This window comes from Centruroides vittatus, unplaced genomic scaffold (genome assembly GCF_030686945.1).
Source record: "Centruroides vittatus isolate TY-2023 unplaced genomic scaffold, ASM3068694v2 contig_2104, whole genome shotgun sequence".
Lineage (NCBI taxonomy): Eukaryota > Metazoa > Arthropoda > Arachnida > Scorpiones > Buthidae > Centruroides > Centruroides vittatus.
Window position 1 is genome coordinate 65,541 of NW_027121305.1, and position 841,535 is coordinate 907,075.

The window sequence follows — 841,535 nt, forward strand, 5'->3', positions numbered from 1 at the left end:
ACAATTAAATTTTTTCTCAAATTAGTTTGTACACTTACTACTAATTTTAATAGTTCAAGGTTTTAAAGTTTTAATCGTCTCGGTACCCGTACTTTCGATAATATACGTAAATTTATTATTGTAAACATTTTTATAACTTAAAGACTTCTGTTTAATTTTTAAATGTCCTTACATGAACTTTAAACTTTTTTTTTTTTGTAACCGCCGAAAACAGGTTTGAAGGCAAATAAACAAATGTGTTATGTCCTTCCAATCCGACGTTTACCAGAAGACAAGAACCAATTGGAAGACAATCTGAATTCACAGAACTTTATTTAAATGCATTTCGAATCGGAGTTTGTAACGATTCGTCTTCGGTCTACAGATAATAAAGAAACAGTTTTTTAAATTTATAGTTACAAAAACGTGTAAAATTTAAAAACAAATAATCTCACATTGATGTGCTCTGCCACAGATTTCATTTTTTCTTAATTTCTTTGATCTTTATTTATATTTATTTCAAATATGTGAATTCGAATTGTGTTTTGTGGGGTTCTTGATCTCAGGTGAATGTCGGATTGGAAGGACATGAGTAAGCTCTACAGCTCTGATAAAGTCGCAATCGTCTCATTCGGAGCCGTTAATACGTCTTATATCCAACGTTATGACGTATGAAGAGTCGAAGAACAGACTTTACAATCAGAAATTAGATATAAGAGTAAACGGACATGAATAATGCACCTACGCTGGATAAGAATAAGAAGAAAGTATAAGGAAAGCAGGTTAATGTGAGCCTAGGTATACAAAATGGCGGCGCTTTCGGTCGCCATCTTGTTTGCACATTTACGTGTGCAAACAAGATGGCGACCGTCGACAATAACCTAAACGCGCCTATATTTAAACCTTTTTAAAACTAAAACATTTTTAAAACGTAAATTTGCTACTTACTTTTTCCCCCTGCTTTTGGTTACTTTTTCTACTCTTGGACCAGAAACGAAAAATAAGATAGTCATCATACTACTAATAAATTCAATCGATGCATGAACAAAGTGAATTACGAGATTCTATATATCAGTAGTTCGAACAAAATTTGCCTGTATTGTACATAAATTTTACTTCTCTTAAGAACTGCAGACTTACGATTCACATCTCTCGCCTTTTCATCTACGGTAGGCAGCGTCTCCAAAGGGTGGCACCTGCGATCCACGGCCGCCTAGCCTTCCATGTGTCGTTCACGCTGTCTTTCGGGTCGGAAATCACTATTACATATCCTTGGTTATGACAAATTTAACTCGTTTAACACACATTTACACACTTTTAAACACGTTTAACACATTTACACACTATAAACGCACATTTAAACCACGTTTAAACACGTTTAACTCACATTTGCACACTTTTAAACACATTTACACACTTTAAACGCACAATTGAACCACATATAAACCCTTTACAAAATTTTTACCTCACTTACACAATGTTAACACACTGTGGGAACGCCGGGAAATAGGACGGAGTCGTACCTCCTTTTTTTTCGGCGAACAGGTCGGCAAGACCCATCCCACTGTCAAGGATGGCTAAATTTTTTGATATCCCGACTTGTCGGGATTGGGTAATTATTTGTCAGGTCGAGTGGAGGAAGCGTGTGGGTTCGTCGATAAGTTAAGGCGATATTCGAAATAACGGAACCATGATGAAAACAAATAACGATTTATTTAGACAGATAAAGAAAGACAGAAAATCTAACGCGTCCAGTTCCTAACCGCGGGGGGAGAGAGAGTTTACAAATTTAGGGGTCATACCTCTTCCTAGGATATATCGGCAGTAATCGTAGGAATAATCGTCTCGATAAGCAGGAGGATCGGTCGTGGCGGCTCGTCGTCGGCGGGCTTCGGAGTCCTCGGGTTTCGGCTCTCGATTTTCGGGACGTGCGTCTTCGTAATTTCGTTCGTCCGATGGCTATTTTATGTTTAATAATTTGAAGACTTTTTTAGCGTTTACGGCGGCTAGTAGCCTCTAAGCCAGTGGTTCTTAACCTTGCTGGAGGTACCGAACCCCATCAGTTTTATATGAGCATTCACCTAACCCCTTTTAATTGGAAAAATATAATATAATTTTTCAAATTCAAAACATAGGAATATATTTTATTGGTCCACAAAATAAACAAAACCATTATAGAACAAAACATTACGAACAAAGAACAAAACATTAAGAATAAAGAACAAAATTTAAAATCAGTGTGACTGCTGCTGTTGCCTTTTAGACACCAGTTCGGAAATGCGAGGCTTTACTTTGGAAAGTGCCACTCGCATGTCATTTTCGCAACTAAGTCTGTTCCTTTTCTTCGTTTTAATGTCCAGCATCCTCGAAAAGGATTGCTCGCAAAGATATGTTGTCACAAACGGTATCAAAATCTCCAGAGCTTTCTTCGCAATAGCAGAGTACGTTACTATTTGGTGGCACCAAAACGATGAGAGCGTTGTTGTTTTGAAGAGTTGCTGTTGAACCTGGCTCTGCTGAATTTCAATGATTTCATCCAGGTATGTATCATTGACATCTGTTTTCTCAACATCAAACGTAAACGGCTGCCTCACCCATGCTGGATATAACTCTCTTGAAGGGAAGTACCCTTCAAGAGACTTTGCAAGCTCGTCTAAGTGCATGGAAATTGCGTGCTTCAGTTCTCCCGATACAGAAATATCTCCGATTCCAGGCACATCATAATTCTTATTTACACATTCGTCTAGCAGGGTAAAGTTTGCAAAGTTACCGTTTTCTATTCGTCGTTTCCACAACGGTAGCTTTTTTTGAAACGCCTTCAGGGCTTCTTCCGCTTCGATGATGTTGACACCACCGCCCTGCATCTGTTGATTCAGATGATTGAGAGCTGCGAAGATATCAGCCATGTACGCAAGCATGAGAATAAATTCAGAATTTTTGAAGCAATCTGCATGACCATGTTGGTGCTCTTGCAAAAACAGGGCTAATTCCTCACGTAGGGCAAAAACACGATTCAGAACCTGTCCCCGGGATAACCACCGAACGTTTGAATGGTACAGAAGTACCTCGAATTCAGACCCCATTTCTTTACACAACTCCTTGAAGATGCGGTGCCTCAGAGCACTATTTCGCACATAGTTCACGCATTCCACTACAATTTTTAAGACTTCTGCCAGTTTTGGAGGCATGGTTTTTGTTGCCAACGCATGCCTGTGTAGAATACAATGTGTAACAACGATGTGTGGTGCATCGGCTTTCACTAGCGCACCAAAACCAGACTTTCTTCCCAGCATGGCTGGAGCTCCGTCCGAACAAACTGCAGAAACCATATCCCACGAAAGATTATTTTCTTTGAAGAAGTCATCCACAAGTTTCTTTACATCGGCTGCCTTAGTTGTTGTTGTAAGAGGCTTACATAATAAAAAATCTTCCTTTATAACGTCGTCTTTCACATAGCGCACAAATACTGCAAGCTGACTTAGACTGGAAACGTCTGTAGTTTCGTCGAGTTGAAGGCTGAATTTTGCCGGGCTTGAAATCAGATCTGCAACTACTTGGGCCAAGATATCTTTGCTCATGTCGTCTATTCTGTCACTGATGGTGTCATTTGAAAGAGGAATTTGGGATAACTTAACTTCAGCCGCTTTTCCCAGCATGATATTCGCCATCTTCAACACGGCTGGTTTTATGAGTTTTTCACCAATATTGTGTGGTTTGCCCTGCTTTGCGATAAGGTAAGCGACTTCGTACGATGCTGTAAGGATCGGTTTATCGATGGGTACAAAGCCGAGGACAGGCAGACTACCCTTTTCATCAAATCTGGCCCTCTTCACCTTGAATTCAGCGAGTGTTGTATTTTTGTAATTTCCATGCAGATTAAAGAAGTGTTCTCTTAGTTTTGCCGGTGCTAGACTAGAATTGCTCAACTTGGCATTGCAAATCATGCAACAAGGACGCTGACTCCCATCACGTTCCGTTATACATGTGAATCCATATTGTACATATTCGTCCGACCACTTTCTTTTTTTGCTCGACATAGTATGAAGGGATTAAAATATTAAAAAAGAAATCACACGACTTACAATCACGACAGTCACAATTCGAATACTGGGCGCACCAAATTTCCTGCAGCATAGAAAGGCCAAGCGATGTTGCGTGATCACCCGCAGCCAATGATAGCCGAGTGGGGCGTGTTATCATGAACGTATGAGTGGGGTGTGTGCTTGACCGTCTTGCAGGTCGTTTATACGTGTATTTGATTGGGACCTCTTCACTTCGTTTCAGTTAGAGAGTAGTAGAAGTTAGAGAGTAAGAGTAGTTAGTTTCCCAATAGAACACACGTTATGTAGCATTAGTTTTCGAAACCAATACGGTTTCTACGTCACGATGACGTCAGGTGGTTGACCTCCGCCGAACCCCTGAGACTGACTCGCCGAACCCCAGGGGTTCGGTCGAACCCAGGTTAAGAACCACTGCTCTTGATTGTAATGGCCGAGTCTTAATAAAATTGATAATTTGCACGGCTTCGTCCAAAACTACATTTAATGAAGCAGAAATTCGTTTTATCACTAATGCATATCTGCGAAGAATGCAGTGATTACTGCCGCAGTTTTTTGCAACATTTTTTATTCTACTGCAGTTTTTTGCAACATTTTTTATTCTAGTTAAAGCGCCAGATAATTTTCTCATCATAGCCTTCGCTCCATCAGTGCACACTGAAATGCATTTATCCCAACCAATACCAAGATTTGTTATATAATTATCAACACAATCAAATACATCTTTTCCTGTGGCAAGAAGCTTTTACAGAAAAGCAAATTGTTCTCGATTGTTTTATTGAAGTCATATTTAACAAACACAAGTAGAATTGCCAGTCCAGCCACAACTGTAGACTCATCCATTTGCAATGCGTAAGCATCACACGCATGCAATCGTGAAATAAGTTCGGTTTCAATGTCATCAGAAATATCAGCAATACGCCTCGACACCGTATCACTAGATGGAGAAATAAATTCAACCTTTTGAGCAGACTTTTCTTCAAATACACATGAAACTACATCTTTCAATATAGGTTTTATCAATGATTCACCAATAGTATGTGCTTCGCCATGAAAAGAAATATGGTAAGATGCTTTATATGACGCTTCAGTTGCATTTTCATTGTCTGTTCTGCATTTCTTCATGAAATTCGTAGTTTTATTGAAACTTTCAAGTTTCCTTTCAAAGAAACATTTATCCTTATTTTTATAGACACTATGCCTGGTCTCCATGTGTCTTTGCAACTTTGCTGGTGCCAACAAACTGTTAGCTAATCTTGTGTGACAAAGTATACAAATGGCGTCTGGAGCTTTTTCATCACCAGTACTAGTAAAGCCATATGACAAATACTGAGGATCATACTTGCGTTTCTTTTTGCCTGGCTGCCATTCAGAAGAAAGAACATATTCCGTGTTTCTTGAACTAGTAGTTGCAGATCGTTCCTTTGCAAGTTCACCTATTTCTGTATTTTTTTTTTGGATATTGTTGCTTTACTAATCCTTTTTAACCATCGATCCATTTAACTATTGTAGGGCTTTAAAAATAGTAAAAATAATTTGTTGAGTACAAGAAATGCTTGTGTAACAGTAGAGCAGCACAACCTTCCTGCACGAGAGTTCGCGCGTAACTGACGACAAAGCCAGCCATCACCAGTGTTGCCAACTCTGAATAATCTAGTCTGGCAACACTTGCTGTCAGTGAAAATTCATTGACGTCATAAGATATGATATGTACATACCGATTTCTTATGTTATGATTAAATGTTGCTTTTCAATGTAGCTTTACGGAACCCCTGACCTTGCTTCGTGGAACCCACATTGAGAACCGCTGCTCTAGAAGAAAAGTAACAACAAGCTACAATTCTCACAAATAATTTTATTGAAAATATTTTAATATTTCAAATAAAATATACAATAAATTTACGGTTGTAAATTACGTGGAATTGTTCATTTATTATTAGTAACAATCAAAAAATTATAACATTTTATTAAGCGTAATTAGAGTTTAATACGTTAATTTTTATACATAAACTAAAAATTCTTAATAATAACATATTAAATTACATGCAATTTCTTTTCTTATTTCTTGATTGCGATGTATTTCTTTGTTTAACAATTAACATGTTTTTTGTCATGTAATTGAGAAAAAAGCGCGGACAAAACGATAAAATATAAATTATAACTTCGTGTAACCAATAACCAGCGTAACTCTGGTTCTTTCCAATACATTTTATCCAATTTTCACAAAATTTCTCACACGACGGAATTAACATACTCTTTTTCATTCTATTTGTCATTCTAGTGCGAACAAAACATGGAAGAAGTGACCGTATCTTAACGCCTTTATCTATTAATTCCGCGTTGACCCCTTTGCTAAATACATCCATGAACCTTTTACAACTACTATAAATAGCAAAATAAGGTAATGGAAATATTGAAGCGGCCGACGAAACATTAATAATAACTACCTTACTTTTCTTCGCGTACAAGTTAGACATTCGATAAGTGATATTGACTACAATTTCTGCGTTTAAAGCTATCTCTACTAGGGTGTTACTTTCGGTTTCGTCCAGAAAATAACACGGTGCTCTACCGGCAATTCCAGCACAATTGACAAAGATTCCAACGTCTTTACCTTCGATTTTACTCCAAAGATAGTCGTATACCTCTTTTCCACCAGTCAAATCAGCCAAGACGTAACAACATTCCACTCCGAAGTTTGTCTCAATGTCCTTCGCCGTCTCCTGCAGTTGTTCTAATTCGTTACTAATAAGGATAAGCTTCAAACCAAATTTTGCTAGTTCAATAGCTGTATGTTTTCCTATACCCGAGCTTCCACCAGTGATTACAGCCCATTCTCCATATTTTTTAAGGTCTTGTTTAATAAACTTTGGAAGTACATAGAGCTTTACCATCCGAAAAATCTCCTTCAAAATCCATATCGTAGAGAAGGTAACGAAAACAATACCGACAGATATCAGAAGACACTCGCTTGCACACATCGTTCATTTATTATCGTAATATGTTATGTTCTGCCAAGGCAAACTGCTTTGGTTCTGGTCATATTTTTTTACAAAATTCATATCAATTTGATTGGAAAATAAGAACATGACGTGAAAAAAGACGTTACGTTGCTAACACAGCAAATAATTTATTTTTGTAAAATAGATAAATAATTTACTTGCATATAAATTGTGTTATTTTTTCTCAAGGAAAATCGTTTCACCTACATTATTAGAAGAATTATAAAATTCTTTAAAATCAATATAAAGTGTTTAATAAGTGCTTATTCATAATTCGTGACGTGAGACCCAGGCCTAGGTACAGTACCTTACAGTTTAGGGGTACAGAAATAATATAAACAATAAAATAACGAAAAAGTAACTTTAGAAACAATTAAAAGTATAGGAACAAAATAACATATAGTTGAGTAGGATTAATATATAAATATATAACATTTTGCACGAATAGAATGGTACCAATGAGGACTTTCAACAGTTATGCCCTTTGCCTTTTTGATATTTAAAAATATGTATAAAAAAGTATTCTTAACGTAGGTCTATGGGTAATTGTCAAAAAATATCGAATGGATAGAAAACTTCATAAATTTTCAATTTGAAAGCAAAAAGTAAGTTTACTATCAAGTGCAATGCTAAGACCCTTGAAATAACTTGAAAAATGTATTTATTTTAAATATACAGAAGCTTATTTTTTGACTTTTTATTCGGATTTTCGCTTGTATATTCAGATTGTGAGATGAATGATTACGAATTACTTTCTAAAAAAAACCCCTAATTAACCGTGATTCCGCATTATCCAAGGCGAGTTTTCTTACACTGTAATTTATAAAAGAGAAAAGTTTAAAACGATAAAACACTCCGAAATGATTATCATTTAACTTCAATGTGAAAGAAACTATTCCTATTTGAATAAAATGGCGTCTAAGTAAGAACTCTTACAGGTAAGCGAAAAAGTAACAAAAAACTATGTTTAATTAAATGCCGTCGACTTAATTTGCATGCAGTAATGAATATAGTAAAAAAATACAAAATTTGTTATCCGAGGCCGTGAAGGATATGAAATACCGGTACAGAAAAGTTCATTTATAATCCACAATTAATACATAATGTTATATATAAATTAACAGTTTATTTACTGTACAGTGTAATATTTACATGCAGCACCTTACCTCGCATACAGTAAGTTTTAGAAATAGAGGCTTGCATACAACAAAATACAGTGCAGTAATAGCAGAAAATACAGTAACTTTGACAGTTAAAAGAATGACAGATAATAGAGTTTTATTTTACCTGTGAAGGTAATGTATTTACACAAAAAATGCACACAGAGAAATTTTATAAGTCTTGAATTTATTTACATAAAATCTCTTAATATATTTGTAACAACAACTTTTTATAGCAAATATTTTGCTACGTACGACAGTAAAATAAAACTACTTTTGCGAAGGTAAACAGCCGTAATCAAGTGACCGACCGTGACAACATGATGCAGAAATACATCCAGAAATTGTTTATCATCCAATTAATATTATAGTTATGGAAACAAACACTGCATGAATAAAACAAGAACACAAATTGTATTATTAATGTAACTTACAAGTATCAAAACGGTCGTAATTATGAACAAGTGATCATCTATAAGAGAAGTTATTCGTTGAAATCAAAGAGATTTCTAGATTCCTCGTTACTTTTTTTATTCATATGTATAACTGTTTCGTAATTTCATGTATGTTAATTTTTAATAAATAAAATTAATGATAACTGGTAAAGTTTTAATTCTGCGCTTACGTAAGGAATTGTGAATAAGCATATACGAAACCCTTTATATTGATTTTAAAACGTTTTAAATTCTTATAATAATGTAAACGGAACGATTTTCCTTAAATCAAAATAACACAATTTATATCTCTATTTTCTATCAGTTCATATACGAAAAAAATTTATCAAATTTATATGATACTTATATAAATAAACGTGAGCAGAATTACCCGTCATGGCAGATTTTTTCGGCAGAATATAGTATTATACATTATGATCCTATAAAAATCTGGTAGAATGAGGCTAAAAAGTAGAGCTCAGCGAAATCAAAAAAAAAAAAAAAAAAAAAAAGGAATTTCGAAGGTTGTGGCATTTGAATGCCGATTCATAAGCCACAACTTTCGAACTTCCAATCGGATTTAACAGCAACACTCATTATGTGAATAAAGTGCACACTACACACAATAAAATCAGACTACAGGTAGAGGAATATTTTGGATGGAATGCTGTCATCATGATAATAAAATAAAAACACAAACACTAACATTACTTCTATATATGCAGGAAAAATCCTCAAATTTTTGCATTTCGTAACGTTTAAGCTCCCTTGAGTCCAAAAATGTAAATGTAAAAATCTTGGAGGCCATTTTTTTTAAAAGTTTTGTAAAGTTTTTATAAAGTTTGTATTTGTTTTACTTTATTGAATAAGAATAATCAAATTTAAACAATTTCTAGATTTATGTTATAAGTTATTACATTATATGCCTATAAATGTAAAAAAAAACTTTAAACAATGAGTTTAATTGATTTATGTAATTTATCGCAATTCATGTAACAATTCTATTGACAACTAACACATGAGACAGGCGTTACTCGAACAAGAAATAGCAACAGCAAAGATTAAGATTATCGAATTATTTTGTATTTATAACCCTTCTATTATATTATTGTATTTCACTTACATTTACAAAGGTTATCTTGCGTAAGAATTTATCATATCAAGTGCTCAAACTAACGCGTTTTAAGTCCTTTAAATTGTATACGGTAGAAAAAAAAAAACAATGTTTAAAAAGTGTTAGATTGGGCGCTCGATATGATAAACTCTAACGTAACATAAGCTTTATAGTTATATAGCCGATCTTACCCGATTTCTCCGGATGCGAGAATTAGTTCCCATCTTCCGAGACTAATTAGAGAGTCTTTAGATGAGGTCTAAAAATATGTTCTATTTTCCGCCACTAAAATAGTACAGTATGAGCCGGGTTCTTCAGGGTAATCCTTAACTCTCTTTCCCGCATCGAGAATTCGAGAAACCGTTCACGTTTCTCGAAATTCTCGATGCGGGAAAGAGGTTTCACAAAACATAACGGTTTTGGCTCTGCGCTTATTATTACTATTACTATCATCAACTTTTCTCGATTATATTATAACATTCTAGGATATTTTGTATGTTTTTTTTATAACAATTAGGAAAATCTATTTAATATTATCATTAATTCCGACTTTATACACTATAAACTATCAAAGCTTCGACCACAATTAAAATTTAAATGATAAAATATTCTATAAAAATCGATTAGGAATAATTTGTTTAATTATTACATTACTATTTTATGATGACTTTTTAAACGAAGGTGTAACTTTAAACACAACAACATCCATGAAAATATTGACAATTTTAAAGACAGCATACAAAACAATGTCACAAAGCCAATTACCGCATGTATGATCCGTAAGATTGATTGTTCTTACGGCACTTCTGACGAATTTATCTCTGTCGATCGACATCATTTTAATCAAATCGAAATATTTAAAATTTTTAGTGCGTTCTTCAATCATTCTAGTCCGAATGGCAAAAGGAGTAACAGATTGAAAACTCACATTTTTCCATTTATATTCGTATGACAATGCTCGAGTGAAACGATCGGAAAACGCTTTACACGCCGAATACACGCATGTAAATGGCAAAGGTATTGCGGAGGCAATTGACGAAACAGTAACGACGGCGGCCCTTTTTCTAGATAACATCGAAAATAAAAACAATCGCGTCATGTGAACCACCGCTTTGATGTGCAATTGTAACATTAAATTCACATTTCTGTCGCTCTCGTCTAACATAAGACACGGAAAGTCACCCACAACACCGGCACAGTTGACTAAAATGCCAACATCCGTATCCTTCAGTCTGCTGAAGACGTATTCGTAGGCATCATCGTGGCTGAGATCGGCGTGAATGTAGCGACATTCTACTCCGTATTGTGTTGTAATTTCTTCGGCGGCAGCCTTCAGAGCCTTCAATCCGCTGCTTACGATTACAATGTGTAAACCTCGTTTGGCCAGTTCGTTAGCGTAGCCTCTTCCTATTCCCGAACTTCCTCCCGTGACCACGGCCCACGGTCCGAATTCCTTCAAATCCGAAGTGCATAGAGAGAAGAGATGTATCCTTAGCACGTTGACAAACTTCCATATTAACGTCGAAGCAAAGAGAATTGTACAGAATATCCCAAAATATGGCAAAATGCAATTTTGTTCTATGGCTTCGAACATGATTTAATTTGTCTTTCTGATGTATCGGAACCGATTTTGATCCGTTTCCACGTTTAGAAACTAATCTGTGATATATAATTTTCTATCGAGTTTATTCGTGTGTCGAGGATAAATACCAAAGATCGCAGCCTTGATTATTATTAACGTTAACAAAAATATTTATTAATACTATGATATCGAGTATAGGAAGTTTAAAGTTTAATATAAAGCTAATATCAGCAACATGCGCTTGATAAAATCTCTTATTTTTGTAATCACTGAGAACGGGTTTGTAGGCAAATGAACAAATTTGTTGTCCTTTCAATCCGACGTTCACCTTAGTCCAAGAACTACTCAGAAGACAATATGAATTGACAGCTATCTTCTTATATGCATTTCGGATCGGAGTTTGTACCGATTCCTGCTCAGTCTACAGATAATAAAACATTTTTTAAAATGTAGTAATTAAAATTCGTAAAATTTAAAAAAACAAATAAACCTACATAGGTATATTTTTCGACAGTTTGGATGTTTCTTAATGACTTTACAATTACAGTCACTGTATAGAACCCGATCTGAATAATGAATTCCGTCCCGCCGGTTCGTCACACAGAACTGGAACAACGAAATATCGTAACACAAAAAATATTTTAATATTTAATCCCACTTTCGAGCTCCACCACTTCACCCCTCTTCCTCTCTCTATCGTCCTGCTTTATGCCTTCCTGGTTGTCCGTTTTCCCGCCTTTACACTCTACTTTTAAGGCTCTTTGTCTACATTAACTTATTACCCTTTACGACTGCATGTGAATGGATTGCACATGGACCGGCAAAACTGCAGTTGAGGGAGGACGAGGAGGTTTGATATCACTGCAGTCACAATCATTTCGCATTGCATTGCGTAACACTGTTCTGTAATTTTGATATGTGACGTCACTACATTTGTCATCTATCAACATTATGTTTTTAAGTTGCAATTTCAAAATATTGTAGGTTTATAAATTTCCACTCTCGTCCGTCCGGCAGTCTTTCCTTAATCTCCAGAATGGAGTTAGATAAGTGAATGCAGAGACCAGGTATGAAAACAGTACGAGCAGAAAGCCCCTATTAACTATATGCAAACCTCTGGTCCAACCGGAACTCAGTTGACTTTAATTCAAATATTTTCTCTGAAAGAAGTTACATAGATGACTCTATTGCTAGCAGGAAAAGTATGATGCTCACGGGCAAGACACTACTAATCTAAAGATGGCGAACATGTACTTTAAATTAAATTTAAAAAACTGTTTTTTTATTATTTGTAGACCGAGGACGGATCGTTACAAACTTCGATTCGAAATGCATTTAAATAAAGCTCAGTGAATTCAGATTGTCTTCTGGTTGGTTCTTGACTTCTGGTGAACGTCGGATTAGGACATACCAGATTTGTTTATTTTCCTACAACCTGTTTTTTGGCTGTTACAAAAATAAAAAAGTTTAGTTTTTTATTACAGTCACTTAATTGTATTATGATAAATGCACGAAAAATGATGTACGATCTAATCCGATTTGTTGAAGATAAAATTCTTTAAACTTTGAAACGTTGTGAAAGTAACGCAGTAAAAGTTAAAAATTAAATGAGCAGCCATTCCAATTGCAGAAATACTTTTAATAAACCAATGATACCTCTAAATGCATTTCGCCTTCGTATCTAGAAGACTTCTTCGGTAGTGTTAGTGGCAAATATACAGTTTTGGGATCTAAAAAACATCACGTGATACCATTCGCATTCTGCGAAGTTACATTTGTATCCTGGACGAAAACCACCCAACAGGCTGCCATCAACACACCCGTATTTAAATTTATAACATTGTTATGCATAACTATCGCGAAGTGTTCTTTTATTTTTCTTTCGACAGTATTTTTCTCACGATAAACAAATTTAACATCGTTGACATCAATTTTACAATTGTTAACCTTTCAATGGCAATAAACTAGAGAGTTATTATTTTCTAATCTTATCGAATGTTCTGAGAATCTCTTCTATAATTTTATTTTAGTTTCCCCAATGTAAAAACTTGGAATATTACATGTAGTATATAGACGTACTGTACACCTTTTTCTTCTAAGATATTCTTTTTTATTGCTGTTTCTACGACTATCGGATTTGACAAACTGTTATTTTGAGATGAGCAAATTTAATTTGATTATTTTGCCTAAGGATTTTATTATATTTTTGGTATACTCCTTTAATATAGAAAAATGATATGTACTGTTTAATTTCATGTTTGTTGTTCACTTTATATCTATCCTTTATAACTTTCTCGTATTAGTTATCCATTTTAACGGATACCGGTTTAAAATGTACTTCTTATGCACTTCTTTTATTTTTTTTTCACGGAAGTCGCTTTTGGTTGTTCTGGAGAAAATCTTTAATTCCATCAAATATACATTCCCTTTTATGGTTTCTGGGACTATGTAATTTAAAATTAATTACCTTTTCGGCGTTACACGGCTTCTCAAACCTACAATATTCGAGGTGATGGCTGAATTTCGCAATCGTTATATATAAATAATTTAGCCTTTTATACTTTACACATTCCTGTGTAAATTTAATACGTAGATTTGTATACGCCAGAATTTCCTTTAGTGTAATTGTTACGCTATTATATATATTGAAAATGTCTTCAACATACCTGGCTAAGAATACTATGCGTTTAAAATTTGAAATAGTTTTATTTGTATCCAAAATATTCATTTCAGTCAATTTCGGGCTTATTACCGACCCCGTGGAGATTCCATATTTTGACGATGGGGAAACAAAGAGGAAACCGAAAGTGAGGATATCGGAACGTTTGGCTGCAATAAGACTTAAAAATAATACATCTCCTGTGTTGTTACATTGTCACGCGAATAATTGTCAGGTTGACATTAATAATAAAAAGATATTAAATAAGATCACAAACAACCAAACACCTTAAGTTGCTGAGAAAATTTAATAATTTATTAAATTTTCTCAGCAACTTAAGGTGTTTGGTTGTTTGTGATTTAATTTTGCTGAGTGAGTTCACTTCGATATTAAATAAGGAAAAAATATAATAAAAAAAAAAATTTAAAGAACATTTCGCGATCATTAAGCAAAATAATGTTATGAATTTAAATAATGGCGTGATACCCGTGGAATGCCGGGAAGAGTTGATTATACATAACAGTTGTACTTGTGTTAATAGAGTGTACTTGTCTTCTAATGGATAATCTGTATCGCATTCTGGTTATAACAAACCCTACCGAAGAGGCCAATAAAGGCGAAATGCATTTGGGGTTAAGTATAATGTAAATTAATAAAATTTATTTTTCTCTTAAAGTTAAGCTGTTGGTCCTTTTGTTTTTATACCAATCTTCTTTCAACTTTGAGTGAATGGATTAAAGATTTGGGATTTTTTAGCCTCCAAAAGTCAGAGAAGAAAGGAGAATTATTTTTTCGTGTATTGGTGAATAGCACAATTGGGTAATGACAGATTATCTGACTCCATTGGTTTTTTAAACATTTTTTATTAATAATAATTATTAACCAATGTGAAATTAATCGGCTCTCTCTCAAATATTCTGGGACTTGGTACTTACATAAGCATCGTTCTATCATATTGTAATCGATGGAAGAAGGATACATTGATGTTATATCCAAACCCAATAATCTATGTTCTGGCCGGATTTTTCCTTTTTCCAATTTAACTATTAATTGATCAGCGTTTTTAATACTGTATTTTAAATTTGGTATTATCTGTAATGACTTTTTAAGAAATGTTTCTAAATTGTACAGTAATGTATATTTGAAATCGATAATTGGTTTTCATTTATTTTGCTTGTGTCTCTTTATAGTAATATTCATCTTAATCACGTTTTTCTTAGAAAAAAGGTTGCACGGTTATCTTTCCTCCCTACTCGAAGACAGTATATTGGTTGCAAAGGATCCTACGGTAGTAGTTAAAGAGTTGCAAGACATAACTCTGATGGATGAGGAAGTGGGTGCTATATTAGATTACGAGAGTATGTACCCATTCGTAAAAATTGAGTCCTGTTTGGAAGCGCTAATGGAATCCTTATTTAAAGTAAACCCAGGGTTGTTACACCACAGGGACGATGTCTTGGAGATGGCTAACCTGGTATGCTGTGAATCCTTCTTTGGCTTCGAAGGCCATACTTACAAACAGAATAGGGGAGTTCCTATGGGAAGCCCTATGTCGGGGCTTCTGTGTAAATTAGTGGTTAAGAAAATTGAAGAAAAGGTTCTGCACAGCTTCAGAAACAGTATAGTTTACTACAAGAGATATGTTGACGATATCCTTATAATTTGGAGAAGTAATCGAGGAATTAGTACCTTTCAGTGGCGTGCGGTCATTGGAAGCGATGGAAGCGCCGATTCCACCTTCCAATGACCTTCCCTTGTATTTTATAAAATATAAATTTTCATATTTTAACGTACAGCATTAATTAAAATTAATATTTTATTATAACTGCATTATGTATCTTTTACAAATTTCTATACTACATGTGAAAAAAAAACGATAAGATTGCTATTGTATATTCGAATAATTCAGTGGCGGAAGGAATGTCGAAACCGGGTCAGTTTCCAATCAGCCAGATTATATAGGCATTGGCACATGCGATTTACAGAGCACCAACGTCACCCGGTTTAGCTGGTGGATGCTTCACACATAAAGCTTCTAATTTTATATCCCAGACCGGTTGTGGGCTGTTAGCCGCCTGCCTGCTAAATATTCGGCTGCCCTCGCCCGATTATGTGAATCACGAGCAGACTAGATCAACGGCAGGCAACCCCCGGCCCGCGGGCCAGCTACGGCTCGCGAAAAGTTTCTATCCGGCCCGCGAGATCTTTAATAGATTATTAAATTGGAAAAATAACTAATTAATAGTCATTTTTCCAATTCTTTGTAATTTTTGAAAACTATAAAAGAAATAAATGTAGTAATTAACTTATTTATTTATTTATTTCATATTTGCAGACTAAAAAAATTACAAGTCACAAGAAGGCGTCAATTAACTACTACGGCCCGCGGAATAAACGTAAAATTTATTCTGGCCCATGTTATAAAAAAGGTTGCTCATCCTAGACTAGATTTATAATTTAACCCAACCGATAGGAATTTACTGGTATGTTTTTATGATAGTTCTGTATAGTTGACAAGAGTTTTAAAAAAATCCATTAAAATACAGTCAAACCTGTTTTTATGCGCTCTTTTTATGTGCGATTTTTATTTGTGCGATTTTTTTAATGCGAATTTTTAATTTGTGCGGTATAGTTGGCGACTAGTCTCGTGCGATTCGTCATGTCTCACGTTGACTTATTATAGCTAAATAAACTTATTATAGCATAAATGCACTTATTATAGTAATATTATTGCATGAATATGCGAAAAATGAAATAATTTACTTTTTAAGTCAACAAAACACCACCTGGACAAAAATATGTAAAACAGACGATAGACCAGACGATGCAGTCAAGTGCTGACATCTGTTGTCAATAAATTCTATTTCGTACGGTTTTGAGTTATTTTCTATGTGAGACTTTTTTTATGCGGTCCCTGTTGACCGCATAAAAAAATTATTTTTTTAATTGTGTTGCGAAAACTATTATTTACAGCCATTCGTGAAGTTTCGTGAGATTTTTTTTTAATGCGTTTTTTTTAATGCGGTCCCTATCCCCCGCATAAAAACAGGTTTGACTGTATTTGATATATTTATTCCGCGTTTATTCTGCTCTCCCATCTTATATTACTTACGGATTTCAATGTTAAACCGGTGATATTACGATTTAGTATGTCCCATCTGTAAGGGGATGCAGAAAAAATCGTGTACAATTCTAGTACAGTGTTAAAAAATTAACTGTTACTTTGGCAGCATCATTTACAATCAAATTTAATGAATGAGACGTACAATGGTACAAAAAAAGCTCTAGAATTTATTTTCCTTAAATTTACGATTTATGTATCGGTCGTCATAAAAATTTCTTTCCACTTCTTTCCCAAGACTACGGATATTCAAGTACAAAGTAACCGGTTTCAACTTATTTCTACTTAAGTAGTAGTTAAATAGTTAAGCGATTAGGAATTATAAACATAAATAAAACCCTGATGAAAGAGCCGAAATTTTACTTAAACAGAAGCTTAACCGAACCAATCTCTTGCCGAGTACAGTGTGGTCTGATCTCTTCGTAAATATTAGATGTAATAAAGACAGAAATTTTTCCAGTTTAATGAGAGTGACCGAAAAGTTGTAAATTTTGTAAATTTCTGTGAACACTTGGTCCTAAAACGAATTAGTTAGAAAACGAACGACGGACAATCTGTTAAGTTTAACATATTTAGATTTTTACAGTTATGGTGAGAAACGTTTAAAATCTACAACAACCCCGTCGCGTCCTTTGATATATACTAATGATGCGACAAAAGAGGCATTTGACATTGACCGGTATCGGCACCCTCGGGATTTGGCACGCACACACCTACCTGGACCGTCTCTGTTCCATTCATCAGCCACTCGTAGGGAGCTATTTCACTAAGTGGATTGTTTTAAGATTTAAAAAGTAAAGAATATTTTGTTATTTTTTGTATGTTTCTTCACAAAGTTATATTTAATTATAAGTTTCTTTAAAAGTATATTCATACAATTGAAGAATTTTTTGTACTAGGTATGTATATTCATCACACATTTTGTTTTACCAAGTAAGCTTTTTTTCTAATTTTATATCGTGGCTAGTGATTAAAAAATTTATTTTAAAAAAGTTTAGGCTCAAGACCATATAATGAAAAAGAAAACATTATTAAAAGAGAAAGACCAATGTCTAAATTAAATATAAATACGTCAACAAAAAAATTTCGACATTTTGACGATAAAATTTACGACGAATGACGATTCTTTCGTAAAATTGAAGCAATTTGGAAATCAAAGAGGAATAGAATTTAACAATGGTAGACAATATAAAATAAATATTGAAAATTGTAACAAGATAATTACGATTAATAGATATATCTAAATTAATAGACGTTATATTTTTTTTCTCAAAGCGAGAATTGGCATTTAGAGGGCGTAGGGAATTTATTGAATCTAATAACGGAGGTAATTATATTGAACTTTCTTATTTATTAAGTACGTCGGATAATCTATTTGTGGCCGCCAGCGCCAGAGATCCCGAACACTGCCTGGCAACACTTGCCGACGAGAGTTGGCTGGCAACGTGAAAAAGAGGCGCGAAAGTTCGCGGGTTTTTGCCTGGATGTTGGCCGAGGATGTCGGTGACAGTTCTCACCTTTTTAATAAAGTGTTTTTTGTTACTGTTCGTGTTTGTCTGCTTAGTTCTAAAGATCAGTAGGATCGAATGACAAATATTAAAAATGAAGTATCAAACACAAATTCGTGTTAATAACAACCACTTGGCTTTTTTCCACCTTTATTTAGTTGATATTCAACTAAATAAACGTGGAAAAAAGCCAAGTGGTTGTTATTAACACGAATTTGTGTTTGATACTTCGAAGAATAATACAACACGGTTTCACAAAAATCATTGAAAATGAATTTAAAGAAGTATACGGTTTTTACTGGCTTATCGAACAAACGAATACGAACGGGCCCTGACGCGCAATTAATTGATTGCCCCTGTAAGTCGGCTTCCTACAGAAACACAGCTTCCCTATCATCAAATGTCACGGCACGCCACTGGTACTTTTATAGAAAGAATTAACGATAACGAAGACGGCCTACGTCTGAAACTAGAGCAAAACAGTTCAGTGGAGGTACACTTCTTAGACATCAATATCACTTTTAAGAGAGGGCATCTATCCACTAAAGTGTATACTAAACCCACACATAGCCCACTCTACATCCCGCCACAGTCAAATGATCCATTTCGTTATAAATTGGCAGCCTTTCGCACCTTAGTCAGGAGGGCTTTTACTTATTGCGATAACGTTATGGACAGAGTTAACGAGATCGACAGGATCATGCGAATAGCAGAGAGCTTGGGCTACAGAAGAAGCGTAATTAATGGTATCGCGAGAAAGTTTGAAAAGAGTGACACAAGAACCTCTAAACAAAGACCTAGTGGATATACCAAGTTTACTTTCAACAAAAATGTACGGGGAATTATGAAGAAGATAGCGGACATTAAAAAATCAACATTGATCTTCAAACGAGCCCCGAACCTCTACAAAATTCTGAGAACTGATAAAGGGAAGATTAAGAAAGAGGATAGAGCTGGGGTCTATAGGATCCCTTATGAAAATCAGCAATTAGGACTAAAACATGAGTATATAGGGGTTACAACAAGGAACCTAGGTGTAAGAATCAAAGAGCATAAATATGATGTAAGGAAAAGTTCTAACGCAACTGTTCTGGCCCAGATGGCCCAGGCCGAGGGATCCGTCGTTGGATGGGAAGAGGCGGAAATCGTCAAACAAATATATTCTCCAACTTTAGCAAAGACGGCGGAAAAAATAGAAATTTACAAGAGTAGACTCGAGAATAGATGCATTAACGCCAGAGACGCTGAGGGATTACCGTCAGCTTGAAAATTTGCAATTAAGAGACTTACAAATGGCTCATGATTTGCGATGTGTTTCGTATTTGGAGAACCTTAATATTTTATTATCTGTTAAATGATTTTTAGCGTGTACTAATAACTTTAATATTGTTATGTGTTTGTAAATTTACATTTGGGTATTTTTTGCGCTTTAATTCTAATTTTAATTAGTTGCTCCGTTGTCGGGTTATATGAATTTAAATATTTTGTGTTCCATTCTTTGGAATTATTTTTGTTCGTCAGTTTAAACCTGAAGATGATCTATGGAATAGATCGAAAACGTTTGTTTTCTTAATTAAAAATTTCCTCAGCAACTTATAAGGTGGTGGTTATTGGAGTCTTCATTAATCTTTATTTTAATTTCTTCTTTTTCTTCTTTTGTAAGTTTACTCTGAAACATCTCATATTCTGTATCTGCTATAGTATCTATCTCTGTGTTACAAAAGAGGAAATTCAAACTTACGCCGTAAGACAAACTTCTATGGTAATCTGGTATGTTTCTTCCAGACTGGTTGAGGTTTTCTTGCCATTTACTTTTTTCTTATGCTGACTAGCGATTAAATATTTTTATCAACTTAATATTTTATTCCTTATATATTTCGCATTATTAACAGTTTGTAATTCTAATTTTTTATTTAAATTTTTATTATTTAACCTATTTTTGGATATTTTTAATCTGTTTAGACATAAAACTAATCGCTTTACCTTTTTCCTAACAACAGATTTAATTGTCGATTCTTCTGTTTTTCAAACTTCTTTACGGATATTTCTTGTAATCGATTTTGGTAGCCGAAGTGTTCTCGGAGTTGCCTTCTCTCGAAGATGACTTTTTTGTGGATTAATTTATAACTTTTACAACGTTTTAAAGTTTAAAGAATTTTCTCCTCAACAAGATTGAAAATTATTTTTCGTGTATTTTTTACAATACAATTAACTGGGTAAAATATAAACCGACTTTGTTGTTTTCAACAATTTTTTTGTTTTTTTTTATTAATTTTCTTAATCTCTGTAAATTAGGTTTTTAATTTTATAAAAATTTTCCTAATGATAAATTTACGTTTAGAACGTCGAAAGAACGGGTATCGAGAAGATTAAAACTTTAAGACCTTGAACTATTGAAATTAGTAATAAATGTACAAACGAATTTGAGAGAAAATTTGATTCTCCTTCGAAATTATTTTAATTTTTGTTTTATGATTATTTAGAATAACGTTAAAGAACTTCTGTTGACTTTTTTCTTCTTTAAATTAGTTTTTAAGTTTTAATGATATTTAATTTAATTGTAATCGTAAAGAGTTAGGAAAAAGTCATTAATTGATATACAGTAATTACAATTAACATTAACACTGAAAATTACACGTATTTATGGTTCTATTATTTATTTTGGTTGATAATGTTATTGTCTGAAAAATTATTTTTGATCAGAGAATTTTAAAGATAATACTGACGAAAGTTCCAGTTGTTGACAGAACAAGAAAACTGTGCAATTACGAAAAGATATAAGAGTAAAACTTTTGTTTATAACTGACTAACCCATGGGTTTATACGATTTAAAAATAATAATAATTTTATTTCTACAGGTATATTGTCTTACTATTTTAATATTTTTACTGCATTTATTTATTTACTTTTTATTAATATTAATTTTATAACTTTTTTCTGTTTTACTTATTTTATTCAAAGGTTTTAATAAATAGTTATCCTGCTGTCGCTATGATATTTTTTAGATAATTATATTTTTGAGAAAACTTTTGTAAGCGTATGTTAAATGGTTGGACTATGAACCCAAAGTTGAGTTTTAATTAAACACTTGGCTTTATTCCCATCTTTATTTAGTAGATGTTAAATATAATTTAATACATTCTTACATAATTTTTTGCCGACGTATTTAATAAAGTAGGACTGAAGAGCGGCGTTAAGCCCGAAATGCATATTATTTTAAATTATAGAAATTATAGCTTTAAATTGAACTTTAAACTTCCTATACTCAATATGATAGCATTAATAAATATTTTTGTTAAAGTTAATAATAATCAAGTCTGCGATCTTTAATATTTATCTTCGACACACGAATAAACTCGATAGAAAATTATATATCACAGATCAGTTACTAAACATGGAAACGGATCAAAGTCTGTTCCGATACATCAGAAAGACTAAACCATGTTCGAAGCCATAGAACAAAGTTGCATTTTGGCTTATTTTGGTATATTCTGTACAATTCTCTTTATCTCGACGTTAATATGGAAGTTTGTCAACGTGCTAAGGATACATCTCTTCTCTCTATGCACTTCGGATTTGAAGGAATTCGGACCGTGGGCCGTCGTCACGGGAGGAAGTTCGGGAATAGGAAGAGGCTACGCTAACGAACTGGCAGAACGAGGTTTAAACATTGTAATCGTAAGCAACGAATTGCAGGCTCAGAATTGCATGGGAATTGCCGCCGAAGAAATTACAACACAATACGGAGTAGAATGTCGCTATATTCACGCCGATCTCAGCCACGATAATGCCTACGAACACGTCATCAACAGTCTGAAGAATACGGATGTTGGCATTTTAATCAACTGTGCCGGTGTTGTGGGTGACTTTCCGTGTCTTATTACTAGACGAGAGCGACAGAAATGTGAATTTAATGTTACAATTGCACATCAAAGCGGTGGTTCACATGACTCGATTGTTTTTACCTTCGATGTTATCTAGAAGAAGAGCCGCCATCGTTACTGTTTCGTCAATGGCCTCCGTAATACCTTTGCCATTTTTTAGCGTGTATTCGGCGTGTAAAGCGTTTTCCGATCGTTTCACTCGAGCATTGTCTTACGAATATAAATGGAAAAATGTGAGTTTTCAATCTGTTACTCCTTTTGCCATTCGGACTAGAATGATTGAAGAACGTACTAAAAATTTTAAATATTTCGATTTGATTAAAATGATGTCGATCGACAGAGATAAATTCGTCAGAAGTGCCGTAAGAACAATCAATCTTACGGATCATACATGCGGTAATTGGCTTTGTGACATTGTTTTGTATGCTGTCTTTAAAATTGTCAATATTTTCATGGATGTTGTTGTGTTTAAAGTTACATCTTCGTTTAAAAAGTCATCATAAAATATTAATGTAATAATTAAACAAATTATTCCTAATCAATTTTTATAGAATATTTTATCATTTAAATTTTAATTGTGGTCGAAGCTTTGATAGTTTATAGTGTATAAAGTCAGAATTAATGATAATATTGAATAGATTTTCTTAATTGTTATTTAAAAAACATACAAATTATCCTCGATTGTTATAATATAATCGAGAAAAGTTGATGATAATAATAGTAATATAAGCGCAGAGCCAAAACGTTATGTTTATTTTTAAGTTATGGCACGTAACACTTGGCGACCTGCCTACGGGGGTGCCTTCCCGAAGGTCATTTTAGGGAAACTGGCTCTATCTAGGCTTTACAGACGTGGAGAAACCCGGAAAACTCAACGTGGCCACCCGTCCGAGTGAGGCGCAATCCACGACCGAATCACAGATTCAGCAAACGAAGAACGCTTGGTCACTGCTGGGCCCGCAAAACCGTTGTGAGTTAAAAGTTGAAATTTGGTACACAGAGAGGGTACATCACGAAAATGTAAACTAAGAAGGGTTTCTCGAAGTTCTCGATGCGGGAAAGAGAGGATTACCCTGAAAAACTTGGCTTCCACTGTACTATTTTTAGTGGCAGTTTTTCGCGTTTTTGCGGAAAATACAACATATTTCTAGACCTCATCTAAAGACTTTCTAATTAGTCTCGGAAGATGGGAACTAATTCTCGCATCCAGAGAAATCGGATAAGATCGGCTATATAAGTATAAAGCTTATGTTACGTTAGAGTTTATCACATCGAGCGCCTATTCTAACACATTTTAACATTGTTTTTTCTTCTACCGTAAACAATTTAAAAGACTTTTAAAACGCGTTAGTTTGGGCACTTGATATGATAAATTCTTACGTAAGATACCCTTTGTAAATATAAATGAAATACAATAATATAATGGAAGGGTTATAAATACAAAATAATTCGATAATCTTAATATTTGCTGTTGCTATTTCTTGCCCGAGTAACGCCTGTCTCATGTGTTAGTTGTCAATAGAATTGTTACATGAATTGCGGTAAATGAAATAAATCAATTAAACTAATTTTTTTTAAAGTCTTTTACTTTATTGAATAAGAATAATGAAATTTAAACAATTTTTAGATTTTTTGTTATAAGTTATTATTACAGTTTAAGCCTATAAATTTCTATGTAGAAAACGAGAAATGTATTGATTACAACACTTATAAACTCAACCGAGACGTTGAAGATATAATAAACAGTTTGTCCACAATTTCTGATGTTCAATATCATTGAGATTTCCAGGTTTTAAAAAATAAAAACTTTCGTTTTCCGTAAGTGACTGAAAATAATGCAGAAATTAAAAACAGTTTTCAATTTATTTAGTGTTACCAAATAAACTGAAAGTTGTAAGGCTGTTCAATTTTTTTTATTGAACCGCAATCTGAGCGATGTAGAAAAGTTTAGTGTCTGCCTGTGCACCTACTTGTGTGTAGAAAGTTTAAAAAAATTAAAATAATTGTAATGGATGGTGCGGTGATGGATGTCGCCACCCCGCGGATATTGTGTTTTTTTTGTTATTTTTTCACATTTATGTTTTGTAAATTTATTACTGTTTGAATGCTCAATAATTTAATTTTATCTAGTTTTATACATTTTCTGCAACTGTAACCACTGGTAAATTATTAATAAATGTGTCTCATAACTCTCGTGAGAAAAGGCGAGACGAGAACTAGTATGGTGACTGTTAGTTAAAGCAAATTTAGTCGTGTCCTTTTTAGCAGAAACGAGAAGCATAAACACAAAGATCATTTATTACATAACATGTAATTTAAATAATATTAAATTGATTAAATTCTTTTTCGGTTTATTAATATTTTATAAAATTTGTAAAATTTATTTTAAAAATTTATACTTTTATAACGGATTAATTGAACGTTTAACTTATTGAGAAAACTTATTAATTAATTTAATAACTTGCAAATATTTGTAATGATTGTCTTAATAGTTTTAATAATTCCTCAATTCTACAAAGACTTATTTAACTAATGAAAAAGATTTGTTTGCGATTTGATTGTTAAAAAATTCAAAATGATAATTCGATAGAAGAAAACGTTTAACTAAAAATCACTAAACAATAAATTATAAGAAAAATATTTACTAATGAAATTTTAAAGTTATTTTGCACATTTACGATTTTACATTATACACGCAAGTTTTAAACGGGTACCCGCGGTTACCGATAACCAAAGAACACTACTCTAGCCTCGAAAATTAAATAACTTGAAATTTTCAAAGTGTAACGGCCAGAGGAAATGACGATATTTAAATTGTTAAACATTAATTAAAGATGCGGGTTAACACGTGGCAATTTGGCGTCGAAAATACCACGATGTTCATAAAGGCAGAAAAAGTGAGAAATAGCGATAGATCACTAAAATAGTTGAGAAAAAGTAATTAATTTAAAATCTAATTCGTCAAAGTCTGTTTTCATTCGAAAAAAACGTTATTTGTTTATATGAACATCGAAGTTTGGTTTGGTTTCGGCAACGCGACACGTGGGCCATCTTTCGAGGGGGATGCCTCTGGAGATGATATCCAATAAAAAGTTATTAATGCGAAGAAAACCCAGAAAACTACGTGGTGAGTCCGTTGGCTAGGCGGGAACCCACGGCTAACTACGGGCATTCTGTGATTTTATTCACTTTGTCATTGGGCTTACGAAATCTATCTTTAACGGTAAAAATAATAGCATGTTAAACTTGTTAACGTAAATTTCAACAATTATAATCAACAAAATTTCGATACTTAGGCGACACTCGAATGACGTAAAATCATAGTGAAATCTGTTCAAGTTACAGTTAACAATTTAATAAAAAGTACAAAAACATTCCAGATGGATACTAGTCCAATCTTCACTGCTCGCCTGTCCAATCACCAGAAACAACTATTTGGGATTGTCACCTGTGGACATTTTAAACTGTTTTGCATATTTGTGCGGAGGCATAGCCTCTAAAGAAAGGTTGTCTCTGCAATGGAAATAGTTGTTCCTGGTGATTGGACATGGCAAGCAGTGAAGATTGGACTAGTATCCATCTGTAATGTCTTTTTACTTTTTATTAAATTGTAATTCTGCCAGCCCTTTTTACAAAGAAATACAGTTAACAAGTTTAACGTATTGGAAACGATACTGTCAATACATTTCACTTACGAGCTTCTCATTTATACTTCGGTTCTAATTCGCACTTCCCTTCTCAGTTTTCAAAAGGTCAAGAATGATGAGCATTAAAATTGGATAAATACGGTAACAACATCTTTTCAAAAAAGACTTGTTGACATTTTGCGAAAATAGTGATAATCGATAAAGTGACAGTTGAAATAGTGAACCGGTTCTAAACTGTGCAATCAGTGTACATTGCAAACATTTTTGTGTAGACTGATTATACATACCGCTTACTCGGACATTTTGAAACCAGTCGCAATCGGACGTCTGATAGAAACTAACTGCTATCCAGGGTTGCAAACCCTATGGGAGAAAATTATTTGCCTTTTGAAATTATCGTACACCCATCTCGATTTGTTACACTTACACAATCTCTTTATAGAATTTTGAAGTTTAGACTATTCACAAAGAATAAAATATTTTTGAGTCTATCTTTAAATCTCTTTAAATCCGATTACAGAAATAACAGCAATAATGGTTTAGAAGAATAAACTTTTTAAAACAAGGTAAACGTAGGTAAAAATTCACAGTTAAAAACAATCCAGTGTCAGTCTTTTATTGGAGGATCTGACACCTTTCTATTAAAACCACAAAGAATTCTTCTCACACATACTGTCCTTATTCCATTTCTAACTGCTTCCCGCCCTCTGGTGGTAGGTATATTTAGTTTATTATATATGGTTATATATGGTTTAGTATACATAGTTTATTCTTCTAAACCATTATTGCTGTTACTTCTGTGGTCGGATTAAAGAATTTAAAGATAAACTCAAAAATATTTAATTTAATTTAATTTATTAATATATCTGAGTCAACAAAAAAATTGTAACTCTTTATAGAAATATAAACTAGATTTCCCTATGTCAGAATCTCTTAAACGTTTTATCCGCGACCCTTTCATACAAAAAAACAATATTTAGACTTTATTCTACAATAAAATTTTTCGAACTTTTAGCGTGTTTTTTACCATGTACCTTATAATATATAGTGCAAAACAGACTTCTGAATTGGCGTAATCTAAAATTTACGTTTTTTGAATATAATTTCAACATCTCAAGCATTAAATAAATGTGTAACACATTCCTGTCTTTATATAGTTGTTTCATATGAATAAACCTTAGATTTTCCAAATTTTTGTGACCGTTTAAAATTTCTAGTCTACACCTCGAGTGACACGACTCTCTTCTTTAAGAAATTCTATGTAAAAATACTTTCAGTTCTAGACGACTCACTAGACGGAAACTACTCTGTAATAAAATGTGCTAATGGAGTACCTTTATTTTGTACAAAAAGAAGCATAATGGCATTTCGACAGAACATTTACTCGTACAAATTTCGTTCGCACACTAATTTAAGTATTTTATTCGTCGGTCTAAATGTATAGCAGTCAACAGTCTGAAAAAGTACGTAAAGGGCACTCCTTATAATGCAGAATATACAGTAGTATTTCAGCAAAAATTTCCGAAAATTTAGTAGCCTTTTAGCGAAGAAAAAAAAAAGCACAAAATATAAAAGAGAAGGCGATGCGTACAAAAATGGTGATTGCGATTTGGATTTTTTAAATATTTAAGGGTTATTTTTGGAGTAAAGCGTATTTCTGAAATTCTCGTACAAAATTTCTTTACCGTACGAACATTATCGTACATCGTACAGCACCTGAAGTAATCCTACAAATATGATAATTATCGTACAGATCAACAAGTTAGAATATACTATATAGAGAAGTTGAAGTAACGCCATGTTGGAAGAAAATTGAATACACGTCCGCCATTTTTCTTTTAGTCAAGGAGCGTTACATTTGTGTGGTATGAAGTGCGAAGAACTAGAATATTTAACTCGTCGATGGTACCCGTCGTTGCCACCAAGAGAGCTGTAACCGTGGTCACGGCAGTCACTCTATGTAGTATATTCTAGCTCATTGGTTCAGATGGTAACTCTGCTGTTATCTGAGGTTTCCAATTGCTATTCAATGAACCTGCAGGACGGTGCTTATAAATAAGCTATTTACGATTAGAAAAAAGCTACTCTTTCTTCATAAAAGAATTTAAAGTCACATAATTCAAAGTTTTGTTGTTTTTTGTATTATAGAAGTAAAAATAAGTAATTATTATACTTAAATTTGTAATCAGCATGCATGACAATCTTGAATCATTGTGCTTGTCACGTGACACAACGGAGCGTCCATTCAAATCAATTCTGTCATTACCTTTTCCATTATATGTTCTACAATAATAATAACTTTTTTTTCGTTTTCCAGGTTTAATACGAAATTACCTGACATTTCTCGGTTTTCCAGGTTTGTTGGACACTGATAAACATAGTTAAATCGAGAAATAGTAGCTTATATTAATTTATATATCTCTTATAATAGAAATTATGATGCTTTATTGATTAAATTATAACAACATAAACATGTAAAATTATGTATTGCACATGTAGGAGGACATTATCTTGTCGTAATGTTTTAAAACGCAAAACTTGAGCGATCTTCCTAGGGGAAATGCATTCTTGGAGGTCTTTTAAGAGCAATTGGCCCCTATGTAGGTGTTAGAAACATGCAGAAAACCAGGAAAATTGCACGTGGCCAGCCCGTTATAGCGAGGCGCGAACCCACGACCGAATTACCAGTGTGCATAAGATTGTTTGAGAATAAATCTCGTAGAAACACACAAGGCTTTATGGTTTTAAAAGTGGCAACTCTTCGTTATAAAAGGGGAAGTATGGTAAAATTCTATTAAAATAATAAAAATTAATAGTTAATATATAAAAGCTTGTGTATTCTGTAAATTATAAAAGGAGACAGTGTAATAAAATACAATTAAACTGTAAAATATAAAAACTGGGAAAAAAACATTGTATATCCTAAAAGAAATAAAACAAAATGATTAAAATTAGGTGAGATCTTAACACCTATTTTTAACAGTGGCGTGCCGTCATTGGAAGCGATGGAAGCGCCGCTTCCACCTTCCAATGGCCTTCCCTTGTATTTTATAAAATATAAATTTTCATATTTTAACGTACTTTGAATTAATAAATATTAATATTTTATTATAACTGCATTATGTATCTTTTACAAATTTCTATACTACATGTGAAAAAAAAACGATAAGATTGCTATTGTATATTCGAATAATTCAGTGGCGGAAGGAATGTCGAAACCGGGTCAGTTTCTAATCAGCCAGATTATATAGGCATTAGCACATGCGGTTTACAGTGCACCAACCTCACCCGGTTTAGCTGGTAGAAGCAACACACGCGTAAAGAGTCCGACTTTATATCCCGGAGCGGTTGTGGGCTGTGGGCTGTGGGCTGTTAGCCGCCTGCTAGATATTCGGCCACCTTCGCCTGATTATGTGAATCACGAGCAGACTGGATCAACGGCGGGCAACCCCCGGCTCGCGGGCCAGCTACGGCTCGCGAAAAATTTCTATCCGGCCCGCGAGATCTTTAATAGATTATTAAATTGGAAAAATAACTAATTAATAGTTATTTTTCCAATTCTTTGTAATTTTCGAAAACGATAAGAGAAATAAATGTAGTAATTAACTTTTTATTTATTTATTTCATATTTGCAGACTAAAAAAATTACAAGTCGCAAGAAGGCGTCAATTAACTACTACGGCCCGCGGGAATAACGTAAAATTTATTCTGGCCCATATTATAAAAAAGGTTGCCCACCCTAGACTAGATGTATAACTTAACCCAACCGATAGGAATTTACTGGCATGTTTTTATGATAGTTCTGTATAGTTGACAGGAGTTTTAAAAAAATCCATTAAAATATTTGATATATTTATTCTGCGTTTATTCTGCTCTCCCATCTTATATTACTTACGGATTTCAATGTTAAACCGGTGATATTACGATTTAGTATGTCCCATCTGTAAGGGGATGCAAAAAAACGTGTACAATTCTAGTAGTGTTAAAAAATTAACTGTTACTTTGGCAGCATCATTTACAACCAAATTTAATAAATGAGACGTACGAGGTACAAAAAAGCTCTAGAATTTATTTTCCTTAAATTTACGATGTATGTATGTATCGGTTGTCATAAAAATTTCTTTCCACTTCTTTCCCAAGACTACAGATATTCGAGTACAAAGTAACCGGTTTCAACTTATTTCTACTTAAGTAGTAGTTAAATAATTAAATGATTAGGGAATTAGAAACATAAATAAAACCCCGATGAAAGAGCCAAAATTTTACTTAAACAGAAGCTTAACCGAATTAATCTCTTGCCGAGTGCAGTGGGGTCTGATCTTTTCATAATATTAGATGTAATAAAGACAGAAATTTTTCCAGTTCAATGAGAGTGACCGAAAAGTTGTAAATTTTGGAAATTTCCGTGAACACTCGGTCCTAAAACGAATTAGTTAGAAAACGAACGACGGACAATCTGTTAAGTTTAACATATTTAGATTTTTACATCTATGGTGAGAAACGTTTAAAATCTACAACAACCCTGTCGCATCTTTTGATATATACTAGGATGCAACAAAAGAGACATTTGACATTGAAAGGTATCGGCACCCTCGGGATTCGGCACGCACACACCTACCTGAACCGTCTCTGATTCCATTCATTAGCCACTCGTAGGGAGCTATTTCACCAAGTAAATTGTTTTAAGATTTAAAAAGTAAAGAATATTTTGTTATTTTTTGTATGTTTCTTCACAAAGTTATATTTAATTATAAGTTTCTTTAAAAGTATATTCGTACAATTGAAGAATTTTTTGTACTAGGCATGTATATTCATAACGCATTTTGTTTTACCAAGTAAGTTTTTCTGATAATTTTAATTTTAGCCCTTATATCGTGGCTAGTGATTCAAAAATTTATTTTAAAAAGGTTTTGGTTCAAGACCATATAATGAAAAAGAAAACATTATTAAACGAGAACGACCGATGCCTAAATTAAATATAAATACGTCGACAAAAAAATTTCGACATTTTGACGATAAAATTTATGACGAGTGACGATTCTTTCGTAAAATTGAAGCAATTTGGAAATCAAAGCGGAATAGAATTTAACATTGGTAGACAATATAAAATAAATATTGAAAATTATAACGAGATGATTACGATTAATAGCTATATCTAAATTAATAGATGTTATAGCTTCATGGGGCCCAGAAATATTTGAATTAAAACGGTCCCATTTAAAATGCTGACTTCAGACAGTTTTTTTCGAGAAAAATTTGTTGGCTAAATATTTTCTTATGAAAAATTGGTTTGAGGGTCCTTGTTGCTGGGGCTTCAGGCACGTGCCCTTTTTGACTATAGGATAACGCGCCACTGCCTAATTTCCTCCTGTTCCGAAGTTCACTATAGTGCCATTTGAAGGTCATCTCAAAACTCTTTAGTCACACTTATTTTACATTTCAATTATCTTGAAAACTATATCTCACAGATGGAAGCAACTTTCGCGATCGTATACTTTTGCCTGTTTTCTACACATTCTAAGTGTTAGTTGGCATGTATTTTATAGTAAGCCGCCAGTTTCGAGTTTTTAAGAAACATCTGTGAACTTTTTGTGCTTTACTGTCCAGGAAAGCCTATCTTCTATCAATGTTACTTCACTTATTTTGATATTTTTCTTGATATTATAAATGTTTGTAGTTTTAAACATTGTTACCTTATACTTTACGTAATTATAGATACTTTTATTGATTATTTTTTAATTTTACAATAAAAGTTTCTTAGTTATTAATACTGTAGTTGAAGTTTTTTGGTATGTATTGTTTGTTTCGGTACAAAATAATTCTTATGTAATGGGAATAGATAATTTATAAAATTTAAAAACAAATCTGATAGACTATTATCTATGTCATCGTTAAAATCGCGTATATAATACAGCACTGAGAAAAATCGAAATAATTTAATTTAGAAGAATCATTGAAAACTCGAGAAGTGATTTATAAAAATCGTTGGTATCGCAATTCTAAAAATAATTAAAAAATTAAAAAATAAATAAATATTTATAATAATAATACAGCACTTCGGATTGTATGAAGTTCTGGTCCATCATTTGAAATACGAAATTAGCACTGCCATCTAGTGTTAAAAATAATCATTTTCTATTGATATTATATTTTAAATGAATTTTTTAAATTTATTTTTAAATAATTTATTATTTGATGATTAATATTTATTTAAATTCTTAAGCTAAAAGAAAATTAATTTAAAATAATAATAATAATATACAGTGTATTGTTTTTCTGGAGAGATAATGCTACGATGAAATTTTTACCAACATTATTTTTTGTGAAAATTAAAAATTTGAAACTTTCCATATGTGGCGTCCATAAATTACGTAAGGGCGATTTCGGCCATTCTAGACCCCCACCCACCCACCCACCTTTGTGTAAGAAACCGTAACATTTTCTTTGGTTTCCCTCCTATTCCCTATCTTACGTAATATTTAAACATAATTTTATAGAAAGATTTTAACAAAATAATTTTTTAATGAAACCCGAAAATATATAAGGGTACAAAATATATAAGTATTAATCAGTTAATTAATATGTACTTTCTTTATGTTTACTTTGTATCGTGTATTTTGGTTTATGTATTCTTAGTGTTATACACCCATAGGAGTGGTGCACTTATTCTAAGATAAAAAAAGAGAGAAAAACCACTACACGGCCTTTCTCTCATGATAAAAAAAAAATGTCTAGTGCGTGATTCTGCTAGCGTTATTATTATATAACACGTCACACGAGATGGCGTTAGTACAACGAGAGTTCTTAATAGAAACCGCCACATTGAAGCCAAATTCAAAACTCCACCACTCAACGAGATCAAAAAATAAAAATAACGATATTACGTAAGACGAGATCTATTACTCCCGTACCCCTGAGTAAGTAATCGTAAGAAATCCTGACCTCCACCCACCCCAAAATACCTTACGTACTTTATGGGCGGCCCCTATAAAGTAATATATGTTATATTAATTAACATTAGAACACTAAAAGTAACAAAATGTAATCAGTTATTATGATTTTTGAAAATTAATGAGCAATTAATATTACATTTGACAATTATAATTATGTACTGTACAGTACAACAGATTTTGTTATAGGTAAAACTATATGTAAACCACATTGAAACACTTGAAATTCGTTGAAGTGTGTCTGTAGTTCTGCTTTCTGTTTGGGAAGTCTATTTTAAGGCTCTGTTTGAATCCTCTGCTATCTTTTATATGTTAATCTTCAAAGTTACAATGCATAGAACTTGATAAGCATAAATAAGTTACTTCTATTTGGTCCTCGACCATGTGAGGGTTTAAACCGATTTGAAATGATTACGCAAAAGATTATTCACTTTTTGCCTAGAGCGGTAAGAATAAAGAAAGTATCTCTTGTATTCCTTAAATCAATAAATTCTCAAATGAGACATAAAACCAAACCGAAACTAGTTTTTGCTATTTTTTTAAATTGTTAAGTCTTACGGTTTATTACAGATGTGTAGCTGTAAACGGGATTCAACATTTATTGGTTTATTCTCCTTTCGTTGTCCTAGAATAACGAGTACTTTTTAAAAGAAAATTCTTTATTCGGACTTAACAAGTAATGAGCGGTTACTACACTCACTTCACCACATTGTTATTGGAAACAAATCGATCTCTCAAACTCGTGTGTAGATGTCATTACTATTTTTTATTCTGTTTTTTTTTTAATACATAAAATTGAAGAATTGAGTAGATGAAGGTAATATGTCAGAATATCAAAGTTTTTTTGAGTGTTATGATATTTTTATTATTGTGAAGCTCCGGAAATGTCCCGAAGCCCCACTAAATACTTTAATATTTTATATATTTTTTCCTACAAAAAAATTAAAAAAAAATAATGATGAAGGGAAAAAACTATTTTTTCCAGAAATATGACAAAAGAATAACGTAAGTCCCGAGATCAACTATCTCCGAATTAAATGTCGATTTTAACCCATCCCGCGATCTAAGTTGAGATCTCGTTACACGTAGTAACGAGTGACTGACCGCAAAAACGAGGAAAAGCGACCAATCGGAATGGGCAATCAGAAACAGAAAATAATAATTCCGAATTTCAAGGATGCGGAAGCTTGTCTATTAGTTTTTCTTAGTGCCAGATCTTTATTTGTTCTGTCACCATCGACTCTCTCCCCGGATCGATATCACTTTCTCTTTGGAAGTTGACAACGTCGCCGCTGGGAGATCGAGATGACTAAAGGTCCTTTCTCTTTCCGAAATATTCTCTTCTCTCGAGACTCTCTTCTAAATCCATCCGCTTATCGCTTGCGTGAACACCCATATCACTGAGTTTCTATAAACCCGTTTGTATCAACAAATCGGAATGAATATTTTTGTAACTGTCGAGTCTGTCTCATTATTCGTCACACCCACATATGAATCTCCACTTCTTTTCTGTCTTGACTTTGAATCACAATTCGGCAACTTCACATTATATAATTATTTTAGGATAAATATCCTAAAATAATTATATAATGTGTAAATATCCACAAAATAGTGTGCCGCAAAGACTATTACAGACTCTCGTAATTTCTACGTTGGTATGTGAAAAACGGATTTATTTATCTCTCATCACCAGACCTACGTCCATGCAAAACAATAGAATTTGAAATGATTGTAACATAACAACATACTCTCATCTCGTCTATTCTTATTGTCTACTTTAGTTTACTGCCACATTCAATTTAACGAGAGTGCAGTGGCGAACAATTGGCCGCGCTAAATCGAAATTTGAATATATTTTACATACTGAAAAATTATTAATATTTTTTAAAATGCTTTGTAAACGTAAATAAAAATTAATAAAACATAATAAAAATTACAATTAAAATTTCAATATAACTGCAGCGTACACGTCTTAATATACTTTTAGACATATTCACGCACTGTATTTCTGTAATGTTGTATACAAGTAAAAAATTTGTTGTTATATTTTAAATTGTCGTGTACTAAAATTGTCTATATTAATAAATAAATACAACTTTGTTACTTTTATTTAACATCAAATACTAAGAATACAGGATTTAGAAAAATAAAAAATAAAGCACAGCTTTAGCTGTTAGTTTTTATACTAAACACTTGTATTTGAGTACAAATTTAAAAAGAGAAATATCGAAAAATAAAATTAAAAGTTTAAAATTTAAAACTATATATTAAAAACTAATAATTGTATAAGTATAATTAGTAAATAAGCAGTCAACAGATCACTTAAAAATAAATTGTACAGTAAAATAAAGAAAATTTGCACATACTTGCTTACATTTGTGGGCTTTTTCAAATTGTTTCCACTCTACAAGCTCTTTTTTCATGCCCATCATGGTGGATTCGTCCAGCAAGCAATGGGCTAACAGGATGGTGAGAGAGGAGGTCCGACGTATCTAGTACAAACTATTACTCGGAAAATTTCTGGCTTTTTCCAGGTCTGTGGAGTCGGAGTCGTGGAGTTTTGGTGTTTTAGTTGGAGTCGTCAGAAATCCTTCCGACTCCGACTCCTTTTTACTTTCCCCTCTTCTTATGTATATAAAACGGAAAAGTATTGGAATCGTGTCAAATTTGACCTCGGAGTATTTTCGCAAATTTACACGTTTGGACCCCAAAAAATGTCAAATAAAAGAGAAAAATTCGGCGTCGAATTCGTTTAATTTCTTTATTATCCGTTCTGAAATATTAAACAATACCAAACCAAATCGGGTAAAAGCTGAAATTAATTAACATATAAAAATTAAATCAATATTTTGGGATGATATTACGACAATATCTTAGATAATGTTAGAGGTACAGTATGATAACGTAACTGCGTGTTGCAGGCCAATCGGTCGAACGGTCTAGAAGTGAATGAACAAACAAACATCCTTATTTATATATATTGAACAAATATATCCGATATTTAAATATTTTTTTAACGAAATAAAAAGTGAACACAAACCTTCTCTACGATGAATCAGGACTCAAAAAAAAATTCAGTTTATGGATATTTCACAATAAGTGAGGACAAATTATTTTTCGTATGTCATGTGAAAGATGATGATAGTGAAATTTGTGTCTAGAAGCTTTCTGCTTACTCGGGAAAAGGAACTAATGCGCCAAGTAGAGTACCAAACATGAAACGACATGTACAACGCCATGATCCTAATTTCCTAAAGATCATCACCGACAAAGAACAGCAGAAGTAAGAGAAGTGATAGCTGTAAATTACCAGAAGAAAGAAAAGTGACGACCATAAGTAATTATTTTACAAGTAATAAAGTTACTGTGTCTATGACCGCTAAAAAATTTAATAATAATAGCTGCATTAGTGAAATGGTTTATAAAAATTCTGTGCCTCTCACTTTTTTTCCCGTTCAGATTTTATTAGACTGAACGGAGAAATGGCCGATAAACTTGGAGTATCATTATAAAGAAGCAGTGTTCGGATTCTAGTACTGGAGGATGCTAACAAAGAGAAAACTATACTGAAGAATCTCTTACACGAAAAACTTATTTTTCTGAAAATAGATGCCTGTACACGCCACCGAATAAATTACTTAGCTATTAATGTTCGATTTATAGATAATCAAAAGGATGCCGTCATACGCACGTTGGCAATAAAAGACACTAAATCCCAACACACGAGCAAGAGTATTAAAAAACTAGTTCTGGATATTTTGGAGGAATTCAATATTGAAATAGAACAAATTGTAGCAATTGTGACACAATATAATATGGCAAGTACTGTCGAAAGAATAAATTCTATGGAGGCAGTAGATGATATTAATAAATCGGATGATGGCTGTATTAATAATTCTTTAGACGACTTTGACGATGCTGCTTTTGGGCTTTTTAAAATATCTATCATATGCGGTGTGCAGCTTATACATTGCAATTGGCAATTCGTGATGCCTTCAAAGAAGAACTTGCAAAAAGTATTATTGAAAATGTACGAAACCTTGTATTAGCCGCTAGAACGCCAAAAATAAATGAAATAATTAAGCGGAGAGCGGAAAAGGGGCAATTTTAGATCGAACAACTAGATGGAAGTAGTACGTACTTGATGATTGAACGATTTGTTGAACTGAAATCTGTTCTCATAGATATGGCCAATCCGAACGTGACAATAACCGAAGCTGAATGCAAGGAAGTAGAAGAACTTAAAAATTTGCTTTTTCATTCATATTTCGTGACAAAAAAGTTTCAAGCAGTAGACATGACTTCTGGATTGTTTTATAAGAAGCGGAAGAGTCTTATTTTCCGCTACTTTAAAAGTGACAGTAACATAGCCAATCGAATCAAAAACGCAATGGTGTTCAGAGAAAATCACCTACTAGACAATGTCATTCTGTTAGCTGGCATCTATGTTGACCCAATGGTTCGATGCTTACTAACACAAGAACAGGAAAACAGAGCTAAAAATGCTCTGTTTCAATTAGCCATACGAATAAAATGTCTGAAAATCGAAGAACAAGCGACAGCTGATGACACTACTCAAATATTGATACATGAATTACTATTTTCATCGAAGACCTCCTGTGATTCTGAAGAAGAATTTGAAAAATATCTCGACGAACAAGACAAAATAAAACGTCCTCGGTTGACTTCTAATATGAGTACAGACAGAAAAGGAAATGTCACAAAATTTAGAGATGATTTTTACAATGCAGTGAAAAAAGTAAATAGCATTAACCGTTCTTCAAATTTCGATGTTAAAACGGCGATACTGCACTATCCAGACATTATCCAAGATACAGCATTGACCGTCACGGCATTGCCACTAGCCCAAGTTTCAGTAGAGCGTTTATTTTCCACTCTTAAAATCATTAAATCTGATTTAAGAGCTTCCACGAATGCTGACTTAATAGAAGCGATTCTTTTTTTTAAAGAAGTAATTCAGTTTACAATAGAGATGGAAAATAATTAATTAATTAACATGGCAAATAAGCAACCTTTTTTTTACCAGTCTAAATGTTATACAGTATTTGTTATTCTTGACTTAGTTTAATATATCTGTATACATATATATTATTTAATATACGCATATATTATGAATGAAATTAGTTTTTATTAAACTAATCTGTCTGTGTAAGAATGTATTTACTGTTTTTATTTGCACATACCATTGATATCATAAAAAAAGTCAATATGAATTTATATATTAAGTAGACGGGTCAATTTTAATGTTTAATAAAATTGTATTATTTTGTATTTTTAAAAAAAGTAATCAGAATTGTCGTCATTATTACTTCTACGGTTGTTATACAGTATAGGTTTATAACAAAGAAAAAGAACGACGATGAGTAAGATAATAACTTCTGCAGATTTTTATTTTTTGGACTCGGGAAACCTCGAAACGTAGAGAAGTGCAAAAACATTCGAGGTCTTTTCTGTATGCACGATGTTAGATTGTGTATGGAGCACGATTTAGTTCAACAACTTTAAAGCTTAATAACTCCTGTGTTAAACCATCCGACTCCGATTCAAACACCACAGTTTAATATTAATATTTGAAGACAAAATTCGCTCAAGTAGGGACCTCATTTATTAGTTCTGCGGAAACGCAGAACTAATAAATGTGGGTCCCTACATGAGTGAAGTTTGTCTTCAAACATTAATATTAAAATTAAAAACCATCGGACGAAAAAAATCACCACAGAAGTTATCAATCTTCAAACAAGCTGAACTAAATTGTGCCCACACAGTCTAACAGCCGTACATACAGAAAAAAAACCGGATTTTTTGTAAATGTTGACATTTCAAGTTGTCCTGAGTCAAAAAATGTAAAAAGTTTGGGATGGGATCATTTTTTGACCGATCGCTACACTTTTCCTCTGTTATATATAACAGCCGAAGAAGAAAAAATTATCAAATACATATTTATACACTGAATATGTCATTACTAATTCTAAAGCTTCGGAATAAAAAAGTTTCTACGTTCCATTTTTATTAGAACTGTATTTATTGAAGATTTTATTCTGAGGTCACGTGATGACGTCAGAATTTTCGGGCCTATTTGTTAACAAATCCTTGGTCAGAGTCGGAGTCGTGTAAAAATCTACCGAATCAACACCTGATTTTTTCGAACTCTCGTATCGAACTCATAACTATTATACATTCGTTATATTTCTTTTATCACTTGATATAGGAAGCTTTCCTTATTAAGTTACACGTTCATTTAAAACAGATTATGTACAGTACATCATGTACTGTACATAATCTGTTTTAAATGAAAACGTGTAACATGTACAATGAAAACAAGCATGTACTGTACATCAAGTTTACATCACAAAAAGTTCACAATTAAACAGTATACATTATTTTCAATTTTATAATATTTCCATCCGAGAGAATTTTACAAAGTTGGAAATATTTTACAAGGATTTATCACCAGATACGAGCTTGAAATTAATACATTACGTTTCTCTCAATATATAGAAATTCAAACAATAATATAGCCGAAAGGCTGTATGGATGGATGAGCAAGAAGACGTCTGTTTGTCTCTGCTTCTACTTTTTTTTTTTTTAAACCGAATATGTATTTTTTCATGTTTTAAGAGAGTTTTTAAAGTTTGACGACCAAGTAGCCTCAAAAAAACGGTCAGTTGGTCATGGAATGTATTCCGGAACACGAAAATAAATAAAAAGGTTCAATTAATTAATTTGCCCTCAATTAACTAAAATTGAAGACTAATTAATTAATTAAACCTTTGTCCTCAACTTTAATTAAAATTGAGGACAAAGTCTGTTCCAATTTTAATTGTTACAAAATATTTTAAATTAGATCGAACAACGGATAAATATAAAGTTACTTTATTAAAATTTTACATACATAAAAGTAAATAAAAATTATTGAAATTAAGTACAAATATTAGGCTAAATAGGCCTACATGTAGAAATACAGTTATTTATTACTATTAAACAGTAAACATTATATCAATATAAATATTTAAAATTACACGAGAAAATTACATTAAGTCTCGCGTTATATTCAGTTCAAAGTAAATATTATTCATTTGATAAATGTTTATATTATAATTTTAAGGCTTATAAAAGTATTTTGCGAATAAAGAAATCATCTGAAATAATAATTACACAAACAAAACAATACTTTTAATGGCAAAAATCTTTTACAGAGAAATCAATTAATATTTACAGAAAATTTGTTATCAATTAATTAATTTCTGCATTAGTTTCATTACGATTTTCTTTTCTAAATTTTTCTGCACTTGAATACATTTCACTCATACTTAAATTCAATATAAAAGAAGGACAAAAACGAGTACAATAAGCTAAGACCTCGTGCAACCAGTAACCGGTACAAGTATTACTTATTCCTATACTTTTAGCCCAACTTTGGCAAAAAGTCTCGGTCGACGGTACAAATGGGCCTAACTTCATTAAATAAGGTTTATCGCTTAACATTCTACTATTAACAAAAAATGGCGTTACAGACTGTAAGGTTACGTCTGTTCCAGATAATTCCGTCATTACGGCTTTACTCAAGTCATCCACGAATTTTTTGCATGCGGAATAAGTAGCGTAATACGGAAGAGGAACGAAGGACGACAGCGACGATATATTAACTATGACTCCTCTTTTCTTTTTTAAATAGTAATTACATAATCTATACGTGGTATCGACCACAACATTCATATTTAAAGCGATCATTATCAGAATGTTTCTTTCCGTCTCTTCTAGAAAAAGACACGGTGACTTCCCGTCGATACCTGCGCAATTAATAAAAATCCCGACGTCTATACCTTTAATTTTAGCCCATAAAGAGTCGTAAACTTCTTTGCCTCCTGTCAGATCGGCCATTGCGTCACAACACTTCACACCGAATTCGGCTTGGATATTTTCTGCCGTCGTTCTTAATTCTTCTGACTCGTTGCTAACCAGTACCAAGTTCATGCCAGATTTTGCCAATTGTTGAGCCGTACACTTTCCTATACCTGCGCTTCCACCGGTGATTACGGCCCATTCGCCATACTTTTTAAAGTCGGGTGGAACGAAAGTAGGAAGCAAGTACAAACGAATTCCACGGAAAACTTCTTTAATAATCGACAGCAGAAAGGCAAAAACGAAAATTAAACCTATAAAATGCAAGAAAGTTTTCGTAATCTCCGAACATTACGTGTATCATCGAACAGAACAAGGAACATTTACTGACTTTATTCGATTGTTGTCTAAGTGACGTTTCGAAAGAACGTAATAGAGTGATGATTGGATGAGGAAAGTTCTTGCGCGACAACGGATTGGATGAGTAGGATACTATCATCTTATACTAAGTAGGACGAGATAACGATTAAGATAATATGTATAATTATTTTTTTTTATAAAACAGAATTTTATAACCTAGTCAATCAACTAAAAGAGTTCTGAAATCGTTGTCAAAAATAATAACTAATTCGCTCCCTAACTAAAGTAACAATACTCCTCTTCCTACTGCATCGATGTTGAGTCTACTGTTAGAATATATATCTTCGCCAAAAGCTTATTAAAAAATATACAAAGCTCCAGATCAAGATGAGTGCCGTGAAAAAGTTACAAGTTTAAAAAATAAATTGAACTTGAGCTTTTAGCTCGTGATGCCAATCTAGGAGACATCGTCACTAAATGGTACTTAAAAAACCAAAAATGAACTATGTATAGGCCAAACAGAATTTAATTTAAAAACAAAATATGCAATTACCAGCAAAAATTCAGAGCGGCTCGAAAAAACAAGCTGAAATCGATATGTGAATCTAATGTGGCTGCAGCTTCAGTTTTGAATTAAAAATAAATAAAAGTGCTGGGGAGACCGCGCATCGAAGAGGAGCTGCCGGTTTTGTTACAAATTATTACGGAAATGCTTTTTCGGAGGTGCAACGACGATCGTCACCGCACAGATGAAATAGAGAGCATGTAAGACTCTCGTACGAGTTGCATACATAGGTCTTTTAGAAGAAGGTTTCATTTATCTAGAAGCGCTACATATTTGCAAATTCTTCGCGAAATTTCTAATACCATCGAAGGAAAAAGACATGTAACACCGCTCTCGTTGAAATTATTGCGAAGCTAAATATGATGGCATAAAACTCATCCGATAGTCGGTTTTGTACAGCCTCGATACGTGCTACAGAAGTCGCTTGCTTCTGCTCTTGGACCGAAACAAGTTGCATTTATTTCACAAGATAAAAAGGCAAGGGTGCCTACCGGTCTAAAAGCGGCGCAGTAAAAATCACTATCCTAATGCACGTAGAAGTACAGAATAAAACTTCCCGATCACGATTTTATTGTATCGGAAAGACACAAACTGATCCCATCAGTTTATGCAGGTACATGTGGTACCTCGACATACGAGTTTAATTCGTTCCGTAACTTTGCTCGTATCTCAAATTGCTCGTATCTCAAAGCAATTTTCCCTATTGAAATTAATTGAAATGCCATTAATCCGTTCCAGCTCCCAAAACACCACCTCAGTTGTTTTTGTTAAGTGTTTTTGAATAAGAAAAATGTATTTACAAGAAGAAACATTTGTTTATAAATAACAAATACATATTCTATAAAAACATAATAAAAGAAAAAGTGAAGTGCTTACAGAAGCGCTTAATTTTTGTCACTGGTCTTCGCTTTTTTCGTCACGCTTTGCTCATTTTCACTTGCAGATCGTTTAAAAAAACTGTCCAAGGAGGTTTGTTTCTTCCTCCCTTTCAGGATATTGCGGAAATGAGTTAGGCAAGTTTCGTTGAACAACTCCGATGCACGACCAGTTGCAACTTTTTCGGGGTGATTTTTATCCACGAACTCCACAACTTTCTCCCACATTTCCAAGATCTCCTTTATATCTCTTGTAGAGATAACCTCCTCCATCTCTGGCTTCTCTTCAGAACTAATTTTTCGTTGAACCACCGTATGCTGCTGCGAATGTAGATCGTGTAACTCCTCGGTTGTCAGCTCCTGAGACTGTTCCTCGACGAGTTCGTTCACATCTCTCTTATCCACCTCCAGACCCATAGATTTTCCCAGAGAAACAATCTCCTCTACCACTGACACTTCGGGTTCCAATCCTTCGAAGGCTCTTTCAGCTACAGCCTCAGGTCACAGCTTCTTCCATGCAGAGGTTAAGGTCCTCGTAACACCCAGCCAGGCCTGATCAATAATTCTTAGGCATATCACGATGTTAAAGTGGTCCTTCCAGAACTCTCGAAGGGTAAGGTTTGTGTTCTCCGTCACCTCAAAGCAGCGCCGAAAAATGTGCTTGGTGTACAACTTCTTAAAATTAGAAATCACCTGCTGATCCATGGGCTGCAGGATAGGAATGGTGTTGGGTGGTAGGTAGAGAACCTTTATAAACTTGAACTCTTCGAGTAAATCATCTTCGAGATTTGGTGGATGAGCAGGGGCATTGTCGAGGACGAGAAGGGCTTGCATGGGTAGGTTGTTTTCCTGTAGATATTTTTTAACAAAGGCCAAACACCAGGTTTATCCACTCCACAAAGAATTTCCTGGTGACCTACGCCTTCGGATTTGCCCTCCACATAACTTGCAGTTTTTCTTTTAAAATCTTATGTGACTTAAAGGCTCTGGGATTTTCCGAATGGTATACTAGCAGAGGCTTAATTTTGCAGTCGCCACTCGCATTGGCGCAAAGTGCTAGAGTTAATCCATCCTTCATGGGTTTGTGACCTGGCATCGTCTTCTCCTCTGCCGTTATGTAAGTCCTATTTGGCATCCTTTTCCAGAAAAGCCCTGTCTCGTCACAGTTAAAGACTTGCTGGGGGATGTATCCTTTGGCTTCTATCAGTTCGGAAAACGTTTTGATTTAAACCTCAGCTGCCTTCACATCCGAACTTGCTCCCTCACCATGCTTGACGACGGAGTGAATGCCGGTCCTTTTCCTAAAGTTGTCAAACCAGCCCTGACTGGCTTTAAACGAGTCCTCCGATTCCTCGTTTGTGGAAGTGTGTGGGATCTGCTTCAGCAAATCACCGTAAATCGCTCGTGCCTTCTCACGTATGATGCTTTGTGTTAAGGTTCTCCTTGAAGCTGCTTCTCTGTCACCCACACCATCAGTAGTTTCTCCATCTTTTCATGGAGAGACGTCCGGAGCTTAGAAATTATTGTAACGCCCTTAGCTGGCATTATACGCTTTATCAACTCCTTCTGTTTAAGCACATTGATGTGCTACGCCCGTACATCCTCGCCAAGTCAATTACTTGCACACCTTGCTCATGTTTTTCTATGATTTCACGCTTTAATTCAATAGACATCATCATCTTCTTCGGACCCATGGTTATAAAAATAAATGTGATAATGTTTTGTAAATGTACAAAAAGCGTAAAACGCGAACCCAATTTATCAAAAATTCTTCGAAAACGAGGGAAACAAGCACACAGACTGAGGTCTAGTCTGAGGTGGGAGAAACCGTTAGACGCTGCACACGACCCCAACATGCGGGCCGCATGTTGGGGTCGTGTGCAGTGGTGTAGTGTGCGATTCCTCGTATCTCAAATCTTGCTCTCATCTCAAAGCAAAATATCGCTCGCTCGGCGGCTCGTATCTCAAAACACTCGTATATTAGGGCACTCGTATGTCGAGGTACCACTGTATAGTGATTAATAGACCGCAAGGACTGGAGATCCTGAAGCAGTGAGTTACTCAAGGCCAACTTATATTGCCATAAGAAGTGGAAAACACGATAAATCGACTGCTGCTAGCCATGCCACAGATTTTGAGCGCCTGTTGGAGCTGAAGGAATTTGACAGTATAATGAAAATTAACGATCAAATAAAGCCAGTAGATGAATGGATGTCTGAAGATGATGTTGAGAGTACAGAATCTCTTGAATTGAAAAACGACGAAGTTTCTGAATCAGACTCTTTGCCTATGATTGAATCACTTAAAAATTGGCTGAAAAATCCATGGACAAGTGAAAATTGAAATTCGAATTCATTAAATTTTTATATTTTCAAATTTGTTCACATAAAGTCTTTTATAAATAATAGTACATATTAATTAACTTAGCTTTATAATATGTAATTAGCTTTTAATAATTAGCTTTATAATTTAGCTTTTAATATAGCTTTTAATATAGCTTTTAATTAATTAGCTTTATAATATGTAAGTTTCTGTGTTTATTATTTTCCAATTTACGTGATCCTAAATACTGTCGATAACCTTAATGTTTTTTGTAATTTCCTTAACAGCACTGAAGAGGGGTTGGAAAATAAACCAACCCGAAATGCATATGAATAAATAAACTAAGTTTTCCCTAACCGTATGCTGTTGGAGCGTCTACCAATTTCATTACTTGGCTTACAAAGACGGTTCACACAGGATTAATATACACAGCATTTACACCTACTACGTTAAAATTTCATTTTACTTTTTCGGCTCTGTTACATATAACAGAGAGAAAGTATGGCAAAATAACTTCTCCCCAAAAACCGTTACATTTTTCAACTTTCGTGGACCTTGAAACGTCGAAAAATGTAAAAAAAAAAAAAACATCACGAGTATTTTCTGTCTTTATGAATGTTAATGTGTATGGGGTGGAGTGAGTCGATTTTGTTCTCTCTCTTTGAGGCTTAATAACTCCTATGCTTTTTGTCGAAAATTTCTAAAATTTTGCAGAGAGTTTTGTGTATTAAGGAAACTGATGCTATTTAATTATGATGGTTAAAGGTCGAAGGAGTGGGGAGATAAAGGGGATCGTGTGTCATATCTGGATTCGGGTCGGGCTTAATGACAATTTTCCTCGTTATTAGCATTTACAATTTTGTATGAAACTCATCCCTATCCACAAAGTTAAGCTTTCTTCCATTTTATAATAACTAAAAATATAAAAAGATTTTTTTCAAAATACAATGTCATAACAGATGGCGCAATCAAAATTTTAAATATTGCCAGGAAAGTTAAGCAACTCTTTGCTGGATTTTTTTCTTTGTATTTTATACGTGCACATCAAATTATCTTCGTATTTTAATATTTTATTTATTATTATTACAACAATGCTCTGCTACGGCTGAATTTTCGTATTTTAACTTAATTGCTCGTTGATATTCAAACGAACATCAACAAGCAATTAAGTTAAAATACGAAAATTCAGCGCTTTGTTTGAAAATTTCTAGTTTCACCTACTTAATGGTGTCTCTTGGCATGTACAAGAGGAAAAATAGACTAAGTATTTCCTTTTTAATAATTCATCTATTGATTGTTTAGTTTTTATATGTGTATTGGCTTTTTTGGTCTGTTTTCCTTCTGGAATAATTATGTTAAAATTTTTCATTATTTTTTAATTTTTTCAAATAAACCTTTACGATAAACTATTTTTACGTAATAATTTTTTGTCTTTTTAAATATTTTCTTCAAAATTTCTCATCCATTTATTCGATATTTTTTCCGCTTATTTATTCAACTTAAAAAATGTTTAATAATTTGAATGCGTTTTTTGTTGTGTTTTTTATTATTGTTTCTAGATTTTTTGTAAAAACATTCCTTTTTACTGTCACGGCTACGGCTGAATAATAATTAATCAGTTTTTACTATTACGTGCTTTTATATAATGTTTATATTCTATTTTATTATATGTTCGTTGTATTGTCAGATCTAAATAATTAATGTTGCTCTTCAATTGTAAATTTGATATTGTCATTAAGTTACCATTTTAAACTACTATATTCAATTTTTCATTTTCTATTTTATCTTCAAATTAATATACATTAGGGCTGTCCATAAATTACGTAAGGGCGATTTTTGCTATTCTAGACCCCCACCCACCCCTGTGTAAAAAACCGTAATATTTTCTTTGATTCCACCCTTCCCTTCCCTATCTTACGTAATATTTAGGCATGATTTTATAGAAAAATTTTAAAAAAAATTAAGAAACCCTAAAAACCTTAGATCCAAAATATATAATTATTAATTAGTTAATTAATATGCACTATTATTTATAAAAGACTTTATGTGAACAAATTTGGAAATATAAAAATTTAATGAATTCGTATTTCAATTTTCACTTGTCCATGGATTTTTCAGCCAATTTTCAAGTGATTCAATCATAGGCAAAGAGTCTGATTCAGAAACTTCGTCGTTTTTCAATTCAAGAGATTCTGTACTCTCAACATCATCTTCAGACATCCATTCATCTACTGGCTTTATTTGATCGTTAATATTCATTGTACTGTCAAATTCCTTCAGCTCCAACAGGCGCTCAAAATCTGTGGCATGGCTAGCAGCAGTCGATTTATCGTGTTTTCCACTTCTTATGGCAATATAAGTTGGCCTTCAGTAACTCACTGCTTCAGGATCTCCCAGTCCTTGCGGTCTATTAATCACTATACCTGCATAAACTGATGGGATCAGTTTGTGTCTTTCCGATACAATAAAATCGTGATCGGGAAGCTTTATTCTGTACTCTACGTGCATTAGGATAAGTGATTGTTTCTGCGCCGCTTTTAGACCGGTAGGCACCCTTGCCTTTTTATCTTGTGAAATAAATGCAACTTGTTTCGGTCCAAGAGCAGAAGCAAGCGATTCTGTAGCACGTATCGAGGCTGTACAAAACCGACTATCGGGATGAGTTTTATGGCCATCATTTTGAGCTCGGCATAATTTCACGAGAGCGGTTGTTACATGTCTTTTTCCTTCGATGGTATTAGAATTTCGCGGAAGAATTTGCAAATATGTAGCGCTTCTAGATAAATTGAAACCTTCTTCTAAAAGACCTATGTATGCAACTCGTCGAGAGTCTTACATGCTCTTATTTCATCTGTGCGGTGACGATCGTGCGTTGCACCTCCGAAAAAAGCTATTTCCGTAATAATTTGTAACAAAACCGGCAGCTCCTCTTCGATGCGCGGTCTCCCAGCACTTTTTATTTATTTTTAATTTCAAAACTGAAGCTGCAGCCACATTAGATTCACATATCGATTTTAGCTTATTTTTTCGAGTTGCTCTGAATTTTTGCTGGTAATTGGCATATTTTGTTTTTTTAAATTAAATTCTGTTTGGCTATACATAGTTCATTTTTGGTTTTTTAAGTACCATTTAGTGACGTGTCTCCTAGATTGGCATCACGAGCTAAAAGCTCAATGTTCAATTTATTTTTTAATTTTTTCAGCGGCCTCATCTTGACCTGGAGCTTTGTATATTTTTTTATGAGCTTTTGGCGAAGATATACTATTTTAACAGTAGACTCAACATCGATGCAGTAGGAAGAGATAATCCAGATGTTTGATTACAGAAGAGGTGCAACAAAATATATTAAGTATAATTTTTTAAAGTACTAGTTTAGTTTTTAGTGCAAGCTTCTAATTAGCATGTAACAGTCTAGGAAAAACATCTCGTAATATTCGGACCAATAGGGTAAACATATATATTTACAATAAGATAAGAAGGGAAGAACGTCGTTGATAAGTAAGATTTCAAACGGAGACCGCCTATTTATACTGTTTTTAAAACTACCGTTAGTCAACTGACTTTTTCTTTCTAGCCAATTACAGCAAGAAATTTAAAATTTTGATCAGTAGTAATTTTCGAATTCAAATACAAAATTGTTTACAGTTGAAATTTGTCAGTCAATCGAAAGCATGATTTCAATTTCCGAACGTTAAATGGGCAGGAATTCAAGGAAGTCGGTTAGAAATCGTTTAATTGTCGATACTGGAATCAACCGTACGAATTTCATTTGTAATCTAAATTTTGAAATTTTGAAGTTTCTTAGCATTGGGTTGTTAAATTAATTAACTTCATAAATTTCGGTATTAACTCCCGATATCAGTAATATCGAACGTTGCGCTGCCCTTCTATCGAGACTACGGGATTTCTGAGGAAAACACTATTGGTCACCGACGTGATCGTTCTAACCGGGTAAAAATTGTTTCATGGAAACAATACTTTGTAACATCTTATGAGGGAACAAGAGTCTTATGGAAGGACCGACGACAGAGTGGAATGATGGGGTAAAATTTACCGGGACCCGGATTGACAGGAACCCGGACTTCATTCCACAACTTCCTTTCAATTATTCCCGAGGCCCATTTACATTTTTCCCCTGGGACGGAGACATCTTTCGCCACCATTGCTTATAGACACAATGATGATACTGCAAAATTTGAACGACTTAGGAGAAGAAACATCTCAAGCGAGAACACCTTAACCGAGTTTTGCTGTACTATTATAAAATGACAGAGTTTAATTTTGAGGGGAGAAACGAGTTTCATTAAAAAAATTGTGAACGCTAATAACGAGTAAACTGTTTATTAAGTCGGACCACACTGCAAATATGACACATGACCCCTTTTATGTCTCCGCCCTGTCGACCTTTAATTAAGAAGCAAAATTTAATAGCATTAATGCCTTTTTATACACAAGCTACGGTGCCAAATTTCGTTTCATAAACTTTATCTCATCCTGAGATATTGTTTAATATTTCAGAACGGATAATAAAGAAATTAAACGAATTCGACGCCGAATTTTTCTTTTTTATTTGACATTTTTTGGGTTCAGGAAGTCTCCAAACGTGTAAATTTGCAAAAACACTCGAGGTCAAATGTGACACGATTCCAATACTTTTTCGTTTTATATACATAAGAAGAGGGGAAAGTAAAAAGGAGTCGGAGTCGGAAGGATTTCTGACGACTCCAACTAAAACACCAAAACTCCACGACTCCGACTCCACAGACCTGGAAAAAGCCAGAAATTTTCCGAGTAATAGTTTGTACTAGATACGTCGGACCTCCTCTCTCACCATCCTGTTAGCCCATTGCTTGCTGGACGAATCCACCATGATGGGCATGAAAAAAGAGCTTGTAGAGTGGAAACAATTTGAAAAGACCCACAAATGTAAGCAAGTATGTGCAAATTTTCTTTATTTTACTGTACAATTTATTTTTAAGTGATCTGTAGACTGCTTATTTACTAATTATACTTATACAATTATTAGTTTTTAATATATAGTTTTAAATTTTAAACTTTTAATTTTATTTTTCGATATTTCTCTTTTTAAATTTGTACTCAAATACAAGTGTTTAGTATAAAAACTAACAGCTAAAGCTGTGCTTTATTTTTTATTTTTCTAAATCCTGTATTCTTAGTATTTGATGTTAAATAAAAGAAACAAAGTTGTATTTATTTATTAATATAGACAATTTTAGTACACGACAATTTAAAATATAACAACAAATTTTTTACTTGTATACAACATTACAGAAATACAGTGCGTAAATATGTCTAAAAGTATATTAAGACGTGTACGCTGCAGTTATATTGAAATTTTAATTGTAATTTTTATTATGTTTTATTAATTTTTATTTACGTTTACAAAGCATTTTAAAAAATATTAATAATTTTTCAGTATGTAAAATATATTCAAATTTCGATTTAGCGCGGCCAATTGTTCGCCACTGCACTCTCGTTAAATGGAATGTGGCAGTAAACTAAAGTAGACAATAAGAATAGACGAGATGAGAGTATGTTGTTATGTTACAATCATTTCAAATTCTATTGTTTTGCATGGACGTAGGTCTGGTGATGAGAGATAAATAAATCCGTTTTTCACATACCAACGTAGAAATTACGAGAGTCTGTAATAGTCTTTGCGGCGCACTATTTTGTGGATATTTACACATTATATAATTATTTTAGGATATTTATCCTAAAATAATTATATAATGTGAAGTTGCCGAATTGTGATTCAAAGTCAAGACAGAAAAGAAGTGGAGATTCATATGTGGGTGTGACGAATAATGAGACAGACTCGACAGTTACAAAAATATTCATTCCGATTTGTTGATACAAACGGGTTTATAGAAACTCAGTGATATGGGTGTTCACGCAAGCGATAAGCGGATGGATCCTCTCCTTTAGAAGAGAGTCTCGAGAGAAGAGGATATTTCGGAAAGAAAAAAGTCCTTTAGTCATCTCGATGTCCCAGTGGCGATGTTGTCAATGTCCAAAGAGAAAGTGATGTCGATCCGGCGAGAAAGTCGATGGTGACAGAACAAATAAAGGTCTGACACTTAGAAAAACAAATAGACAAGCTTCTGCATCCTTGAAATTCGGAGTTATTATTTTCTGTTTCTGATTGCCCATTCCGATTGGCCGCTTTTCCTCGTTCTTGTGGTCAGTCACTCGTTACTACGTGTAACGAGATCTCAACTTAGATCGCGGGATGGGTTAAAATCGACATTTAATTCGGAGATAGTTGATCTCGGGACTTACGTTATTCTTTTGTCATATTTCTGGAAAAAATAGTTTTTTCCCTTCATCATTATTTTTTTTTAATTTTTTTGTAGGAAAAAATATATTAAATATTAAAGTATTTAGTGGGGCTTCGGGACATTTCCGGAGCTTCACAGTAATAAAATATCATAACACTCAAAAAAACTTTGATATTCTGACATATTACCTTCATCTACTCAATTCTTCAATTTTATGTATAAAAAAAAACAGAATAAAAAATAGTAATGACATCTACACACGAGTTTGAGAGATCGATTAGTTTCTAATAACAATGTAGTGAAGTGAGTGTAGTAACTGCTGCTGAGTCCGAATAAAAAATTCTCTTTTAAAAAGTACTCGTTATTCTAGGACAACGAAAGGAGAATAAACCAATAAATGTTGAATCCCGTTTACAGTTACACATCTGTAATAAACCGTTAGATTTAATAATTTAAAAAGATAGCAAAAACTAGTTTCGGTTTAGGTTTTATGTCTCTTTTGAGAATTTATTGATTTAAGGAATACAAGAGATACTTTCTTTATTCTTACCGCTCTAGGCAAAAAGTGAATAATCTTTTGCGTAATCATTTCAAATCGGTTTAAACCCTCACATGGTCGAGGACCAAATAGAAGTAACTTATTTATGCTTATCAAGTTCTATGCATTGTAACTTTGAAGATTAACATATAAAAGATAGCAGAGGATTCAAACAGAGCCTTAAAATAGACTTCCCAAACAGAAAGCAGAACTACAGACACACTTCAACGAATTTCAAGTGTTTCAATGTGTTTTACATATAGTTTTATCTATAACAAAATCTGATGTACTGTACATAATTATAATTGTCAAATGTAATATTAATTGCTTATTAATTTACAAAAATCATAATAACTGATTACATTTTGTTACTTTTAGTGTTCTAATGTTAAGTAATATAACATATATTACTTTGTAGGGGCCGCCCATAAAGTACGTAAGGTATTTTGGGGTGGGTAAAGGTCAGGATTTCTTACGATTTCTTACTCAGGGGTACGGGAGTAATAGATCTCGTCTTACGTAATATCGTTATTTTTATTTTTTGATCTCGTTGAGTGGTGGAGTTTTGAATTTCGCTTCAATCTGGCGGTTTCTACTAAGAACTCTCGTTGTACTAACGCCATCTCGTGTGACGTGATAGAATAATAACGCTAGCAGAATTACGCACTACACATTTTATTATTATTATTTTATCATGAGAGAAAAGCCGTGTAGTGGTTTCTCTCTCTTTTTTATCTTAGAATAACTGCACCACTCCTATGGATGTATAACACTAAGAATACATAAACCAAAATACATGATACAAAGTAAACATAAAATTAGTATTTTTGTTATCTATATGCACACTGTTTAAAATTAGTATTTTGGTTTTTAGTGAAAACTAAAATGTAAAACTAGAAATTAGAAATTATGAATAGTCTTTTCTTTTATATTTTTGAACATAATTGTAAAAAGCATCAAACGGTGGCTTCTGAATAAGTTTATCGAGTGGACAGACCACCTGAAGTAAAGATTTCTAATTTCAACCAAGCGTAAAGATTTCTAATTTCAGAATAAGTCTATCTTGATCGTAAATTGGACAATGATAGATCATATGGTCGACGGTGTCTAGGTTCTCTTTAGAGCAAAAGGAAGAGGCAGTTTCTGCCGGTTATACATCGCGAGGTATCTTCTAAAATTATAATTCTCAGTAAGTAGTTTGGTAGTAGCAAACGTTAAATAAATCTCTAAGCGGTGACGAGAACCTGCATTCAACACTAGGAAAATAAAGTCTTTTTATTCTACCAGTTTTACTGCACATCCATCGTTGATTCCAATTTTACATAACGTTGTCATGAATATAATTTTTAAGGCTGTTGCGTGAGAAAGGGATGTCAGTGACCTTTGCAGCTGACTTAGCTTCAAAGTCGGCTTTTTTCATTTTCTGGTATGCCACTATGCCAGGAACGAATATAGAAGTTATCTTATTTACAAGATTTTTAATATGGTGCTGGATACATGTGATTTTATTGCTATTGCAATTGGAATTTAATAGCGCTTTTAGGACAGACTGAGAATCACTGCAAATGTTGATAGACAGAGTTTTGTTTGGTAGTGGTAACCCACTGAACAGCTTGGTAGACAGCATCGTCTTCAGCTTGATAGATGGAGATATGTGGGGGTATCTGTACATTCTAACATACTTTGGGCAAAATATGTCAGTTTGGAGGAATATACAGATACTTGGCTGACATTGAAGACCCATCTGTGTAGATATTAATGCCTGCATGGTTATTCGTGGAGGAAGTAGATGACACCAAATGTACACTGGGGTTAACCTTGTTTACAGGGTGGTGATCAGAGATAGTAGGGTAAATGCAATCTTGTAGCATATGAACAGTCGTAATTAGGAGTAGAGACTGTTGTTGAGCCTTGATGTTTGTTAGTTCTGATGTGGTAGTTTAGATCATTTTCTACAATACGTAGTGGCAAAGGAAGGAGCTCTGCTAGAATCAGAGAGGCATTAGTAGAAATGGTTCTGCAGCACTTTGAAATTCTGATGGCAAACTGTCTTTGAAGAGAGAGTAATTTACTTGCTATTGAATTTTCACTGGTTACACGATCTCAGCTAGAGGCTGCGTAAGGTAGCATTGGTTGTATTGCCCCATTACATAGAGTTTTACAAGCTTTACGATTTAGTCCCCAGGTGCACCTAGTACATTTTATCAGCATGTAGTTTATTTTCTTGGCAGCAGCCAAGATGTAACTAATATGGCAACGGAAAGTGGTTTCTCTCTATTCTCTATTGTTTTATTTTGTACGAACTGTTACTGCTTAAACTTCACTAGCTAGTCGATCTGTCAAAGTTTTCGTGAAAATTAAAATTAATATAGAAATGAATGTTATGACGTTGATTAATGATAATAATAATAATAAAGTTGTTAATAATTAAAAACTAAAAATCTTAAAATAAATTGTTCATTCGAATTTACTAAATTTTTATATTTTTTAATTTGTTCACATAAAGACTTTTATAAAGAAAAGTACAGTACATATTAATTAACTGATTAATACTTATATATTTTGTACCCTTATATATATTTTAGAGTTTCATTATAAAAAAATTATTTTATTAAAATCTTTCTATAAAATTATGCCTAAATATTACGTAAGATAGAGAAGAGAAGAGAAATCAAAGAAAATATTACGGTTTCTTACACAAGAATGGGTGGGTGGGTGGGGGTCTAGAATGGCCGAAATCGCCTTTACGTAATTTATGGACGCCACATATGGAAAGTTTCAAATTTCTAATTTTCACAAAAAATAATGTTGGTAAAAATTTCATCGTAGCATTATCTCTCCAGAAAAACAATACACTGTATATTATTATTATTATTATTATCATTATTTTAAATTAATTTTCTTTTAGCTTAAGAATTTAAATAAATATTAATCATCAAATAATAAATTATTTAAAAATAAATTTAAAAAATTCATTTAAAATATAATATCAATAGAAAATGATTATTTTTAACACTAGATGGCAGTGCTAATTTCGTATTTCAAATGATGGACCAGAACTTCATACAATCCGAAGTGCTGTATTATTATTATAAATATTTATTTATTTTTTAATTTTTTTTAATTTTTTAATTATTTTTAGAATTGCGATACCAACGATTTTTATAAATCACTTCTCGAGTTTTCAATGATTCTTCTAAACTAAATTATTTCGATTTTTCTCAGTGCTGTATTATATACGCGATTTTAACGATGACATAGATAATAGTCTATCAGATTTGTTTTTAAATTTTATAAATTATCTATTCCCATTACACGCCGCTGAATGTTATTTATCTATCTACTATTAGATTTATCTTTTATAATTTTCTTTAATTAATGAGAAATAACAGAGTAATGTAATGTAAAAGACACTAAAGTGCACTTGATTGTCTCTTGTTCTCGTTTAATTGTTAGGAGTAAGCATAAGATTGCTTGAGAGAACGAATCAACAGGAACAAACAAGGAAGACGTATATCAGGACTTATTATTATTAATTTCTTTTCGTATTGTTAATAAACAACAAAGCAAAGATCTATTTACGAAATCAGAAATTTAAAATAGCGGAAGACGTTTAAAATTTTACATTATTATAATTTCTTAGAAACTTGCACACGTCACAGCAACGTCACAGAAACGTGATATCGAGTTACAAAATATACTTGTCACGTGACAACGATAAACATGTGCTTTGACATCATTTTGTAACATTTTCTTTAGTTGATTTATCTTAAAAATATGAACAAAGTGCATTTACAGGCAGTGAGTGATGACAACAAACAGGTAAAAGAATTATTTTGTACCGAAACAAACAATACATACCAAAAAACTTCAACTACAGTATTAATAACTAAGAAACTTTTATTGTAAAATTAAAAAATAATCAATAAAAGTATCTATAATTACGTAAAGTATAAGGTAACAATGTTTAAAACTACAAACATTTATAATATCAAGAAAAATATCAAAATAAGTGAAGTAACATTGATAGAAGATAGGCTTTCCTGGACAGTAAAGCACAAAAAGTTCACAGATGTTTCTTAAAAACTCGAAACTGGCGGCTTACTATAAAATACATGCCAACTAACACTTAGAATGTGTAGAAAACAGGCAAAAGTATACGATCGCGAAAGTTGCTTCCATCTGTGAGATATAGTTTTCAAGATAATTGAAATGTAAAATAAGTGTGACTAAAGAGTTTTGAGATGACCTTCAAATGGCACTATAGTGAACTTCGGAACAGGAGGAAATTAGGCAGTGGCGCGTTATCCTATAGTCAAAAAGGGCACGTGCCTGAGGCCCCAGCAACAAGGACCCTCAAACCAATTTTTTATAAGAAAATATTTCCCCAACAAATTTTCCTCGAAAAAAACTGTCTGAAGTCAGCATTTTAAATGGGACCCTTTTAATTCAAATATTCCTGGGCCCCATAAAGCTATAACGTGCTACTGAATTTTAGACAATATGCCGCTCATCGGTTCTCTTTATTCTACTTCAATCTGGATAGCGGAAATTGTTAATTTCTTTTTCGTTTCACCAATATATGTTTTTTCCGGGTTACAATTACAGTTAAAGGAATATACTACTACTTTTCTTCTGTTATATTATGTTATTCTTTATTTCTATAACATAGGTGTTTTTTAGTTGTATTTACTTTTTCCGGAATTAAATTAATTTTACCATCCAATACTTTTTTAATCCTTTCAAACAACTTTGGGATATACCTTATTTTGACAAAACTTTTTTCCTTATCTGGTAGGCTAGAGGAGTGTGTAGCTCATATGTGGCTTTATACTCCAGAGGAAACATTTTTTCCTTATCTATTAACTTTGATTGTTTATCATTATTTACTTTTTCAATCTATTTATTCAACAAACTTTTTGGATAATCATTTAAAATGAACATTTTGATTATTTCTTCTTCATCTTTTATCTGGGTTTCAGTTTCACTTGTATCAATAGTTTGTCTTATTTTTTCCATATACATTTTAAATATATTAGCCTATATTTGGTACTAATTGGTATAACAGATTTATAGTTAATTGTTTTCAGAATTTGTATAGGTTATATAACATATTTTTTATAAATTAATTTGTCCTCTTTTCTCTCAATTGTTATATCTAGATAATTAATGCTATTATGTTTTTCTTTTTCTAGTTGAAATTTAATATTTTCTTTTATCTCGTTAGCTATTTTAATAATTATGTTTTCATTTGTTTTCCTTTTATCAAAAATAATAATACAGTCATCCACATACCTGCTATAAAATTCTATGCCTTCTATATTTCTAATTTGTTCATCTATTTGTATCATTGATATTCCCGCCAGTTTTGGACCTATGCAATTACCCATAGGTATTCCATCCGTTTGGGTATAGAATTTATTTTCAAACTGAAAGTAGTTATTTTTAATTCTAATTAAACACAATTTAATTATCCAAATAGGTGTTTTTATTCTTATTAATGAGTTTTTTATATCTTCTATTGTAATACCGGAAGAGAAATACACCAATCATGGAGAAGATTCATACAGGTAGGGTAGGATGTGACGTATAAAAATAATGATCGAAACAGGTTGAGACGTAGTGTAAGTCAAGGTGAACAATTGGAAATGATACCATTCTATTAGCCCTGAAATTGTAAGAATTTTTATATAAGTGTAGGTAAATTTTTTAAAAGATTGTCGTGAAATTTTAAAAATTTTGTAATTTAAAATTTATTATTATTTTTTTTTTTAAATGTAGAATGTGTCATATAAATAGTTGCTGATGAGGGACGAATAAGTCCGAAACGTAATATTAAAATGTATGTGTCCGGGTAAATTAAATATAACAATAATTTTATAATTTGTGAAACTCAGTTGCAGTATCCTTAAAGCAAGTTTAGTAAGTCCTGCTAATAGATACGTACTAGTGGACGAAATAAGATTATCATTTTATAACTGAATTGAGATAATACACTGTATTAAATTTATGGAATTGACGTATTTTAAATGATCTGTATTGGTGGAAGCAGGCTATTCCGAATGATAGAGAAACGTATCACAACGGTTTAACGGGTGTTAATTTTTACGGTCCGACTTTTTATCCTTTTTTCAGAATGGTTTTTATAGAATATGAATACCGCTGTTTAGGAACAAAACTAAATCTGGTGAATTTTGTGAATAATCTGGATAATATGATTGCAGACATGGGTTTTAATGTTTAGTAGAAGACGACAGGTATATAGTCTGGACTAAAATTAGAAATTTTTAAAGTATATATTGCGTCAGAAAAAAATAAACAAACCAGAAACGAGTTGCTCAATTTTCCCGGCAAAATTTGAAATTTTGGTAGCGCCATCTGTTATCATATTTTATTTAAACACTTTTTAAATTTTTAACTATTATAAAACGGCAAAAAAGAGAGCTTAATTTACAGGGTAGGAATGAGTTTTATATTTAAAAAAGAAACGTAAATACTAATAACGAGTAAAATTGTCATTAAGTCCGACTGTACTGGAGTTATCACACCACGACTTTCTCTATCTTCCCACCCCCTCGACCTTTATCTACTAAAATTTAACAGCACTAATGCCGCTAATATGCAAATCTTCTTGAAAATTGGTTAGGGTAAAGCAAAAGGTATCCAGCTAAAAAAAGGTCTTAAACTAAATATTAACGAATAGACATAGACATATTTAGATGTTATTTGATACGCTGAATCGATTGGTATTAAAAAAAATTACTTACGATCAACCGTTTAAAAGTTACGAACGATTTTTTATTTCCGGCTACTTGCTTCGTTTAAGAACAACTTTATTAAGAAATACGCAGGAACTCATCGATATTAACAAAACGAATTACTTTAATTCACCATAATACATTCCATCTACGAGAGAAAGCGACATTAAAAATGCTAAAATGGTGTCGTTAGCCCGCGAACGCACGTACACACGACAGCCATGTAGGGACAACTGACGCAGGGAAATTTTCCCTGACCGATGGGGAACATGTCGAGCGTGACGTCACTTTCACAATTCCCTACACACACGTGTGCGGTAACAAAAATACTTGACACGAAAATATAATTTTTATATATTAAAACAAAAGTAAAAATTTACTAACAAGTTTAGTTTTCCACGTGTTTGTAACAACATTAACGTCTTTAGCTCTTTATCCCCAGATATCCGGCTGCTCTGTACTCTACCATCAGAAGTTAACGAAAAGGTCTCCAGCTATAATTGCGTTTTATACGCATTCTTTCCTCACTGTTTCTCGTCCAGGGGTTTAAACAGTGTGCATATAGTACACACTCGTCATTAAAGCCTTCCTACGCCTTTTTTATCTCACTTATACAGCGACGAACGCTTTTACCCTAGATGCTGGCTGCTCTGTACTACGACCATCACAAGTAAAGCAAAAGGTATCCAGCTATAATTGCGTTTTATACGCATTCTTTCCTCACTGTTTCTCGTCCAGGGGTTTAAACAGTGTGCATATAGTACACACTCGTCATTAAAGCCTTCCTACGCCTTTTTTATCTCACTTATACAGCGACGAACGCTTTTACCCTAGATGCTGGCTGCTCTGTACTACGACCATCACAAGTAAAGCAAAAGGTATCCAGCTATAATTGCGTTTTATACGCATTCTTTCCTCACTGTTTCTCGTCCAGGGGTTTAAACAGTGTGCATATAGTACACACTCGTCGTTAAAGCCTTCCTACGCCTTTTTTATCTCACTTATACAGCGACGAACGCTTTTACCCTAGATGCTGGCTGCTCTGTACTACGACCATCACAAGTAAAGCAAAAGGTATCCAGCTATAATTGCGTTTTATACGCATTCTTTCCTCACTGTTTCTCGTCCAGGGGTTTAAACAGTGTGCATATAGTACACACTCGTCGTTAAAGCCTTCCTACGCCTTTTTTATCTCACTTATACAGCGACGAACGCTTTTACCCTAGATGCTGGCTGCTCTGTACTACGACCATCACAAGTAAAGCAAAAGGTATCCAGCTATAATTGCGTTTTATACGCATTCTTTCCTCACTGTTTCTCGTCCAGGGGTTTAAACAGTGTGCATATAGTACACACTCGTCGTTAAAGCCTTCCTACGCCTTTTTTATCTCACTTATACAGCGACGAAAGCTTTTACCCTAGATGCTGGCTGCTCTGTACTACGACCATCACAAGTAAAGCAAAAGGTATCCAGCTATAATTGCGTTTTATACGCATTCTTTCCTCACTGTTTCTCGTCCAGGGGTTTAAACAGTGTGCATATAGTACACACTCGTCGTTAAAGCCTTCCTACGCCTTTTTTATCTCACTTATACAGCGACGAAAGCTTTTACCCTAGATGCTGGCTGCTCTGTACTACGACCATCACAAGTAAAGCAAAAGGTATCCAGCTATAATTGCGTTTTATACGCATTCTTTCCTCACTGTTTCTCGTCCAGGGGTTTAAACAGTGTGCATATAGTACACACTCGTCGTTAAAGCCTTCCTACGCCTTTTTTATCTCACTTATACAGCGACGAAAGCTTTTACCCTAGATGCTGGCTGCTCTGTACTACGACCATCACAAGTAAAGCAAAAGGTATCCAGCTATAATTGCGTTTTATACGCATTCTTTCCTCACTGTTTCTCGTCCAGGGGTTTAAACAGTGTGCATATAGTACACACTCGTCGTTAAAGCCTTCCTACGCCTTTTTTATCTCACTTATACAGCGACGAAAGCTTTTACCCTAGATGCTGGCTGCTCTGTACTACGACCATCACAAGTAAAGCAAAAGGTATCCAGCTATAATTGCGTTTTATACGCATTCTTTCCTCACTGTTTCTCGTCCAGGGGTTTAAACAGTGTGCATATAGTACACACTCGTCGTTAAAGCCTTCCTACGCCTTTTTTATCTCACTTATACAGCGACGAAAGCTTTTACCCTAGATGCTGGCTGCTCTGTACTACGACCATCACAAGTAAAGCAAAAGGTATCCAGCTATAATTGCGTTTTATACGCATTCTTTCCTCACTGTTTCTCGTCCAGGGGTTTAAACAGTGTGCATATAGTACACACTCGTCGTTAAAGCCTTCCTACGCCTTTTTTATCTCACTTATACAGCGACGAAAGCTTTTACCCTAGATGCTGGCTGCTCTGTACTACGACCATCACAAGTAAAGCAAAAGGTATCCAGCTATAATTGCGTTTTATACGCATTCTTTCCTCACTGTTTCTCGTCCAGGGGTTTAAACAGTGTGCATATAGTACACACTCGTCGTTAAAGCCTTCCTACGCCTTTTTTATCTCACTTATACAGCGACGAAAGCTTTTACCCTAGATGCTGGCTGCTCTGTACTACGACCATCACAAGTAAAGCAAAAGGTATCCAGCTATAATTGCGTTTTATACGCATTCTTTCCTCACTGTTTCTCGTCCAGGGGTTTAAACAGTGTGCATATAGTACACACTCGTCGTTAAAGCCTTCCTACGCCTTTTTTATCTCACTTATACAGCGACGAAAGCTTTTACCCTAGATGTTGGCTGCTCTGTACTACGACCATCACAAGTAAAGCAAAAGGTATCCAGCTATAATTGCGTTTTATACGCATTCTTTCCTCACTGTTTCTCGTCCAGGGGTTTAAACAGTGTGCATATAGTACACACTCGTCGTTAAAGCCTTCCTACGCCTTTTTTATCTCACTTATACAGCGACGAAAGCTTTTACCCTAGATGTTGGCTGCTCTGTACTACGACCATCACAAGTAAAGCAAAAGGTATCCAGCTATAATTGCGTTTTATACGCATTCTTTCCTCACTGTTTCTCGTCCAGGGGTTTAAACAGTGTGCATATAGTACACACTCGTCGTTAAAGCCTTCCTACGCCTTTTTTATCTCACTTATACAGCGACGAAAGCTTTTACCCTAGATGTTGGCTGCTCTGTACTACGACCATCACAAGTAAAGCAAAAGGTATCCAGCTATAATTGCGTTTTATACGCATTCTTTCCTCACTGTTTCTCGTCCAGGGGTTTAAACAGTGTGCATATAGTACACACTCGTCGTTAAAGCCTTCCTACGCCTTTTTTATCTCACTTATACAGCGACGAAAGCTTTTACCCTAGATGTTGGCTGCTCTGTACTACGACCATCACAAGTAAAGCAAAAGGTATCCAGCTATAATTGCGTTTTATACGCATTCTTTCCTCACTGTTTCTCGTCCAGGGGTTTAAACAGTGTGCATATAGTACACACTCGTCGTTAAAGCCTTCCTACGCCTTTTTTATCTCACTTATACAGCGACGAAAGCTTTTACCCTAGATGTTGGCTGCTCTGTACTACGACCATCACAAGTAAAGCAAAAGGTATCCAGCTATAATTGCGTTTTATACGCATTCTTTCCTCACTGTTTCTCGTCCAGGGGTTTAAACAGTGTGCATATAGTACACACTCGTCGTTAAAGCCTTCCTACGCCTTTTTTATCTCACTTATACAGCGACGAAAGCTTTTACCCTAGATGTTGGCTGCTCTGTACTACGACCATCACAAGTAAAGCAAAAGGTATCCAGCTATAATTGCGTTTTATACGCATTCTTTCCTCACTGTTTCTCGTCCAGGGGTTTAAACAGTGTGCATATAGTACACACTCGTCGTTAAAGCCTTCCTACGCCTTTTTTATCTCACTTATACAGCGACGAAAGCTTTTACCCTAGATGTTGGCTGCTCTGTACTACGACCATCACAAGTAAAGCAAAAGGTATCCAGCTATAATTGCGTTTTATACGCATTCTTTCCTCACTGTTTCTCGTCCAGGGGTTTAAACAGTGTGCATATAGTACACACTCGTCGTTAAAGCCTTCCTACGCCTTTTTTATCTCACTTATACAGCGACGAAAGCTTTTACCCTAGATGTTGGCTGCTCTGTACTACGACCATCACAAGTAAAGCAAAAGGTATCCAGCTATAATTGCGTTTTATACGCATTCTTTCCTCACTGTTTCTCGTCCAGGGGTTTAAACAGTGTGCATATAGTACACACTCGTCGTTAAAGCCTTCCTACGCCTTTTTTATCTCACTTATACAGCGACGAAAGCTTTTACCCTAGATGTTGGCTGCTCTGTACTACGACCATCACAAGTAAAGCAAAAGGTATCCAGCTATAATTGCGTTTTATACGCATTCTTTCCTCACTGTTTCTCGTCCAGGGGTTTAAACAGTGTGCATATAGTACACACTCGTCGTTAAAGCCTTCCTACGCCTTTTTTATCTCACTTATACAGCGACGAAAGCTTTTACCCTAGATGTTGGCTGCTCTGTACTACGACCATCACAAGTAAAGCAAAAGGTATCCAGCTATAATTGCGTTTTATACGCATTCTTTCCTCACTGTTTCTCGTCCAGGGGTTTAAACAGTGTGCATATAGTACACACTCGTCGTTAAAGCCTTCCTACGCCTTTTTTATCTCACTTATACAGCGACGAAAGCTTTTACCCTAGATGTTGGCTGCTCTGTACTACGACCATCACAAGTAAAGCAAAAGGTATCCAGCTATAATTGCGTTTTATACGCATTCTTTCCTCACTGTTTCTCGTCCAGGGGTTTAAACAGTGTGCATATAGTACACACTCGTCGTTAAAGCCTTCCTACGCCTTTTTTATCTCACTTATACAGCGACGAACGCTTTTACCCTAGATGTTGGCTGCTCTGTACTACGACCATCACAAGTAAAGCAAAAGGTATCCAGCTATAATTGCGTTTTATACGCATTCTTTCCTCACTGTTTCTCGTCCAGGGGTTTAAACAGTGTGCATATAGTACACACTCGTCGTTAAAGCCTTCCTACGCCTTTTTTATCTCACTTATACAGCGACGAAAGCTTTTACCCTAGATGTTGGCTGCTCTGTACTACGACCATCACAAGTAAAGCAAAAGGTATCCAGCTATAATTGCGTTTTATACGCATTCTTTCCTCACTGTTTCTCGTCCAGGGGTTTAAACAGTGTGCATATAGTACACACTCGTCGTTAAAGCCTTCCTACGCCTTTTTTATCTCACTTATACAGCGACGAACGCTTTTACCCTAGATGCTGGCTGCTCTGTACTACGACCATCACAAGTAAAGCAAAAGGTATCCAGCTATAATTGCGTTTTATACGCATTCTTTCCTCACTGTTTCTCGTCCAGGGGTTTAAACAGTGTGCATATAGTACACACTCGTCGTTAAAGCCTTCCTACGCCTTTTTTATCTCACTTATACAGCGACGAAAGCTTTTACCCTAGATGTTGGCTGCTCTGTACTACGACCATCACAAGTAAAGCAAAAGGTATCCAGCTATAATTGCGTTTTATACGCATTCTTTCCTCACTGTTTCTCGTCCAGGGGTTTAAACAGTGTGCATATAGTACACACTCGTCGTTAAAGCCTTCCTACGCCTTTTTTATCTCACTTATACAGCGACGAAAGCTTTTACCCTAGATGTTGGCTGCTCTGTACTACGACCATCACAAGTAAAGCAAAAGGTATCCAGCTATAATTGCGTTTTATACGCATTCTTTCCTCACTGTTTCTCGTCCAGGGGTTTAAACAGTGTGCATATAGTACACACTCGTCGTTAAAGCCTTCCTACGCCTTTTTTATCTCACTTATACAGCGACGAAAGCTTTTACCCTAGATGTTGGCTGCTCTGTACTACGACCATCACAAGTAAAGCAAAAGGTATCCAGCTATAATTGCGTTTTATACGCATTCTTTCCTCACTGTTTCTCGTCCAGGGGTTTAAACAGTGTGCATATAGTACACACTCGTCGTTAAAGCCTTCCTACGCCTTTTTTATCTCACTTATACAGCGACGAAAGCTTTTACCCTAGATGTTGGCTGCTCTGTACTACGACCATCACAAGTAAAGCAAAAGGTATCCAGCTATAATTGCGTTTTATACGCATTCTTTCCTCACTGTTTCTCGTCCAGGGGTTTAAACAGTGTGCATATAGTACACACTCGTCGTTAAAGCCTTCCTACGCCTTTTTTATCTCACTTATACAGCGACGAAAGCTTTTACCCTAGATGTTGGCTGCTCTGTACTACGACCATCACAAGTAAAGCAAAAGGTATCCAGCTATAATTGCGTTTTATACGCATTCTTTCCTCACTGTTTCTCGTCCAGGGGTTTAAACAGTGTGCATATAGTACACACTCGTCGTTAAAGCCTTCCTACGCCTTTTTTATCTCACTTATACAGCGACGAAAGCTTTTACCCTAGATGCTGGCTGCTCTGTACTACGACCATCACAAGTAAAGCAAAAGGTATCCAGCTATAATTGCGTTTTATACGCATTCTTTCCTCACTGTTTCTCGTCCAGGGGTTTAAACAGTGTGCATATAGTACACACTCGTCGTTAAAGCCTTCCTACGCCTTTTTTATCTCACTTATACAGCGACGAACGCTTTTACCCTAGATGCTGGCTGCTCTGTACTACGACCATCACAAGTAAAGCAAAAGGTATCCAGCTATAATTGCGTTTTATACGCATTCTTTCCTCACTGTTTCTCGTCCAGGGGTTTAAACAGTGTGCATATAGTACACACTCGTCGTTAAAGCCTTCCTACGCCTTTTTTATCTCACTTATACAGCGACGAACGCTTTTACCCTAGATGCTGGCTGCTCTGTACTACGACCATCACAAGTAAAGCAAAAGGTATCCAGCTATAATTGCGTTTTATACGCATTCTTTCCTCACTGTTTCTCGTCCAGGGGTTTAAACAGTGTGCATATAGTACACACTCGTCGTTAAAGCCTTCCTACGCCTTTTTTATCTCACTTATACAGCGACGAACGCTTTTACCCTAGATGCTGGCTGCTCTGTACTACTAACATTAAAAAGAAGTGACAATTGTAAAGTACAAAAATAGTATTACGTTATGTATGGGTGATTTTGTTCTAATGATTTTATAGAATTCGTAAAATTTATTATGAGCAATGTAGTAAACTTAGGTTAATATATTACGAAAATTTTTGCGTTCGAGGCATGCCAACGTTCTGCTGCTTTTTTTTTATTAATGTGACTGAGTTGTAGTGAGCGATAGTTGCTATCAGGAAACGTGTAAATACTTTCTTTCACTGAGTAGAGCATAATGTTGACAATAAAAATGAGATAAATATTTTATAATTGCATCTCTTCGAAAATTCACATCTTGTGAAAATATGAATGTTATTTTTCGTTCCGGTTATAATTGATCTGTGTTTTGAAGACTATTTGTTATAGAAAATGCTGGACCAGTGTCCTGCATTTTCTATAACAAATAGTCTATAACAAAGCAGAAATAAGCAAGGTTAGTTCAAAACTAACAAATTCTACACAATTCGATTACTATAATCTTTTATACTTATTCATACCGTTTGATTTGAGAACAGTTTCTATTCTTCTACATTGTTAATTCTACTGTCATTTTTTATATTTTGATTTAATTCGTATCACAATTAGACAGTATGTTATCTAATTGTCCAGAAACGGCTGCCGGTGGTCAGTGTTGTTATCCATTCAGCCACTGATAGAGCCGAGTTAATGATAACTTATTTATTGCATACTTCATAATTTTGAATCACCTAGAGTTAGAAATAACTTGGTTAAATAAGTTAAAATCTACCTTTCATAGTTTATTGTAATGTATTAATAAGTTTAAGTGCAGGCTGCACATAATATACAAAAAAAAAAAACCATAAAAACTTTCAAATGAAAACTTATTTACCATAAACATTTTCAGTCTTTCTGGTTCGTAATCACATGTCATTAGTTTAACAGATAATTACAACTTCTAGTTCTGACAGAATACTACAAAGTTCTTAAACTCTGATATTTTATTATTAAAAATATAAGTCAGAACCAAAATTTTACACATCAATATTTTCTTTCATTAAATAATCATGTTACATTTTATTTCTGTAAAAGTGTACATATTGATATATCTAATAAATTTCAGTAATTTCATTTTATTTCATTTGTTGTAATTTCAGCAAATGATTATCTATTAAACATTTTTTGAAGATGTAGAGTTTTTCATTGAATTTGTTAATATTTACGAGAAAGTTGCGAGATCTCACTAGAGCGCGTCGAAATTCTCAATGTAGAATTTTGTTACAAAAATATCACACAAGTCAATAATTTTAACTTTTATTTAAAGAATATTTATTTCTTCTTAAACAACTTTATTTTATCTACAATACAAAACTTGATAATATTTGAATAAATGCAATATGATGAGGACTCCACTAAATATAGTAAATGTTCTGCAATATAACAAAGTTTATTTAAAATACTTCAACATTTATAATTTGGTTTTATATCATAAATATCTGTCGCTCTGAAAAATGTCCAAACAGCAGAACTTATTTGCTGCTTTAAACATTAGAAGAGACTTTAATCTCACAGTTACTGTTCTGAATTGTAAAAAACCATCATCACCCAGAAGTGAATCCAATTGAGTCATGGAAATCTGGCACTAAACCAAGTTTAAAACATATTTCTATACAGTTATCATCATTAAAATTTTTACTAAAAGTAAAAAAAGTTAAACCTGAAATATTGACTCTGCATCCATTATGAAATTCTAAATTATAATCCTAAATTTCAAAAGTTATCTACTTTTTTATAATTATGAATACAATTAAACTATAACTCTAAAAAAAACTAAATCATATATATTTTTAATCTAAACGTTATAAATCTTATTACTTATTCTATTTATTATAAATGTAACCACTAGTGTCTAAAAGATCGATTAAATTAAAAAAAAAATTAAAATAGATTAAATTAAAATATAAAATATAATAAAACAATTTAAAAATGTATATATTGGGTATTACTAATATTAATATATACTAAATTTAAATTATAAATAATATAACCACTATCTTATTATATTAAATAATATATAAAATCGTCGAATAATTAATCTTCAGGTTTCTTCACAATAATATCTGCAATAAAATATAGCCGATGTATCAAAGCACTCAATCCTTGGAAGGTGTAGGGTTTGGAATCCTCTAGGCAAGCGATTTCCGCCCTGTTTTAATATAACGAACTTCCATAACGGAAGAAATTGTTATAGCTGGATACCTTTTGCTTTACTTGTGATGGTCCAGTTAGTACAGAGCAGCCGTTTAGGACACGTCCGTATGGTAAAGAGCCGTTCGTCGCTGTATAAGTGAGATAAAAAAGGCGTAGGAAGGCTTTAATGACGAGTGTGTACTATATGCACACTGTTTAAACCCCTGGACGAGAAACAGTGAGGAAAGAATGCGTATAAAACGCAATTATAGCTGGATACCTTTTGCTTTACTTGTGATGGTCGTAGTACAGAGCAGCCAGCATCTAGGGTAAAAGCGTTCGTCGCTGTATAAGTGAGATAAAAAAGGCGTAGGAAGGCTTTAATGACGAGTGTGTACTATATGCACACTGTTTAAACCCCTGGACGAGAAACAGTGAGGAAAGAATGCGTATAAAACGCAATTATAGCTGGATACCTTTTGCTTTACTTGTGATGGTCGTAGTACAGAGCAGCCAGCATCTAGGGTAAAAGCGTTCGTCGCTGTATAAGTGAGATATAAAAGGCGTAGGAAGGCTTTAACGACGAGTGTGTACTATATGCACACTGTTTAAACCCCTGGACGAGAAACAGTGAGGAAAGAATGCGTATAAAACGCAATTATAGCTGGATACCTTTTGCTTTACTTGTGATGGTCGTAGTACAGAGCAGCCAGCATCTAGGGTAAAAGCTTTCGTCGCTGTATAAGTGAGATATAAAAGGCGTAGGAAGGCTTTAACGACGAGTGTGTACTATATGCACACTGTTTAAACCCCTGGACGAGAAACAGTGAGGAAAGAATGCGTATAAAACGCAATTATAGCTGGATACCTTTTGCTTTACTTGTGATGGTCGTAGTACAGAGCAGCCAGCATCTAGGGTAAAAGCTTTCGTCGCTGTATAAGTGAGATATAAAAGGCGTAGGAAGGCTTTAACGACGAGTGTGTACTATATGCACACTGTTTAAACCCCTGGACGAGAAACAGTGAGGAAAGAATGCGTATAAAACGCAATTATAGCTGGATACCTTTTGCTTTACTTGTGATGGTCGTAGTACAGAGCAGCCAGCATCTAGGGTAAAAGCTTTCGTCGCTGTATAAGTGAGATATAAAAGGCGTAGGAAGGCTTTAACGACGAGTGTGTACTATATGCACACTGTTTAAACCCCTGGACGAGAAACAGTGAGGAAAGAATGCGTATAAAACGCAATTATAGCTGGATACCTTTTGCTTTACTTGTGATGGTCGTAGTACAGAGCAGCCAGCATCTAGGGTAAAAGCTTTCGTCGCTGTATAAGTGAGATATAAAAGGCGTAGGAAGGCTTTAACGACGAGTGTGTACTATATGCACACTGTTTAAACCCCTGGACGAGAAACAGTGAGGAAAGAATGCGTATAAAACGCAATTATAGCTGGATACCTTTTGCTTTACTTGTGATGGTCGTAGTACAGAGCAGCCAGCATCTAGGGTAAAAGCTTTCGTCGCTGTATAAGTGAGATATAAAAGGCGTAGGAAGGCTTTAACGACGAGTGTGTACTATATGCACACTGTTTAAACCCCTGGACGAGAAACAGTGAGGAAAGAATGCGTATAAAACGCAATTATAGCTGGATACCTTTTGCTTTACTTGTGATGGTCGTAGTACAGAGCAGCCAGCATCTAGGGTAAAAGCTTTCGTCGCTGTATAAGTGAGATATAAAAGGCGTAGGAAGGCTTTAACGACGAGTGTGTACTATATGCACACTGTTTAAACCCCTGGACGAGAAACAGTGAGGAAAGAATGCGTATAAAACGCAATTATAGCTGGATACCTTTTGCTTTACTTGTGATGGTCGTAGTACAGAGCAGCCAGCATCTAGGGTAAAAGCTTTCGTCGCTGTATAAGTGAGATATAAAAGGCGTAGGAAGGCTTTAACGACGAGTGTGTACTATATGCACACTGTTTAAACCCCTGGACGAGAAACAGTGAGGAAAGAATGCGTATAAAACGCAATTATAGCTGGATACCTTTTGCTTTACTTGTGATGGTCGTAGTACAGAGCAGCCAGCATCTAGGGTAAAAGCTTTCGTCGCTGTATAAGTGAGATATAAAAGGCGTAGGAAGGCTTTAACGACGAGTGTGTACTATATGCACACTGTTTAAACCCCTGGACGAGAAACAGTGAGGAAAGAATGCGTATAAAACGCAATTATAGCTGGATACCTTTTGCTTTACTTGTGATGGTCGTAGTACAGAGCAGCCAGCATCTAGGGTAAAAGCTTTCGTCGCTGTATAAGTGAGATATAAAAGGCGTAGGAAGGCTTTAACGACGAGTGTGTACTATATGCACACTGTTTAAACCCCTGGACGAGAAACAGTGAGGAAAGAATGCGTATAAAACGCAATTATAGCTGGATACCTTTTGCTTTACTTGTGATGGTCGTAGTACAGAGCAGCCAGCATCTAGGGTAAAAGCTTTCGTCGCTGTATAAGTGAGATATAAAAGGCGTAGGAAGGCTTTAACGACGAGTGTGTACTATATGCACACTGTTTAAACCCCTGGACGAGAAACAGTGAGGAAAGAATGCGTATAAAACGCAATTATAGCTGGATACCTTTTGCTTTACTTGTGATGGTCGTAGTACAGAGCAGCCAGCATCTAGGGTAAAAGCTTTCGTCGCTGTATAAGTGAGATATAAAAGGCGTAGGAAGGCTTTAACGACGAGTGTGTACTATATGCACACTGTTTAAACCCCTGGACGAGAAACAGTGAGGAAAGAATGCGTATAAAACGCAATTATAGCTGGATACCTTTTGCTTTACTTGTGATGGTCGTAGTACAGAGCAGCCAGCATCTAGGGTAAAAGCTTTCGTCGCTGTATAAGTGAGATATAAAAGGCGTAGGAAGGCTTTAACGACGAGTGTGTACTATATGCACACTGTTTAAACCCCTGGACGAGAAACAGTGAGGAAAGAATGCGTATAAAACGCAATTATAGCTGGATACCTTTTGCTTTACTTGTGATGGTCGTAGTACAGAGCAGCCAGCATCTAGGGTAAAAGCTTTCGTCGCTGTATAAGTGAGATATAAAAGGCGTAGGAAGGCTTTAACGACGAGTGTGTACTATATGCACACTGTTTAAACCCCTGGACGAGAAACAGTGAGGAAAGAATGCGTATAAAACGCAATTATAGCTGGATACCTTTTGCTTTACTTGTGATGGTCGTAGTACAGAGCAGCCAGCATCTAGGGTAAAAGCTTTCGTCGCTGTATAAGTGAGATATAAAAGGCGTAGGAAGGCTTTAACGACGAGTGTGTACTATATGCACACTGTTTAAACCCCTGGACGAGAAACAGTGAGGAAAGAATGCGTATAAAACGCAATTATAGCTGGATACCTTTTGCTTTACTTGTGATGGTCGTAGTACAGAGCAGCCAGCATCTAGGGTAAAAGCTTTCGTCGCTGTATAAGTGAGATATAAAAGGCGTAGGAAGGCTTTAACGACGAGTGTGTACTATATGCACACTGTTTAAACCCCTGGACGAGAAACAGTGAAGAAAGAATGCGTATAAAACGCAATTATAGCTGGATACCTTTTGCTTTACTTGTGATGGTCGTAGTACAGAGCAGCCAGCATCTAGGGTAAAAGCTTTCGTCGCTGTATAAGTGAGATATAAAAGGCGTAGGAAGGCTTTAACGACGAGTGTGTACTATATGCACACTGTTTAAACCCCTGGACGAGAAACAGTGAAGAAAGAATGCGTATAAAACGCAATTATAGCTGGATACCTTTTGCTTTACTTGTGATGGTCGTAGTACAGAGCAGCCAGCATCTAGGGTAAAAGCTTTCGTCGCTGTATAAGTGAGATATAAAAGGCGTAGGAAGGCTTTAACGACGAGTGTGTACTATATGCACACTGTTTAAACCCCTGGACGAGAAACAGTGAAGAAAGAATGCGTATAAAACGCAATTATAGCTGGATACCTTTTGCTTTACTTGTGATGGTCGTAGTACAGAGCAGCCAGCATCTAGGGTAAAAGCTTTCGTCGCTGTATAAGTGAGATATAAAAGGCGTAGGAAGGCTTTAACGACGAGTGTGTACTATATGCACACTGTTTAAACCCCTGGACGAGAAACAGTGAAGAAAGAATGCGTATAAAACGCAATTATAGCTGGATACCTTTTGCTTTACTTGTGATGGTCGTAGTACAGAGCAGCCAGCATCTAGGGTAAAAGCTTTCGTCGCTGTATAAGTGAGATATAAAAGGCGTAGGAAGGCTTTAACGACGAGTGTGTACTATATGCACACTGTTTAAACCCCTGGACGAGAAACAGTGAAGAAAGAATGCGTATAAAACGCAATTATAGCTGGATACCTTTTGCTTTACTTGTGATGGTCGTAGTACAGAGCAGCCAGCATCTAGGGTAAAAGCTTTCGTCGCTGTATAAGTGAGATATAAAAGGCGTAGGAAGGCTTTAACGACGAGTGTGTACTATATGCACACTGTTTAAACCCCTGGACGAGAAACAGTGAAGAAAGAATGCGTATAAAACGCAATTATAGCTGGATACCTTTTGCTTTACTTGTGATGGTCGTAGTACAGAGCAGCCAGCATCTAGGGTAAAAGCTTTCGTCGCTGTATAAGTGAGATATAAAAGGCGTAGGAAGGCTTTAACGACGAGTGTGTACTATATGCACACTGTTTAAACCCCTGGACGAGAAACAGTGAAGAAAGAATGCGTATAAAACGCAATTATAGCTGGATACCTTTTGCTTTACTTGTGATGGTCGTAGTACAGAGCAGCCAGCATCTAGGGTAAAAGCTTTCGTCGCTGTATAAGTGAGATATAAAAGGCGTAGGAAGGCTTTAACGACGAGTGTGTACTATATGCACACTGTTTAAACCCCTGGACGAGAAACAGTGAAGAAAGAATGCGTATAAAACGCAATTATAGCTGGATACCTTTTGCTTTACTTGTGATGGTCGTAGTACAGAGCAGCCAGCATCTAGGGTAAAAGCTTTCGTCGCTGTATAAGTGAGATATAAAAGGCGTAGGAAGGCTTTAACGACGAGTGTGTACTATATGCACACTGTTTAAACCCCTGGACGAGAAACAGTGAAGAAAGAATGCGTATAAAACGCAATTATAGCTGGATACCTTTTGCTTTACTTGTGATGGTCGTAGTACAGAGCAGCCAGCATCTAGGGTAAAAGCTTTCGTCGCTGTATAAGTGAGATATAAAAGGCGTAGGAAGGCTTTAACGACGAGTGTGTACTATATGCACACTGTTTAAACCCCTGGACGAGAAACAGTGAAGAAAGAATGCGTATAAAACGCAATTATAGCTGGATACCTTTTGCTTTACTTGTGATGGTCGTAGTACAGAGCAGCCAGCATCTAGGGTAAAAGCTTTCGTCGCTGTATAAGTGAGATATAAAAGGCGTAGGAAGGCTTTAACGACGAGTGTGTACTATATGCACACTGTTTAAACCCCTGGACGAGAAACAGTGAAGAAAGAATGCGTATAAAACGCAATTATAGCTGGATACCTTTTGCTTTACTTGTGATGGTCGTAGTACAGAGCAGCCAGCATCTAGGGTAAAAGCTTTCGTCGCTGTATAAGTGAGATATAAAAGGCGTAGGAAGGCTTTAACGACGAGTGTGTACTATATGCACACTGTTTAAACCCCTGGACGAGAAACAGTGAAGAAAGAATGCGTATAAAACGCAATTATAGCTGGATACCTTTTGCTTTACTTGTGATGGTCGTAGTACAGAGCAGCCAGCATCTAGGGTAAAAGCTTTCGTCGCTGTATAAGTGAGATATAAAAGGCGTAGGAAGGCTTTAACGACGAGTGTGTACTATATGCACACTGTTTAAACCCCTGGACGAGAAACAGTGAAGAAAGAATGCGTATAAAACGCAATTATAGCTGGATACCTTTTGCTTTACTTGTGATGGTCGTAGTACAGAGCAGCCAGCATCTAGGGTAAAAGCTTTCGTCGCTGTATAAGTGAGATATAAAAGGCGTAGGAAGGCTTTAACGACGAGTGTGTACTATATGCACACTGTTTAAACCCCTGGACGAGAAACAGTGAAGAAAGAATGCGTATAAAACGCAATTATAGCTGGATACCTTTTGCTTTACTTGTGATGGTCGTAGTACAGAGCAGCCAGCATCTAGGGTAAAAGCTTTCGTCGCTGTATAAGTGAGATATAAAAGGCGTAGGAAGGCTTTAACGACGAGTGTGTACTATATGCACACTGTTTAAACCCCTGGACGAGAAACAGTGAAGAAAGAATGCGTATAAAACGCAATTATAGCTGGATACCTTTTGCTTTACTTGTGATGGTCGTAGTACAGAGCAGCCAGCATCTAGGGTAAAAGCTTTCGTCGCTGTATAAGTGAGATATAAAAGGCGTAGGAAGGCTTTAACGACGAGTGTGTACTATATGCACACTGTTTAAACCCCTGGACGAGAAACAGTGAAGAAAGAATGCGTATAAAACGCAATTATAGCTGGATACCTTTTGCTTTACTTGTGATGGTCGTAGTACAGAGCAGCCAGCATCTAGGGTAAAAGCTTTCGTCGCTGTATAAGTGAGATATAAAAGGCGTAGGAAGGCTTTAACGACGAGTGTGTACTATATGCACACTGTTTAAACCCCTGGACGAGAAACAGTGAAGAAAGAATGCGTATAAAACGCAATTATAGCTGGATACCTTTTGCTTTACTTGTGATGGTCGTAGTACAGAGCAGCCAGCATCTAGGGTAAAAGCTTTCGTCGCTGTATAAGTGAGATATAAAAGGCGTAGGAAGGCTTTAACGACGAGTGTGTACTATATGCACACTGTTTAAACCCCTGGACGAGAAACAGTGAAGAAAGAATGCGTATAAAACGCAATTATAGCTGGATACCTTTTGCTTTACTTGTGATGGTCGTAGTACAGAGCAGCCAGCATCTAGGGTAAAAGCTTTCGTCGCTGTATAAGTGAGATATAAAAGGCGTAGGAAGGCTTTAACGACGAGTGTGTACTATATGCACACTGTTTAAACCCCTGGACGAGAAACAGTGAAGAAAGAATGCGTATAAAACGCAATTATAGCTGGATACCTTTTGCTTTACTTGTGATGGTCGTAGTACAGAGCAGCCAGCATCTAGGGTAAAAGCTTTCGTCGCTGTATAAGTGAGATATAAAAGGCGTAGGAAGGCTTTAACGACGAGTGTGTACTATATGCACACTGTTTAAACCCCTGGACGAGAAACAGTGAAGAAAGAATGCGTATAAAACGCAATTATAGCTGGATACCTTTTGCTTTACTTGTGATGGTCGTAGTACAGAGCAGCCAGCATCTAGGGTAAAAGCTTTCGTCGCTGTATAAGTGAGATATAAAAGGCGTAGGAAGGCTTTAACGACGAGTGTGTACTATATGCACACTGTTTAAACCCCTGGACGAGAAACAGTGAAGAAAGAATGCGTATAAAACGCAATTATAGCTGGATACCTTTTGCTTTACTTGTGATGGTCGTAGTACAGAGCAGCCAGCATCTAGGGTAAAAGCTTTCGTCGCTGTATAAGTGAGATATAAAAGGCGTAGGAAGGCTTTAACGACGAGTGTGTACTATATGCACACTGTTTAAACCCCTGGACGAGAAACAGTGAAGAAAGAATGCGTATAAAACGCAATTATAGCTGGATACCTTTTGCTTTACTTGTGATGGTCGTAGTACAGAGCAGCCAGCATCTAGGGTAAAAGCTTTCGTCGCTGTATAAGTGAGATATAAAAGGCGTAGGAAGGCTTTAACGACGAGTGTGTACTATATGCACACTGTTTAAACCCCTGGACGAGAAACAGTGAAGAAAGAATGCGTATAAAACGCAATTATAGCTGGATACCTTTTGCTTTACTTGTGATGGTCGTAGTACAGAGCAGCCAGCATCTAGGGTAAAAGCTTTCGTCGCTGTATAAGTGAGATATAAAAGGCGTAGGAAGGCTTTAACGACGAGTGTGTACTATATGCACACTGTTTAAACCCCTGGACGAGAAACAGTGAAGAAAGAATGCGTATAAAACGCAATTATAGCTGGATACCTTTTGCTTTACTTGTGATGGTCGTAGTACAGAGCAGCCAGCATCTAGGGTAAAAGCTTTCGTCGCTGTATAAGTGAGATATAAAAGGCGTAGGAAGGCTTTAACGACGAGTGTGTACTATATGCACACTGTTTAAACCCCTGGACGAGAAACAGTGAAGAAAGAATGCGTATAAAACGCAATTATAGCTGGATACCTTTTGCTTTACTTGTGATGGTCGTAGTACAGAGCAGCCAGCATCTAGGGTAAAAGCTTTCGTCGCTGTATAAGTGAGATATAAAAGGCGTAGGAAGGCTTTAACGACGAGTGTGTACTATATGCACACTGTTTAAACCCCTGGACGAGAAACAGTGAAGAAAGAATGCGTATAAAACGCAATTATAGCTGGATACCTTTTGCTTTACTTGTGATGGTCGTAGTACAGAGCAGCCAGCATCTAGGGTAAAAGCTTTCGTCGCTGTATAAGTGAGATATAAAAGGCGTAGGAAGGCTTTAACGACGAGTGTGTACTATATGCACACTGTTTAAACCCCTGGACGAGAAACAGTGAAGAAAGAATGCGTATAAAACGCAATTATAGCTGGATACCTTTTGCTTTACTTGTGATGGTCGTAGTACAGAGCAGCCAGCATCTAGGGTAAAAGCTTTCGTCGCTGTATAAGTGAGATATAAAAGGCGTAGGAAGGCTTTAACGACGAGTGTGTACTATATGCACACTGTTTAAACCCCTGGACGAGAAACAGTGAAGAAAGAATGCGTATAAAACGCAATTATAGCTGGATACCTTTTGCTTTACTTGTGATGGTCGTAGTACAGAGCAGCCAGCATCTAGGGTAAAAGCTTTCGTCGCTGTATAAGTGAGATATAAAAGGCGTAGGAAGGCTTTAACGACGAGTGTGTACTATATGCACACTGTTTAAACCCCTGGACGAGAAACAGTGAAGAAAGAATGCGTATAAAACGCAATTATAGCTGGATACCTTTTGCTTTACTTGTGATGGTCGTAGTACAGAGCAGCCAGCATCTAGGGTAAAAGCTTTCGTCGCTGTATAAGTGAGATATAAAAGGCGTAGGAAGGCTTTAACGACGAGTGTGTACTATATGCACACTGTTTAAACCCCTGGACGAGAAACAGTGAAGAAAGAATGCGTATAAAACGCAATTATAGCTGGATACCTTTTGCTTTACTTGTGATGGTCGTAGTACAGAGCAGCCAGCATCTAGGGTAAAAGCTTTCGTCGCTGTATAAGTGAGATATAAAAGGCGTAGGAAGGCTTTAACGACGAGTGTGTACTATATGCACACTGTTTAAACCCCTGGACGAGAAACAGTGAAGAAAGAATGCGTATAAAACGCAATTATAGCTGGATACCTTTTGCTTTACTTGTGATGGTCGTAGTACAGAGCAGCCAGCATCTAGGGTAAAAGCTTTCGTCGCTGTATAAGTGAGATATAAAAGGCGTAGGAAGGCTTTAACGACGAGTGTGTACTATATGCACACTGTTTAAACCCCTGGACGAGAAACAGTGAAGAAAGAATGCGTATAAAACGCAATTATAGCTGGATACCTTTTGCTTTACTTGTGATGGTCGTAGTACAGAGCAGCCAGCATCTAGGGTAAAAGCTTTCGTCGCTGTATAAGTGAGATATAAAAGGCGTAGGAAGGCTTTAACGACGAGTGTGTACTATATGCACACTGTTTAAACCCCTGGACGAGAAACAGTGAAGAAAGAATGCGTATAAAACGCAATTATAGCTGGATACCTTTTGCTTTACTTGTGATGGTCGTAGTACAGAGCAGCCAGCATCTAGGGTAAAAGCTTTCGTCGCTGTATAAGTGAGATATAAAAGGCGTAGGAAGGCTTTAACGACGAGTGTGTACTATATGCACACTGTTTAAACCCCTGGACGAGAAACAGTGAAGAAAGAATGCGTATAAAACGCAATTATAGCTGGATACCTTTTGCTTTACTTGTGATGGTCGTAGTACAGAGCAGCCAGCATCTAGGGTAAAAGCTTTCGTCGCTGTATAAGTGAGATATAAAAGGCGTAGGAAGGCTTTAACGACGAGTGTGTACTATATGCACACTGTTTAAACCCCTGGACGAGAAACAGTGAAGAAAGAATGCGTATAAAACGCAATTATAGCTGGATACCTTTTGCTTTACTTGTGATGGTCGTAGTACAGAGCAGCCAGCATCTAGGGTAAAAGCTTTCGTCGCTGTATAAGTGAGATATAAAAGGCGTAGGAAGGCTTTAACGACGAGTGTGTACTATATGCACACTGTTTAAACCCCTGGACGAGAAACAGTGAAGAAAGAATGCGTATAAAACGCAATTATAGCTGGATACCTTTTGCTTTACTTGTGATGGTCGTAGTACAGAGCAGCCAGCATCTAGGGTAAAAGCTTTCGTCGCTGTATAAGTGAGATATAAAAGGCGTAGGAAGGCTTTAACGACGAGTGTGTACTATATGCACACTGTTTAAACCCCTGGACGAGAAACAGTGAGAGAAAGAATGCGTATAAAACGCAATTATAGCTGGATACCTTTTGCTTTACTTGTGATGGTCGTAGTACAGAGCAGCCAGCATCTAGGGTAAAAGCTTTCGTCGCTGTATAAGTGAGATATAAAAGGCGTAGGAAGGCTTTAACGACGAGTGTGTACTATATGCACACTGTTTAAACCCCTGGACGAGAAACAGTGAGGAAAGAATGCGTATAAAACGCAATTATAGCTGGATACCTTTTGCTTTACTTGTGATGGTCGTAGTACAGAGCAGCCAGCATCTAGGGTAAAAGCTTTCGTCGCTGTATAAGTGAGATATAAAAGGCGTAGGAAGGCTTTAACGACGAGTGTGTACTATATGCACACTGTTTAAACCCCTGGACGAGAAACAGTGAAGAAAGAATGCGTATAAAACGCAATTATAGCTGGATACCTTTTGCTTTACTTGTGATGGTCGTAGTACAGAGCAGCCAGCATCTAGGGTAAAAGCTTTCGTCGCTGTATAAGTGAGATATAAAAGGCGTAGGAAGGCTTTAACGACGAGTGTGTACTATATGCACACTGTTTAAACCCCTGGACGAGAAACAGTGAGGAAAGAATGCGTATAAAACGCAATTATAGCTGGATACCTTTTGCTTTACTTGTGATGGTCGTAGTACAGAGCAGCCAGCATCTAGGGTAAAAGCTTTCGTCGCTGTATAAGTGAGATATAAAAGGCGTAGGAAGGCTTTAACGACGAGTGTGTACTATATGCACACTGTTTAAACCCCTGGACGAGAAACAGTGAGGAAAGAATGCGTATAAAACGCAATTATAGCTGGATACCTTTTGCTTTACTTGTGATGGTCGTAGTACAGAGCAGCCGGATATCTGGGATAAAGAGCTAAAGACGTTAATGTTGTTACAAACACGTGGAAAACTAAACTTGTTAGTAAATTTTTACTTTTGTTTTAATATATAAAATTTATATTTTCGTGTCAAGTATTTTTGTTACCGCACACGTGTGTGTAGGGAATTGTGGAAGTGACGTCACGCTCGACATGTTCCCCACCGGTCAGGGAAAATTTCCCTGCGTCAGTTGTCCCTAATGGCTGTCGTGTGTACGTGCGTTCGCGGGCTAACGACACCATTTTAGCATTTTTAATGTCGCTTTCTCTCGTAGATGGAATGTATTATGGTGAATTAAAGTAATTCGTTTTGTTAATATCGATGAGTTCCTGCGTATTTCTTAATAAAGTTGTTCTTAAACGAAGCAAGTAGCCGGAAATAAAAAATCGTTCGTAACTTTTAAACGGTTGATCGTAAGTAATTTTTTTTAATACCAATCGATTCAGCGTGTCAAATAACATCTAAATATGTCTATGTCTATTCGTTAATATTTAGTTTAAGACCTTTTTTTTAGCTGGATACCTTTTGCTTTACCCTAACCAATAATTTTGTTGGTTAATAATTATGGTAATTTATTAGACTAGGTTAGGCTAGGTTAGAACGTGCGTCTCACTGTTTCCTTGCTGGAATCAGAGACGAGCCGCCATCTTGGCACCAAGGGTTACATTAACCGATTGGATTATAAGACAAATTTTTGTTCGACTAGTTATTGTTTGATAATTGTTCATGTTTATTTGAGAATAGATCTTTATGATGTACTGTTAAAAGAGTGAAAGATTTGTTGATTAATTTCTCCGAGGATGAGGATGTTATTTTGCGAGACATGAAGACTCGAGGAACTAGACAATAGGCGAGGAACTAGATAATATTTATGCTGGGAGTAATACTAATGTTTTAAATTCTCGAAGATCTAATGATTTAATCAAAGAAAAAGAAGTTTTTTTTTATAATTAAGTCGTACGGACTGTATATTTTAAACGGTCGATGTGCCTCAGACTACCCGGCTAAATTAACTTTTATTTCGACAGTCGGTCTATCTGTTACAGATCTAATAACAGTAAGGTCACAAAAACATTTGTTAAAAACTATTCCAGTGATTCCTTTTTGTATTAACAAAACCCTGAAATTTTTATTATTTAAAAATATATAACAACGTATTCTAACGCTGTCTTCTTACTTAACATACGAAGATCTGTTAAAAGGATAAGTGGCTCGAGTCTCTCTTCATCTCTGAAAGTTCCAAGTTAATAATACAAAGAAATTTACCAGTAATTCATAGATGAACCTATACAATAAGCAGCCATTCCTTACAATTGTATTCCAACTAACCTTATGCCCATAATTTTGTTTTCAGGATGTAATTTTCGGGAATAAGAGAAGACATAACTCTATGCATTTACTATGCATAACTCTACTTATTATAATTAAATTAAAATAATAAGTAATTTCTATACAAAATTCTTAAAATATGCACCAACCAAACTTATGTAAATTTCGGGTAATTTTTTAGACCGGTGGTTTCCGAGCTATTGTGACCTTCGAACCACTTCAAAACTCAAAAAAATGTTACAAGACACTTCTATACATACAGTATGTGCGTATGTTTCTATGCATAAACACTCGAATTTACTTTCCCGGTTGTTATTTATAAGAGGGAAAGTAAGGTGACCGGTACATAAATATGACTCCCCCGTAGATTTTTACATTTTCGTGTTTAAAGAACCTTGAAACGTCGACAAACGAGAAAACAAGTTGGGGGGTTTCTGTAGGTATGAATAGTGTGGGTTTGTGTGGGGGCAAGATTTTGTTCACCCATTTTGAAGCGTAATAACTCTTGTGCCTTTTGGAAATTTGCGGAGAAGTTTGTGTATTGGGGGATTGATGCTTTTAAATTTTGTTGATTAAAGATCGAAGGGTAGAGAGATAGAGGGGAGGGGGGTCGGACTTAATGAAAATTTTACTCATTATTAGAATTTAAAAATTTTTTAATAAAAACGCATCTCTACCCTCAAATTTAAGCTTTTTGCCATTTGGTGACAGTTAATAATATAAAAAAAATTTTTTTAAATAAAATCTCTCAACAGATGATGCCGCCACAATTTTAAACTTTTTGACCGGGAAAGTTACGCAACTCGTTGCTGGATTTTTTTTCAAGCACTTGACAACATGCATTAAATTATGCACAAGGCCATAAAAGGTCAGCGCCCGACTGATGCTCTGCCTTGAAGGTTCCGCACATTGCTTTCAGTTACGAGTGCGTAAACGTAACTTGTAGCGAGAATTGTATGCGTAAACACGTTATAAAACAAGCGATTTGTGTTCCAACTAATATCATAGAAAATATACAATTACCTATAACAAAGCTTGTGACGTTTATAATTAAATAAATGCCTATTACTAGATAACTTCTGAACGTTTCTTAAACCCTACAGATCTGCGGTTCCCACTTAAAAAAAACGCTACGACACTGAAGTGATGACATTAATCTGACGAAAAAACAGCCCAACAAATCTTAAGTTCAAGAGTGACGACCTGTTAAGTTATGCCAAAAATAACCCCATGGTCTTCAAAAAGTCAGGCCTACCGAAGGTTCAAAGTTTAAACAACTACTGTATAAGTAATTGAAGTCAATTTAATTCGCATAAACTATTAAAAAACCCAATTAAAAAGTGGTTTACCCAAACTAAATATAGAATCAGTAGAAAGATACCGTAATGAAATCACGTAGTTGTGATGTCACTCATGTGTCATCTTGTTTCCTTTGAAATATTTTATATTGAAGGATAATAATAATAGAACATTACAACTATTATTTATTATTACGAATACTATAAATCATGTCACATGACATGCAGAACTTACCTGTTCTGCGAAATTTACGGAAACATTCGACCAATTGGCTCTACTGTTACTTATAATAAGCTCGTACATAATTGAGCAGCCGGTGCTACTTAGGAAACCTCTTAAACCACTTCCCCCCCTGCTGTTGAGCTTAGTCAGTAGTAATTCTAATAATTACATGATTACGACATATAATGAATCTTCACAAAGGAAAATCTTATGATATTAATTACCTGTTCTTGCTTCTGTATTTTTTTGCGCTTAGGGGTTTTCATTTGTCAACGACGTTATTCACATAAAACTTGGAGTACTGACCAACATTCTACCACCATTTCATTCACATACTTAAACAGATTAGAAGGTTTGCCACCCCTGATCTAGAGCTTTAAATTCCCCTTTGTAGGCGGATCGTTAGCCAAACCACTTCTATTTGGCTTACAGAATTGCGTTCGTATTCAAAATTTGATGGACCGATTTTGTTAAAATTTTGCCATGGGCTCCCTGACTTCGTTTTCGAGATATAGTGGGGTCAAAGTGACAATGTCCACGCTCTTTAGTGGCGCGTTATCTTATGGGCAGAAAGGGCAATTGTCTGGCACCTCCACCAAGGACACCCTAAACTAATCTTTTATATGACAATATAACACTGTACATGGAGCCTCCTTAATTGGACCCCACGAAGCTATAAGTCTAACGCGCCACTGATGATCTCTGAGGCGATTAAGGGCGCCTAACGGAAAATGGGAGCGAAAAACCTATACGGGATCACCTCTACGTGTAGGCAAGTTCAAGGTTCGTCACGTGCCAGTGCAAGGATCGCCTCTTTTTCCGGCTCCGCCTCAATTCTATCGCAATACGACAAAGTCACGCGATGTCCTCACTCACCGCGCTGTATATGAGGAAGTATCCTTCACTGGCGTGCTATTTAGAAGTACTTAATATCGAGATTTGCCTTTATTAATGTTTCAATTCTTTTCCTCATTATTTATTAAAAATATCCACGAAAAATTTTGCAAACTAGATCGTTAGTTTGGGTATAATTCCTACTTTTCTACCAGCAAAACCCTACATGATCCTATGAAGTATAATATATTAAAAATATATGTTTGTACGATTATTATTTTATTATTATTATATATATATATATATTATATATTATATATAAAAAACTTAACCGGTTTTTCAACTCAGAAAATAATAAATGTAATTACCAAACACATACTGTAATATCTATCTGTGTTATCCTTACACGTTTAATTCGTAGATATAACCTTGAGAAGGAAATTAAAACTAAATTTGTTATAGGGAAATTATTTAATATTTCGTATAATTCCATAAAAAATAATATAATTATAGTTTATTTTTATTTTATAGAATATATAAAAGACAAAAAGCACCCTAATAAATAAATAAAATTTCGAAATGTACATACATTTTACATATTTGAAATTATTTTCAGTTAATTATATAGAGTCTATTGTATATTTTTCATTTCTTTTACTCCTCTTCGTGAGTACTGAGGGCCTTTTTTTAGTAAGCTCACTGTGAGTTCGTCAGGCCCACAATGGGAAGATCTTGTGGTGAGGATGAGGCCCAAGATACAGATATAGTGTTGTAAAGAACTACTACATCTGTACCCATATAACGCTGGTAAATAAATTCGTCAGGGGGCATCAAAAATACTTAAAGTGGCCCTATTTAAAACGGCAAGCAATGGAATTGGAATATATATATGTATACTTTAAAATATATTAAAAGTACAGTACGTGTGTGTATGTACAATACTTATATAAGGAGCCATTTTTAACCAAACTCGGCCAGACACACCTCTCACTGAAAACCCCTCAGAGCTGCACACTGATGAGTGACGATGGATCATCATCATCCGTCGTCGGTATATAACACACAACAAATTAAAATACAAGTACAAATAAAACACGTGAAACTACTTTATAGGTAATTGTCTGTTGACATTTGAAGGCTAAATTTGAAATAATATTAATTGTATTTGTTTTAAGGTTAACAATCTGCAAATAATGAAAAAATTATTAATTAACTGTCAATGTGTAAACGTATTTATTTTTTTAAATTATGCAAATTACTTCGTTTAAATTCGTCGGAAGTTATTCTCTGTAAACACCCAATAATTATATTGAATCCTAGGTTTTATATGTTTTATTTTATTAAATTTACATAAAAATAAAATAAATAAATGGTTAATGTCACCCTGGGTATACAAAATGGCGGCTCGTCTCTGATTCCAGCAAGGAAACAGTGGGGACGCACGTTCTAACCTAACCTAACCTATTCTAATAAATTACCATAATTATTAGCAAACAAATTATTACAATAGGGGTAATTTATTAGAATAGGTTAAGTTAGGTTAGAACGTGCGCCCCCACTGTTTCCTTGCTGGAATCAGAGACGAGCCGCCATTTTGTATACCTAGGGTAACATTAACCAAATAAATAAATATTATTATATATAATGTGAAAAATAAGTGTGTAAGTATGAAAAGTAATGAACAAATGCCAACAAAATTACGATTTAAAACCACAATTTATGCTTATAATAATAAAATTTAAGGTATTTATACAGTTATATACTGTCTACGCTCTTTAGTGGCGCGTTATCCTACGGGCAGAAAGGGCAATTGTCTGGCACCTCCACCAACAGGACCCCCTAAACTAATCTTTTATATGACAATATAACACTGTACATGGAGCCTCCCTAATTGGACCCCGCGAAGCTATAAGTCTATAACGCGCCACTGATGATCTCTGAGGCGATTAAGGGCACCTAACGGAAAATGGGAGCGAAAAACCTCTACGGGATAACCTCTACGTGTAGGCAAGTTCAAGGTTCGTCACGTGCCAGTGCAAGGATTGATGGATATAAAATTAAAGAATTTAAATAAATAAACAGCTAGTTTATATAAGTATATTTATTTATCCACCTTTAATTATTCCAGTGTTGAAATCTTGTATTACCTGTATTAACGTTTCTGTATTATCAGACATTTATAACCTGTGTACTGTACTGTACGTTAGCTGACCTTGTTCGGTAATGTAAATAAATCAATTGAATGTCTTCAATTTATTACACATTTATTTTAAAAACGTTATAAAGGTCACAGCATACAATTACAATGCTATCCTTGAAACTACACTGAAGTCGAACAGATAAATAAATAAACCAGCTTGATACTTGAAAGACAACAATAGAATGGACTGTCAACGTCGTTTCACGCTTTATTTTATTGTATTCGAATATAAAATGTTATAACAAAATGTTTAAATAATTATATATTTAATAGCATTAGAATTAATTAATTGCCAATAAATTAATGTAAAAAAAAACCACCAACGACGAGTTGCTGTACTTTCCCGGCAACGTTTAAAATTTTGGTGGTGGCGCCATCTGTTATCATATTTTTATTTAAAAGCGCTTTTTATATTTTTAACTATTATAAAATGGGAAAAAAAGCTTAATTTTGAGGGCAGGGATGGGTTTTACGAAAAATTTTAAATGCTAATTACGCCCCATTATCAATAATTATCTATTATTTAAAAAAACCATAGTGATAAGACGTTATTAAACGAGTTTCGTTTACAACTGAAACGTTGTTTATTTCCGATAAGCTTAATAAATTATGTATACAAACCGCAGTAGTATTTATATTTATTCGCATATTAATGATTCTATAAGTAGTAAATTGAGGAAAATAAAGTTATTATTGTGTATTTATAATAAAAAAGAATAAATGCTAGTTGTTACGCATCTAAAACTTTACATTTTCTTTTAAAAAATGATAGTGTTTATACATATACACAGATACACATGCATATACAATGGATCTCGATCGCACAGAACTGAGCTATCATTCGCTATGTTGAATGGTCAATACATCAGGATTTTACTGTATATATACGACAAGTGGCCCTCCTCTATCTCTTCACTCCCTTGCCTTTTAACCACCAAAATTTCACAGTAACAATGCTACTAATATGCAAATCTTCTGGCAAAATTTCATAAATTTTCGGCAAAAGGAACAGGAGTTATTAAGCTTCAAAGAGGGTGAACAAAATCGTGCCCCCACGCGCACAGACCTAGAGAAATTGGTATTTATACTTAAAATATACAACGAATATATGGGAATTTGAAGAGTAACGTACGCGTAACAATTTACCTGAACGATTGCCGCGGGTGATCACGTGCAACAGTAAAGAGGTTTCTATAACACGTGACTAAATTAGTATATCAGAAAAAATACATTTAGCACAAAACATGTCATGTGACATGATTTATAGTATTCGTAATAATAATTAATAGTTGTAATGCTCTATTATTATAATCCTTCGATATGAAATATTTCAAAGGAAACAAGATGACAGATGAGTGACATCATAATTACGTGATTTCATTACGGTGTTTTTCTTCTGATTCTATACTTAGTTTGGGTAATTTTTACCACTTTTTAAATGGTTTTTTTGGTTAACGTTACCTATGGTTCCAAGATGGCGGCTCGTCTGATTCCAGCAAGGAAACAGTGGGACGCACGTTCTAACCCTAACCTATTCTAATAATTTTGTTGGTAACAATTATGGTAATTTATTAGAATAGGTTAGGTTAGGTTAGAACGTGCGTCCCCATTGTTTCCCTTCTTCTATTTGCTGGAATCAGAGACGATCCGCCATCTTGGAACCATAGGTAACATTAACCTTTTCTTTAAATAGTTTATGCGAATTAAATTGACTTCAATTACTTATACAGTAGTTGTTTGAACTTTGAACCTTCGGTAGGCATGACTTTTTGAAGACCATGGGGTTAATTATAAACATCACGAGCTTTGTTATAGGTAGTTGTATATTTTTTATGATATTAGTTGGAACACAAATCGCTTGTTTTATAACGTGTGTTTACGCATACAATACCCGCTACTAGTTACGTTCACGCACTCGTAACTGAAAGCAATGTGCGGAACCTTCAAGGCAGCGCATCAGTCGGGCGCTGACCTTTTATGGCCTTGTGCATAATTTAATGCATGTTGTCAAGTACTTCAAAATATCTAGGGTTTTATACACGCAGAAGAACATACAAATATATAGAAAGTCCTGGAAGAGATTTTGATTTCTGTAGCGGTCAGAAGGTCATAATAGCACACGGAAAGCACCGGTGTAAAAAATGACTCGAAATTTACATAAAATATGCACAAACCCAACCAAACTTAAGAATTTTATTGAAAAATTTGCTGTAAAATTTAATATTTGTTAGTTTTATTTACTTGTTATTAAAGTGAATTGTTTCCTACACTTATTAATAAGACAAATAATCAGAATTTATTAAAGAAAATTATAACTTCTTGAAATCGAACAAGGAAAACGTATACCGAAGACAATTAGGTAAAATCTTTTGTAATTTAACACGAAATACTTATAGTGGCGTAACTAAGTCTTGTTGTGGGGTGATGTGGGGCGGATGTTGGATAAAGTACGGCCAGAGTAAAGAAAAATTAAGCGTACCATAAAGCATCCTTTATTTATAAACGATTCTTTATTTATTTATAAATATTTTTGCTTTAAATTTTATTAACGAAGCCTCTGGGGATCCAACACTCACATCACTCCCCATAAGTATGCCACAGAACAATTACTAAGACAGCTTCGTATTAATATACTTTTACTAACGAAGTCATTATTTTCTCATTTTTATATTATTTGTATTCTCGATAATATTACTAATAAATAAAGTCGATGAGGTTAATATCTCAGGAAAGATAATGAGGTATTTTAACAGTTAAATATATTCAATTGCTTGTTGGAGCAAACATCTATTGTATGAACACCATAAAGGTTCGATTTGAACTTTTATGGTGTTCACGAATAGATCTGAATTGCTTAATAAATGCATTACTACGAAACTTCTAAAGAAAATGAAATGTAACGACTTCTGTAACATTCTTTTAAGGCTCGAATCCATGGTGAATTCGAGCCAACAGCGGATCGTGGCAAAGGCACACTTGGACTCTTCAGTTGCCAGGGCCTTCGAGCGTTAGCAGCTTCAGAAAGAGATACAATCTGCGAACGTCGGGCATAGATCTAGACATTCAGAGATTTATTTTTAAGGAAACGATTGAACTGATCAGTATCTATTATAAATAAATTTGATGACATTACTCAATAAGGACAAGGAGCCTCAAAACTAGGTTGTGCTCGGGACCCTCCGAGTGCTTGATCCACTGTTTCGAGCCTTAAAAAATCCACAATTAACCTGGAAAAGGCCACAATTAATCTGGCTATAGAAAAAACAACAATTAACCTATAATTAAGCCGAACCAAAGGTTTTATGCCATTGATAAGTAGTTGGTTCCACGTAACGTATTGTTAAATAACAATTGCAAACGGGAATATTAAATGTTCAAATTAATTTTGTTCGTGTTTTAGTTACTTAAGTAATGCAATTTGAATAAATGACTCGTTATAATGGTACCAGCACAAGGGAAAATTGCTATAATGTAATTTTACTAAAATATTTACATAATTATAATATAAATAAGCTAATCCGGGTGTACAGTACGTAAAGGGGGGAAAAATTGCTCAACGCAAAATAAGAAGAAATTAGTTCATACATGGCCTTGACAGTCTCCGAGGAGTGACATTTACATGTTTTATTATTAGCTCTAAAATTACCAGCTTCGCTCTGACGTACAAATAATAATTCAATATCTAAAATGCCTTTACACAATTTATTATTAGAAACAAGAAAACGATTTTTTCAGCGCCATGAAATCTATAAATAGAATTTCTTTTTTGTGGATAAAGAAAGGACGTGAACCCGAGTGGTTTGCAGGTTTAATAACCTCATTTGGCAATTCAAAAAAAAAAAAATGCTACTGTGTTAAAAAAACACTGGAAGATGTGTAAAAAAATACTCTTGAACTATTTTTGAACTCGATTTTCAACTAAAGAATTATATTAAAAAAAAGAGGGGCGTTAAACAATTTATTAGAAATGAACACAGCATGCGAGAAAACGTTCCGACCCTTGAAATACCAAGTGAAAACTCCTGAAAACCTTGGCGAAACTCGACTAATTTACGTAACGAAAGCAAAACTACAGATATTCACTACATTAAAATAACTTTCGCGAATTCGGAAAGAATTAATATGCAAATGCTACGTCAAAGAATATCACACCGTATAAAACAGAACTTCTCGACTGGTGCAGACAATTCCTCCAAGAGGAGAAAAAGACAGAGTTTACGACATCAATTTAATAAATACATGTCGATTCAAAAGGGCGTGTTTTGTATTTTTATTGCCATTAGCAGGAGGAATTCTAAGAAGCTTCAGGCTCTTACACCTTTGCACTCGTTTTTTACGCAACAGGCGCAAGAATTTACTTACAAACTAGTTTTTAAACATTGAGATTCATATTTCACAGAATCTAAGAACGCGTAAATCTTGTTACGATCGTTTGTGAAGCGATAATTGGATGATGCCTCTGTCGCGTACACCTAGGATCACGAACTCCAGACCCCGATCATGTGCTTCACACGTTAGTGCTGAGTGCCACTTATACATGCAAACACTACAGTACATACAAAATACACCAAACAGTTTTTACATTTCTCGACGTTTCAAGGTCTCCCGAATCTAAAAATGTAAAAATCTCGGATGGTCATTTTTTTGACCGATCGCCATACTTTCCCTCTATTATACTCGTATATAACAATCGGGAAAGTAAAAAAAAAAAAAAAAAAAAACAGGTAATAATTATTTCTTTGGGTATGTTCTTTGTAACTCCTATAATATTTGTACATTTTTACTCGTGGTATTTCACGGAATCTCTGGAAGAACCTCGAATTAATCAAGGTGATCAAGAGCACAGATTCTTCAACAAGACAGGAGATCACACGGCTGAGATTATTACATCCCGGTTGTACAGAAAAAAAGATCAAAACACTAGACTGGTGTCTCAAAACTGAACCCCAATTGAACACTTGTGTGCAATATTTTAACACAGCAACCTTCAAATCTTGTACAAAGTGGTTTAGGAAGAACGTTGAAAAATCGATAAATGCAATCCGTGTAGTTTTTTAAGGCCAAGGGGATTACGTAAAATATTAAATCTGTAACATTTTGTTTATTCGAAACCCCTAAACAATAGGGTGTTGTTCTTTTACTGGCATAAAATTTCGTATTAAGTCTGTATAATTTATCGCTAATTTTAATCTATCAATTCTGCGTGCAAATATCTGAAGTATTGTTTAGAATTAATAGATTTTCAAGGTTTCTCATAAAACAGTGTAAACGTGGGAAGCATTTTACTTTCCAGCCTGTTATAACACCAGAATATACATATGTTTGTAATTGTGATTTGACCCCGAGGGTCAAATACAATAATACCCCTTTAATGCCAAATTTGCATGGTAACTTGTATACAAGGGACATTGACGCTATTAAATTTTGGAGTACCGAACTCCAGGGAATGGGGAGATAGAGGGGTTGTGTCGCAGCTAGTCTGGAGTAAGACTTAGTAAAATAATTATTTTTCGATATAACCCTATATATATATATATATGGTTTTAAGTAAAACTACAGTATACAACTTATCTATCTTTATAAATTAGTTAATGCCTAAGATTAGGAGATAATCTCTCTTGACACGTAAAAAAATAGTCCAAACTTATATATATTTAAAAAAAAAGCCCAAAAACTTTCAATTAGTCCTTGAGTTGCCATGTAAAATCATCCCACTTTTGTTGGGATAAATACCATCTTTCATTGTTTAAACAGGAATAATCTGTCGTGAATTATATTCTTTTATGTAAAATTTATATTCATATCTTTAAAACAATTGTATTCAAAATTAGATTTGAATTTGAATAATCACAAATTCCATATTTTTTTCGACTTAAATAAAAGAATTTTTAACATAATTACAAAATAAATTGCAAAAATTATTTAAGTAATAGGTATGAATGTCGTATTGTTAAGTCAAATTCTTTTCGATAAAGGAATTTAGTCGAGTTACGTACGAAGATTTAAAAGGTTTCCACATAAAACAGACAACCCCAAGAACAATGTGTGTGCGTATAAACATGCATAACAACACACGTAACGTGTGTTTCCAAGAATAGAAGGAAAGGAAGTATCTATACTGTATGTGCATTTAGTTAAATATCACTCACTTGTATGATTTATGTGTGAAAATACAATAAAAACAATCTGTATGAAGATTTGTTTTTTTTTTCAATCACCCCGTATAACTATTTATTATATATTATATAATACACAGAAAATCTTAGCTTAACTTCCTACAAGTATGTTGTAATCATTGTAAAGGTGGAAAATACATGCCGAATAATCCAATTAAAAGTAATACTAACCGAATTACCTCTTACATACATCAATTATACGTCACAGTTTCCAAGAACCTGTCGATGACGTTTAGTGAGGACTTACGTAAAAATTTACGTACATCATCAGATATACGTACTCGTACATCAAATTTTAATATAATCATTCCGAAAATATAATATAAATTGTGATTTTTACACCCGTGTTGTGTGATAGAACTATGCAGGGAAGCTTACTTTAGCGTATGCTGCATAATCTAAAACACAATACGTACTGTTAAGGGTAAAAAAAGGGAGACTAAAATTACATTTTGCATTATACAGTTATTAATATTCCATTCGCATTTTCCAAAATTTAGTTATTGGGGGGGGATTAATATTCCTGCACCCAATCGTAGTGATTCGACATCTGATTGGTTTTCACCTGCGACTGAAATGTTTTAAACTACCCACTTACGGTTGACTCTGGAAACATCCAGTCCGGTTACTTAAGCAGTGAGAAAGGGAAATTCACTCTAGACATTTCCCTTTCATAATAATAAGCTTTAATAATACAGGTATTATGTGATACTGTTCATTCGAAGCGTATGTTTAAGTACGCTTTCTACAAGTACCATTTAAACTATGGCGAAATTTCTTCGTCTAGGTTTAATTATAATAACTCATTTTATAACGAGCGAGTGTATATTCACCGTAAACGTAGAGAAAAGCTACGATTACGTGATAGGTAAGTATTGTGTTGTTTCTCGTGTGTTATAAATTATTCTGTAGTTTACAAATAAACCTTTTTTCCTTGTAGTCGGAGGTGGAACTGCGGGTGCCGTCCTCGCTAACAGGTTATCCTCTGACTCTTCGATCCGTGTCTTGCTGTTAGAGGCTGGTTCTGTACCCGACGAAGCGTCTAACATCCCCTTTGCTGCACTTTCTCTTCAACACACGGAATTGGATTGGTCGTATAAATCCGTCCCGCAGAATAATTCGTGTTTCGGATTAAAGGAAAATGTAAGCTCATTTAATTATTATTAAATTTAAATTCGGGGGGAGGGACTTTTTCCGTATGTATACGCGTGTTAGTGTGTGTGAGGGTGGCACGATTTTTCCACCATTTTGAAGCTTAATAACTCCTGTACTTTTTGTGGAAATTTTCTGAAATTTCGCAGGGAGGTTTGTTTATTAGGGGGATTGAGGCTATTAAATTTTAGAGGTTAAAGGTCGAGGGGGTGGGGCGATCGCGGGGGGCGTGTGTTATATCTTGGGAAGAGTCGGAATTAATGGGGCTTTTACTCGTTAAAATAGAAACCCACCCTTACCCTAAAGATTAAGCATTTCGCCATTTGATAATAGAATATCATAAGAGATGGCACCACTAAACTTTTAAATGTTGCCGGGAAAGTTAAACAACTCGTTTCTGGATTTTTTGTACGTTTAATTCAAGATTATTCCCATTAAACTCGCATAAAATGTAATCCTGTTGATCTTCCGCTGTTACTAGGGATTAAATAATCATATTTTAAATTGTGTAATATTTAATTTAAGAGATTACGAATAAAACAAGGTTATTATAATAATTTTTAACGTTTAAAAGTTAACGTTTTCCCTTAATTTATAAATAACTTGCTGAGCTTGCCAAGGTTGCTGGGGTTTTTCAGGAGGTTGGAAATTGCTGAAGTTGGGTGGGAGAGGGCAATAATAATAATAATTCCCACCCCCAATACCCCTAAATACCATCCCTTTCTGAGGTATCGAAGAAAATTCGTGCTAAATTTGGAACAAAAATTGTATAGAAAGAACCCTTTACCTAATATACATGCATACATATTTTGACTTCTATATTATACAGTGGCGTGCCGTGACATTTGATGATAGGGAAGCTGTGTTTCTGTGAGAAGCCGACTTACAGGGGCAATCAAGTAATCGCGCGTCAGGGCCCGTTCGTATTCGTTTGTTCGATAAGCCAGTAAAAACCGTATACTTTTTTAAATGTATTTTTAATAGATTATCCGACGTACTTAATAAATAAGAAAGTTCAATATAATTACCTCCGTTATTAGATTCAATAAATTCCCTACGCCCTCTAAATGCCAACACGAGTGGCTAATGAATGGAATCAGAGACTGTCCAGGTAGGTGTGTGCGTGCCAAATCCCGAGGGTGCCGATACCGGTCAATGTCAAATGCCTCTTTTGTCGCATCACAAAGGACACCACAGGGCTGTTGTAAATTTTAAACGTTTCTCACCATAGCTGTAAACATCTAAATATGTTAAACTTAACAGATTGTCCGTCGTTCGTTTTCTAACTAATTCGTTTTAGGACCGAGTGTTCACGGAAATTTCCAAAATTTACAACTTTTCGGTCACTTTCGCTGAACTGGAAAAATTTCTGTCTTTATTACATCTAATATTATGAAGAGATTGGTTCGTTTAAGCTTCTGTTTAAGTAAAATTTCGGCTCTTTCGTCAGGGTTTTATTTATGTTTCTAATTGCCTAATCGCTTAATTATTTAACTACTTCTTAAGTAGAAATAAGTCGAAACCGGTTACTTTGTACTTGAATACCTGTAGTCTTGGGAAAGAAGTGGAAAGGAATTTTTATGACAACCGATACATAAATCGTAAATTTAAGGAAAATAAATTCTAGAGCTTTTTTTCTGTACCATTGTACGTCTCATTCATTACATTTGGTTGTAAACGATGCTGCCAAAGTAACAGTTAATTTTTTAACACTGTACTAGAATTGTACACGTTTTTTCTCCATCCCCTTACAGATGGGACATACTATAATCGTAATATCACCGGTTTAACATTGAAATCCCCAAGTAATATAAGATGGGAGAGCAGAATACCGCACGTGCCGATGCCTATATAATCTGGCTGATTGGAAACTGACCCGGTTTCGACATTCCTTCCCCCCCGAATTATTCGAATATACGATAGCAATCTTATCGTTTTTTTTCACATGTAGTATAGAAATTTGTAAAAGATACATAATGCGGTTATAATAAAAAATTAATTTTAATTAATGCAAATTAGGTTAAAATATGAAAATTTATATTTTATAAAATACAAGGGAAGGCCATCGGAAGGTGGAATCGGCGCTTCCATCGCTTCCAATGACGGCACGCCACTGATATTATATAGATAAACAATGGCCTTCCATACAGTTGTTCTATTTATAAATTATACGTTATACTTATCTTGTTATTTATATTTGTTTATGATTTTATTGGAGTTCCTTCTTTGTTTTTTTGGGGGTGGAAGTCAACTGTATTTGACTTTTGGACACGTTAAACCAAGGTCCATGATATACTCTATAATTATACGTTCGCTTATCTTCGTGATATTCGTGTATACCTACATGAAAATTAATAAAATATCTAATAATAATTTTAATAATTTAAGGACATTTTTAAAACTCTTTAATTTAAATTATTCATATAATAAGAGTTTCTACTTGAGTTTCTTGGCTACTGTGTAACTATACAATAGCCAAGGGACGTCGAGAGCTCGTAGGGGAGCCCCAGGGCCCTACTGCAGGTTTTGCGGGACTTGGGTTAGAAGTTATTAGTGGGCCCCGAAAATATTTGCAAAATATAAATTGGGGTCTCTTATCGAAAATTGGCGAAAGGGGCCCCTCTACCCCGGCTCTGTGGAGCCACGGATCCGGGTCCCTTTCGCCAATTTTCGAACAAATTAAATTGTTAGAACTTTTTTATTATTATTAATAAAAAGTAGTTTAACTCGTTTATATATTTCTAGTGTAATATTTTGATAAGATCGTAGCAAGCATTGGCGTAGCCAAGGTTTTGTTATGGGGCCTAGTAGAGGCTTTAATTTTCTGGGGAAGGACATCAGATTAACTGTCCCTTTAAGGCTACGCCCATGGTAGCAAGAATACGTAATATATAAGATATATAACAGGAGGATATATCAAATAATACTATAATTTATCGAAAAAATAAATAAAGATAAAAGTTCTTATATATATATATATTGTTAAGAGATTAAATTACACTTAAATTATTAGGTAATTTAGTCTTCTAATGGATTTTTTATTAATGTAATCACTATTATTACGTATTTAAGAATAGAATTTTAAGAAAAAATTTAGTCTCATTATTCAAATTAGTTACTGGAAATTCTTAGTGTTACGTGTTTAAAGAAATTCTAATATATTTTTACGTACATTCCGGAAATATTGGCTTAAAAACTTCCGTATTCATCTGACACTCTTTAATATTCTCGAATAAATAGAGACAATAGGTAATTTACTCATGAATTATTCGTGTTTTAAACACTTGCAAGGTAGAAAGAATCCTTAATTTTAGACTGGAAACGACTCAAACTGCATATTAATGTCCAAGGTTTAACTATACAAGCTATTTAATGGGCGGAATTTACCGTATAACTAACGGCTTAACCCGAGTGTAATTAAGTAATTAGTAAATTGTGCTTAATTATTAAGAAATTATTGCGAAAATTTACTTAGAAAGAAAGTTGGAATCACTTTTACAAAAATAACATATAGCCTTGAATGATATAGGCACGTATTATTATGCTTAACACAAGATTTCTAACAGGGCGAAGGAAGGTGAAAAGCACTCATTCAATAGTAATATATATATAAATATTTATTAGCAACCTTACATATAATATAGGTAGGGTCGGCAGTTACTTGGGGACAATCCGGGGAAACACAGGGATAGGACACGTGGTTATCTAACTACAGGTGTTTATAAGCATGTGTATTACACGTGATATAATCTGGTTGAAAAACAGTAGGCAAAAGGCGATCTGGTATATCGTTTTTAATGGAAATTTTATTAATTTATGCAATACTTAACACTATTAATACCGAAAATTTTTATTTGTATTATATTTTTTATTATACCAACGTCAAAGAAACCAGAAGAAAGTTAGATCGTGAATAATATATTAATTGTCATCCTTGACACAAAAAAACATGCATCAAACAAGGGGAAAATTAAATTTGGACAAGTTAATTTGTCAGTATAATGATAAAAGAAGTATTTACACGTTTACAAAAGGAATAATTTTGACATGATCTTAAGTAAATGTCATATTTTGTTTTAATCGTTTTCTATTTGAACGAAAGAGAAAATCGAGACAATTGTGTTAATTTATACGTAACTACATCTCAGCTACAGTATAATACCATTTACTTAAATAATTTTTGAATATTATTCATAATGGTTAATGTAACCCTTGGTGCCAAGATGGCGGCTCGTCTCTGATTCCAGCAAGGAAACAGTGGGGACGCACGTTCTAACCTAACCTAACCTATTCTAATAATTTGGTTGCTAATAATTACGGTAATTTATTAGAATAGGTTAGGTTAGGTTAGAACGTGCGTCCCCACTGTTTCCTTGCTGGAATCAGAGACGAGCCGCCATCTTGGCACCAAGGGTTACATTAACCTTAATGATAATCATTATATATAAAGAACAATGATTTATATTCACAGAGAAGCAGCATCCCTAGGGGAAAAGGTTTGGGAGGAAGCAGTGTTATCAATTTTATGATATTTGTCAGAGGAAATAAAAAAGATTTCGACCAGTGGGCAGAAAATGGTGCAGAAGGATGGAGTTGGGATGAGGTTTTACCGTATTTCACTAAATGGGAAAATAATAAGAACCCTTCTATAGCATCAAATGGTATGTTCCAATAATTATTCGTTTGTTTTATAATTAGTTATATATATATACATTATATACAATACTGTACTATAAATTACTGTTGTATAATTGAAGTATTTGTGTGTAAAATTTTATATAAATATTATCCGATGTAGCTGAATATTTTCCTCCATTTAATTCTGAAGTAATGTGTTTTAAAACAATACTCATTGTTTTAAAATCGTGTATCCGTATTTATCAAATGCGTTTTATCATGTAAACGTTTTGAAATACAAATTCAACTTTCAAAATAGGCTGTTATAACATATAACGGGAAAATATTGTGCTGTGTTGTGTATGTATGCAGTATAGAACTCGAGGGTGTGAGGAAATAGAGGGGGGGGTCATATGCCATATCTCGAGTAGGGTCGGACTTACTGAAAATTTTATTCGCTATTGGCAATTTTAACATTTTAAGAACCCTGTATATATTTTATGTATGCCTCTCTGGGGACCCGGGATCGAATACGTTAGGACGTTAGGATCGAAAAATCCCGGGAATTTTTTGGGTTTTTTCGGATATACCGGGCCCCATTCCTTACCACCCGACTGCCCCATTGTAGGCCTGGCCCACAATGGGGCACTCGGTTTTATTGTTTCCGTCTTCTTTGATATATATATATATATATATATATATATTTTTCATGCCTTTTGCTTTTGACTCTAATCATTCTTAAAAGGCCAGTTTGTTATTATTTCGGATTTCCCCTTTTTTACTTAACCTTCCTTTCTGAGAGTGCTCTTGGTGAAACCGTTGGGTACAGAAGTAGATAGAATTGCATCAATTCCTCCAGATGACGAGATCTCTTTATTTGCTACTGCAGATATTTGGATTTCTTTATCAACGTGCATATCTGTTAATGCATAAGTGCGAAATCCTCATCCGCAAACAAGTTCTCGAGCGCATTTTTGCCCCCACAGCATATTCAGGACAATTGTATGCTGTCAACAATTGCTTCAATGACTCCGCAATGAAGTGTGGACATAATCCAGAACAGGAAATGTCAGAATCAGTGAAACAATTTTCAGATGATTCTGATGTTAGTGAAAACTTAACTCAATTTGGGATGAGGAAAGAGCTTAGCAAGGTCTTTTCTGCAAGCCTCCAAACTATGAAATCAAGTATTTTGAATGTTCGACTCAAAGACTGGTTGTGTACAATATATGATGGCAGTGTTTATCTGCCCAACATCAAAAGATCAAAAATGTTTCATGTGCCCCATGCTCTTGATATAATTACTCCATGAGAAAAAATCTATGGCAATTGTTTAATATGATGGTTCCCATTACCCCACATGGCTGAGTAATGAGGCTTAGTGTAATGTTTTGTGTTTTTTTATCATTAAGACAATATGGAGAGAAATACTCAAGTTTTGATACATACACGATACATTAAATCTAAAATATTTTAGCAAACAATTAGCTTTAAACGTAAAAGTTCAATGGATAGTTCAAGAATTTCTTTAGAAAAATGGTGTATGACCCCAAAAATTATCAGCCTATATCTTTGGTTCCTGTGATTGGTAAACTATTTACATCTTTATTAAATAAAAGATTAGAAGAATGGATTATTAAATTTGATATGTGGTGTCAGGAGCAAACGGATCTTGCCAGGATCAAATATTTGTATTCAATGCATTGGTGCAATTGAAATTGCATAATAAAAAAAGAGAGGAAAACTTTATGCTGCTTTTGATATTGTTAATCATAAAGTTTTATGGTCTCTATTAGAAATAATAGGTATGAGTAAACAGTTGCTTGGTCTTATATTGACATATACTCCAACGCCACTGCAAGAGAAGATTTTAGCAGAAACGACTAATTCGTTTGGTATTGATATTGGAGTCTTGCGGGGTGAGATTCTGAGCCCAATGCTTTTTTATTTACGTGTTAATGGTTTGATAGTGAGACTTGCTAAATCTGATCTTTCCTCTCTCTGATCAAGTTGAGTTACATGTACTAATGTATGCTGATAACACTGTAATCTTTGCTGATACTCCACAAAAGTTACAAAAGAAAATCACAGTTCTGAAGGAATCCTGCAGTGACTATGGATTCACTGTAAATGTCTCAAAAACAATAGTGGTGGTGTTTAAGAAGGGTGGTAGACTATCACCCAGAGATCCTCATTTGATCGAAAGTTATCAAACATTAATTATAAAGGTGTGTTGTAAACAGAGCATACGAGAATTGTCTTTGTTGGAAAAGAACAGGTATCTTCAATTATATCCTATTTTTAAAACAACTTATAGGTGTGAAGATTATTTGTTTATGGGCATAAATTATCATTTAAAACGATTAATTCTGCAGCAGAGACGTGGGAAAATTATATTTTGAAGTACAACAACAGACTAATAAGAGAATTGTCAGTAACTGTAGTTTGCAAACGTATGAAACTTGGGAACGTGTTCTTTCACTTATCAAATTTGAAATGAATAGGTAAAAAGGCATTTGACAAGATTTCAATTCTAAAAGGATATAATTAATTTACTACTTTAACTCACTTGTAACGAACAAAGGTTCATACAATAAAGAATTGAATTGAATTGCATATTGTAACATAAAACTTTAATAATTTTATGAAATTTTATCAGGTTATCACGGAGTTAATGGCGAAATGTCTGTGTCGTGGACAAATTACTATACTCCTTTAGCCGAAGCGTACGTAAAAGGAGCTAAGGAAGTCGGTTATAAAGAGGGCGATTATAACGGACCCGATCCCGAAAGTATGATCTTTTAATTTTTAATTCTTTAACAATCTATTGTACTTTATATTTTTGTTACTTATTAAATATTATTTATGCAACAGGATTTATGTTTCCTCAGGCATATCTTAACAATGGCAAGCGCTTCACTACTTACGAAGCATTCATCAAACCGATAAATAGAAGAAAAAACTTGCATGTTGTTGTCAACGCTCTCGTTACAAAAGTAACACGTTAACGTGTCTTAAAATTGAAATTTACGTTGTTATTATTTATAACGACGCCTTTCTGAATTTCAGATATTATTCGATTCAAATAACAGGGCATCGGGTGTCCAGTTTGAACACAAGAACAGAATAAACGAAGTCAGAGTCAAGCGTGAAGTAATTTTATCAGCGGGTGCCATAAATTCTCCACAGATCCTAATGTTATCGGGAATTGGTCCTAAAGATCATCTGGAGAAATTTGGGGTATTTACTAGCTTAAAAATAAAAAATAATAAAAATTTGGTTAATGTAACCCTTAATGCCAAGATGGCGGCTCGTTCCTGATTCCAGCAAGGAAACAGTGGAACGCACGTTCTAACCTAACCTATTCTAATAATTTGGTTGCTAATAATTATGGTAATTTATTAGAATAGGTTAGATTAGGTTAGAACGTGCGTTCCACTGTTTCCTTGCTGGAATCAGAGACGAGCCGCCATCTTGGCACCAAGGGTTACATTAACCAAAAAGTTTATTTAGAGTTAAGATCTGTATAATTATATACTGTATTTCTGTTAATTACAGATAAAAGTTGTATCCGATCTACCAGTTGGTGAAAATTTACAAGACCACGTTACAGTTGGTGTGCCTTTTACAGTAGACCAGCCCGTAGCCTTTAATGTTTTCGATGCTGTTGTGCTTGGAGTTTTGCCATTTTATTTTGGAGAAGGTAAAACGTTTAAAAATAAATTTGTTAAATATTAATGGTAAAAGTTTTTATCATATGTTATTATGAATAATATAATTCTCGTATGGATCAGTGGCCAGTGTGTGACTAAGATAAATTATCTTAGTTATATACTGGCCAAGTCTATTGTATGAAATGGGGATGGATGTATTTGAATCAAACTGGTAACACGAATTGAAATATTATCATCAGTGAAATTACGTAAACGAAAACAATTTATTGTGCGCTTTCTTCGCACAATAATGTGCCACTGAAATATAAACAAATAAGGAAAATCTCCGAATTTCAGTGCCCGGTAAAACCACCTCTTCTGTCGAGAAGGTCCGGACACCTGTGAGGCATAATTGCAATGATATTATTGATGACTCTCTGGGGGAGTTCATTCCTTATCACAGATAACATGCTACTGAGATCTGCCAGTGTACAGGTGTATGGACGTGGTTTTCCAGACGACATTGTGCAGTTTTCCAAATGTTGTCAATAGTGTTAAGTTCAGGAAATCTCGAACGATTCAGTCCCACGATTTTGAGGTCCATAATGCACGCTCCTGGCGCAATAACGGGGTTTCATTGTCATCAGAAATCTGAATTCATGTTTAATAGCAGCATGAAATAGTATCACAATGGGCACAATGATCTCGTTTCGGCAAACTGAGGCTTTCACGAGGCCTTGACAAACGTACAAGAAACGTACAGTACGTGTGGTCATGAAAACGCATCTGTGAACAGACTCTCTTCTCCCCGTGGGCAACAAGAGGGCCTTTTTTAGCCTTCCAATAATCCGACATTCTTCCGGTCCCATATATAGTATGTCGGATTACCGAGATTGTACTGAATATATTATTGATATACCTTTTAACAGTTTATTAGTTTTTATACTATATGTATTTTATAAAACCATTCAATGGTAAGAAAAATTGGTTAATGTTACCTATCGTTTCAAGATGGCGGCTCGTCTCTGATTCCAGCAAATAGAAGAAGGGAAACAGTGGGAACGCACGTTCTAACCTAACCTATTCTAATAAATTACCATAATTATTACCAACAAAATTATTAGAATAAGTTAGGTTAGAACGGCCCGTGCGTCCCCACTGTTTCCTTGTTGAAATCAGACGAGCCGCCATTTTGGAACCATAAGTAACATTGACTGAAAAATTTTATAAAATATATAAATATTAAGGTAATTGATAAATAAAAAAATCAAACTTTTAACCACTATCATAAATTTGAAATGCGCTGTAAATCATTACATGTTGATTAATGAGGGAATAAAACTCTGTCAGCAAAGACCTTGAGCAATTTTTGTGTGCGTTTTTTTATATCACAAACAATTGACAAGCCAATGCTGTATAAATCACATAAGCTTCGCGCAGACACATCGCTTTCAGGTTTTTTTCTGATGTTCTATCTTCTCTGTTATGAACAACGTTTGGTGTTTATGCTTCACACCACGAGAAGCACTTTCTGTATTTATTGGAGCCGTGAGTTTGGCTAAATGTCGGCTGGTTATAATAAAAATTCACAAAAGACAACTAGAAATGTCTTACCAGTGTTTGAAAATGCTCAAAAACGGCTTATGCAGAAGCTTGCACCACCAAACATTAGTGGCAGGTTAGTGCAGAGACTCATGTAATTTGAAATTTCTCTCGTAGAAATTAGTGCCGGTAAACCTGTACATTCTTCTGAATCTATACACGCTTTTGCAATACATGAAGAATGTATTTGCTTTTTATAACATTTATCTAATAAAAATTCTCGAATTTTTGAAGTTGAAGAAAAATTTTTCTTCAACTTCATAGCCGTAGCAATGCTTGGCAACGAGGCGAGTGCCAGGTAATGGGCGCCAAGGGTCTTTCATGCCTCATAACGTAGTTCACGGCGCATAAATGTTGGCACTAATGCCAATGGCGCCAAATACATTGCCGAGGCTCTGCTCAACTGCACATTTTTAATAAGTTAAAAACAGAAAAATCCATTGCAAAGTTAGTAAAAGAAAATTATATTTTTATTGTTACTTTAAAATTATCATTATATAGAACGTGCTCAGCAAAATATTAAATAATACAGTCAAACCTGTTTTTATGCGGTCTTTTTTGTGCGATTTTTTATTTGTGCGGTTTTTTATTTTATAGTTGGCGGGTAGTCTCGTGCGATTTGTCATGTCTCACGTTTACTTATTATAGCTAAATAAACTTATTATAGCATAAACGAACTTATTATAGTAATATTATTGCATGAATATGCGAAAAATGAAATAATTTATTTTTTAAGTCAACAAAACACCACCTGGACAAAAATATGTAAAACAGACGATAGACTAGACGATGCAGTCAAGTGCTGACATCTGTTGTCAATAAATTCTATTTCGTACGGTTTTGACTTATTTTCTATGTGAGATTTTTTTATGCGGTCCCTATTGACCGCATAAAAATATTTTTTAAATTGTGTTTCGAAAACTATTTTTTATAGCCACTCGTGAAGTTTCGTGCGATTTTTTTAATGCGTTTTTTTATGCGGTCTTTATCCACCGCATAAAAACAGGTTTGACTGTAACCTAACACCTTTATCGTTGCTGAGAAAGTTTAATTTAAAACAAACGTTTTCGACCTATTCCATAGGTCATCATCAGGTTAAATAAACCGACAAATGGAACAGTTCCGTTCCAGAGAATCGAATACAAATATTTAAATTTCAAAAAACTGAACGGATTAAAAGATGATAAATAATAAACGACTATTGTATAAAATTAAAAACAAGGAATAAAATCAAAATTAAAATAAACACAGAAAAACTCCTAAATACAAGTATCAACTAATACTAATGCAGAACAATAAAATAAACATGTAAATTAAGAGTTCCTTGCAGAGTTTTTAACCATAAACTTCCAGGCCGATGGAAGGCCTTCAGCGTCCCTCGCATTTATACACGCTCCTTCCAGTTTGCTTTTGTAAATCTCTATTTTCTCAGCGGTCCTTGCTAATGTTAGGGGAGCTCACGGGTTTGATAATGTTCGCTTCATTCCATTTAGCTACCGAGTTTTCGGTCTGAGCCATTTGGGATAGTACCGTGGCGTTGGAACTTTTTCTAATGTTATACTTGTGCTCCTTGACTCTTACACTCAAACTCCTTGTCGTAACGCCGATATAATCTTTCTTAATTCCCAGCTGTGCGTTCTCGTACGGTATCCTATACACACCTGCTCTTTCTTCCTTCTTAATGCTATCCTTGTCATTCCTTAAAATTTTATATAGATTGGGGGCTCTTTTTAGAGTTATTGACGATTCATTGCGGTTCGCAATTTCTTTCATAATGCCTTTGGCATATCTGTTATAAGTGAATTTTGTGATTTTAAAGGGACCTTGTTTAGAGCCTCTTGTTACGTTCTTCTCGAATCTTCTAACCATTCCTGTTATTGCGCTTTTCTTGTACCCTAAGGTTTCGGCTACCTGTAGAATTCTGTTAATTTCCTTTGCTCTGTCCATGACGTTGTCACAATACAGAAAGGTCCTTCGGATTAGAGCCCGGAATGCCGCCATCTTATATTGATACGGATTATTTGATGGCGAGGAGATATAAAGTGGACTGTGCGTTGGTTTAACGTAAACACTGGTAGATAAATGCCCGTTTTTGAACTGGATGTTGATGTCTCAAAAGTGTATTGTTACGGAACTTTTCTGTTCTAATTTCAGTTTTAAGCCATCGTTATTACGATTGATGCTTTCAATGAATTCATTAATCTTACGGTTATTATTCCATAATATAAAGATGTCGTCCACATATCCTTTAAAATATACTATATCTTTACGGAAGTCATACAAAACTCTTTTCTCCAGTTTTCTAACAACCAACTCACAAAGAATTCCTGAGATCGGACTTCCCATTGAAATCCCCCTTTTTTGTCTATATGTTTGACCATCACAGCTGAAGATAGATTCGTAGCATATCAGGTTAGCCAGTTCTACTACTTCCTTGTTGTAATGTATCAATTCTGGGATTCAGCTGTACAATAATTCGAGCAGTGCTTCCTTGCATGATAGAATTCTTATGGACGGATACAAGTTCTCATAATCCAACACCGTTCCTACTTCCTCTTCCATTAACGATATGTGTTGAATTTCCTTAACCACAGTCCCAGGATCTTGTGCCACTAGTGCATTGCTTTCAAGTTGGGAGGAGATAAACTTGTGTAATCTTTTTTCCAAGACAAAAGTCGGTCCCCTGCATTTTTCTACTATTGGCCTAATTTGTTTATCTTCTTTGTGAGTTTTAGCGAATGCAAACAACCTTGGAATAGCAGGCCTTGGGTTCCGGCACTTGGGTCCACAAACTGGAAGGGGCGTGTATAAATGCGAGGGACGCTAAAGGCCTTCCATCGGCCTGGAAGTTTATGGTTAAAAACTCTGCAAGGAACTCTTAATTTACATGTTTATTTTATTGTTCTGCATTAGTATTAGTTGATACTTGTATTTAGGAGTTTTTCTGTGTTTATTTGTAATTTTTATTTTATTCCTTGTTTTTAATTTTATACAATATTCGTTTATTATTTATCATCTTTTAATCCGTTTCAGTTTTTTGAAATTTAAATATTTGTATTCGATTCTCTGGAACGGAACTGTTCCATTTGTCGGTTTATTTAACCCGATGATGACCTATGGAATAGGTCGAAAACGTTTGTTTTAAATTAAACTTTCTCGGTAACGATAAAGGTCTTAGATTATTATTTAAAATTATCGTTAACTTCAATTTCATTTTAATTTCAATTCTGCAATATCTTTATAGAAAATGTAATCTGTAATGTAAAATTTAAAAAACGAATATTTTAATAATTTCTTCTAGGACCCCTTACCTCTATAATGGTAGAAACAGTCGGGTTTCTCAGTACTAAATATAATAATCATACACAGTGGCCAGATATAGAGCTTATGTTTGCTTCGATTACCCCATCATCTGACGGTGGAATTATTGGAAGATATAATTATGGTCTCACTGATGAGGTAAAAGTATTCATGATTTACATTCTCTTATATAGAGGAATCAAATTTATTAAGATAATTTTAAAAAAATTGAATGAATATTTCTGATTTTAGGTGTGGGAAAAAGTTTTTAAACCGTACGTTAATACAAGTACGTATTTATGTTTCCCACTCTTAATGCGACCCGAAAGTGTTGGTACTGTTAAACTGGCATCAACTGATCCTCGTGAATATCCGCTTATTAATCCTAACTACTACGACAAGCCTCAAGACATTAAAGTTGTAATTGAAGGTTAGTTCTTAATTATTTTATCGAAATATGAATAGATTTCTTATAAAGATTTTCTTTTCTGGTAGGAATGAAAGCGTGTTTAGCAATTTCTTCTTCAGAGTCCATGAAGAAATTCGGTGCTCGACCCTTCGGTCAACTTTTTCCAGCTTGTCGGGCATTTACACCATATAGTGACGAATATTTGGAATGTTTGGCTAGATCATTCACTTTGACTAATTATCATCCAAGTGGAACTTGCAAGATGGGTGACCCTCGAGATCCGACTACGGTGGTAGATCCGCAGTTGAGGTAATCAATATAATTTCTATCTCTCGAACTATGATGCAATAACAAAGTATATGATCGTTTCCTGTTTACACACAGGGTGAAAGGAGTAAAAGGTCTTAGAGTAGTCGATGTATCCATTATGCCAACAATTAATTCAGGCCATACTGAAGCGCCAGCCATCATGATCGGAGAGAAAGGGGCAGATTTAATCTTAAACGATCTCCGTTAATGTTAGAAACACGAGTAACAATCAATTACAAGAAGAAAAATCAAGATTTAAAAATGTAATGATAGCCAAATTTTCATAGACTGAATTATATTTACTGTTATAAACTATCTCCGATTAAAAACAATAAATTTTAAAATAAATATTATATTCTCCGTGAAATATCTTGCCTTAAAATTAAAGGACGGACTGAGGATAAAATTAAATATAACTGAAGTTATCCAAGTGACCATAAAACAATACGATACATTGTAACAGAGCGTAGAATGCGCTTGGCTCTTCATCTAATACTTTTATCAGATGAGTCTTACAGGACTGAAAGAGTTTTAAAAAGCAACGTATAGATGTTCTGTTGGTGACTTCAAGATAATCTCCATGTATGTTTATATTTAAAGTCAACACAAATTTTATTATACGTATAAATTAACCTATATAAAGTTCAGTTAGTGTTGTCTCTATTTCAAATTGCCATTTCACTAACACGTTGATTCATCCTGCACCCGCTGCAATATGGGAGCATACGTAGTATAACATACATTGTATAGAATACAGTGATCCTGACTGGTCGATTTAAAAATTGTACTGTGTGAATTGCTTAACTTTGTTAATTAAACATTAAATCATCAATTTTAAATGTAAATGTATGTCGGAAGATTTGTACTATAAATCGTGCACGTAGGTACAGTACCTGGTTGGATAGATCAAAAAACACTGAAATATTCTGTATATATTGTATCGAAATCAATAATTTTATTGTCTCAAATTACAAATTTGTAGCTGTATCGGGAATTAAGACAAAAATAGTTTTAAGTAAATAACCAAACCCATTATCATCTCTACAAAAATTATATAATGGCGGCTGAAAATCTTAATACTTTGTTTACGCACGCACTATTTCTCAAATTTGAGGTCATTTACATTTGGCCATTATAAAAAAAACCCAGCAAAGAGTTGCGTAACTTTTCCGGCTGTTATGAGATTTTATTTAAAAAATAACTTTTATATTATTAAACATAATAAATTGAATTGTGTGTGGCGTCATCTATTATCGGATTTTATTATTAAAATTTTAAAAATATTTTTAATTATTATAAAATGGCAAAAAGCTTAATTTTGAGGGTAGAGATGAGTTTTACTAAAACTCTATAAATACTAATACGAATATTTATAATTAAGTCCTACCCCCTTTCGAGATATGACATGTGACCCATTCATCTCCCACCCCTCGACCTTTAACCACAAAAATTGAATAGTATCAATGCCCCTTATTTATTCATCACAATTACATTTGAAAATGTCATGTATATGACGTAAGATTTCTTTCCCCGTTTAACAATAGAATCCGAATAAATATAATGAAATACATAAACGTACAAATACAAATAACGCGAGTAAAAAAAACATTTAAAAAAGGAGGATGCGATAATAACAAGACATAAATATTAAACATATGTTCTTAAAACTGAAACACGAGAAATAGTTTCCTTACCACAGGAACAACCACTTAAATTCTTTGTTGTTTAATTTGTTTATAAATGATCTTCGAAAGATATTTCATCGTTCTGATCTTTCGGGTTTTTACCTAAATGTCACGGATAAACTGCATTGTTTTGTATATGCAGATTTACTAGCAGACTAGAAACCATCTTTACAAAAGAAACTGATTCTATTATCCGATTATATGCTGAAAAATGATCCTTCTATTCATTTTCAGATAACAAAGAAATTGGTGTTTCGTAATGGAGAAAGACTTCATAAACTGATTAAATTATTATTAATGATATATATATATATATATATATATATATATAGGTGAAACAAAAAGAAGTTTAAAGGTTCGAATAAAAGAACATATTCATGCAATAAAATATAATACACAAACTTTAGCTGTAGTTTAAATAGATTCGATAAAAGCCATAAACTGTGAGATCACGCCAGTTTCTTCGTTCTTCTTTCGGCCTTTTAATATAAATTTTATGTATTTTACTTATGTGTTTTAATTGAAACACCGACTGAAAAGGAGCTATTTTAAAATTCGAAATGCATTTTGGGTCCAATTATATGTATTGGTATTAATTATTGTCAAATCTCTTTTTGAAAACTTAAATATATACAGTCAAACCTGTTTTTATGCGGTGGATAGGGACCGCATTAAAAAAAACGCATAAAAAAATTGCACGAAACTTCACGAATGGCTGTAAAAAAATAGTTTTCGCAACACAATTAAAAAAATATTTTTTTATGCGGTCAACAGGGACCGCATAAAAAAAGTCTCACATAGAAAATAACTCAAAACCGTACGAAATAGAATTTATTGACAACAGATGTCAGCACTTGACTGTATCGTCTGGTCTATCGTCTGTTTTACATATTTTTGTCCAGGTGGCGTTTTGTTGACTTAAAAAGTAAATTATTTCATTTTTCGCATATTCATGCGATAATATTACTATAATAAGTGCATTTATGCTATAATAAGTTTATTTAGCTATAATAAGTCAACGTTAGACATGACGAATCGCACGAGACTAGTCGCCAACTATACCGCACAAATAAAAAATCGCACAAAAACAACCGCACAAATTAAAAATTCGCATTAAAAAATCGCACATAAAAACAGGTTTGACTGTATTTAATTTAAAAAATTTTCTCTTGACCCATAAACATAAAGTAACTGTATTAACGAAGTTATACGTTGTTAGCATTTACAATTATTTACGAAACCGCTCGTCACCCCGAAAATTAAGTTTCTTTTTTTTTTGCCATTCTGTAATAATTAGAAATATTAAAAGTTTTTGTAAAAAACATCACATAACAGATGGCGCCACACACAATTCTATTTATTATATTGTAATAAAGTAGACTGAAAATCATCGTCATGATTTAAACGAAGGAATTAACACTTAGACAAAATTTAAAGCATTTTATACCAAAGACACAACATTTAATTCTCTTAACTTTAATTCATTTTATTACTTTTCTTATTTTTACGTGTATTCACTTATTTTAATTACTCTATATAATACTAAGTTCAATAGAAACACGCAGCTCTTCGCTTGCCCTTCGTCATTTCCATACGAACGACAACCCAGAACTCACCACGTGGAGGTGGCTGCGTCAGAGTTCCACCAAGAGTTAGAAAGGATGCAACTCTACAAGTGACTAACATCACTTATCGAGTTTCATTCGTCCTAACTCGTGCCATAAAATATTAATAATTACTTCCGAATATTTAAAATTCAACTATTCGAAACTTACCTTATTATTACTGTCTAAACGAGTTGGATGCAATCTATCTAAGCTACAAGTAACAATGAAAGCCAATAACCTAAAAGTATACCCAGGCCATAATAAAACAAATTGACGAATACGGTCAATAAAATATATATATTCACTTAAAACACTAGACGAACATCATTCAGAATAAAGAAAACTTGTTATTCACATTTTACTGTGATAGAAAAAGGGCAAACTGAGGCACGTTAGCCGGTTGTCGGTGCCTTCTGTCTTTGTCCAATGCTCGTGTCAAGAAGAATGTCTTGTATGTTTATACCGCTACCATAACATATGCGAATTGCCAAAGAGAACGGAGAGTAAACAAAGGAACTAGGCTGCATTAAGACGACCATGTTTTTTGATTGTAATTCCCACGAAGATTCTGATGGTCCCCAAATTTTCTGATGGTCCCCAAATTTTCTGTTGCTCCCACAAATTTTCTGATGGTCTTCCAAATATTCTGAAGATCCACAAAGATTCTGATGATCCCACAAAGATACTGATGATCCCACAAATTTTCTGATGGTCTTCCAAATATTCTGAAGATCCACAAAGATTCTGATGATCCCACAAAGATTCTGATGATCCCACAAATTTTCTGATGGTCTTCCAAATATTCTGAAGATCCACAAAGATTCTGATGATCCCACAAAGATTCTGATGATCCCACAAATTTTCTGATGGTCTTCCAAATATTCTGAAGATCCACAAAGATTCTGATGATCCCACAAAGATTCTGATGATCCCACAAATTTTCTGATGGTCTTCCAAATATTCTGAAGATCCACAAAGATTCTGATGATCCCACAAAGATTCTGATGATCCCACAAATTTTCTGATGGTCTTCCAAATATTCTGAAGATCCACAAAGATTCTGATGATCCCACAAAGATTCTGATGATCCCACAAATTTTCTGATGGTCTTCCAAATATTCTGAAGATCCACAAAGATTCTGATGATCCCACAAAGATTCTGATGATCCCACAAATTTTCTGATGGTCTTCCAAATATTCTGAAGATCCACAAAGATTCTGATGATCCCACAAATTTTCTGATGGTCTTCCAAATATTCTGAAGATCCCAAAGATTCTGAAGATCCACAAAGATTCTGATGATCCCACAAAGATTCTGATGATCCCACAAATTTTCTGATGGTCTTCCAAATATTCTGAAGATCCACAAAGATTCTGATGATCCCACAAAGATTCTGATGATCCCACAAATTTTCTGATAGTCTTCTAAACATTCTGAAGATCCACAAAGATTCTGATGATCCCACAAATTTTCTGATAGTCTTCTAAACATTCTGAAGATCCACAAATATTCTGATGATCCCACAAATTTTCTGATAGTCTTCTAAACATTCTGAAGATCCACAAATATTCTGATGATCCCACAAATTTTCTGATGGTCTTCTAAACATTCTGAAGATCCACAAAGATTCTGATGATCCCACAAATTTTGTGATGGTCTTCCAAATATTCTGAAGATCCACAAAGATTCTGATGATCCCACAAATTTTCTGATGGTCTTCCTAAATATTCTGAAGATTTACAAAGATTCTGATGATCCCACAAATTTTCTGATGGTCTCCAAAGATTCCAAAGACTCTGATGATCTCCAAAGAAAAATGGTCATTAGAATTGAGTAAAAATGGCCCATCTGATGGAGTAGCTAAAAAGTAACATTTTAATTATAAATTTTCAAGATACAATAAATACAACATGCATTATTTAATTTTAATCCCATATAAAAACAAATTTCATTAGAAAAGAAAGTTTTAACAAACACGAAAGATAAGTTTTAATATTTTAAACTTAATCATAACTCTTTTTCGGTGATTGGAATTACTTTAAACTTTTTACTTTAAACTTTTACGAAAACTTTAAAATGAAAAATTAAATTTACTAAAATATTCTCGTCGTATTATTTTTAATTCACGAAAATAAACAAAACCCATTTCATTTACGAAGTAAGGAAAAGCATTTAAACGTGGAAATTCAAGCGATGTATACAATTCTCTGCCTTCGTCTTATTTAAATTTAATTTAAAATGATTTATAAATAAGTATAAACGATAATAAATCAACTATTAGCATATAATTAAAACTAAGAATTTGTTATCGCTAATATTTTTACTGTAAGGATATAGCTAAATGTTTTATTCCGAGTGACACGACCTTTTCTTCTATGACCTTCTGAATATATAGGACTTCTATTAAGTCTACAGGGCCTTTTTCTATCCCAATCAGACCGCCTGTACTAGGCAATGTCTTACACTTACGCAGAATGTACCTATTTATAATAACATTTAAACAAATATATCACTATAGATATAAAATCTTATTTATAATCTAATAAACTAATTTAATTCAACGTTAATTTAGAAAAAGATCTCTTATCTTGAATAAAATTTCAAATCTGGAAAATATAAACGTTTTGTATCGCGAGTTATTCCATTTTGATCTTTTATAAACCAAAAACTAATAATTTACTTACGTTACTGACGTTTACTTTATTACAATTCTTCCGAAAAATCTCGGAAGAAGACGTGAAACTTTCGGGAAATTCCCATTTAACAATGACGACCGACAATAGAAAATCCAACAATATATTTCAACAATTCGTTACTTTCAACGTTCGACCTTTCGACAAATACGTCACGCGTTAAGTGAAATATTTGAAATTAATTAAAATTAAAATACAGTAGAGAACCGAAAATCGGAATCAATTGGGGACTGGGGTTGTTCAGATTAGTGATTTGTTCCGATTACCGATTATGTACGAAAAAATATATTAACCTGTCCGATGTTCAAATTTTTCTCCGTTGCGTGTCGCTTCGTGTTGAATTTTCGTCGATTTTAAGCCTAATGAAAATTTTTATAATAATAATCGAGGCTATTGTATCGTTAAAAATTATTTCTTTATTTTGTACAAACAAAATAAATATATTGAAGAATATAAAAACATGAAAATTATACTTTAGAAGTAAATTTAGTATCAAAAACGTTCGATTCAGCACGACACAGTCCGACTGAAAATAGTTCCGATTGCCGGCGATTCCGATTACCGGGGTTCCGATTAACGAGTCTCTACTGTAATCCCCTTTTTGGACTGCAATTTAAAAAAAAAAAATTGTAGACTTATAAATTCCTACTGTCGTCCGTCCTGTCTGGCCTCTCGAGAACGGAGCTAGACAGATGAGAGTCGAGATCATATGGGGAAAGCTCGCCCAGATTAACTATACAGTATACTTTATTTCAATTTAAATATTTACCCCTGAAAAGAGTTAGATTGATAACCGGCACGACTCAGTTGCTAGCAGGAAAAGTATCATGTACAGGGGCAAGCCACTAATTTCAGATGGAGAACATATACAGGTATACCTCGAGTTACGTCGTGTTTCTGCGTCGTGTCTGTGTTTCTGTGTTCTCGTCTTATTTAGCGGTCTTTAAGTGCTCATTATTGGCGTTTTCCCCCGTAGTTTAGACTTACGTCGCATCTCCTGGAACCAATTACCGACGTAAGGCGAGGTATACCTGTATTTCAAATTAGATTAAAAATTGCATCCCGGCATTGTGACGATGTCATAATACAGTATATTAATGCGCGTTCTAGTAAGTAATATTATAAAATATATATTTCTTTATGACTATACATACAAAGATAAGTCTTAGCCCATTTTTTGTGCTTTCACACGCTGTTTGAGGCAATAGCAATTCCATCGGCGAAGTCGACCTTTCTTTGTAGGCTACCATTTGCCGAAAAACAGCGTGTGAAAGGACAAAAAATGGACTACGACTCACCTATGTATGTATAGTCATAAAGAAATATATATTTTTCTGTAAATTTCACATTTGTCCTGACAATTTTTATTTATTTATTTATTTATAAAAATGAAGTTTAAAGATGTCAAGTATCCCACCTACGAAAAGGTTCGAGAATTGGGAACGTCCCCGTACAAAAACTTCACAATTTTTTAGTTCAAACACCGTCATTCGATATATTTTTATTGAAGCAAGCATGAGTGTTGTCTCGTATTCATTGCTTATATGATTTAGCCAGAGCTGTAAATCGTGCCAGAGCGTATAGAGCGGTACCATAGTACATGTTTTTAAACAGGGCCAAGCAGTTGTACTTTGTGAACAAGTAGGTTTGAATTTGGGCTGCGTATCTTGGCCAAAAAACAGAAAATTACTTCTTGCATTTTCTGCGCTGATTACGAAATATATACATTTTTGGCCCATTTAAGCCGTTTTAAAGATATTGCGCCACAAATTACCCATACGAAAGTCGAGGTCTATATAAGAAGGTCGGGACACGCTACTGGAGCCGCCATTTTGGGACTTTTTGAATCGCGCGTTTAAAACAAACGAATAGTCAGTTTCATACGATATTAATTTAGCTAAAATTGCATAGATTAGTTTAATTAATGTCGTATAAAACTGACTTATCGTACAAGTTTTAAACATGCTACTCAAATAGTCCCAAAATGGCTGCTCCAGTACTCGTGTCCTAACCTTTTTATATAGACCTTGCGAAAGTCCATAAACGGTGGCGCCTCTGTTTACAGTGAGAATTCTAACACGAGGAGCCGGTTGAAGCCCTGTCACTATTAAATTTACGACTACATCTCTGGATTTGGCTAATAGTAGAATTGGTTTCCTTATACGTCGTTTCGCCCGCCGCATTGTCGACGACGTTAATTGAGAACTTACGGTATTTAAAAAAAATTATTGTTTTAAAAAAACGTTTAATACGAGAGTAAAAATTTAAAGCATAAAACTAACATAACTTTATTTCAAAAATGAAAAAGATTAGATCAATTTTACATTAGGTTTATCACAAAATGTAAAGTACTTTTGGAAAAACGATGAAGACAAGGACATAAAATATGAATCAAAATAACACTGCTCAATACAGTAGAGTTTCTGTAGTCTGTGATTTGACAGTCCGACACGTCCAGTAATCCGGCAATGGTGATTAACACAGTAAACTAAAGCGTGAACCAAGTTCAATAAGTAGATACATAATGAAGTATGTACAACACAAATTACCATCAATTACCGCAAGCTTTCATTTGCGAAGAAACTGTCGCAAAATATCGTCACAAAATAAATCTAATTATAACCTTACTATGAAATTCAATGGGTTATTATATTGTAAATATAATTGAATACAATATAAAATAACCTAAATATTTGACTTACGCGTGGAAATTTATTGGGGATTTTTATATGACGTCTTAGTTTTATGTACGATTTAGACAATTGTGATATTTTAAGTCTAAATTTGTATTATTTATGCAGTTATTTATTACTCTTATTCTAACATTAACCGAGATCGTTTAAAATTAAATCCGCCGCTTTCTCTCCGATCATGATGGCTGGCGCTTCAGTGTGGCCTGTAACAATTTTTGGCATAATGGATACGTCGGCTACTCTAAGACCATTAACTCCTTTTACTCTGCGTAAACAGTAAAATTTCATATATATATTGTTTTGCTTTTTGCTGGAGTAATTTTCAAGATAGAGAGAAATTACGCAAATTACCTCAACTGTGGATCCACCACTGTTGTCGAATCTCGAGGGTCGCCCATCTTGCAAGTTCCACTTAAGTGATAATTAGTCAAAGTGAATGATCTAGCCAAACATTCCAAATATTCGTCGCTGTATGGTCTATACGTCTCACAACCTGGAAAAAGTTGGCTGAAGGGTCGAGCACCGAATTTCTTCATCGACTTTGAAGAAGAAATTGCTAAACACGCTTTCATCCCTACCAGAAAAGAAAATCTTTAGAAGAAATCTATTCATATTTCGATAAAATAATTAAGAACTAACCTTCAATTAAAACTTTAATGTCTTGAGGCTTGTGAAAGTAATTAGGATTAATAAGTGGAGGTTCACGAGGATCTGCTGATGCCAGTTTAACAGTACCAACACTTTCGGGTCGCATTACATATGAAAAACATATGTAAGTATTGGAATTAATGTTTGGTTTAAAAACTTTTTCCCACATCTAAAATTAAATGTATTTGTAAGTGAAAACAATTCAGAAATCATCTTAATAAATTCATTCTCTAGATAAAAGAATGTAAATCATTAATAAATCTACACTTTTACCTCATCTGTGATTCCATAATTATGTCTTGATATGATTCCACCATCAGATGATGGGGTAAGTGAACCAAACGTCAATTCTATATCTGGCCATTGTGAGTGATTATTATATTTAGTGCTAAAGAAACCAACTGTTTCTGCCATTATAGAGGTAAGGGGTCCTAATTCGAACATTTAAAATAAAAAGTTAGAGGTATAAAGTGTAGAGAAAATATGAAATAAGATAAGTAATTATTTCGAAATTTGGTTTCGCTAATACATCATAGTTACACCACTGTTTTTCGTTAATTGTCTGTAGCCCCAACTGTAATGAGATTTTGTTTAAAAAAAATAACTTTTATATTATTAATTATTATAAAATTTTAAAAAGCTTAATTTTGAGGCTGGAAAGGCGTTTTATAAGGAGAAGCAAACACCAATAACTAATAAACACTAACACTAGAGTTATCCACCTTAAAACACAGTGGTTAGGTTCTGAAAAAATGGCGTATTAGGCAAATCCGTGCTATACGAAATAAAGGACTAGTACAAGACATAGGGTTAGGTTTCAAAAGTTAGCAAATGTATACCATTATTCTTAATTAAGTGAAATATGCTTATTAAAGCAATAAATAATTAACTGACAATCACAATCAAAAGTAATGCACGTTAATTAATATGAGGATTAGTACGAAGATGTCTCCAATTCTTGAACCGTGTTAAACTGTACTTCGTAACATCAAAATCATTAATTTTTACTGAGTATATAAAATAAAATTATATATAAAACTAGTTCAATAAAGAAGCCTTTTATAGTAATGAGTCTGTTTCTTCCTCTCTATCTTACCATCGCTATTTAACAAATTTAGGTTAGGTTAGTTTTACCTTTCCTGAAGAAATATGGTAAAATTCCAAGCAGAACGGCATCAAAAACAACGAAAGATGCGCGTTTGTCCACAGTAAAAGGAATGCCAACTGTAACGTGGTCTTGTAAATTGTTACCAACAGGAAGATCGGACAAAACCTTTATCTGAAATTAAAAATATAATACGCGGTCAATCGGATCCTTCACGCTAACTCGTATTATTTTTTAAGCTAGTAAATACCCCAAATCTCTCCAGATGATCTTTAGGACCAATCCCCGATAACATTAGGATCTGTGGAGAATTTATGGCACCCGCCGATAAAATTACTTCACGCTTGACTCTGACTTCGTTTATTCTGTTCTTGTGTTCAAACTGGACACCCGATGCCCTGTTATTTGAATCGAATAATATCTGTAAGATTCAGTAAAGGCGTCGTTATAAATTGATAATATAATATGAATTTAATTTTTTAAAGGAATTATAAACATTAATGTGTTACCTTTGTAACGAGAGCGTCGGTAACGACATGCAAATTTCTTCTGTGATTAACGGGTTTTAGGAATGCTTCGTATGTAGTGAATCGTCTACCTTCGTCCACAAATGCCTGAGGTATCATAAATCCTATTCGGTAAACATTAATTAACTAATAATATAAAAATCTGATATATTATTATGTAAAAATTAAAGTTTATACTTTCGGGATCGGGTCCGTTATAATCGCCCTCTTTATAACCGACTTCCTTAGCTCCTTTTACGTACGCTTCGGCTAAAGGAGTATAGTAATTTGTCCACGACACAGACATTTCGCCATTAACCCCGTGATAACCTGATAGGAAAAACATTACGAATTGTTAATAAATTTAATTATGCATAAATTTGTGGTGTTAATTTTAAATACGATACGCAAAAAGGTTAACCGGTTAGATTTACCTTAGGTAGCCAAAATGGCGGCTCGTCTCTAATTCCAGCAAACAGAAAAAAAGAAACAGTCAGGACGCACGTTCTAACCTGTTCTTACTGTTCACGTTCTTACTGTTTTCCTTCTTCTGTTTGCTGGAATTAGAGACGAGCCGCCATTTTGGCCACCTAAGGTAAATCTAACCGGTTAATCTTTATGTGGAAAATTTGTGCTCTGTTGCATTATCGAGGAAAAATATCAACAAATAAAAGAACCAATAAGAGCTAGGAAATGTGATTTGACAATTATATAATAGATAATAGTAAACTAATTTAGAGAAAAATAAAATTTATTTCTTTGGCTATGTCTACATTCATGTAACAACGTTGCGAAGACTTCTTGTTACTTCGTTACGAACCACAGACCGTATGATTTTAGCAAACACAGACACGATCTTTTTCACGTACATTGTTTAGTGCCATTATGTCAAAAAGCTCGTGCCATGGTTCGTTGAAATGCTATGCAAACGGTATGTCGAGATAGCCCTATACGGCCTACCTCGACATACCGTTTTGCATAGCATTTGAACAAACCACTCCAGTGAAACTTGGGGTTGGCAGCAGCTTCTTAAAACGTGGACCTTTATCTATCATGAGAATATTTTCATGACATTGAACTCGATAGAAATAGAAAATTTAATTCATCGTTTTTATTTAATTTGAAGCAAACAGAATCGGGTAATATTGTACAAAAGAAATTAAATATGATATTACCCGTTAGTTCTTATTATATTGCAAATATTAGGAAAGGAAAAAGAATTATTAAAAACTTATATAATCATATTACTTATAACTCCGTCAGGGATGGTGCAAACCGGTCTTAATGTACAGTCTCCAGTGAATGCCGGTGGAAACTTCAAGTGTGCTACCGACTTCCTGTCTAGTGTGGCAAAACCCTCTTTACAAAAATGGCATTCGGGCGATCTCGTAATAAACACATTAGTAGTAAATTAATAGATCAAACGTATTATTATTACCCAGAATCAGAGCTTTCAAACTTATAAAATAATTTTAAATAGTTTCACTCATTGCAAATTTACTACAGTTTTGCCCACCGGCGTCTCCCCGCAGATGCACTTTGGCTGTCAGAATCGCATAATCGCATTATAGCAAATCACGTGCTCTCTGTAAATGATGTCAATTCTTTCACAATAGTCCACGTGATCTAGAGCACCAACGAACACACAGTTTCTATCTCGCAATCAAAACAATTTAAGATTAAGATCACGTATTTAACACGGTGAGTGGCGCTTCAACATCGTAGTGAATTAATCAAAATGCTTCAAAACTTACAATACTCACGATACGATCTGTTGTTACTACGGCATAATTTATATTCTGGCCTCCATTGTCGGCAACATGCTGAAATCGCGAAAATCGCATGCTCAACGATAACATTCAGAGTTTTTGAGCCAGTATATCGAGCCTGCTGTTTCGTAACAACAGACCGTATCGTGATTATCGTAAATTTTGAGACATTTTGAGTTATTCACGTAGTGTATAACTCAAAATGTCTCATTTACGACTCAAATGTCTATGCCGTACATTCGAAGACTACGCGCGATTCTAACAGCCATGGTACATCTGCGGGGAGACACTGGTGCAAAAAACTGTACTGAATTTTCAATAAATGAAACTACGTCTCAAAATTTACGGTATCGCGAGCCACTTACCACCCTAACGCCCATTTGCATTTACTTTCATTCTTGTCAATACATCTCTCTTTAATCTCAACAATAAATTTTACCGAAACTATAGGATGTTATAAATGTAGACATATGGTACATTCTCTCTGTTTTATCACAAACCACTGCTCCAACCAAGTATATAATAAATAACTAATTGAAAATATAAAAAATGTCATATGCAGTGTCGCCATGAATAGAAACAGTTGACTATTGTGCGGCCATGGCTAGGTCATAGCTACGGTTTGAAATCGAATGGTGTTAAAAAAAAGTCTAATTGGAAAACTGTAAAGTTAATTGTCTCCAGCCAGAATAAACACAAAAAAGACATCAGTGGGCTGACAATGCAACACTAGGACGATCTGCTAAGGAAAATACCTTCCGGGAGAACTTTTGTATAGAAGACCCACCCCGTTTAGTGTTAAACATGCAAAGAAAACTCAACTCGGCTATCCTCTTTGTCAAGACCAAATACTAGTATTTAGTGGTTTTATTCACTTTGTCTGGTAACCTTCTCGGTGTTTTCTTTTGAATAATCTATTGTCTTGTTCTTTATTTCTATCTTTGAAGTTAGATAATAGAGAAAACGTAATCAACGTAAGCTAATAATTATCTGCAATGCAGTTGCATTTGTATTTCGGTTGATAACACTGTCGTTTCGCGCAGCATCTCAATGCGTGTGGCAGCCATTTTATTATCTCTGCACAGATTTGATGTTTCTAGATTATGAAAAGTATTATTTATTATTGGAAAAATTTATGTTGTATCAGGTCATGCGCTGGTTCTGTCTTTTTTAAAAGAGTACAGAAAAATTACTAACAGCGCGGTCCAAACTATAGAAGAGTTTATATATATTATCAGTGAAACATACCATTTGAAGCTATGGAAGCATCCTTATTATTTTCCCATTTAGTGAAATATGGTAAAACTTCATTCCAACTCCATCCTTCCGCTCCATTTGCCGCCCATTCGTCGAAATCTTTTTTTGTTCCTCTAGAGAATATCATAAAATTGATGATACTGCATCCTCCCAAACCTTTTCCTCTAGGGATGCTGCTTCTCTGTGAATATAAATCATAGCTTTCATACATCTTATAATGATAATAATAATAATAATAATAGAAATTAATAGCAATGTTTTCTAAATATAATAACAATGTGAATTACTCAATCAATATTATTCATGAAAGTAAGATTTTCTCGTAAATATTACTCTATGAATTCATTACAAAGACACCTAAGAAAGGGTTATGAGGAGCAACTCTAAGATTTAGGAAATAGGTCCTCTATAAATGTTTTTTTTCGGTTTTCCTTTATTAAAGTAGGATGGCCGAGAGATTAAGGTGGCATCTCTGGAGATCCGGGTTCGAATCTGGATGGATCGAAAAATTCCCAGGTATTTTTCGGGAGGTGCTCCGACTGGATATGTCGGCCCTCGTCTCTCACTACCAATTATGGGCACGGCCGAACCCATAATGGGCTTGCTAAAAGAGGCCCTCTTAGTGCCCACGAAGCGGAAAGAGTTAATTAAATTGACGACAAAATATCACACCGACAAAACCGATTGTTTAATTCTATTTGAATTAAATTTTTCCGTTTGATTAAATTACGATTTTGTGTCAAGGGCGCCATTTTATGTATTATTTATGATCTACTTCAATCCTTGCTTAGAGTTTCCGCGGCCTAAAATTATTTTATTTCTACGTTGAAATTAACGAAAAATGTTTCGGTTTGTATACAAACGTTATAAGCTATTACATTCTGCATAAAGTTAACCCATTCCTTTCCTATTGCCATCATTTGAATTTGGAATTCGATACAATCCTTTCCGATCTACGATTTTTGTGTCATCTATAATCAATCTTGAAACCGTTATATTTTATTCAATTTTAATTACTTAGAATAAGTGTTCTTTGCTTCTATAATGCTCGTAAAGAACTGTTACAAATACATTTATTATTACGTTAATGTACAGAATATTTATTTACCTTATTTACATGTAAAAGTTATATATCTGTATTTAATATGCAAATATAGAATTTGTCTAAGCAGTGGTGTAGCGAGGGGGGTGCAAGGGGGTGTATCATGCACCGGGCACCACTCGCAGAGGGGCGCCAAAATGGTCTCCAAGACAAACTATATGTGTTTCTGGAGGGGGAGAGGGGCGCAAATAAAGTGTAGGGCGCTAGTTATGCCCCGGGCGCCAGTTATGTTCGCTACGCCATTGTGTCTAAATAGTTTTTATCCTCCTCCATCTTTATAGAAGTACTGTATTATGCACACAGAGCATTTAGGCAAACTAAACATACGTCTAGGGCGCAAGCCATGAAGGGATGCAAAATTTCAAGCTATGCTTTATTCATACTTTACTAAAATATTAAATTAAACAGTGATATATGATTAAGGTATAGAGGGTTTTCAAATCAATTAAAAATGGAAATAAAAAAAGGCTCTGTTTTAGGAGGATTACGTATTGTACATTATTAATATAGTATGCCAAAATAATTTTTATTTTTCATGTTTAAAATTTCATTTTAAAAGATATCCAACTTGTGAAATAGGCAGCACAATTGTAAACTTTGCCTAGGGCGCAAAATATCCTGGCACTGTCACATTACTCAGAATAAAGTATTATACAAGGACGTTATAGCTAAATTTATGTTAGTGGTTTCAGTTTTTTTGTATTTCAGTTATATAAACAATTTATTACTATTTTATTTCTCAGTTCTATTCAATTGTTTGCGTTATTATATTATTAAAACACAGCTATTTAAAAACGAGAATAATCTCCTAAATCGGAGATGGCGACCTTTCCTGGAGGAGGGTCAAAATTCGAAATTTATTAATTCCGAATCGCTTGGGAAATATCCAGTTTGAGTAATTTTAATATAACAAAAGACGTACAAATTTTACTTTACTTAACCTTTTAATCTATGGAAATAATAATAACAATAAACTCTATATAATTGAAGGAAAGTAATGTGATTATATAAGAAATGAAACATATATTTCTTTTAATGGGTAATCTGAGTATTGTTTATTTGATTATAATTCTTCTATCTGAGGTCTTTATACTTTATTAGGACCCCTCTTTCACTCTACACTTACAGCAAAGTTTTTAAATCTATCAAATATTATTTAAATATAATTTATGAACCTAATACTTTCTAAACTTCAACGTGGGCACCTTGGAATCGTCGCGAGGGTCACAGTTTTGCCATCATCAGTGACAAATGGAATGTTTTGAGTCTAGATATCAATTAATATTCCAAAAAATGGGTCAAGGAGCGTTACAATAAAAGGAAGTCAAATGTATTTGTATAATCAATTACATTGTTTGTTTATTAAATAACGGCAATAAAACACTTGGGCGATGCCTTTCTGGAGGTCTTTTTAAGGGTAGCTGGCCTCTATTCAAGTGTTACAGACGTGGAAAAAATCCGGAAAACACGTGGCTAGCCTGTCCTAGCGAGACGCGAACCCACGACCGAACTCCGTCCATCTGTCTCCGCCATCACTGTCTAATCGGTAGTTAAACCCAGAGTAAGCCATTGAAAGGTAAATTTAAGCTATTATAGATATTTTATCACAGTTAAAAACCCTTCTATGTGCATACATATGCAGCACGTTCTCGAATTTAAGAATATTCTTCGTTCAAATGTGAATATAAATTCATGAATAACTTTCGTATTGTCCTCTTTAATTGGAATAATTCTAGTATTGTAAAGTATCAGAAAAGACTAAAATTAATCTGTTTAATGGAAAAAATCTCAACTTAATTTCAAGAATATATATATTTTAAGGTACACAGTATAATATAATACTAATTGTTACGATAGGATAAATTCAATAGAGCGTCGATTAACCGAGATAATCGGGAGGAACAGTTTCGGATAACCGATCACACTTGATGAGGAAAGGATAAAAATATTAATTTAAATTCTATTGAAGTGTAATAGTGAAAAAAACAAGATTAAGGCATAGGCCCAGATATTCAATGCACACAAATCAGTGGTGTAAGTAAGATTTAGCTTTGGGGTGCCTCAGGAAATAACACTGAAGGAATTTTCGCCTGGCGTAATTATGGTAGGTGACACGGGTGTAAGATCCCCACAGACTTTAGGAATAGAATTTAAACTAAATAAATAAACTGACTTTATACTTTTTACATTATCCTCCGAGATCAGCGAGTAAAAAAAAGACACTCACTGATATGACAATGAGACAATAAATTTTCCAAATGTATTGTATCATTTGGAAAATGTTTTATAAATTTTCTGTGGCCATTTTCCCAAATAATTTAGTAAAAACGATTTCTTAAAGTTGTTTATTTTGCTTTGATTTACCCTAGTTTCCATAGCGGGCCTATGGAAGATAGTCGATAATCATGTAATTTCTGGAATTCTCAGATCGATTTCGTTAATCGATTTTCGGTTCGAGTGAAAGAAACGTTTATCTATTATAAGCTTTGCATATTTATTCTAAGATTTCGCATTATACAAATGTTAAATATAAACAAGAAAGCGACACTTTCATTGTTCTTGGACGTAATTCGAAATTACGCTAATTTCTCGATAAACCTGTTTCTGTAATTTATAAAACCGCATTCGAAACGCTTCTATAATTCTCTATAATCTTTATTATTTCCATCATTAAAAATACTTTAATGTTATTTTTCAAATGAATTTTTCATAATAGTAATTTGTAATTATAATGCGAAGGTAAGAAAAAAATAGTAATGGAGGAAAACATTTTCTATATTGTGACCTTCGTGAAAGCCATTCTCGAGAACAAATGAATTAAATACTTAATTGGATAAAGATTTTCGAGTGATAATATTTAATGCTAAAACATAAATGTCAAACGTTAATTAACAATAAACTTTTTCCTACAAAATTAATAAATGAAAATTTCAATTTGTAAATTACCTTTTATCTTCGTTGTTATATTTCTACAACTAATTACTAAGAATAAAATATAATAAATGATAATAATTGCCTTTCCTTTATATTATTTATTAACGTACTTTTAAACGTCTTCTTTAGAAATGTATGAAGTATTAAAGAAGTTTACTGCTTACATTCGGATTTAAAGATAATTTATATTTAATAATTAAATGAGCTTACATTTTCCTTTAATCCGAAACACGAATAATTCTGCGGGACGGATTTATACGACCAATCTAATTCCGTATGCTGAAGAGAAAGTGTAGCGAAGGGGATGTTAGACGCTTCGTCGGGTACAGAACCAGCTTCTAGCAGCAAGACACGGATCGAACGGTCGGAGGATAACCTGTTAGCGAGGACGGCACCCGCAGTTCCACCTCCAACTACCAGACAAAAAGGTTTATTTGTAAACTATAGAATAATTTATAAAACACGGGAAATAACACAATACTTACCTATCACGTAATCGTAGCTTCTCTGTATGTTTACGGTGAATATACACTCGCTCGTTATAAAATGAGTTATGATAATTAAACCTAAATGTGTAAATTTCGCCATTGTTTAAATGGTATCACCTAGATAAACAATGGCTTTCGAACATTTGCCCGTGTTACTTGATAACAGATTATGCTTGTATATACCATAAGAGAATTTTTCCTGTCCTTGCTTGAGTTACCAATTTGGATGTATTCCAAGTCAACTTGTAATTGGTTAAATAATTTTTACTTACGAATTAAACACCAATGAAGTGCCGAACGAATAACGTTAGAGGCAAGTTTAATTTTACTATGATTTTACGTGTTTTCAAATGAGTAAACCCAGTTATAGATTGTTAGAGATGCAAACAGAATATTAACGAGTATAAATATTGCATAACATTGAAATATATTATAAAAATAGAGCTTTTATCTTTGTTTGTGTATTGGCTTCTTTTTAATTATAGTAAAATCTCGTTAAGTGGAGGTTTCGATTGAAGTTTGAATGAATGAAAAAATCCTCACGTTGGTATTGTGTGGTATTGTGTTTGGCACGAAGCCATACACGAGAATGTATTACATGGGCTATGATTAATTTTTATATTAATTAATATAAATAATTTGTCTTTGTTTCAGTCGTAGTGCGGCGCTGTTTTTTGTTATAAAATCAGAGTTGCCAATTTAGCTAATTTTTTTGCTAGTTTAGTGGATTTATGAACATAAACAACCTACAGCGTGCTCAGCAGAAAATAATACAAAAACTAAACCAGCACCTGATCACTCGCTGAGAGATATTTATTCTTAACACAAACGTTTTCAATCCAATCAATGGATCATCATCAGGTAAATTAGAACATTACAAAAAATAGAACAACGAGTTCAAAATACAAAAAATATAACGGCTAACCAATATGTAACAAACAGCACAATAACGTTTCTAAATATCAAACAATTAATAAAAATGCTGCTAAAATTAAAAATAAAATAATAATATATAACAAACAAATAGTGTATACAAAATATTAATACTTCTGCCTTAATAAACAAATTAATAACACTAAATGTTAACACTGCCTAATAAGCTGTACAGAGTTTTTCATTTAACAATACATATTAATAAAGCTACTGCTCTTATTTGAAGTTTACAACTGCAAACTTCCATGCGGCTAACCTTTTCTAACATCATATCTGTGCTCTTTTAAATGCCACAGTATTGTCACAAATGGCACAAACGGAAGGCTCAATAGTAAGATGGAATGAAGCTGATATACTGAAACAAATACACTCCCCGACCTTGGCAAGAACGGCCGAAAAATTAGAAATCTATAAAAGCAAGCTTAAAGGGAATTGCATCAACGCAAGAGATGCCGATGGACTTCCTTCCGCATGGAAGTTTGCAGTTGTAAACTTCAAATAAGAGCAGTAGCTTTATTAATATGTATTGTTAAATGAAAAACTCTGTACAGCTTATTAGGCAGTGTTAACATTTAGTGTTATTAATTTGTTTATTAAGGCAGAAGTATTAATATTTTGTATACACTATTTGTTTGTTATATATTATTATTTTATTTTTAATTTTAGCAGCATTTTTATTAATTGTTTGATATTTAGAAACGTTATTGTGCTGTTAGTTACATATTGGTTAGCCGTTATATTTTTTGTATTTTGAACTCGTTGTTCTATTTTTTGTAATGTTCTAATTTACCTGATGATGATCCATTGATTGGATTGAAAACGTTTGTGTTAAGAATAAATATCTCTCAGCGAGTGATCAGGTGCTGGTTTAGTTTTTGGATTTATGAACAATGTAGCTATAGGAATCACCGAAGTTATAATGTCTTAGCTATTTTTACAAAGCTGTCTAGCCACAAAAAGAAAAAAAATCAAATAATTACAGTAGAAACAATATGATTTGGCGGTTAATGTTACCTATGGTTCCAAAATGGCGGCTCGTCTCTTATTCCAGCAAATAGAAGAAAGGAAACAGTGGGGACGCGCGTTCTAACCTAACCTAACCTAACCTATTCTAATAAATTACCATAACTGTTACCAACAAAATTATTAGAATAGGTTAGGTTAGGTTAGAACGCGCGTCCCCACTGTTTCCTTTCTTCTATTTGCTGGAATAAGAGACGAGCCGCCATTTTGGAACCACAGGTAACATTAACCGATTTGGCTGTTTATTGAAATGTCTAGCTATAAATTTAAATTTTGAGTTAGCATTCACGTATGAAACCAGTATATCGTTGGCAACGAATTCTGTTGACTTCGTGTTGCATTTCAAGTTTTTATAGTTTATATTTTATTTCGCTTAGATTTCAAGATACATTATGCTTCAGAGGAAGATTTATTCTCCTACTAGAGGTTCTGAAGTCAAAACCAAGCTGTTTCTTTCGGATTCTCTGGACAAATTTAGACAAGGCATTAGTGGAACTGGAATAACTAATATCTAATAAATTACATATCGATTCATTTGAATTATAACAGGCAGTGCCGTAGCTAGGCAGGTGCAACAGGTGCATCCACACAGGGCCCACTTGAAAGGGGGGCCCAAAATGCATGTATCTGTTTTATTAATTTCCCAAACCTAATTAGTTGAGGGGCCTAAATGCAAATTCTTACACAGGGCACAGGAATGGCTAGTTACGACACTGATAACAGGCTTTTAATTATTAGTTGATTATGTAATAACCTTGCTAAACTTGTTACTTGTGTCTTGTATAATGTCATACGAAATTCTATTCACGTTTCACTATTCCTTATAAATAATTTGAGTTGCATAAAAATTGGTTATAAATAAACAATATTATTATCTTCCTCATCCCTAATTATTAGTGAATTTGTATAACCAAAGGATTATTCTAGATTTTTATTCCTGCAGAGGCCGTATCACATCGTGTATTCACATGCCGTATGCTGTTCTGTGGAATCTCAGTCATGTACAGTACCTAGTGTATAGTAATGTAAACATCTGTTAAGTATGGCAGCCAGGAAAGTAAACTGTAAGAAAGTGTAAAAGGAATCCCTTTTCGTGAATAACGTCTATTAATATTGTAGCTTGTTCGTAATTACAGCCATTAATACTTGTAACCGACATTATAAGATTTTGTCCTTGTTCTGTACATACATATTTGCTTTCACGACGATAAAATTAGTATGTATAGTGTGCAGAATAGATGACTCCCACGTTATTCAGTGCGGGTCAGACATGTATAGATAACTTGTCTTTCGTGATGTTGAATGCAGTTTTTATTTAAATATGATAATTATTATTCATGAAAATTCAATTCGAAGGAAAATAAATTGTTTATTTGTATTTATACTGTAGAGTCTCTGTAATCGAATATATAACGGATCGGTGGATTACTGGAATTTTTATGTGCAGTAAGTACTGTACTGTGATTAATAGGTTAGTTTATCGTATTCGTCACGATCAACAAACAACTAGCGACCTGCAAATAGCGTACACGTACACTGTACATCAGTCTCCTCTGTCACGTACTGTACATCACGTGGCAACAGGTAAATTTCATTTGTGTCCCCCTGCGGCGGATTACTCGACGTGTCTGTCTGGCGAGTGACGGACTATTGAAGCCCTACTGTAGTTTTCTTATTGATAAATGGAGAAATAATTGAATAGATTGACGACATATAATAATAATCAATATCAATATATATTATAAAAGTAAGTGTACAATGTGCGTGCCGCTAAAACTCAAAAACGAGTCCCGGTACGATCAAGGGAGTTATATGGTGTGGTAGCCCTCTATCCCCCATCCATGAAGAAGATTCCCGTTTTTACCTGAAGGGTGTGCTGTTGAAGATATAAGGGCTGGAAGTTTTGCCCTCTAGAAATTTCTAGAACAGTCTAAAACATTCGAGAGCATTCCACAACATTCCAGAATGTTCCGGGATGTTCCCGAACGTTTCAGAACATCCCGGAACATCCCAGATCATTAACATTCCAGAACACTCTCGAATACTCTCGAATGTTCTGGACCCAGCGCAGAGCCCAAACGGTTAGAAGTTGAAAGTTGAAATTTGGTACACAGGATACACGAGAACGCTTAGAAGGGATTTTTCGAAATTCCCCCACGGGGGAGAGGGAGAGGATTATAGCTTATCCTGAAGAACTCAGCTTCTACTGTACTATTTTAGATGCAATTTTTTGTTTTTAACTGCGTTTTAGTGGAGTGCCACGTGGGAATGAAAGAAGTTTATTCCTTAACAATGGAAGTGTTAAGAGAAAGCGGTGTGCAAGATTTACAGGCGCAGATGCGGTTTTTTGCGGGAAATCGATCATATTTTTAGACCCATCTAAAAATTCTCTAATTAGTCTGGAAACAGGGGGACCTAATTCTTGCATTCTGTGAAAACAGGTAAGATTGGCTATAATGTAATAATTTTAATTTTTTTAGGTTTAACCTAATATCGCGTTTAGGTTAAACCTAACCTCGTAAACCCATTGCCCCAAACTTCATTCACTGATATACTGCTTAATATGTCCTAACGTTCAGCCAAATTATTGTACGCGCAACGATTTTAAGGCACAACGGTGACATTGCTTTATTCAATGTTACCTTAACAATGGTTAAGGTGACATTGAATAAAGCAATGTAGTTGCAGTCGGTGTAAGATTAGCGAGTTCGATTACATGCGGGGCATCACAACCCCTCCAACACGGATCACTTTTCAAATATTAATACTAGACCAGTATTAACTAGTAGTGGTTGACCATTCCAGTGACCAATCGAACAATCATTTTAAAAATTCGTTATTGCTCTACAATTTAAAGACTTTTTAAAATGTGATAGATAAACCCTTACGTAAGATAACCTTTCTAGTGTATAAATCAAATACTATTATATAATATAATAGAAGGATTAGAAGTATGAAATAACGTAAATAATCTTAATGTATGTACTTGTTTTTTGTCCGGGAAACACCGGGCTTACCTGCTAGTTGCTTATTTAATTTTAATTCACGATAAACACCAATGAAGAGCTGAATGAATAATGTAAGATGAAAGATTTATTTTACTATGAAAAAAAGAATATGGGTTCCATTTAGATATTAAAAACGCATAATAAAACCAGGAAAACCTTACGCGGCCAGGCGCGATGTTTGGCGGTTTTATTCATTCGGCCACTGATGGGCCTTTTTCACCTTTCCTTGTTGCACTTTCATAAAAAGATCTTACTTTAAAGCTATTAAGCATCGTAATTAAACATTTCCCTAAGGCGATGGAATTTCCCTAATTTCGCATTTCCCAGAAAGTGAGAAGAGAGTATTGCGTGCAATGAATACTTAAGCAACAAACGTGATGGCAGACTTCCTCCTATTTAATAATTACTCATTTTTGTTGATTTTATAAATGTCTTTTAACAAAGGATAATGGATAAAAAAATACTGGAATTCGTTCTCTAAACATTTACAAAGTTACCTTTATTAGATTCAATTGTTTTTTTTATTATACTCTATAATATATAATGATGCTGAAAAGTTAACTAAATTTTATCTTGCTGAAAAAAAATTAATCCTCTGGAGAAGAGAGAAATATATCTGTCCGAGGTTAAAGTTCGCCATGTAAACTCTATGGGCCGTTTGCAAGTTGTAAGCTTGTCAATCGAGTTTCCGATTGATGTCGATTTACATTGTTAAGATACGCGTATTTTGTTTTAAATATGGTCCTGTTAACCTTGAATTTGTTGACAAATGCCATGTTTTAAAGCTTCTGTTTGTATTATGCACTTTATTTTTCCGGCTGTTGTATTTAAGAGGGAAAGTATGGCCAACGGCTTCCCCCTCGTAAGATTTTTACATCGATATTTTTGGACTCGGGACCTTGAAACGTCGAGATGCAAAAGTATTCGCGGGTTTTTCTCTGTATGTATGGATGTTAATGTGTGTGGGGAGATGCACGCTTCTGTTCACTCAATTTAAAGCTTAATAACTCCTATACATAAATACATACATACTGTACGTATGGAGGTTTGTGTGTTGAAGAGCCCATTTTGAAGTTTAACAACTCCTGCGCCTTCCGTCGTAAATTTCTGAAATTTTACACGGAGGTGTATTATGGGAAAATGTCTCTACAAATTTTCAAGTAAATTTGACTATTGGATTAGGAGATATGTCTTCGCCCACTTAATATCTTCCGAACCAATGCGAGGACTTAAAGGGAATGACAGCAATTATTAACAATGAATACAAATGAATTCCGTGAAAGTCCAGAACAACGTTGCCAGCTTTATTCCTTTGTAAATAGATTCTATTCCTATCAATTATAAACACGTAAAAACGTGAATATTAAATTCCGAACAATGTAAGTATGGAACATTTTCAAATTTTCGTTATTGTAATTTATCTTTAAAAAATGATGTACAGGTACCAGTCTAACTGGAAATATTGAACAGCGCCGCTCTAATGGTAGCGACATGGATCGATTTCTTCTTGTAATTGCGATTATAATCGTCAATGGCGTAACATCGAACTCGGAATTTGTAACAGAAGTTAACGATTTCTACGATTATATCATAAGTAAGTATTAGCGAATCTATACTTTAATTCGATCGGTTGAAAATATATCTTAACTAGTGCGGTAATTTGTTTTTAATCGTTAGTTGGAGGAGGAACTGCCGGATCTCTTCTTGCTAATAGATTATCTTCGAATTCATCTCTACAAATTCTATTATTAGAAGCTGGTTCAATACCCGACGAAATAGCAAATATTCCTTTAGCTGTAGCTTTTCTCCAAAAGACAGAATTTGATTGGTCATACAAGTCCGTTCCTCAAAAGCATTCTTGCTTTGGACTGAAAGAAAACGTAAGTTTAAATTTAATTTTCGAGTTTAAACATTTATTGTCGCAATCAGGCTGCAATTTTTATTCGTATTTTCAAATTAGTAGTGGTTTGCCCTTGTACAGTACATCATACTTTTCCTTTAATAATAGAGTCGTGCGGGTCTTCTATCTAACAACTTTCGTAAGGGAAGAATTTTTGAATTGAAGTAACGTGATTTACGGTTTGCATCGGAAGTTAATCGGTACTCCTACTCCAAAGGTTTCCATATTGGGTCTCGTCTTTCATCTATCTATTTTGGCCTACGAATGGTCTAATTCGACACCGCGTTTTATTCCATCAAGGGAAGTTAATCGCACTTTAAAATTCCTGCTCGTATTTAACTATTGTTTCGAATTGTTGTAAGTCTGACACATAATCTCCGCGCTAGATATCCTTTTAAGGTTTGTGTTGTCTTGTATCAGCTAGTGGGACAGGAACTTCTAGGCTATATCGCCCCGTGGTAAAGTGTGACGTAATTGCCATGTAATAGTAGTTTCATGATGGTCGTTATGCGGGGAATAATGCTTTCTCCGAGGGTAATTCGCCCCAAAAAAACGCCAACTGGACTGCCCATCCGGGTACGAACCCACGACCCCTCTGTTTAGTGATTTTATCAAATCGGCCACTGGTGGGTCCCAGAGCGCCCGAACTTTTGGCCAGCGAGTCACCGTGTTGTGGACATTAAGAGGTCATTTTTATATCCATCATAATCTTGGCCCGCGACGACCGAAGTATGATAACAGATGAGAAAATGAACAAATAAAAACTACTCGGACATTTAAAAGTGATAAGAGAAAAAGTGAATGATTATTTTTACAGAGAAGTAGCATTCCAAGAGGAAAAGCATTGGGAGGTTCTAGCACCATTAATTTCATGCTATACGTCCGAGGAACCGAAAAAGACTACGATAACTGGGCAGCAAATGGAGCTATTGGATGGAGTTGGAAAGAAGTTTTTCCTTATTTTACTAAATGGGAAAACAATCAAGATTCTTCCATAGTTTCTAATGGTATGATACAATTCTATTGCATAAATTAATTAATACAGGATGGTTAGAATTAAACTGACGGTACTCAAACACGCGTGGAGTCGGCTCTACCGAACCGAACCGAACCGAACCGAATAAAACTCGGTACACATGCAATGCACATCGTAGAAAAAATAAGTTGAAATTGCATTCTCGTTAGGTTATCATGGAGTGGGAGGTGAGATGAATATATCGAGAACTAAGTACTATACACCTCTTGCGTATGCTTATGTGGATGCAGCTAAAGAACTCGGTCACAAGGAGGGTGATTACAACGGACCAGATCCCGAAAGTAAATCCTTATTATATTCTAAAATATCAGATTTTTATTTCTTATTTTATAATTTTACATATTTGTATTATCTTAAAGCATTTATGCTTAATCAAGGATATATCACTAATGGTAGACGTTGTAATGCTTATGATGCATTCGTCAGACCAATATACAAAAGGAAAAATTTGCATATTGCCGTTGAAGCCCTCGTTATTAAAGTAAGTTAATTTGACCTAACCTAATTATAAATACTAATATTATGCGTTATAATGCAAAAATAAATTTCGATTTTAGATACTGTTTGATACACATAAGCGTGCAATAGGCGTGCAATTCGAGCACAAGAATAAAGTAAAAGAATCGAGAGTTACAAGAGAAGTAATCCTGTCAGCGGGAGCCATAAATTCTCCACAGATCCTGATGTTATCCGGAATCGGTCCTAAGGAACATCTTCAGAAAATGGGGGTATTTTACTTCAAAAAAAAAAAAAAAAAAAAAAAACAATTTATTTCCGTTACTCAAGAGCTCTTTTAACGTTTAAATTATACATTTTCTTTCAGATACCCGTTGTTTCGGACCTTCCAGTTGGTAAAAATTTGCAAGACCATGTCACTGTTGGTTTACCTTTTACAGTAGAGAAAGTAGTGACTTATAATATCGTAGAAAGTATTATTTTAGGAATTTTACCTTATTTTATCAAAGAAGGTATGCATAAATTTAAATAGTTGTGATTTTAGATATCACAGAATGAATATATTACATGTAATTTGCAGTTTTGCTTCCAGAAATTATGGTTAACGTTATCTTAGGTGCCAAGATGGCGGCTCGTCTCTGATTCCAGCAAGGAAACAGTGGAACGCACGTTCTAACCTAACCTAACTTATTCTAATAATTTGGTTGCTAATTTTACGGTAATTTATTAAAATAGGTTAGGTTAGGTTAGGTTAGAACGTGGGTCCCACTGTTGCCTTGCTGGAATCACAGACGAACCGCCATCTTGGCACCTAAGGTAACATTAACCGAAATGATTGTAGTTTGCGATTCCTTCGATTAAATATGTTTTAACCTAAGTTATAAAAATTCTAACCTAAAGCTTGTAAGCAATGTTTCTTACTGGTTGTTGTATCCTTTTTGTAGTTTTTGTAAAATATTTCCTCCGTGAGTATTAATAAAGCTTTCGTCCATGCCCATCGTAGGTTCGGCCAATAACGGGCGAGTGCTCGACCTATCTGGGAAATTCCGCCTGTGAAAAATTATGAGGTTCCCGAACCGGAATCTAATCCGAATTTTCCAGAGTGACAAGTTGATACCTTTTCTGCCTCAACCATTAGCTGACATGCCTCTATTTTTAATGTAACAATATCGTTGTTGTCAAGGTTATTGCTCAATAAGGTGTTAATATACCGCATTGGAAATTCTAGTTCGAACCAGTGGCGTAGCGAACATAACTGGCGCACGGGGCACGACAATTTATTGGCGTTCCCCCTCCAGAAACACATACAGTTTGTCTTGGAGACCATTTGGGCGCCCCTCTGCGAGTGGCGCCCGGTGCATGATACACCCCCTTGCACCTCCCTAGCTATGCCACTGGTTCGAACTAAGTCTAGATTCCTATATTTAATTAATAAGAATGAACAGCCAAGAGATAAAGTGGCACTCTGGGGGGCCCGGGACCAAATCCGGATGGTCGAAAAACCCCAGGAATTTTTTGAGGGCTGATCCGTCTTGGAAACATTGGGCCCGTCTTTCAAGACCCACCTGTCTCATTCTGTGCCGGCTGAATTCATAATGAGCTTCCTAAAAATGCTCTCTTAGTGCTCGTAGGGCGGAAAGAGCAGAAACAAAATAGTAGGAACGAAGGTATCATTTCCTCATAATTTATCATGGCCACTGAATATCGGAGTAACGTTCCCCTTTTTTCGTGGCCCCTTTCAGTATAACTGTCAACTCCAATGAACGTAATTCTGCTCATTTATGAAGCCAAACTATGCTAATCAATCAATAAAATCGATTTCAACATAAAATCAAACGAAATATTAAATAATTTGTTATCCAGTACATTTTATCAATATACTATGTTGTGTCCCCTTTTATCAATATACTACTGTATGAGTCCCCTTACATACAAGTATACGCCATGTTTGAGGAAAGTTGAATACACGTCCGCCATTTTTCTTTTAGTCAAGAAGTGTGGCATTTATGTTGTGTAAAGGCAACCAGCTAGATTATTCTAACTCGTCGATAGTACCCGTCGTTGCCACCAAGAGAGCTGTAACCGTGGTCACAGCCACTCTATACAGTATTTTCTAACTCGTTGTATTTAACTCTAAAACGTGTTGTAACGAGTTGTGTAACTTACCTTTGTATTATGGATTTGTTTTAAAGATAACTTTTATATTATTATACATCCACAAAAGCCGAATTATCGGGCTAGAGTTGGCTATAATAAATAAATAATTAATAAGACAATTTGGCACTAGAGCTTGGCGTTAGGCGCCATCTCTTACTAAACTTAATAATTATAATTAAATTAAATAAATAATTTGGAACTGGAGGAAAAGAAATCGACCCGAAGCGGGACTCGAACCCGCAACTTCTGCTATCCGTGCAGACACGTTACCAGTTACGCTACCCGGACCTTCAGTCCGATCGCCTCCTCCAGTATATATAAGCTAACACGACGACCATCGACGGTCATTACAATGCCGGCTGGGGACACATCAAGTGCCCACGTCCTCCCAAGGCACTCAACCGGCCATCGCAATCCCGGCAAGGCGTATAAATATAAATAAATAACGACTAACCCGTTACAAAGCTATACATCCACAAGAGCCGAATTATCGGGCTAGAGTTGGCTATAATAAATAAATAATTAATAAGACAATTTGGCACTAGAGCTTGGCGTTAGGCGCCATCTCTTACTAAACTTAATAATTATAATTAAATTAAATAAATAATTTTAATAATTTGGAACTGGAGGAAAAGAAATCGGCCCGAAGCGGCCGATTTCTTTTATATTATTTATTATAATTAAAAGACAAAAGGCTTAATTTTGAGGGTAGAGATGAGTTTTTTTAAATATCGTAAATGCCAGTAACAATTAAAATTTTCATTAAGCCCGATCCCTCTCGAGATATGACACTTGATTTCCCTCTATCTCCTCACCTTTCGAGTTCAGTATTCCAAAATTTAATAGCATCAATGCCCCTTACATACAAAGAACCATGCCAAATTTTGTTTCTTAAACAACACATCTTCAATCGTTACAATGACCATAAATTGACTGTAAAACAACTTAAAAAGAGCATACTGCTCAGAAGTTTTCGTGTAGGCAGGTTTCCGTTTTGTCAAGGTTTCGGTTCACCCCATTTGAAAACCTCGTAGTTCTAATAAAATATATTTATAATTTTAATTAGGGCCACTTACTGGTCTGATTACGGAAACTATCGGGTTTATAAGTACCAAATATAATAATCAATCCAAATGGCCAGATATAGAACTGATGTTTTCTTCTGCCACTCCGTCATCCGACAACGGGCTTATCATAAAAAATGTTTTCGGTATAACTGAAGAAGTAAGAATTATTCATTTTTACTCAAAGATTTTCTGATATTTTCATAAAAATTAACTCAATACACTACTTTTACTAATAAAAATATTTTTACTGTTTTCAGCTGTGGGAAAAAGTTTTTCAACCAAACACTGGAATTAGCAGCTTTTTCTGTTTTCCGCTTTTAATGAGGCCCGAAAGCGTTGGTGAAATCAAACTGGCCTCGACAGATCCACATCAACCTCCTATCATTAATCCGAATTATTTTGATAAACCCCGAGATATTAAAGTACTAGTTGAAGGTAAGATCTTTGGATACAGTTAAACTTAGATATAGAGCATCTCTTTTAAAGCGGCCACCAATACTCTCGAAGGATCTTTTCCATAAATATTAACTCTTTCAATGTGTGGTCTGTCTGTGATGTCATTATATCGTTCCTGGAAGTTCCTCCTACCGCTGAGGGACTTTACGATCGCGCTATACGTAGAAATGAGGTCTAGGCTCAATGTTGAATTTTACTTTGAAAACCACTCTATTTGGTGAGCAGAATGCCATTTACAATGAAAACGCCTTGAATTTTACTTTGAAAACCACTCTATTTGGTGAGCAGAATGCCATTTGCAATGAAAACGCCTTGAATTTTACTTTGAAAACCACTCTATTTGGTGAGCAGAATGCCATTTGCAATGAAAACGCCTTGAATTTTACTTTGAAAACCACTCTATTTGGTGAGCAGAATGCCATTTCAATGAAAACGCCTTGAATTTTACTTTGAAAACCACTCTATTTGGTGAGCAGAATGCCATTTGCAATGAAAACGCCGTGAATTTTACTTTGAAAACCACTCTATTTGGTGAGCAGAATGCCATTTGCAATGAAAACGCCTTGAATTTTACTTTGAAAACCACTCTATTTGGTGAGCAGAATGCCATTTGCAATGAAAACGCCTTGAATTTTACTTTGAAAACCACTCTATTTGGTGAGCAGAATGCCATTTGCAATGAAAACGCGTTGAATTTTACTTTGAAAACCACTCTATTTGGTGAGCAGAATGCCATTTGCAATGAAAACGCCTTGAATTTTACTTTGAAAACCACTCTATTTGGTGAGCAGAATGCCATTTGCAATGAAAACGCCTTGAATTTTACTTTGAAAACCACTCTATTTGGTGAGCAGAATGCCATTTGCAATGAAAACGCCGTTGAATTTTACTTTGAAAACCACTCTATTTGGTGAGCAGAATGCCATTTGCAATGAAAACGCCTTGAATTTTACTTTGAAAACCACTCTATTTGGTGAGCAGAATGCCATTTACAATGAAAACGCCTTGAATTTTACTTTGAAAACCACTCTATTTGGTGAGCAGAATGCCATTTGCAATGAAAACGCGTTGAATTTTACTTTGAAAACCACTCTATTTGGTGAGCAGAATGCCATTTGCAATGAAAACTCCTTAATTACACAGATACTGAATAATTCTCTACTTAACATGTGCGAGAGTGTCATAATTCTTTTGTACTTTGCAGGTATGAAAAAGTGTTTAGAAATTAGTTCTACTAAAGTGATGAAGAAATATGGAGTTAGGCCCTTCTTTAACGTTTTTCCGGGGTGTGAAACGTATAAACCGTATAGTGATAAATATTTAGAATGCGTTGCTAAATCATTTACGCTAACTAATTACCATCCAGTTGGAACTTGCAAGATGGGAGATCCTCAAGATCATACGAGTGTTGTGGATCCTGAATTAAAGTACGTTAGATTTTTTTTTCTTATATTCGTAGGATAAATATATCATTATTATTTATGATTACAGAGTGAAAGGAGTAAAAAGTTTACGAGTTATCGATGCATCGATAATGCCAAAAATAAATACAGGTCACACAGAAGCACCCGCTCTTATGATTGGAGAAAAGGGATCTGATTTGATTTTGAAACATGCACGTAAATGAACTGAAGAACTGTTTAAATATTTGGCTATAATAAATTATAAAAATGTGGTTTCTGAGAAATCTGTACAAGAAAATTTTCTATTAAAATTTATATAGATTTAGTTACGCTACGGACATATTCTGAGCATAAAATTATACTCATATTCTATGTATATCAGAGTTTCTTAAAGTAGGAAACCGCGGCTCCCCGATGGCCTGTGGAACCAGGAACAAAAGAGAAATTTTTATAAAATAAAATTGCTTAAAAAAATAAAAGGCTTTGTGGACACTAAGAGGGCCTCCTAGCACAGCAAAACAAATCTGATTCCGAATGAATCCAAATAATTATCTTCTTGGAGAACATTCGTTCTCAAAATTGCATTTTCTTTTCAACGGCATTCCGGCAAAATATTTTTAATTTCGAGTACAGTAAACCCCCCTATAACACGGTAGATACATTCCGTGTTATATGAATCCGTGTTGTACGAGTCACTCAAATACACGAGCCAATCGCAGCCCGGCACGTGTGCAGTTTAGGGGCTACGGCTGTTTGAAAGGTTTTCTTCCATAAAATTAACCGATTCTAGACTAATTTGACTCAACATTTCCAAAACATGTATAATTTTTTGGGAATAATCCTTATAAACTATGCTATAAACAAAAATTGTAGGATTACTTACCGAGTGCGCACCGTTTGATGACGCCATTGCTTAAGCTTGTTTTCGTCGCGGAGCGGCTCATCGAACGGCGGACGCGTGTTTCCTGATTAGCGAATTTTTCGCAGAAAAATAATGATGTCTCAAAAGTTAAGTTTTTATGGCCGTTGAATAATAAATGTTAGTTAGTAGGTCCAGTGCTCGTTTAAACTCAACGGTTTGTACAATATCCGCTATTGGTCCATATTCGACCAATCCTGTCGCGACACGAGCCGGCGATGATGTTTTACAGTGTTATACGAGTCTCTTTTAGCATGTAATATGAACACGATCGCAATTTTTTCTCCGTGTTATATGAACCCGTGTTATAGTGGAGGTCTACTGTATTTTGGAAATTTGTACAGAATATTTTTAATTTATTAATTCTGTTCTCTGTTTTGTATTATGAATATCGGTATATATATATATATATAAATTTTTTAAATTTAATATTTAGATCTATTGATCTATTTGAAAAAAACCTAAAACGCATTATAACCATTGTAAAACGGTTTTTTAAACTTTTCGCTCTGTGTGCGCTAAGAAGGTTTTTCTTCAGTCCATTATGGGTTTAGACAGACCCACAGCGGGACTGACCAGATGATGAGAGACGAATTACCGGAACGGATTATTTCCCGAAAAATTTTTTGGGTTTCTCGAATCGTTCAGACTTGATTCCTGGTTTCTGGAGCGATAAAGTGACGCCCTACCCCGGAATAGGGCCATCTAGCCGGCTATTGTACGAATGTTGTTGAATAAAGTGATTACAAAACGAGCAATTATTTATTGTGACAATTCCGGGTGCAGTTTTTAATCACATTTTTAATTTATTTAGTTTAAAATACATTCTTGCCATCTCATGTTAATAGTGTCTTGCTCCTGTACATCATTATTTTCCCGACAACAGGGTCGTGCTGGCTATCTGTCTAACTTGTAAGACCTTTAAACGTGATTTCCGGTTTGCATCGGAAGTTCGTATATAATTAATCTATCTAACTCTATACTCACCATACTAAACCTTTTTTTCGGGTCGCATACATATATATATGTGACCCGAATGGTGGGTATAGCTATTACACGCGAGCCGCAACAGAACGATTATAATAAAAAACGTACATAATTTCTCACTCACTTTAGAAAATTAGTGTGACTGTTGACACTGCGAACATTTTTATCACAATTTTATTTAAATCAGGCTTGTAACTGCTGCGTGCTACTCGTAAAATGGCATCCAGGTGTGAATCAGTAAGCCGGTTTCTATATATGTTCTTTGCATAATTCATTTTTCATATAGATACGTTGATGAGAACAACGTAAGTAAAATTTGAAAACATTTTTTTTTACCGTCTTAGCACTATTTTCCAGAAGTCAACGTAAAGTAATTATTTTCCTCTTTCTTTTGTTTAAAAATAGCTTCCAGGTGTGTATTGTTCTTCATCTCAATAAATTCTTCAAACAGCTCTGCGTAATTACATGCCAATATATCAGCCAGCACTTCTGATATTATTGCCGCTTCCAAGAGCCAGGGATTTTCAATGAGCAACAGCATATTTTTTTATTTTTCTTAGATCATGAAATCTATGTTTAAATTCCTCGGATAGCGCAGTTAAATAATTTAAATAATTTGAAAAATTATATAGTTTTCTGGAGAAATATTAATGTTTCATGGATAGGAAACTGTAAGAGATTTATTCCAGTTTGTATTTCAATACAAAAGGCAACTTTGTACTGTTGGTGCCAAGATCTTTTATCCAGGCCCATTACGAGACTGGCTGGGGTAATGAAGGATGCATTCAATATATCGAGTACAGACCTCCCCTGAAAAATTTCTGAGGTTGCTGACCCAGGCATGAGCAGCAATACATCATATTTGCCCCTTTGTCTGCCTACACCATATACAAAACCTATTATGACAACCTATGTAGGCTGTCATAATAGGTTTTGTATTATAAGAAATCTACTGAAAGCCAGATAGGTTTTCAGTAGTGTGGCATAAGCGATTTTGTACATTGTCCATCTGTTGAAAGTCTGGTCCATGTTTTAGTCTACTCTGTAAAACAAAATAAATAAAAACAAATATTAACACTATTTTTGAGTTCAAATATTTCTGAGTGTAAAGTTTGAAGTAAATCCAGAGAGATTTCATTAAATTTAAAATGTGGAGTTTAGAGGAAGTTTCTGTAGTTACTATAAACATAAACATTGGATAAATCCCGTTTATCCGACACTCCTTTAAGAATTCTAACTTGGTTACTATAAATATATACCAAATTCTAGTCTGTAACATATGTATAAACACCTGTTTTTTTTATATTTTTTTAAATTTTAGGTTAAAAGCATAAAAATTATTGATGTCTACAGATTTTAAATATAATTTAATACATTTTGGTAAATTTTTATATTAAAATGTTTACTAGTTTAAAAGTTATTTCAATTTTTTTATTTTGGAGTGTCACAAAATTATAATACACGGGCTTAAAAATGACTAAAAATGTATATAATAATTTAAGTTGATCTTATTATTAACAATAGACGAAAATAATAGTTTTGAAATCAAATACGGTGGCAATTTAAACAGTGTGTAGTGATATTGGACCCTAGATTTATATTTATATGTTCTTTTGAATTCGTTTCATTGACACTTTAGTGACATAATCTATGTAGTTGAACTGTCCATATTCGTGAACTTTCATATCTTCTAGAAATTCTGCCATTTCTCTGTGGCCGAACCCATCTCCTATGCTCGTCATGGCTTTGCAAAGTTCATCCACATAAATATAAAAGAACCTTTATAAGATCTTCCCTGTTATGATTTTTGAACCTGCAAAGCAAAATTTTAACCATAGTAATAAAAATTTCCAGTTTACTCCGATATATCTATATTTTGTGATTATATTAGATAATATCGCAAGGACGACGCCAGCCAATGGATCTATCGATACATCGACATATCGAATATTTACACAACTCTTCCCATCACTAGTATGTAACGCTTTTTATACGCATCAGCTATTCACAGAGCGAGAAGATCGCGCTCTAAAACTCCAGCCAATGATAGAATGACACGTAATAAATCACGCGTAGACGATCAACCAATGAAGTAGAATTCGGCTAGCCCAGTCGAACGGGTTTAAGCGTACCTAGAGCCCTCTATAGAGAGGTTTCAAGGTCGCATGTCACGTGATAAAACACACGTTTGCTCCGCCCATTCGCCATTTTTGTGGTAGTTTTCGCTCGCTTAGCTTGCACGTAGTCTGTTATTCGACGTCTTTTTTTAGTTTAAACGTACAAAAATACTGCAGTTCTATTATCATGGATTAAGTTAAAAAAGATTCTTTTCTTGCAAGCTATTCTAGCAGTCTAACAGGACGAGATGCAGCTCTGTACGAAGAGAAAATTTCGTTATGTCAAGGCGATCCATACGAAGCCAGTTTATCAGACTTCGTCGTATATCAAGAGTTGTGGCCGAAAGTAGAATTTGGTGACATTATAAACTATTTGGTTTTTACAACAAATTTCTACACCCTGTCACAAATGAAAGCTTATAAATCTTTAGAGGCCCATAACTATTTAACAAGTGGCTGGGTTTCTCCTGATATAAAAGTAAAAGTAATTAATAACAGCGAAGTAATATTGCTTGGAAAGATATGTTTTCTTTTGTTTGTTTAAACTCGTGTTTTTACGTATTTCTTAAGTAAGAATTTTTGTCTGAAAGTAAAAGTCTAATTAAAAACAGCCGTGGAAATTTTTTAATTCAAATTGTTCAGTACCTTTATTTTCTAGTTGAAACTAGCATATAATAAGTCTACTTGCTTTTCGTTTTAACGTGTAATGTTTATAAGTTTGCACTAGCTAAAGCCTGAAATTACGTTAGTTATTCGTTTATAAATGCACTATACCTAACTAAATTAATATAAGCAAATCAGTAAACTCTTTTAGGTTTTAAAATATAACTTAGTGTTTATTAACGTAAATATTGAAATGAAATGTTTCTGACAAACTCTTGTATTGATATTCACTTTATTCGTAACGAAATTTTTCCGGTTAATTCTCGAGAGCCATGCAGTTTGCCTTCGTCGTGAAAGCTCCTCAGTTTGAGATCCTTGATGACAAATAATGCCGGGAATTTTAAAAAATGATGTTCCTTTGTTCTTGAGTGAACTAGCATTACACCCAATTACACAACAAATCACCATAGTGATATTCGCGACGAAAAAAAACAACACAAGAACTCCAGTTAAAACGCACGTGAACACACACAAAACGTAAACAAGTCACAAACAGTCACAAAGATGGCGCTGGACAATTGCGCATGCTCATGACGTCACTCGTGATGTCGACATGAACCTCTATAAACAGAGTATGGCCACTCTAACGTATGGACGCCATTTTGAGGTCAAAGTTGCAGTGTCACAGTACTGCTTAGCATTTAAACGAGCAATGTTAGTTAAAAACAGAAATTAGATTCAGAGAGAAGTCATATTAAGTTAAACATTTTTAATTATGTTCGGAATAATTGTAGTTTATAAGTGATAGACAAAATATATAACAATAACAGGGCTAGAAGCAAAAAAGCGAAAATATTAAAAAATTATATTTAGTGGATCACATTTATTCACAGCACTATTGCAATATAAATAATCTGAAAAATATGTATTTAAATTTAAAAATATAATAACTAAAGACAAAAATTATAAAAAAAAAATCAATAAAGTTTATTTTTCAACAAGAAAAACTCAAGTAACATAGTGTAACATAGTAACAAATAGTGATTCTCTGCATTTTTTGCAAGGAATGCAGATAATTACTAAATATCAATCATTTATTAATAAAAAGGGTAATTTCCCTGTTACAGGGGGTGTTCTGTAGTCGTCTTTACAATGTCCGTAAAGAGGGAAGAGGCAAGCCTTGTTCAATTAACATTTCATAGCCTGATCTTCCACAAGCAAATTTTGACTGCAGAGCCTTTCTTATTGTATTATTTTGCCATTTTATTTTCCGTGTTGACACGTTTCCAAGGGCTGTTATTTGATCAGGATTGAAAATTAATTTTATGTTTGTACTCTGTGTGTTGACTCTAGACTTTAATTTTCTTATCTCTTGATAGAGATCCTTATTCTTTTCTGCACTCTTTTAACTCTATGTAATGCATTATGCAATTGAGATTACAATTCATTAATTTGTTTTGATTTTGGTAACAGTGGCTGGCTAACAAGATTACCGGAGTCTTGAAATACTGGACCAGATGTCTCGTTGTCTTCATCTTCATTCGTGCTTTTACATTCTTCAGCATTTTCTTCAAAAAGAATCAAAGTATGCAATAAAAAAATAGAATATTTAATAAGAATATTTTAAATTTATATTATAAATATACCTGTACTGGGCTGCATAGATGTCATATGAGATAATTTGTAGCATAACTGTGGTCCAAGGTCGGATCTATACGCTCACAATTGTTTCTATGCCCTGTTTTTGATTCAGAGCATCTTCTTTTAGGTGCAGGTCTGTGAGAAAAAAGTGTAGGACGGCATCAAGCTTCAGCAATCTTCTTCCATCCTTCCTGTGATTCTCACACTGATCTTTCTCAAAATGAACCTATGAGAGTTAATTGTAAATATTCACATCACTAAACCAATATACTTATAAAGGTTAAAATGTATTAACAGACTTAATACTCTTTAGCTTTATCCAATATAACTTCTTAAGCCTTTTAAATTTCCGGTACTCAATACGAACATAAACAACCAATTAACTAACGTTTTCGATCGCCTCCGCGATCTTCGTCAGGTTTCTCTTCCGACGGTTTTGAAATAGAATGCAAATAGAATTCTTTCAAACTTCAAACGATCGAACCTCTCCCGCGTGCAATAATTGCGAACGATCCAACATGCATTTAATCTCCATGAAAAATCATAAAAATGACTCTGTCCATCCGTACAGGAATACTACACTACTCTGAGATGCTACCATTGCGGGTGCACTTCGGAGACATATCGCCACGCATATGATAAAACGTTGCCATCCTTGAAATTGATACATTTCCCCGATTTTGACGCCTTGTAAATCTCAAGGGTCTCCAAGGCCCTGATGCGGTCCGTGTCGAATGATGTTTTAATGAGGCTGGTTTTATCAAAATCTGCCTTTATATCGGGGTCGGTGGCGTACGTCGACAGGGCGGTGGTGTGTCTTTTTTTGGCAACGTCATACTTGTGTTCCGAGTTCCTTCTTTGAACGGACCTCTTGGTAGATCCGATGTATATTAAATCCCTTTGGGACCTGTGATCTCTTAACGGGATACTATATACCCCTGGTGCTCTTAGAAAATCCGGCTTGTCTTTGGCGTTCCTGAAGTAGCGAATAGATCGATTGGGTTCTTGAGTACGCCAAATTGGTGCCCTTCCTCCGCGCTATTTCCTTGTATAGGTCATGCATACCTCTGTTGTACTGGACCACCGTGCGCTGGTTCGGCCCCGAATTGGACCTATCCCGTGCCACTGAAGCGTGATGTGCCGCGTTTGTATTACGGAAGTTACGCGCTAATCTACGGACGAGGCCACGTCTGTATCCATGGCTATCGGCTATGTCTTCTATGTGTCCCAGCTCTGTGAGCGTGTCCTCCCATTTAGAATTATGAGTGTACGCCCTCCTAACTAACGCCCTGAACGCCGCAATCTTATATGGATACGGGTCTTCTAAACCAGCAGGTATGTACGTACATAGGTAGGTAGTCGGCTTGTTATACACCCGCGTTTCAATACTGTTTATCCTGAGTTGAATGGCGACGTCTAAAAAGTGCACATCGGTGCCCGATAGTTGATCTAGCTTAACCCTTCGTGAGTCGAACGGGTCTGACATACCCGGCGCGAACTTTAGTTACAATTTTTTAATATTGAATATTTTTCAAAAAATCTGAAAAAATTAATATTCTTCTAACTTTCTATCCCGATTAACATGCTGTTAAATATTTTTGAATAACAACGCTCATTTTTGAGAAAAAAAATACTTTGGGTCTGTCAGACCCATGCGACTCATGATGGGGGTAAAAAAAAACCGTTTAATTTGTCGCCGTTGCCGATAGCGAGTGTCGCAATAACTTTATCGCATTTAAGTTGTCGCGCGGTGTTTATTAAATCCTATCATATCGTTATTTATTTGTATATTTAAATTTTTGTTTTTTTTGTTATAATATTGTTTTTAAAAGTAATGTCTAATTACTTTTTAATTAATTTAATTATTTTTTATTCTTATCATATAATTTTTATTTATCACTATTATAATTAATTTATGATTATTCCTCGTATATTGGGCGATGCAAGTTGGCTTTTTTCACTTTTACTAAGTAATCAGAAACTTGTGAAAACAGTCTAGCTATAAAATTCCAAAAAATGTCCTGCCCCCTCGGAAATGATCTTGGTAATCGAATTTACACAATCGCTATAAATTCTTTTGTTTTAATCGCGTTATAAGCTATAAATTGCTAATTAAATGTTCGACAGTGTTCAGATGAGTAAACATGTTTTTAAAATTGTTTAGCAATGAATATTTCCTGGAAACTCCATTTTCCTATAGTAAGTCTATGGAATATCTAGTTGTGAATTTTAGTATTATTTTAAATTTGTATTAAAAAAAATTAAACACCGTAAACTGTAATATATTTACTGTACTGTAGTAATAAACCGGCTTTTATATCTGAATCCGTATCAATTTCCTTTTTTGATTATTTTTCACAATACAGTGTAATCTAAATAACACATGATTTGTTTACATTTGTTTATTCCTTTTTTTTTATTTGTTAATAAAATTTAAATTGCGATTTTTCTTTAAAAATTAGACTGAAATCGATTTGTTTTGAGATTTTATCAGAAACATATTACAGTTTACGACTGGTCAATTTAAATTAAAATACAAATTTAAAATAAAAATTAAATTTTAATTCGGCGATTGCAGTGGCGTAGCGTAGTGAGAGCGGCAAAATTTCACAATAAATAATAATATCTTGTAAAAATCCCTAAATAAGAGGGCGGGGAAATTTTCCTCCGCCCCAGGCGGCTGACACCCACGCTACGTCACTGGGCGATTGTCTAACGTTGGTTTACATTATAACCTTGATTTACGTGGAGGGTAGTTCTAATCTCAGTCAATTCCCACCAGACAATTTTGAAACGATGCTTACACGTTCATACGAAATATAACAACTAGAAGTTAGCTAATTAGACCCTAAACATTAAGGAATTAGATATAAGAAAAATAATTACAACTACGCGACAATCATATCGCATAGCTATAATTATTCTATAATCTAATAATTCAGATTAATCTGATAAAAATACTTTTAATTATAATCTGCTTTTATTATTTATTCATTTTTCATCGCGGCACAACAAAACAAACCTGAAAAGTTAGCCCGATCTACATAACAAGTAATTATGAATGAAATCGCTGCGTTTGATCGCGTTGCGACTGTTTTGTCGCGCGATACACAAAGCGCGACAAAAAACTTTAAAACTAAATTAAGATAATACAAATTGTGAAAATTATAAAATTTTTGATAATTGCATTTTGATAACATTCAGATATTGATATGCATGCCTTTTTACAGTTTTATTGTGTGAATATTTTATATTATAAAAAAAACAAATTACAGAATCGACAACATGTCATTAATTGCCGAATTTTTGATGGGCCCCTCATTATTTTTTCGATCGATTCATTTCGTGCAGAGAAAACATTTATATCTAAACTATCAACAAAGAATTTTGATAAATTGAATAATATTTTGACCGATGTCAATTTTTGAATTAGGTGATCGAGTTAAGCCTAACACACGACTATATCACATTAAAAATTAAAAATAAAATTCATGTGTGAAAATCTAACAAAACTATCTGTTAAATCTTAAAGATGACATTCTAATGAGTAAAACAAAATAAAACAGTTGTCAATTAGTCGATTTTAAACCCAAAAATAAGCATTTTTTAATAGAGCCATAAAACAATTAACGTTTATTGACTCTCGCGAAAGGGGGTAACGCGAAATCTATTTAAAAAATTTTTAGCAGTAGTACTGAATTTCTACTGACTTCACACGAATGAGTGAACTTTCTTCCCCATTTGAAAACAAACCCGATGATTATCGGTGAAACGTCAGATAACTTACAGCGAGTTGAAATTTGATATGTTTATTATTTTGTGATTTTTTCATCAAATTACGTAAAAATAAATATTGAAAAGACAATTTCGTCAATACAGAAGTAATTTATACTACTAGATAGAAAACAAAGCGTAGAATTTAACGAAAAAATTGTAGTTCCTCTACGCGATAGAAAAAATTTATTAATTTCAAAATAAAAATGACGGGTCTGACAGACCCATGCGACCTAAGTAAGAGAACGATTCCTAGCGACTCACGGAGGGTTAAGCGTTAGCATACGGCTTGTCATATAACATGCGCAGAAAATCATGGACGTTCGGTTTGTTCTTCCATATGACCATCACGTCATCACACATACCTACGATATAAAATAATATCGTGTGAAAACTTGGGAATGACATCCCTCTCTAACTGCCGTAAAATCAACTCACACAGGTCGCTCGAAATTGGGCTCCCCATGGGGACCCCCCTTTTCTGTAAATATGTGGCGTTGTCGAACCTAAACAGCGAATTGTAGCACACTAGGTGTGCGAGCTCAAGTACGTGTTTGCGGTGTGCTGGTAGGCTTATACTTGGTTAGTAGGACGTCCCTAAGGGCGCAAAAGCAAGGTTGGAGTTTGATGGATGGATATAGAGCCTGAAAATCCAATACTGTGACGTGATGCTCTCTGTAACCTGTGTATGATTCAATGCGTCGACCAACTCTCTGGAGTTCTTCACTGTTAAGGGATAATCTTGGAGATGTCTGGCTAATATGCGGTGCAACTCGTTTTCCAGCATCTTCGTAGGGGCCTTATTCCAAAATAGGTCTGAGCGCAGGCGTAGGCTTGTGCGTTTTCGCGAAAGCGAAAATCCTGGGTGTATCTGGGTGCTATCCTGGCGGTTAATCCGGTGTATCCGGGTGTATTAAAAATGGAGATTTTACAAGGCGTCAAAATCGGGGAAATGTATCAATTTCAAGGATGGCAACGTTTTATCATATGCGTGGCGATATGTCTCCGAAGTGCACCCGCAATGGTAGCATCTCAGAGTAGTGTAGTATTCCTGTACGGATGGACAGAGTCATTTTTATGATTGTTTCATGGAGATTAAATGCATGTTGGATCGTTCGCAATTATTGCACGCGGGAGAGGTTCGAGTCGTTTTGAAGTTTTGAAAGAATTCTATTTGCATTTCTATTTTCAAAAACCGTCGGAAAGAAACCTGACGAAGATCGCGGAGTGCGGATCGAAAACGTTAGTTAATTGGTTGTTTATGTTCGTATTGAGTACCGGATAATTCTAAAAGGCCTTAAAAATTTATATTGGATATATAGATCTGTACCGGTAATGTGGATTGTTTTCTTTAGCTTTAGTTTATTAATGTGCAATGTACAATTAAATAGGTAGGCAAAGCAGAAGTCCTTTCTCATAAAAATTCTGATTCTTACCTCATAAAATTCTGATTCTTTCTCATAAAAATTCTGACAAAGTAATGCATGTTTTCCAGGAATCCATAATTTCTTATTTTCATCCAGCCTGTTTACTTTAATCGCCAATGCTTTTTTTCCTAGCTTTATCACTTGGAAATCGATGCAGTTTGAATTTAGGAGCTCTATTTTGAGCAATTAATGGCTGATCGACCCGGCATGATTTATTTTTATGTGGTAGCTTTAAGAGCGATATAGATGTATCGATAGATCTAAAGGCTAAAATAATAATTTCTAACGTCAGTATAGCAAAGTAAGAACTGACTTGATGTTTAGAATCTATTTTAGATTGGAACTACCTGGTATATAAAGTTTCGAATCCTGTTATTTATCGTAATAAATAGCTGATTGACACTCGCTTGTCATAAGCGGATCGGAAGCTGGCCTCATAATGGCGTCCACAAACCACGTGACCGGCAGTAGCCAATCATATTTTGACTCCCCAGTTGACCATACTCTGCTTTATAGAGGGCTCTAGTTTTACATAAAGAGGAGGTTATTACATACGCTCAGACATCTCTGTAACTATAACAGGGCGCTGAATTTTTTAACAAAATGGCTACTTTATCTGCGGTCGCTTGTAAACTAGTAATGTAAAATTATATCATATATTACTGTCCGATATAATGAATATATGCTGCTTGTAGCTGTTTTATCGAGAAATTTTATAGTAGCAGAACAATTACTGCTAGCGGGATACGTCATTATGTAGTATCAAAACATGTGAGCGAGATCGTTCTATACATATTTGTGCCCTTTGTGTTTAAAAACATCGGCTTTGACATTTGTCCTATCAGGGTTGGATTTACAAGTAAAAAGCTATGTAAATTGTTGCTTAGGCTTCGACTTTCAAGGAGCCTCAAACATTTGTATTCTAAAAAAAAAAAAAAAAAAAAAATCGAATATAGTCGAATTTTGTAATAAACATTTTTTTTTACAAACCAACAACAATATACTTTACTTTTATTTTGTGTAGTATTTCATTAATTCTTTTCTTAAGAATTAACATAAGGTCTTTTAAAAAAAAATGAATTAATAACCAATTCTTTAAAACAAAAGACTAGTGAAAACCTCATCATCTTTTTCTTCCAATAACCGTATTGAATCAGAGAGATATGTCTGATTTAATTCTTTTCTTTTTATGATTGACTTCTAAAATTGTGAAGGGTTAGTAAGGGATTAGTACAGAGTTCAACTTAGGGCTTCGAAATGCTCTAAATCCGACCCTGTGTTCCACACAAAAGTTACTGGCATTTTAAACTTTAAGAAAATATTCTTTTAAAATTGACAGCATAACTTGTTCGTGTAAAGCTGGAACAATCGGAAAACCGCAAATTCTTAATAGTCTAAGTCCACTCTTTCAGAATTCGGAGAAGCTCATAAATATAACCGACCGATTTCCGAATAATCATCTGTTTTTTGTGTGGGAATAGACGAAAACTTAATTTAGGCTCCCGTAAATCTTTGAAATTGCAATTTAGAACGAAACAGAAAGCTTTGCTTTTTCTATTGTTATTCATCTTTACTGCTGATAACACACAAGAATTAATCAAACGACCCAGATAGAATAGTTTTGTTTTTAAACACCAGAGGGCGAGCATCCGGTGAAAAAATGCGAATAACAATATTCTTTACGAAGTTCTTAATGAATAAATTAAAAATTCTCTATGAAGGTTTCATTATAATTATAATAATTAAAAAAAACGACTTAATCTATTCACATAACAATTTTATACAACTTCAATTAGATTTTATTTTATCATTTGATTTATTCAAAAAAGAAATTATTATTCAAATTATTCGAAAAAGAAAACTTATTATAGAATTTTTAATTCGATATTTCAACCTTCAAATCAGCCTAATTAAATTCTATCTTTCATTCAAAACCAGAATCGACAGTTTCTCTTGGACTCCGGCTCGACTAATTCCGAATCCATTGGGCATTCTTTAGCATTTCTATCAGCCCGTTGAAAAGCTCCAACTGATCTTAATGTTTCGTCTACGCTTCTCCCTACGCCCGAGTCGTTGATAATAGTTTGACGAATTTTTCCTCTATAGTCTATGATGAATAGAGCTCTACAAGCGCTCCCTTCTGCTTCGTTTAACACTCCAAATTTTCTGGCAATTCGACCGTTTTTGTCAGCCAATAGGGGAAAGTCTACTTGTCTCACTCCTCCGTGTTCTCCATCGGTGTTTAACCAGGCGCGATGACATAGATAACTATCGGTGGAACATGCCACTACTTCGCAATTTATGCGTTTAAATTCGAGTAATCTTTCGTTGAAAGCGATTATCTCTGACAAACCTACGAGTCCACGGGAAAAAAGATGAGAACCAAATATCTTCCTATATAATCTGAACGGCTGATTTCTTTTACTCTTCCATGGACTACGGCAGTGGCATAAAAATCTGGAGCAGATTCGCCCGAATACAAACGCCTTCTCTTTGCACCGCTTCGGTTTACTTTCTTATCCGCCATCTTAATGTTATTTCGAATTCTGCCACGTGTTCCAACATATTTTTAAACGAAACGATCGCCGGTCCGTGCACCGCGCATGCGCTTCGAAACGATGTTGATGTTAATTTTTTAAAAATTATCTTCTAGCAGGATCTGCCACGCTGCTGAAAGGGCCAACTCTTCTTTAAAATTGATCCACACACGTTCAGGAATTCCTCAAGGCCAGGCCTGCACAGTTTTTCCTCAAAGGATTTCCTGAACGTGTGTAGCGGCCTTAAAAACTCGCACAAGAAAACCCTCCCTTGTTCGTTTCACGCGCAAAACAACGTGTTTCAAGATGACAAAAAGAAGAATTCTCTGTAAAATAATTAACTCTTTGTGGTTACCGTTAAGACAATGAGAAGAAATATGTTTAGAAAAAGTGAATGTTTATGAATTTATGTAAATTTAAAACAGGATAAGTAAAAAGTTGCAATGGAGAATGTTGTTGCTAGAACGAATTTACAAATTGTCTGCAATAATTTAATTCATTAATTATACATTAATATAATTGTGAAGAATTTGATTTATAAATTGCAAAAATTTTTGTGAAAATATCAATATACTGATTGACGAAACAATAAACAATCGACAATACAAATAATAAGAATGTAATATAACAATCGGGCGTTTTATTTGTTTGACTTCATTTAATGCGGACAGACGAAATTCGTGTCTCTCCGGACTAAATGGGGGCGGAAACCCAAATCCTCCGAGCCTTACCTCCTCGTGGTGCCCCCGGGGTTATCTCCTTTCTGCCGCACTCCCGTGTGATCTGACCAGGACTTTTTAACTTTTAACTTTACTTTAACTTTTCACTTTTAACTTTAACTTTTCACTTTTAATTTTCTTTCTTCCTCCTGGTCGGTGTCGGGCAGTGGGTCAGATTGGAATAATGCTAACAAGGCAGGGGGTACTCCTCCCCGTCGTGTCTCCACCTTGTCGTGGTGGGGAGGCTTGGTGATCTGTGCTGCAGTGTCTCGATGAGATTTTTCGTCAGAGTGTTGCGGCCGGATCCAACTAAGAGAGACACATGCCTGAACTTAGAAGGCACGGTGCAGAGGTAGCGTTCTGCCTCAAATTTAAGTACGCCTTGAAAAGACGTATGGCTGCTGACAACCACTCTTTTTATTACTGGAATTTTATTACTTCAGTGTTTGCTATAACGAGTGTTTGCTATAACGGTTAATGTACAGGTAAAACATACCTGTACATTAACCGTAATAATTTATTTATTTCAAATACAATAAAAAATGTCGTTGGACAATAGATTTCACTTTGATTTCAATAAAAAGTAAAAATACCCTTTAAAAACAATTTAAAAGTCAAAATATATGCATAGTAGCAGATGAGCCCAGCGTTTCTCGGGCAAAAAGTAACGATAGCGTATGATTAAGATTATAGATTATAGTCGATCTTACCCCTTTACACCGGGGAAAGAATTTTGGAAATTTCCGTGGACCCTGGTCCTAAAACGAATTAGTTAGAAAACAAATGATGGACAATCTACTTAGTATTAAGTTTAACATATTTAGATTTTCACAGCTATGGTGAGAAACGTTTAAAATTTACAACAACCCTGTCGCGTTCTTTGATATATTACTAGTGAGCGACAAAAGAGGCATTTGACATTGACCGAGACATTTGGCACCCTCGGGATTTGGCACGCACGCACTGCACACCTACCGGACCGTCTCTGATTCCATCACTAGCCACTCGTATCGAGCTATTTGACTAAGTGGATTGTTTTAAAATTTAAAAAGTAAAGAATATTTTATGTTATTTTTATGTACGTTTCTTTACAAAGCTACATTTAATTATAATTTTCTTTAAAGTATATTAATACAATTGAACAATATATTGTACCAGGTATATATATATCCACTGCACATTTTATTTCACCGAGAAAGTTTTCATAATTTTTTTTAATTTTAGCCCTTATATCGTGGCAAGCGATTCAGAATGTAATTGTGATATTAAAATACATTTAGAGAAGTACAGTCCAAACCTGTTTTTATGCGGGGGATAGGGACCGCATTAAAAAAAAACGCATTAAAAAAAATCTCACGAAACTTCACGAATGGCTGTAATAATAGTTTTCGCAACACAATTAAAAAAATATTTTTTTTATGCGGTCAACAGGGACCGCATAAAAAAAGTCTCACATAGAAAATAACTCAAAACCGTACGAAATAGAATTTATTGACAACAGATGTCAGCACTTGACTGCATCGTCTGGTCTATCGTCTGTTTTACATATTTTTGTCCAGGTGGTGTTTTTGTTGACTTAAAAAGTAAATTATTTCATTTTTCGCATATTCATGCAATAATATTAGTATAATAAGTGCATTTATGCCTATAATAAGTTTATTTAGCTATAATAAGTCAACGTAAGACATGACGAATCGCACGAGACTAGTCGCCAACTATACCGCACAAATTAAAAATTCGCATTAAAAAAAATCGCACAAATAAAAATCGCACATAAAAAGAGCGCATAAAAACAGGTATTTAGAGAAGTATACAGTTTTTACTGGCTTATCGAACAAATGAATACGAATGGAACCTAGATCAGGGATGGGCAACCTTTTTCTATGTAAGAGCCGCATTTTAAGACTTTTGAACTGATGCGGGCCGCATACAACAGAAAGAGAAAAAAAAACATGTTGGTAAATCAGAATTATTTATTCATATAAAATTATAAATTAGCATAGGTATACTTAATTTAGCTTCTGGAACTGATGTGAACGTAATATATTGGAAATATTTGGTTAAATATTTGTCACTGCTAGTTTTAAATTAGTTTCGATGTGTCTGTTAGCCGGTTTCTTGTTTTAATTTTTACTAAATTCATTGCGGGAAAAACTATTCACATACATAAGTTGTAAAAATAACGTTTGAATTTTTGCTGCATACTTCCTTAAGCTGGGAAATTGATATATTTATTCACATTTTATGTGTCGCGGGCCGCAAAATATATGAATGCGGGCCGCAGGTTGCCCATCCCTGCCCTAGACCATCACTGACGCGTAATTAACTGATTGCCCCAGGAAGTCGGCTTCTTACAGAAACGCAGCTTCCCTGTCATCAAATGTCTCGGCACGCCACTGATTCATTGAAACAAATAAGACAAGTCGATTTATTGACACAAAGAAAAAAGAAAGAGCTCTTTAGCAATTGCATGAGCTCAAGGATACCGGCACATTTTATCGTAACGCAATGACGTCACTGCTATTCAGCTTTACACCTTTATTCCTCTCGTCAAACAGTCCGTGTTTTACTTCTTATATTCTGATGACAATCGTATTAATTTCTATTGTACCCGATTTAATACCGTCCTGTTTAGCTTTTGTCATGGTTGGAAAATTTCGCAGTATTTTGTTTTGTATTTCATGGTAATAAATATTTAATTTTACTTCGAAGACAAATATTTTATTCGCCATTTGTGAAATTATTTTATTTTCGCCCTGTAAACCAGTATTGAAACTGTTAAGCTTCTCCGTAATGTCGCACAGAAACGTTACAAAACGCCGCCATTCATCCTTTGCAGTTCACTGTAAATTAGTTTGCTGTAAAAACGGCATTATTTCTTTTCGCAAAGAAAAAAAAAAAACCTTTTCAGAACTTTCCCCTGTTAAGCCAACGTACCGAGGTATGTAAAAGAACATCACTGTATTGACTACCCACTTCCTCTAAAAGACTTTTAAATTTTCTGTGGTTCAGTTATCGTGCCAGGATATAATTTACTGTATTTATAACAGTTTTATCACAGTATCTACTTCAGGATTAGCAATACGTGAAGCCAAGTTTTTCTGATGAATGATGCAATGATGCCCTTCATTGGAATTTCAAAAAATCTTCGCAAATTGAATTTTGTACAGTTTGATAATAATTATAAATGATTGATAATAATTATAAATTATACTTTCTCAAATAAAATGGTCGCTAATTCAGTGTGACTTATTGTTTACTCAATTTTAATATCGCGTGTAGGCGCTATGGGTTTCAGTAGATTTCTTAGTCTAGCTCTACTTTTACCGTCCCTTGCGGATAGCCGCCGCATGTTTACATCTGGCGACAACTTTCTAAATAAGGACAAAAGGGACTTAGCGGTGTGAGCGGAGTGACCGAATCTATTTTTTGCCGCGAAAATTTCAAAATTTATATTTTGACTGCATTATTTACGGGCCACGTCTGGGCCACTCGCAAAAGCTTAGCAGCCGCAGGTTGAGTATGGTGGCTCTAAACTGATGGACGATAGTGGGAATTTGAAAAAATTGCAACCCAACAAGCGTTAGATCAAATATTTGATCTAAAAAGAGAATCTAAAAAAAATAATAATAAAATAAGTTTATTAATGCTTAATTAATTTGCTAATTTTTAGAAACAGTATTTAGTATTTTATATAAATATAAATGTGTATAAATCCATATTTAAAAAAATAATAATAATAAAATTAATATCCACCACTAGAGGGCCTTTTATCGCTCGCTGTTAACTCGTGTTCAGGATCTTGTAGTTAGAGTTTTATATAGGTGAATAGAAAGTAAATAAATGGCTCCTTCAACTCAAACAGTAAACGAATCGCACGCGAAAGGAATTAATGCAGTCCTACTCGGACCACCTGGAGCCGGTAAAGGGACGCAGGTCTGAATTACACTTCATTATATAAATTTATCAAGAATGACTGAATATGTTCAAATGTCTTGTGGTATTTTCGTCTTGCGAAGTATTTAAAATATATTTTCTTGTTTTTCGATATGAATATCAATATCAAGATTTGGAAGTCGTATAGATTGCACCCTATGGAATTTTGGGACTTTGACTATATACTTGAACTCGGGACCGAGACGAGTTCAACGATACCCTACTTTTGGACTGGAGACCAAAAATAAGAAAGTTAGGTTAATGTAACCCTTAGTGCCAAGATGGCGGCTCGTCTCTGATTCCAGCAAGAAAACAGTGGGACGCACGTTCTAACCTAACCTAACTTATTCTAATAAATTACCATAATTATTAGCAACCAAATGATTAGAATAGATTAGGTTAGGTTAGAACGTGCGTCCCACTATTTCCTTGCTGGAATCATTGACGAGCCGCCATCTTGGCACCAAGGGTTACATAAACCGAAACATATTTATGATTTCTTGCCTTTCACAATGAATTCTATTCCGTTTTAGAGTATTCCACTTGGTGGCACTGTTTTTAGTTCAGTATACGTTTCCGTTTTTTTTCTTCTGTTCGAGAACTACCGTGAATCAATAACTAGTGACGTTAAACACTTGGCAGCCTGTCGGCGGAGTCCATCGGGAGCACGGAATGGTCGAACGCCACTAATGAAAAACTCTAAAATGGCGTAGAATGCATTGTGAAAGGCAAGAAATTGTAAATATGATAACTTTCTTATTTTTTGTATCTGGTTCAAAAGTAGGGTATCGTTGAACTAGTCTCTGTCCTGAGTTCAGATATATATACTCAAAGTCCCGAAATTCCACAGAGAGTAATCTATACAACAGCCCAAGATTTTGTTTATCAAATGATTGAGGTAATGTCAATCATTTCTTTGGTTAATAAAAAAAATTATCTGTACTGTCACCATGTTTTGGAATTGGTTTCTCAAACAAACAGTTTACTATTTATTAGACAGAGGGTCGGCAACTTGTTGAACAATTCGTAATGGTGTTCAGTGTGGTAAAATGATGCTTAAATAGTATGTTCGTAGTCTCCGACAATTCAAATCTCCATCCTTCTTATTACTTTTGTGATGAATTTCTCTGCCTTGTAACTACGGTGGACTAATTTTTAGTGTCGACCTTTCAAATGGGATTTAACATCAATTATGAGTTAGTGTTTTCAGTTTTTGATGTCTGGCAAAAACTCTTTGCAGTTGAACTTCCATATTTCATTATATGGAAGTCCTGCATTACGAGTTTTTCTGTGGAATGTTTGAGACACTTTTTTACGTTTAAAAATGTCTCTATTTAATGTTTCGGTTTGCTTGTATTTTAACAAAGTTTATTTTAATAGCATGCCAAGACATATACCTCGGAGTAATGTCGATTAGATCTCTTGCCTACGATCGACACTGCAGCAATTAAAAAGTTGTAATAATGCTATGTAGTATAGTCTTAGCTCCCATTTAATCTGCTGCCAAATACTATTTATATATGTGGCTAAGTAATGTATGCACTTGCTGATACCTAAACCCAAGAGGCCTTATTATCGTTGACGGGTGAAAACCTTGTAAGTGCCAAAAATCAAATTTTACGGGAGCAACAAAAGGCAATTAATATTTTCTTATGATAGTGTAAGATTTTCCCATTGTGAAGGTTTGTTATAAGTTGTAGTTGCGTAATTACTAGATTTACTACTGATTAAACTTGGCAATAGAAAGAAAAGATTGTCATTTATGAGGTTTTCTAGGCAATGCAGACTGCCTAATTATATATAAGCTTATTACAAGTAACAATACGTCCAATTCTATTGGTTGTATGTTTCCAAGATTTTTGCAGAACATGCATACTCTAAGGTCCTGCACAACAACGATATAAAATTTATTTGACTCTTAGTGGCATTTTCAAGGTTCCCAGTCTATCCTATTCTATTGGCTTCCAATGCTCAGTAACACCATCCCACCTCAATTACAAGCCATGCCTTAGCTAGGCTATGAGCAGGATTGTTCCAAATAATTTTGGTCCTTGAAGCAGGCCTAAGAACACTGCTAATGTAGTTATATTTCTATAAACATTATAACGACTTTTTATATTCTTTCTAATTTAATCTCTCATCTATTGCACAGTTCTGACTTTGGTCTAGTATTTTAAAAAACAGCTCTCTCCATGTAAAAGTATACAGGTATCCACCAATTTATTTAGATCAGATTTAAATTGTCTTTCATTTAAAACAGCCATTGAAATGACTGAATCATTATATCCTCATGGCTGCTTGGAAAGATGAATGATCTGCTTCACCTCATGATGATGCATGTATCATTGCCACCAAGCCTGTCAGGTTTTGATTTTCCTTGCTAGGTGAACTTGCATTTTCTATGGGCACTGCAGAAAAACTTCCAACCCATATAAATGAGGTTGTATTAAATTCCATTTTGTAACTATAAGAATGTGAACTAAACTCTCTTGTCTTGTTAAGGACTGTCTTTTTACATGCATTTATGTATACATTAGCAGTTCCAGATGCTATTAAGTGGACTCAGGACTTCTGAGGGAAGTTTATATTTGAATTTTTATGTATCATTCAATAGATAAAGTAACTCACATTTTATGGTTTGCCAAATTTCATCGTATGCTAAGTAAACATTGGTATGATTGTTAAGTAGCCTTATACATGATCATTAACTGAAAAATGCAGGTGGTATGTTAAAATCAATAAATGCATTAAAAACTGCAATTGTTTATCTACAGAATGACCTCTTGATAGTTATCATGGCCTCCTTGTGGATGGCAGAATAAGTTGTTGATCGTGACTGAAATTCATGTGTGGGTATGCTTGAGGAGCAGAGAAATAGCACTGAGCCCTTTAACAAAAAAAAAAATCAGCCTAATTTACCAGGAACTGCTTTTGTGTATGATGAAAAAACAATGTTACGACAAGTGAATGAGTGGTAACACAGATTTACATATGTTGCAATTGTATGTGGGAAAAAACCCACTGTCATAAATGTGTACCAGGGCTGTAGAGTCTGAGTTGGATGAAAATTTGTTACTAGAGGAGTTGGAGTTGGTAAAAATTGATCAATTTAGACTCCTGTTTTTTTATTATGTACTTGATATTAAGCTCCTAATAGGAGCGTTAACCACCTATCTTGCATTGTAAGTGTCTCCTATAATGCAAGATCTTATTTTATGATGATTATTTCCCTACTTTGTGATCTTCCTTTGCACATCACTGATTATTGTTGGTTTTCTTTTCAAAAATTTATATTTGGATACATTCTGTATTAGCTAATTCTAAATTTTTAGTGTCAAAAGTATCAACAAAAGATACAAGATACAAAATGGCTAAGACAACTCAGGTTAAATCTAATGTTTTTGAACCTATAGATGGAAAACATTTTGTGTTCATTGTGTGGTTGAAGATGATGATAATGGTGATAATGTAAAACTCGTGAAAAAGATAAATATTTTAACCTTTAATAGGAATGCTAAGCGTCTCTACAGCAACACTTGCCAACCTTTCTGACCTTAAGAACTACTAAACTCACAATTTTGAATACTGTGGATCACTATCATGAAATTTTTTTAAACCATACAAACGTCTATAGAATAATAATCATAAAAATTTCATTTTACTTTATTAATATGAAGTTCACTTGTTTAATTGTAACAAATTACTGTGAAGTTTGTTTGAAATAAGTTTATGGATTCTTGGCTCTTTTCCATGAAGGACGACAATCGCACTCACATTATTTATTGATAATAGTCATTTCGTGTTTGGTTTTAGATTCAAATAAAAATTCCCCTAATGAATGATAAAAATCAACCAAGCATTTTGCATTTCTTTTGTAATACTTAGCATAACCTTCAGTTGATCAATGTCCAAATTCTTCCACGGACAACCAAAATTTTCTCGCAGACCATCTGTGGTTCACGGACCACCAGTTGGTGATCGCTGCTCTATAAGAAACCATAATATTAATGTGTAATATCCTGTATAAGCTGAATTCAACCTGCTTGTGAGGTTTCTTCAGTTATTCAAAAAATCCATTTACAACTGATCAAATAGATATTTTATTGTTCAATATCACCGTGATTTGAGAGTGAAAATACACTTAACGCTGAAGAGGGATTGTTAATTAAACTTCAATTCGAAATGCATATGCCATGTTCTTTTTATGAAAAGAAAAAATAAAGATATTTGATCAGTTATAAGCAAATTTTTTGAATTACCGGAGAAACCTCAGAAGCACATTGAATTTGGCTTATAGAGGATATTACACGCACTTCAACAGGAATGACTGATGATTCACTTTAAAAAATGCATAACAAGTAGTTTGATGATTCACTTGGTAGTGATGAAATGCCATTCTGTGTTAATATAATCAAAGCATATTTAAAGTTATTATTTACAAGCAAGAGAAAAGTCAGATTTTCTAAAATTCTGAGTTGGAATCTGAGTTTAAAACAAAAGATTTTATATATACAGTTTAACCCATTTATAACGTCATCGGATGTAACGACAACCCTAATATAACGTCAAATTTTTATCGGTCCCATGATTTTACTGTACTAGTTAATGTTAAAAACCCCACTTGTAATGACATAAAACCCTGTTTTAACGTCATATTTGAAGCACTCCCAAATTTACAAAATTAGATTACAAATTTTATTTAACAAAAAAAATACTACATGTTCAGTCCTAGGGTCAGAGTTCACTTTCCTAGAATGACTGTAGGCGGTGCTCTCTCCACTTGACTTCGGTGGGGTGAAATTCGCCACTTTTAAACGACATGAAGATCTGTTATTACGTACTCATTTTTAAATTACTTTATGCTAAATTGTTACTATTGTAATAGATACAGTATACTGTATTATCATTAAGAAATAATTTTACAGTAATACGTACGATGTAAAATTAGAATGGAGTTTATAATAGATTCTTAAACACACTTGGCACTTTTTATGGGACTGAAATTATGACCCCGCAGATAACGACACTGTTATAACGTTAAAAAATTGCCGGTCCCATGGATGATGTTATAAACGGGTTAAACTGTATATATATATTATATACAATACACCGGACATTTAAAAAAAGTTGGCTAAACAAGAGTTGAGATAGGAGTTTGTGTAAATAACGTACAGAAAGTCCTCTTGTATTTTCTATGGTTTAGTAAGATAGTACTTTAAATGTTATATGATGATTTTAATTATTAACAATTGAATAATAAGCAGATACATGCTGCATGTTAACAAGACCAAAATTACTTTATCAAAACAAGCTGCCTGACTAGGTTTGATAATGAAGCAGTTATTAAAAATGCTCTCCTCTCTTAAACAAGCACATTTTAGTATGATAATGAACTCGATGTTGAATGTTGTCCAACAGCTATTGCTGCCTTACTTTTGAGACTATATTCCTTGGTTAAACTTTCTCTGTTTTTCTGCCGTAAGGGATTTATTCCTCTGCATCGCTCCAAGAGCAGGCAAGCTCAGATGATGTATATTGGAGTTAGCTGACTCGAAATGCTGCTATTCTTTTTTCTTCTTTGAAAGTATCGCATATAAGCAAAAGGGGTTTCTGTAGACTGCTATGTGATTGGATTGCTATCTAAATTAATGATATATTGCTTGGAAAGTGAAATCTCAAAGTTCAACAACCAGATGATATTATATAAAAGATAAATTGATGACAACTTTATCTTCTGATATCAGAAATCGGCCATCTCAGACTTCTCGTGAAGGATGGATGACAATATCTGTGAGTTTAAATTGGAGCAGGATGGTAACAGCAATGTATATTTTTCAGATATACTACGGGGTTCCAAAAATAATGGGAAAAAATTCAGAAATAATTGTGTATTTATTTTAAACAATTTATTTAAACAACTTCATATTTTAATCTCCTTCAAAATATTTTCCATTAGCCTCATTACAATTGTCCAAATGTTTTTCCATTGTTCAAAACACCTAGAAAATTCCTGTTCCGAAATGCCTCAGACAGAAAAGGAGGTAAAAACAAAAACGACGAAGGTGCCTTCGTCGTTTTCACCTCCTTTTCTGTCTGAAATCGCTTCCCTTTGATTCCCTCTTCATCCTGGGGAACAAAAAAAATCGCAAGATGCAAGATCAGGCAAATAGGGGGAGAGGGTCGTGCCATTTCTTGTACACAAACAACTGCCGTAAATGATCGGGCTAAATTTTGGCTTTAATCCAAAATTTAGTCTGATCATTTACGGCAGTTATTGGTGTATTTGCTTATGATATCGGGTTTCGTTTGATGTATGTTTGTAGACTTCATACTTGTTTGTATCCTTACCCAATTTGCACAACCTGGCATTACGCAGTTGTTGAAGCTACTGTGAATGGTTAAAAATTAAGACAGCATAAGCACAATTATTCCATATATTACAGGTTCTGACAAGTAAAGAATTTTCAGAGTCCTGTTACAAATACATATTGATTATTGACAATCTGTGAGGAGTCATAACAAACAAAAATTTAAAAAACTAATAAGCAGGTTTAAAATTAACAAATACAAATGTATTCTGACAGTTTATGAGTTAATTATACTTTCTATTTGCAAAATTTCCTCAACCTTAACACAAAATAAGAAAAAACGTGAACTTTTAAGAAATTTGTGAGATTTCCCAGAATGAGAAAAATTTCTCGGGTTAAAAAACAGCGAATCTCGTTTGAGAAACCCTAGTTATCACCTTAGAAAATAAGTCTGGATCATTTTCCAAATATTCTTTCAAAGCCTGATGAGCTGCCAAGTGATTGCCTTTCTGATCAGCAGTCGTCAAGAGCAGAACAAACTTTGCGGAAACTCTTCTCATGCCGAGTTCTTGTGACAAAATTTGCCGAATTGAACTCTACGAAATCCCAGACAAATCAACGAGTTCATCAATGGTTCAATGGTGATCTTCGTTGACGAGATTACGAATTTTCTTGACATTTTTGTCAGTTCAAATGTTGGATGGATGCCCAGACCTGGGTTGATCTTCACGAGACATTTCTCCTTTTTGAAAGCGAGGAAAACCACGTAAACCCTTGTCTTATGACATCTTATTTGTAAGCACATTGAATCATTTCAACCATTTCCGATCCACTTTTCTTAAACAGAAAACAATATTTCACAGCAGTGCGTTGCTCTTTAAAATCTGACGTCAAATTTTTGACAAAAACAAAAAAAGAGCTCTCACAAAAAAGATTGCTACAGGCGAACAAGTCTTGACACGCCAATGCCACTTCGCATACTGGAAGATTCTGTCTACTGATATCTAGCGACAGATATGCGTACTACAAACCTCCCACCCTCCACAAAATTATTCCTATTATTTTAGGGTTCTCGTGTAGATATAACAATTGCAGGGCATGTACAACTATTTATATAAAGCTTATGTTTAGCCTATATATCCTGGCCAACTTGTAACCCAATGGGATACAAGATTTTTGCATTTGGTGCTCTAGTAAGATGAATGTAATTCCACTGTACATCTTCACAAAAGAATCAAAGTGCTGAACCACATCAGATAAATAGCTAAAGAGCATGGTTACTTCACAAAAAATCGTGGATCAGTTAATTACCAAGAATATTCCTCCCAGCAATAGTCAGGCTACAGTGTGCAAGTTCTACAGTGTAAGATACGATAAAGGACTCCACTGTACATAAAATATTGCTAAAAGGAAGAATGTTAGCTTTGTATACAGAACAAACAATATATCAATACAATCCATAAGCAATGACAAAGAACAATGCAAACTTAAGGAATTCAGAAATCTGGGGTATATATGATTATAACACTTACATGTTGTGGCATTACAGGAGTGGAATCTTGAGATAATGAACTCGTCCGCTAGCACTTTTGGTAGTATACAACTACCGTCTTCAGGCAGTCTATCAAATAACAGTTTTTGAACGCTAATCCAACGGTTTAACAGATTTTCCATTTTTGAATGTTGTTCAAAAATCCTTTTGTGCGTCATAGTGCGTGGAAGGGAAATAGTTTTAAATAAGCACGTCGTAGGAAAAATAAGGCCATAAAAGAACCCAGAACATGCATGAAATATAAGCTATGTCAAAAAGACATCCCTTCCATGCACTATGACGTTTCATGTGCGCTAATATTCAGTTGGTTGTTAATGGTTTTCGGTCTTAATTTTAATAATCGTGATCATTAGAATAATTTGTGCATCATTAATTATATACTAAAACAATTTGAAGATATTGAAGATACAAAATTTATTAGCAACTTAAACACTATTGATTTTCAGTAACACTATTCAGAAACACTATTTATTTTCAGAATATAGTATTAAAAATAGTGTTTTTCTAAATCTAATTTGATGTCCTGTGATGGTGTAATAAGTCTAGCGGTAAAGTAAGGCAAATCTTAGTGCTCACAAGTCATTAAGAAGACTAGACAAGAAGTGTATCGTAGTATTAATCACTATTAATGCCAAATTTTATTGATTAACTAATGATATCTTTCTACACATTGTACAGACTACTAAAAAATGCAATTATACCAATGAGAGAGATGTTTGAATGAAAAATAATTAGAAATTAACATAAAAATACAGGCCAATGTACAGTACTTTCCAAGTTATTTAGGTTTTGTCAGTTTTAAATCTAACAAGAAGAAAAACACTTCAAAGAACTGCATTCCAACCTATAGTTTAAACAACAACAACAAGATGTTAAAAGAATTTATTGCATTTATGTAAATTTATAAAGAATAATAAATGCAGAAAATGTCACAACATGTCAGAAACTGTACAACACATCACTTCTGATTGCAAACTCTTGGCACAGACATTATTTACATAGACGTGATCAAGTAGCAAATATAATACACCAAAAGCTTGCAAACAAATACAAATTATTAGACATCTATGAACCATACTTTCCACAGACAGTATTGGAAAACAACATGCACAAAATATATTACGACAGAGCCATAATTACAGATAAAACAATTTACCACAACGGACCAGACATCACATTCATTATAGACATATCCATTCCAAACACTCGGCGAGTACACAGAACTCAACCAGAAAATAAGGCATCTGTGGAGGATGGATAGGGTGCTTATTTACCTGTCATTCTCTCCTCTACAGGTATCATATCACACACACTACACTACAGAAGGTCACTATATTGAATACATGTCATATTATCAGGAAATTCCTGAGTGTAGACACACTGACATTTATTTAATTGTTGTTTTGTTTTGGTTACTATGCCTCGACTCTGGTCTGGCATAGTACACGGCAACTTGTATCAATATAGAATAACCCACTACATCCAACAAAATAATAATTTAATAGAAATCAAGAAAAGTATGAAGCTCTGCCTGCATATTCCTATAAGAAATAATGTAAAATGTGTAATTTTTTCATTGAAATGTTGCTGTTTCAATTAAAATTGTTTGTTTATTAGCAAACTATAATCGTTGCAGAATTATCAGCCATTTGAATTCTCTTGATTTTTCCTTAAATCTCGAAATTAAATTTATTTATAAATATAATAATATTTATTTTCTGATAATTCAAATTAAATTTTATATGAATTTTAATAAATTTTACAAATGTTTTGACAATATGCTATTTTTTAAATGTAACCTCAAACATATTTAAAAGCCATATTATTTTTGGATTACAATTAAGCTAATCGTTAATTAATTAAATTATGAAATTTTGCTTGAAGATAGATAGGCTTATCCTTTTGTTTTCAGGCCAAATTCTATAATGTAATTAATTAGAAATTAACTTAATTCAAGCCTGAAAATAATTCAGTTTTTAAACATGTTTGGTTATTTAAAATTGTGCTCGTGTTTATATTTATAACTATAAGTAATTTTTATTGCAGTAAATTGTATTATTAATTATTTATATATTAAATTAATAATTTAAAAATAAGTTCTCTAATTGTTTAATCTTTAGATAATCTTTCAGCATGTTATCCTTTTATATGTATACAGGATTATTAATGTTTTTGGTTTCAAAATGCATTAATTATTAATAACATGCCAGTCTGTTAAGTTATATATTGCAAATAGAAATACGGTGGAGTCTGATAAGTCGTCACCCGGATAACTCGGCACCGTAAGTTAAGTAGTCGGTTTTCTGTGGTCCCGGCCGACTTACATAGGCATTAATGTTATTAATGTTAAAAAACTGTTTACTCGACATCGTTTAACTCGTCACAACTGGATAAATCAACATACTTTTTCTGTTTCACACTTTTTTGACATCTGATAAGTCGACTCCCCTCCTGAAAAAATCGAGTTCACACCGTACAGTAAGCTGTGTGGTATGAACTCATTTTTCAGGGGGAGTCGACTTATCTGACGTCTAAATGAGTGTGAAACAGAAAAAGTATGTTGATTCATCCGTGGTGACGAGTTAAACGACATCGAGTAAACCGAGTTTTTTAACATTAATAACATTAATGCCTATGTAAGTCGGCCGGGACCACAAAAAACTGACTGCGTAACCGACGAGTGTCGAGTTATCCAGATTACGACTTATGCGGACTCGACTGTAGTTTGAGAGACTATTCTTCATATAAGTGGTAGAGTAAAAAAATAAACTGAACTTTTAATATAACTTTATTAATCATTGGAGGATGCAGTCTTTTAATTGTCGTACTTGCTCTGATGTACTGTACTTCCACGGGATACCAATTTCACGAACTCTCATTGAACTATTTGTAATGTCTGTTGACACAGTAAAATCAACAGACATTACAAGCTTCATTTAAAAAACTAACTAACTCAATAACCTAAAAACCAATTAACAAAATTGTCTCGGCAACGTAAGGTGTATTTCGATGGTCTATTAACGTAAAAACCAGCAAAATTATCACTTACTAGTTGAGCAAATGTTGTCATTGAGTTAATTTGTTTTTATGCATTAACCAGCATACAGCAGTTGTTTATAACTTTATTAAATTTAATAGTACGGTACAAGTATTTACAGAAGACTGAAGTAAACACTTCAGCAGTTACATGTTTCTGTTTAAGAGTTTTCGTCACTCTGCTTCCCATTGTTTTCTTCTAATTCTGCAAAATCTGCAACCATTCAGTAGCGCTTTCATTTGGCGAAGACACAAAAGTTTGTGCCAAAATAAAAGTTTAAGAGTCGGATTAAAATCGGCAGAAAAGTGCCGCGGATTACACTTTTGCACTCGGAGTTAACGAAGAATGGATTGCAAGATCGTTTTAATAAATGGTACGAACATTGGGGGAAGTACGTAGCTACGGAAGGTGTTTATTTTGAAGACGTTCTGTAAATACTTAAACTATTAATGTAATGTATCTATATTAAAAATTCAGTTTTCTTTCCGACTCTACCTCGTAGAAAGGTAACCGAAAAATAGTCCAAAGCGGGAATTAACGAATTAATCGTAAATATCCGTTTAGTTATATAAAAAGAAAATTGAATTAGATAACATGTTAAAAGAAAGCAAATCTTTAATTTTTTGATTTTTGTTGTTAATTTTTATTTTATTGATTTAAATTGCTTTAAATACAGGCTCCCAAATTGAGAGATTATTATAATGTCTGTCATTTGGCTACAGGTAATAATTTTAATATGAAATGTAGAATTAAATTTTCTTTTTGTTTAAAATGTTTTATTGGCTAGATATATTAAACTCTAAAACTTTAAATGCAAATTTAAAATTATTTATGTCAATTATTTATTAAACGTATATAATTTGTGTAAAATTTATTAAATACAATGAATAAGTATAATGCTAAGACAAAAAATTGTCGAGGAGATAATTTATATAACAATAAGTATTAATAATTCACGAATGTTTGTATCTTTAATATAAGCGCTACTATTTGAAAAATATATTTTTTGTTACCGATATATTTCCAACTTCGAAATTTATAACAGAAGCACGCTTAATATTATCGCTTGTTTAGCAGGCAAAAAGTTTTATTTATGCCGATCAGATGCGATACCGCCCGCTACTTTGAGGAATCGGTTTAAATCTGACCTAAATAAACACCTGTCCTTATTTCAGTTACAGTGTCCTTCTGTCCTTATTTAGTGTTAAAATGTCCTTTCTAACATCAGAATGGATAGGGAAAACAAAAAAGAAATATTGCTTTAGGATGACAAATAGAATATGAATGCGATTTTTCTGATGGTAATTGATCGAATGCTTTGTCTTTCTTAAACTTGAGAAGTTTACAGCCTGTGCTGTTGCTAAAACCAGCAATTCTAACTTGGAAATAAAGAATAAACATTAATAACTTCTAATAAGTTATCGTCGTAATTTTAGGAAATTACACCTTTATTATTACTCAAGATTATTACAAAAGTTTCATCACAGCTTGAAAATGCGATTTTGTTTGGAGAAATTTGAAAGGACAAACAATATTTTTTTCTATTGTGCCTCTTTTGCTAAGTATTCTGGCAGCTCTATCTTTTTGGAGTGTGTTTTTTGTTGTAGGAAATAGAGGAAAGAAAGCAATCACTTTTGAATTAGCCTTATTTTTCAATCAGAATTGTTAATAAAGAAAATTGTCAATATTTCAAAAGTGTAATGAAAAATGATATAGATTTTTGGGGATACTATAGATTACCACCTATGGAATTTCGGGACTTTGAGTATATTTCTGAACTGAGGAGACCAAAATGAGTTCAACGATACCCTACTTTTGGACTAGAGACGAAAGATAAGAACGTTATCATACTATTTTCGGTGATCGCGTGATGATCGGGAGTTGCGTCGCTCTCTCCGCTAAGCCTATCGCATGTTTAACAGGCAGTCTGGTAAGTCGGCCATCCTTCAACAGAGGCAGATGTTGATCCACGAACACACCGATCGTCTGCAGTTGGAGTTAAGTCCTTTTTGCACACCCTCGCGGTCGGCTAGTACTACGCACCGCTATCGCGGTTTGTCCAACAAACCTAACGTATCCCTCCGGGAGACGACCGTCACCACTAGGCAGCGGAAAAATCTGAAATGGTGTTGAAATCACTGTGAAAGGCAAGAAATCGTAAATATAATAACTTTCTTATTTTTAGTCTCCGGTCCAAAAGTAGGGTATCGTTGAACTCGTCTCGGTCCCCTGAGTTCAAATATATACTCAAAGTCCCGAAATTCCATAGGTGGTAATCTGTAGTACACCCAGATTTTTTGATATCTACAAAATCAAACTGTAAATACAAGTTGAATTAATAAACAACAATGTAAAGAGTTAGTTTGTTATTATAATAATACCTGTAGGTAAATACTCAGTAAATACTCCTATAATACATAATTGAGCTGCAATTTGAAAAAATTCCCACTATAGACCTATAAATTCTCATTGTCGTCTGTTCGTCTGTCTTTCCTTAATCTCGAAAATGGAGTTAGATAGACGAAAGACGAGACTAGATATGGAAACCTTAGAGGTAGAAGGCCCCAATTAACTATATACAAACTTCTGATACAAACCAGAGGTCGTGTTATTTCATTTCAAAAATTTCCCTTAAAAGCAGTTAGAATAGAGTCATGTTAGTCATCTGTCTAACAGGAAAAGTATGATGTACAGGGACAAGACATTACAGTACTAATATGAGGTGGAGAGCATATATTTCAATCAGAATTTGAAATAAATTAAAAATATGATTAAATATTGCAGCCCGGCATTGAAGCAATGTCATAATAAAATAGTTGCTCGTTATTCTTTAGTTTCATATTCCTACATATTTCTCGTAATTGTCCATTTATATTACTTAGCGCTTCTCAACCATATTATACATAAGCTTATGAAAAAAGCTTTTCTGGGAAATGTTATAAAATATTCCTTGAAAGTTTTTGCCTGTGGCATAATTATGTTCCCTGCAGTTGATTTTCTCCATATAAATTGTTATAATATTCAAAAGTGTGTACATTTGTATAGTCTGTTTTGCTCAGATCTGTGAGAAAAACACTTATAGTTTTGAAGGAAGTATTTATATATTAGTTTATTGTCATATTTCAAGACCCCGACTTTGTGATTGTGTGATCAGATTCCATTATTAGTTCCAAGTTCTAGACTCAAGCTGTCTATTCTTCTCCCTTTCTTTGAGAAGTTTCTTTACCGGAATCACTGAGGCATGTCCTCGTGTCAACTTGTCTTCCTAACCAATTGAGATCCTGTGCATCCTCTTTGTCATGCCCTTTCCTGTTTTATCTCTGACCCCTGGACTGATGATATTTGGTTTAAATGGTTACTATCAGGGTCAAAGGCACTCTTCACTTTTTACTGGAGAAGTTTTCAGGGACTATAAACCTGGTTTCTTTTTGTGTTACTAGCCTTAACATATGGCTGATAACATAGTCATTATCAGTTACTGATTATCATATCTTAACCAATAATTTAAATGTTAAATGTTTTTAATTGTGACACAGTAGTTTAAATTACTGAATTACTGCCATTTGTTACTTCAGTTATATGCTAGTTGATCAAGATGATACTGTAAAAGAACTGTAGGAAAACATTATTAATGAATCATTATTAATTAATAAATCTTCAAATTAGAAAGTTTTAATTGTTTAACATGTCCTTTTAATGCTAGAGCCAATAAAACTAGAATATACACTAATTATAGTCTCATTTACCCCACTTAATGTTATCAAATTGGTTATTATTATTGGTTGAGGAGACCCAAAAGTGATTACAGTAAGTGAAGTTCATTGTTTTCTGTTTTGTAATGATGCACTTTTCCTAAAGACAGACACTTATCACACTGGACCAAACAAGGAACAGAATGACCTTCAGACATGTAATTTGCAAATAATTCTATGTACAGTAGAGCGTCGAAAAGTGGAACCAATTGGGGACTGGGGTCCTTCCAGTTAATGATTTGTTCCAGTTTCCGACTTTGTACGAAAAAATACATTAACCTGTCCGATGTTCAAATTTTTCTCCGTTGCGTATCGCTTCCTGTTGAATTTTTCTCCGTTGCGTGTCGCTTCGTGTTGAATTTTCGTCGATTTTAAGCCTAACGAAAATTTTTATAATAATCATCGAGGCTATCGTATCGTTAAAAATTATTTCTGCATTTTGTACAAACAAAATAAATATATTAAAGAATATAAAAAACATGAAAATTATACTTTAGAAGTAAATTTAGTATCAAAAACATTCGATTCAGCACGACACAGTCCGACTGAAAATCGTTCCACTTTCCGGCCATTCCACTTACCGGCGTTCCACTTATCGACGCTCTACTGTATTTATTTCATGATACACATTTTGGACATAATAATCATCATGAAATAAATACATAGAGAGAATTATTCTGCAAATTATGTGTCTAAAGGTCATTCTGTTCCTTGTTTGGTCCACTGTGATAGCGCACTTTTCCTAAAGATGGCCTTATCACAAAACATACAAAAATAAGACAACAGAAAAAAGTGATTAGAAGTTCATTGTATTAAGTTTTAGACAATATACATATCTTATTTTCTGATTAACCTTTAGTTAAATGATGTTTTTATGTGATTACTTCTCTAATTTTATAAAGATAGTAATTTGTTTTAGATATAATTTTTGTGAAAAAAAGATGTTCGTAACTTTGTGTTTATTAGCGAGGTCGAGGCCGAAGTTTTAAACGCGAAAACGGGTATGTCGGACGTTCGACGCCGCATTCCCGTAAGCCTAGAAGTTTGACAATGGCGTTTGGAAAGTCGGTGGAATCGCGCTCGACATTCCAAATGCCGTTGTCAAACTTCTAGGCTTACGGGAAAGTGGCGCCGAATGTCCGACATACACGTTTTCGCGTTTAAAACTTCGGCCTCAACCTCGCTATTATCTTAAATTTAAATGTTTTAATTATTTTTAAAATAATTACTAGTAAAAAATTTTACAGGTGATATGCTTCGAGCCGAAGTAGCATCGGGATCCGATTTAGGAAAAACGTTAAAAAAAGTGATGGACGACGGAAAGTTAGTTAGCGATGATTTAGTTACAGATTTAATAAACAGAAACTTGGATAAGTCCGATTGTCAAAATGGATTTTTATTGGATGGTTTTCCAAGGACTGTCGTTCAAGCAGAAAAGGCAAGTAAATTAAAACTTTTATTGTTCTAATAAATAGATAAATTTAACCTTACATTCTGTTTTTATTATTTATTACAAAAATCTTTTGAAAATTGACTTCAAAGTCAAAATGTATACTCAATTTGATATTTAAATATTAATCTTAAAATGAAAAAGTTTAAGTACAGTCTAAACTTGATTTAATGCCATTATTGTTTCACTTTTGAATCCAGTGCTAAATTTATGGACCTCAAACAGTAAGAATCCTGTATAGTAATGAAATGTACACACAAGTTTTAGTGCTGAATTTCATAGTTTGGTGATAGCAATGTTCTTTGCAATGCAAAATACAGTGGACCTTCGTTATAGCGCGGGCAATGTTTGCTACGCGATAAGCTTGAACACGTTTATACAGGTCCGTGCGCCGTTAGTGAGTAGCGCATTTTATTGTTACTGCGTTTTGATTAATTGTGTATGTATTGAGTTCCTGCGTGTGTTTTGAATAGTGTTTAATTATTGTATGCATGATGAGTAAAAGAAAAGCTTGACATTATTGCTAAAGTAAAGAGGTGAACCGCATTACACCGCACCGCTCCTTATAATGTGGGTGTTGTTTCCGCCCAACACACACCTTATATCGGGGGTCCACTGTAATAATGTAGTAATTCACAGATACTGAAGGAATCTCAATTTGATATTTACACAAAGATCTATTTGCAAATATTCATTGGAAATTTACTATAGTAATGCTATTTAGGAATGTTTTATATTGAGGTTTGACTGTAAATTCAAAACTAGTTTCATTATCAAAATCTAATTTTAAAACTAATTTCATTATTTGAATTGATTTAGAACAACGAAACAAAGTTTTTAGACTGAATATTTTATTTAAAAGACGGACAAAATATGATAATTTTTTTATTTTTAGAGTTTTCGATGTTATTTTGTGTTGTTAAGATTCATATAATATGATTTTAAGTAGCCAATGAAATGCAATTAAAATAGGATTTTTGTCATAATAAAATAAATGAAAATAAAATAGTTTACTCAAGTTTAATTTAAATATTCCATAAAATGATTTACGCTTCTCATTTTTACAAAATTTATTTTTAGTTGGATGAACTGTTGGAAAAACGTAATTCGAAATTAGATTCAGTTATAGAATTTAGTATCGACGATTCGGTGCTTGTTCGTCGTATCACCGGAAGATTAATTCATGCTCCAAGTGGTAGAAGTTATCATGAAGAATTTAATCCACCAAAGAAACATATGGTTGATGATGTAAGTAACTTATTTTAGAATGTGATATTTTTATTAATACAGATTATACAATATTTTACAACTGTACAGAACAGCACAGGATTCACACTTTGATGAATGCCCCCATTATATTTTTTTATATGTACTTGTTATATTTAATAATTAATCAACTTAGCTCTCTTTTTGATGAGTATCCAGAAATGATTTCATAGAATGTAAATGCCAATTTTATATTCTTCATTAGAATAATTTGAGTATGAGTCTCAAGTTTCATAAGCTGAAATGAATGTGTTCTTGTACTTAGAAACAGAACACATTTTTGAGGTTTTGTCATAAGTGAAAACTAACCTAGAATGTACATTTGTACACAGAATGATCACTTATTGTTAGTGTTTGATCCTTCCATGTACTTAATAGAATATATTATGCTTGTGTACGCACTTGCTACTGCTTAGAAGCAGGTGTTTCAAATACAGTTTTTTTCATCTAACACACTTAGTTTCATAATGTCCAGTTTAGTTTCCGTGGTAATAGATTAACACTTTTTGCACTTATCTCCACTGCTAGATTTACTATTATGTTTTGGATACATTTTTAAAACACTAATGATAAAACGTTATAAAAATTGCAAACAATAGCAAAAATTGCTATTACTCCTGTGAAGTTATGAATGAAAATACTGTTAGCCAATGAGGGTGAATACAGCAGACAGTGTGGGGAAAAGTGTTTATTTATGCATACAAGATACAGATTTTGATGGATTCCAACTCTGAAACAGTGTAACATGCGGTCACCCAAAATCCAAAATTTCAGTGGGACAATTACACAATATTACAAAGTGCAAAAAGAAACCGAGCTTGGATAATACAGCAAGCGTTTCCTTATAACTAATTCTTAAAAACTAACTTATGCTAAGGGGAGAAAGTGATCAGAGAGTATAGGCAAGAAATAGCCAGATGGCTGATAGAAAAAGAATAGAATACCCAGGATGTATGAACCTTATTTAGCTTCCTTGAGGGGTACACTTGGAACTTCCTTAGACTCACTTTGTGCTTCCGTCTTCCTTTTTTCTATATCCGAGATTGCTGTGTTGTCACTCCAATAAGCTCATAAACTTTTCTTACTCCAGTTTAGTTTCACTTATCTCTCGGTTACACGACAACACTAAGCACTATCTTCTTTCTCTTCACACCACGAAGAACAGCCAAAATTTGTCCTACATTTTCCACATGTGCCCTCGGGTAACATTGCCTTCGTTGTTCTTGTGATTCTTCGAGGTGGCCCTTACCACCTAAGGGAATAGATTAAGATTAGAAGGTTCTGGAAGTAAGAAAGAACAAAGGAGAAATGCTAAAAACTACAAACTAATCTAAAATTATACAATGGTGTACAGTCACACTCCAATGTTACTGACTTTAACACCACCTCATGAGTAGTAATGGAACCTCAGAATTTGCATGAAAACAAAAAAGTTGCACTGGAACTGCTGGAAATATTTTTAGACTTTGGTACGCTTTATATTTTGCAGAATGACAACGGAAGAGAGCTCACATCTAACGTCATCAAGTAACTTTTAGTTATATGGCCTGAGTGTAAAATAGTGCACAACATCCGCAATCCACATAGAGCAATGCAATTAGAATGTTGAAAATATGTTTTGCAAGTGGATGTTTTGATGATACTGGTACTATAGAATGGATAATAGGCTGCCATTTCATTTGTTGCAAAAGAACTCTTCTAAGCATCGAGTGATAGACAGAAGTCTGTATATAGAACTTTGGATCAGAACCAATATTAGAATTAGGGTCAGCAGATATTTCACCAGAAATTTTACAAACTGTTCATTTAATATTATTTTCATAAAACTTCAGTATTATTAATTTTTGATATAACAGTGTAACTCTATATTATTCATTGTCATATCACATACGAGTATATTCAAGTATTGTATATATTGTAATTAATTATTAATTTTTCTATCATTATTACATTGTATTATGTTCATTTTTTTAAGGTTACTTTACAATAATAATCTTTCTTAGACATTGTCTGCTGTTTGTCTAATAAGCCTTCTGTGTCTTCAGCATGTTACAATAAGCTTAGAATTGATCAGGCTAATTGAGCCAACTGAAGTTCACTTACTTAATTGCTTAAAGCTCTGTGGGCTGATTACAAAATGTCTAAGAAATTTTATGCTGAATAGCAAATATGTAATGATTTTCCAATTTGCCAGGGTCATTGTAAAATGGTGGAAAATCGGGTACAATGAGCCTGATTTTCCAATTCACCTATAACATATACACCAGATAATACTAAAATAGATTGACAGTTCTACCTGAAATAATAACTGAGGCAGGGAGAAATTGGGTGCATATAGTCATACTCCCAAATAAGCAACACTAATTTTAATGAAATGTTGTGGTTTAGATTTCCCTCCAAAAAGATATGACGTTTGTAAAATTTATACTAGTTGTCAGTAGCAAGAATTTTGCCGCTTCTTGCCATTGGTCGATATCTCTAAGAATGAATTTAAACTGCCTAATCCAGGGGTCGGCAACTTTTTTCGTAAAGAGCCATTTTAGGAATTATATTTACCAAAATAATACTTACGGAGCCGCGAGTCAACAACTTGAATTATGAAATATACATTTTTGAAAATTGAGCACAAAACATGTGTTTTTTCTGTTAAAATGGGTTTATTTGTGCTTTGCTTAAAGGTGCTGTAATAAAATACACTGCAATTCAATTATTTATTATCAATGTTACAATAGTCATAATTATAAAATACAATTATTAATTTAAAGTAAAAAACAAGTAATTTTAAACATCCTTACATATAAATTAACATTTTTCTTCTGTCAAACAGTATGCTGAGATTTCAAATATTTTATAATATATTTAACTTGTATGAATAAAAACGTTAAAATAGAGAACTTCGTAAAAAATAAGAACAATATATGGTTTCTGTTGAGGTTTTTGTTGCTGAATTTCTCGAGAAAGTTTGTCAAAATTCGGTAAATACGAGTTACTTTTATTCTCAAACGAGATGTTCAGCTGATTTCTTAGTTTATTTTGAATAAAATTCATGTTCGAAAATGTCTGTTTGCAAAAATATGTTGATTCGAAAATCATTAGAAGTCCAAATGCATAAGTTTTTAATTGAATGTAAGTATCAGACAAACTGTTCCAAGTATCAAAAACAGAAAATCTTAAAAGGCAAGATCAAGTTATCTCAGACCATTAATGCTGTGCAGCCAGCAGTAGATTTCTGTGTCTCTAAATTTTCTAATTCACTTTTAAGAAAGAGACCAGAAAATTAACATACAGGCGTTAAACTACGTACAAATATCATACTTATTCGATGATCGGCGCTAAGTCCAACCATCGTTACAGTTCACTTTTAAGATTTACAAATTTTGAACTCCACATTTCCTTGATTTTTAAATCTGCTAGTTATAGTTGAAAAACTGCTTTATATTGATAAAGCAGTTGAATATTTCACCTTTTAGTGATAAAAAATCAGTAGAATTGACTTCGAGTGGTCTCAATAAAAACGATAAGGTTACCTTTTCCTTTCTTAACTCAGCAATGCGGCAATTCTATGTAGCAATGTGCCTTTCTCTAAGTCTGCAATAAACAAACATAATTTTTGTTCAAAAGCAAGTTCTACTTCTAAAAGCAAAATAGCAGTATTTTCCTTTCCTTGCAGTTTCTTGTTTAGTGTGTTTAAATGTGAGGTCATGTCCACCATAAAATAAAATTTTTGTAACCAATTGTGATTATTGAGCTCAACATATTCAAGATCTTTTTGCTTTACAAATAATTTTATTTCTTCGATGCAAGCAGCAAATTGCATTAACACTGTTCCTCTGGAAAGCCACATTACTTTATTGTGTAAAAAAGATCAGAGTATTGGCTATTGACTTTGTTAAGTAGTTCACAAATTGATGATGATACAGTGGTCTTGCCATTATTTTGTTCTCAATTTGTTCAACCAGGTCCATAACTAATGTTATTTCCTTTGGAAAAGTTTGCGAACAAGGTACCTCTTGATGGATTATGCAGTGAAAAGAAAAAAACATCGTGCAAAATTTGTTTTTTTAAACATAGAAACAAAACCTTTCTTTTCATCTCTCATACTTGGTGCTCCATCGGTTGCAATTGATACTATTTTATTAATTAATATCAATATTTTTACTTTTCAAACAATTGGTAACAGCAGATTCTATGTCCTCACCTCGAATTTGTCCTGTAAGTGGCAGTATATCAAGTAACCCTTCCTGAGGTTCGTCAGAGTTAACATATCTACAGATAAGTACAACCTGTGCAATATCAATCACATTTCAAGATTCATCACAGGCAATAGGAAATCCTAATGTTGAACTTGAATCCATAACCTGCTGACAAGTTACATCTTCTGCCATACGAATAGTTCTCTCTCTTACAGTTTCAGCGGACAATGGCATGTCTTTTATTTAAGTAATTATTTCAGTTTTATTTTTAAAATCACAAAAAAAAAAGATATTCAGACATTTTAACAAAACAATCTTTCACAAAATCGACATCTGTAAATGACTATCCCCGTTTCGCTATTTCTAGAGAGGCAACAAAACTAACAATAGTTGTATTGTTACTTGATTTCATCCAATTTGCTTGATAAAACAGTAGAATAACTACGTTTACGTATTTATGAGTTATCTTTTTCTTTTACTTAAATTAAAAATTTTATTTTGTTATATATATAAGTATTATTTACTAATTTAAAAAGAGCTGCGCAGGTTGCCGACCCCATCCTAATTACTACCTAAAGTTTTATTTCATACATAATTAATTTTCCTGTTCGTAAGATTTACTTATTTTTATAAAATCTTTACACACACAATTTTAAGTAAAATGAATTTTAAAATTATGAATTTGTTGTAGATTACTGGCGAGCCTCTAATGCGAAGATCGGATGATAACGTTACAGCTCTGAAGAAAAGATTAGACTCCTATCATAAACAAACTCGACCATTAGTAGATTATTATTCCAAAAAACACATACATACGCAAATAAATGCAGACCAAAATCCTAATTTAGTATTTTCTCAGATACAGCTAGCTTTTTCTAAAGCAAAGACTAAAGATTTAGTTTTCTTTGTATAATAATAATAATAATAATGATGATGATGATTTTCTTATATATATATTGGTACAAAATTATACTCTTTCATTGGAAATACTTTACAAAATAAAATTATTATTGTTATAACAAGGTTAATATTGACACGACGATTGGTTTTTACAAAATTATACATTATAAAATTATTTCTTTACAATTTGACAATTTAATGAGTTTTTTAATATAATTTTTTTATTAAAAAGTTCAAAGTTTTTAAATAAAAAATATTATATTGTTTCAATGTTAAATTTATAAATAAAAATTTTTGTAAATATGGTCGAGTTTTCAGAAAATTTTAATTATTATTTGTGTTGTATTCAATTATGACAAAAAAAAATATTAATCTATAGGTTACTGTTAATCAATTATTACAAATTTCTGTTAGTTTATAATTATCGGTTTAACAATTTGAAACATTATTAAAAGAAAGAAATAAAGAAATATTGTTATTCAGAAAAGTATGTTGTTTGTTGTGTTTATACTCTGTGCAGGGTAATGTACGCTTGTCATTTTTTAATGTATACTTGTATTTGTATTTGTAATGTATACTTGTCATTGGTTATCTTAAATCATCAATTGCCAAATGTTTTCGATTTGATAAATTTTTGCAAATTTTATATACAGGTAGCCCTCGGTTTATGCCGATTCACAATAACGCCTCTGAGCAATTCGCCATTTTGTCTTGTAATTCCCCGGTTCTTCCTATGCTAGACTGATTTTCGTTTTAATGTTGACGTATTTACTGAGCCGCGACGTCGTATAGTCGTTAAAACAAAGATTTTTATTGAATATATTTATTTATTTTTTTTTTTTGTTTAATATTGTTAGGTATGTATACATTTACATAAAATTAATATTAAAATAAATAAATAATATTAAAATACTAAATGTTTAGGTACCCACGTATACAAGAATAAAGGAGGGTTATTATGTTGTTATGTAGATAAAAGAAGTGCACCAGGTTATCTAAACATGTTAATAAGGCGCAGTAATCTATCTCCCTAGAAACAAAATTGGAAGTTATTCGACTAATGGAAAATGGACAAACACGCCCTAATGTCTGTAGATCTTTGAACTTACTTCCATCCACTGTTACTACCATTATGAAAAATGCAGATAAAATTAAACACTCAGATCAACGGTCTACTGCAGTAAATGTAAAACATGTGACTTACAGTAGAGGTAAAATTTTTGAAAAAAGGAAAAATTGTTATCTTTATGGGTGGATGATGCGAGGGTTGGTTTATCAGATTTAAATCCCGAAGTACGGTAACTGTCATAAGATGTTGCGGCGACGGCTGCTTTTCCTAAGAAATTTTGGGGTTATGTAGAACAAGGCAACTATTCTCCAGACCTAATCTTTAACGTTGATGAGACTGGGCTATATTGGAAAAAGTTACCAGCACGAACTTTATTTCTCGTAAAGAACGTTCCGCTCCAGTTGCAAAAGATAGATTAACTCTTTTTGTTGGGAGCCAATGTTCAGGAACTTTGAAACTTAAACCGATGTTAGTGTATCATTCACAGACACCACGTGCTTTAATTAGAGAGTCTAAATGAAGACGTGTTGCCAGTTTATTGGAAATGGAACAAGAAAGCATGGGTCATACAAGATTTCACAGATTGGTACACAAGTTATTTTTGCTCTACTATACTTCTCTTTTGTGAAGAAAATAAATTATCACCCAAGGCACTTCTTCTCTTGGACAATGCTCCACAGGACATCCTCAAAACCTTGATGAAATAAGAACACCATTGGATGTCAAGGATGCTTCCCAATACAACATCTCTTTTACAACCAATGGATCAAGGGTTATTGCAACCTTCAAAGCTTAATATCTCGGTAATACATTCATGGAAATGATGAGAGTTTTAGACACTTCAGATAAAACAGTTAAAGACTATTGGCGGTCTTTTGATATTTTGAAAGCATTAGAAACATCGAGTCGGCTTGGGATGAAGTTTCAGCAAAATCCTTAAATGGAGTTTGGCGTAAACTTCTGCCAGCATTCATGCATGATTTTGAAGTAGCAGCACATCAGGAGAATTTAATTGAAGACATTACCGTCCTCCATTATCCCACATCCACACCAGTCTACCAGACTTGCTTATGATGTGGGATTGGAAGATGTGACAGAATTTTTAGAAGCCCTTGATCAGCCACTCTCAAATGAAGACTTAGAAGAATTATACAAAGAAGTAGATCATAAACAGTTGGAAAAGGAAGAAAACGAAGAAGAAACTCCAAAAGTTATGAAAATGGCCCATCTAAAGCGTATCCTTTCAAGTATGGAAAGTTTGACGGATGAACTTTGTGAGTTAGACAACGATTGGGAGCAAAGTGCAAATATAAAAAGGCGCACCGTCGCATCCATTTGACCATATTCCGAAATTCTTAATGAATGAAAACAAAAATCTAACTTTTTTTCGAAAAATGCAAGAGATTTGAAACTTTGAAATATCATTTGTTTATCTTAAGATATTTTAATAAAAACATTTCACTTTATTTTATCATAAAATACATTTTAAAAATTAAATTTATAATATATGTATTTTGTATTGTATTAATAAGCAATTTTTCACTGACGTAGAACATAACCTTATACCTCACTGCAAATATTGGTTCATTTTACGCCGATTCGATTTGCTCTGGTTTTGTAGGAACGGAACTGCGGCGTAAACCAAGGGTTACCTGCATTGAAAAACAAAGCCAATAAGATATATTAATTTTATATATAAGCTTTTACCTAATAACATTGAGATTCCATTTTATTTCAAAGAGTTTGATATATCTGAGTTTAATGAGATTAATTTAGTTTTATTTAGGATTTTAGTTTAAAATAATTTTATAGCTTGAATGTATTGATTTGTGTAATTACATTTTTAATATTTATGTAGGTTTATGAATTGCACTTTGTGCCTGTCAAAAGGTCTTCGTCGGCAGTCTGTATTTTAAAACGAGCAGGCCCGACTTGTCCTAGTGACGGACAATTTTTTCTTTCAGATTAAATAATATATCCCATCATTTCTCTTTATTATTATAATTATTTATTTGAAAAATAAATAATATAAAGCAATAAGGAAAATAGAGTAAAAATACAATATAACATACCGCTACTTTGAGCACTATTAGAGTTGTTGTCATTGGAAGTTACTTTCAATTTACATTGCGATTTACTCTCATTAGCAGTTTTGGCATCTTGCTCCTCCTCTTCCAAATGATCATGAAGAATGTGAGGCATGTCATGTAGTTGTATGAACCTATAAAAATATCATACTTGCAATTAAAAGCATAAAAGTTGTATAAATAAGTAGTAAAAATGAACCATTATAACACATTTATTTGGATTACAGATAATTTACTAATTATCTATAATACAAATAAATGTATGCTTTTATTCAAAAATAAATTTTTTAAAATTCTTAATGTTTACAAACAAAAGTAAGATAAGAAAGGTGTAAAAATAGCAGGAAGAAATGAAACAATTACTCATATCTTTGCCACACATCCATGTAACGCAAGCATGCATAATACATAATGAGGATGGGTTATATGTATTTCTTCTGAATAAAGTAACTTTTCCAAAACCAAAACACTCCTCACTCCAGTATTGTTTAGGGCACATATCCCTTTGAAAGTATACCTATTCTTCGGGTCAATCGCATGCACTTCGAAGAAGTGGCATACATAAGAAAAATACTGTCTCGATGGGGTCACACCCGACAAAAGGTTAAATGTTCTGAATAATAATATGAAAAGTCTAGATCACCGTTCAAGGTTCTTAAGTATCCTAAAGTTAAACATGGTGCCATTCCAACGTTACTTCCAGATTGTCCTTCCTATTTATCATCTCACATTATTGTGAGAGAAGAACCAGGAGAAAAGAGAATCTCGAAATGGAAAATATTCAAAAAGCCATGCTGTCTCTTATGAAAAAGCCAGTCTGAATATGATGGGGAAGGGGAAATTTTGCTCTGTAACTGAATTTAAAAAATGCTTGCAATTAGTAAACATTTCTGACACTTGGCATGTCTTTTATTATATTGATAAAATTGTTTTTGCAGATGTACAGACAGATCCAAGATTCCACAAGTGCTTATGTTTTTATGGCACAAAGTTTATTATCTAGCGTAGACATGATGTTCATAAGTTTGGAGCTCGATCCGTAAGAAGTTGAATAGGTGTAGTGTCTTAAAACAATGTTGACAACAAAAGCCTTAGCGATGGTTTTACTATGAATGTTAGGTAAAGGTATAGCTTCGGCGTATCGGCTAAAATGGTCTACGAAGACTAATACGTACTTATTTCCATTCGTTGTGATGGGTAAAGGACCTATGATATTCATAGCAGTTCGTTCAAATAGGTGCGTTAAAGGAGAAAATAATTGTAGTTCAGCTTATTGAAGATGCAGAAATAAACAGATATCTACCTAGTGGAGTGTCCCTAATAGAACCAGTATCAGAAGTACTGTACTACCAATGGATCACGACGACGGCAATCGCGCTTCCTGGTATACTTCGGATTTTTGCTAAGTTCCCGTTAATCACTCCAGAAGGGTATTTCGACCTCTTTGAAATAATAAAATTCCCTACTTATTTCTCTCATACGAAAGTATTCGCTTTTTATCAAGTTGAATATCCATACATTGCTCTGTCACGAGATTGGCAGTTGTATATGTTATTGGAAGCCGACCTTCAGAAGTTGCAGAGCGAGTGTAGTAACCGGAGGCAGCAGTATGGAAATTGCCTTATCATTCGTGTGAATATGCATTGTAAACGATTGACTGTAAATTGATTAATAATTGTAAACGAGCGTCCTCCAGTAGAGATAGACCTTTGACAAGGCGCTCGTATACAAATAATTAGAACATAGAAAGTTTGAAAAGGGTAAAGGTTTATGACAAAAAGGAACATCGCGTCGGGTCGTTAAAATTATAAAACGTCACAGACTAGACAACAATGGAGAAAAATATGAGCGTGAGTTCCAAAGTTCCATCAGCATTTTCCGTCCAGAGTTAACGGATGGTGTCGAGTAGATTCTTCGAAGCGGATCGTTCTCGTGACTCGAACAGGGGTCGTTTTTCACTTAGGAACAGACGTGGGACTAATTGGGGAGCAAGAAAGAGGGATGTAGAACCAATCAGGTAGACAAAAAAGGGAAACCGGAAATTGATAAGGCCGATTTTGAAGGACACCAGAGGACTCTCCGAGAAGTTTCAGAAGCCACAAGACGTGTGCGCCAACGCACGGAGGTTGCCAACTTGTGTCCATCGAGAGCGTCGCCGTCACCAACCGACGAATCTCTTAACCGCCGCTGCCCCGGGGTTTACCTTCGAGCGACTTTAGGAAACACGCTCGAGACTTGGATCCTTTGAACCTTCAATTGTTTAAAGAACTCTGTGCTTAGTGTAAGTTGTTTCATGTTTGAATAGACGGGTTTTTGTGAGATACTTGTCATCTGTGTCTCCACTGCCACACCCACACGCGAACGATCCTAGACCATCCTGTCAAGGGATTAACGATTCCCCCTAGAAGTCGATAAGGGACTTAATCCCTTCAATCTTTAAACTAACCAGAATTTTATATTAATTGCTTATTCCCTTTCTTTTCTATTTTTTTAGAAAAATAAATAAATAAAAGAATGGAAGGAAAGGAATCAACCGAATGTCAGGAAGTGTTTGGTGTCACTCAGTCTATTCCTCCATCTTCGTCAGCAGATCCGGCGTTGATGACCCTCTTCCAATGCCCGGTTTGTTATGAATACGTTAGACCCCCGGTATATCAATGCTACGCAGGACACGTTGTATGTGCAGAATGCAGGACATAGGTTCATAGATGCCCCCACCTGCAGGGGATGAGGAATGGATGAGGGACAAACAGGAACTTCCTACTGGATCAGGTGGCGGAGATGCTGGCGCTCCCTTGTAAATGGCTGTCGAGAGATTTTGGCTCTTAAGGATAGACGAAACCATGAGAGACAGCGTGCTTTTCGAACTTGCGCCTGTCCCTCGCTCAGCTCCAGTTGTCATTGGGAGGGAATACATCAAAAAGTTATCCCTCACATGATAGAAAAGTCACCCCCAAATGATTCATATAAGTAATCATACTGTTTACATGGCATTGCTCGGTCTCGAATTGCCTCAACGTTTGACCTGGACAACCAGAATGACCTGCTACCGACGTCATTTTATTATTCAAATCATCAAGACCGAAACTGAGGACGATTTTTATCTACTACACCTCTTCGTGCGATTTGTAGGGAACGGAACGATTGTAAATCAGGAGGAAGAAGATTTTTATTGATATAACAAGCTCCATTATAAAACAAAAACAAAAGGGAGGAAAATTTTTCCTTGCGAATGTGACCATAATCATATTCCTCATAAAACAATATATATATGACGGTAATCATGATTCTCTCAGGTTTATTTTCTGGCTGTCTCTTTCTGTATTTTATCCAGACCGAATGGCGAGGGACCATTCCAGACGCATGGCCCAACCGGTGAAAGAGGCGGCTCCGACAATTGGAATGGCGAGTGGGAGCTATTTGTCCCTGTTCGGCCATCTTAGGAATCGGTGAGTAGATACAGAAACGATCCGATATGCGATCGAGAGAACCCGCAGAAAATTGGACTTCCCAAAGGCTGAAATTCTCATCCTACCGGAAGGAGTCAAATTAACCGAGGACGTTCAAAGGGATTTAGATAGAGTCAACTCGCTCGCAGGTTAAAGAGGACGAGAGGGGCGCCGGAGTACAGGTAGAGGAGACACGGAAGAAAGAGACACTTCCGCAAAACTAACGAAGGAAACTACGCGGAGATGTCGATCGCCAGAGCCCCAAAGTCAAGATCGGAGAGTGGCATTTTACCAGGTTTGCCTAGAGCGAGCGTTGGCGAGAGGGTCTCTAATATAGGAGGAAGAGGAAGAACACTGGAACGATATAATTCAAATGTCACGCATATACCAGGAGGAAGATCTGCAAGAGGAGCATTAGCTTCCAATACTACAAATTTTAGAGGAGGAGGACATGGACAACCCATCCTAGACTCCCAATAGAAGAAAAAAGGGGAGAAAACCACCTATTGTATGCATTATGTAAATATATATATATTGTACTGTACTTACCCCGTTTTTGTTATCCGTGTGATTATACTTTGAAAAACCGATCGATATGATAAATTTTACACGCATCCCAAGCACTGAAAAGTGCTATTCTGGGTGCGACCGGAGACACCTGATGCTCGTACTTGTAACGCGAAACCAATCTCGCGCGCGGAAAGTAAACTTTGTCTCCTTGTCGCGTACCGGAAGGTGTGTAACGATTAATTTAAAGAAAAATATTTTTATTGTTACGCGCGATCGTACCTATGGAAAAATGTTGCATTCCGTTTTGTAGTAACATTTTTAAAAACGCCGGATCCCTGTGAAGCCCGAGCGATAATCGAGCTCACGTGTTAAAAAATATCATAAAAATGTCAAATCGGGATCATGCTCGTAAAAGTTGGAAGAAAACCTTAAATAAAATCGGGAAATAATAAAATTATTAATCGAGAGGGAGAAAAAATGTTTTTAAATAACCTCAAAAGGAGATGCAGGACTTCCTGACACCCTTTTTTTTAACTCTTTCCGCCCAGTGGGCACTAAGAGGGCCTCTTACAGCAAGCCCATTATGGGTTCGGCCAGGCCCACAATGGGGCGGCCGGGTGGTGAGGGACGGGGACCGACATATCCGGACGGACCACCCCCCGAAAAATTCCTGGGGATTTATCGACCCGTCCGGATTCGATCCCGGGTCCCTGACACCCTAGAAACACCGACCGACTGCCCCGGGGTCAACGACTCACCGTCCAGCAGCGCCATCAGAACAAGACACACTGGACTGTAAGATATAGTGTAAATAAACGAGTTTGCCAAGACAAATATGAAATTTACAGAAAAATACAGTCAAACCTGTTTTTATGCGGACTATAAGACGCACTTTTTTCTTCGAAAAATCGCTTCCAAAATTCAGGTGCGTCTTATAGTCCGTAGCGTCTTATAGGTATTTTTTTAATAAAAATTGCTTAAAAATTAAGGTGCGTCTTATAGTCCGTAAAATACGGTATTTCTTTATGACTATACATACAAATATGGTAGCCTACAAAGAAAGGTCGACTTCGCCGATAAAATTATTTCCTCAAACAGCGTGTGAAAGGACAAACAATGGACTAGGACGCATCTTTGTATGTATAGTCATAAAGAAATATATATTTTATAATATATAGAACGCGCATTAATATACTGTATTATGACGACGTCACAATGCCGGGATGCAATTTTTAATCTAATTTCAAATATATGTTCTCCATCTCAAATTAGTAGTGGCTTGCCCCTCTACGTCATACTTTTCCTGCTAGCAACTTGAGTCGTGCCGATTATCAAAATTGCAGTCCAAAAAAGGGATTATTTTAATTTTAATCGATTTCAAATATTTCACGTAACGCGTGACGTATTTGTCGAAATGTCGAACGTTGGAAAGTAACGAATTGTTGGATTTTCTATTATCGGTCGTCATTGTTAAATAGGAATTTTCCCGAAAGTTTCACGTCGTCTTCCGAGATTTTTCGGAATAACTGTAATAAAGCAAACTTCAGTAACGTAAGTAAATTATTAGTTTTTGGTTTATAAAAGATCAAAATGGAATAACTCGCGATACAAAACGTTTATATTTTCCAGATTTCAAATTTCATTCAAAATATGCTCGGACTTTGTACATTTGCGTTTAAATCTGCCGTCGCTTGTGTTTTTCGTTTGAATTACCGTCTCTTTTAACTTTTAAACGAACCGACATATTGGAAAGCGACCGAAGCGCCGAAAACGACGAACGCAAAGGATAAATGAAGTATTTGTTCGTTGGTTTATTTTCGTAATTAATTAATTTCGATAATGTTTAATCGATTTACATTTTATAAACACGGTCAAAGAATAAGGATTATTTATAGAAATTCAATTAAAAATTTAATACTAACTTTAAATACGAATTTTAACTAAAATATATTCTGGTAACATTGATGGACGGAGACCGTAGTCTGAAGCATGGGTTGTCCTTCGACGGATCAAAAATTTCGCTCTTTTACCTCCGACTTCTCCATGCAATTTATGTATTAGTTACAACGCTTTTCAATGGCTTATTTTGCCAGAATTAAATTGTCTGCAAACACATCTAATACTAATACATTTATACAGGCTGGACACAAAGAATTCTTTTCCTTAGGCTCTTTGTCTCTTTCCACAAGGTGGTCTTTTTCGAGTGCAGTCGATCTTCCACACTTACGTAACCCTCTACCAATGCTTTGTGCCACTTAAACGTTCGTGTCCCGAATGGCGAGTTCAGCTGTTTCGCTTCTTTGTACGTTTGTCTTGTGTTTTGGTCGATTCGTTCGCAATTTCTTTGCACGAAATCCTTTTAAATGCCGTCGTTGCGTTTATGTGACCTACACGTTAGGGTAAATTGCTCTAGAAGGAAACACTTGTTACTCCTTTTCCTCGTGGCTACGTGCGGCGTGTCTTTAATTTACTGTCGTACAAATACAAATTACACGTAAGAGAGTTTATTCGTTGCGGGTCGGTCGTCTCTACTGCAAATACAGTTGGAACGTTCTAGGAAATCACTTATTACAATTATTTAACTTGTGTTTATTGTTTAGAGTATTCCCGAATAGGTGGAAGGTATCCCGAGTTGTAATATTTTTGAAGGATAGGAATCGAGATTGTGCCGATGTTATATCGTATAGACCAATATGCTTGTTGTCTATAGTGGGTTTGAAAGACTATTAAAGTTACGGTTGTCATCATTATTTAGTGTTAAGATAGATATATAAATTGCAATTTGGCTTCTGACGTGGGGTCTCGACTACCGATGCAATTTATTTATTAAAAACTTGGATAATAAATACCAAAAGTAAATATGTTCTTGGTATATTTTTTGATGTAATCCGAGCTTTCGATCACACCTGGTGGCCAAGTGTGCTTAATGCCCTAAGACAGTGGGAATGTCCAATAGATATATATAGTGTTATTCGGGATTATTTACAGAATAGACGTGTGCATTATATAGAGGGCACAAAGAAATATACTAAGTGGATAGAAGGGGGATGTCCGCAGGGATCAGTTTTGGGTCCCGAACTATGGAATTATGTATTTAACTCTGCTCTACAGTGTATAAGATATATGGATTTCAAGTATATAGCGTATGCCGATGATCTTGCTGTTATCATTGGAGGAGAAGGGAAATTCGATGGTATAGGTCCTGGTGAATCATCTAGAACAGTTGAAACTAAAATTCGCACCTAGTAAAACTAAAATGGTATTATTGAAGGATAAGTTGAGTTTGAATCGCCCCCCAGCATTCGAATGAATGATAATCTATTGAAGGTCGTGGGATCGGTCCGTTACTTGGGGATGCAGCTGGATGCGGGTTTGGATCTCACACCTCATATAAGATATATTACAGATAAAGCAGTCACACAGTTTTGTAGTCTACAGAGCTTGGCAGGCCGCGGGTGGGGGCCGAGGCTTCTCGCACTCCGTATCCTGTATTCGTCTCTGTAAGTACCAGTAATAGTATATGCTGCTGGAGTGTGGGGCGACAGACTTCAGCTCCTTCACCGTGGGAAACTTGAAACATCCCAACGGAGAGTACTGTAGATGGTCACCCGGGCCTATCGAACTATATCGACTCCTGCTTTGCAATTGATAGCGGGTGAATTACCAATTGATTTGCGGGTTAAATTGGAATATTATTGTTACGATATGTACTGGTGGCGACACCAGCGGTCAACGAGGTCAGTCGTAGTCGTCAGTCATGCAATTCACCACGTGTGTGTTCACTTGTAGAATATCTAATAGTTAATAATAAATAGTTCTTAAATACTGATCGTCATATATATATCCAAGAGTCAACAACATAACATGGTGTCAGAATTATAGTCGTCGTCGTCTTTCTACTAGCAGCAGCTCGAAATAATGAGTTCACCGGTCGGTAACAAAGGTCAGCCATCTTTAACTTTGTCTCGTTTAAGTGGTCAACAGGAACTATGCGGCAATCCAGTTCCATCGTTAATATTAGAAGGAAATCTAGCTCATAACTGGTCAATCTGGTATCAGAAATTTAAAATATTTTTGCGGGCTAGTAATTTAGAAAGTGAAAGTGATTCCCGTAAAGTCGCCATATTTTTACGTTATGTCGGAGAGGATGCGTTACAGGTTTTCAATTCCTTTAACTTGGATATGGACAATTGTCAATATTTGGATGTAGTAAACAAATTTGAGTCTCATTGTAAACCTAAAACTAATCTCACGATTGAGAGAGATAATTTTTTGACCAGAAGACAAAAACCAGACGAGTCAATCGAAGACTTCGTAACTGCACTGAAGAACCTAAGCCTAACATGTGAGTTCGATAATCTCCGAGAGAGTTTGGTCCGAGACATGTTTATCGTTGGTTTATCGTCAAATAATAAAGTCATCAGAGCTAGGCTACTTCAGGAACAAGGCCTAAACTTAACGAAGGCCATCAGCATAGCCAAAAGCATCGAAATTACTCATCGTCAGGCGGAGCAAATTGAAAAGAACAGTGATGCTCAGATACTCAAAGTCGAAAAGTTCAATCACAGCAACATTCGTCGTGGAAATCTACAAAATAAAGCAACAAGTAGCGGAAGGAGGACAGTCATAGGTGGTCATCGAGAATCGTCATCGTCAAAGTTCTCAAGGTTTCGTCAAACAGGTCAGGACAATCAATTATTATGTACGCGTTGTGGACAGGTACACCGAAATAAATGTCCGGCTATTAATGCTGTCTGCAAGCTTTGTAACAAAGTAGGTCATTATGCAAAATGTTGTTGTACTAGACAAGTAAAATATGTTAATGTTAGTGATAATCGCGACCATGATAGTAATAAGTCGGATCTCTTTGTCATTGGATCTATTAATAGTTATAACAATCGGTTAAGTGAGCCGTGGATCCTAGAACTTAAGATTAATAACAAAGTGTTAGAATGTAATTTGGATATGGGTGCTCAGGCTAATGTAATGTCATTAAGAAATTATAAAAATTTAAAAATTGCTAGAAAAATACAACCTACAGCTGTAAGGCTTACGTCATTCTCAGGAAATGATATACCAGTTTTGGGAACGGTGATAGTCAATGGTGTAATCAATGATAATTTGTCAGCCAATATTCATTTTGTAATTACCAATACTGATAGTCAGACCATTATAGGGCTACCTACAATCCAAAGACTAGGCTTAGTCAAAAGAGTATTTAAAATCAATAATCATGAGTCAGTCCTGTCGCAGTATAAAGATGTATTCAAGGGTCTTGGGTGTCTACCAGGTGAATATGAAATATCCGTTAACAAAGATATAGTGCCAGTGATAGAACCGCCTAGGAAAATACCATTTATGTTAAACGAAAGATTTTAAAAAAACTGGAACGTATGCAATCTTTAGATGTTATAGCAAAAGTAAGTGAGCCTACCGAATGGGTAAATTCAGTCGTTATTGTTGAAAAGAAAGATAAGTCATTGCGAGTCTGCCTAGATCCAAGAAATCTGAATAGAGCAATAAAGAGGTGTCATTATCCATTACCAACTGTAGAAGAACTGAGGTCAAAATTAGCTGGTGCTAAGTATTTTTCAACTTTAGATGCACAGTCTGGGTTCTGGATGATAAAACTGAGTGAAAACAGTTCCAGGTTAACCACATTTAATACGCCTTTTGGTAGATTTAGATTTAAGCGTCTTCCTTATGGTGTGTCAAGTGCTCCAGAAATTTTCCATAAAATCATGACTGATTGGTTCTCAGACATACAAGGAATCATGATATATCTTGATGATATACTGATTTATAGTCAAACATTAGAATCCCATAATGAGATACTGCAAAAAGTCCTAGAAAAAGCTCGTCAAATTAATTTAAAGTTTAATAAAGATAAGTGTCATTTTCTAATGACAGAAGTCAAGTATTTAGGTCACATTTTTAGTCAAAATGGAATGTGTCCTGATCCAGCTAAAGTTAGTGCAATATGTCACCTACCAGCACCTAAGGATATAACAGAACTTAAACGTTTTTTGGGAATGGTAAATTATTTGGGATCTTACATTGATAACCTAGCTGATAAAACCGTCAACCTACGTCTGTTGTTAAGAAAGAATATAGCGTTTCATTGGTCAGAGAAACAGCAGTCAGAGTTTCAATTATTAAAGGAAGTAATAAGCAATGCCCCAGTCTTAATTTATTTCCATCCTAATCAGCCTTTAACATTGTCTGTGGATAGTTCAAAAGCGGCAGTTGGTGCAGTCATACTACAAAACAAGAGACCCATAGCCTATTCATCAAAGTCATTGACTGAGTGTCAGTCACGTTATGCACAAATAGAAAAAGAGCTGTATGCAATTCAGTATGGTTGTAACCGTTTTCGTCAATATATTTACGGTCATAGGGTCATTGTGGAAACTGATCATAAACCTTTGGAGACATTATTTAAGAAACCATTGTCTGAAGTGCCAGTGCGTCTACAGCGTATGATGCTGAATCTGCAACAATATGATCTGAGTGTTACATATAAACCAGGCAAATTCCTGTTCATAGCAGATACTTTAAGTAGGGCTCCAGTAGATCCACCCGATGCAGAGGATTCTCTAGAGGAAGATCTCCGTATACATGCAAACTTATTGATGACTAATCTTGCAGTGTCCCCTGAACGTCTAGAAGAGATCAAACTAGCGACTCTGAAGGATGCAGATCTTCAAATCATTATGAAATACTGTCTTACTGAGTGGCCTACATCAAGAAACAAGCTTGACTGTCAATTAAAACCTTACTTTAATATACGTCAAGAACTCCATGTCATTGATGGATTATTGTTTAAAGGTCGTCTACTTGTAATTCCTTTAAGTCTTCGTTCTAAAATATTAGAAATTATTCATGAAGGTCATTTAGGCATCGAAAAATGCCAAAGACAAGCAAGAAGTGTTGTATATTGGCCAAACTTAAGTGTCGATATAAAGAACAAAGTAGAACAATGTCACGCCTGCATTAAATTTAGAAGAGCAAACAATGCAGAGCCTCTTATTCCACATGAGCATGTCAACCTCCCATGGCAAAAAGTAGGCATAGACTTTTTTTATTATAATAATATTACTTATTTGCTAGTCATAGACTATTTTTCTAAATATTTCGAATTAGTCTCAGTCAGTTCCAATAATGCTAAACTGGTCATAACAAATTTAAAAGCAATCTTTTCACGTCATGGAATTCCTACAGTCATTGTTTCTGATAATGGTCCACCCTTTAATTCAGAAGAATTTAGGTTATTCCTAAAATGTTGGGACATAACTCACAGAACATCAAGTCCACATTATCCCAAGAGCAATGGTCTTGTTGAAAGAGCTGTCGGCACTATTAAACATCTTTTTAATAAATGTCATGAAAATAATTCAGATCCATACATTGCAATGCTCCAATATAGAAATACGCCTTTGCCTTGTGGATATTCTCCAGCACAACTTCTGATGTCTAGAGCACTGAGAATGAAACTCCCTGTCAGCGAAACAGTGTTGAGGCCAAGAGTCATAGATATACAACACTACAACAAAATCCGTGCAGAAGAAGTGAGTAAAGCAAAAACCTATTATGACCAGCACACTAAAGTCTTATCTCCTTTAAAGGAAGGTGATGAAGTATACTATAAAAAGAGTCCAAAAGAACCTTGGTCACCTGCATCTGTTGTCAAAGTAGGCCCGATGCCCAGAACATATGTCATTACAACACCAGACGGAATTCACTATAGAAGAAACAGACATCATTTATTGAAGACTCCCAGAACAACAGAAGTGCCAACTGGGAAAATAAAAGATACAGTTAACAGCATGCCTACATCTAGCCCAACTACTCCTGAGCAGACAAGCAGTCAAACAGAACCTGTCTCAGCTCAACCCCGTGTTCTGACGACCCGCTCTGGCAGGCAGATAAATAAGCCTCGCAGGTTTTCGTTTACTGAGAATGACAAAGTCCAGAAAAATTTGTAAACATATTATATATTGTTAATGTTTGTATTTTCAAAAAAAGGGGCGTGTTACGATATGTACTGGTGGCGACACCAGCGGTCAACGAGGTCAGTCCGTAGTCGTCAGTCATGCAATTCACCACGTGTGTGTTCACTTGTAGAATATCTAATAGTTAATAATAAATAGTTCTTAAATACTGATCGTCATATATATATCCAAGAGTCAACAACATAACAATTATAAATATTTGTTACGAGCTAAAATACCTTCTGTTTTTGGTGATATTATATTTCAGCCAGATGCATCGGCTATTGCTATTAGGCTTATGGTGAGACAGGTACGTACAAAGGTCCTTATTGGATACACGGAATAACAGGTGGTGTGGGGAAACGCGTGGTCGGGTAACTGCTCGATTCTTTTCCACTGCTACAGTCGGGTTGAGGCAAACTGGGTTACCCCAAATTATTATTCCTGCCAAATTTTATCGGGTAATGGAGACTTTAAGGAGAAATTACATAGCTTTCGGTTAGTCGATTCCCCGACTTGTGAATGCGGGACAATTGATTCATTGGAGCGCTTTCTGTTTTATTGCCCAATATATAATAATATTAGAGATGATGCTATGTTTGGTGTTGGGACTTTAGCTGATGCTTATATAAAAATGGTTGAGAATGCGGAAAATTATAACAAATATTTGAAAATATGCTAAAATCACTACAGGAAATTAGGGTTTTAAGATTATAGTTTTTATTTTCTTTTTAATTCACCTTTACACTTACACCCTTTTTATTTTATACAATATTGTTTTTACATTTTTAATCTGATACATAAAAATTTATTAGCAATAGGATAGGATTGAAGTAGGATCTTAATATATATACATATACATTTGTCCAGTTTTAAATATACTTATATAATAATATTGTAGTTAGGTTTTAGATATAATAATGATATATATTAGGAATCGTAGCCGGTAAGTCTTATAAGACAGGTACGGCATGATTAGGACGATGGGGGACAGTTGGAACGTTCTAGCAATTTCCGGTAGGATCCGAGTTGCGATTCGTCCTGAGTATAATCTTGAACTTTTTCTGCGTTAATCGGTCCCAGAACGTCTCGGCACGTCGTTCGATGGTCGGATTCGAATCTTTTAGATTTAAAAAGGCGGCTGCGGCGAGAAATTTGCTTTTCTCGGAAGAATTTAAGCATTAATTTAAGGTTTTGTTTTCACTGAACTAATTGCAAATTTTCTTTTTTACAGAATGGAGACGTTGGTGCGGCTTTGGAGGCGGTTCCGGCGGAGGCAGACGGTGGCGCCGGAGGGAGGGGGTTCCTCGGACATGGAGGAGCAGGGAGGACTGGACGAGCGAGAGGAAGCGGGTGAAGAAGACCTTCCCCAAGTGCGCGTGGCGTGGCATCCTCCCGGAGTCGGGATGATGCGACGCTACACCCTGGGTCCAGTGCACTTGACCAAGGTCTTCGGGAGTCATCCGGCCACAGACCTTGCTGTGCAGGATGTCGAAAGTGACGGCTCGTCCGAGGTGACATTTTCTGTTCGTCCGCCGCGGCGACGCCACTGTCTTGCGGAAGTCGGAACGGGGAGGAATCGCAGGAGAGAGCCGCCGAAGTTGAGGGACCGTGCTGTCCGTGTCCGTTTTGTCGCTGCGGACGGCTGCGGATCTCTTGGCTTAGGCGGTGATCCTCTTCGATTTCCTCTTTTCCACCCGGATGCGACATTTTCACCGGATTCGACACTTTCCACCCGGACTCGACACCTTTACCCGGACGTGACCTCTTACCCGGTCGTGATCCACGGACTTGTCTCCCGATTGTGACTACCCGGACGTGACACGTTTCTTCACCGGACGCGACATTCGGCCGACCTTTCTTCCCAAACAGCTGTTATGAGGATTGAGCTTCCGGTTAGGGTAGGTTAGGTTAGGCTAGGTCAGGTCCTTCGCTTTTCTCATAACACTGTTCGGGAAGAAAGACTGATAACGGTAATAATCTTCATCTTAGGTAATGAATGAATCAACTTCTCCTTTTCTCACTGTCTTTGTGTTTTTTAAGAACATTTGGGAGGGAGATTCTTTTCCCTCCCCAACTTTACCACGAAGAGGACCAAGTGGACGTATGAATATTTTCCGAAATCTTCGATGGTAAGAACTCTTTCGCTTCATTTTTTAACACATCTTATTCTCGTATCGTAATTTACTGTTTTTCTGTTTACAGGCCTGCCGAATACGTTCTTCGATCACACACACACACACGCGGACACAACATCACTGTACACGAAGATATACACCGTTTAACCTTTACTCGAATTCTCTCACTCACGCACTTACAAGTCAAGCGCCACGTTCTGTGTAATTCGACACAATGAAACAACCCGAACACTTGCTTCCCACAAATCCAACCCCTGGGTCCTTGTCCCGGGAAGTGGAAACGCCAATTTTAAAGATTAAAAGACTTTAAATTGGCGGTCGAAGGGGCTCTGGTATCACACATCTTGCATGGATTAAATAGAATTTCGGACATTAGCATCAATAATCGTTTTGTGATGAATTGTCAGTCTACTTTATTAGATTTATGATGAAGTAACATATAAATTGTTAATTTCTTCGTTCTTTTCCCCCTATTTATAGGGAATAAATTATGTTTGTGAATCTGATTGTGAAATATATTGAAAATTATGTAGTCTATTTATCTATATATCTATATATATATATATAAAATTGGTATGTATGTATGAATGTATGTATGTTTGTTTCGTGTACACTCATAGGCCTTTCGACCAATTTCTACGAAAATCGGCAGTTACGTTAGAACACTTCTAACTTAGATGATATCATCCATACCACCTCAAAATATGGATTGCATTTCTATAAATTAATTAATTTTTATATACATTCGATTTGACGGAATATACGTATCGCTATCTATTAGCAAAAAAAAAAAAAATTAACAAAATAATAAACTAAATATAATTCTTCTAAAAAAGTATAATATTTTAAAAAGTACCTACTATATAAAGCTAAAAAACTGGGTTCTGTCACGGTATACCAAAAAAAACGGCCACTGGGGCGCCCTAGCTATTATTTAAATTAATTTAAATTAACATTATAAATTATTTTATATTTATTTTATATTTTCACAGTATAATATTCAGTATATTATTATTTTTGTAATTTAGTATGCCCGATGCCTGCATAATAAGTCAATAAGTATTTAATTTTGCATATCCAATTAGCTAATAACTACTGTTAATTCATTTCTGAACGATACTTTCTTAATTCTATTAAAATATGTAATAATACTGCAATGTTGTTTTCAAATATGGTTTTCTGTTAGGTCTATCCTTGATTAAACATTATGTTTTCATTTATTATCTATATTTATTAAATGTTGAGAATGAGGTCAACAAGATCATGTCCGTTTTGTAACGTCGCTTAAATACGTTTTGTTATTAGTTAAAGTACAACCGAAAGCCTGAACAAAATCAGTACAGTTCAAATATTTTTTCAACTTAGTTTTCAGTTAAGTTTCTATTGAAACAAAACTTTTAAAAACTGGAAGTTCATTTTCAGCATCAGTTGTATTTTTGGAAAATGTGAAACAGGGTGTTTAAATTGTAATCGGTAGCCGGCTGCATATTAATTAAGTGTAAGCGACACTTGAGCGGGGAGATGAATGAACATACGCACACCAAGACAGGCGGGCGGTCGTCCATAACTTAGATTATAGAAGAATCTTTGTCTCCGTGCGCTTCCTCTAACCGCCCAAGTGTACACTTACCTTAAGTCTGGCCCTACTGGTAATACGACACACAGCTGCCTTTATCTTTTCACCCACCGCCGACCTTTAATCACCAAAATTAATAGCATCGATCCCCCTAATAAACAAACCTCCGTGCAAAATTTCAGAAATTTTCGAAAAAAAGCACAGGAATTATTAAGCTTCAAACAGGGTAAACAAAATCTTGCCCCTCCCCCCACACACACATTAACATCCATATATACAGAAATTACCCCCGATTTTTTTTTGCATTTTTGGATATTTCTAAAAATTTTGTGTGGTCATTTTTTGATCGATCGCCATACTTTCCTCCCCCTCTTTTTTAACTTTACGTCTTGTGGGCACTAAGAAAGCCTCTTTTAGCAAGCCCATTATGGCTTCGGCCAGGTCCACAATGAGATGAGAGACGGGGCCCGACGTATCCCCCCCGAAAAATTCCTGGAGATTTTTCGATCCGTCCGGATTCGATTTCGGGTCTATAGAGCGGTAGGCTGCCACCTTAACCGCTCGGCCATACTTTTCCTCTTATATATAACAGACGAAAAGTAAAAATTATATTATATTTATTTATGTTATAAGTAAAATTACCGATAATAATATTATAATTAAAATATATTTAAAAACAAAAAAAAATTATGGCTGTATTTTTGACGGCGGTTAGATCGACAGGTTAAAATTTGGCAACGTTCTCACCGCTCGTCTTTGAAAATTGTATCACATCGTGTCCGTGAATTTACGTTGAGAACGTTTTCTGTCATTGTTTTAATATTTGTAAATTATTTATTATAAAAGCGAAAATGGTTTCTACGGATATAAATGAATTAACAGAAATCCTCGCGCAGACAAAGGTGGAAGAAGAAAAAGGTGTCAATTTCGCAGGACACGCTCTTAAACTCGATTCGGAAAAAGATGGTGAGATACGAATTTTGTTTGTATTTATACATGTACTGTACAGTACATAAGTAAATAAATACAAGTATCCCTTTCTTAACCAGCGAAATTAATTGCCGCAGTCCCTTTATATACGAGGCAGAAGTTATAATTAACGCGGCTTTACCAGCCGTCTTTAATTTAACGGTTAATGTTACCTATGGTTCCAAAATGGCGGCTCGTCTCTGATTCCAGCAAATAGAAGAAAGGAAACAGTGGGACGCACGTTCTAACCTAACCTAACCTATTTTAATAAATTACCGTTATTATTACCAACAAAATTATTAGAATAGGTTAGGTTAGGTTAGAACGTGCGTCCCACTGTTTCCTTTCTTTCATTTGCTGGAATCAGAGACGAACCGCCATTTTGGAACCATAGGTAACATTAACCCATTTGATTAACATTGGGTAATGGCACCTGTAATCAACCAGGCACTTGTGCTGATTGGAGGGTACGGCTATTTCAGAGGTTTTCTTCCAGAAAATTAATAATTTCTAGACTAATTTGACTCAATCATGTCCAAAACACGTATAATTTGTTGGAAATTAGTGATATAAAATATGCTATAAACAAAAAATTGTCGGAATACTTACCGAGTGTACCCCGTTCGAAGACGCCATTGCTTAAGCACGATGTCGTCGCGGAGCGGTACATTAGATGGCGGACGCGTACGAAGCGTGTCACGTGACATTTCTTGGTTCCCTTCGGTCACGTGACTATTCACTCGTCTCGGCCACGCCTCGCATCTCTGACGTGTTTCCTGATAACTTAATCTTCTCGCGGAGGAATTAGCTAAACTTTGGAGACATCACGTGATTTAACCGAGCCTTTGAAGCAGTCCCCGGACTACAGGTTGATAAACTTTGCATTAGTTACGTTTCCGGTAATACCGTAACTTTCTACAACAAATACCCAGACTCAATTTTTAAAAACTAAAGTAATAAATGATCGAATTACTTTAAAATTCAGATGAAATTCCTGTAGTTCCTAAATTATTAAATAATTATAAAGTTGTTATCTAAATTTACAAAAAAAATATGATTTTATTTTTTCACTAAAGTTATATAACAATATTATACATATAATTTATGTAAGATATGTGACTAATTCCATATAAAGACTTTTGTTTAGAAATAAAATGTTTTCATTAAAACAATAGATGAAACGTGTATTAGATCGGTACTCAGTGTCGACACTTTATCGTTAAATAATGTACAATTAATTTTAGTACTTTCATAATTTTTTCGAAAGTTCCAAATGATATCACAGAGAAATTCACTTGTTAGAATGAAAAAACATGAGAAATGACGTTCAAAATGAATAAAATGAACCTATAAAGGTTACGACAGTTACGTTACAGAACGTATAATCAAAAATAATAATAAATACAAAAATTAATTATTCTATTATTTTATCATTAACTCATTTAATATGGCCAGTGACATAATAATGAGTTGATTTCAAATTACAATATTTATTATAATTTTATATACATTATCTATTAAATTATTACTAATATGATATATATTATGATGATAAATATTAGTCAGATGCAACAAAAGATGTCTAATGTCTTCAGATAAATATATATAACTCTATTTTTTTCTTAAGACACGAAAGAGATTAGGCTATTTAAAAGCAGAGTAAAATTATTAGTTATTTATCGAATTATCGTACGTTGTTACATGTTGATTTTAATCCATATTTAAAATGGCATGATGTTTGAGATTAATCTCAAAAGACACTGTGGCCATTTGGCCTTTTTCAGGTGCCACAAAAATACAAAACTAACCAAACATTAGAAAATTAACAAAAAAAAAAAAAAAAGTGAACAAAGTAATTTCCTGCATTAAAACAGAAAAGGCATAAGTGATCCGTTGTAGCCAAAAACCCTTCGGAAAATTTACTTCGCCCTTCTTCCCTCTTTTCTTTTTGGTGTATATAATTAATTGTTAGAATTGATTATGCAGGAAAAAGTTTTTGATCAGCAGAATCGTTGGTTTTTTTTTTTCCTTTCTTGTTTTCGGTTAGAACGTTCTTACTTTGAAGATCTGACTGAGAGGGTTTTTCTTATGTTTGGGTTAAATTTATTCTTGTTAGTTATTTCTTGAAAATTTCTATGTTACAAGTTCCAGTATTTTATCATTTGAAAGACTGGGTCAGTTCGTCCAATTGAAAGTTTTGTTGAGGGTTTTAAGAAGTTATAATTTAGACAATGGCAGTAGTTTTCCTTCCTGCGATGATTTTCGAAAATGCTTAGAAGATAACTGTTATGCGTTTTAAGTTTTATAAATTTAAAACAGAAAAGTATAGTTTGCTTTACGTATAAAGTTTTTATATTGTTGATTTTTTCTTGTTGATAACAATTGGAAGTTGATTCGTAGTAGTTGAATTTGATGATGGCTCTCATTAGGTGATTTTGTTGTGTTTGCAGACTGTTAACGATATAGTTCCCCATATAGTTATACCGCATAGAATTTTCGGTTCTGTAAGATGTGATATAGTCGTTTAATCGTATTTATGTTTAGGAAATCCTGTATTTTTCTGATTATGCCAGTAAACTTGGTGACAGTTTTTGTTACATTTTCGATATGTCTATCGTATTTGAGTTTATCATCTATCAAAACTCTGAGATATCACTTCAAATAGGTCATTCAAGTAGATATTAAAGAGGATGATGATAATCGGACGGTAATTTTCTATGTCCCTTTTAGACCCTTTATTTTTGTATATTGGTATGACCATATTATTTAAATCGGAATGATCCTTAAATATGTTAAGTATCGCACCCTGTAATATGAGATTTTGGACTCTGATATTGTTTTTGAATAATTAAAAAATGTAGTAGCTAAATTTAAACTGTGCTTACGGGTACAATAATCATTAGTGCAATTGTCCCAACCACTAAAATGTTTTCTTCTCTATGAAAGAAACTGCCATTCTGATGTGGGGCTTTCCTTTGTTCTTTTCTAAATGAAACAAATATAAAATACAGTACTTAAATCAAAGTTTGAGTCTTTATTCGTTTCTTTTTCGGTCTCCTTTTAAACTCTCATATGAGAAGTTCAGTACTTTCTTTCATACAGAATTGAAACATTTTACAATAGTTGCGATAATTGTCTTAATAACTATGCATTAGCATTTCTTAAATTTAGGTTAAGCTGTCCTAAAGATGAGCGAAAGTGGTCCCTATGGAACCATTTTATTTTACAATAAGCAATGGCTTATTTAAAGCTGAGTTTGTCAGATTCAGTCACTAGTTTGTGTGTTTTCTAAAACCATGGCTATTTCAAATCAAATATTTTCGGATCTTAGTGAATTTCGAATGCAAGACCTTTTTCTTGTCACAATAAATAATAGAGAAACCATTCAGTGGGCAATGGACAACGGTCTACTAAAAAAACATCGCATTTGCGAAAACGGACGTTGTACGACAGGAAATGTGATGCAACTGGAAGAAACGGACAAAACAGACGGGTTAATTTGGCGATGTTCAGCCGGTAGGTCTTGCAGAAAGAAGATTTCTATATGCAAGGACTCGTTTTCTGAGCAAAGCCATTTACCGATATCAAAGATTATACAATTGGCATACATGTGGGCGTTTGAGATTGATAAACAGGACTTCATCAAGCGAGAACTGCGGATTTCTTCTGCCCACGCAATTGTGGACTGGAAGCAGTTCTGTCGTGACATACGTCACGAGTGGTTTATCCAAAATCCAATTGTTATTGGAGGGCCTGGCCATATTGTGGAAATCGACGAAAGCTGTTTTGTTCGTCGAAAGTATAATCGGGGTCGTCTCGTCAGAGAACAGTGGGTGTTCGGTGGATACGAATGTCAGTGGGTGTCTTAAGAAAAAAATAGAGTTATATATATTTATCTGAAGACATTAGACATCTTTTGTTGCATCTGACTAATATTTATCATCATAATATATATCATATTAGTAATAATTTAATAGATAATGTATATAAAATTATAATAAATATTGTAATTTGAAACCGACTCATTATTATGTCACTGGCCATATTAAATGAGTTAATGATAAAATAATAGAATAATTAATTTTTGTATTTATTATTATTTTTGATTATACGTTCTGTAACGTAACTGTCGTAACCTTTATAGGTTCATTTTATTCATTTTGAACGTCATTTCTCATGTTTTTTCATTCTAACAAGTGAATTTCTCTGTGATATCATTTGGAACTTTCGAAAATATTATGAAAGTACTAAAATTAATTGTACATTATTTAACGATAAAGTGTCGACACTGAGTACCGATCTAATACACGTTTCATCTATTGTTTTAATGAAAACATTTTATTTCTAAACAAAAGTCTTTATATGGAATTAGTCACATATCTTACATAAATTATATGTATAATATTGTTATATAACTTTAGTGAAAAAATAAAATCATATTTTTTTTGTAAATTTAGATAACAACTTTATAATTATTTAATAATTTAGGAACTACAGGAATTTCATCTGAATTTTAAAGTAATTCGATCATTTATTACTTTAGTTTTTAAAAATTGAGTCTGGGTATTTGTTGTAGAAAGTTACGGTATTACCGGAAACGTAACTAATGCAAAGTTTATCAACCTGTAGTCCGGGGACTGCTTCAAAGGCTCGGTTAAATCACGTGATGTCTCCAAAGTTTAGCTAATTCCTCCGCGAGAAGATTAAGTTATCAGGAAACACGTCAGAGATGCGAGGCGTTGCCGAGACGAGTGAATAGTCACGTGACCGAAGGGAACCAAGGAATGTCACGTGACACGCTTCGTACGCGTCCGCCATCTAATGTACCGCTCCGCGACGACATCGTGCTTAAGCAATGGCGTCTTCGAACGGGGTACACTCGGTAAGTATTCCGACAATTTTTTGTTTATAGCATATTTTATATCACTAATTTCCAACAAATTATACGTGTTTTGGACATGATTGAGTCAAATTAGTCTAGAAATTATTAATTTTCTGGAAGAAAACCTCTGAAATAGCTGTACCCCCCAATCAGCACAAGTGCCGTCAACCATTTAACGCTGTGAATTATGGTTTATTTACTACACCAGCATTACGTGTTAGCTGCATTGTTGCAGCTAACATGTGATTGCAGTCCTGGGAATTTTTCGGGGGTGGTCCGTTCGGATATGTCAGACCCTGTCCCTCACCACCCGGCTGCCCCACTGTGGGCCTGACCAAACCCATAACGGGCTTGCTTAAATAGGACCTCTTAGTGCCCACGAGGCAGAAGAGTTAAAAAAAAAAAAAAAGAGCTGCACTGTTGTGGCCACGTAAGGGGTTCCTGCCATTTATGAATGTTTAGAATGGTGCCATCTGCTGCGGTGGTTTTGGCCGACGTGTTTTGGTTTGTCGGTTTCCGTATCGCCGTCTGGATCCCTTGGCCACTACGTTTCCTGACAGATCTTTCGGCTTTTTTCTTTTATCGGTCTTTCCGTTTTTCTCCTTTCTTAACTCCTCCTGTTTTGCTTGCTTTTGCTCTTTGTCTAATATAAACTTTATCTGTGACTTGGAAGCAATTGCACTTGGTGGATGTTCTTTTCGTTCACGTTTCCTTTTTTGTAGTAATTGGTTGTGGCCAATACAAATGATGGTGAAAGCTCGTTTCCGTGTGATGATGTATATGGTATTGCTGGAGATAATTTGAATTGGAATGGTTTGTTTCAGAATTTTCAGAGCTCTGATATACATTTTTCGGCCTCTGATAGCAGAATGAGTACCAGAGGGTGTTTTCTTTGCAGGACTGTGGAGTTGCATAAAAATCTACCAAGGAGCAGCCAACTGAAGTATGAAAATTAGCAAAAATAGTTAAGCACAATATGAATTTGTGCGATATACTCTTAAAAAATATCTCCAGAGAATCCTGCAATGGATTGCAAGGTTTCAACTCTATCAATATAACCTTCAAAATTCAGTTTATTGTTATAGATTATATACCAAGGTCATTGAAAGAGTTGACATATCATACAATCTGACCTCTTAAGCGGAAAGGAGAAAGCGGGGCAAGGAGTAGCACATAAGAACAGTTTTTTGAACGTTTATTATAAGATTGACTTTATTGAATTTAGTGAAAAGTTGATTAAAGCTAATTGTAGAGCATGAGGATTGTGGTTTAATAACTTTGTTGTCTGCATAAACCATGACTTTAGAATTTATGTTGTCAAGCAAATTGCTAATACATGTGAAAAAATCATTCCATTCATAATCGACCCTTGTTGCCTGCCACGCAAAGGAGAAAAATCTAAGAAAGAACAACGTCTATTTTGATCTTCTATTTCCTACATAAAAAATAATTATGCAGTCAGGAATGTATTGCTAGGTCAATGTTAAAATGGTCTCTTGGTATGTTTAAAAGTGTGTTAGATACTGCCGAATCAAAGGCCTGGGGATAGTCAATATAGATAACATAGGTTGATAGTTTCTTTTCAAAATTTTCAAATATCAATTGAGTCATATTTAGTAAATTTGGAGTGGTTGCAAATTCCACAATGATGTATTGGATGTAATTTAGATATAATAGGGGAAATATATATATATATATATAATAATCCAACAACTACTGGATTATATGGAGCTATTATATCACAATTATTTTAATTACTAAATAATTTGTCACTAGAGTGAGGCATTAGGTGCGATCTCTAGTGATCAGATTATATTGGGCAATATAATAGCCAATGTAATCCAGTAGTTGTTGACTTACTGCGTATGTATATCGGGTTTATAGATGTTGGTTTACGGGAAATATATATTGTGATAAAGGCATATTTCGAACATTTTAAGCATAGATGACGCAGTTGAGGTGGGACGATATGTATTTTTATCTTATTTTTTTTTAATTTTTGGAATTGGGAAGATGACTGATAGCTGCCATTGTTATGGAATGTATGCAGATTGCAAGCAAATGGAAAACATTTCTGATGGTTTGACTGACATCAAGGGTTTAAGTTTATTAAAAACAAAATTTCCGGAATGCCATCAGGACTACATTTAGAATATTTTAATTTGCTGATAGCAAACATTACTTGCAAAAATGAGGTATTAAAATTATAAGTAAAATTGTGAAAAGAAATAGGATTATAATCTCCCCCAGGTAAAATTTGGAAAAAGATGATTTGATGTTTTTGTGGGATCCAATATTAAATCATCAGGTATTGTTGAATGTTCGTTTGGAGTGTTTTTTGAAAATTTTGATATAAAATCCCAAAATGTATGAGGTTTTGATGCTTGTGTGGATACAACAGTTTTAAAATAATTTTTAAATGCTAGCTGAAGACGACAATGATATTACTGTTGTAGAATGTGGTGGATGTATAGCTCGCGAGGATTCCCACTGTGTTTCCATTTTGATCGTTGCCTACGAATTTTGTTTCTTAATTTTTTCAGGTGGGGTGTGATTCATTTGTATATATCGACTGTTTTGTACCTTAAAAATTTATTATGGTTTTGTAAAATATGTCGTAAACTAAATCAATCTTAGTCAATCAAAAGAATATACATAGTTAGCAGCCTGCTTAGTTAAAGTGATGCCATAATGGAACACTTTCAAACGTCCAGGATTGCTGGTGGCAGCATAATTAGTAATCTTTAGACAGATTGCAGTATGGTCAGAGTTAAAACCATTGGCTGGGTAAGCTTTTAGATGACTATTTGATGAGAAAGCTAAGTCTAAAAATGAATTAATGCAAGAAGGAAATAAAATAGCTTGAGAAAAATTGAAAAAATAGTTTTATTTATAAAGAAAATCTCTTCAGTGTCTGACGAACAAAAATTGGATCCATGAGAAATTAAAATAGAATACGTGTATTTGAAAACTTCATAACCAAAAATTGGAGGAGCGATCTTCATCAGTTACAGAAAAATAGAACGATAAAATAGAACATAAATAATTATGAAATAAATATAAAAATCAACGGAAATGCAGACTAAATACAAATAAATAAAATAAATAATATAAATAAGGCCAAAATAACGACAGAGAATAAAATATAAGATATAAGATGCAACCTAGCGTTACCTGTTAGTACCCTTAATTATTGTAAAATGATCTCCAAGCTGTAGATAATGCATCTGCATCTCTATGGTTTATACATCCAGTTCTCATATGTGCCTTGAAAATTTCTAACTTTTTGAGATGTTTCACCACATGCCTGTTTGTCGTTGCTTTGATAATAGCCGCCTGATCCCATTGGACGTTAACATCCTGTCGTCTTGCATATGTCGCTAGCACAGTGCTGTCAAGGTTCTTATCGATAGTGTACTTGTGCTCCTTGAGCCTTTGTTTTAAATGGCACATAGTTGCACCTACATAAACAAGCTTGGAATTGAAATGTTGGTCATGTAAAGGCAACAATTGAAAACGTTTTTGTTGTATTAAAAATTTTGCTGGATTGACTAAAGGTGTGGTTTTTAACTTATATGAATGACGAGTAAGCCCAGCTTTCGGTGATTTTTGTATACATTATATGGCTTGAGACAAGTGCAGGCAAAGACAGACATTTATTTTTTAATGATCTAACATTTTGTAAGAAAATTTTAAAAGAATTATTATATAATGGCATTATGACTCAGATGGTGCGAAATAAAAAAAAACAACAAATAGATATTTCAGCATAATTGATATATTACAAAAATATCACTTGCACCTGCACCATCACAGGCATAAGCTGTTGCCAAACATGATGACGTTGATGACTAAATAGATTTGGTAATTCCAATTAATCACAAAGGTAAGTCACTCAAGAAGATTCCGTTTTGGGAAAAGGGTAGAGGCAGAATTATCAAAAGACCACAGTTGAGGTGTTTCATAATATCTTGCTTGGAGATTATTGGTTGTTAATTGTAAGAAGAGAATAGACTTGGATGTTGTCAAGCAAATCTCTCCCTTAGGAAACATTCTAGAAGATACTGGTTTTTGTCACAAACTGTGTTACCAATTGCGAGAGTTCGAACGATCGACAAACCAAAAAAATAATTTTAAATTTTTACTATTTCGTATTATTTTATTATTTTTCTTTGTTCTTTATACTAATTGCGATTTTGAAACAAAAAATCAAAATTTCCACTGGAAAATGACTGTATTTTCTTTCTCAAAGTTTGTTTCCTCTCCCCGCGGAACTTGAATCTGAATCAGGGGGGAACTAAAAACAAAAATTGGTAATTGGCGAAAAAAGTAACGTGACAAGATGAGATAAAAAGAGGGGGCGCGAGGACAGGTTGAGAGGGGTTGTTCGTTGTCCGAGCCTCAAAAGCCTCCGAGTCTAAAGGGACGTCTCACTGCCACCAACGATCCGATTATCAACGCCATCCGCAACCCAATCGAGGGACCCATCGACGACCCATTTCCAAGGTATGGCGACCCTTATTCTGTAAACTCTCTCTCGGTTTAGGAACGCACGTTCTAATATGTAGATCTAGCTATGTGGAAGCTGTAACGGCTCCCTTTGTTTGTTATTTACATGGTGTCCTTTTGTTCTAATATCGCCTCTGTCTTATCGACGAGCCCATTCTCCTCCTCCACTCGACTTAACGATCAATTAAGCCCGACATCTCGAGACAAATAAATTCTAGACCGGAACCCGCCATCCTTGACAGTGGGCAGGTCTCACCGACCTGTTAGCCGAGATAAAAGGAGGTACGACTCCATCAACTTCCTGGTACCCACACAATCAAAGGTCTGTTTTAAGACTTCCACTTTGATGGCTAGGATAAAAAGCAAAGGACACATTGGAAAGAACTGAGCTGAAGACGTATGTTCAAAGAAACATTAAAACGTTACAATATTGATGTATATCTTAATCTGATCGCTAATAACTTTTCATGTTTATTTCCTTTACTATATTTCCATGCAAATATTTTTATATGTGAAAATCCTAAAGAAATTCTTGTACTCTTGTAGGAGTTCTGTGACATTTTCAATACTTAATTCGGTTTCCATTCTGCCAGTATATTTTATAACATGATGCATTAAATTTTCTATTGTGTAAATCGGCTCAGGTTTCAGATACATTCGAATCTTTAAAAGGTCTCTGTGTTGTTTTTAAAGATTTATTAATTAACAAAATTAATGAATCTTTAAAGAGAAAAGAAGCTTTTCATTTATTATATGAAAATATTAATGGAAATCAGATAGTGTTAAACAAGTCTAACACAAAATAATTTCTCTATTTCTAATACTGAAGTTATACTATTTTTAAACATTCATCTTAAAATTCTATTATAATAATTTGAATTTAAATTCATAAGTATAAATTTTATAAAATATTTTTATTTTAGCCGAACCAGTAGTTGATGCAATTAAGAAATGTCCAAATATGACGTATTTAAGAATGGAAGGAAATACCGTCGGCGTGGAAGCAGCCAAAGCAATTGCAAAAGCACTCGAGAGCCAACCTGATTTTAAGGTATTAGATTATGTTTCTATCAAACAAAAATAACTTTAGAATTAGTCTCAAGTATATCAATGTTTATATGAGAATCATTGTTTATATCTTGACTTTAATTTCATTTATTTATTTATTATGAAATAAGTTAATTCCGCTTAATTGAGACATGTTGGGACTAATCCATTTTGGCCCAATTAAGCGGCTGCCCCAATTAAATGAATTAATAATAAATTCTAAAATAAAATATGTAATACGTAGGTAAAAAAAATAATAATTAGGTAACTATTTTAATGCTTTATTAAACCAAAATATATAAAAATATTTGTACTATAAATTTTCCAGACTTGCAACGATAGATAACTGATTCGCATCACGCTAGTGTTGCCAAATATTAGTAGTGATGTACACAAGAGTCGATCTGTTCCCGATCTTTCTTTTTTCCCTTTTTAGTTAGAACGTGTCCAGGTTTGTCCCAAAGTCACCTTATGGCCTTTCTTCGAGCACAGTTTCCTTTACTTGGAGATGGGCCACTTCGGTGGGAGCATTCGTAAAACCGCCAGCTCCAGATGCTGGTCCCAATGATCGGATGGCTGCTTTTAAGTCTAGACGTAATCATGCACACGACACCTTCCAAGGGAACTCTAGCTGTCTTCCAACTTGATCGAGAGACCTCGAAAAATTGTCTCGAAAGTCTGTTCCTTTGCTTTTAAGGGGATTGTCCAATCCAATCCGGAGCAGGGTCAGTAGCTCACATTCAGGTCTGCCTCAGATGGGATCTTAGTGAGATAAATCCCCACTATGATGACCCCCTGTGGAAAAACCAAACAGCCCAAACAAAAGACAAAATTGCTTAGTCTCCGCCAACACTACGTGCATAACATTAGTGTGCGTAGTGTTGACATATTTTCGGAAGATCCCTAAAATATATTAAAATCTGCTAAATTCCTTTACTGCTGCTTTCCCAATTAAGCGTTTAAATAATGTATTAATTTATTAGTTTGGTTTCCGTTTTTTGAGATTTGACCCAATAAAGCGGCTGCCGCAATTAACTGGTGACCTAATTAAATGGAATTGACTGTACTTCTGAATTTTTTTTATTTTGTTACATAAATGGTCTTATGATATGATAGTTTTAATAATTACAGTAGATTGTTCAAGTGGGGGAAAGCCAAAAGCATTTTAACCTGAAAGATCCATTCTGCATTCTGCTTATATAGGTAAAAAAGTAGGGAAATTCAGTCTGAAGTAATGCTAGACACACTGATATACTGTATATACATAATTCTAAAAGCTTGCTATTTGAAATGATAAATTATAGGTTTCAGGTGTGATGCTTGTGTTAGAAAAGTGTAAAAATGATATGCTTTCGTACGTATCTAAATTGACATGCATCTTTTATTGATAGACTTGAATTTTTACTAGAAGAAATATTTATAATTACTTTTTCTCCCTCTTACTACTACGAGAATGCTTTTAATTTATATCCTGCTTGTTCAGAGGATAAATAATTTGATGATGATTCTTTTCCAAACGATCAGTTCTGTTTCAAAATGGTTGTTGACATAGTCTGAGTTGTGGATTAGTTTTACTTAATTCTGAATTTGTGTACAGTTCAGTCAATGTAGATTTATTAATGATCTGTTTTATACTGATTTATAAGTTATTTTCTGGAAAAAGGATCTAGCTTACAATAAAAAAATAACCTGAATTATCACTGCTGAAGAAACAGGATATATCATTGGAATTATTTTCTTAAAGTTGTTTATATTTTGTTTTTTACTTATTATTTAATAAGTAAAACATATTGTATATATATATACTTTTAATAGTAATAACATTTCATAAAATAAACGAGAAAGATATTAAATTAAAGTTTATTAATTACAGAAAGCATTTTGGAAAGATATGTTTACCGGTCGATTAAAGGATGAAATACCAGAGGCGTTAGTGAGTATGAAATTATGAAATACATTAATTCAAATATAATATTCAATATAAAAGCAGTAAAATATCATTATAATGAACATTTAACCTTTTACAAACGTGATCGTTATAACAAATTTTTTAAACATACAAATTAGTTTTCTTTAATTGTCAATACTGTTTTAACATTTGAAAAAGTAAATTTTAGTCATTATTGTTGATTTAGTTTGAAATGTTAAGTCGTTTTATCTGATATTGTGAAAATGAAGTGAAGATTATTCTTTTGAATGGCGAAGTCAGTACCATTTATAATAAAAATGAAAAGATATGCTAGATAGCGTGTTGGAATGGTGTGGTTTAATTCAGGAATTTGTGGATATTTTGATTACATTTCCAATAAAATCAAAAATTACACACTTCTTTCGGCAATAAACAACTATTTTGGAGAGGTGTGTACGATTATTAGTGTTGCTTCTACTTTGTGGATTAGTTGTTTGTCCAAGACAGTGCTGACAATAAACTTTTAGTTACAAACATAGATGGCTTGAGGCAGTAAATACCAGCCTGCCATTTTGGGGGATCGGGTTCAAATCCGAATTCCGAGTTGGCTCAGAATTTTTCAGGAGTGGGTTGACTCAGATAAGTTAGGCTCTATACCTAATCTGGTAGAGTTGGTTGAATCCCTGATGGGCCTGATTAAAAGGCTTTTTTAGTGATCACCAAGCAGAGAGAATTAAAAAATAAAGTTACAAAAATAAATAGTTGCTTCTGCTTTCTTATAGAATTTTAATTGTGTGAAATTTGTTGTAACTAGCAACATTAGAAAAACTATGATTTTAAAGATTCTTTCCTTTTAAGATAGTCTTTCATTATTTAATAATTGTTTTTGTTTAACAACAATTTATTATAAATTAAATAATTTTATTAGGGTTCAAAGAAATTTGAATATTCTTAATTAAATTACAGTAGAGCATCGTTTATCCGAATCAATTGGGGGACTGGGGTTGTTCGGATAACCGATTATGTACGAAAAAATATATTAACCTATCCGATGTTCAAATTTTTCTCCATTGCGTGTTGCTTCGTGTTGAATTTTCGTCGATTTTAAGCCTAACGAAAATTTTTATAATAATAATCGAGGCTGTCGTATCGTTAAAAATTATTTCTTTATTTTGTACAAACAAAATGAATATATTGAAAAATATAAAAACAAAAAAAATATACTTTAGAAGTTAATCTAGTATCAAAAATGTTCGATTCGGCACGACACAGTTCGACTGGAAAGCTTTCGGTTGACCAGCTTTCGGATAAGCGACGCTCTACTGTATACAATAAACAGATAGGACCTAACATGAAAAAATTCATATTACATAGCAATAATGATAAGTAATCCATATTTTATTTCATATTTTTAATCAAGATAGCCGAATACTCTGCTTAAAAATTTTTATAAATAATTTTTTTTTAAATCAATCACACGTTTTGAATGAATAACTGAATTTTTTACATCTTTTGTAGAATTATTTAAGCAGTGGAATCATGCTCTCTAGTGCTAAATTAGTCGAATTAGATCTCAGTGATAATGCTTTTGGTCCTGTTGGAATTAAAGGAATACTCATACTTTTAAAATCATCGTCATGCTATTCATTACAAGTTTTAAAGTTAAATAATAATGGTCTTGGAATTGGAGGAGGAAAAGTAAGCTAAAAGTTTTTCTATAGAATATTTTATAAATTTTAATTTTAAAATGTTTATTTTTTTTATTATCTATTGTATTTATAATAATAATATACAGTAAAGCCATGCTAATTTGAATCCCAGCAGTCTGTAATTCTAGTTAATCCAAAAAACACAAAAGAGCTCTCTCTCCGAACAAAATATGTAACTGTTACACCTACCTGATCCCACCCAAAATACAAACCTCAAATTAAAAATTTGTTGAATAGAAAATAAAGACTCTATGAGAATCTGGACAGATCCGAAATTTGCATTAAAATAATTTGTTTTGAGAGAAAGAGAAAAAGAAAATAAAGTTAGAAATAGTTTTTGTATGAAAACGTGACATGAACTTTTTAAACAATAGAAGAATGTAAGTCCGTCGACCATCTCCGGTTGGGGATTGAATTAAACTCGAATTTGACCTCTCCCACGATCTAAGTTAAGTGAGATGTTGACATCTCATTACTCATAGTAATGAGTGGTTGACCACTTAGAAAGCAAGAACAAGGAAAAGTGACCAATTGGAATGGGCAATCAAGGATGGAAATTAATAAAACCTGGGAATTCAAGGACGTGACGGCTTCTTCTCCCAAAAGTTCCAAGTGGTGGACCAATTGTTGTGTGTGTGTGTGTGTGTGTGTGTCTCGTGCCCATCTTCTTCTCCATTTCTCCTCCTTGGATCAACATTTTCCCATCACTGGAAATCGACTGCATCGTCCCAGGGTCATCGACGGAACTGTCATTCACGAACCAGGGATGTTCCTTTATTGAGACTAGGGACATTCCTTGGAAAGGAGGGAGATCCAGAGGCCACTGCCAACTTTCCCAAATTTCTTAGATTGTGGAAATCTTGTAAGCATTTTTTTCGTGCCAAATAAATGGTTTCTTGTAACCGTAGAGTCTGTTTTAGTGACAATTGCTTCCATAACTCTTTGCAACCTATCAACCCTCTTGACATTTCCATCCCATCGGCAACCTTACAACTAATCTCGTGTCTTCTCATTCTTCTACTGTCATACACTTATTTTCAGAAAGAGATTAAAAATGCTCATGTGTGTGAACCAAATTTGTCAGTTCTCAAAAAATGTGAATGATGTTTCCAATACATTGGTTGAGCCTGTAATATTATATCAGGATATAATATTACAGGCTCAACCAATGTATTGGAGAAACATTACGTTAATATAAAAAGTACACGATACAAAAGAATTTCAGATAATCTGAAACACTTGCAATTCCAAACAGGTTCAAGCTCATTTCAGATTAGCAAGGTTCTATAGTGTGTATGTATGTACGTGATATATAGCCAGTAAATTTATCCATTAAGAATGACGGATTATATGATGATTAGTAAAAGAAATAACTATTAAGTACAATATTTTATTTAAAAAATTTAGTATATCTTATAAAACATCATCAAAAACAAATATTTATGATAGATGTTATCATTTTTATCATCATTATTTTTCATTTTTATTTTGAAATGATAAAAAAGTAATGTGATATTGCTACATAAATTTGTCCATTAGCAAACAGGTTCCTTGTCATTTTGGTAGCCTAGAGGAATGGTCTCTCATTTTTTTCATTGTAAAGTGTAGAGCCCAACACTAATTACATTCAGCAGTCAAATTTTATAATTATACCACCACCACCTGGACATTCATATTCAAATTTTGCATGCCGAGGAGTCGGAAAGCCTCCAAGTGAAGAAAACTGCTACGTTACTTCGTTGTTGTTGAAGTGTGAAAAGGGCAAAATTATGAAGTTTTTTAGTGTTTTTTTCCCCGCTACATTTTAATTCAAAAGACTGAAAAATTTTATGCTAATATAACCTGCCTGTTTAGAACTAGATATCTAGGTATTCTAGACTTCATGATAAAAGTTAAAACAATAGATACATTGTTTACAGCTTTGGACAGATTAAAAAATTTATTTAGTACAATTTACTGGAAATTAAACAATTTTATGTTAAAAATTTCAATTAGCCTTTCTATAAATATAATAAATAATAAAATATTTGCTTTAATAATTTTTATTTCACTATTTAGATGCTTGCTGAAGCTCTTTTAGAATGCCATAAAAACAGCAAAAAGGATAATATGCAATTTTCGCTGAAAACATTTATTTGTGGAAGAAATCGTTTGGAAAATGAAGGTTCGAAAGAAATAGCAAAAGTTTTTGAGGTAAGTTTTTAAATTCCTCAAGAGTTCTTTTAAATAAAGAATCCATATTACAGACTTAAAACGTATATCTTTTTCAAACTTCTATATATGAAATTTTCTCTTCAATTATAAATTAATTCTGAAATTATGTAAATTCTTCTTATATAGTTAAATAAAACTTTAATTTTTCTTGCATCTTTTATTGTACACTCGCTGGTCAATGAATTAGAAACAGCAGTTTAATATTTTATTGGACCATCTTTAGTTCAGATTACATCATTTATTCAATTTGATATGGATTCTACGAGGTGCTGAAGTGCTTCTAAGTCCAATGTATACCAGGCATTCACTAGACTTTCCTTTAGTTTGAGTATATTTGATGGAAGCGGACTTTGCTGACAGATATGTCGTTCTAACATGTCCTATACACTTCTCGATGTATTTTATATCAGTTTGTTTATAACAGATTTAAATTTCGTTAATTTTGTTTTTCCTGTAGATGTAATTTCATCGAGATAGTATGTAAAATTAAGATATCGGTAATTTACTAGTATCGTTTTTACTTGATTTATTTGACCATTTAGAGTCACCCTGTCGTGGGGTTATAAAAACAAGATATCATTCTCAATACAAAAGTACCATATTAGTCTTCCAATTTAACAAAAGAGTAATAATTAGTAGAAAAAGATTTCAACGTAAACATAATTGCATAAATACGTGGTTTATGAAATTAATGTATAAACAGATCATTTTTAATGAAAATTTGTGTGATAAACAGTTTTGTTACTTCTGATAATCTTTTAAGAAGATGATTATAAGAAGTAATATGAGCAATTTTTCTCTATAAGATTTAAAATTTTTACAGTAAAGTAGTAGCTGTGACATTGAGTTTCACATTACTGCAGAATATAGACTGTTGGTTCACAAACAAAATATACTTAGGCTGATCTATGAAGATTAAAAAAAATCAAAGATTAAAAAATTATTGATTTTTATATCAATTAATGTACATTTAAAGTATTTAGAAAAAAGAAACTTGTTACAAATATTAGAAATAATTACTTATTAATTAGTTTCACTTTAAAATGCTTTGTTTTTTATAATTTAATCAAACATAATTTTTATTTCTAGGCTCTTGGTACCTTAGAATGTGTTTGCATGCCCCAAAATGGCATAAATCACGAAGGAATAAGTGCTTTATCCAAATCTTTGGCATTAAATAAAAATCTGAGAGAAATAAATCTTAATGATAATATATGTACAGAAAAAGGAGCTAAAGCATTAGCCAAGGTCAGTTATTTACCGTAATTACAATTAAATAAATCAAAAATGTAATACTTAGCTAAATCAAATTTACTTATCAATTTTCTAAACTTTATATATGTATATTTTTTGCTTACATGTTAAATAAACTATTTTGTTTAAATGTAGTGCATAAATAACCTATCAAATTTGGAAATAATTAATTTTGGTGATTGCCTAATAAAAACAGAAGGTGCAAAAGCAATTGCCGATTCTTTGAAAAATAACACATCCCTTAAGGTATGTCAGACTTGTTCTTTATTTTCATTTATTTGTTGTTATAATAAAATTATATATACAATACATTCATCACTAAAAGATATTAGTTTTATAAAATAAAATTACAATTAAAAAACAATCAGTTGTGTTAATAAAAGAAAAAAAGGATTTAGGAGGATCTAACTGATAGAAGTATGGTTTAAAATTATTTGAACTAATATTAGCCACACTGTAAGTAAGATATTTACTATAAGAATAAAGAAATTGATGTAAAGTAAAAAGTATGTCCTAATGAAAGGGTGAGGGGCATAGGTTGGTATAATAGTTATGGATAATTTACTTCAAAGACTATAATGGAATCAGTGTGTTCAAAAACGTTTTAAACGTGTAAAGTAGAATTAAAAATTAAACTCCTTCCACCATATTACCCTACTTAATAGGTGGCATTTTGAATCGAGAGATAACCAACTCTGTGATTATAAAAATTTCACATTTATAACAGTATAGAACAGTGGTTCCCAACCTTTTTTCGGCCATACCCCATCTAAACATCTCTGAAATCCTGATGCCTTATGACATAATTCTTATTGTTCAAAAAATGAACTCCTATTTACGTGGAGGAATTCTAAAAAAGCCATTAACTTGATTTAAACAATCTTCCAAAGAACATAGCATTTATAAAAGAGAAAAATAAAAGAACGAAAGAATAGTTGAAATATTGAGGAAGAAATTGTTTAAAAAGTAATAACAATACAAAGTGATATGAAAAAACAGCAAATAAAATTTCAAAACATATAACTGAAATGCATAAATATAAAATTAATATAATAGGTATAAAAATTATTTATAATATAAGTGCATATATTTATGTATAAGACCCTTCAATAATAACAACTTTGTGTGCACACTAAATACTTTTCTACTTTATTCTAAGATTGTTAGACTTAACAATGTACAATGGAGTCTCAAGCCACTTAACTTGGTCCAAGTAACAATAGAGAGGTTATCTAAACAGAAAAGACACTGAGAAGAAGATGGCATGGAAAGAAGGAAATTTAAAAAAACATTCTTAGCTTAATCTATGAATAAAAATATGATTAAGAACAATTAGCAGACTTTCACATTCACTGTCAATAACTTATTCTCAAATGGGCATGTGCCCCACATTGAGAACCGTGGGTATAGAAAAATACATTTATTCTTTATGGATTGTGTGTTTTGCAGACTTTTTTTTTTTTTTTTTTGAAATTTGACATATTTAAAAGATCCATAAAAAACACTAAATTGCTTAGCCTTGAGATAGACGTGCAAGTATGTAAAAATGAAAAAAATATATGTAACAAGCTTACAAAAACTAACCAGAAAATATATATAAAGTAGGTAAAAAAAGAATTAACAAAATGGAAGAAATGTAATGCAGGCTTTCTGAAGCTTGTTGAAAATGAAATAGATCTATAGAACACAGGTAAATGCTTACAGACTGTTCCACTTAATCAAAGGAAAATTAGAAGTGCTTGACTTCAAAATAATTCTTAAAGGCAAAATTTACTTTGCAATTGAATATTGATGGAAAGAAAAGTTTCAATAGATATTTGTCACTAGGAGGAGGATTCTTGAAGAAACTGAAAATAAGTAAGAAAGGTAACTTTAGAATGTTTAAGTCACAAAACAGTAGAAGAGTAACAACATCCATTAGACTCTTCCAAGCTCGTTGGAAGCTACATCTATAATTTATTGCAATTTTCTTAAGGATCTTTAAAATATTTTAAAGTAACAGCCAATTAAAATATCATATTTTGATATAATTGTTAATTTGTCTTAGAAATTTTGAATAATTAAAAATTTTTATATTTCAGGAACTAAATTTAGGTTTTAATGAAATTGGGTTAGAAGGTGGTGTTGCATTAGTAAAAGTTATGGCTAACAAAAAATCTTTACAAAAATTAGATTTAGATGGTAAGTATTTTAAAAAATAAAAATTGTTTTATTTTCTGTATTTGAATTCGGAATATATAAAAATTATTGTAAAGTATACAGTAAAATCTGTGGGAGAGAGAGAGAGAGAGAGCTCTAACAAACTTGCAAAAACAAGAAAATAGCAGATATTTTGACATTTTATTAACCTGGTGCGAATGATTTTCAATGCTTGTTTTGGATATTTTGAGTATGTCAGCTATCTCCTGTATACATTAGACATTGATTGCTATCAACTCCAACTGGTCTACCTGACTGTGGAGCAACATCCGGCGAGAAATCTTCGGCACAAAACTCTACAAGCCACTTTTGACACGTTCGATCAGTCACAGCACCTTCACCATACACTGCGCAAATCTTTTTTCGTGTTTTAGTTGCATTTTTCCTTTCTTGAAATAATAAAACATAATATGCCAAAAATGTTATTTTTTTTCTACCATTTTTGATAAACTTTTCTTTAAATTCACACTGATATGATAGCTGTCACAATACAATCTAACAAAATTGTTTCAAATGAAATTAAAGACAACTAAATGCTACCAGAGCCGTCTTACGGAAAAAACTGAACAAACTTTTTGTCTAACCCAATACAATTTTTTTAGAGCTAGTTTATTTGGTTTAAATCAAACAAAAGAATGCCATTGTTCAAAAACGCTTAACAGCAGATATTCAAATTAGTTTAAATAAAATAATGCATACAACAGAAAGGACAAACTCAAAAATAATAAACTTATAAGACAATTTGCACGTTAATATTTATTTGGGTGTTATTTTATCAGTATGGGCACGTTGTGATTTATGCAAAAAATATAATAAGTAAAATTTATTTTTTTTAAATAGAAATTAATTTTATGATGCAGTTAAACATTATTTGTTTGCTATATTGTACTATGGATATGATAAAATCTTAATTTTATTATATACAGTATATTCTAATTATCAAATGTATTATATGAAAATTATCTTTGATTTGACCATATTTACAACACCTCTTTTATATTTAAACTGTATTCTATCTTCATTAATATTTATTTAAATTCAATTTTAGGAAATAATTTTGGAACTGAAGGATGTAAAGAAATACAACAAATCATGACTGAAATTGGACAGTTAGAAGCTCTTGGCTCCTTAGGGTTTGTATAATAATTTATTTTGCAATATTAAGTCTTAAACTTTGTCTTTTAAACTAGAAATGCACAATCTTTTCATACTTGTAATCCCTAAATTTAAATATTAATCGTGCAGTAGTTCAAAATTCTCCATTATCCTTTGAACTTCCACATCTGTTTGTTAAACTATAATCAAAACTCACGCCTTAGTACGGAAAGTTAAACTTTCTGTACTAAGGCATGAGTTTTTTAATGATTAAAAGTTGATCATTGTTTGATATAGAATGATGAAAATTGACATATCATGACAAATTGTAGCTGTATTATTTTAATAAAACCAATTTCCACAATTTCATGCAGATGAAATTGGTTATCTATCTGTGTGTTAAGTCAGTTTCATAGCAGGTATGGTTATCTGCTGATTTTAACACGCAATTATGAACTCTTAAAACGACTTTTCTTTTATCTAAAGTTATAAAGAGCATATTATATTTAGAAAACAAAAAATCCTTTAAACATCAGACATTTATTTATCTGATATCGTGATTTTTCCCTTAAAGTTATGCCTTGTCTTCAGTTATCTCCTGTTCATTTTCTGTGTATTAATCTATGCTTCAGTTGATATACTTACGCACACCTACATGAACTTTTGTTTTAAAACTGTTAAATGTAATTTCTCCTTTTTGTGTAAAAATTTAAATCAAACAAAAGAATGCCAGTGTTCAAAAACGTTTAACAGCAGATATTCAAATTAGTTTAAATAAAAGAATGCATACAACAAAAAGGACAAACTCAAAAATAATAAACTTATAAGACAATCTGCACGTTAATATTTATCTGGGTGTATTTTATCAGTTTTTTGTTTAGAAACTGAGCAATTTACTTTTACCACGTAAGTGAGTATCATTGACATTAAAATTTTTTATACCTCATTTTTTCAAGTTTATTTTAGCATTTATTATTATTATTATTATATTTAGTCTCTTCGAAAAAAGATAAACTTCTGAAAAGTCGGTTTTGATAAGCAGTCAGTTAATTTCAGTGACGATTAGGACACATTACTTGATAATTGTAATGATAACAGGCTAAAACACTTGCTCTTTTCTTTATTGAAATGTGAATTTTGAGGATTAATATACATGTAAAACGATAACCTAGCTTAAGTATTCAATGTTTCGTCTTGTTTACAAGCATCATTACTTTGTCATTTTGCTAACAAAATTATAAAAGCGAAGCAAACAAAACGTTCCACTTTTTAAATTTTACTTTTATATTCCAGAATACATTATGACAACTCTGGCTTTTTTAGGCTATTTGATTGTCTTAACAATGGTTTAAAAATCTCTTTTAAATATCTATAATTGAGGATAAAGAAAGATTTGGAAGATAAAAATTTCGCTAATATTGTTCTCATTTGATGGACACTTGGTTCATAAATTGTTTTACTTTTCTGTACTTACTTTTTTCTCCCTTTTGTGTATTTCTCTCTTTGAATTTTTCATATTTTCTCTGCATCTGTAGTTATGTATATATCAGAGCAATTTGTGTCTTTGTTGATTCAAAAGTAAAGCATCAGTTGTGAATACTGTATTGCTAATCAACTTTTTGATTATCTCAATTATCATTCATTCTCTCTTATTCCAAAGCTTTTACGTAGAGACTTTGTGATTGCAATATTCACCATCATTTGTACGAGTTTATTATATAATTCAGAATGTTTTCTTACGTCTATTAATATTTATAATTATCATGCTACATTTGTTTCCTTTTCTACTATTTTGTTTGTGAGAATCTGGGGTTTAGGAGAAATATTTGTTAAAATATTATTTTAAAATTTTACAATTTTTGATAGAGAATTATCTAACTTCCTCTGACTCTGAGAGAAGGATGAGTTAGTTCCTCCTAAAACGATAGTTTGAGTGCAGTAACCCACTCGACTATCTGCAAAACCATCAACTTCCTTCTCGTGTCGGAAGCATAGCGTAACATCCCAGTAATACTATTGGATGTCGATTTTGTATGAAAGGATAAAGGTTACCTTTTCACTTGCTCTAATCTTACATTTGTTTCATACTCTTAAATACATCAAAGCTTTAGCCATCACTCTCTTTGGCGCCTTTGCCGAGAGCCCGAGACATTAGCCATCGCTTTCCCATTGCTCCAAGAATTCTCGTCTATCCACCTTGGCCATATGTAAACATCAGGTAATTTGACTTTATTATCTTATGTAAACTCTCTCGCATTGGCATAGACTTTAATAGAGGTTCAGAAGTAGCTATCCTTGCATTTGATTGTTAACTTTAATCATTCCATATATAATCTCCATTATCTAAGATAGTTATAAGCTCATTTAATAAATAGATATACTTCTAACATATTGTATCTGTCAGTCGATTTATGCCCAACTCCATCATCAACCCAGGTAATGCACGAACAGACGAAAATTACCTCCTAATTTCTAGTTAAGATTGAAATTAAATTTTATCCACTCGGAAATATACTTGTGAGTTGAGATGCGAAATAATCTCAACTGGTATCACGACCCCGATAAAGAGAGATTTTACCGATCTTCCTTTTTAAATCTTTATAATTACCATACTGAAGGTGGTGCAGGGTATACCGAAATTCCCCGTAGGTTCGCAAATACTCTGGTGGAATTTCGGTGGTAACAAGCAATTATGTATTGTGACGTTATCACAATGCCAGGTTGCAATTTTTAATTTATTTCATTTAAATGCTCTCCACCTCAAATTAGTTCTGTAGTGTCTTTTCCATTAGCAATGGAGTTGTGCTAGTCATCTAATAACTGCTTTCAGGGAAAAAGTTTTGAATTGAAATAACTTGACTTCCGGTTCACATCAGAAGTTCATGTATAGTTAATCTGGACCTCTTGCCCCTAAGGTTTCCACATTTGGTCTCGTCTTTCATCTATCTAACTCCATTCTCGAGATTAAGGAAAGACCGACGGACAGACGACAGTGGAATTTTATAGGTCTACAATTTTTTCAAGTTGCAGCCCAATCAAAAGTAATCACTCTGATTGACTTGTGTCACACAGAAACTGAAAAATTGAACAATGTTGAATCTTTTCACTCCATTTTCTGTCGTTAAAAAACTTTTTCCGTGCGGAAAATGTCAAGTAGTCCTTTAGTTTTCAACAAAAATTGACTATAATTTTAAATACTTACATAATGAATAATTCTGCCTTAATAAAAATATGTAAATTTAATTTTCAGAGATGATGATGGGACAGACGACGACGACGACGAAGATGATGACGAGGATGACAATGATAAAGATGACATTTATGAAGAAGAAAATGAATATCATATTGAGAATGAAGAAAGTGAAAAACATACAAATAATAATGTGATTGTCTCTGAAAATGTAAATACAATTGAATATGTTTCTGAGCTTATTTATCGGATAAGTATGAAAGATTAAATCTATCAGAATTTTATTATTATTATTATTATTTGGAGAAATAAAACAGGATACTGTCATTCAAAATATGAATCTTTCGAATCATTTATTTTAACATTTTGAAGTTTTTCAGAGAGATATTTCTCCCTTTTCTTTCTTTCTTTTTTATCAAAACTTGTACAGATTAAGGGGACACACGGGCAGAAATTTCACTAAAATCTACCAAAATATCGATTTTTGGATTTTCCAATTATACGTAGTTTTATGTGCCAAAATCTACTAAAATTTTCCAAAAATACGAAATAATAAGGTCAAAATTAATAAAAATAAAATAATTTACTATGATGTGTCGTCGGCTATTTTTTCTAAAATTGCCATTTTAGTCAAATTTTGAACGACAGTCGATATTTTCAAGACGGCGGCTCATGTCGTATATCGTTCGAAAGCTTGTCTCTTTGTCTTTCCCGCTCTCAACTTCGTTTAGACAAAGGAGCGGTCTGTTCGTAATTATAAGCTCTTTTATTGGCTAAACTTTCGATCTTATACTCACTGTGATCGGTCAGAGGATATTTTCGTGACTGCCTATTGGTTATTACCGATGCGCTTGCGCAGTGAGTGTGTTTTGTCGCTATTGACTAGTAGAGTGTTGTGTTATTTTTTGAGCGTTTACTAGTTATTTATCTGTGTAAAATCGGCGTTTTTTAGTTTTTAAAGGTTTTTTTATTTAAATAATTATGCCACGTACAAAAAGATTGACAAAGCAACATTTGGACTGAGAAGGAAAGGAAAACCGCAAGGTCGGAGTGGAGGAAGATGGCCAAAACAGACAGACTCCGAGAATAACATGAATATTGCAAATGATGGTCAAGAGAATTTAGAAAATTCTACATTTTCCGAAGAATTTAAAGCACCAAATAATTTCGACGAAAATATAGGATCGACTTCGTATCAAAAACAAAAATATTTCGAGGAGACAGCCACGTGTTTGGAAAATCAATGCCCTGGATATAGAATTATTAGTTTAGAAGCAATTGAAAATTTAACGAAATCACTTGCATGCCCAAAATGTTATCAGCAGAATTTAAAAATAATAGAAAAAAGTAAAGGTATTGCTACAGTTTTTGATGTCTTTTGCCACAATTGTAATGAAATAATTACTAAAGTAAATTCATTGGTTTTTAATAAAGTAAATAAAACTTCCGATGTTAATGCTTTGGCTGTAATATCAGCAAAAAATAATGGTTTTGGGTATACTAGATTAGCAAATTTTTCTTCTGGGATGAATATTCCGAGACCTTTCCATCCGAAAACTTTTCAATCAATCTCTAAGACAGTTGATAATGCGGTATCTGAAGTTTTAGAAGAACATTCTCAGGAAGTTGCTAAGATAATAAAAACTGAATATAAAAAACTGGATGCAGCTAATGGTGATGATATTGTTAATATTGCTGTTAGTTATGACTGCACATGGCACAAGCGAGGTCATTCATCATTATTTGGGATTGGTGCTGTTATTGATATTTTGACAGGTCTTGTTCTTGATTTTGCTGTCATGGTTGTTGCTTAAAAAAGTCAAATCGTAAAAAATTTGAAAATTGTGACTGTCAAATAAATTACGGTGGATCATCAGGTGCCGTGGAAGTGGAAGCAACATTACAACTATTTGGACGCTCAATAGAAAAATATGGTCTTCGATATCTGACTGTTTTTTCTGATGGTGACTCCAAAACATCATAAGTTACAGGAAAATAATATTTATGGTGAAAATTATTTAATTAACAAAGAAGAATGTATAAATCACGTTTCGAAACGAATGGGTTCAGCACTAAGAAAATTAAAAGAAACGAGTAAATTGACTGAGTGATTTCAACAGATGAAGAGCCACATCATACATTTTGTCCCACCGGTGTCCAGTCTTGGTGTCATTTTAAACGAGCTCTCGAAGATCCATCTCAAAAACGAAAACACGCACCCACACTTCCAAAAGAAATTGGTCAAGCTCTTTTGCCTATATACAAACGATTGACTGATCGAGAACTTTTAAAATTAGAAATTAAATTTTAATTAAATAATTTAGAAAATTCTTGGCCATAACTTAACGTATGTCGAAGTGAAGATAGGACCAAGGTTTGGATAGTATAAATGATAGTATAATACATCTTGTTAGGCAGGAGTTGCAAGTTATAATATATAGTTACATATTTTTGACAATGTAAATCTAAATGTTTTTGTATCGATGGGTGGGCAACAATGAATTTTCTTAATTGATTAAGTTGCCTCTGAAATTAGAATAAAATACACATAAGAAAATGAAATTACCTAAAATAAAAAGACTTAATGAATATTTTCGTAGCAGTGCAAGAATGTACAGTGGGTGATCGGTTAACGAACATAATCCGTTCCGAGACTTTGTTCGTTAACCGATTATCGATTTACCATAGGTTTTTATGGGAATTTGATTAATTTGTTTTAGAGACCCCAAAATATAAAAAATATATACTTTCTTACTACATTTATTTATATGTAATAATAAAAATACATATACACATTAGTCATGTTTTTTCTATTTGTGGGAGTTAAAGAATCTGTCCAGTGTTGATTGTTTTTCTCTCTCCTTCAGGATTTTTTAGAAGTAATTAATAGCATTGTAATTAGAGATCCCCAAGCCTATTAACCACAACTTGGTTTGGATGCCATTTTAAGACTGTTGTTCTGACATCCCACTTCTTCAAAAGATCTTTAATAGCAGATATTGATATTAATCCTCTTTTTCATATCTTGCCAAATTTCTTGGTGTTCTTCATTCAAGAGTTCTTGGCATTCTTCTGTCGTCGCATCGGTTTCGGGTTCCATTATGAGCTCTTCAACGTTCTTTATTTCTCAAATGTAATTTTTGTTACTCCTTAAGCTGCTTGAGTCTTCTTGATAATACGGTATCTTTCTTAGATAAGATTGAACTGCGGCCTACTGTAGACCTGTTCGAGCCACACTGCCCAGCGACATCAGACATCTGCCCACTCTACCTTTGCTATTATACTCTCACCTTTCGAAAATAAAAACCGGCGCAAAACTTAATAAGTGCTCGCCCGACAGTCTTGCGAATACTATAAAAAACTTGTTTCTGTCAGAAAAATAAAAGGCTGGAATTACAAGGGAGAGTTTCAAAGTTGAAAACTTTGGCCTCAACCTCACTAATGATGATACTAGAAGTCGTGATCAATCTTTGTTATATTTATTCTTTGTTTACAAGTAGACACAAGTACTTATAACTGACTGCAATTTAAGGCAATATGGAATGGTAACTATTAAATGTGAAGTTGTATGTGTTTATAAAAAATATTTCAGAATACAGATTAAATGTGATCAAATTAATCTACCAAAAAATAAAGTACCACCATATTTAATACAATAAGTGAATATTTATATTTATAAATGGTATTAAGTGTGTACTTAGTACAGCATACATTTATTGAGACTAAGGCCGCGACTCCACTAGCCGTAAAAAGAACTCCTCGCCGTAAAAGCTTTTAATCACGTGACCATGATATTTTACGCCTGAGCAGGTCGTAAAACCAACGTAAAAGCAAGTTGAGCAGTGTTCAACTTTCGAAGTGAATACGACCGTAAACCGGTACCATCCACCAATCAGAAGTCAGTTAAATCTAGGTCATCGTGACACGGTGCGAAAATGGCGGAAAACGAGCTTTTGTGTACGTTCTCTCGTGGCTACTCTAGAAGATCTGGAAAGATTTATCGAAAACATCCGAAAGTATTCATGTATCTACGACAATAGGCATCCCGATTATAATAATGGATGCCTAAAACATGCGATATGAACGGCCAAAGGAAAATCCTTCAATTTAGAGGAATATATAATAAAAAAGCTAAGCTTATAAATGCTCTATATTATCTTATTAATATAATAATAAAAGTCAATATATGAAAGTAAAGATATTACTTTTACTATATTTGTAATTATAGTATAGAGAATACTCGTAGAATATAATTATTGTCTTTATATCGATATATCACGTATACACCGTAATAGTACTGTCGCCGTAAAAAAGTTCGCTAGCCGGACCTCCACCGCAATCCGAGCGCAAACGCAAATAGGTCACGTGATTAAAAGCTTTTACGGTGAGGGGTTTTACGGCTGTTTTACGGCTAGTGGAGTCGCGACCTAAGCCAAAAGTAAGGCATAATTTGTAAGAAGTAAAACGCTAAAATGTGCACAAGTGATATGTAGTACCGTTATTTCAAAATTTGTGATTCGATTTTGTTTCCAAAATCATAAAAAAGAAAGATTAGACCTAATGTCTAGAATTGTTTCGTTCCACAATTGTTAGAACCACTCACAGATGGCCTCAAATACTCTATTATCATTTTTTTAATTTAAAAACTTTTCCAAATTCTTGTCTCTCACCTTTGTTTAGATTATACAAAAAGGCGATACGTGAATATTTTTGTGGTAGATGCATTATTACGAGAAATTTCGTTGCTCAGAGTTTGCGCTTGTAGGTCAAATGCGGTAGTTAAAAACCTTTCGGTTCACGTTTTATCGTTATTTTATTACAAATCTGATCTTTGGAATTAAATGGTTAACAGTTATTCCTGTACAAGTTGCAGTATTTTAAAAGTATTAAATACTTTGTAATTATTTGATATTAATAACTGTTTCTCTATGATAAAATAAAATAAAAGTTATCTGTCTTCCTTTGAGTAAATTATCACTTGAATATGAATTAAAATAAAGTTACTGTACAAATTTTAGAATATTCTATATGATTATGATTTGATGTGTGTGTGTGAAATTGGATTGTTTATTAATGAATTTTGAAATGAAGTTTACTTAAGAAGTATTTTAATAAGATTTGGTTATAAGTTTAGATTTTAAGTCTTGTATTTTAAAGAAATATTTTACTGATTTTTTGTTTGATTTGTACGTATAAAGTGCATCTCAAATAATTATCAACATATGTTGTTTTTAATTGTTTATTACACAAATTAAATGTTACAAAGTTGTATCTTCCGTATATATATTTCTTTAAGTTGGCAGAAAGAGATTTTATCATCCTAAAAAATGAGAATTAGTAACCGATAAACTTGCTACTTAAATTAGTTATTTAAATATTCGATCTTTCATAGATTTAATTAAATTTTCGTGAATCTTTTAGGAATTCCAAGCATCACGAATTGCAGCCTTCGGGTCTTTAATGTTAGAAAATTGTCAACCAGCCTTATATACCTGTCTCGTGAGACAGGTATATAAGACTACAGTGATCCCCCACAAATATTTTATTAGATTTATGATGGGACTTTAATGCAGGCCAATCCAAAAGTTTAATATTTTTCACGGCAAACCTCTCCTCGGATAACCGAGAGACGTGAACTGAGGCGTTATCCTATCGAAAGATGTAATTCGTAGAAATTTTGACGGCACGTGGTAACAAGTTAATTTGTAGCATATTTTGATAGTCAACAGAGTTTATCCTATTACTTACTTATGCTAAAAGAGTTTTGCCAAAGCCTCCCTAAACTATTACTGATTCTCTACCTTGCATCCTTTTCCTGCAGTAGTGTTCTTCCTTCTGTCAATCATGCCAGTAAAATTTCAAATCATCTGGCCCATCTAAATTATACTCCTTATTGTCACCGAAAATAACTTTGGCCCAGGTGAGCCTAGCTTCTTTGTGATGTGGTTTGAATTTAGCTTTTCCGGATTTCAACAAAGTGCGACAAACGGTCGATTTTGAAACACAACCTTGCAAATGTTCTGTTATTCGCATAACGGAAGATTGGTTTTTTGTTGCCGATTGAAATATATGCCCTTGTCGTCTAGCAGTAACTTTAGTTTTTTGTCCAGAATTTGACTTTCCTGTTGAACTTCCTTTTTGCTGCATAAATTTGCTTATTGTTGGCTTGGCTCTATTTAATCTTTAAGCTATTTCACTTTGGTAAATGCCTTCAACTGATTTAAAGGATTATGAAAAATGCACCTGTTTTGCCTTTTTCGTAATCATTTAAACCTGATATTAGCTGATTATTAAATTCAAATTGAACTTAAAAATCGGGCAATTGACTGGATAAAATTTATTTTTAAAATGTTGCTGTAGATGGGTAAAAATTACAAGTTGGATAAGGTTTAAAACAAATTTTAAAATAAAACTAATAAATATAAGTAAAATTGGATTTAAAAAATAAAAACTTTTTAATTTCAACTTTTTTGAAGAAGAGTTTTTAAATGAGTAAATAGGCGTCCATGTTTACAGAAAAACCTATCCACCACCTAACCTTCATCCCCACCTCTTCCCATGATCTGTTCACCTTCAAGATGGTCGGATTCAGAGCCTCTGTTCAAAGGGGGCACACTCGTTCGTCTAACACACAAGATAGAGAGGAAGAGCTCCTTACGATCACTCATTACACCACCCAGCATGACTACTTCCCACACACTATACAGGATCTTATTCGCCAACAATACTTACGCTCCACAATTAAATCACTCCCAAGATATAAAGTACAGCACTGTCACTTACATCAAGATGCTTGCCATCCCGTACAAAGAAATTTCCAGAAGAAATAACTTTCAATTAGCTTTCCATAGAAGCCCTTCAATTCCCTCCCTCCTCCACAATGCTAAAGACCGTCTGGACCTACTAGACATCTACAGCATCCCGTCGTCGATCATAGGTCCAACTGCCACTTACAATATATAGGAGCTACGACTTGAACTTTAAATACCGGCCTCAAAGAGCGTCATATGTCTATCAAAAAAGGTTTGGCCGACACCACTTTGACTACCTTCGCCTCCAACCCAGACATTCGAGTTGAATTCCAAGAGGCATGCCTATAACATAACACATCTAAGCAACCTTTCCTTAAGCATCTGGAGCAAGTTGAAATATACAAAGCCATCCGCAGTAACACTGCCATTAACTTTTGTGATGTCGACTGCTTCCCCACGGCATGGTAGTCTTTCTATAAAATATAAATTCTAACTGTCCTCCCTTCCCCATTCTCTCGTCTTACGTCATATGTCACCTACCCCTACACACGTGTTCGGCAATTCCCCATTTATCTCTGCAGTTGTTTGCCTGATGATGCCCGTTCAACGTGGGCAAAAACATTCACATTTTTTAAAAATTTTGCTGGGTTTTAGGTTTTTTATATTTTTATTCTATTGATTTTGAGGAAAATAAACTTACACGACAACTAGACACCTTCTGAATACATTGCAGACTCTGGAACCGGTCTAGCGACTCCAGTTTGGAAAATTATATAGCATTAGAACATCAAATACGAAAGGCAAAATGGGTTTGGCCAAGCGACGCTTAAATTTCTCTGCATTTAATTTCTACGAGAAAATTTAATATTAAAAACAGATTGTATAATTTTTCTTAGAATGATTATAACAATAAACAATATCAATACAGTCTGATGTAGGATTGGAAAATTAGATTTTATTGCATTTAATATCTGAAATGTTTTGCGCACATTTAACACAGTTATCGGATTACAGTGTCAATGCCAGACGTACCGAACGAATAACTATTCTTATAAATTATACTTTACATTAACACCTTGTTTGTAAAGTGGTTTATTTATATATCAATATTTCTATTATTTTTGTAGAGTATGGAAAAAAGTTTCAGTTCGCCAACGGCTGAAAAAATCCAACAATTAGGTTTCAAAATCGATGAATTCGAGATTGGCGTAAGTATCGTAAAAATTATTTTATGTTTCTTTTTTTTATACTAAGTGAAATTGTTTATTGTATGAAATATAATAATTATTAAGTCGTCGTTATCTTTTTGTTCGAGTATTTTATTGGGTCGTGTTAGGCAGAACCTTCCATTCTTTACTATTTTTACACAATCCTCCTTCAAGCATCTTCTTCCAATCCTTTTCTATTATTTCTAAATCAGTTTCTTCTTGGTTCTCCCTTGATGTCTTGCCTATAATTGTTTTCCTAACAATACAGGCAAGCGATTATGGGCAAGACGTCGAGAGGAGAACCAGATCTTGTCCATCTATCAAAATGATTCTAAAGATTAAATAACAAGCTGTTAGTTACAAATTGCGATTTATATTTCCAATAGCATTAATTACACAGATAAAAATATATTATTGTAAGTTTGTATATGTTGAAAAATGGTGAGAAGAGAGTGTTTCGAGTAAACAAAAAAGAAATTTTGAGTAATGCATAAAAATAATATGGCGAATTTCAATTCTCAAATGCAGTCTAACCGAAATACAAATATAATATTTCTTATTACCGTATTTTCGCAGAATGACCGAGCATGCCGCATATACACGGAGAGTCCGGCATGCCAGAAACCTCGGGATTATCGGCATGCTGGTTAAACTATGACTAAAATATAAAATTAATAGGATCTAACAAAACTAGTTGTTAATTAAATGTTAAAGAAAACATCCTTCCGAGTACAATAAAATATCACCATCGTCAGCTACCGCAGTGCCGATCGCAGGTGCATTCCACGCCCTCATCCAGTAAACATCCACACAAGGCACTCGGTTGACCATCACATACCTGGCAAGGTGTAAATATACATATAAACAACCCTACTAACTCGATGCAAAGCACCGACAACTGCCGTAAATCGTCGGGCTATAATTTGGAATAAATAATTATAAATTACAAATGAATTTGTCACTAGAGGGAGGCATTAGGCACCATTTCATATTAAAATTAATAATTATAATATTTAATTAAATAATTTAGATTAAATTGGAAGAAAAAAATCTGCCCGAAGCGGGATTTGAACATTAGTAGTAGCAGTTAGTGTGGGCTGTGCCGATTATCTATCCCGACCTTAAAAATCACACCTTTCTCTCAAATTTCCCACACAAAGCCCATGTAAATTTGTCTAAGTCGAGATAATTTACAGTGATTTTCTTAAATTTAATGTGTTTATTTTTTGCATTTTTGAATCAAATTACAATAAAATAAACATTAAAAAAGCACTTTCTTGGAATTCCACAAGTATTATATGTCGTTAGAAAGTCGTGCTGACAGTTTTACGGTTTTATAATAAAAAGTCGTTTGTTTTACGTGACGTAATTTGTTCGTTCTCTTTAATGCACCCTCTAGGGAGGGATGTATAACCTCACTTAAACCATTTAACGTTGGTTTTTACCATATAGAAATATCTTTTGTGGTCTCCCTGGATAAATGAATATGGCAGGCAATCCACGAAAATGCAGTACCTGAGGCAATTCATAGAAAGAAACAGTGAAAAATTCTACAGAGGAAACAATACAATTTCAAATCACAAGAGGAATATTGCATGAAAATGAAATTTGGAAATAAAAAAGATTGGTTAAAAGTAGAAAGATACTAAAACAATATACGAATAATATAAAATTTTAAATATATTATTACTATTTTCATTTGTATAACTCCAGATATTTGTATTTTAATAGATAGTTTAAAAGGGTATGTGGGTTATGCAATGGGACAGTTTATACACCAATTTTAAGTTCGTTACGAGTTCACGAGTTTGTGCCCACGGAGCTACTTTCGCGGATATGGGATATACAGTGAGACAGGTTACGCAAATGTTTTATTTTTGTTCTAGCAATTCTTTATGGACTATACATATGAAAATACAGTAATTGAGAATCACTTTATGAAATTTATTATTGTAATTAAGCTTTTATATATCAATTTAGCAAATAATAATCATTAAATCAGTAGTAGATTATTTTTTTCTAGGCTATCTTGTAACTAAGCTTCTGCCAGAATTACCATTACAATCTTTTCATTTTAAGTTTAGATTCGAATGTTATACTCAGAGCTTCTTATACTATTAATTTTCATACTTCTTAAATAACACAGTTTGATAAATTTAAGATTTATCACACACAATTGTCATCTTGTAGAATGCATTTTGGGTCAAGACCCCCCTCTTTGGCTGTTTTAATACATTTGTCAGCAGCCACAAAGGGGTCTCTACCTTAAATCATTCTGCGAGATCAATTTTGCCGCACTCTTTCGGATGCATTCCGGTACGATAAGTCCTAGACAATTTTTATATTTAAACAACGATTCACAAAATCCGTTCGACTAAAAGTCATATTTAAAAATAATACCAGTTTCGATGGAAGCAGTCTTTTGTAGAAGCTTTTCTTTTCTTTATGCCGTTGACTTATATCTTGTAGTTGCTACATTAAAACTAATATAATACAGACTTTACATTAAAATATTGTTGAAGTAATAAATTATACATTTTATGTTGCCTCTTATAATCGTACAAATGAAGTAAATACTGTATTTAAGATCTTCTAAGTTAATAACAAATTTTATTTGTAAAACATATCATTATGTTATATATTTACTTATTTATTAATAACTGCAGGATGACTTAAGTGAAGATGAATACATGAGTTCTTTTATAAAGGTTAGTTATGTATATTTTTCATATTTATGAAATTTTGTATGATAAATGTCATTGTACTGTGATTCTAAGATGCATTGTAAAATTTGAAGTTAAAATTTAGGATTTTTTTTACGAAGAGAAAATGTTAGTGAACAATTTTTGTTAAGTAACAAGTTAGAAAGACAATACAAGCGTCACGAAATGAACGACGTTTGGCGCTTTATTTCCGTGTTCTTTCGCGTATAAAGTAAATTTTCGTTTTAATAATTCATAACAAAGTCTCGAAAATATTTTAAACATTAAAAAAGGAGTTTAAAGTAAGCGCTCGTTACTAGAAAAGCTCATTTGAATTGATGCGATTGTCGAGCAATATAGAGTTGAAGACATCTATTAACGTTATATAACACGTCACTTAATTATTCGCGACGACTGCCGATCGTTGTTTCGGCCTCTCGTCGTAAGATGCCGTCGTTTATAAGAGATACCTCTATTTTGGATGAGAAAAATGGATATAAAAAATGCATCTTAGAATCAATGAAGGAGTGTGTGAATTAATAACTATTTCTTTTAAAATATATTAATTAATAATTAATGTTTTCTTAATTTTTAATTCTAAAGTACAATATATATATATATATATATATATATATATAAGGGGTGTTCAAATGAAAGTGATTCGAGGTGTGTATCCATGAGATGCATAGGGACAGAAATAGAAATGAGACAGATACATAGATAGTAAAAACAATATTTAATGAGTGAAATGCATACAAAGTATGTTAAAAGAAATCACCCATGGCATTTAGGCAGGCGTCCCATTGCTTAGGAAGGTTAGGAATTCCATCCGTGGGGTACCCATTGGCAACAAACTTTTCAATACTTCAGAATGTTGGTGACAATATTGTGAACAGTACTGATGGAAACGTTTAACTCATTTGCGACATCACAAATGTTTCGACGTCGATTTCCCTTGATTGCAGTGTCAATGTCCATAATCAGCTTCTCTGTCACAACTTTGTACACCTGACCGGGCGACGGCAAATCCCTTGTCTCGTGTCGATCGTCACTAAACATTCTCTCCCACTTCGTCACTGTGGGCTTCGACACACACGTGTCACAGTACACAGCCAGCATTCTGTGATGAATATCCACTGGCTTACATCCTTCCAGTGTTAAAAACTTAATTACACCTCGCTGATTCGTTTTGGACGCAGTTGCATCCACACCAGCCAATTTTAAACGAATGCCACGTCCTTACAAATGAAGTTATCACAAGTCTGGTTGCGCACGCACATGCGTGGTACATAAACCTTCACTCTATCGCATTTGTTTCACGAAAATACATTGAAAACTGTTCTCATGCGACGCTTTGAATCACTTTCATTTGAACACGCCTCGTATATATATATTTTTTCCTCATTAAATTGTACTTTTAGATTTCTTCTGAAGTAACTCCTGATGATGTAGAAGCAAAGATTTTTGCATGTGTGTATGCAGGTATGATATTATCTTTGTCTTTAAAATTGCAATAAATTACCAAAAGATTTTCTCGGCTATGTTTTCCAGGCAATAATACAATTTTTCCTTAATTTTTTTCAAAAAATTAATTGGGAGAATAGAAAATGTACATGTAAACGTGCGGTTTCCCAAAGTGTATTTAAATATAAATTAAATATTACCAAGTTATAGATATAATATGGAAAAGTAGTCAATGATATCATTCTCATGTCGAATTTAATAACTGGAGTTAAATTAAATTAATCATTCAGTTAATTTAGAACATTTGGAAGAAACAAACGACCCAGAATGGAATTTAAAATTTACTGTTGGAATTAAATTAATTCTAATTAGTAAAATGATTTGACATACAATGTTTCTACATCAAAATCATATCAATAATTCAGTCATTTTCGGTGACATCATTTTACATAAGATTAAAATGGAGAGCCATTAGAAAGTCTAAGATTTGTCATATCAAAGCTGAAGTAGCTAGAATATTAAAACACTTCTTTGAAGTCATCTAACTACAATTTTTATCCTGACATTAGAATTAATCTTCACCGTTCTTGGATGATTAAGCTTTGCGCTCTTAATGGCAAGTCACTCCAAACTGTAGATAATATTTCAATTTGTCACTTTGATACTTGGATCATTTCGTAATACAATAGACGATTAATTATCTGGAATGAATGGGAAAATGGTTAATCCCAGTTTATGAATTCCTGGTTTATCCAGTACTATTTCAAACTTGTCCAGAAAATGAAACAAGTAAAACAAACATATCAAATATTTAGATATTTTGCAAAATTTGCACTTGCGAGGTTTGACAAAACGGTGACGTTTGGGGTCACCGTTTTGATCAAATTTGTGGGGTTATAGTGCATCTCTATCGACCAATACGTGCCAAGCAGTAAGAGCCGCCGCAAACTAGTGCTTTGCGAGAGGAAAATGCTAGCAAATGTGCTCTAGCACAGCCGATGACGTCGAAGGCTCCGCCCCTCTCTTCTTGCTCTCATGGTTTTTTCCTTTGCTAGAGCAGTGATACGAGAGTACTCTCGCTGTTCACAGAATTCAACAACGAGAGCAGGGGAAAATGGATGAATACATAAACATGCCACATGACGAAAAAGAAATTATAGAATTTTATCGATGTAAGTAAATTACATGATTAATATCAGGTCAGTCCATAAGTCCATGTGCATTTTTATGACCTTGAGAAAAATCTTGTTTTGCTGTTAAAAATGTCAGTCTTATGTGATAATTTTTACACTGAAGTGTTAAATTGGATCTCATTTATATAATACTGTTCAGAATTGTGAACATTTCAGTTGTTTATTTTCGTTAAAATGGAAGTAACCGACGAATATAAAAGACATGTTTTATACTTTTTATTTTTAAGTGGTGAGAATGCTACAAATGCAGCCAAAAAAATAAATACTGTACATAATCAAATTGTAATTAGTGCAAGGACTGCGCAGAAGTGGTTTGAAAGATTTAGAAACAATGATTTTAGTGTGGAGGACAAGGCTCGTACTGGAAGACCCGTCGACTTTGGCGATGATGCTCTCTCTGCACTAATTGAAGCAGAACCATCTTTAACAGTTGTTGAAATTGTGGAACGTTTAAATTCATTCCACGGAACTGTTCATAGACACCTACAACAAATCGGAAAAGTTTCAAAGCTAGGAAAATGGATACCACACAAACTGTCAATAGCTAACAGACAACAACGTGTAAACATTTGCACGTCTCTTTTATCCCGTATTGCTTTAGAACCTTTTCTTGGTAGGCTGGTTACTGGAGACGAAAAATGGATCCTCTATAATAATGTGACGAGAAAAAGACAATCGAATGGATCGCGACAAGCAGCCAAAACCGACTGCAAAAGGTGGGTTGCATCCAAAAAAATTCTTCTGTCTGTTTGGTGGGATATGTCAGGTGTAATTCACTTTGAGCTGTTAGAACCTAATCAAACAATTACGGCTTAAATGTATTGTGAGCAATTAGAGCGTTTAAATTAAAAATTGAAAAAAAATCGACCGTCATTAGTGAACAGAAAGCGGGTTCTCTTGCAGCATAACAATGCCAGACCACACGCTGCAAAAATAACTGTACAGAAACTTGAAAGCTACAACTGGGAAATTTTACCTCATCCACCATATTCACCATATATTGTTCTCAGTGATTATCATCTTTTTTGCAGTTTGCAGAATTTTTTAAAAGGGAAAACTTTCGAGGATGAGAACAATGTAAAAAAGGCCATTTCTGAATATTTCGATTCAAAATCGAAATCGTTTTACGAAGACGGGATTAAAAAGCTACCATCAAGATGGCAAGAAATTGTACAAAATAATGGTGAATACATTATACATTGAAATAAAATTTAATTAAAATTTTTTGCTGCTTTTTTTGTAGATAAAAATACGCATGAACTTATGGACTGACCTGATACATTCAGTATTGAAAAGAAAATAGTATAAACTTTGTATATAAATAGTTTTCGGCTTAACTAGTAGGCATGTTTTTCTCATGCCGTTTCAAAGTTCGGAACGAAAACCGACTGATTACAAGTGTAGGCTATAATAAAATCTTTGTTCTATAGCCAATACACATCTGTGGAATCCACATCGCGAAGATTATTACAAAAAAAAACAAGAGGGATTCCACACTGACACAGTTAAGAGAGCTTTTAGCTTCTGAACATGGAATCAACATCACTTGTAAGTAGACTGTTTTATTTGTTGTGGGCTAGTATATTTAGTAATACAATTTAGTCAAATTTGCTCAGTTAGTAATACAATACAGTCTGTTAAAAAAGTATAGGAACACCACAAATTTTGTGTTTTTTTTAAAATCTATTTAAATTTTTTTAATAGAAAACTGTTTTATAAGTTTTAAAACAATTAAAAAAAATATCATTTTCAAAGCTTTTTTATTTTTTAACAGTAATATAATAGAAGTTATTTCAGTTTTTCACTTTTTACTCGTTACAGTTTCTAAAATCACATAAAATTAATTTTTAAATATATTTTTAACACTTTGAATATTTGGTTTCACCTCCTTTGGCTACTGTTACTCGAAAAAAATTCTGTTAGGCATGGAGTTTATTAACTTTTTTTATTATTCATCCCTATTTTCATCCCACGCATCTATCATTGCAATCTTCGATTGATTTACACATTCGCATTGTTTCCCTTCTTGATAAACAATATCTGCTAAAATCCCCCATAAATTTTCAATGTGATTTAAATCTGGACTACTCGAAGGCCAGTCGATTACATCAATATTTTCTTTTTTAAATGAATATTTTGTTTACATGAATGGGAGCATTAGCTTGTTGAAACTTCCATTTATGACCTGCAATTAATGCACCAAATGTAATCATATTATTATACAATAATTCTTGATACTTTTCTGAGTTCATATTTTCGTCAACAAATATTAAATCAGTTTTACCTCCCCATCCAAAACCACTCAAAATCATTAGACTCACCCCCTTGTTGCCGGCTTATTTTAACTCCGCTTTCTCTTCTTAAATCATGCCAACAATATGAAAACCCATCGGAGCCATCTAAATTAAACTTCTTCTCATCACTAAACATTATTTCTTGCCATCCAGTCCATCCCATCTCGTCTTTAGCCCTGTTTAAATGCATCGATTCGTGTTTGGCAGTTAACGGTGGTTTCAACTTCATTTTTAAATATTTTACGTCGTCAAAGTTCTCCAAACAGTTGCGGGAGATACATCTACTGGTAATTCAGCAGCAGCTTGTCTTGTTGACATATATTTATTAGTTATAAGCTTCAAAATTTGGCTCTCATCTCCTAAACGCTAAACATTTATGCCCATAATTTTTACCTTGTTAGAAAACATTTCAAATAGCATTCGTAGATCTATTTACAGCTGCAGGAATTTGCCTCGGAGACTTGCCTGAACTACTCAAATAATAAATTTTAAGTATTTCTTGTTCCTGAAGTACAGTTCTATGAGGCACTGTTGAAAATGTTTATATAACATTCAATGAAACATTCAAAAAAGTTACCATGACAGTTAAGAATGATGACATCTCACCTTAGTTGTGATAATTTTAATTATTATTATGATAAATTAATTTTTTAAGAGACTTTTAAGTGATGTACCTATACTTTTGTAACAGACTGTAATTTAAAATTACTGCAATTATGTTTAGAAGATGTCAGAAATAAATTATAGCCTATATAGTATCTTGCATACATAAGGCATGTTTGTCGCAGCGATAGCAGCATTTCCAAATTACGTGCTTACATAAATGTATATGATACAATAGCCAATATACATGTATGATGTAATAGACTATAATCTATTCAGTCATATTCCAATTAACAAACTGATTGTCTAGCAAAGTGAAAATAACAACTTTAACATTTCCATTATAATTTGCAGCAAACAAGATCCTTAGCCAAAAATTCAAAAATATGAAGGATGCATACAACAGGGAACTGTCAAAGCTGCAAAAATCAAAGTCATCTGGAGTGGGCATCAATAATGTGCACAAAATCAGATTTCTGCACTTCAACCAGATGGATTACCCGAAAGACTCCTTACAGGCAGACAAAAGCGAGGATACCATCAGCCTCAGCACCTCCCTTGAAAGTGTAAGTGCGAACATAATGAAGGCTACGTAAATGTGTGATATGACGGTGGCAACAGTACAGTTGCTTACCTAGAACACCGATTGTCGCCTTGTACGAATTTGATGTACGAATATCACATTCTAACATGGTCATTAGACATATACAGGTATACCTCGCCTTACGTTGGTAATTGGTTCCAGGAGAGGCGACGTAAGTCGAAACTACGGTGAAAAACGCCAATAATGAGCACTTAAAGACTGCTAAATAAGACGACAACACAGAAACACAGATGTTTTCGTGTTTCGTTCTCTGGGATTTATGATGATTATATTAACATTTACTGTAAATGTATACATATTTTAATATGATTTTATGTGCTTTTAATGCTTTTCTAGTGATATTACGACTTCAATATTTATGGCGGACGGATGTAAAGTCGAATAAAATGACTTAAACTTGATTTTTATTTTTCCATATACTTTTTTGGCAAACGACGTATAATTGAGAATGACGTAACTCGAGGTATACCTGTACACTACAACATGTAGTGCACATGCCTTAATGCAGTGCTGGTTTTGATTTCAGAACAAGTGTAGTCAACCCATAGTTACAGAAGAAAGAGAAGATTTGATGTGCACTGAAGCAAGTGATTCCAAGAGCTATCTTTCACCGTAAATCAATGCATGGAGCCAAATACCCTAGCAAGTAGCCATGACTCAATGAACTCAGGAAGTCATTCGGTAATGCCATCGACATCAAACAGCCAGTGGTCTAGTCCCCATCCGATGGACGATGAAGGACAAGAGAATAAAAGAAAGCGACAGAAGACATCGCATGTGTCATTCTCTCTTAATTCCGAATTGTATAAAAGGCCTGTAGACTACCTGGCAAACAAGCCCAGCAACCCCTCAGCATGTGTAGAACAAAATTTCGGTAACCACGTCACCCTCAGCTTAATGAAAATTAGTGAAAACTTGAGGGAAGAAGCAAAATATGAAATACAGGGCATTTTGTTCAAATATTACAATCAATCAAGGACCAATTGTTAAAGCAATAAATGTTTGTTTTATTATATTATTTTTAATTCTCTCAATTGCACATAATATCTGCACAAAATGATGTTGCCAGTAAACATCCAACATCAGACATGAAGAATTCTTTGAAGTTGTTTCTCACAGTTTTTGCCTCTGAGCTGTAAAAGTTCGAGTAGGTGGTGGCCACTTGTGGAAGATGTATATCTGTCCCAGGCTGTACAGGAATCTGACTCCTCCACGCACCAGGCACAGTGATACCCGTTTCCACATCTTCTCTGTCCACATAATTGACTGGCTGTGATACTGTGCTTTCATGGCTCCTTAAAAAGTTGTGAAGCGCACAACCAGCAAGTACTAATGTGCGCACTTTGTTTGGCTGCAACAGTATGGGATTTAGAAACATCCGTAGTCTGTTTGCAAAAATTTCGAAAGCTGTCTCCACTACTTGGCGGCCACATGAAATTTTAAAAACAATTAAAAAAATACGTTTAATCCAACTATTGCTCTATCAATTTTCCAAGATCACAGGTTTTTTTTTTATACCATCAATCTTTTTCCTACTGGTATAATACATGCATTAACCTGTAATATCCGTTCTTCCAGAGTCAAGTCATTTCCACCATAAGGTTTGAGGATATATGGTTTCAAGCCAAAAGCATCGTCAGCTAAGAAGACATATGGAGTGCATGTGTCTTGATGTGGGAGCGGATGAGCTGGAGGTATGTCAAGAGCGTTTACATCTATAAGCTCCTTCAAGTTGCATTTGTTCCACACACCTCCATCACTGATCCTGCCTTGTGTGCCAACATCAACATATCTAGAAAATCAAAATAAAGAAAATTCTTTTAGCCCGTGGTAAAATTAAATTAATTAAAAATCTACTAATTATTATCACTTGTTTTCTATTTTGATATACACGTTATTGTTAACAATGCATTGGAAGTCCAGAATAGACTTATTTCTTACCTTTTGCACATCAACTTACCAAAATGTGTAATTTGCATCCACAACTGCTAAAAGAACAATGGATTCTGTTCCTTTGTAATTATGGTAATGAGAACCACTGTTGATGGGCTTCTTTATCACAGTGTTCTTTCCATCAATTGCTCCCAAACAATGGGGCACATTGCACCGATCTTGAAAGTGCTTGGAAGTAGCCATCCAATGTTCCTTTGATGTTGGCACTTGAAATGTATATTTTAAGGTCTCTTACAAAGCTGCACATGTTTCCATGACTATGTAGGATATTGTTCTTTTACCAATTCTGAATTCCCACAATAAACCTCTAAATGTAATTCCTGTGGCTAGAAACCAGAGTGTAACAGTGAGTCTCTCAGCAGGAGATATTGGCTCCCCAAACTTTGTCTTTTGCTTCTGAATTCTGGGGGAAATTTCATGCAAAAGATGCTCAAACTGGCTTTCTGTTAGCCGTAGCCACCTCCTGGAAATAAACATGCAATTTGTTAATTAGATTTGTGCTTTAAAGGGCATCAAACTCCCTACGTCTTGTTAATTGCCACGTTAGCCAACGTACCTGTATGAAGTGGCATCCTCGCCTCTCAACTCTAGATTTAAATTCAGGAAGGCCCCTTTATCTGTTTGTCTTTTAATCCATGTTCTGGTAGGCCCCTGCTTTCTACCCCGTTTGTTTTCGTTTTGTTTTTCCAGCGACGCTACTATGATGGCACACACTGAATAATCTATTTTATCTTCGCAATTGCCCATACTTTTTGTCGAACAAGTAACTACACGATACAATTAACGATCTGCCAGCACGCCTAGCTCAGAGAGAAAAGCACGATAACACGTCTTCACATAGATCGCTAAGTTGCCACCTTTTCAAAATTGCTGACCCGGACATTTTAAAATTACAATATTATACCGAGGCATTGTAAGTAGAATAAGTTTGGGTTTTTTTTTTTTAACTCTTTCCACCCTGTCTGTATTGAGAGGGCCTTTTTTGGCAATTAGTTTGGGTGGGGGTATGAAGGTAGTCTTTAACTATTAAAATAAAATACTTGCAAATATTTTTATAAATTTTTGCGCGAGCAAACGTTGTGTAGTTTGCGGCTGCTTCATGTCTGCGTAGCTTACCTAGCAAAAATGGCACATAGCATCATGGGGAAAAAAGGCAGGGCTTGGGAGCGCAACCGAGCATACGCTAGCTCTCGCTTCCTGTAGTTTGCAGCGGCTCTAAGGCACAATACTCAAAATTAAAGGAGAAAATTGAGGTTAAAAATTTGAAATCACTTAAAGCCTTTAGAAATTCCATCATTTGTAGAGTGGTTCAGTAGGGGTATGCCCATTTCGTGGGGTTAGTGATTCGAATCTTTATGATATCGTTGTTTTCCCTCCTCAAACTATAATTTTCGCTTTATTCTTGGTATTTTTAAATTTATTATACTGTCAGAGAGAAGAACTTTTTAGTTTTATAAAACTCCAAATGCACAATAAACAGGGTAATAAAACAATAAAATCAATCTGTTTCAAGTAACAAGTCAATGTCAAATGCAATTAACAAATGCTACCTAACAATATTTATTTAAAAATAAAACATTTTCTGTATATTTTTGTACAGTTCATACTTACACTGGCAACAAAGTCATTGTTTAACCTAAATGTGTCTGTAATTCGTTCACTAAAGAACAAAAAGGTGGTTTTGATATCTCCCGCTAGCGTCAATAGCATAGAAATGTGTTCTACAGAAGAATCACTGCACGACAATATTACAAAATTTACGTAAATTAAAAGTATCTTTCAAAATCAAGACCTAATTGCAGCCAAGGGTTCTTTATCAATTTCAGAAGTTGCAAATGCAGTAGAAAAAAAATTAAGTGTTCTGATATTTTTAAATGTGAATATGGCACGAATGATTTTCCTTTAAATTAGTTGTTGATGGAGAAGTGTTTTCAAACACTAATCAAATACAGTGGAACCTCGCTTAACGAGCATAATTCATTCCAAAGTCTTACTCGTAATGCAAAACAATTTTTCCCATAGAAATTAATGTAAAATACGATAATACGTTCCACGCCGAAAAAATGCTCAAATGTTTTATGTATAACATTTATTCAAAAAAAATTGTACAATATACACTGTTAAGGAGCGTGAATCATCATCATCTTTTCTTCTAGTGCGGAATGAACCGTCCTGGAACGAGAATTCGATTTGCGGAAACAAAAAAAAATTGCAGCTAATATGTTTGATAAACACTCCAAACGATATGCCAAATTCTTGGATTATGTAAAGGCTATAATTAAATATTAGAAATTAATTAATTTGACTAGAGGTAGGCAGTTATGTTTCCATCTCGTATTAAATTTAATAATTATAAATAGTTAATTTCTAATTCGGACATTTCTAAAATTTAATTTGGAATCGGTCATTAAATTTAACGACCCAAGAATTCGGCATATCGTTCGGCGTGTTTATTATATAACGGGCTATGGTTGTTGATGTTTATAAGTAATGTGTGTGAACACGAGCTTGGAAAAATATGTGATCGCAAGTGACACTAAGATGCTAGTGGAACGAGTGCTAAACACAGACTGATGGAGCATGCCGCATGCGCACAATTCGGGACTTCTCCTCTCTTTGTCGCTCGTTAAGTGAGGCAAATTTTTACAGTTTGTTTTGCTCGTTATGCAAAATACTCACTGTGCGAGGTGCTCGTTAAATGAGGTTCCACTGTGTCTTTTTACAGTGACATATGATATTTTCTTATTGTAAAAATCAGCATTTATTCATTGTGCACACTGCAGAAATGTTTGCCATTTTGCATGCTTATGAGACAATTATCATCCACAAAATTATGCTCCCGGAAAGCAGAGAGATTGAATAATAATCATAAAAATGTCATCATGCCGCTCCATCATCAGAGTCAATGAGGATAGGAATGTTGCAGTCACATCAAAGAAAATTTAAAGAAATGAATTGACTACTATTTCTTTTTAAATATGAAAACAAAAAAAGTTTTTCTTCTCTCTTATTGTCTTTTATCAAATGAAAAGTTGTTAACATTGCAATTGTTCATTAACAACTTTACCATTAATCTGGTTTCAATTTTGTTTGCTATTAGGAGTTTTGGTTCAATGAAAAAGAACTGTTCTTTTACACTTTGACATAGTCACTAATTAGCCAAAGTGACTGTCCTACTGTATTAAATTCTCAAAGAAACACGAAAAGAATAATACATATAACTACTCATGTTGTTAATAAACAAGATACTTTAGAAAAGTGTATCATTTTCCCTCAATTTCTGGTCAACAGCCTGTAAAGTAGATGGATTCACGAAGAAATTTTATGACGACTCATACCATGCCATCTAGCTACCCTTTCACTGACTTCACCGAGCTCGTCTATCTAAATCGGCGGTCGGCAACCTTTCCGACCTCACGGACCGCTAAACTCGCAATTTTGAATCCCGCGGACCACTATTGTGAATTTAAGCGATACAAAATCTGTAGAATAATGATCGTAAAAGTTCAATTTTACTATATTAATATGAAACTCGCGTGTTTAATTATAACAAATTAATGCAAGCCTACAGTTCGTCTCTGCTTGTTTGAAATAAGTTTGTGGATTCTTAGCGCTTTTCTACAAAGGACTACAATCGCACTCACAATATTGTTTATTGTTCGTTATTTATCAATAACAGTCACTTCATATTTGGTTTTTATATTCGAATAGAAACCCCCAATGAGTGTAAAAAGCAACTAAGCATTTTGCATTTCTTTCGCCTAACCTTCAGTTGATCAATGTCCAAATTTCTCTACAGAACACCCGAATTTTCTTACGGATCATCGGCGGTCTACGGACCATCGGTTGCCGACCACCGATCTAGATGGCCGTGCTCTTAGACATTTTTGACATCCCGCTTACTGAATCTACTGTATAATACATTGATATTTACCTACCTCCAGTTTCCAAATTACAATAGTACTGAGTTTAGCAGTTTTTTTTTCTTTTTAGGATGTTTTGATAAGTTTATTGAAATATTTTTAGTCTGATTTGTGCAACAGTCGGGTTATATTATAATACAATCTTTATGAATATATTTACTATTATTTTAAAAATATGTTCTATTAATAACGAATCACTTTTTATTGCAGATAAAATTCTTTCGAAAGCTTTCAAAAAAGCAGAAGAGAAAAACACAGTACCGTTATTAACAAACACTTTATTAGTGCACTTGGGACTAATTAAAGTACGTATTTTAATTCAGCGTGTGTATATGTTTTTCTTTAATGTATTGGTGACGATAATTTCTAATTTTTCTTTTTATTATTTACATATTATTATAATAAATATATCCTTAAGAATGCAGTATAAATGCATGAAAAACAAAGCATCGTTACCAGTGAACTAAATATTTAATCACATCAATATTAAATATACTGGTAAAGGTATTTTCTTTTTTAGGCATTTATACTTCAGTGATTTTTTTTTTCTATGTTAATGTGCGTTGGTATAGTAATATCCCATCTGAAAAAACATTTACCGTATTTTACGGACCATAAGACACACTTTTTTCTTCAAAAAATTGCCTCAAAAATTCAGGTGCGTCTTATAGTCTGTAAAATACGGTAATCCTTAGATTAGTCCAAATGTTTGGATTGTTTACTAAATTGATTCCATTAAAGATCTATTCAAAAATGAAGATAAATTGTTGTAATAATACTGTGTTCCTTTTGAATTTAAGACCCTTTTTTCGCACATTTCCAAAATTGGGGGTACTTTTATTTATCACGGAAAAAGAGGGAATTGAAAAGAAGTCATTTACAGTTAAAATATTTACCACTAAAATATTCTACATGAATACATGCAAAAACTACTTAGATATACTGTAGTTAATAATAATAATAATAATAATATATGTTAAATTAAACAATTACATTTTTATTTGAGAATTGGACTAGTAGAGCAAGGATCACCAAACATTTTTGATCGTCGACACCCTACTTTTCAAAACCTTGCGTTGACCCCAACCAAAAAGTTGGTGTTTCAAGCAAAACAAAAAAAAAAATAAAGCTTTTACTATTTTAATACATTTCTTTTAATTTTACATTTTTTACATTTATTGTATACATGTATATGTTACCCGCAACATCCGATTTTATGCCAAACTAGTTTTGCCTAGGCCAAACTAGTTTGGCGTAAGCGTGTCAGTCCAAACTAGTTTAGAATTGTTATTCAAGTATATTAATGGTTAAATATATTAATGGGTGGGTTAAAGTGTACTAGGTAACCCCAATGGCGGCACTTCTGACTGTTCGTGCTTCCGACGGACTTTTCCCGGAGGGGAGCCGCCGGCAGGCCGCCCACTGTTTAACGTCACTAGTTATTGATTCACAGTAGTTCTTGAATAAAAGCAAACAAAAGTATATAAAAGTATATAGTATATAAAAGAAACAGTGTCAACAGTAAAATATCAATTAGATGAATAAATATTGTTCATCTAATTAATTGCCTTTTAATTTTATTTTAACCGCTAATATACTTAAATAATAATTCTAAACTAGTTTGGCGTAAAATCGGGTTAACGTTGGTATACTGCAAATCAGATACAAGCTTGCAAATGCTTGATATATACTATGTAAGAACTGGAGGATGGACTCGGCAATTTCCATCTGTTTTTTTTTTTCTTTTCTTAAATCTGCCCTGTGGGCACTAAGAGGGCCTCTTTCAGCAAGACCGTTATGGGTTTATCCAGGCCCACAGTGGGGCGGCTGGGTGGTCCATCTGTCCTGTGCAACTTGATTCGTAGTCATTTTACACGTTGACAGGTAGCTATGCTATTAAATTCATTAAAACAATATTCAAAAACATAATAATATGTATAGTTATATTTGTGATTTTTAGTTTCAATTTTTCAATTGACCCCCTAGCCGCGTCGACCTCCCAATAATGTTATATCGACCACTTTGGCTATCCCTGTAGTAGAGATTATCTATAGCCTACTGAAGGCTGTTTTTCATTAACAGATATAAACTACTCGTAACTATAAATATAGTGGCAGAAATTGTCCATTTTCTAGATCTCATATATGCCAGGGATAGGCAACCTATGCCATGTGTGCCAAACGTGGCACACGAGACAATTTTCAGTGGCACTCTGATTGAATAGAAATGTAGCAAAAATTATATTTTAATTGTTAATTACACATTTAAATGGAAGTCACAGTTTAGCAAAGGCCGTGGTACATTAAAAACAAATCTCTTGTTTGTATATTTCTATTACACCACATGCATTTATACTCCATGTTGCCATCTACATTATGCATGTAAGAAGGTAACTCAATTAATGACTTAACTTCAAAATTATACATTTTTGAAGTCCGTTATAACCGGACTAATTTTGATAACATATATAATAAACTTGGTAGAATCACGTCGGCACTTGGAATAACACTATAACTTACGTTCAGCACGACAGTGCTGAAAGGTTGCTGACCCCCGATATATGCAATAAACTGTTGTTCAGTAAATAATTGAATGTGTGCACTAGGGTTTCTCAAACGGGATTCCGGGATCACGGGATCCCGGTTGTTTTTTTAACCTGGGAAATCCCACAAATTTCTTAAAAATTTACTTTTTTCTTATTTTGTGTTAAAGTTCAGGAAATTTTGCAAATAGAAAGTATAATTAATTCATAAACTGTCAGAATACATTTGTATTTATTAATTTTAAACCTGCTGATTAGTTTTTTAAATTTTTGCTCGTTATGGCACGTCACAAATGGTCAATAATCAATACGTAGCTTATTTGTGGCAGGACTCTGAAAATTCTTTACTGTCAGAACCTGTAATATCTGGAATAATTGTGCTTACGCTGTCTTAATTTTTAACCATGCCCAGTAGCTTCAATGACTGTGTAACGCCAAATTGGGCAAGGATACAAACGAGTACAAAGTCAGAGAGTAAGAAATTTTTCTTCATAATCTGATTATTAAAGAGAAACGAACTGCCGAATTATTGGGCTATGATGTTTCTATTAAAGTAGTCGAGGTAGACAAATCAAGAATACTACAGAACAAAAGAAGTACTACAATCTCGAAAACGAACTAGAAATCTTTCGGGATAGAGGTGAAAAACACATAATATTTGTCTTCTCTTAAATGCATTAAACACGATTCCAATCACATCAATTGAATCGGAAAAGGCATTCTCGGTAGCGAGACTTTTCATTACTAAAATAAGTATTAGATCGAGTGATCGGAGTATCGACCGTCTTTGCTTTTTAAAATCTTATAAAAATTTACAATATTTTGTATTATATTTTATTTAAAAAATCAAAAATTACCTTCTAAGTTAGAAGTTTGATCTAAATTCATTTTTCTTTAAATTTTCAACTCAATTCAAAGTCATTTTTTTGTTGTTGTATGCAGTTTTCAGCAAACTTTAATAAATTTTTTCTATTTGTGAAAATTTCTACGTAATTCAAAGGTAATTTTTAATATATATCTTACACAGCATTATTAATATGATTTTGGAGGTTGCAGAACGTATTAAATTACTTTAAAAAACGAAAAATAATTATATCATTTGATTTCATGATATTTTGTATATCTTAAAAATAATTAATTTCGTCCCGGGATCCCGGGAAACGGTTCACTTTTATCCCGGAATCCCGGGACAAGCAAAAGACCGGGAAATGAGAAACCCTAGTGTGCACACACGTCAAGTCAAGTGATAAACTGCTAACAAATAGTAAATATGTGGATGCATCCTAAGATGAGTGATTCTTTTTCAGCCCTCCATTTTGGAAAAAGTGTCATCTTATATGCTGTAAAATATAGTACATCAATATAACCAAGTAACAAAATATAATACATCAAATGCTTGCACACAAACACAAACTACTATACCCTTAAGAACCATAGAACAACTCACACAAAATATACTATGATTAAGCTTTAATCACAGACAAAACAAAATCACATACGTCATAGACATTGCTGTTCCAAACACTCAACATACAGAATATATATAATGAAAAAAATTAGTAATACTCAAAACTTGTCCACGAAATAAAGCATCTGTGGAGAATGGATAAAGTACTCATTGTAGTCCTTTCTTGCACAAAATTTTGTTATTGATATTGGGCTTGATACTGAAATTTCTTTGATATATCATTCAGTATCAGTATTTGGCATATTTATATCGATATTGTAAAAATACACTATGTCACAAGTATCCGGACACCTATAAGATGTAAGAGATTTTTAGTTAAAACTCATTTCTCACGTGAAATAGGAAAAAAATAACAACAGATCCGAAATCCTCAGACTTTTTTACACTAGAAAATGTATTTAAATGCGCAAAAAAGTTAATCAAAAAGAGAAATATAATTTTATTTCATACTGTAAAAATTTTCACATTACAAAAGTATTCGGACAGAGGAAATAAACGATAGAAAGTGTCGTCGTAAAAACGCGTCTCCAACAATTTTCATCAGCAAGTTAGTTAAAGTATTCGCTTGATACTTCAACTGTCTTATTTTCTCATTATATATACAATGAAAACAATATAGTTAACCAGTCTTATTAAAGAACTCATTATTAAGAGGTTGAAAAGGGGAAAATCTGTACATAATCTATCAGAGCAGTTCCGCATTCCAAAGTCCGTGATACAGGATACAATTACAAAATTCAGAACAACAGTGTAGTAAATAATGTTTAAACTGGACACCCAGAAATATTTACCTCGAGACAGAAATATGCTTTGTCGGGAAAGTGAAAAAAATTAACAAATAAGTGCACCTAAGCTTACTGCTGAGGCTTCCGTAGAATTTGGAGTAAAAACGTCTACAGAAACTGCGAGAAGAATTTTAAGAAAAGGTGGTTATAAAAGTTGCGTAGCTAAGAAAAAACTGTTTATCAGCAGTAAAGGTTAGTTTGCAAAAGAGTTTTTAATACATTTTGGAACTAAGTTTTGCGGTTGGACAAATTCAAATTCAATGTCCTTGGTTCAGATGGTCACCTAAAAGTACGGAGAAAGTGTAGAGAATCTTTAAAAATGAAAAACCTGAATCCTACAGTGAAATATGGAAGCAGTTCAGTGCTAGTTTGGGGTTGTATGTTTGCAAATGGTGCTGGAATTTGTTGATAGAATAATAAATCAATATGTGTATAAACAGATTTTAAATGAAAATATTCAGAAATTGGTAAGAAAATTAAAATTAGGGCAAGGGTTTGTTTCCCGGCATGACAATGATCTGAAGCATACTTCAAAATCAGTCTGAGTTCCTTGATGTGTGCCGTATAAAAGTGCTTCCCTGGCCTTCTCGATTGCCTGACCTCGACCCGATTGAGCATTTATGGGATCACGTTGAATGGACAAACAGAATAGAATCAATAACAAATAAAACTGATCTTAAACATGTCATCGTTAGAGTTTGGAATTTAATAGACACAAAAGTATTATCAAAAAAATTAGTTGAATCAATGCCTAGTCATTTAGAAGCTGTAATCAAAGCAAAAGGAGGTTCAGTTCGTTTTTAAGGACAGATACTCTTGTGATGTAATGACATCAATTTCAGTTTTATATATTGGTTATCGGCATAGCACTAGGCATCGTACCACATATACTACACAAAAGTCGACATTAGTTGTCTTGTTACGAAGTCACAAACATTAGGACTTCACAGCAAAACAGCGCACAACATTACATTACAGAAAGCTGCCGTAATAAACACGTGTCAAATTCTTACGCACAGACACGTATACTAACGGCACATAGTAATAGCTCATTCCATATTTATGGTTGACCTTGATCTGGTATAACACTGGGCGCCAGTGCCAGTATATCAGCCAAACAGGATTTGCTCTTCTATGTTTCTTCTTAAATAGCATATCATTTTGAAAATGATTGTTTTGTGTAATATTTCCAATATTTATTTTAACGTAATTAACGATATTTCTTTTTACATTTTTTTTTCTTTATTTAAGAGTGAAGATAAAAGTTTTACACCACCAAATAACCTTAAAGGACCATTATTAGTTTTAGAACATGCCGTCAAACAAAAATATTTTAGCAAAATGACCAAAGATGTCTTGCAATTATTTCTTTCAAGGTTTGTTGAATTTTTAAATCCTTATCTAACTGTATATTATAATAAAATTTGTGAAAATATAACTATTTTACAATATTGAAGTCATTAAAAACTAAAAATTTTAAGATAATACGATTCACTTTTTCAGTTTAGCTACGAGTTATTCTTTTTCGTATATGTTACTTTGTTGTTTTACACGACGACGATAGTTTGATCAAATGATATTGCTGTGCTAAGGATAAGGATAAAGATATAGACACAGAAATAACGTAAACATATCGAAGATAACAAATTAACATTAAATTACCATATTTCCGCAGAAGCGTGCCTGTAATCCCGCGGTTTCTGGCACGCTGGTTAAACTGTGACTAAAATATAAAATTAATCATCTCTAACAAAAATGGTTGTTAATTAAATGTTAAAAGAAAACATTCTTCCGAGTACAATAAAATAGCAACATTGTAATTTGACCAGCTTAAAATCAGGAAGTGTTTTCATTTACAAGACGACAAAACAATTAACGACTTATTAACAGTAGCAGTAGTTAGTCGGTGTGGGGTACACCGACCTTAGAAATAACACCTTCCTCTCAAATTTCACTCAAAGCCAATGTTAATATGTGTAAACAGATAATTTACTGCAAGTTTCTTAAATTTAATGTGTTTATTTTTGCGTTTTTGAATCAAATAACAATAAAATACATATAAAAAAAGCACTTTCGGAATTCCGCGAATATTTTACGTCATTAGAAAGAAGACAAAATGAAGAAATTAAACACATAATTGTAGCTTTTGATGTAATGCTGACAGTTTCACAGTTTTAGAATAAAAACTTGTTCGTTTTTATGTGACGTAACTCGTTTGTTTTCTTTTTTTAATGCACCCTCTAGAGAGATCTTATCCAATCGTAAAAGTAGAAGAGTAGCATGTATCGAAAAAAGAATAATTCATTAATAAACTTATTTCAGTTTACTTAATTATCTTAAAATTTTTAGTTTTAACACTATCAAGACAGTAACCCCGCGTTTCTTTGTGCGGCGCTCGAGAAGAGCTTTACGGCGAACACACGAAACTGGTTTCTAATTAGCCAACATTGCTCATGAAGTCATTTCGCTGCACTCTCGCTGCATAAAGAAACGCGGCCTAAATGGTGATATATATTGTTGGCAACTTCAATCATTTGGTGTAATTTCACGTAGTTAAATATATTAATATTAACATTATTAAACAAGAATTAAGTTTTAATTTTTTCATAATGTTAGCGAGGTTGAGGCCGAAGTTTTAAACGCGAAAACGTGTACGTCGGACGTTCATCGCCGCTTTCCCGTAAGCCTAGGAGTTTGGCAATGGCGTTTAGAAAGTCGGTGGAATCGTGCTCGACATTCCGAAGGCCATTGCCAAACTTCTAGGCTTACGGGAAAGCGGCGACGAACGTCCGACGTACACGTTTTCGCGTTTAAAACTTCGGCCTCAACCTCGCTATTAATATATATTCTATAACTTTATACATATTTTTTTAAAAATTATTACACAATAAGATTATAATAAAGATTAATTATACTGGGTATTTTCTAGGAAAATGAAACTGAGCTCCAAGGCGTAGAAAACTAAAATTGTGTAAGCAAATTGGGGGAAAAACTGATCTAAACCTAAAATAAAAAATTGACACGTAGCATGCGACCGGCTTACAGTTGGAAATCGGCCTATAGACTTTGCACGGCAAACTTTGACCTCGAATATCTCGACCCGTAGACCGAATTTCAAAATTCTGGCTTTGTCGCAACAGTGGCCTTTCCCAGTTGTGTGTATTTGCAAAAAATTCACGTTTAGTGGCAGTGCAGTTTCTTTAAACTTCAAACACAGACAAAACACTTTGACTTATGCAGAGCTCTGCTCAATGATTGCATTAGTAGAATTTTAAAAAACTTATTACTCTGGCGATAAAATACATTATTAAACTAATACGACTACTTTCGATTTGATACGTTTTTCACTGTATTTTTATATTATGTTACATAATAAGTAATTAATACTTACCAACGTATATGTCAAGAAAAGTTGCTTTAAGTTAGGTTTTAAACCTTTTGATGCCGACAAATTTCTAATACTTTAAAGTACTAAACGAATAAGAGAGCATCAGTTTTATAATTTTATTAGAAAATGTTTATTTTGCATAACTTTCTATAGACTAAATTAAAGGCATTAAGCATCTAACTTGTTAATATTAAAAATTCCTGTGGATGAAATAAACATTTTTGAAATAATAAATTAAGACGTTTTATTCCTTTTAACGCTGCAATATTTATTTCGTCGGTCAGGAAATCAAAGTTTCCGCTTACTAAAAAAATTATAAATCTAATCGGTTTATTACATAGTTTAAAAAAGTAAGCATTTTTGCCGTTTTGTAATAATTAAGACAAGATTTAACTAAATATCATAATATACGACGCCAGGAAAGTTACGCAACTCGTTGCGGGACTTTTTTTATTCGTCGAGCGCTCGTACATTTTTCCTTTCAAAACCGTGTACTATATTGTTTGTTACCATTTAATACATTATTTAAAAATAACTATTTATCTACGGTTTGATATATTTGCAGGCCGATCAAGGCGGTGGACGCTTGCGGGAAAATAAAGCACTCTCTGATGCGGAGTTTATATCAATTTTAGATATTTGTGTTAAATGTGCAATTGAATAAAAATGAAATTCCTTATCGTTATACATATTTATCCAAATGTTTTCCGTAAACAGAAACTCTTTCGAGATTCTGTATATTAGATTGTAGATACAAAACAAAAACGAAATAAACACAGTTGGAAAGGTTTCAAAACTTTTTATAATTATGATCCCAGTTATATTAATTTTCAAAAATTACAACTGAAAAGAAATTGTTTTTGTTAATAAAATCTTAAGTAACCTTTCGATTCTTTAAGTTACATAACTCGACAAACGCGCGAGAAATCCTCCCGTGTACAGGGTAGTTCCAAAATATGGGACAAATTTTGGATGGTAATTCCTGCCAAGACAAGAAACATAAATGGCTCCTATAAACACACTAAAGGATTTATTTCACTGCATAAAATTACAGAACGGTATGGAATATCCGGCCAGTCACAGCAGATGCTTGAAGTGTCCCCTACGGTGTGCACATCACATTGTGAACTGTCACACTCTTTTGGGTGTTCTTGCTTGTATCCAAACAGCATTACAGATGGCATTCACACATTGTTCTAGAACAAATGTGTGAATGCTGTCTTTATTGTGTCGTACTATGAATTTCTGGACACATCTATTGGAGCAGTTTTGTTTCGTCTTGGCAGGAATTGCCATTCAAAGTTTGTTCCAAAATAGGGAACAAACTTTACTCTATATGAAGAGATATATATGTATGGGATGGCTTAAAAGTCAGTTAATCAAGATTGTTTAAAATATACAGTTGGACCTTGATATAGTGCCCACCTAAATAGTCCTGCTGTTGTAAAGCAGTAATAAATACTGAAAATAACCTTCAGTACTTGCATGTTTGCATTGTAAATAATATCAATTCAGCATTTCAAATTCAAACTTTTACAGGGTGATCATAATTAAAGTTGTCCCATTCAAAGGACTATCTGACTAACAAATGTGGAGTAAATGGCACTGAAAGCAAAGAAATATGATGTGTGTAACCAAGTGGAATGCATCCGAGACAGAGTATAAAAATGCCGACAACTAGCGAATGCCATTCTTGTCGGCTACAGCTACGATGGCTGTCACTTTTAATTGCTCTTTTAAGAAAATCGGAGTAATGCCGTGCCTGTCGTTTGTGAATATCACCATCATAAGAACTTGTACTATGGATCAACAACTCCAAAGTATGTCAGAGAAAATGATGTAATTTTAGACACCGGATCCCTAGTTTAAGCCGGCAGGGGTGAAAGCCCATTACTGCAGAAGCAATTGAAGACACGATCATAGCTGTTATTAAACAGAGAATGGTGCCATTTACCCCGTAGTTGACAGTTTTGGAACTAGAATTTTTATTTGCAAAATCCTTTTCTGCATCCTTTTGATAGTGTGTACACAAATTTTGGTGTCGATTGGCTTATTAGTTGGAGCTACAAAGATCTCCGAATAGGACGACTCTAATTACAATCACCAGGTATAATGTAGTAATAAGGTCTACCACAATCCTGTTACTCAATGTTTTTCAGATAATTTTTTTAAACTCTCTTTGACCTGTAGGCACTAAGTGGGCCTCTCTTAGCAAGTCCATTGCAGGTTCAGCCGGGTGGCAAAGGACGGGGCCCGACATATCCGGACAGACCACCACCTGAAAAATTCCTGGGACTTTTTTCACCTGTCCGGATTCGATCCCAAATCTCCAGAGCGGTAGGCTACCACCATTCTCGCAGAACCTTTGACTGACTGTCAAAGGTTCTTCAGTTAAGAACCACACTTGACGCAGTGCCAGTTCAAAAGTGGCACTAAGTCAAAGTCTGACCACATCCTGCTTAATTCCTAATATATCTTGGCTAACCAACTTTTGGACTATCCCATATATATGAAAATTACTTTCGTTTAGTGTATTTTATGCTTTAAATTTCATTTCCGAGATCTCATTTTCTGTAGAGTAAAAGAACTTTGAAGGAAAATTGTGTGATTTTTTCACGAAAAGGATATAAAGATTTTGATAAATTTTTGTACATTTGTAATTGTTTGCAATATTGCAATATATAATCTGTACATCAACAATAAATATTTATACAAATTTAATAAACCGAAGCCGACAAATCTTGTAAAATGTCATTTTATAATGTGGAAATATTTAGTAAAGCTGGAATTGTTTTATATGAAATTTTATTTTTGTCTAACGTAAATAAAATTTAGTTCTTACTCTGCTTTCTAATATTGTTTATGCGAAGCTTTTGATAAGTTATAAAAGTCTTAAAGATTGTACAAGTGTACCACTGGATATTTCTTCCCCCAAACACAAACAAATTTCAAACAAAAATTTAATTTGAAAACGTTTCCCGTTGTAAATATAAGCTGTTTTCACTCGAGGTAGGTGGCAGGTTTTTTTTCCTGAATTCTTTCCACTCTGTACTGTAGACACCAAAAGGGTCCATCAGATCGAGATGGGCCCACAACAAGGACACAGCCAATATTTCGTTATCTGGATACACGGAGCCTATAATATGAATATACTAGCGGGTGGGCCCGGCGTTGCTCGGGCAAAATTAACGATAGCGAAGATTAAGATTATTACATTATAGTCAACCTTACCCGTTTTCACAGAATGCAAGAATTAGGTCCCCCTGTTTCCGGACTAATTAGAGAATTTTTAGATGGGTCTAAAAATATGTTCGATTTCCCCAAAAACGAAAAAAACTGCATCTGCGTCTTGCACGTCGCTTTCTCTTAACAATTCCATTGTTACGTAACACTTCCATTGTTGTTGGAAGGGTTAAGCCTTATTCCTGTCCCTCTCCCCGTGGGGAGGAATTTCAAAAAATCTCTTCATAGTGTGCATTCTCGTGACGTACCCTGTGTACCAAATTTCAACTTTCAACCTTTAACCGTTTGGGCTCTGCACTGATTATCATCATCATCAACAACTCGTCTCGATTATATATATATATAGATTATGAGCTATACTGCCCACGAAATTTGGAAGTCCAACTCGACCACTGGTCCCGAGAGCCCATTAGCGAGCGGCCCATTTAATATCTCGGGATTAAGAAAGGAAATTTGGCACGGTGTAACTTTTATATAAAGGGCATCGATGTTAAATTTCGTGGTTAAGGGTCGACCGAAGTCGGACTTGATTTTACTTGTTATTAACGTTTTCATTTTTTCTTTTCTGTTCTATAAGAGCATTCGTGCACACGTACCGCGTCTTTAATTGCTTGACACACCGAGAAAATCGCTAGATACATCTACCGAAGGTGCAATATTTAATTTTATTTGAACAATTTCGACGACCGCCTCGTTTATGTATTGTCGACAAGGCTAGTAAAAACTCGCTTTGCACAATTAGGGAGGGAGTATTTTGGGTTTTTTTAAAAATTAAAATTAGTTTTCCCGCAATTCTCTGACAAATTGGGGAATTTCTAAATGAAATACATTTTAAAATTGTGTAATTCCTTCCGGGTAAAACAAACGTAGGGTTTTTCGTCGTGTAAGTAAAGATTGGGTATCGAGATATTGATTAGTAATCTAGACAGTGGCATAGCATAGTGGAAGCAGCAAAATTTCACAATAATAATAATATCTTGTAAAAATTTTTGTAATAAATGTGATTATTATATTGCAAAACATATACAGTAGAGAGTCGAAATCGGAATCAATTGGGACTCGGGTTGTTCAGATTAGTGATTTATTCCGATTACCGATTATGTACGAAAAAATATATTAATCTGTCCGATGTTCAAATTTTTCTCCGTTGCGTGTCGCTTCGTGTTGAATTTTCTTCGATTTTAAGCCTAACGAAAATTTTTATAATAATAATCGAGGCTATCGTATCGTTAAAAATTATTTCTGCATTTTGTACAAACAAAAAAATATACTGAAGAATATAAAATCATAAAAATTATACTTTAGAAGTAAATCTAGTATCAAAAACGTTCGATTCAGCACGACACAGTTCGACTGAAAATCGTTCCGATTACCGGGGTTCCGATTAACAATTCCCTACTGTATATGTTACAGTAAAAACGCGTTTTAACTAGTTGAAACTAGTTTTTACTAGATGTCATTGTTAAAACTAGAATTTACTGCTAGTCAAAAATGAATTTGAGTTAAAACTAGTTTTAACTAGACAAAACGGGTTTTAACAAAATGGCTTAGTAAAAACTGTTTCGACCAAGGTCGTTCAGCTAACACGTTCCTATAGTGTATGATGAATTTCGTATCGGTTTAACCCTTTTCCCCCGACATCTTGTTTACGTCTATTTTGCGATCCCTCCTAAAGCAATATAGGTCAGTCGGGCGATATTATTTTAAAAATTCACCAAAAATCAAATTATCATTATATCTATATGAAAAAAATCACTTACATTTATTAATATCTTTAGTTTTAAATAGGATATTTTTCAATACATTTTATTAGAAGAATTTATAAGAAAAAAAAATTATATATATCAGAACTTTAGTCACTTCGTATCGAACGAGATTATATCTGTTGTTAATAAATTTTACAAAAATCGATATTTATCAAAAGTAACAACGATATCGGTACCCTCGAAGTTTTGCTTAAAAAGCAGGTTACCGATCGATCGCATCGATTTTTTTTTCTTATAAATTCTTCTAATAAAATGTATTGAAAAATATCCTATTTAAAACTAAAGATATTAATAAATGTAAGTGATTTTTTTCATATAGATATAATGATAATTTGATTTTTGGTGAATTTTTAAAATAATATCGCCCGACTGACCTATATTGCTTTAGGAGGGATCGCAAAATAGACGTAAACAAGATGTCGGGGGAAAAGGGTTAAACCGATACGAAATTCATCACACACTATAGGAACGTGTTAGCTGAACGACCTTGGTCGAAAGTTTTTACTAAGCCATTTTGTTAAAACCCGTTTTGTCTAGTTAAAACTAGTTTTAACTCAAATTCATTTTTGACTAGCAGTAAATTCTAGTTTTAACAATGACATCTAGTAAAAACTAGTTTCAACTAGTTAAAACGCGTTTTTACTGTAACATATACAGTAGGGAATTGTTAATCGGAACGATTTTCAGTCGGACTGTTGTGCTGAATCGAACGTTTTTGATACTAGATTTACTTCTAAAGTATAATTTTTATGATTTTATATTCTTCAGTATATTTTTTTGTTTGTACAAAATGCAGAAATAATTTTTAACGATACGATAGCCTCGATGATTATTATAAAAATTTTCGTTAGGCTTAAAATCGAAGAAAATTCAACACGAAGCGACACGCAACGGAGAAAAATTTGAACATCGGACAGATCGGGGACAAAGGGTTAATTAATGTTAATAACACAGATGTGTGACCGATATTTTCAATAAATATCGTATTAAATAATACAAATGTTTTAATCCCAATCATCACTTTATTTATTTCCCCCAAACATATTTATGTAGCTAAAATTAGTTTTAACTAACGTTAAAAGTTAAAACTAGTTTTATCTAAAATCGAAACGTACAGCAGTAAATTCTAGTTTTTAACTAGACAAAACGGGTTTTAACAATGATATCCAGTAAAAACTAGTTTTAACTAAATACGGGTTTTTACTGTAACATATACATGACTTTTTTATTTGTAACCCGTACAATGCACAATAATGATGATTGTTCTTGCCGAAAAGTTCTTTAGAATTACTGTATGTTTTAGTCTTTTAAATTGAGATACCTAAATAAGGGGGCGGCGAAATTTTCCTCCGCCCCGGGCGGCCGATTCCCACGCTACGCCACCGAATCTATGGAAATTGCAATGTCGTGCAGATTTTCACTCGGTCCTTACGAAATTTCACGCACACGACCAAAAAAAAAAAAAAAACTACTACTACAAAAATCAAACTTGTAAACATAAGCAATTAGCAATTATCAATTATATACAACAAATGAAGTACATAATTGACGATTGCTTTTATTGTACGATCAATCAAAAATCGTTCTAATTTTTATTTTAATGTTTTGGAAGTATCCTTAGCAAGATACTTTAACAATAATTTCAAATAAATTCTGAAATTATACGGTAAATTATCGTTCTTTTAGCTACTTGGCATTGTTTAATTCAAAAATCAAGGGGCTTTCAAGCAGGCCCCTTGATTTTTGATCAAACGAAATACTGTAAGTTGGGATAATTTTGGCCAAAAACTTGGTCATTTTTTGAGTAAATTTCGAAAAAACTCGATTAATATTGTGGCAGTGTTTTTTTTTTTTTTTTTTTTTGTATTTAGCAAACGTGCGATACATTTAAATTGTTTCTGGGTTTCTGAAGGTACCAAAAATTATAGAAACGATGGGACAAAGTTACCATGCCACGAGATAAATCAATGAAATTTGGTATCGAAGACAAAAGATGAGTGCTAATACATAGTTGGGCTGGTGTTAAACAAAGGATAATTGCTTGAAATTAATAATGGTACCAAATCTATCATCTTTGGAGTGTTGGGAATAAAAATGGTTCAAAAATGATAATTTAGACGCCACAAAACACTTAATTTATTATTCTGTTTTTGAAAGTTACCTGGAGTTTTAACATTTTCAATGTTACTCTGAGTAACTTTGACCCATTTTATGTACAATGTTTCCTTATTACTAAATAGTCGAAGAATTTTTGTTAATAAAAATATGAATTTATAAGGCAGGCGCTAAATTTTTTTCGGGTCCGGGGGAAAAATACATGGCTCCCCTCAATGGGAGCCTGTAGTGCGGAGTTAAAAGTTTTATCTTTCAAACAGGGATTGAAAACTGGCTTGAAAGTGAATTTCTAGTCCTACTACTATTTTTTAGTCTTTTAACATTAAGAGACCATTTTTTCTGACATTGGTTTGGCAAAGCTACAATGGAAATAACTTGACGAGGGACGGAAACCAATGTATTCAGTACTGTCCATAAAAACTATTTGTTTTTTTTTCAAGTCTCAAAGCTGAAGATGTGCATTAAAAACATCTGCTAGGTCAGAAGGAATGAAATCCTGCTTAAGGTTATAATCGAACGAGACGTCCAAGTGCTTCGGAAAGAGTTTATGGAAACTGGAGGTGCCGAAACAGGTGTCGGCTACCTCAGAAGTATTGACCCAGTTATTATATACAATAGCGAGGTTGAGGCCAAAGTTTTAAACGCGAAAACGTGTACGTCAGACGTTCGGTGCTGCTTCCCCGTAAGCCTAGAAGTTCGACAATGGTGTTTGGAAAGTCAGTGGAATCATCCTTGAAATTCCATCGTCAAACTTCTAGGCTTATAGGAAAGCGGCGCCAAACGTCCACGTACACGTTTAAAACTTCGGCCTCAACTTCGCTAATGTCTGCCGGTAATGACAAGCTGGCAGAGATTGTCTGTCCAAATAGCTTGTATGTCCAAGTCGACAATCTAAAGCTTAAGTTTGCTATGAAATGAAAAGGAGGCTTCCTTAATTAATTGGGTCTGAGGTTATGGTTTCTCTGTTTAAAAGGCTCCTAGATAAGAAACTGAATTGGGGAATGTTTTGCTATAACTTGATGCTATAGATGCAATAAATTTGGGCACAGTCAGCAGTCCAAACCTGTAGTCACAGCTCTAAAGACCATTTTTATAGAAAGTGAAAAACAACCAAGTTTCAGTGTGGCAATTAGGTAGAGCTCTGTGGCTAGATCTTGAATCCCTCACTGTTCACTATAAATGTTGGGCCACTTAGAAAACCACAAAGATATGCTAAAAGCCAATATAGGTAAGGCTAACAGGGGTCAATGAAGCGTGTTAACTTACCTTGGCCTTCAAACAGAAGAGCAGTGTTCTACAGACTAAAAGGAATTGACAAAAAAGTAATAGGTCCATTGATCAACAGCTCAATCAGAATCCAGGCAGGCTTCACTCTTAGTTGGGGTGAAGGTGGGCCCTGGTTTACATAGCATTAAAAATTATTCTTGGTTAAGTATGAAAAAGCAGCAATAAACTGTCCAAAACAAGTGTAACGGGGTAGTACTCTAACGAGGGCAAAGATGGCCGGCAGCTCTATGGGCTCGTCAATGTCCGAGTTTCAAGGTTCAGACACCAGTGATTACTGGGTGTCGACCGCTGCCTATTAAGCCATGACCCCGGAATTCTGTAGCACCGATAGGTGGGGCAGAGTCCTTTCAGAGTTGTACATACGAGGATGGCTGGAGTGCCAGCCTTTCAATTGGAGATTGAAGCTCCTCACCAGGGCCAGATTTCGGCATTTCAAGGCCCTAAGCTAAACTGTCTGCGAGACCCCTTTACAATTTAAGAAGTCAATCATAAAAAGAGAATTAAAACAAACACATTAATTTTAATAATAAAGCATTTATTATTAAACTAGCAGATAGGCCCGGCATTGCTCGGGCAAAAGTAACGATAGCGAAGATTATTACGTTATAGTCAACCTTACCCATTTCCACAGAATGCAAGAATTGGGTTCCCCTGTTTCCAGACTAATTAGAGAATTTTTAGGTGGGTCTACAAATATTTCGATTTCCTGCAAAAACGAAAAAAACTGCATCTGCGTCTTGCATGTCGCTTTCTCTTAACACTCCATTGTTGATGGAAATGTTAAGACTTAATCCTGTCCCTCTCTCCCGTGGGGAGAAATTTCGAAAATCCCTTCTTAGTGTACGTTCTCGTGATGTACCCTAACTGTTTACCAAATTTCAACTTTCAACTCCTAACCGTTTGGGCTCTGTGCTGATTATCATCATCATCATCAACTTGTCTTGATTATATATATAGATGTTGCAAATACTTTTTAACAATGAGACACAATTTAAAAAGGGAAACACTAAAAATTTTGTTTTTGTGATTTTTTTTATCGCAAAATCAGAAATGACGTCATCAAAACTTAAGCAGAGAAGTATGTCCAATTCACTAAACATTATTGTTAAAAAATTTTTATTACAAAATTTGTCTTCAATTTTTGTTTTTTTAGAAATTTTTGAGACCCCTCAGCTACAGCTTACATAACTTGTAAATCCATCCCGTTCTTACACTGTATTGCTGCTTCCCTTCCTGTCCTTGGGATAAACAAGGAGAACATGTTCCAATGCAGGTTGGGTAGGCACTTGCTTTGCACCTCAGCTGTGTAGTTTTGCCTACTGCCTAAGCATGGTTAACCTTCCTGGCCAGCACAATCTTTTGATTTCCACTTGTAGAGGTCTGTATGGATTAGTTAGCAGGGCATGGGCCACATCTCTTATCTAAGAGGAACGTAGCTCCATTCAGAGGGAGCTAAGCTCATTCTCCTGTCTTGACACTAAGAGGATCTTGCTGAAAAGCTGGAAGACAGAACCAACTGTCTTTTGACAGCAGTTATCAGTCCTGCAGCTCCTTTGAGATGCCCTCAATATCTGTGCCCATCTCCAAGCTTTCTAACTGCACTAGTGTTATTAAAAAACTTGCTTCGTGCCTTTCAACTGTAGAAAATGTCTTCTCGTCACTTTGACACTCAATCCCTGCTCCTCCACATTTCTAACATCTAGTCACTTTTGCATAGAAAACCTCTCGAGAGGCAGATAATCCTATTAACGTTGCTCATCCCATCAAACCAAACCAGTTCCTACCCTACATTTCTCTCGGCATCATTTTTATAAATTCAAATTAGTTAAGGTAAACTTTTCAGTTTAGTACCATTAAATACTCTGCAATAGACCTAACTGCAGCTGTAGGCTATGTGGCCATGGTTGCCAAACTGACTCTTCTAGATCCTTATTGCAGCTTCCACATACTTACCAAGTTTACAAAAAGAAATTGTATATGTACTGCTTAAACACACAATATTTTTGTAAGTTTGCAATTATGCAGTGTTATATATGCACACTGTGCACATATAACACTACATAGTCACTTCCGGTGCGCTGTCTCTCACTCCATCCCAAATCTACTCGCCTGAAACGTGACCACTCACATGACCTAGTTCCAATAGGCCATGGCTTGTGTGTCAACCTAAACACAGTGGTGTCAATCCTGATAAGGCACTAAAGAGGTGCCGACTCTCCGGTCACAACAACAGCTATAAATGATCGGGCTAAATTTTGGATATATGATTATAGAATTAGAAATAAATTTGGCACTAGAGTTAGGCGTTAGGTGCCATCTCTTGTTAAAATTAATAATTATAATATTTAATTAATTAATTTAGATTAAACTGGAAGAAAAGAATAGGCCTGAAGCGGGACTCGACAACTCCCGCTTACCGTGCACACGCGTTGCCAGTTATGCTACCCATACCTTCGGTCCAATCTCCTCTTCCGGCATATATAAGACTAAGATATAACCATCGACAGTTATTACGATTATTATTATGACTGGGGACACATCTGTGCCCACGGCCAGAAACATCCACTCGAAGCACTCAATAGGCATGGAAAATGAATAATTTTCCACGCTTATTCTCATCGTAAAATTGCTCATTTGTCATTAAGACATCTGTGTACTTGTAGTATACAGAGCCTTAGTTATAGGAGGCCATGAAGAGGCTAAGGAAAGCTTCCTTAGTTTAGTCAGTAATGCCCATAGGCAGTACACACAAGTTTGTGATGAAAACAAAATCTTAAGTTACTGTTATGCATTTTACAGTTTGACTGTACCTTGTGCTGGTTGGAAAACAAAGATATCAGTCAGCATTTTTTCAGCTTGCTCCTGTAACTTCTCCAATGATTAGCGAGGTTGAGGCCAAAGTTTTCAATGTGAAAACGTGTATGCCGAACGTTCGGCATACACGTTTTCACATTTAAAACTTTGGCTTCAACCTCGCTATTAACTCTGGCTACAGGACTGGTAGTATGTTAGTGTAATGGCCAATGCCAAGATAGTTAGATGCCAACCTGCTGTGCTTAAGAATTCTGTGTTCAATTTTGGGTTAGCTCAAATTTTCACAGGTTTAGCCAGATAAGTCAGGCTCCGTCTCTCATATCAGGTGGATGCCCTATAGTAAGCTTAGTCAAACCCATAATAAGCATGCAAAAATCCTCAACTTGTGTAGTGAAGCATTATTAAAAATTACTATCATCAAATTGAAAATATTACTTCCGAAATAAATTGTTTCTCGATGGCTGGGGCTTAAAGGCATTAGCTTGCTGTTTTTATTTTTGGTTTTTAACTGTTTCCACCTGTGGACACCAAGAGAACTTTTTTAATCATATTTTTCACGAATTGTGAGGGCAGTGCCCAACTTATCCAGAAGAGTGACCACGAAAAAATCCCAAGGCTTTTGGATCCAGACTTGAACTTGAATTCCCAGAATGGCAAATAGTCTCTAGCCTTCTTTCTGGAAGATCTAGGTTTGAGTCCGAGTAGGCTCAATTTTACTTGCACGGGTTGGTCTGGATATGTTAGGATCCTGTGTCTCGCTACCTGGATGTACCAAAGATGGGCATGAAGAAAGTCCCTCTTAGCGCCTGCAGGACAGAGTTAAAATTAAAAACAAGTACTGTACATTGTGGCTCGCATCAACAATTTAAAATATGAGCTAAAATTTTCTATCTGTTTTTTTTTAACTCCTTTTAGTCATTAAGAGGGTGTTACTTTATGCCCATCGTGGGTTCATTCAGGCCAAAAATGATGAGTCCGATATCAAATCGCCCGTGAAGATTTCTGAAAATTTGTCCTACGAGACCCATTTACTTCGGATCGATGGGTTATCTTTAAAATTTTAAAAAAGCGGTAACGTTTTAGCCAAAGATAAAATTAATATTCACGGAAGATGACAATAAATAAAATCATTCACTCAAATACATTTCAGTTTTTTTATTTCTTTTATTTAAGAATCATATTTGTATGAAACAAAAATATAGTCTCTAGCATCAAAATTTGATTAACACTCCAAATAACTAGTGCAGTATTTAACACTACTTCCTGTAAATCAAATTTTTCTGTTTTTACCCCTCCTCCTCATTTATTTTGTTGCTAAGTCTTTATATACACATGCATTAATACAATACAATTTAAAATACCTGAAGAAAATTCAATTTTTGTTTACAAAACTCTTAACAAACTTTTATTTTCCTTAATTCTTGCAATTACGTGGAAGTAAATTTTCATATCACAGATGTTATCTGACGTTAATAATTTACCAACAGAATTACGAGTGAATTCTTTCGAAAAACAACGGCACTTATTTCTACATTTCCTACTAATAAAGTGCTGTAAGAGTGTTTTAAGTAATTTCTCTTATTAAAACTGAAATTTAATACAATTAAATTTAAATTTTAATACGAAAACAGATAAAGGTGAATCTAGAGAAGAGTGACTATACTTGAAAATAAATTTTGTTACATATGTATGTATGTAATTTCTTTCATTAAGAAAATAATTTCCACAGAAATCAAACCGCAGTTTCAGATTCGTTTTGCTCTGACTTATCTATAGGAAATGTGTCTTGCGAAACTTCTCGTTTGATGTCTTGGAAATCGAGACTTTTAGAAGTCGATTTGATTTTGGATGGAATGGACAAGGCTTGGTCTTCTTTTATCTTACATGAAATTTCTCTAGTAGATTTTAAGATGTCGTTACATTTAATATAATCTGTTTCCCCCTCCCCCTGAGATATTTCCGAACCTTCCTCGTCGGGTGTGAAGTAAGCAGAAACCTGACTAGAACTATCTCCGGAATCTGGAGTTTGATCGTGTGGCGTCTGTTCGAGAGAACATATCTTCGTTACAAAGATAGGTTCGACTGTGATTTCCGGTTCAAAGATTATCGAATCAGTTCTAGCACAAACATTCCTACAGCTTTCGATATTAAGATTTTCAAATATTTTATTGAAGTGTTGTTGTTGCAACTTGTAATTCTCTCTCAACTTATAAAGCTGGTGGGCACTGAATTTACGTATTCTACTACGCTGGAAAAAATAATTTTCACGCAAACGATCAATTTGAGATGCACTGTAATCACGTACTCTCTGCACCTGTAGATAATAATTCTCTCTAATACGGTCGATTTGTAATGTTCCATAGTCACGAATATCACGCAGACGCTCTATTTGAGAAGAATAACTCTCTCTTAATTTTTCCATTTGTTGCATACAATTATCTTTGATCCTTTGCACTTGAAAATTATAATTCTCACGTAGCCTTTCCAGTTGTTGTCGTTTATAATGTTCCATTCCATCCAAGATACGTTTTATCTGTTGGGATTTAGGCGATGTACTGCAAGGACATTCTATTCCACAGCGACTTAAAATAAGTTGTATGAATACCGAAAGTAACGTAATGAGTAGAAATCCAAAACTTATAGCTAAACCAACCAAAATACTCACAATTTTTATGTGAATTAAAAAGCTATGATCCAAAGTAAGATGTATTGTTCTTGTTTGATTACTCATAGGATTTGATGCAACACAATGATAAAAACCACAGTCCTGTCTCTGTACATTCCGGATTAGTAGATTGCCATTTTGCAGGATAAGAAATCGCTTTAAAACATCTTTTGGAACAGACTGTTTTAATGTGGTATGAACAGAAGGATGATTGACATTACAAGAAGTCACATTACAATCTGAATCATTACAACATTGTTCTGACCAATGGAAGACTAAATTATGAGGTGTAATCCAGGTTAATACCGGAGTGGGATTTCCTTCTACAAAACATTGAAGTAATGCAGTTGATCCAATATGAAAATGTGCCTGAGTCGAATACTCGCGTATAGTTGCATTAGTACATACAATACGATGATCGAGGGCATCGAGCAAACTATGCCCATTTAATTCAGAAGGATATTTACAAAATGTTTCATCTGGTGATTTCAAGTGGATCTCAGTTTGATCTTGAAGCCACAATAATATCCAATACATATGACAATCACATTTCCAAGGATTTCCCTCCAATCTGATCAATTTCAATTCCTTTAGTGGTTTTATAAACTCTGACGGTAAAGTTGAAAGATTATTTTTACTTAAATCTAAATCATTTAATTTAGTGGTTACTAAAAGAGCTCTTTTATCAACGGAAGAAAGTTTCGAAGAATCGCTTAACTGTAACTGCTGAAGATTTGATAAGCCTAACAAGCTATTTCTGCTTAAAGTTTTTAGCGTAGTATTAACCAACCGTAAAAATTTTACATTGTGGCCATAGCTGAATGACTTTTCTATGTTTACGAGCGGATTGTGACTAAAATCAACTACTTCTATTCCATCTGCAGATTTAAAAATTCCCTCCTGCAAAGAACTTACATTATTCGAGCTAAAATTTAAATGCTTTAAATTACTAAGGCCCTTAAAACTGAGCAGCCCAACAGACCCAATATTATTTTTACTAAGATCAAGATAAGATAAATTATGTAGTGTTGAAAATACAAGATTACTGATATTTTGCAAATGGTTTTGTTGTAATTTTAAGACAGAAAGTTTGTTTAAATTTTGAAACCATTGATGTTTCAAAATTTTGAGTTTATTCCCAGTTAAGTCTAAATAATTTAACAATTCCATAAAATGAAATGTATAATTTTCAATCGTTTCAATGTCGTTATAACTAATATCCAGGATTTTCAATTTCTGCAAGCCGTGAAATAAATAGGGCGTTAATTTATTTAACCGATTCCGTGAAATATTTAGCGTATCGAGAGAGGAAAGATTTAGAAATATGTTTTCGAGAATGACAGAATTTAAATTATTCGAACTTATATTCAGTGAATAAAGATTAGGAATGTAAGCAGAAAATTCTCTTTTAATAAGCAATATATTATTTTTCGTAAGATCGAGAACTTGTAGATATAGGAGAGATTCGGACAAACTGTCGAGTTTGCGTATATTATTTCCATTTAGTAACAGTCGCGTTGCTTTAGCCGGAAGATTTTTTGGTATTAAATTCAAGCTTTTTTCAATGCAATCGACGTTTACTGATGTCTGAAGAAAAACGCATTTGCATACGATAGGACAGTTTTTATCGGTTTCGGCCGTTTTATTAAAAATGTGAATTAAAGTCATCGTATTGGATACTTTAGCATTGTGACTTTCCATCCAAACACACCAAACTGAAAAAGATGAGACGTAAAGAAACAGAATAATTTTATACATAAAAACTTCTTTAATAGCCATTTCATTTATATCTATGGACTTTCTGCATCATCCATATATCTGCAAAGATACATTAAATATAAGTTTGTATATAAATTTGTAAGTTATTCAATTTTTTTTAATTCATAAATATTCCAATTATTATTTTATTTTCCTTATTAATAATTGCATGTTAGTTCGTAATTCAAAAGTAAATTATTAGTTATCATATTGGAAGTAAGACGCATAGCATTGAATATGTGTCAACTCTAATATATAGTTATTCACAGAAAAATATATTTCCTTTGACCATACATACATAGATGGGTCTAGTCTACTTTGTCCTTCACACGCTGTACGAGGCAATAACAATTCCACACGGAGAAGTCGACCTTTCTTTCGAGACTCCCATTCGCCGCCAATATGTAAAACAGTTAACAACGTCCTCCAGCAGTAGCACATCAATTTAATAATTACATTTAATAAAAAATATATAAAAATTGTCAGGACAAATAGTATTATTCACAAAAAAATATATTTCCTTTGACCATACATACATAGATGGGTCTAGTCTACTTTGTCCTTCACACGCTGTATGAGGCAATAACAATTCCACACGGCGAGTGGAATTGTTATTGCCTCATACAGCGTGTGAAGGACAAAGTAGACTAGACCCATCTATGTATGTATGGTCAAAGGAAATATATTTTTTTGTGAATAATACTATTTGTCCTGACAATTTTTATATATTTTTTATCTAATATATAGTATTTAAAATGTCTACTCAAACTTGTTTTATTAACAGGACATGTTATACCGACGTCTTTGTTCGGCAAAAGTTAAGAAAGACGTCGCTATAACATGTCCTGTTAATAAAACAAGTCTGAGTAAACGTTTTAAATATTATACGATAAGATAAGGACACAGAGGCATATAATTTAAAAAATTATTTAAGTTTATGGAATTATTAAAAATTTCATAACACTTTAATTCTAGCCATATAAACAATCTGAAATTTAACTAATTATTAATTCATGTATTGTAAAACTTGACCTACAAAGGTAGGTCAAGTTTTACAATGGTGGTTAAGCCGTTAATTTAGCACAGGCAATTTAATTATCTTGTACTAGATTAATTCTAGCTTAAGTATAGCTCGTAAATAATTTGGAATTTAAATGTCTTTGGCTAAAAATCAATCTACGGTTTATTGTATTCCATAACATACATACCCAATTCAAATGCTGTAAATTCTTTACTGTCACCAGACCATAACTAATATATTGACTTTCTTCATAGAAAGTATCCAGCAATAAAATTTTAACTGTAACCATATACTCGATTTATATAAAAAACTTGGCTGAAATTCCAATCTTGACATACCGCTCAATATTTTTCCAACTGCAATATAGTATTCATTTTGTTTCTAGTTGGTAATTTCAATTTTCGGTAGTCACTTCTGATAATGACTTTTTTTAAATCAGTATCTGAAAAAAAAAAAAAAAAAAACAATTTTAAATATGAAATAAAATACGATTAAGTAAAATAATATTTAACGTTTTAATAATAAAAAGACATCCTATCGAGGGACAGTTATAAATTAAAGCGATCCTGAATATTAATTTAAATACGGTAGTCTCGATAGTTCGAGTTGATCAAGAATGAGCAAACTCAAAGTATACGGAGTACGTGTTCGATGAAAAAAACAGTAATAACAATACATACGTTATATTATATTAAAATATTGCTTTAGTAATGATAACGATGACGACGATAATATATTATGCTTAAAATACGTGATGGGGCAAATAGTAGCTACATGGAAGTATCTGTTAACCATCCACCCTACAGCCCAGACCTGACTTCTAGTGATTATCTGTTTCCCAAACTCAAAAAAAGACCTTTGAAAAGTGACAGAGTTGCAGGAGGCAGTTTATGAGCTTTTTGCAGACAAAACTTCAGACTATTTTCTCAAGGGTACTGAAACGTTACTTCCGAAATGTAATAAGTATGTTGAATTGCAAGGAGACTATATTGAAAAATGACATCATTCTTTTATATGTATAACATCTAAAACATAGTTAGGCCAGAAACTTTTGGCACCTACCATGTATATCCTCAAAAAGTTCTGCATTCCAATTTTTGTGTTGAATCTAATCAAAAGATATTCAAAGCGTCTTCTTATCGTCAGAATAAATGGACAAATGTTAGTATATGAGATTTTTGATACCTTAAAACTAGTACTAGTTTTAAGGTATCAAAAATTACATACAGTTATCGGTAATACTTTTTCTTAAATTACTTAAAATAACTACTGAGAAATCCAATGCTGAATAGTAAACACTTCAAAAATCCTTAAAAATTGCATTAACCTCTTTAATTTGCAACATTTTTGGCCATATTCAACCGACCTTCTTCGGGATAAACTTAAAAAACAAATGACAGTTGTGTTTGAATAAGATCAGTTAAATACAGCCAAATAAATTAAAAATTAGTGAGTACTTTCATTTTTATTATTCAAAGCATCTTCTGATTAGATTCAATACAAAAGTTTAAATGCGGAATTTTCGTATTAGATTTAATCTGAAGCAGCTTTGAATGATAAAAATGTAAATACCCATCAATTTTTGATTTATTTAAATAATTTAAGAATAAGTAATATCCATCAATCTGTGAATAGAGTAGCTTCATAATTGACTAAGGTAATGTGGATCAAGGATGGATACCGTAGCTTGGATGATTGAACACTCAGATAACAGAATTATTATTATTATTTGGTAAACTGTTAAATAAACTGAATTCGGATACATTAATAACTTTTAAATTATACAATAAAACACTTAATTTTACTTAAAATTGTTTTTATTAAGGTAAATATAAGCCTGCGATTACTATTAAATAATATAATTTTAAAATTAAATTAATATAAGTTTATTAATAATACACAATTTAATTTCTCTATTCTTAACTACCGATAATTACATACCTCAAACGATAAAAAAATTATAGAAACAGTAGACAATTTTCCGACGAACTGTATCAATTTAATAATATTGATTTATTGATCAGTTTCGATACTTTATGCGTTCCAAGATTAATAGTATTTCAAAATAAAAAAATGATTAGTAAACACGAAAACACACAATAAAAAATAGATTTTTTATTGTGTCATCTATTTTACTAAAAACAATTATCTAGTTGCCTTTGTTTAAAAAAAAAAAAAAAAACTTATCCTAAACTTCCTGTAATAATACTTCTGAAACCCACCAATGATACAAGAATGCCGATGAATTAATATTGACAAAGATTTGCTGACATGTCATCTAATGATATGCTCATTTTGTTTGTCTAATAATATACAAGGCGATAAGAAATTAGATCAACAAAATGAAGTGGATGATACAGGAGATCGATATAAGTAATCTTAGTTCTCTAAACTGGGAGTTGCTGAAGTCCCATTATAAGCTACAGGATCTTAAACTGTCCTGTGATGCACAAATACCATACAGAGAAGCCTGATATTACTATTAACATTTGTTAAAGCTATGCACGGAGTGCCGTTAATTCACAATGCTCTAACTACCGTTGTGAAAACACACTGTGCCGGATAATCTGCAGGGCTTAAAAGCCAGGTGAGAGAGATGTAGTAACTGTTCGCGTAGCACAGTTCAGATACTAAAATATTTTGCCTGATTACAACCTGTTTAGTGCACTTGTAGATCTTTATAATGATAAAACTATTTGGATTTCAAACTTTTATGTTATTATTTTAAATGGACTACATTTAATTTGAGAACTATTGAAAACTTAATAGTGAACTAAAAATTGCATTGCAGATTGATTTTACTCCATACAATATTTAATAAAGATAGAAATAAAAATATGAAGTCAAATATAATAAATGCCCAAACCTCTTATGCACACAACCTTGAATTAGCTTTAGTTTTTAAGATTTGCATAATTTGCAGTTTCGCTTCATTTGTTGCACACACACTATATACAATTAAAAATAGTTTATTATACTATTGTTTAACAATAACTTATTTTATAAATTATATCTGACAATACGACAATAATTAATATAACTATTAATTTAAAAACAATTAGAGACGGAGACAGTATACATTCACATAACGTAAGAATGAATCTTACACTGATGCTTACTATCACCTTAATTTTTCTACCGTACGAATCGGCCTTAAGATAATGCTGTTTTGTCTCCCTTTCATTTCTTTATAAATAGAGATTTTATCATTTTTTGACAATCAATTAACCTGTAAGGAAAAGTCATCTGCACCATTTTTGTGTTCTTTATGGACTAAAGTGAATAAAGAAGTAACGCATCTTTAACAACAGTTAACAGTTTGGCTTAACGCAAACATTTTCAATTTGTTACTGGGCCAGTTCTAGATACAAAACAATGTAAGAGAACTCCTTATATGGTTAAATTGTTCATTTTTTCTATTATTTATATAAAATATTAGAATAAAACTTCTGCCAATATATATAAAAATGTCAATTTTGTATAGTCAATGTCATGAATTTTATATAGATGCTATTTTTAGTTTAGACTTAAAGAATTCTTTTTTAATTCATTGTTATTTCTACAAAATCGTAAATTACTATTTTATGTCGTTTGACTCGCAATATTTACACATTTGTAATAAGCTCAAAATTAATATATTACATATTTTACAATTTTCTAAAATATTCTTTCCGGCATCGTAGTCTGACGTAAAGACTGCATGTCGTATAAATTCTATGTAATTATCGACGAATTTAAATTGATAAAAACAATGTTGTAAGCAAAATGAATAACAAAGTAGCCTAATTAATCTTAGAATATTTAATAAACACTCATTGCCAAACTAGTTTGTAGAAATTAAATCAAAGTAAAAGGATCTTTCAAAAGAAAGCTACTTAAATTTTAAATTCTAAGCAATGCTCTGTGGATACAGCATTTTATGTAATAGTGATAAAAACATAGAAATTAATACTGTTTCAGATTAAGCAAAGACGGAAAGACTTACAAAACACGGTAGTCTGCACATTCAGATATACTGCATTTATTTTTGGTCTCCCAAATATAAAAAAACTCTTTGGTTAATAATGGATACATCGGTTACATCACACTATCCGATATACTGCTCGTATTCTTTGTCTCCTTCGAGCATGATATAACAAGAAGCTATTGTATTGATTTTTTATAATTTAAAACTAAAAGTATTTTGGGATTAAATTATGCTACTGTGTAATTCATTTAGTTTACAATATTCATAATTTTACTTTTATGAATTTAAGATTATAAATTATAAATAAAAAATTAAGTACAGATTTAATTAGATTGCATTCCCTATTTTATATAAAATGTTACTTCTAAAAATGACAATTAGTATTTTATATCATTAACCGCTTACCACTAACACTTATGAGTTAGTAAAAACAAATCGTAAACTCAGTGTGTTTTTGTAATGCATTTCCCTCTGCAAGTATCATATTTCTTCTCAGCTTGTAGTAAGTTTGTTAGAAAATTCATCAGCCTTCCTTAAATTAAATCTTATTATACCAGTTTTTTATTCGTTATGAAAAACACACACACTATTACATTGGAATACCATTAAAAACGATAATAAAACTATTATGTACTTAACAAATATATTATCATTTTTAAGATATAAACTACTAAACACTGATAAGTTAACTGTTTTTTAAATAATTATCTGTAATATAGCTTATCTCAAATATTTAATTAACTAAGTTATTTATAATAATAATAAACAACGCTTTTAGCCCACGACTATAAATTATATAGAGTTAAATAACCTAAATAAATAGGATTTAACAATTTGGAGGGCTTACCACACCAAGGCCGACAGAAAGAAGGACCAGATCTTTTACAAAAAAGTTAGTCTTTAATAATCGCATTCAGATTTAGGTAAGGATGCATTACGGGTACAAGGACCCCTCATCAGCTTACAAACACATGGCACCAACATAATAATTATAACACTAATAGTTAGCCTATACAAAGGGCTATCTAAAGACCTTTGAAGGACCAGACCTCTTTTGTAAAAGATCTGATCCTTCTTTCTGTCGGCCTTGGTGTGATAGGCCCTCCAAATTGTTAAATCCTATTTATTTAGGTTACTTAACTCTATCTAATTTAAGTTATTTAAATTCGTAGACATTTTTATGATGCACTCTTATAAGGCGCACGTAAATACCATCTTGTTCTGCAAGAAATTTTGGACTGAATTATCAAACTGTGATTTAAATGCATGAGTCTGAACAAACATATCACAAGTTGCTAAGCAATAAAACTTCCATTATTAATAAAATGCATCAAGATTTCAAACATAAAAATATTTGATAAGAGAAAATTGATTAGAAAATTATATTATATTTTTTATTAGAAGACCCGTCAATTCTTAAAACTTCAATTTTGGAGTTTGAATTAGCTTACAAAGTTTTAGTGCCGGATAATAAAAATAGAAAAGTATAAATAAAAATAGTTCAAAGTTAACAAACTTTAAACTCCTATATTTAAAACAAGGGTTCTTTATGCGCAACGGACTAGAGTTTAATTATGTTTTAATATTAATTTCGTAAATGAAAATTTTATATAAGTTACGATAATTTGAACGTCGAAAAGATTAAGCTACGAAAAAAGCATTTTATTTTTCATTAATAACAGATTATAAAGTCGTAATTTATCATTTATTTCTTAACGTTTTTCAATTATTTTCTTTTAAATTAATTTGTTTGATCATTTTGGCAAATTGCCATAGAGGGAAAAAGAGAGCGATATTTAATACTACTTAAACCTAAACTGGAGCAGAACAAAGTAAAAGATAGAAATAAAAATTTTTTAATTTAAAAGATAATTGAACAAAGATAATACATTCTTTATGAATATATAAATGCTCGTAAAGAAAGCACTTTACCGCAAATGAATACAGGTACTTCTTAATGATTTATTACAGTTAAATTATTGCGACAATTAGATTCAATAGAAGTAAATTACTAAAAAATGTATTACCTTGTTTAATAAATACGCATTTCCTCCTATTTCTAACAGAAGAGAATTTTTTATGAAAATTGTAAAATAATCATATTATTCTATTCTTACATTTGCATATCATACAGTACAGTAATATCGTAAATGGGCATTTACGATATTACTATACTGTACTGTATCAATTTTTATACGTATAAACTAAGGTCTCTAGATATTGATCAGTAGATATGACAAAGCGCAGCAATATGAGAATCATTTGTTCCCTTATGAATAAGAAATAACAAAGAAGAGGTAATCATGATGACTGAATTAATATGAATAATTGACAATAACGAAATAATTTTCGTCTGGAATATATTAAAAATTGACAGAAAAGAAACAGATACGGACAAAAATAATTAGCAACGATATTATAACCAATAATCGGATTAATAAACGTTGTTTATCGTCAACTTCAAATATCCTCGATACAATTAATATTTATTCTTTATACAACAAAATTACGGGCGATGTCTTTTGACAATAATGACCACTCCCTTATAACAAAACACAGTAAAATACAACAGTTGTGAAAGGTAATATACATGCAATAAAATACAAAATATTCGATGAAAATATAAAATTCTTTTGCAATGAGATTTATAACTAAATACATGTATAACTAAACTATAAAATGACTGTTAATAAAAATATATGACATTAATTGTGATAATTAAAACCACAAGATCAACAATACCACCATTATTGTCTTTTACTCGTCATATGGAATTAATAAATATATGAGCTAAGATAGTATAAGCATATAAAAGCATTTCAATAGTAAAATTGTGATAGCAGTTTAGGCAGAATTGTAATCTACTTCTAACTGTTATTATTGCTGACAATACATTAACGGGGAGTTTAATTTATGCCAAATGTAATCCAAAATAGGGTCTGGCCTTCCAAATTTTTTCTATATGCTAAAAAAAAAAAAAAAAAAAAAAAAACCTTAAAAATGCCAAACCTGGCAATGCCGGTTACTGATTAGTTCCGACAGTCTGTGTTACTGTTACTTCTTATCACAGTTTCAGATTTTCACGTGATATGCCAAACACAATGTGTTTAATTTTGTGTAATGTCTCAACCGACAGTGCTAAATAACTTTATTCTTTACTTTTAGTGAACGAAATGAAACTTTAGTGTATAATAATAATAATAATACTTGGTTGTTAATAATCGTAATGTAAACAGTTTTAATTATTGCCTGAAACGAAAAACTAATTTTGTTATTAAATATTAACGAATTATTTTTAAAATCACAAATCACAATAAATTTCTCGATTCCAATTCCTGAAAAATGCTCAATTCTTCTGATTCTTGGTACCGATTCTGATTGATTGTCCCATCACTATCTTATATAAATACCCAGCTAATGTACCTCACCAATATTCTAAATTAGCAAATGTTTCCAAGTGATCATTGTCAAATTACAATTTACTAAGTTCAAATGATATAGTTTGCAGTTAAAGATGTTCATTAAAGATCTAGCATTAACAAACACTGATCTTTAACAAAACCACAGAAAAAGAATTGACAGGTTTCAAATCTGCAGCACAAGGTGGCCATGTTATCAGCCCTATTCAACCAATCCACCAATCTGAGTATTTTTTTGAAGAAATTTCAGACATCTGTACGGCAGCTGGATAGTGAAACATTTTGCTGAAAGCACATGCATTCTTCTGTCATCACAACTTAAAGGCGGAATAAGACGGTATGATGTATCCGGATATACAATATTATCCTTTTTCTTCGTGGAAAAAAGAGCACTTTCTCTTTGTTAAGAGCACAAAACGCATTCACTTTTGGACTGTCACAAACATGTTCCACAGAGTCTTATAGATTTTCAAAGTCCCAAATTTTGTAGTTGTGGGCTTTATCACTAAGAGAAAATATCAAATTATCGCTTAAAATAATATCGTCTGGAAATGTCTCGCTTACACAACATTTTTGCACAAAATTCCCGACAAATCGCCTTATCTATATCAGTAATTTTTTTAAAAGCATTGAAAATTTATGTTTTTAAGTGCAAATGTTTTTGTAAAACTCACCAAACTGATAATTGTGAAATGTCACTTTCACGAGATGTGTTGTATTGTTTTCCTAGGACTGTGAACAAAGCTCGCCTTCACTTACTCCGTGACATAATCAGAAACATGCACGTAATCAGAGGATTTGTCGTGCCAAATAAAATAACTGACCTCGAGCTATCAACGAAATTTCAGTGCCAAGAGTAAATTTTAGATCTATTTAAAGGATCCCTATGATACTGATTGCAAAAATTCCATTTAATCATTGTTGCTGATTTTGTTTTCACAAATCTAAACACAGCATGTACACTTTACACCAGTGATAGAATTCAATACTACAGTACTGTGTAAGATAAACTTGATGTGTTTTGCTATAAATTAATGCCTCAGCCAATTCTATAAGCCTTCTGATAAAAATTCTGTGTGTCTTCATAGTTGATAAGTCCTTTCCGAACCACTCAATGTTAATAAAGTTTAATTTTATTAACAATAAAGTAATAAAGCATGTGTATATTATACACACTTTCTCACAACTCGTGGATTTGTGAATATTTATGAGTTGGTATTAATGAGAATGTTTTTTTATTTAATTAAATTTATAGAATTTCTTCACACAGATTTTACTCTATATTGTTCAAATTAGGGATCAAAACATTTGCTTATTTTTTATAACGTTAAATTTTATTACTGGATTAAATATTTTCGGAGCTGCTCTGCTCCTCTTCAGATCCAAATACAAAAATTCGGAAGCTGATATTCAGATACGAAGACGTTTTTAGAAATGCTTTCTTTCCGAAACATTTTTAACTTAAAAAAATAATTACTAATTATTTTGTTAAATTACTATTAAAACTACTTTTTATAATACAAATATCCAGTTTACAGGAAAAGTTAAACTGGTTATTTACAAGGTTAAACTATATAGAAGAAATATATTGCTATTTTGGCGTCATTTAGATTTTACAAGGCCTTCATCTATTCTTAATACAAATTCAGCAAACTCGGAGCATAAATATACTTCTATTAAGCTTCTGTTAGAAAAATTAACTTTACTTACATTTAAATAATTGAATTAAGGCTAAAAGAAGTAAACTTTTCCTTGCTTACTCAGGTTTTGAAAATCTTGACTTCAAATCGAAATAAGTAAATTATTAATTAAAGCCTATTCTTAAAAATAAATCTGGAACTAATCATGAGGTACTTGAAACAATTTATAAGTAGAGAGAGAAGTAACATTAATACTGACCTAAATTACAGCAAGAGAAGGAGGGTGGAGAATAAGGAAAGTCATTTAATAAAAAAAAAAATTATTTACTGCTTTACGGGGAAAATATAAGCTTGTACAGCACTTTCGAGTAGCATTTTAACGGAGGAAATTTCGTACAAAAAGTGCTTGTTTATATGCCGTTATTAAAATCTAACGTACAGTAACGTGCAATAAACGTTTTTCACTTTATTTTTGAAAGACTTGTATGATTAAATCGATCTAAAATGATGATAATCGATAAATGATTATTATATATTAACACAAAATTTACAAGCGTTTTGACACAACCAAGTATTCTCATAATATACGGTATATGAAAGCATAATTCTGGTCTATTAGTATTCGTTCGGTAATATTTGCTTAATATTCTTAAAAAGAAAATATAGCTTTCTTCCGGAAGTTTAAGTTTAAAAAAGCTTTATAACAAATTATAGAAAAGCGTAAAAATTGCATTTATTCTCTTAAATTTAATATTGTTATTAATTGTAATAAAATGTTTTATTTATTTTTCCCGTTTTTGTACAAATTTAGAGTATTCTGAAGATAGAGTGGTACCCCTTACCCTCACAATGTGGCTCAAAAACAAACCGAAGGACTTCTAGAAGATAACTATTACTATATATTTCCACAATTCAAAATTAAACACCAATCAGTGGTGTAAACGAACCAAATATTTACTTTATTGGATTTTCTACTAACTAAATACGTGTACGCTTTTCAATCCCGGTGTTTTTTAATTTTATAACTTATATTCGGGAACAAATGTATCGAGTTATAGCCTAATACAGATAAATTTAAACTTTTATATAAATTATTTGAAGGATAAATTACGAATAAAATTATTAACAACCTTCATTCAATTAGTGACTAATCGATAAACAGATATCGACGTAAACGTTTTGAAAAGTGGAGAGACGATACGAAGACGAATTTAATAAATTATCGTCAGAACAACTTCATATTTTCGCTGTCATAATATATAATAATAAGAATTTCTTCAATATATTCAAATATAAATAAGAAAACACGTACGTACTATTTTGAATATTCATTATATCTAAATAACATTTGATATTCAATGCCACGTTAAGGAAAAAAATATACCAAAATTTATGTTTTACGATTGTTCTCGAAAACAATAGCACATTTCTAACTATTTCGTCAATCGAAAAAGTAAATTATCGTTATTATAGTTGTAAAAAAAATGCTCATTCTTAAGTTTACGTTTCTATTATATAATTTTTATGATTGTGCTTTCATATACATTACAATAATACTTTGAAAAATAATATATTTTATATATTAAACATGATATATCACTATAAATCCCTTAAAACTTTTTCTGAATTATAAATAAATTGTTTTATCGAAAGTTAGACATAAAAATTTTCGGGTCATGGTTTAATTGATACACCGAATGTTACTAAATAGCAGTTAATAAAAAGTCGACTCAATGTTAAATGGTAGAAACTTTTAATGAAAAAAAAAATATATAAGGAAAATCATATGTTGTTTTTGTATTAAAAATCACCATTGTTTAATGCGGAAGATAAAGTTGACTGTTTTTTATTAACTACGGATTATTAATATTTTGCAAATTATTATACTAATTTTTTATTGTTTTACATTTGATAAGGTCGGTAAAATAATTAAATTTAGTTTTTAAAAAGTCAGTTTATATAATTCTGTAATAATATATAATCGTCGATTTAAAATAATTATTTTAAAATTTATATACAGTAAACTCCCGATTATCCGCGTGCGGATTATCCATGCACGAATTTACGAGTACGTCGACCAATGGGAATTTGAGTATAACGACATAATGGCTCTTAGAAAGTTTGAACCGATATTAAAAAATCATTAAAAGATTCCTGCAAACAAACCAAAATCACAGATTTTCTCAATAATAATGAGCATTAAACATGTTAAAATAATTGTCTGCCTTAGAAATGTATATGTCGTATTTTAAAAATAAATAATTATAGTTAGGATTATCCGTGTTTTCCGATTATTCGTGCCACCTCTCCCCACCGTTAGCCCGGATAATCGGGAGTTTACTTTGGTATGAGAAAAAAGTTTTATACATTCTTTCTTTGCTTGAGGATGACATTTTAAAATGTTGAAAATACTCGCGTGTATTTAATTCAAGTAAATAAATCTAATGCCAAAAGACAGTACAATTTCTTCCTTATATTCTTTTAAAAATATTGCATAGAAGTGAAAAAAATCTGATTGAATTATTAAATTTTTATAGCTTCTAACAATTGAACTGTAAATCTTGAAAGTAAAATATTTGGGATTTTTTTTTACGCGGCATTATATTTTTTAAACTGTTAAATAAAGAAAACTGTATTTATTATTTAACGTAGAAAATTTACAATCTAATTCGACTAAAAAAACTTGATAAAGTTGCATTTCTGATTTGGCTCTAGATAAGCAAATATCTTTATACTGTAAGTGGAAAGCATTCTTACTTAATAATCCTAATAAATCTTGTTATATTATACCAGGTATTTATATTAGTATTTATAAGAAATTTTAATAAGTAATAAGAGTAAAATTCGTTTAACATAATCTATTGTGACGTCCGATTTGAAAGTTTTCGTTCCTTTCGATATAACTTTCTACCTGCAATTTTGCTATCCAAATTACTATAGGAACAATAATATGTGAATAATTTTTGAAAATAAGTGTACGTAGCATTCTTTCACTTATTTATTGATCGATATCTATTATTTCTGACTTAATCTGCCTTTTGACTCTGTTCCAAAAAAACTAGTACACAGATTAGAGTACACGGCGTGATCTTGATAAGTCTTAAACTGGTTATTTCACTAGATATTCGTGAATAAACAACGTATAAAAAGTAGCAATTCATTTAATACATAAAGAAGTGTTTTTGATTACCTTCAGTTACCATTTATAAGGCTATAATTTCTTAAGATAAATGATATAAAATTTAAATAAACATCCGTAAAATTCCAAAGCAATTTATATAAAATAACAATTATTATAAATGCAATACAAGAAGTAATATATTATTTATTCATATATTAAGCGAATTGATAGGCTGTGTAGGTTACTTGTTCGTGCTTATTTAGTATTTTATTAAACCATAATTTTGTTTAATCACATGTTAAAATTCATATTATATTATTATATTATTTTGTTCAAAGTTAACTACTATTAATTGATTTTTTTTAATTACAAAAATCCTGTTGTTTCCAAATATCAACTGCTCAATTTTTATGCTGTAATTAAGCTAATGATTATAAAATAAAACTATACAAGTAGTTGGGCTACTATCCCGTGTTAATTTCAATTTCTAATTATTAATCATAAGTTAAATGGAAGACACGATTCACCTAGATTTAACGTTCAGCTATTAATAAAGCAGGCTTATATATTGTTTATATTCATTTTATTTCGTTCATAAATACAGTAGAGTCCCGTACAACGTGTGGGATTCGTTACGCATTATAGGAAATCGCGTTATCGAAATCTGCATTATCACACGATTTATGAAAGTTTAAACCTTGGCCTATAAGTTGAAAAAAAACGTATACCTCTGATCGAGGGTTGTTGCTTGCTTTATTTGCGCATTGTACAGGACTCTACTGTATCTGAAAATTCATTTAGAAAATTGAAAAAATCTATCTATAAATTACTGTAATCATTCTACCATAAACTATACACAATGTCAGATTCTCTAATAAGCTAATATAAATAACAATTATCATTTTATCATTGATAATGTTGAAAAGTAGACATTCTAAAATGTACTAAATTTGATTAAATATCCTTCATAAATGATGAAAAGGCAATTACAAAATAACAGAATAATTGAGAATTTATGAAGAGTCATTATTACAAATGAGTTAAAATAGACTCATTATTGAAATCTTAATTAAAAACAGTGAAAGAAGGAATAATAAATAGAATATAAAAGTATAATGAATCTCACTATTTTGTCTTCTAAACAAAAAATATCTTAATTTCTTTTATTATATCATGTAACTGTAAACAATTAGTACATATGATTACAAAATAATATGTACTAATAGTTTACAGTTTTCTTAGAATTATCTAGGTTAGAATACACAAAATTTTCTTGGCAATGTCATCCTACTTTTTGCTTACTTATTATTTTTAAATTTTAAAACAGAACAAAAAAGTTATTCTAAAAGTTTTGGATTTTCCACTATTGTTTTGCCTTTATTTTCTTTTTATCTACTGTCCACCTAATAACAGAAGTGCCCAAAATGTTTAAAATATATGTAGTAAAATGACAGTGTTAAAGCACTAAAAAGTTAATTACAAGTTTTGATTTTGTCAAAAGATTTAATAAATTCAAATTTTAAATTCTCTTCTAGGTCACCTACAAAATTTTACATCATCATAAATCGTTATGGAATAAAATGTTGAAAAAGAAGATTGTATTATAAACGACCAAATAACATCTTGAAGATAGTCTAGTATCTACAGTAATTTTAAACACAAATCTGTAGATTGCAAGAATAAGAGACCAATGTCAAAGACAAATTCCCATGACACTAGCCACATATTCTTCCAATTTATTGTTAAAAGAATCGACCAAGGTGTGAAGTGGTTGTGCAGCAGTTGGAGAGCAAGGTCCTCTTCCTCAATTCCTCCCCAACATCCAATTGTATAGGAGGTATATTGATGACATCGTCATTTTTTGGAAAACTGCACCAGATGCGACAACCTTGGTCAATTCTTTTATTCTTTTAACAATAACTCCTATGGGTTGACACTGGAAATGGAGCAACCTAACCCTTCTGAAGTACACTTTCTGGATATAAACATTAAAGTGGAAAGCTTGGGCATCCACACTTTGGTATATCATAAACCCGGATGTACATCGTTGTACATTCCTGCTGGTTCTGCGATCTGGTTACATACAAGACTGCAGCCTTTAGAGCCTTAATCAGAAGAGCCTTTACACATTCTTCCAACATCCAGGTTCGTGATACCGAACTAGTGTATATAGTGCGCTTAGCTGCTGAACACGGGTATCACAAAGGTATACATAGGCTGATCCAACATCATCAACGTATATATTCAGAGAACACATGGATATTGGCCCAGCCTGCTGATAACCAACCAGAGGACATAGAACAAATCTCCATCACATACAATCCATACTTAAGATCTCTATGCGCCAAGGTTGCCAGGAAGTGCCAGCTATGTCTCGCTTTCAGGAGGTGCCCTACTATTTTCAACATCCTACATAATGGGAAGGATTCTCTTAACACCAGCAGATGCCCCGGAATCTATTGTGTCCCTCTAAGGGATAATTGGTGCAATAGGCTGATATATATATATATATATAGGCTCTACTAAACGATACATGAGTGTCAGATTACAAGAACATCAAGCGGATATTTGATACGGGAGAGCCTCCATGGCCCTCGCTACTTATGTAACTGATCCAGAAATAGTATCAGATTTGACTTCACCCAAACAAATCTCCTCCACGATGCACCTCCCATTGAACACCTCAAATGGTTGGAGGCTATGCACATTTTTAAATCCTCCGTCACCAGCACATGCATAAATTTTAAAGAGGAGATGGTTTTATCATTGGCCTGGCAAGAGTTAATTCACAGCACACTCTAGTCAACCTGTTATGCACGGTCGGGCTGACTTGTCGCACATGCACGACGTGGATTTTTTGTAAATCCTTTCGAAATTACAATTGAACTGATATTTCAACGACATGCCAATCAAACGGATTTTTAATGGAAATCGAACATCCATCTAGAAACAATTTGGAGTCTGAAGCAGAACCCAGAAGGGGTTTGAAAACATTTGTGACAATATTTATGAGTTACCATACCGTAAAAGGTTCTGGGTACGTAATTTTTTGGAAGTAATTCCAGTGTAGTGAGTAGTGAGTTATATTAATTTAAACACCTACATCAGCAAACCTCAAATTACTAATTTTTACTAATGTTTTCATCAGTATATAACAGACATCTTCAGGTATATATAACACACAACAAAATGGGCAAATTAAAATTGAACAAGGTTTTATTTTTTGATTTGTTTGATTTTAATTTGAACTGTATTTAATTTGATTTTAATTTGAATTTTTAATATTTCAATAAATTGAAATATCAAAAATTCACATAATAAACACAGTTGAAACCATCACTTGAGACATTTACTTAATACTGGGTGAGAAATTAAATATTGTCTTGATATTGTAAGAGTGGTTCAGATAGAGATTTCTTAGATGAGATCCTTTGGTTCAGATGGTTCAGATAGAGATTTCATGGTTCAGATAGAGAACACATGGTTCAGATAGAGATTTCTTAGATGAGATCCTTTTTTGAGTTTTCTCACTAATTAGGGAAAAACCGTATGGCTGTATCTATTTTCCTAAAATAAATAAGAGTTTCTGTGATCCATTAGTTCTTTTTCAGATACCTATATATTAATAAATTTAAGTTGAAAAGATTTTGTTAATAATTACTTTCGATACATTCAAATTATTATCTTTGCACACTAGAATACAAATTTTATAAAAATATTAAAATAGTGTAGAAAAATAAGAAAGAAAAACTATAAAAATTTACTGATGTAAAATAAACATTTCATAAATTTTTACAAGACATGATAACACAGCATAATTGTTAGAAAGGAAGCCTTATTATAGAGGTTACTTAATAAAATTTGGATTGATTCTCAAGTGAAAACAAGATTGGGATTTGAAAACAACTAAAAGTTTTAGAATTAGCCCACAAGAGACTCTAATTATCTTTAAGATGTATCTGGCTAATTTGATTATGATTATATATGTGAAAACAGTGTTTATTTGAGCAATATTGGTGGCTTATAAATAATGCCACCAATAAGGTGTGTTTCAAATTTATGTGGACACGAAAAAATTAAAGTGAAACACAAATTTGCTGCATTAAGTGACAAATGTTTTATTAAAAATAATATGAATTTACATGTTTCTACACTGCAAAAGAAGAATTTTAATCAAACATTAACATTTTGTCACTGAAAATAATGTTTATCAAACTCTTATACAAAAAAACTGTTACATATTTATCCGGACAGGTTTCAAATTGCAAAGTTTTCTTACAATTTAATGGCCAATGTAACCACCATCTAACTTAATTACATTGAATACTCGATTAGGCATTGTTTCAATTAGATTCTGAAGGAATTCAATCTTAAGTTTATCCCAAGCATCTGAAATTGCTGCCTTCAAATCATGAATTGTGGAAAACTGCTTTCCATTGACATAAACTGTACGAACCATCATCCCCCAAAGATTTTCCATCGGATTCAGGTCAGGGCTTCTAGCAGGCCATGTCATCAGATTAATATTTTTACGTTTAAACCACATTTTTGTTGATTTAGAGGCATGCACAGGGGCATTGTCTTGTTGAAAGATCCAATTTGGTCCACAAATATTTGGTCCAGCTTCCAATAAATGATCTTCAAGTATGCCTTGATACTTCTTTGAATTCATTCTTTGAGTTATAAATGCTAAATCTGAGTGGTTCCGTTGAATCCAAACACACCCCACACCATTATTGATCCCCCACCCATTTGGCGTTTTGAAAAAATTTGTTTTTCGGTTCTTAAATCGTGCCAATAATACTTTCAACTGTCTGGACCATCTAAGTTGAATTTTTTTTCATCACTGAACAAAACTTCAATCCATTCTTCGGACCATGTCATGTGTTTTTGTGCCCAATCAAGTCTGTCACTTTTGTGCTTTAATGAAAGTGGTGGCAGTATGGCTTTTTTTCTGAATTTTAACATTGGAGATGTATTTAAAACTCTCCACACTGTTGTGCTGCTACAAGGCAAGTCTAATTCTTTTTTTATTTTTCTTACTGATGTTTGTTTTGTGGAGCAAACCTTGATGATTTGTCTACAATCTCGAGGAGTAAGCTTGGGTTTTGGACCTGTCTCGAATTTTGGTACATCCTTACCACGTCTTTTTGATAAATAATCACCAACAGTTGATTTTGGACGATTTATATATGCTGCAATTTCTCTTATTGACTTGCCTTGTGATTTATAGGCATCAATCTTCCCTTTTTCATAATCAGATAAATTCTTTGTTCTACCCATTTTAGAACGTTGAACAACATAAAGAATTTGTATTACAATTAGATATGTAAGCTAATTTGCATATTTAAATGCTTGAAACTAAACAATATTCTGTTTAAGTCATAAAATGAGTGCCTGTCCGGATAAATATGTAACAGTTTTTTTGTATAAGAGTTTCATAAACATTATTTTCAGTGACAAAATGTTAATGTTTGATTAAAATTCTTCTTTTGCAGTGTAGAAACATGTAAATTCATATTATTTTTAATAAAACATTTGTCACTTAATGCAGCAAATTTGTGTTTCACTTTAATTTTTTCGTGTCCGTATAAATTTGAAACACACCTTATATAAAGATGTATTACTCAATCTTGGTTGTACTAGAGAAACTAGAAAAACTCCAGATTCTTAAAAGTGATTAGGGATGAAAGCACTATACTTACAATAGGTATGTTAAAGTTATTTTAAAATAATTGAGTTTAACTAACATGTTCACAATAACCATGATGAACTTAGGTAAATTTTTTCCTGTCATACAACACAATGATCACATTTGTCATTGAATCAAACAATAAACATTAATAAAAATACAAAATGAGCTTAATGCATTAATCTTCAATGTGATTTACATGTATTGAAATTATAATTCTGATCAGAATGGCATCCAATTTCCAGATAGCAAAAGTTTTCTTTACTGAACAAGTGAGAATTAACAGTGAGAAATACAGCTTTAAAAAGCCGTGCGTTTTCGCTGTAAAATTTTACAAGCAATAAACTGATAGTTTTCAAATACAGCCATAGGAGAAAATTGTATTCGATGATTTTTTTTACACTTCCTTAATTCTGTTTGAATAATAAAATGACTATATAAAGGAGTAAACTATGAGAATAATATTAAATATTTTAAAGCCTATGCCAATTCGATTTCAGAAGGTATAATTTCATTTGACTGTAATGCTCAAAACATTCTATCTGCTTTGACTATTTCAGTCACATAAAACTTTATCTTAAAGTCAAGTTAACAAATTTGAAAACATTTAAGAATAAAATTTGATTTCCTAATTAACTGTCAAGTAATTCCGTCATTTATTGAGAATACTGTAAAATATTAGAGTGGAATAAATACATTCAGATGTTAATAATTTTCATGAACCTTTACACTCAAGATCTGTAAATTGTTTTTATCTCATAATATGATATGATTCTATGTTACTCTTAATCATTAGATTGTATTAATTGTTTATCATCTGTAAATAGATTAAAAACCGAAATCTAACATAACTGAGAACTTAATTTTCTGGTCTTTCAAGTGTTTAAACAAAATGAATGCAAGACCAATATATTAAGAGTAGATTAACAAGCAGGACAATTTCGAATTGCAGAGAATATAATATTCAACAAAATAAAAACAAATATTCAAATTAGAACTAATATTAGATAATTTTCCTTTCTTTGCAGTTAACAATAACAACTTCTTTATTTAATTACTTATAAACAAACATCAAACGAAACCCGATATCATAAGCAAATACACCAACTAGAGTTAGGCATTAGGTGCCATCTCTTACTAATATAATACCCCTAATATTAATATATATATATACCTTGCTGGGGTTGCGATGGCCAACTGAGTGCCTCGAGTGGATGTTTCTGGCCGTGGGCGCGGATGTGTCCCAGTCGGCGCCGTAATAACTGTGGATGGTTATATCTTAGTCTTATATATGCTGGAAGAGGAGATCAGACCGAAGGTCCGGGTAGCGTAACCGGCAACGCGTTCGCACGGTAAGCGGGAGTTGCGGGTTCGAGTCCCGCTTCGGGTGAATTCTTTTCTTCCGGTTTAATCTAAATTAATTAATTAAATATTATAATTATTAATTTTAATAAGAGATGGTGCCTAACACCTAACACTAGTGCCAAATTTATTTCTAATCTATCCAAACCTAATCTATTTATCCAAAATTTAGCCCACTCATTTACGGCAGTTGTTGGAGTATTTGCTTGCTTGCTTACTTAAATCCGTTAAATTTATTCCATAATTACAAAATGTGTTTTACATTCAAATTAATATTAAGTGTGTATTATATTAATAAATCTATATTTACAGTAATTTATTTTCACCGAGAAAAATCATTGAAAATATTTTCAATACGTGAAAAATCTACTTAAGATATAGGATATTAAAAGCAATGTTTATGTGTAGTAGCTATAAAATGCTAAGATTTTGCAACGTAACTACATTTGTTAATAAAAAATAAAAATATAAGTAAAATATGTCATTTCATCAAATCATACCAGCATAAATCAGTAACAAAGATAAACAGTGAATAAATATCAATCATCATCAATTAAAAAATAACTAAAATAGAAAAACAAGAAAACAATATATTATAGAATAAAATAATTAAAATCAATACAAATAACCAATGAATTTAATTAATAAGAAAATCATATTAACAGAAATAAAATAAATAAAAGAAAAACTAATAATAATTCTATCATAATATAATATAGAAAAAATGACTTTAGAAATTAAAACTCGTGCTTATAAAAATTATCATTTTACAATAATTTATATCTAGTAAGGGAAATTTCAGAAAACAAAATTTTCAAAATAATTATAGAATCCAGAAGATATATGTAAGTTTAAATGTAGAATTGTACAGTACATTATATTGTAAATGTTGTTGCATAAGATAATTATTGATATTGTTATGTTAAACTATTTATGGCATAAGAAAAGAAACTATAATTAGAATTTTTAAGTTCTAATTACGTGATTCCAAAAATTACTTAGTATTTTAATCATTTTTGAAGTTTTATAATAGAATCAGCAATGGCATAGCAAACATAACTGGCACCCGGGGCACGACACTTTATTGGCACCCCCCTCCCCCTCCAGAAGCACGTATAGTTTGTCTTGGAGACCATTTGGGTGCCCCTCTGTAAGTGGCACCCGGTGCATGATAGACCTCCTTGCACCCCTCTCGCTACTCCACTGAAAATCAGTAAAGTGTGTCAAATGTTTAGTTATAACTGATAAATTAATCTATTAATGAAAGTAATCAGATAATCCAGAGTTTTATCATGTTTATTACATGTTATTTTTTTATGCATGGATGTTTTCTAATCAACTTACATCTCTCATTTTCAATTATAAAACTCATTTGACAACAATAAAATTTTTTAATTTTATCCCGTGAGATAAGTTAGCATTGAATGAAAAAACTAAAATTATAATAAAATATCAAAAGAGTATTATAGTGAATACAATATAATGTCAGACACAAATGTTTTTTTTTTTTCAATTATTTTGAAAACTGCGGTTTTATGTTATGTCGCGGAACAATGCCTTTTTTCTTGCTAATGCTGTAATTCTACTACTATTTGATTTAATCGATCAAGTTATTGGCATTAGAAATCAGCATTTATTGCTGCACCAGAATGAAAAATCTGTAGGATATTCATGGGGATTGCTGGATAATCCTAGGGATATCCAGCAATTTGAACACTATACTCTCCAGACAGATTTGTTTTTGGCATTGACTTTGGTGTTTCATTAGTGAATTTAGGTTAAATGTCAATTTTCATTTTTGATCATCATATATCATTTTTCCATCTGCTACAAGAAAAAAAAAATAGTTTTTTTTCCCTCCGCTGCACAGCAAGAAGAGCAGTTTAGATCATTATGTCTTTTTTCTATTGCAATATTATCTATTGTTTGATGCACATCTAATACTTTCAAAGCAAATCAAATCCAAAGAATTTTGTCTTTGTAATCTCAAATCATCATTAAGCTCAAAATTACCATTACAAAACTCTGTAGTGATAATTTTAATCAGCTCTAGTTTTTCCAATATCTAGAGCAGTGGTAGGGCACCTTTTTAATCAGGCCACATCCTATTTCAAAAGGAATTTTAAGGCTAGCTGATGTACTGCACGTTGAGTAAGTGTACACAATTAGTGTACGTGCCCCAATAGTAGATCTATATATAGATTGTTCTTGAATAGATAGATGTCTTTACTGAAAAAGAGAATGGATAACATTTTCATAACTAACAAGTTAATTTTGCTATCATGAATTTTATCATTTTATATTTTAACAGGCTGCACTAAAAGACAAGAAAAGTCACAAGTTCCTCACCTCTGATCTAGCTTATCATTTTTTTTTTTTACAAAAGACAACGGCCATACACAAAGTGTTTAGCCGGAGGAAGAAGGGGAAGATAAGAGATTATCTTGCACAAATCTAGAACTTTTCTTGATGGATATCAAATATGTACAAAATACCCTTATCAAAACGAGTCGATAACTGTTCATTATTTACTTGATAAAAGTCGTCTTGTATCTATTTGGTATTCATCAAATGAAATATCAAATATGCACGAGATAATTTCTTTCTCATCAGCATAAAAATTTCATTATCCTGCACGGATTTTTCGTCGATTTTTAAATGTCAAATGCGTATCGATACTCGAAAGAAAAAACTTCAACACTTTATCAAAATGAAATCAAGTATTTTAATCTTTCAAGCATCGATATCTCAATTTAAAAAATACTGTTCCAAATAAAATATAATTTTTAATGTACTATTTAAAATGATTTTCCCACCATTCACTTCATAACCAAAAAGAAAGGAAGGAATTACTTTTCGCAAAGTGTCTTATTTCCTAGACATAAACAACTGTAACCCGATTTTCGAAAGCCGAACATAAGCAGGAATATTTCCGGACTAAAATTAAGCCATTTATTAATTAATCAAATCAATTAGTTAATAATAACCCAGAATATAGACGTTCGGCTTAATTGGTACTAATTCTTATCAAAACAAACAGATTAATCCACTTTTCGTGCTCGTAATTTACGACGAAAGCATTTATCGAGAGCATTTACACGACTTCCTCCGATTCAAATCCTTAAAAACACAGTCGACATACATATATAGAAATGAATTTTTTCCACTTCCTGTATAGAGTACAAAACAGGATGAATTATAGTGATTTAAAAAGAAATCTATTGATACTTATCAACCTATTTTTCCTTTTAAGTACAGTACAGTACTGTGCATACTTTTCGTAATAGAAAACACATTAGCTAAGTTGATCAAGGAAACATATTCGGGGCCACGTTAAACAGATTACAACACAATCCTTGATTGCAGACGTATCACTTTGCTAGTTATAGTACGTTGTAAGACCTATATAAAATGGAACCTGTATAAAATGGAAACCAGCCAAATATTCGATTCCGGTTTATACAGGTTTTAATTATAGAATTAACGCGTATTTAAATAATCTATGCATCATTTATTTTCTATTAAACTGTTAAAAGTAATCGAAAATGATCTGAATTCCTCACCTGATGTCAAGGTCAAGTTGTTTCTTCAAGTTCTCTCTTTTTTTTTTTTTTTTTTTTTATTTTCTATTGCGACAACACGCAAATTGTTTATTCGTTTTTCTGTTTAAATCGGTTATTTCTTTCTCGTGTATTTTAATCGAACGTTAGTGATATTATACAAGCTATCATAAGTTGTTAAGTTTACAAGCGGCAAAAACCTCGTACTAGCCGAAGTGTACACTAGCGTTGCCGACAGGCGACAACAGCGCTAAAACGGCAAAATATTGAAATGTACGTGTCTTCTTTACGACGTTACGGACGTACACATAAACTATACCTCTACGATTACGGATGAATTGCGTTGTCAGAAATTTTACTATGTAAAATTTTATTTCGTATATAATATTTGATTTTAAAATGTCAAGCGTAATAATAATATAATAATTCTTGTAAAAGCAAGCGGTAATTAATGGCGTGTTTTTTAATATTTTTTTTTATAGATTGAATTCTTTTCGGTAGAAATATTTGAAAAATTCGTTTAATTATTTTATTAATATTATATATAGAAAAATGTTAATTATTCGGTGAAAAATGTCATAGTACTTAACTTAATGACGTCATCAGTGATTTATGTATAAAAACTTCACTCTTAATATTTAGTGGCTTATATTGCATTATATAAGCGGCCGGATGACAGCCTGCCGCTCTGAAGGATCCAGGATCGAATCCGGATGGGTCGAAAAATTTCCAGGAATTTTTCGGGGGTGGTCTGTTCGGATATGTCGGGTACCCGTTCCTCACCGGTCGGCCGCCCCATTGTGGGTCTGGCTAAACCCAATAAGAGTGCCCACTGGTTGGAAATAATTCTTTAAAGAAAGAACATAATGTGAAAAAAAAATTAACTTGAAAAAGTAACAAGCGAAAAAGCGCATTGAGAGCTTTTCCTCCTTTTCATGGTGATGATGTGAGGAGGAGGATGAGATAGCCAGATGGCCGAAGCGTTTTAGGTGTTACTCCACTGCTCGGGGATCCAGGAATGAATTGGGTTGAGTCGAAAAACCTAGGCATTTTTATGAACTGTTCGGGATATGTAGAGAACTGCTTCTCGCCACCCTAATGTCGCCATTATGGGTCTGATGGAGATACCAATCGTCTTAGTGTCAACAGGAAGGAAAGAAACGAAAAAGCGGATTAATGGGAATGAAAACTTTATTCGGATTACAATTAGTGATTGTAACTTCTGAGGAAAACGGGCCAATTACAAAAACAACTTCTTGTCCGTTTTTCAAAACATCCGAACAGTTTTCGCTTTTCAAACAATTTTAGAAAATAACTGAAATTCCATACAGTTTGGATAATTTCTAACAGTTGGCAACATTATATCTTCCCTGTTGCTCATCTATACTAACTGACCCATGATGGAACTGAAAAAAGTCATTAGGTCCACACTGGAAAAACTGAAAAGTTAAAAAAAAGAGAGACCCTTAATGGCAGCCCGCTATTAGAATCAATCAATTAGAAAGTTATACTTTTTGCCTAACCATGATAAGAGGGCCAGCAGGGCAGTTTTGACGGCCGGATGGTAAAAGGGTCAGCCTTGCTATGTCAAATTCAGGTTCCAGTCTTGATCAGGAACCTCAAGAAATAGAGACAGACTTCACCAAAAAAGTCATCTTCAGCAATCTGTCTATCTCAGATATGTATGACCGTCCTCATCTTATAGCCCCTACTTATAGCCTTTGTAGAACCAATAATGAGCATAAAAATTCTTCTTAATGCTCGCAGAGAAGAGGAGCTTAAAAAGTTAATAACATAATAGAGACATTTAAGAGATCTTCAAAAATATTTGCTACAGACTATTTTGTTACTTTTTCTTCGTATTAAGAAAAATTCTTCATTATTCTGAAATTTTATTACTTAAAAAATATAACAAATATAACATAATTTTATAAGACTATTTTTAGTATACTAGTAGCTGGCCGGATGGTCAAGATGGCAGTCTGCCGCTCTGGGGAAACTGGGATCGAATCTAGACGGTTAATAAATAAAAGACATCTGAATTATCAAGTCTGTTGCACCATGAAATTGAATTAGTTATATTGGATAAGACAACGCAACTCATGAACTATGTGCCAATTAGGGGATTCTTCTCGGAAATACCTCTATGGGAAACTGGCTCTTATTTTGGTTTTTTTAGTATTCCTTCTTTCTGTTCTGCAAGTACTAAAAAGGCCTTTTAATCATGCCTGTCGTGGGTTCGACCGGATAGTGAGGAACAGAACTTCGACGTATATGCGATGGACTACTCCCCAAAAATTCTTGAGGTTTTTCGACTTGTCCCGATGCGTTCCGCGTCCCCAGAGCGGTAGGCTGACACCTTAACCGCTCTGCCATTCGATCATTTCTATTTAGGGGATATACATAAGAAAAAAAAAAAAAAAAAAAACACAAGAACCCGCACGCAGCCTGCTGGTTGGCCAAGCGCGAACTCTTAAATACCAGTAATCGAGTGGTTAACACCACTGAACACTTGATCGCGATTTTGCTCCTGATCAACTGATATATTGCTAATCCAGGCATATTGCTCCGAAAAAGCAGGATTCAAATTTGAAATTTTCACATATGGTCCAATTCCGGATACGTAGAGCTTCATTCATCAGCATCGAAAATAGTGGGTTTGGCCAAACCCATTATGGGCACGATTACAAGCCCTCTTAGTGTCCACAAGCTAAAAAGAGTAAAAGATACAAAGAAAGAGTCATGTTATTTATTTATTTTTTTTTAATTTCTAGTTGAAAATTTACTAAAGGTATAAAATCTACACAGATTCAGTATAAGGAAAAGTATTTCGAATAAGCCTATTATATTCTATAATTCATTGTTATATTCTGTGAGATATGCAGATTTACTTCTACTAACTTGTACGTAGGCTATCTGGCCGAGGTGATTAAAGACGTCAACCTACCGCTCTGGTGAATCCGGGATCGAATCCAGGAGAGCAACTTTCCGGGAATTTTTCCGGAAGGAATCTCTCCCAATATGTTGGGCCCTGTCCTTCACTCAGGACCGCAACTAGATTCTGTGTACCCGAGGCAAATTAAGATTCTAGTGTCTTTTTCTCTTGTTTCTGGAGTATGGGTAGTTGACGGTAGTCCTCACTACCGCTAATCGGCTTTCTTCCTTACATACCCTTTCCTTCCTCGGCGCCATCTTATCTGGCACCGATAAATTATCTCTTTTAATTTATTCTTCAAACAATTTCTAAATAAATCAAATAATTACACACTAAGAACACAACTTGATATTATTATTTTTTTCTTTTAAGTTTCTTGGAAAAGGACCCTAAAGTCAAAGTGTACTCAGAGGTTAATGAATCATTATTCTTACTTTATCTTTTTGATTTAAAATAAATGTTTAATATTTTAAAAATTCTTTAAAGTATCATCCACATATTATGCAACACCATTTTTTACTTGGAGTACTTTTTTTATTGTTATGACAAATAATAAAATTCAGACTCCCCCGGTTATTACACAATAACGTTATTATCTCGTAAGATTTCTGGTTTCGTGAAGCGTTTAAATCATTTCAGAATTTTATTATGAAACTCTCCTTAATTATAAAACTCAGTACATTATAATTATTTCGTAGATATATATTTTTGAAACGTTTGTAGAGCTTGATATCAACAATTTTTTCTTAATGATGCTGTAACTTTAAATGTAATGTTCGTCACGATAAATGACTTTTTCTTTCTTTTTTCTTTCTTTACTGTTTTCCTTTAAATAATAATTTACCAAAAATGTAATTATTGTCAGTGGCGGATCCAGAAAAACCCAAAGAGGACTAAATCAAAAATTTTCAATGTTTGAATAAACAGTATCATTCCTAGAACCCGGCAGGACCGCCCCGTCCCTCACCACCCGGTCGCCCCATTGTGGGCCTGGCCGAACCCATAATGGGCCTACTAAAAGAGGCCTTCTTAGTGCCCACAGGGCGGAAAGAATTAAAAAAAAAAAACTAAAAAAAAAACCCGGCAGGACACTTGTCCTGGGCTCCGCGCTTGGGCAATTTGTGTAAAAATTAAGTGAATTAAATATAATCAAATTTTCGAACGTATTTTAAAACTATATTACTCTCAGGGTGCGACTATGCAGACGCGAATTTACAGCGAGCGAGAGGTTGCGAGCGATTTAGTTTTCGCAAAGAAAAACCATGCACAAGCGAGAAGCGAAAAATAACGCTGGCGAGAGCGAATTTCTGGTTCTTGTACATATCTGACAGGTTTTGATATTTATCGCGTCTCGCCTCTTCTCGCCACATGTTCTCGCTCGCTCGGAAAATTCGTTCTGCATAGTCGCACCCTTAGGCCTTTGGGAAATTTACAATAAGAATTGAATCAACGAATTTGAGAGCGCACTGATGGGCTCGCAGTGCACCATTGAACACTGGTCGTTGTTCGTGGCCTGGAAGATCTGAAAAACTGTAGGTTGCAAAGCGCGAAAGGACTGGCAATCAGGTTTTTTTTCACTCTAGAAATACAGTACCTAAATGGGGGCCAGTTTCCCATAAAAGTCTTTCCGGGAGGTATCGCCCGCGAGGGGTTCGCGCCTCACTCGGACGGGCTGGCAGCAGGAGTTTTTCCCGGGTTTTTCTCCTTGCAGATGACGCTTGAATAGGGACCAACTTTCCCTCAAAGTCCTCCCGGAAAGCATTCTATCCCTCCATCTCGCGTGGGCCGTCTCCTATAAGGCCGGCTTTGGTCGCTTCGTGACCTCTCTCCTGTCTTCCTTGCGTTGGCCGTCTTCTATAAGGCCGGCTCTTCGGTCTGAGCGATCACCTTCCTGTCCTTCTGGAGTACATTTATTAATCGCAAATTTCGTGTTTTAAGCCATTCGGCATTGCTAAATTTATCATTAAATAACAAATATAAAAAAACGTGTGTTACGTTTTCATGTAGTATTTTTGTATTTATTATAAAATTTGATGTTAAATTAAGCATAGCGTAAAACGGATTTTGAGCTAACGATATAATTAATTGGCATTTTTTTTTTTTTTTATTTAACCATTCGTATTTTTCCGTAGAAATATAGCGCAAATATGACAGAATAAGACAAGTTAAAATTAATAAAATATTATCTAAGAACTTCTATGACTCTATAATTATTAAATGCTTTTATTAGCGGCCGGATGGCCGAGCGGTTAAGGTGGCAGCCTGCCGCTCTGGGGGACCCGGGATCGAATCCGAACGGGTCGAAAATCGCCAGGAATTTTTTGGGGGGTGGTCCCAATGTCGGGGCGGATATGTCGGGTCCCGTCCCTCACCACCCGGTCGCCTCATTGTGGGCCTGGCCGAACCCATAATGGGCCTACTAAAAGAGGCCTTCTTAGTGCCCACAGGGCGGAAAGAGTTTTAAAAAAATGCTTTTATTAAACTCAATTTGTGTTATGTATATGAATTTTCCAACTCAAATTTCAATCACTTATAATTAAGATAGAAGTCTGAAACTTTGAGAACATACCTAAATCCGACGACAGAGCATTTTATTGACTTTTAGGGTACGTTTCCGTTCTCAATCCGAAATCCAATAAACATAACTAAATGTACAATTTAATCAGTAATATCAATTGTACATGAATATTTCAGATGTGTATGTAAATGCATTGTAGTGAGATGAAATGGAATGGACGATTCCAGCCCTCAATTCCTCAGTCTTTATTTTCTCAATAATTTACCTAATCATCGATTCATTATTGTTAACACAAAGTCTGAAAATATTTTACTTATTTTATTTCAATACATTTGTGCTAAGCTAAATGGTGTATGGAGTAGAGAAGTAAGGTTATATTTTTTCCAATTAGATGTTTTCAATAATATCGACTTCTGCCATAGATTCCACAAACTCTAGAGGCGGCTCTGGGTTTAAGTTTCTGTAGTCACGGATTACTGTTGTACTCTGGTTCTATTGTATGTTAATTTAGAAATTCTGTGACCCTTATAACATAAAGAGTAGGCTGATTTTAATCGTTTTGGCATAAAACCATCCTAAAATGTACAGAGCTATCATCTCCTGGATCTTAGATCACGTACAATATACTACTGAACACTGGTAGTTGGTCGCGGTGGATTCGCGCCTCACCAATGGGCTGGTCACATGACGATTTCCGTGTTTTCTTCGCGTCGTGTCTAATATCTAAATAGTGGCGTTTCCATAGAAAGTTCTTCCGAGAGGCATTCTCTCTTGACAGATCGCCCATGTGTTACGTCGCCGATCTTCGTCAGTGTCTACAGTACCATGCAGTAGCCCATTAGTTAGTGCCCACATCTGACTAATTGGTTGCCGCGTGCAGTTTTCCGGGTTTTCTTCACGTGCCTAATACCTAAATAAATGGCAGTTTCCCATAAAAGTTCTCTTGAGAGGCACTCTCCCTTAGCAGCTTGCCCATATGATCCTTGTTGCCTTTTCATCAATCCGATCCGTACTCCATCAAACCATCAAACATTCCCATGTATTAGATAATAAATATGTATGAAAAGTAACAAGAAACGATCAGATACGACTTTACAAGTATAAAATGCATAAACTTTTTCTTAACATAAAACATGTGGAACATAATCATGTGAAATGTAATATTGCTTGCAATCTGCTACAGTATATAGTACCACAGAAAACAACAAACAGTATGAGGTAGGTACAGTAATTGAGTTTGTGTGACAAATTTTTTTCCAAAAGTCTTTTCCATCGTCACGACTATACGAGGTAGGAAATGAATTCCAATATTCAGAAAACACGTGCAACTGTTAACATATTATGTTAAACACACGAAAAGTATCAACTCAACGCAATATAATCAAATCAAATATTCGCGGGTTCATCAAAGCCGCTCTGTCAATGTTATCGGCGTATTTTCTGTCGCAATTCTGGCAAAGTAAAAACTGACCTTTACAGTATACACTTAGAAGTAAACTTACCTAATGAACCTTGGACAAAACTAAAAATGACACTTGCTTAATTTCGCACTTTCTTTATAAGCTATTATAATAGTAGCGGAAAGTCAGTGGAATCATGCTCGACATTCCAATGGCCATTGCCAAACTTCTAGGCTTACAGAAAAGCGGCGCCGAACGTCCGACGTACACGTTTTCGCGTTTAAAACTTCGGCTTCAACCTCGCTAGTGTTTCAACTCGGACTTGTAAAAAGCTAGTAGAGTAAGCCCGGGCTCACGCAAACGCTTATCAAAAAGTTTCACAAAATTGGTTTTGTCACAAAGAAACACTGAATCTAAAACTTTAGGCTTTTAATTAACAGGTGTTAGTTAGCCTTTAAATTAATAACTTCGTTATTATTAATATTTCATATTAAATGGTTAAGCGTATATCTAACCGTATTCTTCTTGCCAATTCTTTTCTTTTTCCTTGGGTTCTGCACTTCTTAAAAGCGTATTCAATAGTACAAGAATTATTGCCAGTTTCCAATCAATGCCATCTGTTTTCATTTCTTCGAATTCAGTTTCGTCTTCTTCACTGTCGATTCTTTTGTCAGTTACATTATAATATTTTGATCTCTCTTGTCAATGTCGAGTTGATCTTGAGGTGCCATGGTTCATATTCGATTTTAAATTTTTTGCTTAAATTCTTCCATATATTAGACAATTTCTTCAAAATTCCAAAAGATTACATAAAATAACAAATTTTGGGTTAGCGATTTTCCACAAAAATGTACTATTTTTGATTGGTTTAATTTTCAAATCCTGTTTTATTAAAATTTACAGTTAGCTGCTCATGGTTCTATACATACGATGTTACTCATTTCTTATCAACATAGATTAACGATAAGTCATAAGTTTCGCGTATCCATTTTCATGTGTTCTGTCACCTGATAGACGATGAGTGGATTTATTTAAAAACCTATTTGGAATTTCAAAAGTTGCGTACGAACTATTATTTGTCGAGAAATGAGCGAGGTAAATACATTCTTTGCTCTGCTCGCAGTCTGAATTACGTACGTAAAAATACAACTTCCACAAATTGAAGCAGGGTAACTTTTTTGGAATTATACAGAAGATCTGTTCGTTGTTTTGTTAATTTGACGAATAGACGGAATGCATTTACGTTCGTTTAAAACCAGCATTAAATTCGTAGATAAACAATGGGAATCAACGTCAAACGCAGTCAAGGAATTAAATATAAGTGCTGCATTCATTTAATCTAGAAATATACAGTTTTAAAAGCCAATGGTACCGGATATTAGAATTACAAATTTAAATCTTTTAAAGATAATTTGTGAAGACAATTTAGTTCAGTCATATTCAAGTTTGGAAGTTGCCTTTAGAATATTTTCACGTTACCGGTTACTGTAACTACTGGTGAAAAAAGTTTCAGCAAACTAAAAATACTTAAAAATTATCTAAAATCTTTACTTGGCCAAGAAAAATTGTTAAACATGGCTATTCTATCTCTAAAAGTGTATTTATTTATTATTATTATTTTTTAATTCTCTCGGCTTTGTGACATTTAAGAAGTCTGCTTTAACAAAACTCATTATAGGTTCGGCCAAGCCCACAATATTTGTTTGTTTTGTTAAGTTACGATCAGTGGAGATATTCGAAATAGTTAACAAAGGGTTCGCTAGCAGAAAATTTTTCTCTGACAATCACAGACAAACGAAATGGAAGTTTTGGCTAGAAATAAATACAATACCTTTTCTTGCGATATATCTAATAATCAGTGGCGTATTTGGAACGTAAGGGGCCCTGGGCGAAGACCAGGTAACAATAGTGTATTAGCGCTGTCGACCTTTTTTTTTTTTTTTTTTAGGCAGAGAAATTTTTTCACCTTGAATGGCACTGCTGATGATAGACAGATGTCATCATCTCTCGAAATACAATATCCTTTTTATTTCGCTGTCCATAGCCCGACACGTGTTCCACAGCTATCTTGTATTATCTCGCGCGCGTGAGATTGTGGGATCTCTCTTATGACTGGATCTACTTTCAAGAACTCTCTTGAATCAATCGCGATTAAACCTCGTTTCGGTCGAGATTGAAACGGTCGAGAGAGATCGCACCAAGACATAGTCCCCGACCCTGCTCACAATCTAGATTGAAATGCTCGGTGCGAACGGGGTATAAGGCTCTAGTTTAGTAGTATTACAGAGTATAATACGTATATTTTAATATATTTAAAAAAAAAAACAAACAAAACCACTGAGAAATGTTCCGTGTGTTTAACAAGGTTCGGGAAACTGAAAATTTTACCAACGGGTTCGGGCGAACCTGTGCGAATCCGCTGAATATCACCACTGGTTACGATAACGCAACGCTTGGATGATCTGCCTAGGGGGTGCCTTCCTGGAGATCTTTTTAACAGTAACTGGCTCCTATTCAGGCTTTACAGACGTGGAGAAAACCCGAAAAACTCCACGTGGCCAACCCGTCTTGGCCAAGCGCGAATCCTAAATCAAACTCCCAGAGTTCAGGGAACGGAACCATTTGGCCACCGGTCACAATGGAAAAGGACGAGGCCCGACATAGCCTGTCGGACTGCCCGAAAAAATTCTCGTTTTTTTTTTTTTTTTTAATTTTTTTCGATTTATTCAAAGTCGATCTCGAGACCAGTGGCGTAGCGTGGGTGTCAGCCGCCCGGGGCGGAGGAAAATTTTGCCGCCCCCTTATTTAGGTATCTCAATTTAAAAGACTAAAATATACAGTAATTCTAAAGAACTCTTCGGCAAGAACATTCATCATTATTGTGTATTTTACAGGTTACAAATAAAAAAATCATGTATATATGTTTTACAATATAATAATCACATTTATTATAAAAATTTTTACACGTATGCCCCTTATCCGTACTGTAATCTAATTTGCAGGTGTTATTAGGCTATACAATATTGAACACTATTCTTTATATGATAGAAGTCATTCTCGCTAAATATTAGTCATAAACAATCCAAGCACAAAATAAAATACATGAATCCCTACAAGTCAGTACAGACGTGTTGCCAGTCGCTACAATGAGCAAGATGTCATTATTATACATTCATTTAAAGAAAGGGGATTCCCCAGTTTCGTCACAGAATAAGTAATTAAAAATTCCGTGCTCATTTCAATCGGTCCGAATCGTAGGTGCGACAAAAATATGAAATGAAATAGTTCAAATTTTTACAAGATCTTATTATTATTTATTGTGAAATTTTGCCGTCCCCTAAAAGTGCCGCCCGGGGCGGGCCGCCCCTGCCGCCCCCACTACGCTATGCCACTGCTCGAGACCCCCGAAACGGGAAGCCGTTATCCCGACAACAAGGCCAGATATACATAAACAATTTTAAAGATGGTCGAAAACTTAAATTAATATTACAAGTTTTAATATAAATATTTATAAAACCGTAATTACGTCACCGACTATAAAATTTATCATTAATTTATACTGAGATAGTCTCCAATTAATCTTATTTTCGTTTCGGTAAAAATTATCTCTCTCGGGGAGACCCCTAGTGTTAAAATGTAATACTGTATTTCGATGTTGTTGAGATTAATTTGGACGAAATAGGTTTTCCGTAAGATTGAAAGATATAATTTTTCTATCGGAATCATTGAATAACCCAAAGGACTCGTATTCGCGATAGAGATATTAAAAAAAGAGATAAGTGAATAAAAATAATGTAATATATATATATATCGGTATAGAAAACTGACGCCGTAACGACGCAGTGACCTGTCAACAATCCAAAAAGGTGTTTCTCATTTTCTAGTTTATAGAAAAAAGAGGAAATATTTAGACAAATTTTGTCTGAATGAAGAAACTTAATCGATTCTGTCATCCAGTTAGAGAGGAGATTGGAGATGTGCTTGATGGATAAATCGCTGGTATAAGCACGGAATGTCGAATCAAGGGTCAGGGAGGTAAGGAAAACAACCCGATTAACCTTTTAACTAATCCTAACCCCATTTGCTTCGTCTTGTCTACACTCGTAACGCTGACATCACGTTATTCTTATCTATTAAAGGACATTTCAATGATATTAATCGACAACCATAACTTATTTCTAAATTCAACACATTTCACTTCATTCGTATATTGTACTTTTTAAAAGTCCACTCCGCTTGTTTGTGTCGATGGGAAATGCACGCCGAGTTTAGTTCTTCCGGCCCATACCGTCTGGTTCTAGCTCGAGATTCGTTCGAGTTTAACTATTATTATTGTTGTTATTGCCGTCGTTTAACTTGGGAAATCGTTTGTTTTTTACGTCTCTTACGTTACGAGTCGAGTTTAAATACCTAAAGATTTCTTTATTAATAATAGTTATATTAAGTCTAAAATTTAAATAAATATATATATGTATATACACACACACACACGTGTAACGCGCTTACGAGTGTTGTTAAGAAATAATTTTATTTTGTTTTCATTTGTATTCTCGTACGGTTGTTTTAGATATTTTCGGTGGTACGTTTCGTCACCGGATGGTTCGGCGTCGTTCGATTGCTAAAACGTCGCCGTTAAAAATTTTTGACGAAAGTTAAACGATAAGAATTTAAAGCGGTAGTGCAAGAATCATGCCGGATTAATATAGAGCAAACAAACTACATTAAAGACAAATACAACATAATAAAAAGCAAGTTGGATTGCAAAATGTTCTATGACCTGTTTTGCAGTTCTACCAATGATCTGTTCTTTTCCTTATTGATTAATGCATTGCCAAAATTATTCCTAGTAAATGGAGAAAAGTATCTTTAAGTTTAAATATTCTGTAATAACTAATATCTAACAAGTGATATAGTAATAGTTGCTGTAATCCAGTAATAATTACAAATTTGCAAAATTTATTGTAATATATATATATATATATTATGTTTTTTTTTATTATTGGTTTTATATAGGCCTATATAATCATTTTTCATTAATATTGAATTTTCAATTTAGTTTGTAAAGATTAAAGTTTATAAAAATCTAATCAACCAGATGTATCAAAGTTTTAGAAATATAGCTTACTTCTGGTTGTTATTTTCTCACGTAATTAAAATGTAGAAAGTATTTTTCCACTTTTAATTATACGAGAATATTGTGTTTGGACAGTTCTGTACTTTTCCGTATTTTGAATTACTTACGATTCTTGCAAATTATCATTTAATTTCAAAATTTAATTGCATTATATCATCATCATCATACATTTCTGAAAGATCAGATATTGAATTATTTTACTTTCAATTATCATTGTGTAAATATTTAAAAATCGTCAACTGTTGTATTAGCTCAGCTGGTAAAATCTTAGGAGAATTTGAGTTTATGTGGAAGTGACTTTTAACATCTTCGATGTTGCGACGATGTAAATTATTTCTATGGCAAAATAGGAAGGATTCATATATTATCATACAAATAATATATATATGCATATAACCATATTTGTTGATGATATAACGAATGAATACAAAAGATTTATTTGTTAATTGTGTCATAAAAATAATTTGTACAAATTACTGTAAAGTGTGAATTACATAAGATTATTTACCAATTAAATGTCTAATAAGATTATAGAGAAACTTGATAGTATACTATTTTTCAGTTTTGAAAGGATTGGAAAACAAATATGCCAAACTAGTTTTCCTACTGCATCGGTTAAATCTCATTTTTAGTTCTTTTTTTTCTTCAGAAGATCCCATTTAAAATGATTTTTTTTTTAATCCGAGAAAATGAAATAAATCGTCAGATCTCAAAATGAATTCATCCAATTATTTAACAGCGCAGATTTTCACAAAATGTTGTGCGATTATTAAAACCCGAAATTTTTGGATAGGTTAAAACTTTTTAGTCGAAATAATTTCCATAAATTAAACTTTCATCGTACCGATTTATTCATTTAGGTTTTTTCAGTAGTATTATTAAATGAAAATATTTTTATTCGTATCGTGCAAATACAGTTGTTTATTATGTAATTAGGGCTATCAAATATATTACGTCAACAGTACTTCATAACAAACATCATTAAAATTTACAGTGTGTAAAAATCATGAGAAATATTCAATTATTTAACAGCGCAGATTTTCATTTTGGTGCGTGTTGTTGAGCATTGCTAACGTTAGTATAATACACTAGATAAAGGATATGGTGTTTATACCAGTTTTTCATATTTAATATTGTAAATTTAATAAACTTTTAAAAATTCCAATTGTTTAATTCTTTAGAAAACTATTTAAAAAGATTTTATAGTATATGTATATATAAACAAGAATATATACATCAAAAACTTTCCAAATAGAATTCTGATAGTTCAAATAATATATTAATCATTTTTAATGTATTAATTTTTCTGATTGTTATATCTTTTCATATTGAACACTAAGTTTGATTATAATATTTTGCATACATATGAATTATAATAATAATAATATAATAATGTATGTTTATAAGAATAACAATCATGTAATAAACACATGTTTAAATATGAATAGTAAATTAGGTTTACTAATCGACAGTACCTTTCGAATGTTTCTAGCAGCCATTCATTGTTGCAAAATCGAAAGTGCGAATGTTTTTGGCCTGTTTGGTGGCCAGCTTCAGACATTTACACCAAAGATTTGCATTGGCAGTGAAACCTTTATAAGTGTTCTGGAATTTTTTTATTACATTCCAGAACACTTATAAAGGTTTGACTGCCAATGCAAATCTTTGGTGAAAATGCCTGAAGCTGGCCACCGAATAGGCCAAAACGTCGGCACTTTCAGTTCTTACAAGTGCATGCTGGAAACATTTGAAAAGTATCGTTGATTAGTAGTATAATAATTCCAGCTGTATGTAAAGCCTGTGTTTAAATTAGAAATACATATGTGTAGAATGTATTTTCAGTTTTTATACTGTCTGTTTAGGCTTTTAACAGATTTATAATTTGTACTGATTTTCATATTTCTTGTATAACCATAAATCTATCAATTTAGTAAAATCTTAATACTAATTAATTTCATATATAACAGAGATAGATTATTCCTTATATAATGTGCTAAACAGAGCAAAACAAGCATAAAAGTTTACATTTTTTGTCTTTCTTATTCATAACACTTAATGTGAATTAGGTATATCAAGATGATTTTAGAAATAATTTCATTTATTTGTTAGCATTTTCATAATATTTTTGACTATATCAGAATATTTATATGTATTTGATAAAATATTTTTTAAATGTGATTGAATATTTAAGTATTGAGATGAAATTCTAGAATACAATATTGTTGAACAATGCATTTTTAAACTAATTAGTGATGATTATTTAAAAAATTATGATTTAAACTTTTAATTTTTTATTCCAATTTTGATGTTAATATTAATTATTTTTCCTTATTCTATTCCATTTTATTAAGGCTAGTGAAACTACTGATGACATGTTATTATGAAAGTTTTATTAATGAACATATATCAACATTGTTGAGCAGTGCCACTTATCAGAGCTATTATTAGAATTTGTCATTGAAGATTTTATCATTATAACATAAAAATTGTCTGAAAGTTTATATTATTGAACACGCACAGTTAGTTTATTAATTGCAAAAATAACTGGAGGAAATAGTTCAGAAAAACTTACACCTTTATAAATCCAGCAACAAAATTTAATAAAATAAAAACATTTTCGATCGGTTTCACTGATCTTACCCAGTTACAGAATATAATGGAACGTAATGATAAAAGAACATAAATACAAATTTATATTCTTTTATACTGAGGAAGCTCAGAGAAACCAATCAAAAACGTTTTTATTTTATTAAATTTCATTGCTGGATTTATAAAGGTGTAAGTTTTTTGTGAACTCACAGTTAGGAGATGATTATTTTTCACTTGTTTGCATTTGTCGCCAATTTCTGTAAAATTAATAACCTGCATACTTACTAATAACAAATAGCTATTTTATTATTTTACAAGATGAGAGAAATCATAACTGACTGACAAAAAAGGACATAGTTTAAATTTTATTTTCACATTATTATATATATTAAAACAATTTGAATCTGTTTTTGTTTGTTGTTTTAATTTTTTAATGTATTATATAATTATATATGGAATATATTAAATGAATTCATAAATTTATTTAATATAATCCATACTTACTATATATAAGAACTGTACTAAATATATATTATGCTACTGTTACTTTAATGCAACAAATAATGCCTTCCGGAAAACTTGAATTTAGAATAGTTTCAGGCAATAGGAAAATGTGATTTATAAATCAGATTTTTTTAAAATTCAAAATTACTTGTTTTTCCAAAACAAGTTGATATAAGCTAGTTATTTTTATTCACTATATAATATCAATACATGCATCTTCAAAACATCAATAATTTTTAGTGTTTTATAAATACTCTAGAGCAGTGGTTCTGAAACTTTAAAAGGTTATAGATCCTTTTATAAGATATATTTTGGCAGACCTCTGTTTTAACTTGTTTGCTTTTAGTCATTGATTAATAAACTACAGTAGTAATAATAGTAATAATCTTTTTAGTTAAAAAAATTATTTTATTTATTTATAATCTCAATGTACACATTTTACAATGACAGTCTATCATTTAAAAAAATAAATTATATGGTTATTTGTACAATGTTCTTTTTCTGGTTGGCTTTAGGTTTTCACTCATTGAGTCAGCACTTGAAAATGACCACAGAATGAACAATCAAAACTGTACAATTTAAGCAAGGATCTAGTCTAAGCCATAATGTTAATTGTAATTCAATGTAGGTTAACCAATAATAGTATATTAAATATAAAAATAATAACTATAAAGCATAAATTAAAAAAAAAAAACACGTAGGTATTATATTTTTCAGTTGTAAGGTGGTGGTGATTATTTGACACATGATTCACAGTATCATGTTCACTATTTGACATGTTTATTCTTAAGTCATGTTCTACATTTAAACAGTTTCATTGTTTATTTTTTTATATATAACAGCATGGAGAAAGTTTACTCACAGAGGTAAGTTGTACAAAAGGAAAATTATATACTTTGAGGCTTTTCCTGATAATTTTGGATAAAAAAATTTTTTACTGTTTTGTTTGAAAGCAATTCTTAATTAACAAGCCATCACACGATAGCTCTGCAAGTTTTATCCTGTTTGAAAATTGTCAAATTTATTATTTCATGAACACGTTTGCTAGCACGTTGTTTTCATTTGCATGATTCTGTTTAGATGTTTCTATTTCACGAATCTGTTTGTAAGCAGTTGAATAATCTATTTGTTATTAGATTCTGGTTGAGGAAAGTAATGTCTGAAATTTTCTTTTAAACTTTTCACATGTAGGGAAAACATTTCAATTATGTTGTTTTACACTACACTTTTTTTCTAGAGTTTTTACAAAGTCAAATAAGGTTAGAAACGATTTGAAAACATTATTTTTAAGCTATTTCTCTCAGAAATTGGTTTTTTTTTTTTTTTTTTTTTTTAAATTGTGACTTATATTTTATCATCTTTAAACATTTAAAACATTTATAGCCATTCCTTGTGAATTAAGTTCATTTAAGTCAGAAAAAGTATCAGCTAAATATGCAACCTTAACCAGCCAGGAGAAATCATTAAAACACTCTTTCAAATTAAATTTTTTTCCTTCAATTAAAGATACTCTTATTTCATCTTGAAGTTCAGAAATTTGATTCAAGACCATAAGACAACCAACAAACTTCAGTATGTGGTTGTTTATAACGGCTTTCCATTTCATTACATAAAACTAAAAGTTCAACTATTTAGTAGGTGGGTCTTAATAAAATTTTTAGGGATATATAATCAAATGATTTTAAATCTGTTGGCATTTTTTGACAGCAATTGCTTATGATGATTGCAACAGTGTGTCAGATTACATTTGGTACTTCCTTTTTATTAAAATTAATCATCCTGCTCACTACGCGAGTGCCATTCGTACTAATACCAATACGTTTTGACCAATCCAATTCATTATTTTTTTATGTAATCATTTAAACAAGTGAAAACTACTTGCTCAGTAGTATGAGTTTGAAGAGATTTACAAAATAAGAAATCTTCATGAATTTTACCATTGTATTTGTATAGCAAGCAAGCCATTAAATTAGCATTATTAGAAAGATACGTGCTTTCATCAAGTTGTAGTGAATAATACTGACTCTTTTATCTGATTTTTAATATTGTTAGACATCTCTGTGATTCAATCATTAATGGTTGTGTTTGATAATGAAACTAAATTTAAATCTTCTTAAATTCACAAATAGTTGGGAATAAAGTCATATAAGACTTTATTCCCAAAACTATTTGTGTAACCATTGTCTTTGCAGCAGGTAGAATTAAATTTTCTGCAATTGTGTGAGGTTTTCCTAATTTAGCTATAAGAACCATCTCATGATACAGTAATGGCCTATTCATTATTACTATCAGTCATGGTTTTTTCTGTTAGTTTTTGGTTTGCTTGTAATTCTTTCAAATTCATTTGAAAAAATTCATTTGATTTATTGGCATGATGCTTGTGCTTTGAGTCCAGATGACACTGCAGCTTTGCTGGTTTTATGGATTTATTTGATGTGTCATAACATTCAAATGTTTTTCAACCGTATCAGCACAAATCCATATGTAAATCCACATGACAAGTAGGCCTACTCTGCAGAATACTTACGTGTTTTTTGCAGTGGTGTCTTTTTTATTTTCAAAGTTGAACAAGACACATTGTCATCATCAGATGACTCTGAATTATTTTTATCTTTATGCTTTACCATTGTACTACTGTTCATTAACCAATGATCCACTTTCTGGAATAAAATAAATCATTTAAATACTCTTAAAATAGCAATAAAAATCATATATGGTTAAAAACAAAATTGTTTAACTTACTACCTCAGTTTTTCAACAGAACTTTCATTACATAAGTGAAGACCATGACCTTAGAAAGATCAGCTTCAGATAAGTAATGTCACTCACCCTGGAGGAATATGAAATGAATTTAAACATTAAGCTGTTTTGATAAATATGAATAATATGAAATAAAAAATTTTTACCTTTATTTATTGTATTGTATGCAACAGTGTACAGCCAAAGAACTATTAGAATACAATACTATTAAAATGATAAAGTATAATATAAAGTAAACGGTGTTGTATTATTCAAGATAATCTTTAGATTTTAGATTGAAGTGGTAAATTATTTTTATTCTAAATTTCTTATATTATTTTAAATTGTGTTAATTTGAAAAATTTTATTAGAATTATAGAATTGATAATTTATAAAATTTAGTAAAAAGAACCAACTTTTTTATTTTTCAAAAAGTCATTAAAATATAATATTTTAATATATAATATACAAATTTTTCACGTTTCATTTAATACGTTTGGAAGTTGTATAGATTGCACCCTATGGAATTTCAGGACGTTGAGTATACATCTTAACTCAGGGGACCGAGACGAGTTCAACGATACCATACTTTTGGACCAGAGACCAAAAATAAAAACGTTATCATATTTACAATTTCTTGCCTCTCAAATTGCATTCTATGCCATTTTAGAGTTTTCCACTAGGTGGCGCTGCTTATAGTTCAGTATACGTTTCCTTTTTTTTCTTCTGTTCAAGAACACTGTGAATCAGTAACTAGTGACATTAAACACCGGGGCCCTCCGGAGGGAGTCTGTCGAGAGCACAAACAGTCAAATGTCACCTAGTGAAAAACTCTAAAATGGTGTAGAATGCATAGTAAAAGGCAAGAAATCATAAATATGATAACGTTTTGATCTCCATTCCAAATGTAGGGTGTCGTTGAACTCGTCTCAGTCCTGAGTTAAGATATATACTCAAAGTCCCAAAATTCCATAGGGTGCAATCTATACAACAGCCATACTTTTAAATATAAACATTTCAATAACCTAATTTTTTATTAAGACCAGATTATACCTGGCTATATTATATTATAGGATGATATAATCAGGCAAACTGTTTGGCCTCGATACTTTTAAGTATTTGCTAAGTAATAAAATAAAAATTCTTTTAGAACTAGGGTCTGTGGATCCTCCACTAGTATCTTGCAATTGCTAAAATCCATGTACCACAGTTTCAGAACCAATGCTGTTAAGATTCCTTTTATAAGAATAATAGTTCACCATTAAAAAAAAATAAGAAGAATAATAGTTCAGTTAGTCTATTTGTTAGAAGTAACAGACATGAATATTTGTTTAAATGAATATTTAGAGTTTGTTTCTTGTCTTCTGTGCATCAAAAAGCATCATGAACGATTCTTCGGGAATATTATTCTAAACTTCAGGAGCATCTAGAAAAAGAGCTATATAGTAAAACCAGTGAGAATAGCTCTGTAGCACTTAAAAATATTGATGTTAAATTTACTTTATCTTTTCTTAAATTTTAATTTATAAAAACTTTCTTCAAACTGTTGTTCAATTTCTGATCGAGAGGACAATCTTCCATAGAATCATCTTCATATGAGGGGAGATCGCAACTTTATTTTCTTCTTTTGTTAACTGGAAACTTGCTTATGATGGTCTTCTTCAGAATGAAAAAAGAAGCAGAATGAAGTAGCAATCTTTCCTAACATGAAGAAGATCCTATGAAAAGTTTAATTTATTGATGAGACTATGTCTCGTCTCAAATTGTGCTGCTGTCAACAGCTGGACATCTTAGAGGTATGAAGGAGTACATGTCAGGAGTTGCAATTTGGCACAGAGTTTTTGGTGCCCAAATCCTGCGCACATAAAAAAAACCAGACTTGTAGGTAATCGGGGAATTGAGAACCGGGTCAAAATAAAATACAAAATGATGAGACTGTTTCAACAAACAGGTGCGAGTGCAAGATTTGCACATGCTTTGCTCACGTGCTCCTAAACAAAGTCTCATCCCAAGAATGGCTTTGCCATTTTACTTGTTTTGAATAATGTCTCACTTTATGATGATGGAAGCTATTATAAAACATATTTAATAATTCCTAAATACAAATTAAAGCATTTAATAAAGTAAAAATTGCATTACAAATACTAGTTGTATCTTGCTTGCTCACCATATCCAATCACCTGTAACAACCATTCTTCACTGCAGAGATGACCTTTCTTTGTAGGTTACAACTAAAATGTCCACAGGCGACAATCCCAATACAACTAAAAATATAACATTTTTTTGTAAAAAAAGGCTGGTAGAAATTACAATTTAATAAACAAAGAAAGATCATCTCTGCAGTGAAGAATGGTTGTTCCAGATGATTGGATATGGTGAGCAAGCAAGATACAACTAGTATTTGCAATGCAATTTTTACTTTATTAAATTGTAATTTCTGCCAATCCTTTTTTACAAACAAATTAAAGCATATTTTCTTCCAATTAAAATATATGAAATATAACCAAAATACATTAAAAAATTTATAAATGGTTTATTACAAATATTTTCAACCATCTTTAGTGACCATTACTAGGTTATAGAATATATAATTCAATATACTGTAGATATACATTATATGTGCTGTATACTAAACTATAAATTGAAATTATACAATAAAGTATTATATATATATATAATACTTTATTGTATAATTTCAATTTATAGTTTAGAATTAGAATTTTCTTTCTTTTTTATTGTTTATGATATTTTTATTCTTCTTAAATATACAAATCTAAGTTTTTCATAAAGATCTAATGCAATGTTTTTTATAAAGTATGATTAATCGATCACTGGTGGTCTTCAAGCATGCACCAGGTGTTCCACAGGCAGCCTAATTCTCTTTCTAAAGGCTAGTGCTTTCTAAAGTTTTCTATGCTGTTTAGCGTGAGGAAAGAATGTTTTTGTGCATTTATCTTTTATGTTACATAGTCAAAGATAAAATTTTTATGGCATATACGTAAGGAGATTTTTATAGAATAAGAATAGCTGTGCTTTGTGACTTGGTTTAAGTGTTTTCACAGACCAAATGGGTTTGAGAATTTAATCTAATAGATATTTTTTTTAATATTTTGGATAATTCTAGTTACATTTCCATCAATTAGAATAATAATAGTAATTGCTCAGAAAAGATTATTATAACTCTTCCAGGTTAAAGTTGTTTATATTTATTTCTCAACAATATCTATTACATTTCTTCTATCATTTTCTTCTTGATATTATTTGTTTTGTTGTTATTTCTAAAGTTGGAAACATAATTTGCAAAAATATTTAAATTCTGTAACAGAGTTCTTAAAGTAAATATTAGAAAACAGAAATGATAAACAAAGATATAAGTTATGTTATAAATAATAAAACTGGTTTACTTAACCTGTTAAGACAGTCTCATCAGCGTAATTCTATGCATTAGTGTACCTTGACAATGAATGTTTGATATTCAAAAATACTTGGTCCTCGTATATTTTTAGTTATTTTTTCTTCCATTAAAGCAATTTTTTGTTACAAGCATCTGTTGATTATTTTCATCAGGTTTTTTCATTTCTATCAAATATTTTTTAATATAATTGACATTCAGGTGATTTTTGTTTCATAAATAGTAAGTACTATAAAATATCAAAATATATAAGATTGGCATTTCAGAAAAAGAGCCAAAGATATTAATATAAGTCAAGATTTGACTTATGATAATATCTTTGTAATTATTCTTTAAATACAGATGGTATTTTCCAAATAAAGTTACATTTGAAAAATTTTTGGCTCTAGAAGAAAGCATGTTATATGTACACTTATTTAAAAATTTACTAGTTTATTGTTTTTAAAAAACTCATCATTATTACAGACATATTCATATTCATATAGGTGTATGATTCTAACATAAAACAATGCAAATAAATAAGTAAAGATATAATAATAATAAAGTGCTTATCAGCAGTCTTAATCTGATGTTTTCATTTTCAATGAAGGTTTTAATAGTTTCTATATTTAATTCTCTCTTAACTCCGACATAAAGTAACTTCATTTTTATTTTTGTTATCTTTTCAAATCCTGTTCATTACTTTTTGCCTCAAATAAATACTTTGGTAAATGCGTGTTTTCCATTTTGTTTAAATGTCCAAATTATTTGAGGTTTTGGTTCAGAAACTTTTTCTGAATATTCACTAATTACGTAATCTGCACCATCGTCATTAATTTCATTCACTAATTTTTACAATTTTTCAAATATTCCTGTTTTCAATTGTTTGTAATTTCAAGGTCAAGTAATTTTTTTTTTCTGATTTAACTTTATATATCCATAGGGTAAGAAAGACTTGCAGCTAGGTTATACTGTTGCTTTGCGTACTAATTTGGTTTCTAACTTATTTCCTTTTTACCAAAATATATTTATCTTTGTGAACATCCTGCTTTGTTAATTTGATTATTAATTATACTCTTCATTTATACATCATCTATAAAAATCGTAATATTATCAAACATATATTTGTTGAATTTCAACATTATTAATTATAATTTTTAAACTCGCTTTTCTTGTTTAGCTTTTATAATGATCTTGTTTACTTTTTATTGAAATGCATTTTATTAAGTAGCATAGTTACTTGAAACATTGCTTTTTAAGTAATTTGAATCTTTCATTTTTAAATCAGGATACATATAAGCCAAATAATTAGAATTTACATGCTGTTTTTATGTTATAATTTAATTAAATAAGTAACTAATATTGCGACTTTAGTGCCAAATTATTTGTTATTTAATTATTAGTTTACTTAATTTTAAGAAAAACTTTTCATAAATTAAATCAGAAACTTATATGAAATGTAAGTTAAGTGGTCTGAAGATGAAAGTTAAAATGTTTAAACAAAAATGAACTTGAACTTCTTGAAGACTATAATAATTTAGACAACAGAATATGAGTAATTTAGACAACAAAGTTTGCATAGTCTTCAATATTATTCTCAACAAAAAGAAAAAAGTTTTGTTTACTTTTTTAAATTTATTAGAGAACATATTTTGATGAGCTATCTATAGAGTATAAAAGCTATATAAATCTATTCTTACAATAGGCTCTCTGCCTATATGTTTTGCACTTCTGGTGGAGACCTCTTGCGGTAAAATAGTGAACTTTATAGTTGCAAAACAATAGAATTATGACTGAGCTAACGTGACAAATTCGGTGAATTTTCTTCTGGAATAAAGAAACGAAATATTAGGGGTGCTTTTTTCCCCCGAATGAAAATATTGCAGTTAGAAGAAAGGCATAGATTAATGCTGTAAGCAGGCTTTACTTTTATTTGTCTGTCTTCATTAATTATAAAAGCATTCCTAAATTTTGATAGATATTTTATTTTCAATAAACAATAATGTATGTCATTGTCTCTGATAATGCCATCTGGAGAACAGCATAGCCGTGGATTTCTAGGCAATGCACTCATCATTGAGCAGCTAACATCTATAGTTTTCTATCAGTATATTATGTTTGGATCAGCTGGAGATACGTGTTGGTTTGTTTTTCTATATCTTTTTCTTGTTCCAAAATGTCTGGCTAAGCCTTATTACTTGTTTGTATTCTTCCTTTTTTAAAGTTGCTGGTTTATTCCAAGCTTGTGGTAAACTTGATTTTGGTTCAATTTTTTTTTCTTTACTAATAAAAAAGTACATGCTTTCATTTACCAAGAAATTAGCCCTGCATGAGCAAAAGGCATTAATCATTTTCCATTGGTCATTAAGCTGAAAAAATAATATATGGCCATTGAGTTAATATGTTTATGTTGATTCTTTTATCTGTTCCCTTATGTCTTATGTTGATGACAACAAATCTTGCATATATTTTCTTCTTTTGCAGTAAACGTTAAAGAGATTTAAAAAATTTTTGCATTAATATTTTTATTTTAAACATAAAATATACGTTTTTATATAATTAAATTTTAATTATATTTTAATTAACATGATCCAAAGAGATGTAATATAGAGAGGTTTCAAGGTCGCATGTCACGTGATAAAACACACGTTTGCTCCGCCCATTCGCCATTTTTGTGGTAGTTTTCGCTCGCTTAGCTTGCACGTAGTCTGTTATTCGACGTCTTTTTTTTAGTTTAAACGTACAAAAATACTGCAGTTCTATTATCATGGATTAAGTTAAAAAAGATTCTTTTCTTGCAAGCTAATCTAGCAGTCTAACAGGACGAGATGCAGCTCTGTACGAAGAGAAAATTTCGTTATGTCAAGGCGATCCATACGAAGCCAGTTTATCAGACTTCGTCGTATATCAAGAGTTGTGGCCGAAAGTAGAATTTGGTGACATTATAAACTATTTGGTTTTTACAACAAATTTCTACACCCTGTCACAAATGAAAGCTTATAAATCTTTAGAGGCCCATAACTATTTAACAAGTGGCTGGGTTTCTCCTGATATAAAAGTAAAAGTAATTAATAACAGCGAAGTAATATTGCTTGGAAAGATATGTTTTCTTTTGTTTGTTTAAACTCGTGTTTTTACGTATTTCTTAAGTAAGAATTTTTGTCTGAAAGTAAAAGTCTAATTAAAAACAGCCGTGGAAATTTTTTAATTCAAATTGTTCAGTACCTTTATTTTGAAGTGAAACTATATAACTTATATATAACTATATAACTATATATATAACTTATAGTGAAACTAGCATATAATAAGTCTACTTGCTTTTCGTTTTAACGTGTAACGTTTATAAGTTTGCACTAGCTAAAGCCTGAAATTACGTTAGTTATTCGTTTATAAATGCATTATACCTAACTAAATTAATATAAGCAAATCAGTAAACTCTTTTAGGTTTTAAAATATAACTTAGTGTTTTATTAACGTAAATATTGAAATGAAATGTTTCTGACAAACTCTTGTATTGATATTCACTTTATTCGTAACGAAATTTTTCCGGTTAATTCTCGAGAGCCATGCAGTTTGCCTTCGTCGTGAAAGCTCCTCAGTTTGAGATCCTTGATGACAAATAATGCCGGGAATTTTAAAAAATGATGTTCCTTTGTTCTTGAGTGAACTAGCATTACACCCAATTACACAACAAATCACCATAGTGATATTCGCGACGAAAAAAACAACACAAGAACTCCAGTTAAAACGCACGTGAACACACACAAAACGTAAACAAGTCACAAAGATGGCGCTGGACAATTGCGCATGCTCATGACGTCACTCGTGATGTCGACATGAAACCTCTCTATAGATGATTAACTTTTCTTTGAGCAACTTGTACTAGAATTTGTTAGCTAGATTTGTGTACGGTATATGTATTTGTGGAATATATTTACCAAAAGCTGTATATTTTTGAATATTTTGAGTCTGGAGCTGAGTCAGTGAGTCTGGAGACAGCACTGACTACCCCTAAGCTGTTCCTTTATGCAGAGACTGGGTACATACCCTACAAGACAAGGCTATGCATGCGGGCCATGTCACATGCCGCCACTCACCTTGCATGTGGTCCTTAATAGCCTGCTCTACAATCTTTACACAATGGTGTCTAGTTTAACTTACTACCATATCAGGAACCCTACATTAAGAGGACCCTCTCCCTAGCACAACAGACAGGTCTATCATTATCAAAAGTTTATCGTCAAAGGAACTCTCCACCAGACACCTCAAGTCTGCACTCGCTTATACACCTAAACATCTTCTCGACAGCGATGCCCAGGCCACCTGTAGTCATTAACGCCCGTTTTCAAGAGGAGGTCTCTACCTGCTGGAAAGACTGGGTGCTCATCGGAGCAGATGCTTCAAAAACACCAACTAAAACAACTGCTGGGGTGGTCATCCCGTCTTGGCGAATCACAGAGACATGGCAAATCGATGATGGCGGTAGCGTCTTCGGTACAGAGGGCCCTTCATCTTTGTCAACCCTCACATTGACTAACAGTTATTCTTTCGGTCCATTCTCCAATCAGTGGCAATGGCCACTTATTCGTCACAACCAATTATCATAGACCTCACTGAGACGATCACATCCTCCTCAATCTCTCTCACCATCATGTGGACCATGGGCCATGCAGGAATTCCAGCAAACGAAGAGGCTGACAAGGCTGCTCCGGCACCCCAGTCGGAACAATACGGCACCCACTACAGTCGGATAACATCACCCGGAACATCCAAAGTTCGACTATTTGGAACCTCACAGACGCGTGGACGCCAACCCTGCAAAGGAAAGGGCGTGACCACCTCTGCCCCTTTGCCAAGTGGCCATATCAACATGTTTCCTCCCATCATATGGAAATGCTACTGGCCCGCCTCCACACATACATGGCCCTGCTGAAGGCCTTCTTATACTCCCGCCACTTTTGCGACTCGCTGGCATGTCCTAATTGCAGCACAGAAGAAACACCCCATAACTATTGGCTCCACTCCCCAAACTACAAAGGACCCAGACGTACCCTTGGCAAGAACTTATCCATTATTCCCGACTCGCCTGTACCTTAATTTTTGGCTTAGAAATTCAATATTTAAATTAATTGATTTGAATATAAGAATATGAAACTATTTTAAATTTTCGATTCTCTGAAATCTTTTGATATTCTACATAGTTTTAAAATTGCATCTTTATAACATGTTTTTTACTGTTAGAGATGTAGAAAAGCATGAAATCTTTCAATTAAATGTTGTTACTGGTTTTCTTGTGGATTTTAAAGAATTAAAAGCTATTGGCTTTTTTCAGTAACACATCTTTTACTTCTATACAATTGGTTTAAAAATGTATGTCTGATGATTGTTTTTAGATGTTTAATTGGAATTTTTTTTGTATTTTTAATCGTCATTTTTTACTATGACGTTAGATCATAAAAAACAGATTAAAATCTAAAAGTCTATAATTTTTATCATCAGAACCATTTAACTGTTCTGATTTATCAGCTTGTGATTCAAGGAAATAGTAACTATAGATTTCTATATTTAAGTCTGCTTATAATTTGATGATTATGCGGTAGTTTATTCTTGTTTTAACTGATTCTTCTTATAAAATATATTTGTCCACATTTCTAGCTAAACTACAAAAATAGAAAAATTTTGATATTTTTAAGTTTAAAAATGACTTGAAATGTGATACTTTTTAATAAATTATAAAATATTTAATAAAAAAAACACTATATTCATTTTCATGATACATTATGAGTTTTATAAAAGGTTTTTATGTAATACTTTGAGGAATCATAATCTGAAAATGATGATGAAATATTTTTGAGAACATGTAATAAAATGTATAATCATGTTTAGAAGTCATTATAAAGAAGCTGAATAAGAATATGATTAAATATTCTTTGCTTATTCTATTTGAGTAATAAACCAGGATAAAATTTGTCAAATAATAATTTGTTAGATAATTAAAAATGAAATTTTTAAGTGTTGTTTAAATGCAAAAAGATGAAAAATTCTTAGATATAGATACAAGCAAAACTAAATGATGAAATTGATACAAATGTTATGTGCCAATAATAAACCATTACGAAATCAGGTACGGGAATAACTTTGATCAGTACAATTTAATAATGAATTGTGTCCTTGTTTAAGAAAACAAGTTTAATGATTATAATAATTAGAATAAAACTCATTTGCATTAATTGATACAAACTATTAAAATACACTATTCTTATTACATTTGCTTGATATAAACTAACGCTTGATTACAAATTTGTATTACATGTATTGTACAGTAGAGAGTCGAAAATCGGAATCAATTGGGGACTCGGGTTGTTCCGATTACCCATTACGTACGAAAAAATACATTAACCTGTCCGATGTTCAAGTTTTTCTCCGTTGCGTGTCGCTTCGTGTTGAATTTTCGTCGATTTTAAGCCTAACGAAAATTTTTATAATAATAATCGAGGCTATCGTATCGTTAAAAATTATTTCTTTAGTTTGTACAAACAAATTAAATATATTGAAGAATATAAAAACATGAAAATTATACTTTAGAAGTAAATTTAGTATCAAAAACGTTCGATTCAGCACGACACAGTCCGACTGAAAATCGTGCCGATTGCCGGCGATTCCGATTACCAGTGTTCCGATTAACGACTCTCTACTGTATTTTATACGATTTTATTATTATTGAGTAAACTCTTTATGTAACATTGTATAGCAGTTAATGTGGTTTGATAAAAATAAACAAACAAACAAAAATTGGTTACTATTATCTTTGAATTTAAGTTTTTAATGTAAAGAATGTACGTATATATACAGTAGAGCATCGATTATCCGACCCCAATTAATCGACTTATCGGTTAACCGACCGCGTTCTAGTCGGCAAATTCAAATGTCCGCTAGTGATGTGGCGCTACAATATTTGGTTATGTCTTGGCTACTTTAATATTTTTGTTAAATTTTTGCGTGTTTTAGCTGGCAACACTGTCTCGACCACGAAAGGGAGGCCAGTGTTTAAACCAGGCTTGATTTTCTATTTTTTCTTTATTTTTGTATTTTGTGGAAAATAAAGAAATAATTTTTCACGATACAATAGCGACGATTATTATTTTTAAAAAACTTTTTGTTAGGCTTTTTAACATCGTTAAAAATTCAACGCAAAGCGACGCACAACGGAGAAAAATTTCAACATGGGGTAGGTTAATAGCGATATACTAATATACTATACTAATAATGTATTTTTTCATACTTTTCGGTTATCCGACCAACCCCAGTCCCCAGTTAAGTCGGATAATCGATGCTCTACTGCAGTGATTCTCAAAGTGGGGGTCATGAAAAATATTAGGGGGGGTCGCTGAAAAATTGATTCTAGATCAATTTTTTTCAAATATTTTATAAATTTACTATGGATTCATGTTTAGAAATAATAGAAATAAAAACTATATAAAATAATTTCTATTTAAATAAATTGCACATATAAATAATAAAAAGAATATAAATATTTAAATACGAGCCTAACCCCCTCCGGGATGTTTTTCGACACATACTCATTCTTCAGGGGTCCTTTGAAATTTTTAAGTGCAGAAGGGGGGTCGCGGTCCAAAAAGTTTGAGAAACACTGCTCTACTGTATATGCAATCAGATATCTAAAAGCAGGATTGTTTTCAGATTAGAGTTAATCTAAACTCATTTAATTAATATTCAAATTAATTTAAATTTATAATCTTAGCACAGTATGGCTGCTTAACCATCTAGCTCTAGGCTTAATTTCATAATGTGATTGATTAATAGTAAGGTTGAGGCCGAAGTTTTCAATGTGAAAACATGTACGTCGGACGTTCAGCTCCACTTTCCCGTAAGCCTAGAAGTTTGGCAATGGCCTTTGGAATGTCGAGCACGATTCCACTGACTTTCCAAATGCCATTGCCAAACTAATGGGCTTACAGGAAAGCGGCGCCGAACGTCCAATGTACACGTTTTTGCATTGAAAATTTTGCCTCAACCTTGCTATTATTAGCTCAATTCAAGCTTGAAAGTTATGCAGATTTTCAAATGTTTGGCTTTTAAAAATCAGACTATAAATTATTTTTTAATCTATATTTACATTAATCTGTACAGACCAACATGGTTAGTCATCCTGCTGATACAAATCCATTTTGATGACAGTCCTTGCTATTATTTGTAATTATAATCTGTAATAATTACAATAAATAGCTTATCATCAAAATAGCTGTTCTTTAATAGAAAGTAATAATTATGTTTATACTGTACTGTACATATGAAAATAATAATTAATATTCAATTAATTATTATTTTAAAATTATTACTAATGACAATAATTTACAGACATTCAAATATTTCTTATAATTACCATATATTTTCTTAAAGTACAATAGAACTGTAAGATATTTATTTATATATTTAAATTTGTTTGTTTTATAAAAAAGAAATTTACTTATTAAAACAAATATATGTAAATTGATTTTAAAATGCAAATAATTAAAGGATTAGATTCTTTATTCTGTAATTAAATTTCCGTTTATGTTTTGGCTATTGGATCAAATTTATTTATTCAAAAAGAAAACAATAGCAATTTTAACAAAAAACTCAAATTAAGTACATTTTCAGAAAAGAGTATTTTTAATAATTCAACTTTACAAAAGTTTATTTACTTACTTGTCTAGATTATAAAGAAAAATTCCATTTTTAAAGATCATTGCCATTAAATTACCAAAATTACTTGGCTATCAAATACAAGACGATACCATTTTGGAAATTTTATTTCATGAATGTGCAGTAAATTAAATTGATAACATACATTTTTATGGAAATAGCTGTTAAAATTTCACTATATACATGTATCAGTCAAATAAATATTTATATTCATTTTAATGAAAAATACATGAAATATTTATAATATTAATTAAATACTCTAAATTAAAAAAAATCAAAATTTACTTAGTTTTTTAATGCTTTTAGAATTTAATAAACTTCAGCATTAGAAACAAAACAAACAGTTTTTGCGTACAAAAACTGTTCAATTTTGAAAAAATGTTCTTTAGAACAAACACCAAAGAATTAAATATTAATTATTAAAAACTGTCTTACGGTGTTATCAAGTTCAGAAAATTTACAAGAGACTATGATTGTACCGAAGCCTGTGAAACGATAATGTAGAATTATCAAAAGTAATATACTCGAGAAATTGAAGTAGTAGTACTTCAATTAAGTTGTATTTTAATTAATACTTCTTAAAATAAAGAAATATTTTTTTAAATGGAAAACTTTATTATGCTCTTAAATCAAAAAAGAGCAAACTTTAGAAATTAATTATTGGAAGGAAAATAAAATAAATACAAATTTAGAATTGTTTAATATTTAGAAGTGTGTTATCAACAAAAGTAATCACCTGTTCATTTTTAATCAAATATCTTAATAGTTTTTATTTATTATTAATATATATTTTATCTAAATTTCTCACAGATATAAAAAGAAAATTCGAAATAATAATAAATTAACATATGTATTCTTCATTATTAAAATTAAACAGACTGATTTCATGAATTATAAATACTGTTTAAGACATAAAAAGTATAAACCAGGATGACAAACTTTATTACTAATAAAAGTTTTATTTCTTTTTTTGAAAATTTGAAACGAAAATTATGTAATATTTTTTCATATATTCAATTTGAACTAGTAAAATTTAAGGTAAAAATTTAGAATTATATTATACAGTAGACACCCCGATAACGTGGTAGATACGTTCCTTGTTATACGAATCCGTGTTCTACGAGTCACTTAAATACATGAGCCAATCACAGCCCGGCACGGGTATAGTTTAGAGGCTACGGCTGTTTGAAAGGTTTTCTTTCATAAAATTAATCGATTCTAGACTAATTTGACTCAACATTTCCAAATCAAATATAATTTTTTGAGGAATAATCTATATAAACTATGCTATAAACAAAAAATTGTAGGATTACTTGCCGAGTGTGCACCGTTCGATGGCGCCATTGCTTAAGCTTGTTTTCATTGCGGAGCGGCTCGTCGAATGGCAGGCGCGTGTTTCCCGATAAGTTATTTTTCTGTGAAAAATTCGCCGAACTTTGGAGACATCATTAATAAAAATATAATTATTATGGCCATTGAATAATAAATGTTTTTTAGTAGGTCCAGTGCTCATTTAAACTCAACAATTTGTACAATATCCACTATTGGTCCAGATTCGACCAATCCCGTCGCGACACGAGTCAACAATGACGTTTTACCGTGTTATACGAACACGATCGCAATTTTTTCGCCGTGTTATACGAATCCATGTTATATGAACCCGTGTTATAGGGGAGGTCTACTGTATTTGGAAATTTGTACAGAATATTTTTAATTTATTAATTCTGTTCTCTGTTTTGTATTATGAATATCAGATATATATATATATATATAAATTTTTTAAATTTAATATTTAGATCTATTGATTTTTTTTCCATCATACACATATTGAAAAAAAATCTTAATAACCTTTGACTATTTGGCTGTTCAATATTTTTCGATCAAATATATGATTATATAAAAAATTTTTACATAAAAATATTTATTACAATGTAGTAGTTCACAAAATCTAAAATTCTTGCTACAGACTTGACTTTATTAAAATCTGAATATTTATATTTGAATAGCATTAAATTAACATATTTATTTAATTTTTAGTCATACACAAATAATAATAAATGAAAAGTAATGCGGGGATAAACTGACCAGATCTTGAAATGTAAAAAGTAGTTTGTCAGTTAAGTTACATGATTGACTCCAGTCAATGATCATTGGGTCTTTTAAGCTTTTTGATATAATTGATGACAGAATGCTACAAACAACCAATGAACATTTTACTTATTCATATACTTTTTTTTACAAAGTAATGATTTCCAGCGATAGTGACAATGCACAGTTAATTATAGTTTCAAGTGTAGCTTTGTTTGCTTTAACCATCATTTTTTAAACATGTATAATTAGCAACAACCATAAACACTCTTTTATAACAGATCAGCAGTACTGTAATAGTTGCAATTGATATATATTCACTGTTCTCTGTCAGACAAGGTTGCTAGGCTGAACACTAAATCTTCAATTGGTCTACCATTTCTATAAATTGGATATATTAAAATTTTTACTCCATAACTTGTATGCTATTCATCTTTGACTTACAATTCATGCAATGAATATTAGCTATTTTTGAGTATAATTACAAAACATTCCAAAAACAGGACATTTTTCAAGACAGTTTTAAAATTGGGGCAACATATTAAAAAACGGGACTGCCCTGCCTAATTCAGGATATCTGGTCACTTTATGCAAGGACTGTTATACAGAGCAATTAATTAAACAGTTTGAGTGAGCCTGCTTTTATTTACTCAAATAATTTTGCAATGTTTGAACAACTTGATTTTGTATTAAAAGTGCTTGCTTAAACTCACTTAGGTGAGACAATTGTACTTGAAACTCAGTTTGTGCCTGAAATTGTCTCAAAATTGAGTTTGAAATCAGACTTTTGACATTACAGCAAACAACCATTATTGGCAGACTGACTCATAGTAGATAATGGATCTTAAAGTGATATGAATCATGGATTGGCTGCATGTTCACAAGGTGTTAATTAATGAATGATTTATAACTTTTGTATTAAAATTCTCTACTTTTTATTGTCTTATATAAAAATCACTAATTTTTTGTAGAATCTACTAAAGATTTATTGGTTCAAAGACCAATAATATCTGAAAAACAGATAAGAAAATAATACAGTTAAAATTCCCAATTTAGAAATGAGATTTGTAAGCAATGCAAAACATTTGTTTGTCAATTTACTAATTTCAGAAAATGGTAAATAAATCACTTAACACCTATAAAACACCAGCACAAATTTAACAAAATTTCATTGATGAACAAACATTTTCATTTCAGTTGATTTCACACAACCATTGTTCAGTAATTATCATTAGGTATGAGTAGTCTAGGTCTTAATCCCCTTTCTTCTACCAGTCTACCAGTCATAATTAAGTTCTGGGAAATGTTTGTCAATGAATTTTTGTTAAATTAGTGCTGGATTTTATAGGTGTTGTGTGTTTTGTGTATTATTATATCTAGTATTAACTATATAAGAAAATGGTATTTCAGTGACATGAATATATGGGAATATCTTGTAAATGGCTCATATAGTGTATACAAAATGGCATGATTGCAGGCAGCTGTTTTAGATTTTTGACTAAGTAAATCAAAATCTGTTAGCTTTTTTTTTCTTTTGAGAAAATTTGCATACTTCTAATACACAATATTCATCCATTAGATTTGTTTTTTACCAGCAATGCTCAGGTATTTATGACTTAATCTTATTGTTAAATCTATATACTGTATTTTACGGACTATAAGACGCACTTTTTTCTTCGAAAAATTGCTTTCAAAATTCAGGTGCGTCTTATAGTCCGTACCGTCTTATAGGTATTTTTTTTTTTTTTTTTAATTGCTTAAAATTAAGGTGCGTCTTATAGTCCATAGAGTCTTATAGTCCGTAAAATACGGTATATAAAGTTGCATTAAAAGTAGCATTGGTTATTACAGATTCTAGAGCACAGGTATTGCTCATTCATTTTATATTCCAGATTGACTCATGATATTTTTGAAAAATATGGAAAACTCTATAAGCCATAGAATTATTTAGATTATATAGTGGTACATACATCAAACGTCAATAATTTATCTGTTACATGATTTAAATTTACATTGTTTTAAGAATATCACTAACTAGGAGAAAAAGAGAGGAAAATTAAATAGATGTTCATATAATATTTGAGTATCACAGTTACAATGATTTATTAATAATAAATAGTTATACAAAAGAATAATTAAAATAATTATTTTGTTTATAAATTAAAACCTGGAGTATTAGTCACATAGTTATAGCTCTAACTTTCATGACACTGCTTGCATGTGTAGTCTTCTCTCATAACAGCTGAGAGAAAGTAGTCATACTAGTTTTGTAAATTCTAAATTAGCATATTCAGTTTAGTTTATTCTTAACAGCTAATTATGTACTTTTAAATTGAATAGAATTCATAGATTGTGTTAGTATCTAATTAATTTTCATTTTTTAAATTCTACTTTATTAAGAAACTTCCTAACTAATAATTAATATAATTCAAATACTTTTGCACTTTTCTGTATTAAATATTATTATAAATTTAATTTTTAAATTAAATTAGTTTATTGAATTCCATTCATTCTTAAATTCTGTTTTTTTTTTTTCATACAGAATTTAAGAATGAATATAGAATAAGCAATGAATGTAAATTTTTACCAAGTTGGTTCTTTTTCATGCTTTAAGCAGTTCAAAAACAAAATTATTTTGCATGTTATCATGTTAATTATTAAAAATAGTAATCAACGTATGAAACAAAATTTTATTAGAATTTGTTTTAACATTTTGGAAGTTGTGGATCATGAAGTATGTGACATAAATCTCCTAGTTTTCTCTTCCATCTGCATAAGTAATATCATTTTTAATTTAAGCTTTTATTAATGTTTTAAACTTTGTTAATGCTGTTAGTAAATTTTTATTAATTTTTAGATATTAAAAATAGCAATTAAAATAATATAAAATTTATTTTAAATCTGAACGTATCATTACTATATGTTCTAGGCAAAAATAATCATTACAACATTTGCAACAATAAGGTGACTCAACCAGTAAGTGACCAGCTATCAGTGAATGACTACCATAGTCGTTCACTAGAATTCTAAGTTAATTCATCAAACCACGGCAAAAATAATGCAAGTGAATGAACAGAGAAAGTTTTTTAGACATTTTGTATTAGCTTCCTATCAGTGATTGATCAGGTGATGATCATTTACTGGCTATTTCTAGCATTTTCATAGCATTATGCTTAATTTTCAGACACAGATATTTTTAGATTGCATCATCAGTCTATAAAACAACATACTTCAAGCATACATGCTAGTTACATCTCATTAATTAGAGAGAAATAGCAACCATATAAAATAATTCTGAATACATCTTCACCTTAAATGTTCATTGATATAATCACCCTACTTTGAAAGTATGGGGGTGTTTTTTTTAATGAGAAACAAGTTGAATAGTGTTTTTTTCTTCTTTCCAGTAATGTCTCGGATTGATTGATATCAGTAGCGACTTCTAAGACTTTCGGTTGATTTTTGAAATTTAGCCATTTTTGATATAGAGCCTTGAAGATTTGATTTCTTCCTATTTCTCCGGTTACCAGACTTGTTATCAAATTTCCTAAAAACTGTCTTTCGTTTGTTTCTTATATAGATAATTTGTGTATTTATACTAGTATTGACCATGGTATAAAGGATAACCATTAGCCAATTTCTTGTGTTTTTTGCTACATTATATGTAGCAGCCATATTCTCAAGCATATCTAAATCTGATTTTGTGCTCTTGTAGTGACAGGTTGATTTCTGGTTTTTTTGTATTTGAATCAATTGCATCATCAGAATGCATGTTTGAGATCAATAAAATTCTATTGAGCAGTTAGTCTCAAATTCAAATAAGTTTGACTTTGTCTGTCTATTTCTGGCAGCAATAAACTCAAGTGAAAGATGTAATTAATTTCTATGCCATATACAGCGTTATTTAAAAATGTTAATCTTCGTTTTTCAAACCCTTTACCACTTAAATATCTGAAAACCAGTTATCGGCAGTGATATGTCCAGTGTTAAGGATAAGTTGTGCAGTTCTCTTCACAACATGTATCGGCTTGTTTCTAAAGGAATACAGATCGTTTGTTTTTCTGCATAAATTTCAAGGTTTAAAGTGTATCTTTATATATGTCAACCATTTAAAAATAAAAATTGGCATATAAAGATGGAATATGATGGTAATTGAGACAGTATTTTGTGATTGTCTCATCATCTTTTTAGAAATGGATTGTCTCCGTTTTGTAGTTTTGTCTTTTTTGACAAGAAAAATTTCTCTTGCTATTGTTGCTATTTTCATTTTTGTCACTGTTACTTAAGTCTTGTTTAGTTTTGGAACCATGAAAACGAGTTTCAACAAAGTTTTAATGATCTGTATCACTTCCATAATGAAATTTACGTTTTAAAATCATTATTTAGAGACAGACAAAGCAGTTTGTCCCTAACATAAATGGCCGTATCCTGCAACATCATCAAGATTAAATAAATGTAAAAAAAACCTCTTTTGTTTCCATGTTAGGTCTCTTTCTTATGGTAAAATTTAACATAAAAATTGCTTTGTCCTGAAGTTTTTCTTTCTGTTTAGACAGGTTTCCATTTTATTCAGTTCTGTTTTAGACTGGTTTTAAAAAGAAGTGGTTGAATAAATTGTTTGCGTTTTGTTTTAAAAGTAATTTTAGATAAGAATTAAATTCACTTTTTTATTTCTACATGTACTAATTTTAAACTTGTTATAATCTGTAGATTATAATAAATACTGAATTCACTTAATTATAATTGTATAATAACAAATAAATATAAGTTGCTTCTTTTTAAATGAAATGTGGTGGTTGAAATGATGATAATACGCATTCTAATTCATTTGATGAATTCTTCATGATAGTGTTGGGGAAAAAAAATTATTTTATCTTACTTTTTTAGTTCCTCACGGTTGTATTTTGACTAAAAATTTTATTATTATTAATTAGATATAAAAAACCTGAGATTATCGAATTTTATTTACCGATCAATTTAAGTTTTAATTAAGACAGATAGTCAATAGGCATTATTTAAATACATTGTCAAGTTTATACAATAAATTTTACATTAGAATTAACTATTTTTATTTAATTTTTTATACGAAATTGGAAAATAATAGAAAAATGTTTAAAACATCTAAAAATAATTCAGAAAATATCAGATTCTAATTAATCAGTCACCTTTAATCATTCCTGAATTATATGTTATAATAATAATAATATTATTTTATTGGCTTTTTCTTTTGGAATCTACATTGTTACTAGTCCAAGACTTCTAGTTTCCATATTGTGTTTCATCTCTTTCAGAACATCTGAAAAAAAGAAGCTTAAACGCAAATAATGTACATCTTTCTCTTTTAAAAACATATATCATTGAAAATTAAAAGACTTTTTTAAATAGAAAATAAGAGATTGGAAAGCTAAAAGATCAGCATATAATATTTTATTATAAGTATGATGTTTTATTTTTTTCTTTCTTCCATTTTTTTGTTTCATTTTAAAATTACAAAAAATGTCAATTAATCTTTCATATCGTCGGGCTATAATAAGGCTTATTTAATAATTAAAGTGACTTGACTAGAGGTAGGTAGTTAGGCTGCCATCTTGTGATAATTTTAACTAAGACATTGCCTGACTTTGTCATATTTCAATAGAATTTAGGCAGAGCTGGAAAGAAAGAGGGATCCTTGCAACTGCCCTTGTACTGTACTTGTCGACAAGGTGATCCAAGTACAAAGCAATTGACTCCAGTTGCTTTGTTCTTGTGTTTTGTTTGTCTTTTGCATTCATTTTCTGTTAGATGCACACAATGCTTTTTATTATTATTATTATTATTTTTGCTCCCTAAATCCCATTAGGTGCACTCAATTGTGTCAAGGAGTATGGGCATTGCCACTCTGACCTCAATGTATCTTGAAAATAGTCATGGACTATCATATTTTATTACATTTTTGGATTTATCATTGTAATTAATGGAAAATTGCAAAGTTTTGTAAAAATCAATTAATCAGATTTCAAGAATGAATACAATTCTGCAAGCCATGTAGAAGAGGCTTTACTAATGCTTTACCTCAATAATTATAATAAATTAATTTAATTTAGAATTTCTGGAAGAAAAAAAATCATTGTTTAAAAATCGAGTTTATAGATTGTTTATATATTATGAAAATTTCTATCAAAAGTATCTTTTTATTTCAGAACATTCTTTTCATGCATTTAATAGTTCAAGTTCAGTAATATCATTTAGAAAAGTTATTTAAAAAAATCATAAATGTACAAAATATATATTGAATTTGGGAAGGTTTAATGTACTGTATTAATGGAATAATTAGATTAAAGATAATTGTTTATCAGAGAAATTAATAATAAAACTGATTAATCTATATTCTGCACGAGTAATGATAAGTATGTTAATTAGTTCAATAAAATCTGCTTAACGAGTTATTGTAATTACTTTCAAACTTGTCTATAGTGATAAAATTAAAAGCCGAGTAAATAATAAGACAGCAATTAGTGGAACAGTTTTGGTTTTTATTAACTTTGACATTAAAAGGATGTGTTAAGTAATTTAAAAATGTATAACTTTAATAATAATAATACTATCTATCAATATGTAATTAATCTAGTATCGTTTGCCTACTACCTGTAACAACTAGCATATAATTGAAGTAAGAAATACAAGCAATTATTGAAGCAATTAATGTTTAACGCCTAAAGCACCGATTAAGGCTTATAATACTTGTATGTTATCAGTCATATATCGAAACTCATAGTATAAAAATAATTTTAAAATATCTAGTACAGAAAAAGAAAACCACCGCCAACTGATTAACCACTCGGCAGTGAGGGACATATATACACGTCGAAGGCGATCGTGTGGCAGTGGTGAGGGACGTATACATCCGCTAAATTCTTTTGGGGGTATTGCCAAAAACTAGCCAAAAACTATCGCGAAAAAAATTCACATAAAAAAATGAATTATGTAACAATAAAAAAAGACTTTACTAGACATAACTGTTTACAAATACTTTTTCTGAAACGGAAATGAGAAAAATTGCGTGAAAAAATACTTTAAAAATTTTCCAGGTATATTCTCCACTACTAAGGGATAGAACCATACCTGACTCTCCCACTTCTGAAAGGTTAAGTTAACAAAATAATAGTCACACGACGTTTTCAGTTAGCAATTGGATATTTTAACTAACATTGTTTTTAAATGTTCTTTAAAACTATACAGAATAGAAAATTAAAAAAAAATGTTTTTAAACACAAATTCAACCATTTATATTACTGTATTTGTTTTATTTTATATTTTTTATTCGAGAAGATTTTTCTGTGTGCTATTCCATTGGATTTAAAGAACATTTGAAATTCCACATTAGCCTGTGGATGTTTAAAACAGCTGAAAATGTTTGTTTAGTTACATTAAACTATCTGATTGCTGATTGAAAAGATTGTGTGAATATTATTTTGTTAAAAATGTCTATTAACCTGAAGATACTGATGAGAACAACCAAACTCTGACTACAATAAGTAAAGTTTTATAGATATATTTTTGGGACATGCTAATTTTGATAACATTAAATTTACTGTTAACAATACTCATGATTACAATAAGCAGAGTACTGTATTTTATAATGATCTGATAAATTGATATGACTATCTGCTTATCAGCATGAATTTTGTTATAAAATAAATTTTGTATTTTTATCAGCAGTCTGTAAAGAAACTAAAAAAAAACATTTCAAAATTTAGAGAAAAATGTGTTAATTAATTATATAATATCAATTATCAAATGGGGAAGAAGGCAATCTGGACTGTTAATATATAGAAGTCTACATAAAATGATTGAAAAATTATTTAAATATATTCAATTGTCATCAGTTTCTAAGCTTTGTTGTTAAATTTTGGACTAGATTTTAGATGTTGAAGCTTTAAATGTGTTTACTCAGCAGTTGGCTTTTACAATTAGTAACCTAATTTTTGAAATTCATTCATAGAACTCTTATTCCGTGTTAGTTTTCCTTCGTCAATTTCAAGAGGAGAAACTTGAAAAATATTGTAGTGCACAAATTCGCATCTAGAAAGATACTACGGAAAATGAATTTAGAAGAGTTGACGGTAAAAATTCGGGTATTAAAATGTTAAAAGTCAATTAACATGAATAGTAGTTTTTAGGGAAGGGTGTTACTTCTATAGAGTATTAAGAGTGGTGATATTACAAGCGAGAATCTAGTTTATTATCTAAGAATTTTATTTTGATTTACATAATATAATGAAAAATTGTAACACATTAAAAGTTGATTAATACAACAGAATATTAAGTTTATTGTTGTTTAAACAATAAACTTAATATTCTAGTTTAATTTTAAGACTACATTTTCTGTAATTAAGAAAAAAAAATTAATATTACGCTACTTTAACAATCCAACATATAAAGATATATCTTTTTAGGATTGTCGGCATTTTCTTTTTTCTTTTTTATAAGTAAGCTTTCATAGATACGTGAATAATTCATCGTCGAACATATTATCTATGCTCTCATTATTATTTTATTAAGCTTAGATTCTGTACTTTTTCATTATGTTAAATCATTTATTGAAAAGTGTGTATTTTAAAAATTACAAAATAAAGAAACGACCTTCATTATCATTCTTAATTCTATCATTTGTTATAAATATTTCTCTATTCTATGGTATTTTTCTACATATTTTTATCTTTATATGATATGTAGACAAAACTGTTTAAGATATTATATGAACTGTATATTTTTATATGTTAAAATCTAAAATTTACGTTGTATTTACGTTAAGCTGTTTTTTAATGATTATGATGTGATAAGTATCTCTATTGAGAATTATTAGAATCATTAAATATAGTTTTGTAGATTTAATTGATTATGACAATTGCTTCATTAATATGCAATATTAAAAATGGTTTAATATGCAATATTAATGAAACAATTGTTATAATTAATTACGAGAATTGTATTTAGTCTGTTCTCTTTATTGATCGATGAGAAAAGCTGAATGTACAATGAGCATTAAAAAATAGGTATTAATTTTTGGTGATAATTGCTGCTTTTAGGATCGAGTTTATGAAGAACTGAAATTCTGAAATTGAAAAATTTTATGATAGAAATCAATAACTGTTTTTTATTTTACGTATCTTTACAAGAAGCCCGATGATAAAATTTTAAGGAATTCGGTTGTATAAATTATGATCTGTTCTTTCTAACTTAAATGAAATAATAACATAACTGAAAAAAAGCTTAAATATTTTTATTGTTATTTGTCTTTAGAAAAAAAAGTTATAAAATAAAATAAAACTATAAATATTTAACAATTTCTTTTTTATAACAATGCTCTTCATTTATGTATACACTATAATCTCTGAATATGATACACCATTGGGACAGAGAAGTTTGTCCACTATTTAGATGTGTCTGCTATTGAGAGGTACAGTACAAGCTGCAGTCATACTGTATTTTAATGCAGTCATCGTATAGTGAAGAATATGATGGATTACATAAACATCAAATATACATTAAAAGAATGTGAAAATACTAAAAAGTATACAGAGCATACATAATGAAAATACATATACACTATATTATTTATTTTTTCAGCTATAAAAATCGCATTTTAATTGAACTCTAAATAGAAAACAGATTGTATAGGATACTTTAATAAAATGGAACATAAAAATTACAACAAAACATAAACATTAATTATTAATTCATCAAAAATGACCTGAGCAGAAATAATGAAAAAGAAAGATTAAACTGTTATTATGAACAGAAGGGTGGACGAAAGTCAGTTTAGACCAGTGGTTTCCAAACTTATTATGCCCACAGACCCCTTCTCGTAGCAAAAACCTGACCATGAAACCCCCAAGTGAAATAACTCTATACAACTGCATTATAGCAAAATTTCAAATTTAACTTTGATGTCTTGGATGGTGAATGGTGACGTAAAAATAAACTATAAATAAAATATTTTTATATCTAAAGTAGTATTTATTCAAATTATAAATTTTGTTTTAAAGTACAAAAGCACATTATTTTTTAATGATATGAGTGAATCTGATGGGATGATATGAGATTATTTATGTTTGGCTCGATGTTTGCGAATACTAATTTGCAGTCGATTTCTTTTTTCGTGATGACGTTCATAACTGCACTAAATCCATGTTCTACTAAATAGGAAGATGGGAAAGCAATCAACAGCTTCTGTACAGTGGCTCATAATGCAGGATATAAAATTGGTATCTGTTTTTTAACCAGAATTTGTGGTATCCTTGTTCAAACATTGGTTTCATCTCCTCATTTGTAAATAATTCAATAAGTTCCTCCTGTATTAGTATGGCATCATCTGAGTTTGTGGGTCTACTTGCAAAAGGGTCAAACACCCAATTGGGGATGCCCAAGTGAAGATTATCTTCAAATCTTTGGCTGAGGTCGGAATGAAGAGCTGTTAAGTGTTGATGATAAACAAGCAAATCATCATCTCGTTTTTGCCATTTTGAAAGATTTGGAAACTGAGAGCATTCTCTTGTCCCCCAGTTTTGTTTGTATAAAAAAGTTTTGCAACAAACACAGATATTATACTTTTAGTTTTGATTAAATTTAATTGATCACCTTGTAACTTCAAATTGGTTTCGTTAAATTTGGCAAATCTATGCTATGTCATTTTTTGAATTAATTAAATTGAGCTGCAAATCATTGTATTTGCTGTCCAGGAATTCCAGCACTGAATCAAAGAGTGCATAAAATCGATCCAAACGTGCACCTTTAGATAACCAACAAACTTCCGTGTTAAGTAGTAAACGATTGTAATCTTCATCATTTTCTAAACAAAGTTGAGCAAATAATCTCTCATTTAAGGCATTCCTTTTGATTTTATTAACTGCCCGAATGACGTAATCTAGTGAGCCATGCAAGAGTTCACAATGGTGTCGGTGAATGACACAATGTACAGATAATATATTCAGTTTAGCTTGTTTCAAGTATGCCAGAAAGCTTCGGTGTCGTCCTACCAGTGCTTGAGCACCGTCAATAGCAATGGAGAGAATATTACTCAAGGGTATATCTTTTGCATCGAAATATTTTTTAATTCATTAAGTATTGTTTCACCTTTTGTATCAGTTTCCAAACATTTGGCAAATAACAATTCTTGGGAAATATTCTCATCATTTACAAATCTTACATAAGCTAAAGGTAATGCTTTGTTTCCTGGCAAAGTTGCCTCATCAAGCTGTATAGAGAATTCAGATGTTTTTAAGTACTCACATAAAGAAATTTCTATGGACTGAGCCATTTTGTCAATCCTTATTTGCGCCGTATTATTACTCAGTGGAATTACTTCAGCTCAAAATGCATCTTGCATGTAAATGGTTAATCATTATTAATTGGTAATTGTTAAGCAAATCATAATGAAAAACATTAACAGTAGCTTTTTTTTTTTTTAAAAAGTATGCTTTACATTTATTATCAAAGTAGAATTCTTCAGTTTAAGTAGATGATAAACATCTTCGTTAATATAAATGTAGAAGTTAACTCACTCAAATTTTATATTTGTATTATTTTTTTATGATATTGGTAAATTTTTAATTGCATTATGTTTACTCCTTACATGACCAATTTGTTTAGAAAGCAGATAACTATATAGGAAACTTATGAGATTAAAGTTGTTAGAAAATGAGCATAATTGACTATTACAAATGACTAGATGAATATTGATAAAATTATTTTAGTAGATTATGTAATTCAAAAAAAGGATGGATGAATTGTTTAGTAGGAACTTATTAGGGTTTCTCAACTGGGATCCCGGGATCCCGGTTGTTTTTTTTAACCTGGAAAATATCCCGGAAAATTTTTCTTATCCTGGGAAATCCCACAAATTTCTTAAAAATTCACTTTTTTCTTATTTTGTGTTAAAGTTCAGGAAATTTTGCAAATAGAAGGTATAATTAACTCATAAACTGTCAGAATACATTTGTATTTATTAATTTTAAACCTACTTATTAGTTTTTTTAATTTTTGCTCGTTATGGCACGTCACAAATGGTCAATAATCAATACGTTGCTTATTTGTGGCAGGACTCTGAAAATTCTTTACTTGTCAGAACCTGTCATATCTGGAATAATTGTGCTTACGCTGTCTTAATTTTTAACCATGCCCAGTAGCTTCAATGACTGCGTAATGCCAAATTGGGCAAGGATACAAACGAGTACGAAGTCAGCGAGTATGAAGTTTTTCTTCATAACCTGATTATTAAAGAGAAACGAACTGCCGAATTATTGGGCTATGATGTTTCTATTAAAGTAGTCGAGGTAGACAAATCAAGAATACTACAGAACAAAAGAAGTACTACAATCTCGAAAACGAACTAGAAATCTTTCAGGATACAGGTGAAAAACACATAATATTTGTCTTCTCTTAAATGCATTAAACACGATTCCAATCACATCAATTGAATCGGAAAAGGCATTCTCGGTAGCGAGACCTTTTGTTACTAAAATAAGAATTAGATCGAGTGATCGGAATATCGACCGTCTTTGCTTTTTAAAATCTTATAAAAATTTACAATATTTTGTATTATATTTTATTTAAAAAATCAAAAATTACCTTCTGAGTTAGAAGTTTGATCTAAATTCATTTTTCTTTAAATTTTCAACTCAATTCAAAGTCATTTTTTGTTGTTGTATGCAGTTTTCAGCAAACTTTAATAAATTTTTTCTATTTGTGAAAATTTCTACGTAATTCAAAGGTAATTTTTAATATATATCTTACACAGCATTATTAATATGATTTTGGAGGTTGCAGAACGTATTAAATTACTTTAAAAAACGAAAAATAATTATATCAATTGATTTCATGATATTTTGTATATCTTAAAAATAATTAATTTTGTCTCGGGATTTCCCGGGATCCCGGGACAAGCAAAAGACCGGGAAATGAGAAACCCTAGTACTTATCAATTAAATTAATTAAAAGTGTACAGTTGTATGTTTTTAATTGACTTAATTCTGTAGTTGTAGTTATAGATACGTGCTTCAAAATATATTTTTTTTAAAACCATTTTTTGATCTTTTTGAACAAATTTTTATTTATCTTAAAATCAAATAGTAATTATTTGGTCATACTACATAAACTATATAGATAGGGATTATAGACCTTTGTACAGAAATACCATTGATTGCTATGTTTGGACACATCTGTTGTTGTTAATATATTTGATAAATATAAAAACTTAATTTATAATAATATCTTGTTTACTTCTTGCTAAGATTAATAATGATTATAAACATGTTCAAAAATAAACATATATAAAGAGGTGAGTGGGGAAAAAATAGTATAAATGATGAAAAATTGTTCTTTATTAAAAATACAAAAAGTATTAATTTATATAATATATATATATATATATATATACAGTATTAAATTGAGATATTAATGTACAGTGACCTCTCAGTTATACAACTCTTGAGGGACCAATGATAAAAGTAGTATAAGTGAGCGAGTTGTACAAAAGAGAGATTGACCAATTTCAATTGAAAATTATAACACCGAGGGAAATTGTAATATAATGTGTATTAAATTATTTGAAATATCTTACATAAATTTTTATTGATTATTATAAATTTTAAAGATTTCTAGAAAGATATAAAAATTTCTTACTATTTTCGTAGTTTGGAAAGAGATGTATTACGGGAAAGGCAAGCAAGACAACGAGCTGAACTTTTGGAGAAGATACACGAAACACCTCCCCAACCCATTTTCAGTGAACCAATTAAGGTAATTTTTTAAAAATCTTTTAAAAGCATTTAATCTTTATAAGTTGTATGCATTAACTGACGTACAATGTATAATTATAATATAAATAGGCACGACTTTTCTTTGTTTGCATTTTACATGTGAATTGGCAATTTTATAACCAACTTGACTCGTTATTTTCAAAACCAAGTCAATTTCCAATAAAGCTGGTTTTTATTTTAACTCTGTTTTGATAGTTTTTTTAACCAACACAACAGGTATTTTATTCCAGTTTACCATTTTTAAGACCTTGTTGTTGCAAGGTCCAAAATGTCAAAGAAATGACCCTTGCACCAAATTTGTAAAACATCAAAAAACTTTATTAAACTATAAATGCCAGTAGTCTACTGGACTTTCTGATACAAAACAAAAATTATAATTGCAGCAACAATAACTAGTATAAAACTCAAATATTACATTCATTTTTTAAAGATGATGCAGTTTCTACAAATACCATTGCACATGTTAGAAATTATTATTATTATTTTTTTAAACTACTTTTGAGCCAAATAAAGCAAACAAATGAAAATTAATTTTAAGCAGTAAAACAAAATTTAGGTGCTAAAGTAGCAAACAATATATTAAAATTGCCAGCCTGTATTCTATTCTTAATGAGGCTAAACTAAAATTTCAAATAAACAAATAACCTCTCATTTGCAATTACAAAAGTAAATAAAATTTGGTAATTTAAGTAAAAGTAATTAAAATAAATAAAAAAAAACGAAATAGAGAACTTCGTACTAGAATGTGGAAACTGGTATTTAAATACCAGTAAATACTGGTTTTGAAAATTAATGAGAAAATTCGTGGTTTTGATGATAACTGCCAGTTTGAAATTCAAATTGAAAATTTGAAAATACCAGTAGATATTATAACTGGAACACCAATATTTATTTTCTAAATTTTCTTAAAGGCTCATTTTCTTTTTATCATTTTCTATGATTATTATTATTATTATCGTTTATATATTTATTATTATTGTGTTGGTAGAGTGTTTCCTACACTATTGTCTAGTGCTATGCTGAACTAAAGTCAAGGCATAACTACAGAAAAAATTTTATTTTTTTTTTTGTATGCTGTTCATGTATGTATTTGTGTTTAAGAATTTTCCGACTGACACGGGTTTAGTATGGCAGTCTTCTATAGTGTGTTTTGAACCCCCGATGTTTCGAGATTTTTGTGAAATGTATGTGGTATGTCTTCGCACATACTTTACTTCATGGGCATGTCCTGAGTTTTTACTAATTTTTTCAATGTATATATTTAATATGTTACGAGTGTGTGGAACAGCAATGTCTATGATGCATGTGATTTTGTTTTGATTGTCAATGAATATGATAGCTGGTATGTTACGATGTATTGTTTTGCCTGTGATTATGAGTCTGCCACAATGTATTTTATGTGAGCAGTTTTCTATGACTGTCTGAGGTGTGTATTTGTAATATTATTTTTGGATGTGTAGTAGTGATTTGGATGTATAGTAGTAGTTATATTAATCTATTAACTATTATATTATATAAAAAAAGAGTATGTATAATAGAACATGGTATCCACAAAGTGCCTTCCACTATAGAAAAAACTGCAACTAAAAACTGATGAAAAGTGGTAATTTGATATATATCAGTATTGACAATGTTGGTAATTTTCACATCCTACTTCACTACTAAATACTGATCTTTAATATGGTAAATCATACTCATTTTTGTAGGCTTCATCAACAAAGCTAGATCTGCTACACATTATCTTACGATAGAGTTTACTATGCTTTTCTTTTATTGAAAATCAGTTCTCTTTACTTTACAGTACTTTATTTTTGGATTATTTAATTTTCATGCCAATAGGGATTACTGTACATTGTTGGTCAGGATAAACAAGGTCATTTTGTTTCTCTCTTTTCCTCTCGAAACACATTACTGTTGTAAACATAAGCTATCTTACCTTTTTAATGAAGTATATGAAAAAGAACAAAGTCACTTGAAGGAGAAATGCTGAAAAGGGAAAGAGAGTTCCAATATTTTATTGGATAAAAATTATTTCATTTCTCCAATATGCCATTAATGTCCCTTAAATTTCTCTCACATTTTTTAAAAGGGACAACCCTATAAAATCTGGTCATTAATGTTGATGTCTGCATTTTACACCAGTGAAATAATTATTTCATTTTTGTTGAAAGTGACGTTTGAATTTTCATTTGTATATATATATGTTTGACTGCTATTTTAATCTGATGACATTGATTTAAAAATCATTGAAAATGTTTGGTTTTCTTATTATTAAGTAAATTTCTGAATATTACTGGTATCATTTCATTATTTATACTTCACTAAATCCAGTTTTTCAAGTATTCAATAGTTATCATTGATCATACTTATTATCAGATGTTTAAATATGTTATACATATGTTTACATTCAATATTAATGTATGTAAATTATAGCTGATTTGAATATTTTTGAGCATGTGACAAAATGATCTTTCTATGGTTAGTTTAACCATAAACTTGAAATAATAATGTGATAGTATGATTTATCTAAATTCTTAAGGATCTGCTTTAGAAAGATATAGTTCTAAGATCTAGATTTATCTGATAGCCCATATCTGAAGGTTATAAGTTTCTTATTTCAGGTTATTTCTTTTCTAATTCTTTATAAATTAGATAATTAGCTTTAATAAATAGTGGCGTGCCTAATTATTTCAAACTTTTACAGTAACTAAAAATTTTATTAACCTAATTTTTATCAAATTACTCTACAGTCCAGTGTCTTCAGTAGCTTGTGTACAGTAAAATAAACCAGAATTTTCCATATAAATTAAAATCAGGAAAATAAGCAAAAATACTATCTGGCACTTGAGTGTATGTGCACTTTTGTTTACAGTGTAACATGATGCTCTTACTTGTAAATTGCCTGGGATGCTTTACTATTGTTATTATTATTATTATTATTAATAGTGTATTTTTATCAGAACAAAAAGTTTTTCAACTTAAATTAAAATTGATAATATGCATTATCTATTTTGTTTTTTCTTAAGTCTTAAAATCTATATTTATTTTTGAAAACATCACAAAAAGTTCTGGAATTAATAATGTGATCATTTATTTTCATAAACTGAAAAGGCTTGATTTTGAACTTTAACTAAATAAAGATATACCTACAGAGCAGAGCATTTCTAGAAATTTTTATTCTCTGTCTTCAGATAAACAGCTTTTTAAAAAACATAGTTATATTAATTTTGAACATTTTCTAGTGTCGTTTGCATATGAGATACTGTTTAAGTTTTTTTTATTGTAAATTTTAATTTTAAAAAGTAATTTATAATATTTTTTTTCTATAATTTCAGCATATTTACTTATTTTTGTAATAGTTGGAACTACTGTTGTAATTTTATTATGTCTTTTTTATAAGATACTATTTAGAGTAAATGGAATTGGATTTTTGGATACATTTTCAAAAAATATATTTTTCTTTCTAACAAAACATGTTCTCAAAATTCCTGTCATTTTCAAATTTTAGTATGAAGAAAGAAAGTCAGTTAAATTTAGTTGATATTGTAAAATAATATCTGGTATCTTATAAACAAAAGTATAGTGTTTAATTAATTTATTCTTTATCTTTTTAAATGACATCAGTTTTTATTTTAGTTCAGTTATTTTATTTAGTTTTTTGAATTTAGATAAAATACAGGTATACCTCGAGTTACGTCGTTCTCGATTATACGTCGTTTGTCAAAAAAGTATATGGAAAAATAAAAATCAAGTTTAAGTCATTTTATTCGACTTTACACCCGTCTGCCACAAATATTGAAGTCGTAATATCACTAGAAAAGCGTTAAAAGCACATAAAATTATATTAAATATGTACATTTACAGTAAATGTTAATATAATCATCATAAGTCCTAGAGAACGAAACATGAAAACATCTGTGTTTCTGTGTTGTTGTCTTATTTAGCAGTCTTTAAGTGCTCATTATTGGCATTTTCCACCGTAGTTTCGACTTATGTCGTAACTATGCAAGTAAATTCGACTTACGTCGCCTCTCCTGGAACCAATTACCGATGTAAGGCGAGGTATACCTGTACTGTATAGTGCTTTCATTTTTTCATAACAAAATATATTTTTGTTCATAAATTTTAAGAAAATGAATTTTATATTTATAAATTCAATAAATAACAATTATTTAACTACCACTTTTGCCTTTTTTTTTCCCTGTAACTTTTAACTATCATTTATAAAAATAAACTGTATAATTAATAACCAGTCTCAATCACTAATTTTTTATTTCTAATCGATATTATTGGATAAAATTCTTACCCTGCTTTATTATTGTCCAGAAGGATTTAAGCTTAAATTCAAAATTTATCTTAATCTTTTAAATGCAAGGGGATTCAAAAAGAAATTTGAAAAAATATAAAATTTTAACCAGAAGACATACAGGATCAGTTGAGAGTTAATTTATAGCAAAATGCATTCAAGTTTTACCTCACTCATTTTGGTTTGACATAACCATTGGTAATATAGCAGACATACCTCATGAATTCAATTTCTCGTCAAACTCAATGCAGCATACTTTTAGAAATAACTTAGATCTTTAATGAAACTCTGAAAGAAGAAATTTAGAGATGTCAAATGTAGGAACAATGCTATCTGCCTTGCTTAACCAATTCATCAACCTGATGGTAATGAAATGTTTATAAAAGCTTAAGAAATATTGCATTTTAAGAATGTAATGTTTTCTATAAAACTAAAATTGTATATTTAGAAAGTTTAATAAGAATTATATCCTTATTGTTGTGAGAATATTTTATATTAACTGTTGTTATTATACTATATATATATTAATTTAATTAATTACAGATATTTTGTATTTTCCTATTTACAACTATAATTTTCTATTATTCAGGTGGATCCTTCCTTGGAAGATGAAACCACTAGGCGCATTAAGAGCACATTAGGTGATTTTAACCAAGTACAACATTACCTTGTTACTGATCCAAAGCATTTAATTGGAATTTCCAGATCTGGTTTAATATCTAGCCATAACAATGGCAATAATTCAAGTTCTGGTCAACAAAATACTACTACTAAAGATGGAGTGTGGACACATTCAAATCGAAAATTAGGATTAGTGAATGGACAGAATAAAGTCAGTCACAAGAGTGGAAATCATGAAGAACGAAAACACAGTAATAACAATAAATATAAAAGCAAAAATTCTTATCAAACTTTAAATGAAAACAAGTCAAAACAAAAAGTTCAGATAGATTCTCATGAGGCAGATAAATCATTTGATAAAGGAATTAATAATAAACATAAAACTACAAAATCAAGTGCCTTTCCAAATACTGAAAAAACATTAACAGATGATCTGTGTAAGGAACGGCTAGGAAATGCAACTAGTGTCGAAGTTCCTAACAAAACTGAGAATATTTCAAAGCAGTCTAATGTAGATCAGGTTAGTAGTAGTATTTAAAAAGTTTTAGAAATAACAGTACAGTAAAACCTTGATTTAATGGACTGGTTTAGTCAAGGGGTGTCTGTTAAAGCTGCAAGTCCATTATATAATAAAGTAGGTTTTCCAAATGTATGTGTTAAAAAATTGACAAATTAGTTATTTTATCTGTTTTTACTTATATAGAAAAATTTAATTATGTATGAGAAGTTTAATTTTTATAGAAAAGTTTTCTATATTTATTATTGCTTATGTACTCAGTAATTCTGAGACTATAATAAACAAGTATATGATTTAAATTGAAATAGATAGACAAATATTTTTTGGAAAATACACTTTAATGGTATTTAACTAAACAAATAAGTACTGTTCTTAAAAAGAAAACAAGATTTTAATTTGAAAAAAAGAGAAAAAATTTCCTATTTATTCATCTTCAGATGATGATAGATTAAGACATTCCCATTGTCACGTGAAGTTAAGAGCATGGCCATGTGACCCTCGGATTCGAAAAAATAACTTGTTAATTTAATTACACATAAGAAGCATTCTAAAATTAACAGCGTGTCATTTTTCACATATGACATAAGAATCAGAAATTTTGTCCATTAAAATGAGTCCATTAAACTGAGATTTTTCTGTACTTTAAAAATTTTTATATTACTTATTTTTGAATCTTTTATTTTATAAGTATCATATATATATATAGAAAATTATAAGATATGTTTAATTACCTATATTTAATAAAAAAACAAAATGTCACACATCATCATATAATGTATGTAATGTTTGAATTTTTGAAGCTTTTTAAAAAATTCAATCATCACATCTCAAAGAATTTTTGTAGCTTATGGTGGAGGTGATACAAATTCTAGATCCAACACATTGGCTTCCTTGGGAAAATACTGTATGCAAATATGTTATGAATCTTTGGAAAATTATATTTTCAGATTTTTATTTAAAATAGCACAATGGAAATCCTTTAATTATTTCAAAGTAATGGCTAACAGATAAATACTTATCAAAAGGTCAAAACTGAGTAGTGTCATCTATCAGTATACGAGTACAAAAGCTGATATATGCATTGATTGGCTACTACTTTTGGTAACTGGAACACACATTTTACGTTGATGTTAAACACTTTTTTACACTAAGTTCTTAATCTAAACTCTTCAATTGAATTTTAGTTTCTAGCATGTTTCTTGTATTTTATTTATATTTGGCATCCTTTCGGTTCATTATGAATAAGTAAAGATGTACCAACCACCTAGATAGCTTTTCTTATATTTGTAGACATTATACTCTCTAAGCAATGAAATAAACTTACAGAAAGAATAAAGGCCTTCTATAAAGATTACTTTGGGTGTGAATTGGGTGTCAAGATAAGAAATGGCTACATCAGTTTTGTTGCAACACACTTTTATTAATCTTTTGCAGTGGTGTTATGAAGAGAAAGGATCTTTGTTTGCAATGTCTATGGTTTGGCACAATCCAACTAACCATTTCCGATTTGTTTCTTTATGACTGAAATCCAGAACCAAAAATCTAAGAGAATAAAGTTTCTGTGCTTTGGATGATATAATTTTTAAATATTTAATATATTTTCTTATGTTTTATTTTCTATTGTTTAATTTCAATTTATTAAAATAAAAATACTTAAATGTTTACAAATTGCTTGTGATATCTTAGCTAGTGATTTTCCAAATGTGTTGTTTTTATATACAGTAAAACCTCATTATTTTGATATTGGATAATTCAAAGTATCGCACAATTCAAAGTCACGTCTAGTTCCATAGAATTTTGCATATATTTTAGTTTGAATAATTCGAAATATACATACAATGAAATGTGAAGTTATTATCTAGTCCAGTGATCCTCAAAAATATTGTTCAATTTGAAATCTTCCATCATATTATGTGTTTGTAAGAAAGTTTCTATGACTAAGTGGCAGTTTCAGTTTTACCAATTATGCATTGTTGATTTATTGGACATTGTTCAAGGTCATTTGGACATTGTACATGTTTGCCAATGAAGAAAGAGATTTTTTTATTTTTATGGAAGAAATTTGTTTGGAATTTAATTGTTTCAAGCCTTTTCCTGCAAAATACCTATTGTTTCAATAATTTAAAAGCCCATTAAATACACGTTTGTATTCATGATAGAATGCATTCTTATAGCTTTAATCATTAATAGAGCTTGTTTTTATCAGATCACATGATTTTCAAAATCTCGAACTCAAGACAATGAGTTCTTCACAGAACTAGACAAAATTTGCAGTAATTCTTTTTGAAGCAATTAACCTTCTTTTGTACATTATTTTCAGGTCTTGGTTTGAATATAATTTAGTTACATTTTAATCTAGTACCGGGTAGATGCCAACTAACAGTTTTTTCAGTATAGTTTAAATTAGTAAGTAATAACTCGTAATATTAACGTATTTATAATCGAACGTGTGAAATTATACAAGATGATGTCATAATTTTATTCAAGAATTACAAGAAAGTTTGATTCAAAAAAAGTTTGGATAATTTGAAGTCATGTTTTTGGTATCATTATTTAAAAGTATTAGTTCAGGCTGTGAACACAAAAAAACTGTAAAAATACCTATTTACCCAAATTATAACCAAAACTTATTATAAGCAGTCTTAAAGCATGGTTTAACTTATGTTTATATTTTGGGGCATGATAATTCTGATAACATTAAATGACGATAGTATCCAAGGTTACTAGATAGACATAAGGTTTGTATTGATTAAATGGGAGTCTAATATTGGCTATTAAAATGATGTTATCATAGAAGCATTGCAAACTTACATTAGATTGTAAAAGTGAAATTTAGACATTTAAAAAAATTTTTTTATTGATAATTAACTCAACGACAATTACAGTTCAGTCTTGTAGATAATCACCATCATTATCAATCACATCTCACAACCTTTGCTGCAATCTCATGAACATAGAATGACTGGGGGTTTTCCTTGATGAATGTCTTAAGCATTGTTCTTCTCCTATTGGTTTTCTTATTGAACTGTATATTGACAATATGGTTATGCAGGGTGCAAAATAGATGGTAGTTGGTTGGGGCCAAGTCTGGGAGGTAAGATAGATGAGGCAGAATCTCCCAGTCCAGACTGGTTTGCTTCTCTAATGTTATCATTGTTCTATGTGCTGGCATGTTGTCATGATGGTTTTGGACTTTTTCAATTTTTGGTGTGTATGGGACACTCAAGTTGTGCTAATTCTCTGTGGTCAGACATGGATTATTGTCTGTCAGTTGCAGTAAAATGTCATCATTAATGGTGGAATTGCTGCTTGGATGGGGTTCATCTTGAAGCAAGAAATCTCCATTCTTGAATTTCTTGAACCTATTGTAGCAGGTCTGCCTGTTGACTGTGTTTGTGGGAAATGCCTTGTAAATAAGATTGTGAGCCTTTGTTGCATTGTGACAACTTTTGAAGTGTCAAAACAACAGTATGTGATTATGTTCTTTCTAAAGTTTCATATTGTCAGACATTGTTTATATATCTATTTTCAATAAAATATGTGATGAAATTTCCCTGGTTACTCTATTTATATACCCACATTGAATGTTATAGAGCATTTTTTCCAGTCATTTCTTGAAAAAATCAAAATGTCTTAACTTCACCTTCACCATCTGATATGATTTCTATCACTTCGTTGAGTTAAACTTTTGATCATACTAATAGTTTATTTAGACTTTATGCATAAGTATTGATAAGTTATTAATTAATTTAGGTAAAATGATTAAGTGACTAGTCATTACATAAAAAAAATTGATGTATTGTCATAGCAGAATGAATTAAGTGTTTTGATTATTATTATTATTATTTTTTGTTTTAACCAAACTAATCCTAAAGATGGGAAACAGAGTGGCTTAAAGGGGTTTACTAGAGGGTGATGAATGGATCTTTAAATCTTATCAAGTGTAGAAGGGTTTGTCAACACTTCTGTATTTTGTCCCACCTGGCTCTTAATCACTGTTAAGGCTTTCCATTACATGGTAGCTTGACCTTTGGTTGGTCAGGCCCCTACTTTAAATAGGAAGAAATTGAAGAGATGAGGAGAGAGACCTATTGATCCGGGAGGAAGTGAGTTGGAGTGAAAGGTTTGTGGAACAGGTCACCTGTACTGCCTTTGCATACAAGAATACCAAACTTGATAGGGGTTGAGAGGAACCCTGTGATTATGTAGGAAGTTGGAGAAAGTAGAAAGATTTCTATGCCTTAAAGATTAGCTATTGTCACATGAAAGTTATAGTAGGTGTATCTTGTACTGTACATCTTAGTAAGCAAACAGGATGGCAGCAAGTAAGGACAAATCGGTCTCACAGAATCACAGTTTCAATTTTTACAAAAAACTGAAATTTGGAGCAAAGCTTTAAAAACAACTGAAAAATAAAATTTGTTTTATTTCGAATCTCTTTTCGACACAATATCTTCAAGTCGGAATACTGGTATTATAAACAATCACATACTCACTCTTTGAACCTTTATATACGGTACTTTTTAAACTCCAGAAAAAATGTTTTTGACCTCACTTTTAACCTGAAGCAGACCTCGAGTGAGGCCAAAAACATCTTTTTGACACTATTTAATGAGTGAAAGTTCATGTTAACTCTAAAACAGTATATTCACTAATTTCCTGCATGGAAAATTTGCGTATCAATAGACTGCATTTAAAAACTTTTTCTGAGTTTTCTTGATTAGATAGCTAAATGGAAGTTTATCATTATTTTTCTTTATTTCTTATATTTTTTTATAGATTTATTATAAAATATTAATATTGAAATATATTTTAAAACATTATGGTTATGTTTTTAAAAGAAGTAAATAAGTAATAATGATGAAAATGTTAACAAAAGCAATAAAAACTCTTTTTTTGAAAAAAATTGGTGCATTTTTAAAATAATTATCATAAATAAATTTTGTATTTTTGGAATTTAATTTAATCATTTTGTGCAAATAAACATCAACTCAAAACCCCAATTTATTGTTAAAACCAAACAAATTATGACAAGTTTATATCTAATTACACAGCCATTTTATATCCTAATAACTCAGCAGTATATTTGACTTTAGCATTTTGTGCCAAAAATAGGTCACTCATGGCATTGACTTCAATTTTATTCCTATTAATATAATAATTATTCCAATTCATCACATTTATAATTGTATATACTATTCTATGACGATGAAATGTGCTTAAATTAAAGCATTCTTTTAATTTAAAAAAAATTTTAGGTTAATTTATTAGTTTAGTGTTTAGTTAGTATTATCAAATTATATGATAGGCCTATTTAATGATTTGTATGATTTAATTTGAATTTTTCCAAATTATGTAGTGATAATTACTAATTAATTAACTTGAAAATTGTTTTCTTTTGTGTGCAATAATTTTTAGGGAAATTTTGTGTATGTTCAGGGGAAAATTAGTCCCGAAATTATTCTGCACTCTTGATAAGTTGTCTTTATGATTACAACTACAAGGTAGTCATTGCAACATCAAAAATTTGATTTTATATTAAATCAAATGTAGCAGTATCTCTGACTTCTATTTCATTTTTGTTTTGTTTGAAATATACCGTATTTTACGGACTATAAGATGCTACAGACTATAAGACGCACCTTAATACTATATATTATGCTTTTACTATATATTATGCTTTTAAGAAAAGTGTAGAGGTGTAGGAATTCTATACAGAAAAGGGATATATGTTTAAAGGTTAGAGAATCACTAATATGTAGCAATAACATAATTTATCATAACAATAGTATATACCGTATTTACTCGAATATAAGACGATCTCGCATATAGGACGAAGTGTGATTTTAAAAATTAAAATAAAGAAAATTAGATTTATTAATACAATTCTAATTTTATTTCGTTTAATAACAAGTAAAATATCAAATGCGTGTAAATGCACACGTCTCGCAAAAATTACTGGCATTTTAAACTTCAAGGAAAAATCTTGTAAAATCGACAACATAATTTGTTCACGTAAAGCTGCACAATCGGAAACCTATTTTGCCAATTCTTAACAGTCGATTACACTTACGAGTTTCTTTGAATTCTGATTTCCAAATAATCATCTGTTTTCACGTGGGAATGAATTAAAACTTATATCGGGCTCCTGTGTAATTTTGGAATTCAATTCAAAAGCTTTGCTTTTCCTATTGCTATTCATCTTTACTCCTGACAATACACAAGAACGATTCAAATGACCCAGATAAAATACTATTGTTTTTAAACACCAGAAGGTGAGAATCCGGTAAAAAGTGCGAATACACAGTTTACAAAAATTATACAAAAACGAAAAGAATCCTTTGCTCGCGTGTAAAGGACGACCTAGGTTTTTGAAGCAGTGAAAAATGGATAAAAACCTCGTCTTATATGCGAGTAAATACGGTAATTTAAAATATTTGTAACAGTTATAAGTTAGAATTACTTAGTTCAGTTTTCACACTTGACACAATGATTCTCAAGGGTACGATATTGCGCATGTACCGGTACATAGTGAGGAGTGATGTCACGCAGAGAGTAAACAAACATTTCTTCATGATATAAGGTAGTTTACTTGTCAGTTTTTGTGGAATATAACAATCTGTTATGTTATTCAATTTTAACGCTTATCTTAGTTGTTAGAGAAAAAAAAAATCCAATTAAGTAACACTTTAAAATCATGTTTTAGATATGTGAATGCTTTAAAGTGTATCTATAATTCTACATTATCAAACTATATTTCATTACCATTTTATTCTAGTATTTTTGCACTTTCACGAGTTTTTTTAATATCTTGTAAAAGACATTCATATAATTTTTATAAGATAATCTTTATTTAATAATGAAAAACACAATGTTTAATTCAAATTTAACAGTCGAATGTAGGAACAAAATCAAATCACCATTCTTTAGGTTAAGGGTGTATTTCAGAATAAAATCACTCAATAATTTACTATAAGAATGGGGAAAAGTGTAGAGGAAACTAAAATGCTTTCTTTTTTTGTCATGTCCAATCATTAGGAACAGTCGTCCATTCCAGGACGACCTTTTATTCAAGATTACACATCTGCAAAAATAAGCAAAACAGTTTTAAAAATTCACAATAAAACAAAAAGGTTAAGAAAAAGTATTAAATAAACTACAATTGCGTAAGTCACGAATTTATACAGTAATAGGGTGGATTCTGTAAAATGTTCAAAAATTAATTTTTAAACATTCTCTAAATATTTGTTAATATGACATAACCTTGAATAATTTTACAAAATGAATTATTTTAAAGGTTTGTTAAAATTTAAAGATCTGTTAAAAAATTACAGAATAAAGTCATACATGTTATGTTATTTTAACAGTTAACAAAATGTATGTATCTTTATTTTTTTTTTTTAATTTGGAAGTGTCTTAATTAGTACTTTTTATAAACAGCTGTATTTAGTTAGCGTCTACATCAGTGATTCTCAAACTTTTTCGATCCACCGCCCCCTTTGTTCCATAAAGTTATACCCAACGCCCCCCGTGTGAGAAAGGATTGGAAATATTCTTAGGAAAACTTTTCTACGAATCTCACACTTTGTGCCCTTACCGTACATTGTTCTCGACATCTGGAAACCATTAAATGCAATGTTCCCTCTTATCCGTTTGACAGAGGAAAGGGAACTTTTACCTTTGATCATCGTTCAGTACCCTGCCTCCAGCGCCCCCCTAGATTTACTCACCGCCCACAAGGGGGCGTTATCGCCCACTTTGAGAAACACTGGTCTACATAATAATATTTTTCAAGTTAATCCAGACCTGAAAAATATTAATTTTTTAACGATTTTATAATTATAAAGAAAAATCTCGTTTTATGTAACCGGCTATTTTAAATCACTTTTTTATCTGTTAAAATATATATTAAATGTTAACTTATAAATTGATCAAGCAATAAAAATAAGTGAAAAATATATCAAAAAGTGGATTTTAAAAAAAAAAAATAATAATCTCTGTTTACTACATTTATTTTTTACATTTAGTAACAATAAATGAAATTTGCGTGACTTTCTGAATGACATCACTGTGAGAAGTCTGCCCTTTTTAAGCAGCACGAGTATCATACCTAGAGAATCCTATTGTACCGTGGTTTTCACATTTAAATACATCAATAAAAACACAATTTAAAACAAATTCTAGTAAGAAAGGTGTGAGATTTACCGATAAATGTTTTCGATAGCTTTTAGCCAATTATAAACAAAACGCAAATTAAACCAAGCTTTTTGGCTTGGCTTAATTTGCGTTTTATTTACAGTAATCCAGTTTTCTGCGGTAGTTATATTATAAATATATCGACGTTTCGTTTTAATGTCGTTATGGATGACGTACAATAATTTTAACCCGAGAATAGAAAGCACAAAATTTCAACATGATATAATAGTGTCCTGTATTTTAGAAATCTTAGTATATTTCATTACATTGTATTAGCTTAAGTTAAAAGTCAACTGTGAAAGTATTTACTTAAATATGCCATTATGCTATTGTATAACATTCATGATTCATCATTTAACTTTTAACTGTTCATATATTTAGAAATAACTATACAGTTGTAAACCGATGATTTTTCTGGTGCAAGCATCAGTTTTCAGTTTACTTAAAAAAGAAAATTGCTCATATACTCAGATATATGAAAACGTAAGGAAATTTACAATGTTTTATAACATAATTTCCAGTAGGAATTTTATGTTACATATTTGGTTATAAAAGCTATATAACTTCTATTAAGTTTTCAAAATAGTGACACGTTACAAAGATAATTTCTATAATTTATTAAAATTTATATTAAAATTTTTTTAGTAGCTGTATTTATGTTTATTAGGTGGTAGTTTCTTTAATCCGAATAGCAGTAGACTGTCTTACAGCTAAACAGGCTTAAAAACTCTTTTATTGGTTTTTTTAACATATGCATTTCGGACCAGTTTTATGAGTCCTGATCCCTCATCAGTGCTACAGAAAACAAAGGTTTTTTATTAACATGAGTGACGCCAGTACGAAACAATAAGATTTACAAAAAATTCCTTAAAAAACATTCCTAAAAAACATTCCCTAATACCTTTTCAGTTCTTCGTATACTCCTTATTATATGTTAAAAAACCAATAAAAGAGTTTTTAAGCCTGTTTAGCTGTAAGACAATCTACCGTTATTCGGATTAAAGAGACTACCACCTAATAATAATATTAAAATTTAGTTAAAAGCATTCATATTCGAAAATTGATTATAAAAAAAAAAAAAAAGATACATTTAAAAGAATGTTGTCGTATTTAAGAAAAGGAAAAGATATAATTACATAAATTAATAATCGAATATAAAATAAATTTTTATTTTAGAATTCAATGTACGTATTATCGTTATCTTTAATCTGTTTATGATTACATTACGATAAAACATTTGTTACTATACTTCTTACTCTAGATATTATGTTTAAGTATTATCTATTTAAATGTAATATTTAGAGTATTAATTTAATGTGTCAAGAATTTATATCAAAATGTTCTTCCATTTTATTATAGATGCTAAATTTTGCCACTTTTTTATTATAAAAAATGTAAGTTTTTTTTTGTATCGCTACAAAATGTACATAGGTTATGGAAGACAGTTAACCGGTTTCCGTGTAATTTTCGACTCGAGAAGTTTTTCAAATATATTATTCGTTTGAAAGCCGTAAATTTAGAATGACGACGAATAAATAAAGGATAAATTTAATGATTACGTGGTTAAACATAACCTTCACTTAAGTCTAATTATTTAGCTATTATGGTATTACATTCAAGGTTACGTCCAAAACAATTTTTTAATGTAATCTTGGATTAACAGCTTTGTTAAAACATTTTATGATTAGTTTAAAATTTTTCTAATTGGAATTACTTCTCATTATCTATTTAGAGAAAAGCCAAGTATGGTAGTTTCATTTTTTATGTTGTGTCTTTCTGCCGAGCTTTGCATCTGTCTCCATGTTCAAGACATTGTGTTCGTTCTTTATTTGATTTTTGATTATGCAACCTAACAATGGCTGTTAAAAACAGTCGAAGACATTAGTTAATATATTGATTTCTCTTTCTTTGCTGGATTACTGATTATTTTTGTTCAATACAGTATTTGATTCCAGTTTTTTTGTGTATATATTGGCATTTACTGCAGAAGTTTTGTTAAAAATTGCATCATAAAGATTCATAAATGCTTTATTGATTAATGAGTATGTTTACTTGGCATTAACTGATGTTTATTTTTATTAGTAATATTTATATACAATAGTATAATATAATTGCCAGTTTTTTAATTTAATGATAATGATAAGTTTATGGAAACAGTGACTAACATAAAGATAATTAGTAATAAAAATCTATTAACATATGAAGTAATCTTCCAAATATATATTTACTGATCTATATAATAATTATTAAAGAGAATTAATGTATTAACTGTTTGAATCTATAATTTCATTATGTTTTTGCATTAAATACACAGCGTGAATGATTTTCTAATTCAAAAGCAACATGACTAAGCAAATTTAAAACATGATGTTATAATTGTTATGTTTAAATTATTTTTGCTATTATATTCCAAACTAATCTTTAAATAACAATTTTATTATTATGTAACTTCAGGCAAAAAATACATATAACAATCTTATTAAATTATTTATTTACTTTTTGGAAGCACTGTTGAGTTTTACACTTTATATTCCTAAAATTCAGAAATATTTTTATGTATTAAATAAATTTTCATATGAAATTCATAAGTTGATAAATTAATTATTTCTCTATAAACATTTTCAATGTTTTATATAATAAATATTTTTAAAAAGTTTCTAAACTAGAAATTATGCAATAAAACAATTAATTATGTACAAGGGCAGCCTTGTATCTGCGTTTAAACAACGAAACGTGCCTAACGTCGTAACGCTAATGTGGTTTTAATTCCACGCATGCGCCGCTCGCATTGTAGAGTTAAGGATTCGAACATGTTAAAAACTTATTGCACGTTCTTAACGGAATTACCGGACGCTTGGTTCGAATTTAAGAAATTCTGTTTTTCTTGGAACATTCTGCAGGTTCTTTTCTTTAAAATGGTTCATTTCGCCTGAGGACGACGATTATATACTCGTTGAAAATACTTGTGCTAATGCTAGAGGAACATTATTAATTCTGAACTCAGTGAATTTTGTCCAGAGACTATAATTGTGTACTTTTTTATAACTAAAAAGCAAAGTAGAAATTTGCTAGTATTATAAATATGAAGTTAAAAAATATATCTACTTGCCTTTTAGGAGTCGATCAATAAATATTGTTAAAGGTTTTCAAAGCTATTTTGGTTTCATCACCAGACTATTAATTCCAGATTTTGAACAGCCATATATAAGTATGAAATTTAATAATATGAATATCAAAATTATAAATGTTTTTATTTTATCAAAAAGAGATTATGGAAAAGATTGAATAGGCCTACTTCTTCCTGAAATAAAATGGTATAATAAGAATAAAAATTGAACAAACATTGAAGAATAAAACTATGTTAAACAAGGACAAAGTTGTACATAATTGTATGATACCCAATTTAGTAACTAATTTACACTTACCATACAACTTCTAGCACGTTGAGTTTTTGAACACAAATATTTTTGGCTTTGTTCAGAGGGCATCTTCAGGTAAAATAACAAGATAGAACTATAGTTCTACCGAGCTTCCATATGTTCTAAGCTTTATATTCAAGAAGGAAGTTCAGTATTTCCTTAGCCCTTGTTAGAGCCAACACAGACTTCCTGTAGACTTTGGCCATAGTTCATAGAAACAGAAAGAGCCAATTGAGTTTTCAAATGTTTGTGTTTGAAAACTCAATGTGTTGGAAGTTTTGTGGTAAGCATAAATTAGTTAGTATATAAAGTCCCAGCTTATATGGTGTTTCTATCTGACTTTTGGAAACTGTTTCATTCAAACTTTACTTCAGAACAGCTTAATTCATTTCATACGTAACAGCTTTTGAACTTGTTCAGTGTTGCCAATAAACAATGCTTACACATAAACTAATGAGTAAACATAGCTGTTAAGACTTAGTTGTCACATTAAATTGTTTAAACTCAAGAAATGTTAAAAAAAAATTGCCTGACATGTTTGTTTACACTTTTAAACAGAACTGAACTGCTGCACATGCCTTACAAGCACCCAAAAATCCCAGATTATCCCAGTTTCTCCATGATATTTCTTATGAACATAATTTGATCAGAATTCCAAACATCTTATGACATTCACCAACCTGGACTTGATGTCCATACCAAATTTGGTTGAGATCACTCAAGCTGTTTCAGAGGAGTTTATTTAAATATAATATTTGAGTGTAAAGAAATAGGCTTTACTCACTTTGCTTGATCAGCTCAATTATTATGTATACAAACAATCCAATAAACGTTATTACTCAAACAATACACCCAGATTCTTATTGAGTTACAATAGAGCTAATGAATTAATTAACCTGTTTAGCATCTTTGATTAAAAAATATACGAGTCCTTAGATTATATTGTATTATGTATTTTTTCCTATGATTTTATTGTTTTTTAAAATATTGCTTAGTGATAATATCCACTAGTCTTAGTTGTTAAAGGAAAATTTGTTAATTAAAACGTCAAAATTATAAATATATTGGTCTTATTAGAATCTAGATTTATGCTTTAATTTACAAGAAAAAGTTCCTTGGCCCTGTGATTATATTGAATGAACTACAAATTAATTTTCATTTGTTTTTCAATAAATGACAAATAAATTGACTTATACTAGATAATTTAATTTCAATCTGTTATCAAATAGCTATTCTATTACCTTATCCATCTCAGATACATAAATTGGCATTGTTCCAAGCTAAGTTGTTGTTTTACTATAATTAGCGTAACAGTTGTGGGGACTTCTAGATTATTTTTTTGATAAATTTACTGCACTTTTTATTTTCTACGAAATTGTTGTACTTGAGCCAAATAATTGTTACTGACAGAATTAATAGTTTAACTCAAATGAAATGTAGAAGTTATATAAGAAATATCGTAAATTAAATGTGAAAACTTAAGAGATTTTTTGTTTTTTACAAAATATAACAAAATTGTATGAGGTATATTTTGTTATAGAACTAAACCTGTCTAAAATAGAATTTGACATTACTGGCCAGAATCTGTTTTGTGGAACAGATTGTTTTTATTAATGCAGGAAAGAAGGAAAACTTGTATAAAATATAAAAACTCATATTTAGAACTGTTACTTTGCTGATGTGTTTTACATTTCGAGGACATGTTGAAAACACCAAAACGCTTATATGATGCGCAAAAGAAAACATCAGCATAAAAATCGTACCCTTAGAATGTGTTTTAAGTGCGATTTAGAATTTAGCTGCTGTTTTACCAAAAGATTCCACTCTATTCAGGTTGTGTTATGCAATTGGTACATATATATGTACACAGTACATATATGGTACACAGTACGTATTGGTACATATATATTGGTACACAGTAAATATATGTACTAATTGCACAACATAACCTGAATAAACAATTGCCAAATCATGTTGCCAAACGATTGCTGGATTATCTATTAGGCTATACTAAGGCTTATAACTAATCAGATATAAATCAGTTTGGCTAGAGGTAGGCTTAATTGCCTACTTCTAGCCAAATTGATTTATATTGTGACCAGTATGGTTATATCTAAATTAATTTAGTTCTGGAGGTAAAGATTGGATGGAGATCCAAGTAGCATAACTGGCAATGCATCTGCACAGTAAGCGGGAATTGCACGTTTAAGTCCCCTTTCAGGCTGATTCTTTTCTTCCTGAATATTCTAAATTTAAAATGAATTTAATTCTAACTATTAAATTTATCAATTGATTTGTATCATCTAATTAACTATCAACCTACATTAAGGCATTAGTCTTAATGTAGGTTGATAATTAATCTGGCAGATTGTTTGGTAATTGATACATGAAAAGGTAGAGCTTTAATATATATATATATAAGTTTCTGGCTTCTTCTACATGTCAAATTGTGCTGTTCTGGGATTTATTTTCTATTTAATTAATCAGGTTTTTGTTTTGTGGAGTTGTTGTTTTAGTCAAGTTTTGCTTTTTTAGCATGAGTTTACTTTGACAATCTTTTTATTTATTTACTGTTTATCAGAAGAGTTAACAGCAATTTTTCATTTAGCTTCAGGGACATATTCATCTTTCTGCCCCTCTCTTGCTAATTTCTGTAACAATCACTTTGATATTTCTGAAATGTAGAGAACGTACTCATTTACAATAAACGTGATTCTCCATATTTAATTAGGATAGATATTAAAAGTTTTGTATTATGAATATATAAAAACATGTTTTGTATTGATGTACTGCACAATAAATATATAATTTTTATTCGATATAATACATAAACAGTGCACTCAGCAAAGAGATACAACAGTGTCACTTCACCATCTAAAGCTTGCTGAGAAAAATTGTTTATTAAACAAATGTTTTCAACCTATTATCATAGGCCATCTTTGGGTTTTTAAGTCCCTTTCTTTAAAAATTTGAAGATGCCTATGATAATAGGTTGAAAACATTTGTTTAATAAGCAATTTTTCTCGGCAAGCATTAAGTGATGAAGTAAGATTATTGACAATACCAATAATCTTGGTACCACTACCATAATACCCCGACATTACTTTTTTTATTCACACAAAAACATATTAAAATGAGATTGTCTTAATCAATCAATAATGTTTCAGCAAACTTTTAATTATTGTAAGAATTAATAAGAATTTCTAAGTTAAGGATATTAAATTTTATTACTAAATATATGCATTGAAATATCATTCTAATTATGAAATGAATATGTTATTCTTATTAAATTTACTTTACATTTCAGAACGATAGTGGAAATGAAAAACTGCAACAGATAGAAAATATTTTACAGGTAAATGCTTTATTGTTTAAGATTTTTTAATTAAAAGAACCAATTAGTTCTTAACAAATTTTTACTAATATAAATTTATATATTGATTTTACTCAATTAGAAATGTCGAAGGTAGAAAAAATTTTATTATTAAAAATGATAAGTTTATTAGTATTTTGCAACTACATTTAAAATTTACGATACCTATATCCAATTTTTTATATCTTGTTCTCTAGTATTGTATTAAAATACATTATTTAGTACTACACTGTAAATTATATTATAATAATGACACGATGCATTTAACTCAAATAATGAAAAATCAAAAAGAAAATTTTATTATTCTTTGACTGACCATTTAATTTTGTAAACAGCATGATATCAACTTCAATCACTTGTTTTTTAAACAAATGATTTTAATGGAAAAATATTTATGAGAGAAAGCTTTTTTACTAGTACAGTAGAGCGTCGATAAGTGGAACCAATTGGTGACTGGGGTCCTTCCAGTTAATGATTTGTTCCAGTTTCCGACTTTGTACGAAAAAAATACATTAACCTGTCCGATGTTCAAATTTTTCTCCGTTGCGTATCGCTTCCTGTTGAATTTTTCTCCGTTGCGTGTCGCTTCGCGTTGAATTTTCGTCGATTTTAAGCCTAACGAAAATTTTTATAATAATCATCGAGGCTATCGTATCGTTAAAAATTATTTCTGCATTTTGTACAAACAAAATAAATATATTAAAGAATATAAAAAACATGAAAATTATACTTTAGAAGTAAATTTAGTATCAAAAACATTCGATTCAGCACGACACAGTCCGACTGAAAATCGTTCCACTTTCCGGCCATTCCACTTACCGACGTTCCACTTATCGACGCTCTACTGTACTTTCAACCATTTTATTTACAATTACATCAACAATTATGTCAGAAAAGAACAATTTTTTATTATTTTTTTATTCTTTAATTAATGTAATGTCCTAGAATTTTTCTGAAATTGATATCCTTACAAGTCGTGTTGATAAATTATAACATTTAATTGTAAAATAAAATATCTAATTTTTTTTTTGTTATAAATATTTACAAACGTATATTAATATCATTTTTAAATGTATACATAAATTTTTATAATGATGAATTTGCTAAATAGAAATATATTTATAGTTCCTTCCTTTTCAACATAGTTTAGATCAGTGGTTCTTAACCTTATGAGCTAGTGGCACATATCAACAGTTTTTGGTGGCACTGAGACAGTGTTACATCAGAGATGCTCTTTTATGAATAAACAAAATGTGACATTGAAGATCTGCATTTTTGACACACATATATATATATATTTTATTCTTTTTCTTCTTTTTTGAATATTTGTATACCTATATGAGCACCCTTACATGATACATCACATCAGTTAAAAAATATTGTTTTTAGAGACAATAATATCTTTACATTCTTATACGACATACAAATAAGGTTTTAAATATTATAAAGATACTGTTAAAAACTAGATTAAATAATTTTACTGTAAAGTGCATACAGGATACGTCTCACTATCTCATTGTTAAATCACTAATTGAAAAGTTCTTTTTTCTTTTTGGTGTTCAGGTTAAGAAAGGTTCTATTAAATCACCCAAAGATGATTCCCCTGTGGGGATGATGTAAAGCCAACTCTGTAATTTTAAAATGAAACCCTATCAAAATGTTAATACATTTAGCTTCTATGGTAAAAAAGCAGCAACTTTCAATTGGGGAGTTTTTTTCTTAAATCACATTTTCTAAAAAGTGTTATGTAACGTAGAAGTAATAATTATTAAATTAGTACAGAAATCAATTTGAAAAAATTTATAAAGTTTTCTTTATAAATTTTTTTCAAATCTGTAGCATCTCATTTACATTTAAACACTTATTTAGTCTCATTATGCAAATACATTAAGGAATGAGTGTTATTCGTGGTTCTAACAATCAAAATATGAAAGATATAATACACTCAAACCTGTTTTTGTGCGGTCTTTTTTTTTTGCGATTTTTTTATACGTGCAGTGTGTTTTGTGCAATTATTTTTGTGCAGTATACTAATTTGATTCATATACCCCACACAAAAAATCACACAAAACAAATCGCACAAAAATAGACTGCACAAAAACAGGTTTGAGTGTAAAGGGAATACAAAATGCCTGTGCATCAGTCACACCTACAATATTAGCAGCTGTTTGAGGAATTTACATAATAATATTGAAAAATGTCTGAATGTAAATGGAATATATTTGAATTTTAAAAAAAAATTTGGAGATACTATAGATTACCACCTATGGAATTTCGGGACTTTGAGTATATTTCTGAACTGAGGGGACCGAGATGAGTTCAAAATACCCTACTTTTGGATTGGAGATGAAAAATAAGAAAGTTATCATACTTTTTTCCGGTGATTGCTCAATGATCGGGACTTGCGTCGCTCTCTCTGCTAAGCCTATCGTGTGTTTAACAGGCAGTCTGGCAAGTCGGCCATATATACCTTCAACAGAGGCAGATGCTGATCCAAGAGCACACTGATCGTCTGCAGTTGGAGTTAAGTCCTTTTCGCACACCCTCGTGCTCCTCCACCTCGGGCCAACAGCCCCTCAACCGCTGACACGCTCGCTACCGCTCGCGGTCGGCTAGTACTACACGCCACTATTGCGGCTTGTCCAACAAACCTAACCTATCCCTCCGGGATGATGACCATCACCGCTAGGTGGAGAAAAAATCTGAAATGGCGTGGAATGCACTGTGAATGGCAAGAAATCGTAAATATTATAACTATAACTTTCTTATTTTTGGTCTCTGGTCTAAAAGTAGGGTATCGTTGAACTCATCTCGGTCCCCTCAGTTCAACTATATACCCAAAGTCCCCGAAATTCCATAGGTGGTAATCTATAGTACAGCCAAAATTTTAAAATGTTTTCAAATTGATTTCTGTACTAATTTGTTAATCATTACTTCCACTTTACATGACGTTTTTATTACTGGATTTTAAACTGATGATAAAATATTAATAGAAGAGTATCAAATTCACTGATTTAAAGTTTTTATTTTTTTATATCTTTATGTTCTTATAAATGTTTTTTAAAAGCACATTGTCTTCTCATATACAAAAAATACTATAAAACAATTAATTATTCCTCATACATTTATTAAAATTTTAATTTTAAAAATTTATATGAATTCATTTACAGATAACATACATAGGAAATTAAGATTTTATTAAATTAACATTATGAGTAAAATATTTTTATTTGAAGTTACTATTACAAAAGTAACATATATTGAGGATTTCCTTCTGGTTTAATTTGTTTTACTTCTTACTTTTATAGGAAATGAAAGTTCCAATACCAACTTTATTAACTGCAATTTGCACACCTGAAAGAGAAGAAACTTCATTTCATTTTTCTTCAATTGAGGATCCAAATGTAAAAATTAAATATATCTATATACATTTTAAACTGGTTATAATGAATTAAACTGATATATCCCACACTCGATAGTTCATTCCTGTCAGTTCTATCACTTATATGGATAAATTGCATTCATAATTTATTCAAAAATTAAGTATCTATAAATTGTTTTGCCGGCATAATCTTTTTATATTCATTTTGAAAAGGGACCAAAAAATATATGTAAAATTTAATAAATTTTCAAATTTTAAAAAAGATAAGTATAAAATTTTTAGATTATTGAATGATTCAGACATATTTAAAATCAAATTAATTCGGATGATTTTTGGAATTTTATTCAATATATTTCCATGTAATTTTAGGTATTTTAATAAATTTTTATTTACATTTAATGCTTATTATTTTGTTTCTAGTTCTCTCTCTCTCTCTCAGATTTAATAAGACTATTTGATATCTATTTTAGAAAATCTAGAATTTACTACGGTTAAAGCAAGATATCAAATAGTCTTATTAAATCTGAGAGAGAACAATTACCTGCAAAATTCCATTCATTTTTTTATTCTCCAATATGCATTTTGAGCCTTTTAAGCCACTCTTCACTTGGAATATAATTTACTTGTTCAGAAGTTTAAGATATTGTTTATCATTAGCTCCCACTTACTTATCATACGGGAGCTAATGATAAATAAGATCTTAAATTTCTGAACAAGTAAATTATATTCCAAGTGAAGAGGGGCTTAAAAGGCTCAAAATGCATTTTGGAGAGTAAAAAAAAAAAAAAAAATGAATGGAATTTTGCTGGTAATTGTTCTCTGTCCCAGATTTAATAAGACTATTTGATATCTGTTTTGCAAAATTTAGGATTTATCGAGTTAATAAAAAACTAGACAAGAGGCAATTTAAAATATTTTTCTTTATTATTCTGTTTTCTATTTATTCAATTATTCCCTTTTGTCGGGATTATTTAAGAATCTTGTATTCAATATAATAGAAAGATGAGCATTTACGTTTGAAATTTGTTGAGAATTTTCACCGAAAAAAAATTTAAATATATATGATACTTGATTATATGTTTTCACAATAACGTAATACTTCTTTTTACTAGTATTTTATATTTTTATTATTGTGTTGACAAGTAAGAAAATAATTTGTCTTAAATTGTTTATTATTTTTGGTGTAGATTGAAGATTTGGTTAGAAGTTGATGATGATACATTAATTTTTAAATTATATTGAAAAGACAATTTTGTTGTAATTTTAATCATTTCACTTTTCAATGCTGTAATAACAGTTTTCGATATCTTTATTTCATTATTACCAGTTTATAATGTTTTATTTATATTCCATAATATATCGACATTAATTAATTTACATGTATATATATTCTTAGATATATTCGAAAAACGTGGCAGATCAAAGTAAGTATTCAGTTATTATAAATTTTTAATTTTGAATGGAAGGTTAAGATGAATTAAAACTTAATTATATATTTTTTAAAAATTTCTATCAAATAAAAAAAAATTAATGTTTTATTTAAATATAATTGATGATAGCATTTCTCCAGTTTAAATAGGAAACAATTTAAGTAATCATTTACATAATTAGTGATTCATTTTCAATATGGAAGTTGTCTTCAATATAAATAGTAACTACTATAATCTTTACTGTTTAAGCTTTATTATGAGAGTAAATGTTTTATTTAAAGTTATATATATTTTAAATGCCATAATTGATATTTTTAAAATTAATTTTAGATGCTGTTATTGAACAAAACACAGACTCTACTCATTCATTGTAAGTTTAATATTATTAAATATCAATCTTGTATTAATTTCACATAAATAATTTTAATAAAACTGAAATTACATTGTTCAAAATAATTAGAGGATGCCGAAAAATATTAATTTAGTGCCGAAATGGAAAACTTGAAAAAACATAACACAAAACCATTATATGCAACATTAGTTTTACATAAAATAAAATGTAAATGTTCTATTTTATATATAACTAATAGCCATGCAAATAATTAAAAAAGGAAACTACTTTAAACTTATTGTGAATAGTTTAAACCTTATTAGTATAATCTTATGATGAAATAACTCTAATGGAATATTTTGCTATTACTATTTTAGCAGCTATATTTGAGTAATGTCAAACATACAGATCCTAAAATATTAAAATTAGATTAAGCATGATGATTTCATTATAAAATAATCTTATATCAATATTATCTAATAATTTTAAGAATATATTTTCTGTTTTACTAGAAATACTTCAGAATTGAAATTATTTTTATTTAGAAAAGAAAGTGTCCGTCTCGTGTAATTTTGTATTATTCAAATTTCTGTGATAATCGAATTGTTACAAATGAAAAATTTCAAGCTATTGTATTTACATAATATGACTTGCTGAATCTTACAACATTAATGTCAGGAATATGAAAGAATATTTTAAAATTAAGTTAAAGATGCAAAATAAATAAAATGAGTATATATATTTATTTACACACATACTAGATATTTTCTAGTAAAAGGAAACTTAGCTCTTCAGCATATATTTTTCTGTTTCAGTTTGACACAAAAACACAAATGTGTTGATATGCTTCTAATGTTCTCTCTAAAACAGTTAAAAACCTGCAAGTATAGACGGATGTGAATGGCTATTGCCATAGTTGACAGAAACACCAATTATCATTTAAAATATCCATATGTGCAACTGACAGCCTACCAACTCTGGCAACTTGCCAAAAAAAAAACGTGCAAGTTTTGAAACATTAATTATCATCATGACATCACGCGTGTTAAATGTCCGTTGTAAATATCAAAATAAAAAGTTTTCATAGAGATCAATGTAAATTAATAGGAATTGTAAACTTGATTGACTGTAGTGTGCAACGAGCTTACAATCAGCAACTTGCCATAGAGTTTATGTAAAGAAATTTGACCTCAAATATTTTAACTGATAGATTGAATTTCAAAAATTCTGGCTTCATCACGACACAGCTTTTCTGAATTGTACATAATTACAAAAAATTATGATTACATGTTGTGTGTTGCTTTGAACTTCAGTCACAGACAAAACACTTTCTGACACTCAATGATACACATACATGATTATTTTATAATTTATCTTAAAAATTCATATATCATTAAAAAAATATACATTATATTTTTAAGGTAAACATTAAAATAATTTTTAATAATTAATTTTTTAAACAAAAATATTTTTTAGATTTTTGATAAACATAAAAATAATAATAATAACTCTCACCAGTCACCACCTTGCTTTGGTGAGAGAGCTCAGTAATTCTGATGAACCACAGAGCTATGTGAGCTGGAGCATCTGCTCCTGGTAGGAGCATCCGTGCCAATAAGGTCTGTGGGAAGTGAAGCCAAGAGCAACTGAACCCACATCTGTGGAGATTTAACCATAGTGATAACACAGTCCAAGTGTAATACCTGCTCGGATGTCACCCAGGTTAACAAGGTCCATGCTTGAAAAATGTGTCACAGTCTCCCTTGGCCACCAGTGGTGAAAGCAACACTGGTCACAAGTATGGATACTGCAATGCTTACATCAGTTTTGGGAAACCAGCCTAACCTTGATATTTCTGAGGCAGGCCAGTCAAATACCTTTTAGTTAGGTAAACAACACCAATAGATGAAATGGACATTGGAAATGAATAGTTTATCATCTGTACTTACAAAACCATCACAAAACTGAAACAGACATGGCAACATACAGACAATAGTTACGTCACTTGTTTTCACACCATTATCTCATCTCACAGTCACTGTACAAAGGGTTGTTGATCAGTAAAAGAATAATTATATATAACAACCTTATACGACAAACAACACTAGAACAACTATATGAACACTTACATATTACCAGATTGCACTCATTCTGTTCCTACACTCTCAGACATTCACACACTGGTTTATGAAGGTGCAGTTACAGTAGTGATCTACAATGGACTAAAACTGCATCCACAGTCAGAAGCACACAAGTCAAAAACACTTCAGAAGCCTGCCTGGCAAAGAATAGAAACACAAATAAATAATATTAAACAGCAACTAGGCAGGCCAACACAATATACTTATAACAAAACAAATCCTAAATTAATGAGACAACTGAAAAACTTTTCAAGGAAATTAAAAAACACAATGTCCAAATTGCAGAATATATTGACACACTCAAACAAAAACTTGCAAACAAAGCATAATGACTCAAACAATACAAAATGTGCTCTGTATGCAAACAACAAAATAAATTATTCACAAACAATGAAAAACCTTTCTACAGGCAAATTAATACCAAATTTTCTACTGATTCTGAACACATTGGCATGCCAACTGAAGAAGAGCTCAAAAATTATTGGTCTTCTCTTTGGTCTACTGCAGTCGTGCACAGTGCTGATGCAGACTGGATCAAAGAGAAGCGCAGAAACATGCAGGACTCACCTAGTATGCATAGTATTGAAATACATGCACAAGACATCAATGCAGAAAGCACACAACTGGACAACACCTAGTATAGACAACATTCACAATTTCTGGTACAAAAAATTCATATTCCTGCATCAGGAACTAGCTAAACATTTAGCTCATATCATCAACAATCCACAAGATATGCCAAATTTTCTCATGCAGGGCATTGCTTACACGAAACCAAGAAACAGCAATATTAAAGATCCTGCACAGTAGACCAATTACATATCTTCCAACACTTTATAAGATTCTTACCTCTTGCTCTGCAAACAAAATATACAATGATATTGACGAACATGACATTCTTACAGAACAACAAAAAGTCTGCTGTAGAAATCATAAAAGTTGCAAAGAACAACTGCTTGTTGACTCTGTTATCCTACAGCAAGTTCATAAACAACATAGAAACATATACTTGGCATACAACAGTGTCCCACACACTTGGCTGCTGCACACACTTTGCATCTACAAAATTCATTTCCAACTCATTAGTTTTCTAGGTTTTACTATGTTTTACTGGAGAACAACATTACATCTTAACCTCTATAACACTCACAAAAACAAATCAAATATACATCAAGCAAGGAATTTTTTAAGGAGACTCCCTGAGTCTTTGGCTCTGCCTTGCAACTTAACCCTTTATCTAAGATATTGATATTGAACAAAACACAATATGATTATAATATCAGACACAACAAAACAACACAATTTACATTATCACACCTCATGTACTTGGACAATATCAACTTTACCTATCCACACAGAATCAGCTTCTTAATCTCTTACAAACTGCATACACATACTCAAATGGTATATGAATGGAGTTTGGTCTAAACAGATGCAAAACTACACATTGAAAAAGGAGTTCTGAAAAAAAGGAGACTTTGTACTCAGAGGTGGAGATGATATCAAATCCATAGAAGAGGGCAAGTTTTACAAATATTTAGGATTCTAACAGACCAAACTTACAGAACATGCACAATTAAAACAAAGATTAACACTTGAATACCAGAACAGATTACATGCAGTACTAAGAACACACCTAAATACAAAACATGCTATTAAAACTATTAATACATATGTTGTCCCTGCACTCACTTATTCGTTCGAAGTTATACACTGGACACTCACAGATCTCGAGCACCTCCAAAGGAAAACAAGAACAACACTTATTAAACATAAACAATATCACCCGAAATCAGCAATAGAAAGACTAAGTCTTTCTCATAAAGAAGGTGGCTGTGGTCTGACTAATATAGTTAATCTGCACTACAAACAAATTCTGACATTGCAGTAGTTTTTCCACAAAAAACAAGGAACACCAAGATTACATAAAGCCATTATCCTGGCCGACCGTAACCATACATTTTTAAACTTACACTCTGAGCAACTGGATGTAGATCAACACATAAATAACATAGATATTAAGCAGTCGTGAGCCCGAAAGGCACTTCATGGCTGGCATTCCCATGATCTAGTTCAGGACTAAGTAGACAAAACTGCATCAAACTTCTGGCTGACTAGAGCCTGTTTGTTTGGAGAGACTGAAGGGTTCCTGGTTGCCATTCAAGATTAGGTCATAAACATTAAAAACTACAGAAAGCACATTCTGATGGATAGATTACTAACAAATAACCCTTGCAGAAAATGCCACATTCTGCCAGAAACAATACAACATATATCTTCTGCAAAGGCTTTTGGCACAGACTATTTACATAGGCATAATCAAATAGCAAATATAATACACCAAGAACTTGCACATCCAGGAACAATACTAGAAATATCCTCCACAGTCAGTGATAGAAAATGATGCACACAAAATATACTATAATAGAGCCATAATCACAGATAAAACAATTCATTACAGTAGACCTGACATCCTTCTCATTGACAAATGAGTAAGATCACTTATATAATAGATATCTCTGTTCTAAACACTCATAACATAAAATGCTTACACTGAAAAAATCAAGATGTACACAGAACTCGCCAGGAAATAAGTCGCCTATGGAGGATGGATAAGGTGCTTATTGTACAGTACTTGTCAATATCTCTTCTACAGGTGTCATACTCACACACACTACACAAAAGCCTGGGAACATTACAGTTGATAAGAAACACATACATTACACTACGGAAGGCCACTATATCGAATACGTGTCATACTATTAGGAAATTCCCGAGTACAGACACACACACTGACATTTATTTAATTTTCATTTTGTTTTGGTTTCTATGCCTTTACTCTGGTCCGGCGTAGTACACAGCAACTGGTATCAATAGAGTATAACCCACTACACCCAACATAATGATAATAATTAGTATCACATGCCTTAGTTAGGACATTTTTAACATTTTTAAACACAGATATATAGATGAATAGCTTTTAAACAATACATTATTTATTGACTTATTTTATAGATTCTACAACATAAATATTTATGAAACTGGGTTTTATTTTATTTTAATTTTTTATGTTTTCAGTATTATTATTGCTCTTGTGTGTGTGTTTTTTTAGAAATTTTAAAATATCTTATTTAATAATGAATAATTTATGATAGCTTTGTAGGATATTTGTAGACTGATATTGTAGAATGTCTATGATAGCAACATTTAATAATAATTTATAGAAACTTTTTTCATTGAAAACTAATTTAATGAGTCCAACAAAGTTAGTTAATTGTTTGTTCTAAAAAAAATAAGTAAAAATTTTTATAAGTAGGAAATAAAAACAAAGTTTTATTAAAAATTTTCAATAATTTTTACAAACAATTTAAAAATTAATTTTCTTATTTTGGAAAGATGTTTATAAAATACTTTTTTTAAGAGAAAAATCAAAATTTGTAATTAAACGAATTTTTTTTTTTTATGTATTTAGCAACAAATTAGTTTCCATTATTTAAAAAAAAAAACTAAAAATATATAAAGTATTTACAGTAGAGAACCGAAAATCGGAATCAATTGGTTACTGGGGTTGTTCAGATTAGTGATTTGTTCCGATTACCGATTATGTACGAATATATATATTAACCTGTCCGATGTTCAAATTTTTCTTCGTTGCGTGTCGCTTCGTGTTGAATTTTCGTCGATTTTAAGCCTAACGAAAAGTTTTATAATAATAATCGAGGCTATCGTATCGTAAAAAATTATTTCTTTATTTTGTACAAACAAAATAAATATATTGAAGAATATAAAACATGAAAATTATACTTTAGAAGTAAATTTAGTATCAAAAACGTTCGATTCGGCACGACACAGTCCGACTGAAAATCGTTCCGATTACCGGCGATTCCGATTACCGGGGTTCTGATTAATGACTCTCTACTGTACTACTTTTAGATAGTTTTATATTTTTTAAGTTTTTTAAATTTATACACAATGCTAGTTGAAAGAAATACATATTTTGAAGTTTATGTATCTTACGTAAATATATTATTTTTATAGATTTAATTTAAGAGAAGATCTTGAAGTGAGTGAAAGTGATGATGAAATGGTAAGTTGTTTTAGAATTAGAAGCAATTTTTTAAACCGAGTATCAAAAATTATTAAAATTGATTCAGTTCCAAAAAAACATCCAACTATTTTTAAAATTTGTCCAAAAATAGTCTTCATGTCTTTATACCTGTTTGACTAGTTAAATTTTACATTTATACGTAATTCTTAATTATAAAACATAAGCAACAGTAAGTGATATTTAATGCACTTGTTTTGCTTATATTCCAAGAATAACAAGTACTTCTACGAAGAGTTTGGACCCTTGCAAGTAACAGATAATTACTATTTGCATATTGTGGTGTACAATAAAATTTGTTATCCTAGGGACCTAATGTAGCTATTAAATAATCATTGGTGTAATAAATCTTTATAAAAATGGGTTTATTTTTATATTTAAAATGTAGTTCTATAATAATCATTCTGTCTGTTTGTTGAGGCATACAAACGTGCCATGCCACACTACAGCTTCTACAGCTTTTGAGAATCACTGTTTCAGAAGAAGGCCATGTTTTATTTTTTTAATACAGAATTTTACAGTTGGCTTGAATGGACTTTAATAATCTCAAAAAGAAAAAGGATCAATGCTAATGAAATAAGTGTTTTATTAATATTGGATTTATTTTTATATTTAGAAAGACTGATTCAAATATACTTTCATTCAGATACGAAAAATAGCAATTTCAAATACACGCAACGCGATGAGAAAATCTTCGTTGGTGTTTCTATCCGACACAGCAAGTCCTCACTTAACGTCATCAATAGGTTCTTAGAAACTTCAGTGTTAAGCAAAATGACATATAACAAAATCAGTTTTACTATAGACTAATAGGCTAAATAATATAAACAGATATAATTTAGTTAATAAATAATGTAATTGAATCATGTTTGCAAACTCTAGAATTTATTTTCCACCTCACAAAGTCAGTTTTACTGTTTACAAAGGAAATTCAACAGCAGTAATTGTAAATGTACTTGTATCTTTTCTTGACAACGTTATAACAAAATGGCACTAATGAGGACTTGCTGTTTTCTATATTTATACATTTAATGGTTTCATTCTAGAGTTAATTTGTAATCAGGAAATCAGTCTTAATTTTTTAATCATTATAATAAAAAATTCTTCTAGTTTTCTTTTTAATATGTATTTTTTTTTTTTTAATTTTATTTGAAAATATATAAGCATATAAAATTTCTTTTATACAAGCATACATGTACTGTACATATATTATATTAGGTGATTTGGAAGTCTGTCAACATAGTAGTGCAAATGATAATGGATAAAACATTTACCAGTATTATCATATATGGGGAAAAAGGGAGAAAATGGATTTTTTTTGTTTAAACATTCTTTGTATGTTAAGTCATTTTTCTTTCAGACAGTTGTTCATCCACTGTTTAACAGTAATGAAAGCTGCAATAACTGATTTTTACCTTCTTTCTTAAATTATAAAAATGCATCTTTATGCAAATAAATACATACAAATAATAAATACTTGCATACATAAGCAAAAATAGAAAACCTATACTAAATAAAAGGAAAAATCAGTTTGCTGTTGCATGAAAAAACAAAAATAAAGAAAATTTTACATTCTTAGCATTGCAAATGGATGCTATATTGAAGGACTTCTGGATCATCCAGTATACAGATATCCCTTGATGAATGTGGTTAATTAATCCTTCGATGCTACTACATATATCAAAATTGAGTTAATCGGATACAGTATCTATGTTAAGTAAAGACCGCTGGTAAAGCCAAGTTAATTAAAACTTCTGCCACATATATAAATGGATTTCTGCAATTAATTTCACACGTTAATCAAATCCCGCGTTAAGCAAAGAATACGTGTATTGTATTTGGTCAAATATTTCCAGTAAATTGAAAATTATATTAATAAAGAAACTGGAAGGAGCATCTTAGGATAAATAAATTATGAATAATTTTATATTTCATCGAAGTTTTTATTGTATAATAAATATTCTAAATGTTGCATTAAAATGTATTTTTTCAGGAACACGATTTGACAAGGACAAATTCAGTTCTTAATTCAGTACTTTCGTAAGTTTTCTGTTTAGTGAATCTTTAAATTATAAAATTAATTTCGTTTTGTTAATTAAAAATTACATTGAAATTTATATATATAAAATTGTATCATTTTTTACATTAGAACTTTCAACAGGTAACATAATTTTTTTTCCATCATTGGCTTGTCATTTAAATAAATAATAATAAATACATGTAAACACCAAAAAACCAGCAAAAAATGAATATATTAAAACAAAACAAATGTTTTCTTCTATTTTAAACTGTTGTCTTCAGGTTAGAAGAACGTAGATATAAACGAATGTGTATGAATTTTACTGGTTTTATGGTGTTTACATGTATTTATTATTATTTATTACTAAATTACATCACTATTATAGAAGAGACCCCATTATTTAAATATGTTAAAATGCCAATAATGGTAAAATAAATAAAATTATAACAACTTTTTATAATATAATAGTATTTAATTTCTCTTAATGTTATAAAATGATTTTCTATCTATTTATATCTTAAATGTTTTATTCTTTTTTAATAAAAAATGTTTAATAGAAGTATTTTTGTTCATAAAGCAAATGATATTTTTGGTTTTTTTTTTTTTTTTTTTGTAAATATCAATAAAATAACTGGAATTTAATAGCATATTTTATCATATAATATGAAAAAATTATTGTGTATTAATATATAAATCTTATTAAAGTTAGAGTTGCGGGATAAAGTAAGTGATTAAATGGAAAGTTGTTGTTAATAATTGTAAAAAATTATTAGTTTAACAGTACGATACTGTTTTTATATGTTACATAAATACATTTATTTATTTGATCTGTCAATATGAATTAAACTCATTCAGATACGGTGTATGGTGGGTCAACAACAACCCACCGCACTGCACCGTTGACCCGTTCTATGAATAGATTGATGTCTGGGTCTTTTCTCCATCATGATGTCATCAACGTAATGTGTATACAAAATGTTGTGGTTGTAACTTAGAATTATCCTCTCTTCCAATTGCGTGGCAAGCCCTCCTGCAGAGGGAGGAGATGGAGTAAAGAGGCAAAGTGATCTGTGGTGTTGGTTTGGGACCTCTCATTTCTGCGAGCTACGAAGCACATGCGAAAAATTGTTATTTAAATGTTGCATTGGCCATCTACGTAACAAGCAATCATTACGTAATCATTTAAAAAAATTTTTGAATTTGGTTGGCATGCGGTTCGTGTTAGATTTGGAATTCGATAATTCAAATTTTCATCCGGAACGCAGCTGGTCTTCGTTATAACCGTTCGTTAAAAAGAACATAGCTTCAGGATGGACCCAGAGAGGGATCCGAAAATGTTTGCTTACAAAGTTTGAGCATACCCTCGCCGGTTATAAGGTTTTAAGAAGATTCATTGGTATTACCCCGGTGTGTGTAGATTGTTTGCTATCAATTTCTTTTATGAATTTCTGAAATTTACATAATGCCAGAATGGAAAGAGTTAAAAAAGTAAATTAATCTAAAATATTTAATTTATACCTGGTTAGTAAACTTTCTGATCATAGAGATTTTGAATAGTAAAAATATGATTCTGAACTGTACACAAAGGTGGTTTTTTTCAACCTTCAACAATCCATAAAACAAAGACAAGTGTAACTAACAAAATGAATTTATTACCTTAAGGTGTGAAGAGTTCTACCTCTATCCTGAACTGAAAACTTGGCTAGGAGGGAAGAGGTTCGACACTAATGATGATTTTCAAAACAATGTTAAGGCCCATCTCAAGTCACTGGCGGCAAGTGACATTCTGCGAAGAAGGGATTGCAAAACTCGTCCACAGATAGACAAATGACTCAATCTTCGTGGTGATTATGTTGAAAAATAACCATGTACCTAACTTTTGGTAATAAATTTATTTTGTTAGTTACACTTGTCTTGTTTCATGGACCATCAGAGGTTGAAAAAAAAACAGATTACGTAACTTACAGGTCATTTAGTATGTTGGTTTTACATTGATAAAGAAATCAGTGTTAGTTATCAAATATTATAAAAGAGATAATGAATATGATATGAGTTTATAAATCTTTTCATTTACTATATATAAATAAAAAATATTAGTTTAGATCTTGTTGTGGTTGTTTTCCCCCATTTACGATTTTTGTTTTTAGAAGTATATTAATTTTATTACTGTTGTCATTACTTATAAAAATAGAAGAGGGGATCAACGTAAAATCGAATTATTTATTTGATTTTCTGTTAAATTTTACCTTGATAGTAAAAAAAAACTTGTCTTTTGACATTATAAACACTAATTACTTAGGTAAAATTTTTGACCTTGATAGTATTTTGATGATATATAAATTAATGTTATCTGAAAGAATTTGCTTTTTTTGTATTTTAAGTATTATTGACCTTGTTTTTTTTCCTTAATTTTTCATATTTATGCCATTATAAGCATGCTAATTTAACTTGATACTATTTGCTTTGCATCCAAAAATATATTTATTAAACTTTCTCAATTTTATAAAATTGTTATTGATTTTTATCGAGTTATTAATTTCAATTACCTTTATGTCAAAATATGAAGATCTCCAAACTTCGATATCCTTCATCCGCCGCCACCCATCGGTGCAATGTCATCGTCAACTAAAAGTTCCGACGAATCAGAAATGTCCGAATTAGAATTTGAAGAAACTGGAAACTCTCCAGCAAATAGTATTTTAGATCATTCGTTGAAGGTAATGTTTAATATTTTACTAAAATTTTGTATTATAACATATTTATTAGTAGATTTTTTTAAAAAGTTAAAAGCTTAGTATAAAAAATTTTATAAGTGGAGATAAGATAAAATGAGAAAGTTTTAATTTCTTGTTTTTAGTTTTGTTCTATAAAGGTCCTTACTGTAACTGGCATCAAAGAACATTGGATATATTATTTTGTTGATTAATATGAATCATTTTAAAGAACAAGTAATTTGGTCGGTATCAGTCTCCAAATTGGTTTTTTACATTAGGTCATTACCAGTAAATCACTTGAAAATGGGCAAAATGGAGTCCGGAAGTGGACAGAGAAGGGCATTGAAGAAAAATATGGCATGTTTTAAAGCACAAACTTTCATTGCATTGTATATTTTTCTGATATTGTACCATCTGAACCGTACCATCACATTGAGAGAACTATAAAAACAGAAATTAAAACTTTTTATGTTTAAGCTATTGTTATAATTTGAATTAAGCGACACAAATATAAACATTCATTAACCTTATTTTTGATTAAGGACAAATGATTGCCGTATTAGGCTATATTATGACTACTATTTAATAATTAAATATTAAGTAATTTGGCCTTTATATATACCAACTTATTTGTATATAATGCTAGTGTAAAGTGATAGTCAGTGAATGGAGGGCCTATTAAGTGGATGGTTAAGTCACTTCTAGTTGATGCCATGAATAACTATTGTGGTTATATCTATATTATTAGAAGTACCGGAGGCAAAGATTAGACAGAGGTCCTGGTAGCATAACTGACAACGAATCCACACAGTAAGCAGGAGATTAAGTTTGAGTTCTGCTTTGGGCTGATTCTTTTCTTCTAGAACTCTCTAAATTAAAAATTGAATATTAATTTATTTATAATTACTAAATTTATCAAGAGATGGCAATGTTGCTGCCTGTCTGTAAGCCAAATTACTTAATATTTAATTTTTTTGTAAGTTAAATAAAGACACAGTCTGTCCAAAAAATTTTATCTTGGTAACCACCATTTATTCTTATCATGTGTATCCAAAAACTTGCCTTCGACGAAATTCTGCAATTAATATTTAATTATTAAGTAATAGCCATAATATAACTTGATATATAATATAGTACATTGTTTGGCCTTAGAGACAAGTGTGTTTAATGAAGTATAGTAACAAAAAAAAAAATTTGAAATATTTTTACATGGAATGCATTTGTTAAGTTTCCATATTATAAAAAAAATGTAATTTAATTAGTGCTAAATTTGAATTTTAAGCATTAAATAGCATTAATTTGTTTTTATTTGTAATATAGAGGCATAGAGAGAATTTATTTAGTCAATTTCAGTTTTACGTACATTTAGAGATTTTGATATTTATCGTTTTCATGGTCATGTACTTTCATACATATGAATTGAAGAAGGACATCTTCAACAGTATAGCATTATAGCATGACAACATGAAAACTGGTCTCTCACGCTTAATATTTATCCACATTAAGATGTTTCCTTTAAAAAGTAATCATATATTTTATGAGAAGAAATTTGAAGTAATCATTACTTTTTGAGAAGAAATTTGACCTTCTATACTATTATTAAGCTATTTAATTCATGTATCAGTAAAGCCATTGCTGTAGTCTATCTATTCATTCAAGTTGGTTTTTTTTTATCATGTGCATGTGTGATCTCTGGAATTCTGATTCCTCATTACATTTTCTTAGAATTATTCTATTTATGGTTAAAGCATTTAATTTATTTTGTGTTTATAGTGCTTTAGTGGATGATTGTATATTTTATATAAATAATTACAAATAATTCTTAAGTGAATTTATAACAAATTAATTTACATTGTTTGATATTTTAGAATTCAGAAGATTGGCACATAGAAAGCTCATTTGACAATGACTGTAATAATACTCTTCAAAGAAGTAAAGATACAGCAGAGGTTTTGAATCAACAGAATAGGGATGGAGAAAAAGAAAACACAATAAACACTGACGAAACAAAGAAGAAATATTTCGATAAAGAAGTCACAAAAAGGTAAACGATAAGAATTAAATCTGTATTTATATAATAATCAATCAGTTAATCAACTTTTATTTTATAAAAGATTAGTTTACCGTTACTTCGGGGTAGTACAATATTATTACAAACAGTTTCTTATACTTTTTCTAAACATAAAAATACATTATTTAATTTGAGTTAGTTAACTATTATATTTTTGTTATAAATTGAAGTAATCTCTCATTAGTATAGATTGAAGGAGTAATTGTAACAAAATTATTTGAGTTACAATATTTTCACATATATGTCTTAAGACATAGTGGAAAAAATAGACTATGTTATTTCTGTACGATAAAATTTTGAAAATAATTATGGAAATTAAATATTGTCTTTATGTTAGACTTTTGAAGAAATACATATACAGTAGACCCTCCCCTATAACATGGTAGATATGTTCCGTGTTATATGAATTCCGTGTTGTACGAGTCACTTAAATTTTACAAATACATGAGCCGTTCACAGCCCGGCTGTTTGAAAGGTTTTCTTCCATAAAATTAATTGATTCTAGACTAATTTGATTCAAACATTTCCAAAACATGTATGATTTTTTGGGAATAATCCATATAAACTACGCTATAAACAAAAAATTGTAGGAATACTTACCGAGTGCACACCATTCGAACACGCCCATGCTTAAGCTTGTTTTAGTCGTGGAGCAGCTCGTCGAATGGTGGAGTCGTTTCCTGATAAGTTATTCTTTCTGCGAAAAATTCGCTGAACTTTGGAGACATCATTAGTAGAAATATAATTTTTATGGCCATTGAATAATAAATGTCTTTTAGTAGGTCCGCTGCTCGTTTAAACTCAACGGTTTGTGCAACGTCCACTATTGGTCCAGATTTGACCAGTCCCGTCGAGACACGAGTCGGCCACGACAATCTGTCTCATTCTTTTAGCGTATTATACGAACACGATTGCAATTTTTCTGCCGTGTTATACAAATCCGTCTTATATGAACCCGTGTTATAGGGAGGTCTACTATAAATAGTTTTAGTCTTTAATATTTTCCAATTTAAGGAGGTTGTGTCTGTATCATAGTTTATAAGCTTCATCACATAAACAAAAACCATGAAATTTATAACTTGTATTTTTACATCTATGACAGTTTTCATTAAACAAATCATTATACAGTCCTATTAATTATAACACAATCTCTGTTTAATCTCAACTGCGTGAAACATTTTTTAATATTAAATGGCAGATTAAGAAATAGTATTTATATAATATAGGTAATATTTATTTTTATGTTATTGAACTGTTGGTGATTAAATATTTCTTCAAAAAATTAAATTTGATACATTTATATTATAATTAAATTAATTTTCCATTGTAGATTTGTTTTAAAAATCGCAAAATTAGATAATATACTTTTTTCTTATGAATCATTGTAAATATATTGTGTTATTATTGAGTTGATGGGAAATAAACTAAACACAAGGTTTATTAAATTATGATACTGTTTTTGAGACTTTAATAATAACTCATTATGGATAAAAATCCTTTGCTTCCCATTTAAATTACAATTATTTTTTATTATAAACAGACTAACTAACAATTGAAACCAAAATTTTTAGATAACATTTTTCTGCAGAATTAATCAAGAATATAAGCACGATAAACCGATAGTCCGACATTGATAGGTTCAAGACGGTGTTAAATTTTCACACCTGATAAATTATAGATTGCAGTGTTTAGATAGTATTTTAGATCTAGGTTTTATTAACTGATAGTTTAATTCTTTTAATATTAGAAACATTTGTTCATTAGAGAGCAGAGAAATAAAATTTTATTCTAATGATTAGCAATTTCAGTTATAATTTATAATTTTTGTCATAGAAAAACTTCTAGATAAGGTATATATAAGAAGAAAATTCTTATAACGATTTCAGAAATTATACAGATTATATAATAATTATTACTTAATTTAACATGAAGTAACAAAAGTTCAGTATTACAGCTGTAAGTAAACAAATTTAAATTAACCTTCCGTAGCATTTAATCGATTTCATACACCATGCACATTTTGAATTGTCATTTCTTAATGGAAAACTGTTGTCATGCCTACTTTTCAGTAGCTTTATTTTTCTCATTATCGATGCTGACTTTAATTTTTAAAATTTCAAAAACTTTTAAAGTACGTAGCACCCTCTCTTTTATATCATTTTGATATATTGAACTTCTTCTTACTATATACTGAAAATTTAAAATATTACCTGTTTTTTGTTTTTTTTTTCCTTGTAAGTATAGTGAATTTAAGAAATAATACTTACATTAACTACTTTTTAGAGTTAAAATCCTGCAAAACCAATTTTATTATGTAGAAATTAGTATCATATTACAATCAATACAAAGCCAATAACAATTGAATAAGTGGATAAAATTGAATGCAAAACAAGTAAAATAAAGGAAAAGGATGTAATGACTGCAATTTACCATTTAATAAAAAGCTACTAACAAAATATAAATGCAAAAAATGTGAAAAAGCAATTTATTTATCTCACACAAAAAAGATTTTTGTACAACATACAGTATAAACATAATGAAGCGTAATAAATGTTATAATTGTATAAATAGTATAAATGTTATATATAGTAAATGAAAAAATATGTTTTTAATATAAAAAATACAGATAAATTAATTCTATACATGTAATTTTTTTTATATTTTCATGGAAAAGTAGAATAAAGTTTATGTGAGTAGAATGAAACTAATAAAATTAATTTGTTAAGTTGTGTTTTGTTATTGGTTTTTTAATAATGGTAATGATTTTAAATTAAACAAGATATCAGAAATAATATTTCTAATTCACTGTAAGAATTCATGAAATATTTGCTTAATAATCAAAAATTAAAAATGATAAATTAGATAAATTGTGCTATCATCTTGTGCCTGAAGGTTAAATAATTATATCAACACACATGAATTTTTTTGTCAAGCATAAATTATTTTATTTCTCACACGTTTTTAACCTACTTATTATAGGCCATCTTCAGGCTTACGATTACCGTTCCAGAATGGAACGCAACGTTTTTCGAATATGTTTCATTTTAAATTTAAAAGATTTACAATAATTGTGTATATTAAATAAATGAAAAATAAATACAATAAATAAATAGCAGTAAAAATAAAATAAAATAGCATAAATAAATAAACACAGTAAACAAGGCTAAGTATAACTACTACAAGCAGATGCAATTAATAAATTCACATACAATAAGCATATAGGAGGAGTGATGAAAGAATTGAGTACTTATAAAAATGCAAGAATGGTATATAAAAGAGCACCCAAAATTTATACCTTACTAAGGAATGATAAGGACAGTGTAAAAATGCAAGAGAAAGCTGGAGTTTATAAAATACCATTTGAAAATCAACAATTAGGAGTAGCAAAGGATTATGTGGGTGTAACCAGAAGAAAATTGGCAATATATCTGCGAGAACACACATACAATGTTAATAAAGGGCACAACAACACCATATTAGCAATCATGGCGCAAACAGAAGGAGCGAATGTAAAATGGGATGAGGCAAAAATCATTAAAACTGCCCCCTCGTCATATATTGCATTAGAAATGGAAAAGATGGAAATATATAAAAGTAAACAGAAAACCGTTGCCTAAATGCCAAGGATGCTAATGCACTTCCAACAGCATGGAAGTACATGATAGAAAAAAGCATGGGATTAAAAACCCTTAAAAACTTGTAGTAGTTATACTTAGCCTTGTTTACTGTTTATTTATTTCTGCTATTTTATTTTATTTTTACTGTTATTTATTTATTGTATTTATTTATTCTTCATCTATTTAATATACACAATTATTGTAAATCTTTTAAATTTAAAATGAAATGTATTCGAAAAACATAGCTTTCCATTCTGGAACAGCAATCGCAAGCCTGAAAATGGCCTATAATAAGTAGGTTGAAAACGTTTGAGAAATAAAATAATTTATGCTTGGCAAAAAATTCAGGTGTGTTGCTGAGAAAAAGGTGGATAGAAGGTTAAATATGTTATCTTTTCAGATATTTAAAAGTTTTATTTCTGATAAATACAGTCAAACCTGTTTTTATGCGGTGGATAGGGACCGCATTAAAAAAAACGCATAAAAAAATCGCACGAAACTTCACAAATGGCTGTAAAAAATAGTTTTCGCAACACAATTAAAAAAAATATTTTTTTATGCGGTCAACAGGGACCGCATAAAAAAAGTCTCACAGAAAATAACTCAAAACCGTACGAAATAGAATTTATTAACAACAGATGTCAGCACTTGACTGCATCGTCTGGTCTATCGTCTGTTTTACATATTTTTGTCCAGGTGGTGTTTTGTTGACTTAAAAAGTAAATTATTTCATTTTTCGCATATTCATGCAATAATATTACTATAATAAGTGCATTTATGCTATAATAAGTTTATTTAGCTATAATAAGTCAACGTGAGACATGACGAATCGCACGAGACTAGTCGCCAACTATACTGCACAAATAAAAAATCGCACAAAAAAAACCGCACAAATTAAAAATTCGCATTAAAAAAATCGCACAAATAAAAATCGCACATAAAAAGAGCGCATAAAAACAGGTTTGACTGTACTGTATAATATTTATTTAAATATAATTGTTTTCTAAACTTATATTTAAAAATGCGAATGACAAATTCTTCACCGAAAAATAATTTCAGTGAGGAATTTATCATATTTTCAATATTTCAATTATATTTCAAAATATAATTCACAAATGTTTGTTTATGTATAATGATTAAATAATAAATTTACTGCTGTCTCTTATTCTAAAAAGAGCAGAATTTTATAAAATTGGCCTAAAATCAAAATTTTTCTAACGGGCATTATCAAAAATTCTTGCAAAAAAATTTTGGAGCCATAACGTTATAATATCTGAGAATTAATAGTATTTTTTTATAAGTTGTTTTTTGTTTAAAATTTAAATATTAATATAACGTTTTATTGATTTATTTTCAGTTCATACCAGTTACCAGATTTTGAAGGTACTGCTGCTCAAGAAAAATTATTTATTTGTTCTCCAATTCATTCTGTCTGTGGTTCTCCTATCTCAATTAGTAATAGTTTTGAAGAGAGTAAAATTTCTAATAGAAATCAGTATAATCAAGTTGAATCTGTTCATACTGATAGCAAAAGTACAAAAACTAAAAAACCTAAGAAGAAAAGGAAAGATGTCGGTTCAAGTAATCATTTTTCGGAAGATTTGTATGATAATTCTTGTAGAAATGAGTCGACTTGGTCTGTGTCAAATTCGGTTAAAACGGCTGTTGAAGAAACTGGTTCGTTAGAAAATTTATCAAATGTTACGGTTGGTGATATTATGCTTTCTGAACCCGTACAGACTCATAATGAAAAATTTAAAAAGCATAAATTAAAGAAAGAGAAGAGTAATAAAAAAGTGAAGAAAGAAAAAGGAAGTAAGTTAACTGGAAACTTAACAACTAAAGAATCCAAAAGATCAAGTACAAAAAAGAATGATCAGAATAATAAATTAGCCAAAGATTTGCCAAAACTAGAAGAACAAAAAGCTTCAAAAGAAAGTGAAAATAGCATTAAAAAGAAAGGAAAATTCCAAAAATTTAAATCAAAAGAATTTATTTTAGACAGTCCAAATGATTCTGATTCAGATAATAGCAATATTGAAAAACCATTACCTCCATCATCATCATATAATATTAATAATTCTCCTTTCAAAACTAGTCTTACTGATTCAGAAAATTTTAGCGTAAAGTACAACAAAGGAAAATCAAAATCAGAAAAACAAAATTATGACAATCATAGTGATACATCACAAAATGAATTAATCAGGGGCCTTACGTCTGAGGAAATAACGGATAAATTAACAAATTTTGATAATTTAAGTTCGAAAAATGTTGCTGTTGTGAAACCAATTAGAATTGGAATAACAAATTCCGACATGTTAAGCAATCCCGAAAAGTATCAAAATCAAGAGAACAAAAATTCTGTTGTGGTCAGTATAGATTTAAAACTTATAGATAGAATACCATCGTCTGAAAAGAAAAGCCAAGAGAAAAAAAGTAAATTAGAAAATAGTCATATAAATTTATCTAATGAATATAACGAATATCAACAAACTGAACATCATACAAGCATTAAAAATGAATGTACAAAAGATGTTATTCAGAATGATTGTTCTTCACTTAAAAATAATAAAGTCGAAGTAAATAAGACCTCAGGTAAACGCAAAAAAGACGAAGATAAACTCAAAAGTAAAAAACAGAAAACGATCGAAAAGTCTTCCAGTCCAAAAGAGCCAGTTTTACCGAAAACTGAGTAAGTTAAATAGATATTAATATATAAAAAAAATTAACTTATTTTTTAAAACAAGACAATATTTTTTAGTTATAATTTTCCACGTTATAACTAAAAAATATATTATTAATTTTTATTGTTAAAGATATATATTTAAATTAATTTTTTTTACTGTTATGTATGTACAGTAGAGAGTCGTTAATCGGAACCCCGGTAATCGGAACGATTTTCAGTCGGACTGTGTCTTGCTGAATCGAACGTTTTTGATACTAGATTTACTTCTAAAGTATAATTTTCATGTTTTTATATTCTTCAATATATATATATATTTTGTTTGTACAAAATGAAGAAATAATTTTTAACGATACGATAGCTTCGATTATTATTATAAAAATTTTCGTTAGGCTTAAAATCAACGAAAATTCAACACGAAGCGACACGCAACAGAGAAAAATTTAACACGAAGCGACACGCAATGGAGAAAAATTTGAACATCGGACAGGTTAATGTATTTTTTCGTACATAATTGGTAATCGGAACAAATCACTAATCTGAACAACCCCAGTCCCCAATTGATTCCGATTAACGACTCTCTACTGTACTTAATAGTCTATTTTGAAAGTTATGCTTATAGTTTATTAGTTTTACTGTTTTACTTTCATGAGATTTGTGACCGTATATCTAATTTATTGGATAGTTAAAGGTTAAAATTCAAACAGAACAGACTTGTTAACAATGAGAAATAATCTATCACAATTAATCTATCACAATCTAGTCATATAATTATCATATCTAATTTAATATATTTTGAAAGATTGTGTTTTGAACTGTTTGAACCATTGTAACTTCTTGAAACATATTCACATATTAAGAGCTGCTTGTTTAGATTAACTTAGATCAGTGATTCCCAGTGCTTGGTAGGATATGTGAAAAAATTTAATAATGATGGATGTGCTATAAGAATGTTTGAATTCTGCATTGAGGCCTTTGGCAACATCACAGCACTCGGTGCTTAGTTATAATTAAAATATAATTATATTTTTATTTAAATCTGTCCTTTTGCGTCACGATACCGGTCTCATGAGTAGTTTTAAAGTATCAATATCGGTATTGGTATTTGTCTGAAAGTATCAATACCGGCCAGTATCGGTATCAGGTATTGAACTGTCTGTTGAGGTTCAGTCTTTCGCATTGCCTTCCGGTTGATTTTACTGCTGATAAGTTACTCGTATCCTTCTTTTTGCATGGTGGATACATTCCAAAGAACACCGTGTAAAAAATATTGTGTGTGTACATGCGTCCCATAGGAAAATGCTCAATAGGATCCACAACTTCAATGGAACAAAAAGTAAGCAATTTACGAAAGAAACGTGAACTTTCTTATTTTAACATTATTTGTATATACTGTATATATAGTAAACACAAAGTAACATAGGGAACAAAATTGACATGCAGCATTCTCTGATGTTCTGGTACATATAGTACTGTACAGCGCTTAACAAAGATAAGTTAACTTTTGATTTCAACAAAAAAGTAACTTTTGTTAACAATAACACAATTAAAATTAAGTTAAATTTTCTAATAAACTGTTCTTTTCCCATGTAAAAAACCTATTGTGTAAAAAAATTATTTTTTTTTATTGACCAGATTATTTCAAAATTACATAAAAAATGTCTGCGTAAAAGGGAATAGGTGTACTGTACTCACTACAATGAAAGCCAAGTGGGCCCAAAAGCAGCAATTAATATTTTTTGCTTATTCCAGGAAATTAAATCCAGGCTATCTAGGTCAGAAATTGGTAATTCAGTCAGTACTTAGTTTACATTAGTAAGATGTCTTATGCACACAAAAGAAACCCCAGATCTACATTGCTGTTAATGGGATCCAAATGTCAGTGCAAACAAGTATATACAAATTGAAGCTCATTTTAAACATCATTGATGGTCCGAGTTGATTAACAAACAAAACTACTGTGTAATGTTTAACTAAATATTTATCTGTGTGTATAAATACACATCTAAATTAGCATAAATAGATTCTGGAAATGAAATTTGACATAATACGTTTATTGATTTTTGGTTGTTAATATGTTTTATGTAAGTTTAATTTAACCGAAAATAGTATAAAATTTCATTTCGGCTTCTGATTCAGATGAAAAAATCTGGTTTCGGGCAGACTTTACCTGGATTTTTTTTACCTGTTTGTAAAAAATATAATGATACTGGATCTTGGAAAAAGTATCAATATGTCCTTCCTCCAATCCTTTTTGATTTAAAAAAAAAAACAACTTTTTCACATGTTTTTTTGCCATTTTTACATGTTATTGTACAGTGCTGTATAATTGACCAAGGCACTACTGTTTAATGAACACAGGAAAATGGGCTGCCAAAGGGTATACAAATCAAAAAAGGTTGGGAACAGCTGACTTAGATCATAAGTTAATAAATAAAAATAAGCTTTTCAGACTTGCATTGTCGACTTATAGTAGCAACGTTAAATTGAATTTTTGTGTTTATACTAAGTATTTATTATTTTAAAATTATAAATTTAATACTTTCTGAATAATTAAATTATACATATATATATATATATATATATATATTTTTTTTTTATAAATTTAGAAAATTGATTGAAAAAGAACAGTGGGAAGTAGTTAAAACTACTCCAAAGTCATGTGATAGTCCAGGTAGTGTGTGCTCATTTTCAAGTCAACAAAGTCACAGAAGTGCAGTACACAAAAAAGAAAAAAGTGCAAATAAAAGCAAAAAAGAAAGGAAAATTAAAGAAAGTGAACAACCAGAACAGAAAGGAAAACACAATGTACAGAAAGCAACTAAAAAGTAAAGAAGAAAAAATTACAAAACACAAAGTTAAGAAAGAAACAGTAGAGGAACAGAATAACAGCAACGTCAACAACAACAACAATAATAATAATAATAGTAATAACAATAATATTAATATTATTAATAATAATAAAGATAAAAAAAGTGAAAATAAGCAACAAAAAAGTGAAACATCTCACGAAAATGGACTTACTTCTAGTCAAGTAAGTTGATTTTAATTTTCGTATATTGTATTTATCAGTAAAATTTTCAGTTACCGTATATTTCCGCAGATAAGACGAGGTATAAATTTTCGTCAAAGTTTTATAGTTTTAGCATATATCTGTCTTATGAGACGACCCCAAACTATCGACGGCCTACGAATTTAGTTTAGATCGGCGATCGTCATATGGATAATAATACTGTATAGTGTATACGGAATTATGTCCTATTCGTAATTTTTCGAATGAACAAATTTTATTTTCTGCCTCGCTATTGTTGCCGCTATTGTTGCAAACGTTTGCACCGATTTGGGCATTTGGGTAATGACCTCGACTATTCACAAAAACATCGTATGGGCTATTCTATTTTGTGGACATGCCCTACTCTCTGCTAGTAAATAATTATGGTTTGTCTGTTTTTTTATAATGGTTTTAATATACATAAATTTCGATCTAATTTTTTTTGTATCTGTCCTATAAGACGACCCCGGATTTTGGGGGCCTTTTTTTATGATTCAAGTATCGTCTTATCTGCGGAAATATATGGTAAATGAACATTAATATTAGTTTTATCAAACGTAGACGTGTTATTTTATTACATTTTTAAAATACCTATTATAAAAATCTGGTTCATGGTTTGATTTAAAACTTTCTTGAATAGAAATGATCTCAATACATTTTATGAAGTTGATATATAGCATTGTTTATTGTTATTATTTAGTTATTTAGAACTTAATTTCTACATAAAATATCAAATGATAATTTTTAAATTAAATTCTTTGAAATGTTTGTAGATCCGTTACCCTGTTGAAAACATATTAGTGATTTATTTTAATGTTAAATCTTAAAGTTTTAAATTAAAACAGAAAGTATTATAGAATCCCAATTAATCAAGGTTCTCTGAATTACCTGATATGAATTGTAGAAGAATTCTCCAGAAGTTAAAGAAAGATTAAAGAAATTTTAATCATAATCATTAGCGAGGTTGAGGCCAAAGTTTTAAACGCGAAAACGTGTACGTCGAACGTTTGGCACCGCTTTCCCGTAAGCCCAGAAGTTTGACGATGGCATTTGGAAGGTCGAGCATGATTCCACTGACTATCCAAACACCATTGTCAAACTTCTGGGCTTACGGGAAAGCGGTGCCGAACGTCCGACATACACGTTTTCACTTTTAAAACTTCGGCCTCGACCTCGCTATTGTAAAACTTTGATTTTATAACAGTATTCTTATATTTTGTTGATCACTTATTAGCCAAATATTTTGCATTATCTGAGATTTTGTTATTCTGAGGTATCCTCATTCATATTAATTTGAATTATTGAGATTCTATTATAATTAGAAAATAAATTGCACATTATAATAGTGAAATATCTTTTAAAACTTTTCAAATGTTTGTAATCCAACTATGATCAGTTTAACTTACTGAATTTTACATAATAATCACCATCATATTACAGACAAAATCTGAAACAAACAAGAATATCAAATTTCTAATGCCATAATAAATAAATCTGTTTGTTTTCTTTCTTAAATCCATACTTTGAGTCATTTATCAATTTGTTTTAAATGTTTAAATAGGCATTATTAAAATTATATATTTTTTCATCACTGTTACTACAGATATGTTAAAATTTTTATCGATATTTATAAAACTATTGAATTTCTTTATCGTCAGTCTAAATTTTGTATTATTTTAGTAATCTTATAAATTTTTTTGCATCCAGAAAACATTGTATTTGTTCTAAAATGCTTCGTAAATCTCCGAGCCAATGATGATCTTTTAAGAGAACGAAACATTTGTGAATAAAATTTGTTTCGGTTTCCGAATTTAGTGTTTTTTTTCAAATAATTATGTGCATCCATTAAATGATTTGAATCAGCAGTCCTATTACAACTTGCTTATGAGTTGAGCATTTATAAATGGTGTTAAGAATTTTGGAAAAAAATGATACAGAAATGATTTGTTGCTGTTTGGTTACGTTTAGCATTTTACAATCAGTTATAAAGAGTTTTTGCATCTTTCAAAAAATTAATAAATTTTCTACTGGATATTTTTATAATACTGCATTTTGTTGATTCTAAGACATGCTTTTTTACCCATTAATCCAAAATTTACTTTAAAAGCAAGTCGGAATTCGCTGCAAGCAGACCATGTCGTGCATTATGCATCAGTAATAGACATTTTCAACTATACTGCTCAATGCTCACGTTAGTTCAGATGAGCTTTGTTGGTAATGAGTGTTTACTTTAAACTTATTTTCAATATTTAACACATTAACTGCCATCTGTAATATGATATTTTGCGTCTTTACAGGCCACAATGAGAAAATTTGATATTTAATGTTTTATTATAATATAAATAGAAGGGTCGTTATATAACAGTCGGTAGAATAAAGGTAAAAAAAATATACGAACGACAACTGGCTGTCGTATAACCTCAAACCGGAGACTATAAGACCACAGGCTATTTAATATTAATTACTTTATATGTAACAAAAGAGAATAATTAAACTAGTTTTAGATATTTTTTCCTTTTTTAAACTATTCACTATTAAAAAAACACTATCAGATATAAAATAGCTTTTTATTAAAAAAAAAAAAAAACCTTTTGACCACTGGCCATTGACCAATTCATGAGGCCATACGATGACCGACGGTTGAAACCAACTTCATAGATGTCCGCAAGAGGCCATCACTAGGTTGTAAAAGAACGTCTTATGAAGCCAGGATAATTTAACCTTGAGTGAAACTACATTGGTTATACAGGTAACCCCTGTATAACACGGGAGTTATGTTCCAAAAAATTGCTGTGTTATGCGAATCCATGTTATACGAAACAAAGAACTAGTGCAAAAAGGGGGGTTAGGTTCCAAAAATTAAAAAAAAAAACATGCTGTTAAATCCTTCTTTAAATCGGATTTATTATTCACAAGTCGAAAGGCCCGATGCAGGCATCGGAGCATACAAAATTACAAATAAAAATAATAATATACTGAATATTATACTGTAAAAATATAAAATAAATATAAAATAATTTATGTTGTTAATTTAAATTAATTTAAATAATAGCTAGGGGTGCCCCTAGTGGCCATTTTTGACATACCATGATAGAATCCGGTTTTCAGCTTTATATAGTAGATTTTTTTCATGAGCAAAATACTTATTTATTATTTAAGTAAATATTTTACCAGAGGATTATTCATCCTATATGATGGTCTCAGCATGAGCGTCGTCAACTGGTAACAGTTTTTATTACGTTTCATGTTGTACGAGGGTTTTACCTAATTCCCGAACCGTGTTAGAGTGAACCCGTGCTTTAAAAGTACCGTGTTATACGGGGGATGTTCTCAATTCTCGAACCGTGTTAAAGTGAATCCGTGCTATAGAAGTGCCGTGTTATACGGGGGTTACCTGTACAACAACAGGTCGTCGGATGGCTCTGTGTAGCCCCAATTAGTACGTCGGCCGGCACATTGGATTTCAGTTAACATGTTAAAATACATGTTTCAAGATGACATTAAAAAGTAGAAGCATACGAAACTAGAGCTGCCAGGCATCACTTGTTTCATGAAATTTGTATCATTTTTCTTACTTTGTTATTTAACAATAATAAAACTATTTAAAAACTTTCCCTTCATAAAAAAAACAACTTGAAATTTAATTTCAAATTTATGATGTCTTAGAATTGAGGAGATATTGTGATATTTTTTGTAATAATTCCTAGAATTTGGTTTCGGTAAGACAATATCTAAAGCCTTTAATGCTCATGTTTAACAAATTTTTTAATATCGTACTTATCAAACTTTCGATTTTTACAATACTGCAAAGAAAAGAGATTTTTCGAAGCAATTTTATATTCTAACTTCTTTTATTATTTCTATTCTACTACTAGAAAAAAAAATTTAGTAAAACATTTATATAATTCTTTAATTCATAACATAATTTTTTTTTTTTATCATCAGGTTGGTTATAAACCAGAAAGTATTGAATACGGAGATAACAGTAGACAAGATGAATGTGTAAATATTAGTCAAGACGAAACCGCAGATTGGGAGAACTCGTGTAATAATTGGTCTCATCCTCCAAAACAGGGGAATGGGTAAGTATTTAATCATTCTGCTGTAGTTTTAATATTTAATACTTTTTGTACCTTCGGCTACAAAAAGTATCTACTTCTAGTGTTACGTGAACACTAAGTACTCATAAATTTTTGTATCCAGTACACATAAGAACTTGAAATACCGAATACTCTTTTTAAAAGAATTTATTACTGTTAATTTTGGAATTTCGTTATGCCGTGTTGAGACTAATGAATAAATATTGATTATTGTTTACCATTACATGTTTTCTGTGAATAGCAGTTTTGTACTTGATTTTATAATTTCAAAGAAATACAACACACTAACGTATTTTATATATTAATACATTTTTAACAATATCTTAATTCCTGAATTTTTGTAGTTCAGCCCAACAGATTATCTGCTAACAGTTAACAGTAAGTGATAAATTGCTGTCAACTGTTTACAAAATATATTCCAGTTTTTATCATATGAAATCTGTATTAGAAATATGAAGGAATTTTAGGGAAATTAGGAAATAGAATAGAAATTTGGAATATTTTTAATGATTTAAAGTCAATAAAGATATTTTGCGTAATTTAAATTCCTTTGTGAATCTAGTGGAAAATTATATCATTCTACATTACAAGTATTTAATGAGTATTGGGCATATCAACACTGATACTCAGCCATTGATTAAAATTAACAATTATATGTATCGCTACTGCTTATTGCTCTGATTTTGAGTTTAAGTTTAACTTATATCCTTGGGAATTTTTCATAGTTATTTTGGCTGGATGTATCAGATGCAATCCATCTTCATTCAGCTATCTTACTTTGGACCATACAATGCATATGAAGTAAAGACTCTCTCGGAAGAATACAAACATTTTTTGAATTAAAATTTATATTTTAATTTATCCTGTGATGATAAAAGAAAAATATTAAGGTCTAAAATTTTGAATCTGAAGGGTTTTCTTTTTTGACTTTAATTTTTCTCTTAAATTTGGCAAAAATAATTTTTGATTTTTATATTTCGAATATTTGTATTGTCACCATAAAATTTTATTGAAGTCTATACAGTGTTTATCCAGAAACATATAATTTTCTTATACAAGGTGCAGCTGAAAAGTTCAGTGAATGGTTCCATAGTTGAATAACCGTGCTGGTTAGGATGTTGCGCTTAGTGAGAGACTTGCCAACTAGTGCCCCCTAGCGTCGAAATCACGACAGTTAAACAGAAGTGCGTGCAGCAAACAATGCAACGCAGTCAGTGTGAGAAGGAGTGTCACTGCGAAATGGAACAATGCGTGAACATTACGGCACTTCCTCGCTACACGCCTGGTGACAGTTCTTCAACACTCTCCATATTTTCCAGATCTGGCACCTGTAGATTTCTTCTTGTTCCCCGCCTGAAAGGCCTATGCTTTTCCGACATTGCGCAGATCCAACAACGGTTCCGAAAGAAGTGTTTGCTCACAGCTTCCAGCAGCTGTACAACCGATGTCAAATGTGTGTTGTCGCTAATGGCGATTATTTTGAATGCCAGTAAAAGTATTTTGTTTGTATCTCTTGTTTCCTTTATTTTATGAGACCATTCATTGAACTTTTCAGACACACCTTGTATTTCATGTTCCAATAGCAACAATTTTTTTTCTATAATTCTTTGTATTGTAAACTTTTAAAATCGTTATTGCTTCTCAGATTTGTTACTATCTTTTCAGAAAATCTTTGGATATATTTCTTTATAATCATTTTTTCTATAACAAAAACTTGCTTGAAAATGTGTGTTTATTTAATAATAATAATAATTTTATTATAATTTTATCTATTATTAGATGAAAGAATTTTTCATCTGTAATTTTGTCATCAAAGAATTAAATACTTTTTGATGATGTAAACAGAAGTTGTAGTTTGAGTCTTGCTATGGCCAGATTCTTTTCTTTCAGAAATTTTTAAATTAAAAATTAATTCATTATAATTATTAAAATTAATATGAGGTGGCAGCATATCTGCTTATCTCTAGTCAAATTAATTAGTAACTACTCATTAACAAAGTCAAAAACGTATTCCAATAATTCAGCTGATTGCTTGGCGTTAATTATTTAAATCAGGTTATAAGTTGATATTGTTACTATGTATGGAATATATAGGATATTGTTTGGATATTATAAAAAATTAGATAAAAATAACAATTTTACTGGAAAGAGTAACAGCATTTAGACGTGTTAAGGCTAATTTCAATATTAGTTGAGAGTAAAATTTGTTACCATATACAATTGTTTATAATTCTGAATATCCATAAATTGATTTATAAACCAGTTAATGATGACTGATAAGATAAAACAAGTAAAATACAAAAAAACGTAAAACTAATTGTATAAAAAAGCATTTTAATTAGCAAAATTACTGTTTTAAGTGGATTTCTTTTGTATTGTTTTTCTTAGGAGTGATGTCATAAGTCACAAATGACTTTGCCTTATGTATTCAAAATAAATAAATAAATTTCTTTTTGCATTGTGGAAGGAAACAAACTTTATTAACTGTTATTTGAGGTTTCAAATAAAAAGAGAAGTTTTCTCTGAACTGTAAATGTTTTTGTAATATATACTGTACATACAATTTTTATGAAAATTACAATGGAAATAAAATTGAAATATTGTTCATTGTTTTAAAAAATGGTTGAAGAAAAATGAGAAAAATAAAGATGAAAAAATTCATCTCACAAAATGAAAAATATATATCTTGACATTACGTTAAAAGATAAAAGTTTGAATAATCACCTAAAAACACCGGTGAAACCACTAACTCATTCAAAAACCTTTAACCGGTGAAAGTCTACTCAAAGTCTCTCGGCAAACGTTTTCGGACACCTCGCTGTGTTCTTTCTTGAGCTTTCTTCTCTTCTTAAAGTGTTCGATAATTCGAAAGTCATTTTAAGAAGAGAAGAAAGCTTGAGAAAGGACACAGCGAGGTGTCCGAAAACATTTGCTGAGGGACTTTGAGTAGACTTTCACCGGTTAAAGGTTTTCGGATGAGTTAGTGATAAAAGTTTGATTCATTCTGCAGCCTAATATATTTTTCTTATCATAATCTTCAATATATTTGAAGACAAAGTTATATATTAGGTGTTACAGATTAATAACCATTTGTTTACTAAACTAAAATTTGATTGCTAATAAAATACAGAAAGTTAAATTGTGGAAATAACCCATTAAGAAAATTATTTTCATTATAGTTACACGTTTGTTTCATAATTGATGATTTTCAAAAATTTTTGTTAATAATAAATTTAATACAGTACTTAGTGTGTAATATTATACAATTTTTATTATTTATAACTAATTAATATAAATAATTCATAAAATTATTCAATTTTAGCCATGAGTACGATCACTCAAAGTATTTAAACGAGGCAACAAAGTTAAAACATCAAGCAGATTCAGAGGTAAATAAAATTTTTTTATTTGCTAAAATTTTGATACTCAATTTATTTAAAATAGGTTTGGCTGACTAATAGTAGGGTATAATCAAAAGTACCATTAGCATACCAACACATTTTCCTTTCTTCATAAAAATTTTATTAGGTTTGCCATCCTTGTAAAATAGAACATAAAACATTCACAAAACATAAAGCGAAATAAATAATTATAACTATGTTCCAAATTATTTTTTTAATGAAATTACTGATGCATTATAAATTAAATAACAGTATTTATTTTTCACTTTAACCAGAAGTATTTAATTTTTTCTTTAGCACAGAAATAATAAATTTTACTTTCCTTTGGGTTCACCCATTTTGCACAAAACTGCAATTGTTAAAGAAACAACAAAAGCAATTTCTAAAATATTAACAATAACATTTTGTAGCTACTATCATCCATACAAGAACATATTTCTTATCTATTTAACCAGTTTTTTTCATTATGCTATAATCAGAAACAAAGGATAACCATGTGTTTATCTCACGTAGCACATCTATCAAATTACGGCAGTAGTTACAAAAATATCTCTGTGGAAAGTACGAAATTAGTATTCCTATGAAAATTACAAATGTTTTTCTTGTTTTAGCAGGCTATGCTATCTACATTTGACCAAATATGACACTATTATAAACTTTTTGGCAATGCCTGACTTTAAATATGATATTAAAATAAAAAGAAATACTCCAAAAATATTTTATGAAATTAACAGATTTGCTTCTAGACCATTAGTTCAATTTTTGATTTTTATAATTAGTACAGCCTTCTCTTTTAAAATTAGTAATTTGCTTCAAATAATATATAACAGTTTGTATAATAGTTTTAGGACAATTCCACATTTTTAGAACCGTCACTCAACTCACATTATTCACTTTCTTAGAATAGTATATATCAAATCATTTTCATTTTATATATAATTTGTGTGTGTGTGTGTGTGTGTATACAGTAGAGTCCTGTACAACGCGCAAATAAAGCAAGCAACAACCCTTGAATTTTGTCAATCAGAGGTTTGCATTTTTTTTCCAACTTATAGGCCAAGGTTTAAACTTTCATAAATCGTGTGATAATGCAGGTTTCAATAACGCAATTTCCTATAATGCGTAACGAATCCCCCGCGTTGTACGGGACTCTACTGTATATAAAATTTTTATTTATATAGATTGTATTTTATCATAATTATATTACGTTGTTAATTGTATTTTTAATTTATTCAAGTAATACCCTGGTATATAATAGTATATTTTACATATTATTTTTAGAAATATTTAGAAATCTTTCTAATTGGGGCTAAATATTATTAGTTTTAATTCTGTTTATTTATCGTAAGGTATTATCTTAACATTAATAATCATTGTTTGGATTCTTACCAAATAAACAAAATCAAACATCTAACCCTAAATATTTTGATACAAAAATAACAAATTTGAATATAGAATAATTTATTAAATGAATATATATATATATATATATATATATTAATATAATCTTTTAATAATTTCAGGTCAATAGAACAGTTCAGGCTATGAAATATTTAGATGCAGTTTTGTATTTTATATTGACTGGAATATCGATGGAGAAGTCTCGTTGTAATATAGCACAAGTTTATACATTGTACAAAGAAACACTTAATTTGATTAAGTAAGTTAATTATCATATTTATGTGTATATATATATATTTATATTAATTAAATAAATGATAAATTCATTGTCTAATTTAGTTTTAATTACTTGATTTAAAACTATTTAGATAAATTTGATTATAAAGTAGACAATATGCTATCAGACCTTTTCAAATAAAAATAAATGATTTTATTTCTTTCAAAAAAAAAAATAATAAATTAAATTAGTCATTTTTTTAAAATTCATGTTTTGCTGTGAAAGCTTGGAAATTAAATATTATAGCATAAAAAAATTGAATTTTGCGTGGTACAGTTTCAATAGATTCCTTTCATTTACTTGATTCCTTTTAATCTAAAGTAACAACTCAAAAATGCTTTCTTGTTTTTTCTACTGAGCAAAGCTAAATGAATTATAAATTTTTTAATGATAATTAATTGTTTTTCCATAATAACAATTTTTGATGTAACTATTTTAATAAAAAGTTTTCTTTTTGTGTGTTTTTCCACCGATATATAATTTTCAAAATTAAAAGCATTAAAAATTGCTTTTGTCTAGTCCTTAAAAAATGTCTGTTTTTTAACATTCATAATGATAGAATTTGCAATGTTAAGTCATCTCTTATTTTATCATAATAGAGAACAAATAATAATTGCATTTTGAATTGTAAAGAGATATATATACTTTTTACAATGAAAATAAATTTATTTTAATTATTAAGCTTGTACTAGAGAAATTTTTATGATATTGTTTTCAAGAACATTTGATGATAAAGATTAACTTTACGTGGCATTCAGTTAACCCGATGATAATTAAATTTAGCCATTTTTAAACTGTTCCTTCTCAGTCGAATATTAATTAACAAAAACCGTTCTTTTCGTTTTGACTATTTTAAGAGTATTTGAAATACAAGAATCTGATGGCGTGACAGAACTTAAAAACATATACAGAATCAATAAAATATTTTTTTTAATAAGTAGTGTTATCGATTAATTAATAAGCAGAATTATAACATTATGCACAACTTTCGGATAGTTATATTTTATATTATTAATATATTAATAATGCTAATAATTGTCAAATGATTGTAACGTGACAATAATATCATTAGTCGAATTTTTTTGAAAAGAAATAGTATTTTTATTAACTATAAAGTTTTGATATGAAATTTCTATGAGTAGTATTGCATACCAAAAGATATAATTCGTGCATAGCTAATGGTAACAATAAGAAACGGCCCTACTATTTTGACAAATTTAAAGAATTTTCCTTTCTACGGAATAGACTATCTTAACCCATACTCTGTCATATTTAAAAAAATCGTAAAATAAAATATAGGTTTGATACAAACGATAAATAGTTCAAAGCCAAACAGTGACCTTTACATTGACATTGAATAAAGATAGTTTGCTGGGTTAATTGTCACTATGAAATTTAAATCTTAATTTATATTTTATTTTTTAATTATTTTGTTGTTGCAACTATTTGCATTATTATGATATTTCAATTTTACATTATCTCACTCTATTGAGATAATGTAAAATTACAAGTAATGTTGAACAGTGTGTTTTCAATTTGTATTAATACAATATTCAAGGTGTAATTGTGATACTTTTCGTCAGAAAATTGAATAATATCAATTAAGAATTACCATATATCGCGGCAGATAAGACGAGAGTTGAATCATAAAAAAAGGCCCCTAAAATCCGGGGTCGTCTTATAGGACAGATACAAAAAAATTAGATTGAAATTTATGTATATTAAAACCATTAGCCCATACGACGTTTTTGTGAATAGTCAAGGTCAATTCGGGTAATGAATGACCTTGATTATTGTTGCAAGCATTCGCACTGATTCGAATAAGTGTGAATGCTTTCAACGAATCAGTGCGAATGCTTGCAACAATCGCAAGGCAGTGCTGCCAGATGCAAGAAAATAAATTTGTTTATTTGAAAACTTACAAATAGGACATAATTCCGTATATGCTATACGGTATTATTATTCAGACGATGATCGCCGATCTAAACTAAATTCATAGGCCGTCGATAGTTTGGGGTCGTCTTATAGGACAGATATAAGCTAAAACTATAAAACTTCAATGAAAATTTATATCTCGTCTTATCTGCCAAGATATACGGTAGTTTCATTATAAAGGGGAGCTTTCTTTTATAAGAACAATCCTATTATTAAGAGAAGCTCAAATATAACATGAGTAATAAGTCAACTTATTTAACACAAAACATACTTCTTTATTTTACACAAAAATGAATAAAAAAGAGGATAATAATTTGATATAATAATAAATTTCTTAATAGAAATACTGTTCTGAATTTATGATTTCAGTTTAAACATATAAAAAACAGTTATATATTTTATTCATAATTTTATCCATGATTAATTATTTTAAGTTGAATTATAGGCACTATTTAAATACAAAAATACTTACTTATTAATAAGGAAATAAATTTATTTTATGCTAAATAACAGTAGTAATGTGTACATTAGTTATTATTCTGTTTAGTGTGTTTAGTCACTGTTTACATGTCTTGAAACAATTTATGAATATTCTCTTAAATAATTTATACAAATTTTATAATCATATGCTGTTTGTTTTCAGATTTATTTCTTCAAAATTCCAAAAGCTACAAAATAATTCTCAAACTGGAGGTGTAGCAACAAAACTAGGTGTTTTAAGGTTGGTTATAATACAGTAAAGATGTAATTACTCCGTTTGTTTTGTTGATTTATTCCGCAAGCTTAAATTTTTAATTTATAAAAATTTGTGTTTTTTTATGTTCATTTCATATATATTTTTTTTTTTTTATAAATTCCAAAAGTACTTCTTAAAAAAAAGTACTCATATATTTGTTTCTTTAATGTACACATATTAAAGCAAAATGTAAACATCTGATATTTTTATATCATCTTATAAATATTTAATATTTTTTAGTTTTATGCATTGAACACGTGCATATTTTTTATTTATAAAATATTCTAAAACTTATTGTTACTAACTAATGTATTGTGAACCAAAATTATCAAGTATTAAAATATTTTTCAATCTTTAATAAGTCTTTATTAGACTAAAGCAAAAGAAAAGAATATAAAATAATGAGTTCTAGCACTTTCAGACTTGTACTTATTATTTTACTCATTGTAGCAATGATTTTATTTTAGGTGTATATTCTAAAATGTGTATTTTAGATTTCTTAACAACACGTAATTTGTTTTTGTTTTCAAATAATTAAAGTTATAACACATTAATTAATAATCTACGATCCTTCGAGTGTTCTAATTGACGTACGTAGGCTTGAAAGCACTAGAAGTCTTATTTTTTATTCTTTTTCGATAAATTTCGAAATTTAAAACTTTTAAATTAAAACTCGATTCTTGCAAACAATAGATAATATTCATTAGTAACTTTATCAGATTATATAAAGGTTATGAATTGATCTTATTTAATCTCTATTTAAGTGTTATAAGTATTTACAAAAGTTATTTTAACACAATCTGCGTGTCTGATTTAATTGATGATTTCCTGAATATTCCTTAATATTAATAGTGTATTTTTTCTTTTATGTATTTAATTTAAAAACAATTAATTTTATGAATAAAATATTTTTTTATTCAAAAAGTTAATTATTTTTAAACAAAGCATATATTAATAACTAAATATTTTATTTCTAATATATTTCTTGTTAGCTGCTTTATGATTCAAGTAGCTAAAATTTACAATAAGATATATAAACAAAGAAATGAAAGGATATTTTAACAGCTGACTGAAAATAAATTTATTTTGTGTACTTAATAGATTCACTTTTGCAATATATATGAAAAGAACATTTTCATAATGATTGCTTTTTCAAATATCATGTTAAATATACATTATACATTATTGGTATAAACATAAATCAGTACATTTTAGTAGTATGTAAATATTTTTGTATTGAATGTATTTATATTTGGAAGATTATCAGATGTACTTGTTTTACAAGCCTTTTACATCAATCTTCTGTTCCTAATAATTCTGTTGTGTTTTTATCCTCTTTAAAAATAATTTCTGTTTAGTTCACTTGTAAAATAATGATCAACTTCCAGTTTTCTTTTTTCATTATTATAAGTATTGAGAGTTTTTCTTGCCCCCTGAACACTAATAAAGCCTTTGCTTCCGTACCTATTATGGATTCAGCAGGATTCACGAAACTTTGACCTTCTCGACTTGGTCTTACACTTGGTTTCCCGTAGCGACTTTTACCACCAGATCATTTAGCAAGTGTTTTTATTCATAATTATATTTGGATTGATAAATCTAGATTTTTTTTGTGAAGACTTTAGTTATTGGTCAGAATAAATATTGACACTGGTTCTGTAACTTCCTAAAGTTTTTTAGAGAAGGTGAAAATTTTGAGAGAGGGAATGAAAATTACCTATGGTCAAAGTTTTATTGTTGTTTGTTATCCATTTATAAGTAATTCTACATTATATTTTGTGATGTATTTAATATACATATTCAATCTGTTCGTGATATAATAAGTCAAAATTTGTTGAAAGCATTTATCATAATTTTAATTTATTATTGTATTGTTTAGATGTATGTAATAAATGTTAATACTACACTAAGAAGAGCATTTCTGTTTTTGAAAATGCATAATAAGTCAAAAATAAACCAAACTTTTAATACAACTTTTATTATGTTAATAATACAAGTATTTACAGATCACCTTCAAAATAAACACCTTCTGCAGCTATACTCTTCTTCTAGTATCTATACCATTTGTCAAAACAGTACTGGAAGCCATCTTTTGTGATATTTTTAAGGCGTGTCACTATGGCTTCACTTTGGCTTCCATTTGCCATTCCAGGTGAACAAATATGTGATCAAGAACATAATAGTGCATTTCCAACTTCCATATTTCTTTGATTTTTCCTCCTCACTTTCTATGTTCCCAAAATTGAGAGGAAGTTGAAGGGATACAAAGTCTGATAAGCAATAGCATGGAAGCTACAGCAACAAAAGCCATTAAAGACATCACAGAAAATAGCTTCTAGATTTGCTTTGACAAGTGATAGAACTAGCAGAAGGAGCTTGCTTTGAAGACAGTGTGGTGTGAGAATTTTTGTGTTGTATAATAAAACCTGTGCCAAAAGTTTGATTTGTCTTTTAATTTTGACATATATATATGCATACACTTATATATCATTAACAAGCCGGTTGTTTTTATAATTATTTCACTCAGGTTTTATTAACTTTCTGTTGTTTTACGTCTTACGTCTTAATCATTAAATCATTTAATTATTTCTTATTGTTGCGATTTAATCAAAGAATATTAATACTTTTAAATATTAGGATTATTATTAACGATTAAGTAGTTTATCAATTGAAAGTATTTTTAATTTAGATACATGAAAATATAATTAAAATAGGTAACTGATGATTATCTTTCTATATTGAATTAAATTAATTTCATGTTGACGAGTATAATAATTGATTATCTGTTATATCGGAATATAAATGATATTTTAAAATGTAATCTATAAGCTCATTAAATCCATTGTCAAAAAATTGAAAATAGTTTTAAAGTACAGAGTACAAATTTAAAAAAGTTATATAATTATAATAGTAATTATTATTAGTAAAATAAAGAATAAATAACAGTTGCTAAAATATGAATTTCTAATTATTCTTCCGAATTTAGCCTGCGTTGTCAGTCTCTCCTGTATCTGAAATTATATCGATTGAAAAGGAACGAAGTTAGAGAAATCCAAAAAAACTTGGCAAAGTGTCACAGCGTAAGATATTTTTAATGTCGTTAATATATCATTGAAAAATATTCCATCCATTTTTACATTGCTTATTTGATATTATTTACATTTATTTGATTTATTAATAAATTTCTTCAGGATGATTTTACAGTATAATTTAATTCTTCAAGAAAATAATTTATTATAGTCCTCTAAGGCTATGCAGAAAATAAAAATTTCTATATTTTTTTTTCTTCATAGCTTTAGAGGATTATAATACATATCATCATGTATTCCCATGATTTTGTGAAAAATAAATTAGTTTAAATCGTATAATTTTTAAATTAATAATTAAATGTTCTGTTTTTTTGTCGTAGTTATAAGTTTCTTCCGTTTATGCACTTTTAATAATAATTAAATTATTATTATTTTATTTTTGTAATAGAAATCTATCATGTAAAATTACGATTTTTTGAAATTTAAAATTGTGTAGAGAAGAAACGAATTGTGCTAATTACTGTTTAATATAATATGTTTAATTTTCGTATATATGTGTTTACGTCTTGTTAATTTTAAATATAATTTAGTTTCTTGTTTTTATGTAAAAAAGTATTATTATAAACTAGCTGTTTCGAAAACTGTGTTATAATTAATGTCTTGAATTTTATGTTTGTATTATTTATTCAGAAATATTATCTCGGAAGTGTAAAAATTGTTGTGAATTGATTAAATTATATTTATAATAATAAATTAAAGCAAATTACTTAATACGTATACAGTAAAACCTCTCTGTTGACCACCCAAAAAACTGGAAAACATTCAAAAATGTGATTTATTGTCTTTCTCTTCACGTACGCCATATGCAGCGGTATCAGTTACAGTACTGTATTTTCTATAATAAATGAAAAGATGTTATTTATATCATATTGTGTTATCTTTGTATAAAGGAATAGAAGTGCGGCCTTCTATTTTTTTATACGAAAATAATGCGATACGATACAAATAAGGTCTTTTCGTTTATTATAGAAGGTGCAGTACTGTAATTCAGAATTACAATGCATGTAGAGGGGAAAAAACAAAAAGGTTGCAAATTAAGATGATTGAATAGAAAAGAATGAGTTGATTGTTGTCTTTTTCTGCTTAAAACCTGCTGTGAAAATTGTCCTCCATTGCCAAGATATCGGTCAATATAGAAGGACATTTGTCTATAGTAAATGCTTTCAATTCCAATAATACCTCATACACAGTTTACTTCTGTAAAAGATACAATTGATTCTTTCATTTCATTAGATTCTTCATCAGAAATACTGAATTCTTCCTCTAAAACAGAGTTGGTCAGATTCATTTCTAAGATCGCAACTTGATAAATGGCTTCCGGTTGGCGTTCTGCATGTCCGTGCGGCCACAGAATCAATTCTGTCAATGGCCAGATAAAATTCAAAGTTTATACCGTCGGCACATTTTTTACTTGCAAGCTCTGCTCTCCGCTTTCTACGTCAGATGGGCAAAGAAAAATTCCAACTTTTTTGAAACATTTTTGTATTCTATCTGGTTGAGCTTTGTTCCATGCAGATGCTATACATAAAACTGCATGTAAGACATTTATAGATGCTGCTAATTTAGTAGCTCTGCCATCACTGAATTGTAATTATGCAATGATCCATTTCAGTAACTGACTACAATAATATAATTTAAAGAATTTGTTGAATCTCATATTAAGTAGTTGTTTTTTACACTCGAGAATCTTAAGAGTCCAGTAATAACACTTTAATGGAAAACTAATGTTTTCAATCGTACCCCGGTCTTCCTCGGGTTTTTAAAACTAGTAAGATTCGCCGACGGGCCGACCTCCATAAAGCCGAACTGGTCAGATTGTCACGTTGAACTGAACACCTTCGAAACCTTGAGGGATTAGAAATTTACAAGGTTGGCTTACATGGCAACTGTATTAACACAAATGATGCCATTAATGTTTCCTATGCATGGAGGTACTGTTATGAAAAACGGGCAACACCGGCAGTCAGCAACCTTTTTCTGTACCTTTATTTACATCGTATTATTCACTGTTTATGGTATTGATATAGTTCTATCATCATGGTAACATACATAGATGAAAGTTTTATACACGTGCTTAGATTGTTCCACAGATTTTAAAATAATTTTTGAACATGTTGTTCCTTAGGTTTTTTAAAATAATTTGTAAATATTGTTCTTTGCATTCCAAGTTTGAATCTTACTGGTTTTAAAAACCCGAGAAAGACCGGGGTACGGTTGAAAACGTTAGTTTTCCATTAAAGTGTTATTACTGGGCTCTTAAGATTCTCGAGTGTAAAGTATACATTCCAATAATTGTGTAAGAAGTTGTTTTAATGTATTTGAAGATAGTAGTTTCAATGTAATGTTTGTAAGATTCTCTTTTTGAACGGACTGGACAATTATCCATAACCAATAATATGTACCTCTTCTTTCGATGAATATTCTTGGTGATACTTCTAACCAATTCTTCAAATAACTGGCATGTCATGCATCTGTGGTGACAGGTTTACTTACTAAATTACAGGCAAATCTTCATGTTTCGTGTTTATGATTGTTTCTAGTTATTAGGAAATCTGTAAAGCTCAGATTTCCCAATAACTAATGTGAAATTTTTCACCAGCTACACATGTAAAAAAAGAGGACAGTTAGGCATTCATTTGGCATTTTTCCACTTGATTGTTTGAATCGTTGGTTTGGAAATTCTAGCATTTATTCTTCTCATTTGTTTAAATTAATATTGATATTCTTGTAAACGTCTTCTAGATTAGTTTTCCTACACTTACAGTAAGGATTAGCATTTTCCTATCTCACACCTTTAAGTACTTGTGCTTTCTTTTTTCAATATTGCTAACTGTTGTCTTACTAACACTAAAATGCTCTGCAGCTTTACATTGTCTTTTGTTTTCTAAATATTTTATAACACTTTATCTTCCAGTGTTAGTTCCTTCTGTGGCTTCCCGATAGACACGATGCAGTAGATTACAAGTTTTTCACAAGAGGTACCACAAAACTTGATCTAAAATGTTAGAAATTTTATTAAATATACAGTCTACGCAAAATTAAACACAAAAGTACGTAACTCGCGGTCAGATTCGGTCAGTGATAGCATGGATTTGCCCTTATACAAATTTCTAAATGTAATGTATTTTCTCATGCCAGTTAGAAAATTCTTATTCTAACTATTGTACCAGTGATGTAGGGCCTATTGTCAAATCACCGACTTTAGGAATTCATCATATTAGAGGCCGCAAAAGCTAAGAAGTGGGACGAGTCAAACTTTTATGGTCAAATTTTATAGTTGAAAATGGTCAACATACAACTTACGGGAATCGTTATTGTATGTATGACTGACCGTTTATTCTAAAATTGATCAACATAAAGAGGTAGTCATCTTTGGAGGTTTTACCGTATATCAAAAACTATTAGTAGTAAATATTTTGAGAGTAATTTATTTTTCTGTTTTTTTTTTTAAATAATAATAAATTTTATTGTATTCAACACAATAATATTGAAATTATAAAAATCAAGAAATAATTAACTTATCATTTTTATATATATGATATTTATTTAATAAATAAATAATTGCACACTTCTGTTAAATGATTATTAACCATACAGGATTATTTACCAATAATAAATCTAAATAGATTCTGTTTAAGAATGTTAAGTGACAGTTCTACGTCTGTATTTAGAAATACTCAATTTTGTTTCGTTTCGAAGTGATCCAAAGACGGACGTTAGCATTTTCGGGATCGTTGCATCCCGAAAAGGCTAACCGTATAAGCAATTTCTAGCTCCTCGAAATCCTTCTGGCCTTTTTCCTGTTTGAATATAAACTTGAAGATTAGTCACCTCAGAACTAAGATGATGATGATAGATTTAAACTCATATAACTTATATATATATATATATATATATATATATAAAATGAAAAAATATTTACATTGTTCAATAGCCGATGTAAAAAAAATCAACTCTCTTACAGTGTATAAATTATAGCAGTGTTTTTCAAATTGTGATTCTAAATTTAAGAATTCTGTTATCCCGAGAACACGTATTTGGCAAACCGGATGTAGGTGCATAGAGCACGTACTTGAGCGAAACTGGATTTTTGAATTATATTGCGACAGAAACTAAATACAAATTTGTATAAATGCCACATTTAATACGCATATTCAACTCTCGCGTATTAATTTCGCTTTTTCCCGATTTGGTTTTATTTTATGGTCGTACCATTTCTGTTATCAACTCTCTTTTAACCTGGACTTGTTTACCCAGAGCCAGTCAACTCTGGGTTGGGTTAAGGGGCATATACGCAATCAAATTCCTTGTGTCAAAAAATTGAATTCAGAAAATTCGAATACAGTATTCTGCCTACACAACTATATACAGTTGGTGAAAAGTTATGAAAAACATGAAAAAAATCGGGTAATTTTGCAAGGTAAAGTCGGGGAATTATTTAAAAATACCTGGAAAATGGTTCATAATTGTGGTAATCCTGCCCGAAGTCTTCCTAACATTCTTTGAAGATATACAGTATAACCATTTCTGGTGTAAATTTGCTACTATTTGCAGTAAGCTGAATTGCATAACTTTCATACTGTTCCTTGTTTCTTGCCAGTTCTTTTCAATAGATAGATGTGCCAGCTATTGTAATGTTGTCACATTTGGATTTTTTACCCTAAATTCATTTAATAACTTAACCACTTATGACCACTTGTTTTTGCTTGATTTTATGTATTTCTCATAAATGAAATTAGAATTTACAAAATTGATAACGAAATGAACAAATAGGAAAGGTAATCTGCATGCGAAACCCGAAATATCTTATAATTTTAAACTTCCTTAATGTCAGTCTGCGACTTAAAGAAAGTAGCAGGCACACGAAGTGTGGTAATGATGCTCCATGAAATAGTCTGTGTTAGATTTGTTTCTCATTCATAATTTGGGTGAGTTATAAACACAAACACTTAACATTATTGCATTATTAATTTAAAAAGCCGCTTATAATTTTAAGTCATTAACATATACATTTGTACAAAGTTTTATTTACAAGTAAATTTCGGTATTCACGCTTTTGCTTATTTGTGATTTAAAAGTTGTGACTGTCCATATGATTGTTTGTGCTGTATTTGTGTATTTGCAAACTGTTTTTTTTTTTTTACAATATTTCCATTACAGTACAGTACTTTTAATAAATGTGCTTTCTGTTAACTCCAATTTTTATATTGCTTGACATGAAGAAGCACTACTGTACTACAAAACTGAAGTCGTTGCATTATGGCAACAATGCCTTCTGCCAAATAATACACGACAGTTTATGTATTACTATATATATACTCTATACAATAATGATAATCTGATATAATAATATAAAAGAATGCAAAGAAAAGCAGATAGTTGGTGAGGGTTTGAGGAAAGTAGACAGAAAATGCTGAAAATATACTCTACCAGACAACTGCAGAACCCATAAATGAGGAACTGGACACAATAATTACAGAAAATTTGCATGATAGCAGAGGTAGATGATCAACAGGAAAAAATGCTAAAGCTGCCAAAAACATCTTACAGGCTTTCAAAAATACTTCACTATTTATGCTAGGAATTGCAAGAATCGGACCCTATTCCCGAGCGCAATCTCAAATGTAAGCGAGCTTTGGAAGCAGCCTGGCTCCCGTGTGCTAAAATTTCGAAGGACGTTAAACATATAAATAAAATAAACATTAGTTAATTGTTATTATTTGCTAAGTAAATCTCGTGCGAAAGTTTAAATATTCCCAAGACTGCAACATGCTTTAGCTCAGTCACATTGACACGTCCCGTAAGAATTTAACTTGATTTACTCGTAGGCCTTCCTATTTGGTATTTATGAGATTTCCAAGGAACCCGACCCTCACAAATACATAGAGAGTTACCCGTATTACGGAATAACATATTCCGAATATACATAACAGAATAAATCTCAACTTTTGGCAACTACGAACGAGTCGTCACAGTAGCACGACATATAGTTACGAAAATAATTATTTTATTATATACTTAATATCAAATAGAAATAAACAAAAAAATAATATTTAGATGTGACTAACAATTTTTGATATTATTTAAAAATTGTATGCAGTTCTATATTTAGATTACTCTTGCTTCTGACTAGCTTTATCTCAAAAATTATTTTACTGTTAGCATTAATACAAATGATACATGATCGGAATTAATTGGCAAAAAAATGTTAGGATTTTTTAAGAAATTAATTGAAAATTTTGGGGGTTTTTTGTCTCGAGGCCGGACTCACGAAAGTGTCATTAGTAATAATGTCATATACTAACAGTATTGTTAAAAGTGACGGTTTAGCGATTCAATAAATTAACATTATTTGACAAACTTGCCTACACGACCGCACTGTACAATAGACACTTTGCGGGTGGCAACATTAACTTCATTCCAGATTTTGTAGTTTAAATATGGCACCCAGAAAGGAATGAGTACGAGAAACACTGCCACCACCTCTACTCGTATGCCGTCGATGTCGACGTTCTACTTTCTCGAAATTTAGAAATTTTTGAATATTCGGCCGACGACAGAGTTCTCAGATTATTTATTTATTTTTAATGTCATTGGCATCATACGAGAGTGCTTGTTCCGCTTATGAGAGTGACTCCATGTTTATTTATCTTGTAATAATAAATGGAAGTCATGTTTCGTGGATTAGTTATAAGCTTTTCCACTTTCTTCTTTGTCCAAATTATCATTTTGTCACACGAGAAAAATGCTCTATCACAATCGGTAAAAGCAACATTCTACTGTAGAATTCTTGAATTTAAGAACTTTGAAAGGACATATTGTCTACTCTGCATTATTAAAGTAGCTTAAATACAAATTTTACAAATTTCTGTTCAAGAAATTTGATCGCAAACACGCACCTTTTATCTTTATAGGACAGCACTTGCAACTCTGATCTAGTAGTAATTAGTTTTTAGTGAAGTTAGCTGTTGCCCTATGAAGATATCTTCTTTAAAAAAAGGAATAGAGTATCATTAATTACAGATTTATAGAATTTTTATTAATTAATGTAAAGAATAAATTTAAATTCTGATTGACATTCTCTTTCTCAGTTAAGTCATAGAAAGTATTGACTCTGGAAATTGATTGTCGAATAAGTTTTATATATTCTGCATCCTTTGAATTTTCGTTGTGATTTTCCTTTTGTGTCTGTTTTTTAGTTATCCAACTTGTTAACGTCAATTTTATGTATATAATTGAGAAGTCATTCGGTCGGATAAAGTCTATCGGATGTACCGAAAAGGCAAAACGCAACAACAAATGCAATTAGCCAGCTAAAGTACAGACATTATTCTTCAAAAATAATTCATAGAATTTAATTTTATTAATATTATTTAATTAAACTCGGTATTATTGACGTTGAATACGGTAAGATTGAAAATGTCGTGTAATTGTTGAGATTGTTAATAAGATTTTATTTATTTTCAGTATATCGACGAGAATCTTTAATTTTTTAATTTGTTTAATTCAAATTATATATGTTATTAAACAAATTGCAATGATATAATTTCATTTAATATATAGAATATAACTTTATAAAATTCTGTTGCAATGTATTTTATTTTAAATTTCCTTTAATTTGTTATGAAATATTCACAGATGAACACAAATCATCCATCTTTGCACACACCATCTGTTTCTCGACTTTCCCAACCATCTCCCGGACACATTAAAGGGGGAATGCCATCGCCACATTCACCTACTCCATCTCCCGCCGGAAGTGTTGCTTCTGTTGGATCTCAGAGTAGCGGATACAGTAGTAGCGAAATTAACGGTGCTCAGCCACGGATTCACGGCACCGATAGCATTGTCGGAACTCCGTTATCTACTACATGTTTGACTCAGCAACAGCTTTCTCAAGATCACGACGTGATCAGTTTACCACATCATACGTATAGTATGTTGCAACGCCAAAGTACTTATCTATCACATTTACACCTCTGTCATGATTTGTGGGAACAGGCAGATATTCGAATCACACATGGCCATTGCAAAGGTAATACAGTAATAAATTTATTATTTTATACGTGCAAAAATAACAAGAAAATAAACATCTCGATTTATTTTTTCAGAGTTTTTCAAAATGTTGGATAGTCAGTGTGGACGAATCACATTACACAGTACATTTTCCGAACTGGTCGAATACGTTCGCAAAGGACTTCGCATTTTAAAAGAGGAAACGTGATGTACAAGGCTTAATTATATGCCCAAGATCTGAAGGAGAAACATGCGACCTGTTGTATACATTTTGTACATAATTTGTATATAATATAAAAATCACTCGTGACTAAAAGTGCAAGACTCTCGCAACAAATAACAGAAGAGCATAGAGAGGGTCAGTGCAGTATCGCGTTCATCCACCAGTCTGTATATGGGTTTCCTAATTGTATTTTATTGATCTGTTGCTGCTCCATTGCAGCCCTCCATACGACAATGTACAGTTACATTCTGTTTGTTTTGGAAACAGCATAAAACTATGCCCGTACTTACAGGTGTGTGGATTCAAGAAAGTCATCATAATCAACATTGAGTGAAACTGTTTAAAACAGCAAATTTTTATTGCAAAAACATTAATGTTTTTTGATTGAAACATGTCCTATTTATTAGAGTGAAATATATATTTTTGAAGGAATGTGGTGATTATAGCATAATTATTTCTTAATTTTTTTCTTGTGCATAAGCTATATTTTCATACTTGCTGCTTACATATATATTATAGATGTTGGGTTCAAGCAATCATATATGGTGCTTCTGTTAATACTTGTTTTTTCTCTCCCCGATCGTTTCGATTACTCGAAAAATCGATTACCGTTAAAAATTCTTTTCTCGATAACTCGATATTTTATCGTAGTCATTTAGAAAGTGTATTTATTTGCAGTTTCGAAATACTCAAACCTCTATCATTTAGGTCCTCGATCGTTTCGGCAAGAAGTTTTTTTACTAAATCCAATATATTTCCTCTGTTATCGAGAGCACAACAATTCCAAATATATATAATTCCACGTGTAAATTGCAATCATAATATATACATCAGTCGTGTTGGATTGGATTTGCTCAAAGACCAGAATTCTTACATCGTTTATGTAAAATTGTTTCAATGTGCTCAAGCATTTTCTAATTTCTCAAAACTGCTCAAAGCTGCTCTTATTTACGCCTAGAATTTTTCTTCGATTTCGAATTTCTTCCTCGCTCGCAGAACGAATTGTTTGGACGCACGAGACGTTAGGTTCGTCGGAATTAATTCTAATTACTAACCAACTCTAGTAACGAATTTTAAAATACTGACCGGATTCGTAGTATTTTAATATAATTTATATATTCGATATGTAAGCACGATACTTTATTTAATTAGAATACAAAACATATTTTAAGAATTTTAGCTTGTTCTACTTAAGTATTTATGAAGTTTTTAATAAAAAAAAAAGAAAACACGATATCCAACCGAAAATTTGAATACAATAAAAGTGGAATTTTATAACGAAATCAAACAATTGCGAAGACGGCGGCAAACGAAATTTTTTATTCAGCATAAAATGTTACTCATTAATTTAATCGTGAACATTTAATAATCAATTTTAAATAGCATTTGTTATCAAAACGTACGAGAGAATTGGAATTTTCATATTTTGAGAAAAATATTTCATAGCGAAACGAAATAAGTAAATAAACCTTTTAACATTCTTTTTACAAATCAAAAAACAAAAAAAGAAATCGTTCGTAGACTGTCGTCATCACCAGAACCGACACAACAATAAACATAGACATTCTTTTATATTTTCAGGATGATTAATTTACTATGTATTCTTTGTGCCAACGGGTCATTGTTTCGCTTATATATACATGCATACATACATATATATATATACATATTATATATATATAAAAATAAATGAAAAGGCATAATGCCTTATCTCTAATAGTTTGAGATACCAAATAGAATTTATATAAATTTAATTACAGCATAATTTGTATTCTTATTACTCATATATCTTAGCTTTAAAAAAAAAAAACGTAGAAATTGTACGTAGCTTATTATGTTCCTATATATTCTTTGTACAGAATATTGTACAATGATCTGTGAAATTTGGTTCGAACGTTAGAAGAATTTCAATAAAAAAAAGTGTTTAAAAAACGAAAAACATTTCCATTTTGCTCCGCTGAATGTCTTTATAGAAAATTTTTCAAAAATTGTATAAAAATGTATTATGTGAGTGTTTGTATAAGAGAAGAAAATTATTATTGCCCGTGTTGAATGTATTTTACCATGTCACAAACTGGACGAATACTTTGAGCAGTGAAATTATGTTATTTAAAAAAATATTATTATTATTATTATAATTATTAATTAATTAATTAATTTAAGAATTTTTGAGCACTGCTTTTTAATTTAAATTTATTTTTGTAGCACAAAATGCATGAAATTAATTCCATTGTTTATTGACTTGAATGTGGCAGCACTATCTTGTAACTAATTCCTGCATCACCACATTAAAATATATTTGTTATGTATAGTACGTTCTTGTATATTCTCCTTTTTAACCCCATTGAGAAATGTATTTGGATGCTAACCCCCCCCGTAACGGTTAACATTCTGCTTCCAAATTTGTCACCACTGAAGTTGTAAACATGTACAGAGTTGATCATCCCTTCCCATTAGAATGTTATCATTGATCTGTAAATGAAATGTATACCTTGTACTTTGTATTTCTACAAAGACAATAACAAATATAGTAAAACTTTTTATTTGAGTTTCTCTGTCTTTTTTTTTATGATATATTTTTAAATTGGGGAGAGCAGATACAGTTGTAACTATTAATCTAACTAATAGGGAGTGATAAGGACACCCTTTAGTAGTATGTTTGGAAGTCGCGCAAACCCTATCCCGGGGTTGCGCGACTTCCAAGCCAGTTAACGAAATATCACAGAGGGTAGCCGAAGCATGAATATTTCTAAAAACATCGTTTTATCTGTTAGAAAACAATAAAATTTTTAAGTGTTACCACCATACCTGATCTCCCCTATAATTTTATTTTTTAATATATATATATAGTTCTTTATGTAGAAGAAATATTAACAAAACAGAATTTGAGTCATCATATAATGAAACTCAATACGATACGAGGTTTCTTATATTAATTAATATCTTACGACTAATCGAGTCACTTTAATAACAAATCGCCAAGTTTACGGATCACAGTACGGACAATAAACTTGTGCCTGGTGTAAGAAAATGGAACCGTTCTCGTCAAATTGCATAGCTCTGGCGAGGTGGTTCCGAGCTACACACGAGGTGGTGGCAGGCAAGTTTCGGTCACCGACCATAAGTTAGTAGCATTTCTTTATTAATTCTACACATTTAATCAATTAAGTTTATAGTAGTATTTACACTATTCATGACACTACATAATTGTTTTTCGTTATTCATCCATATCTAATTCGTTCGCACTACTATTACGATGGATTGTGTAATCGACATTAACCGTGAATACAATCATCCAAATGATTTGCACTCGTAAAACCTTGCTGTCTTTATTAACATTAAGATAATTAAAGGGAAAGGAGGCCCGGATTAACTATATACAGGGTTCCTACTCAAATTTTTGTTTTTAAATTCCACAACATTCCCCGACAGTACAGCATATTGACGAAATAGAACAGCATACGACTTACTATGGAAATATGCTATTGCTGCTTTGATTTTTAGTCAGTTATCTTTTGTAATTAACAGCTACAGAATATATATAATTACTGAATAATTAAAATTAAAAATAAAATGATTTATTAAATTAATCCACAACCATAAATCTATGTGGCTTTGAAAAAAAAATAAAATAAAAAGCCATTATTTATTGATCCATGTAAAAAGTATATATTTATTGAATTTATCTCTTAAGAAATTTCCCGAACTTCATAAAATATTAATAAATGGGTGAGAAAGAACAAAATCACATAACAGATGGCACCACACACAATTCTATTTATTATACTGTAGTTAAATAGGGAAATTTATCCATATGTTAATTTCTAAGAGGTCCTCGTCGGCATTTTAGCACAATTTACGTTCCGAATGAAGGGGGTGTGACCCCCCGAAATTATACTCCTCCCTCGTGCCAACAAAAATGTCAAAGAAACCATACCCCTACGTGCAACCCTTCATGAGATATAAGCCTCCAAAAATTCACCTATATCATTTCCGGTCACATGACACCGTCCCCAAAAAGGGGCCTACAGTTTAAAAAAAAAAAACAAAAAGGCATGCGCACATCTCCCTTGGCTCTCCTTGCACGCTTCCCCGCCACACGATTCACGGGCCATGTCACCTGTCTGAAGTCATCCGTAGTCACCATCTGTAAATACAGTTATACATTATTAATCTTACCATCGCTGAGATGAGAGGCCCCGTCCACACCGACAATAGTCCACCTTGTTAAAAACATTTCGGAACTCATATTTCAGACAAGCGAGCCCAAGGACAGCACTCTGCGTGACATCAGCCATAGAGATGCAGTGCCAATGGGGTGCCGCTGCGGGTCACGTGACACGAGACACCGCCTCCTCGGTAAGCCGTGCTCGCCTTCATATCCTCGCACCCAGTATTTTTTAGTGCACGTGGTAATCATGCCTTTCCATTGCGATATTTTGGCGTCTCCTGTTGAACCCTGCCGCCATTTTTGAGAATTTAACATCTTATAACTTTCTTCGCTACCTCCCCAGTGAAGAGGCCGCACAGAAATTTTGTCCATCGTGCCCCATCCGGACCTAACCAGTTTTTTCCCGCCATGCCCTAAGTGCAGAGGTAAGCCTTTCCTTGATTCCTGCCTTTACACCAGTGCCGTAGGCAGCTTTTGATATTTGACCATGTGAGTTAACCCATGGTTTATTAGACATTTTTTGTTCCCACGGGAGGTTGCCATCCCCTCATTCGGAGGGTAAATCTTACCGGCATTTTTATATTTCCTCTACAATAATCATCTCGCTTTGAGAGCAGAAAGAATTGTAAAGATGCCCAAAGCTTCGAAGATATTAGGGTACAAATGGAAAACTAGATCCGGAGATAAAAGATTGTTATATAAATCTAAATAAAGAAGAATTGGCGAGATATTAGCGAGGTTGTGGCTGAAGTTTTCAACGCGAAAACGTGAACGTGAAAACGTTCAGCGTCGCCTTCCTGTAAATCTAGGTTTGACAATGGCATTTGGAACGTCGGGCATGATTACACTGACGTTCCAAATGCCATTGTCAAACTTCTAGACTTACAGGAAGGCGCCGCCGAACATCCAACATTCACGTTTTCGCGTTGAAAACTGGTCGCAACCTTGCTATCGGAGAGAAAAAAACGGCAGTTCCTCTGGCCGTGTCCAGTCCTTCATCATTTATTTTTTTCTACGGAGGAGAAATCAAAACGTCCCAAATTACGCGCTACACAAATTGCTAAAAAGTTGGGCAAGAAATGAAACGTCTTAAGAAAGAAGAAAAGGAAAAATATGAAGAAATGGGCAAGAAAGAAAAAGAAAGGTACCAACGTGAAAAGGAAGAATTGGCTCATTTAAAAGCAAAGAGAACGACACGTGAAAGGGGGAGGATGGATAAGAAGCATGGTCGAAACCCGCTCCAGTTAAACCCCAGCTTCCTGTTTAAATTTCGGCAAGAATTGCTTATTTGTGCAATCAAAATGTACATTTTTTTCCCCAAAATAAAACTTTAACATCTAATACCATTTCTGGGCACTAGTGATATATCCAGCCCAAAATTTATAATTTGTTAAGGCTATAAAAATCTGAGACGTTTAGCAACCTCATCGAAGCAGAATTTAGAAAATTCCAGAAATATCACACCGTTTTCTATTGTATCCAGTTTCTCTCCTATTATAAGTCATATGTGTATTCTGTTATTTTTGTTCATTACCGAGAGCATTTAAAATCTATTCATCTACAGCTCTGCAGCCCTGTATTATGGCTTATATTTATCTTGGTCGCAAGGGTGGTCCCACCTTAAGCACGTTCTTCTGTATTTCTATTTTCACATAAAACTTCAAACAATACATCTGTAAAGACTTCGACTGGGTACGAGTTTATTAAACGTTAACTTAATATCCCGTCGTAAATCTGCTCTTTCCAAAATCATAAGAAGAAATTCATTAAAATTTTATAAAAGAAAATTAGTTTATTACTTTAAATAAATAATTAATACTTGCTGTCTTCATTAACATTAAGATAATTAAAGGGGCAAGAGGCCCGGATTAACTACGTGCGGGGTTCGTACTCAAATTTTTGCGTTAAACTCCACGACATTCCCCGACAGTACAGGCATTGACAAAATAAAACAGCACGTGACTTACTATAAAAATATGCTATTGTTTCTTTGACTTTTTAGTTAATTATTCGGCAACTAATTAGAAAAAATAACTAAAATTGAAATAGTTTATCCTGTTATTAATCCACAATCATAAATCCTGTATAATCCATGTACAAAAGTACATGGATTATACAGGATTTGTTAATAGCAATAGAAGCAAATTCTCTGACATTCCATCCCTTTTTCTGAACACTAACGAAAATTCCTGACTTTCCACATGTGTAAGAATCTTGTACATAAATGAAAAAACTGTCACTAGGTACAGCAAGTAAATTTATAAAGAAATTTGATTATTTTTTTAAATTACTTTCATACGTCTGTTACAAGTTATCGATTCGTTTGTACTGTACAATACTTTACTTCGGTCACGTGGATCGCACGGCCTTCGGGAATTTGTAGACGTAATTTTGTTTTCGTGTTTACTTCCTCGTACCATTACGCGATCATAATCAAGCCAATATAGGTGACGAGGAACATTCAAACTAGTTAAAAGACTAGAATAAACTATAAATTACTAGTTCGCATATCATCAGCGTAAATTAGTTCCTCAAAAAATGCCCCCTAGTCGGGCGTCGGAACGAGTGGCACTTTAACAACTTCGCAATGTTACTTTTGTCGAACCGGCAGGAATATAAAGTTCGCGATTTTGTTTCGAAACTGTTAACGTATCAAAATCGTCTTTAAATTTCAAAGCCCAATAAGCACAAAACACTGATTCAAACTTTTGTAAGTTTAATTAATACGGCAGTTTGCTTTTTGTATGTAAAAAAATTAAGTTAAAATAGTTTTTTAATTTGTTGTTTTAATCAATGTAACAATGTTATATTAAATAAAATGCTAACTGCAATTCAACTGTAGAAGACCAAGACTTCTATACAAACTTTTTTCATTTTCTGCATATTTCATCTGAAATTTTAAAAGCACGTAATTAATAAAATAATTAAAATAAACGTAAATGGCAAGAGAATTTCCTACCCGCTAATATCTATTGCTACTTGCAGAAATTCATTTGCTTCTAGTCGTATATAAATCCTTGTCCTCCGGATGACTCTGGCCCACGTCGCCTTCCACCTTTTTCCCAGAACCAATTAAATTTTTGAACTAAATAAAAAAACAAAACAGAATTTAATTAAAATTTAAATTCTCAATGGAAAGATGCAGACTTAATCCTTTGCAATACATTTTTTTTTGTCAACAAGACATTATGCGAATGACGAAAGAGATTTAAAAAATGCTTTTCGGTGAAAATGTAATTAGAAAAAAAAAAAACAATACTTAATACCAATATATCAAGATTCTAAAATACCGACCGATGGTCTGCGGACCACTGATAGTCGAAGAGAAAATTTCGACAGTCCTAGAGAAGTTTAGACGTCGATCAACTCGAAGTTACGCAAAGTATTACAAAAGATGCAAAATGCTTGGTTGCTTTTTCTCACTCATTGGTTTTAGATTCAAATAAAAAACCCCCAAACACGAAATGACTGTTATCAATAAATAATAATGATTGTATATTGATCTATCGACGACAAGAAGTAACGTGCGTGTGATTGTCGTCCTTCGTGGAAAAGAGCCAAGAATCCATAAACCTATTTTAACACAAGCGGCAACAAACTTCACACTAATTTGTTAGAATTAAACAATTGAATTTCATATTAATAAAGTAAAATGGAACTTATACGATCGTTATTCGTATCGTGTTAAAAAATTTATGATGGTGGTCTGCGGGATTGAAAATTACGAGTTTAGCGGTCTGCGAGATCGGAGAGGTTGGCAACTGCTGCAGTTTGTATTCACAACAAACTATGTTAATTGGAAATATTTTATGCTACAGATTTTGTGACAAGTCTTAATTTTGTCTGTTATAGTGTATACTCTATATACTCTACGTGCAAGAGTACTGTTTGGCATGGGTGAAGAACAGATGATAATGATTGATCCAAAATACCAATTAATGACACCTAAATCTGAATCCCTCAGGGTAGAAGACAGATCTTGGTCTGATCTAATTAGCCAACAGCTGGGTACCTGGCCTTAAGTCGTATGAGTAGCAATGCAAACACATCAAAGGTGTTATATTGTACAAATTTGTTTATTGAGACCATTGATCAAATGCATTTGTGTCACATAAAAGTCTTAATGGGCTTTTGTATGCTGTTGTGTTGCTACAGGAATATCTTCAGATTGAGTATCCTGACTAGTACACACGAAGCAACTATGCTACCTGGACCTTTGGTCCAATCTCCTCTTCCGGCATAAAGAAGACTAAGATATAACCATCGACGGTTATTACGGCACTGACCGAGGACACATCTGCACCCATGGCCAGAAACAAGGTTTCTGGCCGTGGGCGCAGATGTGTCCTGAGTGTGTAATAAACGTGGATGGTTATATCTGAGTCTTAATATGCCGGAAGAGGAGATCGGACCTAAGGTTCGGGTAGCATAACTGGCAATGCGTCTGCACGGTAAGCAGGAGTTGCGGGTTCGAGTCCCGCTTCGGGCCAATTCTTTCCTTCCAGTTTAATACAAAGCAACTATTTTTAAAAATTGGTAATTATTTGTTACAAATAGATAAAATACAATTGAAACTATTCAATCTGACAGCAAAGTACATTAAGGCCTTGTTCCCAATTATAGGCTTCAATCCTGCTTCTTATGTGGATGCTAGGATTCATCAGACATTAATGAGACATATGTTGTAGCCATGGATGAAATGTTTATCCCCATTCTTCAATCCAGAGATGAAGCAACAATGGCAGCATCTACTGTTTGTGGGCTGAACATACTCCCAAAGAATTATTTGCAATAGTCTTCCAGTTGTAAGTAACATCAATGTAAATAATGTGTGACATCGCAGGAGGACTATGTTGAAAAAGCTCACATGTTTTATGTCTACCTTTTATCATTCTTGAGAAAATAAAGTAAGAGAATTTAGAACTTGACTGCACCTTGTATATACTCTATTTCTAAATGCCACTTCCAATCCAATAATGATTACAAGAAGTTTGAAAAGTCAGTGGAATCATGCTTGACGTTCCAAATGCCATTGTCAAACTACTAGGCTTACGGGAAAGCGGCGCCGAACATCCAACGTACACGTTTTTGCATTTAAAACTTCGGCCTCGACCTCGCTGTTATTTTAAAAGTATACTTGTAGACCCAAAATAAAATGAGATCTAAAAATTGGCTAACATGGCTAATAGTCCACGTCACTCAAAAACTGGCAAACTGAAACCCAGATCCAAGTAGCAAAACTACACACATACATATTATTAAATGGTACCTCGTACTTCAAACAATTTAACTTTGATGCTAAATTTGACAAGAATTCACTTTGGAGTTTGAAAGATGCTTCAAAGTACAAACTTTGCATGCAATGGAAAAAATATATTCAAAACATAAATGCAATCTTTTGTGCATCCAAGTCATGTGTTATTTTTCACTTTATTTTTGGTGTGTTTGGTTACATATATTGTGTATTATTCATTGATTTTTAACAATTTCTTCTTGCAACTTTTATTTGTTGACAGCTTTTTGGGTGCCCCATACATTTTGTATCCTTCAGTTCAAGATTTCCCAAACAAAACTTTTTAAATCAATTTAATACGTTGTAATTTAGGAGTATCTTCCCCGTACGCATTACGAATTTTTCTACCGTTTGTATGGCATTATATCCTTTCTGAAACCCATAAGACATAATATACCTGAAATGCTTATCTGAAGACATTTCAACTTGATTTTATTCAAATAAAATGTAAAGCAAAAGTTAAAATAAGCTTCTAAACAAAGAATACAATCTCGCGTGTTAAATTTCACAATTATTATAATTAAATCAAACATCTACGTTAAGTAATGACAGCTGTTAAAAATATGCAAGAATTTTGTTCAACCTAATATAACCTTTTCGTATTAACTGTGACATCTGAGAAGTGTGTGGGAATAACAAAGTCTAAGACAAGTATCAACAATTGAAACGAAAAAGGAACTTTTTACATAGATGGTGGATCTGGTGGCTATTTTAAGACGTCAAAGTCAATGGTGTGCGACCAGTAAATGCAATTTTCATTTTATTACTCAGTATTTACATATTTTATTTATTGTTTTCGTGTTTTAATTTGTTATTTTTACCTTAAATTATGTGTATTTGCTGTTTTAATTTCATCAAAATGGGTATTGCTTAGGATCTGAGAATGGATTAATTCGCTTCCCATTATTTCTAAAGGGACAAAACTGATTTGTACTTCGAATGATTTAGAGTTTAAATGGCCTCGTGAAACGAATTAAATTCGAAGTACGAGGCACCGGTGTACCCGACATAGGTTATTTCCACGTTACAGGTATATTTACCGAGAAACTTTCCTCACGATTAAAAAGTCTAAATCCGTAATAGTGGACATCACTCACTTGTTCACCGACTTTGTCAAAAGAATCCATTGAGGGTAATTTTGAAGTAACTTTTGAAGAAATTTCCTTCCACTTTTCACCTACAAAAATTTTATTAATAATGAATTATAATTTTGCTTAATATAAACATAATATTTAAATATACAATTCTACAATACACTAGAGCTAATATTTAATAATAAAAAAATATATGTTATTTTTTAAACTTTATTTTACTTCAGAACTGATTAATTTATTGACTGATTAGTTAACCATCAATCAGTTAGATCCTCGCGTTATGTGACCAGCCACAGTTGTCTGATATGGCAAGCCCAACCTGCAATAGGAGGCATGAAACGAGAAATGGTCGCTATTAAACAACAGCCGGAAGTAATCTAGTATCTCGATTCTTAACGATAAATGCTTTCGAGCTATATACAGGTGCTCCTCACTTTACGACCTATCTGCTTAATGACCACTCGCACTTATGACCAATCGAGTTTTGACCTGCAATTCGGGGAATCCCCTTTCTCGGCTTGAGTGTCGGTCAGTGGTTTGTCTTTTACGAATAAACAAAATCACAAACATTATGACAAACGTCCAAAACAATTCAAAAACTTAAAGTTAAATATATTATTACTTCTACAAACAAGTAAAGCGAGCAATCGTACCTAGACGTCCTCTGGAAATCTATCACTAATCTGTCCCATTAAAGAAAAACTTGAATGCACCTTTATATGTATAAATCTCTAAAAGACATACAGTAGAGTCCCGTACAACACGAGAGATTCGTTACTCATTATAGGAAATCGCGTTATCGAAACCTGCATTATCGCACAATTTATGAAAGTTTAAACCTTGGCCTACAAGTTGAAAAAAAAAACGTATACCTCTGATCGACAAAATTCGAGGGTTGTTGCTTGCATTATTTGCGCATCGTATGGGACTCTACTGTATTTTTTTTTATTCCAAAATAATTAAGTTTCTAAATGAGCCTTTCATACTTGTATCTGATTGGAGTTTTTATGTTTAACTAATGTGTGTGTTCAAAAAATACTTTACTTTATTAAAAAAATAATGATTTATAATTTACATATTTCATCTTTACCTGTAACTTCAGTAAAATCTTGACCTTTGTTTTCTTTAATCCATTTATATCCATTTTGACAAATTTCAGCAGCTTGCTTAGGATAACATATTGCCGAAGCTGCCGTCATTCCGGTGCTGGTATAGAAGACTTTTTTCACGATACCACCTTGGATTTAAAAATTAAAAAATTTAATTTTCATAAATATAATCGTAATATATGAGATATGAATCATCATCATTGAATACGTTATTACCTCTTATCCCAAACAAAAATCCAATTAAGCCGCCGGAAGTGATAGCTATGGCCTTCGGTAACGAATTATCTTTGTCTGTGATATAATCGTAACCCTCTATAAATATTAAAAAATCAAATAAGTATCCCATTCTTAACGTAAGCAATGTCGCTTCAATTTTTGTAAAATATTTGCATTCTACATTATTTTATCAAGCCTTGTCTGTTGCCTCAGCCAGGTAAAATTTGGTGCAAACAGTGGGCAGGTTGCAACGTACTCTTTGATAATCCGTGGTTTCCACGATCACAAGTCAGTGATATACCTCCATTTTAATGAATTAAACAAAACATTTGCATTTTTCAGCAAATATCACTACAGAGATCAGAAGTGTTATTTAATTAAAGTTACAATAATACTCAACACATGGTATTCTAACGTGATATCATCAGCTTTCGGAGCATGATAAAATCATAAGTTCTAATGTCTACTGTCGACAATTAGAACGCATAAACAAATGTCTTAAAAAGTGCCCCATCTGGTTAAATGGAAGGAAATCATGTCAGTTCAACGAGGCGACAAAAATAAAACATTATTCATATTAATCGGATATCTATTTAGATTTCAATTTCCATAATAAGTATGGTGTAGATCCAGCAGACACTTATAAGTAATGATGAATTATTTTATAAATAAAACTCATTTATTAAATTATTTGTCGACACATAATGCGTTTCAACCTTTAACGACGACCTTCGGTCGCGACAAATAATTAAATTAAAAACCAACTTACATAAAACTTTCGAATTAATCTGGTGTGAAGTGTACAAAACACGAGCGTGCAGCCATAATCATTTAACAATTGACGCAATAGTGTGGTTATCTTATGTATAATCCTTAACAAACTCCTTGTTCATTTATGCTTACGGATATCAAATCTTCGACTTTTGAAGTTTTAAAAGTTTTAATGCCAAGATTTTTGCCGTGGTAATTTACTACTACTAGAAATGAATGAATTCGATGTATTACGAATTGATTAGATGACTATATTGAGAATTCTTAAACCTAAATTTGTAAATATAGGCAAGAAATTTTAGAAAACTTGTATATAAAAGCATTAAAAAAAAAAGAGGAGATAATTGATTCTTTAATTCCGTTAAAATGCTACCGCAAATTGAGAAAAACCTTTCGCTATCGGTTGATGTAAGTTCAGTGGTTTTGAGCACTTAAAGTTTCTCTACGTTTGCATACCGACACTGACATTTTAATACCTTCTGCTTTGAAATTTACTTTTACTATCGTTTGAATATTAATTAAAATCTTTGTAACTTTGGCTCGTTTTTTCCCAAAGTTTCATTGCTTAAAAGTGCCAAAAATTTTCAAAGGTTCGAAGATTTGAAGGTTTCGATTGATATCCCTATTTATGCCTACTAAGTTATCCCAGCCCAAGTGTCTGCTGGATCTGTGTCTGTACTTGCACCTTATGATTTTTACATATTCAGGGAATTATAAAACCATTTAAAAAAGTAAAAAAGTTTGAAAAATTGGAATGCGATACACAATCGTTGTTTGAGTCAAAACAGAAAAATTTTTACGTCGACGGAATCGATAAACTTGTAGAATATCGGAAGAAAGTAATCGCAAATTACATTGTTGACCGAATAAATATATTTATTTGGTACTCGATCAAACAAATGTGACCCACTAGAACGAATTTTCAATTAATAACGTATTTTTATTTTGTCATTCATAGGAATTGTTTACGATAAGAATAAAAAAATATGAAAATGTTGCCGATACTTCCGATCGAGATCGACAAGAAAGCTCGGATGACAATACTTTGTAAACAGAAAATGCCCTCGCTTAACTAAAATTAACATTAGTGCGTAATACAGTACTTTTAAGTTAGTTAATTGTTAATTGGAAATAAATTATCAATTGCTTTAATAAACATATTTCTCTTAGTAATGAAAAAGAATATACTTTTGGAACCTAACCCTATTCGTATAATGTTCGTAATTATGTTCCAAAAAATACTTTTGGAACCTAACCCTATTCGTATAGCACGAATTCGCATAACGCAACACTTTTTTTGGAACATAATTAACGTGTTATACGAAGGATACCGGTAATTATTTATTATAGAAAAATAACTGAATAAATACAATTAATAAATAATTAGATGTATCAAGACTTACGCTTTGTTTGATTAAATACATTTTTACAGTTCTCTTCCACTTTGTTTGTGACATCCTGAAAAATATGTTAAAATAAATAAACATCATTTAATACTTTTTTGCCTTCTTATACAGAGTGATTCATATAGATCTGAAGTCAAATTTATTATTATAAATCTCAAAAGAATGAATGGAAAATGAAGAGAGTTTCAGAAAGTGTACCTCCACTTATGTCGAATACATCGTGTCACAGCAAGTATTGGAAGCAGCCACTGCTTTTTGTCAGTGTCGACGCATTGCTGCATGCTGCTGATAATACATCTCAATATTACGCCATCAATGTTTTGGATCTCATTCCTAATGTAATCTTCTAAGAAGCCAATTGTGTGTGGTTTGTTATAGTACATTCCTTAAGATAGCCTCACAAAAAGAAGTCTGGGCCGATAAGATCAAGTGACCGTGGGAGGCACAGATTTTCGGAGATGATACGGTCCTCAAAAAAGTTCAGGATTGTCGCCATTGAGTCCTGTTATACGTGGCAAGTCACTTCACCTTGTCTGAAGTAATCCTGTGTCAGTTCCACATCATCACGTTGTTCAAATTTTGTGAAAATCTGCACATATGCAGCAATGTTCACTATTTCTGTAAGGAAAAAGTAACCAATGGATATGGCACACCAATCCCAGCACTTGATGTGTTCAATGCAAGCAGAGGTACACTTCCTGAAAATTTCTTTGATTTCCATTCATTTGTTTAAGATTTATAATATAAAAAAAATTGGGTTTGGGCCTATACAAATCACCTTGTATTATTTCATTTAGTCATTATTGATCAATATACAATTTTAATCAATTCACCATCATAAAACATCAGCACAGTTTGAGCGATATGATTACTCGTATTTGCTGATAACAGATAATCCTGACTTTTACTTAAATCGTCTCGTATGTATGGATGAGAAATAAGAAACTCATTTTTAAAGTTATAAGAAGAATATATTTTATATGCAAAAAATAGAATACATCCATATTCAGGAATACTTAGAAGACTCTCTCTTCTACGTGATTTCCTTTCTTCCTCTGGATCCTCCTCCTTTTTTTACTCCTTCCTATCCTTTTCAATTTGGATCATCTCCCAACTTTGCTTGCCTTCAACCTCTTCATAGATGTGTTTTTGAGTTATTCTGCTTCCTCTAAGTGTTCTTAGAATATTATTTCTACCTTTCTGCTGGCATCGTTGCAGACGTCCTTTAATTTCCAAAGCATTTTTCAATCGAAAGGAGTCGGTTTTTCAATTGAGGAGGTTTGAGTTTCTCCTGGTATAAAGGAGCTGAGATCGTTTTCCGACAATTGTTCGTGACAATGTTTTTCCTTGGAGCAAAAGCAGAATCTTTTGTTCCAAAGAAAAACATCGTCGTAAACAATACTTAGAAGAATTAAATATTCCTGAAGATGGATGCGAATCCAAAAGTTCTTGATCTTAATTCTTTCGTATTTTTTTAATGGTTTATTCCATTAAAGCAAATACAGGTTGTACGAAAAGTTACCGTGCGGTGAGAAATTTGTAATGACATTAAAATTATATGTAGTGTATTGCATACGAGAACTATTAAGTTATCAATTCGGTACTAGTTGACCGTTTGGTATTGTGTACGCCTTACAGGTCTTGTATGCAATACTGTACGGTACATATATATTATGTGTATATTGTTCATTTAATCACCATTTTATTTTACTATATAAAATTTCTGGTATATTTATGTTATTAGAAAGTTTTATTAAAGAAAATATTGTAATTTTATACAAATTTTAATTTAAATTCACACATTAAATTTTAGTTTTGTGTATCATAATTTAACTTTTACCTGCATAGCGTTCACATAAACGGTAACATTTTTCCTGACGTAAGAAATTCCGTTCTCGAGAGACGACGGACTTCTCTTTACGACTTCGTATCCTTCTACGTCGTCCGTCGAAACGTAAACTGGTAACTGAGAGAAACGAAAACAAATTGTTTTGATTGCAAAAAAATAAATTAATTTTTTGCTACAATATTTTGCATACTTCATTTGCTTTGAGTAAATCTTTACTGTCGTCGGGAATGGGTTCTTTTGCATAAACTATTACGGGAGAGAGTAATTTTTGCAACATCTGTAAGAATTTTGAGATAAATTAGTTTTTTGAATTGTTAAAAAATTAATTAAACAATAGCAAAATAACATTTTAATATTCAAAAACAAAATAAACTCGAGAAAATAAAATAAAATGTTAAAAATACATTGAAGAAACCAAACTGTCTTCACACTTGTGAGATGAATTAGTTTCTTCAATGTATTTTGAGTATGTAAAATACTGCCATTTTAATTAAATTGAAAATGAAATGTATTGGCATTCCATTCTTAATTTCTCGTGTTGACGAGTCCTTAATTTACCAAATACAAAAAAGCTCCAACTTAATCAAACTAATAGACAATGTGTCATAGTTCCGTCACTCTTTTGCCGGGTCAATTCAGTATAATCTCTCCATGATATTTGACTCCAAAATCACTTTATTCTTTTATTTTTCCCGACCATTAATGGGCGTAGCCATGAAGGGGCATGGTGGGCACGGCCCCCCAGTTAACCTGGTGCCCCTCCCCAGAAAATTACAGCCTCTACAAGGCCCCTCATAACAAAACCCCGGCTACGCCAATGCAACCATTCCTCTCCTTATTCCTGGATCGTCAGATTTAAAGCTTAAATTGTAAAGTTTACCTAAGTTTAAATTTAACAGATTAGATAAATTGTTTAAATTAAAAGAAATTAATAGACAAATTTGTTGTTGTTTTAATCTAATCCCTTTTAACAAAAAAGATGTTAGATCGGTGCTCCTTTTAACAATATTTACAAAGTAATTTCTTCCTTATTCTCACGTGCACTTCTAATGAAACGAAGATTTATAATAATGCATAATGCATAATGGCTTTCTTTATTCGTTTCAAAAAATAACTTTTTTAAATGAATCTTTATCGGAAGTGAAGAAAAGCAGTTGAGAAAGAAATGAAACTGCAAATATAGTTATTCGTTATACAGGACAGTGCATATAAAATTAGCCCCATACAAAATACAGTTTAAAGTGTTATTTAGTAATAAGGTACTGAACATTTGAATTACATTGGTAGAGTAAATAAACATTAGCAAGGTTGAGCCCAAAGTTTTAAACGCGAAAACGTGTACGTCGGACGTTCGGCGCCGCTTTCCCGTAAGCCTAGAAGTTTGACAATGGCGTTGGAAAGTCGGTGGAATCATGCTCGACATTCCAAATGCCATTGTCAAACTTCTAGGCTTACGGGAAAGCGGCGTCGAGCGTCCGAAGTACACGTTTTCGCGTTTAAAACTTCGGCCTCAACCTCGCTATTAATTTTAACTTAAATATGTAAATTGTTCAAATTAAACCCTTTTTTTTTTAATCAGAATTTTTATTTTTTCAAAAATTGGTGTTGGGAGCGGTTGCCACCCGTTTCAAAGCTTTTTCTGCTTGTAAAGAGTGTTGTGGAAAATGTCCTTCAGTTTGTACATGATATGTTGTAGTACATTGGTTTTCAATTCTTCCAACATTCAAGGGTTGTTGTTGCAGCAACCCCAGAGATAAAAGTTGCATGATAAATAAGGAGAGTAACGTGGTCATAGACCCTTACTGGTTGTCCTTTTTCGAGTAAAATCACTGCGGATTCAAGCGGGTAAATGATGAAAGGCAAGGCAAATCACTCTCTTTTTAGAAGAAAGTATAAGTGAATTCATCTGGATCATGAAAGTATAAAATATTTTTCTTTTGAGGACAGTTTTGTGTGTGCCATCCCATATTTATGCTTATTCTATTGAAAATGCTATAAATTACAATATCAAATTACACATTATCATCTATGGCTGCACTGTAGAAATGATCATCATACCAGATAAGTTAATAATTAAAATGTTATATACCAGTCTGTAATTTCTATAAAATACAATTTTAACAATATGTTTTTTTTAATGAAAATAAGAGATCATTAGTACATCAGGAGCCAGCCAGTGGCTGAGCAGTTCTGTCGCTAAACGCTGAGAGTTCGGTCGCAGGTTCGTGCCGCACTCGGACGGGCTGGCCACGTGGAGTTTTCCGGGTTTTCTCCACTTTTGTAACACCCGAATAGGGGCCAGTTTACCTTACAAGACCTCCTGGAAGGCATTTTCCCTTGCATAACATTGCGCACTAGAGAAGGCCACGGGGAACCACTCTGGTTGTAACTTCCCCCAGGATACACTTTGGCGTCTTACTAACACTTATTAACCTGTGCCAGGTGCTCGCCAATGTCAGGATTTCTGACATGGCATACAGAGAGAGTACATCAGACTATATTATGTGCTGTAGTGCAATTATCTAAATTTACTGTCAGTTGGTAAAAAGAAAAACTTATTGAATCTACAAGCTGGAACTATTGTGTAATAAAGAAAATTCACACCTTTCTCACATTATCCAGCAATAACTGTTTAATAAACAAACATTTTTAGCCACACTCGGGGTCCGCATTGGGTTAAACTTATACAAAATCAAACGTCTGTAGCCAGTTTGATGTTTGGAAGTTTTCTTTGATGTCATTATTTTTGAACATTTGTTTATTAAACAGTTACTGCTGGAAAGAATAAGAAAGGTGTAATTTTTTTTTATTAATTTTAAAATTAAAAAATCATTCACAGGTCAATCACCAATTTTTCCATCTTTAACAGCAGATAAGATTGGAGAAACACTAATGTTTTCGATCTAGTTAATGGATCGACTTCAGGAACGAACAGATAAAAGTGGAATGCTAGTGTCAGGAAAGTTTTCCTATTCAACACCAGCAATAATAAAAGTTTTGATCCATTTTTGTGAAAATGCTAATGAAATCATTTACATATAGGTCATGCAAACCATGCTGGCCCAAGAAAAGAGAATTGCTGTGGTTTGTACACATTTGAGTAGATTAACATATATGAATGTACTGACAAACTTCACCTGGAAATTCAGGAAGCCTGCTCCAAAAGGGCCAACGTCAGACTGTCGGTTAACAAATTTAGGCAGTCGGACAGTGTACGTGAAGAACAATGTTGTGGGAAATCCATATCCTGTACAAACTGGTTCAACATGTAACGAATGAAATAACAGAGTCTTATGTCATCAACCAGGAGACTAACTTGGGAGTTTAGTGTGCCACAACCAACAGCGTGGAAGATCCTGAACCTCTGGACTAGTTCTTTTCCAGATGGTTCTGGAAAAGAACTAGTCCAGAGCAGGGCTTAAACTCGCAAGCTATAATTATAATAATTTAATAATTTATTAAAAGTTGCGGGTTTAAGCTCCACTCTGGGCTAGTTCTTTTATTCCAGATAGTTCTAAATTGTTTAATAAATTATTATAATTATTAATTTAGATAAGAGATGGCACCTAACATCTACTCTAGTACCAAATTACTTAGTTTCTGTTAGTTCAGTTAATAAATTTTTTAAAACTGAATTTAGGTATTTTTGGAGTTAATTATACATTGTATATCTAATTTTTGCAGTAATTGCGAGGTTTATTTGAAACGTCATTGCAGATACAACAAGGTTTCAAATAAACCTCGCTCATGGCATGTTCTCAACAAGCTCAAATGCATCTACTCACTCTCACTGATTGCAGTGCTTAAATAGGGAACAGAAGGTACTAGAACTTTCCCACTAAATCTGAACCTCAAACATTGTATAATCTTCGAGTCTTACCACAGACCGTCCAGACCTCGAACCGCCAGATCCCCACTTATTCACCAGAGAGTGGTTCCGTCACCGACCAACATCATAGCATCTTCCCGCCACGATTCAAACATGCTTTCTTGCTGCACAATACTATTATAACCTATTGACCTATTATAATTTTTCGTTTGACTAAATGAGCAAGGGGGCAAGCGATAGATTACTGGAACAACTTCGTTGCTAACAGAAAAGCATGGTGTACAGAGGCAAGACACTACTAATTTGAGTACAAGAAACAGGCATAGCCGCGGTGAGGCAGGTGGGGCCCCACCTGCCTCACCGCGGCTATGCCTGTTTCTTGTACTCAAATTAGTAGTGTCTTGCCTCTGTACACCATGCTTTTCTGTTAGCAACAAAGTTGTGCCAGTCATCTATCTAACTCCTTTCGGAGAAAAATTTTTGAATTGAAATAATGTGACTTCTGGTTAGCATCAGAAGTTTGTATATAGTTAACTGGGGCTTTCTGCCCCTAAGCTTTCCATATCTGGTCTTAAGTTTTATTTATTTAACACCATTCTCAAGATTAAGGAAAGACAGACAGACGACAATGGGAGTTGGGTTTACAATTTTTTTGAATTGCAGCACAATAAAAATTGCTGTAAAGTCTAATGTAAACCGGCGGCAATCGGAAACTCAACTGACATGTAGGATGTGACTGGCTTACAACCGACAATTGCAACACAGAGTTTACATGCCAAACTCTGAATATCTTGGTACGCAGATCAAATTTCCCACTTCATTATAACATCAGCTTTGTCAAGTTGTACGTATTTGCAAAAAATCACATTTAATAGTCGTGTTGTTGCTTTAAACTTCATTTATGCAGGGCTCCACTCAATAAAAAACAAAGTTAAAAATAAAATGGTTTCTTACTACTACATATGATTAGATTCATATCATATTATTTATTTTTAATAAGAAAATATGTACGTATAATCGGTTAAGTTTTTATCAAACTGTGCTTTTTGAATTGAATCAATGTTGTGACCTTCAAAAAGAAAAATATACAGTAAATTCCACTTATTGTAATCATAGATATCATGTAATTATCAATCATCTAAACATTATCAAAATTAGCACTTCATAAAATATATAAATCAAAAATATACATAATACGTCACTTATCATAATCGAAGTTTTGGTTATAATCATTATCATCTTCGGATAAATAAGATTTTCGTGCAATTTATTTACACCATCAGCCTCGATGCATGCATTTATCGTGTTTCGATCAGTGCTTTAATGTTAAACATTATTTTAATCGTTAAGTTATAAGTTCGGAGTATAACAGTTAAGTTGTTGAAATTTACCATAATTTTGAACTCGTAGCATTATATATTATTTAACTAAATGCGGACTTCGATGCAAGAGTGATCCAAGTCACTTCGGGACAAGATCGGTCTCGCTGTAGAAAAACCTTTCTTCCTAATAAACCTTGTTTTTGTACCTTGCTCTTTCTATTCCGTAAGTAATAGTAAGTATTTTTAGCTTTGTCTTCTATTAAGGAGAACTCTGCATAAAATGGAGAGAGCTTTGTCTATGATCGAAATTCAAAGCAATTGCATAACTACTAAATGCAATTTTTGCATTCACAAAGAATACAAAAACAATTTTAAAATATGCACTTACTGCAACATAAGAGAGAACTAATGTCGTAAAAGATGCATAAAAGTATTTTCCACGAAATTACGTCATCGATAATGCTAACGGCACTCGGGAAAAACTGATTTGGATCGCTCTCGCACTAAGGTTCGCAAAAAGAAATATTAAATTATACAATAAATTTTGAAATTTGAAAAACTTGCAATAATTATTTTAAATAATCAAATGCTCGGGAATAATAAAAACAATCTCGCGTTTAACTACCTTTAAAGTAAGATCTGTTTACTTCAAAATAACTTGAATTAAACTATTTTGAAATAGTCTAAAACGAGGTTTGATTTCACATAATGTTAATTTGGTCAAATATAAGGAAGAAAATATCGTTAATACTTTGAATTAACTAAATTTAAAGCCATTTTATATTGTTTATATCATTTTATGGATAAATATTTTGATTAAATAAGATTTACTTTCAATAAATACCAGTTTTATCTGAATAATAACTGTTGTTGAATAGTAGCCACATCTACCATTCTGAATTTCCGTACGATTTCTGAAAACCCAGAGAAACCACGTAAAATTAATAAATACCGTAAACTGCAGTAGCTACCATATTTAACAAACTAATGGAAAATGAATACGTAAAATGTATGTACAATATAAAGTAGGTGTATTTCTTTAATTTTCTTATTATTACTGGATAGAAAGTGACACTGATTATAAAGATAACAGTTGCCACTTCAAGTACGATTTGTTATAAAAGTCAAAACTTTCTTAAATATTTAAATACTTTTATTAATAACAAAGATTAAACAAATGTACGCAAAAGAATATGAAAGGAATAACTGCCCTGAAATAGTAACTGCAGAGAAAATACGCTAATTAAAATAGCAGTGGATATTATTTGAATGAAACTGATATATAAGTATTCTGCTGACATGTCAGATTCATTAAACACCATCAAAAAAATTTACTTAAATATAGAATATTCTTGTTTTTATCATTCATTTCTATAATTTTTTTCATTAGCATGGTTGAGGCTGAAGTTTTCAACACGAAAATGTGCACGTCGGACGTTCGGCGCCGCTTTCCCGTAAACCTAGAAGTTTGGCAATGGTCTTTGTAATGTCGAGAATGATTCCACTGACTTTCCAAACGCCATTCTCAAACTTCTAGGCTTAAGGGAAAGCGGCGCCGAACGTCCGACGTGCACATTTTTGCATTGAAAAGTTCGGCCTCAACCTCGCTATTCTCTCTCACTAATAGACAGCTTGGTGTAAGATTATACCTGCATATTTTATGTTAATTAGATGTGAATTTTAAGGATGGACATCCAAAGTAGATTTTTCCATTTGGCTACCAATACGGCAGCCAGTAATGGTGAACCAAAAGTCACCAGTGTGTTTGAAAAGAAAATTGATCCAAAAGAAATGCAATTTATATTGTATTTGTGTTGTTATACCATTTTTATATTAAATTAATTAAAGTTTGTTTAAATGCGCTCAATAATAATTGTATCCCTTGCTTAAGGCAGGATTTGATCAACGTGCAAAATTAATTGCGGCAGTAGTTTTAATTTATACGGCTTTACCAGCCGTCTTTACTTAACATAGATACCATTAATGTGATTTTGATATACGTGATAGCATCGTGGGATTAATTAACGGCATTAATCAAGAGATACCCGTATTATCAAATCCTTAAAATACTTTAGCTTCTTAACTAGTTAATTAAACATTATTATTTTAACATATTTTATTTGAAAAATTCAAAACTTAAACAATTCATTACAGTGTACTTAGAACAATGTACACTTTTAATTTCTTTAAACTTTTTTTTATGTAATCTCACATTTGTAAATAAAAAGCTGGCTTATTTATAAACGTAAGACACGACAAGTGGAATCTTCCGAACACGTAAGGAGATGTTCTTTATCATTAGATACTTCCATATCTAAAACTTCTGCTTCGTGACATTGCCAAGATCTTTCCATCTCTCCAGATCTGCCATCATACAGCCTAACTACACCATCTAATCCAGCAGTATAAACTAGAGATAAAGCATCATCCCATAACAACTTTGAAATTCCAACGTTTTGATGACGCTTCATTCTTTGCACTTGTGTAGGAATATCCCATATTTCTAACGAACCATGAAGAGTCGCAGTCGCGGCTAACGGATAACTTGATTAAACGGCAACACTTTCGACAGCTTCGTCGTTATTATCGTCCCCACACTTAAAAGTTGCTAACACTCTACCTGTATTAGAATTAATAAGTTTTGCCGTAGCATCCGTCGATCCGCTCATGACCAGAATATTATCTTTATAGTAATCGACAACAGTTATACGTTCCTGATGAAGGCTCTCGGTAGCAGCATTAACTACCGAAGCATCCCTCAAGTTCCAAATCGAAAACTTTTCCATTTTCGTAACCGGTGACCGCTCTGTTTCCATCCGCTAATATTTTTCCGCATTCGTTACTGGTACCGCTGGATGGGGAAAGTTTTACACTCTCCGGACGTCACACGCCACATCCACATTTCACCTTCGCCGGTTCCGGCCAGCAGTACGTTAGCGCAAGGGTGCCACTGCAGCCACCGTAACTCCGACAACTCGAAATCCCATACTTTCTCGCCGGTTCTCGGTTTTCCAAACTTTAACTGTTCCCGACATGTCTCTCCGGTTGCAACGAGAGTGCCGTCGTGATTGAAACCCGTAGCAATGACGGAATCGTTGTGACCGGAGCATTCGAACTGCATGTCGGCAGTTACGTAATTCCAGACGTATCCTTTATCGTCCTCTCCTCCGGTGACACAATTCCTGCCATTATTTGGATGGAAGGCGCCGCAAAAAACAGCTTGCGAATGTTTAAGGATTACTTCCAGGAACTGTTACGGCAGCAGCAGAAGCGGCAGCAGGTGACGTCGACTCATCCCCGTCATTTGATTGGCCAGGATGTTGATCGTCATCCGAATCTACATCTAAAATTTCTATATCTTCATCATCTGATATGAAGATGATGTCGTCATAATCATCACTATTCATATTGGGCGGCGATGGAGTATCGTTATGCTATATTTACGTTTATACGACCGTCAATTAATTGAAAATATATAAATGAAGGATTAAAAATATAATAATATTTCTCTTTTATATAATTAACTACTATAATTTACAACTCCACGCTTCTAACATTTGCTCACCTTCACAGTTGCCGTTATCCTCCGCTAGAAGCGCTAAAATCGGTTGTCTTCATCTTACAAATCAGAACTTGTTTTTACTGAAAAAAACAGAATAATAATTTTTGTAAAAGTGCAAAAAGTCTTCATTAAAACATTTTATTTATTTACAAAAATAAATGAGTTTATTATTATAATTAATATAGCGATAATCTGTAATTTAAAAAATTCTTATATTTTTAAATTCCTTCCACCCAGTGTGCCCTAAGAGGCGGCAGGATGGCCGGCACTTATGCGGTTTAGGGGGTACGGCTGTTTGAAAAGTTTTCTTCCATAAAATTAATTGTGACTCGATGTTAATGTGACTCGAACTTTTTCAAAACACGTATAACTTTTTTTGAAATAATCCATATGAAATATGCTATAAACGAAAAATTGTAGGAATACTTACCGAGGGTGCACCGTTTGGAGACCCATTGCTTAAGCTTGTTTTCGTCGCGGAGCGGCACATAAGACGGCGGACGTGTCACGTGACATTTGGCGGCGCTGTTCGGTCACGTGATTACTCATCTCTGACGTTTCTCGATAACATATTCTTTTTGCGAAGAATTGGCTGAACTTTGGAGACATCACATGATAGATCATAATATACTATAGTATTTTTATAGTAATTAGAGACGACATCTTCCTATTATTCAGTGGCGTGCCGTCATTGGAAGCGATGGAAGCGCCGATTCCACCTTCCAATGACTTTCCCTTGAATTTTATAAAATATAAATTTTCATATTTTAACGTACTTTGAATTAATTAAAATTAATATTTTATTATAACTGCATTATGTATCTTTTACAAATTTCTATACTACATGTGAAAAAAACGATAAGATTGCTATTGTATATTCGAATAATTCGGTGGCGGAAGGAATGTCGAAACCGGGTCAGTCTCCAATCAGCCAGATTATATAGGCATTAGCACATGCGGTTTACAGTGCACCAACCTCACCCGGTTTAGCTCACCCGGCTAAACCGGGTAAGCGACACACTCGTAAAGAGTACAGCTTTATATCCCGGAGCGGTTGTGGGCTGTTAGCCACCTGCCTGTCAACTTCCAAGCAGCCAGATTATAGGCATTGGCGCATGCGCTTTACAGAGCACCAACGTCACCCGGTTTAGCTGGTGGATGCTTCACACATAAAGCTTCTAACTTTATATCCCGGACCGGTTGTGGGCTGTTTAGCCGCCTGCCTGCTAGATATTCGGCCGCTCTCGCCCGATTACGTGAATCACGAGTAGACTAGATCAACGGCGGGCAACCCCGGCCCGCGGGCCAGCTACGGCTCGCGAAAAGTTTCTATCCGGCCCGCGAGATCTTTAATAGATTATTAAATTGGAAAAATAACTAATTAATAGTTAATTTTCCAATTCTTTGTAATTTTCGAAAACGATAAGAGAAATAAATGTAGTATAAACTTTTTATTTATTTATTTCATATTTGCAGACTAAAAAAATTACGAGTCACAAAAAGGCGTCAATTAACTACTACGGCCCGCGGAAAAACGTAAAATTTATTCTGGCCCGTGTTATAAAAAAGGTTGCCCACCCTAGACTAGATTTATAACTTAACCCAACCGATAGGAGTTTACTGGCATGTTTTTATGATAGTTCTGTATAGTTGACGGGAGTTTAAAAAAATCCATTAAAATATTTGATATATTTATTCCGCTCTCCCATCTTATATTACTTACGGGTTTCAATGTTAAACCGGTGATATTACGATTATAGTATGTCCCATCTGTAAGGGAATGCAGAAAAAACGTGTACAATTCTTGTATAATGTTAAAAAATTAACTGTTACTTTGGCATCATTATTTACAACCAAATTTAATGAATGAGACGTACAATGGTACAAAAAAAGCTCTAGAATTTATTTTCCTTAAATGTACGATCTAAGTATCGGTTGTCATAAAAATTTCTTTCCACTTTTTTCCCAAGACTACAGATATTCGAGTACAAAGTAACTGGTTTCGAGTTATTTCTACTAAGAAGTAGTTAAATAATTAAGAGATTAGGGAATGGTGACATAAGTAAAACCCTGCTGACTTAAACAAAAGCTTAACCGAAGCAATTACTAGCTCAGTACAGTGGGGAACTGATTTCCGTGTACACCTGGTACTAAAACGAATTGCAGTAGTTAGAAAACAAATGACTATTAAGTTTAACATATTTACATCTATGGTGAGAAACGTTTAAAATTTACAACGGCCCTGTCGCGTCCTTTGAGATATACTAGTGATGCGACAAAAGAGGCATTTGACATTGACCGGTATCGGCACCCTCGGGATTTGTCATGCATGCATTCACTGTACACCTACCAAAATCGTCTCTGTTTCCATTCGTGAGCCACTCGCAGGGAGCAATTTTAACTCAGTGGATTGTTTAAATATTTAAAAATAAACAATATTTTATGTTATTTTTATATACGTTTCTTCGCAAAAGTATATTCATACAATTGAATATTTTGTACCAGGTATGTATAATTGTATATCCATCACAAATTTTATTTTACTAAGTAAGTTTTAATAATTTTATTTTTAATTTTAGCCCTTATATCATGGCTAGCGATTTAAACTGTAATTGTGATATTGAAAATTTACTTAAAAAAAGTTTTGGCTCAAGACAATATAATGAAAAAGAAGCCATTATTAAAAGAGAAAGACCAACGCCTAAATTAAATATAAGTACTTCGACAAAAAAATTTGTTCGACATTTTCACGATAAAATTTATCAAGACGTAAAATGGCTTTGTGGATGCATAAAAATGCAAAAATTGTTTTGTTGGCCTTGCCTATTATTTTCAAATGAAATTAGTGTGTGGAATAAGAATGGCTTTGACGATTTAAATAATTTGAGTAAAGCTAGAAAAAGACTATGAAAATCGTAAATGTCACATCGATTCTTTCGTAAAATTGAAGCAATTTGGAAATCAAAATAGAATAGAATTTAACATTAGTAAACAATATAAAATTAATATTGAAAATTATAACAAGATAGTTACGGCTAATAGATATATTGTATCTAAATTAATAGATATTACATGCTTTTTAGCAAAGCAAGAATTGGCATTTAGAGGGCATAGGGAATGTATTGAATCTAATAACAGAGGTAATTATATTGAACTCGTTTCTTTATTAAGTACGTCAGATAATCAATTAAAAATGCATTTAGAGAAGTCTACAGTTTTTACTGGCTTATCGAACAAAATTCAAAATGAGCTCGTTAATTCGTTAGGAAACGTTTTATTGCAAGAAATTAAAAAAGAAATTGAAAACGCAAAATTTGTTGCTATAATTGTAGATGAAACAACGGACATTAGCCACAGAGCCCAGATGTCGACTGTATTTCGTTACGTGAAAGAAAACGGTAACGTCGAAGAAAGATTTGTGGGCTTTACTGATGTGAGTGAGAACAGAGACGCAAATTCGTTATTCACTCACATTAAGAGTTACTTAGACGAATTTCAATGCACTAAAAAATTAGTGGCACAAACATACGACGGTGCTGCCGTAATGGCCGGACAACATAATGGTGTCCGAGCTAAAATTAAAGAAATATCCAAACATGCTATTTTCGTACACTGTTATGCTCACAGATTGAACCTAGTTTTCTCTCAATCTGTTGGATATATAAAAGAATGTAAAATATTTTTTCAAACTATGACAGGATTTTCTTCATTTTTTTCTAAATCTTCTAAAAGATCTCACGCCTTAGACCTAGAAGTCAATAAGCGTTTTCCTTCAGCCACACCTATTAGATGGAATTACAATAGCAGGATTGTAAACTGCGTTATGGAGTATAAAGAAGAATTAAAACTTTTGTTGTTGAATATGGTTGAAAGTCCAGAACAATGGGATTCTGATACTACAATTGCCGCAAGAGGATTATACCATTATTTAATAGATTTTGATTTTCACTTTTTATTACTAGTTTTTCATCAAATATTTGCACATTCAGATATCCTTTTTGATATATTACAAAAAAAATTTTAATATAGCATATTGTATTACTAGAATAAATCACTTTATTGATTTTTTACGACAGAAAAGAAATGATTTTGATTTGATTTGGGACGCTTTGAAAAAAGATGAAACTTTTTTAGAAATTCAACCAAAAAGAGGAATGAGACATACTGATATTGAGTCTAAAAAGGATTTATATAGACGTCTGTTTTATGAAATAATGGATACATTGATACAAAATTGTATTGACAGATTTGCCGACATAAAATCTCTAGAATTTTTATTACTTTTAGATTTTAATAATTTTAAATATTATGAAAAACAATTTCCCGAAGAGAGTTTTAATGCTTTACGTAAATTTTATGGAGAATTTTTTAATTTATGTAAATTACGTAGTGAATTGCAATATTTATATTTGTGTCCGGACTATATTGGCAAGTCACTCTTAGACATAAAAAATATTATAATTAATGATGACCTAAACAAAGACGTACTAATAGAATTACAGTCAAACCTGTTTTTATGCGCTCTTTTTATGTGCGATTTTTATTTGTGCGATTTTTTTAATGCGAATTTTTAATTTGTGCGGTATAGTTGGCGACTAGTCTCGTGCGATTCGTCATGTCTTACGTTGACTTATTATAGCTAAATAAACTTATTATAGCATAAATGCACTTATTATAGTAATATTATTGCATGAATATGCGAAAAATGAAATAATTTACTTTTTAAGTCAACAAAACACCACCTGGACAAAAATATGTAAAACAGACGATAGACCAGACGATGCAGTCGAGTGCTGACATCTGTTGTCAATAAATTCTATTTCGTACGGTTTTGTTTATTTTCTATGTGAGACTTTTTTTATGCGGTCCCTGTTGACCGCATAAAAACAATATTTTTTTAATTGTGTTGCGAAAACTATTATTTACAGCCATTCGTGAAGTTTCGTGAGATTTCTTTTATGCGTTTTTTTAATGCGGTCCCTATCCCCCGCATAAAAACAGGTTTGACTGTATATGGTTTAATATCATTAATTTTTACAATACCATCTACCAGTGTGTCTGTTGAGCGTAGTTTTTCAACAATGAAGCGAATTCATACATTCGCCAGGAACACTCAGTCGGAGGAAAGATTGTCGTCACTAGCGTTGCTTTCTATAGAAAAAGAACTTTTAAATACGTTGATGGAATCAACGACGAGTGACTTTTATGATAAAGTAATTAACGACTTTGCGGGAAAACATCGCCGAATAGAGTTAATTTATAGAAAATAAAAAAAGAAACAAGTTTTTCTATAATTGTATTATGTATGTATTATTTGTATTTTAGAATTAAAGTACATAAATTGTTTATTTTTGTCATTCGCACGTACGAATGGACCCTAGACCATCACTGACGCGCAATTAACTGATTGTCCCTGAAAGTCGGCTTCTTACAGAAACACAGCTTCCCTATCATCAAATGTCACGGCACGCCACTGTAGTATTATTATAATTTTTTTTAATTATACTGTAATTAAATATAACTTTGCAAAAAACGTACATAAAATAACATTGAATACTCTTTACTTTTTAAATCTTAAACAATTCACTTAGTCAGATAGCTCCCTACCAGTGGCTAAAAGATAAAACTGTTGGAAGCGTTATACGTGTGTAACTTCCACCAGCTAAACCGAATGAAATTGGTGCTCTGTAAAGCGCATGCGCCATTGCCTATAATCTGGCTTAGAGTCAAGGTCCTAGAATATATTCTAGAACCACGGTGGCCAAACTGTGGCTCTTGAGCCACATGCGGCTCTTTTCTAGTATACTAGTGGCTCACTGCAAGATACTTAAATTTATACCAAATTTGTTTTTATTTTAATTTTGCTTTTATTATTTTTTATGTATGATTCCTGGATAATATAAAATAAATAATATATTGTTTGAAATAAAGAAAGTCAAAATATGGCAACGTTATACATTATTTATTGAAAAATAAATGTAATATTTATTAAATATCATAATACGTAAAAACATTAATAGAAAAAATAATTATAATGCTTATTTATCCAAATCGACATTAAAATGAATATATAATAATAACAATTTCCATAACGTTAATAGTTTTGAAATTTATATTTCCTTATTGACAATTGAAACTAGGAAACGTTTTAGCATTTTTTTGGTTTTTAAATTTAGATTATGCTACTTAATACGGCAATTATAATTTATTTATTATTAAAAATAATTATATTGTATTATAAAACATAATATAAAATGAAATAATAGCTAAAGTGTTGTTTTTTTTATAAGTATTTAAATGAATTGCTGTGGAAAAATATGTATATATGTATATGCGGCTCTTCAACGAATTCTGTTTTCAATATATGGCTCAAGTTCTAAAGAGTCTGGCCACCCCTGTTCTAGAACCTTGGCTTAGAGTACCTGTAGTAGCGGAGACGCAGAGCGACCTCTATTAAAGAACGTACCCTAAGAGACACTCTTAGTGCCCACAGGAAGGGGAAAAATGGCCGGGAAGAGTTGAAATAGCTGACTTATTTAGAGGAAATTTTTTAAAATAGCAGTAAATCATTTTTAATACTATATTTTCTAAAAAAACCACAAAAACGGTTTTTTTTTCTAAAATTTCCACCAAATCACCAAACCTAGTAACATCGGCACTTCTGTAGATGGCGTTCGATCGAAAAATCTAACTGCCACTGACGTCATAACGAGCATCGATCATTATCCAATTTAAATAAAATTTTACTGTTTACCGAAATAATTTTAAAAAAAGTATTACCCGATTTATTATAACTTTCTTGCGTATACTAATGCGTATACTAAATAAATTTATATCGAACGTATTAAATAATTCATCTTTTACATATAAAAAAAATAAAATAATATACAAAATTAAATCGTTTAAACGAACAAATTAAAGAAGAATAAAAAAAAATAAATAAATAAAATTTTACATATTATTTTTATCAAAAATTTTAAATGATTTTAAAAATAATTAATAACGAATTAAAAAGATTATATACGCGACATAAAATTAAATGCGGTCCTGTCTTTTCGTAGATGGATTTCCGAAGCGACGGGTAGTTGGGGGTAGATGATAGTCCAGAAAATCGTTATTTATATGCGCACGTTTATTTTTAATGTGAATTTTTATAGAAATAAGATAAAAGAACATTTCTAGACGAAGCGGCTTTAATTACTTATTCGTATTTTCTGTAAATTGAAGAAATTACTCGAGAAAGTCGGACAGGTAAGGCCTAAGGCCGGCGTTTCGGTGTTATATCTGTCAATCTTTGTTTATTTAAAACAAATTTCACTTTTCTCTTCGTAAATATTTATAAATAACGCTATAAATAAACATTTAAAGTACTTTTCTCCTTCGTCCACGTGCATTGATATTTATATTGAATAATTGAAGCCATTAATTACAGGTAGAATTATATTTATGGTGCAGACAGGAAATATATACAGTGGTGCCTCATATAACGTACTTAATCCGTTTCAGGTGCAAGTCCGTTATACGAAACGCATTTTCCCATAGAAATACATGTTAAAACATTAATTTGTTCCTCAGCATAAAATAACCGTACTGTACTATGAAAAAAAAATGAAAATGGAGCAGTCACCAATTATGCCGGGTAGTCAGATGTTGAGGAGGAAGTGGAAGAACACTTTTTTCACACATTCATACAGACACACACTTTTTACACTTTGCAGCAGGTCTCTTTTTTATTGTTTTTAAATCGGAGTCAGATTCAAGAGAGGCTACCGTGGCTTGCATGGTCAACTCCTCTTGTTCCATCCTTTGTTTCTTGGCAGCTGGCTTCTTGAAAAACATATCCAAGGTGGTGTTTCTCTCTCTTCTTCAATGCCTACCGGAAATGACGGACAAAGGTGTCATTGTAGAGATCATTGTAGAGATCTGTTGGCCTCAGCTGTGTTTGGATAGTGAGTGTTGGTAAACTCCTGAACCTCTCCACATTTGAAAAGGAAGTCCTTGATGGCAGCAGTTGAAATTAGTTGATTGGATTGCTCCTCATCGTCGTCAGATGACTCTTCCCTTTAATCTTCATCATGTTCCTGGGCCAGAAGTGCTTGGAGTTCTTCAGTTGTCAGCTTTTCTTGGTGTTCTTCGATGAGCTCCTCCACATCCTCCACCTCCAATTCCAACTCTTGGGCTGTTGAGATGATCTCCTGCACTACTTCTGTATCCTCAGCTGGTTCTTCCTGGGTCCACTCAGGAACAATCTTCTTCCAGGCTGAATTGGGGGTCTTCTGCGTGACTTCTCCCCAGGCCTTCTGGATGAGTCTGATTGACACAAGAACATCAAACTTCTCTTTCCAGAACTTTTGGACAGTCATATCTCCACAAAGCTGACATTCTTCAAACACCTTCATGAAATACAGTTTTGAAGCTCTGGTGTACAGTTTTTTGAAGTTGACAAATGACTTGCTGATCCATTTGCTGAAGGATGGCAGTGGTGTTTGCTGGAAGATACTGCACCTTGATGAAAGGATAGCTTTCTTCCAGGATATCCTCTAGGTCTTTTGGGTGACCAGGGGCATTGTCCAGTATCAGCAGGGCTTTGAGCGGCAGCTTTTTGTCCAGCAGGTATTGCTTTACAGCAGGAGCAAAGGTTTCTAGGATCCATTCCTTGAAGACAACCTGGGTCATCCAGGGTTTTTGGTTAGACTTCCAATGGACAGGCAGGTTGGACAAAGAAGAAAAAAAAACAACTTACTCTTCTGCAGCCAAAGAGCAACTGTTTTCAAAGGCTCCCAAAATACCTACATCAAGAAGCTATTCTGGGAAGCCAAGAAGGGGAAAACATCTAAAACTAGAAGATTGTCATTGGCAACGGCAAAAGAGTGGAGACATCATTCGCGCTTGTTCGCAGAGAGTCCGTTGTTTGCCTCATGTAACTGCCGAACAGAAAGTTTGTTATTCTAGGTGTACGTTATACGAGGCACCACTATATAAGTAAATACCATAAGATTATTTATTGTTTAAATATTAATATTGCATATTATAATATAATAGAACTCTTAAGTAATTATTATCCTTTGAGCTTATGGCAAATGGGAAATTTTGGGGCTGGATTTTGTGTAGAATTTGTATTGAGTCAGTACCAGATCCTGGGTGTGAAGATGAGAACCCGGCCGACGTCAGAGCCCAAAGAACGAAGCGTCATTGATGCCGAGCTGCCCGCCACTACTTCCCCGAGACTCGCGACTAATGCAACCCGGAGAATGCTTATGCGACTTTATTCCCATCGGCGGTCGAGCGAATAAAACCGTCGAACGCCAGTAGTCAGTTGCCAGGTTTGTGCCTTACCGACGGGCCGGCTGCCGGTTTTTGTCGTGTTTGTAACACCTAAATAGGAGCCGGTTTCTCGAAAAGCATTTCCCCATTGGCAGATTACCTGTGTGTCGCGGTTGCCGTAAATGAATAAAACTGAGCCTTATGTAACTTTTGTGGTGGAGCCTTCTGTGTATCCCCGGGTGCACTCGGGCAGTTGATTTTACCCCCGGTAATTACGTGTTGTAGATACAATTTGGCTGTCTCGGGAGGGAAATATTGCACACGCGTTTTGATGCAAAGTCTGCGAGAGATCCGGTTGACCGGTCTGGCCCAAATTTTCTATTAGAACTGCATAAACTGATATCTAAAATTAAAATTGGAAAAGATAACTTGTAAAATGAAAACCATTCACACTTTTCCTACAAAAGGGATTTAAGGAAGAAATGTTTCTGGTTTATTTTATAATAAACCTGTCTCGGGTTTCAGACTACAAAATTCCGAAATAATTTCGGAATTTTGCCGGAAAAGTGTCTTGTAGTTAAATTACATTTTTAAGAATGTAATTTCAATTTATAACATGTAAGCTGTGGAAGACACGATAGTTCAATTTATGACACTTTTATAAGTTATAAATACATGATCTACTGTGTTATGATTGTAAAGCTGCCATAGCCCAATGATGATCTATATTAAATTTATGTACGTAATTGTTTTGAGAAATGGTCTGCACATTAAAAATTATATGTTTGTATTCTGACTCATTAACAATTGATTCAGAAATTATCATAATTACTTCTATTCAAATCTGATTGTTAAAAATAAAAAAAAAACTACAATAAAACAAAAAAATGGTTGAATTACATAAGTCATTAGTTATTTTATTTAGCAGAAATGCATTCAAAACTAAAATTTCCATTCAATTGAAATTAAAATACAAAGGGACAGTTGTTTTTTTCCGATCAATACATTGCTGTAATTATTAATTATAGTACTGGTAGTATAAATGTTCGCTTGTTGTTAGAATGTGCTCCGATAGCCTAATTTAATTAATTTTTTTTAAATTCGGTAGCTGTTTATAGAATGCAGCCGACGATCAATCTGGTGGTTCGACAATATGCTGTATTTGCTAAGTAAAAATCATGACTTATAATTTATTTATTTTTTTAATAGTGTCATTGTTTTTGAATATAAAATGTGATTTAACTCTTCGTTGAGAGGTTCGAGAATTAAATTACTGGGTTTAGATACGTACGTATATTCTAAAATTAGGGATTGTAATATATTAAAGACCGGTTATTAAATTGCCGATATTTTTTCGATCGTGTGTTACTGACTTTTTTAATCTGTCAAAAATTATTTTACCCCCGAAAGTGTGTACATTTTAATTTCCATTTTTTAAGATAGTGATTTTAAAAAGACAGAAGAAAAAAAACACTTGACCGATTTCTGTAAAGGATTTAATTTTGAATACATTTCTGAAAATCAACAGTAATTAGGGATATGAAAAAGGTCACAAAGTAGAACTATCATAAAATAAGTTATGAATGGCTGCTATAATACAAGACAGGAGGTAAATGCCCCCTATTAGGAGCATAATATGAAGTATACAATACAGTAAAAAACAGGAGTTGGGTTAATATTTTTACTGCTGACTCCAATTCCACAGACCTGGATTACCCAAGTAAATACAGTATATATAGTAATTGTAATTTACAAATGTATAACAATAAATCATTTTTTGTTTAATAACAAAATCACAATAAAATTTATTTGGTTTATTACTTAATTTCATAAAATTTATAGCCCATTGCATGTTTTTTTAAATTTGGTTAAGACAAATATTTTATATAATGTTTTTCCTGTCGACTCCATTTGGCTCTTCGGCATTAGCCGATCCCCTCTTCCAAGTCGGTCGAGTCTTATAACTATGTTTATATGACGAAAGTTAATTGTAGTAAGATTTGAATCCAATTAAGCTTACCAAGAATAAAAAGAGTAGAAGAAAAAATGGTCAAGATGGTGTTTGTAGAGTTGGTTATTGGTTCAATTTGACAGTTTTTTCATTCATTTCTTACGTGTAGTAAAATATTAAAATACAATTGAGTTACTTTGAATGAAACGACGATGTGTATACGAAACAAGTAACATGATGTTATGCTCCAATCCATATAAAGAGGGTTAATTCCATTGCAGAAATAGTGTTAAAATAACTCGCTTGTTATTATAGTGATTGGGATTAGCTAACCAGTTCTGTTCGAGTGAGAAAAGTTTGAAAGCATAAATTGGGGTTAATTTTTGTCTTATATTATGGGTCAATGTCAATCTCTTTGAAAACTATTTGATAAATATGATTTCATTAAAGCATTTCTAAAATATATTTATATCACGTATCGTTTTAATGCGTATTTTTATTGTATAGATATATTTTACATCAATATTCTTCAATTGGACTACTTTACTTCTACTATTAATTATAAAATTTTGAGTAATTTTATTATTTTTAATTAATATTATGGATATTAATTTAATTATAATTATTAAGATTTTTGAAAATGAATTACTGTATAAATTGTAATTGTTGTTTTTATACAGATGTAGTATATAAATCTATATTTTTTTTTATTATTCAGTGTTTTTAGCATTGTATCTGAATCGATTGCGATTTTTTTTTAATTATACGTAATTATTAAGTTTTTACTTAAGTAAATATTAAGTAACAAGTGAGAATTGGTTATAAAAATAAAAAAAAAGGATAGCCTACTACGTAATCTTTCAAACATCCTGCTTCGTACGAAACGTGTGATTGATTTTATCGAGCAGCTTAAGCTGTATTTAGTAAATGCATTTTTTTAGAGAGAATTTATAATTTGATAAAATAATACATATTAGTATTCAGAATTCTGTTGAATATTAATTATTTCAAAGACAGCTAGTAGATTTTTAATTTAAAGTTTAAACTGAATAATAATTCAGAAATAAACAAATCACGTTTCAAAATATTAATTTTTCGGTAAAATATAACTAGATTCATAAAGACGTTTGATTATTTTTATTACAGTTTATTATATATGTTTTTATTTTTGTGTGTATAATCTACATTTTATCTGTGTTTATTATTTGAAAAGGGTTGTGTGCTTTAAGGTGAGTTATATACCGATTTTAAGTTGAAATTACAAACTTTTACCTCTGGTGCTTCCAATAATGGCTGCTTCCATAGACATGGTATACTGTGGAGTGGGTTATGTGAAGCGTCTTTTTGTTCTAGCAATTTTTTGCAGTTTATATGTACAAAAATATAGTATTTTAATATTTAAAATTTATAAATGTTATTAATAATTCTTGCTATGAGAAATGAAACTTTGTCTAACTAAGCATTTACCTATTAATTTTTAAAATGAATAAATCTATAAATAGCATTCTAGTTTTGTCTGTAACTAAGATATCTTCTCAATCTGTGACTTTATCTAAACAACTTCGGCATTATGTATGTGCATGATTACTGTGCTGAGCAGTGTATTGCATAATGCTGAAATCATTAGTGACATTACAATGTCATTATATGAGAAAAATTGAAAGGAAATCATAATTATATATACATAATGTCTATATGCTGAGGGTCACAAAATAGGTTGTATTATTCTCTGGAACCAATAAATAAATGTCCTTGCATATTTTAGTCAGACTTGATCGTCTACTGTAGTAAGGTGTAGTATAACCCATATGTTGATTACAGCCATCAAAAGCAAACAGAAATGCAGAGCTTAACACACAGGTTAAATATAATTGGCCAACTACTTACTAATTACTGGACAGAGATGATACTTGTATGGATATGCCTGTGGATATTGACAATTAGTTAATATTGAACAGTTTTAAAAATCAATGATGATTGTTGGATTGCTTGTAAGAACCTTGCAAGTATTATTCATGAAGGTTGGTGCTGCAGCAGTGGAAGATTGAAACTATACTATTCAGCCAAGTATGTGGTGAAATGGATGCTAATTGAAAACTAAAAGCAAAGTGATCATTTACTTATGTCAGATCTCTCATTTCCCAGCAGTGAGTTGGGTGCCTCTCATTAAGCTAACCTGGTGGTATTTTTGTCTCCTGGTGAAAGTTTTGTTCAGCTGAAAAGAAAAATAGAAATTTCAATGCCAGTAGAGAAAAGGATGCATGATGGTTTACATGTCAAGGTGATATCCAGGATGGGCATCACTTTGAAATGTAAATCTTCACTGCTGAGCTGGATATTCTGCTGGCGAGAGACAAAAACCATCTGTGTAGCAAAAGTTGTACCAGTCTGTAGCTGGGCCATGTTATATTTGTGTACAGTATGAGTGAAACCACCAGTCATAGCTGCTGTTTCACTTGTGAATAAATGAGCTCAACACCTATGAAAGGCAAACAAAAAGATCACATTTTGTCTTAATCCATAGGACCAATACAGCAATACAGATTTTAGTAAAAGATAAAACTAAAGATTTTATAAGTACGATCAATGCAAATCATACTTTTTCATGGAGAAATACATGCCTTCAAAAAAAAATATTGAGTGCAAACAAAGCTACAGAGATGAATGAATTCAAACCATCCAGTTGGAATCAATCCCATGCACTTGATGCTTGAAACATATGATATGAATTTGACAAAGTATCACAACAAAGCCTAATACAATTAGTCTGAAATGACAATAAATAATCATTAGCTTGCATCATGTCAAGGAAAGGTAAATGACAGAATGGATTGATTCCTGAAAGGGCCAAGTTATTGCTTAGTTTAAGAATGTACAAGTGCAATTTAGGATCACTGCAAACATTTGTTTACGAGTAAATGAATTTCCTCAGTAACGAATTGGGCAGTATGAAATCGGTTAAACCAGAAGAAGCACGAGTCCTACAAAATGGTAGTTTTTATGTAGCCACTCCTGTAAGAAGCAATCTCTTAAATTTGTATGATGATAAATTTAAAAATTTGTTATTGGAATCTAAGGTGGGAGAGACTGCAGGATTTAAAGTAAAATACTTTGATTTGTCTATGAAGACACTGGGCAGATAAGATTTATAAAACTTTGGTAGGAGGAGCTGCAATCAAGTGACTTGCATCTTGAGTCTTATTAGGCTTGCAAAATTCAAGGGGGAGAAGCCTGGATGGGTTGACGTACAATGGCATTCTTATGATTATAATGCTGAAATATGAATTCCAAAGAGGTTCTGCGAGAGCTGCATTAAGGCTCATAAAGGAGTGGATTAAAACTACAGAGGACCCAGGATTGAATCTTGACAGGTGTGTAGAAATATTAATGATGGAGAGTGATGCTGGAAGATAAGAGCAGGGAGAAAATAGGCAGAACAATGTAGAAATGGGAGATAGCAGAGAAAAGGGAGTACACAAAAGTGATATCTTAAATAATGAGATTGAGAATTTTTTCAGATGCAAAAAACTTTCCTGGTACCCATGGACCACCTTCATGAAAAAACTGGTACCTCTTTTTTTGGATGTGTCTGGTCTAAGTGGAAGTAATGTCACAAATTTCGGACCCAAATATCTCAGAGTCACATATAAGCCTACAGTTCCTTTTGCGTTTTTGCTCATATAAGAGTGCTCTGTAAAAATTTCTAACCCCTCCAGCATCCCAGCATAGATAAAATCTTTTTAATGCAATTTTCAAAACTTTGGAATATGTATAAGGGAGACCAGGATATTCCTGAACATTGGGTTTATGAACACGACAATAATTAGAAGAGTGACAACCTCCACTTATTTATATAAACAATGCATTAATGTTTAGCACTGATTCTGATACCAGTCTGTTCTGGATAGAGAGCTGCAGATGAAAACAAAGAAATAAGCTATATTTGTGATGAAGTCGGATGTAAAAGCTGGACTCTGATTGCAATTTGTAGAAGAAAAATTTAGCACCTTACCTGTACGACTTCTCTAAAACTCTAAATTGTAATAAATGTTTAATTAACGAGAACGTTGTGTTCTAAGCCTTCCGGTAATGCCGAACAATGTTGTATTTGTTAAAATAAATCTTAGAGCTAACATAGTAACATTTGAAATTTTTAACAGTGAGGAATTAAAAAGCATAGATGATTGTTCCAAAATAAATTGTGATGTAACTAGAAACTTAGTGGCAAGTGAAATTAGTGCGAAAATTGTCAATCATTGTATAGATGTTGAATAGGGCGAGATGAGTTTGGCAAAATTGTTATAACCCGTCAAAACATAAAAATTAGAAATGGCAAATTCATTCACTTGTGTCTGAAACGCCATATGTTAAATATGCGTATTTTGTTTAAATATTTAATTTTTTGAAATTAAAATTGCTTGGAGAATGATTTAGTCGAAAGTAGCGTTGGAACTTTAAAATTTCTGTTTTGACGACGATAACGTCGTCGTTATTTCGAACATTTGGCTTTTTTTTTTTTTTGTCTTCGGTTAACAAATTTTTCACTTTAATATAATTTGAGTCAATTAAACAAGTTTAATTATGATATGAGGTCGAATTTGATGCTCGTGCTCTCCCAAAATCTTATAAATTCCTAAATTTAACAAATTTGTAATAAAATTATATTATTTCTTAAGAATACTAAACCTGTATTTCGTGGGGGAAAAATGCTTAAAACTTTAAAGAATGCAATAATAATAATTAATAACAGAAAAATAACATAAATGAAACGTTTTAAGTCCATTTTTTGACGTACTAGAACAGTTTTTCTCGACTGTAGTCCGCAGAAAAATTTTTGACCATACTGACGCCGATGCAGTTGATTACGCGTGAAATTTATTATGTTGCAAAGTAACTCTAGATAAGCATAATTCATAGTTACATAGAGTTACTGGTCTGCGATGAGAAGAAGGTTGATAAACACTGTACTAGAAGACTAGATGTTATTCCAGAATAAATCCTTGATTCTTAAAAATTGTGATTATACCATAGTTAGTTACGTATCAAATCATGCTTGGGATGTAACAAGGACTGTTGGTGATATGATTTCCTTGTGGAAACTATTTTTTTCTTTGAATATAACATTTCCTATTATTAAATGTCATTGAACAAATGATTTCATAAATTACCGCTATCGCTTATTTCTACTAAATTGTTAGCTTATTATTTAACTCGACAAAAATACACATCTCGAATTTTCAGATAAGAATTTGTTCCGTAAAAGAAAACGAAACATTGTATATTAAAATTTTTAACCGAGAAACATTAAGTTGATTACTGCAAACGTTGTTGTCGAATAACCTAAATGGAAAAGTCATTGCCAAAATTAGAACGTACGGAATTTTATTCGGTTAAAATGCACGTAAATCTACATCATTGTTCTATGGGAAATTGCCTATCGAACAATTTTCTTAAAGTATTTTCCTTGTTTGTTTAAATCGAATGAAATACAACGAAGCTTTCTTAATACGAAATTCAAAATATTGGAAAAGTGGATGTTTGTACAAATTTTTACTTTCACGGCCATTGTATATAACAGAAGGAAAGCACGGCAATCGGTCAAAAATCGACCCCCGAGATTTTTACATTTTCGGACTTGCAAGTCGACACCTTGAAACATCGAGAAATTAAAAAATTTGGTGGGTTTTTTCCTATATGTATGGATGTTGGTGTGTGGAGAGAGATGATTTTTCCCCCACTTGGAAGCTTAATAACTCCTGTGTCTTTTGTTGAAAATTTCTGAATTTTTTTCAGGAGAGTTTCTGTATTAGGAGGATTGATACTATTAAATTTTGGAAATGTGAGAATTTGATTTTAAATTATCATAAATTTTGTTTAATGATTGAAGTAAATTTGTTTTCAATTAAATGACAAATTAATAGCAAGGTTGAGGCCGACGTTTTCAACGCGGAAACGTGTACGTCGGACGTTCGGTGCCACTTTCCCGTAAGCCTAGAAGTTTTGACAATGGCGTTTGGAAAGTCAGCTCGACGTTCCAAACGCCATTGTCAAACTTCTAGGCTTACGGGAAAGCAGCGCCAAACGTCCGACATACACATTTTCGCGTTTAAAACTTTGACCTCAACCTCGCTAATATTTTTTAGGTAAAACTTTTCTAGCCATATTATAGTCCGAATATTTAGGCAATCATTGGTTTATTATATTAACTGATCAGGCTTTGAGATGTGTATTATAAAACTTTTCCATTGATACATTTGTTTATGAATGTTTTGAGATCCAAAATTGCTAAAGAAAAGTGGAACGAATTATAATTTACTTTGAATTTTTATATACAAATTTAAAGTACATTGCGTCGAGTAGGGCGTAAAAAGATTCATTCAGAGAATTATGCTATAATATGCAATTTTATTGATAAAAATAAAATGTAGAACTTTTCAAATTAAATTCTTTCTATCGACGACGTTTTGGCTGAAGTAAGAAATTTTTATATTTAATTATAAAATTTTCTGAGGGGGAAAGTTTTTTAAGGAAAATTATGCTATTGTTCACAGTCTATTTATTAAACTTTCCTAATAACATAACTTCCTGTAAAATGTAAATATTTTTATTTTACGTCAATACACGTTAAATTATAGCTTGTAAAATAGTCTTGCAGTTTCAATTGATTTTGTACCTTTACATCATTTAGTATGTATTTTTAGCAGCGAAATATATATATTATAATATAATAATAACGCATATTGTTATATATTTGTTTTATCTATAGCCAAAATAAAAATATCTGTTTTATTTTCGTTAGAATATAAATTATCGTTCGGCAAATTCCAACTCGTAAATCGGTGACGAAAAACAACGCCGGACTTATTCTTACGACAAAAGTATTTATTCGGAACATTTGAATCTAGCTTTAGTAGATTGATTTAAAGACAATACAGTTGTAAATATTTCGAAAAATATGCGGTAATGAACAATTCATTCTACAAAAACATATATCTGAATCTATACATCCACAAGAGCCGAATTATTATACTACGAACTTAATAATTATAATTATTAAGTTTACTAAGAGATGGCGCCTAACGCCAAGCTCTAGTGCCAAATTGTCTTATTAATTATTTATTTATTGTAGCCAACTCTAGCCCGATAATTCGGCTCTTGTGGATGTATAGCTTTGTAACGGGTTAGTCGTTATTTATTTACATATATCTGAATCTATATTAATTGTTGAAAACTATAAATTTAATAATTTTATATATAATAAAAATTAAAGGCAAATGCTCTTCTTTGCTTTAACTATATTCCTTTAAATTTATGTTTTGTGTTTAATATATATTAAATTAACATAATAATAAATTCCTGGATGATTTTATTTTACAAAGAAATATTAACGTCGTATTATCTACAGTGGGCATAAGCAAGACGTTGGTCACGGTCCACCGGTGGACCGCGAGCGAATTTTGAGTAAATTTACATGGTTTCACATAAAAATAGTATTTTATATTGACTGTTTCTCTGACTTATAAATTCCCACTGTTGTCCGTCTACCCGTCTTTCCTTAATCTCTAGAACGGAGTTAGATACACGAAAGCCGAAACCGGGTACGGAAAGATCGGGCAGGATGCCCCAATTAACTATATACGAACTTCTGACGCGAACCAGAAGTAGTTATTTCGATTCAAAAATTTTCTCCCGAAAGGTTTTAATGTCCTGCGTGACTATTGCTAATAAAAAAGTATGACGTACAGGGGTTAGACACTACTAATTTGAGGTGGAGAGAATATATATTAAATTAAAAATATGATTAAAAATTATAGTCTGGCATTGTGGTGATGTCACAATAAATAGTTGCTCATTATTATTATTATTATTAATTACATTCTAGGATCCTAACAGTGCTTTTTATACAAAATCTATATGTTAATTTGTCTACAAAAGTAGATCATAAGTTGTTCACTAAATGAGAAAATCATTGTAAATTCTAAACAAAATATTAATTGTATCAGAAATTTTTAAAAACAAAATTAAATTAATTCGATACCTTCTACATTCCAGCAAAACCAAGATTTAATCAAAATACAAACATTTTTGGTCTTCAGGTTACGGTATTCTAGTAATTGTCATAAAGCTTAACATTTTATTATAGAACATCAATTTAAATCTTCAAGCTCACCTTTGCAACGTACCAAAGGCAACCGATCGGAAGTTGGATTTTTCAGATTTTGTCCTACGTTTCCCGTTCGTATATACAGTAGAATCTCATTTTAACGGCTCGTGGAATAACGAACTTTTCCCTCGGGTCCTGCCAAATCGACGTAATTTTACCTTCTTTAGTGGATCCGTAGCTCGGAACAATGGATTTTTTGCTAGATCCAACTATGTAAACATTTTTTTTTTTTTTTTTTTTTCAATGTTCAGTTATTATTCGAGTGTTGTCGGATATTGATTTAGAAATTACATTACGGGCAGAGCGAAATATTTGCATAATCGCCACGATTCGCGTCGCTAACTTTGTCGCCAGGCATCCGTGCCCTCCTGCAGCACACTGATTAGTGGCGGGAAGCTATGCCGTACTCAATGGGCAGAAAAGCAACATCAAAACAAATCAAGACGGCAAGTTTTTTAACAAATTATGAAGTCGAGTAAAGTGCTAATGGGCGTACATACTATACCTTGCCTCTTTTTGTGTATGTACAATTTCCATCAGCTTTGTCATACATGCATATGGCATAATGTGTGATTTTGTAAACATGTGTTTCTGTAGAATAAAGGGTAGAGATTTTGAGAGACCAAATAATTTCAAGTACAAGTATTTCTTATATTTAGGGGGTTAAAAAACGGAAATTTTTTCGAATAACTGCTATTTTCCTGGATGTGCGAGAAATCGAATATATATCGTTCTTTTATTTATCAACATTGTATAGAGATTATCCTTTATTGATTTAGGTATGATCTCTCTCTCAATATTTTGTCATTCGGGAAGAATATATTTAATTTATTCGGAAAGAATTTAATACGGAAAGGCTTAAATTATAAAGTTTTATTTATTTAGAACGTGGAACTTTGTGATAAAATTAAATTTGCAATAATAAAATAATTGCAAATTATGTAAGCACTTAATAATGACTTACTCTTTTACGAATCATTGAGAGTTTACGTCGTTAAAATTTAGTACAAAGTATTCTACTTGCATCTACTAAATTATCTAAGCATGTATATAATTTTAGTATAAAATTCCTTTATTTATTTAAACTTCTATTTTTTTAATGTAATTGCTACAAGACAGTTAAGTCTTTTAAGTAACGTTTTGGTACGTGTTACCAAGTTACTTATTAATGTATGTCTAGCTTGGTTTTTTTACACGTAATTACATATACCATGCTAAGATAAGTTTAAACTGGCTGAGTGCCATAGAGGACTGTAGGTATATAGCCATCTCCAGTTGGCACGGCAGGTGACCGTACGATTTTTATATTTTTTTCGAACTAATCGGTCTGGTGAAGGTTGAACGGAGGTCTAGGCAGCATAATCGGCTTTGAATCCCACTCTGGATCGCTTTTCTTCCGAAGTATTCTAAGTTAGTTTATTTCTAATCGCTAAATTTAATACAATATGGCTGCTTGATTGCATATATTTAGCCCAGATTATGTAATATCTTTATAATTAATTAGCCACGTTATAGTCCGATTGAAAATCCAGCCGTATTTCGTTTTATTTCTATAAAAATATATTTAATATTTCTTGTATTGTCCGAATTTGAATATTAGACAGTAATTAGCGATCTAATTGTGAGCAGCAATTAGGAATTAAGATATAATTATAACCAAGCTTAAATTCGCAAAGATTGCTAAAATCTAATGCCGGAATTTGTCGGTGTCTAGTCAGATAACCTGACGAAATCCGACTTTAGATATTTGGTAATTACGATTAACAATTATGTTAATCCTAGTAGTGGTTATATCAGTTTGTTACTTTTTCTTTAGTTTTTAATTTTTCTTGTCATTCAGATTCTTGAATCATTTGATTATTTTGTATCAATATAATATAATTAAAATTTTAGGAACAAATGACACTAAAAGGATTAAGGAATCTAATTTTTTTTTTTCAGTTTTAAATGTTTTTCGGGACTACAACTTCCATCAGAATCTGTGGAAAAAAAATGAGTCAGATTATTATTAAAATCTTGTCGGATGTGCCAACTTATTGTATCATTAAGGAAGCAATCACGAGATTACTCCATTGCCAGGCTACAATTTTTAATAATTTTTAAATTAAATTATATGCTCTCCCCTTCAAATTAGCAGTGTCTGGCCCCTGTACATCATACTTTTCCATTAGCAATAGAGTCATGCAGGTCATCTATCTAGCTCCTTTTGGGGGGCGGAAATTCTTGAATTGAAATAACGTGACTTCCAATTTTCACCAGAAGTTGGTACATTGTTAATCGAGGCCTCCTGCCTCTAGTTTTTTTTATATATCTGGTCTAGACTCTTGTGTGTCTATCTCTGTTCTTGAGATTAAGGAAAGATGGAGACAGCCAGATGACAGTGGGAATTTATAAGTCTATTTTTTCCAAAAAATTGCAGCCCAATCACTAGTTTCCTAAAACAAAAAAAAAATCTTTTTTTGAACAAAAGCAGTACAAATTGGATTAACATTTGAGAAGCTTCCGTAATAAGTGTGTAATTAAATGTTTTTGATTTACTTTAACATTAATGAGGCTTGATGATGATTACTTGAAGGATTTTTTTATTCAAATTTCATAAGCTTACATCTAATAAAGAGTTTTCTGTTGTCTTCGGAACGTGGATAATTCTCAAGCCTTTGAATAAATTTACTTTTTAATTAATAATAATCCATTCCTTGCAGTTATCGATTGTTTCTGTAAAAAAATTAATATTCTAGATAAATAATTTATTCAACCAGAATTTTTTTAATGAGAGAGTTTATACGCAATCTTAATACTTTTATGATCCTATAAAAATAACTCCTTTCTCTGAAAAATTAATAGAAATGCATGAATACGTTGTATTTTATTCATTATTTACTCTACTCTTTCAAAATTTATGTCCTAAAAATATATGATCTAATAAATAATTTAAAAAGATATAATAATAAAAGAAAATTTTGTAAGATTATTCCAGAGTTTGTCGCTCGATTCACACGAACGTCGTCTCCTACAATGAATTAAAAACAGCCGTTACAAAAAGTTCGACGAAACACAAGCATCCAATTGATGAATGGCTTGTGCTCTTTTAGTACGTTCTTTATACTCTCAATCGGTGGCTGTCAATTAAATTAAAAATGATTCCTTTTGATGATCAGAAGAACCTGGCAAAATACAGAATAAAAGACCCACTGTTTGTTTGACACCGATTCACTAGCAATTCCTTATATAATCTATCAATGTCCTACATACCCTTACGACAGACTTATAGTACTTGTAAATCAAAATAGTGCTGGACCTATACAATTATTATCTCGTTAAATAATCGTATTATCGAATAATACACAATAAATAAATAAATAAGATTCAGTCACTTCACACAAAATTAACATGTTTTATATTTTGATTGCAATAATGATTTCTATTTATAACAACAAAATTACTTTATCATTTTAAATGACGATTAGGAATAATTTAGAAATACCTAGAAGCGCGCGTTATTTACCGTTTGTTGTTAGATTGAAGATGTTTTTAAATATTAAATTTTCCTTAAAGTACTCGACTTTCTTAGAAAGTAGTTAAAGTACGTCGACCTGATGCTCAACCATGTGGATATAATTGAACAACTAGGTACTTTCAGTCCAGAAATGGATTGTATACTCACAAAATGTAATAAGTTATTCAGATTTATTATGGAAATAATCGATATTTTAGATTTTTTTTCTATCTGTAGATAGAAAATAAAGCCAAATATTAATTACATTTATATTTATTATTTAGAATATTTTCAATATTTACTAATAAATATCAAATAAAACTCCTGATAAAAAGAGTCAAAGTAACTACACTTACAGTAGTAATGCTTTCGACACGTTAAAAACCCAAAAAATCCCATTCTATGCTATTAACGGCCAAAGAAGAGCTATATAGTTTGAAAATATTGCCGCCGTAAATAAATATTTGCTTGCGTCGCGAGCTTTGTCGAGTTTGGTTTATTGTTAATATTTTAAATGTGTCACGGGTAAATACCATTTAATAATCAAATGATTGCTGGATTCATCAGACCGTTAAGTAATTTGGACTAAAGGTAGATAGATAATTGGTTTGGCGATGAAGATCAGACGGAGGTTAATTTGAACTTGACTTATTATATAAATTCCATTAAACTAGCCACGCATTGCATGTGCGTGATCACAAGAAGGCGAATTATTGTTTTTAATTCCTTATTTCGCTAATTTAATATCCATTAGAAATATTAAAAATAAATGTAGAAGGGAAAATCTTGTTTATTTATCGTGTCATACTTTCTTTGCTTGAAAGACTTTCAAGGATAAATGTGTCACGTTTTAATTAATTAATGTATTCTGCAAATATTCTGTTACATATCGAATTTAAACTATACTTTATAAATTTTAATCATTATTTTCTTTTTCTTTTTTTTTTTTCAGGAAAGAAATGTATTTATCAAGAATTATTGTTTTAATAATAATTGAATGATCGTCTGATCATTATCAATTGTGATTTCAAAAACAGTTTTGGGGATTGCCCCATCTCAAAGACTCGATGGAGGTGGACCGTGTCACAACTGATTTAGAACAGGCGGGAGGTTCAGCGTTTGATGCTTTCCTGCACAAACCGGTAGAACAGGTCGACGTAACGCTCTTGCAGATATTATGGAACAAAATGCAACAATCAGTACTGCATCTCTTCCAGGCAGTTTGGAGAAACTGTCATGCTCAGGTTTGTTTGTGTTAAGAATTTTTTTTTTATAAATTTTGTATATATATACACACACTGATCGAAATGCTTGAAATTGATTCGTAAGATGCCAAATAGTTTAAGAAAATATTAACACTGTTGGCATTATTATTTTACCTGAAATATTATTACAAGTACTTTTAACGATTTCAGATTGTCTTCTTCGGGTATAGAATAATGGAACCTTACAATTTAAAATATACATTGTGTTCCAAACGGCAAATTTAAAACATGTTAATATTTTCTCGTACGCCGATCGAGCAAAACATTATGGTTACCCTAAGGTGTAATGAATGGTAGGGACTAACACGGGGGTGGCCAACATACGGCCCGCGTAATGGGTTTATCTGGCCCGCGATTAATTTTTTAAAATAGCTACTTAACTTCCAACAATTGGTGGAATGGATTCGCAATACTACTACATGTTTTAAAAAATTCCATTGTAGAGATTTACAACTTTTGCATTCGTCTGTTATAAATTTACACTATTTGAAGAACAAAAGATCCACACTCACTGAAACTCGTCTGCCATTCCGCCATGTCACTCTGTTTATGCTGACGTGTGACGCACAGTGCCGCCTGCCTGTCGACCTTTTTTTTTATTATTTTTGCTTGTACATTTCTTCACATTGTAAAATGAGATTGCGCATGCGTCAGGAACTTCTGTTATTTAACATGATTTAATTTTAATATTTCGTTTGGCCCATGAAAGAATTTTTCTTTCCAATCCGGCCCGCAGGCAAAAACGGTTGGCCACCCCCAGACTAACAGGTTCCAGTTGAGTATGCAAATGTCAACTGCTTTATAAGCAAGGGGCCATTAGGATGAATTGTCGGTTGAAGTGTGAAAATAGGCAAGGACAAAGGTTAAATTATGATGACAAAGCCATCTGGAAACAAGTATCTCCAAAACAGTGAGGGTGATGGAACATACTCATTCAGCACTTATTAAGTGTCCAGTCATCAGAAAGATGCTGGTCGACAACACCTTATTGATGCCAGAGGAGAACAAAGACTAGATCAGCCTGTAAAAAACAATAGAATAGCAAATGTGGCACAAATTTGCAGATGGATTTCATAGAAAAGACAATAGGAAAGTGCAGATGTAGGAAAGACAATAGGAAAGTGCAGATGTTCCAATGCAGAGAGCATAGAACACTGTTATGCATGGACTATGCAACCTTCAGCTCATCAAGGCACCTACAGCTAATTCAGTGCATAATCAACAGCACCTAAAGTTGGCAGGTGACCATTGATTTTGTGATTGAACTATATGAAATAAGGTTGCCTCCTGATCCAATGAATCCCTTTTTTCTTCTTTTTGTTGTTGTTGCAGTGAATGAATGACTGCAGAGTCTGTATATGTCATTTACCAGGAGAAGAGCTTTGCACCTGGATGCACCATTGGTATCAGTGAAGGTGGGGATGAATGTTTTGGGGTGTTCTGTTGGGAAGTCTTTGGTCCAATCATTCCTGTGGTCACCTTTTTGACAAGCTATACCAATCCAAATATCCTGTGGACCAGGCGCACTCCTTTCATGAGCATGGAGATGGAGACAGCCATTTTCACAGGACATTGCATCTTAAACCAAAAGGTGTCAATTTTTCAACAGTTTGGAATGTTGCCCTGGCTACCAAATTTGCCAGTTATCCATCTGTGGTCCGAGAAACCTGTAAGAAAGATCTATTTGTGACCACATGACCTCACTGAGTCCAGGCTGTTATAGCAGCATTTTAGTACACGGTAATAATTTTGTTTGTTGTGTATTAGTTTATACGAAGAGTAAAAAAACAATATTTCTTTTAATGTAAATTCTATCAATGAGGGGAAAATGCCAGAAGTACAGTACTTCAACCTAAAAGATCTATTGTACGAACTGAGAGATTACATCAAAAACAAGATGTCTCCCACTTTACTTTAGTGGTCTATTGTCAGGATTCAAAAAGAGAGAACTCAGACGAACAAGTCTACATGGATAGTCTGCACATACCGAATTGAGGTGCAGGGATAGACGAGGAAAGAATTAAATACATCAAAAGAAATACATGTCTAAAAGGGGAAATTCTTTTTGCGTGTATTGGTATCTATTTTGTTTAGTTCATGGGGTAAAGATTAAAATGAAATTTGGCACAATAGCTTGTATATAGGGGCACCAATGCTATTAAATTTCGGTGGTTAAAGGTCGAGGGAGTGGGGAGATAGAAGCGTGTCGTGTCATATCTCGAAAGAGGTTGGACTTAACAAAGACTTTACTTATTACCATTTACAACTTTTCGTTGCTAGATTTTTTTTAAAATTAACCTGTATTTATTAGTTGTTATTTCTATTAAAATATATTAACGTTTGTCTATTTTTGTGTAGCGGTGACGACGAAAGAGCAGTTGAAATCAATAGTTGGAAATGAAGAATCCATAACTATTTCTGAAATTTAAATTTTGCTCCCTTCCTTCCTTATGGATTATTTTTATTTCATTCTATAAAATTCAACCTTAATGGTAAAAATGCTCGAAAAATAAAGCTTGGTATTTAAAAACACTTTCTTTTCTAACACAAGTTGTAATTTATGAAAAATAATTCTCAAATTATATTTAATCAATGTATAGAAAAATATTAGAAAAAATATGATTAGTGTAATTTTCATAGAATAGGAAGCAGTAGAAAGGCCATTGAATGCATTCGTATTAATATAAAAAAATATTTAAAGTTTGGATGATGCAATAGTTTTTAAGTGGTATATTGTCTTGCAATACTTAATTGTCGAGTGGTATTTCGACATTTCAAAATTAATTATTTGTGCTCGGTTTATACTCTGTCGTCGTACTTGCGAGACGATTTAGAAAAAATTACTTAGGCTTTTTCTCGCTAAAGATATCGTAAACGCACAATTAAATTACGGTTCAATTAAATGCCTCGTGCATTTGCTTTGTTTAAAAACTTTGAAAGTTAAGAAACGACTCGGCATATTTAAAATTTGTTTCTCGTAAAAAATTAGACCGGGCAAATTTTCCGACAGATTAATTATCAAACGGTAGCGTAAAATTGCTAAAATCTCGATCCGGAACTCGTCGAGTACCTTTCGGTATAAATTGAAAATTAACGTTATTAGCACATTAATGCTATTCGTTTACGTAGTCTAATCTATCAAACGTAAAACCTAAACTGCCGCGTAAATGTTACCAATCTAATTTCGTTTTAAAATTTTTACGATCTTTGCTTCGGCCACTTACGCGTGTACCAGTATACCCAGATGTGTGGACGAAAAACCGACGGTTCTGTCATCCACGTGTTCACGTAAACCAAGCGTTACACGGAAATGCCATTTATCTTTTGTAATTTGCAGCTTTATAGAATTAATTACTACAGAAGAATTGTCAATCCGAAAATGATTTTAATTGCTGTAAACCGAAACATAATAATCAGTTTTGTTAAACTTAATGTGCACTTGCACCTGCACCTTAAATAATTATGCATCCAAATAACCGACATTAAAATCCAAGACAAAATGAAGCGTAGCCCTTGCCTATATTTATATTTTAATTATTGTTATGCCACTTGAAGAATTTAAATTATTGTTTTGGAAATACGATTAAACAATTTAAGATTTACTTATAATTTGTAAGAATATTTTAAAGGTTTATCGAATCTAATTTTAGATGTTCAGACACAAGGGACCAGCAAAAGTACAAGTTCGGGAGAAGACATGGACACTTCGAATCAACCGTCGACATCCGACGCAGGGAGGCTATCCAAATCGCAGCAGGTCGCCGCATAAACGACAAAGAAAACACAGAATTCAAAAGCATCATTTGGGAAGTAGACGAAGCGAGGCCATTTTAGTTTTAACATTTCTACCGAGCATCTAGTCTTCAAATGTAATCTCCCAAGATTGTTTACAACATTGTGATAGTATTAAGGTAATTACCTGTACAAAGTAGTTTTAAATGAACAAAAAAAACGAGCACATTTAGATTTAAAACTGTTGCCGCTTTATACCGTGCGTGGATATCAAATCCACGATTTAGTCTAGCGATCTTTCATAATGTTTTTATGCCAAACCTTCGATTTCAAAAAAACAAAAACTAAAAAAAAAAGTTTTGAAGTTTGCTGTTACCGAGTTTATTGTTGTTTGATAAAGATGTGTACGCTTTTCAATTTTACCGAGATGATAAATTTGTGCTCAACGAGATTTTATCTAGGTCGTAGACGATAACATTCCCCCACAAAATCCATAGTTTCGAGTAGATCAAAACTTTGTATTTAAATTTATTTATACGTAATAGTGTATATTTCGGTAGTTACGTGTCGTTAGTACATGACAATACTTAAATATAAGGCAGTATTTTTTTTTTCGTCTGTTATACCATAAATTATTCTTTGTTAATGTAAGTATTAATTATTGTGGGATCTCGACAGGAAACGATGTGTGTATCATTGTTTGTTATAGTAAAAAGAAAAGAAATAACCGTTTTTAATGTTGGTTAGTGTAAATCCGTAGTCCACAAAAGAATGGCCGACTTCGCGTCGCACAGAAAAAGTCCTGTATATTCCTATCCGTGACACTTCCATAAGGTAAATATATAATGAAAAAATTTCTAGTTAGATTATACGAGATGTCATTTTCTAAAACGAGTTGACTGTTGCTGTACAAAAGACTTTTACAGAAACACTTTTCATACAATGCTTTTCCCACAATAAAAGGGTTAATTTAATTTGATTTGTTTTATTTGCTTCCGGTTTTAAAGAATTACGATATTTGTTTTCTCTCTTCTAAAATGCAGACCCGTAAATTGCCAAACGACCGTATAAGTACGAAATCGTAGGCAAGACGGAATACCGTTTTATAAAAGTGAAGATATACTGTATATTGTGTGAAAAGTTCTATACACATATACAGACTCTTTGTGCCGACGGTGGGTTTAGACAGATCCGTAACGGGTGTACTCGTTGCACCAGACGTGCAACGAGTACACCCGCTGAGGAATGGATTCGTATTTTCGTGCGATACGTAAAATCCAAACAGGCTCGAATTGGGACCGCGGAAACTCCGAGCCTAGTCTTAAGTACTATCAATTATAACAAAGTTTCGGTATTTGATAAGCAGCAAGAAGCTTCGTGTATGGGACCGTTATATTAGTCTCGTTCGACAATGTCGAACGGGACTAATGTAACAACTCCGCTTTTTTTCTGTATCTAAAAAAAAAAACAATTGATATATCAAAAATAATCCAGTACTTGGATCAAATTTAAGAACTTCCAATGAATATTATACTTACATTATCCATAAACCTTATAATATTAATTGTGCATAGAACGTCTTTGTGCTTATTTTTCTGCACAAGGCTCAAATTTAAGAAAGTCGATCGACACTCTACATAATAAACTTGTAAGTGCTGCGATGTCGTAGCGCTCTGGTACTTTGGGTATTTTATTCGTTATTCCGAGAAACAAGATTTGTATTTTCAATACATACTTATAAATTTCACGTCGAATGTATCGTTACTAATTCATACGTTGGACTGGTGGCGAGGCCGTGGTACTTTGAGGAATGTAGTCGTCGATGCTACGAGTACTATAATGGAACGAATGGACGTCGGGGACTACAAACTGGCTTTAATTTTCACCAAATTTGAGCATTATAATTAAAAGACAAATAATGACAATATTGCATTTTTCTATACTGACACAAGTATTTAGGCTATTACTGTTGATGATAAATACATCTCCACACTTTTGAAATAAACCACGTTAAACTCGTCTCGGTGCGTCGTAATTTACGAAGATCCGCACGCCCGCTGCATTCTAGAAATATGTTGTTATCCGGAAGCACGTCGAAACTCGTCACAATTGCAATAAACAGGGAGCAATTATTTTGACGACATGCTCGTTTCATTGTCCAGAATGTCTAGAAAATCCTCACTAATCTCAGCTAAGAATGTATTTTTTTTTTTTTTTTTAATCAAAAGGGTACAAGGGACATTTGACTCACCCTGAATACTTAATAACTAATCACTAAAATTTATATGGCATGATGAAGTTTAAAGTGATTGATTTGTAGTAAATTGTGTACGTGTTAAAGAATTAAGCCCTTTATGGGAAGCATAGCATTTTTTGGCCTTTGCATTTACCATACAGGCAGTGTGTGTGTCGTTCTAAGTTTGTTTTGTAGACAAACGTGGCATCTTTAGATACAACAAATAAGCCACATCGCTCCCCTATTAGCTCAAATTGTGGATAAATTACACTACTGTCCAAACAGCAACCTTAAAATTGTTGCGACTGATTAAAATTAAGTTTGACTTAGACAAAAACTATCATCCTGGTGATTGTGTAAACCAGGACGATGGTTTTATGCTACATAGTTTTCCGACATCCCCGTATCGTCGTACTTTCTCAAACTGGCAAAAAGGCCATGCGCTCGCCAACCGTTAAAGACATCGTCGTGCCTAAGCATCCCGTAGGCACGGATTCCGGGGTGGTCTTTAATTTTATAAAATGAGATTTTACGAAACAAGTTTTGAACCAGTGAAAAAAATACGTATACCACTACAAAATTGAATTGCACCATTTATTCAAAGTCATGTCATAACTTATGTAACACTATTAAGACTTGTACATTTTGTGGAATGCGAGAGAATACCAGGAGTATGCATACCACCTGTATGAATTGAGATGTGGACAGATTATTCGGTACACCAATAATGCTAATAATACCATTCACTGTTCAAAAGACAAAATAAATTATGTATATTTTTTTTATGAATAAAATTAAAAATCTACTTCGATAATAATTAATAATAATAATAGTAGTATAATAATAATAATATAATAATACAAAGAGCATCAAATAACTTCGTATAATGTCGGGAGTTCTACGTACTTTCCAATATGTATTAAAACCATTCCCTAGCACAATGGTCCGTAGGATGAAAGTGGAACTTCCTAAATCTAAATTGCAAAGACGAGATGGTTCACTACATGAAGTGCAATAACATATCACAGCAGTATCGAAACTTATCTATTATTAAATGTACTTTTTTTTTCCTTTTTGTTTCTTTTTATAATAATACTTTCAGCTATATAAAAACTTCTCGTTAAAGAAGCCTGGCTGAGTATATATATATGTACGTGTATGTATATTTTATATATATATTTATAGTGATACCGCATTTGATTGCCGTTCAAATGATTGTTGTGGGAGTTTATGACGTTAGTTGGTATCTCTAGGAAAGTAAATTTGTCTGGCAACCAAGCGTTCGGTTTGCGGTTTTCGTTTAGTGACGTCGACCATTTTTCTCTCTCTCTCTCGACGGAGAGTTAAGTACGAAAATCCTTTTAGTATAGATCACAATTATCTCTGGAAATAACTATTCACGTACTGTTGACCAATCTCCAGCCATTCCTGCCACTGCCTGCACACTAAGATCACAGTTAGGATTAGCACTACAGTCGTCAGTATACGTATCCTAAAAAGAAAAACATACACAATAAAGAATATAAAAGGTGTATAATAATAAAGTTTTGTTTAAATATCTAGTTACCTGCTTTGGAGAAATGGCATTATGATATTGGACACGGTGGCTACGAGCACCAGTACTACCTGAAGAACCATTAATAAAAGATTTATAAGTTTTACGACAAATGCCCTGGCATTTGAACTTTCTAAGGCATCCAATGTAACTAACTGTTGAAGATGTTGGTGCTGCTGATGTTCCATTCGAGATATCTGAAACAACAAGCGATGCAAATCCGAAGTTATTTGTATAAACATTAATTATAATTAAACGGGAAAATATGTATATATAGTTACTCTAGTCTGACAATTTTCTAAAACTTCGTGGACATCTCTCAGTCTTTCTTCACTTTGATACTGTACTTTTTCTTCCATGTCGGCTATACCTTGCTTTAAATTTTCTATCTCGTTTTGATGTAACTCGATCAAGTCGTTCATTTGTTCTTCCAAACGCTAAAATTAAACGTTTAATATAGTCGCAACGTCGAGACAGATGCCGTTGTTAATAATATGTTTACGCAATTAAATTTGAACCGACAAATTCCCGAAGTATTTTATGATTAATCTGTCGGAATCCTCCGTCAAATACATAAATTTTTACTTCGCAACAAATTTATGTGGAAAATAAGATTGATATTATGTCGTAGGATTTGGCTTAAAATGTAATTCTTGTGTCGAAGCTAATAGTAGCAATAAAGTTACCTAACGTCATTGTCGAATGATTTTAAATTGCCGAATTATTTCGGGCTCTATTAATACTAATTTTTATTAATTACTATTGAGATTTGGTCTAAAAGTCTGTCGTCCATATCTTTAATGCAAATATACACCATGAAATAGTTGTGCTTGAACTTGCCAGGTTCTGATTACAAATCTAGATGCGCAGATAACTTGCGTAGTGAAGAAAAAAATAATAATCACGTAAAGAAACCACGAGCAGGAAGAGCTAAATGTGTCGAGCGTTCGCACTTTATCTTGCTTGTTTTTTAAATTTTTTCTTGTTATGGCACGTCACAGATTGTTAATAATCAATATGTAACCAATTTGTGGCAGGACTCTGGAAATTCTTTACTCGTCGGAACCTGTAATATCTCGAATAATTTCACCGACGTCTTAATTTTTAATAATGCCCGGTAGCTTCGATAACTGCATTACGCCGGGTTGTGGAAATCGGGCAAGGATACAAACGAGTATGAAGTTTATCTTCGTGAACCCGGACGAAACTGCCAAATTATCGGGCTATAAGGTCGAGAATACCGGACGGCATCTCGAAAACGAACTAGAAATCTTCGAGGTTATACGGGTGTAAAAACACGCGACAACCGTCTTCTCTTAAATGCATTAAAGACGAGCCGTTTCCAACAAACTTTAATAAATTTTTTTCTATCTCTGAGAATTTCTACGTTTTTTCAATTGTGATTTTTAATAAATATTTTATGCAGCATTATTATTATTATTCATTTGATTTCAAGATTTATTTTATATCTTAAAAATAATTAATTATATTCCGGGATCGTGGGAAACACATCACTTTTTTCGAATTCCCGGGACAATCAAATAACTGGGAAATGAGAAACCCTAATAAATACAGATTGACTATTGCTAATTTTGGCTAGCATAATTTCAAATTTCTCATGTTGAGTGCCAACTAGCCACTACTGTTTGGGAGTACTTAACATTGCCTAATGTATGATAATCTGACAATAATCTTCATTTAATATTTGTTTTTCTTTATTAACCAACTTCTACTGATTTAAAGGGTAGGATGAGATGGCAAGTTGTCCGGTTCTAACCTAACTGTCGGTAATCCGGAAAAATTACATATCCAGTACCTTATAAGTTCTGGTGATGATCAACCTGTACTTTACACATAAATATAAAGTTTCAAAGGAATAATTATATTGTAATGTGTTTCAACTTTACCCCTTTGTTCAATCAAACCAACAAACTATTTTATGTTTAGAAGCAAAAGCCATTTATGAAAAAGTTTGTTTATTTACGTAGAGATCATTTAACTCGCATGCATACGTTATTTATGTAAAATGTATAATTTTATCCCAATGCTGCATGCGGCCAATCCACTTCAACACCGAAATAAATTGAACTGGAACAAATTGATCTGACCAACTAACACAGAATATTACAATTTGTCCACATTTATCAAATATACAAGTAAAATTGGAAGAGTCTAAATAGACAAGCTTTCTCTGAACACTTGTTGAAAATAATAGTAAGGTTGCGGCCGAAGTTTTAAATGCAAAAACGTGTACTTTGGACGTTCGGCGCCGCTTTCCCGTAAGCCTAGAAGTTTGACGACGGCATTTGGAAAGTCGGCGGAATCGTGCTCGACGTTCCAAAGGCCATCGTCAAACTTCTAGGTTTACGGGAATGCGGCGCCGAACGTCCGACGTACACGTTTTTGCGTTTAAAACTTCGGCCTCGACCTCGCCAATATTTTGAAGTAGTTTATTTTTGTCGAATAAATTAGGAAAATTTTTTTTCTACGAAACCAATTAGATTTCAGTGAAATTAGAAAATTAAACTATTTTCCTCCCACCAGAATATAAAATTACTAATTAAGAATTATTACTGTACAAAAGTCTTGAAGTGTTTAGGACTGCATCAATGTAATTCATTCAATTTATATTTAAATATTCAAATTAGGTTTGTAATGACAATAGGCATCTAATATGTTAAATTAAATATTTATAATTAATTATTTTGGTACAATTATACATATAAAAAATATATTAATTTTAATACTTACTTCATACCTGTAACGTTCTTCTTGTAGTGCTTGATTGAAACAAGAACCTTGTTGTTGTAGATGGTTCTAAAAAAAAAAAAAAAATTAAAAGATAAATCTCGTCATTTGTATGATATAGTCAATACGGTAAAACCTCGATTTAACGGATTAATTCAGGCGAGTGGGCGTCCGTTAAAGCCAAAAGTCCGTTACGTAATCGAGACACTCCAGTTGTGGCACGAAGAACGGTCACTCTCGGATTTGAAAAAGATAACGTGTTAATTTTTACACGCAACGTAACAACCGGAAATTTTGTCCGTTAAATCGAGGTTTTACCGTAATATAAAATCTAAATATTTCAAAATCGGATTGGCGTTTTTTTTTTTAATTATTTTTAATCGAATCGTAGAATTTTTTTGATTCTTTAATTAAATTTGTAATTAATTTCTAATTATTAATCTTTACGTTAGAATGCAACTTATCTACCTTTCTTTAAAACAAACTCTGGAATCTGATTAGTTAAAAGTTATCGAAAACCAATTTTCGAACAGGCAACAAAACGTTACCATTGTATTTACTTGCAATTTTTTGACTTTTAGTTGACAGTAAAGTATGCTTAAATTTAGGATAATTCCACGTATCTGATATACTACAGGAAAATTTCGGTGTAACATTATAATGTTGCTCCAGTCAAATTACTTTACATCTAATTATTAAATTGGCCTCATTATAGCCCAATAGTATGGCAGATCATTTGGCATTACGTGAAAATTGGATTTATGTATGTATATAATACAGTCCTTGGATCCCAGAAAATATGAAACTGTTGAGATGTAAAATACTTTCTGCCATAACCGTGATCAAAAAGTAACAGGAGTGATTCAATGAAATGTAAGATTCGAATTTATTCATCAATACTTATTTTGTCCCCTTCAAAGTAATCCCCTCCTACTGCAATGCACTTATGCCAATGTTTTTTCCAATCCTCGAAACGTGTTTTTGTTTTTGTGAAACTCCTCCTGGATTTGCGGAAAATTTTGTTTTATGGCATCGATCGACTCGAAACGGTGACCGCAAACCAGAAATTTTAGTCGAGGAAACGGAAAAAGTCGTACAATGCCGTATCGAGTGCGTATGAAATTTGCAGAACCATATTTGTTGAATCTTTGGCCAAAAATTCACAAACGACGAGAGCGTTGTGAGCAGGTGCATTATTGTGATGCAAAATCCACGAGTTTTCTCGCCGCAAATTGGGCTATTTTTTACAAATTTCTTTGTGAAAACAATGCAAAATGCTCAAATAATAATCTTTGTCGACAGTTTGGACAGTCGGAAAAAATTCACGATGTACAACACCATGGCAATCACAATGTACAACACCACGATCGACATGACTTTTGCCTGACTTTAACATGGTCTTTTCGATCTTGCTTCTTCTTTCAAGCACCATTCATTCAAATGTTGAGCCGTTTCGGTGTTTTCATCACCCATAATGATGCATTTTAAGAATGATTTGCCCCAAAAAAAGCATTTCCTTAACCACTCGAACATCTTGTTTTTGGGATGACTTGAGAAGCAACATGTCACAAGTCCAAGTGATCTTTTAAAATTGCTCGACAAGATGCAAATGATGCTGAAACGTGTCCAATAATGTCTCTAATTGTTAAATGATGATCATCGGAGCACCAAATCTCCGACTTGGAGCGATGTGTTCATCAGTCAAAGTGGACGGTCTGCCAGAGCATGGATTCTCTACTTTCCTTGAACATCTTGTACTACTCAAAAATTTTTGTTTTTGATAGACTATTGTTACCAGAAGACTTTTTGCAGCAGTAATTTGCTTATGTAATCAAACATTTCCAATTTCTTGATTGCACTCATTTTGAAAAAATCACCAGAGCAAAAATTTTTTACACACAAAAGAAGTGTTTCGTTGCAAACGAATACAGATGACGACATACAAACGAATACAGATGATGCTGCAAGATGTCAATGAAAGTCATGCCAAACAACAACAGTGCCCTCTTGCATGCACACAAATTCCACATCATATGATGACCACTTTATAAAATTACTACTCGGATACTCTACACTGTCCATTTTATTTTCTTTTTGTATCAAAACATTCAAGAATTAAGCTGTATTTATGCAGTGGCAAGTACAAAGTATAGGCGTGGCCGGTAAAATATTTCAAAATTGGTCGGTAAATTGAGCCATCTAATTTTGAACCGTTCTGTTAAACTACCGATTTAACTCGATAATCTACAATAAAATGAAATAAGATCGGCAGGATCTGAAGAGAGTTGATAGTAAATTGAGTCCACGTTCTATCAAAGCATATTATAACAAGTCGCGGCATAATTCTCTTATTTATCTCCAGCAATAACGTACGGTGGCTTTTTACTTTACAGTTGATTCGATATATGATCAAATTCCTTTCTAATATTCTACACAATAAAACGAAATTGCCTTTAGATATATATTCATTTTATGATTGGCTTATGGTTCCTACCTGACCTACTTTGTTATTAAAAAATAAAGTTAGTCGGCCTACCCCTCCAGAGACCTGGAATTGAATCTAGGTGAACAATCTCATTATTATTTTATCACTAATTTGTTCCAAATATGTTCACAGCTTGTCCCTCGCCACTTAACCATTCCCATTGTGAACATGGCCAAACCCATGACAAATATGATCATCACTCTAAACTGAAATTAGCTTAGTTCCGTGGTGAAAAAATTTTGAATTCAAAGATTTATTTACTTTTTAAATTTTAATTAATGGGGGGGTCTCTTTTGTACCATTATGCTCGGGAGGATGATAATCACGAGTCAATAATGACAATCTTTTGTATTCAAAGCAAATAAATAAATCTCGGAACAAATCGGTAAAAACTCGTGCAATTCTCGTAACAATTTCGATATCGCGGAACAAGTAGGAATTGGCCAATTTGGGTACCGGGCACGAATGGCTTTGGTGTTTCTTTTAAACTTCTGTTTCCATTATAATTGTCTACCAGAAAAATTCTCTCTCCAATCATATACTTTACCATATTTATTTTGCGAGAAGTATGCTGACGTTGTGGCCAAAACTACTGTCAAAAACTCGATGCACCTTATCTCTGTTGCCTTACTAGAACCATACAATTCTATTGCACGAAAGGAGATCCAAGCAGTTCCTCTAAGCAACAAAATTTGCATATTGAAATTTCTTCTAACAGAAGATTTCCTTTTTCGGTGGCAAAAACATTTCGGCTCTCGACCAATAAGAGACCGACAGCTAGATGATTTGAAAGATGATTTTTTCTTGTAAAATGCGAAAAGAATTTCTATCTGGCATAGCTAACGCATCATAAAATACAAGCTAGGTGTTTTTTGACTATTTTCTTTTACTGTGTATTACTGATTTTGTATTACATTATTTTTATGATATGACGGGGTATGACGAATGGATTAATATTGTAAAGTGGGAATCTACTGTATCTCACAAGTACTGTAGCCTATAGAAATTACAAAAAAAATTTGGTTAATGTTACCTATGGTTCCAAAATGGCGGCTCGTCTTCGATTCCAGCAAATAGAAGAAAGGAAACAGTGGGGACGCACGTTCTAACCTAACCTAACCTATTCTAATAATTTTGTTGGTAATAATTATGGTAATTTATTAGAATAAGTTAGGTTAGGTTAGGTTAGAACGTGCGTCCCCACTGTTTCCTTTCTTCTATTTGCTGGAATCGAAGACGAGCCGCCATTTTGGAACCATAGGTAACATTATAAAATTCAAAATAAATAAATAAGATAACAATGACCTATCCCTCTGAATGTTAAATCTATTTTATAATAAATTCTATATAAGCATATTTTTACATAGATGAATAAAAAATGAACTACGTATTTTTAACTGCTTTAAAAGTTCTAAAGAACATTTACAATTAACTACTTTTATGTATCTTGTGCACTTATATATATATATATATATATATATATATCTACAGTTGTCGTGTTTAAAAATATTTCAACCGAAATTACTTTCAGTGATTCGATATCTTCTCTTAAACGATGACTTTCTTCCCGCTGTTCTCGAAGTTCTTGTAAGATTGGTTCGACGTCGACGACGACCGGTACCGCAGTAGGTGTTATGGATGATTCGGGACCGGTTGCGATTGCTTGAAGAGCCGACGGTTGGTGCTGTGGACTGATAAAATTACCTGCGGCCGCGACGGGACCGGAACCAGACGTTATGCTGGAACTATCGTCGTCCGATGTGTATTTTGTACTGGGGGAGAGAAAAAAATTTTTGAAAAACATTAAAAACGAAACTTTTATAATTGTTTTTCCTACATTTTTTTTAAATGCTGAAAATAAAAAAAGCAATGATTAAATTATTAACTTAAAAAATTAATAAGAAATGATAAATTATGCAAAAAAAGCATCAAAAATATTCATAAAATTTTAATATAGTCAACTGATTAAACTGCAAACAAAATTTAATATCAACAACTGAATAAATTATTTATTTCAATATCGATATCAGCATGTTTTGAGTCATTTCTCTTAATAAATATTAAAAATTTTATTATAGTGGTATGTAATATGTGATTAAACCTTATTTTATAAATCTAAAGAAATTTTATAAGTTATAAAACTTACAGTAATAAATATTTCATTAACAAACACAGTGCTTCACTTAATAAATTATTTTGCATTTTTAACTAATTAAGAAATTTTTAAAATGACAATAACACATTACGTGATAGCGTCTAGTTGTTCTAAATGAGAGCTTTTGTACACTTTAAAATTAAACAAACAGAATATAAGAGTTTAAAAAGCAATGTAATATTCAATTCACTTTAATAAATTTGATATTTTTATTTAAAATCATATTTAACAATCCAGAAAGAATGCTGGAATATCCCGACTCTTTAACACACTAAATAATCTTTAATTAACTATAAATCAATCATTAAATAAACATTAAAATCATTAATGCCAAACAAACTGCCTTAACGAGATATTGCTGGGGATGTGGGAAATGGCATTATACTCGTGGTACACCGAACAGAGAAGCCCATGGAGAATTTATGTATGTGGAGATCCAAGAACACTATTTTCACATTTATCCCCTCTTCTACAAAGAAGGAAATGCAGAAATACACAACGGATATATGTACAAAGTGGAACAACTCCCGGCTCGACGGATGTTCTTGTCGCGTGGGAGGATACAAATCGGAAGCCGTCCCACTTTGTACATCTATTCGCCGTGAACTCCTCCATTTCCTACTCCATAGATGAGGAGATAGGTGAAAAAATAGCATTCTTGGATCTCCACTTACGTAGATCCTCCGGCGACTTCTCTATTCGTCCTTGTTACGAGGTAATAATTCGACAGTTCGTTTGACATTAGCAATTGAACCGGGTTGATGTATATGTTGTAATATTAAAATCATCATCAAACGCTTCAATTTGTAACTTGTTTGAAAGAAATCAAAGTTTTATAAAGTCTTTTAAAATGTAAAAAGTTTAAAATAATAATAAAATAAAACTTATCAAAGACTATTTTATTGGGCTGCAATTTTCGGATTGTCAACCTATATGTTCCTACTGTCGTCCATCTGTCCTTCCTTAATCTCGAGAACAGAGTTAGATAGATGAAAAATTGAAACCAGATACGAAAAGCTTTAGAGGCCGGAGGACCCGTTTAACTATATATAAACTTCCGGTCTGGACCGGAAGTCGTGTGATTTTTTAAAATTAAATGGGAATCAGCTTTATTGTAGAAATGGTATAACCCGACTAGTCGAACTGTCGGAACACGTCCAAGTGAGATTATAAGACAATAAATAATTCTTCGTAAATATTTAGAAAGAAATTATTTACTTTGGTCTATACAAATACGAAATTAAATTACAGAGTAACAATAATTAGAAATGGTCCAATTTTTTTGACTAAGCTAACCTGTGCGTAAAGGTAGCACTTCCATGGTGGTTTCTCTCCGTGTCGTCTCCACTGCTTTCTTCTGGCAATTCTGGAATATATTAATAAAAATTTTATTTTATATGCCACAGTATCTTAATGTACAATAACATAAAAGTCAATTAAGTGAATTTTTGGTTTTAATGAAAATTACAATAAAAATTTTGTTATAGAGGTATATATATATATATATTATTAAATTCTTATGACAGTGAAGGTCGAACTTCGTCTTACTGACACAATTAAAATTAGTACAAAATTTTAAAACATTTGCTAAAAGTTTTTGAAAGATCTTTCAGAAATATGCCATTGAAAGTATTTGAGAATTTCTCACTTAGTATATTCTAAAATGTTACAGTTGCTTGCATATAAATAAGATTTTTACTAAAGCATTCTGGTGTGAAACTACGATCCTGATATTGTAAGCTATTCAAACCTGCCCAAATTGCTGGCAAGTACAAACATATTTAAATCCGAGGAAAATCTCGGTTTAGTCTGTTTTCTTATTACGTATTGTTTGAATTCAATGTTCCAAAATGGGATCGTAATATAGTCGGCATCATTAGATTGTAAGGAACCGAGTCCGAGCATTATTTTTATTTTATTATATTTTGTTTGGGGCTTATGTTTATTTAGGACGAAGGTTCCCCACCACTCTCGTATTAGTAACCAAAAAAGAAGATAATAAACCAACTCACGAAAGAACTAGCGCCGTAGGAAAAAAGGATCTCGCGCACTTGCGCTGCCCAGTGGAAATAAACAGTCCGCAGAAAAATGGAGGGAGGAAATCCCCACATTCACTAGCAAAGAAATACTTACTAAACCGTCATAAAACATCCCGAAACTTGTGCTAAATACTTTGTAAACGGTTTGTAAGATTTTGTCTGAAAATTAAAGCTGCCAGAAAGAAAAACTTGATGTTAGAAAAACTAAGTATTATGTAAAAAACTAAGTATGTAAATAAGGGGAGTAACCCAGCTGAATTGTGACGTCACCTCACAGCATAAAACCAGCACGCTAACCGAAGACGAGCGAGGTGATTTCCAGAGCAAAGTCCAGATTAAGAATTAGGCGGTCCAAGGGTTTAAGGAGGAATTCGATTTGACGATAGCGAACAGATTGAAGAAATAGGCTCCTAGTATAGTGAGGTGACGGATAGACGTTTAGTTCTTAAGAGATTTTGTTCATAGTCTTAAGTATTTGATTTGTCGAATTTTCAAAGGGGAATTAAGATTAAGTTAAGCTAAGTAGCTGAGTTTATTGTCGGGTTGACTTGTTGATTTTCGTTAATAAATTTTGTTTTGGATTATAGACAATTGTACATAGTTAAATTCGATTTACTAATTAAATATATTTGAACCTTTTTTGCTTGACCTGATATTTGTCGTTATTCTTACTAATATTTTCGGTGCACGCGTAAAAGCCCAGGCCTGGCACACTCGAATCCGCATAAAGTACCCGTTAGGTTAACCGAAGTTTTACCGGCCGCAGGTAGTGTCGGTTTCCTAAGATACTAAAAATAGTACTTTACAACTGGCGCCCGAACAGGGACTCGTTTTGATGTTGAGTCGCTAATTGACTTTTATTGAAACTTTTCCAGTGTGTTTATTGATATTTGATTGGTTAGTTAAAATTTTGGATTCGATTTAGATTTGGTAGAGGAATAACACCTCTGTACAGTAAGTATCAGGAAAAAAAATGGAGGAAAGTGCACCAGTAACCCGTGCTGAATTGAACCAGCTCCAGCAGCAATTGTCTGTCTTATTGCAACAAGTGTCAACCTTGAGTAATGCAGTAACACACTTAACGTCTTGTGTTACGAATGGAATTTCCGAGCCTACAACACCGAACGGTACTAGTGCAGTACGGCCCAAAGCGTCAACACCCAGGCAAGATGTGCCTTTAGAGCCAAATACGTCCATGGTTTGGCTGCAGACAGCTCCACCACCCCCGGAGATACAATTTAACGGTAGGTCGAATATAACTGCGTCCGATTTCTTGCAGGACCTCAAACAATATTTTCAAGTTAACCAAGTACCTAACGCTCGATGGGTGGATACTGCCACCAGCCATCTCTGCGGCAACCCAGCGATGTGGTGGAAAAACGATGGCCGCCGCAGAATTGGCTCCAGTTGGCCTTTATTTAAACAATCTTTTTTGGACTTGTATTCCCCTCTAGCAGACAAAGTAGCCGTTGCCAGAGAACTTTTCAGCTGTCAATACACCGGCAACAACAATGTAGAACAATTTATATGGACTACTGTACAACTGTATCACACTTGGTGACCTCTCGCTCGAGAAGAGGAAATAATACAATGCGTCATTGCCCAGATGCCGTTACCACTTCGGGAGTATTTAGAAAATAGATGCTCATACACTCTGAATGAACTAGTATGCACTGCCAAAGAGTACGAATTCTGCCGAAGTGGAAGTAAGCCTTCTGATAAGCCTTCTGAAATAAGCCACGTAAGTAAACCTCCTGAACAAAAACTTCTACTCCAGCAAGACCAGCTGTGACATGTTATTCGTGCGGAGAAACTGGTCATTTCTCACGCACTTGCCCTAAAGGAAGACAACAAATAGAACAGACTAACAACAAAACCTTTAAGACTGCAGGGTCAACTACTCGACCAAAGATGGCCATGACAAGAAGACAAACATCGTTAAACTAGACAGGAGACAGCGAGAGGAGGACCCTGTCTCCAAACCCGAGGAAAATACCTCCACCGTAGGATTGGTTACTGCAGAAACTGCAAAACTACTAGCGGTAACAACCTTTGAAAAAGAACAAGATTTAATCGCCGCCCAAGAAAATGATATAGAATGGAGCAGACTCTACCAATACTTGGCCACAGGGGATTTACCCGAGGACTCGACTCTTTCCTCAGAGATAATAGGTAAGTCGGCACATTACCGACTAATAAATGATATCCTGTATTATAGCCGACGACCAGATGATACAGGAAGTTTCCGTCCCGTCATTCCATGAGACTTAAGACAAGAAGTTCTAAAGGAACTACACGATCATCCAACTGCTGGCCACTTGGGTGTCAGGAAAATGATGAGAAAGGTCCAGCAATGCTGCTATTGGCCCGGGATGCAACAGGATATAAAAGAATATGTACTAGGATGCCATACGTGTCAAATAACTAAATTTAGCCAAAGAAAAACGGCCGGACTTATGCAAATCCCCGAATTAACGGAACCCGGGGAGAAAATTGGAGTCGACATAATGGGACCATATCCACGGTCCAATAAAGGTAACTAGTATCTACTAGTAATGACTGATTACTTCAGTAAATGGGTAAAAATTTTCCCACTGCGAAAAATTACCGCGGAAAAAGTTGTTAATTGTATGTATAACGAATACTTTTGTAGGTATGGCATGCCTAAGACTTTGATTTCAGATAATGGACCACAATTCATTTCTCACCTCATGGCAGAAGTATGCAACCGCACGGGGATACGACATATCCTGACCACACCTTACCACCCGCAGTCTAATTTCACAGAAAGAGTGAATAGAACGATCGGAAAAATGATCGCTGCGTACATAGAGCGAAATCATCGTGAGTGGGATACTCATCTATCAGAACTGGCACTAGCGTTGACGACTTCGATACAAGACTCAACTAAATATACGCCAGCCCGATTACACCTTGGAAGGGAAATTGCACTTCCCTGGGACCGGTTAATGAACTATCCACAGAGTCCCACGACAGTTACAGAGAAATGGGCGGAACTACAAAAGATCCAGAAACAAGCCCGAACTAACATCAGAATGGCCCAACAGAAGCAACAGAGGGCATATAACTTAAGGAAGTGATCAGATATACTCAAGGTGGGTGTTTTAGTTGTTCTTAAAACTCATCCAATCTCATCCTCTAGTCGCAGATATAGTGCCAAGTTGGCACCCAAGTGGTCCGGGCCTTACGAAGTCTCCAAAGTGATATCACCGGTCGTATACGAGTTGCAAGATCCCCATACTAAGGCCAGTTTTGGACGACAGCGTATTTCTAACCTAAAAAGATATACCTTGTTCCCCAGGAGAAGTATGCAACCACCCCTAGCAACGACAGATAGGGGCAACGGGGGATCACCAGCGAGACGTCAGTTCCCCTTAACAACGCCAGATAAGGGCAACGGGGGATCTCCGACGAGGGATCCTGCCACTAGTTCACCACCTCAAGCGAGAGTCCACACGTCCGGAATCATCCATCGACGACTTTGTCCAGTTCAATGAGTGGATTACCGTCAACTTGCGGTCTGAAAAAGAGGTCAAAAAGATAGAGAAGGAAACCTACAGGTGAATAAAATTTCCTTTCAGTTGGTCGTTCGACCACCCATTGTAAATCCAAGGACACCCTAGAGAGGGAAAGGGATTTTGGTTTGGGGGGAAACTTTTTTTAAAAAAAGGTAATTTTCCTGATGACAGACTTAATCACTGACAATAACTAAACTAGTAATCACTAACTCAAACTGACCGTCAGTCCGTATTAGAAGGAAAAGAAACTATAACCAATAGGAAAAGTTTGAGATTAAAATACTCCCTAGGCACGCTGATTAAAAGAGCGTGAGCAATAATCAGCAACCTTGGATCGCGTGCGAATCTATGTCAACATTCCCCAAATGTAAAGTAAATATTTAAGATAGCTTTAAGTGATCAACGAGTTGCTCTTACTTATGTAAAGGAAAACAAAAATAAACTTTGTATGGGATGACTTGGTTGTGATTCTGGCAGCAACTGTATAGAAAGGCGCAATTGGAGAAGCAGAGTTGGAAGTTTGGAAATAAAGTATAGAGAAATAAATTTCTCTTCAGTTAAAGGGGAAGGGGTGTAAGGAACTGAGTCCGAGCATTATTTTTATTTTATTATATTTTGTTTGGGGCTTATGTTTATTTAAGACGAAGGTTCCCCACCACTCTCGTATTAGTAACCAAAAAAGAAGATAATAAACCAACTCACGAAAGAACTAGCGCCGTAGGAAAAAAGAATCTCGCGCACTTGCGCTGCCCAGTGGAAATAAACAGTCCGCAGAAAAATGGAGGGAGGAAATCCCCACATTCACTAGCAAAGAAATACTTACTAAACCGTCATAAAACATCCCGAAACTTGTGCTAAATACTTTGTAAACAGTTTGTAAGATTTTGTCTGAAAATTAAAGCTGCCAGAAAGAAAAACTTGATGTTAGAAAAACTAAGTATGTAAATAAGGGGAGTAACCCAGCTGAATTGTGACGTCACCTCACAGCATAAAACCAGCACGCTAACCGAAGACGAGCGAGGTGATTTCCAGAGCAAAGTCCAGATTAAGAATTAGGCGGTCCAAGGGTTTAAGGAGGAATTCGATTTGACGATAGCGAACGGATTGAGGAAATAGGCTCCTAGTATAGTGAGGTGACGGATAGACGTTTAGTTCGTAAGAGATTTTGTTCATAGTCTTAAGTATTTGATTTGTCGAATTTTCAAAGGAGAATTGAGATTAAGTTAAGCTAAGTAGCTGAGTTTATTGTCGGGTTGACTTGTTGATTTTCGTTAATAAATTTTGTTTTGGATTATAGACAACTGTACATAGTTAAATTCGATTTACTAATTAAATATATTTGAACCTTTTTTGCTTGACCTGATATTTGTCATTATTCTTACTAATATTTTCGGTGCACGCGTAAAAGCCCAGGTCTGGCACACTAATCTCGAAACCGCATAAAGTACCTGTTAGGTTAACGGAAGTTTTACTGGCCGCAGGTAGTGTCGGTTTCCTAAGATACTAAAAATAGTACTTTACAAGATTTTTGCTTGTTTGGACGACCGAAGGAATTTTCAGATGAGAGGTTCTGCAGTAATCCCAGTGTGATTGAAACCACGATCGCATGTAGTTATGTAGTTAGATAGTTAATTAGTTGAATGACTTTTTGAAACTGAAATTAGGATGCTTCTAAAACACTAGTAGAAAGATGTAGCAAGAAATTTTGTCAAAGTAAAGTAAATAGTGTAAGTAAAATTTCACCGAAGCCAAACAATTGCTGTAATGACTTGCGTATTTTTTGTCTACTATTACTAATTAAATTCTAAGTAATTTGGTACTAGTGGTAGGCATTAGACACCATATCTTATTAAATTTAATAATTATAATTAAAATCAATATTTATTAGATAATTTAGAATATTCTGGAAGAAAAGAATCGGGCCAAAGCCGGACTCGAACCCGAAACTCCTGCTTACCACGCACCTCCAGATTTAATTTTACATATAACCATCCACGGTTACTTATAGTGCCAACTGGGACGACTTCATTGTCCTTGGCCTATAATCATGTCTACCTCTAATATCAAATTACTTAGAATTAATAATTAAATTGATAGTAGCCAAAAAATAGCTCGACCCATACAGCAATCTTCGTCTTCATGTCTTCGTCGACAAATATAGGAAGATAGAAATTCCTAAAAATCTTTAGACAGAACAAAAATTGCTTATTAAATTAATGGTTTGTTGTCAGATTTATTTTTTATCGTAACAACTGATACATTGGGATAGAGTCACATATCAATATCAAAGTTAATTTGTGTAGACATTCCTTTATGTATCTCTAAAGGAAATGTTTTCATAGTAATTAAGTATTTAAAAAATACTTATTAAATAAATCTAAAATAATTAGTATTAAGAACTGTATTAATTTATTAGTTTTTTAAATTAAACACTGGTTATATGCAAGTAAATTTAAACGGATGAAATGAGTTTTATAAAAGAAAATTAATTTATTTATTTTTCTAATATTTAAATATAATTATTTTATTGTATACATTATATGTAATTATTAAATATGTATATACAATGGAAACTCGGTTATTCAAACGTGATTGGTCTTCGGGTAAATGAAATTTCGGACGGTTTGAAAACACGTTTTTGTGTCTTGGATGCACCGTCAAGCACTGTGCATTTGAAGTTTCATGAATAATAAATATTATAATACAATAATTGTATTAAAGGTATGTTAATCAAAATCTAACATAATGTTAACTATATGATTTATTTTATGGTGCTACAATTAACAGACGACATAGTGATTTCCAGTTACACGTAGAGTTGGTCTCTGTATATTATACTCTGTGCTATGTACAGTACAATGCTACACACACTGATTTATTTTTGAAAACTATTTTGAATAACCATGTTTCCACTGTATTTATAAACTTATACAGATAATAAAAATAACTGATCAATGGTTTTTAACTAGAAAATGCTTCCCAAGAGAATATACTCTTATCATCTTTTAGGAAAGAACATTGTTGATTGCTCTTGTCTTGATCAAATATAGAAGAAACATAGACCCTTTTATGGTCTATTCCAGGGATGGCAAACCTTTTTGAGTCCGCGTGCCATATTGTAAGCATACTTAGCTTTAAAGATGTTAATGCTTGCCAAAGTCTTAGACTTCAAATATTGATATTTAAAGAAATTAAACAAATACGCTTTAATTCGAATAAATGTAAAAAATCTGATTGAAAAAAAGATGATCAGATGATGAACAGAAAGGATGATTGAAAAGGACAGAAATCATATGATACATTATGTATCAGATGATTTCTCTTACGTGCCACTTTGGGCATGCGTGCCATAGGTTCGCCACCCCTGGTCTATTCCATTGTTAAGCAAGTCATTCCGTACACTCAAGCATACATTACATTTGTTTTAAGCTCAAATATCACAAATTGAGATTATATTCCTGAAAATATAGTTTTAATTATATAATTCCACACTTATGATGATGATGATAAGCTGTATTTAAAAAAAGGTACTTGAGGTATGTCATTTCATATAATCATAACACAAATACAGTAGAATCTCAATGAAATTTAACATGAAAAACAAATGAAATTAGGGGAATGAAAAACAAAACTGATATACGAAGTGTGCAATGCCATAAAAATACACCAGAAACTGGGTTATACTATACTTCGGAAACTCCCTACCTTGGTATTCACCCAGCAGAATGGTGCAAGTTCAGAAAAACAAATGTTTTCAATCTTCTTCTAAGACCTGCTTCAGGTCACAAATTTCAAATAGATGGAATGTCTAACATTTTAGTTTCTGAATGTGTCAGGTGCAGAAGAGCTTATACGAATATTCAAATTTAAAATCCTCTGAAATTGACCAATAGGATGTGTCCAAGTGTAGAAATTGTAAAACGGTTTTCATAACGACTATCAAACAGGGTCTGCCACGCTTGTGTAACATGCCTCTCTCTTTTTAAAATTTATACGTTTTCCTTTCTTTCTGCTTTAAAAATCTCTAGCGCTTCCAGTATTTTAAGTCAGTCTGTGCTTGTTGTCGTTCTAATTAACATAACCTGTCGTAAATCAGGTTTAATTTCGTCCTCCTCATATGTGTCGAGAGAGCAGTGGGGTTCGCCTACCTTTATTTATATTGGCTCTGTGTTTGGTTAAGCGCTTTTAAGGGATCTCACGGTAGAACCTATGTAGATTAAATCTCTCTGGAACCTTTCATCTCTGAGAAGTATCTTATATATGCCTTGTTCTCTGTTGTAGTCAATCAAATCTTTTTCACTTATGAGCATTTTAAACACGAAGGGACTAAATCTGTATGTTAATCTTGTGCTCGCATATAATGTTATTTCCTTAAATATATTATGCTTGCGATGATCGTAAGCCACCACATTATGGTGAGATTTAGTTTCTCGTAGTGCCAGATTATCTACAGGAGCATCTTTTGGTGTGGTGTCTGGTTGTGTTTCTTTTGTTTCCTGTCTACAGGTTTATTTTATAGGTCAAGACCTTGGAGTAGCAATGTCTGTGATGTGACCCATATCCTTAGTATCATCCATGCAATGAGAATACTCTCTCTTTGTAAGTGCTGTAAAGAGTGCTACTTTGTAGTTAAACAGATCGTTAGAGTTGGCCAGTATGTATAATGGAATAGAGTCTGGTTTGTAATAGATCTTGTTGTCAAAACACTTGTGGTTAAAAGAAAAAGTATATCTAAAAAATGTACACTGTTTTTACCAATTTGGTCTAACCCCAGAATTAGTCTGCATGAGTTATCATTCATTGCTTGGACGAAATCATTGATGTTAGGCTTGGCTGTCCAAATAATGTAAATTTCATCAATGTATCACCCACAAATAACAATTCGTAACAGGAATTTAGGAAGAACCCTGTCTTCTAATCACCATATAACCATTCCACATAGGTCGTCAGACAATAACACAGCTGATATAGATAAAGGCAGGCAAACCACCGTCCTCTCGATATATACAGGGAGGACAAAACCTGATTTACAATGGGTTATGTTAATTAGAACGACAACAAGCACAGACCGACTTAAAATACTGGAAGCGCTAGAGATTTTTAAAGCAGAAAGAAAGGAAAACGTATAAATTTTAAAAAAAGAGAGGCATGTTACACAAGCGTGGCAGACCCTGTTTGATAGTCGTTATGAAAACCGTTTTACAATTTCTACACTTGGACACATCCTATTGGTCAATTTCAGAGGATTTTAAATTTGAATATTCGTATAAGCTCTTCTGCACCTGACACATTCAGAAACTAAAATGTTAGACATTCCATCTATTTGAAATTTGTGACCTGAAGCAGGTCTTAGAAGAAGATTGAAAACATTTGTTTTTCTGAACTTTGCACCATTCTGCTGGGTGAATACTAAGATAGGGAGTTTCACAGTACTGCAATGCCATAATGTTGTAAATGTCATTTTTCTCTAAATACATTTTATTGAAGATTTGAATTCTAAACACAATGCTTTCTACTGCAAAGAAATACTGCGACACTAGTGGCATTGTAAGTGGCTGTGAAGCTATAACATTTAAAGTGCCAGAGTGCAAGTCTTGTGACATTTGACACCTAAAACATTACAGCTTATATTCATATCATTTTGATATTCCAGAGAATATGTAACCTAGTGTGTTTTTAGCATTTTATTGTAAAATTGAAATGAATTTATTCACTAGAAAAAGTGTATTTTTTTTATCGCTCTCAAAAAGTTTGTTTTTTGACACTTACAACATTACGGCATTGCATGCTTCATAACTTATAAAAGAAAACAACACTTTGGAAAATCATTAAAAGTTATAGATAAGAACAATTTAATGATAATTATTATTCTTTTAAGTATATGATATGACATTACATTATTTCTAAAACTCAAACTCTTGCTGAAAAAATGTTTGACATTCATTTTATAATGCAATTAGAAGTACAGTAGACCCCCCATAACACAGTTCGTATAACATGGCTAAAAAATTGTGATCAGGTTTGTATAAAACGCTAAAAGAGACTCGTATAACATGGTAAAACATCATCGCCGACTCGTGTCGCGACAGGATTGGTCGAATCTGGACCAATAGCGGATATTGTACAAATCGTTGAGTTTAAAAGAGCACTGGACCTACTAAAAAACATTTATTATTCAACGGCCATAAAAATTATATTTTTATTAATGTCGTCTCCAAAGTTAAGTTATTTTTTTTTAGAAAAATTCTCCGATCAGGAAACACGCATCCCCTGTTCGACGAGCCGCTCCGCAACAAAAACAAGCTTAAGCAATGGCGTCGAATGGTGCACACTCAGTAAGTAATCCTACAATTTTTTGTTTATAGCATAGTTTATATGGATTATTCCCAAAAAATTATACGTGATTTGGAAATGTTGAGTCAAATTAGTCTAGAATCAGTTAATTTTATGGAAGAAAACCTTTCAAACAGCCGTAACCCCTAAACTGCACACGTGCCAGGCTGTGATTGGCTCATATATTTAAGTGACTCGTACAACACGGAATGTATCTACCGTGTTATAGGGGGGTCTACTGTACAATTTTTCAAGGCTTAGAATGCTTTCGTGATCACCAACACTTGTGTCGTGTTCATTAAAAAAACAAATTTACTTTCATCAGCACTTAATGTGCCATAGCAAAGTTTAGCACAACTTCAAGTCTGCCATATTTTCTAGTTAGTCGGATTTTTGGCAAAGAACCATTCCGATCATGCTGCACCATTTGCCATCTTTGCCTCCTCCTCCTCCACACTACCAGATGCCACACTCTTGCACACATTCTCTAGTATTTCTACACCACTGGTTGCCAAGTGGCCGTCCAAATTTTTCTTTGCACCATCGAACTTTTTCCAGTTTTTGCAGAAACGATCGTCCTCGTCATTAGTCGATACGATGTCACATCAACAGAGCATCATTTAAAATAAATTAATGCTCGTCATATCGTCCGTGTTTTGCTTTCTTATGAAAAAATAGAAATACTAAATGTAAAGAAATATCCTCTTAGGTGGGTAAATGGCACGTGTTTATCTACAAATAAATATTAGTACTATGCACGCAGAGACATTCTCCTTGTAAAATTGTCATCTTTTGGGATTATTACTTAACAAATAAAAATAATCAGCATACTGCCAAAAATTTAGGTTTAAATATCATATAAATTTTGCAATTCTTTAATTAGTTACCCAAAAATTGCCTAATCTTCTCGTAGGGCAGTTTAAAAGTGAAATCCTTCTTGAATAAATTACACTTGATTAATCTCAAGTTATACTACTGTAAATCAAAAGGTATGTTTCGTTATATAGTTATTACATTTGAATGGCACTTATCGAACCTAATATGTTTGTTTTAAACAAGTTTTTGAAATTGTTCTAAAATGATTTTGCTCTTAAAACTGTTCTATAAGAATATTTAATAAGTTAAACTAAAAGTAGAATTTTAAACATTTCTGAAAATGTTCATACAATATTCAATTTCCATTCTTTCAAATGATATACAGGTTGACCATCACCAATATGACATCATTGGAAGGCCGGATGAGTGATTTTGTCCGATTGCCGATGGTTAAGTTAGAATACGTTTAACTCAACAGCTAACCACTTCACCCTACCTTAAAAACACCCTGTAAATTAGCAGAAGTTGGTCAATACAGAAAAACAAACGTTAAATGAAAATCCTCATCAAATTACTGTACATCCGGCAACGTCGACACCCCCAAATGGTAGTGGCGACACGGGAAATTTGAAATTACGCTAGCCAAAATTAGTGCCAGATTAGTGATGGTCGACCCATACCGAACTAGTGATTAAATCGTATAAATTTTTTAATGGAAAATTCGAGCCTGTATTTAGAAAATATATCTTTAGAATTTTTAAGGAAAAGAGTTAAAAACCATTGAAATTATTAACAATAAAATTTAGTAATAAAAAATTTTTGCTTACTCTCCAATGAACTAATATTGTCTGCGCTTCCAAATCGATTCTTGATTAAATGGGCAAACTCTCTCGGTTTAGACATGACTGTCCTGTTTCATTATAAATGCGGGTATCATATACAGCTGTTTTCCAACATTGTCTTAAATATGCAAAGTATATGTATTCGATATTTCAAAAGTAAGTAATTTAGGAAGAAAGGCAGAGTTCAAATAACAGATAACGTTAATAACATTTTACGTAACGACAGAATTTCGATTCTATAAACGTAAATCTCAATTCTTCCTAAGTGTACTTAATTCTGAAATAGCTGTTTTATAATTATAAATGAAAATAATAAAATTATGAAACTATTTTTAGTTAATTTTAAATGTTTGAATCTTATTAAATAAACCATTTATATATATAAAAAAATTACTTATGTATAACATTAATAAATGGAATATTTGGTTACTTAAATGATTTTCTTATATATATATATAATCATTTTAAAGTCAAGCTCATAAGTTTTTCCCCTATTTTAATAATACTTTTAAGGGAAAGAGACTTTTTCTGTACCTTCTTTCCCGTATATATATCTAAGATATAACTGTAGTAGTAGCAATTACACACATTAAAAACAAGAACAAAAGATAAAAATAATTCTCGTCTCGATCATCCTAAATGAAAACTTAAACTTCGTATAACTCAACCATAGTACTACGAAGTCTACATCATCTAACTTCAAATTTAAATTCTTCATTTCGATTTAAACAAACCGAAATGAAAAATTGCACAAATATAAAATTTAATAAATACGAACTAATTCGTGCATTTTAATCACTTCAATTTATTTATATATACAGTCAAACTTCTTTAATTTGAACTTTTGGATAATTCAAATTCTAAAAATTCCCCTCAGTTTCCTAATAAATGTAACGTAAAAATTACCCGTTTAATTTGAATTTTTTTTTTTTTAATTTTTGAATAATTTGAGGCTGGACTAGCTTAGTTCATGCCGAGCAAATAACGAATTCAAAGAGCGAAAATCGAATCTGGACTACAAAAAGTGAGAAGAGATTTCGAATCTTGAGCAGCCAATCGTTTACAAGCAAGAAAGAAACATCGTCGGTAAACACTTCCGACATTCTGTTTTTAACTGCTGTTGCATATTTGTCACAAAAGAGAAAAATGAACGGTATGTTAAAAAAGAAAACTATGTTAAGTGAGAGAAATGTTGAAAAAGTGTGAATTGCAAGAATATCACATTAATTTTCACATCTACTCTGTTGCGAGATGATTTTGTAACCATCTTAAAGACCGCTAGAAACACCCGAGAACAAATGATACGATGATAAGTGGGAAAATTTTTCACTCGACCGACATTTAGATCGCATATCACCAGTTTGGAACTTATCGCCGGTTCCGAATATCCGAGCAATTTGCCAAAAATAACGTCGTGTATGACGTGTCGTTCGTTCTGTTTTTCACTTTCGCCAGAAATTCTCTCTCGGTGTGAATTAAGCCAAACAAGAAAATGTGACAACCAGAGTAATTACGTTTTCTCTTCATTACTTAATAACTAACAATAAAGTTATTTAATTCGAATTACTTTGCACTCCTCTCGAACTTCAAATTATCCAAGTTTGACTGTATACGTATTTTAATTGTAATGTCGAAATTTTTTTGTAACCGCAAAATTAATTTATCGGGTAAGCGATCGTAAAACAATTTATCAGCATTAATCCAAACCCCAGTTCCTTATTACTGTTCAGTAAATTTAGCAATTAGGTATTTGGATTAATTTATTAGATTAACGAGAAATGATATCACATATTTCAATGAAATTTGTCAATCGTCGTCATTCAAACTAACAAAAATTACGTTCCGTACTTTTTGTTTAAATTTTATCAAACAATCCTATGTTTTGCGAAATTTTTCCAAATGCTGCCTGCATATTTTTACATTCATATTATTAAGATGTACTGTAAACACCAACAACGCTATTATAAATTTTTCTGTAACTTATCTGCACACACAATATATAGAGTTTAAAGCAGAAAAACACACGCACACATGGGGGAAATGGCATACGTAAACATTAAAACACTCTAATATCAATATAATATTGATGATGAATATAACTCACACCATGCTGATATGGATACCATATCCTACTTCTCAAATGATTATTGTAAAGTTACTATTAAAATTTTAAAATAACTTATTCTATTTACAAAAAAATATTCATATTATATATTAATAAATTTATGATATATGATTTCTGCAATTTATAATTTAATCTAATACTATTTCTATAATACTAACCAAATAGAAACGAGCAAGTTCCAAAATTTTACAAAAATCCTTTAAAAAGTTAAATCATAAATTCTTTGTTCATATTAAATACATAAATAGATCAATTAAAGAAATGTCTTCTTTATTCTATCATCAAATCAATTAAAAACTTTCAATAATTAAAGCAGTTTCATAATTACAGTTTCTCTATTCAATGATTCTATAAAAAATCGTGTATCAGAATATTTTATAAAAGTAAACATAAAAATAGAATTTAGTGAAATATGTTACGAAAATTATCACGACGTAAAAATATGGCGTTCGCTCCAGTAAAATCTTTAGAAAAATTCTGAAATTGTCAGTATACGAACGAAATTAAATCACTTATGTGCCAGCTTACCAAATCTAAATTTTGCTTTTGAAATTATTAATCGATGTCGGAAAATTTTATTTAAGTATAAATTTGAAAGTACGGCGGAATCCCGCACAATGTGGGCCGATGCGTTCTACGTTTTAGGAAATCGCGTTATCGAGACATACATTGACAGATGATTTTATGCAAGTTTAAATCTAGGCCTAGAAGTTGGAGAAGAAAACGTATTCCTCTGGACGACAAAATTAGAATTTTGTACGAGTACTAGTCACAATTTTTTGGTCACATTATATAAATTCATATTACAGGTACTCCTCACTTTACGACCGAGTTCCGTTCCGACGACTACGTCGTTAAGTGAATTGGTCAATAAGCGAGGAGCTTGCGCCGGGAATATAGGATCGTTGTAAAATTATACAAGTTATTCAACAAACTTCAAATTTATTCATAAAAAGACTATTATAGTACGCTTAGTGTGCATGTCACCATTCGCCACTGACCGACACTCAAGCTGAGAAAGGGGATTCCCCGAATTGCAGGTCGAAACTCGATTGGTCGTAAGTGCGAGTGGTCGTTAAGCGGATAGGTCATAAAGTGAGGAGTACCTGTATAGGGATGTGTGTTATATGGAAGCTCAGTGTAATTTTATATTCGATGTCCATTCTAAAAACATTTTTACTTCTCTCTCTTTGTCACGAAGACAAAGAACTGCTGGCACTTTGCTGATTTCATTTAAATATTTATTTATTTACAATAACATTCAGATATATCATTATATTCATGATATAAACAGATATAAAAGAATAGTCTCTCACAATTTATAATGCAATATTAATAAAACTTTTCAAAGAATTGTGTAAAACTTGATATTCAAATACTTTGATAGTAACTGTTAAGGAAATCTAAATATTTATTCTTCTAGAAACTTTTGGACTATTTTATTCCGACGTCGGCATACCAAGCAGAACTTGATAATGATTTGTAAAAATAATAAAAATTTGGTGCGCTAATGCAGGACTGAAATACCGAGAGAAATTCTAAGAGAATAAATGGGCCTCTTCGCCTATCTACTATTTCACAAAAACAATGTTTACAAATTCTGTTAACGTATCAAATTATATATTAGACGCAAATATTTACATTTATTTATTTTTGATCAGGTAAGCTACATAAAGGCTTTTGGCATTGTTCTGCGCGGTAAATGCCTTTTACTATAAAAAAGAAAAAATTCTAAAAATATTCAATGTTTTAAAATTAAATAGCTATTTCACAAAGTTCTGGAAAGAATATAATTTAACTATTATGAAATAAATTATAAAAGATTATAGAAATTAAAAATGAAATTTTATAAGTGGTATTAATATGATGAAAATATAAAAATTTCATTTAAAACATGAATATCTATTTACTTTCGCATACTACAGTAGATTCCGCTTATTGTAAACACTGAGATTTACTTAAACTGATGATGATAACTGATTGATAAGATTAAGCAGGGTAAGTAAAGACGACTAAGTTATAGGAAATTCTGATTTCATTGACTAACATTAAAAGGGATATGTTAAAGTAATTCAAAAAATGTATATCTTGAAGATTTATTAATTACAATTATGTTATTGGTAGATTGCGTCATACTCAGTCAACACCAGTCCCTAATGCTATGCTGGACCAAAGTCAAGATGTAGGTTTAAAAAAAATTCAATACTTTCTGTATGACATTCATTTAGTACAATTACTTTCTGTAATGTGATGTATGCACTGTTGTTAAAGCAGAATGTTTCTACACTTTTGATAATGTATGTAGTAGAAAACCCATGCAAGAAAAGACTGTAAGTACTTTACAGATGCTTTATTTCGTGCACAAGTTCTGAATATTTGCCAATTTTTTCAATGTATGTAGTTTAAATGTTGTATGTTGTGGGAGTTTGGAACAGCTGTATGTATTATAATGTATGTGATTTTTTGTTTTGTCTGTGGTAATGCCTTGGTAATCTTATATTTTGTGTGTGTCATTTTGTATATGGTTGTATGTGTGAAATAGGTTGTGTTTATATACAAGTTTTTCATGTATTATATTTTTACTTGTTTACGACAATGTAAATAGTGTGTATTAAAAGCTTGCAGTGTGATGTGATATTTATGATATGGTCTTGTATGACAATTATAAATCTTTCCACCTCTCCAGAGGTACTTCCAAGCCAGCTAGCAGTTTGATACAGTTTTGTCAATGTGATACAGGCTAAGACTGTGGAGCTCCTTCTAGGCCTAAAACTGCTTTATATAACTGTCACAACAAACACCATTCTAAATCATCGATAGAAAGGTTCTTTATGAGAAGTCAAGGATTTAACACCATCCATTCAAACATTTTCCTTTGGAGTTGTTCTAGTTCTGTATGTGTCCAATATATAACTTCAAATGAATATGTCAGTATTGACATGTGTTAATTGCTTTAAATGTATGTTTTGCATTCAGCTGTGCTATTAGTATTGAACTGAATCTGCTATTGTATTCTTTGTTAGTCTTTATTTATGCTGTTCAGTGAGTTTGGTGAATCTAGGACCAATAATTTTTGTATAAAATGATGTAGAATTTAAAAAGATTAACAAATACCATTTTTTTTTGTTGTTGTTTATGAGTCATCGAGACGAGACTTTTATTTTTGAAGAAGTTCCTGAGGAGATATGTTGATTTTGATATCAACTCAACAAGGAAGATCCTTGTTGCTTCTCTCCTCAGATAACCAAAATTGTACCCAATGATTGGACAACTAAATGAAATAAATAAGGCCCACTACAACAGAAAAAGCGTGGAAATCTCGTTGAAGAAGACTGGAGTAGGGACACTTTCTCCCCTAGTTGTTTCCCGCCATCTTAAGTCAACCCTAGATGTTCAAAGAAGATAAGAAAGATTGCCATTGAAAGGAACTTACAAAGAAATATAAGAGGTATTAATTTTAAATATTGTAAACTCTCTTTCATTAGTTAAGAAGTAGATTCAAGGGAATATTTTAGTCTTCGTCCTTCTCAACATATACTAAACCTAATTATATTGTCGCCAATTTCAATTTATATTTCATTCATTTGTATTAATGTCCATCTCAATTTGTAGATTTTTGTTTAATGTTAATAAATTTTAGTCTTATTTAGATATCAAGTATGTTTGATAAATTTTTGAGGTGCTATTTCTATCATGGGTAAGACCATGATAGAAATAGCCCCTCCTTAATTCTGGTAATTAGGTAAAATTCTCATTCACATCTTAGTCCATGTAATCGACTAAGTGGTGTCAGAAGTCCTGATTCCCAGAGATCCAACCAATCTTACAGAATATAAATGGTCATCACAAACATGTGATGGGGTCAATCGGAGCCCTGGAAATTCATGCTTAGTTATTTTCTACAGAATTATCACAATGGCTGAAGATAAACAAAAAGACAATTGGCAAAAAGTAGAGATTTTTTGTAAATTTTATCCAAACAAAAAAAGTATCAGACATTTCGTGATACTAACTTTAGTAATAATTACGAATGTGGGATACTTTTAAATGCTTTATGTAATCTGTATGTATTTGCCATACATAATCTGCCACCTGAATGTTTTCGTTGTTTGTACACTAGCTGTAAAATGACTGAATCCCATAAGAAGTTTTTCTTTGCATTCCATACAGTTTCTACAAAAGCTTTTTGTTATTCTATTCAATGTGCTGGAATATTTTGTTTGTGACGCATGATATAAATTTTAACATGGATTATTGATTGTGTGTAAAATGTTTGACTAACTTACTGTATGTAGTACATTTTTTGTACTAGAAATAGTAAATGTTATCTACACCAGGTGTCTTCCAACTATAGGAGTTGGATAAAATAATGTGAATACTTGTGTAAAAGTAGTCATTTGTAACAATATCTCGGCATTTGCCGAGACTTATCGAGACATATCAAAGGAAAGACACAACATTATGTTGACTGTTGAGAGATCAACTCCATCCCAAGGTGCAAGTTTGTTTCCAAGTGGGGAAGCAGTGTTCCAAGACTATAATATGCCAATCCACACTGCCAAACCCATCCAGTTATGGTTTGTTGAATATCAGGATAAAGTTGAACACCTTCCTTGGCTTCAAGGAAGGTGTTCTTACAAAGAAATATAAGAGGAATTAATTTTAAATATTGTAAACTCTCTTTCATTAGTTAAGAAGTAGGTTCAAGGGAATATTTTAGTCTTAGTCCTTCTCAACATATACTAAACCTAATTTTATTGTTGCCAATTTCAATTTATATTTCATTCAATGGTTTGATGATCATCAAACCATTGTGAGGAATCTTGGAGGCCAAGGTGTGCAGCAGGTTTCCTTCTCCGCAAACACTTTCAGAGTCCATTCTTCATACAGAATGGGAACACATTTCTCTAGACTCTATCCATAATCTTTACCTATTATGTAGAATAGGTAAAGATTATGGATAGACACTGTACTAGAGGTGTCCAACATAAACATTCAGCTTGATGTCATTGGTGTTTACATTTTATCCAACCCCTATATGTGTTCTTTGTATTGCCTTTTGGATGTCACATAGATTTATTTCTACACAGAGTATAGTCAATGTTTCATGTATGTTTTGTTTTTCCTGCCCCATCTTTCTGTATGATTAGACCAAAGAACAGACAAGTAATCTGAGTTCTTTTTCTGTTGGTGTACCATTGTGTTATGATTGCACGGACATTTGGTATATAGTTGTTTATAGAAAAATTTTAATTGTTTGTGAATAATTTATTGTTGTTTTTATAATGTGCAGGTTTTGTATCATTTGAATCTTTTTGAATTAGCTACAAGTTATTGTTTGAGAGTGTCAACTTTAAGAAAATAGCTAGTGTAATGGCAGTAATTTAAACTATTGTTTGTTGGGCTGCAATTTGAAAATATCATAAACCTATAAATTCCCACTATCATCCGTCTACCTGTCTTTCCTTAATCTTGAGAACTGTGTTAGATAAATGAAATTCAAGACCAGATAGGGAAAGATTAGGGGAGAGAGACCCCGATTAACTATATACAAACTTCTGATGCAAACCAGAAGTCATGTTATTTCAATTAAAATCATTTCTTCTGACAGGAGTTGGATAGATGACTGGTATGACTTCATTACTAGTGAAAAAGTACGATGTACAGGAGTAAGACACTATAGTACTAATTTGAGGATGAGACCACATATTTTAAATTAAATAAATTAAAGATATGATTAAAAATTGCAGCCTAGCATTGTGACAATGTCACAATAAATAATTGCTCGTTAATAATATATTTTACACTTAAAGCACTAGTAAAACTGATATGAAAAAAGAGCTTAAAAAGTTTTTCAAGGATTATGCCAACAATAAGCAAATTTTGATTACAATAAGGCAAGTTTTAATAATGCATTTTTAATTTGCACGTTCTAGGACCTACTAATAACAATATCCTTGACCACAATAAGCAGAATTTACTGTAAAATAATAAATGCTTTATTTCAGACAGTATTTAAATAAGAAATATTAAAAATTTTACCCATATTTTCTAATCAAAAACATATTTTTTTTATATATTATGTACACATATAGATGCAAAAAGTAAATTTTTAATTTACCCTGAAAATCCAGTAATTCCTTCCTTAATATTAGCACCTACATCTCTGAAAAAGAATTAAAGACAAAATTAAATATATTAAAAATAAATTATAGATATTTTGAAAATACGTTATGATTTTAAAATCATTGATTTATATGCAAATAAAATATATCGCCACTTTTATGATCCTGGCGAACCATTATCAAATGAACCAGCATAAATTTAATTATTTCTCATAAAATTCATGAAAATACAACTTGAACAATACAAGGATTTTTTTTTTGATAAATACAATCTCTTATTTTTATAAAATTAATTCAAACAGAAATAGAATGTGACCAGTTTTTAGTAGTATTACTAAAAATCCTATTATCCCCAAAATTAAAGGCAATGTTGAAAGATTAATGCTTTTCAATGGAGAAAAAGTTCAAGTTGTTGCGTAGAAATGAACTGTGGGCACTAAGAATGCCTTTTGTTCATGCCTATCATGAATTCAGTCAGTCTCACAATGGAGATGGCCAAGTGGTAAGGGATGATGCCAGACACATCTGTGACAAACCAACCACCGTTGAAAAATTTAGGGGTCTTCTTGCCCAGATTCAATTCTGGATCCCCCCAGAGTGATAGGCTGGATGCTGCCTCAGTCATCTAGTCATCAAAATACAGTAAGACCTCATTTTATGAACATATTAGGTTTCAGCCCGCTGTTCGTGAAGTGAATCATTCATAAATTAAGGCAAAATTATAATATATTTATATGAGATTAGTTTATTTAGCATGGAAATCAACTACTAAAAAGTATTTTTTTTTTTTTTTTTTTTTGTATCAGCACTTGCTTTCAGCAGATATAAGCTACAATTCCCAAGCAATATTTTTAATTGGGCTATGGCTATTTTTTCATCATTTTTAAAAGAAGTTTTTAATTTTGACAGCCGAGTAACCTACAAAGAAAGGTCAATCGTCAAAAGTGTATTCCGGAACCTTCCGGAATATTCGTTAACATTTTCTAAAATAAGAATATTTAATACATTAAACCTTCAAGGAATGTATTGAAATAGAATAAACGACGATTCCTACTTCAACAAACTGTAAATTTTTACTTATTTTATTTATAAATATTAAACACACACAACCAAACCAATACCAGCAACTATGTAATTAATTTATTATTTATGTAAAATAATTATAAAATAAGACAAAAGCTATAAATTAAAAACATATTTGAAAACAGTAACGTAATGAAGAAACCTTAATGAGATAGGTAAGTTGAGGGTCATTTAGGTCAACAGGCTGTTTTTTTTTTCTGATTAAGAACATTAGATTAAGGATGTCTGTTGGGCCTTTTTCCTTCTCTTCTCGGAGAAATTCACAGGCAGTTCGTATCTGTTTTAAAGTTTAAGTGCCTTTGTGGTGAGAGCTTACAAAGGTACTTAAAGGTGGTACCATTTCCTAAAGTTCTTTGTCATCTTTAGCAAGTTGAGCTGCCAGATTTTCCAAAACCTCCTCTGAAAGTCTCTCTCTATGGCTTTCTAACAACTCATTGGCATAATCAATGTCAAAATTCCTAACGTCAACATTCCTGACCATTCCAAACATCAGCTATATGTGAAACAGTTTCAAACCCAGAAAAGTCAAATTGCATCGTGCCACAATTTCCACTGGATTCTATACATAAATGACAGACATTTCTTTCCATGCTACTGAAATGCTTGTTATGCTCTTAAGAATATTAAAGGACTTCCAAAAATCTTTTTTCACCAAAACATCTCCAACTTTGCTAGCAACTATAGTATTACAATGCCTAAATGTTGCATTTATGTTTTTGTTTTTTGTCATGTGCTTGAATTAACGCTATTGACTTTGAAATGTTTGTTAATGTGAATCTTTATTTAAAAAAAAAAAAAAAAAAAGAAAATGAAGCCATACTGTAGGATTAATAATAAATGACATTACCTTCTAAAAGTGATCGTCTTATTCTCTCTCTACCCAAACTAATTTTATAAAAATACTAACCTTATTTATCAATCCTTAATATTATAATGAGATGGAGAACAAAAATTTGTCCCAGATTTTGTAAAGTACACGGTTGTAAAATGGGCATTCACTATATAACATTTTAAAAATTAATTTCTACTTCATTTTAACACTGCATCAAATTTGTATATGAATTTAAATCATTAATGATTTGTCATACTTTTTATTGTAATAATTATTAAGATTGTGTTACATACGAGATGGTAACTAGATGTGTTTTGAAAATAATATTTGAGGAGACACACTGACAAAAACTGAGGATAAAAAATAAATTTAATATATACATATCAATTCTAATCATTCTAACAATTAACACCATCAGCTTTTGTTTGTAGTGGTACTATGACAGAAGCACATACTGATACAGACTGGCAGCATATCATCTTTAGCAGTGAATCTGGTTCAGTTTAAAAGTGGAGTGCTAGTGAGCTCTGCACTCCCACCTTTACACTGTCCTCATTGCTGATCTGGGGAGCATCTTAGTTCATCATCCCTAGTAGCGGTGCAAGGGACATTGATAGTGTAGCAATATGTTCAGAAAATCTTGTGTCCTTATGTTACCTTTCATGGCAGGGCTGCAAACAGCCATTTTCCAGTAAGATAATGCTTGGACACACAGTTAGGTTTTCCAGAAATATCAGTCACGTTGTGGCATTTTTAGTGTCCAAATTTGTTGTTCATCAAGCATTTGTGGGACCAGATGGAATGCCAGTTTTGGCCTTAGATGACCAAAGATGGGCATTCCATCTGGCATGAAGAATCTGGAGCAACGGTTGTAACATCTGCATGCAAATCCTGTAGGATAGCATTAGATGTCTGTATGCCTCTGTGTCTAATTGTATCTTTGCATATATCAAAGCAAAAAAAGATTGTACAAGGTATTAAAGGTTCCTTTAAATTTTAATGTTTTCCACAAAAAATTATGTCTTTGCTATGATATTGTAACCATTTATTATCATCGTTATATTTGCACTCATATAGTTTTATTGGATTTCAAAGCCTTCTTTTTGTTATGTAACTTTTTATCAATAAATATGTGTATATAACAATGATAGTTTAAGTATGGATTGCAAATTATATGCAGTTTTCAAATATTCAATGATGAGGCTTGCATAAGACATTTGACTATTCAAAGGTTTTAAGTAAAAGCCTAGATAACATTAGATGCTAATGGAATGACAGATATTGTCATTTTTTTTTTTTGTCATACAAAAGGTACAACACCGGTGCCGCATAAGCACAACCGGTAGTGAAAACATTAATATGGAATTGTTACAATACAAAGTAAAATAAAATACTATACAATTTAAGTAATAAAAACATGGAAGACATACAAATATTAGAGAGAACATACAGTTGTAATGATAATACATATGCAAAAATAGAGTGAGTTGTGCGATAGTATACCAACTCATGGCAACAACATAAAAACAAAGCACACAATAAAACAGGAGGTAAGACGTCAGAGACAGGTCAGCTGCTGGTGGCAGCAGAGGTAGGATGAGTGGTGAGCCTGTGATACTGGGTTACCAGTTGGGTGAAACAAGTATAAGTAGTATCCTCGTTAACAAGATCGTTCAACTTGCAAGACCACTGAATGCCCCTAGGGTAGATGATAGCTTTAAGTTGCAGGCGCTGAGCCTCAAGCATAGGGCAAGTGATGATGTAGTGAGAGGCACCGTCTTGAATGCCACAGAAAGAGCAGATGTCAGTAGGGTGGGAGGTGAACCTGTTCAAATACTTAGAAAAGTTTCCATGATCAGTGTAGAACTGAGTGCTGAGATGATTCTGTTTGATCCATTTATAGTGGTATAAATCAGTGATGCTTGGAAAGAAATTTTTTGTGATTGATTGCTGACGTGGTCACCATGCATGCAAGCCTCTGACAGTTACCTAACAATTGTATGGAAAAAGAGAGTTCTGTAATGAGTCTTCTGCTATCCTGCTGTTCAGGTGCAATGGAGTCTTTTGTGCTTGTCATATGATCAGATGATTGTCTCTCCTGATAGGTTATCCAAGATGTGCAGAATCTGCCTGTTTTGCGTGCATGGCCTCACGTATCCACTATTGGACTACAACTGTAGATGTACTCCACCTAGCATGTAGTAAGACAACTGTAATTGTTTACATACTTGTCTATGACAAGCTGTATACTGAATTTTGCAGTAATCATCAGACAATTTTATCTAGGTGTGTAACTTTTTGTCAATGAATGTAAATTCTAATAATTTTAATAATAAATAGGGCTTAAATTAATAATGTTACTAATTAAAAATTAACAGCAAGTTTGGATAGAATTGATGAAAAGATATTTCAAAAAGTTCTTTTTACTTATATCAAAATATAATATATAAACTTACTTTAAACCTTGTCCCATATCACGCAATACTTCTCGTGGTTGCCAATGACTACTAGACAAGCCATGTGTCTCCAAATCTTTAATCCGTTTGTTATAATTTTCCAGTTTTTTCTGCAACTGTGCTATAGTTTGGGCAGATTTCTGATTCTTCTTTTCAAATACACTTTTAATCCTCTGTAACTGCTGTCTGTCTGCATTTGCAGCTAGCTTTAAATATTCGTTAACATTTTCTAAAATAAAAATAATTAATATATTAAACCTTCAAGGAATGTATTAAAATGCTATACTATCAAAATAAAAAATAATGATTTTTACAAATATCTCATTGTCAAAAAATATAAGATGATAAAATATGTACTACATTTGGTAATTAAGAAATAAATATATAGATATAAATATTCATAATAAATTCATTTATACGGATTAATATTCAAATAAGGAGAGTTGTTGCCAATTTCAATGTGCACCAGAGTATTCTAGTCAGATCAGAGCAAAATACGTAAAAAAAAAATTACAGGAAAAGAAAATCCAAAGTATATAGAGAAACTTTGATATGTAAGAAGAGTATGGGCAGAATTTGAAACAATAAGAATTCTAACTCACTGCCTACAACAGCAATTCCCAAATGAGAGTCACCAATTCTTCTTATGGGGTTCATAAACTTGTTTTAATAATTATTATTATTATTTCTTTTTACACTTTCCACCTTGTGGGCATTAAGAGGGCCTTTTATTCATCTCCATCATGGATTTAGCTAGGCCCACAATGGATATTTGTTTTGGTTTTATTGGTGTACAACAACGTGACATATGGGTGATCTGCCGAGGGGGAAGTGCCTCCCGAGAGGTATTTTATGGGAAACTAGTCCATATTTAAGTGTTAACGATGTAAAGAAAACCCAGGAAACTCCACGTGGCCAGCCCGCTGGCAAAGCACAATCCTGCAACCAACTACCAACGTTCAGTGGTTTTATTCACTCTGCCACTGGTGGGTGTGCATTGGGTGATGAGAAATGGGGACAGACCACTAGGTCCTGAATATGTTGACTAATTACAGTTTAAAAATCTTTAGAAGTTTTGTTAAAGATTCCTAATAAAAAAGCTGGCAAGGACTCTTGCTCCACTTCCCTGGCACTCAAAATAAGAGATTAATTATGAAAGGCTAATAATTTTCAATTACAGTAGAGCATCGATTATCCGATCCCCGATTAACCGACTTATCAGTTAACCGACCGCGTTCTAGTCGGCAAATTCAAATGTCCGCTAGTGATGTGGCGCTACAATATTTGGTTATGTCTTAGCTACTTTAATATTATTTTTGTTAAATTTTTGCATGTTTTAGCTGGCAGCACTGGCTCGACCATGAAAGGGGGCTAGTATTTAAACCAGGCCTAATACACTATACTAATAATGTATTTTTTCATACTTTTTGGTTATCTGACTTTTCAGTTATCCGACCAACCCCAGTTCCTAATTAAGTCGAATAATCGATGCTCTACTGTATACTTGGATATATAAAATTTAAGCAATAACAAAAGCTTTAAAAAAGTAATTTTGTTGAATTATGATAAAAACAGAAACAGAAACAATGTTGCTTTGCACAGTTTAAATATAAAAAATTTCCATTATCACAGTATATTATACATTACATAGTATATATTAATTGTGAGTAATTGCATGAAATACAAACTTCACTACTGTGCATCTGTTATTCAATTTAAGCACAGACAGCAAATCTTTTGTTGGCATTTTTCAATAATATAAATCATTTAACCCACCTGTGAAATTCATCATCCAAACTTACTTTCAATCGTTTGCATTTTAATCCTGTATTTTATTATTATTATCTTGCACCATCATGTCAGTGCTGACAAGTGCTCAAATGACTGTTCATTTATTCTATGTTAGACTAAACATTTCACTTTATACAACAGTCTGACAGTTTTTTTTCTTGTTGTTTGGACATCAACCCTTAACATCTTAGCCTCCCAGTGATAATGCCATATAACATATCCAAAAATATATAATTAAATGTGGGAAATTGTCCAACAAAAAATAAAAGCACAGAAAAAAAACAAAAATGGATGTAATCTGGAGTAAAAAATGTATGCAATTAGAAGAAGTTTTAACAATCTTCTTAAACGCCATAAAACATTGTTCAATGGGAAAAATTATGATTAATATTGATTTGCATGATTTTAGCTTGAGTGAACATTTTTATAGTATCACATTGCCATGAAAACTTAGGATTGCCTTTACAGTGGTACCTCGGTTTCCGTTGATAATCTGTCCGAAAACAATCGGTAAAATCCGAAACTGACGAAAACCGAGGCAATTATTTCCATATGAATCTATGTAAATCCAATTAATTCATTCTAGACACTCCAAAATACATACCATAAACACATTTTATAGAGAATAAATATAATGTTTAATACTAAAAACAATAAGAAATTAATTTAAAATTAATATAAAAGACTAATGTAAAGAATAAATGAACATTTAACATGAAATTTCCCATGATGGAGCTAAAAGGAAAGGAAAGCAATGAAATTGGGCGTATTCAAAATCTCAGCATTAATCCAGTGAGATGCTGCCGGAAGTGATGCAACTGCTGGCATTTTCTAGAGAACACAAATGCCGACTGCCCGGAATTTCGGGAAAGAAAAACAATAAAAATGGCAAAAGATGTGGTCTTTCACATTACGTTAAATTTATTTTTGAACTTATTTAATGAGAACAGCTTAATGAAAAATAAAACTTTTGAAAAGAGAAATAGGGATAAAGATTTTTAAAATTTCCGTATGAGTTTTAAATAATTAAATCAATCCTAATACTACACTTTAACAACTAAAAAAATTATGCGGTGTCTTAAGCAAATATACTAGTATATTAAAATATTCTATTAATGTACTAACCAAATGTTAATTTATTCAGAGTTTATTCATCAACAAATAAATTAAATTCAAAATTGTCAATGCAAAATAGAGCTCTTAGGAGCCTCAAGGTGGTTGTCACCTTGTTTGCTGGGGTATCGAGCACCGAAAAAAATGCTTGCAGTTTGCTGGAAGTGCTGGCTGCATAATGAAATTTTGAAAATGCCCATTGTTTGGCTAGACATGCAGGATAATAGTCACAACGAGAAACAATGCCACACTAAGCAGGAAAATATGTGGTTTTGCAAAATTAGCAGCAAGACGCTGACAAAATCCGAGGCAACCAATGAACCCGAGGCAAATTTTTTGCAAAAATAATAATAAAAAAAACCGAAACTGACGATAACTGAAGTCAATGAAAACCGAGGTATTACTGTATTTCATTTTATATAAGATACTTTCAAATTTGATACATTCTCATTTTTCAATATCATTGTGTTTCATACACTATAATAATTGTGTGTTTTATAGCTACTTTATAATTACATATGAATAAAATCTAAGAAAAATTATTTAAAATGCCAAATAACTTAACTGACAATTTCATTTTTAATCTATTTACATTCATTATTAATAGATTAATATTTTTATAGAAGAAATCGATTTTGACTTTAAAAAATTAATAAAATAATCTATAAATAAACTTGCGTGACAATCGCTCATCATTTTTATATGTATGATATTCAATTGTCAGTTACAAAGCCTTTGTTTGTAAGTTTCCCGAACGTTCCATTGCCCGTTAGGCCTGTAGGGGCAATAAACCCAGCAGGGAAACAGGAGGGGTATATAAGGACTAAGGGTCAACATAAGTGCTCTCTTTCTTTTTCGGCATTATTGAAGCAGATGAAGGCAATCAGCAACAACTAGGGATTATAACGAAAACATTGAAAGCCAACGGACTGGATTTGTATTGATTCAACGGCTAAGAAAAGACGGTGATTATGCGAGATGAGTCTCCAAGGAACTTCTCCAATTTTAGCGTCTACCCTTCCCCGTATTTTTAATTGTATACCGACAGTAAGAAACTCTTGTAAATAATTTTGTAGATCAGAATAATATAATTGTCGCAAAAACCAAATGAATGATTGTAATGGAAACGTAGAATGATTGTAATGAAAACGTAGAATGATTGTAATGAAAACGTAGAATGATTGTAATGGAAACATAGAATACTGTAATATTTGGATAACTTGTAGACATTGTACAAGAATCAGATTTTATGTTTAACTCAACATGAAGTTGAGAAAATAAAACTTACACCAGAAATATTTTGTCCCTCTGTTATATATAACAGCCGGGAAAGAAAATTAATATCTATGTTTTCAAAAATAAACACTGTAAAAAAATTATAATTTTCTTACCATCTCTGGTTGTTTGTTCATCTTTGATAAGCTCTCTGGTACGGATAATCTTTTGTTGGACGTGTTCAATAGCAGCACGAGTGCGATGAATGTCAGGAGTATGACTTTGTCCATCGGTCTCGTCACCTTGCATTTGCGGACTACCGCCATACGACACACTTGATACATTTAAAGTGTCCATACTGCCGTTCGACAGCATATTAGAAGGTGCAAGTGGCTCCTTTAAAATATATTTAACTTGTTAGAAAATAAATATATTTTTAGTAATAATTATTTTATTTATTATAATTGTCAGATCTGTTAAATTTTAATCTTTATGCTATGTAATTTTAAAATATTTTCTTAATTGTATAGTTTTAACTTAGTTTTTTTTATATAAAGCTCATATTCTGTATATAAATTAAGTAATAAGCAAAGGTATAAATGCAAAGATATTAAACAAAATGATTACTTAATTTTAATTATTATTATTTAAAAATACTATATTCTTGTTTATTTGAAAGTAAAAGGTTTAACATATTTCTGATTTTGTAACCTAAGAATGTCTAGAGTATTAGATTCATAAATTAAGTTATAAAAAATATTTGATAGATTTCAAAATTTTGTATGTGTTGTGTGGGAGTGGGGTCTTAAAGCTGTTATGAGGATCACAAATTATGAATCTTGGAAAAATTATCGTAAAATAAACAACAGATTTCCCGTTAAACAAAATATTTGTTTGTTATAATCGCAATTTCTTTTTACTTATATAGAGCTCATTCTTTTTTCCGTAATAAACATTAGAAGGTTAAATAAAGTTTGTAAGCATTTTTTTAATGATTCAAATTAAATATTCAACCCATGATTTGGAGTTACTAAATTTCAAATTTAATTTTCACCCACCTTCAGAAAAATATTCACCATGCTGGCCTAGACAAATGCAAAACACTTTACACACAAAACAGGAATCCCAAAGAAAGATAATTCTGTACTCTGATATGGAGAAATCATTGAATCAAGATGAGAGCAAAGTACAAATATTTAGAATTCCAATAGGCCAAGCTCACAGAATATGCACAAATAAAACAGACCGACAAAAGAATACAACATTAGATTCAACTAAATAATAACAACACAGCTGAACACAAAAAGCACTCATTTAAAATAGTCAAAACACACGTTGTCCCATTACTGACAGTGTTATACAGGTACTCCTCACTTTACGACCGAGTTCCGTTCCGACGACTACGTCGATAAGCGAAGAGCTTGCGCCGGGAATATAGGATCGTTGTAAAATTATACAAATTATGCAACAAACTTCAAATTTATTCATAAAAAGACTATTATAGTAAGCACAAGCCTATTATAGTATGCTTAGTGCACATGTCACCATTTGCCACTGACCGACACTCAAGCTGAGAAAGGGGATTCCCCAAATTGAGGGTCGAAACTCGATTGGTCGTAAGTGCGAGTGGTCGTTAAGCAGATAGATCATAAAGTGAGGAGTACCCGTACATTAAATATACATAAAACTATTACACTCCAAACGAAAACATAAACAACATTAACAAACACCACTAACTTGTCCACAGAGAGGATGACTTCCTCCCAGAAATAGGGAGGACGAGGCCTCACCAATATTTTAAATATGCAAATACAAACAAATACAGATGCCACAAGAGTTTTTCTACAAAAATACAAAACTGTAATCCTTGCAGATAAAAACTGTATGCCATTACACTTACGCAACACTGACCTGATCTAACACAGTACACAGAATGCACAGACACACATGTATGGGCTTAGAAAGAGCTCCATGGTGGGCAACCTAGCAATCTTAGCCAGGATGAATTGGCATAACTGCATCAAATGGCTGGCTGATTCATGGATGCCTCTTTGGAGAGATGGAAGGGTTCTTGATTTGTTCTACAAGACTAGGTCAAAAATACAAGAAACTACAAGAAGCACATTTTAAAAGACAATATTTGCAGACAATATTTATAGGGAATGTCATATCATGCAAAATCTGTACAACACATTGCATCAGATTACAGGCTTTGTTTTAACACAAACAGATTATTTACATCAACATAATGAAATAGCAAATATAATATATCAAAATCTTGTACACAAATACAAACTACTACACACCCAGCAACCATACTACAAATAAACACCTCAGACAATCATAAAAAATAACACACAAAATATCTCATGACCAAGCTATAATGACAAGACAAAAAAAGCCATCACAATGAACCAGACATCATATTCACTGACAAACAAAACAAAATCACAGATACAGATATAATTGTAACAAACATCAAAGTATACAAAATACATACTCTGAAAAAAATTAGTAAATACTCAGAACTAGCCCATGAAATAAAGTGACTGGGGAGTGGATGAGTTACTTATTGTGCTAGAAGTTCTTTCCTGCACAAGCATCATATCGTGCAAGCTACACAAAAGTCTTGAAGCATTAGGGTTTCCAACAGTACATACATCACACTACAGAAACATGCCATAAAAACGTGTCACAATCAGAAAATTCTTAAACACAGATACATATATGAACAGCACATAAAAACATATTATTAGCTTGTTCTGCTTTGACCTTGGTCCAGCATCACACTAGACACAGGCACGTAAGCTCAGTAGGATACACTCCACCAAGACACAATATTAAATTATATCGTAAATTCCATCCGACATACTGTAAACTCTGATGAAAAATAAACCTTTCAGAACAGTACGAGAATTTGTACAAGAAATAGACATAAGTCATATGACCATTTAGCAACATTTGAAACAGCTGGGAAAAGTGCCGAAATTAAGAAAATGGGTGCCATATGACCTATCGCCAGCACAAGTTGAACGTCACATCGACGTATGAATTTCATTGCACTCTTGTAATCTCAGAGTTCCGTTTTCGAATCAAATCGTTACTGGAGATGAAAAATGGATACAATACAAGAATATTAAACGTTGTCGTCAATAACTCAGTCTTAGAGATAAAGCAGCATCTCAGCTGAAAGTTAGTCTTCATTCAATAAAGACATTGCTCAGTGTTTGGTGGAATACATTTTAAACTGCCGGAAGGGAAAGAAACCATCACAAAGTTTACTGACAAAAATTGGACTGTTTGATGAAAGACCCGAGAAAAATAATGTCCAGCACTGGTCAATAGGTAACACGTTCTATTCCATCAAGATAATGCCCATCCACACATCCACACACAGTTCTAAAAAATTAGAGAAATTTCGTTGGGGAAAAAAATGATACATCCCGTATTCTCCAAACCTTGCTCTTTCGGATTAAACTTATTTCGGAAGTTGCAAAATTATCTTGAAGGAGGAAACTTCAATTCTCAGGAAGATCTCAGAAATGTAGTGTTGGCATACTTTGATTCAGAACCAAGAAAATTTTTACAACAGGGTATTAAAAAGTTGCCTGTAAGGTGGAATGATGTTATATCTAATAAGGGATATTATACTAATGATTGAGAAATAAACCTTTCGTAAAAACGTATTCAATGAAATTTTCAAATGCCGAGTTGCAATTTTTAATCATATTTTAATTTTTAAAAAATCGCTTGACTTCTGGTCAGACTGGAAGTTCGTATAGACTTAATCGGGGACTCTGGTCTCAGCTTTCCTAATCCGATCTTGAAAATTTCAGTCCTACAGTTGAATTTACTGTTTTGTAATTGTTACCATTATACAAATAAATTTACTCGAAAACAGTTTAATAAAAACTGGAGCCACGAACCCGAAGAGGGATTGAAAATAATTACCGATCTAAAGTGCATCGTTAAATTAGGCAAATAAAGTGGATTGTTTTAATCTTGGTCTCTGTTTGTTGTGGATAATTAAGCGAGATAGTCTCGCTACCTTTACGTAAATTTATTTGAAATTTGCCAAAATCCGAGACAAAATTTATTTAATCTGTATATCTTGGCTTTAAAATCTCTCTAAATCTTAAATATATAGAAAAATAACAGATAAAACAGTTTTAATAGTCTGCTCGTAATTATAACTGATTATGGCTTATAATTATGCGAAGCGTTAATTTACGTTAAAAAATTACCTGCCGAATTAACGTGATAATGACGTGTTTCTTTATTATTATTTTTCCGACTGAGCTCAATTCGACTTAAAAAATATACATATTAAATTTCCTAACTTATATAATAAAGGTTCTCAAATGTTATTTATTTTGAAATGAAGTAATACAAAAAGTAGGTTAAAAACTACAGCCAACATAGGATATTATATTATTAATTAAGGTAGAAACAATTAAGTTTTTTATTTGTAAAATTAATTCGACATTTCAAATTAGCTTTTTATTTTTAATTATTACTCATAATATAATATAGTAAAACAGGATATCTATCAACAACATTACTAAAGAAACAAACATATTTGATCAAATGTTATATTTACATAGAAAAATAATAATAAAAAAAGCAAGAATGATAACTACTACTTCAAATGCACTATCTTCACTTTTAACAAGCATAAGATAACAACTAATTTCCGATTATAATTTAAATTTAATACGAAATTTGATAATGAAAGTTTAACTACTGATAAGAGTCTTTACCTTTAATTTAAAATTCACTTCAAAAAAATGAACGTAACGATAGACAATGTCTTTGTAACGCTGATTTGTACGACAAACCTTTTAGACTTTAAAATTTACAACACTGCGTTTACTTTAACAGAAATTATTAAGTAATTCGTTATCAGAGTTTAATATACAAAATTCATTACTAGAAATTCTTAAAAAGTATCCAAGTTTGTGTGTCTAAATCCATGAAACGTGAAGACAGTTTCAGTTCAAAAGCATTAATTTAAATGTCATTTTATCGTACATACATTCGGCGAAACCATTTTTTAACGAAAGTACGTCGATTCTCCGACAGAAAATCGTTAATAAAATTCGAAGGCAAGCTTGTTAACGTAGTATTTACGATAAAAAAAAAATTTTGAGTTAATTATTTTGAATCAGAATTACTCGATAGAGATAAAAATTTGAAGCTTTAATTAATTTAAAATTAATTAATACAAGAATAATAATAATTAATTTTTAAAATTTATATAAAATTAACTATAACAATTTCAAATTTTTACTGAAAAAAATAACCGGATAAGAAATCTGATATGCATGTTTTTCAATTTATTCAGATATAAAAACGACACCCGACCATAAAAAAAATTCCGATTAAAAACATTTATCTAAAAAAATATTTCCGATAAGATATTTTTTTAGATCAGAAAAAAGATTAGAGTTAAAATTTCTTAACTAGCAGTTTTACTAAACTTCTACAATTAAAAATATAAAACTAAATGCTATTTTTATTCACTTGATTTGGGGCCAACTAATTCATTGTTTCAAATAGTAAATCATTTGATAGTTAGGACTTTTTTTAAGGAAAAATTGTGCAATGATTCGTTACGTAATAACATTTTTTCAATAAATTATAATGAGTTAGAGTTATTAAAGTATGAGCTGGTAGAGTTAAAATGACACACACACATATATATATATATTTTTCATTCCAAAATACAATTTATAATATAGGTTTTATGTAAAATAGTTCGTTATTAACCTAAGTATCTTCATTATCCGAATTACGATACCGAAAATATCCAAATTAATGTCGAAACGTCACTTACTGTATCTCCCATATCTTCTGCAGTTGGCTCATCACAAGTAACAAATGAACTCACTCCGGCAGTTCGGCTAGGGGTAACACTAATAGAGGTTGTAGGAGTTGATGTTAAATTAGAAATTGAAGGAACAGTTATTGTTTGATGAGTATCACCTTGAACTGAAAATAATGAAGAGCTAGAAGTATGCAAAGTTAAGTGCTTTGGTGTGTTATTACCATCACTGGAGATACCAACTTTTCGATGTACGTGTGGACTCTTCTTGCGTTTCATCATGAGGAACAATCTATTAAAAATATGAAGTAAAAATTTAGAATGACAAAATATTAGAAAATTATAATGTCTCTAATTAATGACTAACCAAAGTTACTTTAAAATAAATACTTTAAATGAAATTACACATATTATACAGCTTTCAAATCAATTATTTAACCATAATATTTCTGTGTACTTTCTAAACCAGTATTTTTCAACCTTTTTTCTTATCTCACAGCACACTTGAACCTATAATTAAATTTCCAGGGCACAAATTTATTTAATAGAAAAAAATCACATGACTTAAAGTTGTGTTTGTAAACATTCTATTGCCGTATTATTTGCCACTTAACCCTATTATTTTTGTGTACATTTTTTGTGCATTAAAATAAAACACTATTGCTGTTCCTTAAAATAGCAGCAGGTTACAACAATAGTAATTTAAATTAATAATTTTCATTTAGATAAGAAAAGCAATTAAACTTAAATACCTTCTAAAACCGATAACCGGCGTGAAATATTTTTCCAAAATGGCAAATGTTTTCGCTGCCCCTCCTGGGCTCTTCCTCGGGCCAATTCTTTTTGCTGGAACTGGATTCGATAATCGAACAGCACAAATAAATGAAACGTGTTCCGTTTTTTAAAAAGTTCGAGAATGTGCGGCAACCGCATGCCGTTCTAAACATTTAAATTTCTTTTATTCCATTGGGAAAATGATGCGCGCATCTTATGATAATTAGGTGTGACGTTTACCGATTTACGACCTTTCCTCCAATAAAAATTGCCAAGCAGTGGATAGATTCATTTCTTCTTTGAAATTGATGCATGTTGTTGTGCGATCGGCAATTAATGTTAAGTCCTAATTTGCATTTAAAAGTGGCATGATAATTGCCTTTAGAAACCTGTCCGATAAGTTAAAATAATTTGAACTAAATATGGACAATTATAGATGCATTTTTGATTTAAAGAAAATTTCATTTTAAATGAAATAACCCAGTATTATGCACGTATAATTTTGCTTGCGAATATATATTTTTACTACATTATGTATGCGTTTATTTATTATAACAAGGAAGAACTCGTATAATCGATTTAGAGGTTTTAATTTCGACACGTACGTTTATTGTCCTTTGGACTTCTTTCGAAAATAATTTATTTAATAAGCTTGAAAAAGTTTCGCGGTACACTGCTTGAAAATCACTGTTCTAAACGATATGATATGAGAAACAGATTATTTTAAGAAAACTTGTACAGCTAAGTAGACTGTTTGTTATTAATTTTTAATATTTTGTTGGATAAAGACATTATAACATGAGATATATTAATCATTTTATTTGTTATTTTGTTTTCAATTTGATTTTGAAGATCATAGTTTTGATGGATGAGAACTTGTAAAATCTATATATATAAAAATGGACATGTTTGTGCCTATATTTCACTCTGCAGCCAAAACTACACATTGCACATGAATGGTGTTTGTGTGTGGTAGTAGCTCCAAGTCTCCCATCGTGCACTATGGTGGTTGCGTCTTGATAACTATAACGGTGTGGGAGATATGGGGGTTGAAAGTGGTTGACTTTGAAAATGTGTGACGCTTCAATGAGAATGTTCCAGTTTTTTCTAGAAAGTTCCAGAACCTAGAGGTGAAATTCGGTACACAGTTAAGGTACGTCATGAAAACACACACTAAGAAGGGATTTTTCGAAATTCCCCCTGCGAGGGTGGAGAACCTGAAGAACGGCTTCTACTGTACTATTTTAGATGAGATTTTTTGATTTTAATTATGTTTAGTCTTCATTCAGTACTTAGGGGTATTAAATTGATAACATTTCAGACATTGTTATAAATATTTTTTATATATTTTGATTTTTTAACCAAATGTTCGAACCGTTTTAAATTTGAACATTTACAATCATTCTATAATCAAACCAATTTGATTATAGAACGATTGTAAACGTTCCAGAAAATTTATCAAATTAAAAACAGGTGTTAAATAACAATTACTATGGTTGTTGGAATATTGAATGTAAATAGGGTTTGCTTGCAAAATCTGCACGAGTAAAGCCGTGGGTACAGCTAGTATTATATAAATATTAACTATTTTTGGACAGTATCAGTAAAAAAAAAAAAAATACTAAGTGTTCACACATGAAAATATTTCAAATTATTTTTTGTATGCAATAAACTATACAATAATTATTTACACTTCTTTCCACTCGGAAAGCACCAAGCAAAATTTAGATTTTAAATCATAAGCACAAAAATTTTTTACATTTTGGTCACTCATCAATTTTTTAATTATAATAAATCCAGGGCTTAAAGCAGTCATGGCAATAAAAAAAAGTGAGAAAAGAGAGTTCACACTGAAAAAAAGCTAAAAAAGCTAATAGTGTTAAAATGAACGAAAACAGGCGTTATTAAAAAAAACACACAAACACATATTTCGTATCAATAACATTGCGTATGATATTAGATTGATTATTAAGTGGACTGATAAGATTAAATATGAAAATAGTTAGGGTGAGTTTATACTCCAGAAAAGTGACCAGTAAGAGTGCATTAAGCCAGAACAGGCCCTCATTAAGTTTTCATGTGCCCCGTACAGAATTCCCACCGTCACACAGCAAAGCAAATGGAATAGCAACATAACTACCAGAATGTGTTTCCATATAACATACCAAATTTCAAATGCCATTTATTTCAAGGTACATTTTTTTGATTTCTTCATAAAAAAAATGTAATTAAAGAAGAAAAAAAAACAACTTCTGGCAGAATCAGTGGGTTGCATGTTCATTATATAGCAGGGGTGGGCAAGCAAAAGTTCAGTGGGAGCCGAAATATAGGTTTTGCAAAATGCATGGGAGCCGCAGTTCTGTACTTTTTTATTCTGTACTGCAGTTCTGTACCTGGATTTTATTATATAATATAGAACAAGTATTGAATTTTTTTAATAAACATATTTTCACAAAATTGTGGAAATAAAACTGTAAAAATAATAATAAAAAGCAGAAATTAACACTTTCGGCAAGAGCCACATAAAATTCAAAAAGAGCCGTATGCGGCTCTCGGAGTCTCGTTTGCCCACGTCTGTTATATAGCAATACCACTAGTAATTGTGACCCAATCATTTATTTGGTAATTTTATCAATATTTTTTAAATGATTAAAAATAAAATTACAGCATTCATTACTGGTAATACTAGTCTCCAAATCTATTCCCCTGAATACAATAAAACAATTTGTTAGTCATTCGACCCACAACTGACAGAGAAGAGAGTTTATGAAAACAATCTAATTAAACATTTAGCAGTTTGTTGTCCTTCACAGTGGGGAGCCGGCAGAGTCTATTACTTTCACAGGAGAAAACACACACAGCTTTCTACTACCCTCAAGTTGAAAAATATACAATTCCATGAAATTTAACAAATCTGACGTTAATAAGCAAATAATGAAATTATTTACAGAGAGTTGATATTTGATAAGTTTAGTTTTCTGCTCTTATAGATCAAATTACAGAAATTATAAATAAAAATCTCATTTTTTAAAAATTAAAATCATGAAATTTCGCTCACAAAAGATTGAGATGGAACGCACACTTTTCATTTTTATAATCGCTTTGTTTTATTAGACACAGATATTATTCCTATATAGATTTATTAATTATAATAAACATACATTATGTATAAAATTACATTAAAATAACACCGTAATTAACGTCTGAAATGAAAAAGTAATTGAATCGAGTCTAGCCTCCATATTAATTAACGCTTTGTTATGGGAGGGCCTAGTAGAAGCTGTAATTTTCTGGGGAGGGGCACCAGGTTAACTGGGGGGGGGGTGCCCACCCATGCTCGTTCCTGGCTACGCCCATGTTAATGCGCCACAGTAATTAATTGATTACGTTGCATCAAATTAAATAATTTATAAAAATTGAAATAATAAATATGTTTATAAAATAATTGGCTGTATCTGTTCGCAATGATAATGTAAAACACACTGTACTTATAGTTTAGCATTTCCGATATTTAATTTATTTTTGAATTTTAAATTATAAGAAAAACAATTTTTTAAATAAAGTTTTACGCATTTATATCTGAAACTTTAGATAATACAACGATATAAGAATCCATCAAAAAAGTTAATTAAAATCAAGAAAAAGTATAAGTTTCTTTCGAGGTAAGGAAACTTGAACTTGTAAAAAGTCAGGTACGTGATCACATGATGCCCGTCTCCCCACTTTGCGTAACCAAATGGTCGAGGTTGAAATAAAACCCCAGCAGAAGTAAAAACAAACATCGGCACATGTATAGGACAATAAACTTGAACGGGAGCAAAGATGAGACATGATACCATGTAATTTATGCTAATTACCTTCTAATATTAAAATATTAAAATCTTCAATAAATTATAATTAAATTAATTTTTTGACTGAGTTCGACTAGAAGCATATCGAAAAGCTAGATTAAAGTGAAAATAACGGTTTTTCGACGATAAATATTTACAAATTAATTTTTTAATTTGGTGCCGGATTGACCGCAGCTGTTCGAATGCGCACGTGCATGAAGAGTTTTATAGTTTGTCGAAATGGAAAATGAAGGACGTTAGAACGCAGAAAACCATGGTGCATGCCAAATATATAAGCACCCACTTAAAACCAAACTTTTGTCTTTGTCTAAAGATTGTCTCTACAGAAGTTATTAATATTTAGGATATTAGTATAAAATCTTTTATTTCCTGGCACGAGATTCGCTCGATCTTTAATTTTACAGAGTGCTTGAAAGATACAAGCATTGAAACGAGTGTCCTACAACGTTTTATTTAATAATAACAGTAGAAATCAAATTTATTATCGCTCAACAATTATTTTTTCGGTTTTTCTACGGTAGTCAAAAACGAGTAAATGTCATTGTTTAAGCTAAAGAATAGCAAGCAGTTGGGAAAAAGTTTGCTTAGCAACTTACTTCAGGAAGTATTGGGTTCTATACGATTTTCCGTTGCTAAAACACGAGTTTCTACTGTTAGTATTAAATAAAATCTATTTTTTTCTTTTGTCCACTGCGCTTAAATAAATACAAATGCTAAAAGTAATGCTGTATAAAAATCACTCTTAACGCCGAACTAGAAGTGTACTTGACTTAATGCAGCGTGATTATATCGAAGCGCTGCAAAGATCGGTATTTCACAAGGATACAAGCAAGGAGAACCCACGTGCAAATTCCTACAGCATGTGCAGAGTATCAAGCTTTGGGAAGCTCCTCGTTTTGTTAGTCTATATAAATGTAGTACACTACATGTGTGTACGACAGTGCCTTAACATATTGCGCACAGTTCATAAGGCATACGGGGAAGTGCTGGTTGCTATTTCGCTCCTGAGTGCATTTACGAAAAAAAAAATTTCACATGGGAAGTGAAAAAAGCTAAAAAAGTGAGTTTTTCTCAGAAAAAGCTAAAAAAGAGAGGAGCTGTGAAAAAAAGCTAAAAAAGAGAGTCACTTTAAGCCCTGTAAATCCCTAACTTTTATGACTTAAACCTTGGAAATCTATTAAGAAAGCCATCATAAAGACCAATACACACAGGTGGCAAAATTAAAGCAACAAGAGTTAATAACTGAGCCAATAAATCATCTTTTATGACCTTGATAATCAAGAGAATTGATTTGGACTATCATTGGGATTATTGCAAACATCAATGATAAACCAAACTAATGTCTTTATAATTTTAATTTTATCACCTGTATGCACAGTCTTCAAATCAAACAAATTATGTTAATGTTACCTATGGTTCCAAGATGGCGGCTCGTCTGATTCCAGCAAGGAAACAGTGCGACGCACGTTCTAACCTAACCTATTCTAATAAATTACCATAATTATTACCAACAAAATTATTAGAACAGGTTAGGTTAGGTTAGAACGTGCGTCCCCACTGTTTCCTTGCTGGAATCAGACGAGCCGCCATCTTGGAACCATAGGTAACATTAACCCTAATTTCTCACTGGTTTGTCCTGCCAGTGTCATAAACTAAGGTTCTATTCCTAGAAATAAATTTTGAATTATATTATACCATATCAAAATAATCAATAAAAAAAACAGTAACCTACTAGAGATTTATTTAAGAAGGTTCTTTAATTAGTTTTTGAACTATATTTAAGCCAAATTAAATTCCAAATTATTAGGCTATAATATGGCTATGTAGTTAATTACATACTAAATAAGTTGTTATAGAAGTAGGCAGTTATACTGTCATCTTATGCAAATTTAATAATTAGCATTTAAGTAATTACTAACCATATTATAACCAAATAATTTGGCAGTTTGTTTGGCTTTAACTATAAATCAGGTTTTTGATTTGATATGTACAGTGCACAAGGCATGTATGAAAACCAAAGATGCATTGCATATAAACAGAAAGCTAATGCTTTAGTACATACGTGACAACAGTCGATTTCACTCTGAACCTTTTGAACTCTTTTTGCAATCATTCATCATTGCTACACCGAGTCTGGTTCTAGTAGCATGGCAGCAATAGTACCATACACATTCCCCAAAATCTAAGAAATTCAAAACTTCAATTTCAGCAAAAAAGAAATCATGGTTTCTGTTTTCAAAGACAGAAAAGACATTCTTCTGATTGACTTCATGCCTCCTGGCACCACAATTAATGCTGCTGCATATTGCTAAACTTTTCAATGCCTTCAACAGACCATTCAAAACAGAGGGGAATGTTGACAATTGGTGTCTGCCTGCTTCATGAAAATGCTCAGACCCACATAGCAATTATCACCGAAATGCTTCTCAAATGATTCAAGTGGGAAGTTTTCAACCATCACCATGCGGCCCAGACCTTGTTTCCGGTGACATCCACTTGTTTATTTATCTAAAACAACATCTTGCAGGACAGCACATCCATGACGGTTAGGACATCAAAAATGAAGTTGAAATGTGGTTCTGACAGCAATAGAATTCTATGAATGGAATACAGAAGCTAGTACACAGACTTAACAAGTGTTTGGACAATGGTGGCACTATGCAGAAAAATAATGCATGCAGTTGTAGTAAATAATGTGTAGTGGATGTTTAGTCAAATAAAAATGTTTTGAATGAAACTAGCCATTTATCTTTACTTTTCAGACATGCCACATATTTATACATACACCATGCTGGATGAAAGCAATAGCTGGCTGAATGCTTTGGAGGAAACTGGCTGTGGGCACTTAAGTTATCCCCAATCAGCATCATGAGTAACTTGTATAGTTATATCTAAGTTAATAGTTCTGAAAGAGAAGATTACTCAGGAAGTGTAACTAGCAATGCATCTGCACAGTAAGCAGGAATAATGGGTTAAAGGCCCACTCTGGGCCAATTCTTTTCTTCTTGTTAAATAATTGTTATTAATTAAATAAAAACTGTTGTTTAAATGACAAATTATTTTACTTTATAAAGCAGCCCAATATATCAAACTTAATCATTTGTTTTAATCAATCATTCAATTTTAACCCAACATATCAACCAACCAAAGAACTAAATAAATAGATTATTAACAGTCTCTTAACAGATAATTATGTAGTTTTGACTAAAGGTAGCTCGTTAGGCTGTCATCGTATGATGATAATTATTAATTTCGAAGTTTCGGGAAAGTGATCTATATGGTTACATGATTGAGTAATATTACACATGTATATGATTATAATTAGAGTATTCCTATTCGGTGCTGTCTGGAGAAATATGTAGCAGTCCAAACACAACCAAATTTTTGTCTGCTGATGTTTCAAAAAATATACATCATATGCATAAAGAACACACATTATGGATGATTTCTAAGATTTTTGTTGTTTGCAGCACAACACGCCCGCCCTTGTCTGTAGTGGTGACATTTAGAATTAAATTTTTTCCAACATAGAAGGCTCTTTCCCGTGTCTTGAAACATCAGCACACAAAATTTGATTGCATTTGGACTGCTAAATATTTCTCCGGACAGTACTGAATAAGGATATTCGAATTATGATCATTCTCTATTCCTTGAAGTGAAAATCAGTTGGAGGTCCATGCAATTGGCATTGCATTTGCACAATATATATTATTTCCTTGATTAAACCATAGTGATTTATTTTTAAAAACATACATACCACCTGGAGTTTATTTGAAGAACCAAGGTTATTTTCAAGGCCAAGGTTTATTACCTTGCAACAGGAGATATGAGGATAAAATTAAAATAAATACCTTAATTATTTATAGCTTTTCCAAAATACCAAACCATTTGTTGGCTGTATGTATGGATTAAAGCTACAACATATTGAAACAATTGCAATTTTCATAGTTAACCCAATTAAGCATCTACAATTAGGTTATTACGTTGTCATCTGTGTCTGTTTCAACGTCACTGTAGAAATCGAGACCTTGACGACCATCTGGTTTAAACTCGTCATCTCTTTCCAGAGTTTAAACTACAGTTTTTTTAAAATACTCTTCAGCTGATAGAGCTCTTGACTTATGAACTTGATCGCGACTTTCTCCGCACTCAATATTGCGTAATATTTATAATTTTATTTCAAAAAATGTTTCTGTGAAGTTTCAAATAGAAAGTGTTATCTGATTCCAGACAATTTAAAGAGGTAGAATTTTAAACTCTACCCGCCGCCATATACAACATAATACTTTTAACACGTTTCCCACGAGAATAAACCTTGGGTTGAAATACAACAGCAGCTTTTGTTCCTACAGTTTATTCAGTTTAATGCAGTTATTTAGGTCTTTTCAATTAATTAATCGATCCTTATTTTGTTATGAATCAAATCAATCTGTTATTTGAATGAAAAATCGTATGATTTTTTAAAAATTTATTTTCTATTTAATATTTTAATTTCAAAATCCCAATATACTTAGAATTCCATTAAAAATTAACAAATCGTATTATACTTTTCATGTGTTGTTATTAATTGGAATTAATTTTAGATAAAATTCGCAACCAAAAGTTATTTTATAGATTTTTTTTTTTTTCATGCAAAACAAACGGTTAATGTTACCTACGGTTCCAAGATGGTGGCTCATCTGATTGCAGCAAGAAAACAGTGGGGATGCACGTTCTAACCTAACCTAACCTATTCTAATAATTTTGTTGGTAATAATTATGGTAATTTATTAGAATAGGTTAGGTTAGATTAGAACGTGCATCCCCACTGTTTCCCTTCTTCTATTTGCTGGAACCAGAGACAAACCGCCATCTTGGAACCATAGGTAACATTAACCAAAAACACTCGACACTTTTGATCTTTATTGTTATAATGAATGAAAGAATTTTGCTAATTAACATTTTTACAAGAAAAATTGCGAAATTTGATTGATGCAAACTGAATTATAATTACGACGGCAAAAAAAAAGTACATCTCTATCTAGAAAAATTACATCATCGACAGAAAGTTAATAGATTCTACGAAATATAATGACAATGTTTCATCATTATAGCAAGTAATAGATGATTGTTTATAAAGAATTGTTGTAATACAGGAACAAGATTAATCAACAGTAGAGTTTAATTAATAAAAATTAAACACTAAATAGGAAATAAAATGTCAAATCAAATCTCTTTAGATTTAAATCAAATTCAGCATTTTAAAGTTTAAAAATGGCTTATATTAAGCCAAACAATTGGCTTATTGAATCGAGCTACGTTACCGCTACCATTAATAATAAATTCTAAATAATTTATGATGATCGTTTGGCTTATGGTTAAAAACTTTAGGCTTTGAGATGTTTATAGATGTAAAAAGGTTTATAATTTAAGAAGTGCTAAATAGGCATCCTCGTTTTGTTGTTTATAGTATAGATATTTAAAACATTGAAAAATTTATTAGTTCGGAATTTTTATTCACTATTCAATTTTGTAATTGCATTCAAAGCCGAAGCAAAAAGAGAGCCTCAAAAACATTTGTGACAAATTAAGGAATATCTTACACAAACTGATTTTAAATTTTACTTTTGCTTAAATAATGAAAGAATTAAAAAAATATATTAGCGAGACTGAGGCCGAAGTTTTAAACGCGAAAACGTGTACGTCGGACGTTCGGCGCCGCTTTCCCGTAAGCCTAGAAGTTTGACGATGGCGTTTGGAATGTCGAGCACGATTCCGCCGACTTTCCAAATGCCATCGTCAAACTTCTAAACTTACGGGAAAGTGGCGCCGAACGTCCGACGTACACGTTTTCGCATTTAAAACTTTGGCTTCAACCTCGCTATTATCTGTTAATTCATCACTTGATAGATAAATGTTCTTTTTGAGCTTAATGAGCTGTAATGAATTAACAAACTACCAATTTAATTATTATAATTAAACATTAACAAATAATTAAGAATATTATGATTAATACTTTACAATCAAATTAAGATTGTTCTGACGATAATTTTGTATTGAAAATATTAAAATTAATTAAATCTTGTCATCATTAATTTTAAACAAATAAAAATAGTAGAAGAAAATATCTTTTTTTTTTGTGTGTGAGTAATTATAATTTAATTAAATACAAGGAAAATGCCGTTATATTAATAAAATGCATTTTTAATAAAACTATTACCAAAACTTACCTAAAATAAAAGAAGATAACTTAAGATTTATTATCTTGTAAGAATTCCACAGCATTTTTGACACAAACTCTCCATTAACCTAAGAAAACAATAAATTAGTCTATAATCAATATAGAGCATACGTTAATATTTTAATAATTGTAATAATTTCCCTAAAATAAAAATAAATGATTAATGAGAAAGGAGCTAACAAGAACATGAAGGCTGCTCTGCCTACAGTTCATCTGTGATTAGTCTAAATGCAGCATATAAAAATGATGAATTGTTCACTCCTTTGCTAGCAGGTGTTGAGAGTTCTGGCTCGATTTATTTTATATTATTTAGTACTGTAATTTCCTGCATATTACTTGTAGTGGAATAAAACCCACATTGGCATATGCCCTGCAAAAATCACCGAAACAAAAGTGTTGCACAAACCATACTGCAATCACCAACTTTAAATCTTTTTTGACTATCTATTCCGCTCAGTGTCATATTTTTTTTTGCCAATTTTTAAGCACCCCACGCCGATTTTGTGCTCGATTTGCCACCCAATATTAAACTCGGGCATTATCATAAAACAGATCTGCAGTCGGCGGCGCACACGGGATTTAATTTCGAGGGAACCGAGTTGAACGGATAAAAATATTTTTTAATGCAAATTCAATAAAATTTTTACCTCGTGACCGCTAATTAATTAGTAGTATAAAAATAAAAGACATGACACAATATAAATGAAAAAATGAATTTTAATTAAGATAAGATTTTTTGGAAAATTCTCTAGTGTCTGTTTTTCTTTTTCTTTGGAGGGTGCCAGGACCTCCTGGAATCCCTCTGGGTACATTACTGTCTGCAGTACATTAATTTATTCATATTTCCTGTCAAGACAAGGCTAATTTTAAAACATTCCAATAGGAAAAAAAAAAAAAACTTACTGATTTACCACAGAACAGTCTGATAACATTATACTAAGTAACTCCTACTCTAAAGATAATATGTTATATGCCGGTATATCTTTCAGCGGTATCTTTATCTATAATCTCTATCTGTAAAGGTTAAATTGTTGCCATTATCTTTCATACTAAAAGTTCTACTAGAGCAATTCCAACAAAGCATATTTAGTACAGTATTTTCTACTTAAGTGTAACTATTTAAGTAAGCAAGAACTTGCTATATGTTCATTGATCAAAATACTTCTGCATAATGATTTTGGTTAAAAACTTACTAAACTATTTGAATATATGACTATCGTGTTTGGATGTTTCTATTTGTGCAATGATTTTGGTTTAAAAAGTTTCAAATATAAAAATTTTTCAGAATCTTTATCTCAACATTCTACTAACATCCCCTTCAATCTGTCAAAAAATTCTTACAAATCCCCTCCCAGTGTAGATGTTATACTTGAATGACTCCACATTACCAAAGTTCTATTGAAAACATGTCACTCAACCAGTATGTACTTTAGAAGGTATTTGTCTCAGATGTTTCATTTTATTCTTTTCAACCTTGAAGAGACTAAGAAAGCACTCCCATTTTATTTCCATTATAATTCCACATCCACAATGAATTGCTAAAATAAATGAAATGGAAAAATCTGAAATGCGTAACCTTTTAAGCCTCAGCCACTACATAAGTTGCGAATGCTACGCTCACTACTAGTCAAAAAGATTGCTATCATATTAGACACTGGGAGTGGCCATACTACACAGATGCTACGTACGCTACTCTTGCTATGTTAGATGCATAGACGACAATCCATGGATATGGATATTTGGCAATGTTGCCAACTGCATGCAAGCACAAAACAAGCATTCTTGTGTGTTTGTATACCAGTTCCATTGCTATGTGAGTTTTCTATTTTCATAAATTTGTTGGAAGCTTTAATAGAAATTTGGAAATATCCAAATCTATGAAACATGTCTACAGATAAATACTGCCAAACTGGGATACATTCAAATGATAATATTCTTTGAATTTAGTTTCATGTTTATGAAAATCATGCATCAAAGACAAAATTTACATATTCAGATCTCTTTTCATTCAATTTGTGAAGCCACTTTCTCTCTTTGAGCAATGGAAAAAGTAAAATAATCATCGTCCCATATTACACTAGGAACATTGCCATCTTGAAGACTGGTGAAATAGCAACCATAGCAAGCTTTCTTTGTGGCTATGTTAGGCTGAAACACTGAAAATGCCCATCGAGTGAAAAAAAATCAATCACAATGCATTCTAATTTCTCAAATCTAGCCACAATGAAAATTTTGTGTTGTGGCACTTACAAAAATTCACACATTCAATAAGATCACAAAGCAAACTTCGTGTAATAATCAACCAAAATGCAATCTATCAATGTGAAAATACCACATGTTACATTAAGATTTAATTTTTAACAAATACTTGTAATTAAGATTAATCCATCTTCGGTGTCATACAAAACAGAAAAAAGCCAAAAAGAATTAAATTTTTTTAAAATTAAACAGAAACTAAGGTACTTATTAGTTAAACCCACATATGTTGTGCCACATGTTGCACTGCATCGCGTAGCGTCATTGCATGTCAGAGCCATTAAGCTTACCATTCTACTTGAATTACAGGTGACAGGCAGTGCGATACAGCATAAAGGGATTTAACCAATAAGCGCCGAAAATAATTTTAATAATTGACGATAAAATTACTTTCTGTTTAATTTTTTCCGGTTTATTATTTCTACTAGACAAAGAAAATTAGTTGTAAAATAAAACATAAATCATATATATTTATTTTTACACTTAATTTATGTAATTGGGATAGTTCACAAACACCTGCAATCAAATTACAGGGGTGGACAGTGAGTACAGATTTCTGCATTACATGGTTTAAAAAACAAAGAAAAAAGGTCATGTCATCTTTAGTTTCAATTTTGTTAATTATTATTTTGAATTAATTTTAATAATTATTAAATAAAAGTATTAAATTTAATTCAAAAACTAGGTCAAAGTATACCTAGGTAACCCCAATGGCGGCGTTATGGCCACGCTTCCGACTGTTTGTGCTCCCGACAGACCTCCCGGAGGGGAGCCGCTGGCAGGCTGCCGTGTGCTAGACGTCACTAGTTATTGATTCACAGTAGTTATTGAACAAAAGAAAAAAAGAAAACGTCTACTAAAAATATAGTTAATCTAATCTAACCTAAACTAACAGAAGTGCTGCCGTTGGGGTTACCTAGGTATACTTTAACCAAAAATTATTGTAATTATTATTTAATGTCAGTATAAGATAGCAGTTTAACTGCCTAATTTTTAAAAAAATTATATTATTGGGCACAATTTGAAAAAATTATAGACCTATGAATTCCCACTGTCATCTGTCTGTCTTTCTTTAATCTCGAGAATGCTGTTAGACGGATGAAAGTCAAAACCAGATACGGAAAGCTTAGGAGCAGGATGCCACAATGAACGAACTTCTGGTCTAGACCAGAAGGCACGTGACTTCAATTCAAGAATTTCCCCGGAACAGAGTTAATTACGTAGATGACTGGCACGACACCATCGTTATCAGGAAAAGTATGATGTAGAAGGGCAAAATACTAGTAATTTGAGATTAAGAGCATATATTTAAATTAAAAATTGCAGTTTGGTATTATGACATTATCACAATAATTTTTGTTCATATTATATTATGAATAGTTAGCCAAACTATAGCCTGAATAACCTGTAAATTAATATCATTACTATAGAATATGTGGGCTTGCTTGTTTATGTATATATACAATGATTTGTTATCAAAAATGAAAAAGAAAAAGCAATATTTTAATGCTTGAAATGGCAACTTCTAAACTGCATACCATTAATTATCTTGTTCTCAATGACTGCCCCAGAGGCATGGTGTATACAGTAGGACAAATTATACAAAGGTTTTATTTTCATTCTTGTGATTTTCTGCAAGGTATACTCTATGCGTGGCTTGTATGCTGCCTCGAGTTATTCACATGAAATTATGGCCTTAATAAAAAATATTTTTTAAAGTTTTTTTGCCAATTTATAACCTAAATATTATTCAATTTGTAATAAGCTGATAACCCATTTTTTGAACATAAATACATACATACATAAAAGTTGATGTTGAACTAAGATAGTACATAAAAAACATTTTGACCTAAAACTTTGGTATCCAAAAAAATCGATTTTATCCTAAAAACTAACTTGATAATACAATTATTCCCTTCAGAACTTACAAACGGCAAAAAAAGAGCCATTGTTTGCCAGATTGCCAGTAACAAAACATCATTTTGGAAGTTAACAGCAACACCGAAGTGTAATGTTGGCAAATCAACAATTGGAAGAGTTGTGGCATCTTGCATACAAGTCAAGAAAATTTGTCCCACCATAAAGCCCACTCGCAAGGAGAAACATTTACTATGGTCCATGAAAAAAATGAACTAGATGGACACATGGAAACAAATCATCAGGAGTGACAAGAAAAAATACAACCTCGATGGTCCAGATGGTCGAGCCACTACTGGCGTGATTTGAGAAAGGAGTATATTTCAAACAACAAGGTGGTGGCATACTGGTCGTTCCACAAAAATACGGTAACACAAGCTTATTTTGAAAAAAAAAAAAAAAAACTACATCACCTACAAAACTCTCATAGTTAGCATAAGAAACAGAACAGGCCAACTACAAGATAACTTGATCAATCAAAATAAAACCAAACAAATTATAAAAATGGAATGTCCGACATAGATCAATCTGCCCAAATGCACTATTATTATTCATCAGAAAGCCGAATAAATTGCATTATATAGTTTGAAAATAATTACACACAGTTCATGTCCTTTTCTGTCAAGTAACTGGTTCGACCATATAAAATTTTAAATACTAAAAGAAAATTAAAACTAAGAGTAAACTTTATTATTTAGAGGATAAATTATCCATCCATTGAAAAAAAACTATGCCTGATTAAGTCATATCAAATACGCACAAAAAATAAAAATGCCATGAAAAACAGTGATGTGATTGTCCAGTATACTAATAATAGCCAAATTCTCAGTATGGAAAAGATATTCAATAAAAGCTTTGTTGCTAAACAGACTACAGGTATACCTTGAGTTACGTCATTCCCAATTATACGTAGTTTGTCAAAAAAGTATGTGAAAAAATAAAAATCAAGTTTAAGTCAGTTTATTTGACTTTAAATCCGTCCGCCACAAACATTGAAGTCGTAATATCACTAGAAAAGCGCACAAAATCATATTAAAATATGTACATTTACAGTAAATGTTAATATAACCATCATAAACCTAGGGAACGAAACATGAAAACATCTGTGTTTGTGTTGTTGTCTTATTTAGCGGTCTTTAAGTGCTCATTATTGGCATTTAGTTACGACTTACGTCGTAACTACACAAGTAAGTTCGACTTATGTCACCTCTCCTAGAACCAATTACAAATATAAGACGAGGTATACCTGTATTTTAAAAAGTTTTAATGTTGTTTCAATTACTTTATTTTTTGTGAATAAATACTCTGTACTCTGGTGCCATAGTTTATTTTTTATTCTTATTTCAAATTCACACTACCTATTATTTACAATTATTTGCCATGAATGTGATTGTTTCTGGTAGTGAAGGTAAGATGTATAGCTATCATTCAGTAACAGATTGCAAACTATAGGTTATTGTTCTTATTAAATTTCCTATTTAATAATAACTATTATCAACAAAAGGATTTGCAAACTATTAATAGCAAGAAGTAGGTCTACAAAATTTATTAATATCAAGGTTTAAAATCACAAAGTTCATCATACTTTATCTGATTTTTGGAAAGCCACTGTTAAGCAAACAATTGCGAAATCAAACTACAATTCTCCGTAAGTTCGGTCTCAAATTGATGTTTATTTCCGGAAATACAGTTTGAATTATATGATGCCATACTGAAATGGTCAATGTGAATTATAGTATTTAAATACAGTATTGAAAATACAATAATAATAATAATAATAACTCTCCCGTGGTCACCACCTGGTCGTGGTGGGAGAGCCCAGTAATTTTACTGATCCATAGGGCAATGCAGGCTGGAGCATAAGCTCCTGGTAGGGACACCCATGCCAGTAAGGTCTATGGGGAGAAATGAAGCTAAGAGTGACCACGCCCACATTCTGTGGAGATATTCATCATGGTAATAACTAGATCAAAGTGTGATACCGGCTTGGACGTCGCCCGGGTTAACAAGGTCCGCGTTCGTGGGTTAGGCAGAGGCTCACGTTCGAAAAATAGGTCACAGTCTCCCTTGGTTACCGGTGGCGAAAGCAGCACCGGCCCAAGCATGGCTACTGCAATGCCCTCAACAGATGTGAGGAACCAACCCAGCCTTGGTGTTTCTGTGGCAATGCATCCACAGACCACAAAGGCTGGAAAACCACGCCAACGGATGAAATGGACAGTAGAAATGAACGAGTTTATCATCCGTACTTATTACACCATCACAAAACTCGAAACAAACATGACAGCATACAGACAACAACTACACCATAGATTCACACAACAGTATCCTCATCTCACTGTCACCGAACAAAGGGTTGTTGATCAAAAAAGAACAATTATACACAACAACCTTATTCCACAAACAACACTTGAACTTATCAAACAACAGGTTGCTGATCAAATACATCAACAGACAGAAACATCTAACATTAATGAAGATCATGTAACCTGTCAGGATAATCCAGCAACAAGCATTGATAATAACACACATACAACAATTACCACTAATGATACTACAGACACTTCCTCATCCATCACTGATAACATAGACTTGGATTTAGTTAATACGCTCTCACTTACATTTCAGGAAACACTCACTAAATATACAGGTACAGATCCCACACAACGACCACGAATACCAAAAATCAACACGTCAAAAGAAGTAGGAAAAACACTAAATTATGTAAACACTCACTTAATACCACACTACATTCATTCAATTTCTACACTCGCAGACATTCATACATTAGTTTATGCCGGGGCAGTCACAGTAGTGACACACCATGGACTGAAAGTACAATCACAGACAAATACACAGAAAACACAATTCTATCACAAGCCTGCCTGGCAGAGAAGAATAGAAACACAAATAAATGACATTAGACAGCAATTAGGCAGGCTAACACAATACACTAAAAACAACATAACACCCAAATTAAGGAAACAGCTCAAAAACATTTTCAAGAAAATAAAAACACACACAAAACATGAACATCACAACACACGCAGTGCAGAATACATTGATACACTAAAACAAAAACTTGCTGCCAAAGCACGTAGACTCAAACGATACAAAACATGTACACTACGAAAACAACAAAATAAATTATTTACAAACAATGAAAAACTCTTTTACAGACAAATTAATAACAAAGCAAACACTGATACACAGCACAGTGGCACACCAACAGAAGAAGAACTCACAACATATTGGTCTTCTCTTTGGTCCAGTGCTGTCACGCACAATGCTGATGCAGGCTGGATCGAGGAGGAGAACAGAAACTTGCACAACATACCAACTATGCCCTGTGTTGAAATAAACATACATGATTTCCAATACACTGTTAACAGAACACACAACTGGAAGACACCTGGTGTAGACAACATTCACAATTTCTGGTACAAAAAGTTTACATCACTGCACCAGGAACTAGCTAAACATCTAACACACATCATCATCAATCCACAAGACATGCCAAATTTTCTTACTCAGGGCATCACCTACATGAAACCTAAAAACAACAATACCACAGACCCCACACAATACAGACCAATTACATGTCTTCCAACACTCTACAAATTATTGACATCCTGTATTGCAAACAAAATATACAAACATGTTGAAGAACACGACATTCTTACGGAACAACAAAAAGGTTGTCGTAGAAACCACAGGGGATGCAAAGAACAGTTACTCATAGATTCAGTCATTCTACGGCAAGCACACAAACAACACAGAAACATACACATGGCATATATAGACTACAGAAAAGCATTCGACAGTGTTCCACACAGTTGGCTGCTACATATTCTACACATGTACAAAATACATCCATCACTCATTGCATTCTTTCAAAACACTATGCAGCACTGGAGAACAACATTACATCTCAGGGTTAGTAACACTTCCATACAAACAAACCAAATTTTTATTAGGCGAGGAATTTTTCAAGGAGATTCCTTGAGTCCTCTCTGGTTCTGCTTAGCCCTGAACCCATTATCCAACATGTTAAACAACACGCAATATGGTTACAATATCAGACACGAAAAAACAACACAGTTTACACTGTCACATCTCATGTACATGGATGACATAAAACTTTATGCATCCACACAAAAACAACTTCATAAACTCCTACAAATCACACATTCATACACCAAGGACATACAAATGAAATTTGGCCTAGATAAATGCAAAACAGTTCACATAGAAAAAGGAATCCTGAAGAAAGAAGATTTTGCACTTGGAAATGGAGACATTATTGAATCCATGGAAGAGGGTGAGCTCTACAAGTATTTAGGATTCCAACAGGCCAAACTAACAGAACATGCACAAATAAAGCAAAGACTGATTAAAGAATACCAAAGTAGGTTAAATGCTATTCTCAGAACACAGTTAAATGCAAAACACACAGTTAAAGCAATAAACACATATGTCATCCCAGTACTCACATATTCTTTTGGAGTTATACATTGGACTCACACAGATCTCGAGCAACTCCAAAGGAAAACAAGAACTACACTTACTAAGCATAAACAACATCATCCTAAATCTGCCACAGAAAGATTAACCCTTCCACGTAAAGATGGCGGACGTGGCCTGATTGACATAGTTAACCTTCACTACAAACAAATACAGTCACTGCGAGAGTTTTTCTACAAAAAACAAGAAACATCACAATTACATAAAGCAGTAACTCTAGCAGACTCGAATAACACACCATTAAACTTACACTCGCATCATATGGACACAATGCAACATATAAAAAGCATAGACACCATTAAGCAATCGTGGGCTCGAAAGGCACTCCATGGCAGGCATCCTTATGATCTGGCCCAGGATTTTGTTGACAAAACTGCGTCAAACAGCTGGTTAGCTCGGGGATGCCTCTTTGGGGAGACGGAAGGATTCATGATTGCCATACAGGATCAGGTCATAAATACTAAAAACTACAGAAAACACATACTCAAAGATGCAACACTCACAAATGACACATGCAGAAAATGTCACATCATGCCAGAAACTATACAACACATCACCTCTGGTTGCAAGCTCTTGGCACAGACAGATTATTTACACAGACATAACCAAGTAGCAAATATAATACACCAAGAGCTTGCAAAGAAACACAAATTAGTAGACATCCACGAACCATACTACAAATACATTCCACAGACAGTATTGGAAAACAACACGCACAAAATGTACTACGACAGAGCCATAATCACAGATAAAACAATTTACCACAACAGACCAGACATCACACTCATTGACAAACACAATAAAATCACATACATTATAGACATATCCATTCCAAACACTCACAATATACAAAACGCATGCACTGAAAAAATTAGCAAGTACACAGAACTCGCCCAGGAAATAAGGCATCTGTGGAGGATGGATAGGGTGCTTATTGTACCTGTTGTTCTCTCCTCTACAGGTGTCATGCCACACACACTACACAAAAGCCTGGGCACATTAGAATTGAATAGAAACACATATATCACTCTACAGAAGGCCACTATATTGAATACATGTCATATTGTGAGAAAATTCCTGAATACAGACACACACACTGATACACTTCTTTAATTTCTGTTTTGGTTACTATGCCTTGACTTTGGTCCGGCATAGTACTTAGCCACCGGTGTTAACCGAGTATATCTAGCTTAACCCAACATAATAATAATAATACTCAAAGATGCAACACTCACAAATGACACATGCAGAAAATGTCACATCATGCCAGAAACTGTACAACACATCACCTCTGGTTGCAAGCTCTTGGCACAGACAGATTATTTACACAGACATAATCAAGTAGCAAATATAATACACCAAGAGCTTGCAAAGAAACACAAATTAGTAGACATCCACGAACCATACTACAAATACATTCTGCAGACAGTATTGGAAAACAACACCCACAAAATGTACTACGACAGAGCCATAATCACAGATAAAACAATTTACCACAACAGACCAGACATCACACTCATTGACAAACACAATAAAATCACATACATTATAGACATATCCATTCCAAACACTCACAATATACAAAATGCATGCACTGAAAAAATTAGCAAGTACACAGAACTCGCCCAGGAAATAAGGCATCTGTGGAGGATGGATAGGGTGCTTATTGTACCTGTTGTTCTCTCCTCTACAGGTGTCATACCACACACACTACACAAAAGCCTGGGCACGTTACAATTGAATAGAAACACATACATCATACTACAGAAGGCCACTATATTGAATACATGTCATATTGTGAGAAAATTCCTGAATACAGACACACACACTGATACACTTCTTTAATTTCTGTTTTGGTTACTATGCCTTGACTTTGGTTCGGCATAGTACATAGCCACCGGTGTTAACCGAGTATATCTCACTTAACCCAACATAATAATAATAATAATAATAATAATAGGGCAAGTTACACTCCTACTTTATGTCTACATAACTTAAATCCTTCTGTTTTAGCTTGCAATCATAAAGTGGGTGTGTACAGCATATAAATTATTTAATTATTAAAAGAATTTGACAGTAAAATAGAAGACAAATCATCATCTATTATTAAGTTAAGTTAATACTAAATTACGAAATTATTAAAAAATGTAGCATGAAAATATTCTATAAAATTTGTAAATTTGATTATTTTTGTTTAATATTCAGCTAAACAGGATTTAATTTAAGTTTTCAACTTCAAGCTAGCTTTTCAAGTTCACTGGGCTGCAATTTGAAAAAATTCTAGACCCATAAATTCCCACTGTCGTCCGCCTGCCCTTCCTTAATCTTGAAAACAGAGTTGGATACACAAAAGTCGAGACCAGATATAGAAAGCTTAGAGGTAGGAGGTCCTGATTAACTGTATACGTTATTTCAATTCAAAACTCCCCCCCCAAAAGGAGTTAAATAGATGACTGGCAAGACTCCATTGCTAACAGAAAAGTATGATGTACAGGGGCAAGACACTACCGTACTAATTTGAAGTGGAAAGCATATATCTTAAATTAAATTAATTAAAAATTGTAGCCCAGTGGTGTGACGATGTCACAATAAATAATTGCTCGTTATTAACAATTAACAGAACTTAGTAAATAAGACTTTTCAGGTGTAACTTTTGAATGGTTGGATTGATTTCAAATTTGATTGCACTGTCAGATTCAGTATTAAAAATTGTTAAACTGATGTACCCACAAAATATGGGTTGCTACTTGAAATTTTAAAATTATAACCATTTTTCTCTTTAAAGTTCAAAGGATTAAATTATCAAAAAAAAAAGCACCTGTTAATATACCTAACTTTTATATCAGGACCGAAAATAATACAGCTAACCCTTGATAATACGACAGGTATGGGACCAAAGGAGTGTTGGATTACCAAAAGTGATTACATATTTGGCATTGTTTTGCTAGCAGTAGCCTACAATATTCCTACATTTTATGAGTAAAATTCTGCCTAGGTTAATATGGAAATGAAACACCAATTTTGGTTAACTAAAACATGTTTATTAAAAGAAATATGGAAGCCAATAAATGTACAGTACATACAGTATGTATAGGCATAAATAATACAGTATGTACGGAACTGCTCATGGAAAACACAAGAAATGTGTGTCATCGTGTGAGAATTGGGTGGGAAGATTCATGTCGCGACATCCTTCTGTGCAAGCAGACACGTAACGGGACGGGGACTATGATGACCACGATGGGAAGTGCGTCGGACTACTGAGCGCGTCGGATTATCGAGAGTCAGCTGTAGTTTGACATATAGATGAAAAAAAGGAAGTTAAATAGAACTACAGACAAATACAGTAAAACCTGTATAAAATGGAACCCAAATTAAATAAAAAAACCTGTCCAAACAGGAAAAAACTAAAATGGAGCAATTTTCTATAAGCTAAAAATCTATCTAACACAAAAAACAAATGGTTTTTGGATACTAAAAATGTAACTTAACCTGAATGGAATGAAAATTAACATCACGCTTGTGGATAAATAAATAAAATCACATCCAGATATAACAGTCACAGCAGAGCATGACAAAGTAATTCTGAGAATGAGTTCAAACCTTCCAAAGAAATAAACAAAAACATATAAATGAAAGTTCTTTGTTAAATTAGTATTTGTAGGAATTAACTAATGGCAGATTCAAATATTTTTACAAATTGAGAGTTTCTGAGAACAAGTAACAAATGAAATCTGTTGAAAACAATGAAAATAAGGTAACACAGTACTGCTAATATGCACTTGTATGGACTACAGAGTAGTTAGTACCTAACTGGTATGAAGTCGAAAACAAATTGATTAACGTTGTCGGTAATTACGGAAATTGTAGTTAAGGATTAAAATATTAAAATTTCTTGAAAGTCGGATTAAAGAATAACTTTGTCCCTATACTACTGTAATGTAATTAAAATTTCAAACAATAGAGTGAGACGCTAGTTCGTAGTCCTTAAATTGTCAGGCAAAATTAAATAAATAATAAATAAATAAAAATTGTACACCAGGGACTTTACATAACCCCAGAGGAAGAAGTCAAGAACAATAACATGACGTCAATGGACGAAATGGTAGCTACCAAAATGAAGGGTAGTCAAGCACTTCCTACCGCAGTAGAAACTTTATATCACATTTCCGGCTATGGGTTCCTTATATCAAAACACTCAAAATTTCATCCTCTACAATCCCCACATTTTTAAAACATCATTCTGATACACCCTGTATATATAGGCTTACCAGACGTCCCATTTTGACTGGGATTGTCCTGGTTTGATGATGTGGTCCCAGTGTCCCTGCCAGTTTTTGTCATTTTGTCCCAGTTATTGGGTTAAATTTTAAGAGTGCTGAATATGCAAGAAGTAAAAATATTGTAGCCTTAGATAAAATGGCAATTTGGCAACTAAATAATCTCTTCTGTACACTCACTGTTTTCCTCCATTATTTATAGCATATGGCTTAATTAATTTAGACATTTTATTTTTTCATCCAGATGTTTTTTTGCAGAACTTATAATAGCACGTAGCCTATGAGATCCATATACTTACATTTCATTTTTTAGATATTTTGTTTCAATTAGAGTTAACAGCACTTACACTGGCCACGTCATTGTTGCGAGTGTTCTGTCTTAGTCGAGTTCAAATTGCTAGTTGGCATTTGTGATTATTTTGTATTGTACATTAAAGTAATTTAATCTCCAAAATTCCAAAAAAACGTGTGTTTACCGACAACTGAAAAAAGGATTATCCATTTTTGAAAAAAGTCTGCGATCGTATCAACAAAGTGAAATTTGAACTGTGCTTTTTAGAATTTTCAGTAACTCACGGTGGGTGTTCGGACATTAAAAATCACTTGAAATGTGCGAAACATAAGGCAAACCTAGTAGCAATAGGAAATTCCTCAAATATATTGTCATATTTTAAAAGTACAGATTTAAATGACAAAGAATTTTTAAAGAAGATTAACACTTGCGATAAATATTAATAAGTTCTTAATAATAAAGTATGTTCGGTTGAGTTATTAAAAATTGCTTTTAACACCTTGCTTTTTGTTAACAACTTTTTATATAGCCTTTTCAATCATAAGTACAGTACTTATCCTAGTAGGCTTTATTTTTTGTTGTGAATGTTTTCTCAAAATTTGGAATACAATATTAAAATAAAGCTTTATCAATTAATAATTGATATTTTGAGAATATTGATTGCTTGTTATTGATTACTGTGCATATCATATGATCTGTGCATCATCATATCTGTGCATATCATATGATCTATAATGATTACAGATTTTATAATATTGATCATTTCTAATGACTAAAATACCACAATACAACCAAAAGAAACTGTTGCTAAGGTTAGTGTATTTGTGGGGGGAAAAATGCTGTATGCATTGAATTATTTTTACATATAAACTTTCATAACTTCTAGGCAGACATTTTGTATAATTTTTCATAAATATAATATAATGATGCATAGGAGTTAACTAGGGAGTCAATCTTAAAGGTGCAAAAATTACAAAAATTTCCCATTTTCTTGAATTTGTTTTGATTCATTTTGTGTGTGTGTGTGTGTGTGTGTGTGTGTGTGTGTGTGTGTATACACTATATATATATATATATAGTTATACTCTAAGCATGACATAATTCAAAGATGTGAAGAGTGTCTTGTGTGTCAATGGAGGTTAATGGCATGATGCCATCTTCAAAACATAAATGGAAAACTTATGTTTGAAATCTTATACATGAAAAACTTAATTTGTTAGTTCAAAAATTAATAGTATACCTATAACATGCCCCGAAAAACCTCCGGGTGTCCAATGACAAAATTCACGGGTAAACGTAAACAAATGTTTTTGGGCTCCTTTTGAGCTCTGCTTTCCTTTAAATGGAAAATAAATCTATACTAATGTTCGAATTTAAATTTAAATTAAAACTCTACACGATTCAAAGGACATATGAAACTGCATGGTGACGTAATTCGGTGGTGTATGTTTTGAGGCGTGTTATACTATTTAAGTAGTCCAGTGTGAAGATGTTTGAACTATTCAAAAATTAATAACCACCAATTTATAACTATGTATTTTCCTTCCAGGATCTCTATAAACTCGGTCTTAGCATCCAGAGTTTATTCGTAACATTTGTGGCAAGTCCATTCTTGATGTTCTGAGGGACCGAGATTCAATTCAAGTTAAATCTTTAGCAATTTTTACGAGTGATCCGATCTGGATATGTTTTCACCCCCATCCCTTGCTACCCGACTATTCTATGGGCTTGGTCAAACCCACAGTGCCTATAGAGCAGTGTTATAAAACATATTAAATAATAATTCAAGTAAATGAAATTATCTCGTCAAAACTTTTCAATCTATCCGCAATGCAAATTAAGCAGTTTCGAGAATGAATAAAAAACAGATGCAATTTCTTAAAACTTTTTTAAAATATTAAATTTTATTCCTGACAAAAATATAATAAATTTAAAACACGTTCATAATGTAAATTTTAATTAATAATATTTACGATGTGGTCTTTATAACCGATATTTATAAAAATAAAATAATTAATTAAAATATTAAATATATTTCACTTTAATTAATTAAAATTATAAAATATATTTCTAAATTTTTTGTGTTTAAACGTAAAGAATAAAAGAATATTTGTTTTCGTTAAAAACTGTTACAAATATAGACATTTCTTAAGAGGAAATAATGTAGCTTTTACTTTTTTATTATTAAGCTTCTTAAATTCTATACGTAAGGATCACGACGATGAGTCAAAATTCATTTAAGAATCATTTATGTAAGCGCACATCTTTATATTACTTTTAAATGACAGGTTTAAATTAATTAAAATATGTGACAGCTGCGTATTGATTATTTTTATAAAGCTATTCAATGCACAACTGAATCTTTGAACAGAAACAAGATACTATTACAATAATAAAACTTAAATTGATAGAGAAGTTTCGTGTAAAGAAGCAAGAACCTCACCTGCTCTTTCCCTAGACGTATTTGATATTCGTGAATAAAATGACTTAATTACACAAGAACATACTTTAATTATCCATCCATTCAAATGAAAGAAATACTTAGATTTTTATCAAGAGTATAAATCTAGACTAACGTAACATAGTGAGAGATCGTCTCTGTACCAAGTACTAAAATCTTAAATACACAGCGACACATGTTTAGATAAAAATAAAGAAATTTATAACTTGATATAAATTCAGTTTAATTAATTTTGTATTCTATGCGGGTTGAATGAATGAATATTGATCCTATTTATTTCATCTTAAAGATGCAAAAATTGCAAATATTTAACTCTACCTCCTTGATTAATAATAACAAATAATATCTAAAAATAATTTGTATCATTCTTAGTATCTTAATAAATTATCACACATTATTTTTTAACTCTGGACAGATCTTACATAATCTCACCTTGAGGACAAAAATACGACGATAATTCACCTGCTTATAAATGCGAATGGTAAAAGACCTACTTAAATCACAACTAAAAAGAAATCAATATTTAAAACAGAAAATTCATTTTAAATATATATATATATATATTTTACCGCTTAAAGTCCTTTTTGTATTTATAAAGAAGACCTTTAATAAACTCTTAAAGTGGCAGATTTATTTTTACTTTTCAATTCGCCAGCTTAAATACGTAAGTTATGTTTTGTTAAGGCGTTACTAAACAGAAAAACCCGGCGACGAAATGAATTTAATGCTTTCGAACTAAAAGTTAATACGTATTTAACGAAACACAGACTTATATATTACCGGTATTACGTTTCAATGTTACTTCTTAAACGAAATGACATAATTAATTACCTTTTTAATAATTTACGAACATTATCTTCAGAGACTTTTACTTATATTTTGATAAAAGCTGTAAAATGATTCATAATCACACGAAACTAGATTGTAATCAAATTCACATTTTAAAGTTCACTTGTTTCTTCGATTGCTTAATTTAAATAATAATAAACCGAACAAAATAAAGTACTTGAATTTAATATTCGTTTTCTTTCCGAAATATTATATTTTATCATCTGAATTTATACTAAAATGAATATAATGCTTTCCTTATTTTATTTATTAAAAAGAAATTTATATTATAATTATTATTTATTTACCTACAAAACGTTTTGTAGGTAGATAAATAATAAACCCAAATAAAATACAAAACCCAATGAGATCTACGAAACTTCGAAGTTGCGCACATAATAGTATAACCTATAGAATTTTATCCAAAATATAGATTTTCTGTGGTAGGGTCATTAGCCTTTTTAAGATGGAAAGAATCCAATTTGATACGTATAAGTACTTATCTCGTGTAGCATAGATCAATAATTATTATTTAAACGAATGTAATATAGAAAAGAATGATGATAATTTGAAAAATTAATACAAATTCTTAATGAATAAAAACGTGTCTGCAATTAAATTTTATGTCCAGAACGAACTCGGGTATTAACGTCCATTTTTTGCCGAATTTTTTTTAGAATAATTCGTGCTAATTGCCGATATTAGACGGATAAAATAAAAAGTGACTGCTAATTGAATTTCGTAACGTCCGTACAGAAATAACCGGTTTTATAATAAATTTATTTACTTTGATAGAAAGTCTATTAGATATATACGCTGTTTTCTCTCATAAGAAGAGATCTTATTAATAATATTTCCAAATTATATGTTAATTTACGGATAAATCATAAATAATTAATTCATTTTCTGTTATGAATTGTTTAAAAAATATATATATTAAATATTACATTGAATCTATCTCTATTACAGTCGAAATAATAAATCATACGACTTTCAACTTTCCATAATTCAATGAACTAAAAGATCAAGGCCACGTACTGTATCATCTCCGAGAATGTCAAACTAAATTCTATAAAGTAAAAATAGTGCCAAATAAAAGCTAGAATTTTAAACGATTAAAAGCCGTTCGTATAAATCTATAAAAAACTGAAAAGGTGATATTTTTTTTAATTAATTCCAGAAATAAGGCGACTCTCGTTTCAAATTAAGATAAATGCTTACGTAACGAATAAAATACCGATCGCATCCATCATTTAAAATTATTCGGAAAAAGGAAAATTTATGAATGAAACATTTCCAACAAACTGCAAGTTGTCATCATTCGTAAGCGATTCAAAACAAAACGTGAATGAAATCATTTCGGAAATACAAAACAACATTTTTTTTACCGATATTACAAAAAATAGATACGAAATTTGTAATTCCGCAGTGAAAAAATATGGTACGAATAATAAATTTTAATTATCCGTAATAACTTTAACGTCGGCAAGTGTTTGTATATAGATACATTTATAATTTTATTTTTTATTCATATTTTTAAATAAAAAAATTTATTATTATTATTATTATTATTATAATAAAAAGTTCAAATTTAACATATTATTATTACATTTCAAACAAAAATTTTAAGTGGACAAAGAAGTGAAACTACAAAAATGATAAGCGACAACTGATATAAATTATGTTATAGTTAAAAAAAAAAAAAAAAAAACATTTATTTACACCTCTTTACCTATTAAACAGAATTCTTATTACATCTAATAAATGATTTTTTAGCAAAATTAATGCTATTTTATATCGAGAATTTAACAAAAATTAAAATTTATAACTATTCAATTTCTTTTGTATAAAATGCACGTTCATTTTTAAACGTTTAAGCGGACGTATAAAGCATTTTCCCTATACTTTTAAAGTAAGATGATGATAAATTGTTTTCATTTTCTTATTCTAGATACAAGGAAACACAAACTGCTTATTTAAAGTAGCCAAAATTAGACTTTATTAAAAACCTTTTCGGCCTATTGTTTGGGCAGCATCTTCTACGCAATCAAAAAGCGATTTTATACTAACTTTCCTATAATGAAAGAATTGACAGATCTGCTATTTAATTCTTCAAATATACAGTTTAAATTGTCTCATTTTGATTAATTATTTTAAGTTTATATAAAAGATACTTTTTAAAATTTCCTAATGTATGCCAGAGAAAAAAATATGGCAGAATACAAAATTGCATTACTGAGGATCTTTACTTCCAAGAAAACCAAATACAGCAAGTCTTCACTTAATGTAGTTTCGTTATGATGTCATTGAGGAAAGATACAAGTACTTTTGTAATCATTTACAATTACTGTCGCTGAATTTTCTTTATAAATAGTAAAATTGATTCTATGAGGTGGAAAATAAATGCTGAAAGTTACAAACATCATCCAATTTGAATAATGTTAACCAAATTATATCTTATTTATGTCATTTAGCCCATGGTAAAATTGGTTTTGTTATATGTCGCTTCGCTTAACTTTGCAGTTTACAAAAACTACTGACAACATTGAGTAAGGACTTGCTTCACACCTAGAACAAACACATCAAAATAATTACTTTCAAGATTTTAAGAAATTAGAATATCACGCTCCGTAAACGTAAACAACACCTTTAAGGTCCATTTATACACAACAGTGACGTGCTGTGCAGTGGCAGTGGCATGACCATACCGTGAAAGTACATTTGACGGGAACGATATTTTCACTGATGGTAAATTTTGTTTTCCAATGGATGACGAACATTTAATTGAAATCGTACATCAACATCCTGTTTTATTTGATTTATCTCATTCAAAATACATGGACATTGGGTACAAAATGAATATTTCTCTGTTTTGTTTAATAAAATATGAAATGCATGTTGGGACATTTGAAAATATTCAAAAAATATAGATTCGTCATTTCAATTTTTTATAAAGAGTATGAAACTCCCATTCTGTTGATATTTTTTGTCCATGCTTGATGTATGCTTTTTTGATTGCATTTCTTTTTCTTCTTCATCCAAAGATATAGCTATCATAGCCAATTCATTCTCAGAAAAGTCCACGACCACTCACCGACAGCACGGTCACGTCACTGTCGTGTGTAAATACTCATCACCGTGCCGTGCTCAACGTCACTGTCACCAAACGGTCACCGTGCCGGCAGGTCACTGTTGCATGTAAACGGTCCCTTAATTTGCGTACAAAGAAAATATTTTCAACAAAAGGTTACATTTAGATATTTTGCTTCAAAATTTAAAGATGTGATCATTTAAAATTTCTTCGAGCAAAGTTAATTAATTTTTACAAACTCAAAAGTCAAAATAACAAAAAATATGTAACTTCAACCACTTTTGTAATCACAATTTAATACCAGTCAACTGCATCGTCACGGGGATCCACCTTTAGTCGTCGGGTTATCGGTGGGTACTACACTTGAATTATCAGGTCCAAATCGAGTATCGACCGTCTCTCGTCCGCACTAGTCGACCCAGGTGCCGCGCGAACCCGCCCAAAATCCTTGAAACCGAACAGGACTTCATTGCTTGACATGCCGATTCCTAATGTTAGCAAAATTGATGCTTTTGACCTTAAATTTTCATTTAATTCTGTATAAATCAATGTTTCATCTATTTATGTGTAATAATTAATTGGTTTAATTTGCAATAATGCAAATTAAGAGTGAAGTGTGTTATGTACACAAAACAATTGGAAATAAGTCAAAAAGTATATTTTCAAATTTTGTTAATTAATTGTAAGCCATTTAATAGTGTTTAATATGTAATTTGTTTATTTATTTATGATTTATTTTCATTTTTTATTCATGAAAACTCAATGTATTTACCCACTCATTTACAACAGATGCATGTATATATACATATATATATATACATACATATACACATATATAATTGCATAGTTTATTTACAAATGAAAATTGATTCTTTAATATAATTTAAAATAATTATTAATTTATAATTAAAAAAAAAGGTAATAAAATAAATAAATCGACATTACTCACCTTTCTCTCTCTCACTCGATAATCAAAACAGATCAGTCCAAAGTTCTTGAGTCAAAATTTTGACTTAACTAAAAAGCGACTCCCCGCGGTTACGGTCGGAATTAAACTCCAAAAATAGAAAACGTTAATTATTTAAATAATATAAAACTTTTTAATTTATTTTATTTTAAATTCGTTATTTAAATATTTATACTACATACGTCGTATATTTATATAAAATAATAAATTGTTATTTTAAATGGAAGCCGATATGTAGAATATTTTGCTGTCGTTTCGTATTTATATATATATAATTAATTCTGTTTAATATTTAATAAATTTTTTAAAAATATTTTAAATACTAATTTATGTTCGTTTCATTTAAATCGATACTTTTAAAAATTGATTGCAGTAGAAACCCCCTCCCGAACGAAACTTGAATTGAATTTTTTAAATTAAGAAACAATAATCATTTGAAAATAGAAACTCGCGGAAATTTTATTTTCGTTCATAAATAAACGATTTTAAATTAATTTCGTTTGTTTTATAATACAGACTCCCAAATACAGATATGAACGCCCGCTTCTACGACGCGTTTGATACACGGAAACCGTCGTAAAGCGGGTCACCGCTTCATGTAACCCAATACCGCGAATTGATACTACGATTTTGAAAATATAATTCTAATTGCGTAAACATTATAGGGAGATAACTATTAATAAATACGGCATTTCTTATAGTCGTAGTAATTAAAATACAGTATACTAGTCGTAAAACGGGAGTTGTGAAAAAAGCGGCAGGAAAACACGACGCGAAGTACTATAGTGAAATATTTGCCTAGCGTCAATTAACTGTATAAATATAAAATATACAATATTAAGAAAATAATAAATATGTTTTAATTTATAGAAAAATGAGTATGTTTATTTACATGTAATGCGCATTGAATAGTGCCGGAGTGTATAAAACCACTATAATAACAATAATAATGGCTTCGCGCTTGGGCAACGGGCTGGCCACGAGGAATTTTCCCGGGTTTTCTTCACTTTTTAACACCAAAATAGGGGCAAATTTTCCCTAAAAAGTCGTCTCGGGAGGCAGCAGATCGCCCACGTGTCGCGTTGCTTTATACAAATAATCCAATCCGCATCGAATGATCTTCATAATTTGCATATTAGAAAATAATAATAAACTGCAATAATTTCAGTTTAATTAATAACACAGAAATCTTTTAAATCTAGAATTCATTACGCTATTTCGCCCGTTGTTCATGTTTAACTGCACATTTACATTCAGATACTTTCTATAAATATTTAAAATTATCTCTAATTGATAACCCCTACATCCAATTGATTTAAATATATACAAAAAATATATATATCATAGTTCACGGAGTTTATTTGATTGTTGTTATTTAAAAATATATCAAATTGACGGCCAGATGGCCGAATCCCCATGAATTTTTCGGGGGTACACATTGGACCCCGTCCTTCACCACTCGGCCGTCCCATTGTGGGTCCGGCCGAACCCATAATGGGCTTGCTAAAGTAAGCCCTCTTAGTGCCCATAGGGCAGAGTTAAAAACAAATCCTTTTTGGATTATGAGCGTAAAGTTATGTATGTATGTATTACTTAACCAATAACAGAATAACTTGTAAAAAATAATTTTTAAACTCGTATTCAAGATTTAATTTAAAAATTCATAAGATCAGCTTGAAACGAAAAGCTCATCAATGGCCGAATGGATAAAACCAATGAGTACTGATAGTTGGTCGTGGGTTCTCACCTGGTCAACGGGCTGGCCACGTGGAGTTTTTCGGGTGCTTTTGTATTGTATTGGACAAGAAGACTGCCCAGTTTTTAGCGATAGTTTTTTCAGGTGCTCTGAAACGTAACTAATTTCAATTCAAATCTTGTAAGCGCATGGTCATTTGAAGATTGGGTTTGTTTTATAATTTCGGCATAATTTTTAAAGGTGGATATCCAAAAGGAGTATTTTTAGCCATGGGCAAACCCCCCCAAAAAATTTTCCAGGTGGAGCAAAGCTTGGAGACAAATAATTTCATCAAAGTTTTATTAAATTGTTTTTAATTTTTTGGGTGGTTTCACAAGTAGATTATAGAATACAGTATTGCATCAATACAAAAAGACAGACAAAGCGTCCCACGGTCGTGGGCATAAAGTTAAATATCTTCAATCACGATTATAATGTGTGGAAATTTTTACTCGATCCAGGTACGGGCAAGTGCTCCATCTGCCTTCTCTGCAGATGCCCACGCTGAATGTTTTCTGCGCATTATGCTGTTTTATTTTTAAAAAACACGGTGCAAAACTGTAAAATGCTAATCAAGGTGTACCAGGAGAATGCAACCAAAGAACATGTTTGCCGGAAGTGGTTTTCAAAATTTCGTTCCCAGGATATTTCGCTCGACATGCAACAGGAGGGCGGCTGTACCCTGTGCACCCCTAAACGCATCTATCTTGAATCCTTCCTTCAGATGATGATGATGGCGGTATAATGTATATCTCATAGTATGTTGCTTGTATCAACAAAATGTATATTGCCTAAGTGGACAGAATTAGTTCACTGTAATCTATGGAGAATTCAATTCTCCAAAGATTCTAAAATCAACATAAAATGTATGTTTAAAAGAAAAATATTTACAAAAAGCAAATATCTTTTATTTCAACACATCATGCTACAAAAGACTAAAAATATGCGACAACACAAAACACAGTTACACTAGAATACAGTATTTAATATTGCACATTTGCCTGAGATGTAATTTAATAATGGCAGTATTTTTTCATTATGTATAAATTTTATATACATCTCTGGTAGAGGAAATATAAAAAAGATAAGCAGAAATAACTATTTTACAAATTTCTTTTCAAAAATAGATACTCTGTTACTATAAAGTCTTAAAAAATTGTAAATTAAAGCTTGATTCGTGTCGTACCAGACGGAACCGTTTGACGCAAAAAATAAAACCAATTTTTATGAAATGCCGTCCGAAGTACGGATTTAAGATCGATTAACGTAAAAATTAGATTTATTTGATGCGGAGTTTGTTGTAATGAAATTTCCGACAATACTTCTAGAGTTTAAGTCCATCTTATAACAGTGTGATCCGTCCAGAGCAATTACTCGTGGTATAAGGAGAGGTATTGTAATTTGAAAGACAAAAACACAATTACAAACGAAACAAGTTGTAGAAAAATAATCTAAATTGGTAACTAAAAAAATAAAAAAAAGTATTAAAAATTTAGCACGATGCTAAACACTTCTATAAAGTAATAAGTCTTACACGTAGAGCCTTTGGACCACACTGTCTTAAAATAAAGACAATACTGTTACGACGGCACCATAGCCGAATACAATGTATTTGCTTTGGTAATTCTGTTTATTATAAAAAATTTGTACCCTTTATAAGACTATATTTTCTCTTAAAAAAAAAAAAACATGGAGAAAAAACTAGCAATTTCAGAAATTCAACATTTTTAACTATAATAGAGCAAAATATTATCTGAAAATATTCAATAAACTTATAATAAAGCAATAACTTTATGTACAATAATGCCTTAAAATTGTGATAAAAAAATTACGGGACACGGATGGAACATGCTGACTTTTTTGGCATGTCGTTAGCACCTGTTTGTAATATTAAAGCAATTTTATTGTACCCAATATATTTCAGTTCTTTAATATATATCTTATTAAGTTTGTTTCTCTTATCTTTAAACTATAGGCGGTTCCAATACCACTCTACGATAACACTTGTTAGGAAGCGAATTCTTTATGTCTTCGATATTTTTAACATCTTTCATTAATTGATCCACTTCGAGCTTATAGTCTCTTATCCAGTGATTTTGCAAACGCCTTCCCTCGAGAAGTTCGTCTATGCGTTTATCTAAATTGGCATCCGAGAAATCTCGTTCGGCCTGATTTAACTTTCGTTCCAGTTCGTCGAGTAGCGATAAATCGATGTCGTGATGTTCGTCTATAAAAATGTTTAAAGAAAATTAATTTGTCTTTTACTTTTCACACGCTAACTTAATTTTTATGGTAAATAAATAATTCATTTGGCTTCAATTATAAAAATTGTTTATTCGATTTCCATAGGGTCGAACGAATGATTTATTTGATAGAAAGTAAATTCTTTTTAAAATGAATTTTGAATGTGAAGTTACTACAAAAATTTTATGCATTGTCATGTGCAGGAAGATTCAAAAGTCTCCATACAAAATGTAAATCACCTAATGAAATGTGCTGGTGTTGTGTGTATGCACATAACATCAAACATGCTAACACGAACTGGCTATAAAGTAGAAGGAAAGCATTCGTATTTGCATTCAGTTAAATGATACGTATACAGTTGTCCCTTGATAGTCCGACGTTTTGTAATCCAACATGCTCAGTAGTTCGACACACCTCCTGTCAAGGTCACCATAGTACCCGTCTTCAAAGTGTGAGCACAGTATGTACAGTACATATTTACATATGTACATAATTAATCTACCTACGTTGTAGCATTTAGTTATAAAGTTTATAAATTATTGTACGTACTGTATTATTTATGCCTATACATACCGTATGTACATTTATTGGCTTCCATATTCTTTTAATAAACATGTTTTAGTTAACCAAAATGGGTGTTTCATTTCCATATTCACCTAGGCAGCATTTTACTCATAACATGTAGGAATATTATAGGCTACTGCTAGCAAAACAATACCAAATATGTAATCACTTTCGGTAATCCGACACCCCTTTGGTCCCATACCTGTCGGATTATCAAGGGACAACAGTACTCTATAATTTATGTGATTTTGTAATATCCCCTTTACCGACCTATGGAGACTTTTGAATCACACTCTTGTTGACTTTTTGCATTTAACACATCAATAAATGATGTGAGTATGAGTTGTCTGCTTTTATTTTTGAAAATATAAATGACGTCCCATAAAGTCATCTTTGGTTTATGTAAATCAACAGTTTAGCAATTAAGAATAATTTTATAAATCATTTTAAATGCCCTTTCTGCCATTTTAAATTAATTACTTAGATTATCTGTAATTATTAAATTTAATATGAGACGACGACAACAATTACTTTGAGTTCTAAATTAAAATTAATTTAAAAAATTGTGGAATTATACAGATTCATTGTTTCATTAGTACCCCCAATGCATTGGCATTATCAATTCATTGTTTATCTTTAAACACCTTTTGTAAGGAAGAAACATCGACCCCTTTTTTCCAATGATAATTATTACCAGTTATGTTATTACAAAACTATATTTATCTACAGTTACTTATATTTAACTAAACTATGCATTGGGTTTAACATGCATAAAAGTTATTTCTGTCTTATTTAAAATTTTTAAACGTAAATAAAATTGAATTAATCATATATATTTGGATAAATCTTTAAGGAATAATGGTAACAATGAACATACCAAGAGCCTCTAATATACTTCCAAGTGTATTCAAAGCATCATTCACTTGATCTGCTACTCCTTCGGCTGAAGTTTTCGCTTCGCTTACTTTTTCGTAGGCCTAAAGTTTAATAAAATAAGTTTTAAATCTGACAATTTAAACTAAAAATTATTTATTAAATTTATATATTTAACAATACCAATATTTATACTATTTAAGATAATAAATATCAAAATTTCTAGCTTGAAATTGAGTGTTAAACTAAAATTTCACATCACTTACAATAAACAGGCTCTTTACAATCCCTTATTTTTATAACTGGTATAAATTATCTATAATGATTTATGAAGTGACATATTTTTTGTTGAACATTTCAGTATAGTATTGTATGATTACATTTTCCAACAACTTATTAAATTATGAAAGCTGAATTTACGTCGTCATCTCGCTTCCTCTCGTCTCGATGCCTGAGGTAATAATGGTTAGCTAAATAGGTAGTTTCCATCTCTTTCCTTCTACATCTGTATGGTCTCCATATTAATTCCTCTTTTGTATATATCATCTATCTCCAAATCTTGGTCTTCTTTTCATTTGCTTTCCAGTGGCGTAGCGAGGGGGTGCAAGGGGGTGTATCATGCACCGGGCGCCACTCACAGAGGGGCGCCCAAATGGTCTCCGAGACAAACTATATGTGTTTTTGGAGGAGGGAGGAAGCGCCAATAAAGTGTTAGGTGCCAGTTATGCCCCAGGCACCAGTTATGTTTGCTACGCCACTGTTGCTTTCCCATAACTTTTCTCTTATAAGCTTCTCAGAAATTCTTTTCCATCTGTTCAAATTACCTTCATCTTATCCCATTAATTTCCCCTAGAAAACTTTCTAAGCCAAAGCTTTTTCCAACCTCTCCATATTGACTTTATCTCCGCATTTTTCTTGTTATGCCTCTGTGTTTAGGTACTAAAATTACACGCTAATTTATTGATATGAAGTACTGTTTGTACATTATCATTTTACACTTCCTCAGCATGTCTTTATACCGTAATATAAGTTTAAAATGTATTCTTCTAAAATTAAAATTAATAGCATTCAAAACTATCTAAATTTTACTTGTTTAATTAAAGCTTCGTTCTCGTCGGCTTCGTTTTCTTTTTCTTTGACGCGAACGGCCGTCTCCGTTACTCTTTCGTCGATTCCCTCCGCTTGATTCATTAATTTAGCAGCTTTATCTTTTGTGTTTTCTGCAGCATCTCGAATGTTATCTGCCTCCTAAAATAAAAATTAGTAATGTAATAATTATAATAAATCGCAATAAGAAATTTTTATAATTTACCGTTCTATAATGTAGATTTTAAATATATTCTTTATAACTTTTATAGTAAGAAATTCAGAATTTTCGAATCTTGTATGTTAAAGACAGAGTGGACGTATAATTTTTAATATCCAAAAATACTCCAAGATTAAAGATGTTTTAATGATTCTGGGATTTCTGTATTCATTATCTTCAAGTAAAGCATCAGAATAGAAAATTTAAAATATGATAATAGACATCACAGCCCTTGTTTTTACAACTAGTATAAATTTTCCATTTTGACTACGTGATATGTATTTTAAGTACTGTATTTCTTTTTTGTTTGTCTCTATATGGTATTAATAATTAATCTTTTAATTAAAAAAAACATTTCCAGAAACAATCAATTTATGACACTAACCCTGTGGGAAATATGACTTGTCTTATAATAATTCAATTTAATGATGATTTTAGAAAAAAAAATTAAGTTTTAAAAGAGAAATCTACTGTACAAGGTGCATAGGAAAGTCCCTTTAACCGGAAAATTCTTGCTAACGGAGAGAGCTACAGCTATGCAAGTGAGGTAACGGTATAGTAAGGCGACTATGCCCGGCCTAATGCAAACAACAGCAGCGCTCCTAGTGGCGAAATTTGGAAGATAGGCAGTGCAAATAGAAAACGAAAACAGATAAAGCAAACTTCCCAATTAGAAAGTTTTAGAGCATCAATTAATTAGTACAAAACGACATGTGGTTCAAAAGTGTCCGAAAGCGATGCACACCATTTTGTGTGACATTTCAAAGGAATAGCCATAGGTATGAAGAAATACGCACAATTTATTGCATAAAATACATACTTATGTCAATACAGTTTGATAACATCACACAAAAAACAATGGAAAGGCAAACTGTCACACAGTGATAACAAGTTAATGTCGAGTATGTTCGAAAACTTGTTATCACTGTGTGACAGTTTGCCTTTCTCATTGTTTTTTTGTGAATTGAAATATGATCTTCATTGTTATGTATTCCGTGGAGCGATCTTTGCATTATCTTAACATCCTGTTAAATCTTCTCTAATCTTTTAAAATTTTCAATTATAAAAAATTGCTACTTTCCTGCTGTATAAAAATATTGTACTCAGGGCAATCAACACGTTAATAACTTAAGTTTATTGTTTGTAACTTTGTGAGTTATTATTCACCCAGCACCCACAGTTACAATCATTTCAACCACCTCTTTTGTGAAGTAAAGTAAACACTGTGAAAATAACATCTAAATGAAAGAAAGCAGTCATTATGATAGAGAAGAAATTAGAAATATAAAATAAAATATATATAAAATGTGTTATTTATGTCATTAATGGATTTTCCAGATTTTCAGACTTCTGGATTGGGCCCGGTCCCATTTGAGCCAAATAAACAGGGTTTCACTGTATTTAGATCCTATTATCTTTAAAGCAAAAGCACACAACATATGACTAACTAAATGCTTCAATACAGCCCACTTTCTAATTTTGGTAGAGATATTTTTATGTTAGTAAGCCTAATATTCATAAACACATTAATATTAGTTTAATTTAATATCAATGTAATATATTTGAGTTTAAAAATATTTCATATAAATATTTGTTTCTTGGCTACATGACTATATTTTAGGGTGCAAATCCCAATTATTCTGGTCTGAAATATTGGAAATTGCATTGGAATTGGGCACAAAATTATAATAGACATGGTATACATCTCACTAACTACTTTGGTTTTGGCTTTCGAATGATCTGGTGGTGCTTTGAACTACAGCAAGCCGAACGATCACTGTCCAGTAGACAAATCTATCTCCTATAAAGCTGTGTTTAAGCAGAGAATCATCCACTATGCTGTAGAATGTATACAGATATTTCAGTGTGATACTATGTATCTAGTAAATTTCATACTTGTGCATATAGATGTGAAATCTTTCTTGTTAAAACATTTGTTGATTACATGGTAATTTTGACTGTGACTTTGTATTGGTCCACAGTTCCCTGTACTTGATAACAGAATCATAAATAAATACATCTGAAAATGCAAATAATGTGCAGCACTATAAACATGAAAATACACCACTGTGCAAAACAAGCAACAATTGTTTTTTTGCTGTAATTCCACAAGAAATCACCCGGGAATCATTCTATCATGTGTAAAGTCATCCAGATAATTTCTTCTAGCCATACTGCATGTATGAATTCAATTGAACTTGCAGATATGTCTTTAATAGCGCTTTTCGTCCTTTTATCGTAGTCTTGCACCGCACGCACCGACTGCATGTGTTTTGCATGCCCTCGTGTTACCTGTGATGTCTTCTTCCCAATATCTGCATACGAATCACCTTTCTACTGAATTGGATGTTCATTATACTGATCGCAACAAGCCCTTTTCTACAGTTTTGTGGCTGTCTGCTTAAAAATTACATCATTGCTTACATTTTGCACGCCAATGTAAAACACATTTCAAAAAATATATTTAGTACCATTTAAATTTATTAACTTTTTGTGGTTCAGTCTTTGATATTTGGCAAGCATTACATTTGCTAGCTCTTTTTCAATTTTGATGCCTCAAAAATCAAATGCACCTTAGATTTGATGGTGCATTAGAATGAAGAAAACACAGTATTTTCAAAATTAATATGAAGACTAAACGTTTTCAACTTATTAATCACATACAAAAGACAAGATAACTGTAATAACTAAATGAGGAACGTATTTTACCTTAGAAACTTCTTCTGCGATTCTTTGGGCGTCTTCGGCAGCTTTTTCCGATACCGAAGCAGCCACTGTCGCATCTTTTAGCGCATTTTCTGCAACTCTTGTTTTATCTTCTGCTTCATCAATTATCTGTTCTATTTCAGGTATTTTTTTAAAAGCTTCCCCAGCCTCTTCTTTACTTGTTTTTACTGACTGATCAAATTCTAGATAGAAAATTTAAGGGATTATGAAAAATCAGAAATATTAAAAATATATATATAAATTCGGAAATATATGGCTCTATTTATAATTAGAAGTTTAAAAAAGCATTTAAACAACTTAAATCTAGAATAATTTTTCATACATTTATTAATAGAAACGTTTATTTAATGAGTAAACTAAAAAAATTTGCAATTAAAATACAGTAGAGCGGCGTTTATCCGAATCAATTGGGGACTGGGGTCGTTCGGATAACCAATTATGTACGAAAAAATATATTAATCTATCCAATGTTGAAATTTTTCTCCGTTGCATGTCGCTTCGTGTTGAATTTTCGTCGATTTTAAGCCTAACGAAAATTTTTATAATAATAATCGAGGCTATTGTATCGTTAAAAATGATTTCTTTATTTTGTACAAACAAAATGAATATATTGAAAAATATAAAAACAAAAAAATTATACTTTAGAAGTAAATCTAGTATCAAAACCGTTTGATTCGGAACGACACAGTACGACTGGAAAGTTTTAACCAACGTTTTGGTTGACCGGCTTTTGAATAAACGACGCTCTACTGTATAATAAATGAAAAGAAAGCCAGTGGCGTAGCGTGGGTGTCAGCCACCAGGGGCGGAGAAAAATTTTGCAGCCCCCTTATTTAGGTATTATTATTATTTACTGTAAAATTTTGCTGCCCCCTTAAAGTGTCGCCCGGGGCGGGCCGCCCCTGCCACCCCCACTACGCTACGCCATTGGAGAAAGTGCTACTATCATAAGCACAGATTTAGATATTACTAATTAATTTTATTTGAAAACTGTGCTAAAATTTACTTTAAATAATTTATAATTAAGTGTTTATTACAATTTGCATTTAACGTTAATCATTCTTTTTCTCTCTTAATTTTAAATTTATTTACATGCAACCGGAGAATTTAATGTGGCAAATAGGATAATTGTAGATTGTCAAAAGTACATTCAGAGCGGATTTCTCTACGACATACGAATTCTGATTAGATTAAAAAGAAAACTTTATAGTCTGATAGTTGAGCCGATAGTCATATACAAATCTGAGCAAAGGACAGCAGATTAGAAAGATGAAAGTCGGATAATGCTATCAGTCATATTTATTTTCATAATAAAGTCACTTTTACATATGTAAAAAAAAATTATTACAGTGTACCTTGTACTTTTAACGACTCTAACTACGAATGCTTGAGTTTGAATGCAAAATTCAACAAAAATTTGCCTCGGAGTTCAAATGACGCTTTAAAGTTCAAACTGCGCGCATAGTGAAAAATTATGCTCGAAGCATAAACTCAATCTACTATGTGTCCAAATCATCTCTTACATTATGTTTATATGTTTTCAGTTTTTTTTTTTTGGTTAAATATACTGTATTGTGTGTTATTTGTTGATTTTTAACAATTTCTTCCTGCAATTTTTCCCTGTCGACAGCTTTTGGGCGTCCCAAACATACAAAATTTTCCAAATGGAACTTTTTAAAACACGTTTGTTGTTTGTTTGTTTGGTGAAGTTATGGCAATGCTACACTTGAGCGATCTGCCTAGGGGGGATGCATTCTGGGAAGTCTTTTTAACGGAAACTGGCTCCTATTTAGGCATTAAAGACGTGGAGAAAACCTGAAAAACTCCATGCGACCAACCCGTCCGAGCAAGGCACAAACCCACAACCGAACTCCGAGTGTTCGGGGAATGAAGACCGCTTGGCCACAGGTGGGCCACATTCAAATATTAGGAGCATCTTCCTCACACACATTACAATACTTTTACTGTTTGTATGGCATTACATCCTTTTCGAAACTCATAAAGCATAATATGCCTGACAGGCTTTTTATCCGAAGATATTACAACTTGATTTTATTCAATCAAAATGTGAAATAAAGAGTTTAAAGTAAGCTTCTAAACAAATAATAAATATATTTATCTATAACATGTTAAATTTCACAATCGTTATAATTAAATCACACATCTATGCTCAGATGCAGAAGTCCATGGTGTGCAACCAATACATGCAATGTTCATTTTATTATACACTATTTATGTATTTCGTTTATGGTTTTAATGTTTTAATTTATTTTTAGGGCATTTATAAATGTGTTATTTTTACCTTAAATTATGTGTATTTACTGTTTTAAGTTTATCAAAACAGGTATTATTTGGGTTTGGAAATGGATTACTTCACTTTCCATTATTTCTAATGGGAAAAATTTATTTGGATTTCAAATGACTTCCTGGAATGAATTAAATTTGAAGTAAGAGTAATGAATTTTCGGTTAATGTTACCCATGGTTCCAAAATGGTGTCTTGTCTGATTCCAGCAAATAGAAGAAAGGAAACAGTGGAACGCACGTTCTAACCTAACCTAACCTATTCTAATAATTTTGTTGGTAATAATTATGGTAATTTATATTAGAATAGGTTAGGTTAGATTGAGCGTGCGTCCCCACTGTTTCCTTTCTTCTATTTGCTGGAATCAGAGACAAGCTGCCGCTTTGGAACCATAGGTAACATTAACCAAAAATTCTAATTACATTACATTACAGAAATACAGAGATTAAGTTATTCTGTGATCTGACTTCAATTAATTGCTAACTTCAAACTCTGCAATTACCAACAATGTTAATCAATTTGTTGTCAAATACTCGATACTAGTTAATTACTGTTCTATACAAGGCAAATTGGCAGCATGTGTAACCTTATTCTTCTTATTGTTTTCAAAGATTACATTCGTAGATTATTCTCAAAGGAACTCATTTGATTCTGCTCCTGATTAATTCAATAAAGACTAATATTAACAAAACCTTAGTCTAAGGGTGCATTCTTTAATAGCGGTCGTTCCGCGTCGCCGCTACTACGGGAGTGCGCTGCTGTTTGTAGGCATTTAGGAATGACGGTGAAAGAAAGAAAGATGGCGGTGCCTGCACTATCAATAGTACGGTGATGGAGGAATCTGTAATTCTAAAATATGAGTTTTTAAAAGCAAAAGAAGGGTCTCAATTGTAAAATTTAACCATAAAATGGATTATTTGTTGAAAGAGCATTCAAAATAGCCACAAAAAAATTAAAATGCCGGCTACCATTCGAAAAGACACTTACATCACCACATGCACTAACTTGTGCTGTAAGGAACCAAGTCCGAGCGTTATTTTTTATTTTACTTTTATTTTGCTTATTATTCTATTTTTGTTTGGGGCTTATGTTTTGTTAGGACAAAGGTTTCCTCACCATTCACCTTAAGTATTTAAAAAGAGAAGAAATAAAACCCAACTCACCGACGAAAGAAAAGCGCCATAGGACTCACGCACATTTGCGCTCCCCGAGCGGCAAAGAATAGGTCCGCACCAAGAAGAGGGGGGGGAGAACCCACAAGCACGAAATAAACTCGCTAAACCTTAAGTAATAAAAACGTCCCGGAAAAAAATTGTAAAAACAAATAATGTAAAAGGTTAGTGAGTAAACTGTCGGAAAAAGGGCTGCCAGACGATGAAAAACGTTATTGTTAGCATTTAAGTATGTAAATGAGGGGAGTGACCGCATTCAGAATTGTGACGTCACCTCACACTATAAATCCTGAGTCTCAAGTGAAGACGGAGAGGTGAATTCTGGATAGCAACGAGCTTGGTGAGCTTCGCAGCAGTAATAGAGAGGTGTCCGATAGGATCTCGAATAGTTCCAAGGTGATTTTGAAGTGATTCGAAATTTGGATCGACAGTCTGAGAAAGTCTTGAGAGTTTGAGGAAATAGGTTCCGAGTATATTGAGGTGACGATTAGGATCTCTAGTTTATAGGAATTATTGTTATAAGTTAAACTTTTGGTTTTGTCGGATTCCCAAGGGGAATAGAGTTAAGTTAGACATAGATTTGAATTGAGAATTGTCGGGTTGACTTTGTTGAATTTCTTTGAATAAATTATTGTTTGATTTTTACTAAATATTGTACATAGTTATTGCTAAACGACTAAAATTAAATCGTTGGTTTTTTTTCTATTGACAAATCTTGTCTTTATTTAATTCGGTGCACGCTTAAAGTCCAGGCCTGGCACGCTAACGCGAATCCGAGTAAAGTACCCGGTAGGTTAACGGTTGCTTCCGACACGGTAGAGTCGATAATCGTTGTAAACTAAAATAGTACTTTACAGTGCTTTCACAACTTCTAAATTTTCATTCATAAAACCACATAATGGACCCCGAAACGAAACTATCTGAGCCATAGAGGACGCTATTTTGCTTTCTGTAAACCACTTCTACAAACGGCCATTTTTGCTGTTTGACGGCGCACACTCCCACCAGAATTTAGGAACACGTTCTGTAGGAATTTTTAAATGGATGTCATTCATGCAGAGTTATGCGGAGGAATAAAAAACGCACCCTAAATGTCCTCTTGGATATCTGGTCTTGATTGAAATCTCCCACGGTAATAAAATGCCATCTTACTGCATCAGTCTAGAGGGAAAATACTATCAAAAGCATTTTCAACTGGTAATTTAAACTAAGAAAGTATTGCTTGCAAGATTAAACTTTTAATATGGTTTTTATTTAGATATTTGCTCTACAACTTGTAACAAATCAGTCAGTACAAATAAAAGTAAATAAATAAAGTTTGAATTAAAATTATATATCGAAATACAAATGTCCGGATCGGATTTTTAACTAGGATTCCTTGTGGAAGTAGTTTTCTATAATAGTCATTTATCAACTCGTTGCCGATTCCTATTGTCATTATTGTATTAAATTTTTTAATAAACAGTTAATATAATATAAAACTTTCATTACCTTGTAATAATTTAAGAGTATTTTTTGCTTCTTCCAATGTTTTATCACCAGCCAAAACTGCTTTATTTGCTTTGTCTGCAGCAGCATCCGCATCTGCTAACAGTTCATCCGTTATCTGAAATATTCGTTAGAAAAATAATAAACTTACAAATATTATTTTTATTTTTATATTTTTCTAAGTTTTGATTGTAAATTTTATTAAAAGTCTAAAATAATATGAGAAATGCTATTTCAGGTTTTAGTATCTCTGAAAATAGGGTACATCTTAGATTTAATGTAATGTATATCATAATTAGTGATCTCTATAGTATCACGCATCTTATTTCTCTGTCACTATAAGTCATTAATTCCGTTGTATCATTTTTATGATTTTATTAGACCAATATTTGTAATAGAAAGTATTTAAGAGGTCGACTTAGCTCAATCTGTTTAGTTTATTACAGTAATGTCATTAAGTACTTATACAAAATACCAGAAAAAGTTGTGATATTTTAAACATCACTGAGTATGATTGCATACGGGAAGATGTGAACATTGATTCAAATAAATATGGTATTAAATAATTGACATTAAAGGCAGAACTTCAATCATGTTATTAAACTGAATGATCAGAATTAATTAATTAATAAATAATTTAGATTTTGGCTATTAGTTCAGGACTTATCACACCACAGTTTCCTAAAAACCACGGCGTGATAAGTCCTAAACTAACAGCTAAATATGTAGCTATGAAATAAAAAACAAAATAAATAATTTAGAATTCTTGGAGTAGAATTCAGACCCGCAACTTCTGCAAAGTTGGGCAGGCATACTGTCAGATACACAATCTAAACCTCTATTTCAGTCTTCATTTCCAAAGCTCAGTTTTAAATTTTTCCTTGGTACGGAACGGCGGTCGGCAACTGGTGGTCTGCGAAAAAATTCGGGTGGTCCGCAGAGAAATTTGGACATTGATCAACTGAAGGTTACGCGAAGTATTACGAAAGAAATGCAAAATGCTTAGTTGCTTTTTTCACTCATTGGGGGTTTTCATTCGAATCGAAAACCAAATACGAAGTGACTGTTATCAATAAATAACGAATAATAAACAATATTGTGAGTGCGATTGTTGTCCTTCGTGGAAAACACTAAGAATCCATAAAGTTATTTCAAACAAGCAGCGATGAACCGTAGGCTTGCATTAATTTGTTATAATTAAACATGCAAGTTACATATTAATATAGTAAAATTAAACTTTTATGATTTTGTATCATTTAAAAAAATTCACGATAGTGGTCTGTGGGATTCAAAATTGCGAGTTTAGTGGTCCGAGAGGTCGGAAAAGTTGCTGACCGCTGGTATAGAATATGCACACACATACAAACAATACATATATGATTTTCGGAAGTTGTGAGTTCCAGGTCAATCATTTTTTCCATATGTTTGTAAGGCATTTATTAATTAATTAACTTAATTCTAATCATTAAATTTATTGAAAGATATCAACACTATTTATTCTTGTTATATTCATAGCTATATCTATTTACAATGCAAAAATTCTCTTTTATATATATCTAAAGATTTTGAATAATTGGTAAAATATGTAATTTAAATTTTAAAAATTCTAAAGAACATCCAGAATATTTCTTCTAAACATTTATTAGCGTGTCTGATATTGTTAATATATTATATCCGAATTACGATACATCATAATTGTTCATAAATAATATTTAAAATATTGATTATCATACTTGTTGTGCCTTATCGGCTCGATCTAAAAGTGCCTGAAGTTCTCCACTTTTATTACGGAGTTCTTCCATTTTAGGCCGATTCTCTTCCAAGGTTCTGTCTGTTTGTTCTTGAATATCTTTAGCCTTATAATAAAATATGCATATATATTAATAATATATTTAAAAAAATCTATTAATATTTTATAGTTAAACAAATCTCCTAAATATGATGAAATCCTCACTCTTTCAATAATATCTTCGGCCGTACGCTTCATTCTGTCGGTGTCGACTTCGATTACCAAAGGTTTAGGAATTTTCGTAAATGTATCTAAAGCATCATTATAAGCATCCCTTGCATCATCTAAACTTTGTTTTCCAAGTTCCAATGCTTCACCAAGAGAATAAGATACTTTATCAATTCTGAAAATATTGTATTATTATACAAGTTATTTAAAATGCTACCTTTAAAAAACTTACTTTAATAAATTAATTACTATATATACTCATACTTACTGTTTTTCTAATTCATATATTTCAGCTATAGTTTGATCTTGAGAATCGATGGCATCCTTAGCTAAACGATATGCTTCTGATGAAGTATTTAAAGCGTCGTTAGCAAATTCGGTTATAAGATTTGCTTCGTTCATGTGACTGAAATGAAACAATTAATTATTAAACGATGTTAATATGTATATTCAATACATTACTCTATAGATATTAAGTTTTCAGTTATTAAGACTTGTTAAAGTCGCTTTGCCAAAATCATATTATTGACTAAATATGGACCGAATAATCAACAGTTTATTTTCGGACTGTATTAATACTAATTTTTAATTAATTATTACAGAAATTTGGCTTAAAGGCAAATAGTTGTGTATCCAATTTTTAGCTAAATTTAATGTAACTGATAACACGTCTATCTTATAGTTGTGGATCAATCAATAAATCAATAAATCATTTGGTAATTGATTCAGGCTTTAATCAAGAGAAAATATTTTAAATATCAACATAGATGAGGGATAGAGCCAAACATATCTGGATCAAACTACTGAAAATTTGTGAGTCATATCCAGACTCAAATCAGAGCAGTAGTTTGGTGCTGTTAATGCATGCCATCCGGCTATCAATCAACGGAGCTAAAGTAAGTAACCTGTATATTCTTTGAAGAAATGATAATGATGATTGTTATGACTTTATTTAGAAAATCATTCAGAGAAATTTAATGCTACATATAATACTATACAAGAGTTACTTCATAAGTCATAGCAGCACCTCTTTCCCGTTTCCAAGCTCCAACTGAAACTTTAAAACATACCAACTTTAAAACATCTGCACTAGACAGTACAGATGTTTGAGAACATGGAGGGAAGTCAAGTGCAAAGTCAGTACATTTTCAATCTTTATCGAGAATGAATGTTAGTGTCAGTCAGAACAGTGTGCTTACAGAGTTTGCAGTGTTCCAAGGCAAAAGTATGAGAGAACATCACACGGAGCTTGTGGGAGTTTTCTGTAATCAGGCTCTACCATGCATAACTATTGCAAGGTGACTTGCTTCTCTGACAATATGGAAGGAAAGCAAATTTCAACATACATACAATGTACAAGATGACCTGTAACTATAGCTTACGTTCTATCTTTGGAAGAGTTGGTCTGATACATGGTGGGAAGGAGACATACTTAATGGAGATGCACTTAGGCATTAGATTGTGCTGACAGCAATGTAATAGAAATTGAAAATAAACAACTTTAAGGCCAATAGACAGTTTGCTTTATTGTTATTCTTATGCCCCATAATTGTTTATACCAATGTTGTTGGTACCACAATTGCTCAATGCATGGTAGAAGATAGGCAATGGTCTCTGAAAAAGTCAGAGACACATACAATTGTTGACCAAGCAACTGTGAATAGAATTTTACAAGATCTATACACGTATAAAATTGTTGTGAAGTAGGTGTCATATAAACTGAATAGAGTGTAAAAGTGGATACGTTATGAAACACGTGTGAACCTGAAATATGTTGAATAGGATAATTGCATCGTTGAAACATGGACTAAAGCCTATGAACCTGAAGTTAAATGTCAGTCTGTTGAGAGGCAATATCCAGATTGCTGCAAAAGCACAAATTTTGATAAAATACATTCTCCGTGAAGATAACGATAACCATATCAATTACAACAACCCAATACTTTAACATTGCCAAATGATCTGCTAAACAAATTGCTTTAATTCTGACTATCAGGTTGCCTTGAAACATAGCCAAATAAAATCCAGCAGATCATTTAGCAATGATAATAGTGATCTTTACATGGGATATCCAAGAAAGTTGTTTTCTCTCATTTTATTCCACATGGTCAGACTGTAGATGCAGTATACTACAAGACCACTGTAGCATGCTTACTATAGATACATTATAAGAAATATAATGCATAGCAGAGTAATAACAAGCATTGTTGGCTCATCACATTGCCAAATTTATTTTATTCTTCACAAGTATACTTTTAATTTAATAATCTAATATTTAACAATGAGAGTCGGGCTTTCATCCATGTTATATATATTTGTTTTTTTTTTTTTCATTCTTCGGGGATTGAACTAATTAATTTGTTTACTCCATCAAATTATTCTCGAAAACAAAATATAATGTGTAATGCCATACATGTTATAATGTATTATGTAAAACAGCTCTATAAATTATTTATAGAAAACTTCCAAAATATTATTTTTAGTATTAAAACAAAAATATAAAAACATTGAAAACTAACTCATCAGCTAATTGTCTAGCTTCTCTTGCAATTTGGGACATCCTTTCTGATTGTTGTCCAAATTGATCAGATCTTTCTTTTGCTTCCTGAAGTGCAGATAAACCTTCAGTTTCCAAAAGACGACGAGCTGCAGTTAAGGCTTCTTTGGCTCTCTCGATAATCTCTTCCGCGAGCGAAATATTCCTTTCGCCACTAATAACGTCTATGTCTTTTATCTTTCCAGCAATTTTACCAGAAGTCTTTTTAATTTCGTCGATAGTTCTCTTAAGGTCGTTTATCTGACCTACCAAATTGCCGTCGACGCCTTAAAAAAATAATATAAAATAAAATAAAATTTAATAATCAAATGAACTAACGTAAATTCGTCGAATAAAAAAATACCTGCAGCATTTTGAGCTTCTTCTAATAACTCTTTCACTCGTTGTTCAATCTCCGCAAGTTTATTTTCAAAATTTACGTCATCTATCACTTGAGGATTCTTTTCAATTTCTTCTAAAAGTTCAGCTAATTTTGCTAACTTTGCTCTGTGTTCATTTGCTGCATCCTGAACCAAGTTGTAACAAGCAGGACAATCTGCAATTATTATAAATTATTTTATTTGACATAATCTTTCTTGTCTTGAATACTGACATAAAATCTGTAGAGCGATTACAAAGTCTTTATCAATTCAAAGAACGAAGAAGTTATAGGAGAAGAAACATTGTTACCAGTAGAAATACAGTAGAGCATCGTTTATCCGAATCAACTGGGGACCGAGGTCGTTTGGGTAACTTATTTTTTGGATAACAAATTATGTACGAAAAAATATATTAACCTATCCCACGTTGAAATTTTTCTCCGTTGTGTGTCGCTACGCGTCGAATTTTCATCAACGTTAAGCCTGACATAAATTTTTTAAAATAATAATCGTGGCTATTGTATTGTTAAAAATTATTTTTTTGTTTTGTACAAATAAAATAAATATATTGAAAAATATAAAAACAAAAAATTATATTTTGGAAGTTAATCTAGTATGAAAAATGTTTGATTCGGCACAACACAGTCCAACCGGAGCACTTTTGGTTAACCGACATTTCGGTCGATTGGCTTTCGGATAAACAACGCTCTACTGTACAAAGAACTAAAGTTAATATTTTTTAACATTTATTCAGATCCAATAAGCAGTTTTATTTCCATAAATATAGCTTTTTATAATAAAATAAATGAATACATAAAAACTAAATCTATAAATATAAAGAAACATTAAAATTAAATAAATACAAAAAATTTTTAAAAAATAAACACCCCATCTGTTAAATCAAATGACGTAGATAGTTCATCCCGTAGCTATTGTGGAACTTTGTACTATTTGTGTAAAGGGTGCGCAAAGAAGGACCTACACGCTGCTGACAGGAAGCGTGGAGGTCCTTCTTTGAATGTCCCTTTTAAGTCATTCTATAAATATGTAAAGCTTCTGCATAGTGAATGTGTTGGTTACCCATTGTTTTGGATGATTCGAGCTCGATCCCATTCAATACTCATAGAATCTTGATTAGAGATGGCATACACTGCTAAGGCGGTATTAGGGTTGGATTTTCTTCCTTGTGTTCTTTAAAACGTTATTGGATGGATCTCAAAGTGGCCCCAATGTAGTAGAGTATCGTGTGCAAGTCTGCTGTCTTTTACAGGTATGTTGTAAACACCTGGGACCAGTGCCATGTTGGGTGATCCTTATCATTTTATAATAACCTATAAACCATAGGGTTTTTTCTGTAGGTGATGGTGTGACCAATGGAGTTGCCTATCTCCTTAAAGATGTTCCACAGGGGAGTGGTGTAGTCCACGATAAAGTGTTCAGCTTGTGAAGAATTCCTGGAATGTCCCTCCATTTTTGTTGGAATGAATCAATGAGGGTTTTAATGGTCCTATGTTTGTAACAAAATCTCGCACCAATGGAAATGATGTAATCCAAATTCCTTGTTTCTATTCCAAGCACCCATGTAGTGTGTATGCACTCTCCTGATCGGTGCCCAGAATACTGCTAGTCTATACTTGAGAGCGTCATGGGAAACACCAAGGAGTGAACAGAGGATTGTAGGAAGGTTTCCTGTAAATGCTCGTGAATATGTTGCCACTCCATTCTATCAATTATAAGGACATTAACTCCCTGTTGGCAGCATGGAGGTCCTTACTTGTGCACCCTGTACACAAATTGTGCAAAGCTGCGCAATAGCTATGGGATGAACTATCTACATCATTTGATTTAACAGATTGGGGGTTTATTTTTTAACAATTTTTTGTATTTATTTAATTTTAATGTTTTTTTATATTTATAGATTTAATTTTTATATATTCGTTTATTTTATTTACGTGTTATTTACAATGATCTTTGTATTTTTAAATATTTTCAAACTTACGTTCAAATTGCGTTATTTTAACATTCAGACGACCGAAAATGTTATAGTTAGTAAATTTGTTTTTTTTCTGATCTGAAGTTAAAGTTTTGTGAATTTATCTAATTAAAATATTATTACTTTTTGGACTTTTATCTATCTTTAGATGTTCTTGAGATTTTTAATTCCTGTTGACAGATTTTTACTTACAATAAACTTTATATAAATGCTTGCAGTCAACAATCTCTCACTGAGGTTTTACATTTTGTGGGACCAAATGCAAAATATAAATACAGAAACTATGAGAATGAAATTCAAGATACCAAGAACTGAGCATTAAAAAAGTTTGAGACTCCTTTAAGTGCAAGGCCCTGTGCAAAATTTGTGCTACAGTTAAAAATTCATGAAGTTGTCTCTAATTACATTATTTAAAGTTCATTAAATAATACAAAACATCAATGAAAATTTAAGAAAACTAATAAGCATATCTACTCTTCATCCTAATAAATGGAGTGGTTCCTTGTTTCGAGTCGGAACCACTCCGGTTATTAGGTTTGAAGAGTAGATATAGTTATATTCCGGTGCGTAGAGAAATTGTAACTAATAAGCAATTATTTATTGTGACATCGTCACAATACAGGGTTGAAAGTCTTTGTTACAATGTTTTCAATTTTAGTAATATTTTTCCCCCGTACATCATACTCTTCCTGTTAACAATAAAGTCATCTATCTAATTCTGTTCAGGAAAAATTTTTGAATTAAATTACTTGACTTCTGGTATAAACCAGAAGTTTGTATATAGTTAATCGGGGCCTCCTGTCTCTAAGCTTTCCATATATAATCTTGACTTCCATCTATCTAATTCTGTTCTTGAGACTAAGGAAGGACAGACAGATAGATGCCAGTGGGTCTGCAATTTTTAAAAATTGCAACCCAAAAATCTCTAAAGGCAGACAAAAATCCAAAAAGAATTCAGATATTTAAACTTAATTTATGCCTGTTTATAATTAATTTATCTTTAATTTATTAATGCTTATCAAATTATAAACCTGATAAGCATTAATAATCATTAAAAACATACAAATTAAAAGATGGAATATTTTATCATACACACCGATACATTCTGCTTCTTTATTATATTTATTTTCTTTGCACCGATCACACCTTCTACCTTCAACATTTGGTTTGCATTTACATTGTCCGGAGGGATCGCATTGAAACGATAAGGATCCAACGGAATCACATTCGCAATCTGTAAAAATATAAATATTTTTTAATTAAGAATAAAGCAAATCAAAAATAAGCATGCAAAATATAAAAATAATAATTGAATTTTTGGTAAAATATACAACTTATGATTTATATAGTCATAAAAACACTTACATTTACAACCCTCCGAAGAAAATCCATAAAAGAAATCTAAACACATATCGCATTTCCTTCCCGTAACACCCGGACGGCAAAAACATTGTCCGGTGCGAATATCACAGGTATGATTAAACGAACCGACCGGATTACAGTCGCACAATTCACATCCGCTGTTACTAGTTATGTTCCAATATCCTTCTGCACATCTGTCACACTGACGTCCCTCGACACTTCTTTTGCAAGGACACTGACCAGTTTTTTCATTACAAATAAGTACATTGCTAAATAAATCTTGTTCTAAAGTTCCATAATGATAACAATTGCAAGCTAAAAAATAACAAGAATTATAATTATAATATATAATAATAATAATAATAATAAAATCCGAGTTATTATTTTATCTTTATATATATATATACCTTGACAATCTCCTTTTGGAACCGAGAGAGCATTACCGTAATATCCCGGAAGACATTTCTCACAATGCCTACCTGCAGTGTTGTATATACATTTTAAGCATTCGCCTGTAGTTCTGTCAAGTAGAAATGATAAAATATTTTACAAGAGGATCAATTTATTTATAATGGTATTGTAAAGAGAATTTACAAAATTAACTCATTTAGTCGTAAAAAGTTTTTGCGTAAGACTAGAAACCTGCAAAATATTAACGTAAATAAGGCAAACGAATCATTTTTCAAGGAAATAAAAATTATATTCTCGCATCTAGTCATCGTATTAAGCTGCTAGTTAGACCTTAGTTAATCGTCCTTAATTATAAAATTAATAAGTATATTATATTTAGATTTTAAAGTTTATATTTGATTCAAATGTTTATTGTATAAAACTGAAGTAACAAAAGCAAAAGTATTCGTACTCGAATGGCTTTCTTTATAAATTATATAGCATTAGATTATTTTTAAATTTATAATGCATTTAAATAATGTACAGAATTTAAGATTTATAACTATGAAATAATTTGATAAGTCTTTAGAATTAATTATATATACAATAATAAAGTTAAGTTAATCAAATTACAAAATTTCTACGGCCGGAACAGTTACCTATTCACTTGAGAACCTTACACACTACCACAACAATTAATGGAAATTGTATTAATAATAAGGATTGTGAGACAATATCAACTGGTAGATAACTCTAAAGTTAGTCAAATAAGCAATATTAAAGCAAAAGGAGCATATGCATGTAATTTATGGTACACATCTATAGTGACGTAGCAAGGGGGTGCAATGGGGTATATCATGCATCGGGCACCATTCGCAGAGGGGCACCCAAGTGGTCTCCAAGACAAACTATATGTGTTTCTGGAGGGGGGAAAGGGGCGCCAATAAAGTGTCGGATGCCAGTTATGTTCGCTACGCCACTGCAGATCTAGTTTGACAATGCATTCATCTTCTGTTATAAATAACAAGATAAATTTTTATTGTAAAATAATATGTTATATGTAAATAATTACATTTTTAAAAACTTTATTATTGGAGTTGAATTATTCCATCTTCAGATCTGAATACAAAATTTTAGAATCATCCCAAAGTTCTAAAGAACAAAGAATGTTTTAAAATAGTATTTGAAAGTTTAAGTTTTAAGTTAAGAAAAACTACAAGCTTTTAAAGATTTAATGAATATATTCATAAAACAAATGAATTAAAATAAAATAATTGTAATTAACATGTTGCATGGGAGAAATGAGATTAACAATCTACATAGATTTTGCTGTACAAGTGAGAGAGAAAATCCTAATGCACATTGACCTAAAGGATCTATTGCTCTCGTAACAAGAGATTAGTTAGAAGTCTAATCTCTTTAACGAAATTTTCTAGGAAAGATGTTACCCAAGCTCAAAAAAGGAGAACCGACACGAATAAGTCTACTCAAACAAAAAGCTACCAATTCACAAATGAGATGCTGTAAAGTCTCCTTGTAGCATTGTAAAAGCAACAAAAATCCAAAAAGAAAAGTTTTAGTTTGCGCAAATATTTACAAAAGTGATCAAAACCTGTCGCAATGCCAACCAGAAAACAAATAAATAATCTAGACAATATTATATCATAAACAAATTAAGATGCAAGCCCTTAATATTTGATATTTTAACATTAATTTGCTAAAATGTTCTTGTCTTCTTTTGAAACATCCAGTATTTGAAGGTTATGCTATTGTTTATGAAACACTAGCATAACCTTCAAATACTGGATATTTCAAAAGAAAACAAGAAATATATTCCTAAATGTGTAAAATCCTCTTTTATTTTATTTCAATTTTAAACAAGAATTTATTGTAAAAAGTAATTTTCTTACGTGTTGCAATTGCCAATAGCATTCAGATCAATATTTCCATTACATTCGCATTTCCTGCATTGCTGATCAAAGTTGGGTTCTCCATAGTAACCGTCGACACATAATTGGCATCTATGACCTGTAAAAGTCGTTTAAAAGTATTTTAATAAAAATTACCATTGCAATTTAAGAGCGTCAAATTCATATTTGCCATACGTTGATTAGCAGATAAAATTTCTTAGAATTAAATACTATTAATTCTCTTAACGTTATTTCATTAAAATTGATCAAAGCTAATTAATTTCGGTAGATTTTAATCGAATTAATGTTTAATCCAAATTGTTTTCTGTCGAAAAACTGTAAAATATATTCTGCAACTCCAATGACTGATACGAGATCCGAAAAATCGTTTATTCCAATAACGATAAACTCGCGGCATTCAGTTTCAAGTGCAAGGTGCATTTCAGAATCACGTACCTAATAAAAAATTATAAATTTAGAAAGATAATGCAATTCCAAATGAAAAATAATCCTTCTTATTGGGGTAAATTACGTTTTCTAATGTTTCTTTCTATGCAGGAACACAAACTTTTAAATTGTTTAAATAAGTTGTAAGATGATTCAAAAATTAAAATTCCACTTGTGTGTGAAACTTTTTAACACTTGATTTTAAAATTTAAAATGAAGATAATTCATAAATTTATTAAAAAGCAGATAGCGCATTAAAGAACTTTAATGGCATTGACCTTTCTTTTTAGGCCCCTCGGTCATTTTTAAAAGCACTAAATCCAACTTTAGTGGTTGGTGCCATTTAAGATTTTAACACGTTCCTGCTTTTCGATAACTTTAGAAACCGGGAATAGTTTGTTTTTTGTCCGAACATGAACTAAGATTTGAATCGAAACCCTAGCAAGTCAACGGTATTGTTTCGGGGAGACCACCTATGATGATCGGTACCTCGGAAGCAATGTTGCTGCTGGCATAAAAAGGAATTTAAAAAATTGCACGCACTTGTGCTAGCGACCTTGGACTTTGTCACTTTGACCCCAATGTATTATGAAAACAAAAATCCCAAACTCCCAATTTTTATTACATTTAAATATCCTCATCTCATATTATGTAAAATATATATACATATATATTAATTTTGCACGTGAAATTTTAATGAAATGATACAGAATTACTTACCCGTATAACCCTGAGGGCACTGAAGACATGCAACTTGATCGTCTGGAAGAATAACACATGCTCCTCTATCTGGACAAGGACAATGCTGACAATCATCTGGTGTCCCTTGTAGAGCATTACCGTAATAACCAGGTGCGCATCGATCGCAACTATCACCGGCAGTATTATGCTGGCAAATGCAACGACCTAAGATATATCGATATATATGTTATCTGTGATATTTTTATTCCTTGCAAATGTTCATTTATAATAATATAAGAATTATTTGAAATCTATTTCTATCCGGGTTTGATTTCCATATGATCAAGATATTGTCAATGTACTGTACCTGATATATAGTATAAAATTAAATAGAAACTCCTTTAAAATTTTGTTTTCCACTTGTTTGACTACCAATTCACATAAGCCCTCTGGAAAGGAACTGTCCACAGGGGATCCCCATTTCTGGAGGTATGTTTTATTATATTTAAAAAAGGATGTGTAATGTTACAAGTGGGCTAGTTCTAACATCTGTTTGTGACATAAACATGTCGATTGGATATATCTGAATAGAAGTGCTAAGAGATTTTCTATTCGAGATCCCTGTGTTGTCGAGATCTGCATGCCCATTACCTGTAACACTTTTACCTTTAAAATATAGTGATGAGACTAACTTTATCTTTATGTTTCTCATTAATGCCATTTTATCACAAGTTCCACTGTAATGAACCTTCAATTTCTTTTGGCGAAATGTCATATTAATTGTTGAAAATGAAACTGTTTTGAATTAGAATTTAGATATGAATAAATCTTATATATATTAAACTTCCATAACAATTAATCTAAAAACAGTTTAATGAAACAAATAGTCTGAATGAGTCTCGAGTTTTGTGTTTATCATTTTTCTCTCGACAGATTGTTTCTAAAGCATGTGACTCATCTGTTGATTTTCAGGGAGTTGAAGTGTTTTCTTTATATATAAAATAATACAGCAATCTTCATTATGATCAAATAAAACAGGTTTAAATTAAATTTTGCTTCTTTAGATTCCTTTATGTCATAAACTTCTTCAAAGAAACTGTTCTTGTGATTGTTTACTTCATCATCACCATTAACAAGATTCATATTTATGTCATTTTTATTGATTATATATGAAAGAACATCATTATATATTGAATTATACACTGAAACATCACCAAACAATTACCTATATAATCAGGTTACTCTTCTTCTTCTTCTGGTTAATACGGAGATATTAGCCGTTTCGACTCTTTCTCTGACTCAACTGCTCCCATTGGTCAGGGGAAGTGACCAGTGTGAGTGACGTAGTTCTCCGGCCCCATCATGTGATGGCGGGGAGTGATGGCCGTCGAAGGCTCATAGATGGGGAGCAACTTACAAACTTGTTCCAGATTTTTGTTCAGTGTCGAGCCCAAATCTCGGCGGGCACTGGCATAATGAGGGCATTGCAGCCAGAAATATAGGGTCGTCTCCCGCTCTTTACAATGTGAGCATCTAGGTGATTCAATTAGATGGTGGGAATATAAAAATGCATTTAGTGGGGCTGTCTCCGTGCGTAGCCTAGCCAACAAGGTCTCCAAGCGCCAGTTCGATGCATATTGGTAGTGCCATGGGGTGACGGGACGGAGATGGTCCCGGCCTTTCCTCCTAAGATCAGCCATCCAGGAGTCCGTCAAAAGGCACATGGTATCCCTCCGAACAGCATGGGCAAGGTCGCTTGGTAGTAGAGTCCTCCAGATCAAACCATTAAGTGTGAGGCACCATGCCGCCCTGTCGGCCATTTCGTTAATGGGGATATCAGTGTGGCTGGGAGTCCACCCTACCACGCAGGGCACCCTCTGAGTACCTACACTTGCTGCCAGGTCTATCACTAGCGAAGGAGATGTAAAGGAAACGTTCCCCACTGCGTGTAGAACCGATAGGCTGTCGGAAAGAATAACCGTTGGCCTGTCGGACTGTTCGGTGAGTTGGGTTGCAGGTTATAACTCTTCTAATTTTAATAATTAATACTAAGTAATTTGCTACTAGAGATAGACATTAGGTGCCATCTCTTAATTAAATTAATAATTATAATTTTAATAATTTATTAAATAATTTAGAATTTATAGCCCAATTATTTAGGTGATCATTTGGTAATGTTTCTATGTAAATATTGGGCTTTGCAATGTTTGTTATACTTATTACACACTGAACTATAAACATAAATAATAATTTTATCAATATTTTAAAAAGAAGTTTTTATTTATAAATATTTTAGAATAATATTCAAAGGTTCTATATAATATTTAATTTCCTCACATTATATAAGTTTAAGACATTTTCAAATATTAATTTGAAATTTATAAATTAAATATTTATATCTTACCAGTTTCAGGATCACAGTATTCGGCATGATTGTGACAATTACATTTAACGCATCTAGCAAAATGACCACCGCCAGGAGGATCGTGGCGATAACCGGGTGCACACGATTCACAGAACTGTCCTACATAACCTTCGAGACAAGTGCACATTTCAATCCAAGTTACTTCTTGTCCAAATGGGGATCTCTGAGCGGACTCTAATCTAACATCATCAATAAAACCGGTTCCTGGAAAGAAAAAAAAAGTTAAGTTTACAAAATGAATCCTCATTCTGCAACGTTTTCATTTACAAATCAAATCACTATCGAATCATTCCAGAAGTCAATTAGTTCTTTTATTGATGCTATTCGCATTCTTAATCGTAACTTGATACTTAATTATAATGTGTTATCACTAAGCCATGGAAGATCGCATCTAATATAGAAAATACGCATGCAAATATGCTAAAATTTGTCGGATTTTTAAGTAGAAATTCTATTTTTTTTCTTTCTTTTAAAATAGAATCTCTATTTAAAAACCCAATTAAAGTTTATTAATCGGGTCGAAAACGGTTGTTTTAATTAAAGTTAATTGCTGGAAAAGTGTGTAAAGTGTATTCAGTGTCTTTACATACTGTGGTAGTTCCAGCTCTGACTGTTATGGATTATGGAAATGGTGCAAATTGATGCATAATTAAAGTATTTCAATATTCAACAGCAAAAATAAAAAAGAAGAAAAGATAACAAAAAATATTGTCTTTAAATTACTTTATCCCATTGTTTGCTTAATTAAAACATATCATTTCATGCACGAAAACACTTACTTTGTACACAATATGCTTTCATTTAACTATATGCATACAATATGCTGTAACATCAAACGTATGCCATAATGTATTAACATAACATGGTTCCAGAATTTTGCAAATCAACAAAAACTTATTTTTATACATTCCCTAAAAATTATACATCAACCAAAGCTGAATACTATCGGGCTAGAAAATACTAATAATTTAATAGACAATTTGGCATTAGAAGTAGGTGTTAGACGCCATCTCTTGATAAATTTAATAATTATAAATTAATTAAATAATTTAAATAATATTTTTAGAATTACTGAAAGAAAAGAATCGACCCGGAGCGGGACTCGAATCCGCAACTCCTGCTTACCATGCAGATGTGTTGCCAATTTCGCTACCTGGACCTTCGGTCCAATCTCCTCTTCCAGCACATATAAACTAATGATATAACCATCGACGGTTATTACAATGCCGGCTGGAGAGACATTCGGTGCCACGACGTGCAACTCCCAAGGCACTCAACCAGCCATGACAAACCCTGGCAAGGCGTACAAATAATCAAATATCCTTGGCGATGCATCTGCACAGTAAGCAGGAGTTACGGGTTTGAGTCCCGCTTCGGGCCGATTCTTTTCTTCCAGTAATTCTAAAATTATTATTTAAATTATTTAATTTTATCAAGAGATGGCACTTAACGCCTACCTCTAATGCCAAAGTGTCTATTAAATTATTAGTATTTTCTAGCCCAATAGTATTCAGCTTTAAACGTATCGGGTGTAGCAAGGATGTTTGATTCCCTAAAAATATAAAAATGTTCGGAAAAATACATATTTGGACAAACTTCCAGGTCTTAGTTATTGCAACATCTGTAATATATTATCTGTTATTACCAAGAAGTCTGTAATATATTGCCACAAGTACTCATGCATAATTCTCAGATGAAATATGGCTATATTATCTATGAGTTTCTTGATATGTTATACTCATATATAATGATTTTCATTTATAACATGCAAATTGCATATTGTAAATGAGAAACATTACATACAAATGTGAGATAAAACAGCTTGACAAAGCATTTTCTCCAACTACTAATTCTTGTTATTGTAACCTATAGAGATATTCTGGGAGAAATTGAAAAAGTGTATAATTTAGATATGTAATATGTTTTAAAGGTTTACCCTTTATTTTCATTTAAACTTTGAATTACAGACATTTCAGGAAGACCTTAAAGGATTCAAAAATATTTATAAGTACTGATAAATAAAACTTTTTCAATTAATTTAAATGTTTAATTTGTTTTGAGGGTCTTTTTTACATATTAAGGAATCAAAATATTGTGGCTGCCTGCCATATTGTTTGTTTTATTTTTACACCTAATGTCTTTCTTTGTTCCTTCCTTTCTTTCAGGAACTTTCTATCTCTTTTTGTTCTTTCCTCAGTCAACAAGGGGGGTCCATTCCAAGAAACATTGAGGACGATAAAGGGGAGGTCGTCTGGTGTGTTGAGAAATGAGTTGCAGGACACTTTTTTGTTTGACTATCAAAGCAGGAGGATGGACTTTTTCGAAGAGTTAGATGCAGAGTTTGATAAGAAGAGGCAATGTCTCGCGGAGAGGTCGGAGGGTGTGACAGGTGACTAAACTAGTCCCCAAATTATGTAGTGAATTCTGGTGATAAGTAGAGAGAAAAAAGAAAAAGGAAGACAAGCAACATATTGCGCCTAAAGAAAGAAGTGGAACTTTATGTGAAGATTTCCTTGTGGACCCCCCTTTTCATTGGAAAGGAACTGTATCATCCCAACACAAAATAATATCCTGGGTATTTCTATAATTACTTTATCTCTATCCTCTTTGTGTGTCCTATTCTAGATCTTCTTATTTTAGATTTTAAGATAGTTCTATAGTAGCCTTAGTTTCTAATTATTGTAATGCATGAACAAATTTTATTTTTGTAACTTCAGGTTAACATCGAATTGTCACGATGTGAGAAAAAAGGGAAGGAAACAATCGCCGGTCACCAACCTTAGTTGGAATCCCGATAAAAAAAATATGCAGTAAGTGTAAATCCAATAAGAATAAATTTGTTTCATTTTGTTTATATATCAGATGTTCCTGCTGGTATTTTGTCTAAATTCTTGATCCTGCCTTTGTTGGTGAACTACATTCACATATTAAACTCACAATATATTGGTATTTTATCAAGTTTCTTGGACATTAATAGTATAATAATATAAGGAAGTAGTGAAAAAATATGCAAAAATTTACGGCAACTTGCTAAGTGTTAAGAAATGTTGATCATCAATTATAAAGTTTTGTATTATTAGATTGAATTTGAGCTTAAAATTAAAGACAAAACAAGATTTAATTGATTTGAAATATTTGTCAATAGCATAATTGATTTTTGTAAAATATTTGTTTAATTTTTTATAAGTATTCAAATATTCAATTACACGGTAAATATTTAAATTGTTCAACATACCTCCAGGAACATAATTTCCTTTTATTTTAATTCTAGTCACATTAGATAGCAAACTGATAAAATCTAAAGCACTAAGACGCGGATTCCACCCATATTCCGTATGTTCATGAAGGCGGAATTTAAAATGTTGATTGTAAATAGTGGGAAGTGGATTTCCTTGACCAAAGATTGGTGTAGATATCGATAATCCTGATCCTTCCAATACAATATCTTCGACGGTAACTTGAGGTCCCTCTTCACCGATTCTCAAAACAAAACTTAAGAATTGATTGTATGACGCTCTCTGATCACCAAGAAATCTTGCTAAAAAATAGTTTTAAAAATATAATTAATATTCTGTTAATTGATTTTAAAAAATTTTGAATTAAAATTAATAATTACACCATTAATTAACAATACCTTTAACACAATCAGATTTTTAAATGCAGTCATCATTAAGCTGCATTGTTCCGTAATGAAAGGCGAAAATTTAAATGCATTTCAGATAGAATGACGTAGCCTGAAGATGGCTGAGTTTAAAGCCAAAAACATTCACCTATACAGGTATACCTCACCTTACGTCGGTAATTGGTTCCAGGAGAGGCAACGTAAGTTGAATTTACTTGTCACTAGGCTAAACCATAAATTACCATTCCCAGTTCTGTGTTTTATTTATAAATGCATTTTTAATAATATATGGTTAATAAGAATCTATTTTAAGCTTACAAACAAATGAATTTTAGTTTTTAATATAGTACGGAAAAAAGTAATCTAAATTTACGAGTACATGTATGACGTACAGTACATACTTGTAAATGTACATGTTTACAATTTGGTGATGTTTACAGTACGTCGCTGACTCTTTATTTGTGAATGTGGTTTCTCTAAGACATTATAAAATAAAATGATTTTTCAAGGTTAAATAACAAATACCGTTATTAAAATTATTTTGTGATAGTAGAAAATAAACTAATTTATGTTAAATTTACCAATATCGAGTGGCGCTGACGACAACGCCAAATGGTAAATATTGGAACTACTGTGGAAAATGCCAATAACGAACACTTAAAGACCGCTAAATAAGACGACAACACAGAAACACAGATGTTTTTATGTTTCGTTCTCTAGGATTTATAATGATTATATTAACATTTACTGTAAATGTACATATTTTAATATGATTTTATGTGCTTTTAACACTTTTCTAGTGATATTACGACTTCAATATTTGTGGCGAACGAATGTAAAGTCGAATAAAATGACTTAAACTCGATTTTTATTTTTCCATATACTTTTTTGACAAACGACGTAACTCGAGGTATACCTGTATTAAAAATTTTTCTGGTTTGAAAGATGTTCATTAAACACACATTTGATAAGGAAAATTCAGTCTCATCAACATCCTCGAGATTGTTTTTCCTTATTAACCCAATTTCTATAATCTTGATTATAGGAATGCACGATTATAATAATTAGAAACCTTTGTATGCTTACATACCTGGTGCTGAAAAGTAGACAGTTTCACTTCCCAGTGAATTAATACTTATAAGCTGTTCAATGGCATTGTATGCAATAGGAACTTCTCTTCCATAGTAATCAATTGCATGCCATCTTTCACTATCTAATTATAAAAATATTATTTATTAAATACTATATACAGAATATTAAACTATATTAAAATACTTTTCAATGTTAACGTACAATAAAGACTACTGCAAAAGTAATCAGACTGATATTAAAGAAAATTTTATTGTAAAAGTCATTGTTTTAACTTTTTTTCCTTCAAAAGTGACATGCTGTCTCATAAATTCTTTCACCTCTGAGGGCATTTTCTGTGAATATTCTCCCATGAGGTACCTCAATGCAATGGTTATGCTTCTTCGTATGCTTCCGATTACTGAAAAATGGTGTGTCCTTTTGGGTGATTCTTCAATTTAGAGAAAGAGGGGAGACAGGTCAGATATATCTGTCACACTCTTGTGAAGCCAACATAAAATTCGATAGCATAAACTGCTAGATATTCTTGTATTATATTTACAATAGAATCAACAAAGATACTTTTCATTATTTCACAATTATTCAGAATACAAAGCAAGTTTCAAAACATCTTATTGCATCTGAGACTAATTAAATGACAAGATTGCAGTTACAAGGGCTGTTTTATAACAATATATTTTAAAAAATTAGTCTAATTACTTTCACTTTCACGAACAAACTACGTATGCATAATGTTAAAATATATATATACATATAATTTACCTTATCTGATATTTAAATCCAAAAGATGCAAAATAAAAAAGCAGATTTATTATACAGTAGAATAAAATTTTATAGAAATAAATATATGTATTATAGAATATACAAAATATTATATATTATTACAGAAATTATTATACAGTGTGTCTCAAAAGTCTTTTCAATTTGTCTTACCCACTGTGTGAACACAACCGATGGTAGGGGCGCGGGAGTTATGCCGATCGCTAGCCTCGTCCTTGGAAATTTAGTCGCTATGGAGCATTTCACAGGAGCGGAGCGTGCATGCTGCATGCACGAGTTTTACAAAAACAACAGTTCTGCCATTATAACGCAGCGAAAATTTTGTAATCTTCGTCGATTGCGTCACATAAATGAAGCACCGAGTACTTGATTCATCAAAACATGGGTACAGAAATTTGAAGAGACTGGTTTCACAACAAGCAAACCTTGGACAGGGTGACCGAGGTCATCGACAAGCGAGGAAAATGTGGAGAGCGTATACTCCAGTCAGTTAGAACGATTTCCGCTCTCTCTGTTCGCAAAAGGGCAAATGTCTTAAATCTTCCTAAAAGTTCCCTACATCGCATAATACGTAAAGATTTGTGTCTCCACCCCTACAAGATACAGTTGGTTCAAGAATTAAAGCCAACCAATGGTGCCGAAAGGCTTAACTTCGCTAACCAAATGGTTGATCGATTTACGTCCTTCAAGAACATTTTATTCTCAGATGAGGCACATTTTCGCCTTAATGGCCTCAAAGGTATACAGCAACAATCCTACCTCTCTGGATCAAACGAAACGAAATATCCGAGAAGAAATGGCAACGATCGCGGAGAACACGTGCCGAGCAGTTCTCAGAAATTTTGCCTCCTGCACAGAAGTGTGCCAGCGAAATAACAGAGCACATTTAGATGGTATTATCTTTAAGAAATAAATTCCCGGGGACTGTACTTTATTACAAAATTTTTTCTTTTTTATTAAACTAATATATTATTTTAATATTGATTTTTTATTTTGAAAAAGGCTTTTGGGACACCTTTTAGATTAATAGAATAATATAGAATTATAGAATTATAAAAAATTTCAAATAAAATTTTATACATATTTTTCTCATAAACTACTGCTTAATATTTTAAGTCAGAAATATATATATATATTTTTTACCTCTTGCAAATGTACTTTCGATAAGAACAGAAGAGTAACCGGGTGCGCTTCGACAAAGTGAAGAATGTCCAAAGCAGAAACACGGCAAGCAACCGAACTCGTTAATTGTTTTCAAATCAAAAAAGCCAGGTTTACACCTAAAAATTTTAAAATTAATTTTATTTACCAAATTGTTTTATTTTTCTACCATCATTAATTTAAATTGTTTGTCTCAATGATAGAAAAATATAAAGACATTTAAGAAACTTCAATATCAGATAAAATAATGATTTAATGAGGTGAGTTACATTGCAAACTTATAATGAGCTGCGTAGTCGTGTCCAAATGCTCATGCCGTCTTTTTTCTTAAATTTATATAATAATTAATAATTTGTTTTAAATTTCTCTCCATTCGCAGACATTCTAATTAAAATAGCAACGTTATCATATGACACGAAACAATTCTGATTAAAATTAAGAGAGACTACACTTTATTTTTAAGTTTTTCTTATATTTTAATATTTAATACTTTATATAAAACTCCATTATATTCCTTTGTATGATTAAATTTTTAAAAAAGAATTACCTTTCGCATCTTTGACCTTCGACGTTGTCTTTACATTGACAAACACCGGTAACGGGATCACAGGTTGGATTATTTCCAATACTACCTGCTATATTGCAACCGCACGGTCTAAGAAAAGTAATGAATTAAATTTATCAAATTATATTCTATTCCTATAGAAATTACACAAAATAAAATAAATTACAAGTATGAAACTATGTAACTGAATATTACCTACAACCTTGTGAAGTAAAATCGTAGTAATTTGCCGCACAGTGATCGCATTGTTTACCCGTTACACCCGGTTTACATAAACACTGTCCCTGATTGTTACATTGTAAATTGCGTGAACCTATTTGTGTAATCATTTTTTTTTAAGTTTTATATTTATATAAAAATTATTAATACACTCAACGCTTCAAGTCTATTGGGATTGGAATTTTCAAAACTTCAATAATCCATTTTAAAAATTAAAATAGTTTTCTGTAAGTTTCTAGTATTAGTTAATATTCCGTACAGTTTGTATGCATGCGTGGAAAAGTATTTCTAGAGAAGTTATCTCTGGTACATTTAGAGAGTTCGACGTCGACCTCAATTGAGTTTGGACGCTCTGTACGAAGACAGCAACAAAGAATCGAGTGATGATGAATCCGAGTTATCCAATGACAGCAACTGAACGAGTAAATAGAGTAAGATTTATTCATTACACTTGATTAATAAATTTTCATTTTGTATTTGTTTTTGTTGTTGATTTCCCGGGGTTAGCTTACAATCAGCATTGGCTATATAATAGAATAAGTATGGTATGTAAATTCTACCTTTAGACATTGTAAAAGCGCAGGTATTCTGCTATCTATATTCAAATATCACTAAAACCAAAAAATGTGATAATTTTATCTACATTCCAGGAGTTGTAGAACATGCACATTTCGGGGAATATCCAAAACACGTGCAATCTACATTTAATTTTCAAAAAATGAGACGTAAAAGTTTTGAATTAATGTAAGTTCAGATAGAACTTGCATTAAAAATTTAAATTGGTTGTTTTTTTTAACAAATATGCTCACAACAGCCGTAAATGAACGGGTTAAATTTGGTACGAGAGCTAGGCGTTAGGCACCATCTCTTGTTAGAACTAAAAATTAAAATATTTTAATTAATTTAGAATAAACTGGAAGAAAAGAATCGGCCCGAAGCGAGATTCGAATCCGCAACTCCTGCTTACCGTGCGGACAGGTTTTGTTGATGTATATTGTTTTTTTAACACTAATTTAAATATAAATTTTGATGTGAATAATAAAAAATTCAATTTATCCAATAATTTAAATTAAACCAGATTTAACTTTTAATTTAATTTTTGTCATCCGAGAATAACATCATAAATAATCCATAAGAGTGAAGGGTTGAGTGCAAATATTAGTTATTAGTGTAATGCATATTTGGGTTAATGTTACCCTAGGTATACAAAATGGTGGCTCGTCTCCGACTCCAGTAATCAGAAGACAGGGAACAGTGGGGACGCAAGTTCTAACCTAACCTAACCTATTCTAATAATTTTGGTTGCTAATAATTATAGTAATTTATTAGAATAGGTTAGGTTAGAACGTGCGTCCCCACTGTTCCCTGTCTTCTGATTGCTGGAGTCGGAGACGAGCCACCATTTTGTATACCTAGGGTAACATTAACCCATATTTGTAACATTAAACAAAAAAACCGTATGAAAATATAACGAATTTTAAAACTAATTTAAAATAATCCTTACCGGTAAGATCACAATTACAAGGAACACATTGTCCGTTTTGTTGCTCGTAGTAATTTTCCTTACATCGCTCACAATTTGGACCATCCGTATTATCTCTACACTCAATACAATGACCTCCACTTCCGGTAAGCTGCCATAAAGTTTTGTCAAAATAGCATTTTTCAGATCTTCCATTACAGTTACATGCTATTGATAAAAATCATAAATGAGAGTTTAATAACAACATAAAAACTGGAAAATACTGAAAATTTATATATAAAATGATCAGAAAAGTCGACTCTAATTTGTAAGAAAAAGTAGCAGTCGTGTTCAAATAACTTGTATCGGCACTTTATACAGATTGTTAAGAAATTATACCGATAAAACGAATGGGTAGTAGAAGATTCAAGCACCGGAGCAATGCAATATAAATTCGAAATTTTGCAATTTAGCCAAGATTTTAAAGACCCAAACAATGATTTGAGACGATTTTACCATTAATTTTGATAGATATGTTGTCTCAAAGCAATATTAATAATTACATGGTAACGTTCCTTTAAAAATGCACAGCATTATGATATTATAGTGACTACAAAATATCTAAGAATGAAGTTATGTCCTAGATCTCCCAGTTCGATAATAGCTTGATAACAAGTTCAATGAACAACAGATTGGATAAAGTGGATCTAATATAGTGTAGCCTCCTCCAAATTCAAATCTAACAATGTGGCAATTTGCTTTAGAACATTGTGAAAGAAAAAATTTTACAACTTTGCCTTTTAACACACAAAAATAGCTATTGAAGACTAATGATTTCCATCTGTCAGTAAGGAAGATAATGTCCAGAAAAACATGGAAAAATTCTTGTAAAAAATTCTTATATGGAATGGAGATAAGCATATAAATAACTATTAACAAACATGCATAGACACGTTACGGCCTCTCCGTACTTATGTTTTATTCAATAAACAACATCGCTAAACCCGATATATTATAAGACTAGACACCAACCAAATGCCGAAACTCTATCAGGCTAGTTTAAGGCTAATTACTAAATGAATTACGTACCAATTTGGCTCTAGAGGTAAACATTAGGGGCCATCTCATATTAACATTAATAATTATAATTTAATTAATTAATTTAGAACTGCTGAGAGAAAAAAGGAGTTGTGGGTTCGAGTCCCACTCTGAGCCGATTTTTTCATTAAAGTAAAAAAAAATTGTTTGTTTTTTTTTTTACTTTAATGAAAATCGATCAACATCTCTACGATAAAAAACTAAAAAAATAAAAAATATTACATACGTTTACATTCATGAGTTTCGTTTTCGTTTGCTCTTCCCCAAGGCTGATCGTTATAGAATGGTTTGCACTTTTCGCAGTCCGGTCCATCCGTATTATGTTCGCAGCGGCATACTATGCGTCTTTCGTAGTTATGACCATAATCGGGGCTTAGAACACATTCGCTAGCATGACCATTACACTTACATCTGAAAATACAATAAATAATCATTATACAGGACAAACTTATTAATTTAGTGAAGAGTATTAAATGTAACTAAATTTTGATTTGTTACATATTTAAATACTCCATTTTAATTCTGGCTAAAATATACTAAAGTATATTACACATGCCAGTAAATATTAGAAGTTTCCAAGAATAAAAACAATACATGCTCGGAACAAATTTCTGAGGAATAATTTAACTGCAATATAACAGCTTACATCGGTTATATGCCAAATAATTGCTAGATTAAATTGGAATACTTTACTGCTATTATTTTTAATTAAATTCTAAATAATTTGGCTTATTACTAAAACATTGGGGTTTGGGATGTTTATATATTTACATCAGTTATTTTTATAAGTTTATTGGCTGATATTCAACTGCATAACTAATCTAAATTTTGGTCATTGTGAATGGGTACATTGGTAACAAGATCAACTAATCTAGATACTCTCATTGACTTAAAACATTATGTACCAAGGAGGTATTAGTGTGGCTGTACGCCTTTATTTATGTATAGTTTTTAGTTTAATTTATATTCTATTTCTATAAATCTATCCTTCTTTCCAATTTTCTTTGTCTCATTGTCTCGAACTTCCGAGAACTCGGACTTACCCCTAGCCCACCAGGAGGTAGGGGAAAACAATAGATGCGACGAGCCTGGAGGGAAAAGGAACTTCCACTGGATATTCTTTGGCCAGACACGAACAAAGAAAGACGTGTGGCTGCGAACCTCGAGATTGAGAAATTGGCGAGCTCTGTGGAATAGGGCCAAAAGGAATAGATCGAGAAGAGAATCCGATCACTTGAAGAAAACGCTAAGAAACCGTCATTTAAGAGAGAGCATACGAGTATTATAAGTCGAGACAAGGATCTGTGTCCAACAACAGCCTAGAATTTGGGTACCCATCTATCCTATAATCCTTCTTACTTCCCTTTTTTTCTTCTATCCCTTTCTATTAGTTTAAGTCCAATTAAATTTCGCGCGCGTTAGTTAAGTAGTATTGTCGGGCGGCATTTGTAACAGAACTGTAGTACGCGGATTACGGTTACGATACGAACACCAAGGAACAGCAGGAATCTATAAAGAATTTGTACCATTTATTTCCAACGCAAAATTAAATTTATTTTAATTGATCAACACGTGTACGTGTTTTTCTTTTGCGTCGTACTTTTCACATTAGAATTGAATAAAACTTTATCAGTATAATCATAATAAATGATTACAACATCATAGCAAAGAGACAATTTCCTGTAAAACAACAGTACGATTTGAAATGTATTGTGACGATTACAGAATTCTTCTACATTGTGGATTAAAAATGTGTACAATTTAAAGAAACCTTTAGTATCTTGCCTGGATGCACATAGTGACAGCGGCATCACTTGGGGTGTGTGGAATGTGGATAGATCAGATGACGCCATCAGAGAGAATGATACCAAAATGATTCTCTATAAAATTTTAACAATGTATTTCAGCAGAAATTTATTATTTAAAAAATAGCCCCGTAGTTAATCGTAACAAAAACATTTTTTTTTGTAAGCTAAGCTTACATGTATCAATATCCTTACAATGCTAAAACTCTATGCTAATTTACTTTTTGAACCTTTTAATCCATTCCAGTCAAAGCTGTCATTATTACCAAATTACAATAAAAATACAAAGGTATTTCATATTTTACAAATATAATACAATTACAGAAAAATAAATGTAAATACACGTAGGCTGTGCATATGATATTTTAATTTAAAGGTATATTTTTAATTTTGCTACTTACGTTATTGCCATTACATTCAGTAATGTACAGGAATTGGGATTTATAAGTAACATTATTACATATAGAAACATTACTAAGGATCCTGTATGGACTGATATGAAAAAAGATCCATTGGGTGATACCATGAGTTACCACACTGAGTGACATCAACCCTCAAGATGGTACTGTACGGAGATATGGTTGAACATGGTGTCATACAGGCACTATATACTATCCTGAAACAAATTTACCCACTAATGTTGCAACTGCTGCTCAAGATCCCTCATACTTGTAGATGGATAAAGTTGATGCCCAATCTGGTCTTACAAGTGATCAATGGGTGACAAATCTGGAGACTAGAAAGGGGCCAAGCATATGTAACTATATGACAGACATTCCTGAGAAACCTTAGCTACATGTAGCCAAACATTATCTTGCTGAAAAATAGCTGTTTGCCTTTTCAGCACGATAATTTATACACGGTGTCATCTTTTATATAGTTGACACCATCACGTGTCACCTGTATAAAAGGTGATACGTGACGGTGCAGGATTTTCCAAACTGCCATTAATGTCCCTTGTACAATTACTACAAGGACCAACCATCAGATGAAATAGCTCTCCAAACCAGCAGCCAACAGTGGAGATAATAAAGAGAAAACAACACCTTTCTTAAATTCCAGCAAAAGTTTAACTATATAAGAACGTTTTCAACTGATTTCATCAGTCTTCTTCAGTTACTCGAACAAAAAAAAACAAAAAGAAGAAAGAACCAAATTCAAATTTACAAAATCACGAGAATGGAAAGAATTCTCGTGATTGCGCAGACTATGCAAAAACGATGTACCGATAAACGGTAAAAATGCAAATTCTTGACAAAAAAATGCAGATTCTTGACAAACTGATCTCCTGTTGTTTAGCAAATGCTGCTAGGACTGTGCTGTCAACTGTCCTCTTAACTGATTGCTTATGCTAGTTGACAGCACAGTCCTAGCAGCATTTGCTAAACAACAGGAGATCAGTTTGTCAAGAATCTGCATTTTTTTGTCAAGAATTTGCATTTTTACCGTTTATCGGTACATCGTTTTTGCATAGTCTGCGCAATCACGAGAATTCTTTCCATTCTCGTGATTTTGTAAATTTGAATTTGGTTCTTTCTTCTTTTTGTTTTTTTTTGTTCGAGTAACTGAAGAAGACTGATGAAATCAGTTGAAAACGTTCTTATATAGTTAAACTTTTGCTGGAATTTAAGAAAGGTGTTGTTTTCTCTTTATTATACCAGTTCCAGTAGGTTCGTTATTCATTTTTATTTAGTGGAGATAATATAGTAACAGCAAGGTTCGAGTGCTCACCAGTGGTCCTCCACACACTAACGTGGTAGTCATCCATTCCCAAACAGAACTAGGATTTGTATTTGTCATTAAAGACGATATGCTACCAGTCCATGCTTCTCATGGCACTACTGCAAATAAAACTGATGATGCCGAGTTGCTAAAAGCAGGATATGTAGTCACCATGCATGCAAATTTGCCTCTGCCAGTTGCCTGCCTATGGTACAGGAGGAGACAAGGTTCTGTAGTGAAGTGAAGTTTCCATCCATCTACAGATTGTGAACAAAAATGTTCATGCAGCTGTTTGTACTAGTCTCACGATAAGATAATCATCTTTCCTAGTAGTCTATCTAGGATGTCCAGAGTCTGCCAACTGTGAATGTGTGACCCCATGTGTCCAATACCCCAACATCTCTTCAGTCAGGTCGTAATGCCCAAATAATAGTCAATTCAACAAAACAGCAATCCTGTTTCCTTCAGCTCAACGATGTAGCCTTCCTCAAATTCCATTAGCTATGCCTAATGTCTTTGACTGCATTGTACAGGCATGCCTGGCATTCAAAGACCTCAAATAGGGACACTGAAAATTCTGAACAAATTGAGCCTCTGCGAGCCTTTTTGTAGGATATGGATGTTGATATATTATCATAAAATATACTTTATAAAATTAAATTTTGAATTTTTGACATCTTACCTTCCTCCAACTGCAAAATCTGAAATTGCATAATAATAGGATTTCAAGACTTTTGGATCTCCAAAAATTTCATCGCCGAAAGTATTCATTCTGTCCAATGTAATTCGAATAGCAGTTGCCGTAACCCATTCCTAAATAATTTGAAAACTATTATTAAATAAAATCTTATATATCAGACATTTTTCTAATAAGAATAATTATATTTTTTAAATATTTAAATCATTTGGTTAATGTTACCTATGGTAGCGAACATGGCGGCTCGTCTATGAAACAGTGGGGACGCACGTTCTAACCTAACCTAACCTATTCTAATAAATACCATAATTATTGACAACCAAATTATTAGAATAGGTTAGGTTAGGTTAGAACGTGCGTCCCCACTGTTTCAGAGACGAGCCACCATGTTCGCTACCACAGGTAACATTACGCAATCATTTTTATTGATTTCTTCTTACAAATATAATTTAAAGAGAACAAATTATACGTCGTATAATTTGTTCTCTTTAAATTACAAAATCGTGGCATAATATGTATGCTCGTGTCCAAAATTAAGCAACAAGCACAAACGTACGTGGCAGAAACACGGAAATGAACAATCCTCCAAATACCGTCTCTGAGGCATACCTAATAAGTTACTGATGTATCAATAAGACTTCCTCACTGTTAGCAGTCCTAGCAGACGATTGTCGGAAACAATTTTGCCATATAAAGAGTGCATTACATTTTGTCACACAGGTATGCCGCAATTGTATCTCATTCGCATGACACTTATGTCTTAGGATGGCACTTTGCTGATTTACATATGATGTAAGTTTCAGCAACTCATGTTTTGTGGTGTTAATTTTACACAGCTTTATGTTTGTTGCTTTAATTTTAGACACCGGTGTGTGTATATACTGTATAAATATATAAACCAAAAATGAAAAGCATTTTCATACAGTCATAATACAAAGTAAGAGCCGAAAAGCAAATAATCATAAATCATTAGCGAGGTTGAGGCCGAAGTTTTAAACGCGAAAACGTGTACGTTGGACATTTGGCGTCGCTTTCCCATAAGCCTAGAAGTTTGACAATGGCGTTTGGAACATCGAGCACGATTCCACCGACTTTCCAAACGCCATTGTCAAACTTCTAGGCTTACGGAAAAGCGGCGCCGAACGTCCGACGTACACGTTTTAGCGTTTAAAACTTCGGCTTCAACCTCACTACTTATTTGTATATACTATATACAGTATATATAAGTTATACACAACTCTTACTTTCTATTATAACTGTATGAAATGCTTTTAAGTTTTTGTAATCACTGTACAGTGTTATATAACTAAAATTTTATTTTCAAAAATGTAATCTCAAGTTAAGTTACAACATTCAATTTATAAGAAACAGGATAGTTTGCTTAACAAACGCTTTCTAGTAATTAAGTTCTAAAAGCTGAGATCTACTGAATATATGACTATATACACTAGACATTTTTATACCTATTAGTGCTCTTTCAAACAACAATTTCATTCAAATTTGAGTGTCTACATCCAAAATATAATTCACACTTACAATACAGTATGTAAAGATCTTTGCGAAGTTTGTTGCCAATTTCATAGGGTATAATTTGTTTAAATAACAGTGTCATTTATTATAAATCAGTACAAAGATTATTTCTTATTAGTAATTATTCTTTTTTAAATTTTAAATGAAACAATTTAGAATAAATAAATATCCGGATTTGGTAGCGACGGTGTTTTAATTTTACTTTTAAAATTCGATTCCTAATTACCTTTCATAAAGGTCTAAGTTCCACAAGCGATATCTTTAAAAGGAAAGATGTATAGCACTTTAAAATTTCCTACTTTAGATAGTCAATTTATTTTGAATATTTATTATTAATTTTCAGTTACATGAATAATTCAATACATAGTCTATGCATGAATCATTGTAAACAATATAGCACAGTTTATACCTACGAATAAATTAAATTTTATTATAAATAATTTTTACATATTAATTTTAATCATTTTGTTTACTTTCTTATCAAAGAAAATCAATATTAAAGGATTAATTTGGTTAAACCAGTGTTTCCTAATCTTTTTTGTGCTATGCCACACCTAAGCCTTTCTAAAATTCTTATGCTCCCCTAACATATACACTTAATTGCCACGCCATTTTATCGTAACCACGATAAAACCCGATCCTTTCGTCGGTCTCTTGCACTTTCCGGTCGTTGCCAAACGTGACCTGGAACACCAAAACTTGCATCTGTCCACCTCGAGGTCTGGGCAAAGAATGTCCTTTCTCCTCTTTCACCGGCCTCAGGGCCTCGTTCATCTATTTATTCTCGGTGATTCCCAGAATTGTTAATCCCACCCCAAGGGAAAAGGGTTATAAAGTACAGTTCTAGAAGGAAAGGGAAACAAAGAATAAAGAAACTAAAACTAACTTAAATCAATATTTACGATAAATATGGCGTACGGCGGCTATACGGTTAACTTAAACTCTGGACGAGTCCATTTTCGAATTTCCCCCTTAACATTCGAATTGCCCCCTGTGGGGGTGGGCCCCACGTTGGGAAACACTAGGTTAAACATTTAATTCTTTTAATAATTTTAATAATATATGCAATAGACTACTGCAGTTATGACAGTTTCTGACTGAACCAACAAAATTTTTACTGTATAATAAGATATTAAAAAGATATCAAAAATCGATTACTTTCTGCTTTATTAAAAATCTTATTGTTGTTTGCTATAAATCTCAAGTACTTTAAAATCTTTCAATTTATCATAAGGGAAATAAACCTTAGAAGATACTTCAATGAGCAATATTCTGTCTAATCATTATTGAAGTTTCTTCTAAGGTGATTCCCAAACTTTTTCAAGCCACCACTCCCTTGGTTCCATAAACTTATACCCAACACCTCCCAATCCATTTTTCCTTGCGTGAGAAAGGCTCGAAACTATTCTTAGAAAACTTTTCTACAAACCTCACACATTGTGTTCTTATTGTACGTTATTCTCCATATCTGGAAGCCATTAAACACAGTGTTTCTTCTTACCCGTTTTAATGGAGAAAAGGGAAAGGTGCCAGTGAAGCCTCACCTATGGTCACTGCTCAGTCAGGACCGTGCCTTCAGTGCCCCTTGTCACCCCTTGCTTCTTTCACCCCCAGATTTACTCACTGCTCCCGAAGGGGCAGCAGTGCTCACTTTGGGAACCACCGGTTTATAACCCCAATAATCGGCCAAACGTCCTGTAAGTACCATATTTGGAACGAACTTATCATTTATTGGAAAAGATCTTATAATTATTTGCTATAAGACATTTATAAAAGAAAAATAAACAGAACTTTTTCTGTTAATCTGACAAAATGTATTTATGCAAACCAAATATCGGTTTGCATAAATATAAAGAAATAACATTTTTATTTCTAACTCTTTCCGTTCGTTATCGTACGTAATGATTTAATAATTAAATCCGTTTTGAAACTCGAAAGTCTAAAGTCCTCTCAGATTCGCAAGAGAAAGAATAAATTCGGAATTTTGTGAAATAAAAATTAAATTAAATATCTGCTCTTTCAATAGAAATTAAGTAGCTATCTTACTATCTTAAAGTTCATTCATAAATAATTATCATTCGCATTTAATTTCATTCATACGTTGCATCGACGCCGTCGGAGTTTGAATATGCAACATATGTTTTACGCCCACGTCCAACTAAAACCACAGGATCTCTGTGGGAAGAAATTAATTCAATTATATAAGAAATTATTTTAAATTTTAAACAATCTTATTCATTTATTTAAGTTTAATTATAATGATTAATTTTATACTAATCTTGATTTATATAAATTAGATTTCGTATTCTGATGATAAAAGGTATATCACGTAACTGTTTGAGTGACCAAAGCTTCTCTTTCCTGATGTTTTATACTCAGACTACAGAAAGGAATTATATCCATAAAAAATGTGGCATAAAATCTTTTTGATCCTGTTTTATATTCTGTGTAAAGGGGCTAAGACGCATCAGAAAAATACCCGTGGCCACTTTTATTTAATTAAAAATTAAATAGAATACATTACTGTTTGGAATTGTATCCGAAAACTCTTTTAATCGTTCTTTGAACATATTTTATACTTAAACAGACTATAAAGAAGAATTATATTCATAAAAAAATGTATTATAAAACTGTTTTAATCCTGTTTTATGTTCCGTGTAAGGATAACTCCTATGAAAAATATCTGAGTGTTTTTATTTAATTGAGAATTAAATGGGGACAACCGAGGGAATTAAATCCTAATTGTAACCCTATGTATGCTCCTTAATGTTCAAATGCAGTTATTTGAATATTATACTAATTAAAAACGACTTACATACAACTACACAACTTTATACTCGGTGGCTTAGCAAGGGGGGTGCAAGGGGTGTATCGTGCACCGGGCGCCACTTGCAGAGGGGCGCCCAAAGGGTCTCTAAGACAAATTATATGTGTTTCTGGAGGGGGAGGGGGTGCCAATAAAGTGTCGAGCGCCAGTTATGTTCGCTATGCCACTGTTTATACTACTTAAAAAATCCAAAATTCTTTTAATACATGTTATTAAGTCCTATCTTCAGAACCTTAATAATTTATTTACAAAAACAAAGTCGATTTTCTTGTAGTAGTCATAAATATATAATTTATTACATAGAATTACAAAAATAGAGGTCAACTCGACTGGCTTATCATTTAAACTGTGTTCCTGCTTGATACAAAAGGCAAAAAAACAGCATTAACAACAAAATAAATTCTATTATTAGCCTCGTTTACTTAATGACAGTTTGTCCAAGAGTTTTTTAAATCTACATTAACTTAATTATAATAAAAATACTTTTTTATTGACATTCATTATAATTTAATAACTGTTCTTTTATAAAATTTTCTTTATCATAGAAATGTCATTTTAAATATTTAAAAATTTATAACATAAGGAAGAAGAATATTTCTTTCTTATTAGTTTAGATTTTAATTAGGAATGTATTAATAATTTTTAAATATTAAATTTAAAAATTTAAATTTTAAATTATTAATATTCAAAAACAGTTTTCTAGTTCAAACTTCAATGCAATCTAACAGTGAACACTTTACGTTGCCTTAATATGGATTATAAAATATATTTTTTGTATGATTAATTGTATTAATAAAGTAATAAAATATGGTAAATTAATAATTGAACAACTTCTGTTTTTAATTAATTAAAGGACTCTAAAACTTGGCATCGTATTTTTAAAAAATCCAGCAACAAGTTGCTTAACTTTTGAAAGAAAGTTAAAACTGTGGTATCATTTGTTATGAGATTTTATTAAAAACCTTTTTATATTATTAATAGCGAGGTTGAGGCCGAAGTTTTAAACGCGAAAACGTGTACGTCGGACGTTCGGCGTCGCTTTCCCGTAAGCCTAGAAGTTTCACAATTGCGTTTGAAAAGTCGGTGGAATCGTTCTCGACGTTCCAAATGCCATTGTCAAACTTCTAGGCTTACGGAAAAGCGGCACCAAACGTCCGACATACACGTTTCGGCCTCAACCTCGCTATTTATTTGTTGAATTTTGCTAATTAATTATTATTGTACAGTATTACTTTGATTTATGTGACTATGTATTGTACAGTGTTAATAAATCATTCTATCATAAAGGCATCAAATGCTGTCATTGGATGTTTTTGTACATAAGAAACTGACATGTATTATTATCTTAAACATTTTGAAGTATTCTTTTAACCATGGCATTCACTAAAATAATTATTTACCGCCTCAATTTTTTTTACGGTACACTTTTTTCATTATTTCATGCATGCCAATTGTTTGTTTGACACTAGACATCCTAAGAAATGATTGCATTTGTTAACATAACAAAATACACAGGAGAATCTTTTTCCTATTATTATGTCTTAGGTATGCTCCCCTAAATACATTGGTTAGTAATTTTTTTATATCCCTTGTTACATTTTTATTTTTTTAAGGAAATTGGGTGTCACCAAGAAAAATTAAAACTACGTCAAAGTAAGTTCTAGGGAATGTTTCACATTTGTCTAAACACTACAAAGGAATATGAAAACAGTAATTTGTTATGCAATATAAATGATGCTACTTTATGGCTTTTTAACGATACAAAGTCTTTCATTAACGTTTTAGCAATGTTAAACGATGCTCATTTGTTTATGATAACCCTTCAACAAAAATTGTGTGCTTGAAAACGGTGCTGTAACTAGGGCGCACACACTGGGGGACGCAGAAACGACTTGGGTCATAGTTTTCGGGCGTAGTTACAGAAGCTCATACCGGGCGCATAAAAGGCTAGTTACGGTGCTGCTTGAAAACCAAGTCTTCATTGTACTGTACAGTACATATGGAAACTGTCAATTAAAAATATTATATTACTCTAGTCTGTACTATCCACACTTAACATTTTAACTACTTGAATGTACAATAGAAACAGTCATCATTATATAGTTTATAAAAATCAAAATTTGCATGGTAATGTGTGTTACACATAGTAGCCTATGCTTTACTCTTTACATTTGATGTTGCATTAAAACTTGTCTGTTAAAGTTACGCCAAAAACAAGTTTATGCTATCGAACTACAGTATATCACCATTGAAATAAACCCAAAGTTTTATGAAATATAATTAACTAATTTATTTTATTTTCCTTAGAATGACCCCAATGTGATTTATGGATTTATGTGTTTTTAGTCTAACAAGATTTCACTCTTAATCTCAATTAATTTTTCCAAAATATTCTGCCTCTAAATTACAAGACTCGTAACAGAGCTGCCGCCGATAAAAAGTTTAAATAAGATTATTCCACGGGCGTTGAGCTACCTCGGTTTGGTTTGTCTACGACCTTTATTTATTGTTCAGACAGAAACAAGACCAAAAACAGAGTTAAAAACGATTCCACTTTTCTGTTGTACCGCAACCAATAAAAATGCACAGATTGGCGATGCTTAGTCGCATACAATAGTTACTTGTAATTTGATTATCGTAATGGTAAAAAGTATAGCCAAGAAAATGAGAATCAATTTAGAACTATTTAATAAAGAAGTTAGAAAATATAAATGTCTATACAATAAAAAAATGTAAAGAATTTAAGGATACATCACTAAAACACTGTACAACAATGAATTTGGAATGAATGGTGGGAAAGTTTGATACACTGCACTGAGATCCTGAAGTGGAATGGTTTAGTTATAAAATGTTTTAAACAAAGCCGAGCAGAAACAGAAAATGCAGAGGGATTACAGAACTGACCGACGGGTGGCGCATTTCTGCATAACGTTCATTTTGATCGAGTTAAAACCTAAACGTAACCGAAAAAGAAAACTCCGTTTCGGTTGTTTCCGAGTTTCTGCTTTCAGGCAATGTGGCGTCCAGGCTTAATGTTTCAGAAAATGTGTAAATGAGCGACCACGTAAGAAGAGTTGGTAACCTCACTTTATGGTCACGACCCTATATTTGAAAATCAGTGTTATGTGCTCGAGTACTTACTCAAGCAATTAAAAGTAACTTTATTTCGTTTATTTAACTTCTATAAAAATTTAACACCATAAACAATTTAATTTCAGTTTAAATTTAATTAAATTATATATCGTGTATAGTTACGTGATATACGTATATGCGTTACGTATAGTTACGGAATCCAATTCCTTCTTTAAAAAAGTTTAGAAATTTATCAGCTTATTATATTTTATCCAAATGTTACGGTCAAAATTAAACGAATATTCCGTTGTTCGACTTTAACCGTTCAAATTTCGAGTCGAAGCATTCGACGAAGCGTCTTACTATAATAAAACGAATGGTTTGTTAAAATATGGCTTTCGTATCAACAGTGGTGTAGCGAACATAACTGGCACCCGGTGCACGACACTTTATTGGCGCTCCCCTCCCCACTCCAGAAACACATATAGTTTGTCTTGGAGAGCATTTGGGCGCCCCTCTGCAAGTGGCGCCCGGTGCATGATACACCCCCTTGCACCCCCCTCGCTATGCCACTGCATATCGAGCAGGAAAATTTCTATTAAATTATTATATAGTTTTATTATGCGGCATTCCGTCAAATTTAAACTTTTAATCAATACGAACCGAAAATTTTAATGACGTAAATACAATTCGATAACTATTCGATAACTAATTCGATAACTATTTCTCCGAAGATAATTTAGAGAGGTTCAAAAGATCTCAGAACATAATTACTAGCAGAAATACTTCAATAAAGAGTATCCGACGATACCGCTCGTGTTTATTTTATTGTTTGAACAACGTAGTTTAAAATTTATGTATTAAGATTTAGGAATTACAATTTCTAAAAAAATGTCATAAAATTTATTAAATTATAAAACAAAATTTTCACTTATATAAAAATTCGAATATGAACTTTATCATTTACATTTTAATGACTTGCAATGTTTATTTTTGGTTATCTCAAATGTGCTAATATAGGCAAAGTTTATGTATTTTTAGCCTGTTTAGTAGCTTAATGGCTACGTATTGGAACAGTATTTAAATTCTTTTTATTAAATTTGATACTTTTTAAGTTTTATAGTTCAATTTTCATTCCTAAAAAGGGATTATTTACTTAAAAATCTATCACAGAATGATAAATTATACAGTAATCTCATCCTGTTTACAGAACTGATATTTATTTAGTTTCCTCCATTTATCACATAATGAATTATGCAAATATGTCATAATAATAATAATAATAAAACTAATGTTTTTTAATTACATCCTTCCAAATACTTATATATTTATATACCGACAGTATCGTTATTCGTAGAATTTAAGTACTTACTTGCAAGACGGGACTTTGTTCGAACATGTAAGCACTCGGTCGTCCTTCCAACGTGCTAAAAGCCACGTTTCCCGCGCTGAGCGGAGAAATGTCGCTGAATTCCGACGTACACAATGCCTTAGTTTCGTTCTCTCTGACGACATAGGAACCTTCGGATATGCCGTACGTCGATTTACAAGTAGCACTGTAGTATTGATAGGGTATCCATTCGCCGTCTTCCGTAGTTCTTTTATAGATAGCAAAGCTTTCGGGTCTGCTCGAATGAAATTTTAATCGAACGTACGTGATGTCGAATGATTTTCCTGAAGCAAATAAGACAGAATTTTACCATCTCCGACGTAGAATAATTTAATTATATTTAAGTCGTGCAATTTTTAATACAATTATCTTCTGAACACAGGAATTTCTCGGATAAAGTCGCACAAACATGCTGTCGTATGTTTCTGGCAATAATTTTACACCGAACAAACGTCTTTGGCCAGATTTACAGTCCCACTTAAGGTTGGAAGCCATTCAAAAGATGAAGGAGTCATGTCGAGTTCTAAAGTGGAACAATTCAAATAGTCCCTAACATTATTTTTCTTTGGAACAGCTTCTAATCCAAAGCAGTCCTGTAAATCTAGCCGAAAACGTTTGTTTGCTGGGTAAAATTAATGCTAGAAATGTACGAAAAATGCATTTGTATGATTTTATGCTATTTTAAACTAATTTACATCAAAATTTTGCTTATATTTAACTATATTTAGGCTGAATTATGATGTAATTAGTTAAAAATAGCTAAAATAATCTTAAAAATTCGTATTCTTTGTTCTTTGTTTCTCTACTTATGCTCTCCGTTAAATTATTTACTCGTTAAGTCCCAATAAACTTAATAAGGGACCGTCCATCGTATACTGCACTGTATATCCAATATGTACGCTTCGAGCGAGGGAGAAGGTTTACGAAAAGTACATAAATGTACACGACAGGAGGGAAGTGGTCGAGTAATGTTTACGTGGACTTTTTTTAGTGGTGTTAGTGGCATACAAATTTGTTCATGTAAGCCTAATTACTAGTTGTATGAATAAATTATCAGTTAAAAAATATTTGCAGAACTTTTTAAAGTCATTTCTTCAATATCAGGTCCGTAAACTATTGAAAATGTAATTAAAAGGGAGGAGATTCACCAAAAGCACATCATTGTACACAGTAGAGGGGTCAAAAGCGGTAATTAATGGATGGTGGCGGAGCGAATACCCCCTTAACTTCACCAAAAACTTACAAAGCGAATACTCAAAACATTAAAACAATTAAATTTTCCATATCCGAAGTAATTTTTATATCCTAATTTATCAATTTAACGTTAATAAAACAGTAAAAAGTAATTAATATTTCTCGTATCTTATTAATCACCGTCGCCTCTTGGCGTCGGTAGATTAAAACCCATAATCTAAAGCCACAATAAAACATAAAATCCAAAATTTTAGCTTTAAAAAATAAAGGAAAAAAGAAGCTTCAAACGACCGAAACAAGCTTAAAATCGATAAGAAAAAAAATAATAAAAGTCTGGCTGCCGCTTCTGGTTATTTATCTTCTCGAAAATCTTGTAAAATAGGCACACGACATTTTAAAGCGTTGTATAATTTATTTTATACAGTTTTAAAATATAAATGGTTAAAATCATCAATGACAACTTGTAATAAATATGAAAAATACTTGGCATGTAACAAGACATGATAATTTTTCACTGACATGTGGGTGGAAATTTAATCCTTCAACAGGTTTCTCACACTATCATTCACCAGATGCTGGATGTAATATTAAAAAATTTCATGGAAAAAAAAAAAAAGAAGATTAAGCAATCTTCCGGATATATTCTTTTATCGATATCTAAATTAGGCTTTATCTAAATGGAATTAATGATAGAATTTTCCATTTATAAACGGCGTAACGAGCTCCAATTTATAGCACATGGTGATTATATGGACACTCCTTCGAGGGCGTAACACCACTTCCTCATCCGGACTTACTACGATTTGTAATGGTGGAATGTTAAGAAAAATCGTCGTAAAGTAACGTTTCGCAGCCCTACCGACTTATTTTCGTGTATAAAATGTACTGGTGTGACCTCTGACACACGCGTTACGCTTCTTTTTTCCCCCCTCTCTTCTCCTATTCTCCAGTTATAAACTAATCTACGGCTTAGCGGGTGGTTCGTTACAGTTATCTCTCCCATTGATTATCCATTAAATATGTATAATGAATACAGTTTTTAAGATTTATTGTCCGATAAACGGTGATTTGAATACAATTACACTGCTTATCTTTTCTTTCTTTTAAAGTAATGGAGTGCGCGTCGGGTCATTTCTATTACTTTAAACGTTTTGCTACGAGATTGTATTTGTGTACATTTGACAAAAACACAATTTACTTCCTATTCTTGTCAAAAAAAAAACAAAGAAATGGTGTGATTTTATTTAATTAAAAGCGTGGCCTGTACTGATTACGTCACGTTTTTCTATATTTCTGCAACCAAGTATCGGTTTTCTTCGGATTGATATTAAAATATACGTCTTATTTTTGTATATTTTTGCGTTTAAACAGCTCCTACTTATGTGTATTAACGAAATAAATAAATAAAATTTCCCCTATTTTTAACACACGCTATTCTTTCCCGGATACCGAAGATAAATTTGTCACTTTTTCTTAGTTTACATTTAGACTTTTAGCGCCTAATTGTTAAATATATCGTAGGCGTATTTTTAAAATTAATTTTGAGTATAAACCCCCCCTCCTCTTTTTTGCATAATATCAAAAAATATCCTCTTTTCTACCTTATTTTAAATATAAAATAAGTGATTACAGGTGATAAACAGCTAAAAGAATCACTTGTTTTTACTCACGATCCCGTTTGTAGACACGAAACAACAAAAAGTAGCATTAGTTTTCTTTATTTTGGGAGGAAATATCGCTTTATTTACAAGCGAGCAATCGTAATTTTTTTCTAAAGCAGGAACAGAAAAATCCTTTTCCTTTAACTGGGGCAATGACCTCACCCATTTTCTCAAAAATTCTGCAGGATCCTATTTCAGTCGTGTCTTGCCGATCATCCTTTACCGAAACACTACTACGAGCTTTCATTGTCTGATAACACAGGAATAAACTAATATTCCCCTGTTAGAACGCTCTTACTCTTTAATTAAAATAAATTAAAAAAAAAAATTAATCTATTGATAGATCCTATCGTCATTTAAACCTTATCCTACGCTTTCCTTTGTAGGATAAAGTCTTGGAATATCAACACGTTATCGCTACTATTTGTTAATGAATTCCATTCATACCAAAGGTTGTAGAATGAGAAACTACTGATAAGATTTCGGTTTCGAGTTGGCTTTTAAACGACCCGAAGAACGACGTGTGTGGCCCACTGACATTAACAGAAGAGGGGGGAAGAAGGACATACAATAAATTGCCATTATAACTTACCTAGATTTAAAGTTAAGTTAACCCTGTTAGGATATTGTATCCCTTCGTACATAGTTTCACTCTGCCACCAAGTTTGATTATCATTGTTGTTAAAATCTGTCAGATAATCAGCTGGGTGTGCTAATGCTGGATTACCACTGTCGCATAACTCGCAAGATTTTGTAGCACCCGTGGCACCGGTCTGTAAGCAATATTCGATAGGGCCACGAGTGCCGCACGTATTCGTTGCGTCTACTCTGATGTTAAAGGCTGCATTGACGAACTCGGGTATACATCTTTGTGGTCTTCTCTGATCGTCCACGCATCTAGTCTGTACGTTATGTCCTATATCGGTGACCGACACTTCGTACTGGCAGCTAAAGTGACGAACGAATACCGTAACAATCAATAAAAACACACAACACAGATTCGAAGGCAACAACACGCTCGCTACTTTCGCCATTGCATCGACCCTACTAGTGTACGAGCAGTTTGGAACCGAACGGAAACGCAAGGCGCTTACTGATTGGACGAAGGATGACCCTTTGCCGGGTGCTTCGTGACCTCTGTCATCTACTACTAGCGGTCCGACCAAATTTAGTGGTAGAGACTAAGTTAAAGCGTGTAGCGAAGGGGAAAAAAAAGCGCTTCTCTAACACCACCGCATACTTATTAATTGTTAAATGAATAAGTACGAGTTGGTGTTGGTTCGTAGATTGAAACAAACGCCGTACAATTGACTTCCTAGTTTAGTTTACATTCAATTTAACGAAGGACGTGCGTAAGGATGGTACTTATAAACGTCAGAAATTAAATTTATTTATTTTTTAAAAATAACTTTAAGCGTCTAGATAACACTTAAACGTTAATTAAGTTATTACATTTAAGATATTTAAAGTATTTTATCCAAAGGAAAAAAAAACAGGCGAGTAATCGCTGATAAAAGTTGCAAGTAACGCATACTTCTAGTGTTTCATAATCGGGAGTTTGTACGCTGTTTCCTTTTAAAAAATGTTATTTTTCGTACATATTTAAGCGCACTGTACATTTACTGTTTTTGAATATATATATATTTTTTTCAAACTGTACAGAATATTTGTATAATATTTCGTATAAACTTATTCTATTGTATGCTGCTCTTCGCATTCTTTTGTACGCAAAGAATGTAAATTATGTACAGTTTTGTATCAAAATGTACATATATTTGTAAGTGTTAAACATTGTTAAATTGTTTACAGTTTCGTATATATTATTTGTATGTATTTTACAACTTCTTGTATACATTTTAATCCTATTGTTAAAGCGATAATGACCTATTATAACAAGTAAATTGCCATACGGCGATACTTAGTTATAAAGAGTAATTACAACACTAAAAACAAATTTACTTACAACTAATTAATTAACCAACTCGATTGATTAATTATAAATGCAAAAATTCATAATTAATGAAGTCGAGATAGTTAATTAGCTATTTTAAATAATTTTTTTTTAAGTTCCGGTCGCATAATTTTCAATTAAAATGGCGTCTAACGACTTAAGATGCGGGTTAAAGGTTACATCAGCATTGGCGGAAGAATTTTTATGATCTATTTACATAATTTTCGCAGATTTTGTTGTTTTATTATGTCTGCAAAGTTTAATTATCTTTAAACATGTGTTAAATGTGCCTTGTGTAAATACAGTATAAAAACAAGGCCGAGTTTACGAACTTCGTAATGAAAATAATTACGATAAATAATAAAGTAGTTTAAGATATTATTATATAATATTAAGGATTAAGATTTAGGATAATATCCTTTAATATATGATGATAAATTAAGAATAAGTATCGAGGATTTTGCAGTGCGATGTTCGGGAACGTAGCTTCAATTTACGACACTGAACCTAATAATGGCGTTCGAGTTACGACAGATTTTTCCACGAAACAATTAAGTCGTAAAAATGGGAGTTTACGGCATTTCTAGAATCAGAGATTATATGCAGATATTTACTTATTAGAATGTTTATGCAATAAACACATTTAAAAGAATGCATATATTTAAATTAATACCCCGAAATAGTGTCATTCACTTTGTCTTAAACAATAGGAGAATCTATTATACTTTGGAAGTTTTGTACTTTGGAACATTTTCACTGTCTAGATTTCTTTTTTTTTCTTTTTTTTAAATAATTATATGACTTAACTACATCATACCACTCAGTCGATCCCACTTTATTCCCTTTTTACTTTCCCAGCTGTTATATAACAGAGGGAAAGTATGGCGATGGGTCATAAAATGCCCCCAAGATTGTTACATTTTTGGACTCGGAAACCTTGAAATGTTGATAAATGCAAAAAAACAAAGTTGGGAATTTTCTTTATGTATGGACTTAGTGTGTGGAGGGTACGATTTTTTCACCCAATTCGAAGCTTAATAACTCCTGTGCCTTTTGTTGAAAATTTCTGAAATCTTGCAGGGAGGTTTGCGTATTAGGGGGAAATGTTTATAGAAATTTTCAGGATAATTGGACCATTGGTTCGGGAGATATGGCCACCACTTTCTTAGTATTTCCCGAACCAATCTAAAGACAAATGTAATAGTATCAATTATTGGGGATAAAAACAAAATGACGGGAAGTCCAGCAACACTGTTGCCAACTTTTTCACATCTGTATTAGTTTCTAATTATAATTGTACACTATCTTACGTAATTTGTATGGATATTGTCGACCATCTCTTGTGTACGTTTTCGGGAACGTAATCCAACTATGGATGCACGTGTGGAAGCCCATTATGTTGTTTTTTTTTTTACATATACTGTATGTGCAATTTATATTATGATATTCTATTAAAATATAACAATTTGTTCAATGCTGTAAAATGGTTTCTTGTTGAGTCAATCTGTATAGGATATAGTTTTGTTGATGTCATAATACACAATTTGATGTCAGTTTGACGTCATTTTCTAAACATGGCCGTCGTAAAACCGAAGATATTGGTGTAAAACTACAGTATGTACTTTCTAGGAAACCATGTTTACCATTATTTTCAACTCTTTGCAACGTCGTCGAAAACATTAAATAATATATTATTAATACACTTTGGGTTAAGAATACAAGGAATTAGGTATGTCAGTTTTGGCAATGGATAAATTAATAAATAAATCGGCCACTAGTTGCTAAACTTTCCCGGCGACATTTAAAATTTTGGTGGCGCCATCTGTTATCATATTTTATTTGAAAACCTTTTTATATTTTTAACTATTGTAAAATAACAAAAAAGCTTAATTTTGAAAGTAGAGTTGAGTTTTATAAATAAAAAAAAATTGTAAATGGTAATAACGAGTAAGATCGTCATTAAGTCTGACCCTACTGGAGATACACACGACCTCCATTATCTCCCTACCTCCTCGACGTTTAACCAGCAAAATTTAATAGCATCAATTCGCGTTATATCTTCATGGAGCCCAGGAAAATTTGAATTAGGGGATACTACGTACACTACTGACTTCATACATGTCTTTGGGGAATGTTTTCTCATAAAAGATCGGTTTGGGGCCACTGAAAATTGCCCTTTTGGTCGTGCCACCGGTGGCCGAGCGATTAAGTTCTGGAAGATCCGGGGGGGTCGAAAAGAATTCTTCAGAGGGTAGTTCGACTGGATACATCAGTTCTCCTCCTCTACCATCCGGCCGACTGATTATGGGCCTGGACAAACCTATAATGGGGCTTGCTAAAAAAGGCTCTTTTTAGCGCCTACAGCAGAAAGAAGTAAAATTGCCGGTACTTTTACTCGAACATATTTTTTTCGCGTACTTTCCATCCTTTGATAGGTCCGTGATCATCATTTTCTCTTATATCCCGCATGAAATAGACCATTAAGATAAACACAACGCATTAAATCCATGCGTGGACATTGTTTTACTGAGTGTGTTATTAGCGTTCTGATCGGAGTACAAGGATCCGCCAAGTGAACTAGTGGATAAAAACCACAGAACATAACATAACAAATATAATAGTGTAAATTGTAATAAATTAAAAAAAAAAATTTAAATTTATTACAATTCAGGCCACCATTGAACGACCCATGCAAAAGCGATCACTCGAAATTTTAAAATAATCGGTTCTGGATCGGATGCGATACGCCGTGGAAGGGCCCGTGCAAGCCTACATCCGGCCTGCCACGATGCGCAATTTGTAATTTCTAATTTGAAAATAACTGATGCCTGCCACGATGGGGCCCACAATGCTTGGCACCGCCGGAATTCGATTCCGGGTCCCGAAAGCGGTAGGCCGAAATCTTGGATCTTGATCCCATTTACAAGTTTCCGGCGGCAGTGTCGATGTAGAACGTAATTCCAAAATATTAAGTTCTACATTGTCACAGTGGCAATGCCACTGTCCATCTTTCCTTACAATTGAAACAGTCCTTGGTTTTTCCTCTCTTCCTTTCCCAAGCCAGTGGCGTAACGTAGTGGGGGCGGCAGGGGCAGCCCGCCCCGGGCGGCATTTTTTTTACAATAAATAATAATAATGTCTTGTAAAAATTTGAACCATTTCATTTCATATTTTTGTCGTACCTACGATTCGGACAGATTGAAATGAGCACGGAATTTTTCATTACTTATTCTGTGACGAAACTGGGAAATCCCCTTTTTTTTTAAATGAATGCATAATAATGACATTTTGCTCATTGTAGCGACTGACAACACCGTCTGTACTGACTTGTAGGGATTCCCCGTATTTTATTTAAGGGGGCGGCGAAATTTTCCTTTGCCCCGGGCGGCTGACACCCACGCTACGCCACTGTCCCAAGCATAGCATTCTTAAGGCCAGAATTTCTTGAAACGTACTGAGAATAAGCTCTTTCTTCCAATAGTTCTTTCCTATTCTTAGCCTCAGACGTTGATTACATAACCTGCATCTCGATATCCCACAGAACTCTTCGAAAGACACTTGCAAGTTGTCTGATGTGTATAACTGCTGCTATATATTCTAGCCACTGTAATAAAAACTTTAAAATAAATTATCATTATCCCACGAGAGGACGCTTTTCTTGGGGTCGTGTTTTAGTGTTACCAGGAATATCAGATTGAAGCAGAAACGTTCCATTTCTTGGTATTAATTAATTACGTCTTAATTTTTGTTAGTAACTATTTTTGAAACCAGTAAATGTAATAGTTTAATATAAATAATTCAAACTTTATGGGACAATTTCCCATAGAAGGGCATCCCTTCTCGACGCCTTTCTACGGGAAATTGTATGCGACAGCACGATCGCCCACGTGCATACAAATTAAACAAAACAAAAGTATTTTACAATACTTTTCTGAATAATAACTAAACAAAAACGACGTATTTTAGTTAAAACGTAACAACATTTACGTAATTGTTAGCGATTTCTTTGTTTACAATAATATAAATTTCAATAAAAATTAAAAGGCAAATATAATGACAATAAACAAAGACGAACTCGGAACTCGCTCCTGTGTGTTAATAAGGATGTCACCGACAATGCAAAGAGAAAGAGGAGGAAGGAGCCATCCCAAGCGACCGATGTCCTCCTTCCTTTTTTATTACGTCGACAATCTTCCGGGACTTAGAGCAGCGGGAATAAGGCGAGTGACAGAAGCGGCAAAGATATTAGGGAAAAGATGGAAACAACTGGAATTTCAAGCTAAGAAGCCTTACATCGAAAGATCAAAAGCAGGGTGGGAAAGATACAAAAGAGAAAAGTCTCTTCTAAGTTCCTTCCGAAGATCTGAAAGTGTTTTCAGATGCCATTGCATGTGTCAAAATTATTCCTTTAATCCGGACGAAGAAACTCGTGCAGGAGCGAGAATGAAAAATATTCCCGAATCGAAAACGTTGGTTACACCAGAAAGACCCGGGTGTTCAGATTACCAAGAAAACGAAGACGTGGTAATAACAAAAGAGATTGAGACAGACGTTAAAACGATTAACAGAAAGAGACGTGCTGACGACGCAGAAAATTGCGAGCCGGAAAGCAAGAAAAGAAAAATCGAAGGAGAGGAACGGGCAAGAAAATTCACTCAAAGAGAAGAATCGTCTTACAACGGCAATCCTTTCTTCCCGTTTTTAGCAATGGTTATATCTGCCTTTTTCGACGTTTAAATCAAAACGAAACAGTAAGAAATTAGATACAGTTTAGGCACACGAAATCAAAAATTTATCAAGAAACAAAATTAAAGTGTTACATCAAAATAGCTGAATATTTCGGATAATCATTATTTCATTGAATAAAATTCATTTATTTATTTTTTAAAAATTAATACTAGTTTGCTCTGATTATAGTCTATTAATAGAACTTATTATACTGATGAAATTAGAGATTGGGGGCGCGTTTGGAAATTGTAACCGGAGTTACCGGTAACTCCGGTTACAATTTCCAAACGCGCCCGAATCAGCCTCTTGGTTCAACAAAATAAACTTTTAGTTGCAACTGCATTTAGACATTTTTATAACAAGAGATGCATTATATATGCCAGGGGTGGGCAAGCAAGAGTTCAGTGGGAGCCGAAATGTAGGTTTTGCAAAATGCACGGGAGCCGCAGTTCTGTACTGTCGTGGCGGATAGTATGGCAAGGCGCGCGATTTTGTTATATAATATAAATACAGTAGAGCGTCGATAAGTGGAACCAATTGGGGACTGGGGTCCTTCCAGTTAATGATTTGTTCCAGTTTCCGACTTTGTACGAAAAAATACATTAACCTGTCCGATGTTCAAATTTTTCTCCGTTGCGTGTCGCTTCGTGTTGAATTTTCGTCGATTTTAAGCCTAACGAAAATTTTTATAATAATCATCGAGGCTATCGTATCGTTAAAAATTATTTCTGCATTTTGTACAAACAAAATAAATATATTAAAGAATATAAAAAACATGAAAATTATACTTTAGAAGTAAATTTAGTATCAAAAACATTCGATTCAGCACGACACGGTCCGACTGAAAATCGTTCCACTTTCCGGCCATTCCACTTACCGACGTTCCACTTATCGACGCTCTACTGTATAATATAAAACAAATATTGGATTTTTTAATAAACATATTTTCACAAAATTATAAAAACAAAATTGTAAAAATAATAATAAAAAACAGAAATTAACACTTTCAGCAAGAGCCGCATGTAACTCAAAAAGAGCCGCATTTGCCCATGTCTGATATATGCTATCGTCTTTCGAGGCCATTTTTGATGAAAGAAAATCTCAACCGCTAACTGAATCCCTTTTTAATGAGCAGACGAGTTTCTACTATCACTAATATTATTTGTAAAATTCTAAAAATAAAGATTATTCTCAGATTAAAAGTACGAGTAAGGAACTACTCTTTTTAAACCGATTTCGAGTGATTTATATTAGCGAACAGATAACTCATCGAACCACTCTATTTGTTATATTTGAATTTAAATTATCTTTCACAGGAAAATCGTATTATAGAAGGAGATCAAATTACAAAGAGCACGTACACCGAGTTGGAACTTGTAAATTGCTCATGTATGTACAGGTCATACATGCATGTTCATACCCGTCGCCATAAACGCAGCGACATAAAATAATAGTTGTATTACATTTTTTATACTGTCGGTATTTTCTTAATGTATAAAATTAGTGCAATGTGATTATATAATATTTTAAAAAATTTACATTTAATAATTACGGTCAAAATTCAATTAGTGGTAGTAAGGCTTACTGTTATTATTCCTTTGAGTGGGGGTCGCGAAATATTAATTTTATTTATATTTACTATTTGGGGGTCGTGGAGCTAAGAAGGTTGAGATTTACTGTTCTGCTCTATATGAAAATTTTTTACTTGTATCTGATTTAATATAAATACAGTAGAGCATCGATTATCCGACCCCCGATTAACCGACCGCGTTCTAGTCGGCAAATTCAAATGTCCGCTAGTGATGTGGCGCTACAATATTTGGTTATGTCTTGGCTACTTTAATATTATTTTTGTTAAATTTTTGCATGTTTTAGCTGGCAGCACTGGCTCGACCATGAAAGGGAAGCTAGTATTTAAACCAGGCCTAATACACTATACTAATAATGTATTTTTTCATACTTTTCGGTTATCCGACTTTTCAGTTATCCGACCAACCCGAGTCTCCAATTAAGTCGGATAATCGATGCTCTACTGTATATATAAATAATGTACAAAAAATAGATCTATATAAATAAATAATTTAAGATATATGTTTAAACCTTTAAACCCCATTTGTTACGAACTTGGAGGAGAAATTACATTAAAAATAAATGCAGTTCAAAGCATGCGTTTTTTTAAATCTCTCTCCTCTTCGTTCTTGTTCTTTTTGCGGCCGGGAACTAAGAAGGGTGCAGGCATAATGAATGTCTATCCAAAAAAATCCACCGATTCGGAATTCACGCTCATTGGCGAGTTATAACTGCATGGAGCCAAGAAAATTTGAATTAGGAGGCCCATGTACTGTTTCAGACATTTTTATTCGGGGGAATTTTTTGGGAGAATCTCCCGGTATCCTCGTTCGTTTTTTAAACGCTACCTCCGAACGGTTAAGTTTTGCGCCGAGCCTGCAACACATCTTCAATTTAGGATCCTCAGATATAACACTAAATTTAAATTTCACTATTTTTACTACAGTAATGAGATTATGAAAGATTGATTATTCGTCTTACAAGATCTGACTGCACTGCAGTTTTACACTTAGTAAAACTTTCAAAGACAAACTTCGCAGCCCTCTACCACTCACACGACACGTGTCGTAAGTAAACGAGCAATTATTATTATTTTGGAATACTCAACTCACTCCCGATCTGTTACGTATCTCGATTACACTCCGTACTGTACATATACGGTATGTATAAAGCCTGCATTTGTTACACGTATATTCCTGGGCTGAAATTTGTTGCCAGTCTGACACCAACTACCCCTTAATCTTGAGGCTCGGGAATTTGGAACAAATGATGTCATTCCTCAGTTATTTAATAGCTTCAACAATTCTCAAGACACTTGATGTTATCAAACCAATCCAATTTTCATGCAAATTTTTATAACACTTCAGGATCCTGTGTACCTAAAAGTTATGTAATGTCCAAACACAATTTTATGATGCACTATCCAACTTGAGCAATATTAATGTTCCATCTTTAATGGCCTTTTTAAAAATACTTTTTACCCTGTGGACACTAAGAGCAAGCTCATTATGGGTTCGATCGGGCCCACGACGGGGTAGCCGGATGGTGAGTGATGGGGCTAGACTTATCCGGATGGACCGGCTCTGGAAAAATTTCCAGAGTTTTTTGAAAATCAAGATTTAATCCGGGATCCCCTGTAGCAGCAGACTGCCACCTTAACTTTTTGGTCAAGTGGTCTTACCTTTAATGGTTGTTAGAGCCCAAAATGTCACACGATACATCTTTTCAATATACTTCTAAGTTGCAAAATTTCTGGATCGATGTGATTTTGTCAATAATGTTGACAGTACCTCAATGAATGTGGGGCAAACTATGTGCAACCAAAGTAGATCCGCAATCGTTGACTCGCAGAAGCGCAACAGTCGAGCAATTGAATCTGTGTTGTGCGGCTTTGTCGGATCATTTTGAGCAGCAACTATGGAAATGCTAGAAATATTGTAAACAATATAAGGAGACCAGACAATGGTGCAAAACAAATTTTTGCTCACTATGGCATCTCACAAATGGTCAATAATCAATGTGTAGCTTATTTGTGGCAGGACTCTGAAAATTCTTTACTTGTCGGAACCTGTAATATCTGGAATAATTGTGCTTATGCTGTCTTAGTTTTTAACCATGCCCAGTATCTTCAATAACTGCGCAACGCCAGGTTGTGCAAATTGGGCAAGGATACAAACAAGTATGAAGTTTTATTCATAAACTTAATTATTAAAGCCAAACGAATTGCGAATTATCGAGCTATAAGCTCAATCCCGCTATTAAAGCAGCCAAGGTAGACAAATCAAGAATACTAGAGAGCAAAAGAAATACTACAATCTCGAAAACGAACTAGAAATCTGCCAGGCTACGGATGAAAAAAACACATCTGTCCTCTCTTAAATGCATTAAACCCGATTCCGCTCACATCAATTGAATCGGAAAGGATATTCTCGGTAACAGGACTTTTCGTTACTAAAATAAGAATCGGATTGAGTGATCGGCGTATTGATCATCTTTGCTTTTTAAAATCTTATTATAAAAATTTACAATAATATTTTATATTATATTTTATTTAAAAAAATGAAAATTAAATTTTAAGTTAGTAAGTTTGATCTAAATTCATTTTTTATTTAAATTTTCAACTCAATTCAAAGCTTTTTTTTGTTGTTGTTGTTGTTGTTGTTGTTGTATGCAGTTTCCAGCAAACTTTAATAAATTTTTTCTATTTGTGAAAATTTCTATGAAATTCAATGGTAATTTTTAATGTATATCTTACACAGCATTATTAATATGATTTTGGAGGTTGCGGAACATATTAAATTACTTTAAAAAATAAAAAATAATTATATCGTTTGATTTCAAGATATTTTGTATATCTTAAAAATAATTAATTCTATCCTGGGAAACAGTTCACTTTCATCCCGGAATCCCAGGACAAGCAAAGACCGGGAAATGAGAAACCCTATTTACAATGGACTTGATAAAATATTGTATTTCCTTACATAAGTTGAATGGTCCAATAAAGTTGCAATTTTGTTAGTTTAAATTAAAGAATTTTATTAGTAAAATGATAGAAAAAAATAATGATTGTAAGAAAAATTTAATGAAATCTATTTACAGATTAAAAAAAGAAACAGAAGAACTTAATGGCAATTTGGAACAAATCACCATTAAGGATGATGTAAAATTCGTTTAAATCTAATTAAAGAGTATCATTTACACAACAAGTCGTCAGATAAATTTACAATTAAAATGATGGAAGACATTTTTGAGTCGATTTTTAAAAAATCGGAAAGAACAAACTTAAATACAGAACGAGTCACGTTGCTAATATTTACTCTTTACTGGATTTGGAACGTCGAGAGCTGGACAACAAGTGGCTCTGAAAAATCAGAAATTGTTATTTAGATTTTGTGAAATTTCTTTTTGTCTTAAAGAATGAAAAGAAAGGGACTCACTTTCTGCCACTTTTCAACAATTCTGTTATACTCTTGTAGGTAAAAAGTGAAAACCTCTTCTCCGTCCGTTCTCGCTTCGTGTCCTGGAGGATTGTATAAATCGCAATTGGCTTTCACTAGCATCATGTCGGCATGAAATTCTTCCAAATTTTTATATTGGCCACCCTAAAATATTTTATGAAATATTAAAATTAAAATTTAGGACTTTTTTAACGAAAAATTTATTTCAATCCTCACTATTGATGTTTTTAAACACAAATGTTTATCGTCGGATGCATAAATCAAAAAGCAATCAACCAGAACAAAATGTGATCCTTCAATTTCGGTACAATGAATCTAATAATGAAGCATTGCAATTCAAAAACATCATGAAGATGCCTTTTATTAAAGAATTAATCTTAAAGTGTATCATTACACTTAGAGATGAAACCTGGATTAACTGTTCAATTTGTAGATTTGGAAGCATCCGATAATAAAGCATTGTACTTCAAAAATATTAATTATTTCGTAAAATATAACTTCTACACTAAGCTTATGAATCTCTGTTATATTTTTAAGCTCGAAATTATCCTCAAAATTTATAAAAATCTGTATTTTGTGCAATGTTGCCATAAAGCCGAAAGAAAATATGAAATTCCAAGATGTAGCAGATGTTTCTAATCAGTTAAATCTTAATTGTAAAATTGAATAAATAAACTGCTGAGTGGAGAATTTTTATAGAACGAAACTTAGTTTTAAGTTTTGAGTTCTGTTTTATATAAATTTTAAATGTAAAGTATTCTAGAATTAACTGTCAATTATATTTTGTATTCTCAATTGTTTTAAGTTTGGCATGAAAAGCTGATGATGGACCAAATAGGTCTGAAAACATTACTTTTCAAATAAAACTATTGGTTTTATCAATTTAACAGTTAATGCTAATAATACAAAGTAATTTGTCTAAAGGTGGGCAATTAAGCCATCATTTTGTGATAATTTTAGCAGCTTAATTGCTTACCTCTAGACGAATTACTTTGTATCTAATTATTAACTTAGCCTTAATATAGCCTGGTAATCTATCAATTCATTTGGCTTTAGTAGTTTGTTTATTGAATTTTGAACATGGTGCCAAGTTTCAGACAATTCTTAATTGTAATTATTTAAAGATGATTTTTATGAAAATTAATGGTTATTCTCACTTCTAATTTCTTTTTGATAGTAGAAAAATCCATAGGTTTCTTCACTATATCATAATATCCTGGAGCATCAGCAGGTGTAACTAAAATGAATCATTCAATTGTCACTTACATATATAAAAAAAACTTGGGTAAACAAATGAAAAACTTCGTACCGGGTTGTAAAAACCAATGAGCGGCACCCACCAGTCGACCCGAACCTCTATATTTACCCACTTTCTCCAACAGTCCCGAAGCCATTCTTGACCATCCTGTTAGGTGTGGCAACTCTTGCAGTTCTATTGGTAACTTTCTCTTTCTCCTAATGGGAACATCTGTATTACTACCCTCTGAGGGTGGCGTTTCTGGTTCCTCTACAACTTCCGAAGGACTTTCCACTAAAAGAAAATGGTTAATGTTGTTGATAGTTGATAAATTTAAACATTACCTAAATGAGAGAGAGAGAATTATATGTAAATACTGTAAACAGTAAGCATGCAAGAGGAAGAACTAGGGAAAGATTGCTAGTGTATAAACAAAAATGATAAAAAATTAAGAAAAATAAAAGAGAAAATGTTAAAAGAAGGATATATGTAAGTATAAAAGTTAGTACAGTCCTTCCTTTGTCAGTTACAAATCTCAAGATTAGGAAAATGCATGCTAATATGACTGTATGTATATTGCTGGAATAAAACAATATACTTACATTGTTTAATTGGTTCTACTTTGGTTGTTTGTGGAGCTTTTTCTGGAGTTTGTGCCATTGGTATGTCTTCGGTTCTATTAACAGTCTGTTCTTCGGAAATCTCAACAACATTTGAGTTTTCTAATTCATTATTAACAATTTCAACATCACTGCAGTGTTCTGGAGTGTTTCCTTCTACACGTTGGCTGGTAAAATCTTCTAAATTCATACTACTAGTATCCAGTCCACTGGGTTCCACTCTGACATTGCTGTGCACATCTATATCAATACTTTTGACATCATCCACTTCCCCCTCTTTCTGGTAGATTTCTTTAATTTCTTCTTCTCGAATAGATGAGATATATTCTACCTAAAGAAGTTAGAGTAAATTTTAATGTATGTAGCTAGGGTTTAGCTACATTGGATAAACGCAGAATAACTTCATTGCTTGCCTTCACATCATCTGTATTCTGAAAGGTGTCTGTGGGAAAATGCATGTCTGGAATTTCATTAATATTACTGTTTTCTTCTCTGTTATCTGTACTGCATTTTACTAAATTAACATCTGAAATATTGATTCCTTTTTATAATAATAAATAATTTAAATACGGTCGACTCTGCATAAGTCGACACCTGGATACCTCGCCACTCGTCGGTTACGTAGTAAATTTTTTGTGGTCCCGGCTGACTTACATAGGCAATAACGTTATTAATGTTAAAAATCTTGGTTTACTCGCCATCGTTTAACTCGTCACCACTGGATAAATCAACATACTTTTTCTGTTTCACACTTTTTAGAATTCTGATAAGTCGACTCCCTCCTGAAATATGAGTTTACTCCACACAGATTATTGTACGATGTGAACTCATTTTTTCAGGAGGGGAGTCGACTTATCAGACATCAAAAAAGTGTGAAACAGAAAAAGTATGTTGATTTATCCAGTGGTGACAAATTAAACAATGTCGAGTAAACCGAGTTTTTTTAACATTAATAACATTATTGCCTATGTAAGTCGGCTGGGACCACAGAAAATTGACTAATTAACCTACGGTGACGAGTTATCAGAGTGTCGACTTATGTGGAATCGACTGTATGTATGAAATAGCCAAAAACTATATTTATTATTATTTTTAAATGACTAACATTATAATTTAAGGATTTTAATTTGTACCTGGATGAATATTCAGTTTCCAGTTATGTCCAAGAAGAATAATCCGAAATAACATACCTGGAATATCATCACTGTGCGTTTCAATAAACTGAGCAGCATCTATCTGTGATGTAGTAAACTCCGTGTTCAATAACTCAATAACGGTGGCTTGTTCGTCTGATTGAGAATCTTCTTCTACACATTCCGATTCTTTGTTTTCCAGAACTAATAATTATTTTAAAAGAAAAATATTAAACTAGTATTTATAAATATAGCAAGGTTTGAATTCAAATTATACTTTAATTATCGCACTAAGGATGCATATTATAGTCTTAAACAATATATATACAGTGAACATCTGCATTATGCAAACCACATGTGTTATATATAAACTGTGAGTGTGGCATAACAGTAAAATAATCAAATAGTTAGAAACATTTTATAAATGCTGACCCATATAATGTGTTGTATGAGGGCCCACTGTATATTGTTATTCTTTTATATCAATTCATATTAATTTGTTTTTAATATAACATTAATTCTGTAGATGCCATTATTAAATAACCAATATCATCGAACATAATAAATTAAGAGATTAAAACTAGATATGTTTTGATTCTGTTTTCTGTCAAAATTCTTATAAAAATTCTACTGTGTCACATCCAGCATTTATTGGAAGAGCACTCAATTTAAAAATCTGAATAGTAATTAAAATCAACTATTTGTTTGTCATGTTTAGGGTTTCTCGTTTCCCGGTCTTTTGCTTGTCCCGGGATTTCGGGATAAAAGTGAACTGTTTCCCGGGATCCCGGGAAATCCCGGGACAAAATTAATTATTTTTAAGATATACAAAATATCTTGAAATCAAACGATATAATTATTTTTCATTTTTTAAAGTAATTTAATATGTTCCGTAACCTCCAAAATCACATTAATAATGCTGTGTAAAATATATATTAAAAATTATCTTTGACTTACATAAAAATGTTCACAAATAGAAAAAATTTATTAAAGTTTGCTGGAAACTGCATACAACAACAAAAAAAAAAAGCTTTGAATTGAGTTGAAAATTTAAATAAAAAATGAATTTAGATCAAACTTCTAACTTAAAAGGTAATTTTCGTTTTTTAAATAAAACACAATACAAAATATTATTGTAAATTTTTATAAGATTTTATAAAAAGCAAAGATAGTCGATACTCCGATCACTCAATCTAATTCTTATTTTAGTAACGAAAAGTCCTGTTACCGAGAATATCCTTTCCGATTCAATTGATGTGAGTGGAACCGGGTTTAATGCATTTAAGACAGGACAGATGATATGTTTTTTTCATCCGTAGCCTGGCAGATTTCTAGTTCGTTTTCGAGATTGTAGTATTTCTTTTGCTCTCTAGTATTCTTGATTTGTCTACCTCTGCTGCTTTAATAGCGGGATTGAGCTTATAGCTCAATAATTCGCAATTCGTTTGGCTTTAATAATTAAGTTTATGAATAAAACTTCATACTTGTTTGTATCCTTGCCCAAATTGCACAACCTGGCGTTGCGCAGTTATTGAAGATACTGGGCATGGTTAAAAACTAAGACAGCGTAAGCACAATTATTCCAGATATTACAGGTTCCGACAAGTAAAGAATTTTCAGAGTCCTGCCACAAATAAGCTACACATTGATTATTGACCATTTGTGAGATGCCATAATGAGCAAAAATTTAAAAAACTAATAAGTAGGTTTAAAATTAATAAATACAAATTTATTCTGACAGTTTATGAGTTAATTATGCTTTCTATTTGCAAAATTTCCTGAACTTTAACAAGAAAATAATAGAAAAAATAATATAAAAAAATAAGAAAAAAAAGTGAATTTTTAAGAAATTTGTGGGATTTCCCAGGATATTTCCTGGGTTAAAAAAACAACCGAGATCCCGTTTGAGAAACCCTAATCATGTTATTCTATCAGATATGAAAGGTTAAACTTTAACGCTCCTTCAATATAAAACCTCCTCCTTTTCTTGAAATTTCAAATATTTTTCTCAACTTCCTTCTTTAAGTGTACCTTTTGGTCTTCTCAAAAACATTGTATCAGTTAATGAGCAAATCTATGATGTCAAAGTAATTTTATAGCAATTTAAGATTTAATAGAAAATAAATGTAAGTACAGGTAACCCCCGTATAACACGGGAGTAACATTCCAAAAAATTGCCATGTTATGCGAATCCGTGTTATACGAAACAAAAAACTAGTGTGAAAAGGGGGGGGTTACGTTCCAAAAATTAAAAAACACACTGTTAAATCCTTCTTTAAATCGGATTTATGATTCACAAAAGGCCGATGCAGGCATTGGGGCATACAAATTTACAAATAAAAATAATAATAATTAATGTGTCCCTAGCTGGCATTGTAATGATCGTCGATGGTCGTACGGTAATCTTATATCAACTGGAAGAGGAGATCAGACTGAAGGTCCGGGCAGCATAACTGGTAACGTGTCTGCACGGATAGCAGAAGTTGCGGGTTTGAGTCCTGCTTCGGGCCGATTCTTTTCTTCCAGTTAGGCCTAATTTTATTTAAATTATTTGATTAAAATTCTAATTATTAAATTTAGCAAGAGATGGTGCCTAACGCCTAACTCTAGTACCAAATTATCTTAAATTATTAATATTACTATAGCCATTTGCTAGCCTGATAATTCGGCAGTGGTTGGTCTTTATAAAATACAGTAGAGCATCGATTATCCGACCCCCGATTAACCGACTTATCGGTTAACCAACCGCGTTCTAGTCGGCAAATTCAAATGTCCGCTAGGGATGTGGCGCTGCAATATTTGGTTATGTCTTGGCTACTTTAATATTATTTTTGTTAAATTTTTGCGTGTTTTAGCTGGCAGCACTGGCTCGACCATGAAAGGGAAGCTAGTATTTAAACCAGGCCTAATACACTGTACCAGGGATGGCGAACCTATGGCACGCGTGCCCAAAGTGGCACGTAAGAAAAATCATCTGGCACATATTGTATCACATGATTTCTGTCTTTTTCAATCATCCTTTCTGTTTATCACCTGATCATCTTTTTTTCAATCAGATTTTTTACATTTATTGGAATTAAAGCGTATTCGTTTAATTTATTTAAATATCATTATTCGAAGTCTAAGACATTGGCACGCATTAACATCTTTGTAGTATTATAAGTATGCTTATAATAGGGCACGCGGACTCAAAAAGGTTCGCCATCCCTGCACTATACTAATAATTTATTTTTTCATACTTTTTGGTTATCCGACTTTTCAGTTATCCGACCAACCCGTCCCCAATTAAGTCAGATAATCGATGCTCTACTGTATATATAAAATAATTTATATTGTTAATTTAAATAATTGCTAGGGGCACCACTAGTGGCTATTTTTGGCATACAGTAATAAAATCCGGTTTTTTAGCTTTATATAGTAGATTTTTTTTCATGGGTAAATACTTATTTAAGTAAATATTTTACCAGAGATTATCCATCCTATATGATGATCTCAGCATGAGCATCATCAACTGGTAACAGTTTTTAATACATTTCATGTTGTACGAGGGTTTTACCTAATTCCCGAAGCGTGTTAGAGTGAACCCGTGCTATAAAAGCACCGTGTTATACGAGGGATGCTCCCAATTCTCGAACCGTGTTAGAGCGAATCCGTGCCATAGAAGTGCCGTGTTATACGGGGGTTACCTGTATTTATTAAAACATCATCTTTAACATATATAGTCACAGGGAGGAAAAAGTACATAATACATAAATTTGCTATTACTAAAATGAAACCAAATCTACATCATATCCTATAATAAAAGTATTTTTTTAGAACATAATAAATAAATAAATAAAATGGGTTATGGTTTTATTGGTCTTTTAGATGATCTTTAAAAATACAGCACAAATAAGAGAATGGAATTATAATAAAACCTCAATTTAACACACTTCAGATTTAACAGACAAAATTTCCAGTCTATACATCATACGAAAATTACCATGTTAATTTTAAAATGCTTTTTATATGTAATTAAATTAAGTTTATTTTTTTCAAATCCAAGGAAAATACACTTATGAAGTGTATTTTCCAAAAAATGTTTGTTTATTTATTTCGACTTAGATTGTATACTTGTTTATTACAGTCTCCGAACTACGGATAATACATAAGCAACAATATGTACATAAACTTTTCTGTGAAATTAAACTTCTTATTCATATTAAATTTTAATCGAACAAATGTATCCTGTAAGTAAAAATAGATAAGCTAACTAATTTGTCAATTGTTTAATACATGCCTACCTACTTTATTAAATAACAGATTTTCAGCTTTAACAGACACCCTTGTGTGAATTATTCCATTACATCAAAGTTTTGTTATAATCTGAAATAGCCAAAATAAATATTTTAAACCTGATCCACTATATTCTGCTTTACTGCATGGTTCATAAATCAAAATAATATCCCATTTCCATGATTTTCCAACTCTAAATTTCTTATTTTCCTGACATTTTGTAGTCTAATTCAATGTTCAAGTTAGGTCTGTATTTACTTAATCCCTGGCTTAATAATTTTCCTTCTCCTCCTCTCATCTCTACATGATCATCACTACACTACCTTTAATATGCGATATGGCATCGACGGGGAATAGAAAACTTGTAAAATAACCAAGCTATTTTCTCATGCAAGATATACAATATAATGTGTGCAATATAATATTTTGAACATTTTTTTCACGTTAAGAAAGATAATCTTTGATCTTTTAACACATCGGAATTGTTAAAACAGTAATTAAAACTTTTTAATATATAGTTTTAAACAGTGTTTAAACATAGCTGCTATTATTTTAATCATTAAAAAATATCTTAACAACAACTTACTGTTAGGAGTCTTTATTCCAAGTTGGTTACTCTCAATATTTTTTGTTGTATCATGATAAGTAATAATTTTGAATTGTCAACTACTAGAAAATTTAAACTTAACAATATATGAAAAAAATTATATTTTTCCATGTAGTAAAATGAATTTGATCTGTAGCAACTGTCACAATATGAACTGTCAGCTCAGACATTTGCTGTAGCACATTGAAAATGGTCACTTGCTACAGCATGGCTCTTAGTCTTGAATTATACATGTAGCAACACAAACACATTGCTAAAGATAAAATTCAAGAGTTGAGACTAAGGATTCAGTGTAGTAAATTTGAAATAGATCTATTGTAGTTAGTTAAACTGAACTTCATGTGAGAAAGTAATGCAGTAACAGGTTTTATCTAAAAATTAACCAAAATTTAATAAAGTATGTCATGTAACAACAAATAAAAATAAGAACTGATTACAGTATTTCATTTGGAAATGCTTAATTTTCCTCACTTTCCCTAACTTTTCTCATATTTTCCTTATTCTCCCTGACTAATTTTTATTTCCCTGACTTTCCAAAATTTGGAAATCTTATACTGCAGATCCTACAACATTTACATCAATTACAAGAAGATTTTGTCTCATTATCAGGAGTATATTCATAGGGAAAATTATATGAATATTATGTACTTTCATGGGCAAATCTCTGACAATGAGCCAGAAAACTTGAAAGTGCTCAAAAATTGACGTAAATGTTGCAAAGATCTCCAATAAAGCAGGCTTTAACTGAATAAAAGAATATCAGTTTTAAACTCAATCAGAAATTTTGAATAGATAAAGCTGTCTAATGACATGAATGAGAAATAAATATTAAAAAGGCTTATAATTTAGAAAAATTCAAGTTGGAATTATTAATTGAAGTTCTAATTATATAATGTTTTCCTTAATCAGGTACAACAACTACAACTGCAGTTACCAGATATAGGAAGACAATACTTTTCTTGTTTAATTTTATAAATCTTACCTGTAATTTTTTAGTAAAATGGATTTAATTTTTTGACAAAAATTTGGTAAATAAACCTATTTTGCCAAAAAGAAAAAAAGTAAAAATTACTTTGGATATTATTGGAGTGGGTGGTCTCATTGATGGTTTTATCCACTTCGGATGATTCGTATTCTTCTTGCTGACAGAGGATTAGTTTCTCACAAGAATCATTATCTTCGTGTTTTAATAATTCACAGCTCTCTTTATTTTTCATTTCGACATCTTCTTCCTCATTGGTAGATTTAACTGGCACCGATCCTTGATAACTATCATTTGACAAATCACTTTTAACCTAATATAATATTGTTTATAATTATATTTATTGTTATAAAGTACAAAAAGGCATTAAAATATATTTTAAAAACATGTAATTAAAACAAAATAATTAATTTTCATTTTTTATGATTTATCTTCCTTTCAACCATTCATTGAATAATTTTTAAGGGAAAAACAACTGATTACTTTTATGTATTTTTAAATAAGTATAAATTCATGTATCATATTCATCATATTAAATTAAATAAGTATCAATGATCTGTTTTAATTGAATATGTTGTATACTCAATGTAAACATACTCAATGTCACATGTAAATATAATTAAATAGAATATTAATTACTAGACAAAAGTACAGCCTGATGAGAGAAGACTTCATTTCTTGTCTCTCAGGTTATTAAAAATATTTCCAGTTGATAGCCAAAGTAGGTTTAATGAAATCAACAGTCTCAAAGCAAAATATCATAAACCAAGCTACTTTATACAGCTTAGATTCTAGATAAAAAAAATAAAAACCATCTTATAATGTCAAACCAGTAAAAAAAATATTGGTACATAAACAATCCATAAACCCAATTTTTAAGTAATGCCAAATGATTTGCAATATTATTGAGTTAAAATAAGGCTAACTTAATAATTAGACGTAATTTGCCTAGAGATAGTCAGCAATGCTGCCATCTCATGATAATTTTAATAATTATAATATAATAATTCTAATTTAGAATTTCTGAAAGAAAAGAATCAGCCCAGAGTGGGATTCAAACCTGCAACTTTTGATTACCATGGAGACATGTTACCAATTATATTACCTGGACCACTATCCAATCTTCACTTTCAGAGCTATTAATTTAAATACAACCATACTGGTCACTGACTGGGGATGACTTTAGTGTCTACTGTTCTCCATGACTCTCAACCAGCTATTGTTTTCATGGTATATATATGTATACATACACCATGTACACCATGAAAGCTTTTATATACACCATGTGAAAGCATGCATATATTCACCATGCTTTCATTGGCACAGTGTATATATACATATATAAACAATCCCTTATTATAAATAATAAACATCTTAAAGCCTGATGAGTATATAATGAAATAACCAACAACTGCCCGAAAGATCGGGATAGAATTTGGCTAATTAAATGATTAATATAATCATTTAATTAGCCAAATTCTAGCCTGATCTTTCAGGCAATTGTTGGTTATTTCATTAATCCCTTATTACATTACCTTAAAGCCCAATAATGTAGTATATTGTTTGGCATTAGAAATATTGACTGTGGTCATTGAAACTGTTAGGGAATTACAATTCAAAAATAAAAGATAAATAATTTACAATTAAGTCAAGAACAATTGTCAGCATGCCAAGTTAGCAAAACATTGAGAAATAATTACTTAAACAGCTAAAACACTGTTTGTATTTTCATTTTTTAATTTTATAGTATAAAAATAATTTTGAATAATCCAGTATTACAGGAATTCCATAAACAAATCACCGTTACTGAGATATTAATTTATAGAATAAAGTATTCATAATAGTTGGTAATTCTTATTTATTATACTATCCACTAGTAAATAAAATACAGTCAAATTCCTCTGTAGCGATATTTAGTGGAACAAAAAAAATATTTATTATGGAGAAAGTTTTTAAAAAACTGTCTCATTCCTCATTTAACATTGCTGGACTATAAATAGGGCTATTTCTACAAAGTTACACAATGTTAGAACAGAAAAACTAGTATTATTACTCTCCTCTAGTAGAAGATTTAAGTAATTTTATTGCATATTATTTCGATAGTACAGTGAGTGATCGGTTAATAAACAGTTTGGACTGCGAACAAATTAGACAATGAACACTGCGAAAGATTTTTATGTTCAGACAACAAACACATGTTCGGATAACAAACACAAGAAGCAGTGATGCTGTGTTTAAGATTTGTAAAACTATATTTTATGGCATCTATACATGGTTTATGGAACAAGACTTTCAGTTGTATACATAACCTTTTTTGAACTTGTTAATTTCTGTTCTCTAAATTTTTGTAAATGCTTTTCTGAACTTATTTAAAAAGATAATATTATGGGGCCTAAAAAGAGTGGAGCGTCAAGAACTGTGTTCATTATAGAAACTAAGCAAGAGATAATAGCAAAGGTAAAGAGTGGGCAAAAGACATCCAATATTGTAGGCAAATGACTTCAACAGGTCTTAAGTAGATACAATCTTAGCTAAGAAAGATATAATCAAAAAAACTCAAGCAGATAAAGGAGTAACAAAAATCGCATCTGAGAAACAAAGATGTGCCAACCATGAAAAAACGAAGAGACTGCTTTTAGTTTGTTATTACATGTAAATAAACATAGTAAGAAAGTATATAATTATTTATTTATTTTTTGGGGTCTCCAGAATGAATTAATCAAATTCCCACAAAAATCTATAGTATATCTATAATTGATTAACGAGCAATTCGGATAGTGAACATGGTCTAGGAATGGATTACGTTCGTTAATCGATCACCAACTGTATACATTAATCATCAAAATCCAAAATCAATCAGAACCTGGATCTTCCTAGGCAAAAATGAACTAAGTAAAACAAACTAAAGACATAAAAACAGTAAAGTTGGGGCATTAACATTAACCATCACCAATGCTGGCTAACTTCATTTTGGGTCAGACTCATTGTAATAGATTTGATTTGGACCAGCTATATATAACTCTAATGTGCTAGTGCCTTGTGTCTATTAACCAATCAACCATTTAATATTATGTCAAATATTTTATTAAACGTTCATAAAAAAAAATTGTTAAATGGGTTTTCACTGATGAACTAACTAAAAGACTGAATGATAATTTGAAAATAAAATATAAAAGGAAACAAATATATATATGTTTAATTATCTTTCAAACAGAACACTTTTATTAACCTTTAGACCCAACTCATTAACCTTGAGACTAAAACAAAAATAAGCTTTCCTCTTATCTTTATTCCTATGTATCTTTTTTGTAATGAAACACATTTTTATTCAATATAAAATTAAAACTATTATACTTAAAACTGATTCTGAATAATATCCTAATGTATTATAAATAAAAAAAAATTCAAAATTATTTGTGTTTCAAATTTAAAATTACATTATCATGACAACTAAATTTTTTGCATTGTTAATAAATTTTATATTTAAAATAAAATAAAAAATGAAAATGCTAAATATACAAAATTTACAATTACTTCAATCTCTTGTATGTGAAGACCAGCTTGTTGTAAAAGCTCCAACATTTCTTTAGTTATTCTTGTAGATTCACTAAGAACACCTGCGTCATCTTGTGTCTCTGTAAATAATAATTTTAACTGTTTCAATCTGTAACAACATTCTTGTTTTACTTCATAATACAATTTGCAACAAAATACTTCTGAATAAACTTTACAGCAATGATTTTTATGATAAAAAAACACAAAAATAACTACAAAAATTAGAAATAGAAATAAGTACTATACACACAAGAGCACCTTCGTTTTTAAATCCACTCAAAACCCAACAATGAGAAATACTTTTTTACTCATAGTCATTAGACTGATCCCTCAATAGATAGATTGAAGTTGATGTGTTTTTATTAATATGTAATTATTGCACTGTTTGTACTTTTGGTAATATTTATAAGTGTTATGGAATCACTCAGCACTATACTCACTCATAGCACTCTTGAAGTATTGCTGTAGCACCCCAATAATTGATAATAAATAGTTAATGCTCAAAGTAAATCAAATAAGTAATATAAACTTGCGTATTCAAAGAATGAATTTGGTGTCTCATGGAATTCAAATCCATATAATTTGGAAATATGTCAAATACTTCAACTAGCCAAATTTTTAGGAAGCATTGAATGTGCTATTTCACTAGTTATCTTCTAACATATTCTTGATTTTAGTTTGAGAATAATTAATTTTATTCATTTCATATATTCATGTAGTAACTGAGTAGCTAATTTTATTGATAAGCTTATAATATCCAGAGTCTAAGTCTCTTTATAACAGATATGAGTCAGAACATACACTAAAATAATTTCTTCTTTTATTCACCTTGGGAATTTACTTGATATTAGAAAGATATAAATTGAGAATCCACATTACATGATTTTTGTATAAATATATAAAATATTTCAATGTTAGACTTACGAATTTCTAGTATCTGTCCATCTTCCAACTGACTTAAAGGTAAATTAATATCTTCAAGACTCAATGATGTGTCTACATTTAAAACTTCTTCGTTTTGTTTTTCGTCATTTTCTAATGGTGCTATTTCTTGTAATCTAGATTCATCAGTCCATGTCTCTTCAACATTTAAGACCTCCGTTTCTATATTAAAACAAAAAATTTATATGAATAAATTAAATGAATAATATAGAATACTCCTGAACATTTCGTAGATATCCAAATTAAGTTTTATTAAAAGAATATAAATTAAAGATTAAGAAAGACTAACTGAATTTTAAAAAATTGTTTAATGTTTGATTTGTAAACACAAATTTCTCATTAATTATATTAACAAATTTTCAGGAGTGTAAAATTGTTTATATGACAATGACTTCAATTTAAATTAAAAATTTAATTCCGAAGTTAAGACAATGGAGAAAATGTACATATTTTCAAGTCTATTTTTTAATCCATTTTTCACCAACCACAGAAGTAACAGCTAAAAACACGTGAAGAAAAACTTCGCGAAAGAACAAACAGTAAGCAAAAAAATTTACATGGTTAAAACGATATCAACGTCAGCCTTTCTATGGAGGATCTGACGTTTTTACATTAAAAACGGAAGTATAATCCTCTTACCACACCATCAAGTCCTTAACATATTTATAGCTGGTCTGGCCCTCTAGTGGTGGTTCCGAGTATTCCAGTTTCATTTACATGTTGTTACGTAACTCTGGATATCTTCTATTTCAAAGTTAAGACAATGGAGAAAATGTACACATTTTCAAGTCTAGATAGAAGATATCACTTCGAATAGAAGATACCCAGAGTTACGTAACGACATGTAAATGAAATTGGAATACTCGGAACCACCACTAGAGGGCCAGACCAGCTATAAATATGTTAAGGACTTGATGGTGTGGTAAGAGGATTATACTTCCGTTTTTAATGTAAAAACGTCAGATCCTCCATAGAAAGGCTGACGTTGATATCGTTTTAACCATGTAAATTTTTTGCTTACTGTTTGTTCTTTCGCGAAGTTTTTCTTCACGTGTTTTTAGCTGTTACTTCTGTGGTTGGTGAAAAATGGATTAAAAATAGACTTGAAAATGTGTACATTTTCTCCATTGTCTTAACTTCGAAATAGAAGATATCCAGAGTTACGTCACTGTATATAAATTTTAACCTGAAAACTAGTAAATAAATTTACATGTGTTAAGGAGTCAATTCTGAACTGTTCTATTTTGTTTGGGAATTATTTTTAGTTCGTTATTCTATTTATTTTGGGGCATTTTATTTTGTTAAGGAGAGACCACTGCACTTCCCTGGACAAAGATTTTCTAGCATTATTAAATTGTATATATGAGCTTTACTAATAAATAAAATATTTTATATTATGTATAGTAATTCTTTTGATATTTGATCTTTAGTAATGACAGTTTATCTTTGCCCACACCAGGCCTGGCACAATAACAACAAACATTAGTATGTAATGCACCTTTAGTGTATTTTTCCAGGCTTCTGCTTTACATTCATATAATAAGACATTACACACAAACATGTAAGACCGACTTTTATAATGTGAATAAAAGTTCAAAAATGAACATTATATATAAGCAATTGTCATTATGAAATGCATAATTTTTTTTCTCTTTCTGCCCTGTGGATCCTAAGAAAATCGTTTTTATAGCAAACCTGATATTGGTTTCGCCAGACCCACTTATCCTAACAACACTTTTCATGCAGTGAGTGAGTGTTTCTTTTAAAAATTGTTAGATAATAATTATAACTATAAATTTCTATAGTTTAATTTTATATATAAATATAGAATGGTAAAAATATGTGTGACTGTAAATTGTATACAGAAAATTCCCATTAGTTCAAAATTCAAGGGATAAATAATTGTGACTTATCAAATTATTGAGTTTCAAATTATCCAAGATTTACATATATCTGTACAATATGCCAAATACCATGAAACTGGTGTAATTTATTAAGGCTACATACACAGAATGCTAGTTAGAAATACAGCTATAAATGCAGAATGCTATTTTTGTTAATTAATAATTAATAACAACACAAATGTAAAGATAAACGGCCAGTGTCTGGTGAGAACATCACAGGCTGCCAGACAGGTTTTATAAAAAGTAAAGCAGAATCCTCAAAATGCAACCTGAATTATTTTTAAAGTGGCTCAAAAAGTAGTAAGTCACCCAAATGTAGTAGCCTAGAGCCCTACAAATATCTTAATCTGCTACTCTTAGACCAATTTTGCAATCTCGAAAACAACTGAATTTTGTGAGATAAGAGAAAAAAAGGGGTATTCAATGGATAAGGTGACGCTTGAAAATGCACTATGGTAGAAGCAAAGCCACATCGACCAGATTAGAGTTGTTCTTGGTCTATTGTTCTCTTATAGCATGGAGGCACTTCAATTTAAATAAATGAGTTAATGTACATATATCACGGTTAAGACAGAATTTTCACTTCGAATTTTGAAGTAGCCGTATTTCAAACTAACCGAATTCCTTAATGTGTAAATCTCAATATCTCCTACTGAGACAAAAGTACGGTTTTGAACTAATAGGATTTTGAACTATCTGAGTTCAAATTAATAAGGATTTCCTGTATTTGGTTACACTTTGAAATGTTGATAGAGTAATATTAAATGATTAAAAAAAAAAGTCAGATAATCAGAGTGTCAAGAAACAAAATACTGAAATTCACTTAAAAAGACAAAATGCCAAATTAATAAAATGAAAACAGTATGTCGTTCAGCATTAATTTCATGTAACATCAAAATATTTTTTACTGAACATTAGATCATACAAATTAATTAGACTAAATTATAGCCAGGAAGTAGGCCCAACAGACTCAAATCCCTCGGAAATTGGAAAAAATTACAAACATCTAACAAAAAATTTTTCTTCTGATGAATGGCACTTCTACTTACTCAGTAAATTATGAATGAAATAAAAGATAGAGAAAATACAAATTTATTAAACTATAAGAATAGAAAGAAAAATCATTTTTTTTTAATCTTCTTTCTAAGATTGCTTAGCAGTTCCTGCAATACAATTGAGCGTAGAAAGACAATTTACTAGACTCAAATATATTCTATTGTCTTTATATACAAATAAGAAATCTAAAGTACTAAACAATGTAATGTTAGTAAGATGTTTTGAAAAATTTAGACATTAGCGAGGTTGAGGCTGAAGTTTTAAACGCGAAAACATGTACGTTGGATGTTCGGCGCCGCTTTCCTGTAAGCCTAGAAGTTTGACAATGGCGTTTGGAATGTCGAACACGATTCCGCTGACTTTCCAAACACCATTGTCAAACTTCTAGGCTTACAGGAAAGTGGCCCTGAATATCCGACGTACACATTTTTGCATTTAAAACTTCGGCCTCAACCTTGCTATTATTATTTGGTAACCAATATAATTTTAAATTTATCAAAGAAAAACATGTCAGTATACATGTATTGTTCAAGTCATTTTTGTCTAATTTGTACTTATAATAATGATTTTTGTTTAATAAAAATTTCTTACACTTTTCATTGATGAATGTTTCTCTAGAATCTCTTAACAGTTAATGTGATAATTTTAAATTTGTATTTTATTGTTTTCATTAATTAATTGGTAATCAAACCACTATCTACCGAACCAGTTACTGGTTCTTTGCAGTTCAGATAAAGTGAACTTGAACAGAAACTAAAATGGAAACTCTAAAAGTATCCTAAACAGGAACTGAACCATTTTTTCTTGCAGTTTGGGTCCCCAGATTTTAATAAACAGATGTGAATTTGAATTAAATACATAATAAAAACTCAGGAATATGTATGAAGTATATTCCAAACTATTCTTAATTATTGTAATAAAATAATTTGAAAGTACTAGAGCTACTAGAAACATAAAAGAAAGTACATGCTGTCAATTCACAACAAATCACAAATTTAAATATTACCTTTTTCAATCACAACCGTTTCGCTCGGTTCTTCTAGTTCTTCCGATATTTTTTCTTCTTGATTAGACAATGCAGATTTTGCATTTATAGATGGAGGAAATGATTCTGTGCCATCTGACAAGATCCCGCTAGCTTCAATTACATCAGCTAGAAGATTATTTTTCTTGTCTATTTCTTCCTGTAAACAAAATCATGGATTATTTCGTTTACATGTATTTCCTACATAGAATATTTGATATTCTATAAATCTATATTCTAATTAGATAACTGATAGCACCAAGGATATTTATTCAAAATTAAGTAAATGCCGACGTATTTTAAAAATTTCATAAACCTAGCACTGATCTGAAGATTAGGGTGAGTTTATGGAAAATTTTTAAGTGTGAAAATTGCAACCCTAAGAAACTGTATGAAGAAATACTACAAAATTCTGATATAAACAGATAACAAGTATTTTACATTAATCAAAGAAATAGATTAACTGCTAATTCTACTCTAAGTTTTGTAGTCATCCACGATAATCAAACATGTTATTTAATGAGAAAAAATAACAATCATATTGATTCTTTCATTCAGTATACTTATTTTATATATCGATATATTTATTTAAAGAATCCTAATTTTGATTTTGTTACTAAGTTAATTTATTTTAATAAATAAAAGATTGTACATATGCAGTATGATGTATTTGCTTTTTAACATTGTCCAATAAAAACCCACTGGTTTATATGACATTTTGAATTAATGTAATTCATTTGTCATTTCTTATATAAATGTGAAAATACATCATTTCAATTTATTTATTTTCTTTTTTAATACGGTTAATTTGATACGAGATATTAAACTTTTTTTTATCAATCTAATTTTGCAGGTTTAAGCTTATATTTCTTTAAATTACACGGCATTTTACCTCTCCAAGAATTCGTCATGTTTAAGATAATTTGAATCATTTCCTTCTAAATGTATGCTGTCTTCAAATCATTTTCTTTTGAAATGGGTTTTAATTTTCATAAAATAAAATATCACAGCACTAGATATAACAAATAAGATACTAGTTCCACTAGTTCCAATGTTGTGAACTTGTTTTCTGTTAGGAACTCTCAGTGAGATGGAGCAGCTACATGATGTTTTTTGTCGAAAGATCACAGCAAAACATAGATATGTAATCGAAGGAACAAATCATAGCTTGATATAAATGATATTGGCATAAACAATAGGAATACATTGCTAAGCAACAAGTTCCATTTCTTTTTAGCTTAATCTTGCAACCTGAATTCAAGTAAAATCTCAATTTATAGTAACCTGAATTTAACCGTCAGATTATTGAATTTTGTAGATAACTACATTGATTAAAAATAATGTACTGTACAATAGAGCATATAAGAAAAGTACCTATTAAAAATCAATGCTACAATAAAGTATTATGAAAAAATAGCTGCTAATATACGACACACACAATTTGTAAATAACAATATTCAAATGTAAGTTTCTTTTTTTAAAATTTTGTTTATTTTTATGTAAAAGATAAATTAATTAAGATTACAATTATATGAGATAGCTTTTTTGCATTAATTATAAATAATTAATAATCTACTTCAGGTGTAGTAAAATAAATCGTTATGTTATACAATATTAATGATCAAATTCTATTAAACTTACTTTTTCATCAGCTTGTTTAGAATTTACATTTAATGTAGTTTTACTTTCTTGATTTACTGTACTCGATTCACTCTTTTCCGACTCTTCGAAATTAGCGACGGCTGTTGAATTCAACACAGAAATATTTGCTGGGGTACACGAAGAAACCGATACAACCGCGGGTGACGAATTTGTTCTACTGCCTTCTGATTTTTGTATATATGTAACTGTTTCCTGCTAAAATATGAAAAATAATTTAATCTGAAGAAATTATAAATGTTATTTAACTATATCATTTTCATATAGTTAAATAACATTTATAAAAAAATTACATAAAAAACTTAAAGAATATTGGTAATCCACCATATATCAGAGTGGCAAGTGTTGGATTACAGCAGATTGTCAGATAACTGGATTTTGTATGTATGTACAGTATATACTGCAGTAAAAAATAAACTTGATTTACAGGTTAGTTTATCGTATTAATCACAAACGTGACTGTTTTGCCAATTGCACATGCAATAAACAACTAGCTACTGACATTATACAGATCTATCAGTGTTTCTCTGTTGCATATTGACAAAGGATAATGCAAAAATTTTATGTATGCCACTGTGCAGAGTGTCAGATTACTAGACGTGATGGACTATAAAGACTCTACTATATAATTATTTTTTTGTATAGACTGTAGTTATTTTTTTGCCAACCTCATTTAAAAAGTCCTTTCTTAGTTCACAGAAATTGCAATTTAAATATAATTTTTCGAGTTATAAGTATAAATTATTTAAAAAACAAATTATATCATTTTAAATTAAAATGGCTGATGGTATTTAACCATTAAAAATACATGAAAGAAACTAAATCAGTCTTCACATCTTTGACACATAGCCTCTAAAACAGGGTATAAAGGAAGACTGTTTGTTCCTGGTTATTGGACATGATGGAGACGTGAAGACAAATTTACTTTCTTCCATGTATTTTTAATGTATATCATTTTTAGTATAGAAAAAAAATTATTTTTACTGTAATGACATAAATATCCAATGAAAAATACATTACCCACATTACTTGGAGCAGGAATGGGCAACCCGCGGCCTTCGGGCCGCATGCGGCCCGCAGTAATATTTTTTGCGACCCGCATGGCATAAAATATGAATAGATAGCTTCAGGGGCAAGAACAAAAAATCAAGTTTGGCTTATATGAACAGAACATTTAATAAATGAACAGAAAATATAATCATAAAAAGTTTATTTAAAATCGAAAGCAAAACAATATTTTTATTGTTTGTGATAATTTATAAAACAGAAACATAAATTTAAATGAACAGAAAATATCATAAAAAGTTTATTCAAAATCAAAAGCAAAACGATATTTTTATTGTTTGTGATAATTTTTAAAACAATCTTCTACGCAAAGGGCTGGCTTCTCTGGACAGATTGGACAGAAATAACGCGTTTCTCGGCGTTTCTTAGCTTTGGTACAAATTCGACATGGCTTTGTCGGATGTTGTTTTTTCTGAGTAGGTGGGATACTCTGTAAATAGTGAAGCTCTTGCAATTTAATTTTTTTTGAAACTGGTTGAATCTCTTCTCCAATCAACGCTTTGACGAATGCTTCTCTAAACTTTATAAGTTTTATTTTAGAAGAAGTTGCTTTTTGAAAGAGTTTGTGCACATTATGTATATATATCTCTATAATATGTAATGCAACCTTTTTGGGCCATCTAATAGTCTTTCTTAGAGCTGTGTAGTACGATAGCATTTGATCTGATCGGTCAATGCCAGACATTCCATGATTATAATCTCGAATTATATTCGGTTTCATCGAACATTTTCCATTGCGATTGAACACCTCTACCATTTCAACAACGTGCATGTTTGAAATGGTAAGGACTTCTCGTTTGTCTTTCCATTTACATACAGTAACAGGACCATTTCGCTGCCAAATAAACTCCCCCTTTTTCAGTTTTCGATTTATTACATCTCTGGGATTCCCCTTTCTGTTATTTCGCAGAGTTCCACACACATAAGTTTTTCGTGTAGTCAGTAATTTCGTAAGAGCAACAGAATTATAAAAATTATCCATGTATACGGTATATCCCTTATCAAGATAGTCTTCAAGTAAGTGTAAGACAACATCAGTAGTGTGGCCTAAATTACTGTCAATTCCTTCAGATTTTCCGCTGTAAATTGATATTTTCATAACAATACCATCGGATTCACATAGTTCATACAGTTTGACACCGTATTTGTGTTTTTTATTTTTTATGTACTGGCGAAAATGCAATCTTCCACGCCACAACATCATTGATTCATCGATACACATATTTTTATCAGGCACATAGTTTTGGTGCATAATATTATTGAAATGGTTTAGTATAGGTCTTACCTTATATAATCTGTCAGAAGATGGTATTGAGCTATCAACTAAATGAAAATAACGCAGTAACAATTGGAATTTATTTCGACTCATATGTGATCGCCAAAACATTATATTATACAATTCGTTTGTGCTCCAGTAATGTTCTATTGAAGGAAAAGAACAAGGACCCATTTGTAATACAAGTCCAATAAAAACTTTCATTTCTGCAGTGCTGACGTCTTTCCACTGTGATACCCTTTTAGATTTTTTTATTTCTTTATGTTTTGCAATTTCTTGTGCAGCATACAAATTCGTTTGTTCGACCAGTAATGCAAGAAATTCTTCCGAAAAAAATAGGTCTACCAGCATTTGCACTGTAAGGTTTGTCGTATCCAATTTCAAACCAACATTTTCTTGGAAAATAAATAGTTCAGGATTTTGTTGAGTTTCTGTCCACAAATTATCGTTTGGATTTGATGTGGTTGCTTGAGACGCATCGTCATTGCCTTCAGGTTCAAGAATAGTCTCATCTTCAGGTTCGGAGACGACGTCATAATCACTGTCCTCACTTGAATCCTCAGATGGTACATAATCGCTACTGTCGTTACCATCCTCACCAAAAATTTTGTCAGATTCTGAATCACTTAGATTAGTGTAGTAATCAAGTTGTTTTTTAGTCAGTGGTCTTTTCTTATCCATATTGGGATATTTATAATTTGATTATAAAAATAAATAAAAAATAACACTCTCAAAAAAGACGTAAATGTGATGTGCTCGCCTCTATATCCGATTTATTACTAATGAATTTAGACGCACATCTCTGATTGGCTGTAGCGAAGTGACAGGACGAATCGTGTCTGTGCACGAATTAACTCGTAGTTTGGCTTTAGCGAAGAGCTTTCTGTTACATAAGCCAACTACGAGATAATTCGTAATACCTTTATTTTAAGAAAAACACATTCTATATGCTTTTTGATTATTTCTATGTACTCTGATTAGAGTTTTTAATAATATAATATAATTAAATTAAGTTGGCGTTTTACATACAGAATCCTGAAAAAGTTCACGTGGCAGTCAACGTAGTTAATGTATATCATTTTTAGTATAGAAAAAAAATTATTTTTACTGTAATGACATAAATATCCAATGAAAAATACATTACCCACATTACTTGGAGCAGGAATGGGCAACCCGCGGCCTTCGGGCCGCATGCGGCCCGCAGTAATATTTTTTGCGACCCGCATGGCATAAAATATGAATAAATATATCAATTTCCCAGCTTAATGAGATATTCGACAAAAATTCAAATGTATAAATAAAAAGGCGTAGTCGTTTCCAAAACTTGGTCGATCACCGTTTATTTCGTTAACATGTTCTAGAATAAAGATTCGGACGATCCGACCTTCCTTTTTAGGCTACATGATCGCCCAGAAAACAATTCCTTTAAAACATAGAAATAATCCAATTAAAAATATAAAATTTGTAAAAATTGGAATTGGTGACCTTACGACGCCTTTGAATTCATCCTTGACTTCCAGTCGGGAGTTCTGGATCCTTATATCCACGTGAAAGTTCCTTTTATGGAAAATCTTTAGTGGAAAATCTTCATTAGTGGAAAATCTTTATTCTAGAACATGTTAACGAAATAAACGGTGATCGACCAAGTTTTGGAAACGACTACGTCTTTTTTATTTATACAAAAAATTTCTCATCCAGCGAAAAAACTAAAATTAAAAAGTTTTAAAAGAAATCGCCGCCAGAGGGAGGAGGATAATCTACATTAAACAGCGCAACTTTTCACGTGGATATAAGGATCCAGAACTCCCGACTGGAAGTCAAGGATGAATTCAAAGGCGTCGTAAGGTCACCAATTCCAATTTTTACAAATTTTATATTTTTAATTGGATTATTTCTATGTTTTAAAGGAATTGTTTTCTGGGCGATCATGTAGCCTAAAAAGGAAGGTCGGATCGTCCGAATCTTTATTCTAGAACATGTTAACGAAATAAACGGTGATCGACCAAGTTTTGGAAACGACTACGCCTTTTTTATTTATACAAAAAATTTCTCATCCAGCGAAAAAACTAAAATTAAAAATTCAAATGTTATTTTCTACAACTTATATTTGTGAAAAGTTTTTTCGCAATGAATTTAGTAAAAATTAAAACAAGAAACCGGCTAACAGACACATCGAAACTAATTTAAAACTAGCAGTGACTGATATTTAACCAAATATTTCCGATATATTATGTTTAGATCGATGCCAGAAGCTATATTAAGTATACCTATGCTAATTTATAATTATATATGAATAAAGAATTGTGATTTACCGACAGTTCCCCCCTCTTTTCTCTTGTGTGCGGCCCGCGTCAGTTCAAAAGTTTTGAAATGCGGCCCTTACATAGAAAAAGGTTGCCCATCCCTGACTTGGAGAATAAAAATTAGATTTTTTAAGCTGCAATTTGAAAAAATTGCAGCTTAAAAAATAAATTTCCACTGTCATCCGTCCATCTTTTCTAAATCTTAAGAATGGAGTTAGATAGACGAAAGATGAGATCAGCTATGGAAACCTTAGAGGCAGGAGGACCTGATTAACTATATACAAACTTCTGATGCAAACCGGAAGTCACATTATTTCATTTCAATTGAAAACTTTCCCCCAAAAGGAGTTAATAGATGACCGAAGTGATTCTATTGTTAAAGTTAAAATATGATGTATGGAAACAAGCCACTACTAATTTGAGGTGGAGAGCATATATTTTAAATTAAATAAATATGGTTAAAAATTGCAGCCTGGCATTGTAACAAGGTCACAATAAATAATTGCTCATTGTATATTGTTTTTCAAGTGTAACAGTTTCAAAATCATTTGTTAAGAATGAAAAATTGGACTTACCAAACTTATATTTTGTTGGGTTTTAATATATTAAATACTAGATTTGAAGAAATCAAGAATATAGGAAATCTGTCTTTGATACCTACATTTGTGCCTCAAAATTTCATGTAATGATCATCTAAAAATAATTACTGTAAATACAGCGGTATGTTGACTTACGAGTTTAATTCATTCCATGATGAAACTCGTAATTCCAATTACTCATATGTCAAATAAATTTTCCCCATTGAAATGAATTGAAATTCCGTTAATCTGTTCCGGACCTCCAAAACACTGCAATTTTTTTGTTACATATTTTTAAATAAGAAAAATGTACTTGTAAACAACGAATATTGTATAAAAACACAATAGAATGTACGGCAATAAACTGGTTTTGCAAACGTTGTCGTGTTTGCTGCATAGATAAAGAAAGAAAAGATGGAAAGTTCAAGAAATAAAAGAGGTGGCACCACACACAACATGGAAGTGAACTAATGCCTACATCACTCGATCACATGTTTTTCTATAAGCTAGCATGTCAGACATTGGAAGAGTAATGCAAATGATGAAATTACAGCAGTTTTCTATCTTTTTTTTTTCTTAATCTATGGTTTGCTGTGGCGTTCACTATGCGAACTAGTGGTGGGCTATCTGAAGCTGACTTGAAACCCGAATTTTAGCTCTCAACTCAAAACAAAACGTCAGCCGACAGACGGCTTGTACCTCAAAAAACTCGTAAGTTGGGACATTCATAAGTCAAGGTACCACTGTACTTATGAAATTATGACAAAAATAAAAAGCTGTTCACGTAAAATACCGAACTGAATTAATCTACCAACTGATTTCAGAATAATATGCTTTTACACAGTCTATTAATTTGCATGTTACTATTAAAATACTGAGGTGAAATACTTTTTAGATGATAATTAATTAATGGTTTTATATTAATAAAAATTGAGATTAATATATATATGTTAGTCATAACCCAAAATTACTAGGCAAAACTAGAATTAACAAAATACATTGTTTATTCTAGTTTTAATTAGTTAAATCTAGAATTCACTGTCTGTTGTTAGTAAAATCTAATACTTACTGAGAAAAGCTATGTTTCTGAAGTATTTAGTTTTTACTATGCCAAACTTGTTCTTAATGAAATAAATCAATTAAAAGTGTTTTAGACCAATTCAGACTAGCACCAATTCTTCACCAATTCTACCCATTATTTGTCAAAATAAACTGTGCTATTCTGTTTTGAAGGTCAACAACCTCGTACTATTAGTTATTTAAGTTGTAAGTTGTCAATTTTCTACTTGCCACTGAGTGATGTGCATTGAAAGTTATGTTCAAGTTTGAGGTTTTAGTTTATTGTGCATTTAAGAAGTCTCCAGGAAGTCATTAATAGTAATTACTGTGTATAATATGTTTATTTGATATAACTGATGCAATACAATGGAAGAAGTATCCAAAGAGAAGGCAAAAAGTGTGTTTCATGGAAAAATTTCTTACTTTAGAAAAAAAAATAGAGAGAGAGAGAGAGAGAGAGAGAGAGCACTGTGAATGTAATGGCAACAAAGATCAACATAAGCTTTTGGCAGAGACCAAAGAAGTTACTTTGCCTGTTCTTTTGCAATATAAAAGACTGGAAAAAAATTTAATGTTCCTGGGATTGGTGAAACAAAAAAGTTGATTACAAATGGCAAACCCATACAATATTATTTGCCAGTTGATGAAGTACAATAGAGCGTCATTTATCCAAAAGCCGGTTAACCGAAACGTCGGTTATCCAAAAGCTTTCCAGTCGGACTGTGTCGTGCCAAATCGAACGTTTTTGATACTAGATTAACTTCTAAAGTATAATTTTTTTGTTTTTATATTTTTCAATATATTTATTTTGTTTGCACAAAATAAAAAAATAATTTTTAACGATACAATAGCCTCGATTATTATTATAAAAATTTTTGTTAGATTTAAAATTGACGAAAATTCAACACAAAGCGACACGCAACACAGAAAAATTTCAACATTGGATAGGTTAATATATTTTTTTGTACATAATTGGTTATCCGAAAAAATCAGTTATCTGAACAACCCCAGTCCTCAATTGATTCGGATAAACAACGCTCTATTGTATTTGGTGTTACTGTGAAGCTTCGGAAATGGGTCTAGACTTTGTGCGAAAAGAGGAAAAGAAATTTTTTTTTTCTCTTTTTTTGCGTTTCAAGTCAGCTTCAGATAGCCCACCACTAGTTCGCATAGTGAACGCCACAGCAAACCATAGATTAAGAAAAAAAAAGATAGAAAACTGCTGTAATTTCATCATTTGCATTACTCTTTTTTTGTTTTGGAATAGAAGCCAATAATAATTATTATTATTATTATAAATTTATGTTGAAAAAACCATCAACAAGAAAAAACGGGAAAACGAAAAATGAATGTTTTATGTCCGTAAAAGGGCATGTCTGTAGAGATTTCCAAGAAAGTCGGACTTCTCAGGTTAAAACAATAGATGAATTTGAGTACTTAGATCGAACATCTTCGGTAGGAATCGAATTGTCAGTCGATGTTGACTCATCCGACGACCGGGGTTCCGATCTCGTTACAATGCGTAACGAGGGGGGGACCAATTAGAGAGCGGAGGCAAGTCGACATCGACCTATCGGAATGTTCGATCTGGGACTCAAAGGAAAGTTATAAAACCCGAAGAAAAAGAGATGATGACGTTCTCGGTCATTAGTTCTCTCAGTACTTGGCTCGTCCTATCTTGGACGTGTGTGCTTCCGTAAAATTAGGAGGGAACTTTTTGGACATCGTGGAAACAACCTCTCTGTCGTGTCGCCTAGTGCCATCCAGGTTCCTCGGAGAAAAATCACCTGAAGTCGTGCCCAACGCCTCGGGGTCTACGATCATTTCACCGTCCACGCCGAACTGTAGGAAAAGAAATCCCGAACATTTGAACTTTATTTGGACTTAATTCTCGTGCTTTGTGCTGTGTTACCCCTTTGTTCAAGGAAATATTGTAAGAAATTTTTATTTTATTAAACGGTTTTGAGATGGAAAACCTGTCTCTGTGAAATTCTTCCACTCCCACACGGCAGTGTTGACCGCTTGACTGTCGCAACATCTTTTCACCCAATCGGCTAACCTCACATTACTGAAAGTACTCATGTAGCCCTAGGGCATGGCAGTCAAGACTAAAAACGGAAACATCAAGAAAGCATGCCAACATAACAACTGAAATAAGAAATATTTTTTTTATCGATGTGCAAAACATGACAACAGAAAAGAAGTAAAAAGAAATGCTTAGTTTTCAAACCTATTTTTTACTTATAAATGAACAGCCATTGTCAAATCAACATATAATCTCAAGTTGACCAAGTTTCAAAGTTAATTATGATTTAACAGAACTTATTTGATCAAGTCGGGCATAGGGTTGGAGACCACTGCTCTAAAGCAAGAGGGCTGAAAAGATTGCATTTCAGTTAACTGATATCTCTTAACATTTGCCACCATCTGTATTTTGCATCCCAACAATAGAAGTCAGTTTGTCAACATTATAATAGAGAAGCTATGCACTCTCTGGCCAGAGTTAAAGACTGTTCATAGAAAACTATAACACACTCAACCGGGACATAGAAAATATGTTAGCTTTATAGAAGAAAGACAAATATAACAAGAATTGGTCAAATGATCTCCATTTTGTGCATTTTATGAAAAAACAAGAGTTCCTCATTCAGAGATTTAACTATTGCTGTACATAACTGTGTTCAGTATTGAGTTAAGAACTGATCTTACAACAACAACAACAACATTACAGCCTGAAGTCATTAAAAATATCCAGGATGTGGATGAACTTCAAAACGTCATCAAGCAGATAAATGAAGAGCAAGAATAAACTGAAAATGGTGACAAAGAGGACAAAGTGGTACAAGCCAGTTTGTCATAGCTCTTCACTAATAAAAGAAGTCCATACGAAGTAGGCCAATGAAAATAAATTTAGACACAACACATCCTCTAGCTGACATACAAAATAGCATTATTTTATGTGGACAGGGCAAAGGCAAAGTTTTGAAACCTAACAGAAGTCAGGCCTGAAAGAAATTGAGTGTCTACAAGTTTGGAACAAAGGATAGAGTTTTGAATGGGCTATATTGCAGGTATGTTCACTTAACCTTAATAACATTAAAAGAAATATTAACCCAAAAATTAAATAAAAACATCTGATAAATAATTATTTCTTTCATATCTGAATTTGATGCTTTTCATCCAAGTTTTATTGACTTAATAAAAGGTACATCAGAAAATTTTTCTGAGAATTGCAGCAAGCTGAGGAACACGACAAGGGTTTATTTGCTATGCATGCAAGAAGAACTGAACTTCAAAGTGATGCTTCTACAAACAATAAATACAGTAGTGAACTGAAAATCGAAATCAATTGGGGACTGGAGTTGTTCAGATTAGGGATTTGTTCCGATTACGGTTTATGTACGAATAAATATATTAACCTGTCCGATGTTCAAATTTTTCTCTGTTGCGTGTCGCTTCGTGTTGAATTTTTCGTCGATTTTAAGCCTAACAAAAATTTTTATAATAATAATCGAGGCTATCGTATCGTTAAAAATTCTTTCTGCATTTTGTACAAACAAAATAAATATATTGAAGAATATAAAAACATGAAAATTATACTTTAGAAGTAAATCTAGTATCAAAAACGTTCGATTCAGCACGACACAGTCCGACTGAAAATCGTGCCGATTACCGGCGATTCCGATTACCGGGGTGCTGATTTACGAGTCTCTACTGTAAACCTTTGCATATCAAAATGTCACAACAGCATGCATGTTCCAATAAATAGTGAAGAACATAGAATGAACAGATAACGATGATTAAAATAATAAGGCCTAATAAAGTCTTTTTTGATAATTACAATTGTTATTATTTTTCTCTAATTTAAACTATTTTTTGTTAACACTGCATTTTTAACTGTTTTCTTACTAACTAGAACCATATTAACTACAAAATTTTTAGTAAATACTTCTTGTAGTATAGTTGACTATACTACAAGAAGTATTTACTAAAAATTCTGTAGTTGAAACTAGAATTAATGAAGGAGCTCATCAACATAATATTCGTCCAGTAATACTTTGTTTTATTATCAATATAAATTCCCATCAAGAACTATTATTCATTTATATATAGAGTGATACGCCGGTTATCGTCAATAATTCGTCCGAAAACAATCAACGAAATCCAAAACCGACAAAAACCGAGGCAATTATTTCCATATGAATCAATGTAAATTCAATTAATTCGTTCTAGACAGTCCACAATACATACTAAAAACACATTTTATAGAGAATTAATATAACATTAAATACTAAAAGCAATAAGAAATTAATATAAAAAAACTAATCTAAAGGAAAGCAATGGAATTGTTTGGCTATATGCATGGAGTGGAGTAGTGTCTTGTCTTGTAGAAGTTAGTTGGACATGAGCTTTAGCCTATATCGCTCCATGGTAAAGTGTGACGTAATTGTCACATAATAGCAGTTGTATGCATTTATGATGGTCGTATCACAGGGAATAATGCCTTCCAGGAGGTCTGTTTAAGGGTAACTGGCCTCTATTCAGGCCTTACAGATGTGGAGAAAACCTGGAAAACGCCACGTGACTAGCTCGTCCTGGCGAAGTGCAAACCCACGACCGAACTCTCAGTATTCAGGAAATGGTGGGCTATCACGGGGTAACGCTCACAGAACAAGAAATAATGCCCCACTGAGCCGGAAAATGCATGAGTCGCCCTTTGTTTTTGCAAAATTAGCAGCAATGTTGCTTGGGCACGCCGACAAAAACCAAGACAAATTTTTTGCGAAAAAAATCGATGAAAACCGAAACCGACGGTAACCAAAGTCAACAAAAACCGAGGTATTACTGTATTTTACTAGACTATATAATTTAAATCACAGTAAATTTAAAATATAATATAAAAAATAATCATTAAAAACAAGTGAACATACCACAGTTTCTGTAGAGAGCTTTGGAACAGGATTTCCCGAAACGACAATAGTCGTTCCCTGCCCTTGAGATTGCGGCCAAACTTGTGCTTTATGAACTACTATTACGTTTGGTTTAATGCCAGGAGACTGGACGACTGCCGACCCGGTTCTAGTCGAGAACGCTTGTGAAGTACGAGACACTAACGAAACATTTCCGATTGTGGCAACTTTGTTTGAAGATTGGTTGTTTTGAGGTGATGATATACTGACCATTTTGGTACCAATTTGATTTTGGATAACTGAAACATTCATTAATTTTCAGTTTTTAATCTATTTTCTGTATTCATTTAATTGTAAAATTAAAATTTTACAGATGTATTTCAAGTGATTTAATATTACTACAACACAAAATATTTTATTTGTTATTTTCTTATGCACAAGGCTACACTAGTAACTTTAGAATTAATTTATTATAATTACTAAAATTATTAACAGATAGTGGCATATCCAACTACCTCTAGTCAAATTAATTAGTAACTAATCATTAACATAGCCCAAAAATAGCCAGATAATTTAACCGATTGTTTGGTATTAATTAATTAAATTGAGTTAAGAGTTGTTACAAGAGTTTAATATATTGATATCAAATTGGCAGCATTTATTTATAAACTTAATAATTTAAAATAAAATTGTTTGGATTTGTTAATCAAATATTTATTAGAATATATACTAAAATAAATGAATTTCATTGTATATGGAAACATCATGAAACGATCGCCTACACTTTGCTAATTTTTAATAATTAATACTAAGTAATTTGCTACTAGAGGTAGACGTTAGGTGCCGTCTCTTAACTAAATTAATAATTATCATTTTAATAATTTATTAAATAATTTAGAACCATCTGGAAGAAAAGAACTGATTCAGAGTGGGGCTTGAACCCACAACCTCCACTTGCCGTGCAATCCGCTTGCCAGTCGTGCCACCTGGACCCGGAACAAGCCTTCGCTTCCAGATTATTTAAATTTAGGTATAACCTTACATGGTTAATCACGATGCTGGCTGGGGATGACTCCTATACCCACGGCCTAAGTACAACCCCACAATGGCACTCAGCCAGCTTATGTTTTACCCAGCAAGGTATATATGTTGGCACCTAATGTCTGCCACTAGTAGCAAATTACTTAGTATTAATTATAAAAAATTAGCAAAGAGTTACAGCTCGATTACTTAGGCGATCATTTGGTGATGTTTCTATATACATATTGGGCTTTGCAATGTTTGTTATACTTATATTCGTTGTATATGATTTGAAAGAGTTCTTCCAAATCATATAGGCTTGAGTTATGTTATTGTTTGATGATGTTCTCAGAAATGTGTAAGATTTTGAATTTGCTTTACATAAATTTCTTTCTAGAGTCACTATAATATATTTAAGTAATCCTAAAGAAAAATATTTTAATTATTTAAAAAAAATGAAATAAATAAATAGATAACCAAGCAGGCATATTCTTTTAAAGTCAATGTCTAAATTGAAAATTATCTTTGACAATTATATGATTCATAATGTCCACAAAAAAAGTTATTAGTTATAAAAAATAACATGCTCACCTGTTGAAGAGGCTGAAAATTTAGATGCATTAGAACCTTGAGTAGAAGACACCATAACAATGGGAGAAGTGGATGGTTTTGGCAAAATTTTACTGGCTGCTATAGGTAATCCTTGCGCCACTATTTTTACACCTTAAAAATAACCAGTTCTATAAAATAAATTTCATACTTTAACAGTAATAAAATCATGTTTAAGATTTTTCTAAATACATAGGGAATAATTATTCGCTATATGCGTATTCAAACATATGCTTCAAAGTATAATTTTACATATTATTGTACTTGGATTTTTATATTCCTTGTACACATCTGTATTTTTCTGTGTACCGGTACTTCTCATTAAAACAATTCTAAAATTGAAGTATTTTTGAAAGTAGTTATTCTGAATTTAATATAAAAATACCTTATGCCTTACATAATTTATTAATTTGACAGTGAAAAACATGTATTAATTAATGAAATACAGAGGGTTCTTTCAGCACCCTGTATTTAACTGATTAGCGCTCTATATATAATTTTATACCACTAAGTTACCCAGATACTGAGAGATACTTACAGTGACATTAAATCTAATGCAGCAAAAAATTAATTTATGCAGTTCACAATTACTTTACATAGAATTACAGCTGAAATTTTGATTAGAAAATATAATTTCTTGTATCTTTACAATAAATAATAATTAAAATAAATATATAAAAAATTTTATAACAATGTTAAATATTTAGTTATAAGAAATGGTAAAATAATAATTATTAAACAAATCTTAATCTAAATTTCTTTCATAAACTAACCTCCTTCTTGCCGAATTTGAACTGTTCTTCCATCAGAAGATACTTGTTTTACTTGAATAGGTGTACCAATTTGTAATGAAGATTTGGCTACCGGAGTAGGTAACTGACTTGTAAAATTCTGCCCAACAAATTGCATTCTGTTTTGATTTATGGACAAAACACTGCTTCTCGGTCTTATAGATTGTCTCGGCGGAGGTAAAGTTTTTGGACGGGTTCTTGCTACCGTGCCTACGGTTGCAATAGGCACACTCAATGGATGACTCTGACCTAAAAATAGTAATAAAATTCATATTTAGAATTCTGAACTTTGAGAAAACTGCTTAATTTAATGCATAAAGAACATTAAAATGACACAACAAATTCTTTAGCTTAATTATTTATTCTTAAGTAAAATATGTCTAAAATATCCCCAAAATTGTTAATATATAATAAATAAATGAATTAAGCGATCACGTTTTAGAAGATATGTACGATATAATTTTCTTTCGTATGTGCAAATATTATACTATACTTCAAATTTCACGTTCTAGTTATATCATAAGTACCTTCTACAAAAATAATTTCAAATAATAGAATATTTCTCATATTTAACAAAACACTAAATACGAGAAATACATTTTCTAAACAGGCACTGAAAATTTCAGTCATCAATTCAAAAGGTTTTAATTTATAACATAATAAATCTTTACTTTTTTCTTATGTTTGGAATTTATACAGGAGTCATTATAACAAAAAATCAAATATATTATTGTAATAATAAATACATACATGCCAAAGTAAAAGAAAAACACAATCTTGTAATGTTAATAAGATACTAATAATCCAAACCTTTATCCTATGATGTCATAAAAGTATAGCAGACCCCCTATAACATGGTAGATAAGTTCCGTGTTATAGGGGGATCTACTGTATTATATTATTAGAATATACAAAGGTCTTAGGTCTTTGCCAACAGACCTAAGACCAATATGTTTAATTAATGTGTTTAGAAATTCATATTGGTGAATTGTTTGAATTTCTGGATAGAAGAATTCGGTATTGTATCCCATAGTCGGGGAGCATTTTAAAATGACTAAACAGAGGTTTGCACACTCACAAATAAGATACAGAAGAACCTCCTTCAGCAGATCTGCAAAAGTGGCAAGAGGCTGAGAAGAAAAGTTTCACTCGGAACAGATGTTTACAAAAGTGACCAAAACCAGTCACAACACTGATCAAAAAGCAAATGCGATTCTTGTCAAAAGACAGGAAATCTTTAGTTTGCCTAGTGAGCAGGCTAGACAAAAAGTCTTGTTCTGCATTAAACCAATTGTTAAACTCCACTACTTAAACTGATTGGAAGTAGTCCAGTCTTTAACAGTTCTAAAGAAAGTATCACAAGAAATAGTAAGAGCTGGTTTGGGCCCTATGAAATGATTTGAAAGATCCTGTTTGACCATTAAATCAGCACTTACATTGCCAACGATATCCTCATGTCCTGTCACCCACAAGAGAAAGACCCTATTATGAATAACCAACTCACTGAGGTGCAAACAACACTCCCAAACAAATGCTGAAGTAACTCAACAAGAGTCAAGTGCCTAATAAACCTGATAGTTGGTATAGGCAACCCAACAGTCAGGCTTATTAGGCACTTTATTGAGCTGACTGTCTTTTGTTTGTGGACAATGTTTTCTTGCTATCAAATTCTGTTGTTACTCATCAATTGAAATTCAATATTCTAGTTGAATATTGTAAAAATAATAAGTTGATAATTAATGAAGTTAAATCAAAAATAATATATTTTGAAACTTGGAAAAGCCAATAATATCTATTTATTGAGTAAAAAGTTAGAAATAGTGTCAAATTTTAAATATTCAGGCATTATTTCTCTTATCAAAGATTGTTTTCCTTTCATTTCAAAAAAATTATTGCTAAATTCTAAATTTAAATTGTCAAATACAATGAAACTGTTAACAAAAACTATCTTCTGTTACGAATTATCTTAGACTTTATGACTCAATAGTTAAGTATAAGCTATATGTTTCTAATTTGGATCACTAATATTGTAAAAAAATTAGAAAAGGTTCAACTATAATTTTTAAGTGTATTTTCCATTTAAATCCCTGTTTCTTGATCCTTGATAAGATCTGAATTGGGTAGATCACCCCTAGCTATTGACCTTCTGATAAAAGTATTTCATTTTTTGTTCAAAATTCTTCATTTACCAGAAAGTGATTTTAAGAAAATTAGTTTTTAATAAATTAATATTAGTACAGATATAAACTTGCCAAAGCCCGATAAATTGAATACTCAACCAAATGATCACTGTAATTAATCAGACTATAAATATGCTATTATTAATGATTAGATATTAAGTAATCTGGTATTAGAGGTAGATGTTAGGCACCATCTCTTATCTAAATTAATAATTATAATTTAGGAAATCATCTTTTGTAGGGATATAGCCATTTACGATAAAAAATGGTTGAATGATTTGGATTTTTGTTACATATCAATGTCAACTTTCACATAAGTTAAGACTTTTTCTACTGAATTATTACAGTTTGAAATGTATATGGTGTATAATAATAATAAACTAACCTGTTGTTGTTGTAGTTGAAACTTTCCCTGTTAAAAGTAATGTGCCTTGAACAGAAGGTGACACCGTTTGTTTCGACTGCTTTTGAGTTATTGTAGTTGCTGTTGCAGAAACGGTTTTGACGACTGGAATACTGACGGACCTTTGAAAAACATTTGCAGTTGTCGAAGCATTTGATGTTTGAAGTTGTTGAAGTACAACTTGCTAAAAAAGTAAAAATGGTTAAATTTAATTCAAACTCCTTGTAAAATAAACATAATTTTCAGTTAAAACACAATATAATACATACAGTAGAGAACCGAAAATCGAAATCAATTGGGGACTGGGGTTGTTCAGATTAGTGATTTGTTCCGATTACTGATTATGTACGAATAAATATATTAACCTGTCCGATGTTCAAATTTTTCTCCGTTGCGTGTCGCTTCGTGTTGAATTTTCGTCGATTTTAAGCCTAACGAAAATTTTTATAATAATAATCGAGGCTATCGTATCGTTAAAAATTCTTTCTGCATTTTGTACAAACAAAATAAATATATTGAAGAATATAAAAACATGAAAATTATACTTTAGAAGTAAATTTAGTATCAAAAACGTTCGATTCAGCACGACACAGTCCGACTGAAAATCGTTCCGATTACCGGCGATTCCGATTACCGGGGTTCCGATTAACGAGTCTCTACTGTACATATTTTCATTAAAAAAACTTAAACTATCAAACTCACTTTAATATAAATATTTAATCTAAACATTTGGAATGCATTCAGTAATATTTTTCTCTACAATTAAATATATTAACAAAGTTTAAAAATATATTTTATTTTATATTAAATAAAAACAAAGTTCATATAATCATGATATTAAACAGTTTTTTAAAAAAACTGAATTAATTAATTAAAAGCACTTTTGTTTGTGTACAACCTGAGCTTCTTCACTTGACACTGTTCTAAAATGAATCAAATTCTAATTGAATTTGATTCATTTTAGAATTGATTGAGTTAAATTTCAATTCATTTTATGAATTGAATGAGAAATTACTTGAGTTTGAATGGTTCAAATGTTCATAAAATAAAATAAAAAACATTATATTTTTCTCAATTTAATAGCATATTCAATGTTTTGAATGTAGAAACATTACACACATTAGAATGTTTTTTATACATAATACCTCTGTCAAGAATAAAAATTGTTGATTTTGTGCCATAAATAAGTTTCATTTTGTCCCATTTTTGTTGGTAATTCTCACCTGAAGCTAAAATGCTAAAACTGTCATTTTTCCTCAGTACAATATGTCTCTTTGATGTTCTGTGATAAGCTTATTCAAATTTTGTTCAGTCGTCCCAATATATTAGGATTGATCAAATGAAACCTGTTCATGCCGTGCCACGTGGTCTGGTGCAAGGGAAGAGGAATGATGTCACATGTGGCATGAGAGCATATACCAATGAACAAGAAGGGAGAAGATCAGTTGTTTTGCACATTTTCTTTTTGGCACAGAGTCATAAAAATAGGGTCAGAATTAATCAAAATCCATCCAAGGTCAAAATGTGGTGCCACCACTTTCAGCCAACCAGTAGATGAGCAAGGATGCAATGGAAACACCCTGGCTCACCAACACACAAAAATTCAACTCTCGGGTCTCTGTCTGTAAGGTTATGACGACTGCATTTTTTGACATTGCGGGATCTTTGCTGATGGATTTTAAAGACCCTCACATGAACATCAATGCCAACCACTACAATGTAACATTGGACGAGCTGCATAACGCCATAAAGAATAAGCAACCATTCATGCTATCATGTGGTGTGATTTTGTGAGAGATAGAAGAAAGTTAGTTCAGTGTTTTACATTTTCTTTAAATCTTTATTAGTTAATACAAACTGCTAATCGATACAATCATGTAAAGTAAACTAGAACCACAAAAAGATATTTTTTAAATTTCATTAAATATTTAACATTTTTAAAACAATATGTCATCATTAATAATTCAATTTAAAATTAGAAAAAAAGAACTGAAATAGTCACAATATTTAGCATATTATAATAAATATCTGTAACGGCAAATGTGAAAAAACAATGTACGACATCATCTTTTACATTGCCGATAATTTCATGTCAAAATTAATTAAAGAGATATATTATATCTTAAATAAATTAATGAAAAAGTTAATGCAGAAAATTACTTATATTAAAATTCATTCACATTGTTAAATACAAATGAAAAAATATTATAAACTGACTGTATTTGCATTTTGCTATGAGATTTTCAACTGCTTTCCTTTCTTTTAAAATAAATATATAATTTAGTAAAGAATATCTAAGAAAAACATATCAGCCGTCATTTTTAAGTAACTAAGGTAGAAAATTCTATTGTTGCAAAATTCAACTATTATTAAAATAGGCATTTTAGCCATTATAAATACAATGATCCTAACATTACATTGATAAAATTTGCATCATTCGGAAGACTCAACAGTTTTAATTGAGCAGAGATATGATGGGAGTATCTATTACATAATGGCAATGAATCTGCTGAATGATAAATTATGACTTGGTGTGATTGAATAGTGGCACTTCAGTAGCTTCTGCTCATTTCTGCAAACTTGAAAACATTTGACAAAGTAGATTACATTCATTTTTAAAGTTTTATTTTGCATACATATATGTTTTTAGTTGCTAATAAATTTTTGTGAGTGGATTAATACTTTAATGCACACCTTCACATGCATAAATAATATATACTTCACTTGCTATGTGAATGCTGCCATCTTTGATTCAATTATAGATAACCAAAGGTAGCATAAATAAAGTCCACTATTAAACATGATGTCAACACACTCCACATGTTCTGAAGTGCTTCTGTAAAGAATGAGAACAGAAAAGTACTCATTTACTCTGGTACCATTGAGTCCACTGAATGCAACCATTGATGACTTTTCCATTGTTCATACCAAAACAAAACAATAATGATTATCTTGTATCATCACCACCACCACTTCAATTTTAAAGTTTATTTACAACAAGAAACTGAGAAACAAATGATGTGAATAGCTAGACTGATTACTTAGTAATGAAATGAATACACTGAGTGGTTATATCCTCAATTTTATATAGTATTGCAAGAAGGTAAAGAGACAAGCAAAAACTTGCTCTCTTGCAAAAACACAAAGCTCAGTGCAGCCAGTAGGCATAATCAGTGCATTCTATCTTTATATTTTCTGAATGGATGCTCTTAGTACAAAGGTTATTGATAAAGAAAAATTTGATAACATCATCATTGTTTTATTAAATAAAAAAACCAAACCAAATGCCAAATTATTGGGCTATTATATGGTAAAGTTAATTATTAGAAACTAATTAATTTGTTGATATTAAATAATGTCTAATAAATAATAATTTTATTAAATTAAATATTAATACATACACATTTGATGTCACAAATACTTACCGTATTTTACGGACTATAAGACGCACTTTTTTCTTCGAAAAATTGCCTCCAAAATTCAGATGCTTCTTATAGTCCGTAAAATACGGTAATCAGTTTTAACATTATTATTATATCGATTAATACATATTATTTAGTTACATTAATTATAAAAAATTTTAAGCCAGACGATATCACCACTTCCAAACTGATCTCTTTCTGGGATGTTAATGGAACTATCAGTTACTCTGTTCTCTCCAGATTCTAATCAAATGAGAATCATTCTGCAGACTGTACTTGGACTGTAAACAGAACTGTCCAGGTACATTCTGCAGTAAATAGAACGTTGTCCCATTCATTCAAAATCAGTGCTGACATTCTTGACTTCATCTTAAATGAGTTTGTGCGCATGAATCAATGGAGTGCAACATCTGATAAAAAGACCATTTGCCTAAGTCTCCTGTAGACAGTTTATTGTGAACACCAGTAGCTGTAGTCAGCTCTGTACAGAGCTGTCTATCAGAAATTCTTCTGTTACAACACGCTGTTAATAATTGTCTTGTGCATGGGAATGGTAACTCTTAGACATCCATTTCCTGCCTGATGTCCAACATCTGTTTTTGAAATATGGACCAAAACCCAAATATGATGCTATGCAGCATATTCAGAGTCTTAGCAGGCCTGCTTATAGCCTTTCAATAATTATTTTTATTGTAAAATCATCTAGGTGGCATATTGTGGCATTATCACTGTCAATAACATACAGTAAAACAGTAATAAACTATCCTCAATGGTTAAACTGTAGTAGAAACAATACCATGCTACTGTTGTATTTATGGAACATGCATATTTTACATGAACTTATGCTTTTTAATGAAAAATTCAACTAAATTTTGGTTATTTTTATTGTCAGAAATGCTTGTAAAAATTTTCTGCTATTTATTTTATTTATTTTTTTCTCTATTTACTTAAAATTAATTAATTACAGTGTAAATTAAAAGCAAGTGAATTAAATACATATTATTTATAGTTACATTAATTATAAATTATTTGAAAAAGAAAAAGCAAACATACTTTTGGTATAGCTGATGAACTGACAGCAGCATTTTGTTTTTGAGATGAAGGCAGTGTTATTCTAATAGGTGTTGTAGCAAAAGTCCTTGTAATTGTTGCTTGAGTAGTAACTGGTGTACTTGAGCATAACATTCCATTATTTGTAGTAGTTACAGGTTTTTCTGGTGCTTGATTTTCATCTGATACCAAAGGATTAGAAGATATAGTAATCTTTTCTGGTAACGATGCAGAGTCTAAAGATGCAGATCTTTTTCGCTTTTTTCCATTAAAATCTTCACTCCGATTCTCCTCTTTAAAAAATTAATAAAGTATTAATATTATTATTAATTCATTAATAACAATATAGTTAAAATCTGAAAAAATTCAATCAATGAAATAAATATTTTACCTAGACTCTTATTCAATGCATTTTAAATATTTCATATATAATTTTTTTTTAAATTAATATGTGTTAAACAAACTATAACACAATACACAATTAAACAAAGAAGGCCAGATTATTCAGAGGATATAGCTGTATTAATTATAAATAATCCAATTATATAATTTCACCTAAAAATGGATCAAATTATATACCATATATCTTGGCGGATAAGACGACCTTCAGATAAGACGAGGTATAAATTTTCATTGAGGTTTTATAGTTTTAGCATATATCTGTCCTATAAGACGACCCCCCAAACTATCAATGGCCTATGAATTTAGTTTAGAATAGTGATCATCATCTGAATAATAATACTGTATAACATATACGGAATTATAAGTGGAATATGTAATTTTTCAAATGAACAAATTTATTTTCTTGCATCTGGCAGCACTGTCTTGCGATTGTTGCAAGCATTCGCACTGATTCGGCATTCGGATAATGACCTTGCCTATTCACAAAAACGTCGTATGGGCTATTCTATTTTGTGCACATACTCTCTACTAGTAAATAATTACGGTTTGTCCGTATTTTATAACGGTTTTAATTTATATAAATTTCAATCCAATTTTTTGTATCTGTCCTATAAGACGACCCCGGATTTTCGGGGCCTTTTTTTTATGATTCAACTATCGTCTTATCCGCCGAGATATACGGTAATTGTATTATTAATAATTATAATAATTAGCATAATTATTTATTCCAGCTTTAGATCATTGGCTAATTATTTAAGCATAATTATAGAATAATTTTGGCAATGTTTCTAACATAAATCATTATGCCATATTATTATTAATAATGGAAAATATTGTAAGATGATATATGTATGATTTAATAACACATTCATAATTTTGACTTATTTTAGAATGTACTTACGAGGAGAAGGCCAGAGGTTTCAGTCTCTGATTCAAACAAAATTTGGTGAGCATGTAGCCCTAAACACAAACAGCTCCTTTTCCAAATAATAGGATCCACTTCTCAAGCATTTCTGAATAATGGGCCTCTGAAAATTGAATGTTTAGCTTTTTGGAAGTTTTGCTTCTCTTTGTAGCAGCAATAACCAAATAGATGATGCTAGGCACTGATGCTACATGATGTAGGTTCACGTTTTCACAAGTTTAGTTTTTTTCTTTTTACGTGTAACAAAATTTTATTATTTTACTGTATCATTAGCATTATTATTACTATTATTATTCCTCGCATTTAAAGTTTATAAAAACTTAAAAGGCAAGGAATTATAACTTTAATAATAATATGTTTTTTTAAAATATCTTGTTTTATAACAATCAAAAGATTTTAAAAAACGTGACATCATTTCCTGTTTAGCAAAAACAAAGTCTCTGTAGATTTAACTCTTATATGTTGTTAAATAAAAGTTTTATTTCTTCATATTTATTTTCAGATATATTTTCTCTTAGTTACATACTATGTCAACACAAGTGAATAAGCTTCAGACATTACTGTGGATGGACAAAAAAGACAAGTCTGTTATGAAAATAGGGTAGCAAAGTTTCAGCATTTTTTTTTAATTGTTAATGTTATGGACAATTTCCTCATGCACTCGTGTTTGTTATACTTTAAATATAACAATACCACTGTATAAAAACAATAGAATAATTACAGAAAAAATAACTTCCGTCCCTAACATCTTATCCACTCGTTTATCGCCATTATAAGTAGTAGTAAAACTTCTAAAGACATAAACTCTATTTTCAGAAGCTCGTTTTACAGAAATACTTGGGAAGTGGGTCCTATTATTTGGATAAGGAGCTGTTTGTGTTTAGGTCTACATGCTCGCCAAGTTTCATTTGAATCAGAGACCCGAACACCTAGACATCATCTTGTTAGACAAAGATTAATTTGTTAAGTCTATAAACAGTAGTGACTATAAAACTTTTGGTTGATCTTATGATCTAGCACTTTATAATTAATATTTGTTTAAACTATTACTTCATCTATTTTCAATGACAGGTTATGTGTATAGACACATATCTATTACAGTCACTACAGATATTAAAAATTACGTCTATTTGAGTACAAAAAATTAAATTTTATTCTCGTTTGTACATGATGATAATCTATAACGTAAATTATATAATTGCAGTAGAAAAAAACTGTAACGAAAGATTACATTTTTAGTAATTATTGCAGGCAAACTAATATAATATATGAATAAAACACATGTTTAATAATCTTTAAAAAGGCGGCCAAGACTAATAATTTCCAAGTGGTATATCGACACAATCCTACAGTTTTCAAGCTCTTAAGAAATGATATCGGCCACAGGAATCTACTCTATACCATTACACGATCAACATTTTAATTCTGATCTTGTCTATGTGGGTGCCACAATGCACAACTTGCAGCAACGTCTCAAGGAGCATAAATATATGATTAATAAGAACCTAAACAACACCATGCTATCAACTCACGCAAGACAACAAGACATTCAAGTTCATTGGAATCAAGCAGAAATAATTAAACCAACAACAAATTTACACACAATGAAATATCTTGAAAGGTTAGAGATCTTTAAAGCGCACAAGAGAACTGGTTGCATCAACCATAGGGATGCGGACAAATTAGCTACCACACGGCGGTCCTTTTACGAAAATTAATGTCATTAAGAGACATTGCTTATTTTAGTTTTATTTTATTTTATTAAGTGACATTTTCAGCTTAATTCATATTATTTCTGTGTTTGTTTATTTTATTGACCACAACTACATTTTCCATTATTTATATTTTTACCTCTGAATTCTTATTTCATATTTACATTCTATTTTGATGTTCTATTTTATGTTAACTGAAGAGGATCTTTAAAAAATGGTCAAAAATGTTTTTATGTTGCTAATATTTATTTGCTGGATTATTAAAGGTGTGTTTTATTCATATTATAGTTATCTAGTACATGCATTATATATAACATAACATAAATAGAAACTGATAAATTATATAGAAACCGAATCTTTTAATAGATAACAAATGAATTCAAATAAAATTTTTATAATATTCAAATTTATAAAATAATAATAAAAAAGCCTTAATTAATTTGAAAATATACTTTAGGAAAATTGATAATTTATAAAGCTGTAAAATAAAAAAAACCAGCAATGAGTTGCTTAACTTGAAACAACTTTTTATGTTTTTAACTATTATAAAATGGCAAAAAGCTTAATTTTGAGGGTAGCGATGGATTTTGTAAAAAATTGTAAATACTAATAACGAGTAAAATCATCGTTAAGTCAGAACCCACTCAAAACACAACACACGACCCCTTTATCTCACCACCTCGTTGACCTTTAAGCACCAACATTTAATAGCATCAATCCTCCTAATAAACAAACCTCCCTGCAAAAATTTCTGAAATTTTCAACAAAGAGCACAAGATTTATTAAACTTCAAAGAGGGTGAATAAAATCATGCATCCCCGTACAACCTAACATCCTATATATACAGTAAAATCGCTGAAAGTTTTTTTGCATTTCTCGACATTTTAAGGTTTGAGCCAAAAATATAAAAATCTTGGGAAAGGGTCATTTTTTGACCAATTGCCATACTTTCCGTATTATCCTACGTCACAGAGCCGGGAGAGTAAAAATATTTCTCAAATAAACTATTATAGCATCCGTTCAAATAAGTGGATATTAATAGGCAGACTCGGTACTCTGTGACATACACTGTTTCATTTTAAGCAGTAATGAAAACTGTTAGTCGAAACATAATATTAACATAGAATAATTTACATAGAAAATTTCTTTTAATCTTTTTTTTTTTAATTAAAGTAGTTAAAGTATCTGAATTTATAGTTAGTAGACAATAACAGTTAAGAATTAAAAAATTCAAATTTGCTTGAATTTCTAAACTTTTAGGGGAGACATTATGTAATATTTACCATTTGTTTCTTGAGGTAGTCTTGTTATAATTCCACCAGTAAGATTTCCAGAGTTGTTTCCATTTACTGAAGTAGTTTTTACAGGAATTGAACTTGGTAATGAAACTCTACATGTTTGTGTAGGTGTAGGGGTTCTAGATGGAGTAGGAGGGGCACTGCTAGTTGTTGGAATAGCACCTAAAAGTAACATAAAATATCAATATGTTTTTTAAATGTTTTATTCAAAATTTAACATAAAAATTATATAGGTGAATGTCTCAATCATTTGAAGAAATTTTAAAAATATAACATATAAAATATATAATTAATTTAATTAAAATTTAACATACATCCTATATTTAAATTTGACCAAGTGATTTATTAATGTAAATCACCAATTCTCTACAGACTATTCAGACAGTTTCTATTACCTTAAGCTGTGGCATATTAGTTGATCTCAAGACTCTTAGCTCAAAATTCTAGTTTAAGATTATATTTAACTGTATAAATCAATCCCCGAACGTTTAAGATATAAGTGGGCTAAAACTAAACTGTGAAACAATTAATATAAGTTGATAAAATCCTAATCCTTAAACATTTGGATTAATTACAATTTTGAACAACAATATATTTCTAGAGAAAGATCCATTCCAAAAGAATCGATAACTAGCCGATAATTTGTTATTCTTGTTATATTTATGTATCTGTTTATATAATATTACTTTATAAAAGCACACAATTGTAGGATGATTGGATTTGCTGCACTGCAAAACAATAATCTTAAAACATAATTCAAATTTGTTTGGTATTCCGTACTGTAAATGCCAATACAGTATATAATGTATTTCTTACTGAATATACTAATATACTGAAAATTTCTCACACTTAAAGTGTTGATTTATTTGCTGAATTTATAATATATTCATTTTGAGCTGGCTTGACATGCACTAAGATTGAGTGAGAGATCAAGCAACATGGATGACAGATGAAAAGTGACATTCCAATCTGTAATTATTCATAAAATATTACAAAAATCAAAACCCTTCAACAATAATATAAACTGTATCACTAAGACAAGTGAGCACTAATATATATACATATATAAACACACAGTATATCTTTCTACCCTGTGGACACTACGATGGCCATTTTTCCAGGTCCATTCTGGGTTTGTCTAGATCCACAATGGGGTCATTGAGCGGTAAAGAATGAGGCCCAACATATCCAGAACATTAGGACTAGGAAAGATCCAAATTCAGTGCCTTTTCATACACTTTATACTATTATTTCCTAGTCCACATTAAAAAATAGTCAAAAAGTAACACGCAACAGAATACAGTAGAGAGTCGTTTATCCAAACACCTGTTATCCGAATCGTCGGTTATCTGAATGCTTTTCAGTTGGACTGTGTCGTGCCGAATCGAATGTTTTTGATACTAGATTTACTTCTAAAGTATAATTTTTATGTTTTTATATTCTTCAATATATTTATTTTGTTTGTACAAAATAAAGAAATAATTTTTAATGATACAATAGCCTCGATTATTATTATAAAAATTTTTGTTAGGCTTAAAATCGATGAAAATTCAACACGAAGCAACACGCAATGGAGAAAAATTCAACACGAAGCGACACGCAACAGAGAAAAATTTCAACATCGGACAGATTAATATATTTTTTCGTACATAATTGGTTATCTGAACAACCCCAGTCCCCAATTGATTCAGATAAACGATTCTTTACTGTACTTTTAGGCTGAGACTCCACTAGCATAAAAACCCTCACCATAAATACTTTTAATCACATGACGTATTTGCATTTGTGCTTGGATTGCGATGAAGGTCTGGCTCCACTAGCAAAGTTTTTATGGTGCTGATATTATCAAAGTTACGGTTGTATACATGATATATCGATATAAAGACAATGATTATACTCTATGATGTTTTTCTGTACTATAATTTCAAATGTAGTAAAAATAGTATCTTTACTTTCATATATTAAATTTTATCACCATATTATTAAGATACTATACTGCATTTATACGCTTAGCTTTTTTCATATACTCATCTAAATTGAAGGATTTTCCTTTGGCTGTCCATATTGCTTGTTTTAGATATCCATTCTTATAATCAGGCTGTCTCGTGTAACATACATGGATACTTTCGGATGTTTTTGACGAATCTTTACAGATCTATTCTAGGTCTTTTCTAAGTAGCCACGAGAGAATGTACATGAAAGCTCATTTCCCACACAATGACATCGACTTTACTGACTTCTGATTGGTTGATGATATCGTTTTACGGACATATTCGTGTCAAAAGTTGAATACTGTTCAACTCTCTTTACAACCTGCTCCAGCATAAAATATCATGGTCATGTGATTAAATGTATTTATGGCAAGGGTTTTTACACTATTGGAATCTTGGCCTAAAAGTATTCTGTTATATGTTACTTTTTGACTGTTTTCTAATATGGACTGATATTTTCTTAAATGTGATTTTTGATAAATAAATAATTTTTGAATATTTACCATTAAAATAAAGCCACTGAGGATGAATTATAGGAACCTGAAAGCACTAGAAATAATGAGAAATCTAAAATCCAAAAAGCAGTTTAATAAATACCTGTAATATAAATATAAAAATAAGAAATCTGTTATGTTACATACGTAGCAAAATGCTATTTAAGTAATACAGTCATGATAATAACCATTTCATAGTTTACTTTTTTCTTCTATTAAAGCAGCGGTTCCCAACCAGTGGTCCGCGGACCACTAGTGGTCCGCAAGAGCTAAAATATGGTCCGTGAAAGATTTAAAAAACTTTTATTCATTTTAAATTATTCCCACATTGATACAAACTGAATTTAATTTTTACTAAAAATGTTATGTTTTCTATTATAATAGTACTGTTAAAGCATGTTACTTTTGAGTTTAACGATTACTTATGTTAAAAGTTTTGATTAAAGTTTATTTTTAGATTGACACAGTTTATTTTTCTTAAACCTTGTGGTCCCTGTTAGCAACAATGAAATCAAAGTGGTCCCCGGTCAAAAAAAGGTTGGGAACCACTGTATTAAAGTAATAATAATATTGAAGTTGAGTATTTGTTACATTCTAAAAAGAACTAATATCTTTAACAATCAAGAAATGTTTAAATTAAAATAAACACAAAAATATGTTTTAATTTAAGCACTTCTTCAGCATTTAATTTAAACATTCTGGGAAAAGGGCAAAAATTCATGCTATCCATGTCGAGATTGATGATTCACTTTTACACAAATATTCATCATTGTCTACTCTTCAACATGTGACTGTATACTGTCTTAGATTCATCAACAATACTAGGAATAAGTTAAAGGAGTCTGATTCATTTTACACAGAGTAGATCTCTCTGTGGATCAGGATTATACAACACATTGAATCTTATGTTGAAATGATCAGTTTTAGCAAGTATGAGCAAATATCAAAAAAGAGCTGTCTTCAGCCTCTCCATCCATTTCTTGACAAAAGGAGCATCCGCAGGGTGGCGTTGTCTTGGCAATAGTGAATTGAAATCCAACCAGAGACAGCTAATCATTCTGCCAATAAATCATCACCTCACACAACTCATTATTGCATATGAGCATCATCGACTTCTACATGCAGGTACTCAGCTATTATTGACATCTCTTCAACAGAAATACTGAATCCTATCTGGGCAAGATGCAATTAAAATATTCATACACAGGTGCATAACATGCTTCAGACAAAGAGTATCAGCAAATGAACAACTGATGGCCAATTTTCCAGCACATACAGTTCAGCAAGAAAGGACATTCATCAATTCAGGGGTAGACTATGTTGGTCCACTCTTACTTTGCTCTAAACCTGGAAGAGGTTTCTAACATCTCAAGGCCTTTGTAGCACTTTTCATCTGCTTCTCAACAAAGGCTATTCACTTAGAATTGGGAGTGACCTCACTACTGAAGCATTTACTGCAACCCATAGAAGATTCATTGACAGGAGGGCTTCCAACAGATTTGTAGTGACAATGGGAAAAATTCTGTGGGAGCAGATAATGAGCTTCAAACTCTCCAGTGCGTTCTTCAGTCTCAAACACAACAATAAGCTACCAAATTTTCTAACAATGGAAGAAATCCAATGGCACTTCATTCCTCCAGGTTCACTGCACTTTGGTGGTATCTGAAAGGCTGGAGTAAAGTCAGTCAAAATTCATCTCAGGACGGTCATTGGATTGACATTACTCACATTCAAAGAGATTACAACAATACTAACTCAAATTGAAGCTTATCCGAATTCACATTTACTTTACCCATCACAAGTGGCATCTATGACTTGGATGCACTGACTCCAGGTCATTTTTTTTATTGGAAAACACAACTTCAGAACCTGATTTGGAACATCTTAAACAGACTAGAATTTCCAGATAGCAGCTACTCCAATGCCACACACAGCAATTCTGGAAAAAATGGCATGCAGAATATTTGTCCTCCTAAGTGGAGACAAGAAAGGAACATCAGGATAGCTGGTACTAATCAAAGAGGAGAATCCTCCACTACTCAAATGGCTTCTTGGTTGAGTGACTATACCACACCCAGGCCAAAATAGACTTGTCTAAGTCATCACCTTTAAAACTTATGTGGGAACTTTTAAGAGACCAGTTTGCAAATTTTGTCCTTTACCCATGGAATCATCAGATTAATGATTTAATTCAACTTATGTTCAATTTATGTAAGTTTCCTCAATTGTAACTCATTCAATTTAATTTAATTTGTATTTAAGAATCCATGTGCTTCCTCTCCTGTTCACATAGTTTGAAGACTGCCTTCAAGGTAAGCGGTAATGTTGGGTATTGAGTTCTCTACCCCATTTTTGCTTGTCTGCCAATATGGCAACATTGGCAAGTGACAATATGTGAAACTGGCAATACAACAGAAAAACGGGTTGGCAGGAATTCAACGGAGCACATGGAATACACGTACAGTAGTTCCTTTCAGAACCCAAGTAATAAATCAAATGGCTATTAACCTATCCAATGTTGAAATTCTTCTCCGTTGCCTGTGATGCCATGTTGAAATTTCGTCGATGTTAAGCCTAACAAAATTTCTTTTTTAAATAATAATTTACGTGTTTACTGTGTCGTTAAAAATTATTTTTTATGTTGCATAAACAAAATAAATATATTGAAAAATATAAAAACAAAAAAAATTATATTTCGAAAGTTCATTTTAATATAAAAATTATGATGCATAACGACATCTAGTATCAAAAACGTTCCGATGTAGAGACAAAAATATTCGGGGTCGTCTACACGGGTCAATGAGGTCAACACAAAAATTTTCGGGAATAATGCAGGACAGGTGTGTTCAGTTTCCTTTATTGTAGCTATCAATACACAATGTATAAAATAAATTTAAAAAAATTAATACATTACATATAACAACGTACACAACAAACTAACTGACTTAGTATTGCCAAACAATCTGCCAGATTATTTATCCATAAGACTGCTGACAATTGTAATTACATTACTTTATATAACAAACATTTAAAATATATCACCTTCTTTAACTCCTGAAGCGCTTGGCAAAGGCATCGTTGCATTTTTGGCAGCTTGAATACTGGCAACAGAATTTGCTACTGCTGTAAAAGCCGTTTGTGGAACTAGCCGAGGCAATAAAGGAATAAGGCGACGACCTTCTATTGCCCAATCAACGGATGTGTTTGGTCCATAAATTCTATTTTGAAGTATTCATTATATCAATTATTATTTTTGTTAATAATACTTTATATAATAAATATTTTATAAGTATTTATTAATATTAATATCAATTATTTTAATATTGTATTTATTTCTAATATAAATATGTGATAATCAGAATTTAACCATATAGAAATTAAATGCTAATATATTATTCATATAATGCATTAAAAAATATTTACATGATTTTTTTGTGAAAATTTTGTTATTTAGCAATACTGTAAATTCTTACAATGGCAGTACAGACTCTCCATACATATAGTTTAGTTTAAACATTGACCAATCTGTTGTAGTAAGCCTTCTTGTAATTGCTGCTCTGTCTTCTATTTGTACAAAAGGACAGTGCATAGTGATATGATTTGTGGGTTGACTCCTTCAGCCCTCAAAAATCATATCATACTAACATAAGCAGATTTGCTGCAGTGGTTTACCATATTCTAAAGCATCGACATAATAAATTTATTAATAAAGATTATCTAAATACATTTCTATAGCCAACACAATAAAATCTTTAAATAAATTTATCACAATTCTGGATAAATGACGGCAATCATTAATGAAGTGACTGTCAAAACATTTTACATTAGTATATGATAATCCTTTCTGCCTACCAAAGCATTTATTAAAACTCTTCATTAACTGAAATTTGCAGCACTGAAGTCTCCCTATTTTTAGGCTATAACTTATTTATCCATTCTAAGATTCTTTGAGAAACCATCATTTTATTAATTAGAAAATTAAAAAGTGGTTACGTGTATGGGTTCTAAAAACAGCATTTTCTAATGACACAAAGAAGTTTCTGAACTGACAAACTGTGTTTAAAAGAAAGTGAATTAAGTTGAATACAGGTAGGCCTCCTACAACACGGTACCTTTACAACGCGTTTTCGCTCCAACGTGGTTGGAAAAATGCAAATTTTTAAGAATAATATTTCGAAATTAAATCACTCAAAAATATTTTTTAAACAAAAATAAACTATCATTTTTTATACTGCAATTAAGAATTTATAAATACATTATAAAAACATTTACTAGCTTAATGCATGAATTGTATTTTATCAAAATGTTAACATCTCTGGAAGTATTGTGCAATGCTTCATCATCAAATACTTTAAGTCAAAAATTGAATGATAGGATTTTGAATGTGTTAACGGTATCAAGATGGTATTACTTCTTGACTATTGTAAATCAAATTTGACCTGTTTATTATATGGATATTGATGTAGTATGATTTCAATTATATTAATATAATACATTTTATCATCTTTGCAAAGTTATTATGATATTATCTATGCTTGTCACTTAAAATTTTTTGGGTAAAACTGAATGGTCTAATGACTCGCATAAACTGTACTGCTGGTATTTGAGAGTCATGTGAATCTTGAATCATGAACCGTATTACAACCATCATAAACATATAAAAATATTAAAAAAGAAATAGTAAATAAAACACTAAATTAATGGAAAAATTACTAACTTACCGATCGGCAATAGTATTTAAACGCTCATCATTAACTGCTCTTCTAATTTCAGCTCTATGTCTTTCCAATGATATGCTTAATAGAAATTTAAATCATTTTATTATTATTTTTTAAAAGTATTCAAAATGCAATAAAAAGTTTACCAACCTTAAAACTGCAGAAAGTTCTTGTAACAATTTTTTCTTATCTTTCGTCAATTCTCCTTGAGCTCTAAAAGCTGACACAATGGCAGCATATGCTTCTAGTTCTAAGTAAATATATAATAATAAAATTATTTCAAAGAGAAAAAATGTTTAATTAATATGCTATAAATAATTAAGAAATGTAATAACCAAATATTTATTATTGACATCATCACAATGCCGGCTGAAATTTTTCATCAAAATGCATTCAATTTTAGTAGTGTCATACTTTTCCTGTTAACAATGGAGTCGTGTCAGTCATCTATCTAACTCCATTCAGGAGAAAATTTTCTTAATTGAAATAACGTGATTTTAAATCCAAACTGGAAGTTCATATATCAGGTCTTCCTGCCCCTAAGCTTCCCATATTGGGTCTCGACTTTCATCTATCTAACTCCAGATTTGAGTTTCATCTATGTAACTCTGTTCTCGAGATTAAGGAAGGACAGAAATATAGATGCCAGTAGGAATTTACAGGTCTACAAATTTTTGAATTGCAGCCCAATAATCTTTAGAAATAAACTAAATTATATCTGTTAATGACTAAAATCGAAGATGTCATAACTAATACGATGGTGCAAAAATATTTGCAGTTTTCATTATTTTAAACTTTGAGGCTTATTTTGGACTAAAATTTTATTGAATTATGTATAATTATGAATTAATGTAATATACCATTTTAAAGCACAAAGCATTCTCTACTGATTTATTCTAATGGCTTTGTTTTCATGTTTATTTTTGTTTATTTTATACTGTAAAATTAAAAAAAAAAAAACAAATTTGAGGAATTTTATTCTATGAGTTCAAAATGGGACATAAAGCTGTAGAAACTGCATGCACTATCAACCAAGCATTTGGCTAGAGGACAATCAGTGAGCATACATCTGAACATTGGTTCCAAAATTTTGTAATGGAGACAAGAGCGTTGAAGATGAGGAAGGTTATGGATGTCCTTCTGTGATTGATGGCAACCAATTGAAAGCCATTATTGAAGTAGATCTCCACAAAACAACTTGAGAGATTGCAGAAGAGCTAAACATTAACTATTCAACAGTAGTTTGACATTTGCACCAAACAGGAAAATCGAAAACACTTGATAAATGGGTGCCATGAGTTGAACGAATATCAAAAACTTGCTGTTATGAAATCTGCTCCATGCTTCTTTTGTGCAATAAAAATGAACTGTTTATGACTTTGGCGATTGTAGAACTTTGATTTTTGTTATTTTTTGTTCAAGTGTGTGGCACTCAAACGTCGAGTTTCTGAACCTTGCCCATTGAGTGAAGGTGGTTCACCACAGATTTTTGATTACAGTCCATCTACCCCACCAATTCTCTGGTCGTTTGATGTGGATTTTCTCAAAGAAGTTGATTCAATCACTCTTTGTCAAACTCAATTGGTCAACTGGTGTGTAATCCATCCTTGAGGTCAAAATTTTCAATTTTGAAGTGCAAAAACCAACAGTAGGCTGTACTTTGAGGCATTGCTCTTTCTCCATATAAAAGTCAATGCTCCACAATTGATGAAGTTGTAAACAACAATGATCGTTAAAATGAAATGTCAAGTGGACAAAACCAAGCATTTTCAACCCCATTTTCCTTTGGTATTTAATCGAAATGAACTGTTTCTTGATCACATTGTGACATGTGACAAGAAATGGATTCTGTATGACAACCGGCATTCTGTGCAGTGGCTGGACCAAGATGAACCAACAAAACACTTTCCCAACCAAAGCTGCACCAAAAGAAGGTTATGATCACTGTTTGGTGGTTGGCAAATGGAATTATTCACAACAACGTCTTGAATCCTGGTGAAACTATCACAACAGAGAAGCATTGTCAGGAAATTAACAACATGTACCAAAAACTGAAAAGTTTATGTCAATCAAAACAGACCAATTCTTCTCCATGACAATGCCCAACCACACATTTCACAAATGACTCTGCAGAGGAATGAATTGGGCTATGAAACTCTACCTCACTCAGCTTACTCACCAGACTTCTCTCCAACTGATTATCACTTTTTCAAACATTTTGACAACTTCTTGCAAGAGAAAGTTTTCAACATCCAAGCAGCAACCCAAAATGCCTTTAAAGAATTTATCGGTTCCAGGACTTCCAAATTCTATGCTACTGGAATAAATAGACTTGTTACATGTTGGCAAAAATGTATAGATTTGAATGGTTCTTATTTCAATTAATAAACTTTATTCTAAGCCAAGATATACTGTTTAAAATTAATCATTGAAAACCAGAATTATTTTTGCACCAACACAATATTACAATTTTAGATTTCATCAAATAATGGTACAGCTCATTTTTTCAAATAGTTGATTGTAATAATCAACTGATAATTAATAATTCGTTCATTAATATTATAATGAAATATTTTACTACAGATGTGTTATAATAAAGCATCAGTGCATCTCTGATTATAACAGAAGTGGAATATTCTACATTAAAATCAGAAGAAAAGTATGAATATTTCTTTGTCTGTTTGTTGCTAATAATTTCTTTGATAAATAATTTAATATCTTTTAAACAATAATATACAATAAAATTATCTGAACTTAAAGCAAACGAGTCTATATAAAGCAAACATAGCTTCAACCTGTGAACTAATAAAAACAAAGAGAAATGAAAGTAAATGAAGCAATGGCTTCTTAATTTTAGAAATTTAACTAATTTATCCTTCTGTCTAAAATCTATCAATGTCACAGACGCACTGAAGCATTTAAAATATTCTTTTGAAGACCTACTTTATGTCTCCTGGGTTTAATGATAGACAAATCTTAATCCTACAGTAACTCAATACCTGGGACCAAGACTGACTATTCTCCAATGAACAGAAATGCATTCTGGGTATCTTTTAGTGACGGGATGATGTCGAAATTTCTCCCAATTCCGATTCTGAACTCCCAGTTCCAATTCTTTTGAATACTTTCTAAAGTTTATCTTAGAAAAATTAACAATTTACATTACAAGCATGGTATATTCATTAATTAATAAACATCAAGCTTAAGAATGGAAAACAATTGGGAAATCCAGAATCAATCATTCAAAAAAAATCCAAAAATTCTCCATTCATATGTGGCTATGCATACTTTTATTGTATACTATAAAATAAATTTGTAATCTTATTTCAGATAAAGTTAATATTGCAATACTACCCCCAAAGAAATCACAGCTAATTCCCTTTCACTCAAAAAAAAAAAAAAAAACTATTCCATTGTGCCATCTAAGATCTGCCATCTTTGGAAACTCTGTTAGTTAGTGTGATGACTGGAGGAGAGAAAAGGTAAATGAGAGGATGCATTTCTTTTTCATGCTTCTTGCAATCAGCATGCCTCCTAAATGCTTTAATTCCTTTGTATTTAACATTAAATGAGGTTTGGAAAATGATGCAATGAGCCAAATATCATAATCATGAGTTAACCAAGTTTTGAATTCGTTCGCTTGAGCCAGGTTTTCCTATATGTACAACTGCGTAAACTTTTTTCTAGGAAAAAAAGAATCAAACGAAAACCTAGACTGATTCATCTTGAAAAATCAATTTTTAAAACTCAAAACAGCAGTAAACTTAGCATAAACAATTATTTTTATTTAGAATCATGCAAATTGCATTTGAAAATTTAACGTATTACAGCATCATCTACAAATCATAAGAAGAACTTTCATAGTTATAATGGGAAAGTTATTTGATCATTAAAAACACTTCTCTACAGGCTGATCTAATTTAGCTTGAACAATACCTTAGATACTTTCTTCGGCAACACTTTAATTTCTTTAAAAGAACATTTTGACCCCTTTTTATATCTATTCTTGCTTCTTTATTTCCTCGGCAGAACTGGAAAATCCAGAATTTTCTTTAGTTAGGTCAGGTTTCTAACAACTGACTTTCCTATCAATCTCATTTCTTCTTGGTTACATGGGATAAGGTATGTATATAAGCATCAACATTATAAATAACGTATATAATAAAGTTTACAGATAACATAGAACATGCAATTTATGAGCCCTTCACTAAGAGACAATATGACTCTCACATAGAATACAGTACATGCTATCACACACAACATTCCTGGGCCTCTTAGTGTTCTCAGAACAGAAAGGGGCCTGTTCTACGAAACTTCAATCATCTGACAAAAAAAGAACCCTTTTCATAGGTCTGCGTCAAATTTAACAAGATTAGAACTGTCTCCTTAAACAGTTGGATTTCTCCTTAAACAGTTGGTTTAATTCCTTTGTATTTAACATTAAATGAGGTTTGGAAAATGATGCAATGAGCCAAATATCATAATCATGAGTTAACCAAGTTTTGAATTCGTTCGCTTGAGCCAGGTTTTCCTATATGTACAACTGCGTAAACTTTTTTCTAGGAAAAAAAGAATCAAACGAAAACCTAGACTGATTCATCTTGAAAAATCGCTGTCTCCTTAAACAGTTGGAATCTTCTTGTTAAGCCTGATGCAGACCTATGAAAAGGGGGTTAAAACCATTCATTTAAATAAATTAGTGTTGCTGAAAAAAAGTATTTAATGTGTTGTTCAAGCATTTTATCATTAAGTAAACATACTAAATATTAAAAATAATTTTATATAATATTTTTTCAATTAAAATATAATTTTGTTTATATTTTAAACCATTTTGCTGACACTTAAATATTTTTTTGTCGACTGCCGGCCTTAATTTGAAATTGCCAGCCAAGCTGACTCGATACCAGTAGGGTCGGCAACCGTAACGCCACCTTATCTCCACTAAAATGGGGACAGTTAGTACCGACCGAGTACAATCTCTAATTGCTTAGCATTTAATTATTAATAGTAGCAGTAATATAGACCAATCTAATCCAACAATCGTTTGGCTTTAGTATAACTATTGAGCTTACAGATACTTACATTTATATTATATTTTAGACAATGTTAAGTCAGAGATCTGTTGAAAGATCACGAAAATGATCGCATATACGAAACGTTACTTTTAATAAGATTATTAAATATTTCCGAACTTTGTTATCCAAATGGAAAATTTGATTGGCATGTCTAGCACTATGTTTGGTTTATCAACCAAATTTGAATTTTGGAAATTTGTTTTTGAAAAATTCTGATCAGATAACATTAAAAGAAAATAAGAAAAAAATAATTTAAATAGTTTAAATAGTGTCAATTATAAATTCAAATCTCGGCAACTATATTTTGGCAGTATAAATTATATATATTACTGTTATAGTATAAATTATAGTTGAGAAATGTCTCTTGCAACACAATACATAGTTGCAATTAATGCTGCTTTTCTTTGATTGGCTACGAGTAGGTTTTCCAAATTCCAGACATTTCGGAAACTTTAGGAATCGAGAACAAGAAATCGTATTTTCTGAGAATTCTCGAGAATTTCTGAAATAATCTTTTATATTTAATTTTCATTGAGGATCTGTAATAATGGCTAAGCTTCTTTCATACATTATTTTCAGATCTTGCTTTGAATGTAATTTGATTATGTTTTCATTGTTTTCATTAAGTAAATGCCAATTGAGTTTTTCGAAATAGTTTAAATTACTAAGTAATAACTTGTAATATTAATGCATTTGTACACATTACTATATACGATAACATCATAATTTTATTCAAGAATTACAAAAAACTTTGATTTAAAAAAAGTTCAACTAATTCGAACCTGAATAATTTGAAGTCGTGTTTTTTTGGTCCCTTGAGTTTTGAAATAACAAGGTTCCAATATACATCACAATTGTCAGCTGCAAACAAACTGATCAAATATGGTTGGAAGTATTTGTGGAAATGATTCATCGTGGAGAACAGAAACAGTTCATTTTACACAGAGAAATATTTATTTTTACAACCCAAGATTTAACTAAAATGCTATTCTATGGTAAGCTACCTTAGATTTCTTTAGTTAGTTTACTTGCAGATGACTTTGTAGTCAAATCCTGGGTCGTAAAAATAAAAATTTTTCTGTGTAAATACAAACTGTTTTCTGTTCTCCGTGATCAAATGTGCTCAAACCAAAATTAGCTGGTCATGTGTTATCTGATTCTGGTGTCGCACATGCATTTTTGGTGATGTGTAATATTGTAACACATACTTTCAGTTTGGATTTCAAACAGGTAAGACGTGTGTCTCTCTGCTCCAGAGAGGTAAGTTGTGAAAATTTTCTCTACTTTTGGTGCTAAGCCTGATATTAGACTTAGCTTGGGTTGCCCTCTACATTAGTATAGAAGGTTAGGGCTATTCTAATCCTAGCAGGTTGTTTAGGCTTAGCAGAGCTAAGCCTAACTTTTCTAGGTATTTTATTTACCCAAGTTGGTTCCTTTGGCATCTGCCATATTGGCCTCCCCAGCTGTGGTTGTGGTTAATTTTAAAGTTTGTAGCCATTTTGTTGGGAGACATCTTAGGCAACTTTGCTTAACTACCGGTTGCCATCCGCATCCCTTTCTGTCTGGTGTCAAGTTATCTCCAGTGTGGAAATAGTCAAGTCTCCTTCCTGATACTAGTGCGTCATCCCAACATTTGGACTTGGGTTCAGTTACTACCAGGTACTAGTGCATAGGCCAGCCCATCCTCGTTGTTTGGTGGCCCTCCCAGTGCGAGATCTTTCTTTGACCTCTTGTTATGATGGATAGCACAAGGGACATGAATATTGATACTCTGCCAAGCAGTCCAACTCCATCCGGGACTGGCTCAACGAATATGAATTTTGTGGAGTAGGAATTACTATCTAATATCCACTCTCACTTGGAAACAATAATGCTAAACATTCCTACGAACTGTGGCATGACGGTTAAAAGTGGGGAAAGGGCCTTGGTCAGGGAGGCCGCATTAAAGATGCATGCTGCGGCAAACCAACTCTTCGGCATAATCCTAGAAATGAGACAAAAGCGGGTGAATGCCGCTGCCCAACCAAAGGCTCCGTCCTACTCTGACATGGTCAGAAAGAACACTAAAATTAAAAGCAAGGAAACTAGATTGATAAATGCCACTGCAGGTAATCAGGGGGGTAGTGGCAAAAAGCAGAATGAGGACCATAATCTCATCATATCAGCAACCGCAGACCAGCATGAACCAAAAATGATGGCCAAAGAGCTAATGGCCATACTACAGGAAAACATCTCACCCAAAGATATTGGGTTAAACGTGGGAAACATCAGACCCCTGCCAAGTGGGGACATCAATATAAAAGTGAAATCCAAACAGGATATAAAGGCTTTAAAGGAAGCAATAAAACAAAACACCATTTTGGTAGACAAGATAGAGGTGAGAGAAAAGAAAAAGAGAGACCCAAAAATTATCCTTCTGAACCTGCCAATAGACATGACATACGGAGACATGATGGAACATCTCTATCTTCAGAACTCAAACATTTGTGAGAACTACACTAAAGAGGCCTTCCAAAAAGCCTGCTCCTTTGACAAATTTCTTTCCCCCAAGAACAGAGGGGAGGTGCAGCATGCCATCCTCACGATGACCCCCAGGCTTTGGTTCAGCCTCATTGAGGCTGGCAGGGTGGCTATTGGATGGAATTCCATCAGGGTAGACGACCATATACCGGTCACCTGCTATTTCAATTGCTGTGGCTTTGGCCACATTTCCACCAGATGCGACTTAAGACAAAAATGCAGCCACTGTGGCAGGAAATATTGCCTGAAGGAATGCCCAAATCAGGATAAGGGCCCAAAATGCACCAACTGTGCCAAATACAATAAAAGCAATCTACAGAACAAAAGACTCGACACAGACCATAACTCCTTTGCAGCCAACTGCCCATGCCTAAAATGGTTTATAGCACAGGTCATTGCCAATACCATGTACTAGTCAGCTCTTAAGTCTCAGGGGACTCGAACATCATGGACAATGTCACGATGGGGGGAAACGATACAATCATCAGTATGGAGCCACCTGCTCTCACGCAGGCTTCAAGCTATAACCAAGACAACATCTATGTCACAAGATATACCTTCAACATTACTATTCTCACAATCAACACACAAAGGTCCAAGGCAGCCTCCTCAGTTGTGCAAAAAATGGCAGATGACCACAGGGCTGACATAGTCCTCATCCAGGAGCCTTACCTAGTAAATAATTCTCTGGTGCACTTCAGCAGGTGGAGGACCTTTCCGGACCAAGACTTCTGCAGGGTGATTAAGGCAGGCATCCTGGTCTGCAATAAAAACCTCAAGATCAATTTCTGTCCTAATTTCAGCACAAGCTTCGTGACCACTATCCTTCTATCTCACAACAACAAACAACTCTACTTCTCCTCTGTTTATTGCTCCCCAGCTGAGGATATTCAGCAACTGATTGCAGATCTACAGAACATTTCCAATAACATCAAAAGTCCCTTCTGGGTGATCAATGGAGACTTCAACGCAAAGTCCCCAACCTGGCACAGCCCAGAGGAGGACCCACGTGGCTACACTGTGTGTGAGTTTATGGCACGGAACAATTTGGTTTCATGCAACACCAGTCCACTACCCACCTACTACAGCACCAGGGGCAAAAGCTGGATTGACCTGTGGCTGGCTAGCTTCAAAGCCCATCGGTCCATCTCATACTACAGTACCCTAGACAAAAATGGGGCCAGCGATCATCGCTACATTAAAACGACTATTACAACCAATGACCCAGCAATTGAAAGCAATGTCATAAAAATTAAGAAGACTAATTGGATGCAGTTTCAAGATCTGTTCAAAAGCCATTGGGCCTCCCCTAACAATCAGACACTTTCAGATATCTCAGAGGCAGAGGAACTGGCCACACATCTAGCCTCGTCTATTTTGGCCTCCTATCACAGATCAACCAGCACAGTCAAGGTAAGGCAAAACAGTGCACTGTGGTGGAGCAACTCTCTCAGTGCCCAGAGACGAATAGTTCGTCATTTATATAAAAAGTTTAAAAGGGAGAGCGACCCAAATGTGAAGGAGGAACGTAAGCGAAATTACATTAGCAAGTTCAATGCCTATAAAACTGAGATCAACAAGGCACATACAACAGCCTGGAAAAAGTATTGCACTGAAATAGGAAACAGGACCACATGGAGCAATCCATATCATATCATATACTGAAACCAAGAAAAGCCATCAAGATCCCAGTAAACATCAAAAAGGAGGATGGCACTACAACAAATGATTTATTAGAAACCCACAAATATCTCGTGAATGTCCACTTTCCATCAGACGATCACGGAGACGACAGCCAATGGCACAAGGATATTAGAAACAGTATCCTGACCCCCCAACTTCTAATAATGATGTCATGTTTACTTTGGGGAGGTTCAGGCAGCAGTTAAGTCTCTCAGGAACAAGAAAGCACCGGGAATCGACAAGATAACTCCTCTCATGGTCAAGAAAGCATTCGAGGCAGTACCCATAGCCTTTGTTTTCATGTACAATAAATGCCTAGAACAGGCACAGTTCCCACAAATTTGGAAGAAAGCAGAAATCAAATTCATCCCTAAAGCAGGTAAGACACAATCCTTTACAGCCACGGACTTCAGGCCAATTAGCCTCCTCCCGGTACTCGGGAAGGTCCTTGATGGACTAATTATCAATCGCATCAACTTCTATCTCTACAAAAATCATCTGGGTGTCCGTAGGGCTCTCGGTCAGGGCTGGGACTGTGGAACATCATGTATGATGGGTTTCTGCGTATCAATCCCAATGACATCAGGGCAACCTGGGCAATACAAGGTATGTGGGCAATATAAGGGTATGCGGACGATACCCTGGTCATAGTATCTGGTAAAAATGGCAAAAAACTCCAGGCTGAGGCGAACAAGCTTCTTACACATATCCACGAATGGAGCAGCAAAAATAAACTTATTATCAACATGCAGAAGTCTGTCTGTATGCAGATGTCGAAGGGCCGGCAACTCTGCAAGGCACCTTCCTTAAAAATTGGGAACACAAGGATCCCTCATACCACAGAAATGAGATACTTGGGCCTAATTATCGATCAGAGGCTTAAGTGGAACCCACATGTCGACTATGTATGTGGGAAGGCCCTCAAACTGGCAAATCTCCTCAGTTACATGGCTGGTAAGAGCTGGGGGGTCAACAGAGACATTCTTGTAAATATCTATAGATAGGTCATAGTGCCTACAGTCTTGTATGGTGCCCCAATCTGGGGAGAAGCTTCGAAGGTTCACATCAAGAAGGCTCTTAACAAAGTGCAACGTGTATGCCTTCTTTGAATATCGGGGGCATACAAAACGGCTCCCACGGCAGCACTCCAAGTCCTGACTGGGATACCACCTATAAGTCTTAAGGCTCAGGCCAATAGGATCCTCTGGAGGCTGACTCACCTCATCATACCTACGGGGAAATGGAAAGAACTTCTAGCATACCTGGAGATAGGAAGCATACCCAATCTGAAAATGGACCACCTGTTTCACCCCAACCTCAACACCACTATTCAGACCATCTACTCTCTTCTGCATCACCCTGCTCATCTACCAGAAGTCACAATGGGTTCCCATAGAGAGGATTCCCTTCCATATAATATTGTCTACACGGACGGTTCTAAATCTAAGACTGGAATGGGTGCTGGTCTGGCCCACTACAATACTCAAAATAATCAGTTTGTGCACAAAGAATCCCACTGCCTGGCAGGGTTCTGCTCCATTACTCAGGCTAAACTGTATGCCATTTACAGAGCCCTCAAGTACATTAATACGAGTACTAAGCTCAAGGGCAAAAACATCTATATCTGCTCGGACAGTAGAACTGCTCTCCAAAGCATATCTAGTGGTAAGCTGGATTGCAACATTCAATGGATGATCACTCAGGAGCTCACCTGTAGCACCAGCCACATAAACTTCATGTGGACATGGGCACATTCTGGCGACACTGGTAATGAGGAGGCTGACCGCCTCGCTAGAAAGGCCTCCTCGAGTACTACAGACATTACCTTCTAAGACATCCCGATGATGGCAACCAAGAAACTCATCTGGAACACCATGATCAACATATGGCAACGCAACTGGGAGGAGGAAGGACAACTTTCAGCTTCTTCCCAGACATTGCACAGTGGCTACAGCTTCAACACCTCAGCATTAACTTCAGAACTACTCAATTGTTCACCAACCATGGAAACTTCCTGGCCTACCTAAACAGATTTGGGCACAGGGACTCCCCGCATTGTCAGTGCGATGGGACTTCACAACAAGACGCACAGCATCTCATATTCGACTGCAACCAATACACCCAACACAGGACAAATCTACTCAGGACAATGTTACAGGAGGGATACAACTGGCCTTGCGACCACAACGTCTTAGTTAGAAATAAGATCTTCAAGGCACTTATAAACTTTGTCAAGTCAACAAAGGCACTGGACCTGCAACACGACAATAAGTAAAAAACATCTTCATCTAGTTCAACCCGCGTTTAACACGTGTATAATGTATAGCTAATGTGTAGGTGAGTTACAACTCTATCCGCTAAGCAGAATTTCCTGTAAACCTAATCATGGTATTCACCATTATGGCATCAATATTGTAAATTTTACGGTACTATGCCAGGCAATGACTACTTTTGTGAATAAGTAACTTATAGTCTCATTTTTTATGTACGGACCTAAAAATCTGTACCTCTCTTGTTTTCTTTTGTAAATATTATTTCCATATGTTACCCATTTATGTCTTAAATAAAGTTTCCGGTGCGGCTCATGACCTTCCCCTTCCTCTTTTCACCTCTCTTCAACTTTTCCACCCACTTTCGGCCTCTGCCACAACAGACTTTCCCTCCAACTAACCCTTCTCACTTCTTTTCATTTCTTTGAGGATATACCACTGAGTAATGCCTCCTATTCCCCTATAAATATAGAAATATAAAAATATTGTAACACAATGTAAGTTTACATAGCAATAAATAAGAAAAATGTTTAAAAGATACATTGTGAGTAGTATGTTTATTTTCCATTGTTGGTATTACCAGGTTCTAGAAGCAGACTTCCCCACTTTCCTGACCAACTTTTCTCAGGATTTGGGAATGGAAAAACAAAAAACAATTTCTGAGAAAGAGTGGGAAGGAATTCTCGCCCTGAAACTCTAGCTATGAGTTTGGCTTGCATCTTACTGGTTGAAGAAAGTCAGGCATCAGAAACTATTGACAAACTATTTTTGTTAAGGTATGTCAAAAATGTTTTATTTATAATTTTATACCTAATACAGATATCTACTGTATTAGTAAAATACCATACCTCCAATCAAACCTATTATTGTTTACTGTGTGGGAATCTCTATATATCAAGCCTGTCTATCTTGAATTTTTTCTTGTTCCTATAAGATTCAAGACAGACAGGCTCAACTTTACTAAACTCATAGAAAAGTTCACTATTGTGTGCTCAAATATTTCTTGATAACACTTTAAAAACCTTGTCATAAATCTGTGAAAACACAATGTTAACATACTTAATTTAGTTGAACTTTTGAATATCAGAAAACAGTAAACTTTAGACATAAATTATAAATTTACTACGTATAAAAATAGCCTTGCAACAATACAGAAAAATAAAAAAGTTATTCTAGTTTATATATGGAGAAAATTTACCCAATTTACGAAGTATTCTTTTGCATTCATCTCTACTGAAATCTAGCAGCATTGGCCACATCTAGATTAAGGGATAAAATGAAAATTATTTTTCATTCATTTTATCAGAACAAAATTCATAAACAAATTGATTATAAATTTAAATTATATAAATAAAAATGTTAATTTACTCTGTATTGATAACAATAATAAAGTAGCAATGAATTTTAATTTGTTTAACTGTCGTTATAAATTGTATATTGTGTAACTGAAAGATTGCTTTATTTTTATAAATACAGTGGGTGATCGGTCAACGAACAAATCGAATAACAAACACTTTCGTGAAAGATTTTTATGTTCGGACAACAAACATATGTTCAGATAACAAACAACTCACAGAACAAACACAAGAAGAAGCAACGTAAAATAATGAATACTGATTGGTCTTCCTTGTCTTCAGGCAACAATTCGAAGCTTTTTGGAGTGCAGGAGACATCGACATCGATGCTCAACCCGGTATATATCGATCGGATAGTATTCCTCCAAACTTTGAAACTCTCCCTTATAATTCCAGCCTTTTATTTTTCTGATAGAAACAATTCTTTTATAGTATTCACGAGACTGTCAGGTGGGCATTCGTTAAGTTTTGAATCGGTTTTTATTTTCAAAAGGTGAGAGTATAATAGCAAAGGTAGAGAGAGAGAGAGAGTGGGCATAAGATGTGTGATGTTGCTGGGTAATATAAGCTTGAACAGGTCTATAGTAGGGAACAGTTCAATCTTATCTAAGAAAGATACAGTATAATCATGAAGACTTGAGCAGCTTAAGGAGTAACAAAAATCACATCTGAGAAATAAAGAACTTCGAAGAGCTCATAGTGGAACCTGAAACTGATCTACGACAGAAGAACACCAAAAACTCTGGAATGAAGAACACCAAGAAATGTGGTGAGATATGTTTCCTCTGAAAAAGTGGATTAATGCCGACATCTGCTATTAAACATCTTTTGAAGAAGTGGGAGGATGTCAGAACAATGGTCTTAGAATAGCATCCAAACCAGGTTGATATTAATAGGCTTAGAGATCTCTGCAATTACAATGCTATTAATTACTTCTGAAAAAACCTGAAGAAGAGAGAAAAGCAATCGACATTAGACAGATTCTTTAACCCCCACAAATGGAAAAAACATGACTAATAAAAATGCAAGACTGCGTATATGTGTATTTTTATTATTACATATAAATAAATGTAGTAAGAAAGTATATATTTTTTATTTTTTGGGGTCTCCAGAATGAATTAATCAAATTCCCATAAAAACCTACAGTAAATCGATAATCGGTTAACGAACAAAGTCTTGGAACGGATTATGTCCATTAACCAATCACCAACTGTATTTAAAAATCTATTTTAACTGTTGTTAAGAATAAATAATAAAAAAATATGGTAATTTTAACGAATTGACAATTTTTATTATCATCTAATATTAACATTCACCTTTTTAAAATACGTGCACATGAAACATTTCAAAATGGAGAAAATTTCTGTGATGCGAAGAGGAGGAACAGTAAGTGCAGCATTATTGTGGAAGCTTATAGACATATTTATCACTTGTTTAATTATCTACAACTGTAAGTGTAATAAAAGTAGTTATGTTACACAGTGATTTCATTGTGTAATTAAAAATTTCCTTACTATAAGAATATTCACACTCAAGAACTATCAAGCAACAAATGCACCTGTGAGGACCAAATTAAACCGGCCAGTCTGATTTTAAACTTTTATTGTTCGAATCCCCTCGAGAGATAACGATCGAGATCAGAGATAGCGATCAAGATTCAAAGGATGTGCAGCGTTCCGCCATCAAACACGCTTCCCTCCTTGCCGGATCCGACTTCTGAGTCACGGAGCCCGAATCATCGCCCTCCGTCGCAATTGGTGATCGTAGCGGACGCGATTGGGAGTATAAATAGGGGGGAGATATCTGAGAACGGGGTGGCTGAACATAAGACGACGACAAATGTCCCGTCGGAACCGAGTCGAAAGCGAGGGCCAACTCGAAGACGCCGACGCCGCCGAAGACGAGCCTGACCACCGCTTAGCCCACCGCCGAGCCCACTGAAGCACCAAAGAACAACCGGCAATCGCTATCGATACATCGACAAGGTATGATTCCCCCATCCATTGTGAACTCTCTCTCTCCCGCGATTAGGGACGGGATGCATAGCTTCTCTGTAGTAGTTTCTATATTCAAATAAACCATTATCTGTGTTGTCCTGTTATTACGGATATTGCCTTTCCTTATCGACGACCCCACACACTTCCTCCACTCGACCTGACAATTAATTACCCAATCCCGACAAGTCGGGATATCATAAAAATTTAGCCATCCTTGACAGTGGGGTGTCTTGCCGACCTGTTCGCCGACAAAAAGGAGGTATGACTATGTCCTACCTCTCGGCATTTCCCACACACCTATACGTGTTGCAACAATGGCACATTTGTTTCTCTCTTCTTATTTTTACATATTGTAAGTATCTATTTCAGACATGCAAGTACTAATATTAACAGACAATAAATCTATTTCTGATATCTTAGAATTACATTACTGTTGACACTTCATTTTATGGACCAAAATGTAATGGATTTTTGAAAGAATAGACTAAATCTGTATATTCCAAAGCATTTGTTGAAGTGGAAACAAAAAATTTAGGAATATCAGATTGAGATGCAACTTCATAAAATGTCCACTAGATCAGAGGTCACCAACCTTTCTGACCTCACGGACCACTAACTCACTATTTTGAATCCCATGGACCACTATCATGAATTTTTTTTAATGATACAAACATCCATATAATAACAAGCAATTATTTATTGCGACGTGGTCACAATGCCGGGCTGCAATTTTTAATCATATTATTTTAATTTATTTAATTTAAAATATATACTCTCCACCTCAAATTAGTAGTTACTTGCCCCTGTACTTCATACTTTTCCTTTAACAATAGTCGTGCCAGTCATCTATATAACACCTTTGAGGGGAAAATTTTTGAATTGAAATAACACAATTTCAGGTTTGCATTGAAAGTTCACATACAGTTAATCGGGGCCTCCTGCCCCTAAGGTTTCCATATCTGGTCTCGTCTTTCATATATCTAACTCCGTTCTCGAAATTAATGAAAGACAGACAAATGGACAACAGTGAGAATTTATGTCTACAATTTTTTCAAATTGCAGCCCAATGATCATAAAAGTTCCATTTTACTTTATTAATATAAATTCACTTGTTTAATTATAACAAATTAGTGTGAGGTTCATTGCTGCTTGCTTGAAATAAGTTTATGGATTCTTGTCTCTTTTCCATGAAGAATCTGAAAACACAATCTGCTTCTCTTATATTTATCACAATATAGACTGTTTGTATGTCTATATTATATCTCATATAAAGTTTGTTTTATTAATGGAGTTAATCATTTTCTCTAAATAATGTCATACAAGAAAACGAAAATATCACAAATATAATAGTTATAAATTATGAATAGTTTTATTTCCAATTCTAAAGTATTTGAATAATGTATTATTTTGATTGAAATAAAACATGCCGAGGGTGACACTTTCATATTCATATGTATGATACTGCACTTTTTCATTCCCTTGACCAAAAAATAGGCAATAAGCTAAAATCATTTTAAAATAATTTCATTAAACAAAGGTTATTAAATAACAAAAATATTTCATTAGAATGCAACAATTCAAGAACTAATACTCTTTACGAAAAGTTTTTTTAAACATACTTTAGTATGTTTCTTTGAATTCTCAAATTTTTATTTTAATATTTCACCTGTCAAGGAAGCTTCTCAACCCAAATTGTTTCTTCTAAATTGAAAAATTTTTAGAACTTTACAAGAGAGGTTTCAGTTACAAACCCATCCTTAGATGTTAACTATAGTAGTATAAATCAAAGAGAAGACAACAGGTTCTGATAAATAGGACTACTGTATTTAGACATTTATCATTAAGGTGGCATGGGGGTTGGGAAGCTGATTTTGCCAACTGGTATCTGCGGCTGATACCAGTAATTCATACAAATGCCAGTCAAGAAGACTGGCTCTCCTTCCTCATCCCCACACCCTTCTTTATATAGCTATATATCTCTTAATTCTGAGAAATGTATTAATTTTTTTTTTATTTTGATGGCATGACTGCCAACTATTCAGTGGAATTTGTCAACATTGAAGGGTGAGATGCCCCTTCAAATCTCCCAGTGGCTTCACCCCTGCCCATACACCAATCACATCCCAGGATAGTAAAAAAAAAAAAAGTGAGAGAGACATAATATTACAGTCATTTCTCTTGCAGCGTGTTTTTTTTTTGTGTAAATACAAGCTTATGTAATTAATTTTATGTTGGACTGTATTTTATATATATTATAACTGGAAAATAATAAACAAATATAATTTTTATATTTTTAAAATGTATTTTAATTACCATTAGTTAACACAAAGTATTGATAAATTTCTATGTATATGTATTATAAGCAATACATACAGTAAATGAACAGTGATTTTTTAATTTCATCTTGATAACTAATATATATTCACTAATAGCGAGGTTGAGGCTGAAGTTTTAAATGCGAAAACGTGTACGTCAGATGTTCGGCACTGCTTTCCCGTAAGCCTAGAAGTCTGACAACAGCATTTGGAATGTCGAGCATGATTCCACTGACTTTCCGAACACCATTGTAAAACTTCTAGGCTTACGGAAAAGCGGCGCCAAACGTCTGACGTACACGTTTTCGCATTTAAAACTTCGGCCTCAACCTCGCTAATAAAACTAAAAAGTTTAAGTTTTGAGCTAAGAAAATGCAATGTAATGCACTAATTGTTCAGCCATAAAATAAATTATAGATCAATATTTCATGCCAACACTTCAGTAAAACCCATCAAATGCATCCTGGTAATTATATTTTATTGTTTGCTGAGGAGATAGCAGACTCCTTTATTAGAAGCATATATAAATTAATACAATAACTATTCTTTTTGAGTTAGAAGCACAAATTGATATTCTTTAAAGAATATTTTTAACGGATAAATTTACATGTTTCTTGATGTTCTTAAATGTTTGTTTTAACCAAAGTTTCCAAGTACTTGGGGATAAAATCTGAAACAAAATGAATTCTTTCCAAAAGATACAGGAATGCTTCAATTCTAGGATATGCAATACATGTACTTACTGTCAGTGATATAAATACATATAAAATATGAAAAAAGAAAAAGATATCTCATTGTAAAAACAGTTTTTAGAAAAAAGATCTCACGTCACTAGTTGACAGTTCTGGAAAACTAAAATACTGTATCTTCGATTAAGCATTCCTTCACATAATTTCTGTAATTTTTTCAAGCTTAAACACCCTTTTTTAGATTATCTTTCTCTCAAAGATCATCATTTTTTTTTTTACCACATTTTACAAAATATAGGCAGTTCCAAACATATCGTTTCAAAAATGCCTGTAAATGAATATTATATAATTCTTAATTTTATACTTTTTACTTATTGTATTTTATTTTTTGTATTTTACATGTTTTAGTAGGGGTTCTACTGTTAATTAGGGGAAGGAAATCTATTGACACAAAACTTTTTCTATTGTATTTGAAAATAAATAAATAAATCTGGTAACCCCAGTTTTAACATTTGAGCAGTTATTTGTGTTAAAAATAACCAGTAAAAAGTGAAAAATTATATATTTATATACTATATATAAATGCTTTTATGTAATGGAATAAAATAAAATATCTGAATTATGCAAATATTTCTCTTGCATTTTGACTGAAATCTAGTGTCTATAATTTTTGTCACTTTAAAAAATGTATTTTAATTATAATTCTTTTACATTTTTTAATTACTGTAAGATCATGGCAATTTTAGAGCTTATCTGGCAGCATTTGGCAGAAACTTCCTGTTGCTGCTGTGATTCAGATAAACAAGAAAAAGTAACACATCTATATGAATGTCCTGGATATGATTGGTATAGATATATGTTAAGAATGTAGTTAGCCTCTTGGGCTTGAGGAGCCAAGTCCACTCTTTATGCTAATTCAAAAGCCATACTATCAGAGCCAGCCAGAGGGCAGTGCAAGCAGCATGAACCCACAAGGCCCCACAATCCAACTTTTGTGAAATTCAAAAATTTATCATTTCATTATTTGCTAATTTATCTCATTTTTGCTAATCTATTTAATGAGTGGTACATTTACCGTTAAAATATTACTTTCTTGTTCAAAACTGTTGTTGCTATTATTATTATTATTATTATTGTGCCACCCTGCATTCTACAAGTTTTTTTAGTTTTATTAATGGCTATTAATATTCGCCTGTAATACTAGACTTATTACATCAGTAATGGAATTATTTCCTGTTTAGAAAATCATCATCTTTTATTGACTCATTTTTATACAGGGAATGCATTTCAGACCATCTTGTCTCTCATCAGCTGTCACTTCCTGAAGATGACCATGTTATATGTTCATAGATGATTTCCTAATCAAGCAATAATTCCATTACTAGTGTAAATCTAGTATTACAAACAGATAATAATAGCCATTAATAAAACTAAGAAACAACTAGACACAAAGCAAACAGAATAAGCATTTTTTGTTTTTTTTTGTATTTTGTAAAAAGAATAAAAATTAATTCACTTTTATAACCACTTAAAAGGACAAATAAAACAAAATGTTACGTCCTTCAAATCCGACATTCACCAGAGTTCAAGAATTACTCAGAAGACTATTTTATTCTCAGATATTTTATTTAGGGTATGTTCATAAAGCCAAACGAGTTAAATGCATTAGTAATAAATGATTCGAAAAGTAGTAGTCTTGCTCAGTGTGCATGCTCTGCAGTGATGACGTTCTAAACGAAACTCTAACAAAGCTCACGAAGGAAAGAGTTAGTTTACTTTGTTAAGAAAATGGCGCCCGACAATATCGATGTTTCTAAATCTACTCGAGTGTTTAAACTGTGTTATTTCAATCATTTCATCTTTTAAGTGAAATGATTGAAATGACTGTCCACCCGAAGCAATCTAAGAAAAATATTTCAGATAAGACTGCACTAGCAACATTCATATCTTCGATTATAGAAACAGCCATTTAGTTATAAATGAATCGTTTGAAAAGTCTAACGAAATAAGAATAACGATGACATCATTCTCGTTTAACTCGTTCTACTGTACGAATGTACCTTTAAATGCATTTCGCAACAGAGTTTACACCAATTTTTTGGGTCTCTCCAACATCAATCACACGACAATCCAGACGATCATTACCACATACGATATCCTTTTACTAAAGAAGGATTGGCAAAAACTCCCATCCGAAACGTACTTAAATAAAATTATCTTCTAAGTAATTCTCAAACTCGGGCAAACATCAGATTCAAAGAATGCAACATTTTGTTTTATTCATCTAAAAAGACTGCCCTCTTAAGCGGTTATAAAAGCGAACAATTATATCCGGCAAATATTACTAGTTTTAACTCTGTATTAAAATTAATATTCCTTTCTTAATTATAAAGAGCAAATCTTTATAAATAATATTATATTTACATATTAATTTTTCTATTTTTTTATCTATTTTTTGTATTTTATACTTTGTCTTATGCTGTATTGTATTGTAAGTATATGCAGTGTTATACTCCTGTGGAGTGGTGTACTTTCTGTTCTGTTGTGTGTATTGTGTTTATTAATCGTCCAGTGTTATATCAAGCCTTTTACAATGAATACAATGGCTGAAATGCTTGAAATTCTTTACAACTAAAAGATAAAAAGCATGAGATTTTATGAAAATAAATCATTATCTTACCTTAACCAATAAATAATGATTATGTGATCATCACATATTATAATTTAATTTTACAATTAAATATACATCAGTCGTTTGAATGATAATAAATAATTTCCTACCATCAAAATCTAAAAAAAATCATAATTATATTTTTGTTGACAGCCAAAAGAATAAGTACAAAATACCAAACTTACTAAGGCGCCATCTAGAAATTTTAAAATAATATTCGTGCAAAATTATTCTATTTTAAAAACTGAATTATTTTTATATAATATAAATAATTTATTTTACGTTCTAATATTAATTTTAGTATTAATAAATATAACTTTTTAAAAATTTTATCTCTCGTGTTCCGCAGAGCGTGAACGACAGATGAACTTAACCGCTTATTAAGGTGATAAATAAAATATCGATAATTCTTAATTGGGTATTTTCTAGGAAAACGAAATTGAGTTACGTGGCGTATAAAACTAAAACTGTGCGAAAAAAGGGGTTTAAAACTGATCTTAAAATAAAAAATTATTGAGAGATCAATTTAAATTGACAGCAATCGGAAACTCGTAGCGCGTCACCAGCTTACAACCGGCAATCGGCTCATAGATTTTAAATGGCGAAATCTGACTCAAATATCTCGGCCCGTAGATCAAAATTTTGGTCTTGTCGCGACTTCGTCTTTGCCGCGTTGTACTGTACATATTTGCAAAACATCGTGTTCGGTGGTTTTGCGGTTGGTTTAAACTTCCGTCACAGACAAAATATTTTTTGACTTAGAGGGCCTCCTTTAGAAAGCCCATTATGGGTTCGGCCAGATCCACAATGGGGAGCCGGGTGGGCCCAACATATCACCGGGACCAACATATACCCCGAGACAAATATGGCTAAAAAAGTATTACTCGACGTCTAACACAGGACAATAGACGGGGTGCAATCACGTGATAAACGTCATCGCCCCGCCCACCAAAACAATCGTCTGCCATATTGGTTGTTGATTTGGCGTTACCTTGCTCGTTCGCTTTATTATGTCAACGTGGGAGAAAGACATCTTACCTGGCTATGCAGACGATTTAAAAGATATTGATTTGATAGAATATAAAGAGAAAATTTCTTTTATCAGACGGGACCCACACGAAATGAAACCAAAGGATTTTTCATCCAACGATTTAACCATGTGGCCTACTATAGAACATGGAGACAGTAATTTATTTGGTTTTAACAACTAACTCAGACGAAGGCGTGTAAATCATTTGATGCTCATAATTATTTGACAAGCGGATTTATTCATCGTGATATTTTATCAAAAGCCGTTCATAATGATTTAATTTTGCTTGTAGGAAAGGTACCGATACGTATCTTCGTTTGCGACTTTCCATTTCTCATAACCAGTGCCAACCAACTTTTCGTAAATAAATTTCGCTACATTTTAAAATTAAAGTCGCTGATTTCGCAACAGATATTTTAAAAAGTCGCTACTCAATAAACAACAAATTTTCTAGTTGTCAAAAGGCTTTATTACAAAACAAATTTATTGATACAATACGAGAAAAGTCGTACACATAATAGTTGTGTTAAAAAACAATTAAAAAAATAATTGAGTTGTTAACAACACGAACGATATATAATTATAATACATATATAACAAAAATGGAAAAACGAAAAAAATAATAGGTTTTAAAACAGACTTCGATCAGAGTCGCTTTCGTCTTCCGACGACTGTTTGTCAGTGTCAGCTTCTTTTATTTTAAATGAATACATAAGTTTTGTTGATTTTTTAAAATGTTCTTGAGTAATTTCGTAATTAGTGCAACACGAATTTCTATTATGTAACTCAATTTTAATTCTTAACAATGCCGAAGTTAAATTAACTCCAAGACGATTTCTTTTTTTGGTTTTAATGTCAACCAACATTGAAAATACACGTTCCACATCAGCGTTTCCGTGCGGAATAATTAAGGCACTTTGTGCCACTTGTACAATGTTTTTAAACAAACACTCGTCGTTGAAATTTTCAATTTCTGCTATTTGAGTCCATAAATCACAAATATTATCGGGGGCTTCATCAAATTTTAAATAAAGTTTAATTTTTTTGTATTCATTTTCAAGTGTGACGACATTAATATCAATTTTCGTGATTTCAGTAATTGGTTTTAAATTGCATATTTTATTGGCATTAAAAATATTGTTTTTATTCAAAAAATCTAAATTTTTATTTTAAAAAAAAGTTTTCAATTGGAAATCTTTTAAACGCTTCACTAACTGCCTTTTGGTAAAACTTTAGACCAGTAATTCTCAAACTTTTTCGATCCACCGCCCCCTTTGTTCCATAAAGTTATACCCAACGCTCCTAACCCATTTTCTCTTGTGTGAGAAAGGATTGGAAATACAGTAGAGCATCGGTTATCCGACCCCCAATTAACCGACTTATCGGTTAACCGACCGCGTTCTAGTCGGCAAATTCAAATGTCCGCTAGTGATGTGGCACTACAATATTTGGTTATGTCTTGGCTACTTTTAATATTATTTTTGTTAAATTTTTGCATATTTTAGCTGGCAGCATGGCTCGCCCTGAGAGGGAGGCTAGTATTTAAACCAGGGCTAATACACTATACTAATAATGTATTTTTTTCATACTTTTCGGTTATCCGACCAACCCCAATCCCCAATTCAGTCGGATAATCGATGCTCTACTGTATTCTAAGGAAAACCTTTCTATGAAACCTTTCTTTAACCTTCACACTTTGTGCTCTTCCATACAATGTTCTCAACATCTGGAAACCATTAAACGCAATGTTTCCTCTTATCAATTTAACAGAGGAAAGGAAACGGCTGTCAGTGACCCCAACTTTTGCCTTTGGTCACCGTTCAGTACCCTGCCTCCAGCGCCCCCTAGATTTACTCACCGCCCACAAGGGGGCGTTATCGGCTACTTTGAGAAATGCTGCTTTAGACATTTCAAAATAAATAATTCGTTGTCAGTTTTACTTAAATCATTAATCAGTGCTCTTGTGGTAAAAAAAAAAAAAAAAAACCCAACATTAATTTTTAACAAGTTGAAAAATTTCCCGCGCAGATTTATTTTTGTTACAAAATGTTACTTTTACAGATTTTTAGCTTTAGATTAGGAGGCCTCGTATACAGTGTTAACTTCAGACATTTTTCTTCGGGGGAGGGAATTGTTTTGGAGATATATAAAAGATTGATTTGGGGCCCCCGGTAATTGCTCCGATTTCCCGTAGATAACGCACCACAGCCGGGAAATATATATATATATATATATATTTATATTCTCTGTCAAGTACAATTATCAATTATTTTATCTTAAAAATAATTTATCTACAGATGTGTAGAATGAATACAACTTATCTAAATTCACGTACATACGTCTCCTCTTTGGCAAGTATCAAGACAGATAGTAAACACAAAATATCAAAATATAAACTATGCATCAAAATTAAGTACAGGTTTTCATAACCTTTCTCAAGGTAATTTTTTAGATTATGGATATCTAAAATTAAATACTCTTTGATGTAATTGAGTACACATAAACTAAGGTACTACGTGCATAGGGCACGCACGCCTTACATAAACATTTATTTTTAAAATACAGTGACACTTCTAAACAACTTATAAGTATAAATTTCTATAGATTGTATCGTAAATTGAGGTTACGTTCCTTAGGAACGCAGCTAACAAAAATTACGGCATATCTCTACGCTCATAAAGTGAGAAGTTGTAAAGTTAGCGGTCGTAAAACGGGGATTACTGTAATTGTTTATATTTCACAATGCAAGTTCTTGGGAAGACTAAAAATAAAATGGCGGAAGTGTTAAAGATCATACTCGTGTAAATATATTGTTTAAAATGATAAAATCCAAAATTTAAACACGAATGACGTCAAGTGATTAGATTGCAAAATAGTTGATTAAAATCTAACATTCAAGCATCATTCAAATTTCGTCTTATCGTATTTAATATTGCAATATTAAATCGTTAAAGTTAACTAAATTTGATTTTTATCTGAAGATAATTTATGAGAAGGATAAAAAATCACATGTTGATATGGTGATGGGTGGGGTGATCATTTAGTTACACTTTAAACTTTTAGCGTTACATGTAAAATCCTTTTAAAAAATGATTACCGGTAATTTAATTTAAAAATATTTTTTAACCATTAAGGAACAGCGAATTTGCACTCTTTTTTTTTAATTATAAAATCGACAGTGTTTCTTTACAGTTACTAAAATAAATAAATTTCATCTGTGTTTAAATGCCAAATTAAGTGTAATTGTTATATTAATTAATAATACAGTACTCATAACCATGACTATAATTTAGGTTTAATCGTAATAAAGTACAAATTGACATACGAAGAGTCCAAATAGAATCTAATCCGGCCGGAAATTAATGATTAATTTGGATGCCTCCATTTTTTAAAATTAATATTTAGTCGTAATCTTAATCATCCTGTATAACCAGGAACATTGAGAAAAGAACAAATCATCTTCAGTTCTATGGTCTGTTCCAACTCGTTCCATTTCATATCAGTCAATACCAAGAAGGCTCGGGTCTTGCGAAAATAAATTTCACCAAGTTCCCTGATCTTCCATTCTCATTTACCCGTGTCCTTTGCAAATGTGGGAGTCGTCAGTCCATTCTAAAGACGTTTTCGTCGATTCTCGATGACTAACTTGAAGTCTTCATAAATTTAATTTTTAAAAAAATCTCTTCTAGTGTAATTCCTAGAAGGCCGGATAACCGAGAGGTCAAGGCGGCAGCCTATCGCTCTGGAGGACCTGGAATCACCGGACGCATCGAAAAGATCCGAGAAATTTTTCAGGTGGTGGTCCATCCAGATGTCTGGGCTCCGTCCTTCACTATCCAGCCGTCCCGTTGTGGGCCTAACCGAACCTATAATGTATTTGCTAAAAGAGGCCCTGTTTTTTTTTTTTTTTTTTTTTTAACTCTTTCCGCCCTGTGGGCACTAAGAGGGCCTCTTTTAGAAGGCCCATTATGGGTTCGGCCAGGCCCACAATGGGGCGATCGGGTGGTGAGGGACGGGGCCCGACATATCCGAACGGACCACCCCCCGAAAAATTCCTGGGGATTATTCGACCCGTTCGGATTCGATCCCGGGTCCCCCAGAGCGGTAGGCTGCCACCTTGACCGCTCGGCCATCCGGCCGTCAAAGAGGCCCTGTTAATGGCCATAGGTGGAAAGTTTAATTCCCAGTTTTTCGTAAAAATCTCCGGTAAAATCCGATGTCTGCGTTAGCTCTGCTTTCATATATATGTTTCTTAAGTTTTATATTATGTTAGTATGTTTCTTACGTTTATAATGCAAACAGCAGGATAATGGATTTGTAAAGTTTAATTTCGTGTCGATGTTTATTTTTGTTAACCATAACTTGAACTTGAACTCACTGATAGATAGATATGGCCTTGTTCAGTCTATGGTTTACATCCAATTGAGTATCACCACCGGATATCACAATACTTATAAACTTTATATAGGTTTTATTTACTGTTCTTCAACAGTTAATGGCGGGTGCATTTGGCAGCCGACCCGAATGATTTTAGTTCTCTCTCTAGTAATTTTCCTGCAATTTGTTCATGTTTTTTTTAAAACTCGTGCTGTGGGCACTAAGAGGGCCTCTTTTAGCAAACCCATTATGAGTTCGGCCAGGCCCACAATGTGGCAGCTCGGTGTTGAGAGACGGGGCCCGACATATCCGAACGGACCATCCCCAAAATATTCCTGGGAACTTTTCGACCCATCAGAATTCGAACCCGGGTACCACAGGTTGTCATTTTGACCGATCGGCCATCCGGCCTAAATTTATTGATGTTTCAAGTTTTTGTAATTCGTCTCGAATTTCAACACGTTCGAATACAATATTAAATCCACATTTCATGAAACTAATTTTTATATTTAGAATTTTTCCGAAATTTTTCATATTGAATTTTGATGGTAGGGGGCGTCGAAAATTTTTATATTAAAAAAAAAAGTTGAAATTTCGACGAGAGGGAGCGCTTTACGAAATTTATCCACGTTTTTGTTGTTGTATGTTTCATTCTGATGTCCAATGCTTTCACCATTTTAGTAGAACTTCATATAAAATTGTCATACACTGATTACAATCATTAAAACAACATATTGTATATTTTTAGATCTTTGCCTGAAGATATATCAAACCCAGGTTGTCATTACGCCATGTAAATTGAATAAATGGAGTCAATATCCTGAGAAAGTGAAGGACTGAGAATGACAATTCTTATAGAATTTTTTGAAAAATATAGAAGTGACGTTGATCCATCAAAATCTAGTTTTTCTCCTCCTTAATCCACTTTTTATTCAAAATCAAAATATCTATGATAAACAGAAACCTGTCATACAACTTTATAGTAACCTATAATTATTTTTTTTAAATATTATATATATATATATATATATATATATAAACAAGGAATGTGTACTTTTAATTTCTTTCACAACAAAAAAATGTGATATACAATTTTTTATCTTTAGTACTTCACCTATTTCACAATATGTTATAAAGGTTAAAATTAAATCTTCAATTTCCAAACTAAATTTGTAGGATTTTAATTAACTTCAATTTTAAAACAATACAAACACGTCCCAATTTATGTTTTAATAAAAATATTGATTAAAATGAAGTTTATCATAGATAATTACATTAAACTAAGGCTCACTGATGGAGTATTAGATGATCTTTTGAACTAGTGTTTGAAGTTTGGAAATTATGGTATAAAGGTCTGAATTCCAAGTCTAGTTTATTATATAATTAAACTGTCACAAACTATTAAAATACTAATGTTTTTTGGGCAAGATTCTTAAAACTAAGGATCAATCTCCATTCAGAATCAGTTAGCTCCTTAAGAGATTGATCCTTATTATAAAATCAATAAAGATCTGCTTCGACAAATATTACATTTATATTATATTTCAGGAAAATTTTATATATTAAATTTGCCATTAGATATTAGTTTAAGCTGTTAATTACAATTTTCTTAATGAGATATTTTGCACAGATTATCCTATTTATCATTCGACTTTATTATGTTATTGCGTCATCATCCCTTATCAAAAATGAGGAAGTTAATATAAACAAGACTGTTTATTAAGGTCGCAAAAGTTGCAAACGCTATTCGAAAAATGTGCAGACGATAAAAAAAGTTAAAATTTTAGTCTATGAATTTATTTATAAAGTTCAACAAATCAAAATCTCTTAAATTTGAAAAATTTCTATCAACCAAATATAAACAAGTGCATTACAAATTTGTAAAAACAATGTTTTTTTTCTTCGATAACAAATTTTGCCATCGAAAAATTGAAGCTTAGTTACAATAAGTTGATAAATTCTACAAATTCATTTGTAATAAAAATTAAGAATGAAATTAATTAATAAATAAAATCTCATATGTATATATATAATATATATATATATATATATTTTTTATTATATTTTCACAAACACACTATATCGCATTATTCGAAAAATGTGCTTGTAATAATAATGCAGGAATAATTTAAAGCTTTAATGCATATAATTTTTCCCCTCAAATTTCTTCTAATTTTTATTAATTATTATACATATTTTTTTTAATTATAAACATATCAATTCTATGTCAACATATTTACTGTTGTTTCATCCCTTAGCTACATAGCACAACCACAAAAAATTTCATTAATTTATATTTTCAAATTCCTGCTTGTGTCAAAATGATTCTAAATGTTTCTGTATAAACTCTTCAAAGCATAGTAATAATATTTTCCTACAATTACAGAAAAATATTAATTAAACATATCAAAAATTTGATATTTTTGAAATGTTGTACATAGTCATAAATGCTAAATTTTGTTGTACGTGAACTTAAATTATACCTTTTCAATTCTCTGCTCGGAAAAATGGAATGAATTAGCTTATACCCTTATACTCTTTACAGTTAAATTTCTGTTAAAACAAAGGAGAATGTATATATATATATATATATATATATTCATTATGTTATAATTTTAAATTTGCATATGCATATTTTGATTCTATATTATTATTATTATTATTATTATCTGTTCAATTATCACAGATTTTTTTTAAATGAAATTTTTTAAACATTTTTAAATACATTTGTTACTTTCAAAAAGGCACAGCTTTAAAATTTTAAGCTTATTAAAAAATGAATAAATTTAACTGTAAAGTGCAAACATTCGGCAAATCTACAACTTCGTTTTCTACGTTAAATGCAGCGTGCTTAGGAATTCCAACAACAAACAAAATCAAACCATAAATACTCCATAAATGGATCGTCCGACGAGGCCGCACCACACTCCGTACAGATGAGCGGAAAGTGTTTTTTTTTTTTTTTTTTAAATAGTAAACCGAACCAAAGAACAACTTTTAAGTATTTATGGTACTAAAAATTTTAAGGAGAAGTCGCGTCAACCTCTTCTTGATAGAGGGTGGCAAGATAATTTGCAGAATTAGCTAACTCGTGTAGGATAGAATGGAGACCCTGCATATGATGCCGAAAAGCACTGGAGAGTTTGAAAGTCTGTTCGGCGGAACTTTCGGTCATCAGACTATCCATGTCACTGTCCGTTTCCTGGTCGGAATAGGAGCCGGTGCTTCCCAGGCTCCCGTCGGAGGGCTGCCTGATGTGTCTGGAACCCGAGGCGGCCGGTATCCGCTGCTGCTGTTGTTTCGGCAATTCTGGAGAGACCGGTCCCCACAGCAGCTCGTTCTTCACGTCTTTCAACATGTTGTAAAAACTGAACAAATCAGGATTGTTGATGCTCGACGGTAACGGTTTGGAGATGTCCATATCTCTTAAGCGGGATGGTACGAGAACGGTGGCATCCATGTTGTTAACTGCTATTACAAAACGATCCATGGCACTTAAGACTGATTGCTGAGAACAGGCAAAAGATTCCTCGGAGTGCTTACTGGGTCTTCTCGATCTATCGGATAAGGCGTTATTATCCAGCACTCCACATACCTCTTGTATAGTCAATCTAGATCCACTAGAACCAGCGTAAGATAGGCGCCTGGACGGTTGCTGCGTTGGTAAACTTAAACCAGCATAAGATACACGTCTCGAACGTTCAGCCATTGTTCCTAATTGATACAAGCGAGAAGACTTCTCTAACATGTAACTTTTGATTCAAACTGACCGGAAGTACATCACACGAGGGAGAACAGTTCACTTTCACGAGGCGGGTGACGTCGTCTCTCGTCTTAAAAAGTAACGATCTCCGCACTAAATACGTATTAGAACGACCCGTAAGATATTCTAAAATTCTTATAAGTATTATTTCGAATCCACGCGATATTAATTACGTACAAATCATCGATTAAATGAGGGAAAGTTCTTACGTGCCGGTATAATAGATTCGATCCACTTCCGCCGTCTGATGATCAGGTGAGGAGAATCGATTCTGATTGGCTGACGGCACAACGCGTGGATCCTCCCGCTTGACGTAAATGTAATGTCGTATAAGGTGGGCCGATGTTATGTAAAGAACGTGTATAAATTTGTCCTTGATTTAATTTTTTTTATTTTAATATATTTCGCAGATGATAAAATATTAATAAATTAATCAAAAGTGAAAGATCGATTTAACTAAAATTTAAAAAAAATTAATTTCCACTTTTTAATTACTTATGTAATTAATTTTTTAAAAATCGTTTAATTAAATATAAATTATTTTAAATTATGAATTAACATAAGACCTCTGTCCTTTCCTCAGACGAGTTAACAAAAAGGTATCCTTAAGAATTTAGAATATTTTTCCCACACTAATTTTTATATTTACATTACAGCGCCATCAAGTGGCATCCCCAAAAGTCGCGTCTCCATAAAAAAACCCGATCACGGAAACAAACGCAATGCATTGAATCACACCCGCTACGTTCGAATCCTCACGAATTTTCGAAAGGCGCGACTCGAGATTCGAAAATTTTCATGCATTACGAAAATGCCGGACAAGGCGGTCATCCGCTATGGGGATCCGGGTGATTAACCCCCAGAATTTATGAACAATCTGTCGCCGATACGTAGAACTCGCTCCCATTGTGGGTCTGGCCGTACCCACAATGGGCTTGATAAAAGGCTTGCAGGTAGAAAGAATAGGGCCCAGTCACACGAGAAACGAAAATAACGGGGAAAAAAACAATTTAAAAAAAATATTTTTTTTTATAGATAAAATGGAGGATTAGAATTCTGTTTACGTTAGATGTTCCGCGCAGTTAATTTGCGTTATAACAACGTCATAATTAATCGTGCAATCTAATTAATGACGGACGATCTTATGATTTGTGCTACGAAGTAACTGTTTTTTTTTTTGTATATATTAATAATAAATTAAAAACCGATTATTCAAGTTCTTTGTAACTAAATTGCATCATATGCACTTAAATTATTTGTAATACTTGCAATTACGTAATTCTCGTCAGGTCAAGTTTAATTTTCTAATAATTAAGAGAAAAACAACACTCGTCTTTAAAACGAATGCAATCGAACAACCCAACGCGTCCATTCTTTTTTGCGAGGAAACCGAAAATGTGGAATATAGAAGACACCCCAACTGCACTTCTACGGATGAAGTCATTTAGAAAGCGAGAATTTTGCAGTCTAAAGATTTTAGAGTTAATTCTTTTAATTAAATTGTTACTATAATGCTACATTTAATAGAAACTAAAGAGAGAGGGGGGGGGGTGAAGCTACAAAATTTGAAAAAACCAGTTTTCCATTCACCGGCGGTAAAAACTCGAGTCACAATCGTGCATATTTAGCAGAGATTTTACTTTATTTAGCTTAAAATCAGGTTTCGAGTCGCCCTCAAGTTCTACAATTTCGAAATTAGAAAATAATAATTTTTAGCATCGAACAAAGTTTCAAAAAACAACTTGAGCTTTGCTCTTGGATCCGACATTATCAAAAACAGAATCCTTGCAGATAACCTTTCTATTTTTATCTCTCGATAAGGATGAAAATAGAAGTAAACACACGCAAAAATAGAATACTCTGTACGCAATCGGTAATTTCTAGATGCCCCTTCTAAAAAAAGGCCTGTTAATTTCCCCTCTCCCTCAAAAATCCCGCCGATTCAAGGTTAGTGCTGGAAATTTCTTTATATAGTTTTCTGTAAGGTGCGATAACCTAAAAAAACACTGCATAAAGAGTAATTAGGCCGACGACTTTACTTTCAAGGATAGGAATTAGATTAACCTTGAACTCGCGTTGAAAACCTGAAAGTTAATAATAATAATAATAACAACGTGTCGTACGGATAAGCGGGAAAACACGTTATGGAAAGTAAAATACGGCGAGAAGTCGGGCTAAAATTGTCAACAAACAGATTTTGGCCCTAGTTAAACTTGGCAAAAAGGTTATTCTAGAAAAAAAAAGTAAGTTACTATTTAAAACTAAGAGGAAGTTCAGCAATTAACGAGTGTTTACAGCGCGAACGAACAAACAGACGGGCACAGAATTTGCGCGTTTATCTCCGTATAAAGTGGTCTTTGCGGGAGACCTTCGGGGCAGGGGCCTCCGCAGAGGGGGGGCAAACCCAAAACATTAAAAACTCGTTGATTTGTAATTATTTCAAAGCTCCTGGAAAGTCGACGTCCCTCCATTAACACAAATTTTTGTGTGTTAATGGGCGCACAAAGCAATCTGTGTTGCACTAAAGGCAGTGTTAATGGGCACACAACATAATTGCCTTTTCACGTGTTAAAAAGGTAATTATTCAAATTTTAAATTTGACTTGCCCCCCCTTTGGTGCCTTTTGCGGCATCAGTGATGTGTATAACTGTATTGTGTTTGGTTTTTTAATAAAATCTGTACACCTTACTCAAAATTTAAGAAAAACGGTTTTTATTTGTAAACTGTACTAATTTTAAAAACACGAATTATACAACAACAACAACACTATTGCAAATTTGTAAAAATTCGTTCCACGATAAAGAATTAATAAATAATTTGTATTAATCTGTTAATTAACTCCGCTTTAAATAGAATTTAAAAAAAAAAGATCAAAAAATAAAACCCCAAAAACATGGCGGCCATCCGAATTTTGAGTATTTTCTTCTAATCTTTTTTTCCTATCCTAGCCACGATTTTAAGAAACTATCTTCGCACCGTACAATGTTTATAAATCATCGCATCTAGAAAATAAACGGTGTCGGTCTCTCTACAATAAAATTTCCGTCTATCTAGATTCATTTTTCCCTTCTAGAAGAAAACGAAGTGATTTTTAAATGTAGGGAATTTTACACTCGTGAGGAAGCGCTCCTCTGCGAGGATAGAAGACGTGATTGAGAGAGAAGTTGAGAAGATTGGTGACGTGAGACATGTAGACGTCGGAATATCTGAAGAGGCGACGGGAGAAGTAAGTAGGGTTGTGATGCGTTCGGAAGATGCTTCCAAATTGGGGATTGAAATGGGATTTGGTTTTCATCCTGAAAAAAAAAAATCAAATTAAATTACCGAAAAATCAAATTTCACCAGTCGAAACCTTGAGACTGGTTATCATATTTAATAAATTTGCCTGAAGGGTAAGCAGATTTGGATTCGTTTTTATCATAATAAAAATCTATGGTTTTCTTTTTGATTTTAACACTTCACGAATTGGTTATAAAATTTATTCTAAGAATTAAATTTATAAACCTGTAAGTTGAGTGTTATTTTAAGATTTTTTTCGTCCCCCAGACATTTATGAAGTGGGAACAGAAGATTGCATTCTTTAAGGTCTGAAGGTTTAAAGGGGGGGGAAAGAAAACTGGTCATTACTCAAAACTGCTGACAGTTTTATTTAATTTTTCTTTCAAAGTCAAAGGGGGTCAATTAAATCAGCAGTTTTTGCCGATTTAATCAATTGAAGTTGTTTAAAATAAAAATTAATAATTATAAATGTTTTTGTCTACATTTTTTAAGGCTTTATTGTAAACTGAAGTTTTTGAAATGTCTGAATAACTATGAGATGGCAAATTATATCTAAAAAAACAAAATAGTTTGAGAATATTTAGCATGTTTTGATAAAATTATCGAATTTTATACACGAGACATATCCGCACACGTTAAATCTTACCTGAGCTCATCTCTTTCCTTAAGTAGATCTGCAATTATAGCTTCGCTGTCTTCGTAATCCTAGAAGTTAAAAGAGTTAAATTCACTTATTCAAGATTAGTTGAAGGAATAGGAGTTGGTAAAAAGGATGAAATAGCTGATGTCATGTAAATTTTGAAAAAAATTATGGATTGATTTTCCTCCCCCATAAGAACTTTATTCATAACAAAAGTTGTCAACAACTAATTTAATTAAAAAAAAAACTTTGACTAGATGTAATTTTTCAAACTTATGTCAAATTTAGTTTTACCAGGAAAAACTGCAAATAAATTGTTCGTAATTAAAATCTGATTTTTAATTATTCAAAATACAAACAAAATGAAACTTCGGGAATTAGAAGAAGTTGGGATAATGTCCTAATGTTACATAGTTTAAGAAACACTGTTCTAAGTTAAAATTTTAATGGGTTGTGAACCGATACAAGTATTTCTGCAGAAGATGGTAATACAGTAGAGCATCGATTATCCGACTTAATTGGGGGCTGGGGTTGGTCGGATAACCGAAAAGTATGAAAAAATACATTATTAGTATAGTGTATTAGGCCTGGTTTAAATACTAGCCCCCTTTCATGGTCGAGCCAGTGCTGCCAGCTAAAACATGCAAAAATTTAACAAAAATAATATTAAAGTAGCCAAGACATAACCAAATATTGTAGTGCCACATCACTAGCGGACATTTGAATTTGCCGACTAGAACGCGGTCGGTTAACCGATAAGTCGATTAATCGGGGGTCGGATAATCTATGCTATACTGTACTTTTATTATTGAAATATTCTCATACATAAAATTTCTCTTTTCTGTTTTTAATAACAACAAAAATAAAAAATCATTGTATGTAAGGTAAGCCATTTAAGTTGCAATGATTTTGAAAATATTTCCTTGTTTATTCAAAACTAGCTGTTACCTGCAACTTTGCCCGCACGGATTTTGCAAGCAAACACCTTTCATATTCAGTATTTCAACAACCATAGTAATTGTTATATAACACCTACCACTGAGAATGATGAGAATTACTGAGAATCAAAACAAACTTTTCAATTTGATCAATTTTCTGGAACGTTTACGATAGTTCTATAATCGAACAAATATGCGATAACAAATTCGAATTTAAAACGGTTTGAATATTCGGTTAAAAAAATCGAAATATATAAAAATATTTATAACAATATCTAAAATGTTATCAAGTTAATATACCTAAGTACTTTATGAAAGACTAAACGTAGTTGAAAACAACAAAAATCGCATCTATAGTAGTACAGAAGAAACAGTTCTTTGGGTTAAGCCTTAATACTCTCCCTCAGCGGAAAAATTTCGAAAAATCCCTTCTTAGTGTGTTTTCATGACATACCCAAACTGTGTACCAAATTTCACCTCTAGGTTCAGCGGTTTGCTCTGGGTGGTGATGATGAATCACTCAGTCAAGACAAGTAATTTTACATATTTAGAGATTTTGGTTGTTGTCATATTTATTTTTTTATAATTTGTTATATAACAGATGAATTTTGGCTCAAGTAGATCAATAAATTAATTTATGTATACACAAAATGAAACTGACAAAACCACCTTACAATCTGAAAACTACAAACTATATACTCTTCAAAGACTGCGTAGATTTGCACTATAGACTCTAGTATACCTTTTAAAAACACAGCAGTTTATTGCTAATATTCGAACGTTTTCGGTTATTTTTAATAACCTTTCTCAAGTACAGTTACATTCGAATGCGGTCGTAAAAATTTGAACACGTCGCCAATCGTGTTCAAATTTGCTCTGGGTGGCCACAAACAAAAAAATAGTTGTTGAAACTGGATGATTAAATTTGCAACAGACACTGTTATAACTAACAAAAAACTTTAATTTACACAAGAAGGAAGGAACACTACAACTTCACACATCTGAAGAGAGAACAAAAACGGCGGGAAAAAAAAAAGAGGGAGCTCACAGCAAAACGATCGGTGTTGCCACCTATGGACAGATCATGAAAATGTAGAAAATTTATTTTTCCAACACTTTCCCTCATTGAATGATCTGCTGATGTTGAATACCCATTTTTCTACGAAGTAATTCTAGTCTCTGTTTCTGAAGAGGCTTTGTCAGTACGTCAGCCACCTGGAACTCTGTGGTTACTTTCCTTACCATAATGGTTCCATCTGTAACAAGTTCGCGTACAAAAAATGTCTCGTTTTAATGTGTTTAGTGCGGCGATGATATTCTGGATTTTGCGCCAGTCTTATTGCGGCTTCATTATCAATTTGTAATTCAGGAGGCTCTTTGAGTTCTGTAATATCCCTTAACAGCCGCTTTAGCCATACTATTTCTCGTGCTGCTTCACTTGCAGCCACCACTTCTGCTTCTGTGGTAGATATTGCGACTGAGTTTTGTCTCTGACTGAGCCAAGTGATTGCTCCGCCAGAATAAATGCAGGCAACTCCGGAAGTAGAACGTCCAGTCACCAAATCTCCACCATGATCAGCATCACTATATGCCTCAAGGATGCCCTTCTTATATCCTTTCTTATAAAGTATTCCATAATCAAGTGTACCTTTTAGATAACGGAAAATCCTTTTAACACTTATCCAATTTTCATTATTATAAGTTTCAAGTGATCTTGAAGCAACTCCCACTGCATAACCAATATCAGGGCGTGTACCAACCATCAGGTACATAAGAGCACCTACTGCTTGACGATATGGTTTATCCTCTGTGTGTTCATTATTCTCACAGGAACCTACTTTCCCTGATTTATTGCTTTCATTAATTATTGGCGTTGATACAGGTCTGCAATCTTGCATGCCAAAACGCTTAAGAATTCTTTCAGTATAAGACCTTTGATTTACAAAAATTGATCCGTCACTTTGTCTGTGAATTTCTAAACCTAAGAAATAGGTAGCAGGTCTAGAGACAATCTTGAACTCACCTTTTAATTGCTCTATAAACTCTGCTGATTCCTGAGGATCTGTTGCCACCACTAAACCATCATCTACATATAAGGCTAGCAAAAGTTTATTCGGACCTCTTTTTCTTATGTACAGGCAAGGATCTGCATTACTTCTTTGGAAACCCAATTTCAAAAGATAGTCTCCAAATCTCTTGTTCCAACATCGTGAAGCTTGTTTAAGTCCATAAAGACTTCGTTTTAACTTACAGACTCTATTTGTACTATCACTAAACCCCTCTGGCTGCTCCATGTAAATGTCCTCGTCTATTTTACCATATAGGAAAGCTGTTGAGACATCAAATTGTGTCAGAGACATATTTTCATTTGCTGCAACACTTAAAAGTGCTCTAATTGTTCCTAACTTAGCAACAGGACTGAATGTTTGATCAAAATCCTTTCCTTTTCTCTGAGAGAATCCCTTCGCTACCAGTCTTGCCTTAAACTTGTCTATTGAACCATCTGGATTGGTCTTTGTTTTAAATACCCATTTGCATGGAATTGCTTTTCTTCCATCTGGTAACTCTTCAAGGGTCCATGTCTCATTATCTTTTAAGGATTTTATTTCACAATTCATAGCACTTAACCATTTCTCTCGGTTTTCACAAGTAATTGCCTCTGTATAAGTATTCGGATCTTCAAAAGCATTTGAGATCGCTGACATAACATAGTCATCAAATCTTCTGGGACGTATAAGCTCTGAACGATCCCGTAGAGTCATTTGTTGTGTTGCCTCTTTGCTCTGAACTTCATCTTGGAAACTCAAATCTTCTTTTTCAGCATTCAGATAACTATCGTCTTCTTGTAAGCTATCAGGCTTCATGATTATTTCTGGATGAGGTATATTCAAGTTATCATTTCTAACTATCAAGGATTCTTCTTGAAAAGTGACATCTCTCGAACGAATGAGCTTGTTATTTTCTTTGTCCCAAATGCGATAACCATTATCATTATCATATCCTATCAAGATACCTTTCTGTGCTTTCTTCTCCCATTTTTTTCTTAGTTGTTTGGGTACATGGGCATAGCAGGTACCTTCCAATAATTCTCAAGTGTTTAATATTTGGTTTTTTATTAAACCACAGTTCAAATGGCGATTTACCTTCAATACTTGATGGACTTGTTCTATTTAGGATATAGGTTGCAGTATTTACTAACTCAGCCCATAGCTTTTGAGTGAAAGTTTTATTAGTATACATTAAGGACCTTGCTGCCTCGACTATTGTTCTATTTTCACGTTCACAGCAGCCATTCTGTTCTGGAGTATATGGCATAGTCAATCGTTGTCTTATTCCATTTTTCTGTAGAATTTTTCTAACAATAGCATTATCAAATTCTCTGCCATTATCACTCAGAATTTCTTTGACTGTATGTCCAGTAACTTTAACTTCAGTTATCATCTGTTTTAGCTTTTCAGACACTTCAGACTTTTTCTTAATAAAATAGATAAATCGAATTCTTGAAAAATCATCTTTAAATAAAACAAAGTATCTATAACCAGACATAGATGGTTCAAACGGTCCGCATACATCCGTATGTATCAGTTCACCCGGTTTTGTAGCACGTGGACGTGTTCCAAACTTTAATCTATGAGATTTGCCATAAACACATCCTTCACATATTTCATTATCTAAGTGGACTTTAACACCAAGTTCTCGCTCTACAATTGTTTTCACATGTCTCTTGTCTTGGTGACCCAGCCTCTCGTGATAAATCTGTAATAAATTTGACTTAGTAACTGCATTTACCTCACATGGCTTACTACATGTTACACTTCTTAAATTAAGCTTAAAAAGACCTCCATGTCGGCTACGTTTACCAGTTATTATTACGCGTCCATCAACTTTTAATTTACATTCTTCAGCCTTTGATATAAATAAACTGGAGTGATGACGATCTTGAGCCGCTAACATTGAAAATAAATTTTTCTTAAGATCCGGTACAAGCCAAACATTACATAATGTAATTTTATTCCATGTATTGTCCACATATGCTTCTACTTCAATTGTTCCTTTACCTATTGCAGATATTTTATCTCCATTAGCTGTGGTAACTGAATGTGGATCTTTGAAGTGCTCAAAATCACAAAACAAATTTCGTTGATAGGTAGTATGACTAGTAGCTCCATTGTCCACATACCAACAGTCTTTATCATTTTCACTAAGTACTATATTCGACATAATTGTCAAGAGAGTCATATTACAATTATTATCTCTACAATATCCCGCAGAAAACTCTTTACTTTCTTGTTTAGTTTTACTATCTGCTTTTCTTTTAAAACAATACTTTATTTTATGACCAGATCTGTGACAATAGTGACAAACTATATCTGAACTAGACTTTCCCGTTGGTTTAGATTTGAACAGCTTCTTACTTGTGTTAGTAACTAAGACCTCCTGATTTTCATTCTCATTGTCCTTACAAACTAAAGCTCTTTCATGCGAGCACAACTGAACAGTTAAATTATCTATAGTACGATCTTTTCTTAAAATAAGAAGCCAGCTTGACTTAAATGAAAAATAGTCGTCAGGTAAAGTATCTAAGACTTTACAAATTAACAATAAATCTGGCAACTTTTCCATTCCTTTGTCTTTTGTCAATTCTACATTCAAATCATTCCAAATGTTTTTTAGTTTTGATAAATGGCTGGCCATATCATCTCCAACTTGACGTTTATAACCAAAAAATCTCATACAAAGATCGTAAGCCTTGTCCTCACAGACGCCTTCAAATAATCTATGTAATTCTAACCAGACGCCTCGTGCTGTCGTAAAACGCATGACTTTCTTTAAGGTTTCTTCAGACAAATTGCAAGTTAGAACTAACAAGGCACTACTGTCGTAATTAGTAAAATTTAATAGTTCTTTCTCATACCTTGTTCTTTCTTCCTTTGAAGCGTCGGAATCTAATTCTTCCGGTTTCGAAATTTTTCCTTCAACAACGTCCATTGCACCAGGAATACTCCTTAACACGATGCAAATTTTATATTTCCAAGTCGACCAGTTAGACTTGCCTTCTAAATATCCAATGTGAAGTCTAGAAAGTTCCATCGCACAGTTAAAGCGATCTGGGCCCATAACCTGTTGAAACTGGATGATTAAATTTGCAACAGACACTGTTATAACTAACAAAAAACTTTAATTTACACAAAAGAAGGAACACTACAACTTCACACATCTGAAGAGAGAACAAAAAGGGCGGAAAAAAAAAAGAGGGAGCTCACAGCAAAACGATCGGTGTTGCCACCTATGGACAGATCATGAAAATGTAGAAAATTTATTTTTCCAACAATAGTATACAAAAGGAACCCGACAATATATCAACTGCTAAGAGCCGACAAAGACGTACTGAACCTACACCTCAATCCAGGGGTGTACAAAATCCCGGTAATAGATAACAGACAAAACGAATTATACTACGTGGGAGCAACAGGAAGATCCCTTAAAGAAAGACTTACCGAGCACCAAAGAGACATAAGACTCGAACATCCTAACACCGCCCTGGCAACGTATATTCTGGCAGACCAACAAGAAGTAAAGGCAGATTGGGATAAAGCAAAGCTCATACAAAAAGTTTACAGCAAAAAACATCTAAAGTATGCGGAAGCATGGAATATCTTCAAAACCAGCTACAAAGGACAGGCTATTAACTTTAGGGAAGCCAGCAAGATCTCATCGGCACGGAGAAACAGCGTGGTGTAGCGCAGGAAAGGTAGCGCCAGATAAGAAAACCGGCGACAGCAGATTTATATACGAACGCGATATTCATTATAACAGGCAAGGAAATTGCTTATGGGTGTTATACTAATATAATACGTATAACAACGGACAAGCTGAGGAATCAGTTAAGGATATATTTTTATAATTTTTTTGGCTTGTAAACCTCCCGTTAGGAGATCGCGAATAGAACCATTTCAAAAGCTCGTTTACGATTGGCGACTTGTTCAAATTTTTACGACCGCATTCGAATGTAACTGTTCTTGAAAAGGTTATTAAAAATAACCGAAAACGTTCGAATATTAGCAATAAACGGCTGTGTTTAAAAGGTATACTAGAGTCTATAATCTGAAAACTACATTTAAAAAAAAACTTTTAATATTTTTCAAACTTAATGAGCAAGTTTTTTTTCCCAAAGTAAAATACTTCTGAATATTTTTGAAACTGTTTTATTTACAGTCTTCATTTATAATATTTAAATATCAAAAATGAAAACTGAAATTGAAGTAAGTTATTTGTTACAGGTTGAAATTGGCCTGAATCAAATCACTCTTAATAAAATGTAACATTGAGTACATTTCTACACATAAATTATGCATTATTGATAACTTCTATTTGTTATATTGTATAAAGTGACTCCAGCTTATCAGGTTTTTTTTAAATTATGTATTACGGTTCTGCAACCTAAATGTTTGTTACAAAGAAATATATTGAGTTGAACAAACAAAAAGTTTGAGAAACGCTGGTCTGGACCAGCATTTGGCCCGCGGACAGGTAAAATTTGTGAAAAAAATTTTGCGGACCGGTGGTGTTTTAACAAAACATTTTACTATATATTAAAGAACTACTACAGAAGTAAATTGTAAAATTATCATCATCATCATCATTTACTCATTATTATCATTTATACACCATAAAATTTTTCATTTATTAAATCATTATTTTTTTGAATAAGAAAATTTTTAACGCAGAGTGGTAAAAATTTTCCGCGGACCGGTCAAGAATCATCTGCGGACCGGCAGTTGAGAAACACTGGTCTAGACTAACTAGTTCAATTTTGGTTAGGATCAGACAAGACTATACCTTTATCTTTGAATGAAAATGCAAATTTGTCTGTAGAGGTTATCAGAAGAAAGATTCTATTATTATTTACTACTAAAGATTGAGGAGTTGGGCAACGCCTTAAGTGGAACAACAAACATGAAACTTAGTGTACAGTATTACTATCAGTAGATTCTAAGTTTTCAGAAGAGGTTACTTGGTGATCAAAATTCAAATTTAAACAGGATTTTGAAAATTTAGCACATTCAAAATCCTGTGTTAAATTTGAACACAAAGAATTCTTAATTCTTTAAGTGTTCCAGAACTAGAATCTAAGAATTCTTTTTATTTAGAATGTTACAACTGTTTACATATTTCTATTATGATGATATCTTTCTTAGAATTATCTGCTGGAAAAAGTGGATAAAGTTATATTTTTGGTCATTGTGTCTGCAATTTCAGAGTTCTTTCCAAGACAATGACTTACCAGAGCCAGCCCCAGAATCGTGGTCCTCAGGCAAGCTAAACTTGATACTGTACTTTAAAAAGGTGTTTATCATATTTCCTACAATAATCATTCATATTCTAATAAAAAAAAAATACATCCATGCAAAGTATTCTTTACACTGAAAGAACTGCATCAATTGACCTAAATATAGGTATATTAGTGGTAGTTGATTATGTGATAATAAAATCATCAATATGATGTTTTCCAATATTGAAGTCAGGAAAGTGAGTGCTGACTGATAATGACACTAATTCAGTTTCTGATATCAGTAATATAAACTCATTCCATAAATTTCTATATTAAGTGCGTCATTCAAATTTAAGTATTCAGACTGGGTCTATGTAAATAAGCATTACACAACCAATATCTATCTAGCAAGAAAATACAAAACTACATGAAAACAAAGTGTTTTCATCTGTGTTGAAGTCAGTCAGTCACCAGGCTGACTGTTCAACATGGATGAAAATGTTTGTTTTCATGTAGCTTTGCATTTTCTTGCCAGATAATGGTTGTTTAGCTTATCCATTCAAATTTATATATAATCACAACATTCTGATTTAACTAGTTTTGCATCTCTTGAAATGTGTTTTCTCCTTACATTGCCAATACTTTTATAGTCCAATAATTGTCTCCCCCTCAAAACCCTACACACCTCTAACTCAAACATTTCTTTAACTTTAAGAAAATTAAGCAGCTAATAGGTCTCAATGGAATAGAATAGGGATTTAACGTCTCCAACTTTAATTTCCTTTACTCAAATTTTCGACAAGTCAGTTTTTCCATGGTGTCCTGACAATGATAGGTCAGGGAAGTTGAAAATAGATAGAATAAATAATTATGCACTAAGCAACTATCAGATTTCCAAGGAATTTTCAGACAGTTGTATCTACTGACACCCATATTTCCAGTCCAAAATGAGAGGACCTCTTGCTTTATATCAACAAAGGTGTACTTGAAAAACTGATTCCATTAGTTACATTGAACATTTTGCTGAAAGGAATTACAAAAAACTATCAATGATTCTTTACATATTGCAAGAGAGGTAACAATACAAATCTGTTCAGAATTGGCATTTTTCACTATTATTCTCTAACTCAAATCATCATCTGTAACTCAAAGTTTTTCCTGCCCCCGGAGCTTTGAGTTAGAGAAGTTTTACCGTATTTCTTTTAATTATTACAGGAAATATAGGGTTATTCCTGTTAGCAGCAGGCAATTGCTACAAGAAAACATGGTATTTATGTTTTTTAGTGAGAAATGTTCAAAATTCAGAATAAATTGAGTGAGAAATAAATACAAAATAAAAAAAAGTTTCTGTATACAAAGATAAAGAAAGTATTACAATAACCAGATAGCTAAAAGAAAACAGTTCCAACAGTATCAGTTTCAGATCATCATTATTATAAATGAATCTTATTTGTCAAAAGAGCATGTCCATTTACACTATTTACAAGTTATCTTTAGACATTTGTTACAAACACTAAATAGCAAACAAAGCTAAACAAAATTACAGCTGAATTGCATATAAATCACAGGTTTTTAGCAGATTAAAGATTTGTGATCTCATAGAAAATTGCAGTGTTTTGTCTGCACAATAAATATGATTAACGGCTAGATATAAGCTTAATCATATAAAACAGGAGACAAACATATTCTAAATTTCCTTATGACCTCACTTCATCCCATTTATCTTCCCCACTGAAGCCCAGATGCTTCTTCTGACTGACTGCTTTTCTTTTTCTCTTAATTACCTAATTTGCTGTGATAAAATTAAAATCAATTTTTCAGGAAAATCTGAAAGTAAAATTTCCCTATTCTGTTTATTTATTTTCTCATTTATATTTGGAAAGTTGTCTTAGATAAGTGATGCCAGATATCTGCAACCTGGCAATAGTCTATATTGCTTGTGACTTTGGTCAGCCCTGAATATTACACACAGAAATTTTTAAAATTTTGGTCAGCATTACACTACTACTTTTAGTCTCTCAGATAATTAAAAATTTGCAACAAGTAAAAGTAATTGTAGTAATTATTAACATTTTACATAAATTTGTCAAATACTAAAGGAATATAATAAAACGTTGATTGCATTCAAATGGCAACCCAAAAAGTGCACGTTAATTTTGCCAAAAATTACCTGCATTGTTTCTAAAAGATTTTGTAGAGTCAATAACCAACTCACAGTATGACGATAATCTTCACTATTCAGTATAGTTATTTCATTCTACAAATTATACAAAAAAAGTTCAGTTTGTAGAATAATAAAAAAAAAACAAAACTTTAAAAACTTACCTCTAGTTCATAAATGATGGCACCAGTTCGCCAACCATAGTTAAGAGTCAAATCTGCTAGATCACTATAAATTTGATCTCCAAAATAAAGAACTGAATTATCATACCAGCCAGTCAAGTCCTGGATTTGTTTCAGTGTTCCCTAAATTTTATATATATAAATTATAGAAATATCATAAACTTACTTTCCTTTAAATTATTTTGTATTAGAGCAACTGAAAATTAGACATTAGAATATAGTACAACTTCAAGATAAAGTAAGCTGATTTTGTGTATGGGCTGTCCATAAATGACGTCCACACTGGAAGGGAGGGAGGGGGTTATGATAAATCGGACAAAGTGTCAGGGAAGGGGGAGGGGGTTGAGCTTCAGTGGACATGTTTATTTCATTAAATTTTATACAATTTTATACATTTTATTATATTTACTTCAAAATTTCCTGTACGTTTTGTTTCCACTTAACTATCATTCTTTATCATAAAGGTAATAAAGGTTTTGCTCCCTGCATCAAGGAGTGTATCCAGTATGAATAATAATAATAATTGTAATGATAAATTATTATTAAGGTTTTAAGGGGGATTGAGTTTTGTTGGACATCAAAAGAGGGGAAGAGGTTTTGAAAACTTGGACAACAGAAGGAGGGGGAGTAAAAGTTTCAAGAAAAATTTGGACATAATTTATGGACAACCACTATAGTAAGATACTGTTAACATTAATTGAAATAATATATAGTTTTTACTGTGTTTCAATTACTGTATATTTCCACAGATAAAATGATAGTTGAATCATAAAAAAAGGCCCCCTCCCCCCAAAATCTAGGGTCGTCTTATAGGACAGATATATAAATTTCAATTAATTTTTTGTAAATTAAAACCATTATAAAAAAACAGACAAACCATGATTATTTACTAGTAGAGTAGGGTATGTCCACAAAATAGAATAGCCCATATGGCGTTTTTGAAAATAGTCAAAAAGTTATTACCTGAATGTCCGAATCAGTGCAAATGTTTGCAACAATTGCAAGGCAGTGCTGCCAGATGCAAGAAAATAAAATTTGTTCATTTGAAAAATTACAAATATGACATAATTCCGTACACACTATAATCATCCAAATGACGATCACTAATCTAAACTAAATTCATAGGCTGTTGATAGTTTGGGGGTCGTCTTATCGGACAGATATATGCTAAAACTATAAAACTTTGACGAAAATTTATACCTCGTCTTATCTGCAGAAATATACGGTAATTATCTAAAAAAGCTTTAAACTAATTGTAAATGTCTTAGGGTTTAGATAAGTGTAACATGATTAAGTTTACAATAAGAAACTGCAGCAGTCTTTAGTTTTCTGATTTGAAGTAAATTTCAGATAAATTTTCAAAAAAATTTTTGATGTAAAGTCAGAGATGAATAAGCTTAAGACTGCTATAAGCAATACAAGTCTAAAATGACAGGTCACAGCCACAACAAAAAGATGCATTCTTCAGATTAGAATTCTACGAGCCGAGACAAATTTAAAATGGGAAAAATTTTTTAGAAGCATTACCATTAGACCTGTCAAATGTACAAGAAGTCATGTCAAATTTTGGTTGACAATATGTAGTAATAGGAAGAGTATTTCCACAAGTACATCATCTTTAGAGATTCCATTAACTAGGAGGTAAAACAGAAGATTAAGATCTCAGTCAACATTAGTAATAATGTTAGTGTTTGCTTTTCTATTGTAAAAATGGTTCACTTAGATTAGTTTTAGCATTCAAAACCAGCTAAATTTTGAATTTATTATTACAAGAAAATAACTAGATATACTATTATGAAAAACCTTGACTGGAAGATGATTATAGGGTAAACAATAAAAAATAAACTTAGTTTAAGACTAAATCTGCTTAAACTACAATTTAATCTATTAAATATTATGCATATTTTAAAATATTTCCTTTAGGTGCCTAATTTTTACCTCAATGTAAATCTTTCCTTTGTCTAACTTTGTAATCTTCTCCCAAAGTTGGCTTTTTGTTGTCTCATCATATATTCTTATTGGTCTTTCAAAGAAGAATTTGTACAGTAAATGACATATTAAGATTTTTAGAAGCTAGGAAAGCAACAAGATTACCTTCTTTGATCGGTGAAAAATTTTGGTTTACGAGCTTGAACAAGAACCAATTCAAACATCTCTCTCCAGTTTGGTCCAATCATATATTTCATACCACAGTCACTAAAAACATAACAGTGTCATGTTTTAATAGTCACCATTTACAATGTAAGTTTATTTGTTAAAGTTCCAAATTTATGATCTTTTTCTATGCCCAAATTTAAGTACTAAATATCTAAATGCAAGAGCATCAAAACTAATTTTTTGTAAATTGGCCAAACTAATCTACAAACTTTTTAAACTGAATTCTTATTAACTAGATATCTAATTTTTGTTTATACAACAACCAATTAAAAAGTAAAAATAAATTACTGTTATGAACTCAATTTCTCAGATCCAGATCTTATTTTGAAGGTTTAGTCTGGATCTTAATGTTATTCAGGTGTACTGATTAAATGAGACAGTCAGTTAAAACTGACAGGCCAGCCATGATCCATTTATCTATGATTTATACTTTATAATAGTGTGTGTAATGAAGATTATGAGTACAGTAAGATTGGTAAAATCACCAATTAGACTTTTGCCAGATCTCCATTCACATGAAACTTTAATTAAAAAAAAAAATTAAATTCAACCATTTTCTTCAGATCGTCTCTTCACTTTAACATTGAAAACATTTTAACAACTTTCTTATTCTAGATAAATAAAAAGAAAAAAAATGCTAATTTTAGATCTCACTATTTTCATTTGCATTTTAGTATTATTCATTGGAATATTTCTTAAATTAATTACTCAAATGGTCTTGTTGAAAGTGAATTAGTATCAGCTTGAAACATTCAGAATAGCCTATGTCCTTAGTTTGGCAAAGAAGCAGTACACTAAAAATGCTAAGAAAAACACTAGGAGAATCATTAGACAAGAATGCAAGATTTAAGTTTACACAGAGATCAGATATTTTAAAAAGAATGATTTTTGAGACTATTTACATGTAAACTAAAAATTATAAAACCTCAACTTCCCCCCTCTTGAATTTTAATAAAAACACAAAATTTTTGCAACAGAAATAAAACATTTGGTGATAATCTTAGAATAAAGATTATTATATTAACTTAACATGAAAATGACTAAAAAATTTTAGTTTCAAGCATAAATGTTTTACCTGTTTAGTTTGTCATGTTTCCAAAAATATCTTAAGCAAATTACTTTTTAAAAAGGTTTAGTTCTAGTGTTCTTAAAGCACTATCAAAAAAGCTATCAACATTACTTAAAGAAGCCTGGCAAAAACACATTCTAAAAAAATGAAGATATTCTTGACATGTCATTGCTCCACAGCACGACTCATTGTCCGAGTAGCTTTATGGTCTGAATTATGTATATCAGATCTGTTTTTTCCCCAAATTAGCATTGCTTGAAAGTTTATTCCACCTGGGTAAACTTTAGCTAAAGATTACTACCGATATAGAATTTAGGTAAAGGTCAAAATAAAGTAAAGAAACTACACACCAACAAATGCCCAAATATTATCGAGGTAGAAACGGCTATAATATTAACTTATAAGACAATTTGACACTAAGACAAGATAGAGTAAGGTGCTATTATTATTATTATTATTATTGTGACCAACTTTTTTACAATGAAAAGACACACATAAATTGAAGGAAAAAATATTGTAAATAAAAAACATTTTATTCATTGCAACAATAATACAGTATAATAATCTCTACTGTGTGCGTTTGTGCCGTGTTGTGTTTTGGTAATGAGTAAACAAAGCTATTTACATGCAGCTCACTCTCTCAAGGTCTCCTGTGCAGAGCCCATGCGTTTTATAATCGTGTCTTGCTGCACTGTACCAAGCCTTGATGAACTGTCATGTCAAATACAAACACATCACATCGAACGGATCGGCTCAGTATCAATCAAATATGGAAGATTTACAGATTAGTCTTCAAATATCAAAAAGGAGGACACTTTTCGAGGGAGGACAGAACTTACAAAATGAGGATGGTTGATCACCTTAATATTATAGCCAATTCTGGCCCGATAATATTCGGCATTGGTTGGTGTGTAGTTTTATAATATATCAAGTTTAGTGATGATGTTTGTGTATAAAGTAAAAACATTTTATATTTTGATTATGCTAACTATACAAGTGAATAACTATTTGGAAAGTTAGGGATGAAATTATAGTACCTTGCATTCTAAAAAGTGATTTATATAACCATTTTTGCAATCAAAAAGCTTTACTGGAAAGTCAAGAAACACATGACTAATGTTTAATAGAGACATCTGTAAAAAAAGTTTTTTAAATATTCTGGAATAAACATGTCACTCTAAGTTACTCATCTGAATAAATAAAAATCAAATTATTCAACTTAAATCTTTCATTTAAAAATTTCCTATTAAGAACTATAGAAAGTCTTTCCCTACATAAAATTAAATCAATACAAAAGTACAAGAGTAGAAAAAGCAAGTAGTATTCTTATGCCTTATGGCAAAGATTAACTCAAACATTTATCCTCTCTTCCATCTTAATTTAAAATGTTTGCAAGAGTATTAAACAAACAAAAATTTAGAGATTTATTCATTAAAACTAGGGTCTAAATCTTAAGAAAACGAACTACTTACACAAATTCGTATGGACTATTTGTTATTAAAAACATTTTCTTTCCTGCTTTTCTTAGTCTATTGAGTAGCCTGATTAATTCTGGTTGTTTCTCAAGGTATTTATCTAAGGAATTGAAAAATTTTAAAGATAAATTTAATATAATTTTTTAATATTGTTTTATCATAAAAAATCTTAAATGGTTTTTTGTTTTTTTTAAATTATTAAATGTAAATCTAAAATGTAAAATACAAAAGAAAATTCCTAAAGAGACATGTTATTAGTAAACTGAATAACTGATCAAATTTTGCAAAACATCTGGTCTACAATTGTATCATTGTAGACCAGATGCAAGCAAGAGTAAAATTTTTTTTTAAGTTGTTTTCTAACTGAACTTGAAAGCAAAATCATGTTAAATGCAGATTTTTAAACTGCAATCACAAATACAAACAGCTTTCTCAATGTCTAAGATCACACTCTTTAGAAAACAAAAATAATCCAGTATGCTACAGACATTCATTTGCCAACATGATTTTCCTAATTATTCACTATTCAGTTCTTGTACGTTCAATACATGCTTTAATTTATATTCTTAAAACGTTCCTTCTAAAATCGGTATCTTGAAAAATACATTTCTAGTAATTATCCCATAAGTACAGTACATAACTTCTTTGATATCTTAACCAGAGAACTTTGATGGTTAAGATACATGCAATAATTATGATCCTGTGATATATACAAATAAAAATACTGGTGTACTATCTATTATATATGTATATATTTCTATACTTTCTTCCTTCTTTGTTCTCGGTTCCTTTGTCTTTCAATTTCTAGAAACTTCTTAGTATGGGTGGTGAGTCACCTACTTCGAACACAAAAGATAGGAGGTAACCCTGAAGGCAAAAGTAAGAACGGATAAGCCACTTTTAGCTGGGACGTCGAAGGAAGAAGACGCAGTGTAGTGTTCTCCAGACTGTTTTAGCCTCAGTTGGAGAGACGTTAGTTAAGCTAAGACTGAATAGTTTGATCTCGGGACTTCTGGAAAGTTATAGGAAAGTTTTTGATTGAGTATATTTACGTCATTTTTCCTCAACCATCACGAAAGAAATATTTCGGCCACCACCACCACCACCACAAGAGTATTTTGGGTACCCTCCTTGTCTTATGCTATCGATATACTCTTCCTATTCTCTATTCCTTTCCTTCTTCCCTTTTTTTGTTAGCATAAGTAGTTTTTAGTTCTTTAGATATAAGATTTCTTTGTACCATGGTAGATTAATATTGGCCGTTTTTTTTTCTTATATTTTATTGTCGTGGGAATTGCGTCAACCATTCTGCCTGGGTCTAGAGTTAATTGTTCGTACCAGAACACAAACGGACCACAAGGAGTATCGGAATCCATAAGAATCCTGCTTATTGTAAAGACCACGGGCAAAATAAACAACGTTTTTATTGTACTACTTGTCATCTCTTTGTTAGATCACAAATCATCACGTGCGTGCTATAACAATCCTAATAAACTACAAACTCATTGCTATAGAATAAACTTTGATAATAAAATAATTCTACACATTTAAAATAATAGCCCTAGGTCAACTGAATGGTGTTTATAAACAAAACATTGCCAATACAAAATAATATAAAATAAACAGGTGTGTTATAATTGAATAGTGGTTAAATTTTAATAATTTCCATGCAATGTGTCTAGATTGTCTTAAAGTGACTGCCATGCATATGAAATGTTTCCTTCCTCGCTAATTGATACATCACCCATTTAATCGAGCCTTATATATTTTAAATGTTGTAATGATGATAAAATTCTAATTCTGGAATGCATGCAAGTTTTATATACCTGAAGCAGATCTATCATTACATGAAAAACATTTATCAAAGTTGAATTAAAGCTTGCTGTTTTTAAAAATTAAGGTTAATACAGTAGTTTTGTGTGTTAAGAAACAAGTCATCCAGCATTTGAGTAATTTTAATTGCAGGGATCTATGGTGAGGCAGGTTATACAAAAGATTTTATACAAAAGATTTCTTTCCATTCCAAATGACTTTCTGCAGGGAATATAACTAGTGGAAATTATACAATATTGGTTAAAGAAAATAAATTATTATAATTTTGTGCTGATAAGTCACAATCTATATAAATAAAAATGTAATGTTTGTTCGTTCCTAACTGCTAATCTCCGAAACTTCTTCATCAATTGCTTTGAAATTTTCACACAACGTTGCATTTGAATACGGGTGTGTTTTTATATAATATACATGTCTAAATTCCCCCCAGGGGGAAAGGGCCAAAATTAGGGCTTACCGTGAAGAACTGCTTCTATTATACTATTTTAGATGCAGTTTGTGTTTTTGATTGTGTTTTAATAGGGTACATCAAGAGAATGTACACTAAGAAGGGATTTTTTGGAGAAGTGTTATACATTTATAATACATACATTTTGAGCCATGGCAACATGTGGCCGGGACTGCTAGTTTTCAAATAAAAAGGAACTTTTATTTGAAAAACAAATTCAGATACACATAAGTATTGAAATCTGTTAAAAATGGAACAACTTTAAATTTTAATTAGCTTTTAAACAGACTAGCTTTTAAGATTTTTCAAAAAATAGTCAAAGTTTATTAAATAATTATTAGTCATAACTTAATTATCTTATTTTTAAAAAAAAAAAAAAAAAAATTACTATGAAAGTTTACAGAAATTGCTCACCAATGCAGGTTTCATCAAGCATTTTGTGCATCACAGGATGAATACTTCTTACTGCATTCTAATTAATAGTTTTACATTAAATAAAAATATTAGGTAATTTAAAATTGTAGCTAATTTGTTTTAACTACCTGAACATCATAGAAGAGAATTTCAGGATGATATGCAATATTTTTCTTTTCAAAATATTCTGTTATGTTAGAAAGAAGGCATATTTCAGGTACTGAAAACAAATCATTCAATTGCTTCATTCTTGCTTCCTACAAAAAGTAAAAAATTATTTTACCAAAACTGAACTATAGAATTAAAAATCTAGCAAATACTAAACTAATATTCTTACACACAGTTCACTTTAAATAATCAGTAAATTTCAGTTAAGTTAATTATAACAATAAATTTTGCCAGAATTTTCTTATTAGTTAGCATGTAATAAATTTTAAAAATTGTAAAAAAAGGGTGTTAATATTAAAAATGAAGTTAATACACAGTTACTTAAGATTAAATCCATATTTAGTGTAATAGATTAAATTGCAGCAAGTTTTCCCAGTATTTATTGTAATAAAAAATAAAAAAAATGACTTTTTATAAACAAATCCCTAGTAGTTTTTGAAGATGTAAAATACAAGCAGGCCAAGTGATAAACTTTAGAGTGCCAAATAAAGTTTTGGCTGCCTGGAAGGCATGCCTATTACGAAAATCATTATGCAGCAGTAAAAAGCAATAGGCATAGATTTTATCTTTTATTTATATATTTGGTTATCTGGTTAAATTTTTGTGTTATTATTTGTATTGTAACTAGCTGTTTTTTTGTTTTTTACTTTTATTTATTTGTCTACTTACTTAGTTTGTAAGATGACTGTAATTATTGATACTGGACATGTACATTAGGTGTAAAAGAAAAAGGAAAAATACATGACCAGTTTTAACTAATAAAAATTAATTTTATTTTTACTATTCTTTAAAAATTAGTCAAATTACTTTCCAAACTAATTTTATAAAAATATTTTATGAAATAAGAGATCTGTTTACAAAAACTAAAATTTCAAATAAACTATTTAAAAAATACCCAAGAACCTTAATTTCTGAACAAAAACTTCTGGAAATAAAATCAAATACTAAGATTGCCTAATAAGTATTGAAAGCACACAGAGAAGAATTCACCACTAAAAATTAAAAAAAGGAAAAAAAAAAATTGATATAGAAGACAAAAATATAATCTTTAACATTTAAAAATGTAACATAATAGGGATCAACAATCTCCATATTAAAAAACAAAAACATAATAAACTGGATCATATTTAACATAGTACATTATATTTAAACATCATGTGCTTAGGCTAGCTGCATAGAACCTGATGAATATGTTGTATAATTGGGCAAAATGTTATGACTAAATGTCATGCAATATGCCATGCCTGTATGTAATATTCAGTGATAATTACCAAAAAAGATTTCCTATAACTTCACATAAAAATTGTCTCCTATAAAAGTTACAAAAATAAAAAAAAAAGCAAAAACATACCACCAAACTGTTGGCTAAACTTTAGTTAAATATCTTGCAGTTTAAGCTTGAGAAATTTATCTATACACCTAAATTGGAAGAACGACCCCCAGAACAGGATTTGACCAATTTTTTTTTTCCAAAAATTTTCTAAATTAAAATTTCTAATTATTAAAATTGACTATTTAATTTAAAACCCAACAACTAGTTTTATATTCTAATTGCACAAAACTCAGTTTAAAGTTTAACTTACAAAACTATTAAATAATAATAGAAATTTACAATCTCTTATTTGTTTATTTCATCTTGTATATTCCTAATGTAGATTAAAGTTTCAGATGATATTTTTTCAAATGACTACTTGTACCTGTAATATTTTTCAAATGAATTTTGTGACTTAATTCTTATAAACAGTACTCTTCTCTAAAGTATTTAATTGATTTTATATTAACTTCTGCTCAATTCTCTCTATCAATTTTCACATCTTAAAAATCCCTTAATAAGAAAAAAAAATGCAAAATGAACAATACAAAACATTTTATTTTCTCATTTCATTCATAAAATGAATCATTTGTAAAAAAAAAAAAAAAAAAATCTAAGATCTAACATTTCAAAAGCAAAAGAAAAAAAATCTTGCATAAAAATGCACATGAAAAGGTTAGCTTGGGTTGAAACAATTTTTTCCTTTAAAAATATTAAAATTCACTAAATATTGAGAGAAGTCTGAAACAAGTCTATTATAGGGAACGTTCTTTATTTCTATATCAAATAAATACACAAACTTAAAATGTCACTAATTTAGTATAAGGATGCAAGTTCAATTCTCATAGCCCACACTTTTAAAATAAAAAGATTGCTTGCTCAAAATGGAGAAAAGTGATTTGTTCTACAGTAACTTAGATTTAAAAGATCTATCAATAAAATTGAGATCAATAAATGGTATAAAAATTAGAGAATTTGCACAAGTTTTATTTTTTTTACTAACTTTAGTATAAAAACTCACCTCACCACTTTGACTTCTTATTAAAGCTTGAGGAATATAGATTCCTTTATAGATTTTAGTTATTTCTTCTTTTGATAGTGGAGTAAGGCCTCTGAAATAAAAAGCTGGGTGTACTATAGATTAAGGTAACCAGATTTTAACATTGGTAAAGTGGGACAAAATTCACAGGGAGGGGTTGTCTTCTTTTTAAAAAAAAATTGTTGCTGTAAAACAATTTATCATTAAAAAAAACGCATAAATTGTATTGTATTTTTTAAATGTCAACATATTTATTATATTTGTAAATTTTACATATATACTATTTAATTAACTTAACATTTTTAAATTGTTAAAAATGTAAAGTAATATAACAATTTATATGTAAGATGTGGAATCAATACGCTACCACCAAGAACCTGGAGGGTTATCACTCAAGTAAGTACAATTTGTGTCCGTAACAGCCATTTTGTTATAAGATGGACATTTGATAATTTTTTCCTTCTGTTATAGGAAATGCTGAAAAATGTGCCAGATGCTGAAGCTCAGGAAGCAACAGAAAGAAGTAGTGACGGAGTTGGTGTTGTTTCTGTAAAAAGTAGCTTCAAGTCAATTCTTATGATATGTTAATAATTTTTACTGTTCTGTTTGTCTTGCAGGTGGAAGGAAAGATTTTTGATGCAAATGTGGCTAGCTTTAAAGAAGCTGTCATGTGGACTGGATTTGTTGATAAAACCTTGCTTATCAAAGAGTTGCTGTCAAAAACGAAGCGACATGTGATCATTTTTGCACCTAAACATTTTGGCAAATCTCTGAACATGGATATGGTAAAATGCTTCTTTGAAATCGAACGAGGTCGAGACATCTCTTGCGCACCAGAGGATTTGAAGGAACTAGAAGGATCCGACAATTATCAAGTATTCTTCAGATACAAACATTTTACACATTGTCAAATCCCGAACCACACAGACCTCGTCAAAGAATATTTTGGACAACACCCCACTGTACATCTAGACTTTAAGAACCTCAATTGTGCTTCCACTAAAACTGTAAAATGTGGTCTAAAAGTCCTCATACATTAGGCTTATGTTAAATTTTCATACCTGAAGAATTCTAATCAATTTGCTGGCTCTCCATCAAAAAGGTTAAGATTGAACAACAAAATTTTCAAGCATGGTATGGTGATGATACTTACCAACAGAGGGATGTGGGGTTGCAAAAATTAATAGAGTATTTACATAATCACCATGGCAGAAAAGTGTACCTGTTGGTTGATGAATTTGATGCTCCTGCTGTGAATGCCTTGTTGGCTGGTGAAAGTGGAGAGCAAGTAAAGGAGATCAGCAATGAACTAATGTCCCTGCTTGGTGCAGTTGTGAAAGGAAACGTGGCCGATGAACACCTCTTAGGATCACTGATTACTGGTGTGTGTTATTTAGAAAGCATTGGTATTTCCGAGCACCTTAACAACACACATTTTATAAATGGCTACTTGATTATGATGATCGGTTTGTTGAATATTATGGTCTTGGGAATAAAGAGCTTACTAAGCTTCTTGAAAAAGTGTGTTCCCTAAGCAGAAAGAAAAACAAGCTTCTGTTCGACGAGAGATATTGGATCTCTAGAATGGATACTATTATAGAGCTGCCGCTTGGTGCTGTTTATGATCTGTTTTGCATTACATTAGATGTCGTTTGAAATCAGATGCTTCGGATCTTCGGGAAGATCAATTTTTGGGCACATTCTAGCATAATCAGTCAGCTGGAAAAAGTTCTTAGAAACAATGATGTTTTAGAAAAAATGATTGAGGTAACGGGAGGGGGCACCATCTCTTCCAAACCCTTAGAGAAAGTGGATGCTAACAGCCTTGCTAACTTCCTTAGCAGTAAACTGATTGATGAGATTCTTTTCTCATTTATCATGGATCAAGGATACCTCTCTCTCGTCCCAGAGGATGATGGCCAAAGAAAGAGTGTCCAATGTCAAGGCAAAGAAATTTTTGTGAAAGTTCCCAATCTGGAAGTTGTCATTGTGTTTCAGGAAATGTTCACCATAGGCAAGAGACGAGAAAATTAACATCCAGGCATTAAACTATGTACAAATATCGCTATAATTACTAGCGCTTTCGACGAAACTATTTTCATCTTCGTCAGGTAGATAATAACTGTTAAAATCCTTTTTCAAACCAAAAATTTTTTGAAATGAACAAACCACTTTAGAACTTTGGAACAAGATCAACAATGGAACTGAGTGAGAAGAAATTTAAACATGCGCGCGTGGTGACGTAGCGCATGCACTATAAACTACTGAGATGTGGAGCTAGAGGTGTTGCCTTAATCTGTTATATAAGTTGACCCACATAACAGGCAAATCAAGCATGGGTGTATTGCACGGATTTAGTGCAGCGGTAAGAAAGGCCTCTCAAATAAACACGATGCTTCTGTTATTACAATGCCTGAACATCACCACCTGGTCCCACAGCGGGGTGTATAGGTACTGTAACACCATTCTTGCTAGTTCGGTATCACCTTTCCCTGCCCTGATGGAAAGTTGGTGTTTGGAAATATGACAAGCCAACATTCTAGTTGTCGCACCAACGTAGTGGGTGTGAATACCGGATGCAGTATTTTCCAATGGGATAGAGTAAACTCCAGACCTCTAGTACGGAGGTAGCATCCCTGTCATTGCACAGTAGTCTCCTAAGATTTGGCCATGGGGAGACTGGTAGAAACAGCGTGTGTTACCTAAAAACACGGCAAATACAAATGGTGACTCGGCCACAGAATGGTAATGTGGGAAGGACTACCGTGCATTCCTTTGGAACATGTAACACCGTGGCAGGAAAGAGCGATCTTTTGACCTTGTTTAAGACATACCTGTACTTGGCATTAGCGTACCCTGCCGCGTTTACTGCTGAGCAAATGGCATTAAGTTCAATGTCGACAGCTGTTTGATTGGAAGATAACAAAAAAGCCCTTCTAATTAATGGGGCGATAGCTGCATTAACATAATGCTGAGGCTGGAATGCTGTAGCAGGGATTAAAGGTGGTAAGCAGCTGAATTTATGGAACACTGAGTACGATAAAGCTCCCTGGGATTTGGAGATGTTTAGATCTAAAAACGCAATAGCCCCTTCATTTTCTTTTTTCCAGGTAAAGCTGATGGTAGAATAAATCTTCGCGAGTGAACTTTTGAAGGTGAGGAAATCCTTCTCCGTGTCCTGCCAAACTACAAGGATATCGTCTACATATCTGAGGTATAACAATGAGTATGCTATCATGAGGGGGAAATTGAAGACCCTTTGCTCAACATGCCTCATGAGTAACTCCGCCAATACAGCAGAAAGCGGTGAGCACATGGGGACCTCTTGTTTCTGTAGGTATATCCTCCCATTAAACCAAAAATAATTGTTTTCAGTAATAAAAAGCAAGGCACCAAGTATATCCCCTCACCACGCGATACTGGTGCTTCGGATGCTCTTGATTTGCCTGTTATGTGGGTCAACTTATATAACAGATTAAGGCAACACCTCTAGCTCCACATCTCAGTAGTTTATAGTGCATGCGCTACATCACCACGCGCGCATGTCATACACGCATCTAAGACCTGCTGCGCTGTAAAGCACTCCTTGACGAGAAGACTATTTGCAAGCATGACAGCCTCGAACTGAGGAACCGAGGGGTAGAGTGCAACAACATCCAACTTGTAAAAACTATACTCATTACAGGATAAGTTACCCAAGACCGAAGAAATTGATGTTTTTGCTTCAATGGAGGAAGATTTAACCCAGGGGGAAGGAGGCAGGAGCCCACTTAGTAGCTTGGCAAGCACCTTTTCAAGGTGGTAGGTTGGGTGAGTCCTTTTATTAACCAGAGGATGGCCAACCCTCCTTATGAGTTTTAACCTCAAAAAAAGAGTCTAGGACACGCTACGTTTGATGGAGGATTCACGCGCCCAGGAAGAGCAGAAATACTAGGAAGAGATTATTTTCTTAGTCTTCCTTAGGACAGTAGGAGTTGGGTCAGACTGTAAGACTACTGTGTGAGTGGTTGAGGAAGTCCGCGGCCCTGGCTAGAAAGTCGTCGTCTTTACATAGGACAAATTTCTTTTCCTTGTCCGAGATCAGAAGTCATAAATTGGACGTCTCAAAGTACCGCCTTACAAGGTGGCTGTTCACAAAGTTACTGTTGTCACTCGTGGAACGCTTTTGAGAAGTGAGCGTTGAAACGATGGAAAGCTCCATACTTGGGAATTTGGTGGCAGCTTGACTGTTCTTGAGCGCCGCTAGGATCGCCGGGACCGCATCCGAAGCACTGGTATCACGTGGTGAGGGGGATATACTTGGGTCCCCTTTGTATAATCTTGAGAATCCGGGCAGGAACGTGCTCCTCCGTGTAATTGTAGAACGGGAATGGTTATGGGGCCAGCACAGTAAACATTGTTCCAAGAGATCAAGAATCAGCTATGTCAAACTCCAGGATTATCAATGTATGATCCAAAGAAAGACTGTATATTTCCTGTGACGCATCATCTTATGGTCTTGGTGCTGTGTTGTATCAGAGTAAAAGTGGTCAATGTCTCCAAGTTGCTATGTCAGATACCGAGAAACAGTATGCACAAATTGAGAAGGAGGCTTTGGCAATTGTTTGGGCTTGTGAGAGATTCCACGACTACATAATGGGCAAAGTCGTGAATATTGAAACAGACCACAAACCGCTGATACCAATTTTCATGTTGAAGGCTTTGGACAGTCTTACTCCAAGACTGCAACAAATGAAGCTACAAATGATGAAATACGATTATATCATCATATACAAACTGGGAAAGCAGCTTATAATTGCAGATGCATTATCCCGTAGCCCCATACCTGAACAGGGAAATGAAGAATTGACCGAGGAGACTGAGGCTTACGTTCAAAGTATTATCGACACCTTTCCTGCATCTGATAAATGGTTAGCGGAAATCGTGTATCTACAAAAGAGATCCAATTTGCAATGTGTTGATGAGATACTGCAAGGCAGGTTGGCCAAAGAAAAACAAAATACCCAAGAAAATGCGAAGCTATTGGAAACAAAAATTCAATTACTCTCCAAAATAATATTTTATTTAAAGATGCCAGGATTATCATTCTAGAAAAGCTCTAAGGAGAAATATTGAATAGGTTACATGAAGGCCATCTTGGAATAACCAAGTGTCGAGCCCAAGCTCAAGAGACTGTTTGGTGGCCAGGCTTATCGGCAAACATTGAGAAATTGATTTCGAACTGCTAATATGTATCCAATACCAAAAGTATCATAAAGAGCCTCTTACCCCAAGCGAATTTCCTGAGAGACCTTGGCAAATTGTAGGGTAGATCTTCTAAAACTAAAAAGCCATTGGTATCTCATAATGGCTGACTACTTTTCAAGATATTTTGAAGTTGCCAGGCTGGAAAAATTGTCGTCATAGTCAGTAATTAACAACATGAAATCAATTTTCACAAGACATGGAATTCGAGGTTGTACGAAGTGACAATGGCACCCAATTTTCCCAGGTTAGACTCAGAATATCTTAAATTTGCAGACAAGTATAAATTTTCAAGTATAACTTTTAGTCCAAGATACCCCAAAGCAATGGATTCATTGAATCAATGGTCAAAAACTTCAAAAGTTAACTTGAAATCTGAGTTGCAGAATCACTATTTGATGCTGCTGGCAATGAGATCTACACCTTTAGAGAATGGCTATAGTCCAGCAGAACTGTTAATGAGATGAAGATTGCTTGATGGCAGGGGTGTTCTCAATCAACAATTAATACCTCATTTGATTGATTTCCCTTCAGTAAGAAAGAAGGAAAAGGGGAAGACAGATAAACAGAAAACCTATTTTGATTGATGCCATGAGGTAAAAACTCTTCCACGTTTGAAGATAGGACAGCCAATCTGGGTGTCAGATATGCTAACATATGGAAAGGTGAAGGAAGCTCACCATACTCCATGATCTTACATTATTGAAACTCCCAGGTGGCACATTCTGCAGGAACAGAATACATTTACAGCCATCGTCTATTTCCCAGTCAGTCTCCCAGGAAGAGGAACCGCAAATCGTTGATGACGAGAATTCAACTGGATCGTCCACCCAGAATACTCCCAAAGAAGAAACTCCCAAGACTGAGAATGGGACAGGATCCGGGAATAAGGAACTTCATGAAGCAACACCAGAAATCATAGAAAACTCCTCACTGGGTGAAGAGAACCTTCCCAAAACCCGTAGTGGCAAACGAGTACGAATCCCAAGACTATCTGCATTACCAGCAGTAAAAGAAAAGGGGGAGATGTAATATATGTTGATGATTTGAATAAACATCAAATGTAATTTAATATATTGTTGATGATTCAGATAAATGAAATCATGTAGGTGCCAAGGTGGCAAAATGAAAAGGAGGGGAGAAAAAAACAAACGGAGCAAGAGTCACTCGAGAGAACCAGCCGGATGTTGAAGTGTTTTAGTTGTGTTAATAGAGTTATTCATATTATATTATCTGGTCAGCAGAATCATTTATAATAGAGATTCAAAAAAACAAAAGTAAATTCTATAGTCTGGAGGTCAAATACTAAAAAGAAAGTTTCAATTGCCTATCATTTGTAATTCTTTGATAGCCAAAAAACTATGGGTATTTGGTCCAAAACTATCTTGGATACCCATATCTGCAGACATCCATTTAAAGAATTAGTTGTGCGAAACAGGGCTGTGGAATCAGTAGACCAAGCCAGCCCACACTCCAAGTTTTAGAAGAGCCGATTTTGACTCCAATTCCTGTCTCTAAATAATTTAAAGTGTACTTTGATTAGAATATATTGGAAAATATAATATTAACCCAGCACTGCATTTCATCACTACCAAGTGAAGATAGGATAGGTCTGAATGGCATAACTGGCAATGCATCCGCACAGTAAGCAGAAGTTATAGTTTTGAGTTCCACTTCAGCCTAATTCTTCACTTCCAGAAAATTACAAGATAAGTGATTAAATAATTAAATCTAGAGATAGTAGCTTAATTTTCTAATTAGCTTAATCATATCCTGGTAATGCAGCAGATTGTCTGGCTTTAAATCAAAAATAGGGTTTGTTCAGTTGTTTATGTATTTAAAGTTAAAATAAAAATCTGATGTCATTAAAAACACTAGATTTTATTGAAGTAGTTTAAAATCATCATTGAGTTCAATTTATGTAAAGTGAAATGACATGTTTTGAACACAAATTTACTTAGTGAGAACATTAAAATTGGTTAGTTTGATTTGAGGTGTATGGTATTAGAGGCTTTGGAAGGCCAAAAAGTACCAGGTTTAGTATTTGAATATCCTCTTGTTTAAAACAGTATATAAAATAGATTTTAGGGATTCTTAGAGTTCCGAATATAGGTTTATCGCTTGATATGCCATAAAGAAGTTGGTTAGAACTTTGTTTTCATTTGAGAATATTTGTTGTTGAAGATAATTTCTGGCTGTTTTGTATTAGACAGGTTAGTAGTATGTGTTGGACCATAAATGGAATATGACAAGTTGGGCACATTGGTTGAATACGCTTTATCAGATAGTTGTGTGTACAGGTCATGTGAGCAAGTATAATTATCTCTCTATTTTGGTTTTTCCATTGGTTAGTTGTCCGTTTTGTTAAGTCTGGTTTTATAGGGTGTAATTATTTAGTTGCTTATCCCACTTCTCTTGCCATTTGTCATATACATATGGCTGTATAGAATATTTATAATAATATAGTTGAAATGTTCTTGCCTGGTTATAGTTTGCTTGTTTTACAAGTTTGTTAAGCACTTTGTGAGATTCTGAAGAGACTTAAAATAATTTAAGTTAAATTGTGTATAAAAGTTAATATAAAATAATAATTTGATATTTTATAAAAAGTTAAAATTCAAAAAGAACAAGGAACAAATGTTCCCTGTGTTGAAAGTCAGTCATGGGAGATAAAGGTCTCCTCAGAAACTAAGTGGCTGACTAACTCAAGAGAGTCATCATGATACCCAGTCCGTTGGTCTAAAATCTTAATCTCCATTGGAGGAGAAAAGGAGTATAAATAAGAGATACGCACCAAAATCCGTGCACATCACTATTCTATTTAACTTAGTGCCATACTTCATGAGGTTGTACTACCACCTACAGAACAACATTGGTATAATACAATGCATATCTACACATGTCACAAAGACTTCGCAAACCCAAAAGCAGAAGCACAAAACATTAACAAAGAAAAAAAGTGAGATTCTGGACTGTCTAAATCGTAATGAATCTTTTAGTAGCTTGGCAAGTGAATACAGTGTAGGATGTTCCACAATTTATGATATTAAAAAGAACCGCAAGAACATTCAAAAGTTCGTGTCAACCACTGACTGTGGGCCAGGCAAGAGGCAGACACTCAAAGCTGAAAATCCACAGGTTGAAGAGGCTTTGTATATGTGGTTTCTTCAGGAAAGAAACAGGCCTACACCTATTTCTGGGCCCATATTGGCCATGAAAGCAAAGTTTTTTTTACAAGGAGATGACAACTTTGAAGCTAGCAAGGGATGGTTGAAACACTTCAAAAGTCGTCATGGAATACATTTGATGACTAACAGGTGAAAAACTCTAATGATGCATCCGGCATAGAGCCGTTTAAATTGAGATTTTTACAAAAAGTGAAAGATTTAGATCTTTGCCCTTCACAGGTATACAATGCAGATGGGTCAGGGCTTTTTTGGCATGTAATACCTAACAAAACATTTGTTTCACATAATGAAAAATCTGCACCTGGACGTAAGGTGAGCAAAGAACATTTAACCATATTACCTTGTGCTAATGCTTCGAGCACACAGGGGCTAAAGATGGTCATTGGAAAATCAAAGAATCCATGAGCATTCAAAAATTATGGACAAAAAAAGTGCGTGGATGACAAAAGACCTTTTCAAAAAGTGGTTTGATGAATGCTTCATGCCTGAAGTTAGGAAATGATTGAAAGATCATAATCTACCTCAAAAGGCATTACTGCTTCTTGATAATGCTGTCCAAAGAAGACCTAACAACAGTCCCTTGATGTGGATTCCTGTCTGTAATGAGGGGACCTCCCAGAGATGGTTTAGTAACTCTACTTTACCATCCCTGCGATCTGAATGCCCACCCACATGTCTGCCGTGTGTGGTGGCCCATATGCTAGAAAGGGGGATCCTGGTAGTTGAGGGGCAACATAATGTCCCTAACACACTGCTTGGCCCCTGCTTCAGATAAACAGGAGGCTCAAATCAGGCTCCATTTGAGTCATTCTTGATGTCAGCTTGGAGTCAACTGATCGATGCAGATTGGACAGACACGCCCCTGCTTGACAGTTTTGTCATATCAAACAAGATGTGCTTTTCTCGACTGCACTGAGGGTATAGCTCCTGGGAAACCCTGGTGTGACAATCCATGGGGAGTCACCCATATGACAGCATCCCCTCTTTGGGCCCCCATGATGGGTGGGGTCACTAGGAGCTGAAATATTTTTCAATATGGATTCCAAAAACAAAATCCAGACAGGCCAAAAAACAATGACCAAGTTATTTCCAGTCAGCCAGCCTATCTGATAATACGTGCTACGTACCACTGCCAAATGCGCTCCTTTTTCTGATTCAAAAGCTATTTGAATCCACCATTGGGCACCTCAAAAAAAAAAAAAAAAATATATACAGAAGTTGAGGTCTGGTGATTTAATTATAGAAATGGCATCACCTCAACAATCAACAAGGCTTCTGGCAACAAAGAGTCTTTGAGATATGGGAGTTTTGGTCAAACCACATGAAAGTTTAAACTCGTCCCGTAGTGTGATATCTGAGGCAGATTTGATGTCTAAAGACAAATCAGATATCCAGATGGGCCTTTCAGATCGAGGCGTCACTGCTGTCCGACGCTTCTCCATTCGTCGAAATGCAGATTACCAGATTTCCAAATTTTCTGAACTAATGTGGAATGGATGGAAGAAGAAAGTGTGTTCCATGAAATGGTTGACAGTCTCCTCATCAGACAAGTTTCTATTCCAATAATAAATCAAGATGATGACTTTGTCATCGCAACTACTCTACAAGTGTCAGCTAAAGATGCAATTAATGCATTTGAGCTGAGTATGCAACGAGCTAAAGAGAATGGTGCATTGCATAATGAACTTTTACTTCTGAGAAGACTGAGACAAGGCCTTACTCTTGCGTTTAGCCAATGTAAAACAAAAGAAAATTGATGAATATTTGCATGCACCATAAATTTATTTGTTTATCCATTTTCAAATTAAGATCTTACATAGTATGTACCTTGGAAATACTTACATATGTTATATGTAATTGATTGATAACTAAACATATTGACATATTGACATTATTTTTTATGCTAGTGATATAGCATTAATGACATTAATTTTCTAATAAACCCTATGCTATCTATTGTGTTGTTTAATTCACTAAGTCTCATATTGTATATTATGTAGTACATATAGATTTGATTCTACCAAATCTATAAGTATGTAATTTGTTGGATTACAAGGTACTCCTTTTCAAAAAAGTTCTGGACTACAAGAGGTCAGTGACATTACTCTATAGTCAGACAAATTTGATCATCCGACACCACCTTGCAAAACATTTGTCAGATTACTGCGGGTCTACTGTAAGTTGAAATAAAAGGCTTCCTATCACTTACCTACCTTCCTCCCCACATAGAATTATAGCCCTCCTTCTTAGAAATTTTGAAGTCATTAATCGCAAGTTAAACTGCAGAATAATAGTTTAACTGGTGTCAGGAATCCTGACTGGAGAAAGTGATTTCACAATTGTCTTGTCTCTGCATATTTATAAACTTGTATCTTAGCCATCCTAGGAGAGAGATTGGGTTCTCCAAATCCGTGCCGAGTAAGTGGTCAGAAAGGATTAACCCTGGTTCCCAGCTACTCACAACTTCATTTCCTTGGATTGCTGTGTGGTCAGGCAGTCAGAAAAAGGCTAGCATTTCCTGTGCCTTGGAGAGCCAAACAGATTGAAAACAGCTCTTCAGTAAAGGCTTTCCACGAGCAGCCTGCAGCATAAGCAGCATCAATGCATATGAAAAGTTGCTGCTACTATTGTTTTGAAGCCAATTATTATAAAATATGTATTAGGTATTGAATGGCTGCATTGAGACTGATGTTCCAAGAAAAATTATTTCATAATTATGGTATACATAATTTGGGGAGGCGTTGTCTATTTTGGATAGCTATGTCAATTAAAATCATTTCTGCTGCTGGGTAGAGTCAGAGTAATAACACAAGTTGTGTTATTTGATGTACAGTTAGGTGGCAGATTTGTTGCTTGTAGGTTTGCATGTAAATATTGGGTTGTTCGGAAAGTTCGTAGCGATTTTTAAGAGAGATAAAAGAAATTGTTTTAAAAAACTAAAAATATACTTTTATTCCATTATGTTTGCGCCATTGTTTTTAATGACGTGTTGCCATCTATGGGGCAGCTTCATGATACCCTCTTCGTAGAACTTTCAGTTTTTTCCGCGAAAAACTGATCCATGTGGTTTTTGCAAGCTTCCAAAGTATGAAAGTTTTTATCATGAAGGGAATTTTGTAGAGAATGGAACAAATGGTAGTCTGACGGGGCAAGGTCGGGTGAGTAAGGGGGGTGGGGTAAAACATTCCAGCCTGGTTCCAATAATTTTTGCTGTGTTCGTAAAGACGTGTGAGGTCTGGCATTATCTTGGTGAAACACAAGATCCTTTTTTTTTCTATTGGCCAGTACCAGACGTTTTTCTTTAATTGCCATGTTCAGCTTATCCAATTGGAAACAATACTTATCAGAATCAATTGTTTGATTCTGTGGAAGCAGCTCGTAGTACAGGATTCGTTTTCAATCCTACCAGACAGTGAGCATGACCTTCTTTAGATGAAGACCGGCCTTTGGAGTTTTTAACGATGATTCATTTTTCTTATCCCATGATCGTTTTTGGCTGATGTTATAAATGATCCACTTTTCATCAACTGTCACTAAACGCTTCAGAAAAGAGTCATTTTCATTTCGTCTTTCAAGAGAATCACAAATGGAGATGCGATCCAATAAGTTTTTTTCCGTTAAGTCATGAGGTATCCAAATGTCATAACGATTCACGTATCCGAGCTTCTTTAGATGTTGAAATATAAGTACTGTTTGATGACTTCACTATGTCTGCAATCTCTCGAGTTGTGTAATGAGGGTTTTCATCCAATAATGCTTTGATCGGGTCTCTTCAATAACAGGAGGTCTTCCTGAGCAAGGAGCATCTTTAAGGCTGAAATTGCCCATTTTAAATTTTGCAAACCACTTTTGAACAGTTGATTCTGATACAGCACTCTTACCATAAACATCACATATCTTTTTTGCTGTTTGTACAGCATTTTTGCCTTTATGAAAAAAGAAAAGAAACAAGTGTCGATAATGCACGTTGTTCGCATCCATTTTTGCAATGAACCAAATTAAACACTATTTGAATAATCTTAACGGTTTTTTTGTAACGGACGCGTCTCAAGGTCATTTATCGTAATATTCATTGGTTTGCACAATTCTAATAATTTTTGCGTCAATCGGTGTCTCAACTGTCGGCTATCAAAAAATCGCTACGAACTTTCCAAACAACCCAATAGTACAGAGATGGGGGTTCATATGAGGGCTTTAGATGAAGGAAGGCTTCTGGTATAAGTGAGATTATTAGCTGATAAGAAAGGGATATCTTATAAGTTTGGAATTTCAGATAACTAAGGAAAGGTGCAGTCGTCATAGACAAAAAGGTGATTCTATTAATTCTGCATATAGACTTGGTATTGGTGTGAAGAATAAGATTTCATACATTTTATGTATATAAAATATGTATGAAATCTTATTCTCCACACCAACACTATATGCAGAATCAATCCAATTTCTATACACTGAACTTCAAATTAAACTTTAATACAAAACAACTATCAATTTAAAATTAAATATCTGAATTTTATCTTCAAAATATATTTTATTCACAATTAATCCAAAGTAACTTCGTTAACAAAGTTACAATTAAAGTCCACAAAAATATTCATGTAAATCCACACATTTCAAATCTCCCACAAAATAAAAATAATAAAAATTTTTTTTCTTCAAAAAAGTTCTGTTATTTATTAAAAAGGGATGTAAAAATTTCACAGCTTAAATATTTCAGTACTAACTTGAAACTAGTAAAACTCAATTTAAAGAATCAAATATTATTTGAAGAATAACAAATCTTTAATTTTCAAAAATTAAAAAGATTATTACCTGTACACAGTACCCAACTGTATTTGGTGAAAGGAATCAATTTTCATTAGAAGACCCTAAAATTTTAATAAATAAATATTTGCACTTAAGGATTTCTCCCTTTAAAAATAAACTTACATTTTGAATATCATAATGCAATCCTCTAATTGCAAAACCTGGTGTATATTTTAGTTTCTCTATTTCTTTTGGATACTGTAAAAAGAAAATCAATACAAAGTGATTACAAAACAGTATCTTAAAATCTTAAAACTTTAACTTAATATTAAAAAGAAAGTTTTTCAGAATCTAAATATACATCTTAAAAAAAGGGGCCTTCAAAAATTTTTCCCTAAATTCAGGATAATGTTCTAAATTTTTCAAAATTCAGCCAAAATTATTCAGAAAAACTTTTCATATTTGTTTGATTGGAATTAGAGAAAAAAATTTAGTTAAAATTGGAAAATTTTTTTACCATTTGCACTGAAATCTTTTGTAAAGCAAACTAATCATTCTTAAACTGAGAAATTAAACTCTTCAAATGTTTTTTGCGCTGATAATTTGCATAGTTACAATGATTCAAATAATCTCAAAACGTTGAAAAAAGTCATTAACTTTTAAATTTAACATTTAACAAAATTATCAAAATAAATTAGTTTAAATTTAGCTCATTAAAAGTGTGATCAGAATACTCAAGTAGTGATCAGTTTTCTATTGGGTTGTTCAGAAAGTAATTTTGTTTTTTATTACTAGAGGAATTAGATGTGTTTTTACCAGCCAGTTTCATTTTAAACCACATTTTCATTATATACTTTAACAGCTGACATTTTAAGGCTTATCTGTATAAAATTTTGTTTGATTCTGTACAATTGTTTTTTTTTTCTTTTTTCAGTGTCCCATCAAATATGAAAAATCAAAAGCATCATTTAAATCAAATCCATCCAGCAAACAAAGTGATAATTACAGATACGTCTTACTAACCTTTTATAGCTTTGCAGTCACTTTTTAAAAAACATAACACAAATGTAACCAGAAAAACTTAAAGCACCTAAGGAAGACCCTAGAAGTGCATCAAAAACATTTGTGTTATGTTTTTTAAAAAGTGACTGCAAAGCTATAGAAGGTTATGACGTATCTGTAAACATCATTTTTGGCATATTTTGCTTTTTTATTGCCAAAAAAAATTGAAATGCTGTTCAAGCAAAAAAAAATTGTGGTACATGTTTGGAGATGGAGATGATGTGTTGAGAGAAAGACAGTGCCAAAACTGGTTTACAAAATTTCGTTCTGGCAATTTCAATATTGAAGATGCACCATGTTCTGGATGGTCAGTTGAAGCCAATGAAAACAAAATTAAAAAAAAAGGTACTGATTGAAGCAAACTGCTGAACAACAACACGAGGAAATCACTAAGATTAAATTTGTCGAATTGAACCATTTATGATTACTTGAAACGAAACCAATTCGTTTCAAAGCTCGATATAGGGATTCCACATGTTCTTAAAGAGAGATGCTCTCTTTGGTGGGATTTTAAGGAAAATTTTTTTTGAGCTTTTACCAGACATTTTAACAATTGATTCGAAAGTGTACTGCCATTGAGTAAACAAATTGAGTAATATCATCAAACAGAAAAGGACAGAATTGATCGACAAAAAAAGATGTAGTGTTTTACCATGATAATGCCAAATTTCACACAAGTTTGGTAACTTGTCAGAAACTGTTACAGCTTAGATGGGATGGGTTATCACTCCAACCATATTTGCCAGATCAGGCACACTCAGATTATTACTTGTTCCGGTCTATACAAAGTTTTTTAACTGTAAGACATTTACTTGAAATGACAAAAATGTCAAAAATCACTTTGATCAGTTTTTTGTAAAGAAAGATAAAAACTTTTATGAACTCATGCTACTACCAGAAACGATGGCAACAGGACCAAAATGGTCAATATATAATTCAATAAAATTATTTATTATTATAAAGAATATTGCATTTTTTTCTCAGTGGAAAAAAAATGCAATATTCCCCATGGGAAAAAAGAAGTTACTTTCTGAACAATTCAATATTTAAAGACAAACATAAGTACAAGAGAAAAAAATTACAATAATTAATATTTAAAGTAAATTTAAACATTAATTAAAAAAACAAAATTATAGACCTACTTTAAATTTATTAATTAGCCAGTCTCTGCCAAGATCATATATGAGATAGTGAAGAGATTCTTTATATACTGCTAGAGTGTAGTCATAGTCAAAACCATATACTTTAACTTCTGCAAGATTAAGCTCATTATTGGCAAAAACTCCACGTGGCTCAATGTCTGGTGGTGGCATTTGCACTGGTGGAAAATGGAAAATATTTATTACTTCAGATGTTTAATTATAAAAATGTTTTTTAAAATTCATTATAAACCATATATTATTGGGGGTAATAAGCAACTCCACATCATCTGTAATCTTTCCAGCAAAAATTTTTAATAGGGCAACATTTTTGGCCTCTAAGGGGCCTATGTCAGTTTTCAAACATTTCTCTTATTGAAAATTTTTACTGGAAAGAGTATGGAAGGTGTGAAGTTCAGTCAATAACTTATTTATATTAGGCATTAGCCTGTTACAATAGGGTGTTTGTAATAATGTAAAACATCAATTTAACATATAATAAATTCAAAACAAATATAATAGTTAATAATAATAGAAAAAAAAAAACAATTTATTAGCAACATATTAATATAAATGGAATTATAAACATGAAATATTGAAAAAACCTATCTTATTAATTTGTTACAAAAAATTTTTTTGCGTAATTATATTAAAAAAAATTTTAAATTGTTGGGCTGTTTGCCGTATGGAAAAAATGGTACATAGAATTCTTGTTGGCCGCAAAATCTAAAGCACCGAGATTATATCTTTTTCGTATATCTTGAGCCTGTTTACAAGTACAAAACATATACATTTTAGAAAGAATCTCATCACATCTTTGACTGCAAATTTTGGAAAATTCATATATAATGTTGTTAAATTATTATTATTTCCCTGTTCAGCATTAATTGAATAAAGAATTTTTAACATTAAACGGTAAGTCCGTGTGCACATATCCATTGATAAATGGGTATTCTAAAATTAAGTTATACCAAGATGGACTTTTACGATTTTGCAGATCATTAATGTCTTGGGTCAGGAAAATTTCCAAAAGGCGTTCTGAATTAGTTGAGAGTTAAGTCACTCATATCAGATTTCATCACGAATGGATATATTGAGAAACCAAATCTATTAAAGATAATAATAGCTAATTGACTAACCCAGTTTCTTCTCGGTGTATCCATGAACGACTTTTGATATAGTAATCTTAATAATAAAGCAAGTAAATTTGCACTATCTTTTATCCGGTTAAGAAATCTAATATATCTTTTAACAAAAAAAAGGACTTAGTTTAAATCCGTACAATTCAAGATGAAGAGCACAACCAGGAATATTATATTCGAGTGAAAAGACTTTGCAAATAAATTTATTCTGTATTATCTCTAGATTATGGAAATCATACAAACTCCAGAGCAGTAAGGCATAATTAAAAAGCATTTATAATTAGAGTTAAACAATTTAAACTGAACTCCAATGCTCCTTAATTTCATCTTAGAAAATAGTTTCACTATATTATTAATCAAGGTGATGGATTTAATCTTAGCTCTCTTATGTTGCTTTTCAAATGACAACGAGGGGGTCAAAATTACACCCAGGAACTTAATTTCTTGGACTATTGTCAGCTCTTCATTATTGAGATAAAAGGTCATATTTCAAAATGGAACCAGACTTCCCAAAAAAAAAAAAAAAAAAAAAACACATACATAATATATGATTTTTTTGGATTAGTTTTTATTTCAAGTTTTCGCAATATTCACTTAATGCATGTATTTTCCTTCAAAGGACAGCAGCTGATGGAGCTATGATCACTATGTCATCTACATATGATATTGAATGTATTATTTGATTAACAAAAACATAAAACCATCATCTTCCCTAGTATAACAAGCATTTAAATCAAACATGTAGAAATTGAACAGATATGGAGATCAAGGATCTCCTTGTAGTAAGCCGCAACTGATTTCGAAAGCTGGCCATAAGATATTGTTTATCTTAAATTTATATTGGCCAAATAGTAATCCCACCGCTTTTATTAGTTTATCCTCTGCATGGTATTTTACCATTTTTCTTTGTAGGTTGGAAATTATTACCGAGTCATATGCCTTTTCTATATCTAAAAATAGCACAAATACTTTGTCTTTTTTTTTATGGAGCTGAAGTCGTATGATTGCTATTAAAACAAAAAGTGCAATATGGGTGCCTCCATCTTTATTGAATGCATAATGTGTGTAATTTTTATAATTGTTTCTCTGTCCATTCATTGAATCTTGCTAGTAGAACTGAAGTATATAATTTCCGGAATCCAGACAACAATGCAATTGGTCTGTAGTTGGATGGTTGATTTCTCTCGCCTTTTTTAAAAAACATGTAGAGTATAACTTTGTTCCAATCCCTAGGAGACTTGCCTAAATTGAATAAGTCATTAAAGATTAACCAAATAATTAACAATAGTCATCAAAAAATTCTTAATTATGAAATTAGGAACTAAGTCATATCCTGGAGAGTATACTCCAACATTAAAAAACTAAAAGTCAATACATTTCCTATATTAAATATTTTTTCGTATGGTTGGTTCTTTAGTTGTTCATAAATAATAATAACAGAGTAGATATTAATAAAGTAATTGGATGAAAATTCTTTAAAATATTGATGCCAACTAGAGAGGCATTAGAAATCTGTTGACCGTCCTTGGAGATCTACGAAAACTATTTATAACATTCCAAAATAATTTGGAGTCTTTTTGGCTTATTAGAGAGTCACTTAGTTGAAAAAAAAATTTTTTTTTAGCTTTTACTAGGCTCCTATACATGGTATGATCCAAAACTTTGGGGAATGCAGTAATCTACAACAACAAAAAGCATGTATTTGAAGTTACAGCGTATGAAATGGATTCTACCAAACCACCTCTACGTGTTCAGGTTAATTTCACCCATGTCATGTGATTAAACTGCAAGCGCTGATGTTTTTTCCGGAGATTGATTACGTCGCAGGACAAAGGAGATTGATTACGTCTCTGGAAAAAAAACAGCAGCACTCGGTTTAATCACATGACATGGGTGAAATTAACCTAAACACATAGAGGTGGTTTGGTAGAATCCATTTCATACGCTGTAACTTCAAATACATGCTTTTGTTGTCTTAGATTACTGCATTCCCCGAACTTTTGGATCGTACAACGTATATTTTCTTGTTTTCTAGATACTTCTTCAAAGATTGGTCTGAATTTATTTTTTGAAATTGTTGTAAGCTTCTTTGTTTTTTAATTTTGTAGTAATAACAACGTTTATCAAACCAGTTTTGTTTAAATTTAACCATCTTATTCTTTTTACATTTTATAATACAATATGAATTGAGTGCCGCCATTAGATCATCATAGTTCTTATAAGGTTTGTCTCAACCTTCTCGTGATAGTATGTCGTTAATATTTGATCCAAACTCTCTTAGAAACCTCTGTTTATTAAACTTCCCTCTCAGCTCCATTTTTTGATTGGGGTGAAGTCTAAGCATCTGCGTTAGGCTTACTTTAACTGGATTCCCTCTTAGTATTAGTTGTGACGGAAAATGGTCTGACATATCCATATTTAATATTCCCATCAATAGACATTGATCTAGAACAGGTTGAGAACATATAAATGTAATCAATTATAGATTTGCCCAAATAATAAAAGTGAATTCAGAAGGAAAGTCACCTTTCATACTACCATTCAATATGAATAAATTATTAGCTTGTGTAAGTCCAGCAAGGTTTTAACTTCTGTATTTGCAATTTTGTCCTTAGACAGTCTTCTGTTATTAACGGGGGGGGGGGGAAATCGCTTTTTCCTCTGTATTTTAGATCCATTACTTCACCGACTTGAATATTGAGGTCTCCATCTATTATCCATCAATTTATAACATTAATCCATGAGTCAATAATTTTCTGTAATTCTTGTAAACTAAAAACTTCTTATCAACTGGAGGAGAAAGATAAACTAGAACAATACCAATACAAGATTCTCCCCAAATTGATTGCAATTTCTGATTAATATTTATTACAATAATTATGAATTTATTGGTTGTATAGCAATGTAACAACTCACCGAAATGTTTCTTGATCAAAAGCATGAGACCACCAGACAGGCACGTAAATCTAATCCTCTGTGCCTTGCTAACTACCATTATATATTTCTGTTCTAAAAATTCCTTGTCTTCTTTATGCAGTTCAGTTAATTATGTCTCTGTAAAACCAATGATGAAGTGATATTCCACATATTTTCTTAAGATTACACTATGTAGCTTTCCTTGCAAGCCTTAAATATTCCAAAATCCTATTGACAATTTATTACTATTGTTACAATTTGTATTTATTATAGGACCAATATCTATTAAGTTGTTATTAACTATCTGTTTGCCAATTTATTCCTTATCCAATTATAACTACTAACTCAGAAAAGTTAGAACATTATAAGTATCTAGAACAACATTCTAATCCCACCTTATTGGTTCTAAGGATTTAGTCAATTTCTTCCTAAAAAATTATTTTAGTTGTATCCACTTTATCTAAGTTAATGTACGACATTGTTATATTCAAGATAAGAAAGTATTTATCATCTCTGATAATTAATTTGGTTTCCTTTCAATTTCTCTTGTTTAATTATAGTCTGTAATTTTCTTCTTCTTAGTCGAGATCTTTTGCATAAATCTGATGTAAAAATTATTTTCTTCTTCCTCTGCTAATAGCTTTTAATTTCCAAAATTCTTTCAAAAGCAAATTTCTATTGTACACAGAATCTAATACTATCTTCACAATAGGGTTAGTATCATTATTATTTAGCCTGATTAAGCTTTCTATAGAGCTATTTTCGATTCTCAGATCATCTCTAATAAACTGGATGATTTCGTTGATATAAATCAGTAGAGGTAAAAGGAAAATTAATAACCATAATATTATTTTTTGCTTTCTCATTTATTAAAATTTATCTAGCTTGAATTTAAACATACCTTTTAAATAGTTATTCAAAATTTACATACACAAACTGTAAATTGTGGATGTAAATTCTGTATATCACGGTGTTGTGATAAAAAGTCTTAGTTATTGTTCTTAGCTAATATGTCTATTTCTTCCATTTTCTGTGACAATTTCATCAATTTGTCTTGAAAATGCTTATTTTCTTCCTTTGTTATTTTAAGTTCTTCCTTAATTCCTTGAATTTCTTTATTCCACTGTGAAAAAATTTATTTTGTATTAATTCATAGAATGATTTTAGAGAATATTGCAGATCTTGTACCAGTTTCCTTGTTCTTTAATGTTTCAAAATATTCAGGTATTTTCATAACTCTTGTGGTTTCAAAACCATCTCCATCATATTCCTCCTGACTGAAAGAATTCCTCATTCAATAACTCTTTCACTTGCTTTTCCTTAGCTGTTTTGTTAAAAATTTCCTTACGTGGCCAACCACCCCTCTTTTGCATGTCTGACTCAAATGTTGAGGGGAATGGGGAAGAGGACTTGGATTAGGTTCTATCCCAGCAATTAACAGAAGACATATGATCAACTGCAAGATTAAACTATTAGTTAATATCCACATCCTCAAGACAATTGAAAACCAAACACTTATAATTTTCTAATAATACGTTAATATCCAATAGACAAGCTTTGCTAAAAAGTTCACAAAACACCTTCAATGACCAAATCACACCCAGAAGATGTAAAGTTGCTTATTGCTAAAAATGTTCCAGCTTCAAGAGTATATCTTATTAAGGAATTTCCAATTAAAGTTGCACTTTATTTTTTTTTCCTTTTAATTAAAAAGAAGGTTTTAATTTAGCTAAATTTAATTTCCAGAAGATTTCTTCCAAATACACCCACCTTATACAGGGGGTGCCAGAAAGATAGTTATTGATAATGTGATGTTTACCATTAATAACAGATATTTAAAGCACAACTGAAACATTTTTACACCTGTTACCTGGAACAGAAATCACTGATCTAAAAATGGTAATATTTTTCTGATTCACTCTACATTCAGAATTAAAAATTCTTACAAAACACAGAAGTTTTAATGCATACAAGTTAATACTTTCACAAAAATGAAATCTTTGTAGAACCAAAACAGTATCGTACTTAATTCTATTATTTGAAATAATTTTTTGCCATTTAAAATAAGCCTTAAAACCTTCCCAAAAAAGAAAAAAAAAAAAATATATCAATTTCAAATTATTTAAAATTTAAATTTTTTTTAGAGTTTATTCCAACTAAATGTTTTTAGTTGAAATCCAGTAAAATTACTAAAAAACAAAATTGAGTTATTAAAAAAAAATGGATTTAAGTTTTCAACTATCATTATTCACCTATATTTAGATTTTATAATCAATTTCTTTTTAAATTTGTACCATTTTTGTTCCGTTCTAAAATAAATTTTTTGGATCCAAAATATTAAAAATGACAGATATGATTCAGTAAATTTTTAAATCAAACAACTGATGAAATTTTGTAGAAATATTTCAAAAATTATTCTAGACATTATTAAAACCCAATCAGTACATTTTATCATCACAAAGTAACAAAACATTAAAATGTTGTCTTTTAAGAGGCCCTGAAACAAAATTAATAGGAGGCATGTATCAGTGTAGACAGATATACAGTCAAACCTAGGTTCTTGAACAAAATTTCTAAATGAGTAAAATCATCTAAAATGATGCCAGGAAGTCATGTCCAGAATTTCATTATTGTAACTTCACTCCTTTCCGTTCAAATTTCACATCCAACGAGAACTGACTGGCTGCACAAGCAGATTGCCTGAAATCTCTTATCTGTGCTGCCACATGACTGATGTGTGGAACTCAAACATTTGCATGTTTTACATAACAGAGTACATCAAGATTTCATGCATATTTCAACAGGCTGTGGTGGTTCAATTCCTAACTATAAATCATTGAAAATAGCATATGTCCTTAAGTTTTGTCCACCAGTGTATATATATACTTGCATTTGTAGGCACTTTTATGCATGAATTACAGCTAAAAAATTTAGAAAAATGCTATATTCTGGGAGTCAGGAATGGATTAATTCATTTTTTATGGAAAAAATTATTTTGGTTTTAGAACAACTTTTAGCAAAAAATTATGTAAAAAACAGAAAAACAAACAAGGTTTGACTGTATATAAAGACTATTTTTGTTTCTTCAAGGTAATCTCAGAATACCCGATTTTTTAATTCTTTTCACCATTGGAAAGCTTATTACTTTCCAATTGCAAATAAGCTACTTTTAAACTGATTCCTCACTCCTTCCTGGTAATTTCATCTCTCCCTATAAACTTCCTAAACCCTTTGACCAATCTGGACCAAATTTCATATACAGTGGAATCTCACATAATGAGTAATTCACATAAAAAGCAAAAGCAAACTGTTAAAAAAAAAAATGACTTGCACAATGAGTGACAAGGAGAGGGGAAGTCCCAGATTGTGCATGTGCTCTATCAGTCTGTGTTTAGCGCTCGTTCCACTAACATCTTAGTGTTGCTTGTGATCACACTTTTTTCAAACTTCTGTTCACACATTACGTATAAACATCAACAACCACAGCCGGTTATATAATAAACATTCCAAACGATATACCCCTTACATAGCCCATGAGTTTGGCATAATTATATATTAGAAATTAATTCATTTGACTAGAGGTAGGCAGCTATGCTGTCATCTCATATTAAAAATTAATAATTATAAATAATTAATTTTTAATTTAGACCAGTGATTCCCAAAGTGTGCGCCGCGGCTCCCCGGGGCGCCGAGATGCCGTCATAAGGGCGCCGCGAAATATTCAATTAAACAATTCGGCAATTTTCTTGGAATTTCCAATTCTCGAATTTTTGCGCCAACAATCATGTATGCTGACAAAATTCCAAGAATTTAGCAACTTTCGAGTCTTTCATTGTTTTCTTTCCCCACCCATGCTTTAGTGGTTTAGTCACTAAAGCTTGGGTGTGGAGCTAGGCGCTAAACGTGGGTAGCGCAGTAGCAAGTTGGATTTCTGTTCATTCGTCGTCACCATCTTAGTGTTCGCATTAGTTTTTGTTTGTTGGACTAACGACTAACTTAATAGTGTGGTGGTTAAGTTAATTTTCAAAAGTTATTTTTCTGATCGCCCTAAAAATGGACAAATTCTTATTAAACTCGAATAATAAAGATAGTGCTGAATCTAGAGATGATGTTCCAGAAACAAGTGGCAAGGGTTCGAGAGGCGAAAACGTCGTAAATATGACGACAGTTATTTGGATTTTGGTTTTACATCAATAAACGAAAATGATAAGGAGAGACCACAGTGTGTGTTGTGTATGAAAGTTTTGGCACCAGAATGTATGCTTCCAAGTAAGTTAAAACGACATTTAGAAACCAACCATTCTAACTTTGTTGGTAGACCTCGCGACTTTTTTACCAAAAAGTTAATTGAATTAAAACAACAAAAAGGCAGCATTTTTAAACATATGTCAATACCAAATAATGCTTTCCTAGCATCATACAAAGTTGCATATAGAGTTGCTAAGTGTAAAAAGTCCCATACCATCGCAGAGCAACTCATTCTACTGGCTGCTGTAGATTTAGTGAGCATTATGATTGGCGAGTCGGCGGGAAAACTGCTTTCAAAAGTCCCTTTGTCTAACAATACCATTAGTCGCAGAATTCAGCACATGGGGAGGATCTCAATATACAATTAATTGAAAAATTAAAAAAGGAAGTGAATTTGGATTGCAACTCGATGAGGCCACAGATAATAATAGACGCACACTTGATTTGTTACGTATGGTTCTTAGATGGTAATTCAATCGTTGAGGACCTTCTCTTTTGTAAAAGTATTACTGGAAATACAAAGGCTCAGGATTTGTTCGAGATCCTGAATATATTTATGGTTGAAAATAATTTAGAATGGACAAAGCGCGTTGGTGTTTGTACTGACGGTGGTCGTTCAATGTCCGGCTCTTATGGAGGATTGCAGGCGCTTATTCGAAACAAAGCTCCAGATTCAGTTTGAACCCATTGCATCATTCACAGAGAAGCACTTGCATCAAAGTATATGAGTCCTCCACTAAATATAGTTTTAGAACGTGTAGTAAATATAGTAAACTATATAAAAATTCGGCCACTGAAAGCAAGATTTTTTAAAAAATGTGTGAAGATATAAGAGCCAAATACACATCTTTGTTGTACTACTGCCACTCACGATGGCTCTCTCGCGGGGGTGTATTGTCTCGTACGTTCCAATTACGGCAAGAAATACACGCTTTCCTTGAAGAAGAAAAACATGAGTATGCCAAACACTTTGTGGAAACAGACTTTCTAATTAAACTCGCATACCTATGTGATATTTTTGAAAAGTTAAATTCGTTGAATCTCTCCTTACAAGGACGCAATATGCACATTTTAAAGCAAACAGAAAAGATTTCAGCTTTCAGAAAAAAATTACAGCTATGGAAAATAAAAATTAATAAAGAGTGTATCAGTGATTGTTTTCCCTTGTTGCACCAGTTTGTAACCTCCAATGAAATTAATTTGTCTTGCAATATAAAATCCATTTTTGTTGATCACCTATCAGAGCTTATAAAAAAGCTCGAAAAATACTTTGAAGCAGATATTGATAAATTTACATGGATTCAAGACCCATTTAGAGCCAAGACTCCATTTGAATTTACTTCTTCAGAAGAAGAATCTCTTATTGACTTGTCTTGCGATAATACTTTAGTTAAAATTTGGTAGCATGGAACTTTCTGGTTTTTGTATATCAGTAAAAGGAGGAATATCCACTGCTTAGTGGTAAAGCTCTACCAACAACTGCCAATTATCGGGCTAGCAAATGGCTATAGTAATATTAATAATTTAAGTTAACTTAACTTAAATTATTAATATTACTATAGCCATTTGCTAGCCCGATAATTCGGCAGTTGTTGGTCTTTATATATAACGGGTTAGTTGTTGTTTATGTAAAGCTCTACGAATATTAATTCCGTTTGCAACATCCTATTTGTGCGAAGCTGGGTTTTCAGCAGTCGCAGTAATAAAAAGTAAATATCGCTCGAAAATTAACATTTAACAAGAAATGAGGGTCGCCATATCCAATTTTATTCCGAGATTTGAGAAGTTGTGTAGTGAACATCAAGTCCATCCATCCCATTAATAATTTTAATAATGTTAAATCAACAATGAACGTTCAATAAATTGTTTGTGAATTTAAAATTCGTGTTTAATTTATTTTTCAACTAACCCAACCACATGGTGGTTGTCCAGTCTCAATACAGATATTACCGAAACAGTTGAAATTAGATATTTTATATTATCCCAAGGAAAATAGTAAGTATCTGTTTTTAATTTTTCGCTGTTAAATGGATAAAATCGCTTTTGAAAAGGAAAGTTTTCCAATTTTTCAAGAAAGTCAAAAATTTAGAAAAAAATCTGATGTATTAAGGGCGCCGCGAAAAAATCCGATTATTTAGGAAGCCGCAAACCGAAAAAGATTAGAAATGTCTAAATCAGAGGTTCCCAAAATTTAATTTGGAATTGGTCATTAAATATAAATACGAGATGGCAGCATGACTATCTCTAGTCAAATGAATTAATTTCTAATATATAATTATACCCTTTACATAGCCCAAGAATTTGGCATATAATTTGTCCGACATAAACACCAAATGATCTGATTTTTTTTTGTTTTCTGCAAATCAAAATTCACATTCCAGGTTAATTCATTCCATTCTAGAAGAAAAAAATGATAATGATTCATGCTCCTTAACAATGTATATATTGTGAAATAGAAAAGGATAAACAAACATCAGAAAGAGTTAAAATAAGAAGTAAAACAACCACAGTGCCTGTGACCGATGTGCTTCTTTTCCAAGGAAATCAGATGACTTCGCAAATGTTTTCGAACCTAGTCTGGTTCTTCAGATGTAATGGAGCTGTATTCTAAATTTGCAGAGTCCTGTGATTTCCTTGGAGAAAAAGCATACCGGTTACAGGCACTGCAGTTGTTCTACTTCTTATTTTAATTTATATTGTATAATTTTCTTCGAATAAAACGTTTTATATAAAATATTTGAGTATTTTTTTCTGGCATGGAACACAAATCGTATTTTACATTAATTTATATGGGAAAAATTGTTTTGCATAATGAGTGTTTCACATTACGAGTAAAATTCTGAAACAAATTATGCTTGTTAGGCGAGGTTTCACTGTAGTTACCCTCTAGTACCCTATGGGAAACATGGACCATCATAAAACTGACCACTCACTTCTCTGATTTCATCCCCCTATCTGCAAACTACCAACCTTTTGAACAATCTGGATAAATTTTGCATAGTTACTCTCTACAATCCTCCCAAAAAAAAAAAAAATTATATATATATGAGCCACTTTAAAACCCAGACCTTCACTCCTCCAATTTCAGATCATACAAACTGTCAAACCCTCTGAATTACACAAAATTTTGCATAATTACTCTCTGCCACCCTGTGGGAAACATGCTACCTTATAACAAGAGCAACAACTTACTCAACCCTATTTAGTTTCCAGGAAATGGTGGGCATTCTTTGCTAGTATTATATATACAGGTCGACTCTGCATAAGTTGACACCCGGATAACTCAACACCGTAGGTTAATTAGTCAGTTTTCTGTGGTCCTAACTGACTTACATTAGGCAATAATGTTATTAATGTTAAAGAACTCTGTTTACTTGACATCGTTTAACTCGTCGCCACTGGATAAATCAACACTTTCTGTTAACAGACATGTTGATTTATCCAGTGGCGACGAGTTAAACGATGTCAAGTAAACAGAGTTCTTTAACATTAATAACATTATTGCCTAATGTAAGTCAGTTAGGACCACAGAAAACTGACTAATTAATCTACAGTGTCGAGTTATCCAGGTGTGACTTCTGTGTATGTATATATATATATATATATATAATAATTTATTTATTATTTATTTATTTATTTATGTTACAGTAAAAACCTGTTTTTAGTTAAAATGCATTGAAACTAGCTTTTACTGGATGTCATTGTTATAACCCGTTTTGTCTAGTTAAAACTAGAATTTACTGCTGTACATGTTTCGATTTTAGATAAAACTAGTTTTAACTTTTAACATTAGTTAAAACTAATTTTAGCTACATAAATATGTTTGGGGGAAATAAATAAAGTGATGATTGGGATTAAAACATTTGTATTATTTAATACGATATTTATTGAAAATATTGGTCACACATCTGTGTTATTAACATTAATTAACCCTTTGTCCCCGAAGGCACCGATCGATCGGTACCCTGGCTTTTTAAGCAAAACTTCGAGGGTACCGATTCGTCGTTACTTTGGTAAATATCGATTTTTGTAAAATTTATTAACAACAGATATAATCTCGTTCGATATGAAGTGAATAAAGTATAATAATTCATTATATTAGTTGATAGCAGTATAAAATTTTGATTTCAAACAAATGTTTGATATAATGTGCAATAATTTCACAACGAATAAACATACATGCATAAGTGTTATATTGAATTGTACAAAACAATATTCTACGTCTTTCTGGCTCAGTGCCAGCAAACAACTATGTAACTAGACAATGTTAATTTTCACAAAATGTTACAAATTATCAAGTTTGTGTGTCAGTTCTGATATATATATATTTTTTTTCTTATAAATTTTTCTAATAAAATGTATTGAAAAATATCATATTTAAAACTAAAAGATATTAATAAATGTAAGTGATTTTTTTCATATAGATATAATGATAATTTGATTTTTGGTGAACTTTTAAAATAAATATAGCCCGACTGACCTATATTGCCTTAGGAGGCATTGAAAAATAAACATAAACAAGATGTCGGGGGAAAAGAGTTAAAGCGATACGAAATTCATCATGCGATACAATTCATCATACACTATAGGAACGTGTTAGCTGAATGACCTTGGTCGAAACAGTTTTTACTAAGCCATTTTGTTATAACCTGTTTTGTCCAGTTAAAACTAGTTTTAACTCAAATTCATTTTTGACTAGCAGTAAATTCTAGTTATAACAATGACATCCAGTAAAAACTAGTTTCAACTAGTTAAGATGCGTTTTAACTAAAAACGGGTTTTTACTGTAACATTATACATTACTTATATATATATATTATATATATATTTATTTATTCATTCACTACAATGAGTCTAAAAACTGCTAACTTGAAGTCATAATGCAACAACAATGTAGTTTCAAAATTGTACATTTTGAATTCTGATACTGAACAGATTTTCACCCCATATATATAGGGAAAGAAATTGTGCTTTCAGAGAAAAAAAAGTTTTTAATTGAAATAACATGATTTCCAGTTTAAATCTGAAGTTTGCATATAGTTAATCAGGCATTCCTGCCCTAAGGTTTCCAAATCTGATCTTGGATTTTATCTATTTAACTCTGTTCTTGGATAAAGTCTGCAAGATCCAGTTAAAATATAAACTTTTGCAAAATATAATAATTTCATTTAATTATATAAAAAAACCTAAATTTTTGCCATTTCCAGTTAAAATCTGATGATTTCCAACAATAGAAATGATTCTCAACAATAAAGGGGTACGTGTTATATAACAATTCCTATGATTGTCAAAGATTACTGTTGAACTTAATTTCAAAATGTACAGTATTTACCAAATCATCCAAATTGTTTGCCCAAGCAATGCCAAGCTCATTTGCTAGTTGTCATATATGACATCAATTAACATTATGTGAACTAATTTTGGCAATATGCCAATTCCACTAAGCTACGATGCTCAGTAAAAGCCATTATCTGGCCACAATAACTGCCATATGACAGTATAAGATACTCAAAAGGGTTAATTCTGTATAAAAGCTAAATTTGTACTAAATTATTTGCATTTTGCAGCAAATTTGTTATTTTTTTTTTTTTAGAATGTGGCCTTCTTGGAAAAATGTTAGCTCTCATGCAGTCTTCAAATGAGAAAAAGGTTTCCCATCCCTAGTCTAGATCTTTAATATCCACACCAAAAAGTAACATCAATAACATCCAAATAAATAGAATTATGAAAGAAAATTGAAAAGTATGAAGTATGGCATTGGTATTTACAGAGAATACTTATTCGCTGCAAATATTTTAACACGTTAACTGCCAGCCGACGCGCCGGCGGTCGTACTAATTAGGGCCGTACAGAGCCATCCGACCGCCCGTCGTCGCTATAACCAATGTAGTTTCACTCAAGGTTAAATTATCCTGGCTTCGTAAGGCATTGTTTTACATCCTAGTGGTGGCCTCTCACGGACGTCTATAAAGTTGGTCCGACCGCCAGCTGTCGTATGGCCTCACAAAGTGGTCCGACGGCCGGCTGTCGTAGTTTTTTTTTAAATAAAAAAAGCTATTTTATATCTAATAGTGTTTTTTAATAGTGAGTAGTTAAAAAATGGAAAAAAATATCGAAAACTAGTTTAATATTATTCTCTTTTCTTACATATAAAGTAATTCATATTAAATATTTTGTGGTCTTATAGTCTCTGGTTTCAGGCCATACGAAGGCCAGTCATCATTGATATATTTTTTTTATCTTCACCCTACCGACTGTTATATAATGACCCTTCTATTTATATCATAATAAAATATTAAATATCAAATTTTCTCGTTGTGGCCTGAAAAAGCGGAAAATATCATATTACAGGTGGCAGTTAACGTGTTAAAGATAAATTCTGGAATATGTCCTTTTGCAAGGATGCAAAATATTTAAGCTTTTCACTTAAATAAAAACAATGGAGAAGTGTTTTGCACAAGTCGCAACGTTAGCATACGAAAGCATCAATTTATATAAATTTTCTTAATCCGAAAAATATTTATTTAAAATTTAGATTGATAGCCACATTTGTGACAAAACAGTTACAAAATAGACATTAAACATCTCATTCCGAAGCCAATTCAGAAAAACATTTCCCATAAACATATGGTTAATTTCATACATCAGTTTAAGCTACATATTAAGACATTTGACAGCATGCCAGCTATCTTCATGAATCTAGGCTGTCAGCACCCACAAGACACATTCCCACTTCTGTTTACACTAACAAAATAACTGAAATTCTTCAAAAATTACAAGAAATTCGTTTATGTTTTTAAAAAATTATTAAAAAACATTAAAAATTTATTCTCAAATTAGGACATCTTCAAGCTAAAATCCTTACAGATGATTAAAATCTCTCAACTTAAGTGTAAACAATGGTGTAATTTGTATTATATTTGTATAAATATGCTAGAAGATAAGTATTTTTTCTATATTTAATTAGATGCGAATTAAAATATTTAACTAATTAATTTGAATTTTAAACAAATATACGGAGTTATTACCTTCACAAGCTTCCTTTGCAGAAACATACTTTGATTTAAGTTCGTCAACAGTAGCTTTCTTCTTAGACTTAAAGCAAGAATCATTTGTCTTCGTACGAACGAGGAGTGTATTTCTCACCAGGCAAGTAACATCTTTGTTTTTTGAAAGTAGCCACCATACGTTGAGCAGACGACAGTTCGCCATGCTGAAACTCTTCGCAAATCCGACACCAGATGTCATAGCGTGAGCTTTACCAAATATCGTCTGGTATATATATAGTAAACCAATAGCGTAGTCTGTTTCGTATGAGACGAACTATGCTATTGGTTGGCTTACTACTTAGAAGCACTTATTTACATAGACTTTAATTATTTAATCTTAAATTAAAATTATTTAAAAATTAAGTAATAATAATCTTTAAAAATAAGTAATTAAAATTAAATAATAATAATCTTTAAAAATAATTCGAAAAAAGCTTTCATTTTTTTCAAATTTTCGTTATTTTTTTATAGACGGCGTGAGGGAGGCGCAGGTGGACACGTGTGTCGGGTATCGACCTTTGGGTCATAACGAGCGTGTAGAATTTTTTAAATTCTGTAATTAACGTATAGTCGGGAGCGCCGATATGCATTTGATTTCCCTTATCCACCGACATAAAACGAAAAATAAGGGTGTACTATAGATTACCCCCTATGGAATTTCAGGACTTTGATTATATATTGGAACTCAGGGAACCGAGACGAGTTCAACGGTATCCTATTTTTGGACCGGAGAAGAAAATTAAAAAAGTTATCATACTTTTTCACTTACCATACTTTTTTAATGCTCTCATGAAGACGGCACCGTAGTTGCTAGTACTGCCATCTTGCGGTAAAGTCTGCAAACCATGACGTCGGACTACGGTCATCTCCAGTAGGGTTAAACACGCGATACGAGAGCGGAGAGAGCGACGCGACTTCCGATCATCGCGCGATCGCCATTTTGGTTAATGTTACTTATGGCAGCGAATGTGGCGGCCGTTCCGATTGTTCGTGCTCTCGACTGACCTCCCGGAGGGGAGCCGCCGGCAGGCCGCCATGTGCCAAACGTCACTAGTTATTGATCACGGTAGTTATTGAACAAAGTAAAAAAAGGGGGGGAAACGTCTACTAAAGGCAGTTTTAACGGCAAGCGATGCGACTCCCGATCGCGATAGCGAGGCCGACTTAGCGGAGAGAGCGACGCGACTCCCTATCATCGCGCGATCGCCGGAAGAAAGTATGATAACTTTATTATTTTTCGTCTCCGGTCCAAAAGTAGGGTATCGTTGAACTCGTCTCGGTCCCCTCAGTTCAGATATATATTCAAAGTCCCGAAATTCCATAGATAGTAATCTATAATATCCCCAAAAATAATTTGTTTTAAAATGCCATACGTATTAGAAGGGGGAAGACTTTTCGAATGTTTTTTGCTCTGCAGTGGTAAGGAATGGGACCTAAAATGTCCGTGATAAACCACCTAAAATAGTGCCTAGCATACCGAAACTTTATTCCTGCTCCGTAACCGTAAATATTGGTGATATGTAATAATAATAAACATTTCAAAAAGTTATACAGTTTCAGATTAATATTTACATCAGCAATTTGATCAATGAATGCCAATAGGACCCTTTCTATTTATTAGGAGAGTAGGAAGAACATGCCATTTTCCCTTCATAATCTTGCAAATCAAAATTTAGACAAATTCTTCCATATCCAATCTTTGTAAAGATTACATTTCACATTGCAGCCTCGTTCCTTGCCATTCGACCGGGGCCCACGAGACGGCTGGATGGCGAGGAGCAAGGCTCGAGTTATCTGGGACAGAGCGCCCCAAAAAATTCCTGGTCTTTTGACCTTGGTGGATTCAATCTCGTTTCCTCCAGAGAGGAAATCTGACAAATTTGTCCGCTCTACCACCAGGACCCAAGCTCTCCTGTGTGTAACAAGTAAATGTCTCCAAAAATTACAACTTTAAAATCATATAAAGTAAGGTGTGTAATCCATACAATTATTTAAATTTATCAACACTAAAACATAGTTATTAAAGCACAAAGATGCAACATGCCAGATGTTTTAGTTATTTTTTATTTACTATATACATATCAGTTATCATTTGTCTGCAATGTCTATCAACAAAGTATACTGATAATACATTTTGATTCATATTTCATATACTGTACATTTATACTGTAATACATTTGTAAATAATAGTAACTTCATCAAAATAAAATTTTTTAGATGTGGCAAGCCTACATTAAATTAACAAAGTTACTGTTTTAGGTATACGCATTGCATAATTCAGAAACATGTATATTTGAAAATATTTACCAACAAAAAGATACAAAGTACTTAACAAGAAGACTCATTAAAATATGGAATATAAAATTTAACTTCATAAATATCAATTTGAAAGCTCAATGTTTTTAAATATTCAATATTCAATTCTAGATAAACTGAACTCAAAAACTTAGTGACACATTTTCTATGCGTAAGACTGTATCCTGGACTTCCAGTTAGAGAATATCTCAATAATAAATTTAATGGGTAGTGGAGGATATGATGGTGTGCAGTCTTCTCAAACTCCAGCCATATAATTTGCCAACTCACTTTTTCAAAGCAAATTGTCACCATGTTAAAGTTTGCACCTTGAGGAAATCATACCATAAACTAGACATTGTGAAAGTAAGAATACAAAGTTCTTAATTTTCTCTATGTATTGATTATGACTCCAATCTCAATATAAATTTATACTTAAATATGCGTATAAGTCTAAAAAAATATAACCCGACAATTCGTGTGACGGTAATGAGAAGTCTTACAATACCGTTTATCATTTTAGTGAGTTTACCACTATTGATATAATTGAAAATTTATGAAAGGATCAGAGTCAAAGATTTAAAAATAAAGTTGAAGTCAGCAATTTTGTATATTGATTTCACAATCCTGGTTAATTTCCAGAAGTATAGCTTCAATCTGCAGATTGAACTCACAGAAAATATAATGATTTGCTTCATAATGGTTCTCCGGGAATCAATTAGATCAAAAACAGAAATCTATTATATTTTGCGTTTTGTTTTTGAAAATATAAGTAAAATTTTGAAATGTAAGACCTAATGTAAAAATTAATACACATTAAACAAATTTTTGTTATTTCAGTATTTATATCCATAAAGGTGGTCCCAAATAACATTGCTGTATAAACTATCACAGTTTGATTCTGCTCGGTCCTGGTTCTTCGGGAACAGTAGATGTGAAACGAGCAATATGTTGTTTGGAATTTATTTCTAAAACTGAGTCTTCCCTGCAATGCAGAGATGATGCGCATTTGTATTTTTGATTTTTCATTTGTTGTGAAGGTATTACACTTAAAGTATCATTATATATAGTGTCATATAGTTCAGAATCACTTTTGTTAAAAATGTGAGGATTGAATGGGACAATACCACAAGCTTCAAAACCTTTAACAGCATTAACAATAGTAGCAGCTTGACAATATGCTTTCCCAAATAATTTACCAGCTATTTTATCTGTAATCACCTCATTCGGATTTGAAACCATAAAATCATTACAAGCTTGACTGTAATAAGCTTTCAGAGGACCAAAAAAACTAACATCTAAAGGTTGTAATATGCGAGAAGTACGAGGAGGAAAGCCGAGCATAATTATTCCATGACTTCGACAAATATTAATTGCATCAAGGGAAATGTGTGAAGCATGATTATTCACAAGAAGTAAAACTGGAAATTCTGGTGAACATTTTGAATATTTTATGAAATGTTTTAAATACATCACAAATGATTCTGTTGTCATCCATTCGTGCTGCTGAGCAATTGCATCTGTTCCCGGGGGGCATCCTTCAAGCAATTCGGTTCTTATTTTTTCATTAGGAAAGATAAAAAATGGTGGAATATAACATCCTCCAGCATTACAACAACAAACAATAGTTATATTTTCTCCTCTTTCACTAGAATTGTTTCTGGTTATGAACCTTGTATCAACAGATGATATAGCTTCTGTGGATAAGGTTGGCACAACAGAAAACCCAAATTCATCATCACAGTTATAAATATAATGGGAAGAGAATGTATTTTCCATTTGAATATTTTCTAATTTTTCAAAAAATAAATCGATTTGAATCCTGTTATATCCCATAGTTCGACCAACCGATGTTGCTTCGGAAGTTCCAAGAATGATCCCGTGTCTTTTCAAAAAACTATTCAGCCAGTCGGAGCCTGCCATTTTACGTTCCTTATTAAAACAATGTGTATTTTTATTGGCTTCTGCTAAATCAAATGCCAATTTTCTACACTGAATGTTAGTAAGGCCAAAAATTGCTCTATCAATGTCGATAATATATCGTCGTAATTGTTCTTGCTGTTCTTTATTAAAAACTTGACGAAATCTTCCTCCATGAACTGGTAAATCCTAAAAACAGGAAAGAAAAATATAGAATTTTTAATAAATAATGTATTCTCTACAGATAAATAGAACTATAAATGTATTTATTAATCATTATTCCTAAAAATACTGATAATATTAAAATGATAATGAATAAACAATAACTGTTAACAAGTTAATTAACAATGCTCCTAAGTAAACTATTACTCAATATAAGACTTATAAAAATACTTAAATGATACTTATTTACTTTTTACTCTTTATACTCTGCAGGCAATCCAGAGCAACTAGAAGCTTAAGCACAGTAAAAGCACATCATGCAATTCAATCTTGCCCACAATGGTATAACTAGATAAGAGAGGAAGGAATACAGAGTATGACACTTCAGAACAATATGCCTATTAAAATTCTTCAGAATCAGACCCTAAATCAAACTTTAGTTCTTCAGATAAGAAGCATGTATGTTATGTCATCCAGTTATCACATAGTAACTGCTAATAGTGTTATGGACAAAGTGATTAATATGGTCATTATGTATACTGCTACCACCTAGTCGGGCAAAGTGATGATAACACGTTGAGGAGTGATCATCCGACATACGCTAGCCAATCAGAACTTGCATCTTAGTTGTGCATGCGTATTGCATTTAGTACCGAATTTTAAATTTATGCGACCAGTAGTTAATCTTTTTTCTTTGACGAAAGTAACGATCATGGAGGAATCGTTAAGTGACATGAACCGATTAAACGAGTTAATAGCAGAAAAAGGTGAAAACAATTAAATTTTTACAAAATCAGCGTATTTGTTAATGATAGAAAAAGTGAGTCAAAAATGGAAGTTACTTCTAACTTACTGGAAGAGTATCAGTTAATAGTACTTTGAAATAATTCACAAAAAATAAATATTTCTAAATGAAATAAGTGGAGTTTTTTTAATCAAATTTAAAATTCGGTACTAAAGACGATACGCACACGTGACCGAGTGCCGAATGGCTAGCGTACGTCGGACGATCACTCTTTAACGTATTATCATCACTTTGCCCGACTAGGTGATATCAATATTCATAATGACTGGTCAATTTGATAAATGAATCAATATTTATCACACTGTGCGCCCTTTTTGGTCATTATGAATAATGCCTGATTAATCACTTTGTCCATAACATATAAATCGTTTTAAGTTATAGTTGTATTTAAATTGCTTTATTAAGAAGAAATATATTGAAATTTGTTCAATAGATTTTCCAAAAGTGTAGAATCTTATGATTGAACATTAATCAGTTCTTTGAAAAATTTTCAAACTAAAAATTGATGATTAAATATTGAAGAGAATAATGTTAACAACAACCAGGCATTTACAATTCATCATTTTTTTGTTTCCGTTATATTTTGTTATGCTTTAAATTCTTTAATTTTTAATGCATTAACAAATATCAATTATATGTTTTCCCACTAAAATTTAGAGGAAAAGTTTACTTTCATTATATGTGAGCTATTTGGAAGTTTCTGCCAAAAAAGAACTTTTGCGGAAAACAAATCCACATCAAGAATTCTAAATCCAGGATGATATTATGTTTGATTAACTTATCAATAACTTCTGGTAGTGAGCCAAGTATTCATAGCCATGAAAAACTATTTTCCAAAACAGCTAGCAACACACAGTACAGTATCATGCTGCAGGATATTGATATTGAGAATGCAATGTTGTTATGCAGAGGAACATGCATATATATTTGCAAGACCCTAAGCAAAATTTATTTTTGAGATCCATTAAAAAAGTAATGGAAGTAGAGAGCAGATTTATTTAGGTCTAAAATATGTACAGTGCATTTTTAATATAAAAATGGACAGTAAAACAGTGTGAAGTAATAAAAATGTGTATAACAGTTTTACTATAAATTGGAAAATTCAATAATGCACAGAAATTCACTTATAAAACTGCTCTTCTCCTTTTAGTAGCACAACTAACCGATTACAGAAAATAAATGCAGCAGCGCCGCTAGCCGTTTGAGTGCCCGTGTGCAATACCGATTATGCCGTCCCTGTTTAACTATGACTACCTATGCCAAGCTTGCCAGCAATACCAATTTGCTGCCCCCTGGCTGTGCCGCCCACGTGCGGTGCACGCCTTGCACGCCCGCTTACGGCAAGCCTGAATAAATGCAGTTCTGCAGCAATATCTTAAAGTTCCAATGAAAGAAGAGACTCTCTCTTGACACATTGTTGTTTGGAGATAGTTCGTGATCAATTTTAAGTTTGAAAATGATCATTCTGTAGATGCAACAGATACCAGTACAGTTATATTTTCAATAATTACCAATTTGATGATTTAAATACTAAAATATACTACCAAATTTGCAACACCCTAAATATTGCCTTTTTATCCTATACATATATATATTTCTAGACCAATTCTGATGACATGAAACATAGTTCCTGGTGTTTTACAGCCTACACAACATTGTCTATTTTCAAGTGTATTTATGCAAACTTCACACGATAAAACTATTACCAGATAAGAAACATGCTCGCTTCAAGGCCTACTGATAGTCAGCAGCAAATGAAAAATACAGTATTTAATACTTTTAGCTATCAGAAATTTTTTCTGACAGCGAGTTAACGTTAACAATAATTTATTGCTTTTAATAATTTCATCTCCTTCTCATGCAGAAAACAGAAAGAAATTTTAATAATAAATCAAGATGACAAAGAAATAATAGATGATTAAAAATAAAGTCGGGTTAAATTAAGATTTCGGTAAATATTTTTGTGAAAAATGAAGATATGAGCATAAAAATAATCAATATACATCAGGTTATAACATAACTTACATAGCAATATTGATGCAATGGAAAGAGACTCCCAGATAAACTGATGAGGATCGAAGAACACTATTTACCCTTTTCATTGCATTAATGTTGCTGTGCAACTCCCTCATGCCTGACATAATGGAATTGTGGATAGTGCTATCTAAGCTTCTAAAATCTTAAGTTGTATATTTTGCAATAAAAAGTACCTTACTTCATTAATGGTGATTCTATGTGTTAATTCACTTTTGTATTTTGGTTCAGCATAATTTTTATTGGATTAAATTCATTGTGTACCCGGTCATTAAAAATTTTGTAACTTTATATATTTCAATTATGTTCCATGTTTATGCATGAAGAACAATTTTGAAAAATGTTTGTATTCCATTTTTCAAATAGTAGTATTCTGTTCTCTGAGTATGATAACATTGTCTGAAGAGGGTAGTTATAAACTGTCGAAAGTATTTGCATAAGTAAATTTTTTCTGTAATGCCAACAGACAGTTGTGTTGTTAATTTTTTAAATCTTAATCCATTGAAGATAACGATAACTGTTTGGTGGTCGGCTAAAATCTGGTACACTTTGACATTCTGCCACTTGACGAAATCACCACAGTTGAAAGATACTGTCAACAAATTGATGTTATGCATTAAAACTATCCAAAATTCAATCTGTTTTGGTAAACCAAAAGGATCTCAGTTGTATGATAATGCTAAATCTCATGTTGCATTTCAAACAATATACACACTCGGTCCACTGGAGTATGAAACTATATTTCACCCACAATACTCTCCTGACTTTCCCTCCAAAGACTATCACATATTCAAGCATTTTGAGCACTTTCTTTGGGGAAAAATATTCCATAACCATAAAACAACTGAAAAAGCTTTCCAGGAATTTCTTGCATCCATGACCCCATACATTTTATGAAGATGGCAATGGCATCAATATTATGCCAGAGGTATAATGTTCGAGGTCTTTACTTCAATTAATAAAGTTAATTGTTAAATAAGTTCTAACTCTTCATGTCTACTGTTCATAAACTAATAGTATTTATGTTGCACCCTGATACTCTAAGCACAGATGTGAAAATTTGTGTTCATTAAGACAGAATTTACTAATTAAAAATACAATTTGCCGCATAAGTTGAGTAGACATACCTCATTCTTCTTCTTTGCATAACGTCTTAAAGTCGCTTCTGGTACTTCATATGTTTTTGCAGCTAAGTTGCAAGACATGTTTTCTTCTTTCACAGCATGAAGTGCAGCAATCATATTAATATCAGACCACGAACGACGATTAGAAATTTTTTTATAATTTCTAACCATCTGAAAATAGAATCACAGTTCTTAGAAAGAGAAATAAGAATTTACAATGATTTTTTTCATTATAGAAAAATTATTATACACTATTTACTGTATCTTCTTTTGTCTTGATACATATATACGTATCTATAAAGACAAAACACTTGCTTTCATGGAAAATTTCTTATTCTACCTGCCATTACTCTACATTCCAGATGATAAATCATTTTAACCAAAAGGCGCATCTCATTTCAGAGAGATAAGATCATACGTTGTATTGCAGACTGCGCATGCAAAATTTCGTACAACTTATAAAGCAAAAACAATCAAAAATATTGAAAATGTACAATTTATTAGCAAGCTACTTTTTAGTGTCTGAAAAGTGAAGAAAAACAATGTCCAAAAACTTATTTCTATATTATACCATTTTATATTTTATTAGACAATGCTAGAGAAGCCAGAAAAGACCAGTTAAAAGGCCAAATGCTGCAGGTTCTCCCTCTTCTCTAAACATTATTTTCTGCAAATATATCCATAAATGTATAGGGTTAATGTTACCCTTGATGGCGGCTCATCTCCAATTCCAGCAAGGAAACAGTGGGACGCACGTTCTAACCTAATCTAACCTATTCTAATAATTTGGTTACTAATAGTTATGGTAATTTATTAGAATAGGTTAGGTTAGGATAGAATGTGCGTCCCACTGTTTCCTTGCTGGAATTGGAGATGAGCCGCCATCTTGGCATCAAGGGTAACATTAACCTTTGTTACTTGTATATTTACAACGGGTGGTTAGGAATTATAGAGACAAGTAGTAATGAATAAATGATTGAAAGTTTATTTAAAAAAAGAATTAAATCCAAATGAAAGATATTGTCTCACATAATATGTGATAAGAGCCAAAAGTTTGAACAATTATCTATTATCTTATACAGTAGCCAATTTGCCTATTCTTCCTACATAAACAGCTGACAGAACAATACTCTGGTCACGTGTTCTATGTACAGAACACTACACTGTGTATTTTTTTTCAAATACAGTTTATATTTTGATATTCAGTTTATCTGAAAAAAGACTCAAAAATTAATTAAAATAATTGAAAAATCAGTATTAATCAATCGGTAATAACGAATTATAAGTAATTACCTCGTAATTTTTCTCTTGTATGTCAACAGAGGGGCAAGACGACGACTTCGTCAACTTACCCCCGCCATATTGAATCCTTCGTTTCTTAATTACAGATGCGAAAAAATAATTTTCATAACTATAATTACTTATTTTTTTAATATAAATTTATTTTTGACACTTTATTTGTATTATAATATTTAACTTATATTTATATTTTAATTTATATTTATTTTGCAAAAAAAATTTTAATTATTTTTATATTACAGGAAACCTCGTATTATATTTCCCAGAAGATTTTTTTAATTTGAAACATTATTAAGGATTTACTACGAAAATAAACCTAAAAATTACCATTTTAGCGCGAGAATTTTGCACGTAACACGTACTTAATTACTAGCGAGGTTGAGGCCGAAGTTTAAAACGCGAAAACGTGTACGTCGGACGTTCGGCGCCGCCTTCCTGTAAGCGTAGAAGTTTGACAATGACGTTTGGAACGTCGAGCATGATTCAATGACATTCCAAACGCCAATTGCCAAACTTCTAGGCTTACAGGAAAGCGGCGCCGAACGTCCGACGTACACGTTTTCGCGTTTTAAACTTCGGCCTCAACCTCTCTACTTATTGTGACATCGACAATGCCGGGTTGCAATTTGTTTTATCGTATTAAAAAAAAAAAAAAAAATAACGTAACTTCCGGATATGTCGGGCCCCGTCCCTCACCACCCAGCCGCCCCATTGTGGGGACTCATAATTTCTGCTCCTTTTGCACAAATTTCTTAATTTTAAAAAAAAAAAAAAATGATCTGGCATCAACTTTTCTGCGACCCCACCTTGAGAATCACTGTACACTTAACTAGGGTTTCTCAAACGGGATCCCGGATGTTTTTTAACTCGGGAAATTCTTCTCATCCCGGGAAATCTCGTAAATTTCTTGAAGTTCACCTTTTTCATTTTTTAGCGAGGTTGAGGCCGAAGTTTAAAACGCGAAAGCGTGTACGTCAGACGTTCGGCGTCGCTCTTCTGTAAGCCTAGACGTTTGACAATAGCGTTTGGAACGTCGAGCATGATTCCACTGACGTTCCAAACGCCATTGTCAAACGTGTAGGCTTACAGAAGAGCGGCGTCGAACGTCCGACGAACACGTTTTCGCGTTTTAAACTTCGGCCTCAACCTTGCTTTTGTGTTAAACCGCTATTTTCACTTTAATCTAGCTTTTCGATATGCTTCTAGTCGAACTCAGTCAAAAAAATATTTAATTTAATTATAATTTATTGAGGATTTTAATTTTTTAATACTAGAAGGTAATTAGCATAAATTACATGGTGTCACCTTTCATCTTCGCTCCCGTTCAGGTTTCTTGTCCTAGACACGCGCCGACGTTTGTTTTTACTTCTACTGGAGTTTGGCCTTTTATTTCAACCTCGACCGTTTGGTTACGCAAATTGGGGAGACGGGCGTCACGTGATCGCGTACCTGGTTTTTTTCCTTACCTTGAAAGTTTTATTTTTTTCCCTCCATTTTAATTATTATCAATTAACTTTTTTGATGGATTCTTATATCTTTGTATTATGTGAAGTTGCAGATATAAAAATGCGTAAAACTTAATTTAAAAAATTGTTTTTCTTATCAATTATACGAGCGCTAAGGTGGCTTTTCTTTTTCGCTAGACTTATTGTGAGATAAGCAGGGGGGGCCGGATGGCCGAGCGGTCAAGGTTAGCAGCCTGCCGCCCTGGGGGACCCGGGATCGAATCTGGACGGGTCGAAAAATCCCCAGGAATTTTTCGGGGGTGGTCCGTCCGGATATGTCGGTCCCCGTCCCTCACCACCCGGCCGCCCCATCGTGGGCCTGGCCGAACCCGTAATGGGCTTGCTATAAGAGGCCCTCTTAGTGCCCACTGGGCGAAAAGAGTTACAAAAAAAAAAAAAAAAAAAAAAAGCAGGGGTCAGGGGTTAACGTGGGAAAGGGGGATCACATGACCGTCAAATGTCGACGATAACAGTGCTGAGTTGGCACTTACGTGTCAATTTTCCCATCATATTCTTATCACAAACGGTGATAACGATCTAATTTATCACCCGGAGCGTTCTTCCGTCGGATTTGTTTCAATTTCCGACAAAGTTTAATGTCCAACAAATGCGTAAATTCGCGGATCTTACACTTATTATACCATCAATAAACAGGAGGGCAAGCTTTATAAAAACTTTTTATTTCTTTGAGTATGCATTTCCCTTATTGTTGTCCCTTTTCGACTCTTGTGTTACAACTATACAGGGAAAATTACATACAGGTTAGCATAACTTTATTGTAATGTTACAAAATTGTAAAAGATCATTAGGAAACTTACACGGACTATGAGAAATGCAGGAGTTGTGACATTAGATAAAATGGCGATTATTGATTAACAGGTATAAGCTAAAATAATGATTAAATTGGAAATGATTTACAAAAGGGAAAAACAAACAACATAGATGTAAAAAGTTTTGAACTTACAGTAAACTTGACGGCCTGGTACGTAGTGTGGGGGAAAAACACCCCAATGACACTGTGCTGAGTTAAGATTATAAAATTTGGGAAACCGTGATCTTGGTTACGGTGAGAACAATAGAAAAAACCATTTGGAATAACCAGTATGATAAAGTGAAGGTAGTGCACCGTTAAAATAAAAGGGACATAAGAAGATTGTTTTAATTTACAGTAGAGTTTTACACGATAGGATAGTCCACAAATTGTAAGTGGGAGAGTTAACAGGATACACCAGAAAGACATCAACTTGAGGCGGGGGGGTAGTGGGTGAGATGGACTTAAGGGAAGGGAGGGTCGAAAAAAGGTTTTTAGAGGGGCTAGGGGAAATGTAGAAGAGTGAAGGAGGAAGTGGAAGTGAGACGTATGAGCACCCTACTGGGTACTGTTTGGAATCGATGTACAGAGTTAACGAGAACCATTATACTGTCTTTGTTTTTAAGTATCTCAAGATGTTCATACCATCTCCTTTTTTGCGTAGAAGCACTTCTTGCAAAGTTAGCCGGCAAGTAGAATCATAATCGACTATTTTTGCATTATATTGCAAGTGAAATAGTTATTTGTTAGCGAATAAATGGTTATATATATATATTACAATGTATATCTCAAAGTATTGTTTCTAGGAACAGAACATCAGTTTATGGAATAAACCTATAATAAATAAAAATTTGTTTTAGAATTCACGTAATTCGTAAAAGCGGGAATCTACTATAGACTATTCTACTAAATAGTCGCACAATTTCTTCAATTATTTAAAAAAAAAATTGCTTATTTGAGTAATTAGTAAATTTATAATTACAGATTTCAGACGGAAAAATCAATATTGTTATTCATTTGGCAAGAACAATCATCATTATTGTGTATTGTACAGGTGTATTGTTAATTATTTATTACTTATTGTGAAATTTTGCCGCCCCTAAAAGTGCCGCCCCTGCCGCCCCCACTACGCTACGCCACTGATCCGACCCCACTCCTTGACCTTTAACCATCAAAATTTAATAGCATCGATGCCCCTAAAACACAAACTATCTCGTAAAATTTGAGAAATTTTCGACAAAATTCACAGGGGTTATTAATTAAACTTCAAAGTGGGTAAACAAAATTGTTTCACACGTATATACACACACACAAACATCCATACACACAGAAAAATGTGAAGATCTTGGGCGTCATTTTTGCAGATGACCAACAAAAACATGTCGGTCGTAAAGCGAGAACGTACAGTACAGTACATTAGTGCAATTTATAAATTATATTAATTTAAAAAAAATGAATGGAAACAGATTTCCTTTTTTGCAACGCATTACAGAAATATTAGTCCAACTATTTTATAGAATTAAAATATAAAAAAAAATACATGTCTTCGGCTTTACTTTACATACGTATCATTCTACACCTTCAAATTCCTTTAAAGTGAAAATAAGCATTGCTGGTAATTTGATATTTGTAATTCATATAGTTTTTATGCGGCATAAATAATTCTTATGCGATTTTCAAGGACACTTTCATCATTTTCTTGGATGTAAAGGAAGTTCTTCGTCACCAATCTCTAATATCGGTTGTTTACATTATTTCCTCCGTTCTCTTGTTAAGAGACAGACTATTGTTTCGTCACGTGCCGAAAACACGTAACTTCTATCTGTAAACCTTTCTCTTCTTAACTGTAATTTTATACTTTTCTGTGTAAAAGCTTTTACTTCAAAATAACTTTACTCCTCCGCCTTACGACGTAAAAGGAATACGGGTCGTAAATCGAAGTCTGATTTCTCACAGTCGTAAAGTTAACTCTTATTAAAATATATTAGAATAAAATTTATCTTAAATAATGCGGAAATAATTATGAGATTGTTAAAAGTTTCTATTTTCCTCCAACTGTGAAGAAAGTATACGTAAATCATTTCCTGTATGTATATAGCCTATATATATGCTTACTCGGTTATCTTAGAATAAATTTAAGGAATAACCGGGTTTATTTACATTATATAAGTTACTGTACATCTCGTATATGAATTAAACATCAATTGTAAATATAACTACTTAATAAGAATGATTTATAATGATAGATATCTCTGCAACACCTACAACACCTATTGGTTTCTGGACGATCGTCGTAAAGCGAGTCGTCGTATTTTCCGTGGGTTTAATGTTAAATCGAATTTATAATCTCGGTAATAATGCACACGAGGAGGCAACAATTACACTTTATTTTATTCAAGAAATAAAATTAGCTAAATATATCCGGTCATGCTCGGGTTATATTAAGAAAACATTGAACAAGTTCGAAATCACACGTACTGTACTTGTTCAATGTAGAATTTTTGGGAATTGGTTTGGGGCCTCCTGTTGGTGGAGGGCCCCACGCAACTGGCCTTTTTTTTTGCCCATCGGATAACGTGCCATTGAAAAAGAAAGATGAAAGTTTAAAGAAAAGAAGACGAAATCCAACGACACCCGCACAAACAAAGTTTCTCCCTTATTTGTTAAATGGGTACGATTTATATTATAATGTTTAAATACGTCCGAATAATTGCAGAATTAACGAACTACGTTCGCGTGTTTAAATATGGTATCGAGATAATTACACTAAATTGGCAGTTTGGCGAAGTTATAATTTAATACAGTGTTTCTCAACCTTTTTGGCCCCCTTTTGCATTTAAAAATTTCAAAGGACCCCGAAGAATGAGTATGTGTAGAAAAACATCCCAGAGGTAGTGGGTCAATTTAAATTCAGGAGGAGTTAATTTCTTTTGTTTAATTAATCTATCCCATGTTGAAATTCCTCTCCGTTGCGTGTCGCTTTGCGTTGAATTTTTGTCAATGTTAAGATTAACGAAATTTTTTTAAAAATTATTTCTTTATTTTTCACAAACAAAATAAATATTTTGAAAAATATAACAACAAAAAAAAATTATATTTTGGAAGAAAATCTAGTCTCGAAACGTTCCAATTCAGCACAATACAGACCTCAGAAAAACAAGCAAAACTTACCACTCACGATGGGAAAAAGTCTCGTTCAAATACTGGCGCGTCCTTAAGGACCCTCCCAGTGTTGCCTGCTAAAAACACATATCAACTAAAATAATATCGGAGTATCCCAAGACATAGTCAAATATTGCAGCGCCACAGCACAAGCGGAAATTTGAATTTGCCGACTGAAACGCTTTCGGTTGATCGGTTTCCGGATAACGACGCTCTACTGTTTTTCTCACTAGACTTACCTACAGACGCAACGCTGCTAGCGAACACCGTTCCAAATGACAACATTGTTCTATCATAGTTTAGGCAGAGAGTGGCACTCGGGGATTCCCCAATAGCGCACAAATTTATGAATATTATATTTAGGCTCGTATTTAAATATTTATACTGTTTTTATTATTTATATGCGCAATTTATTTAAGTAAAAATTATTTTATTTATTTTTGATAGTCAATTTATAAAATATTTGGAAAAAATTGATCTGGCATCATTTTGTCAGAGACTCCCCCCCCGGTGGGGGGCCGCGACCCCCACTTTGAGAATCACTGATTTAATAAACTCGACAGGATATTGTATCCATAACCGAATGGAATAACGTATCTGTAATAACTGAGAGTGAAATTCCCTATTGTTTCGAAATTACCAGTTTTAATCTAATTAAAGACAATGTGGTGGTGTTATGTAAGTTCATTGTGTATAAATTTCAAGCATTATCGATTGACGAGGAATTTAAAAAAAAAAAAAAAAAAAATAGTTAAAGAGACAGGAGAAAAATAAAACAAATCCCCGCTGTACGACCTAATTAGTTCTGTAAATCACCGTCGTAAATCGAAGTCTGATTTCCTATTGTTTTGGTATTATAAATTGAAGTTACGTTGTTGGTAATGTGGTTTGAAGTAGGCTATATGTCACACGGAGATGATCAATTGAAATATTTCATTCTGTCTTGAGGAACGGTGTCGACTCTTATTTATGGTCTGAAAGATGAAGAAAAATATGAATTTTTGGTTAATGTTACCTATGGTTCCAAGATGGCGGATTGTCTGATTCCGGCAAGGAAACAGTGGGGACGCACGTTCTAACCTAACCTAACCTATTCTAATAAATTTGTTGGTAATAATTATGATAATCTATTAGAATAGGTTAGGTTAGGTTAGGTTAGAACGTGCGTCCCCACTGTTTCTCTTCTTCTATTTGCTGGAATCAGAGACGAGCCGCCATCTTGGAACCATAGGTAACATTAAACGAATTTTTTAAATAAAAAAATAGGATTAATAATATAGAAATACTAGATTTATACATCGATAATTTGTTTTCGGATCAATTTTCCTTTGTGTTTTGTTAAATGACGAGCACGTTAGTCATTGAAATGGAATTTACTAGTGTTAATTAAATCTGAAATTCTTCCGATACCTTTGCGTAAATTAACGAGTTATTAATTTAATAATTGAACTCGTTTTTAATAAATTAAAAGATCAAATTAAATATTAAAAAAAAAAAAAATTAAAAATAAAGGCTAATTTATTCATAAATAGCAAACAGCGTTTATGTAGTAAAACACACGAGATACGCGTTTTTAAGTCGTTTAACTAATTATTAAATTGTTTTCATTTAATTTACTTAGAAGAAAATTAAAATTCTTCTCCAAGAAGTTCAAAGATCTGTTAATTTTTAAATATTGTTTCGTGGTCCATCAAGGTTACGGATTTTTTCATGCTGTTTATTTAAATAATTTGTTCTAATTCTGTAGTTGTATTCCATTGCAAGGTTCCAGCTTATATAGAAAATGTATCATCATCATCATTATGTTGACATTTAAACTCAGAATAGTTGATTTAAGCACCCTAAAATAAATAAGTAGCTTGTGATTATGTATTTTAATACATAAACAACGCATTCTACTTTAAAAAATCACAAGTTTCAGGCCCGTTTTAACCATTAGGCATACCAGGGACTGGAAAACGTAGGCCCGCTGCCACGGAGAAAGAAAAAAACTATTATTGTTTTACATAAATAAGTCTATGTATTGGTGTCTATATCTCGTACCAGGATCAGGCTGTCGGCTGTAGCGGGATGAAAGGTTGTAGTGCCGGAGGGGCCTCCCAAAAAATCCCGAAAGGAACCTGGCCGCGGGTAATACGGCCTTGACAAGTAGATGGGATTCGAACCCACGCCCGAATGTAATTATCTAATTCATATTATAATTACCAAGCTTGCGTATCGGGATTCTATAGCTGATGTTATCGTTCGTCTCTCTTTGTATAACTCCTTTAAATAACCTTTACCTTTTTAAAAAAGGATCGTTTTCTGTATAGTTTATGAATAAATTCTGCATTCCCGAAACTGCAAAGCGTGCAGATTTGTTGCAAACCTTGCAAAACAACAGCTTTGGTTTACATTTTGTTTTTAACTTTCCCTTTATGTAGGGCAGTAAACAATATAACGTTACGTCTGTGACGTTATATTGTTTAATAACGTAACTTTATATTATGTAGGCCTAACTCTACACAAATATACAAAGTTGGTACCATAAAAAGTTATTTACAAACCTTTTATTTCATGATTTACATTGTAAAATTTCCCTTAAATGTTTGCAGAGTGTCGGGTATCTCTAGCCTCAAATCCTTTGATAACAGTTTAGAGTTCAAAGTTCCAAACAATATATACGCCTAGTTTATAAAAATTAAATTAAAAAGTGTAGCCCCCCAAAAAAACAACAAATTAAGGGAATTATTATTAGATACTAACTAATTTCTTCAATAAAACTACTGTTAAAGTAACAGGAAGGTGAAGGTCAATACTGCCAAAATCGAGTATCTCTTTTATCACTCTTCTTGACCCTTTCTGGATTTATATATATATATATATATATATAGGACCACTTCTCTATCCTCTTGAGTATATCTATAGCTTTAGGAACCTTTCTTGAATGTATCCATTCTTTAGTTCCTAGAAAATCATAAGATTTGAATACAAAATACTCGTACACCTACGTATTTGTATACCGAATACGCCTCGCGTATTCGATTAATTTAACCTCAGTTATGAGGTAATGCGATCAATTTTTTAAATGCTAATTTCGATTACTGTATAAAACAAAGTGTTTTAAATTATATTCCTTAACACTTTCTTCGACTCCAATTGTTAAACGCCGGTTAAATTCTGCGGAATATACGCCCGTGTACACAATTGTAACGGGAATATAATCCTGTGTTGGAAAGAATATCAGCAGATTTGCCTGTTAAATACTTCTAAAATGAGGAAATAGTTGTAGATTTTCCTCATTTATTGTTTACTTATGTGACATCTCCGATAACAGAGGATTAAATATCGTTTCTACGAACAAATCGCTTGCGTTAGTCGAACGCGAGCGACCGGTTGATATCGACCCACGTTTTCTTTTCGCGATTTGAGAGGGGTAATCTTAGTTACGATTCTAATATATGGTCCAACCTGGCGTTACGCGCGATAATCTCGAGAAGAAATTTCCGTTACGCGTCACTTAAAAGAAACTTGGACTTTTTCGTCTCCGATTTCTCTAACGGTTCATCAAGCATTTCTGTAGGCAGGAAACGTATTTATAAGCCATTCCGTAACGTTTTATTACAATCGTAACCGAGTTAAAGAGTATTTATAGGAGTTGTTACTTCCTCCTTCCCGTACGAGACCGAAACTAGAAGGTCGAGTAAACTTAGAGCTGCGCAAGGTCGACTAATGTTAGAATCGACTCTTTCCTAATTATGTGGTGAGGATGGCGGGGCGGAAGCCGGGGATAAACGATAGCGCGCGCTCCGGACGTCTCTTCCGGTCACGTGACGGCCGAGGAGGAGGAAGCGCCGGCGTCGAACGTAGAGACAAGGCGCGACGTTCGCGAAGACGGAAAGAGTGAGGAGTCATGAATACAGAACACGGGAATGTCACGCGACCTCTCCCGAAAGGTCAGTAAGGTTGTCTTTATTCCAAATTTCCACCAGTTTCTACGCCCTTCCGCCTTTTCTATCCTCCCGAAAGTCACTTCTGTTCGTTACTTTAAGTGGCCTAAGTGGTCCAGAAGGACGCGAGCCGCGTTTAACGTGTAAATAAAGTAACCTTCTCCGGACGTGACGTAGTTCGTGACGGGCTCTTAATAAGTAAGGTGCAAGAATGCAAACTCGTGACGACACGCCTGCAAAACACTTGCCTCTCGCGTGTAGCACGTGCAAAAATTCGCTCCGAATAACCCTCCAAAAAGGAACACACACCAAATAATTGTCACATTCGCGTTTAAAGAGGCAAAAATTGGAATTCAAAAAGTGGTTCCTCGCCTCTTCATTCGTGCAGTTGAAGTGACTTCGACTGCACGGATGAGGAGGAGGCGAGGAACCACTCCCGCATCCACAAACCTCAACGGACAATTTCGTTAATATAATTTACGTAGCCCCTTCTAACCGGAAATCACTCCTAGACGAATTTCTCTTACCGGAAGTGATAAGCCGACTTTCAAATTGTCATTGAAAGGTATAAAGGTTTAACAACCGATAAGTTATCTCTTGGTCGAGATAAAAATCCTGTGTATTACGAGCGGGCCAACGACATTTTCGTAACCTGCAAAGCGAGAACAGGTTGCAAATTTACACGAAATGAACAAATCACTAATTAGCAACCGAATATTAGAACAGAAATAGGACCGTTGAAGCGTAGACGATTGTCGAAACGTACCGCATCTTTGCCTATTTAAGTGATCCTGACTCAAGATTTACTGACTCATTCCACTTCTAAGGATAGTAAAGGTGCACCCTTGCATAAATTACACGTATTACATTCCCAGCTTATATAATATAGTAGAGTGCATTTATGTATTACACGGTACACAATTGTTACTGTTATTAAAAATAGAAATCCGGATGCCATGCCCCAATTTTCCTCGTTATATTCGTCGATCGTTATCAAAAAAAAAAAAAAAAAAAAGGCTAATTACGAAGGTGGTGAGACGTTGCTCCTTCCTCTAATTCATTACCTAAATTAATTTTACCCCAAAAAATGTATCGTTTCAATAATAATTTGGATAATTCAGAGACCGCCGCCATATTTAATCGCGGCGCAGCATCACGCTGAATTTTTAGCGAGATTTCCCCCCAATTTTAGAGGAAAACCTCTAGTTTTTCTCGATTGTCATCGTCTAAGTCGCGTGTTAAATTGCAGACAGTTGAAAGGAGGGTGCTTTTTTATAAAAAAAATAAGCGTGACTAATATCGAATTTCGTACACGGTAGTTGCGTGTAATTAGATAAATTCGAACAAATTCGATATAATTAGTGTCTGGATTATTCAAATTTATTTAATTAGGCGACATCTGCCTTCTGGAAATAACCTTTAGAAGTGTATATCTGACGTTAAGTTATCCTTAATCATCGTTTTAAGGAGCCTTCTCCTTAAGAATCATTTATCTAAGGATAAGCCATCCTTGAGCTGGAGTTACGTCGAGCTTTCTCCGTTAACTCGTAGGCGACGAAGCAATTTTTCTGTTTTAAATTCTGTTAAGAGCCGCTGTTGTGTAATTATCCATAATTATCTTCGTCCTTTGTTCGTTATCTTGACGCTGGAAGCGAGCGAAAATTGCAGGAAGAAGGTCGAAAAATAAACATTTTCTAAACAATTAAAACCGAGAAAAACTGCGACTTTATTTTAAATTACCCGGGCAATTTTTTTTTTTCCTTTAAATTTCGGGGATCGTCCAATTCGGCAAGACGATTTTAGCCGTTGATCGCGGCGACAAAGTCGCAAACTTGAAGCGACGCGTCTCGCCTCCAGCCGTAACCAACGCACTAATTTATTTATTTCATAATCGGTTAATGTACGGTGGCACGAAATTAATTATTCGCGGTATTCGGTAGGCGCGACCTCGGCTCTCCTCCTTCCATTCCGTTAATTGATTAACGACAATTTGGGCTGTTGACCTTCCGGCTTTCTAAACGTTGTCGCGTCGCGAAGCAGAGCCGCCGCCGTTAGACCATTCGCGTTATGTTCCACCGACGCTCGCGCGAAAGCGATGCGTAACTAATTATAACCAAAATGGCGGCGTACACCGGTTTATATATGCCGATAAACCGTAATTTTATCCTAATAAAATTAATATTTCTAGATCTACTCGCGCGTCGGTCCGAAGCTACGCGCAGTGGCGTAGCGCACTGGTCTTGAATCATTTTGTCACAGTTACGCGCGTGCTAATTTAAGAGTAACGTAGCATCTAGCGTAACGCTACGTGTGTTCGCAAATCGCACGCGCCTTGTACGTATGTATGTATGCATGCATGCTCAATATTGTGATGCATGTGTTTGTGTGAGGGTGAGTGACGTGTCTGTGATATTTATTAATATCATATGAAGTATGTGGATGGCGATGGATGATCGAACGCCACTCAATAAAAAAATGTCTACGGAAACGTAATACTGCGCGTAATGAAATCCATAAACACTTCTCATCCCCCTACAAGTTGGCTTCTTTGCGTGCATTTTAGGTTATGCGTGTTGCCTGCCTTTACTTGTTGAGAGTCAAAAGCGAAACCGGAAGAACAATTCGACACGTGCCCTGTAAACGTGCCCCCCCTTAAATATAACATACACAGAGTAATTTTAAATTAAGGAGCATAAATTGTTATAAGTAACTAATTTTGGTATTTTACGCGTCATTTTAAGGTCGTCGGGAATGGCTATTGTTGCTGCTACTGATCCTGCACCCGGTCGTCGTAGCAAAAGGCGAGTTGGAAGACACCTGCGACGTTTTCTCCACTTCCATCTATTGTAAGTGCGAATTTCGTCGTTCCGACGAAGGCAGGAGCCTCAACTGCTACGTCGGAGGACCTCTGACCCCTCGAGATGGCATCTGGGAGGAGATAGCCTTTCGTAACGCCACTTACCTCGGTTTGGTCTGCAAGTTGGGGTCCGAACTTGACTTCGTGCCGGTTGCGGCTCTCGGGGCCCTTCCCGATTTGCGCGCGCTCAGATTTCGACAAGCCCGTTTGGGATCCTTGTCTTCGGGCACCTTTTCCAACAATCGACTGGTCGACATCGACCTGAGTAGCAACGAAATAGAAGGATTGGAGCCTGCAGCTTTCGTGAACATGGAGAAGCTCGAGAGGTTATCTCTGACGGATAACTTGATAACGAAGATCGAAAAGGGTTCCTTCGTCCGATTGCCCAAATTAAGGGATCTCTTCCTCGACGAAAACCAGATAGTGACCATCCAAAGCGGTTCCTTCGAAGGATTATCCGGTCTAGTGGATCTGATCCTGTCCGGAAACAACCTGACCCGATTGGAGGAGGGTACATTTAAGGGCCTAACTCATCTGGACTTTTTGGACCTGTTCCGTAACCAAATTACAGAACTGCCAGAGAACGCCTTCCTTCCTCTGAGCAACTTGAGCCGATTGGATCTGTCGAGAAACAGGATTTCCTCCATCCATCCTTCATCTTTTCGTGGTCTGACCCGTCTCACGGTTCTGCTGCTCAACTATAATAAATTACAGACGTTGCCGGATCGATTGTTTATGTCCGTCCCCCAATTACGACAGATAGGTCTCGATTTCAACTTACTTCACGGGCTGTCTCCTTACCTTCTTTCTTACCTGGATCGACGACTAGAAAGAGACTTCATCTTCCGTTTCAAAGGTAAGAAAGGTTCCTAGTATTCGCGTTATAATAACGCGACACTGGCGTGTGACATTCTAGCTGTCACTAAGCCGCAGACAGACTTACAAACACGTAACATGGATTTAAGGTTATATACATTTTCTAATAATAGGGGGATAAATTACATACACTCGTTGTTATTTGCGTGGGCCTTAATGGATTTGGAAGAATAAATCGAGATTTGTATGGGAGGAGCGTGAAGAGCAGGACACAACCCACAACAGAAAGTAGCCAATAGGAGTCCTTCAAAACCTATCGATCGACAATTTAGTTGTTCCCCTCTGAAGATTTTCCACCCACAAAACAGAGTAAGCCTTTCTTTAGGGAACTTTCTTTAATGTATAAAAATGCAATCCGTTACACTACGCATTCCAGCGGAAGAACGTACACAATATAAGTGAGAGGTCAAACAGTGGCGTAGCGAACATAACTGGCGCCCCTCTCCCCCTCCAGAAACACATTGTTTGTCTTGTGACCATTTGGGAGCCCCTCTGCGAGTGGCGCCCGTAGCGAGGGGGTGCCCTTGCACTCCCTCGCTACGCCACTGAGGTCAAACGCTATATAATGTAGTTGATTATTGCATAATGGTTTGGTCAATTGTTTATAGTCTTTAAAACTATTTAATGAACAAATATTTCGTACAATTGTGCAAAATGAAAGGGCAAATTCCAGAGATTGTGGCGAAGCAGGAAGGTAGCTTAAGATTGCAAAGTGTTATTGATTTTAACCTAATGTTGCAAAATATTTAAACATATTAAGCTGTATGGCTCAACAGATAACAGGTGAAAACGACGACTACTTGTTAGTGTTTAAAATCATTAGCCTATCGTCAGGATCAAGTGTCAGGTATTGGGAAGACGCACGTGTAAAGAAAATCGATTCGTAGACAGAAAAATTCAGAATCCTCTCTTTGCATTATGAATTACGGAAGAGATCCTTGAACCTTAAACAATTTTGTTTCTGATTTGTAAGCTGTAGGTCAGAGGTTAAGGAAACGTTATAAGGAATCGAGCAATGCTACAATTTCATACGACACAAGCTGACGTTATCCCCCGGAAATTATGCTTTCGTATTCTTTCTCCATTGCAATTTTTCGTTTGTTGCATTCCATAAATAATTAAGATAGTTTTTAAAACGGCACAAGCAAGTTTTGTTCATTGGCCGAAAGCGAAAATACCAAAATTTCCGTAAATTTGCCACTCGCTCGACTATTTACATTGAACCCGGAACTATAAATTTATTAAATTCGTGTTAATAGTTTACAATACTTTCTATTGAATACGCAGACCACGTGGATTGGGACAAATGTTATCAAAATTAATTGCATTAATAAATATTTTAAGTTTTTGGCTTAAAAAAAATTATTTTTGCAGTGTTTTTTTTATAATAAAGGACGATTCAAATAGGATTTTACAACGTTGAAAGCGTTTGATTAACGATGCGTAAATGCCTTAAACGTTAACGTGTATGGGCGGGTAGTAGATATTTCGAGGCGGAGCTAACGTTTTTACCATTGCCGATGAGACATTCCGATTGGTAGAGACGAAGACGTTAGGCGTGACCCTGGAAGCGGTCGGTATCGACCCCAGGGAATCGTTATTTTCTACAAAAACGCGTGCGTGGATTAATAACGATTTAATTATATTAGCATAAAACAAAAGGGGGTCAATAAAAGGTGGAGGAAGCTAAAGGTGTCGACAGTCAAAAAACTACTTGGAAACCCTTGCGGTAGGCGGAACGAATCTCCCGAGGCGTTGCCGTCTCCGATACATGAATTGGGGCGTGATTCTTCCGGGCAAAAGATTTCCTCATTGGTCATGTGCTTTCCGGGTTTCGGTTCGGTTTCCACTCTTCCGAATCAATCGATTAAGTTAGAAACTAAATATCCCTTTAATCTAGAATTATCGAATTAAAAGTGAATTCCCAAAACTTCTAAATTTCTTCTCGGGATATTTTCTTTAGTTAAAACGGCATTTTATTTTTAGCCAATCACCGTCTTGCTTGTGACGTAGTACTGTCGGTCGAAAACGAAATACGACATTGTTTTCCGAAATCCCGTAATGCATAGCGTAGTACACTAATTTTTTCAGGTATAATTTAGCATATCGTGAAATTCGCTTGTTCTTAAGTTAAACCTGCGTAAACCGGACTAGTACGGTACGAATATTTTTCCGCTTTATTCGGGTTCCGCTTTGAACAGGTTTTACTGTGTACAGTACTATTTTATATTGACTAACAGGTATTTTTAGCCAAAGTAGCGCCGGGTATAACCAAATTTTACAAAATCGCAAGTTGGGCTCGTCCGTTGATCACTCGAGATCGACAGAGAAACGCCATTTTAAGGGAAGGTCACTTGTCGCCCCTTAAATCGCTGCTTCACCTAGCGTTGCTTTGTTTTTTCTCCCCTCCTCTATTGCAAATAACACCATACCAGCGCTTTCTGTATATAAAATCTGATTTTATTTTCCAGAAAACCCTCTTAGGTGCGACTGCGGGCTTTGGTGGACCGCCACCCACTACTTGAACAGTTCGCAGAGTTTGCTGTGGAAGAAGCAACTCAGACACGTCAAATGCACTTTCTCCGACTCGACCGCAGGAGGAGGAGACACCCAGCGCGTGATGAAGCTAGCCCCGGAGGAGGTGGGATGCGGAAACGACACAGCGGATTATTTGGAGCCGCCGGATTTCGCGGAAGCGGAAACGGTCCTGCGTGATCAAAATCGAGAGAGATCCACCAACAGAGAGGTTCGAGGCCCAAATAGGATAGAGACGAACGACGAGCAGGACACTCGTTCGCGCGCTTCTTCCTCTACCCGCATCGAACAGTTGTTGGCAGCTTCCGCTTCCGTTTTAGTTCTCCTCAATAGGAACCTTTTCTAGTGTTCCATCCATATCGATGACGATTTAGTTGTATATTTTGTAATCGAGTCGGTTGCAACTCGAATTTTTATGTAAATTATTCTTCAGTTTAATAAATCTCGTTTTTTGTTCTATGTCTTTTCGCGTTTCAACGCTTCGCACGAGAGAATTGTTGCGTGCCTCCCATTGTTACGCCGCTCGATAATGTCTAAAGATCGCGCTTCTGCTTACGAACCCGGATCTCGCCGAAGAGCCTATTTGGAACAGGATCACGAGCGGGTAGTGCCTTCAAGATGGAGGCACGACTTGGAGCAGAGGGGTTCCGATCGATACGACAGCAGTCTCAAATCCGACGGTTACAGATCACTCGAATCCACTGGATTTGACTTCCGAAGTTCTCGATTGAAACGGGGGAGGAGGGAACGAACCCGTCAAGATTGGTGGAAGCGGAGTTTACCAACTTTTTCCTTTGCTCTCCCCCCCGAGACCGATTCGCCGTTTCTCGAAGCCCACAATTATTCGTACTTCAGGCAATTTCCCGACGCACCACCCAGTCAGGAGATGGATTATAATTTTAGCACCAAAAACGTGGTATCCACGTGGAGAGAACTGTGGATCCACCTGGCTTCGGCTCAGAAAAAGGCGGGCCTGAAGATCAATCAGTGGCAGATCGAGGAGATGCAGGAGAAGATCGAAGATGTAGATTTCGAAGCGGCAGAAAAAATGGATTGCGATCGTTTAGAGGCCCACCTGAGCCTCTACCGTCGCAAATGCCCGTCTGCAGAACCAATTATTAATTTGGGAGCGTCTATCGAAGACATTCGAGCCATCGCCGATTGCATCCTGATCAAAGAAGCCTTGGATCTGATTCTAGTGAAACTGGCCGCGTGCATCGAAAATCTGTCGGCTTTCGCACTGGAGTACAAAAGCCTTCCCACTGTAGGCTATGTACACTTGCAGCCTTCTTCTTTTGTCACCGTAGGTAAGAGAGCCTGCCTGTGGATACAGGATCTTCTCTTCGATCTTCGAGCCCTCGGCAGGTGCAGGAACGATCTCAAATGTTCGGGCATCAAAGGCTTCGACAGCAACCAACGAGAACTGCTCTCTCTTTGCGACAGAAACCATCCCAAAATATCTTTCATCGAGAAGGAATTCTGTCGATTGTCCGGATTCGATGGAATTTATCACCTCTCTCGCCAATCAGAAAGCGGGAAACAAAAGGAGAACGTTGTATCGCGCTTATCATCTTTGGGAGCCAGCATTCACAAGATGGCCACCGACGTAGAGATACTTCGCTCCTTAGGAGAAGTGAGAAAAACCACCGTTGCGGGTGAAGAGTACCAAAATAAGGTGGAGTCGTGCCTTTCGACCAAAAGTGGGGCGTGCCGCGACATGTCTCAGCACCTGATGAGCCTGTTTCTGCACGTTCTATCGCGATCGTCCACGCGCTGGATGGAGCAATCTCGGCACCATCTGGGGGGAATAGGCACCTACACAACAGAAGCTTTGGTCACGTGCGATGTCTTGCTGGACAACCTGTTATCGCTGATCAGCGAGTTGAAGGTGGAGAGCAGAACGGTAGAATTTCGAAATCGAGAGGAGCTGCCCCTTTTGGAGACGGAACTGATCCTGGTAGAGCTGATGAAGAGGGGCGAAAACAGGGTGCGTTGTCAAAAACACTTGCAAAACTTGGAAACCGCAATAGCCACAGAGTTTAGAAACGAGAGGAAGAGTCCGAACGCGGTCGAAATAATAAAAAACGACCCATTATTCTCCGATCTAACCGAATACTTCGAGTCATACTTTGATCCGGATACTCGCACGGGTAGAGCACAGAGTCAAGTAGAAGAGTTTGTGAAAGAGGAGGTTCGCCCGGCTCTCGAACCCTTTGTCCATTCAGCCATTTTCCGCCAATATGGAAATATTTGATTAATAATAATGTAATACCCTAATTTTTAAAAGTAAGTTTCTTTGAAATTATAATTCCTCGTTAGGATGGCAATAAAATCATGGTACCAATATCGTTCCCTATTCCAAATTAAATTAATAAATGACTTCAAGCCTTACTTTGTGGTCCGAGAGAGATACTAGCACCCATTTTTTACTACTATCGATAATACCGGAATTTTGGTATCCAACTGCAACGGGAGGCTTACGTTGGGTATTCGAACGTCATAACATCCAATTTATGCATAGTGGGATGTCAGGCAAGTCTTTGTTACCCTTACATACCGAAACTTGGCATAATGTAAAGTAGTAAAGACCACAACCCCTGGTTTGATTCTAATTAGCAACGCAACTAATTTCATGACCATTCAATTTAAACGACACATTGACTTCACGCGAAATCGAATCCGTTGTTTACATGACCCATTACAGGAATTCCTAATCCTTAGCGAAATCAGTTATTAACATAAGGATGCCCACAATTATCCATAATAAAATTCGGACAGGATCCCTCGTAGTGGTCCATTTATAATTCTTATTCTAGTTCTCAAAAAAAAAATCCTATTATATAAGAATCGTTTCGGATGGAATAGAAACCATTACTTTGAAACACCGTAAACACACGGGAGCCACCCATATAGGATAGTTTCTAGTAACACCAAAATGTTTTGATATTACTCATTTCTTCACCATAATTTACCCTTTATACTAGTATGCAGGATATTATTGTAGTATACCTGATAGCACACTAGTACAAAAACTGGATGCAAAGAATTCAGTGTTTTACGGTTCCTTTAAAAATGCGATATCCAATAAATATATGGGTGAGGACTTGAATGCTTTAAGCGTATAAATCACGAAGAATCAAACGATCACAGAAAATTTCCCATTAAGATGGCGCGCTTGGAATCACTCGTGTGGAAGAAACACTGAATCCTACCCACAATGCATCAGTCAACAAATTCTACAGTTTAAAATGGCGACTAAGATTCGGCAAGATCCTCGAACTTCAAATATTAATACAATATGGCGTGTTTGAATTCACGGCATGTAATAAAACTAATTTTTTTTAAAATTTTATAAATCCTTGTGTTTATCGGATCATCTTAATATGACAGAAATTTCTGACAAACTCCGGACGCTTAATTAAATGGTTTAATTATATTCAGGATTTTCAATGATTGAATTCTTGAAAGTTAATGCCTATTTTTTAACTTTAACGGCCTTCATGTTCTACTTAATCGAATTGTGTTTAACAGTAGAAACAAAGATTAAACATAATTAAAATAATTGACATTTAGTTTAGTTTATACCTATTTATTTTATTAATTTTTTTTTCACAATTTAAAATCATTTATTAAAGAAACAATACATGAAAGCAATGAAGTTCGAAATGTTTTCATCTCGTCTATATTTAAATCTGACGAATGAAACTTTGGAAATGTTACGAAGTTAATCAGAAACTTGTACAATTATTGTATATTTAGTAATTCGGTTACTCGCGTCGTAACGTTACGCGTTACGCCCCTCCGGTCGGAACTATCGACCGCCTACGCGTGGAAATTGACGTCGTCGAAATAAGCAATACCCGCTTCGCTAACACTTGAAATGTACGCAGGAGTGCCAAAAATATATTCGCGTACAAACGCAAGGACAAAGATGCCACAACCGAACCGGGAATGCATATTTGTCGAAACAATTTAGCATTCGACCGAATGTTGCACCCACCACACAGCACGACTTTGGCATGCTTGGTTAACCAAGAACTAACATACTAATGCCCACTTTGGGAGCACGTTGGTACGAATGTGATAAAATGGCATTATTAAATTGCAAGCGTTGCATTCAATGTTTACGCACGCACTAATTATTATTCGTCCAAAAGATACTTTCTTAACGCAACACAACCCTAGCACGTTTTACACCGAGCCATTTAAGCAAACGAGCATTAGCAAAAATGCCATTCTCTGCAATTAATCCCCTCAACAATGGGGAAAAAACACTACCGACTTACATGCGGTTTTTCGTGAGAAGAATCAAACTGTGCAGTGTTTTTGGTCTACAATTTAAGCACTAAGTTTTTCGCGCGATGACGTCAACAGACTTCCTCCCTAGAGTAGAAATGTTTGGGTTTCTAGCACCTTTGAGAGCCATCCTCCTCCTCCATGCATGTATTTTACAACAAAAGAGAACAACCGTTTAATAATGTTTCCTGGAGGAGTGAAAATTCTACAAGAAGAATTAATTTTTCAAATTACAATCGCCATTTTCTAAGACACTGCTTAAAACGAGATTCGAAGAGAGGACGAGTGTCAAGATTGCAACTCGAAATAATGCCATTGCAAGCATGAAAATGTAGAGCTGCCAGGAGTGACGCCAGAGGTAGACCAAAATAGAAAAATCGCTGGAAATTCGACACTTCATAAGCGATCTTTGACAGAGCCGGAAACAGTTTTAATCCAAGACCACCCCCTCCGTAAGCTTTGATCTATATGCAAACACTTATAAACTTCTGACGCTAACGCATCTCTCGCTTGCGACGAGAACAAATCCAGGCATGTGCACCCAAATCTACACACAGCCTACTTGGTTTCTATTCTTATACATTTATTTAAATTTGGTCCACTAGGATAACAGAACCCCGTTTATAAAGTCCAATCGATCCCCGGTTAGGCAATTTCCTCCTCCACGTCGTCGCGAATTAGCGAAAAAAAAAAAACACACACACACACACTAGAAACAGTTACACCACTCGGAGAAGGCCAATAATACAATTTACACAGCTTCACGAGAGAAAAATCTGTACCAATTTGTGATGCCAAAGGTCTATTCTAAATCGGATACGGGACGGTCGATTTCTACAATTTCGTGGGCGTGCCGCATATTACCTCGTGCCCGACACCCAAGTGCAAAATCCATCCCGAACGGGCTCTATGATATCAGTTTTATATCTCAGTTGTCACTTCCAAACACGAACGAACAGAATCCAGAATTCCCACTTGAACACCCGCTAAATCGGAGGTCACACTCCTGGTGTCTCGACGTCACGGCGCCATTTCCTTTACACAATTTAAAATTAAAATTTAACAACGTCAACAAAATATCTGAGTGAAACAATTTTCTTTTTATTACTCTCGCACTCAAGGCAGCCATATGTTACATGTGTACAAACTGTTGATATATTTTTTTTTTTATCATCAGAGTGAGCTTCCAACTATCAGGTTTATGCTAATGGATAACTCACTACTTGTGTCGTACTTCCGCCCTTCCGTTCGGAGGCACAAGTAGTAAACAATATAGTTTTGTGGGACACTAGAACGAACCACGGCAGGCCGGTCGGGGGCCTAGGAAACAGGGGGAACGGCAGCTACGACTTCCCACCTCGGCACGTGCGTTCCGCATAGAACGGTCAGATCTAGAACACAAAATGTACTGTACCTTTTTTCCTTAAAATACGGCCCCTCTTCCTTGCCAGGGAGACGGACCCACACACTTTCGTCCATTCTAAAAATTTCCTTTTACGTGTAGAATTGTTTTTTACGAATCGAAATAATAATAATAATAATAATAATAAAAATCCCCCAACTTTAATTAATTTAATTCATAAACGACGAACTACATCGATCGCTTCGGGCAAAATCGAAATCGGAGGAGGTCCTCTCGCGCGTATTTTTTTTAATTATTATTTTACTTTATTTATTTTTTCGTTCCGTTCCCGACGGCGGCTCCCTGGAAAGGATGCTCCAAGGCAAAATTTATATTAAGTGATATGATATATTTTTAAGACTGAGCAGACGTGGTGCTGGGTAGAGATGCGATGCTGGGAGAAGCAACGGGAGAGGTAGGCATTCCCGCAATAGTGTTGGAATTCAATACTGTGGTTGCTGCAATTAAAAAAAAAACATAATGATTAAAATATTAATCTACCATTTTCTTGCTTAGATTGTTTTATAATTTTATCTTAACACGGCTGCTGTTATGACTAACAATTCTACTTAACAACGATGATGGTGAAAGTGAAAAACATTATATAGAACGTGCTCAGCAAAATATTAAATAACAATCTAACACCTTTATCGTTGCCGAGAAAGTTTAATTTAAAACAAACGTTTTCGACCTATTCCATAGGTCATCATCGGGTTAAATAAACCGACAAATATTTAAATTTCAAAAAATTGACAACGGATTAAAAGATGATAAATAATAAACGAATATTGTAAAAAATTAAAAACAAGGAATAAAATCAAAATTAAAATAAACACAGAAAAACTCCTAAATACAAGTATCAACTAATACTAATGCAGAATAATAAAATAAACATGTAAATTAAGAGTTCCTTGCAGAGTTTTTAACCATAAACTTCCAGGCCGATGGAAGGCCTTCAGCGTCCCTGGCATTTATACGCGCCCCTTCCAGTTTGCTTTTGTAAATCTCTATTTTCTCAGCGGTCCTTGCTAATGTTGGGGAGCTCACGGGTTTGATAATGTCCGCTTCATCCCATTTAACTACCGAGTTTTCGGTATGAGCCATTTGGGATAGTACCGTGGCGTTGGAACTTTTTCTGATGTTATACTTGTGCTCCTTGAGTCTTACACTCAAACTCCTTGTCGTAACGCCGATATAATCTTTCTTAATTCCCAGCTGTGCGTTCTCGTACGGTATCCTATACACACCTGCTCTTTCTTCCTTCTTAATGCTATCCTTGTCATTCCTTAAAATTTTATATAGGTTGGGGGCTCTTTTTAGAATTATTAATGATTCATTGCGGTTCGCAATTTCTTTCATAATGCCTTTGGCATATGTTATAAGCGAATTTTGTGATTTTACCGGGACCTTGTTTAGAGCCTCTTGTTATGTTCTTCTCGAATCTTCTAACCATTCCTCTTATTGCGCTTTTCTTGTACCCTAACCTACCTGTAGAATTCTGTTAATTTCCTTTGCTCTGTCCATGACGTTGTCACAATACAGAAAGGCCCTTCGGATTAGAGCCCGGAATGCCGCCATCTTACATTGATATGGATCATTTGATTGCGAGGGGATATAAAGTGGACTGTGCGTTAGTTTAACGTAAACACTGGTGGATAAATGCCCGTTTTTGAACTAGATGTTGATGTCTAAAAAGTGTATTGTTACAGAACTTTTCTGTTATAGGGAGAATCCCTATTACAAAGATTATATCGGCGTTACGACAAGGAGTTTGAGTGTAAGACTCAAGGAGCACAAGTATAACATCAGAAAAAGTTCCAATGCCACGGTACTATCCCAAATGGCTCAGACCGAAAACTCGGTAGTTAAATGGAATGAAGCGGACATTATCAAACCCGTGAGCTCCCCAACATTAGCAAGGACCGCTGAGAAAATAGAGATTTACAAAAGCAAACTGGAAGGGGCGCGTATAAATGCCAGGGATGCTGAAGGCCTTCCATCGGCCTGGAAGTTTATGGTTAAAAACTCTGCAAGGAACTCTTAATTTACATGTTTATTTTATTGTTCTGCATTAGTATTAGTTGATACTTGTATTTAGGAGTTTTTCTGTGTTTATTTTTAATTTTTATTTTATTCCTTGTTTTTAATTTTATACAATATTCGTTTATTATTTATCATCTTTTAATCCGTTGTCAATTTTTTGAAATTTAAATATTTGTATTCGATCTTCTGAAATGGAACTGTTCCATTTGTCGGTTTATTTAACCTGATGATGACCTATGGAATAGGTCAAAAACGTTTGTTTTAAATTAAACTTTCTCGGCAACGATAAAGGTCTTAGATTATTATTTATTATGAAAGTTAAAAATTCTTGATGTATTTAATGTAATTATCTGACAATACATATCAACAAAGTATCTAGTGATGTAAAAAAATAAATGTACTACTGAATGTTCTGGTATGCTTTTTTCTTTGATATGAAGATTATAATTTGTACAAGCATACAAATGAAATGTATAATGTTATGATTTATTATACAGTGTGTTTAGACTTTTCGGACATCTTGTATACTATCTCCATTCTTTTACTTCTTTTCTATGCCGAAAATTTAGATAATTCGCACACAAATGTGACACCGAAGAATCATTTCTTGCGGGATTATTGATTATTCTGAATCTGGCCTAAATCTGTGTGTTCCGTACAATCGCATTGACTTCCATAGCGGGCGAACTTTAGAGGCAGTCGGTCCATCTTTATCGAAAGGACAACGACATGTGAAATTACTTACACTATAAAATATGGTTTGAGGATGGACAGCACTCAAATGACAAACTAACTAGACCGGAGCCTACGCCCTAATTCTGTCAAAAAAATTGGGACAAACTGGATGGTGGAGACTCGTGATCGTGAAAAAGAGAAAACACGCTTTGTGTTTACAGAAAATGTTGGTTGAAACCAGAATCCGCAATAGAAGACTATAGAGTAAGAAGACAAAGTGAAAGTTAATGTTTTGTCTTAGATGCATTGTTAAGTCTCTTAGAAATGAACCCTTATCAATACACTCTTTTCAAACACTGTGACAGATCCATAAGAGAGTTTAAAGATTCGACAATAATTTTTCATTAATAAAATGTTTTCAATGAATAAATATTGAATGTAAATTATTTTGCTTTTGTTAATGTAAGTATCCTTATATTAACAAGGACAATTTAAAGTACAGTACATACACAGTATTACTGTGTATGTACTGTACTTAATTATTTTAAATCCAACTATTTGATTTTGAGCTAAGAATCTTCCAGAATCATAAATAATAATGATAACACAATTTAAATCTTTAGAGCTGTAAGGAAAGTGTTTACCACACGGCTATTTCACATCCTAGAAAATAAATGACGAAAACACTAAATGTAAGCATACTTTATATCGAGAAAAAATATCAAAAATGAATGTTGCTGCCGTTAGTAAAACCTCGTGACAGTCTTCTGTTCGAAAAAATATTTTAAAAATTCTCTATACAGCAAATGTATTTTAGAATGTAACCGCCTAATAAACTATATTCTAAGAATTATTATGATATATGCAATATTACAAGCAAGTTTTCAAAATTTCTATTTCAAGAAAACATTTATAAAGGATTATATCGCATAACTACAAATTATTTTTGAAAATTTGCATTTCTAAATTGGTGTAATTAATAAAAAATATCAGTTTTCTGGAATAAAATATAGTAGACCTCTGCTTTTATGACCCAATTGGGTTCCATGGAATGCCACTTGTAAGTCAAACTTGTAATTTCTTCAAATGTTCGACGTCACAAATGAACTCCTCTCTTGGAAATAAACCTCGAACTACATAAAACTGCTTCGAAATTTGCAAAAAAAAAAAGGAAATAGTATATATATAACTTTTCCTACTATAATAGAAAATTTATATCAGTCATAAAGCAGTTGGCCTACTATACAGTTTGTTAATTTGCATACGTATTTATAAAACAAATGAATAGAAAATAATTACAAGTTGTAACAGGTGGTGGTGAGCTGCTATGTCCAGACATTCTTTGGGTTTCGACAAATCTTGCTTGTTGTTCTTTGGCAATGGGATCTATAAAAATAATAAATTGCGTCAATAAAAATTTTTTTGTAATTTCTTTCTTTCCAAGGAAGTTCTTATATCTAACGAAGTAACAATGTTAAACGGTAATGCAAGTATGGAATCCTGAAGCTGTGACTGTGTAGAGAGAATAAATTCGAACATTGTTTAACCGACGAAGCCTTAAAATAAAACAGGCAAAAATACTTTTTAATGTAGATGATTAGAGTGTTGTTCTGTTTATACATTAAATTAAACAATAATGCAAATTCGTTATACAGTAGAAAGGAAGAGCTCGTCCTAGTATCCGTTTCTCGCCATTTATAAGTGCAAAAATTGTCGGCGCACAACATTGGTCTGCCTCCCATCTATATCCGGATAACATGCCGAATATCTTGTTCCTATAGTTGTAAAGTATTTGCACATCCACAAGGTGTACAAATATCATATAAACAATATATTATTGTTCTGAAGAGGAGATACACTTTTAGACTTGGATATTGCTTTCTTAACACAGATTAGATTTTGCAAATAATCTTCCAGTAGCACCAGTTGTTGAAAATAGATCCATATATACATATAATCATTTATGAAAACGAAAAATTGCTTCATAAAGAATCAATTTCCCTAATCACTGGATAGCAAAAAACATATCAAATATCTTTTAGCCATTGAGCATTTCCTTTCAAAGCTACATATGAAGTCTTCTGTGGATTTCTACCTCTTTCATACTTTGACTAGAATAATTCAGATAAAGTGGCTTTTTATTGTCACAGAAAGTAGCAGAAATTTTCATTTTGTCACTCTCTGACTTACATTCAAATAAAGCACCAGAGGACAATTTCACAACAGAAGAATCACTGCCCCTGCATCTTTGCTGCAAATTAGCAAGGTCATACATTCCACTTCCATGTATATAGAGGAGAAGGTGGTATTATGGAACCCCTCCATTTCAGACTGATAATAGATGCAAACTCTAGCAAATTGTGGCTGAACTGCACTAGGCAGACATAGCAAGGGGAGGATGCCTCCTACTTCAGTTACACGATTGCACTCAATGAAACAGGACATTTGTGTATTTCACAATTCCAAACTTTTGAATGGTAAGTGAATTTAATTACTTCTAAAATATAAATCATGTAGTTGTAGGTCCCTGGTGCACGTGTACCGTTCTAGAGGCCTAGGAATACTGTACCCGTACATGCTACTCTGTCTAACGTTCACGTTTTTAAAGTTTGGTGCGGACAAAAATTAAGTTAATCCAAGATGGCAATGCGTGAAATATGGACACCATTGGTGCTTTTAATATGGAACCCGACTCTTCTGGGGTTCCATATTACCCACAAATTCAAACCATGGAATAATTTTTGTAGAAGTATGTGGTGGATGAATGAAAAAATTAGAAATAGATACCTAAAACTATAAATAAGTAGATCTAGTTAAATTCTGAAGTTATTTTGGTTAAAAAAAGTGTTCTGGATAGATAAGTGTTCTTTTAAACTGATTTTTAAAAAAAATTTTCAGAAGCTTAGAGCCTAGCTGAACAAGCCGATGAAAAACCCGAAGAGACAAACATGGAGCCAGGAGAAAATGGCAGAGGCAGTAAGTATGATAAGAAACAAGAAAATGAAGCTGAAGAAAGCTGCAAAATTTTATGAGGTAGCAAAAACTACTTTGCGAACTCTCTTTTTGCAACTAGACATTCATTCGGAGCAATTTGTAAAAACGACACTAGTTAGTAAGCCAATTCTTCCTGAGAATATCGAAAAAGAGCTTGTGGAATATTATTGGTGATGGAGGTCTTAATTTTTTTTTATTATAAAGCATTTTTCGATAAAATACATTGAAGTAAATGATTTTGTAATTAATTAACTTTTTTTTGTACTTGTTTTTGAATACATTAAAGCATTTGTTTGAAAACATTCAATGGGATTCCATATTACCACCCTGCTTCTCAAAAACTACTTTTTGACTTTTTTTTACAGAAGCCTTCAAAAACCATACTTATAGTTATGCTAGCAAAAAATCCAATTAGTAACATTTAGTTTAATAGTTACCAGTACTTTATGCACAAAAAATGTGGGCATAGTTATGATGCCTTGTTCACAATTCACTATAATGAAAATGGGGTTCCATAATACCACCTTCTCCTATACTAGTTCTGGTGCCAAAATGCAGTAACGTCAACTCTGCCATTTCATATCTTTTACATCTAAACATTTCGTAAATTATTCATTGTATTACACACTTATTTACAAAAACAAAGTTGATAAACTTTATATACCACTAGGCATGTACTGTACAGTACACACACACACATATATATATAATTCAATTTCTGAAATTATTATTTATTATGTAATCAATCTTCTGTAATAATTATATTACAGAAGATTGATTACAGGTGCAATGTAGACTCTATCATCAATGTGAACTTTGTACTTGACACAAATAATCTTGTTACAAATCAGATACACAGTCTTAGAAACTATTTCAAACAATTCATATTTTACTTTCATCTTTAAAATTGAAAATCTTAGCAACATTGCTCTTGTACATCTGATATTTGAATGGATAATTTATTCAAAGATCATACCAAAGTACCGGTATATCAAAGCATTTTTTTTAAAATTCCTCTACATTGCTCGACTTTCAGAATAGGAAAGAAAGTATTTTGTTTCCTTTCTTTCCTGTTAGAAAGTAATTTTCAACTCTTCCTTGTCCTACAGATACCAAGAAAGCCGGTTTTTGTGCTTATCTCAGATTCAGCAAAACCCACAATCAGGGTGATGGGGTGACGAAGGACAGGCCGAATGCATTCGAATCAAACTACCTACAAAAATTTCAGGGTTTTGAGCTGGACTCAAACCCCAGAGCAAAAAGCTAATGCTTTTTTGCTGCCTTTTGCATCTAGTTGTCAAGGGGAAAAAACTTTATAAAATCTCTATTCATAAAAATTTTGGAAATATCACAAATTAAATAAAATGTAATCATAAAACATCAGATTACTTTCAGGCTATATTATGACTAATTATTAACTGATTAATATCAAAATTTTGCTTAAAAATAAGAATTAATAATTAGAAATTTTAAATGCAATCAAATTATTTGTTAAATTCCAGTAGAAAAAATTTAATCTGTAGTAGAATTTGGGAGCACAACTTCCGTGTGATGGGTAAATATGTTATAGCCAAAAGAATCTCATGATTTAGATTCGTCTCCAGGAATTTGTCGGCATTGTGTAAATAAATTAAATAATGTATAAAAATTGTCAAATCCATAAAAAAAACTTTGACTTACCTAAGATATTTCATTCATGTTACTACAGTTCAGCATTATTTCATAAAGAATTAATATAAAAAAAAAAAAAAAAATGCAACACTGCACCTGATCGAGTGCCAATAAAATCTCAAGTGTCCTTTCATTTTGGTGCACACGTGGTGCACGAAATTAAATTTAAAATATTTCACTTACACAAATAAGAATGTTCCATAGCTTCTTGTGCCGTAAGCCTTTCTTGATGATCGTATCTCAATAACTTGTCCAAAAAATCGAGCGCTTCCGGACTAACCAAGTGTTGATTCTCACTATGTACAAATCTCTCCCACCTCTTCCGCGAATGCCTGGATGGTAACAGGTCAGATTTGTCATTCTTTCTAGAGAGAAAATGTTTTAGATTTCTGTTGTGACCTTACTCTCCCCGGAGGTTAGTTCAGGTCCATAGTAAATATTTTAATTAAAAAAAAAAAAAAAAATACTACACTAAATTTACTGATATCGTAATTACTAATTATGTAGCTATAAAATTGTCACAAAATGTAAAATTTTCTTTAATGTCTAATGTGGAGTTATTGACAGCCATTAAGTTGTTCCTAAATTTGTAGTAATGATATAGCAACTCAACACTGCAGTGAAAGCTAATTAATAAGTTTGCAGCAGCAAATGCTATAAATTGCTTCAGATAACTTTAAAATACAACTTACTTTCTTAAAAATTGCATTCGGCTTGGGAATATATTTGCTACATTATTATGTTAAGCAGTTTGTTTTTTTCTTGCGACTTTGATTAATTATTTCACAAAATATATACTTTTAAGTCAAAAATGCATGTTAGCAAAGCACGTCACTTAATATAGAAAATATCTGACACATGTTTAGATATTTTAACCAAATCTAAATTTTGTAGAAATACCAAGATATTTGTAAGCCAGCAACTAACTGTATTTTATTTTAATTTGAAAGATTGGATTAATTTAAAGCAGTAATCATCTTAATGTTCCTAGTTGATGAATTAGTTTTGAAACATGCAACTTCTTCTCACTATGCCTCCTTATAAAATAACAATAACGCTTTCATAATTTCTCTTTTTTACTTTAATTCTATTTTTAAAATCCTTAGAAAAACCTCGGCAGTAAACTGAGTGTCTGTATTGTTTTTAATATCGGTCCTATCATATAAAAGTGATCAATGTTAGTATTAACATTACAATAAAAAAAAAGTCTATTATTTTTCTATTGGTTAATGCAAAAATAGCAATTTTGGTACTAGTTACAGCTTGAATTACAATTAGTAGTATCAAAAATGCCACATTTTGAATTAGGCAAGAAATAGTGATGACGACCTTTTAGATCTATCTATTCTACAAATTGGCATTAATTATACCTCCTTAGCATTGAGTACAATTTACACGAAACTGTGGTGTGACTCATTTGCAAGCTAAACATATTAATTTATCAAAAATATTCTCTCTTCTTTAGCATATCTTATTAACAATGCTGATGTATGTTTAAAAATTTATCTTGAATTTTCTTCTATTTCTAATTGATAAATTAAGTTTTTTAACCTACATTTCTCTACATAATTTAATTCCAACAAATGGCAAAAGTGTATTTACTTATGTGGCTTTAGCCTAAATTGGAAGTTAATGTTATCATATGAATATCTTATAAATTATAATGACTAAGTTTTATATTCATTTCTATTAAATAATAAAACTATAAATGCAATTATTACTATTTCAATAGTATCAATTTTCTTTGAACCAAATTCTTATAAAAATAATAATAATAATTAAATGGAAATATTAAAAGAAATTTGTTTTGCTTACAAAAGGTAATTCTAAAAATAATTATTTATTTATTACAAATTTACATGGAAATAAAATTAGAAACAATAAGAATAAACAAACAACACAAAACAGAAATTAATAGAATCTTTTCTATATTTACAATAAAAATTAAAACAAATGCATTTAAATGAAAATAAGTTTGAAGTAATAATAAAAAGCATATATAACATACTTAGATCTAAATGTATATAAATATATAAAAATTAATAAAACTACTAAATGCAATTAATAATACAATAATGTTACTGCTAGAATGCACTCTTGTTATTTAGATACTGTGACATGTAATATAAAGAAATTAATTTAAAAAAATTTGCATTAACTACTGTCATGTGTATTTAAACTACAATACTGTTCTCCTTATATATAAAAAAATTCTAGAAGATTTCTTAAATTTTTAATATTACAATTTGTTATTGATCTGAATAATTGCTATTAATCTAAATATTTCAAAGCTTAAAATTTGATTTTCACATTCACCTAACTACTACAATTTGTTTTAGTATAATGCACTCTCATATTACAATATTACCATATATGCCAGCATATAAGTTCTTTTTAAATTTAAAAAAAATCTCTCTCGAAACTAAAGATCAATTTATACGATGGGTGTAAAATGTGAAACTTTACCACAGAGCAGTAAACAAGAGACAGATCATTCCTAACAATCACTGCACACCATTTATTGCATCATCAGCAAGTCACTATAAATATTTCCACTAAAACTCATGTTTGTAAAATTATGCAAAAAAGAATAATTCAATAATAAAAATTCATTAAAAACACACACTAAACCCCAGTTTCCATCATCTAACATGCCTATCAACTGTATACGTCATCAATATAAATGAAGCATAAACAAAGACATATTATGGTGTTCTACTATCATATACCCCGTACGTTTCTATATTCAAAGGTTGAATCAACGGTGAGAGAACAACGTTTCTAAATGGACCGTTGAGACTAGTGACGTCGGCGCTGTTTCACCACTGAGCTCAATGGTCTCAACGACCTCAAAGAGTTGAGACGTTGAGTATTCAACAGACTACCATGGCGGCTTCCATGAAAAAGTAAATTTTGCTTGTAGAAACAATCCATTTGCTGCTGTGGATGCTGTAATAGCAGACAGATTAATGAACAATCTGTATATGATAAAACATGTGATTGCACAATTATGTTGGATAATTTGGTCAATATTGAAATATTAAGATTTTTTTCATTTGTCTAAAATCGATTATGACCGATATTTATCCTCTAATTCTTCCTAATGATATAAATTATTAAAGAAAGACCCAGTATACAAGAAAATGATACAGATATGGGTTCATTTGAATAAAAGGATTTATTCGAATAATGGTTAAGTGAGTTACTTTAATTATTTAGCAAAACTGTGATGCCACCTTCTCGTTACTTTAGTCAGCCATCTTGAAAAGCAACCTCTCAACAAAAGCATTTTTTTTTTTTTTCCTGCAAAACGTGACGTCAGATCGTTCAACGGAGGGACTCAACGGAAAATTCACTGTTGAGTCAACCGTTGAATATAGAAACGTACCAACCATTTGTAACAGTACTATGCTAAGTGAACTTAAATATTTTAGTGTGTACTGTACATGTTGTTTTTACCTCAGATGCTTACCAGTACACACCCAATATATAATAAACTTCTAAGATAATTTGTAACTGGTAATTTTTAGCATTTGCCTGGTATCCTGCACACAACATGTCAACTATATCATTTTTTTCTTTTTATAAGTTTTTATTTAACTTGCTTTGTATCATGTCCTCAAATCTTCCAACTCAAATTTCATCACCATCTAATTAAGACAAAAGATTAAAACTTTGAGGACACAACTAAGTCCAACGACAATTCATTTTAATGTTGTTTCAGATCCTCCCCGTCCTGAAACCAGATAAATATAACCAAATGTATAATGTATTATTTAGTCATGCAAATCTGTAAATGCGCTGCAAGAATAACAGTTTGCGCAGTGGGTGGACCTACCCAATCTTGAAAAACATGACCAATAGAAAAGCATATTTTTAAAAATAAATTAAAGTTATTTTATGAGCTACATATATATAAACTGAAACTGTCTCTTGCTCTAGAGCACTAGATTACCATACATCCAGGAGTTGACTTATATGGTGGGTATAGGTGTAAACTTAAATTTTAAACTGAAAAACTTGAGATCAACTTATATGCCAGCAAATACAGGAGAGATTCTCAAACATCTTTGGTTTGTGACACACTGTAAAACATGCAAGATTTTTCTGGCTCATATATTGATGATTTTAATTTTGTGCATTATATTTTAAATAATGAATAGATGAACCTAAGGGCCTAGCCTAGCTATTAGTTGATCATGGAAGTAGTAAATTTTTACATAGACGAGGTTCTCATTTTTTAAAATGATAAATGAAGACTATCTAAAATGTTTGCATATGTAACACAGTAGCTTGCCTAATAAAAATGCTTGCATTTACATCATTACTTAGTTTATATAACACTCATTTTTGGGTGGTGAAAATAGTAAACCTATTATAAAGTGAATATTTATTGTATGGTGAATCTTAATACAAATAATCCACTGTGAGACAATATGATCAAGTACATGTAAATCAATCATTATAAAAGAGTAAACTGTGTGCACAACCCTCCTCCAATAACTGTGTAGCTCATTTATAATTTAATGTTTTATTCTGAAATAACTTACCTTCCTAAAATGTCATTAAATCTTGGATCTAATTCTACTTGGTATTTATCTAGATATTCATATAATTCTTCTGTTCCCAATACTTTAGCAATTCGAACCAGCTGAAATGATAAATTTTAGTCATTTATATACTAAAAAAACACAGATTATAAATGATAAATAAAGGTTTTAATTAACAAAACAGCCTCTTACTTGATCATAATTATCATGACCATGGAAAAAAGGTTCTTTGCGAAAAATCATACTAGCTAACATACAACCCAAGCTCCACATGTCTAACGAATAATCGTACATCTGCAATAAAATAATGGAGTAATCAATTATAAAATTACAAGTTTAGAAAACTAATAAAAAATAGCAATGTATGATAAATTCTGAATAATACCAGTTTAATATTTAAAATTATGTAGTAGTAGCATCATTATAGGCCAACATAATCTGGAAATTGTTTGGCACTGAACCAAAATTCTTTATATTTAACTTGTAAAAAGAATTATTTAAAGTTTTGCAACTCTTCTAAAAAGTATTGATTTTTTTAAATTCGGAACATCATTTTTCCTTTACTTTTGCAAGAGACTCCAAGAACTGGGATTAATTTTTCATAAAATATAAACCTAATATTCAATGCTACTGATGTAGACACTTAATCCATAGTCCATTTTATTTGATAAAAATGCTTAAAAAAGAAGGAAAAAGAGATTCTGAATAAATACAGAAGAACCTTTACTTTTATAACCTAACTGGTTTCAGAAAACTATTATTAAACATGCTGTAATATATCAAACACTAATTTCTCACAGACTTGTCATAAATGGAAGTTACATTCCCAGAAATATTTCTAAATTACATTATATAGATATATCAACAGAACTATAGCATTACACAAGGTAATGGCGCCAGTAGTCGACCATTTAAAGCTGCTTTGGACTTCGATATATTTTTTTTATTACAATGTAGTAACGAAAAAGCGCAGAAGGGGTGCATTTCTATAATACTCATATCTGAATACCAAATCGTCACATTTAATATTTTACATTTTTAATTTTCATAGTTATTCAATATACACAATATAATGTTTGAATCTGTTTGCTTTCAAAACTTTTATAATTAAACTTATTACCAGTGGACATTAACTGGTCTTTTACTCTATTCTATTTGTACATCTCAAAAATAATTTCTATTATTTTTTGTCTCAACTCTTTCCCATATAAGAAGCTGTATAATTTGATTTTACTGTTTCCCTTTTGAATGTTTGTATAATACTTATAACTGACTTCTACTTATAAACCTTATTGTGTAATGTAACAGAGCTCATGTCTGCGTAGATTTGTTGCAGCTGGATTATAAACTGGCCCTGATACTTTTGAATAAGCTTAATACAGAGAAAGAACTGAATGTAAAAGATTGTCAAGTATGTCGTCTGTCTGAAAAGTATCCAGCCATGTAATATGAAAAATAGACATATTTATTGAAGATACACGGTACAAGAAACATTGGAAACCCCAGACAAGCTTCTGGTTTCTGCACTGTCAAATCAGCCCATTCTCCTTGGCTGCTAGGTTAGGTCAATGTCACAACAAACCATTCTCATTTTATTAACAATGGCTGGAATTTTTCCAGACAGATCACATAATTTGATAGAAGAATATCTTATCTTAATACTTTAAATATAACAAGACTCCTACTTCAAATTTTTATGATTAATCAAAATGTTTTCAAGCCATTTTTGCTCATATCATCAGTTTAAATATTTGAGTGGAACCAAAACAAGATATTTAATATTTAAGACATTTCAAAGTATAATTTTAAACTGAACTGTTTAAATTTTAAATTTGTATGATATTACAGCTTATTCGTACATTTATATACAATTTTATTTTTAACTTCAAATAGCACGTAATGATAAAATTAGAACCTACAGCAAGCATAATTCACTTTCAATATTAATTTTTGTCTAAATACTACTACACATACATTGATACATAACAACTAAAACTTAAATAGTTCCCTAAATAAAGAGTCTGCAAAATACCACTAAAGTTTATCTTCATTGATGCATAATACACTAATACCGTGTTCGCAATTAACTACGTATCATATTGAAAGCATTAAGTTATCTATTATCAAACGAAAGCATCACTCTTAGATACAGTAAACTCCCGATTATCCAGGCTAATGGTGGGGATAGGTAGCACGGATAATCAAAAAACACGGATAATCCGAACTATAATTACAGTATTTCTAAAATACAACATATTATATTATAAATTTCTAAGGCAGACAATTATTTTAACATATTTAATGCTTGTTATTATGAAGAAAATCTGTGATTTCGGTTTGTTTTCAGGAATCTTTTAATGATTTAAACATCTAAATATGAACACGTGCACACTTATAGGATGTGTAAACATGAAAGTGAGCAACTATTTAAAAAATACACACACACATAATTATTTTTTTTTAAATTAAATCCATGCACGAATGATCCGCAAACCGGATAATCCGCACATGGATAATCGGGAGTTTACTGTACTTTATTATAAGACTTACAAAAGTTCTTTTTTAATAAATTAGAAAAAAAGAAAATTATTTTAAAGACTGACGAGATCCCACTGAGCCCTATGGAGAATAACTGCACCGGTGATGAAGATTTGTAGTTGTGTACACAGCACAGAGTACTAAAACCAATCAGAAAAACAAAATTAACAAAGATAATATCCAATTTATAACTTCAAATTTGTTTAGCTCTGTAGCTACTGTATATAATATAAATTTATACACGCTTTCAATTATTCAATTTGTATTTTTTTTCTTTTTAAAGACTCTTACAATCTTTTATTGTTTTATTTTTACATTTTTTGGTTATTTACACATTATACTAGGAGTGCAGTTGTTATGATCCACCATATTTTACTAGCAATTCATTATAGGTATCAATTTAATATTTGTTCTAGCTCAATCCACATTTATTGATGGTGAATGACAGCACAACTTTCCTTGTCAATTGTCTGACAATGCTAAATTATACATCACAAATATTCCGTTACATAATTCATATTTTTACAATTAGTTTTCATTTTTTTCTTGTGAGTCATATGAATTAATGCCATATATACAGTAGAGCATCGATTGTCCGACTCAATCGGGGACTGGGGTTGGTCGGATAACCGAAAAGTATGAAAAAATACATTATTAGTATAGTATATTAGTATATCCCATGTAATTAGTATATCTCTATTAACCTACTTTGTGTTGAATTTTCATCGATGTTAAGCCCAATAAAATTTTTTTAAAATAACAATCATCGCTATTGTATCGTTAAAAATTATTTTTTTATTTTGCACAAAATAAATACAAAAATAAAGGAAAAATTGAAAATTAAGCCTGGTTTAAATACTAGCCTCCCTTTCATGGTCGAGCCAGTGTTGCCAGCTAAAACACGCAAAAATGTAACGAAAATAATATTAAAGTAGCCAAGACAGCCAAATATTGTAGCGCCACATCACTAGCAGACATTTGAATTTGTGGACTAGAACGCGGTCGGTTAACTGAAGTGACGGTTGATCGGGGGGTCGGATAATCGATGCTCTACTGTATACTAATGCATAATTACAAATGCCTAGTAGTGTAGTGAAAAGTTTTTGGCTAAAAATAATCTATAATAAATTAATCATTTTAAAATGTAAACTACAGTTATGTACGATGCAATATGTTAGAAATATTAACCATTAATAAATCCGTATTAAGAAATCAATTAAAACAGCCAACTCTGAATAGATTTTTAATAAAGTACAAAGAATACAAAGAAATGTTGGAAATGATTGTCGTGACTTAGTATCTGATGTACAAAAAAATCTAAAGTATAAAAGAATAGATTGATAGGTTATTTGATTTATTAACACAATGCAGTAGCACGTTAAGGCTATATGGTCGGCAACAATTCGGCCCATTACGAGCAGATCTGGCCCAGAATGAAACTGCCAACATCAATGAGGATCCCACACTTCTACTAGTTTAACATTCCTATAATCCATTCCTCTAAGAGTGGCAACTGATTATTATTAATATGGAAATAATGCAATTTAACAAATGATTTAACAAATTAATGAAATTTAGATTTAATGTAATTTCCTGAATACACACAATCACACATACCTTTTTGTTTGCGTGTGCACATGTGCATGCACAGAAACACAGTGAAACTATGCATTTAAAAATAAATCTTTTATAAAGTGACCGTGCCAAATAAAAAACCATTACTGTTTATATTTTTATGTAATTATAACTTTTGTAATGATGACTAATAATAGTGCTTCCGGATGAGAAATAACCGTATCCTCCTGTCAAATCATCTCAATTACTGTTTCTTTATTAGTACAAAACATTCTTGAAACATTAATTGAAATCCAATTACCGATTCTAGAATATTCCAACGTTTACTGAATTATACCATGGATAAAATATATTACAGACAAATCGGAAATCAAAATATTTAAGAATATGAATGACTAAATAATAATTAAAATAAAATTGCAATAATTCTCATTGATCACACTCAAAAATTTTATAAGGTTATATTTAAACTTAAAAACTAAATAAACAGAAAAATCAAAGCCACTAAAATACAATAATGCTTACTATTTGCAGTGTTTAAAGCCCAAATTAGTGTCCAATCCTTTAGGATCTTTAATACTGATGACACCATTACCAAAATTCTGTTTGTAAATCTGCAAATTGTTAAAGAACCTAAGTCCTGCTGTTCCCAAATTTAAGTAACTTCACTTCATTAAAAGAAAAAGAAAAAAAAAACTACTTACATACTAAAATAAGTTCAAATCATTATTTACTTAAGCATCGCGTTATGCAACAAAGTCAGCATTGTAATATTTCTAAAAGTTATCGCTGATCAATAAACTGAATCCACTGATTGGAAGTATTTTAAGCATTCAAACTGTTTGTGTTTAAATTTTGATACATATTTTGTATAATCCCATCAATTTTAATCAAAAAATCAAAACTAATAACCACTTAAATTCAAATAACGACTTTTTATATTTTCGTGTATATTATATTGTAAAATAAAGTTGTTTTTACTAAATTTAAAAGTTAAAAAACTCGTAAAAGTAATACAGGCCATCCAGACTTAATAATTTGTATCACGGCATCAAATTTCCAAAACAAATCCGACGTGTGCAAATATTAGATAAAATCACATTTATTCTTTTTTATACAATACTTGATTTTGAAAACTGAAGTATAAACTTCCAAAAAATCAAAACTTTAGCATGATTTTGCTGACCACACACACAAGAAATAACTAGTGACTGACAGTATACATGTATACCAGTCTCTCTGTCGCATACATTCACAAGTAGCAACACACACATTTCACGTGACCACCCTACAAAGTGTCGGACTATACAGACACTACTGTACTTGAGAAATAGGAACCAGATAAACAATTATTTTATCGCTAGTTACAGAAATACTGTATTGCCTTAATTGTAAGACAATTTTTTTTACCCAATTTTACTCGTCCTAAATATATATATACATTCTTTAATATCAACAGTGTCTTAAATTAACAATCCAAAACAACAATTAGTCATCATTGCAAGTAGGCCACGTAAATATTTTTGGTTATACTGCTCAATGATCCCATCGGTTCAAGTAAGCTTTGTTGATAGTAAACATTTATTTTAGATTTAAAATTACTTCAAGCAACATTATGTTGCAACTTTAAAAGAAAAGTTGTTGTTTATACAAAAGTATGGGGAAATAGAACTGTTAAACGTTATGTTTCATGGTATTTGTACTGTTTTCCTAACTTCTTGTTACTTAATAAAACCTGTAATAAAAGTAATTAAAACTTTTTCTCCCATAAAAAAATCTTAAAATTGAAAAAATTCCAAAGATTAAAATCGAATGTTCTCTTTTTTTGTTGTTTCTGTAAATATATAATTTGAAAATTAATAATTTTAAAATGGTGTGTGTTCATTTGAAACACATTATAAAATAGTAAAAAGCAAAAAATCACTCTTTTTATCTTATAAGCAGAATTATCATCAAAAGTTGAGCTTAAAAATGACCTGAAAACATTTTGCCCATAAAATATTTGAAAAATATATTTAATCTACATACTATCTAAACAAATGAATGTTACAAAATAAGTGTGTGAGATACCAAGAAATCAGCTATTTTTTGAATTCTGACTAAAACATCAATGATGTGATGATACATACTGCAGGTACAGGTACTCCTCACTTTACAACCGAGTTCCGTTCCGACGACTATGTCGTTAAGCAAATTGGTTGATAAGCGAGGAGCTTGCGCCGGGAATATAGGATCGTTGTGAAATTATACAAATTATGCAACAAACTTCAAATTTATTCATAAAAAGACTATTATAGTATGTGCAAGCCTATTATAGTACGCTTATGCGCATGTCACCATTCGCCACTGATCGACACTCAAGCTGAGAAAGGGGATTCCCAGAATTGCAGGTTGAAACTCCATTGGTCGTACGTGCGAGTAGTCGTTAAGCAGATAGGTCGTAAAGCGAGGAGTACATGTATTCTTTTATTATTAGGCCGCGACTCCACTAGCCGTAAAAGGGCCGTAAAACCCCTCACCGTAAAAGCTTTTACACCCGAGCAGGTCGTAAAACCAACGTAAAAGCGAGTTGAGCAGTGTTCATCTCGCTTTTACGTTGGTTTTACAACCTGCTCAGGCGTAAAATATCATGGTCACGTGATTAAAAGCTTTTACGGTGAGGGGTTTTACGGCCCTTTTACGGCTAGTGGAGTCGCGGCCTTATTTAAACACAGTCATTTATATATGTATTAAATAGGTAATGTTTGTTGAATAAAAAAAAATAGTATAAATGCTTCATTAGTTCATAATAATCTGAAATTAAATCTAAAAGAAATTTTCAAAATTAAAACGTTTAAAAAATTAAGTTTAAAAAAAGAAAAAACTAAAACTTTATTAAAAATATAACTGTTAAAAATCTTTGATGCTAAAACATAAAGAAGGAAACTTGTGTATTAATTTGATTTTATATTAATTTATAAAATCAAAATATATTTTTAGACGTGAAACTTATATAATCAAAATTGATTTTGTAATTCTTCAATCAAAAATTAATTAACCCAGAATTTGTTGTAATAAAATTTTATATGCAAAAATGCCTCTTGTCAGTATAATTTATTTTTTTAGATCTAAACAAATTTTATCCGTGATTTTGTTTTTTTTTTTAAATTCATAACATATAATATACAGGGTGTCCAAAAAGTCCTGCATCATAGGAGAAACATACGGTAATGCTTTATTTATTTATCCTCAATTTTATTTGCAGATGAAATCATTTTGACACTAAGGATTATGCTGAGATTATTTTACTCTGCCTAGAAGAGAGCTTAAAACAGAATAGGTGGCTGATGAATTCAATAGATGTTATCCCAACAGACAGGTGTAGTAAAGTCCAATTGCATGATTGCTAAGCAAATTCGAGACTATGGAACTGGCTACTGAGTTGCTGCAATCTGAACATCCAAGCACCTCACTGGTGGTCTGTGAAACAATCTAGGCAAAGTCTTGTCAATGCCAGTCCAAAGTACTTAAAGTGCATAAATTTGGAACTGAATATACATATCTCTTTGATATGTTCAGTTCCAAACTTCACCAGTGTTTCTGAAATAGAAATTTTATCCATATAAGCTACATTTTCTCTAGTGTTTGACTGATGATGATCCTGACCATGAGATAAAGATATGCAAATGGTTCCTTGAGCATATATATCCTTAGTAATGTGCTCTTCTCCACTGAGACAAAACATTATGCAAATAGAGAAGTTAACAAACAGAATTCCAATTCAGGTCATATGAGAACCCACATTGATACTCTGGAAACATTGAACAGGACAGCAGAAAATCATGAAACAATGCAAATTTAAAATGGCACACACTGGACTATTCTTTTCTGATTCAGTGAGGTTGAGATATTCAAGGTGAAACATACTTGACAATGATGAAAGATCAGCTTATACCCAATGGTTTATGCAAAATGATGCTTCACTACATTGGCTCAACAACTTTCCCAATAGGTTGATCAGCAGCAAAGGACCCAAAGAGTGGGCTCTCACAATTCCCAACCTAATTCTACTACCTGACTTTACTATTTTAAGTCACAGATATACTGAGTGGAGATTCATGACCTAACCCAGGGATGAACAACCTTTTTCTACATAAGGGCCGCATTTCAAAACTTTTGAATTGACGCGGGCCGCATACAAGAGAAAGGAGTAAAAAAAAATCTTGGTAAATCACAATTATTTATTTATATATAATTATCAACTAGCATAGGTATACTTAATTTAGCTTCTGGAACTGATGTAAACACAATATATTGGAAATATTTCATTAAATATTAGTCACTGCTAGCTTTAAATTAGTTTTTGATGTGTCTGTTAGCCAGTTTTTTGTTTTAATTTTTACTAAATTCATTGTGGAAAAACTATACACATACATAAGTTGTAGAAAATAACATTTGAAGTTTTGCTGCATACTTCCTTAAGCTGGGAAACCGATATATTTATTCATATTTTACGCAGGCCGCAAAAATATTACTGCGAGTGGCAGGTTGCCCATCCCTGACCTAACCCATCTACGAAAACAGACTGAAGATGAATGCCATTACATTAACATTAATACTACTATAGAGATGTAAATAACATGGAAGTTCCATATCCAAATATGTTTTGAACTCAAAGGCAATCACACTGAACAAATTTTGTAAACTCACCTGTGATACAAGACTTTTCAGACACAATGTATTATATATTTATATTATTATTCAAATTAAGACTTCATATTTTTTAATAACATAATTAAAATAATTAAAACTAATTAGCGATACTAATTTCAATCTTATAATTTAATAAACTTACCTGATAATCAGCTAAAAGTTCTGGACCCTTAAAATACCGAGATGCAACTCTAACATTATATTCTTGTCCAGGATGATAAAATTCTGCTAAACCCCAATCAATAAGTCTCAACTGAAAATAATTTATTCGCAATAAATTATTTTGCATTTATTTCATTAAAGTAACAAGTTTATAAACATACGTGATTATCATAAACTTATCATTGTGTAGTAAATACTTTTACATTAAAATATCAATAATTAATGAAAACTATAATAATTTTCTAAACAAAACATCTGAATCCAAGTTAATAATTCTACTTTAACACTTACTCTGCTACGAATGTAATACAGTAGAGAGTCATTAATCGGAACCCCGGTAATTGGAATCGCCGGTGATCGGAACGATTTTCAGTCGGACTGTGTCGTGCTGAATCGAACGTTTTTGATACTAGATTTACTTCTAAAGTATAATTTTCATGTTTTTATATTCTTCAATATATTTATTTTGTTTGTACAAAATGAAGAAATAATTTTTAACGATACAATAGCCTCGATTATTATTATAAAAATTTTCGTTAGGCTTAAAATCGATGAAAATTCAACATGAAGAGACACGCAATAGAGAAAAATTCAACACAAAGCAACACGCGACGGAGAAAAATTTGAACATTGAACAGGTTAACGTATTTTTTTGTACATAATTGGTAATTGGAACAAATCACTAATCTGAACAACCCCAGTCCCCAATTGATTCCGATTAACGACTCTCTACTGTATTACGTTTAGTGAAGACTTACGAAAAACATATTATTACGTTCTTCTATACATTAAGTTATTTCTAGCTTTAAAACGTAACATTACATTTTCAGCAATGAAAATACAATTTCTTTGTGTATTTTAGTGTGTCTGTTAATAAACGGTGGGCACTATTTATTCAGAAATTTGAAATGTAAGTGATTTCATACAATCGTGATCATCGTCTGATTTGAAGTTTCGTCGCCATATTTTACAAGCGAATATCGAGTTATTTTATTTTTTATATATGAGTTAAGTTTAGACATGGCGCATTAACGTACTAACTAATAATTGTTCGAATTCATTAATTAAAAATCAACAAATATACTGCCAATTATACTGATTTATCTGACGAAAATGTCGTGATTATGATTTAGGCTTAACTGAGATCGAAAAAATAGAAATAAACCACGTAATTTTGTTATTATTTTAAATCTGTATAGTTTACGTGATATTACATAATTTATTTACTTTTTAGATATTATCAATACAAAAGTCAAATTCCTATATTTCTGATAGTGCTAATGCCACCTTATGTACATTTGCCGAACAGACTCAATTATGAAAAACAGTTACAGCCAGAAAAAAAGTCTACTAATAATATTGATACAGTACATCGTATTTTGACTAAATTCATCGATGTACTATATATTTCATACATAAAAATACAAATTTTAAAGCTATATTGAACATTTTTGATACTAGATTGATTTCTAAAGTATAATTTTTTTGTTTTTATATTTTTCAATAAATTTATTTTGTTTGTACAAAATAAAGAAATAATTTTTAACGATACGATAGCCTGGATTATTATTATAAAAATTTTCGTTAGGCTTAAAATCGACGAAAATTCAACATGAAGCGACACGCAATAGAGAAAAATTCAACACAAAGCAACACGCAACGGAGAAAAATTTCAACATCGGATAGGCTAATATATTTTTTTGTACATAATGAGTTATCCGAACAACCTCAGTCCCCAATTGATTTGGATAAACGATGCTCTATTGTATGTAGTGTTTGTGTTTAGTAGTTAAATTATTTTGACCTGACTGAATTTAAATATTTTTGAATCATTCTTTTATTATCCCTGCTCTAAATAAGTACTCTATTTTCCTGAATAAGCAAAACTAATTGATCAGAGTTCATATTTTTCTTTTCTAAACAAGGGGCTGAAGTAGCTAGATTGCACACTTTTTAGTTGGACTAACTTTTCTGAAAGGGTAAAATTGAAATGCAAATGCTGTCAAATATATGTAGCTGTAGAATTTTATCACACCCTTACTCTTCTTATTAAATATTTGTTAAAAATTAATTTTTTATGCAAATAAATATTAATGTAAGTTAAATATTAAAAATACTAACTACGAGGGCAGTTTTTTCAAGCTCCAATGGTCCATAAAACAAAGACAAGTGTAAATAACAAAATGAATTTATTCCCAAAAGTTAGGTACAAACATGGTTACTTTTCGACATAATCACTGTGAGAATTGAGGCATTTGCCATATCTGTGGACGAGCTTTTCCATTCCCTTGTCATAGAATGTCGCCGCCAGTGAATTGAGATGGCCTTAACAACATTGTTTTGAAGATCATCATTAGTTCATTCAGCTAGCAAGGCAGTCTCAAACGTCTGCCTTGCTAGCGGTTTTCAGTTCAGGAAAGAGATGGAAGTCTTCACACATTAAAGAGTTTTAAGCTGGGTGGAAGTCTGAAAGGTGAAAGTCTTTACCACCTTTAAACACCCAGCATATAGCCCCAATTTAGCACCGAGTGACTTCCACCTCTTTCCTGAACAGGAAAAGTGGCTAGGAGGGCAGAGGTTCAAGACTAATCACGATCTTCAAAAAAATGTTAGGGCCCATCTCGAGTCATTGGCGGCAACATTCTATGACAAGGATGGAAAAGCTCGTGCACAGATATAAATTTCTCAATCTTCACGGTGATTATGTTGAAAAGTAACCATGTCTGTACATAACTTTTGGTAATAAATTCATTTTGTTATTTACACTTGTCTTTTTTTATGGACCATCAGAGCTTGGAAAAAAAACAGCCTACGTATAAAAGTATTTAGGTAGATGTCTGGGGTTCCTTTTAGAGTTTAGAGTAGGGTACCCCTCTATGAACACCTCTGCCCCCCATTGAATGACTCAGTATTTAATTTTGCTGGAGTTGAGTGTTTTTTTTTTACCGACTCCGCAGCCCTGTTTTTCACACGTAAGTATACAGCATAATTTGATGATACTGAAAAATCCTGTAATGTGTCTTCCTTGCATGTGCCAAATTTCAATATCATACATTGTTTTGTTTACAGAACAATGTCCTTAACAGGGCTCCCTTAAAAACTGTGACATCATGGACCAATGAAAAACTAATTCGAGAAATAAATAATGAAAGGGGGCAAGGTGTTTCTCGGAAATACAAAAAATTATTTTTTCTGTATTTTTGCATAAAATAAAGCCATGAAAACATTTACATTATTGAAAGTCAGAATACTCCACTATCTTAGAGACAAACATTCAAGGTCACAGCTACTTCCAGACTACACATCATTACCTCATTCATACCTGACAAATATTCAACGTCATTCCTACCTCTTGCAGCAATCATGAGACCCCATGGCATCAATACAAAAAAATTGTATACAATCACACGTGTAAGGCTGCAATCTTCTGTAGTGATTTTTTGAGGGCCTGTGATGGTGAAAAAATTTTTCAACTGAATTTTTAAAGTCAGTTGGATAAAATACAGCTTGAGAATATCATGGAAGAACAACTAAGTAACTCAATTTGATGAAAATGCCCATGATAAAACTAGTATGTCTGGAAAAATCACCACAGTAGAGAGTCGTTAATCGGAATCAACTGGGGACTGGGGTTGTTCAGATTAGTGATTTGTTCCGATTACCGATTATGTACAAAAAAATACATTAACCTGTCCAATGTCCAAATTTTTCTCCATTGCATGTTGCTTCGTGTTGAATTTTTCTCCATTGCGTGTCGCTTCGTGTTGAATTTTCGTCAATTTTAAGCCCAACGAAAATTTTTAATAATAATAATCGAGGCTATCGTATCGTTAAAAATTATTTCTTCATTTTGTACAAACAAAATAAATATATTGAAGAATATAAAAACATGAAAATTATACTTTAGAAGTAAATCTAGTATCAAAAACGTTCGATTCAGCACGACACAGTCCGACTGAAAATCGTTCCGATTACCGGGGTTCCGATTAACTGATTAACGACTCTCTACTGTACTACTGTTTGTGATTGCAAGTTAAAGTGAACATCTTTATATTTTAACAATTCACCACGGTAACGCCACAACGTGTAAGTGTAGTTTATGATAAGTTTAAGATTATTACATAATCTATCAACTTTTTATCAGATTCAAACTAGTAGATACTGCGCAACAAATTAATAAAATTAAATTAAATAGTGACAAAATGAAATACTTACCTTTCTATTTTCATGATCAATCATTACATTATGAGGTTTTACATCTCTATGCATTATTCCCATACTATGGCTATAATCTAATGCCTAAATAACATTAAAAACATTTTTATTAATGTTTTTTAAGTACTGAAAAATTTTATTAAACATTAAGCTGATTTGAAAATGTAAATAATTAGTATTTTAATTTTATTATTTAAAAATATTAACCAAAAATAAATACCTTTAATAATTCGTAGAGATAGAACCTAATATCATAATCTGTCAAAGTTTGATATAATTGCTGGGAAAAAATTATAAATACAACAATTATTTTAAGTATATAAAAATTTTATTTTAAAGTATTAAAATAATATCTTGTAATTCTAAACATTCAATACATTTCATACACATTATAGGTACGTAAATAAAACAATATCCATTTATCACTGATCTAATTAAATATTTCACAAGAAAAAAAACACCAAGAATCAAACTGCAATTTTATAGAATTAAAAAAAAATTGTAAACAGCACTATATTTATAATAAATGATAAGAAAAATATGTGAAAATTATGTCCATTCTGAAAATTACTTTATGATATTTATATAATAATAGTCATAAAACATTAATTCTAAAAAATTGATTTTTATTTTTACGTATATTTTGGCATGAAAAACTTGTAGCAAGATAAAAAAAATTGTTCCATAAATCATGGTTCTTTGTGGCCAAAATACAATGCCAATAATTCTGAATTATATATACAGCTGACCCTTGATAATCCGACAGGTATGGGACCAAAGGGGTGTCGGATTACCAAAAGTGTCCGGATTACCGAAAGTGATTACATATTTGGCATTGTTTTGCTAGCAGTAGCCTATAATATTCCTACATGTTATGAGTAAAATGCTGCCTAGGTTAATATGGAAATGAAACACCCATTTCGGTTAACTAAAACATGTTTATTAAAAGAAATATGGAAGCCAATAAATGTACATACAGTATGTATAGGCATAAATAATACAGTACGTACAGAACTGCTCACGGAAAACACAAGAAATGTGTCATCGTGTAAGAATTGGGTGGGGAGATTCATGTCGCGTCATCCTTCTGTGCAAGCAGACACGTAACGAGACAGGTACTATGGTGACCTTGATGGGAGGTGAGTCGGATTACGAAAGCGACGGATTATCAAGGGTCAGCTGTATATTTAATAGGAATGGCTAGTGAGAAGACTGCATCCTAATCACCACTGACAAAAACTAACAGCTGATGATAATAGTGTAATTGTTATAATAAATATAGTGAAATTCTGTTAACACAACATCCAGTATGCTTGCAAACCAGATAAGCCGGCATGTCCAGATTGTCTTTTGGGGAGGGAGTATCGGTGCACTGGGTATTCATCTGTATTTATATGCAACTAAGTAATTAAAACTAAAAATAATAATTAAATTTTAAAAATTTTAAACTCTGGCCTTTACACCAAAACTAAAACTAAAACGAGCAATTATTTATTGTGACATTGACACAATGTTGGGCTGCAATTTTTAATTTAAAATATATGCTCTCCACCTCAAATTATTAGTGGCTTGCCCCTGGTACATCATACTTTTTATTTAACAATAGAATTGTGACAGTCATCTATTAACTGCTTTCAGGGGGAAGGTTTTGAATTGAAAAAACATGACTTCCATTTGCATCGGAAGTTCGTATATACCTAATCCTAAAGTTTCCATATCTGGTCTCTAATTTCATGTATCTAACTCCCTTCTCAAAATTAATGAGAGACAAACGGACAACAGTGAGAATTTATAGGTCTACAATTTTTTCAAATTACAGCCCAATCATAAATTAAATCATAATTAATTAAAATCAAATCAATTGAAACATAATATTTCTGAAAGTATGGAAAAAGTACTTGTTATCAGTCTTGATTGATTTGGTTATTTCCATTCAGGCAGTCAAAGTTGAGTCTCTATTTATGACAATTCTTTGTAAAGTTTTAGATTTCAGTTGGTGAAGACCAAACATTTTGCTTTTAATATGTAAAATATATAGAATATAGAGTACATATAGATAAAAGTGTACAAAGAACAAAGTAAAATTAGTGTGTTTTTGTTTAAAACCAATCAATGGTAGGAATAATCTGGAAAAATTAAAATGGCATGTTAAACTATCATAAAAGGCAGATTTGTACAGTTTTTACATGCAGGGATATGTAAAATTGTGTCCAGGGAATCGAAAAAACTGGAATAAATTCCATCATCCGATAAGTTGGCATATTCGATAACCTGGCACCACGTCGATCCTGATGATGCCAGGTTAACGGAATGTCGGTGTATACATATAAAATGAAATACACGAAAAAAACAAAATTCAAGTGAATAACGTGACAAAATAACGTAGAAACAATTCTCAACCTTTTCCGGTCCAATACCCTAAATCTTCATAGATTTAAAGCATTTAAATAATGTTATCAAACGGTTTTCAATTATTACTATGCAATTATCGATTTTTAATTATAAATTTTCAATTTAGAACACTAACAGATTTTAGTAATACACACATGAAAAAAATTGATAGGAAAAGATTAAACTTAGGCAACTGAACTCAGATATTCAGAGATGTATAAATTATTGTAAATACCATAAAAAAATTAAACTTTTATGGACCTGAGACTGGAAAATTTTGAATTGCCTATGTATAAACTTCTAAATTGAAAAAATAGCCAATTTAAGATTACATTTGTCTGCAACTACAGGTTTTTTCATGTACCTCCAGGAGTATTCATGCTCCAGGTTTCATGACATCATTTCAATTATGATTCTATATTGAAGTACTACTTTCTTTGTCGCTCTCGCTTGTAGCAGTCACGTTAAGTTTATTGCATAGACATCGTATTGTTTATCTCGTGATTCTAACTTTTCTAATGTTATGTAGATTTTTTTAATCTAAAATCTTAATAATCATATAATCTTGTACAAATGACACTACAGGTATTTGACTCACAAGCCACACTTTAGCCACCATTGATTTACTACTTTAAAATTCAAACAACCGTATTTATATCTGACAAAATCCCTAAAATTATTTTTTATATAGTATTTTTAAGCTCAGTTTGTTATAAAATAATTAAAGATCACTTACATACCTTGAAGTCTGTATTATTCACATGTTCAAATATTAATGCTGGTGTCCGAGACTGAAAATAAATGATTGAAAACGGCAATTTATTAAATTTCACATTTATGTTAAAATGAAGCCTTTAAAAAAATATACTTCTTTTCAAATTACACAATCTTAGATTAATGTTTTAAAAATAAATTTTTACTTTAAGAGAGTAATCATAGAAAACTAATTCTGCAATATGTAGTATGTTAACAGTACATCTGTTACATAAATGAGAGTAATAATTATGTGCGTTACAACATGGAACTCGTTCTGTAGGACAAAATGTATTGTTAATTTTTATAGTTCTAATAAGACATTCATTCTGTGTAACTTTCTATTTATGGAAATAACCAACAGCATATCCTAAAATAAAAGCCTTCAATTAATTGTAAAAGTCCTAATTATAATTACATGATGCTTAAAGGCTCTGGAAATGTCTTCTAATGGCTCAATGCAGAGTTTGTTTGAAAGGAATGGAAACAAATCATTCAATTCAGAGTTTTTATTCAAACTCTAAACCGAATGAATAAAATAAAGTTTGTTAAAAACTATTTTAGTCTTAACAAACTACAGAACTTTTGTTCTACTAGGTAATATTATTTTATTTGTTTAGGACAAGGAACAAAACTGCCTGAGAACAATTTACATTAGCAATTTATGTTTTTGTCAATTATAATTAACATTTTAATGCAATCATTTACATTATATATAATCATAAAAATTTTTTATTCTAGACTTTTATGAACGTTTACGACCAAATGAAAATATCATCATTTAAATGAATTTCACTAACTTTATTTAAACAATAAAATTCAACAGATTAATTTTTTAAACATAAATATGATAAATCCTTTTTCTCCCTGTTTTTATTTAATGTAAGTAAAACCATCATCATCATCAAAATATATAATGCAAGTAAAACCAGTCTTAAAGGCTACTTAGATTTTTTGAACTTACAATTTCATTTAATCCTTTCAAAATTTACCTTGCCATGAAAAGTGACCAAAGTAAATTGGTTTTTAAAACTTCTAGAGCCACTTCCAAGAGTTACACTCCAACCAACCAAGATTCGTGAAACAAACTATACTGCATTACATTCTTTTGTCTTTACCGACAAGACATTCTTCACGATTTACCTCGGATAATGTAAAACCTTGGTTATGGTTAATCAAAACTCTACCATACTCTTCTACTTAAAAATTGTAAGTAACAAAAATGTAAGACTAAATGCTTGAAACAATTCAAAATACTCATAATACTTCTAAATCACTTATAATTAATGTTAACGAAAAGATCAACAGGAATAAACAACAACAGTGTCAGAAAAACAAAGGAACTAGTGAGTATTACTTTATCAATTCCATACACTCGAGAAAAAAATGTTTCAAATTAAATACAATCCTGCACACTTACAGCACAAAATTAAAACTGTATTATTATTTATAAAAGTCAAATTCGAAATGGATAAGTAAAATTTTGTATATTTTATTATGCTAGTGTTAAATATTTACATAGAACACAGGAAGACCTGTCCAAAATAGAACTTGAATAAAACATAAATTCTTCAGAACAGAACAATTTTTTATGTTAAATTTTACTATATGCCCAAAACCCATCCAACATGGAAACAGAAGAGGTTTCTTGGTATGAAGAATATAAACTTAATCTGTATAAAGTGGAAAATTACAATTCCATTCAGATAAATAAGTAAATTGTCTCCAGGTAAAACAGTCATTCCTTCAAACCTCGTCAGAGATGAAAATGAAAATTGTGACAAGGGGACATCAGACTCTGGCTAGATAAAAATATTTGATTCTACTCTCGTTTAAAGAACTGAGAACTTTCAACAGAGTCATTAGTAACTAACTAGTATGACGTATTCAAAAACAAGTTGATTAGCATTACAGGTACTCCTCACTTTACAACCGAGTTCCGTTCCGACGACTACGTCGTTAAGCGAATTGGTCGATAAGCGAGGAGCTTGCGCCGGGAATATAGGATTGTTGTAAAATTATACAAATTATGCAACAAACTTCAAATTTATTCATAAAAAGACTATTATAGTACACTATTTGCCTATTATAGATTTTTTTTTCCCCCTTTAACTCTTTCTGCCCTCTTTCCTAAGAGGGCCTCTTATAGCAAGCCTATTATGGGTTCAGCCAGGCCCACAATGGGGCGGCCGGGTGGTGAGGGACAGGGACCGACATATCCGGATGCACCACCCCCGAAAAATTCCCTGGGATTTTTTGACCCATCTGGATTCGATCCCGGGTCCCCCAGGGCGGCAGGCTGCTAACCTTGACTGCCTATTATAGTACGCTATTTGCCTATTATAGTATGCGCAAGCCTATTACAGTACGCTTAGTGAGCATGTCACCATTTGCCACTGACCGACACTCAAGCCGAGAAAGGGGATTCTCCAAATTGCAGGTCGAAACTGGATTGGTCATAAGTGCGAGTGGTCGTTAAGCAGATAGGTCGTAAAGTGAGGAGTACCTGTATTGGTAATTACCTGATTGAAGTAAACAATTAATTGATATATTAAAATTCCTTGAGATGCCAGACCATAGAATAATTCCGTTTCTGTATTAATGTAACGAAATTAGAACCAAACACTAACACTTTTCTCTGATGGCAGAGAAAGATGCATATTTTTGTACTTGAATTGACTTATTCCCACATAAGAATTGCATCTGAGGAGTATCCAAACACCAAGCAGGAGTTTACAGAAACAATGAAAACTTTTTGCGATCAAATAGTTCTCAATTCTTGCATTTGAATAATCCCATCTTTAGTTTGAATTAAACCTAGTAACGAAACTTTATGTTAAAGTAATTTTTTATTAAAAAGAAATGAATGTGACTATGTTAAATTTATCTGAAATAATTTGGTACCGAGCAATTCTGGTTTATACAGGTTTTACTGTATTATATTGTTGTAAAACTACAGCTAACATACTACATAATATTTTGAAAATTCAAATTTTGTTCATTTACCAGTATCTCCATTAAGCAACAAAACTAAATTTAAAAAAAAATCTGCACCTATTCTTTTAATCCATTTTTGAAATCTAACATTCAATACATTCAAGAAAGAATTTCATTCAGTTTTATCCCCCTTGTTTATAAAGAATTTGATTTAACAATATAACTTTTTACGCTGTTCACTAGACAAGAAATTTCTCAAAAACGTGAAAAAGGAAATTTGTGGTATTAATGTCATGTTTACAAGAATTATATTTTTGAATAGAATTTAAGCAAACTATAAATGAAGAAACTTTACTTGAACAATGTCCATAAGTTTAGACAATTCAAACTAATTAAAAGATAAGTTTAGTCAATTTTAATCGTATTAAAGTATATAAACTATTCATATGACCAATTATTACAAGGTGCATGGAAATAATGGCATATTCAAAATTTTTAAAAAATTTCTCAACAGTGAAAAATTTATTTACAACAGCTTTGTTCCTTCATACAAGCTTAAAGGAAAAATAATTTTAATTTCTCATAAAATATTCGTTTGAGGAACTTACTTAACATTAATAATATACTAGCTGTTTTTACTAACCACTGGATCTTTAACTACAGCTTGTAGGGAAATAATATTCGGACCGCCTCGAAGATTTTCCAATATTTTTATCTCTCTTTTGATCTTCTTTTTCTTTACTGGCTGAAACAAAATAAGATGGAAAAATATTTATTACATATATATAACTTCAACAATAAAAAATATTTTAATCAATCACTAATTTTCGATGATTGATAAATTATACCTTTCTGACATGTCAATTCTCAATAATAATGCTTATCTTTAAATTTAAAAACTAAGATATAATTATGCAAGAATTACAATAATATAAATACTTAATAAGCAATTATTTTTTCTTTAAACAGAGAAAAAATGATAAATTTTTTTGGATGGATATTCAGTAATAAAATATAAACAACAACAAATACCAAATACTAATAATAAAAGTAAGTCACAACTGGCTATTGGGGTTATGGAAAAAATGTATGTCAATGATGTGTTGCTGGCATGGGAAGGCTCTAATGAAGAGTTACTAGAGTTTATACAATCACATTAGCCATCTTCCCAACTACTTCATTTACTAAAGGGGATGAGAAAAACAAAAATATTTCTTTCTTTCTTGGATCTAACTGTACACAGATCCTCTAATGGTGATTATGTAATATCAGATAATTTTTGTAATTTTATATTTGTTATTATGTTCCATGCTCATGTGCTAGAGGCAATTTGAAAATGTTCTGTCTCTAGAATTCTAACATTCTGTTCTCCATTTTGCCTCAGGAGGACAGTTATATACTGTCTAAAGTATTTGAAGTAAACATTTTTTTCCATAATGTTGATACACAGTTGTGTGACTCACTTTTACTATTGAGTATTCAGATTTGTATTTTAAACCTATGACTAGTCAGTAGATAAGCCATTTAGTCATTGTTACATTGTGTCAAGAGTGCAGATTTCAATTTCTCACTAGAAATGAATGAAAATGGGAATTCACAAAACTAGTCGTAATTCAGCATGAGAACTTTAGAGAATTTTCTAATCCTGCTCACTTCTTATTTCCATTGTCTTTTTGAGCTTTAAATAAGGTTAACTTGTATTTGTTTACCAAAGCCAAAGTAGTAATAACATATTGGATTAAGAGATTAGAAGGAATTGAAATACAGTACAAGTTATATATAAAAAAATTTATTATCAACTTTAATTAAACTATTTAAAAATTTGTAATGGTGTTTTTATTATAGAATAATTCTTGGTATCCCTCACAAATACACTAAATTTATGACTGAATTTATGATCAGTAATATTGTGCACTGGAATAATATATTACACAACAAATTACAAATTATAATATTCTCCAAACATAAAATTTAAATTTATTTTCAACAAAATAATTGAACTTGTACAAATGGAGACATCTACTGTATACACTAGAGCATAAGTTCACAAAATGCAGTCCCCCTGGCCAAATGCAGCCCATAAACCCTGAAAATGTGGCCCACAATGTTGGACCATTCTCCATCTTAAATTCATGCCAGTTAATTTTCCCTTTTACGAAAAAAACATTAAAATTATACCATATTATAATTAAAAATTATTTGCTTTAAAAAACAAACTTTATGTATCTGTTGTTGTTCCATGCATAAAAGCAAATTTTTATGGGCTCTCTTTGCTGATCGGGCCACTGTGCCAAGAGTGTTTAGCCAAGTGTGCGCGCACCCATCAGTCACCCAAGAGACAGACCAATGACCAGTATGGAATGTGACCAGGCAGCATGCGTATCGATTCATTGAATGCAATAGCAGTGTAATTGTTTGAAGTAAGATAATTCAGATCATTCGAATACTTTCTTAAAATTAATTTTGTATATTACAATATATTATATAAAATCTTGGTTTTTGAAAATAAATAAACATTCAGGTTTACTTAAAAATGCCCAACAAAAATAAAAATAGAAGAAAGCATAAACTTGATAAAGAAAAACAAAAAGTCTATTTTATATTTTTTAATAAAACAAAACAATCAAATTGGGTGTCTTATACGTTAACAAAACTGATATAGTCTTTTATAAAAATCAATTAAGATATTATAAGCATATCTCTGCAAGATTTTCCAAAGTTACGCAAACATGCGCAACAAATGTTTTCGTGTTTGGAATCACTTGTGTGCCTGAAAAAACTTTTTTGATTATATGTATCAGTAAATCCAAATTAAGATCAAAATTAACTGATGATCACTTAGTCTGTGTTACAAATACATTCAACCAACTTATAACCAAGATTCAATGAAACTGTTTGAAGAAAACGACTGCACGAGTCACACACTTCAGTCTCAGGAATTTAATTTTTTTCATTTGAAATGTTTTAAGTTTATTTTTGTTTTATTACTTTTGGAATGTGTTAAGATATAACTTGTAAGAAAAATGAGTTATTGTCATAAATAGAAAAGTATTATTCCATGCAATTAGTACACATAGTTTTTCTTTCCTTGTATCTTATTTCCTTTTTTGGACCACTAAATACTTTGGAGTCTACAATTTGTCTCGCTTGGTGAAAACATTTGGAACTCCTGCACTAGAGTATAATTTATTATATTATATATATATAAGTTAGCATAAATTTTTTTCCTAAGAAGTCATAATTTCAATTGAAGGTAAATCAAATATTCACGATACGGAAAAATTGGTCAAAATTAAATTTTTTTAAAACATAAATAAATTAAAAGAATTTGTTTTATGTTTATGTTTAGTTTGGGTACATAACAGAACAAATGATTTGGTTGAATTTGACTTAAATAATAATTATAAAAGTTATTTATTGCTTTCACTATACACAAAAAATATAAAAGTTTAATTCTCACCTTTAATATTTTTACTACACATTTCTCATTGTTGGTAATATTGACTGCTTCAAAGACCTCACTGTATTTTCCACGCCCCAATTTTCTCACAAGCTGGTAATCATCTTGATTTCTATCGGGATTATATCATCATTAAGTTTTATTCTCGTAATCTCTATTAAATAACTTGCTATTATTGTTATCACTTATCGAGTACCAAAAGAATGATTTAACGGAAAAAAAAGTTCCGTAAAAACAAAAATTTAACCTGTATTAATTTTTTGTGTCATTTTATGACAATTTCTTTTAGATTGCTTCTTTATTTTTCTTTTATAGATTTACTATTGCAATCTATGTATACATATAAAGTCAAACGTCCACAAAATAAACTTCTTTACAAATTTCCATTTTAAGAAATTTTCCTGTGAAGCATTAAAAGTATATCTTTTTTCTACATTTTTTAAATGTAAGAAAATTTTATATTTTATATAACAAAGTATAAAATTCATTAGAACCTAACACCTATCTACATTACAAAATTATTTAGAATTTAATTAAAAATAATAGTGATAAGGTAGCCTGTATTACGACAATAGTGGAAACTTCTACTGAAAACTGGCGACAAGCTCCTGCCTGCCATCTAGTGGTTCAAGGAGATAACTACACTTCACTTCATTTGTACCGCGTGTATAAAGAGAAATATTTGTGAACATTTTTATATCTCACAATAATTAGAATGGCCGGAAGAGGGGTTATTTGCGCTATGTATAGCTGCTTTAATTATAAGATACAAAGTGATCGCAAGTCGTTTTACAAATTCCCTAAAAACAAACAAGTGTAAGTAAATTAATAAGCAATTAGATTGTTTTCATTTATATAAACATTCCTCCTTTAAAATATTGTTATCATTCAACGTATGTGTTTATATTGATTTTCAGATGCGAGTTATTAAGAGCAGAAGGTCCGATTTAGAAAAGATTTTGAAAACGAAAGGGCCAGAATATTTAATTAGAAATTACGTCGTGTGTTCCCACCATTTTACGGAAAAAGATTATCTTCAGAAATATCAGCAATATTTCAAAACAATTTTAATATATTTTTGTTAGAGCCCATATGAAATTAAAACTAAGTTAATTATTTCTTAAAGAATGCAAATATTAAATGTGTTTGTGACAATTGTATTAATTATTGGCAGATAAGTATTTCAAAGTCCTTATTAAAGCATATGTGACGAAACATAATGTTCATCTGAAAGTTTTCTGAGAACAAAAAATGCTAAATTAAAGATTTCACATATGTAATAACTGTATTATCCTTGACCTGTATGATCAAACTATGCACATAATACACTTTGGTGTTCAATTTAATGAAATTAAATTAAAACCTCAGATTTTAATTTTAAAAAATCTGACTTATTGCATTTGATTTGTTTTGTTACTATTATTCCTTCCTTTAAATCACTGTCCATCCTCATTCCTACTAAATAAAATTATAATTCATGTTTTAAGATCTTAAAATAAAGACAAAAAGATGATAAAATATTTATTTCGTTGCATTTTTGCAAATTTTGTTAGACTTTACATATTATGTGGTGTTAGTGTTCTCCTCGAACCACTAGATGTCACTAGTTTGTGCTGTCGCCGCTACGGTACATGCTAATTCACGAGAGTTTCCACTATCGTTGTATAAGCTATTTGCTAAAAATATTGGTCTTCGGGACGTTCAATCAGTACATTTACTTTTCTTACTGATAATTGCAAATAATGTTTAAAATAAAATTATATGCCAAGTTTTATATTTTTATAAAAAGTAATATAGAGGAGAGCATTGCAAAATGCAGGAAATAGACCTATGAAAGGGACACCTAGATTAAGCTGAACTCCTAGCATAATATATCAATCATTATATTTATATTTTAAATCATTTTGCAATTGTTAAGCAAAATTATAACACACACAATTATTCTTAAATGCCATATGATTAGCTTAAAGAATTATAATTAACCAGAGTTTCCCAAAACATCACATGTAAGCCAGTACTTTTCTAGTACTGGCTTTTGCAAACTTTTCTAAACGAGAGATCGGTAGTTTACAATAATTTTTCTGGAAGTCCAACTTAAAATGCAAGGTAGTAAAAAAGCAATAAGTTTCTAATTAAAATAAATATCTTATTACATATTAATAGACAATAAATCAAGAATGAGATATGATGGTAGTCATGAAAAATATCAAATTTACATGCAGAATTTGGACTTTTAGAAAAATTATTGTAAAATACTCTTGGAAAAACTATTTTAAACTACATTTCGAAAAGTTTGAGAAAGACTATTCTAAGAAACATTGTTAATTTTAAATGTTTTAATAATATACATTTTAACTGTGTTTGGATCAGCAGTTTTAACTTTTTTAAAGCTGCAAACAATGTAAGAATATATTCGATGTTTTAAAAGTCAAATTAAGATATTCAAAAAGGTATTTATGAAGGACAAGCTTACATAGCTTACATACCAGCTTGTCCTTGATAAATATCAAAACATAGATGTAAAAGAATTAATATTCTTTCATATTTAAATTCACTTTACAGATATGAAAAGAATAAATGTTTTTACTTTATCACAGTAACAACTGATAACAATATATAAAATAACAAGCGTAATATCAATATGCTTGTACTATTTAAATAAATAAGTTTTTATAGATTTTTAAATTTTACCATAATTTATTATATTATATAGTGGGCTTTCACATTACAATATTGATTCATATCAGAGATCCCATCTTACTGTAAAAATATAATAATGTAAAACAAAATAAATATAGTTTTTAAAATCTGTCCATCCAAACTTGAAAGTAGAAATGTTGCCGCATATATAGTTATTCCCTATAAAAACAGAAACAATAAAAATACTGATTTCTATCATCATTTTTTTTAATAAATATCAAAATGTTTAAAAAAAAGCAAGTACAGATGATCCAAAAATGCTTGCATTCGCATCACTAATTGACATATCTATCATGCTCGCTTACATCTGCAGCAATCATGATACCATTATAAGTCCATAAAATAAAGTTTATAGTACAATGAACCTTATTTTATTATGGAGATTCCATTGTATAGTGATTTAATTTTATATTAAACTATAGTCTGTCAATTGAAAGAATCAATTTCGGTATTAACCAACGAGCATCAGCCATAAATCACCTAGTTGTGGCAAGTTACTTCCGGTTTCTTCCTCATCTGTTAAACACGTCACCGTCGTATAAACAGTGTTATGAGAACTTCAAGTTCTGGTATTGGAATACGAGAAAGTTTGTTATAGTAGTTGTTAAATTCACAATTCTTTACAGTTAATATATGCCATAAAAAAATTTATTAATACAATTAACAGAAAAGTCATTCTGCTATCTAGTGAGATAAAATAAAGTAAAATTCATACATTGTCTGACATATTAAGTGAAAAGTGCTGACATCATTAGAAATGTGCCGATTGGTTTAACAGAAGTGACTTCACATGCGACGTTGACCTTGAGTCAATTCTTTCCATAGACAGACAATAATCATGAACTAAGTGCCTGCTGTACACAATACTACATAGATCATATAATAGTGCTATTTTTCTTTTTTTTAAATTAAAAAGAAAAAAATTAAATACTGTATACATAAAATTTTCATTTTTCACAAAGAAACTTCATTAACTTATGGTAAACAAATTTAATTATCAAGAATTTAATGATTCAGAATTGCTTAATAAATTCTATTAATCTTCTGTTTATTGAGAACTGTTTGACGCAATATAATTTAATTATCTAATTATTTTATTATAAAATAAATAAGTATATTATGAAAACAAATTGTTAAGAAAATTATTTACAGTATAAATCAGATGATTCATATTACAAATTATTAATAAGTCCAATAAATTTCAAAATGAACGCATTGACTTACCCCCATTCGACAACGTGTGATTCGTAATCCCAATATTCTCGTGGCCTGTGTGAATTAACGTCTGCATATACTCTTGCTCGACTAGGTAATGGCATATTACCAAATATATATGCTGATATATGGAATTGATTTAGATATAATATTGAACTTCAAAACTTGACAGGTCGTATCTGAAATGTTAGTATTACTATTATTATTGTTGTTTTCAGTCAACAAATTATATATTTTAGTTAGAACTTAATTTGTACTTAACTTTTAAGAAATACAATTATACTTGTATTGAAAACTATTTCAATTGAAACCTATTATTACAATATAAATTTGCATGATAAATTTATCATTTTAATGAAATCTAAATTGCCAAATTTTTTTGAACTATTTCAGTTAAAAATAAACTAATTAAACACTCATTGACAAAGTTAAAAACCAAGAACAAGATGCTGGAATCAAATGAACTATGCAAATTTAATGACAATGATAATAAACAATTAAAACAGGAGTAGAAGAAGAAAGGGATAATTTCCTGTGAAACAATGGTACAGTTTAAAGAAAGCTTTAGTATTGTGTAAGACCTTCTCTTGCTTCGATACTTGCAGTGATAGAATAGGTCCAGAAGGCATTTAGCTAGTGTGCACTATCCTGCAGCAGAATTGCCAATAAATGTGGCAACTGCCACTCCCTATCTCTCACACTCATAGATGGGTAAAGCTAGTGCCTCATCCAAGTCCAACGAGTCCTCAATGGCAATAAATCTGGAGACTGGCTAGGCTAAGAAAGTGTGGCAATGTAACAGACATTGTTGAGATATCCTAGCTGTGCGGCCAAGCGTTATCTTGCTGGAAAATGGTTGTTTTCAGTACTGCCTTGAGAAGTAACACACGAAGGTGCAGAATTTCCTGAACAGTCACTGTGATATTTAATGTTCTCGTACTACTAAGGCTACCATTTGCCATATGAGATGGCTCCCAGACCAGCACCAGCAGTGGAGCATTGTGAGTAATGTCTATCATACATACATGCCTAGCATTCAAAGACTTCCAAACAAACAAAGATACTGTACACTAAAAATTTTGCAGAGGTTTTCAGTAATTGGACAATTCTAACTGGGTGCATAACATTTTTGTCAACGAATATATTAATTAGATATTAATTTTAAATTTAATCAAATAATTTTAAAAAATGTCAGAAGAAAAGTTTAATTCAAAGTGGAAAAACTGCTAATCAAAAGGGTACATTATCAGTTATAATTTATTTTTCAGTCCTTTGCTCTGATCGCCATTTCTAAATAATATATTATATACTATTTAGGGCACTTCATATATGTATTTCACTATATTTACAAAGAAAACAGTGACTTCCAATTTTATTTTTTACTCTTTCTGCCCTGTGAGCACTAAGAGAGTCTCTTTAATTCTATAAACTCTGAAACTTTCTAGGTATCCGGACACAAAATTGTCTTTACCCTTCTGGCTACTGGGGGAATTGGTATAGCAAAACCAAACAACTTTTCCTTCAGACAATTTTGTCTTGAACGGGTTAATACTTATAGTTTACATCAATTATTATTAAAAATGGTCATTTTTTTTTTATTGATATAAGCCAATTTTAAAGCTCTTTGTAAAGTAACTCGACGAACACCACCCTGTTTTAAGGTTAAGAGAACTGTAAATAAAGTGTATTCTCCAGTTGTCATATGGCAAAAAAAAGTGTGTCCCCTCGTAAGCAAGAGTTTAGGCGTCAGTCTTTGTGTTACTTTAGTGGATAAAAATTAGATTATTTATAATATGAAAATTATACGATTATTATTTTGGAATAACTTTTTTCTTTTTTAATATTCTGTACTTGATGAAATTTGGTTTTATCATATACAAAACACCTTTTAGTTGCCGAGAGAAATATTTAATTCAAAACAAACGTTTTCAGCCTAATTTACAGGCCTATTTAGTTTTATCTACTGAAGGCTGTCATTGAAATAAATGATTTTCGTTTATTCTAAAATGTATATAAATATTTTATTTATTTAGGTGGTTATTAAATTTACAACTTATATTAAATAATATTGCTAAATTTAGAATAATTAAAAAGAATTATTATACAAGGAAAATTTTACGTATACTAAATAGGGTAACGTGCAACAAACAAACTGATTTGAAAATTTTTAGCTAAGTTGCTTACAAACATTGTTACTATACTATGGGAATTTAACAAGTATAAAGGATATTATAAACAATCAGATTAACACACTGTCTATTTCAATTAAATTATAATTCTTTTAATAATAATTTCACATTTCCGTTCAGTTATTTCTAAAATTGGTTAATTGTAACGTGTTTAGGTTTAAATTACAAAAATTAAAAAAAAATGAATATTTCTGGAATTTTCACTGAAATAAGAAAACATTTGTCAGATTTCAATCACACAATTTGTAACTAAAATGCACAATGCAGTTTTTCACAGAAATTTTTTAAAATAGTGTAGTTACATCTACAGACTAGTGGAAAAGTTCATTAGAAACGAGTTAACATGTTCAAAGGATTGGTCAGAATATAGTAAAAAGTTTTGGGGCCAAGTTCCAAAAGCATGAGATGACAAATACACTAAATATAGTTTTCCTAAGTATTCTGTGCTGAAATGAGGTTGCATCGTATATGCTTGTCTCTTACATGCCATAAAGTATAATATATACTTATGCAACTTGTAGTACAAGACATGATCTTATAAAATCCTTTTGAAATGAGATATGATCTTCCATTAAAAAGTGTTCCCCACATCTGCATTATTGAATAGATAATGCAGATGTGGGGAACACTATAACCTTTGATTATATTAAATAGATTGTAAATATTGGCATTTTTTTTTCTATAAAAAAAAATGCAATTTCTTACAATTGTGCATTTTTGTGTAACACACTAATACTTGTTCTAAGTTACTTGTAAATGCATACACAATATATTATAGTTACAATACAGTTTTGAATTAATTCAACTTTTTACAACTAACATTACTTATTTATAAGTATGCAATTATGAACAGAAATCCTGCAGAATACTAGCCACGAATTACCATGCCATCAAAGATGCATTTATATGAAATACAATTAACTTACGTACGTACGGTACATTCATAGAAATTATTGTAAACTCTTTCTCGATCTTTGCTATTCTAATCTAATAAACAAAGATGTGAACAGAAAGAAAAATGTATCTTGAATGGTACCAGTATCATAATTGTGTGTGGATAATCCACAAATTATTTATATTTAAAAGAATTATTTGAAAATAGGTGAGAGTTATATGCCAATTTTAAATTGGAAATACAAACTCAAAACACCTTCCGTTTGTTTAAAATCACTAAGAGCATGAAAAAATTCTTTGTATGTCATAGATATTCTTCAACTATTGCAATTTTCCCCGAAATCTCCAGATACACACACAGTTTATATGTATAATGTATATTTTAACTATAAATTACAAAATGATACCAGTAATATCCAGCAAATAATATACTTTACTACAAAATGATAAAAACAAACACTTTCAAAGATTTTTAAATCATCATCATCAGGTTAAAATAGCAGTCAAACATATATACGAAAATTCGAATGTCACTTTAAACAAAATGGAATAATTATTTTCATTGGCGGCTTTTCAACAATCACATAAGCAGATATTTTTTTTAAATTAAGATTTATAATTATGGGTGTAATTTAAACATGGACCTCTACACTTTAGAGAATGTCTCAGCATTTCTGTAAAGTATATTATTGGCTGGATATTACTGGTATCATTTTGTTATTTATACTTAATTAAATCCACATTCAAGTATTGCATAGTTATCGTATATTTCATCTTTAATTCTCTCCCTTTATTTTCTTTACATTCAATCCCTGCTTTAATTGATATAATTAAACACTTCTATTTGAATTTTTATCTTGAAAACTTATAAATTTCTGGTAATTATCCTCTACCTACATAATAAAGTCATTTCACAGAAATCCGACGGTTAAGACATGTGATAATTAAAATAATTACAGAGATTTTAATGATAGTCCTGGACTGACTGTGCAAATTTGTTGTTTTGTTTACACACAACAGCATTACTTTCCAACATTTTTCTATGAAACAAAACTAAAGATCATGTCATTATAATTTTAATTTATTTGCTTCCTTTTTTAAACTGTACATAGTAGAAATCATTTTACATTACTTAAAATGACATTATTACAATGCATATTTTTTTACGATATGTTAAAATTTACGATTAATGCTATCCGAATCACTGCATAATTATTAAATTCATTTGAATAATTTATCACATCTTTTATGAACATTGTGTTACATAAAGTAGCTTGCCAAATTTTATTTTTTCACTGATGAAGCACACATTTTTTCCATCATTCTAAATTTATTTTCTACAACACTATTCTGAAGGTTTATCATCATCATATAATTTATTCTCTCTCAAATCTCTCTTTTATCAATACACTTGTCATTTTCTGAATTTAATATAGAATGATAAGATGATGATAAATGATTATTATGCCATAATAATTTTGTTATTTCATCAAATAAAATCCATATTGATGTAAGATATTTTCTTTCTACACTAAATCTAATAACTTAAAAATCAACATATATCGTATTTATTGTGTTTATTCTCAGAATCACATTCAGAAGTGAAGTATAGGTATGCACGTTGCTTGGCGTTGGAAAGTCGAGCATCCGACTGAAAAAAATTATTCGTTTTGTTATTACATCTTGTGCTCTTTCCAATGCCTAATATATATTTATGCGCCACAATTTCCAAAAATATTTCTGCAACATTCAATCATATAACTTATCAAATTTTAAAATATTTTCATTGCACTAGTCAAGTTATAGTAATCTGGCATTGTTGATAATCTGGGACCACTCATTCTGGTCCTGTAGGTGATAAATTAACACCTACTGTACTATGAACAACAGTTGAACAATTTCCTGTCATTTATATTTTTAATCTGCTGATAAATTTTAATATAGGCCTATAGTTTGATCTTTATCAATAATGTTTAATCCTTCCTCCCCCCTTTTTTATCACAGAAGACTAATATTCTTAAAAAAAAAAACAACCGCAGAAGATCAAAATATCAATGGAAAGTTTGCAAGAAACGTTTTCTCGAGATCTGATCATCATCTGGCTAACTTATAAACAGTAGTTTATTAAACATATTTTCTAAATAATACGATTACCAGTAGATGATACTGTCCTTGTTCGTACGATATCCAACAAACATAATTTAGAAAGAGTTAAAGAACAATGGGAGACAAATTACTTCAAATCTGATGGAGAAGCTTATAAATTTAATGCCTCATCGAGCAACAATAGATTGAAAATGTTAGCCAACAAATTATCAACATTTTTCATTATATATAATTATCTTGCATATTCAGATTTTTGAAAAGCATATTTTGTTACATATTTGTAATTTAATTTTAATTATTATTTATACTCTAATATTTTTTTTTTACTACTAAAGTAATGGTGAGTGATTAAACAATGTGTCGAAAATAAATATTTGTAATTCCAACTGCTGTTAAAAATTATAAGCGGGTTTTTTATTGCAAACTTTATACCTTTATATGCATTCAGACTGAAAATAATTACAGTTGAACTTATTTTTCAAAAATTTAACAACTGTTAATTAATATAGAGATAATAAATAAAATGAGATTAAAATGATGATAATAAGTGATTATAAAATCCATAGATTTTTTAAAGAAATTAATTTAGAATTCTTTTAGTCATTAGGAGTCTAAACACAATATAGCAGGTAACAAAGATGAGAATCTCTCACATATATATATATATATATACAGGGGTTGCCTGCATAGTGCCAAAATCGCCACCTGGCAATATTTTTATTAAAGTGGTGATAAAAATCTTAGTCTGCTTTATTTCCATATTTAGCTGAAATTGAATTACAAAGCACACCTCAGGAAAAACAGCAGAATATCTAGCTCCCATGCACCACGCACCTAGCAATTTCATGACATCATACAGCAAGTTCGGGCAGAAAAGTAGGAAGTGACATTGAGAACTGAAGGCAGTTTTTGCTCAATGACATCCAGCATTTCCAGATTGAGGATTTTTTTTTTTAAATCAATCGACAGAAAATTTGGGGAATTCTTTGTGGTGACTTTTTTCGCTAGACTAAAACAAAAATTTTGACATGAGAGAATATGTAAAATACTGTTTAAACATTGTGATCAAATATGTTATTCAGAATTATTCAAAAATGGTTCCTATTGCTAACAACAAGAAGGATCTCTCATTTGAACAAAACTTGGTGAACACAACCTTAAACACAAACAGTTCTTTGTCCAAATATTAGGATCCACTTCTCAAGTGTTTCCAAAAATTTGGCCTCTAAAACTTGAAGTTTTGCTTATAAGTCTAAAAATTTCATGTGTCCGAGCAGCAATAATCGAGTGGATAAGACACTAGATCAGTGGTTCCCAACCGGTGTTCCGCAGATTTAGTCGCAAATCGGAAAGTGTACAATCGTATTCGAGCCGCCGAATATCAAAAAATTAAAATCATAAAATTTTCATAAACTTAAATATATATGTACGACTCGTACTTATGGAGTGTACTACTGTTTCGAATAAGATAAAGGCAATGATAAAAACTGAATGAAATATGTAAAAAACATCAGGCACAAGTTTCCCATTAAAGTTATTTAGGTATATTTTTTCCTGTCTTAGAATTGGCGTTAATAATATGAGTAGAGATTTTGAATTATAACTGCTCAATTCTAATAAAATAACTGATGACAAGCTTATGTATTTCATATTAACTTAAGTAAGTGTTCCGCTAAAGAAAATTGCTCACAAAAGTGTTCCGCATCCTAGAAAAAGTTGGGAACCACTGCGCTAGATGGTGGAGCTATGCAATGGAAGTTTGAACCTTCAGAATTTTAGTTGTTTCTTTTTTTTTTTTATGTGTAACATAATTATTTTATTGTATCATTAGCATTATCATTACTATTATTATTCCTTGTGTTTAAAGCTTATAAAACAAGAGATTAAATTGTGACGTCATTTTTTCCTGTTTAGTGAAAATGACTCCATGTAGATTTAACTCTTTTTACGTTGTTGACAAAATTTTATTTTTTCATATTTATTTTCAGATATGGCAATATTGCAACATTTGAAATGTGACAAACGTGAGTGCACAAGGAAATTGTCCATAATATTAACAATTAAAAAAAATAACATGCTGTGACTATGCTACTCTATTTTCATAACACTTGTCTTTTCGTCCTTGTATAGTAATGCCTGAAGCTTATTTGCTTGTAAAGACTTATTACGTAATCACAAGCAAAAATATGCGAAAATAATTGTGAAGAAATATAAGTTTAATTTAACAATGTAAAAGAGTTAAATCTACAGAGACTTATTTCCCTAAACAGAAAAAATGACATCACAATTTAATCTTTTCTTTTATATGCGAGCTTAAAATGTGAGGAATAATAATAGTAATGAGCAATTATTATTTGCGACATTGTCACAATGCCGGGCTGCAATTTTTAATCAATACGATTTAGTAAAAATGTTTATATTTGCATATCTACTGTATAAGTTCAACCTGACATCTTGAGTTCATTTCATTACTTAAAATTGGTTTAACTACCAAGCCTTTCTTAGGAATGTTCTGTTTTTTTTCTGACAAATTTTACATAAGTTCAAGTAAATTATGATTATAACTTGTATCCCTTGTAATATTTTTATATTTCACATTTAATTCTTTTTCCATACGATTTCTGCCACCATGGTCAATAGCAATGTAGTCATTATGCAATATTTGAAATATTTATTCAGCGTGAACACAATATTTAATCAAATTACCTTCTTTTACAGGCACAATTAATTTTTCCATTTCTCCAATAGATACGACATCACATCTATGTAAACACTGATATTCTTCTCATAATGTCAAAGTCACTTTGATTTTTGACACACTCATTTTTTGTATCATTGTCAAATACATCGAGTTTGTAAAGATTTGACTGTTTTGACCTTTTGCTGCTTTTAACTCAATTAATCGGTTGTTGAAGTGGTTATTCATATCACTTAATGATTGCTCTATGATCGTTACTTTTTCAAAGAAAACAGTATTTTAAGAGGCAAAAGTAAAAATGTCACACAAGATTATCAATAGGGTGTTTCTCCATGCCAAATATTGTATTCTAAATTGAAGTAAAACACTGAGATCGGCATTATACTTAGTATGTCCTTTTTCCGCAAGCACTTTTGACGCACTTATGGACGTCGTCATCAGGCAAAAACGAAACTTAGTGAAAAAGTTGAATGAAAAATAATCCGACAAAGCGTTCTGTTCTTTGTCGGATTATTTTTCATTCAACTTTTTCACTAAGTTTCGTTTTTGCCTGATGACGACGTCCATAAGTGCGTCAAAAGTGCTTGCGGAAAAAGGACATACTAAGTATAATGCCGATCTCAGTGTTTTTCTTCAATTTAGCACATAAGATTAACTACTGGTCGCATGAATTTAAAATCTGATACCAAACACAATATGCATGCACAACTTTAGATGCGAGTGCTGATTGGCTAGTGTAAGTCAGATGATCACTCCTATCAATAGGAATATAAGCATTGAAAAATGTCTCACACAGCCAATCAGAATGAGCAATTCTTTATTGTGACATCGTGACAATGCTGGGCTGCAATTTTAATCATACTTTTAATTTATTTAATTTAAAATGTATGCTCTCCACCTCAAATTAGTACTGTAGTATCTTTGCCCCTGTACATAATCCTTTTCTGTTAGCAATGTAGGCATGCCTGTCATCTATCTAACTCCTTTTGGGGGAAAATTTTTGAATCGAAATAATGTGGCTTCTGGTTTGCATTGAAAGTTCATATATAGTTAATCGGGGCCTCCTAGCCCCCTTTCCATATCTGGTCTTGAATTTCATTTATCTAACGTCGTTCTCCAGATTAAAACAGACGGACAATAGTGGAAATTTATAGATCTACAATTTTTTTCAAATTGCAGCCCAATCAGAATTTTATATATGACACAATCTATATTTTGCTATAATTGAAGGTTGTAAAGTAGTCAATGAATTTGTTTATCTTGGATCACTTCTCACGAATAAAGGAGGATGTGATAATGAAATTAAACACAAAATTAGCCTTGTCTGCAATGCAACATCTAAATTATATAGAATTTGGAAAGATTCTGTGATTACTAATTTTATTAAACTAAAAGCTTGTAAGAACAATAATTTTTCCAATTGCACTTATGCCTTGGAAATCTGGACCATAAATGCCACCTGTCGAAAGAAACTTGATTCCTTTAAAATGTGGACATATAGAAGAATGTTAAGATATCTTAAATGGAGCATCAAACAAATTGCTCCATCCTATATCAACTAAAAGTCACAATACGCCTTACCACTAAAATTCACCAGTCATAACTACTCTTTTTGGGACATATCTCCAGATGCAATAATGGATTTGAGAAACAAATTTTAGAAGGGAAGATTAATGGCAAATGCCCTAGAGGCGGGTGTCGGAATAGGTGGGTAGACCAAGTATTGGTGATTATAGATCATACAAGACATGAAGCCATTCAAATGGCATAACACCGTGAAAAGTGAAAAGATATAATTAAAGCCGTTAATTCATATCACTACACCCTCCGGAAGGACACAGCACTAAGAAGAATATTTTGCTAATCAAACAAGTCTAACATCACACTCAAATAAACTGAAAGTGCCAACATTATCTCTTTCTCAGGTTGAAGACTTAATTGAGGATTTCAAATATTTACATCACACTTTGATTAAAAATTTATTGTAATCTGCATATATTTTGATAGTAGTTACATATTCTTTAAATACTTTCATGTTTATAGTTGTTTGAAACAAAAATGACTCCTATTCCCGACAATAATAATGGCAGAGTATCTGGTTTCATTACTGTGCAGTTCTATTTTATCGATTATAATTTATTTTCTTAATTCTTTAAAATAATTTTTCTAATTAAACTTTTACATTTTATAAAATTTTTTATCCTAAATATCTGTCTTATGTATAGCAAATCAATGCAATTAATTTAAAACTAGCAGGAATCCACCAAAATCAACAGTTTTATTCAATTAAAATGCAATCAATGAGCTTGTTTAAAATTTTGCATTCTACACAAAAATCATCAGTACAACAAGTGTTTCCTGGACTCACCTGCAGGTGATTTGTCACTTGTTCTCAGGCATCATGAGGCTTCTTTCATTTCTGCATTTGGGTCCCAGAGTGAAAATTTAACATTCTGAAGATTGACCAACTTTAACTGGTAGGACTTAGATTAACAGTAACAGTAGTGGCAGCCCACCTCCTGGCAATCACCTTGTCCTGGGCATTGCAAATAAAACTCTTAGACCCACCAACAGTTGGGATGTTCAAGTTTACTCTTATTTTTGTTAGTAAGTTTTTCAAGAAATTCATCAATCAGCACTAACAATAAATTGGATGGTTAAAAGCATGAGACGACTCTCCATTTCTGGTTGCAGTGCCCCTACTATGCCAGTGCCCGCCACAATCTGGGCGTGTCCATGAATATTGACCTGGACCATGTTTGAATGTTGATTTCCATTTACAAGCCTCCAACCACCACCACGTGATGGGGCTTGAGAACTACATCACTCGCACTGGTCGCTTCCACTGACCAACGAGTGCAGTCTAGTTGGAGAAAGAGTCGAAAAGGCTAGTATCTCCATATTAAACTAGAAGAAGAAGAAGAAGAAAATGTCAATCTCATCATACAGTAGTGGCAAAATAAAAAGAAAGATTGGCACTAAAAGTTGGTAGATGACAGTTAGTTTTAAAAACTTTTGTTCTCTCTTTTTAGTGTTGAAAAATCTTTGTTCTTATTATTCCTAAATATCCTTATATGTATTTAACAGTAACAAAAACAAATATAGTCCACATTTTTCTGTGTTCTTGTTTTAATCTTTTGATCTTGTGGGTACAAAGATGATTTTTTTTTATCAAGCTCATGAGTTTGGCCGAGCCCAACATATCTGGGACAGATCATCACCTCGAAAAATTCTGGGTCTTTCAATCCACCTGATTCATTCCTGAATCTCCAGAGAAGTAGGCTGACACTTTAACTGCTCAACCATCTGGCTATCATACAATCCATAGTACAATATAAAAGAAATTTAATAACAATATTACATATACTGTATATTAGTAGCATGATTGCAACGTACACTTTCTAGTATAGAAAAAAAAATGTATAATTTACAGAAGCATAATGAATTTGTAAAATATTTGAAATAATTTAGATGATAAAAGACTTAGAATCAGATATTTAAGTTAAGGAAGAAAATAATTCTATCATCTCTTCGTTTGCATATAAACACATTAATACTAATTACAAAAACATAGTACTTACGACTAATGAACAGGCTTATTACATTCCCAGCATATGCTGAGAGTATAAGCCTGTTCATTAGTCCTAAGTAACTATGTTTTCGTAATTAAATAATACAGGCAAAAAGCTTTTTAATACATTAATACTATTTTATTCATACAAAAAAAACCTATAAAATTGAAGAATATACTAAATTCTTCCAAGATAAAAGGACATCTTTAACTATAAATAAACATGAAAACAATTTGACTGAAGTATGTGGTGTATATTAGAATGAACATAATTGGTTCTAGAACTTCATTCATTACAGCATAATTGAAATATATATGCATAAGAGTAATCTGTTCCAGGTCCACACCCTAAAGCAAAGTTACTATTGAACATATCCATTTAAGCTGAAAAATATAATACAAAGTGAAAAATATAAGTGTAAAAGTAATATTAAAATAATTTATATACTGTATATGTTAATTTGAAAAGCATAATTATTATTTATTTAATGAAAACTATGAACTAACTTTATATATACAGTGGTGCCTCATATAACGTACTTAATCCGTTCCAGGTGCACATCCGTTAAGTGAAACGTCCGTTATACGAAACGCATTTTCCCATAGAAACACATGTTAAAACATCTAATTCGTTAGGCAGCATAAAATAACCGTACTGTATCATTAAAAAATGAACATGGGGTGCGTTCTTTTATGCCTCCGCGTAACTCTGCGCGAGCGACATCCGTTTAAAAATTCCTGCGGAACGCGTTCCTAAATTCCGGTGGCAGTGCACGCCGTCGAACGGCAAAAGCGGCTGCTTGTAGCAGTAGTTTACGGTGGAAAGCAACATGGCGTCCTCCATGGCTCAGATAGTTTCGTTTCCGGGTCCATTATATGGTTTTATGAATGAGAATTTAGAAATTGCGAAAGCGCGAGTTAGCGCACGTGGTGATGTGTCTTTACGAATTTTTTTCGAGGCTATTTTGAATGCTCTTTCAACAAATAATCCATTTTATGGTTAAATTTTACAATTGGGACCCTTCTTTTGCCTTTTAAAGCTCATATTTTAGAATTATAGATTCCTCCATCACGATACTATTGATAGTGCGGGCGCCACTATCTTTCTTTCTTTCACCGTCGTTCCTAAATGCCTACAAACAGCAGCGCACTCCCGTAGTAGCGGAGACGCAGAGCGACCGCTATTAAAGAACGCACCCATGGAGCAGTCACCAATTATGCGGGAAAGTCCACTGTTCGCAGCCAGTCCATTGCTCGAGTCACGTAACGGCCAAACAGAAAGTCCGTTGTTCGCAGCGTCCGTTATTCGAGGCGTACGTTATACAAGGCACCACTGTAATATAAAAAGCACACACAATCTAATGTGCATGAAAAGCAGATAACCAAATCTTGCAAACAAGAACAATGATGATGACCGACACTAATCAAAGCATGAAACCTTAAGGGTTGATTTACACACAACAGTGACGTGCCGGCACATTGCAGTAAGCATCGATAAATATCACACATAGCCAATCAGAATTTCATGTACGACACTCGTATGATTGACAGAATACAGATCACGTGTCATAGATGAAACTCTGATTGGTTATGTGTGATATATATCGATGTTTATGCACCAAACGGTCACTGTGCCAGCACGTCACTGTTGTGTGTAAATCGACCCTAATATGTCATGAGCATGTATGTGCTATCATCTGATATTATTTCTGCACATTTGTTATAGCATCTATGTTCATTGTAACATTTTTGTTTTGTAGATAAAAACTGTTCATTGTAGCATTCATTCATTGTAGTATTCATTCATTCTAGCATACACAACTGTATGTGCATGAGTAATAATTATTCTGGCAAAAAATTTTAACAAAGGAAATCACCATTGAAATTAAGATATTGGAGGTATAGCTCAATCATTGAACATATTAACAATCACATCTAGATACAGTGATACCTCAGTTTTCGTCGATAATCCATCCAAAAACAATCGGTGAAATCCGAAACCAACGAAAACTGAGGCAATTATTTCCATATGAATCAATGTAAATCCAATTAATTCATTCTAGACATTCCAAAATACATACCAAAAACACATTTTATAGTGAATTAATATAGTGTTAAATTTTTTTTTTCCTTTCTTGTAAAGACACAATGCAGTGACAGTAGATTTAAAACACTGGGCAAATTTTCATCCTTTATTCGGTTGGAATGCTTTTTACATCGCACGTTTCGGGCCGATGCTCCTCTTCAGCCAACTTATAATTGTCTGTACGTGTTACAAATACATGTGTACAAAAAGCATTCCAACCGAATAAAAGATGAAAATTTGCCCAGTGTTTTAAATCTACTGTCACTGCATTGTGTCTTTGCAAGAAAAAAAACATAAAACACGGTTTCCTCAAAATAAAAAGAGTGTTAAATACTAAAAGCAGTAAGAAATTAACATAAACTAATTAGCATAAAGATAAAAACATTAAGATTAAAGATAAGATAATTAGCATTAAGATGAAAGCAATGGAATTGTTTGGCTAGACACGCAGGATAATGTCTTGTCTTGTAGAAGCTAGTTGGACATGAGCCTTCTAGCCTATATCGCCCCATGGTAAAGTGTTATGTAATTGTCATGTAATAGTAGTTGTATGCGTTTATGATGGTCATATCGCGGGGAATAATGCCTTCCAGGAAATCCGTTTAAGAATAACTGACCCCTATTCAGGCGTTACAGACATGGAGAAAACCCGGAAAACTTCACGTGGCCAGCCCACTCTGGCGAAGTGTGAACCTATGACTGAACTCCCAGTGTTTGGAGAACAGAACCGTTGGCCAATGGTGGGCCATTGCAGAGTAATGTTCACACAACGAGAAATAATGCCAGACTGCGTTGGAAAACGCGTGGGTCGCTCTTTGTTTTTGCAAAATTAGCAGCGAGGTCACTTGAGCATGCCGACGAAATCCAAGGCAGTCGATAAAAACTGAGACAAATTTTTCACAAAAAAATTGAAGAGAACCGAAACTGACAATAACCGAAGTCAACGAAAACCGAGTTATTACTGTATTTCATAAAACATATCATCAGAACTCTTTAGTAAAGTGGAAGAATAATTACTTTTGTAAGTTCTATGCACGGAAAGCTAGAACTTCTGTAACTGGCATTAAATATAGCCAAAAACATAAGATTAAAGAAATTGCTAGAAAAAGAGTGGAAGGTTTTATAATACTTATTTACTTTTGTAAGCATAATTGTTTCAACAGGGATGGAATAAAGTAAATCACAACTTCTGATTCATGATAAACTTGTAACAATTTTGATAATAGTCTTTATGACCTGTTATATCTCTGCATATGTCTTGCGTATTTTCATCAATAGTGATGGCTATTTCTTTCTGATATCCAAATTCCCATTTTAGAACTATACAGTGGGTGATCGGTTAACGAACATAATCAATTCAAAGACAATATTCAATATCAATTTTCCATAGATTTTTATGGGAATTTGATTAATTCATTTTGGATACCCCAAAAATTAAATAAAAAATTATATAATTTTTTACTGTGAAGTGTTTGTTTATCCAAACATAAAAATCTGTCGCGAAAGTGTTTGTCGTCTGATTTGTCTGCAGTCCGAACTGTTCGTTAACCGATCACTTACTGTATTTTGAAATTTATGATAAACTGTTGTTAAACAAGTTCTGTGTCAAAAAGTAAAATTAAATAATCAGAAATACAAAAGACAAATGCACTTTGTAACTCTAGCAATGTTTAAATAAAATAAAAACACTTTCAACCTTGGTTAATAGATCTAGTTAATAGTTGGAATTAAAGTTAAAGATATATGTTAACATACTGAGATTGAATAAAATCTCATATTGATTTTGTTGACTGTCATAATAAAAAAAATTTATAGCAGTCATAAAATTGCAGATTATAAAGTGAGTACTCACAAAATAGATTATTAGATCTACTTTGAAAAATTCAAGATTTATCAAACTTTAAGGCCAAATGAGTGCCAGATTATATCAGACACTAGAGACAGGCATTAGACAGTGCCAAATTACTTAGCATTTAATTAGTAGTAATATAGCCCAATGTAATACAACGATCATTTGGCTTTAATATATAACTATTGGGTTTACGATGTTTGTATTACAAACTTTATACGCTAAGTTGTTTCATCTGAAGTTAAGGAAAGATAATTTTAAAATAACACTTAAGATAATTTGTTAATTTACTGATGAAAAACTAAAGAAAAACTTCTGAGTAGATTTTTTTAATCATTATAACACAACGAATGAAGCAATACTGAAATAAACCAACAATCTATAACCTTCAAAAATATGGTTATTTTACTTTTATATCTACTTATATAAGTTTTTATGTAATTCCTGTAAATCATTTGTTAATTTTTTGTCATTTTTAACTATAACATGTGATTGATTCTAAACATACATTCTAGAATAGAGAATTCAAATTTGTGTAAAGTCTGGTCACAACTATCTGTAATTAGAGAAGTCAAAAACACTTTTTCTAAATAAATTTGTGCTAGTGAAAAATTTTTCTTCTTAATTTCAACTTTTAAGCATTTTCGAAAACTTTCTAAAAACACTAGAGATGCTGTTTTAGTGAATTTTTATCTTGCTTTTTATGTGAAAGTAATTATGTTTGTTAAAGTGCATATTTTATAATTTGCATTAAACAATTCAAATAAATTCTGTACTCAAAAATCAAATGTACATTGTGACATTGTCACAATGCTGAGCTGAAATTTTTAATCATCTTTTAATTTTAAAATCATATGACTTCCAGTCCAGATTGAAAGTTTGTATGTAGTTAATTGGGACTTCTGGTCCCCAAGCTTTCCATATTTGGTTTCAATTTTCATTTATCTAACTCCATTCTTGAGATTAATGAAGGATGGACAGATGACAGTAGAAATGTATAGGTCTGCAATCCGAAAACTACAACCTAATAAGACATGCCTTCTACTCATTGTATAGTATTGACATTTTCAGCTGTACAACTAGAATACAAAAGTTATTTCATTAAAGCATTATTAATTAATTAAATTAATTAAACAAATTAAGATTTTAAAGTTTCTGATAAAAATACAACCTATTACAAATTTTTAAATTCACTTATGAGGGTTTATGGTTTTTAGAAAATAAAGATCAGAACTGAAATCTTATTTTAATATAAGAAAAACTTGTGGAAATAAAAAAAAAAATACATTTCAGATAGCAATCATTTTGAAAAATTGATAAAATTATTTACCAAAATCAAATAATCCAACATATTAACTTGTTACTTGACAAAATATATGCCAAATTAACAATGAATACTTGACTATTCTATTCAACTTCTTATTGTTAAATACAAACAAAAATAAAATTCAAATTTTACTATCAAAAGCTTGATTTATCAAAGGATGAATGTTCAAAATGTGATGTTTACATTTTGTATCTTTAAGTCATGTTCTTAAATAACTTTCAAAGTTGAAACATTTCAGTTTTTAAAGAAGTTGTTCAAATTAGAAGCCCTAAGTGATGAGATGATTAATCAAAATCGGTATTTGAATAGATCAAATTACATTGGAAGTAGTAACACAACTGTAATGCCAACAAGGAATGCCTTACTTGTTCTAGTCAGCTATAAATGATTAAACTTGCACATTATATTGGATTGGATCAGATCTGAATTAGTGTGGAGATGTGAATTTAAATGCTTGCTATTAAAAAATTCCGACCATTCAAATCTAATGTAGTATGCAGCAACTTCAAAAATCTCGAAATTAATCCATCTTAAATTATCAGTGCATCAACTGATTTTTTTTCTAGTTTCATTTACACCCTTTACTCAGATAGTTAAGCCTTACTCTTTGACGAGTTTTGTATTTTGCAAATTTAATTGGAATAATGTGGAATGTATCCCCATGTTGTAGGACCATAGTTCTCAATCTTTTTGAAGTTGGAGAACACTAAACTTTGGCATTTTTTTCTGTAAAACACTTAGCTATAAAGCAGGGGTGGCAAACCTTTTTGAAATCAACAGTGCACGCGGTCTAGTATATGACATCATTGGCATTTGCCGATTACATTCCTGTACAAAAATTATTTTACAATGTAGTGGTCTTTCTTTTGCAACAATTTTTAATTGTATATTTGATTTTTCACAAAACACTCAAAGCGGATTCACAGAGCACCCACCTTCTGCAGACCACCACGGTCGTAGGAGACTCCTCCGTATATGCAAGGTATATATGATACAACTGTAACACTTTGAAAGATTTACAAACACTCAATACGCATCAAATAGTAATACTTTTACAAAGACCAACAACTGCCGAATTATCGGGCTAGCAAATGGCTATAGTAATATTAATAATTTAAGTTAATTTGGTACTAGAGTTAGGCGTTAGGCGCCATCTCTTGCTAAATTTAATAATTAGAATTTTAATTAAATAATTTAAATAAATTTAGGCTTAACTGGAAGAAAAGAATCGGCCCGAAGCGGGATTCGAACCCGCAACTTCTGCTATCCGTGCAGACACGTTACCAGTTACGCTACCCGGACCTTCGGTCCGATCCTCCCCTCCAGTTGATATAAGATTACCGTACGACCACGTCCTCCAAAGGCACTCAACCGGCCATCGCAACCGTGCCTTTGGGAGGACGTGGGCAATTAATGTGTCCCCAGCCGGCATTGTAATAGCCGTCGATGGTCGTACGGTAATCTTATATCAACTGGAGGGGAGGATCGGACTGAAGGTCCGGGTAGCGTAACTGGTAACGTGTCTGCACGGATAGCAGAAGTTGCGGGTTCGAATCCCGCTTCGGGCAGATTCTTTTCTTCCAGTTAAGCCTAAATTTATTTAAATTATTTAATTAAAATTCTAATTATTAAATTTAGCAAGAGATGGTGCCTAACGCCTAACTCTAGTACCAAATTAACTTAAATTATTAATATTACTATAGCCATTTGCTAGCCCGATAATTCGGCAGTTGTTGGTCTTTATATATAACAGGTTAGTTCTTGTTTATTTATAATACTTTTACACATTTATATCCAAACAACTCAAAGCTATAGTACTAACATTAATACTATTATAATACATACTGTATGGCATGATTCTTGGATTTATTTTCGTGTATACTCCACGCATTGCTAAAAAGAACACCAACCGAAGAGGTACTAAACATCCGAAACACATCCTGCACGTGTACAAATCTGATACATTAATAGTAACTTTGAATTCATAATACGCCAATTATATTTAAAAAATTTATTATTTATATTAAAAAAATTAATAAATTAATACTACTTCGAATAAAGTTATGCCTCGCAACTGTTTATGCATCAAGCCATTAGCCGCAACTCTTTATACAGAAGTATGAATTTCACACGAAATAGTCTTATAGAAACAAAGGGTTCCAAATTTAATATAAAAATAAAATCCTAAACGAATTCATAAATTTGAATTTCAAGTTAATTAATATATCAGAATAAAAATAGCACTTTATAATAAATATTCTTCTTATAAACTACCAACAAATGGAGAATATAATAGAAAAACCGTATAATATTGTCAAGATTACGGTAAAAAATGCCCGCGAGTAAGTATTACACGTTAATTAAATAATGACGGGTCCTAATGACGTATATTACGTAATAATCTACGTCACTACTTAAGAAAAACCGTAAAATTTACGAAAGAAAACCTGCAACCAAACAGTGTTCGTCCATTCATTTTCATATACATTATCAATAAATTTAATTATAAAAAGAACAAGCTAAAACAGTTAAAATATCGCATTAAATCGTTGTAACGAAGATTCTGATTCGTTATAATTAAACATTTTGTTATTTTTTTAACAAAATGGAGTTTTTTTCTTCGACCGGTTTCTATAAGATAAATTCAAGCTTTAACATTCGTTTTTAAAGTATTTTACACCGAATTTTCGCCAAATTTATGTTATTACCATCGAACGGAACATTCATAATTAATCACAAGCTTAAATATTAATGGTTAATGACTTACTTTTGATTGTAAAGATAATTTTATAAAATATACATTTTCAGTTAGGCCTAAACATTTACAAAGCATCCGTACAAGATGGCCGACTCTCGTTTTCAGTGAGAAGTCTGCACGAAATCACACCCTCGAATGAAACAGAAACCGAAATTTGTTGACAACTTTCCTATAAAATTTCTATTTTCGAAAAAATAAATGTAAATAAATTTGTTTTAATTTTTTTTAAATCGGTTATATTAATAATACCGATTAAAGTTTAATGAATATTGAAATTAATTGCAGAGCGCGCTTTAAAAACAAAGAAAAAAGTACTGTTAAAAAAAAACAGAAAAAATCGTAATTTTGTAAATATAAAACGAATTTTATGAGTGATAAATTAAATTTTATACTTATAAGATTCTTTTTTTAAAAAAAAAAATTCGAATTTAATTTTGGCGAAGCAAAAGTAGCGGTGTTTAAATGGTCACGTCGCCGACTTTGTGCCGGTATTTCAAATACTGGCACAAAGTCGGGTGCGTGACCATTCGTAATTAAAATGCAATTATTTAGTACTGTTTTGTAATGAATATATACAATTATTTAATTTTTAAAGTCAAAATATAAAACTGAACAAATAAAGTTGTAAATTGAGACAATAAACTAACGCTTTCGCAATTTTCAATATTGCGTATATACTCTCAGATATAGGATATCATTAAAAGATATTGTTTTTCTTTTATTTCTTTATTATTTTTATTCAATTTTTCCGGGTTTATACCCGTTTTCATTACTTTTCCTGGTTTTCCCGTTACACTTATAAAATTTTCTAATACAGAACGAAACTCTGCCGAAATTTGAATTTCTAAGCATATTCCTACATTTTTTACTGTACGATATAACATGTTTTACAGCAAAAGCTTACAGTTTACTTGCTCAATTATTTTTCATTCACATATAGTAAATGAAAAGTACATAATTCCGCATATTTTAACATAACATCTCTCAACCTAATACCTGAAACTAAACACTAACTTTCTTCGTGTATTACTTATCAGTTTGAAACAGATACATTCAATTGAGTAATCTGAGAGTAATCTGAGCCGTTAAATTTTGCATAAGTACTTGCATATACTCTTAAAAATGAGGAACGTCAAGCCAGAAGTTACCTTCTTATGAAAATATGAGAAAACTGTGTGTTGACATAACATAGTAATCTCTTTATAAATCACTCAGAATATCGATTGTTCCTAAGTTAAATGAAACAAGAAATTGCGCTCTCGTTTCAGAACTTGTCTAACACACAACACTAGATGTTCCAAAAGTCGCGTTTTCTAATAACTCAATGACATTACCAGATATAATCACGTAACTTCATTTTTCTGCCATTTTGAACTGTTTGAACTGAAATAACTCTTATTCCCCCCCAAAAAAATTAAATACTAATAATTAACCTTATTCTATAATTAACCGTGTTTGAGAAGGAAGACATCTATTCCAGCAAACTGAAAGAAAAGCTTTCAGAAAAACAGAGACGTAGCTCTGAAGCTCCACCGATGTCTCCTGAATGTGGATAAATAAACGGAAAGACGTATATGTGTGCTCAACTGAAAATTAAAGATATCGCTGATTTACATGCAAATTTCCACTGTTCGCATGGTGAAGTTACACAAGATGCATTCATTCTAAAAGATGTAAATATAAAAAAATACCGAAAAGTATTAGGCAAGATGCCAGACAGTTTCAAGAAAGTGATTAGTATTAAATACTACGTTAAAGTTACAAAAAAGAAAAAAAATACGCCCAGAAACTGCCAAACAGTGCAATAGATTTTTTTTTTTTTTAAACTCTTTCCGCCCTGTGGGCACTAAGAGGGCCTCTTATAGACGGCCCATTATGGGTTCGGCCAGGCCCACAATGGAGCGACCGGGTGGTGAGAGACGGGGCCCGACATATCCGAACGGACCACCCCCCCGAAAAATTCCTGGGGATTATTCGACCCGTTCGGATTCGATCCCGGGTCCCCCAGAGCAGTAGGCTGCCACCTTGACCGCTCGGCCATCCGGCCGTCAGTGCAATAGATGCGAAAAAATATCAGACTTTTTTTAATGAAAAAAATTGCAGATGCGCTTTAAAATTAATAATAAGAAGACTTCTTAAATGAACAAGCCGCCAAGAGCTTGTATGAAGGTCTCTTTTGCCTTAGGTTTTTTGGTTAATGTGAGCCTAGGTATACAAAATGGCGGCGCTTCCGGTAACCTCGATGGCAAGTGTTTTTAGAAAAGAAATGTAGATGGCGCTGATAGTAATGATGCCTTCGTATGCAAATATCCATCAAAAAATTCCGTTCGGGAAACGTGAGGAATAATGTGAATTTCGAATTTTGGTTACGATGTAGACGGATTATGTACGTTGTTAATTTTTTAAAAGTGTCTGTGTTTTTTTCAAAGTTTGTACAATTTACTCGAAGTCTAAAGTTATCGAGGAGGAAAGTTTGTCAATGGTAATTAACCTGATAAACGTGTCATTAATGTGTTTAATGCGTGTTAAATGGTCGTTAAATGTCAAAAAAGTGTATTAAAGGTGTGTTAACATTGTGTAAGTGAGGTAAAAATTTTGTAAAGGGTTTATATGTGGTTCAAATTTGCGTTTAAAGTGTGTAAATGTGTTACATGTGTTTAAAAGTGTGCAAATGTGTGTTAAGCGTGTTTAAAAGTGTGCAAATGTGAGCTAAATGTGTTTAAACGTGGTTTAAATGTGCCTTTATAGTGTGCAAATGTGTGTTAAACGTGTTAAATTTGTCATAACCAAGGATATGTAATAGTGATTTCCGACACGAAAGACAACGTGAACGACACATGGAAGGCTAGGTGGCCGTGGATTGCAGGTGCCAACCTCTATGGAGACGCTGCCTATCGTAGATGAAAAGTCGAGAGGTGTGAATCCTAAGACTGCAGTTCTTAAGAGGAGTAAAATTTATGTACAATACAGGCAAATTTTGTTCGAACCACTGATGTATAGAATCTCGTAATTCACTTTGTCCATGCATAGGTAGAATTTATAGGTAGTATGATGACTTTTTTATTTTTCGTTTCTGGTCCAAGAGTAGGAAAAATAACCAAAAGCAGGGGAAAAAGTAAGTAGCAAATTTACGTTTTAAAAAAGATTAGCCTAAATATAAGCGCGTTTATGTTATTGTCGACGGTTGCCATCTTGTTTGCACACGCAAATGTGCAAACAAGATGGCGACCGGAAGCGCCGCCATTTTGTATACCTAGGCTCACATTAACCGGTTTTTTGAACAAATGAAATACGCATAATGTATCTTTATTAATAAAAAAAAATCTAGCAACGAGTTGCGTAATTTCTTAGCTGTTATGAAATTTAGGTTAATGTTACCTATGGTTCCAAGATGGCAGCGCTTCCGGTCGCCATCTTGGATTAGTCTGGAGACTGAGCGTTTAGCGCTATTTTGTTCGGAGATCACGTGTCTCCGAAAATATAATAAACTAAGACAAAATATTGAAAAAAAAATACTCACGTTAACGATCCCTTTTTTATTCGATCCTACTTTTTTTCTTAGTTTGGTAGATTCCACTTCATTTTTGGCAAGTCTTTTCTTCCCTGATGATGATAGAAGACTTTTTGGATGTCTTTTTATTCACATTTGCTGTTGCCTTTTCCTTTTCTTTTCTTAGTATTTGCTTGTTATTAATGTTCCGAAGTAGTGTACACGGAACAGATTGTAGATCTAACCATTTTGGAGTTGTCTCAGTCCCTAGATACATCATAACCAATTGTCTTACAAAAAATTGGAAACTTTCTCCAGGTTTTCTTTACACTGATTCAATCGGATGTATGCTTCAGACAGTGCCGAATGCCATAATTCCATTTTGCCGTGCAGGTAATTATGTAGTTTAAGGGAATATGAGTTGTTTTAATTATTATTTTTTAAAAAGAAGATATATTTAATAGCCATCCAGAAAGTGCATAACAATTTTCCAGGCGATCCGTATATAAAGTGTTATAAACAAAAAATCATAAGACTACTTACCGATTGTGCTCCGTTCGAGACGCCATTGCTTAAACTTGTATTCGTCGCGGGGCGACACATTGGACGGCGGACGCGTATGAAGCGTGTCTCGTGACATTTCTCGATGCCATCCGGCCACGTGACTACTTTCTGATAACTTATTCTTCTCGTTTCAGCTATATTTATTTACATCAAGACAATAGACAACTTATGTTGCATCTAGGCGAGAGAGTAGTCACGTGGCCGGATGGCATCGAGAAATGTCACGTGACACACTTCGTACGCATCCGCCGTCCAATGTGCCGCCCCGCGACGAAAACAAGCTTAAGCAATGGCGTCTCGAACGGAGCACAATCGGTAAATAGTCCTATAATTTTTTGTTTATAACACTTTGTATACGGATCGCCCGGGAAAATGTCATGCATTTTTTGAATGGCTGTTAAATATACCTTCTTTTTAAAAATTAATAATTAAAAAACTCATATTCCCTTAAACTGCATAATTACCCTACTCCAATCCGTTTTACTTTCTTCGCTACTCATTTTCCGCTTCTCCATCTTGTTTCCCCTTTGCTATTGGAAAAGCGCTCAGTAAGAATTTTTCAGATAAATGGCCGAAGGCCATGTCCCGAGTCAAAATAACTCGTATAACAAACGTAGTTTATTATTTAGATTAGACGCAAGGTGAAATTTATCCCGCAGATAAACTTTATTACGTGGTAACTGATGCAACCGATCCTAAAAGGCATTTATCTGAAAAAAGTGGTTATGAGTCAGATTTCAGTTGGGATTTCACACACATCGAGAGAACTAGGAAGCGTCAAAATTCGAGTAGGGACATACAGTCGACTCCGCATAAGTCGACACCCGGATAACTCGACATTGTAGGTTAATTAGTCAATTTTCTGTGGTCCCGGCTGACTTACATAGGCATTAATGTTATTAACCTTAAAAAACTCGGTTTACTCGACATGGTTTAACTCGTCACCACTGGATAAATCAACATACTTTTTCTGTTTCACACTTTTTAGAATTCTGATAAGTCGACTTTCCCCCTGAAAAATGAGTTCACACCACACAGCTTATTGTACGGTGTGAACTCATTTTTTCAGGAGGGGAGTCGACTTATCAGATGTCTAAAAAGTGTGAAACAGAAAAAGTATGTTGATTTATCAACTGGCGACAAATTAAACGATGTCGAGTAAACCGAGTTTTTTTAACATTAATAACATTATTGCCTATGTAAGTCGGCCGGGACTACAGAAAATTGACAAATTAAGCTACGGTGTCGAGTTATCCGGGTGTCGACTGTAATTCAGAAGTCGAAAGTAGTGGATAGATGAAACATGTTAACATCAATGAAACAGAAATTGCATTGTCCAGTAATTACAGTAATTGGTTACATGTCATCAAATCATTAGCAGTTTTAAAATGTTTAAGACCACAGCTAGGCATTGACTCGTCTCTACCTTCAAAAGTGCGCGTTTTGCTATTTTATAATAATAATAAAAGTTTTATGATGAAATCTCATAACAGATGGCACCACACGCAACTTTATTTATTTAATATTATTAATAATATAAAAGTTATTTTTTTTAAAAAAATCTTTTTTCAGCCGGGAAAGTTACGCAACTCGTTGCTGGAATTTTGTAAAGCATAATAATTTATAGAATTCTTAGAAGTATTTTCTATCATACCTATAGATTTTTGGAGGTAATACGTTCCGTGTTTGGAGTAAGATTTTCTCACAAAGTGGCAACATTGTACCATAGGAATACTCACGGGGGGCTCGTTCAGTATTTGTCGGGCCCTATTTCTCACCACCCGGCTACTCCCGTTGTAGACTTGGCAGATCCAACGATGAGCAATGGAAAAAAGGCCCTGTTAGTGCCCAGAGAACGAAGACAGTCAAAATTGAAATATATATAATAAATTTTAATTTTTACTGTAAATGGATCGTTCTGTAGTAACAATAATCTTCATTAATGATTTGTTTTTTACATTAGAAAAATAATATTATTAATGATTCAATACGGAACAGACATTGGGACAATTTTAAAAAAGGGTGTGAATGTAAATTCGGTAAGGAATCGTAATTATTGGTAAAAAAAAAAAAAAAAAAAAAGCTTAAACAGATGAATTAGCACAATGATGTTAAGCGCAGTAAAATATAGTTTTGCCAAGTTACTTATACATAGAATAATTATTTACTTCCATATCATATATAAAGAACGTTTGTCTTAGCATATATCTTGTCTATTAGATTAATTCAGTTATACCATTAATAATTTATGTAACTTGGTAGCTGAAAATTCCAAATTTGATTTTAAAAAACCCAAAAAATTTAATAATTAAATAAAAATTTATTAATGTAATTATTTGTTTCCAAATTTTCTCCCCCCCCCAGAAAATTTTCTGTGGATCTTTCATCAGGAAAGATAGTATTGTACTGTACAATACTTTACTTTGTGTGTGGGGTACACGAATGTGTTCACCCACTTTGAGGCTTAATTAGTTCTGCGCTTTTTGTCGGAAATTTCTGATATTTTGCAGGGAGATTTGTGTATTGGGGGCTTGGATGCTATTAAAGGGTTAAAGATTGTGGGGGTAGAAAGATAGAGGGAATACGTGTAGCATGTCCCGAGTTGGAGGTCGGACGTAATGAAGATTTCACTCGTTATTAATTTCACTTTTTTATAAAATTCATCTTCTACCCTCAGAATTAAGCCATTTTTGCCAACAACTAAAAATATAAAAAGTTTTTCATAACAAAATCTCACAAATAATGGTGCCACGCACAAATTTATTTATATTTAATAGTACATTGTTTGTTTGTTAAGTTATGACAACGCAACACTTGGGCGATCTTCCTAGTGCTTTCCGGGAGGTCTTTTTAAGGGTAGTTGACCCCTATTTAGGCGTTACAGACGTGGAGAAAACCCGAAAAACTCCACGTCCTGGCGAGGCGACCGAACACCCAGTGTTCAGGAAACGGAACCGCTTGGCCACTGGTCGGCCGAACTTTCTAGTGTCTTTAGCTTGACGTGAAGTCCATGAACAATTGGAACGTTTGAAGATATTGTAACATACGTATTGTCCGAGAAGCTGTTAGTTGTTTGTTCAAAAGGTTCCGAACAATTACAACTTTCTTGTAAAACTACAATTTCTTCGGCTGTCAGTGGCATGAGAGATTTTGGTAATGAAATAAGAGCGAGTCCTATATAATCTTTTTAACTAATAATCTTCTTATCATAATACAGTTAAAATTACAGTTAAATATGACTGATTGTTTGTAGAAGTCCACATATCGGTAGTTATGGATACATATTTCACTTTATCGATCGTAACTTTTAATTTTTCTTTACACATTTTGTATACGTTCGGTACAAGCATATTGCCGATATATTTTGATGAGAATATTCTATATCTTGGTTCTAATTCGTGTATAAATTGCACAGATCCCTCATCTCGAACAATACAATAGTCGCCATTATTGCTAATAAAAACTTTTCTAAATTTAACAGGATGTAAACATCTTATATGATACCATAAATTTGATGTAAGGCAAGATGGTAAAGTGTTAATAGGAATCGTCGAAAACTACACAAAAAATAATGTGTATGTGTTGTATAGGTAAATGTTAATTCTCACTTCGACGCCGTGTTGGATGCAGGAAGAGCAACTGCTCGAGATGAACTATTGTCTATATTCTGTATTAAATAATGATAGTCTTATGTTTAACACATCAAAGGATGGTCCTACAATAACACAGAAGCACGAAATTGTATGAAGTAAAAGATACTGGTGTAGCTCTCGTCAATTCAAACATGGCGTCTGAATGATGATTGATATACTATCGATGTCAATGTACGAAAATTCTAATTTTTGATTGTCATTTTTTTAGAAGATTCATTAGAATTTCTTTATATATGTTTAACAGAGCGTTCCGTCGTTCAACGTAAAGTCATACTCGAAAATTGCCAAAAATAAAATATATTTTGATATCCACTTATTGAATGAATTCAACTGTCATTAAGATAAATCGCTTCGAGAGGATTTAAAAATAGCTAATGTAATTTTTTTGTTTTTGTAGGAAAAAAGTGGACTACCATCATTTCGACGCCATGTTTGAGATTACCAACGCGACCACTTGCCATGTGGGATAACGCCAGTGTTTGTGATTGCATTAAAAGAATACAGATGTAGCCGTCGACAATCGGAAATTTTGAAGGAAATCGTGTGATTATATATGCAGAAACGTTTGTAGTAACACATGTCGTATGCAGTCTCGCCTTTATCTCAAATGGAGTCGAAAGGATAGTA

The 841,535-nt window shown here is 32.5% G+C and overlaps 23 protein-coding genes, 1 long non-coding RNA gene and 1 pseudogene across 32 annotated transcripts; 11 read left to right on the plus strand and 14 right to left on the minus strand.

Annotated features, from left to right (window-relative positions):
* Positions 1 to 2,213: 2,213 nt before the first annotated feature.
* LOC136970697 (protein FAM200C-like) lies at positions 2,214 to 4,016 on the minus strand. The gene has a single exon (XM_067265163.1). The coding sequence runs from the start codon at positions 4,014 to 4,016 to the stop codon at positions 2,214 to 2,216; it is 1,803 nt and encodes a 600-aa protein (XP_067121264.1).
* Positions 4,017 to 10,405: 6,389 nt separating this feature from the next.
* Positions 10,406 to 11,341, minus strand: LOC136970698 (very-long-chain 3-oxoacyl-CoA reductase-like). The gene has a single exon (XM_067265165.1). The coding sequence runs from the start codon at positions 11,339 to 11,341 to the stop codon at positions 10,406 to 10,408; it is 936 nt and encodes a 311-aa protein (XP_067121266.1).
* Positions 11,342 to 12,383: 1,042 nt separating this feature from the next.
* On the plus strand, positions 12,384 to 15,735 carry LOC136970699 (uncharacterized). The gene is made up of 2 exons (XM_067265166.1): positions 12,384 to 12,396; positions 15,209 to 15,735. Exons 1-2 carry the CDS (start codon positions 12,384 to 12,386, stop codon positions 15,733 to 15,735), a joined length of 540 nt encoding a protein of 179 aa, XP_067121267.1.
* A 6,323-nt stretch (positions 15,736 to 22,058) lies between these two features.
* On the plus strand, positions 22,059 to 37,147 carry LOC136970700 (17-beta-hydroxysteroid dehydrogenase type 3-like). The gene is made up of 3 exons (XM_067265167.1): positions 22,059 to 22,449; positions 22,505 to 22,897; positions 36,762 to 37,147. The coding sequence occupies exons 1-3, from the start codon at positions 22,059 to 22,061 to the stop codon at positions 37,145 to 37,147; spliced, it is 1,170 nt and encodes a 389-aa protein (XP_067121268.1).
* A 55,063-nt stretch (positions 37,148 to 92,210) lies between these two features.
* On the plus strand, positions 92,211 to 106,950 carry LOC136970662 (glucose dehydrogenase [FAD, quinone]-like). Its single transcript, XM_067265119.1, has 11 exons — positions 92,211 to 92,428; positions 92,501 to 92,703; positions 97,184 to 97,373; positions 99,989 to 100,120; positions 100,204 to 100,325; positions 100,399 to 100,569; positions 100,888 to 101,032; positions 105,886 to 106,043; positions 106,137 to 106,314; positions 106,380 to 106,602; positions 106,678 to 106,950. Exons 1-11 carry the CDS (start codon positions 92,326 to 92,328, stop codon positions 106,808 to 106,810), a joined length of 1,758 nt encoding a protein of 585 aa, XP_067121220.1. The 5' UTR covers positions 92,211 to 92,325; the 3' UTR covers positions 106,811 to 106,950.
* An 8,421-nt stretch (positions 106,951 to 115,371) lies between these two features.
* Positions 115,372 to 125,245, minus strand: LOC136970663 (glucose dehydrogenase [FAD, quinone]-like). Its single transcript, XM_067265121.1, has 11 exons — positions 125,088 to 125,245; positions 124,813 to 125,015; positions 120,558 to 120,747; positions 117,739 to 117,870; positions 117,544 to 117,665; positions 117,285 to 117,455; positions 117,064 to 117,208; positions 116,203 to 116,360; positions 115,921 to 116,098; positions 115,633 to 115,855; positions 115,372 to 115,546 (listed from the first exon to the last, which is right to left on the minus strand). Exons 1-11 carry the CDS (start codon positions 125,188 to 125,190, stop codon positions 115,414 to 115,416), a joined length of 1,758 nt encoding a protein of 585 aa, XP_067121222.1. The 5' UTR covers positions 125,191 to 125,245; the 3' UTR covers positions 115,372 to 115,413.
* A 6,276-nt stretch (positions 125,246 to 131,521) lies between these two features.
* Positions 131,522 to 138,803, plus strand: LOC136970661 (glucose dehydrogenase [FAD, quinone]-like). 2 transcript variants are annotated; one of them, XM_067265117.1, is made up of 11 exons: positions 131,522 to 131,648; positions 131,732 to 131,934; positions 132,772 to 132,961; positions 133,140 to 133,271; positions 133,350 to 133,471; positions 133,548 to 133,718; positions 133,814 to 133,958; positions 136,670 to 136,827; positions 136,928 to 137,105; positions 138,331 to 138,553; positions 138,618 to 138,803. In XM_067265117.1, exons 1-11 carry the CDS (start codon positions 131,546 to 131,548, stop codon positions 138,751 to 138,753), a joined length of 1,761 nt encoding a protein of 586 aa, XP_067121218.1. In that variant the 5' UTR covers positions 131,522 to 131,545; the 3' UTR covers positions 138,754 to 138,803. The 2 variants fall into 2 exon arrangements, with proteins under 2 accessions (XP_067121218.1, XP_067121219.1); XM_067265118.1 differs by lacking the exons at positions 136,670 to 136,827; positions 136,928 to 137,105.
* Positions 138,804 to 151,925: 13,122 nt separating this feature from the next.
* On the minus strand, positions 151,926 to 155,630 carry LOC136970701 (peroxiredoxin 2-like; annotated as a pseudogene).
* A 1,409-nt stretch (positions 155,631 to 157,039) lies between these two features.
* On the plus strand, positions 157,040 to 179,987 carry LOC136970664 (adenylate kinase 2, mitochondrial-like). Its single transcript, XM_067265122.1, has 5 exons — positions 157,040 to 157,189; positions 168,763 to 168,808; positions 173,086 to 173,276; positions 174,369 to 174,536; positions 179,439 to 179,987. Exons 1-5 carry the CDS (start codon positions 157,097 to 157,099, stop codon positions 179,658 to 179,660), a joined length of 720 nt encoding a protein of 239 aa, XP_067121223.1. The 5' UTR covers positions 157,040 to 157,096; the 3' UTR covers positions 179,661 to 179,987.
* Positions 179,988 to 190,680: 10,693 nt separating this feature from the next.
* Positions 190,681 to 192,141, plus strand: LOC136970702 (uncharacterized). The gene has a single exon (XM_067265168.1). The coding sequence runs from the start codon at positions 190,681 to 190,683 to the stop codon at positions 192,139 to 192,141; it is 1,461 nt and encodes a 486-aa protein (XP_067121269.1).
* A 7,056-nt stretch (positions 192,142 to 199,197) lies between these two features.
* RanGAP (Ran GTPase activating protein) lies at positions 199,198 to 255,008 on the plus strand. Of its 2 annotated transcripts, none has more exons than XM_067265145.1 (16): positions 199,198 to 199,433; positions 209,751 to 209,878; positions 211,748 to 211,807; positions 213,302 to 213,481; positions 215,551 to 215,685; positions 216,796 to 216,954; positions 217,096 to 217,206; positions 219,042 to 219,141; positions 220,208 to 220,292; positions 223,505 to 223,655; positions 231,324 to 231,404; positions 234,071 to 234,112; positions 235,528 to 235,588; positions 246,351 to 246,445; positions 252,187 to 252,311; positions 254,889 to 255,008. In XM_067265145.1, the coding sequence occupies exons 1-16, from the start codon at positions 199,319 to 199,321 to the stop codon at positions 254,956 to 254,958; spliced, it is 1,698 nt and encodes a 565-aa protein (XP_067121246.1). In that variant the 5' UTR covers positions 199,198 to 199,318; the 3' UTR covers positions 254,959 to 255,008. The 2 variants fall into 2 exon arrangements, with proteins under 2 accessions (XP_067121246.1, XP_067121247.1); XM_067265146.1 differs by lacking the exon at positions 254,889 to 255,008 and adding an exon at positions 253,865 to 253,961.
* Positions 255,009 to 266,692: 11,684 nt separating this feature from the next.
* On the minus strand, positions 266,693 to 294,042 carry LOC136970679 (leucine-rich repeat and immunoglobulin-like domain-containing nogo receptor-interacting protein 3). Of its 3 annotated transcripts, XM_067265143.1 has the most exons (4): positions 293,757 to 294,042; positions 290,006 to 290,243; positions 271,180 to 271,434; positions 266,693 to 270,031 (listed from the first exon to the last, which is right to left on the minus strand). In XM_067265143.1, exon 4 carries the CDS (start codon positions 269,990 to 269,992, stop codon positions 267,281 to 267,283), a length of 2,712 nt encoding a protein of 903 aa, XP_067121244.1. In that variant the 5' UTR covers positions 269,993 to 270,031; positions 271,180 to 271,434; positions 290,006 to 290,243; positions 293,757 to 294,042; the 3' UTR covers positions 266,693 to 267,280. The 3 variants fall into 3 exon arrangements, with proteins under 3 accessions (XP_067121244.1, XP_067121245.1, XP_067121242.1); XM_067265144.1 differs by lacking the exon at positions 290,006 to 290,243 and having other exon boundaries at positions 271,180 to 271,348; XM_067265141.1 differs by lacking the exon at positions 290,006 to 290,243.
* A 10,198-nt stretch (positions 294,043 to 304,240) lies between these two features.
* Positions 304,241 to 413,263, plus strand: lilli (lilliputian). The gene is given in 21 exon segments (XM_067265155.1): positions 304,241 to 304,641; positions 339,434 to 339,539; positions 344,455 to 345,006; positions 359,926 to 359,973; positions 363,300 to 363,395; positions 364,770 to 364,797; positions 365,134 to 365,173; positions 371,314 to 371,362; positions 373,374 to 373,420; positions 375,967 to 376,117; positions 377,983 to 378,158; positions 383,160 to 384,494; positions 387,095 to 387,296; positions 387,298 to 387,519; positions 391,483 to 391,619; positions 394,960 to 395,026; positions 396,562 to 396,698; positions 399,295 to 399,372; positions 402,374 to 402,467; positions 410,115 to 410,511; positions 410,588 to 413,263. Coding segments are annotated over 21 exon segments (4,098 nt in total). The 5' UTR covers positions 304,241 to 304,618; the 3' UTR covers positions 410,701 to 413,263.
* Positions 413,264 to 417,585: 4,322 nt separating this feature from the next.
* Mic26-27 (MICOS subunit 26/27) lies at positions 417,586 to 435,427 on the minus strand. Its single transcript, XM_067265152.1, has 9 exons — positions 435,341 to 435,427; positions 426,815 to 426,901; positions 426,616 to 426,741; positions 424,773 to 424,827; positions 422,599 to 422,694; positions 422,364 to 422,510; positions 421,277 to 421,356; positions 417,846 to 417,971; positions 417,586 to 417,776 (listed from the first exon to the last, which is right to left on the minus strand). Exons 2-8 carry the CDS (start codon positions 426,899 to 426,901, stop codon positions 417,876 to 417,878), a joined length of 687 nt encoding a protein of 228 aa, XP_067121253.1. The 5' UTR covers positions 435,341 to 435,427; the 3' UTR covers positions 417,586 to 417,776; positions 417,846 to 417,875.
* Positions 433,874 to 443,176, minus strand: LOC136970704 (angio-associated migratory cell protein). Its single transcript, XM_067265169.1, is given in 7 exon segments — positions 433,874 to 434,549; positions 434,551 to 434,634; positions 434,636 to 434,770; positions 434,772 to 434,813; positions 434,816 to 435,027; positions 435,080 to 435,209; positions 443,030 to 443,176. Coding segments are annotated over 7 exon segments (1,287 nt in total). The 3' UTR covers positions 433,874 to 434,012.
* A 16,000-nt stretch (positions 443,177 to 459,176) lies between these two features.
* Positions 459,177 to 464,183, plus strand: LOC136970666 (uncharacterized). The gene is made up of 2 exons (XR_010880014.1): positions 459,177 to 459,456; positions 463,128 to 464,183. It is a non-coding gene; the product is annotated as an uncharacterized lncRNA (long non-coding RNA).
* A 1,842-nt stretch (positions 464,184 to 466,025) lies between these two features.
* On the minus strand, positions 466,026 to 542,051 carry Dmtn (transmembrane and coiled-coil domain 2 protein Dmtn). Of its 4 annotated transcripts, XM_067265126.1 has the most exons (14): positions 541,965 to 542,051; positions 521,356 to 521,434; positions 510,765 to 510,813; positions 510,534 to 510,688; positions 504,874 to 505,093; positions 500,579 to 500,807; positions 496,204 to 496,248; positions 487,943 to 488,025; positions 475,685 to 475,754; positions 473,759 to 474,005; positions 469,752 to 469,817; positions 467,282 to 467,437; positions 467,013 to 467,197; positions 466,026 to 466,937 (listed from the first exon to the last, which is right to left on the minus strand). In XM_067265126.1, the coding sequence occupies exons 4-14, from the start codon at positions 510,543 to 510,545 to the stop codon at positions 466,823 to 466,825; spliced, it is 1,428 nt and encodes a 475-aa protein (XP_067121227.1). In that variant the 5' UTR covers positions 510,546 to 510,688; positions 510,765 to 510,813; positions 521,356 to 521,434; positions 541,965 to 542,051; the 3' UTR covers positions 466,026 to 466,822. The 4 variants fall into 4 exon arrangements, with proteins under 4 accessions (XP_067121227.1, XP_067121224.1, XP_067121225.1 ...); XM_067265123.1 differs by having other exon boundaries at positions 510,534 to 510,813; XM_067265124.1 differs by lacking the exon at positions 541,965 to 542,051 and adding an exon at positions 521,547 to 521,565 and having other exon boundaries at positions 510,534 to 510,813.
* Positions 542,052 to 544,603: 2,552 nt separating this feature from the next.
* Positions 544,604 to 597,443, minus strand: LanB2 (laminin subunit gamma-1). The gene is made up of 26 exons (XM_067265136.1): positions 596,963 to 597,443; positions 593,498 to 593,799; positions 584,682 to 584,812; positions 580,699 to 580,883; positions 579,417 to 579,602; positions 577,889 to 578,006; positions 577,676 to 577,783; positions 577,111 to 577,247; positions 575,189 to 575,311; positions 573,712 to 574,014; positions 570,456 to 570,680; positions 568,091 to 568,276; positions 566,924 to 567,041; positions 565,031 to 565,143; positions 564,627 to 564,938; positions 564,358 to 564,495; positions 561,253 to 561,444; positions 560,872 to 561,175; positions 558,621 to 558,758; positions 558,350 to 558,527; positions 558,129 to 558,251; positions 556,399 to 556,513; positions 551,414 to 551,613; positions 548,488 to 548,646; positions 547,403 to 547,502; positions 544,604 to 545,944 (listed from the first exon to the last, which is right to left on the minus strand). The coding sequence occupies exons 1-26, from the start codon at positions 597,402 to 597,404 to the stop codon at positions 545,682 to 545,684; spliced, it is 4,899 nt and encodes a 1,632-aa protein (XP_067121237.1). The 5' UTR covers positions 597,405 to 597,443; the 3' UTR covers positions 544,604 to 545,681.
* A 10,235-nt stretch (positions 597,444 to 607,678) lies between these two features.
* LOC136970675 (BRCA2-interacting transcriptional repressor EMSY) lies at positions 607,679 to 680,023 on the minus strand. Its single transcript, XM_067265137.1, has 23 exons — positions 679,861 to 680,023; positions 672,023 to 672,083; positions 659,427 to 659,526; positions 659,280 to 659,354; positions 657,601 to 657,776; positions 652,059 to 652,235; positions 647,740 to 648,029; positions 643,247 to 643,448; positions 640,664 to 640,930; positions 639,873 to 640,004; positions 638,283 to 638,560; positions 627,053 to 627,268; positions 625,394 to 625,571; positions 621,410 to 621,589; positions 620,465 to 620,565; positions 617,021 to 617,243; positions 611,124 to 611,270; positions 610,347 to 610,459; positions 609,916 to 610,264; positions 609,386 to 609,607; positions 609,234 to 609,313; positions 608,056 to 608,220; positions 607,679 to 607,979 (listed from the first exon to the last, which is right to left on the minus strand). The coding sequence occupies exons 2-23, from the start codon at positions 672,081 to 672,083 to the stop codon at positions 607,932 to 607,934; spliced, it is 3,780 nt and encodes a 1,259-aa protein (XP_067121238.1). The 5' UTR covers positions 679,861 to 680,023; the 3' UTR covers positions 607,679 to 607,931.
* Positions 680,024 to 687,033: 7,010 nt separating this feature from the next.
* LOC136970683 (mid1-interacting protein 1A-like) lies at positions 687,034 to 689,247 on the minus strand. Its single transcript, XM_067265150.1, has one exon. The coding sequence runs from the start codon at positions 689,004 to 689,006 to the stop codon at positions 688,281 to 688,283; it is 726 nt and encodes a 241-aa protein (XP_067121251.1). The 5' UTR covers positions 689,007 to 689,247; the 3' UTR covers positions 687,034 to 688,280.
* A 2,482-nt stretch (positions 689,248 to 691,729) lies between these two features.
* Nt5c (5' nucleotidase C) lies at positions 691,730 to 744,417 on the minus strand. The gene is made up of 14 exons (XM_067265127.1): positions 744,120 to 744,417; positions 728,789 to 728,964; positions 726,768 to 726,842; positions 726,651 to 726,706; positions 713,392 to 713,482; positions 711,019 to 711,147; positions 710,891 to 710,948; positions 708,193 to 708,295; positions 705,589 to 705,690; positions 705,433 to 705,517; positions 703,477 to 703,617; positions 703,322 to 703,408; positions 692,947 to 693,005; positions 691,730 to 692,317 (listed from the first exon to the last, which is right to left on the minus strand). Exons 1-14 carry the CDS (start codon positions 744,337 to 744,339, stop codon positions 692,113 to 692,115), a joined length of 1,587 nt encoding a protein of 528 aa, XP_067121228.1. The 5' UTR covers positions 744,340 to 744,417; the 3' UTR covers positions 691,730 to 692,112.
* A 1,766-nt stretch (positions 744,418 to 746,183) lies between these two features.
* Positions 746,184 to 753,850, minus strand: LOC136970668 (uncharacterized). Its single transcript, XM_067265128.1, has 3 exons — positions 753,774 to 753,850; positions 752,484 to 752,651; positions 746,184 to 748,544 (listed from the first exon to the last, which is right to left on the minus strand). The coding sequence occupies exons 2-3, from the start codon at positions 752,649 to 752,651 to the stop codon at positions 747,324 to 747,326; spliced, it is 1,389 nt and encodes a 462-aa protein (XP_067121229.1). The 5' UTR covers positions 753,774 to 753,850; the 3' UTR covers positions 746,184 to 747,323.
* A 9,073-nt stretch (positions 753,851 to 762,923) lies between these two features.
* On the plus strand, positions 762,924 to 769,917 carry LOC136970681 (leucine-rich repeat-containing protein 15-like). The gene is made up of 3 exons (XM_067265147.1): positions 762,924 to 763,192; positions 765,928 to 766,899; positions 769,391 to 769,917. The coding sequence occupies exons 1-3, from the start codon at positions 763,150 to 763,152 to the stop codon at positions 769,798 to 769,800; spliced, it is 1,425 nt and encodes a 474-aa protein (XP_067121248.1). The 5' UTR covers positions 762,924 to 763,149; the 3' UTR covers positions 769,801 to 769,917.
* A 66-nt stretch (positions 769,918 to 769,983) lies between these two features.
* On the plus strand, positions 769,984 to 771,708 carry LOC136970705 (adenylosuccinate lyase-like). The gene has a single exon (XM_067265170.1). The coding sequence runs from the start codon at positions 769,984 to 769,986 to the stop codon at positions 771,706 to 771,708; it is 1,725 nt and encodes a 574-aa protein (XP_067121271.1).
* Positions 771,709 to 774,829: 3,121 nt separating this feature from the next.
* On the minus strand, positions 774,830 to 833,354 carry LOC136970682 (casein kinase II subunit alpha). 2 transcript variants are annotated; one of them, XM_067265149.1, is made up of 13 exons: positions 833,211 to 833,354; positions 813,733 to 813,902; positions 809,809 to 809,920; positions 806,992 to 807,093; positions 803,399 to 803,449; positions 800,488 to 800,547; positions 800,268 to 800,351; positions 796,033 to 796,143; positions 787,278 to 787,379; positions 787,086 to 787,186; positions 782,719 to 782,867; positions 779,170 to 779,256; positions 774,830 to 775,610 (listed from the first exon to the last, which is right to left on the minus strand). In XM_067265149.1, the coding sequence occupies exons 2-13, from the start codon at positions 813,825 to 813,827 to the stop codon at positions 775,507 to 775,509; spliced, it is 1,158 nt and encodes a 385-aa protein (XP_067121250.1). In that variant the 5' UTR covers positions 813,828 to 813,902; positions 833,211 to 833,354; the 3' UTR covers positions 774,830 to 775,506. The 2 variants fall into 2 exon arrangements, with proteins under 2 accessions (XP_067121250.1, XP_067121249.1); XM_067265148.1 differs by having other exon boundaries at positions 782,719 to 782,900.
* Between the last annotated feature and the right edge of the window lie 8,181 nt (positions 833,355 to 841,535).

What these genes read in the sequence shown, in the direction of transcription:
- Mic26-27 (XM_067265152.1), bottom strand. Translation starts at nt 426,901, where the DNA reads ATGTTGCAAAAATTACTCTCTCCCGTAATAGTTTATGCAAAAGAACCC. An exon ending in AGATTTTACTGAAGTTACAG is followed by an intron (nt 421,357 to 422,363) that starts GTAAAGATGAAA and finishes AAATTTTTGTAG; the next exon opens with GTGAAAAGTGGAAGGAAATT. An exon ending in TTGACAAAGTCGGTGAACAA is followed by an intron (nt 417,972 to 421,276) that starts GTGAGTGATGTC and finishes TTTTTTATTTAG; the next exon opens with TTCAAAAATTTAATTGGTTC.
- LOC136970681 (XM_067265147.1), top strand. Translation starts at nt 763,150, where the DNA reads ATGAATACAGAACACGGGAATGTCACGCGACCTCTCCCGAAAG. An exon ending in CACGCGACCTCTCCCGAAAG is followed by an intron (nt 763,193 to 765,927) that starts GTCAGTAAGGTT and finishes CGTCATTTTAAG; the next exon opens with GTCGTCGGGAATGGCTATTG. An exon ending in CTTCATCTTCCGTTTCAAAG is followed by an intron (nt 766,900 to 769,390) that starts GTAAGAAAGGTT and finishes TTTATTTTCCAG; the next exon opens with AAAACCCTCTTAGGTGCGAC.
- LOC136970663 (XM_067265121.1), bottom strand. Translation starts at nt 125,190, where the DNA reads ATGGCGAAATTTACACATTTAGGTTTAATTATCATAACTCATTTTATA. An exon ending in CCGACGCTCTCGTTACAAAG is followed by an intron (nt 117,456 to 117,543) that starts GTAACACATTAA and finishes TGAATCTTACAG; the next exon opens with ATATTATTCGATTCAAATAA. An exon ending in ATTATGGAATCACAGATGAG is followed by an intron (nt 116,099 to 116,202) that starts GTAAAAGTGTAG and finishes ATTTAATTTTAG; the next exon opens with ATGTGGGAAAAAGTTTTTAA.
- LOC136970675 (XM_067265137.1), bottom strand. Translation starts at nt 672,083, where the DNA reads ATGTGGCCAATGCTGCTAGATTTCAGTAGAGATGAATGCAAAAGAATA. An exon ending in CGCTTCAGGAGTTAAAGAAG is followed by an intron (nt 652,236 to 657,600) that starts GTGATATATTTT and finishes TGTTACTTTTAG; the next exon opens with GTGCTATTCCAACAACTAGC. An exon ending in AGTAGAACCAATTAAACAAT is followed by an intron (nt 609,608 to 609,915) that starts GTAAGTATATTG and finishes ATTTTCTTTTAG; the next exon opens with TGGAAAGTCCTTCGGAAGTT.
- LOC136970683 (XM_067265150.1), bottom strand. Translation starts at nt 689,006, where the DNA reads ATGTTAGAGAAGTCTTCTCGCTTGTATCAATTAGGAACAATGGCTGAA.
- LOC136970705 (XM_067265170.1), top strand. Translation starts at nt 769,984, where the DNA reads ATGTCTAAAGATCGCGCTTCTGCTTACGAACCCGGATCTCGCCGAAGA.
- LOC136970697 (XM_067265163.1), bottom strand. Translation starts at nt 4,016, where the DNA reads ATGTCGAGCAAAAAAAGAAAGTGGTCGGACGAATATGTACAATATGGA.
- Dmtn (XM_067265123.1), bottom strand. Translation starts at nt 510,803, where the DNA reads ATGATGAAACGCAAGAAGAGTCCACACGTACATCGAAAAGTTGGTATC. An exon ending in GGAATTACTGGATTTTCAGG is followed by an intron (nt 488,026 to 496,203) that starts GTAAATTAAAAA and finishes ATAATGAAACAG; the next exon opens with GACAGTCATGTCTAAACCGA. An exon ending in TAGAAAATTGTCAGACTAGA is followed by an intron (nt 467,198 to 467,281) that starts GTAACTATATAT and finishes TTGTTGTTTCAG; the next exon opens with ATATCTCGAATGGAACATCA.
- LOC136970700 (XM_067265167.1), top strand. Translation starts at nt 22,059, where the DNA reads ATGTTCGAAGCCATAGAACAAAGTTGCATTTTGGCTTATTTTGGTATA. An exon ending in TCTGAAGAATACGGATGTTG is followed by an intron (nt 22,450 to 22,504) that starts GCATTTTAATCA and finishes TCTTATTACTAG; the next exon opens with ACGAGAGCGACAGAAATGTG. An exon ending in TCTTACGGATCATACATGCG is followed by an intron (nt 22,898 to 36,761) that starts GTAATTGGCTTT and finishes TTCGATTTATAG; the next exon opens with ATAATCAAAAGGATGCCGTC.
- LanB2 (XM_067265136.1), bottom strand. Translation starts at nt 597,404, where the DNA reads ATGGCGAAAGTAGCGAGCGTGTTGTTGCCTTCGAATCTGTGTTGTGTG. An exon ending in TAACTTAACTTTAAATCTAG is followed by an intron (nt 593,800 to 596,962) that starts GTAAGTTATAAT and finishes TATTTGCTTCAG; the next exon opens with GAAAATCATTCGACATCACG. An exon ending in AAGTATATTAGAGGCTCTTG is followed by an intron (nt 545,945 to 547,402) that starts GTATGTTCATTG and finishes ACATTTTTATAG; the next exon opens with ACGAACATCACGACATCGAT.
- LOC136970662 (XM_067265119.1), top strand. Translation starts at nt 92,326, where the DNA reads ATGGCGAAATTTCTTCGTCTAGGTTTAATTATAATAACTCATTTTATA. An exon ending in GTTTCGGATTAAAGGAAAAT is followed by an intron (nt 92,704 to 97,183) that starts GTAAGCTCATTT and finishes TTATATTCACAG; the next exon opens with AGAAGCAGCATCCCTAGGGG. An exon ending in TCAACGCTCTCGTTACAAAA is followed by an intron (nt 100,326 to 100,398) that starts GTAACACGTTAA and finishes TCTGAATTTCAG; the next exon opens with ATATTATTCGATTCAAATAA.
- RanGAP (XM_067265145.1), top strand. Translation starts at nt 199,319, where the DNA reads ATGGTTTCTACGGATATAAATGAATTAACAGAAATCCTCGCGCAGACA. An exon ending in ATGAAATACCAGAGGCGTTA is followed by an intron (nt 211,808 to 213,301) that starts GTGAGTATGAAA and finishes CATCTTTTGTAG; the next exon opens with AATTATTTAAGCAGTGGAAT. An exon ending in AAAATAACACATCCCTTAAG is followed by an intron (nt 217,207 to 219,041) that starts GTATGTCAGACT and finishes TTTATATTTCAG; the next exon opens with GAACTAAATTTAGGTTTTAA.
- LOC136970702 (XM_067265168.1), top strand. Translation starts at nt 190,681, where the DNA reads ATGAGTTCACCGGTCGGTAACAAAGGTCAGCCATCTTTAACTTTGTCT.
- Nt5c (XM_067265127.1), bottom strand. Translation starts at nt 744,339, where the DNA reads ATGACATCTGGTGTCGGATTTGCGAAGAGTTTCAGCATGGCGAACTGT. An exon ending in TGCAAAGGAAGCTTGTGAAG is followed by an intron (nt 728,965 to 744,119) that starts GTAATAACTCCG and finishes ATTTTCCACCAG; the next exon opens with TGCAAATGCCACCACCAGAC. An exon ending in GGCTAATTAATAAATTTAAA is followed by an intron (nt 726,843 to 728,788) that starts GTAGGTCTATAA and finishes TTCTTTTTACAG; the next exon opens with TATCCAAAAGAAATAGAGAA.
- LOC136970698 (XM_067265165.1), bottom strand. Translation starts at nt 11,341, where the DNA reads ATGTTCGAAGCCATAGAACAAAATTGCATTTTGCCATATTTTGGGATA.
- LOC136970682 (XM_067265148.1), bottom strand. Translation starts at nt 813,827, where the DNA reads ATGCCATTACCTAGTCGAGCAAGAGTATATGCAGACGTTAATTCACAC. An exon ending in TGAATAATACAGACTTCAAG is followed by an intron (nt 800,548 to 803,398) that starts GTATGTAAGTGA and finishes ATTTTTTCCCAG; the next exon opens with CAATTATATCAAACTTTGAC. An exon ending in ACCACCACCTGTTACAACTT is followed by an intron (nt 775,611 to 779,169) that starts GTAATTATTTTC and finishes TTTTAATTGCAG; the next exon opens with CAACCACAGTATTGAATTCC.
- LOC136970661 (XM_067265117.1), top strand. Translation starts at nt 131,546, where the DNA reads ATGGATCGATTTCTTCTTGTAATTGCGATTATAATCGTCAATGGCGTA. An exon ending in AACATCTTCAGAAAATGGGG is followed by an intron (nt 133,719 to 133,813) that starts GTATTTTACTTC and finishes ATTTTCTTTCAG; the next exon opens with ATACCCGTTGTTTCGGACCT. An exon ending in GTTGTGGATCCTGAATTAAA is followed by an intron (nt 138,554 to 138,617) that starts GTACGTTAGATT and finishes TTATGATTACAG; the next exon opens with AGTGAAAGGAGTAAAAAGTT.
- LOC136970664 (XM_067265122.1), top strand. Translation starts at nt 157,097, where the DNA reads ATGGCTCCTTCAACTCAAACAGTAAACGAATCGCACGCGAAAGGAATT. An exon ending in GAGCCGGTAAAGGGACGCAG is followed by an intron (nt 157,190 to 168,762) that starts GTCTGAATTACA and finishes CTTTAAATACAG; the next exon opens with GCTCCCAAATTGAGAGATTA. An exon ending in CTGTCGTTCAAGCAGAAAAG is followed by an intron (nt 173,277 to 174,368) that starts GCAAGTAAATTA and finishes ATTTATTTTTAG; the next exon opens with TTGGATGAACTGTTGGAAAA.
- LOC136970668 (XM_067265128.1), bottom strand. Translation starts at nt 752,651, where the DNA reads ATGGTTAGAAATTATAAAAAAATTTCTAATCGTCGTTCGTGGTCTGAT. An exon ending in ATGCAAAGAAGAAGAATGAG is followed by an intron (nt 748,545 to 752,483) that starts GTATGTCTACTC and finishes TCCTGTTTTTAG; the next exon opens with GATTTACCAGTTCATGGAGG.
- LOC136970679 (XM_067265144.1), bottom strand. Translation starts at nt 269,992, where the DNA reads ATGGCTATTAAAGAAGTTTTTATGTATAAAATTATTCTGTTTCTTTAC.